This window comes from Monodelphis domestica, chromosome 1 (genome assembly GCF_027887165.1).
Source record: "Monodelphis domestica isolate mMonDom1 chromosome 1, mMonDom1.pri, whole genome shotgun sequence".
Classification (NCBI taxonomy): domain Eukaryota; kingdom Metazoa; phylum Chordata; class Mammalia; order Didelphimorphia; family Didelphidae; genus Monodelphis; species Monodelphis domestica.
Genome location: NC_077227.1, coordinates 207,236,076 through 208,209,625, shown reverse-complemented (window position 1 = coordinate 208,209,625; position 973,550 = coordinate 207,236,076). Strand labels below are relative to the sequence as shown.

General features: G+C 37.5%; 13 protein-coding genes, 1 long non-coding RNA gene and 1 pseudogene across 37 annotated transcripts; 7 read left to right on the top strand and 8 right to left on the bottom strand.

Annotated features, from left to right (window-relative positions):
* Nucleotides 1-3,297: 3,297 nt before the first annotated feature.
* Nucleotides 3,298-28,930, bottom strand: LOC107650870 (60S acidic ribosomal protein P0-like; annotated as a pseudogene).
* An 8,636-nt stretch (nt 28,931-37,566) lies between these two features.
* On the top strand, nt 37,567-56,505 carry LOC103104145 (uncharacterized). Its single transcript, XR_457152.3, has 2 exons — nt 37,567-37,768; nt 56,236-56,505. It is a non-coding gene; the product is annotated as an uncharacterized LOC103104145 (long non-coding RNA).
* On the bottom strand, nt 39,094-147,044 carry CTDSPL2 (CTD small phosphatase like 2). 7 transcript variants are annotated; one of them, XM_016431120.2, is made up of 14 exons: nt 146,905-147,044; nt 97,620-97,739; nt 93,550-93,759; nt 74,769-74,907; nt 70,935-71,084; nt 65,088-65,303; nt 60,568-60,646; nt 60,295-60,406; nt 58,408-58,494; nt 48,066-48,128; nt 47,883-47,962; nt 43,223-43,349; nt 41,942-42,037; nt 39,094-41,220 (listed from the first exon to the last, which is right to left on the bottom strand). In XM_016431120.2, exons 3-14 carry the CDS (start codon nt 93,733-93,735, stop codon nt 41,155-41,157), a joined length of 1,401 nt encoding a protein of 466 aa, XP_016286606.1. In that variant the 5' UTR covers nt 93,736-93,759; nt 97,620-97,739; nt 146,905-147,044; the 3' UTR covers nt 39,094-41,154. The 7 variants fall into 7 exon arrangements, with proteins under 7 accessions (XP_016286606.1, XP_007472524.1, XP_016286609.1 ...); XM_007472462.3 differs by having other exon boundaries at nt 70,935-71,081; XM_016431123.2 differs by lacking the exon at nt 146,905-147,044 and adding an exon at nt 146,701-146,839.
* A 17,710-nt stretch (nt 147,045-164,754) lies between these two features.
* On the bottom strand, nt 164,755-272,182 carry GOLM2 (golgi membrane protein 2). 2 transcript variants are annotated; one of them, XM_001363072.4, is made up of 10 exons: nt 271,418-272,182; nt 252,040-252,094; nt 243,025-243,127; nt 230,378-230,468; nt 227,056-227,200; nt 225,036-225,116; nt 200,305-200,403; nt 197,894-198,070; nt 172,200-172,367; nt 164,755-166,468 (listed from the first exon to the last, which is right to left on the bottom strand). In XM_001363072.4, the coding sequence occupies exons 1-10, from the start codon at nt 271,742-271,744 to the stop codon at nt 166,398-166,400; spliced, it is 1,317 nt and encodes a 438-aa protein (XP_001363109.1). In that variant the 5' UTR covers nt 271,745-272,182; the 3' UTR covers nt 164,755-166,397. The 2 variants fall into 2 exon arrangements, with proteins under 2 accessions (XP_001363109.1, XP_001363274.1); XM_001363237.4 differs by lacking the exon at nt 172,200-172,367 and having other exon boundaries at nt 271,418-272,167.
* Nucleotides 272,183-397,647: 125,465 nt separating this feature from the next.
* FRMD5 (FERM domain containing 5) lies at nt 397,648-770,613 on the top strand. Of its 11 annotated transcripts, XM_007472458.2 has the most exons (16): nt 397,674-398,078; nt 695,693-695,797; nt 703,276-703,318; nt 703,600-703,678; nt 724,650-724,747; nt 729,834-729,957; nt 734,729-734,816; nt 742,590-742,678; nt 745,818-745,881; nt 746,292-746,383; nt 753,885-753,959; nt 754,818-754,886; nt 756,573-756,679; nt 767,230-767,573; nt 768,481-768,534; nt 768,855-770,613. In XM_007472458.2, the coding sequence occupies exons 1-15, from the start codon at nt 397,977-397,979 to the stop codon at nt 768,493-768,495; spliced, it is 1,494 nt and encodes a 497-aa protein (XP_007472520.1). In that variant the 5' UTR covers nt 397,674-397,976; the 3' UTR covers nt 768,496-768,534; nt 768,855-770,613. The 11 variants fall into 11 exon arrangements, 10 of the variants coding, with proteins under 10 accessions (XP_001363020.1, XP_007472516.1, XP_007472520.1 ...); XR_008914907.1 differs by having other exon boundaries at nt 767,230-768,534; XM_056810376.1 differs by lacking the exon at nt 768,481-768,534 and having other exon boundaries at nt 745,818-745,866.
* A 1,308-nt stretch (nt 770,614-771,921) lies between these two features.
* WDR76 (WD repeat domain 76) lies at nt 771,922-827,860 on the bottom strand. Of its 3 annotated transcripts, none has more exons than XM_007472452.2 (13): nt 827,765-827,860; nt 816,965-817,354; nt 808,115-808,207; nt 805,829-805,884; nt 802,488-802,614; nt 800,795-800,896; nt 800,654-800,694; nt 798,882-799,035; nt 792,590-792,748; nt 790,819-791,036; nt 778,532-778,684; nt 774,111-774,164; nt 771,922-772,723 (listed from the first exon to the last, which is right to left on the bottom strand). In XM_007472452.2, exons 2-13 carry the CDS (start codon nt 817,226-817,228, stop codon nt 772,468-772,470), a joined length of 1,677 nt encoding a protein of 558 aa, XP_007472514.2. In that variant the 5' UTR covers nt 817,229-817,354; nt 827,765-827,860; the 3' UTR covers nt 771,922-772,467. The 3 variants fall into 3 exon arrangements, with proteins under 3 accessions (XP_007472514.2, XP_007472515.2, XP_007472513.2); XM_007472453.3 differs by having other exon boundaries at nt 827,733-827,801; XM_007472451.3 differs by lacking the exon at nt 827,765-827,860 and adding an exon at nt 817,716-817,849.
* A 76-nt stretch (nt 827,861-827,936) lies between these two features.
* Nucleotides 827,937-840,370, top strand: MFAP1 (microfibril associated protein 1). The gene is made up of 9 exons (XM_056810370.1): nt 827,937-828,150; nt 832,324-832,543; nt 834,383-834,512; nt 834,601-834,788; nt 835,307-835,415; nt 835,531-835,691; nt 837,117-837,276; nt 839,139-839,228; nt 839,326-840,370. Exons 1-9 carry the CDS (start codon nt 828,072-828,074, stop codon nt 839,506-839,508), a joined length of 1,320 nt encoding a protein of 439 aa, XP_056666348.1. The 5' UTR covers nt 827,937-828,071; the 3' UTR covers nt 839,509-840,370.
* Nucleotides 840,371-840,572: 202 nt separating this feature from the next.
* HYPK (huntingtin interacting protein K) lies at nt 840,573-844,015 on the bottom strand. The gene is made up of 4 exons (XM_007473193.3): nt 843,475-844,015; nt 843,210-843,265; nt 842,534-842,585; nt 840,573-840,730 (listed from the first exon to the last, which is right to left on the bottom strand). The coding sequence occupies exons 1-4, from the start codon at nt 843,634-843,636 to the stop codon at nt 840,635-840,637; spliced, it is 366 nt and encodes a 121-aa protein (XP_007473255.2). The 5' UTR covers nt 843,637-844,015; the 3' UTR covers nt 840,573-840,634.
* A 218-nt stretch (nt 844,016-844,233) lies between these two features.
* Nucleotides 844,234-849,473, top strand: SERINC4 (serine incorporator 4). The gene is made up of 12 exons (XM_056816015.1): nt 844,234-844,368; nt 845,050-845,227; nt 845,436-845,622; nt 846,008-846,087; nt 846,238-846,331; nt 846,610-846,821; nt 847,080-847,175; nt 847,281-847,407; nt 847,760-847,832; nt 847,949-848,004; nt 848,110-848,235; nt 848,411-849,473. The coding sequence occupies exons 1-12, from the start codon at nt 844,234-844,236 to the stop codon at nt 848,607-848,609; spliced, it is 1,563 nt and encodes a 520-aa protein (XP_056671993.1). The 3' UTR covers nt 848,610-849,473.
* A 125-nt stretch (nt 849,474-849,598) lies between these two features.
* Nucleotides 849,599-851,346, bottom strand: SERF2 (small EDRK-rich factor 2). The gene is made up of 3 exons (XM_056810371.1): nt 851,193-851,346; nt 850,466-850,574; nt 849,599-849,936 (listed from the first exon to the last, which is right to left on the bottom strand). The coding sequence occupies exons 1-3, from the start codon at nt 851,197-851,199 to the stop codon at nt 849,873-849,875; spliced, it is 180 nt and encodes a 59-aa protein (XP_056666349.1). The 5' UTR covers nt 851,200-851,346; the 3' UTR covers nt 849,599-849,872.
* Nucleotides 851,347-859,413: 8,067 nt separating this feature from the next.
* Nucleotides 859,414-863,273, top strand: ELL3 (elongation factor for RNA polymerase II 3). Its single transcript, XM_056816004.1, has 9 exons — nt 859,414-859,690; nt 859,994-860,029; nt 860,464-860,576; nt 860,671-860,866; nt 860,966-861,034; nt 861,181-861,256; nt 862,172-862,359; nt 862,539-862,583; nt 862,663-863,273. Exons 1-9 carry the CDS (start codon nt 859,559-859,561, stop codon nt 862,768-862,770), a joined length of 963 nt encoding a protein of 320 aa, XP_056671982.1. The 5' UTR covers nt 859,414-859,558; the 3' UTR covers nt 862,771-863,273.
* Nucleotides 860,611-885,831, bottom strand: PDIA3 (protein disulfide isomerase family A member 3). The gene is made up of 13 exons (XM_001365773.5): nt 885,656-885,831; nt 878,097-878,175; nt 876,846-876,963; nt 875,521-875,628; nt 874,018-874,147; nt 870,514-870,630; nt 869,956-870,081; nt 868,833-869,015; nt 867,159-867,267; nt 866,368-866,493; nt 865,902-865,981; nt 865,349-865,406; nt 860,611-864,485 (listed from the first exon to the last, which is right to left on the bottom strand). The coding sequence occupies exons 1-13, from the start codon at nt 885,829-885,831 to the stop codon at nt 864,375-864,377; spliced, it is 1,521 nt and encodes a 506-aa protein (XP_001365810.2). The 3' UTR covers nt 860,611-864,374.
* Nucleotides 885,832-885,951: 120 nt separating this feature from the next.
* On the top strand, nt 885,952-899,467 carry CATSPER2 (cation channel sperm associated 2). Of its 5 annotated transcripts, none has more exons than XM_056810366.1 (14): nt 885,952-886,088; nt 887,770-887,837; nt 889,128-889,278; nt 890,165-890,335; nt 890,562-890,630; nt 893,823-893,995; nt 894,588-894,743; nt 895,011-895,135; nt 896,557-896,735; nt 896,987-897,086; nt 897,437-897,484; nt 897,971-898,071; nt 898,285-898,470; nt 899,319-899,467. In XM_056810366.1, the coding sequence occupies exons 3-14, from the start codon at nt 889,131-889,133 to the stop codon at nt 899,348-899,350; spliced, it is 1,488 nt and encodes a 495-aa protein (XP_056666344.1). In that variant the 5' UTR covers nt 885,952-886,088; nt 887,770-887,837; nt 889,128-889,130; the 3' UTR covers nt 899,351-899,467. The 5 variants fall into 5 exon arrangements, with proteins under 5 accessions (XP_056666344.1, XP_056666346.1, XP_056666347.1 ...); XM_056810368.1 differs by lacking the exon at nt 885,952-886,088 and adding an exon at nt 886,150-886,173; XM_056810369.1 differs by lacking the exon at nt 885,952-886,088 and adding an exon at nt 886,191-886,212.
* A 47,971-nt stretch (nt 899,468-947,438) lies between these two features.
* Nucleotides 947,439-963,676, top strand: STRC (stereocilin). The gene is made up of 27 exons (XM_056815997.1): nt 947,439-947,632; nt 948,048-948,764; nt 948,858-948,882; nt 949,403-950,657; nt 952,428-952,490; nt 952,645-952,755; nt 952,983-953,149; nt 953,670-953,856; nt 954,145-954,260; nt 955,168-955,300; nt 955,682-955,864; nt 956,513-956,551; nt 956,685-956,852; nt 957,554-957,679; nt 957,960-958,018; nt 958,351-958,474; nt 958,604-958,716; nt 959,720-959,855; nt 960,262-960,458; nt 960,707-960,797; nt 961,037-961,193; nt 961,651-961,820; nt 962,034-962,189; nt 962,605-962,747; nt 962,907-963,055; nt 963,222-963,319; nt 963,425-963,676. The coding sequence occupies exons 1-27, from the start codon at nt 947,572-947,574 to the stop codon at nt 963,578-963,580; spliced, it is 5,100 nt and encodes a 1,699-aa protein (XP_056671975.1). The 5' UTR covers nt 947,439-947,571; the 3' UTR covers nt 963,581-963,676.
* Nucleotides 963,677-964,178: 502 nt separating this feature from the next.
* On the bottom strand, nt 964,179-971,000 carry CKMT1A (creatine kinase, mitochondrial 1A). Its single transcript, XM_001365591.5, has 10 exons — nt 970,633-971,000; nt 969,414-969,749; nt 968,604-968,802; nt 968,266-968,361; nt 967,606-967,827; nt 967,346-967,431; nt 967,101-967,224; nt 965,964-966,098; nt 965,656-965,781; nt 964,179-964,397 (listed from the first exon to the last, which is right to left on the bottom strand). Exons 2-10 carry the CDS (start codon nt 969,560-969,562, stop codon nt 964,281-964,283), a joined length of 1,254 nt encoding a protein of 417 aa, XP_001365628.1. The 5' UTR covers nt 969,563-969,749; nt 970,633-971,000; the 3' UTR covers nt 964,179-964,280.
* Between the last annotated feature and the right edge of the window lie 2,550 nt (nt 971,001-973,550).

The following is a 973,550-nucleotide window of genomic DNA, read 5'->3' as shown; positions in this document are numbered from 1 at the left end:
AAAAAGAAAAAAAAAGAAGGGAGGAAGGGAATAAGCATTTATGCTAAATTTTATTTTTACAACTATATTAAATAAGAGATGGATTGTCTTGTAGGAAGATCAACAAGGGGGCAAGTTTGGCTAAACCATAGACTACAGGAAAGGAATAATAGGGAGGCAACTAGGTAGCTTAGTAGTGAGGCAGGCCTAGAGACTGGAGGTCCTGATTTCAAATTTGACCTCAGATACCTCATAGCTGTGTGACCCTGGGTAAATCCTTTAACCCTAATTGCTTAGCCCTTACTACTCTTCTGCCTTGGAAACAATACTTAACATCAATTCTAAAACAGGAAAAAAAAAATTTTTAAAGGAGTAATATATGTCTAGAAAGATAGTCTAGAGCCAGACTCTAAAAGACTTTAAATGCCAAACATACAAGTGTATATTTTATCTTAGAAATAATAAATAGGGAGTCACTGGAACTTCTTTTTTTTCTTTTTTGAAAAATTTATTTTGTCAATTTAGACCATTCCTTGGTTACAAGAATCATATTCTTTCCCTCTCTCCCCTTCCCCCACCCCCTCCCATAGCTGACAGGCAATTCCACCGGGTGTTACATGTGTCCTTGATTAGAACCTATTTCCATATTGTTGATATTTGCACTAGGATGATCATTTAGAGTCTACATCCCCAATCATATTCCCCTCGACCCATGTAATCAGGCAGTTGTTTTTCTTCAGTGTTTTTATTCCCACAGTTTGTCCTCTGCTTGTGGATAGTGTTTTTTCTCCATTATCCCTGCAGATTGTTCAGGATCACTGCATTGCCACTAATGGAGAAGTCCATTACATTCGGTTGTACCACAGTGTATCAATCTCTGTGTACAATGTTCTCCTGGTTCCGCTCCTTTCACTCTGCATCAATTCCTGGAGGGCGTTCCAGTTCCCATATTATTCCTTTGAGCACAATAGTATTCCTTCACCAGCATATACCACAATTTGTTCAGCCATTCCCCATTGAAGGGCATCCCCTCATATCACTGGAACTTCTTGAACATGGTAATGTCATGTTTGCACTTGTGCTTCAGGAATATCACCTTGGCAGCTGTGTGAGAGATAGATTGGAGAGAAGAGAGACATGAGGCAGGAGATTTAGAACCTGACTGTTCCAATAGTTTGGATGAGAATTGATGATGACTTGAACTAAGGATGATGTCTGAGATCAGTGAGAAAGGGATGGATGAGAAAGATGTTGTGAAAGTAGAATGAATAAGACTTCACCACTAATTAATTACCGAGTAAGGAAAAGTGAGGCGTTGAGAATGATTCTGATTCTGCAGTTGTGAAACCCAGTGACTAGATGGTTAGTGCTGCCCACAGCAGAAATAGAGAATTTCATATGTTTTGCATGTTAATGTGGGGAAGATAGTCCAAAGTTTGTACCTGGGTCTTGTACCAAGAATGGGAGGTTCAAAACTCCATTCTTGTCTAGAGAGGTATGAAAGTCTTAATTTGAAGAAGAAGAGATTTAGGGCAATGAAATAGCCTTCATGCTGTTGAAATAGCCCAAGAGGTGGATCAGGGTTTGCATATTTATTGAATAGTTCACCCTTGGGTGCTTTGGCACATTCCAGGCAGATAACCCCAGTGAAGCCTATCTCCCTGGAATGCTCTTATCTCTCTGCAACATAGGGAGGGCAGTATAAGACCAGTATAGCTGATGTAAATACAGAATCCAACCACACAAGTGATTAATAATAATATGCAACAGTACAAAACTGACAAGACTATTATAACTGATTAATAATATATAACAGTTATATGCTTAGCAATACAAATTTTGCAATTTATGCCTAACTAGTGCTAACTAGTAAAAAATATAAGACATCAAAGCATGGGATCCCACTTCTATCTCTGTCCACCTCCATCAATAATACATGTATAATCCAGATTGAATTACTTGACAGCTCCTTAAAGGGAGATGGATGGGAAGGAAGTATCATGTAACTTTTGAAAATTTATGTGGATATGTGTTATTACATGTAATTAATAAAAAAATCTTTAAAGAAACAAAGAAATAGAGAATTTCAGTAGAGAGTTGGGTTTGGAGAGAAAGATAATGAATTCTGTTTTGGATGTGTTGATTTTAAGATGCCTATAGAAATCCAGTTGGAAGTGTCTGGTAAGTATTGAGAGATATAAGAGTAAAGCTAAGAAGAGACTAGAAATATTCCTCAAAATCCCAATTTAGGAGTCCTGATAATTGAATTAATATGTTAAGAAATTTTTAGCTGCTTGACTTTAGGCTGAAAATCTAGCAGATGTGTGGATCGTAAAATCAAGAATGTTTAAACTTAGAAGGTAACTCATTGGCCATCTAGTTCATTGTCACACTTGAATGGAATCCCAATATAACACACCTTGCAAATGATCATCCAGCTCCTTCTAATAAGGGGAAAGCTACTCCTATGGCAATTCACTCCACATTTAGATAGCTCTAATCATGAGGAAGTTTTTTGTCGCATCAAGTCTAAATTTGCCTTTCATTCAGACTCCAGGCCTGGTGCTGTGCTATTTACATGCCCCAATTCCCAGTTATTTTAACTAAAATTCATATGGTTTGGACTGATGGCCTTTTATCACCCTCTTTACCTTACCCTACTCTATATAATCCTTAGGCAGCTAGGTGACACAGTAGTTAGAATGATGGGCCTGGAGCTGGGAGGGCCTTGGGTTTTGTTATGTTTTTTCACTTTCACAACATTTTTTTACCTACACCATAAATTAGTAACAGCAACATTTACAGTCCACACAAAGCATTCCCACCTCTGGGAGGTAAGGGCTAACATTCCCACTTTTTAGATTTTAAAGTTTATACATTTTTGAGGTTAAAAATCTAAACATAGGCCCTGGAGGTAGAGATAAATGAGCACTTTTATTTCTTTGTTTCACAAACAAACCACATGACATAGTTATTTCCTAGGCTAATCAAACAGACCAAATTCCTTATCTTCATCAGACTCCTCCAACTCTTCCTTGGCTTCCACTTTGTTTTTTTTGTTGTTGTTGTTTGGTTTTTTTTTTTAATTTTTTAAAATTTTTATTTGGTCATTTCCAAACACTATTCATTGGAAACAAAGATCATTTTCTTTTCTTCCCTCCCCCCTCCCACCACCTCTCCCATAGCCCACGCGTGATTCCATTGGGTATCACATGTGTTCTTGGTTCGAACCCATTTCCATGTTGTTGGTATTTGCACTAGAGTGTTCATTTAGAGTCTCTCCTCAGTCATATCCCCTCCACCCCTGTAGTCAAGCAGTTGCTTTTCATCTTTTCATCGGTGTTTTAACTTGGCTTCCACTTTGGCTGGGGCAATAACAGCAGGTGTGGCTGCAGCCTGGGGCGACACTGCAGCAGGGGCAGCCACTGCAAATGCTGAAGGGTCAGCCAGGAAGGCTTTAACTTTTTCAGCAAGTGGGAAGATATAGTCAGTTTCCACAGCTACAGCCAAGGCCTGCTTGTACTCATTGATAAGAGTGGGGTACTGATGCAACAGTAGGGTATCTGCAGACAGACACCAGCAACTTGGCAAACACCCTCTAAGAACTGCAGGTGCAGAGTCTCCTCCATGATGTCCAACACTTCAGGGTTGTAGACGCTGCCATTGTCAAACACCTGCTGAATGATGAGCCTGTAGGAGAATAGGGAGATGTTCAGCATGTTCAACAGAGTGGCCTCGCTGGCACCTACCTGGTCTTAATCAGTTGCACATCACTCAAGATTTCAATGGTGCCCCTGGAAATCTTGGTGGTGATACCCAGAGCCTGGAAGAAGGAAGTCTTTTCAGGACCCAGACCAGTGTTCTGGGCTGGCACAGTGATATCACATGGGGTGATGGCACTGACACGGGCAGCAGCTGGCACCTTATTGGCCAGAAGCATATCCCTAATCTCAGTCAGGTGAACACAAAGCCCACATTCCCACAGATACACTTCCTAGCTGTGTGACCCTGAACAAGTCACTTAACCCAATTTGCCTCTGTTTCTTCATCTATAAAATGAACTGGAGAAGGAAACGGAAAACTATTCCAGTATCTTTGCCAACAAAACCTCAAATGTGGTCACAAAGAGCTTGGCAAGACTGAAATGACCGAACAACAATATACTCTCCAGATTATCAATGCTCTCATTAAATTGTAGCACTCTGAATGGAACAAAGTCCTCTAGATGTAGTCTGTCCAAGGCAGAGTATGGAGAAACTATTACTCCCTCCTCCTGAAATAGTTAAGCTTCTCAGTATAGCCCCGGTTTTTATTAGTTTCTTTGGCTGCCACATCATTCTGCTGATTAACTCCAAAGTATTAACTACATTGTAATAAATGAAAACTCCTGTATCTTTTCCAGACAAGGTGCTGCCTACCCATGCCTCTCTATTCTGTACTTATAAAGTTGATTTTTTGGACCCAAGCGTACAGTAACCCCTATTAGATTTCATTTAATTAGAGTCACTTAAAGCTTTAGCCTGTTGAGATAATTTTAGATCCCAATTCTGTCATCTAGTATGTCAGCTATCTCTTCCATCTATGTTATCCAAAAATTTAAATGGTATACTAGTTATCCTATTTATCCAAGTCACTGATAAAGATGTTAAACAGCCTGGAGCAAGCACACATTGCTGAGAAACTTCTCTAGAGACTTGCCAAGTAGATGTTGAAACATTAGCAACTACTTTTAAGCAGTTCCAAATCCATTCTATTTTACATCTCTCCATCTTTTCTACAAGAATAATATGAAATACTTTATCAAATGAGTTCCTAAAATAGAAATAAATTGTCTCCTGACTTACTATTTTAGTATATCTATAAAACAACAAGGATATCTGATACTTGTAAGCAAACTCTCCTATACCTAGTTTAATTATTTTTTCTAATATCTTAATCTCTTCTAAGAATTTCTACTTTGGTTTTTAGTTGGGTCCTTTTGAATTGTTTCCTTTTTTTAGTTTTTTAAATTGCATGCCTGGTCCATTAATTTGCTATTTCTCTTTTGTTGATGAAAGCTATTAGAAATATAAATTTTCTCTTAAGCTGTGGTTTAATTATATTGATTATTATGTCATGGTTCATGATATCCTCTATTATTACTATGATTCATTCTTTGATCCATCAATTCTTTAGTATTAAATTATTTTGTCTACAATAATTTTCATTACATTGTAGTTAGTGAAAGATATATTTAGTACTTTTCTGCATTTGTTTGTGAGGTGTTTATATCCCAATACATGATCAGTTCTTGTAAAGATGTCACACATAGTTAAAAAATATGTAAATGTCTTTCTGTTACCATTCAGTAATTGCTAAAAATGTATCATGTTTAACTTTTTTTTTAAACCCTTACCTTCCATCTTAGAATCAATACTGTGTATTGATTCCAAGGCAGAAGAGGGATAAGGGCTAGGCAATGGGGGTCAAGTGACTTGCCCAGGTTTACACAGCTGGGAAGTATCTGAGGCCAGATTTGAACCTAGGACCTCCCATCTCTAGGCCTGGTTTTCAGTCCACTGAGCTATCCAGCTGCTCCCCCCCCCCCCCCCATGTTTAACTTTTCTAAAGCCTCTTCAGGCACTTAACTTACTTATTGTTTAACTGTTTCTTAGATTTGTCTAGTTTTGAAAGGGGTACGGTGATATCCCAATCATTATATCCTTACTATTTCTTCCTACAATTCAATAGTTTTCCTTTAAGTATTTATATGTTAAGTAGTTTAGAACAAATATAGATAGACCTAAAGTTATAAACATATCACTCTTTCAGGTATTAATATTGATTCATTATGTATGATGCTTTTTAGTACAATGTAGCTTCTCTGCTTATAGCTTTTTATCATATCTATTTTTACTGTCACTTTAAACTGAAATCATGGTTTCTTCCCCTGCTTCTTTGAGTTCCCTTGAAGTATAATTGATTTTGCTTCACTGTCTTAACTCTGTATGAACCTATACATTTGAAAATGTTTCTTATAAGTAACAAGTTGGATTTTGATTTCTAATCCATTTTGATATCCCTTTTTCTGGGTGAGTTTCTCTTATTCACAGTTATGATTGTTACTTGCATATTTCCTCCATGTTTTCCCCCCTACAATCTCCTGTATTTTTCCTCTTTGACTTTCCAAGCCTTCCCCCTCAATCTTATTTAAATTTATTTCTCCTAATGCTCCTACAGTTGATGGCACGCAGAAGATAACACAGAGTCATGGAATTGGAAGAGAGTTCAGAGGTAATCTAGTCCAAACCTCACATGACTGATTTGGTTCTCTACAACCTTCCCAAATGTTTGGTCAGTTAACCTTTGCTTGAAGACTTTGAGTGATGAGGAATCTTCTATTTCCTAAAGTACCTTTTTGATAGTTCTAATTTTTAGGACATTTTCCTTACATTGATCTTAAAAAGAACAAATATACCTTTTTTTTTTTAAGTCCACCAAATTTTTTTTAAAACTCTACCTTCCATCTTAGAATCAATACTGTGTAATGGTTCAAAGCAGAAGAGTGGTAAGATTGAGGCAATGGGAGTTAAGTGACTTGCTCAGTCATGCAAGTAGGAAGTATCTGAGGCCAGATTTGAATCCAGGACCTTCTCTCTCTAGGCTTGTTTCTCTATCCAACTAAGGGAAGAATTTAAGACCAAACAAGAGATAGAGAAATTACAAGAATCTAAAATGAATATTTTTTTATTATATTAAAAAGGTTTTGTACACAAGGGGATGCCCATCAATTGGGGAATGGCTGAGCAAATTGTGGTATATGTTGGTGATGGAATACTATTGTGCTAAAAGGAATAATAAAGTGGAGGAGTTCCATGGAGACTGGAATAACCTCCAGGAAGTGATGCAGAGCGAGAGGAGCAGAACCAGGAGAACATTGTACACAGAGACTAATACACTGTGGTATAATCGAACGTAATGGACTTCTCCATTAGTGGCGGTGTAATGTCCCTGAACAATTTGCAGGGATCTAGGAGAAAAAAACACCATTCATAAGCAGAGGATAAACTGTGGGAGTAGAAACACCGAGGAAAAGCAACTGCCTGAATACAGTGGTTGAGGGGACATGACAGAGGAGAGACTCTAAATGAACACTCTAATGCAAATATTATCAACATAGCAATGGGTTCAAATCAAGAAAACATGTAATGCCCAGTGGATTTACGCGTCGGCTACGGGGGGTGGGGGGGAGGAAAAGAAAATGATCTATGTCTTTAATGAATAATGCTTGGAAATGATCAAATAAAATATTAAAAAAAAAAGGAAAAAAAATGTTTTATACAAACAAAACCAATCCAACCAAGATTAGAAGGGAAAAAACAAACTAGGAAAAATATTTTATAACAAATTTCTCTGATAAAGGTTTCATTTCTCAAATATATAAAGAACTAAGTAAAATTTATAAGATTCCAAGTCATTCCCCAATTGATAAATGGTCAAAGGATATAAATAGGCAGTTTTCAGATGAAGAAATCAAAGCCACCACTTATGAAAAAATGTTCTAAATCCCTTTTGATTAGAGAAATGCAAATTAAAACTACTCTGAGGTATTACCTCATACTTAGCAGATTGGCCAATATGACAGTAAAGGAAAATGATAAATGTTGGAGGGGATGTGGAAAATTGGGACACTAATGCATTGAGTTGTGAACTGATTCAAGCATTTTGGAGGGCAATTTGGAATTATGTCCAAAGTGTTATAAAAGAATGAATACCTTTTGATTCAGTAATATCACTAGTGGGTTTATATTGTATTAAAAAAAGATAAAAGAGGGAAGTTTGTACCCCATGTGAAGTTTGGACTTTTGGTATGAAGAGGGGGAAAGAGAGGAGAGCCCCCTTCTCAAAATGGGGTTCAGGGGAGACAGCAGATGTAAGGGTTGGCTCAGAGAGAGGAGAGGGAGTTTGAAGATTTTCTCCCTTCTGCCTTCCCTCTTTAGCTAAAGCTGCTTTCCCCAATTCCCTCTTGTCCCTCTTGTCCCTCTTGTCCCCCTTCCACTACTCGAGACCAAAAGGTCTCCCCTTGATCTGTTCACTCACACTCAGCTTGGGGAACAGATAACTTTTAATGTTAATTCAGTCAGATGATACAAAAGGAATAATGGGCAGGTAAGAATGGGGAAAGGATAGTGGGGAAATGGGGTCCCTGTCTCTATCTAAACCCTTTTCCCTCCCTCCTTGAGGTCAAGACCAAGAGACCTCACTGCTCTCCAAACCAGAGTCTTCTCCTCCTCCTCCTCCTCCTCCCCTGTCAAGGTGATCAATTTCACATACTCTTCAGCCTGGCACTTTGTCTCTATAGTACCAGCCTCTATCACAGTATCCCAAAGAGATAAAAAAAAATGGGAAAGAACCTGTTTGTACAAAAATATTTATCGCCACTCTTTTTGTGGTGGCAAAGGATAGGAAACTAAAGAGATATGTATTAATTGGGGAATGACTGAACAAATTGTGACATATGATGGTGATGGAATACTATTGTTCTCTAAGGAATGATGAACATGATGATTTCAGAAAGAGCTGGAAAGACCTTCATGGACTGATGCAGAGTGAAATAAGAAGAACCTGGAGATCATTATATAAAATAACTGCAATATTGTGGAATGATCAAATGACTGCTACTAATAGCAATACAATAATCCAGGATAATTCTAAGGACTTATGAAAAAGAATGCTCTCCATCTACAGAGAAAATACTGTTAGAGGAGAAATGCAGATAAAAATATATGATTTATGACTTGTTTATGTGGATTCATGTTTTGGTATTTTGGTTCTATAGAGTTATTCACTTACAAAAATGAATAATATGGAAACATATGTTACAAGATAATACATGTATAACCCAGATTAAATAGTTTGTCACCTCTGGGAGGGTGATGGGAAAAGAAGGGGACAATATGGATTATGTAACTTTGGAAAACTTATGTGGAAATGTGTTACTAAAATTAAAAAAAAATTTTTAAGTAGAAAATGTCCTCTACTCTGGCTAGGACCAAATGAATAATTAGTACTACTAGATATTAATAGCATCTCACTAGTTTTCATGTATAAAATGTAACTCCCAAGTGACCAGTTAGTAGTGAATAAGGGGAAGGACCATCTTTCCTCAGGAACCAGGATGAAAGGGAGCCCTTTGGGTCCTGTATTTTGTACTCACTGAATGTATTACTTATAGCACACTAAACTTGTGAGTTTCCATTCTCAGGAGAATGCAATAAAAGAGCTGGCACCTAAAAGATATTCTGTCATACCACAAGAGTGTCTGAAGGCTTATTTGGGTCATTCATTATCCCACTGAAGGAATATAAAACATTTAGAGAAAAATTGAAAGACTGGTATGAACAGATTGTGAATTTTAGATTTACTCCACCCTGCTTAGTCTAACAAAGAAAAATTCAAACACCCCTACTTAAGGATTAAGTGTTGAGGAGGATGGCCTATGACAGACATGTGCTAGCAAGTGACAAATCAGAAACAACTGACAGACCCCCTGGACTGTCCTAAGTCAAGCTTAAGCTACCATTGGTACATGTGAGATGCAGGAAGTGATGTAAAAAACAGTCTACACATTTCACGTCACTGCCTCTCTTGGGGCTCTTTATGAGGAGAGGTGGCTCTGGGGTTTTTTGCGGCAGAGATGTGGCTGGTGGCAGTGTGCTTGGCGTCTTGGCATCTTGGTGTGGGTCAGGTGAGGCATCTTCCCTGAGCTCTCTCAGAGTTTAGGCTGATTCCTTTTTTTTTCCTTTACCTTTTGCCATCCTCCTAGGAGGCTCCTCATCTTGGAGGAGGTCTTGAGGCTAGAAGTTCTTTGAACTCCCCTTGGCTCAGGCTATGCCAGAGAAATCTTATACCCTTTCCCCTCTCTCTTCTTCTTAATTCCTTCCCTTCATAATAAAAATTCCCAAACTGACTTGAGTATTTTTATTGGGATTTAAAAATTAAATCCCTGGCAACCAACTAAATTTATATTCAGTCTCAACCCTAAATTTACCCCTTACAGTCTGGCTAATCCACGAAGGTTGTGAACAGGACCCTCAAATTTCAGTGAAACCTTTCTTTCCTTTCTCTTTTTATTACCTCCTCAACTCAGTCTTTTAAGCATCTAACTCAGTTCAAAACACAGCTTTGAGATCAGGTGAGTATAAAACATTTTTTTTTCCGCCTCAATTTGAATTGAACACAGCCATTTTTTTTTTAGACCTAAAAGCAGCAGGACCTTAAGTGGCCTTAGCCAGGGAAGCTTATTCAGAATCTCCCTTCCCTTAGGGAACACAACTCAATTAGCCAACCCTTACTGACAATACTGCCTAGATTACTCTTAACTGGTGGTGAAAAAACCTGGAGGAAGTTTTGGCCTTGTCCTGCTCCCCATATGTCTCTAGTTTTAAAATTAAGTGAGAAGTAAAAAAGCCTTTGAGGCTTTGCTCAAAGAAAGAAACTGAAAGAAAAAAAGAAGAGGCTTATGACCCCTCCCAAATCAAACAAAAACTCAGCCTTAGCCTCAGGTAAAAGACTTTGTTTTATGTCTCCTTTTGGCCTAGGGGACTTGATTGGATTAGAAGGCTCTTAAGAAAAAAGTACACTATACCCAAATCTTTTGTTTTAACTCCCTGACTTAAACTCCTAGCCAGTAGCAATATCTACTGATGAAAGCCAAAATTGTAAATAATTATATATTAATTGTAAATATATATATATATATATATATACACATATATATAAATGAATACTACATTCTATAAAATTTGTATGACATTTGATAAATTAGGGATATTAAAGATTCCAGGATACCTCCCATTTCTTATGTTCTTAGATCATTTCATTTTTATACTCCTAAATACTGTGACAAGAAATGCTACCTTGAAAAAATTTGAAGCTAAAATGCACGAAAACATGAAAAACCAATTGGATAATTTTAAATGCTTCTTACAGGATCAACTGGCAAATACCAACCCCACCAAAAACATGTCTGACCCTTACAAACCGGGTCCTGAAGCTCTAAATGAGGAAATTGAGGAAATTCCTTCCCCTGAAATGAATATGGAAAACACCTCTCCTATAGCTCAGCTACCAGACTCTCATGGTCTGCAAATCTTGGCTGAACTTACTTTCCAAGACCCTTATCCTGAAATCCCAACTTCTGAAATCTCAGTTTCTCCTGTTCCTTCTCCTACCCAAAAAACAATCCCAGCCCCAAGGAAATGTCCTCCTACCCAAAAACCAATTCTAGCCCCAATGAAATCTCATCCTTCTAAAGAAACTAGTTCTAGTCAAATTGACCCACAGGTAACAAATTTCTAAGAGAAGTACCTGAAATAGGGCACAATGGGGATGTGGTGACTCTAAGGCACAATATACCATTTACTCCCCAAGAAATAAATGAATTCACATGAAATGTTCTCATATATGAACAAAATCCCTTTCTGGTAACGAAAAAGATGACAGACATATTATTTCAATATAATTCATCATACAAAGCCGTTGAAAAATTGCTACAGGCTTTTTTAACTGAACGTGAGAAAAATAAAATAATTGCTCATATCAATAAAACCTGGGGGCGCAATGCAGCACCCTGGCCATCTCAGGATCCCAAATGGGACTATAACAACTCTGAGGATTATTTATAACTATACCATTGTAGGGAGGCCATCTTAACAGCCATGAGAGAGTGTACAGACAGTACAGATAAGTGGACAGAATTTGAAAGAATTAAGCAAAATGAGGAAGATTCATATCCAGATTCATGGATAGAATAATTGAGTTTGGGGGTCGATAACTGTATTTTGACCTTTCTAAAGAAAACTGCATAAGACAAATTAGAAGGCACTTTGTCAATAACTCTTGCAAAGTGATTAGGGATTATTTTAGAACACATTGCCCAAGATGGCTGGAGATGGACCTTGAAGAATTGCGGAAAACAGCTCTGTATGTTTCAAAGGGAAACAAAGAAAAGGAGGAAGAGAATAATGATCTCATGGAGAAACAATTGACATATTTAACAGATAAGATGGCTAAACTGGAAAGAGAGCATAATATTCAACCAATGGCACTTGCCCCTCTCCCGGAATCTAATTATCCATTACCTGCCAATTCTATGAGAATGGCCACAGAATGATAGAGTATAGAACTTTATTCAAGGCAATCAGAAATAATATGCAGTTTAATAACAACTACAGAAATAATAATTATAGAAATAATTATAATAATGATAATGGAAACCACAACTTTAGGAATGATAACTATAGGAATAAATATTGGGAAAATGATAATTCAAACCAAATGACTCCACAACAATAATACTTAAGTGGTGCTCATCCAAAAAATACTCGGGGTGCTAATACCTCTCAGGGGGATGCCCAAAGAATTTCCCAAATACAATGAAGGTGTTGGCGGAAGGGGGGCCGGGGCACAGGAATCAGAGGATGCAACCTTTGATTTTCTGGACTCTGATGTCCTACTACCCATTGTCCCTATTCAATGCCCCACCACCATACTGATGAGCCCCATGTTACCTTAAAGGTGGGTAACACTTATTATGATTGTAGATCTGATTTCCATTGCTATTCCATTGGCTCAGAGAGTGTAATGGGAGTGTCAGGGATACCCCAAAGAGTTAAAAAGCTTTCCCCTAGGACCCTTAGAAGTACAACATTCTTTTCTCTTGATGCCTGACTCCCATTTAAATTTTCTGCGAAGGGACCTTCTATGCAAACTCAGAGCCACAATAACTTGCTTCACAGATGGTTCCTTATCATTGGAAGTACCTGGGGAATCTTTAAAATTGCTACCTATACTTCTCTCAGAGAGCCAGGAGCGGAAAGAGCCTCCCACCTTTGTAATACCTGCAGATATGCCAGAGTTTCTTTGGGCCACATCTTCTTCTGATGTAGGCTTACTTAAATTGGCTGTTCCTGTGCAGATAAAAACTAAATCTAGCCCACCTCCTTCCATTCCTCAGCATCCCTCTCAAAAGAGGCAATTGAGGGTATTATCCCAGTAATAAACTCATTAACTGACTAGGGAATAATAATCCCTTGTAAATTTGAATACAATTCGCCCATCCTGCCCATTAAAAAAAAAAAATAGGGCCTGATGGCAAGCACCTCTATCGATTCATACAGGATTTGAGGGCTGTGAGCAATTATGTTATAAAGAGACACTCCTAGTTTCCAACATACATACAATTATTTCTTCTATTCCTAGCACAGCTACATACTTTACAGTAGTGGACTTGTGCTCAACCTTCTCTTCCATACCAATTCATGAGGATTCCAGGCATATCTTTGATTTCACCTGGAAGGGCTCCGAGATACATGGAGTTGTCTGCCCCAGGGTTACACGGAAAGCCCGAGTATATTCACAAAAATTTTGAGCCAAGACACAGATAATATAACATTTACAAACAGTAAATTAATCAAATATTTAGATGATCTACTCTTGGCTTCAACAGATGCAGAAGCATGTCAAGAAGATAGTAAACACATTCTTTTGGAACTTCACAAAAGAGGGCATAAGATCTTGAAGAATAAAGTTTAGTGGTATCTCCCTAAAGTAGAATATTTGGCGTTCATCGTGACTGTGGGTGCCATTCTATTTCTCCCAAACGAATTGAAAATATTCAAAACATAAGCACTACTACCATTAAGAAATAGTTGAGAGCAATATTACTAGCAACAGGGTTTTGTAGACAATGGATTCCTTGCTATGGGGTAATTACTAAACCCCTTATAGCACTAAGAAGGGATTTGGTTCCTGATCCCCTCAAATTAGAGCCAGAACACCTGTCAGTGCTATCAGATCTAAAACAGGCCCTCCTGTATGCCCCTGCTCTAGGCATCCCAGATTACAACAAGCCATTTAATTTGTATGTGCATGAGGGAAGAGGGGTAGCTTCAGATGTTTTAACTCAGACCTTAGGACCTTCTCAGCACCCAATTGCTTATTATTCTGCCCAACTGGACCCAGTAGCATCAGGAGCACCACCTGTCTTAGAGGAGTAGCTGCTACAGCCTTACTAGTGACAAAAACTGTTGATCTAGTATTGAGATGCTCATTAACAATTATGTGCCCACATGAGGTAGAAGGTAGTAAGGCATAGAACACAGGCATTCTCTGATCAGCAATTTACAAGGTATGAAATAACCTTGTTAAACAGTGAAAATATCACCTTGAAATGCTGTACAAATCTTAACCCTGATACCTTGCTTCCAGATTTACCAATTTCAGGAGAATCATTACACAATTGTGAAACACTAGTGTCCATAGCAGAAAAGCCTCAAGAAATCTCTTGGGCACTCCCTTAAACAACCCAGATCTGGTCTTATTTGCTGATGGTTCTTCTTTTATGAGGGATGGCATACGCTACATTAGAGCTGCTGTAGTCACTGAATTTGCCACTGAGTGGTCAGCTTCACTGCCTTTTAATATTAGTGCTCAAGGTGCAGAACACATAGCCCTGAAACACGCCTGTATAATTGCCAAGGATAAAAAAGCAACAATTTATATGGATTCTAGATATGCTTTTGGCATTTTCTACTCAGTCGGGATGCTATGGCTCCAGAGAGGATTTTTAACCTCAGCTGGAAAATCTATAGCTAATGGAGAAATTATTAATGAAGTTCTTTCTGCATTCCAGCTGCCTAATGCCCTAGCTATAGCTCATTGCCCTGCCCATATGGTGGCACTGACCCTGTCTCTAGGGTAAATGACTGAGCATATATAGCTGCAAAGCTAGCAGCCACAGAAGGGCCTGAATTAATTTTAATTTTAAAATTTTATTTATTTTATTTAAATTAAAATTAACTTTAATCTAATTACATTTTAATTAATTTTAACATTGACAACCACTGATGACTTAAATTTATCACTTTCCTATAATGAAAAGGAAGTGGGAAAATGGCAGCAAAAATTTAAAGCAAAACAGATTATTGGAGTATGGGTGTCATTTGAGGGAAAACCCCTGCTCCCTAGAAGTTTCTATCACCAAATTTGCCAGTCTGTTCATAAAAATGGTCACTTTGGTACCCAGGGAATCATGGACTCTGTTAAAAGAGTATGGATAGCCCCTAGTATGACTACTATAGCTTCTAAAGTGTGTATAGCCTGCTCTACCTGCCAAGCATATAAACAACATGCATTTTGTGGCAAAGCCTTTGGTGGGCATCCTCTGGCTTACACACCTTTTGAGTGCCTACAGATAGATTTCATAACAATGCCAAAGGCTGGACATTATAAATTTTGTCTAGTCATAGTACATCAATTGACCAGATGGCTGGAAGCATTTCTTGCAGCCCGAGCCACAGTGGCTTTTGTTGCTAAGGTGCTTTTAAAAGAGATTATTCCTTGCTTTGGACTGCCAGCACATATTGATTCAGATAGAGGAAGTCATTTTACTGATTCTTTCCTAGATCAGATATATTCTTGCTTGGGGATAACTCCCAAATTTCATGTACCATATCATCCCCAGAGCTCAGGCCAAGTTGAAAGAATGAATAAAGAACTTAAAAATATGATTGGCAAATTATGCACTGACACATTTAAAAAGGCCTGAAATTCTCCCTCTAGGCATATTTTATCTTGGAAGCAGGCCCAGAGGAGACCTACACATCTCACCATTTGAGATGCTTTTTTGACATCCACCTATATAGGCTAAGCCTCTCTCCCCTGCATATACATCACTATTAGGGGGAGATACTACTATTGCTCCCTACATACAGGAATTACAGCACAAACTGCATGAACTCCATGAATCTGGAGTTGCAGTACAAGCCAGACCACTAGACTTTCCACTTCATGACCTGAACCCAAAAGACAAGGTGTATATAAAGAATTTCCAGCATACTGGAGCAACTCAGCCTTTCTGGGAAGGATCATTCCAAATATTAACTACTCCAACATCTATAAAGATTGGAGAGAAGGACTCTTGGATTCGTTGCTCACATGTAAAGAGAGTATCTTTTATTGAGACTGATTGACTGTATCCTATCACATGCATTGGAGATAATAATCCATAGACAATTGGATACTGTTTTTTTGGGGGGTGGAACACATTGAATCCCTGAAATTTTTTTCTTCATTTTTACTATTGCTTTTCTTTTATTTTGATTAGAATATTTGATTTTTCCCCATTTTTTTTTCATTTCTTGTACTTAAGGTATATACAATCAATATTAATTTTTATTGAGCAGTAACATGAGTTTAAAATATATATATACTTGCTATAATATTAATGCATACCCAAAGAGCTTTAAACTGTGGAACCTGCCATTTATTGATAAATGTTATGGGACTGTGATTAATGTTTGTGTCTGATTCTAGGAAATGGGATGAAAACAAGGAGCACAGACTTAACCTGAATAGTGCCAAAAAGAGCACACAGGTCAAAAAGAAAGAAACCAATCCAGGTAGGATTGATGGACTTCTAAGCCATTAAAAAAGTACTTGAACCTAGTGTGAGACTCGAAGTTGCGACACTTGGCATATGTTGTCATAGGACTTCCTTGTATCCATACTCTTTGTGAAATACAGACAAGTACCAAAGTTTGACTATTATCCTGGCTCCCCATATCCCTGAGAATGACAAAAAATCAGACCAGGGAATGACACTTCCCTATCAAAATAAATTCTTATAGTGTGGCAACTTCCTGTAGTCTTGGCTGCAAATGGGTAAGTGAAATATTACTGCATTCTGTCCTATAGACTTGTGGGATAGAAATTACTTTAAATTGGACCCTAATACAAGGGCCAATTATGAATTTATTCTTGGTTACTCAACATTTTATGTACATAGATTTTGATATTTTGATTCTGATTTTGAATTTTTTTTCTTTATCCCAAAAGTATAACTTTCTTCCATTTTTTCTTTGTTTTTTCCCCCCTCTTCTTTTGATAATTGAGAATGGAAGTAGGAGAAAAATTTGCATGATGAAAAAAGAATGTGAATGCAAACAACACTGAAAAATCTCAGAACTCTGACCAAAGTCTTGACCAGTAATGGCTTCTTAAGACTGGTGATGAAACACACTTTGTACCACTTATTGGCAGGGAAAGAAGAGATACATAGGAGGTACAGGATAAGACATAATTTGTAACACTTTGTTATAAGACTCATTGAGAAGGTTTTGGAGGGTAGTGACAGGCGTGCAAAATACAAAGGATTATGAAAGGTATACAAAGAGAAGAAGGGGAAGTGCAGAAGGGGGATCCAACATTAGTATTTGGTTCCGCTTAGATTTAAAAAATACTCTATGAGGCAGTTTATGATGTGTGGTATAGTCCTCTTCCTTTTCCTTCATGTCTTGAAATATTTGTGATTGTTGAATTCAGAATTTTTAAAAAATGATTGGTTTTGGGATTGATAAAAAAATAAAACAACAACAGAAAATTAAAGTGGAGGACTGAAGGGGAAGGGGAAGGGGAAGGGTTGAGGTCAGATTTCAGTGTCCTGCTTTGGTCTGTAGGCAATTCCTTCCAGCTCTGCCTTGCATCATCTCCTAATCAGGTCTTGGCTTTCTATATGGGAGTCATTAATGTAAAAATGAAGATTTTGAACTCTACGTGGAGACTCAGGTGAGGTTAGAGGGAATTTTGGGAAATACCAAGGACTTCTGGGGATTGAAGTCTAGGGTTCAAAATCTCCATTTTTACATTGGTCTGAGCCCTCAAAGGAGATCCATTATCCCTTTGACTGGCTATGGCTATTGAGCTAGTCTAAGTTGCCAATGGTTGCCTGCTAGAGCTCTCATCCAAAGGGTTTAGTATACAAAAGAGATCATGGCTCTTGGAGTCAGTTTCTGCTGTGGTCTCAGATGCTTTAAGGCATCCAATGCCCATGTGTGAAGATACTCAGACCATGTTCTTTGGAGACTTGTCAAAAAATTGTTCTCCCATTTCAGTCAGCTATGGAAAGTTCATATGAAGAACTAACTCCTCTAAATTTAGAAATCTCACAAACATAACCTTGGTGGTTGTTTAGATGCTGAATTATTTCTTTCAATGGCAAAGCATTTTGCAGGAACATTTTCCTCTTGGATCACCTTCTCATCATTTCAAAATTTTGGATCCTGGGCTATCCAAGCTGTTAAGAGTTTTCTATAAAATGAGTGGCAAATAAAGAGTTTAAGGATGGGCTGACCAGTATAAGTTCTTCTTTTTTTTTTTAATATGTGAAGATTTTTTTTATTTTATTATTTTTTCTTTTTTTTAATTTTTATTTGGTCATTTCCAAACATTATTCATTGGAAACAAAGATCATTTTCTTTTCTTCCCTCCCCTCCCTCCCACCACCTCTCCCATAGCCCATGCGAAATTCCACTGGGTAGCACATGTGTTCTTGATTCAAACCCATTTCCATGTTGTTGGTATTTGCATTAGTGTTCATTTAGAGTCTCTCCTCAGACATGTCCCCTCCCCCCCACCCCCCCAACCCCACCCCCTACCCCGTAGTCAAGCAGTTGCTTTTCTTTGGTGTTTTTACTCTCACAGTTTATCCTCTGCTTGGGGATAGTGTTTTTTAGATCCCTGCAGATTGTTCAGGGACACTGCATTGCCACTAATGGAGAAGTCCATTACCTTCGATTGTACCACAATGTATCAGTCTCTGTGTACAATGTTTTCCTGGTTCTGCTCCTTTCGCTCTGCATCACTTCCTGGAGGTCGTTCCAGTCACTATGGAATTCCTCCACTTTATTATTCCTTTTACCACAATAGTATTCCATCACCAACATATACCACAATTTGTTCAGCCATTCCCCAATTGAAGGGCATCCCCTCATTTTCCAATTTTTGGCCACCACAAAGAGTGCAGCTATGAATATTCTTGTACAAGTCTTTTCCCTTATTATCTCTTTGGGGTACAAGCCCAGTAGTGCTATGGCTGGATCAAAGGGCAGACTGTCTTTTATCACCCTTTGGGCATAGTTCCAAATTGCCCTCCAGAATGGTTAGATTAATTCACAACTCCACCAGCAATGAATTAGTGTCCCTACTTTGCCACATCCCCTCCAGCATTCATTACTTTCCATAGCTGTTATGTTAGCCAATCTGCTAGGTGTGAGGTGATACTTCAGAGTTGTTTTGATTTGCATCTCTCTGATTATAAGAGATGTAGAGCACTTTTTCATTTGCTTATTAATAGTTTTGATTTCTTTGGCTGAGAACTGCCTGTTCATGTCCCTTGCCCATTTATCAATTGGAGAATGGCTTGATTTTTTGTACAATTGATTTAGCTCTTTGTAAATTTGAGTAATTAAACCTTTGTCAGAGGTTTTTATGAAGATTGTTTCCCAATTTGTTGCTACCCTTCTGATTTTAGTTACATTGGTTTTGTTTGTATAAAACCTTTTTAATTTGATGTAGTCAAAATTATTTATTTTACATTTTGTGACTCTAAGTCTTGCTTGGTTTTAAAATCTTTCCCTTCCCAAAGGTCTGACATGTATACTATTTTGTGTTCACCTAATTTACTTATAGTTTCCTTCTTTATGTTCAAGTCATTCACCCATTCTGAATTTATCTTGGTGTAGGGTGTGAGTTTATCCAAACCTAATCTCTCCCACACTGTCTTCCAATTTTCCCAGCAGTTTTTAATGAAATAGTGGATTTTTGTCCCAAAAGCTGGGGTCTTTGGGTTTGTCATAAACTGTCTTGCAGAGATCACTTCCACCAAGTCTATTCCACTGATCCTCCTTTCTGTCTCTTAGCCAGTACCAAATTGTTTTGATAACCACTGCTTTATAGTATAGTTTGAGATCTGGGACTGCAAGTCCTCCTTCCTTTGCATTTTTTCCTTCTTTTTGTCAGTTGATGCCCAATAGATTTGGCTCCACCCTCTTACTTTCACCCTATGTGTATCTACCTTTCTCATATGTGTTTCTTGTAGACAGCATATGGTAGGGTTTTGGGCTCTAATCCACTCTGCTATTCGCTTACGTTTTATGGGTGAGTTCATTCCATTCACATTCAGAGTTATGATTACTAGCTGTGTATTTCCCAGCATTTTGATTTCTGCTCCTTTACGTGCCTTTTCTTCTTTCACTATTTCCTTCTACACCAATGTTTGCTTTTGAACAGTCCCCCTTGTTCCCACCCTTATTTTACTTCCCTTTCTACCCCCTCCCTATTTATCCCCCCCTTATTTTCCCTGTAGTCTTTCTAAAATTAACCCCCCGCTCTCTCCCTCCCCTGTACTGCTTCCCTCCCCACCAGACTGTTTGTTACCCTTCTACTCCCCTATAGGGTGCAAATCTATTCTCTGCCCCCAATGGATTGGATTGTTTTTCCCTCTTTGAGTCACTTTCAAAGCATGTATAAGTTGAGTATTTCCTGTCTCTGACCTCTTTACCCTTCCAGTGTATTGATGTTCTCTCCCCTCCCACCATGAGCTTCTTTATGACATATAAATTCACCCTCATTTGTTTCTTTTCCCATTTCTTTTAATATTAACCTATTTTTAAGCTCTAGTTATATATATATATATATATGCATACTCATGTGTATGTATTTTTGCATGCATATATCTATATACCTATTTATGTCTTGTCCTTTCATCCTATACAGTTTTTAAGACTTACCAATGACCTCTTTTCTTATAGGGATACATATCATTTTAACTTATTGAGTCTCTTAAATTTTTTTTTGTTTTTCTTTTTTCCCCTCTTTTTTAATTACCTTTTGATGAGTCTCTTGAGTTCTGTGCTTGGACATCAAATTTTCTGTTCAGGTCTGGTCTTTTCTTTATGAATTCTTGAAATTCTTCTATTTTGTTGAATGACCATACTTTCTCCTGTAAGAATATAGTCAGTTTTGCTGGGTAGTTGATTCTTGGTTGTAGACCTAGTTCCCTTGCTTTCCGGAATATCGTATTCCATGCCTTTCTTTTTTTCAGTGTGGATGCAGCCAGATCCTGAGTTATCCTCACTGTGGTTCCTTGGTATCTGAATGACTTATTGGCAGCTTGTAATATCTTTTCTTTGGTCTGATAGTTCTTGAATTTGGCTATAACATTCCTGGGTGTTGTCAGTTGGGGATTAAGTACAGGAGGTGATCTGTGGATTCTATCAATCTCCACTTTTCCCTCTTGTTCAAGGATTTCGGGGCAGTTTTCTTTAATAATTTCCTGTAATATAATGTCTAGGCTTTTTCTTTTTTCATGGTCTTCTGGTAGGCCAATAATTCTTAAATTGTCTCTCCTTGAACAATTTTCTAAATCCTCTGTTTTGTGAATGAGATGCTTCATATTTTCCTCAATTTTTTCATTCTTTTGGTTTTGTTTTATAGTGTCTTGCTGCCTTGTGAGGCCGCTCGATTCAAGTTGTTGTATTCTGGTTCTTAAAGACTGGATTTCATCCTTAGTTTTTTGGTTGTCCTTTTCCTTTTGGTTGAATTTTCTTTGGAGGTCATCTTTCATCTTCTTCACCTCATCTTTCATCTGCTTTGCCTCATCTTTCATCTCCTTTGCCTCATTTCCCAGCTGGTTGATTTTGGCTTTCAAGACACTATTTTCTGTTTCCAGATGACTTATCTTAGTTTTTAAGTTCTTTTCCCAATTGTCTTCAGCCTCTCTTAATTGTGTTTTGAATTGCATTTTGAGTTCTTCCAAAGCCTGTATCCAATTCGCTGGGATTTCTGATTTTTCCTTTGCTGGGTCCTCCCCCTCCGTTTCATTCGCTCTTTGCTCATTACCTGTGCAGAAGCTGTCTATTGTAATTTCTTTCTTCTTTTTCTGTTGTTTGCTAGAGTTTACCCCTTCTTTGCTCCCCGTATTTGGCTGTGCTCTTGCTCCTCTCATTTTGTTTTGGTTTTGGGGCTGTCAGTCTCCCCTCTTGGAGCTTTGTCAGATCTCTTGGTACAGTCTCTAGGGGAGGAATGTTAGCTTCCCTGTCCTCTGGAGGCTTTTGACTGGATTGAGTTCAATTGACTTGGGCTGTATGTGGTATGAAGCACTGAGGCTCTGAAGACTCCTGGAAGGCTGGGCCGCCCAGGCTCTCTCCAGTTCTCTCCAGCTGCTTCTCTGCTGTCCGCAAGTGCCTTTGTCCATCTCCCTAAACTCTGAGGAGTTCTGATGGGATTAGTTCAACTGGATTGGTCTGGATGTGCCCGAGGCAAGGGTGAGACTGGAGCCCCTGATGGAGTGAGATGGAGGGCCCCAGCCACTGCCCGTTTCTCCCTGGCTTCCTCCCAGCTGTCCAAGCTGGATGCTCCGAGCCCAGCGCCCCGCTGCTCCCAAGGTAGACCCTGCAAACCAGCACCTTTGCCCGCTCAGAGGTTCCCGCTGCTGCTGGGGGCTCAGCCCTCTGGGTTGTGGGGGAGGGGTCCTGGGACCTTCGCTCTGCCTTCCCCTTAGCCCTGAGTATTCTAGGATTCTGGCTTTTGGGGGGGGGGAGTACCTTTTGATTTGAGTCTAGAAGGAGGGTTTCCTGCTTCTGTCCTGTTGTTCAGATTGAATTTCGGTGCGCTAGGAGCATTCAGTCTGTATCAGTAAGGAAGGGTCTTCCAGGAGGTCTGAACTTTTGCTGCTTGCTAAGCTGCCATCTTGACTCCGCCCCCAGTATAAGTTCTTAAAGACAAAAGTGCCTGAAGAATTGTTTGCCTTGTTACTTATAGATAAATGAAAGGAGAGCCATTAATGGGCGCCCTCCATATCAGTATTCTACTGATTATTGCATTACACCTATTTATTTTGGATGACAGTTGATATAAGACTTCTAGTCAACCATTCATTCTGGCCTAGAACTCCATTAACCTAGCATCTTTAACAAGTGGAATGATGTGCCACACAATTTATGCTCCCTAGAGGCTGAATGGAATAAAATCTATGTCTTTCTCATAAGAAATGCTAAGTACCAAGTAGACATTAGTACGTTCCTTTCCTTTTATTTTATTTTAAAAAACCCATACTTTCTGTCTTGGAATCAATACTGTGTAGTGACTCCAAGGCAGAAGAGTGGTAAGGGCTAGGCAATAGGGGTCAAGTGACTTGCCCAGGGTCACACAGCTGGGAAGTGTCTGAGGCCAGATTTGAACCTAGGACCTCCCATCTCGAGGCCTGGCTCTCAATCCACTGAGATACCCAGCTGCCCCCCTTCTTCCCTTCCTTTTAGAACACCCCTCCCCTCTAAAAACACAAGTGTTGGCCTTTCACATTTCAAAGGCTTTGAGGGGTAGAGTAACTCATAATCCATCAACTCTTAAAATCTACAACCCAATGATTCACTCATCTGTCAACTAGAGGTCTAACTAAAATTCTTAACTCCCTAATCTTGTACAACCCTAGGATTTACCTATCTTTTCAAGTAATCTACAACTCAGTAATTCTTTAAAGATGTCAAAGATGATGACTTCTGACCAAACAAAAGGTGGGCGATGGGAAAAGTTCCTTTGATCGGAGACCCTATAAACTGAATCTTTGGACTCAATACATTCCTTAGGCACCTAAAGCTGGGGAATGCCCTTTTCTCCAAAGAATAAACTGCTGTCTTCTACTCTGGCTTCTGAACTCTGTGTTGGTGAACTTTTTTCAGTGGTGAGGTCCCCTGTCGGTGACCCTGTCCCATTCAAGGCCAACATTAAGATCCAAATTCCATCCATTCTCTTTTGTTCACAGCAAATCAGGCACAGTTGAGTGTGGTGGCAAAAGGCTTGAGTGTGATGAGGCAGTATGGAATAAAAAGAGCATTGAACTTGGAATTCAGAAGACTTGGGACCAAATCCTGCCTTGGACACTTACTGGCTCTTTTCTCTTGGGCAAGTCACTTAAGCTCACTGTGCCTCTGCTTCCTCATCTATAAAAAGTTGGACTTAATGACTTCTAAGACCCCTTCCAGACTAAATCTAAGATTCTGCGATGGCTACCTATATACATTTGGGGAAATGAAAAATTCTGATTTAAAACAATTAGGGTAAAATGTTAACTTTGCTAATATTTAATATGTGTAGAGTGAGAAATTAGTGCATTATTCTCAAGTTATTAATAGTCCAAGAAGTTAGTAAAAGCTTCCCCAAATACCTCAGTTCAAGACAAGATTACTCCACTCCAATTCTTCTCTCTGCAAGATAAAAGCCTTCTAGCTTTAAGTGATTTGGGTTAAGTTGCCTTAGGGAGTTGCCCCAGACTGACCTTCATCAAATCTTGAATACCCCCCTTGTTTTAGCAGTCTCTCCCATTGTATCTGAGCTTTTCTTCTAGGAGGTCAAGCCTAATGGCTGGAATGGGTCCTCTTGTATCCATTGTTCAGGCCTTCCAGGTAATCCAGCCCTGAACTCCTCCTCTCTTTGTATCTACTGCATAGCTATTCAATTTAATATTCCTGTTCTTTATTTCTGGATTAAAACCTCCAGGGAGCAGCTGGGTTGCTCAGTGGATTGAGAACCAAGATTTGACCTCAGACACTTCCCAGCTGTGTGACTCTGAGCAAGTCACTTAACCCCCCATTGCCTAGCCTTTAGCAATCTTCTGCCTTGGAACCAACACAGTATTAAGGAAGGTAAGGGTTTCAAAACAAAACAAGGAAATTTCCTTGTCTCCAACCCTTGTAAAAATGTCATAATCCCTTCAGGGAGGCTTTTTCGTATCAGGATTCTCCTATAAATGAGGGATTTTTCTGTGAATTTGGGGACATTTTGTCTTGGATCACTGACTTGAGGCAGTGCCCCCCATTTCTTTATATCAGGGGTCATTCTGTCTCTAGGCAATGCCTTGAGCCATGGCCAACATTTCACTCTGTAAATCTGGGGAACATTGTCTTGTGTACGATGTGAGAGATTGCTCCACATTTCTCTCTCAATAAATATATTCCATTTAAAAGATGGTTTTCCTCGGTCTTTTTGACTAGTGGCTAAAGAGGGTGTACCTTGATATTTCAAGGTCCCTTTAAACTTTTACTTCACACATATATGCTTACTAAAAATGACACGTTATTTTAGTCTATAAGTTAGTCACGTGTCACTTATAGTACCAATGTAACCTGAAAGGAAAGGAGGAATTCCACAATGTGGAAAGTATGGAAGCACATAGCATATGTTATTCCTAAAGGTGGTATTATAAAATATTAAGAAATAGAATTATGACAGTATAATAATACATAATCCTTCCAAACCAATACCTATTCAATTTTCCTTTGATGATGTTGTTTTCAGAGAATCTCCTTACTGATTTTTCCCAGTGTTAAAACAAAGAATACAAAAGACAGATAATGATTATTATTATTATGAGTTTGTTTTGCTCCTTTCTCAGGATTTAAGCCTCCTTTGCTTAAGGATTGATGTTAAAGAGGACAATTAAACCTAAATAATTGAAAGCCACTCCAAGTTACCCTAGCCTGTAGGCATTGCCTTTCCCAAACTTTTATGCTGTCAGCTAGCCCCCACTCTTTGTTCTTCCTTAGGGCCACACAAATCACTTCTACAACTTCCTCAACCACAAATTAGGAATAATAATGCTGATGCCCCCTCCCTTCTAAAAGACTATTTAATCTCTTCCTTTTCCATAATTTAGTGGAAGTTCCTGTGTTTCAGGTTCTGGGTGGCTTCCCAGATTAGAATCCCAATGTTATGGCTTTGTGTGGTTCCAAAGATTATAATCTTACTCAAATTAAAATGCTTATTAGTAGTAGTAGTACTTTAGGAGTTGAGATTTTTAAGGTTTACACCTTGAATAGAAGGTAATCAATTTTAAGAAGAGATCTTGATTCTCAGAAACTTTGGAAGCATCTTAGTTTAATTTTGTTTAGATAGGAATCTTTTTCTTCATCTTTGAATAGATTGAGAGAAGTTAAAAGAGTGATTAAACTTCCTGTTCCACTTTGCTGTGGAATTCTGCTTTAGAATAAAAACTTTCTGAAAAGAAAACTTAGATTGAAGATAATACTAATCATAGAAGCAGAAGTGAACTTGGGAATGATAGAGCTGACACAGTTAACATAATGGCTCAATTAGATGCAATAAGAAATTGGCCTAAAATAGACCAAATTATTAAGATTAGTCAAAATACAGGTTTATATCCACTATTATTTGTGAACCTCACTGTGAGAGATGAAATTTAGTAAGATGTTAGACTTCTCTCCATGAATCACTCAGATGGAATCAGAGAGCTTTTCCATCAAAACAAGTTAAGAACTTTTGTGTTCTCAACCCAAGTCCCATTTCAGATAGATAGGATTGAAATATTCTGTGTTTTGATTGGTTAAAAGGCTATAGGCTATATAAATAGGATTGAGATGGTTCTTGTTTTATTGGTTAAAACCCTTTTGAATAATTAGGATAATTGGTTTTTGTAAATTGCACCTTAGATTAACTAGCTTTCTTAATAAGATTGTAACTCTCAAGTAACTAGCCAATAGTGAATGAGGGGAGGGGCCATCTATCTACCTTTGTGTTAGGGACTAGAAGGCTGCCTGCTTGCATACTTGGTATTTGCTTACTGGCTGTAACACTGGGCTCTTGAGTTCCCCTTCTGTCAAAGAGGAAATGCACACAGACTTATGAGTTCATTGAGTAGGTGGACATTCCTTTCACTCACCCTAAGCATAACACAAAAATAAATAAATGTTTGTTGACCAAGTATATATTGCACTTTGAGGTATTATTTAATCGAGCAGGGCTAATATGCTTCTAATAATAGCTAGTATTTATATAGCAATTTGAGATTTGCAAAGAATTTTTCATATTGTATCATTTTGATTCTAGCAGTGTGTGTGGGCTGAGGACTAGCTAGTCCTCACTCTTTTGTCATTGTTCTTTTTGTTTTGTTCTTTCTTAGGGCCATAACCCACTACTCTCAGGGGATTTATTTCCTGGGTAGAAAAATGCAAAAGGTTAAGCTAGGTTTAGTCCTGTTTTGTGTCCCTTAGGATATTTAGACCCTTAGATCTAGGGGCAGTTTGGTGGCACAGTGGATACAGCAATGGATCTGTAGTCAGGAAGACCAGAGTTTAAATCCATCCTTAGAAACTGAAAAAAATTAAAATTAGTCTCAATAATAAAAATATATTTTAGGAGATTGATTAATGATCATAAAGGAATAAAAGGTAACAAATAAAAGACCAGGTGCCCATTGCTAAGTAGCCCATTTAAAAATCCCATTACTTATCACTGCCTCTATGCTCAGAGCAAGCCAAAGAGAGTGAGCAGGACCGCCCACTCAATATTTATCTCCTGTCTACAGGAAGTATATAATGACAGGAAGTCAGTGGGCTCCCGGGAAATGTAGTTCTTTTTTAGGGTAACAGATTTTCAATTATATAAAACTTAGTAGCTGTGTGAATCCTGACAAATCACCTGTTTGCCTCAGCTTCCTCAACTGCAAATTAGGAATAATAGCCCCTATCTCCCAGAATTATATTGAGGAATGATATCTCATTGAATAGCAATACTTGTAAAGCTTGACAACCTTGCTTTCTTGTAACCTCTATATTAACCCTCAATCCAGACTGAACAGGTTAAATTGGCAGTGAATAAGTTTTGCCTAGGTCCTGGAATTTGTATCTGAGGTAATGAATTTGTAAGAAGGGACTTAACTTTTAAGAACCTCCTGATTACCCTAGACAGGAGGAGCTAACACAAGCAAATTTTAGGTAACCCTCCTTTACTTAATTTCTCTTGTATTTAGGCTCCTCCCATATAGTCTCTGGCTTCATCCTTTGTCCAAAGTGTTTACATAACCAGGCAGTTATCCATCCATTCCAATACTCCTTAAAACTGGGGTGGGCAACATATGGTGCCCTTCTAAAGAGGGCACACATAGTTGTCTGCCAAAGTTTGTTACTGCAAAGGCAGAGGGACTTGGTTGAGCTACTCTCTTCCCCCTCTCTACTGCACAGAGGATATTTCTTACAATGCCTGCCCCTCTGACCAGCAGCCCAATGGGAATGCTTCCTCCCTCCCCTGACTGGGGTGAGGGGGTGCAGCTTACATGCCACCTGATGGTGTGGTGCAGACCTGAAGCCTATTGAGTCTGTAGTATAGACAATTCCTGTAGTGGGGTTAGAAAAGAGCTAGGTATGAGGGGAACAGAGCTCACAGTGTGGCACACAGCTGAAGAGCAGAGCTCTGGGGCCACTCTCCTTCCCTTCTCCATGTGTCTCTCATCACCTGCCCCTCTACCCAGCAGGAGCACTTCCCTCCTCCTGTCTGGGAGAAGAGGAGCAGGGCATAACACTCATGGGGAGGGGGGTGCAGGAGGGAATGGCACTTGGTCTCTAAAAGGTTCACCATCACTGTTCTAAAGTATATATATGGATCCCCAAGTTCTGCAGTTCAGTAGAAATTCCCAGTAATAATTTTATTGTGTATCTTCCCCAAGACAGTCATCATCCTGATGCCATTCCTTCATTCTGATTAAAAGATTTGTTCATAAAACTGCTTTGGTAGTTTTGGTTATTTTTCAGATGAGCAAGCTCTTACTACTGGGCACTTAATTACCAGCTCAGGTTGTTGACCTTCAAGATTTCAGGCCACTGAAAGTATTCTGATCTAGAGTGAAGTCTGAGCTCTGCAATTTTAAACTTTTGAGTCTGAGCCACACACTGTGGGCTTGATCCTACTTGGGAGATTCAGGAGAATGCTGTTATGATTTGGCCATAGTTAACCAGCTGGAAAATCTCTATAGGTTCTGAGTGAAAGAGCAGCAGGTCTGGGCTTCCTGCCCTGGTTATTGCACTGCAGGCTTCAGACTGTGCTAGATCCAAGATCCAGCATCATTCCCAGGCTGTTGCATACTACCCTGCTTCTGGACTTACTCCTTGCTCAGCACATAAGGCTTATAACTGCCTTGAACACCACCACCCTCAGGTACAGATCTCCTTAAGTCTACACTAGACTTGTGATGACTTAGCATAAGAGAGGTATAGCTGCCAGTAAGTACAGTAAGCTTCTTGAACAAGGTTAGGTCACAGACCTTTTCTAGCCATTCAGTCATCATGCTGGAAGACTCCTGAAGACTAGACCATTTCACAGATGTCTGTAGATTGCCTTGTCTTCCCCATGCCAGCCTTGTCTGGAAAAATGACTTGGAGTTTGTTTGTTTCCCTGGGATTTTCTGATCAGGATTCACTCAGTAAGGTGCATTTTTCAGAACTTTGTGGAGTAGTTTTTGGAAAAAATTTGGTGGTACTATTTCTTTCTATGCATCTTGGAAATCTTGCTTTTTTCATTTTTTGAAGAATAAAGTTACCATTAACACTGGTAAATCAACTATGAGCTATTCAGTTTAAAGCAGAGTTCAGCAGAAGTCCAAATAAGTTATCTATCATGACAGATTTGTAATTTCTGCAACTTCTTTCCTTATTCTAATTGGGTGATGTGTGCAGTACTCCTGGTGCCTAGATATGTATGCATACATTATGTGTATACACACACACATGCACCCTGGATTCAAATCACTCTTGGCACTTACCTGGGTAACCTGGGACAAATCTCTTAGCTTTCTTGGGTCCATTTCCTAATGTGAATAATGAGGAGGTTGTACTAGCTGGTCATAGCTTCCTTTCAGCTAAAAATATATGATTCTAGAAATCTGCCTGGTAAGGATCTAGGCAAATATAACTTTTTTTTCCCTTGTACATCTATAATTTATAATTTTTGTTTATCTATAATATGTATCTGATACCGCTCCCCTCATTATACCTCTGTTGTGCTGTGGTGCAGACATTTAAATCTTAGACACTTTCCTTATTAAGCAGATTATTTTTCCATAGTCATTTCTCTATTCTGGAGGCCCTAACTTGGGTCCACAAGCACTGCTTCTGTGATAATGTAATATTATTGTGCTTGTGCTAATTTCACATTGTCTATGCCCTTGTATATCTTGCCCCTTGACTAAAGATTTTATAATTCCATACTTAATTACACTGGTCATATACACACTATTTCACATAGTTCTGATTTTTTTTTTAAAGGAGGAAAAAAATTCATTATATTAAAATTTTAAAAGAATTCTTGATAATGGAATATGAAGTGAAAGAAACAATCAGAAGTAAATTCCCCTAGTTATGTGCTTTTAAAAAACTGCTAACGTAAGGAATGAATATTTACAAAAATATATTCAGATGAATAGAAAAAGAGATAACTCAGTTTAAAAGAAAAACTGAACAAGCCATAAACTCTCAAAGAAAAAAGCCTAGGAAGAGATTGATTAACAAGTACATTCTGTCAAACTTTCACGAAACAATTCTAATATTACACATACAAGATTGAAGAAGAAAAAAAGGATCCATCCAAATTCTATGATAACAATATGGTCTTGATACTTAATCCAGGAAGAAACAAATTAGAGAATAGCTTAAAACCAACAGTTCTCAGTCTGTGAGGTCAAAACTATTTTTATAATAATGCTACGTCATGCCTATGTAAGCCTTGATTTTCTTTGTATACTTCAACCAACATATTACGATAGACTGCCGAAGCAGGTGATGTAACCCAGCTATATTCTATTAATCCATACATTAAGATGACTTGTAAAAATACACAAATGGGGGGCAGCTAAGTGGCCCAGTCGACAGAGCCAGGCCTAGAGATGGGAGGTCCTGGGTCCAAATCTAGTCTCAGATACTTCCTGGCTGTGAGACCCTGGTCAAATCACCCAATTGCCTAGCCCTTACTGCTGCTTTTCTGCTTTGGAACGAATACAAAAGTATCATTTCTAAAAGAGAAGATGAGGGCTTAAAAAAAATGCATCAATGCCACTCTTTCCACCAAATTGTGTTTTGGAAAAGTTATTTTTCATAAAAATGTTATTTATGTTAATATGTAATAGGCTTATTGGAATTTAAAATTTTACCAGTTTAAATTTCTAATATGGTAAATATTGATAGGTATCAGTAGGTTATCTAAATCATGTGGGTTATCACATAAGCCAATGCTCTTTGGAGTCATAATTTTTTCTTAAACACTTACCTTCAGTCTTGCAATCAATACTGTGAATTGGTTCCAATGCAGTACCAATGGAGGTAAAGTGACTTGTCCATGGTCACATAGTTAAGAAGGGTCTGAGGCCAAATTTGAACCCAGAACCTCCTATTTCTAGACCTGGCTCTCAATCTCCTTAACTACCCAGCTGCCCCTGAGTTATCAATACTAAGACCAAAAAATTTGAGAACCTCTGCTATAGACCAATATATCTAATAAACACACTGATGTAAAAAACAAACAACTAAATATTAACAAAGAGATTATAACAAGATATTTAAAAGGTTATTATACTATGGTGCGGTTGGATTTATGCCAGGAACACAAGGTTTGTTCAATTAAAAATTATAAACATGAGACCACATAAATAATAAATAATAAGTCACATTAATAGATGGTGAAAATGCTTTTGACAAAACCCAATACCTATTTCTGTTAAAAGCAAAATAAGACAATATAGTAGAAAACATGGAACTAAATGATTTGGACCTTTTCTGAATATTAAGTAGCAGCTACCTAAAATCAAGAGCCAACATGTGTGAGAAAGACTTGAATCCTTTAAAATAACATCAGGATTTAATTAGCAAGGAAGTCCATTGTTACCACTATTATTTGATAGTTCTAGAAATGCAATCTATAGCAAGTTGCCAAGAAAAAAGAAATAGAAGAAATAAGGAAAGGACAAGAGGAAACAAAACTATTGCATTCCACAGAGGATATGAAGATTTAAATAAAGATCAAACAATCTAACTGGAACAATTTCAACAAAGTTGCAGAATATAAAATTAAACCACATAAATCACAAGCATTTTTGTATGTTGCTGACAAGACCAAGCAAGACAAGACATAGAGAAATTCTATTCAAAATAACTATATAACATATAAAGTATTTGAAAGTATCTACAGAGATACGAAGGTGCTCTAAGAATACAATTACAAAACATTTTTTAAATAGGGACCCAAATATTTGAAGAATTATTCATTACCATGGGTAGGTCATGCCATTACAATAAAGATGACATTACCTGAATGGTCTGCCTGCTTCAAATTTCTCTCCATTCTAATTCATTTTCCATTCAGCCATTAATTTTCCTAAAGTGCAGATCTAACCATGCCACTCCCCCCATCCTCCAATAATATTCTAGTGGCTTCCTATTGTGTCTGGGAGAAAATGCAAAATGTTGTATTTGACATTCAGAGCCTTTTATAACCTCTTCCACCTTTCCAGTCTTCTTCCACTTTATTCCCCAAGGATTATTATTCAATCCAGGAACACTTGACTCTGGGCTGTTAGGTTCCACCTCTCAGCTTTGGACATTTCCTCTGGCTATTCCCCATGCCTAGACTGTTCTTCCTCTGGTGTTCCAACTACTGGCCTCCCTGGCTTAAGTTGTGGCTGAAAGCCCACCTTCTTTAGGAAGCATCCCTGTTAATTATTTCCCATTTATCTTTTACATAGCTTGCTTTGTTTATAATTGTTTGCCTGTTGTCTCCCCCACTAGATAGTGAGCTCCTCAAGGGCAGGGCTTAGCACAAGGAATGCCAGCTCTATAGTAGGTGCTTAACAAAGGTTAATGATTTTACACACAATACCAATCAATCTTCTCAAAAGATTAGAGAACCAGGAGATATAAGAAAATTCATTTGGATGAACAAAAAGTCAAGAATTTAAAAACAATCAAAATGTGAGTCTAGCAGTACCAGATCTCAAACTATACTACAAAGCAGTAATCATTTGGTATAGGTTGAGTTGATCAATAGGGGAAAAAATGGTACACAGCAAAAAGTCAAGAAAGGTAGGAGCACAGTGTTTGATAAACCTACAAGACCCCAGCTCTTGGGGAAAGACTTTTTGACAAAAACTGCTGAGAAAACTAGAAAGCGGTCTGTCAGTTGTGCAATGAACATATACCAATATCATTCTCCCCATCTGCAAAAGTCTGATTATTTCACTCTGTGCCATGGTAGATCTGATCACGTCACTTATTGAATAGATTCAAAATAAATATTCCAGTGACTACCTATCACCTCCAGGATCAAATGTAAAATTCTGTCTGGTGTTCAAAGCCCTTCCTAATGCTCCTTCCCATTCCCCAGCCTTCTTACTTTTGTTGTTGTTTCATAACCAATACTGTGTATTGGTTCCAAGGCAAAAGAGCAGTGAGGGCTAGGTAATAGGCACTGACTTGCTCAGAATAACACAACTAGGAACTGGCCTTCCTAAATCTTGCTCACCTACCCTATACTCTACAATTCAGTTTTCCCAGGCTCTGAGCTATTTGCTGCACAAGATAATCCATCTCTAGGGGGAAGCTTGGTGGCTCAGTGAATTGAGTCAGGCCTAGAGATGGGAGGTCCTGGGTTCAAATATAGCCTCCTAGCTGTGTGACGCTGGGCAAGTCACAACCCCCATTATTTAGCCCTTACAGCTCTTCTGCCTAGGAACGAATACATAGTATAAATTTTAAGGGTTTAAAAAAAAGATAATTCATCTCCAAACTCTATGCTTCTTCACTAGTTCTCTCATGCCTGAAATTCTTTCCCTTTTCATCTGCACCTCCTGGGTTCCTTCAAGGTCTACATAATCTTCTACATGATTTTCCTGATCCATCTTAATGCGAATGGCTTCCTTGTTGATTCTTCAATTTGTTTTGGGTATATCTTGGTTTTGGTTGTTTTCATGATTATCTCTTCCCTTAGACTAACTCTTGGAGCAAGGACTATTTTGAAAGGGAGGTGTGGGATGGTGGCAAGCTTTCTATGTATATTAGGTGCTTAGAGTGACTGGCATCTAGTAGGTTCTTAATAAATGCTTAATGACTTTCTGAAAAGCAAATTAAAGCATTTCTGAATAACATAACAATATGGGAAAATGTCAATCAGTGGAATGCACTGTTGGCACAGCTAGGCACTCTGGAAAGCAATCTGAAGAAATCATGCCAAAAAGAAATAATTAAATTGTGCATACTATTTGACATAGTGATGCCACTCCTAGGGTTTATACCCCAAAGAGATTTTTAAAAAAGGACCCAGGAGGAAAAAAAAATTATATAGATTCTTCTTGCTACAGTGAAGTACTGGAACCTAAAGTGGTAGCCATTAATTGAGGAGTGGCTAACCCAATTATGGCATATGAATGTAATGAATTATTGTGCTATAGAAATGGCCAAAGGGATTGTTTCAGAGAAAAAATGTTCTGGAACACTGGGATGAACTGAACTGGGGTAGAACTGAACTGGACAAACTGAACAGGGGCAGAACAATTTATACAACTAACACTATAAAGAAAAAAACTGACCAATGTAATGACCAATCATAATTTCAAAGGACCAATAATTGCAAGTAAGTGATGGACTTAAAATGAATGAAACATATTTTTAGATATGGAATTTGTTATGCTCAGTTGCATATTTAATACAAACAGCTTTATTTTTTTTCCCCCTCAATTTTTGGAGAGGGTAGTGTGAAAAGGATAAAATTGCCATAGATCCTCAGCTATATCTACACACACACCTTATGCTTTATGGCACAATAGCACACATTTTTGGTGGACTAAATGTGTTCATTTTCACTTCTATCAGTTGCCATCTAGTTTGGAAGAAGAATGTCTCCATAAGAACAGAACTGCTATACTCTTGCTTCTGTGATCTCACTGCTATAGATAACAGTCCTTTCTACAATACAGGCTACAACCTACCTATTGACTGCCCCATCCTTTGTGATTTGTCTAAATCCTCCCATAAAACAACTTTCTTCTATCTTGACATTGTGCAGATATCATCAGAGCATGCAGACATGAATTTATCAGTTTTTAAATTTTTATCAGTTACCTGCCATAGATTATTTTTGTAGGTTGGATCAACTTGATGTGAAATCAATCATGGCTAAATGGTAAAAAGAGTTTTGAATTTCTTCCTTCATGAGAAAAAAATGGCTAAATCATCTTTTACTAGCAACATGAAACAAAATAAATGGGTACTGGGAAAAGGCATTGTGTAAAAAATTATTCTTTAAAAAATCTTACCTTCTGTCTTAGGCTCAAAGAGCATTAAGGGTTCAGAAATGGGGGTTGAGTGCCTTACCCAAGATCACACAGCTAGGAAGTATTTGAGTCCAAATTTTAAACCAGGACCTCCCACCTCTATGCCTGCCTCTCAATCCACTAAGTCAACCTAGCTGCCCCCTACTTATTTTTAAACCCTTACTTTCTGTAAGGGTTCTGTAGGACAAAAGGGCAAGGGCTAGGCAAATGAGGTTAAGTGACTTGTCCAGGATCTTACAGCTAGAAAGTGTCTGAGGCCAGATTTGAACAAAGGTCTTCCCAATTCCAGGCCTGGCCCTCTATCCACAATGCTACCTAACTGCCTCTATGAGTTATCGACATAGAAAAACAAGAAACAAAATGATTCCAATTTTAGTATACTTTTTAAACAAATTAAAGACCCATGAAACAGTTCAAATTTATTCTTATTTTATGATACCATTAAGAATTTAGAAAGCTTCTTTAAATTCATTCTCTGAAGAGTGCCATTCCCAATTTTTTTTTTACTAATTGGTTTTGTCATATACCAGTCCCACATAAACCATTAAAATAATTCCAGCCTTTTCTGAATTTCCTTTGGCAAGTGGGCCAGAATTCAGGGTTTCATTAGCATAGATTCTACCTAGTTTTAGTGTCCCTTTTCTGAAAATGTCGATCAATCCAAGTCTTTATAATTATCCAATATTTCTGTAGCTTCAGATATATTTAAGGACTGGGATACTTTTTATGTAAATATTCTATAAAATATCCTTTGAGGTGGATTGAAAATATTTCATTTTACAGCCAAGATACAGGCATTGAAATGTTTCTCAAGAACACAATATTTAGTGGTAAAGTAAAAAATATCTTATAATTCAGTCTTAGATCTGCAAGTACCTTTAAAGAATTCCTTTTACCTGCTATCAATCATCAAAAAACTCAAAATATTTTCATAAAAATCTTATTTATCTGAACACCACCAGTGTGGGGTAGAGTGAGTTAAAAGCTAGTTAATAAGGGAAACCAACAGACAGCATGGTATAGTGGAAAGAGCATTGGCTCTGGACCCAGAGGTCTTGGGTTCAACCACTACATTAACATTTTATTCATGTGACTTTGGGAAGGTCATTTAATCTCTTTGGGTCTCAATTTTATCATCTGCGAAATGGGAAGCATACAGGAGAGGGTTGAATTAGATGATTTTTGAGGTCTGTTCTTGCTTCTAGATCTATAATATCAAATGACTTATAAGAGAATACTCTTAGTAAATAGAAATTTTGAAGTACTAACACTTTCATTATTTTTGTAGTGATTGATTAGAAAATGTAATCTCACATATAGCTGCTGTACTGGTTTTTCCACCTCTTTTCAATTCTGGCCTGAGATACTTCCCAGCTGTGTGATTCTCGGTTAAGTCATTTAACCCCCAATGCCTAAACACTTACCACTCTTCTGCATTGGAACTAAGACAGAAGGTAAGAGTTATATATATATATATATATATATATATATATATACACACACACACACATTTTTAAAAAGCAGTAAGTTATTTCAACTTTTGCCTTTTCAAAGAATATTGGTTTATAAGCCAATTAAGATTTTTTTCCCCCTGTGCACACGTCTCTTGATTCAAGCAAATAATTAAAATTTTATAGTAAATAGAAAACAAAGGTATAACCCAGAGCAGGAGTTGGTAAACTATGGCACATGGGCCAAATCCAGGCTTCTACATGCTTTTTATATGGCCCAGATTTGGCCTCTGGGGTGTATGCAGTTGACTGAAGGCCAATCTAGAGCCTGGTCCCTCAAACATACCTGGACTTTACCTCAAAAAATAAAATAAAAAAATCCTAGATACAGATCACTTTTGACACGTGAAAAGTGAAGTGATTTAACTGCTGCCAAGAATATTATCTCCACCAATGTAGACGGCAATCTTTTAACATTTTATGTGTAAAATGCAACAAAATTTTATTCCCTTAGAAAGATTCATACACTAAGGTTAGTCCTCTATTACTAAGTGTAAAATTATCAAAGCCTTCCAAATTTATGTTTGAGCTCCCAACTGGCATAGATATTAAGAACCTGGGATTACCTCCCCCCATCCCAGAAAATGAGGCGCTGGGTTGGATTCCGATGGAGAATAGTCACAATTTATAAAAATACACTCTTAAGTTTCAATCTCTTGCATGAAATAAAGTAGCAGATAAATTTATGCACTTGACTTTTGTTGTTAAGATCACATCTTATTTTAAACAGATTTCTATTCGTTTTCAAATCACAATGATTATGAAAATTAATGACATTTAAGAACACATTTTTAAAAATATTCCACTAGAATGTCTTCCCACATACTTTTTGTCATCTTCCCCTATTTGTATCAGTCACTGAGTACTAAACACTGATTAAATTTGGATGCAATTGAGTTCTTCCTGGCAGTTGTACCTCCACATCTCTTACAGATGTTGGTTTTTAAGTTGCAGTTGGTCAACAAGCTAAGCCAAGAACTGAATAAGAGAATGAGCTGGGAAACTGTGAAACAAAATGTAATGACCTAAAGCTTTTCCTTAAAGCAAAGGTCAATCTGGGAAAGGAAGCTTTATGACATCTTCTGGTGATGCAAATCATGGAATACCAGAGACCAATGGAGAAGTGCATGGTGTAGTAGTAGTAGTAGCAGCAGAATGCAATATATTACCACTGGAGAACTGCACAGGAAGAGCGGTGTGAAGTATGTCTTCAGAGATATATGAACAAAATAGGAAGTGAAGTAATCAAGTACCAAGAACAAGGAATAACTGATGGACAGCCCGTGTAGCTCCACATGTATGTAGTTCTCCACAAAATGTCAAAAGATTTAGAAGAAGGGTTCTTCCTGTTGTTCTTTATATTCGATGTGAATCTACTTAGATGAGATCTGGTCCTTGTTAAGAATCTCTGCTTATTGGAAGATATTTCATTATTCCAACAAATCTTAGGTCACTGATTGGTATCTTTCTGATAGCTTGAATATAAAAATCATTGAAACTGAACTTCAGTAGCCAAGATGAATACATAAAAGTCAATCTGGAAAAAAAATCTGAAGATTTTAAACATAATGGCTTTCACCATTCCATAGGAACTATTGTAAGGTTTAAGAATAAAACACATCATCAAATCAGAAACAGAAAAAACATAAAGGTAATACATATGCAATCAGACAATTACACATTAGTCTTCCTGTGAAAGTTGGCACTACAATGATATATGTTCTCATTCAAATTTAGGAAACATTTATCAAGTCAACAAGTAAATAAAACACTCTAGAAAATAGAATAACATCTGATGGTTGATATCTGTCAACAATTCCAACCAAAGATCCATAAAGATCCATAAAGAAAATGTCATATTAAAGTGAGTGTTTATGCAAATTACATGGACAGAAATTAGAAATGCAAGATTGAAGAAAAAGCATTTTCTAACAATGTTACAAAATTTTAAAAGAATGTACCAAATGTACAAAAAATGGAAAAGTTTGTTAATACATATTTTAAACCAGTATGTGATTATTACATTGCTAAGCATCATTGAAATATCTGTTCCTGAATTTACTAAGCTCAGGATATAAAATCTCAGGTATTCTGTGTGATCAAGTATTAAACACATCTAAATCTGTAAAATGTCTGCTTTGGCTTTACTAAAAATCAACTAGTTATTGCTTTCTGAAAATGCCATGAAGCAAAAATCGAAGGGGAAAATTTGTTAAAACAGGCCACAGAATTTTCCAAAGGCCCTTCCAAATTTTCCTTGAGTCATTTATTCATGGCAACTCACTGTGCTTGATTCATTGGCTTTGAAAGTACTTTCCTACCGTAGTACTGTACCACATAGTTAAGTTTTACCATGAATAGCAGATGGCTAATTTAAAACTCCTATTTTAAGGGCTCAAAGTGCACAAGGTGTAAATTTTTGTTTCCCTTTTGTAATTGGGAAACTCTTTGACAAATTCTTCATTTAAAAATTATAAAAATTTTCTGCAACTGCAATTTGCATGCTTGTCAATTTGGGGGGCTTTTCAGGTAGGGCTTTCTTTGATTGTGCTGCCTAAACATAAAAAGGAGGAGAGCGGGGAATAATATTACCAGGTTCACAATCTTGAGCAAGAGCATATATAAAGGTAATGTTATGTACATTTTATTTCAATAAAGACAGAAGACAAACAGCGGTAAAGATGCCCAGATGCCCTAAAGATAAATACATTTCAAAGATTCTCATTAAAATGAATCTGTAGTTTCTTTTCCTGCAAGCAAAATACCTTTCTTTAAATACAAAAAAAAAATCAGTATTCTGAATTGCAAATGCTTTCGCTTTTTTTGCAGAAAATCTGCCATGATTTTTTTAATGAATAAAGATTTTCCACAAAACAGGCTTGTTCTACATGCTAAATTTTTAAACAGTTCAGTGACACAATGTGCTAACTACATACACAACAGATAATATAGTAAGAAAACACTCAACCTGATGAAAAGTTAAAATCTTCATTAATACACTGAAAATTGACATAACTCATGCCTTTAAAATCAAAAATACAAAAATTAAATGTTTTCCTAAAAAGATTTCCTTATTTTAAGGACTCATTTGAAAATGAAGCTGCATGTAATTTGTACAATAAAGTTGTACAAGTAAACAGGTAATATACATAAAAAATTAATTGACATACTTCTCAATTATCAGTTGTCCACCTTTAATTTCCAATACTGTACTTTCTTAACAAGCATACAAAATATCAAACTTCTCTTTAGAAAAAGTGCCGTTCTTTGACATCCTTTACACAAAAACAGTCTGAGCCCATGGCATGTTAATGCAGTCGAGAGGCCAAGCATACTAACTTTTACAAATTCTACCTTCCATAAAAAGCCTCCTGAAAAGGAGATTACACACCATTATAAAAATATCAACCTCTTATGGTAGCTGCATTAGAGAACCAAGAAGGCCTGAAGACTCTTTCCATATAACATAGAAAACCACTATGACAGCATATGCACAGCATTGGCAGCATGAGGGTGCTCTGCGCCACAGGAGTGCACAGAGCTCCTAGGAAGTACCGGGACTGTTACACAGGCTTTGAACTGATTGTTACCAATAGCATAACAGAGGTACTACCAGCCCATGCAAAACAACTGAAAATACTGAGCCACTGTGCAGAATACTTCCTTCCTGGAGAAAACCAAAGGCAGCAGTAACCGAATTGCATCAAGCCCAACAGTTGACCAAACACATTCTCCTTAAAGATTTGTGTGCACAGCATAGTCTGAGGTATGACTTTTCCAGCCACGTTATGTGCCACTGCAAGATATTGTCATCTGAAATACATGCCATCACAATGGTTTAAATCTTTTGAATATTAGTCATTCATATATTCTTATCTACCAGTCTCTTGATTTTTGAAAAGATTTCAACTACAGTAGAATATTACAGAAACAAAATATAAATGCAGGTATTTCTAAATGAAACTTACATGGACTAAAACTAGAGAATATTTTTAAACAAATATACAGTATGCAGGCAGACAAAGCAGGAAAACGGCCATTCAATTGTATAATAAAAAACTAAAATTTGGCTATTTCCAGAAAACTATGAAGCGTCTCAACTAAAAGGAATGCATAATGAAATTCTATTCTAATACAGGTCAAAAATGTAAAAAGGTTATAAACCTTAACAGGAAAAATAAAACAACTTTTACTGGCCATTCCTGTTGAAATGAGAATTTTAAAGTAACAGAAAAGTGGCTACAAACCCACTTAGAGCACCAAACAGAGAGAAAATAAAAGTCCATTTTCATCTCTGTTATTATCATAAAATCCTGTGTTTCTACAGGTCAAACTGCTGGTGGCAGAAACAGAATTCTTTATAAACTGCAGATGTCCTGGACATAAAAAAATTTCACTGGAGTTGCACTAGTTCTAAAGACTTTTCTGTTCTAGCCTACCTACTGTATGTATTCAATCTGATATATATGTATATATATATATATACATACATACATATATATATGTGTATATATATATAAAGTCTCTTTCTGTAACCCTTGATTATTGTTGGGCACCAAAGATAAGAAAAGCAAGACGGGGTACAAAAATGCAAAATTTCAACAGTAATGGCAATGTTTTGTTCTAGTCCATAAGGGTCCTGCATTTCCCCCCCCTTCAGTGATTTGAAAAAAATCTTCATGTTTAATCTGGGGGTAGCAAGTCATGCAAGCGAAATCTGTCTCTGATGTGAGGTCGAACATCCTCATTCTGTTAAAAAAAAAAAGAGAGAATATTTAGAAGGCACAGAATTTTAAAAGTAACAAAGCTTTGCAGGTAAGGTTTTCACAACTTATATTTTATATGTAAATGAAAGTGGAAAATGGCCTTCCCTCTTCTAATACATTTGTGCTCTAATACTCGTAAGTGCACCACTGGTGTCCCCACACCCCCTGCCTCTGCAATGTTCATAAAAGAAGCCAGCAATAATTATAAAAGCCAAAGACGCTTGAGAAATTTTTCATAGCTAAGTTTTCAAATGAATAATTCTGTGAAATGTCAGTAGAAGAAACTCCAGGTTCAGAAATGTACTCTTGGATTACATAAAGCACCAATAAAAATTTGGTTTCTATGCTAACAGGACACATTTTTTTTCATATTTATGATGGTAAGTTTTGCAAAACTAAAATTACCACTGAATAGCAGGAACTTTACAATAACCTGATAAATCAGTCTAGAATTTATTTTAAAGATAAGTACAATTATTTTTTCATTCACAAGCCTTGAAAATACCAATAGGATTTTTAAGACCTTCCCCTAGCTATCATATGCAGATAGACAGTAAAATAATATTTTTTCTAATAAAGAAATGGTCAGTTTTGTAAAAAAAAAGTTGGGCAGCAGCTTAAAATCATTATTTGTTATAAAGGTTTGTTCCATCATTACTATTCCAGTATTAGACAAAAGGATGTATATGATAGGATATACTCACCAGTTCTACAAGTTTCTCCAGAAAAGGAATCAATTTTAAGAGTTCATTGTCATTTTTATCCATGAACCAGCTCTCTATAGGAATTCCATTAGAAAGCTAAAATGATAAATACAATTTTACCATGTTATAGTCATATATTGCCTCACTTGGATAACATCAAAGCAAACTAGATTTTAAAAAGCTATTCATACACAGATTTGCAGTAACCTTTTTAAAAGGGAAGAGAAAACATGACTTTATATCTACATCATTAAATGCCACAAACTATTAATTAAATATTTATGCCCAATTTTCTTTTAAGTTCAGCTTTTGCCCTGTGTATTTTGTGTCAAATAAATGAGGTTCAATCAAATCTTTCAAGGCTCTCTAAATCCACTTCTCTCATGTTACAGGTGAGCAAATAGTTCTAGGGAGATTGTGCCTTGTCCCGAGTTATGTGATTTGAATCCAAGTGCATTTTCTACTGTACAATGCTTCTTCCTAGATCTACCCCAAATAAAAAATTAACTCATTAAACAATTACCAATATATATTTCCTTTAAGAAAATTATGATTCTAGGCATTGGTATATGAAGAAAAATTAGGAATTTAATAAATATTAAATCTTCATGGTACAGAGAAAAGTTCTCCAAGTTATTGTACTGTGAACTATATGAGAAATGAGTATAGACTGTTAAAAATTGTAGGTTAGGAGCTAGAGAAAATAAGTAAAAGAAATTATACCTAAGAATCAAAATAAAATTCAACAAATTAACATTTGAGAACTATAACAAATAACAAAATGACATTGAATGTAGGCATATATAAATGTCACAGGCATTTATGTATCATGTAGAGGGAAGTTTCAAAGTAGGTATTTTAAATAGTTCATCTCTATTAAATCTATGCTTTTAAGTAATAACAAAATTAAGACAGTTAAAGCAAATATCCCCAAATAAACAATCCTGAAATACAAAGTTAACCTCCTTATCATTTTCAAAGACATATGTAAAAGGTGATCTAGTTAGCCAAAGATAGTAGGCTGTTGCATAAAAGTTTATTTTCCTTAATTCTTTCATTTTCCAACTTAGGACTTCAATCTTTCTGAAAGCTAATTTTCCAGGATCTCAATCTCAATTTAGTCTTTCAAATGTATCTGAAAGTGAAAATTTTCAACCCATAAAATTTATGCCTATCTTCCATAAATTGTCTTCTAGTATAGTTAAATCTTCTTTCCCAATTTTTCAAGTATCCTTCCAACTGGATTTTTCCTAATCACAGTCTAGCAAGTTCTAGACCTACCTGGTAGGCAAAGGCTTGTGGTGAATTGTCAATTATGATAGTTTTTGAAAGATCTCTTCCAAGGATATTTAAGTCTTTTATGTAGTTTCCTTGCACACACACACAATGTTCACGGAAAAGTCGGTGCCTAGACAGAAAAAATGTAAACAGATATATGAGAAAATAGAAGAAAGCACATACATAGCATGGGTTTTACAATTTTAAAGCCATAATTCTTCTTTCCCATCATAGGAAATAACCAAATGTAATTATGGGCTTTTTCCTGTGGGCCATCTTTTTACCATCACAATTCTAAGCAGTTATTTAAACTTTATATCCAAATATTACCATGCCTTTAAAGAATTTAGGTTTATCCCCAAAAAGTTTAATATTTAAATTAAAAAGAGGGATTAAAAAAACTTGGTAAATTGTTTTTGTAATTTATTTACCCAGGAAAGCTCAGCTCAGATGCAGCATCTGGTTGTCAGCGAGGTCCTGCTTTTTAATCAATTTTCCAGTTGGGATGACTGAGGCACAAGGAGGTCAAGTGACTTGCCCAAGGTCCCACAGTAAGTCAGTGGTTAGCCCCGCATTGGAACCCAGGATCCTCCTGGCTCCCAGTTCTTTGATCTAACCAGTAGAACACACTCCCTATCCCTGTACATGCCAGAATAGAAAATATAAGAAGGAATGTTTCTGTGTTGGCATTTAAAAAGTGTTTTTTTTTTGTTTCCCTTCCCTTTTTAAAAGAAAAAGCGTTGAAGCCAAAACATTCCATCATTTCAACTTTCCTGCCCAATTCCCCTATTTCTCTTATTAGAGTGTGATTGTGTGGATGATCATTTGAAAAATAGGGACAGAGCAAAAGGATGAATTTAGATTAAAATGAAACTTTAAAAAAACCAATATGCTGGGTACTAATTATTGGACATTAATGAAAATGCCACAAGCTTAACAAATTATTACAAATACATAAAATTTTTATATTCTGATTTTTTTCTTATGATGAATTTGTCCTATAGTGCTCAAAATGTTTTAACATAGAGTAAGATATTTCTATGAGATTTCTGTTGATTTTTAAATTTCTTAAGATATTCCATTCTATGCCTCCATAGATGCTATTTGGCTTCCTTGTGTCTTAATCCCATCACAGAATCTTCCAGGAGCCAGGACCTACTTGTATTTTTAAATTTACAACTTGAGTAAAGGGAAATTTTCTACTTTTAATGTCTCTTTGAAGGAACTATCAATCACAGCAGAGACTCAAGGTAAAACCCAACTTCTTTGCTTATTAGATGTCCTGAGCATGCCCCAAAGGTTCCCATTACAATTAGTACATTTTTTTGCTCATCAAATCAAAAGCTTAGCAGGCAATTTTTGCCAACATAAACAGACAATATACACTACTTTGAAAAATTCAACTTCTGATGGCATGACAAGCAAAAGGCAAAAACAAAATTCAAATCCATGCCATTAAAGATATTTTTCATTCCTTTGTTGAGGAGAGAGATGAGGAAATGGGAAATGATTAAAAACAGAAAAACTATAAATACGGATATATAAAAGACCAATCTTCAAAAGGTATACTATAGCCACACTTGTTAAATACTACACTTCTTTTGACTTCTAACAGTTCTAAAGAAAAGCGAACTTCTAGGGCTGTCACATTTATTTTTTCTATAAATGCTATAATTAGTACTCTTTAAATTTGTAATATTATATTTACACACTGGTAAAACCAGCTTTAAAGCTGGTCAAATTCTAACACGATGTGTGAAATTAATGCTAAAAGTAATAAGTCGTGTGACATTATAATACAATATCAAACAAAACTCTTTTCTCAGACACTGATACAAATGCAGATGATAGTAGGAACACCTAATACTATATAAATTAAATCATGAAGGTTTAAATACAATTTTATTTTGAAAGAAGCTAGATAAAAAGACCATAAGGCTCTGGCAAGTATACTAAATCTGTTTTAATTTCTACAAATCTATATTTATAGGTATTACAAGGTACATCGGGAGAAAAGCAGTGTATTCAAGTAAATGTGATATTTTTCTTAGAGCAACAAATTCCCTCAAAAAAGACAGAAGATAGTGCATGCAAATGTTATTTATATACAGGCTATATAAATTTTGCTCTTAAAAACTTGTTTAGCAGTGGATTTGAGTGCCAAGAATTTACTCTGAATTATTCCAGATAAATTTGTTGGCCATTTAATTAAAACTTTCCCTATGCCAATAGAAGCATACTTCATTGAAGGTTTGTGGAAATCCTGTATTGAGAAATCCCAACAGCATGTGTTCATACATTGTGTCTACGTTCCATTTTGGCAATTCTTGCAGTATTTCAAACTTTTTCATTATTATATCTGTTATGGTGATCTGTGATCAGTGATCTTTGATATTAATATTGTAATTGTTCTAGGGAACAAGGAACCTTGCAGGGCTTAACTGATATTTATTGTGTGTTCTGACTGTTCCACTGACTAGCCATTTCCTGCCTCCTTCCCTCTCATCAGCCTCCCTATTCCCCACAATAATATTGAAATTAGGCCAATTAATAATACTTCAGTGGCCTCTAAGTGGTCAAGTGAAAGGAAGAGCCAACCAGTACAGAAAACTTCATTATTGTCTTATTTTATGAAATTGCCACAGCCACCTTAACCTTTAGCAAGCATCACCCTGATCAATTAGCACCTAGCAACACTGAGGCAAAACCCTTCAATAGCAAAAAAAAAATTGACTCCCTGAAAACTCAGGTGATGTGTAGTATTTTTTAGCAATAAAATATTTTAAAATGAAATTTTGCACGCTATTTTTTAGACAATACTATTGTGCAATTGTCTAGACTATAGTGTCAATATGATTTTTATATACACTGGGAAACCTAAAAATTCATGACTTGCTTTAAAATGAACCCACAATATCTCTGAGGTATGCCTGTTTGTGTTGTGTGTGTGATTAGAGACTACAAAGGACTCTAGGAGATTGTCTAGTCACTGACACAGATTGGTTATTCTCAACAACAATTACTAATTGTGGCCTGTGGGTCACATATAGAAAATGAAATAATTTTCCTAGAAAGTCTTTCAGAGCAGTAAATAAAATATTTTATATACTACACTGAATGTTTTAAGAGAAGTGTTAATAGAGATTATAATTTATACTGCTAATTGAATGCTGGTTTTTTTTTTTTACAAGATACCTAACATAAATCAGTTCCAAGTTAATGAAAGAATAATAATGCATATCTTAAAAAAAGTTAATTGTGTTGATTAAATAGTTGAATATTAAGCTCCAAAAATATGATATGCAATCCTTGCACACTAAGATGTATTATTTTCAAAAGAAAGCAAAATATTAAATGTCAATGTATTTTTGTAAGGATAAACACGAAATAGACATGTTACTAACCATCTTTGCTCCTACAACTTCATGTTGAAGAGATAATGTGGAATCTATTTGTTTCTAAATCAAGCCAAATTACATATAGGCTCACAGATCACAGAATCTGGGTTTGAAGCAATCTAGTTCCACCCTCTCATTTCATGGATGAGGAAAACTGAGACTCAAGCGGGTTAAATGATTTATCCAAGGTTATAGGAGTAGTGTTAGAGGCAGGATTTGAACATGGGTTTTCATTTTAGAGTCAATGTTCTACCTACTATACCACACTGCTTCAACATTTTAAAGATGAGCAAAACTAATTCTTCTATAGTTGATTCCCAAAGCAGAAAAGCAATATTCCAAAGTCTCCTCAGAAAAATTAGATCAGAGATTTTTATTTGGAAAAAAATTCCTAAACTTGGGTAACATTAGAAAGCAGTTACCTGTATGGAAGTTAAATAAAAAATACTCAAGGGTATAATGTGTTAATAATAAAAATGTCTTTTAACGGCTGAACAATCTATTATTGAGCCTGAGGGTCTTCCTTACTAACAAATTTTAAATATAACACTTGTGGGAATATATATTATCTTGGAGATTAACTATCTTATTTCAAAGGACAGAATGTAATATATAACTTAACTTTGAAACTATTTCTAAATTGTGCCAACACTCCCACCTAACCAGGACTACTTTGCAACTACTGGTAGAGGACACAAATAAGGAGCCAAAGCACAGTGACCTGTCTGTAACAGAAACTGCAGTGACTGATGAAAACGTCCTGGTATCACTGAATCAAACCAGATGAAACTTGTAAATTGTTATTGTTACTATTTTTTGTTAAAGGATAAATTTCATTCTAAAGAAGCAAAAAGACTAAATTTTCTCTTTTTTTGCCGAAGTCAAATCAATTTTAATCTCATATAAAAGATAATAGCATGCATTCAATATATCAGAAAAATAGGTTGTGAAAATATCAGGCACACAACAAAAAATTCTTTCCTTCCCAACTCCCTTTTCCCAAAGAAATGGAATATATAGATGTCACAGTAAATATATACATTTTTGTAGCCTACAAAGAAAGTCTGTCTGGGGTTATTACATTATCAGAGTTGCTTTAAAATTTTGAGGAATTCAATAAATTATTTTCATTCATTCCACAAATACAAATCTATATATGCAGCCAACTTAAAGTGGCCATTAAGAATGAAATAGATTCAGACTTTCAAAGGTAATTTCACAGATCAGTGTGACAGACATTTCCACTATTTTTTAATCAAGTTTACCTGACCAGCTGCTTTTTAGGGTCTAGTATGTTCAGTAACTTGTCTGCATACACCTTCTTAGAAGCAGTAAAAAGAATGATCTATAAATTCAGGGGAAAAGAAGTAATCATTATACATGATCTAAATATGGGTATTATATTGAATAAAATAAAACAAAAATTTAATTGATTTACATATTCTTACCTCATAAATTTGAGACATACGTTCCAGGAATTCCCTGAAGAAAGGTCTTAATCGTACATAAACCTAGAGTAAGACAAAGTTAGGCTTAAGTGGATGATTACATAAAGAATGAAAACAGTTCAGATATAAGAGTTGACGTGTTCTAGATCTAGATAGTGTATTCAAGCAGTTGATAATTTCACAACAGAAACAAAAACTCATATAACAAGTTGGAAAGTAAATGAATCTTAAAAAAGAAATATATATATATATCTCAAGTAAAATAAACTGTTATCATTTTACTTTGAATAGTTATACTCATACCAACTATAATCATACCAATGGGAAAATAATTGAATGAAACACTTTAACTAATAACTTAAGTTTCCCCCACCCGAGATTTTGATCCACCAATCAGCTCCATCTTCCAGCCAGGTAGTATCCATCCAACTATAAGAGAGTCTGTGTGTTGACATCTAGCTGACCTGTCTCAATGACCTTCCTCAATAAATATTCGGTATTTCTTCTTGACAATTACTTGTTAATTATGTCTCCAGCTAAGTTGAGATGATAAAGGGTATTTCTAGATCAGTGGGTTTAAATAATCCAAAAACATTTCAGAAATTATAGTGTTATTTTTCCAATATATAATTCAGAAATAGCATCTACATTCATTTTAAGATAACTTTCAGCCAAGAAAAGCAAGTCTATCATATACATCAAAGTACTTATAACCCCATTGCTATCAATATTAAGAAAGACTCTGGGGTGCCTTATACAACTTTGTTTCTTTGCCCACATTACAGGTGGCTTTATTGTTTGGGCACACAATTCAAGAGCCATGGAAATACCTTAAGTTTTTCCTCTCCCCAAAATATTTACTTCTACCATTCATTGCTTTATGAAGGGCATATTTATCCAAAATTTATTCACTGATAATTTTTCAAGGCACTATAAATTCAGTATATTTTCTACCTCAATAGAGATTATAATATTTCTATAATGATTTTTGGAAGTTGCCATGATCAAGAAAACTCATCCTTCTATAACCATTCTGGCAGTGTACTTTTTGGATTTACCTGAGAGGTCATTCTATCACCAAATTCAACTAGTCTGGACATCTTAGAGATGTTTTGGGTTTTTTTTGCAGCTTTACTGGCATATAGACTTTGAACATTTATGGCCACCTCTGTGACATAAGCAGGATGCAGAAGTTTCTTTGACAGTGTTGCCAAAAAAAGGAAAGAAAATCTTTGTAACCTATCTGTGAAGAGGTGAGATCCTAAAAGTCAGTTTATTGGCCACAGTAAAAATAAATAAAAAACCCAACAACTAAATGTCTTAGATAATAAAAATTAATAAATGCAAAAGCAATTAAAAATACAAATGTTGAATTTCAGCATAACCTTCTGAATGTCTCAGTGCAAATGCCTAATTCTTTCACAGCTGAAAGACCTTCACTCCCACAAGAAAATGGCTGTTTATTTTCAATGGAAAAGACATTCCAATATTTACAAACTTCTTGAGTTTCATATTACCTTGGAACCTGCAGTTACTACAAATATTCGATAGGGTAGGTGGTCAATAAATAACCTGTTAAATGAACAAATGAAATGGAACCCCAAAGCTGAGGTGAGCTCTTAAAGAAAGCTGATCTTGTATTTGTAGTTACATAAAATGTCTTATCTAAAAAACCTAAAAGTAAGGGCTGTATCAAATGTTTAGCTAAGGTGATGTTAAGAGCTTGGTGGCAAACTGCCATTTTTATGACTGTGGAAAGTTGAGTAAGATGTTCTATAACTACAGTGAGCTATTGTTGAAATTCATTTATATGAGTGGAAAATTCCATTAATATAATTATTCCTCTGACCCAATAATGTCCAGATTTTTTTTAACATAAAAGAACTAGGTTTACTTCTTTCTAATCAATTATGATGCCTCATTTGAAACTTTTTTGTTTATTTCCTTCCCTATTCTTTATCTTCCCTTCAATCATCTATCTACTTAAACACAAGGATCCAAATACTCAGTCATTAGCTTTTTATTGGCATTTTTCTTTCATACTACTGTCCAAAACATAACAGCAAGTTGGTCAAAGCTTTCAAGGCTGACAAGTTTAATCCTAATCTACATTTACTTCCCTCACCATTAATCCATATCTAAAGATCCTATGAAACAAATACTTGTCCACTGCTGGTCAAAAAAAAATCAGAGTGCAGCTTATTACTTTCCCCCACACAATGTAGGGAGTTAGTACTTTAAAAAAGTAGAGTACTTTACCTCAACAATATGCATGTGTATATTTCTATACTTTAGGTTTAGAGAGCCAATGTCTAGTCCAAGGATATATTCATCTTAATTATGTCACATCTCATTCTTTATTATCTATCAACAAACCAAGTTTGTTTCCTGATAATGCCATAGTGCCATTAACTATTATCATTAACTAAGGCATCTCCTGTTCCAACTTTTCTTTAAAAGGATGGACTAAAGTGAAGAAATATATTACCTGATTTTCAGTCACCTACTTTAGGAAGAAAAAAGTACTACCCAAAGTGTAGGAAATAAAAAGTTTGATTCAAACAGTCTTTTATAAGATTTTTAGCAAATTCAACCACTGTTCTTAGGAAGACACCCTTCTAGTCAGTCAATTTAATCAACTGGCATTTATTATATGTTTACTATATGCCAACCACTGTACCATTCCTCCAGGACAGTTCTCCAAACTGACAGTTTCAGTCTTATAGCTCACATTTTATAAGGAAAGACATACCCTTCAAAGATTCAATGGCACTGACTACTCATTCCTGTAGCAACTAGACCACATATGTACTTTTCTTATGAAAAAAAATCTTCTCTGTATTTCATAGATTTTTAAATCTATGATTAAATTAAGTTGATGAATAAAATAAAGTTGATTAAAGATCAAATTCTTAGGATGAAAATTATTCCAATAACTCCAGAGTATGCTTTAATAGCAGACAGAACGATGGTCACTATTATTTGTTCTTGCCCCACTCCCTTATAGACTCTATTAACAAAACTATCTCATGATGAACCAAGAGTCTTATTAGATAGATCCCTGTTAAACAAAAACCTTTATCCCAATTACATTTTCTTTGAAAGTAACAGAATGAGGCCCTATAATATAAAAGCTCTCCCTATACTATCAAATGAGGACAAGCTATCTTTTGTATATGGTCAAAAACAAACAAGCAGAAGATGACACTGCCCAAAGGGCAAGATAGGCAGGTATTCTATTATTTATGCTTTTACCACAGAAAATGGTCCCTGTTCTTGAGGAGTTGACATTTTCTGAAAGTATGACCCACCACTAGTGATTTCAAGTTAAAAAAAAAAATAAAGCTAATTTTTTGCAAACTACAATGGGAAAGAGGTGTAAATGTCTGTAAGATATTGCTTTTGCTTTGACTATTAGAATATAAAGATCAATTTTAAATTTGACACATTTTTCAAAATCTATGTATAGTAAATTTTTTTACTTAAGAGATTTTGTTTGTAGGTTTTGGTGGTGGTGGGGAAGGTTGTTAAAGAGTGCTTCATATTAAAATAGGTGGGTTGTTAAAATAAGATGTGAGTTTACAACTTCAGGTTAGATGTCTCACATGATTTGGTTGGAAGTAGATGAAAAGTGAGAGGATTTTGTATAAAGAAAGAGCTAAGGAAAAGGAAAAGTTGGGTTTCTGAGTGAGATCAAAGGAGATTTCTAAACAAAGAAGGGTAGAATAGAAGATAGAAGAGTACATGATTACATAGGAGCTTGAAACAGCAGGGGTTTAAATAAGCAGATCACCTGGTGACAATAACAGAAAGATAAAGCGATGAGTGAGTGTTACTGGTCATCACTGGAAAGAACAGGTTAAAGAAGGAGTTTGGGCACACGAGTTTGTGAGACGATATTTGAAATTTTAACCGTTTATTAAACTCTTATTTTTACAAGCTTATCTCAAAAGGAAAAAGAATTACATTCTACATATATCAGGTCCATGCTCTCCAAGGGCCTCATGCTCCTAAGTACTAATCACTACTTGATTTCTTTTCACCTGCTTTTTACCCTGAGCCTTAGCCGATTATCTCCTATTTCTTCTCATCTGACTCTCTTTTTTACTCAACAATTTATTCTTTATGCAGCTACTTCTAATTTACTTCCCTTTAAAACTCTGGTATTCTTTCCCAAATGGAGCTGGAGTCATATTGCAGGCCTGGAATTTAATTACAGGTCCAGCCTGAGTGGCAATAGGCTACCAATTCCCACAAAAACTACTTCCTTAATAATATTTTATATTAATACATATAATATATATAATAATATCTCCAATAAAAGCCAACACATGGAAAAAGTGTCATATTTCATTAATACCTAACATTACTAAGAAATGGTTATTTATACACATTTTTTTAAACCAAAGATATTTTCTTTAAATAGTTAACTGCTTAGATGCACAGCAATTTGTGCCTGTTAGACAGGACTTCTGGTTCAATGTCATTTGTTATGTTTATATCAACAAAGGAGTGTTAGTTAAAAGCTGACAACTGAGATGGATGAAACATGGTTATATGGAATTGATGGTAGTCATTAAAAAAAATTTTTTTAATGAATTATTATAGTATGTTGAGGTCTGTCCTGTTGACTTGAAACTCAAATTCCTTAGTCTCTCTGACAATGGTTGGATTTTAAGCTGAATGGTTACCAATGTCTGCTAAAGAAATTAGCTAAAATGGAGCAATTTCTGTCAGAAAAAGTGTCAAGACACTTAAATAAACATTTTTTCATGGCAAAATATTTCAAACAGCTATCAAACCCAGGTGATGCTACCTAATAAACTGCACAAAACAAATAACCGTAACAGTTTTTTATGAGGTTCAACTACCTTTTTTAGAAATAAAAACTAGCAATTATAGTGGGGCAGGATGGGAGAGAGCAGGGTGAACTGACTTTAACAAAAGAGAACAAACATTCATCTAGGTGAAAACATACACAATGACTGACATTAAAGTGAGTAGGATACTGAAACTGTACTGGAGTAACACAACTAACCCTATATAGTCAATTAAGTAAAAAGTACTGACATTAATTAGCCACTTCAGGCACCTAAAAGTAACTCACAGGTAGACAGCTGGGATGAGTAAAAGGATTCCACAAAAGTGAAGTAAACAGTCCTGACTATAAGAATATAACCTAAGACCATCCTAGTGAGTTGGTTCTCTAACAACTTAAAAAGTTTTTTTTTAAGTAGGTAAAAATTTCTTAGAGCACAGAAATGCAGGCTGAATGCCAGGTCTATAGAAACCAGATTCAAATCTTTTTATAGAAAATTCAAGGATTTTATGGTCTTCCTTTTGTAATATGGGAGTTGGCTAGGGAGGCAAGAAAGATGTTGGCATGGGAAGATAGCAGGAAAAGGAATATAAGGCATATAAATCCAGAAAAAAACTCAAATTTGTAAATGGAAAATTTTTTGTGCATATTAAGTTTAAATGAAAGTTTCATATATTAATCTAAATTGGAATAGAATAAAAAAGGGACATTTACTTTAATGAAACTAAGAAATTGTGCTGCTTTTAACAGTTAGCTATCAATATTCCAAATATGCAAAATGCAAAAAAAGCATCAGACAGGGTGGTATTTCCCATAGTATCTCTAAATCTAAAAGATACATCTTTCAAAATTAATAATTTTTTGCAAAAAAAATTTTTAAGGGGAAAAATTCTAACATTTGTAAATTTTCTTTTATCCCTGAGAAATAGATTGTGAGTTCCACATTGACTTTAAAAAGATGTGCAATGGATTTATTCAAATAATTACAAAACAGTGACAAGTACAGATGAAACAAAGGATCAACATCAAAAGTTATTAGTTAATATAGGGAAAAAATTTTCCCTAAGACTTATCTATAATTAACTATAGAGCGTTTGTACCAAAATGAAAAATGATTCATTTTTTTCTTAAACCATTTTTCATGACCTGAAATAACATTTTTGACCTGAATATTTGTTTACAAAAATGAATATAAGTCAAAAACCCAATTTTGGACTTTTATATTTCAATTAAAAAAACTCATCAACAAAATGTCATTTGGTCAAAGTTTAGTTAATTGTTAATTGTAGAACTCAACAGGGGCAGAAAATGCTTTTGAAGTTCTAATCTATGGTGTCTTTGAACTATTGTGCATTCTCTTAAAGCTAAAACAAAACAAAATTTTAAAAAATCAACCCTAACAAGAGTGACTTTAGAGAAGAGACAATAGCCAGTCACTCAACTACTGTGCTGTCATCAAAATTATTCCAAGTTGTAAGATGTTCAAGAAGCAAACAATCACTACCATCAATTAAAGGACAAGAAGTTGAATCTTTGCTAAGTGTGGTTCCCTACCCACCCCTTACCCCATCTGTATCCCCTACAGTACTTTCTAATAAAACAGATGAGTTCAAGAATAAAAAATTCCTCTAACAAGTAGCTCCCTATTGGATCCTATCTCTCCTTGAGTGTGCTTACCACAATCTGATTTCTGGACAGCTGACCCAAAGTTTGTTGGTTTTTACTGTTCTTCAGAAAGCCATTGGCTAGTCTCATTGGAGAACAGAGCCCAAAATCTCTGATGCCCCTGTCACACTTTATAGAATGAGAAGTTGGACAACAACACAGTTAGCTTTGGTTGCACTGTGGTGGAACATATGAGGCATCTTCTTTTTGTCTTCTATCAGCCATATGACTGGACTAAGTAGCTGTAATACATCTTCAAAAAACAGAGCTCCAGTTCTTGATAGAGAGAGAGGAAGGTCATTGAGGAGGTGGTTCAGCTCAAAAGCTGATTGAAAAATCTGTCTTTATATTCAATCAATCCTGCTTGTGGACAGAAGTCATCTTCTGGATGGAAGAGGGAGTGAGATGACCTAGAGTCTTGAATTGGTGGATCTGCAGGAACAGAAACTAAATACAGTGGAGACCTCTTAACTAAGTAACACCATGAGATGGATTTCCTGACAATGTGCCAATCTAATTTAAATATAAATATGGGCTTTGGAACTGAACATGCATTTCTGTTTTTCAGATACGGAATGCATTTGTACATTATGATTAGGCATATTCTCCAACTGCTAATTATGTATTTGCTTTTGGGGCGAGAGGGGGATCTTGAATTTAAGAAAAAAGAAATGTAGACCCACCCAAACAAAACCCTATTTCCTTTTTTTCTTGGTGTGTGCTCCACACCCTGAATAAAAAGAAAATTATGAATGATTTTTATTCTTTACATGCTAGTAATTCTACACATCTGATTAATTACTACTGAGTTGGCCCACAGTCCTGTTTATAGCACATGTACCAGTATTGATATTTGAGAAGGACCACATAGATCTCTTGTTCTTTGGAAGTGGAATTAAGGACAGTTCAAAGTAAACGATTTAAGGCTTACTTGGGCTGTTATTTGCTATTAAACACTGCTTACTACCCCAATTCTAGTTTAAAACAAACAAACAAACAAACATGAAACATACTCCTACTCATCTACCAGAAAAGAAAAGGATTTAGGGCAGGGTAACTTTTAAATTAAGTAATAGCCACTTTAGATTTTACTAAGGGTCAAAAGTCCAAAAGACTAGCTATGAAAAGACTAATGAAGTCCACCAGTGAGATGGCAGAGGAATTTTGTCTCCATTTCTGCACAAAAGTTTTGCGGAAGACGTGTATTTTATTTACTTCCTATTGTTTTAAAAGTTTATAAACTTATTGTAATAAGGCCCAAAAACATAGAAAATATCAATTAAAAAAACCTTTTTTTTAGAAGAGAAGGAACGAAAGTATAGGGATAAAGTTAAATACAAGCCAATCTATAGAATTCAAGTATAATAACTTAAAATGAGAATAAAGGTAAACTAATTTCAAATAGTATTAACTAAAATACTAGTACAGCTTTAAGAATCTAATTCAAATGAGGAATTTAGTAGTATCAATACCATTTTGTTTTTGATTTTAAACAAGCTTCTGATTTATATGCAAAAGCATATCCCTTGAATATAAGACGTTAACAAACTTTCATGTTGCTTATTTCTAGTGGGCCATTATGTATGATAGTTGTTAAATATTTAAGTTATATCTTACCTAATAATGTTGTTTCTCCAAATTCTCCTAGATCATCTCAGACCCTTGTGTATATTTCTTCTTTGCCAGCAGATGGAGACAACACCACTGAAAGTTTAAAAGACATCATTCCCTGTTTAAAGGGAGCTTGCTGGTCTGAAGATTGTGGGGAACCCTAGCCCAAAGATTTCTCCAAACTGGGAACTAAAGAACTAGATGTTTCAAAAGCAGACAGCAATGACTGTGTCAGAACTATAAACATCAAGAGAAGGTAAAGAACGGTCACCATGAATATCCTCAAAATATTTCCAAAAGGGAACTCTACCCATGAAGTAGTAACTAAAATAGTTAATATTCAAAGGCTAGCAACATCTCTGTTTTTAAAGAATCAAGTCTCCAACTCACTGATCCTACATCAGGACAGAATATTTATTTTTTCAAATTTAAAAGCCCCTTATTATACACACAATTCAGAAGGAAAATCTCTGTTAAGAATGTCTATTAAAACAAACATCCTTAAGTTACATTGAGACAGGAGAGGAATTTTGAGCTTTTTTTGGGGGGTAGTCTTTACTAATATGCACTTCCAGAATCATGTGTGAAATATGATACAACATCCATATTCACATGGAATAAGTAGAACTTTATAAACAAGTTGGGGGAAGGGAGAATAGAATGTTAAAGCAAAAATGGAATAGGGAGCAAAGACTTCAATTCAGATGTATGAAATACAGAAAAGAAATTGGGGCTTGGGGGAAGGAGTCAAACTCTACTTTCCACATTCACTATTTTACCACTAAAAAGCACAGACCAAAAATTAAGATGTTCTGGAATCCAGTTCAAGATACAATGAAAACTTAACTCTTTTGAGTTTTCCAAATCAACACCTTATTTCCCCACAAACCTAATAATACAAACCTAAGTCAATCACAAAGAGAGAAAATGAAGCCACTCCTATGATATTCATATCTAAACATTCCTTTTGTAGAAATACATGAACCAAAACCAATACCAGCTGCTTCATAATTAGCTTATCTATTTGTAAATTAATACAAATAGTTTCATTTTGCCAGATCAAACATCCAGATAAGGAAAAACAAAAACTAAAACTAAAACTAAATCTCAAAGGATCTCAGATAGTTCTCTTCACACACAGCTTTCATCTCTTCCCCATTTCCATATGTATGTAACAGTAGTGAGCAATTCAAATGAAAAAAAGTTGCCAATGCACCTAGGAATTACTCTACTAGATCCTTCTGAGTTACAATAAGATAGTTCTTGAAGCAGTTGCTAAAACAGATCTTATGATCACTCCATACTGTGATGCTTCAGCAATTTCTGGACCAAAGTCTACCTAATTCAACCAATAGTAGCCACTTGTGACTGAATAAACGAACAATAAACCAACCTCTGATCATGTATTATATGTAAATATTTATAGCTTTTTAAAATTCTAGGCAGGCTTTCTCCTGTCATTCAGCACTGTGCCACCTGGGCTGGCTTTCTCCATCCCTAGGCCATTAATTAGGGCTTACATTTAATATTATCACCTTAAGGTGCTTCTGAATTTTCAAAGTCTATGTAAATTTAATTTGATCAGTAGCCAATTAATGATTTAAAAAGTAAAACTGCTACCAAAACTGTCATGCACTCCAAAGCCAAATGCATAATATTATTTTTTACCACATCAACACGGTTGATAACAAAGATGAATTATATGTGTCTATTTATAAAGCCTTAAAAGCAACTCACTATGTAATATGGAATTCTGTATTTAAAATGGCTAATTTAAATAACCACAGATTCTAAAAACTACATCATAGCAATATAAAAATATTGACCAACAAGAAATTAATTTTTCTTATACTTAAGGGATTAAAAAAAGACAAAAGGCAAAACACACACACACACAAAACCCCCCAACCAGGTGTGCTAACCTGGCAATTTGCTCTCAGGGGATCTACAATTTCAGTGCTCCTGCCTCCACCTGCTGGCAAACAAGATTATAAAACTAAAGCCTAGGACACTGGTAAAAAAAAATGTTAGCGTTTTTCTTAACAAACTAATAATTTTATGTTATTATTTAGCAGTATTATTTTATTAGTAAAGTGTTTTAAAATTCTTATGAAATCAAAGTCATTTCACATGGTTGTATACAGACCAACATGTATCTTATGAAGAATTATAAAAGATCTCTTGGCTCAGTATGTTGTCTTAAAGGTCAAAAGTAAGATAATAATTTATAAATTTTTTTCTAATTACCTGATAAATGACATCTTGGAAAAGAACTGGAAAAGTGAGTGCAGCATCTTCTAGCTCATTTAGACTACAGTGCACTAGTGTTTCATCCTAAAAAAAAAAATACACATACAAAACACCTTGAAACAAGGAAGACTGAATAAATTTTAATTAAAAATTTTTTTTAATTTATTCTTTTCATTATTGCCAAAAAATAGCATTTACTAAAGTGCCTGTCCATGTATGGAATTATTTAATTTATAATCCTCAGTTGCAGGGTCAGAATGAAAGCGATTAGTATAAACAATGTCCATCAATTCATGCTTAAAGTCTCTAAATACTGCTAAGAGAAAAAACAATATGACTTTTATTCATTCTGATATATTTCACATTTCATCTGTGGTTTACTTAAGATATAAGAATTTCTTTTCTTCAACTCTGAATGATGAGAGGAAAAAATTTTTTTCTCACCCCTACTGAGATGTCACAGAACTGCTGCTGCTTTTTCCCCCCCTTTCAAATAGACAATAATTATATAGAGAAAATTATTTAATGACCTAGGACTAAGTGAATTCTAACACTAATGTTCATCTTTTTTGACTAAACACTAGATTGCTAATTTAAAGTTAACACTTTAAGCCACATGCCAGGCAATGTGCTTATTATTAGGCTTTTAACTTTTCTTCTCCCCTACAATCCAAATCATGACCCACTAGCTGCTTCTGCAGCCACAACATATCTGAATTATATTGATTCTTCTCTATCACCTTCTACAAAACTAATTACCATGAACACATATCTAATAAGATAAAGTTTTCTCTCCACCACCTAACAATATAGATCAAAACACTGTAATATTCAATTTTGCTGTTATGACCAATCCTCATCATCAGTCCCCACCATTCCTAATCATAATTCTAGTGAAATACTTGGTGTAAACATTAATTTTTCCAGCTATTGGACCTACTCACTGAATCACTTTCCTTTAAAACATTGCTTACAATAAAATCCTACCTAATAACCTGTCTTATAAACCTTAATCTATTTGGATGCCTTTCACAAGCCACTTTACTCTGAGATTGGGCAAAGGAAAATGAGAATAAAATCATTTGGAAATTCTGAAATTCAGACTATTCTCTTAAATTAAAATTTTTTTTTTCTCAGCATAAAGTCTGCACAAAGGCTAAGGCATATCTTTTGCCTTATGTGGGGGCATTAAACATGTGACTTTTTAATAGTTAAATAAATGAAAGCTGTCTCAATATGGTTTTGTCTTTTAGGGGGTTTGTTTTCCATATAGAATAAGTGGAAGGTAAATGCAATGACTTTATGAAAACAAGATTTGAATAGTAAAATAGTATTAGGGCTATATAATTGTGAATTTTTAAAAAGTTATCTTATTTAAAAAAAAAAACAATAAGTTTTTATTCATACCAAGAGAACATATGAAGTGTCAGTCAAGGCAATAGGATCATATTCTGGACCTCTATTATTAAACTCTTGGTAATACAAGTTTCCTGGCATTCAACACTACTTAAAAATAAGTATAGTGAGAAGGGTATAGTCTTACATAATGAGTTTTACTAAGATAGGTTCTATATGGCTCTTGCAAGGAAAAAAAAAATCCTTCCCAAAGAGGAAGAAATCTGACATCTAAGTACTGTGGTTATAATGAAAAGAAAAAACATGAAATTTGGATGGAGGGGGAAAACTGAGGTCTAGGGATAGGATTAAGAATTGACAAGAAAAGAAATAAACTGAATGCCAAATAGTCAAGGCTCCTACATTACAGCACATGTAAGTAGATAATATTTTGTAGACATATCCCTCATTTTGGGAAGTAGTTTCACTTTAATAAAAACAAATCAATGATCTTTTTACTCTCTCTTCCTCTATAGATGATATACTTACCAAGTCTAGGACTAGGGAAAATTCTGGTGTACTTCTTGTTTTCAAAGGAAGAGCTGGCTTCCTATTTAGTTGTTCCTCTGTCAACGGGGGAACATGCTTGATAAAATAATAGCTACAAGAAAAAAAAGAATTAATCAACTTTTATTTGTATCCACTTTTAAATTGTTAACTAAAGTATGCATTTAAATGAAACAGTATATTCATAAAAACTGAAGGACAACTGACTCAATAAGGTAGGAAGTTCAGTGCTTTAGTAAAATCACTTATACTTACGGGTCAAATACTTCCCAATCTTCTTCATAGGTTGCTTCTGCATGGGCTGATGAATAGCCACTATCTGGAGACACAGGTGCTAAAATTCAGTAAAGGAAAACAAAACATTTTACTCAATGCTTAAAGGAGCTTCAGGATAGTACTTTTTATTGCTTTGGCACTTCTACATATAAAATGCTAAGTCATTTTAAGTATGTGGAAAATCTATAAACATTTTAAAACAAATTAAATAGCAAATTCTTATTTCAGATAACATGATATGATGAGGACAGTATTTAAAGACTACTCTGGCAGTAGTTCTTAGGCTGGATTGGAGATCAAGTAGAAAGTCTGAGATCAAAGAAGTCACCTGAGAGACTGTCAAGTCTGAAGTGATGACAGCCTAGATGTAGATAGTAAAAATAGTAGTGGACAGGAAAGGCTAGAGATAGACTTTTCAAAAGGAGGCTTGATAAGACTTGCTAGATGGTTTTTTCCCTCCTCTTTTCTTCATGACAAAATGAATAGTTTAATTTTGGATAAACTGAATTCAGGTAATGTTCATAATATTAAATGTAAACTCACTTGCATAAAAAAGAAACTTCCATACATATATCTACTGTTTTCCTTAAGTGTATAAATAAATTTTTTTAATCAATGTTCATTCTATAAGGTTTTGCATACTGTTTCCCTCCTTTGTATAGCTAGTTGCAAACCTGTCCAGTTTAATTCTGGATTCCCTACAATTCTTTTTATAAACTTACTGTTTCAGATACAAATTCCTTTTTCCTTGATAGTTCTTCCTGTATTCTTGATTCATTTCAATCCCATGCCTCTCAGGTCCCAATCATCTATCTTCTACCCATCTCTTCCAATGTAAGCCTGTATTCTATCCTACTATCAAACAAGTCCTTCATCTTACCTTCATACAGAAACATGACTTTTCTACTACATCCCGGTCCTCACTACTTCTCATACTGGCCATTGCTTCTCTCAATGCCTCTCAACTCACTTCAGTCTAAGAAGTGTCAGCATATTTCCTTACTTTCCATTGTCACTCTGAAACTCTTTTTACCACTACCATTTGATCATCTCTCTTTGACCTGATAATACATTTTCCTGATCCTTATCACCAAATCTATTAACTTCTAGGATATTCATTTTCATTAAAGACTTCAGAATTTAGTTTACTGATTTTTCCTGTCACCATCCTTGACAACTTAACATTCACATTGATGGCCATTATGGTTCCTTAGATTTTCATAATTTTTTAATCTCCACAATTCTAAAGAGGATGTCCATCTTTACTAAACTGCTGTTACCACCAGAGGAGTGGCCACATGCCAGGATTTATTATCACTTGAAACTTATTCAATTGCTAATCTGTTGAATTCAAATCCTCTCAGATCACAACTGCCTTGTCCTTCCACTTCTCTCAAAATCTATCTGTTCTCACTCTAACCTCTGGTCTTTCAAATCCTAGTCTCCCAGGTCATACTTTCTGACCTGGTTTCATCTCTTCACCCTTTTACTGGCTATAGTAAAACCGGTCAGTTTTTTTCCCCCCACTGACTTCCTACCATTCTTGTTTTGCTAATCTACTACCATCTTTTTGTTTAGTAGTCTTTGTTCCCAAACAGCAGTTAATTGCTGGTAGAGTAACAACTTGTGTTAAATAAATTATCTTTTTTCCTGTGGATGCAAAGAAAACCATTCTCCTTGTCAGAGCTAACCACTGTAACATGTCCTTAGTTTATATTTTCAATCTCCTCTGGTACCCTGATCCATTAGTTATATTCTTTGTGTCACCTTCGATCTATCTTCCCCTGCTTGTTCTTTTCATCAGCTTATAGAAAAAATATGGTCAAGCAAGCATCCCTTGATCATACTTTCCACTTCAAGTTATTATCCTCTCTCTACTGATCTTCACTTTCATAGCTTAATTTCAAGAGGGCATATGTAGTCAACATTTGCTACATTTACATTCTTGTTTTCTCCCTCTTTTAAACTATTGATTCCAAGACAGAAGAGCGGTAAGAGCTAAGCAATGGGGGTTAAGTGACTTGCCCTGGGTCATACACTTATGAAGTATCTGAGGCCAGATTTGAACTTGGGACCTACTGTCTTTAAACTTGGCTCTCAATCCTACCTTTATATTCTTACTACCTATTCAACCCACATTCCTCTACAAGCTATTTCCCAGGACTGCCACTGTATTCAAAGTGCTTGATTACAGTCACTAAATATAAAATCTAATGGTTTCTTCTCATTCCTCATCATCTTTGGTCTTTTTGTAGCATTTAAAAATGCTGACATCTTTCTGAATATTCTCTCCTTTTTGGATTTTTTTTTAAGACATACCTCTCCCCTAGTTCTCTTCCTAAATCTCTCATTTATCTCATTTAATTTCCTTCACTGATTTTTTTGTACCTTGCTCACAATGGTGGCCATACTCTATATTGTTTTCTTCTCTCTGAACACTCTTCCTTAACTTCAGTTACCATTTTTATAAGATTAACTCCTAAATTTTTATTTCCAACTAACCCTGAACTCTTACTATGGGCCCAACATTTTGAACTGTGTTCAACTCAATACCTCAAAATAGGTTCAAATCCTATCTCTAATGCAGGAAGTCTCTTCCATCTCTAAAGCTATGATCCTAAGACATCTTCTTCTGAAAGCCAGTATTTTTTCCTAGATTATTACCCACCATTTTTGCTGACTGTACTACTATTCTCCTAGATGTGAAATTCTCAAGTCATTCCTGACATTTTCTAATGTTCAATCAATGGTCAGACCATGTCAGTTCTACCAATGCCATCTTTTTCCCTTGGGCTCCCTCTATTATACTTCTGTTATTATAACTGGCTTTCATGCTCTTTTGTTTGTACTAATGTAAGGGACTGACTCTATTCACCTTTTCTACAGATCACTATTTACCAAATGAATTTCCTTTAACATGCAAATATGACATCACATGCCCTGCTAAAAAAATCTTCAGTGACTCCCTAATGACCAGGAATAAAATACTCATTTTTATGAGATTCAAGATTCCCCATGTTCTGAATCCAGTGGATTTTTCTAGCCTTATTGGTACTATTCCCTTTTTTGAACTCAAAGTATCAATCAAACTAAGCTACCTCATGTACCCCAATCTATTCCAACTTTTTCTTACACTTTTAAAAATCTCTTTTCTCCCATATTTAGAATGGATTTCCTCTATTATGCCTTTGCTATCTGATGACAGAATTAAAACTTCAAGTCCCAGAAGAGGATCCTATTCATGAAGTCTTTCCTTTTCCTTTTCCAATTAGAAGTGAAGTGATCCCACATGTCCTTTAATTATTTATACTACTCTATTTGACATCCTTATATACTCAGCATTCTCCTTTCGTATAAAGTTAGAAAGGCTTGTAGAGAAAATTTAGTTCAATCTCCTCATTTGGAAGCCAAATGAACCCTAGAAAAGTTAAATGATCTGACTAAAGACATAACTAATATGAAGCACACTCAGGATTTTAATTCAGGTCCTCTGACCTCAAATCCAGTACCTTTCTCTACTTTATCTCACTGTCTACTTTTATTTTTTTCACTGTCTACTTTTAAATATTTTCTAAAAAAATTTTTTGTTTGTATACAGGCCTCATTTCCCTATTAAAGGTTCACAAAGGATGGTTGCTTTCCATTTGTATTCCCAGGATCTACCATAATTTCTTGAGAGGTAGAAACGGGATGGTCAAATAAATATCTATGCTAATAATGAAGAGGAGTTTATAGTTATTTCTACAGGAATTCTAGGAACCTAGAAAAAGTAGGTATACTTTTAATAGACTTGATGAAAGGGGTGGATAGTTGCTGATTCAAGTTATATCATTCCTGAAATGCATCCTTTTCCTAATAGGGCCCAAGGCAGCCTCCCAAACTCTGTGATAATGTTTTATCTTTTTCCTTCTATTTTTGAAATATGCCTATTACAACTCCTCTATCCATATAGTCTGCAGACCTTGATGTCTCCATACTCTGGAAGCTTCAGAGACCTAGCAAAATAGGTAAAGGCCTTGGGAAGATTTAGTTTGGAGAAAGCCCATACTTCACTATTAAAGTCTATTAGAAAAGATTTGTTTAGCAATTTAAAGTATATTAAAAAAATATACTTTATATATATAAATAAATAATGCACTCTAATGAGCTTGGGTTGGTGCTATAGTTCATATATGCAGAGTAATTTTAAGAAGTATTCACACATACAAAATATAACTAAAAAGCTCAGGTAGCAAAACAATCCTCAAAATAGTATGTGAAAACATTTAATTAGCAAGGTTGGTTTTTATCATCAATTTTCAGTCAAGTAAAAGAAGTTTTCTAGATTAGTTACAATATAACTTTGGAAGTGTCAATTTAAAAGTTCTTTCCCTCTTGAGTAAATTTTACTGAATTTCTTACAGTAAAAAAAAAAAAGCATATGCATCTACTTATTTGTTTTAAAATTGATGTATACTTTAGCCATTATAACTTGTAAGTTATTTAAGCAAAGTCTTTACCTGTAAGAGGTGGTATATCACGATTGGTGGCTTCTTCCACTTCTTCTAAACCATTATTTATTGTAGGTCTGACTTGAACTGCTTGATTTGAATAAGCTGTTCCATTTGTTGATGTAGTTGTACTGGTAGTGATTTCATCTACCTGTTCCATATCAAGTTGCTTTACTATCTCTTCAGCTTCCACAGCTTGTCCGGGGGAATCTGATCCTGATGTTCCTAAAATTATGATTTAATAAGCTAAAAATCATTATTCTTTAAATTATCCTAAGGAAATATAATCTACTTTCTAGGAGGGTCCCCTTAAATATTGTAAAATTTCATTATTTCTAGTAATAGGTTTGATAGCAAATCCTTTCTTCAGAGAAAGTTCAATGTAATACTTCAACGATTGAGCAAATTTAAAATACCTTTCAACAAAGAACCTTCAAGCTAATTAAAGAATGTCTCATTGATTTTTTTTTTAGCATAGTCATTTCCTAATTAATATTGCTCCCTCCCTGAATATGAACACACCTGTAACAAAGAAAAGAGTTAAACAAAACTGGTTGATACACTTTCTGGGACAATATTGCATTACCTACATAAATAGTCACTATATATATATGTTAAGCATTTTAAAGGTATTCAGCTACATAGAAGAAACTGAAATACAAAAGAAAAATAAATTTTTATTGATTCAGTAAAGCAAAACATTTTAATCTTAATAGGGAATTAGATTGGCAAAATGATTTCCTTTTTTGAAAGTTTCTTTAATAATCTACTGTGACCTTTCTAAATATTTAATAATTACTCACATATTATTTTATCTGTCATGTTAAACTTACCTATTTTGCCAAACTGTCTTTTTCTTCTAACAGATAAAAATTTAATATTAAAATAATTCTACACTGTCCTTGAAAGGTACACATCCCTACATAAATGAGATAAGATTTTCTATTTTCTTTCATCATTTTAAAAGTATATTTTTATTGATATCTTTTGTTTTAATACATCCTGGCTTGTTTCTTATGCCTGGAACTCACTGTCTCCACAGAGTTTCTTTCTTCTTCCAAGGTGCACCTAAGGTATCATCTTCTGCATGAAGTCTACTATGATCTCTCCAACTACTAGTACCCTTCCCCTCTCAAACTATAACTTTGCCTACTTCTGTGTATTTATTAACTTTATATTTATGTTGAACATATTTTTATATATATTTGTTTCTCCTTTTAGAATCTAAGTTCATTGTCACTAAAGACCATCTCATTTTTTACACTTGGAACCAAAGAGTCTAGCACTAAACATAAAGCCTTCACACACACTAGGCAATTAATAAAGACCTGTTTGAGTAAATAGTTTGCCATTATAAAAACTGGTGAAAAACATTTTAATGAATATAGAATCCTTTTTACTGTCACTGATCTCTTAGGGATCTCTGCCTAGCAGTGCAAATCTCTGGGTCAAAGGGATCAGCTACTTAATTTGCACAACTCCACATCATTTTCCAGAATGGGTTTCTCTATCATCTGACACTGATTCCTTTGTATCTAACTTCATTTTCTACAAAAACTGCTAACCATATCTTTAAATTTATTTGCTAAAAAAATGAATCCTTTCTCTGATCTTTATTTCCTAAAGGCTAAAAAAAATATCTTTTGTATTTTGATTGTTTGATCTCCTACTTCATTGATCTATTTCTCCTTTTTTTTTAAACTAAGATTTGATTATTTTGATGATGATCTTTGGGTATTATGTTTTAAAGAGCTTTAATTTACCTTTAATAAAACTGAAAGTCTGTTAAAAATGCAAATTATTAGGGGGCAGCTGGGTAGCTCAGTGAATTGAGAGCTAGCCCTAGAGACGGGAGGTCCTAGGTTCAAATCTGGCCTCAGACACTTCCCAGCTGTGTGACCCTGGGCAAGTCACTTGACCCCCATTGCCTACCCTTACCACTCTTCTGCCTTGGAGCCAATACACAGTATTGACTCCAAGATGGAAGGTAAGGGTTTTAAAAAAAAAATGCAAATTATTCAGAAATTTCACTGACTTGCCTTTAAAAATCAACTAACCAAAAAAATATTTGTCTTTCATGCAAAGAAGTACAGATATGATTCTTGCCTTCAAGGAGCATTATTATCATTTAGGTTGAGAGACAATATTAACATGAACATCTTTATTATCTCATTTGGTGATCATATCAGCTTGCAAGAATTTAATCACTTTTATTCATGACATCCAGATCAAGATAGCCAGCCCCAGTCTTACTCTAAGTTCCTATCCAGCTCACCAAGTGCCTTTAGGACATTTCAAACTCAACATATCCAGAATAGAAATTCTTATCATTGGCCCCAAACCTCCCTTCTTCCCAACTGTCCTATTGTTGTGATCACTATCAATTCTCTTGGTCACTCTGGCTCACAACTTTAGTATCATTGTCTACTCTGCACATCACACATCCTATTAGATGCCAAATCTGTTTCTATTTACATAATAACTCTTTGAATTTTCCTTCTTTTCTCTGCTCAGAGGCACAACCCTGATACAGATTTTCACTCTCTCTTATCTGGACTACTGTAACAGGCTAACTAGTGTTATTCACAGCGGGAGCCTTTCCATCACTCAGAATCCCTGATTTTTATGAAGAATAGATTTGACCATATCATCTTACTGTTCAATAAATTCTAGGATTAAATAGACTCCTTATTAGTTTCAGGATCAAACAGAAAATCCTCTAGCATTTAAAAGGCCTTCACAATCCAGTTTGTTCTGATCTCATTTGTTCACTTTCACAGTCTATAAACCACACACACATTTCCTTACATACTACATGTAATTGCATACAACACTCCATCTCTATACCTTTGCACCAGTTTTCTCCCAAGCATACCATGTTCTGTCCTTTCCAACTGGCTTAGTTCTCCTGGCTTTTCCTTTAAGTCTCAGTTTAAATCCTACATTCTGGAGGAGGCCTTTCTGGCTTAGATCACCTACCATCTACTGAATATATATTTTTTGTATATACAGAGTTATTTATATGCTATATCCTGCCTTAGAACGTGAGCTCTTTTGGGGGGGGTGGGGGGGTGGGGCGTGTGTGTGTGTCCAGAACAATGTTTCTGTCATTCTTTGAACTCAATGCTTCAAACGGTGTCCAACACAGAGTATGTATTTAATAAATACTTGCTGATTGACAGATTGACATTACTAAAGTTTTAGGGGACCAGGTGTTATTTTCAAAAATTCTCAAACTAAAAGATATTCAGGATAGAAAGGAAGATTTGGGAAGTAAATATTTGGTTACGATGGTGGTGCATATTAATTGGGGAGAGCAATAAAATTTAATATCGGCAGGGCTGTGAAGAAATGGGAATAGTCATTTGCTGCTGGTGGAATTAACTTTCTGATAAAAATTATAATTCATTATACCCTCTGATCCATTAATTCCATTATTAGAAATATCTCTTATGACTAATAAAAAAATCAGTTTGAACATTGCAGTGAAAGGCAGCTAGGTGGTTCAGTGGTCAGAGAGCTGAGCCTACAGAGGGGGGAGATCCTGGGTTCAAATCTGACTACAGACACCTCTTAGCTGAGTGACCCTGGGCAAGTCATTGAAACCCAACTACCTAGTTCTCAACTACTCTTCTGCCTTAGCATTAATAAATAATATCCACTCTAAGATAGAAGGTAAGAGTTAAAAAAAAAAGACCTCAGTGACTAATTAAGTTAATAAGCACTTATTAAGAGCTTACTATGTGCCAGAGATTATGCCAATCACTGGTAATACTAAGGAAAGAGAAAAAAAGTTCCTGCCTTTAAGAAACTCACAATCTAACTGAGGGAGGCAACATGAAAAGAACAATGTAACAAAAAAGAAAAAAAAAGAAATTTATTTCAATGTAAATGGTCAACAAAGAAAATTCAATTGTAGGAAACAGATGGGGATGAATCTATGATTTCAATGATATAGGGAACTTTGGATTAATGCAACAGTAAGTTGACATTATTCTTGCAAAAAGAGGCTTAGAATACTGAAAAGTTAAATGACAATATAAGTCAGAGGTAGGTCTTGAACCCAGGTTTTCTTGGCTCCAAAATCCACTCCAGTGGAAAATTAATATTAGTTTTCTCTTTGCCACTCTCCCTCCAGCAACGGTTTGATCTTAAAGCTCAAACAGTTTTTCTCCCAGGCTATGAAACTGGGTTGGATCCTCCATCCTTTTGTCTAGAACTTTTACAAGCGGAGTGGAGACCTGCTCCTTATTTATCTGTAAAGAAGAACTCTCTTGGATGGTGAAATTGGCTCTGGGTGCCATTGTGGTTCAGCCATGTGGCAAGGAAGAAAGGATGTGTTAGCATCCTCTTGAGACCTATGATGAAGTGGTGAGAGAAGAGCTGAAGTCTTCCTGCATGCCCATTTTCCAATCAGTAACCTCTTAGAATGTCCTGGGAAAAGAATGGATGATGATGCCACAAGGGGGTAAATAACACATGTGTGAGAGAAAGTCAACTTCTTTTGCCCCTTTCTTCTGGCCTTGCTCTCTTCTCAACTAACTTAGTTGCTCATGCTTAAGGCTCTGCTCTTTCTGGCCTACCCAGGCTGCTCATGCTCATATTTCTCTTTTTGGGGGCCCTGTTTGAGTTTTTGGCATCTACTTGGACTGTAGAAAGAGCTCACTGGCTAGTTAAGATTTTCTTGAGCAGCTGATTAATAAATTAATATTTTAAAACTAAAAATGAAAGGTACACAAAGTAATTTTGTTACTACCATGTTAAACTTTATATATCTGTATGTCTTTAAAAAAAAGGTGTACTCAACAAAAGTTTACAATTCCTTATAAAATCTTCTTTCCTCTTTGTATCCAGATAAGCAGTCACAACTAAAACCAAAAAAACAACCTATCCCATTCCTCTTCTCTCAACTTTTTTTAATTGGGAAAGAATGCCTATCTTCTTTTGAGAAATTTTCTTAATGCTGTATAAGTCAATTAAACTAGAAACAAATCTTCCTTGTGCTCCTTTCTTTGAAAGCCACTCTACTGCTGGAAACAAAGGAGTGAATTATTTACACAGAGAATCCACTGGCTTTCTACTTCTGTAGCCAGCGAGAATAACTCTCATGCAACAAAATGGTAATTAGAAATGGTTATATGGCAATATAGAAAATAAAATGTCTATCCCAGGAAAACTGTGTTTTACATAACTTTATTCTCATTTGAAGTTATGAACATGCTATTCTAATAATCTTGATTATGTCACTCTGTACTATCATAGCCCATCTTATAGTTGGGGAACTCCCTGCTAGGCTATGTGTTTTAAGGAGACATGTCATTCTTTTTTATCCTTCATAATGCTCAACACAATACTTTAAGCATAGTAGGCTTTTAATACAAATTTATTCAATGAATGCTCTGTGATAGAATTCATATTATTTCTATACATAACACAAAATCAATGAAATGAATGTGTTCTGATAGATCTGCGATATTATCAGTGTAGAGGTTCCCACCAACCATCTATATATAACCATCCATGTCTATCCTATACAACTCTTATTCATGTCTTCTGATAAATTTACCTCAAGGGGTCAAACTAATGTGGTAAAGGATTTCCTCAGTTTCTCCTGATTTCATGAAGATACTAGATAAAGACCTAGGGCTGTCTGTTTTGCTTCATTCTGAACATAACACCACCTCACTTTTTATTCATATCAAAAAATACCTTGATAACATCTACTATTGTTGTTCCTATGTAATATAAACCATAAAATTAACACGTAATAAAAAAATATTAAAAGTACAAGCTAGGAGAAACATCTGAAAATATATACTTCTATCATCCAAACTATCTTTAATAGTTGATACTTACCATTTTTATTTGCTGGTGAGAAAAAGTTGAAGACAGGAGAAAAAATGGTCCCCAATAACGTAGTCCTTGGAGGACTCCCAGTGGCAGGATTATCTTCTAGTTTTCCATTTTGTTTTACATGTTGATTTGTCATTTCATAACTACCAGCTTCTGAGAAAAAGAAAAACAAAGCTTTATAAACTATGCTGAAAATAAAACAGTGGTTTTCACAAATGTACCCTAAATCACTCTTCTCTAAAATAATATAGGCAACAATTTACACAAAGAACTCTGTATAAAATAGATTAAAATATTTCAGAGCAACTCCTTAAAGAAATATTGGGACAAGACTCCAGGTAAAAGTGAACAACCTGGATATTTTTTGGCATATATTTTTATATTTTAATGTTTGGATTTATTTTTCTTCAAGTAAGGCTACACCTATATCTAAATTTTGAATGCATGAAAAATTTACCAATACACAATATCTATGTGCTAGGCTTCTTTTCTTTTACTTCCTTCAGAATTCAATCCAAATCTAAGTTAGAGGATACCTTCCCAGGTTCCTCTAGCTGCTAGTACCTTGCCCTCTCATATTATCTTCTACCTATTATGTATATATCTTGCATGTACTTAGTTATTTACATGTTATTTCCTTTATTAGAAGTTAAGCTCCCTAAAGATAAGAAGTCTTTGCCTTTCTTTGTATCCCCAGCACTTAGCCAATGTCTGGAACATAATAAGAGCTTAATAAATACATGCTAACTATTGATAATTTTAGCAAACAAAACAAGAAACTCAAATAATGAAATAAAATTTCTCATCATATTTAAAGAACGAATCTTATACATATCACCCAAAACTCAGTTAAACAATTAAGTTATTCACATACACTTGAGGGTCCTATTTCTTAAACATTCCCTGTAGTAGTTATAAAGAACAAATAAAATAAAGGGTCAGCATAACTTATGGACTGAACCATTAAGTTTAAAAAAAAGCTAAACTGGCAAGAGGTTTAAGGAAATTAGGACACAAGCAAATCTGTAAAATAAAAGTTATAGAGTTCCTTATGAATATATGATTCAAACCTCAGCTAAAGCTAACTTAAACAAATGTTTCAACTGACCACATAAATTAAATTAGCACAAATGCACAGATATGGGCTGGCAAATTAAGAATAAAGCAAAATCTAGTTAAGAAAGAATTTATTTATTTACTTTTGCCAATTACATGTAATAAATTTCTGCACAAGCTTTTCTAAGTTATATGATCAAACTTATATCTCTGCTTCCTTTCACCCTCCCAGTGCTGGCAGACAATTCAATTTGGGTTGTACATGTATCATCTTGCAAAATATATTTCCACATATTGTTCCTTTTTTTAACTGAGTAATCTTATAAAATCTCAAGGGAGAATTTTTAAAATGATTGTTGTTAATGCATCTACTATGAGACAGAATATATTCTTAATCTCCCAATGGTTTCCTCACCATTTTAGCTCTTTCTATAAACAAAATTTCTTTTCTTTTTTTTTTTTTGCCTCTTACATTTTCTTCTTTTTCTTTGCCTATGTTTCTCTTCTTTCCTGTCTTTTCTTTTTTTTCTTGCCCTTCAGATCTCACCAACAAGTGATATATATAGTACTGATGTTAACTTTAAGATACTATAAAAAATAAGTAAGATTACTGTATTTTTAAAGCAAATGTTGGAAATAAACATATTTTAAGATAACAGAAGGGGCTTATGCTTCTGTGGTTACTGTGGCCAAGTGTCTTGGACTGAATGCCACTGCTTGTCTAATATACAAATAATTGCATATGTGCAAATGTACTTACTAGAGGACAAAAGGTACAACTGTTGCACAAACAAACCCACAACAACCAATAAGCAAATTTTAGCCTCTATAAAAGTTTATGGATAACTTCTGGGATCTGTATTCAACAGGTCATTAAATTATTCCCAATAAATGAGGTATCTGTCCAAGTAATCAAAAAAGAATTAGAAGCAGCAGTAGCAAAAAGTATAAGAGTAGTTCTCTAAGTGTGGTACAGGAATCCCTATGGGTCTCCAAGATCCTTTCTGGAAGTCTGAGGTCAAAATTATTTTCATAATAATACTAAGACATTTAAATTTCTAATACGACATGTAATGATAAACATCATCCACATAAACAAAAGCTCTTGGGAGGGAAGTGTCTTTAATAATTTTTAAGAGTAAAAAGTGGTCTCAACACCAAAAAGTTTTGGGAGCTGCTATGATAGAGAATGAAGATGTTAGGAAACAAATCCTAAAGAGTTGTGGTTCCCTAAATAGTCCAATTAAGTTAAGCTTTTAATAAAAGACTTATCAGTGAATCAGAAATTAAAAAAAAAATACCATGGATATACATCCTAAATTCCAACTAAAAAACCCTTGGAGAGGAATAATAATTAGCACTCAAATAGTACTTTTTAAATTCTCCAAAGTATTTTATAAACAATCTCAACTGAGCCATATGATAATCTTGGCAGGTAGGCAACATCATTTCCATTTTACAGGTGAGGAGTGAAGAAGGTTAAAGACTTGTCCATGTCCACACAGTATGAACAAAGATCTCTTCCTAATTCAAGTCTAGTGCTCCCTCCACTCTGCCACCGTGTCCCTCACATAATGAAAGACAGCTAAAATCTGAAGTATATGAACCAGAACTAATGAAAATAAACTGATGGGAGGAAAGCACTCAATTAAAAAAAAATATGTCTTTGCTATATCTTTAGCAATGTTATACTGAATGATGCAAGCTAAAAATGACCTATGGAGAAAAAATCTATTTATAAAACTGGAGGGGGAAGGATAGCTGCACTATATGTTTCTTTCAAAGCTAAACTTTTACATTTCTGGCAATATAATTTTAAAGCCCAAATTTTATCTTTGATTCAAACAGCGCTATAATTGCTTCAGGAAATTAAAACTTTGTTGGGTACTCAGAAATGTTGGCCTAAATACATTTTCATGCCAACTAAAAAGTCAATTAGTTTTTCTAACATCACTCATTCAATTAATTTCAACAAGTCATAATTAAGTACTTCTTATGTGTAAGGAAAAAGGTCAAAATGAAAATAGTCCTTAACCCTCAAAGAGTTTACAGTGAGGAAAATTAAGAGACTCTAAGAATGTTGGTATGTTAGGGCTAGAAATTGTCTAAAACATCTAGATTAGAGAGCAACTAATATCATCTCTCATTTTTTAAAATTAATCTACAGCTTCAAACCCAATGCATTAGATTTTTGTTTGTTTTTAGGAAATAACTTAATTACTTGGGAACGTTCAATAAAATTTATCTCCATGATCATAATGTCAATATTCTTCTATGGAACAAAGCAATAAATGCTTAAATGATTTTTCTGGTCCTTTTAAAATAAAATCAAATCAAATCAAACCAAAAAACTCCCAATAATTCCTTCATTCTGACATGCTGAGTAGCTTCAAAGCTACTACTCTATTCAAACATGGAAGTTCACAGACTGAAGCAATGCATGAATATTTTTTCCTTTTTGGCAATGCATGAATTTTAAGAGAAAAAAAGTTTAATGTCTACACTCAACGAACAGAAAACTAGTATACAATGTAGAAGTATGTTCAAATCCCTCAAAATAAATACTCAAAAAGCAGGTGACAAGTTTTCTCATGATTCACTGCAAGATTTGAGTCTCAAAATCAAACTTTTTTGTAAAGCAAACATTAATTTTATCTTTACAGAAACAAAGTTGTTTAAGATTAAAACCCAGAAAAATAAAATGTTTTGGATAAAGGATAAAAATCTCTTCAACTGACATGTCTTCCCATCCATAAATTAAATATACAAATATTAACAAACCTCCATTTACTTGACTTTTCCGTCTTACTCGAGATATCTGTTTATTGGGCTTTTCTCCTGTCCGAGGTGTTGATGTAATCAAGTTGTTATCAATATCCCGTTCTATTCTACTTCTCTTTGAAGGATTTTCTCTCTCTTCCTTAAAAGGTAAAAGAAAACATAGAAATGAATGTCACATTTCCTTTTTCATATCTTACATCAAATTAGGATGTTAAAATAAAATATAAATTATAAATCCCCTTTTCTGATTTTCATTTACAAAATTAAAAATGACAAGTAAAGGCAGAATTTTCTTAATCTCATTTATCAAACAAAAAGTGGTGGTCTAATGAGGCTTTATTAAAGCTATTATTTGAATATTAGCTATAATTGTTACTATTAACAAAGTTTACCCTACTAAAGCCCTTTATTTAATAATTTATATATAATTACCTTGAGATCAACCTAGTTCTAATGCCTTATCTTGGCATGTTGGTGATTTCATATTTTTAAGGACTTTGGCAGAGGCCATCTTTGGTAGGTTCCACCATGCCAGAAAGGCTTATTAAAGTATGTTCTCTGTAAGACTATACATGTTGTCAGAGGACTAGGCCAGCTAAGTAGAGAGGTCTATCATCAGTCAGTGCATCTAGACGAAATTTTGTTTATGACAACCCATGAAACAAAAAAAAAATTATGTTTAAGACGTAGGGTTTCCTTTTCCTTTTGTAGTGACAAGGAAAGACTTATAGAAAAGTTCTTAAGAATTACAGTTAAAACCACCTTTTAATTTATTAAACAAGCTAAGACCATAAAAGCAATTGGCTTATGTATTTTGTAAATGAGTAAGAAATAGCAGAATCTACAAAGAATTCAAATAAATCAATATATATCACCTTTTCATGGACATGAGATAGACTGGCTATTAATGCCAAAGCAATTTTGAAATGAATTGTTTAATAATAATAATAACAACAACAATAATAATAATAATAGCTAACATTTATATAAAGCCCATAGGTTTGTAAAGTGTTTTATATGTCATCTCATATGATCTTCACAATAACCCTATGAGCTATTATTATTATTATCCCGATTTTAAAGATGATGAAACCGAGGCAGAGATGCAGTGTGACTTGTCCCTGGTCACAGAGCTAGTTAGTATTTAAGATAGGATTTGAACTTAGATTTATGTAGAGATGGACCTTTTAGAACAAATATCAAAGCCAAAAAATTAGAGGAAAATTAGAAGATACAAAATAAAATTATTTCAGTTTAATGGATTCCTAGTCTTTTTTATACTGTCAATTTCTTTCTTTCTAACTCTTACTTTCTGCTTTAGTAACAATTCTTAAGACAGAAGTGTGTAAGCTAGGGAAACAGGGTTAAATGACCATAAAAAGTCTTAGGTGGAATTTAAACCTTGGTCCCTCTAACTCCAAGCCTAGCACTTTATCCATTGTGCTACCTCCTGGCTCTTTTACCCTCCATTTCTGATAAAATCCCACAGTTAAACTATTCTAGTCAATTGCATCTTACAGTGGAGGCAACATTTCACACCCATATACAGTATCCCACCTTTTTTTACTGAGAGGATTATATGTTCTCCTAAGATTTGTCACTGTAGTAAATTGGAGTTTAGTTGCCTTTTAATGAGTTTCAATTATGTTACTGTAGTTATAGTGAATATTTTCTTCATAGTTCTGTTTCCTTCAGTCTCTTCTTGGTCTATACAAAGTTAGTGGGTTTTAAAAATTTATGAATTGTTCTTATAATGCAATATTATTGTTATATTAATATAACATGTTTTCTTCAACCATTCCTTGAACACTGGACTGCTACTTTTTTTTCTAGATTTTTGCTAGTATAAAATGTATTGCTATGGACAACTTGCCTCCAACCAATCTGTCCAGCCTCAATGGACATTATTATATCTCTGACATTTAGTTTGGCCAAATTGGCTTTCTCCATTCTTCACATATGACACTCCATCTCCAGTCTCCATGCATTTGCACTGGCTTTCCCAAATGCCTAGAACATGTTTCTCTTTCCCTCTGCTTCATAAAATCCTTTTTTCTTTAAGTATTTACTCAAGCATCATTATTATGAAACATTTCCTGATCTCTCCAACTGCAAGTGAATTGCCTCCAAAATTACCTTATATTTAATACTTTGTAAATATTTACATGTTTCCATTTAATACTGTGCTGCATATTTATGTACATAATTTTTGTCTGCTCCATTAAACTGCAAGGTCCTTTCTAGTGAGACTGATTCGTTTCATCTGTCTCACTAGTACCTAGTACACTAAAAGGCACTTGAATGCTTGTTGGTAGATTGGTTCTTTTCTGTTTTTTACTTCCTTTGGGGATTAAATGTGTCAAATATTCAATGAAAATAGTTTCAACCTGACCTATAAAAAATTGGTAGACTAAAATATGTTACGTTGATAAAGAAAAATATATTGACATGGGCTACCACCATTTCTTTCTGAAGCTTAGAGCAAAGTAATTACCACAAGAAGTTCAAAAAGCCCAGAAATAGACTTAGTAATCAAATGCTTGATCTTCTTGACAAGCTGTAAGATAAGGAAACCAAGGACAAAACTTATATATATAATATAAACTTAAAAGTAAAACCTCATTTAAAAAATATACTTCATGGAAAGAGATAGTAAAAGATTATTAGCAGTACTGTTGAGAAAAATGAATTTGCAGAAAGTCTGGCATGAGACCCAATTAATTCACATTATCCTGGGAGCATTCAAGATGAAACTGGAATTACATAGGCTTTAGGCTTTATTGACAGCTACAACAATAGAGACAACTCTTTTTGATGATTCCAATTAGCATGATCAAGTCAGGCAGTGTTCAAATGGAGTGATTATACAATAAAAGGTCTTGCAAAGACCTTTTTTTTTTGAATGACAGTGATTACTTTATCAAGGTCTAGAGCACTTCAATGTTTCCATAAGAATCATAAACATTCAAAAGTTTGTTCTAATAATCTACATGAAGAAAACAAGCTGATAAATAATGCCCATTTTACACATTATAATATGTAGATGAAAGAACACCCTGATTTTCTAGTCTAGCAGCAAATATGTCTTGGAGACACTGAATATAGGCAGTGAATATAGTCCAGAAATAAAGAGTAAGAAACCAAACATTATTTTCAATAATCCAAACTGTTTAAATTCAAAGATCATCTTCTTAATATTAGTGTTCCTCCAGTCCTCCAGTGCCATGTGGTTTCAAGTTGAAGAATCAAGGTCAACCAAAACATAAAAAAATAATAATTTTAGCTAAAAGAGGACATATTGCATATTAATTTTTTTAGTTGTAAGGTTTATTGGATAAAGCAATAATTTAGTTAATTTATCTTGTTCAAATTATTTGTACAGCCCTCTATACAACTCTGAATCAGAAAACCACAATCTCTAGAGAATAAAAACTACAAGTAATCTATGTGGCAATGGAAAGAGCTGTGATGGGTATAAATAGACTCAGCATGTTTCCAATGATGTCTTACATACAAAAATTATCATTAAAGATAACATCCAGAAATATATGGTTGGATATGTATTGGATCAAGAGGCTATTGAGGAATAGAGGTAAAAGACAGACAGTGTAAGAACAGCTCTGATAAGCAAGTAATGTTAAAAAGAGCTAGAGGAAGTTCTTTTAGAATACTGGATAAATATCCTATTAAAGATTTTTTAAAAAGAGTTTCCACTTGCAATTTAGAACACTTACACCATAAATCTGCACATAAGGATGTATATATACACATTTTTATTTTTAAACCCTTATCTGAAGTCTTAAAATCAATACTGTGTATTGGTTCCACGACTGAAAAGTGGTAAGGGCTAGACAATGGGGGTTAAGTGATTTGCCCTGGATCACACAACTAGGAAGTGTCTGAAATCAAATTTGAACCCAGACTTCCTGTCTCTGGGTCTGCCTCTCAATCCACTGAGTCACCTCACTTGCCTCCTAACAAATGTTTTTTTAAAAAATACTTTTAGTTTTTTTTGGTTACATTTTGAGTTTCAAGCCGTTTCCTTATTTTCCTCCTAAGCCCACATTAGAGAAGGCTAGCATAACACAGATATATAAATGAAACTATACAATAAATACTTCTATATATCAGTTCTTTGAAGAGTAGATAGCCAGTTCCCTTCATAGGTCCTTTGTAATTGATTTGAATATTCATATAACTTAGAATAGATTAATCGTTCACAGTTACTCTCTGAACAATATTATTGCTTTTACTATATACAATGTTCTCTTGGTTTACCCCTTCATTATTTCATACAAGTCTTTCTGTGTTTTTCCAACAATTAATCTGTTCACCATTTCTTAGCATAGTAATTTTTTATCACAAACATATACCACCACAACTTATTCAACCATTCCTCAACTGATGAGTATATTTCCTCAATTTCCAGGTCTTTACCACAAAGAAAATGACTATAACTATTTTAGAACATAGAAGTTCTTTTCTTTTTTTCCTAATTACCTTGGGAAACAGACCTAATAGTGGTATATCTGGGTTGAAAGGTATATAGTTTTATAATTCTTGGGGCTTTCTGAAATGGTTGGATTAATTCACAGTTCCACCAAAAATGTAATAACGTCCCAATTTTTCCATATCCCCTCCAACATTTGCCATTTTCTCCTATCATTTTAGTCATTCTGATAGGTGTCAGATGGTATCACAAAGTTGTTTTAACTTGCATTTCTCACTAACCCATATTCTTCATATGACTATATACATAACTTTGATTTCTTCTTCCAGACACTGCTTTTTCATATTCTTAGACCATTTATCAATTGGGGAATGACTCGTATGCTTTAAAATTTGACAAAGTTCTCCATATATTTGAGATATGAGGTTCTTACTTGAGAAATTGCCTATAAAAATTTCCCCCAAAATTTTCTGCCTTCCTTCTAATCTTGGCTATATTGGTTTATTTTTACAAAACCCTTTTTATTTAATGTAATCAAAACGGTCCCTTTTACATGTCACATTGTTCTCTGTCTCATTTATTCCTAAAGTCTTCTCATCACAAATCTGATAATATGTTCCATGTTCTAATTTACTTATATCTCCCTTTATGACAAGGCCATATACTCGTTTTGACTTTATCTTGATAATTATTCTCTTGATATTGATCTCAATTATCTTGATATTGACCTAGTTCTCCCAACAAATTTTTATCAAAAACAAATATCCCTTCCACATCATGAGGGTTGGGGTTATGGCAATCTCCATGATTTGGAAAATCCATGAAAAAACTTTTGGTCCCCCATTGTACCAGAGAAGTAGTCTGAATCTTTTCTTTTCTGGAATGTTTATAGTATCTTCTTGTAAAATTTGAGTTAAATATTTTGTCAATAAGTTAATGTTATATAATACTATACATATATTTTATGGATTTCTGAGTTTTTACACATTTTCTGTGCCATCTTCTGGCCTTTGCATTTTGTCAGAGGTTTCTGCAAAACTCCCCAAAAATTCTCCTTAAATTTTTTATGCTGACCAAGGATATATCAAAATACAATGGGGAAAGTTACAAGACAGAAGGGATATATGTAGTAAATTCTTTTTTCAAAAGCTTAAATTTTGATATGTATCAAATATGGTTTAAGATCTGGCCCTGCTAATTCTCCTTCTTTTCCTTTTTTTTCCATTAATTCCAATGATAATGTGGACTTTTGTTCTTCCAAATGAAAAATAAATTTGGGGTAGCTTAATAAAACTGTTTTTTTTTTGTAATTTAACTTGGATGGCATGAAATAGATTAATTTGGGTAGAATTTTTAATATATTGGCTTGGCCTAACCATGAGTAATATATATTTCTCCAATTATTTAAATCTGGCCTTATTTATATAAAAAGTGCTTTATAGTTTTTATATAGTTCCCTGGGTTTGTCTTTGCAGGAATAAGCCCAAGTATTTTATACTTTATATTTTATATATAATTATTTTAAATGAAGTATCTATTACTATCTCTTCTTGCAGGGCTTTGTTGGTGATGATTTTTCTCTTTTTAAAATATAGGTTTTCTATTAAATTAAAACATTAGGATGAAGAAGCAACAAGAGTAAACACTTTTTTCTAGGAGCTTATTAGCAAAGATAGAAATACAGAATGGTAGTTGAGATGCTGGTGGGGTCAAATGAAGATTTTTTCTAAGAATGGGAAAGACCTGGGCATAGTCATAAGCAGCAAGGAAGAAGCCAGTCAATAGAGAAAGACTGAAGATAAAAAGAATAAAATAGAGCAAGCTCTAGAGAAAGGAGTCAGTGGGACTGAAGGTACCAGTAGAAGGATTGTCCATGACAGGACCACATCATCCTTAGAGAAGCATATAAGGGAAGATATAGTCAGTCAACAAGTATTTATCGAGCATTTATTTTTGTGCCTAGCACTGTGCTAAACACTAGTGATACCAAGCCAAAAATAGTCCCTGCCATCAAGGAATTCCCATTCTAATCAGGGAAAACAACATGCATACAACTATGTACAAGTAAGGTATGCAAACAGGGTAAACTGGAAGAATTTGAAGTGTGAAGCAGGGAAGATGAGGTGATAGCCTTGATTTTTGTCAGTTAAATAAAAAACAAAGTCATTTGCAGAGAATGTTTGAGGAGGTATCAGCGATTGAGGAAAAATAACCTTAGAAGAGAATATGTTAGAAAATCAATTAGAAAGGAAAAAAAAATATTTCCACTGCAGCAATAAGGCCCAGATGAGACTGTTGTTGGTCCTGTTTAGTTGTGTCTGGCTATTACATATTGGAGTGATTTGTCATTTCCTTTTCCAGTGGATTAAGGTAAACAGAAATTAAGACTTTCTCAGGGTCACACAATGTAGAAGACTACATTTGAATTCAGGTTTTTCCTGATGAGGTTAGAAAATATGAATTTAGAGAGAACTTGATTCTTGGTAGTTTTAGGGAGCATGGAATAGTAATGGAAGTAATATATGTGAGTAGCCCAGGGTTGAAGTTTGGAAAGGCAGAAACAGCAACAAGTGAGGACAAGTGAGCAAGGGATTTAAGGATACAGGACAACATGTAAAGTTTCCAGCTATAGAGATTCAAAAAGAAAAAGAAGAGATAATAGGAGAGTACACTATAGCAATAAAGCTAAGGATGAGGAGACATAGGAGTATAAACTGAATAACAAAAAGACAGTAATAATGACAGCAGATTAAGGGTTTTCGAGTATTGGTAAAAAAAAAAATAATAAGAATAGTAATTCTTAATTAAAATGGTTTACCAGTCATATGAAGGGACTGTAAAGATAATTTTAGGGTTGTGACTTAAATCTAAATTGGTCGCCAAGGAAAAAAACCCAAATAAAATGTCTAAGTCAGTCTGGAAATTTATGGTAATTTTAATTAATATAGAGGGAAGAATTTAAGGAGAAAGGGGGGTATAGGATTTCTTCCGCCTGGCCTGTGCCAGGGGGTGTTCAAGATTTCTGTCACTAGGTCTCTGAAGGAGAGTAGAGGCTTCTAAGAGGATAAGTTTGGAAAGTAAAGGAGAAAAAACTCAGCCAGAAACTCACCACTGAACCGGACAATAGCTTGTAGCCATGTCAAGATGCCGAAAGGCCTAGCACGCTGCCACCAGCCAAATCTCCGCCGCCAAAAGGTCTCGGAGAGAGGGAGTGAGCCAAATATATAGACCAAATTTTACCCTTGTGTCCCCTCCTCTAAATGCCCATTCTTTAGTTCTCATCTTCTTTGATTAGATTATATCTTTTGAGTTACTTAACACCTTTTTGTAGTATATCTAAAAATACTTAACTTAAAGTTCTAGCTTCACTATAAAGTAAGAACTAAAAGTACCTTCATTGTTCAAACAGGAGATTATCATTCTATCTTCACCATAATGTAAGATCTAAATAGGGTGGAGTAATTTTAAGTTCACAGAACACAGAAGCATGAAAGAAACTAAGGTAGAAAAGGATGTCTTCAGGAAAGAGCTTTTTATAAGCAATTGGAGATCAATGAGTATTAATATTAAACCTGTACCATGTGTCAAATACTGTACTAGATGCTGTAAAAATGAAACAATCTCTACTTGCAGTTAGTTTACCTTCTGATAGAAGAAAGAGCAAAAAAAACAAGTATACATACAGAATAACTATGAAGAGAATTAAAAGAGTTTAAAAGGTTTTTACTTTCGTAGGCAAGGACTCAACCATACAATGAGTTTGAAATTTCATTCAAGATTTATGATCTTTCTTATGATCTCTCCAAGAAGAAATCATAAAAGAGAAAAGAGTAGGGAAGTAGAGGGGTAGAGATGAAATGACTTGCCTAACAGCACAAGGGTAAAAAACAACAGAATCTCATTCAAACCCAGATTTTTTTGATAACAACTCTGGTGTTTAGTTGTGTGTTGTTTTTTTTATTTTTTTTCAGCTGTATTTGACTCTTCGTGACCTCATTTGGGGTTTTCTTGCCAAAGATTATTAAAGAGATGAGGAAATGGAAGCATACAGGGTTAAGTGACTTGCCTAGGGTTATACAACTAGTAAGTGTCTGAAGCCAGATTTGAACTTAGTAATCGTCTTGACTTCAGGTCTGGTACTCTATCCATTGAGTCACCTACATTCCAATGAACTATTACTGTAGTTAAATGCTTTAACCACTCTAGAGCTCAATATCCTTATCTGTCAAGTAAGATAGTAATATTTGTACTATCTACCTTTTAGGACTGTTGGGATAAAAGTACTTTGCGGATATCAAAGTGCAATAAAAACATGAACTTTATTTTAGTAGCAAGGTAAAGTGAAGTTATTTTGTTCTTTTAAACTAACCCAACAATGGTCACAAAAACCTAGGGATCAAATCAAAACAATTCTTTTTCCTACCTCATTGTGCTACTTAAAAAAATTACTCAACCCTTGTTAGTTTCATTAGAAGACATTGAATAAGAGAGTCTGCAGCCTTTTATTATTCTCAGTAAAAAAAGTTGTTTCTATAATATGAACAATAAGGCATTTAATGGTTCTTCTAAAAATTAGTGATTACTCAAAATCTCAATGACTAAGCAAAACATTAATTAAATCTAAGAGTAAAAAACTGAAACTTCAAAACATTTTTTGCCAATTGGAATTATCTGTAGAATTAAAAATGGCAAAGTCTTTTTGCTCATTTTTATTGAAGATTAGGAGGATATAAACCATTTTACTTCTCCTTACACTGATGAAAGAATAAGTATTAAAAAAAACAAAAACAAATTACCAGGCTTACAAAATCAGAACTGTCTGGGAACTAATGTTGAGAAAAAAAGAACCAATAAAACAAATTTTTATAAGTATTGATTGTATGTTGAGATATGGATCCCTTGTGTTTTTTAACAGTGTTCTTAAGTACTTCTCATATAACCCAATTAGTAGTTCACCAGGAATAGAAGTTCACAGGAATTAAAATATAAGGAATCAGCAATAAAATCCATGACCTCATAAAACTTATACACAAATGCACAAAGCATGACTAACAAGCAAGATAAACTAGAGGCCCTAATATAAATGAAGGCAAATTTGACTTTATTAGTAAAATATGGGCTTATGGGATGAGACTCATGAAGAGAATATGGAATGGAAAGAGTATTATATTCAAAAGAAGGACTAGAGAGCACTGTTTATTAAAAAAGATAAGTGATGAAATCTTTAAATGAGCACTTATTAAGAACTTACTATGTGACAGACACTGTGCTAAGACACGAAAAGAAAAAAGATAGTTCATATTTTCAAAGAACTTACAAATTAGAGAACCATGGAAGGAAAATTTGGATAAAGATCAAAGATGATAGAAACAAATAATTTTGTTTAGAAATGCCACAGACCACCATTATAAGCTACAATAGAAGCATGATATAGAAGTGTGGCTAGGGACTTCAATTATCCAAATATCAGTTAAATCTCTCTGAAATTAACTACCTTAAATTGGAACACTAATGCATTGCTGATAGAGTTGTGAATTGATCCAAACATTCTGGAAGGCAATTTGGAATTATGCCCAAAGGGCTTTAAAAGAATGTATGCTCTTTGATCCAGCAATACCACTACTAGATTTGTACCCCAAAGAGATTTTAAAAATGAGGATGACCTGTTTGTACAAAATATTTATAGCTGAGCTTTTTGTGGTAGCAAAAAATGGAAAAATGAGGGGTTGTCCCTCGATTGGGGAATGGCTGAACAAATTGTGGTATCTGATGGTGATGGAATACTATTGTGCTATAAGAAATGATGAATCACTTGATTTCTATAAGAATTGGAAAGACCTACATGAACTGATACAGAATGAGATGAGCAGAACTAGGAGAACATTATACACAATAACTGAGACATTGTGGGATGATCAAATGCAAAAGACTTTACTACTAACAGCAATGCATTGATCCAGGACAATTCTGAGAGATTTATGAGAAAAAAAATACTATCCACATCTAGAGAAAGAACTGTGGGAGTAGAAATCCAAAAGAAAAACATGATTTATCACTTGTTTATATGGGTATATGATTTCTGGTTTGGTTTTAAAAGATTACTCTAAAATTCTAAATTATTAGCTTCCAAAATCTAAATAAGGATTACTATAAAAATGAATAATATGGAAATAGGTTTTGAGTGATAATACATGTATAACTCAGTGGAGCTGCCTGCCTGTCAACCCCGGGAGGGGGGAGGGAAGAGTGGAGGGAGACAACATTAATCATGTAACTATGGGGAGAAAAAAAGAAAAAAGGAAAAAAAAGGAATTTCCTGCCTTCCCAAAATAATTTCCAGCCTTCACAAAAAAATAGAAGACATACTTCCTCTATTATGAATCTGATTATAGCCAACACTTAAGATTTAGCTAATGAGGTAGAAATGATGAGCAGCTTTGGAGGAAGTGATCACTTTTGTCTTAGAATTTGTGATAGATGAAAGCTAGACATAATCTGACATGACTCTAAATTGGGAAGAATAGCTTTCAAAGGCTACAGATATAGGATAGATGAGACCCTGTGGTCTAAGATCCTCCAGGGAATTTCAGTAAAGATGTCAAGCTCAAGAATGAAACTATGAGGACAAAATGAATAGCAGTTTCAATGGGGGGAGGGAGGATAGGAGGGAAACGGGTAGGTAGGGGAAGGCAAGGGGAAGGCAAGGGAAAGGGTGAGGCATAGAGGGAATTTGTTGACCAGTTTATATTTTAAAAATATATTAAATAGAATTTGGAGGCAAAGGCAGTTAAAAGTATAAATACAAAAGTGTGGTTTAGACTTTTAAGAATAGTGCCAAGAAACAGGAAGGGCAGGGGGAGGGGAGGGAGGAATAGAATATGATTTTTGTAACCAAGGAATAATGTTTTAAATTAACCAAAAAAAGAATAGTGTCGAGATGGAGGCATCTAGGTGGCTCTGTGGACAGAGCCAGGTCTGCAGACATACCCAGCTGTGTGACTCTGAGCAAGTCATTTAACCCCAATTACCTAGCTTGCTCTTCTGCCTTGAAACCAAAATTTACTATTGATTTTAAGAGAAAAGATAAAAGGTTAAAAAAAAATAGTGCCAAGAAGGCATGTTAAGCTAACACCCTGGATCAAGGTTGGGATTCCTAGCATAGTGGGTTAAATTAGTATAGGAATAAATATTAAAAGCCTTATATTTGAATTACAAATATCAACTTGTTAAGAAAAAAATGAAGAGCTGGATATTTTAATGGATAAGCTTGATGTGAATCAATATGTATGATATGGAAGAAAAGGAAGCTAATCTAGTCTTAAGCTATCTATATGAGCAGAGGTATTGTATCCAGAATGCTTAGTTCCTAGTACCACATTAAAGAAAGGACACTGATAGTTAGGAAAAGTTCATTAAGCTCATGATAGATGAAACCTGGTCAATTAAACTAAGCATGTTTACACTGGAGAAGAGAAGACTTAGGGAGGGACATGATAGCTTTCATCAAGTATTTGAAGGGCTGCCACTTGGAAAAGGGAATTCAAATTTTTTTTTCCCCCAATTGGTTCTAGGGTGCAGAACTAGGCATAATGGGAAGCTGCAAAGCAGTAAATTTAGCAGTGAAATATTCAAAGTAGTGGAACAGACTGTTTCAGTAGAGTGCTTTCCTTTATGAGAAATCTTCAAACAAAGGATGATTACTTGTCAGATATATTATAGAGAAGATCCCTTTTATGTTACAGATTGGTCAATATTGCCACCTCTGAAATTCTATTCAATTATAACTTTATGATTCTATATAATATTAAAGAATGGTTTTGCCATTACAACAGAGCTAAAAAATTAAACTATACCTTTTCCACTTTCAGTGGTGCTTTTATTCAGAAAACAAAAATCTTAGGATTATAGTATCAGATTTTGACAAACTATGACTGTAAAAAGACAACATTTTAAAGTAAAGTTATATATTTTATACATTTTAGAGTTGGCATCTTATTCAGAGAAAAGAGCAGAGTCTAATACCTACTGTGTAACAGATGTATATTAAATGTACCTTAATGAAGATGTAATAGAATACATTTTAATATAATTAGAAAGCAATTTCAAAGGAAATTTCAGAGCATTTCTGGTAATATCACATTTTAAAAACTCTATTTGGTAATGTTATTTTAATTCAATACTAAGTACATACTTAATTTTTTAAATTTTTTTTAATAATTAATAAAAAATTAAGTATGTACTTAGTATTGAATTAAAATAACTTTACCAAATAGAGTTCTTTTAAAATGTGATATTACCAGAAATTTCCTTTGAAATTGCTTTCTAATCTCTCTCTCTCTCTCTCTCTCTCTCTCTCTCTCTCTCTCTCTCTCTCTCTCTCTCTCTCTCTCTCTCTCTCACACACACACACACACACACACACACACACACACACAACACACGGGTTTAAAAACAAACAACAAAAGCAACAAACAGTGGAAGATACCTTGCACTGATTTGCAAGAAAATGATGCCATCTATAGGCTTTTCCTAAGACCCAGACTGTGCAGTAGAAAAGCAGTAGGATTTTAAGTTATAGGGACTAGTGTTCTATGTATATGTCTGTGTATATGTGTGTATGTATGGAGAACATGTTTACAAACATATGCACACACACACACCACCACCACCACCACCACCACCACCACCACCACCACCACCACCACCACCACCACCACCACCACCACCACCACCACCACACCACCACCACCACTAAGAAAATGGAGGGAAGGGGAAGGGAAGTAACAAAGCGGAAAAAAGATCTTCTCTAGGTGACACCTAAGGCTGTGAAAGGAAACTAGGGATTTTGAAGCAAAGGTGATGAGGGAGTACATTCCAGATATTGGGGTACAACTTGTGCAAAGGCTTGAAATACAAAATATATAAAGTGTATTAATTCATCTGAGATGAACTAGGAAGATTCCTCAGTGGAAACCTTCAAAATCTTTTTCTCATTAAATTAAGGCACATTAAGATAGAGTTTTCCTTCATTTTATACTCTGGTAATTTTTTTTGACTAAACATTTATGTCCATAAAATTTTATCTACTGTAAACCTTTTGATAATAAATTATTTACAGATATGACAATATATGACAGTTGATGAGATTGTTGAAGGAGAAAATTTACAGAGAAAAGAAGGCTTAGGACAGTGACGGTGAACCTATGGAACAGATGCCAAAGATGGCAAGCAGAGTTGTCTCTGTTCCCACACACTTGCTGAGGACATTCTTCACTTCACCTACCCTTCTGCCCAGCAGTCCAATGGGAGAGTTTCCTCCCTCCTCTGTGTGGGGTAAAGGGGGTGCAGGGCCCACTTGGCACTTGGTGGTAGGGAGAAGCATGGCTCTTGGTCTGTGGGTGGTGGGGTCTGGCATTCCACCTCTAAAAGGTTTGCCATCACTGGCCTAGGACATGCTTCTGGGAGATCACCACACTTAGTGGGCATGAGGGAGTAAAGGAGATCTGGTAAAGGATCTCCTATGATCCAGTAAAGGAGACTGAGAGAGCAGGAAGATAAGAGGAGAATCAAAAGAGTAGAGCTATGAAAGTCAAAGGATTATTTTTATACCTTCAGAATATTATGTCATATATTTTCGTTTATAATTATTACTGAATAATTAACCAACATCTACCCTATGCACACCACTTTACAAAATGCTATTTTAAAGGACTTAACAAAGGATACTATTCTTACTCAGCTTATCTGTGCATAAGAGCTATTAATTATTTCCCCAAATCTTCAAATTTAATTATCTCTTTCCCCTCAATTTACTCAAAGCACTCAAGCTCAAAGGTAACTCAAGCACTACCTTCTACATGAAGTCTCTCCTGATTTCTTTCAACTGCTTATGTTCTCCCTCCCAAACTACCTGTTAAATACTTTGCACTTCTCTCTTTATAACATATATGAAATATACGGAAAAAGTGTAATATGCATATCAACTTAATTTGTGTGTATCATGCATAACAATATAACTTATACACACATATACATTTGTTGTCTTCTCTATAATAGTATAATTTCCATGTGAATAGGAATTCTTTCTTCTTCTGTATTCACATCCCCAAGATCTAAAACACACTGGTTAACAAATCATTAACAGGTTAGTATTTAAATGATTTTTTTTTTCACAAGGAGTTACTCATTCTTATAGTACCCTACATGTGACTCAGAATAAAAATACTGAACAAAGACAGTACTACTATGCAATGTTAAAGTTGCTGGGGGTACAAAACTATTAAGATTCCTGTATAACTGAGTACTGACTAAATTAGAATAAAAAATTGATTTTTTAATTTAAAAAATCTAAATGAAACTGTTACATAAAATGAACAGAATTCTAGAAATATCATGGGTAACTACAAACCTAAAACTATCCTCCCATATCCCATCAAGAATGAAGAGTAAAGATGTAATCAGAAAAAGAAAATGTCAAAAAACCCACATAGAGCTATTATATACATGACCCACTGGACCTGACTATCCTCCCAGAGTAGCCATTACCTAGAAGACTTACAGTCCATGACCTTAACTTTCTTCATACTGATCAAAGTTCAGGGAATTTCTAGAATGCTTTATTCTATTTCAAATAAGAATAGCATAGACTCCCATATTCTTCTAAATCTAAACACAGCTAATAGGTAAAAGCTGCCATGTTTCCCCAATGCTCAGTCTTATCTTCCCTAAGTCAGGGACAGCGACTTCTTGAAACTCATTATCACATTGGAGGCATCAAAGGTTGAGGCTTAATCAAGCTATACCCTAGTTCTTGCCTAACAGAGAATGCAAAGGTCTAAAATGGAATTAAAGGGAGATGGCCAATCTGGTCCCTCCCTGCTTTTATCCTTTATAAGAAACCCCACTGTATTCACCTGCAACATCTGAGAGGAGCCCTCTGTTCTTCCTCCATCTCCTATCAACCAGAGCATAGTCCTCAAATTCTGAGATAAAACAAATGCATCTTGATATAACAATGTCAACACAAGACTAGGACACCATTATCATTCTAAATGCTAAACAAACAACCAGAACAAAAAAACAACGAAATTAAACCAAAATCCTGCAGCTCAAATAACTTACCCCCCTTACAAAATCTATAGGATAACCTACTCTCCCCCCAATCCAGCTAACATGTTAATAGGGAGGGGAACAGTTTAAATTTAAAATAAATAAAAATAAATTTCCATGGATAGGGCAGAAACATACATATAAAATACATAACAGATGCTGAAAAGGGAACATAGTTAGCACAGGTTCACTAGGAACATGTCATTTCTCTTTTTAATTAGAATTACTAGAAAGCAAATCTAGAGAATACCACACTTGCATGGGATCTTCATTTTATTACTTCATCCAATGTTATCTTTTTTTTTAATTTAACCTTTACCTTCCATCTTAGAATCAATACTGTGTATAGGTTCCATGGCAGAAGATTGATAAGTGACTTGCCCAGGGTCACACAACTAGGAAGTGTCTGAGGCCAAGTTTGAAGCCAGGACTTCCTATCTCTGGGTCTGGATTTCAATCTATTGAGTCACCTAGCTGCTCCCTCAATGTTATTTTTTTTTGGACATCATAGGTAAATACCACCTGGATGATAGTACAGATAGATGAGATTTTTAGGTTAAGAACAGTATACCCAAAGAGCACCAATTAAGATCAAAGTCAACCTAGAGGTAGATTTTCTAGTAAACACTTTCCTTGGCCTTGTGTCATTTTAAATGATTCTTGTTCATAAACAGAAGATAAAAACTTAGATCTAATAAATTTACAGATGATGCATTTTAATAGGCTCAACAATGGGATTAAAAGTAAGATGAAATCTATCAGGGATAAACATTTGGTCAAAAATATTACTAGAATACAAGATGAAGGAGAACTCCATCTTAATGGCTTATTACTTTTAATGAGAAAAAGACGGAAGCTGTGGTTAAAGTAAACTATAGATCAAAATGAGCCAAATTATAGCACAGCAATTAACAAGCTTACATAATTCAGTGATCATTAGTCATTAATCACATCCAGGGCCGTATGTTTTCTTCTGGGTGCCATTTTTTTAGAGGAACACCAACAGAATACAAGATGTCTACAAAAGGGTTAACAGGACGGTAATGGGTCTATGTCCTAGTCTATATCTTAGGGCTAATAGGTTTTCACAAAAGAATCAGCTTAGAAAATGCTTTAAACTCTAGGTCTTATTTATTAAGCATATTTTTAAACATGTACAAGGGAAGGTTAAAGGCTAAACATGAGACATCCAGGGTGAGGGACAGGAGAACACAGGAAGACGAAATGGATGACTTCCTCACATATCCCCTCACCTCCCCACTGTTAGTGTTCTTTCTTCTTAAACAATCACATACTTAGTTATATAAATCATACCATTTTCCTTTTTTGAGGGGTGGGGTGGGGGTGGGGGGGTGTTATCTCCAGTACTTTGCACAATGAAGATAGAAGGATATGACCAGATCTCAATTGATTAGGATGGAAGTAGGGGAGAAGGAAGGCTTTAGGCCAAGGGCTTCTGGGACAAAGCAGAAATTAAAAGGAATCAATAATGGCTGTTTGAGAGAAAGCCCATAGACAGTACTCCAGGTTTTACCATTCCTTCTATTTACATCCAAGACTCATCACTATCTCTAGTTAATACCTGAGGACATCTAGAACCTTCATCACTTCCATACCAGGATAGCTCTCCTTTACATAGCGGCCACAGCTTTTTATTTCAGATGGGAAACTAATTCTAGAGCCCTCTTCAACATAAGCATTTACTTAAGGGACAAATACATGTCTGACTTATTGAGTGGAGAAGTTTTCAACAGAAATAAATGATAAGGATAATCAAATAAAGGTATAGCTTACAATGCTGCTTACACAGGAAAAAAAGGGGGTAAGTAAACAGAGGAATACAACATACAACTATATGTCATCTTGTCATATAAATCATTGAAAAGAGTTTGGAATGTTTAATTTGGAGAAGAGAAAACTAAGGGGGAATATTAACAGCTGCACTTATATATCTGAACTGCTACCACATACAATTTTAAATCTTAATCTCTCTAAATCCAGAAGGTAGAACAGCAGATTGACAGTTTTAAGAAAGCAGGTTTTAGATCTATGTAAAGAAGAGCTTTTTCAAAATGAGAACTGTTCAATATAGGGAACAGACTACTTAATAAAGCAGTAATTTCTCACATCACTGGAAGTATTCAATCATAGACTGGAAATATATATTGTGGAAGGGATTTCTTTATTAGGTGGGAAATTGAGCTGAAGTCCATTCTAAGATACTATAATAATGCTACATAACAAATTTACACATGGTCAAGTTGTTAATATCTAACACATTGGCTACCAACTTCTGTACCATTTAATAATTTTAATACTGTTATCCCAAACTGCTTGAAACAACAAAATAAATTACCCAGGAGGCCCAACAGTTTAAAAAAGTTTGTAAATGGGATATTTCCAAGTCCAGAAATCATGGGGCACTGGACTGAATCAAAATATTTTCCTAGTTTTAATTCTACCAAAAAATCAAATTCCACCAACAAATCATTGGTTAACTCTCAGCAAGTCACATAACCTCTACAAGACTTTCCTGTCTATAAAATGAAAGCATTAGATTTAATGCTCTCTGTTTCTCTAAGGCAAGTGCATGTGTACGTGTGCATGTGTGTGTGTGTGTGACATACAGAACACAGTAGTTAGTTATCTCTTTTACATTGCAATTTTCCTCTTCACAGTTTTGATATATTGAGATTAGGCAAAAGAAATTAAATGGGAATTTTGGGGGACTTTTACAGAAAACTGTAGATGATCTCCTCCATGTCTTTTTTTATAAAATAGTTTCTTGAAAAAATAATAGACAATGAGATTGGAGAAATATAACCACCTTGACTTGTGCACGCCAAGATTCCCCCAAGATGGCATAACATTACTAAAGAAAGGGAAACTGAGAAGCTATTTTTCACAGCAAAGAAAATGTGACATAGAAAAATAATTAAATATTTCTGCTATTCATATTATTGAAGATTTTATAATCAAGGCAACAGAAAGTAGTTTACTTAAAAGAATATCTCTTGAATTCCTATCAAGTGTTTTAAAACCTTTAAGCATTAAAATTCCACGACTGAAGCAAAAAAAAAATTAACCCTTTAATCTGTGCTTTATAAGACTTGCTCATTGACCATTAAAAGACATGTATGTATTCAGTGCTGATGCCTAGAGCTTCAAAAATAGTATTTTTAAATAAAATAGCATTTAAAAAGTTGAGAACTGAAATCATACCTTGGGTGTGCTTCCCTTAATGAATTTTTTAATTGATGATAACAAGCCAGTTTCATTCTTCTGTGTTTTTTCTACTCCCGAAGGTAAACTATCTTCAATCTCTGAATGTTTCCTCTTTGCCTTGACTGAACGTTGTGTATGAATTTGGTTTGACTGCTGAGAAGCTTTCCGAGTTCTCAGCCTCATCTTTTATGGGTGCCACATGTAAAACTATAGAGGAAAAAAATAAAGAAAAGTACAGGTTATTAAAATTAAGAACAATCTACTTAAATTTCATAGTAATTAAATGACATTAAGTCTGATTTAGGACAAATTTTGATGCCAAAAAATATTACTACAATAAAAATCTCTGACTAAGAGATATAATTCCAGCTCCCTATCACTTATTTGAAACAATATTTAAGTAGCAAAGCAAAAAGAATTACGATCATTCTTTGTGGTTCAATGTAAAGGTCATTTGGCTTTTAGGATATTGTCCATACTTAACTCAGGCAGTGCTACTTTTTAGAATGGCATACTGCTAATATCTAAAGCATACTGAATCAAAAGATACTACTAATTAAAGGGTTTTTTCCAAAACATATCACTATCAAAGATGGGATATAGTTAAGTAGGAGGTGATCAACTTTCCAAAAAACCACAAATTTGCTCTTCTGGCTTTGTTCTAGAGCCAAATTTACTATGCCTTAAGTGTTCTTAACCTTCTTTGGGTCATGGACCCCCTTTGGCAATCTGGTGAAAACTATGGACTTCTCAGAATATGCTTTTAAATTTTACAAAATCAATCAGTAATACTGAAAGAGCAAAATATTTTTCTAAAAGTTCACTGATCATATAGGTTAAGAACCTCTGTCCTAGAGACCACTAGAAAAAAGCAAGCTAAAAATTCTTGCACATATTCATGAAAGTAATTTTTAGAAGGGACAAAGCATATATAGTAATCAAATAGACCAGCTAAGATTGCCTTATAGGACAATGTGCATTAATAGCCAATTAGCATATTAGGACCAGAGATCTATAACAGATACTACGAAATTTTCTAGACCAATCTCTTCCTCATTTCACAGAGGACTTTCATGATTTCAACTGACTTTCATGATTAAGTGACTTGCCCAAGGTCATACAGGCAGTAACTATTAAAGGTAGGATATGAACTCAGGTTCTCTGCCTACAGGATTTCAAAATCAGTGTTCATTCTATAGTACCACATGCTATGTATGTGCCTTCTTCCAACTCCCTGGCTTGTACTCTTTAAATTATAGAGGTTGTTTATCATTAAAAAAAAAAAAAGCACAAAATTCCAAGCTCTGACCTCCATTTCCCCAAGCTGACTTCAGAGACTCCCATTCAGGTCTTTAGAACTACTGAAATAACTCAGGAATGGGAAAATTTTATTAATCCTAACCAAAGGAGAATAAATTGGCAAAGAATTAAGGTGCTCTGTCAGCTCCTACACTAGAAGGAAACGTGTTGAAACCCAATTATCAAAACAGATTGAGTTGAGCTGAGGTTTTTAGTAACCTTCAGTTATTCTATTTACAAAGAGTGTCAAAATGTATGTCACTATCAGGGTGACAAAAGCCTTGATCATAACAAGTCTCTGTTCAGAGTTAGTGGAACTGAAAACTGGAAACATCAATAAGGGGGAAATCCCTGGCCTGGCACATTATTGCTAGAGCTTGTAGCCAAACCAAAAGAATGCTTGGTATTTCTTTATAAGGATATATAAGGTACTTAGGGAGACCTTTAGGTACCCTGCAAGAACATCAGCCTGAGAAGACTAGCTGGGGACAGTGGCAAGGTCCCAGTCACAATAGCAGGAGTCACTCTTAGAACTCTTAAATGGAAGCAAGGCCAGTGGATCTGCTTTAAGAGCAGCTCAAAATAACTTCCATAAGAAAATTCTTCATACTTGAAAATGTCACACTAGGGAAAACTCATCAGGGTTACTAAAATTTGCTTGTTAGGGAATATGTATATTACTTTTTTCTTTAACAAAAAACAAACAAACAAAAAACACTTTCCATTTGATACATTGTGGCCAAAGACTACATAAATTGAGGAATTGATACCAACCCCAAGGCTCTGCAGTGTTAAAGAGTTTCACAGGTTACAGGGAGTAGGTTAGAGCCAAAAGAAGCATGACCACCTCTATTTCTCCAATAAAGTAACCTAAGGTCTTTACTGCCACAGGTTTCTATGCTAAGTTGGGGTTACACATATCAAAAAGATTTTGTTATGTAGGGGGAAGCAGCAATTGACTAGGAATCAAAAACCCCTGGTTTATTTAAGTTCTGGTTTTTTCATTAGTTATAAATGCTCTAAGTCACTTGCCTCAGTGTCCTCACCTGTAAAATGGTGAAACTAGTACTTCTGAGGTAAGCAGAACAAGAATCAAGAAAGGATGGACTAATATTTTGAAAAGAGCTTTGAAAAGTGCAAAGCCTATGCAAGTAATCAGCACTTCATGTTTAGGAAGTTTCATAGAAGGGAAATTATTAAGGAAGTTTCAAAATACATGCCAAATCTCTAATACAACTCAGTTCCTAGAGCCAAAAAAACCTTGGCAAGGCTTGAGATTTCAGTAAACCAACGAGGAAGTCAGAAAAGCTATAGTTATGTTAATATACAAAATACCATTGCAGAAAATTTGAGACTTCCATAGAATTTTTACTTCAACTATAACTCATAAGTCCCCTCCCATCCCTCCTGCCACACCCAAATATCCTTTCTGGACTGTTTTTTTTCTTATCTGGATCCCAGGTTAGTTCCAAATGACCAAATTATATAACTGTACTGTAAACTTTCCACACAAAGCAGCCATCATTTCTTCTTTTCATTTGTCATTATCAGCTTCAAATGTAATTAGAAATCTCTCTTTTAAAACAAACAAACAAACAAACAAAAACAGTTCTAGTTAGATAACTGAATGTTGGTCTACCATTCCTGGTAAATTCCTGGTAGCTCATATGGACAAAAACTCTGCTTAAAGTAGGACAAGTTGTACTTTTTTGGGTGTGATCATGGTATGTTTTTTTCCTTATTCCCCCCATATTTCTAGTTATTTTTATTATATCACTTAGTATTTTAAATAATTCTAGACATAGTTTTTAATCATCTCCTAAGAGTGTCTTATGGCATGGTAGTTACATAATTTTCTTATTTAAAAATTTTTCTTACTATAATATCTATAGAAAGTTATTTTGTGCAACAAAGAATCATAGGCTATTGGGGAAAAAAACTTACACTGGGTCACAAATCAACTATGCACTATAAGGGTCAAATTTTTTGAGTCCTACTAAGTAGCAAGAAATGGGAATCAACTATCAAAGAAATGTTTAATTTTAGTTATCAAACTATCTTCTATTTACAGTATCAGAAATAATTAGAAATGATGGCCATAGTCTCTTTCAGCTAATATTTTTATAATGTAACTAGTTTAGGAAAGATTTATTTTTTGCTTTAAAATACACATTTCATTTAATATATTATCTAACTACAAGCCACACTCCTAAAATGGTATGCCTTTTAAAAGAAAGCAAATATTTAGTAATAATATAAAACAAAACCAATTGTAGGCCATAGTCAGGTTTTATAGAAGTTAGATTTAAGGGGAAAGGACAACTTATGTTCACGCTAATATAGTAACTAAAGTAGTTTAAAAATTTATAACTATGACTAAAAATAATTTAAGATTATGGTTAATTTTTTTTTTATTCATTCAGTGGTGGGGCACAGATCTGTGATTTCATTGTGAGGAAACTCCTTCCAATGCATATCTGCAAATGCTCTACAATTTATAATTTTAGAGATCTGCCAGAAGCACCGAAAAGTTAAATGGCTTGGCCTGTCATATAGACCACATATGCCAGAAGCAAGCACTTTAATCCAGACGTTACTGACTTCAAGACTAGCTTTCTATCTATTACACCAGGCTGCCTCTCACAAGAGTTTGTTATTGAAGAAAAATACCCTGACAACCAAAGTTGTTTTAGGTAAATGTGTTTTAGGTGGCTTCTATCCACCTAATACATGTGACAAAAATATTCCCCCAAATATCCATGATTAACCTGTTGAATTGGAGATGGTTCACCTCCCAATGACTTCACATGTATCTGCTTCAATCAGCTTTGGTAAATAAAATAACCAAGTCATCCCGCTCAGATTTCTGATGCAGCTGCAAGAGTAATCTGAAAAAATAGCAAAATAAGTCACTGCTTTAAAATATACAGTGTTTACCTCCTAAAATAAAATCCTAAATCTATCAATTGGTTACAAAGAATACATATTAAAGTAACATAAAAAATGATTGTATTTTCCAATGAAAAAATTGATAAATTGAATCTGCCCTTGTGATTTTTATGTCAACATGATTTAAATAAAATCCATCCTGGATAGCCCATCCGTTAACTTTTAGAACAAGTAAAGTAGCTAAAATACAAACTCTAAATAAGGAACACGTACAGATGTACCCAATCTATAATATGAAAATATTACAAGTAATCCCCTCTATCTAGTTTTTTCTAGAAGGTAGAAGGCATATTTACTTCTTTTCTTCAACCAGTTATTCATTTCTATTGCAGTGACAAGATATCTTTAAAAAAAATTTTTAAAACTCTAATGTATAATTCCAAATAATTAATGAAAAACATCCTATAATGAAGGAGTTTGATTATCTTTCCCTACAAACATCAAGGGTGTGACTTACTGTATTAGCCTGTCCTTAAATTTGGGAATATGGCAAAAAAAATGAAAACAAAAGAAGGTGCAGATCCAAGAAAGCCCACAGTTCTTTCTATGTGTCCTCAAATTTTGAGCTCTTCAAATTTTTAGAAACCGTTACAATTTTAAGTAATAAGAGCATACATTCAAATATTTTAAGCTATTTTTAGAAGAATGATTGCAATTTCGAATGAAGCTATATGGTCATAATGATGATTCTGGAAAATCTATAAGGAAAGTTTAACCTGGAGGAGAAAGGAGAAAGGACTTAAGAGACCATTGCATTTATTTTTAAATATTTAAAGGGCTTTTATATGAGGGAGATGAAATTTGTGCTTGCTTTGGGAGATTAAAATTTTCCTAAAAGTAAAAAACTGTTAAAAGAATGAACCAGATGACTTCTGAAATCTCTTCCAATTCTGATTTTGTAGCCAGTTCTTCAGATTGTCTTTTTTTTTCCCTTTAAAGGAATATTGAAAATTTGAAAAAATACCTCCTGGTGTATAATTAACTGGTTAAATGATATAATCAATTCTCAAGAAGCACACACACACAAAAAAACTTCAACCTCACTAATAATCAAAGAGGTGGGAATTAAAATCAATTGTGAGGCACTAAACCCCACCCATATCAAATTGGCCAAAAAAAAGAAAAGCAATACGCCTGTTAGGATTAAGGGAAAATAGGTACATCCAGTCATTGTTGGTAGAGTAGCAAACTGACAAAATTTTCAGCAAAAAACCCAAACAAACTTAGTATTATGTTATTAAAGTTTAAAAAATAAAACATCCTGGACCTAATAATCATACTATCAGAAATATCTGTGAGTAAAAAAATGGAAATAGCTCTCTGTTCAAAGATTTTCACAATATAATTTTTAACTACAAGAGAGTGAAATCAATCTAAATGTCCAAAAGCTAGAAAATCATTATTAAAAAACTGCATAACATTAATGAAATGTAACACTATAATGCAACTAAAATGAGTAGGAGAAATACAAAGAAATTTTGGAAAGACCTTTATGAAATATAAACCATATGAACATGAAACAGGAGAAATCAAGGAGAATAAATTCACAAGGAAGCTTAATGGAGAGCTCTAGACAGTGAACAAGATATGAAATTTTATGTAATGAAATTCATTTAAATGTAAATAACTACAAAGTGTGTTATTGTACTAATGCTTAATATTTGCATTAAAAATTTTAAGGACTAGTCCAAATATCTCCTCTTTATTATCTTAGACTTCAAGAAATAAATGGAACTTTAAAGGTCATCTAGTCCAACAGGATTCAAGTAGTTGCCACTCCCAAAAAACCTTTATCTCCTAAACTACGTCTCCTATCATTTGTTAGTATCCTCTCCTCCTTCAATTTCCCTTGTTTTAAACTTGTAGACATATTGTATCACCTTGGTAGAAAGAAAAATTCTCGAGGGCAAGAAACTAACTACCCCTTTTTCTATATATATCAGTATATAGCATACTGTTTTTACACATAGTGGGCATATAAATGTTTGTTGAAATTGAATCCTTTAAAATCCCAACTATATTATGACGTAAAATTTTTTTTAGAACTCATACACAGTTGTAGGTCAAATACTATGACTCTATATATAATCTTTATTTGTTTGTATACATAGATATACTGGGTATCATGTCATGCATTTATGCTCATTTTACAAGATTTGAAATAGTTTTAATATTTTTATTTAGATACATGTAGCTTTTGTTTTCCATTGAAGTCTTAAATAAATCACAACATAGAGGTGACCTTGGGATCTCAAAAATCATGCTAGCAGAGCACAAACTCTCGTAGATGCTACTTAAGTAAAAAAGATTAAACATGGACTCAGGAATAGACCAGATCAAAAAAGTAGAGAAAGATTTTCTACTAGAAGGCTAGTTATAAAGTAATGAATTATTTTAGCCAAAGAAACTCGTTTGGCTATCATTTAAGATATTAAAAGATTGTTATCTGCACTGGTTGAAGATTAATAATCCTCATGTGATTAAAGTACTGTTTTCATATCTTTGCTTTTTATGACTAAGAATACATATTCATGCTTTATTTGATGTCGATTTCTTGGTCAGAAACACAACCCACAATTATAAGTAACTTTGGGAGAAAATATGATCTACTATAAAACATGATTTATAGCAACATAAGACCACAAATGGTATGAACTGCCTCCATATGGATGACTTATTTTTAGGGCACCAGATTTATATAAGTATGACCTAGACGAGTATTAGTTTGCATTCACTTAGCACATATCAACTGTGAATCCAAAATGATATCGGACAGCAGGAAGGAACTAGACTAAGAATATCATTTGACATATATCTGACAAGCAGGGTAAAAGAATGTTATAACCTCATAATTTACATAGTTATCTATATTAAAGGTATATTTTGGGCCTAGGCTCTAAAAGGCTAAGATTTGAAAAAGGAAAAACAGAGACAAGGTCCAAGTAATTAGATTTAGCTGGGTACTATGGTTGAACAAAGCATTGGTTACTATTGCACAACCTAGAATAAAGTGCTAGGGCTGCTTAAATCCATATGAAGGATATAAAGAGAAATACAATGAGGCCAAGCTTGCATGCTTAGTCTGGCTGTGGCATGTAGAACAGAATGAAGGGGAAAGGGATGAGAAGAGAGAAACCCCTAACTTACAGATCACTGGAGGTTTTCTAGAAGTATCTGGCTTTACCACTTGTTGAAAATGGTATAGATACAGATTGGGCCATGTGATCCAAAGTTCATTCTAATAAGTCACAATTAATACGCATTTGTTAAATGCCATATTATATGCCAGACAGTTCTTAAGGAGCTTACAGTCTTTTGAGAAAGATAATAAGAAAACAAATATATGGGGCAGCTAGGTGGCTCAATGAATAGAAAGTCAGACCTAGAGATGGGAAGTCCTGGGTTCAAATTTGAACCTCAAACACTTCCTAGATGTGTGATGCTGGGCAAGTCACCTCCATTGCCTGGCTCTGACTGCTCTTCTGCCTTGAATCTGATATTTAGTATTGATTTTAAGACAGAAGGTATGGGTTTAAGAAAACAAAATATTTATAAACAAACCATATACAGGATAAATAGGAAGTAAATAAGAAGAAAGATATTAGCATTGAGAGTGGTTAGAAAGGGACCTGAATGATAAGCTATAAGGAAGAAGGGAAAAGTGGAAAGCTTACAACCAATGGCCTCAATTTTTTCTATAAAATATGGAGGGTTCTCAGCTGAAGGGAGGAGTGGAGAATTGCAGAAGATTTGAGGAGGAATGAAAAGATTTGGAAGAGCTGTTTCAAAAGGTTTAGAGAGTATACTGAATTGACAAAGGAAGTATAGGAGGACTGCCTAGCAGCAGTGAAGGGAGGTTGTGTGACACAAATTTGTACTAGACCCAGCTGTAAGGGTTGTGTGATTGTCTCCACCATTCAGCAGCACGAGTGGAGGAACAAAGATGGTTTATGGCAGGAGGGATCCAAAGCTAGGGCTTGGCTAGATGTAATCAGCATTATGATAAGGGGTCAAGAGATTCAAGAGATGACTGTGTAGAGTTGAACTGGTTACCATGGGGTCAAGACGAGGAAAGGAGAGGATGACTTAGTACAGGGGTGATGGCCTGGGAAAGAACTTATGGGCCCAGGGATTGGAAGTCATAATGTAGACAAAGAGTAAAATTTAGTAAGGAAAAGCAAAGGGAAAGCTGGAAAACCAAAAGACTGTCATCAAATAAGGAAATTTCAGAGATTTTTAACATGAAAGTGGTGTATATGTGGGTAATAGAAAAAAATGAGTGGTATCTTTGTTTTGGAAGTGGAGTGGAAGAATAAGTTAAAGGAAACTGGATAAATTGCAGACTTGAGAGGTTATGGTATTTGAATGTATACATGTCAAAGTCTCCTAGTATGAGAACAGGAGTTGAAGAGAGAAAAATTTTGAGTTAGGTATTGAACTTACCAAGGAAAGGAGAGTAACCTGGTGGTGTATAGACAACAGTTATCTAATTCTGCAATTCAAAAAAGAAGCTGGCAGAAGGCAGTCAATGAAAGTGGCATGAAATGAACGGTCAGGTTGGTGGAATTGTGAATCCCGTCCAACTATTTTGGAGAACAACTTGGAATTATGCCAAAAGAGCAATGAAAAACCCTGCATGCCCTTTGACCCAGGAATAGGACCCCAGGAAAAGAACCCTAGATAAAAATATTTACAGGAGTTCTTTTTTTGTAGTGGAAAACTGGAAATTTAGGGGATACCCATCAACTGGGGCATGGCTGGACAAATTTTGGTATATACTTGTGATGAAATACTGTTGTACTATCAAAAATGAAGGTGATAGTTTCAGAAAAACTTCATGTAAACTTAAGTGAAGTGAATAGAACCAGATTATTGTACACAATAACATTTTCTTTCTTCCTTTCTTTTTTAAATTTTGAGTTCAAAATTCTCTCTAATTCCTGCCCTACCTCTAGCCAATGAGAAAGCAAGCAACATGATATTGATTATACATGTAAAGCTACACAAAACATATTTCCATATTAGCTGTGTTGCAAAGTCATAAAGAAAAATTTAAAAAAGTATTCTTCAATCTGTGCTCAAGAGTTTATTGGTTCTCTCTGTAACTTTCTTGGATTACTACGTTGATCAGAGCAGCTAAGTTTTTCACAATTTATTATATTGACCTTGGTTGAGAGGTCTCATGATGAAAAGTTCTATCCACCCTCAGAGAAAGAACTGATGAACACTCAGTGTAGATCAAAGCATTTTCCTGCTACTTTCTTTCTTTTGTGCATGTCGGTGTGGAGGCAACCATAGCTAATATATGGAAGTATATTTTCTACAACTTTAGATCTAAGTATCATATTGCTTGCCTTCTTAATGTAAGGGAGAGGGGTTGAGAAGAGGGAAAGAATTTGGAACTCAAAATGAAAAGATGTTTAAAAAATGAAGACCCTTTGATCCAGCCATAGCACTGCTGGGTTTGTACCCCAAAGAGATAATAAGGAAAAAGGCTTGTACAAGAATATTCATAGCTGCACTCTTTGTGGTGGCCAAAAATTGGAAAATGAGGGGATGCCCTTCAATTGGGGAATGGCTGAACAAATTGTGGTATATGTTGGTGATGGAATACTACTGTGCTAAAAGGAATAATAAAGTGGAGGAATTCCATGGAGACTGGAACAACCTCCAGGAAGTGATGCAGAGCGAAAGGAGCAGAACCAGGAAAACATTGTAAACAGAGACTGAAACACTGTGGTACAATTGAACATAATGGACTTCTCCATTAGTGTCAATACAACGTCCCTGAACATTTTGCAGAGTCCTAGAAGAAAAAAACACTAGCCACAAGCAGAGGACAAATTGAGGGAGTAAAAACACCGAAGAAAAGCAACTGCTTGACTACAGGGGTTGAGGGGACATGACTGAGGAGAGACTCTAAATGAACACCCTAATGCAAATACCAACATGAAAATGGGTTCAAATCAAGGACACATGTGATATTCAGTGGAATCCTGCCTCAGCTAAGGGGGTGGGGGTAGGGGTGGGGAGGAAAAGAAAATGATCCTTGTTTCCAATGAATAATGTTTGGAAATGACCAAATAAAATAATGTTTAAAAAAAAGAAAGAGGAAAAAATGAAGAAATAAATATTGAGAGAATTAAGAAAAAGATAGTCCCTCAGAAGAGAGAACTGAGAACAAAGAGGTCAACAATATCTTAAGATGACAAAGAGGGCAAAAGCTGAAAAAAGCCTTTGGCTATTTTAAGACACTTATTTGGAAACAAACTGGGCTGATATTTCAAAGCAATCTTATGAGCATTTTCCAGTCCAAAGCATTCTTTCCAGGCCTTATGGCTTAGGCTAATGGACAACAAAATCAAGTGAACATTACTTATCTTGCTTCAAACAAATAAGTGAATGGCTGCTTAAGGTGTCTTTAATACTTAAGCTACATAAAGTGGACCCAGGTTTTGCTTTGCCTTGGAAGTTTTTAGTCAAGTGATCATCATGTTGGATGAGGATGATTTAAAAAAGAAAAATTCAGGGCATGAAGCAGATTTCAATGATTTGGAAATCAAATTCATCTATCTGGATTTGGGAAAAATTTAATTCAATTAACATTAATTGTCTATGGTGTGTCAGGATGTGCCAAACACTGGAGATAAAAATACAAAAAAGACAGATAGTATCTGCCCACAAAGAGCTTGGAATCTAATGAGATAACACACAAAAGAAAGGGGGGAGGGGTGACTATGGGGGAAGGGCATGGTAGAAAGAGCAAAGAAATCCAAAATGAGTAACTGAAGAAGTCAAAATTGTCCAATATAAGTGTTCTTAGGTGGGAATAGAAATGTCTGGAGAGAACTCCTCAGCCTTCTCTTTTTAAATGAAGTTGAAACAGTTCATGGCTCCACCCTCCAATCAAAGGGGTGGAGGATACTAATTAGGTGTGAGTCCCAAGGATGAATGAATCTTGCAAGATGATGAGGTTTCCCAAAGATGAGTTTACAGGGACCATAGAGTGGTCAATGAAATCTGAAATGAGTGCAGCTGCAGAAGCCAAAGTCAAAAATAGGCAACGTCAGGTGAGAGGTTAAAAGATCTCTCTCCCATTTCCTCCTCTTCTTTTTTTTATTTCTTTAAAACCCTACCTTCCATCTTGGAATCAATACTATGTATCAAGACAAAAGAATGGTAAGGGCTAGGCATTGGGGGTCAAGTGACTTGCCCAGGGTCACACAGCTAGGAAGTGTCTGAGGCCAAATTTAAACCTAGGACCACTTTCCATCTCTAGGTCTGGCGCTCAATCCACTGAACCCGCAGCTCCCCCCATTTCCCCTTCTTAAATGAAAAGAGTTTACATATTTCTCAGCTAAACAAGCTTTTACAAGCCTTTACAAAAACTGGCCATATCCAGACACGAAAACTTTACAGAGACAGAAAAGTAGAAATATTAAGCACACTCTTTATTGCTAACATGATAAAAATTATATTCAGTAACTGAATAAAGGATTTAAAAAAATTAGTCAAAGAACAAGTTAGAGAAACAATAATTTCCTTAGAGAAAATAACAATGAAATGACATGCCAACATTTGTGGATTGTGGCTAATGCTGTTTTTTAGGGGAGAATTTTTTTTACTATAAAATCTTTCATCAATAAAAGAACAAGGTCAATGAATTGGGATATGTAACTAAACCTGAAAAATAGAAATTCTGAAAATCAAAGAGATTAATAAAATTGTAAGTTAAAAAAGCCACAGCCACCATACAATCAAAATTCCGTTATCTAAAAATCTCCAGGATGCTCCCCTCCCCTTCCTTTCTTAATGAGTTCAGTATCTGACTCAAAATCTTTCTCCTTTCTAATTCTTGTTGTCATGCTAAGAGATTTTGACATACAAGTCGACTCTCCCTTAAATACTATAATTTTTCAGTAAATCAACTCTCATTTTCCTCCTTACCTCAAACTTACTCCTCCTTACCTCAAACATAGTCATATTTCTGATCTTGGCATCACCCATAAAACATACCACCTCCATATTTATAAACCCTGAAATTCTTTTATCTGATCTCAATCCACTTGATTTTCCACTTCTTCCTGTTTTTTTTTTTTTAACTCTGTCTACACTACTCTAATCCTGTGACTCCTCAATTTTCTTCCAGTTAAGTCATCATCCCAAATACTAGTCATACTCTCTTTTGTCCATCCTGATCTTTTGGTGAACCAGCTCAATTCCACAATGACTTTTCTTTCTAGAGTCCCTGACTAGGAAGACTACAAAATTATGCTATATAACCTCAACTAGACCCTTATACCAATGCTAGGCAAACCTTTTATACCTTCCTAAATTTACTCACTAACCCACTCACTATAGAGAATCTTCCAAATCTTTTTATCCCTCAAACTTCTTGGAATGGTGCCCCTCTCATCTATTGGCTGAAAACCTTGTTTCATATTTTATTGAAAAAATCAAAAGCCATTCACTTAGAACTTTCTTCTCCTACTTCTTATCTCACATACTCAAATGTTTTCTGCTACTAAACTCCTCACTCTTCTCACATTAAGTGGGCTAGTCCTTGTCAATGTCTACATGCACAAGCAATCCCATTTGATCCTATTTCCTCAAACATATTTTCCCCCACAACATTTATCTTCACTATCTCCCAGGCCATTAGCTACTTTATTACTTCCTACAACTTGTCTGTCTCCCTCATCTTCAAAAAACTCTCCCTTAATTACTCATCCCCCTTTAGCTACCATTCTCCATCTCTCCTCCCTTTCCTGGCAAAACTCCTTGTGAAGGGACTATAATTACTGCCTTCCTCTCCTTTTGCTCTCTGACTTCTGATTTCACCATTCAACAAAAAACATTTTGTCCAACATTAACAATGATCTTTAATGGCCAAATTCAAAAAATTTTTTCCCCTCAATTCTCATTCCTTCTTGACTTCTCTGTAGCCTTTCACATCATAGACTACTCTCTTCCCCTTGATACCTTATTCTCTCTAGGTTTTCACAACACTGCTCTTTCCTAGGGCTACACAGCCTCCACTACCAGGTCTTTATCTAGATCATTCTTCCTAACTGTGGTATACCTCAGGGGTCTAGTCCTCGGCCCTATTACCTTCTCCTTCTATACTGTTTTGCTCTGTGATCTCTAATCAGCTCCCATGGATTCAATTTTCACTTCTATTTAAATGATTCTCAAAATCTCTTTTATCTGCCTAAACTCTCTAGTCATGAATCTCCAACTGCCTAGTAGCTATTTCAAAGTGGATACCCAACAATCATTTAAAACTCAGCTTATGAAAAACTAAACTCATCTTTCCCCTCAAACCCTTCCTTCTTCTGAACTTCCCAAATCAAGGACATCATTTTCCCAAGTCTCTAGGATTGAAATTTAAAATGTTATCCATAACTCCTCTCACTATCTTTCACTCTACAAATCCAATCTGTGACCAAGATCTACTGATTTCATCTTTTTTAACATCTTCCAAATATACTCCTCTTTTCCCTTCTCTGATGCTGCCACCCTGTCTCATCTTAAATCCTCAAAACTGGACTTTTCAGTAATCTAGTTGGTCTGCCCGCCCCAAGTCTCTCCCTATTCCAAACTATCTTCCATTCAGTTACCAAAGTGAACTTAAAGCATTGGACTGATACCATACCATCCTACCTCTATCCTTCAGTCAATAAATTCCAATGATTCCCTAACTCAGAACAAATACAAGATCTTTTATTTGGCATTCAAAGACCCTCCTAACCTATTGAGAATAATTTCTATAACAAACATTATGAAACAATTAAGAACCCTAAAAAATTCGGTGACCATCCACAATTCCACAGCACTAATTATGAAGCATTCTGTGCTCCTGAAGAGGAAGTGAAATTCAAGATACGGAATGAAACATGCATTTTTGAACATGGTCAGTGTGGTAATTTCATATTGTTTCACTACACATATTAGCTAGGAAGGTAGGGTGTTTTTTGGGGGGGTGGGGGAGCACCCAATGGAGTGAGGGAGTTGTAAAAGACAGAGAAAATAAATGCTTATTAATTGAAAAAAGTTCATAAAAAAGATATATCTAACCTGGGGGTTAGCTATAGAAAGTGAGAAATGTACAATCAGAGGTATAATAAACATTAGAAAATTTTTAAACAAATATGAGAAGTTACAAAGAAACAGAGATTAGGGGAAGTGATTAACTGAGGGAGTTAAAAGATGAGAGGATTGCAGTGATGATGAACCTTTTAGAAACTGAGTGCCAAACTGAGTGCAATCCTCTTGCAGCCTGTGAGCTCCTTGCCTTATCCCAAGGTGGGGGAGGGGGAGAGTGCTTCCATTGGGCTGCTGGACAGAGGTGGGTGATGTGAGAAATGTCCTCAGGCACACGTGGAGAAGGGAAAGGGAGCAGACCCTTGCCATGTGTGCCATAGGTTTGCCAACATAGCTTTCATGGAAGAAGGGGTATATAAAATGGTCCTTGGCAAGGAGAATATCAATACAAAAAAAATTGGAGAACAGAGAATTTGTCTTAGACATAAAGAATGGAATGAACAAAGGCAAACGAGAGGCAGCAGTTAAATGAAGGAATAGGGAGTTATTTTGTCCAAGCAGAGATTGCTTGAAAAGAAATAATAACTAATTAAAGACTAGAAAGATAGGTTGGAGCCGGATTGTAAAGCACCTTAAATGCCAAACTAAAAACGTTTGCATATTACAAACTGAAAGCCTCTTTCAGGATTTTAGTAAGGGGGTTCTGCAGCAAGATCTTTGTGTAAGTAAAATTACTTTAAAAGTGGGGTAAAAGACAGATTTGAGGGTGGAAGAAATTAGAAAAAGAGAGCCCAATTAATGGGCAATTACAAAATTTTAGGTAGCATCTCCAAATGGGTAAATGGTCAAAGGATGGGACAAATAAATTCAGCATTCTTCTTCTTCTTTTTCTTTAAAACATTATTTTATTTGGTCATTTCCAAACATTATTCATTGGAGACAAAGATCATTTTCTTTTCCTCCCCCCACCCCATCCCATAGCCGACGCGCAATTCCACTGGGTATCACATGTGTCCTTGATTCGAACCCATTACCATGTTGTTGGTATTTGCATTAGAGTGTTCATTTAAAGTCTCTCCTCAGTCATGTCCCCTCAACCCCTGCAGTCAAGCAGTTGCTTTTCTTCGGTGTTTTTACTCCCATCGTTTGTCCTCTGCTTGTGGATGGTGTTTTTTCTCCTAGATCCCTGCAGATTGTTCAGGGACATTGCATTGACATTAATGGAGAATTCAATTACGTTTGATTGTACCACAGTGTATCAGTCTCTGTGTACAATGTTTTCCTGGTTCTGCTCCTCTCGCTCTGCATCACACTTCCTGGAGGTTGTTCCAATCTCCATGGAATTCTTCCACTTTATTATTCCTTTTAGCACAATAGTATTCCATCACCAACATATACTACAATTTGTCCAGCCATTCTCCAATTGGAGGGCATCCCCTCATTTTCCAATTTTTGGCCACCACAAAGAGCGCAGCTATGAATATTCCTGTACAAGTCTTTTTCCTTATTATCTCTTTGGGGTACAAACCCAGCAGTGCTATGGCTGGATCAAAGGGCAGACAGTCTTTTATCGCCCTTTGGGCACAGTTCCAAATTGGCCTCCAGAATGGTTGGATCAGTTCACAACCCCACTGGCAGTGAATTAATGTCCCTACTTTGCCACATCCCCTCCAGCATTCATTACTTTCCTTTGCTGTCATGTTAGCCAATCTGCTAGGTGTGAGGTGATACCTCAGAGTTGTTTTGATTTGCATCTCTCTGATTATGAGAGATTTAGAACACTTTTTCATGTGCCTATTAATAGTTTTGATTTCTTTATCTGAAAACTGCCTATTCATGTCCCTTGCCCATTTATCAATTGGAGAATGGCTTGATTTTTTTGTACAATTGGTTTAGCTCTTTGTAAATTTGAGTAATTAAACCTTTGTCAGAGGTTTTTATGAAGATTGTTTCCCAATTTGTTGCTTCCCTTCTGATTTTAGTTACATTGGTTTTGTTTGTACAAAAACTTTAATTTGATGTAGTCAAAATTATTTATTTTACATTTTGTGACTCTTTCCAAGTCTTGCTTGGTTTTAAAATATTTCCCTTCCGAAAGGTCTGGCATGTATACTATTCTGTGTTTGCCTAATTTACTTATAGTTTCCTTCTTTATGTTCAAGTCATTCACCCATTTTGAATTTATCTTGGTGTAGAGTGTGAGGTGTTGATCCAAACCTAATCTCTCATACACTGTCTTCCAATTTTCTCAGCAGTTATTATCAATTAGTGGATTTATGTCCCAAAATCTGGGATCTTTGGGTTTATCATATACTGTCTTGCTGAGGTAATGTGCTCCAAGTCTATTCCACTGATCCTCTTCTTTCTGTCTCTTAGCCAGTACCAAATTGTTTTGATGACCGCTGCTTTATAATATAGTTTGAGATCTGGGACTGCAAGGCCCCCTTCCTTTGTATTTTTTTTCCATTATTTCCCTGTATATCCTTGATCCTTTGTTCTTCCAAATGAACTTTGTTATTGTTTTTTCTAAATTAGTAAAAAAAAATTTTGGAAGTTCAATGGGTATGGCACTAAATAGATAAATAAGTTTGGGTAGGATGGTCATTTGTATTATATTGGCTCGTCCTACCCATGAGCAGTTAATGTTTTTCCAATTGCTCAAATCTAGTTTTAGTTGTGTGGAGAGTGTTTTGTAGTTGTGTTCATATAGTTCCTGTGTTTGTCTCAGGAGATAGATTCCTAAATATTTTGTTTTGTCTAAGGTGATTTTGAATGGGATTTCTCTTTCTAGTTCTTGCTGCTGAGCTGTGTTGGAGATATATAGAAATGCTGATGACTTATGTGGGTTTATTTTGTATCCTGCAACTTTGCTAAAGTTGTTGATTATTTCGATTAGCTTTTTGGTTGAATCTCTAGGATTCTTTAAGTAGACCATCAAGTCATCCGCAAAGAGTGATAACTTGGTCTCCTCCTTGACTATTTTAATGCCTTCAATTTCTTTTTCTTCTCCAATTGCTACTGCTAGTGTTTCTGGTACAACGTCAAATAATAGAGGTGATAATGGGCATCCTTGTTTCACTCCTGATCTTATTGGGAATGTATCTAGTTTATCCCCATTGCAGATGATATTAGCTGATGGTTTTAGATATATACTTTTTATTATTTTTAGGAACAACCCTTCTATTCCTATGCTTTCTAGTGTTTTTAATAGGAATGGGTGTTGTATTTTATCAAAGGCTTTTTCTGCATCTATTGAAATAATCGTGTGATTTTTGTTGGTTTGCTTGTTGATATGGTCAATTATGTGGATGGTTTTCCTAATATTGAACCAGCCCTGCATCCCTGGTATAAATCCTACTTGATCATGGTGAATGATCCTTCTGATCACTTGCTGGAGTCTTTTTGCTAGTATCCTATTTAAGATTTTTGCATCTATATTCATTGGGGAGATTGGTCTATAATTTTCTTTCTCTGTTTTTGACCTGCCTGACTTTGGAATCAGTACCATGTTTGTGTCATAAAAGGAATTTGGTAGAACTCCCTCTTCGCTTATTATGTCAAATAGTTTGTATAGTATTGGGATTAGCTGTTCTTTGAATTCAGCATTCTTCTTTTGAGAACTGTTATCCATCATATGAAAGACTGCTATAAACTACTAAAACTGAGAGAAATGCAAATAAAACAACTCTAAGGTTTCAGTTCACATACAGCAAATTGGCAAAAATGGCAAAAGATGGAAATAATCCTCTTGGAGAAGCTCCAGAAGCAACTCTAACACAAGCTGTAAATTGGTCCAGCCATTCTGAAAAGCAATTTGAAATGATGCTTAAAAAAGTAACTAACAATATGGAAATAGGTTTTGATCAAGGACACATGTAAAACCCAGGAGAATTGCGTGTCAGTTTTGGGAAGGGGTAGGGGGAGGAGAGGGAAAGAACATGATTCTTATAACGAAGGGAAAATATTCTAAATTGACTAATTAAATAAAAATTTCAAAAAAAGTAACTAAAATATCTTTATCTTTTGACCTAGAGATTCTATTGCAAATAATATTACCTGCCCCGCCACCAGAAGTCAAAGACTGAAATAAAGACCTCATATATATCAAAATATTAATTGAATCACTTTTTGTGACAGAAAACAACTAGACACAAAGTACATGCCACCAAATGGAAAAAGCTAAACAAAGTGATATGCAAATGTAATAAAAATATTGCTGCATTTTAAAAAGCAGAAAATATAAGGAAATCAGAGACATAAAATGATGGCAAAATGAAGGAAGAACAGTAAAATTATATGCAAAATGACAATGTAAGTATAAGGAATAAAACAATCACTGTGCAATTACAGGACAAAGTATGGTTGCAACAAAAATGCAACTCTCTCCTTCGTTCTCTCCTTCATTGCAGAAACCGGAGATTATGGGAAGAGTTCATATATTGTCAGGAACAGTCAATCTGTTGGTTGTTTTTTGTGAAGTGTTCTTGTAAAAAAATCTTTTTATAAGGGGAGGCTCAAGGGGTAGGGAAAGGAGGGACATATTCAGAAATAAATGTGATATATAAACAAAAGGTAACTTTAAAAAATTCAAGAATAATAACAATCTAAGTAGAAAAGAGGGCTTGTACCAAAGTAGGTTGCTTGCTGAGGGACCAGAGAAGTCAAAACAGGTAAGAAGATACAATGGAGGGGTAGGACACTAAGTAGAAATAGAGATAAAATTTAAATGATATGGCAGAGAGAATTCACAGGAAAGCAAATGGATATAGGGAATGAATGGCATTCAATAAATCATGTCATTAATATCTGTAAAGATCAATGGGTTAATCAAGCCTATTGCTGGATCCTACTTGTGTGTGTCACCACCTCCAATAGAATATGAGCACCTTAAGAGCTTAGATTATTTTCATTTTTTTATCCTTCTGATTTAGCACAATGCTTGACACATGGTAAATACTTATCATATGCTTTATTATTCATTCTTTCCTGAGTTGAAGAATTTGAAGCTTGGGTAGTATCATCAATTAGAACAGAGCTAAAACAAGACATACAGTAGATGAGGGAGGTTTAGAAGTCAGAAAATTAAAAATCCACTGCCTAGCTCTTACTGTTCTTCTGCCTTAGAATCAAAACACAGTATTGATTCTAAGACGGAAGGTAAGGTGTTTTCTTTTGTTTTTTTTTTAAAGAAAGAAAAAAAAATGAATTCCTGCTAGCAGCACACTGACCCACAAATTAAGGTTATCTATTGTATTTTTATTTGTTTTGCCAAGTCCCATGAATTCAACATCTGGTCTAAAGTACTTTGCAAATTATAAAAAGTTATTTAGATATCAGTAATTATTAATTTTGGAGGAGAGAGAATTTCTTTTGATGATCAATTCCTTTCATTCTCCCAACTCCTCTTTCACCCCTTTGAAAAACTTTCGAATTATCTTACTTTTGTAAAGATTTGTTTCCTCTAGTTTCTTGATTCCAGTAGAAATTATTTAAGATATATAAAATGATGAAAAAGCTGAACAGTCTGGCATTTTAAATATTCTAATAAAAATTTCATTCTCAAGATTTCAAAATACCTTTCCTTAAAGTATAAAATTAGCATTTTAAGACCTCATATCACCCTCATGCAAATATTAATAATAAGGAAATAGGTCTTGATCAAAGACATATGTAAAACCCATGAAAGTTACTCATGGGGGGGGAGTTAAGAACATGAATCATGTAACCATGGAAAAATATTCTAAATCAATTAATTAAATAAAAATTTTCAATTCTAAAAAAATAATTAAAAAATAAAACCTCATAAATGGTATACATCAAATGATATCAATGTAGAAGCCTGGAACATATATGAGTGTTTTCTTTAATAACCAAGGGTCACCATAATGAACACCAATGATTGTAACTTTGGGTTGAGATCTCTAGGAATGTGTCTATCTTTTTACTAAATAGGCTCAGATTATTTTGATTTTATGAGTTCTTATGTCTACTTCTAATAGTTGTAGGGTTTTTTTTGCCTCTGGCTGTCAATTTCTTGTTCTTGCTGTTGCCAGTATACTTGCCACTAGCAAACTTTCCTTTTAATTTTCCAATCTGTTGATTTTAATCTCTTGTAAACAGAAAAATCAGATAACCGAATTATTTCTATTACTAAGGTCCCCACAGACTTTAGTATGTATATGCACTGTAACATCCATATTGATTTCTCAAAGGGCTTTTTTAGTTTTTAAACCTATTTCCTGATTTTAGGCTTTGTTCTATGGAAGTGAATTATTAAGTGACCTGCAGATGAAAGACAAAAATATTTATTTTTGTCTTATTTCTTCACTTAGATTGTAAGTAACTTGAGGATAAGCAAAGATATCTTTGGCCTTCTTCACTGTTTCCTTAGTACAAGTAAAGTGGAAGTAATAGCCATTTGATATTAATTCAATATAGTGTGAGGCACAATGGATTTTGAATGTTTCCCACATTTGATAGCTATGTAATTGAGAAAATGATGACTTCTATAAGCCTCATTTTCTCTCATATATAAAATGGGGATGATATACTAGCTATGTGATTTGATAGCATAGTTTTAATAAAAGAATATGATATAAAGAATTATTATTGTTCTTTTATATTATTGTTTCCCTTTCTATACATGAACTGGCACTCCAACATCTCATAGGTGAATAACCCCAAATTTTTAAAAGTTAAGCTCTGGCAGGTTCTACCATACAAAACTTTTGAGTATTTTCCCAAAGAATCTACCATTCAAGGTGCAGCCTGATTAGTTATAGAGAAGCTCTATATTATTATCATATTATTATAGAGGTGAAGTCTGGTCTCATTGTGAGGAATTCTTTGGCCCTGTTAACAGATGGAAAAAGAATAATTTAAGAAGTGCAGCTTATATTAACAAACAAGGGAGAGCAGAGATCAATCAATTGGAAATGCAAATGAAAAAACTGGAAAGCGATCAAATTAAAAACCCCCAGCAGAAAACCAAATTAGAAATCCTAAAAATTAAGGGAGAAATTAATAAAATCGAAAGTGATAGAACTATTGATTTAATAAATGAGACAAGAAGCTGGTACTTTGAAAAAACAAACAAAATAGACAAGGTACTGGTCAATCTAATTAAAAAAAGGAAGGAAGAAAAGCAAATTCACAGCATTAAAGATGAAAAGGGGGACAGCACCTCCGATGAAGAGGAAATTAAGGCAATCATTAGAAATTACTTTGCCCAATTATATGGCAATAAATACACCAATTTAGGAGAAATGGATGAATATATACAAAAATACAAACTGCCTAGACTAACAGAAGAGGAAATAGAATTCCTAAATAATCCCATATCAGAAATTGAAATCCAACAAGCCATCAAAGAACTTCCTAAGAAAAAATCCCCAGGGCCTGATGGATTCACCTGTGAATTCTATCAAACATTCAGAGAACAGTTAATCCCAATACTATACAAACTATTTGACATAATAAGCAAAGAGGGAGTTCTACCAAACTCCTTTTACGACACAAACATGGTACTGATTCCAAAACCAGGCAGGTCAAAAACAGAGAAAGAAAACTATAGGCCAATCTGCCTAATGAATATAGATGCAAAAATCTTAAATAGGATACTAGCAAAAAGACTCCAGCAAGTGATCAGAAGGATCATTCACCATGATCAAGTAGGATTTATACCAGGGATGCAGGGCTGGTTCAACATTAGGAAAACCATCCACATAATTGACCACATCAACAAGCAAACTAGCAAGAACCACATGATTATTTCAATAGATGCAGAAAAAGCCTTTGATAAAATACAACACCCATTCCTATTAAAAACACTAGAAAGCATAGGAATAGAAGGGTCATTCCTAAAAATAATAAACAGTATATATCTAAAACCAACAGCTAATATCATCTGCAATGGGGATAAACTAGATGCATTCCCAATAAGATCAGGAGTGAAACAAGGATGCCCATTATCACCTCTACTATTTGACATTGTACTAGAAACACTAGCAGTAGCAATTAGAGAAGATAAAGGAATTGAAGGCATCAAAATAGGCAAGGAGGAGACCAAGTTATCACTCTTTGCGGATGACATGATGGTCTACTTAAAGAATCCTAGAGATTCAACCAAAAAGCTAATTGAAATAATCAACAACTTTAGCAAAGTTGCAGGATACAAAATAAACCCACATAAATCATCAGCTTTTCTATATATCTCCAACACAGCTCAGCAGCAAGAACTAGAAAGAGAAATCCCATTCAAAATCACCTTAGACAAAATAAAATACCTAGGAATCTACCTCCCAAGACAAACACAGGAACTATATGAACACAACTACAAAACACTCGCCACACAACTAAAACTAGACTTGAACAAATGGAAAAACATTAACTGCTCATGGATAGGACGAGCCAATATAATAAAAATGACCATCCTACCCAAACTTATTTATCTATTTAGTGCCATACCCATTGAACTACCAAAATACTTCTTCACTGATTTAGAAAAAACCATAACAAAGTTCATTTGGAAGAACAAAGGTTCAAGGATATCCAGGGAAATAATGGAAAAAAAATACAAAGGAAGGGGGCCTTGCAGTCCCAGATCTCAAACTATATTATAAAGCAGCGGTCATCAAAACAATTTGGTACTGGCTAAGAGACAGAAAGGAAGATCAGTGGAATAGACTGGGGGAAAGTGACCTCAGCAAGACAGTATACGATAAACCCAAAGATCCCAGCTTTTGGGACAAAAATCCACTATTCGATAAAAACTGCTGGGAAAATTGGAAGACAGTGTGGGAGAGACTAGGAATAGAGCAACACCTCACACCCTACACCAAGATAAATTCAAAATGGGTGAGTGACTTAAACATAAAGAAGGAAACCATAAGTAAATTGGGTAAACACAGAATAGTATACATGTCAGACCTTTGGGAGGGGAAAGGCTTTAAAACCAAGCAAGATATAGAAAGAATCACAAAATGTAAAATAATTTTGACTACATCAAACTAAAAAGCTTTTGTACAAACAAAACCAATATAACTAAAATCAGAAGGGAAACAACAAATTGGGAAAAAATCTTCATAGAAACCTCTGACAAAGGTTTAATTACTCATATTTATAATGAGCTAAATCAATTGTACAAAAAATCAAGCCATTCTCCAATTGATAAATGGGCAAGGGAAATGGATAGGCAGTTCTCAGATAAAGAAATCAAAACTATTAACAAGCACATGAAGAAGTGTTCTACATCTCTTATAATCAGAGAGATGCAAATCAAAACAACTCTGAGGTATCACCTCACACCTAGCAGATTGGCTAACATAACAGCAAAGGAAAGTAATGAATGCTGGAGGGGATGTGGCAAAGTAGGGACATTAATTCATTGCTGGTGGAGCTGTGAACTGATCCAACCATTCTGGAGGGCAATTTGGAACTATGCCCAAAGGGCGACAAAAGAATATCTACCCTTTGACCCAGCCATAGCACTGCTGGGTCTGTACCCCAAAGAGATAATGGACACAAAGACTTGTACAAAAATATTCATAGCTGCGCTCTTTGTGGTGGCCCAAAACTGGAAAACGAGGGGATGCCCATCAATTGGGGAATGGCTGAACAAACTGTGGTATATGTTGGTGATGGAATACTATTGTGCTCAAAGGAATAATAAAGTGGAGAAGTTCCATGGAGACTGGAACAACCTCCAGGAAGTGATGCAGAGCGAGAGGAGCAGAACCAGGAGAACATTGTACACAGAGACTAATACACTGTGGTATAATCGAACGTAATGGACTTCTCCATTAGGGGCGGTGTAATGTCCCTGAACAACTTGCAGGGATCCAGGAGAAAAAAAACACCATTCATAAGCAAAGGATAAACTATGGGAGTGGAAACACCGAGAAAAAGCAACTGCCTGAATACAGAGGTTGAGGGGACATGACAGAGGATAGACTCTAAATGAACACTCTAATGCAAATACTATCAACAAAGCAATGGGTTCAAATCAAGAAAACATCTAATGCCCAGTGGACTTACGCGTCGGCTATGGGGGGTGGGGGGGGAGGAAAAGAAAATGATCTATGTCTTTAATGAATAATGCTTGGAAATGATCAAATAAAATATATTTTAAAAAAAAAAGAAGTGAAAGGACATTTCTTAGGTTATGTTCCTGGGGTAAAGAGGGGAAAGGAAGTATTTTAATTCTACTGTTAATCAATAGTCAATCAATAAATGTTTTATTTAAATAAAAAAAAAAAGAAGTGCAGCCCCTTTCTATTTTCACAATGGTGGTAAAATGACATAAGGGAGCAAATGATGCTAAAAATCAGCCTACCTTAATTGTTAGCATTCTAAATACAACATATTTCCCTAATAATCAGAGAATCAATAACTTTTGGAAAGAAGTGAAGATCTTCAATATCAATAATCATATGATAAATGAAACCAGAAGACAAAAAGAAATCAAAGACAAATGGAAGATTGCTACACAAATTCTCCTTGAGAGGCAAGTAAAGAAATTAGCTTCTTCATGTACTGTAAAGCAGTAAGAAACAATATGTCAGAGGACACAAAGCCATCTCATCTCTGTCTTTCAATGTTTAGGATGAGCATCAACCAAAAAAAAAGGGGGGGGGGAGGTATTAGGATAGCTAGGTGCTTCAGGAGATTGAAAGCCAGGCCTAGATAAGTACCAGGTTCAAATCTGGCCTCAGATACTTCCTAGCTGTGTGATCCTGGGCAAATCATTTAACTCCTATTTCCTGGCTCTTCTGTCTTGGAACCTCTATAATCAATTTTAAGATAGAAGTATGAGTTGGAAAAAAAAAAGTCATCACAAAGATAATGACAGCTAATAAGATGTAATCTTTACCAGAATAGGAAGGTGTGGCGAAAAAGTTAAGAAGAATTCAAGACCCCCTTATTCATGTCAACATATATTTGAAACTTGACAATTTGCATCTAAAGATGGGCATATAAAGGATGATGGGGGTGGGGAGTGGAAAATATAGCTCAGGTTTGAGAAATCAATAAAAGCTAAAAGTCTGTAAACCACCTGTAAACCACATATTGGCTCAGAAAATCACAAGTTAACATTATCCATGTTGCACTGTATTTTTATTTATTTTGTTAAAACATTTCCCCATTACCTTTTAACCTGGTTTGGGGTACACTTAAGGGTGCTGCAGCCACTTGGTGGCTATCTTTTAGAAGGTTCTAAAAATGGCAAGCACAAGATATGAAAATGATTTATTAATATTTATTAATACAGTGATATGGGGATGATCTGATTCAACAAATGTTCCTTAAATGTCTATTTGTAGTAAGGCCCTAGGCCAGATGTTGGGAATAGAGTCAAAAGTGAAAACAGTCTGCTCTCAAGGAGTTTACATTCTACTGGGGCATGTAAATGAAATCAACAAGCATTTTATTAAGTGTCCTCTATGTTTCATATTCTACTGGGGGCTGAGGGAGTGTGTGAATAAATCAGCTTGCCAGGCACTAGAAATAGAAGAAATAGTTCTTGTACTTGAAGAACTTATTGGGGAGGGGGGAGGGGGGGGCGCGGCGGCCTCGGACACAGAACAAGGAATAATGAAGATGAACAGGCAATTTGTAAAAACAAGTAAATACAATATCACAAGGCTCAAATAATTAGAACATAACTTTTTAAAAAATGACACCAAATTATAAAAATACATATGTGAAGACACTAAAAACTGCAACTACAAATAAATCCTCCCACAGAAAGAAAACTCAGTGGGTTGTGGGGGGGGGGGTGCGCCTCCCTTTAGAACTCTTGACATTTTGTGGATACCAATGAAATTAAAAAGTTTTTCATGCACTAATTACTCTTTTCCTCTAAATGTTACTAATTCTTCCCCCTCCACAAATCATACACCTCTCGACAACAAGCTTTTACATGATCCTCATGCTCAAGTCTTTGAGATGTGCTGCAACCTTCTCAGGTTCATCCTATATCTCTCTATTGCCCATATGGTGAATAACTTGAATTTTTCAAGTCTTTATATGCTACAACATATTTTAATTTTTAAAATGGGACTTTATCAACTGGAGAATGACTAAACAAATCATGGCACATAAATATGTGATTATATTATAAATGACTTATTCCTTTGCTGAAAAGAAACCAATATGAAGAATAGAGGGAAGCATGGAAGACATAAATTGGTGTAAATAAAAATAAACAGTACCAGAAAAACAACACATGTCACAGACACACACACACAAGCTTGTCCCTGCTGAAGAACTGAAAAAAAAATGCATTTCCTATCCTCCTTTCTCTTGAGAAGGTATATGTTGTCAGAAATAGTTGATAAGTTGTTTGTTTGTTTTTTTTGTCTTTCTCCTTTGTATTGTTATGGGATAGTTCTAGGTATAAGGAAAGGGGAGAAATGTATTTGGAAATGAAGGTTATATAGAAAGACAAGGCACTTATAAGTGCTTTTTCTTTGTAAAAGCATAGGACTTTGTTTCAAGATGAAGTTTTGGATTATTGAAAACACTATATAATTTTCCAAAGGCAATCCAGTCTGATTTCGCCCTGCTTAACTTTCAACTGGGCTTCACTGTTTACTTATTGGTTCAAAAAAAGTATGACATTTTTTGTCTTCCTTTGTATCCCTAGCACTTAGCAATGTGCCTGGCATAATAAAATGCACTTACTGTTTATTGATTTGACTGGATGGATCAATTCTTTGCAATTTCCATTCAATTGTATATCATAGTTTCAACAATACACCTGTTTTTTCCTGTATGAATACTTCTTAGGCTAAACTTTTTAGGAACCCCTGCAATGTTCTGGCAGAATGAATAGAATGAATGTAAGATCTGGAGTCAGGAAAGCCAGAGTTCAAGTTCAAGATACTTACAAAAAATGTGACTCAATGGACAGAGAGGGAGGCCTAGAAATGGGAGGTCCTGGGTTCAAATCTAGTGGAAAATGCTTTCTAGCTATGTGACCCACTGGGCAAATCATTTAATTCCAATTGCTTGGCTCTTGTGTTCTGCCTGGGAACTGACACTTAGTATCCATTCTAAAACAGAAGAATGAACAAGCTTAACCTTCAAAGAGTTTATACATATATACAAAAATCCATTAGCTACACACAAACAATATATATGTATATATGGAATGTTACATATTCTATATATCATTTTTGTAACATCTCTCATTTTCCTAAAGTAGCCAGGTCACCCCACCCCATCCCATCTCATTCAACAAACTCCAAATGTTCCCTTTCATCTCCAAGATAACTACAAAATACTCTGAATGACAAAGAAAGCCCTTCATAACCAATCTCCCTTTCCCACTTTCCAATCTTCTTTCCTCACCACATATTCTTTGATCCAGTGACACTTGCCTCTGCTATTTCACAATTAAGATATTCCATCTCTTGGTTACAGGCTCTTTCCCAGGTTGTCCTCCATGCCAGGAATGCTCTCCTCTCACCTCCTCTCTCTGCTTCCTAGTTATCTCTCCCCCCCCCCCCCATTTCATGTCCAAATTAAAATCTCATTTCCTACAGGAAGCCTTTCCCAACCCCTCTTCATTCTGGTATCTTCCCTCTCTTAATTATTTCCTATTTCTCCTATATACAGCTTTGTTTGTATATATTTGTTTTCTTGTCTTCTCTGTTAAATTGTGAGCTCACTGAGGGAAGGAGCTATCTTTTCCCTCCTTGTATATCCTCAAGGTGTAGCATAATTACTGCCTGGTGCACAGAAGGTGCTTAATAAATGCTTGGTGATTAAACTGACCTCACACCTAGCAAACTGGCAAACGTTCAATGTTAAAGGAATTATGGAAAGATAGGCACAGCAATGCATTGCTGGTAGAGCTATGAATTGGTTCAGCCATCATTCTGGAAAACAATTTGGAATTATGGCACTGGTAAAAATGGCCCTTTAAAATAGAGACTTCCCTGACTGGTATATACTCAAAGTAGAGGAATAAACAAAAAGGACCCACAAACACCAAAATATTTCTATCAATATTTCCTGCAATAAAATAGGGACATTAATTCATTGCTGGTGGAGCTGTGAACTGATCCAACCATTCTGGAGGGCAATTTGGAACTATGCCCAAAGGGTGCTAAAAGAATATCTACCCTTTGACCCAGCCATAGCACTGCTGGGTCTGTACCCCAAAGAGATAATGGACACAAAGACTTGTACAAAAATATTCATAGCTGCGCTCTTTGTGGTGGCCCAAAACTGGAAAATGAGGGGATGCCCATCAATTGGGGAATGGCTGAACAAACTGTGGTATATGTTGGTGATGGAGTATTATTGTGCTAAAAGGAATAATAAAGTGGAGAAGTTCCATGGAGACTGGAACAACCTCCAGGAAGTGATGCAGAGCGAGAGGAGCAGAACCAGGAGAACATTGTACACAGAGACAAACACACTGTGGTATCATCGAACGTAATGGACTTCTCCATTGGTGGTGGTGTAATGTCCCTGAACAACTTGCAGGGACCCAGGAGAAAAAAACACCATTCATAAGCAAAGGATAAACTATGGGAGTGGAAACACCGAGAAAAAAGCAACTGCCTGAATACAGAGGTTGAGGGGACATGACAGAGGAGAGACTCTAAATGAACACTCTAATGCAAATACTATCAACAAAGCAATGGGTTCAAATCAAGAAAACATCTAATGCCCAGTGGACTTACGCGTCGGCTATGGGGGGTGGGGGGGGGGAGGAAAAGAAAATGATCTATGTCTTTAACGAATAATGCTTGGAAATGATCAAATAAAATATATTTTAAAAAAAATATTTCCTGCAATAGTAAGAACCAGAAAAACGTAGATCTGTTAAAAAAAAAAACCCTTACTGTCCGACTTGGAATCAACACTGTGTATTGACTCCAAGGCAGAAGAGTGGTAAGGGCTAGGCAATGGGGGTTAAGTGACTTGCCCCGGGTCACACAGCTGGGAAGTGTCTAAGGCCATATTTGAACCTAGGACCTCCCATTTCTAGGCCTGGCTCTCAATCCACTGAGCCACCCAGCTGCTCCCAAGTAGATCTATTAATGGGCAAATGATTAAACAAGATGTGGAATGAATATAATGGAATATTACCATTGCTATATGAAAACAATAAATCCTTACTAGATAATATGGAAAGGCTTATATGAATTGCAGAATGAAGCAAGTAAAACTAGGAAAACAACATTCATGGTGATTACAATAATATACATTTTAAAAATCACAACAAAAACCCTGAATGCTGTTAAATTATAAGCTTGGCCAAAAAAGAGAATTGTGGGAGCATAAGTGTGAAACACTATGAAACTTCAATAAGTGTTCAGTAATTTTCTTTTTTTTTCCAATATTGTTATTTGAAATGGCTTTCTGAAAGGGAAAAGTTATATAAAAAATTTCAATCAATAATATCTCATTAAAAAACAAATTGTTTTACTGTTATTTGGCCATTTCAATTGTGTATGATTCTCCTTGACCCTTTTGGGGTTCTCTTGGATAGAATGATTAGCCATTTCCTTCAGCTAATTTTACAGATGAGGAACTGAGGCAAAGCAGGTTAAGTGACTTGTCTAGTCACAGAACTAGGAACTGAGACCACATTTGAACTTGGGTCTCCCTGACTCCAGGCCTACCGTGCCACTTAGTTGCCTGAAGCTAATTTATACTAATGACTAAGAAAACATTAAAAAAACTGCAAATCTGGGGGCAGCTGGGTGGCTTGTCAGGCCTAGAGATGGGAGGTCCTAAGTTCAAATCTGACCTTAGACACTTCCCAGCTGTGTAACCCTGGGCAAGTCACTTGACCCCCATTGCCTAGCCCTTACCACTCTTCTGCCTTGGAGCCAATACACAGTATTGACTCCAAGACAGAAGGTAAGGGTTTAAAAACAAACAAACAACAACAACAAAACTGCAAATCTTATACTTAGAAGGTACAAGATTATACAGTAGATTAATCTTGTTAGTATAGTGTTAACTTGGGCACCACACAGAATCATAAATCAAATTCCACACAGAACCAAAGAGTCTTGAGATTCTGGGAACCATATCCCTAGAAGACACAGCTCTTGGTGCCAACTCCAAAGAGATACTGAACCTGAAAGTCTCTTTATACCTTTGGGAAGCCTATAAAGACTAACTACAAACAGGTGTGTAAACCTCCAAACACTCAATAGCTATGACATTAGAAAATGGACAGCTGTAACAAATTACAGATAAAGGTCAAACTCAGGAGCTGGGCTTCCGGAGAAGAAATTTCCAACCAATAGAGAAAACTCCAAAACAAAAAGGCACTTAACATTTAAATCAAAATAGGTGTGCTTAATTTGGAACTATGCACAAAGGGCGATAAAAGAATGTCTACCCTTTGATCCAGCCTTAGCACTGCTGGGTCTGTACCCCAAAGAGATAATGGACACAAAGACTTGTACAAAAATATTCATAGCTGCCCTCTTTGTGGTGGCCAAAAATTGGAAAACGAGGGGATGCCCATCAATTGGGGAATGGCTGAACAAATTGTGGTATATGTTGGTGATGGAATATTATTGTGCAAAAAGGAATAATAAAGTGGAGGAATTCCATGGAGACTGGAAGACCTCCAGGAAGTGATGCAGAGCGAGAGGAGCAGAACCAGGAGAACATTGTACACAGAGACAAACACACTGTGGTATAATCGAATGTAATGGACTTCTCCATTAGTGGCGGTGTAATGTCCCTGAACAATCTGCAGGGATCTAGGAGAAAAAACACTATCCATAAGCAGAGGACAAACTGTGGGAGTAGAAACACCGAGGAAAAGCAACTGCCTGACTACAGCGGTTGAGGGGACATGACAGAGGAGAGACTCGAAACGAACACTCTAATGCAAATATTAACAACATGGCAATGGGTTCGAATCAAGAACACATGTGATACCCAGTGGAATCACGCGTCGGCTACGGGGAGGGGGGGGGGGAGGAGGAAAAGAAAATGATCTTTGTCTTTAATGAATAATGCATGGAAATGATCAAATAAAATACTATAAAATTAAAAAAAAAATAGGTGTGCTTAGTATTAGTACTGGGTTTCTCAAAAGTAAAGGTAAACTGAATCATCCAAAAATTCACATCGACAAAGACAACAAACATTAAACAGGCAGTGGGCCTACCCAATGCTGGGCATGGAGTTAAGATCTCCCTGAGATCTTCCTCAGACACTATCCTCAGATACTTAGTAGCTGTATGACACCGCGGGCAAGTCACTTAACCCTGTTTGCCTCAACTTCCTCATCTGTAATGAGGTGGAGAAGGAATGGCAAACCATTTCAGTATCCATTCTAAGAAAATCCCAAATGGGGTCACAAAATGTTAGACACCACTGAATAACAAAGACGTTAAACAATTATGTCGCTTCAATATTCTAAAAGTATCTGTATCTTGCCTTCTGTGAATAGTAAACATTACTTTTGTGAATTCATTTATATGGTGTATCAATAACTGCTCTTATCAAACCTTCAGAAAAGGCTGAAGGGGAATGCTGATAGCTATTAAAATCCACAATAGCTCACCTGGGTCTTGACTCCCAAAGCTCACCTCTATCCAGAATTTATCATTAAATAAACCTGTTCACTGATGTAATAACCATCCCAGTTACTTAGGGAACATTAAAATCTCAAGACTACTGCTACTCTTCTAAAAAGAGAAAATGTCTAAGTGGAGCCAAGATGGTATAGTAGGGCACAGTACTCCCAAAATAACTTCTCCAAAAAGATACAGAAAATGTACCAAGCTAAATCCTAATGAGGAATTCAGAAAATATCAGATTAAGTCATCTGTCCAGCCCAGGTCAGCATAGGGAGAGAAAAGCTTGTTTCTGGTTCTTTGCCACTACAGAAAGTATTGTTATAAATATTCTGTGGTGTTAGTGAGTCCTTTTTGTTATTGTCCTGCTTTTGAGTATATTTTAGTCATTTTATTCGTATCTTTCCAAATTGTTTTCCAGAATGATGGCAGAAACCAATTTATAGTTCCACCAGTTATGCATTGTTGTGCCCGCCTTCCATAAACCCTTGAACATTGACTTTTGCCAGTTTGCTGAAGGTGAGGTCAGTTAATTATCAAGCATTTGTGCATACTATGTGCTAAGTATAGCACTTAGTAAACATTTATTAAGCACCTATTATGTTCCAAGCTCTATTTAAAGTGCTGGGCAAACAAAAGTAAGCAAAAGAAAGTGGTGGTGTTATCAGGCCAGGCTTCCCTAAAAGCACTCTGCAACAGAGGTGAAAGGCTGTGAACCTGTGGAGAAGTGGTCCCAGACCAATACTGGTGGACCCAAGAAGAGAACAGATGCCAAATGGCAGCTCTGTCACCCACTATCAAGTTCCAAGTCACAGATTCAGGGAGGATTGAGAATGGGCCATATGTCAAGTATAGAAAAAGGAGTAAGTTCACAGGCAAGTAGCAGAGATGTGACTCGGACCCCAAGAGCAGAAGGGGCCTTGGTTAAAGCACCTGAACTAACTTGCAGAAGAATGACCTGGGTTCGAATCCCAGACCAAAGGGGAGTCAGGAGCCTGCAGTTGTTACTGTAAACCAAAAGAACTTTCCAGCTGGTTGATAAGGGCTTAGCTGAGCAGTTAATCTAATGTTGCTCAGACCCAAACCCAGGTGAGGAACTAGAAGGGCTCAGATCAGAATAGCAAATCAGACTTTGCCATGAATCAGATTACTCTGAAGTAAAGTCAGCAGGTCCCCACCTGTCCCTGAGATTCTGGAATAACACTACACTCAATACTCCAGCAACAGGGGTAGCCCAGACCTTTCCTCCAGAAATGCAGAAGAGCCCAGCCTTAATATCAAGCCCAAAATTAGAAAGAAGGATGGAAGAAGAAATAAAGAATTCCACCATAAGAAGCTATTATGATAGTAGGGGAGTTCAAGACACAAATGGTAGAAGAAAATGACTCCAAAACATCAATATACAAAGTCTCAGAGAAAAATACAGCTTTATCACAAACTCAATTAGAATTTCTAGAAAAGATGAAACAAGAGTTAAAATGAACCAGATATCCAGCAGAAAAAACACCATTCATAAGAAGAGGATAAACTGTGGGAGTAGAAACACCGAGGAAAAGCAACTGCCTGACTACATCGGTTGAGGGGACATGACAGAGGAGAGACTCTAAAGGAAACCCTAATGCAAATATTAACAACATAGCAATGGGTTCGAATCAAGAACACATGTAATACCCAGTGGAATCACTCGTCGGCTACGGGGAGTGGGGGGGAGGAAAAGAAAATGATCTTTGTCTTTAATGAATAATACTTGGAAATGATCAAATAAAATATTATAAAATTTAAAAAAAATGAACCAGATAGATGCCAATGATTCCTTAAGACAAAAGAAATATTAAAATAAAATGAAGCCAGAAAAAGGAACATATTATATATATACACATATACATATACACACACACACGCAGTGATCCCTCTCACCTATCACAGGAGTTAGGAGTTAGGTTCCAGAGACCCCTGAGATAGGTAAAAATCCTCGAAGTAGGAGGAGAGCAAACAGACTGATGCTACAGTCATTGAGGCAAGAGGCAATCAGCACAGCACTGTTTTTGGATGCCTTTCTTTCCATCAGTCAAAATGCACAATCTCATATTAGCAAATTTGCACAAGTGGTAGTGGCATACTGAATTTTCATTGCATACAGTACGGTATTTGTCTGCAAAATCCCATGATATAGGGCAAACTCCGTAACACACACACACACACACACACACACACACACACACACACACACACACACACCTTTGAAAGAACCAAAAACTCCTATCAGCATAATGATCAACTCTGATTTCAGAGAATTCATGATGAAACATGCCACCCACTTCCTGCTAGAGATGAAGGAATCAAGAGTGCTGAATGAGACAAATTTTGGGGGGGGCATGGCCAATGTGAAAATTTATTTTGCAATGAGTTTTCTTTTTATTTCCAACTGTAGGGGGAGTTTAGAATGAAAGGGCATGATACATTTTCGCTTAACAGAAAAAAAAACCACATTTAATTTAAAAAAGAAAATGCTTAAGGATCTCCATGTATGTTTAAGAATTAACAAGGGAAATAAATAGGTGTCTTTATAGGGAACTCCCAGACAAGGAAACTCCTTCTACTAAACCAGGTGGCCACCTACTCTAAAATTTAGGGTCTAAGAGAATTTTCCTGGATCATTAAGAGTTTGACTTGTCCTAGGTGTCAGATGAAGTACTTGAAAACATAGATCTTTTTTGGCTTCAAGGCTATAGATCTTAACAGAAAACAATAATCACACAACTCTATGAATAGACACAAAAAAGCTATTTTATAAAATGCAATATAATTTTATGTTTAAAACATTAAAAAGCATAGGATTAGAGGCAGTTAGGTAGCACAGTGGATTGAGTGTCAGGGCTAGAGATGAGAGGTCCTGGGTTCAGATCTGATCTCACCAAGACTTCCTAGCTATCACAAGCCAAGTCACTTAACCCCCATTTGCCTAGCTCTTATTGGTCTTCTGCCTTGGAACCAATACACAGTATTGATTCTAAGATGGATGCTAAGGATTTAAAGAAAAAGAACTGCTGGAAGAAGTGGAAAGCAGCCTGGAAAAAAATTAGGTTTGGATCAACACCTCACATTGTATAGTACAGTAAGTTCCAAAGAGATGACAGATATAAACGGTCATTTCATAAACAAATTAGGATTACAGAAGGTGATAACCTTTCAAAACTATAGAGGAATTTTTCTTGAACAAAGGATAACAAGGACCATAGAAAATGGACAATGTTAATATAAAAGACTGTTATGTTTGCGTAAATATATATGATGCATTTAGATCCTCAAGGTAAACAGTCTGATATGCTAGCTATATAGGAAATTAACAAAATAGGCAAGAAATGAGCCATAATTCCCCACTAGATAAATGGTCAAAGGATAAAAAAAAGGCAATTTCTCACTACCATAAGAAAAATGTTCTAAATTAAACCAATTCTAGGGTTCCATCTTGGCAATGATGACATAAAAAGGAAAATGCTAACTATTGGAGGAACTGTCAACAAAGTAATTCATTGTTGGGTGGATCTCTAGTCCAACTATTCTAGAAAACAATTTGGAATTACTCCTAAGAAGTCACCAAACTGTGCAAATACCTAAACCCAGGAATATCACTATTAGGCATATGCTGCGAAGAAAAAGGAAGAAAAGAAAGAGAGAAATGGTGAATAGATATAGCACCTTATGCAAAAAGAGTTTATCTGGAAAGGAAAAGGGAGAGGGGAAGTGGTGATAGCAAAACAAACTAAAAAAAAAGGGAAATTAATGTAGTATTTAAAGAAAATGTGTAGAAAAGATTAGAACAATCAACACCACTTTGGAACTCTCTGCTGAATTGAATATGCTTAAAATCAAAACAACCTACCACATGAAGAGGGCCCTTTACCTTGCCAAGGCAAACAACTTTACATGAACTACACAAGACACACATGACCCATCCCTTTTCATCCTCTTCTTTAGCAGACTACTCTATCATCCCCACTCTTTCCAATCTCCACTTTTCTACTAATTCCTTGCTGTCCATAAATATGTCCTTGTCTCTCTCATCTCTACAAAATTCTCCCTTGATACATCTCCCTATGGGGGCCATTCTTCATCTGTACTCACTCTTTCCTAGTTAATCTTGTGAAGACTCTCTGTAATTATTGCCTCTAATTCTTTTCCTCTCTGGCTTCTGACCTCAAACATTCAACAAAAACTATTCCGCTCTTTCCTGGTTCTACTCTTACCTATTTGTTTCTTCTCTGCCTCAGCTGCTAGAACTTCCTCCAGGCCATATGTACTAATTGTGGATGTACCCCAAGAGTCAGTTTTTGGCCCTGTTCTTTTCTCCTTCTATACTATTTTGCTTTGTGATCTCTTCAGGGTTTACGGATTAAATTATTTCTATTTAAATAATGCTCAGATTTCTTTATCTGACCCTAAACTCTCTTGTTCTCCAGCCTCCTATCTCAAATTGCCTATTAGACTTCTTGAAACTCACTGTATCCACAACTGAAAGATGAGTCATCTTTCTCCCCAAACTCTCCCTTCTTCTAAACCTTTCTATTATAATCAAGGACACCAACAACTTCCCAGTTCCTCGGGCTCAAAACCTATGTATTATCCTCAAGTCCTCACTCTCTTACTCCCTTTATCCAATATGCTGCTAAAACATATCGATTTCATTTTTGTAGTATCTCCTAAATACACTCTCCTCTTTTCTCTGATGGTACCATCACCCCGACCGAATGCCTATCTCCTTACATTTAGACTACTGTAATAGTCCACTGGTTGGTCAGTCTACCACAAGTCTCTCTCTACTCCAGTCAATCTTCCATTCTCTACTCCAGTCAATCTTCCATTCTGTTAAACAAAGTGAATTTCATAAAGCATAAGTCTGACTACATCACCCTACCCCTAAATCCAATTCAATAAACTTCAGTGATTCCCTATTATCTCCAGGAACAAATATAATCACTTCCACTCTCTGGTTTCCCTGGTCTTCTTCGAGATTCATTTCAAATCCTACCTTTTATAGGAAGCTTTTCTCTCCCTCTAATCTCCTCAACTGCTGTCCCTCTGAGATTACCTCTACTTTCCTCTATTTATCCTTTAGATATCTTGTACATAGTTGTCTTCATGTTGTCTCCCCCATTAGACTATGAGCTGGAGAGTTAAAATTGTTTTGCCTTTCTTTGCATCTCCAGTGCTTATCACTTTAAGTCTTTGGCATATAGGAAGTGTTTAATAAATGGCTGTTGATTGACAAACAGGCTACATGGAATGAGATTCATAGTCTCCTATACAATCTTCTTTTTCTATTCTTATACATGAAAATGTATATCCTAGTCACCCAGGTTTAGCACTCTCTCAGAATCATCTTCAATTACTCACTGACTCACTTCACATGTTATTTCTATCTCCATGACATCTCTCACACATGTATGTCCCTTTCTATTCACACAATCACTACCCTTTCATTCAAGGTTTCATTACCCATCACCTGAACTACTGCTATAGCTTCCTATTTGTTCTTCCTGCCTCAACTCTCTCCCCTTTCCAATCCATTCTCCACAGAGCTTCTAAAAAGATTTTTCTCAAGAACACATCTGACCATATCACTCCTCTACACTTACTAGCTCAAACAGAATCCAAAAAATTCTTCTACTTGGTGTTTATAGTTCTTCACAACCTAGTTCCTTCGTTCCTTTTTAGTTTTCTTATGTCCCTTCACTCACACTTGTGTTCCAGGAATACTGGCTTTGTTTGATTTTTCTCATGTACACTCCACCTTCAGTGTCCATGCTTTGTCGGCAAAGCCTAACGTGGGTTCAAAGGCTTAAACATGCAATGAACACTTGCAGGTCATAAAATCTAAATTAAAACCTAACTTTATGACTTAATGATTAAAAGCACCCAATTTCAAGAATAAAATTTCTTTGAACAACTCCTCTTCGGTCATCACCTAATCCGGAACTCAAGATGGCAACCTGAAGGCAACTGGAGCTCAGGAAAAACCAGACAGTCATTATAACAGGCTCCCCACCTCTCAGGACTTTTATAATTCCACAGCCAGAATTGTCAAGTATCAGGCAGTACTCATCTATGGAGTTGGGAAGGTTAAGGGCTTAGCTCTTCTGGGATGACTGCTCCTACCTAAGAAATGGAATGCTATTCCTCCTTATCTTTGCCTCCTAGAATCCTTAGCTTTTCTAACAAATTCAGTTCACGAACCACCTTTTACATGAAGGCTTCCCCAATTATTTCAGCAACCAGAGTCCTCTCTTCCAAAGTTATATTATTTTCATTTATATATTTATATTCTGTATATGCTTATAAATATATACTGAATCAAAGGCAAGGATTGCTTCCCTTTTTCTCTTTGTATCCCCATAATTAGCACAATACCTAGGACATGTTAGGTATTTAAAATATTTTTGATTGATAGGGGACTTTTAATATTACTCTCCTGCAAGATATAAAGACAACAAAACAAAAGGGAAAATATAGAGCTCAACAAATTGTTGGCAAAACTAAATTTGACTAAACTATGGCTACTTCTGAATTAGAATATTAAAGAGTATAATCTTTCTTAGTATGTACCCCATGGTACCTTCATAAAAATTCAAGTTCTAGGTGTAAAGGAATAAAATGTGCAAAAACATCCTTTACAGACATAGTAACAAAAATAATGCACAAATCCAATAGAAACAAAATATGAGAACTTAAATGAAATCTAAGTAATGAAATAATGAATGAAAGAAAAATTCTTATCAATGATAAATATGTCAATTGTTTATTACAGTGATTTTATTAATAAACACAAACTTATGCAGGTAAAGCAGTATTCAGGAAAAAATTTAAATCCATTAAAATTTAAGAGAGTTTAGAGTATTAAAAAAACTAGCAACTCTAAAATAAGAACAAAAAATTTTTGAAAAGAAAGAGAAATCTGAAAGACAACTTTATTTTACACACTCCAGATGAAAATCACCTTTGCAAAGTAAGAGTTTCTCTTTTTCTGACAAGGTTAACTTTTTTTTTACCTTCTTCCAAATTGATTTAAACACATATTTAATATGAGACTTTTGTTTATTGGGAAGACAGAGGGAATAACACTGAACCTTTGGTTTCATCTTCATAGAGAATTACTGGATTTGCAACTCCCTTCACATATAAAAATATTCTTTAAAAAACTGCTCAGGCCAGCAGTTTCCTAAGTAAGGGCCATACATCCTGCTCCCATGGGCACAGCATGACCACAAGGGGAAGACAATCTAAGTATGGGGAAATGGATCACAGCAACTTCACACTAAGAAATCTAACTACAAACCTTGCCTCCAACAAAACTTAAGTCCATCCCACCCACCCCCTTCAACTGTGGAGCAACACATTCCTAGTGCCTGGTGAATAGTCCATAGAGTGAGTCAAGATGGAAAACTGATTGTGGATGGGTTGTGATCTATATTGCAGATCACATTAAATTATCTCACCCTCCAAACTCACAAGTCTTTCAAAACTCCTCTAAATTCTTTCAAGGGTATTACTATCCCTTCCTATCTCCTAGGTTTATAAACATTATTATCCTTATCTCATCATGCAAATAAAATGGCTTCCTTCAAAGTTACTCATATTCTTTTTTATGGATACCTTCTATCTTCATCATCTAAATGTTTCCTGTCTCTCTTGCGATCTTATGAACTTAGTATGAGTAGGCAACGAATCTTAGACAAGTATCTAAGAGGATTTTGCTACCTGTTTCTCCCAATAGTGAGTTACTACTCTTATCTCCTAATTTAAAACTATATACCCTTTTAAACAAGTTTAACCACATTTCCCAAACATATAGTAATATTATATACCAGATACATTTATAATAGAAAAGCATTCAGATTAAAAGGGGAAGTAACTTGTCTTAAGGGCTCTGTGCCTCAGACTTGTCTATTTCAGATAAAAAATTAACACCTCCTACTCACCAAGAGCCAAAACATATAATGAAGACTATTTTCTAAAGAAAAGTCAGTAAATTAATTGATATACTGAAAAAAAATCTGAAGGGATATGCAATGTTTCACATTTGTAGACCTCTTACTCCTCTTAAAAGCATGAGATATCTTCCCATAACTCTTCTTTGGGGTGATGCTTGCTCTTTGTAATTTTACAACATGCAGTTTTAATTTTGTGGTGGTTTTCCCTCCATTTACATTGTTTTAGTCAATGAATATTGTTTTTCTTGGCTGAGCTTAGTATGACTGCAACATGTAAGGAATTAAATTAGAGGTTTGACTAAAATATGAGAATTATAAAATTATAAAAGTGAGATTGTGCTTGCCATTTAAAAAATAATTAACTTTTTAAGTAAAAAAACTGTTAGTAGTTCTTAATAATTTAATATAATGTAAATACAGCAAAAGAGAGAAATGTAAGAGGAAAGTAGAAAATATTTCCTAGCTAAATACTCTATAATTGCCAATTCAAAGAAATTCAGCTCAACTCCGACAAAAGCTCCCCTCAGGTCTCAATCTCTATGTGGAAGTCCAATAACCTCTTCAACATGGGTCTCACCAGTGTAAGCCTCTTCCTTCAGTTCCATTCATTCATTCATCCAGAAAGCTTCCAAGCACAGAATCATGCAGAATCCTCTACCAATTCTCTTTACCTCCTCAAAAGATCCAAGGAATGAAATGCATCCATCTTCTCTGCCTCACCTTTTATAGTCCTTTTTCCCAGTCACTTCCACAAGTTCCTGACTGATTTGAGTTTCTGAGGGTGTGAACTCTAATCAAAAGAATTCACAAGTTCCTGACTGACTGAGTTAAAAGGGTGGAGCTCTCTACTTGATGGCTAACAAAGTGTTAAGTTGGGGTGTTTTCAGTTTTTGGTTGATTAAATAAAAAGTTGCTGATTGATAGACAAATAAAGTTTGAGTCACACTTCACAATCAGTTAATTTAAAACTTTCCATGCTTCTCTGTAGTCATCATATTCATTATTTCTTACAATATAGTAATATTCCATTATACTTACAACACATTTTTTTCTGCTTTCTCCTAATTGATGACTATCTACATTGTTTCCAGTTCTTTACTACAAAAAAGGTTGCCTTAAATATTTTGTTGTATATGGAGATTTTATTTATTGGGTTGATGTCTAATGGTGGAATCTGAGTCAAAGTATGGACATTTTAGTCACTTCATATTCTTAATTCTAAACTGCCTCCTACAATAATAACAAAATTGTCAATTAGAAGAAAATTGATGATCTTTTATTAGTCTTACTTGACTTCTCTGTAGCATTTGACATTTTTCATCATCCTCTCCTACTTTATAAGTGGAATTTTGAACCCTTGGATTTCATCCCCAAGAAGTCCTTCAGTATTTCCCAGAATTCCTCTCCTTCACCACACTTCATGATCATGTTTGTATTTAAGTTTGCTGTGAATCTCCTCTCTCTTTTTCTCACAACCAGGCTGGGGTCAGGTAGTTCTTTTACTTTAGTTATTATTAATAAAGCTTTATAAAATATAATACTCAGTTACTGAATATTAATTTAAAAACCCACACTACCCTGCATTCCTCTTCTCTGAACTGGTAAAAACACTGTAAATATGTCACCTACAAAAAAGCCAACTCCATATTTTTTAAACTTGGAAACAATTTTTAAACTAAAGTTTCTGTGGTTTTGAACCCACTGTAAAAAAAAATTACAATGAAAAAGTTTTTTGGTTACATAAAAAAATTATTGGCATCAGGGAAGATGGAAATTTACTAGCTGAGTTTCAACAAAAACTTTTAGATATGTATGGGAATGAAAAATGAATGTCATGATTTGGAAAGTACAATAAATTGACACATTTCTCTTTCATTTGGATCTATATTTTTTGGTAAAGTTTATTTTTCAACAAGAATCATTACAACCACAAATTATAATAAACAACTTATAACCAAGCCCTAGGAATCACTTCATCACAGTTTTTTTTAAATAATAGACATTAAGTACACATATATGTGTGTATAAAATATATGCACATATAAATAAAGTAAATATGCACATATTGGGGGTGCATGTTCAAAAAAATTTAAAGACCACTGAACTATGGCACTGAGAGGTTAGGTGCATGGTCACAAAGGAAGTGTGTTATCAGAAACAAGACTTAAACCTAGGACTTCTGCCTATAAGGCTGGTCCCTCCATCCATTGGTGACTCTCATTAAGGACTTTAGGATGATTATTTCATCCTATAACATATATATATATATATAACAAAATTATTATTAATAAGATTTTAGGTGACATTCTTGAACCTTTACCAGGATGCATTTACTCTATTTAGCTTTTGAATTTTTTGCACAACTTTTGTTCTTAAACAAATACTATTTTATTTTTCATGACATTCAACCATCATATTATTTAGATTCAAAGAAAGATATGATTTAGAAAGGACATAGCTAGACCTATTCCATACTGGAATTCCTTTTATAACAATATCTACAGATTAAGATCACCTAATCTTGACTTTAATAATTACAGTGATTGGGAACTTTCTATTTTATACTGGTGGGTGCTTAATAAATGTCTGCTGAGTCAAAAAGCTATAAAAAATGTTTAAACACTATGTTTAAACCAATGGATACTAATACTGGATTTATATACCAAAAAGGTGAAAGAAAGAGTGAAAAGGATCCATTTATACAGAAATTTTTATACTAACTAGTAGGAAAACTGAAGGAAGGCCCATCAATTTGGGAATGGCTGAACAAACTACAGTAAATGAATATGGTGAAATATTATTGTGCTGTAAGAAATTATGGTTTCAGAAAAAAAAACTAATAAAGAATTATTTGAATTGATGCAGAGAGAAGTGAGCAAAATCAGAATAACAATTTATACAATAACAAAGTAAAGATAAAATTTTGTTTGAACTCTGATCAACACAATGACCAGCCATGACTCCAGAAGCCTCATGATGAAACATGCTACCCACACCTCCTCAAAGAGGTCAGCACAATGACCATCTACAATTCCAAAGGAAGAGAAGAGCTAGGCTTAAAAGTGTAAATCAAAGCATTTTCTTTCTATTACTTTTTTCTGCCCAACTAATACAGAAAATTTGTTTTGCAAGACTATACATATATTTATGGGGCTTTGTTGTTCTAGACTTCTCAATGAATATGGGATAGGCAGAGGAAAGAAATATGGAACTGAAAATAAAACATTTTTTAAAAAATTAAAAGAAGTAGCAATCTGGAATTATGACTAGTATTATAAAACTGCATATAAGTTCTGTATCCCAAATCATAAGTGAAAAAACAAAAGAACCTATAGGTTCTAAAATATTTACAGCAGCTCTCTTTGTGGTGACAAAGAATTGGAAATTGAGGAGATGTCCACTAATTAGGGAATGACTAAACAAACCGTGGCAAATGATTGTGAAGGAATAAAACTGTACTGTAAGAAATGACGAATGAATTAATTTTTAAAAATAAAAACAAACAAAAAAATGGAAAGACCTACAGGAAATTATTAAAAGCAAAACAAGCAGAACCAAGAGTATTATATATAGCTACAGAACTTGTGAATATTTGCCTCCAGAGAAAAAAAACGATAAATAGAACCATGAAAGACATTATATAAATATATGGGGGAGAGGGGAAGAAAGGAGGAGAGAGTCAAGCAATATCTCTTCTAGTGAAAGAGATAATGAGGAAGGAATGATGGCTGAGTTGATTCAGCAAAGTAACCTGTTCCTTTGATAACTACAATAATTAAGTTCTCTTAAATCGAGCTCTATTGATATTTATTAACTACTTATTTTTGAAAGATGGTAAAATATTTTGATTACTAATATCTTCAAGAAATCAATTAAATTTACTGAGATCTTGAATCCAAAGGAGTTACAATGCTATAATCATAAATTTAAAGAAACTATTGGTGGCCTGATCCAAATGCATTTAAATTTATTGAAGTTTAGAATTTCATATTATTTTTGTCCTCATTTTTGAACACAAGACTCTAAGCCACTTTTCAATACTGACATTTTTCAGAAAACCTACTAAAAGCTAGTAAATGGAGGGTCAAGTTTCCCTATCACCTTAAATCTCTGGGACAATATCCAACTGAATATATTATGAAAAGTGCTTTGTAAAAGTAACTACAACTGTTTTAGTTTTCTACTATAGTAGTTCTCAACTTTGGAAACCTGGGCCCCATCTTTTTTTTTTTAATACAAAGACTCTGAAACAAAGTATCTCTTTAACTCTGATAGGATAGAAACTAAAAATAAAGTGGAAGAGTATGTTCTACATTTACAATAAAATATATAATTATTTGATAAACTCAACTATTTGAAAAGAAACAAGCAGCTGTACTTTTTTCTGAAAATCTAAATAATTGTCAACTCCAACACCGTAACCAAACAAAATTCAATTTAGCGCAGTTAGTTAAGTAAGGACTTATGGCATGTGAGGCACTGTATGGTGGGCCGGGGATGAAAAGCAACAGTCTTTGACCTCAAAAAAGCCTACATTCTAATGGAGGAGAAAATACTCTAAACATGAGGTAGCTAGAGAATGAAGAAATCAAGTAAGTGAGGAGATAGAGCTAGGGGAATGGCTTTAGGAACACAAAAATGCCTAAAAAAGGAGAATAAAATAAAGCCTGAAAAGTAGATTCCAGGAAGACTGCATAAGACCTTAAATGCCAGTCTAATGAATTTCAATTTTATTCTGTGGGTCATGGTAAGCCACTGAAGGTAAGGTGTGTTGAGAAAGTAAGCACATTGAGAAAATTATCCCGTCAGTTATGTAAAAGATACACTGAGAAGAGATAATCTAGAGACATGTTGGAATAGTCAAGGCTCCAAACTAAGCTACCTTCCTCCAACAAGACAGAATCCCGAGAGTTCTTATAGAAATATAAATCATTTCTGAGTTGAAAGAGATCTCAGAAGCCATCTAGTCCAAATGTTACTAGAAAAGGAATCCCCCTTTAAAACATCTAGCCTATATTTATACTCTTGAAGTTCTAATCTAATGATGAGAACCTCTCATCCCTGAGGAGGGAGGTTTTTTCTTCCTCCTTTGATCTATAACTTAATAAAGTCAAGAAGGTAGAAAAAGGAAGTATCATGTAATTTATAAGCCATCAATTCCACAAGCAGAGTATTTACCTGCTTTCCAAATAAAAAGTATTTTTTAAAAGAGGGGTACCATTTTTGATCATTATTAATTTTGAAATGTTTTTTCCAATAGCAAGAAGAAACATTTAGAAAGCAACCAAGGTTGAAACAGATCGTTTCAAATAGATTATTAACTAAGTATGATCAGAAGCACTTGTCAAGAATTTTTTGCTTTATAGTAAAAAACAAATTTTCTTAACATTTTATAAAAATGCCTAATTCTTCTCTGCCTCAATTTCTCATATCTAAAATAAAGGAAACTGGAATAGACTGCCTTAAAAGTGTTCAAAATTTTTTTTCCAATGTTAAAATACAAATTTCTTCCAAATGAGATATTTTCTTTTATTTACAACCTATATGAGCTTAACTTAGCTCATAAATCCTTTAAAAAAAAAGAAAATTTGGCATTAATCAATGTTACCTACAGGACAGAAATGCTCTGGCTATTCAATTTAGTCTGTTAGTTTATCTAGTCATATAGTCATGTGCCCCTCCTCTATAGGTATTTCACCATCAACCTGAATTCAATAAATCATTTTCAATTGGATATTCCAATTATCTCAAACAATGTCTCAAATACAACTAATTCTCTCCAACCCCCCCCCCAGAACTCTTTCTGAATTTCTCTTTTTTGTCAAGAGTACCATCATCTTTCTAGTTACCCAAATTTCCAACCTTTCCACTCTCTCCATCACTATATGCAAATACTAGCCAAGTGCTGCTGAATCCATCCCTTGCAGCTACTAACCCTATTTTAGGCCCTAATTGTCACTCACCCATTGCAATAGCCTTCTAACTGGATTCTCTAGATCTAGGCTTTCCCTTCTTTAAGCCACTCTCCACATAGCTACCAAAATGATATTCTTAAAACAGAGGTCTTTGTCACTTCCATACTCATGAAGACAGTGACTTCAAATACAAACTCTTTTCTTTGACACCCTTTATCATCTAGCTCCAGAATTAATATGCTTTACCGTCTCTATGGTCCAGATAAACTGGCCTACGTGCTTGCTTTTTCCCTTGCCTAATCAATGAATTGCCTCTCAGAACCCACTATTTCAATTAAACAAAATTGTTTTAACCCATACCACCTTCCGTCTTAGAATCAATACTGTGTACTTATTATAAGGCAGAAGAGTGGTGAAGACTAGGCAATGGAGGTTAAGTGACTTGCCCTAGGGTCACACAACCATAGGAAGTGTCTGAGACCAATTTTGAACCCAGGACCTCCCTTCTCTAGGTCTGATTCTGAAACTGCTGCCCTCCCACCCCGGAAACAAAGCTCAGATCAAGCTCTTCAATGTCCTATATGAAGCCTTTCATCTCCCCCTCAGTTATTGGTGCCTCCCACTAATGCCTTATCTTTTATTAGTATCTACATATATATGCATGCTGTTTCTCAACTAGACTATAGGAACCTTAAAAGTTTCCCAACCCTCAGCATATAGTACCAGGCACATAGGAAGTCTGATTAAATGATAAAAAAGCAGTAGAATCTTATTGAAAATATCAAGGTAACAAAAATTCTTATTTCTAATGTCTGTTAACTTTCTAGCTACAAGAAATAGGTTTCTTCAGTTATGCATGCAGTTTTACTTTCACCTTGAGCTTCAAAATATATACTTCTTAATAATTTTTAGCCTTGGTAACCATAATTTCTAATCACATTTGCTGAATGATAGGTATGTTCTAAAAGGGCCTAATAATACACAAGAAGATATATACTAATGCAAAGGATATTTGAGCAATAATAGAGGCTTCAATGCCAAATTAAATGGGAACTGGGGTCCCCCCCCTTTAAAATAAAAAAAAACCCTACCTTCTAGGGTCTTAGAATCAATACTATAGTATTGGTTCCAAGTCAGAAGAGTGGTAAGGACTAGGCAATTGGGAGTAAGTAACTTGCCCATAGTCATGCAACCAGGATGAGTCTAAGGTCAATTTTGAACTCAGGACATCCTAAACCCAGGCTCTCTAACTACTATGCCACATAGCTGCCCCAGGATATATAAAATCTTGCTAACACCACGCAAACTGTTTTCTCAAACTAATATGCTTCTTATTCAAGGTAACTTCATAGTTAAAGTTTATTGAACATATATTTGCAAATTTTGAACATTGTCCTAAATACATAAACAAAAGTGAGACTATTAAAAAGCTGAACTTTGTTTCAATAAAATTATTTCAACTTTTTAAATCCCAAGAACAAATGTTTTCCCACTTAAGTAGTTCTCAGATTTTATCAAGAGGAGAAAATGTGATTTCCTATTTGATCAATAACCCAAAAAATTGATAGGTAAATAATTTTGAATTTCAATCATGTAGTAAATATTTATTAAGCACCTCTAGGCATTCAGTTAACGATCCACTGTATACCAGAGCAAGCAGCGTTAGAGCATTAAAATAAGTTTGAGAGTAAAGTATAAAGAAAAATTATAATTTTATATAAAAGCTTGTATCCAACCTTGATAGAATGTTACTAAAAACTACCACAGTGGAAAGAATACCAGATTTTAAATCAGAGGACTGGTTCAAATCCTACTTTTAACCATTTGATGTCCTTGGGCAAGTCATTTAACCTCTCTGGGCCACAGATTCCTAAGCTTGAAAATGAGGAGGAGGTATGACTGATGACTTATCAGGTTTACATTTATGATCTTATGATTATAATAGGAAGGTACTCAAATAAAAACAAGCAACAGATATTAACCAATAACAAAGAGTTCCCAATCAAAACAAAGGTCTTAGAGCCTTATCTGACTAAGTTGTTAGGAATAGTGGAAATAATTTCCCACCATTTATCTTAAAGTCAAATCCTAGACAACATGCATATACATGTACTCTCATGTCTCACTACTAGGAGAGTAAAGAATTAACCTGAGAAGTATATAAAACTAAGTAGAGGAGATAACAGATGATGAAAAAGACTGAGCGGAAATGAGCAAAGTCTAGGTTTAAGTAGTTGCCATATATAGCTCTTTAATACATCAAATACTCATAAACATTTATTTAATAAATTTTTTGCGTGCCAAAACCAGGCTTGACATAAAATTTAATACATATTCATTGTTCAGAGATAGATGTAACCCTCCATTTAGAAGCCATACTGTACTTATCTTTTAAAAAAATATTTATATATATCATATTCATTTTGTAACTAGATTAGAAAATTGAATGATGATTTTGCTCATTTTATTTAACAAAGGTAATGAGGTGCCTGGGAATTGAATCACTTACAATTCACTATAATAATCATGGATTTTGGGTAATAATAAGAAGTCAGCAATTATTACCAAAAGCAGATATCAAACTGTTTTATTTAATGAGTCCAAGTATGTAGCTAGAATATTTTTTAGCCATGAATAAGCAACAAAAATGTAAAAACCTGAATATCTGGCAAAGAATACAAACGAGAATTTATTTCCCTTCACTGCAGAGGTGGAAGGCTATGGGTATGGAAGACTACCTACCCAGACCTGACTGATGTGATAGTTTTACATAATAGTTTTGCCCTCCTTTTTCTTTTATTAAAAAGGATGACATTCTGAAAGTGAGGAGGAAGTGGGGCATGCCAGGAAGTGAAAGTTATTAAGTAATTAGGTAACAGGTGATTTAAATTGAATTTTTTTTAAAAAATAAAACCCTTACCTTCCGTCTTGGAGTCAATACTGTATATTGGCTCCAAGGCAGAAGAGTGGTAAGGGCTAGGCAATGGGGGGGTCAAGTGACTTGCCCAGGGTCACACAGCTGGGAAGTGGCTGAGTCCAAATTTGAACCTAGGACCTCCCTTTAGACCTGGCTCTCAATCCACTGAGCTACCCAGCTGCCCCCTTTAAATTGAATTCTTATAAATTCTGTTATAAAGCTGAAATGCTTTACAAGAGTAAATAGATGTAACTGGATCAACACAAATAAACTGAAAAATTCTGGCTTCAACTGAATTGTAACCTTTTTGATTGGGGAAAAAAACAGTCCTGCTTTTTGTTCTTGGATTATTTAGAATAAGTTCATTCAAAAGGATGAAAAACATTTTTTTTCTATAATGACTGATAGTGGATGTGCACTTTAGTAATTTCTGAAAAGTCAAAAGTTTTCTAAAGTAACCTCTGGTAATTTCAATGTCCTGAGTCTACTAAAAAAATCTCAGCAGCTAACATTTTTTAAATGATCCACTAAAAACACATAGCTCTGAAATTTGTTACAGTTGTTATTATGGATAAATTATCAAATTATATCTCTCTGAGAATTAATGGCATGTATACATATATACACATAAAGAAAAATTAGTTTTATATAAAAGCTAGTATTCAACATTACTAGAATGTTACTAAAGACCAGCACACTGGAAAGAACACCAGATTTTAAATCTCACACTGCATACATACATAGCTCCCTTTCTTCGCACCCAAGTTCTATGGTGGAGAAAGTTATCATCATCATCATCAAAATTATATAATCTGAGGTTGTAAAGCTCTAATTTAAGTTTTTATTGTCTGAATTTTGGCTACCCAGAGAATGTATCTCACTTTTATAACAGTAAATTAAAGACTATTATTTCATCTAACATTTTCAAAGAACCACAAGAATCTCTCATGTTTAGTTTCCTATGAAACTAAAAAAAACAATAAAAATGTAGGGGTTCATACATAGAGAAGCATCATGCATAGTGAGAGCTGGCTTCAAAGCAAGAAAAGTGGATTCAAGTCTGGTCTATTTTACATATATGTTAGAGTCTTGTTACCTTTTAGTGCTCTTACATATGCTTTACTAAGACTATAAATTGCAAATCATGTTTGGTAGAGGGAATTTTCTCACTGAGAATTTCTCTAGATCAATTAAGGACAGGCTCAGATTGAAAAAAAATCTCATCTAATTAGGTTCTCATGGAATATACAATGACAATTAAGTGGGGTGTATCCATATATTGTTGGAGAAAGTCTGTATCTGAAAGATGCCTAGTATAATATAGATTATGGCCTGCCATTACATAAAATTAAAGACTGTGTGACTATGATCTCAAAAATTATATAACCAGGCTTTATCCCTATTCCATAATGCAAATATAGCCATATTCAGTAAAATGGCTTATTTTTAAAAGAACAGAACTTTCACCTTAGTTTTAAAATCTAGTTAAAAGGTTTCCATGTTGCCATTCAGCTAAAGAGTCTCTTCCATTGGGACCCTCACCCTCCACTTAAAAAAATTATATATTCCCTTTTTTGCACCTTTCTTTACTTTTAAAAACTTAACCTTTTTCTCTTAAATTCAAGTGCCTCAGAAGCCTTGCTATTAGTTGTCAACTAATTTGACAAACTGTGTTCAAATGTGCACCCTTAATATGCCAACCAGGAAACACAAGGAAATCATCTGGAGACTGCTTTAATACAATGGTGACAGATTAAAAAAACAAAACAAGCAAACAAAACCCTTTAGGTCTACCATGGGGCTTCTGTGCCCCTAAAATTATATCTCATCCCTGACCATTTATTCTGACTACTTGTTTGGCTCTGGCTATTATAATTTAATCTAACCATTCAACCATTTTACCAGTGGTGACTGATACCTGTGTTTCCCCCAGTAACCTCCTATGGTAAATGTCAAGCAAGGGACAAACCAAAGCTGCCTTAGCACCTTCTATTACCTTCCTATCCTCAAATTACAAAGCAAGTAGTAGATAATCCAGTAAGGAACAGGAAAGCTACATTTTCTACCTTCCTAGAAGGACTTCAGACCACTTTTTGGTGATAACTTTGAACCTAATTAATATGTAAAGTATATTTTCTACCTTCAAATTTCTCAACTCATGGCAAGAAGATAAGCCATGGTTGTTGTTTTTCTTAAGCCTTCTTATAACTAGACAGTCTCTCTTATAGGACCACAAATCAGTTTATAATTATCTCAAAAATCTTTTTCATAATTCCATGCATTATACAGGGGGAAATTATGTTAATTTAACCCATCCTAACGTTATTAGCCACGATAGTTCTTCTTTTGAATAGATATAAATTTGTTTGGTTTTTAGACATCATTTCATCAATCTGTTTGGCACTGGTCTGGAGGAGGAAGTCATGAACCTGAAATCAGAAACTTGAGAGTTCTAATGCCTTCAGCTCTGTTACAGATTGGCTAGGTGACCTTGGGAAAGTGACAACCAACCTAAAGCTCAATTTTTTCACTTACTGAATGAGGATACTCTCATCTTAAATTAAATGCCCAAGAACTCTGGAAAAGTCACTACAAAGAACAGAATTATCAAAGTATAGCAAAACAAATCAATCCTGCTTGTATTTCTGTGCAGGGCAACTGGCTACAGAGATCAAGAACCCAACTTGTAGCCTTCCAAATAATACTGAAAGAACAGAAAGACTCCCATGTGAAGAATATCTCAATGACTATGAAATTCTCAAGTATCATTCTACAAGTTCACTCATTTATATGTAAAATGAAATTTATTAAGTACAATGAATATCTTGAAAACTACCCGAGATCATTTAAGTAGAAAGGTTCACACTAGGCAAATAACTCACTTCTTGGTAACTCATATGATCTATTTTCTAAGTAAACATTTAAAATTATTTAACAAGTAACATAATTCCACTACTACAGCCATAACAATTCTTAATAAACACAAGAATCTCAAAGTTTGGAAAAGGGAAAATTGAGGTTCACTTTATTTTTAAATGACTCCAATTAACACAACATAAGTCTAAAGTTCTGCCAATGACTCACCATATAACCTTGGGCAAACTTTAACTATTAAATAGGTATAATGATTCTTCCCACTTCCGATCTCTTAATAACATCCCTGTAAATGTAAAGGCATCTGAGGTCTCAAAGATGGGCCAGATAACATATATGTTTTCATCTGTGTGAGTTGATTGGAACCAGACTTGAATAAAAAAGTGGCTTGTTACTAATTTCAACTGCTGCAAAAAAAATTTTTTTAACCCCCACACATCCTGAATTTTAAAGTTGTTATAAAAGGATAAAAGTAGAAACTATGAACAGGACACAAACTAGGCAGTAATGTCAAAAAGCCACAAAATTCTTTGTGACTTGTCTTTATGAAGAAAATTATCTATTTACATTCTCCCTTCTGCAGGTGTTGGACAGAAGGTCAAGTAAAGGCAGCTCAGTTTGCTATTTGTAGTAATAATAGCACGACTGGAAACTACAGTTAAAAACCTAATAAGGCTTTTTGAGAGGTAAGTGGAAAATAAGCAAAAGTGAACGAAAAGACACCAGACAACATATATAACTGTTCCAGGTAAACTGAAAACTATACCAATTAACCTATCATTATTCAGGGTACTAATTTGTACATGTATGGATGGGCAGAATTTGGGGGAGGGGTGGGACACCTGCCTCGAGGTGATAAGTATGCTTCTTCACAGCTAATAAGTACACTTCCTTAGGAAACATCCTGGCAGTTTTACGATGGTTCTGACAGTTAAAGGCTTTCCCAGTCATTCATCTACTCATCAGATTTATATATTCCTAGGATTGAGAGGGAAATCTATCTAAAAGAGTACGTTTAGTTCAAGGACGCAGAGGTGAACCCCAATTCTTATATTTAATGCCAAAAAAGGGCAAATACCACCAAGCATGGGATCACAGTTTCAGTCTAAAATGCCCCCTCCCATCCCCACTACATAGCACTGGTTTATACTATTTGGCCTTTTAGTGGGGAGAGAGGGAGAATGGGGTGTGGGGAGACAAGCTGATAATGAGTCCAGAAAGCAAATGGACTTGGTGAAAAGACTCGTCCTACCCACCTCTGACACCCCCCCCCCCAGGGGTTATGTTTATAAAAACGGAGATGCCGCTGAGAGCAACGCCCCCTAAAGCTAGCTCCACAGGAGGAACAGTTACTGGAATACACGCACACATCACACATCCACACTCTTCTCTCTCACACACCCTCACACTCACACTACCAGGTGGGCCGAGCACGGTGTAAAGAGCATTTACCCTCACCTCTCTAAGGCCTAGAGGAACCACCAGAACTGGGGCTATAGGAGAAGGGGCCCGCACGTTACACATTTCTCCCCGTCAAACAACAACACAGGCCGCAGCCCTGAAGACTGCAGCTGGCGGGAACCGAGCTTCCCTACCCGATCCCCGGGGGGAAGATCCAGAAGCAAGCGGCTCCACACACCGGAGGCACGAGGCACCAAGGCGCCAGCCTACGGAGGCTTCAGAACCGCAACAAGACCCGGGTGAGAGGGGGAGGAGACCCCGGCAGGAAGGGCCCTGGAAGAGGCGGAGGGCAGAGGCTGGGGGCGGCGGCGGCAGCCGTTCCCGGGGAGGGGGATTACCTGACTGTGACGGTAGAAAACTGTCCTCGGACTCCGGCGGCGGTCCCGGCTGCGCACCGTGTGGTGTCTCTCCCGCTTCCCCCGCAAGAGCAGCAGTAGCAGCAGCAGCAACAGCAGCTCCCTCAGCCAGTCGCCATTTCCCGCCTACCGACCTGCTGCACCGCACGGACAGAGACCCGGATGGAGAGCGGCCTCTCCGCGCAGGCGCCCTGGCTCCCTCCACCCCCTCCCGCCACAATTCCGCGAGGTGGGGGGAAGGGTTGGGAGAGGCTGTAGCAGCTGAGGAGACTCCGGTTTCCGTGACAGGAATTAGGAGCTACTGTCTCTGGAAGGAACTGGTCCAAGTTCCTGACAACAGTTGAACGGAGGGCCCTAGGACCAGGGGGAGCGGCAGGAGTACAGGATCTACGACGGGGCAGAGGGATATTTGTACATTAGGGGCCTCCGTAGCCGGCTGTGTTGTGGTCGCGGGAGGAGTAGGGAGTAAAGCGTTGGGGGGCGAGGGGGCGGGGACCGGGAGGACGGTTTTTTCTCCCGCTGGTAACGGAACTACTGGGGCGGGGAGAGGAGGGGAAGGAGAACGCGCCCTCGCCCTGGGGGGAGGGACTTAAAGGAATGTCGCGCGCTGTGGCCCTGTGCCTTGCGAGCGAGTCCACGAGCCGGGAGGTGGAACCAGACCAGCCCCACGGGGGTGGTGCGCTGCGGGGGCGGGTCCGGCTGTCTGGCGCGCGAAAGGTGGGCATGAGTTGGAGTGTTCGAGTGTGCAGGTTTGGCGGAGGCCGGCGGCCAAGGGCTATTGGCTTTCTTTGGGTCTGTCTTTTCCCCAGGGGCCTTTGACGTCTGCCCAGCCTGGCTGCCTTGGCGTCATAATTGCTTTGGGGATTCGTTCTTGGTTTATTTGCAAAACTGCTCTCTCTCCCTTCTCTTGCTGGGCTCACTCGGGCGTCTGTAGAGATCGCACGCCCAACCCCACCCTTGGCCACCCGTTACCTATCTGATTCGGCTTGTACCCTTTCCACTGGGTACACTTGTCTCCTAAAGATCCCCAACTTTAAGCCATCTTGGGAATCCCTGACTCTTGCACGTGTGCAAATCTTGCGCTTTGCAAAGAAGCCCTGCACTGTAGTCACCAGAACGACTCGAATGCCTTGTATTTAGTGTTTAAAAAAAACCAAAACTTAATAGGATGTATTCCTTCACACCCGTTTTTTTTTTTCATTTGAATTTTGCTACAAACCCCCGAGGGAAACAAGTTGAGTAGTTGGGAGTGCGTCTCCTTCCTCTGAGCATCTTTTACAAGTCAGACCCAACCAGCTTTGTCAGTTTGATCCTTAATGCCTCACATTGATTAAAAACAAATGCACCAAGACCTTCCTGGTGTGCCCCCGGCATTTATTGAGAGTTTGCTAGTCTCGTAATCCTTGTTTAATTGAAGACAGAGATCATAGATTGTTAGAACCCTACTGGTGATCCCAGAAATCAGTGGGGAATAAATGTTTGCCGAATCACCAGTACAGCGTGAACTACTAGAAAGATTTATACGTACTGGATCTGAATTTGAACACTTAAGCAATTCACAGTCTCTCTCCCTCTCTTCTCTCTCTTTCCCTCCCTCATCTCCTTGTTTTGTCCCTGGGTAAGGGGTCAAAAGTGATTAAGTTTACTTCATTGGGTTAGCACTCATATACTGTGGATAGAGCTGTGAATTATTCCAAATGAATGAATAAAGCATTTATTAAGCACTTATATGCAAAGCATTGTAATAAGGGCTAGGGATACAAAGAGAAAAGCAATACCACTCCTTGCTTTCAGGGAGCTCACATTTTAATGGGGGTGACAACACATATAGAAGTTTTCAGCTGCAAGTCAAGTCCTTAACTATTTCACAGTCCCAAGGAATTTGAATGCAAGAACTTTCCTTTCTGGCCTACAGTAGATGTGGCTCTGTGTAACACCACCTGCAGGAGTAGCAGTTGCCTGGATGTACCTTCATAAGTGTTTCTTCCCAGGTTTGAGGACCCTCAGTTGAAGGCTATGCTACTCTCAAGGCTTTTCTACAGGAGTTGCTTCCAGAGAAAATGTTATTGAGAACTGGAATGGAGGCAAGACTGATGGTTTTGATTCCCCAATTGATAAATGGGCAAGGAACATGAATAGGCAATTTTCAGATAAAGAAATCAAAACCCCAAAGAGATAATAAGGAATAAGACTTGTACAAGAATATTCATAGCTGCGCTCTTTGTGGTAGCAAAAAATTGGAAAATGAGGCGATGCCCTCCAATTGGGGAATGGCTGAACAAATTGTGGTATCTGTTGGTGATTGAATACTATTGTGTTCAAAGGAATAATGAACTGGAGGAATTCCATGTGAACTGGAATGACCTCCAGGAATTGATACAGAATGAAAGGAGCAGAACCAGGAGAACATTGTACACAGAGATGGACACACTGGCATAATTGAATGTAACGGACTTCTCTACTAGCAGCAATGCAATGATCCAGGACAATTCTGAGAGACTTATGAGAAAGAATGCTATTCTTATCCAGAGGAAGAGAACTATGGGAATAGAAACAAAAGAAAAAAAACTGCTTGATCACATGGGTCGATGGGGATATGATTGGGCATATAGAATCTAAACAATCACCCCAGTGCAAATATTAATAATATGGAAATAGGTCTTGATCAATGACAAAACCCAGTGGAATTACATGTCAACTACAGGAGGGGGTTGGGAGGAGGGTAGTGAAAGAACATGAATCTTGTGTAACTGTGGAAAAATATTCTAAATTAATCAAATACAATTGTCAACAACAAAAAAAAAAGGCTGATGGTTTTGGAAGAAGCTAACACTTCCAGGACTCCTATGTCTATTGAGGGAGCTAGGTGGCTCAGTGGATAGAGTATGGGCTGGAAGAACCGAGTTTTGAATTCAGCATCAAACACTTAAAAACTGTCACTGGGCATTTCACTTAATTGCTGTCTGTAAAATGGGAATAATAATAGCATCTACCTTCCAGGGTTGTTGTGAGAATCAATTGAGGTAATGTTTTTGTAAAGCGCCTTGCAACTTATTGCCTTTGTTGGTTGTGGTCAGCGAGATCTGGAAGGCAACTTAGAACTATCAGCAAAAAAGGGACTAAAATATCTATACCCATTGGCCCAGAAATCCTAGTATTATGCATCTAATCCTAAAGAGGTCAAAGAGAGAAAATTTATATATATATATATGTATATATATATATACATATATATATACATATATATACATATACATATACATATACATATGTATATACCCACATGTCTGAATTCTATCTGTGCTCCCTCAGGTAACATCTGTCCCTGGCTCCCAACTGTTGCTCATCCCCCTCCTATCTTGTCTTTGAAAGGAATGCTGACCACTTTCTTTCACCTCACCCTTCCCTACCACTTGGAGAATATTTGCATTAGTATTACCTTGTTTGTCCTTCCTTTTCTAAAAGGATCAATCATATCACCAGAGTGATATCTTAACTTAGGAATGAATTGGATTTTAGTGAGGTAGATTTGCACAAAGTCTTCTCAACCTCACTTCTAGAGTCATTGAAGTCCTGTGGTAAGACAAAAGTCAGTACAGCTTGTGATGATGGCCCAGGATATAGTGGATGATCTTGGCATCTTCAATGTCTCACCAAGTTCTAAGTGCTCCATAGTGTCTGCTTCAGCCATTTTCATAGCCTTTGGAATAAATTGTTCTCATCCATCCATTCTACTGAGAGGAGGCTTCACATGCTTGGGATAGACACCTCCCTAACTTACAAACTGGCTAGCGACCCATCCTTTACCCTAAACCTGGTTTAGCCTCTCTGCCAAGATAGTTTATTGGGGTGTGGCTGTTATGCATGCTACGGCTTCTTAGGAACGCAAGTAAGAGTTGAGTGCCAAACAGACATCAAAGAATGATGAGCAGCCTTGACAAGGGCTCAGCAAGCCCTCACACCAGAGGTGCTAGTCCTCCTTGAACACCCATACACTCGTAATATTACATAGACAACTGCTAATCAGTCCACTTATGTAAAGCAAGAATTGTGTATATGTTCTGGAGGATAGCGCAGCTGTAAATAATTTGTAAATTAATTTGCCTAATGTAATTGCCTAAGCAGTTAATTTTCTTAGATACCTTTTTTAATTGAAAGATATAACCACAATCAAATACTAGGACATAATGGTAAATGAATATTACTCTTTAGCAGAAGGAATGTTTTTGTGGGTTGTGAAGATTGGATTTGGCTATCTCCTGATTGTAACAATGAAGGTACTTAGCTCTTCCTTTATTGGGAAGATTGAATTATAATCCCCAGTATATTTTTAGATTTTAATCCCCAAAAATGTTCTCAGTATTTGAAGATCTACCCATTTTAATCAACAAAAAAGTAACTGCTAAAGGTGGGAACTAACTACAAAAGGTGTGATATAACCCCAAAAGGTATAATCTAACTAAAAAAGGTGTGAACTAAAGAGTGGGCAGTCCTGGAGAGAGTGTCTTCTGTGATTGGTAGACATGAAATTTAGGGGAGGTGACACAAGAAAAAAAGATCTTTAAATAGAGGACCACAGAGGCCAGAAGCATAGAGATCGAAGAACTCTGACTCCGAGTTGTACTGGAACATCAGTCTCTTGAGCTTGGAGTGAAGAAGAGTCACTCAGAGGAGAGACTGGAAGACAGACACTCAAGGACTTGACTGTGGACCATGATGAGTGAAAGGCTGACTTAGTTTCCCTGCCTTTCTGGAGGTGTGAAGCTCTGAGAAAGGCCCATCATCTTGAGACTCTTTTCTCTGATTAGGGCCTTAGAATTTCTACCTGGCTCAGAGGAAGCCAGAATTTTCTCTCTTCCTTAAATCTTCCCTCTATTGTAAATAAACTTCCATAAATTCCACTTACTTTAGTAATTCATTTTGGGATTAAGAAATTAAATCCCTGGTGACCACCTATTAAATATTCAGTCCAACCATAAAAAAAATCTAACAGGGTAGATTACCATGCACCATGTACAAACAAGCAAAAAAGTAAGTTTTCTCTCATTTCACCTTGGCTGAGTTTTAAATATAGATATAGTTTATTTTTTAACATGGTTCTGAGTAATTGATAAGGAACCCCAGTTTGTTTTTTTCATTATATTTTTATACAAGTGTGAGGAACAACAAGGCAAGTTTGGCTGGACCTCAGACTGCCAAAGAGAATAATATACAAAAAAGCTATAAAGATAAAAGATTAGGCTTTAAATGCCAAATAGAGGAATTTTGATTTCATCCTAAAGTCAATCAGAGTTTATTGAGGGGGTAGGGAAAGTATGTGACAAAGTCAGTCCTGCACCTTAGGAAAAATCACTTTGGCAGGGATGTGGAGAATGGATTCATAATTGGGTGGGGAGGCAGGAAAAGGATTATTAGGAGGCCCTTTCAATAGTCTGGGCAGGAGGAGGTAGGGGAGTGAAGTAAAGCCCAGCTGGTTGTAAAGACATCTAGATTTGGCAGCTGCTTGTAATATGTGAGGTGAGTGAAAATGAGGGGAGGATGACAATGAAATTGTAAAATGTGAAATGTGAGTGACTGGAGGGATGGTTGATTTTAGGACTAGAACTGGAAGAGTCCAGCCCTTTATAAATGAAAAAACTGCAGCCCAGGAAAGTTAAGTAACTTGCCTTGGATCACATGTGAAGTACTAGGGGTAATATTTGAACCCATGCCCTCTGAATTTGGAGCTAACATTCTTTCCATTTTTTCTATGAAGCTGGTGCTGCCCTCAATAGAAATAAAGGTAAATTCAGAAGAGGGAAATGTTTTTGAGGAAAAGATGTTATGGAAACTTATCCATCACTCTTCATCTGGTGTGACTCACTCTTTCTCATTCAAAATTAAAATGAAGTAGGGGTAGAGCTCTTACCTGCTACTGCTCCAGAGCTCAGAGGCTGTGCCATCAGATGAGGATTTTGGGAATGGGAGGAAGAGATATATTGAAGAGAGGAGTTTTTCCAATGGTACTGGCTCATGTACACAGTAGATGACTGTGTCATACTTAGATTATAACTGCCTTTAGGGGCAGTACTGAAGGGTGAATTCAATCACTCATGCAATTTAGGAAGTGGGGAGTGTTCTGGGGATGATGGGTGAAGGGTAGGCATCATTGTACTGGAGATAAACCCCACAATTGACTGGTATAGAGAGGGTGGGGTACAGCCCAATCCATTGTTCCACCCTTGTATTGGTTGATTATGTTGAGCAACTCTTTGGTGTCAAGCCATAACCCCCTTTGGAGATATCCTGGATTAGTAAATAGCTAAAGAAATTATGATACATGCATGTAATATGTTATTGTGCTTTAAGAAACAGTGAATATGAAGAAATTAGAGAGTCTGTGGGAAGATTTCATATGAACTGATGCAGTGAAGTAAACCAGAAAAACAATGAATCTATTGAAAATCTAAATGGAAAGAACAACCACCCCCCAAAAAGAGAAACTGAATGGTGCACAATTATAATTAAGCTTGAAATGGAAAATGTTCCTCATTTGCAAAGTTAGGAGCTATGGATTTGGAATGCTACATATACTTTCAAATTCAATTGTTGTATTGAATTGTTTTTTCTTTATCTAGGTCAGTGGGGTAGAGGGAGGATAAATTTGGAAATGAATGTTAAATAAAACAGAAGATAGCATGGATAAGGGTCAGACCTGTGATTTCACTGATATAGGGAGCTTCCAAATGAGTAACTCTCCCTCTCCCCTCCATCAATGCAAATTGGCACCATCTTTGCAATTTATAATTCTGGAGAGTTGCTGGAAGCACTGAAAAGTGAGGGTCACATCACTAATATGTGCTAGAGGCTGAACATGGAACTCAGATCTTCCTTCTGTAAGGGTAGCTCTCTTTGCCATGATGACTCTTCTAAAAATATATCAGTTAAAAAAATTTTTTTTAAAGTTTCAGCTATTGGGAATGAATCAGGTAGCTATACCATTTGCTATTCACCTTCCTCAGGATCTCTCCATCATGGCTCTTTCAATCCATTATTCAACCAGTTCTGAATCTATTAGTAGTGTGAATTTCACATCTCTCCATCTTGTGCCCAAGGATAGAATGAAAAATTTTGCTAACACCCTTACCAAAATACAATCAATAAGAATTTCTTAAACACACTATGTGCTTGATAAGCTAAGCACTGCAGATGCAAACAAAAATGATTTTAAGTAGCTTCTTTTGGGAAAAACAGGTACATTTAAAAGCAAATATAATGCAATTTGGCAAGGAGAGTACTAGTAGCAAGAGAGATCAGGAAAGGTTTTTTGGAGAAGTTGGCACTCAAGCAGAACTTTGAAGGAAAGGAGGGTTCTTGGAGGCATAGGTCAGGATGCAGTACTTTCCAGGAAAGACAGACAGCCTGTGCAAAAGATCATGGACAGGAGAAGGGTACCCTGTGTGGAGGACAGCAAGACCAGTTTGCCTGGAGCATAGCATATGAAGAGGAGTAATTTGTAATAAGCTTGGAAAGATAGGTTGGAAATGGATGATAAAGAGTTTTACATGCCAAATAGAGGAGTTCTTACATGTTTGTACTTAAATATTTGTTGATTCATTTATTTTTAGAAACATTAGGAAACCACTAGAGTTTATTGAGTAAGGAAGTAAGATGATCACAATTATCCTTTGAGAAAATCAGGGACAGAGGCCTTCCTTCCGGAAGACCAGTATGTGACCCAAGTCACATAGCTGGTAATTTACCATGTCATAAAAAAGTCAGGACCAGAACCCAGTTATTCTGTATACTAACTCAATTTATTTCACTCAGTATTTAATGAACACCTCAGAATCCAAAGAAGACACAATCAATTGAATTTCTATCAATATGCTTAGAATGAATATTGTATATTTGCAAGGCATTCAAGATGCACAACTACTTTTTTCTTAACTACCATTTATGATTGTAATCAGTACAATTGTAATTTGCTTATTATCTAATTAGCTCATATTTAGTATTTCTTATTCTCTTAACATAGCAAAATGTGAATAATACTGAACTTCTGGTAAGAAGTTGAAGTCCCAGTTCTCCTATTTACTAATCATATTATTGTTTACTTGTCCTATAACCTTTAAGTCTTTTTCTTTAAAATGGGGGTGTTAATAATACCTTCTAATTATCAGATGATATATTAATTATTGTTCTATAACTCATCTTATTGACAGACCTTAGGACAAAAAGCCCTAACAATATTTGGCAGAACATCAGGACTCAGTTTCGACAAATGTATAACCTAACCTCATCAATTCCTTTTTTTAAATTATTTTTTAAATTTTATTTAGATGATTTAGAATATTTTTCCGTGGTTACAAGACTCATGTTCTTTCCCTCCCCTCTCCTCACCTCCTTCCTGTATCTGACGTGTAATTCCACTGGGTTTTAACATGTGTCATTGATCAAGACCCATTTCCATATTATTAATATTTGCACTAGGGTGATCTTTTAGAGTCTACTTTCCTAGTCATATCCCCATCAACCCATATGATCAAGCAGTTGTTTTTCTTCTGGGTTTCTTCTCACAGTTCTTCTTCTGGATGTGGATAGCATTCTTTCTCATATGTCCCTCCGAATAGTTCTGGATCCTCATCCATTCCTGAGAACCACTCTGCCCACCCTTAGACAATGGAATTACTCACCCCTCTTAGGGATATCCAATGAAGCTCACCTTCCCCAGAGACAACCAATAAAGGACCCAAGCTGTATTACCCCTGAAGCTATAAGATCTCATGATTTTTCCACCCAGATGGGGCTCCATATCGATCTACTGGCATTGGGCTTCCCCTTGTTGCTCCTCTCCTCCATTCCACCCCCCACCCCCACTGTGGGACTACCCAGCCAATTCTGCTGGCTTTGGGCTCCCCCTTGCTGCTTCTTTCCTCAATTATCCCCCTTTCCCTTTCTCCATTAAAGCTTTGCTATATTACCTTACTTTGGTCTCATTGTTTCTTGGCTTGAACTCCATCAATCTGACTGACACATATCTAAGACACCTGGTCTGGAAATTTGGCTTTACTCTAGAATTCCACCTCCTCAGAATCCAGAAGGCCTGGCCCTGAAATTCCACCTCTTGCTTGGAACTGTATATATTTTCACAAAAATCCAAGACTTAAAATTTTGTTTGAGAAAAAATTTCAGGGAAAGAAGCTTGCTAACTCCTTGAATCAAGAGAATGAACTGTTTGAAGAAGGTGCCATGAAGATACCTGAAGAAACCTACATTGCATAAGAAGACCCAGAATGAACCATGGAGCATAGTTGATTGATCTGTGGGGGGTTGAACACATTTATTCTGAATGTTAACTCATATACCAAAGGGGACTGCCCCCTAATTGGCTTATTGTAAATGTGCCTAGCAAACATTGGTTTGCTCTCTTTCTCTTTCATTTCCCTCATATCTCCAACTATTTTAATTTCCTCTTAGAAGGTGCAATATTATGTGCACTTGTAGATAGAAAATCTTTAGAGGTATAAGCTGATTATGTAAAATGATCCATTGGGAAGATTAGTCTCCCAAAGATCACAAGGGGAGATTGTGAAAAGGGATTCTTTAAAGGGATTCTTTGTTCTCTTTGTCTATTCTGAGTTTACACTTGTGTAAAGGAATCCTTTTTTCCCTTTGTCTATTTTGAGTTAACACTTGGTTAACAATAACTTAAGTACCCCTACTTAGTACCTCACCAGATTGTGAAAGCAGGATTAACTCTCCTTTGTCTACTTTTGAATTGAATCAACAAAAGCTTGTATACCCTACTTAGCACTAGGTGGAGGAGCTCAAAATCCACTTAGAGAGTTCCACCCTTTCAACTCAATCAGCCAGGAAATGAGAATTCACACCCTCAGAAATTCAATCAGTCAGGAATCTGTGAATTCTTTGATAAGAATTTACCCCTCCAGAGGGTGAGAAGTGGATCTCACAGACACTGCCCTGTGGGCAGTGCTAGACAATTTGGAAACTGTGACAAGAGGTCACCATAAAAGTCATGGAATCCTTCAGCTTATGGCTGGTCTTGTAGAGGCAGTCTGGTGGAGACAGTCTTGTGGAGATTGTTTTCTGGGAATTATCTTCTGAATATAGTCATCAAGGGAGCTTCACTGGAGACTTTGACTTGGATCTCAGCTTCAAATTGGTTCAGACTCCTGGATTGCTTAGTAGATGAGTGAAAAGAGCTGACTCCTTTCCTAGTTTCCCGAGAAACTAGTTTCCATCTTGGAGGAGGCCATGGTGATTACTCACCACACAGCCCTCCTGGCTGAAGACTAGTATAGGTATTTTCTCTAACCTCTTTCACATTTCTCTACTTTGTTGTTTCCCCTCTATTTTGGTAAATAAACTTCTGACTTGAGATATAATAATTTTGGGGACCACATTATTTCATATAATTTTAAGTCCACCTATTAAATTTAACCCTTAAGAACCCTTCTGTTGTTCCAGTGTAAGAGACATATTGTTCTGGTTATATGGGTATAATGGAGTTTTTCATTAATTCTAGCAGTTTTTTGGCTTTTCCTTCATAATCTGTCTTGACTACAGTTACATTCATGCCAGATAAGTAGAAAGTTGGGGCAGCCATCTTTTCAAAAAGATTTCTGTTCTTGTAACCAAGGAATAATATTCTAAATTGACTAAATAAATAAATGAAAAGATTTCTGGCTTTTCCTTTGCAAGCTGCAGGGTTGAGAAACAGAGCTGAGAAGAGGCTTGGTTAGATAGCTTGGCTAAAATCCTGAACTGGATGAAATTATTTAGAAAGGGCTTTATCAGGGAGATGATCTTGACATTGAAGTATTCCTCAGATATTTTGCATTATTGGGACCACAGCTTGGTCCTAAATCCCAATAGCTGTATTATTCCAATTTGCACTGCATATTTCCACCAAGCAGGAAGTTTGAATTCTAATAACATAAATTGTTGGGACCTAGTTCTAAGGATAAAGGCTTTTCAGGAATAGTGGACAACATAAACAGTATAACAGGAAAAAACCAGCAGAATTAGAGGATAATGAGACTAGCCCAATTAATGGAGAAGGGGCTATATGAGAGAATAGTTTAAGGTTTACAGACAGCTTTTCTCAGAACATCTCTGTGAAAGAAGTCGAGCAAATAGTATTTTCCCCATCCTATAGTTGAGAAAATTGAGACTCCCAGAGGTTAAATGATTTGCTTAGGATCACACAGCCTGTGGCCACTAGGACTTAAGTCTAGGCTGGGAACTTTAATGCCAATTTATACAGAAATGTGAATGCTCAACTAAGGTTTTCACTCATACTTCAACAGGCAGTAGGGGACCATGGTAAAGTTTTGGTTAGTGATATAAGATCAATGTTTTAGAAATATTTATTGAATATTATTGACTAAAATTCTGTTCTATCTTGGTTGTGGCACAGAGGATGACCTGCATACTCAAAAGCTTTGCCAACACAGCATAGACTTGGTCACCTCTGACCCAAGACAATAGCTTCCACTGAGTTAGCACTTTCAGGTTTGTAAAACAATATTAACATTTTCTACACATACCTGCTAGTGTGAAGCAAGACTAATTTTATTGGGGAAGAGAGTGGTTTATAGTTCAGTAACACAGTGGATAGAGATCTAGGCCTAGAGTCAGAAAGGTTGGGAGTTCAAATCTGGCTTTAGATATTTATATCTGTGTGACTCTGGGCAAGGCAACTAATTTCAATTTCCTCATCTATAATATCGGAATAATAATAGCACCTATCTCCCTATCTGAGGGAGCATATAATAGCACCTATCTGAGGATCAAATGAGAATTATCAAATGCTTAGCACATCATAGATGAATTACAGAATATAAGCATATTATAAACAATGGCAGAATTGGGTAGGATAGTACTAGGAATGAAGGAAAAAATTTCCTGGGCTATTAAATCCCTTTGGGAGGAACTGTCCTAGAAGTAATGAATCATTGAGCCCTAGAAGGAAGTGATGGTATCAACCCATCTTGGTTTTTCATTTGGTATAAGAATTCCCAGTGAGAAAATCCCCTTGAATAGTCATAGCTTGATTAATTAACACTTCCTTAAAAAGTCATCCTTTCATTTGAACTATTTGAGGAAGAATATGTCAAAGGTCCCTGCTCCAGGACTGAATTGAACAATTCTTAGCATTTAATAGTTGTTAGTTTCTTATCTCTCTCTTATTCCTTGCACTACTATATTAGCACCAGAGGAAACCTGAAACCTGAAGGTTGATCATATGAGTTGAGTTTTTTAATCCAACCACAAAATTCTTTGTGTTAGGGGGTCCTTTCTGACTTGGTTAGTTTTTTCACCATTGCTCTCCTGCAGTAAAAGTAATTATATTCTGAATAATGTCAGAGGCAGCTAAGTGTCACTAAGAGTGTTAGACCAGGAGTCAGGAAAACCTGAGTTCAAATCTGACCATAGACACTTACTTCATTACTCTGAACAAGTCTTGTAATGTCATTTGCATCATCTGAAAAAATGGGGATAATAGCACCTACCTCTCTGAACTGTTGTGAGAATAAAATGAAATATTTGTAAAGCATGTGAAATTCTTAAAGTGTTATATAAATGCTGGTCATTATTTCATATCCACACTTATTATTTGTTATTTTATTATTTCATATCCATAAAATCAAGTAACTCTTGAGTTGAACATCTCTTTTAAAAAAGACCCATGTTAACCAAAATATTAAAAATGCCATCTTCCTCCCTAACAACAAATTATTTGAATAAAATGTGTCCTATTTAACTCTACTCACAGATAATCCCTCACTGACAGTGGTGGGCCCAGTGTCACTATTTCATGTTAGAGACTGAGGACCACCCAATTCATTTCTGAGATGAGCACATAGGAATATGATTCTAGAACTTCCAGCTCATTAACATCCAAATAAACAAGTGGCATCAATTTTATTCTTCAAAACTTGAAGAATTAAAACACATTATGAATCATGTTCTTAAATTTTTATACATAGTCCTACATAGTATCAAAAAGTTCTGCTCTCCTTACTTATGCCACTTTCAAATTTTCCTCATTATTCTTTACTCTTATGATGTGAACTTTGTTCTACATTGGTCTCACATTTCACAGGTGTGCCAACAGGTAACATGCAACACATTGGTCTTTAACATTTTCCTTAAGTCTCTACTTCTAACTTCTAATCTTCATTTTTCATGTCTTCTGCCAAAAAGGTACATCAGGATTTTCTATGTCTTAAAAGGAAGATCATTGCCTTATTTTATCCAGCAAGGAAGTAGAAATTGGCAGGTATGGGAAAGGGAGAAAGTATAATCTGCCAATAACAGACAAGTTGATGAAGGAAGACTAGGAAATGAGAAGAGTTGTGACAGTACAGTGGAAAAAAGGTTGTACTAATTAGCCAGACAATTATTCACAAGTTCTCTAAGGATTGCACTATGGGTAATCCAAATGCCCTAATGGGTATTATCATCCCATTAGCGCTCTGGTCAGGCACACACATATGTTGACTAGCTGTTTACTAAATTGATGCACAGGGGAGTCTAGTTTACTCACAAATTCCATTTGTCAATTATATTTAAAGGGATATGTTTTGTACAATTATCACGAATATTTATTGAGCTTCTAATATGGACAAGATCCTACAAAATTTGATTACAAAGACATGGCCCCTACTCAGTAGAAATATACAATATGCTCTATTTACATAGTACAAATTAAACAAATATAGCACAAATGACACAAAACATTCAATTTCTTTTAAATTGTATTTTGTTGGAGTTTCCTCTTTATCTTTTTGGTCATTTCACATTTAAATTGAGAGAACTAGGTTGAAAGTAGGAGAAGATAAGAGGCCAGGGCAGGAAATAAAGATATTGTCTCAAAAAGACTCCTTAAAGGGGAAAAAGTCCTTTAATGTAGATATTGATGTCAAGGAAAGAGACAAGCATGTAGAGATGCAGTTGTTAACAACCACTCACCCATTTAGATGCTCAGGACAGCACTAAGAGTCCTAATGGAGTGGTGGGATCAAGGCAGATGGGATAAAGAAAGGCAGGCAATCTATATATCATTATTGCCATGCTTTCCACATTAAGTTCCTGCCACACACACATCCTTTTCCATTTCATACAGAAAGCCACAATGTACCTTAAGTATCTTATTTTTGTTCTATATTCTTACCAAGTGTGCTTTTTCTTATATGTCTATATCTACATCATCCGTTTTATAACATGAGCTCTCAGAGGACACTTAAACTTGCTTTATACAGTACAATGTTTAGTACATACCATGTAAAGTGTTTTTCAGTGGTTAAAATTCACTGAAATGGTTTTAACACTAACACAATGTTAGTACACAGCCTCTTTATCAAGCTGATTTCATAAACATGCTTTTCACCTGGGAATGCTCTGTTCCTGGGTCCTAAAGGATGCTCTGTGTTGCCTTACTAGAAAGTGGTAACTTAAATCATGACTACAAATGTCACAAGAGAAAATAATCAAGAAATCTTAAAATGATTCTTTTTTTCTAGTAAAATTATTCAACAGAGGCAGTATAACAAAAATAAATAACAAATTAACCAACTGAAAGATAGGTTGGACTAGCAGACTGCTTAAGTCCATTCCAAAAGTGAACTTTTGGTAATTTCTTTTATTCCTTATTTTTAAAAATGGAGGTGTGATTGTTTACATTCTCCCTAGGAATCATTCTTCCATTTTCATTTCCTATTTTGTATCCCTTTTTCTCAATTCAATATTCCATGACTGAATTGTTGGGATACCTAGATACAACTTTTATATTTATAAATACTGTTTGACTCATTAAGAAAAGTTCTGTGCACTGGTCTAACATATTTCTGTTTTCTCCATCCTCTCAATCAGTAATAATGCTAGGCAGGGCTTAATACTGACCATCTTTAGCATCTCATCACAACTAGCAGTTTTACTAAGCACCTATTATCTGCATAGCACTGAGTTGGGCACCATAGGGAAACTAAGAACAAGACATAGTTCTTGCCCCTGAGGTGCTTATAACCTAACACTTGGGGAAGTTAAGACATTTTTGAGTGAAAAGCTGAAGGATACAAGGCAGTTTGTGATTAAGTGCTAAAATAGTACACTAAATACCATGAGATCCTAAAGGAGGGAAAGGTCACTATAAATACAAGAGTTTTAATAAGAAAGACTTAATGGGAACAAGGGAATTGAATTGGGCCCTTAAAATGCACAGGACGTGGATAGGCATGGGCAAGGAAAGATCTAAAAACATGAGAAAGTTGATGTTGAGTTGTACTAGAGTGGAAACTTGATTTGGGAAGTACTAGACTAATATACTGGTGCCAATACTGGAAAAAGTTTTAAATATCAGGCTAAGGAAGTTCACAGTATGATAAGCCAATAGGAGGGTTTTTTTTTTGGGAAGCAGAGTACCATGATCTATAGTAAAATGAATATGGTGGTGACAAAATGAAATGGATGAGGGAGTAAATTCAGAATAAGTGGATAACCTAGCATACAGGAGTAATTAAGGCATGAGATGATAAGGACCTGACTAGATTGGTAGCAAAAAAAAATTGGAAGGGGCATATGTTAAGAAAAGATAGACATGGCAGTAAAATAATTGTATACAGCAGGCAATAGTCAAGACTGAGGTTTCAAGTCTATGTGCATGGGAAATAAAATCTTTCATGTGTATAACACTTTGTACAAAGTGCTTTCATATATCTCATGTGACCCTCACAATAATCTGAGGTAGGTAGGACCTGAGGCTCTGAGAATTGAAAGGGATTTGCTTAATATTATTTAGCTAGAAACTAACAGGGGTTCTAATTCCACATCTTCTAATTCAAGGCAAATACTCTTTTCTGTATCATATTGTCATCACAGTGATGCAAACAGGGAATTCAGGAAGGCAGTGGCATTTCTTTTTTTTGGGGGGGGGTGGTATACGTGAATGGTTGGGAGTATAGGTGAATTTGGTTTTTCATGATGAATTTGTGATAACAGCTAGGCATCCAAGGAAAATGTGTTTTGGTAGATGGGACATCCTGAATGAAGTGCAGAAAAGAGGTTAATGATGTAAATAAAAGACTTGAAGGCTATGCATAGAAAAGTGACAGCTAGAATTGTGGAAAGATGAAATCACTCTAGGGACAGTGTATAGAAAGAAAAGCAGAAAAATAAGAATTGAGCAGAGGGGGTAATGTTCTTGATTAGAGAAGGAAAAGATTATGATAGTACAACATTCTTTTCAAAGAGCTCTAAAGAATCCTCTCTTTATGATAAGATATTCATATGCCAGTTTTTGTTTCAGGAATCTTTGAGCATCACCTCTAAATATGCCATTGCAAGTTTAGATGGTAGTATGTCATGACAAATATGGATGAATATTGCAAAGAAGTACTAAAGAAAAGTTAAATTCATACTATTTCATTATGATGAGCTTGATTATTCCAATAGGAATTCATTCTTATTCTAAGGGGGGAAAAAAGGAAAAATTCTGAATGTGTCAGACTGGTTTAACTAGTGTTCCTTAGAGAATGGGCTCAGCTAACTACTTGTGTCTCTGAATTTTAAGCACAAATATCTTAGAAGTAAAAATTAACTGCTATTCCAGTGTCTGATATTTTAAAATATTTGCTTTCTTTTAAAACTTGTCCCTAAAATTGGAAAATGAGGGGATGCCCTTCAATTGGGGAATGCCTGAACAAATTGTGGTATATGTTGATGATGGAATACTATTGTGCTCAAAGGAATAATAAAGTGGAGGAATTCCATGGAGACTGGAACAACCTCCAGGAAGTGATGCAGAGCGAAAGGAGCAGGACCAGGAAAACACTGTACACAGAGACTCAGACACTGTGGTACAATAGAATGTAATGGACTTCTCCATTAGTGGCAATGCAATGACCCTGAACAACTCGGAGAAACCTATGAGAAAAACCACTATCTACATTCAGAGGAAACACGGTGGGAGTAGAAACAGAGAAGAAAAACAACTGCTTGAATACATGGGTCGAAGGGATATGGCTGGGGATGTAGACTCTAAATGAATATCCTAGTATAAACAACAACATGGAAATAGGTTCTGATCAAGGACACATGTAATACCCAATGAAATTGCATGTTGGCTGTGGGAAGAGTGGGTGGAGGGGAGGGAGGGAAATAATGTGATTATTGTAACCAAGGAATAATGTTCTAAATTGACTAAATAAATTTATTCAAATGGAAAAAACAAAACAAAAAAACAATAAAACTTGTCCCTAAGAATATTGTTCATTCTCATACCCTAAAATAGTAAAGCTGGCTACATATAGTCTTTTTAAAAAATATGACCATTATAGGTTTTTACTTATTCTTAGAGATATAATATTATTGAATTATACTGACATCACTAAAAATTTTCTTACTGGCATTAGAGTGTACTTATTTGCTATCATATATATCATATATATATAGCATATATATCATATATATCAGAGTCAGCACCAATAAAATGAAGTTTTTGTATTTATTCTTAATCTAGTAGGACCCAGAAAGTGGTCATTTGCAATAGCAGTTTCCACCAAATTAACACATTATGGGGCAAAAATACATAAAAAAATTAAATCTTAAGGCAGAAGTAAACACACAAAAAATTACAAAACCAGAACTTCTAATAAAAGTCTGTAGAATGTCAGTCTTAAGAAATGTGTTTTTATAGTACTAAGAGAAATTCTATCAATTGGATCTAGATTTCTAGGGTTATTAAAAATTGAGGGTAGAAATTTAATTGTGTAAATAAGTAATAGGGGTGCTAAGATGCCCAAGTGACTGATTTTAGGCCAAAAGAAGTAAGCACATTTTTCATAGTTTTAATTCTATAAGATTGTACAGTATTAGATACATAGTATTACTGGAAGTCTTTTCTAAGCCCCCCTCCCCATCTTCTTAACAGTATTTAAATTATTCTTTAAATTATCTTTCTCCATAGCAAGCTTTATTCTATTGGTGACAAAGGAACCAATCTTGAGATCGTAGGGGGAAAAAAAGCTTGTTCATTGCCTGAATTACAGCATTTTTTTTTCCTGATTACAAAATGATTCTTAAATAACTTGAAAGAGTTAATAAAATGAGCAATCCACTTCTCTATTATTTGTGATTCAGACTTCAACCTGAGTACAGAAAGAGAAAAATATCTTTATGTTTATGTGCTATTTAACAGTAGCCCTTCTGAATATCAGTTAGGGTTAACATTCTTAAATTTTCCTTTAAGTCAACAGAAATATTTCTGTAAAATTTATAAGTGCTTTAAACCATATTACAAAAATTATCCAATTTACAAATTCTAATGAGATAGAAAACCAACAATGTCAAATAGGTCAATTGTCTTAAGATATCTGCATTTAAGTTAATTTTCAGAGACTGAGATTTAAATATTTATGAGATAAATGGGTTCTTAACAGTAATACTAATAACAAATTATATATGCCTCAGATCTCTCTAATATAAACTTTCAAACTATAATAAAACAGCTATAGACATACTGTACTTCTTATTAACAGTTGGGACATATGTCAAAAATATTTTGAAATTCCATGTATATTCATTCTGATAAAGTATAAGAAAATACTGCACTGTGGAGAATTCTCTAAAACTATTAGAGAATCTTTGAAATACTGATTTCAGGTTTTCTATGAAGCCAATTTAGCCCCATCCAGGATCTGACATTTAAATCTTGGAGACTATTACCAATCTTAACTGGAGATATAAAAAAAATATGTTCACTGTTGCCTCTAGTACTGGTAATACAAGGGTAAAAATACATTCATGCATTTTTTTCTTTTTTTAATTCATAAACTAAGTTATAACTCATCAAAAGAATGCATGTGTTTCTAGGCCATCTCACCTTTTGAAAATTTATCCTCAGAACACAAAAAGCTCCCATGTAAGAAACAAAAAGGGTAAGAGGTGATTTTTCATACATGCTACCTCCTACGCCCCACCTTACTCTTGGGTATCCAGCTATCATTCTCCAAAGAACTCAAAATGAGGAGCAGAACATGTATTGGACCAATCAAGAATATATCTGTGTATAAAAGAAAGTGTTCAGCTTATTCCCACCACTCTGGATATTCTATGTTCAACATAAAAACAACATAACCATATTTCAATCAACCAATTTGAGGAAACAATTTGAACTAAAATTTTGAAATAGATACATTAGCTTGTTTTAATTGCAAAGATTACAGTTTTTGTTTGCTTTTGCTTATTGGTTCAAGTATAAAAGAACCAAAAACATATTTTTTAATAATACAATTATGCAAAAGTTCAAATATATACATATGTACATTTCTCTATTAAAGTTCTCTGTTAAGTTTGTTTTTCATTGTTTCTTTACAGCTGATTTTAAAAATAAAAGCCAAGAAACAATGAAGTAGAAATGGTTCCACTTTACAGCAATTCAGTTTTTCTGTAGTTTTCCTCCAGTACAGAATTTATAGGACATCATTGAAGCGTTGCTTCCCATAGTCTGCAGGGTCCATCTGAAGTTCACGTTCTTCATCATCTGTAAGTGAAATGTTTACATATCAAAAATAAACTCTTAAAAAGGCCACTGCAGAAATTAATTTTAAACAATGTCTCAGAATTTTTCTTTCCCCTTTCTTAAGAATAGCTGTCTCTGTTGAATTTTTTTTTACAATGAGCAGATTATTAAGATAGACATGAAATTTACATCACTTTCTTCCCCACAAAAAAGATAAGCTTTAGGTACTATTTATGTCTTCCATTATAAGCTCCTGGCCTTGATTTAATTTTTTCAAATGTAGGTACTGATATTTTATTCTTGGTTTTAAAAGGTTGCGTGTTTATAACAGAAGGCATGGAAAATACAGTAACACCTCTTCTGAAACCTTTGGAAAATGGGTAGTTTTACATAGTTAAATTTTATAGTTAGCTGAAGATGCAGTCTATACACCAAAACATTTTTTATTTTAACCATTTTGCATAGAAACTGTTGAATCAGATGTCTCTACTACCTTAAAGTATACACCTAATACAATTAACTTTTCCTCATTGCCTAGGTATCATTATGATGAATAACAATCCCCATAATATGCAGCAATACAAAGATGCCATTAAGTCCTAATGGAAGTATTCAGGGCTAGGATCATAAATGTATAATTGAAAAGGGCCACATAGGTCATCTAGTCCAATTATCCTCAGTTTTACAAATGAAGAAATTAAGACATGGAGAAACTGGGTGACTTGTCCTTAGTAGCAAAGCTAAGATTTAAACCGAAGTCTTCTGACTACCTCCAGTGCTCTTTCTTCTGTACTGTATTGTCTTACCCTAAACTAAATGTTATAGTGTAACTACACTACTTGGTATAAAATTTTCTAAGAGCTATTGTTTTGCTTTTATCTAAGACATTACCTAGCCAAACTGAACACAGGCTAATGGTTAACATTTAAAACAAGAGACCTACCCAGGCCAAATGGAGACTAAGTATTTGTTTCTATTAAGGAGCAGTCTGTTAAAAAATTTCATCAATACAGAATGACACTTAAAGGAAAGAGAACAATTAGAAAGCTATCCATATTTTACTGAAATATTTTGTAATGTTGCAAATTCCCTAAGAAGCACAAAGTGAAATACCATTAAATATAGGGATACCTTTGGGACTATGGTGGTAAATGTTCAAGAACTAACTCTTAAAAAAAAGACATTTTTAAGTTTAATATGCATTATTAGCAATTTTTCTTTCACTGTCTTTAATCCTAGACAACCAACAAAACAGAACATCAAGCCTTGTTTTGTAGTGTTTACAGATTCCTGACAATGAAAATTTAACAATCTGTTCAGAGCCAGTTCATGCTGGTTCTGGTGCTTCTCTGGCTACCTCCCATAAAATGGGTTCCACAAATCTCAATAATTAGGTGGGCTTCCTCAGCTAATAGCATTGATGTTCCTTCCTCTTAAGAGTACAGGCCAAATTATGCCTTTCAACAACAGCTCCCAAAGTCACCCAGTCCATATACTTCTATAACTGTTCTGTTGTTTAGTTACCTCTATTTCAGATTCTATGAATCAAAGCTGACACCTCCATAGAATTAAGGATGGAAGTTGTTTTGTTTTGTTAATCCACAGTTTCAACAGTAGTCTCTAAACATACATATTGAATGAACTGAAGGAAAAGGAATAAAGGTACATCTTGGACGCAGTGTGAAAATCCATAGAAAGTTCTTTGGGATGTTGGTTAAGTCCTAGGGTCTTTCACTATGAGATCTGGTCTAGTTTATGCTAGAATCAATTACAGGAAAGCAAATGAAATTTCATGTAAGACTTTTTAGGTCACAGAAAAGTAAAGAACACAAAGCATTATGTCTAATTATTCTTACTCTGTGGTAGTAAAGAAACAATATGAAAATTGGGAAAATGTGCCTTATTTTAAATCAGATTTTCCAAGGAAATGCTTTTTTTGGTCTGGTCTCTAAATTAGAAATACCCAATTTAAGAATTACTTTTTATACATACTGTTATCTAAGCCAGTACTAAAGCTTTAGCCCCTAAAGCCAAAGCCCCCTGGAGTCCCTGCTGCTGGAATTAGAGTCCTGAGAACTAGGAACTAGAGACTTCAGCAGAGAGGGAGACAGTGCTGTTGTCTCCTCTGTAAGGGTTCTTGATTTGGTGTTGACTTGGGTTGGGGGGAGCTCCATCTGTAGGGTTGGGGTAGGAAAAGAGATATACCTCATAGTGGCTATGATGATACCTCTGCTTATGGAAATTTAATGAAGGTTCTGTTCCTATTACTGTACATGCTTCCTAGCATATCTTGGGTTAGAATGGTAACTTTTAAAAAACATAATCAAAGTTGTAGATAATAGCAGCTAATTATTTACATAACACTTTAAGGTTTGCAAAGTGCTTTATAAATATAATCTCATATAACATCATAGCAACCCTGGGAGTAGGTGCTACTATTATCCTCCTTTTACAGAAAAAGAAACTGAGAGGCATACGGAAGTTAAGTGACATGTCCAGAATTACAATGCTATAAAGAATCTGAAGCTTGATTTGAATTCAGGCCTTCATGACTCTGGGTCCAGTGCTCTATCTATTGCATCACCTAGCTGCCTTAATGATGATTAGATTCCAAAGTATTACTACTAATAAAATTCAGCTATCTTATGGGTCAAGTAAGCCTTTATAAGCTGACCTAGAAATTTAAACACCCTTTCTAACAATTTTGGAGAGAAAATGAATTAAGGTAACATAGGAGGATATGTTTAAAGTGGAAACAGAACTTAAGAGTTCACCTTATCCAACCCTGTCACTTCAGAGAAAGAAACTGAGATATAGAGATGAAGTGACTTGTCTATCATCACATAGGGAATCAATGGAGCTAAATTCAAACATGGGTCTTCATATTGCAATGTTCTCTGTATTACACCACAAAAACACAAAAGATTTCCTATCTATTTCTCTTCAGAAAGAGTGGCAAAAATGATACTAGAAGCCAAGTTATTCCTCACTTTTGAAAAATTATTGTTAACTTAACCCCACTATTGGATAAATAGAATAAAGGCTTATGCCATGATTTTGTAGGCATGCCTATGCTAAAAATGGTTTGTGACCTTTGATATGTATTGTGATCAAGATATATACACACATCTATAAGAACAAGGGGTCCCTTTTTACCAGTTTTTATATCGTTTTAAGAAATTTAAGAAAAATTTGTACACAAGGCACATTTTAAGGCACACAGGGATGATCAACTTACCTGCTTCTTTAACGACTTTAGAAAGTTCATCAATTATTTAAAAATATATCTAAAGAAAGATTATACCTAAGAGTTATATGACTAGCAAATGATCCCGCTATTCCAAAAATGCAATTTCTGCAAAATTGGGAGATTAGGAATTTGCAGCTGTTCCTTTCTTTGGGCTCTCTGCTACTATTCCTTAAGATCCAGACTGCTGGCCCAGAAAAAAATCTGCCACAAATAATCTCATGTGCATATATCCAACCCTGATGGCTACTTCAGTGTTTATAGAACATTTAAGTTTAGTATCAAGGGAATAATGTTTTACTCAGATTCTAAGAGAATAAGGTTCTGTGTGATTGTAACAGTAAAAAGCATTTTTTCAAACTATTCAATTCTAAATGAAATCACCACTCAGGAGTGTCTAATTGACCATCTTAAGCCTTGGCTATCTTCTGTCAAGTGTGATTTGAAGAACACTGAAATTTTATTTTTTGTTGATAATTAACCTCTCTTTGGGGATAATGTTAGAGGTTCTCTTAAAAGTCAAACATTTCTAAAAAATAGTATTTTAGGTCACTAGCATCTCATGGCAATGAATTTTGCAGCTATTATCTTCAGGTGATAAGAGAGATAGATTTATGAGTGTTGACCTTTTGGAGAGAGTAGGTACACTAAAATAGATGGTGGGGAGGGGTGGGGGAGGAAAGAGTGCAGAATGGTTTGAAGGCCAGCACTGAATTAGTATATTAAGTTGAAAACTTATTAGAAAAGTCACTGGGCTTTAGAAAAGTAGCACAGATATAAAAAATGATTGTCAGTTTACAGATGAAACTAAATTGTGGGTCTATACAAATCTCTAGAATTGCACTTATAGCTAGTTAAAGAAAATATGAAAGCCCTTCAGAAAGAAAAGTAGAGGCAGCACTAATTATAAACAAATAAGTTAATAAAGTCAGAAGATAATGAAACATTATAAATTAATTTACACTTAGAAACACAAAAGCTCAGTGAAAGAGTAAGATATGTCAGTCAACATTTATTTGATACTGGAATGGGGAAGTGAGTGGAGACTGAAGACACAAACAAAAGGAAACAAATAACAAAACAACAACAACAAAAACCAAATTCCTGCTCTCCAGGAGCTTACAATCTAATTTGGTACACATGCAAGAAAAATGTCTGACAATTGCAAAATATATAAATAACTTCAAAATAATATGCAACCAAAACATATAAGGGTTAAGGATAAAAAATAAAAATGATCAGTAGGATGAGATTAACCAAGGCAGTTTTGTTTTTTTTACCTTGGAGGAGAGGATTATAATAAAGATAGGTAGGTGGAAAGAGAATTATAGTTGCTTCAATAAGCTAAAAGAAGTGCATTCACAAAAGGAGTCTTCATTTATGTCTCTTTATGTAATTTTAAACAATCCATCAATTTTCTTCCTCAAAGATTCTAGTTTTGGAAAGCTATGGTCGTATTAACAAGCATATGTCTACATGCAATTTGGTGCCTCAGACTTTTTTCCTGTGCTTTGTGCAATACTTTTAAAACCAACTATTTATAGGCTGAAACTTTAGTTATATTAATAGAAGCAAGAGAGAAGTCAAGATCAAGTTACATTTACAATCACAAAAGTATAATTTCCCATGCATCAGTATTATAAGATTCAATAAATACATTACACATGCTATTTATTTTCATACTCAACTTTTGCAGAAAAGAAAAAAGTTCCATTGGAAGCTACACTAAATTAAATGTAAAGAACCAGAAAGCAGTTCAGGCAAAATGGCAACAAAACTAGATTCCCTGAAATACATGCAGTATTAAAAAAAAGAGGGAGGGGCAGCATGCTTACAAGTAGTTTCTGAACTTTCACAGAATTAAAAGTTCAGAAGTAACACTTAACAGGGAAAATCTGTTGAATCTGTGTATTACACACACACACATACACACAAATAACTAATCGTCATGAATTGAAAAGACAGTTCAAATTTAATCAAAGGGGAAAAAATTCCCTCTTATTATTTAATGACTATGAACTAAATAGATTTTTAGTGGAGACAAGACCGTTTCCCTTTTGTACTAGCCACCCTTGTATCTCAAGGGTTAAGTTCGATATGATTTACACCAAGGTTAGAAACATTTTTTAAGCATCAGAAACCTCAAAAGAAGTTGTTTTTTTTTTTTTGGTGGATTTGCCTTAATAAAGTCTAGAAGCATGTGGATGAACATTAATTCCTACTCAAAGCTTCTGAAGAGTTTAAATTTCCAAAACATAACAAGTTCATGAAGATGTTTAGGATTACAAGTCAAAATAACAATTTTCAAAAAAATAATTTCAGAATCTAAAATTGCATTAAAACATTCATGAAAAATTTAAAACAAAAAACTTTACTGAAAAAGTATACACGCCTCTTTGTATTAAGGCATTTCTGCTAAGAAATGGAAAAAAATTTACACAAATTCAACTAGTAAGCCAGAGGTGGGTTTCACTGTCACAGCACGGAGGTCAGGCCCACGCTCACCTTGGACGTCTTCTTCTCCACCATCACCATCTTCTTCCTCATTGTAAGCCAGCTCAGCCTGCTTGTCTGCCTCATACTCACCTACGTTACCATCATCCCCATTATAATCCGCCAATTTAGAGCCATGCTGCGGATCAACAGGGGATTCATTTTCATCAAAGAACCGGCCTGTGAAGTAGGCAGAGGATTAAGTCAGAAGCAAAGAGAAAAGGAAGAAAGGAACCTACACTGAAAGCCAAGCAGAGGACACGCTAATGAATTCTGGTACTGGTTAGGAAAAGACTTTATCTTGTGAAGGCTATCCAGAATAAAAGTTAATAGAACTACAGCATTTAAAAAGAACTTTTTAAGAATTCCTCAATTTTAGTTTAGAGCTTGGTGACTTGATACTTCTTTAAGTCAAAAAGCACTGGTAATTTTTAGCTTTGTTGATTTTTCCATCAAAACTCAAGGTTTTTCTAGCAAGTACCTGTTTATTTTATCACTATGATAAAAACAAAAATGATTTCTATTAAGAGAAAATGGGTATGAACATTATTTTGTGATTAGAGCTATCTTTGAGCATTTCTGTCTTTCTCCAATTCTTAGACACAGTTTAAATCTAACCTAATTCTCAAAATGTACCTTTTTTCCTGATACTATAGGATAGGTTAATTTGATTTGAATCCCATAAAAAAACTGATAAATGGAATATAATGATGATCATATTCTTCACAGCTTTAGGAAAACATTTTGAATTGGGAAATGAAAGACAAAGTTTAGAAGGTGCTAAGATAAAGGTATACAGAAAAAAGTATATACTTTGTGAATCACTGAGTAAAGTGAATTTTTTAAAAACTGGATATAATGAAAAATCCATTCAAGGAAGCTATTAAGCTAGTAATAAAAATACAATAATACTAGGCATATCCAAAATGTATAGCTGATTCATGAATATAACAATGACATCAAAAAATTATAGATATCAAAATGATTTTTTAGTACAAACACCAATTAACAATATAGATGAGACCAATGATATAAGAATTTAAACTATTTTATTAAAGGAAACCTCTTTACAATATAGTCTGTATTTGTTTGTATTTTCCCTCAAAATGATTTTTGATTTATGGTATCTGGAAAATAAGTTTAAACTTTATTTCAGTCCAAACTGTGCCTTAAAAAGTTTTAAAGAAACAAGACTATAAAAGGTTGCAAGTAAACATGTAAATCATTATAAACTTATTTTTTTTTGTTAAACATAAAGCTTATTTGACAATGGAAAAATGAAACAAAAACTTATATATCAAATTTCTACTGTATAATTATTTGGGGGCTATAAAAACTAATTGCAGAAAGTAACAATGCATTACAGGCAATATACATTTGAAACTCTCACTGAGAAGTCTATTAATGATTGTTTTGCTCATTATAAAGGTAAAGCAGAAATAGAAAGAACTACTGAGCTCTGGTCATTTCAAAGCTGGCTTCATCAACCCATTTGTATTTTTTAATATTGAATAAGGAAATAAAATGAGTCACAACAGTGACTTTTTTAACAAGATTTTTAAAAGAAAAAAGACATGAGAAGATTAAGTCAATTTGGAGCCTCCCCTCCAAAAAAGATGATGCACAGAAGTAGGGAGAATAAGTAATTAAGAAAAAGAGAGAATTAAGAAAAACATCAAGATTCAGAGATTGTTTCTTTTCTTTCCTTTTTTAAAACCCTTGCCTTCCTTCTTAGAATCAATACTGTATATTGGTTCCAAAGCAGATGAGCAGTATAGGGGTTAAGTGACTTGCCCAAGGTCACACAACTAGGAAGTATCTGAGGCCAGATTTGAACCCTGTATGTCCCATCTCTGGGTCTCTAGGCCTTTCTCAATCCACTGAGCTACCTAGATGCCACCTCAGAGACTGTTTCTTAACAGCAACACAATATTTTGGCACTACCAGAAATGCAGGCAGTAAAAATGACAATTTTTCTTTTTTTTTAAATTTTATTTAATTGATTAAGAAAATATTTTCCATTGTTTCCAACCCCCCTCTCATAGCCAATGCTCAATTCCACTGGGCTTTACACCTGTGTCATTGATCAAGACTGTTATGATTATAAGGGAGGATAGAATGGGGAGGAGCAGGGATGGAGGAGGTGAAGGGATAGGAGGGTTGGTATGTAAGGGAGAGAGAACCACTGGAGCCAAGAGAGGGTTTGTGTAACTTTCCCTCTCCCTCACTCTTTAAATCCACAAGAGGGTACCCTTGAGCAGATGTTGTGGCAAGGATGAACAGGGACTGTGTCTCAATAAGTAGGCTTCTGTGGGATTATGATGTTCACTTACCCTCAGGATTTGGCTGGTGCCCTCCCCCCAAGAAGCCCCGTTGGGAACACAGTCTTGTCAGGCAGGCTGAATGTTCCTGTTTGCTCTTTAGTTTTGCCTAGCCAAGGCTAAATGGCCAGCCTGCCTCAACACTCTCTTTTCCTCCTTTTAACTCTCTTCCTTAACTTCTGTAACGATTTAGATCTGACTGTGGTTTTCTTTAGAACAAAGGTGGTTTAAATAGTTCAAGAAACAAGGGAGGGAATAGGTCAGTGGGAATAGGAAACCCTAAAGGGCCAAGCAATCAGGTTGTCACTTCCTTCTTCATCCAAGCCAAATGGCTCAGGCTTCAGTGTTTCTTTTCCTCCTTCCTCTCTAATCACTTCACTATCCTACTCTAAACAGGTCACTAGTGTCCTTCTTGGGAAGGCAGTGGGATGGAACAGGTCATTGGGGTGACCCCCTTGAGGTCCAAGGGATCAATACCCTTCAGCAGCAGTTGTTGTTCTCTTTGCTTCTTTAATTACTGATTCAAAGATATTAGGGATTTGTCTTTGGGGCAAGGGGCAATGGAAGCGAGGCTCTAACAGGTTTGGGGTCCCGAGCTCCGGTCCTTAGCTCCTGTCTCTCACGAGTTCACAAGGCCAAAGACCTCTGTCAAAGCTCTCAATCCCACAAGCCCTTTCTGCTCCTCCCACTGCCACTCTCCCTCCTACCAACATTCTAAAATGGTTCCTCAGTCTCAGTTTTTCTTTCCACAAGACCTATTTCCATGTTATTGATATTTGTACTAGGGTGATCATTTAGAGTTGACATCCCCAATCATATCCCCATCGACTCATATGATCAAACAGTTGTTTTTCTTCTCTGTTTCTACTCCCACAGTTCTTTCTCTGAATGTGGATAGCATTTTTTCTCATAAGTCCCTCAGAATTGTCCTGAATCACTGCATTGCTGCTACTAAAGAAGTCCATTACATTCAATTGTACCACAGAGTATCAAGCCTCAGTGTATAAGGTTCTCCTGGTTCTGCTCCTTCCACTCTGCATCAATTCCTAGAGGTTGTTCCAGTTCACATGGAATTCCTCCAGCTCATTATTCCTTTGAGCACAATAATATTCCATCAACAACAGATACCACAATTTGTTCAGCCATTCCCCAATCGAAGGGCATCCCCTCATTTTCCAAATTTTTGCCACCAAGAAGAGTGCAGCTATAAATATTTTTGTACAAGTCTTTTTCCTTATTATCTCCTTGGATTATAAACCCAGAAGTAGTATGGCTGGATCAGAGGGCTGCAGGCAGTCTTTTAAAGCCCTTTGGGCATAGTTCCAAATTGTTATCCAGAATGGTTGGATCAATTCACAACTCCCCAGAATGGTTGGATCAATTCACAACTCCCCAGAATGGTTGGATCAATTCACAACTCCGACAATTTTTCTAAAAAGAATGAACTACACATTTACTTTCCTTCAACATGCAACATTTAGAGTTGTTAAAACAAAGTAAGCAATATTCTTAAATCCTATTATGGAATCAGAAATTTCTGATATGCTTTAAGTATTTAACATGCAGACAACTCTGTATTCTATTATTATCTATCTATAATAATATCTATATTATTAAAATTTGGTCAGTCCTTCAAAGCATTCTGCAGTTCTTCTAAAATATCTAACAACAATGTTCAGGTTTATGAAAAGGAAAAGTCTAATAATAGCAGAAAGTCAAGAAACCATCACAAAATAGGGCTACATTAATTAATGCCACCATACATAAGTATGTTAACTATAGAAAGAATAGGTCAAGTAAGGATAAACTGATATGCCTTGGAAATCTTAGATTTCAAATAAATACACAGAGAATTAGCCTAGTTTCATCTGCAAAAAGTGATTCTAATAGGTAACTTAAAAGCTAACAAATATAGATGATAACATTTTTTAAAATGATGGTAACATAAGGGCTCAATGCTGAGAATGAATTATTGCTAAGATATATTAAAACTTTTCATTTTTGAACAACAACTTTAAAATTCCAATTTTTGTCTTAAAGGAAACAAAAAACACAAAACTTGACCTTCTTGAAGGAGGAAATTTAGCTGCTAGACCCTCTTTAATAGGAATTCCAACTGCCTGGTCTTCAGAGTAACAAAGTTAAGGTTGCCCTACTCTCAAGAGAAAGAGAGATATTGTTGACCTAATACAGGTTCTACCCCTCCACTTTTGTTGAGGGAAATTTGTGTAATCCATCTCTATTGAATGAAGTATGAAATATCTGTCAAGCTGAAAGTCAGGGCTCTCAGACCACGCTGGGTGTGTCTCGATTATCCTGACTGATTTGCATGTTCACAGAAAGTCAGTTTTGCACAAAAGATCTTTTCCCAGCATTTTTTCTTTTACATATTATCATTTTGTCTTCCTAAAAACCCTATGAGGTAATAATCACAGATATTATTTCCGTTTTATAGATAAGAATACTAAAGATCAGAAATGTCAAGTGACTTGCCCCTTGTCACAGAGCTAATAAATTGCAGAGGCAAGATTTTTTTTTCCCAAACCCTAACCATTTTTTTAACATTATTTTTTAATTTGGTCAATTTCAAACATTATTCCTTGGTTACAAAAATCATTTTCTATTCCTCCCTCCCCTCCCTTCACCCCTCCCATACCCGATGCTCAATTCCACTGGGTATTATATGTGTCTTTGATCTGAACCTATTACCATGTTGTTGGTATTTGCACTAGGATGTTCATTTAGAGTCTACATCCCTAATCATTGTTTTTCTTTTGTGTTTCTGCTCCCACAGTTTTTCCTCTGAATGTGGATAGTGATTTTTCTCCTACATTCCTCTGGGTTGTTCAGGCTCACTTCATTGCCACTAATGGAGAAGTCCATTACATTCGATTGTACCACAGTGTATCAGTCTCTGTGTACAATGTTCTCCTGGTTCTGCTCCTCTCACTCTGCATCAATTCCTGGAGGTCATCCCAGTTCACATGGAATTCCTCAACTTTATTATTCCTTTGAGCACAATAGTATTCCATCACCAACATATACCATAATTTGTTCAGCCATTCCCCAATTGAAGGGTATCCCCTCATTTTCCAATTTTTGGCCACCACAAAGAGCACAGCTATGAATATTCTTGTACAAGTCTTTTTCCTTATTAACTCTTTGGGGTACAAACCCAGCAGTGCTGTGGCTACATCAAAGGGCAGACAGTCTTTTATCGCCCTTTGGGCATAGTTCCAAATTGCTTTCCAGAATGGTTGGATCAATTCACAACTCCACCAGCAATGCATTAATGTCCCGACTTTGCCACATCCCCTCCAGCATTCATTACTTCCCTCTGCTGTCATGTTAGCCAATCTGCTAGGTGTGAGGTGATACCTCAGAGTCATTTTGATTTGCATCTCTCTGATTATCAGAGATTTAGAACACTTTTTCATGTGCTTATTAATAGTTTTGATTTCTTTGACTGAAAATTGCCTATTCATGTCCCTTGCCCATTTATCAATTGGAGAATGTCTTGATTTTTTTTGTACAAATGATTTAGCTCTTTGTAAATTTGAGTAATTAGACCTTTGTCAGAGGTTTTTGTTATGAAGATTGTTTCCCAGTTTATTTTCCTTCTGATTTTGGTTACATTGGTTTTGTTTGTACAAAAGCTTTTTAATTTGATATAGTCAAAATTATTTATTTCACATTTTCTGACTCTTTCTAAGTCTTGCTTGGTTTTAAAATCTTCCCCTTCCCAAAGGTCTGACATGTATACTATTCTGTGTTCACATAATTTACTTATAGTTTCCTTCTTTATGTTTAAGTCATTCACCCATTCTGAGTTTATCTTGGTGTAGGGTGTGAGGTGTTGATCCAAGCCTAATCTCTCCCACACTGTCTTCCAATTTTACCAGTAGTTTTTGTCGAATAGTGGATTTTTGTCCCAAAAGCTGGGATCTTTGGGCTTGTCATAGACTGTCTGGCTGAGGTCACTTTCCCCAAATCTATTCCACTGATCCTCCTTTCTGTCTCTTAGCCAGTACCAAATTGTTTTGAAGACCACTGCTTTATAATATAGTTTGAGATCTGCTACTGCAAGGCCACCTTCCTTTGTATTTTTTTTTCATTATTTCCCTGGATATCCTTGATCTTTTGTTATTCCAGATGACTTTTGTTATGACTTTTTCTAATTCAGTAAAAAAAGTTTTTTGGTAGCTCAATGGGTATGGCACTAAATAATAGATAAGTTTGGGTAGGATGGTCATTTTTATTATGTTAGCTCGTCCTACTCATGAGCAGTTAATATTTTTCCAATTGCTCAGATCTAGTTTTAGTTGTGTGGAGAGCGTTTTGTAATTATGTTCATATATTTCCTGTGTTTGTCTCGGCAGATAGATTCCTAAATATTTTATATTGTCTAAGGTGATTTTGAATGGAATTTCTCTTTCTAATTCCTGCTGCTGAGATGTGTTGGAGATATAAAGAAATGCTGATGACTTATGTGGGCTTATTTTGTATCCTGCAACTTTGCTAAAGTTGTTGACTATTTCAACTAGCTTTTTAGTTGATTCTCTAGGATTCTTTAAGTAGAACATCATGTCATCCACAAAGAGTGATAGCTTGATCCCTTCATCACCAATTTTGATACCTTCAATTTATTTTTCTTCTCTAATTGCTACTGCTAGAGTTTCTAGTACAGTGTTAAATAATAGAGGTGATAATGGGCATCCATGTTTCACTCCTGATCTTACTGGGAATGCCTCTAGTTTATTCCCATTGCAGATGATGTGCTGATGGTTTAGATAGATACTGTTTATTATTTTTAGGAAAGACCCTCCTATTCCTATAGTTTCTAGTGTTTTCAATAGGAATGAGTGTTGTATTTTGTTAAAGGCTTTTTCTGTGTCTATTGAGATAATCATGTGATTTTTGTTGGTTTGCTTGTTGATATGGTCAATTATGTGGATGATTTTCCTGATATTGAACCATCCTTGCATTCCTGGTATAAATCCTACCTGATCATAGTGAATAACCCTCCTGACCATTTGCTGGAGTCTTTTTGCTAGTATCCTATTTAAGATTTTTGCATCTATGTTCATTAAGGAGATTGATCTGTAGTTTTCTTTCTCCGTTTTTGACCTGCCTGGCTTTGGAATCAGTACCGTATTTGTGTCATAAAAGGAATTTGGTAGAGCTCCCTCTTTCCTTATTATGTCAAATAGTTTGTATAGTATTGGGATTAGCTGTTCTTTGAATGTTTGATAGAATTCACTTGTGAATCCATCAGGCCCTGGGGATTTTTTCTTAGGCAGTTCTTTGATGGCTTGTTCAATTTCTTTTTCTGATATGGGATTATTTAAGAATTCTATTTCTTCTGCTAATCTAGGCAATTTATATTTTTGTAAATATTCATCTATATCACCAAGCTTGGCATATTTATTGCCATGTAACTGAGCAAAATAGTTTTTAACGATTGCCTTAATTTCTTCTTCACTGGAGGTGAGTTCTCCCTTTTTGTCTATGATACTGTTAATTTGGTTTTCTTCTTTCCTTTTTTTTATTAGTTACTAGTACTTTGTCTATTTTGTTTGTTTTTTCAAAATACCAGCTTCTAGTCTTATTTATTAGCTCAATAGTTCTATCACTTTCAATTTTATTAATTTCTCCCTTAAATTTTAGGATCTCTAATTTGGTTTTCTTCTGGGAGTTTTTAATTTGTTCGCTTTCAAGTTTTTTTATTTAAATGTCTAATTCATTGACCTCTGCCCTCCCTAATTTGATAATATATGAACTCAAGGATATAAATTTTCCCCTGAGTACTGCTTTGGCTGCATCCCATAGAGTTTGAAAGGATGTCTCATCATTTTCATTTTCTTCAATGAAATTATTGTTTCTATGATTTGTTCTCTAACTAACAGATTTTGGAGAATAATATTATTTAATTTCCAATTAAGTTTTGATTTGGCTCTCCATGTACCCTTACTGATCATTATTTTTATTGCCTTATGATCTGAAAAGGTTGCATTGATTATTTCTGCTTTTCTGCATTTGTATGCCATGTTTTTATGACTTAGTATATGGTCAATCTTTGTGAATGTACCATGTGCTGCTGAAAAGAAGGTGTATTCCTTTTTGTCCCTATTTATTTTTCTCCATATGTCTATTAACTAATTTTTCTAAGATTTCATTCATCTCTTTTACCTCTTTCTTATTTATTTTTTGATTTAATTTGTCTAAATTTGGTAGTGTAGGTTCAGGTCTCCCACTAGTATAGTTTTACTATCTATTTCCTCCTTCAATTCTCCTAGTTTCTCCATTTGAAATTTGGGTGCTATACCATTTGGTGGATACATGTTGATTAGTGATATTTCCTCATTGTCTATACTCCCTTTTACCAGGATGTATTTACCTTCCCTATCCCTTTTAATCAGGTCTACTTTTACTTTGGCTTTGTCAGATATCATGATTGTAACTCCTGCCTTCTTTCTATCAGTTGAGGCCCAATAGGTCTTGCTCCAACCTTTAATTCTGACTTTGTGAATCTCTACTTGCCTCAGGTATGTTTCTTGTAGACAATATATGGCAGGATTTTGGATTCTAGTCCACTCTCCTATTCATCTACATTTTATGGGTGAGTTCATACCATTTATGTTCAAAGTTATGATTGTCACTTGTGAATTCCCTAGCATTTTGATCCTCTCCTAGTTCTGTCCTTTCTTCTTTTGCTATATCCTTTTAAACCAGTGGTTTACTTTTAATCAATCTCCCTAATCCCCTCCCTTTATATGCTTCCCTTTCTGGTTCCTCCATTTTTGTTCCCTTCTTGTTTTTTTTTTTAGGGTCTGTTAAGTTCCCTCTCCCCTCTCCTTCCCTCCATTTTTGTACTCCCTTCCCCCACCCCCCCTTAGTTTCCCTTTCTCCCTTACCCTGTAGGATAAGATAGAATTCAAGATCCCAAAGGATCTAGATGCTCTTCCCTCTCAGAGCTGATTTCTTTGAGAGTAAGGTTTAAGTATTACCTATTAGAATCTCTTCCTCTCCTTCTTATAAGAGTATTCTTCCCCTCCCCTTCCCATGTGTATCTTTGTGTGGAAAAGATTATTCTATTTATTTTATTTCTTCAAGTATCTCTTGGTATTATCATCGACTCCCCACCACCCTTTTTCTTTTCTTTGCATATCATCTTATGGCCCTTAATACCCCAATCTTTTCCTATGAGTGATTCTTCTAATTACTAAAATAATGAGTACAATTTTTGAGAGTTACAAATAACATTTCTCCATATAATTTGATCTAATTGTAGCCCTTAAAGAAGAGAGTTTGAATAAAAAAACATTTTTCTCCTTTCCTCTCTCTTTCATATTTACCTTTTCATGTTTCTCTTGATCTTTGTGTTTGGATATCAAACTTTTCACTTAGTTCTGGTCTTTTCTTTACAAATACTTGGAAATCTTCTATTTTGTCGAATACCCATACTTCCCCCTGGAAATATATAGTCAGTTTTGATGGATAGGTGATTCTTGGTTGAAGACTCAGTTCTCTTGCCTTTCTGAATATCGTGTTCCAGGTCTTGTGGTCCTTTAGTGTGGAAGCTGCCAGGTCTTGTGTGATTCTGATTGGTGCTCCTTGGTATCTGAATTGTCTCCTTTTGGCTTCTTGTAGAATTTTCTTCTTAACTTGAAAGCTCTGGAATTTGGTAATTACATTCCGGGGAATTGTCTTTTGAGGATTTAGTGTAGAGGGTGCTCTATGAACTCTTTCAATGTCAATTTTGCCCCCTTGTTCAAGAACAGGGCAGTTTTCTTGGATGATTTCTTATATTATGATGTCAAGATTTCTCTTTATTTCTGGCTTTTCAAGTAGACCAATGATTCTCAAATTGTCTCTCCTTCCTCTGTTTTCCTGATCTGTCACCTTGTCAGTAAGATATTTTATGTTTTCTTCTATTTTGCCAGTCTTTTGACTTTGCTTTATTAATTCTTGCTGTTTTGCACGATCATTGTCTTCCAGTTGCCTAATTCTGATCTCTAAAGACTGGTTTTCCTTTTCAGTTTGGTCTATCCTGCTTTTTGTGGCTTCCAGCTGTTTCTCCAATTGGGAGTTCCTATCCTTTAAACTGTTTTCTCTTTTGAATTATTTCCCACTTTTCTTGCCAGAAGGCTTCTATCTTTTTGATAAGCTCCAATTTGAATTCTTCCAGAGCTTGTGGACAATTTCCAATTTTGGGGGGAAGTTTTGATTTTGTTTGAATTTCCTCCTCTATTTCCTCTGTAGCCTGGGTTTTCCCTCTTTAAAAAATTTCAGGGTCAATGCCTTCTTCCTGTTTTTCTTGGAGGGTGTTTGTTGGTCCTGGGCACAATTAGCCATCACTATGGTGGTTTTTCCTTTCCTTTTTAGTCAGAAATCTGAGATGGGCAGGTTCTCTGTTTCTGGAGTTAAGGAACAAGGTTTTTGCCTGAGGCAAGCTCTCAAATCTCCACAGCCTCAGCTGTTGGCGAGGGTGCCCATGGTCTGCACTCCCCAGCACACCGGGGTTTCTGGTGTAACTGCTCTCAGGGGTAGGTCCCCAGTGGTCCTAGTCAGCTCCCAAGGACCTAGAGGTGCCCCTTGCTCACTCTAGAGGTGCCCCTCGCTCAGTCGCTGATTCTGGCGCATGCTGGCTCTGACTCTGGCTCTGTAGGTGGGGTGGGGGATGGGTAGATTGATTCACGTGTGGGTGGGAGCTTTTTCACCCTCTTATAGTGTGGAAATGCCCAAATCCGATGTACCTTTAATGGTGCGCCCTCCATTCTTCTGAAAATGGTTTTTAAGGTCTTTTAAGGTAGTCAATTTCAGTGGGTGCTGGGGAGAGGAAGTGTTCCGCGTCTAGACTGATGCTATGCTTACCTGGAAGTCCTCCAAACCCTAACCTTCTGTCTTAAAATCAATACTGTGTATTGGTTCCAAGGCATAAAGGCAGTAAAGGCTAGGTAGGCAATGGAGGTTAAGTGATCTGCCCAGGGTCACACAGTTAGGAAGTGTCTAAGGCCAGATTTGAACCTAGGACTTCCCATCTCTAGGCCTGACTCTCAACCCACTGAGCTACCTAGTTACCCCCCAGAGGTAAGATATGAACCTAAACTTCAGTCCATTACTGCTTCCTCTACATATAACTTGCTCCTCACTTTCATCATTATCAGAATTATTCTCCCAACAACTTGGATACACTGATTTATTTACATGACATTTGCAATAAGAATTTACTAGAATCCCATATTCCTTAAAAAATAGGCTGTTATTGCCACATCCATCACCTATTGGTTCAATGACTTAGTGAAGAATGGAAGGAGGTACACACTGAACAACTATATGACTTGATTCTTTCAAGTAACAAACTAGTTTTTATCCTACTATCTTATTTGATTTATAAGCTAGAGATAGTATTCTTAACTCAACGAGAGATAGAAATGATTCATGACATATAAAAAATAATTTGGGCTATATAATTTAGAAAACATTTTTATAACAACAAAATCAATGGCAGCTGGAAGAAGATGTTGGTTGGGAAAAAACATTGTTGCAAATATAAAGGTCTCATATCCATGTTATAAATGGAATTTATAAAAATATACAATAAGTCATTCCCCATTAAATAGATTGTCAAAGGATATGAACAAACAGTTTTCAAAAAATGCAAACTATCAACAACCATATGAAAGAATACTCCAAATTATTAAAATTGCAAATAAAAACACATAAGATTTTGCCTCACAACCATTATACTGGCAAAAATGACAAGGGGGAAACCCAAGTGATGTAAAAACAAGATGTCAAAATTTTATTTTAAAAAATAAATCTGTAAAGCACTTTATATGTATTATTTCATTTGACACTTAAAACAAAACATGACAAAAGTATTATATTTATCCCATTTTGTAGATGAGGAAACTGAGGCTGAGATAGGTTAAATGACATATCTAGGGTCACACAGTTAGTCAGTGTCTGAAGAAGAATTCACATCCTAACATTCCTGAATCTAATTCCAGCATTCTATGCCCTTTGTCACCCAGTTGTCACCCTACCCACCCCACTTCCTCTTAGGTAATGATAGGGAAGAATTAACCTGAAGTTTACTGACAACAGTGTGATTTGTCATATAGCCTCATCAGGAGACCACAATAAAGAAATTTCATGGTTAAGAATCATTTTAAGATAGTTTTTTAAGCATTTGAAGTTTTTAAAGCTTTCAAAGAATTTTACAATTTGTTTTAAGTAATTATGTTCCTTTCAAAGACAAGAAAGCTACAAAAATATCTGCTAAAAATGCAATTTGTAGAGAAGTAGGGAAAACGATATGGTTGTATAAGAAAGGTGTAAACAAAAATATTAATAAAAACCAACAACATGTAATTCTACAGAAAGATAAATTATAGTAACTGTCTCTCTTTTAGTATGTGAACTAAATTCAAATTCTTCACGTATGACAATCATAAAATAAAATTCACTCCCTGTCTGCTCAAAGATTTCATCAAAAGCAGCAGATAAACTCCTTTGTTTGAGACAGCCAAAACTTTTTATAAAATAGTCCTTTTCTACCTTTGTCACACTTTCTTCCATGTACTCCATGTCCAAGCATTCTGGCCTCCATCTACCATCTTTAAACCTTTATCCTGACTGTCTTCTTCCCCCACCCAACCCTCCCAATTAATAATCCAATGCCCCATCACCTCTGCCATTTGATTTCTCTGACTTCTTTCAAAATTCTGCTCAGATCTATCTACTTCTGGAGGTCTTCCCCTATCTCCTGAGTTGCTAATGCCTTTTTCCATCTTTGACTACCTTCTTCCCTCTCTATATTTTTAATAGATCTAGTGGTTTTTAGGTTGTCTCCATCACTAGAATTAAGCTTCTTGAGGGAAAGGACTGTTTTTGTTTTTCTATATAATCATAGTACCTTGCATATAATAAAGTGTCTTGACTAAAAACTTCCAACTGATTTTAGGTAATATATTAGATAATTGTTATAGAATAAAATATATCAAGCATGTACATTTTGACCTCTCCCCATCTATCTCCACCACACCTCAGAGGAGAAAGAAACCTAGATCTTACTTCCCATAGAAATAACTAAACATGTGATACTGGAAAGTGTGCCAGATAGTTGGAGGACCTAAATTTAAGTACTTTCTCTGCCTCTTATGACCTGTGTGACCTTGGGAAAATCACTGAGCAGGTTAGACTTGATCTTTAGCTAAATTCCTTTATAGCTCTTAATCTATCCTAAAGAAAAGAATCCAAAGGCAATACCATAATTTTGGTGTATTAGAATGATAAATACCAGGAAAGTATGCATAGGACAAAATTCATATATCTCTGGATAAAATGTATTTGTTTTTTTGCCTCCTTAGGTGGGCATTGGGGTGAATGAACAATGTCACTCTTAACTGGACATAATATGATTTCTTTATCTAGGATTGGGCATGTGGTTTTTCATCATCATCAAGAAATTGGGGGGGGGGGAAATAGTTCTCCTTATTAGATTTTTGCCAATTAGAGATATCTAGGGTAAGGCTGAATAATGAGCTTCCAAAATTGTATTTAATACTGAATGTCTTTGTCTTTGATCACAGAGAGATCACTGACCATTGATTTACTGGTTATTGCTAACCTGATCAATAAGTTGATTATTACCCAGAACCCAGGCTCTCAGAATTAAAAAAAAAAACACAACAAAAACCCAAACCTTCTGTCTTAGAATCAATACTGTGTATTGGTTCCAAAGTAGAAGAGCAGGAATGGCTAGGCAATGGGAGTTAAATGTCTTGTGCAGGGTCAAACAGTTGGGAAGTATCTGAGGCGAGATTTGAATCTAGGATCTCCCACCTCTAGGCATGGCTCTCAATCCACTGAGCCATCCAGCTATAACCTAAGAATTTTTAACTGTCGTGAATGAAAGGATGATGACAAAATTGTCATCACCAAATTTTTCAATTATAAAAAGCTATATTAGCCTAGAAGGAAAAAAAAACATTTCAAGGAATATTTTAATATTATAATGTAGACTAAATTTTAAAAAAACCACTAAGTTGAATTGTTTCACTTGAGACATTTATGTTGTTTGTTTTTTCAACTGTTCTGCTACAAAAAAACACCTATTTTTAAAGAAATAATGTGATCATACTAAATTTATCATTTCCATTTAGTATAGCCACAATAACGTATTGTTTACTGAATAGGTATAATAAAATAAGTCCAGAGATAAAGATCTTTGTTGTAATGATTAATATGTCAAGTGAAATTTCACATATTAAATATGTAGGACACATAGGATAACTTATTAAACTAAATGGAAATACTCCTATGTCATTAATAAGGATAAAATGATTAAAGAGATTTTAATTTTCTAATGTTCTAGATCTTTCTCAGTATATAAAAAGGGAAATGCTATCCCAAATGTCAATGTTTATGCCATACTGACCAAATTAAAGGACCCATCCCTCCTTTCTTTTAATAAGCAATGAACCTTCTTTTATTCAGAAGTGTTTTTTGTGGAGGCGGGGAGAGCTATTCCATAGGTGTTTGTAGGGGAAACTGTTATTTGAATCTTAAAACAAAATGTGTTAAATAAAAAAAAAGAAACTAATTATTTATGAATAAGAATTAAAAAATAAGTCAGCTAGCTCAGCATGATCCACCCTTGCCACACACACACTCACCCCTTCAACCATGCATAGTTGCTGACTCCAGAAGCATTTCTAACAGCAATAGCTAGTGGCATTCATATTGTTCAATGATCTCTAAATCACTTTGTGTATCCTTATCAGAAAAAAATATTTTCAGTACCCCATGTACATTACATATCTTCTTTTAAAATAAGTTATATACACACACATATATATGCTGCTGTACTCATAATTATTGTACATTATAAAACTTACACAAAATAGAAATTTTTAAAAAAGAGATGTCATTACCTTATGATGTTAATGATCCTCTGAAAAATGAAGGGCAAACATCAATGACAATTCCAGATAGCTATAGTTTTACTATGTTGTCATCACTTGAATGGGGGGGGTGTTAAGTGGCTTTATCTGTCCCATCACCAGGTTTTCAATGGAAGCAGGAAAGTGTCACTCCTTCCCCCCATGATTGAATTCATCCTTCCTAGCTCTATCCACATTTCCAAATCATCAATAAGGACATACTCTGGACCTCACTATTATAAATCATTGTCTCATCTCTGGATTCTCCAGTATAGTATTTTTCTTGCTCAACATCCTGATCTGCTCACTTTTCATATTTTATTACTCCTCCCCCAGACTCCCCTGTGAGCTAGTAAATGCTTTCAGGCTTTTAACCCACCTACTTAATTCATTAGTCTTCCTGCTATGCTAGACTTCTACTTTTATTATTTATTATTATTATTATACTGTTATTATAAAACTGCTTAACACTTGTCTCTATAGCATACACTATGAATTCTTTTACCTCTATCAATCATTCAATGTCTTTAACCTTCCAATACTCAAACCCTCTTATTGACAGTGCCCCCCTACCTCACCTTCCCTATAATCCTCTTGATTCCTCTTGTCTCTTCATTCATGTGTCAATGTTACAGTATTATCAAAGAAAGCCCTATCATCATGTAATCTCTAGCTCACTCTAGAGTTCAATGTTGTTCAGATGCCTAGCCCTGTAGGAATAAATTAGAGATGGTCTGGTTTTCTAAGGTTAGTGGAAAGAAGGAATTTTAAAATAAGCCCTGGGAAAGGATTTTGTATATTTTTTGTATATTCTTGTAAATTTTAGTGTGAATAGTTGAGAAGTACAAATTTATATTTTTATATTCTGTATATATTTGTAAATTTGTACAGAAATGATTTTTATACAAATTTTTAAAATTGATGTGAATAGTTAAAAGTTCCAAAGTTAGGATTTTTAGGATAAGATATTTGGTTTCCAGTTTTATGTAGATAGTTTTGTTTTCTGTATTAGAATAAGGTTTGGCATAAGGCAAAGTTTTGTTATGCAATTGTTTCAACTAAGAATTTTAAGATATATTTTGTATAAGTTATTTGCATAGTTAGGCAGATAGTTTTGTTTAATGTAAAAGTGTATGCTATGTTGTGTTATATGTAACTATCTTTGCAAATTTTGTTACATTCTGTTTGTTGAGTTTTGCTATTGTTGTTACTACTTTTGTATTTTTCTTTTATGTAATTTCTCATTGTAAATCCCTTATTCTCTAATTCCTTAGTGTTAGGTAGTGTTAGAGAGGAATAGTTAAATAAATTTTAGATAACTGTTTGTTGTGGGATTAGGTAAGTAAAATAGAATAGGTTTAAAATAAGGGGGATTTATATAGTGGTGAGTATATGATAAATCTGTAGGAATAAGTTAGGGATGGTCTGACTTTGTAGGGTTAGTGGAAAGAAGGGAATTTTAAGATAAACCCTGGGAAAGGATCCTGGATAGCAAGGAATTGTGGGAGTCTAAAACTGAAAAATAACTGACCTTCACTTCCTTCTTGGATTTTATCTGAGCTGGGAGTGGGTTTTTGTCTCTGCCTACAATTCCAAGCAGGAGTTTTGCGCTAAGAGATTCTCCCTGGACAGTCAGGATTTTCATGGAGAAAATCTTTAGCATCCAGGTAGAGGGTTTATTTGGAGAATACTAATTTCCCTGAGTCCAGTCATCATCTGGCAGTGGTCCATCTACCAGGATTCTTACTGGTTAAGGAAATTCAAAACCACTTATAACTCTGAGTTACTTAGTACAGCAGCCAAACCCAGAGGTTTTCCTCCTCCCTCCCTCCCTCCCTCTCCCTCCCTCCCTCCCTCCCTCCCTCCCTCCCTCCCTCCCTCCCTCCCTCCCTCCCTCCCTCTCTCTCTCTCTCTCTCTCTCTCTCTCTCTCTCTCTCTCTCTCTCTCTCTCTCTCTCTCTCTCTCTCTCTCTCTCTCTCTCTCTCTCTCTCTCTCTCTCTCTCTCTCTCTTTTTCTTAATTATTGGTGGGAAGATTAGGGTTAAATCAGATAGCCTGGGAAAAGGTTTTAGATAGCATAAGGAGGTGTACATAAGGCCTAAAGGAGAACAGAAGGCTCTCCTTAAGCAGGAGACTTAGGAGCAGGTGGAGGTAGTTTAAAGAGTGTCAGGGTCATACCTACCAGTTCTCCTTATCTCTTTTTGTTAAAATAAATTTTGTTTCATAACCAAAGGGTTTGGTGCTTAATTTGCCCTGTGAAGTCCCTAGGTGGGTTAAAACAACTTACATTTCTCTAGGACACTGCCACAGTATAGCCCCCTCAAATACTCTTTCTTTTCAATTAGAATTAGAGATTTAGAGTTGGAAATGGCCTCATAGATCATCTGGACCAGGATTTTTTGGTGTCATGGACCTGTTTGGCAAGTTGATAAAGCCTATAGACTCCATTTTCAGAAATGTTTGTTGGCTACATTCATAATTGAAACAATGTTAAATTTCACTTAGAGGTTAATGAAAATAAAGATGTAATTTCTTTCCCTCCCAATCAAGATTCACAGAGAACCCCTTGATTCATGCCCTTGGGGAGGCAGTCTACGGATCCTGCATCTGTGGATAAGAACTCCTGATCTCACTGAATCTTTATATTTTGCACATGAAGTAACTTAGGCTCTGTAAGGTTAAGTTATTGCCTACAGTTACTTGAGAGTAAAGAGCAGACCAGGCATTTAAATCCTGATTTTATTAATCTTAATCTAGTACTCTGTCTCTTAAAATAAAGAGGTCAAGAAAGAGAGAATATATCTTCCTTTTACATGGATTTAGGCTAAAAGGAATAGTTTCCAAAATAGCATTTTTATTTGAGCAACTGTTATTATGAATGTTATTTTTTCATGTAACAAATGATTTAAAAAATTTATTGAAATTTCTCAAACATATAAGGAACCAAGTCAAATTTACAAAAAAAAAATCAAGCCATTCCCCAATTGACAAATGATCAAGGGATATGAATAGGCAGTTTTCACATGAAGAAATCAAAACTATCAATAAGCACATAAAAAAGTGTTCTAAATCCCTATTGATTAAAGAAATGTAAATAAAAACAACTCTGAGGTACCACCTTACACCTAGCAAATGAAGGCAGCAAAGGAAAGTAATAAATGTTGGAAGGGGTGTAGTAAAATTGGGACACTAATGCATTGCTGGTGGAGTTGTGAATTGATCCAATCATTCTGGAAAACAATTTGGAATTATGTGCAAAGGGCTTTAAAAGACTGCCTGCCCTTTGATCCAGCCATAGCACTACTGGGTTTGTACCCCAAAAAGATAAGGAAAAATACTTAGAACAGAACCAGGAGGACATTGTACACAGAGAAGTACTGATACACTGTGGCATAATAGAATGTAACAGACTTTTCTACCAGCAGCAATGCAATGATCCAGGAAAATCCAAAGGAACTTAGGGGAAAGAATGCTGTCCATGTCCACAGAAAGAACTGTGGGAGTAGAAATGCAGAAGAAAAATATATAATCGATCATGTGGTTCAATGGGGATATGATTGGGGTTTTGGCTTTTAAAAGATCACTGTATTGCAGATATTATATATATGTGTATATATATATATATATTTTTTTTTTTTGCCTTTTTAGATGACTACTTGCTTAGATAGGTCTATCCACAGGAGCCTTCCACTCTACACGCACTATAGTGCCACCCACTGTTGAGAATTAGAACTGCAGGAAAATAAAAAAAATTCTTTTGCTACTGCTACTAGTGATGTAAAATAATGCTATTAAATTGAAGACCTCTGCAAGACAGTTTATGATAAGCCCAAAGATCCCATATTCTGGGGCCAAAATCCACTATTTGATAAAAACTGCTGGGAAAATTGGAAGACAGTGTGGGAGAGATTAGGTTTAGATCAACACCTCACACTCTACACCAAGATAAACTCAGAATGGGTGAATGACTTGACTATAAAGAAGGAAACTATAAGTAAATTAGGTGAACACAGAATAGTATACATGTCAGATCTTTGGGAAAGGAAAGATTTTAAAACCAAGCAAGAGCTAGAAAAAAATCACAAAATGTAAAATCAATAATTTTGATTATATCAAATTAAAAAGTTTTTATACAAACAAAACCAATGCAACCAAAATTTGAAGGGAAGTAACAAATTGGGAAACAATCTTCATAACAAAAACCTCTGACAAAGGTCTAATTGCTCAAATTTATAAAGAGCTAACTCAATTGTACAAAAAAAATCAAGCCATTCTCCAATTGATAAATAGGTCATTTTCAGTTAAAGAAATCAAAACTATCAATAAGCACATGAAAAAGTATTCTAAATCTCTGATAATCAAAGAGATGCAAATCAAAGCAACTCTGAGGTATCACTCACATCTAGCAGATTGGCTAACATGACAGCAGAGGGAAGTAATGAATGTTGGAGGGGATGTGGCAAAGTAGGGACATTAATGCATTGCTGTTGGAGTTGTGAATTGATCCAACCATTCTGGAGGGCAATTTGGAACTATGCCCAAAGGGCACTAAAAGACTGTCTGCCCTTTGATCCAGCCACAGCACTGCTGGGTTTGTACCCCAAAGAGATAATAAGGAAAAAGACTTGTACAGGAATATTCATAGCTGCGCTCTTTGTGGTGGCCAAAAATTGGAAAATGAGGGGATGCCCTTCATTTGGGGAATGGCTGAACAAATTGTGGTATATGTTGGTGATGTAATACTATTGTGCTCAAAGGAATAGTAAAGTGGAGGAATTCCATGGGAACTGGAATTACCTCTAGGAATTGATGCATAGCAAAAAAAAGCAGAACCAGGAGAACATTGTACACAGAGATTGAAACACTGTGGTACAATCGAATGTAATGGACTTCTCCATTAACGGAAATGCAGTGATCCTGAACAACTTGGAGGGCTCTATGAGAAAGAACATTATCCACCTTCAGAGGAAAAACTGTGGGAGTAGAAACACAGAAGAAAAACAACTGCTTGATAACATGGGTCAAGGGGATATGATTGGGGATACAGACTCTAAATGAACATCCTAGTGCAAACATCAACAACATGGAAATAGGTTTTGATCAAGGACACATGTAATACCCAGTGGAATTGTGCATCAGCTATGGGAAGGGTGGGGGAGGGAAGGGAGGGAAGGAATATGATTCTTGTAACCAAGTAATAATGTTCTAAATTGACTAAAAAAATAAATTAATTAAAAAAATAAAAGTGTGTGTGTGTGTGTGTGTGTGTGTCCTACACTAATAATTGAAGGAAATGATAAATTTCTGTTGGAGGTTAGTGAAAATAAAGATGTACTTCCCGCCTCTCCCATCCAAGATTTCAATATTCAGTTAGAAATAGAAAAAAAATTATGCATTAAAAATCTAATTACATGGTGTAGCAGTCCACACCTGTCTAGGGGCAAGGGAAACAGTTAGTGTGTACAGATTGTCTTAGAAGAGAGCATGCTCAGTCTTGAGCATGCTCAGTCTTGCACATGGCTGGGAAAGCCTCTGACCCTTGACCCCAGCTTCCCCCAGGTTAGGCGGGAAAACAGGTTTCTTTGTGTTCACCTGGTTAAGAGAAACCACACCTATACCTTGTCATTAACCAATGATAATCATCCCTATGTGTTGTGTATATTTGCATATCAAAGAGATTAAATACAGCCGTAGCAGGCTCCACCTCTTCCGCTCTTCCCCTCTTCCTCTCTTCAGTTCTTCCTCACTTGGATCTCAGCTCTCACTGATGTCTGTCCTTGCTGGAGCATGGCCTCTGGCCAAGCTCCATCTTTAATCCTTCTCTATCTTTCCCACCTGGGACCTGGCCTTTGACCAGGAATTTTCTTTTCTCTATCATCTCTCCGACCTGTGTGGTATTAAGTTTGGATCACTGGACGGGTACAAGCCTTCTGAGTAGTCAACTGATCGGAGTATTGCTGTGGCTCATTGATAATTAATAAGGCCTGCATTTCTGACTCATTCCTGCCACCTCATATCTATAATTTGGCTCCGCCATCCCCCTCGTGGTATCCAAAACTTCTATCCTTCCTCTATTTTCCTACCTTAAAGCTTCTCTCCCCTCGGGAAGTTTTACATGGCATTTTAGAGCACTAGTGGGACTTCATATCTGGATTGAATGGGATCAGGCATTAATTGGACAGTTGTTAAATCTGTCAAGTATTAATATCAGAGGACAGATTTGAACCCAAGTCTTCTTGATTTCAACTCCAGCACATTATCTACTACACCATGTTGCCAGATAAATTTTTGAAACTGACTAATAAGTTATAAACAAGGCCTAGCCTAGTGATATATATTTTTAAAACTCAAAGAGAAACCAGAAGAGGATCTGATAAATTTATTCCCTATTAGCTTAAGTCACAGAGACCTGAGACTATAACAGGTTTGAGCTAGGTGATCCTGACAGAATGAAAGCAAGCATTCACTAATTAAAATGATATATGGATATGTTACCAGGCATGTAATGTAGAGATCTCATAAAGCAAGTAAACAAAGGAACCAATGAGGTTTATGGTTGAAAACCATTGGCCCTTAGGGGCTGGGGGGAGCAAGAAGGAGAAGGTTGCACAGAGAAAGAGGTTTGAATGCTAAGGAGCCTAAAGAAAAAAAGAAAAGAACTAAACATCATGGAAAAGGGAAGAGGAACTCTTCTCTCCTGGAGAATTCTTTACCAACAAGTTAAGATTTAACTAGAAACAATAATCGTCAGATCAGTTTAATTTTTTTTTTAAAGAAATAATCTTTCCCACAATTAGGAAACATATAACCTATTTTCCCCAAAGTACAGAACAATGAACAAGTACTAAGCTCCTACAGCAACATGTGGAAGAAAAAGGAGAATAGTTTAAGGCTAGAGAATGGAGTTTTCAAAGCCATATTCTCCTAATTCTTCCACCCCTTTTCTTTAAGAGACTACATGAGAAGTATGGCCTTCAAAGGGAAAATGACATTGAATCTGAAGATACTGTTAAAAAGAAATGTTAAATTTTTTTTAAAAGCCACTGTAAAATATTTTCTTTCTGTTCTCTTTTCCTTCAGATTCCAAGGGAAGCTAGGTGGACAATTAATTTATTACAAAGAACTGACTCTATAAAGTCTAATCTCAATGATATTTAACAATATGTGTTAAGGAACAAAGGCTTAACTGAGTACCAAGACTGGGTGAATTTTGGTTCTGGGGACTAGCAAAGAACAGATCTTGGGAAGGGTTTAATACTTAACTATTGTGAAATAAGGTAGGATCAGGGCAAGTTTAAGTAGCATATGCCTCTATTATTATAAAGTAATTTACCAAATTAACATTAATTCAGAATCAGTTATCTGAGTAAGGTTTTATTATATACAAATTTTTAATGCTTTCTATGGACACAGCTTAAAATGATTTTGTTGTTGCCAAGTCTAAAAAATAAAAGCTTCTGCTCCTAAAATAAATTATTTTACAGGAAAAATTCTTTTCATATGTATAAAATGTGAAGATTAAATTTAACTCTCCCCTAATTGTGAAAATGAAGTTAATTAACTCTCCCCTGATTGTGAGGATTAAATTGTAACCCCTGACTATTTTTAGAACACCCTACTTAAAAGCTGAGTATGGAAATCTGCCCATTTTTAGATCTAATCACCAAAAGTATAAACATCCCACTTAATCATTGAGTGGGAGGACTATGACCCACGTGTGTGATAGTGGGTGATGAATCAGAATTGACTGACTGCCTTTTGGGCAGTCCTAGAGCAGAGCGTCAACTGTGATTGGTAGATGTGAAATTAGGGGAAGACACAGGAAATTATGCAAGAGAAAATGTCTTTTAAAAGGAGTGACAACTTCCTGAAGAAGTTCAATTCTTCATGCTTTTGAGTTGAGGTTGGTGAAGAGGGGCAGAAGGATCTGCTGACTTGACCCGAGACCCTGTTCCTTTAGACTAACAGGTGTTGAGTGAAAAGCTGAGTCTTAATTTCTAGATATTCAGAAGAAACTAACCTCAGGAGAGACCTATCCTTTTGAGAGAGATTCCCTGCATCCCCAGGGCCTCAGCTACAAGGGCCGAGGCCCCTCTGGTTAAGAACTAACTCTCCCTGCCCGGGGCTGGGAGTAAAATACTTAGTGTTTAGGCTAAATATCTTACCTTATCCTCTCTCTGATTTCTTACTTCACTCTTTCTACATTTTATAAATAAATTATAAATAAAATATCTTTGGAATTAATTAAATTCCTGGTGACCAAACTCTTAAATAATCAAGTCCAACACTTTTAAATTAGCCCCAATTCCCCCTTACAAAAACAAGACTTGAATGAAGTCAATTAACATTTTTAGTTTATGAAAATACTCTTTAGCTTCTCATAAGACTTAAAATACTTTATAATCATAATATAGTTTAAGAGCAAATAAACCTGAGTTTATTTGAAATATTTCAAAATAAAATGTAGCATATTTTCTGACAATTGCTTTTCAGTAACATGTTATTCAAAGATGTTAATTTAAAATAAAAATTTCTATGATGTCTCTTCAAAAAGAAACACAAAAGAAAAACTATGTTTGTAGTCAGTCAAATATTTAACAAAGGCAATTCTCTAAGATTCTAACTGGCAGAGAAGGTGCTAAACTTCTTTGGTAGAAGTGTCCTGACCAGAGAGGTTTCCCTTATGCTAGTGAAATCAGAAGTCCAATCCCTACCCCCCACCCCATTAAATAAAAACAAAAATCTAAATCAACATGAAGGCAGCAACAGGGTTTTTTTAAAAGGATATATTTATATATTATTACAGTAATAAAGTATCAAAATGAGAAATTAAATTTTCTTTCTTATTCAATTACTATCTGTAAACCTGGAGTATGACTCCATTTAGTCAAATATAAAGATTTAAGAAAATGTTCCACTATATTGTAATTAATAATTATTTTTTTGCATGATTACCAAATATAATATTAAGACAAGGAAAAGTAGGTAATTATATTACTTTTTATAAATTCAAATATTTGTAAGGACAAAATGCTGCTTTCCAAGGCATATAGGTAGTTATTTTGTGACGTCAAGTCATATGTGTGAAGGCTTAAGAACTCATAAATGGTCTGTCCCAGGTCTGATGATATATGCTTTTTACATGATATTTTGCAAAAAACAAACATTTATGTTTAAACTATCAAAGAAACAAATTTGTTGAAAAGCAGAGAAATTAGAATAATTCCACAAGATAAGAATTTTAAATCTAGAAAAATAATTATCACTTAAACATCAAACTCATAAAAGCTGATGCTCTATAAATATTATTATTTTTTTAAACCCCTACTTTCTATTTTAGTAACAACTCTAAGATAGAAAAGCAAGAGTTAGAGAAACAGGGTTAAGTGACTAGGGTCACACATTTCCTAGCTGTCCTGCCACCACTATAAATACTATTTTAAAATAAAATCCTAAGAAGTTTAGTCAAGTCAGTGCTTATTACTATGGGCAGACATTGTGCTAAGCACTTAGCACTTAGCAAAAATGGTCCTTGCTCTCAAGGAGCTCACATTATAATGGGGAAGACAACGCCATAACTATGTACGTGCAAGACATATCCAGGGTAAATTGAAGGTAATTTTAGAGGGAAGGCACCAGCCCTGGGAGGAAGTGGAAAAGGTTTCTTGTCGAAAGTAGCATTTGAGCTAAGTCTTGAAGGAAAACAGAAAACTATATTTTAAAAAGAATAAGGTACAAAAATTCACTAGCTCACCAAAATTTAACTCTCTTGTCCTCAGGACCCAGTCAAAATAACTGAAAGCAATGTGAAAAAAAACCAACCTGATACATACTGTTATGTAGCTGGCAACAGTATACTAGACTACTGACATTTCATCTGTTTTTCTTTTAAGTTCCAATATCTTTTAAATGAACAGTACACTGGTAAGAATTTGGTAAAGCATTTTTCTCAAATCTGGCTTGAATAAAACTTGAGAGCAGCATGCATTTGACTTTTTTTTTTTAGCGTATACCTACATTTTTTTTCCTTTCAAAGAGATTTCACTTTAAGGGCGTAGAATATATTTGAAATATGAGAAAGAGTTGGAAGGAATCTCAGTTGCCATCAAATCTACCTCCCTCGATTTACAGACAAGAAAAGTCAAAGTCAGAAAGGTCAGTCACTTGCCCAAGGTCATACAGGTAGTAAAGTGGCAGAGGAGGATTTGAATTTAGGTTCTGATTCCAAATCCAAAACTCTTACAAGTCCACCATTCTGCCTCCAAATAAGATGTGTCAAAAGTGTAATATATAACTCAGAGTAAAATCTTATTATCAGTATTAAAATGCTATCACTGCAAATCGCAATGAAGGCTAAGCTTTAAATTTGCAAAGATATCAATGAATAAAGAAATACACTTAAGAATGATAAATGATAGTCACATATTGACTCTTACTTTGTTTCATCTTATGGAAGTCACCAGCTCTATCCTTTGAAGGCTGCTTTAACATGTCTGTTTGAATTTTGTGTTCATTTTCATTCTCCAAGTTTGGGCCAGGGATTAAACGCTGAAGAGGATTGAGAGGTATCTGCTTCAAAATGTCAGAGTTTCCAATGTGGCTAACATGCAAATCTGTAGCATAAAAACATTAAGTTAATTTTATATTTTGAAAAAACCTACTTTTTCACAACAACTAAATGATTCAGAAGAGCTAAGAAAACTTGACCTCTTGAAGATGGGTACTAATGTGACTTTCTCCTTAGTCCCATTCCTATCTTCTGGTCCTTTTAATCATACTTCTTGCCTCATCCTGGAATTGAATGCTTGTGGCCCTGTGACCCAACCATCTCTGTGATCTTTTCAACCAGGAATATCCCTCTATAAGATTCAATTCCTTCTCCCATAAGTGAGTTTTTGTTGGCTTTCATTTCTTCCTGTGGCCCTCATAAATTATTTCCTATCTCCCCTCTCCCATCTCCTTCAGCTTTTTAGCTTGTGTATTGTCCTTTCAACATTAGAATATAAGCTCCTAGAGGACAAGGACTGTCTTTCTTCTTTATTTTATTTGTGTTTATCAGTGCTTAACACAGTTGTCTGGCACATAGTAAGAGCTTAACAAATGCTTGTTTCTTTCCTTCCTTTTAAAAATTTTATTATTTCTTGATTTATCCCTCACTATAGATAGCTTTCAGATATTCATTATTGACATACTGTTCATTACTAAGTACACATCTATAGTACTGATTAACAAAAATTTCCCTAAAAGATTAACATGGTAGTTATATTTTTGTCTAAACGGCTTTCTGTATGACTTGTTTACAACACCAAAATTCAATTTTAATTCACTCATTGCTGGCCACCCTTACCTGAGATATGACTTGACCATGAAATTGAATAAAGTCTAGTCATCTATAAGATATGAGTCAAATTCACTGTACATTAAAATCATATTTGAGATGCTAAGAGTATACAACAATTAAAATACTTTAAAGTGTATATGAGTATATCATCCAGCCATTCTGACTTTTTCCAAGTGGATTCACATAGATTACAATGTTGTATATATATAACTAATATTGCAGTCTTCTCCAATAAAGTTTCTTGAGCTCTATGAAATGGTATCATCAGTAGTCAAGCAAGGCTGTAAAAGCCTATTTATTAGTCACTTCCTAATGTCCTGATTCTTGGTAATTATCAGAGAGCAAAGATGCTTTAATAAAGGAGTTCTTAACTTTTCTTTAAGTCATAGTCCCCTCTGGATGTCAAGTGTGTTTGTTGCCTATACTTATAATGGAAGGAAATGACAAATTTTAGTTATTTTTTTCTATTGAAGTTAATGGATTCCATGAAATCTGAAGAATATGTGGGACCCAAGTTAAGTATTCACAGGAAAAAATGTATAATAGAAATGGTAAGGTTCCATAAAGAGGTCATTAATTTTTTTAAACAATTTTAGGAGAGATTTGTTAAGTTCCTGGTATTCTATCTGGAAAACGGAGGTACACAAAGTATTTTATGAACTTCTGATTATAAACATCTTCTTTGTACTTTGTGAGTATGTAGTAAATGATCTGTGGCCACGATAGTATATACTAGGTTTTTTATTTTTTATTTATTTATTTTATTTTAATTTTTATTTAAAAAATTACTTTAAATTAAAGCATCCTCACTCCTTGATCCAGTGACCATGCCTTTTTTCCCCTTGGGATCCAGAAGCCTTTCAGCTAAGAAGTTAATAATGAAGAAAAGTATGTGTCATACTTTCTGATGAAGTGGTATAGTAAATAATGAAGTGAATGATCTTTTAAAACTTAATTTGAAATGATGAATGAATATTTAGCCTTCTGAACTGCAAAACAAGTAAGAACACTCCTGTAAAGTACAATTTACTTTGAAAATAATCCATCTGAATATGGATATTTATCATGTCTTTATTCTTCTTTAAGATAGTAGTTCCAGATGAGTACAGAAGATATATACCGCACATACCAAAACCTATTGTAAATTTATTACTATTTATTCTGGTCAGGATGTACAACTATTATTTAGTATTCAAATAATTTTAACCCAATTTTCAGATTGAGTTATGCTTCAAAATATAATCTTTACATTAATTGAAAAAGCAGCCAAATGTGTCCTGTGCTAAAATTCAGAGAAATAGATGTCTTTTATTTAAGAGAACAGCTAAATATCCACACCATTAGCTAATATATTTCATTTCATTTCAGCTAAAATAATTTCAAAATTATAACAAAAGATGAGAACACATAAATGCTTCCTTAGTAGTGTGTCTTAAAAAAACTATCTAGTTTCACTAGTTCTCAAAAAAAGTTAGTTTTTACTATAGTTTGAAAACTAGTTCTTACCTGGTGCTACGTTTGGGGGACGAGGCTCTCCAGTTGGAGAATGTAAGTTTTCTTGATGGCTTTCACGCTGAGAAACTGAAATAAGGGGCTTCTTTAAAGCTAAGGAAAACAAATAGAAAGAATGTGATTGTTATCAACAACTAGATATCTATCTATTGTAGGATCATAGAGGCTTCGTCTCATTTTAAAACTTTTTTGAAATTTGATACATTTATTTTGACATAATAGGCACTTTCCAACACTGAAATATCACATGTCCCCAACATCTTCCCCTAAATAGTTAATCAATTAACTGTTAACAGAAAAGGAAGCATACATCCATTAATTCTGATAAGATAGTACACTAAACTGATTATTTGCTGAGTTTTGGTTATCTCACCATGGGGACTTTATTTACATTGTTGTATTTGTTATGTATATTCTTATTTGTTCTATTTTTACAAAGCTTACAATTGAAATATTTGAAATTACAGAGATTTAGAATATTCATACTTGTTCATTATATCATCTACCATATATCAGAGTAATGAATAAAAAGTAAATGTCCAGTCACAGCGTTGCCCAGAGATCAATGTGAACACTATAAGTGAACTAAGAAAGTAGTACTCTACATCATTCAGATTTTACATGTATCCTATACAGAATTTTATTTCTCAAAGGGGATTTCATTTTTGAGGAAGAAAAAATACAAACACAATAACAAGTTGGCACTGCCAACAGTGAAGTTTGAGCATTTGCTATAATAAAGTCCAGTTAATAAAGTTTTGAGCATTGTGTATTATTATTCTAAAATGCAAAGTTTAAATTCTTCTGAGAGTAATTTCTGGATAAGAAACATGCTACCTCTCCAAATCTAGAAAGTGAACTGTTTGGAGAAGGCACCATGAAGATGCCTACCCAAACAACACACTGCACCAGAAGATCCAGAGTGAACTTTGGAATGTGGTGATTTGAATTGTGTGGGGTTGAATACATTTGTTTTGTATGTATACCCTTATGCTGAATGGGACTGCCCCCTAATTGGTTTTTTGTCAATGCGCCTAGCAATCTTGGGTTTGTTCTTTTCCCTTTTATACTCAAATTACTGTAATTTAAAAGTTGATTACGTTAAATGATCAAATTGGGGAGACTGATCATCAGGGGGGATGTGTAATTGGAAATCTGTTACCCTAAAAAAAGAACTACATTTCCCTGGAGCCCACTGACTTCCTGTCATTACGTACTTCCTGTAGATGGGATAAATTTATTGGGCGTTCCAGGTCTCAGTCTCTTTGGCTTGATGTTGCAAGCATGGTGGTGGTAAGCGAGGGTTTGAATTGGTATATGGTTTTTATTTTGTATCCCTTATATTCCTTTATTTCTAATGATCATTAATAAATCTCCTAAAATACAATATTTTTATTATTGAGATTTAATTTTAATTTTTACATGTGTTAAGTGTACAATTTTACCAATAGAAAGGTTCCTACTCATACAGGGTTCACTATCCCTTGAATGGAGGAACAACAAAGATGGAGAAGTTCAGCCCTGGAGGGGAGAAACTGGGGGCTATTGATAATATACTTACTTATAAAACTGGTAGACTACTCAAAACTGTAATGTTAAAAGGTGTTACAGTACTGGGCTCAATCAAAAAGGATGAAATTTAATGGGGGGAAATTTGAAGTTAAATATCAGAGTTCAAAAAAATCAATGAAAGTACAAGATCAGGGAGGAATGGCTAGAAAGTAGCTCATATGAAAAATAGTGTTTTTAGTGAACTATACACTTATTATGAATTAGCCCTGTGCTGTGGCAGCCAAGAATGAATGCAATCTTAGGCTGCATTAATTTTAGCGTATTCCCTTTGTCCCCCTGCCCCCTCCCAGTGTATCCTGTCTATGCCATGTTTGTATACAGTTTTTTTAATGTTGGCTCCTCTATTAAACAGTGAGCTCCTTGAGAACAGAGACTAAGTTTTTGCCTTTCTTAGTATCCTTTGCAAGTGATTGGTACACAGTAGGTACATAACACTGAGCCTCCCTGTTGGATAGTCAGTTATTTATTAGTGACTGACAGTGGTCAAGAAGGCCTGCTGTACTCTGCTTTGGGCACATAACATCTAGAATATTACAGTATAATTTTTAATTATACAAAGAAAGGGACCCAGGTTAGTGAAGATCCTTGAGTTCATACATATAAGAATTAGTTGAAGGAGCTATGGATGTTTAATTTGGAAAAGAGAAGAATATACAGTTCCACAATATGCTTTTCATCCAAACTCTTCTCTCTACTCAGATATTTTGCCAGCTTAGTTCAGGCGTACATCACCTCACACCTGGATTATTGCCAAACTCAAATTTGCCTCTTCCCTCAATTTTCTCACTACTCTAGCCCACCCTGCATAATGCTGTCAAAGTGTTTTTTCTTATTCACAGATCTGATTTTGTGATTTCCCTACTGAATTCCAGGGGCTCCATGTTGTAAGGATGGAATAAAATATAAACTTTTCTGTTTGTTTTTTAAAACCCTAGTAACTTCAACCTGTATCTCCAGACTAATTGAATGTCATTTGCTACATACTTTGTGATTCTGGCAAACTTTCCTTCTCTCTGTTCCTCACACACTGACGAATATCTTCCCATGTAATGCTTTTGCACTGCCTACCCAATGCCCCCTCTGCTTTGCTGGTAATTCATACCCTTTTTTACCTCTACCTTAATAAATCATCTTCAAGATACCACTTAAGCACCAACTTAGATGTGAAGCCTTGCCTCTTATTATTCGGGTCAATTTTTGAATAAGATATTTTAAATTTTCTTCTATTTTTCAGGTTTTTAACTTTAATATTCTTGTTGCTTCATGGAGTTGTTAACTTTTATTTGGTCCATTCTAATTTTTAAGGAATTAAGTTACTTCAGTAAGGTTTTGTGCCTTTTGTGCAACATTGTTAATTCTCTTTCCAAATCTTTTTTACAAAGTTCTCATTTCTTTTTTATTTTTTCCTCTAACACTCACCTCAATTGTAAAAACATTTTTTAGTTCTTGCTTCATCTCTTCTAAGAATTGTAATTGAATTTGTGCCTAGCCTCTCAGTGTATGCTTGAGGCTTTGCTTAGTGATGTTTTGGAATTATTCTTTTCTGCTGAGTATTTTATGAGTATTGCTATCAAAATCATAATTTTTTTAATGGTGAGGATTCTGTTTTTGTTTATTCTTCTTTAGCTTGCTTCCTGTCTTTGGACTTTGTGTTAGGTCTTGGCTCTGCACATTACTGGAGGAAATGCCTGGGATGCCTCCTCCAGGTACTGAGAGTTGAATGATGTCAGCGATAATTCATGACAAGGACCTGAAAGCTTTCAATATTCTCAATATTCAATATGTGGTCTGACACAGGGAAAAGTTGTATTTCTGTCCACATTGTCAGCTTCTGATGTAGATTTGGGTATGACCAACATACTTTTGTCCTTGTTCCAGTAAACTGCTGCTGGCTTCAGCCACTGTTAGCCAGCTAGGAAGCTCTGTTGGTTGAGTGATGGGTGTCTTTTGGTCTGGGATTCCTTTTCTAGTATAGGCTTCAGACAGGGCCGGAGACTGGAACTGAGAATCTGCTACACTCTTTCAGTCAGAACCACAGAGCTGCTGCTTGCTTGTTAACTTGCTCCTTTCTCAGTACAAGCTGAGGGCAAGCAACTATTCCTCACCCTTCAATTCCACCCCTGGATCTCTGATCTGGAACTGAGATATGAGCAATGGTGGCCAGTTAGCACTTTTCCTTTACTCTGCACAAGTTTAGCTCCCTCTACACTGGACTAATGGGTCTCTTCTTGCCCTCATGCATAGCCTTTTTGGGCTAGAATATACAGTGAGCATTTCCTTGCTTTTCTGGCCAGAACATGCATTCCCAGTGACCACAGACCTTTCTATCTCTCTCTTTATGATGACCAGGGCTGAAAAAATGACCTAGTATTGTTTTTTTTTTCATTGGATTTCCTGATCAGGTCCTGGTCTGGTGTATTTTTTTAGATCTGTTTGGAGGATTTGGGGGTTGACTTAGGCTGTACTTCCTGCTGTTCTATTATTGTGGTTCCATAATTCTGTATATAATTGTATATGTACCTATCCTCCTCATTAGAATGTAAGATAATTGTGAGTAGCTATTACTTCAATGAACAGGCATTTTATTAAGTAAATAATTTTTGTAAAGCACTATGCTAGGTGCTAGTGACATAAACAGTTCTTGTTCTCATAGAATTTACATTCTGTAAGGAAATAAAACATATATACATGTATGTGTATATAAATATATGTGTGTGTAAGGAGGGGAGGGTAGAAATGATAAAGACAAGAAAGGCATAATTTCATCTCCAAATTACAAAATATTAACAGAGGACAAAGGCAAAAATCTATGTTCAGCATTTTTCCTCCCCACTTTCTCTGGTAGGCCCCCTGAGGAAGAGAAGGAGAAAAGATCAGAACCAAAAAAAAAAAGGGAGATTTGATCCCACAATTGGCTCACAATTTGATTTGATTTTCAATTAGATTTAACATTATAAATTGATAATTATAACTGAAAAATTTGGTAATGATTTGAATAGGTACTGATGGTATAGTATAAATTAATTTATTGTGATAATTGGCTATTAGTTAAAAAATAAAATTTCAGCAAAATTAAAAAATGTATAAAACTTATAGTGGAAAAATGTTTATTAGAACTTGCAATGTATAATGATTACAGATTTTAAACATTAAACTTACCAAAAATATTTGTTAAACTGAATTTGAGAACTGACAAAATGCATTTAGTAGTCAGCCTGATGCAAAAAGTGTTTTCCTTTTGTCTTAAAGAAGCAGATGAGCAGCAAAACTTCAATAAGTTAGCTGCTTAATAAATATTAAGGTTTCAAAAAGTGAGTATAAAGTATATAAGAATTTAATATGTTCTACTATCTACTTAAGAAAGTTAAATAAATTTGACTTATAAGTAAAGGAGAATTTAATATTTGCTTGGCATATGGAACAAAGAATAGGATGCTAACAGAATCAGGCTAATAAAAGTAGCTCTCTTAGCTGTGATAGATGATGCTTGTCATAAAAGCAAAAGGATCTTGAGTCTCAATGGAAGCCATAACAATCCAACTAAGGCTATACAAAAAGCTCAGAGGAAAAGCTTTGGGAGGCAGTCTTAGTAACCCTAGGACTGGACCACCTGATTTGAGGCCAAAAATTCCCTGAGTAAAAGTCCTTCCAGCTCTTATGCTGAAACCATGGAGAAATAGAAAATCTCCTTTTCTTTATCTGCCTATGACAAGTCACTATGGCCAGCATGAACAGTATACCCTGAAACACTGAAAAAAAGCCCTAGTAAAAAAATAAAATTTCAAAAATTCCATTTCCATGCAAATAGAATTGGAATTTAGCTTTCTAGCCTTACACAATTCATACAAATCATACTCATTTACTTTGCTTTCATTTGTTCAATTTATAAAAAAGGAGCAGATTTAGCCCCTAGTAGTGAGAACAGACCACAATAATCATAGCATTAGCCTAGCTAGAACCAGTCAAGTAGCCCCATGACTTCACCTGAGGTTTCTAAACCCTCCCTGCTGTACCCTGTAGAAACTGCAGGTCCTTCAAAGAAACTACTAGTGCAGGGATTCTATGAGAATCTGGTTACACACTGACATATTGATTTATTATCCTACAGAAAACTATGTTTAAGCTTCAGCAAGGTAAACTAAATCATTGTACTAAGATTATAAATTATTACTAACCATTGTCTATGTAAAAGGATTACCTAATCTTTTAACTTATATAACATTGTCTTATAAAATATTAGCTGTGATGAAATAAACTTCACCATGATTCACCATCTATATCTTATGGTCCTCCCAATCATAGAAACTTATCCATCCTTCTCATCCCATCTCCTGAATCCACAATTACTGTCAGTTAGCATGACAGACATGATACAATATTATAGTCATGCCAGTATGCCTTTAGCAAGAAAATTTTACCTGAGTCCATAGCTTCAACAAGGTTTGTAAGGGCATTTCACATGTAAAGTGCCTTAAAAGCATGAATAACACCTTGATCCATGGGCTGAATGAGCGATGTGGTATTTGGAGGCAAGAACTCTATCTGGAAGCCATTATACAACAGATCGACAGCATGGTCTTCAGCACTGTCCATGATCAGAAGCACTTTGAACTCAAGGTTTTTCTCTGCCAGATAAAAATTAACCTCTGGGATAAAGCACTGGTGGAACCAATCAGCTATGATGAGTTTCGTGATCCAGGCTTTGGGGCTGTGCATCCAGTACACAGGCAACAAATTCTTATTTTTGTTTTGTAGGGCCCTTGGGTTTTTTGACTTATAAATAAGCCCTAGCATTATCATAAAGCCCACAGCTTTCCCACACATAATCAGTTACTTGATCTTTTGGGGCCTTAAAACCAGGGGCTTTGGCTTCGTCCTTCATAACAAAAGTGCAAGATGGCATCCATTTCCAAAATAAGCCCATCTCATCCATGTTAAAAACTTGTTCAGGCTTATAGCCCCTTTCCTGGAAGATGGATTTGAACATGTTGTTTATGTACTCCTTGGCTCTAGCTTTATCCACAGAGGCAGCTTCTCCATGCAGGGAAATGTTTTTGAGTCCAAAGCATCTCTGAAAATTTTCAAACAAGTCCTTGCTGGCACTAAATGGGGTTGGTCTGGTACTAAATTGGATCGGTCTGGTAAGAGAAACATCCAAAAGTCCTGCTTCTGCATTGTCCTCCTCGTCACCATCGTGAATGTCCATGCTTTCTGCAAAACTATCATAACGTTTCTTGTCCTTTGTCTGGATGGTGCTGGTATCCAGCAAGATATTCTTCTTCCTGCAATCATTTATCCACAGGGTCAATGCAGACTCTATCCTCACAATGGCCTTATTGCAAGAAGTGATCACCCTCTTTGCAATCTTGTTAAAAGTCATAGTTGCTGTAGATATAATATTCTTCTCATCTTTCTTTATATAGCAAACAATAGATTCGCTTATCCCGTAAAGGCAGCTTACAGCCACATAACTTTTGCCTTCCCTTAATATGTCGAGAAGTTCCATCTTTTCTTTGATGGGAAGGATCTTCCTCTGGCGCTTGGGTTCACTGCCAGAAGCCTTAGAAAGTGCAGAGGGCTTGAAATAAATTAAAACTTTTACAAAAATTACACAACACCGCAGAGCAACACTATGCACAATGATCAGATGTTGATGTGAGGTGAACAAGGAGAGATGCTAAACATATGGACATAGTGCGAAAAAGCAAACAGACCAATGCTACAGTCACTGAGCCAATCAGAGCCTAGGATACAGAACAAAGAGCTGTGGTTGGTCATCTTTCATTCCATCAGCCAATAGTGTGCCGTGTACAATCTCACTTTGGCAAACTTATTGTGTACAGTACAGTATTCATTCACAAAATCCCATGATATGGCAAGAAACTCAGTGATACAGAATTAGTTTTATATTTTTTTAAAACTAAATATAGCAAGGGATGACTGTATAGATTCACATATAATCACTTGTATTAAGAAATATAAGAAAGGAACCACATAAAGATTTTTAAATTGTTATAAAAGTAATCAACTTTATAAAAAGCAGTTTGTTAAAAAGGAAGACTCTGCAAAATTGCATAATCATATAGGGGCAGAGTAGTAGACCCTTTCAAGTTATAGTACAAAAGGTTAGATTTCTTATGCCAAAAACTTCAAAGAGTTTTTAAGAAATTGCCATTTTCTAAGTGAAAATAATAAAGGGAAACATGAAATTTGTGAAGCTGGTCAATATTATTGAGAAAATGTAGTATTCTAAATAAACCAATGCATGGTCCTCAAATTCAGATCATTATTCAGAGAGAAAAAGCAATTGTAGTTATAAAATATTTTCAAATTTAAAAAAATACTTGCAATCCAAATGAAATAGAAGTAAAAGTCTTATTAAAGAAACCTGATGCATCTAGAATAACAATAAGGAACAGACTTGCCATGGACAAATATGATACAATTTGGTATTACTTTATCTCAACAATTATAATTAACAAACAACTAGACGGTATGATGAAAGAAGTACCTGAAGCTGAAAATCTTAAAGGTGTTTGGTTACAAGTAAATAAACAGTTCTTTGTCTTATCAAACAAAGAAATACAAATTTTACTAAAGTTCATAATATCCTTAGGTGAAATGACTTTTCCATTTCAGCTATTCTAATGACAAAATTATAATCTCAATTAATAGTTTAAAAAGAAATATGAGATCAAGTAACTAGCAATATGACTTAATTTCTTTCCACAAATGTCTTCTACTTCAAAGAGACAAAATTATGATCCAGGTGTAGAGTGATTATAGCTAAATATGAAAATAAGAAGGCAGACATCACCCATGCTAGGTAAGGTAAAAATCTTATGAATAACCAGAGAATTTTAATACATAAAGGTTTCACTTAGCATGCTCCTCTCAGTAGCCTCCATGTGGCAGCAAGCACATGCATTTTGAATCTTGGGTAAGAACATTCAGAATATATGAGGCTGCAGGGAATTCTGCCCAACCATTCTCCCAGGAAACATACTTCCCATCCTGAAAGTAACATTGTGAAGATTGGATTTGGCTCTCCTCTGATTGTAACAATGAAAGTATCTTTAGCTCTTCCTTGATTGTGAAGATTAAATTGTAATAACCTGCCTATTTTTTAGATTTTAATCCCCCAAAATGCAAACACAATACTTAAAGTTGAGTGGGAAGATCTGCCCATGTTAGAGCTAATCACCAAAGGTGTAAATATCCCATTTAATCATGAAGTGGGAGGTTTGTGACCCATGTATGCAATGTGGGTAATGAATTAGAATTGACTAACTGTCTTCTGGGCAGTCCTAGAGCAGAGCGTCAGCTGGAATTGATAGATGTGGAATTAGAAGTGGAAGTGACACAAGAAAAAGGTCTTTAAAAGAAAGAGACAAGGTCCTGAATGGGGTTCTTCTTCTGGGAGTTTTTAAGAGAGATACTTGGAGTGGAGACTCCTGTAAGAAGCAGTTCTACTGGAGTTGAGGCTGATAAAGAATCAGTTGATTGAACTGACAAGTGGTGAGTGTAATGGCTGACTTCCTTTTCTTGGGCTTTCTGGAGGCATTAGCCTTTCCTTCAGAAAGGCCCATCGTCTTGAGACTCCTTTCCTCTGGCTGGGGCCTTTGAATTCCTACCTGACTCAAAGGAAACTGGAGCTCCCTTGCTCTCGCTCTCTCCTTTTTTTCTCTTTCTCTTTTGCTTAAATATTTCCCTCTATTGTAAAAATAAACTACCATAAATTACATTCTGACTTTAATAATTTATTTTTGTGATTTAGTAATTAAACCCCTGGCGACCAATTAAATATATCCAGTCCAACCATAAATTTAACATCAAACAGATTTTGCCCAACTATATGAAACTAAGGAAGAAAGTGGAATAAGAATCAATTAGCTCTCCACACAACTAAAACTAGACTTGAGCAATTGGAAAAACATTAACTGCTCATGGGTAGGACGAGCCAATATAATAAAAATGAACATGTTACCCAAACTTATTTATCTATTTAGTGCCATACCTACTGAACTTCCAAAAAATTTCTTTACTGATTTAGAAAAAACCAAAACAAAGTTCATTTGGAAGAACAAAGGATCAAGAATATCCAGGGAAATAATGAAAAAAAAAATACTAAGGAAGGGGGCCTTGCAGTCCCAGATCTCAAACTATATTACAAAGCAGCAGTCATCAAAACAATTTGGTACTGGTTAAGAGACAGAAAGAAGAGGATCAGTGGAATAGACTTGGGGCAAATGACCTCAGCAAGACAGTATATGATAAACCCAAAGATCCCAGCTTTTGGGACAAAAATCCACTATTTAATAAAAACTGCTGGGAAAATTGGAAGGCAGCATGGGAGAGATTAGGTTTGGTTCAACACCTCACACCCTACACCAAGATAAATTCAAAATGGGTTAATGACTTGAACATAAAGAAGGAAACTATAGTAAGTAAATTAGGCAAACACAGAATAGTATACATATCAGACCTTTGGGAAGGGAAAGACTTTAAAACCAAGCAAGACTTAGAAAGAATCACAAAATGTAAAATAAATAATTTTGACTATATCAAATTAAAAAGCTTTTGTACAAACAAAACCAATGTAACTAAAATCAGAAGGGAAGCAACAAATTGGGAAACAATCTTCATAAAAACCTCTGACAAAGGTTTAATTACTCAAATTTACAAAGATCTAAATCAATTGATAAATGGGTAAATGACATGAAAAGGCAGTTCTCAGATAAAGAAATCAAAACTATTAATAAGCACATGAAAAAGTGTTCTAAATCTCTTATAATCAGAGAGATGCAAATCAAAACAACTCTGAGGTATCACCTCACACCTAGCAGATTGGCTAACATGACAGCAAAGGAAAGTAGTGAATGCTGGAGGGGATGTGGCAAAGTAGGGACATTAATTCATTGCTGGTGGGGTTGTGAGTTGATCCAACCATTCTGGAGGGCAATTTGGAACTATGCCCAAAGGGCGATAAAAGACTATCTGCCCTTTGATCCAGCCATAGCACTGCTGGGTTTGTACCACAAAGAGATAATAAGGAAAAAGACTTGTACAGGAATATTCATAGCTGCGCTCTTTGTGGTGGCCAAAAATGAGGGGATGCCCTTCAATTGGAGAATGGCTGAACAAATTGTGGTATATGTTGGTGATGGAATAGTAGTAGTAGTCTCTCCGTAACCGAGGATGATGGTTGTCTTTGTGCGTGAAGGACATTTAAGTGGAAAAGTCGATGTACAGAGACTTTTAGCACTATTTTAGCACTATTGTGCTAAAAGGAATAATAAAGTGGAGGAATTCCATGGAGACTGGAACAATCTCCAGGAAGTGATGCAGAGCGAAAGGAGCAGAACCAGGAAAATTGTACACAGAGACTGACACACTGTGGTACAATCGAACGTAATGGACTTCTCCATTAGTGTCAATGCAATGTCCCTGAACAATCTGCAGGGATCTAGGAGAAAAAACACTATCCACAAGCAGAGGACAAACTGTGGGAGTAAAAACACCGAGGAAAAGCAACTGCTTGACTACAGGGGTTAAGGGGACATGTCTGAGGAGAGACTCTAAATGAATACTCTAATGCAAATACCAACAACGTGGAAATGGGTTCGAATCAAGAACACATGTGAAAACCCAGTGGAATAGCGTGTCGGCTGGGGGAGGGGGAAGGAAAAGAAAATGATCTTTGTCTCTAATGAATAATGTTTTGAAATAACCAAATAAAATATTGTTTAAAAAAAAAAAGAATCAATTAGATTGAAGAAAGTATTGACGTAGCTATTGGGCCAGGCTTGATAGAAACGGGTTAGAAAAACTTAACTGAGATCTGATTTATTTCCCCACAGGTTGTTCGGAGCATGGACATAGGTAAACCTCATGTTTCTCCATGGGAGAAGGTGCTGAGGCAAAGTCGCAGCACAGTCTTTTTCTTTTTTTTTTTAACCCTTTCCATCTTACTCTGTATTGGTTCTAAGGCAGAGGAATGGTATGGGCTAGGCAATGTGAGGTCACACTCAGAGGCCAAATTTGAACTCAGGACCTCCTGTCTCTGGGCCTGGCTCCCTATCCACTGACCTACCTTCCTGCCCCTGAAAGGACTTAGAGGACTGTATATCAGTAAAAAAAATAGGACAGACCAAAGTATGAGGGAAGAAGAATATATGAAATAGCCTCAAAGACCAAAGATATCAAGAAAAGCCTCAATAAAAGCCCATTATAAACAGAAAAATCCACACACAATCCTTAAAACTCCCAAAGAAAAGTCAAAGTATAATTAGCAAACATTATAATATGAAGAAATTTCCCCCCTTCTTTGTCCTCATTTTGTAAGCTGACTGAAGATATTTCATGTATTAAATCAAGAAGTAAAAGATTAAAAAAAAATATGAAGAAAATAGGACCGATAGAGCCTGTAGAAAGACAGAATCTTATGGAGCCACCAGATATCATTAAAAAAAAAAAACTAACTGGAGTAGTTTACAAGAAAAATAAAATTCTCAAAAGAAATTGGGAGTGAATTTAGGTCACAAGTTAAGGCTTTCAATGTAGAAAAAGGAACACTTAGAACAGAATTTAAATACACAATTAAGAGTAGAAATAATTGAATCCTTTGGAGACTTTTTTATAAAGAGTAGATGGTATGAGAGAAAGAACAATAGATCTGGACCATAAAAACATAGAAGCAGATGAAAATTTGACAGATAGAAACAAAAGGCAACATATATGAATTAAGAGGTAACTTAAAGACTACAAGTCTCCCAGAAGAACAACATGGAAAATTAAAAAAAAACCCTGAATCTCATATTTTAGGAAAAAGTACAAGAAAGCAGCCTGGAATTCCTGAATACACATAACAAAGCACCAACTGAAAAATCCACATACTCCCACCTGAAAAGTTATAAATATACTTCAAACTCCAAGATCTCTAGTATTTAAATTTAACAATTTCATTGACAATAAATTTTGTAAGTGGCCAAGAGATATTGAAAAAAAAAGTTTTAGATGTCATAGAACTAGTCTGCATTTGTGGGAAATTACAGAAAGGAATGGCATAGTCTGAAAATCAAAGGAGTTTAAGCTATAATCCTAAACAACATTTCCTGAAAACCTCAGTCTAATAATAGTCTTTCAACAAAAGAGAGGTATGAGGCTTAATCCCATCCCAATCCAGCCATGAGCAGAGTTAGACATGCAAATACACCAAAGAGAAGCACAAGATAAACATTTCTATTAAGAAGTATAAATAAAATAAATTGTCGTATGTTTTTAAAGAGAAAGAATGACCAAATAAATGTCAAATAAAGAACAAAGATGGACTGACAAAATATAAAAACATAAGGGGCTAAAAATTTAGAAGGAACTTAAAGAATGAAAAGAAAAACTGAAGGTAAAAAAAAAAGTTGAACTGACACTCCATGTACCTATTTATGGGAAGGAACTACAAAGTAGTAAGCTACATTAACGGGGAGAGGGAAGGTGGAGAAGGGAGGCTGCACTTATACCAAGTTTAAGGGAAAACAGCCAATAAATGGTGATTTCTAATTTCTCTAAGTAAGAAAGGGATTGTGAAAGAATGAAGAGGAGGCTGGTGTGGCAAGAATGTGAGACCCAGGGGCCTTGAAAGGAAGGGGAAGGGATGGTGATTATGACCATTACCAATGGGGAAAAGAGGTATGGTATTGTAGTAAGAGATGGGGACTTGTGGTGGGTTTAATCCAGGGGGAGTTAGTCTAGGAAACCATCTTATCTAAGAGGGCTGTTCCTTCATGGTAGCTTTCCACTACAGGGGAAGGGATGTGTGTTTCTAAAGGCTGCTAGCACCCAGAATGGTAATGGGGACAAAGTGGCTGAGTCAAGGAAGCATGAGAGCATGACTTTTAGGGTGGAGTTTCATCATGATGAAGGAAAGGGATAGGATCCAGGGGTAACTTGTAGTATGTGACACTGTTTCTATTAGATATTACTTCCTTCATGAATTAATATTTCTAATTAATATCTCTAAATGAGAAGAAAAAGGAAGGATAAGGAAAAATTTACCAAGTCAATAACATAGAAGTCACATAAAATTAGAAGTTTGTACCTGGTATTTCATATGCTTTAACACCATGAGTGACAATGAAGGAATTAAAGAAGGAACAAATAAAGATAGTTGAAAATCAGAATAAACTGGAAGGGAAGAGAAAAACAGGAGGACAAAGCAAAGACTTTTTTTTTTTTTAAAGAGCAAATAAAATAAAAATAAGATAAAATAAGTTGAGGGAAGGAGAGTATTAATGGCTTAACTGAGGGGAAACAAAAGGAACAAAAGGTTAGGTCAGACAGATCACTAATTAAATGAAAGAGAAAAATAATCATTGAAGAAAACAAAGAATTTGGGAAAAGATAGCCACACAGGAGTAGAGGAAGGGAATTGAATTAGTAGAAATAGGCTAAAGTTAAAGTATTTTATGCAAAACAAATTACAAAGACAAAGTAATGACAAAAGAGGAAACTGATTTTTTTAGGGCAGTAATAACAAAGTGGAGTAAAACAAAACCTAACAATTATAACTTTACATGAGAATGGATTAAACAATTTTAAAAAACCAATACTGAAAGAATGAATAAGAAAAATTAAACAATCTTCTATATACAACAAACATATCTAAAAAGTAGACATATTACAAATGAAAATGAAAGGCTTGAACAAAGTTTACTATGGCTCAGATGAATAAAAAAAACAAAAGGTGTTTGGGGCACCTAACAACTATATTAAAGAGAATGCTAATGAGATGACATTTTGTAATTTCTGGTATGATATTAAAGTATTTCACAGAGGGAAATATTATTCCACTGAGAACGTGTATTACAAGATATAAAAAAGAATTAATGGACTAAATCTGCAATTTAAAAAATAGAAAATAAGTAAATCTCAAACAAGTATAGAAAAAAGCATCTCAAAATCAGAACTGACTATATAGAAATGTATGTCAGCATTACTGAGAATCTAAAGGAAACAGTAATATCACCACATATCAATAAAACACGAAATAGAGATCTTAAACGATAGAATTTCAGGAGATGAAATTGAACTGACTCTAAAGGAGCTACCAAATGAAAAATAAAACATTGGCCCAGACAGATTTACAGATTAGTTATATCAAACTTTTTAAATGAAAAGGGAAGTAATCATCAAACTATTTGGTACTGGTTAAAAAAACAAAAATGTAGATCTTTGGAAAACACTAGAGAAGGAAGAATCAGAAATAAGTGCAAACAGATTACTTGGGGGAACATTTATTTGACAAAATTGCTGGTGTAATAGAGGAAAAGCAGATTCAATATGCTGGAAGAGCAACTCAGGGGGGGAAGGGCAAAAAGGACAAAGAATTCCAGAGAAGGAACAGAAGAGCTGAGAAGATCCAAGCAGTTAACTCACTTCTCCTGAGTTGTTGGTCTTCAGAGAGGTTGGTCTGAGAGAACCTCTGAGCTTGATCATCCTTCTGTGAATCCAGATCCCCTGAATCCAGTGGAAGATAACAGGAGTGGATAGGACTTTATCATAAAGCCATCCACTCAAGGAAGATTTCTTCTCTATCCTTCTAAAGTGGTCCTTGTGAACTTCATTTTATAAATAAGACAGAAGTCAGGACAGCTCTCACAACTGACCCAGGGGGGTCAGTGCCTGACCCTTCAGGATTTGGGGAGAAGGGGGGCAGTTGTCAGTCTCTTAGGGACTTCCTACTCCCACTTTCCCATTACTTTATACCACAATCTTACTTACCTTACCTTATGTATGTTCCTTAAGAAAAAAATAGCTGTTTTATTAGAGCAAGTGCCTGCTTTATAATATCTAGGACGAGAAACCTGAAGCTTGGGGAGGAAAGCTATACTTTCTCCTCAGGGAAGGAGAAGCAGATTCAGTCCTGGACTTTACTTCAAACCAGGCTCTGAAGAAATATAGTCTGTGACTGAAGACAACTAGTGTGGGTTTTACTAGGGAAAGAGAGGGGAGAAACAATCTATCTCCTGTCTCCAATTTTTAGTTCCATTTTATCTCTACCACATTCTAGTCCTGAATTAAGTAGTGGGTGACTCCATTTCTCCCCCCTCCATTATGGAAAACTCAAAAGTAGTTTATCAGAGGTTAGATTTAGGCTAACACTTTCACAATATACACAGCAAGCTAAAGTAGTAATATATCCTGAATACCATGAATCATATCATTAAAAAACTTAGAAAAGAGCCAGATTACCATTTGTAGCTCTGAGTAGGGGGAGAATTTCTTAATCAAATAAGGGATACAGACGATCACAAAAGATAAACATATAGTTTCAATTACATTAAATTGAAATACTTTGCACTAAGTAATTCATTAAAAATTTATTAAGTACTTACTATGTCCCAGGTATGGGGTAAAGCTTTAGGGAGAAAAAGAAAAGCAAAAAAAAATTCTGCTCTCAATAACGTGAGAGACAAGAATAAATTAATGAAGCAAGCAAGAATCTCTTAATCACTGTGTGAAGCACTGTAATAAGCACTGAGAAGACAAAGGGAAAAGTAGGAAGAGTTCCTACTCTCAGGGAATGTACATCCTAAAAAAGGAGACAACACATAGAAGTTTTCAGTTGCATGTTGGATAGGAAAATCCTAAGGCACTCATGGTACAGTGGCAAAGCAGATGTTAAGGCCTCTTCTTTAATGTCATTTTGAATGATGAAATTATATCAGTTTTTGATGTAGAACCATTTGACAGAACCAAGGTCTGGGGTGGCAAGAATTTTTCTTTCTGACTCTTCAGTAGTTATGGCTATAGCATCTGAAGGAGCAGATGACAGGCTGCATCTCCACAGATGTTGCTTCTCAGAATGATAACTGAGCGCGCCGGACTAGAAGACTCTTGGGTTTCAAGTACAGCCATAGGTAATTCTTAATCAGTTATGGAGGATGGAAGTCTTCAGATGACAACTGATAGTCTGAATCATTTGCAGATATAAATACTGATAAGGTATATGACTTTGACCTATGTCTATAAGAGGATATTAAAATCTTGTAAATTGCTGAAATGTTAACCTGTAAGATTAAACATGTGTAAACAAGCAGAAAAGTTGGCTGCTTTCAAAGATTAATGGTGATATTCACATAAGGTTCCTGAGGCAAATCTGTGACATTCTTTTAACAATGGAGTTCTAAACACACAAAATGGGACCAGAACCATCTATAGTCCTAACTCTTTCCCTTACCCTACTATCATCAGGTGATATTTAGAGAACCATCCAGAGGTCTCTCTGAGGGTCCAGAGTCTACTCTGTCCAGGTGTGATGATTTTGGTTGAATAATGGAGTGAGAAGCACTACATGTTCAGTCCCATATGCATAGGCATCACATAGTCTTCTGCCATGGCACAAGGTTGGTTTATTTTATAAGTTCAGTGAGTATATGCTTTTATGGCACACAATCAATTTTCTACATGTTTCCATAGAACTTAACAACATATGTGAATAGATGAATGACATAAACAGGGTGATCTGGAGGTTAGTTCTCCCTGACCTAAGGGTTGACCAGTTAAGAGAATCATTGTTACTTTTGGTCAACTTACAATCAAACACAATTACTTAGGAGATGGGTAACAAAACATTTCGTATCTAAGTATAGGGTTAGAAGTTAATTTGAGACAGACCAGATTTGGGGTTTTCCTCAATTTACAAGTTTTATTTTTCTTGTGTTACTTTAAAGCACCTGACAATGTTGCCTGGTTTCTGTCTGCAGTGGAATGTGTCTTGAAGGTGACTGATGTTCTTGGCTTGCCTAGCTTGTAATGGGAGTGTATGTAACTCTGCAGAGAGGGAAAGGGGGGGGGGGTAATGGGTAATGATCTTTGAGTTTTAATTCTGTGAATGTAATCTTTTAGGGTAATTATCTGGGGGGATTAAGGTGGGATATATGCATATTCTATAAGTCTTTGCTCTTATATAATTTCTTTTGTATTGGAGAGAGAACAATAATCATCTATTAGTGAGGGAAGTTAAAGAGAGAGAAGTCACAGAGGGGGATCAGTGGGGGCCTCATTTTCTGGGGGCTGCCTTGTAGTTCCCATTTACCCAGACTGTGACTTTGTCAGCCAGTGGGTATTTGACAGCTCCCAACAGTGATATACTAATATACTAGTTTATTATTCTACTTCTGGTCTATGTATGACTATGACTATGTGCCAAGAAATATGATATTACTCTGGGACCATAGATTTAGAGATAGAATGAACCTTACAGGTCATCTAGTTCAAATTTCTCCTTCTACAAAAAAAGAAGTAAAATAATTTGGCTATGGTCAGACAGGTAGTAAATAGCAGAGCCAATAATCAAACCTAGGTCCTTAAGGCTAAAAATTCAGTTCTTTTTTCATTATACCTTGCTGCCTCTTTTAAAAGTCTGAACTGTAAAACAAATGTGCCATTGGATATTTGTATAATTTTGTCATAATTTTAAAAATATTATTACTTGAAAATTACAGTTCCAAAACATTTTCAATACTAGTTGGATCAATTCAATTTTGCTTTTTTAGAGGAAATATAAAGAAAAAATTGCTGACTTAAATGGTTTGATTTCTACTGTAGGATCACCTTTAAGAACATTTTAAATCTAAATTCACTGACTGTGCTGTTCTTTTTTTGTCAATATGTCAAGGACCTGTTATCTTAATGGTATGGGAACAGCTTCCTCTAAATACAGATCACAGGATAATTCATTTAAAAAACCTGTGTCTTCTGTTTTAATGTCAATTCTAAGGCAGAAGAATGGCAAGGACTAGATAATCAGAGTTAAGTGACTTGTCCACGGTCACACAGCTAGGAAGTGTCTGAGGCCAAATTTGAACCCCTGTCCTCCTGACTCTAGCCTTGGCACTCTATCCACTGTGGTACCTAACTATCCCACCTAACTGTCCCAAAATACATTAAAAATTACAGCCTTAGTTAACTGAAGCATAATATTTAAAAAAATATTTAATGTTATATTATTTTTTCCAGACTTGTGATTTCACTGAAGTAGAAAACTTCCCAGTAAGGCAACTCCCTCTACCAATGCAGACTATGAACTGCTACATAATTTTCTGTCTTTAGAGAGTTGCCTAGGGCACTGAGAAGTGAGATGACTTGCCCAGAAGCACAAGTGTCAGAAATGGGCTATGAGTCCAGGTTGTAATGATGTTAAGACTAGTTTTTTATCCACTCTCCCATACTATTTCGCTAAACTGAAACAAACCAACAGGATGATATTTTAGTACTTTGTAAAGAATGTTGGATACATACCACCTTTCTTTTTTATTTTTTAAAAAATCCTTACCTTCCATTTTAGAATCAATACTATATATTGATTCCAAGGCAGAAGAGTAGTAAGGGCTAGGCAGTGGGGGTTAAGTGACTTGCCCAGGGACACACAGCTAGGAAGTGTCTGAGGCCACATTTGAACCCAAGACCTCCCATCTCTAGGCCTGGCTCTCAATCCACTGAGCCACACAGCTATCCCTATAACCTTCCTTCTTTACAAGTACTCTATTCTTTATAGAAAGAATCTTTACAAAAGTGATTAGCTAAATTATTTCTTTAAAACAAATCTACTGCATTTTCTCTCCCTTGATTCCTTTCCTACTAAGAAAAAGTATAAATAATGTACCTTCCTTTTAAATAATTTGACTTTTTCAATAATAGGAAAAATCAATTTCCCCTTTTTAGTTAGTCTAGCTTTAACCTTTGATTTTATGAACTCCCCTTTTGTTCTCCATTCTTTCTCCCTTGGAGATTGCATATCCCCTGTGACTTCAACTCAATTTAAATTTCTTTAGTCTTCACTATACAGATTTAAAAATTTGGGCTGCAAACCCTACATCTTTAAGTCTATACAGGGCTCTTTCCTAAAAGCCACCACCAGGGGGAGTTTTTACCCATGCTATGAATTTGATTACTATTTTAGATTGGGGATCCAAATAAAAAATTATGCTAGCGTACATATTCCTAACTTCCAGGGACACCTAAAATACCATCAAAGTGAATACCTGGAGTTGTTGAGTATTATTGGAAATAGTCACAAAATTACATAGAGCCAGAAGATTATAAATTCATGCTCTCTAGCCACAAGTAAAACCCATTGCTACTAAACAAACCTTTTTTTTATTCAGCTCTTACACAAAATGTCTCTAACACTGCATCTTTTCTCCTTTCTCAAATCCCCAAAGTCTATGGTGATCCTTCACACCACAAACAAATGACTTCTCCCATTTCTTACTGACAAGAACAAAGTTATACAACACTCATTTATGTAATTTTCTACTCAAAATTTCTTCGTCACTTTATATACTCTTTCCTTCTCTGCCCTTTTTTAGAGGAAAAAAAAAACAGTCTTTCTACCACAACTACCAATTGACCCTTCATCCAATCTCTTGAGGAGGTAGAGCAGATCAATTGTTGATCTTTGAAGCCAGAAGACCAACGTTCAAATTCTGGCTTATACTTTACCATGCATGTGGCTTTAGGTAAATCAGTTCAATTTTCTTACCTATAAAAAGAGAAGTGATCCAAATGGCTTTTGAGGTTCCTTCCATAGCTCTAGATCTATGAGCCTATTTCAATAAAATTGTGTTCTCTTTAATCTTTCCTGCCACCAGCTTCTTTTTGTTTACACATAAACATAGCCAGGTTTCCCCAATTTAAATTCCTTTCAACTATTTTACTCTACTTGGGTCACATAGAATCTCTTCCCTCCCTCTGAAACAACAGAGAATATATTTTTTTTAACCCTTACTTTCTGTCTTAGATGAGTATTGGTTCTAAAGTAAAAGAGTGGTAAGGGCTAGGTAACTGGGGTTAAGTGACTTGCCTAGGGTCACATAACATAACTAAGAAGTATCTGAGGCCACATTTGAACCCAGGACCTCTTGTGTCTAGGTCTGGCTCTCTATGCACCGAGCTACCTTATTGCCCCCAAAACAAAATATTTTCAAGTTTCACTCCTTGATCTGGTTGCAATCTAGTTTCCATCTCCACCATCTGCTGAAACTGCTTACTCTGAACCTCATCATCAGGAAACTCACTATCCTACAAGATTGCATCAGCCTTAATACTCACACCTCTGGGTCAGTAACCTCTGTCCCTCTGATTAGGCTCTTCTCAAAGCCTCCATTTAAAGAGGGTTTCTTGGCCAGCTATCTATTTTCTACCTATTGCATTCCTTTGGACAGGGTTCTATCATGTCAGGTATCTCAACCTACTTTTAAGTATTTCAGCTTTCATTTGTATGTAGTATTCACCCATTAGACTGTAAGCTCCCTGAAGGAAGAGGCTTTCTTTGTTGTTTTTTTTTTGCCAAGTCCTATTAATTTCACCTTTGCAACATCTCTCAAATAGGACCCCTTCTTTCCTCTGTTACTGCCATTACTCTAGTGCTAGCCCTCATCACTTCATTCCTGGCCTAGTAAAATAGCTTGCCAATAGATGTGTCTGCCTCAAATCTCTTCCCATTCCAATCCATCCTCCATTTAGCTACTAGTGATTTTCCTAAAGTACATGCCACTCATTCCTAACGCCTTCCATTCAATAAACTCCAATGGTTTACTATTCCCTTCCACGATTTCTTCAATGGCTGTTAATAGTTGCAAATGCTAATCTTACTGGTACCAAATCTGAGAAACATAGCATTAGGGGGAATAAAAAGGATGAATAAAGAGAAAGAATTAGGTGGAAAGAAATAGGGAGAACACAGAAGAAAACAGTGAACAGCCAAATTGGCAGCAGAGATCAGAAGCAGAAATAAGTTTAGCAAAAAGCAGGCTCATAATCACTGGAGTTAAGGAACAAGAGAAAACTGTAAAAGTCAGAGAAGAAGAGAAAAAAATACCTTCAACAAACTGCTGAGGGAGAAAAAGTTTTTACATCAGTTATCATTGAAAAAAAAAAGTCTTGTAATCAAGACATATAGAATTTATACAAAGATGCAAAGCCAAGAGCCACTGGAAAGTTGTAAAAGGATCTGAACAGACAGTATTAAAAAAAAAGAACTATAAACTATCAATGACCACATTAAAACATGCTCTAAATCAAAGAGAAATGCAAATTAAAACAACTCTAAGATTTTACCTTAAATCCAGCAAATGGACAATGATGACAAAAAGCAGAAACAGTCAATACTGGAAGGGTTGTGGGAAGATGGAGCTGTGAAGTGATCCAACAATTCTGGAAAGCAATTTGGAATTATGCAAGAAAGGTAACTAAATTGTTAATACCCTTTGACTGAGTGATTACAGTCCTGAACACATGCCCTAAGGAGGTCAAAGTCCAGAAAAGAAGTCTGTTAACATACAAAAATATTCCTAGAAGCACCTTTAGGCTACCAAAAAACTGGAAACAAAGTGAAAGCCCACTGATTAGAGAATGGCTGGGCAAACTGCAGAATAGGAACATAATGAAATATTATTGTGCAGTAAGAAATATTAAATATGAGGAATTCAGATAAACATGGGAAGATATATGTCAAATCTATTAAAATGTGAAACCAATAAAACAATATACACAATAACTATCAAAAAGTAAGTGAATAGAAGACCAAAAGAAAGACAAACTCCATGTAACTATAAAAACTAAAATCAGTTCTGAAGAAGAGATTTAAAAAAGAGAGTTAGACAATCATAGGAGTAGTGCTACTTACACCCTACTGGTTGTTTTTGCTTAATTATTTTTATTTATTATAGAAGAGATTTCAGTTCTACCAAAATTTATATCTTCTGCATATACATATATATAAATGATTGATATAAATATATATACATATATAGATGACATATAAAAATAAAAAGCATCAATAAAATTTATTTTAAAATAAATACCAATACAAAGAGGTTATGTTCTAAATTTAATCCATGAAGGGTAGTCAAAATTACCTTTGAAAACCTCTTAAATTACAAAGTATAATACAAAGTTCTAGCCAGGAAGGGATTAGGGTTTCTTTAAAAGAAAGCTATATGTGTCAGAATGCATGTGGAGTTGAAATGGTTGCTACAGAAAAAGTTGACTGTAAATTATTGTTTTGAAAGCACCTCGCTAAAATTATTGACTAGAAAATACCAAGATTTCATCTCAAATAGCATAAAGTAAAAACAAAGACTTAGTTGACAGGAAAACTAATGATGAAGGAAAACAACACTCTTAAAAAAGTCACATATAATTGTGATTACATTAAAGCAGGGATTCTTATCTTTTTTGTGTGTGTTGTGAATCCCTTTGGTAGTTTGGTAAAGATGATGAACCCCTTCTCAGAATAACATTTCTAAGTGCATAAAATACATAATTCTTGCATAATAAAAGGGGAACTAATTATGTTGAAACAAACATGTAATTTCCCCCCAAAATTCATGGATCCCCTGAAGTCTATTCATTGAAAGGATCATAACTCTTAAGCTGAGAATCTTCATTTTAGAAGGATAATCATATCATGATATAACTGCTCCTTCTTCCTTCTTCACCATGAAGCAATAAAGGAACAAGGAAGCCAAAGGAAATGCATCAGGGACTCCTGGTTAACCAGGAATGAGGAATACAAATTAGGCTGCTACTCTCATTAATTCTATATTTCTAAACACAACGAACCTATATGATGAAGAGAAGATTCTGGAATCATATTTGGGATAAAGAGTTGGAAGCAGGAGAATGAAAAAGAACATGGGAAGTTTCAGGGAGAAGTTAGCATTTGCACTGAGCCTACAAGGGCATTGTATAAAGAAGGGAAATCATAAACAGTGGCATAGACGTGGGAAAGTACTAGAATTATTCAGGCAATAATGATTAGATTAGTTCATTTTATCTTCAGCACAGATTATATGAAAGGAGAAACAGTTGTAACCAGATATTAGGGCACTGAATATTGGGCTAAGGATTTTGGATCTACTCAAAGTACTTTAAGGAGGCATGAAATAAATAAAATAAATGAAAATAAATCTAGCAGCTAAGAATCAGATATGATTACAGAAGGGAGCAACTGTGGACAACAAAACCAGTTAGGCCAATTGTAATAATCAAAAACAAAAAGTAATAAGGGTTAGAACTGGAGTAGTGGCACAAAGAATGGATATGAGAACTCTGACTTTATCATTATATTACAGCACAACACAGTAATTGTTCAAAAATTATATCCCTTAATACAGGTATAATCCAGTGGAATTGCTTGTTAGCTCCGGGGGGGGGGGGGGGGGGGAGAAGGAGAAAATGAATCATGTAAACATGGAAAAATACTTTAAAAATAAATTAATTACATTAAAAATGATATCCCTTAAGTATCAAGAAAGTTAAATTATGTTCTGTATATTCTTTTTGCTAAGGCAGAAAAGTATGCATTACATTTTTTAAAATATGAAATAACAGTGCAAGGGAAAAGTTCAGGTACTTAAAAAAATAATCCTTAGTTATCTAGAAATTTTGCTTATTTAGACCACATTTCCAGATTACATTGCAGTCTGGATTGTCTTTGTGTTATTCCTGTTAATAAAATGAAAATCAGTATTTCATATTATTATAGAAAAATACTGTATTCTAGACAAACTAAATTACATATCACTTTCCTTATCCTACCCCTTCCCTATTGTCAAATCTATATCTTTCTGAATATATTTCATTTCAATCAGTCAAATATTTATTAAACATCTAGTACATGACATTATATCTATCTTTGATCATGCTGTCCCTCATATTAGAACATACTTTCCAACTCTACCTCATAAAATAAAATTTCTCCTGACCTTCCTTCTGGACCCAGATGCCATATTCTCTGTGAAGCTTTCTCTCAAACTCCCAGCTGAAAGTAAATTCAATTTCTCATAGTACTATGATCGAACCTCTACCTTATACTTATTATATTTTGCCTGACATTAGTCTCTTCTGCATGTCTTATTCCTTCTAATAGAATATAAGCTCCTTGAGGATAGGGTAAACATCTTGTTTTGTCTTGATATCCTCAACACAAAATACAGTATCTTTTACAGGCATTTAATTTTTGTTGAATAGTATTTATATTGTCTATCCAAAATATGTGACTTTTAACAAATTCTACCACCAAATAAAAAAGCAAAATCATCATAAAAAGTTTATCTGTTAAGATATATCTATGTGTTATTCTTACTTACAGGTAGGCAGATCATCAACTTTTGCAAGGTCATTCTCTTCTATTCCAGGCATCCCTGCATCACCAGCTCGTTTAATTTGATCTGCCCAAGAAATGACAAAATTATATTTCTGTATTTTCCCTAAGAAATTGGAAATGTGTGAAGGGAAAGTAAAAATTTCCATCTCATTCTCATCTACTTTCAAAAAATATTTATTTAATTAAATAAGAATATTTTTCCATGGTTACATGGTTCATATTCTTTCCCTTCCCTCCTACTTCCCCTTCCCATAGCCAATGAGCAATTCAACTGGGTTTTACAATTCATCTACTTTCTGATACCCTTTGTCATTGACTTGGTATTCTGGATCATCAATCCCTGAAACAAGAAAAATCCCAAATCCATTTACTTTTCCCCTTCTGTTTATAAAAGGAATATTTAATTATTTACAATGTGCAGAGAGGAGAAGGATACAATTTTGACACAATACTGAAAACTTTAGAGGCAGAGGCATAGTGAGTGACATACTGGATAGAATGCAGTTATGAAGTCAGAATCATCTAGGTCCCTGAAACATACTAGCTGTATCACTACTATTTTAAAAAAAAAATATATATATATATATAAATATATATATATATATATATATAAATGAATTTGACCACCTACTATATATTTTCTGACTACCTTCTATATAATTACTGATTATATGAAACTAAAAATCTGAAACTAATCACCTTTATAAATTTGAATGGGAAGATTTACAAATAGGAAGAAGAAAAATATGCCATTAGTATTTTTTAAAAATACCTTTCCCAAGGAAAGACTTTAAAACCAAGCAAGAGCTAGAAAAAAAAAGTAAAATCAATAATTTTGATTACATCAAATTAAAAAGGTTTTGTACAAACAAAACCAATGCAACCACAATTAGAAGAGAAGCAACAAATTGGGAAACAATCTTCATAACAAAAACCTCTGACAAAGATATAATTACTCAAATTTATAAAGAGCTAAACCAATTGTACAAAAAAAAATCAAGCCATTCTCCAATTGATAAATGGGCAAGGGACATAAATAAGTAATTTTCAGTTAAAGAAATCAAAACTATTAATAAGCACATGAAAAAGTGTTCTAGGTCTCTTATAATCCAAGAAATGCAAATCAAAACAACTCTGAGGTATCACCTCACACCTAGCAGATTGGCTAACATGACAGCAAAGGAAAGTAATGAATGCTGGAGGGGATGTGGCAAAGTTGGGACATTAATGCATTGCTGGTGGAGTTGTGAATTAATCCAACCATTCTGGAGGGCAATTTGGAACTATGCCCAAAGGGTGATAAAAGACTACCTGCCCTTTGATCCAGCCAAAGCACTGCTAGGTTTGTACCCCAAAGAGATAATAAGGAAAAAGACTTGTACAAGAATATTCACAGCTGTGCTCTTTGTGGTTGCAAAAAATTGGAAAATGAGGGGGTGCCCTTCAATTGAGGAATGGCTGAACAAATTGTGGTATATGTTGGTGATGGAATACTATTGTGCTCAAAGTAATAATAAAGTTGAGGAATTCCTTGGGAACTGGAATGACCTCCAGGAATTGATGCAGAGCGAAAGGAGGAGAACCAGAACATTATACACAGAGACTGATACACTGTGGTACAATTGAATGTAAGGGACTTCTCCATTAGTGGAAATGCAATGATCCTGAACTACTGGGAGGAATCTACAAGAAAGAACACTATCCACATTCAGAGGAAAAATTGTGGGAGTAGAAACACAGAAGAAAAACAACTGCTTGAATACATGGATCGAGGGGATATGGCTGGGGATGTAGACTCTAAATGAACATCCTAGTGCAAACACCAACAACATAGAAATAGGTTCTGATCAAGGACACATGTAATACCCAGTGAAATTGCACATCGACTATGGGAAGGGTGTGGTGAGGGAAGGGAGGGAAATAATATGATTCTTGTAACCAAGGAATAACGTTCTAAATTGACTAAATAAATTAATTTTAAAAATCAAAATAAAATAAAATACCTTTCCCATGTGGAATGTGATTGCTTGAGGGTTTTTCATTCTTATCTGCAACACTCTCAACTTCATCTGGAATATTTTTGGGTACTTCCTGTTCTTTTGTATCCAATTCTATTACATTATTCTGCTGAGTCTTTAGGGCTTCTTGCTGTTGAAAAATATAGAGTTGGTAAATAGGAAATTTTTTTCAATTCCAGATATTACATACTTGTTTACTTCTTACATGCCCAGAGATAATTAACCTTCCAACTTTTTAATATGCCAACGTTTGAACCTTATATATATGGAAATGTTACATGGAATATATTGTTATACACTGGATAGAACTGGGAGTCAGAAAAACTATGTTCAAATTCTGGCTTTGAAACCTGTATGAATACAGACAAATCATGCAACTGCTTATCCTGTTTGCATATCTGTAAAATGTGAATGTGTTGGGCAAGGGTAAGGAGAGGCATAAACAAAACCATCTTCTGCCCAAGGTTATGAGGAGAATATTATGTAAATTTTAAAGTGCTATATAAATATGAATTGCTGTTATTGTTTAGTAATAGGAAGTCACAAAGGAGTAACAAACTCATTTTTTAAAGCTTCCAATTACAATAAATGGCCTAAAATGTTAGGCCTTGAATAATATGGAAATAGGTATTAAGTGATAACATTTGTACAACCAAGTGGAATTGCTTATTGGACCTGAGAGGGGGAGGGAAAGAAAATGAATAATGTAAACATGAAAAAACATTTAAAAACAAATAAATCTAAAGTGTTAGGCTTACCTAATTATCCAATTAAATATGACATTGAGAAAAATGTTAAATTATGTACTTATTTTTGTAAAAAGAATTTTTATGTATATCCCATTAAAGGAACCAAAAAATAATAGGAGGAAGAGAACACATTTTCTGCCATTGTTAACATAAGCCAGAAAAATAAACAAAGATGTTCACCTGCCATTTCTACCTATATTACCACCTTGTTGTATTTTTGACAATAGTATTTCTCATTTCCCAGAAAAGCCTAAAGAGAGATATGGATGTATATATACATACACATTTGTTAAACACAGAATATTTCAAAAGACTTATTGCAGTTTTAAGCCATTTAAAATTTTAAGAGTAAAAAATTAATTTTGTTATTCTTTGTGATTTCCTATTACAACTTGAAAGTGCCCTAACATAGTTGGGACATCTTATGTGTATGTTTTTGTGTGTGTATATCTATCTATATCTATATCTTTATATATATCCTTTCCTTTCCTATATCTATAGACATCCGTATCTGGAAATAGTGTACATTAAGGTATAAAGTATATTTTCAGACAAAATACTTAGCCTGAATTAAAATCTGGCATTTCTCATAATGGTATTGAAAATTCTGTGAAGATCTGTTTTATCTTTCACCATCTACTCAAATAAATTTGAACATGCACAACAATCAGAATTCATTAATAATTTTCCTTACAGGAGGCAAACCTATGCAAAATTATGTTTAATAAAAGGATGCTACTTTCTCTGCTGAACAAACAGAACATAACTGAAAATTCTTTCACCTGCTAAAATTTTTTTTATAGCAGCAGAATTTCAGATAAGACTGATATTGTGTCATTCTGAAGACCAGCTTGATAAATTTTATAGCTTGTTTCTACAAAGTAAATTTACTACAAGTAGGAGCTATTTTTTTTTTAAACCCTTACCTACCATCTTGGAATCAATACTGTGTAGTGGTCTCAAGGCAGAAGAGTGGTAAGGGCTAGGCAATGGGGGTCAAGTGACTTGCCCAGGGTCACACAGTTGGGAAGTGCCCGAGGCACTTGAACCCAGGATCCTGTCTGTAGGCCTGGCTTTCAATCCACTGAGCAACCCAGCTACTATCTAGGAGCTTATTTTAATATATATTATTATAAAGTCTCATTCTATATGAAACTATTTCCAGGTTCCAGTTTTCTATTCCTAACAACCTATTCATTGCTTTACTAATGAAGCTATAAAATAAAGACGGAATCAATTCCATTTAAATTTTTTTCTGTTCAAAAAAAATCAAAAGTAAATAGAATCAGATATTCCTGTTATTAACAAAGATCTTTCCTAAATACAAGAATAATTCTGATGTCTTACTGAGGAAAGGGCCTGGACTGATGCCTCACTGTGGAAAGGACCCTGGGCTATGATAGGACAGCACAATCGCTGGCAGGTTACACCAAGCTGGAAACGCTTCAGATAGGATCCCATCCTTAGCTAAGATGAGAGAGGCTCATCAATAAGCTAGCTAGCAGAAGATGAAGTTTTAGGTCACAGTGACTCTAGAAGCCTGTCAACCAGGTCATGGGAAAATTGTGATCTGCACAAGGGAGGAAATACCCACTGAAAAAGAATCACAGATTAGCTATTAACAAAAAGTCTCATCACCATTGGATCAGTGCTGAATTTTTTTTTTTTAGTTATGGAAATTCTTGAAATTGTCTACTCAGTCATCAGGAACTGTGGATAAGAGGACCAGTGACTATAATGAATCTTTAAAATGAAAAGGGTGGACTAGACCTGTAAGATCTCTTTCTGTTTTAAAATTCTGTAATTCTAAATTCCCATCAGGAGATTAGATTAGATTATCAGGTAGTTAGAATATATTGACAAGGATTCATTGTCAAGGTAGACTCTTTTTTGCATCAGATGGAAAGAAAGGGTCTTTAAATGACGAAGTACCTATTCTCTGCAACCCTCCCCCAAAAGCTGATCTGGTATTAGAAATCAACCACTAAGGTGAACAAGGGTGTAACAGAACACTGTGGTACCTAAGATTTTGCTGAGTACATCATTAAGTCAACCCATCCAACAGTCAAACAGCAAACACTTATTTAGCATTTATTATTTATGTGCAAGGCAGTGATTTAGATAATGGGACACTTTTATGAACAAACGAGGAATGGAAGAAAGGAGGGAAAGCTTTTCAAATGCTTGATCCCTAATTCTCCCCCCAAATTAACAAAAATTGATTATATAACAGTTGCTTAATTCTAAAATAATTTGTATAAGTTTGATGATTATTAAATACTGAATTGTTCCTCAAATTTATAAAAATTTGACTTATATTCAATAGAACATTATTCATCACATAATCTGGCAAATATATCAAAGAAAAAATATTTTTAAAAAACTTTAAGGAAATTTAAGCTAACAGTAAATTTTAAAACCTTAGATAACTATAGCCATGTAAACATTCAATCTACTGGGCAAATTAAAGTGTCACCATAAAATTAAAGCCTGAATTTCTCAAGTTTTAAACAAAATAATATATTTCAATTAAGAGAAAAAACTTAGAAATGATTTACCTTTTGTTCTTGCATAAATTGATCTGCTAACTTCTTAATATTTTCTTCATGTTGTGCTCTTAGTTCCTTGATCTGTTGCCCACACTGAAAACTAAAATGGAAACAATCATTCTTTTTTGTTACACTGACTTCCTCTCCAAGTTGCCTAGAAGTGGGCACACATTTGAAAAGGTGTGTATGGTTCAGCATGGCAATAGAAATTCAGAAAGCTAGTAATCAAAAGGAAAAAGTATTCATTAACAAGTGACCAAAAAAAAATGGATTTTAGAAAGAGTAAAGTGTTCAACTATTATTTTTGTACTGCAAACATTTTCTACAGCTAGCTTCATTAACAAAAGAGAAAAAGATAGCAGCAAAAGAGATAAAATCACTACCACAGTGATTCACCACAGTGAACCAGGAAAGGATGAGAACCACTAGCATGAGATTTAATAAGGATTTTTAAGAAGCATTTATCTAAAAGTTAATACATGCTTTCATTTTTAGCAGGCCTCTGATCTGAAAAGGAAAACAAAAAATTCAATTTGAAACAGGAATGGAGAAAGGAGGAAAAGGAAGAAGAATAACCAGGAGATGGTATAAAAGGGAAAAAATAATTTTTACAGTAGCTGCTCTCTAACAAGAGAGTTCCCTGCCTTCATGAACTTGCATCTGGACTGTGTAGGTGTATATGTAAGTATATATACAAGGGCAAGAAATAATGAGACAGGAGTATAATAAGGTGGTTTTCTTTTACTTTCCTTTAGAACACTATTTTTCTTTTCTCTTACAACCTGTTCCACGTTAATTTTATTTACTAGTTTCCTTTTCAAAAGGGCCTTATTTTCTTCTTTTGCCTTTGCCTTTGGTCCTTCACAAAATCCTACTCTAATGCCCTATTTTGGCAAAGGGATGATTCTGGGCTCTCCACTGGGCTTTGCCAATGGAATGTAAGTATTGGCAGATTCCACAAGACTATAAAGGCTATGGTAGTGGCAGCTGGTGGTTTGCCTTCTGAGAACCAACCTATTTCAATGCGCTTCCTTGTACCTATAGCCTGGTCACTTAGGACTACATTCTTTAGTCACAACAACCCATGAAATAAAAACACAGAATAGTCTGCATGGCATTCTTCTACTTCTGAAAGGATAGTTGACAAAGTAGAAACAAGGAGGTCAGAAAATTCAACAAAGAATCAATTGTCCCAAAACATTAATACGGTATTATAAAATGCAAGATCCTTATCTAGTGACTAATGTGAATATCATCATAGGATGAGAAAGTAGAGAAATTCTATAAGAACTAGATAAAAACCTACAAATTAAATCAACATATATATGCTTTCATACAAAAAGTGAACACTGAAGAGGACAGTGAAAAATGTGTTGAAAAGACAGTTCATGAATTAAATATAAGAGAAACTAAAAGCTTGTAGACTATACAAAAGTTTCATATTCTTATGTCATGAATACATTCTTAACACAAAGTCAGCAGTCACTGAACAAGGGACCTGGCAAATAATAATGAAAAACCAGAAATTAATTATGTCCTGATAAACAGGATATGTATGACTGGTTACTACTTAGGGTTACTTCTGAACCAGCTGTCTATGTATAGTCAGACAGTGGATTTTTTAGGGAAAAGATAAAAAAAAATACATAAGTAGAAGAATAAAAATGAGAGGAAAATGGCATATAAATGAGGAAACTTCAACCTGATCTATTTAAGCAATTTATGAACACCAGAAAATGGAAAATGAATTCTAAAATTCTAAAATCAGATTGATACAGACTACCACTGCTTCCTAAAGAAGTTTAGGTGTTGCAAATCAACCCTCCCACAAGAAGATCAGAAGAGCCTAAACCTGCCTTAGCCAGCAGAAAATTCATCTCCTTGCCACTCAAGAGTAATATGGCAGTCAAAGGCAACCTGGCTCATTAGTAATATCTTATAGAAGAAAATAGTGGAAAATTATGAACAGTATCATCCCATAGAACAGAAATGAGCAACAGAAGAAACAAAAGTTTACAGAAAACTTGGTAGGAGACCCAAGTTTGTCAGATCATCTAAGGAGCACCTAAGAAAAAAACTGGAAAGAAGACAGCAAAAGGCAAAAAAAAAAAGATCATTCAAAAAATTCTAAAATATTTTTTTCTATCAATGAAAAAAGTTATATTTGTACACTAATGGTATAGTTCCTGATTTACTAAAATAAGGAAACAGTTAAATGGCACTAGGTTTTTTCTGATTCCCCCTTAATGCTAGAGCCTTCCCTCTATTAATTATCTCCAATTCCTATCTTATTTATATATAGTTGTTTACATGATGTCTCTTCCATTAGACTGTGAGTTCCTTGAGAGCAGTAACCATATTTTGCCTTTCTTTCTATCTCCAGAATTTAAATTATTAACTGGAACATAGAAGGTACTTTAAAAATGCTTAATGATTAATGAAAACAAAGAAAGAAAGAATATGTAGATTAACCATGTGCATACAAAGGAGGTCTGTGCTGGAAAAAACACAAATTGAAAGCTGCAGAAGAATCAAATCTCAAACTATCTGAAAGAGGGAAAGATGATAAATACTTAGGGGAAAAAATAACAGAATTTATTATCTTTACAAAACGGTGACTGATAAAAATATGAATAATTCTCATTCATAATTGTCTACTTTCTATTTCCTATAAAATATTATGAAATTAATTCACACACATTGAGAAATTCTGGGACAAAGGTACAAAAAGAGACTAGAGAGGCCTCTATAAATGGTATTATATAGCAAACCACCTCTTTATAGTCACACAAATGACTAAAAGGTATAGAAAATATAAGATCCCACTCTTAAATGCTCTACTCCAAAAAGATGTCTCTCATCCATATATCAAAATCATATAAGATTTCCTGAAAGTTGTAACATCTGAGTTATCTTTATCCAACAATATTCTTGTTATTAACATCAAAAAAGATATAAAAGATAAATCTGTTTTCCCCAAAAGTATATATTGCTGTCATGGAAGATGTCCAGTGTACAGCCCAGCTGGAAGTAGGTCTTCCATAAACTTCTATTTGAAGATGGCACTGTACTAATTACACCAAACCCTAGAATATAAATAGCTTTTAGTATAGAAGGTGTTCTATGAATCCTTTCTATTTCTATTTTGCCCCCTTGCTCCAGAACGTGGGGGCAATTTTCTTTTATAATCTCCTGTAGAATACTATCCAATTTGTTGTTTACCTCTGGTTTTTCTGGGAGACCGATAATACGGAGATTTTCTCGTCTTCCTCTGTTCTCCAGGTCTGTGACCTTCTCAGTGAGATATTTTATGTTTTCTTCCAATTCATTAATTATTTGGGTTTGCTTTATTGATTCTTGCTGTTTTATCATCTCACTTTCTTCGAGGTGCTTAATTCTGGTCATTAGGGACTGGTTTTGCTTTTCAGCCTTGTCTGCCCTTCTATTGGATGCTTCGAGTTCTTTTTCCAATTGAGCATTCTTATCTGTCAGACAGCTGATCTCTTTCTCCCATTTTTCTTTCCAGGTTTCCATCTTTTGGATAAGTTCCAGTTTGAGATCTTCCAGAGCTTGTTGATAGTTTCCATTTTGGGAGGCGTGTTCTGAATTTTTTTGGATTTCCTCCTCATTCTCCTCTTTTCCTTGGGTACTCCCACCATAAAAGTTTTCAATAGTCACTTTTTTCCCTTTCTTCCTGGAGGCTTGATTTTGGGCCATGTGAGCCATCCCTTTGGTGGTTTTATTCCCCTTTCCTTTTTGGTCTGGGGTCTGGGTTATATGAGCGGTTTTTCTGTGAATTTAGGTTGCTTCAGACTAGTTCTTCCCAGCCTCCGAGCCCAGGTATTCAGCTCCGCCCAGATAATCAGCGCGTGCTCCGCGTTGTTCAGCGCAGCCTGCCCCAAGTACAGTTCCGCTGGATTCTCCAGTGAAAGCGCCCTGAGACGCCTTTTCCTGGCAGTCCCCAGATCCCAAGGACCCTGGAGAGCCCCCCCAGACAGAGACACTCCCCACTCACTCGCTGTCCCGGTGAGCGCTCAGGTAGCTCACTCTGGTTTAGTGGGGGAGGTGGGGTGGGGGAAGGGCGGCTCAGTTCACTTTTCTGTGCAAGCTCTTCCTTCCTATTTCAGTGTGGAAATGTTCAAGCCCCACGCACCTTTGCCTCTGTGGGGTACTGGGGAGTCCCTCTGTTCCTCCAAAGGCGACCCTATGCTCCCTTGATGTAATCCATTTCGTTCGGTGCCGGGGAGAGGAAGCGTGTGGCGTCTAGATTGCAGCCATGATTACCCGGAAGTCCCTATAAATAGCTTTTAAATGGGATTCATAAGCATTAAAAAGAGCTTAATCTAAGTATTTACTGGGGAAAACTAAGTGAATAAAAGATTTCTGTTGTTCAAAGTGTAAAATGCAGCTAAAGAGATAATTCTATAGAATTACTCAATTTGTGTGTGTGTCTGCACACACAGATGCACATACATATACATGTAATATGAATAAATAATATGAGAAACTGTGCACCTTTTATGGCTTTGGCTCAAGGAATGTCAGATGAATTAAAGCTGCAGGTCACTCAAAGGTCAATGAAAGGTGCACAGTGGTTCAGAGTAGCCTGGAGCCCATTATCAATGAAAATTTGAGTAGGAGAAGTGATTTAAAGGACATCATTGCTGGGAGCCATCAGGCCACGACGCCTTGACAGTCACGTGTGGTAGCTGAGGAGACCACAGAGTGATCCTTGGCGAGATGTGATTGCCCACTCTATCCCCTTTTACATGACCTCTTTTATCAATGCCCCTTACCTATAAATTGTGATTATTATTCCCCCAGTCTCAAAAGGAATAATGCAAGAGCAAAACACCTGTACCCCAATTCTCTAAAACATCACCAAAAGATCAGACCCTTAAACCCAATCCCAAAAAAGATTATCATGGGTTAACTTTTACTTAGGTACATAATTCCCAGCAAAACTGCAGCTACAGGCCAAGCCCAAAACTTTCCCACTCACAAAAACCTATTCTTATGAAGCCAGCACACAAATCAATCATAAAGGCCCATACAATACATACAGGTACACTATAAGTACATCAAGCTTCAATATGCTTCAGTGACTCGATTACACAAATCAGTAACTCAGGAACTCCCTAGTAAAAACCCTGAGAAATGACCAGTCTAAATTTGAATTGTGTTCCCAGTACCCCTCAACCTCAATGATATGATTGTTGAATTGTCTTTTAAGAACTGTTGATTAATTATTCCATTTTATTAAAAGTAATAAGGAATTTTCCTTGATTGTTTGTAAGCTCAAAACTTCTCAAAGGGTAATGAGAAAATTAAGCCACCTGTGATGAAATCATTTATCTTGTATGCTATCTATAATCACAATATAAGAATATAGAATGTTAATCAAGTGATTTGTTAAAAGTTAATGTATCACTTTTCCAATTATCTCTCTTTGAACATGTGTGTTAGGTAATGTAATCTGCATGCCAAGAGAATGGGTATAAAAATAAATTCCAGGCCTGGGAATGGCGGAGCAGTTGTCAGATGCAAAGCAGTCCCATGGCCATAATGATTAAGCTGTTTTCCATTTGTTATTTATTTTGACTGATTGTTCGCCACCTGTCGGGAACCCTGGAGTCCTCGAGTGAGACTGGACCCCGCCTGTGTCACATCATCAGAGAGAAAAATTGCTGAAAAAGAAGTGGGCTGGCTATTTAATAAGAGTGAAGGATATCTGAAAGCCTCCAGGCTCCAATGGTAATCATGTGATGTTATTAATTTTATAAGAGGGTCCCTAACATTTGGGGTGAATATTTTAGAGAAGATTTAAAGGAAGATGTGAATAAGAATTACCCAGGATGACACTTATTAATGGATTGCAATCTGTACCACTGAAGGAACCACATCAAGAAGATCATTGATCCATATAGTAATACTGAAATAAACTTTTGCCAGTTCCTATTTGTTTTTTTTTTTTAAATATATTTTATTTGATCATTTCCAAGCATTATTCGTTAAAGACATAGATCATTTTCTTTTCCTCCCCCCCACCCTCCATAGCCGACGCGTAAGTCCACTGGGCATTAGATGTTTTCTTGATTTGAACCCATTGCTTTGTTGATAGTATTTGCATTAGAGTGTTCATTTAAAGTCTGTCCTCTGTCATGTCCCCTCAACCTCTGTATTCAGGCAGTTGCTTTTCCTCGGTGTTTCCACTCCCATAGTTTATCCTTTGCTTATGAATGGTGTTTTTTTTCTCCTGGATCCCTGAAAGTTGTTCAGGGACATTACACCGCCACTAATGGAGAAGTCCATTACGTTCGATTATACCACAGTGTATTAGTCTCTGTGTACAATGTTCTCCTGGTTCTGCTCCTCTCGCTCTGCATCACTTCCTGGAGGTTGTTCCAGTCTCCATGGAATTTCTCCACTTTATTATTCCTTTGAGCACAATAGTATTCCATCACCAACATATACCACAGTTTGTTCAGCCATTCCCCAATTGATGGGCATCCCCTCGTTTTCCAGTTTTGGGCCACCACAAAGAGCGCAGCTATGAATATTTTTGTACGAGTCTTTGTGTCCATTATCTCTTTGGGGTACAGACCCAGCAGTGCTATGGCTGGGTCAAAGGGTAGATATTCTTTTGTCGCCCTTTGGGCATAGTTCCAAATTGCCCTCCAGAATGGTTGGATCAGTTCACAACTCCACCAGCAATGAATTAATGTCCCTACTTTGCCACATCCCCTCCAGCATTCATTACTTTCCTTTGCTGTTATGTTAGCCAATCTGCTAGGTGTGAGGTGATACCTCAGAGTTGTTTTGATTTGCATCTCTCTGATTATAAGAGATGTAGAACACTTCTTCATGTGCTTGTTAATAGTTTTGATTTCTTTATCTGAGAACTGCCTATCCATTTCCCTTGCCCATTTATCAATTGGAGAATGGCTTGATTTTTTGTACAATTGATTTAGCTCATTATAAATATGAGTAATTAAACCTTTGTCAGAGGTTTCTATGAAGATTTTTTCCCAATTTGTTGTTTCCCTTCTGATTTTAGTTATATTGGTTTTGTTTGTACAAAAGCTTTTTAGTTTGATGTAGTCAAAATTATTTATTTTACATTTTGTGATTCTTTCTATATCTTGCTTGGTTTTAAAGCCTTTCCCCTCCCAAAGGTCTGACATGTATACTATTCTGTGTTTACCCAATTTACTTATGGTTTCCTTCTTTATGTTTAAGTCACTCACCCATTTTGAATTTATCTTGGTGTAGGGTGTGAGGTGTTGATCTATTCCTAGTCTCTCCCACACTGTCTTCCAATTTTCCCAGCAGTTTTTATCGAATAGTGGATTTTTGTCCCAAAAGCTGGGATCTTTGGGTTTATCGTATACTGTCTTGCTGAGGTCGTTTTCCCCCAGTCTATTCCACTGATCTTCCTTTCTGTTTCTTAGCCAGTACCAAATTGTTTTGATGACTGCTGCTTTGTAATATAGTTTGAGGTCTGGGACTGCAAGGCCCCCATCATATGTGTTTTTTTTCATTATTTCCCTGGATATCCTTGATCTTTTGTTCTTCCAAATGAACTTTGTTATGGTTTTTTCTAAATCAGTGAAGAAGTATTTTGGTAGTTCAATGGGTATGGCACTAAATAGATAAATAAGTTTGGGTAGGATGGTCATTTTTATTATATTGGCTCGTCCTATCCATGAGCAGTTAATGTTTTTCCAATTGTTCAAGTCTAGTTTTAGTTGTGTGGCGAGTGTTTTGTAGTTGTGTTCATATAGTTCCTGTGTTTGTCTTGGGAGATAGATTCCTAGGTATTTTATTTTGTCTAAGGTGATTTTGAATGGGATTTCTCTTTCTAGTTCTTGCTGCTGAGCTGTGTTGGAGATATATAGAAAAGCTGATGATTTATGTGGGTTTATTTTGTATCCTGCAACTTTGCTAAAGTTGTTGATTATTTCAATTAGCTTTTTGGTTGAATCTCTAGGATTCTTTAAGTAGACCATCATGTCATCCGCAAAGAGTGATAACTTGGTCTCCTCCTTGCCTATTCTGATGCCTTCAATTTCTTTATCTTCTCTAATTGCTACTGCTAGTGTTTCTAGTACAATGTCAAATAGTAGAGGTGATAATGGGCATCCTTGTTTCACTCCTGATCTTATTGGGAATGCATCTAGTTTATCCCCATTGCAGATGATATTAGCTGTTGGTTTTAGATATATACTGTTTATTATTTTTAGGAATGACCCTTCTATTCCTATGCTTTCTAGTGTTTTTAATAGGAATGGATGTTGTATTTTATCAAAGGCTTTTTCTGCATCTATTGAGATAATCATGTGGTTCTTGCTAGTTTGCTTGTTGATGTGGTTAATTATGTGGATGGTTTTCCTAATGTTGAACCAGCCCTGCATCCCTGGTATGAATCCTACTTGATCATGGTGAATGATCCTTCTGATCACTTGCTGGAGTCTTTTTGCTAGTATCCTATTTAAAATTTTTGCATCTATATTCATTAGGGAGATTGGTCTATAGTTTTCTTTCTCTGTTTTTGACCTGCCTGGTTTTGGAATCAGTACCATGTTTGTGTCGTAAAAGGAGTTTGGTAGAACTCCCTCTTTGCTTATTATGTCAAATAGTTTGTATAGTATTGGGGTTAACTGTTCTCTGAATGTTTGATAGAATTCACAGGTGAATCCATCAGGCCCTGGGGATTTTTTCTTAGGAAGTTCTTTGATGGCTTGATGGATTTCAATTTCTGATATGGGATTATTTAAGAATTCTATTTCCTCTTCTGTTAGTCTAGGCAGTTTGTATTTTTGTATATATTCATCCATTTCTCCTAAATTGGTGTATTTATTGCCATATAATTGGGCAAAGTAATTTCTAATGATTGCCTTAATTTCCTCCTCATTGGAGGTACTGTCCCCCTTTTCATCTTTAATGCTGTGAATTTGCTTTTCTTCCTTCCTTTTTTTAATTAGATTGACCAGTACTTTGTCTATTTTGTTTGTTTTTTCAAAGTACCAGCTTCTTGTCTTATTTATTAAATCAATAGTTCTATCACTTTCGATTTTATTAATTTCTCCCTTAATTTTTAGGATTTCAAATTTGGTTTTCTGCTGGGGGTTTTTAATTTGATCGCTTTCCAGTTTTTTCAATTGCATTTCCAATTGATTGATCTCTGCTCTCCCTTGTTTGTTAATATGAGCTTTCAGGGATATGAATTTGCCTCTGATTACTGCTTTGGCTGCATCCCAAAAGGTTTGAAAGGATGTTTCGCCATTGTCATTTTCCTTGATGAAATTATTAATTGTTTCTATGATTTCTTCTTTAGCTAAACGGTTTTGGAGTATCATATTGTTTAATTTCCAATTGGTTTTAGATTTGGTTTTCCATGTACCATTACTAATCATTATTTTTATTGCCTTGTGATCTGAGAAGGCTGCATTCATTATTTCTGCTTTTTTGCATTTGTGTGCTATGTTTCTATGACCTAATGTATGGTCAATTTTTGTGAATGTGCCATGTGGTGCTGAGAAGAAGGTGTATTCCTTTTTATCCCTATTTATTTTTCTCCATATGTCTATTAATTCTAATTTTTCTAAGATTTCATTCACTTCTTTTACCTCTTTCTTATTTATTTTTTGATTTGATTTATCTAAATTTGATAATGGTTGGTTTAAGTCTCCCACTAGTATGGTTTTATTGTCTATTTCTTCCTTCAATTCTCCTAGTTTCTCCATTAGAAATTTGGGTGCTATATTATTTGGTGCATACATGTTGATTAATGATATTTCCTCATTGTCTAGAGTCCCTTTTAACAAAATATAATTACCTTCCCTATCCCTTTTGATCAGGTCTATTTTTGCATTGGCTTTATCAGATATCATGATTACCACTCCTGCCTTCTTTCTATCAGTTGAGGCCCAGAAGGTCTTACTCCATCCTTTAATTCTGACCTTGTGGGTGTCAACCCGCCTCATGTGTGTTTCTTGAAGACAACATATGGTAGGGTTTTGGATTCTAATCCATTCAGCTATTCGTCTACGTTTTATGGGTGAGTTCATCCCATTCACGTTCAAAGTTATGATTGTCATTTGTGGACTCCCTGGCATTTTGATTGCCTTCCCTAATTCTAACCTATTCTTCTTCGGCTCTACCTTTTAGTCCAGTGATTTACTTTGAATCAGTCCCCCTTGTCCCCTCCCTTGATGTTTCCCTTTTTAGTCCCTCCCTTTTTGTTCCCTCCCCTTCCCCCCTCTCTTTCCCTCCCTTTTTGTTCTCCCTCTCCCCCTCCCCCCCTTGGTTTTCCCTTCTCCTTACCCTTGTTGGGTAAGATAGAATTCAAGATCCCAATGGATCTGGATGTTTTTCCCTCTCAGAGTTGATTTCCCTGAGATTGAGGTTTAAGTAAACCCACCCCCCCCTCTCTTCCTCTCCTTCTTATAGGAGTTTTCTTCCCCTCCCCTTCCCCTGTGAATCTTTGTGTGAGAACCATTATTCTATTTGGTCTTTCTTTACCCCCTATTTATACATTACATTTTCCCCACATATTAGTATACATAGGTTGATATAAATGTAGTCCTTATAGAAGAGAGTTTGAGTAAAAGAAGATAACATTTTTCCCCTTTCCTTAATATTTACCTTTTCAGGTATTCCTTGCTCTTTGATTTTCGGTATCAAACTTTCCACAGAGCTCTGGTCTTTTCTTTGCAAAAAGTTGGAAGTCTTCTATTTTGTTGAATGCCCATACTTTCCCTTGGAAGTATATAGTCAGTTTTGCTGGGTAGCTGATTCTTGGTTGGAGACCCAGCTCTCTTGCCTTTCTGAAGATCATGTTCCATGCCTTACGATCATTCAGCGTAGAACTTGCAAGGTCTTGTGTGACCCTGATTGGCATTCCTTTATATCTAAATTGTCTTTTTCTGGCTTCCTGTAGGATTTTTTCTTTTGTTTGATAGCTTTGGAATTTGGCAATTACATTCCTGGGAGTTGTCTTTTGGGGGTTTAGTGTAGAAGGTGTTCTGTGAGCTCTGTCAGTGGATGTATTGCCCCCTTGTTCTAGAATCTCTGGGCAATTTTCTTTGATTATATCTTGTATCACCATGTCCAGTTTGGTGTTTATTTCTGGCTTTTCTGGGAGTCCAATTATTCTTAAATTTTCTCTTCTCCCCCTGTTTTCCAGATCTATCACCTTGTCGGTGAGATATTTTATGTTCTCTTCTAATTTCTTGGTGTTTTGGCTTTGCTTTATTAGTTCTTGCTTTAAAGCCTGGTTTTCTTTTACAGTTTGGTCAAACTGGTTTTGTAGATGCGTGAATTTCTTTTGCATCATTTCCCACTTTTCCTCCCAGAGGGCTTCCATCTTTTTGGTCCTTTCTGATTCAAATTCTTCATGTGTTTGTGGAGAGTTTCTATTTCCTTTGGAAGATTTTGGAGAATTTTCTTGTATATCTTCTTCTATCTGCTCTGTATTTTGTATTTTGGCTCCATAGAATGTGTCCAGAGTCGCCCCTTTCTTCTTATTTTTCTTGGTATTTTGGGGCTTCTGTGCTTCTGTAGAGTTTGTCATCTCTGAACGTGGAGGATTGGCTTTTCTTGTCTTTGTCTGGTGATCAGAGGCTTTAGTCCTGGGCAGATGTTGGTTCTATGAGCGTTCCCTGGGTTAAACTGAATATGCCTCACTGGAACTGGAATGGAAGGGTGGGACCACGAGGCCACACTCTCCCCCTGGCTCGATTTCCGGAAGTTGCCTTCAGAATCCCTGGCCGTGAGGCTGTTTCGTCGGCCTGCGGGGGGATGGGCTGCCGCTTCCCCAAGCTCCGAGAGCACAGACTTTCACTGAGACTTGGATAGCAGGATCCAGCCCGTGAGGCTGTCTTGCCCGCCCTGAGGGTTGCTGTTGTTTTGACCAGCTCTCTGCAGCGGAGGCCCCAGGCAGTAACTTTCACCCGGACCGACAGGCTCTCTGCAGCGGAAGCCCCAGGCAGTAACTTTCACCCGGACTGGGACTTGGGTAGAAGACCCTGAGGGTTGTTGTTCCTCAGACCCTGCTCTCTGAGCCCGGCGAGGCTGCCGCTTCCGGGAGCCTTGGACTCTGCGCTCCTACCCCTGAGGTCCGAGGGATCTCGGGTTCTGGCTTTTAAGGGGAGCCGTACCTTTTGAACCGGGTCCAGGTCCAGGAGGAGGGTTCCCAGGGTCTGTGCTGTTGATCGTTTTGAATTTCGGCGCCTTAGGAGCTTCTAGTTTGAGATCGGTCGGGAAGGGTTTTCCGGAGATCTGAACTTCAGCTTTCTCTAAGCCGCCATCTTAACCGGAAGCGCCAGTTCCTATTTGTTAGGACCACTAATGGGTTTTTCTGACACATAAAGGATTTAGATTCTGGAGTCTGTTAGAACTGTGTAATACAAATTATTAAGACAGATGGATCATAGATCTTATGGGCACCAGTAAGAGGGACTTCTCTGATTTCCTATGTACTAACATAGAAATGTGGAAATTTGAAACAAATTTCAAAAAGACAGTGAAAGGAGAGATCTGAAGGTAGAAATAGGTAGAAAAGTGGCAGAAAGAGGAGAACAGAAACTAAAAAGGAATGTGTATTTAGGTTTCTGAAATTAAGAAATGTGGATAAAAACTTCTGAACTTCTTACCTTTCATACTCTAATCTCTTCCCAAAGTAAGTATTATTCTTCTTGTAATCATGAAGTTGATCCTCTTGTCGAAGGAATTCTTGACGAAGCTCAGCCAGTTGTTCTAATCCAAAAATAGAGAATAAAAAGGAAAGTTCACTTTCTCTAGTCCTTCCTTTTTTTTTTTTAACCCTTACTTTCCATCTTGGAATCAATACTGTGTATTAATTCCAAGGCAGAAGAGTGGTAAGGGCTAGGCAATTCTCTGGTTCTTCCTACTGAAAAATTCAACTAAATTGTTGCAGGCTTTCAAAACAAAATTACTGCACAAGTCCTAATTATTCTATCCATAATCTTAAGGAAAATAAATGATATCAGTAGCTTATACATAAATGAATAATGAAATTTATTTTAAATTTATGTAGTTTAGCAGTGCTCAATCTTATCAAAATTAATAAAGTCACACCTTCTCATATTATGTAGATCAAAGATATAAGTGAAAGTATAGTACAGACTTCCACCTTCCTCAATAATTCATGATTTTATCAGCAGCCAGTTGGAATAGTGGAGAGACTGCAAGACTAAGAGTCTGAAAGACTTGAGTTGAAATCCTACCATATATATTTACTAGTTGCCTAATCCTAGGATAATAATAGCATTGACCTCACTGGGTTGTGATGATCCAATGAGGTAGCATACAGGAAGGGCTTTGAAATGTTAGCTGTTGTTTTCAGTATTGTTATTATCATGGATACTCCCATTCCATTCATCAATAACACTTTTAAAGCTTTGTTAATTGCCCTTGAAAAATTCCCATTCCTAGGCAGTCAACCAGCTTCTACTTTTACAGAAAGCCAATCGATCTTTTTAAATCTCAATTCAAATGCCACCTCATCTAAAAAGACTCCTATCATCCTGCCAATTACTAATAGCTTTCTCCATTGGACTTCACAAAACACTTTGTTTTGCACCTCTCCAATAAACTTATGACCTAGGGTTTATAGTAATTCTTGTCTGCATCTTTACCACCAGAATACTATAAATGCCACGAGGACAATATGTTTTATCTAAACTCTCTACCATCCCCTAGTGCCTTGGGACAGTGCACAGGAGTCAATTAAATGTCTGTGATTTAATTTATTCATAGAATGGTATGATCTAATAGTATAAATCATCTTAAATACCCTGATTTGGTGACTATAGTTATGGACATTGTTCCCCTGGTCTCCTTATAAAGGAATTTAAGTACAGGGTGGGAAAAAAAATCAATAATCTCTATCAGATAACACCAGAGCTGAGTTATATGATAGCAGCAGTGAAACAGGAGGAAAATTCCTTTTATTTTTTTTCAAGTTGTAAAAAGACAACTATGTCCCATGAATAAACTATGAATAGTGGGCATATGTGCCTGACAATATGATTTTTGATTGTAGATTGGAGAAGTTTCATTAAAGTTGCATCTTATGTAGATATAGAGCTAACAATGAACTAAAAATTCTAATTACACAGTATTATGGATGGAGAGATCTGCTCTATATGCACTATACCACTGCATAAAGACTACAAGTTGTAGTAGGTATATCGGTCTCCATTGGTAGAGTGAGTTTCCTCCCTGAGTGTTTCTTGTGCAAGTAAAATTGCAAATCTAATCCAAAAGAAAAAGGTTAATATTGGAAATATTAATTGGAAATATTGGAAATATATAATTGGAAATATTGGAAATCTCTAAGGGCTATTCCTCAAAAAAGCTAAGTAGCCAAAAGATAAGTTTAAAAAAAAACAATTGCATGAGAAATGCCCCAAATAACTGTTGATCACTCTTCTCCTCCCTAGTACTGTCTTCCCTAGATTTTCAGGACACCACTCTCCTGGTTCTCCTATCTGACTATTCTCAACCTCCTTTGCTAGAGCTTCATGAAGGTTACTCTTTTAAAAACCTTTATCTTCTGTTTAGGATCAATACTAAGTATAAATTCCAAGGCAGAATTATAGCAGGTGCTAGGCAATGGGGGTTAAATGACTTGCTCAGGGTCACACAGCTGGGAAATGTCTGAGACCACATTTGAAGCCAGGACATTCTGTGTCCAGGCCTGGCTCTCTATCCACTGAGCCACCAAGCTGCTCCAACGATGGTTACTTTTACTAACTGTGGGTATACCACAGGGTCCTGGTCTTAGTCCTCTTCTCTCTTTATATTACTTCATTTGGTGATCTCATTAGTTCCTATGGTCTCAATTATCACCTTTATGCTGATGATCCTCAAATCTATCTCTCTGCCCTAATCACCCTCTCTACCTTCAATCTTGCATCTTCAATTGCCTACTGGACATTGTTTTTTAAAAATTAATTTATTTAGTCAATTTAGAACATTATTCCTTGGTTAAAATAATTACATTATTTCCCTCTCTCCCCTCTGCCCACCCTTCCCACAGCCGATGCACAATTCCATTGGGTATTACTTGTGTCCTCAATCAGAACCTATTTCCATGTTGTTTACACTAGGATATTCATTTAGAGTCTACATCCCAACCATATCCCCTTGACCCATGTATTCAAGAAGTTGTTTTTCTTCTGTGTTTCTACTCCCACAGTTTTTCCTCTGAATGTAGATAGTGGTTTTTCTCGTAGATTCCTCCAAGTTGTTTAGGATCAATGCATTGCCACTAATGGAGAAGTCCATTACATTCAACTGTACCACAGTGTATCAGTCTCTGTGTATAACGTTCTCCTGGTTCTGCTCCTTTCACTCTGCATCACTTCCTGGAGGTTGTTCCAGTCCCCATGGAATTCCTCCACTTTATTATCCCTTTGAGCCCAATAGTATTCTATTACCAACATATACCACAATTTGTTTAGCCATTCCCCAATTGAAGGGCATCCCCTCATTTTCTAATTTTTGGCCACCACAAAGAGCACAGCTATGAATATTTTTGTACAAGTCTTTTTCCTTATTATCTCTTTGGGGTACAAACCCAGCAGTGCTATGGCTGGATCAAAGGGCAGACAGTCTTTTATCATCCTTTGGGCATAGTTCCAAATTGACCTCCAGAATGGGTGGATCAATTCACAACCCCACTGGCAGTGAATTAATGTCCCTACTTTGCCACATCCCCTCCAGCATTCATTACTTTCCATAGCTGTCATGTTAGCCAATCTGCTAGGTGTGAGGTGATACCTTAGAGTTGTTTTGATTTGCATCTCTCTGATCATAAAAGATTTAGAACACTTTTTCATGCGCTTATTAATAGTTTTGATTTCTTTATTGGAAAACTGCCTATTCATGTCCCTTGCCCATTTATCAACTGGAGAATGGCTTGATTTTTTGTACAATTGGTTTAGTTCTTTATAAATTTGAGTAATTAGACCTTTGTCAGAGGTTTTTGTTATAAAGATTGTTTCCCAGTTTATTGCTTCCCTTCTAATTTTGGATGCATTAGTTTTGTTTGTACAAAACCTTTTTAATTTGATGTAATAAAAATTATTGATTTTACATTTTGTGATTTTTTTTCTAGCTCTTGCTTGGTTTTAAAGTCTTTCCTTTCCCAAAGATCTGACATGTATACTATTCTGTGTTCACCTAATTTGCTTATAGTTTCCTTCTTTATATTCAGGCCATTCACCCATTCTGAGTTTATCTTGGTGTAGGGTGTGAGATATTGATCCAAACCTAATCTCTCCCATACCGTCTTCCAATTTTCCCAGCAGTTTTTATCAAATAATGGGTTTTGGTCCCAAAAGCTGGGATCTTTGGGCTTATCATAGACTGTCTTGCTGAGGTCATTTACCCCAAGTCTATTCCACTGATCCTCCTTTTTGTCTCTTAGCTAGCCTACTGGGCATCTTGAACAAACTCAACATATCCCAAACTAAATTCACTATCTTTCCTTCCAAAACTCCCCCTTTCCAAACTTGCCTGTGGAGGGCACCAGCACTCTCAGTCACCCAGGCTTACAACCTACTCTCTCAGCACTCTTCCATATCCAGTACATTGCTCTGGCCTGACAATTTTACTTTCATAACATCTCTTAATTAAAATATGTCCCCCTTCTTTCCTCTGATACTGTCACTATTCTACTTTAGGCCCTTATCACCTCATGCCCGACTACTGCAATAGCCTGCTCCTTTGTCTCCTTGCCACAAGTTTCTCCCCTCTCTGATCCATCTTCCAGTTGTCTGTCAAAGTGATCTTCCTGAAGTACAAGTCTGATCATGTAAAATACTGTAAACCCCACCAACAATAAATTCCAATAGCTCCTTATCTCGTCTAGGGTCAAATATAAAATCCTCTGTTTGGCATTCAAAGCTTTTTCAAATGTGCCCCATCCCATCTTTACAGTCTTCTTAAACTTTACACTATACTCTCCCCCACCCCCAATATTCTATAATCAAGTGAAACTGACTTTATTGTTTCTTGAGCAGGACATTCTCTTAATGTGGAGTTTTTTTGCTGGCTATCTCCTACAACTGGAATGGTCTCATCTCTGCCGTGCAGATTCTCTTGCTTCTTTTAAGTCTCAAGTATAAACCTATGTTCTATAGCAAGCCTTTCCTGATTCCTTTTAATTCTAGTGACTTCCTTCTGTTAATTTTTCTCCATTTTCTCCTATATATAGCTTGTTTGTACGTAGCTGTTTTGCATGTTATCTCCACTATTAAGGCACTGAATTCCTTGAGAGTGGAGAATGTTTTTTGCTTTTCTTTGTATCACCAGCATTTAGCATAATGCCTAGAATATAGGAGGTGTTAATAAATATTTATTAACTGCCTGATTGAATTAACTATTATAATATGGTATGGATTCTTAAATAAGAGTAATTCCAAAAAACATGGAAATACTTTTATGATCTGATGCAAATCAAGTAAAACACAATCAAAGGAAAATTAAGATGAAGTCAACACCAAAAAAACAAAACAAAAACAAATCACACAAATATATATATATATATATATGTAGTCAAATATAATGACCAGTATTTATTCCAGATGAAGTTAAAACATACTTCATTTTGGGCAACTACGTAGCACAGTGGATACAGTGCCAAGCTTGGAGTCAGAAGGCTCTGGGTTCAAATATGACCTCAGACCCTTCCTAGTTGTGTGACCTCGGGTAAATCACTTAATCCCAACTGCTAACCCCTGCCAATTTTCTTTGTCTTAGAACTTTTATTAAGGCAAAAGGTAAGGATTTTAAATGGCATATTTTGTTCTGTTCAAAAGTATCATCAGTCTTAAGAAGAGCGACCAAGTACAACATAATGGATAAAGTCCTAAGATTTGGAAAGACCTGAGTTAATGTACCTCATCTGACACATTGTCTATATGACCTTGGAAAAAAATCACTTAAGATCTCTGTGTCCCCAGAGAAATGTCTTAAGACCGAGACACTTAAAGTTGCTAGTCTGTATTGGGAGAAGAGGTTTCTTCACTGCAAGTTCCTTATGCCAATGATATCACAGATCCAGACTGAAAACAACAACAAACAGAAGAGCCAATAGTTGAAATGTATTATAAATCTCAATTACTATACTGGATAATTTTCTTTATTATTTTATGGAAAGGTCCTGTGACAAGGTCATGGAGAAAGGAGTTTGTTGAAAAGTGGTTACATAGCAAAAATAAAATGTATCAATTTTTTTTTAAGTCAGAAAGACAGACAAAAAAAATAGCTCTTTAGGAAATAAGACAAAGCAGTTCCCTTATCCAGTGAATTAAATGCTTAGACTAATGATCTTTTCATTTGTCATTTACTAGTTGTTTTCATAGAAGAGGCAACAAGAATAATGGATTGGAGTTGTCTTCCAAACCAGGAAGACCTAGCCCATTTGACACATACGGCTATGGTTTAATTAGTAAAAGTTTAAGAAGGGGGTAGAGTTGAAACTACCCTGCCTCATGTTAGCACTAATATCTTAACTGAATAAGAACATATCTCAATCCACCAATAAATCAAGATTGTGGGCAAAGTTAAAAAAAAAAAGCCTTGTAAATAACATGAAGTTGCACAAGAATCATATTTGGATATAATAAATTGAACTGAGATGGGAAAATTGTAAATATGTGGTCTTTCAACATACCACTGAGAAGGAACTGCTTGAGAAAGAAAGAGACCTCAGCTTTGGCCTTGCCAGATCTTTGTCCCCTCTCATCTCCCCATTTTTGACCAGAGAAGGACTTTGACAGCTTTGAAGGGTCTGAAGGATGTTGGACCTCCTTATCTTCTGGCTGTCACACTTATGGAGGTAAGGTTTGGTCTGGACCTACTGTTACCTTCTTAAGGTACTGGGTGTTTTGTTATTCTAGGATTTTTGAAAAAGGTTGGACATCTATAAGCTGTCAGTGCTCCCAAATGGTTTGATCCAGGGCAAATTCTGATTGCTGCCATCCTTGTCTCAGCTTTGCAATTTAGTGACTTCGGTTTAGGTCTGAGCAATAGTAGATTGCTTCTGGACCTTCAGTCCCAACCAGCTAGCTAAAAAACTTTATTAATTCACACTGGTAGAACTGTAGGATCTACTTGGGTCTGGGATTCCTGTCCTGGCTATTCCTTTTTCGGCTGGGCTACATACTAGAAAATGAGACCCTGCTCTGCACCAGGACACTGTCTCTGCTGCTGGCTTATAAACTTCTTTCTTTCTTGGTACAGTCCAGTGCCTCCCTACTTAGAATGCCAACTCTTTCACATATCACCATGTCAGTCTGCCCTGGATCTGTGGCCTGGAACTGGGCAGGGGCAACAAAGTTGTCAGTTTGTGTTTATCTCCATCCAGTTCTCCAGTATAAATCTGGAACCTCCTTTCTTTGCTGGTGCACACAGTCTCTCCCTGGGTGTGGTGTGCTTCTGGCCTAATGCCATCCAGTACCAGCAGAACTCCTTGTCTTTCTTCTTATGCTGAGCTGGACTGGACAAGTGATGCACTGCAACTTTTTCTGGATTTCTTCATTAGGATTTGGTCTGTTGCATTTTCTAGATCTGCATGAAGGAATTTTGTGAAGGACTATAGAAATTCCTACCACTCCATCACCTTAGCTCCACCTCAATTTCAGTATTTTTTCTTTGGCCTGGAAGCTTTGGATTTTGACTATACTGTACTTGGAAGTTTTCATTTGGGGGTTTCTCAGGACATGACCAATATATTCTTTCTCTTTCTACATTGTCCTCTGATTCTAAGAGATTTGGGCAGTTTTCTTTTATTACTTCTTGAAATGTAGTTTGTAGGCCTTTTTTTGGGTCATGGCTTTCATATAGTCCAATGATTCTCAAATTATCTCTCTGTTTTCCAGGTTATTGTTTTTGCAATGAGATGCCTTCCACATTCATCTATTTTTTTCCTGTCTTTTGACTACATTCTTTAGTTATTATGAATGAATTTCCTTTTGTAATTTATTACTGCTGGTTTCTATAAATATAAATAGAAAGGCTAAAAAGTCTTGTGGGCACTTATGAGATTTGTGAAATGCTATTTGTAAAACAGTGATTGTAGTGGAAAGAATATTGGATTTCAAGTAGGATGTCAGGGTTCAAATGCCAGCTCTGCCTCTCAACTGCTTTTATGGCCGAGGATTAATTATATTACCTCCACAGGATAGTTTCTTCATGTGTAAAATGTTGTAAATGGAGAACAGTCAGTTTAGCTGGGAACAATAACCCTTGCCCTAGGATTGGGAAACTCCCTTTTTTCCCACTCTAAATCCTTCTCTAAGTAAAAGCTCCAAAAAAGAAAAAAAAATTTTGTTCCAAATATCTCTGATATATTTTTTATATATAAGTTATGTAGAAAACTAACATAAATATAAGACTGAGAGAAAAGTGCTCAAAGGACATGAACAAACAGTTCTGAAGAGAACTGCAAACTATTAGAAGGATGTTCCAAGTCACCAATAATAAGGGAAATGTAAATTAAAACAACTTTGAAGATTTACTTAACACTCAGAAAATTGGCAAAAACAATGACAAAGAGGCAAAATGTCACAGTTGAAGTGACTGTGAAAATAAAAGCCCAATAATACATTGTGATGAGCTGTGAATTGGGCTAACAATTTTGTATAGCAATTTAGAATTATATTTTAAAAGTGATTATGATCTCCATTTCTTTTGACCCTAAATTAAGGCCACTTCACTAAAGTGATCTGAATGAGGTTCCCTAAATTCAAGGAACTAGGAAATAAAAAGCTTAATCAATTTCTTTTAACTATTTCAGTTCTTTCATTTTGGTGACAAGGACCTCTCTAAACAAGTAAGTGAATGGTAACCTAAATATCCTTATTATTAAAGAGTGGGAATAGAACCTCAAGCACAAGACTTACATATCCAGAGAAGACTATATATTCTTTCCAGCAAGCTGGAGACAGGATTGGGATATTGCAGGCTTTCAAATTTGAATCCAGATTGGGACAATGAGAAAATCTGGATGGATTGTGAAAGAGTATCTAAGCTAGAAGTACCTCCATTGAAAAGATTACTAACCATAGAAATAATGATGTAATATTTGAATAAATTAGTTAATTTTTTTTTAAACCTTACCTTCCATCTTAGAATCAATACTGTGTATTGGCTCTAAAGCAGAAGAGTAGTAAGGGCTAGGGAATGGGGGTTAAGTGACTTGCCCAGGGTCACAAAGCTAGGAAGTATCTGATGTCAGATTTGAACCTAGGATCTCCCATCTCTAGGCCTGGTTCTCAATCCACTGAGCCACCCAGCTGCCCCCAAATTGGTTAATTTTAAAAGCTCAGGTTGGACTGATCAATAGTCTAAAAACAGATCATTCAGCACAGTCTAAAAAGTCTCTCATATATTCTGATATAAAACAACAGTTATAAAAATTTAAGTTAAAAAATACTTTCAGATACTAAGACGTATGTATTACTTACAGATATATATTTAGTTTTAAGTCATATCCTATGAAGTTTTTGACACTTATGTTCAATGTTGGAACTAATAGTTTTATTTTTCTTATTTAACCCACTGCTTCTGAGGCCTCAGTTTTTAGACATTTAGTGCCCATTAACTTATATTTCATTTATAGTGAAATTTCTTACCCTTTAAACGATGTATGTCTGCCATCTGATATGATATGTTGTTCTGTAGTTTAACCTGAAAAGAAAAATTAAATTTTATTTTATCAAATAAAGCATACTTGTTCATATTTACTAGAGACTTAATGAAAAACAGAGCAGAAAGTCTTTATCCTGCAATTGAACAATTTTATTTTTGGATTTCATATAAAAATATTTCTTTCTTTCTGGTGTATAGTATAAAATACAGAAATCTTTTGCAAAAATACTAAGTTTGATGAATGTCACATTAATTTTTTAAAAGCCCAATGGGAGGCTATACTTGCCAACTCCAATTCAAGATAGGAAAGACTTTTGAAAGACAGTTATAATAAAATAAGATGGGCTCAGAGATGTCTTCAAGGTAGTCACAGCTAGAAGCAAACCAAAGATATTTAATATTTAATAAAATTATACTCAATTTGAATATGTTCCTTTTGGTGAACCAATTAATTTAGAAATATAAATATAAATAAAGCTCTAAGTAAGCATGATCCCAGTTCATAAGTAATAGTAATATATAACCCATATTCAGGGCCTTCCAAAACTCTGAGCTCATGAAAACTGGGTAGCCCCCTAGGGGATACTAAGAGGGTACTTCAAAGGAGTAATTTTCTCTCTGTTATACTGCCACCATTCGAAGTTACTCCATAAAAACTTCCTAGTATACTCACAACATAGCTCATTTCTAGGTTTCCCAGAATGTGAAAAAAAGGTTCATCCCCAATTACTATATAAGCACTAAAATAAATATGTATGTATAGAACAGCTTTTATTTCATAAAAAATGGAGAATGGGGAAGACTCTCATAAGCCCTCAAATGTATTTTTTAAAAAGCACATAAAATTTTCAGCCTATTAGCAATCTCCTTAGAAAACAACTGAATTTGAGATTGCTTTGGGGGTAACTATTTGACATTCCAGTTAGTTCCATAGCATTCCCTATAGTTTCCCCCTCAACTCATAATCTCATGGTTTAAATCACCCTAAAAGGTAAACATATTTTAGGGGCTGTTGAGAGCAACCCTATTCTCCCTAAACCTGTACTATATAATAAATGGCCTTGCTCCCTAAGTAGGATACTGCTCAAGAACTATGTAAATGATCCTTTTCTTTCCCCATTGAATATGTTTCATTAGGAAAACTCATTTTCTCTCAAAGGTCTGATCCTAGAATTTTCTAACTTGTGCTAACTGGGCAAACATAAGTATTCTCCTTCTATATGTTTCTGCAGGAAATTCTTTGCCTCAGTTTTCTACCATTTCTTGAGCTAGATTTCTCCTCTTAGTTTGCAAATCTATCATGTACTTCTTCAAGAATCCTAATGATGTCATAGCCATTGTTTTTTCTTCAGGTAGGAATATCCACTCAGAAACTAGTCTGACATGCTTAGAAGCTTTAAGTGAGCACATAAAATTCCCATTCATTCTTACCCTAAAGCAGTCATTACTAATTCATGGGGGGAAAAGGAAGAGAAATTCTTTCCTCCCTCCCTTGTTATACTCTGGAAGAAATATTGAAGGGAAAATGCAAAGGAATTCAGAAGTGACTGAATTGATATACTAATCATCTCACTTTTACAAACTACGGAGAAGGGTGGCTCTCTCAAGAGTCCATCCTCTTGAACCCCAGTCATCCAAACATCAGAAATTTCCTAGGTCTTCTTGGTAAGGTGCTAGTGGGCATGCCCAATTTCATGAAGAGGTGCCTTTCAGATATCTCCAAAGATATCTCCATCCAAACCTCATTGGGATAATTGGAGAATTTATCACAAATTGCAGAAGGTTTCCCCCGATCAATCCCTGTTACAATACCAAAAATATCTAACATGTAACTAGAGCCTCTGAATCCAAATATAGTGTTCATTCCACTATATTATAGCTGCCTCTCTAAGAATAACTGTCTTAATTCTTTTTTTAAATACAGAAGTTTCACAATATTAGGGAAATGGTAGATCATAGATTTAGAGCTGGAAGGAACACTGGAGACCATCTAAATCCAAATGCCTCATTTTTATAAATGAAAAATCTAAGGCCCAGGAATGTTAAATCATTTGCCCAAGGTTATGTAGACAGTAAATAGAAGAGACAGGATTGGAACACAAGACCTTTCACTTCAGATCTAGGGGTTTTTTCAATGTGTCCATTAGTCTTGAAAGCCTAGAACCTAATCACAGAAAAGAGACCAATAACAAGGTATTTAACTATAAAATTTCAGCCATGAGGGTGATTCCAGGGAAGTCACTCATCCCCAAATAAGACTCCTTGGGAGGTCAGAAAATAAACAGGAGTAAAGAGGATGGTAAGTAATTAATAGTAATCATAAAGGTGCAAAAAGTTTTTGCAAGTCTCTCTAATAAAGGTCTCATTTCTCAAATACATAATAGATAATAGTAATACAAGTCATAAATGGTCAAAGGATATGAATGAACAGGCAGTTCTCATAGTAGTGAAAGCACTCTATAGCCACACAAAAATAGATAATTATTTATAATCATCTAAATATTATTTAGAGAAATGCAAATTCAAACAACTCTGAGATGCCCCCCCCCCCCAGACCGATATATCGATTGGGTATTATTATAGAAAAGGAAAATAACAAAACTTGGAATGGCTTTGGGAAAGCTGGGACACATGCATTGTTGGAGAGAGTGGTGAACTGATTCAATCATACAAGAGAGAAATTTGGATGTATTCCCAAAGGGCTACCAAACAGTACATACCACCCTTTTGACCCAGAAATACCATTGCCAGGTTTATATTCCAGAGACAAAAAAAAAAGGAAAGTACCTATATGTACAAAAATATTTAAAGCAGCTCTTTTTAGAGGGGGCAAAGATTTGTTCAAGTTCGGTCTTTTCTTTACGAATACTTGGAAGTCTTCTATTTTATTAAATGACCATACTTTCTCCTTCAAGAATATAGTCAGTTTTGCTGGGTAGTTGATTCTTGGTTGTAGACCTAGTTCCATTGCTTTATTCTCTGAAGCAGTAGATTCATGATGACCAAATATTGGACTCTCTTCAACAGATTGAGTTATGAGAAAAGGGTAAATAATACTTTGTATCACATCTAATTCACTCAAATATTTATTGAGTATTTACTCCAAACAAGGCATTGTAACTGAGCACGAAGAGATCAATAAGACAGTCCCTGCATATGAGGATTTAGAAATATTTACAATCTAGTAGGAGAAAAATACCTCTCTCTATATAATTACATTACAAGTAACATGTGAAAAATATCACAGGCATTACCTCAAAAGTTAAGGTAATACTTTTAGGTGTCCCAGTTTTGTGGAGGAATTGGAATATTAGTTGACTTGAATGTTTAAAATTTCAATAAGTAGTGTGGGAAGGAAAGGAGAGAAGGCATTCCCTGAAGAGGGATTGGTATAAGTAAAGTGCCAGTAGAATGCATTGTATGAATGATGCAAAAAAAAAGGCAGTTTGGTTAAAATAGAGGATAGTTATAGGGAAAGAGTGGAAGATAAAGCTGGAAAGATAACCCAGAGCCAGACTATATGACTTTGAATGATGGATATGTATCTGGATGCTTTTCTATGGGGTAATGTAAGTTTCTGAGCAGGAGATTAAGAAGCAATGTTTTAGGAAAATTAATCTGGTGGTAATTTACTTTATGTATATACACCAATCTCATTTAATCTTCATAGCTTAAAAAAATTATAAAAGGCATTTAAGGGGAAGCTAGGTGGCATAGTGGATAGAGCACCAGGCCTGGAGTTGAGAAGACTTGGGTTCAGATCTGACCTGAAACACTTCCTAGCCAGACCCTAGGCAAGTCACTTAACCCCATCTGCCTAGCCCTTGCCATTCTGTCTTAGAATTGTTACTGGGAAAGAAAGTATAGGTTTTTAAAAAAAGGCATTTAAATATTACATATATTTATATATTATATATATATATATATATATATATATATATATATTACAACTCCACTTTCAAAAACACTGCATACCATTTACTTACAACCCCAGTACATTAAAAATGCCAGTTTTCCTTTTAATTTCATCCACTTTTGACCAATTCTTTTTTATATACATTTATAGGTTTAAACATTTTTGCAAGCCAATAGTCTTAACCTAGAACAGTGATGGTGAACATTTTGGAACTTGTTAGGGACCCCATGCCACACATCCCCTACATTCCAGACTCTGTGCCTGCTCCCAACTGCATGCCCCACCCACCCTTGCATACAGGGGCAGGGCCAAGCTCCAAGGAGAGGTTCCAGCTCTCCATGCCCTCCCCTTGCATTTGGGGGCAAGGTCAGTCTCCCAGCAGAGGTCTATATGTGCCATCTTTGGCACATGTGCCACAGGTTCGCCATCAGGGATTATAGATTCTTTCATCTTCCACTTTTCCCTTTTCTTTTAATAAAATCCTATAAGCTATGTCTCTGTAACTGTAGCTTACCTCCTCTGTTCTCTGATTTTAAAAATGTTTTCCTTAGATGAATCCCCTGGCTAAATGTTACTGTGTTTCCTTCTCCCACTACCCTTTCCTTGGACATGTGATATCTCTTCTACCTCTTTGAATAGGAATTTATTATGTATAGACTTCATGTATTTCTGCTTTGTCATAATTCTGTTTCTTATAATCCCTTGATGTTTTCATCCTCAAATGTGTGGATTTTCATATTATAAATAACCCTCCTTTTCCTTTTTTATATTCTTGGGTTTGGTACTCCACTCTGTTGTTTTCTTCATAGACTAATTTTGAATACTTCCAACTCAATGCCCTTTTCTCAAGGCATAGTTGAAATTCCCTCTAATACCACTCTTCTTATCAAATGCAAAAAAAGGTATTATATTCCTCAATTCACTTTCAAATTTCTTTTAGGGAATAGATAATAGATAATATCATTGTAGTTCATTTATTCCATTTTCTCCTCATACTTGTCATCTACCTAATTCAGGTAACTTTCCCACTTTCCTCTATGATATTAGCCTTTGGCTCACTGTCAAATTCACCTATCTTCTGCTATTATCCTCAGGAATTTCTGTACTCGTATTGACTACCTCAACAATAACTTAAAAATTTATGACTACTTTGTATTTAATATATGCATGCAAACATTTAAATTACATAATTGTAAAATATATCATTTAAAATAACTAGATAAAAGTTCACAATTCCTTAAAACTCCTCTTTTTTAAATGTTATTTTTACATTAAAATGTGTTTGTATAAGATTAAGTCGATTGAGTGAACAGGTTCTAGAGGTCTAGTGCATTAGGTGAGGAAAGAAGGGCAGAAGCAAATAGAAGGGGAATGGCAGGATGAACTATGAAGCAGTCTGGTCTAGGGCTGACTTGACTTAGTAGGCCAGCCAAGTGTGTATTCTTTCAAGAGTATTGGGAGCTCCAAAGCTGAGCAAATTAGCTTCATGGTCAGTTGAGGGCAGGCTAATATTCATAATTATAACTGGCATTTATATATTATATGGTTTGCCAAGTGGTTTATAACTATCATTTCATTGAATCCACACAATAACCTTGGGAGTTTATCCCCATTTTAGAGATGAAGAAACTGAGGCAAAGAAAGGCCAAGTGACTTGCCATAGGTCACACAGCTGGTAAGGGTCTGAGAAAGGATTTGTCAGGTACTACTGACTCCAGGTCTAATGCTCTTACCATAACTTTAAAGTACCAAATTACATCCATCAAAGTGTCAAAGTGTGAAGATGGGATTAACTCTCCCCTAGCTATTTTTAGATTTTAGCCATCAGTAATATATACAACCCCACTTTAAGTGGGGTGAGGGAGGTCTATGACCCACATGTGTTAGTGAGTGACAAATCAAAAACAACTAACTGCCTCCTGGGCAGTCCGAAGCAAAGCTAAAGCTGCAATTGGTCCACATAAAGTGGAAGGAAGGCACAGGAAGTGATGCAAAGAACTATCTTTAAAAATGGTAGTAACTTCCTGTGACCAGTTTTTTCTCCTTTGAACTTGGCCTTGGAGGAGCTCCAGCTTGGGACCTCAGAATGCTTCTGGTAAGACTGTTCTTGGATCTTCCCTTAGGACTATCATGTGGGGGAGGGAGAAGGCTGACTCCTTTCCCTGGCTTTTCTGGAGGTACTAGCCTATGGAGATGCCCCCGTCTTGGAGGAGACCTTGAGGCTAGAATCCTTCTTTAAGTTGCCTCTGAAGTCCTGCCTGGTTGAGACCCACCAAAGTAATTATCTACTCTCTCTCTCTTCCCTTACTTTCATTCTTTCTCCTTTTGTAAATAAACTACCATAAAAAGTCATTCTGATTTGAGTAATATATTTTTGGTGACCACATTTTTATATATTTAGTCCAACTATTACATTTTAACCCTTACAAAAGAGAGTTAAAAATAATAATGAGGCATTAGATACTCAATAATGGCCTTTGCCAACTAGACTCCCCAGGCCCGACCCTAAAGTTATTAATACCTTCAATGTCAGAACCCCTTTGGTGTCCAAGGTTCTAGAAAGAAAAGGTAAACATAATAAAGAAAAATAATAAGGTGTACATGGGCTTAAGTTCCAGGTAAAATTCTATCTATTGACCTCCTAAAAACTGCCCATTCATGTGTCTTTCCTTTTTTATTTCCACTCTTTGTAAAGTCTCTCTAGTTTTGCTTTTATATTTCTTTCTTTCCCCCCCTATAGATTTGTTAGTCAGGAAAATTGATTCCCTTTATCCTGTCCTATCCCTAGGTAACAAAACAGATTAAACTCCATTTCTTTATGTTCTTGACCTTATAAGAACCACAAAGTCTTTGAAATCAAAACAATTAAGATTCGATTGATACTGCATGTCAATTGGTCTCATTCTATCATCCCCTCATCCAAACAGCGATGAGCTAAACATGGTTAATGAAGTTAGAGTACTTTACAAATTGCAAATTCTTAGATTCCTTATGAAAAGAATAAAGAACTTTGAAGCAAAGTTATGATTTAAAACTACTGCTTACCCAACGGGTACCCAAAGAGGTTAGAAGGAGACCTCAGACACTGACTTAAAATGGTCATAAACACTAGGAAGAAAGTATTCATGTGTATGGCAGAGTTAACAAACATTAACTGCTACACTGCATTCCATAACATTTGGTCTTTGTAGTAGTTCTGTATCCGTTTATAATATATATAAAGATATATCTAATATTTAGGATTTTTAAAACTAAACTGCCAGTCTTTCTTTATGTATATAAAAGCTAACTGATATTAGGCCACCTTCTGCATGCTCTTCCTTGGTTTCCCCACTGGCTAGTATCTTCCCTGGCATTATTATGTATATGTCCTGAATGTATTTTATAAATTCTTATGTGAATCTACCCCCTTTGAATTTAAGCTGCTTGAGTGAAAAGACTGTTTTTTCTTTGAATACTGAACACCTGGTACAGTGCCTGAAACATAGAATGAGTTTATTAAAAGCTTGATGATTGACTGCTAGGACTGTCTATATTCGTATATTATTGTATTGGTAAGTTGAGACCTTTATGCCTTAACATTTAAAATCCTTGTAAAGTTCTACCCTCATTCCAAGGTCAACATCCATTACCAGATATAGGAGAAAGCTCTAACTCTTTAAAGTAAAAGTTTCATTGTCCTTTTATCAAAAAGGACAACCTCAGAGCCATTTTCTTTGGCCTTAGTCAAGCTAGACAAAGAAAAACAATAACAATGGGTATTCTGTTTTCTCCTCACCCATGATGTAATTCTATTATTTTGCCTTATATTCCTAAACTGGTAGAAATGTCTCTTCCTTTTTCCAAAAATTTAACAATGCCTATCCAAGGCAGGTATCTTTTTTAATAAAGCAAATCAATTTTATTATTTAAAACAATGAATGTGCCTGGTCTCCATTTTCCCATTAAAAGAAAAATATTTATAAAATGAATCCAGAAACAAAATCCAATGTTATAATTCCTTCAGGAAATACACTATATATCTAGGTCAATTCAAATATAACCATGTTTTCTCTATGCCCAAAGGGCTTTCTCACAATAGCCTACATTAGGCTTCTCACCTATGTGACTTATGATGCTGAATTAAAGGTTTCATCAATCTCTGAATGCTTATCCCCTCTCTGATAATGCACATTGGTTTTCTTTCTCTTTTTTTTAATAACCCTTACCTTCCGTCTTGGAATCAATATTGTGTATTGGTTCCAGGGCAGAAGAGTGGTAAGGGCTGGGCAATGGGGGTCAAGTGACTTTCCCAGGATCACACAGCTGGGAGGTGTCTGAGGCCAGATTTGAACCTAGGACCTCCCGTCTCTAGGCCTGGTTCTCAATCCACTGAGCTACCCAGCTGCCCCCATTGGTTTTCTTAAGTGTATGAATCTTCTCATTTAATAAAGTGAGAGTTGTGACTGAAGACTTTCCCCTGAGAATTACAATTGGAAAGTTTCTTTCCAGTATGAACTTCTGAAGTATTATAATGGATAAGAATTGACTGAAGGTTTTTTCACAATCATAAATATATAACATTTCTGGCCAGCACAACTCCCCAGATAAATAACTTGTGGACTGTTTCTAAATACTTTTTCACTTTTGTTTCAATTACAAGTGTTCTCATCTGTATGGATTCTCTTATTTCTAATACTGTTTGCCCAAGAGAAATATTTCCCTTTGTAGAGCCCTAGTTCCTATAGATGACATATTTATGCTGCCTAAGCAGAGATAAGAAAGATGAGAGATCATATCCTATTCTTACCACTTTATTCATCCAATCACCACCCTGAACTATTGGAACTAGTAAATTAAGCAATTCAAATGTACATTAATAGTAGGTACTTTTTTGTTTAAAAAAAGGAAAACCTTATAAACCATCTATGGTACTATTACCCCACTTCTTAACAAAGATGATAATACCTTTTTCTCCTTCCTCCACCAATTGATCTGAAAGTGCAAAATTCTTTGCTGCCCAGGGAACTAGTATAAAACTACCTCTGAGACAACCTTCCTAAGGAGTTACCATCTAACTCCCAACCACCCAAATGGAGAGCTCCCACCTTTCCTATCTCCCCCCTACCCAACTAGTCAACCTGAGATTACAAGTCTTTGTGGCTTGGTGGATACTCAATTCAAAACACATACTTTAGGGGTATACCACTTTTCTGATTGAAAAGCAATGCACAATATTAATTCTAAGATGTAAAGTAAGGTTTTTTTTAAAAAAAGAGGATATGTTATACTAGACCAATTTCATTTCCTTTTTTGACATGGCTATTAGATTAGCAGATTAGGACTTCCGGTTAAAATGGCGGCTTAGAGAAAGCTCAAGTTCAGATCTCCGGAAAAACCTTCCCGACCGATCTCAAACTATAAGCTCCTAAGGCGCCGAAATTCAAAACGATCAACAGCACAGACCCTGGGAACCCTCCTCCTGGACCTGGACCCGGTTCAAAAGGTACGGCTCCCCTCAAAAGCCAGAACCCGAGATCCCTCGGACCTCAGGGGTAGGAGCGCAGAGTCCAAGGCTCCCGGAAGCCGCAGCCCTGCCGGCTGGGCTCAGAGAGCAGAACCCTCAGGGCCTTCTACAGTCCCGGTGAAAGTTACTGCCTGGGGCTTCCGCTGCAGAGAGCTGGTCGAAACAACAGCAACCCTCAGGGCGGGCAAGACAGCCTCACGGGCTGGATCCTGCTATCCAAGTCTCAGTGAAAGTCCTTGCTCTCGGAGCTTGGGTTAGCTGCAGCCCATCCCCCGCAGGCCGACGAAACAGCCTCACCGCCAGCGATTCTGAAGGCAACTTCCTGAAAGCAACGTGGTCCGACCCTTCCATTCCAGTTCCAGTGAGGCATATTCAGTTTAACCCAGGGAAAGTCATAGAACCATCTGCCCAGGACTAAAGCCTCTGAACACCAGACAGAGACAAGAAAAGCCAATCCTCCACATTCAGAGATGGAAAACTCCACAGAAGCACAGAAGCCCCAAAATACCAAGAAAAATAAGAAGAAAGGGGCGACTTTGGACACATTCTATGGAGCCAAAATACAAAATACAGAGCAGATAGAAGATAATATAAAAGAAAATGCTCCAAAACCTTCCAAAGGAAATGGAAACTCTCCACAAACCTATGAAGAATTTGAATCAGAAATGACCAAAAAGATGGAAGCCTTCTGGGAGGAAAAGTTGGAAATAATGCAAAAGAAATTCACGCATCTACAAAACCAGTTTGACCAAACTGTAAAAGAAAACCAGGCTTTAAAGGCCAGAATCAGGCAGCTGGAAGACAACGATCATGTAAAAGAGCAAGAATCAATAAAGCAAAGCCAAAATACCAAGAAATTAGAAGAGAACATAAAATATCTCACCGACAAGGTGATAGATCTGGAAAATAGGGGGAGAAGGGATAATTTAAGAATAATTGGACTCCCAGAAAAGCCAGAAATAAACACCAAACTGGACATGGTGATACAAGATATAATCAAAGAAAATTGCCCAGAGATTCTAGAACAAGGGGGCAATACAGCCACTGACAGAGCTCACAGAACACCTTCTACACTAAACCCCCAAAAGACAACTCCCAGGAATGTAATTGCCAAATTCCAAAGCTATCAAACAAAAGAAAAAATCCTACAGGAAGCCAGAAAAAGACAATTTAGATATAAAGGAATGCCAATCAGGGTCACACAAGACCTTGCAAGTTCTACTCTGAATGATCGTAAGGCATGGAACATGATCTTCAGAAAGGCAAGAGAGCTGGGTCTCCAACCAAGAATCAGCTACCCAGCAAAACTGACTATATACTTCCAAGGGAAAGTATGGGCATTCAACAAAATAGAAGACTTCCAACTTTTTGCAAAGAAAAGACCAGAGCTCTGTGGAAAGTTTGATACCGAAAATCAAAGAGCAAGGAATACCTGAAAAGGTAAATATTAAGGAAAGGGGAAAATGTTATCTTCTTCTTTTACTCAAACTCTCTTCTATAAGGACTACATTTATATCAACCTATGTATACTAATATGTGGGGAAAATGTAATGTATAAATAGGGGGTAAAGAAAGACCAAATAGAATAATCATTCTCACACAAAGATTCATATGGGAAGGGGAGGGGAAGAAAACTCCTATAAGAAGGAGAGGAAGAGAGGGGGGGGGGGATTTACTTAAACCTCAATCTCAGGGAAATCAACTCTGAGAGGGAAAAACATCCAGATCCATTGGGATCTTGAATTCTATCTTACCCAACAAGGGTAAGGAGAAGGGAAAACCAAGGGGGGGAGGGGGAGAGGGAGAACAAAAAGGGAGGGAAAGAGAGGGGGGAAGGGGAGGGAACAAAAAGGGAGGGACTAAAAAGGGAAACATCAAGGGAGGGGACAAGGGGGACTGTTTCAAAGTAAATCACTGGACTAAAAGGTAGAGCCGAAGAAGAATAGGTTAGAATTAGGGAAGGCAATCAAAATGCCAGGGAGTCCACAAATGACAATCATAACTTTGAACGTGAATGGGATGAACTCACCCATAAAACGTAGACGAATAGCAGAATGGATTAGAATCCAAAACCCTACCATATGTTGTCTTCAAGAAACACACATGAGGCGGGTTGACACCCACAAGGTCAGAATTAAAGGATGGAGTAAGACCTTCTGGGCTTCAACTGATAGAAAGAAGGCAGGAGTGGTAATCATGATATCCGATAAAGCCAATGCAAAAATAGACCTGATCAAAAGGGATAGGGAAGGTAATTATATTTTGTTAAAAGGGACTATAGACAATGAGGAAATATCATTAATCAATATGTATGCACCAAATAATATAGCACCCAAATTTCTAATGGAGAAACTAGGAGAATTGAAGGAAGAAATAGACAATAAAACCATACTAGTGGGAGACTTAAACCAACCATTATCAAATTTAGATAAATCAAATCAAAAAATAAATAAGAAAGAGGTAAAAGAAGTGAATGAAATCTTAGAAAAATTAGAATTAATAGACATATGGAGAAAAATAAATAGGGATAAAGAGGAATACACCTTCTTCTCAGCACCACATGGCACATTCACAAAAATTGACCATACATTAGGTCACAGAAACATAGCACACAAATGCAGAAAAGCAGAAATAATGAATGCAGCCTTCTCAGATCACAAGGCAATAAAAATAATGATTAATAATGGTACATGGAAAACCAAATCTAAAACCAATTGGAAATTAAACAATATGATACTCCAAAACCGTTTAGTTAAAGAAGAAATCATAGAAACAATTAATAATTTCATCGAGGAAAATGACAATGGCGAAACATCCTTTCAAACCTTTTGGGATGCAGCCAAAGCAGTAATCAGAGGTAAATTCATATCCCTGAATGCTTATATTAACAAACAAGGGAGAGCAGAGATCAATCAATTGGAAATGCAAATGAAAAAACTGGAAAGCGATCAAATTAAAAACCCCCAGCAGAAAACCAAATTAGAAATCCTAAAAATTAAGGGAGAAATTAATAAAATCGAAAGTGATAGAACTATTGATTTAATAAATGAGACAAGAAGCTGGTACTTTGAAAAAACAAACAAAATAGACAAGGTACTGGTCAATCTAATTAAAAAAAGGAAGGAAGAAAAGCAAATTCACAGCATTAAAGATGAAAAGGGGGACAGCACCTCTGATGAAGAGGAAATTAAGGCAATCATTAGAAATTACTTTGCCCAATTATATGGCAATAAATACACCAATTTAGGAGAAATGGATGAATATATACAAAAATACAAACTGCCTAGACTAACAGAAGAGGAAATAGAATTCCTAAATAATCCCATATCAGAAATTGAAATCCAACAAGCCATCAAAGAACTTCCTAAGAAAAAATCCCCAGGACCTGATGGATTCACCTGTGAATTCTATCAAACATTCAGAGAACAATTAATCCCAATACTACACAAACTATTTGACATAATAAGCAAAGAGGGAGTTCTACCAAACTCCTTTTACGACACAAACATGGTACTGATTCCAAAACCAGGCAGGTCAAAAACAGAGAAAGAAAACTATAGGCCAATCTCCCTAATGAATATAGATGCAAAAATCTTAAATAGGATACTAGCAAAAAGACTCCAGCAAGTGATCAGAAGGATCATTCACCATGATCAAGTAGGATTCATACCAGGGATGCAGGGCTGGTTCAACATTAGGAAAACCATCCACATAATTGACCACATCAACAAGCAAACTAGCAAGAACCACATGATTATCTCAATAGATGCAGAAAAAGCCTTTGATAAAATACAACACCCATTCCTATTAAAAACACTAGAAAGCATAGGAATAGAAGGGTCATTCCTAAAAATAATAAACAGTATATATCTAAAACCAACAGCTAATATCATCTGCAATGGGGATAAACTAGATGCATTCCCAATAAGATCAGGAGTGAAACAAGGATGCCCATTATCACCTCTACTATTTGACATTGTACTAGAAACACTAGCAGTAGCAATTAGAGAAGATAAAGGAATTGAAGGCATCAAAATAGGCAAGGAGGAGACCAAGTTATCACTCTTTGCGGATGACATGATGGTCTACTTAAAGAATCCTAGAGATTCAACCAAAAAGCTAATTGAAATAATCAACAACTTTAGCAAAGTTGCAGGATACAAAATAAACCCACATAAATCATCAGCTTTTCTATATATCTCCAACACAGCTCAGCAGCAAGAACTAGAAAGAGAAATCCCATTCAAAATCACCTTAGACAAAATAAAATACCTAGGAATCTATCTCCCAAGACAAACACAGGAACTATATGAACACAACTACAAAACACTCGCCACACAACTAAAACTAGACTTGAACAAATGGAAAAACATTAACTGCTCATGGATAGGACGAGCCAATATAATAAAAATGACCATCCTACCCAAACTTATTTATCTATTTAGTGCCATACCCATTGAACTACCAAAATACTTCTTCACTGATTTAGAAAAAACTATAACAAAGTTCATTTGGAAGAACAAAAGATCAAGGATATCCAGGGAAATAATGAAAAAAAACACACATGATGGGGGCCTTGCAGTCCCTGACCTAAAACTATATTACAAAGCAGCAATCATCAAAACAATTTGGTACTGGCTAAGAAACAGAAAGGAAGATCAGTGGAATAGACTGGGGGAAAGCGACCTCAGCAAGACAGTATACGATAAACCCAAAGATCCCAGCTTTTGGGACAAAAATCCACTATTCGATAAAAACTGCTGGGAAAATTGGAAGACAGTGTGGGAGAGACTAGGAATAGATCAACACCTCACACCCTACACCAAGATAAATTCAAAATGGGTGAGTGACTTAAACATAAAGAAGGAAACCATAAGTAAATTGGGTAAACATAAAATAGTATACATGTCAGACCTTTGGGAGGGGAAAGGCTTTAAAACCAAGCAATATATAGAAAGAATCACAAAATGTAAAATAAATAATTTTGACTACATCAAACTAAAAAGCTTTTGTACAAACAAAAGCAATGTAACTAAAATCAGAAGGGAAACAACAAATTGGGAAAAAATCTTCATAGAAACCTCTGACAAAGGTTTAATTACTCATATTTATAATGAGCTAAATCAATTGTACAAAAAATCAAGCCATTCTCCAATTGATAAATGGGCAAGGGAAATGGATAGGCAGTTCTCAGATAAAGAAATCAAAACTATTAACAAGCACATGAAGAAGTGTTCTACATCTCTTATAATCAGAGAGATGCAAATCAAAACAACTCTGAGGTATCACCTCACACCTAGCAGATTGGCTAACATAACAGCAAAGGAAAGTAATGAATGCTGGAGGGGATGTGGCAAAATAGGGACATTAATTCATTGCTGGTGGAGTTGTGAACTGATCCAACCATTCTGGAGGGCAATTTGGAACTATGCCCAAAGGGCGACAAAAGAATATCTACCCTTTGACCCAGCCATAGCACTGCTGGGTCTGTACCCCAAAGAGATAATGGACACAAAGACTTGTACAAAAATATTCATAGCTGCGCTCTTTGTGGTGGCCCAAAACTGGAAAACGAGGGGATGCCCATCAATTGGGGAATGGCTGAACAAACTGTGGTATATGTTGGTGATGGAATACTATTGTGCTAAAAGGAATAATAAAGTGGAGAAGTTCCATGGAGACTGGAACAACCTCCAGGAAGTGATGCAGAGCGAGAGGAGCAGAACCAGGAGAACATTGTACACAGAGACTAATACACTGTGGTATAATCGAACGTAATGGACTTCTCCATTAGTGGCGGTGTAATGTCCCTGAACAACTTGAAAAGGATCCAGGAGAAAAAAACACCATTCATAAGGAAAGGATAAACTATGGGAGTGGAAACGCCGAGAAAAAGCAACTGCCTGAATATAGAGGTTGAGGGGACATGACAGAGGATGGACTCTAAATGAACACTCTAATGCAAATACTATCAACAAAGCAATGGGTTCAAATCAAGAAAACATCTAATGCCCAGTGGACTTACGCGTTGGCTATGGGGGGTGGGGGGGGGAGGAAAAGAAAATTATCTATGTCTTTAACGAATAATGCTTGGAAATGATCAAATAAAATATATTTTAAAAAAAAGATTAGCAGATTAGAGGATTTTTGGCAAAGTATATGGTAAAGTCTCAAGTTAACTTTACAGTTGTAGTAGAGAAATATTAGGTAGATAGGATTGCAGCTATATGGATTTGCATTAGTATAATTTGGGCCTATGGAATGATTAATGGATCAATGTTGATCTGAAAGGACCTTTCTAGCAAGTACTCTAGGGATTAGTCTTTGGTTCTGTTTTGTTTAGCATTTTTATCAATTACTTTGATAAAGGCATAAATGATGGGCCTCTCAAGTGCACAGATAATCCAAAGCTAGGAGACAGGCAGAATCTGAGATTTGCAAAAATTCCATCAGGATAGGGCAATGAATGGTATCAAATAATACTAAAATTTCAAGTCCACTTGGATCCAAAAGAACAAGCACATAAGGGAGAGTTGACTAGACAACAGATGACACAAAAAAGATAAGTGAGTTTTCGTACATCATAATAAGCTTAATGATACAAACACACAACATAACAGTCAAACAAGCCAATGGAATCTTGATAGATCCTTAATTCAATTTGTAAGTATTCCTTCTACCAATACATTCTATGCAAGTCTTTTCATCTTACATAATTATCATTCAAATATTTCTATGGCTCCTCCTTAGAGGAAGAATGGCATAGTGAATAAAGCACTAAATTTGGAAGTAAGGAAGAAATGGGTTCAAAACCCACCTCTGTCACTTATTATCTATATGACACCGGAAAAGTCATTTAACCTTTCTTGGCCTCAGTTTTTTATCTTTAAAAATGGGGAGTTAGGACTCCATAGCCAGCTCTCACTTTATAACCCTATGAGGATCTCTTCAATGTGCTGTACATCTACATTGTTTATTATCTTATAGATACCAATGCAATATTCCATCTGCCTATCTCTAACCTTCCATTTTGCTATATAATAAGCCCATCTTCTTTTCTAGTCATGTGTCCCTGATGTGGTTTGTAACATTCTTGGTCTTTAGTCATATTATCCAATATTCATTATTTGTTATTTTTATATTCTGAACTTGACAAACACCAAATAAACAAGCATTTCCATACAGAGTGTAAAATAGGAGAGAATTGTACAAGAGACTGAAAAAATCTCTATTACTGTAGAATTTGTTTTTCTTTTAAAATACCTACATATGATCTTAGCCTCAGCTGATTAATAAATTCAACATGTAACTGTCCTATTTTACAATTCTTTTTGATCTACCTTTTGTTTGCTTCTCATCTTTTGGAAGGAGGGGAACCCTATCCATAACAATACCTCTACTACCTCACACTCCTGGAAAAATATAAACCTTGAAACAAATACTCAGGTCATTATTAATAATTTGTTTAGACTTCATTAACAGAAGCATAAAGTTTAGAATTAAAGAAACAACAGTACTGCCACATTCTACCCTGTTCAGACCACACCTAAAATACTAAATTAATATCTTCTTACTACAATTTAAAAAATACATATTTACTCTTTGGTGCAAAGGAAAACACTGAGGATGGTGATATGAGAAAATATTCTACACAAAGAAGGGACTAAAGATATTTGGTCTGGAGAAGAAAAGATTTCAAGAGGACATGATGACTGCCTTTAAGTAGTTGAAAGGTTGTCATATAAAAAAATAATATTTGTCTTACTTATTCTCTAAATGTCAGAACTGGGGCAACAGGTTAAAGTTGCAAAGAGGCAGATTTTGGCTCAATAATATCCTAATAATTAGAGCTATTTAGAAGTTAAATGGGTTGCCTGAGGAGGGAATAGGTTTCCCTATTTATGATAGTTTTTGAGATGATAAATGCTTATTTGCTAAAGATATAATAGAAGAGATTTCATTCAGGTATAAATAAGTTGGACTAGATGACTTCTGAGATCCCTGAAATTTCAAAGTTATTAGCACAAAAAAAAAGGTGAAATCATTAGAATACTTGGCTAGGATCACAGGTCTAAAGCTGGAAGAAAGTCAAAAATAAAACTTATTTCCAGAGGCTACTAAGAAAATGACAAGTTGGAGAAATGTTGAGTACACCCAGTGGAAGATAAATTTCATCAAAGCAAGAGAGGAGAAAGTTTTATGAAGTCAATGACAACAGTATCAGATGCTATAGAGAGACAAGGTAAAATGAGGATTAAGTTTTTTAATTTGTTCAGGAGGAGGTCACTGGTGACTTTCAAGAAAATAATTTTAGTTAACTGTTAAGGACAGAAGATGTGTTAATGTGGGGTTAAAATGAAAATTTTATAGGATTTTGACAGAGAAAAATACAAAGTATGTAAAAAGAAGAGAAACTAGACAATATGAAGCAGGGTTAAAAAACAGCCTCTTTCTGGAAGAAAATTGCTATGTGTGAAGGCGGAAAAGGAGAGAAACAGAGATAGACAAATACACCCATTGACGATGCTAAAAAAGGAAATGGTCATGGGAAGAAAGATGGAATGAGACCTTCCAAAACAGATAGAATGCTTTGTTTTTGAAAGAAGAGATAGTTCTTCCTTTGATATTGAAGAAAGTACAGTATGTTAGAAAGAGCATTAGATTCAGATGCAGAACATATAAATCCAAAGCCTGGCTCTGATACTATCTACGTGCCCTCGGAAAGGTCACTTCTCTCTGGGTCTCAGTTTACTCACCTGTAAAATCAAAAATTGTGAAGCCAGAAAACATTCAAGGTCTCTTATTCTAGATATATACTATGATATAACAATGATAGGTTTGCATGAACAAGTAGGACCTCAGTCTTAATGTAACAAGAGGAACAATCATGGTGAGGAGGCTGGAAAATGGTCATAGCTTAAAAAGATATTAAATCCAGGAAAATGACTTTTCTAAAAAGGTTTTGATGTAACAGTTGGCAAAGGAAATATACAAATATCAAGGGTGTGCAAATTTAAGTCTTAACAAAATTAACACTTAATTTTTTAAAGTTCATAAAGAATATCATTTCAGCTATGATTTTCTGCTACATGAAAAACATAAAAATGCCAAATTTATAAAGTGGTTTAAAATATTTTTAATTTGAAGTCTTTTATTACTTTTTCCATGAAATATAAAACCCAAGAACTAAAGCACAGAAATTATGCTTTACTTCCCTTATGTCTTCAAAAATCCCACTGAGAAATACTTTCATAAAATATTAAACTAGATACTTATAGCTTTATGTCCTACCCTCTATACAAATTTAGCCACCAATCTGGAATATAACAGAGGCTATAAAGATTTGAAACAAATATGTCCAGGTCTTAAGTTTAGGTCTGGTAATATAAATGGATTTCAAAGAGCTGGTAACATTTGAAAATCATCAACATATAGTTTTGTGGAAATGTTTAATGGCTTAAAGGATAAGTCCTAGTATAAACTCCGCTGAGTATGAAAAGGTGTAAATGGTTTTTTGTTTTTTTAAAAAGAAGGAAAGAAAAGAAACATCTTTCAGTGTGTACAGGATAAGGATGACAGCAATAATAACCAACCAAATCTTGGCAGTCTCCAGATTTATGTGTTTGTGAGTGTGATGTTGCCACATAAGCCAGATGATTGCTACTGCCAGCTCAGCAGCTGAGCATGAAGAAAAAGGTGGGAGGAAGTTGTCCCTCCCCATCCATACATGCCACACGGATAGGAACTACACTTACCTGACACAGGCCAGCAGGGGCTAGGTGATGGAAGATGAGGGTGAATAAGGCATAGATTTGAAATGTCAGAAGGAAGGAATTTGTGGATGGTTATAAGGGAGCATCCATTCCTCAGGGCTGAGAAAGAGCCTGGAGGTGGAGGGCGGGAGGTGGGGGAGAGAGAATGAAATAGTGGTTGTCCTTACCTTGTCATCTTCACATCTCTTCCCCTGGCCTTCCCTGGCCTGCAGACGGCTGCTAAGGAGGCCGTAGTCTGCCTCCTTCTGATCCATCTGCTTCTTGTGCGAGTCCACCAGGAGCAGGAGGTCCGAGTTGCGCTTCTCCAGGTGATTGCGGGCCACCTCTGTCCTCTGCACCTGGCTCTGCAGCTCCAGCATCTCCTCCTGAAGCAAGACGTGGCGGGAGGAGACCCTCAAATAGTTGAAGGCGAGAATTGCGATCACCACCAACAGCCCCAGAAGCACCAGGGAGGGAAGGCGGCCGGCCCGCCGGTTGGCCCCGAATCCCACCATCCTCTGGGCTCAGACGCAGGCGGGAAGCAGGTGGGGGTAGGAGCGGGCAGGCTGACGGGGTGGCGATGGGACAAAGGCGGCCTCAGAGCGAGAGCACCTCGGCCAGGCAGCCGCCGCCTGGGGGACCTGGCCCCAGGGCCCCCTAGCAGGCGGAGAGGGAGAGAGAGTAAGAGCGGAGAGAAAGGGGCGGGGCCTCGAGGGGCAGACCCGCCCCGCCCTCCTTCCCCTGGTCCCTTTCTTCCCAGCCTGCTCAGCACGCCTGCCTTCGGTCTAAGGCTCTACACCTGAAAAGAAGCTCTACGTGGAAGGCCCTGGCCGGAGCGCCCACGAGAACCTCACGCCCTAACCCACCAAGTCTCGGTGGAAGCCGAGCGAGAGCGGAGCGTACAGAAGAGTCGGAAGGGGCGGGTTTACCTTTGGCCCCGCCCAATTGGACAGCTCCCGGCTATTGGGAGTGGGGGGGCGCCTTTCTCGGTTTCCGCCGACGCCCCTTTCTCGCGAGAGGGCGGGAGCTTTGTCGTCCGCTCCTGGGGTTCCCGGCACTCTTGGGCGGGTAGTGGCGGTGCCAGTGTTTTACTGACTCGGCCGTTCGATGTTAGTTCTGGGTCAGGAGCTAAGGACGAGCTGCTCTGGCCTTATCTGTTCCCCATTTTGAGCTACGCGCCGAGGTCTTTTCTTGTGTAGGCTCCTCAAGGTGCAACTATTCCTTATAATTCCGCACGTTCTCTGGGATATGCGGGCAATGAGACAGGAACCGGAGACGTGGCACAGCAACTGCAGCCGAGACGGGGCACTCCCGCTTCTAGTTGTTTACGTTTAAAAAAAAAATCCAAATGTTTTCAGAAAGGAAAATAGTAAACTATTTTCAAAAGATACTTGCTTTTCGGTTGTTTTGTAAAATTTGGCTTTTTTTTCTGTCAACGAAAAATCAACCATCTCTCTCTTCCTTCTACCTCCTCCCCCCAATTTAGAAAAAAACAAAAACAAATCCCTGGGGCAACCACGTGTAGCCAAGCAAAACTAAATTCCCCAATTGGCCTTGTCCAAAAAATGGCGCACTCTGTATGTACTCTTGAGTTTCTCAAGTGTATCCTTTGGAATCAGTGGTTGTCATTATGTTGATTATAATTCTTAAGTTTTTCAAAGTGATACGTCATTTAAGCTTTTATTGTGTGTAGGGCACTGGGGATAAAAAAAAACAAACAAGCAAACTCTATGGTCCGCCTTCTTGGAGTTTATGTTCTAATCAGAGAAGCCAGCACATAAAAAAGAGCTGTAAAGAACTTTGAGTCTAAGATTCCAAGATAAAGTAAAAACAAGAGAATTGCATTGCAGAATAGGGTGTTCTCCCATTTATTACATTTCTCATTCATAAGTCTAGTAGGTTTATACTGTCAACTTGAAATCTGGAGACTCCAAGTCTGCCTCAGTCCCCTGAGAACTCACCCCTAGGAAAGTCCCAGACTCACCCATATCAGACAGAACAATAGGCCTCAAGTTGGACGGTAATCAAATGCTATGTACCCTTTTGTCCTAGTAGTTATTTCCATTGTAATAAAGTCCTCTCCCAGGTATCCCAACCCTTGTCTAGACCCTTCCCTTTTGTATCCATTGTAAAGCATCAGTTTCTCCCTGATAATCCTGTAGCCATAGTAATGCCAATCAATCATATTTCCCTGTCCTTAGTTCCCCAAATGGTATACAAATTTCCCAAATTCTATTGTTCTTTGGAGAATCATCTAGCCCTGTGATTGTCTAAGAGATACTGTTGCCAGAGTGCCCAGAGCCTTTGCTCTGTGTGGTTTTTAGGCACTTGACTTTGTATAGTGGCCCCAATATTGAACACTATCTCTTTCTTGATTAAAGACTTGATTTTTCTGACTACTTTAGTAGTTCTGTGTTTTTCCCAAGTTAACAATATAATTAGGTTTAAACAAATATTTTAAACACAATCTGGATTAAGGAGAAACAAGAGTTGCAGATGGCTACTCATTAGCCCTAACTGTTGTGAATTAGAGAAAAATACCAATTATTCTATCCTCAGAAAATACACTAGCTCTTTCACTTTGGGCCTGTGAATAAAAACCATAAATAGGTAAAAGGGCCACTACTTTGAAATGAGACTGATTTACCCTGCTTCATAACCTTACCCCTTCCTACCTTTCAAATCTTTCTACATCTTACTCTACAGAGTCTACTTCCTATCCAGGAAGGCCTAATTTATAGTTCATCAAACTGAATGATCCCTCTACCAGTACTCAATGATCTGAACTTTTGCCTCTTGGTTACAGATCTCAGCTTAAATTTCATCTTTAGGAAGTCTTTACTGTATTCCTCACCCCAAAATGCTAATCCTTCCCCACTCAGAGTTCCTTACACCTACTCTGTATATAGATTATGTCCCTAGTTATTTACATGTCTCTTCAATTAATATATAATTAGATGTGAGAAAGGAATTCATCTCCCTTTGTTTTAATTTAATCAAACAGGGACCTGGTAGTTCTTTACCATTGAGATATGAAAGGATACACACACCCACAGTGAAAGGAAGTTGAAACCAAAGAGACAAGAAATTGATCTCACAAGCACTGCCCCCCTGGGCGGTGTCAGCTAAATTAAGGAACTATGAATGGTTCCTGAGATGTGATGTGGGAGAGCTAATGGATGGAGAAATCAGTTTATAATGGCAAGACTAGGGATCTGGAAGACATTCTCTCTCTGGCTCTGACACTGGTGGCTCTTACTGAAAGGACACTGGGATTCACATTCTGATTCAACATTTGAATTCAGATTCTGACTCTGGCATTGTGACTCTTGCTGAAGGAACTCTTGGGCTATGGTGACTCTGAGACATTCTTGCTCTACTGACTCTTACTGAAGAGACTCTCAAAGACTTCTGGCTGGAGATTGGAACCCTGTAGGTAGGTAGTGAGCTGGATTCCATTAGAATAGGGTGGTAGGCTAGAAAACTCTCTACCTCTTTCCTACTTGTTACTATCTCTACTTTGATGTAATAAAGCTACTAAAACTACTAACAGCCTCATAATTATTACACTGGTGATCAGGGATGGTCTTTCCAGTTTTCTTTGCACATTCAGTTCCTGGCACAAAATAAGATGTAATAATTGCTTGTTGACTGATTTTCAGAGTAAATACCAAAGATCTTACTTATAAGGACCAATATAGGACTATCATGGAAAAGAGATAACTATTGTTTTATTCTACATGACCCCGAAACAGGATCTGGGTAAAGATGTCAAGATTATAGATAGATTTTAGTGCAGGTTAATAAACTTAGAGCCATTCTATTAACTCCTTATAGTTTTCCCTGTAGCCTATTGCAGATGGTCAGTCTTATTGAGTAGATTGAAAATACCAAAAAGTGGAAGAAAGGGATGAAGGAAAACTCCTTCAGCCTGATCTTCCATTCCTCATAACTTCTCAGCAGTAGCACCCATTCCATTTGTTCTCTCTGTTCAAAGAGGCTTTCTTCCTTTAAAGTTCCACTTCCTTTAAGGTTTCTATGATCCACTTCTTCTACCCAACCAAAACCCTAAATCCTTATAACTTCCATGAGTTCTGTACCTGGCTCACAATCTTTCTCTTCCTCAACTAATGCCTTCATACTAGGGGACTTCAACATACATAGTGACACTCCACAATCACTCAGTTTCTCATTCTACTCATCATGACTTATATCTCTACTCCTCTATCCAATCTCACCCACCCAGAAAGATGGTAATACCCTTGATCTTACCATCACCCACAAATGTACTTCCTCCACATTCAAGAACTTAAATTCCTTTTTCTGACCAAAATCTACTATTTTTCATATAGCTAGCCTACCCCTGAGAAATTGATCCATTCAACTTCCTAGATGACCAGATCTTTGTTTTATGAGTTTCCATGCTTAAAAAAACTCACATCAACTGCCCAGCCTATTGGTGATAGATTTCTTTGTACTTATCTAATTAAGTAGTTAGTATTAAGTAAATGGAAACAGACTAAGTGTATTGCCAGAGCCATACTTGAAGCCTTTCTACTGTTACAAACTCTACCAGAATTTATCTTCTACTAGTAAAGCCTTCAAGAACTCATGGTCTTCTCTGTGCCATGATAATGCACTGGATTTGGACTTTGTGCTTAAGAAAAAATATATATATATTCGCACATAGAGAAGGGGGCATAAAGAGTTAGTCGTGACTAAAATGATTAGACAACAACAAATTAGTACCTTATAATAAGTACAAGAAATAATTCTTTTAGCACTCTATCAATCAAATTGCTGAGTGATACTTAAATAAAATTCATATGGAGGGGCAAAAGGTCAAGAATAATAAATTTACTCATGTGTATATATACAGATAGGTATGTGTTAGTACAAAGAATGCACCAAAGGTGGGGGAGATATATTTTGAAATAAAGATAATACAACTTTTAAAAAAAGGTATAAAAATTAAATCATATTTCTACTAATAAAATATTATATTTTTAGAGGTTTATTAAGGATTACTAGAAATCAAGGAATAAAGAAGATACAAAATGAAAACCAGGTGCCCATGACTGATTAGCCAATTAAGAATCCCCACTCTTAGCTTACCACTAACTTCCTCCATCATTGCAATGGCAGAGAAAAAAAGAGCATGGGAGGCATTACTGCCAGTTAAATACCAATTATGATCTCGCCAACATGGAGACTCAGAAGAGATTATAGGGAATTCTGAGAAATACCAAGGACTTCTGGGGATTGAAGTCTAGGGTTCAAAATCTCCATTTACACATACCCCACTGAGTTCCTATTGGGAAACCATTTTCCCCCAAAGGATCATGGAAATATAATCAACTTAAAGATTGCAATAATTTGTGGATAAAAGGAAAAGAGGACAAAACCAATGATTACTAGGCACATTGACAAAAAGCCAGTTAGGGGGCAGTCCCCTTTGGCATAAGAATATACATACAAAACAAATGCATTCAAACCCTTCACAGTTCAAATCACCACATCCCAAAGTTCACTCTGGATCTTCTAGTGCAGTGTGTGGTCTGGGTAGGCATCTTCATGGTGTCTTCTCCAAACAGTTCACTTTCTGGATTTGGAGAGGTAGCATGTTTCTTAACCTAAAATTACTCTCAAAAGGAATTTAAACTTTGCAATTTAAAATAATAATATTTTATACATTACCCCCCCCCCTTGAAGTGAGTAATTGAAAAACACAGGGATCACTTAGGGATACATGGCTGAGTTATGAGGTATATGAATCAGTTGGCAAGAGAAATAAAAAACAAAAAAAATCCAAATAAAAAAAGATAATTTCTGGATAAAATATAGACTATCAAAGTCTTATGTGTAAAAATTCTAAGTATAGGAAAAATAAATCTATAACAGGTCCTTGAATCAGGGCCCAATTAAAATGATATAAGTATTTACCCAGTCTGTAGCCAGGACTACAGAAAGTTGCCACATTATGAAAGACAGAAAAGGGACTAGATTATAGGAGCCAAGTAGGAGCCAAACTTGAGCCACAATTGACACATGTCAGATGCAGGAAGTGATATAGAGAACTGCCTTTGGAGTTCTCGTGACTTCCTGTGGAGAGGGCTGGGTGCCAGTTCGATCCTGGAACTCAAGCCTGGAGGAGCTTCCTCAGACATCTTCCTTGAGACGGTCATGTGGTGAGTGATAAGCCTGACTCCCTTTTCCTTTGGCTCTCAGGGGAAGGTTGCCCTTGGCCAAGGCCTTGAACTCCTGCCTGAGGAGTTGGAGCAGTTTAAATTAACTCTTTCCCTTTCCCTCTCTCTTTCTTAATTTCTTCCTCCTATTGTAATTAAATCACCATAAAGTTCCATTCTGACTTGAGTATTTCATTTAGGATTTAAAAAATTAAATCCTTGGCGACCAATAATTTTTGCATTCAGTCTCAACTCTAAATTTACCCCTTACAGTCAGGTTGCCATTAACTGTAAAAATTAAATTATATTTCTACTATAATAAAAACATTATATTTTAGAGGTTTATTAAGGATTATTAGAAATCAAGGAATAAAGAAGATACAAAATAAAAACCATGTGCCCATGGCTGATTAGCTAATTCAGAATCCCTGCACTTAACTTACCACTAACTTCCTATATCATTGCAATGGCAGAGAAAAAAGAGCGTGGGAGGCATTACTGCCAATTAAATACCAATTGTGATCTTGCCAACATGAGACTCAGGAGAGATTATGGGGAATTCTGGGAAATACCAAGGATTTCTGGGGATTGAAGTCTAGGGTTCAAAATCTCCATTTATACAAAGGAACAGTGAAGTATTGTCTAGTGGAAAGAATGCTAGGTCTAGAGTTGAGTATTTGTTTTCAACTCTTGCCTGTGATACTTGCTAGTTGAGTGACATTGAATAGATCTCTTAACCTTTCTGAGCCTTATCTTCCCCCTCTATAAAATGAAGATGATAATTGCCCATTGTACTTACCTCACAGGGCTATTGTGTGAATTTTATGGGATTATATATGGAAAGTGCTTTGCAAATTTAAGGATTATTACAACCAAAGCACAAGAAATTATAAAGATGTTTGTGGCAAGAAAAAGAGTATTGAATGTGAATCCCCATTGACATCTACGTGCTGTATAACTAAGTAAGCAAATCATTAAACTCTGAGCTTCATTTATTTATATAAAATGGTATTTGTTTTACCTCTAACACAAGATCATTGTGAAGAAAGTGCCTTGGAAATCTTTATGCACTCTGGAAATATAATTTATCATTGTTTTATGTATTCCTTCCATGTAAACACAGTAGTCTATTATATTTCAATTCAATAAATATTTATTAAGCACCTACTATGTGCCAGGTACTGTTCTAAGCCCTAGGGACACATGAAGAGGGAAAAGACAGTCCCTGCCCTCATGGAGCTTACAGTCTAATGGGGAAATAATATAGAAAGAAATATATACTAAGTAAGTTATATTTACAAGACAAATAAGAAATAATTAAGAGAAGGAAAACATTATAATTAAGAGGGATTGGGGAAAGCTTCCTATAAAGGATGGGATTTTAATTGCAACTTAAAACCAAAGAGGTCGATAGTTGGAGCAAAGGAAGGGAAACATTTTAGATATGGGGAAATGCACAGAGCTGAGAGATGGAGTATCTTGTACAGGGAACAGTCACTGGATGGAAAAATACATGTTGGGGAGTAAGGCATAAGAAGACTGGAAAGTATATAGTATATTGGTATTGTTGCCCTAGATCTCAAGGTAAGAGGTGGGAGAATAAGGGGAAGTAATGGGAAGAGGATGGGGGAAATGAATATGAAGTGATCTAATAATAAAAAATTCTGGGGATTATACATATGTGTAACTCATTGACTCAGAACCAAAGTACTGGGTTTATAAAAACAGGGCTCATTCTTAGAGGCATCTTCAAATTTTTTTCATTGGTTTGTGCCCTCATCTAGGGTCTCCCGAAGACCAACAGAATCTGGTTCACCTGTAGGTCTCCACATCAAAAAGCAAAGGTCCCTCATTTCCTGTGCAAACATCAAAATGGTTAACAAACCATCAAATCTAGGTCTTATTTGACCTGACAAAAAAAGAAATAAAAATGACTTGCCCTTGAACCCATCAACAGTCAATAAAATTTTCCTTCCTCTCCCGTGAGCTTCTACTTCTCAGAGACTTATACAACATCCACACTAAAAATACTTGTCTGAGGCTGAAGACTTCCCAAAGGAAAAGACCTGGCACTAGAAAATCCATCCCTTTCTTCGTATAAGTCTGACCTGATTGACTTGGCTACCTAAGATAGCATTATTCATATGGGAGAAGCTAGTGACCTGCTTTTTGGAGAATGGAGGACTGGAATATGTATGGACATTCTGTGCTGGCATATACTGCTTTGTAACCAGAAAGGTCAGTATCTGAATCAGCAACTAGAGTGACTTTTTCCTGCATTTGTGTCTGAAAGTAAACAACTTCAGTCATAGGAGGTGACACAATCCAACAAGGGGAGAGGGCCTAAAGGCTACCTCCTTCCCCCTACACTTTCTTAAGCCTTGTAGCCCTAAGAAATAGGTTTGCAACTTGTGTTGAGGGAGGCCGGAAAATGGCCAAACTTGAGAAAACAGGAAGGCCTAACAAGCTGACCTGTCAGAACCAAATCCTAGCAGGAAGGCCCAATGAGCTGGTCAGCCTTGGGAAACTTGTCAGAACCATAAACATGCCAAACCGCCAGCTGCAGTAGGTACCAGATAAAGGCCAGGAGGACCCCAATAAATATGTCAAGCAACAGGCCAGGAAGACCCCAATAATATAGAATTGTCAAAGTTCCAAGAATAGTAGGAAGCTGATAAGAGCCATACATGCAGGTAAAATTCCAAGGATGGTATATAGTAGATAAGGTGCCTACAGAAAAGTATAAAAAGCCCAGCCTGTCAGAAGCAACTCGGAACTCTGATGATAGAGGTTCCCACTGATACACATATCAGTTCAATAAATGGCCTTTCTCTGCCAGTTTGCATTGTTCGTGGACTTCCATGGTGGTGGGTGAAATCCCGGACCTTAACATTGTCTTTTCATTTGTGTTATTGCATTTTTAGTGAAACAAGGAACATAGTTATGGGGATCTGGGAGACCAGGAATTCACTCTGGATATTGGAGTTAGCCCAGTGGGATGTTTTAAGGACCATGGGATCAAGGCCACAAATTTAGCAAAAGCTGGCTTAGAATTTGAATGTGATGGGATTAATTCCATATAGAAATTGAGCTAAACATTGAATTTTCTATTCTGTTCTAGAGACTGATGGCCCATGGTGTTGAGGTAATTGTTTGTATGTTTGTTTTTGCTATGCCTTTTAAGTTAAAAACATATTATAAAAGCTAATTTTATATTTAGTGGTTAACTTGAGTTGTTATTGTGGTGCACTTGCTAATTCTTAAAAAAAGTTTATGTTGTCATCATTGGATATATTGGCTGTTCATTTTCTTTCTCTACCTACCTTGTCTCTCCCTAGATTAGTTATTAAGATTATATTTTTTATCATAGAAAGAGATTGCATTGAGTTGGGAAGTCCTGAGTTTAAATCTGGCCTCAGACATTTCCTAGTCATGTGACTCTGTGCAAGTCACTTAACCCCAATTGCCTTGCTCTTATATGACTTCTACCTCACAACCCAAGTATTGATTCTGTCAACATGGAATTTAGGAATCCCAAACTTGTGGCCTAGTGGGATCTGATGAACCCCAATTTTAGATTTAGCTTGTAGATTGGAGACCCCCAAAACTTGTCCTTGTTCCCTGTTCCCATGAGGAATTTACCCTGAAGGGAAATGATAATCCTGGTTGGGTGAGATAAGCATATGCTAAGGACTTTCTTTGTTTTAGGTGGCATCCCCTATTGTATTAGAACCTTTCTCAGGAAGGTCAGACCTGGGCATGAACCATCCTTTAGTAGCTATTGTAAGCAGCCCCCTTCTCTTGCACCCTAGTTTCTAGCTATGATTCTTTTCCCTAGCTTGATTGTATCTTGTCAGTGTAGTTTGTGACAAGGAAATCACTTTAAAAGACTGATATATATTAATTTAAGGTCGCCAAGGAATTCAGCTATGTAATTCCTAAATGAAAACTCAAGTCAGCAGTCAATCTTTTATGGAGTTTAATTACAATAGGAAGTAGAAAGGAATTAGAGATAGAGAGATAGAGGTAGAGAGAAAGGGGAGAGAAGGGAATAGGGCTTAAATACCCCTTCTGTTTAGGCTGGGCCAAAAGGCCCAAGCCCTTAGATAGCTGGGGCAAAGAAAAGAGATCAGTCCCTATTACTCACGTGACCAAAATGGAGAAACAGTCTCAGAGGCCCCCACCTTCAGCTTCCTTCAGAGCAAGCTTCTCAGAGCACACTCCCACCACTCAGACAAACTCCTAAAAAACCCCCAACCACCCCTCAGTTCTCCCATCTACCAATCACTGTCCATCAATTTCCCTGTGCCAATGGAGGCTCTAGGTTAACCCAGGACCGCCCAGAGGTCTCTGGCTTTGCACATGTCTGTTGAAGGTCATATTTTCAAATAATTAAATCTTTGATCCTTTGCTACAGCCCTTTCTAAATCCTGTTAACCTGAGTAGGGTAGAGATTGGAATAATTAAATTTTGATCTATGCTGCAGCCCTTGCTCAATCCTGTTAGGACTAAATAGGGTGGAGATTGATTCCAAGTATCTCCATTGTATCAATTCTAAAATCAATCATGACTCAAAGAAATTCCTGTTCTATGCTTAAGCATAGGTCAAAGTCCTTTCCATTGTCCAGCAAAAGGTTTCTGTCCTAAAGTAATCTTAAGAAGGGAAGAGAAGGAACCTCCCATGCCAATGGGGTTCACATTCCAATAGTCAAGACCCACTATCAATAGGAAATTTTTCAAGTATGAAATTTCCCAATGGTGAAATTTCCAACATTTATAAGTCTAAGAAATTTTGAGGTTTACAAGTTTGAACACTCCCATTTTCCTTGATGATTTCCAATCATCTTTCCCTGCCCCTCGGTTTTCCCAAAGGGTATATAGGTTCCTCAGGTTCTTTTGTTCCTTGGAGTCCATCCTGAGTCAATGGCACTCCCTGGGGCTAGTGACCAGGGCGTCTTGATTCTGTGCAGTCATGGGAAGCAGCTCTGTTGTCGTATTAGTAGCGCTAACCCCTTTTCCCTGATTAAAGAGTGATTTTGACTATTTAATAGTTCTGCCTTTTTTCTAGTTGACAATTCTAAGACAGAAAGTGAGGATTTCTTTTAAAAAAGAAAAGAAAGATGTGAAAGTCTTGTCCTTTTCTTATCATTGAAATGATCTTATATATTATTAGAATTAATTGTCCTTTGAATGTTTGATAGAATTCACTTGTAAATCTATCTGTTCCTGAAGGTTAATTTGGGAGTTTATTTATGATTTACACAATTTATTTTTCTGATATTAGGTTATCTTAATATTCTACTTCTTCTTTTGTTAATCTGAGAATTTTATATCTTTATTAGAATTCATCTGTTTCCTCCAAAATATCAGTGTTGTTAGCATATAATTGGGTAAAATAGTTTTTATTGTTTTCCTTTATTTCTTTTTCAATTATTATTAATTTCCACCTTTAACTTTTGATACAACTTAGTTTTTCTCTCCTTTTCAAAAATGAGATTAACTAAGGTCTGATGTGGGGTGGAGCCAAGATGGCAACTTAGTAGCAATGAAAGCTGGAACCACTCTGTGAATCCTCCCAAACCAATCATAAAATAACACCTCAAAATAACTGAAGTCACAAGATCAAAAAGGAGATGGAGTGAAGGGGCTTTTCTGTGACTTGAAAGGTAGGCAGAGAGAATTGATTTTTATGGGATAAATGGAAACACAAAGGAGTATGGGCCAACTACTCCCTTCCTCCCAGCTACTGCACTGGGTTCTGAGCCTGGGAATAGGTCGACTTTTGGATCCCAGGACCCTGTATAAGCTAACAGCAGAGCACCCCACACTCATCCCTTGAGGTCTGTGAAGATGGGATTAACTCTCCCCTGTGGGGCAGTCTGTGACCCACATGTGCTAAAGTGGGTGATAAATCAGAAATGACTGACTGTCCCTGGGAAGTCCTAAGCAAAGCTAAAGCTACAATAGCTCCACATAAAGTGGAAGGAATGCACAGGAAGTGATGCAAAGAAGCGTCTTGAAAAACAGTTGCATCTTCCTGTGAGAGGCAGTTCTTCAAAGTTTGGAGTTTGAGTTCAAGGATGGTGAAGAATCCACTTTGTGGACTTTAGACTCTGAAATTTGGTGAGGCTGTTCTTGAATCTCTGCATTTGAACTGCCATGTGGGTGAGTGAGAAGGCTGACTTTTTACATGACTTTCTGGAGAGACAAGTCTCCAGATAGGCCCCTGTTTTGGAGAAGGCCTTGTGGCTGGAACACTTGCCAGGACATCCTAGCCCCAGGGCAAAATAGCTCATAGTGTTCTAAGTCCTGCAAGCCATCAGCAGAGGAGACAGAATCAGCAGTTTCCAGAACTTCTGGTCCATAGGCTAAAAAAGGCTGGGAAAATGAGCAAACAGCAAAAGAAACACCTAACCATAGAAAATTTTTATGGAGACAAAGAAGATCAAGGCACTAATTCAATGGGGGATGATGAGTTCCAAGCAACCATATGCAAAACTTCAAAGAAAAATGGAAACTGGTCTCAGGCACTGGATGAATTAAAAAAAGATTTAAAAATGAAATAATAGGGTTGGAAAATGTAATGAATTAAAATTTAGGGGAGACTGAGGCAGGTAGAAATTAGTTTCTCTCTGTAAGGAGTATTATATTTTATGAGGTTTATTAAAGTTAAGGATTAAAGAAAATACATGATAAGAAAAAACATGTGCCTAGGCCAGAGGCCTAGACAAGACCTCACCTACATTATGGAAAGAGCCATGTCTCCTCCAAACAGAAGTCCAAAAAAAAAAAGAGACTCAAAAGTCTTTGCAATCAGCTTAAGTACCTTCTCGATCTCGCCCACCTCAGAATTCCATGAGATTACAAAGCATTTTGGGGAAGTGGAGCAAGGACATGTGGGGATTGAAGTCCAGAGTTCAAATCTCAATTTTACAAAAAATAGGAAAGAGAAATGAAAGTAATACAAAAAGAAAATAGCTTTAAAAAAGCAAAATTGGTCAAGTGGAAAAAGAGATGAAAAAATCCAATTAAAAAGAGTTCCATGAAAAGTAGAATACATCAAATGGAGAAGGAGGATTAAAAGGTCTTGGAAGAAAATTAGAATTAGGCAAATAGAAGCTAATGATTTCATGAGACAACAAGAAACAATAAAACAAAATCAACAGAAAAAAATAGAAGAAAATATTAAGTATCTCATTGAAAAAAACAACTGACATTGAAAATAGATCTAGGAGAGAACAATCTAAGAATTATTGGACTACCTGAAAGTCATGATAAAAAACTGCCTAGACATCATATTATAAGAAATTATTCAAGAAAACTGACCTGATATTCTTGAACAAATGGGTAAAATAGACATGGAAAGAATCTACAGATTACCTCCTGCAATAAATCTCTGACTCTCAACAATGTTATAGCCAAGACCAAGAGCTCCCAGATCAAGGAGAGAATCAGCCAGAAAGAAACAATTCAAATATCATGGAGCTTCACTCAGGATTACACAGAATCTGGCAGTTTTTACATTGAAGGGTTGGATAGCTTTGAATATGATATTCTGGAAAGCAAGGAAATTGGGTTTACAATCAACAATCACTAACCCATAAAAACTGACTATATTCCTTCAGGAGAGAACACAATAACTTAATAAAATAGAATAGTTCCAAGCATTCCCAAAAAGAACAGACCTAAACAAAAAATTTGATGTCCAAATACAAAACTCAAGAGAAGCATGAAAAAGTAAATGAGAAAGAGAAAAAAATTTTAAGGAATTCAATAAGGTTGAATTGTTTATATTCCTATATAAAAAGGAAATATTTGTAACTCTTAAAATTTTATCATTATCATTATCATTATAGTTAGAAGACATATACATACCTATAGAAGCTAGATACATAGATGTATAGGAGAAATATTCATAGGTAGAGAGGATGTGGTAGTAAGCTGTTTAGGATGATATGTAAAAAAAAGAGGATTACACTGAGAAAAATGAAAGAGAGAGGTAACATGGGGTAAATTATATCACATAAAGAGGCATGGGGAAAAATCTATGACAGTGGAAGGGAGGATGAGGGTGGTAACAGGTAATACTTAAACCTTATTCTCTTTGGAAATGGCTCAGAGAGGGAAGAACAGCCAGATTCATAAGGTCTAGACTCCTATCTTACCCTATAAAGAAGTAGGAGGAGAAGAAAGGGGATGATGAGGAGAGGATTAATATAATATTAATATGTTAATTAATTAATAATTAATATATAATATAACATAATTAATATAAGGGAGGGGAAAGTTGAGGAGGTGATTAAAAGACCCTATAGAGAAGTAGGAAGTCAATAAGAAGTATGGTGGTGGGAAGAGGAGTAATATAAGGGAAAAGGAATGGGGGAGTAATTAAAAGCAAAGCACTTGTATGGAGAAACAGAGTGAAAGGAAAAAGTGCAGGATTAAAAGGGGAAAACAAGATGAAGGGGAATACACAATGGTAATCATAAGTGTGAATAGAAATGTGATGAACTCACCCATAAAATGGAAGCAAATAGCAGAGTGGATTAAAAACAAGAATGTACTATATATTGTTTACAAGAAACATATGTGAGGCAGGTAGACACACAAAGAATAAAAATTAAAAGATTGGAGCAAAATCTATTGGGCTTCAACTGAGATGAAATTTTTAAAAAGTAAAACTAACAATTATGATCTCAGACAGAGCTAAAGCAAAAATAAATCTGATTAAAATATATAAGAAAGGTACTTGCATATTGATAAAAGGTAGTATAGACAATGAAGTAATATCAATACTTAACATATACCCATCAAATGGTATAGAATCCAGATTTTTAAAGCACAAACTAAAGGAACATAAGGAGGAAATAGAAAGCTAAATTATACTAGTGAGGGACTTCAACCTTCCCCTACCAGAACTAGATAAATTGAACCAAAAAATAAAAAGGAATGAAGTAAAGGAGGTGAATAAAATTTTAGAAACATTAAATTTAATAGATATTTGAAGAAAATTGAAAAGGGATAAAAAAGAATATACTGTATTTTTAGCAGCATTGGTCTTTTTGGGAATGCTTGAAAGCCATTCTTTTTTTTTCTTTCCCTTTTTTTTAAACCCTTATCTTCTGTCTTAGAATTAATACTGTGTATTGGTTCCAAGGCAGAAGAGCATTGAGGGCTGTGCAATGAAGGTAAAATGACTTGCCCAGGGTCACACAACTAGGAAGTGTCTGAGGCCAGTTTTGAACCTAAGACATCCCTTCTCTAGGCCTGACTCTCAATTCACTAAGCCACCCAAAGGCCCCCTCCCCTCTAATTTTTTTAAAGTTCTATCTGGGCACTTAAATTTGTTTTATCTTTTAGTAAGATTTGTCCAGGACCAAAAGGGGTACATTAAGTTTTCACACAAGTATAGTTTTACTATCTCTTCAGATGATTAATTTTTCCTTTAAGTATTTAGATGCTATGCAATTTGGCACACATATATTATGTATTTGTATTAATTTAATCTATGTTATCTTTAAGACTAATGCAATTTTCCTGCCCTTTTTAATATCATGACTGTTAAACTATAAGCTCCTTGAGAGTATAGACTTTCTTTTGCTTTTCTTTTTATTCCCAGAATTTAACACAATGCCTGGTACATAATAAAAGCTTAAGAAATGTTAGTTGTCTGACAAAAGCTGGACCCAGTAGCTTCAGGAGCACCACCATGCCTTAGAGGAGTAGCTGCCACAGCTTTATTAGTAACCAAATCTGCTAATCTAATATTGGGATGCCCTTTGACCATAATGTTCCCACACGAGGTCGAGGCATTGTTATTAAGACATAGGACACAGGCATTTACAGATCAAAGGATTATGATATATGAGATAACCCTATTGAATAATGAACATATCACACTAAAATGCTGTGGAGTTCTTAATCCTGCAATCTTGCTTCCTGATTTGGCAACTTCTGGAGAAGTTTGTACATCTTTAATGTCCATTGCTGATAAGCCTCGTAATGATTTACTAGACACCCTTTTGGAAAATTCAGATTTAATATTATTTACAGATGGTTCTTAATTTACATTTGGTATATGTCATTCTGTTGGTATGCTATGGCTTCAGAGGGGATTCTTAACATCAGTTGGAAAATGGATTGCCAATATAGACCTTATTCTTGAACTTCTTTCTGCCATCCAGCTCTCTGAAGCCATAGCTGTTGTTCACTGCTCTGCACACATAGGTGGCATTGACCCTGTCTCCAGGGGGAATAATCAAGCAAATATTGTAGTCAAACTAGAAGTCTTAGAAGGACCTGAATTAATTTAGCCACTAATAATTACTGATGATTTGGATCTATTGCTTACCTATAATGAAAAGGAAGTGGAAAAATGGAAGAAAAAATTTAAATTCAAACAGATTAATGGAGTGTGGGTATTATCAGATAGCAAACTCCTGCTCCCTAGAACCTTCTATAACAAAATTTGTCACTCCATTCATAAACATGGTCATTTTGGCACCCAGGGTATTGTAGACTCTGTTAAAAGGGTGTGGATAGCACTTGGAATAACTATGATTGCCTCCAAAGTATGTACAGCTTGTCCTGCCTGCCAGGTCTTTAATCAACATGCCTTTTGTGGCAAAGCCTTTGGTGGACATCCTCTTGCTTACACACTGTTTGAACATTTATGAAGTGATTTTATCTCTCTGCCAAAAGCTGGACAGTATAAATTTTATTTGGTCATAGTTGATCAGCTGACCAGGTGGCCTGAAATGTGCCTACTGCTTGTGCCACAATGGCTTTTGTTACTAAAGTTCTTTTGCAAGAAATTATTCCTCATTTTGGCCTGCCAGCACATATTGATCCAGATAAAGAAACTCATTTTACTCCTTCAGTCTGTGGACGAGAGAGAGATACTGAAGGAAGTACAAAGACTGGATTTTGCAGTGACGTTTCATGCAAGAAGGAGATAGAACTTTGGCTGCCAATGGAAGATGGGAATGGAATCTCCAGCTAAGAAAAGCAGAGGAACAGTTGGGAATATATTCTTTTTCCTTCTGAACTGAGGGAGGAAAGGAGCAAATCTCATTGATCTTATCTGGCTACAAATTCCTTGTTGATCTGAAGAGATCCAAATTAACCATTTGTCTTTATAGTTAGTGGATAGAGACTTTTTCCCTTTGGGGAAGACAAGAGCCTATCCGTCAGAAGATTTCCTTCAAAAGCTGTATCTCTGTCTCAGGAAAATATATCAACCTGGCTATACAAAGATCCTAAGGTCTTCTGGGATTTAGTCCCTAGACTTGAACTCCAACCCCTGAAGAAAATGTAGGTGGAAAATAGATTAGGGACTTCCTGTTTCCCTCTTCCCTAATCTATCATACCAGGCCTATCCCCTAATAAATAGATCTTTTAACTTATTGAGAAGCCAGACATCTTATTCAATGTACGAAGGGGATCATAGATAACAATCAGTCAAAGAAGAGAATAGTAACAGAGATTGAAGGGAATTTTCTCTTACCCTTCAGCTCTGGGAATAGATGAACTTTAACTTCTCTGAGACAGCTCTGCCTGGGAGAGAAGTGCTGCTTCTCTTTATCTGTTCCCTCCCTCTCAGTTACCTGTCAAACTTTGGTTCCTGATCCTCCATTAGTAAAGGTCTTATCTCAAATTTATTCCTGTTTGGGGATAACTTCTAAATTTCATACATCATATCATCCCCAGAGCTCTGGCCAAGTTGAAAGTATGAATAAAGAACTTAAAACTATGATTGACAAATTGTGCAGGGAGACTCATTTAAAATGGCCTGAAATTCTACCTCTGGCTCTATTTTATCTCAGAAGCAGACACAGAAGTGATTTACACATCTCGCCATTTGAGATGCTATGGATATCCACCTATTCAGGAATGACCATTTACCCCTGGCTATATGTCATTGTTAGGAGGGGATACAAGCACTGCCACATATATCAAACAATTACAAACAAAATTGCGAGAACTCCACAACTCTAGAGCTGCTGTTCAGGCAGACCCCACAGACTTCTCTATTCATGCTTTAAACCCAGGTGATATGTGTACATAAAGAATTTCAAACATACTGGGTCAACTGAACCTACTTATGATGGACCATTCCAAATCCTATTGACTATACCTACAGCCATTAAAATTGGGGAGAGGGACTCATGGATTCATTGTAGCCTTGTAAAATGAGTACCTTCAGGTGTATGGGGTGCTCAGGGAGGAGTAATATCTTTGGTTTGGAGGGCTTGTTGTGCCCTCCTAGGGCAGCTTTCCAGCCTCTGACCCTCACCTGACACCCAGCTTTCACTTGTGGCTCCTAGTAGCTGCTAGCATACAGCAGCAGCCACACTCCAGGCAACGGCTTTGACAAGCTGGCTAAACCTTGTGAGGGTAGCCATCGGGTTGTCGTGGACCCCTGGTGAACTAGAGCTTTGCTCACCCAGCATGTGAAGACTGTTTCGGCGGAACAGGGGGAAGAAACTAACAAGAAGGTTCAACGGCTGAGATGGCAATGCAGCAAGGCACTGTGGAGTGCTTAGGGCGTGTTGGAGCACAAAAGACAACATGGCCATCCATTGCAGTTTTCGTGCCACTGGACCCAGGCTTCCAACACTAAGAGAGTGGGACTGTCTCTGTGCATCGACTTTTCCACTTAAATCTTCATGCACAAGTGTTTTTGTGCACAAAAACGCACAAAGACAATCGCCATCCTCGGTTACCGAGAGACTACTACTACCACCTTCAGTTGATAATGAATAATTGCCTGTACTGACTGTATTTTGACTACTAATTATGATAAGACTTCCCTATTGCTAGATCTGTACTATTTTGTTGCACTTTATTTGGTTAATCCTCGTACTTGAATAAATTACCCTTGTAGGACAACACATATACTACCTCAAAAATTAGTGACCTATATTGACTTGATGTGTCTTTTGTAACATTTTGTGCCTTTTGTAAATTTTTTAGTGTTTTCTTGAATGTATTAGTGCTTTATCTACCTCATTTGTACTCACATTGTTTTATCTACCTCATTTGCATTCACACTGTAGATCATGGCAAGTTAAAGAGGAAATGAATCTTATTTTTCAAAAAGTAGCCTCTATACCTTACCTCTGTGATTGTGAAATATGCACATTTTTAACATTTTTGTTTTTCTTCCTACATGTGCCATATGGTATTTGATTCTCTCTCTCTCTCTCTCTCTCTCTCTCTCTCTCTCTCTCTCTCTCTCTCTCTCTCTCTCTCTCTTTTGCATTTTAAGCACATGTCACTAATATTGAAAAGATTTTTTATATTTGTTTTGATTTTTGCAATAGAATAAGCTAAGATGTCCATTTGCCTAGCATGTAGATGCCTACCCAAAAAGCTTTGAACTATGGCAACCTGCCACTAGTTATTTAAATATTATGAGACTTGTTTGATGAATATGTCTAATCCAAGGAGAAATGGATCACAAAGGAGAATAGAAGTTGACCCACAAAGTACCAAATGAGCACAAAAGGTAAAAGGAACCAAACCAATCCTATAAGAATTGATGACATTCTGCACAAAAAAGTGCAATGACTTGATCATGTGTGAGACTCAAGATTGCTGCTGTTTAATATGTGTTCAATGCAGGAATTTCCTTGTACCACATGCTATATCAAGTACATAACATCGATTGTTCTAGGGCTCCATTATCCCAGAAAGCAAAGAAAACGGTCAAACCAAGGAATGCTATTTCTCATTTGTTTCGAGATTTAGTGTCTTTTTCCATTTTCTTTCATGATGTGGAAATTTACTGTAGTCCATACTGCTAAATTGGGTTAAAGAATGATTTTTTTTTGCAGGCTTATGGGACATGGATTGATATAAGAACCTGTTGTAATTGTGATTTTTTTCCTTTTTCCTAGAATTTTTTCTTTCTTTCTTTCTTTCTTTCTTTCTTTCTTTCTTTCTTTCTTTCTTTCTTTCTTTCTTTCTTTCTTTCTTTCTTTCTTTCTTTCTTTCTTTCTTTCTTTCTTTCTTTCTTTCTTTCTTTCTTTCTTTCTTTCTTTCTTTCTTTCTTTCTTTCTTTCTTTCTTTCTTTCTTTCTTTCTTTCTTTCTTTCTTTTCTATATTTCCCTCAGAGGTTATTTTTCTCTTTTTCTAATTTCTTTGGATTTTTCTCTAATATTTCTGATAGTTGATTCATATGCCTTATGACTTGAATGTATATCCCTGTGTGATTACTAGGTGTAGCCCTGTATTCTCCTTGGGGGGAATTGTGTTATTATCCTCCTCAGGAGGAGACCATGTTATTATTGTGAACTTTGATTTGAATTTGAGTCTAATTTAGAACAAGAGACTACCTCCCAGAATCCAGAAGACAATCCTTTTGGAGAAAACACTATGAAGATGCTGCAGAGTCCACACACTGCCCCAAAAGATACAGAGTGAACTTTGGGATATAGTGAATTTCAACTTCGGGGGTTTGAATGCATTTGTTTTGAATGTACACTCATGCCAAAAGGGGATTGCCCCCTAATTGGTGCTTTATCAATGCACCTAACATTGGTTTTGTTCTTTTTCTCTTCTATTTCCCTTTATTCCAAAATTTTTGTAATTTCCCTTTAGAAACTGCAATACTGTATATACCTTTACTTAAAAATCTTTATAGTTTTAAGTTGATTATGTTTTAAATGATCCCTTGGGGAGATTGGTATCCCAAGAGATCCTAGCAAGGAATGTATAATTAGAAAAATTTGAAGTCCATTTTTTGACCTTTTTTTTTGACCCTTCATTCATGTTAGTGTTGTTACATTATTGTTTGTATATTGAATGTTTTCCCCACCGTCGCTCTCTTTCTTTCCCCAAATGTGACACTGGGTGAGCTCTCTCTGTTTCTCTAGCCTTTTTGCTTCAAGGTATTATTAATAAATCTTATTAAATATAATACTTGAAGTATTGGTTATTAATTTTAAAATCTACATTTTTATTCCATGTTTGCATACTCTCATTCATATGAAATAGTATTTTCCCCCTCTTCCTGATTTAATCTTTAATGTAGTCCTCTCCTTCTTTCTTACCTTTCTTAAAGCCAACAAAATAAAAGAAACTTAGGTTCTTTTTTGCTTTACTTAACCTTCCTTGTGACCTTTTTTAGTCTCTTGCCTTTATTATAATAATAATAATTATTATTATTATTATTATTATTTTGGTAACATGTTTTTATTTTTATTTTTGACAATTTTTTATTTAATTAATTTAGAATATTTTTCCAGTGTTACATAATTATGTTCTTTCCCTCCTTTCCCCTCCCGTAGCCAAAGAGCAATTCCACTGAGCTTTACATGTATCTTTGTTCAAAACCCATTTAAATATTATTAATATTTGAAATAGAGTGGTCATTTAAAGTCAACATCACCAATCATATCCCTATCAAACCATATGTTTTTCTTCTGTATTTCTATTCCCACAGTTCTTTCTCTGGATGTGGATAGTATTCTTTCTCATAAGTCCCTCTGGATTGTCCTAGGTCACTGCATTGCTGCTAGTAGAGAAGTCAATTACGTTTGATTGTGTCATAATGTATCAGTCTCTGTGTACAATGTTCTCCTGGTTCTACTTCTTTCATTCTGCATCAATTCCTGGAGGGCATTCCAGTTCAAATGTGTAGCATACCAGGCATGTTGGCATTTGGGAAGTATGATTGATGTATTGATATTGTACTACCAGACACATGGTCAGAACTCTTGATGTTAAAGGGACAGTCCTAGGCACTAGCAAAGGATGGGCAAATTCTTGGGCTGGGTGTGGACAGCCACGTTGCCTCTACTGGGAGTAAAGTCATTAACATAGTGTGGGTACTTTCACTCAGAGTAATGTCAAGCCGGGTTCCATTAGGGCAGGGCATTGCCAGCTGGGACTACACACATTTGCAAACCCAGGGTTGATTTAATCCCCACCTCTTTGATATAGTCATTGTCAATTTGACCAATGTAAATGCCCATGTCATGTTACATATTCGTTGATCCACATTCCTAATACCTTCAATAAATACTGGAGAGCCAGCACGAAACTCCCACTTACAATTCTCTCTTACAAACCTCTCTTTCTAACCCCTCTCTTACTCTCACCCTTCACTGCACTCTTGCTTCTCTGTATCTCTTTCCTAGCGACCCCAGTGCCTCCTATTGTGATAGGAGGCACCAAGGAGTTGACTCTCACCTTTTCTAGCACCACAGTCGCCCCTGAAGCTTCCTATTGATGTTCAGACTCTGCTGTCTATAGGAGTATCAAGGAGTTGATATTCCCCATCTATTCTCTTAATCCCCTTATTTCCTTGGAGTTCGAGTTACTCCCCATGTGTTTCTACTTTTGTTTTTGAGTCATTATTATTCTCCCATTTCCTTAGCCCCCTCTTTCCACCTCAGGTTATTCCCACAGATATATATTATAGTATTCCTGTGGGAGGTCACTATACCTCCCATCTGGATGCTATTACATGGAATTCCTCTAGTTCATTATTCCTTTTAGCACAATAGTATTCCATTACCAACAGATGCCACAATTTGTTCAGCCATTCCTCAAACAATGAATACCCCCTCATTTTCCAGGTTTTTGCCACCACAAAGAGTGTGGCTATGAATACTTTTATACACGTATTTTTCCTTATTATCTCTTTGGTGTATAAGTCAAGCAGTGGTATGATTGGACCAAAGGGCAGGCATTCTTTTAAAGCCCTTTGGGCATAATTCCAAATTGCCTTCCAGAATGGTTGGATCAATTCACAACTCTACCAGCAATGCATTAGTGTCTCAGTTTTGCCACATCTCCTCCAAAATTTATTACTTTCCTTTGCTGTCATAGTAGCCAGTCTGCTAGATATGAGTTGGTACCTGTGACTGCAAAAATATTGGTTTCAAGACTGAATTTCTCAAACTGTAAAGATAATTTTTAGTGTCTTGATTTTATATAAAAAATAAGTGGTCGCCATGGGAAAAATTCCTAAATATGAAATACTCAAATCAGCTGGGTTTTATGGAGATTTTAATTAATATAAATGAAGGAATTAAGGAAAGGGAAGAGACAGAGTAAGGGGAAATAGTAGGAAAAGGCTAGGGGCTAGGCCAATGGCCTTGGCCTTTCTCTTTAAGAGAGAAACTAAGTCAGTCTTTAATCACTCACCACAAGATCTTTCCAAGCATAATTCTAGTGTTCAGAGACCCAGCAGTCTCCTCTGACTCCTGACCTCCAATTCAGCTACGAAAGCTGAACTAATTCGAGCTACCTTGTACTGGTTCACACAGCAACTTTTAAAGAGAAATTTCTCTTGTGTCACCTCCCCTAAATTTTCACATCTACCAATCACAGTAGATGCTTTTCCTAGGACAGCCCATTCTTAGTTTTTAGTTCTCACCTTCTCTGGGTAGATTATATCTTCTGAGTACTTCACACCTCTTTGTTAAGCTTGCCCCTTGCAAGTTGACTGACCTTTTAGTGATTAATTTGACTTTCATAGATACTTAGCACCCTTTTGTATTAGATCTAAAAATAGACCTAGCTTAAGGGCTTTTGCCTCACTATAAATATGGGTTAAGTACTTTTTCATTGTTCAGTAAGGAGTTTACAACTTTATCTTCCCCTAAAGTATGCCTAAGTGTGGGTGGAGTAATGTTAGAGTTCCCAATACATTCCTGACCAAGTACCTCCATTGTTTAAATGGGGAATAACTTTAACCATAAACTTACGATAAAGTTCCAAGGTAGAGTCTGAGAAATTTTAAGATTCACATACTTCAGAGTTGTTTTGATTTGAATTTCTCTAATTATAAGAGATTTAGAACAATTTTTATGTGTTTATTGATAGTTTTGATTTCTTTATTGGAAAACTGCCTATTCATGTCCCTTGCCCATTTATCATTTGGGGAATGGCTTGATTTTTTTGTATAATTGATTTAGCTCATAAATTTGAGAAATTAGACCTTTGTTAGAAGTTTTTGTTATAAAGATTTTTCCCCCAACTTGTTGTTTCCCTTCTAATTTTGGTGTATTGGGTTTGTTTGTACAAACCCTTTTTAATTTAATGTAATCAAAATTATTAATTTTTATATTTTCTAATAGCCTCTATCTCTTGCTTGGTTTTAAATTCTTTCCTTTCCCATATATCTGACAGGTATACTATTCTATGTTCACCTAATTTACTTATAATTTCCTTCTTTATATTTAAGTCATTTACCCATTCTGGATTTATCTTGCTATAGGGTATGAGATGTTGATCTAAACCTAATCTCTCCCATACTGTTTTCCAATTTTCCCAGCAGTTTTTTTTTGTCAAACAGTGGGTTCTTGTCCCACAAGCTGAGATCTTTGTGTTTATCATATACTGTCTTGCTGAGGGCATTTACCCCAAGTCTATTCCACTGATACTCCCTTCTGTCTTTTAGCCAGTACCATATTGTTTTGATGACTACTGCTTTATAGTACAGTTTAAGATCTGTTATTGCTAGGCCCCCATCCTTAACATTTTTTAATTAGTTCCCCTGATGTTCTTGATCTTTTGTTCTTTGAAATGAACTTTGTTATTTTTTTCTAATTCAATAAAAAGTCCCTTGGCTTTAATGAGAGATACAAGTCATATGAAGTCAGTAGGTATGAAGACATACCTAATTTGTCTGAAACTCAGGGATTATCATCATCAATAGGATTTTTATTATAGCTAAAGAGGAATAAAAGCAGGAATTATATCAAGGAAACTTAAAGAAAGGAAAGGTAAAATAAATTGAGGTGTGAGTATATAGGGGGGATTCCAGTATTAAGTGATTTAGAATATTTCACTCTTAACTCTAACTTAATAGGAGAATCCAGGGTGTGTCTACGGTGAGGTTTCTGACAATTCTAACAATGGATTAGAGTATATGTCTATTATTTGGTTATCCTATTTTGAAAGTGGATTTTTCACAGCCTTCTTGAAAAGCAGATCTAATTTTGTTAGGATAAGAACTCTCATCTTTTTGGTTAATTTGCAGTTAACTTGTAACAAACAAATTTCAGAAGGAGAATCTTGACAAGTAGCCAGTTAAATATATATTTTTATATCTAAGTGATTAGCTTACCATTAATCCTAAATTTCAAAGGGTGATGATTCATCTATTAAAATCAATCAATAACTGTAACTACTTCTTACTACAAAATTTTATTTTTTGCCAAAGGCAGCTGGTGATATAGTTGGTAAAGAGATAAACTTGAAGTCAGGAAGACCTGAGTTCTAATTGAGCCTCACATACTTACTAGCTGTGTGATCCTGCAAAAACCTCGGTTTCCCTAACTATAAAATGGGGATAATTATAGCACTAACCTCACAAGGTTGTTGTAAGAATCAAATGACAATATTTGTTTTAAAAGCATTTAGCACAGTGGTTGACACATAGTAGGTGTGTACTATTAAGTAGATACTTAAATACTTATGCCCTTTCCTTCTCTCTGTCTCTGTCTCTCTTTAAAATTAAACCCTTACTTAGAATCAATACTATGTATTGGTTCCAAGGGAGAAGAGTGGTAAGAGCTAGGCAACGTGGGTTAAGTGACTTGCCCAGAGTCACACAGCTAGGAAGTGTCTGAGGTCACATTTGAACCCAGGACCTCCTTTCTTTGGGTCTGACTCTTAATCCACTTAGCTACCCAACTGCCCCCCTCCTTCCTCTCTTTTTGCAAAATCATAATTCAAAATTTTCTTTCCTTCATAATAGTTGCTGCTAAGTCTCATATTATCTTACCTTTGATTCCTTTGTACTCAAACTCTTTCTGACTCCTTGCAATATTTTGTTCTTTGTCTTGGAAATGCTGGATTTTGGCTATGACATTCCTACATGTTTTCATTTTGGGGTTTCTTACAGGAAGTGATTGAGGGATTTTTTCCCCTAGTTTTAATTTGTCTTCTGGTTCTAATAGACACGTACAATTTTCTTTTATAATTTCTTGGAACATTGTAGCACTGCTTTTTTTTTTCCCCATGGTTTTCATGGAGTTTAATGATGCTTAATTTATTTCTCCACATATTTTCCCAGTCAGTTGTTTTCATATTAGTAATTTATATTTCCTTCTATTTTTTCAAAATTTTGTTTTTGTTTTTAACATTTGTGGTTTCAAGGATTCATTTATTTCTATTTGCTTCATTTCATCTTTTAGGTTGTCCACTAATTGGGTAAGGGTTTCCAACTTCTGATCTAAACTATTTATTCTCCTTAACCATTTTTCCCATCTGTCTGTCAATTTCATTTCAAAAATCTCTTACTTCTTTCTTCCAGATACTCTTAGAGTCTTTATTGCCAAGTCATTTTTTTTTCCTGTGAGGTTCAGCTTCTACTTGTAGGGTTGTTTTCTTCTTCCAGATTTGCCTCTTGGGCTTCCTTAACCAATTGCATTTGTTCATTATGTCTAATGTTTCTTTCTCTTTACTCATATCATCAGCCTTGGTTCTTGGACTGGAATTTTATGTTCTGCCAAGTTCCCTCAAGCATTTCTAGATGGTTCAGATCGGCTTTGGTCCTGTCCTTTCTATACTTTAGATTATGTTACTGCTTCTAATTTAGAGAGGGGGACTGGTACTACCCCCTATTCGACACCTCAAGCTTCTTTCTTAATATTTTGGTGATCTCCATTTCAGTTTCAGGCCTGAAGTCTTTCTCTTTCTCTTAGCTCAGTTAGGATTTTTTTTTTCCTATCAGTTGGTACTTTCCATATAAGCCACAGTGGGATATCTGAAATCATTCTAGTCTGGGGTCTCCTAAACAGCCTTCCTAGCATTGCTGCTCAGGCACTTCTCTGACCATCTTTTCTTGTGTTCTTTGTAGAACACAGGAGGGCCTCCTTACTCAACTACCTGTTGGGGCTGACTGTTCCCTGCTTCTGTTCTGAGAGGCAAAAGCTAGAATCTGGTTTCAGGTGCCTGGTTTTGGGAGCTGGCTGTAGCTTGGGACACTTTTTTTTTTTTAAATATATTTTATTTGATCATTTCCAAGCATTATTCGTTAAAGACATAGATCATTTTCTTTTCCTCCCCCCCACCCCCCATAGCCGACGCGTAAGTCCACTGGGCATTAGATGTTTTCTTGATTTGAACCCATTGCTTTGTTGATAGTATTTGCATTAGAGTGTTCATTTAAAGTCTATCCTCTGTCATGTCCCCTCAACCTCTGTATTCAGGCAGTTGCTTTTTCTCGGTGTTTCCACTCCCATAGTTTATCCTTTGCTTATGAATGGTGTTTTTTTTCTCCTGGATCCCTGAAAGTTGTTCAGGGACATTACACCGCCACTAATGGAGAAGTCCATCACGTTCGATTATACCACAGTGTATTAGTCTCTGTGTACAATGTTCTCCTGGTTCTGCTCCTCTCGCTCTGCATCACTTCCTGGAGGTTGTTCCAGTCTCCATGGAACTTCTCCACTTTATTATTCCTTTGAGCACAATAGTATTCCATCACCAACATATACCACAGTTTGTTCAGCCATTCCCCAATTGATGGGCATCCCCTCGTTTTCCAGTTTTGGGCCACCACAAAGAGCGCAGCTATGAATATTTTTGTACAAGTCTTTGTGTCCATTATCTCTTTGGGGTACAGACCCAGCAGTGCTATGGCTGGGTCAAAGGGTAGATATTCTTTTGTCGCCCTTTGGGCATAGTTCCAAATTGCCCTCCAGAATGGTTCACTTTTTTTTTTTTAATGAGAGAGGATTGTCATAATTTATTGAGTAGGACAAAATACAGGAATGGCTGCACTCAATAAAGTAAAAAATGATTGGGACATTGAAAAGTTCCCACGGAATCGCAAAATTTAGAGATGGAAGAGACTTTAAGAGTCAACTAGACCAGTCCATATCCAAAAGGAGATTCCACTTTACATATTTGTCAAATGGTCCTTTAGTCTGTGCTTGAAACCCTTCAAAGAAGGAAAACTCAACACTTTCCAAGGTAACCTATTCTATTTTTGGCCAACTCTTACCATTTGAAATATTTGTTCCCCTGACATAGAGCCTAATTCTGTCTCTTTGAAACTTCCAAGTATTGCTCTTAGTTTTGTCTTCTTGCAACAAACAGAACAAGTCTAATTCCTTTTTCTCATAACAACTCTTCAAATATATTTTTTTAAACCCTTACCTTCCATCTTGGAATCAATACTGTGTATTGGCTCCAAGGCAGAAGAGTGGTAAGGGCTAAGCAATTGAGGTTAAGTGACTTGCCCAGGGTCACACAGCTAAGTGTCTGAGGCCAGATTTGAACCTAGGACCTCCCATCTCTAAGGCTGGCTCTCAATCCCCTGAGCAACCCAGCTGCCCCCCTTCAAATATATTTTTTAAAAAGTAGCTTTTATGTCCTGCTTGAGGTTTCTGTTTTATAAGCTATATATTTTTGATTCTTTTAACTGATTTTCATATTGCATTCTTACCATCCTGGTGGGCCTTTTTTATATATTTGCATTTTATGAATATCATTATAAAATTATGGTACCTCAAGCAGAACACATTATTCCAGATGCAGTCTGACTACAGCAATAATTTGTCGTGCTGTTGATTGTATAACAATAACAAATAGTATTTATATAGTGTTGGAGATTTACAAAATGTTCTATAAATACTATCTCATTTTATCTTCAAAATAACCTTGGTGGGAGGAGATAGATACTATCATTATCCTGATTTTATAAAAGAAGAAATTGAGACAAGTAGATTAAGTGATTTTCCCAGTGTCACATAGCTGGTAAGTTTTGGAGGGCAGGTCCAATCTGTGACACTTTTTTCTCAGAGTATCACCTAGCTCAGATCCATTGTTGGGATTTCTCACTGGCTCCCCAAATCTATACACTTCTGCTTCCTTCCTGATCAAATAATTTGTGCTCATTTCCCTAGCGTGGCACTCTCCTGTCTGAGCTCTGCAGCTTCCACTTTTACTATAGATGGTGCTAGCTTTCCAACTTTGGCTCTTCTCCTGGCCTTTGCTTTCTTCTAGCAATGTTTTTTTGAAATTCAGGTCTAGATGAAGTGGTTTATATCTATTTCTTTTTAATAATTCTTTTAAAATGGTCTTTCTGGGGCCATTTTTAGACATTTATTGGGGTTTCCATTAGAGAGCTAAATTTCTCTATGACTTGTCATATTACCATCTAAATCAAAATAAGTTATTGGATATTATTGAGTAGGAGAGTAACATGCCACATCTGCATTTTTCAGGGTAAAAAAAAAGTGGCAATTGCTATAATCATAACAACAATAACATTTATATAGTGCTGTTAGCACACTACAATTATGATCTCATTTGATCCTCACAAAAATCCTGGGAGGTAAGCTCTATTATTATCCCAATTTACGGAAATAGAGTCTGAGGTGAGCAGAAGTTAAGTGACTTTTTCAGAATCAAATAACTAGTAAATGTCCCAGATCCCATTTGAACTTGGGTTTTCCTGATTTTAGGCTCAGCATACATACATAATGCAATTCTATCCACTTTGACACCTAGCTGCCTATTCAATCAATAAGCATTTGTTAATGATTACTTTATCGACTGGCTAGGTTCTGGTGATACCAATATAAAATTAAGATAATTCTCACTTTCCAGGATTCTATGTTCCAAAAAAGGGAGCCGGAATATATAGGGCAGAAATGGGGATAAGGAAGTTTTGGTTTAGTCAGTCACAAGGATTATAAATGGAATCATATGTTGTTCAGGCATTTCACTCATGTCCAATTCTTTGTGACCCATTGAGGTTTTCTTGACAAAGCTACTTGAGTGGTTTGCCATTTCCTTCTCCAGCTCATTTTATAGCTGAGGCAAACTGGATTAAGTGACTTGCCCAGGGTCATACAGCTAGTAAGTGTTTGAGGCTAGATTTCAACTCAGGTCTTCCTGACTCTAGGCAAGAACTCTATCCATTTTGCTACCTAGCTGCTCCTCAGAAGGAGCCATAGGCAACAGATTGGCATATTTTTTTAGTAGCAACAGTAATATTACTTTATGAAAAAATTCCTTACCTTCCACCTTAGAATCAATACTATGTAGTGGCTCCCCAGCAGAAGAGTGGTATGGGTTAGGCAGTGGGGATTCAATGCCTTGCCTAGGATCACACAGCTAGGAAGGGTCTATGGTCAAATTTGAACCCAGGCCCTCCCATCTTTGGTTTGGTTCTCAATTCAACAAGCTTTCTCCAATAACATTGCTTTCATTGTTATTTCCAGAATATGATGGGCGACTGTAAATCCAGAAGGGATGAAGAGAAAGAAAATGGCAGAATACTTGCAATGAGTAGGTTCTTGATGTTCTGGTAGACGTCTGGGTGGGATGTAATACAAGATTTGGGGCCAGCAAGATATAGTAGATATCAGACTAGATCCAGATTTCACCATAAACATAATGTGATATATTATCCTGAGTTTCATAGACTCAGGAAAATAATCATCTATACTAGAGCCAGAATCTTTTTCTATGAAATAAATCTTATATGAAGTGAGAAAATGTGAACTGGGAAACCATTTTCTAAGAAGGGTCTGTGAGGAAGAGCAAACTCATTGAGTCAACAAACCTCCATATTGTGTGACATTTCACTATTTTAGGTGCATACTGTACTATGTATAAATGTATGAGAAGGATCCCAAGAGATTCCTCTCTACTATCCTATTTTCCTACTTTTAGATTATACTTAGGCTTGATAGATTGATATAATATAGAATTATGTGGTAACATAAATGTTTCTATTATTAAAAAGTGTATATTCTATTTCAGACTTGTGCCTATAATGACATATGCCAAAATTAAATTTTTTTAAAACTTTTAGACCTTCTGTTGTACCAATTCTAAGACAGAAGAGCAGCAAGGGCTAGGTCATTGGAATTAAGTGACTTGCCCAGGGTCACCTTTTAACCTTTAAACTGTTTCACTAAACACAATTTCAGCTGAAGCTATGACAAAAAAAATTTCATTTGAAAGAAAAAGTTCTGCAAATGCAGTTTAAATTTCTACTCTGAACCTTCTAATAGACTATCATAGATTCTACACTAATCCTTAACTCTATAGTTAAATTGTTGTAATAACTATCTTATCTTATCCTGCACATGGTCTTTCTACAGGTATGATACATAGTTAAAAGAATTCTATACATAATTACAAGGAATCTGTGTTACAAGTATGTAAAATATATACATGTTTATGTACACAATATTTACCAAACATTTTCAATTCTATCTATGCCCTGATGTTAATTAAACTGAGAACTATAGATTATAGATTCTCATTCAATTAACACCTTATGAATCTATACTACCTATTTACATACTTAACATTATATTTTCCATAGACAACTGATTCCCATTTATCTACATGGGGTCATTAAATATATATGCATATATATATATATAATTTTGTGAAAAATGTATTCTATTTTATGTGTTGTATGTGATTCTTACAGATCATCTTCAGAAATACACTTCTTTCAGTTGCCTGATGTAATCTCTTCTTTATTCCCTGTTGTATTTGTGTTACATGCCCTAACATATGAATATGTATGTCTGTGAACTTTGCCACACTTTATCTTATGTAAGTTCTGGTTACTGCTGTTCTCTTGCTATGAACAACTAGTTACAATGTTCAGTGTCTGTGCTGTCCATGTCAGCTTTCCAAAAATTCTGTTTTCTTTCTGCTCTTGCAGCTTTTCTTCCCACTTTCCCTCTGGGCTGGAAAATCTTTATCTTTTCTTTTAGCTTGTCTCTTCCTCTCCATTTATCCCCTAATGTACTTCCTGCTGGTTGTCTGTACTTGATTGTCATTTATACCTGCATCTTCTCTTGGAACTGTTTCAGGAACTTCTATTTCTCATTGATCTAACTATATTGCTTTTGTTGGATTTGTATTCTCAGTATTGTCTTCCTCATGTCTATTTGCACTTTGATCTTTACTATCAGTGTGAGGCTTCTTGATTTTCACATTGGAACAGTATGTCCACAACTCTTTTCCTAGGACTTTTATTGCTGATGGAGTTGTGAGCAAAACTTCATGAGGACCAACCCATCTTTCATCAGTAGCTGAGGTCTTTGCGACTCCAGGTTCAGAGTTTTCTATTGACTGTACTATGTAGCTGCCTCTCTTATCATTCTCTAAAAAGACCCTGTTCTCCAGCCAGGCTGATCTTTTATATTCCCCAAAACATATTATGCACTCTTTCAATTCCAAGTCTTTGCTTCTACTCTTCCCCTAAACTGGAATGTCCTCTTTTCTTTCTAACTATCTAATACTTACACACACTTCACAATCAGCTCAAATCCCATCTCTTCTATAAGGCTTTAAAAAAAAACCAATCAAACCCTTACCTTATGTCTTAGAATCAATGTTAAATATTGCTTCTAAGGCAGAAGCATGGTAATGGCTAGGCAATAGGGGTTAAATGATTTGCCAGGACCACAGACACTAGGAAGAAACAGACCAAATTTGAACCCAAGACCTCCTGTTTCTAGGCTTAGCTTTCTACTCACTGAGTCACCTAGCTGCCCTCTCCCCCAAATTAAGACTTTATTTGATGATCTAGCCCACTTTCACCCAGGTTCTGAAATCTATAGTACTTAAAGACTATGCTTTTTTTGGTACTGACTGGTTTATTTTTATGCTTCTCTTTTTTTCTCCATCCAAAAGGCAGAAGTTAGAACTTTTATATTTAGAGAAAGAGTGAGAGAGACAAACACAGATCTCCCTGAGAGAGACACACAGAGAATGAATATAGGGATAGGACCCATGATTTCTTTGGTATAAAGCTATTCCCAAGTGAGGAAATTTCCTCTAACAATATAGGTTAGAACCTTCTCTGCAATTTAATCTCACAGAGTTGCTTAGGGCACTGAAAGATTAAATGATTTGCTGGTTCATATAACTAGTTTATTTCAGAAGCAGAGCTTAAGCTCAGATCTCCCTGGCTCTAAGGCCAGCTCTCTGGCCATAGTCGATACTCAATAAATATTTATTAAATGAATTGAATTGAATGAGTTAAAACTCAGATTCTTGGCAACCAATGAAAAAATAATTCTGCCTAAATAATGAAGGGACATATATTTCTTGGAGGGAGCAAAAAAAAAAAATCCAAGTTTTTTTCCTTATCAAGGTTTTCTGATTTTCTGCTTCATTAGTCACTATGGATGAGATATTGTTCTGCAGAATAACTAAATAAAAATCTGGTCCTATTTAATGTAGTTTACCTTTAATCAAGGTCTGCCATCTTGTACTTCTCAAATCTTTATTCTTCTTTTCCCTGTAATAGGTGCCTGCTGCAATTCCCAACTTCAAGTTATAATTAGGCTTCCAGGCTAAGGTTACCTTCATTTTATTCTGATCCATTATATGGATACTTTTTTATTTACATGCTGTTTTCCCCATTGGAGTGTAAGCTCATTGAGGGCAAAGACTGTTTTTGTATCCCTAGTGTTTAGCACAGTGCCTAGCCCATAGTAAACATTTAATAAATGTTTGTTCACTGATTGACTAATGATGAAGGACTCGAGTGCTTATGGACTTGTCTTTAGGAAGAAAACACTGTTAAATGACATTAACCTTGTGTAGTCCTTTAGGCAGATAGCATTTTTTTCTTAAGGCCTTAAAAACCCCCTATAGACTTTTAAACTGACACACACACACACACACACACACACACACACACACATACATACAGTACATACATATAAACAAGTATATATAAGAGTATGAAACAATTTTTTGGTAAAATTAAAATTAAGCTTTTTCATTTATTGGCTTCATTTGGGGAAAAGGAAGAATTCTGAAGCCTTGTTAATTTTCCTTACACTAAATTGGAATGGGTGTGGAGCTTTGTTACTAGTGTCTCACAACTGACAGACTTGCACAGAAGGGTCACATTTAGTTTCATGTATACTTAATGGCATAATTTCAGAAATGAAAAGAAAGTACAATATTTTACAAGTAAATAAACTTTAAAAGGATGTCAGATTAATTTTACTTCTACACTCTTGCTCATAATCAATGTTTTAATTTGTTAACATCTTATAGAATCAGAACATGGCAGCCCAGGGCTTTCCATTTAGAAAGAAGTCAAAGTTTTACAGAAGATATTAGTATGTGCAATGACTTTGAAATACCTGCTTTCCATCAATCTTTCCCTTGCTTGCAAGCATATCTTTACCTTTCTTTGTTTCTACATGTGGAATGTTCTCCGGTCAAGAGTTTAGGAATTCTGATTGTCAAAACTCTAAAATAAAAATAATTGGCCTTCTGAAGCAGCTTTAATAACCTCAGAATCCTAGGAAACCCACCAATGAGAGACTTGAGGGAAAAAAAGGTTGAACAGAGGCTTTATTTTGCCTTCTGTTAACTGATGTTTGGCTGGCCTTCTGTACTCCAGCACACACAGGGAGAGCCTTAAAATTTTAGTTTTTGTTTTTTTCAAAGCAGAAAGGCTCCTGTGAATGCTCCATTACAGGCTTATCACTGGAATAGAAACAGAAGGCAGAACAAAACTGCAAAAGAAAAGAACAAATAGAATGATGATATGTGAAAATGTATCAGAGGAAACAGAGGGACACAAAAAGATACTTTGAACTACTCTCAAACTTCAGAGGAGTTGGTATGGGAAGTGGCCAAGAAATATCTCACCTCTCCTACCTCTGCCCCCATCTCCCCTTGCTATATCCCTCTATGGTTTTTCCTGCCTATTATTCACTTAACTTTCGTCTATGACACAGAGAAGAGGCAGAAGAGGGCTTGGATTTCCCTCCTTTGTGAGAGAAGATCTAAGTATAGTATAACAGAGTCTAGGTGGGGAGATGAGACATACAAACACACATTATAAAGTATATCCAAAGATATGTGTCTGATGAGGGTGGATGTCAGTAGATTTTCCCAGTGAATTTGCAATTGATGGCAAATGAACTTAAAATATCTACTTCAAAAAATAGTCCTCAGCACCACTAGTTAGAACTGTCAGGAAACAGGAGTGGTGGAAGTTAAGGACTCTTATGCTGCTATTGCTCCTTTGCTTACTTATAAATTGGACCACCTATGTTGTATTATTACTGTTTCCTAACTTTGATCTTGCAAATCACTAGAAGGGCAAGAGAAAGATCCTGGATGGGGGTGAACAAGATTACCAATGGTGACTTGTACACCCTAAATGATGTAAAAGACATTGTCAAGGAAATGCATGCCAAGAAAAGAGAGTGACAGATGGACAGCCATCTGCTTATGGTGGAGGAAGGACTCAAATGATGAGATTATAGCTTCATCTGAAGCCACAACAAAGTTCTGACTCTCATTACCTCTCAGGTAGACTATCGTAATAATGTCCTCATTGGTTGGTCGCCTCATTCCAAACTATTCTCCACATAGCTACCAAAATGATTTTCCTGAAATTTAGGTCTAATAATATCACTCCTCTCATAAATAAATGCCAGGGCTACCTATTATCCCTAGGATCAAATATGCGCTCCACTGTTTGGCACTTAAGGTGCTTCACAATCTGACTCCATCTGACCTTTCCAACCCATTACTCCCTTCCAGGTCCTCTGTAATAAAACTAAACTGGTTTTCTTGCTTATCTTCACATTGGAATCTTCATCTTTCATTCCTGTACCTTTGTTTTCCCAAGCTTGGAATGTAATTTTCTCACTTCTTTATGTAACTATTCCTGGCCTTCTCACCTGGTAATGTTTTCTCTCCTAAGGTTATATTATATCTATTTTGCCTATGTAGTGCATATCTGGGGCTATTCTCCCATTCATACAGATAGGCTAAGTTACCAGAGGAATTACCTTTACAAAATAGTTCAATAAAAACCTTAGAGCTTATGGGGAAAATAAGGTAAGGGGCACAACACTCAAGTTACAGATGTTTCTTTTATTTTCTTAGCATTGCCTCAGATGGATTCCTTTATGCCTGTTGCTTGGGAGAAATAATATTTACTCTTGTTTCTTGCAAAATGCTAATTATTTCAAACTTTTCCTCACTACTTAAAGTGTCCTTTTATTTAGTTCCTTTATTTTTTTGTAACAAGTTAATCAGTCAATAAGCATTCATTAAGTGCCTACTCTATGCCAGACACAGTGCTAAGTACTGGTACAAAGAAGGGCAAAAGATAGTCCCTGCCTTCATGGAGCTAGCTTACAATCAAATGGATTACAATCAAATTGCCATGGTAGTAAACCTATGGTATGTGTTCCAGACAGAGGGGAACACTCAGAGCCCTCTCTGTGGGCATGCATGCCATTGCCCCAGCACAGAGTTTGCCAGAGTTCATTACTAGAAAGGCAGAGGGATGAAGGACTGGGCTGTTCTCCTTCCCCTCTCCACATGCACCTGAGGACATTTCTCACATCACCCACCCCACTAAAAGGCTTATCATCATTGGACTAGGGTAATCAGACAATTTGTGATGTTGAATGTGTGTTTTGTTTCATAAATGCAGAAAAATTTACAAATGTCAAAGAATAGCAAAACATGACATAGGAAAACTTGGCAAGTTGAGGTAGTTGGTAGATATTATTTTTTATGTTAGGGTATATGAGCATGTATTTTATGTATCCTTTGTGGTTTGGTTCATTTGGTTGCCCTTTTTCCTGTTCACTTAGAGTTTCTTGTGGATGAAATTGTGCATTAACAAACTCAAAATTGACATTATGTTCAAAATGTTCCCTAACTGAAAAGTTTTTTATAACAGATTTCTCTGATAAAGAGTAATTTATCAAATATATAGAGAACCAAGTTAAATTTATAAGAATACAAGCCATTCCCCAGTTGACAAATGGTCAAAGGATATGAACAAGAATTTTCAGATGAAGAAATAAAAGCTATTAATTATCATATGAAAAAATGTTCTAAATCACTCTTGAATAGAGAAATTCAAATTAAAATAATGTTTAGGTACTACGTTAGATCTATCAGACTGGTCATCACGACAGTAAAGTGGTAAATATTGGAGGGGATTTAGCAAAATTGGGACACTGATGCATTGCTGGTGGAGTTGAGAACTGATCCAAACATTCTGGAGGTGGATTAGGAACTATGTCCAAAGGGCTATACAACTGTGTGTACCCTTTGATCCAGCAATACCACTACTAGGTCCTTATCTCAAAGAGATCCCCTCCCCCCAAAAAGAGGAAATAACTGACTTGTACAAAAATATTTATAGCAACTAAGTGGCAAAGAACTTTGAAAACCATGCCAGAGGTCTCTCAGAAGGGAGGGTCCCTCTGTCTAAGTGTGATGATTCAGTCGAATAATGAATGAGAGGCACTGTGTGCTCAATCTGATGTGTGTAGGCATCACATTGCTCTGCAATGGCACAAGGTTAGTTTATTATATAGGTTCAATGAGTACATACTTTTCTGGCACACAATCAATTTTCTACATACATGTTTCCATAGAACCTAACAACAGATGTGAAGCCTAAGGTGATAGTCAATGAACTATTGTTGCTATGACAGAAATAGATGAATGACATAAACAGGGTGATCTGGAGGTTAGTTCTCCCTGACCTATGGGATGACCAGTTAGGAGAATCATTGTTACTTTTGGTCAGCTTTCATAATCAATCACAATTACTTAGGAGATGGGTAACAAAACATTTCATAGCTAGGTACAGGATTAGAGATTAATTTAATGACAATCAAGATTTGGGATTTTCCTCAATTTACTAGTTCTATTTTTCTTGTGTTATTTTAAAGCACCTGGCAATGTTTCCTGGTTTCTGTCCACAAACAGATTCAGTGGAGTGTGTCCTGTAGACCTGGGCTTGAAGGTGATTGATGTTCTTGGCTTACCTGGCTTGTAATGGGAGTGAATGTAACTCTGTGGAGAAGGAAAGGAGGGGGGGTAATGGATAATGATCTTTAGGTTTTAATTCTGTGAATGTAATCTTTTGGGGTAATAATGTGTGTGGGGGATTAAGGTGGGATATATGTGTTGATTATTTCTCCTGTAGAGAACAATTTCTCCTGAGAGAACAATAATTATAGCAATTCCATTAGAAGGGGAAGTTACAGGGATAAGTCACACAGAGGGGGGTTCAGTGGTTGCTTTATTTTCTGGGGCTGCTTTTCAGTCTCCATTTCCCCAGACTGTGACTCTGTCAGAAAGCAGGAGTGATGGATCTCCACAAAAGAACTGGAAATTGAGGGGATATCTATCAACTAGGGAAAGGATGAATAAATTGTGGTCTATAATGGAATACTATTGTGCTGTGTGAAGATTAAATTAAATCTCTCCTTTGATTGTGAAGATTAAATTAACTCCCCTGCCCATTTTTTTAGATCTAACCACCAAAAGTGTAAACACCCTATTCCCACTTGAGTGGGGGAGGTCTGTAGCCCACATGTGTGATAGTGGGTGATGAATCAGAATCATAAACTGACTGACTTTCAACTATAATTGGTAGGCATGAAAGTGGAGGAAGACACAGGAAGTGATGCAAAAGAAAATGTCTTTAAAAGGGAGTAACAATTTCCTGTGGGAAGAACTTTGTCTTCTTTTGGAGATCAGAGTTTGAGTTGGAAGTTTGTGAAGAATCTGCTGACTGGACCTGAGACCTTTTCTGGCGAGACTGTTCTTAAATCTCTCCCTTTGGATTGACACGTGGTGAGTGAAAAGAGCTGATTCCTTTCCTGGATTTCTGAAGAGACTAACCCCAGGAGAGACCTATCCTCTTGAGAGAGGCTCCCTGCATCCCCAGGTCCTCGGCTACAAGGGCCGAGGCCTCTAATTAGTCCTGCCTGGGTTGAGCCAGGGGTCGGAGCAAAATACTTAGACCTTAGGCTAGATATCTTATCCTATCCTCTCTCTTCTTCACTCTTTCTATATTTTGTAAATAAGTTGTTAAATAAATGTATTAGAATTAATTAAAATTCCTGGTGACCCTATTCTTAAATAATCAACAACCTTTTATTAAAAAAACAAACCCTATTTCCCTCTCACAGCTGTAAGAAATGATGAGCAGGATAATTTCAGAAAAATCTGGAAAGACCTCATGAACTGATGCACAGTGAAATAAGCAGAATCAGGAGAACATTGTAAAGAGTAACAGCAATATTGTATGATGATGATCAACTGAAAGATTTGGCTACTTTCAATAATACAATGATCTAAGATGATTATGAAGGACTTGTGACAAAGAATGCTCTCCATCTTTAGGTGATGAACTATTCAAATCAGAATACAAATTAAAGTATACTATTTTTCACTTTAGTTTATTTGAGGCTTTATTTTGGGGTTTTGGATGTATATGGGTATTCTCTCTTTTTTCCCCATTAGAATTAGTTTATTTAGTCAATTTAGAACATTATTCCTTGGTTACAATAATCACATTGTTTCCCTCCCTCCCCCACCCACCCTTTCCACAGCCAATGCACAATTTCATTGGGTATTACTTGTGTCCTTGATCAGAACCTATTTCTATGTTGTTGTTTGCACTAGGATGTTCATTTAGAGTCTATATCCCCAACCATATCCCCTTGACCCATGTATTCAAGAAGTTGTTTTTCTTTGGTGTTTTACTCCCACAGTGTTTCCTCTGAATGTGGATAGTGGTTTTTCTCATAGATTCCTCCTGGTTGTTCAGGGTCACTGCATTGCCACTAATGGATAAGTCCATTACATTCGATTGTACCACAGTGTATCAGTCTCTGTGTACAATGTTTTCCTGTTTCTGCTCCTCTCACTCTGTATAAATTCCTGGAGGTTTCTCCTGTCCCCATGGAATTCCTCCACTTTATTATTCCTTTGAGCACAATAGTGTTCCATCACCAACAAATACCACAATTTGTTGAGCCATTCCCCAATTGAAGGGCATCCCCTCATTTTCCAATTTTTTGCCACCACAAAGAGCGCAGCTGTGAATATTTTTGTACGTGTCTTTTTCCTTATTATCTCTTTGGGGTACAAACCCAGCAGTGTTACGGCTGGATCAAAGGGCAGACAGTCTTTTATTACCCTTTGGGTAGAGTTCCAAATTGCCCTCCAGAATGGTTGGATCAATTCACAACTCCACCAGCAATGAATTAATATCCTGACTTTGCCACATCCTCTCCAGCATTCATTACTTTCCTTTGCTTTCATTTTAGTTAATTTGCTAGTGGTGAGGTGATGCCTCACAGTTGTTTTGATTTGCATCTCTCTGATTATAAGAGATTTAGAACACTTTTTCATGTGCTTATTAATAGTTTTGAATTCTTTAACTGAAAATTGCCTATTCATGTCTCTTGCCCATTTATCAATTGTAGAATGGCTTGATTTTTTTGTACAATTGGTTTAGCTCTTTATAAATTTGAGTAATTAGACCTTTGCCAGAGGTTTTTGTAATGAAGATTATTTCCCAATTTATTGCTTCCCTTCTAATTTTGGATGCATTAGTTTTGTTTGTAAAAAACCTTTTTAATTTGATGTAATCAAAATTATTGATTTTACATTTTGTGATTTTTTTTCTAGCTCTTGCTTGGTTTTAAAGTCTTTTCTTTCCCAACGATCTGACAAATATACTATTCTATATTTGCCTAATTTTCTTATAGTTCCCTTCTTTATATTCAGGTCATTCACCCATTCTGAGTTTATCTTGGTGTAGGGTGTGAGATGTTGATCTAAATCTAATCTCTCCTATACTGTCTTCCAATTTTCCCAGCAGTTTTTATCAAATAGTGGATTTTTGTCCCAAAAGCTGGGATCTTTGGGCTTATCATAGACTGTCTTGCTGAGGTCATTTACCCCAAGTCTATTCCACTGATCCTTCTTTCTGTCTTTTGGTCAGTAACAAATTGTGTTGATAATATGGGTATTCTCTTACAACAATGAAAATATGGAAATATGTTTTGCATAATAATACATACTTAACCCAGATCAAATTATTTACCATCTCTGAAGGGAGAGGGAAGGGAGGGATGGAGAAAATTTGGATCTTCTAACATCAGAAAACATAGGTTGAACATTGTTATTACATATAATTGCAAAAAAAATCTTTTAAAATGGTCTCTAATATATCAATCATGTTAGAACAAATTCATGTATTCAAAACAAAAATTACAATAGAATCAACTGTATTGGAGTTCATGAACCCCAAGGTGTGTTCCCTTGTATAATTACTAACTGATAGCAGTCAGGTAGACTAAATTAACTTTTAGAAAGGATTAGTAAGGTCATATAGTAATAATGGTAACAGCATCCCCCAAAAGTCTGTTAACACATTCTCCCATTGGTATTACATGAAAAAGTGAGTACACAATTAGAAGGCACACGTGACAAAGGAACAACTCATTACTCCTGGAACTTCTTTTGCTGGAGTCTTTAAAAAGTTCTTCAGGATTGTGCAGGAGTCAGCTTGTAACAGTTCACAAGAGCTGATTATTAAATTTTCAGTGTGAGTATTTACATTTTGGTAATTGGCAAATGCTACAGATCATGGATTAATTTATTCTTTTGTTACTGATTGTGTGAAACAGCATTAACCAAAATAAATAATTATAAGAACAACTAGAGACTACAGAGGTGAGTAGAGGAAGTTTATTTTTTTTTCTCATGAGAAAGGGCACATGCCCAAGCATGGCAAGTGTGCTCATGCAATGGATTTGCAGTTACTCATATAGTCCCTAACATGAAACACCTCACCCTCGCTCCCAGTTCATCAATGACTGCTTACTATGGGCCTGTATTCTTGGCATGAAGTTTTTAAAAGTCCCAACCTCATTCATACACCTTATTCCTTATAGGGCAAGCAAGAAGTAAGCAGGATATCTATAGAGTGAAATGTAGGATAGCTTAAAGTGACATGGCTTTGGAAAAATTATATGCTTCTTAGGAAATAGAAACGTATGTGTTTGTTTTCACATTTTGAGAGAAGTTCATCATTTTGCATATTAGTTCCTTCACAATCCCTCTTTTTTGCTGCTATTGGGCTTCTATCATTCCATTTACCATACATAGTATCAATGTATTCCTTATTTCTCTCCTCTAAGTTTCTCTCCTTTTAGCTTCCTTAGGAACATTATCTTTGGGACCATCTTTTCTGGTGTAAGCATAGCAATCACTTTTTCTGAGGTTATGAACAGTCTATCTAACCCACTTTCACCAGGTATTAGCTTCTTGAAATTCTCTATTCCGATGGCTTATTTAAGATCTCTGACCACTGTTATTCTGGGCTCTGGTTGGAGGATCCCTGGAGGGCTAAGCTGAGATAACATAGGGCTTGGGGACCTTGGGCATGCTGCCTCAATTGACTAACTTCTTCTTCTTCTAACTGGGACTGTATTAAACCATCCCAAGAGGTTTTTACATATCCTCTCTGTCCACTGAGCCATAATGTTCAGCCCATGTTTCCTTAAAATTTTTGATGGACAGGTAAAGGAGTCCATTAGGGTTGTTGATGGTAGGTTGGTAGATTGTAAAGGCAGCTTTCCACTTTAGGTCTGAGGTGGGTGCAGTGCACTTAAAAATTAGAATTGGGCTAGTAGAAGCTAATGACCACAAGACACCATAAAACTAAACCAAAATCAAAAGCATGAAAAAAATAGAAGAAAATGTGAAATATCTTAGAAAAACAACTGACCTGGAACATCAATCCAGGAGAGATAATTTAAGAATCATTGGACTAACTGCTTTAAAGCCATGATAAAAAAGATCTTACACATCATATTTCAAGAAAATACCAATGAAATCTATCCTGATATCTGAGAACCAAATGTAAAATAAAAATTGAAAGAATTTACTGATCACCTCCTGAAAGAAATCCTTAAAAGGAAAATTCTCAGAAATATTATAGACAAGTTCCTGGGCTCCTAGGACAGGTAGGATATACTATAAGCAGACAAAAAGAAGAAATTCGAATACTATGGAAACAAATCAGGATTACACAGGATTTAGCAGCTTCTACATTAAAGGATTAGAGGGCTTGGAATATGATATTCCAAAAGCTAGGAACCAGGACTACAACCAAAACTCATCTACCTACTGAAACAATATAATTCTTCAGGGAGGAAACTGGATATTTAATGAAAACAGAGGACTTTAAAGATTCATGATGAAAAGACCAGAACCAAACAGAAAATTTGATTGTCAAATACAAGACTCAAGAAAAGGATTAAAAAGATAAACAGGAGAGATGGGCTCAAGATGGTGGCATGGAGGCAGCAAAAGTTCAGACCTCTGAAAATCCTTCCTCACGAATTAAAAACCAAATGCTCCTAGGGGACTGAAAACAAAATCTAACAAGAGTACAGAACTAAGGAACCCTCCTGCTGCACTCAACTTAAAAGGTACACCCCCCAAAAGCCTGAATTCAAGAACACTTGAGTTTAAGGGGAAGGAAGAAGGAAGGTCCCATGACTCCTCCCCCACCCACAGTACTGAATCTCCAGAAGTGGTTGGAATCTCTGGGCAGGCAAGGGCACTAGTCTGGAAGGAGTACCTTGATGGCAAAGCTGTGCCAGGCTCAGGGCTCTGAACATGGATGGCTGGGAGGCAGCTCAAGAAGCACAGAGGAGGCAGCCTAGTTGCAGCAGCAGAGACACTCCATATTGCCCCCCCCCCTTCCCAAGGTTTTGGCCTCAGGGCACATCCAGCTCTGCAAGTTCAACTCATCTGGATTTAAATCTCATCAAGCCTTCAGAGGGCAGGGAAGCTCAAGCTCCAACACCCCTTCCCCACAGACTTCTCTGAGAGCTTTACTGACTATGCTCCAATGGTGAAGGCTGACAGAAAAGTTCAAACCCACAAATCCAGCACATAATGAGAGGATCAAGAGTGCAGGAAACTACAGGGGGGAAAGAAGGGGAAAATATGAGCAAATAACAGAAAAAGAAAAAAATGTTACCATAGACAGCATCTATCTGGGCAATGAACAAAGAGCAAATATATCAGAGGAGGATCAAGGAACACCAAGCAAAAACACAGGTACTCCAGCGGATTGGACACAGGCTTTGGAAGAACTCAAAATACAATTCAAAACACAATTAAGAGAGGCTGAAGACAACTGGGGAAACAACTTAAAAAGCAAGATAAGTCATCTGGAAACAGAGGCACTTGAACTAAAATGAGAAAATAGTGTCTTGAAAGCCAAAATGAATCAGCTTGAAAATGAGTCAAAGGAGATGATAGATGACCTCCAAAGAAAATCAGACCAGAAGGAGAAGGATGACCAAAAAGCCAGGGATGAAATTCAGTCTTTAAAAACCAGAATGCAACAATTAGAAGCAAGCTACTTCACAAGGCAGCAGGAAACTCTAAAACAAAATCAAAAGAATAAAAAAATGAGGAAAATATGAAACATCTCATTCACAAAACAGATTTAGAAAATCATTCCAGGAGACAACTTAAGAATCATTGGTCTACTGGAAGACCATGAAAAAAGAAAAAGCCCGGGCATCATCCTACAGGAAATTATCCAAGAAAACTTTCCCAACATTCTAGAACAAGAGGGAAAAGTGGAGATTGAAAGAATCCACAGATCACCTCCTGCACTTAAACCCCCAACTGACAACACCCAGGAATGTCAAAGGCAAATTCAAGAACTACCAGACCAAGGAAAAAATATTACAAGCTGCTAAGAAGAATTCATTCAGATACCATGGAACTAAAGTTATGATAACACAGGCTATGGCTTCATCTACACTGAAGGACCAAAAGGCATGGAATATGATATTATGGAAAGCAAGGGAACTAGGTCTATAACCAAGAATCAGCTACCCAGCAAAATTGACTATATTCTTTCAGGGTAAAGTATGGTCATTTAATAAAATAGAAGAATTCCAAGGATTTGTAAATAAAAGACCAGACCTGAATAGAAAATTTGATGCCCAAACACAGAACTCAAGAGGATCATCAAAAGGTAATTAAGAAAGGGTGGAAAAAACAAAAACAAAACAAAACAAAAAACAAACAAACTTTTCTCAAGGGACCCAATAAGTTAAAATGCTCTGTATCGCTACAAGAAAAGAGGATATTGGTATATTCTCTAGAAGAATTATACTTAGAGTTAACAGTGACAAACTGTATAGGATGAAATGCAAGAAATAAATAAATATATATATATATATAAATATATATAGATATAGATATATGTATGCATAAATATATATGTGTGTATATATATGTATATATGTATAATTAGAGTTTTAAAAAGTGGTTAATGCTAAGAGAAATGGAAAAAGAAACAAAATGGGGTAAATTTATGTCACAAAGAAGCATGTGGTTGGAGGGGGGTAGAATATCAATACACTGGAAGGGTAAAGAGGTTGGAGATAGGAAATACTCAATTCTTACATGCATTGAAATTGACTCAAAGAGGGAAGAACAATCAAATACACTGTGGCAGAGAATTGATTTGCACCCTATAGGGAAGTAGGTAACAAATGGACTGGTGGGGAGGGAAGCAATACAAGGGAGGGAGAGGGTGGGGGTAGTTTACAAAGACTGTAAAGAAAATAAGAGGGAATAAGATGGGAGGGCAGTAGAAAGGGAAGTAAAATAAGGGTGGGAAATAGTGAAAGAAGCAAAGGCAGGACTAGGAGTAGAAATCAAAATGCTGGGAAATACATAGCTGGTAATCATAACTCTGAATGTGAATGGAATGAACTCACCCATAAAACACTAGCAAATAGCAGAGTGGATTAGAAACCAAAACCCTACCATATGCTGTCTACAAGAAACATACATGAGAAAGGTAGACACATATAGAGTAAATGTAAGAGGATGGATTCAAATCTATTAGGCATCAACTGAGAAAAAAGAAGGCAGGATTCACAATCATAATATCTGACAAAGCCAAAGTAAAAATAGATCTAGTTAAAAGAGATAGGGAAGGTAATTACATCCTGATAAAAGGCAGTATAGACAATGAGGAAATATCAGTACTCAACATGTATACACCAAATGGCATAGCATCCAAATTTCTAAAGGAGAAACTTGTGGAACTCAAGGATCCAATATATAGAAAAAATATCCTTGTGGGAGACCTGAACCTTTCTCTATAAGAACTAGATAAATGAAACCAAAAAATAAATAAGAAAGAGGTAAGAGAAGTGAATGAAATCTTAGAAAAATTAGAGTTAGTAGATATGTGGAGAAAAATAAATAGGGACAAAAAGGAATACACCTTCTTTTCAGCAGTACATGATACATTCACAAAGACTGACCATGTACTAGGGCATAAAAACATTGCAAACAAGTGCAAAAGAGCAGAAATAATAAATGCAACTTTCTCAGATCACAATAAAATGAAAATAATAATTAGTAAGGGTACACAGAGAAGCAAATCAAAAATTAATTGGAAATTAAACAATATGATTCTCCAAAATTGGTTAAAGAACAAATCATAGAAACAATTAATAATTTCATTGAGGAAAATGACAATGATGAGACATCCTTTAAAAATCTATGGGAAGCGAGGGACTTCCGGGTAAACATGGCTGCAATCTAGATGCGACTTGCTTCCTCTCCCCAGCACTGAACAAAATAGACTACCTCAAAAGAGCATAAAAATCACCTTTGGAAGAATGGGGGGACTCTCTAGTACTCCACAGAAACGAAAGTACAGGGAGTTTGAACATTTCCACACTATAAGGAGGAGGAAAAGCTTGCACAAAAACGTGAACTGAGCCGCCCCTCCCCCCCCATCCCACCTCCACCAAACCAGAGTAAGCTATCAGAGCGCTCACTGGGACAGCGAGTGAGTGAGGAGCGTCTCTGTCTGGGGGGACACACCAGGGTCCTTGGGATCTAAAGAATGCAAAGAAACGACCTCTCAGGGCGGTTTCACGGGAGAATCCTGTGCTGAGCACAGGGGGCTGAGGAGCTGAACTCTGGGGTGGTTTCGCTGAGCACCTGGGTGGAGCTGAACACCGGGGTGGGCCATGCTGAACACCTGGGAAGTTGGGCTGAACACAGGGGCCTGTGCTCTAAGAAGCCTCGGAGGCTGGGAAGAACTAGTCTCAGGCAACCTAAATTCACAGAAAACCCGCCCATATCACCCAGACCCCAGACCAAAAAGGAAAGTGTAATAAAACCACCAAAGGGATGGCTCACATGGCCCAAAATCAAGCCTCCAAGAAGAAAGGGGAGAAAAAGTGACTATTGAAAACTTTTATGGCGGGAGTACCCAAGGAAAAGAAGAGAATGAGGATGAAATCCAAACAAAATCAGAACATGCCTCCCAAAATGGAAACTATCCACAAGCTCTGGAAGATCTCAAACTGGAGCTTACCTAATAGATGGAAACCTTTTGGGAAAAAATGGGAGAAAGAGATCAGCAGTCTGATAGATAAGACTTCACAATTGGAGAAAGAGCTGGAAGCATCTAATAGAAGGGCAGACAAAGCTGAAAAGCAAAACCAGCCCCTAATGACCAGAATTAAGCAAATGGAAGACGTGAGATTACAAAACAGCAAGAATCAATAAAGCAAAGCCAAAAAATTAATGAAGTAGAAGAAAACATAAAATATCTCACTGAAAAGGTCACAGACTTGGAAAACAGAGGAAGAAGAGACAACCTCAGAATTATTGGTCTCCCAGAAAAACCAGAGATAAACAAAAACCTTGATGCTATTCTACAGGAGATTATAGAAGAAAATTGCCCACATGTTCTGGAGCAAGGGGGAAAAAATAGAAATAGAAAGGGTTCATAGAACACCCTCTATACTAAATCCCCAAAAGACAACCCCTAGGAATGTAATTGCCAAATTCAAGAGCTTCCAAGCAAAGGAGAAAATCCTACAAGAAGCCAAGAAGAGGAGCTTCAGATCCCATAAGGATCACACAGGACTTAGCGGCCAACACACTAAGAGACTGCAAAGCATGGAACGATATTTAGAAAGGCAAGAGAGCTGGGTCTCCAACCAAGAATCAACTACCCAGAAAAACTGACTATATACTTCCAGGGGAAAGTATGGGCATTCAACAAAATAAAAGATTTCCAAGCATTTGCTAAGAAAAGACCAGAACTTAGTGGAAAATTTGATATCCAATCACAGAAAGCAAGAGAAACATGAAAAGGTAAATATGAAAGAAAGGGAAAAGGAGATAAATCTTATCTTTTTAAGTCAAACTCTCTCCTATAAGGACTACATTTACATCAAATTATATATATTAATATGTGGGGAAAATGTATTGTGTAACTCTCAAAAATTGTATGCATCATAAGAGTAGTTAGAAGAATCATGTATAGGGAAAGATTGGGGCATCAAGAAGATTTGGTGAAAGGGGGGCAAAGAAAGAAAAAGGGAGGGGGGAATCATCGATAATACTAAGATTTACTTCAAGAAATGGGGGGGGATAAATAGAATAATCTTTCCCATACAAAGATACACATGGGAAGGGGAGGCGAAGAACTCTCATATGAGAAGGAGAGGAAGAGAGTGTGAAGTGGAATTACTTAAACCTTACTCTCAGTGAAATCAAATCTGAGAGGGAAGAACATCTAGATCCAGTGGGATCCTGAATTCTATCTTATCCAACAGGGTAAGAAAGAAATGAAAATCAAGGAGGGGGAGGGGGGAGCATAAAAAGAGAGGGAAGGAGAGGGGGGAGGGGAAGGGAGCATAAAAATGGAGGGGCTAGAAAGGGAAGCATATCAAGTGAGGGGACTAGGGGGACTGACCTAAAGTAAATCACTGGTTCAAAAGGATATAGCTAAAGAAGAATGGTCACAACTAGGGGAAGATGTCAAAATGCCAGGGAATCCACAAATGACAATCATAACTTTGAACGTGAATGGGATGAACTCACCCATAAAACGTAGACAAATAGCAGATTGGATTAGAACCCCAAACCCTACCATTTATTGCCTTCAAGAAACACATATGAGGAGGGTTGATACTCACAAGGTTAGAATTAAAGGATGCAGTAAGACCTTTTGGGCCTCAACTGATAGAAAGAAGGCGGGAGTTGCAATCATGATATCTGACAAAGCCAAAGCAAAAATAGACCTGATCAAAAGGGATAGGGAAGGTAAATATATTCTGTTAAAAGGGAGTAAGTATAGACAATGAGGAAATATCACTAATCAACATGTATGCGCCAAATGGTATAGCATCCAAATTTTTAATGGAGAAACTAGGAGAATTAAAGGAGGAAATAGACAGTAAAACCATATTAGTGGGAGACTTGAATCAACCACTATCAAATTTAGATAAATCAAAGCAAAAAATAAATAAGAAAGAGGTAAAAGAGATGAATGAAATCTTAGAAAAATTAGAGTTAATAGACATATGGAGAAAACTAAATAGGGACAAAAAGTAATACACCTTCTTCTCAGCATCACATGACACATTCACAAAAATAGATCATACACTAGGTCACAGAAACATGGCACTCAAATGCAGAAAAGCAGAAATAATAAATGCAACATTTTCAGATCATAAAGCAATAAAAATATTGATTGGAAAGGGTACATGGAGAGCCAAATAAAAAATTAATTGGAAATTAAATAATATGATACCCCAAAATCATTTAGTTAGAGAAGAAATCATAGAAACAATTAATAATTTCATTGAAGAAAATGACAATGGTGAGACATCCTTTCAAACTCTATGGGATGCAGCCAAAGCAGTACTCAGGGGAAAATTTATATCCTTGAGTTCATATATTAACAAATTAGGGAGGGCAGAGGTCAATGAATTAGACATTTAAATAAAAAAACTTGAAAGCAAACAAATTAAAAACTCCCAGAAGAAAACCAAATTAGAGATCCTAAAATTTAAGGGAGAAATTAATAAAATTGAAAGTGATAGAACTATTGAGCTAATAAACAAGAATAGAAGCTGGTACTTTGAAAAAACAGACAAAATAGACAAAGTACTGGTCAATCTAATTTAAAAAAGGAAAGAAGAAAGGCAAATTAACAGCATCAAGGATGTAAAGGGGGACCTCACCTCCAACGAAGAAAAAATTAAGGCAATCATTAAAAACTACTTTGCCCAACTATATGGCAATAAATATACCAACCTAGGTGATATGGATGAATATTTACAAAAATATAAATTGCCTAGACTAACATAAGAAGAAATAGATTTCTTAAATAATCCCATATCAGAAAAAGAAATCCAACAAGCCATCAAAGAACTTCCTAAGAAAAAATCCCCAGGGCCTGATGGATTAACCAGTGAATTATAGTAAACATTCAAAAAACAACTAACCCCAATACTATACAAACTATTTGACATAATAAGCAAAGAGGGAGTTCTACCAAATTCCTTTTATGACACAAACATGGTATTAATTCCAAAGCCAGGCAGGCCAAAAACAGAGAAAGAAAATTATAGACCAATCTCCCTAATGAATATCGATGCAAAAATCTTAAATAGGATACTAGCAAAAAGACTCCAGCAAGTGATCAGAAGAGTCATTCACCATGATCCAGTAGGATTTATACCAGGGATGCAGGGCTGGTTCAACATTAGGAAAACCATCCACATAATTGACCACATCAACAAGCAAACCAACAAAAATCACATGATTATTTCAATAGACGCAGAAAAGCCTTTGATAAAATACAACACCCATTCCTATTAAAAACACTAGAAAGCATAGGAATAGAAAGGTCGTTCCTAAAAATAATAAACAGTATATACCTAAAACCATCAACTAATATCATCTGCAATGGGGATAAACTAGATGCATTCCCATTAAGATCAAGAGTGAAACAAGGATGCTCATTATCACCTCTATTATTTGACATTGTACTAGAAACACTAGCAGTAGCAATTAGAGAAGAAAAAGAAATTGTAGGTATCAAAATAGGCAAGGAGGAGACCAAGTTATCACCATTTGTAGATGATGTGATGGTCTACTTAAAGAATCATAGACAATCAATCAAAAGGTTAATCTAAATAATAAAAAATTTAGCAAAGTTGCAGGATACAAAATAAACCCACATAAGTCATCAGCATTTCTATATATTTCCAACACAGCTCAGCAGCAAGAACTAGAAAGAGAAATCCCATTCAAAATCACCTTAGACAAAATAAAATACTTAGGAATCTATCTCCTGAGACAAACACAGGAACTTTATGAACACGACTACAAATCACTCTCCACATAACTAAAACTAGACTTGAGCAATTGGAAAAATATTAACTGCTCATGGGTAGGACGAGCCAATATAATAAAAATGACCATCCTACCCAAACTCATCTATTTAGTGCCATACCCATGGAACTTCCAAAAAAATTTTTTTACTGATCTATAAAAAACCATAACAAAGTTCATTTGGAAGAACAAAGAATCAAGGATATCCAGGGAAATAATGAAAAAAAACCACATATGATGGGGGCCTTGCAGTCCCAGATCTCAGACAATATTATAAAGCAGCGGTCATCAAAACAATTTGGTACTGGCTAAGAGACAGAAAGGAGGATCAGTGGAATAGACTGGGGGCAAGCAACCTCAGCAAGACAGTATATGACAAACCCAAAGATCCCAGCTTTTGGGAAAAAAAATCCACTATTTCGTAAAAACTGCTGGGAAAATTGGAGGACAGTGTGGGAAAGATTAAGTTTAGATCAACACCTCACACCGTACACCAAGATAAATTCAAAATGGGTGAATGACTTGAACATAAAGAAGGAAACTATAATAAGAAAATTGGGCGAACACAGAATAGTATACATGTCAGACCTTTGGGAAGGGAAAGACTTTAAAACCAAGCCAGACTTAGAAAGAGTTACAAAATGCAAAATAAATAATCTGGATTACATCAAATTAAAAAGTTTTTGTACAAACAAAACCAATGTAACTAAAATCAGAAGGGAAGCAACAAATTGGGAAACAATCTTCATAAAAACCTCTGACAAAGGTTTAATTACTCAAATTTACAAAGAGCTACATCAATTGTACAAAAAATCAAGCCATTCTCCAATTGATAAATGGGCAAGGGACATGAACAGGCAGTTCTCAGCCAAAGAAATCAAAACTATTAATAAGCAAATGAAAAAGTGTTCTATATCTCTTATAATCAGAGAGATGCAAATCAAAACAATCCTGAGGTATCACCTCACACCTAGCAGATTGGCTAACATGACAGCTATGGAAAGTAATGAATGCTGGAGGGGATGTGGGAAAGTAGGGTCATTAATTCATTGCTGGTGGAGTTGTGAATTGATCCAACCATTCTGGAGGGCAATTTGGAACTATGCCCAAAGGGTGATAAAAGACTGTCTGCCCTTTGATCCAGCTATAGCACTGCTGGGTTTGTACCCCAAAGAAATAATAAGGAAAAAGACACGTACAAGAATATTCATAGCTGCACTCTTTGTGGTGGTCAAAAATTGGAAAATGAGGGGATGCCCTTCAATTGGGGAATGGCTCAACAAATTGTGGTATATGTTGGTGATGGAATACTATTGTGCTAATCCATGGAGACTGGAACAACCTCCAAGAAGTGATGCAGAGCAAAAGGAGCAGAACCAGGAAAACATTATACACAGAGACTGATACACTGTGGTACAATCGAAGGTAATGGACTTCTCCATTAGTGTCAATGCAATGTCCCTGAACAATCTGCAGGGATCTAAAAAACACTATCCACAAGCAGAGGATAAACTATTGGACTAAAAACACCGAGGACAAGCAACTACTTGACTAGGGGGGGGGAGGGGATAAGACTGAGGAGAGACTCTAAATGAACACTCTAATGCAAATACCAACAACATGGAAATGGTTTCGAACCAAGAGCACATGTGATACTCAGTGGAATTGTGTGTCGGCTATGGGAGAGGTGGTGGGAAGGGGGTGGAGGAGGAAAAGAAAATGATCTTTGTTTCCAATGAATAATGTTTGCAAATGACCAAATAAAATAATGTTTAAAGTGAAAAAAAAATCTATCGGATGCAGCCAAAGCAGTGCTCCAGGGGAAATTTATATCCTTGAGTTCATATATTAACAAATTAGGGAGGACAGAGGTCAATAAATTGGGCATACAAATTAAAAAACTAGAAAGAGAACAAATTAAAAATCCTCAGATGAAAACTAAATTCGAGATCCTAAAAATCAAAGGAGAAAATAATAAAATTGAAAGCCAAAGAACTATTGATTTAATAAATAAGACCAGAAGCTGGTACTTTGTAAAAACAAATAAAATAGACAAAATACTAGTCAATCTAATTAAAAAATGGAAAGAAGAAAACCAAATTGACAGTATCCAGGATGAAAAGAGAGAACTCACCTATAATGAAGAGGAAATTGAGGCAATCATTAAACAGCATTATGTCCATCTATATGGCAATATATATAGTAATCTAGGTGATATGGATGAATATTTACAAAAATATAAATTGTGTAGACTAACAGAGGAAGAAATAGTCTACATAAACAACCCATATAAGAAAAAGAAATTGAACAAGCCTTCAAAGAAGGTTTAATTTTCAGCCCCCTTGTTAGCATTTAGTTTGTAATTGGTAAGGAAGGGATTTCATAGGTCTGAACTTTTGCTGCCTCTAAGCTTCCATCTTGACTCTGCCCTCTAAGTAAAAGTTTTTTAAGGATGTGTGAGATATGGATATTTATAGGCAGCAGGAAAAGAATCAGTGATAAAAAGAAATTGAACGTTGAAAGAAAAAGGGATATTGAAAAAAATTACCTATGTGGATGAGAGAGAGATGGGATCAAGAGGGCACATAAAAGTGTTACACTTGATTAAGAGAAAGACCACTTCTGTTTCTAAGATAGGAACAAAGAAGAAAATGAGGGTTGATGTCGAGGGGATATGAATTGTAGAAAGCAAGAGGGAGCTCAGATCACATAACTTCACTATATTTGGTAAAACAGGAAATGAGGTACTTTGCTGAGTTGAAGAACGGTAGTAATAATGACTTTATAAGTGAAGACAAAGTTCAAAATAGAAACTATGGAGTATGGACTAGAAAGTCAGTCTCGTAAGGATAAAAGGATCAGGATGAGAATTCATCTGAAATTAGATAACAAAAATTTGTAGCAGACCAATTATGGTAATTCTTTCAGTAGCAATTACGTGAGTAGTAGCAGAAAAGGCAGGTAGTAGGAATAATACAGTATTGTTGTTTGTAGAGGGATAAGCTGCAATAGAATAAAGGGGCAAGAGATTTGAGGACAGAAGATACAAAGTTGAACTGGTGATCTGCAGTGTCAAGTTTGAAAAGGGAGGAAAGTGAAGTAAAAGGAGGGATTGGGGAAATCCGGGAGTTGTAGGGTGACAGAAGGTTGTGATGAAGATGAAAAATAGGTTTAGAAGGGTGAGGAACAAGGTTTGGTGGAAGGGTAGAAAGCTGTCATAAGATAGAGGAATTTCAGAGTTCTTGATTATGAAGGTAGAACTTGTGAGTGCTGATGAGGTCAAAATTATTATTGTTTGGATAAGGTGGAGTAAAATTGCAGGTTATGTGATTTTGATGAACTGGGAGACCAAGGCATTTGAATGGACATTACCATGCATACTGATATCCTCTAAAATAAGAATAAGGTTTGAGTTGGAACAAGATTTATTGAGAAAAAAATTTATTTATTGAGAAAAGAAGAGAGGCTACATTTGTTCTAGGAAAGAGCTGGTGTAATAGATGCTCCTATTAAGATATTTATGGTAGCAGAGAGGTGTTATAGTGATAAGACCAGGAAATAAGTTAGAGGAAAGGCTAAGGTTTGCATTCCTTCCCCCCACCCCACTTCCTGTGCCTCTCCCATTTGATCTTAATGGCTTTTCTTAAAGGGTAAGCTATCAGAAGTTTCTTAAGGATTAATATCACAATATAACTCTTTTTTGAAAGGGGTTTTATTCTTAATTTAAGGGAATTAAGGGAGGTGGGAGAGGGAAGAGGGAAATTTAGGTCTCCCTAATCTCCTATGGGGTTCAATACAGGGAAATAAAGTTATTTTGTCTTTGAGGGGATATTGTTGATAAACTGAAGTTTCTTCAGAACTAAGCTCCAATCTGTTCAATATTAAGTCAATAAGTAGCCAGGAATCCAGAGCAAGCCTGTCTCTCAGACTCTTTCCTCCTGTAAAAATTAAATTAGTCTCTAGTAATAGAAATATTCTATTTTATGAGGTTTATTAAAGATTATTAGAAATCAAAGAATAAAGAAATACAAAATAAGAAAACCACGTGCCTTGGGCTGATTAGCCCATTCAACGCTTACTTACTATATCTTGCAATAGCCAAGTAGAGAGAGCGAGAGTATAGAAGAGCATAGAAGAGGTCAAGGTAGGCGTTACCACCAGTTTAAATACTAATTGTGATCTCGCCCAGGTGGGGACTCAGGTGAGATTGTAGGGAATTCTGGGAAGTACCAAGGACTTCTGCGGATTGAAGTCTAGGGTTCAAATCTCCATTTTACACTCCCAGGCCATAGGAAGAAAGTCTCTCAGATCAGCTGCTGATTTTCCCAACTGCATTCTCATCAGATTCTATTGGAATCTTCCTTCCTTCTGGTTGATTGACAGTTCCTTCAAAATTCCATCCCTTGCATTTGCTTGCCAATATCTCTCTGGTGTAGTAATCTCTTTCTCACAATGGACACAAGTACATATTATTTTGAAAAGATAATGCACTTACTCTCAACTTATAGATTCTGAATTGTACTGCTTCACTACAAAACAGAGCTATGGAAGGATCTATGAAACCTAGTTTACTCAGAACTAGGATAGCAACTAGAAATGTCTTGATTCTAATCTGAGACTTGTTGAAGATACTTCCCTCCCCCTTGTATCTTTTTGGGTCGTTGAGGACCAAGAGCCTAGCTAAGTTCCCACAGAAGCTTATGCAGCATAAGCCTGACTCTCAGGAATGCATGGCATCTTGCCTGGACAATGTAGGAGCAGTTGAAATGATAATTCTTTTTGAGTTTCTTAGAAGGGCTATTTAAAACTTTTTATTTTTAACAAATAGGAAAAAAATCATTTTCCAAACTTAAATCTTAGCTAACAAAAAGTATTAACAAAAGTATTGCATTTAAAAAGAGTGCCCAAACCAATTTCCTACCTGGCAGAGCAACTCTGGACTCAGCCATTCTTCCCCTTTTCATCCCTAACCCCTTCCAACTTTCTTTTGCATATATTTGACCATTAGATTATAAGCTTCTTGAGAACAGACACTATTTTTTCATTTAAAAAAAGATATTCCTGGAGCTTACTACAGTGCCCAGTACATCATAGATGTTTAATAAATGTTTATTGACTGACTGAGGCTTAGATTACTGGCAATAGATGCTGGACTTACCATAATGGCAATGATATTTGCTACTGCATGATTTGCTTTATAAGTCTTATTATTACCATTGTACTATTACCATTTTCCTCTCCATCTTCTTCATCTAAGGCTGATCATCAATGACATGGGTGGAAAGAATGCTTCTGTGACCCTTAAGACAATGGGATGCATAGTAGGCTGAAGGAGTAGTGTGTTGAGATAGACAATATACTGTTCTTGGAATTAGAAAGACCTGGTTTAAAATTCTACCTTTCACACTTGCTAGCTGTGTGACCATGGACAATTCCCTTAACCTCTGAATTTTAGTTCCCTTATCTCGAAAGTGGGTATAATAGTATTGAGTTGTTGTGAAGCTCAAATGAGTTAATATGTGTAGAGTGATTTGAAAAAATTAACAATTTATATAAATATCAACTATTATTTTAGACAGATTCAAAGTATCCAATGACTCATATATAATATTTCATGAACTCAATAAATGTTCCTTATGTCATATCCTGACCAGGCGAAGGCTAATTTGGGCAGGTACAACACAATTCCCTCCTGTGGTGGGGTTTATATTAGAACAAAACAAATATAAAATGAAAGTTTAGGTTAGATGGGTTTCAAGGATGGTTTGGAGTTTCACAAATCCAAGGTGCTGAAACAGAAGGTGGAAATGTGGCAAGAAATGAAGAAATCTTTTTGTGGTATTTGCATGCCTTCCTCGCTCCCATTCTTCCTCTACACCTACACTAACATATTGGTATAATCATGGATGGTGTTTGTCATTGGGTAGGCCCCTTCTACATCAAGCATGTGAGTCAAGAGGTGGGCTCAGATACCATATTACAGACCATATCTACTAACAACAAAATGACTAGGAATATAATGATATATCTGACAGCAGTGAGCATCACTAGACTAAAATGAAACTAGAACAGAGCTCAGTTTCATGTAATGATCAATTTGAAAGGCTAACTTTAACTATTTTTAGTTATTAAAAATTCATACTCACCTAATACTTGATTTCTTATCCAGTTAGCCTAATGTCTCTAAAACCTGTCCTGGTTTACTGTTTCATCGTGTGTTCAGAAGTCTGTTACAGACAGCTGCATACAGCCTAAGTATGTGGTTACTTTGCAGCTCATTAATGCTATGAAATCTGTGAACCTATTTATTTAGGCAACTTGGCAGGCAGTCAGTTTCCTCTTCAGTGCTATCTTCACTTCTAAGTGCCTGTGTAAGCATGGCTACATATGGCCTCTTACATTCACACATAGACACACACACACACATAGATACATTCAGAAATGTCTTTCTCATACACAAAGAAAAAGAAGCCCAGAGCACCCATTTGATCCATCTACCATCTGGTACTTCTGATCTATCCCCACCACACAACTGAGCAAAATGTTCACTATTGTATACATTTCCTTCTTTAGTCTTAATTTCTTTATGCATCCAGGGATGGAAACAAATTGGGGGTGCAGAAAGGCAGCACATTATTTTTTACCAAATGATTCCCTTTTTTCAGTGACTTCACTGCACTCAGTACACATGAGTGATCACAGAGATGTTCTTTTGTGAATCTGTAGGGTGATGGGGAATACAGATTGAACAATTCCTCCTCTTGGGGGAGGAGAGTGGAGAATCTGATATCTACTACTGTTTCTGCAATCATGTGTCACTAGGTGGCAAGAGTATATGTGCTGTCAGATTCATCTGTATATGCAAATTTTAATATTGGTCCAATGACTGACCAGAAAGCAAGAAACCGACCAGTTACTATTGTCTAGACTCATAGGATATGTTCATTTTATTTGTGGAAATGCTAATACCCATATGATCCTTTAAAGCTAAAATATTTCCGCATTCAGAGGCAGTTTATTATTGTCTTAACCCTTTATGATCGTTGATAATCTCTTGGTTTTCCTTTTATCATCACTTTCAGGGTTTGTTTCTTATAGAATAAAGGCAACTATAGCTAAGGACTGCTAATGTTTTTTAAATTTGTTCTGCTTCAGAGTAATAGTAGTATTTTCTAGAGTGGCATGTTCTATTATACCAATTGGTAGAACTGTTAGTGTATTTTTATATGCATGTGATTGGTATTAATTAATACAGTAATAAATTAATTGTATCTATGTGTATTCTGTAATCTATTTTTAGGCAGTTTTCAAGCCAAATTTTAATTACTCTTTTCCTAACTGGTTGCCAGTCTTCTTATACATATGAATATAATAAAATGAGCAATTAAGTCATTGTGTCTACTCTATCTCTATATTTCTCTTCATAGGCGATTTTCAAACTAAATATTTATTGCTGACTCACTGAAGGTTGGAATTTCTCTATTTTTTATTTCCTCTATTTCTGTTAACCAAACACTATCATCGACCCATGACTAAGACATGTAAAATACAATAAGACACAAGAGTGAGGTTGAAAAAATTGGCACTTGACCATGAGCTACAGGATGGAAAATGTTCTTACAAACCTTATTTTCCCATCATCAACATGAGAGCACTTAAAACTAGAATTGCTTCATGATGACTTTGAACAAAAATTATTCAAGATGAGAAAAAGAATATCTACATCTGAATGTTCCACACTGTGTCCAAAATAAAACAATTTTTTCTCCTTTGCCCCTTTTCCTAACTTCCATTTTTCTGTGAGATGGCATCAATCAACCAATAAGCAAGCATTTATTAAACTTAGCATGTGCCAGGCACTATGCTAAGAGAGAGGTACATAAAGAAATAAAAACAGTCCCTACCTTCAAGGAGCTTACATTCTAAAGAGAGACACCATGTAAATAAATAAATACAGTCTGGTCCCAATTAATATGAATAATGAATCCTTAAACTGATCTCATTATTCAGTGCATATTTTTTGCATAAAATTGCATATTAATACATAAATATGCATAAACACTACATATTTTCGCTGGGCTGGAACAAATGACCATATTTTACTTAATTATAACTTTAGATAGCATGAATTGGACCACTTTAGGTGATTCATTATTTGTACTTCAAATGAATTCAGAGTAGGTGAATAGTAATCACATTAGATATGGGATTTCTAGCAACTAGTGATAATCAGAAAGGTTATTAAGCATAAGGTGACATTTGAGCTAAGTCTTGAAGGAAACCTGAGATTGCTGGAGGCAGAGATAAGGAGAGAGAGAGCATCTGAAGCACCAGAGATGGTTAGTACAAAGACAGATGGGGAGCTAGAGTATGGAGTGTGAAGAACAGCAGTTAGCATCCTTATTCTTCTACTCACTCAGGTTTAAAACTTGAAAGTCATTCTTTTTTTCTTTTCTTTTTTTAAAAGCCTTTTTAAAAAACCCTTATATTTTGTCTTAAAATCGATGCCATGTGTTGTTTCCAACACAGAAGAGTAATAATGACTAGGTTATTGGGGGTTAAGTGACTGGCCCAGGGTCATATAGCTAGGAAGTATCTGAGGTCACATTTGAACCCAGGATCTCCTGTCTCCAAACCTGGCTCTGTATCCACTGAGCTACCTAGCTGCCCCCAGAAGTCATTCTTAACTTTCCCCTTGTACTCATCTTTACATCCAATCAGTTGTCAAGTCTTGTCAGTTCCATCTTCTCAACACCTCTCTCATCCATTCCATTTTTTCCTACTCAAACCATAGCCAAGTCAGTTCTTCTCACCTCTCACCAGGACTTTCAAAATAGCCTCTGAATTGGTTCTCCTAAATGCAGTCTCTTCCCTCATAGTTAACTAAATATAAAGATAATGTAACCATAGAAATTTAAAGAGGCACCTTGGAAAGGAAAAGTGTTAATGTATTAACAAGCTGTTAACACTCTACTACCCCTAATTGTGAACTTCTCCCTAATGAACATAGAGGTACCAGGTGTGATAGATCAGTTCTAATCTTGGTTACCTTTTAACATTTTTACTGCATTTTTTTTCAATTAACAAGCATTTATTTTCTCTCCTTCCCACTTCTCCTTAAAAAAAAAAAGAACAAAATCTGTGGAATAAATATGCATAGTCAAGCAAAACAAATTTCCAAATTGGACATGTCCCAAAATATTTCCCACTCTGCATATTTAGTCTATCACATTTTTGTCTGCGGTTAGGTACCATTCTTTGTCATCAGTCCTTTGGAATAATAGCTGACCATTGTGCTGATTAGTGTTCTTAAGTTTTTCAATGGAGACATCAAAGAAAGAAGATAGGAACCCATATTTACATTACTTAAAGCAGGTCTTTTTTTCTGTGGTGGTAAAGAACTGGAAATTGTATGACCAACAATGGGAAAATGGCTAGACAAATTATGGTATATGAAATGTAATGAATACTACTGTGCCATAAAAAATGACAAAAGAGATTGTTTCAGAGTAATTTGAGACGATTTATACAAACTAATGGAGAGTGAAGTGAGCGGAACCTGATAGCAGCTTTGTGGAGTGACTCCCACATCTATACCAGAAGAGGGACAGAGTCAAGATGGTCTCTTAGACATAGGCAGCAAAAGTTCAGACCTCTGTGAAAACCCTTCCACACCAATCAAAAATAAAGTGCTTCAAGGGGAAATAAAACCAAATCTAACAACAGGACAGAGCTGGGGGACCCTCCTGCTGGATTCAACTTAAAAGGTATGCCAAAAAAAAAAAAGCCTGAATTTTTGGGATTAAGGAAAAGGATGAAGGAAGGTCCCAGGACCCCTCTGAGAGCCTTGCTGACTAAGCTCCCAGGGCAAAAGCTGCAACCATTACAGGATACCTTGCTAACAGGCCGGGAAGCACAGCTCCCTGTAGCCTCCACACCTGCACCTACACCTTCAGTGTCTGCTGCCAGCTGGGGAAGATCTGACCTCAGGGTTCATTAATTCTCCTTTGGCTTAAGGTAGTCAATCAGCAGAGCTTTTTCTACTAGTTGACTGTTAAGGGAAAGTTCCCTGGTGGGGGTTGTGGGCTTTAGTTTTAGGAACTCAGAACTCCACACTGCATCCTTATATTTGAGAGCAGTAGCTGCTGTCTGGGAAGCTAGCACAAGGGAGCACTTCCTGCATGTATACTGTATTTCTTTATCTTTGAACATGTATCCTCCTACCATTCCCTACCCCCTTCCAATATAAGTTCCTAAAAGACAGGGATTTTGGTCTTTGTAACTTTATTGTTTAACAGAGACGCTCACATATAGTAAACATTTACAAAATGCTTACAGATGAATAAATTGAATAGATAACTGAAATGGTAGTCGCTATGCATTTAGCTAAATAAACAAATAATTTACTTATTTTATTTTTAAACTCTTACCTTCTGTCTTAGAATTAATACTAAGTACTGGACCTCCTGTCCCTATTCTGAGTCACCTCACTGCCCCTTTTTTATTTTTCTAGTTCTATTCTCCTAGAAAATTCAAGTACTAGAAAGCACTAGGCATTTTTTCATATATCTTTTTTAATTGAAAAATTTTATTTAATTAATTAATTTAGAATATTTTTCCATGGTTACAGGATTCATGTTTTTTCTTTCCCCTTCTCCTCCCCTCCCAGCATCCCTCCCAGCATCCCCTCCCCCCCCACAGCTGATGCGCAATTCCACTGGGTTTTACTTGTGTCATTGATCAAGACCTATTTCCATTAGGGTGATCCTTTAGAGTCTACATCCCCAGTCATTCATATATCTTTTCAACATAAAATGCAACTTTTATCTTTGTGAAAGAAAATATGCCAGAGGCAAATTATTCCACACCCTCCATCCATTCCACTCCTACAAAGCACTCTCATATTATCTGGCCACCATGAATTGTTAAATGGAAGGAAATCAGGTTGCAAAGTCTGAAAGCTTGCTTAGCATAGTCATTTCATCAATCAGTCAGTTAACATTTAATGAGTTCCTGTTGTGTGTAGAGCACTATTCCTTAGATGAAATAACAGATGCAGTTCCTATTCTGGAATATTTTTAAATCAACCGCAATCATTAATGCACTCTGAAGCCCAAGATGAAAATGGGAACTGAGCTTCATCCCCTTTTCTCCATTCACACTACTTCAGGTTCTTATTACCTCTTGCCTAAGTTACTGCCTCCTATTTGGTCTTCTTGTCTTAAGTCTTTCCCCATTATAACAATCCCTTTACACAGCTGCCAAAGTAATATTGATCAGAGATTTACATCCAGTCCAATGTCTTCATTTTACAGATGAGGAGAGTAAGGCCTAGAAAAGCTAAGTTTTTGTATTTAAATAACACAGAGAACATCACAGGTGACATGCAAACTCAGGTCCTCTGACTCCAGAACCTCTTTCCATTCTATCCTGATGATGTTTCCCTGCATAAAATCTTCTAGTAGTTCACTATGGCCTCTAGGCTAAATTTAAAATTAGTCCTCTACTTGCCTTCTACTTTTCTAGACTGTTTATACATTACCCCCTCTTTATTCAACTTTAGTTTTCAGCCAAGCATGCCTACTTGCTGTTGCTTGCATATAACATCTTATTTCCTTGTCTTTTTCCATATCTGTTTGAATTCCCTCCTCATTGTTGCCTTAGACTCTTTAAAGCTTAGCTCGTGTCACCTTCAATATCATCTTTTGGGATTTTTTTAAACCTCTACCTTCTGTCTTAGAATCAATACTAAGTATGGGTTCCATGGCAGAAGAGCAGTAAGGGCTAGGCAATTGGAGCTAAGTGACTTGCCTAGGGTCATACATCTAGCTGAGACCACATTTGAACCCAGGACTTCCCATCTCCAGGTCTGCATTTGTATCCACTGAGTCACCTAGCTGCCCCTTCTATATAATCTTAGTGTATCTCCTCCCCACTCCCACCATGACTTTGCATTTGCTGTGTATACATTTCGTATTTACAAGTGTGTATATAGTCATGCTTACATACATAGTTTTCACTGATAAAAAGTAAGCTCCTTGAACTGTTTCATTTTTGTCTTTGTATCTCTAGGTGCTTGGCACATAATAGATGCTTAACAAATGCTCATTGATTGAAGATTTTTTCAAAAGTCAAACTTGAAAATAAAATATATTCAGGGATATACAATTCAGGAAACAAGTGAGAGATGAGAAAAGAGGGAATAAACTAAAAACCAAGAGAACTAAAGAAGTGACTTGATTTCCTTCATCCCCTCTCCTCTTTCCCTTTTTTATTTGCCTGGCATCTCATTTTCTATCTCACATTCTCATTTTTAAAACTGGCCCAATCTTACTCTATGCAGAGAACATATTTCTCACATATCTCAGGGTGTCAATGACATTCTCTTAAAGTTGTTCTTTTAAACATTTTTTCAAATCAAATCTATACATCCAAAATTGAAGTGGTATATATATGTAATATATGTATATGTATATGTATATGTATCTATGTATGCATACATGCATTATGAAAATATTTATAAAGAATACATAATGCACCTGGTATAGTATAATAGAAATCGGATGACTTAGTACTTTAAATATCCTTAAATAGTTGTGTGGTTTGTTGTTGTTGTTTAGAAAAGGCAAGCAGTCAGAGATATATAGGTGAACCTAGTAATGTCAATTAAAAGCCCGTCTTTTGATTTCCTGGCCAAGCTGTTTCCCCTTTCCATTTTCTTCCTTCCCCCATCCTTCCCACATGATGAGTTTGGTAGGGCCATTATACTAGCTATGATCAAATAAGGATTGGCATCTTCTTAGAATAACAAATAATAATTTAGCAGTAATGCAGGCTGGTCAGGCTTGGCCTCTTTTTCCAGCAGAAATGGGGACATATTAATGAAACAACCAGAGGTACTGCTGAATCCAGAAAATATAACTACCCGGCACTGAATTCAGATATCTAATTTATCAAATTTTCTGATGATTGAGGTATTTGTGAAGTAAGCCCAAGTAGTTTGCTTATTCTTAAGTTTAAATAAATACATTGATGACCAAGGATGAAGATTTTAGAGAAGGGAACACTCATATTGTTATCAATTTATAGTTGGAAGGGACCTTATATATATCAGTCCATAGTCAACTCCAAGTCATATTTCACATGTGTCAAGACCATATCAGTGCCAAGTCAGACTTCACATATGTCATGGCAAATCTTGGATAAGGACAAAAGGTCAGGATAAAAAAATAGCTGTTATAAAACACATCTGTCCCTCCAACACTCTTTGATTTATATCAACAAAATGTAATCAGGTAAGTTTCCTAAGGATGAACCATGTCTTTTTCCCTTGAACCTATGATTAAACTTTAAGATATAATACTAGGAGTAATATTAAAGGAGACAATTTCACTTAGGAATGGGATAAGGAGGAAGTGAAGACTGAGCTGGCTTAGTCTGAATTATTTGATTGAGAGGGTCTCCACAGTGGGCATTTCAGCATGGTCACATTTGGCTCTGGGGAAGGTAAAGGGCATCCTTGCACAGAAATGGAGCAGAGTTAGAAGGGAGAAGTCAGGAACACCCAGTTCCATAGTTGTTGGATACTTTGTAAGGCAACATAACAGATATTAGAAAGAAGTATTGTAGTGATAGTGATAGGGAATCCCAAAGAAGATGGCACAGATGGGAGGTGGACTTGGCAAAAGTCATTATGCTTTTTACATTTCTTCTGTATTTTACATTTTGATTTACAGAACAATAGAATCTCGGAGTTAGAAGGGACCTCAAAGGCTATTAAATTCAACTGGTACCTGAATAAGAAGAATAAGAACTCTGATATACCCAAGAAATGGCTGTCAATTTTTTTGCCAGAAGATATTTAGAGAAAGGAAAACTCATCACTTCTTGAGGTAGCCTATTTTATTTTTGAATAATTAAACTGTTAGGAAGTTTTTCTTTAATAAGCTTTCTATTACATGCAAAACCTATATATATGTGTACATAGTATGTATATATCTTTTTAAAATATTGTTACTTACATGTTGTCTACCCCATCAGACTGTGAATTCTTTGAGATCAAGAACTTCCCCCCATTCCTTCTATCCTCAGTGCTTTGCTCAAACTTTAATAGCTTTAATAGCTTAAAGTTCCAAAAAGATATTTTGAAAACCTAATAATAATAATAAATAATAATGGCTAATGTCTATAAAATACTCTCTTCCAGGCACTGTGCAAAGTGATTTACAATTATTATTTCATTTGACCCTCAAAGAGATAGATACAAATATTACCCTCATTTTATAGCTGAGGAAACAGGCAAATAAAGGTTAAGTGACTTGCCCAGGGTCACACAGCTAGTAAGTGTCTGAGGCCAAATTCAAACTTAGGTTTTCCTGACTTCAGACCCCGAATGCTATTCACTGCATCATCTAGTTGCCACATGTGTATGTGTGTGTGTATATGTTGCTGTTGTTCAGTCAGTCTTGTCTAACTCTGTATGATCCTGTGAACCATAGCACATCAATATTATGCATGGATTTTCTTGGCCCAAATGGTTTCCCATTTCCTTCTCCACTGGTTTTAAGCAAATAGAGGTTAAATGACTTGACCAGGTTCACATAGTTAATAAGTGTTTGAGGTTGGATTTGAACTCAGGTCTTCCTGATTCCAGGCCCAATGCTCTATCCACTGAGCAAACATACATACATATACACAGATATATCTATATTAATCTATGTATATATTGATCTATATATAAAGATATTAGTTCTATCTGAACACATATACAGATAGATCAATCTAGACATTGATCTAGATAGATGGTAATAGATATATAACTAGAGGCATATATTTGGAGATAAATTGATATAGATATTGTATTAGATAATTGATTTAAAGGTTATAGTGATTGAGAGATCAGATCTGTCACCCTTCTCCCCTTTTTCCCCCCTCCCTTTTCTTCCTCCCTTTTCCCTCCCCTCCATCAGTTGGTTTCTTCAGTTTGTGACACCGGAAGACAACTGAGTTTCCTGATAAATCTAATAGATAACTCTCTCTTTGGATAGTTTAAATAAGGGGGTTTATTTAGGAAAAGGGGAAGGATAGGGAAGTTTGATGGGAGAGAGGGTTTAGGGTTTCCCTAATCTTAAAATACTCCTAAATTGAAGAATAATAGAATAGAGTCTTGAATTGAGGGATATGGCTAACAGATTGAGGATTTTTAGTCCCTTTTGTCCAGTAGGGAGAAATCAGTAAGAGAAAGATCTTCTCAGTCCTTACTCCTTCCTGTCTCAAGAGCAAGAGACCCCTTCTCACAGTTTGGCTGTTCCTTTCAACAGTCTCCCCCGGCCCCCATTCCATTCCAGAATGCTTCTTGATTGACAACTTTCTGCACATCTTACTCCTTCGACTCTGTTGCAGATTTTCTCCAATTTTCTCATTCACAATATGGAGTTGTATGTTCACACATACACACATACACACATAATTCTTGCTTTACAAATATTTATATACATGTCTTGGCTTATATATATGCATATTTATATTATATGTAACATACTGATATATATCTTTTTTGTACATAATTGTTTACATGTTATTTTCCCCATAAGACTGTTAACTCCTTGAGATCAAGACCTTTTTTTTTTGGCTTTTCTTTGTATCTTCAGTATTTAGCACAGTGCCTGCCAAATAGTATCACTTAAATGCTAATTGATTGAATTAGACTAAGTTGATATCCACCTCTGACTTATAACTAGTTCTGCCTTCTACTGTCAAAAAGAGGAGAAGTTTAACTTCTTTTCCCCATAGTAACCCTTCCAATACTTGAAGACGATTTTCATGGCTACCCCACTCCTACCCTAGCCTTACCAAAGCCTTCTCTTCACCAAGCTAAACATATATCAGTGGTAAAATCTGGAATGGATGTGGTTTTATTAATGAAAATGAAATAAAAGAAAATATATTAACATCTATCCTGTCATTGTACCTTGAAGACCAATGGGCATTTCCATTTTTTTTAACCCTTACCTTTTGTCTTAGATCTAGACCTAGAACTATATCTAGAATCAACTAAATATTGGTTCCAAGGCAGAAGAGCAGTGAGGACTAGGCAATTGAGGTTAAGTGATTTGTCCAGGGTCACACAGCTAGGAAGTATCTGAGGTCAAATTTGAACCTAGATCCTCTCGACTTCAGACCTGTCACTCTATACACTGTGCTACCTAGTTGCCCCTGGGTATTTCCAATTGACTTGCAGCTGAAAACACCTGTAGCTTCTCAGTATTAGTGTGCAAGCTCTCCAAGACAATAGTCAATATCTATTAAAAGCCTACTATGTACCAGGCATTGTGCTTCCACCCCCATAGCTTCTTGGGGAACAAACTGAAAATCAGAAAGAGGGGTAAGGTCCCAGAAAAGGATACAGGAGCCACTGTAGACATCAAAGGAGTCTCCAAGTAGTTCAGCTCTCCCTCCCTCCCTCCCTCCTCTCCTCTCCTTCCTTCCTTCCTTCCTTCCTTCCTTCCTTCCTTCCTTCCTTCCTTCCTTCCTTCCTTCCTTCCTTCCTTCCTTCCTTCCTTCCTTCCTTCCTTCCTTCCTTCCTTCCTTCCTTCCTTCCTTCCTTCCTTCCTTCCTTCCTTCCTCCCTTCCTCCCTTCCTCCCTTCCCTCCTTCCCTCCTTCCTTCCTTCCTTCCTTCCTTCCTTCCTTCCTTCCTTCCTTCCTTCCTTCCTTCCTTCCTTCCTTCCTCCCTTTGTCCTTTCCTCCATCCCTTCCTTCCCCTCTCCCCTCTTCCCTTCCTTCCCTGCTTGCCTCCTTCCTCCCTCTCTCCCTTATTTCCTTACTTCCTTTATTTTTTCCCTATTCTCTCTCCATCTCTTTCTCTATTTCCTCTTTCTTTTTAATTTCCTTTCCTTTCCTCATTTAGAGGTAGCATATAATGAATAGAGTACTAGCCTTGGAGTTGGGAGGGAATTTCATCATATTCCAAGTTTGAAGGAAAATTTCAGGGGTTGGAGGCTCTCCTATCCATTCTCAAATATTTAGCAGCAAATTCTCTCTAAATTAATAGTTATTTGGTTGTTATTACATCCTTGCTACTAAAAGGTGAAAGCAAACCCAAACGTAATTTACACATTCCAGAAGGGATCATCAAAAACAATGAGTTACTGTAGCATACACACACATACATGTATACATGTACTCTCTCTCTCTTCTCTCTCTTTCTCTCTCTCTCTGTCTCTCTCTGTCTCTCTGTCTCCCTATCTAGTTATGGATATGGGTGGATGGATATAGGAGCTATCCAGCTCTACCTAGGATTAGAGACTAATATAAATGGACTGCTCCCTTCTCACCAACTCTTGAAGTACATTCTTTTTTCCTTGAGAGCCAACAAACTCCTCAGACTCACTTTATGAATATATCGATCATGAATAAGTCAGATAAGAATGCATATCTGGGTTGGCACAAATTTCTTTATTATCTAGTGATGATACCTCATGTATTCACCAATCACTCTGACTTTTCCTAGAGCAGTATCTTGGTTTATTAACTCTCATTCCAGTTTCTAGTCTAAAAGGTAATGATTTAGCTTAATTTAAAATCCCATTACCTTAGTGATAAAAAGCTAGTGGTTCTCAATAAAACAACAAGTATTTGGTGTTGAAAGAATACTCTTCATATAGTCAGTCAACAAACATTTACTAAGTGCTTACTATGTGCCAGTAATTATAAAGTAAATGTACTAGCATCTAGGATAATTTTGTTTCTCTTGATGACAGCTAGATGGTACAATTGATTGAGTGTTGGCCATGGAGTCAGGAAGACTTGAGTTCAAAGTTGGCCTCAAGCATCAACTGTTTGACCAAGGGGCCAGTGACTGGACTTTTGTCTACCTTGATTTCCTCAACTATAAAATGAGGATGATAATAGCATTCATCTCACAGGATTATGAAGATCAAATGAGATATTTGGAAAGTGCTTGGTATAATGACCAACACATAGTAGGTTCTTAATAAATAATACATTGTAAATGTTTGTTCTCTTCTCTTATTCAGTGGTCTGCAGTTGAGAATTTCCATTAATCTATCTCACCTGGACACAGTCAGCTTCACCTGGGACAGATTTTAAGAGTGGACATGAGACTTTACAGTTTTAAGGAGTCCATGGCAATACTTCAATCAACCAACCAATCAACAAACATTTATTTAGCATGTATTATGTTTCAGGCACTATGCTAGAAACTAGAAATACAAGCACAAAGAATGAAGCAATCTCTGTATAAAAGGAGCTTATCTTTAAGCGAAAAACCTATTTGGTCTTTTCAGACACAGCAGTCATCCTGCACTTGTAAAATATCCTTATTGGAATAGCCTTGATCAGTTATATACATGAACTTCTGGGGATGGTTAGTGACCATTCAAGTAGAAACGAGTTCCCTGGTGGAATTGCTCCATTGGGTAAATTAATAATTAAGTATTTATTACAAGTGCTACATCAATAGAATGTAAAAAACCTTGAGTGTGTTGCTGACCACTTACTTTACCTGCACAATGCAATCCCTTTCTCCTGCTTGGAGGAGATGACCAAGCCTGACTGACTTTTGGCATTCTTCTCCTTGATTAGTGACATGCATAAATAGAGGCACTGAGACTCCATTCAGATATATTACATCCTTTTTTTTAATATGCATATTACCATCCCAACAAGCAAAGAATCAGTCAGCCCTAGAAAAATTCAAAGTATATAGAGAGAAAGAAAGGAAGGAAGGAAGGAAGGAAGAAATATGCTAGAGGTAAAGGCAGAGTCATTTTCTTTGGTATATTCCAGGAATGGTTCTCAGCAGGAGCAAGAGATCAAGGTTGCTGTCCAGTCATACTGATCATGACCTTCAATATCTATAACTGCCTGGAGGAATGGTTTTATCTTGTTCATAGGCAAGTAGCAATATTATCTAGGCAGAGTCATATGCAATAGACCATTTAATATAAGAAGGCATCCAGTCATTTAGTGCTTTTTGTACTCTGTGTTGGGAAGATGAATGGGTCCCACCTTTTGGAGTGTCACATTCATATATGTAATTTGCATATTACTTTAATATTCTATGAATAACACATTATTTCTATCATATTATATAATAATATATTATCCATATATCTAAGCATACTTACATGAAGGAAGATATATATATATATATATATGTATATATGTATATATATATATACACACCAGGAACATTGAGTATCAGTGGAGGTGAGGTTGAGCTGATGTTTAATTATATGATTATCTTCCCAGTAGTAGATAAAACAAGAATACCTGTATTTAATCCTGCCTTTGCTGCTTACTAGTTTTATGATCATGAGGAGATCACTTACTTTTTTCATTTATAAAATAAGGGATGTAGACTTAATGACTTCTTTGTTGTTGTTGTTATTATTGTGTTATTGTTTAGTTGTGTCCAACTCTTTGTGAACCCATGGACCATAACACACTTGGCCCTTCTGTCCTCCACTATCATCTGAAAGTTTTCCAAGCTCATATTCATTGCTTCCATGAAACTATCTGTCCATCTCATCCTCTGCCACCCCGCTTCTCTTTTTGCCTTTAATATTTCCCAGTGCCAACGTCTTTTCCACTGAGTCCTGTCTTCTTCTTATATAGTGAAAGTATTTTGATTCCAACTTCAGTATTTATTTTTCCAATGAATATTTTGAATTAATTTCTTTAAATATTGACTGAATTGATCTCCTTGCTATATGAAAGACTCTCAGAAGTCTTCTCCAGCTACCTCATTTGAAAGCATCATGAGAAGATTTTTCTTTAAACCTGTATCTTCGATTTCTGGGCTAAGATGGCCACAGAGTAGAAGCAAGAATCTTCTTCTTCTCACAACCAACTGATATAAAGTGCCTCAAAAGGAGAAAAATAAAAATCAGATAAGCAAAGGGGCTCTACTTTAGGGCACAGTCTTAAAGGTAGGTAGGGTTTGGGCATTTCCACTCTATAATGGGGTAACATTACAACTACCAAAGTGTGAGCTGACCACCCCTCTCCCACTCCACCTATCATGCTAGAGTCAGAATGAGGGCTGGGGCAATCTCTAGGTTCTCAGGGGCTGGCTGAGGGCATCACAGACTTACCCCTGAGGGCAGCAAGACTTGGGACTCAAGGACTCTGAGGATCATGGAGCTTGGGTATAGAGAAAGGGCAGAGAGGGACTGACTATAGTAGATACAACAGAAATGTGAAAAATAACCTCAGGGCAAAAGTCGCTCTGTAGCTCAATACATAGAGAACCTGCCCTCCTCAATCAGACTTCTGGCTGGGAAGGGAAGAAAAAACTAACATATTAGTGGCCACCAACACCCAAGAACTACAATCTATAACTACCAAAAGAAAAAAGAAAAAGCAAAAGCCTCTGACCCTGGATAACTTCTATGGTGAAAACCAGCAGACTACAGAGGCAACAGCAGAGAGCAACAAATAAGCAAACACATCTAAACTTTTAAAAAAATGAAAATTGGTCACAAGCTCTTTAGGAGCTCGAAAAGGAATTCAAGAACCAAGTAATAAAGAGAGAAGAAACTTGGCACAAAAAAGTGGGAAATAGTTAAAAAAGAAAATAAAAGTTTAAAAGATAGAATCTCCCACTTGGAAAAAGAAACACAGAAATCACATGAAGTAATAAATAAATTGGAGATCAGAATTTACCTGCTAAAAGCCATGAAAATCTGGAAAGAGCAAACCAAAAAGGAAAGTCAAAAGATCATAGCTGAAAACTAGTCTTTAAAGATTAGAATTGGTCAAGTAGATGCTAATGATTTCACAAGACAGCAAGAATTAATAAAGCAAAATCAAAAGTATGACAAAATAGAAGGAAACATGAAATATCTCATTGAGAAGATGATAGACTTGGAGAACAGATCTAGAAGAGACAATTTGAGAATCATTGGCCTACCAGAAAACCTGGAAAAACATAGAAGCCTTGACATCATACTACAAGAAACTGTCCAAGAGAACTGCCCTAATATTCTTGAACAAGAGGGCAAAATAGACATTGAAAGAGTCCACAGATCACCCTCTACATTAAATCCTCAAAAGACAACCCCCAGGAATCTAATCGCCAAATTCAAGAGCTTCCAAGCTAAGGATAAAATATTTTAAGAAGCCAGAAAGAGACAATTCAGATATCAAGGAGCACCAAGAAGGATTACACAGGATCTGGCAGCCTCCACACTAAAGGAACACAAGGCTTGGAGTATGATATTCAGAAAGGCAAGATAATTGGTTCTACAACCAAGGATCACCTACCCATCAAAACTGACTATATACTTCCTGGGAAAAGTATGGGAATTTAACAAAATAGAGAATTTCCAAGTATTCCTAAAGAAAAGACCAGAACTAAATGGAAAATTTGATGTCCAAATGCAAAATTCAAGAGAAACATGAAAAGGTAAACAAGAAAGAGAGGGAAAAAATTCTTTTTTAAGGGCTTCAGTAAGGTGAAATTGTTTATATTCCTAGATGGAAAAAGGATATTTGTAACTCTCAAAAACTGTTTTGACTATCATAGTAGATAGAAGAATTATTTAAAGGCAGAGGTTAGGATTCTAAATGGTTTAAGATGATATGTAAAAAAAAAGGGGAGGGACACTAAGAGAAACTTGAAGGAAGGAGAAAAATAGGATAATTTATGCCACATAAAGAGGCACATGAGAGGGTGAGGGGAATAATATTATTATAAGAAGGTGTAAAGATTAAAATTTAGGGGAGACTGAGGCAGGTAGAAATTAGTTTCTCTCTATAAGGAGTATTATATTTTTTAGAGGTTTATTGAAAATTAAGGATTAAAGAAAAGACAGGATAAGAAACACATGCTTAGTCCAGAGTGGCCTAGACGAGATAATCTCACATCATGGAAGAGATGCCTCTGCTCCAAAGTGGAAGTCCAAAAAGAGAGCCAAAAGCTTTTGCAATCAGGTTAAATACCTTCTCGATCTCGGCCCAGGTGAGATTATAAAGCATTCTGGGGAAGTGGAGAAAAGAATTGTGGGGATTGAAGTCCAGACTTCAAATCCATTTTTTTACAAAGGAGAAAAGAATGGTAATAGGTAATACTTAAACCCTAATCTCAATGGAATCAATATGGAGAGGGAAGAGCAGCTAGATCCACTGGGATAGAAAATTCTATCTTACCCTACAGGGAAGTTGACAGGGGGGAGGGACAAGGAGTAGCAAAAGGGAGGGAAAGGGAGGGGGAAGGGAATTTAATAGACCTTAAAGAAAAACAAGAGAATAAGAAGGGAGGGGGTGCAAAGGAAAGTAAAATAAGGGTGGGGAATAGGGGAACTGATTAAAAGCATAGCACTGATATAGAAGGAAATTCCCCAAATTTTTATTTGGGGAATACACAGGTGGCAATCATAACTCTGAATGTGAATGGGATTAACTTACCCATAAAACAAATGGATAGCAGAGTGGATTAGAAAACAAAATCCTATCATATGTTGTCTACAAGAAACACACATGAGACAGGTCAACACATACATAGGGTAAAGGTAAGAAGCTAGAGCAAAATTTATTGGGTATCAACTGAGAAAAAGAAGGCAAGATTCACAATCATGATATCTGACAAAGCCAAAGTAAAAATAGTTCTAGTCAAAAGAGATAGGGAAGGTAATTACATTCTGATAAAAGGAAGTTTAGATAATGAAGAAATAGCAGTACTCAACATGTATGCACCAAACAGTATAGCATCCAGATATTTAAAGGAGAAACTATTGGACTTTAAGGAGGAAGTAGACAGTAAAACTATGCTAGTAGAGAACTGGAACCTTCCTCTATCAGATCTAGATAAATCAAACCAAAAAATAAATAAGAAAGAGGTAAGAGATGTGAATGAAATTCTAGAAAAATTAGAGTTAATAGATATATGGAGAAAAATAAATATGGACAAAAAGGAAAACATCTTCTTTTCATCAGCACATGGTACATTCACAAAAACTGACCATGTACTAGGGCATAAAAATATTGCAAATAAGTGCAAAAAAGCAGAAATAATAAATGCAACTTTTCAGATCATAATGCAATAAAAATTATAATTAGTAAGGGTACATGGATAGGCAAATAAAAATTAATTTGAAATTAAATAATATGATTCTCCAGAATTGGTTGATTAAAAAACAAATCATAGAAACAATAATTTCATTGAAGAGAATGACAATGAGGAGACATCATATAAAAATTTATGGGATGCAGCCAAAGCAATACTTGGGAGTGTACAAATAGAAATTTGCTAAACCTGAACTACATTTACCCAGCATCCTTTTAAGTTACATCCTCATTTTATGTACAAGGGCTTGGGAGATAAATTTGGCTGAGACCCATACTGCGGGGCTCTTTTTTGTAAGCTTGAGCTTTGGTAAAGTGCGATGGGTGTGGGTTTTTAGATTTGTGCTCTACTCACATGGCTGAATTAACCCTTTTCTCTCTCACTTTTATTTGTTATTAAATCCTACATATTTAAAATACTTGGATTTTATTCATTTTTACTCTTACAGGGGAAAATTTATATCTCTGAGTACATATATCAACAAATCAGAAGGGGAAGAGGTCAATGAATTGGGCATGCAAATTAAAAAACTAGGAAGAGAACAAATTAAAAATCCCCAGATAACAACTAAATTGGAAATCCTAAAAATCAAAGGAGAAATTAATAAAATTGAAAGTAAAAGAACTATTGAATTAATAAATAAGATTAGAAGCTGGTACTTTGAAAAAACAAATAAAATAGACAAAATACTGGTTAATCTAATTTTAAAAAGGAAAGAAGAAAATCAAATTAACACTATGAAAGATAAAAAGGGAGACCTTACCTCTAATGAAGAGGAAATGAAGGCAATTATTAAAAACTATTTTGCCCAATTATATGGCAATAAATATAGTAATCTAGGTGAAATGGATGAATATTTACAAAAATATAAATTGCCTAGATTAACAAAAGAGGAAATAGAATAATTAAATAATCCCATATCAGAAAAAGTAATTTAACAAGCTATCAAAGAACTCCCTAAGAAAAAATCCCCAGGGCCAGATGGATTCACAAGTGAATTCTATCAAACATTTAAAGAACAATTAATCCCAATACAATACAAACTATTTGACAAAATAAGCAAAGAAGGAGTTTTATGAAATATTTTTATGATGCAAATATGGAACTGATCCCAAAGCCAAGCAGACCAAAAACGGAGAAAGAAAACTACAGATCAACATCTTTAATGAACATAGATGCAAAAATCTTAAATAGAATACTAGCAAAAAGACTCCAGCAAGTGATCATGAGAATTATCCATTACAATCAGGTGGGATTTATACTAGCAATGCAAGGATGGTTTAATATTAGAAAAACCATCCACATAATTGACCATATCAACAACCAAACCAACAGGAATCACATGATTGTCTAGATAGATGCAGAAAAAGCCTTTGACAAAACACAACACTCATTCCTATTGAAAACACTAGAAAGTATAGGAATAGATGGGCCTTTTCTTAAAGGAATAAACAGTATGTATTCAAAACCATCAGCACGTATCTTCTGCAATGGGGATAAATTAGAAACCTTCCCAACAAAATCAACAGTGAAGCAAAGATGCCCATTATCACCTCTATTTTTTAACATTGTACTAGAAACTAGTGCATAACAATTAGAAAAGAAAAGGAAATTGAAGGGATAAAAGATAGGCAATGAGGAGACTAAACTCTCGCTCTTTGCAGATGATATGGTATACTTAAAGAATCCTAGAGAATCAACTAAAAAGCTAGTAGAAATAATTAACAACTTTAGCAAAGTTGCAGCATACAAAATAAACCCACAAAACAAAAAGCATTTCTATATATTTCCAACACAACTCAGCAGCAAGAAATAGAAAGAGAAATTCCATAATCGTGTTCTCTGTGGTGCTTAAAAATTGGAAAATAAGGGGATGCCCTTCAATTGGGGAATGGTTGAACAAATTGTCGTATCTGTTTATGATGGAATACTATTGTGCTAAAAGGAATAATGACCTGGAGGAATTCCATGTGAACTGGAATGACCTCCAGGAATTGATGCAGAGTGAAAGGAGCAGAACCATGAGAACCTTATACACAGAGAAGGTTATTCTGTGGCACAATCGAATGTAGTGGACTTCCCTACTAGCAGCAATGATGCAGGACAATTCTGAAGGAATTAAGAGAAAGAATGCTATCCACATCCAGAGAAAGAACTGTGGGAGTAGAAACAGAGAAGAAAAACAACTGCTTGATCAGATGAGACAATGAGGATATGATTGGGGATGTAGCTGGAAACAGGTCTTGATCAATGACACATGTAAAACCCAGTGGAGTTGAGTATTGGCTATGGGAGGGGAATGGAAGGAGGGGAGGGAAAGAACATGAATCATGTAACCATGGAAAAATTTTCTTAATTAATCAATTAAATAAAATTAAAAAAAAATAAAATCAACCTAACAATATAAAATATTTAGGAATCTATTTGTCAAAACAAACACAGGAATTATATGAACACAACTACAAAACACGTTCCACACAATTAAAACTAGATCTAAATAATTGGAAAGACATTAATTACTCATGGGTAGGATGAGCTAACATAATAAAAATGACAATCCTACCCAAATTAATTTACTTATTCAGTGCCATACCTATCAAACTACCAAGAAACTTTTTTTATTTAATTAGAACAAATTATAACAAAGTTCATTTGGAAGAACAAAAGATCAAGAATATCAAGGAAATAATGAAAAAAATGTGAAAGATGGGAGCTTAGCAGTACTAGATCTTTTAACTGTACAATAAAGCAGTGGTCATCAAAACAATATGGTACTGGCTAACAGATAAAAGATCAACGGAATGGAGGGGTAAATGCCCTCAGCAAGATAGTTTATGATAAACCCTAAGATCTTGGCTTTTGGGACAAGAACCCACTGTTTCACAATAATTGCTGTGAAAATTGGAAAACTGTGGGAGAGATTAGATCTAGATCAACATCTTACACCTTCTACCAAGATAAGTTCAGAATGGGTAAATGACTCAAATATAAAGATGGAAACTATAAATAAATTAGGTGAATATAGAGTATTATATCTGTAAGATCTATGGGAAAGGAAAGAATTTAAGACCAAATGAGAAATAGAGCCTATTACAAAATGTAAAATGAATAATTTTGATTACATTAAATTAAGAACGTTTTGTACAGACAAAAGAATGCAACCAAAATTAGAACTGAAGTAACAAATTGGGAGAAAATCTTTATAACAAAAATCTCTGACAAAGGTCTTATTTCTCAGATTTATAAGGAACTAAATCAGTTGTACAAAAAATCAAGTCATTCCCCAGTTGATATATGGGCAATGGACATGAATAGGCAGTTTTCAGATAAAGAAATCAAAACTATCAATAAGTATATGAAAAAGTATTCGAAATCTTTTATAATTAGAGAAATGCAAATCAAAACAACTCTGAGGTACCACTTCACACCTAGCAGATTGGCTAATATGACAGCAAAGGAAAGTAATAAATGTTAAAGGGGATGTGGCAAAATTGAGACATTAATGCATTGCTGATGGAGCTGTGAATTGATCCAACCATTCTGGAAGGCAATTTGGAATTATGTCCAAAGGGCTTTAAATGACTGCCTACCCTTTGATCCAGCCATACCACTGCTGGGTTTGTACCCCAAAGAAATAATAAGGAAAATACATGTACAAAATTATTCATAGCCACACTCTTTGTGGTGGCAAAAAAAAAAAAGGAAAACGAGGGGGTGTCCATTGAATGGGGAATGGCTGAACAAATTGTGGTATCTGTTGGTGATGGAATAATATTGTGTTAAAAGGAATAATGAACTGGAGCAATTCCGTGTGAACTAAAACAACCTTCAGGAATTGATGCAGAGTGAAAAGAGCAGAACCAGGAGACTGGTGTACACAGACTGATACACTGGAACAATCAAATGTAATGGGCTTCTCTACTAGTAGCAATGCAATGATTCAGGTCAATTCTGAAGGAATTAAGAGAAAGAATGCTATTCACATCCAGAGAAAGAACTGTTGGAGCAGAAACACACACACACCAAAAATAAAACCATTTCCTTGATTACGTAGTTGGATGGAAATATGATTGGGGATGTAGACTCTAAATGATTACTCTATTGAAAATATTAATAATATAGAAATAGGTCTTGATCAATGATACTTGTAAAACCCAGTGGAATTGCTATTAGCTACTGGAAGGGGGAGGAAGGAGGGGAGGGAAAGAACATAAATCATGTAACCATGGAAAAATATTCTAAATTAATTGATTAAATAAAAAATGTAAAACCATATATTTTGCCTTAGAATTGACTCTAAGGCAGAAGAGTTGTAAGGGGTAGGGAATTGGAGCTAAGGGACTTGCCCAGAGTCACACATCTAGGAAGTGTCTGAGGTTAAATTTGAACCTCGCATCTCCTACTACAAGTTCTGGCTCTCTATTCACTGTGTTATTTAGCTGCTCCAGAGGATTTATTTTTAACACTGTATCCTTTGATTTCTAATATTGCTCTACAACATTGCATTTTATGTTCAAGCTTTTTCCTCCTTTCTTTGTTCTGACATTCTTAGAAATGTCCTTACATTCCTTGTACCAGAGCACATTCTGAAATTTGGGATAATTAAGACTGAGAATGTAAGTTCCATCCTTTCTTATATACAAATTTGATTCTAGCCAAACATGCCTAGGGGTGGTATGGCTGTGTTCTTGATTTCTTCCTTTAGGATAAATAATGGAAGTCAAACTTATCCAGACATAACTTGATTTCTCCATCTATGTCAGCAAGAATATTGGAATCCTATGATCAGGAATTTGAATTCACTCCATCACCCTGAGGGGATCAGGGAGGAACTGGAAAATATTCTCCCAACTCCTCATAAGGTATCCAGCAATTAGAGATGTCTTGTGGACTGTCTAGGTGAGGATTGAATAATAAGCTTTCAAAATTGTATTTAAATGACTCAAAACTCTGAATAATTTATCTCTTATGACAGATAGAGATCTTAGACCATTAATTTATTAGTTATTGCTAGCCTAATCAATGAATTGATTTTTCTTACCCTGAATGTAGTCTCTTGAAATTTTAATTTATCACAGTTGATTCTGTGGTGTTCAGCTTTCCTTTAGTTCAATTCTCACAGCCATATATTACTACTAGAAAAACCATACCTTTGTTACTATATTGTTGACAAAGGAATGTCTCTACTTTTTATTGTGCTGTCCAGATTTGGTATTGCTTTCCTTCCAAAGAAAGTGGAATTACTTTAATTTCATGGCTAAAATGATTTTTGAGCCCAAGAATATAAAATCTGACACTACTTCTATTTCTTCTTTGTCTATTGGCTAAAAAGTGATAGGACTAGTTGCCATGGTATAAGTTTTTTTTAAATGCTTAGCTTCAAACCAACTTCTACACTCTCCTCTTTCATTCCCATCAAGAATTTTCTTAATTCTTCTTCACTTTCTGCCACCAGAGCAATATCATCTACACATAATATTTTTCCAGCAATTATTCTGGCTTATTATTCTTAAAATGTAATTCTTATTTCAATTATTCAGTATTCAATTCAATTATTCTTAATTCTGGCTTTTGATTCATGCAACTTGACATGATAAGTTAAATAAATATGGAGACAATATGCAGCTTTGTCTTACTCCCTTTCCAATCTTAAGCCAATCAATTGTTCTATGTTTGGTTCTAACTATTGTTTCTTAACCTGCATACAGTTTCCTCAGAAACAAGTAAAATCACCTGGGACTCATCTCTTTGAGGACTTGCCACATTTTGTTGTGATCCACATAGTTAATGAAGTGTAGTGAATGAAGCAGAAGTCAATGTTTTTCTGGACACCCCCCCCCACCTTTGCTTTCTCCATAATCCAATGAATTCACTAATTCACATAAAATAATGAATGTTGGCAATTTGGTCCCTAGTTCTTCTGCCTCTTTGAAAGTCAATCTGCATTTCTGGTATTTCTTGGTTCACATATTGCTGTAGCCTAGCTTTCATAAACTTAAGCATAACCTTGCTGGTAGAGAAAAGAGAATATCAAAGTGAAGAGCATTATCAACAGTATCAAAGGCTTCAAAGAAGTCAAGGAGAATGAAGATTCAAAAAAGGTCATTGAACTGGACAACTGAGAGAGATCATTCACAACTCTGGAGACAATAGTTTTAATGAAATAGTAAGTTTGAAAACAAGATTATGAGTTAAGAAGATTTAAGAGGATAGAAAGTTGGAAGGTAGATGGTTAAAGTAGTTTAGCCAAAAAGGATAGAAGAGTTAAATGGTGATGATGAAGATGAAAGGCTCACATGAGAGTGGTTTCAGGATGAGGGAAACATAAGCATGTTTGTAGGCATTAGGGAATGAGACAGGGAGAGATTAAAATATGTGAAAGAGTGGTTATGCAAAAGGAGCAATCTGTTGCATGAAATGGAATAGAATGGGATTCCTTGAGTAGGTAGAGGAGGGGTTAGCTTTGATAAGAAGTAAAGCAACTGCATCATGTGAGACACAGGTGAAGGAGGAGATAGTGGCAGAAGAGATGAGGAAGATAGGAGAAGAAGGAGCTCATAGTGAATGGTTTCATTTTTTTTTCTGTCAAATTCAGGGTAAGTTTTTTAGCCAAGAGGATGAAGGGAGGAAGAGCTATAGGAGTTTTGAGGAGGGATGAAAAGGCTTAAAAGGTTTCCACTCTCTGTGGAAAGTAGGATAGTGAGTTGATAAGGCAGGTGTAGTAGTATTTCTTATTCTTATCTGGATTACTCTCAATTTGTGTATTCATAGTGAGCTTCAGTAGCTTGTTTACTCTCAAGGATAAAGGTATGTACTCTGAATGTTGGGAAGAGAGAAAGCAGTCATTCCTATTTGTCTCTAGGACAGCTCCTAGTTAAATTGAGTGTATTTTAGGACAAATGTTGAGATCTGAACAAAAAGTTTGGTAATGCCACTGAAGTGCAATTCCTTAACAATAAGTACATAAGTTTCCTGAATATGAATTATGATCCCTTTCACTTGAATCCATAATCCAAGTGTAGATAGTAATCCCAATGTAATTTCTTTTCCATATAAAATGAACAGTGTCAAAGGATAGTGGAGGACCTTGAATCCTTGCCAAAGGAGAATCACTTAAAGGAACTAGACATGCTTAGCTCGAGGAGATTTAGGAGGTTAGAGAATGGGGAAACATATGATAATTGACTTTAAATATCTGAAGTGATGTCATTTCGAGAAGGGATTTGATTTCTATTTAACTCCATAAGGTAGAATCAAGAGCAATGATGGAAATTGTAAAGAGGCCAATTTAAGTTCATTTCAAGAAAAATTTCCTAATAACTAGAGCTCTACAAAAAAATGGAAGGCATTGCATTGAAAGAGGGTAGATTTCTCTTCCTTGAAAAATTTCAGGCAGTAGCTGAATGGTCATTTAGAAGGTGTGTGATAATGGGTATATCTTTTTTAGTTATGCGTTGGACAAGATGAGCTGCTAAAGTCCTTTCCAACTCACAAATACTTTAATTGGTTTCTGATAAAAACTTGCAACCAGAAATCAAAACTGACTTACTTTTATAAGTCTTTCTTTCCATGAGAGATTCCATATATTTACCTCTGTAGTCAGAGAAACTGTGTTCAAATCCTGCCATTGATGTTTACTCCTCAAGTAACTTTGGACAAGCTACTTACCCTTTTTGGACCTCAGTTTCCTGAATGGGGTGAACTAGATGACTTATTTCTGAGGTCCCTTCTAGTCCTAGTTTTATGACCTAATGAACATACTTATGCTTCATCTCATATTATCCAGATTTTGAGAGCTTTCAGCACTCAGAACTTTGAGTCCCAAAGCTAGTAAAGAAGAAAAGTCCATTTCACTGAAGGGTCAAAACTGAATGAAGATGTTACAATTAGATCTTTGTTTCCTCCTGTTATGATTTGTTAAAATATGGTATGGCAATCTGGCTGCACTATGAAATTGCAGCACTAAGTGGAGCTAGATACCCTACTGCCTTAAAACTAACACTCAGACAAAGATCTCAGCACACCTACTTGTGAGCTTGATGATTCCTGTTGTGTTACAGACAGTACCAGAGAACTGTTAGTTATTGGCTAAGGCCTTTACCATATTTTAGAATGCCCAAGCCTCAAAGGACAGGAGAATGCAGTTTTGGTGTCTTTTCATGTGGCTTTTAGAATATACATAAAACAGAAGTGAACTCTCCCAAATTTTCTGTCATTGTATTTATCACCATTTCGGATACTTTTGGGAGACAGGTAGAAATAAACTAGAACTGTGTTCCTGAGTTCCCTCTGTTTTATAATCCCAATCTTAAAAAAAAACAAACCATAGTATAAGTGTCCAGAGGGGCATCTAGATGGTGCAGTGGATAGAGTGTAGGTCCTGGAGTCAGGAGAACCTGAGTTTAGACATTTACTGACTGTGTGGTCTTGAACAAATTGCTTAATCCTATTTACCTCAGTTTCCTCATCTGTAAAATGAACTGGAGAAGGAAATGGCAAACCACTCTAGGATCCTTGCTAAGAAAACTCCAAATAAGATCATAAAGAGTTTGATGTGACAAATCAACAAAACAACAACAAAAACAAAAGTTTCCAGAGTCTTATTTTTATTTCTTTTGGACCTTATAGCATCATATGTTGGGAGGATGGAAAATTATGCACAATTAACCTAATTCTGATCATAGCTGATCAAGATTGGACCCACATAGAGCAGGACCAGGTCTGTGGAAAACTGACAGTTTTTGATCATGCCTTTCTTAGTAATCAGGTGTTTAGTCCTAGTTCAAAGAAAGTTTTGACTCAAGCTAGGGTATCAGAAGTCATGGTGAGCGAGGCTTTGAAGTGAGAGTGAAATGCATGAGCATTTCTGGGAGACTAGTAAAGAGATATGAGGAAGAATTGCAGAAAACTGTTGCCAGAGACATAACTCTACAGAGCAAAGTATTTAATCAATGACAATTTCTGTTTCCTAAATATAGTCATTGGAATGTCTGAGTAATTTGTCACTTTTTTTTCTACCCTAGTTTCTACATCTTTTAAATGTGACTAGGAATGCTAATTCTCACCCATGCTTCATCTCTGAGAGATAGGAAGAGATTCCTGGGTTTAAAATACCTTTACAGATTAGTTTACATGTCAGTAAGGCAGACAGGTGGTATACTAGGCCTGAAATCAGAAAGACATATCTTCCCAAGTTCAAATCTGGTCTCCGCCATTTACTAGCTACATGATCCTGGACCAGTTACTTAACTATGTTTGCCTCAGTTTCTCATCTATAAAAATGAGTAAGAAAAGGAAATGGCAAACCACTCTAGTATCTTTGTTAAAAAAAACCCAACCCAAATAGGGTCATGAAGAATTGGACATAACTGCACAGCAAAAGCAATCCGTGCCTTCAAAGAGTTCACAGTATAGGCTCTTAAAACAGAAGGACTTTCATACAGTAGAATGTAAATTCTTTGGGAATATGGAATAGATCATTTTTGTCTTTGTATCTTCAGTGCCTAACTCAGAAACCTAAATGTTTGCTTAATTGAATTCTAACTATGGATGTATGTGACTAGGGAGAAGGAGAGAGCTTCTTGGGATGTGGTACTATTGAATCAAGGTCAATCATGTCAACAGGTATTTATGAGAGGCCTATATGGAGAATACAAAAGAAATAGAAAATGCCTCAAGGACAAACTAGTTAGGAACATAAGACGTATCTAAATAGAATCATAAAAAACAACCTATAACAGTACATAATCAAATGGATTAGGTTTTGTGTGCTCTAGACAAGAGACTGTGATTTCACAATAAGGCTTCAGTCATGGGGACCATAGGGAAATGTATCATCCCTTAAACTGAATATCAAAGCAGAAACAATAATCATAATGGTGTCAGATGCTCAAGTTGTGCTTGAGAAATAATCAGGATATCTTGTTGTCAGTGCATTTGGGGACACCACAAACGAATGAAAGACAGGATTTGCTTGACCTCTATAATCACTGATATCATAAAATCTAGTTTCCTTTGGCCAGAATTCAAGACTCTTCACAATTTGGCCCCCATCTGCTTTTTCAACTTTATCTCCCACTACTATTTTATATAAACCTTTCTCTCTATCCAAAGAACTGTATTCACAGCATATTCATTCCCGCCTCTGCACCATTGCATACACTGTTTCTCCTGGTTATCATACTCTTTCCCCCAGCTCAAATACTACCTTGCTCATGAAATGTTTTGGATTACATTTTCAGTGAGCCCTCATTCTGAATCCCTATAACACTCATTGTGTGATAAGCATCACTTGGGACTTATCATATTTCCCCCACTAGTCTCTAAGGTCCTTGAGATCTATAGATCCTGTTGTCTATGCCTGGAATCCTCTCCTTTCTAAACCTGTTTCTTGACGTCCCTGGCTCCCTTTAAGTCCTTAATAAAATCCTACCTTCTACAAGGAAGCCTTTTCTGAATCCCACCCTTAATGTTGGTGCATTTCTCCTAAAATATCTTCAATTTATACTATCTATATGTTGAGTATAGCTTTTCCAAATGTTGTCTCTCCCAATAGACTGTCAAGTCCTTGAGAGTAGGGAATAAATTTTATTTGCTTTTCTTTGTATTCCTAGTCCTTGGCACAATGCCTATAGGTAGTATATGCTTAATAAATGATTGTTTTCTTGATTTGACATATATATGTATATATATCTATCTATATCCGTACAATCAGTTAATCAGTAAGCATTCATTAAATGCTTACTATGTGCCAGAACTATGTTGGGGTCTGTTAATACCAATGCAAAAGTGAGCTAGCCCCTATCCTCAATGAATTTACATTAGGAGGAGACATTACTTAAAAGAAACTGGTAGCCAAGGATGTAAGTTTTTGTAAGGGGAGACACACAGATTGTGAGTGGCACTACAGGGTCATAAATTATCACTCTCTTTCTAGGAGCAAGAGTGATATTTATAGGATCTCAATCATTGTTTCCAGAGGGAGAAAAAGAAATGGAAAGCAAAAGTAAGGTGTGTAGGAATGCAATGACAAGATAGAAGGCAAAATATAGATTCCAGGGAGGTATTCTGGTGGATGGGTAAATGAGATTTGAGTCATAGTCTAAGACTGACTTGTCATAATGAGTTAGGTGAGTTTAAAGTTGTTTACTGAATAGTCAGGACAGCTCAGTTCAGTTCCATAATGGAATCTCAAAAATAAGTGGATTTACTCTCTTGGGTTGAAGAAAAGAGTCTCTGGAGAGCCAGGTATGAAAGTTCACTGCTTCTGGTGGAGAAAAGGGGGACAACAACAGTTGTAAGAAGCCTTTGCTGGGTAAGGCTAGGGCTGGGTGGAATGCAAAGCACATTTTAGGGCTAGTTAAAGATGGTGGTTTGAGAGAAGTTAACATAGTGCCTTTACACAGAATAGGTCTCAAACTCAAAAAAAGTTTGATGATGATAATCAAATATCAAGCATTTATTAAAGCACCTCATATGTGTGAGGCAGTATTTTAGAGACCGAGAATGCATATATAATTGACATTTAATATTTCAAAAAGTTTGCAAAACTTTATATTCTTTATCTCTTTAGACCTCTACAACAATCTTGTGAATGCTATAGTAGGGGCTAGTAACTATGAACTTCAAAATTACTGAAGAATCATAGACCATGAAGAAATCAGAGCTCAGAGAAACTAAGTGATTTAACCATATTGTATAGATTTTAGAATTAGAGGTCTAGTTTGACTCCAGATCTAGCTCTCTATGAATTATGCCAAACTAAAGATGATTATAATAAATTTCTTAACATTACCAATGTCCCCAAATGACATTGTCACAGCTGTCTCCCCTACTCAAACACACAATCTGTTCCTGTTACTAGTCTTAGTTTCTGTAAAAAGATGTTTCTATCATCATTCTCCCAACCTAAAAATCTTAGTATCACAAGGTCTTATTAATTATATTTTTAAAAAAGCTTTTAGACTTATCACTTCTTCTCCTTCTCCAATGCCAAAACCTTGACCCAATTCTTAAAACCTCATCTCTAGGGGCAGCTAGATGACTTAGTGGAGAGAATGCTAGGGCTAGAGTCTGGAGTACCTGGTTTCAAATCTGGCCTTGACACTTCCTAAATGTGTGTAACCCTGGGAAAGTCACTTAATTCCAAATGCCTATCCCTTACCACTCTTCTGCCTTGGAACCAATACTAGTGTCAGTGCTAAGACAAAAGGTAAGTGTTAAACACACACACACACATACACACACATCCCTCACATCTAGATTACTCGATGTGAAGCAACTAGGTGGTATAGTGGGTAGCTGGAACTGGAGCCAGGAACACCTGAATTTAAACTTGGCCTTTCTATCTATGTGATTTTGGGTAAATCTATTAACATTATCTGCCTCAGTTTTCCTGTGTCAAATGAGTATAATAACATCTACCTCCCAGGGTTGTTGGGAGTGTCAAATGAGATAATATTTGTAAAATACTTTGCAAGCCTTAAAATTCTAGATAAATATTATCTATTATTAATTTTATTACTGAAAGGTCATCTTAATAATCTTTTCGATTTGTCTCTTATCTCCAACCCATCTTGTTTGCTAACATTAGAATAAGCTTCTTAAAGTACCACTTTTTCCATGCCACTCTCTTAAGAGCCCAGGATGGCTCTTCATATTTACTGTGTCAACTCTGAACTACTCATCCTGTATTTCAATGCCCTCTAAAACCTGGACCTATGTTACATATCTATCCTCCTCTCCTATTAATCTACAGTGTTATCATATGTCAGGCTAATCTCATCAATGTTTTTCTATACCCCTCCTCATGCTTTTTTAAGAAAACTTTTACCTTCCATACTAGAATAAATTCCATGTATTGGTTCCAAGGCAGAAGAGTGGTAAGGTCGAGGCAATAGGGGTTAAGTGACTTGCCCACGATCATACAGCTAGGAAGTGTCTGAGACCAAATTCAAACCCAGGACCTCCTATCTCCAGGTCTGGCTCAATTGCTGCCTCACCTCGTGCTTTTTAAAATGTTGTTCCAGTAAGCTGAAATTCTCTTCCTACTCTTTTCCATCTCTCTAAACTTTAGCTACTTTTCAAATATATGATTAAGTTGTATTACAAAGGCTTTCCAGATTAGTCATACCTTTGCTCCTTACAATTGATCTCTTTTTTTCTCTAATTCTTTTTTAAGTTACAGCCTTTATCACACTACTTAGCATGTGATTTTATACTAGTGTACACCCCTCCCTAATGAATTCATGAGTGATAATCTTTGACTCCCATGCTAGACTGTAAAGCTTTAAACATAGCTGACGTTTTATATTTTCAATGGCTAACACAAAATTGTGTATATGATGGATTCTCAAAAAATACTTCTTCTTAGGTGATCACATTGGGGCTGCTATAGATGTGAACTATAGAACTGCCTCTAATTTCATGCCAAGATGTAACTCATCTCACCTCACTTTGTTGGATGCTTTTTGGACCATCTTCACTTAGATTAACTAAGAGGTAAAATGGGTTGCTGTCTGTTTTGGAAAAAAAAAAAACAACCACTTAAATAGAGAGGAGATCACCTATTTCAACACTTCCATTTTGAACTGAGAACAACAAACTTCAGAAAGAGGAAATGACTTGCCTAGAATTGTATAGCTAGCTAATGGCAGAACTAGGAACAGAATCCTGGTCTCCTGGCTCTCTGGCCTGCCCTCTTTCCGATACACTATACTGCTTACAGCTTCCTCCCCAATTCATGTTATTTATTTGTCTTTCGTGCCTGGAGCAGGTTGCAGATGAGGTTGAGAGAAGCTATAAAATCAAGAATGATATATGGCTTCTATTTGCTCTGAAATGCTAGTTCAAGAAGGAGATAAACAGCAGTCATTTCATTGGCGCTAATGCTCACTAGCACTATGGACAGCTCATAGCATCTTTTGTAGCTGCTGACTCAAACTGCTGCCTATTTAGAATCTCGGAAATTCTACTAGGAGAGACAATCGAAGTGGCAGCTACCTAATGCAGTAGTACACATGGAGTAATTTTCTGATGAAAGTGGGCTACAGTGAATAGAGTGTCGTGGAAAGAATGTGGAAATTATAAGGTGCTTCCCTTACAAATCCTGTTAGAAATTTGAGGTGCTGGATTCGTTGTAATTATACATTGTGTCACTTCCTCAGTGTGCCTCTGTAGGATGGGTAGGAAGAACTAAGGTCCATCCTTTCCTATGTACATAATTGTAAGGGGGCTAGGGTTGCAATAGAAAGAATTCACTTTTTATTTTATTTTATTTTATTTTTAATTAAAACCCTTACCTTCCGTCTTGGAGTCAATACACAGTATTGACTCCAAGGCAGAAGAGTGGTAAGGGCTAGGCAATGGGGGTCAAGTGACTTGCCCAGGGTCACACAGCTAGGAAGTGGCTGAGGCCAGATTTGAACCTAGGACCTCCCGTCTCTAGGCCTGGTTCTCAATCCACTGAGCTACCCAGCTGCCCCCCACTTTTAATTTTTTTAAGCGATAGTAAAGTCAGGCAGAAAGGATCCAGTTCTAACCTCTCTGCTATCCAAGACTTATTAAAGCAATTCATTTTCCATATGAATATGACTATTTTCATGTCAGAAAAATATGATCTGGGGATTTTGACATTTGGATCTATATTCTTTACATTAGGTAACATTTGAGATAAATAGACAACGGGCTCTGAGAGAGACGAAGGTGTTTAAATATACCTTCACATAAGATTAAAATAATGAATTAGTAGAGGTCATCTTCTCTTGTTTTTTGTTGTTGTTTTTTTTACTCTCATTTTGAAAAGGTAATTGTTGTACAGCTGTGAACAAAAAGCCTTGGCTTATGTTTCTAGAGCATGTGGAATGAAAACTAAGCAGCAGGATTAAAAGAATTAGAATATTCTCCCTTTTAATTTTCTATTCTTTTTCCTGTTCCACAGGATTCAGTGTGTGTGTGGGAGGGGGGCAGGAGACATGCATAGTAGGCAGATATCTATGTTCTCTTAGGCTTGTGAGAAGGGAGTGGGCATAGAAGGATTACCATTAGGAAAGAAAGTTTCTGTAGAGGTTTTGAAAATTCACTTTATAATTTCATTAATATTTCATTAAAATATAATAAACATAGACAATATAAATGCATATCTCCCTACTGTGTACTTTGGGAAAGTTTAACATAACAACATCTACAGACTACTTTTAACACCTTTCATTTACATAATCCAGAGGTTATTTTTTGGAGTACTGACAAATATTCTAAAATTATTAATAAATGTCAGGATGGTGTGCTAAAGGATAAGTAGCATGGTTTATTTTTAAAAACCTAGATTTGCATACAAAAGGCCTAGGTTTGAACCTCAATTCTGACATTTACCAGCTGCTTAATCACTGACAAGTCAATTTCCCTCTCCAAACCTCAGTTTTCTCATCTGAAAAGTGGAGATAATGATAGTCAGCATCTACATTACATCTATCTCTCAACATGGTTATGAGGAAATCAAATTACAAACCTTAAAGCTTTACAGTATATATAAATGTGAGTTATTACAATTCAGCTCCTTGGTAAGAATTGTTAGTGTCTCTCTAAATCTCAAATACCAAAGGATTACCACATAGTGACTCCTCTGACTATGGGAGATAGTTTAAAGAAATTGAAGAAGGATTAAAATGACTAATAACACAGGAAATATATATAGGATTTATATAAGAAATATCCTATAGTTCAGGATATTTTATTCTTCCACTATACTTTTAACATTACCTTTTCACAAACAATTTCCATTTCTAGGGGCAAATATCTGACTTTCTTTTGAACATTATATTAAGATTACTTTTTATTATTATCAAACAATACTAATTAATTTGAGTTATATGCTAAGCTAAATCATCTGTCTCTACCAGTATTTCAGATTTAGGGAAATTTCTAGAGAAACTCTTCAAAACTTCTTTTTCAGTTGGATAATTGATATTGTATCTTAATGCTGCATGAATTACACAAAATAATTGTGAAACCCTTTAGATTATGTAGCTTTTAATGTTATTCATTTCATTGGTGATAATCAAATGGAAACAGAAATCTCTTTGACCTGGGACGGTTTACATACTGATTAGAGAGATTTTTTTTTAAATATATTTTATTTGATCATTTCCAAGCATTATTCGTTAAAGACATAGATCATTTTCTTTTCCTCCCCCCCATCCCCCATAGCTGACGCGTAAGTCCACTGGGCATTAGATGTTTTCTTGATTTGAACCCATTGCTTTGTTGATAGTATTTGCATTAGAGTGTTCATTTAAAGTCTGTCCTCTGTCATGTCCCCTCAACCTCTGTATTCAGGCAGTTGCTTTTCCTCGGTGTTTCCACTCCCATAGTTTATCCTTTGCTTATGAATGGTGTTTTTTTTTCTCCTGGATCCCTGAAAGTTGTTCAGGGACATTACACCGCCCCTAATGGAGAAGTCCATTACGTTCGATTATACCACAGTGTATTAGTCTCTGTGTACAATGTTCTCCTGGTTCTGCTCCTCTCGCTCTGCATCACTTCCTGGAGGTTGTTCCAGTCTCCATGGAACTTCTCCACTTTATTATTCCTTTGAGCACAATAGTATTCCATCACCAACATATACCACAGTTTGTTCAGCCATTCCCCAATTGATGGGCATCCCCTCGTTTTCCAGTTTTGGGCCACCACAAAGAGCGCAGCTATGAATATTTTTGTACAAGTCTTTGTGTCCATTATCTCTTTGGGGTACAGACCCAGCAGTGCTATGGCTGGGTCAAAGGGTAGATATTCTTTTGTCGCCCTTTGGGCATAGTTCCAAATTGCCCTCCAGAATGGTTGGATCAGTTCACAACTCCACCAGCAATGAATTAATGTCCCTACTTTGCCACATCCCCTCCAGCATTCATTACTTTCCTTTGCTGTTATGTTAGCCAATCTGCTAGGTGTGAGGTGATACCTCAGAGTTGTTTTGATTTGCATCTCTCTGATTATAAGAGATGTAGAACACTTCTTCATGTGCTTGTTAATAGTTTTGATTTCTTTATCTGAGAACTGCCTATCCATTTCCCTTGCCCATTTATCAATTGGAGAATGGCTTGATTTTTTGTACAATTGATTTAGCTCATTATAAATATGAGTAATTAAACCTTTGTCAGAGGTTTCTATGAAGATTTTTTCCCAATTTGTTGTTTCCCTTCTGATTTTAGTTATATTGGTTTTGTTTGTACAAAAGCTTTTTAGTTTGATGTAGTCAAAATTATTTATTTTACATTTTGTGATTCTTTCTATATCTTGCTTGGTTTTAAAGCCTTTCCCCTCCCAAAGGTCTGACATGTATACTATTCTGTGTTTACCCAATTTACTTATGGTTTCCTTCTTTATGTTTAAGTCACTCACCCATTTTGAATTTATCTTGGTGTAGGGTGTGAGGTGTTGATCTATTCCTAGTCTCTCCCACACTGTCTTCCAATTTTCCCAGCAGTTTTTATCGAATAGTGGATTTTTGTCCCAAAAGCTGGGATCTTTGGGTTTATCGTATACTGTCTTGCTGAGGTCGTTTTCCCCCAGTCTATTCCACTGATCTTCCTTTCTGTTTCTTAGCCAGTACCAAATTGTTTTGATGACTGCTGCTTTGTAATATAGTTTTAGGTCAGGGACTGCAAGGCCCCCATCATATGTGTTTTTTTTCATTATTTCCCTGGATATCCTTGATCTTTTGTTCTTCCAAATGAACTTTGTTATGGTTTTTTCTAAATCAGTGAAGAAGTATTTTGGTAGTTCAATGGGTATGGCACTAAATAGATAAATAAGTTTGGGTAGGATGGTCATTTTTATTATATTGGCTCGTCCTATCCATGAGCAGTTAATGTTTTTCCAATTGTTCAAGTCTAGTTTTAGTTGTGTGGCGAGTGTTTTGTAGTTGTGTTCATATAGTTCCTAGAGAGATTTTTATATATTAGAGCACATCTATCTCTGATTTTTAGACTTTTGTGATCACATAGAAAGGAATTGGAATAGTTTGAAATTATGATTAGTTCCTTTTGAAATAGGACTAGAAGAGCAAAATACCTTTCAAATATTAGTTGATTTTCATAAGAACATTCATAGATAGTTGATATTATCCCTGTTTTTTAAATGATAGAGGTTAAATGACTTGCTTAGGGTTACACAGCTGCTACAATTCTGAGAGATGAGTTAAATTTAGTTCTTCCTGACTACAGATCCAGCACTCTATCCATTGTGTCAATGCTGTCTTGTAGCAGGATAGACTAGTATAAAATTTAAAAAAAAAAGCACCTAAAGAGTGTTTATTAAGATCTTCTGTTCTAGAGAAGTCAGGAAACAGAGACAAGAAGCTTTATTTCTACATCTCCCATGGGATTCTTGATTTCAAGTCAGATTGATCCTTACTGAATTTTTAAATATATATACCTGTTCCTTCATTGTTGCCAATAGTAGATGTTTATTTTTTATTTGTTAAAATGAACAACAGCAAAAGGGGAGAATTAGTGAGAGAATTAGGAGCTTTCTTATAAGAAATATCAATTATGAAATAAGACTTGGACCCCATACGATATTAGATAAGGAGTTTGGTTGTACAAATGTTATCACTTGATACCTATTTTCATATTATTCATTTTTGCTATAGAGCAATCTTTTAAAACCTAAACCCCAAATCACATACCCAACTATACATGTGATAGTTGATATCATGTGTTTTTCTTTTGCATTTCTACTCCTATAGTTCTTTCTCTCAATGTGGTTAGCATTCTTTCCCATAAGTTTTTCAGGAATGTCCTGGCTTGTTGCATTGCTGCTAGTAGCAAAGTCCATTACATTGGATTGTTCTACAATGTTTTACTTTCTCTGTACAATATTCTCCTGGTTCTGCTTATTTCACTCCATATGAGTTCATTGAGGTTCTCCCAGTTCAAATAGAAATCCTTCAGATCATCATTCCTTACAGCACAATAATATTCCATCATCATCATATACCACAATTTGTTCAGCCACTCCTCACACAAGGGACAACCCTTCATTTTCCAATTTTTTCTACCACAAAGAGTATGGTTATGAATATTTTTGAACAAATATTTTTCCTTATTATCTCTTTGGGGTACAAACCCAGTTGTGGTATTGTTGGATCAAAGGATGTGCATTCTTTTTTTTATTTTATAATATTTTATTTGATCATTTCCAAGTATTATTCATTAAAGACAAAGATCATTTTCTTTTCCTCCCCCCCACCCCCCGTAGCCAATGCGTGATTCCACTGGCTATTACATGTGTTCTTGATTCGAACCCATTGCTATGTTGTTAATATTTGCATTAGGGTTTCCTTTAGAGTCTCTCCTCTGTCATGTCCCCTCAACCGCTGTAGTCAGGCAGTTGCTTTTCCTCGGTGTTTCCACTCCCACAGTTTGTCCTCTGCTTATGAATGGTGTTTTTTCTGCTGGATCCCTGCAGATTATTCAGGGACATTACACCGCCACTAATGGAGAAGTCCATTACGTTCGATTATACCACAGTGTATTAGTTTCTGTGTACAATGTTATCCTGGTTCTGCTGCTCTCGCTCTGCATCACTTCCTGGAGGTTGTTCCAGTCTCCATGGAATTCCTCCACTTTATTATTCCTTTTAGCACAATAGTATTCCATCACCAACATATACCACAATTTGCTCAGCCATTCCCCAATTGATGGGCATCCCCTCGTTTTCCAGTTTTTGGCCACCACAAAGAGCGCAGCTATGAATATTTTTGTACAAGTCTTTGTGTCCATTATCTCTTTGGGGTACAGACCCAGCAGTGCTATGGCTGGATCAAAGGGTAGATATTCTTTTGTCGCCCTTTGGGCATAGTTCCAAATTGCCCTCCAGAATGGTTGGATCAGTTCACAACTCCACCAGCAATGAATTAATGTCCCTACTTTGCCACATCCCCTCCAGCATTCATTACTTTCCTTTTTTTTATCCTATCATGTTAGCCAATCTGCTAAGTGTGAGGTGATACCTCAGAGTTGTTTTGATTTGCATCTCTCTGATTATAAGAGATTTAGAACACTTCTTCATGTGCTTATTAATAGTTTTGATTTCTTTATCTGAGAACTGCCTATCCATGTCCCTCCTCAATTGGAGAATGGCTTGATTTTTTGTACAATTGATTTAGCTCTTTATAAATTTGAGTAATTAGATCTTTGTCAGAGGTTTTTGTAATGAAGATTGTTTCCCGATTTATTGCTTCCCTTCTAATTTTGGATGCATTCGTTTTGTTTGTACAAAACCTTTTTAATTTGATGTAATCAAAATTATTGATTTTACATTTTGTGATTTTTTTTCTAGCTCTTGCTTGGTTTTAAAGTCTTTGCCCTTCCAAAGGTCTGACATGTATACTATTCTGTGTTTACCCAATTTACTTATGGTTTCCTTCTTTATGTTTAAGTCATTCACCCATTTTGAATTTATCTTGGTGTAGGGTGTGAGGTGTTGATCCAAACCTAATCTCTCCCACACTGTCTTCCAGTTTTCCCAGCAGTTTTTATCGAATAGTTGATTTTTGTCCCAAAACCTGGGATCTTTGGGTTTATTGTATACTGTCTTGCTGAGGTCGCTTTCCCCCAGTCTATTCCACTGATCTTCCTTTCTGTCTCTTAGCCAGTACCAAATTGTTTTGATGACTGCTGCTTTGTAATATAGTTTAAGGTCTGGGACTGCAAGGCCACCATCATATGTTTTTTTTTTCATTATTTCCCTGGATATCCTTGATCTTTTGTTATTCCAGATGAATTTTGTTATATTATTTTCTAAATCAGTAAAGAAATATTTTGGGAGTTCAATAGGTATGGCACTAAATAGATAAATGAGTTTGGGTAGGATGGTCATTTTTATTATATTGGCTCGTCCTATCCATGAGCAGTTAATGTTTTTCCAATTGCTCAAGTCTAGTTTTAGTTGTGTGGCGAGTGTTTTGTAGTTGTGTTCATATAGTTCCTGTGTTTGTCTCGGGAGATAGATTTCTAGGTATTTTATATTGTCTAAGGTGATTTTGAATGGGATTTCTCTTTCTAGTTTTTGCTGCTGATCTGTGTTGGAGATATATAGAAAAGCTGATGACTTATGTGGGTTTATTTTGTATCCTGCAACTTTGCTAAAGTTGTTGATTATTTCAATTAGCTTTTTGGTTGAATCTCTAGGATTCTTTAAGTAGACCATCATGTCATTTGCAAAGAGTGATAACTTGGTCTCCTCCTTGCCTATTTTGATGCCTTCAATTTCTTTTTCTTCTCTAATTGCTACCCCTCTAGTACAATGTCAAATAGTAGAGGTGATAATGGGCATCCTTGTTTCTCTCCTGATCTTATTGGGAATGCATCTAGTTTATCCCCATTGCAGATGATATTAGCTGATGGTTTTAGATATATACTGTTTATTATTTTTAGGAACGACCCTTCTATTCCTATGCTTTCTAGTGTTTTTAATAGGAATGGGTGTTGTATTTTATCAAAGGCTTTTTCTGCGTCTATTGAGATAATCATGTGGTTCTTGTTGGTTTGCTTGTTGATGTGGTCAATTATGTGGATGGTTTTCCTAATATTGAACCAGCCCTGCATCCCTGGTATAAATCCTACTTGATCATGGTGGATGACCCTTCTGATCACTTGCTGGAGTCTTTTTGCTAGTATCCTATTTAAGATTTTTGCATCGATATTCATTAGGGAGATTGGTCTATAATTTTCTTTCTCTGTTTTTGACCTGCCTGGTTTTGGAATCAGTACCATGTTTGTGTCATAAAAGGAGGTTGGTAGAACTCCCTCTTTGCTTATTATGTCAAATAGTTTGTATAGTATTGGGATTAACTGTTCTCTGAATGTTTGATAGAATTCACTGGTGAATCCATCAGGCCCTGGGGATTTTTTCTTAGGAAGTTCTTTGATGGCTTGTTGGATTTCATTTTCTGATATGGGATTATTTAAGAATTCTATTTCTTCTTCTGTTAGTATAGGCAGTTTGTATTTTTGTAAATATTCATCCATATCACCTAGGTTGGTATATTTATTTCCATATAGTTGGGCAAAGTAGTTTTTAATGATTGCCTTAATTTCCTCTTCATCAGAGGTGATGTCCCCCCTTTTCATCTTTGATGCTGTTAATTTGCTTTTCTTCCTTCCTTTTTTTAATTAGATTGACCAGTACTTTGTCTATTTTGTTTGTTTTTTCAAAGTACCAGCTTCTTGTCTTATTTATTAAATCAATAGTTCTATCACTTTCAATTTTATTAATTTCTCCCTTAATTTTTAGGATTTCTAGTTTGGTTTTCTGCTGGAGGAGTTTAATTTGATCGTTTTTGAGTTTTTTTATTTGCATTTCCAATTGATTGATCTCTGCTCTCCCTAGTTTGTTGATATATGCACTCAGGGATATGAAGTTACCTCTGATTACTGCTTTGGCTGCATCCCAAAAGGTTTGAAAGGATGTCTCGCCATTGTCATTTTCCTCGGTGAAATTGTTAGTTGTTTCTATGATTTCTTCTCTAACTAAACGATTTTGGAGTATCATATTGTTTAATTTCCAATTAGTTTTTGATTTGGTTTTCCATGTACCATTACTGAACATTATTTTTATTGGCTTGTGATCTGAAAAGGCTGCATTTATTATTTCTGCTTTTCTGCATTTGTGTGCCATATTTCTGTGACCTAATGTATGGTCAATCTTTGTGAATGTGCCATGTGGTGCTGAGAAGAATGTGTATTCCTTTTTATCCCTATTTATTTTTCTCCATATGTCTATTAATTCTAATTTTTCTAAGATTTCATTCACTTCTTTTACCTCTTTCTTATTTTTTTATTTGAATTATCTAAATTTGATAATGGTTGGTTTAAGTCTCCCACTAATATGGTTTTGCTGTCTATTTCTTCCTTCAATTCTCCTAGTTTCTCCATTAGAAATTTGGGTGCTATATTATTTGGTGCATACATGTTGATTAGTGATATTTCCTCATTATCTAAAGTCCCTTTTAACAAAATATAATTACCTTCCCTATCCCTTTTGATCAGGTCTATTTTTGCTTTGGCTTTATCAGATATCATGATTACCACTCCTGCCTTCTTTCTGTCAGTTGAGGCCCAGAAGGTCTTACTCCATCCTTTAATTCTGAACTTGTGGGTATCAACCCGCCTCATGTGTGTTTCTTGAAGACAACATATGGTAGGGTTTTGGATTCTAATCCATTCTGCTATTCGTCTATGTTTTATGGGTGAGTTCATCCCATTCACGTTCAAAGTTATGACTGTCATTTGTGGATTCCCTGGCATTAGGATATCCTTCCCTAATTCTAACCTTTTCTTCTTCAGCTCTACCTTTTAGTCCAGTGATTTACTTTAAATCAGTCCCCCTTGTCCCCTCCCTTGATATGTTTCCTTTTTTAGTCCCTCCCTTTTTTGTTCCCTCCCCCTGCCCCCTCTCTTTCCCTCCCATTTTGTTTTCCCTCCCCCCTCCCCCCCTTGGTTTTCCCTTCTCCTTACCCTTGTTGGGTAAGATAGAATTCAAGATCCCAATGGATCTGGGTTTTTTTCCCTCTCAGAGTTGATTTCCCTGAGATTAAGGTTTAAGTAAAAATTCTCTTCCTCTCCTTCTTATAGGAGTTTCCTTCCCCTCCCCTTCCCATGTGAATCTTTGTGTGAGAAAGATTATTCTATCTGGTCTTTCTTTTCCCCCTATTTACACATTACATTTTCCCCACATGTTAGTATACATAGATTGATATAAATATAGTCCTTATAGAAGAGAGTTTGAGTAAAAGAAGAAGATGACATTTTTCTCCTTTTCCCTTTCCTTCATATTTACCTTTTCAGGTATTCCATGCTCTTTGTTTTTCGGTGTCGAACTTTCCACAGAGCTCTGGTCTTTTCTTTGCAAAAACTTGGAAATCTTTTATTTTGTTGAATGCCCATACTTTGCCTTGGAAGTATATAGTCAGTTTTGCTGGATAGCTAATTCTTGGTTGAAGACTCAGCTCTCTTGCCTTTCTGAAGGTCATGTTCCATGCCTTACGATCATTCAGAGTGGAACTTGCAAGGTCTTGTGTGACCCTGATTGACATTCCTTTATATCTAAATTGTCTTTTTCTGGCTTCCTGTAGGATTTTTTCTTTTGTTTGATAGCTTTGGAATTTGGCAATTACATTCCTGGGAGTTGTCTTTTGGGGGTTTAGTGTAGAAGGTGTTCTGTGAGCTCTGTCAGTGGCTGTATTGCCCCCTTGTTCTAGAATCTCTGGGCAATTTTCTTTGATTATATCTTGTATCACCATATCAAGTTTGGTGTTTATTTCTGGCTTTTCTGGGAGTCCAATTATTCTTAAATTATCTCTTATCCCTCTATTTTCCAGATCTATCACCTTGTCGGTGAGATATTTTATGTTCTCTTGGCTTTGCTTTATTAGTTCTTGCTTTAAAGCCTGGTTTTCTTTTACAGTTTGGTCAAACTGGTTTTGTAGATGCGTGAATTTCTTTTGCATTATTTCCCATTTTTCCTCCCAAAAGGCTTCCATCTTTTTGATCATTTCTGATTCATATTTTTCATGGGTTTGTGGAGAGTTTCCATTTCCTTTGGAAGGTTTCAGAGCATTTGCTTGTGTTTCCTCTTCTATCTCCTCTGTGTTTTGTATTTTTGCTCCATAAAATGTGTCCAAAGTCGCCCCCTTCTTCTTGTTTTTTTTTGGAATTTTGGTTTTTTTGTGCTTCTGTGGAGTTTGCCATCTCTATCTGAGTGGGGAGGATTAGCTTTTCTTATCTCTGTCTGGAGTTCCGAGGTTTTAGCCCTAGGCAGATTGTCCGTTCTATGGTTTGGCCCTTGTTTCTGTGCCTCAGTCAGCCCTGAGGGGGGAGGGGCCACGGCTTCCTGGAGCTCTGAGGGCTGGTGATAGGATTAACCTCAGACTGAGTATGCCCTCAGGCAAGGACCTTCAGTGAGACTCAGATGGAAGGATCTGGTCAGGGGCTACGGGCTCCTCCTGTCTCTCTCTGTTTCCCTGCTGTCTGGGTGCCCCCACGACTGGCTCAGGTCGTTTTAAGGGGGTGGCCCTCAGAACAGCTGGTTCCCGAGGCCCCCCTGCCTGCCCTGAGGCTCCTGCTGCTGCCTCGAATCAGCACTCTGGGTTGGGGGGGATGGGTCCCGGGACCTTCCCTTTGCCTTCCCCTTAGATCTGAGTGATCTCAGGCTCCGACTCTTGGGGGGGCCGTACCTTTTGATCCAGGTCCAGGAGGAGTGTTTCCGGGGTCTATTCTGCTGTTTATTTTGAATTTCGATGCCCTAGGAGCATTCCTTTTGAGATCTGTAAGGAAGGATTTCTGGAGCTCCGAACTTTAGCTTTCTCTAAGCTGCCATCTTGACCAGAAGTCCGATGTGCATTCTTTTAAAGTCCTTTAATTCTTTAATTAATCCTTTAATTTAATTAAAGTCCAATAATTCCAAATTGCCTTTCAGAATGCCTGAATTAATTCATAATTTTGCCAGCAATGCCTTAGTGTCCTGATTTTGCCACACCCCCTCCAACATTTATTATTTTCTTTTACTATCATATTGGCCAATCTGCTAGATATGAGGTAGTACCTCAGCATTGTTTTGATTTGCATTTTTCTAATTATGAGAGATTAAGAACACTTTTTCATGTGCTTATTAACAGTTTTGATATCTCTATCTGAAAACTGCCTGTTTATGTCCCTTGTCCATTTGTCAATTGAGGAATGGCTTGATTTTTTTGTACAATTGACTTAGGTCCTTATAAATTTGAGAAATTAGTCCTCTGTCAGAGGTTTCTGTTATAAAAAAAAAATTTTCCCCCAATCTGTTACTTCCCTTCTAATTTTGGTTGCATTGGTTTTGTTTGTACTGAAACTTTTAAATTTAATATAATCAAAATTATTCATTTTACATTTTGTAGCATTCTCTATCTCCTGCTTGGTCTTAAATTCTTTCCTTTCCCATAGATCTGACAGGTATATTAATCTATTCACCCAATTTGTTTATGATTTCCCTCTTTATATTTAAGTCATTTACCCATTTTTAATTAATCTTGATATAAGGTATGAGATTTTGATCTAAACCTAATCTTTCCAATTTAAGGAGGAATATTCTTAAAAATTATTCTTCAAATATTTAGGTGGGAAAAGATGAATATATATAAAATGTTAACAATAAATGATAGTTTAATATGTATTTGGAGGGAATTAGAAACAAACTAATTCAATTTAAACATTTTATATATAAAAAGATTGAGGCAGAGGGAGGTTAAATAATTTGGCCAATATCACATAGACAGTAGGAATCCAAATTGAGTTTTGAACTGAGGGCTTCTAAACCCAAATTCAGTTGTTTTTCACTTTAACACACTCCCTATATCCTTTAAAAAAATTATACCTTCAGTCTTAGAATTGATGTTGAGAATCAATTCCAATGGTAGAAGAGAGGTAAGGGCTGGGCAATTAGGGTTAAGTAACTTTCCCAGGGCCACACATCTGGGAAGACTAGATTTGAGCCCCAAATCTCTAGTCTCCAGCCTAGTTTTCATCTCTATCCACTAAGCCACCTAGCTGCCTCCACTGTCTATATTCTGTAAGGTACTGTGATTTCATCTCTTCATGCCCTTCCTCTACTGATACACATGGCAATCCTTTCATGCCTTAGTTGATTATTTAATGAGCTACTGTGACCATGAAATTTCATCAGAATCCTGAACTTCCTTCGAGTCTTAGCTTTGAAGTTGGCTATCCATCTGAAGATGAGTTTCATTGAACACAGAAAGGCTGGTGCTTGGACCACAGACATACAACCTGTCACCTGGCCTGAACTGGAAGCCTTTCCAGTTTGGTAGGAACATCACAGCCTGCACTTCTCTAATATAGTCTTTGAGAACCCAGGTAGCTGTCACCTAACAATGAGGCATTAGATTCGGATTTCCATGGAGTTTAATATACATAATTAAGTATTATTTTATAATATTTTATTATTAATATATTAAATTATTACATTAACATATTAAATTATATAAATAATAAATATATAAAATTATTACATTAATATATTAAATTATATGAATAATAAATATATTATATTATTATTAATATGTTAAAATAATTTAATATACATAATTAAGTAATAAAATTGTTCAGTATTGTTCTAAGTAGAAGTCTGAAGAAACAAAATCAGAGTCAACTGGAATGGTTCTGGAGGACTTTATAAATAAGGTGGGATATAAGCTGGTCTTAAAGAACAGGCAAGGTTTGGTATTTGGAAAGTCTAGAGTAAAGGAGGAAAAAAAGTAGGAGAAGGTATTTTGGTTCTTCATTTATGTTGATGTTTACAGTTGTCCATAACCAACAAGTATTTATTGAGCAAATACTATGTGCCAGGCCCTATGCTAGGTGCTGGGAATACAAGTACAAAGAATTAAAACATTCCTACTCTCAATAAATTTCCATTCTGATGGGAAAGACAACAAATATTTCACACACACACACACACACACACACACACACACACACACACACCCCAAAGGTAATAGATACAAATATATACAAAGTAGTTAAATATAGAGACATTTTGGAGGGAAGACCCTAATAGCTGTAGGTGATGGAGGCGTGGAATCACAAAAAGCTACATATAGAATTTGGCACTTGAGCTTTGGCTTATAGGAAGAGAGGGACTCTTATGAGGGAGAAGAAAAAGTGGAAGGCATTCCAGACATGAAAGTGCATGGAGTATCATGAATGAGGAACAGAAAGAAGGCCAATTTGCCTGGATCACAAAACCTGTAGTAGTTAGTGGGCACAATGTGGATAATCGACCAATAAAGGAGACTTAAGTAGTGGCCAAATAGGTAACTGAAGAACCAAGAGAGAATAATATTCAAAAATTTCCAGAGAGGAGAGAATACCTAGGAGGAAAGAATGGTCAAGAGAGTCAAATGCAATTGACAAGTTGAAAAAGATGAGAATTTAAACAAAGTTAACAAATTTGGAAATTAAGAGGTCTTTGGCAAGCACAGAAACTTGTTCTTATTAACGTAAGTCAAATCTTATAGTGGTGCGCAAGAACATTCAAATTAATGCTTGGCACAAGTTAAACCCATAGGCAATGGGGGTAGTTGCTTTTTCCTTCTTGGGAATGAGTATCTCCAGGGTTGTGCTGGGTCTGTAGAAAAGTCATCAAATTTTTAATGTGAGCATTTATATCACAGAAATCTGCAGTTGTAAATCAGAATTTAATTTATAGTTTTGTTGGTTGTCTAGACTTAAGAAGGTGCTAATAATACAAATTAAACTTTACCAGCACTCCCCCATTTTGCTCTAAAAACATTACTTGAATTCAGCAGCAGCTCAGTGGAATAAAGTCATCACCAGAGTGGAGGCCCAGTGACTGTGGGCTAATAAAAATAAAAACCACATACAATAGAATGTAATGGACTTCTCCATTAGTGTCAATGCAATGTCCCTGAACATTCTGCAGGGATCTAGGAGAAAAAATCACTATCCACAAGCAGAGAACAAACTGAGGGAGTAAAAACACCGAGGAAAAGCAACTGCTTGACTACAGGGGTTGAGGGGACATGTCTGAAGAGAGACTCTAAAAGAACACTCTAATGCAAATACCAACAACATGGAAATGGATTCGAATCAAGAACAAATGTGATACCCAGTGGAATCGTGTGTTGGCTAGGGGAGGGGTAGTGGGAGGGGGGGGAAGAAAATGATCTTTGTTTCTAAGGAATATTGTTTGAAAATGACCAAATAAAATAATGTTTAAATTGAAAAAAAAATAAAAACCACAGCCACAACTGGCATTTATATCATTTATATGGGGGCTTTAACTTTTGCAAAAATTTTTTGTACATTAGTTCATTTGAATCTCAAATCCCCCTGAGAATCTATAGTAGTCTTGGGATAAAAGATACCTGAGAGGTGTATCTGGCTTTAAAATCAGGAATTCAGGGCAGCTGGGTAGCTCAGTGGATTGAGAGCCAGGCCATAGAGACAATACACAGTATTGATTCCAAGATGGAAGGTGAGGGTTAAAAAAAATCAGGAATTCTTGGCATTAGGTCCTGCTTCTGACACTACCCAAAATGAGTAAGTTAGTTAACCTTTTGCTGCACCCTCCTAGTCTCTAAGACAATGCCACAGATGAACTTCTGATCAACATCTTTAGAGGAAATTTTCACATTGGGAATTTCATACACTCAAAATTACATTTCTTGACAAAGGAGAAAAAAGACACTTTTCTAGAAATATCATTAATTGTTTATTGATCATAGTAATAGAAATGAAAGCACCAAAAACACTTTGGGCCATCTCAACAGATTTTGATTTTTGATTTTTGTTAGTCAGGGGCAAACTATCTCCTCTTGAATATAAACTGAAGTCTCTGAAATAAAAAATGCTGCAACTAAGACTGCCCACCTGAGCCGCATTTCCATGAGAAACTTCCTCTTAAAGGTCACTTGTTAAGCATTGAGATTACAGTCCTTTCAGTTCTAGAGGAAAGAGCTCATTCTTTCTCATTAGCTGGTACCAGCCAGCATTAGATGATAATGCTCAGAATATTCAGATTTAAGAGGAAAAAAACCCTCCTCTCTAGTCTGGAGCAGGAGCATAGAATTTAAAATATTTATTTTTGTAAGGTTAGAAAAATGAATCTAAATGTGATATTCAGATTTTCTTTGTTAGACCATTTTTGTATTTAAGTATCTTTTAAATTATCTTAAATTCTGTGATTCAGGTTTTATTTTTATAGGTTTATTTGTGTGTGTATACTGGCTGGTAAAGAAAGGTCAAGGACAATTTCCTAAAAGTAATAGGCCTGGGGAGCAGCTGCTGCCTATGGAAAGATTATCTCTTCATTTTGGGGTTTGTGACCACTATTTTCCAGTTTATTGTTGTTCAGTTGTTTCAGTCATGTCTGACTCTTCATGACCCCATTTGGAATTTTCTTGGCAAAGATCCTAGAGTGGTTTGCCATTTCCTTCTCCTACTCATTTTACAGATGAGAAAACTAGGCAAATAGGGGTAAGTTATAACTAATAAGTGTTTGAAGTTGGATTTGAATTCAGTGCTTCCTGACTTTAGGTCCAGAGCTCTATGCACTGTGCCACCTTGTTGCTGTTTTCTAATTTTGAATAGCATAATGATAACATAACAAAGAAAGAATGTGAGATACCATCAGAAGTTGGAAGTTAATTACTCAAGCAGAGTGTCCAGGCAGATGGATATCATTAGAAAATTTTTCATCATTTCCTTACCAGAGCAATCAACAAACAGTAGGCGAATGAGCCTGAAACCTTATCTTTTCTAGGTGACCAGCTTTCTTTGAGCCCACTGCATGAAGAAATTGAAAGCATTACATTATGTAAGTATAAAGTTAAAAAAAAATCTGCATGGCAGTGTAGAGTGACCAGAACCAGTGTTGGGCAAATTTTTGGAAGGGTTTAAACATTTCTTTTTTTCCCTTCCACCTCACTTTTTGCACATCTCTCTCATACTCATTTTTCTGTATTTTCTTCTACTTTAACAATATATATTCTACCTCTTGATAGAGTTGTCTTTTAACTTAACAATGTTCCCTCACTCCTAACTCATTTTCCATCCAGTCTGCCTCTTCCCCAAGTGTCTCATGGCCCAAAATGATTTTTTTCTTTTTAGCCCCTATGAAAGTTCTCATTCCCATCGTTGATATGATACTCAACAAAGCAATAGTAGAAAAGCAATCTGAACAAACTGAAAATGCACTAAGTATTTTAGCTTGATTTTCTCAAAGGATTTCAAATTTGGAGAAAAAAAGAGAAAAGCTTTTAAAATTAAACACATCAGGGCGGTCAGGTGGCTCAGTGGATAGAGAGTCAGGCCTAGAGATGGGAGCTCCTAGGTTCAACTTGGCCTCAGATATTTCTAAACTGTGTGACCATTGGCAAGAGACTTAATTCCAATTGCCTAGCCCTTACCCCTTTTCTGGCTTGGAACGGATACCTTGTATTAATTCTAAGACAAAAGATAGTTTAAAATATTTAAATGAATCTATAATTGATAGGATTTTAAATTGTATTGAGGAGAGGATAACATTTCAACCAGTATGGCTATTTTTGGAGTATTATACTTTAAATATAGCACACAGGTATATTTAAATAATGATATCATATGGGTAAATATTTATCTTTGAGTAAAAATGTTTGTGTGTTATATTCTCTAAAGTTAAGTTTTTATGTAGTTGTCACCAATATTCATTGCTATCTTAGTGTTATGAGTTTGGAGGATTTAGGAAACCTGGAAAAAGGTGGGATTCTTTAGCGAGGGAAGATTGCTGTATTGATTGTTGATGAGCTGCTATGAATCTTTTATATGATTTCTGCATTTCCTCTAGGGGAAAGATTCTGGGATAGATAGGGGGTGCAGTAGATAAGAGTACCAGGCCTGGAGTCAGAAAGATTCTTTTTAAAATTTAAAATTTTTTAAAATTCTTTTAAAAAAATTTTAAATCTGGTCTCTAGACAAGTCACTATTTACCTCAGTTTCCTCATCTATAAAATGATCCAGAGAAGGAAATGACAAACCTATGTCTACTATGTCTGCCAAGAAAACCCCAAATAGGGTCACAAAAACTCAGAGACAATGGAACAATGATAATAACAAAGATTTGTGTACTCAATATATTCACTGTTATCCCGAATGATGGCATAGGATCTTGTGTCTGTATTAGTTGCATCTTTGGAAACTTTGGAAGTTATATTTAAGTCTTTAATACTACAAAACAAGATCAAAAGCTTAAGGAAAAAGCTAGAATCTCATTACAGTTAAAAGAGAGAAAGGACTGAAGGAAAAAGAAGAGGTAGTGAGAAGGAGAGACAGAGAGAGATCAAAGGATGGGTGAGACAGGACTGGAACAGGTAAAGATAGATAGGGTGAAAGTATGTCAGTGAAAGGGACCAGATCATCAGTAAGATCTGGATCAAGGTTATACATCTGAAGGGAACACAGAGCAAAGAACTGCCAGGAGTCATTCTCAGATCTCTGTTCTTAAACAATATAAAAGTACTAGAAAAGCTTGTATCCAAACTCTCAACACAATAACTTAATCAAAATGTTTCTCCATATCAAAATGTTTCTCCAACTTTTTTTTTTATCTATAGTTTTCTCTGGGGCAATTAGGTAGCACAATGGATAGTTCTCAATCTAGAGTCCAGAAGGCTCTTCTTCCTGGGTTCAAATCTGGTCTCAGACAATTACCAGCCCTGGGAAAGTCACGTAATCTTTTTTGCTTTAGTTTCCTCATCTGTAAATTGAGCTGGAGTAGGAAATGGCAAACTGCCTCAGTATCTTGACCAAAAAAACCCCAAATGGGGTTACAAAGAGGCAGACATAACTGAAAAAATGACTGAATCATAGCCATTATCTCTAGTTGATTAGGGTTGGGAAACACATGATTGGAATATTCTAGGACTCTGTAGGTTCTCCATCAGATGTGAAATACAAAAGAATAAGATACAACAGTGTCATGTCTTAGGCTCTAGAGATTTTAGGTGTGAAAAGAGCTTTTTAGGATTTTTGCACTGTTTAGTCATGTATCTAATAGGATGGAAGGTCAATCCCTGGTGATACCTTAGTAGTGTATAGGATTTTCTCACTTCTCAGATGTTAGATATTTAGAAGTCAGATAGCTTTACTAATGACCCAGAATAATATACTAATTTATAACCTTTTTCTTTTTCCAGGAGAAATTATTTTAAATTTTCCTTGAATTCTACAGATTACTGAATTTGGGACGATGATAGGGGGCTCAACAGAGAGCAAAAGCCCTCATTTTATATAGAAAAAGGTGCTGCTACAGGCTGTGCTTTGTCTAGTGGAAATCTCAATAAATCTTAGAGAGGGAGCCATGGTAATAACAATTGCCTGGAGATAAGCCAGGGGAGGCTTTGAAAACTCTATAAAGACATTTTTTTTCATTTTAATTTTTAAATATTTTTCCATGTTTACATGATTCATTTTCTTTTCTTCCCCTCTTCCCTCCCCTCTCCCAGAACAAATAAGCAATTCCACTGGGTTGTATAAATGTTATCACTTGATACTTTTTACCATATCATTCATTTTTGCTATAGAGCAATCTTTTAAAGCCTAAACCCCAAATCACATACCCATATATATCCATTCTATGAAGATATTGACCTACTGACTGGGGGTTCCTAGAATAAAATGTCTTTTGAAACTCTTTTTAGGAGTTTAGGAGGAAGTTCCAGTATCTATTAAGCCCCACTATGTTATAGTTCTCATTACAATAAAAGGGAAGAGAGGACTGAAGAAAAAGGAAGAGATAGAGAAGAGGTAATAGAGAGGGAGAGACAGAGAAAAAAATCAAAGGATAAAACTTAAAAAAATATTATTTCACTTGATTCTCATGGTAACCTTGTGAAATAGATGCTATTATAATCCCCATCTTACAGTTGAGGAAACTGAGGTAGACAGAGGTTGCCTAGAATCACACAATAGTTTATAAGTAAGTGTCTGAGGCCAACTACAAACTCTCATCTTCCTGACTCAAGGCCTGATACTCTATATATTATGGTACATAGCTGTCTATATAGAGAACACAGGACAAAGAAGTAAATTATTTTTAAAAGTTATACACTTAGAATTCATTCCTATAATCTTTAAAACCTGAAACTTGGTTTTGGGCTAACATTTTTTTTCATTTTTTAATTGTAATGCAAAACACAATTCCATATTGATCATTGCTGTAAGAGCATGCTCATAAATTACCAAAACCTCCAAATAAAACCAAAAGTACACTGATGTGAGAGATGACTCCAATAGTTCTTTCTCTGGAGGAGGATAGCATTCCTCATCATAAGTCTTTCAGGATTGTTCAGGATCAGAGCATTGCTGAGAGTATCCAAATTTTCACATATAATCATCATTCAATATCGTTTAGCTAATTTTTCAAAACTTTTTCATAGAATCATAGATTCAGATTTTTAAAAAAATTTATTTTTATTATCATGCAAAACACACTTCCATATTGGTCATTGTCATAAGAGCACACTCATACATAAACAAAACCCAAAAGAATACCATAAATGTACTAATATGAAAGATGGTATGATTTGTTCTGCATCCATCCAACTTCAACAGTTCTTTCTCTCAAGGTGGATAGTATTCCCTGTCATAAATCTTTCAGAATTGTTCCAGATCATTGCATACTGAAAGAAGCCAAGTTTTCAGTTGATCATCATACAATATTCCTCTTACTGTGCACAATGTTTTCCTGACTTTGCTTATTTTACTATGCATCAGTTCATGCAGATATTTCTAATTTTTTTCTGAAATCATCTTGCTTATCATTTCTTATAGCACAATAGTATTCTATCAAAAACATATAACATAAATGTGTTCAGCCAATCTCCAATTGATGGGCATCTCCTCAATTTCCAATTCTTTGCCACCACTAAAAGAGCAGTTATAAGTATTTTTGTATAAGCGGGCCCTTTCCCCTTTTTATTATCTCTTTGGGGATACAGATCCAGTAGTGGTATTATAGGATCAAAGGGTATGTCCAGTTTTACCGCCCGTTGGGCATAGTTCCAAATTGCCTTCCAGAATGGTTGGATCAGGTCACAGCTCCACCAACAATGCATTAGTGTCTCAATTTTGCCACATCCCCTCCAATGTGTCATCCTTGACCTCTCATTCTCATTCATCTCACATATTCTATGCATTGCCAAATCTTTTTGTTTCTGTCTCCATATTATCTCTTAAATATGTGCCCTTCTCTCTAGTCACATAGCTCCCTCCCTAGTTTATTTAGGCTCTCATCATTTCTTTCCTGGACTATTTCAATAGCTTTTTAATTGGTCTTCCTGCCCTGCCTCTCCCTACTCCAATACATTCTCCATTCATTTTGCCAAATTGATAATTCTAAAGTATAGGTCTGACTATGTTACCTACTCATTCAATAAACTCAATGTCTCCCTATTACCTTCAAGATTAAATATAAATTTCTCGGATGTCTAAGGCTCTTCACAACTTGATCCTTTCCTGTTGGTCTAGTCTAGGAAGACGGTCTATAGGCAGTGGGTTAGGAACAAGCCAGGAGCCTAGGCTGGGTATGGGGAGAGAAAACATTCCAGCACTCAAGGATAGAAAGGGAGCTAAAAGAAAGTTTATTTTGAAAAGGGATCAATGTTATCACCAGGGTGACATCTTGACTTTCTTGTGAGTTGGATTTAAATGAGATAGAATCATACAGAATCATCAGCCTTTACTTTCTTCTAAAGACACTGAAGTCCAGTGGCAAGACAAAAGTCTGGATGACTGGCAATGACCCAGAGGCAGTGGATGATCTTGACATCTTTGATGACTTGCTGGTCTCTAAACACTCCATGGAATTGGATTTGGTCTTTTTCTTGGCTAAAACAAATTTTTTCTCATATACCTATTCCACTGGGAGAAGTCTTCACATACTTGGGGTAGACATCCCCCTAATTCACCAATGGTTTGAAGCCTGTCAGGTACCTTCAACTTGGCTTTAGCTTCCTTGAGTCACATGGGGAGAGTTGGGTGACAGGTGGATACCAAAGATGGATGAGAAGCCTTGAAAAAAGGCTCAGCAAGACCTCACACCAGAGGTGCTAAGACTCTCTGAACACCCTATATACTCTTTTGAAAAATTATGTAATTAATTTAGAATATTTTCTCATGATTACATGATTCATGTTCTTTCCCTCCCCTCTACACTCCCCCCCCCCAGCCAACAAGCAATTCCACTGGGTTTTACATGTATCATTGTTCAAGACCTATTTCCATATTATTATTTGCAATAGAGAGTCAACATCCCTAACCATGTCCCCATTGAACCATGACCATGTACTCAAGCAAATGTTTTTCTTCTGCATTTCTGCTCCCACAGTTCTTTTCTATGGACGTGGACAGCATTCTTTCTTATAAGTCCCTCAGAATTGTCCTTTGTCATTGCATTGCTGCTAGTAGAGAAGTCCATTACATTCGATTGTGAACACCCTATGTATTTCTTTTTTTTTTTAAATCCGTACCATCTTGGAGTCACTACTGTGTATTGGCTCCAAGGCAGAAGAGTGGTAAGGGCTAGGCAATGGGGGTCAAGTGACTTGCCCAGGGTCACACAGCTCTAGGCCTGGCTTACCCTATGTATTTCTAAAAGACCCTATCAGAGCAGGAAGTCCCAGGGCAGAAGGAGATCCCAGGGGACCCTTGAATGGACAGGGAGGCAGGAATGAATGCCACCTGGCAACTCTGTCACTCATTACCCAGTTCTGGGTCTCAGAGTCAGGAAGGAGAGGAGTGTTGATCCACCAGGCCTAGCTGAAGCTTGCTGACCAAAGTATAAGTTCCAGAAACTTAGCTGTGTGTTTCTGAGTTCAGGAACAGAGTGGTGATTCGGGTCTGATCTTTAGCCCAGCACATAAGTCTACAATGGAATAACTAGGATGGGAGACAAAAGGGAGGCAGCATTTCATTTGCTCTGAATTTGCAGAAGCTCCCAGAAGGCTAACAGTGATTGTCCAGCTTCAGTTTACTGAAACTCAACTACATTCAAGTCAACAGTAAACACACCTCTCCCTGCATCACACACACCACTTTAGAAGCCCTGAAAACTTGTTAGATCTCCAGAATGATCTGAGAAATCAGCAGGACATTAAAGTACAGGAATTCAGCCAGACAAAAAGGGTTTCTTTATTTTTATTTTAAATGAACAAGAATAGATGGGAGAGACAAAATTTCCAAAAACTGCATCTTAAATGAGAGTAATTGTCAATTTATTCAGTCATCAAGATTTGTGATTAAGTCCCTACCTTGCTTTCATGTGTTAGAGAGGTTAAGAGTTTTGTATTCAAAAATCACTATCCTCAGGGAAAAACTGCTATATACACAGACCTAGTTCCAGTCCACATTTTCTGGGTTTGATGCCAAAATAAATTCTTCACATCATAAATAATGAAGTAGTGCGGCTTCTCAAACCTCAGACAGGAAATGTGAAACCTGGCCAAAGAGCCCAGTGAGAAACACACCTCCACCCTGAGATAAACTCCTAGGAAGCCTTGGGATTTCTCAGGAAAAAATAGATCTTGTATATATATTACAGAAGTGGAACAAATTTCCATGCAGTTGGACAATGTAGAAAGTGGTAAGAAATACCCACAAAGTCTTTAACTACTGGTTGTGATCTCACCTCATTTCAATTGTGTGACCCCCTTTTGTGGAAGATAGGGATGTACAGTGAGAAGGGAATAGCACTGTCAGTGACTTGCCCTCCCCAATTGTGCTGTTAGGTCCCCAGCAACCTGGAGAGATTTTCCTGAAGATCAAAGACAATAGGTGGCCCCTAGAGTGTGCTGTCCTCATCTTGATTGCATTGGACTGAGATTCTTTCTATTCTTTGTAAAGACTAGGCCTGATTCAGCCCAAGAGGCAGAAAAAAAAATTGCCAGAATAACTCTGTAAGAGCTAAGCTCTGTAAAAGTCAAAGACGTATTGCCTCCCCCAGAGAGAGGTGTGACACAAAAGCAGACAGACACCCGGGAGAATCAGAAGGGACTGTCGGAGAGTACAATTCACTTCTGTCTTATATGGGTTATTAACATTCTGGCCCCACAGTCTGGTGACAAAAGGCTGAATTCACAAAGAGAAGACAGCAGCAACCAATTCCTGGTATTTTATCATTACAAATTCATGAATTGTAATTTTTTTCTCACTGTAGTTTATTTTCAATCATAAGTATTATTTTGTCTTTCCCACCTATTCTTGTCCATTTAAAATAAAAATAAAGAAAAAGAAAACTATTATAACAAGTATTCAGTCAATTAAAACTAATTCCCACATTATCCTTGTCTGAAAATGTATATCTCATCCTGCATCTTAAATCCAACACCTCTCTCTTAGGAGGTGGTGAGCACAGATCAGTACTCTAGAATCATGGTTAGTCATTGAATTGATCAGAAATCACAAATGTTTCAAAGTTATTTGTTTTTTATGGTGTTATTATATAAGTTGTTCTCCTTAGTTTTGCTTAATCATGAAGTGTGATTTCAGATCTAGGGAACATTTTTAAAATTAATATTTTTTCTAATTTCATGTAGAAACATATTTTAATTAAAAAACCCCCTTACCTTCTGTCTTAGAATCAATACTGTGTATTGGTTCCAAGGCAGAAGAGTGGTAAGGGCTAGGCAACAGGGTTAAGTTAAACGACTTGCCCAGGGTCACACAACTAAGTGTCTGAGGTCACATTTGAACCTAGGACATCTCTAGGCCTGGCTCTCAATACACTGAGCCACCCAGCAGTCCCCAAAACAAACTTTAATATAAATATATTTTAAAATTGTGAGTTCTAAATTCTCTTCCTTTCTCTTCTTGTCCCTTATTGAAAAAGCAAGCAATTTGATATAGATTATACATATGCAATCTTGCAAAACATAGTTCCATATTTTTTATATTGTGAAAGAAAACATGGACAAAAAACCCCAAGAAAAATCAAGAGAGTAAAAATAAGTATGATCTGTTCTTCATTCAGATTACATTGGGTCTTTCTTCAGAGATAGAAGGCTTTTTAAACCAGGAGTCCTTAAGCACTGTCTTGGAGACATAAGAAGACAGACTTTTATGGTAAAAAATACAAAATTAAATTCTTCTCCACATACATAAAAGGAAGACCTTGGTTTGAGCTAAATGAATTTAGGATCATCATGGTTTAGTTATATGTTTTGGTTTTCAAAGATTTACTTCTGGAGTTGTTTCTTAGAATGAACTTTTAACTGGTTGATTCTCTTTTCTCTTTTTTCCTTTCCTTTCCTTTCCTTTCCTTTCCTTTCCTTTCCTTTCCTTTCCTTTCCTTTCCTTTCCTTTCCTTTCCTTTCCTTTCCTTTCCTTTCCTTTCCTTTCCTTTCCTTTCCTTTCCTTTCCTTTCCTTTCCTTTCCTTTCCTTTCCTTTCCTTTCCTTTCCTTTCCTTTCCTTTCCTTTCCTTTCCTTTCCTTTTTTCTTTTCTTTTCTTTCTTAAACCTTTACCTTCTGTCTCAGAATCTATATGAAGTATCTATTCTAAGTCAGAAGAGTAGTAAGTATTAGACAAGTGGGGGTAAATGACTTGCCCAGGGTCACACAACTAGGACAAGTCTGAGGTCAGATTTGAATCCAGGTTCTCTCAGCCCCAGGCTTGGCATTCTACCCACTGTGCCTTTTGATTCTATTTTCAAAATTTTCCATTTTCAGTTATGAAATAAACAAACATAACCAGGGTTATATTGGAGTCGGTTTTTATTGGTTTAGGAGAGATCGTTCATTTTCTGAGTGAGCATTAACATCTTGGAAATCAGCAAATGCTACAAATTAGGGCTTGACTTACTCGTTGATTTGTCTTGATTTGTTGATTGTCTAGTCTGAAGAAAGTAATGGAAAGAATATTAAAAATGCATACTAAATTTTAAAGTGTGTCCTGTGCTTTAGCAGAGCAGGCTATTAACATTTACCAGCACTCTCCTGGTGATAATTGTTATTATTAAATAAGGTTAACTAAACAAGTGGACCAATTCATGCTCCTTGCAAATATATTCAAAAGAGGACTGTGAGGTAAAGTAGAAATACTACCTTGCTTAAAATCAGAGAGATTGAGCTTGAATTCTGATTCTGTTACTTGGTATCTATGTGAATTTAGAAAGACATAACTTTCCTGGATCCTAGGTTTTCCATCTGTAAAATGAAAGACTTGGACTAGAAAAAAATCTGAAGTCTCTTTTAGCACTAAGTTCTTACATCCTCAAGAAGAGATGATGTTCATGTTAGTCTTACTTATTTGCATGGCTATTATAAATATTATAAATGAAGGATACAGATTGGACACTCCTGACATGAGAGTGCAATAACAGTCTCAAGGTGGTAGTTTCAAGGAGAACCTGTGAACTTTCTCAAAACATCAAAAAGCATTTTATCAGGAAGTTTCTGGCTTGTCTTAGATGACAAATCACAGGCAAATTGTCACCATTTAGTTTAGCATTTTATCTGGCACAGAAATGAGTAAACTAAATGATAGAGGTTAGAAGTATGAAGATTAGGAAAGATTCTGATTTAAAGAAACAAAGTCGATGAGCTTGAAGACATTTTAGAGATCATTTAGTCTAACTTCCTTATTTTATGATAAGTCTGAGGAAGGTGAAATTCCTTGCCCCAAGTAAAAACAAAAAAACAAACAGATTTAATGGACTGGCAAGTTAGCACAGTGGATGGAGGGAGCATCAAGGCTGGAGTCCCGAGGACCTGGGTTCCAATTTGACCTCTGACGTTTTCTAGCTGTGTGACCTTCAGCAAACCTCTTAACCGCAGTTGCCCAGCCTTCATTGCTCTTCTGCCTAAGAATCAATTCTGACAGAAGGTAAGGAATTAAAAAGAAAAAACTGAATTAATGCCAGAGTTGGGGTTAGAATCTCAGGTTTTCAGATTCTCATCATCTCCATAATACAAATGAAATGCATCACCAGCCAATAGAGGGTGTCCCAACAATCTTAGTGCAATATAAAATTTTAATAACTCTATTTTTAGAGCACCAATAACATCCACATAAAGGAATTGAGTTTCAGCCTAGGATATAGGCCAAATCCAGTATAGGTTCTTTATTTTTGCTTGAGATACCAGATTAGATTTCCTATGGCTGGACTGGCCAACAGATGCAATAAGCATGGCGAACAAGTGGGTTACCAAGAAATGTTGAATGACATAAAATTTTATCGGTAATGAGCATAAGCACATCTGCCAATACATACTACATAATCTAAAGAGCAACTATAGACTTCAATATGAGGAAACCTTATGGTTATATTTTCTTTCTTATAACCTAATTAAGCTGTAGTAATCTAGCCAGATTTAAAGGAGAGATGAATAACAGCCCAATCTTGTTATTTTGAATGAGTTTCAAGAACGACTAGGTTTCTGGATAGAATAATCGGCTCCATCAGCTAAAGCTTCCATTTCTGGCCCCCTTTTGCCTTTACTTTAGACCCCTGACACCAATTATGTAAATTCACTCACACAATGCCTGGTCGTTTATGTATTGTAATTTAAATGGAGGTGTCATATATAGACAAAAGGAAATACATTGTCCTTTTTAGAATTTAGAGTTGGAACTGATTCACTGGTTTTGTTCCTGTCCAATTACTAGGCAGCTGGAGAAACAGCTGGACCTGTTTCTGAGTCTCAACAAAAAACCTCAAGATTGAGCTTCAATGGTGGTTTTCATCAGAATTTCATATTATTGTTTAATAAATATAAAACATACTTTGCTCGTAATTGGCTGCTTTCCTGTTTATATTGGAAAGTGCAGTATGAAGGAGCCAGCTTCCTGGGAATTGCTCAGTTTCACTGATAATTGTCCGAGGCTGGTTCCTGACAGAGTGCAGAGCTATAAACTACAGTTTGAAAGAGGCTTTCCAAACTTCACCCCTATCCATCTACTCCAAAATGAAAAATGATATTTTTTTCCTGAGCATTTGCTGATGGTTTCCAATTGAGCATCTCTTTCAACCAGAGGTCCTTGTCCATACATTTCGGAGGGGGGTCTATGAATTCCTATTTACATCTTTATCCCTAATTGGAATTTTATGTTTCCTTCAATTATGAACATAGGTAGCAAGCATTTTTCTTAGAAGTGCTTCACAGGCTTCACCTGACTGTCAAAGGGGCCAAGAACTCAAAAAAAGAGGCTTGTGCTTTAAATTAATTCATTGACCTTCCATCACTAAATCAATGAGCCAATGACTTAGAAGGAGAAAGCTTGGTTTACATGTTTATAAGCCAACAATACTATTGGGGGAGGCAGTACTCCTAACCACAGGTTCACAGTACAAGAACTCCATCCATGCAGCCCAGTTGCTTTAGATATTGAAAGACGAAATCACTTGCCCAGAGTCATATGGCAATAAATTGCAGAGGCAGGATTTGAACTAAGGGCTTCTTGAGTCTAGTTCCAGTATTCTATCCACTATCCCATGCTACTTATTATGTCAGACATGCTAAGATATATGATCCTATATGTGCTACCTGCTGCTAGAATGTAGTCCTGCTGCCCTAAAGAAAGCACTGCTTTATGGATGTCTAATTCACATTATTCTATATACAAGCTGGAGCACGGGGCATCATAAATCTTCAAATTAAAACCATTAGTAGGGTTAATTTGGGAGGAAAGGCAGGAGAAGTTACCAAAGTGGGGGCAGCTAGGTGGCTCAGTGGATAGAGGGCTGGGCTTGGAGTCCAGAGAACCTGGGTTCAAATCTGGTCTCACAACAAAACAGTCTGGTACTGGCTAAGAAATAGAAGGGTGGATCAATGGAATAAACCAGGGGTAAATGACCTCAGCAATCTAATGTTTGATAAACCCAAATATCCCAACTTTGGGGATAAGAATTCACTATTTGACAAAAACTGCTGGGAAATTTGGAAAACAGTATGGTGAAAATTAGGTTTAAATCAATATCTCACATCATATCCCAAAATAAGGTCAAAATGGTTATATGATTTAAACATAGTGATATTCTAAGTAAATCAGGGGAACATTAGAATTGTTTACCTGTTAGATCTATGGAGAATGAAAGAATTTATGATCTAATCTGTCTCAGACACTTTCTAGATGTGTGATCCTGGGCAAATCACTCAATTCCATTGCCTAGTCCATACCTCTCTTCTGTCTTAGAATCAATACTCTATTCTATCTAAATCTCAATATCTAAAAATTACCAAAGGGGAATATACAGAATATTCTTCCTTAAGAAAGATTAAAATAGGAGTTTCAATCCCTTTTTTGCAATTTGTGCATCATAGAGAGAGAATAAGAATGGGCATTCTTTAATTCTTTAAGGGCTATAAACAGTTGGTAAAGTGATTCTTTCTTAGAAACTAGATAACTTAGTATAACTGTAGATCATGGGTTTTTAGCTGAAAGTAGCCTTAGAAGTTACTTAATCCAACTTGATTATTTTACAATTGAGGAAGCTGCTTTCCATAAAGAAATGGTTTGCCCAAAGTAACACTGTCTTTAGAAGAGGACTATGAAGGAAGCTTAGATGAGATTCCTCTTTCCCTCTGGATCCAAAAACCTCTTTTCTGAAATGCAGGGAGAAAACACTTTTTTGTTTTTAAATTTTATTGATATTTTTGTTTTTCATGACCCCTTTATTTATGAATATATCCTTAGCCAGTGAATTATCCCTTGTAATGAAGACCAAAAAAAGAAATAGAAAAAAACACATCAGCAAAACTAACCAACATTTCATCTGACAATATACAATATTCTACCCCTATGACCATTGACCTCTGCAAAAAAAGGAGAAAAGTAAGATGATTTAAAAATATATGTCATACTTGAACAAAAATATTTATAGCTGCACTCTTTGTGGTGGCAAAAAATTGGAAAATGAGGGGATACCCTTCAATTGAGGAATGGCTGAACAAATTGTGGTATATGTTGGTGATGGAATACTACTGTGCTCAAAGGAATAATAAAGTGGAGGAATTCCATGGAGACTGGAACAACCTCCAGGAAGTGATGCATAGCGAAAGGAGCAGAACCAGGAGAACATTATACACAGAGACTAATACACTGTGGTATAATTGAATGTAATGGACTTCTTTAGTAGCAGCAATACAATGATCCAGGACAATTCTGAGAGACTTATGAGAAAGAACACTATCCACATTCAGAGGAAGAACTGTGGGAATAGAAATATAGAAGATAAACATTTCCTTGATCACATGGGTTTATGGGAATATGATTGGGGATGCAGACTCTAAATGATCACCCTATCAATAATATGGAAATAGGTCTTGATCAATGACACATGTAAAACCCAGTGGAATTGCATGTAGGCTATGGGAGGGGGTGGAGGGAGGGGAAGGAAAGAACATGAATCATATAACCATGGAAAAATATTCTTAATTAATTAATTAAATAAAAATTTCAAAAATATATATGTCATGTGTCTGATGTCTATAAACAAGGCTTTAGAATAAGAACTGTCCCAGATCCAGGAACAGTAGCAGATTAAAAAAAAAGTTTATTTATTTAACTAATTTAGAATACTTTTCTATGGTTACATGATTCATGTTCTTTCCCTCCTCTCCTTTCGCCCCTCCCATAGCCAACAAGCAATTTCATTGGGTTTTACATATGTCATTGATCAAGAACTATTTCCATATTATTAATATTTGCACTAGGGTGATTGTTTAGAGTAGTGGCAGATTTTTTGGACCTTTCTGAGCCTCAGTTTTCTCTTTTATCAGATAGGGTTAATAATATTATCAGTTAACATTTATAGAGTGCTTATTCCATGCTAGCCATTGTGCTAAGTGCTTTGAGGTTATTATCTCATTTGATCATTACAAGCACTCAGATGTAAAGCATTATTACCTCTATTTTACATATCAGGAAACTAAGGTTAAATGAGTTTCTGAGGGTCTTCCTGACTGGCCCATTGTTTTATCCATTATACCACCTAGCTGTACCAAGTTGTCATGAGGACCAACTAGGGTAATATGTGTAAAGAGCTTTGTAAACTTTAAAGCAATTTATAAATGCCAGCTTGTGATGATGATGATGATTCTCTCAGTAATAGACTGGCTAAATGTCCAAGTTCTTCTTTGTTTTATCAGCCACCATAATCATAAGGTGTGTCTATTTCACTGGTTTTCAAAGACAGAGAGACAGACAGAGAGACAAAGAGACAGAGAGAGAAGAGAAAGAGAGAGACTGAGAGAAAGAGAGAGACTGAGAGAGAGAGAAAGACAGAGAGAGACTGAGAGAGAAAGAGACTGAGAAAGAGAGAGAGAGATTGAGAGAGAGAGAGAAAAGAGAGAGAGAGAGAGAGAGAGAAAACATGACCCCACAGATTCTGCTACATTGATTACTTTCCTTACTTGTTCTAAATTATCCAAACAGACAAATATGATGCCTATTTGAATCCATTCTAAAGTAGAGAATGAAGAGAGATGGAGTGCTCCATACTTAGGGAATAATGATAATATTAATGATTAGGGGAAAGTGAAGGAGGAGGCAAAAGGGAAAGAAAAGGAAATTAATGGAACTGTAATGCTAAGATGGTCAGTTTGCCAGTTGCCTCTTGTATACTGACAAAATGTAGAGTCAATTTTCAATCATTCACAGGATGATTATATAGTTTATGGATCACTTAGGCCTTTTATTTCACTGTATTATTTCTACTACCTGTTTCTTGACTATCCATATTATGATGTATTAGCAATTTCTCCAGAGTATGGGTCCTGGGAACAAAAGGTGATGAAATCCAAACTACTTAGTTTTACAGTATATTTACAGTTATGGCAGAAAAGACATCTGGTTAGGAAGAAGGCTAAGACTGTTGTTGAATATTATGATGTTTTTGTTTTGGGTTAGCTAAGAGGTATCCATTAGCAAGAAAATTTGAATTTCTATCTTTATTCCTTTTATACCTTGGACATATGAAGAAATCATGGATCAGTAAATACTTCAAACCTAATAGGTTTATAGAATTATAATCAATTTAATTATAGAGTCAGTGTGGCATAGTGGAGAAAAGACTGGCTTACAGTCATGAAGGCCTATATCTGTTTTGCCTTTAACACATAGTAGGTGTATAACCATGGGAAATCGCAACCTCTAATTCTCAGGCAAATTCTGAAATACAGATGAGTAGTCATTGGAGGGCATTTCCACACTAGGAGTTGTCTCATATTATGAAATCATGGGTCAGGTCTATCTCCACCCCACAAAATGAAAACAAAACAACTTTTCAATATTATGTTGAGAGGTTGATAAATTTATAGTTTTCTCATGTTTAGGAGTTAACCTGATAAAAATAGATAGTGAAGACTTTGGGATAAGATTTGATTCAACAAATGTTTATTAATTATTAATTGAGGAAATTACAAAGTTTAGACATGGTTGCTGCCTTTATAGGTCTATCTAGGATGGAGTAAATGAAGAGGTATAATACATTATAATACAAAATAAATGCCTTGGACAGGAGCAAAACAAAATGCCCAACTGCTGGAACCTGGTAAAGAAGGAAGTCTGAGGGAGTAAAAGAGTGTAGGCTAGGGTGAGGCTGAGTTCAGAACCTTGTAGATAAGGAAGACTACAGGTTAAGGATTTGACTAAGGGTTCAAATATGTCAACTTACAAGAAAAATTGCTGGGGGAGGGGTTCTCAATAAAGAAATTCTATGTGGATGTGTGTGGAAGGGGAAATGAAGATATGGAGAGGGAGAATACTGGGTACTCTGGACTCAGGGTCAGATGTCCATTATAAATGTCAGGGATGCCCTCACTGAACATTCTGTATTGCTGTGAGAATCCACTTTCCTTTGGCGAAAGGCAGACATTTATTTCTTGGTATTTCTGTGTAAAAAGTTAGCCACTATTTCAAGGAAGAATGATGCTGAGGCATGTGTGGTCTTTGTATTGGGCAGTCTCTTCCCTATTTTAGCACTTGGCTTAAAAGAAGAAGAAAGACTGAAAACAAAAGCAACCATTATTTTCTTTTAACTGACAATAAATAACAAAAGTGTAGGGGTGTGTATACAAATAGAATTGTTTGGTTGTTGGGTTTTTTTTTTCTTGTTCTGCTTAACAATTTGGGAGGGTTGATTTCTCTTTTTGTCTTTGTGGGTTTGCCCATTTTGTTAAAATAAAATTTCTCAATAAAGGAAATAAATCAATCTCCTTTGGTTAGTAGCTCTCATTATTCTTGCTCCCATACCTTCTCTCAGTCTCCTATTGGAGGGTCATTGATTTCATCTGAGATTATTTAATGGATAATCTTTCCATCCTCAACTTTCCCCATGAGCTGATCTGTATCATAGAGGAAGTGAGATAGCAGGGTTTGCTCTCTGAAATATGGTTGTGTGAATTAAGAGCAGTTCCTTCAGTTAGAAGAGAATTCTGCTACACACTTGATATTCTCTATGCTAAATAAGAATGTCATTTAATTGTTATGGGTGTCATAATTATTCTGTTGATTGAAGTATAGTTTTTATCTTTAGTAATCAACTAGTCAGTCAACACACATTTAGTAAGCATCTACTATATGCCAGGTAATATATTAAGTTCTGGGAATACAACTATAAAAGTGAGGCAATTTCTGCCCTTCAGGAGCTTCCATTCTACTAAGGATATTAGTACTATTAAGTACTAATAAGTGCTTCCATTCTACTAAGGATACTTGTTCATGGATGAGTACTAAATGAACGTTATATGCAAACTAAATATAAAATGTCATATAAAATATAAAAATAAATATAAATATAAAATGACAACTTGTTCACAGATGGGTACTAAATATAAAATGAAAGAATTCACATCAAACTTGGCTTCTTCATAGCCTTGCTGTTGTTGACATCAACTTTTTATTGAAGGGAAACCTTTATTTCTTATAACAATACTTAGTCAACATGATAGATCTGTTAAAAGCCTTTCCTAACCCTTGTTTCTTACAGATTTAGAACTGGAAGGAATTTAATCCAACCTCAACATTTTATAATGTGAAAAATGAAGCTGAGGCTAAATGTTCAAGATCACACAGTTGCTTAAACCAAGGCTCAAGACAAAGTCCTCTAATTCCAAATCCAGAATGACTTTCCATGGTACCATGATACCACTAAACTGAAATATCTATAATAGAATAATTGAAAAAAATCTATCCTGAGTATTAGGCATCTCAGGTTTTGATTCTAGCTGTTCCTGATGGTTTCTTGACCTGATGCAAGTTACTTAACCTTTCAATATCAATTTTTCATCTGTTAAAATAAATGAGTTAGACTGGATATCTTCCACAAACTCTTGCAAGAAGAAATATATGTTCTTATGATCTCAAAGGTCCTTTGCAAGTTCAAAATCCTCAAATTCCAATGAACTTCCATGGGTTTTTCAGGTATTTTTTGGTTCTCCATAAATCCAATTGCCTTTCTTTAATTTAATGCATAGGAGATCAGGTGGGCCAATTAGTACCTGGACTCTATGTCAGAGCCTTAGTTTTGTTGGCTGCCATATGACATTTTTAATACAAAAATCTCCAGATCTTTTTTTTTAAAGGAACTGCTGTTCAACCCCACTTTCTCCAATTTTGAATCATTGCAAGTCAGATAAGTTCAATATAAGGTTAGAAAGGATGGAGGCAAAAGAAACATCCAGAGAAAGGGCTTTGGGGATATTTGACAAATGAAGAAAGCCTTTGTGGAACAGATAGGGCCAGAACTGGACTTTATAGAAATCTGAGGATTCTGAAAGAAAGAAGTGGAAGAATGGGTCAATTTTAGTTATGGAAAAGTCTGTAGGGATGTCTAAAGGCAGGAAATGGAATGTCAAGTTCAAGCAACAGTTACGTTGGCTGGAGGCTTGCATGAAATAAAGTGAAATAAGGCTAGAAAGGTAAATTGAAGCTAAAAGTGGAATGCCTTTTGAATGAGACTAGATGATTCTGAGGTTTCATACCTGGCTATCTGGGAAGATGGTGGTATCATTGACAGAAACAGGTAAGTTAGGTAGAGGGATTGGTTAAGGAGAAAAGATAATAAAAATTGTATATTTATTGAGGGGAGGTGCCAAAAAGACATCTTGGTGGCTATATAAGTAATTATGTGGTACAAAGCATAAAGGCATGGAACTGGAGTCAAGTAGACTTTGTTATGGGAGAAACACACCCCCTTTTGTAACAGGGTCTTACCTCAAGAATGGGAGGCTCAAATTCTGTTCATTCCAGAAGTAAGAATAGAATTTTATTTGAAAAAAGTTTATGGTGGACTAATAGCCTAATAGCTGGTGGAATTGTCAGGGGGCTAATCAAGTAGCCTTAGGGCTGATGGATAAGCCTATGGGCTAGTAGAGTAGCCTCTCTGGAGTTGATGGAATAGCAGTTCTCCAGGTGTGGAGTAGAGTAGCAGCCCCAGGTGCAGAGTAGCAGCTTTAAGTGTGGAGTAGCAGCAACACCCTCTGTGGATCAGGGTTGGCATATTTATTAGAGACTGGGTATTGTCATCTCCCATTCTAGAGACATCTTCACCTATACTGAAAACCCTGGATAATGAGCATGGCCAAATTCAGATGGAGGTGTGTTCTGGAAGTTGACATATATCACAGGGAATAAGGAGCATACACCAGTTGGGGGGATTCTTCTGGAATGCCAGAGTCCCCAGTGAGCAGGTCCCATATTCCCCGATTGTCCACCTTGTCATCATTTGTCATTGTGGGAGAGGTCTTGTTGCCATTCTGGAATGGGAACATGGGGAGAGATGCAGTATAGCCTCAACAGTTCAGAACTAAGCTAAATAAAGAATGATATGAGTAATTAATAAAACAGATTAGGCACAAAGCTGGTAACCAGTATAGAACATTATAGATCTAGTATAGGTGATGAATGAATTAATCAACAATATCGATTCTGCAATTCATGCTTGACTAATGCTGAAACTACAGGTTTTACAGTTTATGTTAAACTAGAGTTAACTGGTGAGAAATGCAAGATTTCAGAGCATAACGGTCTTGTTCCTTTTACTACCCCTCAAAGCCCACTGCCAGCCTCTATCAACTTGAGTTTAATCTTTCCACCAATACTAGCTAGCTGTGTAATCCTGGGCAGGTCCCTTAATCTCTGCTCACCCAAGTTTCCTGATTTGTAAAATGGAGATAATAATAGTCCCTATTTCCCAAAATTGTTGTGAAGATAAAATGAGATAATATCTGTAATGTATTTTGAAAACCTTAAGATACTATATAAACCCTAGCTATTATATATACATCAAGCAGTTGGAAATGTGGAAGTAGGAATTCATGGGAGAGATTAGAGCTGGATATAGGAATTTGGGAATCATCTCTATAGAAGTGATAACTGAACCCATGGAAGCAAGTGGGAATCACAATATAGAGATAGTAATAATAATAATGGTAGCTAACATTTATATAATGCTTAACTATGTTCCAGGCACAGTGCTAAGCACTTTATAATTATTTTCTCATTTGATCAGAGCAAGAACCCTGGGAGGAAGGTGTTATTATTATCCCCATTTTTCAGATGAGGAAATTAAAGCAAAGAGGGGTTAAATGACTTGCTCAGGGTTATATGGGATAGCAAGTGTTTGAAGCTGGTTATGAACTCAGGTCTTTCTGATCCTAGGCCCTTGGTTGTGCCACTTTAAGAAGAGAATAGGGGCTGGGACAGAATTTTGGGGATACCTATGCATAGGAACAGAACAAAGACTGAGAAATGGTCAGAAAGTTTAGAAGAGAACCAGGGGGTTCTATAGTTTCAGAGAAGGCAAGATAAGAAAGAATAGATGAATATTAAATTTATATTTTTGTTATAGCTACTATATTTGTATGATTTAATTCAATTAAAGAATCACTTACTAAGAACTTTCTATATATGGAGAACTTTGCTAGGCACAATTTAGTAGAAGAATATGGCCCATATGATATGTGTATGTATTAATAAGCATAATCCCAAAAAAAGAGACAATACATGCAAAGAACTAAAATTAATTACTCTTTGAAAGGATCAGCAAATGTTCTGTGAAAGAAGTAGCATTTGAGTTATGGTTAGGGATTCAATGAGCAAGAGTGAGAAACATTTAAAGCATATGGAACAATATGAACAAAGGCACAAACACTTGAAAGAATGTGTCTATGGACCGCTAGATGGCTCAGTGAATAGAGAACCAGGCTGGATATTGGAGGTCCTGGGTTCAAATGTGACTGCAGACACTTCCTAGCTGTGTGATCCTGGGCAAGTCACTTCATTCCAATTACCCAGCCCATACCCCAAATTCTGCCTTGGAACAAATACTTAATATGTATTCTAAGACAGAAGGTAAAGGTTAAAAAAATAAAGATGGTTCTGGCATGGAATATGAGGACAGTGAATAGGGTTCAGGAAGAGAAGTTTTATGAGGTAAAGTGGGCAAGGTAGAGTGGCTCCAGATTGCCTGGAATGGCAGATCAAATTATTATGAACTTATACTTGACGGGCACAAACTATTGAAAGGATTTTGAGCAGAGGAATGACTTGACCAGATTTATGTTTTAGAAAGCTCAATCTGGTATGTATTAGTCACTAGTCTGGTAACACTAGTGGTCATGTGAAAGATGAGTTGGAAGGAGAAGGGTAGATGTGTGTCAAAGGGGGGTGGGGAATAGAATTAGGAAAATCTGTAGGATGGATGCCCTTCTGAAATAAAAAAAATTAATGTGGAGGGGTGTCAGTTCCATAAAATTAGTGACGCTTTTGTAAAGTACTTTATGGTCTTGAGCTCCTAAAGTACATAAAAGAATACTCTTTGTATTCTGTATAGTCCCCAGGCAACTAGGGTACCAGGCTTTGTTTAGAAGTACAAATGAATTAGAAGCAGTTTTAAAGGGACTAGCAAAGGAAAGCTCAGGTAGTGCACGTGCCTTGGAGTATTTCCAAAAAATTAAGGGTGGGGGAGGAGACTGTGTATTTTAATAAAGGAGGTGCAAGGTTGGGCTGAAGATAAGCCCTGATTAGGAGAGAGAATAGCTGAGGCTCTCTTAGAATTTAGCTGCTCTTGGTGAATGAACCAGGTGCCCTTCATACCAGAGGGGATAGGGAGGAGAGAGGGCCTGCCTGGCCTTTCAGGGGTGTTAGGATGCAGCCTCCTGGGCTAAGAGCAAAAGGCAACTGGGATGCCTGCATCTTGCACTGGCCCGATGCTAGTTTCGTGTTACGGGACTCACGAAGGCGATCGGACGGCAGTTCTGTGGGGGAAATTGGATCTCATGCAGGTGAGCCTCAGAACCGACATGTCAAGACAACGCCAGACTATTGCACCCAACCTAGTCCCTAGCTCCTGGCCCGGCGGGAGGGGCAACACGGTTCTCAGAACAGCCAGGGGAAAAGCGCCCCTGGTTCGGGATACAGAGGGCCGGGCCTGCTCTCCTCGGTCCCAAATCCTTTATTATTATTTGTTCTACCGTCTGTCTCTCACTTCCGGTTCCCCATCCTTATTAGCTTTCCCGACCGCCACTCATTCTCGCCGCGCTGGCTCTCATTGGCTTTCTCATTATGAAGGCCCCGCCCCACGAGCTGAGCTCGGACCTAGGGGCGCTGAAAGGAGAGCCGGGCGCGGAGAGGAGTGGAGTAGGGCACCAGCCGCTAGGCTTGCGTGCGTGCGGGTGGCGGCAGCAGCGGTGACTGAGGAGGAGGTGGAGGAGAAGAAAGAAGAAAAGGATAGGAAAGGAGAGGCAACGAGGCGCGGCCGGGGTGATGGTGCAGGTGCCTGGAGCCGGCGCCGTGCTGCCCCATTGAGGGGCGCCTGTTCTGGTCCGGGTCCGCAGCAGCGCCGCCGCTGCCGCCGCCGCGTCGCTCCCGGGGGCGGGCTGGCTGGCGGACGGGCGGGAAGATGCTGAGCAGGTTGATGAGCGGCAGCAGCAGGAACCTGGAGCGCGAGTACAGCTGCACCGTGCGGCTCCTGGACGACAGCGAGTACACCTGCACCATCCAGGTCAGCAACCCCAGCACCCCCGCCCACCCACCCACCGCGGGCGCCGGCGGCGGCTCGCCGCCCTCTCTGTCACCCTCCCCCTGCAGCAGCAGCAGCAGCAGCAGCTCTGGGGTAACTTGGCTCGGGGCCGCCCGCTTCCCGTCGCCTCCCTGGGCTTTGTCCTCGGACCGTCTGCGGCTCAGCTGGGGGGAGACTCTCGCGTGGGGAAAAGGGGGGGCGCTTCTTCCAAACCACTCTTCCAGAGAGCGAGACGCGATGCTCCCTTTCTTCCTCTTCTCCCTACTTTTGTCTCCCTAGGCTTTTCTGGATTGGGGCGGGCGACCCCTAAGTGTGCTGCAGATTCAGGTGCAGGCTCTTGTCCCAGTCACCCTCCCCAATCCCCTGTACTAGCAACCCCCTCTCCTCGTTTGGGAGCTGGAGAAACCTCGCCTTGCGCTGTCCCTGCCACTCTGGGCGCACAAAAGCTTGCCGGGAGAAGGAGCTGCCCCCTGGGGAGGGCACCCCTCCTGAACGCACTCTTGGGGACAGGTCGGGTGGTGTGTTTGGCCCGGCCGCCCCGTCGGAGCTGAGGTTTTTTAAGTCCATGGGCACAGGCACCAATCGGGGTAGCCGGCCCAGTTGCTGCGCCTGCTGCTGGGATGGGACTCAGGAAGGACAGAAGGACTTGGGGGGCCCCTGCGCTGGAGCTGGCCGGTTTTTCTTTCTATATTTTTCTTTGATGGGAAGAATAATGGTATATGTCATGTGTTTCAGCGTTTTGTGAGTCAGACTCCGAATGTAGGATGGAGCACACAGCCCATGCAGAGTGGCCTATTGAACAGAAAGCGACTCCTTTTTCAGATATTTCTTAGCCCCCTACCCTATTATCCCCCCCCCCAACCTCCCCAACACCATTCACTTCCGTAACGATGTTGTGTTTAGCAGGTGAATGTATGTGGGCATCGGGGTGGGGGCAAAGGAAGATGTTGTAGATTTAGTACGAGACTCAGCTTTTGGGGGCGGGGGTCGGCGCACCAGCGACTTAAAAAAACAACAGCGCTGTACAGAATGCAAAATTCAGCGCCTGGTATCTTACGATCCCGTGCTCTTCAGTTCCCTCCCTACTGCTGTGTGGTACGTCAGGAGTAGTAGTCGTTCCCAGGAATGCAGTAACAACCCTTTCTCCTCCTTTAGTCAGGGAAGGAAAACATTGAAAAACCCTTAGTGTTTAATTCATTAGAAATTCGCAGCTGGAAACTGCCTTTTTCTCCCCTCCCCAAAAACACAGATAACACGAACCAGTGCCGTCTTGCCTAAATCCTACAGCCCTTCTTGAAAGATGGAAAGCTCTGGGTTCCAAGACGTGGCACACCGAAACTGTTGGCTTCAGTCCCAGTGGCTTTGGCCCTTCTCACACCCCCTCCGTCTGTATTGGGATGTGAAGGGGGAAGGCGATTGATAGCTGCTGCTCTTTGCTGCCTTGGCTCTGGGTTCAGAGTCTTCATCTCTAATCTGTCCCTTTCCCTCTTCCCTTTGATGTCATCATAACTGTTAGGTTCTGCCGAGGGTGCATGAGGTTAGAGGAAAGAGTAGAAAATCTGTTTTTAAAGACACTGAAGCACAGACTGAGCAGATTTGTGATTAGGCTACCCATCAAGTGAAAGCACTATTGTATTGGATGGTGATTATTTGAGATGCTGTCTATTATTTCCCTTCAGAGTGATGAGTTACTTTACGTATCTTGTATTTTCATGTCTCATGGTGGATTTACAGAAATAATATTTAACACTTTATGGAATAAAAAATGTGATTTATATACATCTATACCATTTGGATATATGAAGAAGCTGAGTATGTGCCTCTGTGGTAGATGTTTCAAAGTATCCTTATTTTTGTTGGTTTTAAAGTTTAAAGCTTTTTGTAGAAGCAGAATTTGGATGATTTGGGGAGCCTCTTGGAGGAGCCACAATGATACTGTTGAGATATGGTTTGAGGGTGAATTTCTGAGACAAATCATTATCACAATTTTTTTCAGGATAAAAGGTTTGGGATGATTAGTGGTTTTTTAGTTTTCACTTAAATAAATTGAAGAACTAGTGACATCTTTAATCTAATAGAAATGGCTGACTACCATGTATTTTTAAGGAATTGAAATAAATCAATTGCTTACTTTCTTTACTAGCTGGAACACTGTCAAGAGTTAATAATTGGTTGACTTCATATTGTAGGTGTGGGCAGTTTCTATTATCTATTTTAGGAAAGAAAACACAAATATTTAACTTAATGCTGCTTATGATTTGCTACTGAGTGGATGCTTGGAACACCATCTTGTACTAGTTTTATGTTGTATGCTTGTCTTAACTGAAACTAGTCTAACTTGCCATTGAAAATCCAGGCCTTAAAAAAAGGAGCATGTTATTACACAAAAATCTTTTGGTTCTAGCATGATTTTTGGTTTACTTTTGTGAGATGAAAAATTAAAGGGAAATGTCAAAACAGCATGTCATATGAAAAGAATATATTCTGTGAACATGATTTGAGTGTTTGAGAATTAGTTTTCCTAAGCAACTCTTTTCTTTGCTACCATATGATTTCTTTTTTAATGTCAACTGTTTGGAAGTAATGTGTAAAGGAATAGTGAAGCATTTTTTTGGTCATTGTATAAGATCAGAGACTTCCATCATATTTGGAATTGCAATTTTTTTATTTAGAAACATTGCATTTCTTTTTCTAAAAGTACCACATGATTCTTGAAAACTTCTTTGAAAATAGACATGGACCTATATACAGGTAAGTATGTCTACGTATAATGTGTGCATAAACTCTTAGAAAATGCATGACTATATATGTATATATGTCTACATATGTGTATATAAACTTCTAGAAGTAAGTGCATCATTTATGATATCTATATATCTCTATCAGTATAGAGAGTGAGCTATACACATTCTCCTGGCATTTTTTAGGTATTATGAAATTTTAACACAAACTGTTGTAATCTTTTATATTGCTATAGTTATACTGAACTAGTTACCTTACTCTGCCAATTTGTGAACTGTTATAAAATTAACACAAACATTTCATGCCCCCTAAATGAAGGTTTCAATAGTTACAAATCTTTTATAGGTATTCTTTCATTATTTCTAATATACAAATATATTTATAATCTATGAGAAAGGAAAGTAGGCATTGTAGGACTGTAGTATAACCATTCTTCTGTGAAGAACAGTGTTAACAGCTAGGGAATGCTGACTTTAATTCTGAAGGTCATTGCCTCATAAATGCAGATATAGTCCATATTTTTTCACTTTATTTGTACAAATTTATATTTATACAACATGTTTATAGCCTTATCTTACTCTTTTATTGGGAAGAAGACAAGGTTTATTAAATTATGCTTACCTCTGATTTTAATGAACTGAAAAGAGACATTAAGTGCAGTGCTTGAAAATAATAATGTGCTGAAAAGTAGATTCTTAGCTGTCTTTAAGATTGTAATAGTTGATAAAAAACCACCTAGGTTAGGTTTATTAGAATATTTATAATGGAAATGTAACTTAAGCAGTCCTATAACTTCTGTAACTTCAAATGTGAAATATTTCCTTTTGTTTTAATGAGAAATCAAATTCAACCAAGGAACCAACTTAATTTTTTGTGTGTGCCTGAAACAGATTAAAGAACATTTTATAAATTTAATTATTTAGCACCTGAGCAAAATTAGCCTTTGCTATGACTTGGAAAGGAAAAACTATTAATAAATACTGTACTCTTTGCAGTTATTTAATGTATATTTCCCCAAGTAATTAAAAAGATAAATTTATGAAATACTCTGTTCTTTTCAGGAGAATATATCAACTTGCCTTAGATCTACTGTAGGCTATTTATGAGATTTAGCTTAATTAAAATTTTGAAGAACTGGCTTGGTTGACTCAGATTAAGGATTTTCCCAATCCAAGATTTTTGGTTTGCTTCTCTAATCATCTACCTCAAGCCTTTGACTTCATTGTGTTATTGTATTGCTTTAACCATTACCCTTGATGTAATGTCTTTCCTAAGAATTTCCTCCTTATATAAACTGTATGTACTGTGAACAGGATTTATTTCATTAGAAAAAAAGAATGTTAGAATAATTTTATTCACAGAAAAGAACATAGGTTGTATTTTAATGAATATTGATTTTTTTGAAAAGCTTTTATTGTAAGAACAATTAAGTGATCTTAGGAGCTCCATTAAAAATAGCAGTCACTTAGAATATATATCCTTTTAGGAAACTAAATTTTTGGAAGGTCTTACTTTTTGGGCCAATTTTGTAACTTGTATACTAAGCCAATTACATGATAAATGAAAACAAATCATCTCTTCAGTATGCAAGGTAAATTCTGGAGTGCAGCACTGTGTTGTTGGATTTAAAAAATATTCTTCATTTAAACATGAGGAACAGGAAGCTATAGAAAATGTGTAAATCTTTTGTTCATAAAGGCATTTGCATAAATTTGTGCTTTAGTAGATCTTTGGGACTAATTTACTAAGTAATATGTTTGTTGACAAAATACTAATGAAGATAGCATGTACTTTTGCTCTTGTCTTACAGCACCAGCCACATGCTTTCTTGCCACTATCTGATATCTTATCAGTAATATAACAAAATGGTCTGAAACACATTTTAATTTTTGAAGGACCTGTAATTTGATTGGTGTAGATTTGCTGTCCACCAGAACATATCACATTTCATTTGAAACTTTGAGATCTTTGAGAGTGGCTGTGGTTGAAAAATGTATTATACTTTTGTGTCCAACTTGGTAATCGGTTAAAATTTTTTTTTTGTTCCTCAACATAGTAAATTGCCTCCAAAAACAGGATAGGAAAGCCCATACCTTGACCACAGTCAATTCAATAATGGCTTTCATTTGTTATAACCAGACCTTCCTGACATCTCCTTATTACCTTTCTGGGTCAGTAAAATTACAGTGGTTCAAGTGGATGAACTCTAGGGTCCTTGCTAGTTTTAAACATATGATCTGTGTTCTTAACTATATTATAATGTCATTTGGTTGATTGCCTGTTTGTAAAATTTCCTATGGAGCTAATTTCTCCATGTGTAATAATGTATATGATAATATACAGTTATATTATATCACCTAAGATGATATGTTCCTAAAACTAATTAAGGGTTTAGATGACATTTATGTGTAGTATTCCTCTAGGAGCTACCTCTTGTCAACTTTCAGTTGTAAGTTTGGTTACTTGGATGGACAACCACTATCTTGGGTTCAAGGATTCAAAGGTATCTTGTGAGAATCTACTCCTAAAAATACAGTTCATAAACCCCCCACTTATAGCTTTACCTTTAATAGTACGCCAGTAGACACAATTAGCTGAAAGTAAAGACATTTTAAAGACATTTAAGAGGTCATAATCACAATAGTTGCAGTAAATTATGGGTTTGGGACTATAAAACCATGTTCCCCTGAAAAATTCCAGTAGTGGGGTGCAATCCCTATCTTTCTTTCTTTTTTGATTTAATCTGAGAGTTACTATTAGGATTGGGAGGGCAATTTACAACTTGGAATGATCTTTCCAACAAATAAATGCAAACAGCATCATCAGGAAGAGAATGGACATAAACTTAGAGTACAGTAATAATGAGGGACATAGGGGAAGTATGGCTAGGACAACTCATATTTCTGGTACAGCATGGCACTCTTGATGTCCTTTCCCTCTCTTTGGAGTCTTCATCTTGCTCAGGTACAGCATCTTTGTGGGCTTTCTGGATATGCTACTTTTTCCAGTTTGGAATCCATAGTCTGTTCTCTTCTCTGCTACCAGAGGTTTCATTTCTTGAAGCTGTTTTTCTGCCAGTGGATATGTGATATAGCAGAGATGCCATGGACTTGAAATCAAGAAGATAGAGGTTCAAATCCCACCATAGACAGTTATTGGATATATTTATATGACTGAGCAAGTAACAACTTCTTGCCTTAGTTTCCTCACCTGTCTAAAAAGTAGTCTAAGTTCTCTTCTAGACATAAATTTATGATCTTCCCCTTGCGTTTCCATAGAGAGTATGTCTCTCTGCTTCCTGCTGGATGTAGCTCACCTATCCCCCATTCTCTCAAACTGTCTTTTAAGGGCCATTTAGGCATAGCCAATCTTTCCTACTAATTACCAGACTTTTTCTCTAATTCGATCAGGAAGAACTCCTTTATACTTTGTAAAGGGGTAGTAGGAAGTGATCTAGGTCTTTGTATTTCCTTTAAATCCTAATACCTTATTATCTCATTTTTCTGTCCCTTTCTTTTTGTGATTACATCCACTGACTGTTGAAGGTGGGAAGGAGGGTCTAAATCCCACTCCCTCATATGCTTTTGCTTTAGCCAGAATTAGCCATAAAACTGCCCATTACATGACTGTATAGCTGCTCTCCTTAGGGAAAAAACATTTGTATGTAATTGTTTTATTTGATAGTCTTTGAAGTTGCTGATAACGTTCTGCAATTAACCTTTGCTAAACATGAGTCTTAAAATAGGTACTGGATTGAGAAACAGGAGTTCTTGGTCTTTGTTATGGCCCTACAGTGTGACCCTAAGACATTAACTTTTTAGGTCTTAGTTTCCCTTATCTTTAAAGTGTGGATAATACATGTCCTATTTACTTTACAGGGATGATGCCAATACCAAATAAGCTATATAACACCTCTCTCCATAGCTGTTCTTTCCCCTTTCTCAAAGATTGGCGAGGATATTGATCTAGGGATAGAGAAGATGTTAAAGCAAAAGAGTAAAAGGGATGGTGGCATAGCTCCTTCCTAAGGCTGGCTGTTGATTCTGATAACTTTGCTCTGTGATGGGTTAAGTGAAGCTAAATGAAGTCTGAGGTCCTAAAAATCTGAGAGAAGAAAGCATTGACCTTTCTGAGTTGTAGTCTGTACTAGATACCACATTCTTTGACGTGAGACAAGGCTTTGAATCTAAGATTTCTATATCTTCACCTGAGGATTGTTCCTAAAGGAAGTGTGAGCCAAACATCTCACGGTCACTATGCTGTTACACTCCTTCGATTGCTCAAGGGAGGTGTCAAATGATGTAGATCTTAGAACTCCAAACTGATCTTATGTATGGGGGACTGCCAGCTTTTTGCTAGATGTTTATCTGTTTTATTTTGCACTGTGTCATCTGGTTATTAAGTACTATTTAATGCCGAATTGATTCTGTTATAAGTACAATGGCACATCCAGCATTCCAGGATGTAGATGGTTTCTTTGGGGATTCAGTTCCATAATGCTAAGGGCAAGTGACCAGTGATGTCAAAAGGAGATGGGTGGGAGCTCGGAGCTAAGTTTTAATTGGGAAGGTCCACAAATAGAGAGGCAAAATCGAGATGTCAAAGGTTTTGGACTCTTTAATAACCAGAGATTGCATTGTACTTGACTCTTTTACCTCATTTGGGCATGCACAAACTGCAGAATGATTATGGACACTTTATCAGCACCATCTGGTGGTTAATTATCATTGCCTAAATCTGGTTATATAAATGATATTATTATTATCATTTTTAAAAAGTGAATAGGGAAGAATTGGAAAGTCCTGGATTCAAATGTCACTTCAAGGGAAGCAACAAACTGGGAAAATTTTTATAACAAAAACCTCTGACAAAGGTCTAATTTCTCAAATTTATAAGGAGCTAAACCAATTGTACAAAAAATCAAGCCATTCCCCAAATGACAAATGGTAGAGGGACATGAAAATGCAGTTTTCAAATGTCACTCACACATGTGACCCTAGGTAAATTAATCATATGGGCCTCTATATTTTAATCTATAAAAATGAGGGGGTTGTACTTAATGACTTCTAAGGACTTTTCAAGCTCCAAATTTATGATTCTGTGACTCATTCCAGTTAGGATGTATGTTTCTAATTAGCCAAACTTCAGCTCACAACTATGATTTTCTGGTTTCTCTCTTAAGAATGAAAGTCCCATTTGAAGGGATTGAACCTGCAAATTGAGAGATTATTTAAAATATATGTTATTTATGCAATTTTAGAAGTCTGCTTAAATGCGTGTTGAGGAAAGATCCTTGTCATAGGGGCAACTAATGCCCAAATAATTCCTTTAAAAGACAAACCAAGAAGTCTCAATAGACACAGGACACTCCCATTGGTTTTATTAGTTTTAAAAATTATTCCTTCTTCAGTTATCCTTAACATAAAACCCTCTGTTCAGCTGAAGTAGATAACTTAAAGTAATATTTAAGAACATGTACTGAAACATCTCCTTATATTATCATTTACTAAACACTTATTAAGTATTCATGTGATGAGTAGGCACTGTGCTAAGTGCTGGAGAAACAAAGAAAAAAACTAAAATATTTCCTGCCTCAAGGAGTTTACAGTCTAATGGGAAAGACAACATATACATGTAGGATATATAGATTTTTTTTGCCTGTTAGAGAATAAGGCATTATCATCTAGAGGAACTGGGAAAGCCTCTTGCAGGGGTGGGTATTTGAGCTGAGTCTTGGGATAGCCAGTGCAAAATTATGAAGATGGGAAATAAATCATCATATGTAAAGAATAGCAAATATTATTCAGATTCTTATAGCTATATAATTTCTGGTCACAGATATTCTGAATATTCAAGTTAAATTGAATTAAATAAGAAGGAATCTGAAGGAAATGTACACTGCAGATACGCATGATTCCAAAATACTTACATTATAATTGCACTTCTTTCTTTTCCTCCTCCACTAAGTAATCTATTGCTACCCAAAGGGAATTTGGCCATGGATGACAGAGGGGTAGCAGCAAGAAACAGAAGCAGTGGTGGTGGCAGACATAAGTAAGGGAGTTATTTTAGGGAAGTAAAAGGCAGCTTGAGATGTAGTAGAGCTGGAAAAGGAAGAGGAAAGACAGAAATGTTGGACAACAGAGGTATAGGTAGTTGTAAAAGTAGAGAAGGTAGAAACTAGAACTGATGAGTATAGGGAGTAAAGGGGAAAAATGTTTTGCTCCTGTAATTGTCCCACTTGTTTTGTGACTATTTTCCTAGTTAGAAAACTTAAGGCAGTAAGTATGAATTTGTAATATATCAATCAAAACTTTTTTTTTCCTGGAAAGCATGTCTGATATCATTAGGTCTACTGAAAGATCGGACTTGTCCCAATTTTCATAGAATGGGAATTGTGATGGTTTTCCCCTTTTTATATTATAAAAGTTAGCAGAAAGATAATTTTTAGTATTATGACTCTTAAGTTATTCAAACTTCTGGATTATCTAGAGTAAAAAAAATGTGTGTGTGTGTGTTTTTTTTAACAAAACAAAAAAGTTACTTTTTAAGATTGGACCCAGGGACAGCTAAGTGGTCCAGTGGAGGGAGAGAGCCGGACCTGGAGATGGGAGGTTCTGAGTTCAAATGTGACCTCAGATATTTCCTATCTATGTGACCCTGGGCATGTCATTTAACCTCAATTGCCTAGCTCTTACTCATCTTCTGGATACTTAGTATCGATTCCAAGACAGAAGGTAAGAGTTTGAAGAAAAAAAACATTAGATATAACATTCATAATACCAGAAGAGTATAGTAGCTTTTGCAATAGCTATACTGTTTGGAGCTATATACTAAAATATCTCTTGGTCCACTTTTTTTTACTGGATTATAAAAATATTTATTTGTTTTTACAGATAAAACAATAGTTTCTTGGAATAATACACTGAGTGTTAATAACCTGAAATACAGTAAGATTTTTATTTCTATTAAGCTTTATTTCTCTAGGTTATTTAACTTCTGGTGCTATTCCCCTCCCCACACTCCCTTAAAAAATTACTGAAGCATTCTGCTGAATACAGCAATTCATGTATACTATGGTGGTGTTTAACATTTCTGTGGTCTATATTGCAGGTTTTATTGTGAGGCCTTAAAGTGTTTTTAGCATATATTTTCAAACCCACTGACTTCTGTGTTTTTCCAAGGGTTAAGGTCTGGACTAAGCTTAGTCTTGGGTTGCAATTTAGCTTAGCCCCCAAGGATCCCTAACTTAGTTGGGTTTTTGCTCCCCTTTTCCTATTCTCTTTTTTTTTGTTTTTTTTTAGGTTTTCTTTTCTTTTTTTTTTAATTTTATAGTATTTTATTTGATCATTTCCATGCATTTTTCATTAAAGACAAAGATCATTTTCTTTTCCTCCCTCCCACCCCCCGTGGCCGACGTGTGATTCCACTGGTATCATATGTGTTCTTGACTTGAACCCATTGCCATGTTGTTAGTATTTGCATCAGAGTGTTCGCTCCGAGTCTTTCCTTTGTCATGTCCCCTCAGCCATTGTAGTCAGGCAGTTGCTTTTCCTTGGTGTTTCTATTCCCTCAGTTTGTCCTCTGCTTTTGGATAGTGTTTTTTTCTCCTTGATCCCTGCAGATTGTGCAGGGACATTACACCACCACTAATGGAGAAGTCCATTACGTTCGATGATACCACAGTGTGTTTGTCTCTGTGTACAATGTTCTTCTGGTTCTGCTCCTCTTGCTCTGCATCACTTCCTGGAGGTTGTTCCAGTTCACATGGAAATCCTCCACTTTATTATTCCTTTGAGCACAATAGTATTCCATCACCAACATATACCACAATTTGTTCAGCCATTCCCCAATTGATGGGCATCCCCTCATTTTCCAATTTTTGGCCACCACAAAGAGCGCAGCTATGAATATTTTTGTACAAGTCTTTTTGTCCATTATCTCTTTGGGGTACAGACCCAGCAGTGCTATGGCTGGATCAAAGGGTAGACATTCTTTTATCGCCCTTTGTGCATAGTTCCAAATTGCCCTCCAGAATGGCTGGATCAGTTCACAACTCCACCAGCAATGAATTAATGTCCCTACTTTGCCACATCCCCTCCAGCATTCATTACTTTCCATAACTGTCATGTTAGCCAATCTGCTAGGTGTGAGGTGATACCTCAGAGTTGTTTTGATTTGCATCTCTCTGATTATAAGAGATGTGGAGCACTTCTTCATGTGCTTATTAATAGTTTTGATTTCTTTATCTGAAAACTGTCTATCCATGTCCCTTGCCCATTTATCAATTGGGGAATGGCTTGATTTTTTGTACAACTGATTTAGCTCTTTATAAATTTGAGTAATTAAACCTTTGTCAGAGGTTTTTATGAAGATTTTTTCCCAACTTGTTGTTTTCCTTCTGATTTTAGTTACATTGCTTTTGTTTGTACAAAAGCCTTTTAATTTGATGTAGTCGAAATTATTTATTTTACATTTTGTGATTCTCTCTATGTCTTGCTTGGTTTTAAAGTCTTTCCCTTCCCAAAGGTCTGACATGTATACTATTCTGTGTTTACCCAATTTACTTATGGTTTCCTTCTTTATGTTTAAGTCTTTCACCCATTTTGAATTTATCTTGGTGTAGGGTGTGAGGTGTTGATCAATTCCTAATCTCTCCCACACTGTCTTCCCTTTTCCTATTCTCTATCAACGGTCCATGACTCTTTTTTGGTAGTTTCCACCCAGAATGCTTTGTAAACATTTAGCTGCCCTAAAGCTAGCTAGCCTACTTAAGTGGCTCTAGGATTAGGAGCTGGCAGAGACTTTGAGAAAATTATGTGGTGTCATTTTCTAAAGCTGATCTAGGGTAGGTAGACTTGGAGGTGCCAGGCTGTGAGGGTACCTAAAGCTTAATCTTTTTTGCTACTTCTAATTCTGGAAGAGCCCCTTTTAAAGAAGATTCTACTATTCTGATACAGAAAGGGTTCAGACATTTGAATGTCCTTAGAAGGCTACCATTTGGACACGTCATGATTCTTTTGGTGTATTGAGGTTTTAGACCCTTGCTAATTTATCTGACCCCTTTAATTCCACTGTTCAGGAAGTTTCTTTAACCATCTCCAACAAAATAGGAAGTTGGTAAGTTTGTTAATAATATCCTCTAGTTATTGGAATTTTTGATAATCACCAGGCTGCTCTCTGTCCCTTTCCCTCTCCTCTCTGTAAAGAAATCCACCTCATTGACATCATGTTCAACATTGTTTGTCAGTGTCAAACAGGGCTTTCTTGGATGTGTCCTAAACTAGGATTCATTAAGTACTAAAAGTGTTTGTACTAGGCTGGGAGCTTTGGAGTCGGGAGGTAATAATAATAATAGCTAACATTTATATAACACTCCAGGGAAACACTATTTGGTGCCCTAGAAAAGCTATTTTTGGTGGCCACCTGGGCTTGTAAGCTAGGAAGATGAAATAAGCCTTCAAATGGCCTGTAAATCCAATTCCAATAACCAGTACGTTAGATAAGTAATTTACTCCATTTTTTATCTAAGAATTTACAAGTATCCTATGAATGCTAGTCAGTACTGGTGACAAAGATAGATCCCAAGCTGGAAGGCTATCTAGGTTGGCCCCTTTGTTTTAAAGGTGCAGAAATTGTGGCCCACCGAAGTTGTCATTTGTTCAAGGTCATACAAGAAATGCCTTGGAAATAAGTTTTTAAAAAGAATTGGGACTAGAATATTCATTCTTGCTCTTCAACCCTTTGATTTGACTACCTCACTTAATATCGCCTCATTGTTGTATTCAGAATCTCAATTTGTGATTCATTTCATATCTGTGATTATAATTTACCTGTGGAATTTTTCCTGGGAAAGCAAGGTCTCTGCTGCTTGTTTCATATGACTATTTTCAGTTAAGACTTTAACTTGTGTGCACACCAAAGGAAGGATTTAGTATATTTGACTCTATTGTCTTTGTTTTTCTACCAGCAGGTTATGCTAATCTCATTCTTTTAGAGCTTTTGTTTGAAAAGGGGCATATAAATATGAAGTAGTCATTGTTCTGGGTGAGGGAAATACTAAATAAACTCACCTTCAAATAAATAGCTTAACAGCTACTGGCACTATGTGGTTCATTGGCAGAAACCTTACCATTGTAAGATAGATGGGTCTACTGCAAATCAGCTGATGAACCTTGCTTAAGTATAAACAGTCATTTAGGAACATTCAAAATAAATCAGTGTTAACATTTTTTCCTAGAAGGAAGACTATTAATAAGGATGTAAAACTACCAGCACTTGAGCTAAGCAGAATAAAAATTTAAAAACCCATTTTACGGCTTTAAGAACTATGCTTGATTAGTTTGAAAGACAGCTGAACTAGTTCCTATAAGCAAGGACATATTTATTCTGTTCATCTCTTATCAGAGTTAATGATTTAATGGTTCAGTATGAATTTAATTGTTTCTCCCCTAGAATCAGGTCCATCAAAGATAGATCCATTTATATATTGGCAGGTTTCAGAATAAATACATATATAAGTATCTCTATTTGTATACATATACATACATATGTATCTATATAAACAGCCCATATGCAAAAAAGCAAAATCATTTCAATTCCAATAATACAAATATAGTAAATTAAGGGACTTGAAATGAGATAGGGAAAGCTTTAAAATAGGACACTAATTTGTTGTACAATTCTCTGTGCTGCTTCTAAGAATATTTTTCAGTATAATGAATTAGAAAAATAAGATCAACATGTTGACAGATCACATATCCAGTGGGTTTCTATTGCCATCACATTATAGCATACCTACTGGAAATATTTATCTAATTACATATGCCATAATAATATTTTCAGCTCTCATGTTGATATGTTCATCATTATTTTTTGCCCCGATATATATGTATATAACATATATCTTTAATGTTGTATGCTTGCTGTATGCTAGGCAAAATGTGTCTCATGAGTCAGTGACATGATAAGTGATATGTCTTGAAATGCAATTCTGTAGGATGTATCTACTACTTGGATCCTGGCTCCAATGGAAATTTTTTCTTTGCACTCTTTTTGTGTTCGATTCCTTATAAATACAGGTTTTGTTGTTGTGTGCCTGGAATATTTTGGAATTATGATACTATACAGATCTTTGCACAGGGTGTCTTTGTTCAAGAATTCAGTAGAAATAAATTCTGGCACTTTAAAAAAGGTTTTTTCAGAGCCTTTTCACTCTTGTGTTTGTAATTCACCCTTAGGTTTGTAAATACTATTTTCTGTATTCCCAACCATACAGAGTTTTTAAAATAACTTCTTAGGTTCAGGCATAATGATACAGAATGATACAGAAAGATTTTGGGGCTTGATTTGCTTTGCAATTGGTGATCCTTCTTCTGTTCACCAGTATGTATTTGTTCAAAGTAAACATTAAATATTTTACTGTTATGTTTGTCAAAGACAAAAATTTTTAAAGTTAGCTACTTTTCTTAAAAGAAAGATTATACTTCCCATATAGGAAACCAAATTATTGTAGAATACCTTCTGAAATCACTGTGCTTGGATTCCAGGCAGGGGAGGAAATGTGGCACAGCTGTCATTTGTTATAAATGATAATACATTACAGAAGTAGGTGAAGGAACAAGCAGGGATTTGCCACAAGAGAACAGGCATTATATTTTCTTATCAGTTTTGTCAAGCACTTGAAATAGCTCATCAATGTTGAAACTGAATCAATTTATATATGTATTTGTGTATCTATATATTTATGTATTATTAGATACAATTCTAATGGTAAAAAATTGTTTTTTAGTAGGAAGTCTTTAGTTTTTTTTTTGTTCAAAGATATTTTATTTTACCAATTACATGTAATATTTTTAACACACATTTTCTGAAATTATCTCCCTCTCTCCCTCCTCTTTCCTCCTCTAGGAGGTGGTAAGCAATTTGATCTGAGTTATACATTATTATTCTGCAAAACATGCTTCTATATTGATCATTCTTATAAGAGAATATTCATATAAAGCCAAAATCCTAAAATAAAACAGTAAATAAATTCATATGAAAGATAGTATGATATTCACCTGCATTTGGCTTCAACAGTTCTTTTTCTATAGGTAGATTGCATTCTTTGTCATAAATCTTTCTGTCTACAATGTTCTGCTTATTTTGCTTTGCATCAGTTCATGTAGATCTTTCCATTTTTTTTCTGAAATCATCTGGTTCATCATTTCTTATGGCAGAATAGTATTCCATCACCAATATATGCCATAATTTGTTCAGCCATTCCTCAATTGATGGATATCCTTTCACTTTTCAGTTCTTTGCCACTTTATGTACAAGTTGGTCCTTTCCCCTTTTTTATGATCTCTTTAGCGTTCAGACACAGTAGTGGCATTATAGGATCAAAGGGTATGCCCAGTTTTATGGGAAGGCTTCAGTTTTGATAATTTTCTTTTTTATTGAAGAAATTATCATACAGTTAAATGGTTTTAAATGGACAATTCTAAGATAACCAATAAAATTGAGTAAGCAGTGCTTGGTAATATTGAGCAGGATTTTATTAGAATTTTGTCTTAAATGGAAAAGCACAGATTTTTACCTGGTATTGTACTAGTGGGGGTCAGGAACTAAAGTTTGAAAGGTCTAAGAAATGTTTTCCTGCAAACCAAGACCTTGCAGTGCAGTCAATAATTTTTCATCCACAGTAAAGGCAACTAAAACTAATTTATATGAGTTGCATATATCCTCTTTTATGCTCTAATGGATTTTCTGCCTTATATTTGTAGTGACCAGCATTCTTTCTGCCCAGCCTATCAATCACCCTTCTATCCATTATTTTTTGGTGGAATTATGCCTTATGGATACATTTGTCCTCAATCAATTCCATATCTGTCAAAGGCATCATAAGATTTTGGGACTAGCTTTTCTCTTAAATGAATGACCCTTCTATTCACCAGAGGGAATAAGTTCATTTTTCAACAGCCCTCTAGTTACCAAATAATTAATTAATTCTTCTAGGTATTTATTAAACATCCACTATGTGGTAGGAGTTTGGAATACAAAGATGCAAGAAAAAAAGAGCAGCTCCCCTTTGCCTTCAAGGGAAAAACTACACATACACAGAGAAGTGAATACAATATATATAATTTCAGTGGAGAGTGTAGTCATAACTGAGAGGAATTAGGATAGGCCTTTAAAAAAAGATGGCACTTGATCTGGGCTTTCAAGGAAGCTGGGCATTCCAAGAACAGGAGATGAAGAGGGAATGCATTTCAGGGAAAAGACAGTTGGTACAAAGACCTAAAGATGTAACATCCTGTAATAGGCTAGCTTTGTTGGAATGTAGAGTAAGGTGAGTGAAGCTAAGCAATAGGCAGTTGGTCTGGAAAGGAAATCTAATCGTGAAGGACTTTGAATGCCAGACAAGAGCTTGTATTTTATACTAGAGACAGGAGAAATCCATTAGAGATTGAGGAATGTGACACAATTAGACCTCCTGCTTTAGGATGATGATCAAGCAAAAGAGACTGGGAAGGAGTAGGAAGACAGAGAGAACCAAGAGAGAAAAATTATAAAAATGCAGGGATGGATATCCAGAAGAAATGCTTTGTCTGGGATGTTGTGTGTGTGTGTGTGTGTGTGTGTGTGTGTGTGTGTGTGTGTGTGTGTGTGTGTGTGTGTGTGTGTGTGGTGGAGCCGATTTTTATTTGGAACAAGTCTCTAACCATTAGTTGCATGGTTGAAGTGTTAAGGATATATAATTTCCATTTTCCTATTTTGTTCCCTAACTCACTGACAAGCTCATTCATTGCCATGGTGTTAAGGAACAACTTCTACATTGATAACTTTTGAATTTGTGTCCAGTCTTGACCTCTCTCCAAGGCTTCAGATTCCTCACCCACCTCTACCTTACTTTAAGGCTCACCTTCAGACTCATATCAGATCCTACCTTCTGCAAATGGCCTTTTCCTGCGAACCCCAGCTGCTAGTGCTTCCTATTCTGAGATTATCTTTCTTTTATCCTTTATATATCTTATGTGAATCTGGTTATCTCCATTAGAATGTGAACACTTTGAAGGCAGAGACCTTTATTTTTTGCATTTTTTGCATTTTTTTTGGTCTCTAGTCCTTAGCATAGTGCTTGACATATAGTAAGTATTTAATGAATATTTGTTAATTGATTGATTGATGTCCTACTAGCATCTTAAAGTCACATGTCCCAAAATGAACTTGCTACTTTTCCTTGAAATCTGCTCCTCCTTCTGACTTTATATTTGTCAATGGTGCTGCCATTTACCCTGTCTTAGATGTTTGGAATCTTTGATTTTTTTTCTTCTTCTTTATCTCTAATATCCAACCAGCTATAAAGTTCTATCAAGTTTGTTTCTGCGATATCTTTTGTATCTATCTTTGCTGCTACTATCCTAATAAAAAAAAGACACACGCTCCCTTATTATCCCAAACCTAGACTATTGAAATAGCCTCCAAATAGGCTTTACGTACTTCACCCCTGTTTTTTCTCTCCTCTAATCTATAGTTATGCTGCTGCCAGCCTAATCTTCTTCATACATAGATCTGGTTATGCCATTTTAGGAGCCATCAAAAGGATTTGTGTTGTGATCTACTGAGTAAAATTCCAACTCCTCAATATTCTGACTCTCTGCAATCTTGTATCCCTCCTATCTTTCCTGCCTGCTCTCCTACTGCTTGTTTTCCATGTACATTTGCTCTCTTTTTTGGAAGCCAGGAGCTAAGAATGGTTTTTTAATTTTAAAATCATGGATTTTTTTTGTATTTTAAAAATGTGAAACCTATTCTTAGCTTTCTGATCATATAAAAACAAGAGGCTGCTAGATTTGACTTTCAGGCCATACTGCTGATTCTCCCTGGTCTATATTGAGCTAAAATGGACCACTCACTTTCCTTTGCATAGATGCAATGCTTTTCTGTCTTCAGTGCCTTTGTGTATATTGTCCTCTCTAATGATCTCTCACTTTGGCTCCAGGTGACTGAATGCCCACCCATCCTCTCAAAATTGTTGGTGTGCGGGTGACCTTGCATTCCTGAAGGCTGTTCCAATGAAATGCAAACTCCAACAGCTTTAATAAGCTAGAAAGGCTTCTCAAGGGCTGGATGACAGTGTTTAAAGACTAAAACAAGCTTAGATACATATGGAATCTCATCACTGATAGACTGGTTACTGAGTGATGAATTTTTTAGCATGAAATAGCATAAAAATGATCCCTTTCCATTTACTCAGCAATAATGGAGGTATAGAAAGAAAAGGGGACTAAGAATCACATAGTTATTAGTATTTTTCATATGTGGCAGTTGTCAGGTGACCATTGAGTTGAAGAACTGAAATATAGCCACTCAAACATCCTTGGCATGAATGAAACCAGAAGGCAAATAGAAGGATGGCTCACACTTCTCTTTGGAGAGATGAATAAGAGTTGGGAGAAATTGGCTTCATTATGGGCCCAAAGGCAACCAAGAAACATCTTTAAAAGACACTTGATCATCTTGCCTTAGAGAACTAGAGTGTAGGCAGGATTGGTCACCATGAATGTAATTACAGACTATGAACCAACATCTTTTGAAGTAGAGACTCTCTATGAATAACTTTAAAAGATATTTTAAAAAAGTCAGCATATGCTTTAATTTTTGGTGACTGATGCAAAGGTGGGCCTGAAGGAGAATGACAACATTTTTAGAAAATATAGTTTGGGATTAAGAAATGACAAGCTAAAGGCTTATGTAAATTATTTTGAAGCTTCTTACCTTTATATCATGAATTTTTCTCTGAAGAGAAAGTTGGAAAACAATATATGACAAACACTAACCAATATTGTAAAACAAAATGAATATAATTTCAGTTGTCAACAAATGACTGGTTTCTGACATAGGAGATAATAAAGTAGGCCCAGAATTTGAGGAGGAAGAGAAGGCTGTATTTCATTTAGAAATGGTGGAGCACTTTAATCAGTTCTCAATTGTTTATGGTCACAAAAGCCTATCTTATTAACATTTATATTCTGGTAATGCTATGTAGCTACAAGTCACACAGCACTACAGTCTTAAAAGAATAAAAATTTCAGGGAACCTAAATAGTAATAAAAGATTGTTGGTATGTCTAAGTAAGGTGCCATTAATATGTGTTATAAATATTACTACTAATAAATGGCCAAGGAGGGGAATAAAAGATATTATCACTGACATGTATTATTGGAAAAGCAGGTGGTCCCATCATATAGTGAGGGATGACAGATGGATAATTCAAATGCTGTCCTGGGATCCCATGAAATGTAAAAGTAGAAGAAAGCCTTCAGCACATCGGGTAGATTAGCATTAGAACCCGAGTCTTGAAATGGATGAACCCATTCCCTCCAATGAGAAAATTTTAATCCCAGCATCACCTCCTCCCCAGCATATACACAATAACTAGTGGAAGGGATAAACAATCCATTGCCAGTGGAGGCAAGTAACTATGTTAGTTTTATCAAAGAGGAATGGAAGTATGGCAGTTTTGTTGGTCCTTTCTCCTTGACTTCATAAAAAGTGACATCATTGATATAATTAGACACTGAAGACACTAGTGCCCTCCACTTTATCGGTGAAAAGGTCAGTCTGCCTTTCTGTATAAAAGGCAGCAGTGGAGAAATATCAATTTCAGTGTCTCAGAAGAAGGGATATTCTCCTTTGTTCTCCCCAGTAGAAATAGGTAATAGTTGTTGTAGGTTTCTAAAACTCTCCTTCTGGCTACTATTTTAACTTATTTCCTTCCCATTTCATTTTCTTAAAGCTGGGCATGTTAAATGGGGCTGAGATTAATGTGTTTATTTAGAGAGCAGTCATAACTAGAGATCAGTAATGGTTTATTCTGCCAGGAGACTTGTTTGTGCATCTCCATTGGCTCTATATCATTTTAATAGTTACCTTTGGGGAGCAACCACATGAAAACATGCTGTATTTTATGTACCACTTTTTTTAAAAGAGCAAAGGCTAATTTCAGAAAGTCACTGATTATTCTAAATTAAAGTATAATAAAGGTAGCATGATACCATGGAATGGTATGAATATGAAGTTAGAGAACTTGAGTTCAAATTGTGCCTCTGTGTCTTGGAGCAAATCACTTAGACTCAGATTGGTCCTCTTTAAAATAAGAGGTTTGGACTAAATAGCTTCAGTGTTCCTTTCCTCCCATAAATCTATGGTCCTAAATAAAGATTTACGATATCGTAGTACTACTATGTATTGATCTATGTCATTGTACTAATTTTTACTTAAATAACAAAACCTTTCTATATGTATATACATAAAATAATTTAAAAACAAAGAATGTTTACAACCAGCATGAATTTATGGGAGAGTGGAGTCAATTTTTAATTATGTCATAGCAGGTCAATATATCATTTATAGATATCTCTCAAGAAGAGAAGGCCTGGAATAGAAGACATCAGACTTTTTGAGCTGCTTGAATTACTCAATGGAAATTCGAAGATAAAATGTATTTTAATTATTTATATCAAGGTGGAAATTATATTATTTTAAAAACTGAAAAAAACCTATTTCTAGAAATACTTTAAGGGAACATTCATTGTGCTCATTCTATGTTTTCCAATATATTGTTACAGAACACAGCATTGCTAAATAAAACTTTGAAAAAACCACAATTTTAATTTTTGAACTATAAAGACATATACAGTAAAGCTCTCATCAGTTCAGAAAGATTCATAACCATTTCATTTGGGATGTCACAATTTGATCAATGATTTTGTCTGGAAATAGAAAGAGTTCTCTAAAATCATTCCAGACTTAATTATAGTGAGTGGTACATATAATAATGGCTTTAATATTTTCATGATTTATAAATTGGATATTTAAAATAATACCATTCTTAATCTTGCCACCTAATTCTGAGGAAGCATTTAGACATGATAATAATAAAGAGTGAACTTACCTATCTTTTTAAGAAGAGGATGTTCTTTTGCTGAGTGACTCAGGGTAATTTTGAGTGTGTGAGTATAAATGATCTTGCATTGGTTGTGTGTGCCATGCTATGGCATTCCTTTTTCACAAAGCAGTGTCATTAAGATAGTCAACTAAATCACTCTCTACTGGACTAATACAGGTTCGTGTTGACATATGGAAAGACAAGTTCCTGAAAATATTTTTAGAAAACAAGTAATATTTTAAGTGTACAAGAGGAATTCCCCAACTGAGTTTTATCAAAGTTATTATATTCCTGCAGTTTTTAAAAAAAGAAAACAAACAAAAATCTGCCATCCTCCAGTGTCAAATAACTCACTCAAGAATTGGATCTGGGCAAAACAGCTTGTCCTAATTAAGGGGGACAAGTAAGTAATTAGTCATTTTTAGAAGCTAATTTTAAACAAAATAAAATTTTATTTTACTTTGGGTTTAATATAAACATTGGAATAAGTTTAGCATTTATATAGCAACTTATAGAGTACTTCCCTCATAATAACTCAGTAAGATAGATAGCACAAATATTAACTTTTTATGGATGAAAAAGTTGAGGCACAAAGAAATTGAATGTCTTATCTCTGTAATACCAGTAAGTTGTAGTACTTACAGATTATACATTTTATGCAATTCAAAGAAATCATGGGTAGAATGTTGAAAAGGCAATAGCAAAACTACTGGTATATCTGGGGATAAAGGGTCTAATCCAAATGAATTGGAATTGAGAATTGGAAAACAGTTTGGGAGAAATTAGGTTTAGATCGGCATCTTGCACTCTATGCCAAGATTAATTTAGAGTGGGTAAAATGATTTAAATATAAAGAGGGAAGTAATAAACCAAATGAGTTGGGATAGCCTACAATCCAATCTCCCTTGGCTTTGTACTTTTTTATGAAAAGCCTCAATTTGTAATTGTGAAAACAGTCACAGTGAAGAACCATAAACTTGTATTGTTTGTCATACCATCTTGTTGATAAAACAAAGGAAAATTGTGTAGTTCTTCACTTAGTAAGTAGTATTTAAAAATACTTATCCCACTACTAAGTAATCTAACTTATGGCTGTAATGGAGATGGAAAAAGGTCAATCTTGACATAAATGTAATAGCACTATTATTAATGATAAAAAAATGGTAACAGCCCATATGTTTAAACATTAGAGAATGAATAAATTGTAATAAATGAACATGATAGAATAATATTATATTATAAAAAGGACAAATATGAAGAATAGAAACAAATATGGGAAGATTGATAAAGTACTATAAAGAGAAAAATATGAAGAATAATATAAATGATTATAACAAAATGATGGCAAAAAAATTTAGAAAAATACATAGAGGAGAGCTCAGAATATAGAAATTAGATTATTTTAACTTGTTAAAATTAATATATACAAAACTCTTATAAGAGTTATAGAAGGTGATATTATCCTCACTAAATAAAGATTCAGAAAAGTTGCTTATGGCATATAGATGGGAAGTGTCAGGTTTGATATTTGAATGGAATTGCCGTGAACTGTGACAATATGCAAAAGATTTTGTTGTTATTACATTCATAGACATTAGTTTCTGCCTATGTCTTCTTCAATAGTTGTAGCACATTTCTTTAAATTTTAAAATGGTATTACTAATATTACCTTACATGTGTTGTATAACAGATACATGCCATCCTTTTTCGAGGTTCAGTTTTGGGTAGTTTTTTTCAGAAATATGTAAATACCTACCACATCTATATCTGAAAAAATATATTTGCATTTTTTTTCAATTAACCAAAATCAGCGTTCTCTTCCTTCCACCTTCCTTACCCCATTGAAAAAGAAAGAACAAACCTTGTAACAAATATGTAAAATAAAGCAAAACAAATTCCTGAATTGACCATGTTAAAAAATATGTTTCAGTATGTACTCTGAGTCCATTACTTTTCTTTTAGGAAGTGAGTAGCATGTTTCATCATAAATCCTTTGAGATTTTAATGGGTTTTTGTACTGAACAGAATTCTTAAAATCTTTCATAGTTGTTTCTTTTTATATTCTATACATTATTCTATTGATTCTCTTGACTTCTTCCTACATTATTAGTTCATACAAGCCTTTCCATGCTTCTTTGAAAGTATCTCCTTCATAATTCCTTATAGCCAGTAGTATTTTATCACATTCATATACCATAACTTGATCAGCCATTGAGCAATTGAGGGATATACCCCCCAGTTTCCAGTTGTTTGCTACCACAAAAAGCTGCTATAAATAATTCTTTTGTACATATGGTTCTTTTTCCTCTTTTTTTAATCTTTTTTTGAGGGATAGACTATGGTACTAACTGAATCAAAGGGTATGCATAATTTAATAACTTTTGAAAAATAATTCCAAATTGCTTTTCAGAATGAATGGATCAGTTTATATTTCCACTAACAGTGTAAGTGTAAAGTGTACCTGTTTTTTCATAACTCCTCCAGCATTTGTGATTATCTTTTAAAATCAATTTTATGAATCTGCTGGGTATAGAGTGGAACTTAGAGAGTTGTTTTAATGGGCATTTTTCTAATTATTAGTGATTTAGGGCATTTTTTATATGACTTTTGATAGCTTGGAATTCTCCCTCTGAAAAATGTTACTATCCTTTGGCAATTTATCAATTTGGGAATGGCTCTCCTTTTTTAAAAATTTTATTTTATTGTCATACAAAACATACTTATTGGTCATTGTTCTAAGAACAAACTCACATAGAACCAAACCCCCCCAAAATGACCATAAATACACTAATGTGAAAGATGACTCCAACAGTTCTCTCTCTGGTGGTGGATAGCATTCGCCATCATAAGTCCTTCAGGATTATCCCAGATCATTGCATTGCAGAGAGTAGCCAAGTTTTCATGGAAAATCATCCTCCAGTATTGCTGTTATTGTGTACAATGATCTCCCAGTTCTGCTTATTTTGCTGTGTATCAGTTCACGCAGATCTTTCCAGCTTTTTCTGAAATTAGTACAATAGTATTCCATTACCAACATGTACCACAATTTGTTCAGCCATTCCCCAATTGATTGATATTCCCTCACTTCACCAACAATGCATTAGTGTCCTGATTTTGAGTGGCTCTCATTCTTATAAATTTGTATCAGTTCCCTACATATCTCAGAAATGAAACCTTTATCAGTGAAGGTTGCTGCAAAGATTTCCCCCCATTAACATGCTTTTCTTCTAGTTTTAATGCATTCAGTTTTTTTTTCTTTTTGCAAACCTTTAAACTGCCCATTTTATTTACTGTGATTTTCTGTAAGCCTTGTTTGGACATGAACTCTTCCCCTATCCACAGATCTAAATTTCTTCATTTCTCCTATAATTTGTTTACAATGTCTCCCTTTATGTCTAAAGTCATGTCTATAAATATAAGCAAAATTATTTAAAATTCATCAACAGTATACACATATACATATATTTATTGTTTATATAATTATAATATATAAATGTATTATAACATATTGTATAATAAATAACATATGTATGTATAATGATATAATAATTATATAAAAAGCAGGAATTATATATCAGTCAATTTTAATTGAAGGGTGGCAACCACTACTACATTATTTCCCCACATACAGTCAAGAGACTTCACTATCAGCACCCTTGCAAATGACACACTATTTGTAAAGGCCTTCGCAAACCTTATAGTGCTATATAAATATAAGTGGTAGTGGTGTTTTTTTGGTCATCCCTTCACAATCTAAAGGTTTGGGGAGAATTTTTTATAACAATTTTTTTCCCTTACAAAAAGGTTGGGGGCCATTGTTTAGAACAATGTTATATTAAAAATAAGCATTATTTGGTATTTGAAATCTAGGAGAATAGAAGAGAATCTTGGTACAAGATGATATCTACTTAAAGGAGGTTAGAGACTGGAGAGTACTTATTGAAGGAGTTTAGTAAAAGGTAATTAGATCAATATAGAAAGCTTGGAATGGATTGAGAAAGAGAGGGAGCTGAAATGAAGATACTGTAATTGAGTGAGCAAATCTAAGAGTTGTTTAGGAGCTAGTAATAAACAGATTATTAAGTGCACAGGTTTTATTATACCCACCAGCTTCTATTGATTAAAACTAGAATGAGCCCAACTGGGGCCTGAACAGCCTTTATAAGTGCTTCCTTTTCCCTAGCCAGTCATAGTGATGCCTGTGAGCATGGGGAAAGAACAAACAGGACTATTTGAATTCATGAGAGATGGAGAGGATTAGTTCAGGAAAAGATGGAATAATATTGATTATGAAACAGTGGGTAGGGAAGAGAAATGTTTAAAGTTGTAAAAAGTTTATGGTAGTGGGTAGGGTTGTGATGGTCCAACATTTACTTAGCCTTGTGGCCAAAAGAAGAGAAAATGATACATTCATCAGCACTTATGAGAAAATTCAGTGAGATAGAGGGTAATAGAAACGGCATAGAGAAGAACTCTGGAATGGCAAAAGCAAGTTTTTCTGAACAGAGAATAATTATCCTGAAATATCATGGAGAATTGGTTATCTCAGGATAAATGGCTTACTTTGGACCTTCTCTAATGATAGTCAAAACTGCAATTTTAACTCCATAGATTACATCAACAGTCAGAGCATCGTTAAGCTGGCCTTGTGGTCCTAAGAGCTTTGACAGTACACAGTCTCAATTAGTATGTTAAATTTTTTTCTCAAAAATCATCTGTTAGTTATTTTCTCATTGATTCTTTTATAATTTTAAAGAAGTATTCCCGTAAAAATATGAGATCTAAGAGATCCATTCTAATAGAAGAATCCTGTCACCTCCAATTTATTCTTGAGTATTTAAAAGATCTGTAATTATATTGGTGTGTTATTTCCTCCAGTTAGGTAGCGCAGTGGACAGAGTTCAAATCTAGCCTGATACTTACCAGAACTGTAATACTCTGGTGCTAGTCAATTAACCTCTATTTGCCTCAGTTTCCTCATTATGGTAAATGGGGATATTTATAGTACCTATTTCTCAAGGTGGTTGTGAGGATTAAAAGAGATAATATTTATAAAATGTTTAGCATAATACCTGGCACATAGTAGGCACTAATATGCTTGTTCTCTTCCCACTCATTCACGGAGATCTCAATTCCTCTGTCACTTAAAAAAATGACAACATATAACATTTTATGGATGCCTTTTATCTTTATGTCATTTATTTCCCACCTCCCGCCACACTGAACCTTCTCTTATGACAAAGAAAAACAAGCCATATCATCTATTATACAAACCTTATTGATGGTGAATATAATATTTCTTTTCCAGTAGCTTCCTACTTGACAGTTATGAGAGAGGGATGAAGGTTTTGTTATTTCTTCTCCAGGACCTTTACTTTAAAAAAAAAAATTTCTTGAAGTTCAACTTCCTTTTAGTACCTCTATAACTTGGTTATGAGATAGTTGGTCATGAGAGATGGTCTTTAAGGGTTATGGTGGTTGAAAATTTCATTACTCTACAGCCAATCTAGTGATATGCCTCTACACTGCTTATCTTCAAACTTTATTTTTGAAGCCTTTGAGCTTGGTAGCATCTGCCAGACTTTGCATTTGATTTGCATAGCCTTCAAGGGTCATTTCCATGCCAAGATGAGGCACTGGAGTTGGACTTTTGTGGAGGTCAGATTTGTCTTTTGCATTTAATTATACAAACCTGCAAGAAGTTCGTTAAATGGCAATCCATGTATATTATCTATATATTTTAAAAAAAACCAACCTTCTGTCTTAGAATGGATAACTAAACATTTGTTTCCGGGCTTCCTTCATGACTCAATCAATTTGAATCCTGCTTTATGCAAAGGGTTTTCTCATCCCTCTCTTCCACTTTATAATTGGGATTACCCCACCCTTTCATGTTATTATTTTCCCATTGAGATTACTTCTAATTTACTTGTCTATATCTTGTCTACACATAGTTTTTGCAAGTTCTCTCCTCCACTAATTTAGAAATTTCTTGACAGCAGGGTTTCCCCCCTCCCCCCCTTTCTTTGCATCCCAAACGCTTAGCACAGTGCTTGGTAAATGAAAAACATTTAAAAAATGATTATGTTACTTATTCAGCCAAGCTGGGGATAACAAGCCACCTGTTTGGTTCACCAAGCATTTATGAAATGTTTGCTATGTGCCAGGCACTGTTAAGGGTTGTGCTTAAGAAGAAAGGTAAGCCCAGCCCCTGCCCTCAAGGAGCCCATATTCTAATGGAGGAGGAAGCCTGAAAACGACTATGTATATAAATGATAGGTAGAGATGTAAAATAGATATGAATGGCACCAGCATTAAGAGGTGCTGGGAAAGGCTTCTGGTAGAATGTAGGAGTTAGCTGAGACCTGAAGTCCAGGAAACCAGGTGACAAGTGAGGGGAGGGAACATTCCAAGCAAGGGGGGACCCTTAGTGAAAGTACACAGAGTTTGGATTGGAGGGGGAGAAGTGTGGAAAGGGAAGGGAAGAAAAGGCTACTTTAGGAAGACTTTTAAAAGTCAAACTGAGGATCTTACATATAGTTCTGGAAGTAATAAGGAGCCACTATTGTTTATTTAATTGGAGATTGGAGAAGGTATAAGATATGATCAAACTCATGCTTTAGGAAAATCCCTTTGTATGGATAATAGACCAACCAGATGGCTATTAAAAAACAAACAAACAAAAACTGATAATGTTTTCAAGGCAGAAGAGCAGGAAGAACTAAGCAATTTCTCAAAAACGGCTAGGAAGTGTCTGAGTTCACATTTGAACCCAGGACCTCACCTCTCCAGGCTTGGTGCTCTATCCATTGAGTCACCTAGCCGCTCCCATAGAGCCATTGCAAGAGTCTTTCTGGTGTGCTTGTCTGAATGAGTGGCCCACACAGCCATTCCATGCAGCTCTGAATGGCCAGGCTGAGAGGTTTCAGAAAAACCCACATTCTACATTTAGGAAGAGGTTGATATTGACTATATTAAGAACAGGAAATCTATAGCCCCAATCTTACCCCTAGACTCTCCTATCCCAGACAGTGACTTTCACTTTCACAGTACTGTACCCAGGCCTTCATTCATACTGTGGCCACATAGTTTATTAGACATTATGGGAAATAATTTTTAAAAAAAGCTAAGTTCTCCTTCTTTAAACTCTTTGCCTAGCCATTTCCCCCGGATCTTCATGTTTTCTTGCCATGCTCTTTGGGTACATCATGGAGATGGGGCAGATTCTCAAAACATATAGAGCCATAGAGTGATGGGTGTTGGAGTGTGTGTCTACAGCTTCCATCTTTGAGTCTCGGAATTATCCCAAAGGGAAACCTGGGGAATTTGTATCAGGGAAAAGAGCTATCTTACTTCTAACAAATACCAGTGGTATTTCTGTTCTTCTAAACCCTCCTCTGCTACATGGTTCTCCACCATGTAGATATCTAGGTGCCCTGAGTTTGGAAGGTGCCAAGTTGTTGTATCTGGCTCCTTTTCCCTGCCACCAACAGACAGTCAGGTTGTGGCAGCCCCAGTCTCCAAAGTTGCTTACTGACATTGTGATTAGTGACTCCAGCTGTACTACCAACCATTGAGTGTCCCAGTTCTCCACATGGTAAACAGGAAGTCTCTCTCAAGGGCAAAGGGATACGAAATAGGGAATCCTAAGACTAATACGTATACCTTCATATACAGTTTATTTTTGTTAACTTCTGGTGTCTCACAATTTTGCTTCTCTCTTCAGGGACTTCTGGGGCTCTTATCTCTCCAGAGATAAAACATCTGTTTCATGGATTTTTACAAATACATTTATACTAAAATTTTTATTTATTTTGGGATATTATACAGATTCTATAAGACTGGAATATTTATTCAGTAATACCTGGCAATTCTTTTAGCTTTTCAACTTTTAGTTGAATCAACAATTAGTGATACTAACTTCAAGGACCACATAGAGGTGATTTCTCAAAGTAAAGCCTGAATAATAAAAGTATTACTGCCCCTTTGAATCCCATCACGTTCCCCCCTTTAACTGGGAAATTTTGTTTCAAGGTATTATACAATTCCCAACAAATTGTCAATGGAACTTCTTTGAGTTCTTGAAAATAGTTAGGTAAAACAATATTAAGGAGCAGCTGATTGGCACAGTGGATAGTTCTAGACCTAGAGTCACAGGAAGACGCATCTTCTTGAGTTCAATCCTGACCTCAGATACTGGTTATGTGACCCTGGGTAGGTCACTTAACCTTGTTTGCCTCAGTTTCCTCATCTGTAAAATGAGTTGGAGAAAGAAATGGAAACCATAAGAGTATCTTTGCCAAGAAAACCCCAAGTAGGATCAGGAAAAGTCAGATAAGGCTGAAAACTGGCTCAACTAAAACAACATTAACAGGTGATTGCCACGCATAAGTCCTATCACTTTCTCAAAACAAAGCACTTACTGATATATTGACCTATTGGTGAAAGAGGTTTCTAATCATTTGTCTTTTTAGTAGATCATTTGTGGTATTAACTGAGCTAGCAAAAAATCTTAAGCAGTGTGAAAATGGCATTATTGCCCAACTTTATTTAGTGTGGTTTTGCCCTAAGTGAATACATAGGAGGTTTGTATTAGTGAGAGAATCTCTAAATTTCCTTGACTGCTTCAGAGAGGAGGATAGGATAAGTACAAGTATTATTGCTAGCAGATGAAAGACATGAGCCCCCAAGAGAGAATTTTAAGGGGTTGGTAGAATAATTATTTTAAATTTTAAATTATTTTAAAATTGAAAGTCATTAAAAGATACTGAACAAATTCAGATGCTATTTGCTTTCCATATAATCAGTGTGTAATTTAGCATTTCATAAGTGATGAGAGGGTTGGGATGAAATAAAATAATTCTTGGAGACCTTGCATGGATCATTGAGTTTATGTGCTTAAATATACAGTTTGGAAAATGAGGCAGGTATCTTTGAAAAGGCAGACTTTGTGTCCAATTTGAGGAATATTGTATTAATGAGACCACTTGCTTTTGTAGTATATATGATCCGGCCCACTGACGAAGAGTCAGATTGTTACATCTTGCCTTCAAGGATCTAGGGATACACTGAAGAGTTTGGGGAAGAATTTTTTTCTACTACCACTAACTTATGGACTCACCAGCTTTATTTCCCCTGTTTGTTAGGGATATGTGACTAGTGTTCCAGTTCCATTTAACCACTTAGCATCTTAGCTTTCATGAAGGAATATCTACTTCAAAGATAATAGCAAGAACAAACATACAAATAGTCCTTTCCCCACCACCTCAGTCTTTAGAGAAGCAGATTCAAAATCTAGCTTAGTTCCTACATAGCATCAATCCTACAAAATTCAGGTCCAGGTGCAGCATGAATGCTAGATGAAACGGTGAGGGTTCTGAGGGTCACTCCCAAAGTTTTCTCTGTGAGGGTTTGTTGCTTTTTGCCTCCAAATTTGTCAGGTGAAATGCTGGGATACAGAAGGAGAATTTCACTCCTTTCATATTTCAGAGTATTTATATTGCCTGACTATAAACTCAAATGGAACTGGAATATTGGAATGCGAAAGAACCCTCTGGACCTTTCCAATTCAAAAGATCACACTTTCCCTGGTCACCAAGCTTCTGGAAGAAAACTGAGGGGAAAAAAAACCTGAAAAAAAAGCTAAAGCTGACTTTTTTGTTTTGTTTCAGATTTTATTTTTTTTTCAATTTAGTGAAAATCAACCTTCTCCTGCCTGCTACTGAGAAAGAAAAATAAAACATCTGCTATAAAATATGGGTAATAAAGAAAAAACAAATTCCTACATTGTGTATACACATACAAACACAATATGTGTATGTATTCCTTAATCTACACTGAATCCATCACATCTCTTGTAGAAGGTAGGGAATATATTACATTATGTGTCATGTAATTCTTTGGAATTGTGATTGGTTGTTTCAATGATCATAGTTTTTGGTTCTTTCAAAGTTGTTTACTTTTACAGCATTGTTGTTATTGTGCACTCTGTTCTCTGTTCTGTTCACTTCACTGTATATCAGTTCATACAAAGGTATCATTGGGTCAGAGGGCATATACAGTTCAATAACTTAGGGAATAATTCATATTATTTCCCAGAGCAGCTAGATTAGTTTGGTAGCCCTCCAATATTGGATTAACATATTTATTTTAACACACCCCCTTCAGCATTTGTCATTTTTCTTTTTTGTCAACTTTGCCAATTTGTTGGGTGTGTGTGAGATGGAATCTCAGAGTTATTTTAATTTTCATTTCTCTAACTATAAGCCTTTTAGGGCATTTTTTCCTCCATATGGCTTTTGGTAGCTTGGATTCATTTCTTTAAAAACTGCATGTTCATGGCTTTGAACATTTATCAATTTGGGAATAGCTTTTATTCTTATAAATTTGAGTCTTTTCCCAAGGTATCTTAGAAATGAGACCTTTATCAGAAAAACTTGCTCCAAGGATTTTTTGTCTATTTATCTACTTCTCTTATACTTTTAGATGCATTGGATTTGTTTGTACAAAAACTTTAATTTTGTGTAATCCAAATTCTTTTTTACCTTTTGTGATCTTTTATATCCCTTATTTGGTCCCTAACTTTCTTCTTATTCATAATCTAAAAGGCAATTTTTCTTTGCTCCTCTACTTTGTTTATGATGTCACTCTTTATGAAGACATGTATCTATTTGGAGCTTACATATATATATATATATATATATATATATATATATATATATATATATATATATATAGAGAGAGAGAGAGAGAGAGAGAGAGAGAGAGAGAGAGAGAGAGAGAGAGAGAGAGAGGGAGGGAGGAAGAGAGGGAGAGAGGGAGAGGGAGAGGGGCTGGTCTTATCTAGTTTCTGCCAAACTACTCTCCAGTTTTTATCAAATAGTGAATTGTTATTCTAGTAGTTAAGATTTTTTGATTTATCAACCACTATGTTACAGTGCTTGTTTGCTTCTGTGTATTGTATAGCCTAATCTGTTACCAAATTGTTTCTGATGATTACTGCTTTTTTTTTTTTAGCATTTAAGATCTGGTACTGCTAGGTTTGCATCCTTTCCACTTCTTTATTTTCTTTGAGATTCTTGATTGTTTGTTTCTCCAGATGAATTTTATTTTTTTTTCTGACTCTGTAGTTAGGTATGACACTAAATAAGTAAATTAGTATAGTCTATTTATATATATATATAGCTATTTGTACCATATTGGTTTAGTTGATGGGCCTTTTTGAATGCTGCTCTAGCCAAAGAGCCTCCTCTTCATGTGGTTTGCCGACTGGAACCAGTGGCAGAATATCTTTGCATGCTTCAGTTTGTCTTTGCAAAGTACTTCCTTTACCTGACATAATGATTCTTATAGAATCAGCTACTTGTCATTCTTCACATAGAAAGATGCCATCTGAGGCATTCTTCACATATCCAGACCTCCGTTATTCTTTAGATGAGAAACTATTTTTAAGTGGATTAGTCAGTGGACACACAGGGCAAAAAAGACTAAGTAGTCAATTTATACAATTATAGCTTTTGCTTTGTGTGATTCTTTTCCAACATGCCTCTCCCTAAGGAAGAAAAGGAAGAAGACCTGTTTTTTCACACTTCAGTAAAGAATTAGAAGGCTATTTATCCATTAGTACAGAGCCTAGATTTCACAAATTATATTAATTTCATAGGTTATGCAATACATAGATTATATGTGTGTGTATATGTTATGTACCTATATATACATTCTGTATATAAAATTTTTTCTTTGAGATCAGAAGACTACAGATAGAGAAAATAGTGAATGGATATCTTATTATTTTAGTTGGTATTTGAACCTTTCTCTGTTCCTTATTAGCCATATTGCTTTCCTTAAAGTAAAGATGAACAAATATTTTTCTAAATATTAAAAATCATTTTTATGCTTGCTTTAAAATAAAACTGTAGCTTTATATATTTCATATTAAAGAATAGGTAATGAAAATATTAAAGTTCGCTGTTTAATATGAGCATTTGCTTTTGTTTCAGCATATAGAAAGGTATTATTAGACAGACTAGAAAACAGGACAAGGAAAAGTCAATCTATATAAAATGTGTTAATCATGCAACTTAATGTAAAATGCAGGAATATTTTTCTAGTCCTCTATTTCTGCCTATAGATGAAATTATACAAATACTACTAGTGAAAGTCACTTTTCTTTTTGGCAGTGATACATGAGCTTTCATTCTTGACAAATTCATTATCACTTTGGTTAACCAGGATGATTTGAGGAGGTTTTTTAGATAAGTATTTTTCTGGATTACACAAAGACAATATTAAATAATAATATTTGTTTTGCCTTTTAATGGAAATATTTCTAGAACATATTTCCCTGCCTTAGTAAAGAGAGCATATTGAACCTGATTTAATCTTTTTCTTTGTGATTTATGGGCATTATGAGTAATTACTGTGCTTTTTAATATATATGCATATATATATTTAGATATAGTGGGATTTTAGGCTTATTTATGAATGAATATTGTTCTCACAGCACATAAGAGACTTTCTTGATTAAATGCCATTTATCACTTTGAGTCCTTTGTGATTTGCCTTTTTCTCATTAAAGTGGAAGGCAGAATATAAAACTGCCTGATCTCCAGGGCAGTGCAACATGCCTACCTTTTTGTAAAATTAATAAATCAGAAGTAGTTTGTATAATTGTTAATCATTATTCTCATTGTCCTTTTGACAATTCATCAAGTCAAAATCATTTATTAAGCTTCTATTACAGGCCAGGCACCATGTTAAGTGCTAGGGATACAAAGAAAAGCAAAAAACAAAACAAAACAAACAAGAATCCAAATAATCTCTTTCAAGGAGCTCAGAGCCTGGTGGAGGCTCTAAAAGGACTTAAACAGTATCCAATAGCAGCAATAATCAGTGCAACCTTTATCTTTAGTTTCTGTACATTCTCACCTCCACTGGAATTTGCTTGTTGTTTGGAAAAAAATAGAGACATATTATCTTATTTTAATCATCATGGTGCCCCATGGTGAACCTTTAGGAATTAAAAACTACAGAATCCTAGGTGTTGTTTTTTTTGTAAATATTGGCATAAATGGAATTTTATAAATTCTTTCCCTTGAAGATTGAGCTTTTCATGACTTCTTCATTGAGTTTACCGTAATACTTAAAAGTGGTAGATAATCAGTTTTTAATATAGATTGTTTTCTTCCTTCTTTCAGTAGGGAATGATATGGCATTGATATCTAGAATTTAAAGGAGTAAGGAACCCTTAGAGGTCATTTTCTAGGTTAAGTTCTTCAACTTAGAGGTGAGAAATTGAGCCATTGAAAGAAGAGTCTTGTCTAAATTCATAAGATTCGAAGGATTTGAACTCTATGCCCTTTGTGATTTAACATTCTAACTCTTTATTAGTCCCTGGAACTATCTTATCAGTTTCCTATTTATGCAACTAAACTCCATGGTGTGACAAGGAAATCACTTTAAAAGACTGATATATATTAATTTAAGGTCGCCAAGGAATTCAGCTATGTAATTCCTAAATGAAAACTCAAGTCAGCCGTCAGCCTTTTATAGAGTTTAATTACAAACAGGAGGAAGAAAGGAATTAGAGATAGAGAAAGGGGAGAGAAGGGAATAGGGCTTAAATACCCCCTCTGTTTAGGCTGGGCCAAAAAGGCCCAAGCCCTTACATAGCTGGGGCAAAGAAATGAGATCAGTCCCTATTACTCACGTGATCAAAATGGAGAAACAGTCTCAGAGGCCCCCACCTTCAGCTTCCTTCAGAGCAAGCTCCTCAGAGCACACTCCAAACACTCAGACCAACTCCTCAACCACCCCCCTGAGTCTTCAGACCCCTCTATCTTTAAGGAAACCATCCAAGTTCCCTCCCCTCAGTTCTCACATCTACCAATCACTGTCCATCAATTTCCCTGTGCCAATGGAGGCTCTAGCTTAACCCAGGACCGCCCAGAGGTCTCTGGCTTTGCACATGTCTGTTGAAGGTCATATTCTCAAATAATTAAATCTTTGATCCTTTGCTACAGCCCTTCCTAAATCCTGTTAACCTGAGTAGGGTAGAGATTGGAATAATTAAATTTTGATCTATGCTGCAGCCCTTCCTCAATCCTGTTAGGACTGAGTAGGGTGGAGATTGATTCCAAGTATCTCCATTGTATCAATTCTAAAATCAATCATGACTCAAAGAAATTCCTGTTCTATGCTTAAGCATAGGTCAAAGTCCTTTCCATTGTTCAGCAAAAGGTTTCTGTCCTAAAGTAATCTTAAGAAGGGAGGAGGAGGAACCTCCCATGCCAATGGGGTTCACATTCCAATACACTATCAGTAAGAAATTTTCCAAGTATGAAATTTCCCAATGGTGAAATTTCCAACATTTATAAGTCTAAGAAATTTTAAGGTTTACAATGGATAGTAAAGAAGGAATCATCAGTCTGGAATTCCCATCAGAAATGTATCTTGGGAGGCTGATTATAACATATATATATATATATATGGCATATTGTCTTAAAACTAAGCTCACCTTTATAAGTAAATTACTATAAACTCTTCCTAAACTATATGTATATACCTGACTGAAATTTGAATGCAATGTGAAAGCTTTTGGCCTTAGTTTATTAGGGATCACAAAACTAAATTCAGAGTTTCTTTCCTGATGTTTTATATTTGCTACAGTGTCTAGATCCTACTTCATAACCTGTCTTATGCCATATTGTATTATTATATATTTTGACTTAGAGTGAATATTTTTTGCCATTGCTAGTTGGTTATACATAAATGGACTAAATTAAAAACTTTCATAGTATTAGTTTAAATGACAAATCTTAGAAGTCTTAGTTTTTAAATTTCACTTATTAATTATATTCATTATAACAGATCAGCTATTGACTTTGATTATATTTAAGTATCAGAGAAATACCTGAAAATGACCTTGAAGTAACCGGATTTCTATTTCATTTCTGACCTTTGAAAACCATATAGAACTTTACAAGGATATATTAGTAAGTCCTCCTAACTCCTTAACAAACTGATAATTAATATTATTCCTATTATTATTATAGGAATATTGAAACACAGCTCAAGCCTTTTATAGCAATAGACCTGAAGTTAGAATTCATAATCACCTATGTTTCATAATTTGGCCTTTCTAAAATAAGAGAACATATTTATTCATTTTATTTGAAATTTTTAAAAATTAATTGATTTAGAATATTTTCCCATGGTTACATAATTGCTGTTCTTTCCCTCCCCTCCTCCCACCCATAGCCAACAAGCAGTTCTGCTGAGTTTTACATGTGTCATTGATCAAGACATATTTCCATATTATTAATATTTGCATTAGGGTGATCCTTTAGAGTCTATGTCCCCAATCATATCCCCATCAACCCATGTGATCAAGCAGTTGTTTTTTTTTTCTGTGTTTCTACTCCCACAGTTCTTTCTCTGGATGTGGATAGTGTTCTTTCTCATATCCATTACCTTTGATTGTACCACAGTGCATCAGTCTCTGTGTACAATGTTCTCCTGGTTCTGCTCCTTTCACTCTGCATCAATTCCTGGAGGTCATTCCAGTTCACATGGAATTCCTCCAGTTTATTATTCCTTTTAGCACAGTAGTATTCCATTACCAACATATACCACAATTTGTTCAGCCATTATCCAATTGAAGGGCATCCCCTCATTTTCCTTTTTTTTTTTGCCACTATAAATAGTGCAGTTGTGAATATTTTGGTACAAGTCTTTTTCCTTATTATCTCTTTGGGGGTATAAACCCAGTATGGCTGGATCAAAGGGCAGACAGTCTTTTAGCGCCCTTTGGGCATAGTTCCATATTGCCCTCCAGAATGGTTGGATCAATTCACAACTCCACCAGCAATGAATTAATGTCCCACCTTTGCCACATCCTTCCAGCATTCATTACTTTCTATAGCTGTCATGTTAGCCAATCTGCTAGGTGTGAGATGGTACCTCAGGGTTCTTTTGATTTGTATTTCTATAATTATAAGAGATGTAGAACACTTTTTCATGTACTTATTGATGGTTTTGATTTCTTTATCTGAAAAATTGCCTATTCATAAATCCCTTGCCCATTTATCAATTGAGGAATGGCTTGCTTTTTTGTACAATTTTTAGCTCCTTATAAATTTTAGTAATTAGACCTTTGCGAGAGCTTTTTGTTATAAAGATTTTTCCCCAATTTGTTGCTTCTAAGGGAACATATTTTGAACAAATTATTATTTTAACAGAATTTTAGTTGAAAAAGACCGTAAAAGCCAAATTGTGAATTGCCTTTATAACAAACCTGACATTTAAGTATCCAGATTTTATCTCATGACTTCTACTAAAGGAGAATCTAGTACCTCTCCTGGAAGCCCATTGCACTTTGGGACTGTCCTAATTGTTATGAAACTGATTGTACTTTTGTATAGCTTGAACTTTTAGGAAGTTTTCCTATAGTAGAATTGAAATATTTTCTGCAGCTTTCCCTTGTCATTTCTAGGTCTGCTTTCTGGGGCCAAGCACAACAAACCCAATCCTTCCTTTCATTTGTCAGCCCTTCAAAATACCTGAGGAGAGCTATTTTGCCAGTCCTTCCCTCTTCTCTAGCTCCTTAACCAGTCCTTATATGGCATGGTTCCAAGTCTCCTTCCATTACTGCCTTCTTTGGATGTACTCCAACTTGTTAATAGCATTCTTAAAAAGTGACACTCGATATTCCATTACATTTTTGTACCACAATTTGTTTAGTTATCCTCTAATCAATGGACAACATCTACTTGATCCTAGTTCTTTGCTAATACAAAAAGTGTTATTATAAATATTTAGGTCTATTTTTTACCTCCTTGGTGTATATATGTAGGAGGAGAATTTCTGGTTATGGACATTTTAATAACTTTTTTGTTTTGTTTGCTTTTAGTGTAATTGTATTCCAGAATGGTTAGACCAATTCACAGCTTCACCAATAGTACCCTCATATCTTCCTGTAGCTTCTCTATTATTAACTATTTTAATATTTGGCTATCTTTGTCAATTTGCTGAGAGTGAGATAAAAACTCAGAATTGTTTTGATTTTTATTTCTCTGATTATCGATGATCTGGAGCAGTCTTTCTTATAATAATAGTTGACAGTTCTTTTTTTTTTTAATCTTTACCTTCCATCTTGGAACCAATATTCTGTATTTCCAAATACTCTGTATAGGTTCCAAGGTAGATGAGTGGTAAGGGTTAGGCAATGGGGGTCAAGTGACTTGCCCAGGGTCACACAGCTGGGAAATGTCTGAGGCCAGATTTGAATCTATGACCTTTCGTCTCTAGTCCTGGCTCTTAATCCACTAAGCCACCCACTTGTCCCCTAGTTGACAATTCTTTTGAGAACTATTTTTATCCTTTGACCATTGATCCATTGGGAATGGGTTTTGGGCTTACATTATGTTAGCTCTATATTTTGAAGAGCATACTCTAATTCTGATAAGTAATTCTGAAAAAAAATTGTACCAAATCAATAACTTCCTTTCTCATCTTAGCTGCTTTAATTTTTCCCAGCTTTGACTTGCTTGTTGCTATTTTTAAGGACTGTACTACTCTTTTGCATTTTTTTTTATCACTTGCCCTCTATTCCATCTCATATCTGTCATTTAAAAATCTGAATTGATCCTTGGGCACTCTGTTGAATCACCTCAGTTTCTTTACGTAAGTTCCCTCTTTGGGATCAGAATCAATGATGAATATATTCATGCATTTTGTTTTTAAGAGCTTCTTATCCTTCTTGTGCCAACTTTTCTTTTAAAAGTCTCATGCCAGGGGGCAGCTAAGTGGTTCAGTGGATCGAGAGCCACACCTAGAGATGGGAGGTTCTAGGTTCAAATCTAGCCTCAGACACTTCCTAGCTATGTAACCTTGGGTAAATCATTTAAGCCCCATTGCTTAGCCCTTACTGCTCGTCTGCCTTGGAACCAATACACAGTATTGATTCTAAGACAGAAGGTAAGGGTCTTAAAAAATAAAAATAAAAGTCTTGGGCCATTGGATGATATTATCTGTTCTCTGAACTCTTTGTTTTTCCAAAACCTAGTTTATACATCAAACTCTGTCCAACCTTTCTTATCTATCAATGAACATTAGATTGGTATGGTTATTTCTTCTCAAAGTTCACCACCTTACCATTTCACCAGTCAAGTTACTCCTTATTATGCTTTCTCCCCTTTCTAAAAGGTGAAATTGTCAGCAAGGAAATTCAATAATATATCAGTTATACTATAAGAAATGATAAGAATGGTTTTAGACAAATCCAGGAAGACTTACATTGACTGATGCAAAGTGAAGTGAGCAGAACCAGGAGAACATTGTATATTGTAACAACATTAAAACAATGTTTAACTCTGAAAGACTAAACTGCTCTGAACAAGACAATGATCCAATACAGTTCTAAAGGACTTTTGCTGAAAAATGCTGTCCACCTCCAGAGGGAGAACTGGCAAAGTCTGAGTGCAAATTGAAGCATTTCCCCCCCAATTTTCTTTATTTTTCTTGTTTTGTGTGTCTGTGTTTTCTTTTTCAATATGGCTAATATGGAAATATGCTTGGCATCACTTTACATGTATAATTGATATCATATTGCTTGCCTTCTCAGTGGGTCGGGGAGGGGTGAGAAGGAGGGAAAGAATTAGGAATTTAAATAAAAAAATGAATATTGAAAATGTTTACATATGATTGGGAAATAAGTAATAAAATAAATAAAAAAATATTTTTAAAGAAACAGTTTACTAGCTTCTTTGATTTCACTTGAGAGAGATCTCCAGATATCCTCTCGCTATTTGAAGTTGTCCATAACATTTCCTGTCCTTGTACCAGTTTTGTAACCTTTTTTAGGACCTGTTCATCTAGACCCTTCAGTTTATCATTGTGGTCTAGTCTCCCACTGCTTCTGTTTCTCCATTAGTAGCAGAGAGATTAATCTTGCTTTATTCAATTACTTACTGTATGACTCTGTACAAGTCACTTAAAATTCTTAACAGTTACTCTTCTTACCATATGGAGAAGGTATGCAGATGATTAGAGACCGTAAATTCAATTGCTGTTGAGTGCACTTGATTAGTATGAGCCAAATGAAATGTTGACAGATGTCATCATCTATTTCTTCCTACTCCTATTTTCTCTCACTTTCATCTGGCAGAGAAAAGTCTTTCAGACCTCTGGTCCATTTTTATGCTGTTCTCTCAGCATGCTACCCACTTATAGGAGAGCAAAGCTGTTAGGCCATAGCAGAAATTGTACAGATCTTAGATTGAGCAATACAAATCTCTCTTCTGAACTCTGTCAGTCCTCTCTTGTTTATCATTGTCCTCTTCACTAATCCTCCCTTCTTTTGTTCATCCTTACTTCCTTCTTGCCAGTGTTGGCTTACTCTAATCTCCTTGGTCTCCATTTAATAATTTCCTTTGTTAAGCTTAAAAAGAGCAAAGCTTAGAGAAAAATTCAGTAACTTCGGATTTTGTAAAAAAATTTATAAAAGAAATGTGAAGATGGGATTAGCTCTCCCCTACCCACTTTTAGGTTTAATCACCAGAAGTGTATAAATTCCCACATTTCCTTAAGTGAGGGGAGGTCCGCAGACCACATGCTAGAGCAAGTGACAACTCAGAAACGATTGACTGCCTCCTGGTCAGTCCTTAGAAAATGCTAAAACTGCACTTGGTCCATGTAAAGTGGAAGGAAGGCACAGGAAGTGACACAAAAAAGGATCTTTTTAAAATGGCAAGAACTTCCTGTGACCAGGATTTTCTCCTTTGAATTTGGCTTTGGAGGAGTGATGGCTTGGGACCTTGGACTGCCCTTGGATCTTCCTTTAGAATTACCACGTGAGTAAGTGAAAAAGCTGACTCCTTTCCTGGCTTTTGGAGGGACTAACATCCAGAGAGGCCCCCTCCCCTATCTTGGAGGAGGAGGCTGTGTGGCTGGAGTCCTGGCTTAATTTACCCCAGGCCCTCCAGCAGGGGCTTCTGGAGTCCTGCTGGAGTAAAGCCAGGGCCTGAGCAAATAGTCTAGCTCATTAAGTTAGATTTCTTATTCTGTTCTCTTTCTCATTTCTCTACTTTCCTTCTTTCCCTCTATTTTTTAAATAAACTGCTATAAAAGTCATTTTGACTTGTAACAGTTAAAATTTAGGGAGATGGGGAGACTAAGGCAGGTAGAAATTAGTTTCTCTCTGCAAGGAGTATTATATTTTTTTTAGAGGTTTATTGAAGATTAAGGATTAAAGAAAATACAGGATAAGAAACACGTGTCTAGGCCGTAGAGAGGCCTAGACACAACCTCACCTACATTATGAAAAAAAGCCATGCCTGCCCCAAAACGGAAGTCCAAGAGCCCTCAAAAGCCTTTGAATCAACTTAAATACCTTCTCGATATCAGCCCAGGTGAGATTACAAGGCATTCTGGGGAAGTGGAGCAAAGGCTCATGGGGATTGTAGTCCTGTATTCGAGTATTTTTTACAGACTTGAGATATATTAATTTCAGCGACCACACTCATATATTTAGTCCAACTTTAATTTTTTAACCCTTACAGAAAATACCTATCTTATGCTTGAGAAAATACTATTTTTTGTCTTTTTTTAACATCTTCCTTAATAGTATAAGTTCTTGGAAGGCAGAGCTTTTTCATTTGGGTTAATTTCTATGTCTCTTTTAAAAAAATTCTGTTATATTCTGAATTTCCTTCCTGTCCCAGATGTCATTTTTGACAGTATTTTTAGATTTCTAGTGCCAGGCACACATAACTTTTTGTTATTTATTTCTAATTTTATGTCTGTCTCAGAAGTGGAAATGTGGGTATGATAGTGGAAAATTAATCAACAAACATTTATCAAGTACTCTTGGAGAAACTGTTCTGGGCCAATAGTGGTAGAAATAGATCTTACAAGATTTCAGACCTCAAGGAGTTTTATTATCTAATTTGAAAAGCAGGAAACATATGAAAGCAAAAAGGGGCTTTTAGGACTTGTGAATTAATTCAGTACATCCAAAAATAGTAAAGGAATAGAGATCAGAACTAGATCTGTGATAGGGACAAGGAACTTGACTCTGGACCAATGTAATTTGGTACCTACCCAAAGTCTTAAAAAAAGTTGCCTAGAATATTTAGAAGTTAAATAATTTGCCCAGGGTCAGCACAAGTATGTGTCAGAGACTTGAACCTGGGTCTTTCTGAATTCAAGGCCAGCTCTCTATTCACTGTTAGTTTGTGTTTTGAAACCCTTAACCTTCTGTCTTAGAATTGATAATGATTATCAGTTCCACGGCAGAAGATCTGGGGTAAAGTAGCTTGCCCAGTGTTACATAACTAGGTGTCTGAGACTGAATTAGAACTTAAGGCCTCTTAGTCTCTAGGCCTGGCTTTCCATCTACTGAGTCACCTCACTGCCTCCTTCCTATTTACTTTGTGATACTACTTCTCTCAAATAATAAATATATGTCAAATGAATGGCAAAGACATTAATATTTTGGGAGATCTGGACCTTTATTTACTACTTGTGGCGAAATAAAGAGGTATATTCTAAAACTCTTTGTTTATTTTCTTCTCTTGTATTCTTTGACATTAAAGTAATTGCTTTTCAGTTTTGTTTTTAGTGTCCAAGTGGATTGTTAATGACGAATAAATTTTTTGTTGCTTTTTGCATTTATACCAAAATAATCTCACCATAACAGTTTTTTCCACCCTCAGTTGAATCCTCCTTTGTAACACAGAAGTGGTTTAAGCAAAACTGACTGACATGGTGAGTAATATTGTATTCTGCATTCATAGCACCCTGCCTTTCTTCTTCAAGGAGGGAAGAATATCTTATCATCAGTTCTCCAAGCCTGGGAAGGGCCATTACTGTTAATAAGACCTCATCGGACTTTTACTTTATTGCCTCCTAACATAATTATAACAGTTTGTTGGATTTTATCTCAGCCAATGTTTTCCTCTAAGGCTAAGTATTCTCCAGTACTGTTTGACCTTTGTAACCATTTCCATGATGAACTTGGAATAAAAATGCAGAGAATTTTTATCTGACTGAATAGATGGTGGTCATCCGGAATGTTAAATCTTCCCTAAATCTCTGGTGGGCTTACTTGTTTTCAAGTTTTGCTAAAATCATAATTAGCTTTACTGTTGTGGTTAGGTTTATTATGTATTTTTTAAACATACATATTTTTGATAGTACAAGTCCTAGAATTTCTGACATGATTGACATCTTGTGAATACTTTATCTAGTATGTTCCAGGTGTTACTCTTTACTAGGGCATAATTACTTCCTGAAAACTGGGATGGAGGAATAGTGGAAAAGAAAACAGATTTCAGGAGACTTGAGTTTTAGACCTGACTATGTGTCTGATTACCCTCTTTGGACTTTATCTCTAAAATGACAGTAATTATATTTCTTTTTTGTATCTTATAGTATGATGGTGAGAATCAAATAAAAAAGATTTTTGGAAAATATAAAACCTCACATTAAAATATCATTAATCCCCTTCTATCTTTAACTTTCTAACCAGATAACCCTTGCATCGAATCCCTCAGAGGGTGACTTGAAGAGAAGTGATGATGGTTTTCTTTCTGCCCAATCATTTTGTCAACTTTGGATAAGTAAACCAAGAGCTATGATGTGTTTCTGATACCTTTTGAAAATGGATAATGAAACCCTGACTATAGTTACTTATAACAGCCTAGAAAATCTGCCATATTTTCTGCATGTTTACATATGGAGCGATAACAGTAAATGAAAACTTACTGAAACTACTTCTAGTCTTTTTTGGGGATTGAGACTATTTCTGAAGTATTGATTATATCATGAATGCCTTACAGTATTCCAAAACCACTATAGAGTTGGATTATCATTAGAAGAATTGAAAATACTACATTTGTTGTTGGTTTGGTTGCATCACAGGGTCAAATCTCAAGCACTGTCATGACCTTTATAATAGCCTATTCAGTGAAAAGCAATAGGCATTTATTCAGCATGCTTTAATTCACACAGAAGGCTAGATGGCACGACTTCAACTGTGCATGGAAGGGAGTATGGAAAGAGAAGAAAGAGCAACCAGGGAAGGACACTAAGAAACCTTCTCCTCTTTCCTCCAAGTAGGTTGGCTGCTGACTCTTCTAAGGTGGAATAAGGACATGGAAGGGTTCAATCAGGGATGTTACCAAAGCTTTGGGCTCTATGAGCTTCAAGTCACAGCAGGAGTAGAATGTTATCCATGAAGAGACTTTTTTCTGTAATGGCAATATGCCAAGCTCTTGTCAGTCTTCCTTTGATGGATGTTACTCTTTCAACTCCATCAGAGCGGCTTGGAAAATGGACATGAGGACTAAGGATTTTTAGGGAAAAGTCAGGGTCTTAGTTGATTCCCTAAAAGGCCAGAAGTTTCTAACATGGAAGGTTCCATACATAGAATATTCTAGAAAAGGGAATGTGCCAATAAGGAGAAGGGGAAATATGTATAAAAGAAGAGCCAATCTATTGCAACCACAAATTTCCTCATAAAATATGAATGACAAGGCTAATAGTAAAAAAGGTTTTATTTCTTCAAATAATTTTAATTTTTTGTTATTCCAAACTTAACACCAATAAACATTTTAATATGCAAATGACAAAGATTATATATGTTTCTTTAATAGACACATTAAAAAAGTATATACTAAATTGTTCAAATTATTTCAAAGCTGTTCTGTATATTTTTGCCTCCCTCTGAAATTCCTTCTCTTCTATGCATTTTAATACAATGTTTTAGGGACTCATTTTTCTTTTCCTCTTCTAAATTTTTAAAAGGTTCTCCACTGTAACAACTAAGTATATGCAAGCAAAGCAAATACACACATTGGTAATGTCTAAAAATGTATGCCTCATTTTGCATCTTTAGTTCAGCTCCTCTGTCATGATGTGGGTAGTTTGCTTTATTGGTCCTTTAGAGTCATGATTGGTTACTGCATAGATTAGTATTCTTAAATCTTTCAGGATTTTTCTTTAGAGTACTACAGTCATTGTATAAATTATTCCCTTGGGTCTGCTTACCTTACTTTGCATTAATTCATAAAAGTCTTTCAAAGTTTCTCTAAATTCATCCTTTTTACCATTTCTTATAGAAAGATATTTCAAATGATGGCTTAAATCTTTCATAGGCAAATATGTTAAATGTAGCTAAAGGCAATTTATTTTGGCAAGAATTGTGCATGGATTTGATGTGATAATCATTATATTATTAACTATACTGTTGGATTAACTGTTGAACATTGTATTTAACAGCAAATTACATTTTTTTGTGTTCATTGTAGTTGATTGCTTATGTAATTGTTATCAGCTTACAATTTAAATTCAAGGGAGCACTGTTTGGGGGAGGAGATTATTACTGGGCAGTTGAGGTACTGTAAATCTCACAAGGAAAGAGAACATGTTACTTACATTTAAAGTTGTCCTAAGTAAGGACATAACACTTCTATGCAAAAGAAAAAAAGATAACTAAAATAGTGTACCTGATTTTACTGACAGAAGAGCTTGCATTTTATTTACTGGAGATGTGTTCATTCTTTCATGTCACTAGGGTGCCTTTTAGGAAATCATTTATCTCTTCCAGGGAACCCAATGTATATCTAGCCCTCTAGAGGTTTTTGAAAATAATTAATACATCTCTAATTGGTGATCAGTTTACTCCCTTTTAATTAGATATGGCCCAGTAAGCTTTTTATTATTTTGTACAAGGTATATATACTTTTTAAAACTAATACCTTTCATATTATCAAACAGGGAAGCTCAGTTTCCTGGCAAAAACTTCCCACATACAATACTAAAAGCAAAATATAAATAAAAATAAAAACATGAGTAACAGTTGTGGTTGAACTCCTCTACAAAACCGAACTTGAAAAGGTTTCATTCTACATTAAAATCTATAGAGTCTATAAGGCTTTGTATCTAGAAATAACTCTAGAGAGAAACTCAGTGGTAAAAGATTAAACATAATTTTTAATTTGAGAGCCCCTAAATTTCTGTTATTCCAATTTTTCCCATTTTCAAACAGAACTTTTTCTTAAAAATTTAAACTTGATTTCTTTGGTGTTCCATATGGTAGGGCCATCAGTGAAACCAGCCACATACCATGTGGCTTTTCAGTTCATTCTTACCAGTATGCTCCTTATTCACCCTGTTGGTTCATGCTACCTCAACTGCGTGCTAGAGCTGTGTGCAAATTATTACTCCCTCTCATACCCCAAAAGGCCTAATGAAATCAAACTGCTAGTCTAGAAGAATTTGATGCGTTGTCTCTTTTTTTCCTATTTTGTTAAGCATTCATGGAGGGTGGTATTCAAGGGTTGGTCTGAGCATGTAATTTTTGAAGATTATATTCTTTTACCTTCATGATTTATAGCACAAGAGGAAGGGTTGGCATGGCCGGAAAGAAGTACAGGTTATATGGAGAGGTGTATGAGGGATAAGGACAATACTTATTTTATAGACTAAAAATATGGGATGATAAATTCAGAATACTCTGTCTGCAAGCCAGTTTTAGAAAAATTCTGTGATTATATTTGGGAATGCTGCATCATTTGCCAGGTTATGAGGTAGAAAAGGAAGAAAGAAATATGCCTCTCATTATGCTATTGGATAGGAAACTAGAAACAAGACATTGGAATGAATCAAGGAGCTAGGTAGGGCTTTGAGGGCACAGATGTCTCTTCTTTTTCCTTATGTTCAGTTTTTCTATAAACAGAAAAATAGATGAGAACAATCCAAAAAGGAAAGAGCCTCTACTACCCATCTCTCCCAGTAATAGTTCATGTCTCATTTCTGGTGATACTTTATTTTGGTATGAGAAGATTGTATTTATCATATTTTATAAAAGTTAAAGAAATACAAGAAGATGTCTGAAATTCCTAGAGTAAAATAAGATCTGAATGCCTGTCATCATTGAGTCTTTGATTTTACATCAAATTAGTAAAATAAAATTCTGACATGCCATTTAAATTTCAGCTCAGCCAGCTGTTGAACTGAAAAGGTCAATCTTCATCATTTCTTTACACTGAGCAAACATATTTTCTGTGGTGGTTGAAAACATGAGATCAGAATCAAGCAATAAAAAAATGCTCAGTAAAGTGAATCAATTGTCTAATCAGGCATATGATTTGAATGTAGTTTGAAGGGTCCTTGAGTTTTCTTTTTTTAAAGACTTGAAATCAGGAATATGCAATTGACACAACATGACTCATGCAGATCTGATTGAAGCTCTCAGTATTTTTCCCCCTTTCAGCTCCTGAATTGAGCTCTTTCATTTTCTTCTCTATTTTGGATTCTAGTGAAAGGAAGTGACAGTAATTTGAAATGAAATTAGACTGTGCATTTGCATATTGTAGAGCTAGTGCCATTTTGGACTTACAATTTATGATGTAAATTACTTAGCAGTAGTTTTTCACACTGGATTCTGGGAGCTCACATTTCAACACTTATATTGGCTTTCTGGTGTTGTGAATATACCTATTCAGGACTCCTTGAATAATCACTGCCAAGTGTCAAGTTCTTTCCTTATTTTGTATGCCCTAACATAAACATTGGCCAAAACAACCTGTTTATTTTTTTTAAATAGCTTCTGCTATGATTTTTAGCTTAATCAATGAGATAGCTTAGACATAAATATATTAATATAACAAACTTTTTTTTACTCCAAAAACCATGGAATCAGATATTTAAAAATAAGGATACATATCTTTTTGTTGTTATACTTAGCAGCTACTCTAATATTAAATTCCTGAGTTATCTGATTTGCGTAGGTGATATAGTTTTAGTATCTTAATGAAGTTAGGAAAAAAAGATGTAAAAACTGAGTTTATTAGAAAAAAACACTTCTGAAGAAAGTAACTTGGCAGTGCTGCTGTTAGGATATGAGTAATATGAAAATACATGAAGTCTTTCATATAATTAAATGATATTCAATCATTTACTGAACTCTCTGAAGCCTTACTTATATCACAGATGTGGAAATGTTATAGATATCACAGCTGCAGAAATAAAATGTCTTCTCTTTTTACATTGATGGATAATTCTTGAACTTTTTTTGATACCCTTACTTTTTGTCTTAGAATCAATATTGTATATTAGTTCCAAAGCAGAACAGCAAGGGCTAGGCAAATGGAGTTAAATGACTTGCCCAGGGTCACACAGCTAGGAAGTGTCTGAGGCCAGATTTGAGCCCAGGATCTTCCATCTTTGGGCCTGGCATTCTAGTCACTGAGGCACCTATCTCCTAATTCTTAAACTTTTGGCCTGGCAGAGAAGGTATAATTTTAGATTTACCCTAAGTGATTTATGATGATGTTTGTTTTTAATTTTTTATTCTAATATATTTTTATTTTGTTAACTATTTCTCAGTTACATTAAAAATTTAACATTTGTTTTTAAAAAATTTGAGTTCCAAATTCTCTCCTTCCTGCTCTCTCCCCTTGAGAAGGGAGGCAATTTGATATTGAGTTTATATGTGAAGTCATGCAAAACTTATTTCCATATTAGCCATTACTTCCATTTTGCAGAAGAAAACTTACATATAAACAAGAAAAATGGAAAAAGTGTGCTTCAATCTGCACTCTGACTTCATCAGTTCTGTCTCTGGAGGTGGATGGCATTTTTCATTTTGGGTCCTTTGAAATTATCTTGGATCATGGTCTTGATCAGAATAGCAGTCTTTCATTATTGATCATTCTTACAATATTACTCTCTGTGCAGTGTTTTCTTAGTTCTGCTCACTTCACTTTGCATCAGTTCATATAGTGTTTCCAGATTATTCTGAAACCCTTCTGTTAATTAGTTCTTATGGCACAATATTTGTCACAATCATATACCACAACTTACTCAGCCATTCCACAATTGATAAAGCATCTTCTCATTTTCCATTTCTTTGCTACCACAGAATGAACTGCTATAGATACTTTTGTGTAAACAAGTTGTTTTCCCTTTTCCTTAATCTCTTTGGGATACAAAATAATCTTCCAAAAGCATAATTCCTTATAGATATATTTTACATGATTTGGAATAAAGGAGGCAGGAGAGTAAGAAGCTATTTTGGAGAGCATCAAATAGTTTTGAGGAAAAATGATGTGAAATAAGTCTTTAAAATGTAAGCTTGAATCTGATTGTACAAAATTTTAAATGCAGTATAAGGATATGCTGTTTATCTTAGGGACAATAAGAAGCTACTTCAGTTTTTAAGCAAGTTGGGGGAGGTGACTTAGTCAGAATTGTGCTTTTGGAAGATTATTTTGGCAGTTGTATTAGGGTGGATTGGAAGGAGGGGAGGCTAGCTCCAGGGGAAATAATTAGGCTATTGTAATAGAAGAAGTAAGAAATGAGGGACTAAATTAGGCAGGTAGTAGTATGGGTAGAGAGAATGAGACAGACACCATTTGTTGTAGAGGCATCATATCCAATTGACTGCTTAGTTGTATTGACTCTACCTCTACAAGTCAATACAACTAAGCAGTCAATTGGATATGATGATGCAGTGAGAAGGAAGAGGACAAAGTCCAGTGTAACTCTGAAGTTGGAAGCCTCTGGAAGGATTTCCACAACAGAGCAAAGCAAGGAGTGACAGGTTTAGCAGAGGTAATGAAGACCTCTATTTCAGATATTTCATCTCTAACTTGGTTCATTACTTCTACTTCCTTTACTCTTAGAAAGCTGGACTTTACTTCAGGAACCGTCCTGGGCTTTGAGAGACCCATTTTGGCCTTAACTTGCTCTTTTTCAAACCTCTATAGCACTTCCCCTAACATCTCCAGTCACTCCTTTATTCCATTCTTTTCTAGCTCCCCATTCTGTATTGTCTTTCCCTGCTCGAATGTAAAAACCTTGAGATATCAATGACTGTCTTGCTTGCTTTTATTTTTATCTCCAGCACTTTGTGCTTAATCATACTTTATCTAATAATATTTTTGTCATGGTTTTCATTGTAATAGAATCCAACCAGTATTATTAAGCATTTGCTGGAATACTCTGTAGATGTTAAATAGTAAATAATCAGATTCACATTGTCTGGTGAAAATATAATTCAGATAATCATATATGGACATATACCTACGTATAGAAACATCTTAAGCTATATGAAGGAAAGAATTTTCAACTGTCCAGGAAAATTATAGACATATTGATATGCAGTAAGATTTTCAAGGTGATGAGAAACATCTTGATCCGTAGTTTAAGTAAATTAAAATGATCACCTACCATGTATAGCTTTCTGTGCTATGCCACTATTTGCCTCATTCTAGTATTTATCCATTATAAATTGTATATTTGAACCATTTAACCCAACTTAGATTATACCTCAGTTCCCTATATCTTTTGTATGGGTGTCCTTGATATGCAAAACAAATGTATTCTAGCAAATTAAGATAGAGAAATATAGGTAACATTACTACTGAAGTCTGCTGGCAGAAAAGGGATTTCATTGGTTTTTAAAAACCACTTATTCAACACTTACTCTTTGGAAAGGGCTGTGGGGTAGCTTATGAACATGGGTGGAAGATTTATAGACCATTGAGTTAGAGGGGGCTTTAGACACCCTCTAGCCCAGTCCTTTCATTTTACAGATAATGAAGCTGACACCTAATGAAGTGAATTGTCCGGTCACATGCAGCTGGGATTTGAACCTCTGGCTCCAAATCTAGTGTCCTTTCTACTATCCCTGCTCTGGATGTCAGAAGTGGTTTAGAGAAGGTTACCTCTTCTAATTGAAATGACAAGAAGGGAGAAGAGTATGAATAAACAGCCAGGAAGATTTTGAGGTAGGGAGAGGTTTTGTTTTTTTTTCCTCCCAGTTTTAAAAAGTACATTTCTCTTCTTGATGAAGTATGCTGTGATGCCATCCATTCTTTGGTGAGGAAGGATAGGCAAAGGCAGAGAGCCTTTAAGGAAAATTATAAAACTTTCAAACAGCTATAGTAAAGAGTAGGTCAGAGAATCAGTGAGATAAGACCTGCTTTTAGAGTTGAGTGAGCTGAATACCATTCATTCTATTATCCCCTTACTCTAGAAGCTGCTATCTTACCTTAGGGCAAGTGATGGTTTGTAAAAGTCTAAAAGTCCTAAGGTTTTCACTTAATGAGAAGAGAATTTTTGGCCATAGTATTATTCCAATGGAATATAATTGGATTGTCAGTACACAATCAAAATGATAGTAATGAGTGATGTGCTATTCATTTTTAAACAAAATTATAAATCCTGAGTGGTAACTTTTTATGGAGGAGCTTTCTGTGAGTTGGAATATTTTTCAGTTTTATGTTATATTGAAATGAGTTCTATCTTTTTTCCTTTGTTCTCAAATTAGCAAACGATCTAAATGCATTTTATCATTTCCTGCTAAAATAAATCCAAATACTTGAAACTCTTACTACAACTTATTTATTGGCACCAGAAAGAAAATCTTGGAGATTTTACTTGTGTGAAAAGCATTTTGGGGAAATGTGGTCAATCCAACTTGGAAGATAATTGTTTTTTCCTGTGTAAAACATATTTCCAAATTGTGTTTTTCTTAAAACAGAGGTTTTAAGGCCCTGTACACAGATGCCTCAAATATGAGTAACAAGTAAGATGACCTAGAAGTTCTACCAAAAGGGGGAAAATTTGATTTCATAGCTGTCACTGACATTTGGGATTTAAATCTATAATGGTACTGGGGTTCAGAAGAATATATCTCATTCAGAAGGGGGACAGGAAGGGTTAAAGAAATGAGAGGCAAAGCAGCATTATTCATTAAGAAGATATATATTCATTTGAAAGAATCAAGAAAATTAGAGGAAGAATGGATGGAGATGACATGGAGAGATTTGAGTGAAGAGCAGTAGAGGCAGAAACAGAAATTATATTGTCACCAGTGTACTATGTCCATCTTAGAATTGTGGAATTGTGAAAGAAAAGGAGAAATAACTCAGGAATAATCTGATGTGTAGCCTAAATTTTAAGAAAGTATATTTTAAAGAGTTCAAAAAGAGAATAGATAGAACTTTTTAGGCTAAAATTCTAAAATTCTGCAGGGGAATATGAACCCTGTAAAGATAGAAAGTTCTTAAGAATTAAATTCTAAAAACACACAAAAATAATTCCAGTGAAGAGAAAAGAAGGAATCAGCCAAAGAGACTTTTGTGCATTCCCAAGGAATTCAGCAACCAAATTAGATTCTTTTAAAAGTCTAAGCAAAAGAGAGAAGCAATGTCAGGTAAAGAGGATGGATACAGAAATATGGTGCAGTCTTGTAAAAACTGTGTCAGGAGAATCAGATTGCAGAGCAAGCTGAGATTGCCTAGGAAAGCCAAGGGGAAACCAGAGCTGTTTAAACTCTTTTAAAATGTTCTTAAAAATATTCCCCCAATTACATGTAAAAATTTTTTTAACATTCATTTTTTAAAAATTTGAGTTCTAAATTCTCTCCCTTTCCCCTCCTTCTCTTCTCCTGTCCCCTTTCTCATCTCCAAGATGGTAATCAATTTGATTTAGGTTGTACTTGTACAATCTTGCAAAACATTTCCACATTGATTATGCTATGGAAGAAGACTCATATTAAAAACATGAAGAAAATAAAGTGAAAAGTAGTACACTTCAATCTGCATTCACACTACATTAGTTCTTTTTCTTAAAGTGGGTAGCATTTTTTATCTTGAGTCCTTTAGATAAACTCTTTCTTTAATAATGTTTTCTCTGCTCAGGAGAATTATTTTTGAATTGGAAAGAATGTGATGATGAGGGGATAGGGAATCTATCTTGGAAATGGCTAAGATGGTGACTGGAAAACTTCATTTTCTTAATTTGGAAAAAAAAGAAAATAATTGCCTTTCTAAAAGCAAGTTATATCAGACTAATAAGCTCATTTTTTGATCAACTTACTGAACTGTCAGATCAGAAGAATGTTATAGTTTGCTTAGATTTTAGAAAAGTATTTAAGCATTTAGCTTACCTTTTAAAATTTAAATTCTTTCACAGTATTCTTCAATGAATGAAAAAACATTTATTGTGTTTCCTGTGTTCTAGTCATTGTGCTAATAATAATAAGCACTGGGATACAAATAAAAGCAAACTAGACAGCTTCTGCCCTTAAGAAGCTTACATTATAATGAAGAAAGCAACACATAATTGGGAGGAGACTGCATCCAGTGCAGCAGCTTGATTTGGAAGTGAAGTGGAAGACTGGTTCTTGGCAAGATAAGGCAAAAGGCTACTTATGAGAGCCCAGGGCCCCAGGTGGAAGAGGAAGATAGAAGTGTAGGTGGCATGACAAAATCAAGTCAAGTCCAAGTAATATTTATTAAGCACTTTCTGTATGCTAGGTACTGTGTCAAGCATTGGGGATGCAAAACAAAACTGGTTCCTACTCTCAAGTAGCTCACAGCCTTTGAAGACAAGTAAAAGCTATGTATAAATATGATACATACAAGGTAAATTGGAGATATTTTCAGAGGGAAGATTCTAAGATGATAGAGGCCTGGGAAAGGCTTCTAGCAGATAAGACTTTCAAAAGTCAGGAGAGAAAAGAAGAGGGAGAGAGTTCCAGGTGTAAGAGAACAGCCAATGAAAAATGAAGTAGTGTCAGAAAATAGTATACTTAGGTAGATTCAGAATTGTAGAATAGTCAAACTACAGCTAAGGATTATGTTCATTTCTGAGCCCTGCATTTTAGGAAAGGCACTGAGAAGCTGAAGAATATCCAGAAGATGGGTAACCAGCTGAAATTTATTCAATATGAAGATCAGAGAAAACAACCAAGGATATTTGTCATGGAGAAGGAAAAGTTTGGAGTGAGGGATATAAACAGATACATAACGATTATATATAAGTATTTAAAGGCATATAATGTGGTAGAATACTTGTTACATCTGGAACCTGAAACTGAGATAGGAGCAGTTTGTGGAAGTTACAGTTACAGATTTAAACTCGATGATGTGAGAAAAAAATCTTTCTAATGATTATCTGTATAAAAGTGAAATGATCTGTTTTAGGAGGCATTGGGTACCCCTTCATCCCTAGAGGCCTTAAGCAAAGGCAGGATCATTTCTTCTTTGGATTATTATACAGGGAATTCTTATTTGGGTATAGGTTAGCTTGGATGGCCTTTGAGGTCCCTTTTAACTCTGGGATGATATTATCCTTTTAAATAACACTCGGTTACAGCAAGATAAAGCATTCAGCTAGTCAGCTAAATTAGTGGTATCATAAATAATAATGGAAAAGACAAAAAGGGCTATTTTCTACTCTACATTGTTGCCTTTGTCTACTGTACATAGCTGATATTCAAGAAACTGAGTTCTGCTATCATGACCTAACAAGTACAGTATTGTTAAGAGTGTGTTAAAGAAGCAAAAAGATTGCTGAGTTTTATATACCCTCTGAGATTCTGTTCTGAAAATATTTTGTCTCAATCTTATTGTGCTAAAAGAAAGTTTATGCCCACATTATGGTATCCAAAATGACAAACAAAACCATTAAGTCCTTCAGTACATATATATTTTAGACAGGTAATATAGCTAGACAGTGACTGACCCAGAATCAAATAGGAGAGAGGAATTGGATTGAAATTGAGAAATTGTGTTTTGCTTTCTATTATCCCAAGGCCACTTCTTGCTTGTTGATTTTAAAACCAATGTTCAGATAATGACATATGTCTATTGTAGAATTTTTAATAATAATAATAATCATAATAAAGGTTAGCAGAAAAGGGGGGAAAAACAAAACTAAACAAAAACTGAGTGCTCAATATTAGCCTCTAGTGGCAGGGTGAGGAGATTTAAATCAAGGATTATGGGCTGGTTTTAAGGGTGAGGACTTTTTTTAGCTGGAGTGGGAAGAGTTTTTTTTGTTTTTTTTTTAAAGAGGGAGTATAGGAAGCTGGGTGGGGTGTTTTTTGGAACAGGATTTAGTTAGGAGAGATGACCAGTACCTCCCTGAAAAGGGAAAATGAACCCCCCTCTGCTGGACTGGGGTTTTGGGGGCAGGGAATTTAAAGCTTACCAGTATCAGGAATAGTAAGCAGCAGGGACAGCCTCTGTGAGGGAGAGACCCAGCTAACCAGCTCTCCTGGTGGGCAGGTGTAAGCAGTGAGCCTGAGAAGACTTTAAAGGGTTTTTAGGAGGGAGAAGGAAAAGGGGAGAGGGAAAACCATGGCAGGAGAAGAAATCTGGTTCCTCTAGTTCTTAATCCCTTCGTGGTTGCCAAAAATTGTTGGGTTTTTAATAATAATCAAAAAAGAGGGGAAAGAAAAAGATTCTTTCTGTCAAGTGAGCAGAGCAAAGAGAGACAGAGACTGCAGCACTTTACCAAAAGCACAAGCTCCAAAAAAAGAGCCCCATGGCGTGGGTCTCAGCCAAATTTTATCTCCCAAGTATCCTTACATAAAATGAGGACGTAGCCTAAAAGAATGCTGGGAATGTAGTTCAGGTGTGGCAAATTTTCCACCTACACACTATGAACCTTGAAGCTACAAGAAGCACAATTCTTGGGAGACCTAAAGGACAGTGGAAAGTTTTATTTTCTAATTTATGTGATTTTTTTTGTCCCTTGCTGAAATGTACAATATAAGATGTTAACAGTCTTTCTTGCATGTGTATATGATTTTTTTGTTAATATTAGGACAGCCTGAAGGATGTGTAGAGTCTTTTTAAAAGTAATACTGGGGTAGGAGTGGGGAGAGCAGAGAAAGGATATTGCTATTATTTCTGTGTCTACACATATGTATAAAGGACATGCATAAAGAAGTGACTGGGATGATAGATAACACATGACAGGGTGGAACTTCCCACCTCCTATTTTGCTTCTGTTTTCCTTGATAGATTCTAAAGTAGAAAAGATTTCAAAGATGACAGTATCATATGTTTAGACCTGGAACTTCATTTAGTCTTTTCCCTATATTTTTTATTTTTGGTTTGTTTTTGAGACTGGGTTTCCTAGCTTGTTCAAGCTGTAAGTGTAGCAGCCACTCACTGGCCTAATTCCATTTTGATTGTGTTAATATTATTATTAATGTATTAATATCTAATTTATTATATATTATTGTATAATATGTATATATAATATATTGTATAATATGTATGTATACAATATATGTATGATATAATAATATACTAGTATTAATATCTAATAACTCCAAGTATTATATTTTACAAGATTAATTAGTAATCACTTGAAGTAGAAGAAATAAAAGAATAAAGTACAAAACTTACGTATGACTACATGAGTAAACTTTTCCTGCCTGGTACTCACCCAATCTCCAAAACTGAGTTCCCAGGAAAAGAGAGGAGGTAGAGCTACACAAAACTTTTATCTTCCCTTCATTAGTTACGTAAGGTAGATACGTAAATGGGATGCTGGGAGAGAGAGTCCTGGGGAGCAAATTCTAAATACACAATATGCAGGAGGATTTGACCTCTCTTTCTGAGATGGGCCTGTTCACCTGTCTGAAGACAGCACCCAGAGGCTTACCATATTGGTGTGGACACCTAATTAACTCTAGTTTTACTGCAGCTCAAAACTTCCAAGCTCAGTCATCTATCAGTCCCAGCCTTTATGGTAGCAGAGATGAAAAACTTGTACTGTGTCTCTGCATTTTCTACTTTTTTATAGGTGAGAGAACTGAAGGCTTATAGATTAGTTAAGGAAAATGACGTGTAGACTAGGAAAAACTAGAATAAATATGGATAAGAGGGAATTAAAGTACATGAAAAGTGATTTAATGATGACAGTTCAAGTCACTTATCCTAGACAAATGACATTTCAAGATACAAAAAAAAATCTTTGGATCTGATTTTTGAATTTGCATAATGGTTTTAAAAAACCATGGAAAGTGCTACAGTTACTAGAGGTGGTAATAATAGTAGTCACGATAACTAGCATTTATGTAGTACTTTAAAGTTTGTAAAGTACGTTACAAATATTGTATCATATTCTCACAACAACCTTGTAGATAGGTGTCATTATTATTTTCATTTTACAGATGAGGAAACTGAGACAAACATTAAATTATTTGCCCAGAGTCATACAGCTATCAAGTTTCTAAGAGTCCAGCACCCTGTGCTACCTTAAGGGAAAGTTGTGGATTTTCAAAGGTAGAAAGAAGGAAGATACGGCAAATAAGCTTGTCAGCTTAATGTCAGTTTCTGACAAAATTCTGAAATAGATTACTAAATACCCTGTAAATACTTAGAGAGAGGACAATGGTGATCACTTCAAGTTATCATGAGTTCATTAAGTCTTTATGAAGCTTCATTTTTTTCACAAGGCTGTTTGAGAGATCAGGGGAATACAGAAGATATAGTATACATGGCTTTGTGAAAGACATTTAACAAAGCCTCTCATATTTTTATAAATAATATGAAAGGATGTAGGCTAAGTAATAGAAATTATATGGATTTGGACCTAAAAGTATTGATTAATAAATTGATGTCAAGTAAGAGTGAGGATCTCTAATGACATTCCACAAATGCTTGGCCCCGTTTTCCCATCATTTTTATTAATATTTTTATTAATAACTTAGAAAAAAGCACAGTATTAAAAAAGATATACTTATGAGACTTGTAGTTGATACAAAACTGGGAACTGTGTTTAATACTGAATAATAGAATTGAGAATTCAAAAACATCTCAACTAGCTAGGATGAAATAAAATCTAATGATGAAATTTAGTAGAGAGGCATTGTAATATAGTGGTTAGACTTCCTTGTACCAGGAGTCATAAGTCTTGGATTAGCTACATAATAGCCAGCTCTGGACAAATCATTTAACTGGGCTCCTAGTCTCAGTCTTTTCATTTGTGGAAAAAAAGGATAATTTATACTTTTATGACTTTATGCACAAGATTGTGGTGAAGAACAGTTCAATAGTTTCTATATGTCTATTATTTGAAAAGCACAGTACTAGATATAAGAAAGTTCCTATTCTAAAAGAGTTCATATTATTCTGGAAGAGAGGAGGAAGGATATGTCATGTTTCCAAATGAATTGTTATTCTTCCTTTGTACTAAAAAATGGCCAGTGACATCACAATGTTAGGATTGGGGTACAATGTGTTTGATTGTGGCTGATCAGCCCAGTATGAGCTCAGAAGGCTCTACAACAGGTTGTGCACAAATAGTCCATATGAACATTTGGGATGGAGATGTCTCTAAATTTGCACATCTTGTGCTCCTTTTGAGTGCCTGAGATTCTGCTTTGTTTGTAGAGCACAGCACCTCCTTTGATGTGGGCAGACCATGCTGGGCGGTCCTGTTCCTGCATCTTCCATGCCTTACAATTGATACTAAAGTTCTTCAGAGAGACCTTCAAAATCTTGTGCTTCTTTTTACCTCCTTGTCAGTGCTTGTCTTATGCAAGTTCTCTGAAAAATAGTCTTTCAGGTAAACATGTGTTTGGCATTTGGGATACGTGTCCAGCCCATCAGAGTTGCGCTCTCTTCAGTAGTGTCGAATGCTTGGCAGTTCAGCTTGAGAGAGGACCTCAGTGTCTGGTACCTTATCTTGCCAGGTGATCTTCAGAATCATCCCAAGACAAGTCAGATGGAAGCTGTTCCATTTTCTGACATGGTGCTGGTTTTGCAAGCATACAGTGATGCCAGCACAATGGGTCTGTAGACCTTCAGTTTGGTATACAGCCTAATAATACCTCTTCTCTTCCTCACTTTCTTTTGGAACCTTCTACATGCTGAACTGGCTTGGCAGTTTGTGCCTCAAACTCAACTTCTATGTGGACATTCTTGGAAAGTATATTGTCAAGGTAAGTGAACTTATTCATATAGCATTTAAAATTTCTCCATTTACTATAAACCGTGGTACCACATAGAGATGGTAATGGTGCTGGTGAGTGAACCTCTGTCAGGCCAAAATTAGCTCAAGCAGCAGAGAATTGAGCCACACTCTGTTGCATCTTAGTGTCAGAGACTGCATTGAGTGCTTAATCATCTGCAAACAAAATGTTGTGCACCAACTTTTCCTCCACTTTAGTCTTGACTTGTAAACTTTTAAAGTTTAATAATTTACTATCAGTGTGATAGCTGACCGTGATGCTGTTTGTGTCCTCATTGAAGGCATCTGACAACACTGTAGAAAACATCATGCTGGGGAGGGAAGTCCAAAGGAAAGATCCAGACAAGGCACAGTAGGAAAATTTCAGGAGGGAGAGATCAAATTAGATAATATACAAAGTACTTTGTAAATTGTAAAGTACTAAAGAAATGTATTCTATTCATTATATCATTTTATGTCTGTAATGTGTATGATGATAATGCATTTCCTTCACCAAAACTCTATTCTGCTGCCTCACTGAGGATCAGAAAATAGTCTCACTGTACTCTGTACTGACCAGACTTTGAGTTAGAATTTTTTTTCAGTTGAAGTGCTTCATTCTATGCAGAATATTGAGAAATTGAGATGAGGTCAGAGAAGAGGATAACCAGGATGAGTGGACTTGAAACCCTATTATTTTTGAAGGAATGGTTGAAGAACTTGGGAATATTTTTCCTAGAGAAGAGTTTTAGGGTTACAGGATCATTACTTGAAAATATTTGAAGAATTGTCATGTGGAGTATTATTTTGCTTGCCAGAGGACAGAATAGAGCTGGCTCAAGATTGAAGTTCTAGGTAGATGGATTTTGGCTCAGTTCAAGGAGAAATTTCACAGAAGTGCTGTGGAATGCTGCATTTAAAGTCAGAGAACCCAAGCAATTCTTCCATTTATTTCCTGTGTGACCTTGGGAGAGTCTCTTAATCTTTCTGGGCTTCAATTTCTTTATCTGTAAAATGAGGAGGTAGCCTGTATTATCTCTGAGGACCCTACCAGTTCTTCTAAATCTGTAATTCTAATTAAAGGGTTTAAAAAAAGGGAATGGGTTTCCTTGAAAGACAAGTCCCATATCCATGAAGGTCTTCAAAAGAGGCTAATCCTTGTGAATGTTGTAGGGGAGAATTATGCTTTCAGTAGGATATTAGACTAGGTGACCTTTTAAGGGGTTCTGTCCAACTCCAAGATGCTACAGTTCACATTATTCTTGATAAGTTTTACTGTCTCTGCCTGCTGAGCTGGCTTTTGTAATTGAGTTTTCCAATTTTTTGCCTAGTAATGCAATATTTGACCAATTATTCCTTAAATAGCAGAATTGGGTTATGGCTTTGGTCTCAGTGTTGTCAATGAAGATTTTTATTTATATGTAAAATTTACATTTACCTTTTTTTTTCTTCTAATTTTAATGTGATTTTGGAGGCTAGAACTGAACAGCATGTATCTGAGGAAAAACTTCTCAAAGGGGAGAGCCAAATACTTTCCTTGGTTTCTGTATTCTTACTGAATGCTTAAGCATAGACATAAATGAAAGTAGGGAAAAGTGGATCTGCCAGGGCACCATCAAGTCAATTTAGAAAACAGAGGAATTTGGAGATGTTTGAAAGGCTAATATAATTTCAGGTTGGTAAAATGTTTCTTAATCTCTTTCTGTAATGGGCAGAGTGTACTGAATGCACTGTAGTTTATACAGATCTGTCTGATAGAACTCTAAGTACTTTCCCAGTCCTTCATTGCTTATCCTTATCTCAAATTAGAACACATTATACCCATCTTTTTTTAAAGATGGACAGATCTTGCCTGGTTGTAACTGTGTTTGCTTTCTCCCAAACTGATCCACCACATTAAGTTGCAGTAAATTTTATTAATTTTAACACTGCCATAGCCCCTCAGTGCGCATTGTTTTCCATTTTCCTGAACCACCAACCCCCTTCTATGTCTGTTGGATTTAAAGGGAGTTTTTCAAACTTCACACATGACCTTTCAGAGCTTTGCCTGGGGTAACAAGGTACTAGAAGAGACCTTAGAAATGATCCCATCCAGTCCTTACATTTTACAGATGAGGAAAATGAGGCTTATGAAGTTAAGTCACTTATCACACAGTATAGCATCAGGGATAGGATTTGAAGCCAGGTCTTCTGAATGCAGTCAGCGCTCTTCACTGTATATTACATACTTCCTCTCTATCTTGAAATTACTCTGTATTTCTTTAGATATACTTCATTGACTTATCCACATGTATGTTGTATCCCCTGAAAGAATGTGAATTCCTTTTTTTTAAACCCATACCTTCCATCTTAGAATCAATACTGTTTTGGTTCCAAGTCAGAAGAGCAGTAAGGGCTAGGCAGTGGGGGTTAAGTGACTTGCCCAGGGTCACACAGCTGGGAAGTGTCTGAGGTGTAAAATTTAAAATCAATCTACAGTAATGTAGAATGTTATATTTTAAGAGATTTATTAATGATCATTAGAAGTAAAGGAATAAAAAAGTAACAAAATAAAGTTAATCAACCCATTTAAAGCCCTCACTTACCACCACAGTCACAACCCAGGAAGCAAAGAGGCCAGGACCAGCAACCCCACTGAATTTATCCTTTTGTCTATAGGAAGTACCTAATGACAGGAAGTCAGTGGGCTTCTGGGAAATGCAGTTTTTAGGGTAACAGATTTCCAATTACACAGAGGCCAGATTTGAACCTAGGACCTCTTGTCTCTATGCCTGACTCTCATTCTACTGAACCACCCAGCTGCCCCCAAGAATGTGAATTATTTGCAGTGTGAGAGATTGTTTGGTTTTTCTCTGTATTAACTTTAATTTTTTTCCTAGCACTTACTGCCCACCATCTAACATGATGCCATATACATCATACACTTTTAATGAGTATTTGTTGAATTTAATTATCCCATCATAAGGTCTTCTATTTATTACTTTCTGCTCCTCCCTCTTCCCCTCTCTACATCTTGATTATATTCACCTCCCTTGGCTAGTCATTTACTACTCCAGATTGCCCTTTCTTCTTCAGATTCCATTGTCATATGATGCAATCAGTAGTGGATACCAAAGATACTACTATTGTAAGTGGACATTTATTGTTACTGTAAATAGGCCTTGTGTTTGGAGAGACAGGTAAAGTGGTTTAAATTTCTTCTCATTGATAGTTTAATTAGATGTCAGCTTTCTCACATGGACCAACTACCTCCAATATATTGGCTAGATACCAGAAATGCAAAGAAATAAAATTCATAGTCCCAACCTTTAATGCCTTTATTTAGTTGAGGTATAGACTGACATGTAAAAAGATAAATAATACAAGGAAATTTATGCTAAATCCAAAATGCTGGAGGGGCATAAACCATACATGTTGTAAGAGTTAAGAGGAAAGCGTGGTCTCCTGAGCTGGGTAGAACAAGATGGGGAAAGCTTTTGTTGCAGAGATAAGACCTCAGCTAGCTAGACTTCAAGGAAGGGGTAGAAACAGCATGACATTCCAGGCAGGAGAACTGGCATAATTCCTTCCCAACTCAATTAAAGAATAAAGAGAGCCATTGTGAAACAGGTGGAGAGAGAACTGACCTCTAAGTCAGAAAGAGTTGGATTTAAGGATTGCCTTTCTACTTAGTTTATGAATGGCTGTGAGCTAAAAATTTACCATTCTGTTTATGGGTAACTATGAACTTAACCCGGTAGGCCTATTGCTAGTTCCATACACAAACTTTGAGAACCTACGGTCACCTTCCCATCATGGTGTGAGGCATCAAGATGGACTACAATGGGGGATCCCTACAGACATGTTAATGAACATGTACATACACCCACATATATGCATCTACACACAAGTATGTTCACTGTTGTGAAACTAGAAATGAAAAAAAGACAGAGGTTCCTATTTATGTGTTAGAGTACTTTATACATTCTCTAGAAATCCATGAGGCAGAGATATTATTTGATGGAGGAGCTAAAAGATAGTAAAAAGAGTGCTGAATTCAGAGTCAATAGACTTGAGTTTGAATCTCAGCCTTGCCACCTATTTAGTAGCTTTCTCCTAAGTAAAGCGGGGATAAAGTGATATTATAAGTAAATTAGGGGAACATAGAATAGTTTACCTGTCAGATCTATGGAAAAGGAAAGAATTTGTGACCAAACAAGATAGAGAATATTACAAGATGTAAAATGAATAATTTTGATTATATTAAATTTAAAAGGGTTTGTACAAATAAAACCAATGCAACAATATTAGAAACAAGGGAAACAACAAATTGGGGGGGGGGGGGAAGTTTAACAAATTTCTCCAATAAAGGTCTTATTTCTCAAATACATAAAGAACTAAGTCAAATTTATAAAAATCCAAGTCTTTCCCCAGTTGATAAATGTCCAAAGGATATGAATAGGCAGTTTTCAGATGAAGAAATCAAAACTATCAATGAAAAAAATGTTCTAACTCCCTCTTGATTGGGGAAATACAAATTGAAATAAATTTGAGGTACCACCTTACACCTATCAATTGGCCAATATGATAGGAAAGGAAAAGAATAAATGTTGGAGGGAATGTGGCAAAATTGGGATGGAGTTGTGGATTGATCCAGTCATTCTGGAGGACAATTTGGAATTGTGCCCAAAGGGTTATAAAAGAATGCATACCTTTTGATACAGTAATACCACTATTGGGTCTATATCTCAAAGAGATTTAAAAAAGGGGGCAAGGATTTGTTTGTACAAAAATATCAGAGCTGCTCTCTTTGTGGCAGCAAAGAATTGGAATCTAAAGGATGTTTCTCATTTGGGGAATGGCTGAACAAATTGTGGTATATGATGATGATGGAATACTATTGTGATATAAGGAATGATAAATAGGATGATTTCAGAAAGAGCTGGAAAGACCTAAGTGAACTGATGCAGAGCAAAAGAAGTGGAACCAGGAGACCATTATGCACCGTAACTGGAATATTGTGGAATGATCAAATGTGATATACTTTGCTACTAACGATAATACATTGATCCAGGACAATTCAGAGGACTCTTGGAAAAGAATGCCATCCACCTCCAGAGAAAAAAACTGCTAGAGTAGAAATGTAGATGAAAACATGATTTATCATGTTTATTTGGGCATATGGGTATATGATTTGGGATTTTGGCTCTATATGATTATTTACTTTCAAAAAAAGAATAATATAGAAATATGTTTTGTGTGATAATACATGTACAACCCAGATTGAATTGCTTGTCAGCTCCAGGAAGGGGGAGGAAAGAATGGAAGAAGATAAATGATCTTTGAAAACTTATGTAGGAATTTATTAAAATAAAAAAATTAAAAATATTTCTGTACTATTCACCTCACAGGATTGTTATGGACAAAATATTTTGTATACCTTACAACTCTGAAAGAAGTATGAGTTGTTATAGCAGTTTTTGTTATTACTTTTTGGACAGAATTTGTTTTTATTTTTAAAATCTGGGTCATTTATGTCTTCACATGCTTGATAGGTTTTTGTATTGAGAGGAACAATGACAAGGAGGATGATTACTAGAAGAGTTGGGGGAAAGTTGGTGAACTGATAGACTGTGTAGGGCAGTGGTTCTCAACCTTTCTAATGCTGTGACCCCGCAATACAGTTCTTCATGTTGCAGTGACCCCAAAGCAAAAAATTATTTTGGTGGCTACTTCAAAACTGTAATTTTGCTACAGTTATGATTCAGAATGTAAATACCTGATATGCATTATGCATTCTCATTGCTACAAATTGAGAGGTTGAGAACTGCTACTTTAGAGTCATTGAAAATATTTAGAGGTACCTTACAAAATCTCTTTTTAAGTCTCTGGTTTCTTATTCTTCTTTAATAAAATTTTTGTCAACTATCAGCATTCAAGATAAATGAAAAACTTATTGTTTTAAATTATTTTGTGTTTGTTTTATTTTGCAAATGTATTTTAGTTATATTATTGGTTATATCTATATATTATTGGTCATATACTAATAAGTGCCCATGGCTGAATTTGAATTCAGGTATTCCTGACTCCAGGTCCAACACTATATCCATTGAGCCCCTACTTGCCTAGGACTACAAGAAGACTATAAGTTCATAAGAAACTAGATAGGGGGAGAAAATTCCTAGCTTGGGGATGATCAGAAAAGTTTTCATCAAGAAATCAAATTCTAAGTTAGTCTTGTAGGAAGAGAAAGGGAGATAGGTGGGCATACTATATTGAGGGCATTGCAGAGAATCTGTGTAAATATGTGGGGACAAGATAATGATAAGACAAGATTTGGGGATAGTAGATGAGTTTGACTGAACTGTAGAATATGTCCAGGAAGTAGTGTGAAATAAATAAAGGCTGGAAAGGTAGATTGGAGCCAGAATATGGAGGGACATATGTGCAAGACTAAGGAATTTATATTTCATCTTATAAGCAGTGGGGAATCACTAAAGACTTTTCATTAAGAGAATTACATAATCAAACATTACATTAGGAAGATTAATTTGGCAACAGTGTGTTTTGGAGATGGGAGAGACTGTAGGCAGGAAAATGAGGAAGGAGATTATAATAGTCCAAAACAAACAGTAATGAGGGTCTGGTTTAGAATGATCTCAAAAAGATCCCAGAGGGGAACTGATGGGCAAGATATTGTGGAGGCAGAAATGATAGGATTCAACAACTGAATGACTATGAGAGTTAAGGGAGTGGGAAGAGGAAAAAATGTCTCTAAGTTTTGCACTCTAGGTTAATTGGAGGATAGTGTTGTCAGTAACTTGCTGTAAAAATTTTAGTTGTACGTTACAATTTGCAAAGTAGCGTTCCAGTAACAGACCTATAAGATGATATATTATCCTTCTTAATTGATGTTCAGCAAGGGAGACCACCAGTTTTCACCTTTTTTTTTTTAAGTCTCTTTAGAGAAATAGTCCATACCACACAAGTCACTAGAAGGGCCAAATTGCTTCTCTTATTCTCTTATTCTGGGTCTCTCAAGATTTTTTCCCTTTGAATTTTTCTCCAACCTTTCTGGTCAACTCTCTACAAACCCATACTTTTTCTTCAATTGGCATTGCTTAGAGTAGAGCAGATGCAAAGCCTGTCTTTCTCATTTGATTTTCCTTTCTCAAGAAATCTCTTAAGAGATTTCCCCTCTTTCAGACTATCAGATGATCCTGAAAGCCAGCATTACTTTTTTCCAGCCAGTGAACCCTCAGCAACACAGTGTCTTTCTTCCAATCTGAATAGTTTGCAATAAAACATCTTCAGTGCCTACTTCTCAGCTCAATTCTTGTCAGCTTCTATACTGTGTCTTTCTAGTGTAAAGATTATTGTTATTTTGTTATGTGGGCATTTTGGTTGCTGAAAAAGTCAGAAAAACATTTTTTGTAAGAAATACTGATAAAATCAACTTGGGAAAAATAGCCCTTTAGATAAAAATGCTTGAAGAGAAATGGAGTTTTATGAGGACATGAGAAAAATCTTGCCCTCAAATAAACATATTGAGAGGACTGTTTGAAGGTAGAGGACCTATTTTCAGAAATCTAGGTGATATGGTGGATAGAGTGCTTGGCCTAGAGTCAGGAAAATTAATCTTCCTGAGTTCAAATCTGTTCTTAGACACTTACTAGCTATGTGACCCTGGGCAAGTCACTTAACCTGTTTGTCTCCGTTTTCTCATTTGTAAAAAATGAGCTGTCGAAGGAAATGGCAAACTAGTCCATTATCATTGCCAAGAAAACCCCAAGTGGGATCATGAAGCATCAGAAACAACTGAAACCCTAAACAACAAATGGGCTGATTGTGTTAAAAAATAGTTGTAACTCATTGTGGTCTATTAGTTCATTTACAAATAACTTTTCAGAATTTTATAGTCATAACTCAGCCTATAACTGAAAAGTTATAAATCAGTAACTGAGAATATGGAACAATTATATAAAAATTATTTGGATCATATCTAACAGTTTTTTTAAGTTTCACATAATATATAGGTTACTTCTTTACAAGGGAGCCTTGTTTTAAGACATTAAAAACTATAGAAAGGAGAGAAGAGAGAATCTGATGAAGATCAAAACAGGAAAGGAAGGTGAGTGCAGGAGGCATCAGGAATAGAAGCCAATGGGAAAACCTCATTAACAAAAGCAGAACATAAGGAATAAGCTTATAGTCATGCTCTGTAGCTGTTCTGTCAGGAGTTGTGCTGATTGGAAGACTTTGCTTACCCGAGAGCTGACTGATTGATTGGAGAAAGCTTACTTAGGTGAGAGAACAGCTGGGAGAGAGTGATAGAAGTGGAAGTCAGGTTGCATGATGCTGGAAAGGTAAGCAATAAGGAAAACTCTTAGTAAAACTTAAAGTATCATATAAGTATTAGTTATCAGTATTAGGATTATTGTACAGAGTAATTAGAGAGTGTAAACTTCTCTAGATATTAGTAGTAAAGAAGAGGCAAAAGAAAGATAGTAGCTTGGAGAATATAAAGGATGAATTAAATTTTATATATCCAAGTCTCGAAGTACAAGTGTAATGTCCAAGTAGGAATGCCCAGGAGATACAGAATTCAGAACCTATAATATACTTTATTATTATTTTAAAGTACAATAAATAATATCCTAGTTAATTTATTAATTTCCCTGAGTTGACATATTCCTTCCGTTTTCCAAACACTATCATCCTCTTGAAACTGTCAGGAAACGACTTTTAGTACATTTCAAATAACATATCTTGTTTATTTTCTTTTATACTACTTAGAAGCATGACATTTGATTTTTACCAGATCAAAACTTAGAACATAGAGGCATCTGTTGCCTGGTAAGGTATAAGAGAATAGTATTTGCTTAAGACTTCTAAGCAAACTGACTGACCTAAGGAAAGTTGTTAGATAGATGTTATGTATTTTTTTCTATAACTTGAAGGTAATGAAAGGCTGTGTTCCTTGAAGACTGTGATGAATTAATATGTGCAAAAGTAGAAAACACCATCAAGCTATAAAATAAATCTTACTCTGCTCTTTCCTTTGTGTTTTTTATATTTTATGTAGTAGGCTTGGCAGTTCTGTACCTAGGGAAATAAAGCTCTTGTCTAGAGTTTGCAGAATAAAAATAAATATTAACACTAGATATCTTTCTGAAAGAGATTTTGACTTAGATTTCTACCTTACATGGTTTGTTTTATTAAAATGTCATTTGCATTGAATTAAAAAAACACATTTCATACTTTAGTCTTGGCATGATTTGGGCCGTATAGATTTTCACATGCACCATTTTAATTCAGGAAGCCTTTCTAGGCACCTGTCATTTGCCAACGAATTGGTGACATAAAAATAAAGCAGTCCTTTCTCTCAAGGAGCATATATTCTACTAGCAAGTATATATAAGATAGGGAATAGTTAGCAGGAAAGAGAGATCAGGCAACGAATTTTAAGAATATTTAAGAAGGAAGATAACATTATTAAGTAGGACCACAATGGAATACCTTGTTGAACCTTGAAGGAAGATAAGGAATTTGAAAGGCCAAACTAAAGTAGTAAATTGAAGACTTGGGGGGATGGACATTAAAGTATACAAAGGTAAGAAATATGTTGGGTTTGGAAACAAATAATTCAATGTTTAAGAAACAGAGAGTAGATAAAAGGGAATAGGGTGAAATAAGGCTAGAAATGTATATTGGAGCTAAGTTATAGAAGGCTTTAAATCCAAACTGAAAAGTTTATAAATTAACTTAGAGGCAAAATGGAGCCATTGAAAATTTTTTGAGTGGGGAGAGTGGCATGATATCTTCTTTGTGCCACAGGAAGATTATTTTTGTCACTGTGTGAAGGATGTACTTTGCACATATATTCTGATACGCTAATAGATTAATGAGGATTGTATGTTGGAATATATGTGCAAAGTACATCTTTTACACAGTGATATAAATAATCTTGCCTTCTTAGTGGTTGGGAGTGGTGAGACAGAATTTGAAACTGAAAATAAAATTGAACTTTAAAAAATTCAATTCCTGAATATTTTTTGTAATGTGTTGTACCTGCTTGAACCAAGTGTCTCTCTATTATCCTTTGAGTGATTTTCAACTTTAGCTCTTTGGATAGAGTAGTTACTAGAAGCCATATAACATCACCGGAAAACTATTAGAGTTAAAAGAATGGGCCTTTGTTTCAGGGAAGAGTTTGGAGTCATTTCAAGATTCATCAAAAAGACATAAAATGTTAAAGATAAATTTGTTGAAATCCCTGATTATTGATATTACGTATGCATAAAACACAGATGTGTATGTATGCTCACCGTTCACTTTGGAGAGGATTTTTCCATAGGTGGTATGGTCCTCTGTATCATAGATGTCAAACATGTGACCCCACAGCACTCTTGAATGTGACCTTAAACAGATTAAAATGCAGTTGGGAAATATTCAACAAAATAAACATTAAGTAAGACACAGATAATGCTAATATGTATGGTTTTCTAATCCAGTGTGTGGCCCACAGGCATCCTTATGTGCAGTTTAGTCCCGTTTCTGAGTTTGATATGATTGCTTTGGTTGCTTCAGTTTGCAGATAATGTGTTTGTTTCATCAAACTCTGAAACACTGCAGAGGCTACTTGTAATCACTCAAAAGAATTCAACCTAAACATCAACATAGGCAAAACAAAGTTTATCAAGAATGCCTGTTGTTTGGACTATGATATACAGATGGATAGATGACTTCTATCACTATTCCATTAGCAGACTGAATTGCTTTAGGAAATTGCCAAACCTTCCAAATAGCAGGTATTTAATAAATGCTTATTAAACTACATTGAATTGCTTAGAGAGGAAAGAGACTAGAGGCTGGGAGACAAGAGGAGGCCATTACAATAGTCCAGGTAAGTAGTGTTAAGCCCTAAGATTAAGTAACTATCTATGTGGGTGAAAACAAAGTGACATGTGAAAAACATTGGAGAAATAGAACTGACAAAAGTTGGCAATTGATTAGATATATTAAAAGATGAAGAAAGTCAAGAATGACTCTCAGATTTTGAACTTCAGTCACTAAAGTTTGCCCTTAATAGAAATATTCATGAGGTTGGAGTGATGATGAGTTCAATTTTGGATATAAATTTGAAGATCAACATCAAGGCAGAAATGTCCTAAAAGGCAGTTGGCGATGCAGGACTCGAACTCTAGAGAGAAATAGGAATTGTATAAAAAAATAATGCATTATATTCAGTTCTAGTACCAAACTGAGGTTTCTTACAGATACTATATCTCAACTGTAAACTTTTTCCCCTACTCCTTCCAGTTGTCAGTAATTTAGACAGAATCTCTTATTCTACTCTCCATTTCCCTCTTACATTCTGTCATTTGTCAAATCATATTAATTTTCCCTCCGTAGTATTAAATGGGATTTTTAAAAATATTAAACTCCTTACCCCTCTCCCTACTCAAATACAATTTATACAGGCTGCCAGATTACTTATTACATCCTGAGTAAAGTCTAGATTCTTTCATCTGGTACTTAAGATCCTCCAGAAATTGTCACTAATGTACTTTTGCAAAATAGTATCTTTATTATAACTTCCTTCTACATATTCCCCACTTCCGCCAAACTGTACAACTCACCATTCCCTAAGCATGTCCAGTGTTTTCCTGTCCTCTATATCTTGGGACTATTTCTTTTATTTTTGTAGTGATATTTTATTTCACCAATTACATGTAATAACAATTTTCCACATATGTTTTCTTAAGTTATATGATCCAAATTGTCTCCTTCCCTCACTTCCTGGAGCTGATAAGCAATTTGATCTGGGACATGCATAATCATGCAAAACATATTTCTATATTGTTCATTTTTGTAAGAGAATGCTCATCTAAAATAAAAACCCAGATAAATTAATGTGAAAAATTGATGCTTTGATCTGCATTCTGACGCCAACAGTTCTTTCTCTGGAGGAGGAGAGCATTCGCTGTCATAAATCTCTCACAATTGTCCTGGATCATTGTATTACTGAGAGCAGCTAAGTATCACATTTGATGACTCCACAATATTGCTGTTACTGTGTACAATGTTCTCTTGGTTCTGCTTATTTCACTTTGTATCAGTTCATGAAGGTCTTTCCGACTTTTTCTGAATTCATCCTGTTCATCATTTCTTATAGCATAATAGTATTTCAGTACCATCATATACCACAATTTGTTCAGCCATTCATTCCCTTGCAGCCATTTCTCATTTCTAAAATGCTCTCTAGAGCTATCATCATTTCATCTTGAAATTCTACTAATCTTTTAGGAGGTAGCTCAAATGTCCAGTCTTCCGGTAAAACCTATAAAGAAAAGAAAGGGTATCATACTAGTTTTTTTTTTCCCCCCTGCAATTCAGCGCATTATAATATATTCTAGGAATTCCTTTTTTCACTCTCCATTTTAGGTAAAGAAAGATGATCCAATAATGAAATAGACTTGTGGTTGGCCTGCCAATTGGCCTATAATCAAATGACTTTCTAAATGTCTAAATGTGAGCCTGGGATTTTAGAACTGTGATGGATGACCTTAACCTACATAACGTAAGTAGGGAAATTCCAAATTGACATACAGCAGGGGTTATTAACCTTTTTAGTGCCAATTGGATTCTTTAGGTAGACTGGTAAAAACCTGTGAACCTCTTCTCAAAATAATTTTTAAATGTATAAATGAAATTTGTGAGAGCACAAAAGAAACCAATTATATTGCAATGCAGTTGTCAGAATAGTTTTAAAACATAAATTCAGGGACTCTCTGAGGTCTATCCAGACTTTTTAAGGGTTAAGAACTCCTAGCAGAGAGGTATTTGGTACAAAAGATGGTTTTCTTGGGTTAAACCAAATTTGGAATAATATACTGGAGTGTATTGAGGAATCATTTGAGTACACAAAGGTAAGCCAAGTAAAAGTTCAACTAGGCAGACAATAGCTTAGAAAATTCAAGTTCCACCCAGCTCTTACTAGGTAGTTTTTTTTAAATCTATACACCCTAAGGAGATAGCATGGACAAGGAAAAAGAATACCAATAGAATCAGAGGCTTTGGGTTCAAAACCTACCTCTTATAGTTACTACCTATGTGACATCTATTTACTTATAAATAAGTGACCTCTGAGTCCATTAATTATTATATGCCATTCTTTACCTTGTGAATAAACTATAGAAAGTTGACTTTTTTTTTTTTGCCCAGAGTGTGTGGCTTCTGATCCTTCTTGAGTTTTTGAGACGACTGACATGAGACAGATGTGTGTGTAAGGAATATCATTCTGTCGGTGGTATGGAGAATGGACTGTAGGAGGAAGAAAATAGAGGTGGGAAAATCTGTTAGGAATCCTTTGCTGTAGTCTAGGTGGGTAATAAGGGATATTATGGAAGTGAAATGATGGAGAGGAGAGAATGGATTCAAGAGGTTTTGCAAAGTTGGAACAAATAGGACTTGATAATTGAATATGAGATATGAGAGAGAGGAGTCAAAGATAATTTCAACATTGCAACTGCGGGGACAGGGTGAATAATGGCACCATAGAGAGAAATAGTAAATTCAAAATGAGGAATAGGGTAATAGCTTTCATTTTGGATATATTGAATTCAAGGTACATGGCCAGGTCAAGATGTCCTGTAGGCAATTCAAAATGCAGGTCTGGATTTCTAAAAATTTATAATAAACTAAAGGAAAGAAAGAAAATTAAAACAAAAACTGTTTAGAACTGATGGCTTATAGAGCACAGGAATGTGATCCTAAAATGTTCCTAAACTTGCTCCAGGAGGCCAGCAGAGCTTCCTAGGGCTAATTAGCTTTTAGACTTGAAGTTACCAGCCAACTTACTGAAATGGGAAGGTAAGTTTCTTAAAAGCATTCCTTGAGGCAAAAGGTGATTAATAAAGCTGATTCCTCTGGAAGTGTTCATGGCACTTCCCACTATCACTTAAATATAACTCCCCAGTCTGTTGTTCACCAACCCACCAAGTTCCAGGTCCTGGTGCTTGCAGGTATTAGATAAGATAGGTGCAAGGCTGGATAACATAGAAGAGAAAGGCCAACTACTAATGGTTAGCTATTTGGCCCAGAACATGACCCTATACTGAATCCTGCTGGAAGGGAATTATGGGAATGAGATCTTTGCAGCTCAGTTGGGAAAGCCTTAGGCTTGCTTGAATAAGAGAATCCATTCTGTTCTCTCTCCTGATACTATTCGTAGGTACTTTCTTAGTTTCTTCGCTTATATGGAAGCATCAGATTGTTCTAACTTAAGTTTCTTCTCCATTATTATCTAGACAATTCAGGGAATCTCTAAGGATTACTTTCACTTTTTGTTTACATTAAATAGCATAATGTCTTTGAGGTGTAGATGGGGGTTGGGAGGGAGGCACAATTAGAGAAATTGCTGTCTCTGGCTTATTCTGTCACAGAACAGGGTTGTTGCTATGGTTCCGCAGCCCCAGGGATAATGTCTGTGATTCCTTTGCTTATTACATTTTGGGGGTAACGTTGTATGGCCCGGTTTATAACAAATCAAAATTCTTAAGTTTTTAAACTAATATGCACAAGGACTTAAAAAAAATGGGGTTTGATACTAGGAAAAAATTCTTCCTACCAGATCCACCTGCCTGCTCCCCCCACCTTTTTAAATCATTTTCACCTTTATAATCTAACATGGAAACTGTTGAGCCTAAATTCCATGAGAGTAAAGGATGTAATGGTTTTAGGTTGAGGAAGAAGTGTGACTATCCAGCACATTGTTCCAGTATACCTGAACTTGTAAATGGGTCAGTGCCATAGATCCCTCAGAGACCATTTTACACTAAGGTAAACTTTCAGTCTGGATTCCTGTAGCATTTGACACATAAAATCGGCACAATAAATTTCAAAGTGGGATTGGACGGAGATTCTTAGGGAACAATTTTAATGCCAAATGCTATTAACATTATTTTGAGTGGCAGCTAGGTGGCGGAGTGGATAGAGTGTCAGGCCTAGTCAGGAAGGCTCATCTTCCTGAGTTCAAATCCAGCCTCAGATACTTACTAACTGGGTGACCCTGTTGGGCAAGTCCCTTACTCCTGTTTGCTTCCGTTTCCTCATCTGTAAAATGGGCTTAAGAAGGAAATGACAATATCTCTGCCAAGAAGCCCCAAATGGAGTCATGAAGAGTTGGACATGACTGAAAACAACTGAGAATTTATTATTTAGAGAAGGGCTTCAAATTTTCATAGAATAATTTCAGCCACAGCCACAACATAATCTTTTTCTCACCCACTATTTTGAATGAGTGAATGTATGAAAACTCATTTTAAAGTTCTCACTATATACCAGGCAGTAAGTGTTTTGATATCTACTCCCCTTAAAGGAACCCCTCATACATTTCCCCTGCAGCAGACCATCCCACCCATTATTCCTTTGCTGTCCTCTTATTACCTTTCGTTCAACTTCCAACCCTTCTTATTCAAGATCTAAAGAATCAGCCTTATTTTAGTCCACTTTCTGACATCTCAAATGAAAAGGGATGAATGACTGAAGGATTTTTTTTTTGCTGAAATCTTGTTTGGATTATGGGTTATAGCTCTTAAGCAATGATTGTTAATTTTTTTTTGGCTTGGCTTATCAACCAACCAGTTTCATAATTCCATTTCTTTTCATGTTACCTTTGTTTTAAATCTTACTTTCCATCTTAGAATCAATACTAAGTACCCTACAAGACAGGTACTGTTATTCTCTTCATTTTAGAGTTGAGGAAACAGAGGCAAACAGGGTAAGTGACTTGCTCAGGGTCACATACAGTTAGGGTGTGCCTGAGGCCACATTTGAACCCACAACCTTCTTTCTCTGGGCCTGGCTTGCTGTCCACTGAGCCTTTCCTGATGCCTTTGAGAAGAACTTCATTGCTTATTGCCTTATGCCAAATTTACAGAAACATGGGGAGAAAAGTCTGCATTTGGGGTTAACTGGGTAACATCTTACTTTTAGAAACTTTAAAGATGAGTGACATGATGCCATATTTAAAAGAAAGAAATTTAATCTTCATCTTTGTAGCTGGTGGCACAGTAGAGTGCTAGCCTCAAATCTAGAAGACCTGAGTTCAAATTCAGCCTCAGATACTACGCTTGTGGATCCTGGATTACTCACTTAACTTCTGTTTGCCTCAGTTTGCTAATTTTTAAAGTGAGCTGGAGAAGAAAATGGCAAACCACTCCAGTATCTTTGCCAAGAAAATATCAAAATGGGGTCACAAATGACTGAAAATGACTGAATAACCATCACCAGTGTTTGGTAAGTGCTATATAAATGCTTGCTCCCTTTCCTTCCCTGTATAATTGCTAAAAAAAGTTTCTTATAGGAGGAAATGGAGAGGAATAAGGGGAAAAAACCAAATTATTCCAATGCCCACCTCTGTCCCTCTATATTGGACATAGTGATACCAAAAATGTTCTTCTGAAAATTACATTGGCATCAAATAAATGTTTAACAAATGAACTTTGCTAAAAAAATTTTAAAAAGCAGGACTAAGATTAAGAAAAATTTAGATATTCAGGAATTGGAAAAATGGGAGGGTAGTCATTAAAAAAATGAGAAACTAAACAGCTCTTTCCAGTTTCTAAAATGAATGCTAGAAACTCTAGATGGGAACTTAAAAATAAAACTCCCCCATATTATTGGTATCAGATAGTATCTATATCCCTGCCTTTATGTTCTGTTTCTTAGAAGTAATAGTAAATCATATTACATATTGTACATATGGAGAACTTTATCCCCTGAACTTAATCTAATGTGAATCCAGTAGGATCATAGTTGAAGAGCTTGCAAAGATCTTGGATTCCAGCCCCCTCATTAAGGACTACTGAGGGCTGGGAAGGTGACATAACGATCTTAGGGTCACACAGGTAATAAGTATCAGAGACAGGACTTAAATCCAAGACCCTCTAACACTAGACTCCTCCACACTGCACCCTACTGCCTGCTTATAAGAGAATATACAGAATGTACTGGTATATACAAATATCCCTAAACAGCAAACAGATTAAGAAATAGTCATACCTTACTTCATAGAACTACCTGATTGATGTGTACTAGAAAGCTCATAAGTACAATTGGAAAAAGAACTCTTTACTTCCATTTGGTTGGGGGAGATTTGGGGGAAGGAGCTGGATTTCCAAAACATTTATAATAATAGCAGGAAGGAAGTTTGAACTGAATGTAGAAGGTTATTCTAATTATAGGATCCAGGTTGAAAGAGAACACAGAACTGGGACTTGTAGTAGAGTAAGTAAGGTTGGCAGTACTCTAGGGTGCAAAATGTACAAGAAACGCTTTTAAATATTTTTTAAAATTCTACATTTTTAATGCCAAAAATGTCATTTTGGCTATTGCACATGATTCCATAAGTATTTTTATGATAAGTCAGGTCACATGTATTTCTGTGAAGGTTAAAAGCATCTGGGAGATAGTAATATGAAGGATTAAATATGCATATAACATATCTTTCAAACAATGCCTAGAGTGAGCAAATATTCTGCCTTGTCAGAGGCAGAAGGAGAATGGTGATCTGATGAAGGTGAATGGTGAATAGATTAACTTGAGAGGGAAAAGGAGATGCTCAGGAGAGTAAGAGTAGAAAAGAGAGGGTAGAAATTACATTAGACTTAGGAAAGGCCTGAGATACTGAAAATGAAAAACTTGTTCCTGATGAGTTTAATATTCTATGAAATCACTATAGGGTCTAATGGAAGAAAAGATGAAAAGGGGAGAGAAAATGAATTCATTGTAATTTTGAATTCCTGCTTGTACTAATCTCTGATTCACATTTGCTTTTAAATATGACACAGGCCCTGTCCTTGAGTTTATAGGATAAAGAAGCATAGACATCAATTACATCCCATAGTCCATAGAGCAAAACTGAAAATCCACACACACTTAGAAAAACATTATTTAAGGTTTTAAGTATTTTTAGACTCATTTATGTATGATTTAATCTTAAATTCTCATTGACTAAAGTAATTGCTCTGGAGAAGGGAGAATATTATAGTAAGATTTGTGGAAATTGAGATCCTAAATTTTATTCTATGTTCTTGTCCCAGATATTCAACTAGAATTTCAGAGTTGGCATTTAGATTCACATTTTTGAATCACCAAGCTGAATTGTGTTCATTTTTAATGTGGTAACACATATCAGAGAAGTAGAGAGAAGGGGATTAACACTGATTGACATTTGGGAAGAGGGTTACAAAGGTGGATTTTAAATAAGTCTTAGAATAGATATGATACATTTGTCCAAACAAAACCATTGAAATAGCTGACCTGACTTACACTGGATTCTTAATACCATCTGATTGCAATTCCCTTGGAATTTCTTGAAGTGAAATGTAATTTATGGAATTCACTGATAAGACTTCTTATATAGAAAAAGCTTTATATTGCTGTTAGATACACTTTGAGAAAAGGTCATGATGTCCTAGAATTTACTGGTTACCTCTGTGCCTACCCTGTAGCTAATAAGTAGCACCAATGTGGTAGAGATGCAATATTAAATGACAGTAATAGGAGGATTTTCTCTGGTGAGATTTGTGATGTATCCTTAGTTCAGTGAACACTGAAATAGAAAATATGGCAGGGAAAAAGTCATTAAGATCTGTTATATTTCTTTGGAGTTTTGTAGATGATTGAAGAGCATCATTTTATTTCCATATTCTACCTTGTTTCTTTGGAAACACAAAAACATGATACTTCAGCTAGTATGTCAGAGATCAAGCTAATTAATATTCATAGGCTGCTTACCTTTTTCACTGTTGAGAGTTTTTCTAATATAAAAGCTATGGATGAATGTATATTCTTAATTTGCCAGACTTCAAGGTAAAATAACACAAGTGTAAGTTGTCAGCTGAACAGTGACATTTGAGATGAAACTAGAATAAATCATCAAACAATCAATTTCCTATCACTTAGCACAGCATACGATACCACACAGAAACCATGACTTTATGAAGAGCAATTGTGTCTGACCAATTTAATTTCCTTCTATGATAGAGTGGCAGTCTTTGTAGACAAGAGGGAGAGCAATAGATGCAATCTATCTTGATTCCACTATGGTCTGTGATTCTGTCTCATGTGTTGTTTCCATTGACAATCTAGAAAAATATAGTCTCACAAAGTTCGTGATCTTTCCATAGGAAACAGCATGGTGGAATGAAAAGAATAACTAGATTACTCTCTGAAGGTTTAGTTCTAGTCCTGATTTTGCTGTTTATGTACTAGTTATGTAACCGTAGTTAGTCCCAATTTATCTGAGACTTCCCTTCCTCACTTGTGCAAGGGTAATGACAATGCTTTGTCTTACCTATTTCAGAGAGTGATTGTGAGGCTGTGACACAGCATGTGTAAGCATGCCTTGTAAACCATAAAATATTACATAAATATAAAATGCTTAATATAATTTTAATAACAATATCCTATTTTTGACTTTTAATATCATTGTTATTATTATTCCTCTTTATTGTAGGAGTTTTTCATAGCATCTTAAAGTTAGAAGGAACCTCAGGGACCCAACTCATCCAGCTTCTACTTAAGATCTGCTGTGTTCTGAGGTATCCCATTTCCCTTTAAGATGGCTTTATTATTTAGATGTTTTTCTTTCTGTGGAGCTGAATTTGCTTCTGAAATTTCACCCATTGTTCCTAGTTCTGTCTTCTGAGACCAAGGAGACTAACTCTAATCCTCCTTCCATATGACATCCTTTTTAATTCTCGCAGATGGATAACGTGTTCCCACTAAGGCTTCTCTTATCCAGGCTGAATAGCCCCTAGTTCCTTCATCCTATTTGCCTTCCATCATTCACCTTTGTAGTTACTCTTCTCTAGATTTGTTGCAACTTTGGATAGCTTTCCTAAAGTGTAGTTCCAAGAACTGACTGAGAGTCCTCTGGTGAAAGCAGAGTGGAATAGAAACATCACCTCTTCCTTCTAACTCGTTATTTATTGTTTGTCCCTCATTTTTGAAGAGGACCAGCGACATCACTGGGTGAGGCAGCGTTGCACAGTCATCAGCCACCTTCTCTCTTCTAGAGTCCTTTGAAGTTCAATGGCAGGACAGAAGTCAAGACGACTGACGCGGGCCTGAGATGGAGTGGCTGACCTTGACATCTTTGATGTCTGACCAAACCTTAAGCACTGCCTTCATGGCTTTTAGAACAAATTGAGTTTGAGGCCTTTTAGTTATACTGAACCTGCTTTAGCCTATCTTCACAGATGGTTTTACAGAATGAGACTGTTGCAACTATACACGACAGCTTCAATTCTAATATTGTTCATCTGAAGTTAGTGCAAGTTGTGTTACATTTCTGTTTTTTAAGTGACTATAAATAATATTAAATAAGAGGAAAACCGATTAAACTTACTTTACCATTATATTTATTTTTTTTAAACCCTTACCTTCTGTCTTAGAATCAATCCTGAGTATTGGTTCCAAGGCAAAAGAGTGGTAAGGGATAGGCAATAGGAGTTAAGTAACTTGCCCAGGGTCATACAGCTAGGAAGTATCTGAGGCCAGATTTGAACCTAGGACCTCCCATCTCTAGGCCTGGCTCTCATTCCACTGAGCTACTCAGATGCCCCCTACCATTATATTTAAATCTCAATTTTTTTCCCTCTTTCCTCTTTGTTTTTATTTTTGTTGATCTGGGAATAAATTTATATTTATATCTCATAACAATTCCAAAGAGACAAATTATTTAGTAAAACTATGGAAGAAAATGGAATAACATTTTTTTAATCAATTATGGAAGGGAAGCAACTTTGTTTCTGTGAAACAAAAAGGAATCAGATACAAAACAGATGTATTTGGTTACATTAAAATAAATAATTTCTGCACAATAAAAGCAATACAATCAAAAGAAAAGTAAAGGGTAATGCCTGGAGAAAGTATTTATGGTAAACACAAAAGAGAAAAATTTAATATTGGAAAAAGTGCTATAAAAATGTACATAGACAACTCACAGAACATCGTTGATAAATAGCCAAGGGAACAGACAGTTTTCAGGAGTACTAAGAAAATTTCACTATGGCAAAGATTGTTGTTTTTTTGGCTTTTGGTGGGTTTTTTTGCTTTATTTTTGTAATCTTAGCAGAAAGCACTATGGCTCACAGATAGACCTGATAAGTACTTAATGTTAATAGAACTGAATTGCTGAGAAGAAGAAACATATCTTTTAGTAATCATTTGGTGAAAATGTTCTGCCTTACTAATAATCAGAGAGATGTAAATTAAAATAACTGTAATATATTGCTTTATATCCATCAACTTGACCAAACCAAACCCAAATAATGAAATTTATTGTTGTTGGTATTGAAGAGAAATATGTATATTCAGTTATTTTTGGTAGAACTGTAAACCTTTAGACTCCTTTAAGAAAAAAAATTTTTTTTTCCAATAAACAAAAGTTAATTTTCTTTACTTCCTAACTTTCCCATCCCATTTGGGAAAAATCAAAACAAAATCCTGTGACAGACATGCATGATCAATGAAGACAAATTCTTTCATTATCTATGTCCAAAAATACAGATTTTATTACAAATCTTCATTCCATTACTTCATTATTTCTCTGACAGGAGAAATATAGCTCAGCTTATCACTGCTTAACTGTTACACTGATTAGAGTTTTGGAATCCTTATAGAGAATAATTTGGTAGTTCACAATTAAAAATTACAAAAATCACATATTATTTCATTTTGGGGATTATTGAAGATGATATATATTTAAAAAATTTTAAGCTATTTATTCCAAGATAGCCTTGGTAGCATTGTTGTGTTAGAGTGGATTTGAAATTTATTCACACGATTTAGCCCTGATACATTTATCAAGAAAAAAATACATCTTGATTGCTCACTAGGTTTATAACCAAGGCTTAAACATCTCTTGATGTGCCATAGGAAATCTTTTCAGATTGGCTGAGCCTTGGCATGCCTTCTGGAGTCTGTATAAAAAATCATACAACTAGTTGGAAGTGACATATAATGCTGCTTGTGGTAGAGAAGAAATAGAATCATCCCTGAGAAGGAGTTATTTAAGGGTCTGCAGAATACTTTGGTCTCTTCCTCTCCCTCCTTTAATTAGAAGGGCTCGCCAATGAGTTTTGAAGGGTCCAGAGGATGAGATTAAAGGAGGGAAAGCTCAAGACCCTACAAGGAGCACAGCAGAAAGATTATATCACAACAAATGGGAATACTTTAAGGACTCCAGCAAAAGCACTAACAATCCAGAAGCTTTGACTTATCTTTTTGCCACTTGCATTCTTGATGCTTAGTTCATTTTCCTATATGTGTAAGGGAGACTATCACAAATTATTGGGAGAATGTTTGTACCAACTATTCCTACTATATCACTATAGTAAATGTTTCTCTGAAAACTAATAAAATTTGGCCAACTGAATTCACTGATAGTTATGACAGGAAGCATACCAGTGTAGGTTCTCTCTACCTTCTTCCTAACCATATTAAACCAGAGATGTTAAGAACCATAATACAATGTAATTGTGAAATAATTAACTAAGTAAATAAAATACACTAAAATATAGATCACATCTTTTGAAATTAAATCAGTAAGTGGCCATCAAGGATCATTATATATAGATTATTGGCCCCCATTTTGATTTGAGTTACCTCAGAACCTTAAGAAGAGACATCACAACTACATTCTAGAGACCTTATTCTGTTGTGAATGAGAGTTAGGATAGTTGCTGTAGACTTGAGCATAAGCTACGTTTATAATTGCAAAAGATAGGACTCAGTTTAAATGTTCAAAAAATGGGAAAATAGGGGGCAGCTGGGTAGCTCAGTGAATTGAGAGCCAGACCTAGAGATGGAAGGTCCTAGGTTCAAATCTGGCCTCAGACACTTCCCAGCTGTGTGACCCTGGGCAAGTCACTTAACCCCCATTGCCTAGCCCTTACTACTCTTCTGCCTTGAAGCCAATACACAGTATTGACTCCAAGACGGAAGGTAAGGGTTTTTTTTTTAAGGGAAAATATTAAACACTTGTTGTACATGTATTATGTTAGATTAAGACAAGATAGATAAGTATGAGGAATTACATTAAATTTTAGGAACAAAAATGTAATAGATGGCTTAGAGGCACACTTTTCTTTCTTCCTCTCTCCCACAAAAACATAGAACCAGAAGGACTGACTAGTCATAAATATAGAAAAATTGATCAGTTCATAATTAATCACAAGATAATTACTTGCTGTGTGACTCTGGACAAGCCATTTAACCCTGTTTGCCTCAGTTTCCTCCTCTGTAAAATGAGCTGGAGAAGAAAATGGCAGTTTTTGCCAAGAAAACCTCAAATGAAGTCACAAAGAGTTGGACACCATTGAAACAACTCAATAACAACAAAATGAAAAACAATAATGTCAACCCATTAAAAAAAAACCAACATGATACCTGGAATGTATCAAAAGGAGCCTGATCTGCAGTCATCAAAAAGTAATTTTTCCTTAATATTCTCAAGATACCCAGAGATTTATCCAGGTAGAAGGCTCTTGTTGCTTCTTCAAAAAGAGGTGAAGTTGGTGAAGAGGTGAAACAATTTTGGATTGTTTAAAGCAATTTACTATGCTTGCCAGCCCTTTTCTATTACTTGTGATCTGGTGTACTAGCTTTGTTGGCATTGGCTTTGGAATCTGACCCCAGCTCTTGTTATTAGGAATAATACTCTTCTCCTCAATTCCTTTGGTAGCTACATTTCTAGCTTTGATCTGTTTTCATTAGCCCATGATTCTTGTTTTATTTTTGTAATTCATTGTCTTCTATTATGAGTAACAGTCAGGTTATGAGCCACTTGTAATCAAAATACAGATATCTCCTGCTTTTGGGAAAGCGCAGGACTCAGTGGATAGAGTCCTGTGTCTGGAGTAAGGAGGATTCAGTTTCCTGGGTTCAAATCTAGTTTCAGACACTTTCTAGAGGTGTGACCCTGGGCAAGTCACTTACCCGTATTTGTCTCAGTTTCCTTCTCTGTAAAAATGAGCTTACCCTTATTTGTCTCAGTTTCCTCCTCTGTAAAAATGAGCTGGAAAAGGAAATGATAAACCACTCCAGTTTCTTTGCCAGGAAAACCCCAAATGGTCATGAAACGTTGGAAGCTAGTGAAAAGAGCTGAGCCCTGATAACCAGTGCCGTCTTCGATAGAGATGAATAGGCACTCAGTGTTTGCTGCACAGAATTTCAGTGCCTTCGCAGGCATTTCTGAATAATGATCTCCCGAGTGATGCCTCAACCTTTCCTCAGGCAGACAAGACATCCTGAGTAGACACATACACAAGAATGTGTACCACGTGCTTTAGAGCATATGAACCAAGAGGCCAAAAACCCAAACAAACAAAAATTGAGGAATCTGAATCCAAAGTAGCCCAGATACACTATTAAAATGAGAGCCCGACTTTTCTTCTTTATCTTTGTCGTCTTGCACACAATTACTCTGCTTTTTTATAATAATAAGGAGCTAATTCAGGCAGCCTCAGTATGGTAGAGTGGTCCATTACTCTGTCACTGCTGCCTTTCCTAAGCCCACCATTTAGCTATACTCCATATGTCGCTTTGTGAACTTCAGCCTTCTAGGACCGCGTTCCTCAGCTGACCAACTTTCTTAGTATGAGTGAGGAGTCTCAGGTAGTGTCCATCTTGACAGCTCGCAATCTTAGCCGCTGCCCACCTCTCGCTGGCTCTTGACTGCCCTCCAGTGGCCACTCGTAGAACAACCCCCACCTTGATGCTCTAGATTGCTTTTTGTGCTGGCAGCGGTTCATTGCAGGGACAAGACCTTGTATATAAGGCATGTATATAACTTCACTGTTCTGTGCACGTGAAGAGAAGAAAATGGTGTATGGATGGCATAGCTCTAGTAACTTGTAGCAGAGAAATATGATCTTGAAATCTTAGATCATAAGATTATTATTATTATAATTGGAAAGGGTCTTAGAGATGCTCTAGTTCAACCCTTGCATATTACAAATAAGGAAACTTACGACTAGAGGGAGACGCTTTTATTATCCCATTTTATAGATGAAGAAATCGAGGTAAACTGTTGTAAAGTGATTTGCCGGCAAGTAAATATATGAGGGTAGATTTGAACTTAGATTTTTCGGACTCCTAGCCTGACACTCTTCACAGCACCACTTAATTACAGAGAGTAATTTTAGGAATCATAGTGAGATTATCCATCTCCTAATAGACTCAGGGACATTTTCTTTCACCTACTCTCTATCAACATAACCTCTGGAAACACAGAACCATAGCTAGCACTTAATATCCAGGTTGGTATTTATCTTGGCTCTCCCCAAAATAGAGGTATTTACTATGTCTTTGATTTTGCTTTTATTCTGAGTTTAATGAGCATCAAAAGAGAACATTTCTTTCTATAAAATAGAATAGAAGTACTTTATATGTGAAACTGTAAATTTTTATTATATACCACTTTTTAAAAGTATATAATGAATTAAATGTTACTTTTGTTACCTTCAAAACTGTTCTGCTTATGTTTCTTTCTGAACTTCTATTTTCATTTGTTCATTAAAATTTTTTAAAAAATAAATAAAATTCCTCAATGACCTTCCTTTTTTTTTCCTTCTCGTGTCTTTTGGACATCTGAGGCAAAACCGTTCTCATCTCCAACCCTAGCCACATGACTATGTCATATCATTCTGATTTGTATTGATTCTGAATCTGCTAGATCTACCCAGGTTGGTTGCCTTTTACATGAAACTGGACTTCTGTGAGACATACAACTTGGCCCTTGTTCAGGAGGGAAATGAGTAGAAGACAGCATTCTGATCCAATGATGGCCACTTTTAAATACATCATTATGTATTTTGGACTCTGTAATGCCCTGACTGCTTTCCAGTGTTTTATGAGCATGATGTTTCTAGACTTGTTGGACAGAAGCATCATTATTCTATAGTTCGATAATATCCTTATATATTCCTATAACTTGGGACAACACAGTACCATCATCCATATGGTCTTAGCCCACATCCAATAATACCAATTCTTTGCTAAACCTGAGGAATATGCATTTGACCTGGTAAGCATAAAGTTCTTGAGCTATGTGATGTATCCATAAAGTTTTGGGAGAGAACCCTATAATTAGTATAGTTCTGCGTTGTTTAGAAGAGCAATTCTTTAGGTTTACAGAGTATTTTGGAATCATCATTCCTCATATGTCTATTTTTAATGCCCCTTTCAACAGTTTTTTAAATTTTATTTCTTGGTTCTTTTACCAGGTATTTTAGTGGCATTTTAAGGTCTAGGATGTTTTTTTGAGGAATTAAAGTGCTATTTTACTTCCACCACCTCCCAGCATACTTAGAACTCAAGAAGTTTTTGGTTAGGCATGTATCCCAAATCTTTGAGTTTGGATATCTTTACTCAGTTAAGTACTGACCCAGCCATCCTTTGACTTTATACAAACTTCTCAATCAAAATTAATCCCACGAAGCAGAAATACTTGATCCAAACATCTTTGGTAGCTGTTGACCTATATTTTTCCTCTCTATAAGAAAGTCTTCTGTATTAGATGCCTCCACTTCCTCTTCTCTTGTCTCTTCCAAACTATGCACTCTGCTAGCACATTAGCTTTTTTAGCTAATTCTTCTTAACCAAAATCATACAAGTCATTAAGTGGCAGAACTAGACCTAGATCCAAAAGATAATAGAGTTTGATAGTGTAAACCATCTCTGCTATAGGATTTTTTACTTTGTTTTATATTTTTAAATATTTAATTTTGCCCCAATTACATATAAAACCAATTTTTAGCTTTCTTTCAAAAAATTTTGAGTTCTAAATTCTTTCTTCCTCCCTCCCATCCCTCTCCCTTCCCTGAGACAGTAAGCAGTATTATAGATTTAAATGTGTAGTTTGTTTTGTATTTTAACAGGAATAAAATCTCAAGATAAAAGGAGTATAGTAAGTGCTTCACAAATAGCACTTAGCATGGTGCCTGGTATATAGTAGGTGCTTGATAAATGTTTATTGATTGATTGAAATAATGAAAATCAATAAACTCCATGTACTCTAACTTAAAACATAATCATTCATTTGCAACTGTCTCCAAAATTACAAATTGCCAGGTTTAATAGCCTTTTCTCAATCTTCATTCATCTTATTGTTTCTGCATTCTTTGACATTATTGATGACTCCCTCTTCTAGGATATTCTCTCTCATTCAGTTTTTTTCCCCTTTGGGTTCTTTTCTAGTTTTCCTCTTATCGTTATGACTGTTCCTTAGACTTCATTGCTAGTTCTTCATTGACATACTATTCACTGACTCAGGGTGTATCCCAGGGCTCAGATCTCTCTTCTTTTTATTCTATACTGTCTTCGTTGGTGCTCTCATCAGCTCCCATGGGTTCAACTATCATCTCTACACAGAAGATTCCCAGATCTTTACATTCAGTCTAATCTATCTCCAGAGCTCCAGTCCTGGATCACCAACTGCCTCTTGGATATCTCTAATTAGATCCCCCTTAGACATGTCAGGCTTGGCATATCCAAAATAGAGATCATGATATTTTTCCATTCTCTCTTCCAGACTTATTTCTTTATTCCTGTCAAGGGTACTACCATTTTCCCGGTCAACCAGGTTCAACTTTTCACTTGCACTTACCCCACATATCTAATCTGGTATAAATCCTTGTAATTTTTTTTTTACTTTTGTAAAAGTCTTATATATATCTTGGGTTTTTTTTCATTCTCCCAACAACCACCTTTTTCAAGCCATCATCACTTCAACATCTGAACTATTTCAATAGCTTTCTGATTGATCTCCTTGCTGCTAATTTCTCTCCATTCCAATCTATCCTCTACTCAGCTGCCAAAGTGATTTTTAAAAAATCTGACCATGCCATCCCCCTAATTAATTAACTCCAATAGTAGATCCCTGTTACCTTCAGTCCTCTGACTAGCATTTGGAACCCTGTGCAACCTGGCTCCTTCCTCCATTTCCAGTCATCTTTCGGTTTCCTCCCTTCCACATATTCTGTGATACAGCTATACTAGCCTACCTCCTGTTCTTCACATATGACACTCTATCTGCAGACTCTGAATTTGTAATCTATGATGAGAATGTTTTCCCTTCTCTTCCTCCTATATTTTCTGACTTCCTTCTTTGAGATTTGGCTCAAATATTAGCTTTGGTGGGACACTTTTTCTGCCCCCTCCTCAATGTTGCTTCTCACTACTGCTAGTTTTCTTTCAAAAATTACATCCCACTTATATTATGTGGTCTTAAGTTGTTGTCCTTCAGTCATTTTCAGTTGTGTCCAACTCTTCATGACCCTATTTGGGATTTTCTTGCCAATATTGTATTTGCTGTTTCCTTCTCCAGCTCATTTTATAGATGAGGAAACTGAGGCATACAGGGTTAAGTGACTTGCCCAGGGTCACACATCTGGTAAGTATCTGAGTTGGAAGAATAGAAAACAAACAAATAAGTATTCAATTTTGAATTCTCACCTGTGGCTCCAAAAAACTAGCATGCTTGGTGGTCCCACCAGTGTAAAACCCTCTTAGCAGCTTGAAGGTAAAGAGGCCGCCATCAAACCCATTGGTGAGATAGGGAAATGCCTACCCTAAGCATGCAAAGACTTTCCCTTGTGGAATGGACAGAGGAGAACAATTTGTTTCAATGGCTATGAAGGTGGTTAGAGCAGGTGCTGTGGAGCGCTTCTAGCTTGGTCAGACATTAAAGATCCCAAGACCTTCCGCTACATCCCGGGCCATCGCCAGTCATCCTGACTTGGGTCTTACCCAACGTCAGTGACTCTGGAAGAAGGAGGCTAATGCCTGTGCAGCTCTGCCTCACTCAAGTCCAATTCAAGTGCAAGTCAAGACATCACCCTGGGACGTCCTCTTCAAAAAAGAAGACTAAACAAGTATGTCATGCATGTATATAGGCACTTGCATGTTTCCTTGTGAGTATGAACTACAGTTAATTTAATAAAATTATAAAATATATATTATATATTATATATATAATAAAATTATAAAAATATAAAAAATACATTTTTGTCTTTATGTGTCCCTGGCACAGTGTAAGGACTTAAATATTTCCTTGTTGAACCTTTGCTACATTGTGTGAGAGTACCTCACCGCCAAGCTGTGGGTTCTAACTGGAAAATGGGTTCATCGGTCTCGTTTCAGTTACTTGGTTTATTAGCTCTGTGGCCTACGGTCAGTGGCTGGGTTCCACACTCAGGATATACTTTGGCTTTTGTGATCGCTTTTCTATCCTATATATTCTTGTTCTGCCTTCCTTTTATCCCCATGATGACCTTCAAAACTGGTCCAAAGAGGGGATTAATGTCTATGTTGGAGTACATTAGACATTTTGCTTCTAATATAGCCAGAGCTAGAAACTCCTAGACTGGGAAGCCTGTGGCCCCTCAGGTCATATAGAATGACCACTCTCCCCCTACACGCCTCAGAACTCACTGAAGATTTCGGCCAGCTTAGGCCTCTTTCTGCCTCTGCAGTTGTCCGTAAGGGAAAGAATGGTATCAAGACCCTCCACAGCTACCCTAGTGAAAAGGGCTTTTAAAATACTCTTTCATGGGGGCAGCTGGGCAGCTGGGTAGCTCAGTGGACTGAGAGCCAGGCCTAGAGACGGGAGGTCCTGGGTTCAAATCTGGCCTCAGACACTTCCTAGCTGTGTGACCCTGGGCAAGTCACTTGACCCCCATTGCCTAGCCCTTGCAGCTCTTCTGCCTTAGAACCAATACCCAATATTAATGCCAAGATGGAAAATAAGGGTTTAAGGAAAAATATTCTTTCACCAGTGGGCTTCTGATGCTACTGAACAAAAAGTCAGTCATTCCAGCCCTTATTGAAGTCGTTTTCTAGGACTGCTTACTGCTCTTCTTCTGTTCTAAGATGCTGCTCTGCCAGCTGCCTTGACCTGGGCCTGAGCCTGACTGTTTCTGGCTCCGTCTACTCTCAGCTGACTTTTGACCCCTTTGATAAATGTATCAGGCCTTGGCTTTAGTTTCAGATTTCCTGAACCTGCGACTAATGAGCATTCCCTTGTGTGGTTCTTGCCTCTTACCCCTGCCTTCTTCCACTTGACATCTTGGTGTGTTTATTTCTGTCCTGTCCCTCTGGCTCACCTCCCTGTTCTGTTTCTTCTAGGAATCCTATCCTGACCTGGAGCAAATGACCCCAGGCATATTCCCTCCTGCTAGCTCATTCTTTGTCATGCAGGCAGCTGTTGTGCACCTGTCCCAGGCTCTCAACTGCCCTCCTGTGGTCACTTGTAGGACCACTGTGTGTGTGTGTGTGTGTACACATACAATATGCCTATACACACACACTATATTGTGTATGTAGATTATATATGTATATGCACACACACATACACACTATGGATAAAGTAGGGTAGGAGCCAGTCAAAAACCGTGGATGGTGATTCACATCTCCTTGAAACCCAGACTGGGCATGCAGCACTTGCCCCGAAGTGACGATTGGCCTTCACGGGCCTCCTGCCTTAAAGCAGCCCAAAGCAGCTACAAGACAAGCTCCAAAAGGCCCGTTGTGACATGCAGGCTCCTCATTCCATCTGTTCCCTAAGGAATAGGTTTGAAGATCGAGAGAGGTACGACCTGACCCAGAGCTGGTTTAAGCTGACCCGAGCCCACGGAAGTACAGAACTGTTGTGTGTCTCATTGAAGATAGTATTCCTTCTGGTCAGGTTGTAGGACCTCTTTCCCTCTCTGAATATCCCTCTCCAGAGATAACACTCCCTGAAAAATTCTTTAATTGTGTTATAGAATCAGACTGACACTTCCAGATTTCTGTCAAGCAGGCTTGTACTAGTTTATAGTTAATAACAAATATATAATGTATACTTTTTGAATTATGAAAAATAAAGTTGGATTGAAAATAAAATAATATGTAATAATTTCACTATACCCTCCCATATATTTCTCTGTCCTACCCTATTTATCCTCACTCCACCTCTTTTTATCCCCATGATTACCCTTAAAAGTGGTCCAAAGGGAGGATGTAGGAGGATATCTATGTTGGACTTCAGTAGAAGGGGTTAGACCAAATTACTTTTAAGGTACCCTCTTCCACTCTCTCTCTGATCGTCTGACATATAATCCCATAAAATACTTTTGTATCAACGTTATAAGGCACGAAATAGACCTATAATAGGTAAGATTGTGGAGCTTTCATTACTGGTGATCTTTAAGAAGATAAAAGACTTTCCCAAATGGTGTAAACATTCACCTACAATGAAGTTCAGAGGACTAGACCAGATGAGGCTCTGTGGCCTCATTCATCTCCTTTCTGCTATGAAAATGTAAAGAGAACTGACCTTTGTAGAGGATTGTCTTAGCATCTCTGTGATAGCCTTAAGCTGAGACAGTTTTTGCTTGTAGGCTTCTCTCCTTATTGTGTCTCTGATCAGTCCCCCTAGACCCAAAGCCAGACATAGAATAGGCAATATGAAAAGGCAGAGAGCAAACAAACTGCATTTGCCCTAGGTTTGGAGTCCCACCTTACAAGCTAATGCCTGCCATCCATACCTGTCCATTTCTCTGCTTATTCCAATCTCAGTTGACCTTCTTGGACTTGATAACTGGCCTGCTGGGACCTGAAATAACTCTTTAGACCCTTCCTAGTTCACTGGGTTTGGGGAGGTTAGTCCTTTATGATTAGGTTTTTGTTGCCTAAAACTTGACATGACATTTTGGAGGAGTTATTATTTAGTGTTTTGGACAGGTAAAATTTTAAAACAGTATAATGTGATATTTTGTTCTTATATTGTATTCCTCAGTACTGATTGAAATTTAATTAAAAAGTACCTCAGAATAATAATGTTTATAAATAGATTGAGTTCTGGTAGGTACTTCTTGGAATTAATAACCTTCAGCTTTTACCCCAGTTACTCATATCTTGAGTGACCTTCGATAATTCTCAGTAATTCATTTTTTCCTGTTTGTCAAATGGGAAGAGTAATGCTGTTTACTTCACCGTCTGAGATCTTGTGAAGATTAGTGAGCCATTCCTGAAGATAGGCACCGTATAAATCTAAGAAATGATAATGCAAAGGTGCAATATCTTAAAAATAACTCGTACAGGAAAAGCCCTGTATAAATTCACAGTGCTGACGTTCACCAAAATTGTTTCTTAATTATGAAATAGCAGGATATGTGGAAAAAGCACTTATCTGGAGGTAAGTAGGCCTGAGTTTTAGATATTCCTTTTTTTTTTTAAATACTAATCAGCTATATAACCTTGGACAAGTCTTTTCACTTCCTTGGCTTGTTTGTGACTCTATAAAATGAGGAAATTAAATCAGATGATCTCTAAAGTCCCTTGCAGTTCTAAAATTCCATGATTCTATCATTAGCATTAAATTTTAAGAATAGGGAGGCAGTTAGGTAGAACAGTAGATAGAAAGCCAGGACTAGAGGTAGAAGGACCCAGATTCAAATATGGCCTCAGACATTTTCTAGCAATGTGACCCTGGGCAAGTCACTTACCACCCATTGCCTAGCCCTTATTACTCTTCTGCCTTGGAACCAATACTTAGTATTTTTCCTAAGACAGGAAATTAAAAAAAAAAAACCTGACAAGGGAAGTTTCAGTATTCACTTGCATAAATTTTCCTTTATATTTTCATTTTATAACAGGGATAGAGAATTAGATATCTGAAACATCCTACTCTTAGCAGCTTTTATTAGTGTTTAAATTTTTCTGTCTATAAGGATAGTGACACACTGTCACAATCAATAGCAAGATTAATTGTGATCTGGATTGACTTCAGTTCTTCTTCATTGTTCCTAAACAAAAATTCCTTAACTGTAAAACAAGAGACTACTTTAAGTGAAGATATGTGTGTATATGTGAGAGAACAAGGCAGATAGCTTTTGTGAGTGTCTTTAAGAGTTGTATTTTGGATAGCCGTAAAGGTTTCATCTTTGGAGTCCAATAATGTTTGATCTGGGGCAAGAAGAGGCAGCTGTACCATCCCTTAATTTTTTCCCCTTGTTTCTCATCTTTAAGTTTCATGGAAGAACCAACAACTCCACATTCTAAGCCCAAGGAAGGTCAGATGGACACGAGAGGCTTAAGAGAGGAGGTGATGGACAGGTACCTAGAAGGAGTTAAAGGAGAGAGCTCCTCACCAATTCCTACCTCACACAGCTTCACTCACTTGTAAGCAGTTGGCCGTTCCTTTAACCCTTTGCCTGTTCTCATCAAGACTAAGTTCTGATACAGGACCTCTTCTGGTAACATACTGTTTTATTCAAAGTAGAAAAAATGTATGTTTGTGAGGAGGAGGTAGGAGAGAGGCATATTATGCAGAGAAATATTTTGCTTAAAATTTGTGTCTGTATAAAATATGATATATGATTGAAGAAATAGCTTGGAAAATTACAGCATGTGGGACTGCACGCAGACCAGTGAAGAGGAAGTTAATATAGTGTAGGTGAGAGATAATCAGAATCTTGAAAAAGGATTCTTTATGTAATCATCTAGAAGCTTCTGTACTTTCCTTTTGTCCTTGCCTTTCTCTCAGACTTCGTGTGTACCCACCTCACCCTTTTTCTGACTGGTATCTGGTATTCTCTGTGCCTGAGAATCTCCAAATTATCTTTTATTTACCTTGTATATATGTATATATGGACACGCTGTCTCCCTTCACAGAAGGTAAACTCCTTAAGATTCAGGGCTGTTTCACTATTGCCTTTGTAGCTTTGATACTTAGCACGGTGGCTGACTCATATTAAGTGTTTAATAAATGCTTGTTAATTGCTGATGCTGATAAGTATAATAGCTGTCACATAGCACTTTAAGATTTATAAAGTACTTCATAAATATTATCTTATTTTTACATATGTTATTTTACTATAAGATATAGAGCTAACTGATCTCTAGGGCTCCTAAGATAATATTTTGATTAGAACTAGATTAAGCTATTCGACTTTTATTGATACAGTAAAGGGGGAATAAAACTAAAAGAATAACTCACATTTATGTAGTGCTTTGATGTTTACAAAACATTTTAAATAGCAACCCTTTGAGGTATAGGTAGTTTAGATAAGGAAACTATGGCTTGGAGAAGTTAAGTTGTTTGCATAAGATTATTACGTATCTCAACTGTAGCTGGGTGACTATCTGACTACATGCATCACTGGGGATAATCTCACACATATGTGTATGTGCCATCACCTTTCCTTAAAATACCTAGATAAATTGATTATTAGAAGAGATTATTAGTAGCATGGTTTAACGATCCATACAAGAAAAACTAATGGGATGACAAATGCCTTTCGTCCAGATTATGGCATTAAGTTAAATGGCCAGCGTATTTAATTTGTGTGTTTAGACACATAAATGGAATACACAGTCCAGACAGTTGGTGTTGGTTTCTGAATTGAATGGGAAGGATAGAACTGACTGGGCTGCAGCTGGGAAATTTTATAGTGTTTTTAGGATTTCCAAGCTGCTCCCTTGAGCAAAGAGTGTTCATTTTTCTTGTTATTGTTGACAAAAATGATTGCCAATGATGCTGTACAGTTGCAAATTTTGGAACACCAAAGAATTAGAGTTATGGGTGATCTGGAGGCAATATAAAGGCATATACATGAATGAAAAGGCATAGGTGAGATGCTATCCTCACTGACTGGGAATTTCCACAACAATAAAATTATAAACACATCCATCAAAGTCCTGAAATAGCTAAAAACAAAAGTAGCATTTTGATCGCCTTTAAAGGTTTGCAAAATTCTTTACAAATGTTTTCTCATTTTATTTTCACAATCTTGGAAGATGTTATTATCATCATTTTAGAGATGAAGAAACTGAGACAGAGAGATGTTAAATGACTTGCCAAGTCATACAGCTAAGCGAGTTTTTGAAGTCATATTAACTCTAGGTCTAGGACTCTATCCACTATGCCAGTGATGATGAAACTTTTAGAGAACTTAGAGAACAAGTACACAAACTGCAACTCTCACACAGCATGTGAACTCCCTGTCCTTACTTCAGACAGGGGAGGTAGGATGTGCTCCCATTGGGCTGATGGGCAGAGGAGTGGGTCATGTGAGAACTGTCCTCAGGCACATGTGAGAGGGGGAGGGGAGCAGCCCCCTCCAGCATGTATGCCATAAGCACGACACTAAGCCATGTAGATGAATAATAGAAAAACATTTATTGAATTTTTATTTTCTTCAGAAAATTTCACATTTTGAACCAAAATTCCTAGCTTAGACTAAATAAATTAATAAATTTTGGAAATTTATCTTTGATATCCTTCTGTACCATGCTATATTTCAGCGATAAATTCAAGGGCTTTCAAGATAGTAGGACTGTTTGCCTACTGACCTCCTGAAATAATTATCCCGTGGATGAAGAGTTGCCCTTAATTTTTCTTTACCAATATAAGGAGAACTCTCATAAACATAGCTAGCAAGCAGAAAAAAACCGCCAGCAAACTCTGTATCAGAAATAACTCATATACATTCCTTATATTTTAACTACAAGGTCCCAGGCTTTTTGGCAGATCAGTGCTTCTGTTGCTACACTTGCTTCTAATGCATTGTGTCCTCTGTTTATTCTTCTAATTTGATGTTACCTGGAAAATGAGACTACCAAGTTTGTAGAATTGTATTTTAAAATAATAGTAAAGTCTCTGGGTAAGCTTGGAGGAGGGGCAATGGACTGTCCTATTAGTCAAATGCATGAACTTTATGGACTTTGTGACATTTATTATATCTGCCTTTTTGTTGCAAATTCTTGGTTATAATTCAGTGTTGAGATTGTCCAGTAAGTGACCACTATATAAGTGAAGTAGGGAAGGCATCATGGAAATCGAAATTATAATGGGGGAAAAAATCAACACATTTGGTGCCAGCTCTTTTATTCACTGCCTAGATTACTTTGGACAAATCATTTACTTGCTGGGTCTTCATTTCCTTAACTGCATGATAAGAAGGTTAGACTAGATGATTCCTAAGATGTCCTTCCTAGATCTAAATCTTATAATCTATGAAATAATAGGCAAGGATAGCTTTTAATGTGAATAATATATATATGTATATATGTGTCTGGAATAATAAATTGCTCTCAAACAGCATAATTGAAAGTCAAAAAAGTAATATTCATGAAAAAGAAAGATTACAAGATTAAGCACAAAACTATGTGGTCATACGACAAAGTCAATAGAATTTCAAAGGAGTAATGAGGTGGCATAGTGGAAAGATTGTCCAGCCTAGAGTCAGGAAGACTCCTCTTTCTGAATTCAGATAAGGCCTCAGACATTTCCTAGTTCTGTGCAAGTCACTTAACCCTATTTGCCTTAGTTCCTCATCTGTAAAATAAGCTGGAGAAAGAAATGACAAACTATTCCAATATCTTTGCCAAGAAAATCCCAAATGAGGTCAGGGAGAGTCAAACAGGATTGAAAAATATCTTAATAGCAACAAATGAGGAAGCAAGCTTCCAACCTTTTGACAAAGATGATAAGACTCAGTTCAGAATGAGACATAATTTTCTGATACGTCTAATATGTACATTTATTTTGATTGAATATTGTTATTTCTTACAATGATCTTGTGTCTCTTCCTCCTCTCCCCCGATGGGGAAATATAGGGGTAAGAGGAGCAGTAATAGTATTGACAAAGAGAAAAGAAAGGAAAGTGGATCACTGAATCATTTAAAAGAAAATGCATAGAAGAGTGAACAGAAGAAAATTCAGAAGGAAATACAGATAAGCAGAGAGCTCTGAAAGTAGTATGTTTAGCTTATGATAGCCTTAAAAGCAAACAATGTGGAGATTCTTGGTTTTATCTACAATCATCTCTTTCTGTTGTATTTTACATATGAAAATGCTCATCTTAGGGAAAGGTTGTTAAGTGCAGAATAGAACAATTTTTTAAAAGACATAATTAATTTGGAACCGGGAAAGTACAAAATTCTACACTTCTTAATATTTGAATCAATTTTAGGATGAAATTTATGTTCCTTTTTTAAAGAAAGGGGAATATTCTCAGAACATATCCTTTTTTTTTTTCAACAAATGTCTTCCAGAAGTTAATGTTGAAAAATTGTTTACTAAATAAATTTATAGTAAAAATAAAAAAGAGGTATTTTGATAGAAGGCAGTCATTAAATAAAAGCAGAGAAGAGGTTAATAACTTTGTATCCTAATAATTGGCGAAACTTGTGATTTCTGTGATGTAAATAGAAAACTTGTGGGGTCCATGAAATAGCATAACTCTTTTCTATTAGAATTCCAATTTTCCTTATGTATATAATTGTATTTAAAATCAAACTAGATTTAAATAAAATTATATAAATGTTATAAACTTAATATAATTTGAAGCTGAACTGCTATCCTATATCATGCTTTAGATTTTTTTTCTTTAAGAAGAAATTTCACTAAAGTTTCACTCTGATAACTTATTCTAGTAATTTTGGATTCACAAAGGCTATGTCAGTAGAGGACAAACTCTGTGATGAATGAAGTAAGAGGACATGGATCCAAATCCCACTTCCTGTAGTATTTGTGTGACCTTGGACAAGTCACTTAACTGCTTAATTTCATTATTTATAAAATGAAGGGATACTAGATAGCTCCTGAGGTACCCCAGATCTAGATATATGGAGTTTTGGCTCAGTAGTGAATGGTATGTTTGTTACTTAAGGACCAGCATAGCTCAGTTTGTAGAGACTCAATATTGGAAGGTTAGATATCAGCTGATATAAACCATCTGCTGAAACTTGGAGGTGATACAGGCTATATAGGTGGAGGGAGTGGAGTACACACTCATCTGAAATCACTGATGCTTAAAGTATATCTATGAAGGAATTGTGCATCTTTTCATTTTTTGTGTATGTGATTTAAATAATTTCCTATAAACTTAGAAAACTCACATTGAAAAGCAGCACCAAAATTGTAAGAAAAGTACAAATATTTTAAGCCAACCTAACTTGACCTGATGAGTTATAAAAAAGTCTACTTATGTTCATTTCTGCTATGATTGCTTTGTAAATCTTTCAGTAAAGCAAAAAGGAAAAACTTCCCTGTCCTCTGTTGCTGATAAAAGAACACGTTGTCCTTTCTTCAATAAGTTTACTGCATTTCCTAAGCAATTATGGGAACTTCACCACACATCTTTCAGAGGTGTTAATTGATGCTGTAGATAGAATTCTTGTTATTTCATTGAATCTCATTGTAAGTAGTAGAGATCTTGAGTATTCAACCCCAGAAAACTTAGTAACTCTAAAGTCCAAACCAATTGAATATCTTCAAAGTGTTAATAAGAAAGAATATGGAGATACCAAAATAGGAAAACTAAAGGTCACAATTGCATAATTTGTAAAGATACATATTTTGAATTTTAAATATGTAAAAATGGACTTCAGTGTTCCTATTTTTAAAATATTTTTAAAATTCTTATAATTTCATGAAATATTAAAACTATGTCATTTAGATTCCATTTATGCAATTTCCCTTCATCAAAGTTGCTTGTATTTTTTTTCTTTTACGGTATAAAATTTTAAAAGTTACTTTTAGATGGCTGTGTAAAGCTCAGGGGATGGAGAACTAAATTTGGGAGGATGAGATCCCTGCTGAGAAGGGCATAGGGAAGCTAGAGAGGAGAAAAGAAAAGGGTGAAGGAAAACAAGATAGCGCAAAGAATTGTGCATATCTTATGAACAGTTATGTTATTTTTTTAAGAATTTGCTTTTGTTTTTAATCCTCTATGCCTGCTCTTCTTGGGTGTATTCTTACATTTTGGCTTTCTTTTCCCCTCTGCTTCAAACTACACTTATCATTTTCATTCCCTCTTTCTATTCTTTTTCCCTGTTCCACCCTCAGTAAGATCTCTCTGGCCAAGCCTTAAGATCCTATATATGGCCACTACCATCTGTCTTGTCCTTGCCTTCCTCTCTCCTTGTTCCTTCCCTAATGCCAACACTTTCAGATCTTTGCATATATTTATACATTGATTTTTTAAATGGGACAGTGATCTCATAAGGATGGGTACTTCCTCCAGTACCTGTGCATATTTATATAAACCATCTATATGGAGTCTAGACAAAGCTTTGAAAGCTTTCTTGTGGTTCTTTTACTATTTTGTGAATACTAGTTCAGCCGTTGGGCTGTCTATTCTTGTTTCCCATTCTCACACTCTTATTAAAACACAAAGACAGAAACTGCACAGTTAACTCTCATTTCATTGGCAGTCCCCACTGATTCATTGACTTATTTAACTGACCACCCTTGGCTATTGCCATTGCTCCAGCAATGTGAAATTGAACAATATTCTTTCTTAACCTTGTTCTTTTTTCTTCCATCATAGACTTTCCAAATCTAAAAGTTTTCTTCCCCTTTGTGCTGTCCATAGGGAAGTTTTTGTTCTATTATATGATGCTTAAGTAATCCATCTGCTACCTTATGACTTCACATTTCTTCTGTGTCCATTTTCTTTAGGATTGTGAGAAAAATACATCAATTTTCAACATTCTTGAGTTTAACTTTCCCAACTTCAAGTATTTGTGTCATTTTTTTGAGTGACTTCATTTTCATTTTCATGTTGGTAGCCATGCACATTGGGGTTTATTAGCAGTAGAAAAAAATGAGAGGCACAATCTGCACAAGTTTGTGGAGCTCCTGATATCCTACTAGGTGCTTCATTGGTCTTATTCATTCTCCTGTTGTAAAGAGCTCCCTGTGCATTCCTTGCATATTTTCATTGTTTGCCTTTAAAACTCAAGTTTGGTGCTGCATTTATACTCTCAATATAGTGCAGATTGTTTGAGTTCTAAGCCAGTGTATGTAGCTTAGTAAGAAAATAAAGGTGTTAGAGAAACCTCTTGCTAGAATATCTGCAGCCTTGCATTTGATGTGACTGAATTGATGATATATAATAAAATGTCCTCACACTGCCATCTGACACAGTAGATAGAAGGCAAGATTTAGCTTTAAAAAATGATTTAGTTTTAAGAAATTTATTTGTTGTATGGTATTAATGTTATTATGGATTCCATATGTTATGGAAAGTATTGTATGAAATAAATGTTTGTATTGAGTTGTTAGGAAAAAAGGTCACAGAATTCTAGGGGGAAATGTTTTGCATGTTACCAGTTTTATTTTGTGTATTGCATTTTATGGATTATTTCATGGTTACTGTGTTAAGAAATCAGAAATCAGAATTAATGTTTTGTCATAAAGAATCAAATACCAAAAAGAGTATTTTCAGCAATTGCTAGTAAAAGTGTAAAGATTTTGTGGTTGAAGAAACTTAACCCCCTATTTCCATAGTTTCACTATGTCAATATTAGCATTTTTAACTTTTGTACCATTTTCTAGGAATTTTGCCCCCACAAAAGTTAAGGATTGACTATTTCATTTTCTTTCTCTGGGAAAATAAAATTGAACCATAACCCATTGACTGTATTACTCCACTTACCCACTTAGTTTTAAAAGGCAACAATGATGATGTAGCTTTTTCTTAAATCTACTTCTGATAAAAGATCCCTGTTAAGCTAAATTTTAGTATTATGGAATCATAGGCTCCTAGACCTAAAAGGCATTTTAGAGAGCCATAACTAGAAATTCTTTCTTTCTTTTTTTTTGGGGGGGGGGGGTTCAAATTTTTTTTTAAGTTTTTAAAACATTATTTTATTTGGTCATTTTCATACATTATTCATTGAAAACAAAGATCATTTTCTTCCCCCTCCCCTCCCCCAGCCAACACGTGATTCCTCTGGGTATCACATGTGTCCTTGCTCTGAACCCATTTCCTTGTTGTTGGTATTTGCATTAGGGTGCTCATTTAGTGTCTCTCCTCGATCATGTCCCCTCAACCTCTGTAGTCAAGCAGTTGCTTTTCCTCTTGTGTTTTTACTCCCTCAGTTTGTCCTCTGCTTGAGGATAGTTTTTTTTTTCTCATGTATCCCTGCAGATTGTTCAGGGACGTTGTAAAGCCATTAATGGAAAAGTCCATTACGTTTGATTGTACCACAGTGTATCAGTCTCTGTGTACAATGTTCTTCTCACTCTGCATCACTTCCTGAGGTTGTTCCAGTTTCCATGGAATTCTTCCACTTTATTATTCCTTTTTTTTGGGGGGGGGAGAATAGTGAATTAGAGAAAAGCACAGTCCAGACCTTAATTGTTGTTTCTTCTGTCTCTGAGACTGTTAGCCAGTATTGGGCATTTAGTCATCACGTAGGCATAGGCTCATACTGTGGAATTAGCTCTGTAGGACATGCTGCCCCCAAGGTCCATCAAAGACCCAGAGTCTCCTTTTTATGAGTCACCATTTCATTAGTCACAAATGGATTCCAATAAAATTGCCAGTAGCAGCCCACGCTTTCCGTGGGTCAAATCCCCAAGTCAATTGGTCTGCGATAAACCTGAAGGAGGCAGTAATTGGGAGCCGAGGAGGGCCTCTGACTAGATTGTTGGGCCCAGCAACTGGAGGTGGGGAAGTGCCTGACCAGACAGGGACAAGAGACTCTCCAGAGATGGCCCTTCTTCTTTTTTTTTTTATTTAGTCATTTCCAAACATTATTCATTGGAAACAATGATCATTATCTTTTCCTCCCCTCGCCCCCCTCCCACCACTTCTCCCATAGCCGGCACACAATTCCACTGGGTTTCACATGTGTTCTTGGTTCGAACCCATTTCCATGTTGTTGGTATTTGCACTAGAGTGTTCATTTAGAGTCTCTCCTCAGTCATATCCCCTCCACCCCTGTAGTCAAGCAGTTGCTTTTCATCGGTGTTTTTACTCCCACAGTTTATCTTCTGCTTGTGGATAGTGTTTTTTAGATTCCTGCAGATTGTTCAGGGACATTGCATTGCCACTAATGGAGAAGTCCATCATCTTCAATTGTACCACAGTGTATCAGTCTCTGTGTACAATGTTTTCCTGGTTCTGCTCCTTTCTTTCACTCTGCATCACTTCCTGGAGGTTGTCCCAGTCTCCATGGAATTCTCCACTTTATTATTCCTTTTAGCACAATAGTATTCCATCACCAACATATACCACAATTTGTTCAGCCATTCCCCAGTTGGAGGACATCCCCTCATTTTCCAATTTTTGGCCACCACAAAGAGTGCAGCTATGAATATTCTTGTACAAGTCTTTTTCCTCATTATCTCTTTGGAGTACAAACCCAGCAGTGCTATGGCTAGATCAAAGGGCAGTCTTTTATCGCCCTTTGGGCATAGTTCTAAATTGCCCTCCAGAATGGTTGGATCAATTCACAACTCCACCAGCAATGAATTAATGTCCCTACTTTGCCACATTCCCTCTAGCATTCATTACTTTCCTTTGCTGTCATGTTGAGCAATCTGCTAGGTGTGAGGTGATACCTCAGTGTTGTTTTGATTTGTATCTCTGATTATAAGAGATTTAGAACACTTTTTCATGTGCTTATTAATAGTTTTTATTTCTTTAACTGAAAATTGCCTATTCATATCCCTTGCCCATTTTTCAATTGGAGAATGGCTTGATTTTTTGTACAACTGGTTTAACTCTTTATAAATTTGAGTAATTAGACCTTTGTCAGAGGTTTTTGTTATGAAGATTGTTTCCCAATTTGTTGCTTCCCTTCTGATTTTAGTTACATTGGTTTTGTTTGTACAAAAGCTTTTTAATTTGATGTAGTCCAAATTATTTATTTTGCATTTTGTGACTCTTTCTAAGTCTTGCTTGGTTTTAAAGTCTTTCCCTTCCCAAAGGTCTGACATGTATACTATTTTGTGTTCACATAATTTACTTATAGTGTCCTTCTTTATATTCAAGTCATTCACCCATTCTGAGTTTATCTTGGTGTATAGAAATTCTTTCAATTGGGAATTGAAACAGCTGGGAAGGTTGGGTTGGGGCGAAGCAGGGGGATGGTTGTGGCATTGGTGCAGAGGTTAATGAGATTGAGTTAAGGGGCTGAGCATGATGGCTTAGAGAAGACTCCAACTCAAGTACACAGGAGAAAGAGGTGGAATATCCTATAGAAGTCACAGCTCTCATCTTTGTGGGGTTTGCTAAGAAAGGTAGTGCAAAAGGGATAGGACCTTGGGTAAGTCTTGGCCCTGGGGTAATTGTACCTCAGTACATGAGTATGGGTTAGCAGAAAAGGTAATTGTCACTATGGGAAGGGAGAGTTCCCCAACATGCCCCAAACTGACTGCTTGAGGCAAGGCCCCATTTGGCCTGTGTGAAGTTACTGCTTTGCTTATAGATCACTGAAGTCCAAAAATCTACATAGTTGGAAGCAGTATCCCTAGGAAGGAAGAAATGATTAGCATTGTATATAACAGAGGCTATTTGGTGACACAATAGATGGGAGCACCAGGCCTAGATGTAAATGTATATTCAAACAAGTTGTATATCCCTGGGCAAGTCACTTAAACTTGTTTGCCTTGGTTTCCTCATTTGTAAAATGAGCTGGAGAAGAAAATGGCAAACCACTCCAGTATCTTTGTCAAGGAAACTCTAAACGAGGTCACAAAGAGTTGGATGACTGAAATGAATGAAAAGAAAAAGGTACAGAGAGAGCTGAACTTATCAGAAGACCAAGTTTCAAGTCATTTACTAGTAATATGACTTTGAAGAAATAATTTTAATGTCCCTGAGAATCAGTTTCCTTCTCTATAAAAATGGGATAATATTTATTCTGCCTACGTTTCCCTAAGTTATTTTGTGAATCAAATGAGGTTTATATATATATATATATATATATATATATATATATATATATATACACATATATAAGTGCTTTGAAACAGTGGAGAGCTCTGTAAATGAGAAGTTATTGAATTTGGAATAGATTAATTTAGACAATTAAACCAAATTTCCTTATCTAGGAAATAGATGGCAAAGCATGTAGCCAAGTCTGTCATTATATTTTTCTTTTATAATCATGTTTAACTCTAACTTTATGGAAATACATCCTACAAAGGGAACATTTGTTTTTCTTAAATTTTGGTTTTTCAAGAAGACATGGAATAGTTGACTGATAAGATAGGCGACATGGCATATGGTGTTAATATGAAAGTTAAAAACAGTTATGGAAACAACTTCAATACTGAAAAATTTGAAAATGCTAGTGAAAAGAAGTAAATGGCAACAGACTTAATTATACAATGTGTTTAATCATATCTATTGTGTGAAACTACAGTTAAATTTGAATAGGAGGTCTTTCCTGTGGAAGGCAATCATTAAATACTGTGGCCTTATTATTAATGTTTTAGTTTTAATTTCCTCCTTCCATATGATTTAACAAATTCCTGAATTCCACTGTGTCAGGGTGATCAAATCTGGTCTAGCTGATAGGCAAAATGATCACTAACCCTGACCATGTTCCCCGGGCAATACTTACGTCAGGGCAAATAGCAGGAGAACAATGCTACCAATGTAGCAAGCACAAAGAAGCTTTTATTCCTGGTTGAACATGCATGTCTTCTGGTCTTGGCATTTTCTTCCTTCAGATAATACTAGGAATATCATCCCTTCATTCATACTGGAATTCCTCTCTGACCCTTTCATAGTATCCCAGGGCAGGGGTATAAGTTATACTTTTATTTGGAGTCAATTCTCTTTTTTCCTTCTCCCCTTTTTGCCCATGTTAGGACCCTAAGATTTCAAGAGCAAGAGGTAGTGATTATTGACTGTGTTAGTCTTACAGCAATTCACTTTGGTTCTCAGTTAGAAATAGAAACTGTCACTTAGTCCCATAGGGTCACTGAAATTTTAAACTCAAGAAAATGAACTGGCTTAGGGCAACAGTTCTTAACCTTTTTTTGTGTTATGTCCTCCTTTGACAGTCTGGTGAAGCCTGTGGAGCCCTTCCCAGAATAATGTTTTGGTTTTTTAAGCTCTTACCTTCCATCTTAGAATTAATATTGTATACCCCTCAAATGCTTCCAGACAATGGTTAATGCCCTATAATATCTAGTCATTTGAGGGCACTCATTAAGTTGATCCCAGATTAACTCTTCTAATATTTGTTTTCAGGTTCAAATACTAGGTAACAAATGTTCTTCCAGTTTCTGACAGCTATTTCTTTTCACCTCGTTTATTGTTCCTTGATTGCCTAAAAGTTATTTTTTCTTTCTACCATTTAAGTACTATATCTCAAAAATGATTACAATATTTGTGTTAGGAAACTGAGTAGGCATTAATTTTCTAAGGTAATTTACCTTTAGGGAATTTATACATTCACAAAAATTGGTACTCTCTGTAGCACTATGAATCCTAAAACAATCAAATCTTTTCAACCAGTGAGTACATATAAACCAAGAATTCCTATTGAATCTAAATATTTATCTACATTAAAAGGTATTTAAATATTTCAAAAAAAGAATTAACTTTGTGTATTGGCTCCAAGACAAAAGATTGGTAAGGGCTAGACAATTGTGTGACCTTGCTCAGGGTCACACAGCTAGGATGTATCTGAGGCCAGATTTGAATCTAGGACCTCCTATCTCTAGGCCTGGCTCTCAATCCACAGAGCCACCCAACTGCCCCCTGGAATAATATTTTAAATACACAAAATGAAATATGTAGGATTATACAGGAAACCAGTGATCTAGAAATTAAGGTTTGTTTTTTTTCCCCAATCCAAGTTCAAGGACACCTCTCAAATCTATTCATGGACCTCAGTTTAAGAACTTGTTTTAGAAATTCTGTTTCTACTGCTTTAAGAAAAAATCTTTGTTGGGGGCAGCTGGGTGGCTCAGTGGATTGAGAGTCTTAGATTCAAATCTGGCCTCAGATACTTCCTAGCTGTGTGACCCTGGGCAAGTTACTGAACCTCTTATTGCCTAGCCCTTACCACTCTTCTGCCCTAGAACTAACGCACAGTATTGATTCTAAGACGGATGGTAAGGGTTTAAAAAAATATTTGTTATTATGGTCACTGTCCTGGTTAGTGAAATGAGCCCAATAAGATCTTGAATTCTTCTGTAGCTTCTGTTAAGTGAGAGTCTGACTGAAGTCAGCCCTCTGTTCAAGATTGATATGGGAATGAAATGATCTTATGTGGCATTCATCATTTAACAGAATGAGGTTTACTTAGCCTTAATACTAAAAGAGAATTTCCAATATAGATATCCCAGAACTTAATACAGATAGATTTGACAACTTCTCCCCCATATCTTTTTGGAAATATACCTGATCAGCAGGGCAGGATGTGGTGATTTGTTTGCAATTTTGGGGAAAATGCCCAATCTCAAAGTCCCATGGGTAGGCCTTTTTATTCTTTCAGATGACCAAAATCCATGTTTCCTGGGAATTCATGTAGAGGACCTCTTTGGCTACTGGCTATGAGAATCCCCTTAATAAGTCATCCCTGCCCTGTATTTCCCCTTCCTCAGATTTTTGACCAATTTATTCTTAAATCTTGCCTTTGTGATAATTGCCTTGATTCTTTTTTTCCCCCAGAGTTTAAATTCTGTGGTCCTGACATTACTGATCCAATTTAGGACAAGTAACACAACATTTATGAACTTAAAAAATTAATATTTTCATATAACTGGTCACTTTTGTAGTCCTATATATTTTATTTTATTCATCTAAAAACATTATTCTGAGAAAGGGATCATAGGCTTACCAGATGCCCCACCCCCATGACAAAAGAAAGCTTAAGAACCCTTGAACTAGACAAAGCAAGTTGAAAGCCAAGTCTTCCTTACACAGATCTTAAATACCTGGAGTCCAGATAACTCTCTTGCACTTTCCTAGAATCTGTTACCTAACACTTAGAGATGCATGAATGCCAAGTGCATTACATTTTACCCTTCCCTCCAGAGTTCTCTGGTACCCTTAAGGGGAGTTGGAGAATGTCTTCTACCCTCTGATTTAGGGATTCCCTGGTCCTCATGTCCATTTAAACACTTACTAGTCAGAGAAGCTTTTATAAAGAAATATTTACTTCAGATATATATAGCCAGGACAAACAAACAAGGGGATGGGGGAATAGAATGCCTCCTTTTGCACCATTTCAATCTCAGGAGAGGAAAGGGGGTTTAGAGTCACAGCTCAGCTCAGTTCCTTTAAGGTCATGGACCCTCCAAGTTCCAAGTCCAAAGTCCCCTTGGGCTTTTGTCCCAGGCCCCTGGATTCTCAAGGCTTCCTAGCCAGGTTGGCAGTAATATCTTGCCTCCAAGGTTACCATTGTTTGAGTCAGGGCATGGGGATTCTACCACACCTAGAAAAAGACAAGATAAACAGAACAGTATCCCAGGCATGTTCCTTGGGTCTAAAGGGACTAAAATAGAGGCGGGAAAGGTAGCTGTCTCCTTCATCCATCTCAGTGCATGGCACCTGTGCTGTGGGTGAAGAGGACTTTCACCCTCTGAACTCCGAATCAAAGTGATTACAACTGTCCAGTTTGGTAGTTTTAAGGATGCAGTTTGTTCTGGCCACATAGCCAATGTAAAAAAGTTATTCCTAGCCAGACACATAATATCTTCTCCCAGAAGCAGGTCCTTGACTTTTCCTATGTGGGTACTTACATGTTAGGTCATCTGGACATGTTCCAAAACCCTGTTATATACATGAAGAGAATTAATTAAGTGTAAAAATCATTGAATTAATGTAATTGTAAAATTAATTATTAAAACATAATATAATTTTAATAGCAGTAATAAAAAGATAGGCAAATTTTATTGTATAAATTTTGGGGAACCAGAAACCCAATATGATTGTCTCAATAGTAATTAATAAGCTTGAAGAGAATAACTAGTATTATAGGCTGGGGATTTTTTAGCTAGAAAGTGATTAATATCTCCAACGAAGATAGATTTCACATCCTAAAATTCCTTGTGAATAGATTGTCAATAATACAAGTCAAGAATTTCTGAAACTTGACGCTCCATAGGACTATATCTTTCAATTTGCTCTTCTGGGCCCCCAAAGAGTGGCCTATATGAAGCCAACTGGAGTTTGCATCGCTGCCTCCTTTGGCTCATTTTGGTGTTCTGTCTCATGGTTCTACGTGAAGCCAGTTTTGCCTTTATGGAAAATATGGCATTCTCATGGGAAGTGCCAGACAAAATGAGTTGGATGAAAATAACTTGTTGCATTATAAAAGAAATATTCATAATAATTTAGAAAATATAATGTGTGCACTTTGCCTAGATATTAGAATTTAGCTCTTTTTGGATCAACAGCCATGCTATGTTCGCTGATCTTCATCCCTAAAATAAATTTATTTCCATCTTTTGTATCTTACAATGTGAACCTCTAAAAGAATCATGCACATTAACCTTTGCTTTCCATTTTTAATACATATTAAAAAATTTTCATCATTCTATTTCATTTATATGAGCCTTTGCATGTATATGTAGAAGTTCCAAAATGAGTTAGCAAGAGGAAATCTATAGCAAATGAAAGTCCAGTAAGCAGCTGTTAATAACAATGGAGGGGGAGGTAAGAGGGCAAAAAAGTAAATGCTTTTCAATTAAAATAATATTTTGTAATTATTATTTATACTCATACTTTCTTTAAGTTAACAAAGTATTTTCTTCATAACTTCCTATAAGTTTGTTAAGTGTGAGGATTATTTTTTTTGTACAGATGAGAAAATTAAGGTTAAGTGACTTGATTGTGGACACATAACAAGGAAAATCCCTGACTCCATTGTTAGTATTGTTTTTACCTGCTCCTCAAACAGTCAATAAAACATACTTTTCTGGGGCACATTAATATCCTCCTTAACTTCCATCCAGCAGGATTTTGGATATTTTTTATTTTGTTTCATCTTATTCTCCATATCCTTTTCAAAAAACTCATTTTGATTATAGTTTGTCCTAGTGGGCACATGCTTATTTATTTTAAAGAAAAACTAGGTTTAAAAAGAAAAGTAGTGGATTTGTGAGATTGTGCAGTTATATAAGCAATAGTGGAGAACTGTAAGACCAATTCTAAATTAAATTTCCACAATGCTACATTAAGGGCCAGTTTATTTCTGCTTCTTCTCTCCTGATACAGGGTTAGCTCTCTTGTCTCAGCTGTTTAACATAATTAGTAGTTGTAATTCACAATCGCTGGGACTCTTTCCATAAAATATCTTATTCAAAGGGAAGAGAGGAAAGAGTCTTAGAGAGAGATCTAGGACATCTTTGGTTCCCCTTTGGCCCGCTGCTGCATTTGGGTAGGGATGTTACCTCCCCTTAATCTGCCTTGTTGGATTTATACTAAATCTCCTTTGTTACAGGAGCTCTTATGGGGGAAGCACAGGATAGTTAATCTAATGTTAAAAGTCTTGCAAGAAGAATAAGAATTAATAAGATAGTAGTGGTGTTGAGTACTGTAGGTGCAACTTGTCAACAATTTCTTTCCTAAATGTTGCATTGAGAGTCACCTATTATTCAGCTTTGTAGCTCACTATTAGCTGCCTTTATGCCTGTTTGAGTGTCTCAGAAGTACTTTGATTATTCTAGTACTACGAGCTTCACTGACAGCTAGGTGAAAATACTGAGAGATAGGGATGTAAGATAGGGATTAAGAAGGCATCAGACATCCCGGTCATGTCTGGGTTTCACTTTTAGTGTGTGGAATTTAAAATTGCTTCTTTTATTCCCCCACCTTGAAAATGAGTGATGTTTGGATATATATGCCCAAAGGTTGAATTTATACTCTTGCTAGAATTGGACTTTTGACTATTTTCAATATAAGTTGCACAACTTTAATTAAAGTCTTGGCTTGACTCATGTATGACTAATTGTCATTTCAAGAGCCATACTCTTGAGTTGGGTATAGAGCGGTTTCTGTTGCTTATGAGAGGGTTCACAATATTGTTCAAATGAAATCTCTCATGCCCAAAATACTTTCCCTGTAGGAAGCCTGAAATTACCTGGGAGTTATCCTTTCTCTGGAAAGAAGACAAAAATAATGATCATCCTATCTGGTTACTGGAGTGCATTGGCAAGGAGCAATCTTCATCTTTCTGAAGGGAGATAGAAGAGCAAGAAAAGATTAAAGAATAAAGTATTACCTGATGATTTTCTGAGCCAAAAAAAAAAATAAATGAAGCATTCTGTTATTTCTTCTCTTCTTTTGGAAGGGGATGAGGTTCTGTTCCATCTTCCTCTAGGATAAGCCTTTTATCATGCTTTGCACACAGTTGGATAAATATGAGTTAATGTTTTTAAGAAAATAACTGTAGGGGGGTAGCTAGGTGGCTCAGTGGATAGAGAACCAGTCCTGGAGATGGAAAGTCCTGGATTCAAATCTGGCCTAAGATACTTCTTAGCTGTGTAACTCTAGGCAAGCCACTTAACTCCAGTTGTCTTGCCCTTGCCATTCTCCTGTCTTGGAACCAATATTTAGTATTGATTCTAGGGCAGAAGGTAAGGGTTAAAAAAACAACAACTACTTGTAGTTCTTAGAGGAGGTTAAGTTAGATGACATAGGTGATGATAGGAATTTTAATTGGCCCTCAGATAGTTTCCTAGTATTTGTCAACTTACCAGTGACCTTACCTAGATGTGCAATGCATTGGGAGTATGCTAGTTTGTGTCCCCTTAGCTTTAGTGTACTTGTTGTAGAAGTTGTTGTTCACTTGTTTTCAGTCCTATCTGACTCTTCATGACCCTATTTTTTATTTTCTTGACAAAGATACTGGAATGGATTGAATTTTCCTTCTCTAGCATGTGTTTTATAGATGAGGAAACTGAGGCAAACAAGGCCAAGGGTCACACAGCTGGTAAGATGAGTCTTTCTGATTCCAGGTCCAATACTCTATCCACTGTTCCGTCTAACTGTATTAATGCAGAATTAATCCAACATCAGTAGTTGTTGATGATGGCATTATTTCTACCCTGTGAACCTGTAGTATAATCCCATCATATTTAAGAATATTTAAGTGATACTGTCCTGTTGCATTTGCAACTTTCCCTGAAAAATTTCGCTATAAATCGAATGAGACTTGTTTTCAAAAACAAAATGGCTTGGTTTTTAATGCAATTTTCTTTGTCATGTAGTTTGAAAATTCACATTAAATGTCATATTAAAATAAAGTAGCTTTGTTTCCCAGGTGGTCTCTTTCCTCATTTTAATGGCCAATTATATGAAATGTATGATCCTTCAGATGGGATTTATGAGCTTTGGGATTTTACCTTTAGGATGGAGACTAGAAACCAAATCCAAATACTGTGAGAAGCCAATAATGGGGCAGATAGGTGGCCTCTGGAGAAATCTGTGATTTACTGACATACCCAGAGTGTCTTCATTAGGCATCAAAGTGTTACAACACACCAGTATATTAGCAGTTGGGAATCCCTGACTCTTCCTAGTAGGTCACAAGCTGAAGCATTTGGCAAGTTGCCATTACCACCTTTTAGGTGGCATGGGTGCCACCCTCTCTGTTCATTTTCCTTTCCATCATCTCCTTAAATAGTGAATGTTCCTTCTTTTCTGTGAAGATTCTAATGACTGTCAGGCAGGTGAACAGACATGGAAGCTTGTGAACTTTCTAGCAAATGGCATATTTTTCCTGAGACATTAGATCCTAATACTTGTTGATGTTTACTAGCTGTACTGAATTTTTTGCAATCCCACATCCTTTGTCCTATAATTTTTAAAAGGTGACATTTTACATAATACCAATGGAACTCAAAAGCAGTTCTACATCTCCTGGCATGGTAGGGGTCATTACTGGTGTAGGAAACAGAGGGGAGTTGATCAGGATGCTTCTAATTAATGAACTTTCCTCCAGCCTAGTTGAAGAAATCATAGAAAATAAAGGAGCTGGTGACAAAGTCAACAAGATGTTACGGTCTTGAAGTAAAAAGATATGTTTATACTCCCTTATAAGATGTGAAGAAATTCTCAAGTTAAAACTGATGAAATGAGAGAGGGAGCTAGCTCTATTGTCTAAATCCAGATCAGTCATACCTCCTTTGGAGTCTTTTAAAAATTGAGACATACCCTAAAAGGAATTAGTTGAAGCAGGAGGCAGCTGGAGAAGCATCCCCTTTTGGCCTCAGAGAAGAAAGCCAGCAATGGGAGAACCATGACCTTAGGAGGGAATTGTTCTTTTCTTTTTGGAGGGAGGAGGGGTTTTCTCTCTCCTCCTCCCCCATCATCAGAGTCTCCATCTGGGAGTCATAGAACCTAGAAGGCATCTGGGAATTGAGGCAGGTGAGGAATGTGAGGTCTTTGATGAAGAAGAGAACCTGTCTTGCCTGTTGAGACTCGAGCTGCAGAAAGAAACAGGGTGAGGGAGCTTAGGTGAATTAAACAGAGGCTCTGTGCCCAAGGAAACTAGCATGTGGACAGGACAAAAAGGAAAGGGATATCAGGACTCCACAGTGCCAGAGGTGTGAGCTTCTTTGATAACATGTATCCTCTGTGAGTACATCTCTCTAGTAGTAGACTCTATGTATGGCTCCTTTCTTCCCCTTGATGCCATGTAGTTACTGAGAGAATTGCCTTAAATTTGAGGGATGGAGAGAGAGTTCTTTCAGTCATCCCAACAAATACTTTTGCTTTCATCTAATTGTATCTACTGATTGACTATTAAAGGTAAAGCACTAGTGGGAGTTTATGAACTGTGGTTTCAGGAATACACAGCTATGAAATACAATGGAGTAGTTGTCTCCTGCTCCCTCTCTGCCAAGACCCAACTTGAGAGTATAATTTGAGAGGTGATAGCCCCAGAGGAGTACTATACATGTAAAGAATTTTAAAAATTCAGCTCTACAAAATAGTTTATCAGACCCATGTCAGAATAAAATGAAAGGAAAAGAAAAACAATTTCTTTAAGTATTTTCCTCGTGGTAGATAGCCTTCTTCTCTATTTTTACAGATACTATGGTCCAGAAAAGTTAAATAATACCTAGTTAGCAAGTGGCATATTTGAATGCATTTGCTGTCTTCACATTCAGTTGAATTCATTCAATGTGTGCTGAGCGCTTTCTATGTGCAGGGCACTGCACTAGGATAAAGGAATAAAGATAGAAAGGAAACAATCCCTGCGCTTCTATCTGTAAAATAAAACTTTTACACAAATAAGTGAAAGGAATATAATGATTTTGAGAGGCAAAGATGTTTATAACAGAAGTTTTATTTTTCTTTCTCTTTGGGGTGGAGGGAGATGGAAGACAGAGAAAGTTTTTTTTTTATTGGTTGAAAAAATAAAATATAATTTAAAAAACAAAGTACAGTTATAGGGATCTCACATTATAAGAAAATTAAGGTTCAAATTTTGCTGTAATGTAATTAACCTGTTACTAACAGATTTGGTAAATATTATATGGAATTTTATGTCATAAAATTTTAGGGCTTGGAACCTTCTAAGCACTGTCTTTGGTATAGTTTGAGTAGGAAGGATTAAGTAAAAATAAAAAACAACTCACAAATAAACCCAGTCTTTCTCAAGTCTATTTTCCCTTCAGATAGGATAAGGAGCAATGGTAGAGTCAGATAATTGGGGTACTGTTTATCAGTAACTTGGATGAAAGCATGTTTATTACATCTGCAAATGGAAAAAAATTTAGGAATCATAATGTATTAGATATCAAAAGTGAGACTAAAAATATCTGCACTGGCTAGAATGATAAGCTGAAATTAGATAAGAGATTTAACAGGTCTTATTGAGTTCAAAAACTCAACCACAAAAGTAGAGAAAGACTTGACTGTCCAGGGATTAGGCCACTACAGCTGCAGGGCATGAGCAATTACTGCTTTTTTCAAAGGTTATCTAACTATCACAGCTCTTACACCTTCTGTTCCTATTTGTTACTTACATTCCTTCTACCTCCATGTCCCTTGCCTCTCTCTCTCCCTAATGATTCCTGTTTCCTAGTGACTAATACCAGTTTCCCATGTTGGCAATATTGGACAGCTCCCCTGGTTCCCTCTATAGAAACTCCTTGGCAACAACCTGGCTTTGAACTATCCCCTATGGGGGTCCGTCCAGCGGCCCCTCTGAGGATCCAAGGTCCCTCTGCCCAGATGTGACATCAAGGTCGAAATACGGAGATGAGACACACACGTGCATTCAACCCATGTATGCAGGCATCACACAGAGTGCTCTGCCATTCATGGTTTGTTTATTATATAGGTTTTCAGATACCTACACACAATCTATGTATGTGACATTCTACAATTTGACTGGATATTATCAAATCACCTAAACAACACTCTTGTGATGTTACTACACCAAAGAATCCTGTGATCATTGACTAGGTTTCTACAACACTCTGTGATAAATATGATTAATGTGAATAAAGCCATTTGTAGGTTAGTACCCCTTGACCTGCTGAGAGGATCATTGTGTTTTTGGTCAGCTTTCACTATCCATCATAATTGCTTGGAAGATGAACAACAAAACATATTCCTGTCTAGGTGTGAGGGCTTAAAGCAGACCAGTTTTTGGTTTTCTTCAATTTACAAGTTCTGTTTTTCTTGTGTTACTTTGAAGTGCCTAGCAATGGCTTCTTTAAGTTGGCTTCTGTTCCAACAAATTCATTGGAGTGTGGTAACTGTAGGAAAAGATTCATTATAGTACTTAAGCTTTTGGCTGGTGTTTATTGTAGGGACTTGGAGCGTGCTTCGTGCTTGAGAAAGGAGGGGTCATGGGCAGTAATCTTTGGGCTTTGATTCTGTAACTGCAATCTTTTTGGGGTAATAACCTAGAGGGCTTAAAGTAGGGTATATATTTATTGATCCTATAAGTATTTGCTCTCATATTATTTCTCCTGTATTGGGGAGATAATAATAATCAGAACAAGTCCATTATTGGGGAAAATTTAGGTTGAGAAGTCACAGAGGGGGATCAGTGGGGGACCCTCATTCTGGGATCTGCTTTGCTGAGCTTCCTCCAATCTTGACCAGTTGTGGTATGATGGCCTCCAGCAATCCCCAGCCCCAGGGCAACCCAGCTGTGAGCCTCCTCCTCATCCCAACTATCTCACAATAATGTGTTTACTCTTGAGACTAGAAGACTTACAACGTCACTTGCTGGACTACCCAGAATGAAGGACTTTGTGGCTTCCTTGAGGTATTTATTGTCTTGGAGTAGCCCAGCATCATTGGAAGTGCTGAGTTCCAGACCTATTTGGAGAACCTCCAGAGAGAAATGCCAGCATTTAGTACTTAGTAGTTACACAGTGATTGCCAATAGCCAAGGCACACTTTTCAGTCTTGTTAGATTGTAAAGTTCACTGAAGGAGAAATTTTATCTTTGGCCCAGATCAGACTGTTCCTCCAAAATCTGCTCACGTTGGTCAGGGTCAGGTGATAAAGGAGAAATTGATATTTTCTCATTTACCTAAACAGGCAATGGAATATTTTATCAAAAAGAACTCCCTGATGAGAAAACTTGAGAATCTGATCTTTCAAGTCTTACCTAACATCATACCTTCTACCAGAAGTAGAAATGCTCTAATCCTTTGGGAAGTAACCTCTAGGGATCAAAGAGAAGACAGTTTCTTTCTATGAGTTTGCCACAAAGCTTGGATGAGTGAATTAGGGAAAGCAACATAATATAATGTAAAATGTGCTGAATTTGGAGTCAGAGCACCTAGGTTCAAGTTCTGGTTTTACTACTGGGACTTGAGTCATTTCTGGTAAGTTTCTTAACCTTCCTAGGCTCCATTTTTTCAATATGAAAAATATTGGGTCTCTAAGTTCATTTAGAGATCTAGCCTTGAGTCTATGATCTCCATAGGCAGGATCATCTTATTCAGACTGTAATAAATGGGTTAAGGATGAAGTGACTCAAAGAATCTGAACTAAAATACAACACAAAGGAAGTCCCTGCCTGGGCCAAGATCCTTTACAACTTATGTGTTGGTGATGGCTAATAAAGAAGATTTTAGTGGAGTAGGAAAACTTCTGCTGGTCTGCCAAGTCCTAAAGAAAGAAGGAAACAAGAATTTAATGAACGCTTATTATGTTTCAGGGATTGTGCTAATAAGCTCTTTACAAATATTATTACAAGGTCAATTTTATCTTCACAACTATAGGAGATAGGTACTATTATTATCCCCTATTTTACAATTCAGGAAACTGAGGCAGTCAGAAGTTAAGTGATTTATTTTCCCTGGGTTGCACAGATAATAAGTGTCTGAGGACTTTGATTTGAACTAAAGTCTTCTTTAATCTAGGCACAGTACTCTATTTCCTGTGTCATCTACCTGCCTCTTAATGACTAGAGCTGTACATAAGTAGAATAGGTTTGACAGATAGTAAGTTTTCTGTCACTGAAGTTTTCAAGCCAAAGCTAGAGGACTATCTGTCTAGTAATGTTGTTTTACGGATTTATGATTCAGGACATGATTGAAATGGATAGCCTCTGGGATTCCTGTCTTTAAAATTATCCGTCTCCCTCCAAATTCCTATTCCTTTAAACTTTCCCCACATCTATTTAGGGCACTGATTGCACATGTGTGCATCCTCAGGGCCATCTTTGGTTCTTTTTTTTTCTCCTCATCACCTTCTCCCCCCTCCCCCATCCCCAACACTTATCCAAATGGTTGATAAGGATACTTGATTTTATCTCTACATCTCTTCCATGAACCCCTTTTTTTCTACTCAGTCTGTCATTACCCTAAGTCAGGTCTTTATCTTTTCACCTGGATTATTTTTATAGCCTCCAGACTGATTTCCCTGCTTCCCGTCTCTGTCTGCTCTAGCCTGTCTTCTATACTGCTCCTAAATTAATCTTCTTAAGGTATAGGTCTGACCATGTCACTCCCTTGCTGGAATACTTTAAGTAACTCCCTATTGTAGGGTATAAGGGCTTGCTGAACCTTTTTCAGGGCTGTTCATTCACCTTTGGTGTCCCTTTCACCCATCCCTCACCTGTGGCTCCAAGAAGAAATAGCATGATTGATGGACACACATCAGGAAAATCTCCACAGAAGGGCTGTGCCAGGATGAGGGTAATCCACAGGCCTCAAACACTTCTGTGAATTAGGGGGATGCCTATCCCAAGAATGTGAAGACTGGGTGGATGAAAACAATTTGCTCTAATGGCCAATAGGGTGGCTGAAGGAGGTAGTGCAGAGTTCCTAGAGCTTGGTCAGACTTTGAAGACTCCATGGTCAACTACTGCATCTCAGGCCATTGCCAGGCATCCTGACTTTTGTCTTGTCACTGAACTTTGATGACTTCGTAAGAGAGTGAGGCTGACAACTTTGTGCAACTCTGCCTCACTTAAATCCATTTCAAATATAGATCAAGACTTTACCTTGTGATATAATTGGTCCTCTTTGAAAATGAAGGATAAACAGTACCAATTGCCTTCATGATAAAGTACAGGCTCCTTAGCTTGCCATTTAAATCTCTCTACAGTCTTACTTCAGCCTACCTTTCCAGCCTTCTTTCTTACTATTTTCCTTCATATCTCCAACATTAGTGCCAGTTTGTCTCAGTAGCCATTTCCCAAATATAACAAGCCATTTCCTCTCTCCATATCTTCACAAAGGCTGTCTGTCCCCCATACCTGGAAAGTATTCCTTCTTTACCTTCCCATCTCTTAAAGTCCCTAGCTTTCCTCTCTGCTCAGCTCAAATACTGCCTCCTTTGAGAAGCCTGCCCTGGTTATTTCCTATTGTTAGAGCTCTCTTTCTTCTCAACTTGTCATATGTTTTCTCACTTGAGTATTTGTATTTCCCCAAAATAAACATAAAATACTCTCCTTGAGGGTAAGAGCCATTTCATTTTTCCTGTCTTTGTGTTCTCAATGCTGAACATATTAACTTGCAGATAACAGGTACTTAATGTTTGTGGGATTAAATGGAAACCAATCCTGTAACCTTTGCAGAGTCATCTGGAATGAAAAAAATTCTTGCTTGACATGGTTTAACTACCAACATGGAATGCACCTATTTTCTGTTGCTCTTATCCCTCTTCATTCTAACTCCTTTCTTTCAGCTTATTCTAACACTGACTGAGTGCATTTTATTTGGTTGGATTCGAGCCATGAGCAAGTGGTGAACTTCTTAAAGATGGAGAGACATTTAAAAGAAATTCAAATATCTATTTACGCTCTTGGAGTTCTGGTAATGAGTATTAAAAGGAATGACAAATGATGGAGACCAGAACTGAGACGGTCTTGTTTTAAAAAGGCATTTCCTTTTCATTTTATATACATGAGGACATAAAGGAACATGTAAAGAAAGAAAAGGAAAATAAAAACTTGGCTAAAATTTCAGAAGGCCAGGGTTATTCCAACATGAGAAGGGAAGAAAAGAGCAAATGATACTTGGGTACATTTGGAGAATCAATAGAATAAAGCAATTCTTTCCCATACTCTTGTCTGATTTTCATTATAGTAGAGAGGCAAATAGGTTTCTGTAGAAATAGATCAGGAAACTAAATTTGGAATCAAGGGCCCTGGGCTCAAATTTACAGCTGTGCTCTTTATTGTGTATAACCGAACAGGTTATTTAACCTCTCCAGGCCTCAATTTTCTCTTGTTTTTAAAAGAAAGGGGTTGAACTAAATAAATTCTGGACTTCCTTCCCGTTCTGAAGGTATAATCATATGATATAAGTTTTAAATGGAAATCAGTAGAAAAAAATAATTTGACATTAAAAATTAACTTTAGAAAGAATTCCAGGAACTCATCTATTTTTAAAATAAGCATTGTAGGGGGCAATTGGGTAGCTCAGTGGATTGAGAGCCAGACCTAGAGACTGGAGGTCCTAGGTTCAAATCTGGCCTCAGACACTTCCCAGCTGTATGACCCTGGGCAAGTCACTTGACCCCCATTGCCTAGCCCTTACCACTCTTCTGTCTTGGAGTCAATACATTATATCTTACTGCATTTGTATTTATTTTATTAAATATTTTTCCAATTACATTTTAATTCCAGTAGAACCAGGGCGGGGTGTTTGATACTTCTGTTCTCTAAAATCCTAGAGATAGAAAGGACTTAAAAACGATTCATTGTGACAGCCCTTATACTACTGTCTTGTACCATTAGTTATGGTACTACTATACATTTGAATAGATGAAAAACATGAAAGGTTGCAACCTTTCATGTTTTTCATCTATTCAAATGTAAGTTTTGAGGTTAAGAATCAGACTACAGGCTCATAGATTTAGAGCTGGAAAAGACCTTAAGGACCTTTGAATCCAACCCCGTTATTTTATGGATGAAGAAACTGAGTTGCCCGGTGTCACAAGTGTATTAAGTGTCTTCAGAAGAACTGATTGCAAATCAAATACCCTATATATTATGCTATGCTGCTGCTATACTTTGTATTCTCTTCAATGTCTAGCCCAGGATTATGTTTATAGTAAGTGCTAAATAAATATTTGCTCAAGGAATGAATAAAATACATCCAAAGAAGAGAAATCCTTTCCCTGGTTAAGTATCTCATTAATGACCTTTCTCCTTTTAAAAAAAAAATGCTTCCTTACTACTGTATATTTACTTCTTTTTGACAATTGGAGAAATGTGACTTTTTTAGGGCCTTAGTTTATTTGAAATGAATATGTTTACTGTTAAAATTTGAAATGAATTTTGTTCCAAGAATTAGAGGATTTTCTCCCCTTTTTTCTCCTTCTAAACACATATACACACACTCACACACTTCGAAAACGATGATGAATACTTCCCCCTCTATTTTGTTTAGTGTTATTTTAAGAATGCTGCACCAAATGACTGTAGTCATTAAATGAGAGTCTATGTAAACTCCAGCTGTTGGGGGAAGTTTGTGCATATGGAAATATTTCCTCTTGGCCATATTTTTATTTCCATGGACAGCTCAGTATTTAGACCAATTCATATTGTCCTGTTGTGCTGGTCCCTTGCTGTGGCTGTGGCACTATTTTTTTCAGATTTTTTTGTATTTGTTGAAAACTTTCTAGAAGATTTGTAAACATAGAAAAACTTTATGAATTCCAATTAAACATGGAAATGAAGGGATACAAAATATACTTTATAGAAAGGTATTATAGAATTATTGTTAGCTATTTCCTAGCAATAAAAAATATATTTAATTTTTGTACCACTTTAATTGTAAAAAATATATTGATCTTATTTTTATGTTTACAATGTCTCTATGAGACAGTTAGGGTATTTATCATTATCTCCATTTTTGATATATAAAAATTGAGACCTAGAAATATAGACTAGCTTCCTTAAAGTCACAGTTAAAGGTTGAGTTCAGACTGTCCAAATCTGACTTTCAGAGCTATAATTTTTTAATGTATTGTTAGAGATAAAAGCCAAAATGAGAATCATCAAGAAAGGATAACGTGGGAGAGAGAAGAGAAGGAATCTAGAAATTATATTCATGCCTTGGTATAATTCATTGTGCTTATATCCCAAGAATACTGTATTCCATTCTGGATGCTAAGAAATTCACAGAATATTAGAAAAGAACAAGAGAATAATCAAAGGGATAAAGCAGCTTCCACATGAAGATAATCTAGGAAGGCTTGTTCACTAAATTTCTTAATAGTAGATCTATGAGATATTTCTTTAACTGAAGAAGGCAGAATCATAAAGCTTGAAGGGAGGCATGGTATGATGAATAGAGATCTGGTTTCAAAGCCAGGAAGACCTGAGTTCAAGTGTCTTTTCTGACACAGAGTAAGTCTCTGATTTCTAGACAAGTCCTATAATTTATGTGTATTCTAGGCCACTCTTTAGACTAAAATTTGCAGAGAAGGTGTTGACCTGTATTTGCAGAAGTTCAATATACCAAGGAATTAATAGGTTTTCAAATCATGTTTGAGAGGTGAGGAAACTAAGACCCTCAAATTAAGTACTTGTTCAAGATCATAAAGTTAATGTCAAGGCCAGAAGTTTTAGAACAAACAAAAGAAAGTACTATTTTGCATGGCAGAGAGTAAACATGTAATACCACTGGTATATTGTATAGAATGAATGTATAAACAGGTTTAAGAGTATTTGAGATAAATTAATTGGTTAGTACTATATTAAAATTGAAATTAATTATGCTTACAACATGCCCCTAACACTTTAAGGCTGAGATTTTATAAAGTAACCCTTAAACTTACCAATAGAACCTTTTTTTTGCTGCTGTCAAAGATTTGAACTCTTAGTATAACAGCTCCCTAATACTTGTACTATACTCAGAATCAAATTAATTGACAAATATTCTTATTGCCATTGTGACTGACCATGTTGAGGAGAAATTTTTAATTCTAGATTCCCCAAACCAAACCAGCCAAACTCAAACTAGATGCAGTGTTGAACTTCTACCATTTTAATTGTCAAATGTTTCATTATTCATATTTTTCCCCAGTACCTTTAATCGGATATTCTTGAATGTTTCCCTCTTTTCCTTGTTTTTGTCTCTATGATCTTGTTATGCTGTTCCACCTTTGTTCTCAGAGTTCTTGTATACTTAACACAAAAGGCAGATGTTTCAGGCTCTAAAATATTCAAGACTTTTAACAGCTAAACAGTGAAAAATAGTAAAAAACAACAACAGTAATTCAAGAACAGTGCAATAAAAATCATGGCCAAAAATCACAGAGTTTAAGCCCTCTCTAACTAGTGGAGCCTTAGAAAATTTTGATTTGACCTTTTTGGACTTAGTTATTTTGGTCAGGTTTTAAAAAGACAGGCTAAAATGGTTCCCAATTAGCTTGGTCTGTTTTTGATTCCCCCCCCCCCCTTCTGGATAGTGCAATCAATCAATCAAAGGAGTGTAGAGGCTTTTTGGAAAAGCATTTTTAATTTTTTTCTTTGGATAAAATTAATTCAAATACCATCACGATCATAAGAAATTACCCATGTCTATTTACATACAGAGAGGCCACATGGTAGAGTCACTAGAAAGCTGGTATCAAACACAGGAAGACCTGGTTTCAAGTTCTGCTTCTGACATATGTTGGCTGTGTTACTCTGGGCAAGTCATTTAACTTCTCAGTACTAAACCTAAGCATTTGGTAAGGTACGCTGTACTGATTGGGGACTGGGGGCAGGTGGGTAGGCAGTGCTATATACCAATGAAATTATAAGTCTAGTCTATATCTAACTTATTTGCATATACAAATTCAAAGAAAAAAAACAAATCAACATTAATTACAATGTATTTATACCCATAGAAAGGTAAAAGAATGTGAGATGAAGAGATGAAGAAATGAAAGCCAATTTGGGTCATTCAGAGATGCGTCTCTTCTTGTATTTTGAATGTGGGCAGGCAAAAGTGGTTCATATTTAAAATAGAAGTATTTTTTCTTAAAGCTGTACAAGTTCTCTGCCTTAGAATCTTGTTGGATTATTTGGTTTCAGTTATATTGGGTTATTTTATTCTCTTGAGTAGTTCAATCAAAGAAGTATAAAGGCTTTTAAAAAGTCACATTTTAAAATTCTGTCTTCCTTTGAATGATGATATGAAACTCTCAATAATATTTTTATAGACCAGCTATGGTCCAAAAGGAGCCTTCAATCCTGCCTTTTTGAGCCTGTAGTCAGAAGACATTTGAAAAACACATCTTAAATATGAATGCTCCTTTCTGATAGTGCTTTATAAGGTGTTTTGCAACCAGAAAAACTGATATTAAAATCCTGAGAAACTTAATTTTATAATTGCATCATACTCCTTTGGTACCATTGTGGGATTCAGCAATCACTTGGGGGAAACACTAACTTAATTGCCAAACTTTATCTATCCTTATTTGAGTACCACCTGCATAGTGCTTATCATAATGGGAATTATTCTTGTTCCAAGGAGAGTCTATCCTTGTGAATTAACCAATTAAGTTGGTGCTCCATATCTTATCCTTCATTCCCAAACTTGTGGAATTTCTAAGTACTGACACTTATTTCTAAAGTTGCAAATTGAATATGTCTGTTTCATTGCTGGGAATCTCTTGACTGCTAAATTTGACCTTCAGCTTTGGTTTTAGGCATTGCCTGTATATCTGATTTCGGGGAGCCTGTGATGAACTCTAATAGTCTATAAAAAAATCTTTTTTTTTTTTAACAAATCTCTCATTCCTAGTATGCTATTTGAAATAGACTATTTTTCACAGAAATAAAGGAGCATAAGACTAAGATTTGTAAGCATCAAGCTGCTAAGGAGTCAACAGATTTGGCTGTCAATTATAAATGAAATCACTAGAGACAGAACCAAGTCCCTGGAGGAGGAAAACTGATTGTTATATAGCAAACGCCACAACTCAGTCTAGCACAGTTTGATGGGAAATTGCGGGATGGGAGAAGGGAGGAAGGGATCTGCTTCCCCAGCACATGAAAAATCACAGGAATTATACAAAATGGTGAGGTGGTAAAACCCTACTATGACCTTGGGCCAGTCACTTTATACCTAAGACTGGGATTCAGTTTCCTCATCTATAAAATGGAAGAGTCCAGTTAAATTATTTCCATATCCTTCCTGTTCCCATGACCCTTCCATATCTCTTCCTATATGTGTTAGACATAACAGGCCTATAGTATTGGCCCTTTCTATACAGAACTCACTAGATCCAAATTCTAAGGTTTGTTTAAGGCACTGATTTATTCTATGATTTTCATAAAAACTTTTGCATTTTATCTGTGTTTCAATGTCCGTATAAATGACAATGATCCATTCTTTTCCCTTAGCAGGGCTAGCATGATGATAAAATAGAAAGCTATTTGGATATAATTTTTGCAGAAGAATGACCATTTGGAACTATATAAAGTTTCAGGAAAAGTAGGTTGGGGAAAATAGATTTCAAGATACTTTGTAAACTCAATAATTTCATTTCTGAGAGTTGTCTATTTTATTCTTGCTATTTTCTGGGTAACAAAAGACTTTAGAAAATGAATGTTGAAGTTTGAGGTTTACTTTTTCCTGGTCAGTGCTCTGAGACTGACCCTTAGCCTTCAGTGGACCAGAATATGGCAATCCCATTCATTGATGTCCACCACTTTCATAAATGATTGATAATTATCACTGTATCTAAACTGATTGTACAAAAATTTAGACCGGTTTTGAAAGTAGCTAAAAATAAGTATTTTAACACATGATAGCTATATGCCTAGTGTATAGAGGGTTGGCCTCAGGGTCAGGAGATAGTGACTGTTGCACTTGAATAAGTTACTCAACTTCTCAGCACTCCAAGTAGCTCTCTGAGACCATAAATTGCAAAATAGTTAATTGTTCTCCATTGGTGAAAGGGATTTCGTCACTTGGAGTGCCCTATGCCAAATAAATCTCAGTTCCGCTCCCCTCAGTAAGTCAACTTAAAAGGTCTGTGAACTGTCAGTTCTTAGCCTGGAGACTCTATTTTGACGGGAATCTCTTTTAATGAGAAAGCATAAAAGAATTTTGAATTATACCAATGGAAAAGAGTATACATCTTTATAAGATAATATATCCTCCAAAGTACAAGGTGTCTTGAAAGTCTTAGTACAGTTTCAAGCTTTAATAGCGGTGTTAGAAGGTAGAGATGAACACATTATTCTCTCAAACTTGTTCAGTTGTTTCAATCATGCCCAACTCTTTGGTTAGTTGAAATCCACAGGGAAAATATGCAATGGGCAAATATATTGGGTTAGAGAATATCGCCAATAGCATTTTTTAAGGATGCCTTTATGTTTATTGAGGCAAAGTATTAGAATTGTTATTGGATCAAAATTTGTGACTTTTTTCTGGAAGAGAAATTGATCTTCATTATATCTCTTAAGAGTTACAATGATGACTTTGTTGGGCAAACACTAAAATGACTTGTAGATTTCCATCATATACTCCAGTGAACATTGTAGCTTCTTGTTTATTTTTAAAAAAAAAGATAGTTTGTGTGTTTTGAACTGTATGTAAAGGTAAAAATTCAAAAGAGTTAAAATCTGGAACAAAATTGTTCAAAATTAACCAGTAGGAAAATATGTAAATTTAATTAACTGGGTCACCAAGGGAAGAGCCATGGAGTATAATGAAATATTTTAGAACTGAGACAAAGAAGCCAAAGTAAAACAGGGTTAGTTGCAATGCTTCCAGAAGACAATGAGGGAATATCCTTATCCCAAAGCTCTGCAGAGGGAACACTAATTGACCTTGTGCCATATTTTCAGTCTGTGTAACTATAATAAAATCTCTTGGAGTGGCAGAGAAAAATATAATCTGAGTCAACTAAAAACTGATAGGGAATTGGATAAAACTAGGAAACTTCCATTTTCGTTTTTGCTTGCTTGATTTTATGCAATATTATGTAGTCAGAGAGGATTAGTATGGATAAGATATCCATAATTTGGTTTCTTATATACAAATGGGCTAAAATGCTTAGCTTCTGTTTGTAGAAAATCTTATCCAATGTCATAAGAAACAGTGATTATGGAGAATTTAGCAAGCAAGAGAAAACTTAAATGAACTGTTGAAGAGTGGATTAAGAAGAGCAGTGCTTAGTTCAGTGCCTGACACAGTAGATGCTTTTAATAAATGTTTATTGAATTGAATAGATTAAGAAATAGGCAATCAAAGATAAGCACAATATAAATGGAAAGAGCAGAAAACAAAACAGATTGCTATTAATTTATAATGATCCAACTTTCCTCTAGAGAGTAACTGAGAAAATGTATTCTTCCTTTTTTATCTATGTGAGAGACTATGGAATTTGGCATGTTAGCAGGCATTGTTGACTCAGTGGCTGATTTTGCTTATTTTGCTTCAACTCTCCCTTTTTAAAATTCTTTATATACTCAGAAACAAAGGTTATGTAAAAGCCAAAGATATCAGTTATTGTTGTTTAGTTGTTTCCATCTTCTGGCCTTGTTTGGTGTTCTCTTGGCAAAGACCCTGGAGTGGTTTTCCATTTCTTTTTACAGATGAGAAAACTGAATCAAAAAGGGTTAAGTGGCTTACTCAGACTCACACAGCTAGTTAGTATCTGTGGTGAGATTTGACTTCAGGAAGGTGAATATTCTTGACTTCAGTCTCAGCACTCTTATCTACTGTGTCACCTAGCTGCCCCCTAAAGATTAACAGTAAAATAAAACAACATCTGGCAGAAAATCTGGATTTAGTTATCTCATTTGAAGAACAGTTAAGAAACCCCTTGTTAGATCTAAAATGTCAGATCTCCACATGCAAAACCCAGAGGAATTACACATCAGCTACAGGAGGGAGGTTGGGAAAGAACATGAATCTTTTAACCATGGAAAAATATTCTAAATTAATTAATTAAATAAAATTAAAAAAATAATGTCTGATCTCATAATTAGTGTTTTAACCATATTCCCTCCATCTTTCCTTGAATATTTTCTTGGGCTTAAGAAATATATAGATATTTACCACTTTTAATAATAGTAACAACCTCAAGGGCAGCTGGGTAGCTCAGTGGATTGAGAGCCAGGCCTAGAGATGGGAGGTCCTGGGTTCAAATATGGCCCCAGATACTTCCCAGCTGTGTGACCCTGGGCAAGTCACTTGACCCCCATTGCCTAGCCCTTACCACTCTTCTGCCCAAGACGGAAGGTAAGGGTTTAAAAAAAATAAAAAATAATAGTAACAACTAGCATTTATATAGTACTTTAAAATTTGTAACATATTTTATATGTTATTTCATTATTATCCCCATTTTACAGAGCAGAAAACCAAAACTAACAATGTTAAATGACTCACAGTGAGTATCTGAAACTGAGTTTGAACTTAGGTCTTCCTGACCCTGAGGCCAATAATTTACACTACCCAGCAGATTATTATACAGGACTGATAAGACAAAAAAAAAAACTGTTCTCCAGGTGAAGAATACCAAAGCAGTAACTTCTTTTTTTTGTCTGAATCTATGATTTCATAGGTCTGAGAATCTCCTATTGAATAAACTTGCTATATCAATGAAGAATGGCAACTTTTTCTGTAATTTACTGTCTTAGAGAATTGCTTGAGAGATACTAAGAGGTTGTCACTTGCCCAAGGTAATATAGCTAGCATATCTCACAGGCAGGACTTGAATCCAAACCAGTTTATCTTGACCTTGAGGCTAGCCTGTCTAATATAGCAAGAATTCCATATATGTAAAAAGTGTTTTTATATTTCAATGTCTTTGTAGTTCAGGATTTTTGTTACAGTTCAGAGATTTTTTTTGGCCTCATCCTACATGTACACTATTTGTTTTCAGAAGATTTTTATGTGAAGATGAAAAAAAAACCTTTTATTCTCATTAACTTCTTTTAAAAATTTTATTATAAATTTAAAATTGAGTAAACAAATATTTCAAAACATAAAGAAAGAAGGTATTAAGAGCATCTAACCTCTTCTCTGTTCATATCTTTGAGGAAGTTGGAGTAAATGACACATTATTGTTAGCACAACAGTACTGAGAACATATTTGGCTCTGTATTATAATTAAGACAGTGATTTTCCCAAAAAAGGAATATTTGAGTTTATCTGAATTGTTAGCAAAGTCAAGTGGTCCCCACTCTTCTGTCACAGGTTAACTCCAAAAGAGATAGTCACAAAGTTAATTTGGAAAGCAGCATTTCCCCCCAAAACTACATTTTTTCAAGTAGAAAGTACTTATTAAAAAATATCAAAATCAAGTTTCAGAAACATATTAGAAATTGCAATTGTTTCAGAGATAAAGTTTAAACAGAATAAGATAAAAAGTGAATCATTCTTTCAAAGAGTGCCTACAGAACAATAAGATTGTCCACAACCAGAATGATGATCATTCTAAGTAACCAGGCTATCAGCATCCCAGATGATGTTGATATTTTTCTAAGGGCTGCATGGTTATTGTGAAGGTCCCCAGAGGAATTTTGCAAAGGGATTTCAAAACTTATGAATGATGCGCTTCAGTCTCCTTGGAAAGAAGTAAAATGTTTGAAAAAGGTCCAGGTTGATAAGTTTAGGGGAAATCAAAATGAACTTGGTATACTTGTTGAAGTCAGACACAGCAAAAACAGGTTTTTTTGCTTGTGCTTTTTTCACAAGCACATGAAGATGATTTACTTTTTCAAGGAAATTATATTTAACTTGCATCAAACTCAGCTGCCTTGGTCCAACAATCCACAACAGTAAAAACAAGAATAAAAAATTTTTCATGGCATCTATATTTCTGAGAAAGTCCCAGGCGGAAAATAAATTAGAAAGTTATATAGATGGCAAAGCCAGTGCCTTAAGGATTCCTCACTTATTCAGATATCATAATAAATATTTTTGGTTAAAAATGGAATTTTAGGTAAATACTTTTTAGGGCCATTAGATTTTGAGAATACTGTGATAGAAACTTGAAGCTGCTTCTGACAACTTCAGAGGTAGAATTTTATACCTATACACATAAAACAAAAATTTCTCCCAAACCATATTTTTGTGTTTCTTTGATAGCTTTTAAAAAAATAATACAGTAATATGCTGATATGTATTGCACTGACATAGAAATTTCTCTTGCAATGAAAAAAAGTAATTAAACTGATGGACATAACATGTGCCACATTTTGCACCCGTAGACCCCACCATCACCACCTCTCTACTTCAATACTATAATTATATAACTCTTTCTAAATTGAACATGTAAAGGATTTCAGAAGTAGAAGGACAAAGGTTTAAGATTTCTTGTAGGGAAAAGAAGCTTATTTGGGTCAACTGCAAGAGATGTTGTGAAGGTAAAGGTTGCAAAGATTTGGCAACTGATGATGCATGGAATGAGGGAGAGTAAAAAGTTGGGGACTTTGCCAAGATTATTAACTTCACATACATGAAGGATGGCGATGCCTTCAGTAGAAATAGGGAAAGAGAGTCAAAGGGAAAGATAATTACTTCAGTTTTAAACATGTTTCCAGGATATCAAGTTTGAAATGTCTGATGAGCAGTTGATTGTCCAGGGTTGAAGTTTGGGGGGAAAGACAGGAACTGGATATGCAAACTAGGAATCATTCGCATAGAGATCATAGTTAAACTCATGGGAATTATGAGGATACCTAGATCATCACCATAACATGGTGATGATGAAGCAGCACAGTAGCCTGTGAAAGAGGGATCTGCAAAGCAGAAGGTGAACCAGGTGAGAGTAGTGTCATGAAAACCCAGAGAGAGGAGAATATCCGGGAGCAGAAGGTGGTCAACTCTCTGACAAATGCAGCAGTTAGGTCAAAAAAAGATGATTATTGAGAAAAGATTTAGCAACTAAAAAATCCTTGGTGCCATTGGTATAATTGTGTGATATCAGAAGTTAGATTGCAAAGGGTTGAAGAGTAAGTAAAAGAAGTGGAAGTGATGATTATAGATAGCTTTTTTCAAGGAATTTGGCAGAAAAGGGGAGGAGAAATAGAGGGCAATGTAAGGAAATTTTTTATTTTGTTTTTGAAGGATAGGAGAGATTTAAGTGAGGATTTGTGAGGCAAGAGAAATGTTAATTAAGGCAGTCTATTGGAAAAGAAGGGATAAAATGCACGTATAGAGGGGTGGACCTTGGCACAAGACAAAACCATCTCTTTGTCAAGAAAGAAGGAGAGAATAGGAGATTATGTCAAGGAGTTTTGAGATGAAGAGAGAGGGAGAAGAGGGTGTTTATGTCAAGTAGTCTCAAGTTTATCAGTACAATAAGAGGCAAGGTACTATAGAAGAACTGAGAGGATTTGTAAACTGTACTTCAATTCCACAAAAAAGAGACCAACATGGTTAAAACATTGGAAGCAGAATCTTCTGAGTCAGGATCCTAGTGGAAAATACTCAAATATTTACCATTTATCCTAAATCTGGTATTTCAATTTCCTCTATATCCTGATTGATCACTTTGTATTACTACTAGCAAGTAAATAGGTTAGATGAGGTATAGGTTTTTAAATCTAGGACATTAATATATGTGAGGAAATAACCTAAACTATATAACATTTAACTCTAGAGACTGCCATTCTTTGATACCTAAGGCTCCTAAATCATGATTGCTTTTGTTCTTTCCATAATTCAGTCTCTAGTACAACATGAGGCTTTTTCAGAGATTCAGTCACATGGCTCCCTGCTCAAAAAACTTAAGTGGCTCCTTAATGCCTCTAGAATAATTTAATCCCTCAATCGTCCATTTTAAGCCATCCACAATCTGGTTCTAATTTAATGATCCAGTCAGATTTCACATTACTCCTTTAAAAAAACAAACACATTTCTGCCAAACTATCCCTACAGGCTTTTCCCCAAGTTCAGCTTTCCCTTCCTATCTCCATGTCTTTCTTTACTCAGCTGTCTCCCCATGCTTGTATTATATATTTCTTCATGTCTACATAACATATCCATTTTAGGAATCTTAGAATCCCAAGATTCTTTCTAAACTCATCTCAGAAACTATCTCTTCACTGAAATCTTTCCTGATCCCTTCCAGGTGCTACTGTTCTCTCCTTGTTTAAACTGAATGATATTTATTGTTTGGGTTGCATGTATTCCCCAGTCGAATCTGAATTCCTTGAGGGAAAGGATGGTTTTATCTGTTATCTGTATGTCCTCAATGTTCTGCACATAGAAGATACTTTAATAAATATTTATTGAATTGCAAAGTATATAGTATTCCTAAGAAGTACTTGGGTGTGTGTGTGGGGTGTAAGGATAATTTTAGGGTTGTGACCTAAATCTAAATTAATCTTGGTCACCAGGGGATATCCCAAATAAAATACCCAGGTCAGCTGGAAATTTATGGTGTTTTTAAATAGAGGGAAGAAATTAAGGAGAAGGGAGACAGAAAGGTGTAGGATTTCTCCCTCCTGGCCTGTGCCAGGGGGAAGATTAGAGTCTCTCTCTAAGAGGATAGTGTTGGAAAGTAAAGGAGAAAATATCAGCCTAAACTCCAAGAGGGCTCAGCTAAGATGTTTGAACCTGAACTAGCTACTCAGCTTCTCCCAGTATAGTATCAAGGAGAAATCAACACTAAACTGGACAATAGCTACCACCACACCAAGATGTCGGAACGCTTAGCATGCTGCTAGCCAGAGTCACCTCTCCGGGGAAAGAGTGTGGAGAGAGGAAGTGACGCCAAATATATAGACGGTTTTACATCACTTTCCTGCGTCTCACCTATACCAATGGTAGCTTAAGCTTGACTTAGGACAGCCCAGGGGTCTGTCAGCTGTTTCTGATTTGTCATTTGCTAGTACATGTCTATCAAAGGCCATCCTCCTAGATACTTAATCCTTAAGTATGGTTGTAGACATTCCTGCTTTTGTTAGACTAAATAGGGTGGAGTAATCTAAAGTTCACAGGGGAGCAATTGTCCAAGAAAACAACAACAACAATTGATCAAATATTAATTTTGCTTTACTTTGTTCAGAGACTGATTTTGAATATTAATTAAGTATTTACATATAATATATATAATACTATCTTAGGAAGTATACAAGTAAAATAATCATGTTCATTACATTCAGGGTGTTTATTACATTTTACAGTACTTAATATTTACTGAAATCCTCATTTATTTTCTGATCATCCTGTAGAAATAATCTTGTCTCTGATAGCAGAATGTGAATTCTAGCACATTATTCCAAATTGGAAAGGCTTTAAGTATGATCGTAGCAATAGACTGTTTCGACTATTTTTATTGACAAAGGAAATCAATTCTACTGAAATACTTTTATCAAAATATTTAACAAACAAGTTTAATGACCCCAGTTAATAATCCCTTCTTTAATCTGTGTGGCTCAGTGTCATTGGAGCTTCCAAAGATGGCATTTGGGGGTGGGTGGGGAGAGGTTGGGGTCTGGCAAATATGCTAATGGTTCCTGGTGCACTTCCCATCTGCCTCCCCATCCAACTGCCCTCAGCATCTTTGATTGGTACCCTGGGTTCCACCTTTCTTTGCCTCCTTTGACTATTAAACCCTTTCCTTGGCCTATATTCCCGTGGAATGTAGGGGAACCCACCAATAAGCTACATCTTTCTAAGGACCTGTAAAATTTGGCACACATAGATTCAAGTGGAAGATTAATGGTGAAAGTAATACCTGTCAGCTACCACTACCCCCTTCTAATCTTGAGCTTAGTTCTAGGTATCTCAAGGTCCTTTCACTGCTTTCTGTTACTTGGCAGCTTCTGTAGGTCCCTTTCATTGTGATGCACTGAAAAATTTGCTACATTTGATGTTAAAGGACCTGAATTCTAATCTCACTCTACCACTTACTAGTTATATGACCTTAAGGATATCACTTAACTTTTCTGGATCTCAATTTCCTCATCTGCCAAGTAAGATCACTTAGGTGAACTTTAAAGTCCTTTTCATCCCTAAATTTATGATCCTAGTTCTGTTACAGTCACATTCCTTCCATCTTGTGGAACTTCTCACTGAAACCTAGCTTTCTCTCTAAGGTTCCATATTTCTTGGAAGCTTGTTCAAAATTGACTGCTCCTTCCCTTGTACACTATGGTATGCTAAATTAGAAGAAGGAGTGGGGAATCAGGAACCAAACTTTGACAGGTAACTTAGAGGGAGGGAACAGATAAAGAGAAACCCCACTTCCCTCCCAGGCAGTGCTGTCCCAGAGAAGTTGAAGTTAAACAAGACCAGAGATGAAAGGTAAGAAGAAATCCCCTTCCATCTCTGGTTTCTGTTCTCCTCTTTGGATGATTGTTCTTTGTGATCCCCTTAGTACATTGAAGAAAAGATGTCTAATTCTTCAGTAAATTATAGGATCTATTTATTAGTTGATAGGTCTGAAATAGTAGGTTAGGGAAGAGGGGGACAGGAGGTCCCTATTCTATTTTCCACCTAAAGTTTCTTCAAGGGTTTAGGCTCAGGTCTAGGGACCTAAGTCCCAGAAGACCTTAGTATTGGGAGTCAGGTTGATATAATTTCCTGAGACAGAGATACAACTTTTGTAGGGAATCTTCCAGGTGGGTAGTCTTTTGCCTTCCCCAAAGGGAAAAAATCTCTATCCACCACTGATAAGGAAAGATGTTTAATCTGGATCTCTTCAGATCATCGAGGGATTTGTAGCTGGATAAGATCAGTGAGATTTGCTCCTTTCCCTCTCAGTTCAAAAGGGCAAGAAGAAAAGATATATTCCCAACTGTTCTCTTGCTTTTCATAGCTGGAGATTCCAGTCCCATCCCCCATTGGCAGCCAAAGTTCTATTACCTTCTTGCATGAGATTTCATTGTAAAATCCAGTCTTTGCAATATATTTTGTATCTCTGTCATCCACACCTTGTACACTATGGTATGCTAAAATAGAAGAAAGAGTGGGCATATCTTGCCACTTTTAGATTTTTCTCTACCACTCTATCTCAGCAGTTTTCCTTCTATAAAATTAATTGCAAGAGACAGGAAGCACAGTAGATAGAGCACCAGGTTTGAAGTTGGGAAGACCTGGATTCAAATCTAGCCCCATACTTCCTAACTGTGGGACCCTGGGCATGTCACCTATCCATAAATGCCTAGCCCTTGTGTCTCTTCTATCTTGAAATTAATACTTTATTAATCCTAAAACAGGAGGTAAGGGCTTAAGGGGGAAACATGATAAAATAAAATAAAATTCATTGCATACTTTCAGCTTGCCATTGCTGTCATCTATGGGCCTTCCTTCAGGTTACTTTCCCTCTTCAATAAATTTAATACCCGCCTTTTTGTCTTTTACTCCAGCTTCTACCACCTTCTCCCCAAACATCCTGGTTTCCCAGTCCCACAAACTATTTGTCTTCTTTGAGTCAAACTCCAGTCTGTTTTAATCATACTCAGATAGGTATTACACTTTTGGATGTCCTATGTTATTTTGTGCTTTTAAAAACCTTATTTTGAGAAGGGGTCCTTAGGCTTCACTAGACTATAAAAGGAGCGCATAATATGAAAAAATTCTCAAATCCCCCTACATTAGTGGAGATTTGGCTACAGTGGTTCTATTAATTGCTTGATTGTGGTTTTTTTGGACTGGACCTACCCTTTCACTGGTGCAGAAAATCTCCTTTATCAATGTATATTGGTACATAGTGCTCAACAAATTATCATCACAGAGTTTTTTGGAGGTACTGAGTGGTTAAGTCACTTGCTTATGATGTCTTAGATAGTTTTTGAGCCCAGGTTCTCTTGTCTCCGAAGGGGTTCGCTGTCAATTAGACCATGATTCTTGCTTCTTATATCCAGAGGAGAAAAAAGCTCATTTCATCATGCTGTAAAGATATGACTGAGGATGTGAGCAGTGTGAGTGTTAAGATTAATAAATTTTTTAATTGTATTTTCTTATACTAAAGTTATGGATAGATCAATATGTGGAAAGGATTCTTAAAGACTTCAAAGAATGATGGGGGAAAAAATGGCAGTTCCAAAAATATCTGGGAAATACTTAAGAATGACTTATCCATGTGAATGCATGCCCTCTACTAGGGTCTGAATGTCATTCAGACCTAGGAGGCCTGCTGAGTACGTGCTGGCTTGGCTGTCACTGCCTGAGACAACGTGATCACATTCCCTGAATTATCTGAACCTATCCTTTCCTTTCCTTTCCTTTCCTTTCCTTTCCTTTCCTTTCCTTTCCTTTCCTTTCCTTTCCTTTCCTTTCCTTTCCTTTCCTTTCCTTTCCTTTCCTTTCCTTTCCTTTCCTTTCCTTTCCTTTCCTTTCCTTTCCTTTCCTTTCCTTTCCTTTCCTTTCCTTTCCTCTCTATCCCTCTGTCTCTCCCTTCCTTCCTTCCCTATTTTCATCTCTCCCTCATGCATGTGGATTGTTTATGGCATTTACTTTTGATTGAAGTTTGCTTTTTCATAGGTTCATAAGTTTAGAACTGGAAGGAACTTGGTGGACATCTAATCTATCCCCCTTCTTTATTTTTTCAAATGAGGAAGTAGGATTAGAAAGGAGAAATTACTTTCTAATAGATACTATTTTAAAAAAAATAAAATTTAATGTGACCTTGCTAGGTGACCTATAAAGAGAATCCTTTAGAAAACCCTTCCCTTTTGGAGATTATACTCTTGTCTTCATTGGTATTGGGATGGCTCCTCTGAGATTTTCACCAAATTCCAATGTTACCTCTGGCCCAGGGGACCCCAGCTAGGTACTATGGGCTCAAATGGATTGAGGTTTATCCTGAGACCCTGACCCCAAAGTTGGTTTCACTCTCTAGTTCTTGTCCCACTCCAGATTAACTATCTCTAAAACAAAGCTTAGGTAAGTATGCCTCATATATAGGGATTCCCTCAAAAAGTAACAGGATACCTTCTCAGAAAGGGTCTCAACATTCAATATGGCTATCAACTATAAGACAACCACTTATTTCATACCACATAAAATGCTTAATATGCAAATGCATGCATAAACAAATATAAGAAACAAAATACTCAGAGAGCTATTATACTCTCTTTATGTTTTCTCTTCCCCTTACCCTAGAGGAACTGTGGAACTCTTGTGGCTTGATGTCTGGACACATATTTTTCATTCACCTCAGACATAATGTTTTCTAGGCAACTGTCCTGCACAACCAGAGCATGTCTTTCTTTAGTCCTTTTGGTACAGGATCATCCTGGTAGTATTACTCATTTCCTCTAAGAAATGTCCTATTAAGGAAATGTTTCATTGGGCAGCCTTTACCTGTTTTAGGAACTCAAAAACTCAGTATCACAATGAGGAATAACTGCCAAGACTGAAAATACCCATTTCTTTGAATTGCTAGTCACTGAGCTATAGTCAGAAACGGAAATAAGGGATAGAACAAGGCGACCAGGGATTCAGGGTCCTGGCTTAGGCTCTACTAGGCATGCACATATCTTCCACTGCTTTGAACAATTACAAATTGACATTGCCCTTTCGGGAGAAAAAGTGGGGAGTCGAATGCTACCTTGTTGGAAGTCTAAGAGGGAAGAAAGCACTGGAAAAGAGTATCAAGGTAGAAGAGACCAAAAGGCACTGGACCCTCTCCCAGAGGATCTCTAGAGAGGAAAGTTTGCTTCAATTAGAGTTTGTCCTTAGAGCACCCCTGCCTCTCTGTTGCCAATGAGAAGATATAGCTTCAGTGACTAGGGAATAACGAAGAGTCTTGTGTCATCTCAGTAAGATACTCCGGTGCACGTCTAGCTCTCTGTGAGCGTTATCCCATTCTGGCATGTCTATTGTCTGTAATCTCATCCATTTGATTGAAGGACCCATCAAATTGACTGGGCATTCGCTTGCTGTCTTTGCTTCACCAGAATGGCAAATGCCAGCTTTGTAATGATCAAATGAGATAATATATGTAAAGTGCTTGGCAAGCCTTAAATACTACATAAATATCAGCTATTATCTTATGGAAATGTCAGTTAAAACTCATTCCATATGTAGAGACAGAGAGATGATGTAGTTTCTGAATTCAGAATACAACCAACTTATTACCACCTTCTTTCTGTCTTAGTAACTGAAATTTCCATTTAGCGTTTGACAGTTCTTGCTGGAAATTTCAGTTTTAACCATTGTATCTGCACAAGCAGATTTTTTTAAAGAGTGGGCTACCACTTTGGCATTGGCCCATCTTAAGACCACCTTGTAGTTCTTACTGACTAAAAGGATGAATTATTGTTATTTGAAGTGAAATGTAATGTTTTTATTATTCCTGAATGTAAAGTCTTGATAAGTTAATACCAGTTTTCTTCTAAATTATATTCAAGTTCACCACTGATACGAATGATGCTATTGCCTGTCATTCCTGACTTATAGTTCTCCCCAGGGAGGCTGTTCCAGTACAGTGAACAGAGGAAATGTTTTAAGGAAGGGATGAATTGAGGCAAGAGTAACTATGATTTTAGACGACCTAATGTTTCCCAGTAGCAGTGTACATCCTGGAGCAAATCTATGGTAGCCAAATAGGTGAATGACAAATGTCATTTCTAGGAGCAGATGTGATGACTGTAACTGAGTTTCCTAGGGAGAACTACAATTCATTGTCAAAAAATCACATCTCCAAAAATTTCAGCTGGTGATAGAGAGAAAGCTAATAAAAGTTTGGGATTATTCTTAGCTCAGAGATGAGAAAAGCTTTATAACTCTCCTTATAGCTTGATTTTTTTTTATCTCTTTGTGCATGTCAGAATGTGTGTTTCTTCTAGTCCTGTGCTCTCAAACTCCTAGAAGTAAATAATTGGATTTAGAATCTTGGACCTTCATTGCCTTCAACTTCATCATTCTTTATTTACCTGTGGAAATCCTTCCAATAAGGAAATCTATCAGATAGAAAACATCTACTAATATAGATTACAAGTATCCCTTTCACATCATGGGGGCTAGGGGGCAAGGTTCCCCCAGGATCTAAAAAATGCACATAAAATTTTTGACCCTCCCTTCGTCCCAGAGAAGTTGTCTAATTTTTTTTCTTTTTCTTTTATGGGCTATTTAAAGTACCTAATATACCTTTATGAGTTATTAAACTTTTTAAAGATATCTCTGCATTTCTAGCCATTTCTGCTGGCTTTTGCTTTCTTTTCATAAACTTTAATGTTTTACTTTAAAAAAGAAATTGTGCATATATAATGTATTAAAAGATAAAATAGGTTGACATTATATAATACTTTACATATATTTTATGCATTTCTGAATTTCTAAGTTTTTTCTGTGTCTCCTGTTGGTCTCGAAGTGTCATCTGAGGCTTCCACAAAATTCCTTACAAATTCCCATTTTGTTTCTTATTCTGACCCATGATACTATCAAAACCATGATGACAAAAGTTGGATGGGGAAGACACATCTGTATTTTTTTCCCCTTGGCTTTAGTTCTTATTGAGAAAGATTTATTAAGCACTTACTGATTGTAAGGGACTGGGGCATACTCTGGAGAGAGAGAAAAATGAAATAATCCCTGGCCTCAAGGAAGTTACATTCTTTTGTGAGAGAGGAGGATGCAAAATGTATACAGATTAAGAAAATACAAAGTAATTAGATGCTTATGACAAGGCGGGTTTGGAGTTGAAGCTTCTTGTAAGAGGTAACAGCTGAGCTGAAATCTGAATGAAGCTAAAGATTCTGAGGAGGGGGTAGTTAAGAGGGAGTATATTCCGGGCATTGGACATAACCTGAGTGAAGACACAAAGGTTCAGGATACCAGATATTAAGTTTGGTAAATAACTTGTAGTTCAGTTGGATTGGAACTTAGAGCATGTGAAAGGAAGTAATAGATAGGGGAAGCTGGGTTGCTCAGTGGGTAGCATGCCATGCCTGGAGTTGAGAGGACCTGGGCCTCAGATGCTTCCTCCCTCTGTGACCCTGGGCAAATCACTTCACCCTAATTGCTTAGCCCTTACTGTTCTTCTGCCTTAGCACTGATAATTATGTCGATTTTAAGCCAGAAGGTAAGGGTTTTTAAAAAGGGGGAGAGGGAAGTAATAGGTTTGAAGGTTGCAACCAGGAGTAAATCTGGGCAATTTTACAGGGTCAAAAGGTGAGCTTTTGTTTTGGACCTTGATTTGGTACAAATATTTCCATTTATTGAGTTGTCAAGATTTTTGTAGTTCTAAGTTGGGCTAAGAAAAGGGGAGCAGATAGATCAGTCTCAGGTTCAGAGGAAGATCCAGAGAAAGCAGAGACTTCTTAAATCCAAAGATAGCAGCTGTAAAGAGGGGAAGTTGAGGGTCTAAGAGATGCTAGCCATCAGGATATATACAAAACTGGATCCTAAGAACTCTTGGTCACTGCCTAGGCTGATTCTATTTCATGTACCCAAAGACTTAACCAAAATATTGGAAATTAAGGGAGTGTCTTCCTGTTGAGAAATGACTAAAGAAATTTTGGTCTAGAAATATAATGGAATATTATTGTGACATAAGAAATAAACTGCACAATTTCAGAGAAAACTAGAAAGTCTTTAATGAACTAATGGAGAGTAAAGTCAACAGAACTAGAACAATTTTACTTAATGAGAATATTGTAGAAAAAGATAACTTAAAACCTTAGACCTATGATCAACACAAAGATGAGTTTTAAGTCCACAAGAATGAAGATGAAATACTCCACACACCTTCTGACAGAGAGGTGATAAACTTAAAATGAAAAAAAGAAACATACATTTTTAAACATGGCTATCATGGAAATATGTTTGCTAATCTAATGTAGATATATATCAAGGGATTTGATTTTTAGTTTGGTTTGATTTTTTACTTTGCTAAATAAATAATGAGGGAGGTAGTAGAATTGATAGAAGTAATTTTAAAAATATTTGGTATTGGGGGGAAAAGTTGTTGACCTCTTCACCACTACTTTATCTGAGGCTAGAGGAAAGTTGAGAATTTGATCCCTTGAGTCATGCCAATGTGTAGGCTTCACTCACTAGGGGCAAAAACTTTTTGTCTCAGAATATCTTTCTCAAACCTCGGAGATCTGTATTCTCCTTTTTATAGGCCCAAGTTGTAGGTCAGATCCATAATAACCTGATTTGATCAAATCATTTCAGGAATTTGAGAACTCAGACCTAAGCAATCATTCACCTTTTATTTTTATTTGGTTGCCCAAGCTTGCTCCTGGTCATACCTCTTAGAGGTAGCTTAATATACTAAAGAGTTGCCATTTTAGCCTAGAAATATCAGGAAGCCACTGAAAGTTTTTTCAGTAGGATGATATGGTCAGATCTATCCCTTTTTGAAGATTATCTTTGGTGTCTAATGTGAGAGAAATGCACTCCAAATAACAGTATCTGTAGCACCCAGATTTGAAGGGTACTGCTTCATGTTATTTTTTTAATAACTACCTACTCACCAAATCCTGGGGCTTTCTTTAAAGCCTTTACCCACTTATTTTTCATGAGAAGTTGGTGCTATTGACTACCCCATCCCTCTTGAAACTACTTCCTTAATTTCTGTGACTCTCTACTCTTCTGTTTCACTCCATGGTATTAAGAGGCTAGATCAAACTTCAGGTACCTAGCTAATATAGGTGTTTAGCAAAGGAAATTCGGCAGTTTTATCCCTTGTAAAATTTGTTCCCTACAATCAGATGTACATGAGGTTGTTATTGTTGTTCAGTCATATCCAACTCTGGGTTTTCTTGGCAAAGTTACTGACCTGGTTTGCCATTTTCTTCTCTGGCTTATTTTGCAGATGAGGAAACTGAGGCAAGCAGGGTTAAGTGACTTGCCCAGAGTCACACAGCTTGTAAGGTTTTTAGAACTGATTTGAATTCAGGTCTTCCCAACTCTAGTCCTGGTGCTTTTTTTTTTTTTTTACTGTTTCACATAGGTGCCCTGCATAAGATGAGGCAGAAAATATTTTTTGTCTTTCTTAGCCCCCCTTTCACTCTCTATTAACTTCAGCATCCTCTCACTCTTCCATATTAGTCTATCTCCTGGGCCTCTAAGGAACTTACATTCACCTTACTCACCTTAGGCTTGCTAGCGTGGGAAGAATTATTGTCTATGTTGTCTTTATATTCATTATGTTGAATGTCTTAGATCATGGACACTAAAGAAGATAACGGACAGTGTCTGTCTAAGAGGAGAATACTAATAAGTCTCTAATGATGATGAAATACTCTGTTTCCTTAGTAGCAGACAGAGATTCAGGCAGTTTATACCCTGAAACGATATGATGAATTGTTCATTGAGATTCTACCAGCCACCAGGTAAGAGAAATTATTTTCAGTTTTCTGGAATCTTTACTGATGACCAGACTGGCTATGACTCAGGAAGACCTCAAGCCAATCAGAATTATCAGAAAGGATGGAGAGGCTACCTTCTTTCTCGGTAATCATTTATTCTTGAATCTGGTCTAGATTTAAGGAGGAGCTTCTGTTAATTCCATCTCACCACCACTCACACCATAACATGATCTTGACTATGACCTTTACTTAGGTTACTACCCTTGTAGGAATAATTACCCAATATTTTCCAGTTTTTCTTAGAACTTGAGGCATTGAGTTTAGTTACCTAAAGCCCATATATTGGGAATACTTGATGCTCTGGTGACAGTATGTGTGGTGTGGTAGAAAGACTCCCATCTTATCATTGCCATTAGCATCAGGAAGAAACCTGGTTCAAATGCTGGCTGTAGAATTTACTATCATGTGACATTGAACAAGGTACTTTCAAAGGTACTTATCACGTTAGAAATGATGTGATCTCACCTTATTTTAAAGATTCCTTCCATCATTAATATCCTGTGATTTATGCCTATATTAGTAAGGTGGATGTCATAGTTTAAAAAATGCCAGGGACAAGTAATCCTTGAGAATAAATTTATATTTATATATATCCTCCCTCATCAAACATAGTTAAGGGAAAATCTATACTTCCTATAGTGAAATGGACTTTATAGTTGCTCTTTTAATAGGCCCCTTTACTTTGGGTTTGTCTAATTGGCCTGCCACCCTCAGTGATGGAGAATTTAGTCAAGATGGAGTCAAGTCAACAACTATCTAAGTGCCTGCCATGTTGAGGACTGAAGGTGAGGAAGACCTCTGTAGTTGTGAGGTCTACAGTTCCTAGTTCCTAATCCTAAATATAAAAACTATTTAGATTTTGTTAACCTAGACTAGACATAATGAAGATAAAAATTCCATTTAACAAATAACATAATATCTGATTATGTATAGAAGGATTATTCCATGTCCTAGATTACAGTGCATACTTATACTTGACTGCTGTGGACACGATGAATCCTATTACATGAAAAATGATGTATAACAGATTTTTGTCTATCACAAATCCCTGGACAAAAATTTAGCAGCTATTTAGGGAAGATACTGCCTTTTTGATACAATTTAAATAAAGTAATTATATTTAAATATCTATAGGATGTAGATTTTTAAAAAAATTAAATTGTTAATTTATTTTTAAACCCTAATCTTCTGTCTTAGAATCCAAGGTAGAACATAGTGGTAAGAGCTGTAAACCTCAAAAATTCCCTTTTAACAGAGCTAGGCAACTACGGTTAAGTGGTTTGCCCGGGGCCGCACAACTAGGAAGTGTCTAAATCTATATTTGAAACCAGAACCTCTTGTCTCCAGGTTTGGCTCTCTATCCACCAAGCCACCTAGTTGCCCCCCAAATGTAAGCTATGATGTCCTTGTATGTATAATTTCAAAGGAGCAAAGAGTGTTTCAAATTCAGGGCAGTGCAAGAATAGGGCAAAGCCTTGAAAATAATGTATGAATTGGAAGGTTAGAGGAGAATTGAAGATTTAAATGAAAACCTGGCTTCATAACTAAGTGATAACTTAATGTAATATCATCTCTTGGAGGGTAGGTACCATGTAATTTTATATAGCAACATAACAATTTTTCTGCCTCATCAAGCTTGTTACAACCTTGAATAGTAAAGGGAAGTGGAGAATTCAATCAATTATCTGGGTAATTTGAGTCAAAAAATTTTGTCTGAAATATTCAATATTTAGTAATTGATTCAGCAAACATGTATTTGTTCAGAACACTTTGGAGAGGTAAGAAAATCAGACTTAGTTGAATTGTGAACTCCTAATTCTCATTTTAAGGGCTGTATTTTAACATCTAAGCTGGAAGCCATTTTGATAATTAGGTAATATAAAGTAATGTGGCTATTACTATTTAGCTGATTTCAGTGTGAATTACTTTCATTGGAACAAAGATACTTTATTACATAAAGATGAGATGGTCTAATCTTATTTGTGCAGACACCCCTTCTTTTCTTGTTCTATTGTACATAGTTAATCAGTATTGTGATGAATAATGTTTGGGGTAATGCAGTGTTTGAGTATCTTACTACAATGGACAGAGTTCTGCATTGGAGCCAGGGATCTTAGTTCAAATCCCTTCTCCATTATTATGTATGTAACTATGGTCAAATATCTTAAGTCTCACTGAGACTCACATGTAAAATGAGGGATTTAGAGTAGGCAGCCTCTCAGGTTCCTTCCTGTTCTAAATCTATGATCCTATGACCCCATCTGTTGGGAGATAGAACCTCAGGTTTAAAGGCAAATATCATACCCTTTCTAGTCATTTGGCTCTTACTTGAAAAGGTTTTTATTGCATATTCAAAGTTGAAAGTTTGTGAGCAAATTCCCATATTGTGTTCAGAATTCAAAAGGAGATACTGTGAGATAAGAAAAGGTTAATCTAAGATGTAAATATAGATTGTGAGAATCAGGGAGGTGAAGAGGATGAACAAAATAATTACCTCAGGGCTGTCCTTGTTTGAGGATGCAGCTTAGTGAGGCAGAGGAAGAATCAGAAAGTAGGCCTGTGCATGTGAGTGTGAGTGCATGCATGCACATCATGGTGCACCTGAGGCCACTTTTGGTTTGTGAGGCTAACTGGCAGATGGTTAGTTGATTTCAGGAGCATTCCATTCTGCTTCTCCCTTTTTCTTTTCTTCTGTCATCTCCTCTCTTCTTCTTATCTCATATCTCTTCTGCCCCTTTTTTCACTTTTATCTTCCTCATCCCCCAAGCTGGGCACACACTAGCTCACTATGCTTGTTTTTGGTTGCAGAAACTCAAATTTAGAATGAAAATAGTCAAAAGATTTTGAGTTAGTCAAAGAAAAAAGGGTGAATCAAGAGTGAACTGCAAAAATAGCCAATGATATCAGGCAAATGAGATTGAGACTAATCATTTTTACTATTTGTGAATTATTCAACCAAAAAAACCCACCAGAAAATCTTTAAAGTAATGATGCCTACTAACTAGCCAAACCAAAAAAATGCTTACCCTGAATGTTAAAGAGGAAATGTCTATATAAGCTAAAAATGGCCCACAGACATTTGAAAAAGACTATACTCCAACAAATGTCTATATTTTGTCCCCAGTTGGGTTTGGATATGGACCTTGGGTTACCCACTTGGCACCTCAGATTTCCCAGTTGTCTATACTAGCTAGAAGAGGATAGTAAACTTTTTTTAATCTCTGAGAGGAGATGGAGAAAGTTTTTGATTTCTTGCCAAGTGGAGTGATAATGTTGAAAAGATAAATCGAGATCTAAATTCACATGTTCTCATAGCATGCAATTTTTTTCTTACGCTTTAAGACTGAAATACTCTTACCATTTCACATTCTGTGATTGAGGATGAAATCTTCTAGAAAATGTGGGGAGATGAGCTATCAAGGGTATATGTAGTGGGGTTGGCATTGGCAAAAAAGAAGAGCCACTTTCTTTTCAAAGATAGGAGAAACAGAGTGGGGAATGATGTTAAAGAGGTCTTGAGATGACTATAGTTAATACTAACCATTCTCCACCCCATCACCCTATTCTCCTTTAACTATACTAGAGCAAATACATAGAGCACAATTTAGACTCAAGGTCTCAGGAGTGAGGGAGGACAAAACCTAGTGTAGGTATACTACACCCACAGCCACACTAGGGATGTAGCCAGGAGTAACTACAGCCTCTGAGCAGCAAATAACACATTTGGAGACTTACTGTTATTCATCTAACATTCATTTACAACCCTTATGACTAATAGTCTCCCATCAAACTCTTCTTGTCCTTTTATTATTCAATCACCTAATCACTTAAGAGAAACAAATCTAAAAACCTTAACTCAACATAAAAAAAAAGCCATTTTAAATTAAAGAAGAGACAAAACTGAAAGAAAAAAGAAAGCTGAGTTGATCAATAGAATTTGGAGTTTTAAAAAAACTGAAGTAGACAGCTAATTTGATTTTTAAAAAGAAAAGATCCAAATATCCAGTGTGAAAAGCAAAAAAGGAAAATTCACAACAGTTGAAAGTAAAAAAAGGAAATTATCAGAAATTGTTTTGCCAAATTATATGCTAATAAAATAGATAAATTGGGTTAAATAGATGAATACTTAAATATAAAATATTCAAATTAATGGAGAAAGAAATAGAGAATTTAAATAACCCAAATTCAGGGGAAAAGTTGCAAAACTATAAATGAACTCCCAAAGGAAAAAAGTCCCAAGCCTAGATGGTTTTATAAGTGAATTTTTTCAAATATTCAAAAAACAACTAGTTCAGTATTACAAAAACTGTTTGCAAAAACAGAGAAAGAAGGATCCTACTACACTCTTTGATATGAGCATGATCTGCTCCTGTGACCTAAACCAGAAAGAGAGAGAAAGCTCAGAAAGAAGAGTGTAAGTCATTATCTCCAATGAATATTAATGTAAAAATATTAAATAAAATATTAACACAGAAGCTAAGGAAAAATATTTAAAAGTTCATGCCTGTGTTGGATTTTACCTAGGAATGCAGAATTGGTTCAATATGAGGAAAATTTTATATGGACTATATTGATGATAACAATAGAAGTCATTATATTTATTATAATTTATTATTATATTATATACATAATATTATTAATATAATTATATCAATAGATTCTGAAAAAGATTTCTATTCAACACTGATTTCTGTTAAAAACACTAAAAGGCACAGGACTAAATGGGCCTTTTATAAGTATAATAAATATATCTAAAGAGATTTCTAAACAGGCTTTTCCATTTAAAACTGGAGTTAAAAAAATGTCCATTATCATCACTATTATTTTATTTAATGCTAACTACAGACAAAAGAAAAAATGAAAAACCACAGGTAAAGAGAAAACAAATTATTGCTTTTCTTAGATGGTATGATTGTTTATTGAGCTCCAAAGATTCAATTAAAAAGTTAATTGAAACAATAACTTCACTAAAGTTGTGGGATATAAAATAAACACACTTAATCACTAATTTTTCTATGTACCACCAACAAAATTCAACAGGAAAAACTAAAGAAATTCTATTCAAAATAAATACAAGCTGTATAACATATTTGAGAATCTTCCCACCCAGACATACATTGAAATTGTATTAACTTCGATACCAAAAAAATCTCTAAAAAAACCCCTAAATAACTGAAGAAATATTCATTGTTTATGATTGGACCAACTGAATACAAGTGATAATACTACATAGATTAATTTGTTTAATTCAGTGCCACTTCAAACTGCCAAAAAAAAGATCATTTGATTGAAGACTAATAAAAATAAAATTTATCAGAAGGAGCAAAAGGTTTAGAATCTCAAGAAAAATAATGAAAAAGGCAGGAAAGAAGGAAAATAGTCATAATATCTCTCAACCTATACATGGAACTATTTTTAAAAAGTAGATTAGTGGAACAAATGAAACATACAACATACAGAACCAAATTATCCAATTTTCATCAGACACCAACATTCTTCATGTCTCCCAGATTCTTAACATTGGTGTTATGCTTGACTCCCTGTTCTTCCTTCCTCCCCTTATAACTAGTCAGTTGCCAAATGTTTCTGTTCCTAACTCTTCAATATTTCTCACATCTAACCTCTTCTCTGTATGTACAAAGCCACCATTTTTATTCAAGTCCTCACTATCCCTTTCAACATCTTCCTAATTGTTTTGTTTGTTTCGGATCTTCCCCTACTCCATACTGTTTCCAAAATGATTTTCCTTCAGGGCAAATTTCACTTTCTGTCCTGCTCAGTTGACTCCCTATTAAGAGGGGACAGTGGCTCTCTGTTACCTCTTGGATAAAATATAAACTCCTCTGTGTGTTATTTAAAGTCTTCATCACCTGGCCACAATCTATCTTTCCAATCTGCTGTACTCTGAAATCCAAACAATATACCTTTTCTTGGTTCCTCATGCCAGTACTCCATCTCTCATCTCTGTGCACCGTGCCCAGAATGTATTCCCTCCTTACCTATACCTTAGAGATCTCTCTCTCCCTTTAAGATGCAACTCAAGCAATACTTTCTCATGAAGCCTTTCCTAATCTCTATCCTCAACTTCCCTTTGTTCCAAATTACTTTCTATTATATTTATTCTGTAGATATTTACATATGTATTTATTTCCCTCATTAGAATGTAAGCTCTTTAAAAGCCTTTACATTGTTTCATTCTTTGCAGCCCCAGCTCTTGCCACAGTACCTAATACATTGCAAAGTTTAAATCTAGCAACATTTATTAAACACCTCCTATGTTCTAGGTATTGCAGTAGTGATTTACTGATTTTAAAAATTCAATTTACTTAAGAGTTTAGAAGGATGTAGCCATTAAGCCAATTTGGAATTTGGATTCTAACCAGTGTCTAAAACAGGCTCTTAATGAATCATAATATAATTATATGTGTAGTGGGGAGGACATTAGAAGATCCAGCTTGTTCTCTTCTAGCATTGATTATGCTCTTTCTTAGTTGGAACACAGAATCCTTGAACATTACTGTGACATAGAGGAATGTGACATGCTAGTCTGTGATGTCCTAAAAAGCTAAAAATACTCCGAGCTGTCCACTAGAATATTTGTATAATGGCCATAAGCAGCCTCTAAATTCAGAGCTTTCTGAAACTGACTAAATTGGCCATGGCAGCAAATTTCCATATTGTCTTATGAAGTTAATATGCTTATTCTTCCCACTCCAGGAGGGCTGGGTAGACTCCATAAGCTTCAAAGACCCTGATTTTAAAATAATTAACAGGAAGAAGCAGTCACTTAACTGTTGTTATGATAGGTTATAGCAAAGGTACAAAACATCTGCAAGGTTGTATAGAACAGGTTCCTCTCTTGGTATGCTATCATACCACTTTGAAAATTATATGCTTTGTTTTGGCTGTTATAGGTCCCATTTTAATTTGTCATATTTTATATGTATAACCCAGTGTAATTGCTTGTCAACTCCAGGAGGGAAGAGAAGAGGGAGACAATATGAATCATGTTATCGTAATTTAACTTTAAATTTTTAAAAAATTGTTAGATTTATTTAAAAATAAATTTCCTATGAAAGCTTAGTCTCATTTTAGACTTATCTTTTTAACAAATACCTCAGCTCTAAAATATTAACATGGGCTGTTAGGATATAAACAAGCAATTACGTGGTGTATAGGTGATGAAATGCTGAAGCAATTTAATTTTAAGATTTCATGATTGTGAGACAGAGAAATGTATTTTAGATAATAAACAAAATTCAAGAGTCAAAATTTGGGGGCAAATAATGAAATAAAATTACAAGATGAATGTGTAATAATAAATAAATGTAAAGGGTTATAATTAAGTTTTAAGTTCTTTGCATAAATATAGCATAAGGAAGTTCTGGCTTGAAAGTAAAGTGTGGAAAAAAAACCTTAAGAATTGTAAATTTTTATATGAACCAATAATACTGCAGGGTTTCCCAAAAGGCCACATATATTTATAAGTGTAATGTCCACAGCAAATTAAATTATAATCCATTTCTGCTCTTCACTAGTCCAAAAGGTATCTGGAATATTATGTTCATTCTGGGTACCACATTTTAAGGATATTGACAAAGTAGCATATGGTCAGTGGAGGGTACATAGGATGATAAAGAGTCTGAGAAACATGTAATACAAAAAATGGTAGAACTAATTAGGAATTCTTGAGGTTCATTTTTGCTTTTAGATTAGCCTTTTAGTACCAATCAACACACAGTATTGTAACTCTTTATCTGACTGCTTATTCTTGCAATACAAATGGTAAATCAAGTGGAATAGCTTTGCTGCAAAAATAACTACAAGGTCACCTTTTCTGACAAATTGTATTATCTATTCTAAATAAAGGTCCTGAACTCATGATCTCATATTCTCCTTCCTATTATAGAGGTTGAAAGAAGCAGGATGTAAGAACGTTTTATTTCATGGTATATAAATTGATCTCATAAGGTTAAAAGGGTCTCCCCCCTTTAAAAAATTGTGTCAATTTATATGTTAAATATACTGACATTTGGACAGCAGATCTTCTCCTTAGCTTGTTTCTTGAACAGCTGTTAAGGGCTTAACAGGACTGGGTGACCTCCATTCATTAACAGCTTAAGCATAAAAGCAACATCAAGACTAGGGGTAACTAATATTTTGCAAAGACCAAAGCCTAAAATATAAATTGATTTATATTTTTTGTTTTATTCATACCCACAATGCATAGAATCCTTATACAGTAGAGTCAGTAAGTGCTGGTTGGATTAATAATGTTGTTTACCAAGTTGGATTTGATGGCTAAGAAATAAAGGCTCTATAACAACCTCTAGCTTCAAAAAGGAAAAGCTATATTTAGAAGAGAGACTGAATTTGGTGAATATTCCTCTTTCTGTTTGTGTGTTGTGATTTACAGTTTTTTGTATCCCAAGTAGCAGCACAGTGCATTCCATGTTATAGGTGCTGAATAAATTTTGTTACAGTGCATGTGTTTCTGATGGCAATCTTTGTCCTTTCTTAGTGGACTCTTTGTGTCTCACAGCCATACAAATTAAAATGCTTTTATTCTTGATCAGGGAGATGGTGTCTATATTTTGTACTATGGAATCTGAAACTCATTTTGCTGAACCCATAATCAATGTTGATTAATGATAATGGCATATGTATTCCGAATAACATGGAGAATACTCTTATTTTAGTTGTTTTATAATTACTGAATGATCCTTAAATATCTTTGGTCTTTAAAAGGGACTTATGGGAGCAGGGTAGGTAACTCAGTGGATTGAGAGCCAGGCCTAGAGATGAGAGGTCTTTGGGTTCAAATGTGTCTGTAGATACTTCCTAGCTGTACAACCCTGGACAAATCAGTTAACCCCCATTGCCTAGCCCTTTCCCCACCCTTCTGCCTAGGAACCAATACACAGTAGGGATTCTAAGAGGGAAAGTAAGGGTTTAAAAAAGGAATTTAACTATTTGAATACTCCAATCAGGTTTTCATTTTCTGGAAATAGAAAAATAATTTTTATCATTTAAGTTTGCTTGAAGAAATTTTCCTCATTAAGCAAGAATTTTCATCATTCTACCTCATAAGCATGTTATTTAAGAGATTGCCTTTTCACATATTAACATTAGAGATGTAGATGGCAGAGATGCTCTTTAGAATGGTCCTTGTCCCCACTCTGATCTGTTTCCCAGCATTGGCATAGTGGAATTAAGCATCTGAAATTCTGACTTTGAATTCCCTATCTTAGCCCCAAAATGTTGTGGGAATTTATGACCATAGATATGTCCTCTTGGTTATCTCCTCAGTTTAAAAAAAAAGTATAGACTCTTTGAATTGTACTAGATAGACAAGTACCTCTCTATGCACACATCATAAATACCATCTGGCATATAGTTAAGTCAAAGGTAATTATCCTAAATATGTGGTGTAAATGCAATTACTTAACACCTACTCTAGACTTTCATGCACTAGACTAGATAAATAAATCACATGCAAACAGAATATTTAGTGCCAGTAGCAAAATTATATATGGTAGAAATATATAATGCATAGGACATAAAAGATATATAACATAGCACATAGTAATATGTAATACTACTACATACTGATGTTAAGCATTAAATTAAACATGTAGCTAAATGATTCACAATGAAGAAATATGTCCTGTAATATGTGCAAGGTATATATGTATGTGTGTATGTATATGTATGTTTTATACACACACATACATATATAATATATATATATAGAAAAACATGCACTCCCTGAATGGTCATTGGCTGCCATGAATTCAGACTGACTATGTCCTTTTCCTGCGGTCTTTCAACAAATATCATTAAGTTTTTATTTTGTGTCAAGTATTGTGCTATGGATACTGAGAGAGAAAGAAAAGAAAAAATCCCTAGGCTTGGGATGCACAAGAATAGACAGGGAGTTTATTAGTGCCAACAGATATGTGTTACATGATAACAGATCATGCATACATACATGATCCAGCTGGAATGAGAGAATGGGGACAAAATCTCTTCCTTTCTGCAGGTCAAGGAGCAGAAAAAGTTAGGAAACTGTGCTTTATCCTATAGTCCTAATAGGTATCACATAATAACAATGTAATAGCTTACATAAAGATTTAACTGTCAGGCAGTAGACGGAAAGCAGAATAGAAACTAAATGATTTTTTGAAGTTAAAAGACCCAAGTTTGTGGCCAGATATGCATCATAAGTCATAAAAAAGCCACAATTTAATTTTTCTTGGTTTATGACTGGATCACCAGCAACCCCCAATTCATTATAGAACTACTCTTCTTCACCACTGTAGACAACCTCAGCTATTTATGTTAATATGTAAAAAGGGAGTCTCTTAAAATGTTTATTAATTAGACTGATGAAGATTCTTGCTTAACAGGGGAGAAAAAGAGCTCAAGGTACTTATTTGATGTACAAGAGCAATCAGTTAATGTCTGTTGAGCTTTTGCTGTTCCTATCTTTGTACCACCTGATTCTCTGAGATGTTTTTCAGGTATACCTTACTCTTCCTGACTCTATTAGGAGTTTTCTTGCCAAAGACACCGGAGTGGCTTGCCATTTCCTTCTCCAGCTCATTTTACAGATGAGGAAACTGAGATAAACTGGATTTAGTGACTTCCCAGGGTTACTTAGATAGGACTCAGGAAGATGAATTTTCCTGAGTAAAGGCCTGACACTCTTAACTACTGTGCCACCTACCTGCCCCTGGAAAAAGGTCTGCATTCAGGTCCAGTTAGGAGTCTTTGATAAGAGATTTAGGAGCTCTCTAAAGTGAATTCCCCTTAGAGATTCATATGTTATTCTTATTTTACACTGTTATTTAGCTTCTTGGTAAATATGTTTTGTCTCTTCAACTAGATGATAAACTTTGTAATGAAATGGAATTTGCTTTATTTATATTCCCAGGATGTGTTGAATTAGCATGATTTAGATAGTGGTTTCTCTTTGCATCTTTACTGACATCCTTTTATTTCTTTGGATCTTAAAGTAGCTTACACAGATTCTTGTTAATTATAGACTCCACAGGTGCTGGAAACGACATCAACAATCATCTAATTCAACCCTCTAATTTTACAGGTGGAGGAAACAGTCCCAGAGAGGTTGTGATTTGTTATTGGTCACACAGAAAATCTTAGTTCCTTTTTCAGGTACAATACTGGTGTTTGTTCTAGTAGTTTGGCAACCGATAAAATGTATTGCTCACATATTCAGGATATTACTAATTTTGCAAATTTTGATCATGTTCCTTTTCTAGCTTCCCCTTTCCTGACTGAATTGCCCTAATTTTTTCTAGTCTGTTCTCATTCAGCAAGACTACATCCCTCCTATTATTTTAGTCCTTCTTTGGAGAGTCTATCGTTTCATTATTGAATAAAAGTTTTATTTGGAACAGTCCCAGAAATAAGTGCTTCTGGCTAAGATACACTTGGGAACAGTTGAAGTTTAACCTTTTACATTCCAAACCTTTTTATGTTAACAGATGTTTTAAAACAATGGAAATAGTTTAAAAATATGTCTTATACTTCTTAGCTGTGTGACCCTGGGCAAGTCACATAACCCCCATTGCCTAGTCCTTACTACATTTCTGTCTTAGAATTGATACTAATATAGAAAGTAAGGATTTCATATGTAAGTTAAGAAAAGAAAAGAAAAAAGATATGTTTTACCTTCCTTAAGAAGTACATGGAACAGGGGCAAGTAGGTGGCTCAAAGGATAGATTATATATATATATATTTTTTAATAATTAACTTAGAATATTTTCCCATGGTTACAGGATTCATGTTCTTTCCCTTCCTCCCTCCCTCCCCCCTCCTGGAGTCAATGAGCAATTCTACTGGGTTTTACATGTATCATTGTTGAAAACCTATTTCCATATCATTACTATTTGCAAGAGAAGATTTTTTTTAAAAAGAGAACATAGGATCTAATTTAATCCTTACTTGATGACTTGTGATCATTTTTTAAAAAATTGTTTTGATTTTTAATAATCCTTTTATTTCTCAATATCCCATCTCATATTATATACTCATCCCATACCATACAATATATTCCAATATCCCATATTAACCTCCCTTTTAACAAAGAAAAACCATTATGCAAAAAAACAAAAAAAATCTATTTATCTACCTCTTCTGAGAGTATATTACATATCCATAGTTTAGTGTCCCCAAATTGATAAGAAGAAAATATGTTTCATTGTCAGCAATGTGGAATCAAGGATTGATTATTATATTAATCTCAATACACATGCATCCAAACAGTAAACGAATTCCTTGTATTATTATTTCTCAAAGTACGATAATATTTCATTACTTTCATACCAGCACTTCATTCAACTATTCCTAAATTAACAGGCAAGCCACTATTCCAGTTTTTTACTACCACAAAAAAGTACTGCTATATATATTGTGCTGTATTGGGAATGCTTTCTTCTGTCTTTGACCTCCTTGGTTTATACTCCTCAAAGTGGTAACACTGAGTTAAAGCAGATGGGTCAATTGATCTCTTTTCTTAGTGCTTTCAGTGATTCCAGAAAAGTTGGGTCAATTCATACTTCATCAATATTATAAAGTGTATTTCTAGTATCCCTTCCTGTATCAACCATTCCCATCTTTTATCTGCTTTGCCAGTCTGATGAGCTTGAGGTAAAACCTCAAGGTCTTAAAATTTTTTTTATCATTTCTCTTATTATTTATTTGGAGTTTTTCTTTGTAACTATTGAAGGTTTTAGGTTCTTTAAAAAAAAAAATAAACCCTTACCTTCCATCTTGGAATCAATACTGTGTATTTGTTTCAAGGCAGAAGAGTAGTAAGGGCTAGGCAATGGGGGTAAGTTAAGTGACTTGCCTAGGGTCACACAGCTGGGAAGGGTCTGAGGCCAGATCTGAACCCAGGACCTCCCATCTCTAGACCTGGCTTTAAATCCACTGAGCTACCCAGCTGCCCCCTGAGGTTCTTTTGAAAAGTATTTATAGCTATTTTGTGGGTCTCTTATTGTGAGGGTTATCCCCTACCCCCTATCTCTAGCTTTTTCTCCCTCTACACTTCTCTGAGGGAGTCTTTAATTCCTAACAAGAAGGGAAGCAAGAAGTTAGGGCTAGAGGCTACTCTGATGTCCTCTGAAGGAGAGGAGTACCAGGCTAGAATTATATCTTAAACATTCTTAGTCTAGAGGATGAGATTTTCAGGTTCAAGATAATTTCTGTTTGCTATTTCATTTTTGGAGGGAAATCAGACTCCACGCTTTATATCCAGTGACTTGATCCCTTTCTCACCAAATACCAGTTCCACAGTGAAAACACATGGGACTCAACTAAGGAACACATTTACCTTAAATTATAGCAAAATAAAAGTCAGAGGAAGTATAGATAGAAGATTATATGTCAGACAGTAAAAAGTGAAGGAGCTCTTGCAACAGGAGTGAAGTAAATCAGCTCAACCAAGAAAAAATGCTTGATTTCATCCAAGAAGGAAGTTCCCCAAAGTCTCTAGAGTCACATGCTGGGGACAGGGTCATGATGGAGACTACCAGCTCTTCTCATGTCTTCAAAAAGTCTTTTTCTACAGCAAAGGGAAGTGGGATTGGTCTCCTCCATCTTCCCTCTCAAAGCTGGAGAAACTCAAGAGACTGAAAGAAGAAACTCAGAAGACTTGAAGACTCCCTTCTCTCCTATTCTCACTGCTCCTGACACAAATGTGGAATGTTAATCTCCACCAATAAGGGGATCTTATATCAATAGGCTTTAGGACTGCGGTTACATATGCTTTGACCACTAATCTGCTGAGTATTAGTACTGGTTTTAAATGTTTATGTTGGGGGCAGCTGGGTAGCTCAGTGGATTGAGAGCCAGACCTAGAGACGGGAGGTCCTAGGTTCAAATCTGGCCTCAGACACTTCCCAGTTGTGTGACCCTGAGCAAGTCACTTAACCCCTATTGCCTAGCCCTTACCACTCTTCTGCCTTGGAAAGACAGAAGGTAAGGGTTTTTAAAATTAAAAAAAATGTTTATGACGTTTTGCTCAGGGTCATGATTATAGACTCTTTTTTTGTACTGTGTTGTATACATTACTGCGATAGATGTAGACAGTATAAGACGCTGTACTGAGTGACTTCGATTATTATTGTAGTATACATCTCCAATTTTCTGAACTGGTTTGGTTTTGGCATGATTTCAGGGTGGTATACTGAGGCCCTTCAGAGCTGCTAAAGTATGGGTCTGTTAGCCCTGATTACTTCTTTCTCTCCAACAAGACAGAAAAACAAAAATATTCAAACACCGTTGAAAAAGGTTTTGCCTGTGTTTTCAAAGGCTTTTGAGATATGCTTTTTAGAATGTTAGAGATCCAAAGAGAACATCAAGGTCACAGAATCCATTACCTTCATTTTACAGATAAGGAAGCATGACAAAGAGACGGTGACTTTTGAAGATTGATTGGGGCTGGGAGAGCCTCCACCCTGACATATGCAGTGATTGCATTTAAGTCATTTAACATTAAAAGGCATACAAAGTAAGATTAATGTGATAATCAATTCTTGATTCTAGAGAGCTGACAATAAAGCATATTTACCTCCTGTCAATAGAGGGAGAATAGATTATGACTATGGAATATCCTATCGGACATGGTAGATGGCTTTGGTTTGGTTTTATACTTAACATAGTTTATTATTGGCAGGAACAGGCCTCACTTAGCCTAGTACTTTTGCTTCCTTTTCAAGGAAAGTATTTATACTTTTATTATTGAGGTGTGGTAATTGGTGTTTAAGGATTGCTATGTGCTCCTTACCCTTCTGTGACTTGTTGGATTTCCTAGTATAACTGATCTTTCTCCATTCTAAGATAGAGTATCCTGGGATCTATGATCCTTTTTCTGTTTTTTTTCTGTTTTTTTTTTTTGTTAGTTCCCAGGCCCAGCAAGAAGTAGGCTTCTGTGTAAATATCTCTGTTATTGCTATTTCTTTCTTTTTCTCTTAAAAAACACAACAAAACAAAACTCTTACCTTCTGTCTTAGAATCAATACTATGTTTTGGTTCCAAGGCAGAAAAGTAGTAAGGGCTAGGCAATAGGAGTTAAGTGACTTGCCCGGGATCACACAGCTAGGAAGTGTCTGAGGTCAGATTTGAATTTGTACTTTCTGTTTTCAGGCTATTTGGCTGCCCCCTGTGATTGCTATTTCTGTCACATGTCTTCAGTTTATCTGTTTGAATTTTGTGTCCACTAAATGCCTTAGCCACTATTTGCTTATATTAAAGTTTTTTCTTCCATTTGTACCGATTCCTAAGATCTCCCCATAGTTTGACCTTTCTTCATTGTTCTTTGCTGACCCCAAAGAATTTGTTAGCTCTAAATTTAGATATTTCATTGGCTTCTTTCCTCCATATTATTTGTAAACATATTAACAAACTTTATCCTCTCTCTAATCTCTGAATGACATTCTTTATTCCCTTCCATGTATTGAAGTCCTCCTTTATTCCTCTTTTGTTTCCTATCTCTAAACTAGTTTGATAACAGTTAAAAAATAGACCACCCCTTAATCCTATAGCAGTTTAAAAAAAAACCATGTTGAATCTTGCCAGACATCCAAAAAAAGTATAATTAGATTACACGCATGAGTTTCCTTTTTTCAACATCCCTGTTTACACCCCCAAAGAACTCCAATAAATTGGCCTTGCATAATTTTCTCCTCACAGAAATCGTGTTGTCTTTCCACTGACAAGTTATTTCTGTGTAAGTGTTCTGAACTTATCCTTAATTATAGATTCTACCAGCTTGCCTAGTAGTTTATTATTAAGACTAATAAAGACTCTGTAATTCTCTAGGATCCCCTCTGCAATCCTTCTATGGATAAAGGTCACCATTTGTGATGTGCTAGTCCTTTTGCCCAGTGACTGTGATGGCTGATTTTTCTTTTGATCACTGGTTATTCAGTTTCATTTTGGGGTCCTTCTTAGAACCTTAAGGAGATATTATATAGTCTTTGAGATTCATCTATATTCCTAATAACAGTTTGGCTTAGAACATTCCAAATATTTATCTAACCCTTCTAATATATTCATTCCAGGGAATATTTTAGATATAGAAATCTTCCTACTTTCCCTCTGTAAAAATGAATGCAAAAAAATGATATCTTTCATAGTGTCAAATCTTTTTTTTTCCTCCCAGTGTTCTCTTTTTCCCATTGCCTTCATGAACGGGATCTTTCCTTCATGAGATCTTCTAATTGTATTTGTAATTTCACTGATGATACAACGAAGAATGAATTGAAATGCTAACTTATAAATACTTCTGTTGTCTAGGTTAGTTGGGTTTGTGACATTTAGAAAAGTTGCAAAATAAATCCCCCATACATTGTATAACTTTGGCTGTGCTCAGTAATGAAAATGCCCTTTGTCTCAGAGCAAAGAAAATTTTACTCAGAATGCATTATAGTGAGCTCTTCAAAGCATCTAAACTATGGGGCTGTTATGATCTAATACACTGATAAGATGGTGGCTCTCATCCTGAGTCCTCCCTTCATCAGTTATGTTTTAGCCTCTTCTATTCCTTTTATTGGCTAATTGTTTTTCACTCATGTCCAATTCTTTGTGACCTCTTTTGGGGTTTTCTTGAAAAAGATATATGAGTAGTTTGCCATTTTCTTCTCTAGCTCATTTTACAGATGAGGAAACTGATGCAAACAGTTAAGTAATTTGCCCATGGTCACCTAACTGGGACAGATTTGAATTCAGGTATCCCTGACTCCAGACCCAGCGCTCTATCAACTGTGCCACTTAACTTCCCCTTTCTATTCTTGACTTTAACTAATTGGTGTTTAGGCAAAGCAGGTTGGTATGATTAGATTTGAAATCAGTGAAATCTTGAGTTTATCATTGTATGTGATGTTTATTAACTATGTGATCAATGATCAAGTTATTGAAACTTTATTGAAGCTTTAATTTCCCTGCTAGTAAAAAGGAGATAAATAGCACATCAGTTTGTTATAAAGCTGAAATGAGGAATATGCATAAGTGCTTTGCAAAACTTTTGAACACTAGATAAAATCTTTGCTCGGTCCTCATCCTTCTTGTCTTCTCTGCAATCTTTGGCACTGTCCATCACCTTCTTCTCGATATTCACTTCTCTCTGAGTTTAAGGATCAAGAACCATATCCTGGTTCTCCTCCTACTTGTCTGAATCAGTTTCCTTTGCTAGATCTTTATCCAGGTCATGCCTGCTTCTCAAGAGTGTCTCATATGACTTTTCCTTCTCTTCTTCCTCTCTACTATTCACCTGGTGATCTCATCAGCTCTTATGGTTCATTTATCATCTCTACCCCGGTGATTCTCAAATTTTCTTATCCAACCTTTCTCTCTCTCCTGACTTCTGGTCTGGAATCACAAACCACCTTTGTGACATCTCAACTCAACATGCCCAACAAACTCATTCTATATCCCCTTAAACCGTCCTTCCTTACAAACTTTCCTGTTATTGTTGAGGGCCCTGACTGAGGCTCTCAACCTCTGCACCATCCTTAACTTCTCACTCTCAACTCATATTTAATATGTCATCTAGGCCTTTCTGTTTTACCTTTCAAACATCTCTTAAATATACCTTCTCCTCTACCATTACTGTTGTTACAGATCCTTATCTCCTCACATCTGTACTCTTGCAGAAGCCTCTTGGTTGAACTGCTTATCAAAAGTCTGTCCTCCATTCAGTCACCAGAGTGGTCTTCCTAAAGTACAGGTCCACCCATTTCACCCTCTACTCAATAAAGTCGAGCAATTCCCTGTCATCTTCAGAACCAAATATAAGATCCTGTGTTTGGCATTCAAAGCCCTTCATAACTTAGTGCCCCACCTCCCTTTGCAGTTTAAAAATTTTTTTTTAATTTTTTCTTTGCAATTTTCTTACCTTTTAAAACTCTGCCCCCTCCTACACCTACATACTCTTTGATCTAGTAACACTGGTCTCATTGCTATTCCTTGAACAAGAAAAATCTTGTCTCTTTATTCCAGGCATTTTCACTCATTGTTCCTTCTATACGGAATGCTTTCCCTCCCCATCTCTGCCTCCTGACTTCCTTCAGATCCCAGCTAAATCCCACTTTCTATCAGAAGCATTTCCCAGTCCCTGCATATTTATATATATGTGTGTGTGTGTGTATATATATATATATATATACACACACACACACATATATATCTTGTTTGTATGTTGTCTCCCCCATCAAATTGTAATCTTCTCAAGGACAGAAAGTATCTCTTGCCATCGTATACTCAAAGTACTTGACACATAGTAGGCTCTTAGTATGTGTTTATTGACAGACCAAGTTGTGGTTATTGATATATTTCTCTGAATTGGGTCTCTGAGATGGTATTTAGTAATAAATTATAGGTGAAGACTCTACAGCATGTATTTTAGCTGATAGAGCCTAGTAATACCATCATTTAACTGGTTGGAAGGATTTTTTTTTCTCTTACTTAAAGATTGACAGATCTTTTTTTCTAATAGGAGCCTAAAAAAATAATGGTAGCATATTAGGTAAGGTGTTTGAGGGATAATTTAGTAGTGGAGTAAAGGAACTAGACTATGCAAAGGATCCTTAGATTGAAAAAAAAACATCACTGAATTTAAATGGTTCCAGTATGAAATGCACAGATTTTGAAGGCTCTCTACAAATCCTTCAACATCATTTTACTTCTTGTCAATGCATAATTCTCCATTTAGGCCTTGGATCGTTACAGTACTTACTGTTTGTCATTAGAGTGTGCCATATATTTGGCAATTATGCTAACAGCAGTAAGATGTAATTTTGTATTAGACAGAAGATTTATGAGTAGACCGTGGGGACTCCCCGACATGATGTATTGGTTGATAGCAATGACAGATCAGATCAGCAAAAATGTCATGGTTTTAGTTTTCAAAAAAATATCTTTTTCAAGCTGATAAAGTAAGGATGAACTCTTCCAGTTTATGGGACATTTCTATGGAACATTCAAAGCCCAAACATAGTAAGGAGAAGGAAGCATTCTGATTAGAAACCCAGAATATATATTTCTTATTCAGTCTAACCAGAGAGTGTTTGTGTTGTGTTTGGGGACAAACCTCTATGGTTGCTGAAGATTGTCTCTTCTTCATTGTGAGTAGGACAATTTGGACTTAAGTAGGTCTTAAGATGGTAGAGAGAGAAATCAATCAGAATCTCCCTTGACAACTTTGAAACATGACCATAACTATAATTTGGAAATAATTAGGAATTTTAGAACCTTTCCCTTGTATCAATTGAGGGTATGTGTTTTTTTTAATTATGTATCCTTTTATTGATTGTTTTACTTTCACATCACAATCATTACCGAATTACACAATTATTAGCACAAACTTTCCCTTCTAACAAAAGAAAAATTAAGCAAGACCAACACTTCAGTGGCCACCTCTGATGACTTTCTGCTTCTTCAGTCTCCCATCTCTCTGCTGAAGGGAATGAGCTCTACTTCATTTTCTCTTTCTCTACTTACAAAGAGTTCAACTTCTTTTGGTGTCATTTTATTTTATAATATCATAGATATTGTGTACATGTTACTCCTAGCTCTACATATTTCAGCATGCATCCTGCTGGGGTCTTAATAGCTAATGTTAGCAAGTTCTTGGCCTTCAGCTATATAAACTGAGTAATTAGCCATTTCTGTTTAGGTCTTACCATCTAATAAGATTGTTGCCCCTGCTGAATTAGGATAATATGAAGTACAAAAACTTGGGTTTGGATTATTCCAAATCAACATTGAGATGATGTCAGCATTCCCCAAAAGGACCATTTACCTTACATAGGCAATCTCCATTCCCTTCTCTCTGCCTCCTTTCTTCTTCCCCTACTATAGAGAGTTCATCTGTCTTATTTTGATAAAAATATATTTCATCAGATATCTCCTATAGAACTTTGTATGATTTTTCCTACATGATATTATTTATTATATCCTAAGTATTGAAAAAGTATTGTTTTTTATATAACATCATTGAAGACAAAAACAGGAATAATATGATGTACATGAGAATAATTAGTATTCCAAATGTGAGGAAATGCATTTTTGTAATAAATATTCATGGGCATGGCATTTTTAAAATCAAAGGTATCTATTGATATATGCAGATATGCTAAATTGATTTTCCTGAAATTCATACTACCTTGCATAGAAGAAATCTTTCTTTTGTGAGGCTTCAAGTATATACAAGACACATTTTTTTTAAGTTTCTGTTTCTAGATTTATCCAAATGAGGTGAATTGGGCCATTTCTCTTTACATTTTCTTTCTCATTTAATGACCTTCCATGTCTAAGTACCTCTCTTGAGTTCCATACTCACATCATCCACTGACTAATGAACATTTATAAACGGATGTTCCATTGACATTTCAAAAGTAGCATTCATTACCTTTATCTCAAAACCCACCCTTCCTTCCAAATTCCCTGTATCTGTCTAGTTTACTATTATAATTATTTTCTACTCCTTCCTCCTGCTCACTTCATATTCTCATTAAGTATTCACTCCTGTTATCTACAGGGTAACAACATCTCTTGCATATATCTCCTTGCTACTCTCAGAACCACCAGCCCCATTCAGGTCCTCATCACCTCTCTCTGACTTTTGAAATAATTTATTAATGGATATAGGGCAGCTGTGTGGCACAATGGATAGAGTGCTGGAACTGGAGTCAGGAAGAACTGAATTCAAACCAAGCCTCGGTCCCTTACTTGCTGTGAGGCCCTGGGCATGTCACTTAACCCTGCCTTACTTTCTTCATCTGCATAATGAGTGGGAAATGGAAATGCAAACCACTCTAATATGCTTGCCAAGAAAATGCCAAATGAGGTCATGAAGAATTGGACCCAAATGAAATGACTGAACAACAGCAACCTAGTTGCTGCCTCAAATCTGTGTCTATTCTAATTCATCTCTACACAACTGCTAAAGTAATTTTCCTAAATTGCAGATTGGATCTGCTCAATAAACTCCGTTGGCTCCCTTTTACCTTTAATATCCAATAAAATTTTCTCTGTTTGGCATTTAAAGTTCCGTACAGCCAGGCTACAATCCACCTTGTAAGCCTTATTATACGTGCCCTTCTTGTACCATATGGTATAGTCAGATTGTTGTTCTTGCTGTTCCTTGTACACATCACTCACTCCATCTCATATCTCTTTGCTGCACCCTATCACTGAATGTACTCTTTGGGCCCATTTGTCTTGTGAAATCCTCACGTTTCCTTTAAATTGTAGCTCAGATGCCATCTTCTACACGAAGCTCTCATTACTGTAAATGTTAGTACCTTCCCCTTCAAGTTACCTTGTTTCTATTTCATATCTATAGTTGGCATATATCTATATATGTACATGTCTCTCTCCAATAAAATATAAGTTCCTTGAGGACTGAGACTAATTTACTTTTATTTTTATTTTTTTATATTACTAGTACCCACCACACTGACCAACACCCAATAAGCACAGAATAAATTCTTGTTGATCGTTATTGATTTCTGATGTCGAATGTATAGCAGCTCTTCAAAAAGAAAATGGTTTACAAATAGCACATATATTTGTGGGGAAATACCTCCCCAACTTACCGAATGGATCTGCCAGAGAATATTACCTCAGGTTCAAGGTATTCTCTAGATCTACAAAAATGGAACGTGTGGCTCATGGGCCTCCCCAACTGTGTTTTATATTTATTAGTCTGCTCGAGGATACACTTAGTTTTAAAAACAAAGATATAATAAAATAGCATAGTAAGAAAAGTAGTAATAAAATAGTTGCCCCCAAATCTCAGGCATGCCCTGATACAGACATCATTGGTAGGAAGAGTGAACATTCACAGGCTACATGTATGGAGAGGCCCACAAAGAGGGGATATATCTTATCAGCACATGCGTGTAGGTGGATCCCTGAAAGGAACATGTGCTCAGGTTATTCAGATAGGTCCACTGACCTTTTGGGTGATGGTCACACTTCTCCCATTGCCCTACTCTCTGTAATCTCTGCCTGGTGCTGCTCCTTGGAGAACATAATCTCTGCTGGACACAGATTCTGCCGGATTTTCTTTGGCACAGTCCCAGCGAGCAAGTAGCTACAAAGCTTCCCTCTACCTGAAGCTTCTGGCTTCAATTGAATTCGTTTACTATAGAGCTATTTCTTCCTTATGAGAAGTGTGGACTCTGCTATGCTCTTTCCGTTCAAAGCCCTGAGGATTGTTTTTTTTTTTAAACAACTCTTTCAGAAAGGTAATAGATCTTCCTTGCCTCAGCCATAATACCAGCAAAAATCTGGCCTTTAGAAGAAAATTCATAAGCTTTTTTTTTTCTTTAAAGAGTGGTATACAACTTCATTTCCAGGGACTTCCATCTACAGTAGGGGATTCTTTGCTCCATGTTGCAGAGCAGGACCCTCGCAGTTCGTTAGTACTCTCAGGCTTATTTTTTCCTTTGTATTATCCTTCAGAGTTCATTCTCTCAGCCAGATATCATGCTTACTTAATGGTGGGCATTCCTCATGTCTCTTGGTTGTCATTCAAGGCTAGAAATAATTATCATCCATATTGGGGCTACTCACATAATAATTGTTAAAAAGTGATAGGGTTTGGGATCTCCAAGTTATCCAACTCCAAAACCCTTTTCACTATCTCATGTAGATAAAGATAAATGAGAGGAAAGGTAGCCCAGGTGCCTTTCCCACCTACCAAACTTTATTCATCTTCCTCAGTCCTACAGGTAAACTCTTTGAGCTTACCCTGGAAGCATTAGTTTGGAAAGTGTTTACAAACTCAGCCTCTAAATAGATTTAGGTGCTCCATTATTCAGAGGACTGTTTTCCAGCCTGTGAATTGTCTAGGCTAAGTTTCCTTTTTCTTTTCTTTATGTTCTCAGACAATTACACTGTTTGTGGAGATTGCCACAAGAGGGTGATGGAAGTACAGAGAGAGGAGGTAGAATTAAAATCATTCTGATGTGTACAATTTATAAGCAGGTCTCATAAAAGATTTTATAAGAAAGAAAAGTCAAACTTATTGGTTAAGATAAGGTTTGAGTATTGCTTATGGATTTCAGTTATCCATGAAAAGAAGTCATTCTATGCATTATTAAAATTTTATTAAATGGGACGGAACTCTGGAAAGGATTAAGGTAAGAGATACTTGAGAAAATTAGGCTATGTAAAAAAAAAAAATTGTAGAAGAATTGGCCAACAGTGGAATCTCAGACATTTCTTCAGTGAACTTTTTTTTTCTCTCAGTTGTACAGTACTTTAAATCCTATCAGAGGTGAAATAGTATTCGTATTTTATAGGCAATAATTATGCCTTTAACTTTTGTTCTAAGGACCGCAATATGCTTTGACAGGTGGACTCCTAGGATAATTTTTTAAATATAATTTTAAAATTAACATTTAAAACTGCCAATTTGAGGTGTGTTTCACTAGAGATTGAAAATTACCTCTTGTAATCTGTAGGTTGATATCTTGCTAAATACCTAACTCAAGAAAGGGGGGGGCTTTTTTTTCCTTTTCAGTAGCTACTAACCCATAATGGGGTGTGGGGAGGTCAATAAATGGCTATATGTTTTCCTTATGATGAACATTCCTCATGTCTCTTGATTGTCATTCAAGGCTAGACTGCACATAATTATCATTCATATAGGAGCTAGAGAGAATCTAGTTAACTTGTTTTTAATTTGGTGGTTTGTTTTTAAGAGAAAAATAAATCAAAAATTTTGCTTGACTTTTTATAACACATTAAAAATAGAAGCATTGTGACATAGGAGACCAAAAGTTGGCTTTTGAGCCCAGAAGAAAACTCAGTTCAAGTTTATTTTGATTGTGTGATATGAAGCAAGTCACTTATCCTTGCCATGATCTATATCACACAATACTAATGGTGTCTAACATAAAAATGGATCCTTATAGGAGTGTTAACCTAGAAAACTAAAAATTAACATTGTATTTTTGACAAAAGCTTTTTCTGTATCTATTGAAATAATATGATTTCTATTGGTTTTGTTATTGATATAGCCAATTCTGCTGATAGTTTTCTTAATATTGGACCTTCTTTGCATGTCTGGTAAAAAACTCACCAAGTCATAGTATAGGATTTTGGAGTTGTTGTAGTATCCTTGCTAGTGTTCTATTTAAAAATTTTGCATCAATATTCATTGGAGACATTGACCTAAAGTGTTCTTTCTCTGTATTTGCTCTTCCTGGTATCAGCACCATATTTGTAACATTGTTTATGTTGTATTGCATTTTTATTTCTTTTGTTAAACATTTCCTAATTACATTTTAATCTGGTTTTGGCCACATTTGGGTTTGGATTTTGCAGGCTTTGGATTTGACAACTCTGGTCTAAGACAACTCTCTAACAATATAAGTTATAGAAAAGTTGCTTAACTGACCTACAATGGTAAAAGGAATTTCTTTTCTATAATTTGTCCATACCAGAGAAATCACAAGTCTACCTGAGAGCTAATAACATTATCTATAGGTGTGTGCATAAATACATATATCTTTTAATGTTTCCATTCCATTTCCAGTGGTCTTTTTCAAAAGAAGTAGGTCCAATTGTCATTTTCTCATAATCAGCTTCTCCTTTGTAAGTTTGATTTCTGATCGCTTGTGGATATCTGTCAAAGCTATAATCTAATCTTCTACATTCCATAGCTGGTCAAATTCTCCGATTGAAAAGGCTTCTTGCCAAGCAGATTTTGAAACTAGCCTTTCCTAGCCTTAATCTTGAGTCCTTACAGTCCTGTGGCAGCTCCTATAGGTTCCTTTTTTTCCCCTTCCTCCACTGCCAAAGTCATCGCCAAGAAGAAAATTTCCTACAATGCGCCTAGTGTGTTTGTGCCCTTCTCTCAAAGACTATCATCCAATGGAATCACTAAGACAGTGGTAACCGTGCATGTTTATATTTCAGTACTTTAAGTTTTGCAAGGTGCTTTCTTCTTAACAACCCCATCAAAAAAACTAGTACAAGTATCATTATCTTCATTTTATAGATGAGACAACTGATGCTCGGAGCCCCACGAGCTTCAGTTGTCTCTTCTATAAAAGTTTAAGTCATTTCCCTGTGATCACATGGCTGGGCTATTAAGTTGAGGAATTGGGGCTGTAACCCCAGATAGTCTAATTCAGAGTCTAATGCCATTTCTACTATGTCATGGTACTTTTTCTCACATCTGCCTCTGTATAGGTCTTAAATTATAGATTTAAAACCAGAGAGGACCTTTGAGATTCCTCTATTCTAACCCCTTCATTGAATAACCTAAGACCAAAACAGGTTTCATGACTGCCTCAGTTGCTCAGTAAGTAGCAGATTCAACACTGCAACTCAGATATCCTGACTTTACACCCTGTGCTCTTTCCATCGTGCCTTGTTGCTGCAAAAACAGCATTAAATCATGACAATTAAATCCTGTGGTAACAACTCAGTAGTACCATCCCTCTGCTAATTTAAAATAGTGCTTTTGTGGAACCAATTTAGAATATTAGGAATAATACATCAGAATAGGTGGCTATAAGTCTTGGTCCCATTTACTTATCTGCTCTACTCACAATTGAATTTCTCTGAATTCACAGTAGAGAAAAAAACTTTAAAACATTTCACTTTACCAAACTTCCTACAGGCCAGGTGAAATTCATTAAAATTCGTTATCCTTGCCCTTGCATGTAATTAGAGAGCTTTGCCATTATTGCATGTGTAATGTCTCTAGGGATTGCAATTAAATTGGTTTCTAAAAGTCAGGTCCCCAGATGAGAATGAGCAAACTTATCTACCCAACCTAGTAAGGCATCTCTATGATATACATTATTTTTTTGTTTGTTTTTAACCTTTACACTCTGTCTTAGGATCACTTCTAAGACTGAAGAACAGCAAGGGCTGGGCAATTGGCATTAAGCAACTTGCCCAGGATCAAACAGCCAGAAAGTGTCTGAAGCCACATTTGAACCAAGGTCACTTAACCAAGGTTAAGTAGAAATATTTTAAATATACTCTATGTGGGGGAAATGTCTTTAATTCTAAGAAAACTGAATGTATTTTCTAGTATTTGTCTCTAATTGTTTCAACTGATTTTTCTCTTTCTTTTCTTAAAACGATGGCTTACCATTCCATTGCTAGATGTCTTTGTTCTTGAAAATAATTCTCTTTTATTTACCCTTTGCAGGAAAATAATAAATTCATTTTTTTAAGTAAATTAGTAAAATGTAAAAGTAAAATACTTTTAAAAATTTATAGGGTTATGGATTTAGAACTGAAAGGGACATTATAGTCTAGCCCCTCATTTCACCGATGAATAAACTAAGACAACAGAAGTTTAGTAACTTGCCCAAAGTAATTGATAAGTGTCATGGGCAGGATTTGACCTAAGATCCTCAAACTCCAGATCTAGTCCTCTACTTTATTTTCTTTAGGTAGTAAATTCATTTTTGCAGATATGCATAAGAACCTATTCAAAGAAACCACCAATGTTGCCTGTCCCCAATCCAACATAAAGACATCATAACCTTTTCCAATTATTGAGCAGTGGCAGAGATTGGGGTTGGAGGGGCAGAGAATGTAGGAAGAGAGGGCAGCAAAATGAAGGATGGATAGGAGAAAAAAAATACTGTAGGACTGAGCCCTGAAGTGAAGTCTAAGGAACAAGTTGGGTGATGTGAACAGCAGAGATAAGATCTTATTGTTGTAGGCACATGAGAAATAAAATGGTTCATTTGGGGCAAAATTTTTGGTCTGTCTGAAGCCAACCAACAAAGTATAAGAATTGCAGTTGTAATAGATCATTAGATCATCAGTTAAAGTGAAGAATATTTTGAATAATAATATACTGATGTGATGTTAATGCTAGCCTCCCTCATGCAAATGAAGCAAAATTTATTAGCATTTTGTTCAACTATTAAGAAATATGGAATATAATTATCAAGTTTTTCCTTTCTTTTTTATTCTGATCTCTTGTAACCATTATTTTATTTTTTGTTAAATAAGAATAAAACATTTTCCTTCCAATGTTATAGAAATAAGCTCCATATTTTTATTTTATTGATTTTCACAATACAGCCTTTGATCTGCTATAATAGAATTTATAAGGACATATACAAGTACCCTGAGTTAGTATTTATTCAACTTTTCTCTCCCATTTTCCTATTCTTTCACTGCTGTATTTAACTGAGCTCTAACTATGGTTGATATGAGTTGAGTGGCCTTTTAGAATGAATCATTTGAAGTGTAGCCAAGAATACAAGCTGCACCAGAGGGAAAAATGGCCCTGTCATAGCTTATTAGCCATTTTTCTTAAACTAGAGAAGACAGGAAAATAGGTCTTTGACATAAAATTCATACCCAGAGACTTAAGGTCAAATTGGAAAGGGTCTAAGGAAAAGGATGGAATGTGGTATGTTGATCAGACTATGTCAACTTTGGCCATCAGGGAGTAGAACAAATGTTCCCCTGGTGACATCTGTCTACCACCTGACTATCTGAAATCATCAGGTCCACCCCCACACTTGCACACATCAAGCTAATTACTGCCTTTGTGTTTTTGCTCATGCTGTTCCCCAGTCTGGATTGTTTTTCCCATTCAATTCTGCCCCCCACTCCCCAGCCAAATACTATTCATCCTGAATCTTTGGAGGAAACTAAAATGTTATAATGATACTTTATGCATTAGAAATAATTAATTTAAGTGCTAAAAGTAATTAATCAAGCTTACTTGTTTTATATTCAAGATTCAATTTTTAATAAAACATTTAGTTTAAAAAATACTAACTCTCCTTAAAAGCCCAGCTCAATATCTGTGTCCCCTGGAAGCTTTCCTCAAGTTTTCTATCACCTGCATCCCTTTTAGTGATTACTTCTATTTGACAGACTTTATTATATTCCATAATGTCTAACTTAGTATGTCTCCTTTACTTTTGCCCCATACCTTGAATTATATTCTCTCCTCACCTCTTTCTCTTAACTTCTTTCAAAGGGCAGCTCACATAACACCCCCTACGTGAAGTCTTACCAATTCCCCCAGCAACTATTACTTCTTCCTGTAATTACTTTTTATTTACTTTGCATATATTTTATAAATTTGTATGTGTAAATGTGGCTTCCCGCTAATAGGATATAAGCCTTTTGAGGACAGAGACTATTTCATTCATTCCTAGTACTTACTTGGAACATAATAATAATAATAATAATAATAATAATAATAATAATAATAATAATTCCTATTATTTGACTGATTATATGATTGTTATTTGGTTTTTTTTAAGTGCTGATTGTTTTTGTATGTTGGCTTAGAACCCGAGCTAAATGTAATTCCTTGTAGGCAATCTGACTTTTGGGAAGTAGTGTTTCTAAGCTGGAAAGGGGGACTAGTGGAGGGTCATGGGAAAGAGAAACCTTGTAAGACAGTATAAGCTTGGGAACCTTGCCCAGGGAAGATTTGAAAAAAGGGTGCTACTGTTCAATTACATGTAATAACAAAATTTTCCACATAAGTTTTCCAAAGTTATATGATCCCAATTGTCTCCCTCCCTTCTTCCCTCACCCCTCTCAGACCTGGCAAGCAATTCAATCTGGTTTATACACATATTATCATGCAAAACATATTTCCATATTACTCATTGTGAATGATTTTATAAAATCAAAACTCAAAATATATCCCCAAATAAACAAGTGGAAAATTGTATGCTTTCTTTGCATTCCTACTGTAAAGATTAAAATTTAGGGGAGACTGAGGCAGGTAGAAATTAGTTTCTCTCCGCAAGGAATATATATTTTTTAGAGGTTTATTAAAGGTTAAAGATTAAGAATATACAAGTATGAAACATGTGCCTAGGCCAGAGGCCTAGACAAAATAACCTCACATCATGGAAGAGACCTCTCTGCTCCAAAAACGGAAGTCCAAAAGCCTCAAAGCCTTCAAAAGCCTTTGCTTAAATATCTTCTCGATCTCGGCCCAGGTGAGATTACAAGGCATTCTGGGGAAGTGGAGCAAAGGCTCATGGGGATTGTAGTCCTGTATTCGAGTCTATTTTTCACATTCCCCCGTGTGATCATTTGCAAAAAAATTAATTTTTTTCCAAAGGATCATGAAAACAAAATCAACTTAAAAGATTACAATAGTGTGAGGATAAGAGAAAAAAGAATAAAACCAATAATTTCTGAACACATTGACAGAAAGCCATTAGGGGGCAGTCCCCTTTGGCATAAAAGTATACATACAAATAAATGTTCAATCAACCACACCCAAAGTTCAATTTTGTGCAACTTGTGGTCTGGAGGCTTCTTCATGGTGGCTTCTCCAACAGTTCAGTTTCTGAATTCAGAGAGGTAGCATCTTCTTCACCTAAAATTCTTCTCAAAAGGAATTTAAACTTTGCAATTTAAATAATGATTTTTTTTTTACATTCCCCCGTGTTGTGGGTGATTGAAAGATTCAGAATCAGTTAGGGATGCATGGCTGAGGTATATGAATCAATTTGCAAGAGATATTAAAAAGACATCAGAAAAATAAAAAGGGAAGAAAAATTTCTGGATGAAAATATAGACTATCAAAGTCTTATGTGTAAAAATTCCAAGTAGAAGAAAAATAAATCTATAACAGGTCCTTCAATCAGGGCCCAATCAAAATGATCTAAGTAATGATGCATTTACCCAATCAGCGCCAGGACTACAGAAAGGTACCACACTATGAGAGGCAGAAAAGGGGACCAGAGTATATAAGCCAAGGTTCCGGGAGCCAAGTTTGAGGTACTTGGTAGAATGTGGAACAAGGAAGACCTGCTTTTAACACATGTTAAACAGCCGCAACCTCGAACCCCAAACACGTTCAAGTCCTCTTTGTCTAGGCTCAAAGTGACGTCAATTTCTCCAGGATTGGTTGGTCTCTTTGACCTTATGCTCTATTGGCACTATGCAGTGGCTCTTTTGTGTATATCTTGTCCTAGAATCAGACAGAATCATTAAGCAAAGTCCCATAATTTATTTAAATAATTAGTGGCATAATTTTTATAGTCACAAGCTTTTTAGGGCATGCTCTGACAAATGTATCTTATACTTGTAGTACTGAAAAATCAAAAGGTTAAAGAAAATCTTAATGCTGGTGACATGTGCTTCAAATATAAAAAGGAGAGAAAAAATAATAAAAAAAAACTGAAAAAGTATATTGCACATGCAAGAAAAATATAATAAAAAAAGAGCTTTAAAAATTCAAAAATATAGCTTATAACCATTGACACTCTGTGTCAGTTAAGAAAATATAAAATACAAGGCTTTCTCACCAAAAAATGAGATCCATTTCCTCTTTGTATCTGGCCATGATCACTGTGAGTAGAAGGCAAATGAATTGAACAAGGTTAACAATTTTTTCATCTTTAAAAATACAGTAGTACAAATATGTAGTTACCAAAATCCCCAAAATTCTCAATAGCCCAATTAATTACAATAGCAAACAAACACACTTTCATATTTCACATAAGTTGCTGTATGACATTTTTAAAGCCTACGAATTGATGGACATTTGTCACAATTTTTACAAACATAGCAATCCTTCAACCTTGGTAATAAACATATTTTTTAAACAAAGTAAAACTCATCTTGGGTTAAGAACATAATCAAGAAATCTATATATCATCCTGGTAGAAGTAAAATAGTGAGCTGAAGAGTATAAATAAAGGGGTGCTCCTTGTTCTTGGAGGCTTTTCCCAAGGGTACAAATGCCCTGAAATTAACTGCCCAACTTCCATTCGCATGTGGGAAGGTTGGGGGTTATAAAATACATTTCACTTCAGCTACTAGAATGGGCCTTACCTCGTGGTAGGGGCAGGCAAAAATAACCAGACTGTTAAAAAAAATTCCAAAATCATATTTAAAAAACCCTTAAAGTCAAATCATTTGAGGTATTTAGCACATTAAAATCCCAAAGGTTGTTAATACAATTATAACCAGTTCTGAAGTCCATCTATCCTCAGCAAAATAGAGAAAAGCTGTTTTTTCATATATGGGCTTATTCACAACAATATTTGTTCAACAGTTATAGGGGAAAAACAACAGAATTTCAAAACTCAGTACATTCAAAATACATTCAATCAACCTTCAGTTCAAGCAGAATAATATTGAATCCAGTAATATATGAACTTAAAATCACAAAGTTAAACCTTAAACAAAACAATGCAATAGAATACAGATAATTTTATAAACCATTGGAGTCTGAAATGCCTTAGAATATAGCCTTTAGCCTCTTCAAAGTTCCTTGGGGTTTTTTTTTGTTTGTTTGTTTTTATTTATCCATTTAAATGTCTATTGTCCGAAGGTAGAGTAGTAAAGGCTAGGCTATGGGGTTCAAGGGATCCGTCCAGGGCCCCATACCAGATTTTAGCTAGAGACCTCCCGTCTTTGGGCCTGGCTTCCAGTTCGCTGGGCCACCCATTTTCCTCCCCAAAGTTAAAGTTGAATCTTTGGGCTGAGTCTGCTCCCAGACGGGCAGGTAAAATCAATGAAACTGCCAGAAGAGTCAAAAATCCTTTTAAACAGCCCATTGCTTTTTAGGTTTCTGTTTGAAAAGTCTGTTTCTTCTCTCTAGTCTTTTCTGTCTTTCCCCTCTCTGATACCCCTGTGGCCAATACCCCTAGCCACGTGGAGGCTTAGCCTAAGGGAAAATTGCCCGGTCTCCTTTCCCTCTGGTCTCTCCCCTCCGCCCACGTGGCCAATACTGTTACCAGCTGGTCGCAATGAGTCCTGAGCGATCTGCTCCAAGGATCTGGGTGATGAGCCGGCTGGGTCGGAAGCCAGATGGGTGAGAGACAGACTGCCGGGGTGGGTCGGGCTGGGAGCTGGAGCCGCTGCGGGGGTGGGCAAGGCCGGGACCAGGTACCAGGTGAGGACGATCAGGGCTGCAGGCTGGAGGCAGGAAGCGGCGGGGCAGGTCCGGAGCCTGTAGCAGCTTTGCGAGGGTAGAAAACCTTGGCCAGAGAGATATGGCTCAAAAAAAATTTCTAGGTACTAGCTATTAAAACTGAATTTAAGATCAGAAAAGAAATCAGAAGATTGAGAGGACGGATCCCTTCGTGGTTGCCATCTGTAAAGATTAAAATTTAGGGGAGACTGAGGCAGGTAGAAATTAGTTTCTCTCCGCAAGGAATATATATTTTTTAGAGGTTTATTAAAGGTTAAAGATTAAGAATATACAAGTATGAAACATGTGCCTAGGCCAGAGGCCTAGACAAAATAACCTCACATCATGGAAGAGACCTCTCTGCTCCAAAAACGGAAGTCCAAAAGCCTCAAAGCCTTCAAAAGCCTTTGCTTAAATATCTTCTCGATCTCGGCCCAGGTGAGATTACAAGGCATTCTGGGGAAGTGGAGCAAAGGCTCATGGGGATTGTAGTCCTGTATTCGAGTCTATTTTTCACACTACTCCAGCAGTTCTTTCTCTGGAAGTGGATAACATTCTTTTTTATAAATCACTGAGTTGATCATTCCACAATATTGCTGTTACTGTTTACAATGCTTTCCTGATTCTGCTTATTTTATTCTGCATCAGTTCATGAAGGTCTTTCCAGCTCTTTCTGAAATCATCCTGTTCATCATTCCTTACAGCACATAGTATTCTGTCAGAGTGCTGCTATTCCAGTCTGAATATGATCATGACCAGTTGGAATCCTGTGTGTCTCACTGTCCAGCTTAAATAGTAATCTACTTGGGCAGAATTTGGAGGGCTCTCTTACCATCTGTTATTATTACTGTGGTCTGATGAATTTATCCCCTCTCTACTTTTGCCCCTCCTTTCTTGACTCCTGGCTGTCTGGAAGACTAGTATCACTCAGGAAAGAGTCTTTGCTCTCATTAAAATTTTCTTAATTGCTGCATATACTTCTGTTAGGAGTTTTGTCTCCAGATAATTTATTTTTTATTTCATTCTGAATGTTTGGTGCAAAAGAAATGGATCGCACAGTGGAAAGAGATCCCATGCACCCATAGCCCTAGACTTAACTGTAAGCCTGTATTGAAGCTCACTCTCTTTCTTTGGAGGCACACTGTCTTATATTTTTCCTGTAGACCCTACAATGTTTAGCACAATGTTGGGCTCAAAAAATACATATTAAAATTCATGGACTAACATACTCCGTTGATCCCTTTCACTAGAATAATTAGATCAGAGGGACTCATGCTTCAGTGAGAAACTGGACAACCATTCTCAGTTTCATTAATCCAGTTTACAAAAAAGAAGCCTTGGTATCACCCTGGGAAACAGGTAGCAATAAAGTCATGTTATTTGATTAGTATTCTAAGACCCTGGGAAGGCTGGGTCGAGGTGCAGCTAGCCAAAGACCTAAAGTCAAGTTGGAAAGGGTATGAGTTAAGGATTTCACATTTTGCAAAGACCAGAATTGGGTCATTGACCTGGAAGACAAGAGAACAAGGTATGACTTAGGGAGTCCATGGTTGGGGCATATGAAAGATCTAAGAAGTCATCAAATAAAGAAACCAAAGATTGAGAGTTAGAGGAGACCCTTGAACTAATTCTAAACAACTACTTAGTTTTCCCAATGAGGAACTGAGATTAAGTGGCTTCTATATAGGAGAGAATCTAAGGCAACATTTGACCTGCTTCATTATCTTGCTGGCCTAAATATAAGCTCTGTGTTCTTCTTTATTGAATCATGGATATATCCTGTACTGTGTCTGTCTTTTGTCTGGCTCACTCATTCAAGGACATTTTGATTTTTTACCCTTGTTCCTAAACAGCACTATCTATTCTCATGTCACAGTGAATAGAATGCTGATTCAGGAGGCCAGAAGACCTGAATTCCAATGTGACCTCAGATACTTTCTAGTTGTATGATCCTAGGTAAGAAGCTTAACTGCTGTTTGCTTCAGTTTCCTAATCTATAAAATGTGGATGATAACACCTACCTCCAAGTGGTGTGACGAGTAAATAAGACAATTGTTAAAAGTGCTTAGTCCAGTGCCTGACACATAGTGAGTGCTATATAAATGTTAGCTATTATTATTATTATTATTATTATTATTATTATTATTATTATCCCTCATGTGTGTTCTCTGCCCTAGCCTTTGTCCAACATGGCCCAGTAAGGAAACAGCATTTTATTTTATTTTTTCAATCCAATCTACTTTTAAAATATTTTATTTTTTAATTAATTTTTAAATATTTTTCCTTTGTTACATGATTCACTTTCTCTCCCTCCCCTCTTCCTTCCTCACCCCTAGAGCTGACAAACAATTCCACTGGGTTATACATGTGTTGTCACTTAATTCCTATTTCCATATTATTTCTTTTTGTAATAGAGTAACCTTTTAAAAACTATAACCCCAAATCACACACCCATATAAACAAGTAGTAAGTCATATGTTTTTCTTCTGTGTTTCTATTCTCACAGTTCTTTCTCTTGATAAGGATAGCATTCTTTGTCTTAAGTCCCTAAGGATTGTCCTGGATTGTTGCATTGCTACTAATAGCAAAGTCAATTATATTTGACCATCCCACAATGTTTCATTTTCTGTGTACAGTGTTCTCTTGGTTCTTCTCATTTCACTCTGTGTCAGTTCATGGAGGTCTTTCCAGTTCATATAGAAATCAAGCAGTTCATCATTCCTTATAGCACAATAATATTCCATCACCATCATATACCACCACAATTTGTTCAGCTATTCCCCAATTGAGGGACACCCCCTTATTTTCCAATTTTTGCCACCACACAGAGTGTGGCTATGAATATTTTTGGACAACCCTTTTATATTATCTCTTTGGGGTATAAACCTAGTAGTCATATTACTGGATCAAAGGACATGCATTCTTTTAAAGCTCTTTGAGCATAAAGGAAACAGCATTTTAAATAGTAAAAATATCACAGATTTATATGGTACCTTTCTTTCAAAGGGCGCAAAGGATCTTAAGACCCTACAATTCTGATGGAGTGTTTGTCTTTCTTTTTAATTTTTCTTTCTTTCCCTGGGAATAGGAACCCATAAACATCAAAAGAGGTATTAGTAGACATTAGACTGAAATTTTTGTTGATTGCTAGTTTACAATAGAGGCAAAGTGAATGTGGCAAAAGGAGGAAGATTTTATTTCATTTACTAAGTTATACTAGTCTCAGAGCTAAATGAACTGCAGAATAAGTTGAGCAGATTCTGCAAAGATAATAAGCAGTGGGAGAGGGTGACATATTAGGTAATAATTGACCAAATAAGTAATTCTGACTGGAAGGCTTGAAAAACAAATTGCCTTACAGAAAAAGATGACTGAAAAGCAAGTCATTCTTCTGTGATCTGTGACCTTTTAAAATCCTATTGTGGTAAATTACATCACTCAGCTTCCTAGATAAACCAGATTCAATTAGACACCTGCCTGAAAATCATATTCCTCATTGTCCCTTGGTAAATAAGGATGGATCTTTTTGAATCCCAGGTCACATTGCCAAAGAAACAAGAATATCTACTTTAGCTGTGCATATTCTGCCATGGTTCTGGAGTCTTGCGAATTCTTTTTTTTTTTATTCTTACCTTCTGTCTTAGTATGGTTTCTAATTATTGGATCTATAGCAGAAGAGTAGTAAGGGCTAAGCAATTGGGGTGACTTGTCCAGGGTCACACAACTTCAAGATGTCTGAGGCCAGATTTGAACCCAAGAAAGACTTCCTTCTCTAAGCCTTACTCTTCATCCATTCAGCCACCTAGCTCTACCCCATCTTGAAATCTTCTTGACCAAATGCTGGGACCTTCTATTTTTTTTTCTTTTTTAAGTAGTATTTCATGAGTAAATGTAGTTGATTGAAATAGGAATATAAATTTCTCCTTCAAGCATTAAAATTAACACAAGACTAAAATAATTTTATATAAAAGTTTAGATTTTTAATATCAGACTCATTTTGACTCCCCCCAATTTTTTTAAACAGAAAAAAATGAAGCAGATGTGATCTTAAATAGAAGTGATATATCACTTAAATTATAGACCATTCTTTTAAAAATCAGTCATAGGTGGGGGCAGCTGGGTGGCTCAGTGGATTGAGAGCCAGGCCTAGAGATGAGAGGTCCTAGGTTCAAATCTGGCCTCAGATACTTCCCAGCTGTGTGACCCTGGGCAAGTCACTTAACCCCCATTGCCTAGCCCTTACCACTCTTCTGCCTTGGAGCCAATACACAGTATTGGCTCCAAGATGGAAGGTAAGGGTTTTTAAAAAAATTAAATTAAATTAAAAACAAATAAACATCAATCATGGGTCACAGGGCAAAATATGAAATATGTTAGTTGAATAAAGACCCAGGGTTATCTATGGTGTACATGCCTATAATCCTTCTCAAATGCTATGACTCAAATTGATGGATCTTTTGAGGAATTATGAGCAGAAATGTGCCAAAATCAATCGAATGTTCACACTAAGTCTTGACATCAATTTGGCAAGCCGTTGGGAGTAGGGGGAGCCACCAGGCTACCTATGATGAATTAGAACACCTCAAAATTTCCACACCAAATGGTTGTGGCATTGGGCCTATGAGAGAGCCCCTCTCCCAATCTAGACATGAGAGGGACACCTAGTTTAGAAAAGAAGGAAGAAGAAAGGCTTATTATTGTTTAGTTTCTTTTCAGTCATGTCTGATTTGTCATGACCCCTTTTGGGATTTTCTTGACAAAGATACTAGAGTAATATTTCCTTCTCCTACTTATTTTACAGATGAGGAAAGCAAGGCAAGCAGGGTTAAGTACCCAGACTCACACAGCTAGAAAATACCTGGGGTCAGATTTGAACTTGGGAAGGTGAGTCTTTCTGAGTTCACTCCTGGCACTTTATCTACTATATCTCCTGGATAGTATGATAAAAGGACTCAAAATTGTGCTATGTGAGAGTAAGTTGAAGGAACTAAATATTTTTAGTTTAGAGAAAAGAATAAGATAGAGTAGGGAAATGATAGCTGTCTTCAAATTTTGAAGGGCTGTTGTGTGGTCAAAGAAATGTTTAATTTGCTTGGCCTTGTGGGGCAGAAATAGAAATAATAGATTTAAGGAGTAGAGGGGCAGATTACAGCTTGAAATATAGACCAGTTTAATAATAATTAAAGTTGTCTTCAAGTAGAAGCAACTGCATTTAAAAATGAAAGGTTTACCTCTGAAATAAGTGGGTCTGGAAGCAGAAAATGGAGACCAATTGTGGAAGATGTTATGAGTTTGTTGGGGGAGAAGATTGAAGTTGCTGCTGAGAGGTGAGCCAGACCAGATAACTGCCAAGGATCCTTCTCAGGTTCCATGAGTCTGTGATACTTTCTTCAGAACATCTTGGCAATTACAAAAACTTTAGGATAAAAGAGGAAAAGATCATTGGCAGTCTCCAGATCTCAGAATCTAGGAAATGGTATAAGTGGAGCTTTGTCCTTTTCTTGACCTAGGAATAATGTACATTGATGAAACTGTCCATCTATTAAGAGTGCAGAAGAAGCCCCCCCAAAAAACCAACAACAGTATATCCACAGGGCTTTTGAACATTACTTTATACTCTTGATGTTTCAAGGAACTTAAAGTCAAAATTCAGTTTCATTGTTTTAATGTATTATTTTTTTGTCTGCACAAGCTGGGAGCTGGCTTGTTACACCCATTTTCCCAGGTAGGAAGAAACCTGGAGCACTCTATCTTCAGGTATAGAAAATGTGAGTGTCTAGTCACTCAGCTAAGTTTCTGATTAGAAGACTCGGTCAGACTAACAACTCTTCCTCCCTGCTTCAGGGCTGCTTCCACTTTCACTTCTTATTTGAGGTCTCTTTTAGGAAACTTGTAGTAAAATTGCTCTGATGACCTCTAACAATTTTAACTGTGAGAACAGATTTCTTTCTCCCTTTCCAGTTGCAGGCCATTATTTTCTCCCTTTAGCTAAGCCTCAGACTCTCATTCTTTTGTTCAGTAACCCTGAGTGAGCACATTTCTCTACCTCCCCTCTGTATAACCTCTAGTCTCCATCTGTGTGAAAGAGCTTCTGTTTTGTTCTCCCCTTGACTATCTGTGGATTTCAGAACAATCTACTGACTTTGATCTTCTTTGTCTTCTCTTCCTCCATATATTCCTTTTTTCTTCCTAATGTATTGGGTACCTTTGGAATATCTCTACTTTGCTAATGAGTAGGGGCTGCCAGATGGTTTTTTCAAATCCATAAAATTGCAGAGCACTTAAGTAGTATTTACAAAGCAAAACATTTGCTTCTTCCCAATGTATATGTTGTTCTAGACAAATTCAAAAATGATGCTTACAGAGTATAGGAAATTTCTCTAGGTTTCATTGATTCTAGGAGTCATAAATATACATGCTAAACATTAAAACTAGCCATTCGCATGAGTGAGTGATGATCATGAATTAATTCTTTAACATAAAGTGTTGGAAGACCTTTGCTAATAATGATTTCCTCCTGAGCAGTAAATGTTAAATGAATGGAAGAATCAAGAATTGGAAACGAGAAGTGGCCATTTGCTGAGGGATCTCTGCTCCTTTCCATGGGGCAATAACTCTCTATCTGGTTTTACTAGTACATTTCAGAGTTTAACCAAAACTCAAAAAAATTTCTAAACAGGATTAATTCCATTGACAAAATAGTTCCCCTTTTTATCATGCTCTCAAACAGCAGTGTAACTATTATGCAAGGGTAATAAATGGAGAAGAATTTATCACAGCAAACCAAGAAAAAGTGGGAAAAGAGAGGAATGAATCCAAGAGACTGTTAAGGACTTATGCTTTCAGGAAGACTTATTTAATGTGTGACCCTGGACAAGTCACTTAACCCTATTTGCCTCACTTTACTCATTCATAAAATGATCTGGAGAAGTACTCCAGTAATTTTCCTAAGAAAATCCCAAATGCGGTCATGAAGAGTAAACTGAGTAACAACAAGAATTTAAATTGCAAGAAGCAGCGCAGAGATTCAAACCAGTCTTAAGACTTCCATTCTTTTTCTAGTATATCACTCATCTTCTCTTAGTTTGATTAAGCATAAGCTGTTAGCAGCTCCTCTACTTTTTTCTCCTGTATCTGCAAATGAAACATTAGAGAGTATTAACCTCAGAATACTTTTGAGGTCATCAACATGGATACTAACTCCAAGAGGTACAGATTGGAAGCCATCCATTCTTCCTCATCCTTTGCAACTCTTGTTCCTTCTCTTCTATGACTCATTCCAAAAGGATCTATCCAGCAGGCTATGGAGGCCTTACTCTACATCTTAAACACACACACACACACACACACACACACACACACACACACACACACACACACACACACCCTTACCTTTTGCCTTGGAATCAGTATATTATGTATATTGACTTCAAGGAAGAAGAGCAGTAAGGACTCAAGAGCATGTGCGCTATGAACTTACCTGCAATAATAATATTGACAAGTCAAAAGCATTTATCAAATTAACCATTTGTTGACTAGTCTTAGTTCTGGGGTAAACCACGAAGACTGGTCCTTGTCAACCAGTTTATTTCTGAGTGCCCTGCAGATTTTTTGCTTCTCTTTTAACGTCATCAGGATAGACAGCGCATGGGTTACATCGGTAACCATGTAATCCTAAAAGACATAGAGCAGAGGTCCCCAAACTACGGCCCACGGGCTACATGCGGCCCCCTCTGCACTTCCAGAGGGGCACCTCTTTCATTGGTGGTCAGTGAGAGGAGCACTGCATGTGGCGGCACAGTAGCACTCACATACAGTACTACTTTCGGTGAAATAATCCTCTGTGTGGTGCCTTGTTCTCAGAATGAGGCACCGCGCAAAGGATTATGTGGCTGCAGAATGTAAGATGTCAGCCTGGTGAGCGGCGATCTGGGGGAGGGGATTCCGCACTGTGTATGCTGCTGCCCAGTATAGTGGTGGCAGTGATGAGTCTGTGCAAGGTGTGACAGGCCCATCACAGCCAGCACTGCAGCCTCCGCTATCCCAGACAGCAGGATACAGTGTCACAGGCCCAGCACTGCCTCCAGTAGTATGCACAGGGATTTGTTCATAGTTTCTTTTCTTTTTTTTATAGCCCGGCCTTCTAACAGTCTGAGGGACAGTGAACTGGCCCCCTGTGTAAAAAGTTTGGCGACCCCTGACATAGAGTAAGATCTCCATAGCATCTGTGCTAAGTGTTGGGATTACAAAGAAAGGCAAAAATAGCCCCTGCCCTCCAGGAGCTCATAGCCTAATGGGGGGATATAACATGCAAACAGTTATGCACCAGTAAGATCTGTAATAATTCATTACATGTCTATAAAATATAAACTGGAGATCATCTCAGAGACTCAGGACAGGCCACTTGTAGATGGTTGGATTTTATCTGAGACTTGAAGGAAGTCAGAGAAGCCAGAAAGTAGAGATGAGGAAGGAGACTATTCTAGAGACAAGGAATAGACAATGAAAATGCATGGAATGAATATGTAGAGTGGAATAAAATGTCAGAAGACTGGAAAAGTAGTAAGGGAGCAGTAATTTCAAGAATTAAAGGTGAAGGGGAGCAGCTAGGTGTCCCAGGGGATTGAGAACCAGGCCTAGAGACAGGAAGTTCTAGGTTCAAATCTGACCTCAGACACTTCCCAGTTGTATGACCCTGGGTAAGTCACTTAACCCCCATTGCCTAGTCCTTATTGCTATTCTGCCTTGGAACCAGTATACAGTATTGATTCTGAGATGGAAGGTGAGGGTTTAAAAAACAAACAAACCTAAAACTAAAGGTTTTAACTCAATAATAGTAATAATAAAAGAACTTCCTAATAATTAGATAGGAATAGGAACTGACTTGAGTGATTTCACTGATAGAGTAATTCCCTGGATCTATGCAGTCTGACACATTCACAGCAGCCTTTGGCCTTGGAGTTTCCTGAGGGGAGTCTGAGCACAAGTGACTTGTCCAGTATCATGTAGCCAATACATTTCAGAAGCAGGATTGTATCCTAAATCTTCCAGGGTCGAAGGACAGCTAACTATCCATTATGGAACACTATCTTCCAATTAGGTCTTTCTGAAAATGGAATAGGCTATCTTGTGAGATAGTGAGTTCCTTGACACTGATGTGGTCAAGGCAAGGCTGCATAACCACTTGTTTAGAATTTCACAGAGGGGATGTATATTTTAGGCAAGTTAGACTATGTGATCTCTTGAGATCTCTTCCACATCTGGGATTCTATGGTTTAAATTTTTCTCTCAAGAAAAAACACTTAAGGATTTACTAAAGATCCTATGGAGAGATAAAATTACATTTACAATAAAATAGAAAAGAATTATTAATTATAAATGCTTTAAATTAATCTCCATTGCTTTTTAATATGAATAATGAAAGAGTTCTTTCAATTTGCGTTGTAATTCTGTTGCCAAGTGTTTCCATAGTTATAATACTCTGTACAAGGCCCCCAAGTTGGTAGTCTTCAATTTAAACTACCTCTAATGTTCCTTCTCAGAAGAAGGAAATGGCAAACTACACCAAGAAAACCTCATGTACAGTATGGTCCATGAGGTCACAAAGTAGGACACAATTGAATAAAACAACGTCCCTACCCACACTGAGCTTCTGAGATTCTGTAATGACTGGTATTTCTTTTCTTTCTGCCATTTTTGTCTCTCAGAAAGCAAGAATCAAATCTCCCAAAGCTTACCTAGGAAAATAGTTGAAGCTATTGTTTTATTAGTATACCTACAATTGCATTATTGAGATTATTACTATTATAGCTGAATTTGAATTGCATTTGGGTCATTGTTGAAATTTGTTGTTTGTTTCTTGTCCCTCTTTCCCCTTTTTATCACCCCCCCTTACTTCATTAGCCATTCTACTATAGTAATGTTTACTATTAAGGGTGAATTCATAATACAAACCTAAGTACTGGTTTCTAATTTCCTCTTACTAGTAGAAGAAATCAGCGTTCAACAGAAGAGCACAGCGCAAATGAAAGTTAAGCATAGAGATGGGAACTAAGACTTCAGGGTTAGAGATTCTGCAGCAGACCAGAGGAGGTAAAGGTGGTTGACTTAGTTTAGTGCTCAGAGGGAAAAAGGATTACCTTCTTACTCCAGTTTTCTGGTTTGTTCTAATATCAGTTCATTCTTAGGCTCAAATGGCAGTACATTTCATTGAGCCATTTACACAAAGAAATCTGTCTCCCATCCACCCCGATCTGGATGTTCTTTAACTTAGCACTCCCAAGTTATTCACAAATGCTCTTACAGTCACTCAGTGTCTTCCAGAGCCATAGCTTGTGTCTGACAAGAAAGATTCGTCATTTTGATTTATAAATGATTTTGTCCTACCTAGCAATTTACAATACTTCTTTTACAGTGCATTTGCATAGGGCATTTCTACTCTGCAAAATTCCATCACAACTTTATTTTGTCAGCCCCTACTCCAGTTCTAGAGGCACAGTGACCCTGTCTTCCTTAGGTTGACATCACTCCTGGTTGGATTCCCCAGGGTTCTAGCTGAACCAACTTACTTAGACCTGCTCTTCCAAGATTTGTTCAGTCATATCTGATTTGTTGGGACCTCTTTTAGGTTTTTCTTGGCAAAGATACTGGAGTGGTTTGCCATTTCCTTCCCCAGCTCATTTTACAGATAAGGAAACTGAGGCAAACAGGGTTAAGGAACTTGCCCAGGGTCACACAGTTAATGAGTGTCCAAGATAAGATTTGAACTCTGGTCTTCCTGACTCCAGGTCAGCATTCTATCCATTGTACCATCTAGGTAAGTCTTCTACCACATAGCAAATAGCAGATTGTCTCTTAGGTGAATTTTGAGCCAAGGATTGTGGCAGTGGCTAAGCTGCAGTCATCAGTGAGTGTGCAGAAGAGTGTGCAATAGCTCTCTTAGAATGAGGCTTCCGATTTTGGAAGCATGTGGTACATACCTCAAGTGATCATATTTCTTTATATTATGCAGTGCAAGGATGATGGGAGAGGGATGGTACCAAGACTAGAGCTGAGGTTGGCAGTGAATATAAAGTGGAAGGTGGGGAGGTAGCAGGCTAGAAGAAATAAAGGAAAACTTGAAAGGAAGAAGAAAGGGTGATGAGTAGACCTCTTCTCTGCTTAGCTTGGCTAATCTTTTGTGACAGCTGTATAACTAGCCCAGGGATAGAATAGATTGGAAGATATGACTGGATCCCCTAAGGGAGTGGTCCCTTGGGGTGGAAGGTGGCCATTGCTACTGAGCTATTTCTTTAGTGTAGTCCAGTAAGAGTTGCCTCAAGGCAGCTCAAAATAACTGTCTCCCTGAGCTATCTGGGAGCTAGGAGTTAGAAACATGCTTCAGCATGCCTGTCATAGGAAAAAGGGATAGAAATTATATTGGCTATAACAAATCTAAATTTCCCTAAAATAAAAATAAAAAGTTAATATAGTTGCATACAGTTAATTCTGGATTGCAAAGTCCCCAAGAAAAATTTCCAAAAGAACCCTTTTATATCTTCTATTCACTTTGTATGTCTCAGTCCATTCGAATGCTAGCTCTGTTTGATCATCATTTAACTGAAGTGGTCCTTTGCAGACAACAGTGCTATGTATAGAAACTTGGAGGTCTAGAATGAATTTCTGGAAAGGTCATATAAGAATTCAGAAACTACTTAACTGAAATATATTTTTAGTCTTCAACAAATTTCTACTCTTTGGATCATTGATTTGGAGCAGGAAGGGACCTCAGCTTAGGCCATTGAAGAGGTACAGTTTAATTAGCTTGGTATTGCTTTGCTAGTGTCTGAGATAGGATTCAAATCCAGGTCCTTCTGATAGCCTTTTAGCTACCTGCTTGTGCTTTAGAAGTGACTTTGGGGTCTCAAAAGCTATGCCAGTCCATCATAAAATCTGACAAGTCCTGTCAAATGAGAAGAACTTTGAGTAAAAGTGCAATACCTTTACTTAAGCACCCAACATACTTTTAGTCTAAGACCACCTAATTTAGGAAAGACTCATCTTGAAGGATGGCCACTGGCAGATATATTAGCTTTAGGAATTTAGGAAGACTTTCCTAAAGGATAGAATAGTTGTAATCTCTGCTAGTGATGGGAATATTTAAGAGGGTGATAATATAAATCTTTAAAATAATAATATAAGTAGCACCATCAGTCCCAATGGGCAAGTAGGCTTAATAGATTTTTCTCAAAAAAATTTATAGAAAAGAGAAAATAATGGTGATATGAAATGTTTTTTCATATAGTTATTAATAGCTTGAATTTCTTCCTTAGAAACTATGTGATTATATCCTTTATCAATTTACAAAATGGTGAGTGGCTCTTACTAATATGAATCATTTCCCTCTATATCTTGCAAATAAGACCTTTCTTGAGAGAAACTTGCTGCTAAGATGTTTTTCTTCAATTACCTGTTTCTCTTCTAGTTTTAGCTTTATGGGTTTTTGTTTGTGCAAAAGGACTTTAATTTTATATGGGTTATCAAAATTACTCATTTTACATAACTTGTGATTCTCTATATCCTCTGTTTGGTTATGAATTGATTCCCTTTCCATATATGTGAAAGGTAATTTCTTCCTTTCTCTTCTACAGTGTTTATGATGTCACCCACTATTTCTAAATCATTTTTCTGGTTGGAGATTATCTTGGTATGGCCATATAAAAAAATTCTCCAAATCACTAATAATTGGAGAAATGTAAGTGAAAACAACTCTTAGGTTACATTTCACACCCAGCAGAAGTGGCAAATGGGGAAAATGACAAATGTTGGAGAGGCTATCAGGAAAAAAACAAAACCAAGTACTTTGATATAGTAATGGTAGAGCTGTGAATTGAATCTGCAATTCTGAAAAGCAGTTGATAGTTTGCCCATAAAATTCCTAAACTTTGCATACAGTTTGACCCAGCAATACTACTACTAGATCTGTTTCCCAGAGAGATCAAAGAAAAGAGAAAAGGACCATTTATACAAAAATATGTATAACAGCTCTCTTTGTAGTGTCAAAGAAGTAGAAACCAAGGCAATATCCAGTCAAAGAAAAGATGAGCAAGCTATGGTATGTTAGTGATAGAAGACTATCATGCTGTAAGAAATGATGGAGATGGTCTTCTGATAGAAACCTGGAAAGACTTTTGTCAACTGATGTAAAAGGAAGTAAGTAGGACCAAAAGAACAATTTATAAAATTAAAACATTATGAAGACAAACAATCTTAAAAACTTAAGAACTCTAGATAGCAAAGTAACCAATAAGGATTCAAATGTATCATTAATGAAACATGGAGCTTACTTCCTAACAGAGAAGCAAGAAGCTCATAGTGCAGGAGAAATATTTTTGGATATGATCAGTGCTGTAATTTGTGTGCTTAATTATGCATATCCATTACATGGTTTTTTTTCTTTTCCCCACAAGGATTGGGGAAGTGGAAGAGAGAGAAAATAGTTTTGTTAAGGAGAAAAAAAATAAAATAGAATTTTTGCTTAAAAATAAAAAAGATTAAGTAAAATCCAGTATATTTTGGTACAACCAAATGCTATTTTAAAATTACATTCACACATGTTCAGAGTTACAAAGCTAGAATCTGAAGCTGGATTTGACCAACTCAGGTCTTTCTTATTCCAGGTTCCAGTATTCTATCCATTGTACTACTAGGCTACCCCAATAGATGCCAGAAAGGAATTAATATTGCCATAGTGTGCCATAGTGCCATAGTAACTAGTGTTCAGAATCTTACCTTGGGTTTCAATTATGATTTAGAAAGTTGTCATTGTTGTTTATTCTTGTGTGTGACTATTCCTACACCTTTTCCCCTCCTTCTCTAAACACTACTATTCTAAGTTGAAATGTTGACAGCATAAGACCCATTTTTAGAAGGAAAACTCCAGGATTCTCCCTAGCCAATCTGGGACATCTGGTCATCTTTGAAATAGACCTAAATTCTTCATACTAGAAATTAGCCAAACCAAACTCACAAGCCCCATGGGGAGATAGCAGCTCTGTTTCCCTAGTCCACAGTGAAAACACTGCAAATAAGTGTATGAAGGCAAGGAGAGAAAAGCTAGCTTGATCCACTAGTTTCTTTGAATACCTGATTGCTGATTGGAGGGATTTAATATATGTCCTACGTACTAAAAGGTGTCTCCATTTCCTCTTGTGTGTATCTCTCTGTCTCTGTCTTTCTTCCTCTCTCTCTCTCTCTGTCTCTCTCTTTCTCTCTCTTCCTCCCTCCCTCTCTCTCTTTCTCCTTTTCCTCCTCCTCTTTGATTTTCTCTGCCCGCCCCCTCCCACCAGCTCTTCCCATCCCATTATCTCTCCTCCTTTTCAATTCAGTTCCAAGTGGAGAGATTACTACTGAGGAAGTAAACTCATCACTTGAAGAATCCCAGAATACTTAGATAATCTGGTATATAACTCTTTCTCCCTGAAGAAGACAAAAAGACGTGAAAGATCATGGATTTGATCCTGGAAGGAACTTTATAATTCATCTAATGCAACCCTCTCACAGATAAACTTAGGTATAGAGTTTAAATAACAAAACTCTATGTGACAGCCAGGATTCAGTACCATTCTGACTTCAAATCTAGTATGCATATTATTTAACCAAATTGCCTCTACTTTATGCAGGTTATTCCAAAAGTCTTATGTGGTTTTAAGCTATGTTAGCTCAAGTAATTATTGTTATATTTTAGCTCAGTTCTAATCTGCAACTATTCTACTATTTAATTTTCTATGAACTTGGGAAGGCCATTTCATAGTCTATAAAATGGACTGGTTTTGGAATCACAGGATCAGGTTCAAATCCTAATTCTTTCACTTCCTATCTGTGTAACCTTAGGAAGTCATTTAAATTTGCCCTCATTTTTCTTATCTGTATAATGGAGGGAGGGGGAGGATTGGACTAGGCTTCTAAACTAGACTTATAGCTCTATCTGTATCTTATCAACTTTTTTTTTTTGTATGGAGGGTGAAGATGAGAATTGAAAAGTAATTCCTTCATAAGCATTTTTTGTGATAAATACACCTACTATTCATTTTATTTCATGTCAGAGTCTCATTTAAGGACATATAGACATTTTCAAAAGAGCAATTGATCACTGATCATTTCAGCTATAGCTACGTACACACACCATGTGGAACTGCCATCAGTAAAACAATTTTTGAAAAGAAAGGATATGGTAACTTTATAAATTCTCTTCTCTCTTAAAAATGCATCAAGGTTTTGTAGGTTTGTTGAATTGGTGTTTTCCTGCTGACATGGCTCATTTTGAGACTGCATCCAGAGCTGTCTTCCATATTACTGTTTGAGGAAGAGCCTTTTACCCACACTAGAGCCTGAAATTAGTGCAGAGAAAAATGAGCTTTAGCAGTCTGGTTACCTCCTACCGTGGCAGATATGTGTAGATAAGCAACAATGTCTTGGAACTGATTTATAGGTCAGATCTCTGAAGAATCAGTGAAATTTTGGAATATCAAGATTTTAAGAAAAACACAATAATGCAAGTCCAGAGTATTTATTTTAGTCACTGTGATATTAAAGTGATAAGTGATCACATTTAAGGCATGTGATACTACACTGAAAAAGGAGAGGGCGAGTAGGACAGCTGGACAGGCGAGAAATGTAAGAAGTAAAAAATCTAGCACATTTTGGTATAGCCAAATGCTGTTTTTACTACAAAGATGGACAATAAGCAGCATTCGTTTACTTCAAGATAAAACCTAATCAAATACATTTCATACCAATATTTTTTAAACCCCAAGGCTATAAATACTTCCTAGTCCTTTAGAGAATCAGGCACATTAATCTGTGCTTCTGCCTTTTTCTCAGTCAATCAGGCAAGGAACCTGTCTAGGGATCTCAATCATACCCTGTTGACCTGAAGAAAGTAGCTGGTGATCAGCTACTTAGGTTGGTCCACCATGGTGAAAGATCATTGAAATTTCATCCCATTATATATAGCTACTTACTTCATTTAATCTCTGGGCATTATTCTTTCACTGGGAACCCCTTCTGTTCTATAGTTATACACTATTTCCCAATTGGGCATTTAATATATTTCTTAGAAAATTTAGGCCAAGGGGCAGCTAGGTGGTACTGTAGATAGAATAGAATACTAGGCCTGAAGTCAGGAAGACTCATCTTCCTAAATTCAGATATAGCCTCAAACACCTCCTAGCTGTGTGAACCTTGGGCAAGTCACTTAACTCTGTTTGCCTCAGTTTCCTTATCTGTAAAATGAGTTGAAGAAGGAAATGGCAAATTCTCCAGCATCTTTCCCAAAAAACTTTAAATGTGGTCATGAAGAGTCAGACATGACTGAACAACAACTTAAATCATTTAGTAGGGGGAGAGAGAGAGAGAATAATTTGATCCAGAGAGAATCTGCTCGGGATTATTATTTAATATTCACCAAACATCCCAAATACTAAATGTTCTCCAGAATAAAACCAAGGTAATGATCCTATATACATTGCTCCCCATTTTCACATCATTCTCATCCTTTGATCTTTAATTTTCATATAGGCCATTTTAGCATTATACAAATAAAATTTATATTGTTAAATTCGTTTGAGCAATTACATTTATTCCTCTTTAGGTTCACCCTGACTAGAGTGAATTTCCCCGGTGTGATATGTACACAAGAATATGTTCATGCACTAATGCACTAAAGGGTACCCTAGTATCCTATAAGCATTAACACTTCTTCCCAAGTATGTAATAAAGGGCTGAAGTGCCCTGGGAGAGCATCAAATTTAATAACTAAGTAACAGGCAAGTCTAAACCTATTTCAAATGCTAAATTCTTAAAGATTTTCATATTTAATATTACTCACGTAATACCTGGATGTCAAAGATCAATGATGCCATGTTGGAAATTTGTATGAGATGTGAATAGTTTTGCTGAGAGACATTTAAAATGAATGGAACTCTTCTTAAAAGTAAAAGTTAAAAATGTTGAGGTTAGGTCTTACTCCAAGCAAAGGAGCAAATGATAATGCTTTGTATCAAAATAGCATCTTTCTAATCAAGAATCTTAAATTGCCTTTCATCAAATATAGCCTTCTAATCACTTGTTTCAAGGCTCCATACCAGTTGTTTCCCTGTTATGTCACTGCCCTCTATTACTTTTTCACCATAGCCAAACTCTGTTGTATCAAAACAAAACTACTTAAGAGTCTTACTTCTTTGATTTTAGATGAGACTTCACACATGCCACCTTTGTTGTCTTAAATGCTCTCCCAGGATCAAAATGTGGAGCTTATATCTAGTTCTGGTTTCTAGAAGGATTCTTGTATATCCAGAACTGGAAGTCCTTCTCATTTCTCACCTAGGCTGCTATCCTCCTAATCAAGTCTCTCTCCTCTCCAATCCATCCTCCATAAAGACGCCAAACTGATTTTCCTCATGTGCAGAACTAATCATGTCACTTCCCCCCCCCCCCCCCCCCCGCCTCCTCATTCAGGAAATTCCAGCAGCTACCAGAAGAGAAGTGATAAGGCCTTTTGTGAGTGTTCCATTCCCATTCTCTTTCCCCAAATTGTTTATTAATATATATGATTAGTACCATATTGTCAGGCACTGTGGAACTAACCTAACATATCACCTAATTCTGACAGTATGTTCAGTATTTGATACCTGTGATTCCCCCACATTTTTCAAAGAAAAGAATGTGTGGCATTTTTTCCAGCTCTTTTTTTATATCAACACAACTTTCAGTTTTGTTTTTTGATGTTTTTGTTCTTTCTGTCTATATCACTATACTTTGTATGTTGTTGTCCTTATCCTCCTTAATTCACACTGCATAAATTCATATAAGTCTTCCCATGCTTCTCTGTACATTGTTTCTTATGGTGTAGTAATGAAACATTGTATTCATGTACCACAATTTTTTTAAGCATTTCCCCCAATAATAGACATTTACTTGGTTTCTAGTTCTTTACTATTTTAGAAAATATTCCAATGAATATAAGACCTTTATATCTCTCTATGGTCTCCTTGGAAGCATATGCACAGTAGAAATATTTCTATGTCAAAAGGATATGGACTTTTTAGTCATATTTTTAACATAATTCCAAATTGCTTTCCAGAATAGTTATACTAATTCATAGCTGCACATTTGCGTGCCTTTTTCTGTAGCAAACTCCTACCCCCCAACATTGACTTTTTCATCTTTGCCAATTTTTAAGATTTGAAGTAAAATCCCAGAGTTGTTTTGATTTGTTTTTAACTTAGGAACTTGTAGTATTTTTTCATCTGATGGTTGTTAATAATTTGCAATTCTTCTGTTGAGAACTATTTATTCTTTTTTTTTAAGTTTATTTAATTAATTGATTTAGAATATTTTTTTCATGCTTACATGATTCATGTTCTTTCCCTCCCCTCCTCCCACCCCTTCCCATAGCCAATGAGCAATCCAACTGGGTTTTACATGGATCATTGATCAAGACCTATTTCCATATTATTAATATTTGCACTAGCATGATCATTTAGAGTCTACATCCCCAATCATGTCCCCATCAAACCATGTGATCAAGGAAATGTTTTTTTCTTTTGTGTTTCTACTCCCACAGTTCTTTCTCTGGATGTGGGTAGTATTCTTTCTCATAAGTCCTTCAGAATTGTCCTGGGTCATTTCATTGCTGCTAGTAGAGAAGTCCATTACATTCGATTGTAGCACAGTGTAATAGTCTCTATGTACAGTGTTCTCCTGGTTCTGCTCCTTTCACTCTGCATCAGTTCCTGGAGGTCATTCCAGTTCACATGGAATTCCTCTAGTTCATTATTCCTTTTAGCACAATAGTACTCCATCACCAACAGATTCCACAATTTGTTCAGCCAGTCCCCAATTGTAGGACATCCCCTCATTTTCCAATTTTTTGCCACCACAAAGAGCACAGCTATAAATATTTTTGTAGAAGTCTTTTTCCTTATTATCCCTTTGGGGTACAGACCCAGCAGTAGTATGGCTGGGTCAAAGGGCAGGCAGTCATTTAAAGCCCTTTGGGCATAGAGAACTATTTATTCTTATCTTTCAATGATTTATCCTTTGGGAAATGACTGACTCTTGGTCATATAATTTTTGTGTTAAAAATAGAGATAGAAGATGAACTGAAATTTCACTGTATAGGGAATCCTTGGAAGAGGAAACACCTTCTACCAATAAAGACCCATGCCTTCTCCAAAAATTATAGTCTTAGTTGTCTTAGGACACCAAGTAATTCCTAGGGTCACACAGCCAATGTGTAAAAGAGACACTTGAATTTAGATCTTTCTAGATTCAAGGTCATCTCATTAAATTACCTCTCATTTATGTTAATTCCTTTAATATCTTAGACATAATTCCCTTATCAGAAGTGCAATGCAAAGATTATTTTTCCGGCGGATGTTTACCTTTTCATGTAAGAGCAATTATTTTGTTTGTACAAAAGCTAGATAATTTCATGTAATTGAAAATTATCTACTCTGTCCCTTGTTATCTTAAGAGGTTGATCTTTCTCTAAATGTAGATATTAAATTTACCTGATCTCATTATCTTCTAATTTTTTTTAAATCGTGACCTTTAATGTTCAGATCAACTGTTCCAGTGGAGCATATTGTATTATATGGTATAAAAAGGTAGGAACTTTATATTGAGCAAATGATAATTTCAAGAGCACATGGTAAATCAATGTCAGGACCCCAAAATCTCAGTCCCAATCAAATGGAGTGCCTGACTCTATATGGCTAGCATTTTTTACAATCTTAGTTAACCAGGAAGTTGTGTCAGGAAAACCAGGACCATTTAGTTCCAGGGACAGTTAGTTATGTCTTCTTTTGGGGATGCTAATTCATGTTGCAGGAAATAAGGAGGATGATCCTGAACCTATTTTAGGAAGAGGGGCACAGGAGAAGAAGATGCTTCAGAGAAAGAAAAATCAATCAATTTCTGGGACCTCTTTGTTTCCTTTTAGAAAAAGTTAATCCATATTACAGGAGAAAAGGAGGAGGAATGGGTTTGACTAATGTTATGAGGAAACACTGATGTATATATCATTATAATATTATGTATATAACATTAGTACTATTATAATTATTTAAAATCATCTTAATATGCCTCCAATATATATCAACTATTTGGGAATAACTTTACAAATCAGTTTAATAATGGGTAAAAATATATTCACTTCATAATTTCTTGAAATATCTCTAATAATTTTTAATTCTGTCATACATTCATATAATAAACATTTACTAAGTATTCTTTGTGCAGAACACTATTCCATGTGTTGGAAGCATTATAAAAGTTAATAAGACATAGCTCTTGCCCCAAAGGAAATTACAATCTAGAAACTTTGGGGGCATTATTTTTATTTCCCGGTATACATGTAATTCATGGAATTGTGTTTCTAGAAAATGTAAGGATGAACAGTAAAATAACTTTTCTGGTGTCATTTTCTTTCTTTCTTTTTTTTTTGGGTGAAAATACTTTTATTTTTGTCTTTTTTTTCTTTTTTTCTTGTTTTTTTTTATTTTATTTTTTATTTTATAGTATTTTATTTGATCATTTCCATGCATTTTTCATTAAAGACAAAGATCATTTTCTTTTCCTCCCTCCCACCCCCCGTGGCCGACGCGTGATTCCACTGGTATCATATGTGTTCTTGACTTGAACCCATTGCCATGTTGTTAGTATTTGCATCAGAGTGTTCGCTCCAAGTCTTTCCTCTGTCATGTCCCCTCAGCCATTGTAGTCAGGCAGTTGCTTTTCCTCGGTGTTTCTATTCCCTCAGTTTGTCCTCTGCTTTTGGATAGTGTTTTTTTCTCCTTGATCTCTGGTGTCATTTTCTTAATCATAGGGCCAAGAATATTTCTTGCATCCTTGAATTTGCAACACTCTCATTATTGACAATGTGTCTCTGCCCCATGCCATTGGAACTGCCTGACACAGTGGCCAACTGAAGATATCACTTTCTCCCAAAGTTATTGTTTCCATTTCCTGAACTGGAGGATAATATTTCTTCCATGAATCAAAATAATTAACTAACAACTACTGTGGCCAAGGTACCACCAAACTCCTATTTACCTGAGCTCACAATTTATTAATCATTGAGTTTTTACTTTCTTTCACATCTCACCCCTCATATCTAATTAATGGCCAAATCCTATCAATTCTACTTTTTGTACGATCTCTCCTATATTCCCCCCTTCTGTCCTCTGGCACTGCCATCATCTTGGCATAGGCTCTTATCATCTCTTGCATGAACTATTTCTGTAGCCTGCTAGTTCTTCTCCTTGCTTCAAATCTCCACCCACTTTAATCCATCCTCCATTCAGCTGCCAAAGTGCAAATCTGGCCATACCACCTCTCTGTTCTGTTAAAGTCCAACAGCTCCCTATCACCTCCATGTCATCTATATGAAAGTCTTTATTTGGCATTCAAAGCCTTTCATAATATGGCCCCATGTTACCTTTTTAGTCTTCTTATCCCTTATTCCCCTTATGCACTTGAGGATCCAATGACATTGGCCCTCTTGCTGTTCCATACACAGGACACTCCATCTCCCAAGACACTCCATAAGGATTCACTGGTTGTCTGTCTCCCTTGTCAGGAATACTTTTTCTCCTCATCACTATTGCCTCCTGACTTCTCTGGCTTCCTTCCATAAAGTCTCAGCTAAAATCTGAACTTCTTCAAGCAGTCTTTCTGGATCCCATCTTAATGCCAGTGCCTTCCCTCTTAATTTGCTTTCATTTTATCATATATTTGTCCTGTTTGTACATAGTCCTTTGTATGTTGTCTCCCCCATTAGATTTTGGGGGTATCGACTTTTTACCTTTTTTTATACCCAGCACTTAGCTCATAATTAGGTGTTTAATAAATGTTAGTTGACTTCATTTAAGTTGGTTCATTATACCTGATGTAAGAACTTTTTTCTTTCTTTCTTCATTTCATTTTTATGGGGAAAAGAAAAGGGATAAAATTGTTGAGGATGTATTGCCCAGCCTCTTCCTAAAGTCTTCTTCAATAAAATATTTTCTCATTAGAGTTTGGATGGCATCCTTTGTGTAAACAGAAGCTAGAACAATATCATCGCAGACATAAAGCATTTCTTGGATTGCTAATATAGTAGCAGTGCACACAGTTGCTTACTCAAGGCCCCACAAAGAAATGTGGAGTTTAAGTTTGCTGTTATAAAAGCAACCATAGGAAAGTATCAAAAGGCAGTCATAATATCAACCCTCAGGCTACTCTCTCAACCCTGGAAAGCCCTACAATTGTTTTCTTCTCATGTCCCGTCCCGCACCAGTAGCTAGATCTTTTTTGGACCTTGAATCAAATTAGCAATATAATTCCTGTTTACCCCTTTCCAGCATCCAACATGGCAGACAGAAATAAATTTCCAACCATTTTCTCTGCTGCCTTGATATTCTATGTCCCTCATCTCTACATGTTTCCTAGATGTCTCCTCAAGAAGGACATTTGGTTAACTATTTTTCCAAGGTATCCTCACCACCTCTGGACTTCTGAATGCTGACCATCTTATACCCATGATCAGAGCAGATTTGACAAGGGTTGTATTGACTCTTCTGAAATTTACCGATTTAGATTAGACACAGCCTTTTCCCCAAGTTTGTATAATCTAATGGGAAGAGGAGATGGACAAACACAGATAAATTATGATTAACACATATGCATTAACATTATGTTTTCCTACTTTATGGATTTCTCATAGGCCACAAAAACATTGGTGCCAGATTTGGTATCCTGAATAATTTTGCCCAGTGTAAACTCAACCTTAGTCAAGATGCCAACACAATGTTCATTTAGGGAATACAGGATAAGATATTTCATTGCATTTTTTAAGGAGAGGGAAAGGAATGAAATGATCATTTAAAAAAAGGTAAAGGTTGAATTGGGCAATTTTCAAGTCAAAGCCCTCTCCTTTTTTTAAAAAATCAAATCCAGTTCTAAAAATTTTAGTTACTCACTTGAACTTGATTGAAAATCAGTAAAAAGGAGGCAGTTAGGTGTCTCAGTAGATTGAGAGTCATACCTAAAGGCAGACGGTTCTAGGTTCAAATTTGACCTCATATACTTTTCAAATAATGAGAATTTTATGTTTTCTTTAGATAAATGTTCCTTTTGGATTTCTTTCCATTGCTCAGTCAAGTTCAATGTCTCAAGAACTTCTGTTCCAAACAATAGTCAAGATTTAGGTGACATTTTTAAACAGATTTTTAAAGGATATAATATAACTCCTTAATGATTGATAGCCACTAGATCAATCCTTCATATATACAATAATGTGTTGTGGGATTAAGAGTTGTAAGTCAACAACCATTACATATTTGATGGTTTATTGATCAAGGTAACCAGATTATGGTCTGTTGTGAGTAAACTAACAAAGTAAAAGGAGAGAATAGCTAGAGCAATGTTCAGTATGCATACTTCAGTATGCTTCAATATCGATCAGAAGAATAATGTTTAGAATACAGAAATTATATCTATTCTGTGGAGACTACCATGTTCTTTCAGCTAAATACCTGGATGGCATACCTGAATTCCAGTTGGATTCATTACTATAAATATTTGAATTCATGGATTGTTGGGTTGTTTTCCTCCATCATATAGTTCAGTATCTCTGGGTTTGGGTTTGTAGCTGTTCAATTTAGTTGGAGAACAGTTTGAACTTAGTTTGAAAACTGATAAATTGCTTAAATTTGAAACAAAGGAAGTCCACACTGCTTTGTGTCCTAGGGATGAGTGAAAAATAGTGCTAATTTTTTTCTAAAACTGATAAGGGCTTCCTTGCAACTGGCATTGCCTCAGATATGGTTATTTTTTCCTGTACCACTGTACTACATTCAAGTTTGATTAGCAGTGAAGCTACACATTTTAATAATTCTTTTCCTTATTTACATAACACTACATTCAGCTTTTAAGTAGTAATATTGCTTAGGAAGAAGTGGCAGGGCTATTAATTTTTTAATACTAGGCAGAGCCAGACCACTTCTAATTTCATTCTCTGTCTCTCATGCTATTCTAACTCTTTTTCTTTTCTCCCCAGTAACTATTTACTTAGGCAAACTATGTCAAGAAGCATGCATATTTGGCAGCATATCCCTGAAGTTTGTGTCGGAAGAATTATTGCAACTTTATGCATTGAGATTCCAAATGCCAACTTGGTCATTTGTCTGAGCAAACGCACTTCTGTAATTTAAGAGTGGCCTCATTTTTACTGAGTAAAATGAGACATGTTTTAATTGAGTCCATTTTTAAAGGTTTTTTTTTTCTCTTGAGGCATCACCATTGAACTGTCAAGAAGGAAGCTATATTTCACATTTTTCTTTGTAATCAGAAAGATTTGTATTGTTAGAATAGAGTCACAGTGACCAAGCCCCAATGGCTTTTGTTGAAAATAAGTAGTTCCTCCTTCAAATATAAGTGCTATTTATAAGCCTTATGAGATTGGGCAAATTATTAACCTCACTGAGCCTGACCAGTGGTCATCCAAGCTCTCCTTGTAGATTTCTCAATAGGAGAAATGCATTATTTTTTGGGCTATTCCATTCAATTTTTAGATTGTTCTAGCTATTAGGAAGGTCTCAATTTTTAAAGGACCATCAGGAAGAGGTTGGTTAATCAATCTTTGCTGATTGTTTCTTTTATCAACTCATTATCTTCTGTGATTTCATCAGCTATGAATTGAAGTCTTCCAAGTGAAATCTACAGAATCATGCCCAAAGTTCTCTATTACACAACCAATCAATCTAAACAGTAAGACTTTATTTGAAACTTTTACAGAGCAATCATTCAGAGCATATTTGCCCACAGTGTTTGGTCATTTATTTCCAGCTAGACAGAAGCTACATTGTTCTCAATTTTCAGTTTTCTAACTTCTTTAGTGGGAAATTGTTCCTAAGCATTCTTGAAATCAGAGTCGATATCTGTGTGCACAACATGATGAGTAATAGTTTAATTTTTTCTCATTGCTGTTTATAGTACAGTGTTCTGAAAATGGTACTCATTTTATAATATTTGCAAACTTTTACATTCACTGTCCATCACCTAGCAAATTTTAGGTGTTCAGTTGAAAAAAAAATTAATAATGATGAGACACCTCGACATAAGAAGAGCCAAGGAATGAAATTATCTTGTGTTTTGTTTTCCATACCTTGTTATCATTTGCTTTTGAGAATTTTTTCAGTTTTCTTCTGCCACAAGTTTTGATGCCCAATTCTCAGGGTGTTTTCCACAAAAATTCGTCATTTTCTGGGCTCTCGTCTGTATTATGGGAAATGAAGTAATCTTGGATGGCAAGTAAACAACTGAACAGAAATCGAGCTGTCTGCCACACAGTAGCAGAAAGCCTTGAGATCCAAACATTCTTTTAGTTAAATCACAGCCAAACATAATAATCCTGAAATATAACTTCCATTTAGCAAGTTCAGCTAATCGATTCAGCGTCCATCACCAGAAATAGAAAACTCTCATTGCAAAGGGCCTAGTCATCATTAAGTGGGAAGAAACTCCTTTTTCCTTTTGTGTCTATCTGAACGTTGGACAGTGTGAGTGGCGAGTGGCAGTGGATTTTGGTGGTTTGTACTTTATATGAATGAGCTAAATAAATAGCCTGTCAGTCATAGCTAATTCCCCATGGCAAAATGTCATGTCCCATCACCATATTTCTGACAATTATGTTTAACCAGAAATGACGTGAAAGGTTATATGTAATGTTGGCCTTGATTTTTTAAGAAGAGAAGAGAAATGAAACTATAGTCAGTAGCTAGTTGGTGTGGTGGATAGAGCAAATAATAGTCTGGAGTCAGGAAGACCTGAACTAAAATTTGGCCTCAGTCATTTCCTACCTGTGTGACCCTGGGCAAGTCACTTAATCCCTGTTTGCCTCATCTCTAAAATGAGGGAAATAAAAGCACCTACCTTGCAAGATTATTGTGGAGACAAATGAGATAATAGTTATAAAGTGCTTAGCACAGTATCTGGTACATAATAAGTACAATATAAATGTTACCTACTACTGATGTTATTTCTGTGGCATGTTTAATTCCACAGAATTAATATGTGTTTAATATGCCCTTTTCTCCCTTCAATATCTTGCTATCAATGGTTCCTCTCCTCCTCCAACTACAAAAATCACTTATTTGTGTCCACTAATAAATGATAAGCTGGTATGGACAGAACCTGAGTCCTTCTACATGAAACAATTGAGTTTCATTAATTCACAACATAATAAGGAAATGGGTCTTGATCGATGGCATGTTAAATCCAGTGGAATTGCATATCAGATACGGGAGGGAAGGAGAGGGAAGGAACATGAGTCTTGTAACCATGGAAAATTATTCTAAATCATCTAATTAAATAAAACTTAAAAAAAAACATTGATTCACAAGGTTTGCCTAAAAGACTATTTTACGGAGAATTCATACAACTCAAACGCTCATGTGGAGGTCAGAAGAAGGAATACAAAGATACTTTAATGATCTCTCTGAAGAACTTTGTTATTGATTATGAAACATGGGAGAAACTGGCAATAACTCAAAAGACATGTGAGATGCCCAGATCTAGAGACATCTCCATCCCGAATGTTTATGTGGGCTATTCATTCCCTACCTGTGTTAGAGCCTTCTGAGTTCTCTTTTGTCTAATCAACCAGAGTTAGGCCCATTGTATATTGACCCCATCATTGTAGTGTCATTTGGTCATCTTTGAGTGCAAAGGACAGCCACCAGCCAACCAATGTGCATACAGTCCAACACACCTCTTTTTTTTGTTACATAGAATGCCTCACACAAAGAACCTTGCAGGAAATTGAATAGAGCATTCAGAAGAAAAAAAAAATAGCACGCACATTCTTGAGGAGTGCCTGACTCAGATCTCCTGAGTTTGGAGGAACTTATCTTTTTGGTTTGTTACTTGAAAGCAATATAAGTTGTATGGGAAGATATAATATACTTCTTGTACAGTGTATGGATGTTCTGCCTTGTGTGCGCTGAGTAGAACAAGTGGTGACTTGGTTCTTGCTTTCTACATTGGCAAGCGTGGATTAGCCTTCGAATTGGTGGAAAGAGCTAACAAAGAATTGGATCTTAAAGGGGTGGAAGGGGAGTCATTAATTTTTACAGCAGATCTGTGTTAAATAAACTCAGGAGAAAGGAAACCATTTGCAGCAGACAAGTGGATCATTTCTTATGTGGAGTAAACCAAACTTAATCAATAATGTTAACATCCCAGGTTGTCCCCAGCAGGCATCCTGAAGGGGATGTGAAGAACTATAAGAGAATTGTTTGATAGAAATATTTGTTTCATGTCTGTACTGCAGAATGGGAAATTTCAACTGCTTTTAAGCTTGAGCCAAGGTATGGTCCCCCACTTCCTTAGTGGAAGCAAAAAAAGACAAAGATCAATGCTTGGTTTAAGGGTCTGGAACAAAGAAGTTGTATGGACACCTCCAGTAAAAAGTAGACAGACATTGTGGAAGTAGCTAAGTGGCCCCTACCCCCAGAGGGAACGACCCTTTCCACCCAGTTTTTTGAGGTAGGATTTTAGCTCTTCTGCTTTCCAGTGTATATATGACCTTCAGTGCCCCCCATGTTGTGAGGGTTTCTGAGGAGATGATGTTGCTTGTCCTGCTCTTTAGCAAAACATTAAAGCATGTATCTCTCTACAAAGGAGAGCAGGTAGTTTTCTTATTCCTGTTACCTAGACTTTCTCTTTTCTGAAAAAGATTAGAATTTCTAAGGGGCATGATGATTGTACCAATTATAACTTAACTCTTTAACAGGTTAACCCTCTGGTGTTCAAGAACAATCTTCTAAGGATCTGGAGTTTGTGAAAGAAGGATTATCCAGGATAGTGATTTTTTTTTAAAGGCAACATGGATTGTTTTGCATTTTGTTATTTTCTTTAAAGATGCCTTTTCTCCTAAAGGACTGTGTGATTTGTAATTATTCTTTGAATTAGAATGACCTTAAGTTCATTTTGTTTTGAGCCATACAACATCCCACAAGATAATTAGATGTGTAAAAATGTTGTAGAATCTGAATTGGGAATCCTGCCGGAGGGCCAGTTTCCAAGGTCAGAAACTCCAAGTCAGTTTGAAAGAAAATCTCAGAGCTGAACTCCAAAGATGTCCCCTAGCAGTGAGGTTAAAGAAAATCATTTTAATCTAATCATAAAAGTTGGAGCAGTATGGAAAGTGAAAAAGAAGAACCCTGTTTCTGGAATGAGAACTTGCTTAAAATAAACCCAGCTCTGTCATTTGTTATCTGAATGGCCTTGGGCAATTAACTAGCCTTTCTGAGCTTCAGTTTTTGCTGCAAAATGAGTGGTTTGGACTAGATGACCTTAAAAATCCATTTCACAACAGGCAGCTGGGTGGTTCAGTGGATTGAGAGCCAGTCCTAGAGATGGGACGTCCTAAGTTCAAGTTTGGCGCCAGATACTTCCCAACTTGTGATCCTGGGCAAGTTACTTAACCCCCGCCCCCATTACCTAGCCATTATAATTCTTCTGCCTTAGCACCAATACTTTTTTAATAATAATTGTTGATTCTAGGGCAGAAGGTAAAGACTTAAAATCTTTAAAAGAAATAAAGAAAGAAAATCCATTCCTTATCTAAATCCAGGATCCTGATATCTTATTTTCATTATCCTTTTTTTCCAAAACCAAATCTAGAAACACAATATCTACCCTACTCCCACTAATGAACTAGGTATTATTAGAAAATTATTAAAAACCATGAAAATCTAGTCCTTGCCCTTTGGAGTCTGATAGTCTAAGTAAGGAACATCTGTGTTTATCAACTCTAATTGTATGAGATGTTTTTATGTAATTGGGTTTTGTTGTCATTGATTCTTTCCCAGGAACCCTAACAATTGGAGGTCTTGTGCCAGGCCAAGAAATTGCAAGCAGAGGCTGGAGTTTTAATTATTGTGCTTGATCTCTGGTGTTATATTGGATGGTGATAATCTCAGGCAGAGCCAAACTGAGAATTAAGGAAAACTTAGAAAATTATAGAACGAACAGTCAATCAGAATTCAGTTTAGAAACTGATGGTATTCCCTGCTGTGTAAACCAGCCCAGATACTTTTCTTTAGAAACATTATTAAAGATTTTTTTCAAATGGAATTTGTCAGGATTTTAGCACAGAAGTTGTTTTCATTAAACTGGGCTTCAAAAATAAAATCTGGATTTGTGCTCATAGTAAATTCTTGGTTTGGGCAAAATGTTTATATGATTAATAAATCTAGTTCAGCTTCTTAGTGAATATGCTTCTCTTAAGTTTACATTTCTTGCCCAAATCCTAAATTATTGGTATGAAATGACTCTGGTGTGAATGCACAAGGAAAAACTATATATTCTTTCTCAGCCTCGGGAGTTATTTGTATGGATGCAGTGATGCTTTAGAAGTAACTTACATCATAACTACTGCAGTCCCCATCACAAAGCAGAGCTTTTCTGAAATCAGGATTCTTTTTCTGCAGCTTTGCATTCTCATCAGAGTTCTACTCCATAATCTAATCCTTTTTAACTAGAAACAGTCCAAGGCAAAGGGAGATGAACAAACGTACTTATCAGAGAATACTTTAACGATAGTGCTTAGGAGCAATTGGCAACTTAGGGAAAAATATAGTCATATAATCAATCATGATATCATAGCATTTTGTCCCAGAAGAGACCTTGAAAGGTCACTTTCTCCCTCTCTTTCCCCACCTTGTTTTCTATTCTTAAATCATTTTATACAACCGAAATTTAGTTTAGTTTTTTAAAAAGCTTTCAAGGAAGAAGCTTCCACAATGTCTTTCCATAACCCATTCCAACTTTCAGCTATTCTCAATGGGGAAATTCTTAATTCTTAAATCTTGAAAAAGATTCATTTTTATTGTTCATAAGTTCATTTTTATTTGCCCAGTGTTTAGTGAAAACTTTCAAAAACTGATTTCCTTCTGAGACTACTCCTTTGTGTAAAAGTCCCTGAAAATAAATCATTACCAACTTGTTTACAGTCTTATCTTCTTTAATCGAAACAACTGAGTTTCTTTAACCTTCTCCATAGGCTTTATTGTCCAGCACTCTAGTCATCTATTTCATCTTCAATATAAAGGAGTTGGACTAGAAGATCTAAGGCACTTTCCATCTCTAAAGTTCTATGATTCTATGAAAGTCCAAAGCTTTCCCCTATTCTTAAAGTTTTCAATATCAATTTTTTTAGTCCAAAATAGTGTACCATGCTCTGATAAATTCTGCCCAATGCTTAAGTAGGATGGAAATGATATCTAACGGCTCCCAAATATTTCATTTCTATCTTTTCATCCCATTTCTAGTGCTTCCTTTTTTAAAAAGCCAAATTTCCCCATGCATCTTAAGCTACTTATCCACTATGACACATATCTTTTTCTGACTTCCTATAGTCCCTTTCAGTTTTGCTTTTCTGCAATTAAAAAAAAATCTCTAGGTAAACAACCTTGTCAATCATCTTTATGCTATTTTTTCTGACCTTTCTAGTTTTCAGAAACACTCTGAATTCTGATTTTGGCCCAGTGTATTGACCTTTCATTAATTTGGCATTAGACTTAATAATCAAACTCTCTAGTCCATTAATTAATAAAAATATACACTGTTGTACTAGTAAGAATCTTTTTAAAAAATCAATTGTTGGGGCATCTAAGTGGTTAAGTGTATTAAGAGCTGGGCTTAGAGACAGGAGATCTTAGATTCAAATTTGGCCTCAAATACTTTCTATCCAGGCAAGTCACTTAACTCCCATTGCCTAGCTCTTACTGCTCTTCTGCCTTGGAACCAATACACATTATTGATTCTAAGATGAAAAGTAAAAGGTTTTTTTAAATCAGTTATATCTGACATATTGTCATTAATTCAGTCAATCAGTTAACAGACATTACCAAGCACTGCAATAAGCTTTGGGAATGCAGAGACAAAAATGAAATCATCCCTCCCCTCATTTGGCTTATATTCTGATATGGAAATAACATGTACATATGTAAATGTGTGAAATGAATGAATATCAGGTAGTTTTGAGGAGACGTTATAGAGGCAGCTGGAGGAATCTAGAGAGACTTCAAATGGAAAGTGGGTTTTTGAACTGGTTCTTCAAGGAAACCAGGAGGGAGACCCTTCCAGAAATGGGGAGGGGGGTCAGCTTTTGCAAAGGCAAAGACAGAGAAGAGACTTGGGTTGTCTTGGGTATGAAAAGAGCTAGGTTATAAAGAGATTTAAATTTCAAACAGAGGGATGTAATAATTATTCACCTAGTACAACCTTTAAGACAGTTGCGAACTCACCTGATTATTTTGTAAATTGTCATGTTTCTGCAATGTCATAGACTTATAAAAACACAGAGTTGGAGGGAGCCTTAAAGATCATCTAGCAGAACTTCCTTGTTTTGCAGATTTAAAAAATGAAGACTAAAGAAGTTAAGTAATTTTCCCAAAGTTAAATAGCTAGCAGAACTTAGTTGTGTTCTTGTTCCCAATGGAATGCTTTTTTTTTTTAACCCCATGTCATACAGGACAAAAGTGATTGAAAATCTCTCTAGTCTATCTTTGTAGGCAATTTTTCTTAGTCTCTTTGGGGAGTAGGAACATCTCTGTAGAATAATCAATTGAGGGGAAGCTAGTAACACAGTGAATAGAGAGGCCTGGAGTTGGGAGGACCTGGTTTTCAGTCTAGGGTCAGACACTTGCTAGCTGTGTGACTCTAAGCAAGTCATTTAACCCTGATTGCTTAGCCCTCATCATTCTTCTGTCTTAGAATTGATACTAAAAAAGAAAGTCAAAGTTCTTTAAGAATAACCTATTAAAATAAAATGTCAAAATTGCAAATCTGGAGTGATTGGATATGGATTAACAAGTGCTTATGCCAGGGATTTTTTGAGGAGCTCTGAGCCTTCAGGCCATTTCAGGAGCCTCAGTTCATTCCTTAACTCAGATTTCTGCTCCAGTGCTCACCATCTGCCTGCTCAGAGTTTGCCCACCAGTGCCCAATTCCCTGTCACATCTGTGTGCTTAGATGTCTGTCTGGCTTGCACATGTGGTGCTTCTAACTGGAGGCTGTTCGCATGACTCGCCATACTGCCTGCTCAGAGATGCATAGAAAGGGAAAATGCACTGTTCCTTGTAGCCTTTTCTCTTACTGTGAAATATGTTTATAGTTAAGCAAAATGAGAGTGACATGCTGGGCCCCAGGTGTACTGACCAAGTAAATTTGGTCTGTTTGAGACTTTGAGAAATGCATTAGAAAAAGGAATAGTATATCTATTCCCCTTCAATATATTTTTAAAGCTCTTGAAAAATGAGTGGAGAAAAGTAAAGAATAGGTTCTTGATATTTACAAGAAAAACTGTGCGTGCATTTAAAAGACAAAATATCCAAACCAGAATTTTAGTCTTCTCATCTTCCTCAGCTCACCCATCAAAGGCAATAAATATGTGAAATGTTAATGTCTTTTTCTTAAGATGGGAAAAACTTCAGTAAAGGTAATGTAACTTAAATCATCAAAGTCACAGGGTGATTCTTTGAAATATATTTGTTTAATAAACAGGTAGGTAGGTGGCACAATGGATAAGATGCCAGGCTTGAAGTCAGGAAGATTCATCTCCCTGCAAGAGGAAGCTCCCTCTATCAATAAGTGTGCGCTATCTTTGTAGCTTATCTGTCTTGGGGAATTGAGTAAAGCACTATGAAGTTAAATCTCTTACCTAGAATTGTTTAGCCAATTTGTGTCAGAGGTACAACTTGAACCCAAGTATTCTGGACTGTGAGACCAACTATCTATCCATTGTACCATGATGCTTTAATATAGGCAATATACAGATAAAAATGTTGTGATCCAAAGAAATCATGACTGAAATATTCATAAAGTCCCTCTCCCAGAGAAAATAAAATCTTATTTCTCTCTTTTGACCCAAAACCCTACACCTTAATAAAATCTTCTCCTCTCTTGTCTCTTAAAATCAACTTCATTCTATTATTTAAAAAACTGCCCTGAATTGATCTATTTTGGTATAATTTCAGAACATTTAAAATTGCTAAGTATAGATGAGTATTGGCACTAACAGATTGCTGAGGAATTAGCAATCAGAGAGAATGAGAACGAGAACCAAGAGGTTTTCATGAGTATATCTAGGTATCTGGCTGAGCTATAAAAAGTCATGATGAAAATTTCAATAATCTATATTGAAAGGATTCAAATAAGGTCCTATTCAGGTGTTGTTTACCAGAAGGACTGAATAGAAAGCTCTTGGATTGGATTATGTTTTCCTGTTTATAGGTCTCAGGGTAGTAAGCAAAGAAGGATCTTGGGAGACTGGAGTACTTGAAAGAGAAATCTAGGGAAATGAAATTTGTAAATGAAGGTCGATAGTCACTCAACAAGCCTTCATTAAGTTCTTACTCTATGCCAGGCACTGTTAAGTTCTGGGCATACAAAGAAAGGACAATACACTGTCCTTGCCCTCAGAGAGCTCAACTTCTGATGAAAGAAACAACATGTAAATAATTCCATACATACCAGATATATAAAGAGTATATGGAAGGTAGTTTCAAAGGGTAAGGCACTAGGATCTGCCTACGCAGAAAAGCCTCCTGCAGAAGGTAAAATTTGAATTGAGTTTTTGAAGGAAGTTAATAGAGGGACATGTGGAGATCATTCCAAGGTTGGGAGACCGCCAGTACAAAGGCACTGATTTGCATTTAGATTCATAGAATATAAATGTAGAAGTAGACATTTGCATTTAAATTAATAAATATTTGAAGCATTAATCCTTATGGAAATTTCAACCCTAATAATCTGGGAAATTTGCTTTGTGTGATTTTTGAGCTAGCATAAAAAGTCCATCTTTAAAGGTAGCATTATTTCTGAAGACTCAAAGTTTGTCTTAAGAACTTCTCTGTAGGGTTGCTAACATTCCATTTCTTTCCTAATGAAGTGTGAACAATCAATCTACCAAAGAGAAAGAAAGTGTTGTTGGAATGCTCTCTAAGCATGGTGTGCTGTAGGAAAACATAGTCAATTAGCCAAAGACAGTTTTGTACTATTGTTTGGAAAAAAGTTTCCACTCGCCCTGGGAATCCCATATTATACTCTGTGCAACAATCAAAGATCCACTTTCCCCCCTTCTTTTTCCAGCATTCTATTCTACCCAAGTCAGGACTGTTTCATTCTGACATTAGTGTTTTTAGTTGGTCTCTTATCCAAGACCAATAAAAAGTAGCAACTCAAAAGAATTCCTTACTCTATAATGAACCCCAGAATTTTAGGCCTAGACAGAAATTAGCAATCAAGTCCAACTCATTAATTCTACACATATGAAGAAACTGAAACGCAAAGAAATCGAATTACTTGCCTACTATCATACACAGAAATTGAGAGCCAGAACCAGAACCTTGATCTCCTATATCTTTCTACTATGCTAAGTAGCTGTACAAAAGTTCCAAAATGAGACCACTGTTCTACATCTTCATGCATAGGCATTAATTCCCCCTTCCAATTTATTTTTTGGTTAATAATATTCCCAATGAAATAAAAGGTAAGGAGAAGATAAGTGAAGCAATATTGAAAGAAAGCAGAAATTCTACAACAGTAGCTAATGAATAATTCACCTGTGAAATAAAGGGCTCGAACTAGATGACACTTAAGGACCCTTCTGGTACTGAAGTGAATTTAAAGTTCAGTAATTAAAGTGAATTAAAATTCGGGAGAATTAAAGTGAAGACTATTACTTTAAAACTGGGTTTTGAAGGCAACTGATATCAGAATGAGTAAAGTAGACCTGGTGAATGAGTGTTGAGGATGAGGATGCAAAGGAATATAGATCTACTCAGGGACCTTCATATCCGATCAAAGAATTAAAGCTCACAGTATGAAGTTTATGGAGAATGGAAGAGGTAAAAAGATAGGAGGTTGCAATTGGAAACAAATTTGTCAATTAAGGATCTTGGAAGTATTATAGTACTGTTAAATGATGGTAAAGGTTCTCTGATCTCAGGCTTTTAAAAAGCTACAGGATCACAGATTTAGATCTGAAAGGAATTGTAGAGGGCACTGAGTTCAACCCTCTGATTTTACAATGAAGAAACTGAGGCTCACAGAGGTCAAAAGACTTGCCCAATCTCAGGTTGACATCAGGTTTTTAAGACTCCAAATCGATCTCACTCCATTGTTACCAATATTCTTTGCAGTTATTTTGATCAGTGGTTCTTTGTGCCTTGATTTTTCCCAATTGTGAATGGAATGGGAATAGAATCTCAATGAAATGTTGTCAGATAGACTATGTCTATCTCAAGAAAAGTCTTGTATGATTGTGAATGTGAGTAAATGAGGGATCTCTGCATAGCAACTATTAGTCTCAATTGTCTTCTCTTTCTAACTAGGTTAAATTGACGCTGTAATCTTACCCCTATTCTCCAATCTAAGGAGGATTTGCTATTTTCAATTGCAGAAATCTCTATTCTTGTTGCCTGAGCAGAATCTCCTACTCTTGCAGCCAATTGGACACCAATTTTAAAGAGACAAATGTGGCTATACTACACACTGCGGGGCAATAGTATTCCCAAATGCTTTTGTTTTTGAGCTGAATGTTGGGGGCAAGGAGCTCTTAAGAGAAAAGAATGATAAAGTGGAAAAATCAGGTAGCACTAACCAGAGCGTACTGTGGGAAATGAGCTAAGGGCCAAGTTCTAATTAAAATCAAAGGCAAGAAAGCACTTTCAAGAACCAAATGACTTTAATTGAAGCAGAAAAGAAATTAGGAGATAAAAAGGGAAATGTTAGTTTAAGGACTTAATGAGTGAGATTGCTTTATAGATACTCTGAGTTTTCCTAAATACCAATTCATTTCCAAAGAGATGAATATTTTTATTTCCCAAAGCACAGCCTATAACATAGGAGAAATTCAAAGCTCGTCTATTGAATTCATCAGCTTTGAATTCTTGGTAGTGTAGAAGGGAGATGGTTTTATTCTAAGCCAAAACAATTAAGGACCTTATTGTGCTTACACCAAGATGGGCTCTGTTGACTAGGCACTTATATTTTAAATGCTATGAGACTGCATAAATGTTTAGTAGTATAAAGTTTGCACAATCTGAATACCTTATTAAGAGCAAAAGAGTACTATACTAAAGAATAAATAAGAAGTCTGGGATAAAGGGCACATTACTAGTTAAAGAGTCACACTAATATTAATATAATAATATAATTAATATAATAAGTAGCAACTTGAGACATTCAAATTTTGAGACATACAGGATTCTGATCGCTTGTTTTTGGACTTAGCATGCCACCAGTATACAACACCTAGATCCCTAAGCCATTGGATTCAGCGAGGTTGCCTTCAATCAAAAAAGTAACTTCCAAATGCCCAGGCATGCTACTCAAGTAGGATACAACCCAATCTTCACAACTTTACCAATTAGAATATTCTTCTCTACCTTATTTGTAAGTTAAGAAGAATCAGTGAAAGTATTTTCAGTGGTACTAAAAGCAAAAGCATTGTTTTAAATTCTTAATAATGATGCAAGGAAGATTATTAAGGCTTAAGGACAATCACATGGCAACCAACTTTGCAAGAAGAGACTTAATCTGGCAAATAAAATGCTAGCTTTGTCTGGAGGCAGAAATCTGCTCCCCATTTCTGGCATATCTGAGCCTAGATTTCCTTCTTTCTTAAAGTTATAGAGTCAACAAAGGGTAGGGAAGAGGAAAGGAGAAGAGAGGAGAGTTATTTTAAATCCAAAGGGAAGTTTTCCCTGTCAAGCCTCTACTGGCTCTCCTAACTGATCTTGCTGACTGCAGGGACCTGCTTCAGTTCCAGAGGGAAACAATTCAATCTGTAGAGACAGAAGTGGCATAATTATAGGCAGAATAATTCTATAAAATAGTGGTAGCAGGAGCTAAATAAGCACATCAAAGGAAGAAGTAATAATTTCTGTAAACTGAAGAGGACAGTCTCTATCCTGGCAAAGGTAGGCATATTATTAGCAAAGGCAAGTGTGTGTGTGTGTGTGTGTGTGTGTGTGTGTGTGTGTACAAATATATACATATATATTGACAAGGGTTGGAGAAAAAGAGGCAGCAGATTATGAATTTAGAGGTATGTAGAATTTGATAGCATAGAAACAATGGAAAGTTCATTGGATTTGGAGTTAAATACTTGGGTTTGAATCCTTTTCCTGTTGCTTTTTCTTATGGGACTTTGCCTTTTATGGCCTCAGTTTCTTCAGATGTAAAATGAGAGGACTGGATTACATAACTGCAATTTTGAAATTCAATGATCTTATACTTCAGTGACCATAAAGGTGATTCTCCTTCCACAAATGCAGAATAAAACCAATCTAGACTCTAGTTAATGTATCTAGGCTCTGTCATCATAGGATCATGAGTTTAGAGCACAAGAAGACTTTAAAGGTCTTTAAGAACAATCTTCTTTTTTTATAAATGAATAAATGAACCCAGGGTAGTTAAATATCTTGCCTATATTACACAAGTAATAAATGGTAGAGGTAGTAGTTGAACCCAGATCTTCTGTCTCAAAGCCCAGCATCCCTTTTTGCCTGATCCATTCTGCCTCAAGTTGCTATGTCAGGAAAACAATCCCTCTGTACCTAGTCTCTGATGCTATGATCATCTCTCTCTCTAACTATGTTGGTTTTTTAAAGAAAAGCACGGTCTATTTCTGGATTTATTTTAAAAGCCTTTCTAGTTTGGTAAGACCTGCTACTTTATTATTATTATTATTATTATCATCATAGCTTATAGGATATCATTTTATAGGATTCATCTGCACACCAAAATATTTGTAGAAGCACTTTCCCCCCACTAACTACAAAGTGAATAAATGCTCATTGTATTGAAAAATGGCTGAGCAAATTGTAAATGAATGTAATGAAATATTACCACACTATTAGAAATGGTGTAATGAATAGAGAAAAGAATGGAAAGACTTTTATAAATTGATGCAGCTTATGGGTATGGAACACTTCACTTGATTTCAGACTTTTGGATGTGATGTTTGGTTTTATTAGTCTCTTCCCTTAATTATTAAAGTCTTTGTTAAAAGGGATTGCTCTTTGAGAGAAGGAAAGATTAACTAGGAAAAGTAGGTGATATAAAAATAAAATAGATCAACGAAATTTATTTTTTAAAAGTGTTTCACATAGGTCTTCTCCAAGAAGCAAGAACTCTTAACATATTAAAATGAAAAATTCAACTTGGGTCTTTTCAAGAATTCATATATCTTATAAATCAAGGGAGACCTCTGATCTATTTTCCTTATATAGTAATGGCATTCATAGTGTCATATGCCACCCCCAGCTTTTGAGATTCATGAAATGCAGTTTACAGAGATCTTTGCTTTGTTTAAGTTTGCAGAAAGCATCCTTGTTTGTATAGACTTGCAAGTTACATCTCCATTGGAAGGAAAGGAATAGTTCTCAAACACTAAGTGTGAAAGGGTAGAAATGGATGGGTCTTTCAGTAGATTATGCACTACAATAAAGGAAGGGAGAGAGAGGTTAATGTAACTATACCCTATACAATATTTGTTTTCTTGAATTATGTGACTCTGCTTGAGGACAGAATATGTAGTTACTATAAAACTGGTTTGGAGGTCAGACATTTAAATTTATTTAATATCTTTATCTGTTGCCTATAAAATGTGCATGATAATTTTTTCCTTCTATTTGTAAGGGAAATTGTCAGGGAAAATGACATAAGAAAGATAAAAGTGCTTTGAGGTCTTTGGAAGACAGGTACTCTATAAATGTATGTTGGTGATGTTATTATTAGAAAGGATGTGGCCTGTATTTCAGCTCTGTTGAAATACCATTCTTCCCACTATAATCAAAGTCAGTGTTCATCCATGAGGAATTGAAGTGTTATACCAACTGCCAAGCTCCATCATTCATCAATCATTATTTCCATTTTTGGTCTCCGTTGCTGCCCTATACCTATTACTAAGAGCCCTGCCTTGCATTTCATTTATATTTATAGTTAAAAAAAAAGTTTTAGTCACCTTACTCAGTACTGCACTGATTACTTTGCTTCTTTAAAGGTTTTTTAAAGAATCTATTCTTGAAGAGACAGAATGTATGACTATTAAAAGTATAGCATTATAACCTCTATTCTTTTCAAGATTTTACTTTTGATATCCACTTTACCTGGAGTCCATTAGAACAATCACAGTGAGTCAGAGCCATCTAATATTCCATCTAATAGTAGAACTACACCATGAGACGTTTTGTGGGAATGGCAAAGCCATCTTCCCAATGTTGTAAAGCTATTCACTGCCATTTAGTCTTCTCCAATAATCAGAGATTGAGTTTAACATTGGAGCTCTTGGGCCAGATCTACAGATCATGTCATCACTACTCATATCCCCTCTTAGTGCCTTTATTCTGAAGGAGCATGGAGCCTGATCATGGAACACATAAGTTGGGAAAATATTAAACATGCCTCATAAGCTTCTGGCTGCCTTCTGCAGAAATACAGCAAGCTGGGCCATGTATAAATCAGCACCAAAGGAGATGAGAAGGGAAAAACCAGATTGCTGCAGGAGAATTACCATAATCTTTTTGGAGTTTGTTGCTCAGATTATCATTCTTCTACACACTATATTGTAAATCTTTGAAAAAACAGGTTAGGGGGCAGCTGGGTAGCTCAGTGGATTGAGAGCCAGGCCTAGAAACAGGAGGTCCTAGGTTCAAATCTGACCTCAGACACTTCCCAGTTGTGTGACCCTGGGCAAGTCACTTAACCCCCATTGCCTAGCCCTTACCACTCTTCTGCGTTGAAGCCAATACACAGTATTTACTCCAAGATGGAAGGTAAGGGTTTAAAAAAAAAACAGGCTAATCAGGGAACTTTGGCACCAAATTCAGAATAAAATTGGCCAAAATACCTAGTTCTTCCCTAAATTAGGCAAAGGTAACCAGATTGCATGATGCTTATGTATGGTGTATAGGTTCATTTGTTCCCTACTAACTTTTTGCTCATTAATAACATTATTTGCCCCCTTTTAATCTCCTTCTCCTTCCCATTTCCTAGGGGAAGGAGATCATGAACTTCTTGAATATTCTTAGTAAGAAAGTTTGACTAGTAGCAGAGCATATCCATCTTTAATTTGTTCTCATGATTGGTCCTCAGAACTGTATCCTTTCCAAATTATTTAGTTTTCTCTTTTCCTGGCTGTCATTTGGAATCTAAACTGATTCTGTGCCCTGAAATAAATAGAAGTTGATTGCTGTTGTTATTGTGGACATTTATGAAGATGTTACCAATTTTGGGGTAAATTTTATAAGCTCTAGGTGACCCTATTTCATGAATGAGTGAATAAAAAAGCATTTATTGAGTAAAATTGTGTCAGGCATTGTGCCCAGCCCTGGGAAGAGAAATGCAAAAAGCAAGATAGTCCTTGTCCTCAAGGAATTTATAGTTTAATAGGGGGAAGACAACACATGTTTGGAAACTGTTGGGAAATTAAGGATATTTTGGTCTAGGAAGTAATAGAGAAATAGTGAGTAGAATCTGTAAAGGGTGAAATTATGCTTGAGACTGAAAAAAAATTTAAATTTAAGTTGTCGCCAAGGGAAATCCCAAATAATAAAATACCCAAATCAGCTGCCAAATTTTATGGTGATTTAATTACAACAGGAGGAAGAAAATATTAGAGGAAGAGAGAGAGAGGGAGAGAAGGAAAGGAGTTTAACTCAAAAACCACTGTGGCTCAGGTTGAGCCAAAGCAGGAGTTTAAGGCCCTGGAGAGCCAAGGCAGAGAAAGGGGTCAGTCCTTATCACTCATGTGACCAGTCTGAAGGAAAGCTGTGTGTGGGGCTCCTCCAAGCTCGAGCTCCAGGATCGAACTGAACTCTAGCCCTCTCCACAGGAAGTCACGAGAACTCCAGAGGCTGTTCTCTACCTCACTTCCTGCGTCTCACATGTGCCAATGGTGGCTCAAGCTTGGCTTAGGACAGCCCAGGAGTCTGTCCTTTTTTTTTCACATGTCTGTTGAAGGCCATTTTCTCAGATAATTAAATCTTGAGTTTGATGCAGACCTTCCTAATCTTGTTAAACTAAGAAGGGAGGAGAAATGTAGTTTCCAAGACCTGATTCTGTTATTCCAAGTATCTCTATTATTATTGATCAGGAAATAGCTAAATCAGATCTTCTAAAGAATGGTCTTATTAGGGTGGAATAGTTTTGAAATTCACAATCATAGGGCAATTCATTGACATGCATTTTCCAGGAATTATAGTGTTCACTGATATTGTTTCAGAGCATGGGTTGAAAGGTACAGAAAAGGGAGATTGTTAAAGCTTCATAGCAGAAAGATAGCCAAAGTCATTAAGTAAACAAGCATTCTATTAAGGGCTTTCTGTATGCTGGGCACTGTGCTAAGTGCTGCTCAGGATACAAGAAAGGCAAAAATACTTCCTGTTTTCAGGAAGCTCATGTTCTAGGAGAATGCATCATGGTGGGACTATGGGCACCTAGATATGGCGAACTCTTACCATTCAAGAGCTGAAGGTCCCAGGAAGGAATCTGGAATGAAGGGTAGAAAAAATATGACAGGAAGATGGCCAAGGTTCCATTTACAATTCCTAGTTTTGACCAATGTGGTTATTGTAGTAAGCTGAATAAAGTTGTTGTGGGCTCAGTAACTAGTTCAATAAGTATTCATGGTCTCTTCAGACCCTATGTGTTTCCAGCATGAAGTATATATTCTATATTAGTTCCCCTGACATCAGATTTTTCCTTCCATTCAAGATCTACTGAATTATTCAGAATCCCTATAAGTTATATTTCCATGTTGCTAGGATAGATATTTGCTGTTATTTTGTAATGTCTGTTGAGCAGAAACCTAGAGCATGCCCATAAGCAACTGAGAATTCAGATTTTCCATATTTCAAATGTCAAGTGTGTCTCGTTGTCAAAGATAGATTCAGTCATGGACAAAGACCATGCATAATTCTACTTTAGATTTATTATATATCAGTATAGCCAACTATTTTTACCTCTTGACTAACATTTTCTATTTTGTCTTGAGCCTGAAGACAGGAATTTTTTTTAAGAAGCAACTAATCTTTTTGAAGCCCTTCTAGAATTTTCTAGTAAACCCCTTTATCTTACATAAACAGCACTAGAAATTCTATAATTCCAACTACATACATTAATACAGCAAGGTTTTAAGGATGCATGTCACAAATTTGGACACAGGATCAAATAGCACATTGACAAGAAATGGTATGTCATTTGGTAGATGGTTGGTTATATAGCTATGACCTGAAATCTATCCCTATTCAGAATTATTGTCATAAGAGAACTGTTCAGAAATGCTGCATATTCCCCATCTTTCAGTGGCACTGTTGGTGTTCCAAATTTTAACCCATCTCTCATGACTGTCCACAATTTCCAAACTGGCTACCAGTAGTGGAGACTGATGAATTCTCATGTTCAATTCTTTCCCAAGATACACCACTAGCAAAGCTTGCATCTTATAACTTCTGCTCAGCATTGGGAAATCACCACCCCATAGCCATTGAAGTATATCATGGTTGGTTGACCATACAATATCCTGAAGTAGAAATCTCACTCTTTGCTTAACTCTAAAGGGGACCATCCTTTGTGAAAGGGATTCTGGCAGGGTATTCTGAAATACATGTAACAAAAAATGGCAGAACAAAAAAAAGAATGCCCTTTCTATGTAATGATTAGATATGATATATGCTTTTTTAAAAATATACTACATTTTATGGTAATTTGAAGATGATTCAGGCATTCAGCAAATATTGTTGCCATGCCTCCTAAGCTGTCTTCATTACTGATAACTCCTTAGCCATTACCATATAGCTTCCATGCATGAGGTGAACTGGAATAAATAGTAAAGACTAAGCAGATAAACAGCTTCTATATTTAGACCTTTCTTTTCCTTTTCAATCTTTTGCATAAATGCTGCTCTAAGGGCCACCCTGTAAGGAATTAAATTTAGGGGTTTGACTAAATATGGGAGAATTCTAAAATAATATGGTGGTCGCCGATTTAAAATATTATAGCTCAAGTCAAAATGACTTTTAATAGCTTTTATTTACAAAGAGGTGGAAAGAGTGAAAGCTTTTATTTACAAAGAGGTAGAAAGAGTGAAAGTAGAGAAATGCAAAAAGATGGTAGAGAAGATGTTTAGCCTATCACATTAAATATTGCTCTAGTCGGCTCAGCCTGGCAGGGCTTGTTAATCCTTGTCCTCCACACAGCTTCCTCCAAGAGGGGAAGGTCTCTCTGGATATAATCTCTCCAGAAGCCAGGAAAGGAAGACCAACTACTCACTCACTCAAGAGCCAATCCAGGAGCCAAGGTCCGAAGTTGAAGCCAAGGTCCAAGTCCAAAGTCTCCTCCAAGAGGCAGGTCACAGCCAAAGCTCCAAGCTGAAGATTCAAGGCAAAGACCTCCAACTGAAGAAGTTCAGGACTTTTTATAGTCCTTTTTCCACACCACTTCCTGTCCCTTCCCTTCTTCACAGGGCCAATCCCAGCTTCCAAATTGCCTAGCACTGTCCAGGGGAACAGTGTCTATGGGATCCACCTCTCATCTTCTGAAGGTGTCCACTCTCATCAAAGTATTCACAAGTTTCTGATTGATTGGGTTAAAAGGGTGGAGCTCTCCAAGTAAGTGGCTTGTGAATTCTCTTACTTCATGACTAACAAAGTATTAAGTAGGGGTTTCTTGACTGATTAACTCAAACTAGACAAAGAGAATAAAGAATTTCCTTTCACAACCCCTAAATACATATATATCCACCCGCAAAAAAATGTGATTTTAGGGTTAAATAGTCATTATCAATGCCTTCCTCCAGACCAAGAAAACTTTGTCTTGTTCTTGTCTCCAGGAGAATATAGTTGCCTTTTGTAAAAATGAAGTCAGATACTTTAGCTATCTCAAATACTGTTGTATGTGACTGGTAAAAAAAAATAAATAAATGTTTTGAAGTTTCCAGGAAGAAAATTCTAGGTAGGCACCACCCAGTTCTGTATGGTCTGCACATATTTTGGATTCATCTATTAGTCTGGCCCTAAAAAGAATCCCAAGAAGGTTCCTTAAGGCCAATGGAAGGGATATTTCTCCTATTTATCCTTTAAATTTTAGGCCATTATCAGGTTAACACTTTTCTTAGTAGGACAAATTTCAGCTTATAATATGAAAATATCAAAATGCCATTAAGGTATTCAGTAACCAATTAATCCAAAAGGTAAACCAAATGTCATTCATGAAATCCTGAGTTTGCTAGAGTGTTAGTCATTTAAATATAATTGTATACTTACAATGTCCAAATCTAGAACAGAAGGCCATTTACCATTCAGCTACAATTCTGATTCTCATAAGACTATAAACTTCCCATAAATCCACTTTAATATAAATTTAGGGATCCTACCCTTATAAAAAAATTAGAAGTGAAGGATAATAGGTAATGTTTTTGTCCTTTTGTGTCATCAAGCCCATTCTAATCAATACAGAACTTCAGCTCTTTATTCTTAGGGACAAGAAGGATACTAACAATCAAGATGGTTAAACTTTTTCACATTTCCTAAATATATACCCACAGGGTTCACTTCTTTTGCTCATTTAAGTTGTAAATCTTTCCATTGGATAGTGATATTACAGGAAGGAGGTTTGGGGGCAGTAGAATCCATTCCTTCCCAGGTAAACATTTCTTGTCTGTCCTTGTGCTCCAAGGTTATCTGTGCCCTTGACCCTTAGGATAATACAGTTGTGAGGGGCTTTGTTTTGGGATCCTACTCAAATTTAGATTTCTTTGAATATGGGGATTTTGTTGTCATCACTATAGCAATTCCCAGGCACCTTCATAGCAATCACCCCCAAAACTAACTATTTTTTACTACTTTCTGTCCACCAAATGAAGAGAATGATTTCATTTTTCATTAGCTCTCTATCAAGAAGTTAACCTTTCATGGTCAAAATGTCTTTTCCATAAGAAAAAGGGTTTCCATTTTCTCACCAAGCTCTACTATGTATTGTTCTTCTAAAGCCCCCAAATCCGTAAGAACCTTTTCTACCCATTTTGCCCCTTCCTAAGACCACAAAACATATCTATTGAAGATAGCATGGTAAGAGAACTCCATCAAGGTTTACTTCTAATTTTTAATGGGCTATGTTCCTCAGCCAATAATTCTTAGCTATATCCCCTCCTTTTTCATTTTCCTTGCTTTGTATTGACTCTACATGCCTGGGCAAGCTTTGCTCATAGTGCCATTTCAGGTGATTAGGTGACCACTCAGAGTTTGTTCCATGCTCAGGCAGCTGGGCTGTCTGACTAGCATTCAGTTATATCATCTCTGAGCTTTCTAACTTACCCCTGCTTCCCTTTTGATTTTTTTGGCAAAACCACAATCCTTCCGTCATGTTTCCACTAAATCTCCAAACTTCCAACAGATCTACCAATGGATCACTGTGAGTTCTATGAGCTCTACTGAATCCTTTGGTTCCATCTGCCTTGCTAAGTTATCCCTGAGACCTCTCCTAAAAATCTCTATCAATATTGCTTTCTCTGGAGCTAGAGTAGTCTATCTTCTATGCTTCAAATGTACCCCTTCCTTATCTCTACCTCATTAAATTTCTGGGCTTCTTCAAAGCTCAGTTAAAATGTCACTTTTTTATATGAGACCTTTTGATTAGTCACCCACCTGATAGTGTTTTCTTCAGCCTCCAAAAAAATTACCTTGTGTAATGTTGTTGTCCCCATGTGGGTTATGTGTATATGTACATGGTTTGTCTAACTCATGCAAGGAAGCATGAACAGATGTTCTCCAGGGGAGGTTTCAATTCTTTCCTAGAGAAGAACAGAAGGCTCCATGAGGCTGGCCACACAGTTCTCCTCTGAGAGCCTATCATACTGGAATTCTATCTATCTTCTCCCTAATTATTACTGGTCTAGAGGAATTCTTTTTTGAGGTTCAAGATGAATAGACCTCTGAATACTGTCCTTTAAAAAGGAAAGGGTATCCCTTGCTTATGAATATGGGCTTGACTCCTTCTCACTGTCATGGGAAAAGAATAGAGATAAGAATGATATTTAAGAAAAGTGGAAGGTTGTCTTTAAGGCACATGCTAGGAACTCTAGAGAAAGGATTTTAGCAGGCATGGGGCAGAGGAGGAACAATTTGAAAGGTACAGCTGTTAGAGTGACTTCCTGTGGTAGCGAGGAACTCTTCCTGTCCTGAAGGGAAGAGAAAAGGCTGGCTTGCCAGATCTTGGCTATCTCATTCTGTCTGTGGAGAAGGAAAAACCCTAAAATCATCTTTGGAGGTTCTCTGTTTGACTGGAGAACATCTAGCAAAGGATCTGATTATACCTACTGTGTTTTTATCAACTTTCCAGAAGGTTTTATCTAAAATCCTGTCAGGTTGGCTTTGAGGTTTTACCTCAGGGTTCAGATCCACTGAGGTTGGACTTAGCCATTTTGAGAACAATCATAATGGGTTTTGGAGACAGCTTTTGAGCTCAACTAAACCCACTACTGAGGGTCATGGATAGGCAGCTTAGCCAGCTCTTTTGGTAGAACACCTACATAGTGTAAAGGGTAAAATGTAGGGGTTTTTGACTGATTATATTATACTAGTGGTCACCAGGGATTAATTCAATCCCAATAAAATGTTCAAGTCAGTTTGGGATTTTTATGGTGTTTTAATTACAATAGAGGGAAGGAATTAAGAAGAGAGTGAGAAAAGGGTATAAGTTTTCTCTGGCCTAGCCTTAGCCAAGAGAAGTTCAGAGAACTCAGCCATGAGGCCTTCTCAGAAGATTAAAACTAGCTTGGCTTCCAGCCATGAGGCCTCCTCCTAGATAAGGGGCCTCCTAAGAGGATAGTGCTTTAAGAGATAAAGGAAAGGAGGAATCACTCACCGAGGTCCTCAAGGAAGATGCCTCACCTAACCCACGCTATAGAGCTTCTTCTCCCAGTCACCTCACTAGCAAGCTGCAAAATTCCCAACCACCAAAATACCCAGCACACTGCCATGAGCCACACGAGCCAGAGAAAGAACCACATCTCCATAAGAGAAAGGCCAGAGAGAGGAAGTGATGCGAAATATATAGACTGTTCTTTACATCACTTCCTGCATATCACATGTACCAATGGTAGCTTAATCTTGACTTAGGACAGCCCAGAGGGTCTGTCAGTTGTTTCTTATTTGTCACTTGCTAGCACATGTCTGTCATAGGCCATCCTCCTCAACACTTAATCCTTAAGTAGGGGTGTATACATTCCTGGTTGCTAGGATTCTAAAGACTAATCAGGGTGGAGAAAACCTAAAATTCCCAGTAGAAATAGGGAGCTGATAGGTTAGCTTGAAGACCAGAAGAATCCCTCTTGTGAGGGACATAGATTTTGGTGGGTTGGATGGCTAGATCCTTTAGAGTCAGGGATACTTTATTCTGATTCTCAATTTGTACCCCCTCTCTTTGAATAAATAGAGATACTGATTTTATATAACATTATCTCCAAGGCATTTTGCTCTACTGGCTCAGTGAGAGTGATTCTTCTTTACTCTTACTAATAGGGGGCTAGAATACCCAGAGACCATGACTGAGTATTTAGGGAGTTCTCTAAGTGGAAACTACATCTATCCACTTGTTCTCCTATTCGCCTTCTGAGTCTATTAACCACCTTCTGTTTTTTTGTTTGTTTATTTGTTTTTTACCACCCAATGCTACTTTTACAAAAGACCATCAAGGATAGAAATGGCAAGCAAACTCATTTTTCTAAGCTGAAACAGAAATCAGAAAAGATTTGCAGATTAAAATATACCACTAATTATATTCAGTGAGGGTGCTACTAGATGGCTCAGCGGATTGGGATACAAGCCGGTAGATGGGAGGTCCTGGGTTCAAATTTGACCTCAGATACTCCTAGCTGTATAACCCCCCTGGATAAGTCACTTAGCCTCCATCGCCTAGGCCTTGCCATTCTTCTGCCTTAGAACTAATACACAGTATTGATTATAACATGGAAGGTAAGAGTTTCATATATATAAAAATAATATTATATAATATCTATATTCAGTGAATGATCTTCCCTACTGGAAATGAGATGTCTCTCAGTTCAACAAGAAGTTCCTGATCTCATCCAAGGGGAAATTTTCCCCAAAGTGTCTAGAGATGGAAAGTGGAAATCTGGGATATTTTGAGTAGTTGAATTTCTCCTACATGTCTGTCTTCCAGAGTCTTTCCTCACCTCTCTCTGTGTCTTTCTCTGAAGGGAATTTGAAACTCCATTTGTGTCCTTTCTTAATGGAGAAATGAAGACTGTTTCCTCTCTTCAAAGCTTTTTTGCGTGTTCCAACACTCATGCAGGCACACGACATTAAGTCATCATCCTTCTGTCCATTAGTGAGGAGAATTTTATGCAAATGCTCCAGGGTTACAACGTTACATTTGTTTTTTGTTTTATATTTCTTTTGTGTGTCCTTGTGTGTGGACATGTATCTCCAGTATAATATAAACTCTTTGAGGACAGAGATTGCTTTTATTTTTTAAAAATCCACAACTTTAGCACAGTGCCCAGAATAGTCCCTTAATAAATGTTTGTTGATTGATTAATAATGAACTCCCCTTTTTAAACGTTAGTTTAAGGAATAATTCCTGCAGGTCAAGAAAAGCTGAGGTCTCCTCCCTTTGTACATCCCTACCCCTGCTCCACAAAAATAGTAGGTCACTAGTGAGCTTTAATAGAGGCAGAGACACTTTGTTCTAAGAGAGACATTACTTGTACAAGCCTCTCTTACTGAGATTCTATAGGATCAGCCCTTGTTATTGCTCTCCAAACAAGTTCCTCATTCACAGTACCCCTTCCAAGATAACCAAGTGAGGAAAGTATTACTCTATTTAGAGCTGTTGTATCTGTCACCAAGATGCTTGTTGCTGATCAATCTTCCTTAGTGATAGAAGGATGAGCACAGTCATAGAGGATCCTATGGAGGCCTTGCAGCCCATATCTGCAATACACATCAATCACTGTTCAGATCTTCTCTTAGATGGATTGGCTCTTGACTCCAAAGCACTCCAGAACCTGACCATGAACCATGCAAAACACCTGGGGAAGCATACACATGCTACACAAACTCCCAACCACCTTTCCCTGAAGTACAACAGTCCGTCATAGACACCAACAGCAAGGAAAACAGGAAGAGAAAATTGAGTCTAACAGAAACAAGTTACTGCAAGCTCCTTAGAGTCTTACCTGCCTTTCAACCCTCTTTCCTCTCCCACACCCTATATGGTATTCTTGCAAAGAGCAAGATGATCTGGCCAACATCTATCAATCCTGAAGACATTGCAAAGCAGGCTTGAATCTCTAAACTTTTCCTAAATTTAGATGCATAGAGAATCCTCAATTTTGGTCTCCCATGTTATCCTCATCTATCCCTTTGCTCATTAGTTAAAAAAACCCTGATGCTAAAACTTTAGAAGTTATAGTTTGTTATCCATTAATTTAGCAAAGGCATTGTAATTTATATTTTATTCATAAGTAAATAAAATACATTGTAAATAACAAAATGTATAAATTTATTTGTAATGTCTTTCTATATATTATGTTTTCAGCATATATCAACTCTTAGGGTAGTCTCACCTAGCATTTTCTTCTTCTTATCAGTTTCCTTCAAACATGTGATCCTTAGAAGGTAGAGCATGTTTTCCCTAAATCCAAATACTAAAACTCTCAAAGCTAAAGACAATTTGAAACAAAAGTTACAAATTAAATTGCACATCATATTGAACCAATATTAAACATCTCTAAAGTCCTTGAGAAATACAAAAATTCCTCATTTTGCAAATAGGATGTGTTCTCAGAGTTCAGTTCCAGAGTAGTTCTTTGAAACTTGTGAGGCACTTTCCCATATAAATTATATTATAAATATTGGTGGTTGTTCAGTTTGTCTGAATCTTCATGACCTCATGGACCATAGCTCCATAGGGTTTTCTTAGTAAGGATACTACAGTGGTTGTCTGGTAGTCAAAGATTAAATGACTTGCCTGGAGTTTCATAACTAGGAAGTGTCTGAACTTGGACTTGAACTCAGGTCCTCCTAGCTCCAAGCCCAGCCCTCTTTCCATTGAACCATCTAACTGCCTCTTATGCACATAGAGGTAAGTGACTTGCCCAAGGTCACACAGTTAGGCATACTGGGTTCACACACACAGCCATAGATAAAACCAATAATATAACTAAAATACATTTGCAAAATAAAACAAACACAAAATAATTTAAAACAATAAAAATTTTTAATAAATTTTTTAAATAAATTTTTCATTTATCTTGAATGCTGATAGTTGACAAAGATTTTATTAAAGAAGAATAAGAAACCAGAGACTTAAAAAGAGATTTTGTAAGGTACTACTAGATGTTTTCAATGACTCTAGAGCAACAGTTCTCAACCTCTCAATTTGTAGCAATGAGAATACATAATGCATATCAGGTATTTACATTCCGAATCATAACTGTAGCAAAATCACAGTTTTGAAGTAGCCACCAAAATAATTTTTTGGTTTGGGGTCACTGCAACATGAGGAACTGTATTGTGGGGTCACGGCATTAGAAAGGTTGAGAACCACTGCTCTAGAGACTTAAAGCCCTGGATTTTTTTTTTATTGGATTTCACTTGAAAACTTATGATTTTCTTTTTCCTGGATACAGATGTGTCAGTACTACTCTCATGTGTTTCAGCTATGATTAGGTTTTGTTTTGCTTTTTTTTTTTGTTTATAAACCAATTGAATGATGAGAGGGAGAAAAAAAGAGAGAGAACTTTCAAACCATTATAGCATTTTGCTGAAATGATTTTTATTTGTATGGTCTAATTTCTAGCAAAAATACAAATATCACTGTGGGTTCAGTGGTTTATCAATTTGCTGGCCATTGGGGGAAAAAAATCATATATACTTACCAGGCAGGTTGCTCACCATCTAAATCTGGGCTTTGAAATTCTTTCAAAGCTTTCATTTTTTAAGTGATTGAGTGCACTATCTAACCTTTTCCTTCCTTGCATAGAATTTCATTTATTATGCCCTAATCATATTCTTTTCTGCATCATATTTAAGACTTTGTTTTAGATGTCATATGCCTCCCACTAAATTTTAAATTCCAGGACTGCAAAATAGCATATTATCTTTTCATCTCCCCAGTGCATAGCATAGTGCTTTGCCTGTAGTAGGTACTTAATAAATAATTGCTGAACAAACAAAACTATTTTTGTGTTTACTAGTATCTGTAATGTGTATGCAAAGCATTTTATTAGATATATTTAGGTACAAAGATAAACAAGATGCTTGTCTTGTCCTCAAGCATCTTACAGTATAGCAGGAGAATAAAACAAGTTCACAAATAACATCTTTTGCCATGTATTATAGTTAAATCTCACAAAAGAAGTTAAAAATATGATGAAGGTTTAGAAGAGGGAGACATCACATTAGATTGGGAGCCTAGGGACAGGCTTCAGGAAGAAGGTTCTATCAATTACACCCTAAGTATGCTTGAAATGTATTTTTAAGACACTTAATTTACTAAAATGTGCTCCTGGAAATGAGCTTCAGGAACAGATTGGGCTAAATGCTGCATCCAAAGAGAGTAAGTTTCCCCAGATACCATGAATATTGAGCCAGGAAAATGGAGTAATGTATAAACAAAGGGATGATTTAGTGTTTTCTACTCATAGGCTGTGTTAGGTCTGCAATCCAAAGAATATTGGAGTAAGAACATTATAAAGACAAAAGAAAGGCAGTGTGGTAGAGTGTTCATTCTGTTAACAAGAATAAATTGTCAGAAGTGTTGGCAGCAATTAGGCATTGTATTTAGGAAAGCCTGATGCTCTGAGGTATCTTGTGGCATTTATGGATATAAAAATCCCAAAATAAACTTATGCCTAGCTTTATTTACTAAATTTACTAAAAAAAATTCTTTCTTTAGAATTCTTACAATATAATGCAGGCAAAAATTTAACTTTGGGAAAGTCTCTTTTTTCCTGTTCTTCATAATATCCTTTTGCCTTTACATTTGCATAAGGTTGGAAGTTTTTACCTCAACCTAATTGATGAAATCAAAGAAGGCCCTTGATTAAATGAATCAGTGAATAAAATGTAAATTAAATGTAAATTAGTCCTTAATTTGACAGGATTAAAGTGCTTGGATCATTGGATAAAAACAGATGATACTACCCTTAGAAACACTGTATAATTTGCTGAAAGAATCAGACACACCCTGTGTATAAACCAGGAAACCAGTTTGAGTCACTCTAGCAGCAAGACTAGTCAATGAGTGGGGAAGGTTCAATCAAGCCACTGAAAGAAAATCCCTTTGGGGGGAAAGTGAAATTCTGTTCATTTCTGCTCCCTTCTCCCAAGGCGATCTTGCAAGTTTGGGAGATCTTAAGGACCCTTCAGAGGCTCCACTGGTGGCTAGAATTGGTAACAAGGTCCACTGGAGGTGATAGCAGTAAAACATAGGGGCCAGCATGTTACTGAGCAGCAGCCTGGACCATGGATGAGCCCAAATGGCAACTTTATGGAAATTACAGAGAGTGATGAGGTTGTGGGCTAGCAACCTAGCCCAGTAGCAGCTGGCCAAACAGATGGCAACTTCCTCTTCCCTGGCACCCAAGGAAAAGAGGAGGACAGCAGCAGCAGTGGCCCACCTAGCAAAGAGAAGAAAGCTGAAGGAAGAATAGGACAATTATATTATAAAACAGACACGATGGGAATGTGCAGATCCCATAAAGAACATAATGAAGACAGACCAAGTTCTTATATATTTAAAAAAACCAACAATATTGATTTAGGAACAGTTTTATTTATCTTTATTTTACTGAGGATTTCTTTAATTACCTAGCATAGTTCCTTCTCTCTCCTTCATTCACAAATTCACTTGTGGTCTGTATTAGTCTTCAAAAATCCTTACTAGTGTATAGGTCAAATCCCTTGGTTCATTTCCAAGGGAGAAGGATTTCTAACTTTATAATACTATTTAGGTTAATGAGATAATTAGGTCAAATTAGGTTGATGAGTAAGTTACTGTTATTTGCAACCATTTATTAGCCTAGGTCTTCTTTTTTTTTAAGTAGGATTCAACTAGAAAGCCCTTTCCTGTGCTTCAACTTGTATATGGGTAGTTTTTTGGAAAACAACAGTTTCCATTATTGGTAGTAGGAAAAGTTCAACACCCACATAAGACTTCAGCTGCTATGGAATCCCTGACTATTTTAAAGAATCAGGGCAATTGAAGTTGCATGGGTGTCTGGAGCATATGTAACAAGTCAAAGTCGAACCTGGAACGGTTTCCTTTTCTCCTAATTCTGAAAGTGGGTTATAGAAGATACAGGTGTTTAAATATAGTCAGAACTGGTTCCATCAATCCTATTTTACTCTCTATTAAGTTCTCCATACCATTCTAAACAGAGGCAAACCCACAACAAAAAATCTTGGCTTACAGGAAGTCATTGAAACACAATGCTTTCAGTTGTTCAATTTTAAATCCCAGGTGGCTTTCAGGAATGCAGTGGAATAACACACAGTAACAAAATAATGATTGATATTGTTGAGCAAATAAATGTCTCTTATTGCTGCTGAAGGGAAGAACATGGCTAGGTTAGATGCAGAAATGGGCATATCAAGAGGAAGAAAAATGAAATTTCTTTTAAGTTGGTCATATATATATATATATATATATATATATACCTCTATATTCAGTACATATTTGTTTCCAGTGCTCTAAGGGCAATGGGAAGCTATTTGGGTATACTGCTCTAAGAAAGTTATAAGCACATCATACTCAAGATCCTGCCTTAAGAAGCTGGGTGGTGTGTACATAGAGCACTGGGCCTGGAGTCAGAAGAAATGAATGGCCCCACAAATAGCTTAATGTGTGACCCTGGGTAAGTCACTTCTGTTTGCCTCAGTTTCCTCATCTGTAAAATGATCTGGAGAAGGGAACTATTGAAACAACTGAACAATAATAAAACTAACTTAGTTTAAGAGATGTATCCAAGGTCAGCAAGTGCTTGGAACTCTTGTTCTGGCCACTATATAAGGCTGCCCATCCCATTATTAAATGCTTCTCTTCCAACTCTAGTCAAGCTTTTTCTCAGATTTTTACATATAGTCCAGGGAGATGATGAGAGTTTCATTTGCTTTTTATATGTGTGCATTTGCATCAAGCTTCAGGGATCAAACAGATGGAGAGTGAAAGTGAAATTGCTAAGAACTATAATGTTACCAAATTTTTGTTGGAGAGTCAAATGTTTGGTGATAGTCTTTCAAGAGGCAGCACCCTTCTGAGTAATTTTCCTAAATATAAAGTAGGCTGTACATTCCTAGAATGCTCATCTAAATTGCTTAGCTTATAATAATTGAGTTTATATTAGACAGGAAATGTTTTCATAGCTGAAGCCCATTTATTGGTTAGGTTTTTAAGACAAAGGATTAGATTTCAGTGTTTTTGCTCATGTTAATAATAGCCCTTTGGGCTAATGTATCTCCCATGAGATAGATTTTATTTTTATAAAAAGGGACTCAAAAGCTAAATTAGACTTTTAAAATTAAATATTTTACTTATTTCTAATTACATGTAAAGACAATTCTAACAGTTATTTTGTAAAAATTTAAGTTCTAAATTCTTTCCTTCCTTCCTTCCCCTCCCCTCATTGAGATGGCACTGTTTTTGATAGAAGTAATACATGTGTAGTCATTGCACTGATATGGAACATAATTCTATATCAGAGAAAAAAAATTTTAAAAATGAAAAAAAGAAGATGCTTTGATCTGCATTCAGATTCCATCAGTTCTTTCCCTGAAGATAGATAGCATTCTTTCTAATAAGACTTGGAGTAGGGGGGACATGCAGCTGGGTAGCTAAGTGGATTGAGAGCCAGGCCCAGAGACAGGAGATCCTGAGTTCAAATCTGGCCTCAGATACTTCCTAGCTGTGTGACTGTGAGCAAGTCACTTAACCCCCATTGCCTAGCCCTTACCACTCTTCTGCCTTGGAACCAATACATAGTATTGATTCTAAGATAGAAGGTATGGGCTTAAAAAAATAATAATAAAGACTTTTGGAATTGTCTTGAATCTTTGTACTGCTGAGAATAGCTGTCATTCACAGTTGATCATTGTACAATATTTCTGTTACTGTGCATAATGTTCTCCCTGGTTTTATTCACTTTACTTTTCATCAATTCATATAAGTCTTTCCCAGTTTTTCAGAAAGCATCTTGCTCATCATTTCTTACAGCACAATAGTGTTCCATCTCAATCATATACGACAACTTGTCTAGACATTTCCCAATTGATGAACATTCCCTCAATTTCCAATTCTTTGCCATCACTAAACGAGCTGCTATAAATGTTTTTGTACAAATTGTCCTTTTCTCTTTTCTTTGATCTATTTGGGATGCAGACCTAGTAGTGGTATTGCTGGATTCAAGTTTTAGAGCACTTTGGGCATAATTTCAAATTGCTTTCCAGAATGATTAGCCCAGTTTGAAACTCTACCAACAGTGCTTTAGTATTGTAATTCTCTCACATCTCCTCTAGCATTTATCATTTTCCTTTTCTGTCATATTAGTCACTCTGATAGATTTGAGGTGGTAGCTCAGAGTTGTTTTAATTTGCATTTTCCTAATAATAGTTTTTATAGCATTTTTGTTGGCTTGATTTACTTTGATTTCTTCATCTGAAAATCTGAAAATTGACTGTTAATATCCTTTGACCACTTATCTATTGGGGAATGACTCATATTCACATAAATTTGACCCAGTTCTCTATATATTTGAGAAATAAGGTCTTTTTCAGAAAAATTTGCTGTAAAAATTTTCAGCCAGGTTTTTTTTTTTGCTTTCCTTTTCATCTTGACTATGATTGTTTTTGATTGTGCAAAACCTTTTTAATTTAATGTAATTAAAATTTATCCATTTTACATCCCAGAATGCTCTCTATCTCTTATGTGGTCATAAATTCTTTCCTTATCCTTATATCTGAAAGGTAAACTATTCCATGCTCCCCTACTTTGCTTATGGTATTGTAGAGTCCAGCTCAACAAATTATTTGTGGATCACAGAACAGGATAAGAGGAATGAGGTCAGGATCAGGAAGATCACAGACAGACTTACAGACCCAAAGGCCTCTTGCTGATCAGTGACAAAGTTTAATGATTTTGAGTACATACTTATAGAGAAAATGATGTAGGCTAAGGGATTAGGTAAGCCTTTTGCAGGGACAATGGATAGTAATGATTTACAAGATGGAGAGAATGGATTTTTATTACCTTAGTGACTCTAAACCTAATAAATCACAGGTAAATATGTAACCACCTAGTCCAGATTCTCAGGGAAATATTTGCTTCAGTAGGTTTACCTAAAACAGTTATTTACCAAGTATAGCAGAGGAAGGGTTAAGTTCTCATGTGAGGAAGCAGGCTACATGTCTACCTATTTTTAAGCTATGATTGTGATTTTAGTGGGGCCTACTCTTCCTACTGGGAGCTACATGGTATCACCCTTTATATCTAAATTATTTACACATTTTTATATTATCTTGGTATATGGTATGAGATGTTGATCTGTACCTAGTTTCTGCCAAATTGCTTTCCAATTTTCCCAGCAGTTTTTGCCAAATAGTAAGTTCTTGTCCCCAAAGCTGAGATCTTTGCATTTATTATATATTAGATTAGTGTAGTCATTACCTACTGTGTATTGTGTACCCAATCTATTCCATTAATCAGTCTCTTATCTCTTAGCCAGTACCAAATTGTTTTGAGGATTACCACTTTTGTAATACAGTATGAGATGTAGTATGGCTAGGCACCTCCTCCACATTTTTAAAAATTAATTTTTTACATTTGTGACTTTGGTTTTTCCTGATGAAGGTTTTGTTAATATTTTTTCTGTCAAAAACTAAATTATATTTTAATTCTTTATCATTCATCATTGCTCTTGTGCTATTATATCTTATCTCTATTGGTTGTGAAGTAGTCAAACAGAAATGGTTGGTCTTTTATACTTATCCCATTTTTAAAAAATATCATCTTCCTGAGAGTGTGTATAATCGGTGCAAATATAAATACCTTGATCCTTGTAACTCCAAGAAGGATGAGTCCTAAAATAAATATCTTTAAGTCATAAATTATACCTGGCAGCCATCAAACAAGCAAAGACAATCAGTGGAATTCAATTTCTCTCAGCCAAGATAATGTTGTTAGTAAGATCATTTACAAGCATGAAAAATAATGACCAGGCTGTATCTTTGTATACTTATCATATATTCATGCCAGGTATACTGACACTACTTTGATTTCTTCACTTGTTTCAACTGGGTTGTCTGGAAATGGCATGAGATTATTTCTTAATTTTAAAGTCAAACAACTTTTTAAAACCTTAAAATACTTTATTTCAAAACCTAAAAAGCTCCTTATTTAGTCCATTATGAATATTTGAGTAGTGTTAAATTTATCATCCTGGCAGCACTCACATTGTACTTGTCATTAACTGTGACTCATCAAAGAATGTTTTGATGTTGCATCCTGGTTAACAGATGGCTGTGCAAGAGGAATCAAGGGACAACAATGAGATAGGAGGTCCAAGGAGAGAGACTTCTAATGCAATCAGACACTATAGTTTATTTGAATTGTAAGAAATACGATAGTTTCTGGTAGAGAATGGAGAGTTGTTTATAGATGGGGGAATTCTTCATTATTCAACCTTGCACAGAGAATTGATGTGAAAGGTGACAGCCTTTGTTGCTATGCCCAGTCTTAGCCAGAGGGACACAAATGGCCTACCCAGAAGCACAAAATGAAATACTAGAATGTTTGTTTCTATGGCATCTGTCACCATGGTAACTGTAGACATAGAAACCATCACACACAGGAAGAATGGGAACCTGAACAATAATAGTAATAATAAGCATTCATTGACTGCACAATAGAAAGCAAAAAAACAACAGTCTTCTCAAGTAGCATTTTGCCTTCAAGACAATAAATGACCATGCAAAACTCATATAATTATGGAACATATTCCATAGAAATATTGCTGGGTTTATTTTTTTTCAGAGATAGCAAGATAAGATTATCTAATTTTTAAAGTAGAAAATTATACTTAACTTTTTTTCTATTTCATTAAGGTGCTAGGTAGCTTGATATAAAGTCTCTTTTTTTTTCTTCTTTTTTCAAACCCTTACCTTCCATTTTGGAGTCAATATTGTGTATTGGCTCCAAGGCAGAAGAGTGGTAAGGGCTAGGCAGTGGGGGTCAAGTGACTTGCCCAGGGTCACAAAGCTGGGAAGTGTCTGAGGACCTCCAATCTCTAGGCCTGACTCTCAATCCACTGAGCCACCCAGCTGCCCCCTAAAGTCTCTTGTAAAAAATGAATTAAAGAAAAGAGGCAGGTTTGGGATATGATATTGACAGAACAGTAAAAGGAGAACCAGGAGATAATGGTTTTCCTTATGCCTAGTGGAAAGTGCCCTGAACAGTAACCTGGTTTTTTAGCTTTATAACTTCCTGTATGACATTGAGCAAGTCACTTGTCTCTAGACCTTCTGAAAGCTGTAATTATCAAAAATTTTGCTTTATATTCAGTCAAAATCTTACCTCTCTATAGTAATAAAGAATTTAAGTCGAAAGATACTCCCTATAGTCTTAATTCATTTTTCCTAGTTCTACCCTCTGGGGCCATACATACTTTTTTCATGTGTAAAGATCCATTGCCCACTAAATGCCTTTTCCCACTAAAGGGCTGTGTCTGCAGACTTAAGTAGACTAGCTTCATGTTTTGAGGGAGCCTAAGTCCCAAAAGAGAAGAGATAAGACTTTTCTCACTCACAATGACTTATTTCACCTTCTCCCAAGACCAGAAATCTGAGATGAAATCTCTAAAATCAAGCTTAGGAATAATTTGTGTGTAGGGTCTCCCCAAAAGGAATTAACAATATCTTTCTTATAAAGATACTCAAAATACAAAGTACATTTATAATACAAAGTAGATTTAAGACATAGCAGAGCTATTTATTTCTTCTACTCCAGAGAAAAAACTTAAAACACAAAAGACTCAAAGGTGTGTGTATATATATATATATATATATATAGAGAGAGAGAGAGAGAGAGAGAGAGAAAGAGAGAGAGAGAGAGAGAGAGAGAGAGAGAGAGAGAGAGAGAGAGAGAGAGAGACATACCTGAAATATAAAAGATAATTAAAACATGAAATACCATGGAAAACTGCTGAACAGGCATTTGTCACTTTTGCCTTTGATTTGCATTGTTTGACACAAACCAAAGCATGGCTTGAGCTTCCTTAGATCTTTATCTGTAGTATCCTTTTGGTGATGGTCATCTCTTCCAAGAAATCTTTGTAGAGATGCTGATCAATTACTCATCTAAACCCAGGTATTCTTGATCTTCTGACTCTTGAATTTACTAGCGTACCACCAAGGCTAGGAACAGCTATCTCAAGATAATGTTTTGGTTATCTGCATTCAGAGAAAGAGACATAAAACAAAAGTTGAATCTAACACCTGAGGCTCACTTAAATAAGTACACTCTCTTTCTGTAATATCCAAGCTGCCGTCATAGCAGTAGGATTGAGTGAAGGAGCAAAAGGTTCCCAGTCCAACTTCCTTGAAGCCTGAGGGAAAGCTCAAAGAATTTTTTTTCACTTCTAACACAAAGGAAAGATGGATGGAAGGAAGGAAGGAAAGAAGGAAGGAAGGGTGAGTATGGTATCATATTTCAAAGTCTTTTGAGTGTGTTATTTGGGTCCACCTAGCTCAGTTAATCATTCAATAAACACTTAGATTATATTAAAGCATTTACATATGCCAGACACTGTCATAAGTGCTAGGAATAAAAAAATAAGCGTCAACTGTTCTTGATTTCAAGGAACTTACATTCTATTGGAGCAGATATTTGCATATGTGTATGAGTGTGTGTGTGTGTGTGTGTGTGTGTGTGTGTGTGTGTGTGTGTGTGTGTGTAAAACATGAATACAAATTAACTTTGGAATGAATATAATGTACTTTGGGGAGACAATTCATTTTATATCTGGGTGGGGTGGTCAAGAAAGATTTTATGTAGAAAGTCACACTTGAATTGGATTGAAGGAAACCAAAAAATTCCAAGAGGAAGAGAGGAGGAAGGAAAATATTCCCTTATGGCATGGGAGAAAGCTAGTAGAAAGACACAAAAAAGGGAGGTAGAGACTCATATACCAGGAACAGTGAGACCAGTCTGTCTGAGTCACATATTTAAAGACAGCTGTCATTCTTCTCTGTATCTTCCCTTTTCAAGGCTAAACATCTGTGGGTCTTTCAAGTACTTTGTGTATATCATAACCTAAACAAAAAGTTATGAGAGTGAATATTTTATGGTATATGAACTTAAACATTCATATTGTTATCGACAAATCAGAAACATTAGGATCTACCATACAACCACCAATAAGGTTAAATGGGGATACAATCTGGTCAATATACTTAAGGGAGAAAAATTAATCCTATAGAAAAACTATGGGCAAAAGAACAAGGTGGGCAAGAATAAGAGGAGAAAAAACCTTAGGGATCACAAAGGACAATAACCTGATTTTAAAAGCAATAAATTTCTATTATTTTATCCACTAATAAGAGGATATCTTAGCAGAAGAGATAAAGAGTAATAAGCTATACTGCCCTCACCATATTTCACTGGAGTAGGATTTCCAATTTGGAGCCCTATGCTCAAAACAATTAGGGAAGTAAACTATATTGGGGTTCAGAAAAGAAAATAAACCACTAAAATAAGTACATAACAGGCATTTTTTGAGAAAAAGTTTAGAAACTGAAATGGTTTAACACTTCCATTCAACAGACAACTGATTTCAAGTGTACAATGGAACACATTGTATATATGTAACAGACAATAAATAACCTACAGTTCTTTGTTATCTTCATGGCTGATAGAATCAGATGAAAATAGGCTTACAACATGATAAATACTGGTAAATAAGGAGAAAAATTCTAATAAGATTTGAAAATACTGTTCAGACTATTATTAACAGCCCTGGAATTAACATCCTTTGGTTTCTCTAGAAAGCCTATAGACAAATAACATAGACCAGTAATTCCTAACTTTTTGGTTTTTTATTAAAATCTTTATCTTCCATCTTAGAATCAATATTGAGTATTGGTTCCAAAGCAGAAGAGTGATAAAGGTTATGCAATGGGAGTTAAACTGCCCAACGGTTTAAGGGTCTGAGGTCAAATTTGAACCCACAACCGCATGTCTCTAAGCCTGGCTTATATTTTATTTGACATCTAACTCGGAGACAAGAAGACATATAAACAAAAAAAATTAATTTCTGTGATACCTTCCCATTGATTATATGAGATTTCCATAGGGGGATTGCATGAAAGAAAATGAACAGGATGCACTGGTAAACTGAAACATTCTTTTTAGATTCCTTCCAACTCTGAGGTGATGTGATTCTGATTCTATAAGTAACAAATCATAAGAAATGAAAACTCAATCTATTTTTCTCATTTGAGCTGATATTTTTCAAGTGAATGTTTCTAGTCATAAGATATAATGTTGATATAGAAAATAGTTCATCTTGAATTCTGAGTGTTTTAATTGTTTTAAAGGCATTTCCCTTCAAAATAATTGATAATAGAAGAATTAAATGCAAAGGAAAATTTTAGACTCCTCTAATGATCTTGGTTGTGTGACAGGTTATTTAATACTCACCAATACATGAAAGTGCTTTTAAAAACTTGTCTGTAGATTAACGTTTTAAAAATAGAAACTTTAATTCCAAGATTAAAGACCTATGAGTTATTTGACATTTGAAGTAATTTCCCACAAGTAGTTTCCTCTATAAAGATTTATACATTTTGGTGAGGGTGCAAGGAGGGAGTAAATTCTCTTATGCCCAGTGATTATTGCTTCTATTTAAATTTGTTTAAAAACCCACAGGATTAGAAGAAATCAAGAATGAGCATGGGTATGCTTTATGGATAATGGAATCATACTTAAAGTATTAGTTGAAATTGAAGGAGCAGGATGAGTTGCCACTTTCTGTCCTTCATTTTGCTGACAGATAACTACAAAGCTCTATCTTTCTAAACCACACTTGTTTGTATTATAGCGTATGTTAACTTAAAACATCATTCATCTAACTTGCTATGGAAACTGCTAGAGCATTATTTTGAACTTCCAAATGCGACTGACATCTCAACCTCATACCTGGAGCCAGCAAGAATGTGATCTCAGGCAGATCTAGTACAGCTTAGACTGGAACCTCTGAGAGAGATTGCTTCCCATTGACACTGTATATAACTTAAATGTACATAGTTATCTACATGTTCTCCACCTGAATGTGGACTCTGGAGAGTTTCCCTTTCTCTATATATCCAGCACTTACCACAGTGCTTGGCATATTGTTGTTCAATCGGGTCTGACTCTTCATGACCCCATTTGAGATTTTCTTGGCAAAGATACTGGAGTGGCTTGCCATTTATTTCTCCAGCTCATTTTATAGACGAGGAAAGTGAGTGTAAAAATTAAAATGAATATACAATAATTTAAAATATTATATTTTATAAGATTTTTAATAATCACTAGAAATAAAGGAATAAAAAGGTAACAAATTAAAAACATGTGCCCATGGCTAATCTACCTGTTCACAAAACCCCACTCCACCACAGGACAGGAAGCAAAGAGATTGAGACCAGGAACCCCACCCAATATGTGGTTCCCCCCACCCCCCCAATATCAGCACATAACGACAAGAAGTCAGTGGGCTCCTGGGAAATGTAGTTGAAAGGCACAAGATTTCCAATTACACAGAGGCAAGCAGAATTAAGTGACTTGCCCAGGATCACACAGCTAGTAAGTGTCTGAGGCCAGATTTGAACTCAGAAAGATGAGTCTTCCTGTCTTTTGGACCAGTACTCTTTCTACTGTACCATCACCTGACATATGGTAAATATTTAATAAATACTTGATAGACTGACTTTAGACTCAACACTAGGGAAAGGCCTGGTGCCATCCCTAACTAGGGCTATAGACTCCAGGTCAAACAATGAAAGGACTACAAGAAGAAGGCAGAAATGAGCCAAGATTAAAAATTGTCACTATGCAAAAATGAGGGACCCATTAGAGTGAGATTGAAATACATTTTTAGTGGACCCAGGCAGCACTGGCTGTTTCTTTAAGGAAAAAAAACCAACAGTAAGTAGTTGACGATTTCTTCCCCTGAGTATGAGGAAGATTTTTTTAAGCCTCTGGTAAGGATGTATCTCCTGGTTACTGAAAAAGGGCCCTGGAAGTGTGTAAAACAGACTTTCCTTCTGGGCTTTTAGTGTAATCCTTGACGTGACTACGTCAGCAGCCTCCCAGGACCACTAAACTCACTGCTTCTGATTGTTGCTTCACTTATTCCAAATTTATTCCTCCCATCCTCTTTGGAGTCTTTTAATCCCTCTGGGCAAATATATTCGATTATTCCTTTATCTGTCCATCTCATGCTAAAATTAAACTACTTCCAACTCTTCCATGTCTAGAATGCCCTTCCCACTGCCACTTTAAAAACAAACCACAACTTTCCCATGATTCAAACTTGGTTTACATTTTCCACAGAAAAACTCCTCTGAATAATTTCAAGTGACTCCTACTCACATATAACTCCTACAGCCCCCTTTTCATTCACTACCACTTTCCAAATGCACTAACCCTCAATTTATGTTTAATATGAATATTTAGAATCATAGAATTTTTCTGCTCAGAAGGGATTTCAGAGGTTATCTAGTCCAGTCTGCCACTCATCAAGGAATCATTTATGGAACCTTTATGTCAAGTAATCTTCCAAAGTCTACTCATTATTAATAATTTTAATAGCTTACCTTTGTGTAGTGCTTTACAAAGTTTTCATAATAATTCTTTAATTTGCTCTTTGTAACATTCCTTCAGGAGCAGGCAGCACACTTATTGTTGCTATTTAAAAAATAGAAAACTAAGGCTCAGGTTAAGTGACTTGTTAAGTGGCCAATTTGGAGCTCAAACCCAAGCCTTCTGTCAAGAAGTCAAGAACATCAGAACTACTTAAATACTACTAGTGAAAGTATTGTCAAGAAAATATTAATTTGCTTAATTTGTGTCTTTATTAAATGAGAGGCAGCAAGTGATAAAAAAAAAAAGTAGCTGGATGACCAGGCTTGGGGTTAAGAAGATCTGCATTGAAGTTGTGCATCTGATACAAACTAGCAGTGTGATTATGGGCAAGGACCATGACTTTTGAGGGCCTCAGGAAACTTTCTTAATTTTTAAGGTAAAGGGAATTGCTAAATATGTACAAATATACAAATTCAGGGAGAAGCAATGTGGCATAAGGACTGACCTTGAAGCCAGGAAGAACTGAGTTCAAGCCCTATATATAGGTACATAATACCTATATATGTCTAGGCAAGTTCTTTTACCTCTTGATGCCCTAAAGAATTCTCTCAGACTTTAAGTTGAACAGATGCATTAGTTGGGAGAGTTTCCTCTCCTGGAAGTTCTGAAACCCCGTGAAATCACAATTCTACTGCCTAACTCTATCCCTATGGATTTACAAATATGTATCTCTTCATTATCATTTTGGGTCAATTCCTAGAAGTTGTAAGCTTTAAATTCCAGAAGGCCATTGTGTATCCATTTAACTTGCTTAGACTATCCCCTAAAGCTTCACCACAGATAGGAACTTGTGTTTTAAGTGATGTTTGACCCTCAGTGTATATAACTGCTATTCCCTCCTGTGGTTCCATATTCTCTCCTCCACCTTGATTCAAATTAAACATTTCTTATAAGGAAGACAATGGGAAAGAACTGTCAAGTCCAAAGGTCCATGGATTTCATTTTTGGGTTGAGGGACTATAGTGGACACTCATTGGGTCAATAGCAGTGCCTCAGGGCAGTGATAAGTTAGGCTGTCCTATTCTTGACTTCAAACTTGAAATGAGCCTGTCCCCTGGATAAAGATCCAGACAGAAGCATTTCTTGGAAGAAGAATGCCCTATATTAAAGTCCGTGCAAAAGACATTGAGAATTATCTCAGTCACTAGTGTTGGTATGAAAATAAAATATATATGAAATGGGCTTAAATTGAGCTACCATTTTCTAGTGATATTTAATTGAAACTAGGCACTGACAGGATTTTTTGAACATTTTTTCCCCACCATATCACCATATCTTTTGTAACTCAACTACACAAAATTTCTTTCATGATTGTAACTTCATACTCAGGTAAGTCTTTCAGATCAAATCACTTAATAGCCAAGAACCACTTCATTTAATGAGCACTGGGCTGGAAATCAAAAGACTTGGGAATTAAGATGGGCTTTGCTACTAGATAACACATAGCATTCTGCAAACCTTAACGTAATCTATGAATAAATTAGAGATATCATCATTATTATACCTGGCAGCTAGCTGGCACAGTGAATAAAGAACTGGGCCTGGGTTAGGAAGCCCTGAGTTCACATTGGCCTCATATACTTGCTAGCTGTGTAAACCTGGGCAAAAGGCATTTAACCTTTGTATACCTCAATTTCTTCATCTATAAAAGGGATAATAATAGCACCTAGCTCCCAAGGTTGTTGTGAAAACCAAATGATACTTTTTTTTAGTTCGGTAATATTTTCTTTTTCCCAATTACATATTTAAAAAAAACATTTTTACATTTGTTTTCTAACATTTTGAGTTCTAGATTCTCTCCCCCTCCCTGAGACAGTAAGAAATTTTATATAGGTTATATATGTGCTCTCATGAAAAACACATTTCTATATTCATTATGTTGTAGAAGACATCCATAGATATTGATATAGATCACAACCATATAGAAAATAAAGTAAAAAATAGTAAGCTTTAATCTGCATTCAGACTCCATCCATTCTTTTTCTGGAGGTGGAGAACATTTTTCATCATGAGTCCTCTGAACTTGTGAATGAGATAACAATTGTTAAGTGCTTAGCACAGTGCTCTACACATAATAAGCACTAATTAATGTTAATAATAATAATGATTACTATTATTATTACTAATTACCTTTTGACCTTAAGCAAGACATTTCATCTCTATATTCCTCAAGTCCTACCTTATAAAATAAAGATCATAATATTTATCTTACCTTTGTCATAAGGTTGTGATAATAACAAAATAGTAATAGGTACAAATCCGCTTTTCAAAAAGAATTTAAAAGTGCTATACAAGTATAAAATGACATAATAATCATCATGATTTAAAATTATTATTATTATTAATAGAGAAGTGGACACTACTTAGAGTTAATAAATGATAAGTACCATATAGAAACTTGCAAAAGTAGGCTGCTGACATAAGGAATGTGAAAGATAGTGATATCTTGTGTGCATTTTTGAGGGGTTGTAAAGGAAATGTAAGAGAGGTGAGTCAAGAGGAAGGGAGAGAACTTTCAGGGAAAGGACAGATGAAAAGAAATTTGCAAAATTCTATGGCCACTGGGGAATGTAAACTTAAAATTTTTTGCCCTAGTATTACCATGATTTTCTAGCTGGATATTTAGCCATAACCCTCCCTTTTTGTTTCTATTTCCACATTTGAAGGATGGAATGACACCTGCCCCCTTCTAGGTGGCATCTGAGAATAGTTCTGCTTCCCCAATGGGTATGCTCCAATGGATAAGCTCATCAAAATAGCTAGAGAATACTTGACTGGAGCTTAACCAGACTTTGGAGTTGTGCTGGTCTGAGACAATCCTGCTTGGCTTCCTATCAGATCCAAAGACAGCTCTTGTGCTATATTAAGATTATATTATTTTTAGGACAGTGAGGTGGCTCAGTGGACTGAGAGAACCAGGCTTGGAGGTGAGAGGCTCTAGGTTCAAATCTGGCCTTAGATACTTTCTACCTGTGTGATCCTGGGCAAGCCAGTTAACCTTCATTGCCTAACCCTTACCTAGCCTTTCAACCAATAATCAGTATTGATTCTAAGTGAAAAGTAAAGGTTAAAAAAAAAAGATTCATAAGAATCTATCTGCCGAGACAAACACAGGAACTATATGAACACAACTACAAAACACTTTCCACACAGCTAAAACTAGATCTAAACAATTGGAAAAACATTGATTGCTCATGGGTGGGACGAGCTAACATAATAAAAATGACAATCCTACCCAAATTAATTTACTTATTTAGTGCCATACCCATTGAACTACCAAAAAACTTCTTTACTGAATTAGAAAAAAACATAACTAAGTTCATTTGGAAGAACAAAAGATCAAGGATATCCAGGGAAATCATGAAAAAAATGCAAAGGAAGGAGGACTTGCAGTCCCAGATCTCAAACTATACTATAAAGCAGTGGTTATCAAAACAATTTGGTACTGGCTAAGAGACAGAAAGGAGGATCAGTGGAATAGACTTGGTGTAAATGATCTCAGCAAGACAGTTTATGACAAACCCAAAGACCCCAGCTTTTGGGACAAAAATCCATTATTTGATAAAAACTGCTGGGAAAATTGGAAGACAGTGTGGGAGAGATTAGGTTTGGATCAACATCTCACACCCTACACTAAGATAAATTCAGAATGGGTGAATGACATGAACATAAAGAAGGAGACTATAAGCAAGTTAGGTGAACACAGAATAGTATACCTGTTAGGCCTTTGGGAAGGGAAAGATTTTAAAACCAAGCAAGACTTAGAAAGAGTCACAAAATGTAAAATAAATAATTTTGACTACATCAAATTAAAAGGTTTTTGTGCAAACAAAACCAATGTAACTAAAATCAGAAGGGAAGCAACAAATTGGGAAGCAATCTTCATAAAAACCTCTGACAAAGGTTTAATTATTCAAATTTACAAAGAGCTAAATCAATTGTACAAAAAATCAAGCCATTCTCCAATTGATAAATGGGCAAGGGACATGAACAGGCAGTTCTCAACCAAAGAGATCAAAACTATTAATAAGCACATGAAAAAGTGCTCTACATCTCTTATAATCAGAGAGATGCAAATCAAAACAACTCTGAGGTATCACCTCACACCTGGCAGATTGGCTAACATAACTGCTATGAAAAGTAATGAATGCTGGAGGGGATGTGGCAAAGTAGGGACACTAATTCATTGCTGGTGGAGTTGTGAATTAATCCAACCATTCTGGAGGGCAATTTAGAACTATGCCCAAAGGGCGACAAAAGACCGTCTGCCCTTTGATCCAGCCATAGCACTGCTGGGTTTGTACCCCAAAGAGATAATAAGGAAAAAGACTTGTACAAGAATATTCATAGCTGTGCTCTTTGTTGTGGTGGCCAAAAATTGGAAAATGTGGGGATGCCCTTCAATTGGGGAATGGCTGAACAAATTGTGGTATCTGTTGGTGATGGAATACTATTGTGCTAAAAGGAATAATAAAGTGGAGGAATTCCATGGAGACTGGAACAACCTCCAGGAAGTGATGCAGAGCAAAAGGAGCAGAACCAGCAGAGCATTTTACACAGAGACTGATACATTGTGGTACAGTCGAAGGTGATGGACTTCTCCATTAGTGGCAATGCAGTGTCCCTGAACAATCTGCAGGGATCTAAAAAACACTATCCACAAGCAGAAGATAAACTGTGGGAGTAAAAATACCGATGAAAAGCAACTGCTTGACTACAGGGGTTGAGGGGATATGACAGAGGAGAGACTCTAAATGAACACTCTAATGCAAATACCAACAACATGGAAATGGGTTTGAATCAAGAACACATGTGATACCCAGTGGAATTGCGGGTGGGCTATGGGAGAGGTGGTGGGAGGGAGGGGAAGGAAGAAAAGAAAATGATCTTTGTTTCCAATGAATAATGTTTGGAAATGACCAAATAAAATTTTTTTAATTTAATTTAATTTTTAAAAAAAGATTCAATTATTTTTTCAAGTTTTGAGTGGCTTCATATAAATAATGAATATTATATTTCTTGCCTTTTCAGTGGGTAGGGAAGGAGTAGAAGAGAAAATTTGGAACAGAAAATAAACATTAAAAAAATTTAAGATCAAATTATTTCCTTAGACCTGCAATAGAACTCTGTTAGCATTGCACATAATTTTAGAATATTGCCCATATCATCTGGTTTGGGGTTTTTATTTTCACCCTTGGGGTCAGGTTTGACTGGTCTCTCATAATCTAAAGTAGAATTTTGAATGGAGCTCCTAAAATTCCAAGATAGGTCTCGGTGTGAATTTTTCATATCCAGGCTACTGGCTTCTAGGTGTCCCTTGCATCCATGAAGGTTGGAATTCTCAACTTCCTAGGAAAGGATATCCCAGATCAGTTAGTTTTGGGGTTTTAGTGTTTGAGTTTTTTTTTCAGCTTGACTTTCTTTCTCCAGTCTACTTTCGTTCAGTCTAAAATTTTGTCCCCAGGTGTTAAGAGCATCAAGAAAACTGTTCCCTGTCTCCATTCCAGTCTTCCTTCCCCTTTGGTCTCAGAAACAGACTCTTGTCCATTATTGTTACTGGCAGCAGCTAACCTCATTTCATTTTCTTTTTTTTTTCCTTTGCTAACCTTATTTCTTATGCAAGTTCACACACTAGCAGTGTAAACTCCTCTTTGGTTGGTACAGTGATTATGGCCCCAGTAACAGGAATTTCTCTCTGTCTCTGTCTCTGTCTCTGACTCTCTCTGCCTGACTGTGTGCTGTGTGTGTGTGTGTCTCTCTCTCACTCTCTCTCTCCCTCTCTCTCCCTCCCTCTCTCTCTCTCTCTCTCTCTCTCTCTCTCTCTCTCTCTCTCTCTCTCTCTCTCTCTCTCTCTCTCTCTCTCACACACACACACACACACACACACACACACACACACACACACACACACCTTTATTGTGACCATTATTAAGTGAAAGGTACTGACTGATATTTTGTGTGAGGTTTCAGGAGAGTGAAGACCTCTGACCTCGAACAGGGTCTGTATACTGCTGGTGTCTAGATGACTCAGACATTTCATTCATTCTGCAGTACAGCTCCAAATAGAGAGCCTGCCAAATGCAGCAGGACTGGTCTGCTGAGCTGTTATTAGTTTGCAGTACACTGATAAGATTTCATTCCCTCATTGCCTTAGCTGGCAGAGTTATACAGAGTAATTACATAAGTACTGCTGTGACACTAGGTGGAATCTCATTAAAAACTGTATAAAGGACAATTGAGTTGAGGTGGAGAATATTTGTCTTATTCCAGTTGACTACAATCCATATAATAGAACATTATCTTGAGTTTAGCCTTGCTCTAGTTCCCAGATAGAAGATATTTAGAAAATGTATTCACTCCAGCTTTTGCTTTGCTCATTGATTAAATCTAGCTTGAATAAGGGTCAATGTGGTACAGTTACAAATTCTTCCCACCTGGGTCTAAAGTCACTGTCTATTAGATTAGAACTTGGTTTTTATTCCTCTTGGGAGAGTCTTTCATCCAGCTTTGGTACAACTTTTTATGGTATTTTGATGACTTGGCACCTTTAAAATAAATACAAACATGGGCTTGAGGAAATTCTCCCAATAAATTTAGGAGGAAAAGACCAAATCTGGGTGTCTGACTTGAGTGCCATCAGAATTCAATTCATTTCTAATACCTACTATTCACAAAGCACTTTCAAAGATCTTACCATTTCATGGAAGAAAATTTATATACACAAAAAATATAAGGGGAGTGAGGAAGAAAGAAGAGATCCTAGCAAAATGTTATGAGAAATTCAAATCTTCTATGGAAGAATGAGGGAAGATTTCATGGAAGAGTTAGAACCTTTGGATTATTCTCTCCTTGGATTCAAGAATGACATTAATCAGGCCCTTTCACTAGAAGAGGAATATTTTCCCATAACCACCTCTTTCACTGTAAAACTGCCATATTAGATGCCACTCACTTGTGGTAACCCAAAAGGTACTCCCATCTAAGCTGATGTAAAAGCCCAAGACCTAAAAGCATTAAAATATAGGATTTTGTCCTAAAGTTGTCTACCAGTGAGGCAACTGTCCCTAGTGACAAGGGATTACATTCAGTTTTGTACAACCAGATATTCAGTGAGGCAAAACACATCTTTTGTTGTTGTCGTTGAGTCATTTTTCTGTCATGTCCGACTCCATGACCCCATGTGGGATTTATTTGGCAAAGATACTGGAGTTGTTTGCCATTTCCTTCTCTATCTCATTTTACAGATGAGAAACTGAGGCAAACCAGGATCAAACAGCTAGTATGTCTCTGAGGTTGGATTTGAACTCATGAAGATGTCTTCCTGATTCTGAACCCAGTGCTCTGTGATTCTGTGGCCCAATTCCCATGTAATATAGATCCCTAAGCACGGAGGATTCACACCAGACCCCTAGGGAAAACAAATTTGCTACCTAACTTTCTCCCTGACTATCCTCTCAAATGTTATTACTCCACCACTGGGGAGGAGCATAGGAGAAAGTCCCAGACTACCAGGGCTGAGCTGCTCCAGATTTGTTTCTCCCAGCCTTAGCTACCATCTACTTCCCTACTCTACATAAAACACACGGAAAACCTTTATAAGGGTTGGGCTAGCCTGGCCAAGTCCATCAACACTGAAGACACTACTGACCTGACTTAAATGCCTGCTCGACCTGGGAAGAGACCCTGATGGCCCTGATAGCTTCAGCTGAGCCCCTCAGCCCCTGAGCTCATCTTTCACATTAACTCTGGACCACAGCTCCAGCTGAGCTCCTCCATCCATGCCAACTCCTAACATGGGATGGGTGGCTTGTGAAAAGCTCCATACTGGTGCCCCTGGGGGCTAGCATGGGTCATGATTGATTGTCTTCAGTGCTAGAAATCTGGCTAAATAGGAGCTAATAATATTTTTATAACTTCCAATATATATTTTTTATTTTTATATATAAATTATTTACTTTTTAGAAAATAATTTATGTTTATTTGTATGTTTGTATATTTAATATATTCATATTAATATAAATAATTTAATTATTTATAATTATTAAAATAATAATTTGAAAGATAATTTGTTTATATATTTATTTTATAGCTCTTTTGTTTGTTTATATTTTTATTTATGTAGTATATATTTATATAAATTATATAATTTCAAATATATAAATTCACCAGTCATAATTTGACCACTCTAGATCCTAATCCCTCTGTTAAGTCAGTGTGAATCTTGTCCAAATCCTTCATAGGAAACCAATGCTGGAAACTGTCTTTTTATTCTTTTACTCATAGCCTGCTCCCTTGCTCAAAAACTCTTTGTGACTTCCTATTGCATGTAAGATAAAATGCAGACTTTTCAGGTGCACTTTATGGAAGCACATAATGTGACTGTAACTTCCCTTCTATCCATATTCCACAGTGCTCTCTTTAATACACTTTGCATTCCAAATAAACTGGAATGTAGCAACAGTATTGCCTTGCCTCAGTGTTCTGTCAAGTAGCCCTATGCTGTCATATAAGCCATTCCCGGGGCCTTGAAGACGCTCCTTCCTCAACTGCGCTTTTCAAAATATTTATATTCCTCCAAGGTTCAGCTCAGTTGCCACCTCTTCTGAAATTCATCTCCTTTCATATCCTGTGAAATTATTTAAGTTTCTTCTCTCCTTAAATGAACTTGTGTTCCTTTATCTATGTATATGTTATACTCTGCTTCCACATCTACTATCTTAAAATGAAATGAGTAGAAAGTCAATTAGTGACCTATAATAATATTAATTGACATTTTCATAGCACTTTGTGGAGAGAGCACATGGCATAGAATCAGGTAGATTCATCATCCTGAGTTCAAACCTCAGACACTTCAGTAGCTGTGTGACCTTGAACAACTCACTTAAACCTGTTTGCTTCAGTTCCTCACCTGTGACATGAACTGCAAAAGGCAAAGGCAAATCCCATCAATATCTCTGCCAAATAAACCCTAAATGGAGTCACAGAGTCAGACATGACTGAAACAACCAAAATGGCCAAATAACAATGTTATACTCTACCAGGAAAATGTAAATTTTATTTTATTTTATGTTTATATATATATATATATAGAGAGAGAGAGAGAGAGACTATTTTATTTTGTCCACATATCAGTTTTTTTTAATTATCAAATGGTTTATTAAAATCTTGATAAATAGTATCAAGATCTGCCATCAAGTTTCAAAAAAGGAAAAAAGGATTTAGTCTAGCATTACCTATTTGGGGGAGGAGGACACTCAGTCAATATTTACGAGATGTCATTGCTGCCTAGCATAAATTGAATTGAAACCTTAAGGATATTAGTGTGCCCTTCAAAATGCTTTCTTGCCTCTTGCTGTTTATTCTTTTTTTAAACCTGTAATTCTGTTTTAGATTCAATAATAAGTATCAGTGCTAAGGCAGGGGAGTGGTACAGCTAGGCAATTGGGGTTAGGTGACTTACCCACAGTCACATAGCTAGGAAATATCTGATATCAGATTTGAACCCAGGGCCTCCTGACTCCAGCCCTAGCACTCTACTGTGCCATCTAGCTGTTTATTCTTATTGTATGACTGACCTGTCTCTTTTTTTCTAGCCACACATTTTCTGGGATATGAAGAGATGGAATGCTAGATTAAGATCAGAGGAATTTAAGAGTTCTTGAACATAAAAATAGAACAAAAAGGTCACGGTGAGATCAAGGATTTGACCAGCTCTTGTGTGTGACTTGGGTGGAGTGGAGGCCATGAGAACAGAGTAAGTTGAGGAACTAAGAAGTGAAGTATTTGAGGAAATATTCCAACTGTGCATTACTATTCATGATTTCTTCATCATTTTAGGATACTGAATCTCTAGCTGAGCTCTGTCAGTGACTCAGTCCTCTCAAATTTAGATGCTTAAACTCTGCCTGCTATTATGAAATATCAAGAAAAGTTAATTTTGAGAAGACAACATAACATTACCTTTATAGTGACCTTATATTGAGAAATATATTTGTGCCATAAAGGGGATAAAACTGGCCCCATGATTGTAGGGAACTTTGAGTGAGGAAACTCCTTCCACGATGCAGATTGGCAACTCATCTTTAATTCATAATTCGGGGCAGGGCAGCACAATGGTTCAGTGGATAGAGAGCCAGACCTGGAGTTGGGAAGTCCTGTGATCAAATTTAGCCTCAGATACTTCCTAGCTGGGTGACCCTGAGCAAGTCACTTAACCCCCGTTGCCTCGACCTTACCACTCTTTTGTCTTGGAACCAATTCCTAGTATCAATCCTAAACAAAAAGTAAGGGTTTAAAAAAAAAAAACCTACGTGACTTGCAATGGTCGCACAGTTGTTATGTGACAGAAACAGATCTTGAAACCAGGTTTTCCTGTTCTTTATCTCCCCAGCTCTGCTGCTTCACAGGTGTCTTTCCCAATAAAGCATACCAATGCCATTAGTTAGATGGTTTAGGCATCAGTGAAAAGAAACAAAAAAACTTTTCATCCACAGGGTTAAGATATGTTGTTATTTGTTATTTGCTACCATTCAAGCTGGATTCCTAAATTCACTATCTAATCATTTTTGGTCAGTCATTTTAGCAGCGACTGACTCTTCTTGACCTATTCTTGACCTTTACTCTGTGGAAAACAGGAACTGTCTTAGAACTCTCAATAAACGTATATGTGTATACATTTCCTACTCATACCTGCCTCTCCTCTGACCTTGCTGCCCCACAGAATTGTAGCCAGTACTAGAGACTTTCCATTCAGAGAGACACCTAAACGATCTATAATGCCAGGCATTGTTGTAAGGTTTTATAGGCAGAAAAGGTAAGTTTAGATGGAATCTGTGAAGATTCATTACCATCAGTGTAGCTGGGACTTGCTCCCAGCTCTTCTGACTACCCTGTGTTCTTTCTACCATACAGTCCCTCTCCTCCCCCTTTTTTTAGCTTTCAAGTAACTTAGTGAGTATTGTTTCTTTCTTTTTTTTAATATCAGCAGAGCTCCCAGCAGTGCACTTATTCTACAAATGTGTACACAGCAGGACATTAGAGATCATTTCTTCCTGTAATAGATGCCATGTATCCAGAGTCTTTCTCTATATCCAACATGGCCCAATTTCAGATTCCTAATGCATGTTTAATGTGTGTTTAAATAGACAGTGCCTAATCTAACTGCTTCACCTTTGGAAGACTGGTAAAGAGACAAATCAGATTTATTTACACAGGACCTAATGTGTAGATTTGGCTCAAATTAATTCCAGATGTGTATCTTTTTAAACAAGATTCTCCTGCCTTATGGAAATTAGATTACTCCTAAGTTACTTTGGTTCCACTATCTTCGAAACTTTGTAGAAAGAAATGGACCCATCAGAAATGCAGAAAGTGTATTCACAGACATACTAGGGACATACTAGGGACGTGGATTTCTCACCAAGGGCATTTAGGTGGCATAGTGGATAGAGTGCCCAGCCTGGAGTCAGGAAAACCTGAATAAATTCTGCCTCAACACTTACTAGCTGAATGCTTTCCTTGGTTACTCATCAATAAAATCATGAATTCAAAGTATCCATGTAAAACTTCCAAAATGTAATAGATGCCTTATTGAGTGCATCCCAAGCCATCGCCAGTTGTCTCGATATGTGTCTTGCCCCTGGATTTCAGTGACTCTAGAGAGAAGCATATGAGTTTGTACAGCTCTGCCTCACTTAAATCCAGTCAAATCAAGTCAAAGACATCACCCTGGGACGTCATTGTTCCTATTCAGAAAGGAAGGATAAATAACAGTCCCTCCTCCTGTACAGATAGCAACTCATCCATATTTCGTCATCCTTCCCAAAGGTCTATTTAAAATAATGGGGACCTTCTTACAGGTCTTTTGCCTTTGTGTGTATACCAGCAGAGCTCATGGAAGTATCTATCGGGCATGCCTCTCATCACCCAGCCGGCCTGGCCTTTTTTTTGGCATATATCTTTTTGATGTTGCCTCCACTTCTGCAGAATTCTTCACCGGCAATATGTTGCAACCTACTCATATTCTGAACCCAGCAAGTCATTTAACGTCTCCTCATCTATAAAGTGAAAGGGTTGGACCAGATGGCCTCTAACTTTTCTTCCAGCTCTAGGTTCGATCCTTGGACCTTAATACTATGACAAGTTAGCCTCTAAAGTTCCTTCCAGAATTAGATATATTTTCCTATTATCCTATGATTCTTGTGGACTTTTTAACTGGATCATACCTGAAAAATGGAAGTGGATTCTTGCTATGAAGATATTATTGTAGAGAAAGTGGTACAAGTATAGATTCTTGAAAATTATATAAATGTAAATAAGCCCTAGGAATATTAAAAATTGACTTAAGTAAAATGTAGCGCTAAGTGGCCAGAACGTCAGTCCTGGAATCAAGAAGACTCCGCTTCCTGAGTTCAAATGCAGCCTCAGATACTTATTAGCCATGTGACCCTGGGCAGTTTCCTTAATTCAGTTTGCTTCAGTTTCCTCATTTGTTAAATGAGCTGGAGAATAAAATGTCAAAGGACTCCAGTACCTTTGTCAAGAAAACCCAAAATGGGATCACAGAGAGTCAGGCATGACTGAAATACAACTTATATGCACAATATGTATTTATTTATATGTCTTAGGAATAGGGACCGGAGCTGTTATTTCATTGGCACAGGGAATCCTCATATAAGGAAATTTGCTTTACTAATGTGTCAGCCTCTGATCTATAACTTAGAATCTCAATTGATTAGAGTATTAATTGACTAAGTGACTTACCTAGGGTCACAGCTAGTTTGTGTCAGAAAGTTTGAACCTAAATTTTCCTAACTTTGAGGCCTGCTCCCTAGCCATCACAATATACTTTTTTAGAAAAATTTTATCTGCTGTATGGAAACTGCTTTAAAAGTTGTCCTAGTAATTGCTTCATGATTCATTTGCCAAATTACTGGAAGCCCCACCCCCCCACCCGTGGTATTTGACATTTAAGACTTTTAATGTAATGAAGTGAATATGTCAAAATCAAAACAGATATTCTTAAAAAGATTTCTTGCGTGACTTATTTATAACCTAATTTTAAAGAACTTGTCTGATGAATTCAAGAATCACTTAGCTTGTGTGTGTGTGTATATGTGTTCTGGTTTAAAAGCCAACCCTTAACAAGGGGGTAGAGTATAACTCTAAAAGGCCTGTGCTATTTGGGATTAACCCATCCTTTACTAATCATTTTTCTAACCCTAGGCAGGCATCAGAATATATACATTTTTCAATGTAATAATAATAATGGTAATAAAAATAACAGCCATAAAGTTTACAGAATTGTTTATATACACTATCTCATTTGATCCTTACTACATTCTTTAGAGGTACATCCTAGGGGGCAGCTGGGTGGCTCAATAGATTGAAAGCCAAGACTAGAGACAAGAGATCTTGGTTTCAAATGAGACCTCATATACTTCCTAGCTGTGTGACCCTGAGCAAGTCACCTAACCCCCATTGTCTAGCCCTTACCTTTCTTTTGCTGTGGAAGCAATGCATAGTATTAATTCTAAGACAGAAGGTAAGGGTTTTTTCTTATTAAAAAAATTTTAAAAGAGGTACATGCCATTATTTCTTTTTTATAGATGAGGAAAAACTGAGACTGAAAGAGTTCACACAACTTGTCCAGAGTAACAAAGCTAAGAAGTGTCTGAAGCAGGATTCAAATCCAAGTCTTCCTGAGGATTCCAAGTTCATTACTCTTTCCATTACTTATCTAGCTTTTAGCCATAGTAAAGTCTTCTGAAAGTAAACTTGCAGAGGGGGAAGTTTCCTTTAGAACCTTTCAGTCTAAATTTAAAAGTTGTATGGAGATAAAAAGTCAGAAAAATTTATTTCTTTTCCAGGAAAAGACAGGCAAAGGAAAGTACAAAGAGGTTTCATAGCACAACAGACTGTTTTAACTTTCTCATATTGTTAACTGAAATTGTCTTCATGGTTTCCATATACATGCTTTGGTTAGCTGTGGTAAATAAAGCATTCCATCAGTCAGTGAGCATTTATTAAGCATCTACTGTTTGCCAAGCACTGTGGTAAGGATACAAAAAGAGATAAAAAACTGTCATTTTCAGGGAGCCCCCAGTCTGATGGGGGAGACAACATGCAAACAACAAGATATACACCACATAAATTGGGAGTATTCTCAGGGGGGAGGCACTAAAATTAAGGAGGACTAGGAAAGGCTTCTTTTAATAAATGAGACTTTAGGAAAGACTTGAGGGAACTGCGCAAAACTAGGAGGCAGAAATGAGAGAGATCCACTTCTGATGGAACTTGAAAACTAAAATGGGAAGAGGCAAATAAATAGCTGCTTTAAGATGTATATTATATCAGTTTTTAAAATGCATCATGTGTACTTTGTAAAAATGAAACATACAAATTGTGAAAAATATATAAGTAAAGCCATAAGGATACTTTTTTTTTCTATTAATGAATCTATTGGGAACCAAACTATATAGGAAGTCAACAGTGTTGTTTGTTTATTTGTTTTTCTCAAAGAAGTTTCATAAATCATTCAAATGAGAACTTTTTGCAGCTGCAGGACAAAAATAATCCAGTATACTGCTTCTGTTTTCTAGCCATATTTAAATATGGATGAACCTAGAGAAAGTTGGAAAATTTGACTTCTGCCTCAGATTCCTCTTTCTGACTTTTTTCTCCTCAGTAGCACTATACCTACCCTGATTTTTGGCCACTCAGAATCTAATTGTTTCCTTCTCAACACTCAACTTATTCATGGCTATCAGCAGAGTTAGATAACCTTTCATTTGTTTTTGTTGCTTGCTTGCTTGATTCTATTTTAACCAAGTCTATTTCAATCAAAAGCATTATCCCAAGTAGGGTTTTGAGTTTGAGAAGAATTAGGTGAATGCTATCTAATTTGTATTTTAAGCTGTTTTTTTTCTTTAGCATTATTTTCATTTCTTTTTCCCATTTTTCTTCAACCTGTTTTGTTTGATTTTTAAATTCCTTTTTGAGTTCTTCTAGCATGAGACACCAGTTTTCATTTTTCTTTTAAGTTTTGCATGTAGTTACTTGGATCTCACTGTCCCTTATTGACTCCATTTTCAATCTTTGTCTCCATATAAATGTTCTTGGGGTAAATGTTTCTTTTTGCTGTTTATTCATTTTCCCAGCCTTTTTTTTTTTGCCTATGAACTAGGAATTCTGAAAGCTGATGGCTCTGTTTCCTCTTCTGACGACTTGCAGGACTGAGCACTGTGAGCTATTTTACCCTGGGGCTAGGTCTTCCCTGTAGCACAGAATTGAATGAGCCCAGTGCTGTGGACTTCTGGGCCTCACTGCAAGGTGGTGCCAGGGCCTGGGACTTCAAGGGATGGGTGTGGGGTGCTCTGCTATTGGCTTAGGCAAGGTCCCAGGATCCTGAAATTGGCCTGTGCCCAGGTTTGGGGGGAGGGGTTGGCCAGTTTTGCTTCCAGTCCCCCTTTATCCCATGAAAATGGACTCTCTCTGCCTACCTTTCAAGTTGTGCTTAACAAAAGAATCCCCTCACTCCGTCTTGCTATTGGCTTTTGACTCTTGTTGTTTTGAGTCGCTTTTAAAAGATTCTTTTGGAAGGCCTGTCAAGATGGTTTTGGCTTTCACCGCTTCTAAGCCGCCATATTGGCTCTGCCCCCTCATATATTTAGTGTATGAGGGTGGGGGTCAGCCAGATGGCTCAAAGGATTAAGAGCCAGGCCTAGAGACTAGAGGTCTTGGGTTCAAATCTGACCTCAGATGCTTCCTAGCTGTCTGATCCTGGACAAATCATTTAACCCCCATTGCCTAGTCTTTACCACTCTTCTGCCTTCAAACCAATACATAGTAATGATTCTAAGATAGAAAGTAAGGGTTTTTTTGTTTTTGTTTTTTGTTTTAAGGGGGGAAACCATATATAGGGAGGAGAATAGGCATCATCTTTCTAGGTTGGCTAGGTAAAGCTTCAATCTACGTAGTCCTTGTTTGTTATTGGCATGGATGAACCAATATCCTTTTGACTAGAACTAAGGGCCTACTGCTACCTTCCCATAGATCTACCAGCCAACAAATCCAAGGCATTTAACACTTCTTTCACAACCTCCTTTGCTGGGACTCAGGGTGCCTCCCTTTCACCTTCCCCTAGCTTTGACCCATTTACCTTATTTTTTTTTTGTTTCAAGATGCACAAATATTTTGTATTTTGAACTACAGTTGCTATTATTTTATTTGTATTTTTTACGTTTGACCATATTTGACATCCTGGAATACACCTTTTTTTATTTTTCTTCCTTCTGGTTCTATCCAATATGTCATTAGTGCATATCCTTTTTTAATAGAATTATTATAGCTTATTAAACAAGAAAAAAATTTTTATTCCAGAAAAATTCAGTTGAGACTTCGTGACCATTATTATGTCCACTCTGCCCAGAGCTGGCTCTGAGTTTTGTATTCCTGCTAGTTCTTAGAATCTATAAATGATTTTTGTAAAATAAATAATTGGATAGACTTTTTAAAATCAGAGACAAGAATCCTTAGTGACTATTTCTAATCTCTACAAAGAAGAAAGAGTGAAACTCTTTTGGGAAACTAGAAATCAGTTGTTCTGTAAATAAATATTTAGTAAGTGCCTAATATGTGCTGGGCATTGTGCTAAACCCTGGGATCCAGGCCCTGCTCTGAATTTATTATGAGAGGGACAATAAGCAAACGAAAATGTACAAAAAAGCTATATACAGGGTAAAGAGAAAATAATTAATAGAAGAGAGGCACTAAAATGAAGAGGTTCAGGAAGGATTCCTGGAGAAGGTAAGGACTTAAAAAGGAAGCCAGTAACTCAGCAATACAGTGATCTGGGACAATCCTGAAAGACTTTATGACAGTAAAGTTATCCACTTCCAAAGAAAGAACTGTTGAGTTAGATGGATGCAGATCAAAGGATATTATCTTTCACATCAGGGTATTTACAGTTTTATTTTGGGGTTTGGGTTTTATATGAGTATACTCTTACAAGAATGACCGATAGGAAAGTATGTTTTGCATGATAGTAAAAATAATTTTTTTAAAAGGAATCCAGTAGGTATAGATGAAAAGAAAGAGTATTCCAGTCATGGAAGACAGCCAGAAAAAAAAAAAATCCCTGGAGCTGAGAAATGGGGCATTTTGTTCATGGAACAGCAAGGAGGCCAGTTGTCTCTGAAGCAAAGAGTACATGGAGGAGAATGAGGTATATGAAGACTGGAAAACTAGGAGGAAGATAAGTTATGGAGGGTTTTAAATGGCAGAGGATTTTTGTATTTGGTACTAGAGGCAATAGAGAGCCTCTGGAATTTATTGGGAGGGGGAAGGTTAGTGACATGGTCAGAACTGTACTTTAAGAAGATCCATTTAACAGTGAAGTGGAGAGCATAGTGTGGGAAGAAGAAGCACTAGAGTAGGGATGAAGATAACACCTAGGTTACAAGAGGGAAGCCAACCTTTGGGACTCAGTACCTTTGTGGAATTTTCTTTGTCTCTGCCCCCTGTTACCTTGGTGTCCTGACTCCTATGTAGTCCCAGCTTCTGTTTGGTTTCAATGCATAGAATCATGGGTATAATGGTGGAAGGATCTAGTCTCTTCATTTTGCAAATCTAGTCCTTTTGCAAGGGAGGAAACTCGGGCCTGGAAAATTCAAGTGATTTTCTCTGTCACCCAGAGAATAAGCATTAAATGTGGGATATGAACTCAAATCTTGACTTCAGAGACTGTTCTTGCCACATTTCCATTGTATAAGAGAGGAGACTACAGGCTAGTCATCAAAGTAGCTAAAGAAAACTAAAAACTGAATCATATAGAACACCAATAATCCCAGAATATATTGTATCTGGGAAAGAAGACAGAAGTGAAGAACTGAGGGAGGATTAAAAAACCAGAGAAGAAGGTATAGTGAATCAAAATGGTAGGTAAAATAAGACTAAAGAGAAACGAGGTCAAATGAAAATTTCTCATTTTTATGGTTAGAAAACTTTCTGTGTTAAGTAACTTTCAATAACAGCTCCTCTTCAACTCTGATGTGTCACCCCTACATCTTTAATCTCAGAATTCTTGAAGAAAGAATGTTATTCCCCTCACAACTAAGTGGAAATCCATTTTCCACTCAATCACGACTGAAAACATAGTCTCAGTTTAATATTTCTGAGCTATTTGCTTCAGGGAAGCTCCAATTACACACAATATTATGGTTCTGTCTTGCAATTGTTATCCCTCTTTCCCTCTCATCTCGCTCATTTATTGAGCTGAGTTCTCACAGGAAATATGGCTATTTTAGGGTTCTGAATTTAGAAGAGAAAATAATTTTGGAAAATTCAAAGGAGAGTTGCAAAGGTGATCTTAAAAGCTAGGAAAGATCAGATGAATAAAAATTAAAATTTAAAAATAAAAAATAAATTAGAAAAAATTAAGGGAATTAGGATTATCCAATCTGGAGGAATAAAAGCAAGGGAACAGGATAGACATTCTTTACAATAATGTATAATTTACGGATATTATCAATCATATGTTTATGGGGCACCTACAGTGAACTCAGCCTGATGGGAAGGTGCCATAAGGAACACAAAATAATATGATAAGGTCTTTTCTCCTGATAAATTTATAATCTCATTGGGGAGACAAAACATCTACTTGGAACAGCTAATAATATAAGACAGTATGTGATTTGGTGCCAAATATAAGCAATTAAGCGAAGGAAAAGATCAGTGTAGCTTGGCATGGACAGGAAATAGTTAATAGAGAAAGTAGGGTTTGAATGGGGCACAAGGGACAGGGAAAGCAATAAAGTTGAGAAGTCATGGCCTTCAAATTCTGAAAATTAAAAATTGATTATACATTAAAGTGCCCATTTACTTATGGTATATTATTAGGCAGTCCTGAAACAAAGGCCAATTTTTAATACCAACAAAGAATTAAATAGCATAAAACTCCAGCATCTCTGAAGATTTGAAATTGAGTACACTCAAAGTGAAATGGTAAAGGAGAGCAGCTAGGTGGTACAATGGATAAAGTGTCAGACCTGGAGTCAGGAGGCCCAAGTTCAAATCTGGCCTTAGACCCTTACTAGCAATGGACACTGGGCAAGTCATTTAACCCTGTTTGCCTCTATTTCCTTATCTGTAAAATGAACTAGAGAAGGAAATGGCAAACTCTTATGGTATCTTTGTCAAGAAAACACCAAATGGGATTAAGAAAGAGTCAGATCTGATTGAAACAACTGAACAAAAAATCAAAATAGAGAAATGTATGGTTCATGAAAGGCAAAGTCCCTGAAGTAAATTTATGGGGAAATACAAGAGATCCACTGAATGGTCAGGCATGGATAGACTGCAATCACTAGGAGGTATAGCCATATTATCATTTTGTCAGTTTACATAATTTTTGCCCATTACCTCAGTGATACACTGCTTTTTGTGAATTAGGCTTTAAAATAATGACACTTTAAAAATACTCTATAACCTAGAATTTTCATTTCAATTGAGCCTTTTCCTTTCCTATTATTCCAAATTACCAAGATCTTAATATATTTTTAAGACAGTGAAGTTATAGAGCATTCAAGCAAAATCAGGTCATCAGATCCTAGGATTTAAGAGATGGAAGGGGCAATCTTTAGTCTAGTCTCTCATCTTACAAATCAGGAAACTGTGGCCAAGATAACTGATGACTTGCTGTGTTTGTGACACACTTGTTTAATAAACATGATTCACAAACATGAATTTACAGGCATATGTCTGTCCAGTGCTTTTTCCATTGTAGCACAAGATGTTTTTGGACTGTCGGAATTAAAATTCATTTTAGGCTGCCAGACCCTATCAAATCTGAAAGGCAGAATTTAATCAGAAAAGTAAATGACTATGGAGTTGGATTTTGAAGTGTGTTCACTTTTGAAAGTAGCCCTTCTACTGGAAAGCTTTAAATTTCTCAGGTATAGATGATTGAAGTATTGGGGGTGTTAATTCAGAGCTTTTGGCCTTCAAGAATCCACTAATAAAGATTTGAATTAAAAAGCAAAAAGGAAACATTTCATGCCATCCCCCATAATAACTGACTTTTAACTTATGATTTAAACAAAAGTACATGATCTGTTTTAAATTAAAGTTAGAAATGAAAGCATTCTACAAAGGCAGCCAGATGACTGATTGGGTAGAGCACGAGACCTAAAGCCAGTGAGACCCTGAATTCAAATCCAAACTCACACACTTAAGTAGCTGTGTGACCCTGGGCAAATCACTTGATTTCAGTCTCTTATCTGTAAAATTGGAGTAATGGTAATATCACCTACTTCCCAGGGTTGTTATGAAGATAAAAGTAAATCATACTTACAAAGTGCTATGCAAAAGCTCTATATAAATACTAGCCATTATTTTTATTAAATGTCACTATTTTTCATTTGTGGAGAAAATAAGCATCCCCATTTCATTTAATAAATTTCTTCAAGTAGCTTAGTATTAGAGGAGAAACTGTGTTTTATGAACCTTATTAATATATTGAATTGAAAATTTATTTCATTTCTGATACTTAACACTGACTGCAACCACACTAGGTCATTATCCCATTTGGGAATGCCTAAATCTAGCAAGAAGTCCCTTTTCCTTCTCCTTTATTCCCAAGTTCAAGATGTCAAAGGAAACACAAAGCAACATTCATTAGCCACCATCTACTTAATCAGTTTTTTCTCTTCCTAGATCCACTTCTGTCTTCAAAATCCCTACTTTCATTTGTCTGTACTTGTGCCCCTGAGGTTTTTCGTTTCTTGCCTAGGACTTCATAATCTTTAGCAATATTGTCCAAGTTCCTTCTGGCAGTATTATTTCTCCCCTCATGAATCACTCAAAATGATTCATCAGGTTTGAGAAGTCTTAACTGTCAAATACAAGTTATTCCACTTTGGCCCAAACTTAAACCTAATGCACCCTCTACAGATAACCTCCCAATGCACCCCCTCCCCACCCCGCTCTCAACTGAGAACCTTGACTCCTATTTTACAGAAAAAAATAAATAAGACTGTTCAATCTTCTTCTTAATTCTTCCCCTCTCCCATCATTTCTATGCCTTCTGCCTCTTCTTTCATCTGTCTCATATGATGAATTGACTTAACTCTAACTTACCAAGGCTAACCCCTTCGACCTGGACAAGTGATCCCATCCCATCTCATCTCTTCTAAGATATTACCTTCCTTCCTCTGTCATCCCCACTCAGTTATTATTACTTATTTTCAATCTCTTCTCTAACAGCTTCTTCTCTGTTGCTGACACACATACCCATTTCTTCCCTAGGCTTAAAAAAAAAAAACCACCCTGACTGGATCCATCCATTCCTGCTATCATCTTATATCTCTTCTGTCCCTTAAACTCCTTAAAAAGGCCATCTGTAATAGATGCCTCTACTTTCCTCACACTTTCTTCTTAATTCCTTACAATCCAGTTTCCAACTTTGTCATTCCACCAAAACTATTACCCCAAAATATGACCAAAGATCTTTTAGTAACCAAATCCAAAGGCCTTTCCTCCTTCTCTTTGACCTGTCTACAGTTTTCGATGCTGATGATCACCCTCTTCTCTTTGATGTTTTCTCTCGGTTTTCAGGAACAATTCTCCTAGTTCTCCTCCTATTTTTCTGATGTTCCTTCCCTGTCTCCTTTTCTGGATCCTTATCACCATCTGTGTCCCACAGGGTTCTGTTGTAGGTCCTCTTGCCTTCCCTCTCAGTACTGCTTCACTTGGTGATCTTATCAGCTTCCATGGATTTAATTACTATCTTCCAAACCACCTGCCATTCAGCCACCAGAGTGATTTTCCTAAAGCATAGATCTGACCATGTCATTTCTCTGCACAATAAACTTCAGTGGCTCCATATTACTTCCAGAATCAAATGCATAAAATGCTTTCTTTTGCATTCAAAGCCTTTATGCCCTCTCCTAACTTTCTAATCTTCTTACACCTTACTCCCTACCGTGTATGTTTCAGGTCAGTAGCACTGGCCTCCTTGCCTATTACATGGACAAAACACTCCATTTCTTGGCTGCAGACGGTTTCTCTGGTCGTCCTTAAAGCTTGGAATGTTCTTCTTCCTCCACTCAGTAAATACTCACCTTCTTGGCTTCCTTTAAGTCTCAACTAAAATCTTGTTCTGTACAGGAAGCCTTCCCATACCCCTCTTTATTCTAGTCCCTCCCCTCTGTTAATTCTTTTCTACTTTCTCTGCATAGAGCTTCTTTGTACATTTTTGTTTGTATATGTTTGTTTACTTGTCTCCCTCATTAAATTAGAACCAGATAATGTCTTTTGTCCTTTTTGTATCCTTAGTGCTTAGCCCAGTATATGTTACAGAGTAGGTGCTTAGTAAATGCTTATTGATTGATTGAGTTTCTTCCTTTTCTTCTCTGCTCGTTACTTAAGAGATTCTCTCAACTTCATACAATCCTAACACTATCTTCTGTGTGATATTTGTCACTATTTAATTTATCATATTTTCTCCTCTCAATAAATGTTTACATTAAAGCTACTTTGGCACATCCTGTATACATGCCCTAGAAAGGAAAGTTGACTTTTCTATTAGTATTATCTGATTGACAAATAGCTATGGTTTGTAGCTCTCATCAGAGAGTCATCAATTACCATTACTTTTCTTTTGTTTTGACCTTTAACAGTTGTTTTTTCTTCTGATGTTACCAATAAATCCATATAAAAATTCCTTAGAGTACAAAAGCTATCTCTTCCTAATAGGGTCAAGTTCTCTCTTCTATTATTTCTGTTAGCTCCAAGCATTCAACAGTCCTTTTTCTCTTCCTCCTCCGTGGCACATTCTTCAGTCCTTTAACAGATCAAAATTTTGATCTCCTTTAGATCCATGTATTTCTTTATAATGTTTCTTCATTTATTCAGTGGATATTTACATTAAGCCCAAGAACATTTCTATCACCTAAATGAGATCCATAGTCACCAGCAATCCACACAGGAAAACCCAAGTGGATAGAGAATAACTTATCTAGACCATGCTGTTCATTTGTATGGGCATAGCAGAGACCTGATTCATTACTACGTTAGCCTTTAACAAACCCTGCAGATGGACAGTAATCAGAGCCCACAATTAAAGAGGAATAAGAAAGTAAACTGTATTTGAATTCCATTTGGGAAATTGCGCAGGGTTGAAGTGATTCCAAGCTTCTTTTTTAAATGAAAGCTTATCTTTTTAACCCCAATATTATTCCAATGCTGCTACAGTGATCACAAATTATGGGATGTGGCAATCTGCAAAGAATTTAAATTGTGGGTCACCCAGAAGTGAGAAATGTATGGTGAATGTAATTACACTACAGCATATTACTAAAGTAAAATGACTTACCAAAAGTTGCCTAAAAGATATCAGAGATTTACAGTCAGAATAAGAGATAGATTGATCTTGAAACAAGAGGGAGGGATAGCAAATGAATAGTCCAGGTACTCACTAGTGCCCACACAATGTCAAAATACCTAGAGGATAATCTGTAGCATATTGGATAGATCCAAATGAAAGTTTATAGGAAAATTGTAGGACTATAGATTTAGAACTGAACACCAGCAAGAGTCTTCCAGCATAAAAAGGCTTGGATGAGTTGCAATCTGCATTGGTGGAGAGAATACCATATTGATGACATCAAAGATCTATAGAAATATACTAAGGAAAGGGAAGGTCCTACTTCTAAATCTTTTTTACCTCTTCTGTGAAGAAGACAAACATGTAATTTATGCATTATTGACTGAAACAAACATAGCACATATTCTCCTTAAAGATCACTTCAAAATTATCCCTGTTCTCCATTCTTGCAGGAATAGAGATTTGTCTTGCACATTATAGTCTTGCTTAATGTTTTCTTCAGTGTTAGAATTTATCTATAGAAAGTTAAATTTCCTCTACAGAAACTAGTAGTTACTGAAATAAATCCAAACACTTGAATAAACAAACACATACTAGTAGCACCTGAAATAATAGTTTAAAATATGCTATACTTATGTACTACAACCCTTTGACTCGACTTTAGAAGAGTTTACAAGTGTCTCTATATAAGGAAAATTTCAGTGTTTTAGTAAATGAAGTCAACCCACACACTTAAATGGGATGGGGGGATAGCTGGGTTTGGGGGGAAGAGCCACTCTAGAAAAACATTGTTTTTATAGAAGAAAATTTGCAAAAGTCCATTTGCTCTGAAAACAAATCAATGCAATGACTGATTTTGTAAGAAATTTTAATTATTTTGTTAATTAGAAGTGTGGTGTTCAGAGTATCGGGAGAATTAATGACTCATTCATGAAAATCACAGACATTATCCAATTGAAAACCAGCTACTTCAACCTGTAATTTTCCCTGGACAAGCAGGTAACTCTCAATTATTGGTACTAAAAGCTAGTGGAAGAATTGTCAAAATGATAGCTAGTAATGAAAAAATTACTAGTGTTAGGATTCAGAATATATATATATATATATTTGTACTTTGAGAGTGGGAATAGCAAACATTGGAAGAGTTAGCTTCAGACCAAATTATAGAACCACATTGCAGAGACTTGCCTTAGAAGGATATGAGAAGGAATTCATTTTTTCCTATCCTAACCCTGTTAAAATCCCCTGTGCAACCCATTTCATCTTGAGTCTTGAAAGCTTTTCTCTCAGACTTATGCATAGCTCCAGTCTCAGCTAACTTATCTTTGTTGAGACCAAGGTTTCTTTACCTTTTTTGTGCCCAGGCTTCTTTGGCAGCCTAGTAAATCCTGTGGCTCACTTATGAGAATTATGTTTTTAAAGGCATCAAATGAACTACATTGAATTATAAAGGAAACCAAATATATTGAAATATATACATATAATATATGTTACATGTACATTTAATCCCACAGATTCCAGGTTAAAGTCTCTGATTTGTGGGGTAGCTAGGTGGCTCAGTGGATTGAGAGCCAGGTCCAGTGACAGGAGGTTCTAGGTTCAAATCTGGCCTCAGGCACTTCCCAGCTGTATGACCCTAGGCAAGTCACTTAACCCCCCATTGCCTAGTACTTACCACTCTTCCACGATAAGGGTTAAAAAAACAAACAAACCTGATTTAGACCTACTCTGAAGCTGGGATCATAGATTTAAACCTGGAAATTACCTCATAGATCTAGTCTATTACAGCCTTTTCATTTTACAGATGAAGAAACTGAGACTTAGTAGGATTAATAGTGGCTTGGCCAGAGTCATACAGGTTATGGAGTGGCAACATCTGATTTTGAACCCAGGTCTCTTGGCTCAAAACCCAGGACTTTTTCCACTGTTCTGTGTTACCTATACCACAATGGCTAAGTGGTTAAGTTGCTCCCTTCTTGGGAGCTTGGTCTGCTCCACCTACTTAAAAGGTATAAATTAAGTAAGTTAACCACTATTTCTGAAGGCTAACTGTATCTAACTAAACTCTGCAGAAAAGTTCCAGATACTAAATAGATATTATCAAATAATTAAGCAATGATGGTCAGTCTTTTAAGTGAAGATTTCCCCCTCAGTATAGCTTTCCCTAAGTAGAAAAAATTCATTGCTTAGTGAACATCCCTTCTTCTCTATAATCTGTTACACAAGCTGAAACTAGCAATGACCTAAAAGATTGTCCCTTAAAATATTGTATGCGGTTTTCCTCTCACCTTTAAGTTTTAAAGAAATCCATGCAGCAAATACTTACTGAATGCCTATTATATGCATTTCTATATACTATGTAAGTTATAGATTGGATCAGTGCTGTCCTTGAATTTAAGCAGACTAGAGGACTGTACCCAAATACCCAAATAATTATATTATAAGGCAGAAGGCGAACGTGCAGTAAAGGAAATACCAACAAAGTTCTGTAGAAGCTCAAATACAGAAGAGATTACCTGTTTCTATGAAGAATCAAGGAAGGCTTCATGGAAGTATTGCCTTTCAGTTGAACCCGGAAACTATAGGAAAGAGTTATCTGGGAGAACTGAGAAGGAATAGCATAAGAAAATCAATGAATGTAAAGGGATTTATTAAGTAATTATGTTTAAAGCACTGGGAATGGGGTATTCAAGGAGGATTAGCATCACTGGCATGAGAGCTTGCCAGGCCCTTTTCAGAGCTGCTCAGCCACCTTCAGTGCCTGCCTGCCACTCAACCCTCACCTGAGCCTCCAAGAGGCTGTATAACAGGTGTAGGGGCCACACCGTATCTGGTTAAAACCATCTGGGCAGACGGCCTAAACCAGGTTGAGGATAACCAGTTGACCTCAAACCTGTTGGTGAGTTACAGGTATGTCTCCCCAAGCATGTGAAGACTCCCCCTAGTGGAACAGAAGAGTTTTTTCCAATGGCCATAAAGCGGCAGAAGCAGATGTTATTATGGAACATAGACATTGAAAACACTAAGGTCATCATCCACTGCATCCTGAGCCACCACCAGTTGTCCTGACTTTGTTTCACCACTGGACTTCTTTGGAACAAGGAATGAGGCTGAAGATTTGGTGCAGCTCTGCCTCACTTAAATCCAATTCACATGCATGTTTGTCCTGTTTTCAAAGAAGACCAATGACAACAACATGTTTAAAGCACTGGGAATACAAGTGGAAAAGCAAAACAATCCCTGCTCATAAAGACTTCATGATATAATAATATAACAAGAAAACATAAATAGGTTTCAGCTACAAGTCAAATGGCTTAAAGTACAGCAGTAAAGAAGATGACAATGCAGTTCCTTTAATATCATTTCTACCAATAATCATATCTGTTTCTAACCAGGGATTCAAGTGGCAAGATTTTTTTTTTTTAGGCAATGAGAGTTAAGTGACTTGCCCAGGGTCACACAGCTAGGATGTGTCTGAGGCCACATTTGAACTTAGGACCTCCCATCTCTAGGCCTGACTCTCAATCCACAGAACTACCCAACTGCCCCCTAAGTGGCAAGAATTTTAGGTCTTCAATAAAATACCTAGGAATCTATCTCCCGAGACAAACACATGAACTATATGAACACAACTACAAAACACTCTCCACACAACTAAAACTAGACTTGAGCAATTGGAAAAACATTAACTGCTCATGGGTAGGACGAGCCAATATAATAAAAATGACCATCCTACCCAAACTTATTTATCTATTTAGTGCCATACCCATGGAACTCCCAAAATATTTCTTTACTGATTTAGAAAAAAACATAACAAAGTTCATTTGGAATAACAAAAGATCAAGGATATCCAGGGAAATAATGAAAAAAAAAAACCACAAAGGAAGGAGGCCTTGCAGTCCCTGACCTTAAACTATATTACAAAGCAGCAGTCATCAAAACAATTTGGTACTGGATAAGAGACAGAAAAGAGGATCAGTGGAATAGACTGGGGGCAAGAGACCTCAGCAAGACAGTATACGATAAACCCAAAGATCCCAGCTTTTGGGACAAAAATCCACTATTCAATAAAAACTGCTGGGAAAATTAGAAGACAGTGTGGGAGAGATTAGGAATTGATCAACACCTCACACCCTACACCAAGATAAATTCAAAATGGGTGAGTGACTTAAACATAAAGAAGGAAACCAGAAGTAAATTGGGTAAACAGAATAGTATACATGTCAGACCTTTGGGAGGGGAAAGACTTTAAAACCAAGCAAGACATAGAAAGAGTCACAAAATGTAAAATAAATAATTTCGACTACATCAAACTAAAAAGCTTTTGTACAAACAAAACCAATGTAACTAAAATCAGAAGGGAAACAACAAATTGGGAAAAAATCTTCATAAAGACCTCTGACAAAGGTTTAATTACTCAAATTTATAAAGAGCTAAATGAACTGTACAAAAAATCAAGCCATTCTCCAATTGATAAATGGGCAAGGGACATGAACAGGCAGTTCTCAGCCAAAGAAATCAAAACTACTAATAAGCACATGAAAAAGTGTTCTAAATCTCTTATAATCAGAGAGATGCAAATCAAAACAACTCTGAGGTATCACCTCACACCTAGCAGATTAGCTAACATGATAGCAAAGGAAAGTAATGAATGCAGGAGGGGATGTGGCAAAGTTGGGACATTAATTCATTGCTGGTGGAGTTGTGAACTGATCCAACCATTCTGGAGGGCAATTTGGAACTATGCCCAAAGGGCGACAAAAGAATATCTACCCTTTGATCCAGCCATAGCACTGCTGGGTCAGTACCCCAAAGAGATAATGGACAAAAAGACTTGTACAAGAATGTTCATAGCTGCGCTCTTTGTGGTGGCCAAAAACTGGAAAACGAGGGGATGCCCTTCAATTGGGGAATGGCTGAACAAACTGTGGTATATGGTGGTGATGGAATACTATTGTGCAAAAAGGAATAATAAAGTGGAGAAGTTCCATGGAGACTGGAACAACCTCCAGGAAGTGATGCAGAGCGAGAGGAGCAGAACCAGGAGAACATTGTACACAGAGACTAATACACTGTGGTATAATCGAACGTTATGGACTTCTCCATTAGTGGCGGTGTAATGTCCCTGAACAATCTGCAGGGATCTAGGAGAAAAAACACTATCCAAAAGCAGAGGACAAACTGAGGGAGTAGAAACACCAAGGAAAAGCAACTGCCTGACTACAGCGGTTGAGGGGACATGACAGAGGAGAGACTCTAAACAAACACTCTGATGCAAATACTAACAACATGGCAATGGGTTCGAATCAAGAACACATGTGATACCCCATGGAATCATGCATCGGCTATGGGGGGGGGGGAGGAAAAGAAAATGATCTTTGTCTTTAATGAATAATGCTTGGAAATGATCAAATAAAATATTATTTAAAAAAAAAGAATTTTAGATCTTCAAGGAGCTGTTGTCTTCAAAGGTTATTTGAGCAGCTGTGGCTGCTTGAAAATAGATCAAAAGAGGATAATAGCCAAGTATTGCCATAAAGGGAAAAAAAGTAAGAAAACACAGGGAATATCTGGAAAATGCCAAGTAGTCTAGTTTTGCTAGAGTATAGGATGTATGAGGGAAAGTAGAAGAAACTTAACTACAATCTCAGTTGATATAAACTAATAGTATAGTGTAGTAGCCAAAAAGTGAATGGAATCATAAATTGCATTTACAGAAATATATAGTGTCTAGAGTGACAGTGAGATAGGTGATAGTCCTGTTGTATTTTGTTTTGTTCAGATGTAGAGAGTAGTGTACTCACTCTGAATACTACATTTTAAGAGCAACATTGACAAGATGGAGCACAGTCAGCAGAAAGGTTACCATAACTCAAAATTATATCATATAAGGATTGGTTCAAGAAACTGGTGGTGTTTAAGCATAGAGAAAAAAGACTTAGAGAGAATGTGATTTTAGATGTAAATTTTTACTCCCCAGAATAAGAACTAAGACTGATAGAAACTACCGTAAAGCAAATTTTTATCTATTTTAAGGAACAACCTCCTCACAGTTAGAACTGACTGAGGAGCTTTCCTAGATCGTGGATCTGTATCTGCGAGAGACTTCAGAGAACATTTAGTGGAATCTTCTTCATTTTCTATAGGAGGAAATTGAGGCCTAGTGAGGTTAAAATGTGACTTGTCTGATGTCACAGAGTATCAGAGGTGGGAATTTAATCTCAGTCTGTCTCCAGAGCCAGTGGAATACCACATGTTTCAAACAGATCTTTGTTAGAGGTATATAGAGTGTATTACTACTTCAGGCTTAAGTTGGATTAGATTCTTTTTTTTTTTAACTCTTACTTTCTGTCTCAATAACAACTCGAAGACAGAAGGGCAAGGGCTAGACAAAGAGGGCTAAGTGATTTGCCCTGGGCCATACCACCAGGGCATGTCTGAGGACAGATTTAAACCTGGGTGCTCCTGACTTCAGACCTGGTGCTCTATCCACCATGGCACCTAGATGCCCCCCCACCCAGATTAGATTATTTCTTTTTTCTATAAGGTTTTTTTCCCCATAGTTACATGATTCTTGTCTCCCTTCTTCCCTTCCCCTCCCAGAGTTGACAAGCAATTCTACTGGGTTATACATATATTATCACTTAAAACCCATTTCTATATTATTCATTTTTGTAATAGAGTAATCTTTTAAAACCAAAATCCTAAATCATACACCCATATCACCAAGGGATAAATCACATGTTTTCTTCTGAGTTCTGAGTTTCTGCTCCCACAGTTTTTTCTCTGGATGTGGATAGTGTTCTTTCTCATAAGTCCCTCAGAATTGTCTTGGATTTTTCATTGCTGCTAGTAGCAAAGTCTATTATATTTGATCATCCCACAATATTTTACTTACTGAGTACAATGTTCTCCTGGTTCCACTTATTTCAATCTACATCAGTTCATGTTGGTCTTTTCAGTTCTTATAGAAGTCCATCAATTCATCACTCCTTTCAGCACAATGATATTTTGTCACTATCCTATACCACAATTTGTTCAGCTGTTCCCCAGTCGAGGGATACCCCCCTCATTTTTCCCTTTTTTTATCTCTTTGGGATACAAACCTACATTAGATTATTTCTTAAGTCCCTTCCATGTCTAAAATTCTAAGACTGGAGAGAAAAACAGAGGTCATATTGTAGAGGGTCTTAAATGCCAGGTTTGGATTTTATTCATTGGCAATGAAGAGTCAGTAAAGGTTTTTGAACTATTAAGTCAGTAAATGTGATCAGATCTGTGTATTAGAAAGATGAATTTGTCAACATTGTGTAGGGAAAAAGAAGACTGAAGATAGGAAGATCAATTGGGAGACTTACTGCAATAATACAGGGAGAGGTAATATTTCAACAAGGGCAGTGCAAATATAGAAAAGAGGTGGATGCAATGCATCATAGTATCAGGGCAGCTAGGCAGCATAATGGATAGAGAACCAGACCTGGAATCAGGAGGGATCTGGGTTCAAATTTGGTATCAGACATTTCTTAGCTGTATGACTCTGGGCAAGTCACTTAACCCCGGTTGCTTAGCCCTTGCTGCTGCTTTTCTTAATATTAAGACCAAAGGTAAAGATTTAAAATATATAATACATATAATAGTTATCAAAAATTTAGAGTTGAAAGAAAATTTAGAGTTCATATGGTCTTATTCCCCCTTTTTACAGATGAAGAAATGGATGCCAACAGAGTACAAGGTCATACTAATAGCAAGTGGCAAGCTTGGTAGGATTTGAACCAGGATCCACTTGGTTCCCAATCCAATGTCTTTAAAAAAAAAAAAACTCTTGCCTTCTGTCTTATAATTGATATCAGATATTGGTTCTAAGGCAGAAGAGTGGGAAGGGCTAGGAAATTGGGGCCAAATGACTTGTCCAGGGTCACATAGTTAGGAAGCACCTCAGACCAGATTTAAAGCCAGGATCTCCCACCTTGAGTCCTGGCACCCTGTCTACTGAACTACTAGCTACCCCTCCAGTGTTCTTTTTATAGTACCATGGAGATATTTTGCTTTTTTAGGACACACACATATTTATCACTTGCTGGTATCATTTTAAAGGTATCTAATTCTCTTCTAACAATAATAATAGTAGTTATTATTATTATAGCCAGTATTGATATAGCACTTTGAGATTTACAAAGTCATTTACAAGTCTTATTTCATTTGATCCTCATAACAACCCTGTGCAATGAGTAATATTATTATCCTCATTTTACAAATGAGAAAACTGAGGCTGAGAAAGGTTAAGTGACTTGTTCAGGATCATCAAATTAGCTAAGTATCTGAAGCTGGATTTAAAATAATTTTTTTCCAACTGCAGGTCTAGCAGTCTATCCATTGTACCATGTAGACACCTAGAGGCCAAATGCTTTACTTGTGCTGTAACAAATTGACTACATTGAGGAGACACATGGCCGTACCAAGTTTTTAGAGTTGCAAAGGTCTTTTCCACCATTTGACATTTTCTTCATATATATAACTAAGCCATTCTTACTCCCCCAGAAATGAAAATTGAAGTAGGTAATAGGCAAGTCTTGCCTCTGTCACATAGTCAAATTCTCCATTACTTGTCTGGAGTTCAGATCATTGAGTGAATTACATCTAACTTGTTATCTCACTATTCAGTGACACCTGAGCTAAAACAAAATGTTCACTGAAGAATCTCAAGTCTTCTGGCCAATTTCTAAGCCCCCACAAGCTGAGTTGCCTCAGGGGCAGAAGAGAAGCAATACTGTATGTTTCTATTAATTTCAGCCTTTCTACAATAGTAGTTGTGCGAACCTGAATGAAGCACTGGAGGCCGCCTAAAATAAGGGCTCTGAAGGGAAGTCTGAGGCAATTAGGTGGCACAGTGGATAAAGGACTAGCCCTAGAGTCAAGAAGACCCAAGTTCAAATTTGATCTCAGATGCTTACTAGCTGTGTGAGCCTCAGCAAATCACTTAACCCAGTTTGCCTGAATTTCCTCATCTATAAAATGAACTGGAGAAAGAAAGGGTAAAAAACAACTGAACAAAAACAAACAAAAAGGAATGACAGCAAATGGGTGGTTGGCTATGATTTCTCCTAATCCTTTCTCTCCTAAAGAAGGAAACCTGAAGGCAAATTCTTATCCTGACACAGGGACCTCAGTTTATATAGTCTTAGTAAGTAACTTCAGATCTCTTCGAGTCAACTTCCTCTTTTTATTATTTCACAATTAAAGACACAGACATTTACTGGGGTAGCTTACTCTTGTTTCTGGTTTTTCATGAGGTACTTGTACTTGATTTCATTGAAAGGGTCTTCAGAAGTCATCTAGTCCAACATACACCAAAGGAAGAAAAGCATCCAGACAAGTATTCATCCAGGCTGGCTTCCCCAAACAGCCAATTCTTTTTTGGACAACTTTGTCACGCAATTTTTCCTGATGTTGAACTACAGTCTGCCACTTTCAACCATCCCCGTCTCCAACCAGTAATGACTAGGCTTTCCATAGCACTTTTCCATAGTAATTATCACAAAATGTTGTGTAGGGTGACTATATCTGTATCCAGTCCCTCCTCCCCCAAGACTTCTTGTCAACAGACACTTAAGATGAACACATTTCCTTTTCCTTGACTCAGTTAACAAGTGAGTATCCTCATACTAAAAGTTAGATAGAGTTCGCTCTCTGATTTGAACTCCAATCAAGTCATGGAGAATTAAGGGGTTCGTTCTTTAAACCTGAAACTTCCTCAGGCATGGAGAATGAGTTTAAGTGGCAAGAGGGATATAGAATGGCTCCCTCAAATAGTGGCAGGATCTGAATAAGCTGAAGAAAGGATAATAGCTGGACAGAGGTCCCTCTGGTTGATTCTTTCTACTTAAAAGGTCTAAAGCTACATGTTTTTCTAGGGGAAACATCTTTGATAAATTGAGAAGAGCACCTCTGAGAATAAACTGAAAAATACTCTCCTGGGTTGAAGAGCCATCAGGGCCAAATAGACTGAATGTTGCTCAATTTGTTTCCTAAAACAGCAGCTTTTTTTTTTCCCAAGCACTAATGACTCATTCTCCATTTGGCCCTTTCTGAGGTAGATTGGGACAATGAGCAAGAGAAAAGAGAACAAGACTAGTAATCCAATTTTGGGACTATACAGTGAGTATTTGAGTTACATACATATCTGTCTCTCTACATGCAGACCCATGCATAAGCAGGTGGATATGCATATATGCATATTCTTATTCTCTTTGGTTATTACCTAAACAGGATACAGATTGCATTCTTGAGGGAACTGATGGTAAAGGCAATTTCTATAGGTCATATAATCACCAGAAACTAGCTCATTAGTATGGCTGTCAAAGAATACCAGAGTATTCAGCAAAATAAGAGAGAAATAGAGCAAAAACCTGATTTAAAATTCTGCTTATTTCCTTACTTGACTAACTTCAACACTAGGTATTCTGTAAGTTACATTGCATCTCCTTCATTTTTGAATATAAAATTAGCTCCTCTTTCTTTGCCTTCATAGAAAAGATCACCATTTATATTACTTAGAAAACAGGGAGGAAGATTAGTTTTGTGACTGAAGGTTTCTGTTGATTTCTGAGTCTAAAAGACCTACAGATTAGCTACTAAAGCAGTTGAGAAGAAAGGAAGATGGGTATTGGGATGTTTACCTTCTCTTAGAAGGATTGTGAGAAATAATTAATGTTTTTCTTCTAGAGGAAACCTTAATTATGAGCATTCTTTTCCCCCTGAAATTGAATTTGATTAGATATTGTAGCTACTCACGTATATACATGTACCCTTTCAGTAAAATGTAACATCCTTATGGGTAGATACTATTGTTTTTTGGGATTTGGGGGAGAAGTTGGACTTTTTATTTCCAGTGCCTTTAAAGTTGGAGCTTGCTATAAGTATCTGGTACATCTTAGGCATTTATCACTTGTTTTATAAATGCTTATCACTTAATTTATAACTGTTGCATTTAATTAACTTTTCCTGAAGTACTTGAAAGACAAAGTGTTAGAGAAACTAACAGACAATAGCAACAGATGGTTCTAGTTCCTGGTCCCCTTTTTTTGCATGCTTAGAAAGAAAAATATGCCATTTAAAGAACTATTGACCCAAATAAACCAGATTTTTCTACAAAACTCTTCCAAGAAATTTTAGAAAATACCATGCATATCCTCCCCACCCTTCTGAGACAAGAAATAGGATTAAGGAAGAATCAGAGCCCACTTAGAATAGAAGTATCTAATTTTGGCTTTGCTTTTTTTTTTACATTTATTCAAAGTTAAATTGAAAAGAATGTGCTAACAAAGGGCCTATTTGTACAAAAATATCTATAGCAGCTCTTTTTATAGTGGCAAAGAATTGGAAATTGAGGGAATGTCTTTCAATTAGGTAATGGTTGAACAAGTTGTAGTGTGTATGATTGTATGGAATACTATTGTACCTAAAGAAATGATGAATAGTGATGCAAAGTGAAGTGAGCAGAGTCAGGAGAACATTCTACACAGTAACAGCAGTATTGTGTAATGATCAACTATTATCAGCAATGCAAGTGTCTAAGACAACTCCAAGGGACTCAAGATGAAAAATGCTATTTACCATAGAAGGAATGGATGGAGTCTAAATACAGATTGAGTCTTCCATTTCTGATTTTGTCCTTCATGAGTTTTTTCTTGTATGTGATATGTCTTCTTTCACAATAAGATGAATATGGAAATAGGCATCACATCATAGCACATGTATAACTACGTCAGATTACTTTCTGTCTCAGGGAGAGGGGAGGAGAGAGATGGAGAGATTTTGGATTGTAAAATGTCAGAAAACATGTTAAAAGTTGTCTCAACGTTTAAGTAGGGAAATAAAATATTACTAGGGGAAAAAGAAAGTGATGTGCTAAAATTGCATGTAAGATGGATATTTAAATCACTTTGAGTCCTAAAGTTGAATAATAAAAGACAATACATGAAAGGTACTAGGATGAAGTCATTTCCAGTCGTTCCAAGTGTGACTGATTCCTCCTGAACCTATTCAGTTGTCAACATGACTTCTAAGTCTTCTGTCCTTCCCTTTTTTCTTAATTAATCATCACTGCTCTCACCTGACTTCTTTGCTTTCCTACTTTTGTCCCCATTGAGTTGCCTTGCTTTTTAAGTTCCCTCTTGTTAGCCTATTTTTAAAAAAAAGTTTTCAAAGGAAATAATTATACTGTATTCTGACTTTCCTTCACATCTATTCTAGACTACCCTCATGCTACAAAAGTAAGGTGCTTGTGGTTTGAATCAAACCCTCTCTAGTACTGAAGGAGACCGCTGAGAAATGGTTTAGTGCTTTTTGAGGGGCTTGGATCATTTAGAAAGATATTTGAGAGCATATAAGTAACAAGTCTTCTCTTTTCCAAGAGAAAAAGAAATATGGCAGGGCTATGATAGATGTCATCTATTATCTGTAGGGCTATCATGAAAAGGAGGTATTGGATTTATTCAGTTTGGTTCCAGTTCTATTTCAGAAAAGGCAGATTTCAGTTGACTTGAACTGTAATAGTAAAGAAAACACTCTTTACTATTAGAGCTGTTCAAGAATGGAATGGGCCTCAATAACTTCACCATTTCTGGAAGTTTTCAGATAAAGGTGAAATTCTCTTTTGGGGCTGGAGATGTTCTGGGGAGAATTCCTGCACAGATTCAGGTTGCACCACTTCATTTCTGGTGTCCTTTCCTATGCTGAGAGCCTTATGATTCTGTTTCTTCAGAAAAAGCAGGTTTAAGTTGACTGTAACTGAAATAGTTAGAAAAACACCCTAGGGAGGAGAGGAATGGGTCTGACATTTAAGTCTCTTCACAATTGGCCACTATTCTACCTCTCTAGTTTTATCTTATATTTCTCCTTGACTCAGGGGCAACTAGGTGGCATAGCGTATATAGAATGCTGGGCCTCAAATCAGCAAGACTCCTCCTTCTGGATTCAAATCTGGTCTCTTGCAATATCAGGAGGGTAAGAAATCGAGGAAGGCCATCAGCACATTGGGTGGATGCCCTCTGGCGAACTTTCAGGAGGAACCGGATAAGAGGATAGGCAGGAATGACTCGGTTAAAGTCTACATTCTCTTGAATGAATGAATGAGATGAATGAGTTGAGTATCTAAACTTAATATCTTTATAAGTATTTGTTGAATTGGATAACAAGCAAAGTCTTAAAATATGGCATTTCAGAGCAAGCTGAGCTTCCCAGGAAAATAACTAAAATGGTCATAGGAAAACCACTTGTTCCATAATTCCTAGGGATTTTCTAGGTAACATGTAAAGATACTATTTATTTAAGAAGATGGAGGAGTTGAAAGGGAAAAACTGAATCAGTACCAGCTGGAGAATTAAAAGCAGCTGCCTTAAAGAGAAACTGGAAATTCATGTCCTGACAGGGTGGAGCTAAGACAAAAAAAGATTACTCTAACCGTAATTTCCTTTAACAAGGTGAACAACCAAAATTTTTTTGTGTGTGTGTGTTTTCCTGGTAAATATAGGTGGAAATACTGTAGCCAGTCTTCTACAAAAGAGGTATCATAGGCTCTTAAAACCAAATATTTCTTCAGACAAGGAATCTATTCTTTTCTAGAGATTTCTAGACTTTTATCTTGCTATCAGCATAAAAAAAAAACACCCTTAACAATTCTGAAAACGAATCTTCATATCTCCTCTTCTTTTCTTCCCCTCCACATTAAACAGCTTTCACTCCTAAAAGGAAGGCATCTCTGTCTTTACTAATAATACTATTATTCTCCTGGTCATTCAAGGTTTTGAACCTGAATCATATTTAATTTTTTCTTCTTCATCCCACGTAAAGATTCTTCCTCATAATTTCTTTTTACATTGTCATTCCTTTTCACTCCAAATGATGACAACCTAGTTCAAGACTTCATCTCATTCCTAACAAGAACCTCTGAACTAGATTCCCTATTTACATTCTTCCCTTTCCCCCTCTTTCTGCCTTGTCTCTCTATTGCACTCTATAACATTACTGCTAAATTAATCTTCCTAAAAAGTTGTTTTTATCTTGTCATTCCCTCATTCAAAACCTTCAGTGGCTTCCTACTGCTTCCAAGATAAATGCCAAACTCTTTATTTTGGAACCTTCTACAATCTGACCCCAACCTACCTTTCCATTCTTTATCTGGTTAAGAAAATAACTAGAAACCTCAGAACAAAAGGTTATGTCATTCCAAGGTTAGGCAAATGAGATATGGGAATGAATATAAGATTTCCCCTTTATACATGTTGATTCCATAGGAAATAACCATTAGATTACAAGGATTTTGTTTTTGTTCCCCCCCCCAGAGGGGGATGAAGGGAGGTAGAAGAGAAAAATAAATGCATGTCAGTTGAAAAATATTAATTTTTTTAAAATTCAGTACCCTTTTAGTCATAAGTCTTGAAGTGACAGGGTGAATTTTTACTTAGTTAAGCTTAACTTGATCAAAGCAAAATAAATTTAAAACATATTAGCTTTTAAGTTCAATTCCAATTTAGAGAGAAAGGAACCTGAACCTGGAGTTTCATTAGTATTTTAACACTTGTTCATTTGGCTTTTTCAGTTATATCTGACTCTTAACTTCATCAAAGCAAAAGAAACTTAGGATGTATTTAGCTTTTAAGTTCAAATCCAATTGAGAGAGAGAGAGGACTTGGACCTGGGGTTTCATCAGTATTTTATTGCTATTATTCATTTGTTTTTTCAGCCATATCTGACTCTTCGTGACCCCTTATGGGGTTTTCTTGGCAAAGATACTGGTGCTCCAGTCATTTTACAGATGTAAAGTAAGAAAGGCAAACAGGGTTAAGTGACTTGTCCAGGGTCAAACAACTAATATGTGTCAGAGACCAGATTTAAACTCAGAAAGATGAGTCATCTATACTCCAGGCCCTACAGTGTCCACTAGACCATCTAGCTTGTCTATTCATCAGTACAGAAAACTCCAAGTGTGGAAACTTTATGGATGCGGGTCAAAAAACCATCTGCTGCTGATAGTCTTAGAGAATTGCCTGGGGACATTAAGGCAATTGACTTGCCCAGAGTCACTCTGCTGACTGGTTGCTGTCCTTTAGACTCAGAGGATCAAAATGATATCAGTACATCAGGATCAATGTACAGTATGTCTGGCTGTGACTCATCAGACCAATACAAGCTTGGAAGGTTGTACCACAAGTCAGGCACTTGCACATCTCACATTTCTTTTGAGCTACTGCAATTCTGCTTTGCTCTTGGAATATAGCGCTTTCTTTGATGCAAGACAGTCCTGTGCCAGTGTCTCTCATTCTCACAATCAATACCAAAGGTCTTCAGAGAGACCTTGAGAGTGTCCCTATATCACTTCCTCTGACCTCCGCATGAGTGCTTGCCTTGTGTGAGTCCTCCACAAAATAGTCTTTTAGGAAAATGTGTGTTTGGCATTTGAACAATACAGTCAGCCCATCAGAGTTGTGCTCCCTGCAGTAACGTTTGAACACTTGGCCGTTCAGCTAGAGAAAGGACCTTAGTGCCAGCATCTCATCTTGCCAGGTAATCTTCAGGATCTTCTTGAGACATTTCAAATGGAAGCAGTTCAATTTCCTGGCAGAGTCTACTGGACTCTCCAGGTTTCATAGGTATACAGCAATGTGGGTGACTCTGTAGCCCTTCAGTTTGGTCAACAGCTGAATACCTCTTTTCTCCCATATTTTCCTTTGGAGACTCCCAAACACTGAGCTAGCTCTGGCAATGCATGCATCAAGATGTGATCGCTGCACATGCTATAGCTTTTTGGAGCCACACGTGAGAGCTGGGTGGTAGGTGGAGACCAAAGGAAGAAAAACCCTGAAAAAGGGAGACTTGGCAAACCCTCACACTGAAGGTACTAGTCTCCTCTGAACACCTCATCTATCTCAGTCACTCTGTTGGCTATGTGTGAGAGGCAGAGTTTGAATGAAAGTCTTCTAACACTAAGGCCAGTCTCTCTACTTCTTGCTCCTTTTCACTTGTGTTTTATCAGTAGAAATAAAATCTTGAACTGTATCTAGAATTTAGAACCCTTCACTACTTAAGAAAAGGAAGACCTCATTTCTATTTGGGCATACACCCAGACAAAAATGATTCATTCAAACTCCTGTACACCCATTCCACTGTGGACTTTGCTCCAAGCCATAGTATACGTTATCTCAATCTCAGCAGGTCTATAATCATTGCAGAGATTGTTAGCTGTCTAAACAGTGATTGATGCAGGATCTCTACAGGCTCCTCCAAAATACAAATGAATTTTTTTTAATTAATTAAATAATTATCTATCTACCCAAGCATATACCCTAGTAGTGTCTTCTGTAGACTCTCTTGGACAGATTCCAGAGATAAAATCTGTCAAATAACCTATTTTCCAAGAAAACAGATCTAAATGGTATTCTTTTAATTCAAGGAAAGAATGTCATATTTTCTGCCCGTTTACTGGTTCACAAGGGAACATTTAGGGGCACCACATCACAAGGCAAACTACTTCAATTTTGAGGGTCTCCTAAATTAATTTGCCCTAACTAGGCTGAAAACTTCCTGCCTTTTCTTTCATGTTCCATTTGCCTTTCAAACTCAAAACATGTCAGTGCCACCTCCTTATCACCAGCAGGCATCACTGCTAGATCAACTCAAAATTTATTATCATCATCATCATCATCATCATTATCCTTTATCATCAACATACTATGTGCCAGGCACTTAACTAAGCCCTAAGGATACAGATATAAGGCAAAAACATGCCCCTGTCCTTGAGAACCTCATATTCTAATGATGAAGACAACATCCAAACAACTATGTACATATAGTGGGAAGAGGAATATAATCTCAGAGGAAAAGCTCTACAAACCTTAGTTACTACTTCTTTCCTCTCTCTGACTTTCCACTTTATACTAGACCTAAGTCATATTTAATGATGATTTGGAATCAGCTAGAGAGCTATTCACTGCCAGCAATCTTTGGAGAAGGCAGAAGGGGATGGTACTTGCTGCCAAAAAGGGCACTTCAATCAATCAACCAACATTTAATGATGATTATGTTTTAGGCACTATGCTAGATGGTGGGGATGCAAAGACAAAAATGAATCAATTCCTGTTCTCATGGATCTTCCATTCTATTGGAGGACACGACAAAACTGCATATAAGTACATAAGTAATAAAAAAAATAAATATGAAGTAGTTTAGGAAGGGAAGCCATGAGCAGATGGGGAGATCAGAAAAATACTACTGCAAAATGTGTTGCTTGACCTGAGTCCAAAAGGAAGTAAGGGCTATGCATTGATAAAAATTGGGATACCCTCCTTTTAGAAAAGAGCTGGCTGTTGTAATAATTAAAATAGTGGGAGACATAAACTGTAGTGAGTTAAAATAGTGGAAGACTTAAATTGTGACCGCAGAAAATATGTTTTCACTACAGTGTCTTGTTTCAAATCAAATATAAGGTGGTCGCCAGGGAAATATTCCCAATTATGAATATACCCAAGTCACCTGGGTTTTATAGAGAATTTAATTAATAATACAATGAGGAATTAAAGAAAGAGAGAAAAGGAAATAATGAGAAAAGGATAGGCCGGCCCAGGGCAGCCCTGACCAACCCTGGCCTAAGCCCTAAAAAAAAAGATCAGTCAGTCCTTAATCACTCACCACAAGATCTGTTCAAGCAAGGATTCTAGTGACACCAGGCCAGCTTCATCTCAGCTACCTCCACCAGCTCAATCCTGAATCTGACTGACTCAGAATGTCAATCTGAATGAATCTAAGATCCTATTTAAAGGGAATTTTCTCCTATGTCTCCTCCCCTAAGTTCTCACATCTACCAATCACAGTAGACGTTTTTCAAAGGACAGACCATTCTTAGTTCACACCTGAGTAGACTAATCTTTTGAGTAATTCACATCTGAGTAGACTAGAATCTCTGAGTAAGTTTTCACCTCTTTGCTCCTTGTAAGTTCACAAGTTGCCTAACCTTTATAGGTACTTAGCACCCTTTTGTATTATATCCCAAAATAGGCATGGCTTAAAGAACTTTTTGTCTTACTATAAGTATGGGTTTAAGTACTTTTCATTGTTCAGCAAAGAGTTTACAACTTTATCTTCCCCTAGGGCAGACTTAAGTAAGGGTGGAGTAGAGGTCTCATATTCCTGATCTAAGTAGAGTTCTCACATTCCTGATCTAAGTACCTTCACTGCCCAAATGGGGAAAGGTCCCAATGGGGAATGGTCTTAACCCAACCTTATGAAGTAGGGTCTGGAAATTTTTTAAGGTTTACAATCCTAACCTTATGAAGTAGGGTTTGAGAATTTTTAAGGTTCACACTGTTTATGTGAGGAAGAAGATTAGTGATAAGGACTGGGGTTTTGTTTTTTAAGAAATAAATACTTTGGGTGATAATAAGATAGATACAAGGCATAAGAGACTGTGATGAAAGTAGTTTCCTGCTTTGAATCCCTACAGGCGGGGATGCAAAGAAGAAGTTAAACTCAGGGAAGAAATTGGAGTAAATGAAAGGAATCAAATATCCCAAGCATCCATGTGACAGAACTGCTCCTCATAACCAAAAGAGAAATGAGGAAAAGAGTTTATTAGGTGAAATACAGCAGGAGTGTTAAAGGCAGAGTATAGTTTCCATAATGATTTTTCTTCTTTTAATTACTCTTTCAACAAAAGTAATACCTGCTTTCCAGCTCTATTTTGTCTATCTTGGCATTCAGACTTTCTGGGAATTGAGCAATGGAGTTGGATTATGATGAGTACAAATGATAGTTCTGCTGCTTACTACCCACCTATGGGACTCACTTAACCTTTAGGGCAGCAATAATTTGATCATTATATACTTTCTTTTTACCCTGATATATTTTTTAAAGGAAAAACCCAGGTTCGGGTAAATGTTTTCTGGTAAACCAATCTTTATTTGTTAGATGTTTTGGTCAGAATAAAAAATAAGCAGAATTTCTCCAAATAAAATCATGAATGACCAAATGCAACATCAGCTGTAAAATTAAAGGGTTTAGACTAGATCACTGATGTCAAACTTAAATCTAAATGAATCTCTATGGGTTGCTTATTGACTTAGAAAGCCACAAATTAACATTATCCTTGTTGTGTTGTATTTTTATTTTGCTAAACATTCACTAATTTCATTTTCATCTAATGGGGGCTTCTGAAATGCAAGAGTTAGCAAGTTTGGCATTTTCAGACTACATGACCACTTATAGTCCTTTCAGATCAAGATAATTTGATTTGATACCTGCCACTTTCTTTTGGCAGCTGGGCAGGTAGCACTTTGGGGAAGTTAGGCTTTCTTTTTGCTTACTTTCTTTTCTAACCAAAAATTCAAGTATATAAAGATTTGTTTACCCCCAAAAAATTTTATCCCTGGATTTTTCCTTTTTTAAAAAATTGTATATCATGATCTAATCATTGCTACCTGGAAGTATGTAATGATCTAATTATTTGCTACTTGAATTTTTTGTTGGTAGTATATATTTGACTAATTCTGCTGTATTCATTCAGGTTTAGACCTCAGAATTAAACAGGATTCTCTTTTATCATCCTCTCATGGTGAGCCATCCTCTTAATCTTGTAATAAGAAATCCAATAGAATGTAGGCTTCTTGAGGCCAAAAAGCCGTGTTTTTTCCTGTATCTTCAGTGCCTAACATATAGTAAGCTCCCAATAAATGTTAATTTTTTGATGGTCATCTACCCCTCTAATCTTTCATTGGGACATCCAATAAAGTGTATATTTTTCAAATAAATTTTTAGCTCAATCTCTATTCCCAGGGGTTTAAACATTTCCTGACTCAGAGTCAGTACTTAAATTCTTATTGAATGAGTGATCAAAATCTCCTTTGTACCCTTAATACCCTCCCCTATCTTGAAAAGATGATAAATTAATAGAATAGAAATAAAACTTGAGGAAAATATAATGGACTGGTATGTGTGTGTGTGTATTTATCTATGTCTATATCTGTCTGTTTTCTATCTGATTGTTGGCTGTATGGGTCTGTGTCCTTAGCAGCAACTGCAGGGACTCTGCGGTAAAAAATCAATAGATGGGTTTGTGTTAGGAGGAATGTGGCTGGTATCCAATGCTGTCTTGTAATTCTTCATTGGACTGGGACTTCCAAGCATGCCAAGCACACTGTGGCACTATAGCCAGACAAGGGCAATATTTTAGAGACTGGCAGATAGAGCATTAGAGGAATTATTCAAGGAAAGAGCAAGACCCCATAGCCTGCTGGAACTTGCTGATGGGGTTTTATGAAGTGTTTCTGGTAGTGTTTTTTGTTTGTTTTTAAAGAAAAGACCTTAGATCCTATTCTAAATAGGCCAATCAGGAAAACCTCTTCTAGACTCTACTTTTCCTTCATCTAAAAATAAAATTTTTAATATGAAATCTCTTTTTCTATTTTTTTCATTTTGAGTTAATACCTTTTATCCTTGCAATGGTCAAATGTGATCATCCAGCCTAAAGGTAATGTGCAAGGATCTTAAATTTATGTGGAGATGCTCTCCAAAAACCAGGAATGACAGGAATGAGTTTTTCATTCTTGGGGTGACTGTTATGCCATAGATTATTGTTTCACTGAACTGCATTGCAGGTCATCTTTTCTGGGAGCCATGTTGAAGTCTCCCCAGTAATGGGGTAATTAAAAGAACATAGAACAAGACCTGGCTTCATTCTCCATTTCTACCTGTAGGTAGTTGGATAATCTAAGATTCCAGGCAAGATCCTAATTCCCATACTGTGTATTGCACAGCACTCTTGAGGAACCAATAAGATAATGTATGTAAAACTCGATAACCACAGAGCATTATAAAATGTAAGCTATTATTCATATTCTTATCCCCATTTAACCTTGCCCCATCTTTTCCCTGTGTTCCTTTAATAGATTTAAAAGTCAGTTGGCCATATGTAATGTGATGGCACCCCAGAGCTCATCTATGAAATAGAGGTCCAACGGGGTGGATAAATTCCTGTAAGCTGGGCTAGGACAGAGTTCCTAACTACTGTAATGTCTCCATACCTCTGTTTTTCTCTGTGAAATGGAGAATAATTCTTACCTCCTGCTTTTTCATAAGGCATTGCAGTAAGGGTCAATAATAGATTTGAAGAATCCAATGGTTAGTCTAGTCAGTCATTTGCCTGAGAACATTCATTCAGTGCATTTACTAAGCACCTTTTATACACTGGACATCATAGGACATATATAAATACATATGATAATCTCTTCTTATATTTTTTCTATATGATGCAACATAAGCTTTAGCAAATATTTGATAAAAGTTAAATGACAATTAAAACAATAGTACCAAAGATAATGACTTGATAAATAAATAGAAAATTTACTAAATGCTAGTTATGTGCCAGGCACTGGGGATATGAAGACAAAAAACCCCTAGAGAATCCTTACTCTCAAGAAGCTTATATTCTTCATGTTAAATTTCCTGTGTTTTAAATGTACTTCTATTCCATTAAAGTCTTCATTTAAAAAATAGTTGCTGAGCTTAATTAAAATGACATTTTCAATGGATATTGTCTGAGTAATACTTGGGGGGAAAAAAGCTTACACTCTTAAAATAGGAAAACAAAATATGAAAAGGAGATGAAAGGTGGGGGACAGTGCCCAGGGAAGGAGGTTGGCAGCAGGCCAGTCTAGAGATGTAATGGGTAGAATTGAGGCAGACTGAAAAGTGAGAGCACTTAGGCTGGACTTTCTTATGATTCAAAAGGAGGTTCCATGCTATTGTGCTCAAAGGAATAATGAACTGGAGGAATTCCATGTGAACTGGAACGAACTCCAGGAACTGATGCAGAGTGAAAGGAGCAGAACCAGGAGAACATCATACATAGGGCCTGATACACTGTGGTACAATTGATTGTAATGGACTTCTCTAGTAGTAGCAATGCAGTGCTCCAGAACAACTCAGAGGGACTTACAGAACAGTATCCATATCTAGAGAAAGAACTGTGGGAACAGAAACATAGAAGAAAAACAACTGTTTGGTCATATGGGTTGATGGGGATATGATTGAGGAGTAGACAAAATGATCACCTGAGTGCAAACATAACAATATGGAAATAGGTTTTGATCAGGGACACATGTAAAACCCAGTGGAATTGTGTATCAGCTATGGGAAGGGTAGGTGGAGGGGAGGGATAGAAGGAATATGATTCTTGTAACCAAAGAAGAATGTTCTAAATTGACTAAATAAAATTTTAAAATAAATAAAAATAAAAAATAAAAAAGGAGGTTCCAGCTGAAGACTTACCAGTCATTGAGTTGGCCTCGAGGCAGGTAGAGTCATATAGTTGGAGGTGGGGAGAGGACAGGCAGTTGTTGTAGATTTGGAGCAGTCAGATGAGCCAGAAGGAGAGATTTAGAGCAGTGTGGCTAAGTTTTCTTAGAATATGGAAGTTCTACGCAGGAACCCACCAATCCCGAAGGACAAGAAGAGAGAATGGTGGGTAATATCAAACATTTTTAAGATGAGAAAGGGGAAAAGGAGAGTTCACTTCAAATGGCCTCAATTTTCTACATTAAGTTCTCAGCTGAGAGAAATGGGGAAGGGAAGAGATATGAGCAGATGGAAGAGGAAAAAGATTTGGTATATAGCTTCTGTGGTGATCGACAAAGAGAATCAACTAGAGAGGTATAAAAACGTTTTCTGGGCCTAGTTAAAGGTGAATAAAATGATCAGAGGAGACCATGCAAATGGAAATAATAATATAAACTTTATTAAAGTTTCTCATGATCTCTCAAAATGAACTACATATACAATTGACAACTATCTTCACTTATTCCTCGTTCATATGAGTTTGGGGGGGAATTGATTATTTCATTTTGTTATTTAAATGATCCATATGACATAGCAGTCATTTTGAGCAGTTTTGATTCTTCTAGTTCTCTCAAGAAGAGAAAAATCAGAAATATGCTTTTATCAAATTAGTTGTGTTATGAGGGATACAGATTGTAGACAAGGAAAAAAAAGCTTATAGGGTAAGTAATTAGATTCTGAGAATGAGTTGCCCAAGGAATGATGTTATGGAATTTTTCTTCCCTAGAGGTTGCTCATGTTTTTGGAGAGGATAAATGAATTGCCAAAGTCTTATTAGCCTCAGCCTCTATTATTTAGGATTTTAACAGCTACAAAATGTCTGGGGTTCAAGTCTTACCTCTTTTGATTATCTGGATTCTCTTATGGCTGTCCAAGTTGTGAATGATCCAGTTATTTAGCACCTCCAAGGTAGCAAAAGGAATAATCCTAAATCGGGGCTCATCTTTAGTAACAACGGACATGCCCAGTGATCTGGTGATGGGTCTTCTCCCTAAGGAGCTTAATGAAACAAACTATTAATTTTATCTCTACGCTCAATGAAAGCTAATGAGTCAAGGAAATGGTGGCAGGGAGTAAAGTGGAGCAGATAATTTTTGTCTCCAAAAATAATTCAGCTTGAGAGAAACATAGCAATTCAACCTGATTAGTTTTTACCCCCCCCCCAAAAAAAAAAAAAACATCTGCAAGGTACAAGATATTCTTCTAGGCCTTGGATACAAAGAGAAACAAAAAGGTGTTTATCCTCAAGGATACACATATCAATACTAAGTATATGTGACATATAAAAAAATACCCTTGTACTTGAGTCTCATATGCCTGTAAGCACTTTATGATCTAAAATAATTCTTCCATTCCTTACATTGAAGTGCCAAGGGGCCAGACTCATTGGAGGATAATAGTATTATGTCAACAGTCTATATCTCCTAGGGATACTAGAGGTAGTTTCTAGATTTATCTAAGTTCTGTTTAGTGCTGTGGATACCCTTTCACCTAGCAATAGAATTAAACCTAGGCCTGTTCCCCAAAGAGATCAAAAAAAGATGAAAATATGCACAAAATTAGAGCGGCTATATTTGTAGTTTCAAGGAACTAGAAATTAAAGCCTGCTCATCGACTGTGATGTGGATGAACAAATTGTGGTCTCTGAATTAATCCAATACTATTGTACAATAGGAAATTACAAAAACGGCAGTTTGAAAGAAACCTGGGAAGATTTCATGAACTTGTTTAGAATGAAGTGAAGAGAACCAGAAGAAAAACTTCTACAATAATAATATCTTAAAGACAGACTTTGAAAGACATAAGAACAGTGCAATGAATCAATGCAATAATCAACCACAATTCCACAGAACTAATGATGATTCATGCTACTTACTTCCTAACAAAGAGTAGATATACTCAAGATGCAGAATGAGACCTACATTTTTGGATGTGACCAATGTGAGAATTTGTTTTGACTATCCATACTTGTAAGGATTTTCTTTTTCTTTTTTTTTTACTAAGGTACAGTAGAAAAGTTTAGAGCAAAAGAAAATAAATGCTTATTCGTTTTTTAAAACTTTCAAGCCTTATTTTTATTTATTTCTTGTTCATATTAAACTGACTTCTCATTCTAGAAAATCATTCCTCTAACATTATTCAACAGAGTTCAGAAAACAGTCTTGTGATAAATTGTTATCCTGCTATTCTTTTATGTTTGATGATTTGTAGACTATTGCATTGGTATTTAAAGTAACTGCTTTTTGTCACCAAATAAAAATATTAGGGTGTACTTCCACTAATGAAAATTCACTAAACATCTCTGGCACAACTCCAATGGCAGACAAGAAGTTATTCTCACATAATTTTGATTTCTTCCATTCCATCTTTTGAAATTTTTTCATTTCATGTGGCTTGGAGAGTATGAATATTTGGTATAGTGATGTGCTTTTAAAATGTTGTTCTTAAATTGTGGTATATGATGGTGATAGAATACTATTGTGATATAAGGAATGATGAACTGTTTGACTTCTAGAAAAACTGGGAAGACCTCCATGAACTGATGTGGAGTGAAATAAGCAGAATCAGGAGAACATTGTACCCAGTAACTGAAATGTTATGGAATGATCAAATACAAGTAGCAATGCAATGATCTAAGACAATCCTGAGGGATTTATGAGAGAATTCTATCCATATCCAGAGAAAGATCTGTAGGAATAGAAACTCAGAAGAAAAATATATGAGTAATCACTTGTTTATATGGGTATAGGATTTGGGGTTTTGGTTTTAAAAGATTACCCTATTACAAAAATGAATAATATGGAAATGGGTTTTGAGTGATAATATATGTATAATCCAGTGGAATTGCTTGTCAGCTCTGGAAGGGAGGAGAAAGAGGGGAGAGAAAGAACAAGAATCATGCAACCATGGAAAATACTTCAAAATAACTTTAAAAAAGTAAAATGTTCTTAAGTGTTTATGGATCAATTTTACATCCAGGTACTTGTGGGCAACAGTTCTGTCTGTGCTCAAGTTCTAATTCAATTTACTTCTGGAGTTCTTAAGGGATATTTTGAGGTCTGTTTTTGAAGCATGGGAATTTGTTTTCTGTCAGTCCATGAAAGATAATACACTTTTGGTCTATGACTCTAAATACCAAGTCATGTCTTGTTAGATATTAGGTACACGCAGCATTTTTACAGCTGGCAATAAAATATGACACAATTTATATCATTTCTTTACATAACCTGCACTGATCACCAAATCCAAGCTCCTTAATAATAATCCTATTGTAACTTCTGGTAGTATTTACCTGAATTGTCATCATAAACCCCTCTGTTTTCATAAACAAATGATGCTTTTTGGTCAACATACTGTTGGCTGAGTTCATTCTGATGTTGCATGTGGAGGGCCCTTTAATTACATTCTTGTATCTTAGCCATATAATAATCTATATCTGGTTCAAGAAATCAAATTGTATGCACCTATTCACAAAGCTCAGTGAAATAGTAATGGCTTCTTTCAAAACTATTTCTGCAGGATTTTTTTATCTGTTTATTGTGTGCTCTGAGAATGTCTAGCCATTCTCTTCCTCCTTTTTGGTGATGAAGTATTAAACTTTCTGTGGCTGCCTTAGTGTGGTGGACATTGTGTTTATTATTATTGTCTGGATTCTGGTTTTGTTTCCAGACGTTCACAGGACCAATACCAGTACCAGATCAGTCAAGCTTTGAACTCTTCTATTTCTGACTAAGACTGGTTTTCCCCCTCCTTAGGTAGCCTTGTGACCTCCCACTCCCAGGGACCCACCATTTACTGCTAGACTTAGTTTAAAGATCCAGTTGGCTTTATTCAGCCCTACTTGGAGCTCAGAACTCAAGAGCTCAAGTGATCCGCCAATGTCAGCCTCAGCAGTGGCAGGGATTACAGGCATGTACCACCATGTTCACCATACTGAATTCTATTTAGGAGAAATGGGAAAGTAGTTAAATCTATGTAGAAGCCTAAAGGGGCTTTAAACCATCTCCCTGAAATATGCCACATTTTGTAGCATTTTTTATTGTGTTGTTAAAAACAGCATTGGGTGGGGGCAGCTAGGTCATTCAGTAGTTGAGAGCCAGGCCTAGAAATGGGTGGTCCTAGGTTTAAATGAGGTTCACCCAATAGCAATGTGGTCAAACCTTGGCTTAGAATTCATTTTTTTGAGATGGAAGGCTGTCAAGAAATCTTACCACCCCTGTTTCAGTAAGAAACAACCTGAAATTTTGTGGAAAGAAAAATTGATTTTCCACTCTCTGTTTTTAACTGCCATTCCCTTGGCTCTTCTCTCCAATGGCTAAATGACCAATTATGCATGATTTGGGAAAGCCCTGGAACCAAGCAAGTAGGTTTTGAAACTCTGGAGTCTTGGGTTTTGACTTCTCCCCCTTACCCTCTCATCAACTGCTATCTTGATGTGCACTCATCTGGGGAATCCAAAGAAAAAGTCTGAGGCTACAATTAGATCCTGTGGCATTAACTCCAGAGAGAGGCAATTATACTTTTTTTATGAGGGATAGAGGCCCTGAGCTAATTTAATGAGACATACTTTGCCAAATGCCTTTTCTCTTCATTCTAATTAATGCCAGAGCACTAAAAGGTAGATCATCTTTTAAAATAGAACTCCATTCAATTCCCCCCCACCCCTTCTTCAGCCAGTCCTGTCCTGGGCATTAAGGGGATATCAAGGAGGAAATGTCTGGTCCTAAGGAGCCAGTACAAGTGATGCATCATCAGAAGCTATGATGAGTGCTTTGATTTTTAGGTTGACTGACACACAGACCCTTTATGATGAGTTGAGGAGAAGTGGACAGGTCTGAAAATGCCCTACAAAAAGGGTAAATGAACGCTCATGACCTAAGGTCTATTTTGCAGATTTCTTAACTGCACAAGTGAACTGTCATCATTATAAAAATAGAGAGTTGGCTGTGAGTGTTCTAATCTGGAGAAGTTTTTGTTTTTGTTATTAAATACATGAAACTAGTGGAGCACAAGATCCTTGTTAACTCTATTTTGTTCTTTTTTAGTATTTGAATCCTCATCTGCACTCTGAATTTAGTAGCCACTTTTAAAAAAATGTTTCTTGAATTGAACTCAGTTGTTGGACTCCTTACTCTAAGTGAAAATAAGCAACAGAAGAATTTGTGTTCTGTCTCTTCCATTTTAGACATTGAGCTCCCTGAGGGCCAGGACTGTTTGTTTGTTCTTCTTTGTATCCCCAAAGCTTAGCACAATGCCCAGAACATAATTGGTACTTAAAAAAAAAAAAAACCTTGCCTTCTGCCTTAGAACTGATACCAAGTATCAGTTCTAAGGAAGAAGAGTAGTAAGGGCTAGGCAATTGGGGTTAAGTGACTTGCCTAGGGTCACACAGCTAAGAAGTGTCTGAGGCCATATTTGAACCCAGGACCTCCTGGTTCTCTATCCACTGAGGCAACTAGCTGTTCCAACATAGTTGATATTTAATAAATGCTTGTCAACTTGATTTTACCATTATGAAAACATCCAATATTTTTTCCAAGCCTTTTATATCTTCTCTTCTGAGATATCTTAAGATAATCCCCCATTGACCTCAAATTGTGTCACTTCTAGCATGGAACTCCTTTGTGTACATTTAGTCTAGTCCAGCTACTCTTCTGATCTGTTTTTTTTAGTGCCAGTTCTATTGCCTCATTCAGTACATTAGGGAAAAATGTGGTGGCTGCATTTCCATTGATGGAAAAGGAGTTTGTTGTAAGAGTCTTTAGAGCTCATTTTCTTTATTCACCTATCTGTTGTCCTAGTTTCATTCTTAAATTCCCACTAGATATGTCTTAGAAGGCATTTCTGTCCTCAGGTTTTATGTTAATTTATCCCCCCCCCCACTTCTCAGTTTTTTATGATGTAATGCTATTCTTAATCTTCCATCAATCTTCTTCATAAGATGATTTTATATTCTAAACTGATGTGACCCTTGGCTGCCATATCTCCCTACTTGGCAAAGAGATCAAGTATTTATTGGATGAAGCAATTTCTAGACTCTCCTTTTCACTTCATTATGACGGGTGATTTATGTAACTTTCAGAAATGTCAAGAATTGGTGTTGATACCCATTTCTCCATCCATTTTCCATATTTTTAGCATGAAGACCTTATTTATAGAGCTCCAGTTGGTGTTGTTATAATTGTATAACTTACATCTTCCTTAGCTTTATACTAGTTTTGTATTACTTTTTTTATTTTTGCTCTTGTAGTTGTTACCTTTCCTTTAAAAGATGATTTTTTAAAAATATCAATTTCTCTGCAGATAAAAAATCATAACTAAGATATAGAAAGGATCACAGATAGTAAAATGGAAATTTTTAAGTAGATACAAATTCAATCAAAATTAGAAGAGAAGTGGGTATATGAAAAAAATGCAGTAATTTTTTGTGATAAAAAAAATTTATTTCTAAGATACATAGGAAGGAGCAGAACCAAGATGGCAGCTTAGTAGCAGCAAAAGCTGAAACCACTCTGACAGTCCTTCCAAACCAATTTTTAAAAAGCACCACAAAATGATAGGAGTCAAAAATCAACAGCAAGATGGAGTGAAGGGGCTCTCCCACTAAATACAACTTGAAAGGTAGGCAGAGTTGATTTTCACAGGATAAGGGGGAACTAGAAGCAAAACTGCACACAGAGGAGTGCTGGCCAACCACCTCCCCACCTATTGCTCCAGGTTCCGAGCCTAGGCATAGAGCAACTTCATGATCCTAGAAATTTGCCTACACCAACAACAGAGCACCCCCAGACCTATCCCTTGAAGTCCCAGACCCTGGCACCATCCCATGGTGGAGCCCAAAAGTCCACAGCACCTATCCCATTTTAAGCCTGTGCTGTGGTGAAGACCTAGCCCCAGGACAAAATAGCTCACAGTGCCCAGTCCTGAAAGCTATCAGCAGAGGAGACAGAATCATCAGCTTTCAGAAGTCACAGTTCACAGTCCAAAAAAGTCTGGGAAAATGAGGAAACTTCAAAAGAAACACCTAACCCTAGAAAATTTCTGTGGAAACAGAGTGAAATACAGAATCAATAAGGGTCAGTGAGATCCAAGCAACCACATGCAAAACTTAAAAATAGAAATTGGTCTCAAGTGCTAAAAAAACTCAAAAAGGAATTCAAAAATCAAATAAAACAAGTTAAAGAAAAATAGAGAAAAGAAATGAAAGTAATACAAAAGGAAAATAACAGCTTTAAAAGCAAAATTGGTCAACTGGAAAAAAGAGGCACAAAAATCCAATGAAGAAAAGAGTTCCATGAAAAGTAGAATGGACCAAATAGAAAAGGAGGTTCAAAAGGTCATGGAAAGAGGAAAGCTGGGTGGCTCTGTGGATTGGGAGCCAGGGATAGAGACAGGAGGTGCTAGGTTCAATTCTGTCCTCAGATACTTCCTAGCAAGTCACTTAACCTCCATTTCCCAGCCCTTACCACTCTTCTGCCTTAGAACCAATACACAGTGATGATTCTAAGACAGAAGGTAAGGGTTTAAAAAAAATTATGTCATGGAAGAAATTCATTCTTTAAAAATCAGAATTGGGCAAATAGAAGCCAATAACTTCATGAGACATCAAGAAATAATAAAACAAAATGAGATGCATAGGTAAATGATTCAAATGTGTAAAAATAAGAGTCAATCCCTAATCAATGCATGGTCAAAAGATAGAAAAAGGCAGTTTTTCAAGAGAAGAAATCCAAGCTATCAAAAGCCACATAAAAAAATGTTCTAAATCTCTAGTGATTATAGACATGCAAATTAAAATAACTCTGAGATTCTGCCTCAAACCTCTCACATTGGCAATGAAGGAAACAATGAGGGAAAATTACAAATGCTAGAGGGACTATGGCAAAACATGTACATTAAAGCACTGTTGGTGAAGCTGTGAATTGATCTAGCTATTCCTGAAAGCAATTTGGAACTATGCCCCAAAAGCTATTAAACCGTGAATATACTTTGATGCACCAATTCCATTAATAGGTCTATATCCCACAGAGCTCAAAGATAGAGGAAAAGAACTCATCTGTACAAATCTAACTCTCTATACTCATATACATGTATGTGTGTATAAATTGATATACATCTCTCTTATCTGACTCTTCATTTAGATCCTAAGATATCCCTCTCATTATCTGCAATGACTTTTTGTCTTGTTTCATTAATAGCGAAAATGTCAAGATTTATATGATTCATTTCTTCCACCAGAAGGTCCACTCATTGGTCATTGGACAAAGATCTCACATTTACAGCACAATAAATTAAATTAAGATTTATAGGCATTCAAAAAACCTTGTGACTCAGCACCATCTGTCCCCCTTTCTCCTACTTTGCCACCATCAGTACAGAACCAAAAAGCTAAAGACAGATATTTTTCTTTGGTTCATGTATTGCCATGGCTGAAGAATTCATCACTAAGTGGCCAGACTCCTGAGCATTACTGACATTGATGTTTGATCAGTCCTTAAGAAACCAACAATCTATTGCTGGCACTCTATTCAAATGCTTTACTGCTATAGCCTTGGAGACCCCAGGCTTACTTCCATGCCCTTTTGAGGCATGAGAGAACTTTGTGGAAGAGCATCCTGATAGGAGAATTAAAAAGGAGAATTCATTTATAACTCAAAGGAAGATAATATTTTGTTTTTCTTTTTAAAAAGAATATTCTTTTCTATTATTATCTTAACAGATATCAACAAATATGATCATTTTAAAGAACGGGAAAAAGAATGATTGTGTGTGAAACTATGAATCTCTTTTATATACAGTGTTTTAAAGCAAATATTAAATTTAATATAATAGTATCAAAACTATAAGTATTTCTTCTACATTGCAACTTTACCCATTGAGTTTTCGTTATATCATGAGTCACAATAATAAAAAATTAAATGGGAATTTTGTGGGCATTTTGCAGAAGCTGTAGATGATATGCAAAGGCCCACAAATGACACTGAGAAAGTTTATAAAATCAGAAATGTATAAAATATGTTTGTACTGTATGTTATATGTATAATATAATATATAATATCAATATATCTTATATTTTAATACCATAAATATACAAAATTTCTTTTTTAAGTTAAAATAAGTTAAAAGAGCATTGCAAAAAGAATGCAAATGTTAGCAGACAATACATAAAGGCTAGAAATGTTAATATTGACCTACATATAGCCTTTAACTGAATACTTTACCCAAATTTTACAAAAAGGTACCCCATAAAAGAAAAAAAACCTCAGACTTATTCTCTGATATGAAAGTAGGGCCAAAAACATTTTATGCAGATTTTCCAGATCCCAGGACACCATGCCCCCAAAACCCCATGATTTAGAAGGGATACCTGTACTTTGTTTGTCTGTGCCCCCATATTAGCTTTCTTCTTTTCAGCATTTCATTAATGCTCTTTTCTTTTCTTTTTCTTGTTCTTGTTTTTTGGTTGTTTTTGTTTTTGTTTTGCATCATTAACACTACCCATAAATCCCCCACTTCAGGAAATAGAAGTCCTCCTTTGCAACAAATATATAGTCAAGCAAAAGATATCGGCCCTAGTCATCTTTGAAAATATATGCCTCATTTTGTCCTCTAGGCCATCACCTTTTGAACAGTTATTTTCAATTCATATAATGTCTGCAGTTCTCAAGTCCATTATGCCTGTAGATTCTAAGCTAGCAAAAAATATAATGCCTTTTTAATGCAAAGGGTCTAGGGAATGGTGAATCAGGAAAGGAAAAAAAGATTACTTTTTCCCTGTGGTCAGGACAGAGCAATTCTCTGTTTTGTTTGATGACTTTCTGACCCTAGCTTCTAACTTATTCATTGCACCAAGAGAAAGGCTGACCAGGTTTTCCAAACAAATGATATGTATCTTTGCCTTTTTTAGAAGGTAGGACAATAAAATGTATTGTCAAACTGCCCCTGGTTGCAGAGAGAATGCATTCACCCTCAAGTGTGGGAAGAAGCAAGCAATATTCTTTTCTTAACACACAGTGTTCCAATTTTCACATGTGTGTGTGTGCATGTGTGTGTGCACACAGAGTGTAATGCACTGAATTTTCAGTAATCTTGCAGCTGTTGTACGTTTAGTGTACAGAGAAATTCAGCATTGGCTGGGGAAAAAAGACACAACAAAAACTTACTAAATCAGTAGCAAGAAACAATGATGGGTTTTGGATAAGGTATCTTTTATTGTGAAGCAGTTCCAAAGCTCACCTTGGGAAAGGCAGGGGAGAATGTATGAAACACAAGTGATTTGGCTTTTCTTCAAACTGGGTTTGATTTTTATTCTTCTCTGTAATTGCTTCCAAGTATAAGGAAGCCCACTTAGGAATAAGGAAGCACCAACTCTTCAGACATTCATCATCATGAATAGGGCAAGCCCTCCTTCTGGCAGCAAACCTGTGAAAAGTACAAGAGAATTTAATAATTCTGCTCAACGTGTCTGTATTTCCCTTTTTACTACTCCGACATCAGCTATTTGTTCTGATTTGATTATAAATCATAGGACCTCAGAAGCCATCAAATCCACCCCTTACTTTACACTTGTCTTAAGGCAGTTAGTTAAGTAACTTGTCCTAAATCACAGGAGGTAGTAAGCCCTGGGGGATAGGATTTGAACCCAGGTCCTCTGGTTTCAGAGCCCATGCCTTTTCTACTGTACCTCACTGGATTGGAATGCATAACTGCTCTCCCATCATCACTTAGGGTGACATTCACTTGGTCCCAGTGACCCCCAGAACCCAAGATAGAACGAGATTCCTTCTCCCTGGTTATATTGAAGAGCATAAAATAAAATCAGCTTTAGGACCGGCGATGGTGCAGCTGCCAGGACACCCTGAGGTACTACAGCTGGCGCATAGACCTGTAGCCAGTTACTTGGCATCATAAAAATCACCCTAGCTTAATGAGTGGTTGCAGAATGGGATTGCTGGGACAAAAAAGAACTGAAGCCTCTGAAGCATTAGTTGGGGTTAATGACTGCAGATGCTTATCGACGTTTCCCTCTGAACGTAATCCTCTCCGTATAGGGCCCTACTCCTCCTTCAGAGAACCATTTCCTTTCTCTGTAGAACCCTTCAAGGTGCCAGTGCTCAGATGGAGAGGGTGACCTACCCTACTCAGGAATACCAGTCACAGCCCTGTCTTGCTGTTCTTTCAGAGATTAGAGAACGGAAGAAACGCCTCCAGAGCAGCCTGACTTTGACCTCTGACCAGGGTTCATTATCCTGATATTGGGCAGGAAAAGTGTTTTGCAGGTGGATTTTTCCAGGTTTTACATGAGAGTGAACTGCATGACTTCTTCCTGTATGCACTGGGATGCCATTCTAGCTGCCACATCAGCAATTTCAGAACAAATTGTGTTGGTTTACAACTCAGCGAGAAAAAATGCGCTCCAGGGCCAAGAGCTTGGCAGGTGTTCCCTTCCATCAGGGGCCATTTTTCTGCTTTTAAAAAAAGAAGAAAAATCTACACCCAAGTTAGGGAAATATGGGACAGTGTGTATATTCTTGGAGCTATGCTTCTAGCTTTTGTATCGTGAGCGTTTTTTCTCCACCAGACTGCTAAGATTTAGAAAAGCAGAACAGGAGTCCAAAGACAGGGGCCATTTACATAAGAAATGGTTTCCTACATCTCTAAGGAGCTCAAATATAGAACACTGTCCAGTAGCTGAATTAATGCGGTTCTTCTCTGTGGCATTAAAATCCTTTTACCCAAGATTTATTCATTAATTTAGTGGTCAAACAGCAGCAGCACACCTTTCTTTAAGAGAGGACTCTTTAGCAGCTAAGGAAAAGAATGAAATATTTTATCCACAAAGAACTTAAATATAGTGTTAAATAGGGATGGAAATACAAAATGCTGGCAAGAAATGAGACCAAGCAACTGAAGACTATTGGTTATTTCTGCTGACAGTGTCACTTATTCTTCAGATCTTCAGTTACAGGCCTAAAAGGACAGTTTTCAGATCCTATGCTTTCTTCCTCCATATCCAGAGTTGGAATAAAATTCTTTCTGCCCACTTATGTTCTCTTCATAGACCCACAATGACAGAAAAGTTCATAGTGTGTTTGCTTTTCCCTATGCTTCTTATTTTCTCCATTCTTTATAACAGGGATTCTTTATGTAATATCCATGAATTTTTTTTTTAAACCCTTACCTTCCATCTTGGAGTCAATGCTGTGTTTTGGTTCCAAGGCAGAAGAGTGGTAAGGGCTAGGCAATGGGGGTTAAGTGACTTGCCCAGGGTCACACTGCTGGGAAGTATCTGAGGCCAGATTTGAACCCAGGACCTCCCATCTCTGGGCCTGACACTCAATCCACTGAGCCACCCAGCTGCCCCCATCCATGAATTCTTAAAAGTTGATAACTATCTTTTTTATTTTAATTTTTGAAATTATATGTAGAAGCAATCTTTAACATTTGTGGATTTTTATCAATTTTGAGTCCTAAATTCCTTCCTTTCCTCTCTCCCTTCTCCCCTCTTTTGGAGGACAATTTGATAGAGATTATATACATGCGCAATCACACAAAACATATTCCCATATTAGCCATATTGAGAAAGAAAACAGTCAAAAGAGAAAGAAAATAAAATTTTAAAATATTCTCCTTTTATCTGTATTCAGACTCCATCACTTCTTTCTTTGGGGAATGGATAGGATTTTTTATCATAATTTCTTTGGAATTGTCTTGGATCGTTATTGCTAAGAATAACTAAATCATTCACAGACGATCATTGTACAGTATTGCTGTTACTGTGTACAGTGTTCTCCTGGTTCTGCTCACTTCACTTTGCATCAGTTCATACATGTCTTTCTGAACCCATCCTGCTTGTTATTTCATATAGCACAAATCATATACAACTTGTCCAGTTGTATGGGCATCCCCTCACTTTCCAATCTTTTGCTACTACAAAAAGATGTATTATAAATATTTTTGTACAAATGAGTCTCTTCCCCTTTTTTTATCTCTTTGGAATACATACATACCTAATAGTGATATGTAGGCATTAAAGAATATTCATAGATTTATAGCCCTTTGGGCACAGTGTTACTGTGTTTGAGTAGTACTAACTCCTTTTGTAATCCTATGTATTTTATTTTATATATTTAAAAACATTATTTTGAGGGGTCCCTATGCCTTACCAAACTGATTAAAAAGGGTGTCCCTGTCCCAAAAAGATTGAGGAAATCTTGCTCTATAAAGACTTTCAGTTTATAATAGCAATGATATCCAACTCAAATAGAAATAGATCCCTACAGGCCAACCACAAATTATGGTTACCTAGTGTTGTGCTTTATTCATTTTTTTGTGAATGTATTGCATTCATTGCAAATATGCATTATTCACATTCCCACGTATCTTTTCATCTGGTTTGGGCCCCTCTCCTATGATTCTGATACCTCTGCCCATGTTTATTTAACCTACTTTTTATCACAGTCCTATAATAACTAGGATTATTACTATAATAATGTATTAAAAGAATCATCAGAAAAGTTGAAATTACATTTGCATCAAGATCTTAGATTTTATTTCTTTACATCAGTTTACCTGTTCTGAGTATCCTTGTAACTGGTGCTCAGGCACTATGATTAAGTACTAATCCCTCCTAACTTGTCAATTCTGTTTCATGTTTTCTCAGTATAATGACTGGCACTGACATTTAGCACATAACAAGCAGTTTGTGGTACAGAGTTAATAACAAAAAAGAAAAAAGGAGAGGAAAGTCAATAGGCATTCCCTAGCTCTGACTCTCCAGATTAGACATATTTAATTTGAAGGAGAAGGCTACTGGGGACAGCTAAGTGGCTCAGATTAATAGCCAGGACTAGAGACAGGAGATCCTGGGGACAAATCTGGCCTCAGACATTTCCTAGCTGTGTGACCCTAGGTAAGTCCCTTAACCCCCCTCCCCTATTGCCTAGTCCTTACTGTTCTTCTGCCTTGTAACCAATACTTAATATTGAATTGAAAATGGAAGGTTAGGGTTTTGTTTTGTTTTAAAGAAGGTTATCATTGCCTCAGAACCTGCCCATCCACCATGTAATTTGCTGAAACCCAGAAATCTTTGAGCACTTCTAACTTTCAAGTCCCTTTCTTGAAGACTGGATTCAAATACTACTCCCTGAAATCTCTAGCTTTCCCCTGCCCTGTCATTCACCCCCAGAATATCTTTCCCTCCTCACATTTCTCATAACATTTTGCTGGGACATCTCCTTTACATTTTCATTCTCCTATATATCACAGTTACCTCTGAACCAAACCATTCCTCTATTAGATTGTAAATACATTTTCCAAAAAATCTATTTGATTTTCAGCTAAGATTGAGAGCTCAGGACCTATTTCATATCTCTTGTTGTGTCCCCTCTGCCTAGCAGAGTACCTTCAATTAATCCACAAGCATTTACTGTACCCCTCTGATTTGCAAGACACTGCCCTAGGCTTTGGGGATACAGAGACAGAAAATGAAACCATCCCTTCCCTGCACATATTAGCTGCTTAATAAATGTTTGCGAGATAATATTAAATCAAATTGAACCCTTGAAAAGTCTCCTGGAAAGGCATCATTGAGCAAAAAAAAAAAGGCCTATCTCCATGTCCAAAGGTAGAGTGAAATGAACCAAGGGAACTAGAACTCCCAGAAAACTGAGACTGCTGCAGTATTGCTACCCATCACTGCACAGCTTTTATGATTCTGTTGAGTGTTTCTTCAGTCTTCCCAAGGCACATTGCATGCCTGTGTTAGGGCAGAGAGCACAATATCATGAACTGGATCTGCTATCATTTCCTTAATTATGTCAGCAACATAGAGAAGCCTTTATCTTATCCTGTAGTTCCTAGCACCTGTGAGAGATTCTGGAGTTAGAAAGTAAAGGGGAAAATAGCATTCTCTTTCTCTAGAAACCTCTCAAGGAAGCTTTTTCATAGCTCTTGTTTGCTCTAAACTTCTGACAAGCAAGAATGTGATTTTGCTTATTAAAAGTGAGACACCTTCATAAAAAGTCACAAAATGCTAATGAATAAGAAAAAGTTGTTGTTCAGTTGGTTCAGTTTTGTCCTACTCTTTTTGAACCCATCTGGGGTTTTCTGAGCAAATATAGTGAAGTGGACAGCTAGGTGGCTCAGTAGATGGAGAGCCAGGCCTAGAGAAAGGTCCTGGGTTCAAATCTGACCTCAGACACTTCCTAGCTGTGTGACCCTGGGCAGGTCACTTAACCCCCTCATTGTCTAGCCCTTACCACTCTTCTGCCTTAGAACCAATACACAATATTGCTTTTAAGACAGAAGATAAGGGTTTAAAAAAAAGATAATGAAGTGGTTTGCCATTTTCTTCTCAAGCTCATTTTTTTGTGGACAAGAAACTGAGGCAAACAGGGTTAAGCATCTTGTCCAGGTCACACAGCTAGTGTCAGATGCCAAATTTGAATTCAGGAAGACTCCAGTTCCAGCATTCTATCCACTGTATCACCTAACTGTTCCATACTTTTATATGTACTTTAATATATATACTTTTATGTAATTTTCTCCCTTAAGAAAACAAGTTTCTAGAGAACAGGAAATTTTTTCTTTCTTTCTTTATGTCCCTAATACTTAGTACAGTGCCTGGCACATAGTAGGCACTTTGCTTAATAAATCCATGTTGATTGATCAATGAATGATGTTAAAGATATAACCTTTGGGAGCAGCTAAGTGGTTCAGTGGTCAAAATCTACAAACTGGTGGTCCTGGGTTCAAATGCTGGCTCAGACACTTACTAGCTGTGTGACCCTGGGCAAGTCACTTAACCTCCATGGTCTAGCTGTTAACTGATCTTCTCCCTTGGAACCAATACACAGTATTGATTCTAGGAAGGAAGGAAGGAAGGAAGGAAGGAAGGAAGGAAGGAAGGAAGGAAGGAAGGAAGGAAGGAAGGAAGGAAGGAAGGAAGGAAGGAAGGAAGGAAGACTGACCTTTACTCAAAGATGAGACTTTTTTTTTAAATTAGCTCCTTATTATGAATTAGCAAAATTAATTATGTATAAAAGATTGCACTAGGCACTAGGGTCAGGGAAGGTACAAAGAAATAATTGATGTCCTTACTCTAAAAGAGACAATAGTCTAATCTAATATGATAAATTTCAGCCATAATCAATAAATACTTATTATTTACCAATTATGTGCCAGGCACTGCACTAGGGATTGGCACTACAAAGACAAAAATGAAGCAGCCCCTGCCCTTAAGAAGCTTATGTCTTACTGAGGGAACCAACATACATACATACATAAATGCAAATCCATTTATTAAAAATAAATACATAAATATAAATAAAGTAATGGGAGGTGGGGAGACTGGAATGGGGAGTAGGAAGAGCACTTACAGCTTTGGAACAAAGAAAGACTTCCTCTAGGAAGTGATCTTTGAGTTGAGCTAAAGGTCATTTAGCGCAGTAAAGGTTTGGGACTCATAAAGTTTCCATTTCCCCACCCTGTATATAGTCTCTATATCCTGTGACTTCCAGGAGTCCCAAAGGAATTTGAAACCTATCTAACCCCATCAGGAGAGCTCTCTGCCCTTCCTTTCTGGCATTGGACAAATGAGATAACATATATTATTAACATGGGCACTGTTAGATCTAGACAAGTATAATGCCAAAAAAGGGCAATGGACCAAATGAACCAAGCAAGCTTCACTGTGGCAGTTGGGGACATGAATGCAGGACAATGCCTTTTGTTATTATAAATCTTATCTTTTTTGCCTCATCAGTGTCCAGGTATCAAGCTCCCTGTGGGTGGGGTCAGCATCATTTTCCTTCTTTGTATTCTTAGCTCCTAACATTGTTCTTTGCTTAATAGCACTTAACAGGTGTTGTTGAATTAAATTATTGAAATGATTGGAGTTGTTATAATTTAGGAAGATCAACCTGGGGGTTTGGAAGTATTCAACCATTTCTCAATGGCATGTCTTTTTTTTTTTTTGCAGAGAGATGCCAAAGGACAGTACCTGTTTGACCTTCTTTGCCACCACTTGAACTTACTTGAAAAAGACTATTTTGGAATCCGTTTTGTGGACCCCGATAAGCAGAGAGTAAGTCTGACTTTAACTGTGGGACCTTGAGCAAGTCACTTAACCCCAATTGCCTAGCCCTTACTGCTGGAACAGATACTTAGTATCAGTTCTGACTGAAGATAAGGGTTTTTTTTTTTTAATTAAAATATTAGGGAAAATATCTAGGTGGTTCAGGGGATGGAAAGCTCCACTTGGAGACAGGAGGTCCTGGGTTCAAATGTGACCTCAGATACTTCCTGTGTGACCCTGTGCAAGTCACTTAACCCCCATTGCCTAGCCCTTACTGTTTGTTTGCCTTGGAACTGATACTTAATATCGATTCTAACACAAAAAGTAAGGGTTTAAAAAAAAAGAAATACTAAGAACCTAAGGAAACTGCCTCTTACTTGTATCAAGAATTTAACCCCAAGGATCAGGCTCCAGGAATACCAACCCTTTCAGTAAGAAATCATCTCTTAGAATCACAGAACTTTAAAAGGTGAAAGGGATCTCCAACCCCTCACTTGACAGTAACCACCAGGGGTTGGGGCTCATCAGTTGCCTGATCCTGCTTAGTAATAAGAATCAATGTTGTCAGTTAACTGTTAATCCTCGAAAGTTGTACATTTCATCCAGGGACAGACAGAGAGCTCTCTCCCAGGGAGCTGGCTACCTCCTTCTGTCCTCATTCTACCCCCTTTTGGGGTGGCAACACTTGTCTCTTATTCTAAGAAATGGATTCGTAACCTCTTTTTATGTCATGGACCCCTTTGGCAGTCTGATAAATCTCTGGACTCCTCAGAGCCATGTTTTTGAGTGCATAAAAATAAAATGCATAAGATGATACGAGAAACCAATTCTATTGAAATAATTTTTATATCCAACTTCCTGGACCCTAGAAATAGCTTAACCTTAGGTTAGAAACCCCTCATCGTAAGGGTAGCTTAATGGGGATTTATCAGAGAATCAGAATCCACCACTGAGGGGAAGGGGGCAAAAACCTTTCACACACATCTCCCCCGTTAACCTCGGTTATATTTCAGTTCTATTTCTATTACTCACAAAAGCAAAGCATACCTGAATGTGGCACTTTAACCAGATTATTAGCGAGGCATGAAACTGACCACACTAATGCAACCTGTGTGGGCCTGGAGCCTGCGAATCTTTCCCAAACAGCAGCCAACCCCCTCTTTGTGCTGGACGAGCCCAGACCCAGGAACTCAGGAGAAATACAGTTCAGATGCTTGTGTGCAAGCTTCTCCCCTCCCACTCCCTCCGCCACTCCTAGACTAGCCAGTCTGGGAGCCCCGAGGTGCTGCTGGCTGCTGCTGTTCCTTTGCTTCTCCTCAGTGTTCTCCACTCCAGATTCCTCCTGTTCTGGGCAGACTTCTTACTTCTCCTGTGGCACCCCAGCTTCCAGCTCCCCTTTTCTTCTCCCTTTCCCCTGGGCCTGCCTCCAGCTCAAAGAGTGCCTAGTGGGCTATTAAAGTTCTCATGAAAACAGCTGGAGGGTGAGTGGGTAGGATGGCTTCATGCTGATCGCCCATTTTTTCCAGCCTCTTTTTACCTTCCCCCAAAGTTCTTACCATCTGGCTTCCACATTACATCCCCCCAGGCGCCTCAGTTCACTTCCCATCCTTCAGCTTTTTTCCATCCTCTGAAGCTTAGATGGGAGGAGCCCCCACTCCCTCCCTTCAGAGGAAGCCTCAAAGGACAAGGGACTGCTCTGACCGTGGCTCACACCTCTGGCCAGTCTTCTTAAGGCTGCTGTTACCTTGAAACCGGGTCTCCCTGCACCGTGGTGTCAAATTCAAGTAGAAAGAGCCGCTAAGCTACAAAAGGATTCCTGCAGGGCTGGAGCTGACTTGGAGAGCCACATTTTAACACGATCTAGGTCCTGGTGTACTTTTATTTATTTTGTTAACCATTCCCCAATTCCATTTTAACCTGGTGCCCCACTCAGAAATTATCAGTCGGGGGTAAGATCTTGTCCGAGGTTCAGGATTTTGCTTTCAGCATTGACACAACGCTGATGTGCCATTTACTGATTTCAACATCTGCCTTCACTTGGAGAGCTCTCTGCCTTCGGAGCTGAACCCTGCTGACCAGACCTGAGGGCTGTGATGGAAAACGCTGTCTGGAGGGTTGTGACTCTCCGCGGCAGTTCTTCTCATCCTCTGAGGCCCCAGATGTGCAGCAGCAAGGCCCATAAGCAAAAGCACTTACCGGAATGGAGCCGTGTTTTGTTCTTTGGTGTCCTCAGCGGCAAACAAATTCCGCTGCAGCTCACATTCAGCAGTTTTTCATTCAAAGGCACCAAATTTAGAAAGGAATAAGAGGACTGTATAACCTTCCTTTATCTCCCTTCTATCCCAGACCTCCCCTCCTCACCCTGCAGCCCCCGCATTTTATTAATACATTTCAATTGTTCCTGACCTTAAAAATATATCAGCTCAGCAATAATGTTGAGGCTGTTCGGCTGTTTAGATGAGATGGCACTTTGACCATCACCCTGGACAGATCTCACTTCCTATCATGACATGTAAGCCTTCCTTAGGTTTGAAACTTCACATCTTCGTGTGTTATGGGAGTCCAATCCATGTCTGTTTTTAAAGATGATGGAGATGATTAAGACATTCTTGAAAATGTCTTGACAAATGATTTTCCATTTAAAAAAGCCATCTATACTAGTGCATGTCGTTTTCATGTTAAAGTGTGGTACAAATTAAAAGTCTTGGCTCATTGGCATATAATACAAACTTGTTCAGAAATCTGATTTTATATTTCTCTCAATACTTAGAGACATTTTGATCATAATCCCTACCCAATTGAAAGAAATAAAAAGCAATTTGAAATACTAACAATTCAGAAAGATATCCAACTGCCCCCAAATCTGTATGTTTCCTAAACAACATTCGTGATAATGGTAAATTGGGATTTAAAGGCAAAATGTGTTTCATCGCTTTTGGTCGGGTTAAAATATTTCCAGAAGGATCAAAAGATCAAGATGATGGGATTGAGACTGGAAAGAGGAAATAGGGTCATAGAAGTTGGTAGAGTGCTTGACTTAGAATCAGGAAGATTTAAGTTCAAATCCTATCTCTCATGGTAACTAGCTACATAACTAAGAGCCCTTTATTTAGATTTATATATATATATATATATATACACATATATATATATATTATTATATATATATTATTATATATTATATATTATATATATATACACACACATATATAATATCCTCATCTCTAAAATGGGGATCATAACAGCACCTGACTCTCAAGGCTGTCATAGATTCAGAGGGAGAATATATCTTCGAGGTCTTTGAATCCAACCCTTTCATTTTACAAATGAGGAAACTGAGACTTAAAGAAACTTAGCTATTTTGATAAGAGGGAAAAACAGGAATCAGAGGACATGAGTAAAAATCCTCTCTTTGAGGCTTGTTCTCAGTGTGACCTTTAACCACCCTGGGCCACAAGTTCCTTATTTATAAGATGAAGTGGTTGTACCATGTCCCTTCTACTTCAAGCTCTGGGATGCTTTGTTCCCATAACTAGTGACAGTGGTAGGATTTGAACCCAAGACCTCCAACTCCAAATCCAGCATTCTCTACTGTGAAGCCTCCCAATCCCTTTATTTTATAGAAAAGGAAACAGAAATCCAGAAAGATGAAGTTACTTGCCCAAAGTCACAACTTAGGTAAATTACAAAGCCAGGATTTAAAACCAGGACCTTTAATTTCAAATCCAGTGCTTTTCCCACCAAACCAGGCTGCCTTCCTCAGGGAATATATTTTATTTTCCCTGAACTCCAGAGGTCTTGCTATATGCAGCTTAATCTTTCTTCCTCTCTTCAGTCCCATATTATCAGAACAATTCAATGATGCTGGTACAAGAATACAACCTTTTTTAAAAATGTATTTGTTTATATAAGCATTTGTTATCTCTTCCTCTTCAACTCTTCCCCCTTTGTTGAGCAGTTAAAAAAAATTTTTTAAGCCCTCATGCCAGATGTGCATAGTCCAGCCAAACAAATTTTCACATTGGACATGTCCAAAAATATGTCTTGCTCTTTATTTTAAGCATGTCACCTATCTGCCAGCTAGGTGATACAATAGATAGAAGAACACTGGGCCTGGACTCAGAAAGACCTAAGTTCAAATCTGACCATCGACACTTACTAGCTGTGTGACCCTGGGTAAATTACTTAACCTCTGTCTGCCTCAGTTTCCTCCAGTGTAAAACGGAGATCATAATAGTACCACCTTTATAGGGTTCTTGTGTGGATCAAATGAGAAAATATTTGTAATGCATGGAATATAGTGCCAGGTATATATAGTAAGTGCTTAATAAATTTTTTTTTTCCTTTCCTTGCCCTCTTTCCTCTCTGGCAAGACATGGTTTGTGCATCTCATCTTTACCCCATTCTCTTCCAGATTTTGACCAAATATATTCATCAAATGTTTAAAAGGGATGTTGGGATAGCTGTTAAGAATTTGTCTCTGTTGAGTCAGTCCTAGAGATGGGAGGCCTTGGGTTCAAAGCTGGCCTTAGACACTTCCTAGCTCTGTAACCCTGGGTAAATCACTTTACCTCAGTTGCTTAGCACTAACCACTCTTCTGCCTTAGAATTACTAATCAGTATCAATTCTAAGAAAGAAGGAACAGTTGTTTTTTTTTAAGAATTCACCTCTTTTTTACACCCCTTCCTCTCTTTCTGTGACTCATTTTTTCCAGGTTGACAGTGCTTATAAGTAGCCATTGCTCCAGTTAGTAGTGTTTTTTGTTATTCATTTTCATTGGCATTTTACTGATGCCCATTTGCCTTTTCTTGTTGTTGCCCTGAATCCTCCTCTGTGGCATTTAGCTGGGTCTCCACTGGACTTAAATAGTTTTGCTTCCTAGATTCTGCTTGCTGTCCAGTTCCTCTGTCCCAGGAGTAGTAGACAGATCTGCAGCTGCCAGATTTCTTTCTCTTTCCTTCCACAGACTGGAAGAGGTGTCATTCTCCTTAGTGTAGAATTCCACTTGTTTCCATGCAATTAAATCTCACAGCTTGGCTCACTCGGTGAAGCCAGAGCAGCGGTGGGCTGTGTAATGTGAGAGGGACCTCTTAACCACATTGAACTGCTATAATAAGTTGCTCGCCTCATGGGAACTCAGTTCAGTGGAAACAAGAGAGCAAGATGTCAGTCCAGATTATCCATGTAGAGCTAACAGCGGAGCTAGCTCTTTGTGGGTCCATTAGCTGCATGACCCAAACTCACAAAGGAGAGATGTGGAAAGCTAAGACCAGGATGCCTCTCCTGCACACCTTCCAGCCAGCCCAAGGTTTCTGCATGCTACTACATCATGTTTGGGGAGCAGGGGAAAATGGAACCCAGCCTCCCTTCAAGCATTCCTAAAGGCTGCTATCATGGAGTCATGGTTACAGTTTAAACTTCTATGGTCTAAGGTTTGTGTGGAGCTAAGACGTCTTGATCAATTGGTATGGATTCGAATTAGTTAGCACTAAAGTTGAACAGAGGGGCAGCCCCAATAATGGATGTTTATGGGGTACCCTATGGACAATAGAACTGATGATGGGAAAGTTATCAAATAATCTTATTTCCTCCCTTTTAAAAATAAAGATATTGCACAGTAACTAAAACATGGTAGGAAGATCAAATGTAATTGACTTTTCTACTAAAAGCAATGCAGCAATCCAGGACAATGCTGAGGGACTTATGGGAAAGAATGCTATCCACATCGAGAGAAGGAACTGTGGGTGGGAGTAGAAACTCAAAAGAAAAACACATTATTTGTTTATACAGGCATAGGATTTGGGGTATGGGTTTTAAAAGATTATTACGAAAATGAATTATATGGAAATAGGATTTGAGTGATAATATATGTATAACCCAGTGGAATTGCTTGTCAACTCTGGGAAGGGGGAGGGAGACAAGAATAATGTGACTATGGGAAATTTTTTAAAAAGAAAGGGAGGGATAAAGGAAAGAGAAAAGAAGAAAGAAAAAGAAGGAAGGAAGGAAGAGAGAAAGAAAGAAAGGTAGGTAGGTAGGTAGTTGGTAGGTAGGTAGCTATTAGGGCAGCTAGGTGGCTCAGAGGGAGGCTGTAGTTGGAAGAACTGAGTTCAAATTTGAGCTTAGATACTTCTTAGCTGTGTGATCCTGGACAAATCACTTAACCCCAATTCCCTATCCCTCACCTTGGAACCAATACTTAGTATTGATTCTAAGATAGAAAGTAAGGATAGGAGAGAAAAAGATATTAGTGATAGTGAATAAGGCTGCTAGGCCTCCTGTTGGCCCTGACTGCTCCTGCTGTAGCGATCCAAAGGCAGATTCACTGTTCTGCAGATTTCAGGCTGTGTATCTATTCCAGAGAGTCCAAGTGTTTCATTCCTGGGTTGCCAATGCTCTGCGATTATTATGGGGTCAGCGATCTGTGACATCTCTGCCAGAGGAAGCACACGCAGGCCACTTTGCAGGGCTCAGCAGCCATCACTCCGTGTCTCTTCCCATCACCTTAGAGAATACGCTTCCTCCTTTCCTCCCAGAAGCAGGGGTCTCCGGGTGTGCCGTAGGAAGTATGCCAGCAGATTCGGTTGATGTTTTGGTTAGTTTTTGCTGAAATGTGTTTTTCTCCCTCTTTTCCTTATTCTTTGTGACAAGGATTGGCTCAGTGGATAGAAAGAGAAAGAGATCTATTCAGAAATGGAGGTGATATAAAAGACAAATGAGATCCACAAAAGTGAATGGCTTTTTAAATAGAGAATGCTCCTGTCTGCACATTCAGGAGCTGATACTGATAGCCACTGTCATCGCCTTGATGACTGGCATGGAAACACACACGCACACACACGCACACGCACACAGGCACGCACACACACGTCACAAAAAGATTAGAATTCTGATGGACTACTTTGGGAAAACTGTTGACTTCAGGTCTGATGTGCTCACATTTATAGATGAGCCTTCATTGAGTCTGTGTGTGTATGTGAATTGTGCTTATGATGCACACAAATATACATATGTATAGATACATTATATAGATGCATACACATACATGTCTATTCACATGCATATATTGGGGGTGAAAGGGGGAACACAATTCTCTAGCAAAGCTAATTCCAAGGAGGCAATCCTATCAGGCCAGTGCACCTGGGTGGCTCAGTGGATAGAGTGCCAGGCCTAGAAATGCAAGGTCCTAGGTTCAAATTTGTCCCCAGATACTTCTTAGCTGTATGACCCAGGGCAAGTCACTTCATCTCCATTACCTAACTCTTATTGCTCTTCTACTTTGAAAGCAATCATTATTATCAATTAGAAGACAGAAGATTTTTTTTAAATCCTATCAGGTCTTTCTTTCTAAACCTACGTGTCCTATATAGCCTTTATAATTGCTCTTATCCTGGACTATCAATTGCTTACTTATTTAAAGTGTACAGACTTGTTTGTATTCGGCACTCCTCATTACAGTTGTCTTGTTCTGTCTTCTTCATTTCAGCATTGGTTGGAGTTTACAAAGTCTGTGGTGAAGCAATTGCGATGTAAGTATTTTCTGCAGGGAAGCCAGCATTGCCATTCATTTAGGAAGGGCAGGATGGGATGGTTTCCCTACACAGCCAGCTTGCATCTATAGTTTATATCAAATGTCTGTACATCCATTGCCTTTATATCAATTGTCTGTGTAGCTCTGAAAGCCTGGATTTTTTTTTTCTGATAGCGTATTTACTTGGGCATCATAGAATGGAGACAGAGTCATTTTCTGTCCTTCCTGACAGTCACCTGGTTTTTGTTTGTTTGTTTGTTTGTTTGTTGTTTTTTGCAGCCCAGCCTCCATTCACCATGTGTTTCCGAGTGAAGTTTTACCCCGCAGACCCAGCTGCTCTGAGAGAGGAAATAACTAGGTGAGACTAAATACAAGCATGCTTAAACTGGAGTTCATAAACTTTTAAAATATATAAATACATATATACATATTTTTTTTTGCTAAGTGGATTTCAATTTAATTGATTCCCTTTCTAAATCATTTATGAACATGAGTCTAAGATGGGGTCCATGAGCTTCACAGAAGGGATCATGAGCTTCACCACCAGAAGAGTCTGTCATATAGAAAGTTTACCCTACTGGAGATGCCCTCTCCAGCATCTCTGCTACTTCAAAGACCTAGGCCTGTTCAGAGAAGAAAGAAAAGGGAGGTTCAACATATGGACACTTAAATGTATAACTTGCCGGTTGAATATATAACGTGATGCCTCTTACCTCTTCACATCCAGGAGTTCTTATTTAAACCTCACCTCAGTTCCTCCCAACTTTCATTTTAGACTATTTCTTCAATAGAAATAGAATGCAACTAGCTTCTTTCTTCCTACCTACCTCAGTGAACAGCTAAGGGGATGATGGTAATATTCCACCTTGGACTTCACTAATATTGGTACTTGACTGTTGGATTGAAAGCATTTCCTCATGACCAGAGAGGAGTGATGGTGATCCGCGAACCTGTAGGCATTTCTGGGAAAGACACTTGTTTTGTAGAGATAAAATGGACTTTGGGGGGAACCATGATGGGTATGCTTATGAAACTCCAATACATAGCTTTGAAAGTCAAACGGGGAAGTACTACATATTTGAAGTCCAAAAAAGTGAGGAATCTCCATGAAAGACTTTTTATGTGATGGTTGTTTGTATAAAAGTGAGGGGGCTATTGCAAATATTAATAATATGGAAATAGGTTTTGATCAGTGATGCACATAAAACCCAGTGGAATTGCTTGTTGGCTACAGGACAGGGGAGGGAGAAAGGGAGAGAAAGAACATGAATCATGGAACCATGCAAAAATATTCTTAAATAAATAATTCTTTTAAAAACCTTAAATAAATAAAAGTGGGGAGAGTGAGGAGCAGGTAGGTGTATAAAGAGCAGATCTAGAGATGGGAGGTCTTGGGTTCAAATTTCACTCCAGATACTTCTTAGGGACATTCATAGGTTTTACCCACTCAGATCAGCACAAGACCTTTGACCCCCAGCCTAGGCTGGTTTGTCCTTCCTTAGGCAACCTGATGGTTTCAGTTTCCCAAGGGCTTTCAATGCTAAAATTGGTGCTGATACCTGATTGGCTTAGCTCAAAACTCCCAAATTCAAGAGCTCCTCCAACCTCAGGCTCTCCAGCATCAGGAATTACACGGTGAACCTCATGCCTGGTATGTCTTCATGTTTGTTGAGTTGAGAGACTGGCTTTACCCCAGGTAAAGAAAGCAAGTTCCAAAAGAGAAGGAAGTAGCCCAAGGCTTATTGTTCTCAGTTGTTTGGGGTGGAGGGAGGGAAAGATTGAGGGTGAGTAGAGATACAAGGGCAGGCACTGAACCAGCCACTGATCACAAACTTGGCACCATGTTGTATGTTATGGGAATTTTAGGAAAGGGGAAAGGGTTTATACATAAGGGGAAAATCACATTTAAATAAAGTTTATTCACAGGGAAGGGGAAGATGTTGGAGAGGTAATAAGGCGAAGGATAGCATCTGACTTTTTACTCACTATATTTGACTGTCTGAGCTTACACTGCCTAACTCTCTCAACTAAAGACTATTAAGAATAAATCCCACCATAAACCCAGAATCTCTCACACACACAGAGTCAGTGGTTGGTCAGGTATCTGAAATCTAAGTTGTGGTGTCCTCTGATGGTCCCAGCAAGGTAGAGGTCTTTCCCCCAGTCAATCTGTCCACCAGGAAGACCGGAGATTTTCCTCTCACCCTCAACCAGTTGATCCTCAAAGGCCAGTTGCTTGATAGGTAGTTTGTTCAGGGAGTCTTAGCTACATACCTTCCTTCTTCATTTTCAGCTCTAGTCTGAGTCAGTTGGAAAACTGCCCCTTTGGAACTCTGACTCAACCAGCTCATAAAAGATTCTAAGTCTTAAGATCTGCCAGTCATTCTTGCAACTTCTACCTTCCCGTGCTACATGTATAATCTTGGAAGCTGCTAAAACTCACCACTCTTAGACCAAACTGGCAATCAACTTCTCTGGACTTATCAAGACTATTTCTCAAATGGCATACGTAGAACCGTTCTATCACTGGCCCTCTACTCAAAGTTGTTATAGCTTGGTCAGCCCTTCAGGAGATTTCTGTCTCTTGGCACATCCTTCATGAGCCCAGAATAATCTTTATACCAAGAAGAGGACATATTGGAGCAGAAGGCATTCCCTAAGAGAGACTCTGGTTATCAACATGGTTGTGTGTGCCTGGCTTTCATTTTCAAGTCATTGTGATTATATCCATGAGAAATTTCCCTGGAGAAGAAATAACTGTGGGTAGAGGGGAGTAGCTAGATGGTTCAGTGGATTGAGAGCCAGGCCTAGAGATGGGAAGTCCTGGCTTCAAATATGACCTTAGACACTTCCTAACACATTGCCTAGCCCTTTTTGCTCTTCTGCCTTGGAACCAATACTCAGTTTTGATTCCAAGACAGAAGGTAAAGTTTTGTTTTGTTTTTTTTAAGAAGAAGAAACAAGTGAGCTGGATTATTGCGGTAGCCTTCTGATTGGTCTCTCTGTCCTAAATCTCTCCCCATTCCAATCCATCCTCCATTTGGCAAAGGTTCCCCCATATTTGGAATATACTTTCCTCATCATCTGAATCCCTAGCTTCTTTCAAAACTCAGTTCAGGTGCCACCTCCTATATGAGGTGTTTCCTCATCTCTCCGATTATTAGCACTCTCTAAGTCATCAAATCATTTTATATTGGTTTGTATGTGTAAAGTGCATGTTTGTATGTGTGTATTTCCCATGTAAGTTATGTGTAGGCACATGGGTCTGTCCAGATGTGCCTCACAGAGAGACATGAATAGATAGTTATCTCTAGTCTTTTCTACCCTCCCTTCTCTTAGAGAGACTATAATTCATGCCCGGAAAGAAAACAAGAGACTGGGGATGAAGTCAGCTACTCTGCTTCCCTCAGAAAGAGGAGCAACGGGTGAGAATTATTTCTATCAGCCCTTCTAAATATTGTTAGTCTAAGCAAACTAATTTTAGATTCAAGCTGTGTCCTGATCGCTAACCCTTAACATAGAAGAAGTACCTCAATCTTCTATTTTCAAGGCTTGACCCCTTCCCACCAAATGGCATTTACACAAAGACCACACATCCCAAATAACACCATGATTATCCAAACAGTTAGCAAAACAGAAATCAAAGAAGTTTTACAGATGAAAATATATCAGACAGTACAAAGAGTGAATAATACTGTGTGTTAGATATTTCAACTCAATCAAGAGAGAATCCTAGACCCCATTCAAGGGGAAATTGCCCAAAGTCTCTAGGGGACTAAGCTGGGGATAGGAATATGATTGAGATGCAAGATCTCCTCCATCTGTAGGCTTCTTCCCAGAGTCTTTCTCTCCCCTTGGAGACCTCTCCCTGAAGAGAATCTTGGGCCTTGGGTCATATCTTAAAGTTGGAAGCCAGGAAATCAAGATCTGTCTTCTCCTAAGATCCCTCCTGCTCTGCCCTTCATATAGACACTTGAACATTGAGTAATCAGACTTAACCTATGAGGAGAATCTTACATAAATGAGTTTGAGCACCCTGGTTTTAGATATGTATTTCATACTTACTTATTGTATAGATGTTGTATCCCTATAGTAAAATATAAATCCCTTGAGGGCAAGGACTCCTTCATTTTTATCTTTGTATTGTCATTGCCCAACATCATATCCTGCACATTATAGGAATTCATAAATGGCTGTTGAGTTGAATGGAATCTATAAAATGAGGAGATTGAACTAGATGATCCCTAAAGTCTCTTCTAGCCCATGATACTATGACATTATAAATAAAACCATGACATTTAAAAATAGGTATGGAGCTAAGACAAAAACTCTTGCCACACATGGATACTCTATTCTAGGTGCTATTTTTTTATTCATTCAGATCACACCTAACTTACATGCCTCTTAAGAGAAGATGCCTGTGAAAAGGGACACATAGGTGTCTCCAGCCACTGCCTTCACATTAAAGGAAACATCTTTGTTTAAAGCCATGCATCTTGACCCTTTGACAGTCTCCATCAGGATTGCTTGGTATCTACCAAACTGGAAAAGTGATGGGAATTAAAGGGATTTGTCTTATGTGGTTCAGGAGAGTTTTCCCAGAAGTTCCCAAAATACATAGAATTTTGCTCTGCATTAAGAAAAAATCTGATTGTTTTAGTCCTTAACAATGCAGTTTTCTAGACCTGGTGTCATTATATAAGTTCATGGAAGTTTTCCCAGGTAAAGCAGCATTTTGTTATTCAGTCATTTCAGTGGTGTCTGACTCTTCATGGCCCCATTTAAGGTTTTCTTGGCAAAGACACTGAGTGGTTTGCTATTTCATTCTCCAGCTCATTTTACAGATGACATAACTAAGGCAAACAGGGTTAAGTGCCTTACCCAGGGTCACAAAGCTAGTAATAGTCTGAGGCAAGATTTTAACTCAGAAGGTAAGTCTTCTTGACTCAGGCCCAGCACTCTATATGTTGTGCCACCTAACTCCCCTAAAGCAACATAGTGTATTAAAAAGAACTCTAGACTGGGTTCTGCCATTTTGCTAGCTATGTGACATTGAACAAGTGGCTTCAACTCTCTAGGCTCTAGTTCACTGAGAGTATTGAATAAAACAATCTGTAAGACTTTTCTATATACAAAATGATATGATTCTCGAATCAGCCATAGATCTGGTTCACCAGGATTAGCGTAAGTAACTTGTTCAGTCATTTCAGCTGTGTCTGATCCATTGTGACCCTATTCAGTGTTTTCTTGGCAAAGATACTGGAGTAGTTTTACCATTTCCTTCTCCAGCTCATTTTACAAGTGAGGAAACTGAGGCAAAGTTAAGTGACTTGCCCAGGGTCACATATATGGAGTGACTGGTGCCAGATTTGAACGCACAAAGATAAATCTTCCTGACTTCAGGATATCCACTGCACCAGGATATCCACCTGGCTGCCCATAAATCTTCATGACTAGCTCCAAAAATTTGATATTGTGGCCTGAGAATCTTGATCAAGTTAGCCCTGAAGCTTATCTTCTTAGCTTGTCCTCTGATCCTTTTGGCCAGATAAGACTTCCTGACAGCTTTCTGTGTCCTTAAAAGCCACATGCCCATGTATAAGCAGGTCATAAGTAATAAAACACATTAAAGCTGAAAGAAATCCTTGACCTAAATCTGAGGTATTAGACTTAGAGTAGCTAAGAAATGAGCCAAGATAGCTCCACAGTGTACATTTTAATTATGGCTTTTGGGGTCATTGGAACTGAGCATTGATGTAAAATTAATTCTGTTCAGCAATTATTAAGCACCTCCTTTGTATCTGGAGTGCCTCGAACAAGAGCAAGGACTGTGATTTCAGTAGTAAAGAGGAGACCCAGGTTAGGGAACTCCCAGTATAGCTTAGAGAGTGGCCTAGACAACTGAGGTTAAGGAACCCGGGGTCCCATGGTCAGTTTGTATCAGAGGCACACCTGGAACCTCCTTAGCTTTGAGGCCAACTTCCTAACCACTCTATTACATTGCCAACTTTGCTGAAAATAAAGATGAAAATCTAAATTCAACACAAGTTTTTGAAGAGCTCACAAAGTAGGAGATAAGTTTTGTCGTTCAATTATTTTTCAGTTGCATCCAATTCTTTGTGACCCCATTTGGGATTTTTTTCTTGGCAAAAATACTGGAGCGGCCTGCCATTTCTTTCTCCAGTTCATTTTGCAGATGAGGAAACTGAGGCAGACAGGGTTAAGTGACTTGCCAGGGTTCACACAGCTAATAAGCGTTTATACAAATAACTGTAATACAAGAAAGCATTGTGGTATCATAGATAGAGTCAGAAGAATTCAGATTTAAAGCCTTTCCTCTGAGATATCCAGGCTATGTGGCTCTGGGCAAGGCTATGAATGTGACAGTGCTCTAGGTAACTCTCCAAGGCTGTATGTTAGAGAAAAGTTTCTAAAGAAGGATCCTCCTAGAGTATTCCTTATATCACTGAAATCACGAGCCTGGCCTAAGCCCTGCTCCCCTACCCCCAATTATGACCCAAGTTAAGATGTGATTAGTGTACTGGAGAGACTCGACAGACAGGAGAGATTCTACAAAAGAAAGGGTCATTTCTGTCTTGGAGAGCTGACAAAGGCTCCGTGAAAGAACTGGCACCAACATCCAGCTCTTGACAGAAGAGAAGTAATTCGGTGGACAGAAATGTGGAAGGGATCCATTTCAGGCATGGGAAATGACCTCTTCTAATACACATTGGAAGGGAAGGAAAGGATGAAATTATGGAATTTGGCCAGAATGCAGAAAATACAAAGGAGAGTCATGTAAAATAAGCCTGGAAATGTAGTTTGAATTTACTGCAAATAGTTTTAAATTGCCAACATGCATGTGTTAGATCATTAGAATAATAAAACTTCCCAAGAAAATTGTGGACATTTTAACTGTGTATGAGTGTGGGAGGTGAGCTGTCTGGGTTTGGCTGTACCAATTACCTCCCCACACTTTCATACATTGCTTTTTATGAAAAATAGGAAAGCAGATTTGAGAAGTTCAGGAAAATGATAGCCTTAGACTCTAAAGGGGAAGATGGCTCAAAATCTATAGAGGCTGCTAAAAAGCAGAATTTTTTTCTTAATTATATCAAATAACACCTTTGAGGAAAAAAAAGATGGGGTAAGGGGAATGTAATGAATCTCTGTAGTAGAACAGGGAACCCTTGAGCAAGATAAAATTTTGAAATGATTTATGCAAAAGATGAATCAATTAATAAGTCATTAAGTATTTGTTAAGCACCAACTGTGTACGTGGAGTTATGCTAGGTGCTGGGGATACAGATTCAAAGAATAAAACAATCCCTACTTGAAAGGAGCTTACCTCTAGCCAAATATAAATATAAAAGTGTGATTCAAATCTGTAAGAATAGGGTTGAATCCCAGAATGAAGAGATACTCACAAAAAAAAAATTGCTAAGAACGAAAAGGGTTATTTAAGGAATATCCCAAGTATTAAAGTTTATTCATATTTAAAGTTATTCAGAATATAGAAATCTGTATTGCATGATAGCACATTTATAACTTATATTGCTTGCCACCTGGGGGAGAGAATTTGGATCACAAGGTGTCAGAAAGCAAATGTTAAAAATTGTTTCTGTATGCAATTGGGGGGAAATGCAATTTGAAAAAAATTCTAATCAAATGTATTCAGAGTATTAAAGTATATTCAAAGAAGGAATTGGCCTGGCAATTTATTATATGTGTATATATATATATATATATCATTAGTGTATGAGAAGAAGAAAGGGGATTCTATTTTCATTCTATGTTCTCTATAGGCAACTCGATAGCACAGTAGAATAGAGGGCTGGCAAATTTGAGGGCTCCCAGATTGCTTTTGCAAGAATTAGGAAGAAGGGAGAGAATTTGGACTGCAGCATTAAAAAATGAATATTAAAAATGTAAAAAAAGGTCAAAGGGAAATAGTTAACAAAATAAACACATTTCTAAATTAAAAAAAAGAAAAATAGAGGGCTGGACCTCCAGTGAGAAAGACCTGAGCCCAAATTCAGCCCATGACGTTTCCTAGCTCTGCAACTTTGTGTAAATAACTTAACCTTTCCCTCAGTCCCCATCTGTAAAAAAAGGGATAATGTAGGATCTATCTCCCGGGGCTTTTGTGAGGATAAAATGAAACCATATTTGTGATGCACTTTGCAAGCTTTAAGACTCTGTATAATTGCAGGTCATTATTATCCAGAAAAATAATCCTTAAACTGGTATGGGTAGAATAAACATGATTAAAAGGTAATTTTGAGGGGCAGCTGGGTGACCCAGGCCTGGAGACAAGAGGTCCTGGGTTCAAATGTGACCTCAAGACACTTCCTAGCTGTGTGATCCTGGAAGTCGCTTACCCCCGACTCCCTAGCCCTTACCACTCTTCTGCCTTGGAAATAAGGGTTTAATAAAAGTTAAGAAAAAGAAGAATGGTGGAAGGCTGCAGATAGGCTATCCCAATTTTTTTTTAAAGGAGGAAATTATAGAAATCCCAGGTCAATTAGCTCAATAGTGACCCCTGGCAAATGTCTAAAATAGACCGCTAAGAAGAATGGTTTCTGAGCACTCAGAAGGGATATTAGTGATCATTGACTTCCCTAAGAATAAGTAATGTCAGATAAACTTTATTGCTTTTTTTAAAAGAATTCCTGAACTGGTAGACCAATATAGCCATATTATTCAGTTGTTTTTGAGTGGTAGCCAACCCTTTGAGACCCGATTGGGGGGTCTTTTTGGCAGAGATACTGCAAGTGGTTTGCCATTTCTTTCTCTAGCTTATTTTAAAGATGAGGAAACTGAGGCAAAAGGGGTAAGTGACTTACCTAGGAAGCATCTGAGGGCAGATTTGAACTGAAAAGAGGAGTCTTCCAGACTCCAGGACTGGCCCTGTCTACACTGCGCCCCCTAGCGGTCCTGGTATAGTCATAGACTATCTACCATCACCTTGTCCCAAGAGTGAAGAAAGTTTGGCCGGTGGATAAGGACAGTTCCTGAGAGGCAGATAGGAGATGCAAGAAACCAAGTCAGGAAGATCTGAATTCAAATCTAGCCTCAAACATACAATCAGTGTTAGCTTAGATAAGTCATAAATAAGTTTCCTTATCTGTAAAAATGGAGATAATGATGCACTTATTGCTTTTCTCCCCTAGCTGCTGTTGTGGAGATAAAACGAGCTATTTGTATTATGATATAGAACTATAGAATAGTCACTATTGTTGTTATTACTCTTTTCTCTTCCGTTGCCTACTTCATTACCCTGTCTCATATAATTATTGTGAAGAAAGTCTGTGATGAAATGCTACATAAGGGCAGCTGAGTGACTCAGGGAATAGGGAGCCAAGCCAGGAGACAGGAGGTCCTGGGTTCAAATCTGGCCTCAGTCTCTTCCTAGCAGTGTGACCCTGGGCAAGTCACTTAACCCCCATTGCCTTTACAGCTCTTCTGCCTTGGAACCAATACTTAGCGCCACTTCTAAGACAGAAAATAAGTGTTTTTAAAAAATACAATGCAATACAAATTTGGGTTTTTCTGATGATGATTATCCTTATTGACCAGAAAGAAGAAGGGCCAAATGATGGTGGATTTATAACTGGCTGAGTCAGCAAACCCCCAGAGTTTTTGACAACTAACAATGTACTGCTTCTCCCAAGATAGGATTCAGAGTAGATATCCCAATACAAGACTAAACAATAATAATTCATCCTCCTCCTAATTAATCACAACAACCCTGGGAGGGAGGATTATTATCCCCATTTTTCAGATGAGGATACTGAGGCAGAGGTTACGTGCTATTGAATACTATGGAAATCGGATTTGAATGACAATATATGTATAAGCCAGTAGAATTGTTTGTCAACTCTGGGAGAGGGGAGGGAGACAGTAAGAATCATGTCACTGGAAAAAAACCTCAAAATATAAAATAAATAAAGGTTAAGTGCCTTGTCTAGGGTCACACAGCTATTAGGAGTCTGAGGCCGTCCAGCATCCCGGTATTCTGGCCACTGCATCCTCTCAAATTGTTTCTGGTCCCCTTGGGAGCAGCCTTCTGGTGGCCTGCTACGGGGCCTTGTCCTTGGTCCTGCTTTGTCCCCGTTTGATTCCGTGACTCGGATGAAGACATTTGTAGATGGCATAAAGCTGGGAGACACAGCTAATTCACGGGATGACAGAATCAAGATCCTGTCAAGCTGCAGTAACAGGTTTAAGCTAAACAAGATGAAATGTAATAGGAATAAGTGTAAAGTCTTGCAGTCAAGTGAAAAACACAACTGCACAAATCCAGGATAAGGGAGATGTTGCTGGATAACAGCTTGAAGGAAAAAGCAGGAATTTTAGCTGACTACAAGCTCAGAATCCTGAAATGCATCATCCTCGTCGTCGTCGTCATAACAGCTGGCATTACGTAGCCTTTTAAAGTTTGCTAAATACTTTGAATCCATTGTCTCACTGCATGAATAGAGGAAAGGTATCCTGAACAACAACAGTAATCATAGCTCATCACATTTACACGGTGCCCTTCAGTTTACAAAAGTGCTTTCAGTGTAACAACCCTGTGAAATAAGTAGTGGAATTATTATCCTTATATTACAGATTAGGAAAATGGATCTCGTTGGAAATTGGGGCTGGATGATCTCATGTCAAGAATGCTAGAGAGGAGGGCAGCTGGATGGCTCAGTGGATTGAGAGCCAGGCCTAGAGACAGGAGGTCCTAAGTTCAAATCTGGCCTCAGACACATCCTAGCTGTGAGACCCTGGGCAAGTCACTTGACCCCCATTGCCTAGCCCCTACCACTCTTCTGCCTTAGAGCCAATCCACAGTATTGATTCCAAGATGGAAGGTACAGGTTAAAAAAAAAAAAAAAGAATGCTAGTGAGGTAGAATTTGGCCTCAGACACTTAATTGCTGTGTGACCCTGGGGCAAATCACTTCACCTCAACCTCAGTTTCCTCATCTTCAAAATGGGGATAATAATCCTTCCTCCTGGGGTGGTTGTGGGTGTTATATAAATATTAGTTATTGTTATTATTCATTCTTATTGTTTAATCTTGGATTTGGACATCTATCATACTGAATCCTAGCTGGCAAGCTTAATGGAAGCAGTCAGTGACATGGACCTGTAGATAACTTAGGACAAACTACCCAGATACCCACTTCAAAATAAAGCAATGCTTATTTGATCATTTTATTTTTACATCCATGGAACCCAAGATAAGCTGCTTAACTCTCTTCATCCTAGTTGTAGAGGAACTCTGGGTATGGAATATTGCATTGACTGTCAGATGGGTTTGATGTCCAAGTTAGTTCTGCTTTTTTCCCCCTTTCTTTTTAAATCCTTGTTGCTAGGAATGGTTTACCGAGTGGAGGACTAGGGAGGGATTTGTTCAGAAATGGATGTGACATAAAAACCAAAAGGCGCTGATAAAAACAAATTTTTAAAAGAAACTTAACAAAATGGCAGACCACCTATGATAGCTTCTTCTTTTGTTATAAAGATATTTCATTTTACCAATTACATGTAATAATCAATTTCCATGTAAGTTTTCCAAAATTATATGACCCAGATTGTCTTCCTCCTTCCCTTCCCTCCCCACTCTGAGACCTGGCAAATAAATCAGTCTGAGTTATACATGTATTATCATGTAAAAGATATTTCCATATTGATCATTTTTGTAAGAGAATAATCATATCACAAATAAACTAAAGCAGGAAATGGCATGCTTTCATCTGCACTCCTACCCCAACAGTTCTTTCTCTGGAGGGGAGAGCATTTTGTCATAAGTTCCTCAAATTGTCTTAGATCATTGCATTGCTGAGAGTAACTAAGTCTATCACAGCTATATTCATTCCACAATATTGCTGTTACTGTGTACAATGTTCTCCTGGTTCTGCTTATTTCACTTTGCATCAGTTCATGCAGATCTTTCCAGTTTTTTTCTGAAATCATCATTCCTTATAGCACAATAGTATTCCATCTGCATCATATACCACAGTTTGTTCAGTTATTCCCCAATTGAGGGACACCCCTCTTAATTTCCAGTTATTTTCCACCACAAAAAGAGAAGCTAAAAATATTTTGGTACAAGTAGATCCTTTCTCCTTTCACATTTAACAGCTTCTGAAGCCTTGATCCTTTCTTTATTCTATCTCTTCTCTGTTCTACTCTATCATTCCCCAACATCCAAGAGCTAAATGAGTGGTACATGCTTCAGGAGGCTACTCATAAATCAACAGGAAGCCTCTCTTAGAATAAGCAGGAGAGCACCCCCATTTCTCACCTGACCACACTCTGCCCTGCCAAACTCCTTCCAAGACAGCCATAGAGAACAAGGTGTCACTGCCTATTCTTCACAAATTATACCACAGAAATTTTCCCAGGGAAGCCAAGGCCACTGTTTCTACCAGGAAGGATAAGTTCATAATTTATTCATATTTGTTTTAGCTTTACTGAGGAAACATCCATATCATAAACTAATATTTGGGGAATGAAGGAGGCCCCTCTGCAAGCCATTCTGCTGGCAGCATGGATGGAAAGAGGTATAACACATAAAGTTCCTGCCCTTAAGGAATTTAGGGTCTAGTGGAAGGGACATCTTCATACAAATACAGCTGCCAACCTAAGGCAGGCAGCACATACTTTACCTTAAATGGGTAGTGTAGACAGGAAATGCTTTGAAATTCAAAGAAGAGAGAGAGAGAGAGAGAGAGAGAGAGAGAGAGAGAGAGAGAGAGAGAGAGAGAGAGAGAGAGCGAGCTTTATGCTAGGGTCATCAGGGAAGGCTTCATTGAAGAGGTCTTTAATAATGGACTCAATAAATATAGATTGGTTGATTAATGGGGAAACAAACCTTAGTCATTACGCAGAAACTACCAGTCACAGTAGTCAGGAATAACCTCAAAATGTCCTTTGTCTTTTCACCCTTATATTATACTTATCTAATAAAGGCATCTCTTTTCCAACCTTTCGACGGGTAAATCATTAGAAAAAATAATCATCTAATTTAGTACTTACTATATGCCAGACATGGTGGTAGGCTCTTGGGATACAAAGATAAAAAATAAGTCCCTGCCCTCAAGGAGTTTATATTCTATGAGGAAACACAACTCTCACTCTCTCTCTCTCTCTCTCTCTCTCTCTCTCTCTCTCTCTCTCTCTCTCTCTCTCTCTCTCTCTCTCTCTCCCTCTCTCCCTCTCTTCCTCTCTTCCTCTCTTCCTCTCTCCCTCTCTCCCTCTCTCCCCCTCCCTTTCTCTGTGTGTCTTCCTGTCTGTCTCTGTCTCTCTCTCTCTCCCTCTCTCTCTCTCTCCCTCTCCCTTTCTCTGTGTGTCTTCCTGTCTGTCTCTGTCTCTGTCTCTCTCCTTCTCTCTCTGTCTCTCTCTATCTCTCTCTCTCTCCCTCTCTCTGTCTCTCTCCCTTTCTCTGTTTGTCTTCCTGTCTGTCTCTGTCTCTCTCTCTCCCTCTCTCTCTGTCTCTCTCTCTCTCCCTCTCCCTTTCTCTGTGTGTCTTCCTGTCTGTCTCTGTCTCTGTCTCTCTCCCTCTCTCTCTGTCTCTATCTCTCTCTCTCTCTCCCTCTCTCTCTTTCTCCCTTTCTCTGTGTGTCTTCCTGTCTGTCTGTCTCTCTCCCTCCCTCCCTCCCTCTCTTTCTCTCTCTCTCCCTCTCTCTGTGTGTCTTCCTGTCTCTGTCTCTCTATGTCTCTCCCTTTCTCTCTCTCCCTCCCTCCCTCCCTTTCTCTCTCTCTCTCTCCCTTTCTCTGTGTGTCTTCCTCTCTGTCTCTGTCTCCCTCCCTCCCTCCCTCTCCTCTCTCTCTCTCTCTCTCTCTCTCTCTCTCTCTCTCTCTCTCTCTCTCTCTCTCTCTCTCTCTCTCTCTCTCTCTCTATCTCTCTCTCTCTTCCTTTCTCTTCCTTTCTCTGTGTGCCTTCCTGTCTGTCTCTGTCTCTCTGTGTCTCTCCCTTCCTCCTGCTCTCTCTCTCTCTCTCTCTTCTGTAACCCAGTGACACTGTCCCTCCTCATCTCTACCTCCTGATTTTCCTGACTTGCTTCAATTCCCTGCTAAAGTCCTACCTTCTACAAAGTCTTTCTTAGTTCTTAATCTTCCTGCCTTCCCTCTGAGATTATCTAACTGATCCTGTATGTATCTGGCTTGTACATAGTTGTTTGCATATTGTCTCCCCCATTAGACTGTGAGCTTCTTGAGAACAGTAATGAATTGGAGTTTTTCTGGTATGCCTAGTGCTGGACTCATAATAGGCACTTACTAAATGTTAGTTGGCTGACTGAGATATGTTTGTTGTTAAGCAGTGGGTTTTTTTTTAATGTATCTGATTCTTCATGACCCCTTTTGAGGTTTTCTTGGCAAAGATTTTCGACTGGTTTACCATTCCTTCTCCAGCTCATTTTTACAGAAGAGAAAATTAAGGCAAATGGAGTAAAGTGACTTGCCCAGGATCACACAGCTAGTAAGTGTCTAAGACCAGATTAAACTCAGGTCTTTCTGATTCTGGACCTAGCATTCTGTCCACTGCCCAACTGCCTAATATATGTATTTGCAACTTTAACACAATATATAAATGCTGTCTCTTAGTATTAAAATGTAGGAGATGGCACTTGAGCTGAGCTTTTAAGAAATCTATGTATTCAAAGGCACAGGGAGGAGGGTTTAGAATGTTGTCTAGCAGTTAACCCAGTTGGCTGGTTTTGGAAGGAGGAGGAGGGTGGGAGAGAGAGTGAAGGAAGAGAAAGAGATGGAGAGGGGGAAGGCAGAGAGAGGGAGGAGAAGGAGGGAGAGAGAGAGAGAGAGAGAGTGGGGGAAGAGAGAGTGGGGAGAAGGAGGGAGGGGGAGAAGGAGGGAGGGAGAGAAAGAAAGAGTGGGGGGAAGAAAGAAGGGGAGAAGGAGGGAGGGAGAGAGAGAAAGAGTAGGAGGGAGGGAAAGAGAGAAAGAGTGGGGGGAAGAGAGAGAGGGAAAGAGGGGGAGAAGGAGGGAGGGGAGAGGGAAGGAGATTGATTAGAAAAGTCGGCAGAAGGCAATTAATTAAGAGCTTTCCTCACCAACCAGAGCAATTTGTATTAGATCCTAGAGGCATCTGGAGCTTCAAGAGAATGACATACTGCTGTGTTTTTAGAAATATAACTTCGGCCAGCTAAGTCCTTTATGGCCTGGAGAGGAGAGAGACTTGGGAAGGGAGACCGAGAATTCTAGTGAGTGATGTCGTCTGGTCTTAATTCTTGCTGTCTGTCCTTTCTCTGGTCTCTTGGCCCAGGCCTTAGGGCTAAAGGGTTCTTTTCTCCTTTCAAGTCACTGTTGATAGCAAGAAAAGTGGTACCAGTGGTCGGCTGTTGAAGGCATAGGACTGTCAGTGTGATCTTCTCTGGTGATATTCATGTTGAATTCCCAACCCCTGCCTCAGCCGTTACCTAGCAGACTTATAAAACCCGGCTGAGAAGGGATGAAGTCAGGGAATGGAGAGCTGCATTTCATTTTATTACTTGGACTCTTCCCAGGTGATAAATTTAGTTGCCAAGCCCTGATTAATCTCTTTTGTCATTTTTAAAGTAATAAATAGAGTTCCCTGTCTGAGTAACAGAAGACAGAGTTGGGGGTGGGGGGAGGCACTCACTTTAACTCTTTTTTTTTTTTAAACCCTTACCTTCCATCTTAGAATCAATACTGTGTATTGGTTCTAAGGCACAAGAGTGGTAAGGGCTAGGCAATGGGGGTTAAGTGACTTGCCCAGAGTCACTAGGCTAGGAAGGTGTCTGAGGTCAGATTTGAACCCAGGACCTCCCATCTCTAGGCCTGGCTCTCCATCCACTGAGCCACCCAGCTGCCCCTCACTTTAACTCTTATCAGTGACTATAGCTGTAATAAAGGTACAGTGAGATAATATGATAGAATGCCAGGCCTAGAGTTGGGAAGAGCTGAGTTCAAATCTGGTCTCAGATACTTACTAGCTATGTGTCCCTGGGCAAGTCACTTAACCCTATTTGCCTCAGTTCCTCATCCATAAAAAATGAGCTGGAGAAGGAAATGGCAAATCACTTCACTCTCTTTGCTTCTAAGAAACCCCAAAAAGTTCACAAAAAGATGGGCATGACCAAAAACAACTTAACAATAACAAAGATGTACTTAGAAAAGTTAAAGAAAGGTCAGATGACATCAAGGGTGCCCCACTCTCCTTCACAAGTTCTGGCTGTATATTCAGGGACAAAGTTAAGACAAAGATTAAAGGATGTTTTAAAGAGGTGAAAAAGCATTACTTTACTTTTTTTGATACCCTAAGAACTTGCAGAATAGTTATAGATCTGCTTTGTTTGTTTTTTAAAAACCTTAATTCAAAGACCGAAGAGCAAGGACTAGGCAACCAGCATTGACTTGTCTAGGGTCACACAGCTAGGAAGTGTCAAAGGCCAGATTTGAACCCAGATCCTCCCAATTCCAAGCTTGGTGCTCTATCCACTGTACTACCTAACTGACCTCATAGCTTTGCTTTGTTGTTGAAAGGAGTTCCCATACTAGGGCTTCCTTGCACCAAAGAAATCCCAGTTCCAAACAAACAAAAAATATCCCAAGTACCTAACACAGTTTCTTGCACGTAGTAGGTATTTAAGGTTTTGATTAATGAAAGAGACAACTACTAGGCAAAAAAATTATGCCTCAGGATCTAACTACTCTGGAAAATTATCTTGCTTTCAAAAATACAATTTTCCCTTCCCTTGGTTTGCTGGCCCTACAGTCAGCCTGAGCTAATACAATGTAGGGCTTGATTCATACTCCCATAGGTTTGGAGCTAAATTAGCTTTGGAACAAAAACTGGAAATGATGTGAAAGCTATCTGAAGCCAAAAAAACAGGCAAAATCAGAACATGTTTCATAAGGAGTGCTGCCTTGTCTGACCTTCAGTTTCTTTGTGAAGATCATCCATGGGAGCTTTTATTGGCTCATCTGCAAAATTAATCAATAAATATTTAAGTACCCACTATATGCCAGGCAATGTGCCAAGTGCTGGAGATGCAAATTAAAAAAAAAAACTAAACTCTCTGCCCTCAAGGAGTTTACAATCCAAAAGGGGAAGACCACACACAAAAAGAAGTTAAAAGGTTGGGAGAGGGGCAGGACCTGGCCGGCTTTCTGTCTCCTGAGCCACCCAGCTGCCCCTAAACTCCCTTTTTAAATGGAGGTTTGGGGGTTCATGGATTCCCCTTCCAGTCAGAAGCACAGAGGGTGGCAATGAGGCAGAACCCCTGGGCTGATGGCAACCTGCTGGATGATGAGGTCTCCCACCAGTGAGCATCCTGGGGCAAGGTGGGAAAGTCAGAGATGTCCCAAAGCCAGGGGAGAAAGGAGGAGGATGACCATCTTGCTTAGACTCGTTCTAGAGAAAGCATTCTGTAAAGCACCAGCACTATAAAAACATGATCTACGAATGCCCAATTCTGTCTTGGACAATGTAAGGGCTTCTCTTTGACTAATTTAGGACCTGACTCTCCCTACTAGGAGGCTTTTTCCCTGTGGAAATAAGTGTGCTGGATAAAGGGCCAGGAGTCTGAAGTCTGGACTGCCAGTGTCGCTTCTAGGTAGCACCAGAAAGTCACAAGTTACAGAAGACCACTGAACTATTTTTTCCTGGGAATAGGGGTCTGACAGCCTGACTTCAACCACAGTGACTACACCAGCCTTACCCGTCCCCAGAAGTCTAGCAAGCAGCTATTCCCCTAACACGTTGATTTTGGAGTCTCTCATCAGCTAGATGGTATGGTGCATAAGGCAATAGACTTTCAGCCAGGAAGATCAAGTTCAAATCCAACCTCAAACACTGTGACTATGGGCCAGGCACTTTACCTTTAAGTCTGCCTCAGTTTCCTCATTTATAAAGTAGGAATAATAATAGCACATCCCAGAGTTGTTTTAAGGATAAAGTAGATTAATATTTGTAAAGTACTTTGCATCAGTGTCTGACACATAGTCAGCATTTCATGATTGTTCCCCCTTCCTGTAGTCGATACTGCCCTTGTGTGTGAGCATGGAGAAACAGTTGTGAAGGAAAGACAAAACATCACATAGGCCCAGGAGGAATGAAGCATTTATATCCAGATCACAAATCTTGCTGCTTTATTGGAAGGGTGTGGAAGAGGCAGTAATCTTTTTTTAATTTAATTTTATTAATTAATTAAGAAATTTTTTCCATGGTTACATGATTCATGTTCTTTCCTTCCCCTCCTCCCACTCCTCTCCCTTAGCCAACACACAATTCCACTAGATTTTACATGTGTCATTGATCAAGACCTATTTCCATATTATTGATATTTGTACTAGGGTGATCGTTTAGAGTCTACATCCCCAATCATATCCCCATCCACCCTTGTGATGGAGCAATTGTTTTTCTTCTGTGTTTCTACTCCCACAGTTCTTTCTCTGGATGTGGAGAGTTTTCTTTCTCACAAGTCTCTCAGAATCATTCTGGATCATTGCATTGCTATACTATTAGAGAAGTCCATTACGTTCGATTGTGCCACAGTGTATCAGTCTATGTGTACAATGTTCTCCTGGTTCTGCTCCTTTCGCTCTGCATCACTTCCTGGAGGTTGTTCCAGTTCACATGGAATTCCTCCACTTTATTATTCCTTTGAGCACAATAGTATTCCATCACCAACATATACCACAATTTGTTCAGCCATTCCCCAATTGAAGGGCATCTCCTTATTTTCCAATTTTTTGCCACCACAAAGAGTGCAGCTATAAATATTTTTGCACAAGTCTTTTTGAGGGGCAGTAATCAAAACAGAAATATCTCCCTCTCCCACAAACAATACACTATGGCATGGTGAGCAGCAAAGTAAGTAGAGAGAAGCATGGTTTGGTGAGCTCTCTTGGTGGAGGAAATATGATCCAGTGGAAAGAGGGCTGGATTTGAAGTCAGAGACTCTGGGATACAATCCTTCCCCTTCGTGGAAACTATTTCAAAAACCTTAAAACGCTGTGTGGTTCTCAGCCGACATCTGTGTTGAGCACAGGGTCTTGTGTAGTTAGAACTTAATCAACACTTGTGGAGATGTGATTCAGTGGAGAAAGCATCGGCTTTTGTGGATGGAGGTTCAAGTTCTACTTCATATGCGTACTTCTTGTGTGACCTTGAACACATCTTAGTTTAGTCATCTGTAAAACAAGGAGGCTGGTAACCTCTAAAGTCTCTTCCATTAGGGGAAGCTGGGTGGCTCAGTGGATTGAGAGCCAGGCCTAGAGATGGGAGGTCCTAGGTTCAAATCTGGCCCCAGACACTTCCCAGCTGTGTGACCTTGGACAAGTTACTTGAACCCCATTGCCCAGTTCTTACCACTTTTCTGCCTTGGAACCAATACTGCGTATTGGTTCCAAGATAGAAGGTAAGGGTTTAAAAAAAATGAAGTCTCTTCCATCTCTAAATCTAGGATCTTCTATGTAAGTAGGGGCTATACTCCATTGGCACCTAAGAAAAGCCAAAGGTTGGGAGAAAGATGATACCGAGAAGCTGGAGAAAGGGCAGCAGGGTCTTTGAAATGCAAAGGAAACGCTCAGTATCTTAGTACAAGTCTGAGGATGGGGCAACCAGGTGGCTCAGTGGATGGAGAGCCAGGCTTAAAGAGAGGAGGTCCTGGGTTCAAATGTGGCCTCAGATGCTTCCTAGCTGCGTGACCCTGAACAAGTTACTTAACCCCAATTGCCTAGCCCTTAGCAATCTTCTGCTTTGGAACCAATACTCTATTTGAAGGGTCCAGCAAGGTAGAACCACACCATCATTTCATTTCACTTTATTAATTTCTTGAAAGCTGAGGGATGAAGGGCTTTCCTGGCTCTTGCTCTGGCTCCCTGTCTTCTCCAGTAACTTCAATATCTAATGAGGTAGAATCCCTAGATGGATGGGATCCTGCAGGGTGATGAGGTTGGCGCATCCTGGGGCAGGATGGGAAAGTCATAGAAGTCCCAAAGCCAGGGGAGAAAGGAGGATGACAATAATACCTGACAGTGACTACCTCCTGGACATTTTCCTGGGGATGAGCAGTTTACAGTAAAATCGTGAGCCACAGTATCGAGCTAAATATGAAGTTAAAGGTTCAACCCTTCATTCCTCAAGATGTCTGCGGTGGAATTGTGCAAAATGTAGCCCCATTTCTTCCTAAAACAAGCTCATGAAAGCGAAGGAATGTTTATCAGACTCCTGTTCCCCTCTCAGGGACCTACCAACCTTTCATGTGTTCTGACATCAAAGTCTAAGACTCGGGACCCACAGGAGTGGCTTTGTGCTTATTAGAAGAGATTGGGGAACACAGAGATCCCAGCAGCTGCAGTCAGTAGAGGTTTTTAATGGCTGTCTCAATGTCCGTTGCTTGGTTTCTTCTGAGAGGGACTGTGAAATTTTAAATAGGATCCTAGAAGGCTCCTTAGAGAGTCATCCAGGCCAGCCTCTCATTTTGTAGCAGAAGGGCCTGAAAGCTATAACTTAAATGATTTAAATAACTTGCCCAGCATCATAGTTATAAGACTGACAGGGCTAAACTCCATGCCAAAGTCTTCCGACTCCAAGTCCAGCCTCCTTTCTCCTGGAACAGACAGCATCCACTGACAACTATATGCCGGAGGATCCATTACACCCGACATGGTAGCTTCCCCCTGGGGTGTCATGTCTCCGATCTGTACTTTGAACTGCGCTCCCTATATGTTTCTGATTAACTGTCAGGTTTCTTTTGCCTCTGCCTGCTGTCAAACTTCTTGTAAACCCTTCGCGCATTTCCTTGTGGTCAGAGATGTGTTCCTCGTGCACGGGTCGTGTCTTGAAGCTTAGTTGTGGTTTTTAGAGGGCTTATGGTCAGTCAGATCGGAAATCTTTTTGGAGTTGACGTATTCCTGCTCTCACCTTCCTAATCCTTCCTAAGCAACATAATTTACAGCCTGGAATGAAAGAGAAGTCTGAAACTACACCTCTCCAAGGGCAGTTTTCCTTTCTCAGCACCGGATTGGTTGAGATCTTCCCACTCCAGGCCAAGTGGGGAATTAGTTGCCTTATATTGGAAAAGCAATATCTTTTTTGAGTACTCTGCCACAGAACAGGGCTGACAGATTGTTTTAAATTGGACCATAAGTCAGATCAGGGCCAAGTACATGAAACAGACTCCACAGAGATGGAAGGTGCATTTTTCTTTTGGGGAGGGTGTGAGCCAGTTTAGAGTTTTCTCTTAAATGAAGTGAAAGCATTCTGACAGAGATTTTGGTTGTCTTGAATTATATATTTTATGTCTTTAAAACAATCAAAGAAATCACTCTTCATTCCCTCTCCAGGTATTTAGTCTTCCTACAGATCAAAAGAGATCTCTACCATGGCCGCCTCCTCTGTAAGACATCGGATGCTGCTTTGCTAGCAGCCTATATACTTCAAGGTAATGCTTTTTGACAGGATAAATTTGCTTTTCATGCTACGTACTGATTATATTATTTCAGTTACCACAAATCATTGCTTCATGAATACAAATGGAGTGTCACCCAAAACAGGTCATGGGCTAGGCATTTTTACCTGGATGCATTGCGGAGCCCAACTCGGAAAGCCCCAGGATGCTGTGGCATAAACGGGACCCAAGGCCCTACTCCCATCGAGTTCATTGGCTTTGTCTGCTTCCCTTTTAGGAACTTGGGCCCCTGCCTTAGATCGTAGTATCATAGACTTAGAAAGGTCCTGAGAAGCCATCTAGTCCAATGCCCATATTTTGCAAATGAGGGGCTTGAGCCTCCACAAGGATGTGACTTGCTCAGGGTCATACAACTAATAAATGGCCAAGCTGAGATGCAAACTGGATTCTTTTCACTCCAAATCCAGCACCCTTTCTTTCCACTGTGCCTTACTGATAAAAATGAAGTTATTTTTGTTGTTTAGTCATTTCAGGCGTGTCTGTCTCTTCATGACCCCATTTTGGGGTTCTCCTGGCAAAGATACTAGAGTGGGTTGCCATTTCCTTCTCCAGCTCGTTTTGCAGATGAGAAAAGTGGCACACAGCCAGTAAGCGTCCAACTTTGGATTTGAACTCACAAAGATGAGTCTTCCCGATCCCAAGCCCAGCACTCTATCCATTGGGCTACCTAGATGCCCCACAACGTTATTATTCCACCAGAGAATGAACCTGGATTTCCCTGGTGTCCAGCCTCATCCTTGAAAGTCTGGAGTATCACTGGATCCAGTACTCAAGAGAGACCCGTTCCCTTTAGCCTTCAATGTTGAAAATAGTATTTGGTGAAAAGCATCCTTCACCACCTGAAAGCCAGTACATGAGATGCACACAGGGATTTCTGAAACTAACTTTTCTTGAGGAGAGTAGAATAAGTTTGATACAAACTTTTCATTTCTTTGGCCTAACTCAGAATTCCCAGGATACGGGTCACACTGAGCAAAGTAGAACTAAAGGGGGGGGGGGGGGAGAATAGCTAAATAGGCCTAAATAAGTCCACCAACATGTCCTCTACACTGACCATGCTAGAGCCTTATCTTTAAAGTTTTCCACAGAAAAACTAGATTTTTAATTAGGGGATGAATTGGAAAACTGTAGACTCTCAGAAACTGTCTCCTGAGACAATTCTGGATGACTTCACTCACAAGAGACGGTGGCCTGCCTGGCATGCAGCCAGCAAAATATAGAACACAGAGACAGAAAGGGCAATCCTGTCCCATGGTCTTGACTTCCTAGGAAATGCTACTTGGGCCTCTCTTTAGAAACCCTTAGGGAAATTTCTCAGACCATGATGTCATCAGCAGACTGCTTACTCATGTTCTCTGAGTCTTAAATTTTGAAGACAGAGAGCCTTCCTCAGCCTGGATGTTATTTTAAAACATTTGATTTATATTGGCCCTTATTAAGCTCATTTTTAAATATTTTTCTTCATTCATGTGCAATATTGATGCTTTCTGCTTTTCGAATTTGAAAATTAAGCACAGACAATGAACCTAGTAGTTCATGGTCATAACAAAGTTTCATCCCTAAAAGAATTATCTTAAAGAGGGAATCTGATCTCTTTTGCTAAATAACCACAAGTTCACCATGTGTGAATATGCAGTAAAAATACAAGCTACTAAACCCAGAAATTTGGATTCTTTTGGACTCAAGAAGAGAGCAAATTGGCTTTACTTCCTCCTAATTTCTTGTGTAATTTTGAGCTCTCACTTCCCAGACAACAGGGGCCTATAAACAAAGTGCCTTCAGAATCACTTTCAGAGTTGGAAAGAAACTTAGAAGAATATCTCATACCACCTTTATCAAAAAAAAAAAATCTGACTTCCAGACACTTCCTAGCTGTGTGACCCTGAGCAAGTCATTTAACCCCAGTTACCTAGCCCTTATCGCTCTTCTGCCTTGGAACTGATACTTAGTATTGATTCCAAGACAGACGGTGTTTTTAAAAAAAGGCATCTTCTACAACATACCTAATAAGCAGTCATTTACTCAAAAGTCCTTCCTATTAACATCCAAAGGAGTCTGCTCCACTTTAGATAACTCTTGTTTTTCTCAACATTAGTCCTAAATTTTCCTTATTGTAAATTCTGCATGTTTCTTCTATTTCTGAGGGTAGAGGTTAAGAAAAACAATATTTGAGGCAGCTGGGTAGCTCAGTGGATTGAGAGCCAGACCTAGAGACAGGAGGTCCTAGGTTCAAATCTGGCCTCAGATACTTCCCAGCTGTGTGACCCTGGGCAAGTCACTTGACCCCCATTGCGTAGCCCTTACCACTCTTCTACCTTGGAACCAATACACAGTATTAATTCCAAGACAGAAGGTAAGGGTTCAAAAAAAAAAAAAGAACAATTTTAATGATAGACCTTTGCATACATGAAGACAGCTGTCATCCCTGCCCACCTATCCCCCAAGTCTTGGGGGGTGGGGGGGGCGCAGGTTAGGGTATTTTATTTTTTTTACCAATTACATAGGTAATAACAAATTTCCATATAGTTTTTCTGAAGTTATATGATCAGACTTATCTCCCTCCCTCCCTTCCCTTATCCCTTCTGGTCCTGGCAGGTGATTCAATCTGGGTAACACATGTATCATCATGCAAAACATTTCCATATTGTTCATTTTTGTAACTGAGTAATCTTATAAAAACAAAAACCCAAATAGACAAGTGAAAAAATCCTATACTTTGATCAGCATTTATACTCCAGCAGCTCTTTCTCTGGAGGGAGAGAACATTCTTTGTCTCTCAGAATTGTCCTGGATTGTTGTATTTCTGAGAATAGCTACGTCTGTCATTCCACAGTATTGCTCTTGTACAGTGTTTTTCTGGTTCTGCTTATTCCACTCTGCATCAGTTCATGTGAGTCTTTCCAGCTCTTTCTGAATTCATCTTATTCATCATTCCTTACGGCAGAACAGTATTCCATCACCATCATATACCACAATTTGTTCAGCCATTCCCCAATTGATGGACATCCCTCCAATTTCCAGTTCTTTATCACCATAAAAAAAGCTGCTATAAATATTTTTGTACAAACAGATCCTTTCCTCTTTTTTATGATTTTCTTGGGATACAGACCTAGAAGTAGTATTACAGGATCAAAGGATATGCAGAGTTTTATAGCCCTTTGGGCATAGCTCCAAATTGCCCTCTAGAATGGTTAGATTAGTTCACAGCTCTACCAGCAATGTATTAGAGTCCAATTTTTGCCACATCCCCGCCAACATTTGTCACTTTCTTTTACTGTCATTGGCCAATCTGATAGGTATGAAGTGGTTGTCCCCCAATTATTTATTCACCATATCTTTTTATATGGCATGAATTTAAGCTCCTTCAAGCATCTTGGTTTCCCTCCTCTGGATACTCTCAAGCTTATCCTTTCCTCTCTAAAATGTGGTGCTCCAAGTAGCACAGGGAATTGAGAGCCAGATCTGGAGTCAGAAGGAGTTGGGTTCAAGTCTAGCCTCAGACATTTGCTAGCTGTCTGACCCAGGGCAAGTCACTTTAAAATAAATAAAATATGATGCTCAGAACTGAACACAATACTCAAGATATGGTCTGAGCAGGAGAGGGTACAACAGGATTGTCACCTTATTGTTTTTGGATATTATACCTCTCAACACGGTTCAAGATTGCATTAACTTCCTTTTTTTAAATACCTTTCCTTTCAGTCTTAGAATCAATACTGGGTATTGGTTCCAAAGCAGAAGAACCCTAAGGGCTAGGCAATGGGGGCTAAGTAACTTGTCCAGGGTCACACAGCTGGGAAGTGTTTGAGGCCATATTTGAACCCAGGACCTCCCATCTCTAAGCCTAGTTCTCAATCCACTGAGACACCCAGCTTCCCCATAAGATTTCATTAATTTTCACTGCTTCCTCACAATGAGCCTACTAAAATTCCCAGAACCTTTTTGATTCAGAGGAACTGCTTCCCCAGCCATACCTTCCCCATCTTCTACTTAGGAAGTTCCTTTCTTAAACCCAAGTGTCAGATTTTTACATGGATCTCTATTAAATTTCATCTTCTTCCATTGAACTCAGCGTTCAAGCCTGGCAAGATCTTTTTGGATCCTGATTCTGTCATCCATCGAGTCAGTTGCTGTCCTTCCCATCTCTATCTGTGAATTGATCTTCATCTGTGAATTTGATAGAATTGATCTTCATCTGTGAATTTGATAGAAGCATGCCTTCTATGCCTTCTTCCAACTCAGTAATAAAAATATTAAATAGCATAGAACCAAGAGCAAACTGCCTGGGAAAAGGGAAGAAACAATCCTAATGTTCCTGAAATATATCCGCCACCTCTTCCCAGCATCCTTTGCAGCTTCCTGTCTCTGGAGTATTTAAGAAAAGGTTGCCTGGCAGGCTCAGCCTCCCTCTGAGCCAACAGGAATTCATGAGGGAGGGGGGCAGTGCTGGACAAAGAGTAATCATTCAAGAGCACTTTGCAGGACGTGTCATTGCCCACCCCCACCATCAAAGGGCTCCATAAGACAGTCGGATCATACTAATAATCTTAGTGATCATAAAGTTGGACTGTCTCCAATTTTTTCCAGTTATTGGAAGAGAAAGCCCTAGTACAGTTAAGTCAGTGAAGAACTTAGAATTTGGAGCTTTCTAATCCACTGTTGTGCACAATAGGTACTCAACAAATGCTCATTTAATTTCATTTGCATTAGACTAGCTGTGGCTCCCACGATTGAGTTTTAGCTCATTTGCTAAATTATGATGTTGTCTCAGATCTCAAAATAGAGTCTTGTCTCTGCTGGCAGTCCACTTAACACATATGAGCATGAAAATTCTTCACTGCTAATGAAGGGCGGCAGGCCAGCACCTTTGGTTCTCCCTTCTCCCTTTCCCTGTCAGACCCCGAGGTGTGTTTGAGAACCACTGTTGTTTATTAATCTCATTTGTGCTTTCATTATCAATGTTTTGTCCTTTGCTACTTTCTCTTCTACTTAAGACTGATGAATCTCATCTCTCCCTTCTCTCTCCCCCTCATTTCTCTCTCCCCGTTTATTTTTGAAGCTGAGATTGGGGATTATGACCCTGGGAAGCATCCAGAGGGCTACAGCTCCAAGTTCCAGTTTTTTCCTAAACACTCAGAGAAGCTGGAAAGGAAAATTGCCGAAATCCACAAGACTGAACTCAGGTGTGTAGCCTATGTGGTTATAACCCAAGACACTGTGACTTGGCTGACCAGAACTCATTTTACTATCCTACAATAACTGTTGTTCTCATCTCTAAAGTGCCCAGAGCCATAAAGCACTGGTTAACAACCTTCTTCTCTTTGCAACATGTCTTGAAATTTTCCATAAGATTATAGGCTTAGAGTTTGAAAGGAACCTCTAGCCCCACGCCCTGATTTTGCAGATGAGACCACTGAGACCCATAGACATTGAGCAAATTGCCCAAGGTCGCAAAGGTAGGAGAATGGCAGAGCTAGGATGAACTCCGATTCTCTGATTCCAACACCAAAGCTCTTTAATACACCATAGATTTAGTAGGTGCTTTCCCCAGCACAAAATTTAAAAATTGTCTTTATTTTGGGTCTGAGCAGAAGGTTATGATTGCATTTTGTTTAAGATTCCTTTAGGGAGAAATTTAGGGAAAGCATCGTGGAGAGAAACTAACCTTTGAACATTTACCTGACTAAGAGAAATAGAAACCCAGAAGTAGGAGAGAGAGGGAGAAGAAAGGATAAAGAAAGAAAAGATTTATTAGATGAAAAGAATAGAAGAGGAAAATATACAAGGAAAGAGAACAGTTTTGGGGAAACTTTATTAATAGTTTGTGACAGCTGGCTTCTGCATAGCCAGATTTGGGGCTCAGGGCAAGAGCTGATTGACAGTTGTGGTTGGGTTTCCAGGAGGATGTCCTCTTGTTTAGAAGGCTGCCTCCTCACAGCAACCACTCTGTGGGGTCTTAGAGCTGGTAGGGACCTTAGAGGTCCTCTAGCTCTCCCTTCTCATGGATGAGGAAACCAAAGCACATAGAGATTAAATGACTTTGTCCGAGTTCACACAGACTTGTCCAAGGTCACACAGAACCTGGATTGAACCTCAGAGTCCAAATTCTTTTTCCTTGAATCTCTTTTCCTCTTGTACCACACTGCCTCCATCCACCATACTCTATCCAGTTCCTTAAGGATCCAGGACTAGGAATATGGATCCTCTCTGACCATTGGGGCAGGGGGAAGTGGAAAAGGGAGGGAAAGACGTATTCCTGACTATCCTAAACGTAGATCCCCCTCAGCTCCACGATTTAAAGTTTAATTCCGAATCCTTCAGACAACTATCTCAGAAGGAGCCCTTTACTCTATTCCTTAGACCCTTCTATAGGTAACAGGACCTAAAGTCATATTTCCTCAGTGTCACCTCATTACTGCTCATCAGTCTCCCTGTAGGGACTTCTTTCATTTTGCTGGGGCAGAAATGAGGCCTCGGATTAAAGGTCAGAACTTAAAGTAAGCTCTTAGAAAGCTCTCGACTTGTCCTCTATGTAAGAAGAAAATCAATTCATCCCAAAAGCATATTAAGTATAAGCATAGAAATAGACAAGCGTCGAACGATGCTTAGTGGAACTCGGGGCCCCTGGATAACCAGACGTGCATATTGTTAGTTGTCATAATCACTGAAGTCAGCTCCATCCATACTGACACAGTGAAAGAAGCCCATTGTTGGGGAATCCCCCGATATGGATGCCAATTAGAGCCGCTTTGGGGGTGGGGTAGGGGTGGGTTGATGAAGTCACCATCCTTCAGAGTCAGTGATAGCCGTGAGACAACAGGCAGTCTGCTTGTCAGGCCTCAGCCCTAATCGGCTAGATTTTCTATCCCTGTGAGATCTGCCACTAAAAGGAGACTCCAGAAAAATAAGTATCTAGTGTACCAGCACCCTCTGGTGCCCAGTCTGAGGTTTCAAAGTAACATAATTCAGCGGCTTAGTTCAGCCACCAACCTAGTATAATTCAACTTCCACTGAACCATGTGAAGGAAGAAAGAGATGAGAGCTCCTTCCTCTAAGCTCCTGTTATTACTTTTTATTTATTTAACCACTTATTTTAGCCAGTCAGTTAACATATATTATTAAGCACTGAGATACAAAGAAAGGCAAAAGAGTTCCTGCTCTCAAGCAGCTCACAGTCTAATGAGGGAGACAGCTTGCAACTGGATAAATACATGATGAAAAGTGAAGCCATCAGCATTAAGAGGGATCAGAAAAAAATGTCTTATGTAAGGTAGAATTTTAGCTGAGGCTCGAAGGAAGCCAGGAGGCAGAGATGAAGGGGAGAGCATTTCAGGCATGGAGTACAACCGTATCCCAAAATGGAAGGTCTGACTCCAGGAACAAGGAGGCCAGTGTCACCCCATGGCTAAGAGTATCTGGAGTGGAGTTAAGGAGTAAGAAGACTGGAATGGGAGGAAGGAAACAAGTTAGGAAAGACCTCGAAAGCCAAGCAGAAGATTTTGTCTTCGATCCTAGAAATGATAGGGAGCCACTGGAGTTTTCAGAATAGAAAAGTGATATCATTAGACCTGCAATGTCCATTCAACAGCTGAGTGGATGTTAGCCTGGAATTAGGGAGAAATGGACCAGAATGGAGGCACAATTGGGCACTGATCATGCATGGACTTTTGTAGGTCTTTACACCACTCAGTCAACAAGCATTTGTCCAAGGCCCACCATGTGCCAGGAACTGAGGGTAGGAAGTCAAAAGTCACACAATCCCTGTTCTTGTCTTCTTCTTTGCTTCCCCTTCCCAGTCTATATAGTACAGTGGTGTTTTGTTTTGTTTTCTTCTGGTTAGAATTGCAGCTTTATTTACAGGTGTTTGTCAAGACCCCTATTAAGAAATTGGGATAATGGATTTTTAAAAAATTAAAACAACACAATATAATTTCATTCTCCTTTAAAAGATTGCTTCCATTTTATAAGGGTTTGACCTCATTTCCCCCAACCCCAACAGGGTGCTTTTGTCATTTCTAGCCAGTTTTATTAGTGTCCTTTAGAGTAACATTTAATATTTAAAACTTTTATAAACAAAAAATCCCCCACATATGGCATGGACTTAATATGGCATTAAAAATTGCATTTCTGTATAAGGGTAATCTATAAATACAATTATCTATATTGTATATGTTGTATCTATAAATACAAATAAATAACAGGCACTTAATCTACTTAATAACTGAAGGATTGAAGAAGAGAATATGATCTCTGCCCAATTCAAAAAGTAATCCTACTGAAATCTGGGCATATTTCAAAGTATTGTTCTATTGACCTGCTGTGTTATTTGAGGCAAATAAGAAATAAGAATGGGCTGCTTTCTGCCCTGCCCACCAGTCATTAGAAATGTCTTTGCTATAAGGATTCTTATTAAATTCTTATTAAAAATTCAATTTTTTATGTGTTCCTTTGCCCTATCAGTCAATCAAGATTTATTACACACTTCCCTTTTGACCCAGCAATAGTACTACTAGGTCTGGATCCCAAAGAGATCAAAAGAAAAGGAAAAGGATTTATGCATACAAAAATATTTGCAATAGTTCTTTTTGTGGTGTCAAAGGAGATGCTCATTAATTGTGGAGAGGCTGAATAAGTTGTGGCATCAGATTGTACTGGAAATGGAGTACTGTTGTGTTATAAGAAATGATGTAGGTAGTGGGATGGTTTCATAAAAACATGGGAAGATCTATATGAATTGATGCAAAATGAAGTGAGCAGAACCAAGAAGTCATTATATACTTTTGTTATTTATTGTAATGATGATCAACTGTAAAAGACTTAACTACACTGATCAAGACAATTCCAGAGGATTCATGGTAAAAAAAAATGCTATCCTCCTCTGGAAGCAGAACTTATGAACTCTAATTGCAAATTGAAGAATAATTTTTTTCACTCTCTGTTTTTCTTGCTTTTTTGTAATGTGGCTAATTTGGGGGGAAATTTTTGTGATTTTACATGTATAATTGAGGTGATATTGCTTGCCTTCTCCTTGGGTGGTAGAGGGATAGAAGAGAAAGAGAATTTGGAACTAAAAAAATTTAAGGAATGTTAATTAATAATAATTTTAATATATACAAGAGATTTATGATATATCACTATGTGCCCTAGCTCACGGTACTCAAAGCTAAGGAAACAAAGACAAAAAATACTTATATTTGTGTTATTATATTTTATTTTCCTACTGCTAGAATTGGTTTATGCAATGAATGTCATTCAAGGGATTCTGACATCCCTGAAGAAGAATGGCTTTTTGGAGTCTAGATTCTACTTAAGATCACCATGGTTTTTGACATCAACTCCCCAGCTAAAAAATTTCAAACAAAAACAAAACTGTCCTTATGGAGTTATCAATAGGTATATTGAATTGTTTCCTAATGGTTGTGTTCAGGTACCTTTTCACAGATATGACCTAATAAATAGGCTGATAGACATAGGACTTAAAGGCCATTTACTCCAGCCCCCTCATTTTACAAATCAGGATGCTGAGGTCCACAGAGGTTAAGGCTCTTGCTTAAGGTCACACAGCTAATAAGCAGGTGAATCAAAATAAAAATGGATTAGGCTGAATCAGAGGCAATTTAGGATATAAGAAATTATAGCAGCGAGGAGATCTTTTGTAAAAACACATTTTTATCAATTATCTTTTGTTTAGAAGGCAATCTCTTAGGCACACACGTGTGCTCCTCATCAGTGGGAAGGTAAGGACCATGGATCGCACCATTGGGATGCGAACGCTGCTAGCTGTTTGTTTTTTTCCTGAAATGACCTAACTCCCAAAGGGAAGAGTTCCTAAAGTTCTTTTGAAGAAGAAATAAGGCATATGACTTCCTCTAAGCATGTCTTGATAAGGATTCTGCCTTAGGAAACAATAAAATTTGATAGCTAGCCTTTTTTGTTTGTTTTTCTTTATTCCAGTGGTCAGACACCGGCAACATCAGAGTTAAATTTTTTGAGAAAAGCCCAGACTTTGGAAACCTATGGAGTTGATCCTCACCCATGCAAGGTAAATCTCCTTCTTGGCTGGGACTATCCTTATTCACACACTACTCATTTCAAGGGCAGATAGCAAAGGCCCTTCTTGCCAACATCTTGTTATACCATCTTCTCTCACCAGCACCACCCCCACCACCGGCAAACACGTTTGTGACGGTCATTAAGGACAGCCCCCTTCAAGGCCTAACCCTTTGAGTAACAGACACCCCCAAAGAAAGACAATATCTCATTCTGAAAACTCCTACTAATCCTGTCATCTGCATAACTTGGGGGATGCCCATCAATTTAGAAGCCTCTGAAGCAGCCGATCTAAATAACAAATTTAAAGACCGACTCTCCGCTGTGCCAGCCAGGTGTAATTTGGCGGAAGTGAAAAGGGCAGTAATGTGTGAAGGAGCGTGACGACAGGTACTCCTCGGAGGCAGCGCAGCAGACTGCCCACTCTTCCCTGACCCATAATCTCGTTTCCATCCCAGCGCGGGCTTTATTGACTGCAGCGACATAAGTCACTGCGTGGAACGGCAGTGGGGTCACATTTAATTCCATTAGGCGTCTTTGAGGGAGAGATGGGAAGCCAGCCTCGGAGGGCTCTGCCCAGAGGAAACCCCTGTAATTACTCACACGAGGTCCGGCCTTTTGGGAGATGAACTTGGGCAGCCAAAGGCTCTCCATGAGAGCTGCGGAGACGAGCACGATCGGGACAGCTCTCTCTCCCGGTGCCTTGGTCATCTTCCCGTCTCTGCTTGTGTCTCTCCTAGTTTCTGACTCTTATTCTGTCACTGGCCCGAGTACCTGCTAGAAACCATAAGCCAAGTGATAAGCGGAAGGCCTAGGGAAGGAATATCTGACTTTACTAACAGAAGGGAAACGTTTCCAATAGACACGTTCAAAAGACATGCCTCTATCCACTCTGGGGAACCCTAGACTTAGAATTGGAAGGGAGGCCACTGAGGCCACTCCTCTCATTTTACAGATGAGGAAACTGAGACACGGAGAGATTACGTCACTTGCCCAGGGTCACACAGCTATGAAATGCTTGCTAGGATTTGGGCTCTAGTCGTACCCCGGGCACTTATTAGCTGTGGCACTCCTTGTTTTTCTGGACTCCCCCAAACTAAAAGATGTGCACACCGTCATACTTCTACCAAAAATAATTTGTGTAGAATTCAAGTCAAAGAGTAAGAAATTACACATTATACTGAATTAATGAATGAAAAAGCCTTTATTAAGTGTCTCTGTGTGCCAAGTACTTTGATAGGTACTGGATAGGGTTAGAAGTAGAGAAAGCTAGACTGTCCCTGCCCTCAACAAGCCAATACTCTACAGAGAGAAAAAATGCATGAAAGTTTAGCTACAGGGCAGCTAGAATGGCCTGAAAGCCCTAATGGTACAGCGTGAGGTGGGTGGCCAGACTCAGAGGTCCTTAAATTACTTAAGTGTTTAAGATGGCGGGGGGGGGGTTGGGGGGGGGGGAAGGGGACGTGGATGGAGAGGCAGGAGGTCCTGGGTTCCAGTCTGACCTCAGACACTTCCTAGCTATGATCCTGGACAACATAATCCCTATGGCCTAGCCCTTACCACTCTTCTGCCATAGAACCAATACACAGTATTGATTCTAAGAAGGAAGGTAAGAATTTTTTTAAAAATAATAAAGATGGCAATGTGGGGAAACTTCATGACCCAAAAGGAAGGCAAATGATAATATTTGGAAGATTTTAGAGACAGCAGCAGACAGGTGGTAAGGTCCACCATCCCACCCAAAGGCAAGATCTCTCATCTCTCTATCCCCTCAGCCACCCGCTATCTCTCCCCATTTCTTTTTTTTTTTAACTCTTATCTTCCACCTTAGAATCAATACTGTGTATTGGTTCTAAAGTAGAAGAGTGGTAAGGGCTAGGCAATGGGGGTTAAATCACACAGGTGGGAAGTGTCCGAGACCAGATTTGAACCTAGGACCTCCCATCTCCAGGCCTGGCTCTCCATCCACTGAGCCACCCAGCTGCCCCCTCCCCTTTCTTTTTGAGTTTAACACCAGTGTTTTAAAGGATTCATTTGGTCCATAGGACCAGCTCAGCTCAGGACTTCAGGCCACACACATCATCACCTTCTACTTCAAAGAGAGGGAAATGAGGAAGACTCTGGTTACATTTGGAGGAGGAAGAATAAATCCATCCAGATATCCATTCAGGGACAAACCATTAAACATATTTAAGAGGGAAAAGTTGCACTTGTGACCTCTGTAAGCTATTGGTGCTGGCAGTAGTATAACTCCCACTAAGGTCATCTGAGCCCCCTGCTCCATATCACTTGGGCTTGGAGATGCCCATCGAGAATGCTGAGCGGGCCCACTGGTCCTAGAATGGGGAGCCCATGGCTTCCTGCCCTTTGAACCCTGTACGGCTCATAGGAGCTCTGGGTGTCCATCCATTGGCATTTCTAGGCTCCGGCTCCACCCTCACATGGCCCTGCCCCCGTACTCTTCACACTGAGCCCCCAGACTCATGGTTTCGCCACCCTCCGACTCTGGAGGGGAAGTGATGGCTTGTAAGAAGTGCCTTCCATCTCATCCCTCATTAGAATCACTCTAACAACGTGCCGCCTCATACTCGCTTTTATTTTGCTGCAAGGAGACCTGGAACAAGCCCTAGCACTCTGTGTAATAAATACAGATGATTTCTATTAACAGAGAGGCAATTACTGGGCCCAGGGAATCTGGGGCATGCCGCCTTAGGGAAGGCAGAAGAGGAATCGTTTTGATAATTAAATGAGAGCAGAGCAACATTTTGGCTGAGATCTCTTCTCTCAAACTGATTAAGAAACAGTTGCCCATCCTGACCACACTTTCTGCCAGTGTTGTCCTTGTCTAGGCCAGAGGAACTCCCCCCCACCATGGAACTAGCCTGGGTCACTGCAGACCGGCCCTCGGGCAGGGCGAGCACGTGGGACTCTTTCCCACTTGAGGTTTCTGCAGGAATGGCATCTGGGTGCTCCGGCGGTGGCCACTGACCATGCATCCCCCCTCTCTCCTTTGCACCACCTCCCAGGTCAAGCCAACAACCACCCAGGCCACGTCACCTACCGAGTCACAAGTCCGAAATTGGAAACCTTTAAATGCTGAGCTCTCCCTGCCGGAGATAAAGCAGCAGCTATCTTCCACCCTGTGGCGCGCTGCCTATTTATAGCCCGGCTCTCTCTCCTTTCTCTCCAGGCTGTTGGATTCATGCACAGAGCTGAGTGATGTGTCACTCTTTGTGCACCAGTGGCTTGGGGTGGATCAGAGGAGTGTGGTTTGTGGCCTTTCACCTTTCTCTCATGAGGATGAATTGGAAACAATCTGAGTTTGAACCCATTGCTTGAGAGGGGATCTTTGATCAGGGAAATGAAAACCCCATACAGGATCACAAAGAGTCAGACACAACTGAATGACTAAACAACAATATATATTTAAATACATGTTTCATCACAACCCTGGGTAGGGCTTTCTCACCAAAGATACTGGAGTGGTTTTCCATTTGCTTCTCCAGTGCATTAAGGCAAACAGGGATTAAGTGACTTGCCCAGGGTCACACAGCTAGTAAGCAATCTGAGGCAGGACTTAAATATATATTCATATATATGTATTTGTGTATATATATATGGTAGCTAGGTGGTACTGTGGATACTGGACTTGGTGGAAGGAAAAATTCCTTCTCATTGCCTCAGTTTCTTCATCTATAAAAATGAACCGGAGAAGGAAATGGCAAAACCACTCCTGTATCTTTGCCAAGAAAACCCCAAGTGGAGTCAGAATACCTCAACCACAACAAAATAACAACTATAACATTAAATATATATATATACACATTAGATCTCATTCCTACATTAGAAAATATTATTTTTAGATGTTGTTGAGTCATTTCAATCGTGTCTGACTCTTTGTGACCCCATTTTGATGTTTTCTTGGCAAAGATACCGGAGTGGTTTTTGCCATTTCCTTCTCCAGCTCATTTTATAGCTAGGGAAACTAAGGCAAAGAATATGCAAACTCAGGTCCTCCTGACCCCAGGCCCCATGCTTTATTTACTGTACCACCTACATGCCCATATGTTAAAAATGACTTGGGCATTATCTCCCAGCTCAGAATACCTTCCCCACTCCCAACTGCAGCTTCCAGTTTTATATTTTTCTCATGCTGTATATAGTACTATGGCAAGAACATAGAATTTGACCCCAGAGGATTTGGGTTCCTGTCTAGACTCTGCTTCTTTCTTCCTTCTTTCCTTCCCTCTTTTTCTTATTTGTCTTCTTTCTTTTTCTCTCTCTCTCTCTCTGTCTATGTGTCTCTCTCTTTCTCTTTCTTTCCCTTTATGTTTAAAACAAAAGGGTGAGGGCTAGGCAAGCAGAGTTAGGTACTTGCCCAGGATCACACAGCTAGGAAGTGTCTGAGACAAGATTTAAACTAAAGACCTCCAGACCTGACATTCCATCCTGAATCACCTACCTGCTCCCTTCCCACATACCTTTTATCTGACTTTGGGCAAGCCCTTTAACCTTGCTAGGATCCAGTTTCCTCAGCTATAAAATGAGGTAGTAGAATTAGATGACCTCCAAGGTTCCCTTCCACCCCTAAATAAATATATGATTTTATGACAGTGCTATCTTAGAAATGGATTATAAGTTTGTACCACTTTCTCCTATGGCTCCTTTCTATTCTAGGCTTCTCAGGTTTTCCCTAGACAATCTCCCCCACCCCTGTTCCTCCCTCCACCATCCCTCAGAATCATGACTGCCATCTGCACACTTCCAACCTTGGTTTTCCATTTCTCTGTTCCCTCAAGCAACAAAATTACAATCTTTCAACCCAAGGGAAAACAGCAGTCTTTTTCCAAAGATGTTTACATCGAGTGGGGAGCTGCTGGCTGACTCATCTGGTTGCCAGCAATTATTGGTCCCTCTGCATCTTAAGGAGAGTCACCAGATGGAGCAATAAGCTTCATCTTTGTACTGGCTGTGGTTCAGTTGAAAGAGGTTCTGGTTCCGGGGTAAAAGGGTTGGAGTTCAGATTCTGCCTCTGATGCTTTCTATTTGTGTGACCTCTGCCATGTCACTCGATCTCTCCAGGTCTTATTTTCCTCTTCTGCAAAATGAGGGGACTGAACTAAATGACCTTTGGGGTCTCTCCCAGGTCTAGATCTATGTTGCTTTGATTGTTGTGGGTCGGTGGCTATTTCAGCCCTGAACATTTTTTGTTGCTTCCCTTCCCTAATTCTCTCTTCTTCAACCTGTCCATTATGCTCCTGACAAAATAGTCTCCCTCTCTCTACTTCTCTTTCCTCCTCTTTCCTTCAGCTCCTTGACTTTTTAAAAAAATAAAAACACCCCCCCAAAAAAGAACACCTCATGTATCAGTATATTTTATTTTGACACAACAGATTTTTAGTCAATTTTCAGTCATTTCTGACTCTTTGTGATCCTGTTTGCGGTTTACATGGCAAAAATCCTAGAGTGGTTTGCCACGTCTTTCTCCAGCTCATTTTGCACATGAGGAAACCGAAGCAAAAAAGGGTTAAGTGATTTGCCTGGGCTCACATCACTAGAAAGTGTCTGAAGTCAGATTGAACTCAGGTGTTCTGATGCCAAAGCTGGCACTTTATCCACCATGCATGCCCCAATTTCCCCACGACGCAGCATATCCTTCCCCAAAACATCCAAACAAATCCCTTATAAAATACATTCTTACCCAGCCATACCACTTCTGGGTCTGTACCCCAAAGAGATAATAAGGAAAAAGACTTGGACAAAAATATTCATAGCTGCGCTCTTTGTGGTGGCAAAAAAAGATTGAAAAATGAGGAGATGCCCTTCAATTGGGGAATGGCTGAATAAATTGTGATATATGTGGGTGATGGAATACTATTGTGCTCAAAGGAATAGTGAACTGGAGGAATTCCATGTGAATTGGAACGACCTCCAGGAAATGATGCAGAGTGAAAGGAGCAGAACCAGAACATTGTACACAGAGACTGATACACTGTGGTACAATGGAATGTAATAGACTATGCAATGACCCAGGACAATTTAGAGAAACTTATGAGAAAGAACACTATCCACATTCAGAGAAAGAACTGTGGGAGCAGAAATGCAGAAGAAAAACATATGATCGATCACGTGGTTTGATAGGGATATGATTAGGATTTTGATGTTAAAAGATCGCTCTCCTGCAAATATGAATAACATGGAAATGGGTTTTGAATAATGATACATTCATAACTCAGTGGAACTGCTTGTTGGCTCCAAGAGGGAGGAGAGAAGGGACAGGGGAAATCATGAATCATGTAACCAGGGGAAAATATTCTAAATTTAAAAAAATAAAAATAAAATAAATTTTTAAATACATTCTTTGAGAGAAAACAATTCAATTATCGATGGACACACAGAAATAATAAAAAGGAGAGATGTGTCCTTAAACTCTGGCAGATTGGTACCAGCATTAACCAGTGTCTCCAACCAGTTTTGTGGCCTCTAAATGTTGGCACCTTTTGCATCACTATGGTGTAAAAAGCGGGGATAGCCGATGACACCGGGTTTTCCTCTCTTTATCCTGACTCACTTCTTCCAAGCATGTGTTGCTTTGAAATCTTCATCTCTGAATTTCCTTACAGCACAGTAACACTCCTTCCCATTCATATACCATGTGAACTGGAACAACCTTGTTCATCCACCTCCCACTGGTTGGGGACGTTTTGTTTCCAGGTATCCCAAAGACTCCTGCTGCTTTCCACCACCTTCCAGGATATTTAGGGCCTTGCCCTTGTCTTCAGCTTTTCCCCACCTCACCGCCCCATTTCTCAGTTATTTCCTTGTGTCCAACCTCCGCCTTTTACCGATGAATAAACTGAGGCCAAGAGATGTGACGTGACTTGCTCCATCTACTAAGGGCCTGAGGTAGGTTTCAGGCTCCCATCTTTCTCAGCCCCAGCTGAACCCCGGCTGACACTTTGCATCAGAGCGCTCTGGCTCCTCCGCGGCTCTCCCAAGGTTATCTGTTATTATTACATTTGCAGATAATGATTATAATTCTCCGGTATCTACGCTGCACCCTTATGAGTGAGGGCAGCCTAACGGTGATGACAGTTGTGAGGGAAATCTAGCCCTGTGGCTCTGCAAGGCTTGACTCGGTTATTTTTAAATTGCTCTTTGCCCTTCTGCTGGCTGAATAATATCACTTTGCTCACAACAAACCCTGTATCTGTAGGCAATTATGATAAGGGGCTTAGTAACAAAAATGACCTGTTGTGTAATGCCTGAGAAACATAGACAGTTCATCCGGCAGCCCCACTCGGGGTCCTGCCTATGCGTGGTAGACTTTATTTTTTAATAAACCCTGACCTTCCTTCTTAGGATCAGTACTGTGTATTAGTTCCAAGGCAGAAGAGCGGTCAGGTCTAGGCAATGGGGGTTAAGTGACTTGCCCAGGGTCACACAGCTGGGAAGTGTCTGAGGTCACATTTGAACTCAGGACCTGACTCTCCATCCACTGAGCCACCCAGCTGCCCCCTTAACTCTTACTTTCTGTCTTAATAACAACTTCTGTACTCCCATCCTGTCTGCTGGTCATTCTTGTGTCAGTCGCTGACCCTCGCCGAGAGAGCCTGGACTCCTTTGGGCCTCCCATGCCAGGCCAGGGGACGCCGCCTCTGTCCGTCAGTCTGTCTGTCCGCCCTACCTCAGGGCTGAGAGGATGCCAACTGCCTTTTGCCGACCCTGCGTCACAGCGATAACCGAAGGTCTTGTTGTGTTTCAGGACGTGTCGGGGAATGCAGCGTTTCTGGCCTTCACGCCCTTCGGGTTTGTGGTTCTGCAGGGTAACAAGAGAGTTCACTTCATAAAATGGTGAGTGCCTGCCATTTCCGAATGGGTTCTTCACCCCTCGGCGGCGGGGAGGGGGCCCGCGGCGTCTCCTGCCTTTGGGGGGCCGGCAGCCACCCAGCCACCCCCTCCTCAGGCCGCGCTCTTGCTTAGGGCTTTGCCGAGGGCCAGAAGTCTCCCAGAGATAAAGGGATGACCCTGGGACATGCAGGTATGAAGGCTGGCCGAGGCTCCTCATGGGGGAGAAGAAGCAGAGACTAGGAGAAGCGGGAGCTTCGGGAACAGCCCTGAGCCACGGCACCGGCCACCCTCATTCCTCACCCAAGCGTCTAACCAGCCAGCCCCGGCCTCAGCAGCCCTGAAAGCTGCACTGGCCCTTGGGGACGGTCTTTGGAGGGTCTCCTGCCTGCGGTGAGCCCTGCTGCAGGCTGGCCTCCGGGCAGCTCGCTCTGCCCATCCCTATGAGCTTGTCCCCCTAGAATGACCATCCTCACCCCGGCCTAATTGCCACTGCCTCCTCCGGAGGCCCCCGCCTCTGTCCCAGGGCTCCAGCCTCTGGGGCTGCCCATCGTCTTCTGCTCTCATTCCTGTGTCTGGCTCGTGGGGGCCGACACGATGGGTCACACTCTGCCTTGTATGGCGGCACGTGTCCAGCTCCGTGAGGCCACCCGGGCTTCCCCAGAGAACAGATGCTGCTGCATCCTCTCCGTGGTGATGTGCTGCCTCTTTGAGCTTCTCAGCTTATGCAAAGGAGGGGATAGCGAGGTAGCTCAGTGGATAGAGCCAGGCCTGGAGACGAGAGGTCCTGGGTTCAAATCTGGCCTCGGACACTTCCCAGCTGTGTGGCCCTGGGCAAGTCACTTAACCCCCTTTGCCTAGGCCTGACCGCTCTTCTGCCTTGGAGCCAATACACAGTATGGATTCTAAGATGAAAAGTAAAGGTTTTAAAAAGAGAGAGCGCAGAGAGCAGATGGAGCCCCGGCCAGGCAGTCAGCTCCCTATTTTGCCCTCCTCCTCCATCTTCCAGCTGGCATCATTATCAGATCTCCAGCTTAGCCTGCAGACACCCTGAGCCCTGGCGGGGGCGGGGGGGGAGCACAGGCACCTTCTTGCCGCTGATTCCTACCTCTGGTGAACAGCTCACGCCTGGGGTCTCTGCCAGCCTGGTGCCCCATCCCCAGGGCGGGACCCGGGCCTACAGAGCCGTTTCCTGGGCTCTCTGTGTGGTCAGGTTGGAGCGTGCCCAGGGAGGCATCATTCTAGGCAGAGAGCGAGGCGGTGGAGGGCCTGAGACACATTCCTCAGGTCTATATTTAGAGTAGGGACAAGCCGGTGGCTTTCCCTGGGGAGGGGGCCGCTCCCTGCTTGGATCTTGGTGGAAAATCTAAGTTCCAGCTCAGCAGGCTTGATTACATTATAGCTAATAAACGTAGAGCACTTTCCGTTTTGCTTTCCGTTAGTATTTGAAAAATACTCTCATTCAGTCGTCACAATGCTGTGCAATAGGTTTATTATCCTCATTGTATAGCCGAAGAAACTGAGGCCAAGAGCGATTAAAGCGGCTTTTCCAAGCTCACATACACGTAGTAAAGGTCTTAAGTGGAACCCAGATCCCCTCAGATCCGCACCTACTGCTCCATCCACCGGCCCACGCTGGCTTCAGGGGTCTCGGACAAAGACTAGCAGAGCACCTGCGGGAGGGACTTCCCCTCCCTCGATGATCCACACTTCCCCGGGAGCAGCGCTGGGCATCGCGCCCCCGATTGGCCCCGCAGGTCTCTCGGCTAGTCGGCTCTCCATCCCTGCATCTTCAGCCTCCCTCACCAAGTTAGGCGTCACTGAGAACCTCCCTTCTGTGGCCTGCAGGAGCCTCGGGGGTCAGCGTGTCCCTCTTTGTATCAGTTACTCCTTAGCAAATCCTGTCTGTGTATGTGAGGACAAGAAAATAAGGGGAAACCGTATAGAGGCGCATTAGAGCCCAGGGTCAGATGCTCTGAGTTATAATCCTGGTCGGGTCTATGACGGAACAATGGGAAATAAAACCCCCTACCTTGTCCCCAATGTTTTTTTCCATCTGCAAAATAAGTGCATTATTCCCGTCTCTTTCTCCCTTCTTCTGTAAGCTTTGGTGCCTGGGGTATCAGGGAAGTCCTAAAAGAATGCCTAGACGTCCCCGTACAAATTACAGAGAGCAGGAGGCCGGGGAACTGAGTTCTCGGTGTAAAACTGGGCCACAGAGGACCTGAATGGCTGGACGATAAGGCCCCAGATATCCAGGAAATGGTTCGGGAGGACAGCAGGAACAGAGAAGCCTAGGGGCGCATCTGGGGGAGAAGGGGAGGGGAAAGCGCTGGCTCTTCAGCGCAGCTTCCATTTTGTTCCTGGGCACCCATCGAGGGCTGCGGCCCTCTTTTCCCCCGAACTGAGAACAAACAGTATTTGACTGAGGTCTGAACCGTGTAATGTACAGTAACCGTATCACTTCTTTTGATGTGTACTGCGTCCCACTGGCGATGTGCCCCAGTATCCTGTTTGCCTTTTTCACTGCAGCCATACACTGGGCTGATGGCTCCAAGGATTTTTCTACAATATCCCCTAAACCCCTTTCCCGGTCAGTACGCTGCATGACTGTTCCATGTAATCTGTACTCTCCCTCCCTCCCTCTCTGGTTTGTTGCCCCTCCCCACCCCCATTGATTGTTCCACACGTGTCTGCATTGAAGCGCATTCTTCATCCAGTGGCACAGTCACCTGACAGAAGCGGCTCCCTCGGAGCCCCGTGGCCTTGTTTTGCTGTTATTTGCTCTCTATTGGACTTGGGCCTCATCAGCTAACTGTGGCATCTGACATTCGATACCCTCATCCAGATAATGCACCTGTGCTATGAACCAAATCCTGCCCTAGCCCCGGACACTCCACCGAGAGCCCCTTCCCTCCCGAGATGCCACCGTGCCGGAGCCCCCACCCCCTACACTTGGGTGGAACAGAAAACTGTGGCGCGAAACTGTTCCAGTCACTTCCTTTACACACACTGCGCTGCTGTCTTGTTTCAGTTCTGAATTTGGCTAAAGTTGTGTCTGTGCCTGGATGCTCCTCCGGGATAGGCAGGCTCTGTTTCTGCCTCTCCGGGCCGAGGATGACGGCTGTTCTCTTTGTTCTCTTAGGAACGAGGTGACCAAGCTGAAATTCGAGGGAAAGACTTTCTATTTATATGTAAGTCAGAAAGAGGTGAGTGGCCGATTCTTCCTCTTCCTGTGAAGGGCTTGGGAGCTGGGGGGGGCCACACTAGCCTGCCCCGGAGCAGCCGAGCGGTCCCTACCTGGTAAAGCTAGACGCCGGCGCCACGGTTGGGAATCCGGTGCCAGGGGCAGAGGTGCGCGTGCCGGGCACCCTCGTGGGTTGTGCCGATGACCTGCCGAGGCTCGCTACAGAATTACTTTATTTCTTACCCAGAAACAGAATGCAAGCCTCTCACCCTGGAGAAAATGTAGGCTACCAGTTGGCCCAGGACTGGAAACTTTGGTTTGGTTTCTCACCCTCCTGCGGGCTCTCTAGATTCAGCTGAATGTCAGTGTCTGGTCCACATTCCCATTTGTTTCCTTCCACACTCAGTTGTTTCTATATGGGATTTTTTGTAGGAAAAGAAAATTGTTCTTACATATTTTGCTCCAACACCAGAAGCCTGCAAGCACCTCTGGAAATGCGGAATAGAAAACCAAGCCTTCTACAAGTGAGTCCTCTTGGGTTGAGGCTGCTTTACTGGAGCCCCAAGTCATAGAAGGTATTTCCAAAAGAGGGAAAGGAGAGGGGAAGGAAGCGTCAAGACGTGGTGGCCTTTGGAAAACCCAACCAACCAACCCATTTTGTGTCAGGCTGCTTCCGTGCCTTCTGCCCTCAACCGAGGGATACACAGCAGGGCAGATACATGTGGGCTGGTCACGTCGTATCTAGAGTTGTCTTTTGGTATCATTGGACTGGCATGAGGTATCTCTGGGCCTACCTTAAAAGTCATGAATAATGCCTTTGGAATTCATTCTAGCATAGTAATCCCTATTGAGTCTACACTGGCTTCGCCTTGGAGTTTCCCACAAACACACTCCAAAAAAAAAAAAAAGTGCCCAAGAACAGTTTCTCAGAGAGATGCTCTGTTTCAAGGGAATCCTGGGGGATCTAGACTAAACCATGATACCTTTTTGACCCTCGAGAACCCTTCGGAATCCCTGGAATCATTCTAACTCTCCCATACCAACCAGGACATAAAACACCATTTCACCCACCGAGGCTGCCACAGTCATGATCCACACCCTCAGGGTGACAAGTAAGGTTTGGGGTCTGCATCACACTTTAAGATCCACATTGTTGGGGGCAGTTGAGTGGCTAGAGATGGAAAGTCCTGGGTTCAAATCTGACCTCAGACACTTCCCAGCTGTGTGACCCTGGGCAAGTCACTAACCCCTATTGCCTAGCCCTTACCGCTCTTCTGCCTTGGAGCCAATACACAGTATTGATTCCAAGACAGAAGGTAAGGGTTAAAAAAAAAAAGATTCACATTGTTATGGCTTGCTGGTACCAGTCCCAATATGGTATCAATGCTAATGATACCCCATGAGAAGTCCCCTTGGGCAGGTGTACTTATATCCTCTCAAGAAGTTAGGACGAGCGCTTTTCTTTGGGTAGGTCAAGTGGCTGTTTAAAAAGGAAAATTAGAGAGCTAAGAAATGTCCCATCACGAGAGAGGGGCGACGCAAGGTAAATGATGTTTCACAGACCCCCTCGGTCTGGTCTAAAAATAGAATGTGGTGTCTTATGTTTTAACAAGCTGCATTGTCATCAGGAAGCTACAAGACAGTGTATTGCAGACACCTGCCCAGCGAGCTTTCTCCTTCTCTTCACCTGAAGGGAGAGCACAGCCTAGCTTAGGCGGCCTGAGCTCGATCCAAGCCCTGGTGAAGAGAAGGTGACCCGCAGCAGGGCTCCCCGAAGTGGCTGAGGTCGAATGGAGCCCCTCCGGCCTCCACGTCCACCCCTCTGGGCAGCAGAATAACCGGGCTCTCTTTGGATCCACCAGCGCGGGAGCTCTCAGGAGCTAGTTCTTACTTAGGCTTTTATTATTTTCTTTTGCTGTAAATACTTGGTTGCGTCTATGCATTTGGCCGGGCCCGGGGATTCTTGAAAAGTACCGCACCACTCCCGCGCTGGTCTGGCTCCTGTCTACCCCAAGACAACGGATTGGTCCCCTGACAAAAAGGGCCAAGAGAGGCTTTGCCCTGAGAACAGCCCCATAACCTTTATCCTAAAGCTGGCTGAAGGCTCTCCTGCCTTGCTTCTTTACAGCCTTCTGTAAGGCCTTTCTCTTCTGCCATCTCTCTTCGTTTTCTTCTCGCCAGAAACATATTCTCTCCACTCTTTTTCTTCTCCAGAACAACTGACAGTAGAGAATACTCTCTGCTCCCATTGCTGAATTGACCTGCTAAGCAACAAGAGGCGATACACAGTTTTATAACCTCTTTAGGTTCTGGAATCTTTCCTTTCTCTTCTCTTTCTGGGTTCAAACTCCAGATCTTCTCTGGGAGTGACCCTCCCTCAGCTTATAACTAGTAACCAAATTCTTCCCTTTCTATGGCCCAATGAATGACATTCATCTTATAGTTTAAAACAACAGGTGGCATCCCTGTCTCCCTCGATAGTAACCTAAAATGTGCCGGATTCTTCACACGTAAGTCTCGTCACCAAGGCACGCGTGCATTCTCTGCGTGTTCCAGTATTCTACAAGTTGTCATGTTCAAAGGAGCAACTGCTATCTCAGAAAACTGAATCGGACTTAATTGCAGAAACTGTTCCCTAGAATTCTGTGATCTTTTTCACTAACACCTCAATTTAAAAAAAAAAAACACGCACACACATTGATTTCAGACAGTGTTCACTTTTCAAAACACAGGACACCTACCGCGCCATAAATACTGTCCTCCCTTTTGCAGACACAACAAATGGTTCATTTGCTAACACCAAAGTCATGGCCCACAGGGGCGGCAGACATTCCGGCCCGGCGGTCCTCTAACACCGTGACTTTGTCACTCTTACACTGTGCTTTGGGGGCATAACTGCAACACAAAACTAGAGATTTAAAGGCCAGCAATGAATCTATAAACAGATGCCGGGGAGCTCTTTATTCTGCAATAATTAGATGAACAAGACTGGTGAAGCACCCGTTAGGATACCGGTCACTCCATACATTCTCTCAATAATGATCAAGCGGGGAAATGTAAAATGAAGATTTTGAATCCCAGACTTCAATTCCCAGAAGTCCTTGGTAGTTCCCAGAATTCCCTATAATATCACCCTAAGTCCTCACCTGAGTATGAGAACACCATTTGTATTTAAACTGAATCTCCGCCAACTCGGCATCCACTTCTAGGCACACGCAGCTCTCTACCTAGCAGGCAAGATATAGGTTGCATGTGCTTTCTTATTTTGTATTTTCTTTATTTCTTAATCTTTAATAAACCTCTAAAAATATAATACTTTTAGCAGAAAAACTAATTGGTGTTTTTTCTGTATTGCGCATAGCCACAAATGTGCCTGATTTGCCAACCTGAAAGTGAAAGTGAGGTTCCCAACAAAAGCGCAGGAATGCTTGAAGTTGTAAAAGTGAAGCACGCCACCATTGAGGACGGGCTGTATTTTGTTTTTGCCTCTGTGGGTTAGATGTGTCCACGTGGCTTGCAGGGAGGCAAGAAAAGACATCTCTCGCATCTCCTGCCAGAAGGGAAATCAAGACTTGAGGCCCTTCTCCCCTAAGGAACCATTTCCCAAAAGTTGCAGCGTAGTAGACTGGGAATGGGGACCGGATAGAGACGGCCAGCTCCTCAGTCTTTCAGCTTCTGCCCAGGGTCTTCTTCCTCCAGATCTGTAAAGGGAATTCGGAATGGGGTCTTTTCCCTCGACATTAGAAACCTCAAGACCCTGGATCTTCTCTCTCCCACATCTCACCAACTTTGCCTGTCACTTGAGCCACACAGGTTTGGAGCGTTGAGTACTAATCAGTCTCCACCAGTGAGAAGAGAATCTGGTACAATTGGTTCTGTGAGCCAAGAATAAGACAAATAAAAAAAAAATCTTTTTCATATGCTTGTTCTCCTTTAACCTTACTTATGTGGTTGATTTTTGGAGCCCCAGTGCAGGACTTTACACTTATAACTATTAAATTGTCTTACCAAAATCTGGCATCATTCTGGCCTTTCAAGATCTCTTTTGGATCCTGGCTCTTTCCTCTAACATTTTAGCCATCGCTGCTAGCTTTATGTCTGCAGATTCAATTATAGAAGTTCATGCTTCCATTTAAGTAGCTGCCAAAAGGTGTTGAGCAGAATATACACAAGAGAAAAACCTTTGGGATACTTCATTAGAGTTCTTCTAGGCTATTATCAATTATTAATCACTGCACTTTGAGTCCAGTCATTCAACCAATTCTAATATCTATCTTACTCTTTTGGTAGATATTTCCATATTACTCTTATGATTTATATTACACTATTATCTTTTAAGTATGAGAGACTTTTTATCAAATGCCTTGCTGAAAACCAAGAATGCTATCTATATCTGTTTCCCTTTACTCACAAATTTGCAGATACAACAATCCCTTTACTCACAAAGACTCACAAGCCATTCATTTAATAGCATGTTCTAGAGTTTTTGCCAGAAATTAGTTAGGCTTGTTAGGCTTGCTGGCCTATGTTTTTAAGATTCTATCCTCTTGAACTTTTTCAAAAATTGTGGCATTTGCCTGTTTCCAGAACTGGAGCACCTTTTTCACTCATCACAATGTTTCAAAGATTAATAGTGAACCAACAAATTATCTCTGCTAGTTCTTTCAGTACCCTGGGATGTAATTCATCTGGGTCTGATTACATGAACTCATCAGAGGCTCTATTACTCATCTCCATCTTGTGTTTCAACTTCCTGTTGACAATTTTTATTCTGTTCTTTATCCAGAGATTGTTTTCCTTGATGGAGAAAATAGAAGCAGAGTAAGAATAGTGTGGTTCTACCTTCTCACCATTGTCTATTTCCATTTGAACAGTGATCCTATTCCTTTTTTTGAAGTTCTTGCTCCCAACATAGCTGGGAAAAGCTCTTTTTTGTTATCTTAAGCATTTATTCAAGGTTTCTGAGTTTTTCATGCTTTTAATACTAATTTTTAATATCTGTCAGTCTTTTACCTTCATTCCGGCTTACCCAAACTTGCTTCTTGATCCTGTACAAATGTTTTTAGATTAAATTGTTCAATGAGTTCCCTACATATTCGTATTCTCATTAAGCTAGTACTACTCTTTTCTTCTTCACTTAAATTCTTTGTGTTTTACACAAAAATTTTGTTCTTTTTGTTATAAAGATATTTCATTTTTACCAATTACATGTAATAATAATTTTCTACATAAGTTTTCTGAAGTTCTATGATCCAAATTGTCTTCCTCCCCCTTCCCAGAGATGGAAGCAATTTGATCTGAGCTACACATGTATTGTCCTGAAAAACATATTTCCATATTGTTCATTTTGTAATAGAATAACCATATTGAACCAAAAACCCAAGAAAAACTAAAGTAAAAAATCACATGCTTTGATCTGCATCTGACTCCAACAGTTCTTTTTCTGCAGGTGGAGAGCATTCTTTGTCCTAAGTCCTTCATAATTGTCCTTGATCATTGTAGAGCTGAAAGTAGCTAAGCCCTTCATAGCTGATCATCACACAATATTGCTGTTACTGTGTATGATGTTATCCTGGTTCTGCTCATTTCATTCTGCATCAGTTCATAGAGGTCTTTCTAGTTCTTTCTGAAATCATCTTGCTTATAATTTCTTATAATATATATAATAGCATTCCATCACTGTTATATATCACAGTTTGTTCAGACATTCCCCTATTGATAAACATTCCTTCAATTTCTGATTCTTTGCCACCACAAAAAAGGGCTGCTATAAATATACCAAATTTTATTCTTTAAAGCCTTCCATTCCTCCTGGGCCAGTGTCTCCTGTCACATTGTAGTTCACGGGGCCCTACCTGTCCTTTTCCTGAATTCTGAAATCTACTCTTCCAAATCTAGCATTCACAATAGCCCGTATCATACTTTTCCAGCTCTTAAATGCCAATGGTCAGAACCACTAAATTCTACTTAAATTCTGCTTCAGCTACCAATTCCTCCTTATTGGTCAGAATTAAGTCTGTAATAGCAGTTGTCCTTATTGCTTCCTCTACCTTTTGAAGAATGAAATTATTAAGATAAGTCAAGATACCAACTCTTCTGCTTTTATCAGAGAGAGTTCTGTGGCTGAAATTACCCATTACTAATATGCCATGTCTCTGTACCAGACTTGTGGGCTATTTAATGCCATCATTATCCATTTCCTCCTTGTTTCTGTTTTCCCTTCTGTATTCACTCTAACTCATGCTCTCCACCATGCTTTCTCCCTCTGATTAATGGATTTTCCAAGAAGAGTTCAGTCTGTCCTTTTAGGTACAAAACTATTCCACCATCCCTCTTAGCTGATTTCTTCCTTTTCCAAAAACACCAAATCTCAATGATACCAATAAAACTGAATTTCTTTCTTTGGAGCAAAGTCACTAGTCCAAATTATTTATTTCCCATACCTTGCACATTTGCATATGCATACATAAAATATACATATTCATAAATATACATATATACATAAAACATACATATAAAACTATATTTTAATTACTGTCCTTTTACTACTAAAGATTAGTCTTACCTCATCACTGGTATTCTTCTTCCTGTATTTTACTTGATTCTCTATAGCATCTGGCTTGGAAGATATATGAGCATTTTTCTTCCTCTCCCTCTGTCTCCAGTCCACAGACTCACACACATGTATATATGTGTGTACATACATACATATTACATATTTTAACCCGCCTTCATTATATGCATTCCATGCTTGAACAAGAAGCCATGTTGCCAATTTTGTTGTTCATTCGTTCGCTCGTGTCCAACTCTTCATGACCCCTGTAACAGTTAAAATTTTGGGGAAACTGAAGCAGGTAGAAATTAGTTTCTCTCTGCAAGGAGTATTATATTTTTAGAGGTTTATTTAAGATAAGGAATTTAGGATAATACAAGTAAGAAAGGCACGTGCTAGGCCCAGAGAGCCTGTTCACGACCACTCACATCTTGCCTGCTAGGTAGAGAGCCATGTATGCTCCGAAGCGGAAGTAGGAAAAGAGACCCAGTAGCCTTTACAGCCAGGTTAAATACCCCATCTTGCTCTCTGCCCAGGTGAGGTTACAAGGCATTTTGGGAAGTGAGCAAGGACTTCTGGGAAATGGAGTCCCAGGTTCAAGTCTCCATTTTTACACCCCATGGACCAGAGCCCACCACTATCTCTCAAAGACTTTGTCATTCTCATGGCACCATCTTACCCTCAGCCATCTTCTTCTCCTTTTGTCTACAATCTTTCCTAATGTCAGAGCTTTTCCCAAAGGGTCCTGTCTTCTCATTATGTGGCCAAAGTAGGTTCCGCTTCAGCTTCAGTATTTAATCTTCCAGGGAATAGTCTGAATTAATTTCTGAAAGTCTTATTTGATTGACTCTCCTTGCTCTCCAAGGCACTCTCAGAAGTCTTCTCCAGCACCACCATTTGAAAGCCCTGATGCTGCAGGGCTGAGATCTCCTCAGAGTTGAGCTCTTGCAGCCGTGTCTTGCGACTGGAAAACCCATAGCTTTGACTCTGGGGGCCTTCGACAGCAGCGTGATGTCTCTGCTTTAGAGTAGGCTGTCCAGATGGGCCGTAGCTTTCCTTCCGAGATGCGTGCCTTGTCACTTCACGGCTGCAGTTGCCTTCTGCAGCAGTCGTTGAGCCCAAGAATATAAAATCTGGCCTGGCTTTCCTGTCTTCTCTCCCTTGGCCAAGACGCGATGGGACCAGGTGCCACGATCTTAAAGAGCTTCTTGATAGTCAGCTTCAAGCCAGCTTTTACCCTCTCTTCTTTCACCCTCCCCCAACGGCCTCTTCATCCTTCTTCACTGTCCTCCGTCGGACGGGCGTCGTCTGCACGTCTGAGATTGTATTCTCAGAATACTTCGTAGGCATCACGCCCTGCCTCTGACTTACGCTGCTTGCGCAGATTCATTGGAGAAATCATTTAAGCTCTCGGTAACTCCAGTTGGAGAAGGGATGCTTCTGGCCTGAACCGTGACCGTGTCTTGCTGCAGGTTGGAGAAGTCGAGCCAGGTGCGCACCGTCTCCAGCAGCAACTTGTTCTTCAAAGGGAGCCGGTTCCGATACAGGTAAATAGTGACAGTAAGTAGCCGTTCATGGATCTCTTTTCGGACCCTTCTCTGGAGGGGAGACGCTTGGGGCTCCTCGCCCGGCGACCGGAGACGCTTCTGCCCAGGTTTCCCATTTCTTCCCTTCGTTAGTCTGTCTCTGTGTTTCCGGGGGACCTTCAGGCTCTGTTGGAGGCCCGGGACAGACAGACAGACAGACAGACGGGCCTTCTCCTCTGGTCTGCGATTGTACGGGTTTTCTAGGATCTCTCAGTCATTCGTTTTTACAAAGGAGGCCTTTAGCCGCTGGGGATTTAAGTACAATAAGATGGTCCCCGCTCTCAGAGAGCGAGCCATCCTCATTAGGGAGGCTTTGTGGTGGAGAGGCAGCTTACTCTAATCAGTCGTGGAGGATGGGACCTCCTTTTGTGGAACCACTTTCTGCCTCAGTTTACTCATTTGTAAAAGGGAGATCATGATCGGATTGATCTGCCTCACTAGGCTTGATAGGGAGCCATGAGGACCGAATGAGTTATTGATTGAAATATTGAAAAGGAGTTATTTCTGTGAAGCGCCATGTAAATGTTGGCTAGAATTGGGGGTTTGGGGTTTACGCTTACGCTTGGCTGCATCCTCTGTGCCCCCTGGAGAGAAGGTGCACATTGATGGCTGGGGCTAGAGCATGGCGTAGCTCCCAGGGACGGGCGTCACCGCGTGGCCCCTTTGCACCCACCCTGACCATGGGGAGGAGGAAGGGGGGAGGGAATGGCCTGGGGCTCACTCTGGCGGGATGGGGACAGCAACGCTTGACCCCGGGCCTTTTAAGGGTTTCTTTTTTTCAGTTCTTGTTGCTGTTTTTTATCCTCAAATTGCTTTCAGTGGCCGAGTGGCAAAGGAAGTGATGGAATCTAGCGCCAAGATCAAAAGGGAGCCACCGGAAATACACAGGTGAGAGGAGCAGGAGGGGGGCACACAAGCCAGGGGTCCCCGATCCCCTCCTCCACACACCCACCCCACGGAGGCCCCCGCCAGGAGACAGGAAAGGGGGTCCCGTCCCCCAGAGGCAGGGCAGGTTCTGGCTGAAGTGTGGAGCGTTCCCAGAAAAGGCCCAGAATCCCCGTCTCCCTGGAAGAGGGAGAGCGCTCCGTGGCCTTCCCCCTACGTGGGGATCCGGAGTCAGCCAGTGCCGAGTCCTAGACATTCCACGCTCGCTGCTTTGATGAGAACCGAATCTAGAATGAAAGGATCAGCCCTGGTGTCCCTGATGTAGGTGGTCTCTGGCCATGGGACAAGCCGGACACGAGAAGAGCCAAGAGCGGGAGGCCCCAAGCGAGGGGTGCCCAGAGCACAGTGGCGAAGACGGGGTTCCTTTCGGAAGCCCGTGGCCCAAGCTGTCAGCCTGCTTAGTCAGCTGGTCCAGGTGACATTTTCCAGGGTGCCCAGAGCCCAGAGCACTTCAAAAAGGGCTGGCCACGAGGATAGCTGGGTAGCTCAGTAGATGGAGCAGGCCTAGAGGCAGAAGGTCCTGGGTTCAAATCTAGTCTCAAACACTTCCCAGCTATGTGACCCTGGGCAAGTCACTTGATCCCCATGGCCTAGCCCTTACTGCTCTTCTGTCTTAGAATCAATACATAGTACTGATGATAAAGGGAAGGGTTTAAAAAAAAAAAAGGCTGGCCAGGTTCCCCAAAAGCCAGCCATGGCCTCTTAGAAGGCTGGATGGCGGCCCCCTCCTCCTGGGGGGCCTGCGGCACAGGCGGCAGACCCTGCGAGCCACTGTTTGTGTTCCATGATTATTCTGGACGTCTTCACGGTTTCCAGTTCTGTTCCCGATGGGCCAGGCTCTGGGGTCACAAGCGCCGGGCAGCGCCTTCTAAGAGAGGAGCAATTCGTGCGTTAGGATACAGGAAGCCAGAAGTTCTTCTTCAGAGACGCGGAAGGGCAAGCGAGCTCAAAGAGTTAGTTGGAGGCTCAGAAAAAGCTTCCCCCAGCAAAGGGTACCTGAATGGCAGCCTGAGAGGAAGAGGGGCTCAGGAGGGAGACAAGCAGGAAGTGCTTCGGGCCCTGGGCCGGAGGGAGACGCACAAGCGGCGAGGCCAGCCGGACTGCAAAGGTCAGGGAAGGGGGACAACATCCGGCAAAACCGGAAAGACAGATTCAGGCCAGACGCTGTGTGCGAGACTTTAAACAGGCGTTCTAGACACAACAGGGATCGACTAGTGTGGGTACAAAGTTGCCCTTTCTTGTCCCTGCCCGGTGGGGTGGTTGAGGGTAAAGGAACTCAGGCCTTCCCTGTGCATTTGTCTAGAAGCTGAAACCAGAAAAAAGCAGAGGTGCTCTGAAAGAGGGGGAGACCCATGGGCCCAGGCCATTCTGGCCCGCAGGTAGTGTGTCCCTGGACAAGTCCCCTAGCCCTGTTGGCCTCGGTTCCCCCATCTGTAAAATGAGCTGGAGAAGGATGTGGCAAACCACCTGCGCTATCTCTGCCAAGAAAATCTCAAATGGGGTCACAAAGAATCTGATATGTCTGAAAAACAACTGAAAATGCTACCCCCGACCCCCCAGCCACACTCCCTCCGTGCCCTTCGGCCTTTTTGCTCCTCCATTAACAGGTTCTCCTTTCCCCCTCCTCAGGGCCGGAATGGTTCCCAGCCGGAGCTGCCCGTCCATCACCCACGGGCCGAGGCTGAGCAGCGTCCCCAGGACCCGCCGAAGGGCCGTGCACATCTCCATCATGGAAGGTAAGGCTCTCCCGGGGGAGGTGGGCAGGAGGGGCGCTCCTTTTACATCCCTGAGGAAGAACGGGGCAGGCCTGCCCTGGACGGGGAGCTGGGAAGACCACGTTTATGAAAGCGGGTTAGTCCCTTCCCCGGCAGCCCCTTCCAGACCCAGAGCTATGGCGGGGATTCTCTCTGAGCCCCTGAGCCCTTCTTGCTTTTCTGAAAACGGGGCGCGTGTCATCAGAAGCAGCTCCGAGTCTCCTTCAGTGGAATGAGACCCGCGGCGCTGCAGAAAGGTCAGACTAAGAGAAACAAGCCTCTCCTCCCTCGCTTCCCGCCGCCATCTTGGTGGAGGGGCGATGCCCAATGTCCTTTCCCTCCTTGGATCCAGTGTTCCCAGCCCAGGCCCAGGGATGGGCTTCCAAGCGATTGCCTTCACCCCTGGCTTCACAGCTTTGTGGGAGCACTCAGAATCTAGCTTCTTGCTCCTTTACTCCTGGAACACCGGCTCGCCTTCAGCCGTTCCTGCGCGCACTCTTTTACCCTCCTCCCTTCCATAGGATATAAGAATGTGGGAGCCTGTCTAGATCTCTCTACCGAACTCACAAGGGCCCAAACCTCCGATGCCTCCCCATGGCAAGCACAATGAAGGGGGCAGCGCCGGCTCCTGCAAGTGCATCCAGAATGGCCACTTTCCACTTCATCTCCCTCATGATCACGGAGGGAGGGCGCTCTCTGGCTGGGAACTCCTAAACAAGGTGGCCTCCCCCAGCAAGGGGCCCCTCCTGCCTCCTCAGCGCAGTCAGCGAGCACGTGCTCTGTGTCGGCCCCTGCCCCAAAGGAGCTTCCCTTCTGCTAAGGAAAGGCAGCCACAAAAGGACACTCACAAGCTGGGGAGGAGAAGAGGAAGAAGGTGCCTATTGAAGAACGCGGTACAGGCAAGCATGAAGCCCAGAGAAGAGAAGCCGCCCCAAGAGCCTTCCTAGAAATGGAGGTTCTGGGAGGAAGGGCCGGAGGACTTCTGGGACAGAAGACAGCTGTGATGAGCTAGAAAACACACCCAAGCAGGCCAGAGAGGGCTACTGCTGGATAGCGGAAGATCCTCTTCCAGGCCTCCTCATGGCATCAACGTGGCCTTGGCTTCTCAGAGGCAACAAAGCACGAGACCCGGCTGCTTTGACAGAGCCAAAGGCCGATGTGGCCCACGAGTCCCAGCCTGAGTTCGGAGATGCTTATCACGTGATTCGTTATTGCTCCACAGCATCTCTCACAAGGCAGAACTGTGAACGGATACAACCGTTCCGGAGAGCAATCTAGAATTGTGGCCAAAGAATTATCAACTATGGATCCTTTTTTTTTTTTTTAGTATATATAGTCTTTTTGAATTTTTTTAAATTTTTAAATATTTTTCCATGTTTGCAATGATTCATTTTCTTTCCTTCCTCCCTCTTCCCAGAGCCGACAAGCAATTCCACTGGGTTGTACACGTTATCACTTGATACCTATTTACTATGGGAACCTTTAGATCCAACAATGCTATTATTGGGTTTTTCTGAAGGTGATCAGGAAAAAGGGAAAAGAACCTAGAGGTTCTAAAATATTTATAGTAGCTGTCTTTGTGGTGGCAAAGACCTGGAAAATAAGGGGATGCTCATCATTTGGGGAAAGGCTGAACACGTTATGACATATGATTGAGAAAGAAGAAATGACAGGTTAATAAATTTAAAATATGGAAAGAGTTGCATGAAATTATGAAGAGTGAAATGAGAAAAACCAAGACAACTTTACATACAGCAACAGAAATACTGTTTGAAGCATGACTTGTGCATGTCTGCCTCCAGAGAACAAACTGATAAATAGAAACAAGCAAGATATAGTTTTACATTTATATATCTTTTTTATCAAATGATGCCACCCTCTCTAGTGTGGGGAGAGGAAGGAAGGAGTTAACTGGGAATTTTAATGAAACAGATAGATGAATTTTTTTTTTAAAAAAGAGATCGTCTGCTTCATCATATCATCATAGAGGGATTTCTGTATCTGAAGAGGTTGAGAGATCCCTTTTGAAATTTGTAACAGTTAAAATTTAGGGAGACTGAGGCAGGTAGAAATTAGTTTCTCTCTGCAAGGAATATTATATTTTTAGAGGTTTATTAAAGGTTAAAGATTAAAGAAAATAGAGAATAAGAAAAAACACGTGCCTAGGCCAGAGGCCTAGGCCAGATAACCTCACATCACGGAAGAGACGCATCTGCTCCAAAACGGAAGTCCAAAAGAGCCCTCAAAAGCCTTTGTAATCAGCTTAAATACCTTCTCGATCTCGCCCACCTCAGAATTCCATGGGATTACAAAGCATTTTGGGGAATTGGAGCAAGGGCTTGTGGGGATTGAAGTCCAGAGTTCAAATCTCAATTTTACATTACGCCGTTTGATCCTCTGGGAAGAAGTTCTTCCCCAAAGGATCATAAAAACATAATCAATTTAAAGATTACAATAATTTGAGGATAAGAGAAAAAAAAGAATAAAATCAATAATTGCTGAATGCATTGACAAAAAGCCAGTTAGGGGGGTAGTCCCCTTTGGCATGAAAGTATACATACAAATAAATGTTCAATCAACCACACCCAAAGTCCCTTTGTGGTCGCCATAAACTGTGAGATTTAAAATAGTGAAGCCCATAAACTGTAGTGAGTTAAAATGGTGGAAAATATAAATTGTGATAGATATAAGAGAGGGTGAGTAAATTTGACCGCAGAAAATATGTTTCAATACAGTTTTTAAATCATATATAAGGTGGTCGCCAGGGAAATATTCCCAATTATTCAAATACCCAAGTCAACTGGGTTTTATAGAGATTTTAATTAATACAAATGTGGAATTAAAGAAAAGAGAGAAAGAGAGAAAAAAGGAAATAAGTATGAAGGGCCTTAAGCCAACATGGCCTAGGCCTGAGTCTTAAGAGAGAGAGATCAGTCAGTCAGTCTTTTAACACTCACCACAAGGTCTGCCTACGCAAGGATTCTAGTGACACCAGGCCAGCATCATCTCAGCTGCTTTCACCAGCTCCCTCCTCCATCTGAATGTTTCAGAATCAGTCCTTCCTCAATCTGAATGTTTCAGAATGACCTCCTCCATCTGAATGTTTCAGAATGATTTTCAGCTCTTCTGGTGAGCTCTTATTTTTTAAGGGCAAAATCTCCCATGTCACCTCCCCTAAGTCCCTACATCTACCAATCACTGTAGATGTTTTCCAAAAGACAGCCCATTTTGAATTCACAGCTGAGTAGATTAATCTCTTTAGTAAGTCAGAAAAAAATGCTGCTGTGTCGACTAATTTCATTAAGAGAAAACCTCTGAGTAAGTTTTCACCTTTTAGGTCTAAGTAGTTTACAAGTTGCCCCACCTTTATAGGCACCTAGCATCCCATTGTATCAATTCCAAAAACAGGCATGGCTCAAAGAACTCCTTTCCTTTATAAGTATGGTTTTCAAGTACTTTCATTGTTTAGCAAGGAGTTTTCTGCCCTAAAGCATTCTTAAGTACAGTGGAATCAAGGTCCTCCCATAGCAAGGAGTTTTCACATTCAAATAGAGTTCTCACTATCTGGTAGGGAATTAGTTCAAGTAGGGAATTGGAGGATTCCTCAATGTGGAGTAAAATTTTTAACATTCATAAGTTTGTGAAATTTTAAGGTTTACAAATTAGAGGTTATTTCGAAGACTGAAGTAAAACATGACATATACATTCAAAGAAAGGGCTTTGGATAAGTATTTCCTCGGGTCCAAATTATTCACCAACTTGTGACTACAGAGATTTAAATAGAACGGCTAGTCTTGAGCTCCATCCTCTGCAAAATGGAAACGAGAAGCTATGTAGCTTGGTAGTCAATCGACTTCTGATACTTAATAGTTTTGTGATCATAAGCAAATTCCTTAACTTCTCTGATGATGTCTTCTCATTTCTAAAATGGAAATGATAATAGCCCTGGGTAATGTAGAAGAAAAATACTTTACTCTGCATTTTGGGCACAAGCCTACTAGAGAGATCATTTCATTGATTAGCTTATTCTAATTCTAAGCATATCTGCTTAGTCAGAGAAAATCCAAGGGACAGAAATCCTGCCTGACTTTGCCAGAGATCAGCCATTTTCAGTCATAATTTATAGCACAGCTTGGTCCTGATTAGTGCAAATATTGGAACACACAAATACACACACAAGCAGTCACATGTATTTAAATTTATACTATCCAAAATTATAATTGTGTAAAATACAGAAATATGCAGTACATATTCTATTGCCCCCTAAAAGGGAGCAAAAATCCTGCAATGAATCAAAGCACAGAGGCAGCTGGCAGCCCAGTGGATAGAGCTGACGGCCTGGAGTCAGGAGGTCCTGGGTTACAATGTGGCCTCAGACACTTCCTAGCAGTGTGAGCCTGGGCCAGTCACTTAACCCTACTTGCCTAGCCCTTACTGCTCTTCTGCCTTAGAATCAGTAATATTGATTTTAAGTCTGAAGGGTTTAAAAAACCAAAACCATCATGTTCACATGAATGTATCTGTTTTGATTCATCTAACATCAGACATGCACTGTACAGAATCATTTCCCTAAGCCACTCAATTGCGTGAAGTTGGGAATTTTTAATTAAATTCAGGCATCCCTGCTCTAAATTGGCTGCCATGCTTCTCCGTGTCCTGGAACCTTAAGTGTTCTTTCTTAAGTGTGTGCCCAGCTTCCTCTTAGAAAGTGGTATGGGGGGCAGCTGGGTAGCCCAGTGGATGGAGAGCCAGGCCTAGAGACAGAGGTCCTGGGTTCAAATTTGGCCTCAGACACCTCCCAGCTGTGTGACCCTGGACTTGACCCCCATTGCCTAGCCCTTACCACTCTTCTGCCTTGGAACCAATACACAGTATTGAGGGAAGGGAAGGGTTAAAAAAAAATAGTGAGGTCTTTGGTAAAGAAAGATAAAGAGTTCAGTATGGAAATTGCTTCAGAACGGCGAGTTAAAGGAAGATGGGCCTTTATCCAGAGGACCAAAAACTCCCAACGAGGGAGCCCTCCTAAGGGAGGAACCCGAGAGCAGCCTGGGACCCACCCTCAGGAGGAGGAACCAGAGAGCCTTCCACAGTGCTCCCTCACAGGCCAGCTGGGGGGGGGGGGATGAGATGTTTCCAGGTGTCAAGCACTATAATCACGTGGTCACCATGGCTGGCCCCGCCCAGATTTGCCCGAGGCCTGCACGTGGTTGTGGGTACAGCTGAGGGCTGGAGCTAATTTAGGGCTGCCGGGAAAGGGAGCTTCCGGGTCTGGGCAAGCAGAGCCGGGTTAGAAAGCACAGGCAGTCTGTGGGCAGATAACTCTCTTCCTTTACTCTAGCCATGAAGAGAAAGTAAAATATTTCCGCTTTAAATAGCTGAGTAAATATTGTAAAAACTAAGCCTGGGCAAAGCGGACGGGTCCTTTCCAGTTCTTCGGCCACCAAGCCACTGCAGGCAGGGCAGGCGCCACCCAGACCTGGCCCAGGAGCCGCAGGGGAGGGCGGGCTAGAGCCACAAAAGCACCGGCTGTTGGGCTCCCCATCCCAAGCCATGAGTGGATGTTAGAAAACTGCGCTGGTGGCTCATCGCAAGGGGGAGGGGTGGAAGGACAACTTCTGCTACTCCCTCAAAGGGCAGTGACATCGCGGCAGCCGGGCGGCCTGGGGGGACACCGTCTTCCACAGCGTCAGGACGGCCCAGGACGTGGGCCGTGTGGAGGAGCCATGCCCCTCCTGCGGGGCTGGGGCCCCTTCCAGGCGCCCGCCAAAGCCCTCTGCCTCCACACACTTCCCAGGACCAGCTACGACAGCCTGGGCAGGTGGCTCAACGATAGGTCCGGCTCCCTCCAAGCGGAGTATGAAACTGGGAATGTGCAGCGATGGGAAATGGCTCTTCTAGTGGGTGATGACGCCGGTTTTAAGTGAAAGGGAAGCCGAAACAATCCTTGAGCTAAGCCTGTCACCCTCCGCGGAAGTGACCAGACACGCACCTCGGAGCCTGTGGTCACTCCTGGACTGGCCAATCCAAGCGCAGCCTCGTCCAGCTCCCCCGCCTGCCATAAATAGAGGTCGTGCCAGCATTTATCTAAACTTGCCCGGCCAAGAAGCCGCCAACAGAACGCCTGCGCTGTGGCCGGGGCAGCGCGGAGGCCCACTTGGGGACTGGCCGGGGATCAGCATGGGAAAGAGCCTGATCAAGATCCGCACCAAAGTCCGAGTCCAGCTCTGGATGACCAACCACTGTGAGCGGCCCATGAGCGTGCGGGTCCTGAGGGTGGGTCCCAGGCTGCGTGCTCGGCTCCTGGGGGTCGTGCCTCGGGGGACGCGGAAGGCCACTACCAGAGGTAAGGAAGGCCCTCCCGGTCGCAGCCCCCCCCATCTCACCCAGGGAGGCGGCACCCCTGCGGTCCCCTCCTCCCCTCTCAAGGAGCCCCAACATCTTAGAATGGCCCAAGACGGACCCTCTGGCCTGGGCTGGCCTCAGGCAGACTGGAAGCCCCTGCGGCCTCCCTTCTTTTTTCTCCTGCCCTCCCCAGCGGGGCTGACCCTGTTGGGGCCGCTGATCCCCACCGCCAGAGGCTTTGGAAGCAAGACGGGGCTCTGCTGCCCTGCTGCCCTTGTACAGGTTTGGGCACGCTGCCCTGGAATGTGCCGGGGTCAGGCGGCTGCTGCCAGGGACCTTCTGTTCCAGTCATGGGAGTTGGTCGGAGGGGCCCCTCCCTCCCAGGCCAAACAGCGCCAGAGCGGCCTGGAGTCAGGAAGACCTCAGACATGCTGGAGACGGAAATGGCGACCCACTGGTGGGCAGCATAGCCCAGAGGGCAGGAAGAGCTGGGCACAGCTGCCACGTAAAAAGAGTGAACCCACCCCCAGAGAGCCTAGGACAGATGGTTTAGCTGTGGCATGAGGGCAAGAAAGTGAAGGTAGAAGGAAGAGCTTCTGTGCAGCAGGTCCTGCCAGGCTGCACCGCCACGGCCAGCAGACCAGGGCAACGAGGTCTGGAAGATTTCCCAGAAACCTGCTGCTGTTGGCCCTCTTTTTTAGAAGCCTCCTGATGGCACACGGGAGCTTCCCAGAGACTTTGGCGGGGCCTTCCCCTAGGTGGGGCTCCCCGATGCCACACCCCAAAGATTCGAGCTGTCACTGGTAAACTGAGGCTTCCTCCGGCTTCCTGTTCCCTTCACCGCCATAGTGAGCTACCAGACCCCAGCTAGGCCCTGCTCTGAGACCCCACTGCTTCCTCAAGAGTCCCAGAATGGCCCAACCTAGAATGGATCCAAATCCTGGTGTCTAGACCTAGAGGGGTCTCCAGAAAGGTTCTTACTCTTCCCTTTTACTGGTCCCTGCAACAGTTTTTCCTTAAGTACCATGTGGCAAACACTGTACTAAGTCCTGAGGACACAAAGAAAGGGGAGACCAGGCCCTGCCTTCAAGGAGCTTACAGGCTAATGGCGGCAACAACCCGCAAACCATTGGGCATAAACAAGTGATATACTGGGCAAATTGGAGATAATCCGTAGAGGAAGGCGCTGGAATGAAGAGGAATCAGGAAAGGCCTCCTGTGAAATATGAGATTTTCACTGGGACCAGAAGGCAACCAGGGAAGGGAGGAGGAAGGAGAGAATTCCAGGCATGTGGGGACCATCAGTGGAAATGTCCCAGGCCATTAAATGGCAGGCTTGTGCAGGGAACAGCCCGTGTCACTAGGTGGCAGAGTGGGCGAGGTACAAGAATGGAAGAGTCTGAGGGGGCTGTTCTGTGCCAAAGCATTTTTCGTTTGGTCCTGGAGGCCTTCGGGAGCCGCCCGAGCTCCTTAGTGGCTAAATAGCATTCAGTTGGGGAGGGCAGAGACTAGCAGGCTCTTAAGGTGGTCTGTACACATTGCTGAAAGCCTGCACCGGTTGGTGACGGGCGCATACTAGAGAGATGTTACAAAGGCAAAGTCCAACTGGCCTTGGCAACAGATGGGATACGAGAATAAAGAAACTGAGGATACAGAGTTTGTGTCTTGGTGACTGCACTTGATGGACTCTACAGTAACAGGGAAATCTGGGAAAGGAAACAAGCTGTTTTGGGTAGGTTGTGTTGAAGACCTCTAGGAAGATGTTCCCTTGGGGTCATGCAGTAGGAGATACAAAAATGGAAGTCAGCAGAGGGGAGATCTGGCTACAATTCAGAAATCATAAGCAGAGAGGATGGCTGGCTCCAGGGGCTGGATAAGATCTCCAAGGAATAGAGGATAAAAGGAGAAGAGGGCCAAGGAGAAGGGAATGCCCGGGGTTAGCGGGCAGGACCTACGTGGAACTCCTGCAAAGAATGAGCGAAGAGTAGGATCACAAAAACCCAGAGAAGGGAATAAAGAAGGTGATCAAGTGTCAAAAGCTGCAGAGGTCAAGAAGGAAGAGGACTGAGAAGCCACTAGACTTGGCAGTTAGATCACTGGTCACTGTGGAGCCTGCAGTTTCAGGAGAGCAGGGGATGGAGGCACAGGAACAATATGGATAAAGATTATCTTCTCTCTCTCCCTCCAACGGTGCTCAGTCCTGGGGCAGCTAGATGGCACAGTGGATAGTGTCAGGCCTGGAATCAGGACAGCCAAATCTGGCTTCAGACACATCCTGGCTGCGTGACCCCAGCAGGTCATTTAACCCAATTGGCTTAGCCCCTGCCCTTCTGTCTTAAGAGTTGTCGTTTAGAAAGTGAGAGTTTAAAAAGGGAAAGTGCTCAGTACCTTGGTTCATTCACACGCACTGAATTAGAAGGACTGGGGAAGGGCTTAGACATGTCCTAGATCTGGGTAAAGAAAATGGACAGAGTGGGCTCAAGGTCCAGGGGCAGCTGAGAACAAAATTTTTCCCCCTTAGGAAATGGGGTGGGGAGGAGTTTGCTTCTACCACATCCAAGCATCCCCACTATCCAGCCCTGTCTCCTACCTTTCCACTTTTCATACACTTGACTCCCCAGCCTGCACCCTGACCCAGAGGCATTGGCCTTCTGGCTGTTCCATGAATAAGAAACTCCCATCTCTTGGCTCTGAGTATTTTCTGTGGCTATTCTCCATCCCTGGAAAGGCCTCCTGCCTCTACTCCAACTGACTGCCCTGGCTTCTCACAAGTCCCAACTAAAATACCCCCTTCTACAGGAAGCTTCCTCAGCAGCTCCTTATGCTTGTGCCTTGCCTGTTAAATGTTTCATATTTATCCTGTATGTAGCTTCTCCCAATAGATCATACGCTCACTGAGGTCAGGGATTGATTTTTGCCTCTTTATATCCACAGCACTTGGCACAATGACTGGCATATGGTAGACACTCACTGTTTATTTTTGATTGAATAAATGAGCAGATATAGGAATTGCTCCAGAATGTTCAATATTTGCATCTGCCCTAGTATTTAACCAGAATATTATAGATCCTAAAGAGTGCTAGGAGCTTTGGAAGCTGATTCCCTGCTATTGCCAAGAGTTACTAGTCAAGACTCCCCTAATAGAATATTGTGGGTCATGAACAGGTCACATACCATTATGCCCTAAGGGATGGGGAGAGATGGCTGAACCCTAAAAAGGGCTTGTAGCAGTAGAACCCACAAGGAGTGGTCAACAATCTTTTTGGTTTGGCATCCATTCTACCAGTTTCCTTATCTGTAAAAGAGGGAACACTCGGAGGTTGATGTCCACAAGTGTCCACTATTCCCATGAACAAGGTACTGATAAGAGACTGTTCCAGGCTGATATGGGAATTATTACTACTGTTCCTAGTATGCCATTTTAGTAAATGCCTTTGCTTTGAGCTGATGGTTTCCTTTGGCTGGCTCAAGGTAAGCTAAATGCACTGATGGGGGCTCACAAACTATATAGTTTATAAAGTTATATACCCACCAAAGCCTTGGACCTGAAATTGTTATCTTAACAAGAGCCCCAACCTGCAAGTTTAAGATAGGGCGTCAGCCTGGAATGAGATGCTCTTACTGTAGGTCAGGGACAGCTTTTACAGGAATGTTGTGGAGGAAAGAACTTGCTTTAGGTATTAGAGAAATGTGGGCTATTGTTACATTTACTAATGACAACGTGTCTGGGTTTGGTTTTTTTTATCTGTGCTCAGAGAAAATGTGAGTATTTTATGGAGCTCAGTTCTTCCATATGCAGTCATCTTACTCCCAAAAGCCACAGCCTGAGGCATGAGTACTGTCCCACCTTAAGCTCCCCGTGCCCAAAGAAAGCTGGATGGTGAGGGTTCTGGAATCCCTGGTGATCAATACGCACCAGAACAGAAAGCCTTCATGTTTTATGACCATTAACTTCATATAGAACCAGTGGTAAAGAATGAAGCCGGGCTGTGGTCGCTCAAGCTGGCCCTTGGATTAAGAATGGTTCTTTCCTGTCTCTTCTGCATATACTGGTGTTATGGGGTCTTCTTTCTCCTGTGGATTACTGCATTCAAGGACCTAGAACAAAACACAAAATCGGGTCCTATTTTCAGCCGTCAGCCCAACATTGCTCTCTCATGAATGACTGCTCCTTCTTGTCTTCCCCGTAGGTCTGGAATCCCTCCGGGACAGCGCCCACTCCACCCCAGTTCGATCAACCTCCCACAGCGACACCTTCCTGCCTCATGTGCGGAGTGGCCGGGCAGACAGCAGCGAGCGGGTGGCCGTGATAGCGGATGAGGCCTATAGCCCAGCAGATAGCGTGTTGCCCACCCCGGTGGCAGAGCACAGCTTGGAACTGATGCTGCTCTCAAGGCAGATCAATGGGGCCCCCTGCAGCATTGAAGAGGAGAAGGAATCGGAGGCCAGCACACCGACCACAGCAGAAGTGGAGGCACTGGGGGGCGATCTGAAGGCCCTGTGCCAGAGCCACAACGGGCCAGAGGCAGAACAGGTGAATAAGTTTGTTTTAAGTGTCCTCCGTTTGCTCCTTGTGACTGTGGGACTCCTCTTTGTTTTGCTCCTCCTCCTGATCATCCTTACCGAGTCTGACCTTGACATTGCCTTTTTCCGTGATATCCGCCAGACCCCTGAATTTGAACAGTTCCATTATCAATACTTTTATCCCCTCAGGCGATGGTTTGCCTGCAAAATCCGCTCAGTTGTGAGCCTGCTCATTGACACCTGAGAAGGTATGACTCCTCCCATTAACTAGCCAGGTGGACCGAGGAGATACCTGCTACTCGTTCCCAGCAATGGGACCCATCGCGGAACCATCGGCACATATAATAAGTCCTCCTCTCATGACTCCAAGTACACTGCAGCCTAGGAGGGTTGTTTCCCGGGAGAAGAAAGGGATAGGCTTGAGTCCTGGCCTAAATACACTGGGGAAACTCATTTTCTTCTGACATTCTTTCAAGAAAGACTCTGCGGTTCTGTTTTTCATCTTTCCAATTTGCAGGATAATTTCTGGTTTTGAATTTTAATTTTCATAAACCTGTATTATTTTAAAAGTATCAAATAAAAGAATTTATTTTATTATAACTAATGATTATTGCATTAGTGTCACCTGGCAGATGGGACACTAGTTAAGGACTAGCACTGTTGTATTCTGCAGGAGCCTTCGTAATGGTGCTACTGAGTGCTAGTGGACTGGCTATGGCAGCCTCTCAGGAGGAACGTTTGGGTGAAGCAGTCTCTGAAAAGGGGAACTGCTCAGGCTCCCTTCCCAGACAACTTTTTAATTAACAGACATCTGCTTTGAATAGGTTGAAAAGCTGGTTCACATAGCCCACCCCTTTAGCAATTGGTCTGAGTTGGATTTATTTTTTTTCCTTTTTCTTTTTTTCAAATCTGAGCAGAGTGTGGGCATCTGAAGGGGCCACCGAAGCGGCAGCAGCAGCAGCAGGGGTAGGGTAAGTCCGTTCCCTTAGACTAGAGCCTGGTGTACACACACCAGAGTATATCTTGTCACATGAACTCAAGTCATCTGTGGATTTTTTTTTTCCAAGCTTCAAGCCTTTTTTATTGGTCCAAAGGTATTAAAGTGCTAAAGCAAATGAAGTTACTGGCCAAGGATTGCCCATTTCAGACAAAAGTAGAGGTAGCAGCAACCACAGCTTAGTTTTCAGTGGTACATGTTCTGTACCCACCCGAAAAGGACACTTTCACAATGTATAATTTAAGAACCAAATACCATTTTGTTAATCATCTTTTTTTTTTTTACTTTGTGGAGTGAGCAAATAGAATCTGATTACAAAATGGTTCAAAGAAGAAATCGATCCTGAGGATGAAAAGCTTCCGACAAAAGAATTCCAACATCAGTATCCATGGAGGAGGTCAGAAGAATCAGCCGCGGGGAATTTCTAAGTCTAGAAGGTAAAAGACCCGGACTTACTAGTGTGGAGTCAGTGCTGGAAGTCGGCCTTTTAGGGTCAGCCTCTTCGTCAGGAAAATGAAAGCCCAGTATCCTCACTGAGGGGAACCTCAGCAGCACCTGCCTAAGAACATGCAGGGAAGGCACAAGATCCTGCTGTCATCTCAGGGAGAGATACCTAAGTTTTCTGGGGCCTAACTAACCACCTTTTTAAGGAAGAGGCCGAGTGGCTGCGTTCCTGAGATAGCTGCTGTTACCCCTAGGCGGGGAGCAGGAGCAGTTTCCTAGTAAGATCTTTCCTCATTAGCCACGTACCCAGCCGAACCACGAACAGTGAATGAAGCGATGAAATTGGATCCGTGATTACAATAAAAAATCAAGGCTTTTGCACAAGCTTTTTTTGTTTGTTTAAACCATCTTGATGTTTTTATGAAAGCTTTTTTTTCATCGATAACATTAAAAATCTCCTGACATTAGGGTGGCAGACCCATTTCCGTGCTAGGAGTAGGAGGTATTAAGTTACCTGTGACCATTTCCCCTTGGAATCCTCATAGTACGTGAGGCCACACCCCATGCTAGACAAAAGATGCCTGAACCCAAACAAACAGGATGATCGGGTAGGATGGATGCTCAAATGAAGTCAGGAAGACTTGTCCTAGAGCCTCCCTGCCAGCAACACCCTTTTAGGCAGTGGCCTCTGGACAGGGCAGCAAACCGACCGGGAATAATGGGAGAAAAAAATGGGTCACTGAGTAAAAGTTTGGTATCCAATGAATCGCTGCCATTTGTAAGAAAACTTTGAGCAGAGGGCTGACTACAAATGAAAGGTAGACGATGTGAGAAGAGGCTGCCAGGGGGCTGGTTTTAACATGGATATCTACCGTCTTATGCAACATAGCAGATTAACTTTTAGTGTAGTGTTCCTACCTCAGCCTGTAGTAACATGGTGTTTCTATGCAGCAAGTGATAGTCTCAAACCAGACCGTTTTCATTACACATTAAAGAGGCAGTATTTCATTTCTTAATGTGTTCCCTGTGTCTAGAGTCCTACTGGTACAATAGTGCTACACCACTTCCAATTGTGAGAATTTGTCCACGGAATTGTTTTTGGTTTGGTTTGGTTTTTAAGAAGAATTTAACCCCAAAACTATGGATGACCTTTATTCCTTAGATTTACTTTTGAAATAGAGATTGAATAACAAACCTCATTTGTCATCCACTACTGTCATATGGTGTCTCTCCCACACCTTAGTATTGGTCGTGTTTTTAACTCACTTTTACTGTGTTCCACAAGGTCTCAATTCCCTCTTCCAATTAGTTTTATCTCATTATAGGAAAAGCAATGGTTTCCAGAGCTTTGTCTATCGGAGGAAACAAAACTCTTACTAAAGATTAGTGTACTGCGTCTTTAAGCAGTAGAAGGTTAAACTACAGCAAATGTGAATTTCTTAGTTTCATAAAAATAGATGTTAACCTTTCATGTGCCAAATATTCAAAGTTACATTTTCCTTCAATTGATGTACCTTTTTCTACATATGTAGTATGTAGTTGTCATAAAATCATTGGTGCCATGAAGACTATTTTTAAAATTAAATAAATATTTAAATATCATGGAAAATGAGTGAGTTCCTTTTTTTTTTTCATTCTATCAGGTCAGAGAACAATGTAGCCAAAAACTTTATCTGAAGTGGAGTTTCCTACCTAACACATTCAATGAAGGAAAAGTGTAGTAAATCCCCCTCCCTCACCCTAATGCTTACCTTCTGACCCTACTTGGCAACAGTTGCTAAAACTAAGGAAAAAGAGCACCTCACTCTGATGATACCTGGTTATGTCTAAGATTAAAATAAACATAAAAGGTTTTACATGAACCAAGGAAATCCCCTCTCTCCCCCTCCCCACTGCCTCTAGCAGTACTTGGAAAATAATAAAAAGCACAGGAATGAACCAGGCATGTTAAATGCAACATGGTTGTGTTTCCTGGAATTTAAATGAATAACTCCAAGGAAGAGGAGTTAAAAGAAAAAAAAAGTTAAGAGTCAGAAAACCTGGGTTCAAATTCCAGCTGTACTTCTTACTGTGTGGTGGGGGAGGAGAGCAAGTCACCTTCCTTGGGCCCCAATTTCTCCATTTTTAGAAGGATTGGATAAGAGTAGATCACTTCTAAGGCCCTTTCAAAATCTAATTCCTATGAAACATGCTGACAAACTAGCATCCCCTTGATGGCTTCAGGATTCATCCTCCTCCACTATTCTGAATACATACATACAGTAGATGAGACTTAGTGGAATGTCTTATTCCATCCAGGAAGGACTTTGGGAAAGACAGACACCTCGCCTGGCAATTAAAATTAAGACATTCACACACCCCTGTGTTCAAAGGCTACTTACGATTATCAATTTGATTTGGGCCTTTCGGCAAGGAAATAAGATCTATCCATGACACCTAGCAATGCCATGACTGTTCTTAGCTTTCCACTGGATTCTTATGTATTTTTAAATGTCACCCCAGACAAGACTAGGACTCTACCAAGCCTGCAGGGGTGCCCTCTTCTCCATGACGTAATCCATCACACCAGTAAATGAGGAAGACAGAGAAGTAAACAATCAAATCTCAAGCTATAATAGCAAAAGCAGGAAGGAGACTCAGTTGGATAAAACTGCATAAATCGCTGACTAATCACCAGAAAGGAATCTGGACCAGCACCTACTCAGCCTAACTTATGCTCCAAAAAATTCTAAAAAGAAAAACTCTATTAAAAACAAATATCAGAAATCTTCCCCCTTTGTTTCACAGATGGTGGAACCCTACATTTGTCAGATTTTTTCTGTAAGTCTTTTTTAGTTTTTAAGTTACTGTAGAGATGGATCTTTGAAGGGAAAATGAGAAGAAATAGAAATTGCAGGTGACATAAAAATACAAAGTATCAATTTTTAAAAACATTTAAACAACACAAATGACCAAAGTGCATGTAATCTGAAATAACTCCCAACCCACTCAGATTTGGGTGGTTATTTTAACTTACTCAGTCATCCTTGAAGGTTTTAAATAAAGGGAGAGATCAATAGCATCTGGAATGTCATATAATCCCACCTCTAGAATAATCCTGATTAGAAACTAGATGATTTTTCAATGAATTTGGAAATTAATTGAAAAACATAAAGACTTAAGATAAATTAGGTCACAAAAACTTTAATACTAATCATTCAAAACATTTTAGCATCTCAGAACATGTCTATAGAAATATGCATAAATCATGCCCCACCCCAAATTCTCACCCCCAACTTTGGGGGGGGGACTCCAGATTTCTATTGCTTCTCCCTAAAAATCAAAGTGCATAATGCTCATTTTGGCATTTTCATATTTATAAAGCAACTTACTGTGTTAAAAGACTACAATTCCATGCTCCTTGGGCACCACCTAAGTTGAATAAATCAAATCTTGTCAAAGCAAAACCTTGGGAACTTTTTTTTTAGCCCTTAAATATGTGAATTCTCCCACTAGAATTCCCCCCAGCCAAGATATTCTGAGTTGGGTGCATGACGTTGATGGAACAAACAGAGGCAAGGCACTCTTCATCAATAAAAGAATGTACCAGCTCTCCACTCTCATGGAATATGTCTAGGCTTCTTGGACGAGCCATGCTACCAACAATAAAGCAGTCTTCTTGCTTTGGATCCCAGTTAGCTCTGAATCTGGTCAGCCATCGTCCTGTGTTGTTGTTATGCCTAGACAGAAAATAATATTTTTCAAAGAAAGTATGTCAAGAAATAAAATGAAAAAGATTCAAAGACATGATAATGGTGCAGAGAGCACTGTTGCTGAGGATCAATCCTAAATCCTATTGAAAGATTTCTTCTTACAGTAACTTGGGTTGTCCTCAATTAGGAACAATGGCCATACTTCAGTTTGTGAATGCTTGCTTCTTCAAGTCATAGAGCAAGAGCTGTTTGTAGTGGTAGTTCAAGAAAACCTTAAGCAGGTGGTATTACAATGGATAGAGAGCTAGGCTTAGAGACCAGAGAAGCTGGGTTCAAATGTGACCCGACACTACTTAACTATGTGCCCTGGGCAAGTCACTTAACCTTAATTGCCTAGCCCTTGCCATTCATCTGTCTTACAATTAATACTAAGACCAAAGTAAGGGTTTTAGATAAATAGACTGCTTGGTCAATTAAATACTTAGTATTTGTATCTTGAAGCATTTCTACATAGGACGTGACTTTAAATATTGAAATACTTTTGGAGCAAGGGTAAAGAAATTTGGAATTTTCTCATTCCATACCAAGGTCTTTAATATCCTTTTTAAAAGTATGAACCAAGGAGACTCAGAGTGCTCTTCCATAAGTAATGAAAATACCCAATAGTCCCAGAATATCCATTCACAATATATCTTAAGAAAATGGAAAAGGCAAATGGTAAGCATAAAAGTATATAAGTGCTTACTGAACAAATTAATGCAGTTTAAAGATAGAAACAGAATGTTTCTTCTTTCAAATTTCTCCACTAATATGTCTTTGAATTTTACTTTTAATTCTTCTTTTTTTTCCTCCATTATGCAGATTCAAAGTAATTCATCTGTTAACTTGTAGTTTAGGGAACTGCCAGGGACTCAGAGAGTTTGTGTCTAACTAGTGCTTAGTTCCATAGCAAGTGAAGACTTGGACCTAGATCTTCTTGTCTACAAGCCCATCCAGTCCATTAGCAATAACACACTGTAAATATGATCAAACATTCAAACTAAGATATACCATCCACTCTCTCCCTCAGCTAACCTGTAAGGCCCAAATCAGAGATAGCAGGGATAGAAACACACCAAAAATTCTGCACTAAAGGAGGGATTCCACTCTGTTGTTAGGGGTAAAAAATAGAACACCACACATGCACACAACAAAATTTAAAAGCATAGAAAAGTTAATATAACTGAAATGGGAGACAGGGCCAGAAAGTCTAGGATCAAGGATTATATCTAGAGAGCATATAGTATACATTAGACATTAAGTCAAATGTTATATAATATTGTCTTAAACCTTGAATAATCGATAGTCATATATATGCCCTAACAACCCCTTAAAATTCTGCAATGACATTGCCAGACAATGTATTGGAACCTACCTGATTCTGGTGAGCAAAGGAATATTGGAAACCATACAGCTCGTGTCAAAGACTCTACAATTTAAAACAATCAACAGTCAATCAAATCCATTCTCCTTATGATTGATCTCCAGATGTATTATAATAGAGCAGCTATAAAATCTTAAAGTTCTATATTAGATAGCATTTACTATCTACATCTTACTTGATTCTGACAATCCTGAGATAGGGCAAGTATTCTGCCCATTTTACATATAATCTAGCTCAAGAGATATAATGAACAGTAATTGACAGGATCACTCAATAACAGATAAAAACCACCTGACTCTAGAATCTCCACACAAGGTCTTAGAAATAAGGAAAAAGAAATAGTAATCATATACGTAAGGCTTAGCTAGTAACTGAATACAAATTGAGTGAGAAAACAAAATTCTGACTTCTAAGACTTTTCCCCTTAACTACTTCTGAATTCTATTCTAATTCTTACTATTCATTGAAATCCTGAATACCTCATAAATGAGCAAATCATATTAACAAGCTTATAAAGCCTCTCCCATCTGTCACACAAGCCTTTACAGTAAGTAGTACAAGCATTATTATCCCTTGGCTTAGAGGTCAGGTGACTCGATTAACAGTTTGTAAAAGACATCTCTTAACATAAAGACTTGTTTCCAGGATTCTCTAATGTGGTGATCCTCAAAGTGTAGTGGGTAGGGAGGACAGTGGCTCAGTAGATAGAGTGCCAGGTCTGGAGTTGAGAGGAACTGGGTTCAAATTTGTCCTCAATCATTTCTTAGCTATGTGACTCTGGGCCAGTCACTTAACCTCAATTGCCCAGCCCTAAGAACCAGCTTGGAACTAATACTTAGTATCAATTCTAAGACAGAAGGCAAAGATTTTTTAAAAAAAGAAACACAAATAAGATAAGCTTAAAGGTGTGGGGGGGGGGGGAGGAAAAGAAAATGATCTTTGTCTCTAATGAATAATGTTTGGAAATGATCAAATAAAATATTGTTTAAAAAAAAAAAGATAAGCTTAAAAGCTATTTTGAGAATCACCAAAATGACTTAAGTCTTGGGATTCCAAGCATTAATTAGCATTCCTTTTCAATGTCACATTTCAGTATTTATATTCTGTTGCATCCCAGACATCTGCCACTCTTTTCCATGTCCTCTTCTATAGTCTCCTTATAAGACCTAACCAAAATGCACCACTTTACCTAGATATTTTACTCTTCCATTGGTACCAACATAGTACTCTTACTATATGCCTGTCATCTAATTCTGTGACTTGATTTTCTGGATATCTTTTAGGTAATTTCTTTTTTTTTTTAATTAAATTCACTTTTTCATTCTGCAAAAATCATCCTTCTCTTCTTCCTATACTCCCTTCTACAAATAAGAATAAAAGAAAACAAAACCACTATAACAAACATGTTGAATCAAGCAAAACAAATTGGCCATGTCCAAAAAAAAAAAATTTTAAAGCCTCATTCTGCACTCTTGAGCCCTTCACCTATCAGGCAGTAGGCAGCATGCTACAGCATTAGTCTGCTGAAATCATTGTTGATCATTACACTACTCAATGTTCCCAAGTCTTTCAAAGCTGTCTTTACAAAATTGTTGTCACAATGTCTTCTGATTTCTGCTCCCTTTATTTGTTCAGCTGAGTCTACCCAGTTTCCTTAAAACCATTCCCTACATCACATTCAGACTACACCTTAATCTGTTCAGCCATTTCCCCACTGATTACCATTGTTCAGTTTTCCTTTCTTAAAAGGACCCTAAAAAAAAAAAAAAAGCTATTTTTTTACATCTTTCTTGTCTGTATTAGAACTATTTGATCCATTTTAATTTTCAAGGAATTGATTGAGCAAGGTTTTGTACTTCTTGTACCAAGATGTTAATTTCCTTTCTTTCTCATAGATTTCATTTATTTTTTTTCACCTCATTTCATTTATAAAAATACTTTAAACTTTTTTAAAATTCCTGTTTCATCTCTTTTTTTAGTTTAAAAACCCTTACCTTCTGTTTTAGAAGTATCAGTTCCAAGACAGAAAAGTGGGAAGGACTGGGCAAGGGGGTTTAGGTGACTTGCTCAGGGTCACCCAGCAAGGAAGTGTCTGAGGCCAGATTTAAATCCAGGACCTCTCTCTCTCTAGGCCTGCCTCTCTTTTCACTGACCCACCTAGCAGCCCCCTCCTGTTTCATCTCTTCAGGAATTCTAGTTGAACTTGTACTTAAATTGTATCTCTTTTAAGATTTGCTTAAAGATGTTCTAGGTTTGTGTCTTAAGCATTCTTGTCACATGATAACTTTTTTAATAGTGGAAATTTTTGCTTCTTTGTTTTCTTATTATTCCTGCCAACTTCCTATCTTTGGATTTTTAGTTCTGTCCAGGTTCTGCATATTTTGGGATGGAAAATCTGGGCTGGTCCTCGTGCTATTTTCTTGAGATATAGAATGATGTCCTAGAACAACTTAGACTGGAGACCTGCAAGCTTTTAGTGCTCCCAAAGTGGTCTGATCCAGGGCAGTTGCTGTCTCTCCTGTCTGACAAGTTCTTGACAAGGGTTTGGGTCTAGCAACATACCTGTGGGCTTTGCCTCATTTGGAATGTCAGAATACTGCTAAATAATCCAACTCCTATTAACTAGTTAGAAAACTCCGTTTATTCAGTGAGAGCTGTACACTCCCCCTTTGGTCTAGGATTTCTGTCCTGCTTATTCCTCTTCAGGCTTCTACCTAAAGCTGGAACTGAAACATCACTCTTCTCCTGGGGTCCAAACCTCACACTCTGCTCTAACAAAGTACCTCCCAGCCATATTAAAATTATACAAGACTCCCTAAAAGATATAATAAAATATCTTACTTCAATAACTCTGAATGTTAATACTGAATGTACCAAATGAACCATGTAACAGGAAGATATATTTTTGACATATATAGGAAATTCAGAGCACAGAGTCCAAGTTAAAAAGAGATTTCCTATAAATTGTAAAATTTTCCTGCACTATTTGAGATTATATTATGCCCTGAAACACTGTAGGTCATCCTAAATTAGATCTATAATCGCTCCAAAGTAGATTAGGAATGGCTACTGTCCAGACTATATGTGGGTGGAAAGACAATCTAAAGAGCTTATTCACTCTTACACACAGACACACACACAGAGACACATATGGACAGACACAAGTGAATCCAGAATTGAGGGAAGAAGGTGAGCTAGATTGTCTCTGGAAACCACACAGTTCTTTTTACTCATCCCAGGCTTCTCCCTGAAACAAAGATCCATCTTTTTAATAGCATGATTCTTTAAAAGATGATGTATAACTACAAGTCTGAGAACACCAGTCTCTAAAACAATGAAGTTAAAGATTATCCAAAGGACAATGTAGAAGCACATAGTGAGCAAGCCCAATCTGTAATATCACAACAAGGAATTGTGAAAGGGGGAATAAAAGAGGTCATCAAAGAAACATAACTGAAAAAGAAGATGGGCTGATCAGCAATAGACATAACGAAAGATGGTCCATATATTTCACAGGCATCCTTGTGATATCAAGAGAATTTAAAGAAGGCCTCTAGCATATTCTGTCGATCCCTTCTAGTGACCTATGGGAGGGAATGGATGAACAGGCATGGATGAGTGGCCATCAGCATTGCTGGAATGAATACCCACATTGATGAGATCACAGATCCACTAAAATACTGCAATAACGATATTGACAGTTGAACCAAGTTATCTCTTGGGATGATCTGGCTTAGCTGGATATCATGCTGAATCTTCCACAAATCTGTTTTCTTTTCTAACACTCCTTCCATCTTGTGAGGTGATACTGATCATAATTTTCTACTATTTTCCACTCTGCCAGAGGTCTTGCAAATTAATATTTAGAGTAAATTGGCATTGCCCTGTGTTGGCATGGCTCTTAAGTGGATCAAATGTTTACTGAGCAACTGCTGGGTTCTTATGTCCTCCCCCCTGGAACCATTTTTTACATTTGCTAACCTTCAGTAGGAAATGGTGATGGTACATATATATCACTATTTTTTTCCTTCATCCATTATTAGTGACACTATCCACTGTTCCACACAGTACCTCCGATGACAGAATCCTTCAGTACTAAAATAATTGTTCTTTTCCCATCTAACCCCAGTGAACAGCATTCATTATATGAAATGTGGCTGTATAGATGAAGTCTCGTCAGAGCAGCCACTCTCCTGGGCGAGGCCCATATTTAATTCCTCCTTCTCCAGGTCCTAGACCTCTGAGCCTTGCCCCAGTTCATGCTGGCCCTCCTTAGAGTAGCTACAGGCCAATGGTTTGAATAATGCCCCAAGGTTTGAGCCACCACTACTTATGGTTTGGTAACATAGCACCAACAACATCTTGAGAACATCTATTATGGGAAAAATAGGTAAACGGCTTCTCCAACTTACCTCAAATTATCATCAGCACACGTAGTTACTACTCTGTTGCCAGTAACAGGTGAAAAATAAGCAGAAGCAAGGCTCTTCATGTGTTCAGTGAGAGAAATCAAAGGCTTCATTCCTCTAGGTTTGAGGTACCGCAAATCATAAATATGAACATCCCTACAACATAATTAGCCATCAAAAAATACATGCAAATAAAATATAAAAATATGTTAAGATTTTATATACAAAACAGATACATTTAAAAGCTATTATGTAAAATATAAACAACTCTTTATAAAACCCAAAATAGTGCTAAAACCAAAGTAGATGCACAATGAATATTTGAAGGGGAAAAAAAAACAACTTGATAAAATCTTTCAATCTTTGCCCCCCACCTCAAGTTATTCAATCTCAAAGAGCCTCAGTTTCTCCATTTGTAAAATGTGGAGTTTGAACTAAATGACACTCCAATTCTAAATCTATAACTCAGACTCTAGATAGAGACAGAGACAATTTGAGGGGATTACCTGAGAGAACATGGAGAGGTATAGGGATGAGAAGTTGAAGTGAAAATAAAGACTAGGTTTAGGAGGAATAAGGGAGAAGGGCGAGTTGGAAGGACAGAATTCTATTATGATTAAAAGGGGGATTATCTGGAGCTAGTAGGTGGCTCACTTCATACAGCACAGCACCAGGTCTAGAAACAGGAGGTTCTGGGATCAAATCTAGCCTCAGACACTCCCCCCCTGAGCAAATCACTTAACCTCCACTGCCTAGCCCTTACTACTCTATACTTCATATTAATTCTAAGGCTAAAGGTAAGGGTTTAAAAAAAAGGTGGGAAGAAAGATTATCTTAATTCAAGGTGTGTGATTAATGTGGAATGATGATAAAGGTCATGGAAATGATAAACTGGATGGCCAACATGTTTGAAGGGTTTCAAAAAAAGTTAAAGTCTCCCAAAATAAGGAGATACTAGAATGAAGTCCTTGACACAGTTACTGACTTCCTTCACCTCCACCATGCCCAAAGAAGCTCATTATTGGGATAACCTCAATATGCCATAAGATGCCAACAGCTTTGGTACTCCCTATTTCTGATTGTAGGGTGGGGCCATGAACTCCAAAATTCTACTTAAGATGAGAGGTTAGCCCAGACATTTCCTTAATTTCTCACTTGGCTACAACTATCAATTAACCAATGAATAAACATTTATTAAATACCTACTATATGCCAGGCACTGTGCCTTAGAGATACAAATTGGCAGAAAACAAAATCCCTGGACTTAAGAAATTCACAATCTAATCCAGGAGACAACATGCAAATAAATATCAACTAATAAGCTACATATAAGATAAAGAAGAAGTAATTAACAGTGGGAAGGCACTATAATTAAGAGGGAGGGGGAAGACTTTTAGAGTACTAAGACCAGGGAGGTCAGTAGTCACTGTGTGGAAGAGGGGGATCATTCTAGGCAAGAATGACTGTCAGAGAAAATGTCTAGAGACAGGAAATGGAGTGTCTTGTCTATGCAACAGCCAAGAAGTCAGTGCCACTGGATCAAAGGTATAAGGGGCAGTTAGGTGTCTCAAATGATAGAGGCAAGCCTAGAGATGAGAGTTCCTGGGTCCAAATCTATTTTCAGACACTTCCTAGCTATGTGACTCTGGGCAAGTCACTTAACCCCAGTTGCCTAGCTCTTAAAAATCGTCTGCCCTTGGAACCAATATCTAGTATCAATTCTAGGACAGAAGGGAAGTGTTTTTAATTTTTTTTAAAAAGGAATAAGATACGGGGGCAGCTGGGTAGCTCAGTGGATTGAGAGCCAGGCCTAGAGATGGGAGGTCCTAGGTTCAAATCTGACCTCAGCCACTTCCTAGCTGTGTGACCCTGGGCAAGTCACTTGACCCCCATTGCCTACCCTTACCACTCTTCTGCCTTGTAGCCAATACACAGTATTGACTCCCAGACAGAAGGTAAGGGTTTAAAAAAAAAAAAAGGAATAAGATACAAGAAGGCGGGGAAAGGTAGGAGGGGGTGAAATTATAAAGGATACTGATGCCAAATCAAGAGGATTTTGTATTTAATCTCAGAGGAGATAGGGAGCCATATGAAGTTTATTGGGTCAGGAGGTGACATGGCCAGGTCTGTGCTGTAGGAACTATTTTAGTGATTGAATGGAGAATGGACTGGAGTGAGGAAGGACTCAAAGCAAGCAGACCCAGCAGCAGGCTATTCCAATCATCAAGGCATGATGTGATAAGAGCCTGACCTAGCATGTCAGAAGGAGACATGTTCAAGAGATGTAGCAAAGGTGAAATCGATAGGCCTTAGTTAGATGAGGGATAAGGAACAATGAGGAGACCAGGATGACTGAAGGGCTGGGAGAATTAGTGGTATCTTCGACAATAATAGGGAAAGTAGAAATGAGAGGTTTCATGGGATAGACAGTTTCATTTTGGACATGTGTTTAAGGAGTCTATTGAACATGCATCTCGAGATGTTTGAGATTGAAAAGAAGGAAATGCAAGATTGGAAGTCAACACAAAAAGATAGGATAGGGAGATTTGAAAATCATCAGCATAGAGATGGTAATTAAATCCATAGGAGCTGATAAGATCACCAAGTTTAAGAAGTATGGAGGGAGAAGGGCCCACGGGAGAACCCTAAGACACCTAAGGTTCAAAGTTGTGATCTCAAGAAAGATCCAACAAAAAATCAGAGAAGTCAGATGGGTAGAAGACCGAGGAGAAAATGGTTTCCAAAAAACCTAGAAAAAAAGAGTATCAAGGAGAAGAGAGTGATCAACAGTGCCAAAGGCTGCAGAGAGGTCAAGGTAAAAGAAGACTCAAGACTCATTGATTTAAGTATTCTATTTTCTCTTCTGTTAATCTGGGCAGTTCACATTTTTGTAAACATTCATCCATTTCACTTAAATTATCAAACTTATTGAAATATAATTGACTGAGTAACTCCTAATAAAATGATGCAAGGTGAAATAAGCAAAACCAAAGAACAGTGTACATAATGACAATATTTTTTAATTCAATTCTCTTATTTTCCCAATTACATGCAATAACAATTTTCAACATATGTTTTCTGAAATTATACGATTCAAACTGTCTCCTTCCCTCCTTTCTCCCTCCCCTCTCAAAGATGGTAAATAATTTGATCTGGGTTATGAATGTATTATTATGCAGAATATCCTTCCATATTGGTCAGTGTTGTAAGAGAATACTCATATAAAACCAAACCGTGCTCCTCCCCACAAAAATAAATAAATAAACTAATGTGGAAGACATATGCCCTGATCTGCATTTGACTCCAAAAATTCTTTCTCAGGAGGTGGGTAGCATTCTTTGTCATAAAGTCTTCAGAACTATCCTGGATTACTAAGAATAGCTAAATCTTCTGCAGGTGATCATCATAAAATATTGCTGTTACTGTGTACAATATTCTCCTGGTTCTGCTCATTTCACTCTTCATCAGTTCATGTAGGTCTTTCCTGAAATCATCCTGCTCATCATTTCTCATAGCATAACAATATTCCATCACCAATACATGTCACAATTTGTTCAGTCATTCCAAATTGATAGACATCCCCTCAATTTCCAATTCTTTGCCACAACAAAAAGAGCAGCTATAAATAGTTTTGTACAAGTTGGTCCTTTCCCCTTTTTTATGATCTTTTTAATATAAAGACTCAGTAGTGGTATTACAGGATCAAAGGGTATGACAGCAATATTTCTTGATGAACAACTGTGAATGGCCTGGTTATTCTCAGCAGGACAATGATCTAAGAAAATCCCTGAGACTAATGAAAAAATGATCTGCCTTCCAAGAAAGAACTGGAGTCTGAAAGCAGATTGAAACATACTATATCACATTTTATTTCTTCTTTTATTTTCACCATTTAGGAACTCTTCCACAAAATAACTAATATTGAAAAATGTTTTACATAATTATGCATGGAAAATCTGTATCAGATTTTGCGTGCCACCTCAAGGAGGAAGATCAGAAGAAGGGAATTTGGAACCTAAAACTTACCAAAAAAAGAATGTTTAAAACATTGTTTTTACATGTAATAGGGGGAAAATTTAAATATTTTTTAAAAGAGAGAAAAGGTTATTGGATCTAGCCACTAAGAGATCATTAGGAATCATTTGGATCAATTAAGAGAGAACAGTTTTTAAAAGAGAGTAGAAAGAGAGAAAATGGAGATATCTCTTGTAGAAGGCCTTTTTGGGGAATTTAACTACAAAGGGAAGAGATAAAGGTGGAAAGCATGACTGTAAGGATCAAAGAAAGATTTTTTTCAAGATGGGGGAAGACATGGATATATTTGTAGGGAAAAGGGAAAGAACCAGTATACCAGAAAAGACTGAAAATGATAGCATAGGAATGGCAGAGGGGGAAATCTCTTGGAGAAAATAGAATAGACTGGCATCCTTGATTAAGTAGAAGGGTTAGTGTTGGTAAGGAGTAAAGCCACTTCATCATGAGAGACAGGGTAAAGGAGGAGATAGTGGCAGAAGGCATTTGAATTATATGAAATGAATAGGGAGCTCAGGGTGAATGACTTCAATTTTTAATGTAAAATATGCACTAAGGTTCTCATCTGAGAGAGTGAGGAGAGAGGGATCCATAGGAAGTTTGAGAAGGAATGAAAAGATTTGGAAGAGCCACTGTGGAGAATAGCATAATGACTAGCAAGATATGGTAGGATTGTTTAGCAGCAGTGAGGACCCAGTTGAGGTTGTGGAACATAAATTTGAAGTGGATCTAGTCAGAATGGTTTCAAGATTTTCTCCACTTTCTTTCAGCAGCAAATGTAGGAGCAAAGGCAATGAATGGAGGGAGTGACCCAATGACATAATTGGCAATATGATATGGAGACTAGGGATTCAAGAGAGGAGGTTAGTGTAGAGTGAACTGGTTCACTAAAGAACCAAGACCAGGAAAAGAGACAGTGATTAATGCAGAAGAGATGGCCTGAAAAAGAAATAAGAACTCAAGGGACTGGTAGTCACAGTGTGCATGAAGAACAGGGTTTTATAAAAGAAGGCAGAGAGGGGAAGAATAGAAAATACATTATGGGCAAATATGGATATTATAGACTTTCTCACCAAAAAAGTGATATAGCTGGTCAACAAAAAAAATGTCAAACACTTGTGAGCGATGGCAAGATCCAGATTTAGACCATCTTTGTGTGTGGCTAAGATGGGGTGGGCAAGGAGGTCATAGGAAGCAGGCTGAGGAACTGAGTGTTTGGGGTGTTTTGAGGGAGAGTCAACACATATGTGGAAATCCCTTAGTATTGCGAACCTTAAAAATCCCCAGACCCTACTTCATAAGATTGGATTAAGACCATTCCCCATTTGGGCAGTGAACTCTACTTAGATAAGGAATGTGAGAACTCTACTTCACCTACTTAAGTCTGTCCTAGGGGAAGATAAAGTTGTAAACACTTTGCTGAACAATGAAAAATACTTAAACCCATACTTATAATAAGGCAAAAGGTTCTTAAGATAAGTACCTATAAAGGTCAAGCAACTTATGAATTTACAAGGAACAAAGAGCTGAGAAACTTACTCAGAGCTTTCCTGGTGTGAATTACTAAAAAATTTACACCTTCTTAGGTGTGAACTAAGAATGGTCTGTCCTTTGAAAAACGTCTACTTTGATTGGTAGATGAGAAAACTTAGGGGAGGTGACATAGGAGAAAATTCCCTATATAAGGAGATGACAGTCTCCTAAAAAGGACAGTCTCTTGAAAACCATTTTCTAAGGAGGCTGTTGGGAGAGAGCTCTGGAAACAGGCTCTTGGGACAGTCTCTTGAGGACAGTGAGAAGAATCCTTCTCTGGAGAAGGATGGCTGGCTGAACTGGTGTCTATATTCTTGGACAGATCTTGTGGTGAGTGATTAAGGACTGACTGATCTCTCTCTCTTAATACTCAGGTCTAGGCCATGTTGGCTTAAGGCCCTTCATACTTATTCCTTTCTTAATCTTTCTCTCTTTAATTCCTCATTGTATTAATTAATTAAAATCCCTATAAAACCTAATTGACTTGGGTATATATTTAATAATTGGGAATATTTCTCTGGCGACCACCTTATATTTGATTTAAAAACAAAAACACTGTAGTGAAAACATATTTCCTGCGGTCACAACTTACTCATCCACTCTTATCTACAACAATTAAGTCTTCCACTATTGTAGTCACTACAATTTATATCTATCAACCATTTTAACTCTTACAGTATTAAGGCATGAGTTGTAAGCCAAGTATTAAACTCATTGAGGAAGGAAAGGGAATAACCTGGGAGATATAGGGTATTGATTGGGTGGTAGAATAGCATAAACTTGAAGTAAAAAAGGTTACTAAGTGATGGAGGGGGGAAAACCTAGAAATGATCATGGAGGGACTTTGAGGCTTCTCTGATTTTCCCCCCCATGCTCAAGATTACCTTCTCTTCCCCATCCCATTACACACACACACTCGCTCTCTCCCTCTCCCTCTCCATCTTTCTCCCCCCCCCTCTCTTTCAGCTTCCTTCTGTGTTATCTTCTATTAAATTGTAAGCTCCTAAAGGGCAAGGATTATCCTTTTTTGTATCCCCAGTGTTTATCACAGTGCCTGGCACACAGTAGGTGCTTAATACTTACTGACCTTGAGAAAGAAATGAGTAATCTGAAAAACCAACAGAAGACTAAAACAAGATTCTAGTCAAGAACAGAGATGAACTGTGAACCTCAAAGGAATAAGGGTGGCTAACTTGTGAAGTGGCAATGAGTAACAAAGAGTATATCTAGGTAGCACAGTGGATAGAGAGCCAGGCCTGGAATTAGGAGAACCTGAGTTCAAATCTGGCCTCAGTCACTTCCTAGCTGTATGACCCTCAACAAGTTACTTAATCCCTATTTGCTCAGTCCTTACCATTCTTCTGCCTTGAAACTGATACTCATTATTGATTCTAAAACAGAAGTTAAGGGTTTCTTTAAAAAAAAAGTGGGGGGGAGGGCCAAGCCATAAATAGGTATATAGATATATGTATGCATAAATACATATACATGTGTGTGTATATACATATATATTACACACACAACTAGAGCTAAAAAAGAGAGGTTAGTATAGTATAATAGTAGTCTCTCGGTAACCGAGGATGACGATTGTCTTTGTGCGTTTTCATCTATGGTGTATAGATGAGTGTGCACAAAGACACTTGTGTATGAAGGAGATTTAAATGGAAGAGTCAATGCACAGAGACAGTCCCACTCTCTCGGCTTTGGAAGCCTGGGTCCAGGGGCACGAAAAGTTGTTACACCTGGAGACTTCCTCAGCTGCATTGGATGGTCGTGTTGTTCTTTGTGCTCCAACACACCCTAAGCACTCCACAGTGCCTTGCTGTATCCCCATCTCAGCCGTTGAACCTTCTTATTGGTTTCTTCCGCCTGTTCCGCCGAAGCAGTCTTCACATGCTGGGTGAGCAAAGCCCTAGTTCACCAGGGGTCGACGATGACCCGATGGCTACCCTCACAAGGTTTAGCCTGCCTGTCAAAGCCGTTGCCTGGGGTATGGCCGCTGCCGCATGCTAGCAGCTAATGGGAGCCACAAGTGAGAGTTGGGTGTCAGCTGAGGGTCAGAGGCTGGAGAGCTGCCCTAGGAGGGCACGACAAGCCCTCCATACCACTACCCCCTCGGAAAAGAAACAAATGGGGGTAAATACATATGTCACAAAGAAGCTCATGGCAGGAGGGGGAAGAACATCAATACACTGGAAGGGTAAAGAGGTGGGAGATAGGAAATACTCAACTGTTACATGCTTTGAAATTGACCCAAAAAGGGAAGAACAATCCAATCCATTGGGGGATAGAACAGATTTGCACCCTATAGGGGAGTAGAAGGGTAATAAATGGACTGGTGGGGAGGGAAGCAGTACAAGGGGGAGTGGGTAATTTTAGAAAGACTAGAGGGAAAATAATGGGGAGAATAAGAAGGGAGGGGGGGTAGAAAGGAAAGTAAATTAAGGGTGGAAGAAACTAGGGGGACTGATTAAAATGCAAGCAAATAGCAGAGTGGATTAGAATCCAAAACCCTATCATATGCTGTCTACAAGAAACACACATGAGGAAGGTAGATACGCATAGGGTGAAAGTAGGAGGATGGAGCCAAATCTATTGGGCATCAACTGATAAAAAAGAAGGCAGGAGTCGCAATCATGATATCTGACAAAGCCAAAGTAAAAATGAATCTAGTTAAAAGAGATAGAGAAGGTAATTACATCCTGATAAAAGGCAGTATGGACAATGAGGAAATATCCGTACTCAACATGTATACCAAATGGCATAGCATCCAAATTTCTAAAGGAGAAACTAGTGGAGCTCATGGATTAAATACATAGAAAAACTATACCAGTGGGAGAGAGTTAGTAGATATTGAGTTAGTAGATATGTGGAGAAAAATAAATAGGGACAAAAAGTAATATGCCTTCTTTTCAGCAGCACATAGTACATTCACAAAAATTGACCATGTATTAGGGCATAAAAACATTGCAAACAAATGCAAAAGAATAGAAATAATAAATGCAACCTTCTCAGATCACAATGCAATGAAAATAATAATTAGTAAGGGTACATGGAGAGGCAAATCAAAAATTAATTGGAAATTAAACAATATGATTCTCCAAACCAGTTAGTTAAAGAACAAATCATGGAAACAATTAATAACTTCATTGAAGAAAATGACAATGATGAGACATCCTTTCAAAACCTATGGGATGCAGCCAAAGCAGTACTCAGGGGGAAATTTATACCCTTATGTTCATATATTAACAAATTAAGAAGGGTAGAGGTCAATGAATTGGGCATGCAAATTAAAAAACTAGAAAGTGAACAAATTAAAAATCCTCAGATGAAGACTAAATTAGAAATCCAAAAAATCAAAGGTAAAATTAATAAAATTGAAAGTCAAAGAACCATTGATTTAATAAATAAGACTAGAAGCTGATACTTGGAAAAAAATGAATAAAATAGACAAAGTACGATTCAGTCTAATTAAAAAAAGAAAAAAACCAAATTGACAGTATCCAAGATGAAAAGGGAGACCTCACCTCAAATGAAGAGGAAATTAAGGCAATCATTAAAAATTACTATACCCAATTATACAGCAAAAAATATGGCAATCTAAGTGATATGGATGAATACTTACAAAAATATAAATTGCCTAGACTAACAGAAGAAGAAATAAATTACCTAAACAACCCCATATCAGAAAAAGAAATTGAACAAGCCATCAAAGAACTCCCTAAAAAAGAATCCCCAGGTCCCAATGTATTCACAAATGAATTCTATCAAACATTCAAAGAGCAACTAATCCCAATATTATATAAACTATCTGACAGAATAAGCAAAAAAGGAGTTCTACCAAATTCCTTTTATGACACAAACATGGTACTGATCCCAAAGCCAGGCAGGTCAAACACAGAGAAAGAAAACTATGGATTCATACCAGGAATGCAAGGACGGTTCAATATTAGGAAAACCATCCACATAATTGACCATATTAACAAGCAAACTGACAAAAATCACATGATTATCTCAATAGATGCAGAAAAAGCCTTTGATAAAATACAACACCCATTCCTATTGAAAACACTAGAAAGTATAGGAATAGAAGGACCTTTCCTAAAAATAATAAACAGTATATATCTAAAACCATCAGCAAACATCATCTTCAATGGGGATAAACTAGAAGCCTTCCCAATAAGATCAGGAGTGAAACAACGATGCCCGTTATCACCTCTATTATTTAACATTGTACTAGAAACACTAGCAGTAGCAATTAGAGAAGAAAAAGAAATTGAAGGTATTAGAATTGGCAATGAGGAGGCCAAGCTATCACTCTTTGTGGATGATATGATGGTTTACTTAAAGAATCCTAGAGAATCAACCAAAAAAGCTAGTAGAAACAATCAACAATTTTAGCAAAGTTGCAGGATACAAAATAAACCCGCATAAGTCATCAGCATTTCCATATATCTCTAACCCATTTCAGCAGCAAGAATTAGAAAGAAAAGTTCCATTTAAAATCACCCTAGACAAAATAAAATACTTAGGAATCTATCTGCCAAGACAAACACAGGAACTATACGAACACAACTGCAAAACACTCTCCATGCAATTAAAACTAGATCTAAACAATTGGAAAAACATTGATTGCTCATGGGTGGGATGAGCTAACATAATAAAAATGACAATCCTACTCAAATTAATCTACTTATTTAGTGCCATACCCACTGAACTACCAAAAACTTTTTCACTGAATTAGAAAAAAACATAACAAAGTTCATTTGGAAGAACAAAAGATCAAGGATATCCAGGGAAATCATGAAAAAAAAATGCAAAGGAAGGACGAATTGCAGTCCCAGTTCTCAAACTAAACTATAAAGCAGTGGTTATCAAAACAATTTGGTACTGGCTAAGAGATAGAAAAGAGGATCAGTGGAATAGACTTGGTGTAAATGACCTCAGCAAGACAGTCTATGATAAACCCAAAGATCCCAGTTTGGGGGACCAAAACCCACTTTTTGATAAAAACTGCTGGGAAAATTGGAAGACAGTATATGGGAGAGATTAGGTTTGGATCAACATCTCACACTCTACACCACTACACCAAGATAAACTCAGAATGGGTGAATGAACTGAATACAAAGAAGGAAACTATAAGCAAATTGTCAGATCTTTGGGAAAGGAAAGACTTTAAAACCAAGCAAGAGCTAGAAAAAACCACAAAATGTAAAATAAATAATTTTGATTACATCAAATTAAAAAGTTTTTGTACAAACAAAACTAATGCATCCAAAATTAGAAGGGAAGCAACAAATTGGGAAACAATCTTCACTACAAAAACCTCTGACAAAGGTTTTAATTACTCAAATTTACAAAGAGCTAAATCAATTGTACAAAAAATCAAGCCATTCTCCAATTGATAAATGGGCAAGGGACATGAACAGGCAGTTTTCAGCCAAAGAAATCAAAACTATTAATAAGCACATGAAAAAGTGTTCTACATCTCTTATAATCAGAGAGATGCAAATCAAAACAACCCTGAGGTATCACCTCACACCTAGCATATTGGCTAACATGATAGCAAAGGAAAGTAATGAATGCTGGAGGGGATGTGGCAAAGTTGGGACATTAATGCATTGCTGGTAGAGTTGTGAATTGATCCAACCATTCTGGAGGGCAATTTGGAACTATGCCCAAAGGGTACTAAAAGACTGTCTGCCCTTTGATCCAGCCGTAGCACTGCTGGGTTTGTACCCCAAAGAGATAATAATGAAAAAGACTTGTACAAGAATATTCATAGCCATGCTCTTTGTGGTGGCAAAAAAATTGGAAAATGAGGGGATGCCCTTCAGTTGGGGAATGGCTGAACAAATTGTGGTATATGTTGGTGATGGAATACTATTGTACTCAAAGGAATAATAAAGTGGAGGAATTCGAGACTGGAACAACCTCCAGGAATTGATGTAGAGTGAGAAGAGCAGAACCAGGAAAACATTGTACACAGAGACTGATACACTGTTGTACAATCAAATGTAACGGACTTCTCCATTAGTGGCAATGCAATGACCCTGAACAACTTGGAGGAACCTATGAGAAAAACCACTATCCACATCCAGAGGAAACACTTGAAGGAGTAAAAACACCGAAGAAAAACAACTGCTTGAATACATGGGTGGAAGGGATATGGTTGAGGATGTAGACTCTAAATGAATATCCTAGTGTAAACAACAACATGGAAATAGGTTCTGATCAAGGACACAAGTAATACCCAATGAAAAATTGTGCATTGGCTGTGGGAAAAGTGGGTGAAGGGGAGGGAGGGAAATAATGTGATTATTGTAACCAAGGAATAATGTTCTAAATTGACTAAATAAACTTATTCAAATGGAAAAAAAATAAAAAAAATAAAAGGGGGGGGAGCATGTCTACCTTTCCTGGTCCAATTTTAATGGGGTTTGAGAAAAAAGAAGCTAGAATTTTGTTAGTACAAGAGGATGGAAAATGCATGAAAGGAGAGATTTAGAACAATGAGGAAATTGCTAACACTGGGACAGACATTCTGCAGGAGTACTACAACTTGAAATGTGTCATACAAGGAAAAACTATATTATCCAACATGTGTCAAATAAAGGTCAAGGTATTTCCCTTTCTACAAAGTATCTTTGATAACTAAAGTAAAAACCTTATATTCAAGGTTTAAAGTATTGAGAGTAACATAAATATGCTTGAAAAGAACCTACCTTGCACCAGCAGCTATGAAATAATGTCTATTCATTGGGTGAACCTCAACAGTTCTTATTAAGCTCATATTGGAATTGAAAAATTGCTCATATGAAGTTCCTGGTGTCCGTCTATCCACGATAGCCACACCTGCATCCCAGTGTCCTACTATTAAAGTAGATGCATCATCAGCCAAGAAGTCAAAGTATGAAAAATCTCTTTCTTCATTTCTATACACCTAAAAACACAAAAACATTCATCTTAAAAGCAATAAATACCTCATTATCTATAGGGCCCTTCTTCCAAGAAGTTCTATGGATAAAGTGGGTACTTATAAAAGTTTGCTAATAGCATAAAATTTTCAATAATAATATCATCTTAATATCCTGGAAAGGAAACAAAGGACATAAATGAGAATTCTTTTTTAAAGAAGGAGAGCATTTAATATAATAGAGCATTTGATAGCTATGTGATTTGCCTGAAAGGAAACGAAAAAAGGATTTAATCCAAAAGCTAGAGCTAAATCTTAATCCTTTAACACACTGAGCAACAAGAGGCTAGTGGTTGAAAAGGACAGAAAGGGAGAGACGTGAAGAATGTTATGCTGGAGACAAGTCCACAATTGGTTTCAGGCTGAAGGAAATAACAACAGTTTATCTCTGTGCAGGATTTTTGGGACAATTATAAATAAAATGTCAGGTCTTATGAGTATGTATGCATGAGTGCATAATAAATAAGAAAAATAAAACTTAATTACCATAGTCACTACTAAAAAGTCACTATATTGATACACTGGGAGTATTTTATTATTTCTCCTTTTTATATTAAGTACCTACATATCCTTAATGTCTCACTCCAAGATCAAGTCACTATTGCTTAAATCTCTTAAATTCATAATTCTTTTTCTTAAATCAGACATGTTCAATACATGATATAACATCATAGATCAGACATTACACAACCTGGAAATGTGGCTTAAGGAGCATAAATCATGTGACATAGAATATTTCCAGTTGATTCAGGAGCCTTTTGATAAAGGTGGCTCCTTTACTTTTATGTTTTTGTTTAATGCCTTAGAATGCTACAGGGAAGATAAGTCTCCAAGACAAAGTGTTCCAAATCAAATATGGGTCCAAAACTTACCTTAAGTAGATTTGAAATCAGTATGATCTTCCAAGACTAAAACTAGCCAACAACTAAACTCCAGAGGAATCTAAACTGAGAATGCCAAAAAGGCCCAAAGTGTGGCAATGTCTGAATGTGTAACCAGCAACAGTAATTTTTCATCTCAATGTGACTGAAATAAAAGCAAACAAATAGCATATATCTGACGTTCCTAATCCATTGTGGGATGGTTTTTTTAAGTGTGGTTACTGTAGAGTCTGCTAAAAAGTTCTGACTATTTAGAGGGAGGGTTTTCACTTGATGAAATACAATAAACCCCAGTTTCCTGCCTAAAACTATCCCCACCAAATTTCTGCCTCGAAAGCCAAGAATGAAAGTGTTTCCTTTCCTTCCTGTACATAATGTTATCATATGGCCACAAAATAAGATAGCAACATCGTTAATTTTAAAAGTATCATTTAGAAATAAAGATTGAATCACCTGCCTTTACCAGGAAAGGGAAGGGAAGGGAGAGAGGACAATAAGTTTGATCAAATAACTTAGGAAAACGTGGAAATTTGTCAATACATATAATTAGTTTATGTTTATGTTTATACATACATATATATATATATGTATACACACACACATATGATGAGGCCTACATGGAGTCACACTGACACTCACCTCTTCAAACATGGCCCTAGTAAAATCTCCACAGCGTAATGTCCCATCATAGCTCAGTGACAGCAAGTGGGCTGGATTGGTAGGTGAAAAATTCAGACAGCCAACTAATTGGCTATGGAGAATAAAGGTAAAAACCCCATCTTCTTTAGGTTGCCGAGTCTGAAAAACAGGCATTTTTTAAGCAAGGGGAGAAAGTAAAAATTAAACATATTTACCATATTAACATTCCCTCTATTAAATAATAGCTAAAACATGGAAATTTGAGGATAGATTTAAAATACTTTTATTCATTTTAAATCCAACTAAATATGACACTGACAGATTTACACATTTTTTTCTACCAGTTTCCAGTCTTTTAAAAGTAGGTTAGTTATCAAGAGCAGATTATCATTCTTTTCTCATTCAATCAGAAAGGATGATGTCAATTAGCCATTTCACTCATGGTATAAAATGCTGACAGAGTCAATCTTATTTTTCCTTTGCTCCCTATACCCTTTGGCAAGGACTGAATACAATCATTAGAGAAATCATTCATTAAACATACCTGGAGTCAGGCATTATTGCAGAATAACAAAAATTTTGTTCCCAAAATGGAAAATAGAAAATGCAATGCCAAAATATCTCTATTAATATTACAAAAGCTGACAAATCCATTGATTAGTTCCTACATGTCCCATTTATAACTGAATTATCAACTCTTTTTTCAGTAATTTTTAACAAATTATATCTAATAATAGTTTTTATTATATTATTTTATATTATATATTATTTTATTACTTATTAGCAATTGGTTCACACTTGGATCAACTCAGGATGCATGGTTGAGTTATGGGGTATATGAATCAGTTGACAAAAGAAAACAAAAGAAAAAAACAAATAGAAGAGAAAAAATTAAATTTGGGGAGGAAAAATTTGTATATGTATATGTATATAAATGTATGTATATATATGTATATAAAATTTTCTGAATAAGCAAGGAAAAACCCATAACAGGTTATTAATCAGGGTCCAATTAAAGCGTTTTCTGTACTATAAGTCTGCAGGACAATTGCAGTCTACCAATTAGCCTAAAACTGCTGTTGGGGGGCGGGGGGGAAACGGGACCGGTGGCAGCGCTTGTGGCCTTTGAGGGTATGAACTAGTAAGTGACTTGTGAGCTCTGTTACCTTATGATTAGCTAGCTATTAAGTAGGAATACTTTAAGTTCTTGATTTGATTAACTAAAAATAGACAGAGTTAATTCTATCTTTATACCTTGTGTGGTTAGGAATACTCTCCCAAAGATCTCCCTGGGAAAGGCCCTGCCACCCATTTTCCTCCATTTAAAAATGATGTGACCCTTTTCCTATCTGAGTAATCATTCAGATTGTACTGGACCAAATACTTTCATTCCTCAAACTTCTTTCTAGTTTGCTCAAAAGTTCTTATTTAATAGCCATGTTTGTCCCCTGAGATGTTTATAATCTTGGGTTTATTGAACAAAGCTTTTTACTTCAGTTGTTTCTGATACATGATTATTCAGTCAATTTCACTGATCTAGTTTCTTTTTCTTTAACTAGTACTACAGGGTTTTGATTATTACTGCCTTATAATATGGTTTGAGGTCAAAAAGAGGCTATTAATCCTGTGTTTCTGGGGATTTTAAAAATTATTTCTCTTGAGATTCTAGACCTTTTATTCATCCAAATGAATGCTGTTATTATTTTGTCTAGATTCATAAAAGTAAGCCTTTGGTAGTTTCACTGGTAGAGTACTAAGTCTATGAATTAAATTGGATATTTTGTCATTTTTATTATATTAGCAAAGCCCATACATGAGCAATGAATATAGCTTCAATTACTGTGATCTTAATTTATTTATGCAAAGAGTATTTGGTACTGAAGTATTTATGTATCAATTATATCTTGGTGGATTTACTCCTTTATAAAACATGACTTCAGAGAAATACAAGATATCCCAATCCTCCTTCTTTTACCAAGGTGGGAGGTCCACAGGGATGGATGGTTCATTGCATGTATTTTCAGTCTTTTTCAATGTATCAGATTTGTTGATTATTTTTGTCTTTTTTTCCTTTAAAAATATTATTTGTTATTTTTCCCTTCTCTGTAAGAGTTGGGGGGGGGGGGAGAAAGGGAGATATTGGAGGTGCTGTTAAAGCCATCAATAAAAATTTTCTATTAAAAAAATAAGCAAGGGCAGCTAAGTAGCTCAGTGAAAACACAGTCAGGCCTTGAAATAGGAGGTCTTGGGTTCAAATCTAGTTTCAGACACTTCCTAGTTGGGTGATCCTGGGCATGTCACTTAACCCCAGTTGCCTAGCCTTTGCCACTATTTTGTGGTTGGAACCAATACTTGGTATTAACTCTAAGACAAAAGATAAAGGTTTAGAAGAAAGAAAAAAATCTGAACTAAGATATAAAGAAAAGAACCAAAGAGACCTTTTAAAGAGAATTAAAATGACTTAATAACTTGTGAAGTTAGAATTAACTCTCCCCTTGCCTATTCTTAGCTAATCAAATCAAAACCTTAAAGTACCCCTACTTAACACTAAGTAAAAGAGTTCATGAGTCACTTAATAGAGGAAGCTCATATCTCCAAAGGCTACTGCCCCTCCCCCCTTGAGCAGTGGTAGGCAAATTGAAAGACTGCCATTGGTTTCTGTGAAGGAGGAGGAATGACAGGCGGTGACAGAAGTGACTGGAAAAAAAGAAGCATAAAAAGAGACCAGCATGGTCTAGAAGGCATTCCTTTTCTGGCTTCTGGCAAAATTGGTTCTGGAGATTCATTCCCTTCCTGGCATTTGGAGTGAGTGGTTGAGATCCCTGCCTTGGCTTGGAGGAGACCTTTTCCCTGGATCCTGCATTGGCTTGCTGGGTGAGTGGCTGAGATTCCTGCCTTGACTTTGGAGGAGGCTGCATCGGTGGAATTCTGGCTGAAGACAACACTGGGACTTCTGGCTGAGGAATACCAGGAAATCCACAAGGAGACAAAGGGATTTAGGGAAGCTGAGCCTAGCTTCTCAGGAGAAGGGCTGGTAGGCTTATTAGAATCTGTCTCTTCTTCTACATTTTTTCATTTTCACCCTTTCCACCTCTTTGTAAATAAAGCTGCTAAAAGTCATTTTGACTTAAGCTGTAATATTTTTAAATCAGCGACCACAATATTACTTTAGAACTCTCATATTTAGTTAAAAACCCTAAATTTAAACTCTTACAAACTGGATACTAGAAATAACAAAGGCTGGGATAAAGAAGCCTGACTGTAAGTTTTTACTCTTGGCTAACTATGAGAATAAAACAATGAAATTAGAAAAAAGGCATTTATTTGGGAAGGAGATGATAATAAACCAAGCTGAATCTGATATGAATGTGAAATTGTCATCCAATTGAAAATGTCCAAGAGGTAACTGCAGATGCAAGGTCAGAGGGAGGAGATTTGAGACCTTATTCCAAGGCAGAGGAAAAAAAATGACCTCTATTTTTTTCTCTATAAAAGAGAATATACAATTTGGCTTCCCTCAAAGTCTCAGCTAAGATTCCACCTTCTGCAAAGAAATCTTTCCTAGTCCAATTTAATATTAGAGCCTTCTCACTATAATTATTTACAATTCATCACATGTGTCCATGTCTTGTTTATAAGCCATTATTTGCAAGTTGTCGTCATATATTAAATTGGGAGCTTCTTGAAGGCAGGAGTTGTTTCTTTCTTTTTTTTCTTATCCTCAGACCTGTTACATAGTAGACCTTTAGTATATGTTTCTTGACTTGACTAGAAAAAATTACCCCATTATACAACTAATATTATACCATATACAATACAATTTTTCAGTGCCCTCAAGACTGTCTATGGGCCATTAAAACCCACCACCACTCCCTTGCTATCCTCTGACGGTGACACTCTCATAAAAGATAAAAAAGGCATCAGCAACAGGTGGAAAGAACACTTCAGTCAGCTTCTCAACCGACCCTCTTCAGTCGACCAAAGCGCCCTTGACCAGATCCCTCAAAACCGCACCATTGAACAACTTGACGTCCCTCCTTCAATAGAGGAAGTCCAAAAAGCCACTAAACAAATGAGTGCAGGCAAGGCCCCCGGTAAAGACAGGATCCCAACCGAGGTGTACAAGGCCTTAAATGGAAAGGCGCTCCAGGCATTCCACATAGTGCTGACCAGCATATGGGAAGAGGAAGACATGCCCCCAGAACTCAGAGCATCGTAGCCCTATACAAGAACAAAGGTGCACAAGCAGCCTGTGACAACTACAGAGGCATCTCACTACTCTCCACTGCCGGAAAGATCCTCGCCCGTGTTATACTCAACAGACTCCTGTCATCTGTTTCAGAGCAGAACCTGCCTGAATCACAATGTGGCTTCCGACCAGATCACAGCACCATCGACATGGTCTTCACGGTGAGGCAAATGCAGGAAAAATGCCTTGAGCAGAACCTGAGTTTCTACGTTGTCTTCATAGACCTGACAAAGGCGTTCGACACAGTGAACAGGGAAGCATTGTGGGTGATCCTCAGCAAGCTTGGTTGCCCAGCAAAATTTGTCAAACTGATCCAGCTCTTTCATGTCAACATGACAGGGGAAGTCCTATTTGGTGGAGAGACTTCCGATCGCTTCAACATCTCCAATGGCGTGAAACAAGGCTGTGTCCTCGCTCCGGTACTATTCAACCTATTTTTCACCCAAGTATTACGACATGCTGTGATGGATCTAAATCTGGGCATCTACATCAAATACCGACTGGATGGCTCACTATTCGACCTTCACTGCCTGACTGCAAAAACAAAGACAACAGAGAGACTCATCCTGGAAGCTCTCTTTGCAGATGACTGTGCTCTCATGGCCTACCAAGAAAATCATCTCAAAACCATTGTGGACAGGTTCTCTACAGCAACAAAACTGTTTGGCCTGACTTACCAGCCTCAGCAAAACAGAGGTACTGTTCCAACCTGCACCAGGGAGGCCAACGAACCAGCTGTGCATTACAATCGATGGCACGCAGCTTTCTAACGTCAACACTTTCAAGTACCTGGGCAGCACCATTGCCAACGACGAGTCCCTACACCACGAGATTAATGCCAGGATCCAAAAGGCCAGCCAGGCACTCGGCCGGCTGCTCTCTAAAGTCCTCCAACACAGAGGTGTAAGCACTGCGACGAAGCTCAAAGTGTATAACGCAGTGGTCCTCAGCTCGCTCCTGTACGGTTGCGAGACATGGACACTGTACCGGAAGCACATGAAACAGCTAGAGCAATTCCACCAACGCTCTCTCCGGTCAATCATGAGGATCCGATGGCAGGACCAAATCACCAACCAGGAAGTCCTCGACAGAGCCAACTCCACCAGCATCAAAGTCATGTTCCTCAAAACCCAGCTACGATGGTCTGGACACATCATCCGCATGGACCCACAGCGAATACCAAGACAGGTATTCTATGGTGAACTGTCAGCTGGACTCAGGAAACAAGGTCAACCAAAGAAAAGATTCAAGGATCAGCTAAAGTCCAACTTGAAGTGGGCTGGCATTACACCAAAGCAACTAGAACTTGCTGCCTCTGACAGAAGCAGCTGGCAACCCCACATTAACCATGCCGCCGCCACCTTTGAAGATGAGCGACGTCGACGTCTTGCCGCTGCGCGTGAACACCGACACCAGGCCACAACCGCACCTCCCGTAACAACTGGCGTCCCATGCCCCATGTGCCACAAACTCTGCGCCTCAGTCTTTGGACTTCAAAGCCACATGAGGGTACATAGATGATAATGCACAAAGACAATTGTCATTCTCGGTCACCGAGAGATTACCACTATTATACCATATTCTAAGAAAAATACAAACACTTGTTTACAAATAATATTATTTCTAGTTTCAAAATATCTTACAAATACTTAATCAATCCTTTTATATGATGCTATTATCCAATTCACTGATGATGTTCCAGAATTGAAAAGAACCTTATAGCTCATTTAGTCCAATCCCCTCTTTTTAAAAGGATACTTATGCCAAGACATATGACACTATTTGCCCAATGTAACAAAGATAGCAAATAGCCACCCTGGCTTTTAACCCAAGTCCTTTGACCTCAAATCCACTGCTTTGTGCACTGCATCAGTGTCAAAATAACAGTGAGGCTCAAAGAAAAAGAATTTAAGCTCTGAGATCTGAATAATGCAACTTGTAATCATAAAATCCAATTATGAATTTTAAATAATATTCATAACACATAAGTATAGGGAATTTTCCAGATTCTACTTTATCATTTTCAAATATGAAATAGCTTACCAAATCCCACAGTCCAACTTGACCAATCTTGTCCCCAGCTGCCACCAGTGTCCTAGTTTCTGATGGATGAATAGCCAAAGAGCATATTCTGGTCTTGGTAACTTTGCAAATATTAGCTTCATTAATGACCATGCCACTCAAACTAGCTTTATATCTGAAAAGAACAATTAATTCTAAATTTAAAAATATTTCTATTCATATTTAAAGCAAAAAAATTATTTTTTTCAGATTTTTGCATAATCTTTTATATTTTAGCTTCAGATTCTTACATAATTTCTTGTATTTTAGCTTCGTAATTTTGCGTGGTTTTTTTTTTAATTTCAGCTTCAAATAATTGTTTTATGTTAGCATCTCTAAACACAGTACTTAGGAGTACAAAAATGACATTACCTAATGATATAAAAAATTGGAGGTATGCTGAATTCCTCAATGTCCCTAATTCTTCAACCACCATATAAATGTTGAAGAATGTAGTATTCATTTATATATATATATATATATATATATATATATATATATATATATATATATATATAAATATAAATTATTTTTCTATCGGGCTTCACAAAACACGTGAGGAGCAGGACAAGGCCAGAACTCTATTTAGCTCCCCTTCACTCCTAATTAAGAGTAATCTAGGCAGTTGTTGCCTGAGGGAAAGGGGATTCGTAGCTAAACAGCTTTCCCAGGCCTGCCACTTTGGATTTAAAAAAAAAATCACTTACCTCTACAGCTGATCAAAATAAGCTATTAAAAGCTGAACTTAGGGATAGTGACAGTACAGAAAAGGTTTAGGAAAGTTAAGAAGATTGAGGGTATTTCGTCACAACCGATGTGGTCAGCCAAAACTGTAAAGGATAATTTTAGTGTTGTGACCTAAACTATATTATTGGCCACCATGGATAATCCCAAATAACAACAACAAAAAAAATTTTACCCAAGTCAATCTGGAAATTTATGGTGATTTAATTAACATAGTGGAAAGTAATTTAAGAAGAAGGGAGAAGGAAAAGGGTGTAGGATTTCTCCCACCAAGATTAGAGGCTTCAGAAGGTAAGGTTTTGGAGAAAAAGAGGAAGGAATCAGCATGAACTCCAAGAGGGCTCAGCCAAGATGCCTGAACCTGAATTAGCTCAAGGGCAAACTCATTGCCAAAACCCTGACAAATAGCTGCCACCACGACAAGATGTCGGAACGCTTAGCATGCTGCCAGCCAGACACGCCTCTCCAGGAAAAGAGGCCTAAGAGAGCAAGTGACTTGCCCTATATAGATGGTTTTACGTCACTTTCCTGCATCTCATCTGTACCAATGTTACCTTAGCTTTATTTAGGACAGCCCAGGAGTCTGTCTGCTGTTTCTGCACATTTCTGTTGAAGGCCATTTTCTCAAATACTTAATCCTTGAGTATGGTGCAGACATTCCTGACCTTGTTAAACTAAGTAGGATGGAGAAATGTAGAGTTCCCAAGACTTGATTCTGTTAAACTAAGTATCTCCATTGTTACAAATCAGGAAATAGCTAAATCAAATCCTCTAAAGTATGGTCTGAGTAGGGTGGAGTAGTTTTAAAATTCACACATTTACCTTATAAGATTATTACAAAAATGAATAATATGGAAATAGATATTGAGTGATAATACATGTATAACCCAGTGGAATTGCTTGTTGGCTCTGGGAGAGGGGAGGGGAAAAAGGAAGGAAAAGAATATGAATCATGCAACCATGGAAAAATACTTAAATTTAAAATATTAAATTAAAAAAGATAAATTTACCTTTTCATACTAGATAACTTCTTAATACTCTTATTTCTTGGCTGCAATATTAGAGAGAAATCAGAGCAATAAGATGATGAATTTATTCCAACTTCTTTAACAGATATTAAAAACCACAGTTAAAAGTTCTGAAAACGATACCTGGCTTATTTTCATCCACATCTGCAAAAGTCCTTTAAACATTTCATTTTCCCCATTCTGATTTTCCGGTATCATTTCCAAAGGCCCAGGAGGTAAGCGAGACTGTTAGAAAAAAAAAAAGAAACAAGGTTTTCTTTGGGGCTTTAAAAACTTTTATATAATGGCCACTAATACACATCCCTTTGTTTAGCCATCAGTACATCATCTTAATGAAGCTTGTCTCTTGCTGAAAGTTACAGAAAATAAAAGAATCAAATAACATATTTTTTAAATACAAGCTACTTCTTAAGAGTAAATCTTCTTAAGAGTAAAAAATCACATAAGCTATATCAACTTCTGTGGAGCATCTGGAAAATCAAATTCAATAAATATTTATCAAATGGTTACAAAGCATTTTAAGTTTATAATGTCTAGTGAAATTAAAACTACCAAAGTAGTTAGTTTCCTTATAATAGAATCCCTTTCCAATTTAGAAATGTGTTTTGAGCCAAAAGCTAAGAACAGAAAAATGTCTATGACATTGAAAAGATAAACGTGGGAGAGAATGTCACTACCACCTTATTATGAAGAGCCCTTAATTTTCTTTTTACAGGCAAAAGTTTACCATTCAGGTAAGAGACAAAACATATATAGTCTATTCACTCTATATGACATTACCGTTTTTAAAATTATACATTGGTATCCATAAGGAAAAACAAAGTAGCAAGAGCTTTTATCTTTTTATTCTAATATTCATAAATGTATCATAACAAAACAGATTCTCTTTCCTTCTCTCTCCTATACTCTTTCTCTTCAATCTTCTTTCCCTCTGTGTTCCCTTCTATTTCATCCCCTCTTTGATTCCCTAGACCTTTCTTATCTCTCTCCTTGCCATTCAGCTTAGTTTGCAATCTTGGATTACTAACAATGTTAGTTCAGGAGAAATCAACTTTGTGATTCAAAAGACATTTTCTGACATTTCTTGTTAAAAATAATTTTGGATTCATAAGGGCAGTTGGAATTAATATCAGCTTCCCTATCTATATATTTTTTAATTTTCTTTCTTTTTTATTTGTTTTCCTTTGCATATAGGGCATCTCCCTATCTTACCCATGCTGGAAGTACAACAGTCACACTCATGGGCCCAGTCCCACTGTTTATCAACATGGAAACTTTGATTTGTTCAGACCAACTTAGGCTGGTTCATTCCTCTCTAGGAAATTTAGTATCCCCAATCCATCTCCCAGAATCACCACTTTGGAGTCAGACAGTGCAGACATCCAATTGGCTTTAGTACTATTCCATCTCAGAACAAATGAGCTCAAGCAACCCACCAGTCACATCCTCCTCAGTGGCAAGGGATTACAGGTATCTGTCACCGTGCCTGGCATCTATCTGTCATGTATATATTTTAAATCACTCCCACGCTATTATGTAGCATTTAAAAGCAACTGTTAGAGAAAAGGGGAGGAAAGAGAATAAGGATTTATTTATATAATATATATTCAGAATTCATTTCCTTTGTGAGCCTTCTAAAGTTAACTAAAATGAGGTATAAACCTCATTTCATCTAATACAAATTCAAATTTAATACAGTCCACATTAGTTAATTCTGAATTAATGGTATTTTCATTACCCTAAGAGTTTCAAAAACCTAAGAGTTTTAAGATTCTTTTTTTTAGTTATTGTATTATATTTGCACTGTTACTCTTACATTTTGTTCAACCACTGATTCAGGCTGTGGTGAAGGATCTGGCAAGGGGACTCCTGATGGATCTACTTTTAATAACCTCATGGATCTTCGACACACAATATCATCTTCTGCCTTCACTGGCTTCTTTCTAAAGGAATGAAAAGCCCATGTTAATTTATAGCATATAGGTCAATTACTTTACTATTACCAAAGTGAGAGAGAGCACTACAATCAACTCTAACAACTATGAATTTAATTTCCATGACTGGAACAAAAACCACAAAAATAAATAAAAGGACTCTATTTGTCAGTACAGAAATCAAGAAGATTATTCTCTAATGAAAAGCTACAGAATGCATATCCATAGAACAATGTTTTTGTTTTTCTAATGGTATGAATGCAACTGGACTCATCCACATGTCATTCAGTCCCAAAGAGTCCAGTGAGAAATAAAGTCTTCTAGAACTAGATGAGGTAGTAGGAGTAGGTATTATATATAAAGTGCTTATTCTCTTCCCCTCTTCATAAGGATGCAGAGGGAATTCATCACCCTAGATTTTTTTTAAGTACAACAGATAGAAGAAAAGGCAGATAACTAGATAAATATAAAAACGTGGGAAAGTCCTTTAAGAATGTCAAGCAGTGGGGCAGATAAATGGCTCAGTGGATAGAGAGCCAGGACAGCAAATAAATCCTGGGTTCAAATCTGGCCTCAGAACTTCCTAGTTGTGTGACCCTGAGTAAGTCACTTAATTCCCTTTTGTCTAGCTTTTACTATTCTTCTGCCTTAGAACCAACACTTAGTATCAATTCTACGATGGAAGGTAAGGGTCTTAAAAAAAAAAAGAAGACTGTTAAGCATGCTTAAGCTCATGATAAACTAAAGCTAGAGAAGAAAGCTAAGGACATAGAAAATTGTTTTTCTTTTTTTTTTTTAAGCATATCAGAAAAAGAAGAGAAAAGGTCAAAGGTGGGGCATCTGGGTGGCTCAGTGGATTGAGAGGCAGACCCAGAGATGGGAGGTCCTGGGTTCAGATCTGACCTCAAGACATTTCCCTGGGCAAGTCATTTGACCCTCATTGCCTAGCCCTTACCACTCTTCTGCCTTAGAACTAAGACAGAAGGTATGGGTTTAAAAAAAGAAAAAGAAAAAGGTCAAAGGGGGAAAAGTGATGCTGAGAGGATGGGACCAAGATAATCAGAGAATGGACAGAGGTGTTCGATTCTTTATATTGTTTGCTATTGCTTTTTTCTGCAGATGAGAACGCTCTTTATAGAGAAGAAAGGGCAAACCAAAAATGACTATTCAGAAACTGATATCCAAGATAAGTAATTAGATAGTAAGGGGGTGCCTAGCTTCCTGAGATGAATGTAAACTTGCCTGAATCAGATGAACTTACCCTGGGAAACAGAATTAGCAGATATGGATGCTACTCACTGCCAGTTAGTTATCTTTGTTAACAAAAAAAATATCACAGGAATTGAGAAGGGGAAATGTTGACTCTATTTTTCAAAAACAAAAGGAGGATGAAGCTACAAACTGAAGGTCAGGGAACTTGATTTCAGTTCCTGGCAAAAAATCTTATTATTAGGAAGGTCAGATGAGAATAATCTTATTTCCCTTTCTGATGGGTTTCCAGAATGGTAGCATAGAGGAATTCTATAGAAATATTTTACTGATATTTTAGCAGAGTATTTTCAAAAGACTCTTGTACTCCTTTTTTTTTTAAACCCTTACCTTCTGTCTTAGTCTGAATTCTAAAACAGAAGAGGGACAAGGACTAGTCAGTTGGAGTTAAGTGACTTGCTCAGGGTCATTCAGCTAGGAAGTATCTAGAAGGAGGTAGAGGGAAGGAATCAGGGGAAAATATATTTTATTAAAAAAGAATAAGAGGGAGGTAGGGGAGAGAGAGAGAGAGAGAGACACCCTTGGGAAATTTATGAAGCCCTTGATTATTTTTGTAACAATAACATTCCTATTATCCTGCTGCTAATATCAAAGATAAAAGACATTCTACCATGCTATCATATAATTTTGTTGGCAAAAGTACACCCAAAATGTCAATATTTGGTTCATTCTGTAATGTGAAAATTGGTGAATACTTGCAGTTGTCACATAAATTTTATTAAATACAAAATTAAAATCTTATTTTCAAAAACTTTAGTTTCACTTTTCAAGATCAAGTTCCAATCAAAATATTTTTCCCACTTATTTACTATAAAATATGGGTTCCTATTTTATGCAAATTTACTTTAAATGCTTACCTTTTTTGGGTACCAGTTATCCTTATATAATGCATAATGGAACATATATCCTTAGATAATGAGGATCCTTTAACTACTTGCATGCTGTATCCCACCCTCTATGATCTCTTTCAATTCAAAAACATTTTATCATCCAAGTACTATGCTACAAATACTGAGAAAAAAATGAAAATAGATCTTGGACTAGCAGCTTATATACTACTGAAGAGAAACTAGATATATTGCGATAAAAGTTTAAACAAAGTAATTGAGAAGAGCATCAGGAAGAACAGGAGGTAAAGTGCTAACAATTTAAGGTATCAGTAAGGTGGCTCTTTATTCATTCCAAGAGACAGAGGTAAAGACAGAAAATATCCCAGGCTTGGAGGGACAATTGGTGCCAAAGCTTAGAACTGGAAGATGGAATGGCAAATTCAGGGAACAGGAAGTAAATTAGTTTTGGTAGAATGGAGAACAGGTGAGTGGGAGTTTGGACCAACAGGATCATAGATCATAGATTTAGAGGTGGAAGGAAACTTAGTGGTCATATAATCCAAGTCTCTCAAGAAACTTGACCAAAATCACTCAGGTATTAAGGTGCAAAGGCTTGAAAAAAACCCAAGTTTTCTGACTTTAAATCTAAAGCTCTTTCCATAGTACCACCTCTCTCCTAGACTGGGCCCAGATTGGAAAGTTTTTAAATACCAAACAGAGGAGCTTTTTTTATTTCCCAGAAGCAACAAAGTATCACTAAAGTTTTTTGATTATGAGAATGACAAGGTCAGATTTTACTTTAGGAATGTCTATCTGACAGCTGTATAGGTAGAATGCAAAGGGCAAAGACATAGCAGAGAAATCAATTTGATTACTGCTGTAGCACAAATATAAGATGATAAGAGCTGACAGAGATAGGATTTGAATCTAGGTCCTGACTCCAAATCAGTTGCTCATTCTACTGCAACACACTGCCTCTCCAAGTATGACTTTCCCATAGGATCCTCCATGTACTTCAACTCAGTTCTAGAATTTCCAGTCTGATGTTACTTTCTCAAGTCTTCTACCTATATATTCTACAACATGCCAGATTCTAAGAATCACAGATCTAAATATTATTTTACCTCTTGATTCCATGAGAAGGCCTTTTTGTAATCATTTCACGTAACCTTGCAGCTGTCTGTAAAATATCCAAAATACATATGTGAAAATATTAATATACTCTACCATATACACATTTTTACAGTAATACTTGTTTGATAGATATAGTTTAAAAAGTGTTTTTCTCATAATAATCATGTGAGGTCAGTATGAAGAATCTGACAGAGGTAAAGTGATCTGAATAGAAGCACTTGTGGGAACAGAGGAGAGAGAGCTGGAACTGAAGTCAGGGAGGCCTGAGTTCAAACCTAGCTTCAGACAAACTTCCTAACTGTGATACAGGGTAATTCACTTAATCTGTCTGCCTCAGTCTTTTTCATTCTAAAATAGGTTTAATGATAGCTTCTACACCTCCCAGGGTTGTTGTGAGGTTCAAGTAAGAAAGATAACTGTAAAGTGCTTAGAACAGTGCCTGGCACATAGTAGATACTTACTAAATGCTTAGTTCCTTCCTTCCATTCAACTAATAGTTACTAAATGTGTAAAAGTGGAACCGAGAGATAAAAATGTTTATGTCATGATACTGTTCTCAAGGAACAATACCCAAAGAGGGATTAAAAACATGTATCTTTATAATTATGATGTTATTCATTCTGCCTTGTTAACTGTATTTATTTTCTAATAATACACTACAAAGCTACTCTAAGATTCTACCATTTATTGGAATCACCTGAGTCTAAAGAAGATATATTTTGCTGAAAAGTTTTGTTAATCAAGCTTTCATAAATCTAATATCTTCAACTGACTTATAGATTAAAAGTATAGCTTCTATAGAAATGCTTTATCTGATCTTTTTCAAAAATGATTTCTGATCTTCACTTGGCAATGGCTATCTATTTAGCTTCAATTTTGCCTTTCAAACCACTCAACCATCCCTCACATACATTCTAAGTAATTGATTATTTCTTATCAAACATTTAAATACAATTGGAAACTGTATTTAGAAGCTTTCATTTAAAGAAATCAATAAATTCCCTAAAAATCAAACTCCAGATTGTACTTATTAATACTGATGCCATTAATTGTGTAAAATCTCTGTTCTTGGAACACTACACCATGAAATATCTCCACAAAACATGTCACCCTGTGTAAAAATAGAGATTTTGAACCCCAGACTTCAATCCCCAGAAGTCCTTGGTGTTTCCCAGAATTCCCTATAATTTCACCTGAGTCCCCAGGTTGGCGAGATGACAATTGGTATTTAACTGGCAATAACACCTCCCTCTCTCTTCCATTCCATTGCAATGATGTAGTAAGTAAGCTAAGCACAAGGATTCTGAATTGGCTACTCAGCCATGGGCACATGGTTATTATTGTGCATTTTCTTTATTCCTTGATTTCTAATAATCCTTAATGAACCTCATAAAATGTAATATTTTTATTATTACGAGATATAATTTAATTTGTACACCTACTCTGGAACACATTTCTTCTTGTTATGTGCAGCTGAGGAATTAAAATGGCTAGAGGATCTACAAGTATAAATGGAAGAAGAAAAAAGTTCCAAGTAACACCCATCCACCCATCCCACCAACAAAATTAACTTCCAAAAGATTGGCTAAAAGAGATCACTAGATCAGTTACCTGGAGAACCTTATTTATTAAAGAAAAAAAAAGTCTTTGTCTAAGAGTTAAGATCAGCTTTAGCATGTGTATCCATTAAGGACAATGACATACCCACTTGAAAGCCAAAGTGCACCCCTTATTCTATGAGGCAAGGAAAATCCAGAAGTGAGGTATGATGTCCTAGTCTTACTATAATAAGAGTAGAGCTAGAGAAGTGAGCAGAAGGGCTTGATGAGATATGCAATCTAGAGAGAATGCTCTACCCAGGCTTAAAGAATACTTTGGCTAAATTATATCCATTGTCCATAAGGAACATCCCCCCACCCCTTATCCAAATATGGCAATCTATAGATTGTCCTGGAATCAAAGGAGAGAAGGGAATAACCTTCTGTGGCCATTTTGTTGTCATTAAAAAAAGATTGTACAAGCCTCTAGGCAAAGCACTGTAGAAGAGTTACTGTAACAACACAACCTTGAACATAGGTTTTCCTCCCTATCTTAAGATGTCCTAACCGGAAGACAGTTTCCTCCCGGTAAGCCCAAACCTTACGTCTCTTGGCATATCTTATCCTCCTCTCTCACTATTTAAGGGAGGATGGCATAAAATTACATTAATAGAGTAGTCATTTTGCAATAGTGTAGAATTTGAGTATTTTCTAGTTAAATTGAGAATCTATACAAACCTCTACCAGGTGAAGTGAAGCAAAAAAATCAGCATTTTCCGATATGTTTTTTAGTCTCTTCTTTTCATAAGCTGATAGTTCTGTTGAACCATCCTATGGAAAAAAAATAACATATGTACAGTTCTCAACCACAGCACTTTATAGACAGGACTTAATTCCACATAGGTCACCACATCTTTGAACATCACCTTCCACTCATTCAATTCTGTATACAAGGAAATTTCCAAGCAGTCAAGATATTGTCTTATCTCAATCTTGACAATTCCATGAAATGTTTCATTGCATCTTTATTCTTGAAAAGGTTTCAGTGGATTTCCAAAACAGTGTGAAGTGTCCTGAAAACTGTTAACAAAGACGAAATTTGGGCAGCTATGTGGATCACAGAGAGCCAGGCCTGTGTTCAAATTTGACACTTCTCAGCTGTGTAACCTTTCACAAGTTACTTGACCCCAAAATCTAGCATACTGTTGTTCTGCCTTGGAAACGATACTTAGTATCTATTCTAAGACAGAAAGTGAGGGTTAAAAAGAATATTAAATTTACAAACTAATTCACTTTACTAGTTAGTTGCATTTATAACTTTAATGGAAGGAAATATAGTAAAAGGGGAAAATGCTATGTCAGCTCTTTCTAAAATGCCTTTTGGCTAAAGAAACATCACACATTATTTAGAAAAACAATGAGCTAATTAACAAGCATTAATGAAACACCTCCTATGTGCCAGGCACTCTGCTATTACTAAGAATACAAAGACAAAGAAGGGAAGTCAATGAGCTTACACTCTAACCAGGAGTACAATATACCCACACTCACACAGATATGTGTATATATGGTCTAGATCAAATATTACCTCTTCCACGAGGCCCTCCCAAATCTCTCCAAATAGAAGAGATCCTTTCCAAGCCAGCATTTCATGCCTCTCACAGTTTTCTAACATTAAGCTATATTAACATGTATCTCAGGTCCTCACTATTAAACTGTAAACTCCTTTTAAAGGCTGTCTTTCTGTCCCCAACATGTGGAGCAACTTTGCTAAAAAATATGTGCTGAATTGAATTGTTACAAAGAAAGTGCTTTGTAAAAGGCAAAACCCACCCTTAACTGTGGCCTATCACCATTATAACTTTAAACATCCTAGGTATACAGCATGTAGATAATTCAACTTACTAAATTTTTAAGTACTTACTATGTATAATGCCAAAAATCCCCAAAATCCCAAAACTGAGGGAGACGAGTAAATAAGGCAAGGTCCCTGCTATCCAGAAGCTTCCAAATTTGTGGAAAGAGAAGGATTTGGACAAAAACTCCTAATTTTTCAAGTTTATCTAGCATCTTCTCTCTATTTTATCTTCATGTGAGTTCCAGTAACAAGTGATAATGTTAAATTTTTATATCATTGAGGCCTAATTTGATCAAGTTAACAGAGAACATACAAACTCCCTAGAGCCAAAAGGGAGCCTTCTATAGCCATATTGTTGTTTAAAAGATTATACAGTAAGCATTTATTAAATGCCTCTTTGCACATGTCAGGTAATATGACACATAGAACTATGAAATGATTCTGCCATTGTGGAAAGCAATTTGGAACTATGCTCCAAAAGCTATTAAACTAAAATCCTTCTTTGACCCAGAGATAATACAAAGAAAGAAGAGTGTGTGTATATATATTGTGAATCTTAAAATTTCTTAGACTCTACCTTAGAACATTTGGTTAAGGCTATTCCCTTTTAAAGAATTGAGGTACTTAGTCAGGAATGTATGTGAGAACTCTAACATTACTCCACCCATACTTAGGCATACTTTAGGGGAAGATAAAGTTGTAAAACTCCTTAGTGAACAATAAAAGTACTTAACTCATACTTATAGTGAGGCAAAAGCCCTTAAGCTAGGTCTATTTTTAGATCTAATACAAAAGGGTGCTAAGTACCTATGAAGGTAGAATTAATCACTAAAACAGCAGGCAAACAAAAGGCAAGTTTAACAAAAGAGGTGTGAAGTTTTAGTCTACCCAGAGAAGGTGATTAACAAAAGAAGATGTGAATTAAGAATGGTCAGTCTTGTGGAAAACATCTACTGTGATTGGTAGATGTGAAAATTTAGAGGAGGTGACATAAGAGAAAATTCTCTTTAAAAGGAGGTCAAGAACTGAGAGCTGGGTTCTCTGGGTGGCTGAATTTAGTTGAGCTCAGGAGGTGAACTGGAGGGTCTCTCTGAACACTAGAGTTTTGATTGGGACAATCTTGTGGTGAGTGATTAAAGACTGACTTAGTTTTCTCTCTTAAAAGAAAGGCCTAGGCCCTAGCCTTCCTATATTACTTCTTACTCTGTCTCTCTCCCTTCCCTTAATTTCTTCATTTATATTAATTAAAATCTCCATAAAATCCAGCTGACTTGGGTATTTTCATATTTGGGAATTTTTCCCATGGCGACCACTTATTTTTTATTTTAAATCAAGACACTAAAAATTATCTTTATGCTTTGCCAATCCAAAGTCTTGAACCCATATTTTTGCGGTCACTATATATATATATATATATATATATATACACACACACCAAAATATTTACTGCTACTCTTTTTGGAAGCTGAGGGGATGCCCATCAATTGGGAAATGGCTTAATAATTTATGGTACTTATATGTAAATAGCATGTGAAGACTTGTATGAACAAATACAAAGTGAAGGGAGAAGAATCAGGAGAACAATTTATACAACAAAAGCAATAGACAAACAACTTTGAAAAAACTTAAAAACTATGAACAACACATAATCAACCACAAATTTCTAGAACTCAAAATTAGACATGCTACCTATCTCCTGATAGAGGTAATGTACTTAGTACAGATTGAGATTTTTAAAAAATATGTCCAAAGGAGAAATTTATTTTACTTGATTTGTCATAAGGGTTTTGTTTTTTTACTCTAAAGCACTTTTCAATCTGAATGAGAATTTACTTTAAAACTACTAAAAAGGAATGAAAGTATCTATAATAAAGGATTCTTCAAGCTGAACTGGTTTTTCTTCATTAAGGTATAAAAGGTTTTTTAGCAGACCATAGGCTATTCATTTCTATTCAAAAATCTATTAATGAAATTTTTTTTCAGAATTACCAATATAGTAATGATAGGATTTTATTTCCTTTTAAAACACACACACACACAAATAAAAAGTTCAAGAATATCAAGGGAATCAATTTTTTTTTAAAAAGCAAACCTAGCAGTACCAGATATCAAACTATACTTCAAAGTGGTAATCATCAAATTAATACTGGCTTAGAAATAGTGTTGATTAGTGAAATGGATTAAGTATACAACATATAAAAGTAAATAACCAAAATATCCTAGTGTTTGATAAACCAAAAAAAAGCACTTAGGATAAGAACTCATTTCTCACAAAAACTTCAGGGAAAACTGGAAAGCAGCTTTGCAGAAACTAAGCATAGACCAATTTCTCACATCATATAAGAGAAGTCAAAATAGGCACATGATTTAGACATAAAGTTGATATAATAAAATAAATTAGGAGAGCATGGAAAATATCAGATCTATGTATAATTGAAGTTTGTGAACAAAGATGAAATAGAGAAGATCACAAAAAAAGAAAGTTTTGATTACATGAAATGTAAAAGGTTTTGCACAAACAAAACCAATCCAATCAAAATTAAAAAGAAAGCAGGAAACTGGAGAGGGAGTGTTCTCTAATAAAGGTCTCATTTCTCAAATATATAGGGAACTGGGCCAAATTTATAAAAATATAAGTTATTCCTCAATTGATAAATGGTCAAAGGATATAAATAGGCAGTTTTCACTTTAACTTTGTCAGATATCATCATTGCAACTCCTGCCTTCTTTCTATCAGTTAAGGCCCAATAAATTTTACTCCAACCCTTAATTCTAACCTTGTGAGTGTCTACCTGCCTCATGTGTGTTTCTTGTAGACAACATATGGTAGGATTTTGATTTCTAAAACACTCTGGTATTTGTTTTCATTTTGTGGGTGGTGAGTTCATCCCATTCACATTCAAAGTTATGATTGCCACTTGTCTATTCCCCGGAATTTTGATATCCTCTCCTCCTAGTTCAGTTCTTTCTTCTTTTGCTATATCTTCTTAAACCAGTGGTTTATTTTTAATCAATCCCCCTAATGCCCTCCCTTAATATGCTTCCCTTTATGCCCCCTCCCTTTTTATTCCCTTATTATTATTTTTTAGGGTATGTTAAGTTCCCTGCCCCCTCTATTTCCCTCCCTTTTTCTACTCCCTCCCCCCTCCCCCCTTTCCCCTTTAGTTTTCCCTTCTCACTTTCCCTATAGGGTAAGACAGAATTTGATACCCCAATGTATCTAGATGCTCTTCCCTCTCAGAATTGGTTTCACTGAGAGTAAGGTTTAGGTATTACCTATTATCACTCTCTTCGTCTCCTTCTTATAATAGTATTCTTCCCCTCCCCTTCCCATGTGCCTCTCTGTTTCTCTTGGTGCCATCTTTGATTCCCCCCTCCCTTTTTCTTATTTTTGCATATCATCTTAAGCCACTTATTACCCCAATCTGTTCCTGTGAATGATTCTTCTAATTACTATAATGAATATAATTTTTGAGTTACAAATAACATTTTCCCATATATTAACAATTTGATCTTATTGAAGCCCTTAAAGAAGAAAGTTTGAATTTAAAAAAAAACATTTTCCCCCTTTTCCCTCGCTTTCTTATTTACCTTTTCATATTTCTCTTGATTTTAGTATTTGGATATCAAATTTTCCACTTAGTTCTGGTATTTTCTATACAAATACTTGGAAATCTTCTATTTTGTTGAATGCCCAACTTTCCCCTGGAAGTATATAGTCAGTTTTGATGGGTAAGTGATCCTTGGTTGAAGACCCAATTCTCTTACCTTTCTGAATATCATATTCCAAGCCTTGTGATCCTTTAGTGTGGAATTTGCCAGATCTTGTGTTACCCTGATTGGTGCTCCTTGATATCTGAATTGTCGCTTTTTGGCTTCTTGTAAAATTTTTCTCCTTAGCTTGGAAGCTCTTGAATTTGGCAATAACATTCCTGGGCATTGTCTTTTGAGGATTTATTGTAGAGGGTGTTCTATGAACTCTTTCAATGTCTATTTTTCCCTCTTGTTCAAGAACATCAGGGCAATTTTCTTGGATAATTTCTTGTAGTATGATATCAAGATTTGTTTATTTCTGGGTTTTCAGGTAGACCAATGATTCTCAAATTGTCTCTCCGTGATCTGTTTTCATGATCCGTCATCTTATCAATGAGATATTTTTATGTATTCTTCTATTTTGTCAATCTTTTGTCTTTGCTTCATTAATTCTTGCTCTTTTGCAAGATCATTGGTTTCCAATTGCCCAATTCTGGTTGTTAAGGCCTGGTCTTCTGCTATCATCTTTTGATTTTCTGCTATAATCTTTTGATTTTCCTTTTCGGTTTGGTCTATCCTGCTTTTCATGGCTTCCATTTGGGAGTTCTTGTTCTTTAAACTGTTATTTTCTTTTTGAACTATTTACCACTTTTATTGCCAGAAGGCTTCCATCTTTTTGGTAAGCTCCAATTTAAATTCTTCAAGAGCTTGTGGCTATTTTCCATTTTTGGGGGGGAAGATTTTAGCATATTTATTTAGATTTCCTCTTCTGCTATTTCCTCTGTAGTCTGCATTTTTCCTCCATAAAAATTATCCAGGGCCAATGCCTTCTTCTTGTTTTTGTTGGTGTTGGGAAGTGGTTCCTGGTTACTGTTTGCCATCACTATGGTTGTTTTTCCTTCCCTTTCCAGTCAGAAATCTGAGTGAGGACAGGCTATCTGTGTATGGAGCTAAGGAGAAAGGATTTTGCCTGAGGCAAGCTCTAGAGTCTGCAGCTTCTTCTGTTTGCTGCCCTTCTCGGTGCTATCTCCCAGTGGGCACCCAGGGTCTATGCTCTTCAGCCTACTGGGGTTTCAGGTTTAGCTGCTCTCAGGAGTAGGTCTTTGGTGGTCTTAGTCAGCTGCCAAGGACCTAGAAGTGCCCCTCACTCACTCACTGATTCTAGCACGCTGGCTCTGACTCTGGCTCCATAGGTGGGGTGGGGGAGGGTGGATCAGTTCGCATTTTGGTGGAAGCTTTTTCACCCCCTTATGGTGTGGAAATTCCCAGATCCCACATACCTTCAATGCTGTGCCCTATTGTAGAGTCCCTTCATTCATATGAATTTGGGGTGAGTTTTTTTTGTTGTTGTTGTTGTTTTTAACCCTTACCTTCCATCTTGGAGTCAATACTGTGTATTGGCTCCAAGGCAGAAGAATGGTAAGGGTTAGGCAATGGGGGTCAAGTGATTTGCCCAGGGTCACACAGCTGGGAAGTGGCTGAGGCCAGATTTGAACCTAGGACCTCCCATCTCTAGGCCTGGCTCTCAATCCACTGAGCTATCCAGCTACCCCCAATTTGGGGGGGTTTTCCGCTTTTTGAGGTAGTCTATATTGATAGGTAGGTGGTGAGGAGAGGAAAAGTCCTGCATCTAGACTGCTGCCATGTTTACCCGGAAGTCCCTGATTGAATAGGCAGTTTTCAGAAGAACAAATCAAAGCTATCAATAGTTGAATTGGGAAAAATGCTCTAAATCACTAATAAATAGATATGCAAATTAAAACAACTCTAAGATAGTGCCTCACATCTATCATATTGGCGAACATGACAGAAGAGGAAAATGGCAAATGCTGGAGAGTATGTAGAAAAACAGGTACACTAAAGCACTGTTGATAGAGCTATGAACTAGTCTAACCACTACAAAGAACAACTTAGAACTATACCCAAAGGGCAATACTATTAGGTCTGTATACCAAAGGGATTAAAAAAAAAAAAGGAAAGGACCTTTATGTACAAAAATACTTATAGTAGCCCTTTTTGTGGTGGCAAAGAATTGGAAATTATGGGGATGCTCATCAATTGAGGAATGGCTGAACAAGCTGTGGCATGTGATTATGATGGTATATTCACTGTACTGTAAGAAATGACCAACAAGAAGCTTTCAGAAAAATTTGGAAACCTTGATATGTACTTAATGAAAGTAAAGTAAGCAGAGCCAAGAACATTATACACAGTTACAGCAATATAATAAGGATGATCAACTATGAAAGACTATTGTATTGGAAACAATGATCCAAGACAATTCCAAAGGAACTATGATAAAAAATGTTAATTACCTCCAGAGAGAGAGAGAACTGTACTATGCTAACAATACTGAGAACACAAAAGAAATAAAGGAATAGCTTCAAAAATAAAAATACTCAACCTTTCAGAAGACTAGATAGAAATCTTAAATAATTCATGCTCAGAAAAGGAAATTGATTTGGTCATACAGGAACTGTCACAGAAAAAAAACTTTTGAACTTAATGAATTCTCAGGAGAATTCTACCAAACTTTTAAAGACCAGTACCTATATTTCACAAATTATTCCCAAAAATTGAGAAGAACATTAAGAGAATCCTTTTATGAAATAAATATAGTATAAATAACTGAACCAGGTAAAGACAACCTGGGGAAAAAATTATAGGTCAATATCATTAGTGAATATTGACTTGAAAATGTTAAACAACAAAAAAAAGAAAGAAAGAAAATGTTAAACAAAATCCTATCAAATTACAGCAAGTTATTCAAGAAATCATTCTTTATGATCAAGTGGGACTTACACATGGGATGTAAGGATTATTCAGCGTTAGAAAAATAATCAACATAATTTGTCATATTAAAAACCCAAACCTCCAAAACCAAAGCATTAATACCTCATTTAATATAGAGAACTGAAATGTTTCTTTTCTGTGCTTCAATATTTAAAATTTTTTTCTTGGGGGAAAAAAAAGCTTAAAATTTATTTTTGCCCTACATGATTTCTCTTCACTGTTGGAATCCAAAATTTTAAAGAGAAGGTTCAAATTTTATCTTTGAACTTACACAAACACATAGCTTGGCACAGAGTATGTATACTACAAATTTTTTTTTTTCAGGTAATGTGGTATATTGGTAAGAAAAATAGCCTTCGAGTTTGGTGAGACCTGGATTTGAATATTGCCTCTGAAATCTGTTAGCTATGACTGTGCTTGAGCAAATCATTTAACAACTCCCAGAGCCCCAATTCCCTCATCTGTAAAATATAAACAATACTACCTATAGTAACTACTTAAAGAGATTTTTTTGTGAGGACCAAATGATAAGTAAAACTCTGAAAATCTTGCAAAGTGCCAGTTATGTTAAATAACTAATTAAACAAAGTATCAATACAATCCAATAGGTAACAATTTTTTTCTTTCATGCTTGCATTAGAGGATGGTGACTCCTGCTACACATTATGAATACATGAATTTATTTTTCAAATGATATGCTACCAGTATAAAATGAAAAAAAAAAGATCAGTATTAGAACTAAAGAATGTAAAACTGAAAAAGACCTCCAAGATCATATAGTCACCAGCACCTCCCTCATTTAACAGTTGACTTGCCCAAGATCCCATACATAGCTACTGAATGAATGGCTTACAGTAGAAGTATCCCTTTCACTGTATCATATAAAAAATAAAAAGTAATTTCAGAGCAATGGAGTATTTGAAGAAATTATCAGTTAAACTTAATTGAAGTGGGAAGCCTAAGTCACTTCTCTGAGAATCTGAGTCATAGGATTTAGATCTAGAAAGTCTTAAGAGATCCTCTACAGAGGTCCCACAGGTTTGTTCAAACTTCAATTCAAAATTAACTGCTTCTGCCATTCTTAATGATTTTACCAAAATTTCACATTTTTAAAGCGATAACATTTTCATTTCCTAAGTCAAATGGTAAAACCTACAAGATAATTATAAAACTGAGGTACTCACTAGATCAGCTGTTTCAATTTCATCACCATCTCCATCCTGATTGCTCTGCATTTCAGTGCTGAAATCCAACACATCTTTAGTATTCCCGGGTATCCCAAGACTTTGCTCTGTCTGAGGACCCAAAGATGATTTGTGTGGACTGCATTCCTCCTTGGGAAATGTAGCTTCTATTTCTGGAGTTTCAAGTTCTCTGCGTTTTCTTTTTACTTCAGGATTTTCTTCGTTGTTAGAATTATTTTCTGATAGATTCTGAGGGCTCATCATTTGACCCTGTTTATTCTTTTTGATAACAAATGGAAGGAGTACTCGAACTTGCTTCTGTAAAATTATAGTCTTTTTGGGTGTCCTAGTTAAACCAATTCCACCCTGAGGGCTTTTAGGTTCATTCACCTGTTTAGTTCAATAAGAAAGGAAAGTTAGACTCCAGTCTTCCCCACAAAGTCCTTAAAAGGTTTGAGCTATATAACATATAACAACTCGAAAGTTGATGGTGGGTTTCCTTAAGGCGGAGTATGCAGACTGCATTTAACAAGCCCTCAGCACAGCTGTCTCTCACAGCCCCCCTTCTCCCATATCATGTCCCCAATATTACACCACTACCAGTTTCCGAGTAGGTCTGATGAAATTAACAACCGCTTAAAATACTAGCAGGTGAGGTCCCCAGTCCAGACCAGTTAACACAGCTAGGGGAGCAGAATTAGAACCTCCCTGCCCCTGGCTACCAGCTCCTGACAGCCTCCCAACTTCTCACCTGGAGAGACTCCCGGGCCCCAGCCATACTCCGTTCAGCTCCATCTGCCTTCCCGCCAAGAGGCCAGCCCGCCAAGAGCAGAAAGGATGAGCCCGGCTAGGGCGGGAGGGGGTAGGGGGTGGGCTGTAGGCGGAGTCAACAAGTGGGAAGGTCCTAAGACCTGAGGGGAGGGAGGGAGTGCAAGACAGGAGCCAAGTGATAGTTTCATCCTCTTTCGACTCTTCCTGACTGCATTTAAGATTTTCTTGGCAAAGATGCTAAAGCGCCATTTCCTTCTCCAGATCATTTTACAGATGAGGAAACTAAGGCGAACAGGGTTGAAGTGACTTTCCCAGGTCACACTGCTAATAAGTGAGTTACCAAGCTGCCCCCAAATGTTTAGTTTATATAGAGACTTTCTTATCAGTGATGTCCTTGATGAATTAGCCAGGTAGTGAAAAGGATATAGACAACCAGATTTGAATTAAGGAAGACTCATCTTTCTGACTTGACTCCAGACCTCAAGCTCTATCTAAAGCCCCACGGTGGGATGGGATGAAGCCACGGATAGAATGAATATGTGGAAGTTGCTAAGGTCCCCCGCAGAACCCCTGCCTTTCTCCAGCCAATCAACCTCAGAGTGAGCTTCTAGTCCCTGTGGCCACGGTGGAAAAGCCACTGGCTCTGAAACTGGAAAGCTACATTGAAATCTTAGCTTCATTACTTTGTGGTCTCGGGCAATTTCATTGGGACTTGTTTCCTTAGCCCCCAAATGGGAAGAGTAGTCCTGTCATGGAGTAGTTGTGCTCTGAAAATCTTAAAACAGCATATAAATGTGAGCCTGTTATCATAAAACTGCATATTCTCAGAGTTGGAAGAGACCTAAGTGCCCATCCATTCCAGCTACGACCTGAAAAATAATTCTTTCTGCATCACACCTAATAAACTGTCAAGTGACTTCAAACTTCCACTTGAAAGCCTCCACTTTGGGAGAACAGTCTCCCCAGCTGAACCATTTCTGCCCATTAATCCTATTTCTGCCTTTCTGGCCAAAGAACAAGTCTAGTCCGAATTATAATTTTAATGCTGAAATCTGATATTTTCTTTTAGAAATTACTTAGAGATTTGAACAGGACAGTAATAAGCTTCATTCAAAAAAGCCACATTGACCAAAAGAACTTTTGAGTAGTATAACTGTCCTTCAAATACTAAATCATGTCTGTTCTAGGTGAAACATCCATCAGCATTTCCGTTAAGAGTTCTTCACATAATATGAATTCAGGGTCCTTCACCATCTTGATCTCCTTCCCTAGACATTCATCAGTTTATTAATGTTCTCCCTGAAATTATGTGGAGTTTGTGTAGTATAATGTTTTGATGCCCCCAGACTATAGATAATACTCCAGATGTGGTCTAACCATGGTAAATACTACTAAAATAGTAATTAGCTTTTTTTTTTAAATAATGGTAAGTCATTAAGTTTTGGCAACAGCTCTGGGTTAGATATTGAGTTTCAAGTCCTAGTGGAAAATTGGGTGGAGATAGTCTGTAGACACATGGAGATGTGCATCTGGACATAAAAGAGGGGTCAGGTGAGTTATCTCTATAAGTGGAAGCTGAAGTGGTGGAGGTTAATAAATTGCAAGAGAAATATAAAGAAGAGATGGACCAAAGATATAAAAATGGGCAGCAGAAAAACCAAGAAAGATATCCACAAAGTGGTAGTCGACAGTGTTCATTTCTAATGAGTAAATAAAAACTTTTACAAGTCTATTTGAAGGGACAGCTAGATGGCTCAGTGGATAGAGAGCCAGGCCAGGAGAGAGGAGGTCCTGAGTTCAAATTTGACTTGATTCTTCCTGGTTGTGTGACCCCAAGCAAGTCCCTTAACCCCAAATGCCTAGCTCTTAATTCTTTTTATGATTGTAAGGGCTTAAGGGGAAAAACGGCTATTAGATTTATCAATTAGAAAGTATGATCTAAGTATTTTTATAAAGCATAAAAAATTGCAAGGAAAAGAAATATTTCTCTCAATAATGGAAAGGAAAATCTTTTTTTAAAAAAAACGGGAGAATTGGTAGACAAAAAATTGGTAGACAAATATAGATGCAAAAATCTTAAATAAGATACTAGCAAAAAGACTCCAGCAAGTCATCACAAGGGTCATCCACTATAACCAGGCAGGATTCATACCAGGAATGCAAAGATGGTCAATATTAGGAAAACCATCCACATAATTGACCATATTAACAAGCAAACTGACAAAAATCACATGATTATCTCAATAGATGCAGAAAAAGCCTTTGATAAAATACAACACCCATTCCTATTGAAAACACTAGCAAGTATAGGAATAGAAGGACCTTTCCTAAAAATAATAAACAGTATATATCTAAAACCATCAGCAAACACCATCTGCAATGGAGATAAACTAGAGGCCTTCCCAATAAGATCAGGAGTAAAACAAGGATGCCCATTATCACCTCTATTATTTAACATTGTACTAGAAACACTAGCAGTAGCAATTAGAGAAGAAAAAAGAAATTGAAGGTATTAAAAAAGGCAATGAGGAGACTAAGCTATCACTCTTTGCAGATGATATTATGGTCTACTTAAAGAATCCTAGAGAATCAACCAAAAAACTAGTTGAAATAATCAACAACTTTAGCAAAGTTGCAGGATACAAAATAAACCCACATAAGTCATCAGCATTTCTATATGTCTCTAACCCATTTCAGCAGCAAGAATTAGAAAGAGAAATATCATTTAAAATCACCCTAGACAATATAAAATACTTAGGAATCTATCTGCCAAGACAAACAGAGGAACTATACGAACACAACTACAAAACACTTTCCACACAGTTAAAACTAGATCTAAACAATTGGAAAAACATTGATTGCTCATGGGTGGGACGAGCTAACATAATAAAAATGACAATCCTACCCAAATTAATCTACTTATTTAGTGCCATACCCATTGAACTACCAAAAAACTTCTTTACTGAATTAGAAAAAAACATAACTAAGTTCATTTGGAAGAACAAAAGATCAAGGATACCCAGGGAAATCATGAAAAAAAAATGCAAAGGAAGGAGGACTTGCAGTCCCAGATCTCAAACTATACTATAAAGCAGTGATTATCAAAACAATTTGGTACTGGCTAAGAGACAGAAAAGAGGATCTGTGGAATAGACTTGGCGTAAATGACCTCAGCAAGACAGTTTATGACAAACCCAAAGATCCCAGCTTTTGGGACAAAAATCCATTATTTGATAAAAACTGCTGGGAAAATTGGAAGACAGTGTGGAAGAGATTAGGTTTGGATCAACACCTCACACCCTACACAAAGATAAATTCAGAATGGGTGAATGACTTGAACATAAAGAAGGAAACTATAAGTAAATTAGGTGAACACAGAATAGTATACATGTCAGACCTTTGGGAAGGGAAAGACTTTAAAACCAAGCAAGACTTAGAAAGAGTCACAAAATGTAAAATAAATAATTTTGACTACATCAAATTAAAAAGTTTTTGTACAAACAAAACCAATGTAACTAAAATCAGAAGGGAAGCAACAAATTGGGAAATAATCTTCATAACAAAAACCTCTGACAAAGGTTTAATTACTCAAATTTACAAAGAGCTAAATCAATTGTACAAAAAATCAAGCCATTCTCCAATTGATAAATGGGCAAGGGACATGAACAGGCAGTTCTCAGCCAAAGAAATCAAAACTATTAATAAGCACATGAAAAAGTGCTCTACATCTCTTATAATCAGAGAGATGCAAATCAAAACAACTCTGAGGTATCACCTCACACCTAGTAGATTGGCTAACATGACAGCTATGGAAAGTAATGAATGCTGGAGGGGATGTGGCAAAGTAGGGACACTAATTCATTGCTGGTGGAGTTGTGAATTGATCCAACCATTCTGGAGGACAATTTGGAACTATGCCCAAAGGGTACTAAAAGACTGTCTGCCCTTTGATCCAGCCATAGCACTGCTGGGTTTGTACCCCAAAGAGATAATAAGGAAAAAGACTTGTACAAAAATATTCATAGCTGCGCTCTTTGTGGTGACCAAAAATTGGAAAATGAGGGGATGCCCTTCAATTGGAGAATGGATGAACAAATTGTTGTATATGTTGGTGATGGAATACTATTGTGCTAAAGGGAATAATAAAGTGGAGGAATTCCATGGAGACTGGAACAACCTCCAGGAAATGATGCAGAGTGAGAGGAGCAGAACCAGGAAAACATTGTACACAGAGACTGACACACTGTGGTACAATCGAAGGTAATGGACTTCTCCACTGGTGTCAAAGCAGTGTCCCTGAACAATCTGCAGGGATCTAAAAAACACTATCCACAAGCAGAGGATAAACTGTGGGAGTAAAAACATGGATGAAAAGCAACTGCTTGACTGCAGGGGTGGAGGGGATATGACTGAGGAGAGACTCTAAATGAACACTCTAATTGTAGATACCAACAACATGGAAATGGGTTCTAATCAAGAACACATGTGATACCCAGTGGAATCGAGCGTAGGCTATGGGGGGGAGAGGGGGGAAGAAAAGAAAATTATCTTTGTTTCCAATGAATAATGTTGGGAAATGACCAAATAAAATAATGTTTAAAAAAATTGGTAGACAGTGGATTTGATTTCCCAAGAATAAAAATATTCTGCAGACAAAATAATAAAATGTCTAAAATAAAATGGAAAGAATGGGATAGATGTATTTGCAAATAATATACCTGATAAAAGCTCTGTCTTCCAGAATATATAAGGTACTGACACACAACCATAAAACTAATTCACACTCCCCAGTGAGGAATGACCAAAGGACGCGAAGAATTTTTGAGAAAAATTAGGTTAAGAATTAGAAGTAAAGATGTTCAAAATCCCTAATGTAATATATACACACATATAAACAACTTGCAAATGCTACTTGTGTGACTTTAAGCAATTCACTTCCCCTCTAAGCCTCAGATTCCTCACTTGTAAAATGAGGAAAGAATTCTCTTACAGCTACAAAGCCACATACCTCACACTCACTATATTGCCTAAAAAAAACAACAACAAAAGACTGATAAAATTCAATGCGATGCTGTAAAATTCAAAAAAGTATTTCGTAAATCAGACAACATAAATTACTTAGGAAAAAAAATTCCCTGTTATGATAAAAATTTCTAAAGGATACTAGCAGAAATTAATCTCAGACCAAACTTTATACTCTATTCCTCATTACATCTTAAATCAATATATAATCTTAATATCAAAGATCATCTCATAAAAAAGTCAGAAGAGAAGCAAATCACATACTTTTCCTAGCTATAGGTAGAATATATTCTTAACCAAAAAAAGGGACAGAGACAATTAAGAAAGCTAAAACAGATAATTTTGTTTACATGAAACAAAAAACCTTCCACAGAAACAAAATGAATGCACCAAGGAAAAGGAAGGAAGGAATGATATGGGGGAAGGGGGGAATCTTTGTATCGAGTTTTTTTAAGGGCTTGGTATAAAAGATATATAAACAATTAAAAGAGTTAGATAAAACCAAAAGCAATTTCCAATAGATTAACGGTCAAAGGATAGAACAAACTATTCTCAAAAGAATCTACTAACAACTACATAAGAGTTATTATTTAAATCAACAATAATTTTAAAAATACAAATCAAAACAATCCTGCCATTTCTTTCACCTCACACCCTGCAAATAGAGAAAGATAAAGATGGGAATAGTCAGTGTTGGAGGAACCATGAGAAGTTAGAAGCCCTAATGCATTTTCAATGACTCTGAATCAGGACAACCATTTAATGGACAATGTCTATATCCTTTTGACCCAGAGATTTCAGTACCTGGCTAATTCACCAAGGACATCACTGATAAGAAAGTATCTATATAAACTAAACACTTGGGGGCAGCTTGGTAGCTCAGTGGATTGAGAGCCAGGCCTAGAATTGGGAGGTCCTAGGTTCAAATATGACCTCTGACACTTCCCAGCTTTGTGTGACCCTGGGCAAGTGTAAACCTCAAAATTTCTTAGACTTATAAATGTTGGAAATTTCACCATTGGGAAATTTCATACTTGAAAAATTTCCTATTGATAGTGGGTCTTGGCTATTGGAATGTGAACCCCATTGGCATGAGAGTTTCCCCCTCCTCCCTTCTTAAGATTACTTTAGGACAGAAACCTTTTGCTGAACAATGGAAAGGACTTTGACCTATGCTTAAGCATAGAACAGGAATTTCTTTGAGTCATGATTGATTTTGGAATTGATACAATGGAGATACTTGGAATCAATCTCCACCCCACTCAGTCCTAACAGGATTTAGAAAGGGCTGCAGCATAGATCAAAATTTAATTATTCCAATCTCTACCCTACTCAGGTTAACAGGATTTAGGAAGGGCTGTAGCAAAGGATCAAAGATTTAATTATTTGAAAATATGACCTTCAACAGACATGTGCAAAGCCAGAGACCTCTGGGCGGTCCTGGGTTAAGCTAGAGCCTCCATTGGCACAGGGAAATTGATGGACAGGTGATTGGTAGATGTGAGAACTGAGGGGAGGGAACTTGGATGGTTTCCTTAAGGATAGGGGGGTGGTTTTTAGGAGTTTGTAGGAGTGGTGGCAGTGTGCTCTGAGAAGCTTGCTCTGAAGGAAGCTGAAGGTGGGGGCTCTGAGACTGTTTCTCCATTTTGGACACGTAAGTAATAGGGACTGATCTCTTTTCTTTGCCCCAGCTATCTAAGGGCTTGGGCCTTTTGGCCCAGCCTAAACAGAAGGGGTATTTAAGCCCTATTTCCTTCTCTCCCTTTTCTCTCTCTCTCTCTCTAATTACTTCCTCCTATTGTAATTAAACTCCAAAAAAGGTTGACTGCTGACTTGAGTTTTCATTTAGGAATTACATAGCTGAATTCCTTGGCGACCTTAATTTAATATATATCAGTCTTTTAAAAGTGATTTCCTTGTCACACAAGTCACTTGACCCCCATTGCCTAACCCTTACCACTCTTCTGCCTTGGAATCACTACACAGTACTGATTCCAAGACGGAAGATAAGGGTTTAAAAATAATAAAATAAAATAAACATTTATATTGTGATAGTAAAAAATTATATATAAAATAGATAGCCATCAATTAGAGAATAGCTAAACAAATTGTGAATTGAAGAGAAACAAAGATTTATTCAAACCGATGTAAAGAAAAGTAGAGCCAAGAAAAAAAAATAAACAATAATTATAAAGTAAATGGGAAGAATCACAAAAAACAAAATCAAAATTGAATGTTTCAAAATAACAAAGAACAAGCATAAATCTAAAGAAGATACTCTTACCCCACCCTCTTGCAGAGGAAGAAGATACCACAAATATGATACCGTTGCCTATATTTTTAGACTTTTTTTAATTATACTAGGTTATTACCCTGGCTCTTTACCTAAGAATAGAAAAAGCAAACAATTGGTTTGGAACAAACTACTGACCATCAACCTAGCAGAAAATTCATTTTGTTTCTGATTTGTTTTTTGTTGTTGTGATATTGTAAGTCAAAATAAAACTTGCATTATAATTGGGGGAGGGAACTTACCTACTGTCTTACAATCAATATTATGTATTGGCTACAAGACAGAAGAATGGTAAGGGCAGATTCATTTTGCTGATTTTTTCTTTTTTTATCTAAAAAATGTTATTTGTTATATGGGAGGGAAAGAGCAGATCCTGGAAGAAATTCTAGTGATTAAAAAAATAAAATCAATAAAATTTTTTGTTTTTAAATTCACTGTGGCAGGGCTGCAGACAAAGAGGTATCCTATTACATTATTTGTGGGATAGTAAATTGGTACAAACTTTTGGAAAAGCTTTATGACAATATTCAGTAAAAGTCACAAAACTGATCAGGTACTTTGATCTACATTCCTGCTGTAATTTCATCCTAAAAATATCAAAGGAAATAATAAAAGTAACTAACATTTATATTGGGCTTTAAATTTCAAAAAAGCTAGAGCACAGTCTTATTTAATACTTTAAAAAAACCTTTCATGTAAGAAATACATGGTTTATTTCCATTTTTCAGATGAGGAAACTGGCTCTGAAAGGTTAAGTGACAAAGACACAAAAGTATCAGAATCAGGACTTGAACCAGGTCTTACTGGACTCTACTATCTACCATACCAAAGACATTTCTGTACAAAAAGATTCATAGGTACTTTATTTGTAAAAGCAAAAAACTGGAAACAAACCTCTACTCCCAGCAATTAAAAAATGGTTGATTACAATGTTATGTTCATAATAACAAAATAGAATGATGCCAGAAAATAATAAATATTTCAAAAGCAATGTGATCATAATATATATGCTATTTTGGTTTTGCTGATTTCATTCTCAATTTATATAACTACTGCAATTTTTTTAAAAGGCAAAGTGAATTTACTTAATTTAAACTCTGTTCAAATGTATGCTATAAAGTGGAAGGGAAAGGAGAAATAGAGTCACTAAGAAGATGAGAAAGAAGGCTAAAAGGAAGCAAAAGCAGGACAGCTTTTAAAGTTAAAAGCAAATTCTACATAATGGAAATTCAGTTTCATGTGCAATCCTTTCCTGTATTAGAATGTATATGGAAATGATCATTTTATTTGGTGTTTTATAATTTCAGAATAAAGTTAAATGTATTGTTTATGAATTTATGGTGATCTTATTCCTTATTTTGCATGCTTGCATGTTTTGTTAAATGTCAAAAATGCTATTTTTAAAAAATGTTATTAAAATGTTTTTTAGTCACCTCTAATAGCATTTTCTATTTTGCTGGCCCATAAACCAGCTGTTGAAGGGCTCAAAAAAAGCTTTAAATGTTAAGGAGGCAGTAGGTTGGGGGCACCTAGGTGGCTCAAGGTGTTGAAAGCTTAGAGACAGAAGGTCCTGAGTTAAACTCTAGCCTCAGGCACTTCCTACCTGACTGGGCAAATCATCTAACCCAGCTTGCAGCTCTTCTAGCTTAGAAATAATACTAAAACAGAAGATAACGTTTTTAAAACAATGGAGGTATCTGCCTTTACATTTGAAGATGAAGGTTTACATTTAGTTATAATCCAAGGCTAGGCCAATTACCAATTTTTAAATATCCCCTACTGTCAATTCGGCCACTGCTACTCACTTCCAATTTCCAGGGTACCTAAATAGTCTATCCCAACATTTAACTCATTTATTCCAAACAACACAATCCATTCAAAAATTGGATACTACCTGACTAATTATTTTACCTTCTTCATACAGATGTCTTCTCTTAGGCTCCAGAAAGCTAGACTTTACTACACTTCTTTGCATTCCCTCCCAGTCCCTCACAACAATAAATGCTCCATAAGTACTTGGTTTGAATGCAAATAGACTGAAGAAATACAATGGACTCAGAGGTGACCAGGCAGGAAAGAGCATTGCAGGCCAAGATCTCATCTGCCTCCTTTCTAAAATCTAAAACTTGGGTCTATTCCTAAACACTAGAAGGCTCCCTGATAGGAACGTAAAGATTTGTGCTGAGGAAGAATGAATCAAAGTTGGAAATGGTAAAAAGCAACTAGGTTGTAAAGGGCCTTGATTCTCAGGCTAAAGCAGATGAATAAATAAAATCAAACAAATTTTTAAACAAATGTCAGTTATAACAGGCAAAGAAAAGTTGCTTACTTTAAAAGTTTGAATTTTTACTTTAAAACTGTAAAAGTTGTATAACATTCAACAAGTCAAATCCTCAAAGTTTCAGGGCCATGACTTACACCCACCTTTCATGGAGACCCTCAGCCACCTACTAAAGGCTACTCTTTATACTTAAACGATTTTTAAAAGTCCTTTATAATTCTATGATCTCAAAAGCTAGTGGCAACTGAGGCTTAGAACCCAATCAACAACTCATCGTCACAGCCAAGAAGATGCATTCCCGTCTCTCTGCGCAAGGGCCTACTCTGCATTTCATACCAATAAGGGTCACCTCCCACTCCACTTTGACCCATTCCTTTCCTTTCCAACTCTCAAAGTCCAACCTGGGATTTTTGCTCTCCGAATCCGAACCAACCTGGGACAAGTCCAAGTACACTTGAGAAAAAGTGAATTTCCCGCCTGCTTCTGCAGGCACCGCCCCAACTTAGGAGTGTCACGTGACTGGCGCCTGCGCACTAACATTCCTCACGACTCGCCTTCCCGGACCGTTCTACAAGTCATCCAATACCCCACAATCCACTCGGCTGATACTTCCGGTGCCTCTCTCCTCGCGAACTCGTTGCTACATCCGGAAGAGAAGAGAGGAGGTCGTTTGTTGTCTGTGTTGACTGTACCGTATCTCAGGTTCGGAGGCTACCGCAGCCGCCACCGCTATTGCCATCATGTCGGTCCCGAGCGCCCTCATGAAGCAACCCCCCATTCATTCCACGGCCGGGGCCGTCCCGGTTCGCAATGAGAAAGGTAAGGATCCTACACCCTCTCCGCTCGGTTTTCCTGTAGGCAGCGACTCCTCCCCAATGCTCCGGTACCCTAAGACCCCGACTTCTGGCCCCATGCTCGCTGAGCCAGAGCCGGCCCCTCGGTTTCTCATTTTTCCTTCCGAGCTTCCTCGTTTATCTCCCAATGTTACCACTTTGAACTTCCCATTATAAAATTCCTCCTAGGCCAGGTTTACTCATGAAGTCAACTTTCTTCCCAGTCGAACCTCCACCCCAACCCCATTTAGTCTGTGGTCCCCACCGCTTTGTCCACGCTTGCCCACACCCGCCTTTTCCCTCCAGATCATAAAGATCTGGTTATAAAAGAGACTGTGCAGTGTATACAGTTGTAAAAGAGAGAATAGGATTTTTGCTTCAGGTAGCTTACAGTCTTGGGGCGGAGGGGCGCCGACTGGCACTCGTACATATATATTTACAAAATAAATATCGTAAGAAAGTTGTAAACTAAGTTTTATGGGAAAGAAAAGGAAGGTAGACCTTCTACTGCTATGGATAATCGGAGAAGGCAACAGAAGGGAAGATAATTTGAGTAATAAAGGATGAGTATATATTGTCCTGCAGTCAGTCTATAAATAAACATTTAATTGAGCCCCAACTATGAGACAGTCACTAAGTGCTGGGAATACAACAAGAAACCAAAGCTAGTTCCTGCCCTTAAGGAGTCTACAGTCTAATGGTGAAGACAACATGCAAACAGATATATAGAAAGCGAGCTATAAATAGGAAATAATTAACAGAGAGGTGACCGTGGAATTAAGAGTGGTCAGGGAAGACTTCCTGTAGAAGGTGGGATTTTATTTGGAACTTAAAGGAAATCCAGGCATGGGGGACACTCAGAGAAATCTGAAAGATGAAGTGTTCTGTTCATGAAACAACTAGGAGACCAGTGTCACTAGATTAAAGAGTACTTGTTGAGAACGTTTAAGAAGTCTTGAAAAGGTAGGGGGCTTGATTATGAAGGGCTTTAAATGACAGAGCATTTTCATTTTATCCTGGAGGCAATAAAAAAGCCAGTGGAGTTTATTGAGTAGGTAAGGTAACATGATCAATCTCCCCTTTCCACTTTAAGAAAATCATGTCAGTGAAAGAATGAAAGGCAGGTAGACCATCTAAGTATGAGGTTATGAAAGTAGCAGGGTGATGTTAGTGTCAGAACAGAAGGGGATGTATTCAAGAGGTATTTTCTTGGCAACAGCTGGGGGGGGTGGGGAGGCAGGCTAGGCTAGGGACAGTGAGAAATAGTGAAGAATCCAGGACAACTCTTAGGTTGCTAATCTGAAAACCTGGGAAGATGATGTCACCCTACATTAGTGAACAGAGTGAGTGTGCTTAAGGGTTTAAGGAGAAAATAGAGTTCCATTTTAGACATAATTTGAATTTATAATACCAACTGGATATCCAGTTTGAGATGTCTGAAAAGCAATTGGAAATTCAAGATTGGAGTTCAGCAGAGAGATTGGAGCAGAATAGATTGATTTGAGAGTCATCAGAATAGAAATGGTGATTAAAACTGTGGAAACTGATGAATTCACCAAGTGAAGTACCAGCAGAGAGAGTGCCTGGGACACTTATGATTAAAGTATGTGATCTGGGAAAGGGTCCAGCAAAGGATACAGAGAAGTAGTCAGATTGGAGGAGAACAAGGAGAGAGTGATGTCCCAAAAACACAGAGAGAAAAGGATATCAAGGAGGGGAGAGCAATCAACAAGTGTCAAAGGCTAAAGCTTAGTCAGTGAGAAGTAAGAAAAAGCCATTGGATTTGGCAACTAAAATCATTTGCAGTTTTAGAGAGAGCATTTCCAGAGAAATAAGATTGAAAATGAAAGAGGATGGATAAAATGTCAAATAAAAGTAAAATTTAATAGGCAATCATAGAGCCATTAAACATTGTAGAAGGAGACATTGAATCATACAGTGATGTTTTGGAAAATTCATCTCAGATGAGTGTGCATATGGATTGGAAGGGACAGAAGCTAAAGGCAAGGAGGCCAATTGAGGGGCTTGAACTAGAATGGAAGTTATGGAAATGGAAATGAAGGAATGAATTCCAAAGGTATTGGGAAAGGAAGAATTAAGCTTTGCCATTCACTAGATGTATGAGCAAAGGAGATAAGAGAGTTAAAAACTACTTTAAAGGGGACAGCTGGGTGGCTCAGTGGATTGAGAGCCAGACCTAGAGATGGGAGGTCCTGGGTTCAAATGTGGCCTCAGACACTTCCCAGCTGTGTGACCCTGGGCAAGTCACTTAACTCCTATTGCCTAGCCCTTACCACTCTTCTGCCTTGGAACCAATACACAGTATTGACTCCAAGATGGAAGGTAAGGGTTTAAAAAAAACTACTTTAAAATTTTAAGCCAGAATAATAACAAAAATAGGAAGTTGAAAAGAGTTGCAGCTTGAGGTAAGGAAAGATGATAATTTTAGTTTTAGACATATTGAGTTCAAGGGTCTGGCTGAACTTCTACCAGCCAGTTAGAAATGTAAGTCTTTTTGTTTCATCTAGTATTCCCACTCTACTAAGACTATGTTTTCAAAGGCCACCAATCCTTATTACCAAGTCAAATAGCAATTTTTAGTCCACACCTGCCTTGAGCACTCTGCAACATTCAAATCTTAGTGGCCAATCCCCTTCCTGTATAACTCTTTCTTCCATTTACCATCAGAAACATCAGACTTCTATTGTGATAAATATTACTGCCTTTAACCACTCATCTGATTCCTTTATTATTTCCTTATCTCCCTAATCATCTGAGTAATTGTCCCCTTGAATATCTCTTCTGAGCCTTATTCTCTAGTCTCCACACTGTCTCACATACAATCTCATCATTATTATTTTTACATAGATAATTCCCAAATCTGTAGCCCTGAGCTCTAAATACACCTTTTTCCATCTACAGTATATCTCTACTTTGGTGTCCCAAAGACACCTCAGACCAACAAATCTAAAACCAAACTTATTCTTCCAAAATCTGTTTCCTCTACCCAACTTCATTATTTCAGTACCACCACCATTTACCTTTGTTCAAAACTATGATGTTACTGTTGACATTTTTTCACCTCCCATAGTCAGTCAATTACCAAAGTAAGTTGATTCCATTGAGTCTGTTGCATTCCTTCTACCATTTATTTCCATTGTCACTATACAGTACATATTTTCCTTACCTCCTGCCCAGGCTAACACATCTTCTAGTCTCAACTGTAGCCTCCAAGAAGCCATCCTTAACACAACTGGTAGAGTTATCATCTTTATGATTCTTGTCATGTAAACTGCTAAAATTCTTCAGTATATCAATATGCAAGCCCCCCCCCCCCAATCTGGACCTACCCTACCCATTCAAATGTGCATTATAATATTCTTCTCTACATCTTCTGTCCTCTAGCCAAACCAAGTTATTCAACATACATCTCACTAAATGCATAAAATAAAATATCTAAACTTTTATAAAGATACCAATTATATTGAAATACAAATACCAAAGTTTTGTGTGTGTGTGTTTACTAATTAAATGTAATAAATTTCCACATAAGTTTTCTTAAGTTATATGATCAAACTTATCTCCTCCTCTCCCTTCCCTTTCCCATCCTGGGGCTAGCAGATAATTTTATCTGGGTTATACATGTATTATCATGCAAACAAATTTCCATATTGTTCATTTCTGTGAGTAATCTTATAAAACCAAAACTCCAAAACATAAACTCAAAGAAACAAGTGATAGATAAATCATATGCTTTCCTGTATTGACTCCAACAGTTCTTTTCCCTGGAGATGGATAACATTCTTTGTCTTAAGTCCCTCAGAATTGTCTGGGATCATTGTATTGCCAATAATAGCTATATCTGTCACACTTTTCAAAGTATTTAAAAAGACACATTCTCAAATCCTGCATTAAGAGTTCCTGGATTAAGGTACTTTCTAGTTCCAGGTCCTACCCTATGAAGTAAATGCTGGCACATAACCAATAAATAAATTCATTGAATTTAATTGCCTATAAGACAAAATAAGTGTTATGGATGAATTTTCTAAATAGATGTTGTAATTGTAATATCAATCAATAACTCATGAAATCCCTGGGGGATTGAAGGGTTGGTTACAAAGAGTCTTTTGGAACTTAATGAGTTCTCTTCCTTATCCAGGGGAGATTTCAATGGAGAAAGTGAAGGTGAAGCGTTATGTATCTGGAAAGAGGCCAGACTATGCACCTATGGAGTCCTCTGATGAGGAAGATGAGGAATTTCAGTTCATCAAGAAAGCCAAGGAGCAAGAAGCAGAGCCTGAGGAACAGGAAGAGGATTCACCTAGTGATCCCCGGCTTCGACGTTTGCAGAACCGCATTAATGAAGATGTTGAAGAAAGGTGATGATGGTCAGAGCTCTATTTCCCTATATCTGAACCCCTCATTGTGGGTTTTGGCCAAAAAAAAACCATGAAACAAATGCACATGCACACCTGCCTTGGAACTCTTAATTAGCTCATTAAGAGAACAGAAGGCATGGATTGAGTGAAGAAAAGTATTTAGCAAAAAAAAATTTTTAATCAAAAAATTTTATTTATTAATTTAGAATATTTTTCCATGGTTACATGGTTCAATGTTCTTTTCCTCCCATTCTCCCCTCCCCTTCCCCCCCCCATAGCCAGTGAGCAATTCCACTGGGTTTTACATGTGTCATTGATCAAAACCTATTTACATATTATTAGTATTTGCATTAAGGTGTTGGCTTACAGTCTACATCCCCAATTATATTCCCATTGACCCATGTGATCAAGCAGTTGTTTTTCTTGTATTTCTATTTCCACAGTTCTTTTTCTGGATGTGAATAGTGTTCTTTCTCATAAGTCCCTCAGAATTGCCCTGGATATTTGATTGTACCACTGTGTATCGGTCTCTGTGTATAAGGTTCTCCTGGTTCTGCTCCTTTCACTCTGCATTAATTCCTGGAGGTCATTCCAGTTCACATGGAATTCCTCCAGTTCATCATTCCTTTGAGCACAATAGTATTCCATCACCAACATGTACCACAATTTATTCAGCCATTCTCCAATTAGAGGGCATCCCCTCGTTTTCAATTTTTTGCCACCACAAAGATGGTACAAGTCTTTTTTCCTTATTATCTCTTTGGGGTACAAACCCAGCAGTGCTATGGCTGGATCAAAGGGCAGACAGTCTTTTAGAGCCCTTTGGACATAGTTCCAAATTACCATTCAAAACAGTTGGATCAATTTACAACTCTACCAGCAATGCATTAATGTCCCAATTTTGCCACATCCCCTCCAACATTTATTACTTTCCTTTGCTGTCATTTTAGCTATTTAGCAGACATGTTAAAGAATTAAATTAACTCATCACCATGCTTTACTTATCTACCCATCTTAAAGATTGTTGTTGTTTATTAGAGGGTAATTTTATTGATGTTGTTTAAGTCAGGACCATATTAAGTATCCCACATAAGAAGGTCAACAAAGGTCCTTGTGTTTCCTTTAACATTATCCAGCCAGATACCTTTAGAGAAACCACTGATTCATGTCCTGAAGCTTGTGCATCCCAAGGCCAACTTAACTATATACGTTTTTTTTAATATATTTTATTTGATCATTTCCAAGCATTATTCGTTAAAGACATAGATCATTTTCTTTTCCTCCCCCCCCACCCCCCATAGCCGACGCGTAAATCCACTGGGCATTAGATGTTTTCTTGATTTGAACCCATTGCTTTGTTGATAATATTTGCATTAGAGTGTTCATTTAGAGTCTCTCCTCTGTCATGTCCCCTCAACCGCTGTATTCAGGCAGTTGCTTTTCCTCGGTGTAACTATATACTTTTTTACTGAAACTTTGGGTAAAACTGCATAAATTCTCTGTGCTTCAGTTTCCTCTTTGGGTAATGAAAATGATATTTTTAATAGTGTTAACACCAGCTGTTGAGGAGGAGGAATTATCAAAATAAAATGGATCATTGTGTCCATGACCCTAGGTAAATCACCTAGCCACTTAATGAACATTTGCCAGATTATATTGGTAGAGTATCTCATCATGATTTTCCAAAACCAGTGAACTCACAAGTCTGATGTAAAAATATCAAAAAAGCCCAGTTTAAGTACAGAATGGGTGGTGAGATGCAAACATAGGCCTGCCCCAACTCCCAACATGTCTCTAGCATTCATACATTGTATACTATAGAATGTGACTCTCTTGCAGGTTGGCTCGGCATCGGAAAATAGTAGAACCTGAAGTAGTGGGAGAAAGCGATTCTGAAGTAGAAGGAGATGCGAGGCGAATGGAGCGAGAAGACAGTAGTGAGGAAGAGGAGGAAGAAATTGATGATGAGGTGGAGGAAGGGAGTGGTTGGGGAAATGGAAGTCAATATAGGCATGTAGAAGCTATGTTGGTGATCACTCCATGTGTTCCCCTGACAGGAAATTGAGTGGCGGCGTGGTATGATGCGTCAGCGAGCACAGGAGAGGAAAAATGAGGAGATGGAGGTCATGGAAGTGGAAGATGAAGGGCATTCTGGGGAAGAATCTGAGTCAGAGTCCGAGTATGAAGAATATACAGACAGCGAGGATGAAATGGAACCCCGTCTCAAGCCTGTTTTCATCCGAAAGTAAGTACAAAACCTTCTATGCTCAGACTTCAGAAGACAAAGGACTAATAGACTACTCCAGGCCTTTTAAAGCCCTATGCTCTGTCTTAGGGGAGCATCAAGCTGAAATATAGTCATTGTAAGCTCAGAAACCATAAAGGTCTGTTTGCTTATGGATGAGAAAAGTATTAGGAAGGTCTCTGGATCTGAAGTCACTCACTTTGATCTTTGCAAGGGTTCAGAGAAAAGTATCTAGAATGCCCAAAGTTTCTTAGCATTTAGTGGTTGAAATTTGGGTAGAAACCCAAGAATCCTGATTCATAATTTCTTATCTTCAGTAGAGCTTATACTATTTGAGAACCAGTAAATTGCTTAAGCTGAGCAATGAACACCCTAAGACCAGTGGAACACTGTTCCTCTAAGGGTCCACAGTGACTACCCTTAGGTTGTTTGCCTCTCAGAAAATGAAATGTGGTTCAGAATAGCTGCATGCTGATACATAGTAACTTCAGGATACTAATGGTGTCTTGTTACTGCAGGAAGGACCGTGTAACAGTTCAAGAGCGTGAGGCAGAAGCACTGAAACAGAAGGAGTTGGAGCAAGAGGCAAAACGGCTGGCTGAAGAGAGGCGCAAGTATACGCTCAAGGTGTCAGCTTGGCCTCATTGAGAAACATTAGGAGGAGGGTTGCATAGTTGGGGTTATCCCATGAGGACTACTTTATCACCTGTGAACTATGGGCTGATTAGTTTTTCCTATTTAGATTGTGGAAGAGGAGACAAAGAAGGAATTGGAGGAAAACAAACGTTCCTTGGCTGCCCTAGATGCACTCAATACAGATGATGAGAATGATGAGGAGGAATATGAGGCATGGAAAGTTCGGGAGCTGAAAAGAATCAAACGGGACAGAGAGGATCGAGAAGCGTGAGTATTACAATGGGCTTCTGTTTTGTTGGTGGGAATATAACAGATGTAAGATGTCACTGGTGTCCTGTTGGCCCATATTGTCCAAAAAGAATCAGACCTAGTCAGGTCTGCCACTAAGGGATTAGTTAGAGAAAATGGGCAAAACATTGAGTGAAGGCATTAAGCAACTGACTGACTGTCCCTGTATCTACAACTCATTCTAGAATAGGGTGTTCTAAACTTTTTTGTATTGTGGACTGCTTTGGAAATTTAGGAATCCTGTGGGTTCCTTTTCAGAATAATATTTTTAAATGTATAAAATAAAAGACATAGTATTATAAAGTAAACAAATTATATTGAAGTGATTATCAAAAAAAATTTTTTTAATCAAGTTAACAGGGGGCAAACAGGTGACTCAGTAGATTGAGAGCCAGGCCCAAAGACAGGTCCTGTGTTCAAATATGGCCTCAGACACTTCCACTTCTCCCCCATTGCCTAGTCCTTACTGCTCTTCTGCCTTGGAACCAATATCCAGTATTGATTCAAAGACAGAAGGTAAGGGTTTTAAATTTAAAAAAAATAAGTTAACAATCTCTGTTCTAGAGGAATAATTCCTAATCTTTTTGTGTGAGGAGATATTTTTAACATAAAAAAAATCACTTTCCCCCTCCATAGTAATTATACTGTTAGTATTCATTGAGAAAATACAAACAGAAAGTCACAATGAATCCACTAATGCTTTTGAAGAAGTATCTTTAATCACAACATTTATATACATTTGAAGAATATTAGAATAGGTAAATATTTGCAAAAGATGTTTGTGTATGTTTAAATTTAGCTATGAAGTCCTAGAACCCTTGCCAGTAACTCCAGAGCCCACCATGGTCTCATATATCATCCAGGCATTAAGAAACATTATTCTAGCAAATCATGGAAGTCGTAGTGACAATTAAAGATTCCTAACCTTGATTTTGTGGTATTGATACCTCTACAGTCATCTTTTTGGATGTTACTAAATTTTCAGAAAAGTTAACTTCAATTCGCTTTCATTTTTTTTAAATGTCCCAGAACTTTAGGAATAAGGAGAATGGATATTATAAGATAAAGTAATAATAAAGTAGATCAGTTTTAAAACATTAGGAACCATTATCCTAGGTAGTTTGTTTTAAGTGGATTTCCTAAGATAACTCCATGCACACTTCTTGAGCATTTCCTTCCATAGTATCCTTATCACTATGACATAAGTCAAATTGACTTACATCATACCAATACCCAGCTATGTCATGTAAATATCTCCTAAACCTGACTTTAGAGCTTGGCTCCCCAAAGGCAGGGCCTGGGTAGCTGCTTTGATTGGAGAAAAGGACTAGGCACTCCCTTATTTTCCTATCCTAAAGTTTTAACTAAACTGGATCAGCATTGATCATTTTCGGCCCTGAACAGGATCGAGAAGGAGAAAGCAGAAATTGAACGTATGCGAAACCTGACAGAAGAGGAAAGACGAGCTGAACTTCGAGCAAATGGCAAAGTTATTACCAACAAAGCTGTTAAGGGCAAATACAAATTCTTGCAGAAGTACTATCACCGGGGTGCTTTTTTCATGGTAAGCAAAGAAAAGAGAAGGGGAGAAAAGAGGAAAATCAGGGAAAAAAATAAAACAAAAAACTATGAAGTTATGTCATTTGTAATACAACAGGAAGAGCACTTTCTCTAGAATTAAAGGCTTGGGTCAAATCCAGCCTCAGATATTCCTACCTGTGCTACCTTGAGCAAGTCATTTAACTTTCCTGGTCCTCAGTTTCCTAATCTTTAAAATAAGGAAGCTGGACTAAATGGCCTCTTAGGTCCTTTCTGGCAGTGGACTTATGAGCCTACATCTCTTCACTATGGTCAGTTTTCTTGTGGGGCATTGATTGGGCATTGATTGATTGATTGATTGATTATACTTGGTAGAGGGGAAAAAAGGCATTAACTGCCCTACTGTGGTCCTGAGGACCAGAGAAAACTGATAAATAAACTTGCTTTTCTATGGACAGCAAGTTAAACTGACTTATCTTATGCCCATACTCAGAATGGTTTTAGCAACATGAGGAAAAACATTTCTGAGTGGCAGGGATCCATTTTCTTTCATTGGTAACTACCTAGGAGTAGCTCTAAGATTAAATAAACAGCAAAGGATTTTATGGGACAAACCATTTTCCTCTTTATGTAAGGGGCAAAGTCAAATCAGCAAATGAGTTTACTCTATCAGATGGTATTTTAGCACTAACAGTATTTCTAGTGCAGGCCTAACTAAACAGGGAATGAGAGTATTCAAAACTTATACATACCAAATAAATTTAGATGATTTCTGTGTTAATTGAGTTAAGGTGAAACACTAGCTCCTTATATACCATGCTCCAAAAACCTAAACCGTCATTAGTAAGTAAATTCACCCTCTCCAATTTAGTAGTCAAACCAAAGGATGAGTGTCAGAATTAGCTTGCCTTCCCTCCCAAAATAAATTTCAGCATTGAGTCAATAATCTGCTTTATTGTCATTTTTCTAGCTCTTGGGGTTTTGCCATGATTAGCTGGAGATCATTAACTGTTTCTTGTGCTATAATAAAAATGAGTACTGGCTTTTATTTCTCAACAGATTGTCCACTGGTGAGCCAAGACTAAATAAGATTAGAATAGTAAAACATTGTTTGATAGTATTTGAAAGGCAGTTCTTTTGGGTACAGATTCTCACCTGTTTATTGCTTTTGAGTCTGGACAAAAAGTGTTGGCCAAAGGGTAAAGTAGATTGACTTATGTGAAAATGCTTGAGGAACAGCATTTTCCTTTGGGGTTTCTGGGTCCTTAAAAACTTAGGTCCTGAGGTTGTTCAGTCATCTCAGTCAAGTCTGATTCTTTATGACCTCATTTGAGCTTTTGTTTTGTTTTGTTTTTTTTGCAAAGACATTGGAATAGTTCACCATTTTTTCCCCTAGCTCATTTAACATACAAGGGACTGAGGCAAATAGTTTTAAACACAGAAAGATGAGTCTTCCTAACTCAACTCTATCCACTTCACCACCTAGCTACCCTGGTCCAGAAGTAGTTGATTATATTTCTAGTCTGTTGCTCTGGCTTATAGCCCTTTTAATAGTCATCCTCCTGGGAAGTAGAAAAGAGTGCAAAGGAAACTTCCAGTTTGTTTGGGTATGTGAAATAAGTATTATCTCTTCCATCAAGCTCGCTTTGACCAACTATTTTGTGATCTTTTCCTTTACATTTAATTTTCACCACACTTTCATAACCTGTATCACCTGCTTAGATGTTACTTCATTTATTTTATTTCCCTAGCTAGTTTGTAAACTTTTTAAGGACAAAAACAGTGCCTTCTGTGTTCTTTCATAAAAGTGCATGATGGCAAAAGGTGAAATGTTTGTTTTACTAAAAGATATGTGTAATCTGACCATGGGTCTTTTCTTACCTGCAGGATGAAGATGAAGAAGTTTACAAGAGAGATTTCAGTGCTCCTACCCTGGAGGATCACTTCAATAAGACTATTCTTCCCAAAGTTATGCAGGTATGGGAGACTGTAATATGGTAGAGAGAGAAGTAGATGAAGGTCTAGAGGATGGTTTCTACATATGAGATTGTTAATTCATTCTCTCTCCCCTCAGGTCAAGAACTTTGGGCGATCAGGCAGGACCAAATACACCCATCTTGTGGATCAAGACACCACTTCCTTTGATTCAGCTTGGGGTCAGGAGAGTGCCCAGAATACCAAGTTCTTCAAGCAAAAAGCAGCTGGGGTACGAGATGTATTTGAGAGGCCATCTGCTAAGAAAAGGAAAACTACCTAGGATTCAACCTCCTACTTCCCTGACAGTGGACACATGGGGAAGTCTTTTTGGGGTTTTGTTATTTTTTTCAAGATTGCTCATGTGGAACCTCTCTGGCACCTTTGGAACCCAGCACCCTTTTTATACCTAAGGGACGATAAAACAAGGGACCATAAGAGGACTTTTTTAATGCTGAAAAGCAATATCCAGATATGAGCCTAAGCCTGAGCATGGTGACTAGATCCTAGATTTGTTTTCATCACTTCTCATGCCAACTCTGGGTTCAAAGTCTCACATGTGTAACATAGGTTACAAAGAAATAATACAGTATCTCCTTAGAATTGGGAGAAGTAACATAGGGAAATTAAGCTTATTAAAAAAAAAAAACTTTTTTTGACATTTTCCTGACATGCGTTTTCTCGTCTTGAATTTTATTTCATCTATGTATGTAGATAGAGAAAATGAGTTCTAAATAAAAGGAAAAACCACCTCTATCTTATAAATCAAAAACCCTTGGAAGCACAGCACAAAATTTCTCCAGACAAGCAAATGAACAAAATTATTTAGTCTGGCTTCCCTACATTTAATTTCAGAGAAAAATGTGTCCCACATTCTAAAGCTCATATCACCCTTGAAATTAATGTTGCCAATAGAGTGGTCACTTTACCTTAATTAAACCACTTCACAATAAGTTTCAATATGAACACCAACCAGTTATTACTCTACCAATGTTTTAAATCCGAGTTTGCTCATTTGGCCACGATGCAAGTGATAGTAGAATAGAATGTTCACGATTTTAATATTTTTCAGAAAGATGTGTCTTGGGCTTCACTGATGTGTTAGTAATGTGGCTTGTGTAAATATAAATAAAGTTTTCACTTAAGTCTTTTTTATCTCCTTTACAAAAGCAACTCATGTATTGAATTTTTAATTGTTTTACAACTTTCAAAGTTGTTAAAGTTGGCTACAGCCTAGAGAAGACAATTATTACAAAATTTATATTACAAAAGGACACAACCATAAGGAGCTTCAATAACTTTATCATTCCCCATCCCCATCTATCAACAAAATGCCACAGAATAGGATAATGGAAAGAAAAAACCTTTATTGCAATAAATAAGTCCATCAAGGCCTAGCCATGCAAAGGTTAGTTGGTAAGGGTTATAAGAGCGTCTACTACGTTGCCCATGTGTTCCCGCAAACTACGTTCTGCAGCTGCCCGTGAGATTTCCATCTCTGTCATCTGCAAGGAAAAGAGAAATATCAAAAACATCCAAGTCCATACCAAAAACTGTAGAACTAGAAGCTGTCATCAAGAGGCAGCTGAGTGGCTCAGTGAATTGAAAGCCAGGCCTAGAGATGGGAGGTCCTGGGTTCAAATATAACCTCAGACATTTCCTAGCTGTGTGACCGTGGGCAAGTCACTTAACCCCCATTGCCTAGCCCACAGTATTGATTCCAGAAGCTATGGGTTTTTTATTTTTTTTTTTAAATTTTAACCTTAGCTTTTGGGACAAAAATCCATTATTTGATAAAAACTGCTGGGAAAACTGGAAGACAGTGTGGAAGAGATTAGGTTTGGATCAACCCCTCACACCCTACACCAAGATAAACTCAGAATGGGTGAATGACTTGAACATAAAGAAGGAAACTAAGAAAATGAGGTGAACACAGAATAGTATACATGTCAGACCCTGGGGAAGGGAAAGATTTTAAAACCAAGCAAGACTTAGAGTCACAAAATGTAAAATAAAAAATTTTGACTACATCAAATTAAAAAGTTTTTGCACAAACAAAACCAATGTAACTAAAATCAGAAGGGAAGCAACAAATTGGGAAATAATCTTCATAACAAAAACCTCTGACAAAGGTTTAATTACTCAAATTTACAAAGAGCTAAATCAATTGTACAAAAAATCAAGCCATTCTCCAATTGATAAATGGGCAAGGGACATGAACAGGCAGTTCTCAGCCAAAGAAATCAAAACTATTAATAAGCACATGAAAAAGTGCTCTACATCTCTTATAATCAGAGAGATGCAAATCAAAACAACTCTCAGGTATCACCTCACACCTAGTAGATTGGCTAACATGACAGCTATGGAAAGTAATGAATGCTGGAGGGGATGTGGCAAAGTAGGGACACTAATTCATTGCTGGTGGAGTTGTGAATTGATCCAACCATTCTGGAGGACAATTTGGAACTATGCCCACAGAGCAATAAAAGACTGTCTGCCCTTTGATCCAGCCATAGCACTGCTAGGTTGGTACCCCAAAGAGATAATAAGGAAAAAGACTTGTACAAAAATATTCATAACTGTGCTCTTTGTGGTGGCCAAAAATTGGAAAATGAGGGGATGCCCTTCAATTGGAGAATGGATGAACAAATTGTGGTATATGTTGGTGATGGAATACTATTGTGCTAAAGGGAATAATAAAGTGGAGGAGTTCCATGGAGACTGGAACGACCTCCAGGAAGTGATGCAGAGCGAGAGGAGCAGAACCAGGAAAACATTGTACACAGAGACTGATACATGTGGTATAATCGAACATAATGGACTTCTCCATTAGTGGCAATGCAATGTCCCTGAACAATCTGCAGGGATCTAAAAAACACTATCCACAAGCAGAAGATAAACTGTGGGAGTAAAAACATGGATGAAAAGCAACTGCTTGACTACAGGGATGGAGGGGATAAGACTGAGGAGAGACTCTGAATGAACACTCTAATACAAATACCAACAACATGGAAATGGGTTTGAATCAAGAACACATGTGATACCCAGTGGAATTGTGCGTGGGCTATGGGAGAGGTGGTGGGAGGGTGGGGAGGGAAGAAAAGAAAATGACCTTTGTTTCCAATGAATAATGTTTGGAAATGACCAAATAAAAATTAAAAAAAAATTTAAGAGGCATCTGGTACTACAGTACTCTTATTTAGAGACTTCATAAAAACTTTGTGCCCATCTTTCTCATCCCCGGAGTAAAAGATGTTCTATATTACACTGTCCCTATCACACAAAACTACCACTGTCAACATACTTACAATCAGTTCCAGATCTTCCTTCTTGATTGTAACTTTGGCCAGTTCCTTCTCCCTGCAAATAATCATTTGTGAACATATTCAGCAAGGATTTATTGAGGACAAGGCACTCGGGACACAAAGAAATTGAGAATCTTATAAAGTAGCTGGGGGAATCAGAGCACTAACAACTTCTACAATGAGGAAAGGCCTCACCTAATTAGTAAGTGCCTAAACTGAGCCTTGAAGGGAGTTAGGGGTTCCAAGAGCACAGTGAACCCAATTATAGGAAGAAGTAAGGGCAGCTAGGTGTCACAATGATTAGAGGAGCCAGGAAAACCTAAATTCAAATCCAGCCTCAGATACTTACTAAACAAGTCCTAAACAAGTCATTTAACCTCTAGGGCTCAGTTCCTTCAGCTGTGAAACAGGAATAATAATAACAGCAGCACTTACTTCCCAGGGTTGTAAAGATCAATAGCTGGAGTATCAGGCACTTTTGTGTTTGTAAATGTAACTTCAAAAACATTTGGTGACGATACCTACAATTCCCCAGTTACTCCGCGCTCAATCCCATTTTTCTGCACTATTGAGGGGGAAAGTCGGTGTCTCTCAGAACCAGTCTGGAAGACCAGTCTCCGTCGAGGAGTCAGCTTAAAGTGCTGGAGGTGCTAGGCATAAAGTTGAAGTACTCGCTTACCGTTCCTGTTTGGCCTTCTGCTCCCGGGACCGTCGATCTCCAATCACCGACATCGCCTGGGGCAGGAACACAAGCCAGGCAGAGGCATCAGCTCCGAGCCCCTGAATCTCCCGAGCTGGGGAGTCCACGCGGCTCCAAGCCCCCTCCTCTACGCTCTCCACCTAAGCCCCTCTATCCGCGCCCCCTCAACCCCTCAGACCCGAGCCATTCTCCTCGCACCCCACATGTCGCCGCCTGCTCGTCTCCCTCCCTCCCTCTCTCTCACCGTCTCCAAGTTGGAGCTTTGGATCTCTTTCTCTTCTGCATAGTCGGTCACTCGTTCCAGGTCAGCCGCGCCACTGTCATGTTTCCGCGGTTTCTCAGGCGGCCGCTCTGGGCCACTCGGTTCTGTTTCCAGCTCCAGCTCCACATCGCCTTCCGTCGCCATCTCAATCCCGCCGCACCGCCTCCCGCGCACCGCCCCTTCCGTACCCACTGCTAATCGACTTCCGGGAAGGGCCCGCCCCTTCCGTGCGCATCTTGGACCAAAGTCAGCTTGCAGCGCTCCCAGTGGCCACCGCCCCAAAGACCCTGCAACCACGCCCCCTCTCTAGGGAAGACGGGGCGGGATCAAATCCTGAGCGGGCAGGGCTGTGCCGGGCATTCCTGAACTGCTAAAGAGTACTCTCTCTGTACACCTCTGCCACTTTCCTTTCGGCCCCAGGTGCAATTCATTGCAATGACGAGGTCGCTTCTGCAGTTTATACTCTCAGAGATTCAAACAGCTGCCACCACCACCACCACCCCACCAAGAGCGCTCACATCACCCTCTAGTTCAAACCCTTCCTTCTGACCCAGGCAGGGCTTTAAGGGATGAAGTCAAATCCTAAACTCATTAACTGTTAATCCAGCCCAAACCAGATATGCAAACTGCCCACTTAATCTGTGGATAGCCCGGGAGCCCTTGGGGACAAAGGGAGGTGGGGCCCGAAGTAAACGGGAGAAGACCGCACTCACATTCCCACATCCACACAGGCAGGTCCACATGAACACTGTCCAGGGGATATGGGATTGCCGGGCTCCTTCTCGCAGGGGTCCTGACTCCCCACCTATCCGACCTGCTCCTCCTGACCCCAACCCGGATGACCAAGCTGAGAAAGTTGCTTCTTTTTACCTCGGTGTAAGCCTTAATTAGGCCTCTGGACTCTAGAACTGGGATGGTAGGAGTGAAGGGTCCTCCCAGAAGCCCTAACCCATCCCTGGCCCTGACCCAACAGTGGGGCTGGATCAACACTACCCTGGGAAAAACTGTCTTCTACCAGGTGAGAGGGCACATGCTGTGTGTATGTACCCTTGGCAGAGAGTAAGGAAAGGAAGAACAAATGGGAACCACTTTTGCTGCAAGTTGGGCCGAGTTTTTCCCCTCTACTATTTTCTTTCCCTGCTTGAGATTCCTGGTTCCTATCTTTCTAACCCTAGTTCCTTCATTAAAATCCTAATCAGACCTCCTAGAAAGGGGTCAGGTATTGGATGTAATTTAGGATCTGGGTAAACAACACTCTTGGGACAAGTTTTGCTTGATGAAGGCCTCAGCCTGGAGCAGCATTGCATTGAGCCCAGAACATCTGAGAACTCCAGTCCAAATGAGAATGAATCCGGAACTCAAGAGTAGAGAGGCCTGGGAAGATCCCTTGAAGGTTGCTTCATCATTTAACCTCTTCCTAGATGTTCAACTTAGTCCCTTCTGACCAGAGCCCCACACCCTCCCCTTCAGATTCCTATAATTTTTCAGTCTTCCCCATCCCCACCCTGCATCCCAGAAAGGAAATTTAAGTCTATTCTACATCACCTTTGTTCCCAGGCATCAAATTGCTGTGCCCCTGCCCCTGCCCCCTGTACTAGTTGTTGCTACTCTGGGTTGCCGCCTCTCAAGGAGTCTACCACCAGCCGACTGCTCTACACCCTTCTACATGTGGGGACCTCTGCCACTTGCTGCCTCCTCCTCTCCCGAACAGTCCTGGAAACCCTCCAGGGCAAAGTGAGTAAGATCAACAAATTGAGGGTGGTTGGGGTAGTAGAGTAAGAAAAGTATGGAAAAAGCTGAAATGTGAAGGAAACCCGGGCAAAAGGAAGAAACATGGGAATGTAGCTAAGTGACTAAAGGGGAATTTGAAGCAAATTTTCATATAAAAAAATAGTATCCTTTCCATGGAATTTGATTATTCCAATTTGCTCTCCCTTCTGATCTTCACCAGGTACTGATCCCCTCTGGACTGTGTACCAACCCCTCTGGACAGATTGACTGCTCAGTGCCAAATGGCTCTGGGGCTGTATACCGAGTGTGTGCTGGCACTGCTACCTTCTACTTGCTGCAAGCTGTGATCCTGATTAACGTCAACTCTTCTAATAGTGTCAGAGCTCGGCTGCACAATGGGTATGTCAGGAGTACAAAGTTTTTGTGGGGAAAAGGTGGGAACAGAAATAACGGGGGAAAGGGAGAGATAAATTGAGTAAATTCACGAAAGGGCTAACATGGGGCAGGGGCAGATTAGGGAGTAGGGCCACAAGGATGCAGAAATCAGGGCAAAGTTCTGGCAGGCTTACACCCCCACTGTCTGATTTTGTTACTGTTCTTTTCGTTACAAGGTTACTACTTACCTTAGTTGTAAGAACCAAATAGATAAATGTTTTGTAAACTTTATAGTACTCTGCAAATGTCAGCTATTATTATTATCCTATCATATGCCTTCTCTCCTAATAACTTTTATCCCTTCCTATTCCTTCTGTCCTGAGCACGTGTTCTCTCTCCTATGACCCAGCTTCTGGCTCCTAAAGGTACTGGTCTTGCTGGGACTTTGTATTGCTGCCTTCTACATCCCAGATGAGCATATCTTTCCAGGTAACCTTCAGCATTCATTCTGACCTTGGCTCATCAGCTGGGGGGTGGTAGAAGGGGAAGGGAGGGAGGGAGTACACCCAGTGATAAATTGGAATTCAAATATATTTATTTATTTATTTGTTTGTTTATTTGTTGGTGTTCGCTCTGCAGCATGGCACTATGTGGGTATCTGTGGAGGCTTTGCTTTCATCCTGCTGCAGCTGGTGCTCATCACAGCCTTTGCTCACACTTGGAACAAAAACTGGTGAGGAATCTCCGTGGAAATCATCTCTAGGATAGGGAGATAGTACTAAAGAGGTCCCAGGTCCAGACAGCAGTGTGGCAACTGCAGTTAGTGGTCTCTCACATGTGACAGTGTCCCTCAATAATACCTGGAAGTAGAACTTAAGCAGTTAAAAACTTGGGAGAATCTTGGCTAGGAAATCATGCTGGCCCTAATCTAACAGGAAGCAGGAATGGCCCTAGTCATGAGCAAATGGGGACTGTGGACATAGTCTATTCATGGTTCTCACACCCACACAGGCTGACAGGGGCTGCCCAGGATTGGCGCTGGTTTGGGGCAGTGCTGCTGGCCACCATCATTTTCTACATCATAGCTGGAACAGGAGCAATCCTTCTATTCTACCATTATACCCATCCTGCTGGCTGCCTGCTCAACAAAGCTCTACTCGGCCTGAACCTTTGTTTCTGTGGCATCCTCTCTCTCCTCTCCATCACTCCCTGCATCCGCCTCAGTGTGTACATCTCAGGATTTAAACCCTCTTCCCCTACAAAAACACACCAATTAAGAGACTTTCCCTAATCAGCCCGCCAGGTTCTGGGGCCCTTACCTATTCTTGTTCTTTCTAATCTAGTTTCCCCTTTTGGGGAGCTATTTTGGCAAATTTGTCCTGCCTTCAAGATTTCTGGGACAAGTGAGAGACCCACTTTTCTGGGGATGGGAAGTTATTGTTGCCCCTAAAAGAGTAATCGTTTTTGGTGTTTCTTCTCAGAACAGCCCTGCTCTGGCCCCCTACAAGCTTCCATTATTAGCTGTTATATCATGTATTTGACTTTCTCTGCGTTGTCTAGCCGGCCCCCTGATAAGGGTAAGTAAAGAAGCCAGGACTCTTCATGCCATTTCCCCATTTATTTCTGCCTGATCCTACACCTTCCTATTTCCCTTCTCTCTACTCCATATTCCATTCCCACAGTGCTACTTCGAGGACAGAATCATACTATCTGCCAGCCTGGGATGAGCAAGATGGAGGAACAGACACCAGACACCTCTCTAGCCATTTTGAGTGCTGCTATCATGTATGCCTGTGTGCTTTTTGCCTGGTAAGTAAAGGTGTGTCAAAAGGGAAGAGCCAAAAGAAGTTCAAAGCATTAAGAGAGCAAGATCGATAAACGGAAACAAACTGGAGACTGAACAGTTAAGAGGTCTAGAGATTAAGAAACAGACTGAGGGCAATTTCTGGGTGTCCCCAAGGCCAACATCTGAGTACCTATTTAAAAGCCCAGTTAATTAGTCGAGAGGACTTAACTAACCCTAGTCTCAGCTGAACACTGTAGAATGAACTGCCACACCTGATAGGAGCTGAGGGATTCCTAAACATGGCCCTGATGAGCCCCCTTGCCCTCTTACCCTACTATTACAAACTCTTCTACATCTTATCCTCTTATCCCACAGTAATGAGGCTTCTTACCTGGCTGAGGTATTTGGCCCTTTGTGGATGGTCAAGGTTTACAGCTATGAGTTTCAGGTGAGGATCAAAATCTTAATACCCTTCTGTGCCTGATATCCCAAATATACAACCCTACTCTAGTGGACTATCCTCCTCCTCCCTCATCCTTTTAAAAATGTATCCTTACCTCTTAGAAGCCTTCCATTTGCTTCTGTTGCCCAGACAATCTATCACCAGAAGAAGGAGGCAAGTATGAAGTTGGGGAAATGAAATAACAGCGGAGAAGGGTACTCTGGAGGGTCAGGGAATCAATGCTCAGCAACCTAAATCCAACCTCTGTCTCTAAAGGACCCAGTGGAGAGGAAGCAGGCTCAAGTGCACCACAAACACCTCACAGACTCTCCTACAGCTACTCTGCTTTCCACTTTGTCTTCTTCCTGGCTTCTCTCTATGTTATGGTCACTCTCACTAACTGGTTCAGGTAAGGAGTATCCTGTACCACAACAGCCTTGACCCATGACTTCCTAAGAAATGGGAAATCCCCATGGGCTTGCAGGATGGGAGTTGAGTTTGTCCATCAACCTAGGGTGATGAAAAGATACCTATTTAAGAGCCAAGAGTCTGCTCCTTCTGAACAGAGATCTTGGCCCCCACAGTTATGAAGGGGCAGAGCTGGAAACCACATTTACAAGAGGTAGCTGGGCTACCTTTTGGGTCAAGATCACCTCATGCTGGACCTGTGTGTTACTCTACTTGGGACTGCTACTGACTCCAACTCGATGGTCAGCCACTGGATCCTCCAGAACCCCTCATATTGTACATCGGCGCTGCCGTCAAATCCAAGTCTCTACATAACTGGGGCCTGTCAGCTGTTCTGTCCAATGTTGGGTTCAAGAAAAGAGAAGTATCCCATCACAAAAACAGGATTTTTTAGCTCTATCCTTTGAGCTAAAGTGCAGAGGTAGTTATGCCATTCTGGGATGGAAAGGGCCCTGGCCACAAATCATCCAGGGAGGGAGATCTCCAATTCTCTGGAATAGTTCTTCTTGGCAAAGAACCTACCATCCAGTCAGCAGCCAAACACCTGCCATCTACCCCCATCTAAAACTTCTCAGATCTCAGTCCTCTAGCTGAAAGAGAGGAAACTGTTCAATAATACCAGGGGAGAAGGGAGGGGGGGACTGACTCAGAAGCAGACTGACAATCAGAGGGACAGAGACACAAAAAGATTCAGAGACAGTTTGAACACTGTTCTAATTTGGACAAAGTAAAATTGGTTCTGTAACTCTGAATTCAAGTCCCCAAAAGCACAAGCTAGCCCTCAAGAAAGCTCCAAAGACTAAGGTATGGTGGCTTTGCCAAGTTTCAGTTGTGATCCTGGGGAAAAAAGGATCATCCTCATTCTTGAGGAAAGACCATCACTAGAGGACAAACATATAAGGTGAATGATCAAATTAGTTTTCTATTGACCAAACAGCAAGAGGAAGAAGGAAGGCAAAGAAAGTAACAGTCAGGTCACTAATATTAGATAATTAACTTGATGACCCTTCTTTTGCCTTGAGCTAGTTTTCAGAAGCCAATTTAGAAGGGGGAGGGGTTCAAAAGTTCAAGAAAGACAAAGGAAAAGGAAATGATCTGAGATTTATAAATTCTCAGGATACCTCCATATTCATTTCCCCTACCTATATGGTTAATATAGAATAAAAGTTGTTTCTATAATCGGTCTCTTCCCATCATTTATCAAGTTCCAAACCAACTCTTCTAAATGTTTCTCCTCCAGTCTGAGAAAGCATCCCACCATACCCACCCAGCCACTTGGACCCCTTAGTCACACAGGCATCAGAGGAATTACAAAGCTACTTTTAATACTCTGGGGTAAGCCCCATAGGAATAAAAAACATTGGGAGAGGGAGGCCTCCTCACCCCCAGGAATGCCCTGGAGGAGAGCAAGGCTGCCTGGGGGGAAGGATGCACAGAGGGAACCCACTGCAGACACAGGGCGAAGGGAATGCCATCAGTTCTGGGACCTGTGAGCGCTACAGGAGGAGGCGAGAGCATGACGGGACTGGCTCCAGGCACACAGTCGACGGGCAAGAGAGATGGGCATGAGCCATAGAGTTACTTGGGCTCTTCCTTCTTCTCATTGGCCTTTTTCTGCTTCTGTTGCATGATCTCCGAGTCCCTGGAGGTAGAGATGATGGGGCACTGGGGGTACCAGAGGGCAAAGAAGGACAGGACACCGGGGATAAAGGGCAAAGAGGATAAAATGGATGTGGGCAGGGGTAATTTCAGTGTGTAGGTGAAATGCCCATAATTCTGTGAGACCACAGAGAAAAGCTGGAGCTCAAAGGCCATTTGCCTTCTCTTTAAAGGATCAAAATCCTTACCATACAGTTAGCAAAGGGGGCAAGGGAAGAAAGGAGTGTAGGGGAGAAACAGGATGGGAATATGGCACTCAGAAACACAGCAATACTTAAAATTTAACTAACCAAGGTTTTAACTTTTAAGACTCAGGCCTTTCCTATATGGTCCTGAGCTGCCCATTTGTAGGGCTTAATCCTCTCTACCCCAGCAGAAAGAAGAAAAACCGAGGACTGCCCCTTCTGCATCCTCTAGCCTCTACCCTCCCCCATCCTATGCCCTTCTAAATCCCTCGGGCACTTCCATCTTCAACTGATCGATCCTCCACCCTCTCCCTTCCCTGGGGCTACCTCTGCTTTCGGGCAGCGGCTGAGAGCCCATCATCCCGGCGTTTTCCCTTGCCTGAGTCGCTTTGCTTTTTCATATTCTTCTGGCGGGCAAGCTCACGCTGGTTACCGCCTGCAGAAAAAGATTTTAAAAAAGGATGAGAACCCCGGCCCTTAACAGAAGACTCTCCCTCAAACCCGGGAATCCAGAAAACTGACACTTTTAAGGACATTGACCAAGAAAAACTGAGATGGGGGGAAGGGTAAGAAGGAAGAGAAGATGAAGCTCCAGTTGGGAGGAGGAAGTGGGGGTAGGTGAAGGCGATCCAAAGGGGCTGGGGGTGGGGAGAAGGGGAAGCATTGCTGGCACAAGGCACCCTGGGGGCTGGAGAGGGGGGTCCCTTTTGCACACGTGTGCAGGGAGACGTCCACTGGAAGGCTTGCAGGGAGCAGATGGGGGAGGGGAGATCTGTGCGTGGCAAGGGGAGGGGGCTCAGCTCCTTGGGCTAGATTTCCGGGGCTCCCACTCTGGATACCGAGGTGCACAGAGGTCTTGACGGGAGTCGGGACGGGGGACGGATATTGGGGGGGGGGGTCTCGGAAGGCTAAGAGAAGAGGTGGTGATGCGTGGGGAATCACCACTAGGGAGTGGTTTCGGAGGGGGGGGGGGCCTAGGCGCGGGCTCCCAAGGAAGCCCTCGCGCTCCAGGCGGCACTTGGGGCTCGAGAAGAGAGGGGGCGTCGGTGCTCACGGGTCATGGCGACGGCAGCGGCTCCGGCCTGACTCGGTGGCGTCCGCTTTCCTCTCCGAAGTCCCCAACCCCGCCCCTTCCCCGCCACGTGACCCGTTCGCCCAATTCCCCACCGCACCAAACCACCCCCTCACTTTGCCCTCCAACAAGGTTCCTTATTGGTCAAGAGTAGTCACGTGGAGTCGCGGGCGCCCCGCGAACTCCATTGCCAGGGGCGGAGAATCATTGAGGAAGGGCACAGCGTAAGGAGGGGCTTTACGATTCAGGGAGTGGGCGGGACCTAAGGAAAATAGACTGTGTCACGTGGCTGGGGTGGAGACTAAACGCTCCCGGAAGGGCAGCCCCTCCCTGGCTCCATGGAACGGGAACTAACACGTGATCAGGCGGAATGGCCCAGTTGTCTAGTTTGGCAGAGAAGATCCCTGGGCTGGGCACCTCTAACTCTTTACGGTTATGGTTTCAGCACTGTAAATACCCCCTCGCCCCTACCCTCTAAAGTACATGAAATGTTCTATAGACTCTTTAAATGGAAAGATACCTACCTCTGTGTGTTCCCTGCAGTATAGGTGTCTTGGAAGAGCTTTAGGCCCCAGGTTCCTAATTGTCCACCAAGGACAATCTCTTGGAAGACCAATACACTGAGAGCAGAGTTTATTTCTCTCACTAAGCATTTCCTATTGGTTAGCAGTTAAGGAAGGAAGGTGAATGAAGCCTGAATTCAGTTGTCCTCACAAAAGAGAATGTACTCCATGATGTGACCTTTTACCCATAATTCACCTGAATACTAATAATTAATATTATTAAGTGGCAAAAGACAGTTCCTTTTCTCAAGAAGCTTACATTCTAATGGGAGAAACCACATGCGAACAAATCTGTAGAAAGCAAGTTACATGCAGGATAAATAGGAAATAAATGAGGGAAAACATGAGAATTAAGAAGGGAAGGCTTCTGGTGGAAGGTAGAATTTTAGTTTAAATCAGATGGTTCTGTGCTCTGGCTTTCTCAGGGTCTTCATGAATCCAGAATGCTCAAATTTCACTGTCTAAAGACTCACAAAGACTCAAACTGAAAAGGTAAGTCTTAGGAGGAAGATGATTGGGTACTAACATTATAAAAGAAGAAGAAATAATTTCCTTGCTTGTGATTTCAAAGATTCAGGCTTATCCCAATAAAAGTCAGTTCTAACCTCTGGGAATCCCAGCTGACTTGCCTCAACTTAGTCCTGCCTCTTCAGTTTTAAACCTAAAACCACATTCTTCCTTCCCCTTTGGACCATTACCTTCTTTTCTTCACATATGAGCCACCAGTTGAGATTCTAACTTTTTTTGAAGGAAAAGATTCTGAACCTGTCCTTTTCTGCCTCCTAAATTAGAACACTTTAAAGTGCTAGAATATAGATGGAATGATCTCTGAGACCCTTTTGCCAGTCTTTCATGTTAAGGATATGCTTGGATCCCCTAAGATCATAGCACCCCAACACCAGCACCCAGAAAGCTAAGTGGCTGAACTGTGTGAGTTAGAGGAGATTAGGGTTTAGCTTGAAACAGAAGCCACTGGGCAATTTGTTCATGCATGTGCAGCATTAATGGCAATGGCTTGATCTTGGAGCTTTGACACCATTTATTGGCATAAACTTGTCCAAGAGACCAGAGGGCCTCTTTATGCTGATTCAAAATCAGTATGTAAATGCATGGAAGATGTCTGTAAAATAACTGAAGAAAATTAAAGTCTATTTACATATATCAATAACTGGCTTGATTTCTTTGATGACATATTAAATTTTAGCTTCTTTTTTTTTATTGAGGTAGCTTTTTTGCCAAAGTAGAAGTACTAAAGAAGAGAGCAGAAATTTGAACCTTGGTTCTCCAACTCCAGATCTACCATTTGCTTCATTACACTAAGCCATAGAGTTTGGGAAAAGGGTATAGGGTGAGAAGTAGTGAATTTTTATATCAAATATCAGTCATAATCTGTTACAATCTAACCAATGCTCAGTATATTGTTTTGTTCCATCTGAAACCCTTGGCCCTCCCACTTTCTCTTTTCTTATTTTTTAAGTCTATATTTTTTTTGGTTTCTCTTTAATACTTGGTTATCATCTTTTATACTCTTCATATCAGCTCCACCAGTATGCACTATACTTATCCTTAAGAGGGGGGCTTTCTAGGTGTCCTCAAGACAAAAGTTCAATAAAGAATAAAATAAATATTCTTTAGGTTTTTGTTGTTGTGTATTTGTTTTTTAAGGAAGAAAGAAAAGAGTCTAAAGAAAAGGGCCCTAGAAAAATGAACAACATGGAAATGTTTTATGTGACAAAATCTTCCAGAAGGAGGAGAGAAGAGAGGAAGGGACACAATTTGGATCAGAAAACTTATGTGAAATTTTCTATTACATGTCATTAATAATATATCTTCACAAAGAGGAGGAAAAAGGGCTAGGTTGTGGAAGGAAAACCATGAGTTAGGACAAGAAGGCCCTTAGAACAAGATATCTGTTAAGATGTCCTGAGCTGGGTCTGCCAGAAGAAAGGTACTCAATTTATATAAAGTAGGAGACCCCTGAGCTGAAGGGGGTCCAAAGAAATCTCATGCTTTTAACCCCAACACAGTGATTGTTGACAAGACCCTAGTCAAAGGAATTGATGGGGGAGGGGGGAATAAAGGATCTAAGATTTCTCTGTAGGGAATGGGAACATTGGGAGAGGGAACTGGCACCTCTCCCATGTCAGGAATGGGGAGACTAAGATGCTGTGCTTATTGACTAGAGACTATCATCTGAATCCCAGAGACCAAATCAGCAATTATCTCTCTAGCCTCTACAACACATAGTTCCTAAACTCATCAGTTCCAACGGCTCCAAGCATCATGAATCAATGATGAATCAATCACATGGAGATCTGGTAAGGAGATGTGTCCTGGGACCTGCACCTTGGGAGACACTAGGCAGTCCAGAAAAACTGAAAGATCAGGGCCAGGAAGCAGGTTCTCTGCTACTACATTTTATTGCCTTATCACCAGTTTAGGCAGTGTCAGGTGGATGACTCTGGGGGAGCAAAACAGCCTTGTGCTTAGGTGCTCTGAGTGAGCTCTATCCCCAGTTGAACCTCCTAGCCTAGCTTTCTCAGCAGTTGCCATGGTTCTGTCTCTTGGGTTTTAGCCCTTCCCCACAGAAGGGGTGGGGTGAACCTAGAAAAGAGGAAAGGTTGAAGATAAGAGAAATAAAGACCTCCAGGAGGTAGGTGCAGAATCAGAAAGTAACAAATGAGAAGTTGGCCAGTGGGAAAACATCCAAAGATGTTGTGGAGGAGAGAAGATGTTTTAGCTTGTTGGTGGGTTCAAGGCCATCCTCAGGGTAGCCAGAACTAGCAGAATATCTCTACTCTCTGATAGCAACTAAGGATAGACAAGAAATTTCCTCAGTATGGAAGATGGATAAAAGGAGCCTTCCATATGGATTGCCCTCTGGTCTAGGTGGCAAGAGCTACTTAATCTTCTTAAATGTCACTGCCTCTCTCCAGTCTCACATCAACTCCCCACAAGTGGTCCCCTGTTAGTAGTAACCCTCCCTTTTCCTTTGTCCTGAAGTGTTCCCACCCCCTACAAATATACCTTGCCCTTCCTGAACAACACTTGAACATTGCAAGGGTCCCAGGTGAATGCTTCCTCAAAGGACCTCAATTTCTCCTGACTACATTTAATCCATTCATCTAGCTGGTCTACCTCCTCCTCTTCCTCCTCTTCCTCCATCTCCATGCAGTGGAGAACTGATAGGATAAACCAGCATGACATCTAACTTGGGCAAATTGCTCCCAATTGTAGTCTCTAGGTCTTGCCCCCAAGTGCCACATCCTCCCCCAGCTCTGTTCTTTTTTCCTTTTGACCTCTGCACCTTCCTCCTTTTAGCCTGTCCACAGCTTACTAAGGCCCCACAGAACTTTATAAGGTGATGGAACCCTTTTAACCCTTTCTTTAACCTTTTCCTCTGCTAGGGTTCTGACTTTCACCAACACTGGTTTGGGATAGGGGCTCATAGTCAAGAAGCTGGAGAGCATGCTGGTAGGAGAATATTCTGTCCAGGAGCCCCTCATTGCAAGTGAACATTGCTCCATTCTAGCCACAGACAGACTAGGTTTAGGGGGGGGGGGGGTAGGGAGGGGAGGAAGATCTCTTGGTGTCCTGGGCTGAAATGATCTTCAGGAGCTTGATTTCATAAAGAATCATGGCACCTGGTGGCACATCTAGCTCCCAGTAAGGTAAGGTACCTCAGAATATGGGAATTGGGACTAAAGGAAGCCCACTCTCATTTCAAGGAGCATGAGGCACTAGAACAGGGAAATATGTAGTCATTTTCTTAAGGATGTCTCAGTACAGTAAGAACACCTCATGGACCTTCATTCCTAAAAGTCTGGGTTGGGAAAAAGGGCTAGGGACTGCCTAAAGGTTGGGAGATATAGGATGACCTATTCAATGTCTTGGCAATCTCTAAAAATATCTACATTCCTGAGGAGTGAACAATGTGATACTTAGCTCTACTCTAACCCGAAGTCTTCTGCTTTTAAGCTTTGAAACCTTGTTAATCCCTAGCCTTCCTCCAGCCCAGCCCATGGATTCCCTCACTTGGTAAATATTTACTGTGTGCCTCCCTATCCTGGTGAAAGTTCCATGGTCACCTGCCTTGGGGATGATAAGCATACTGGTCACTTGTGGGAAGGAAAGCAACCTCCCCTAAATGCATGGACAGGACTCCAAGGCCTGTGACATGGAGAGGGAAAGAGATGAGGGAAGAAAGAGTGAAATGTGAGATCCAAAGGCAAGAATTTTTTCACTTTGGGTTAAAAAGTTGTGGGGAAGTGTGTGGCAGCACAAAGGACAGTTCAACCTCTTTGAAAAAAAGGAAAAAAGTCATCTGCCAGAAAGGCTAGTCTTCATCTCTCTAAAGAAAGTGGGCTGCACTAGGAGAGGAGTGCCCTGGTTGTGAGGTGTGAGGCTCAAGGTGCAGGAACAACAGTGGTTTCTTCACCATCTGAGCCATAATGTAGAGGGATACATTCTTTTTCTTTGAAGTGATTGGTACTTCACTCCTTCATCCCTGGCCTACTATCCATTTCCCTACCTCTCTACCCCCCCCCCCACTCCCAACTCAACTCTTTAAAAAGCTAGATGATAAGAAAAAACAAAAACCTTACTTATGCCTCCTAAGTGCCTCCTTCCCACCTCCAGGTTCCTCCTGATTACTGCTCTGCTGGCCTTAGTTATATCTAATACCTCAATGTAAGAACTGGCCAGCATTTCAATTTGATGATGATGACGATGATGATAACAACAGCTAGGAATTATATAGTACTTTTATATAAGTACTATTATATAAGGTTTGCAAAATTCTTTTTTTTTTAAACCCTTACCTTCCATCTTAGAACCACTACTATGTATTGGTTCTAAGGCAGAAGAGTGATAAGGGCTAGGCAATGACTAGTGACTTGCCCAGGGTCACACACCTAGGAAGTGTCTGAGGCCAAATCTGAACCCAGGACCTCCTGTCTCTAGGTCTGGCTCTCAATTCACTGAGCCACCCAACTGCCCCCCAAAATTCTTTACAAATACTATTTATTTTATCCTCCCAATAACCCTGGGAGATAGATGCTGTCTGCCTTTTTTTTTTATCAGATGGAGAAACTAAGGCAAATTGAGTAAGTTACTCAAGGTCATACAACTAGTAAGTACTTAAGGCAATGTCTGAACTTGGGTCCATCTGACTCCAAGTCCAACACTATCTGGCCAATCCTCCAAATGTCTTCCTTTGACACCCCTCCTACCAGGCCTCAAAATTTACACCTTTAGAGACACTTTTTTTTGTGTCAAGATGGCAAAAATAGCCTCCAGAAAACCACATTACAATTACAATATTACAATTACAATATTAAAAGAAGGGGGAGAGAAATATTTAAAGTGAAGTCTCTCATATTAACATCTGAGTTTTATGAAAGGACTTATCAAATTAACTGATCTTCCTTGGAAAGCAGGGAAGAGCATTCTGAAAGAATCACATGATCAGATATTTTGAACTAGAAGAGACTTTGGTCCAGATGCTTAATGGTATAGATGAGGAAACTGAGTTTCCCAGAAATGGAGTCAATGTAACACAATGAAAAGATATTGGGGTGGGGGTGGGGGGTTAGTGAATTGAGTGCCAGGCCTAGATATGGGAGGTCCTAGGTTCAAATCTGGCCTCAGACACTTCCTAGCTAGGTGACCCTGGGCAAATCATTTAACCCCCATTGCCTAGCCCTTACCACCCTTCTGCCTTGGAACCAATACACAGTAGTGGTTCTAAGACGGAAGGTAAGGGTTTAAAAAATACTAATTTAAAAAAAAAATCACTGGACTTAGAGTCAGAGGACCCAGATTAAAATACTATCTCTGACATGCTGCCAGTGTAAATTTGGGCCAATCAAATCACTTCACTGGGCTTTTAGTTCCCTCATCTGTAAAATGAGGGGTTTGTATTGGATGGTCTCTGAGGTCCTTTTCAATCCTGGATCTATGATCCAATGAAATGACCTATACAAGGTCACATAGTCTATGAGCATCAAAACTGGAATTTGAACATAGGTGTTCTAATAGCTAACATTTATATAGCAAGTGTTTTACATTTATTAGCTCATTTGTTTCTCACCAGCTACACTGAGAGGCAAGTGCTTTTATTGCCCCATCTTACACTTGAGGAAAGTGACTTGCCCAGGATCACACAGTTAATAAGTGATGGAGTTTGAATTTAGGTTTTTCTGATTCCAAGGCCAGTGCTTTTCAATGCCTGATTCCCAGAACGGTCCTATGCAACATTGTACAGCTACACTGAACTCCAAATCTGACATTTTGTAGCTTGCCTCCATGTATTTGCTTCCAATGTCCTTTACACGCCTGGGATGTATTCTTCTCCACTGAACCGTCCTGGGTGAGACCATCCCCAAACCCTCCAGTTGTTATTGTTCTCTTGCTCCACAAATTACCTTGTAGCTAAAGGTCCTACACCGATCATATCTTCCCGATTACAATATAACTTGAGGGCCAGACATTTCTTCTTGACTTTGTATCCCCAGAGCCTACCACAATGGAACATAGTAAACATCTGTTTAACTGAATATGTGAATGTGTGCAGGGTGGGGCAGGCAGATCCCAGTAGGTGGAGGGCAGGAAAAAGCAGGCAAGAAGGTACTTGTAAGGGAAAAGGGAAAACAGGAGGCAAAACACCTGGATTGCTGCTCCTAGCTCTACCTGGATGACTGCCCCTCCACTCAGCTGGAAGGCCAGTCTTGAGACTCTCTGCCAAGCTTCTGCCCCCTAGGACCCCCAAAAGCTTCGTCCTCACCTCTGAGCTGCCTCAGGAATGGGGCCCCCCTTCCCTTATTCCACCAGCCAGGCCTCTGTGGAAAAAAGCTGAAACAGTCTTGCCTTGCCGGTACAACAGGTCCCAGGTGGGGAGTGGCCTGAGCAAGGCTGGCTCATCCCCTTCTTTCCAGGTCACTCATCTCCAGCGCCCCCGCGGCCCACCCCAGGCCCCCTTACCCCTGAGGTCTCAGCCTACAGCAGTGGAAAGGCTGTTCAGCCCATTTCTCCCAGCCTCGCCCCCAGGGCCCAGCAGCTGCTCCAGCCTTCTGAAGGAGCTGGGTCCGGACTTCAGGTGACTGCTCCTCACAGCGTGCCAGGCAAGAGGAAGCGGACCCGTGGGGAGTTTGGCCCCTGGAATTCTTGTGGGACGCTGACCAGGACTCCCGAGCCCCTCGGGGGCTCCTGGCATTACTTTCCTGAGCAGCTCAGCTGCTTACCCCACCTATAGTCTAGATTCTCTTCCCAACCCTCCCCCCCCACTCTCAGCAGCGACCTCAATCCTCTTGGTCCGGCGCCAAGATAAAACTCCCTCGGAAGAACACAGTTCTGAGACTGAGAAAAGCTAAGAGCTTTGCCCAAAGTTAGGCCAGGGAAACTGAGGCAGGAATGGGGAACGTACCTAGAAAAACTGACTCTCTCAGGAGACTTGCTTTTTTTCCTTCCCTTTCTAGGCATTCTCCAAGGTGGCAAGAATGCCAGTCTGAAAGCTCAGTCCCAGATCCCATCACTCAGGCCCAAACGGTGAGAGACCTTCACTCAATGGGAGGGGTGGATTGAGGGATTCTACCAGGCTGGCAGAGGCCCAGGAGACTTGAGGGCGGGGTCTCTGGAGGGGCGGGGTCAAAGCCAAGGAGCGAGGCGGGGCAGGGTTAGGTGGGGCACCCCGAAGTAGACCAGACAGGCTGGTGGAGCGCAGCGGTGGTTACTAGTGGTCCTCGTTCGGTTGCAGCCCGCACGGCTCTGGTCTCCGGTATCACGGACATGGCAGGACCACAAGAGGCTCTGAGCGGGAGGCTGCGGCTCTCTTTCGCTCCTGGTCCCCGAACCAGCTTTTTACTCCTCCGACTCAACGACTCAGCCCTGAGGGCGCTACAAGACTGTCAGAGAATACAGGTGCGAATCCTTCCCCTCCCAGATAACCCCCGAGTTCTCGACTTTGCACTTCTATCCAAGATAGGGGTTTCTCTCCAAGCTCTTTAGCTCCGGTATCCCTCGTCCTAGTCACTCCAATCCACACACCGACTCCCCTAACCCCCACCCCCGCCTCCCACTCCTCCGTGGACCCGCGGGTGCTGGAGACTTCTAGAGCCCTGACCTCTTTCTAAACAAAAAACTAGAAGGAAGCTGTCATTGACTTCCTGACAACGGGGCCTAGTCACTTCTTGCTCCTCAGCTCTCCTTCCTTACCTCCCTCAGGCCCAGCCTGTGATCACCTTCCAAGGCAACCGAGGGGTGAGTGAAGGGCCCCCGTATTCGTAGAGAAGGGTATGGGACCGAGAGCATTATGGAGGCTTGGGGTGAGGGGGTACCGGTTTAATTCTATTCAAAAGTTATCAGGGAAATTGGAGTGACCTACACACCACATAGCTTTCCCCCTCCTATTATGGCAGTCTAACCTGAGCCCACATGGAGGTGCCAATTCTGCCTTGACATAGGCACAAGGGGGAGGAGGGAAAGCGAATTTGGACCCTAGGGAGAGAGGGAGGTTGTGCTTCCTGCGGGGGCTCAGGTCAGCTACATTTTACACGACTAATTAAATCCCTTGGGATCCCTAGTTCCTTGTCATGGAACAACTCTGGGAGTCCCTAAAGAGCTTCCTCAAGGGAGGTGATGGGCTTTAGGTAAGAGAGAAGACTGAATTTACTGGATTTCTTCTATTCCATCAGTACTTGCGACTTCCTGGCCCTGGCTGTTCCTGCCTTTTCTCTTTCATAGTGTCTCAATGTGGAGCAGATGGGCCAAGAGGTGGGCTGGACCTTGTGCGCCACCGCTTGGGCAGGTAAATCAAAGCACATAGCAAATCAGAATCAGGATTTAAATGTTGAATCCTTTAGATTTATTAAGCTTTTCTCCTTTCCTCCACTCTCCTTCAGATCTGGACCAGGACTGCTTCAGTGCTTAGGTCCTCTTCGAGAGCGAATTACCATCTGTTCTGCTGTAGATTTTGTGCCAGTATCATCTTCACTTCGGGGACATCAACAGGATGAAGGTGCCGGGGAAACAGGGAGCCAGCACAGCAGTGGATTGGATACAAAACCTCAACCCCAGCTAGAAGAGGTGAGGCCAGGAGTGATGGGGTTACAATAAAGACTTAAGAGGCCCAGGAGTCAAGGGGCTCCAGATTGACATTGCTGCTGCCAATCTAAGCCAGTGTCACCTCCTCACAAGGTGCTGGATCCCCTAGACAACAATCAAGAGGCACAGCCAGGATCCTCCAGAGATCATCGGGCACAGTGGGTACTGAGGTACTAGGGGAAACTAGGAGGGGCAGAAAGGGAAGAAGGCAGTGTTGGCTTCCTTATATCCTCCCTAAATCCCTGTAGCAAGAAATCCAAAAGCATTCTTTAAGTTTCAAATCAGTTTCCACCGTTTTCACATTGTAGGGACCAGAGTTCCCACCCCACAAAGGGGCCAGATCAGAGATCCTCTTCATCTTCCAGCCAGAGGCACTTGAACATGGTAAGTGATTATTTACAGGGTTATGTATTTAAAGCTGGAAAAGATCTCAGAGGTCATCTCATTCAGTGCCCTCATTTATAGAGGAAACTGAGGCCCAGAAGCGACTTAAGGCCAGAGACAGTAAATAAAAGAGGCAAGAGCTAAAAATAGGCTGACTCCAAATTCAATGCTATTGCCACAATACCACCCTGGGTAATTCACTGTAGCATGGTACTTACAAGAGCACCACCCTCAGATGACATGCTCAATTTTACAGATGGGGAAACCAAGATTCAATAACATGACCAAAGTCATGCAAAGAATAAAACAGGTACCCACTGGTCTTCAATACTGTATTAACTGAATGAGCTTCATGAAATTCTCCTATATTGTTTGGGGCATGAACCCTCTCAGTTTTAGAATATAAACATGTAGATTAGTCAACTTCCAGAATTCTACTATATAACTAGTTAGGGTAGAGAGGGGGGAGGTATCTGCCAGATCCAAGACTGCTGATGACCTATATTTTAAACTTTTCTCAGAAAAGACACTCCCGCACAGACATACCAGAACCAGAGGACAAGAAGCCCAGAGGCTCAAGCTCCCCACAGGAGCTTCCCAGGCATGATCCACAAGAAGGAGAATGGGAAAAAGAAGATTGTGATGTAGCTCCCAGGCAGGAACACAGATCCCCAGCACAAGCAGGTAATGTTAATAGGGGTTAAGGTTCCTAAAGTTTAAAGAGAATACTACTACATTTTCTGTTCAGCATTGTTTCTTCACCAGGCCCACAATCACTGCTTCCTGGAGAAACACCAGACTACTTCCTGTGAGTCTCTTATCCCTTCTATCATTGTCCCTAAGTGACCTTTCCCCTCCTGCCCTCTCTTCCTGGGGTTGAGAAATGACATTTGGAGGCAGTTGAGTAAGGATGACTTTCCAACTTTGGCAGGCAGTATGGAGCCATCCACAATGCTGAACAATGTCATGTCTATGAGAAAGACTTTGAAGCAGATTATGCAGAATATCGGGCCCTACATGCACGTGTTGGGGCTGTCAGCCGGAGATTCATGCAGTTGGGAATGGAGATCAAGAGAGTACAACGAGGCACGCCTGAACACAAGGTAGGCAAAACCTTTTCAAAAAAAGGGACTCATTAACTAGTAAACTGACTCACTACACTATTTTGGGAGAAAAGTACATCTAGATTATACAGAATTTAAAAAAGAAAAGAGCCTTTACCTCCCTTTCAGAGAACTTGAGGATCAACTTGGGGTTAGTCATGTTTTTCTTATTGTTTCAGGTGCTGGAAGATAAGATAGTCCAAGAATACAGAAAATTCAGGAAGGTATGATTGGGATCAGGGGTAGATAAAAGAGAAGCTGAAAGGAAGTAAGGAATCTAAGATATTAGCTTTGTCTCTGCAGCGGTGTCCAGGTTACAAGGAAGAAAAACAGCGATGTGAGTACCTGCACCAGAAGTTGTCACACATCAAAAGCCTCATTCTAGAATTTGAGAAGAACAGAGACAGCTAAGGCTTGTCAAGAGGGCCCAAGTCCCTCTGGTGAGATGCTGATAAACAGGGTGGCTACGAAACAAATGATTTAGGCATCGGAGTCTACTACTGATCTCCTCACTTAAGGAAGGGGGGTGGGGGGTTGGAAGCAGGTGCTACTACAAATCCTCAAGGGGTTTGGTTTCTATTGTTACTATGATATTTACTTGATGCTATCCAGATTATGTTGGCATAGTGCCATTCCTTCCCAGCTATACCCAAGAACATCAGTTTCTTCATCCTCACCACCACTCTGATATCCCTGATAAGTGGAGATGAAGACCACCTCTAAGAAAAGATACTGAGGGGACTTAATGGTAAAAACTAATTTTGTGATACACCCTAAGAGACCAGAATAACAGCTGCTTAGGAGTTGTTTACAACTCATTTCCCCTCAAGTGTACTGAGGGCAGGGTTTGAAAACAGCCTATGTGGAGATAGTGGAATGTTTAGTGAATTTAAGAAACATGGCTGTAAAACAAATGATGACTGCTCTTGTGTGATTTGTACAAATTGATCTGTTGTCAAACATTCCAAAGGTGGGAACAGGCTTGTGGAGGAGGATATCACAATTGCTATCTACTTAACACAAACAAAGTTAAGTGAATGAAGAAGCTTGTCTTGACCGAGATTACTTCCCAAGTCAGTCTCTAGCTATCATATTTGAATGATCTGAAAACTACACCCGAGGAGGGAGCAGCTAGGTCTTACCTATGATAACACACAATAATAATCTTGCATTTATCTATAGCAAATGAAATGCACCACTTAGGTCCATCCTTTTTTTTTTTATAGAGCATTATAGCAGGAGGAAAAGGGATGCCCTGAGAATATTTCTACCATTACCAGTCCCTACAAATAAGAGTTTACTGTACCACACCCTAGACTGTAGGATGCATAGAACTGCACCCATATTAGTATCAGCAGTTCCAGTAACAGTTTGGAATAAACCCCAAACTAAAGCCACACCCAAGCTCAGGAACTGCAATAGCAGGACTCCTGGGCTAAGAGCAGCCCTAGGGAGGTATAAACAAGCAATGGTCCCAGGTGCCTAAAGGATAAACAGCAACTTGCCCATTAGGACATGAGCAGGGCTGGGAAGAATCCATGAGAAAAAAAGAGTCAAAATCTTTGATAATCATAAGAAAAATGCCTGGGTAGTAAACATGGGGACAATTGTGTGTTTACATCAGGCTAGTTATGTGGCATAAGGTAATGCTTTACATCTAACTGCCAACATTACCTCCATCCCCCACCCCCCAAAAACTAAGTTTAAAGGGGGCTCATTTATTGTCATTGTTCCAAATGTACAAAAAAAAATTAGAAAATAACCCTGGGCTCAACTCCCTCCCCATCCCCACAATATTCCCTCAACACAAATAATCCTCCCCCACCCCCCCAAATCACAAACAAATATCAACTAGTCCTGGTGTTTCCATTAACAGTGCACCTAAAGAAACAGCTTAGACAAAATTAAACAGGATTCAAATGGCATCCACACTGTCCACTCATCCTTGAGGCACTGGCTGCCCCATCACTGGTAAAAGAGTCCTTATACAAAGTGGTCTGGTTTTGGCTGCTACTTTAAAGATCTTCCTCTGCCTTCTTCTTTTTGGGTTTTTCCTCTTGAATCACAGGAGGATTTGTAGCTTCTCTTTGTAGGTAGCTAATAAAGTCACTAACTTCTCGGCCACCCTGAAAATAAAGAAAAATTATCTAAAAATCTAGCTTTTTTTAGAACCTCAGAGACTCCTTTTCTTCTCAACCCAAAAACCTTTGGATTTGAAGCTAAGAAATCTACTTTCTAGGAGAGCTGAGAATCTCTTTAGATGGAGAAAAGGACTTCTAACTTAAAGAGAAAAAAAAAAACCTCAGGTAAATAGTGTGGAAGCATATTTTTAAAAATCTTTTTAGTTTATCTAGAAATATTGACAAATGAGAATTTTCTCTAAAATCCTGTGTAGACTATGGAAAAAAAGCCTCTTGAACAAGAGAATGAGGAACAGGCCAAGAAAGGAAAAAGGCTTTCAATTCAGTGAATGGATTATGGGTGACATCCAAAAACTCAACAAAATACCTCTTGCTTAGATTAAAACTATAACCTTTTCCCAAGTCTAAGAGCATCTAAAGGCATTCCTTCTCCTTTCCCTTGAAGAGACTAGTGTCCACCCCCAAAACATGCCTACTTTCATTACACTTCTTCAATTTGGATACTTGACATAGTTCAGTAGCAGGAACCCCCAAATTCCTTGAGGAGAGTGATAAAAGAAGAAAAGTGACCTGGGTGCTCAATTCTGGAACCAGACTGTACTTTTTCCAAGATTCCTGTTACCTGAAATATTCCTGGGGCAGTTAGTCTGTGTCTGAAAGCATGGGGACACTGTGAATTTAGAAAGCTCTTTCCAAACTAGAAACTTCTAGCGTTGGGGGCAAATTAATGACAAATTAAACTGTTTCTGGCAGACTAGTGCCAAAAATCAGGAAAACTACAACATTGGTATTACTTTTTCTTTGACAATGGCTACAGGTGTGATTTGGGTTAGTATACTGATACTTACTTCATATTTTCGTGGATTTTGCTTATTATTGGCTGGAGAGAAGTAGATAGTAGGAAAGCTGGGGAAAGAAGAGAATGTTATTTAAACTTCAAAATAACTCTGCCAAGACCCTTCTCCAGCTCCATACTCTGGAAATAATTTTCTTCAATTCTTTATCCTAGAAGCACTGGCAACCAAGTTATTCTATATTAAATCAAGTAAGAACCCATATAGCTTATCACACTTAGGCACACACTAGAAGAGCTCTGAGCCAGAATAGCAAGCACTATAATAGGAGTTGTGTTTTGATTTGGTATGTATGTTTATATTGCCTTAATTATAATGAAAGTGCTATGAGAATTTATAGGAAGGAGATGAAGATGTTAAGAAGGTAAAAAACTAACTATAAAGTCTTAAAATCCTACTCCCCCATATATACACATATATGTATATCTCAGACACAGATAGGGCAACTGTTACTTTACTGATTCTTTTTTTATAACTGATACTTTTTAAAGTATCCTGTAAATCCCATTATACTAAAATGTTCATTCTAATATTATAATTTACATACCCTCTGACTTCATATGGAGAAGGCACATCATTAGCTGTAGCATCCATCTTTGCTATGACAATATTGGGGTCTTTGCTGAGCTATATAAACAAAACACATTTAAAAGCTTGTTAGATCCTCCAAAACGATGACTAACCAACAAGGAAAAACTTCAGTCCTACAATTCCCAATTCTAGGCATACTCATTCAAGCCATGGTAAGGAAGTTATACAAGGTTAGAACTAGTGTGTTAGTTAGAAGGAGAGAAGGAAAGGAGAGAACATTGACCTTTCCCACCTTATTAGCTCATCCAATGAAGATACAAAATGGCTAAACTTCAAATTTACACAGCCTAGATAAGTATCAACCAGGTAAGTTAATTTAGAGGAAAAACTTTCAGGGGGTTATGTACATTGAGGTAGCTAAGAAAGATAGTCCTAAACACATTTTCAGCTCAGTCAACTTTCAGAGTAAGACCCAAACATACCTTTTCTCCCAATTCTTTGTACTTGGGTTCTAGATTTTTGCAGTGACCACACCAGGGGGCATAAAATTCTATCAGAACATCTTTTTCAGAATTAACCATTTCATCAAAGTTCTCAGCTACTACTACCTGGGAAAAAAAAAAAGAAAAATTCTCCAGTTACAAAAAAGAATCCAAGATTACTTTATTTTTGTATATGTGGAGAAGCAATCTCCCTCACAGAAGAGACACTGCTGCTAAATTTATCAATTATTCAAGATCACCAAATGAGTACTCTTCACAAAGTATTAAAATCCATAGCCAGAGATATTTGGACACTCAGGAAAGTCTCCCTCCCTCCCCCAATTCCTTTCAATTTCTCATACAAAATATGATCTCTATAACCTGGCAAATGCTTCCTGAATTTGTTACAACAGAAGGCCCCAGGGTAGCAACAAATATTAAAAGTAGTATTTCATATAGTATAACCATCCCAAATCTCAAAGGGATTTATAACTCTAATCTTAGTATCTGATTCATTAGAAATAGGAGGAGTATCTTTTGAGGAATTCTGTGAACTTGGGGAGAGGCTAGATCTTAGAGGGGATTGTTAAATTTCCAATGCTAAGTATAAAAGCAACTTTGGCAGTGCCTTTGGAAATATCCAACATAGTTTTGTAAACAGAAGAGGCAGTTTTTACACACACACACACACACACACACACACACACACACACACACACACACACGCGCGCGCGCGCGCATATTACCCCCACCCCCACCCCCGCCTCCGCCTCCGCCTCAACAGCTCTCACCTTTACAGGTCCATCATTATTCTCTGGGATAGGTTCAGACTTCAAGTATCTCCTCAAGTTGCCATCAAAGTAATTCTGCAAGAACCGCTCAAGGGCCTTCCCATCACGACTAACATATGTAAAGACAAAACATATACTCTTGTTACCACAAAGATCAGCATTACAAGCAGTTTCCAGGGCAACTCCTTCTTCAGCTTCAATTCCAAAATGAAAAAGACAAGCAGCTTGACTGACTTTCAGAACAGGTGAAGAACTAGTGGTAGAACAGGGAATAGCCTGTAGTCTGTTGGGCTTCTATTAGCCACTTTTTTATTTCTAAGGTACTTAATGTAGATTAGAAAATTTGGGGCCAACTAGGTAGCATAGTACATACAGTGTCTGGCATAGAATCAAGAGGACCCAAGTTTATATCTGGCTTTAAAAAATTTACTCCAATTGCCTAGCCCTTGCCACTCTTCTGCCTTGGAACCAATACACAGTATTGATTCCAAGACAGAAGGTAAGGGCTCAAAAATAAGTAAATAAAGTTTGAGGGAAAAGGGAAACTAGGGAATTATTTTTTTGCAAAAAGAGCTAAATGCCATCACCAACTCACATTGCCCTGTTTGGCTGAATGACTCTTAAGAAAAGCCTAGCTTCCTCAGAACCTAGAATCATGGTGAAAATAAAGTTGTGGTTTGCGCTTGTGTCTGTCAAAATAGACTATTAAAAAAACCCTCAGATTAAATCTGTTTTCTGTCAAAAAAGTGGATGGATAGTGTAATGGGGTATTTTGGGAGATGGGATTAAGTATATACTATGGACCAGTAACAGGTTCTACACTGTGGGTAGAAGGGTCAAATAGTCAGCCTGGACCAGGCAGAGCCTGGTCTGGGACCAGTACACAGATAACAAAGTCTCAGTAAATTGGAGTATATTTTATTTCAAAAGGAAGAGGTTAAGAGGATAAGGAGAAAATCCCTAACAATAATTTTACTAGCTAAGTAACCCAATAGCTATTGCCTTCTTGTGAAAGATCTTCTGAGAGTTGATTCCTATTCTATCTCCATATTTATCTATCCTGCACTAGATCCTCTCCTGGTTGTTATTAGAGATACTGATCAATAACAGATCAGGCAGGGATCCAGGGAAAGGTCCCAAGTCCAGATGGACTTGGACCACTGCTTACTGATGACTTGATGTTGACACAGGACAGAGATAGCTTCTTAAGATCTTTTTCAGGACACACAGCACAAGGACAGCAACACAGGCAGCAATAAAGGATAGGGTCAAACCCTCAAGACTCAGCATCCACTCCCTCCAGTTCAAATCCAGAGAGCCCCTAACAATCTCTGAGTTTTTAGCTCAACTGCAGCCTGCAGCATTCCAGAATCATTTCCTGCTGGTCTCATGCATCTGTGTTCTACAAACCTAAACTTATCTTTTCCTTATAACAATAGAGAAGTCTAAAAATGACTCCAAGAATGTGGATGCAAAGCTAATTATTCTCTATTACCAAGTTGCTTCTGGATAGACACCAAGAAAATGATTCTGCCCCTTATAAGTTATTTAAATAACCTTGGACTAATGACCAATCATAAATAACCCTTCCTTCTAGATCCCTTAATGGCAGGAATATAAGTTTTCATATTCCCTTTTCATTCCCCCTAAGACCAACAGACATGTTCAACTTACGAGAACTCCTCTTGCATAACATATTTCTCTCCGTTCGCGGTTTTGATAGCAACAACAGGCACCTCTCCAAAGGTTCTTTCCAAGCCAAATTCAGAAAGTTCATGGCTGAAAGTTTTTCGACTAGCAACAGCAAAGTTGAGTTTCTGTCCAGCTTCTAAGAATTTCTGGGCTATCATCATTACTCTGTTTGGAACAAGAGATATTTATCAAGCTAACATTTTCAAACTCTATGGAAAATGACATGTCTATAAGTCAGAGTTTGATGATACTCTTCTAAGATTACCTGATTCCTGAAGAGGAAAAAGGTGCTATATTAATTCCACCCTAGCCTAGAGAATTTAAGTCTCTTCATTCAAATGTGCTATTAAAAGGTACCTGGGGGCATAATGGATAGGTTGCTAGGTATGGAGTCAGGAAGACCTGAATTTAAATCTAGCCTTCAGACTCTGGGCAAAGTCACTTACCCTGTCTGTCTCAGTTTCCTCATCTGTAAAATGGAAGTAATAGTACCTATCTCCCAGGGTTGTTGTGAGGATCAAATGGTAACTAAATTTCTTAAGATAGTGCCTGGCATGGAGTAGGCACTATATAAATATTAGCTATTAACTTGGTGGTGCTGAATTAACTGGTATATTACTACTAGCTTTTGTTATACTGTGTTTAAGATCTTCCTTAGGGAGGGTCACTTAGCAATAATCAAGGAAGGGAGACTTCATGAGGGGGAAAAAAATAAAAGGGTTAACTAGGCATGTAAACACACCTTTACTTTTTCTTTTACAGCACAGATGCAGCTCTTACTGGGTTTGGTTTTTTTCAGACAAACTGCTGCCTGGGCACATCTTTCCCATTTTTCACCTGAGTCCAAATAAAATCAGCTTCACATATACAGTATACATATACAATGACTACTAGACTCCAGAAATAGTTCTAGTTCCCACAGCTGAAGGGAGTAGTGGTGGTGATGGTGAATCTCCAAGACAGGAAGGCATAATACAAAGGGCTAAAAGTACCCTGATCTTAATAGAAAATGTTGGGAACTAATAAATATACATACACAGCACCAATATTATTCAAAATAAAGAAAAAAGGGAAAATATGATCTTAATTAGTTCTTATTACTTACCTGTTTCTCCAGTAGTTGGAACCTTTAGCATTCATGTCATAGTCCACATCATAGTAAGCTACAAGTAGATCTTTGCCCTGGAGTAAGTCTTTGTTGTCTTCAGTCATATGCGGGCAAATACCAAAACTGAAATAAAACAATCCATTATCAACATGGATAGTTGCATCAATTAGAAAGAAACTAAAATATGAAAAACTGGTAGTATCTCAGTATTTACATATGTACATGGCTAATGAAAGGAATTAATTTTGTTTGACTATACATGTTTGCATTAAGGGATAGTTTTCTTTTTTGTTTTCCCAATAGGTGGGCAAGGGAGAAAATTCAGAAAACTGAAAAACTGAATTTTAAAAAAATTTAAAAAGAAAAATCAAAGGTCTAGATATTGTTGGCTTAATGTGGACTTGAACTATTATTGCTAAAGTTCTTGTCAAGTCAAAATCTTACTACATAAAGACTGGACATGACAAAGTCTACAGCTACTTCTGTTGAATAACTGGGCTATAAGAGCAGACTGGAAACCAAGTCATCTGAATTAAGGCATGAGGAAGTACTTACATGTTTTCCTGGATAAATTTTTTAATTTTGCCACTAGTTATCTTTTCCTCTGTGTAAGGTATACTGCTTTCCTCAAATTTGTTAGCTAGATGTGCAGGTCGGAACAAAGTGATACCCCTAAAATGAAAATAATGTCAAAGTAAATAAATAAAAGGAGGTAAGAGATGTTGTTCCCTGTCTTTCTGTCAAAAGCTAAAAATGCTTTATTCCTATGCTCTATTTGCTATAAGTTAGTCCAGGATGGAATATAGCAGTTTGCAACAATCTCTCATGCCAAAAAACCCCCCAACAAACAAGTATCAAGCCAGCTGCATTTGCTACCACCACTCAAGGACTTGGGGACTACTACTACCTGAGGCATATGGCCTAAGGGACATAAGATTTTTTTCTCCTTTCAAGTCTCCTCAGTAACAGATCACAGGTGTGACTATAATCAGGATACAAACAGATTGGCAATTATAGGCACAAAGTATAATTACTAGGTTCAACTTAGGATTCCTCTGTCCAATAACCCAATTATTTGGCTATCAAGAAAGTCAGTGTTCACTTTTAAATTTTATGCTATATTTCTTTTCTTGGTCTAACCAAAGCTTCCTATGATTCAGTTGTTCATTTTAGGAATGAGGCATTCCTGTCTTCCTCTTCTCAATTAAGCTGGCATTTTATTTTTCATACTTATCTATTCCCTGACTTTTATTTCCAGGAACCTGAATTCCAATAATCATCTAGTCCAACCTGAATCTTAACAAGAAGCTCTTCCATCATATACCCAGTTAGGAATCACCCAGTCTATGCTTTAAGACTTTTAGTGAAGAGGGATAGATATGTATTTCAGTGAATTGAGAGCCAGGATAAGAAATGGGAGGTCTTGGATTCAAATTTGACCTCAGATATGTGACCCTAGGCAAGTTACATAATCCCCATTGCCTAGCCTTTACCACTCTTCTGCCTTGGAACCAAAACATAGTATTGATTCTAAGACAGCAGATAAGGATAAAACAAAACAAAATAAAACAAAAAATTCCAATGAATAAGAACTCACCAGCTCCCACAGAAGTCAATTCCATTTTTGAGTGGTTCTAATCTGTAACTTTTGCTTACATCAAATTGGAATCTGCCTCTCTTTAAAGTTGCCATCTATATCCTTAGATAGGTCTACTGAGGCCAAGTACTACTAATTCTAATTGCTTCTCTACATGACAATCATTACAATACTCTATAACCCCTTTTCCAGGATAAACATGGCCCATGTTCTCCTTAAAAATGTGGTATCCAAAACTAAACATAATATATATTCCTGAACAGGTCAAGAGTATAGGAGGAACACTATCTCTCTGGTCCTGGACACTGTAACTCTTATTATTATTAATGCTTTGGTTTTTTGTTGCCAAACTAGCATCTGACTCATAATGAACATTTAGTCCACTAAAATAACTAGCTTTTTCAAATTACTGTCTAGCTATATATTCTCCATTTTTGTACTAAAGTTTTAAAAAAAATACACGTAACAATTACATTTCTTATTATCAAATAAAATGATTGATCTTTTTTGAATATTGTCATTAAACATATTGGCTATCAATGCTATCTAAACTTTTCCCACTAGGAAATTTTTTGGTTAAGTGGGGAGATAGGAGCACAGGGCTAGACTTGTGGCTAAATCCCAAGTGAGGAATTCCTTCTACCAATGCAAATCAGTACAACAAAGTTTTAATGAGTTGCTGGGGGTGGAGGGGGGGAAGAAGAGGGCTGAAAACTCAATAGACTTGCCCTAGTTTGCAGGATTTGATCCAGGTCTCCCTACGGTCTGCTATGCTATGTTACACCTCTGAGAAAAAGAAATGTTAAATAGCACAAGGTCAAGGCCAGATCCCTGGAGACTCCATCCCAAACTGACATCAAACCTCCAATAATATACTAATATGTGCGTGTACACAAGCACGCACACACATGCATGCACACACACTCTTTTTAAAACATTACTTTTGTTTTAGAATCAATATTTTGTATTGATTCCAAGGCAGAAGAGCAGAAATGGCTAGGCAATAGGGGTTAAATGACTTGCCCAGGATCATACATCTAGAAAGTGTCTGAGAGCTAAATTCGAACCCAACACCACTTCCCACCTCTTAGATCTCTAGGCCTTGCTTTTAATTTACTGAGCCAACTAGCTGCCCCCTCCTATATACATCTGAAGATAGTAATCTTTGTTTGCTAAAGGGAATATATGTCATGAATACACATAAATGGGAGCAATAAGAGGAACAAGTCTAGAATTTTAATACTAATAGATAATTCCCCTTACACATCATTTAGCTCAGCTCTTAAACCACAGGAAGTTAGAATTTTTTACTTCAGAGCAGATATTGCTCTTCAGAGCTACTTCAGAGCACATATTGCTCTAAAATATGCTTTCATCAAATGTTAAATTAAAATAATTTTCTAGAGCTTACATTATACATGATGAGAAACATTTGATATAGAAAGATTTGAAAGTAAAATTCCTCTTTGAAAAAGTTAATTCATCATTTTCCATACTTAAAGGTAACCCACCGTATCCCATTATGAGGTATTTTCACGAAATGTTTTGGTGAAAGGCTATTAATACTACATGGAAGGTACTGTACTTTTATAAGACAGAAGGTAGGATTTTGTTTTTTTCACTCTAAACGGGGTAGAAATATCTACATGGCAAGTACAAGGGGCACCCACTACCAAAGAGAGAAAAGGCTTATGTAGAAGAATTTTTGGTGACAAATCACAATTACAGAATTCAGCAGACAACAGATACCTTGACACTTCCCTTTATCTATAGAACCTTACCTAACAAACAGAGATAGAACTTTCTAAATCTAGCCATCTGGATTTTTTTTAAAAAGATCTATCTTTATTAAATCCGTGAAAATTTTGGAAAAGCAAGGCCCTAAATGCCAAACAGTGATTCTAAAAATTCTCATCAAAATTTAAAATTCAGTTCTATATACAAATAACTTTTATCATTATATTACTAGTCCTTTAAAAAAAGGCGCTGTCACATTTCCTTTTTAAGTGTTCTAGGAGTATTCTATTTGACTTAAATGTTTTCTCATCAAGCATATGTAAGACAGAGAGCCTCTTAAAAAGAGAAGTCTTTTGTCTTGAGTAAAGGAATATAATGAACTTCCCCCAAACCCCTGGACTCCTCCCCCCCCCCCCCCCCCCCCGGGGAAAAGTCAGTCTCCAAAAAAAATACAATTTTGGCCCCTTAGTGAAAATAAGTCATTTGGGTGAGTATGTACATGTTCGTGTGCAAAAAGCATTAGGAACTAAAAACTCATTGCATAGGTTTGAGGTGGTGCAGGCACAGATCCTGAATTAGGGATGATAACTTATTCCACCTTGCCCCACTCCTCACCACAATTTCCTTTATAGAATCCATAGGAAAATTGACTCCAAACAATAAAATGCTGCAGTGTCAATACCTTGGCCATAAAATTAACTATTCTTATTACTCAAGTCACTTACTCTCCATCAGTATCATACTTCTTCACCAGAGCATCAACATTGGTATGTGCAAAGCGGTAGTTTTCCCTCAAGTTTGTGGCTGCTTTTAGGAACTCAGAGTGAGAATCACTGAATAAGTCTTTGAAGAAACCTATATAGGAAAGAAAATTAATAAAAAGGTATGAATGCTATGGGGCAACTATAAACAATTCTTCTGATTTATAATTTTTTTCTCATTTTCAAAAAGAGGATAACATGCCCAAGGACTTCATTCTGTTGTAGAAAATAGTATTTGATACCTGAAAATTCTCAAATTCTCTCTCTGTTCCTCCCTCCCTCTCTCCACACACACCACTTTATTTCTTTAGGTCCAAATTCTCTTTTAGTGTTGGACTATATGAAGTCTAAGGTTGTTCTAATTCTAAAATATTGATAAGCTTCTATGTTCTAGGCAACTAGACCTCATAATTTTAGTCAAGCTCAAAAAGCAGTGTAGCCCAGTGAAACTTACTTCATGGAACTTTGAAAAATCAATATCTAAATTCCAGGCCCAGCTTTGCCTCTAATTACTTATGCCGCAGTTACTTAACTTTCCTATACTTCAGAGCAGAATTCAAAGAATTTTAGAGTTAGAACTTTAGAAAAATCTTTCCCAACTCTTCCTTTTATAAAGAAACAGATTAAAAGACTTACTATTATCATCTAGTCAGTAAACAGCAAAGTCTAGTCTAGCATTATTCTGACCTACAATGTCTCATCTCACCATCTTTATTTACCTAAAAGATTTATTTATTTAGGTGCCACATAAATGTATTTTTAAATTAATTATCTCTAGGCATGGGATCTATTCTTTCCTACCCAATTATCTGGCAACAAATTTTTTTTTTTAATTTACCTTTTCAATCAAGCATCTTTAAGTTCCTACCATTTGCTAGGTCCTATGCTAGATGATGAGAGTACATAATTTTGATCTGAATGCAAACTTTAGAACATAAGCTAGGAGCAATTAGGTAGTACAGTAGATAGAATACCAGGCTTGGAGTTAAGTAAGGAAGTCCTGGGTTCAAATTTGACCTTGGACACTTCCTAGCTCTGTGACCCTGGACAAATCTCTTAATCCCAACTGTCTAGCTTTTACTACTCTTCTGCCTTAGAAATTTTACATAGTATTGATTCTAAGACAGAAGGTAAAGATTTAGGGGAATGGGGGAAGGGGGGAGGCTGTTCAGATTGTCCCTGGAATCAGTCAAGAAACTATAGCCATATACATTCACTTAAAATTTACTTATTACTGATAGCTATGGAGAGCAGATTACAAAAATTTGTAGCCTTAAACTGTAATTGAATCTTGAGGCATGAAACTACATACCATGCTAAAGACATTATCTTGATACCATAACTGAAATGAAGTTTGTACATCAAATAAACATGCACTAAGACTTTCCTTAGCTACAATTAACTTTGGTGCTTTTCCATACAAGTGGATCTCTGATTCTGTCCCATGTTCAACTTTTTGCTACTCACCCACCACAGCAGCGCTTTTATCACTAATGAATTTGTCAAAATCTTCTGTACTCATGAGAGGAACTGAGGCAGGTCCTGCCTGCTTCTTCAGATGACTCACAATTCCATCTTAGAAAATAGTGAAAGTTCACAGCAAAGAATGAATTTTAAATACAGTTTTCTACTAAAACTTAAAACTTTACTTTTAAGTTCCATTAAAAAAGAAACATGGTTTATCATCTAACACTGCAATAAGCAGTAATATGGCTCATTATTACAGAGATTCAGAAAAATGGGTCAAATCAGATCACATAGCTACTATAAAGTAAAAGGCTGATAATTAAATGAGCAGTTGATAACAGAAATGCAAGAAGAACCTGCTCACACCTGAAACAAATATTTATTATCTTTTCTACCAGTATAAAATTATTTTTAAGCGAATAAAGAGGTTTCCTCACACATCTGTTCAAGTACCTAGCAAGCTGGCTAGTTATTTGAATTTTTAAGAAACAATAAACAATGACAACATCAATAGCAAAAAGTCTCTTATCAGGTACCTAACAGATCTAAACGGTAAAAGCAGGTGGGGGGGGGGGGGGGGAGGATTAAATACAAAAGAACACACATAAGAATATCTGCCAAACTATAATTTAACCGGACTACTTTCTTTGGCTTGACAAATGGGGTCTGTCCAAGAAGAAAGATAACTCACCTCAGGGTTTTAAAATGTTGAGGGGTTAAGAGAAAATCATGAATGTTTGGTAACTCAAATATTTTTCTTTTCTTTAACATCTAGAATTAAGAGTTTTAGTTTGGACATATATGTGTTTAACAATAAATAACATGAATATAGTACTACATGATGTATAAAATACTTTATATAGATTATCTGATCTTAACATTTTAAATTATGTAGTAAATCTATTATCCTAATTTTACATGAGGAAATTGTGTGTATGTATTTGCACTATGAAAAAAAACTTCTTTAGATATGAATGTTCAATTCTTGTCTTTGATTCACTGTCCTTGCTCATTTTGAAGAGGACCAGGAAAAAACAGTTATTTTCTCAAAGGCAATCTAAAGAATATCCCCTAAAACTTAAGTTTAAGCACTTGCCACATCATGTTTATTCTAGGACCTTTTAGTGTCAGTACATATATCTTACATCATTCAAACTTTAAAAATAGAAAGTAGCAAAAAACTGGTAAGAACTTTTGTAGAATATTAATTATATGGAGATCTCAAGTTTGAAAAAAATATAGCTAGTAAAGTTAGGTTTCCAAAAGAAAACAATGACTGGCACTATAAGTACAATGTCACCAGAAATGAAGTCCTATATCCTTACCAGCTGTTCGAGGGCCATCATAGGCACCTGATTCTTCACCATTTCTAAATATTTTCAGAGTAGGATAGCCACTGACTCCATATTTATTACAGGTATTTGAGTTGGCAGTACAGTCAACCTAAAATACAAACATATCAAATATCTTAAAAAACAAAACAAAGCACAAAAACTCCGCAGAATCCCAAAGATATATGGCCAATTTGCCTCCGATTTTTTAATTCAGTGGTTAGGTACAAGGTTAGGCAAGTCCAGTATTATTCAACTAGTTTTAAGTTTGGTTTGAATACGACTATAATAGATTCTGTAGAGCACCACTTCCCCCAATCAAATCAATTTGAGCTACCTCACTTAATGAAGTCTTTGTTTTCTGGTTAAGACTTCATGCTTAAATGTTTGAAATGTCATTGTCTACAGTCAACCTATCACTTAGTTTGGGTAAAGACTACTAGGTCAATCAGATGACAAATTTTATATGGTTGGTCATGGAACTTAAATACTTAAAAGTACACAATCAAGTCTACCTATCGTTGATCATAGTGTATGTACATTACTGTTAACAATGGCCTATTCTTTTCGCATAAAACCATAAGTCATCATGAATGACTTAATCTTGCTTATTACTTCCTGACTTTTCAGGATTTCTATCACCTATTTAATTCACAGTGGTGGCTGGGAGAAATGATGACATCTTTTCCCATACTAGCCTCCTCCTTTTAACCCTGACATTTTTACATTCATTTTTTTCCAAGTTAATTGTTTTTTCCCCTAGCTCTAACCCATGGGTCACATCTTTTTTACTTGGTGCTACCTGGGGCCCTTAGTAGGACTGAGAAATTCTCCTGTGCTCTTGAACTACTAACCCTTTTATTATCATAGTTCTTATTATTTACTTCTTTTATGATCCCTTATATAATTAATAATTATTTTTTATAATTCCAACATTTATTAGACCATTTCGGTAATGCTCAAATCCACACAAAATTAGGGGTAGAATACTATCATCAATTTCTAATGTGATTTTCATTTACATCATTTGTGACTATTGGATGGTATGATCTTACTAAATGAGTCAATCTGGTTTCCTCATAGGGTTCCTTAGCTAACTAAGGAACATGACTTATAATCAATGATAATTTGAACATGTGTGTGTAGTACAGGTGATGGTAGTAAGATAAACAGCATCCTCTAACACCATGGTCCTAAGAGCCTGAGCACTAAAATTTATATATTGCAAGATCCAATAGGGCTCACCTTTGCTAAAGGAACAATTCCTTTTAGCCTGGTTGCTGCAGCTTCATATTCTGGGGCAAGCCTCTTACAATGTCCACACCTAAAACAGAAATAGCCAATGTTCAATATGATCAATGTAGTATGGTAAATAAGAGTGTTGAATTTGGAGTCAAAGGACCTAGAAATGAACACTGCCTCTACCACACCACATGTGTGACTCTGGATGAAATGCTCAATCACCTTTTTAAAGGCCTCAATGTCCTCTTTACAATGAGAAGCCTGGATGTAATGGTTCTTTTAAAGTCTAAAACTTATGATTCTATCAGTTTGCTAACTTTGCTCTCTAATAAGAATCTCCAACCACTGGAAGGTTCCACAAACTTTTAGAAACTTACTATCTAGTATTTTTTTTTAAACTCTTACTTTCCACCTTAGAATCAATACTATGTATTGGTTCCAAGGCAGAAGAGTAGGCTAGGCAATGGGGTTAAGTGACTTGCCCAGGGTCACACAGCTAGAAGTGTCTGAGGCCACATTTGAACCCAGGACCTCCTGGCTCTCAATCTACTAAGCTAGCCACTCACCCCTACTACATTGTATTATAAGCCCATTTACACCCATTATAAATTTGAGAGTAAAGCAGAGTTCCCAGCAGGAAAACATTATTTAATTTGATTTTAAGATGATGCCATGATGTTCTCTTACAAAGAAAATGAAAAACAAATACTTTTTTTCTTTTCTTTTCTATTCTGTTACCATCCTACATTGATGATTCTTTGGGTAGAGAAGGTGGAAGATACGTACTGAAGATGATGTTAAAAAAGAGGTAGCCGTGTAGTGAAGATAATGAAGGTGATATAAAAACAAAATGTATCAGTTTTTTGTTTTTTTAAACCCTTACCTTCCGTCTTGGAGTCAATACTGTGTATTGGTTCCAAGGCAGAAGAGTGGTAAGGGCTAGGCAAGGGGGGCCAAGTCACTTGCCCAGGGTCACACAGCTAGGAAGTGGCTAAGGCCAGATTTGAACCTAGGACCTCCCATCTCTAGGCCTGGCTCTCAATCCACTGAGCTACCCAGCTGCCCCCTGTATCAGTTTTTAAAAGCTGATTCTGACATATCCAGGTAGAATCAGTAGCTACATAATCTTAATCTTATGTCTAAATGAGAGAGGACAAGAGAGCAATACCAAATAACAGTTCCAAAGAAAAGTCTGTTGTTCTATACCTCCCAATGGTGCTGTCATGCTGCCACAATGTAATCAATAAACTACCAGAAGATAACAAATACTGCTGTTATAAACCTTTGTGAATTGCTATTAAGGTACCTTTTCTTTCATTACTTTAGTCAGGCAGTCAGTAAGCATGTATTTATCATTTTTTTCGATGTGCTAGGTACTGTGCTAAGCATTAGGGATCCAAAGAAAGTCAAAGATGGTCCCCTTGCCCTCCAGGAGCTCACAATCTAATAAAGGAAGACAATCGAATAAATATGTATGAAGAAATTATGTACAGGATAACAGGAAATAATTAATGGAGAGAAGGCACTAGAATTAAGAGGTATTGAGAAAGGATTCCTGTGGAAGGCAGGATTATAGAAATGGGTCTTAAAGGAAACCAGAGAAGCACCCAGGCAGAGATAAGGAGAGAAAGCATTCCAACAGCATTCCAATGAGGAACAACCAGAGGAAAGGCAGAGAGACAAAAAGGAAGCCAGTATCATGGGATTGGGGGATGGGGGGGAGGAGTGTTGTTAAAGGTTATAAAGTAGCAAAGAATTCCCTGAGCTAGGGTAAATACTGGGAAATGAGGTGAAATAAAAAAGAGAAAATAATGAACCTAAAAGAAAAATTAAGGCACAGGTTCTTTTTTGCTACTTCTGCCACAGTATTGGTACAGCACTGCTTAGGTCCTCACCATGTCTTTTCACAAGGCTTTCAGAATCAAAAGGTTGCTTAGAAATATGCAGAAACAAAATTACTATCACTCCTCAGTGGATTCACATGAAAATTGGAAGATCAGGCAAAACTCCAAAAGCCAGAAACTATAGAAAAGGATCAAGCTGGCTTATAAAGAACTTCCAGTGATGCCGTATTATTCAAATCTAAGCACATTAACATAACATTCAATAAGTAAAAATGTCATTACTCTTCTATTCTGCATGCTTTCTGCTAAGATGGAGGCATAAAGATATTTATTGTGAAGCCTGCTCCTGCTCTTTTATTTTCATGCATTTTTTTTAGTTGGTACAATAATCTGTTTTATTTTTTAAAGGAAAAAGAAAATTAAGGCAAACAATGATTAGTTCACAGAATCAAACGATTCAGAGCTAGCAGGGGTCCTAGAGACGATATATTCCTTGTTTTAAAGTTAAGAAAAATAATGCACAGAAAGCTTAAGTGACTTACATGAACTTGGGTTTTAGAATAAATGCTCTTTCCACTGTACTACTGCTGTTTCCTCAATTCTCATCAAGATTTCAGCAACCAACACTTTTACTAGCAATTAAGGAAGACGACCTTTTCCTTCTCCATTGAACTTCAACCTTGCATAAAAAAATCAATGTACAGATATTCCACATTGAGCAGGGCTTAGGAGTGTGGTGACACCTTGATCTGGAAAATTAGCATAAAATTTTTTGGGTCTTCACACAAAGAGACGTCTAAATTTTTTCTTTTATGGGGTGTTTACAAATACACCTTATGCATATACTTCATGCACTTCTGAGTTTCTAAACTTTTTGTATCTTCTGTGGCTTCCACAAGAGTCTCAAAAAAATTCCATTTATTTCGTATGCTGACCCACAATCTATCTAAACCTTGATGGGGACAGGATACCTGTATTCAAGTCTGCCATGTATAATGAGTTAAACTGCTCACCTGACCTGGCTCCAAGAGATCATCAGGGAGGCTGCACTGTCAACTAATTCTGTCCGGAGGGCTCTTTTAGGGACACCTGATCCTCTATCTCAAGAGTACTCGTGAAAACCCCAAGTGTACAACAAAATCAGAAGAGCAAGGTATACTCTTAGCATAATCAGCTGAACATCAAAAGTCAATGGAATTGCCAAGGGATTACTCAGAGAAGTTGATAATATAATATTTCCCAATACTAAGAGCAGAAACAATTAGAGAAACAAGAGGGAAAAACAATAAAGGGATGCCAGATGACCACCTCTAGGTTCAACTGCCTATAAATCACTAAAGAAATCATGATTCACCTTGCCTTTAAAATATGTAGACTATATTTCAAATACAAAATGAGGTCTATCTTTATGTATTCTCATCATCAACAAGGCTTGAAATTATTTGATCATCACAAAACTTCATTTAAAAGAACATGAGATTATGAAATTGGGAAAAACTTATCCAAGGTAAAGATCTTATTGCATTTGCCAGAAATCCTTTTTGAGAATCACTTAGGAAAATTAAAACCAAATAAGGCATAAAAAATTAAGCTTTGAAAATGAGTTTTAAACTAACCAAATATCAACTTCCACTAGAATAAGCTAACTAAAAACTCAAACGGTACATGTTAGACTAGATAAAGAAGAATCACAAACTAACATCAACTAGAGTTTAATAAATAACAAATCCAAGATCATGAATTACTTGGGAAGAACTACCGATATAATAAGAATTTCTGGGAAAACGTTAAAGTAATTCAGCAGAAATTAAGTTTAGATCAACATATCACATTACACACTCTAATAAATTCAAAAAGTATAAGCACCATAAATACTAAAGGTCACATAATAAAATTAGGTCCTTTTCACAGGTAAGGTGGAGGGCAGAATTCTTAACTACATAAGAAATAGAGGAAATTACAAAAGACAAAGTTAATTTTGAAATTAAAAAAAAAAAAAGCTAATTTAGATTACATGTAATTGAAAAGGTTTAAGTTAAAACATTCATGATTTTGCCAACTTTTGAAACTTGCTTCTTGACAAGAGATTCATTGATTATTGTTTAATTCAAGTCAAAAATAGTCCTAATGATTTTTAAAAAGGTTCTTTCAGTCTTAAAGAATGGTATGCCCTATCTGCAACGTTTAAATCTCTGAATTTTAAGTCTAGCCTAACATGCCAATATTTCTACTACAGAGAATGTTTAACCTTTTACTGGTTATATTTTGTCAAATCTGGAAAGCTAAATAAGTACTGAGAATTCTAACTTACCAAATACTCTATTCATTTCATTAAGGAATTAAAAAAAAAAATGCTATTGATAGAACATAAGCACCTTGAAAGGGGCAATTTTTTTTGTTTTTGTGCCCCCAGAAATAGCAAGTGCCCTAAATAGCATATGACCTAAAGTTTATACAATATAGGACTCTGTTGGACATTGGAGGATACAAAATATAAAGGTACTTCTCTCAAGCAGTTTACAATTTGAGGCAAGATTTAACATATCAATAAGTGTTATAAGATCCTGTTCAGAAAAGAAGAAAAGATACAGTTGGTGAAGGATTTGCAAAGAAATGGGTTTGGGGCCCTGAACAAGACAGGTAAGGTTTCACAGGAAAGTATAGGTTATTCTATGAGAAAAAAAAATAAAACAAAACAGTAAAATAAGGGCATTAAAGCAGGAATAAATGTGGCTTGTTCAAAAGCACGTTTTGGAGTTAAAGGGTCCCAGAGATCAATGTCTTCAGTTATACAAAGCATTGAAAATGGAGATTCAAAGTGTAAAGTCACAAGTAGCAAGAAGAGCCAAATTGTAAATCCAAATTCTTGACTAGAAATCTGAAGCTCTTTTATATAAATATATTTAACTTTCCAATGTTCAAAAACTTTATTTGCATGTTCAGTTTCTGACAAAATGCCAGTGCAATATCATTCTTTTAAAGGACAAAGAACATATTGGTGACATTAAAGGACTTAGGAGAAAGTCATTTTAATTCCTACCTATGCCTATTGGTTAGCCTTAACTTTTCAAGAAAATTTAAACCGAAACAGAAGAATGATGCAAGGCAAATTCAGTTGTACTTTACCCTCACCTTTTCAATAATTACTACTATTATCAGGAATAATACTAATGCCATTTCAAGAAGGAACTAAGAGAGAGGGGAAGGGAATGACAAAAAAAAAAATGCCCTGACTGCACCAGAATTAAAAAGCTCTTCAAAATATAAAAGCAACATTTGCTCAAAATAAGCTTATTTTACTCTACTATGAAACTTTTGCTTTAACAGTAACAGCTGACATTTATATAGCACTAAAGTTTGCAAAGCACTTTACAATTATCCTATTTGGATCTCCACAGAACTGTGAAATAGGTACTACTTCATGTTACACATTAGAAAACTAAAGTTAAATGGCTTGGGTGAGACTAGATCCTGCTGAAAAAATTTAAAACATGAATTTTAATAATTTGTATTAAAAGTCCTTTATAGACTGCATTTGGGTAGTAGCACCATTTAAGGATAGCAACTCCAAATTATACAGAAATTTTATCTTTCTGATGCTATCTTCTAAGCCAATTAAAAACAGACACCACAGCATGAATCCACACCCCATTTCCTGGGATAGTTTAATGCATGATGGGAGATGTAGTCTTTAGGAAAAGGCCATTAAACAGTTTAAGAATGGATTCAATTTGAAGTTGTGGTATATGCCATCAGATGATAACAGGAGGAAAACCTTCATTTTTAAAACATTTGTAAATATGTGCTGGGTTTTCAAAGCCATCAGAGTAAATGAAGAATAGAAGATACCAACTAGAACAATTTTTGCTTTATAACACAATCCATATCCCTCAGCAAATCACTTTTGATGTTATCCCCACAAAAATCAACAAATTTTGAGTTTCCATAGTTGACTCATTCTAGTTTCAGGGAACAAGAGGACTAAATACTAGGCCATATATTAACATAGGTAGTGTGGCACATGACAAAGAACACAAGTTTAAGATTCATTGAACAGGCATCCATTTGAGTTTCCTCATTTGTAAACTGGGAGTAAATAATCCTTATCAGGTTTGTTTAAAGCATCAAGTGAACTCATGAATATGAAAACACTATGTTGTACATTGTTGAGAATTATTCAAGCTTATTATCATTAGGCTGAGAAATGTTGTTCCTTAACGACAGTATATTTATATTATAGAATAGGCACAAATAGCACAAACTCACATTTTCAGAGTGCTTGAAGTTTTCAACAAACATGAGGATTAGGATGTGACTATCCCTGCTTTAAATTTGAGTAATTTAAGAATTTAAGTTTTAGAGAAGTTATATGACTTATCCATGGTTTACAGACATAAAATTTCAGTGAAGCCTAGGTCACATGATAAGTCTTTAAGAGTTCTTTCTAATTTAATTAAATCATTAAATTGTTAGCTGTAGGACTACAGCATTCACAGAAATTCTGAGGCATCGTTCTAGTTACAAGGGGAGAAGAATTGAGTCCAGTCCTGCGATTTTGTAGAGGGAACTTATTCTTCCAACTTCTAGTAAAGCTGCTTGGAGCAGTGAAAGGTTAAGAGACTTGCCCAAGGTCATTAAGTCAATACTGGGCAAAGTGGCCCACACTAACTTACACTGAATAACCACAAAGCTAGCCAGCATTAACAATAGTCAAATCCCCAAGGAGTAAGGTACTAGGAATGAGAAATACAATAATATTTCTGAAAAAATATTTTTAAAAGATTTACTTTATTAGCTATTCTGAATTATACTGTCTTCATTAGAATCCACATTTCTTGGTAGCTTGGGGCTTGCCAATCCCTGTGAAAATAGGTTTTTTCTCCTCCAACAATAAGTACTGTACACATTGGGGTCACTTAGAGAGTTTCTTAAAAATGAATTTGCTTTGGAAAGTTCTATCTGACGGTAAATTTCAGGCTTTTTTCAATCCCAACAGCTCCTTCCCTAAATCTCTTTAGTCAAATAACGGTCATCCAGGTAACAAATTTAAAAACGTTATATATGTCACGATTTTTCCTCTCAAGTACCTTGTACGAAAGGCCCTAGAAACAATCACTAACTTCATATTTATCATACTGGTCAATAAGAGCCTTAAGAACTCAGGATTGCCCAGCGGCCAGAAGTAACCTTGTCACAAAACCAGACTGCGGGAAGGGGCAAGAAGGGGAAGAAAATTCACCATAGGCCCAAGTGCCTCTTCTTATTAATGGGATACATGAGTACAGAGAATAAGGTTTCGTCAGCAGTCTTATCTGTAGGAGGAAAAAGTTACCAGAAAGTGTACATAAGTGAAGAAGACGAGATTGAGATTACTCGCGGGGAAGGTAAATTGATTAAAGCACTTTGCAAAGAGGAAGTGCTGCAACAACACCGGTAACGATGTGGCCCAGCCCAGCGCTCAGTAAGGCCCGAGAGGCTTCTCCCCACCCCCACTCGAGGAGACTAGGACCAAGGGAGTGGTGGGGAACCCCGAGTGTTAAGGCCGAGGATGGACTTCTACTCTCTCCCAGGGAGGCCCTTCTAAGGAGAGGCATGGGGTCTGCAGGAGAGGCGGTAGTGACTGGCCTCGAGCTCCTAGGCACTCCACATACTCCCTCCCCCACACCCCCAGCCAGATTCTCTCCCTCAGGCCTCTCAGAAAGCCCCGGGTCTCCTCACCAGGGCGCGAAGAACTCCACCAGCATGAGGCCGGCACTGCCTGTATCGGCCACGCGCCGCTCGAAGTTGTCGTCCGTGAGCTCTAGTACATCGGAGGTGGCGTCAGCGGCCGGGCAGGCCGCGGCCAGGAGCAGCGCCAAACCCGGGAGCAGAGCGAGGCGGCGGCGCACGGCCATGACGGCGAGCGGAGTCGGCGAGTGGGGACAAAACAGGGAAGGAGGGAAGGAAGGGAGGCGGGTAGGACCGGTCCAGGCGTTGTCCCGGTAGCGACGTGGGACAAGCTCGAGTGATGCTCTCCTAATCAGGCTCGCGCGGTCTGAAACCAGCCGCCCCAGCAACCGGAAGTCTCAACCCCCACCCGGCGCTCGTGTCGCATTGTGGCAGCTCTGGATTGGCTGGGATCGCCTGGGCAAGAGCAAGCTGGGGCAACCTGGTAACTGCCGAATGGGCGAGAGGGGGGGGGGGCGGGGCGAGAAGGAGGGGACAAAGAGAGAGGGGGCGGGTGGAACCGAGCAAAGGTGGTCTTGCGGCTGCGCAGATCTTTGGGGAAGAGGGGAGTGAGTCTGGGCTAGACCAGTTAGTTCTAGGAGCAGCGTGGGTACTTTGTGGTCTGTTTGCGGGACACGGAAGCCTAGGGAAGAGTCCCAGGCAGGACGTAGTTGATTGGAGGTTAAATGAAAGCCCTCGGAGTGAAGTCGGGGGTCCTTTGGCTGGAGAGAACCTGGCGCTGAGTCAGAGCAGGAAGTAGGGATTGAGAGAGGAGAGCATGAGCCTTTGAAAAGTTCAATATCAGGAAGGGATCCAGGCGCGGGATTCCAGCAGTTTATATGCACTAGCAGTATTAAAGTCTCTCGTGCTTACCTTTTCTCTTTCCCCACTCATTTCTGTCCATCTCTCCCAGTCCTGCTCATTTCTTCTCTTGCCCCACAGCTCCTCATCTGATTCTTCCCCTACATTTCTCTTCTCATCCCATTTTTCTTACCTTTTCTTTCTCCTACATCACCATTCTCCTTTTCCTTCTTTGCTTTCACTCTTCTTGCTTTCCCACTACCTTATTTCTTTTCTCTCCTTTCTCTCCCTCCTGTCTCCCACCTTGCCTATATTTTGCTGCACCTTACTCCACTCCTCACTCTCCTTTCTCCCCCTCTCCTTTCTATCCTCTCCTTTTTCTTTCCTCCCCCTTTCCATTTCTATCATTTCTCATTCATCTCTGCTACCTCTCATGTCAGGCCAGCTAGCATTTCTGAAGGGCCAACTGTATACCCAAGCATTTTGCTAAACTCTGGGGAAACAATAGCAAAAACTACTCTCAAGGGCTCCCAATTCCTTTCCCCTCTTCAACTTTGCCTCCTCCCTGCTACTGTCTCACTTCTCTGCTTCCTCTTTTACCTCCCCTGCTTCTTTTCTCACTTCTTTGTCACACCTTCACCTATTATATCTCTCTCCCTTTTTTCTCTCCCTTTTCTTCCTTTCAGTATTTTTAATCCAGCTTTTCCCCTTTCCTGTTGTCAACGTGGAAATCTATGTCCTCAATTTATTTAGTTGGGAGGTAGAAACCCCAGGTTTTGACCTTGTCACAGGAGAGTTCCCCCCCCCCCAAGGTCCCACTTCACCACTTCAAGTGGGAGGTAGACCCCATCCAAAGTCAAGTAACCCATTATATCACACTTCCCTTTCGAGTATCCAACTCGGGAGACTGAAGCGTTACCTACTGCGCCAAAGCTGAAGTGAATGTCTATTGTCTGGTGAAGTGAGACCTTCCCTCAGGGGGAAAACTCCTGTGACAAGGTCAAAACCTGGGGTTTCTACAGCCCAACTAAATAAACTGGGGACTTATAGATTTCCACCTTGACACTGTTTTTCTTTGTACCTTTCATCTGTCGACTCTGTCTGCTGTTTTTGTTTTTTTTCTACTCCATGCTTTCACTTTTCTCTGCCCCCTCTCTCAGCTTTTCCATTTTTGACTTTCAACAATCATCCTTCCTTAGTTTGCCTGTCTGCCTACTTGCCTGGTGTCCTAGACTTCTGGATTAAAATTGTGCAAGAGATTCCTCATCTGTATGTGGTCAATTGCTTTGAGACTTCCCCCTAATATCTTTGGTCTTCTGTTTTAGAAATCCACAGCAGTGAAACTGGGACGCTTAGAGTGTGCTTCAGCTGCTACTTCTAGACAAGTCTCTAGGTAGGAGACCTGCAAAGATGATTGGGAGTGAGGGTAAAAATTTTGATCTTCCTTCTATACACCATGGTTTGGTACATCTTCTTCCCCAGGCCCTCTGGCTTTTAACAGGTCCATTGTCCTTGTCTAATACCTTATTTTTTGTTTGTTTTATTTTCCCTTGCACTGGCCACTCCTTCCTACATGCCTTTTATTTATTTATTTATTTATTTGTTTTAGTAATTAATTTAATTTGAATATTTTTCCATGGTTACATGATTCATGTTCTTTTCTTCCCCTTTTCCCTTCCCCTTTCCTGAGCTATGAACAATTCCACTGGGTTATATATATATATCATTGTCCAAAACCCATTTCCATATTATTAATATTTGCAATGGAATGATCATTTAAAGTCAAAATCCCTAATTGAACCACATGTTCGATCATATGTTTTTCTTCTGTGTTGCTACACAATTCTTTCTCTGGATGTGTATAGCATTCTTTCTTATAAATTCCTCAGGATTATCCTGGATCATTGAATTGCCACTAGTAAAGAAATCCATTACATTTGATTGTGCCACAATGTATCAGTTTCTGTGCACAATGTTCTCCTGGTTCTGCTCCTTTCACTCTTCATCAATTCCTGGAGGTCTTTCCTGTTTACATAGAAATTCTCCAGTTCATCATTCCTTTGAGCACAATTGTATTCCATCACAATCAGATACCACAATTTGCTCAGCCATCCCTCAGCTGAGGGACACCCCCTTATTTTCCAATGTTTCACCACTATAAAGAGCGTGGCTATAAATATTTTTGTACACATATTTTTCCCTATTGTCTCTTTGGAATACAAACCCAGAAGTGGTATTGCTGGATCAAAGGGCAGTCAATCCTTTAAAGCCTTTGTGCATAGTTTCAAATTGCCCTCCAGAATGGTTGGATCAATTCCCAACTCTACCAGCTGTGTATTAGTGTCCCAATTTTGCTACATCCCCTCCAATATTTATTATTTTCCTTAACTGTTATATTAGCCAATCTGCTAGGAGTGAGGTGGTATCTCAGAGTTGTTTTGATTTGCATTTCTCTAATTATGAGAGATTTAGAACACTTTTTCATGTGTTTATTGATAGTTTTGATTTCTTTATCTGAAAACTACCTATTCATGTCCCTTGACCATTTATCAATTGGGAATGGCTTGATTTTTTGTACAATTGACATAACTTCTTATAGATTTGAGAAACTAGATCTCTCAGAGGTTTTTCTTATAAAGATTTTTTTCCAATTTGTTGCTCTAATACCTTCTTTTCCTCATAGACTATGCCTAATCCTTCAGGAGCACCTTCAACACTTGTGCTATCCAGAGCAGATGCTGTGCGTTCCAGACTCATCGACACTTTTTCTCTCATTGAGCATTTGCAGGGGTACAGCCAGGCTGTGCCACGGTATAACCTGCGAGAGTTCCTTGGTCAGTAACCTGTATTGCCACTGGGGCTCCTATCCACAGCCTATCAAAGTAGCATCCAACTTAAAAGAGGATAGAAAGAGGATCTAAGACTGTGGGAACCTTGGAAATCAGGCAACAGGTGGTGGCTGGCCCTAATTTTGGAAAAATGGACCAAACTTGATAAAGCAATTAGGTTAATAAAAGCTCTTTGGGTCCCATCCAAAGAATAGATTGACATACTAACTCCATTTTGAGGGATCAGGCTTTATTATAAGAGAATATAGCAATACTGTGTGACTGGATAGTAGTTGGTATAATAAAGTAAGATAGGTAAGTAAAGAAAGCAAAAGAGGTGGGTAGGAGTTTTCAAGAAAACATTTTATCTTGATTAGATCCTGAGGAAGGGGTCATTTGTTTGGGCAGTAATAATATGTTAAATGCCCTGGGGCAACTTTCTGTCAAGTTTTTCTCTTTTTTTGTAAAGACCCTAATGACAGCAGTAATAGTGGAAATTGAGCATTGTTTGAACCTAGTCCTGAATGACTAGAAAACTGTACTTGCTGTTCAGAGAACCCCTAACCAAGGGTGTAGTTTCCATGTCTAAAGATTGATATGAGGAATCTTCTCATAATTATGAATCTAAGCAACTCATGTGTACTATTTAATTGTATTCAGCTACTTGGCAGGTTTGTGGGATATTTCAGGCCACTTCAAAACTAAATGCTAACATCCTTACTCCAAGCAATTTGATAGTTACCTATTGCAATAGAGTAACAGGATAAGCTAAGCTAACTGCCTCAGTTTAAGGATCTAGACCTGCCCCAAAACTGATTCCTTTGTTCCTCAATCCTGAGTGCAATTCCTCATTGCCTCTTTATCTCCTTTCCCCTGAAAATACTCACCACAGATACTTCTAAAATGAGAAAATTGATGCAAGGAGATCATCAACACCTTGTTCGCTTCACTATCAAGCCAGGGCATGACCGAATCCTGTTCTCTCAGAGGCAGCAATGTCGACTTAGGGTGCGCTGTAATCGATGGGCCCCTCTTTCTCTCTGGGCTGGCTGGGTCATTGAAAGTATCCTTTTAGCTACTATTAAACATCTTCTACCCCCACTCCTTGGCTAGGGGACCCAACTTTCTCCCCTAGACCTTCTACCCTCTTGCATACGCTCTACAACCCTCTAACATACACACACAATGGTCTTGGCTTCTCCATCCCCAAACTTGACTTCTACCCTGAACTTCAACATGCCAACTGTATTGACTCTAATTTGAACATTTTTTTCCTCAATGGGAAACAGAACGTCCCTTCATCAACCTTATCATCTTCCTCATCTTTTTGAATACCATTTTACTCATGGTTGAAATAGGTGAGATCCTGGAGTGATTGGAGGAGGGAAGGGCTTGGGAGATTTTGAATTTATTTAGGATTTCTTGAAACGAGCTGGTATTAGAGTGGGACAGATAAACAAGCCTTTTGGAATGGGGAACACAAAAAAGAATAGGAGAACCATAAAGATCTTGAGATAAGGGCAGGGAAGCTTAGGAAAATAAAATGTGCAGTATTTTATAAGCATAGATAGCCTGATAGGAACTGAAGAAAGACCATTTAGCAAATTCATGGAAAATAATACTATTATCAATATAATCAGATTCTACTCATTCCCCTTATTTGAAAAACAGGACATTTGCCTGTCTCTAATACTTTATGATTTGGGGGAGGGAATCACTCAATATATAATTAAGAGATCATTATTAGCAGACCAATAATTGCATATGTCAGTTTTTTTCAGCACCCTGGAATGTAATTTATCCCAGCCCTGATGATTTGATCCTATCTAGGGCAGCTTAGGTACCCTCACCATCGCCTCATTTATCTTCAGTTCAACAAATGCTTATTAAATACTATGTTTAATAAAAATAAAAATAATAATAAGTGCTGAGATAGAAGTAGTTAGATGAATTGGTGTATAGAGAGCCAGACTTGGAGTCTAGAGGTCCTGGGTTCAAATCTTACCTCAGACACTTTCTAGATGTTTAACCCTGGACATGTCACTTAATCCCCACTGCCTAGCCCTTACCACTCTTCTGCCTTGGAATTGATACTTAGTATTGATTCTAGGACAGAAGATAATGGTTTTTTAAAAAGTGCCAAGAGAACAGAGACAAAACTGAACCAGTTTCTGTTCTCGAGGAGCTAACATTTTCCTTGCAGACAACAAAATATAAACAGATAAATGCCATGTAATTTGAAGAAGAAAGCACTAACAGTTGGAGGGAGAGGGAGAAGGAACATATCAGAGTACCTAAAAAGACTTCCTGCATGAAATAGGGGTAGGGAGGGGGGCAGCTTAATGTCTCAGTGAATTGAAAGTTGGGCCTAGAGATGGGAGGTCCTGGGTTCAAGTGTGGCCTCAGATATTTCCTAGCTGTGTAACCATGGAAAAGTCACTTAACCCCTATTGCCTAGCCTTTCTTCTCTTCTGCCTTGGGATCAATACACAGTATTGATCCCAAGACAGAAAGTAAGGGTTTAAGAATTAAATAAGCAAATAAAAATGCATCCTGCTGCAGATGATACTTGAGCTGAACCTAGGAAAAAAGGTACAGATGAGGCAGATATAAGGAGAACCTGCATTCCAGGTAAAGGAGACAGCTAAGATGCCAATTTGGATCACAGTAAATGAATGGGGAAGTAACATGAAACAAACCTCTAGGAAGGTAGCCAGATTGTGACTGGGACTTGAATTGTGAAAAGTTTGAATGCCATACTGAAAAGTTTTTAATTTATTTGAGAGGCAATAGGAAGTTATGATGTGGTCAGACCCAGACCAGTTGTGTGGGGGGAAGACTTAAAGCAAGAAGACTAATTTAGAGGTAATGGTCATGAAAAGAGAAAAAGGGGCAAATTAAAAGAGATGTAGAGGTAGAATCAGTAAGACTAGACAACCTATTGATTATGAGAAATAATGATACATTGTGATATTCTTGATATTTAGAAAGATAGCATGCCCTCAAAAGAAACAGGGAAGTTTAAAGGAGTAAGTTTATTGGGGAAATATATTCTGGTTTGGACATATCAAATTTGAATTGATGATGGGACATCTAGGTATAAATGTCCAACTAGGCCATTGATGATGTAGCACTATGGTTAAAGAGAGTAATTAGGCCTAGATAAATAATTTGGCAGTCATATGCACAGAAATGCCTGGCATGTTTAGAAGAAGAAATTAACTCAAATCTGCTACCCACTCCTCAAGATAACTACTCCTAAACATAGTCCAGTTTTCAAACATAACCATTTTACTGATTCCTTATTATCCTAATTTAAAGTTCACTGTGAATTTTTCTGGAATTCTTAGCTCAATTTTTTTTCCCCTAGCGTCTTTATGACTTTCTAAATTGAGCTAAAGAATTCCTAGGATTTTAGATCAAAATTTTGATATTTTACTATCTGAAATATGGCTTGCATTTTGAAAGTACACATTAATGTTTTTTTCTTTTTTAAACTTTACTTTCTGTCCTAGTAACAATTCTACAACAGAAAGGTAAGGGCTAGGCATTTGGGGATGAATGACTTGCCCAGGCTCACACAGCTAGAAAGTGTTTGAGGCCACATTTGAGTCCAGGACTTCTTGTCTCCAGGCCCAATTCTATATCCACTGAGCCACCTAGGTGCTCCCCACTTGAAAGTTTTCAAAGCAATCTCTTCATAATAAGCCCATTGGTTCAACTATTATCATTTTGCAGATAAGAAGAATGAGGTTAAGAGATTTTCCAAGTTTCGGTTTCCTTAGTTGTAAGATGAGGGAGTTGAACTAGAAAATGTCTAAGATTTCAAGCCCTTCAGTTTACAGTTTAGGAAATTGAAACCCAGAAATATAGTGACTTACCTAAAGCTACACATTAATAGCAAAGATGCTTAAACCAAAGGCTTCTGATACCAAATTTGGCTCTCCAATTTCCCACCCCTGCCACGGTGCCACACTATTCCCCACTTTCCCATAGTGTGATCTTAGGCAAGTCAATCAGTCTCTCTAGGTTTCAGTTTTCTTTTCTATAAAATTAAAGTGAATGAAGTGACTTGAGTTCCCTTTTATCTTTAAAAATTGTCTATCAGCCAGTTGAGGGGCAGCAGTGGTGGCAGGGATTTGTGCTTTCCCCTTGCAATGTGACAATAGCAGAATTACAAATTAGAAGAGAGGGGTAATAACATCTAACATTTATATAGTATTTATGATGTGCCAGATACTATACTAAATGCTTTACAGTTATTTCACTTGATCCTCACAATGGCCCTGTGAGGTAGGTACTTTTATTATCCCCATGTTAGAGATGAAGAAACTAAGGCTGAGAGAATTTAAATGACTTGCCAAGATCACAGTAAGAGTATCAAGCTTAGCATTCTATTCACTGAGGCACCTAGCTGCCTAAGGAAAGTAGGACAACACATTGATGAGAAGTTTAATGTATATATGTGATAGCTGTGCTTTATTTAAGTCGTTTGGTAAACCCTTTTTATACCCTTCCCTTTGACCTTTATTTCTGCTTCCTTTGTATAGAGATAGTGAATACCACAGATGTCAAAATGTTGCCAGCAATGATGGCTCTAGAGGTGGGATCTTGGTTCATCTTATTTGTCTTCATATTTGAAATCCTCCTCATGTGGCTGTACAGTTTCTTTGATTTCTGGAAAAATGCCTGGAGTGTCTTTGACTTCTTTGTCACTGTAATGGTAAGACTAAAAATGATATTCAGGAGCAGCTAGTGGTTCAGTGGATAGAGAACCAGGCCTGGAGATGGAAGGTCCCTGGGTTCAAATGTGGCTCCAGACAGTTCCTAGCTGTGTACTCTGGGCAAGTCACCCTCAAATGCCTATTCTTTGCCAAGCTTGGAACCAATACTTAGCACTCTTAGACAGAAGGTAAGCGTTTAAAAAAGGGGGAGGGAGATATTCAAGATATGAGCCCAGGAAAGGAAGAAGCAGCCTACAGGAATCTAGAATAGGAGATGGATTTAGATAAGTTATCTGAGGTTAATAGTAGGGTTGTACAAAGAAAAAAAACTTGGACACTTTGCTGCTTCCCTTAACTTTCTTACTTTTCTGAAAACTGAGAGCTGGGTAGGTCATGTCTGGAAATAGTACTTAATGAAGGAAGAAACATCTCAGAAAGAGAACTTGGCAAACTATGCTCTAGAGATATCTCAGGGAACCATGGTTGTGGGGTAGGCATGGTGGAGGAAGAGGGAACAGAGTCTGAGAGGTAATATTTGGGGAAGAGTATCTAACAGCAGTACTTTGCTCAAAACTTGTGTGGTGCCCACAGTCAACACTTCCTGAGGTGGTGGTGCTGATAGGGGTCTCAGGTGATTCAATGTGGCTGCAGTTGTTACGTATCTTCAGGGTGTTGCGGTCACTCAAACTCTTTGCACGATTCCGTCAAGTTCGAGTCATCATCCTGGCCCTTGTCAGGGCTCTTAAGGTAATAACTGTAAAAACCAAGAAGAAAGGGTTAGGTGGGAAGCTGGAACCAAATATGAAGGAGAAGAGAGGGTAGAAGAATGGGCCAACTAGCCAATACCTTATTGGACAGAAGTGGGTTGGTGATTGGACTCTCATAATTTGGAAACAAATTTGTCCATGGCTGGAAATGAGGATCATAATGTCAAATGCCTGGGTGGGACTGAGTTGGGTTGTTGTAAGAGAGCAGTCTGGCCTAATTCAACTATCCTTTGATCATGGCCTCTAGACTATGACCTTCGTCCTGGCGCTGTTGCTTATTTTCTTCTACATTTTTGCTTTGTGTGGCATCTACTTCTTTGAGGGTTATACCCGTTCAGACCGTCAGGACCTGACCTTCCAGATGTTCTTCATGTAGGCAGGACCAGGGGCAAATCTGGGGGAGGTAAAGGGAAATTGGGGTGGAACTAGGGAGCATAACTAAAAAAGAGGTGAAGTCTGAGACCACAGTCATAAGAAATGGAGACTGTAACAAGGCAGGGGGTGGGGGGGAGGGTTGAAGGATATAAATAAGTGGTATTGGTGGTGATTTCGAGTACAGAAAGACCCCTTCATAGAGACAGGGAACAATATGCATTCTAGGTACAGTCTAGATTACACATCACATAGAATATACCAAGCAGACTTCTTGACATCTTCAGTTACATTCATTTATCCCCTGTGAAGATGCTCAGATATTCTCTGATTGCTAATAGATGGTTCATTTAAATCTGAGGAAAGTTATTTTGTATGTATAAGGTACCAGGCTTTCAGCCCAATAGTCTCAGAGTAAGGCCCCTAGTGATTACTTCTAAGTCATTATTGTTCAGTCACTTTTCAATTGTGTCTAACTCTTTGAACCCCATTTGGGGTTTTCTTGATAGAGATACTGTAGTAATTTGCTATTTCCTTTTCCAGCTCACTTTATAGATGAGGAAACTGAGACAAACAGGGTTAAGACTTGCCCAGGCCAGGGTCCACTTCACAACCTAGCTGCCTACTTCTAAGTAATAAATGAATATTTAAATGAAATTGCAAATGCAAATCAAAATGCAACCTTTAAAAGTATTATACAGGGGGCAGCTGGGTAGCTAAGTAGATTGAGAGCCAGGTCTAGAGACCGGAGGTCCTAGGTTCAAATCTGGCCTCAGACACTTCCCAGCTGTGTGACCCTGGGCAAGTCACTTAACCTCCATTGCCTACCTCTTACCACTCTTCTGCCTTGGAATCAAGACATAGTATTGATTCCAAGACAGAAGATAAGGGTTTAAAAATAAAATAAATAAAAATAAAAGTATTCTACAGTTTTTAGTTACTGTTATCATTAGATTCAAAGTCTCATTTTATTCAGCATTAATATTTTCAGGAAGTTGAAAGGAACCAAAAGGGAAATTAGATGGGGGAAGAATCACCTTTGTGAGACGTTTTGTAACAATTTAGTGATGGGGTTATTTACAAACATGATATACACATTACTCATACATAGACACATGTGTTTTCACAACTAAGAAGATGAATAGAGATTTGTGAAATTTGTAGGTGATATATTAGATGGGGTCCCCAGTGGAGAATTTGGCAAGTGAGAGAAATAAGATGAAGTTAGCTAGGATAAGAGGTGGATTATTCACTTAAAGAAAAAAGTGTAGCTATACAAATACAAACTGAGGAATTATTAGATAAGCAAATTAAAGAATGGTAGAAAGAGTTAGAAATGGGTCCTGGCTTTTGTTCTTGAGAAGTCTAGTTTCTTGTCTCTATTCCCTATTCTTTTTTTCTTCCCCATATCCTTTCTGTAGGGATATGCCCAACTCTGTGGTGTCAGTGTTCATCCTCTTCACCCTGGATCACTGGTATGCACTGCTTCAGGATACCTGGAAGGTGGCTGAAGTAAATAAAACATTCAGTAGTTTATATGTTGTCCTCTGGCTGTTGCTTGGCGCCATCATCTTCCGCAACATCATAGTAGCTATGATGGGTAAGCAAGGGTTATAGGGCAGGGTGAGAGAGGGTACCCATATGGTCAGAGAAGCTTAGGGAAAGGGGTAACTTGGGAAGGTGGGTTAGAGGGCCAGTATTGAATGATTGAGGGTAAAAAGAAGCTGAATGTAGGAGGAAGGAACTGGGTCAGGATGATATGTTTCCTCTGATCCTCCAGCCTCTCCCAGCTTTTCTTAAGTCTGTTTCAGTATTCACCCAAACCAATTCCTTCATGGCCTTTTGTGGCAGTTACAAATTTCCAGGCAATCAGGAATGAGATCAATGAGCAGGCAACACATATGGAGGTGCAGCAGAAAGCTGACATGTTCAAGCGCCAAATCATCAAAAGGTCCACCACCCTCCCTCTCTGTGTTCTCAAATCCAACTTTGGCCTCTCAAGGATCCCTTGACCTCCCTCCCTCTCCCAACTTCTAATCAAGCCCCCTTTTCTCCTCTCCCTGACCTGTCTTCTGCCCAGTGCTCAATCCCCAGATTTGCCATTAAGACGTACCTATGCATCACATCTTTCCCTGCCGACCTTAGCATATTCTATTCCTTTCTTACCATTTTTACCCAGTGTCCTCCCATCTGGCCTGAATTCCATCCTCTATTCCTCTATTTTTCCTTTCTTCCCCTCTTGCTTTTCCAGCAGGTAGACTCTAATGCAATTCCCTTCATTCTCTGTTCTCTTGTCAATAGGAGACAACAGCAGTTCTCAGAGGATGATTTATACGCCAAATATGGGGGGTAAGGAGTGTGCATTAATGAGTGAGAGCAAAGATAAAGGGGGCTGGTAAAGAATGAGGAAGTAGATAGCCAAAGCTGAGTGTTGGGACTGGGGAAACAAAATTGGGAAATGCATAGTATAAATGGAGATTGGTGGGGAAATATGCTTTAGGGATAATGGGAAGTGGTAAGGCTGTGGAGATAGGAGCAGGACTTGGGGACATAGATGGGGATGGTAGATATGAGGATAGATGTGGGTTTGAAAGAAATACTGGGTGTGAAGGGCAAGAATAACTCTATGAAGTTGGGATATGGGCTGATATTGACAGACTGAAATTATAAGTGCTCAGGCCTTGATTCTGTGAAAATGTTGGGCCTTACCCTATTTATGGCCTAAAATCTCAGCTACAGTGTCTATGAGATGAATTCAAGACAATAAGTAGGAATATACCAGAAATCATACCTTCTAGATATAATTGAAGCAATAAAAGTCACCTTTCTCCATAGGAGTATCAGGTCTGAGAATATACAAAGTTCATTACCAAAGTCTACAGTTCAGTTTCCTACAACTGTAACAGAAGGGGAGAATCTACCTCCAAAAACCTCAGGTGAAGTGAACTGCCTTCCATTCAGACCTAAACATTCTAGCATTTTCTTTCTGAGGTTTTTCTATTTGGATATTGATACTTAAGTGTTAGACTCTTTTATCTCTCACATTCCTCCTCCATTCTCCCCTTTAACACCTGTTGGTCATCTCCTATTATACCTAATCCTAATCCCATACTCCAGATGTGTTTCTCAAAAACAGCTCTTCCCTACAGCGAACCTTGAGAATACAGGCCAGGTAGACTGGGAGACCCATGTGCACCAGAATCTCCCCGGATTGATGGATACAGACCACGGTGAGGAGGTGGTTTGGCCCCGAGATTCACTCTTTCGATACTTTGAGTTACTAGAAAAACTTCAACACAACATAGAAGAACGCAAACAGCTACAAGAATTTGCAGGTAAGAAGCATCTGGGGTCCAGTAACAATTACTTAACCAAGAAGTGCTTAAGCCACTGGTTTGAGGGACCTCTGTTCCCTTGAAAATTTTAAGTTGAAAGCAGTTGAATGCTACACAGAAGTCAATACAAAGACTTAAATACAGAAATGAATTCAGCTCAGTTAGTTTGCAAAATGGCTTCTCTCTTCTGGCAATTTAGCTTTTCAGATCCCATCCCAGCAATCAAGAAGCAAAATTCCAGATCAATGATGGAACTAGAGCAGGGTTAGGGAAGAGAATAAGGGGATTGGAGAGTGTAACACTAAGATAGTTGTCCAGATGGGAGAACTTTAGAAAGTGCTTAGTAGATACTAAAGTAAGAGAGCTAAGGCTACCCAGTTAGTGTCCTATACAATCTGAATAATAATAAAAATAGAACCTAAAGAAGAAGTTGTGGGGCTACAGGAGTGGATCACATAGCCAGGAGAATGCATACAAGCTCTGGACACACCAGGTATAAGGGAAATGAGAAAGCAACAGTGAATTGCTGCCAAACTTTGATTACTTCAAAGTTGCCTCCACTCTTTGCAACTCCTCCATCTCTTTTACCTTGCTTTGAGGATCCTAGTTTGTTTATTGAAAAGAAGAGGATAGTAAACTTGCCTCTCTAGTTCCTGCCATTAACTTGAGGTAGACATCAAAAGACAAATCGGAGATTAGCTTCCATTGTACCTGAAAAACCCAAGTGAAAATGTGGAGCCATATACATAGAACTTAAAGTCAATGACAACAAACGGAGTCTTCATTCAGGGTTTATGCTCTTCAGGATAACTAGAGAACCCCAGACTCACAGCCTATTCTTTTTACAGTTAAAGCATTGATAAACCTGGAGGACCACTGAAGGACAACTACTGATAGCTGCAACAATGTCATAAACCAAGAGAAAGATGGAGAAAGGATTAGTTGGAAGGGGAGGGTGCCAGACAAAAGATGTTTGAATAAATGTATCTGGAAGTTCCTCCTTTGCCCTTCTATGTATCAGAGGGCTACCAAAAGGCACACTCAGCTGAAGAAGTCAGCATAGACACCCCTGGAGTCAACTGCCTTAGTGTCCCTAATCTTAGTCCCATATTCCCAACTAAATTCTACCTTTCTATACCATCTTTATCCTCCTGAAACTCACTTCCCAAATTCCTATCTCTACCAAAACAAGGGAACCCTTTGCCATGACTCTCCCCATTGTCTTATGGGGAATAGATCTTAGTTGGGGAGATTGTGCCTGTTATTATTGATAATTTATTTTTTGACAGCTGGAGAAGAAATATGAGACATTGCTCCTAACTTGTCCTCTGTGAACCTAACTTGTCCTTAAACTGCTAGCCATGTTCCAAAACTACATGTAGCTCACAGGGCCCTCTAATGTTGACTACTACTGGTTCCAGATTATTCAAGGAGATTTTCTGTTTCAGTCTATAGCTCATAAACCCCTATTTCAATCATGTAATATCATAGTAAGGCAAAGGGCATTCACTTAAATGTAGAATGCAACTTTTACTACTCATTTCCCAAGGCCACTCCTCTCCTTGCGAGTTATCTGGGAAGGATCATTGTCTCGGTTTTTGATAAGCCATTCTGGGTTTAATCTGCTACTTCTACAACACACCAGGATCTGCATATATCAATTCATTCACAGCAAGATATGAGTGTAGCATCAGAAACAGCAGCATTGGTATGCTGGATTTCTTGTAGAGCACTGTAGGCCAGGGACACTCATAACAGGACTGAGTAACAGCAAAAGGGATGCAGTCTTAGCTCTGTGACCCTGGGCAAGTCATTTAACTCCCATTACCAAGTGCCCTTACTGCTCTTCTGCCTTGGAACCAACATACAGTATTGATTCTGAGACAGAAGGTAAGGGTTAAGAGAGAGAAATATGCAGAGCATTGTATGGAGTGTTATTGCTTCTCTATATAGAAACCTTGGAACTGAATACCAGGTACAAAACTCAGTCATTTTCACTTCCCAATCTCAATCTTTGGCTCTTTTTTTTTTTAGTTTATTTGTTTAATTAATTTAGAATATTTTTCCATGGTTACATGATTCATAATCTTTCCCTCCCCCCTTTCCATCCCCCTCCCGTAGCCAATGAGCAATTCCACTGAGTTTTACATGTGTCATAATCTTTGACTCTTGCCCCAGTCTCCTAACTCATTTCTTGTTTCTCTTCAAATTCTTGTGGCCTTTGAAAGCAAGAGCACTGAAAGCTGCTATCTCCATAGACTTCTGGGATATGCAATTTCTGTGTAAAAATTGCACATTCTTGGGGGCAGCTGGGTAGCTCAGTGGATTGAGAGCCAGGCCTAGAGATGGGAGGTCCTAGGTTCAAATCTGGCCTCAGACACTTCCCAGCTGTGTGACCCTGGACAAGTCATTTAACCTCCATTGCCTAGCTCTTACTACTTTCTGCCTTGGAACCAATACACAGTATTGATTCCAAGACAGAAGGTATGGGTTTAAAAAAAATTGCACATTCTCTGTCTAGTGCATCACATGGAGCCCTAATTTGTGTAAGTATCAGTAGACTATTACTGACCCAGAAGAATATTTGGGACTGTTTTCTGCCTTTCTATCCATTTTTAGAGTAGTGGTTCAGAGCCTATAAAAGGATTCAGTTTAGAAAATCTATTTAACAAATATGTGAAAGAATTGAAGAAAACCTTTAAGGGACAGCTAGGTGGTAAAGCTCCTGGTCTGGGGATGAGAGATCTTGGATTCAAATTTGATCTCAGACACTTCTTAACTGCATGACCCTGGACAAATCACTTAATCTCAGTTGCCTACGCCTTACCCCTCTTCTGCTTTGAACTGATATATTTAGTGTTGATTTTAAGAAAAAGGGAGGGGAAGAAAGGAAGGAAGGATTGAGGCAGGAGAGGAAGAGAAAGAAAACCTCATTTACTTCAACCTCCTATCGAATGTAGAAATTCAGATAGATGGTCACACAGGTGAATACCTATTATAAATCAGCTCATGAAATCACCCACTCTATTTTTGGGCAAGTTGAGGTGTTAGAAATTTTTGTTTGATTTTTGTTAGATGCTTGGGTAAAAGGAGTAAGAAGAAAATTTAAGGGTGATAGATGCACAAAAGAAGGTACCTGTCCTTCAAAGGAGGAACAATGACTTGTTGGGAAAACAAGATATACAACTAGAAACAACTAAATAATGAAACATCATATATTTGTTGAAACACATTGGGTGGCATAGTGGACAAGAGAGCCAGGCCTGGAGATGGGAGGTCCTAAGTTCAAATGTGACCTCAGATGCTTCCTATGAAGTCACAACTCCAAATGCCTAGACCTTGCTCTTCTGCCTTAAAAACAATATGTAGTATCAATTCTTAAGGTCTTAAAAAAAAACAACAACATTGTGGTAATCAACTTTAAACCTATTTATTTTATGTGTGTATATACATATATATGCATATAATAGGTAAATGTATGTATTTGTAGGTATCTGTATTTCTCGTGGGCAATAGAAATATCTGGGAGGAAGGAGAGAATTACTAGATGCTGCCCAAGCTAAAGTCTAAAACAATGGTGGTTCCCAAGCTAAATATTGATAAGCTTCACTTGATAGGTCAGGGGTTCTCAAGGTCAAAGTTTACATAGAGTAAGTTTGATCTTGGAACTTCCTTAAAACATCACTAAGTCTTTGGCACATTATGCTTCAGTCAGAGTTTAAGAAAATCTCAGAACATGCCTTGTGTATAGGCCTCCAAAGGGACTCTCCAGGTTCTGCATAAGCACTCAAGCAAACAAATGCATTTATTGGGTTCAATATAGACTTTATTTTACCCTGATAAAAGTGCAGAAGGTAGACTGGCACTCATAAAAAATACAAATAAGACTCAAAGTTCACTTACATCAGTTTTCCACAGAGTTCTGAAGTTCTTTAGACTCATCTATGGTTTGGGCTCCCCTCAGAAGGAAATTGAACTTTGGGCTGCAAGGCAGGCGGTAGCAGGCAATACTTTCATGTTATGGTGAGCCCCTTTATAACTACACAGAAACTCATACATACATCCAGGCTTGTGGTATCAATATGAAAGTTTGGACTCTCCTGAAAGAAAATTCACATGCCAGGCAGGCAACTTCCACACTGCCCAAATAACTGTAGAAATGGTGAAGTTTAAAATATAGCTCCCTTCAGCACTGAGGACCATGTCAACAATCCTCTTTTTCAGAGATAGTATGGGAAGGAAATGCTCTCAAAAGAAGGCCAGATCAATTGGGAAAACTCAAAAGCCAATCTCTGAGGTTGGTGTTGCCTAGGAAACACTCTTATGACAAAAAAGGCTGAGTTCTAGGACCAAGCTGCCCAGGATACTCTCCTGCTAGAAACAGAATTCTGGGATTCTCTAATATACTGGGCCTGCTAAGAGAAGAAACATTCAAGAACTCCAAGAAAAAGCTGGAATTTGAGACAATTTACATTATGCAAGCCATAGAGTTGACTATGTGCCTTCTGTAAAGCCCTTGATGCTATTTCATGACATTGCTCTCTCCTGGTTCTCCTACCTATCTGACCTTTCTTCAGTTTCATCTTCTAGATCAGGGATCCCCAAACTTTTTACATAGGTGGCCCTCAGACCGTTGGAGGGCCAGACTATAAAAACCTAACCCTAACCCTAACCTTAACCCTAAACCTAACCCTAACCTTAACCAGGCAACAGTATACACAGTGCAGAATATCCTCTCCCAGACTGCCGCTCATCATGCTGATGTCTTCTATTGTGCAGTGTAGCATCCCAAGCGTATTCACATCTATGAAATATAAATGACTGTATGGCGACTGTGTCTCCAAGCATAAGGTTATACCAATGAGGTTTGTGAATGTAACCTTGAACTGGCCATGCGGCCCTTGGCTAAGACAAACTCATTAACATGCTCAGACTCAATTCCCCGGGAAAGTGCGGTTTGCAATCTACACGCCCAAAGGTGTTCCCTCTACCTTGCCACCCAATCTTGATTGTCTATACTTTGTGATGTGGTTACTACGTGCTTGGGAGTACGGCCCAAGCAGGACAGGAATAAATTCAGAGGCAATCCCATGAACTTCCTCTTGGCTTTTCTCTCCCCTTCCATGGAGCTCCACTGGGCTCCTCAATGACTATGTCTCTCTCCTCTTGACCTTCTCCTTCCCCGAGGCTGTAACCATCTCGGCCTGCATTTCTACCTTAATCTCCTCCTCCACCTCGTGTTCCTTTGTACTCATACTTTCCTATCAAAGGGAGTATCATAGGGATTGCCTGCCCTATCCAACCACTGACTTGTCCCTGTCTTTCATTTCCACCCTGGTTCTCGGTTCCTACCTCTCCTCGGGTCCCATCACAAAGGTGAGCCCCTTCCCTTGTGGGACCCTGCTGGTCAGGGAAGTCCATTAAGGAACCCACATGCAGCCACATAATCCTTTGCGTGTGCCTCATTCTAAGGTGCCACACAAAGGATTATGTCACCGGAAGTAATACTGTACATGAGCGATGCTGCGCTTTGTAGTGCCGCCACATACAGTGCTCCTCTCACTGACCACCAGTGAAAGAGGTGCCCCTTCTGGAAGTGTGGTGGGTGCCGGATACATGGCCTCAGGGGGCTGCATGTGACCCACAGGCTGTAGTTTGGGGACCCCTGTTCTAAATCTTCATCTAGAGCAATCTCATTATCCATGAGTATCCCTTAAGACTCTGTCTTGGGTCTTCTCTTTCTATGCTATTTTATGTGGCAATCTCATTGATTCTTATGGATTCAACTATCCTCTCTGCAGATGATTCTCATCTATTTGTCCAACCCTTCTGATCTCTAGTCTTACATTTCCATTTTGAATTGGAGACTCCTTAAGATGTCCATCTTAAATCCAACATGTCCTAAACTGAACTCATTATCTTTCCCCTTGAAATCCTACCCTCTTTCTAATGTATAATTAGAAAAATTTGAACTCCATCTCCCAGAATTCTTTTCTTGTCCCAAGAATCCTTTTCCCTTCATTCACATTTGTGTTTGTTATTTGTGTATATAATTTTGTGGCTTGTCCCTCTTGCTCTCCTCTTTTCCCCACATGTGAGTCTGGGTGAGTTCTCTTTGTTTCTCTAGCCTTTTTGCTTCAAGGTATTATTAATAAATCTTATTAAATATAATACTTGGAATATTGGATATTAGTTTTAAAAGCTATACTATCCTATAATCTATTTAGAGTGTCCTCCTGGTGATCTAGGCCCACAACCCAGGTGTCATCCCCAACTCCTCACTCTCACTACCCTTTCCCATATCCAATCAGTTACCAAATCTTGTCACTCCTACTTTAATAACATCTGTTGCCTTTGGCCTCTTCTCTCCTCTGACACTGCTGCCACCACCTTGGAGACCAGACTTTCATCCCCTCATGCCTAAACTATTACAATAGCCTACTATTTGGATTTCTTACCTCAAGTCTTTCCCACTACAGTCCATCCTTCATTCCTTTCTCAATCTCATTTTCCTAAAGCACAAGCCTGTTACCCCTTCTCCCTCTATTTAATCATTTGCTATGGTTCCCTTTTGCCTCCATCCAGGATCAAATATATATATTGTAAAAACCCTATCATTACCTGTTCCCTTCCTACCTTTCCAGTAGTCGTTTACCTTACACCCCCTTCTCCTAACTGTAGTCCAGTAATGCTGGCCTCGTTGTTCCTTGAAAGTGATGTTCCATCTCCTGTCTCTGAACATTTTCATTGAAATTTTCATTTTGTTTTAAACCCTTAACCTTCCATCTTAGAATCAATATTGTGTATTGGTTCTAAGACAAAAGAGTGATAAGGGCCGGGCAATGGGGGTTAAGTCATTTGCCCATGATCACACAGCTAGGAAGTATGAGGCCAAATTTGAACCCAGGACTTTTCATATCTGGACCTGGCTCTCAAATCCCCTGAACCACCTTACTGCTCCCAAAATTTTAATTTTCCCTGGAATTCTTTCTCCCTTGCCTGGAATTCTTTCCCTCCTCATCTCCATCTTCTAGTTTCCTTGACTTCCTTCAAGTCTCAGCTAAAATCCCACCTACTATAGGATGCCTTTCCCTTATCCCCCTTAATTCTAGTCTTCCCTTCTGTTAATCATTTCCAATTTATACTCTATTTTGTTTATACTTAGTGGTTTGTCTGTTGTCTACCCTATTTGACCATAAATTCCTTGAGAGCATGAAATGTCTTTTGCCAGTCATTTACTTAGTGTTTACTTAGCACAGTGCCTGGCACATAGTAAACACTTAATTATTGCTTATTGACTGACTGACTAAAGACCTTTTTTTGAATCCTGTCATCCATTATGTTAACTATTTCTCCCAAGTTATGTTATATTAATTTGTTATGGTTAAAAAATTATCTCTTTAATATGACAAATATAATAAATATGATATGTATAATATAGTTAGAGCTAATAAAAATATGTTTACATCCATCCTAGCCAGTTGATTTAGAGGCCAAAGAATATTTAAAAGTCATCATCTGGGTGGAAAGGAACAAGCTTATCACTGAGCCTTCATACCTTTGTGGGTAGGTGAGCCAGCATAGGGAAAGAGCCTTGGATTCATGTGGTTAAAGTGTGTCCATTGTAAAACCTTAGTAAGATAGAACTGAGAGCCATTTTAACTGGCTACCTTGTTTTTAATCCCAACTAGGTCATAGAGGTAGGGGAAGGATAGCTTACTAGTCTTTTTGTAACTTTTCTACATTTCTTCCTGACATTTTCTAATAGCCCATACCACTGTAATCCAAGGCCTCCTGAGAGTCTGTGCTTCTGATTGGTGACCTTTAGCAGTATCTAGCCCTACCTATCTAAGCCAGCCCTACCATCCCCCTCCCCAGTCACCTTCACAATGTGTTGTTTGTACATTTACCTAGCTTTGGTGTCTTCCTTTGTTAGCTCTTCAAGGGTAGGAAATGTCTTGCTTGATTATTTTTCTATCTTCAGGCTCAGCACAATGCCTGGCATGTCAAATAAAAATATATTCAGTAGCACTTTTAAGATTTGCAAGGTGCTCTACATGTTATTTAATCTTCCCAATAATTCTGTGAAGTAGGTGTGTTACAAGGAAATCACTTTTAAAAGACTGATATATATTAAATTAAGGTCACCAAGGAATTCAGCTATGTAATTCCTAAATGAAAACTCAAGTCAGCAGTCAACCTTTTTTGGAGTTTAATTACAATAGGAGGAAGTAATTAGAGAGAGAGAGAGAGAAAAGGGAGAGAAGGAAATAGGGCTTAAATACCCCTTCTGTTTAGGCTGGGCCAAAAGGCCCAAGCCCTTAGATAGCTGGGGCAAAGAAAAGAGATCAGTCCCTATTACTCACGTGACCAAAATGGAGAAACAGTCTCAGAGACCCCCACTTTCAGCTTCCTTCAGAGCAAGCTTCTCAGAGCACATACCAACCACACTGACCAACTTCTCAACCACCCCCTTGAGTCTTTAGACCCCCCTATCCTTAAGGACACCATCCAAGTTCCCTCCCCTCAGTCCTCACATCTACCAATCACCTGTCCATCAATTTTCCTGTGCCAATGGAGGCTCTAGCTTAACCCAGGACCGCCCAGAGGCTTTGCACATGTCTGTTGAAGGTCATATTTTCAAATAATTAAATCTTTGCTCCTTTGCTACAGCCTTTTCTAAATCCTGTTAACCTGAGTAGGGTAGAGATTGGAATAATTAAATTTTGATCTAGGCTGCAGCCCTTACTCAATCCTGTTAGGACTGAATAGGGTGGAGATTGATTCCAAGTATCTCCATTGTATCAATTCTAAAATCAATCATGACTCAAAGAAATTCCTGTTCTATGCTTAAGCATAGGTCAAAGTCCTTTCCATTGTTCAGCAAAGGGTTTCTGTCCTAAAGTAATCTTAAGAAGGGAAGGAGAAGGAACCTCCCATGCCAATGGGATTCACATTCCAATAGTCAAGACCCACTATCAATAGGAAATTTTTCAAGTATGAAATTTCCCAATGGTGAAATTTCCAACATTTATAAGTCTAAGAAATGTTGAGGTTTACAGGTGCCATTTTGTAGATGAGGAAATGGACTGAGAAGTCAAGTGACTTGCTCAGGATCACACAAACATTACATGTCTGGGGTCAGATTTGAATTCAGATCTATAAATCCAGAACTCCTCTATGCTACCTGACTGCCTAGGTAAATGCTTAAAAAAAAAAAATTATACTTAGCAACCATCAAAAAAACAAATAAAAATGCGCAAAAAAAAAAATTATGTGCAAAGGTAATTGCTTTTTCATTCATTACCTTGTGGTTTCTTTCTTTCTTTCTTTTTTTTTGGCCACTCATCCCTAAAGAGAATGCATTCATTAATTCAATCAATATTTATTGTACACTTACCATCTACTTGGAACTGAAGGAGTCCCTGTTCCCAATTGAAGAGTGCCTAGTTAGGGCAGTTGGGACAGGACTTGGGGCAAAGAATCTGTTTCTGGAACTCCAAATTGGAATTCTGAATGCATTTTCCCATGGAAACATTGCTGTATATGGTGATTAGAACTTACAGTATGTAACTTAATGTTGGATTAATGTTAGGTTAATATTAGGACTTATAACCTATGTTTCAAAATACCTGGACAATTTTTGTGTTGCTGAGTAGGTGTGATTCAGTATTGGTAGAGAAAATAATTCACTGAATGCCTTCGTGAGGGACAAAGTTGGCGCTAGAACTTTGGGAAAGAAATAGTTTCTTCATGCCTTCTTTGGCAGAGATAGATGTGGTTCTGAACTCTCTTTGGGCAAAGCCCTTTTGAGAGGGAGGAAAAGAGAGTCTTAGAAACAGCTGGAAGGTAGAGGAGCCTACCACTCAAAATGTCCCTGATTTCTAGCTTGCTTGCCTAGAGACTTCAGGGAATTGCCCCTGGGCTGAGACATACAGGCCACTCTCTCTTAGTTCAGCTGAGATACCCTTCTCTCAGTGCTGATCTAATCTCAGTGTTTCTTTTTTTCCAGTATATTCTGATCTGTATCCTCTGGTATTTGCTTAAATAAATAGATTTATTCTTTATTGACTGGGTCTTTTATGTAACTAACATTTAAAGGGAAGGAATCAAACAACTGTCTATTGAGTTTGATGTTAAACCAGAAAAGCAACTTAAACCTAAAAAAAAAAAAAGTCATTCTCCTAGACAAGCAATATTTAGGGAGTTCAGAAAACAAATGACTACTGTCTAGTACAAAAGAACAGAGTAACGAACCTCCAGATCTCTTATCTTTTTTCCCTCCAGGCAGACCTCAAAGCCTTACTTGGAGAGGAATGGGCAAAATTCCAGAGTTATCAATTCCTCCCTGGAATTGCCATTTACACAACCCATGTACACATATATAATCAACATGGGAAGCACACACCCTTACATGTACTACAAAAGAAAAGTAAATTTAAGCATTTCAAGTTATAGTACTAATTAGAAGTAAATGTGGTATACTAGAAAGAGCCCCAGGTTTCTTAGAAATGTGAGAAGTCCTTCAAAATTAGCTTTGATAATAACTTTAGCAAAGTTGCAGGTTGTAAAATAAACCCACATAAATCATCAGCATTTCTATATATTTCTAACAAAATTCAGCAGCAGGAGTTAGAAAGAGAAATTCCATTTAAAATCCCTCTAGACAATATAAAGTATTTGGGAATCTATTTGCCAAGCAAACACAGGAATTATATGAACATAACTTTAAAACACTTTTCACACAAAACTAGATCTAAACAATTGGAAAAACATTAATTGCTCAAGGGTAAGCTGAGTTAAGTTAATACAATAAAAATCAGTGATCAGCAAAACAATATGGTACTGGCTCAGAGATATAAAGTTGGATCAATAGAATGGACTAGAGGTAAATCACCTCAGCCAGCTAGTATTTGATAAACCTGAAGATCCCAGCTTTTGAGACAAGATCCCACTATTTGACAAAAACTTGTTGGGAAACTTGGAAAACAGTATGGGAAAAATTAGGTTTAGATCAAAATCTCACACCCTATACCAAGATAAATTCAAAATGAATAAATGACTTAAATATAAAAAGTGAAATCATAAATAAATTAGGAGAACATAGAATAGTATACCTGTCAGATCTGTGGGAAAGGAAGGAATTTAAAATCAAGTAAGAGATAGGAACATTGTAAGATGTAAAATGAATAATTTTGATTATATTAAATTAAAAAGGGCTTATACAAACAAAATCAATGCAACCAAAATTAGAAGGAAAGCAACAAACTGGGGGGAAACTTTTTATAACAAAACTCTTTGACAAAGGTCTAATTTCCCAAATATATAAGGAATTAAGTCAAATTTACAAAAAATCAAGCCATTCTCCAATTGACAAATGGTCAAGGGATATGAATACGTAGTTTTCAGATGAAGAAATCAAAACTGTCAATAAGCACATGAAAAAATATTCTAAATCTCTTAAAATTAGAGAAATGCAAATCAAAACAAATTTGAGGTACCTAGCAAACTGGCCAATATGAACTAAAAAAAAAAATATTGGAGAGGAAGTGATAAAATTGGGACACTAATGCATTGCTAGTGTAGTTATGAAATGATCCAATCATTCTGCAAGGCAATCTGGAATTATGCCCAAAAGACATTAATATACTTCGTTCCCTCTGATCCAGCTATACCACTCCTGGATTTGTACCTCAAAGAAATAATGAAAAATGTTTGTACAAAAGTATTCATAACTGCGCTTTTTGTGGTGGCAAAAAATGAGGGGTTGTGCCTTGATTAGGAAATGGCTGAACAAATTGTGCTATATGGTGGAGATGAAATATTATTGTGCTATAAGGAATGATGAACTGCTTGATTTCTTTTGTTTAAATTAATTTATTTAGTCAATTTAGAACATTATTCCTTGGTTACAATAATCACATTATTTCCCTCCCTCCCCTCCACCCATCCTTCCTGCAGCCAGCTGATGCACAATTTCATTGGGTATTACTTGTGTCCTTGATCAGAACTTATTTCCATGTTGGTGTTTGCATTAGGATGTTCATTTGGAGTCTACATCCCCAGCCATATCCCCTGGACCCATGTATTCAAGCAGTTGTTTTTCTTCTGTGTTTCTATTCCCACAGTTTTTCCTTTGAATGTGAATAGTGGTTTTTCTCATAGATTTCTCCAAGTTGTTCAGGATCACTGCATTGCCACTAATGGAGAAGTCCATTACATTGGATTGTACCACAGTGTATCAGTCTCTGTGTATAATGTTCTCCTGGTTCTGCTCCTCTCAGTCTGCATCAATTCCTGGAGGTTGTTCCAGTTCCCATGGAATTCCCCCACTTTATTATTCCTTTTAGCACAATAGTATTCCATCACCAACATATACCACAATTTGTTCAGCCATTCCCCAACTGAATCAGGGCATCCCCTCATTTTCCAATTTTTTGCCACCACAAAGAGTGCAGCTATGAATATTCTTGTACAAGTTTTTTTTCCCTTATTATCTCTTTGGGTACAAACCCAGCAGTGTTATGGCTGGATCAAAGGGCAGACAGTCTTTTAGCACCCTTTGGGCATGAACTGCTTGATTTCTATATGAACTGGAAAGACCTTCATAAACTGAGGCAGAGCGAAATGAGCAGAACCAGGAGAACATTGTACACAGTAACTGAAACATTGTGAAATGATCAAATGTAATAGACTTTGCTACTAGTAGCAATGCAATCATCCCAGGGGATTTATGAGAAAGAATGCTATCCAGATTGAGAGAAAGAACTGTGAGAGTAGAAATGCAGAAAAAAAAAAAACCATATGAATTATCACTTGTTTGTATGGGTATATGATTGGGGGTTTTGGTTTTAAAAGATTATTATAAAAATGAATAATATGGAAATAGGTTTTGAGCAGTAATATATGTATAATCCAGTGGAATTGCTTTTTAGCTCCAGGAGGGGGGAGGAAAAAGAGGAGGGATAGAAATCGATATAATCATATAATCATGGAAAAATATTCTAAATAAATAAATTTTTAAAATTAGCTTTGGCATCACTGGTCTACATTGTCATAGTCTAGTCACTTAAGTTCTTTGTGCCTTATTTTTCTTTTCTGTAAACCATGAATGCCAACTATTATTATTTTTACTATGCTTTGAGTACATTAGGAGTTCGGTAGGCTATCGTGAGCTGACCCAGGAATCTAAACACTATAACAGTGTTCCTATAGGAAAATGTGCTTTGCTAAACAAATACCATCTTATAAATACACTTTTGGAACACAAATCCTTTTTTTAATTTTATTTTTATTGGCATGCAAAACACACTTCCATATTGGTCATTGTTGTAAAAGCAAACTCATATATAACCAAAACCCCAAAATAAAACCATCAATTTACAGTTCTTTCTCTGGCAGTGGGTAGCTTTCCCTGTCATAAATCTTTCAAGATTGTCTCAGAGCATTGTATTACTGAGAGTAGTCTAGTTTTCTCAGTTTATCATTGTATAATATTGCTGTTATTGGTTACAATGTTCTTCCAGTTCTCCTTATTTTGTTCTGTATCAATTCTTGTAGATCTTTCCAACCTTTTCTGAAATCATCTTGCTTATCATTTCTTATACCATAATAGTATTCTATCACCAACATGCATTTGTTCAGTCATTCCCTAATTGATGAAGATCTGCTCAGTTTCTAATTTTTTTGCCACTATAGAAAGAGCTGCTCTAAATATTTTTGTACAAGTAGTTCCTTTTCCCATTTTTATTATCTCTTTGGGATACAGACCCAATAGTGGTACTATGGGATCAAAAAGTTTTACAGCCCTTTGGGCATAGTTCCAAATTGCCTTCCAGAATGGTTGGATCAGTTCACAACACCAACAATGCAATAGTGTCCCAATTTTGCCATATCCCCTCCAACATTTACCACTTTACTTTTCTACAGTATTGGCTAATCTGTTACATGTGAGGTGGTACCTCAGCACAACACAAACCCTTTAGACATAGATGATTTCTTGTGATTGATTTGGTTGGTATGATAGTGATGGATTACTGCTCAGAAGCAGCATCAAAAGTTTTTTAAGGTACCTAACTGGGAGGATATAAGTGGAGTAAGGAAAATTATTCTCGATTAGATCAGCTTCCTGGTTCTCCAGAAATCTTGCTGATCCAAGACTACCCCAGACTTGGAAATTCAGTAAGGAATGTCAAAGGAACTCTGTCCTTCATTTGCTCATCTGCTTTAGCTGCCTTACTTATTAATCTTTGTCCCTTCCCTCATCTCTCTACCATTCCCTATTGGGACTCTCCTTTTAGTGTTGGAGTCCAGTGTTTCCCAAGTGAATGTCCTCTGGCTTTGAATAGAACTCCTTATGTTGGCCTTACGAAGAGACCTACATTGACCCACAGGGGGAACCATTGTATATGCTTCTGCTCTATCTTCATTCATAAAATGTAAACCCTCTTTCACACAGGGGACCCCTAGAAAAACTACCCCCCAATTCATTCTATTCTCTGGATGCACTCAAAATCAAAAGAGATCCCATCTATTGTTTGTTTTTTATTATAGTCAGCTTGAGGACATAATTAGTTCAAAGCAAAGGCATTTAATATAATAATATACCTAGAAAAGTGGCAATGGAAGATTCCTCTAATGAAACAGAGCAAATTCTGTCATGAGTACACACATCCTCAGAGGGGAGAGTAGGCACACATAGGAATCCTGTAAGTAAAGAACATTTGTGATGGCCACATTCAGGAAAGGACTATTTCTCTGAAGCTATACAACCACAGATGTCTTCTGGTGATATCATCTGTTTTAATCCTATTTGCTATTGGGTATATAATTTCCTACTGACTGGTACCCACATATTTTTACCTGGGAATTACTCCAAAGGTCTCTTGGAGGTTTCTGGGTATAGTACTATTGTGTATTATATATATATATAGTATGTATTATATATATAGTATGTATTATATATATATATATATATATATATTACTATTGTGTTACTACACTGTTGGTAAAACTCCTTTTTCAGTGTTCAGTTTTATTATGAAATCTTTGCTGTTTTCTGAGGCCCACTCTCTCTACTGTTATTTGATATTGGTATATGATTTGATATATTTTCTGTAAATGCAATAACAATAAGATGAGAGAAAGGAAGTAAAGGAATAAAATGGAGATAACATTATCACTGTTTGCAGAGGATATAATGATTTACTTAGAAAATCACAGGATATCAGGGAAAATGTTAATGGAGAAAATTAATAGCTTCAGCAAAGTTGTACACTTCAAAATGTCCTAAAAATTAACAACATTTCTATATAATAAAAACAAAATACTAGATGAAATAATAGGAAGAGAAATCCCATTCTAAATAACCACAAAAATAAGTAAAATATCTGGAGATCAACCTCCCAGAGCACACAGAAGACATCTGTAGATTCGTGTACAAAGTATTCCTTAAAGAATTAAAGAGCAACCTAAATAGAGGAATATTCAGTACTCCTAGCTAGGCCATGTCAACATAATTTAAAATGACCATCTTACCAAAATTAATACATGTTTTTAATGTTATATCAATCAAATTACCAAGAAGATACTTTACAAAATTTTATTAAATAATAAAATTCTAGATTCTAGAATTTAGACTATCAAGGGAAATGATGAAAAAGAAGTAAAGATTAAGGGATGATAGCAGTTCCAGATCTCGGACTACATTTTAAAGCAATAATCAAAACCACCTGGTTAAAAAACAGAGCGATCAATGGAACAGATTAGACATGGGATATGAAAAAACAATAAAACTAGATAATCCCTTATTTGATAAAGTAGAAAACACAAGTTACCTGGGGAAAATTCCCTATTTAGTACTCAGATACTATGAAAACTGGAAAGCAATCTGATAGAAATTGGTCTTAGACTGACACTTTATAATAAACTCCATAATATATTCTAAATGGATATGTGAACTTAATACATATATACTTATATGTTTGTAATTTTTAAGGCAAACAGGGTTAAGTGACTTGCCCAGGATAACACAGTGTCTAAAACTGGATTTGAACTCAGGCAGATGAGTCTTCCTGACCCCAGGCCTGGTACTTTGCATAGGACCACCTAGCTAACCATGTGACCTTAATATTAAAGATCATATTATTATCAAAAATTAGAAACAGATTGTGCACCTCTCAAAGCCTTGAGGAAGAGATGTATTCCTAACCAAGTTAAGGAGGTAAATACAAAAGATAAATTAGATAATTTTGATTACTTGAAGCTGAAAAACTTCCATACAGGTGACATTAATAAATCTAATGTAACAGTAATGTATAAGATGGAAAATAGTCAAATGAGAAAAAAAGATATCATATTTCTCCGATTTATATCCAAGATATATAAATGAATATATATGCCTAATAGCCATTTTCCCAATAGATAAATCTTAATAGAATATGAACAAACAATTCCCAAAAGGAAAGCTGCAAAATATTTGTAAACATATGAAAAAAATACTGCAAATCACTAATAATAAGAGAAATACAAATGATCTCATATGTTCCAAATTTGCAAAAATGACAAAGCCCTGCAATAATCAATTTTGGAAAGGTTATGGGAAGATAGGCACACTAATACATTGGTGGAACTTTGAAATGGCACAACCAATTTGGGAAATGATTTGGAATTATGCAAATAAAATAATGAAAATGGCCATAAACTTTGAACCAGAGATGCTGTTACTAGGATTATACCCAAAGAAAGCCCTTATTAATATTTAAATTCTCTGGAAACTTTATCTTAATTTATAATAATTTATTTAATAAATTAAGAGAGCAGGTCAGAGAAAGAAAAGACTTCTCACCATGTTTGACCATCCCCTTACCAAACGTCCCCTGGAAGCTGCTCCCTAGAATGCTGTCTTGCTGTGAAAATACGAGCCAAAGCAACCTATTTCCTTCCTGATCCCAAACTTAGACATTCATGGATGTCACTTTTCTGAATCTCTCTGACTTGGCAGACTCTGACCACAGTCTGGATCAAAGGTGGGTCTTCTGGAGGCCAGGAGCCACACGGGACAAAAGGCTATCTACCTACTGGTCATCTGGAGGCCTCTGCTGTCCCCCCAGAGTGCATATTTGTCCTTTTTTCTCCCTCTCCTCTTCTTAAGTAGTTTGTTGACATCTAAGCAATTTGCCTTTGTTTTTAATTCAGCCAAAGGGTGGCATTCAGAGAATGGACTATTTTCCAACTCAATATGAAACTTTATCTTTTAAATCCAAGACTGAACTTAGGGTACCAAGAGAAATAAAATGGGTCCAGATTAATGTTCATTTCTCACACCATCAATAATGAAAAGTCTTCCAATACACCAAAATATTTATAGCAGCTCTTTTTGTGATAGTTAAGAATTGGAAACAAAGTAGATGCCTATCTATTGGGGAATGGCTAAACAATTTGTGGTATATGAATATAATAGAATACTATTGTGGTATAAGAAATGATTTATGTGACCAATGCTTAGGAACTACAACATTGTAAATGGAAACAACAAAACAAAAGTTAATGTCACGAAATTATAAAGACTGAATGAAAATAGAATGAAGAAATATAGAACATATCCCTTTGTGGATTTTTTTATGGGAGGTTCACAAGTATAATAAATTGCACATTTTTTGGACTTTCTTAATGTATTGATCAGTTCTGATTTTTTTTTCCTTTCTAAAAAAGTAACACTTTTATGGGATGGCTTTCAGGCAGGAGCAGTGGGAGGGATACATGGAATTCTCTGGTGATAAAAGAAGCAGAAAACATCAATAAAAATTATTTTAAAAGAAAAAAAAAGTCCTTGCCATTTCCTAATACATTTACTAAGTATACAGAAATTTTGGGTTTGTCAAAAGGTTGGGTAAAAATAGAGAAAAAGAATTTCCCTTTCCTATGCCTTATAAACACTGATATTATTTATGGAACACATGAATATTCCCTCCTCTGCACTTGCTGAAGACACCAAAGTTCTTGACCCATCTAATACCAGAGATGTGAACCTTAAAAATTTCCCAGACCCTACTTCAGAAGGCTGGGGTAAGACCATTCCCCATTTGGGCAGTGAAGGTACTTGATCAGGAATGTGAGAACTCTATTTCACCATACTTAAGCATGCCTTAGGGGAAGATAAAGTTGTAAACTCTTTGCTGAACAATGAAAAGTACTTAAACCCATACTTATAGTAAGACAAAAAAAGTTCTTAAGCCATGCCTATTTTTGGATATAATACAAAGGGGTGCTAAGTACCAATAAAAGTCAGGCAACTTGTGAACTTACAAGGAGCAAAGAGGTGAAAATTTACTCAGAGATTCTAGTCTACTCAGATGTGAATTACTCAAAAGATTAGTCTACTCAGGTGTGAACTAAGAATGGTCTGTCCTTTGAAAAATGTCTACTGTGATTGGTAGATGTGAGAACTTAGGGGAGGAGACATAGGAGAAAATTCCCTTTAAATAGGATATCAGATAGAGCTTAAGGGACATTCTGAAACATTCAGATTGAGGATTGAGCTGGTGAAGTCAGCTGAGATGGAGCTGGCCTGGTGTCACTAGAATCCTTGCTTGGACAGATCTTGTGGTGAGTGATTAATGACTGACTGATCTTTTCTCTTAGGGCTTAGGCCTGGGTTGGCCAGGACTGGCCAGGGCCAGCTTATCCTTTTCTCATTATTCCCCTTTTTCTCTCTTTCTCTCCTTTTCTTTAATTCCTCATTTGTATTAATTAAAATCTCTATAAAACCCAGCTGACGGGTATATTTGAATAATTGGGAATATTTCCCTGGCGACCACCTTATATTTGATTTAAAAACAAAACACTGTAGTGAAAACATATTTCCTGTGGTCACAACTTACTCATCCACTCTTTATATCTATCACAATTTATATCTTCCACTATTTTAATCACTACAGTTTATGCCACAACTATTTTAACTATTACAGTTTATGGCATATACTATTTTAATTCTTACAGAGACCAATGAATTGTGTAATTTTGTAGGTGTTTAGATGATGTGACATGACTTGCTTAGGAGATGATATAAGCCTGGAGAGTTTGTGGCTAGTTCACCAATCAGAAAAAGGTAAAATAATGGGGCAAAGTGACCTGAGATAACTAGGTGATGCAGTAGATAAGAGTGTTGGGCCTGGAGTCAAGAAGGTTTATCTTCCTAAATTCAAATCTGGGCTCAGATACTTACTAGCTGAGTGACCCTGGGTAAATCACTTAAACTTGTTTGCCTCAATTTCCTCATCTATAAAATGAGTTGGTGAAGAAAATAGCAAGCCACTTTAGGATCTTTGCCAAGAAAACCCCAAATGGTGTGGCAAAGAGTCAGATATGGCTGAAATGATTGAACGATAGCAATTTTAAAAAGTGAACTAGTGTTTCAGAAGGGAAATAGAGGTGAAAAGCCAATCTTTGAGTGAAGTTGGGACAGAAATGGAAGGTGACAGCTTCAGAAAGAATCAGACCAGAGCAAAGTATTTAAGTATTTAAGGTATTTAAGCCAGTAAGTTTTAAAATTGTCTTGTCTATTCCAAATACATCTGATGTGAAAAGTGTGCTACCCTCCCGTCCCTTTACTTCTAGTTCCAAGGTGTTTGAGTGAGGACTGGACTTGCCCAATTTCTCCCCAATTCCCCTCCAAACCACTTTAAAACAAAGCCTCTTGATGAATTTTGGAGCAGTAAAACAGTTCTCCTACTCAGAAGAGCTCAGAGAATCAGCAGACGGTTTGTCTCCTTGGGGTGGGAGGGAAGCTTAGTCCTCAGCAGACAGCACCCTGATGGGGAAGGGTGAGGTCCTGCCCCTACCTATTACCTACAGTGAGAAACCACAACCCAAGACTCAGCAGTAGGTGTTGGCAGAGTGGAGATTAACAGGGAGGCCTCAACTGGGCATTGGCCTAAAGCAATGCCTTGTCCTTAGTGCAAGCCACCCGCAAGACCTATACCCACAGTGTGCAGGCCAGTACTGAGGCTCCACCTCCAGGGCAAGCCAGCAGCCAAGCCCCCCCCCCCCACACACACTGTACAGGCCAGGAGCAAGGCTCCACCTCCAGGGGAAGTGAGCCCCCCCAACTGTGTAACCCCCAGAAGCCCAACCCTGCATAGGGCTACCAGTGAGGCCCCCAGGACAGGCCAGCAGTGAGGTAACCCCTCCAAGGCAAACTAGCATCAAGGCCCCACTCCCACAGCAGCAGGCCCTCAACTCCTTGTACAACTAACAGCAAGGCCTCATCCCCATGCAAGCGAGCAGCAATACCTGACCCCCAGGTCAAGCCAGCAGCAAGTTCCCCCATTGTGTAGGCAATAGTATTGTACAGACCAACATCTGGGGCCCTCCACTGAATAAGCCAGCAAAAAGGACCCCAAAATGATGCAAACCAGCAGTGAGGCCCACAACTGTGCAAGCAAAGAGTGAAGCTCCCCAACTGTGCAAGCAAGGCCCCACATTCTACAAACCAGCAATGATGCCCCCTACCAATACAAACCTGCAGTGAGCACCCTCCCTCCGCCACCAAGTTTAAGCCAGAAGATAGGTCCTAAGACTCCCAAAAGGTAGTAGCTTGACAAGAAGAAGCTTGAAATATTGACTAGGAATAGTACTTTAATATACAGTGAAAAGTTACATAATAAATTGAAAAATGAGCAGAAAAAAAGAGCCTAATTATAGCAAGTTATTATGGTGATAGGGAGGATTATGGCACAAACTTAGAAGAGAACAGTGTTAAAGAGTCTACAAGTGAAACTTCAAAGAAAAATGTGAATTGGAGTCAGGTAAAAAAAATTCTGTTGGAAGAGATAAAAAGAGAACTTTAAAAATCAAATAAGAGTTAGAAGAAAAATTGGAAAAAGAAATGAGAGTAATGCAAGAATGCAAGAAAATAATGGAATAAGGATCAATAAGTGGGTAAAGGAAGCACAAAAAAAAAGGAAAAGATATACAAAAATTCACCAAAGAAAACAAATCCTTAAAAAGCAGAACTGGTCATATGGAAAAAGAGGTTCAGGTATTTATTGAAGAAAATAATTTCTTTAAAACTGTATTGGGCAAATGGAAGCTAATGACTCCATGAAACACAGGGAAGCAATCAAACAAAATCAAAAGAATAAAAAAGGAGAAAATGTGAAATTTCTCATTGGAAAAACAACTGACATGGAAAACAGATCTAGGAGAGGTAATTTAAGAATTGTTGTACTCTTATAATCAGAGAGATGCAAATCAAAACAACTCTGAGGTATCACCTCACACCTAACAGATTGGCTAACATGACAGCAAAGGAAAGTAATGAATGCTGGAGGGGATGTGGCAAAGTTGGGACATTAATTCATTGCTAGTGGAGTTGTGAATTGATCCAACCATTCTGGAGGGCAATTTGGAACTATGTCCAAAGAGCGATAAAAGACTGTCTGCCCTTTGATCCAGCCATAGCACTGCTGGGTTTGTACCCCAAAGAGATAATAAGGAAAAAGACTTGTACAAGAATATTCATAGCAGCGCTCTTTGTAGTGGCAAAAATTTGGAAAATGAGGGGATGCCCTTCAATTGGGGAATGGCTGAACAAATTGTGGTATATGTTGGTAATGGAATACTACTGTGCTAAAAGGAATAATAAAGTGGAGGAATTCCATGGAGACTGGAACAACCTCCAGGAAGTGATGCAGAGCAAAAGGAGCAGAACCAAGAAAACATTGTATACAGAGACTGAAACCCTGTGGTACAATTGAACATAATGGACTTCTCCATTAATGTCAATACAACGTCCTTGAACATTCTGCAGGGATCTAGAAGAAAAAACACTAGCCCCAAGCAGAGGACAAACTATGGGAGTAAAAACACCGAGGAAAAGCAACTGCTTGACTACAGGGGTTGAGGGGACATGACTGAGGAGAGACTCTAAATGAACAACCTAATGCAAATACCAACAACATGAAAATGGGTTCGAATCAAGGACACATGTGATGCCCAGTGGAATTGTGCATCAGCTATGGGAGGGGTGGTGGGAGGGGAGGAGGAAAAGAAAATTATCTTTGTTTCCAATGAATAATGTGTGAAAATGACCAAATAATATAATGTTTAAAATGTTAAAAAAAAAAAAGAATTCTTATACTATCTGAAAGCCATGATCAAAAAAAGAACTTGGACATAATATTTCAAGAAATTTTCAAGGAAAAATGTTCTGATATCCTAGAATCAGTGGTTAAATAGAATTGGAAGAATCTATCAATCACCTCCAGAAAGAGATCCTCAAATGAAAAATCCAAGGAATATTATAGCCAAATTCTAGAGAAAAGTTAAGGAGAAAATACTATAAGCAGTCAGAAAGGAACAATTCAAATATCACGGAGCCCCTTCTACTATAAAAGATCCAAGAGCCTGCAATATGATATTCCAGAGGGCAAAAGAGATAGGATTATAACCACGAATTACATACCAAGCAAAAACATGATTCTTCAGGGAAAAAATGAATATTTAATGAAACTAAGAACTTTCAAACATTTTCTAATAAAAAGACCAGAATTGCATAGAGAATTTGATATTCAAACAGAAGTTTCAAGAGAAGCTTAAGATGAAAAACAGGAAGGAGAAATCATAATGGATTCAATAAGATAAAACTATTTATATTCTTACATGAGAAGATAATACTTATAATTCTTAGGCACTTTATCAATATTAGGGCAATTAGAAAGAATATACATAGGGAGATCATGTGAGATGTAAAAAATAAGAGTTGAGAAACAAGACTGCATTGAGAGAAGAGAAGGGAGACATTGAGAGGGATGGATTATCTTAAATATAAAAGACATGAAAGACATTTTAATGGAGGGGGAAATGGGAGGGAGAGATAGCAAAGTTTTATTCTTACTCTTATCAGATTTGGCTCAAAGAGGAAATAGCATCCACACTAAGTTGGATATGGAACTCTATCTTGCCCTCTATAGAAATAAAAAGAGACAGAGACAAGAGAAGGGGGAGGGATAGAGAGAAGGGAAGAAAGGTTTGAGGAGATGATCAGAAAAGAATCAGAAGATTGAGGGTATTTTGTCTTTCCTGAAGTGGTTACGCCAAACTGTAGCAGTTAAAAATTAGTTTCTCTGCTAGAAGTATTATATTTTTATGAGGTTTATTAAGATTAAAATATAAAGAAAATACAAAATAAGAAAGCACGTGCCTAGGAGGGCCAAATGGCCCATTCACTTACATTACATCATGAGAAAAGTGTGTCCCTGGAAGTGCAAGCAGGAAGAGAAAGTGAAAAGAAGGTGGAGTGCATTTTAAAAACCCCTCTCTCCTTGCGGCCCAGGTGATGACCTCATCTGAGATTATGGGGAACTCTGGGAGCTACCAAGGACTCCTGGGAATTGAAGTCCTGGGTTCAAATCTCCATTTTTACAAAATACACAGTTAATTTTCATAACAGTAAATGTGAACAGGATGAACTCACCCATAAAATGGAAGCAGATAGAAGAATGGATCAAAACCCAGAATTCTACAATATGCTAGTTATCTACAAGAAACACATTTGAAGCAGGAAGACATAAACCGAGTAAAGGTAAGAGGTAATATATTATTTTTCAGCTGAAGTAAAAAAATAAAATAGGAGTAGCAATCATAATCTCAGTCAAAGCTAAAGCAAAAATAGATTAATTAAGATATAACGAAGGAAATTATACGTTGCTAAAAGGTACCATAGACAATGAAGCAATATCAGTACTAAAAACATACACCAAATGGTATAGCACCAACATTTTTAAAGGAGAAGTTAGTTATTTACAGGAGAAAATAGATTGTAAAACTATATTAGTTAGAGATCTCAACTTTCCCCTCTCAGAATTAGATAAAGCCAATGAAAAAAATAAGAAAGACATTAAAGAGGTAAGTGGAATTTTAGAAAAATTAGATATTCTAGATCTCTGGAGAAAACTGAATGAGAATAGAAAAGCCTTCAACTTTTCCTCAATAGTACATTCACTTACATCAGTAAGTTTGAGAAAGAACAGATCAATGAACTGGGTATGTAGCTAAAAAATTTAGAAGAAGAATAAATTAAAAACCCTGATTTAAATACCAGATTGGAAATCCTAAAAATCAAAGGTGAGACCAATAGAAAATGAAATTGAGAAAATTATTGAGCTAATAAATAAAGCTAAAAACTGGTTTTAAGGGGGTGGACACAACAAAATAAATTAACTGTTGGTTAATTTGAATTTTTAAAAAGTAAAGAAGAAAATCAAATTATCAATATCAAAAATTAAAAGGGTGAATTCACTACTGTGAACTTTAAAATTACTCCACCCTACTTAGACTGTACTTTAGGAGATTTGATTTAGCTACCTCCTGATTGTAACAATGGAGATACTTGGTCTAACAGAATCAGGAATTGTCTTGGTAACTTTACATAGCTCCACTCTACTTAGTCTAACAAGGTCAGGAATGTCTGCACCCATACTTAAGGATTAAGTATCTAGGAGGATGGCCTTTGATAGACATGTGCAGAAAAAGCTGACAGACTCCTGGGCTGCCCTAAGTCAAGCTAAGTTACCATTGGTACAGATAAGACACAGGAAAGTGATGTAAAACCATCTATATAGGGCATGTCACTTCCTCTCTTCGCTCTCTTTCCCCAGAGAGGTGGATCTGGCTGATGACTTCCCGTGAGCTGCCTGGGTGCCAGTTCAATCAAACTCAAGCCTGGAGGAGCTCCTTCAGACAGCTTCCTTGAAATGGTCTTGTGGTGAGTGATAAGACTGACTCCCTTTTCCCTTGGGTTAAGGCCTTTAACTCCTGCCTGGATCAGCCTGAGCCAGAGCAGTTTAAATTAACTCTTTCCTCTCTCTCTCTCTCTCTTCTTCTTAATTCCTTCTCTCTATATTAATTAAAAGCACCATAAATTCCAGCCGACTTGAGTATTTTATTATTTGGGATATCCCATGGCAACCAATAATTAATTTAGATTTTAAGTCACAACTATAAAATTATCCTTACATTACTAATTAATAGGAAATTAAAGCAATTATTAGGAATTATTTAACCCAATTATATGCCAATAAACTTGATAATCTAAGTAAAATGGATAAATATTTACAAAAATGTAAACAGCCCAGATTAACAGAAGAGGAAAGAGAATACTTAAACAATTCCATCTTAGAAAAAGAAATTGAACAAGCAATCAATGAACTGTAGAAGAAAAAATTCCCAGGACCTAATGCATTTGCAAATGAGTTCTACCAAACACTTAAAGAACAATTGATCCCAATACTATATAAATTATTTTTTAAAATAAAGACAAAGGAGTCTTAACAAAGTCCTTTTATGAGACAAACATGGTGCTGATACCTAAACCAAGAATAGCAAAAAACGATAAAGAAAACTATCCACCAATCCCCTAATCCCAATGCTGGAGAGATAAGCAAATCAAAGAAAACACCAACCAGTATTTTAAAAAGAAAATTTTATTGCAAATCTAAAGAGCTCTCCAAAGGAAGGAAGTAAAACTGAAAGCAGAGACTCAGGATAAAGTGGATTTTACATAAAGACTATATAAATAACTCAAAGAGGAAGCAGAGGAAAAAATGAAATAAAAGTTTGAGAGGAAAGAAATGGAAAGAGCATAAGTGACTATGAAGAGTCAATCAAACTCTCTTTGTCTATAAATCACCAACTTTTAAGTTAATCAATCAAAAACTCAAGTGCCCCTACTTAGTACTGTAAGGATAGAGGGATAAGAGATAAGGGAAAATGCAATAGTTGTCTCTAAAAGGGAGAGAGGAGAATTTAGTCATGAATCCTGGGAAAAGATTCTAGAAGAAGGCACTGCAGAGGAGGGTTGTGGGAGTTAACTAACTACACAACTGTCCTGTCTCTGAGCTGGAAGTGGGAAGGGCTGCTCCATCAGCTCCTGTAACCTGAATAATTTTGTGAAGAAACTTGGAGGGTATGGGCTTAGGTTTAGAAAGATTGAGGAGCTGATAAGAAAGGCTTCCTCAGGAGAAGAGCATAGGAAGTGGGTGGATATAGAGCTCTGTAGAGTCAGGGACATACTGGATCTTAATGATTGGTTCCCTAACCTTAATAAGCAAAATAAACTTGTGATTTCATATAGTCTCAAGGGGTTTGCACTTCACTGGCCCTGGGAAGGTCCCTAGGTGAATTTTTCATCACCAATCCATCTGAATCCTTCTCTATCTACATATCTCCTTTTGGAGATACATTTCTTTTTCAGTCACTAAGTATGTGATTTCAGTCACTAAGTATGAGAGTTCACAAGTCACTTGCTAGAGTGGGTGACAATTCCAGAGGCCACTTTCCCACTTCTGGGCAGTGCTAAGCAAATTGAAAGACTGCTATTGGTTCCCATTAAGTGGGGAAGGGACAGGAAGTGATGTGGAAAAAAGACCATAAAAAGTACTGAACTTCCTGTCCAAGGTGTTTCTCCTTTGAACTTCTTCTCCTTTGGGGTTCATCTTAAGAGATTCTGCTGGACTGAAGGAGGAGATTCTTTCCCTGGATCCAGTGTAGGCTTGCTGGATGAGTAGCTGGCCTTCCTTTCCTGACTTTTGGAGAGATTGGTTCCAGAGATTCCTGCCTTGGCTTTGGAGGAGACTGCATTGGTGGAATCCTGGCTGAAGACACCACCAGGACTTCTGGCTGAGGATTACTGGGAAAATCCATGTGGAGACAGAGTCTTAAGGAAGCCCTGCTGGGGCTTGTACCTCATGCTAAGCTGTTAGTTCTCTTTCCAAGTCTCTCTTCTATAGTTCTCATTTCTCTTCTAATTCATTCCTCTATTACTCTTATTTCATTTGTAATTATCAATTTACAATCTTAAAAAAAAACAGAAGTTTTTTTCCCTAGGTAATCCTAACTCATTTTGCATGCAAGATATATAAACATATTTCTTTGAACTGTTTTTTTTTCCTGGTGGATGTTTTAGAGTTATCCTCTTTTGGGTTTGTAACTTTGTCATCCCTGGCATCATAATAATTCTTCATTTATTGTTGTTATTATTTATTCATAATTCCAGCCTTACTTTTTATATTGAGACTTTGTGTTAGGGCTAGTCTTTGTGCACTTCTGGAGGGAATGTTGAGGGTTTACATGGTTCTGGGATGCTTTGTCTATTATTCTGCTGCTGCAGTCAGAGTGGTGATGCCCTGAGCCTGTTCTTTGTCAAGGATTGGCTCAGAATTCCCCATTCTATAAAAAACAACAGTATCATGGTCCCTTTTGTTGTGGGGTGCTAAGACAAACCCCTAGGGTTCAGGAAGGATACCTTTTGCAAGAATGCAGAACTCTGAAACTTGGCTTAAAAAATAAAAAGAGAAATTTATTAATTTAGAAGGTAATGTTGAATCTGGCCAGGAGGGCAGCATAGGTGGAAGCCTGCCTCCTAGGTGGAATAGCATGGATGGAAAAGCTGCTCCTTGGGAGGACAGCATCCTATAGTGCCAGTGTGAGACTTAAAGATTGATAATGTCAGTCCTATGGCAGATCAGTGGAACTTAAGATGGTTAACAAAGCAGCACTAGAAATCTCACCCTTCAGGAGGGATGCTGTGACTGATAGACTTTGGAGAACACCACCATCCAGTGGCAAGAGACATTGCTGTCGTAGGCATTAGGAAGTTTTTTTAATTAAATAAAAGTTTATTGTCTATTGTTTACAATTTATGTGGATGCTATAAAGTGTAACAATATACATAAATTCTTATCATGAATTTCTCATTTTCCACCTTTTCTCCCCTTCCCCCCCCCTTCTAGCTTCAAACACTGTTATCTTTCCTTTGGAAACTTAAAACAATTGAAAAATTAGGGCATTGCATCTTGAGAGTTTTCTCAAGTGATTTAATGAAATAAGAAGGCATGGCCAACACAGTAAGACAGTATAGGTTGTCATTGAAAAGAAGAAAAAGAATAAAAAAAAGAGGGGTATTCTTAGAGGAAGCACGTGACTCAGTTGTTTAAAATGACAGGAATTTTTGTGGTGCTGAGAAGTAGCTGTCTTGATAGGAACCAAAAAACAAAATGAAATACACCATGTCAATTAAAAGGAGGTATATTTAGGTGGGGAAGAAGATAGAAGGGAAATTATCTCTGATAAGTCCTATAATTACTTCAGCCTACATAGACTGAGAATGACTAGTATAGTAGATGAAATTCAACCTAGGTTATATCATTATATCCTGTAGTGGATAGAGCAATGGACATAAACAGCGTAATAATTAAAAATAATAATATTTCTTCTACCCAGAGATATATATTTTATAAAGTTTATTAGGAAGGGTAGACAATCATTCCTAAGTAACCTGGCCTAGCCTGCCAGTTTCTTCCTTATTCCCCCTCACCTGCCTGCTCTGTCTCTTTTCCCCATGCTTCTCCCATGGTCTTCTTATTGGTCTCCCTGGTCTCTCCCTCGTCTTTTCATTGGTCCCCCCGATTCTGCCTCAAACCTTAACTTTTATTGACATACAGAACGTACACCGACGCAACCCTGGCACAACTGTGGTATGTCAGGAATGTTTGATAGACATGTAAAGTTACCCAGGAAGGGGGAAGGGATGAGCTTCCTTGACACAATTTTTCCCCTGTGATCCTTTGGGAGACCTATCTCCCCAGTGGATCATTTAAATATAACTATCTTATAACTCTAAATACCTTCTAGCTAAAAGTACATACAATATTGCATTTTTCTAAGAGGGACATATTTCAATAGTTAGAAATGGGAGTAAAATATAAAAGCTGATTGATAGATGCATTGACAAAATGTCAATTAGGAGGCAGTCCCCTTTGGCATAAGAATTTACATTCAGAATAAGTATGTTCAACCCCTTCAGTTCAGTTCATTATATCCCAAAGTTCATTCTGATCTTTTGATGCAATGGGTAGCTTTTCCAGGCATCTTTACAGCACCTTCTTCAAAAGGATCCACTTTCTTGATTTTGGGTGTTGGCAAGTTTCTTTTCCTGAAATTTCTCAAAAAAATTTTAAATCTTGCTTTTTAGGATAATTACACAATTCCCCCTGAGGAGAGTGTTGACCAGCACCAGAATCACACTGGGATACATGACTGAGTTATGAGGTACATGAAATAATTATCAAAAGAAAAACAAAACAAAAAACCCATCCCCCCAAAAATCCCAAATAAAAGAGTAAAAAACTAAATTTTGTATAAAAATAAGAAATACAGAAATGATAAAAAATAAAATAAAAATCTTACATGTATAAAATTTTGATTAAAAAATAAAAATAACCTGTAACAGGTTCTTGAATCATAGCAAGGACCAATTAAAGCGATTTATGTCCCACAAGCCTATAGCAGCAATATAGCACTTTACCCATTTGCAGCCAGGACTACAGAAAATTGCCAAACTATAAGAGAGAAAGGCCTAAGTTTCAGCAGCAAATGGGAAAATGCATTCCCTGGTCTGATTGTACTGTCACTATCAGAGATAAGGGGAGCCAGGATGATAGCCAAACCGAGGTACTTGTCTCAAAGTATTGCACATGGAGTGTGGTTCAAGGAAGTCCTGTGTCTTAACATATGTCAAGTGCCGCAACCTCGATTTGCACACCAGGTTCAAGTCCTTTTGTATTGGCATAGAAGTTCAACAATCCTCCCTGGATTGGACTTTTGGTCCTTTTTGACCTTGTGCTACTTGGCACTGTATGTTGGCTCTTTTGTTCCCTTCTCTTGGAATCAGATATAATCATTAAACAAAATCCCATAACATTTATCAATAAATGGCAGGTTTCCATAGTTGAAAGCTTTTTGAGTATACATATTATTAGGGCTAATAGATACTGTAAACTTTATCCTTCAAGTAAAAAAAAAACCCATAAATATTTCAAGTATCACCAAGGTTAGGAAAAAAGAAGGAAAAAAAAATCAAATATCCTATTGCAAACATAAAGAGAAAAAAATAATGAAAAAAATCATAATTACACAGTTCACATTCCATGTGACAATGTATTAGCTGAGCAGAGGCAGAACACAAAATATGCTCACTCAAAAATGAAATGTATATCACTCTTAACTTGGCCAGGATCCACAGTGTGAGTGTACATAATTTTTTCATCAGGTAAAAACCTTTTAAAAACAGTAGTACAACAACTAATACAAATTTTAAAAAATATCAAAATCCCCAAAATTATAATATTATTATATAACATATTATAATGATAACTGCAAACAAACCAACTATCATTAGGATTTACATGACTTGCTGTGTGACATGTAAAAACCTTTGAAATCATGAATACTTGTCACAAGTTCTACAGATTTTGCCAATCCTTCAACTTTGGCAAAGATATTTTTAACAACTATTATTACCATCATTCCAAAATTTGGTGAGAGAGAAAACCCAGAAAAACCTCTGTATAGTTGATGAAGAGTTACAAATATAAGAAATCCATTTCAAAGTTACAAGGCTTCACAGGAAAAATCATTCCCACCTACTGGATGAGATTATAATACATCACAGGTTAACTAAGCCACCTGGGCACCTCCCTCCCTCTTCGTATGAGACTGTAACAGTGTAACAGAACTGTCTCCAATATGTCCCAACCATTTTCATGTGAAGCCGAGGAAAAAAAGTAAAAATCACTGCATATATTTCATCCATTATATTTACAATAGATGTAGAGATGGGAAAATACAACAATACCATTTAACTTTACTTCAACTACACATAGACCTGTACCTCTTGTTACAAACAACTCAAGAGGCTGGCAAATGAATGATAAGTCAGAGGTAGGGATGGTCCCAAATAGCTGAAAACCGTGTCTGAATACTCATTAAAAGCAATTTAAGTTATTAAATAAGTACATTCTCCAAAACTGTTATACAGGTTGAAACCACTTTGATAGAGTCCATCCATCATCTCTGTGTGACAATTAACAAAGGCAAAAAAGGAACAAAATGTTGTTTGTGGGCTTTTACAAAGATATTACTCTATAGAACAATCATAGTCATAGGGGAGGTACAAATTAAGACAATTTAACAAAATATTTCAATTTTGATAGTTTATGAAGTGGTTAACATTAAATTACATACATCTTGTATTTAGAATCATGTTACATAGACTTCTTCATTCTGGGGAGGGGAACAAACTCAAACAGTTAACATCAATAAGTCAATAGGCCTGAAAAGCCTTAAAAATTCACTTCCAGACTCTGAGGTTCTTTCCCCTCCCAAGTACCATCATTCATCACAATCCCTTTGTCTACACCTCTGGAGTCTCCCATGCTGAGGGGAGGTCCCACATTGAGTACAGGTGTTTGGGTGTAAGTTTTGATTAGCTTCATTCAAATAACTATTTCTCCTATCACTATTACTATTCCTAAAACTTATATTCCTATTTACCTGATTCCTCTTCTTACAATTTGAAATTACATGACCAATTTTTCCACAAAAATAACATGTTAGTGGTTGTTTTGTGGATTCTTGTAAGGGAGCTATGATCTCTCCTTGCTTTACCTTTGCAACTGTTTCAGTTAATTCTTTTATTTCCTTCCTCAATACTTCTACTAAATCAGTATTCTCCTTCTCCTTTTCCTTATGTCCCTCAGAAGCATAAACTGCCACTCTTTTTAATACTTCAAGGTCCATAGTAGGCAAATTTGAACAGCTAGTGTTGTAATAATTCCTAACTACCTTACAACTATTTTTCACAAGTTGCATTCTGATTTGTCTACGATCCTGTTCCCTATCCAGATCAAGTTCAATATATCTTCCCCTCAGCTCGATAAGTCTATCCATAAACTGGGCAGGATTTTCACTATCTTCTTGCTTAAGATTTTTAAATTTAGTTCATGTACCAGGCCTATTTGAACAGGCTCTCATAGCTCTTAGCAATGCATTTCTAGCCTGGCATAGTTGTAAGTAATCTTGCTCTGAATTTGGGTCCCATTGGGATCTTCAGTTGGCCCATGAGCTGTTCCCTCTCCTTGGGTCTCATTAACAAGAGAAAGAATCTTATTCCTTTCCCTTTCTGTTAGCAAGGCCTGGAGCAAATCTTCTACATCAAGCCATGTGGGATTATATGTGCAAAAAAAAATGCTTTCAAACTTATCACCACCATAGGCTCAGCTTCATATGAAAGTGTTTTTTTCTTTGAATCTCTCAATGTCCTGTGGAGAAAAGGGTGTATGATGTCTAATGTTTACTAAATCTCCAAGTCTGTTATATGTAGGGACAACTCTTAGAGGGAAAAAACCTTTATTTGAATCATCTGTGGCAACTGCTGCTTGGCCTGTGTTCTGGAGTTCAATGGAATGGGTTGTAGTGAGGCTGGTAGGGGAAGAGGGTGGGGTAGTAGAATGGAGCTGGTCAGAAGGTGAGGAAGTAGAGCTGAGGACGGGGCTAGGGTGGAGAGGAATGGGGGAGGGCCTCAGGGCAGGGTGGAGAGGAATAGGATGGGTGAGGTCTAGAGGGATCATAGTAAGGTGGGTAGGAAGGAGGATATGGAAAAGGATAGAAGTAGGGATAGTATGGGTAGGGATAGGGGAGATGGGTGGGCAAAGTAGGGTAGAGAGGTAGATTGGGAGGAAAGGGGATGGGAGGAGTAGGGGATGAATGAGGTCTGACAGGGAGAGGAGCTGAGGGGTTCAAGTCCTGGTTTTGGCCAAGATGAGGAGAAACCTCCTCACAGGTCAGGTGGGATGACAGAGCATGTTTCTTGCTAGATTTCACTGAAGGAGTTAAGCTAGAATGGTTTGCTTCCAAAGAAAGAAAGGTTTCCTCACTGGAGGGAATAGTTGATTCATCCACTAAATATGCCCATAAGTACCAGTATTTATAATCTTTGGATTCTTTGTTTTTAATGGCTAACTTCAAATCTTTTAAGATCTTGAAGTCAAAAGAGTCATATTTTGGCCAGGTAAAAGGTATGTCCATCCATGCCTTACAAAGCTTTCTAGCTTCTTTCTTTGTCATCCAATTCTCCTTAGGCAAATTTGTGTCATTCCAGAAATTTAAAAGTTTATACAGGACTAAATCAGGAGGAATATTTCCTGATTTCCTTTGATGTGTTGCAGAATTTCCCATACTGTCTAGTCTGTATGTCCTATTTAAGCTAGTTTGAGTATTGCTAAATTAGCAGCTTAAACAATGAAAAGTTCCTAAAACATAAAAAAAAATGGAGTCACAAAGTTCTTCAATGTTATTGTGGAAGGCAATAAGAGAAGGTTTAAAACAAAAGGCTAATGTAAGGAAACAGTTATTGTTGTACAGCAATAGTATCAACAATGAATTGTTGTATTGAGTATAATTGAGTATAAGTGTATTGAGTATAATAATTTTTGCTATCAATAATTAATAACAATATGCATTTATTATAATAATAAATTATGTTATTAGTAATAACATGCACTTATAATTATCTATGGTGTTATCAATTATTAATGATATTCATTTATTATAATCATTGTTATTAATAATTAACAACCATAAATACAAATAATAATCAGTAATAACCATTAGTAATTAATAATAATAGTTATTTAAAATTAATAATTGTTGTTATTGATAGTATTGTTAATACTATTGTGTTCTAAAAATATTCCTTAATATTGCATGTAATTAATTTGATTTAATGTTGGCTTTGTTCAAATTTTAGCAATTTGGCTTTAATTTAAATTCAATATTATTAATATTTCCTATTAACAATCCTTTTATTTAAATGTATTCAATTTAATAGCATTATTTTAGATCATTAGTAACAATAGCAAAGGAAATTTTTTCGGGCAGTTTTAATTCTCGACAGTGGGTGGCGCTATAAATTCGGGTAGAGTGGAAGGCACCTGTGAGTAGATCTATCTAAGCAAGTAGTCAGCTAAAGAGAAGCCCCCCCAAAATTGTTTTTTAATATTTAAAAAAACTGGCAGGTACAAGCAGTGTAACAGGAATGCCTTTTAAAATGCTAATGAAGACAGGCACTCCCAAGTATGCAAAAGAAGCAGGCAGTCTTCAAGCAAAGTTTGAGGGTAGGGGAGGGTGAGAGAAAAAATGCAGTTTCAAAAGAACACTTTCCCTTAGTCCAGGTTTAAGGACTGTTTGAGGGGGGAAGGGAGAAGGGAAAGAAAAATGGAGTTAAATCCCTTCCCCTGGAACAGCCACGTGTTTTCAAACTGGGGGGTGGGGGGTAGGGAGTTAATCTTAGCACAGCCTGGAAGGACCCTCAAAATTAATTTAGCTGGTCCCTGCTGCAGAGGTGTGTGTGGGGAAAGTCAGGCAGATGCTGATAAAGCAGCCACCCCCCTGCCTGGGTCCCCAGTTCTGCTTTGGGCAAAAAGCCTCCTTTCCCTTCTCTACTGCCCCAGGGAGCCCCTAAACTATACTCCACAAGCTTGGAAGCATCCCTAGCATCTGTTCAAAGGGTTCCCCTGCTCTGCACTGCACTAGGCTGAAAGGAGGAACTCTAGGACCTTTCCTGCTGTGGAAAATTAAAGAGTAGGAGTTTCTGTTGGGTCCTAAAACCCACCCTATTCCCTATGGGCAAAAAGGCCCCTTCACCCCCTATTCAAGCTGAAAGAAAAAAAGGGGTGCGTTAGGGAGTAGGGGGGGGTGCCACCAGGGAAGGAGTTTTTCTCACCAATCCAATGTGATCTGATCTGGGAAAAACAGCAACCTGTTTACTCTCTCCAACAAGGTCTTTTTGCATATGAAGGCAGGCTAGCTAACAGAAGCAGCTTCTATCGTTCTTAAGCTTTACCTAAAACTCAAAACTTCCCTTAGAAGAAAATTAAGGCTCTAAAAAAAAAATCCCCGACTATGGTAGCCATCTGTAATAATTAAAAAAATAATATTTCTTCTACCCAGAAATATATATTTTATAAAGTTTTTTAGGAAGGGTAGACAATCATTCCTAAGTAACCTGGCCTAGCCTGCCAGTTTCTTCCTTATTCCCCCCTCACTTGCCTGCTCTGACTCTTCTCCCCATGCTTCTCCCATGGTCTTCTTGTTGGTCTCCCCTGATTCTGCCTCAAACCTTAACTTTTATTGACGTACAGAACTTACACTGATGCAACCCTGTCTCAACCGTGGTCTGTCAGGAATGTTAGATAGACAGTTAAAGTTACTCAGAAAGGGGGAGGGGATGAGCTTCCTTGACACAACTTCATGTCAGGATGTTGAGTTTAAGTCTGACCTCAGGTTCTTCCTCACTGTATAATCCTGGGCAAGTCATTTAACCCATTTGCCTCAGTTTCCTCAATTCTAAAATGGGGATAATGATAGCACCTGGTTGTTGTGAGTATTAAATGAGTAATTTACTAAATAGTAAAGTGCTTAGTATATCACTTTAAAAATGTATATTTAGGGGGTAGCTAGGTGGCTTAGTGGATTCAGAGCCAGGCCTAGAGATGGGAGGTCCTAGGTTCAAATCCAGCCTCAGGGACTTCCTACCTGGGCAAGTCACTTAATCCCCATTGTCTAGCCCTTACTGCTCTTCTGCCTTGGAACCAATACACAATATTGATTTTAAGATGGAAGGTGAAGATTTGGGGCAGGGGTGGGGTGGGGGTGGGGGTGGACTTTCCTGAGTATGTAGAGCTAGTGCAAATTGATGAAAAGCTTTGAAGTGATGAAGACTATTAGACAGAAGTGAATGAAAAGCAAAACCATGGTTCCATGACATATTAATTTTGGTCCATGGAGGCAAAATGATAGGTTATTGGGATTATTCAGATTACACTGCATAAACTTGAAGAAAATCTACTGGGAGGGATAATCATGGCAGAACCATTCTTCCTAAAGTTATAGGGGAGCAGTGACAAGAAGTCAAGGCTATCCACTGCAAGAAGAGTCATAGTAATAAACATTTATTTACTGCTAAGTTTCAGGCACTTTTTATTTAGACAGAGTTGATCTAGACTTTTTTTTTATTATTTTATGCTCCTAAAATATTGATATTGAATCACTGTGAAACCATTCATATTCTGGCTTTTTGTATCTATGTGGCATTATCTTTATTATTAATGTTGTGTATTGTATCTTGATTATATCTGATTTACGTTGTTAATATTAAAACCTTTATTTGGTGGATGGTAAGGGCAGACATTTACTATATAGAATTCTAGATGACTTAGAGTGCTGGGCTATCTTCAGAAAGCTCTCTGTACTGGAAAAATGTCGTGCCTTTTTTCTGTAAAAGCAGTTTTTGTATATATTTAGATATTGTGCACATGGAATAAAGAAATGAAAAATGAAAAAGTACTAAGCACTAAGAATATAAAATAGAAAGACAGCCCTTGCCCTCAAGGAGCTTATAATCTAATGGGGGGAAATAATTCACAAAAGAAAGGAAACTAAAAAACAGAGAAGGCAACCAGAAAGTCCTGTGTGGGAGTGTGGGAGTTTATCTAGTTTGAGAGTTGAGACCAAAAAGAGCAACTGATGGAAAATGAGGAGTTAGTGGAAAAGTCTGAACCCTTTAATCAGAGGGGAGAGGCAACAGCACTAGTAGAGGGCATCTCTAGATGCAGAGCTATATTTTGTTTACACTGGATAAACGTGCATATTAGATACCCTCTAGAGATAGTTTGGTTTTGCAGAAGCTAATATATACTGGGTTGGTAATACTATTCTAGTCCTTTGAATAAGCCGGAGTCTATCATAATCAATGCTTATATTTTTCCAGAGAGGCTCACTAGCATATCATTTCCGATCCCATCTACATTTCCTAAATCCAGCACAGTGTACATTAGCTATGGGACTCTAGTCAAGTCACTTAACCTGTATTTGCCTCAGTTTCTTCAACTATAAAATGGAGACAATAATAGCACTCACCTCCCAGAGGACCAAATGAAATAATATTTGTAAAGTTCTTAGCACAATGTCTGGCACAGAGTAGGTGCTATATACTTTTCCCTTCCCCTACCTATGATGAAGCTTGTGAAAAAATAGAGACAGTTTGATTACATAGTATTGTGAAGATGGGATTAACTCTCCCCTGCCCACTTTTAGGTTTAATCACCAAAAGTGTATACACTCCCACATTTCCTTAAGTGAGGGGAGGTCCACAACCCACATGCTAAACTAGGTGCCAACTCAGAAAACAACTGACTGGCCCCTGGGCAGTCCTAAGAAAATTCTAAAACTGCAATTAGTCCACGTAAAGTGGAAGGAAGGCACAGGAAGTGATGCAAAGAAGGGTCTTTAAAAGTAGTTGCAACTTCCTGTGATGAGGTTTTTCTTCTTTGAACTTGACCTTGGAGGAACTCTGGTTTGGGACCGAGGCTAGGACTGCTTCTGGTAAAACTGCTCTTGGATTTTCACTTTGGACTACCACCATGGGTGAGCTGGAAAAGATGACCTTCCTTTTCTGACTTTCAGAGAAATTAACACCAGATAGGCCTCTCTCTCGGAGGCCATGTGGGTGATATCTAATTTACCTCTGGGCCCTCTGGCTGGGCTTCTGGAGTCCTGCCAGAGTAGATATCTAGCTCATTAAGCTAGATTTCTTACTCTACCCCCATTCTCATTTCTCTACTTTCACTATTTCTCTCTATTTTATAAATAAAGTGCTATAAGAGTCATTTTGACTTGAGATATATTAATTTTGGCAACCACACTCATATATTTAGTCCAACCTTAATTTTTAACCCTTACAATTCCAAAGAAACATTTGACCTTCCACCTCAAATGTAAATCCAAAGAGGTTCTATTATGTTTTTTTAAGAAAAAAAATTTAAATTTTAATTAAAAACCCCTTTGCCTTCTGTCTTAGAATTGATACTAAGTATCTGTAGATCAGAAGAAGAGCAGAAAGGGCTAAGCAATTGGAGTTAAGTGATCAAGCCCAGGGTCACACAACTAGGAAGTGTCTGAGGCTATATTTTAATTCAACACCTCTCATCTCTAGGTTTGGTGCTCTATCTACTATATCCACTTAGTTGCCCTGCTTTGGTGATTTTCTTTCTTTTTTTAAATTAATTAATTAAAAAAATATATTTTTCCATGGTTGTATGATTCATGTTCTCTACCTCCCCTCTTTCTTCCCCCCTCCCAGAAATGACAAGAAATTCCACTGGGTTATATGTATTATCACTTGATACCTATTTCCATATTATTCATTTTTGTAATAAAGTAACCTTTTAAAGCCTAAACCCCAATTCATACACTTATATAAAAAAGTGATAAATCATGTGTTTTATTTCTGTGGTTCTACTCTCACAGTTCTTTCTCTTGATATAGATAGATAACATTCTTTCCCATTGTAATGGTTAGAATGGTTAGAATAGATTATGAGTAAAAAATGTTGTGGTTGCCATTTATAGAAATTAACCCTTAAGTCACAAGACTGTTAATGGCTCTAGTAGCTTTATTATAGTATGATAAAGATAATAAGAGAGGGAAATACAAAAAAGATGTAAAGAATTACTCCATAGTCTGTCTCTGAATCTCAACCTCAGAATCACCTCCACCCCACCCCTGCTTCTTGCCAGGTTTCACCTTATATGCCATTCCCTTCATCCACTAGCTCTCCTACCTCACCCCCCAGGAACCAATCACAATTCTTCAATTAGCCTGGCACCACCCAAGAGGGCAGTGCCTGTGGGATTGATTCCCTGGTTGCTAATTGACCCAAATTTAAAACAAATGGAAGGGAAGTCTAAATCTCTGATTGATCAAATCAAAATACACATTTTCTCCCTTTTCACACCATAAGTCCCTTGGAATTGTCCTGGATCATTGCATTGCTATTAGTAGCAAAGTCGATTACGTTTGATCATCCCACAGTATTTCACTTTCTGTGTACAACATTCTGGTTCTGCTCACTTCACTCTGCATCAGTTCATGGAAATCATTCCAGTTCATATAGAAATCAAGCATTTTATCATTCCTTATAGCACAATAGTATTACATCACCATCATATACCACAATGTGTCTAGCCATTCCCTGATTGAGGCTTTGGTGATTTTTTAATGCCTGGTGAATAGAGGAATATTCAGAGAGAAACTCAGTGGAAGAATTGGCTTGTTCTCACTTTATAAATGCCCATGACACAAAACAGAGAATCTAGCTCATCCACCTTTAACTTTCTTGAGAACATTGTGGGAAATTTTTCCTTTCTGCTGTGGAAGACCTAAGGAACTCCTTATTTTTATTTATTTATTTGATTTAGACTATTTTTCCGGGGTTACGTGATTCATATTCTTTCCCTCACTTCCTCCTTCCCCTCTCCCAGAACCAATGAGCAATTCTACTGGGTTTTACATATATCATTGATCAAGACCTACTTCCATATTATTAATATTTGCAACAGAGTGATTGTTTAGAGTCTGTATCCTCAGTCATGTCCCCATCAAACCATGTGATCAAGCAAATAGTTTTCTTTTGTGCTTCTACTCCCACAGTTCTTTCTCTCTGGATGTGGATGGTGTTCTTTCTTATAAGTCCCTCAGAATTGTCCTGGATAATTGCATTGCTACCAGTAGAGAAATCTATTACATTCGATTGTGCCACAGTGTATCAGTCTCTATGTACAACATTCTCCTGGTTCTGCTCCTTGTGAACTTGGAAATTACTCCACCCTAATTAGACATACTTTAGGGGAAGATAAAGTTGTAAACTCCTGATTCAACAGTGAAGGTACTTAACTCATACCTTATAGTGAAGCTAAAACTTAAACTAAGTCTATTTTTAGATCTAATACAAAAAGGTGTTAAGTACCTATGGTAGTAGTCTCTCGGTAACCGAGGATGACAATTGTCTTTTTGCGTTTTCATCTATGGTGTATAGATGAGTGCACAAAGACACTTGTGGGTGAAGGAGATTTAAGTGGAAAAGTCATTGCACAGAGACAGTCCCACTCTCTCGGCATTGGAAGCCTGGGTCCAATGGCATGCAAAGTCGTTACACCTGGAGACTTCCTCAGCTGCATTGGATGGCCGTTGTTGTCCTTTGTGCTCCAACACGCCCTAAGCACTCCACAGTGCTTTGCTGGGTCACCATCTCAGCCGTTGAACCTTCTTTTTGGTTTCTTCGGTCTGTTCAGCCAAAGCAGTCTTCACATGCTGGGTGAGCAAAGCCCTGGTTCACCAGGGGTCTACGACCCGATGGCTATCCTCACAAGGTTTAGCCAGCCTGTCGAAGCCGTTGCCCAGGGTGTGGCCACTGCCGCATGCTAGCAGCTACTGGGAGCCACAAGTGAGAGCTGGGTGTCAGGTGAGGGTCAGAGGTTGGAGAGCTGCCCTAGAAGGGCACGACAAGCCCTCCATACCAGAGATACTACCCCTCCCTGAGCACCCCATACACCCCTAAGTACCTATAAAGGTTAAATTAATCACAAAAAGGCCAAGTAACTCACAAAAGGCAAAGTTAACAAAGAAGTGTGAAGTACTCAAAAGATATAATCTAACCAGAGAAGGTGAGAACTAAAGAGTGGTACGAACTAAAGAATGGGCAGTCCTGGAGAAAACATCTACTGTGATTGGTAGACGTGAAAATTTAGAGGAGGAGACATAAGAGTGAAAGGTCTATAAAAGAATATGAAATGTTCAGATTGGAACTTAGTTCAGGGGATTGAGTTCAGTGGAGGACTGGAACTCAGCCTGGAGGATTCCCCTCAGACAGCTTTCTTGGAGACGGTCTCGTGGTGAGTGATAAGACTGACCCTTTTCCCTTGGGCTCAGGGAGGCCACTTTGGCCAAGGCCTTTAATTCCTGCCTGGCTCAGCCTGAGCCAGAGTAGTTTAAATTAATTATTCTCTCTCTCTCTCTCTCTCTCTCTCTCTCTCTCTCTCTCTCTCTCTCTGTCTCTCTCTCTCTCTCTCTCTCTTTCTCTCTCTTTCTCTCTCTCTCTCCTTTCTTTAATTTCTTCTCTCTATATTAATTAAATTACCATAATTCCCAGCTGACTTGGGTATTTTATTATTTGGGAATTATCCCTGGCGACCAATTATTTAGATTTCAAGTCACAAAGCAAAAATTATCTTATATCCTTTAGCTCTGCATCAATTTATGAAGGTCATTCCAGTTCACATGGTATTCCTCCAGTTCATTATTCCTTTTAGTACAATAGTATTCCATCACCAACAGATACCACAATTTGTTCAGCCATTCCCCAATTGAAGAGCATCCCCTCATTTCCCAATTTTTTGCTATCATAAGGAGCGTGGCTATAAATATTTTTTACAAGTCTTTTTCTTTATTATCTCTTTGGGGTACAAACCCAGAAGTGGTATGATTGGATCAAAAGGCAGATAGTCTTTTAAAGCCCTTTGGGCATAATTCCAAATTGCCCTCCAGAGTGGTTGGATCATTTCACAACTCCACCAGCAATGTATTAATGTCCCAATTTTGCCACATCCCCTCCAACATTTATTACTTTCCTTTGCTGTCATGTTAGCCAATCTACTAGGTATGAGGTGGTCCCTCAGAGTTGTTTTGATTTGCATTTCTCTAATTGTAAGAGATTTAGAACACTTTTTCATGTGCTTATTGATAATTTTGATTTCTTTATGTGAAAATTGCCTATTCATAGCCCTTGCCCATTTATCAATTGGGAAATGGCTTGATTATTTTTTGTACAATTGATTTAGCTCCTTATAAATTTGAGAAATTAGATCTTTGTCAGATTTTTTTGTTATAAAGTTTTTTTCCCCAAATTTGTTGCTTCCCTTTTAATTTTGGTTGCATTAGTTTTGTTTGTACAAACCCTTTTTAAATTTAACATAATCAAATTATTCATTTTACATTTTGTAATAACTTCTGACTTTTGCTTGGTCTTAAATTCTTTCCTTTCCCATAGATCTGACAGGTATACTAGTCTATGTTCACCTAATTTACTTATAGTTTCCTTCTTTATAGTTAAGCCATTTACCCATTCTGAATTTATCTTGGTGTGGGGCGTAAGATGTTGATCTAAATTTACTCTCTTCCATACTGTTTTCCAATTTTCCTAGCAGTTTTTGTCAAATAGTGAGTTTTTGTCCCAAAATCTGGGATCTTTGGGTTTATTATGCACTATCTTGCTTAGGACATTTACTCCCAAGTCTATTCCACTGATCCTCCCTTCTGTTTCTTAGCCAATACCATATTGTTTTGATGACTACTGTTTTATAGTACAGTTTAAGATTCAGTACTGCTAGGCCCCCATTCTTCATATTTTTTTCACCAGTTCCTTTGATATTCTTGATCTTTTGTTCTTCTAAATGAACTTTGTTATATTTTTTTCTAATTCAGTAAAAAAGTTTCTTGGTAGTTTGATAAATATAGCACTAAGCAAGTAAATTAATTTGGGTAGGATTGTCATTTTTATTATATTAGCTCATCTTACCCATGAGCAATTAATATTTTTCCAGTTATTTAGATCTAGTTTTAATTGTGTGGAAAGTGTTTTGTACTTGTGTTCATATAATTCCTTTGTTTGTCTTGGCAAATAGATTCCTAAATATTTTATATTGTCTAATGTGATTTTAAATGGAATTTCTCTTTCTAACTATTGCTGCTGGGTTGTGTTAAAATATATAGAAATGCTGATGATTTATGTGGGTTTATTTTGTGTCCTGCAACTTTGCTAAAGTTGTTGATTATTTCCACTAGCTTTTTAGTTAATTCTCTAGGATTCTTTAGATAGACCCTAAGGAACTCCTTGAGAGAACTATTCAATCATCCTCAGATTCCACAGTCCATAAGCCTCACAGATAGCCATATTAATGAAGGGGCCTGGAAGTTTCTGAATGTATAAATGCTCTCACCTTTTGAGCAATTGGACCAAAGTGGATTAGCACCCACAGTCACAAGTTCAAATACCCTCTGCTGTTTTCTAGGTTTCTGGTCTTAGTTCTGGGATATCAGCTCTCCATCACAGAAGAAGAAAAGGAGAAAGCAGTCTTCATTTGCCCAGATGAATTCTGCCAGCTTGAGTTCCTGCCACAAAGAATTTCAGGGGTACTTTGCAATGACTCATGGAAAAAATTGCCAATCTAAACTACCTGGAGATATTGGTATATCTGGATAATTTAGTTATATTTGGACAAACTTTGGAGCAGCATGAGGAAAGGCTAATAACATTTTTAGGTCAACTAGATGTTGATTTGAAGCTATCAATTGACAGATACCAGGTGCAAAGCCATGATATGGGTTATGTAGTGTATCAGTATGGAATGAATATTGACCCAAGAAGACAGAAGTACCTGATGCATCTAAAGAGTTTTCAAAAGTTAAAGACTTTTTTTCAAGGATTTTATGAACATTTGTGAATAATTATGGAATTAAACTCTTTTAAAAATATTTCTCATATGCTTTCCTTTTCATCAAAATATAATGATACTTTATTTTAAATATACAAGAATATTTTTGAAGAATTATGTGATTTTCTCTAAGCCACTCTAAGATCTCACACATGGGCATATGTTTGAGAACTTGAAACAGATGGACAAAAAAGGCAATATGGTCTGAACTCTCTGACACTATGTGGAGATAGTTGGGACAAGGAATATGAACAAATATTTAAGGACTTAACTGTGTCTAACATAGACAAATGTTTGCTTATGCATATTGAAGCAAATTCTTTATGTTCCATGCTAACAGGTCTTAGGAATAGTTTTAAATGAGAAGGGCAACTTGCCAGTAGAGTGCTTACTGTCAGTGAGACTTTTTTTTTATTTTTTTAAACCCTTATCTTTCATCTTAGATTTAATAGTGCATATTGGTTCCAAGGTAGAAGAGTGGTAAGGGCTAGGCAATGGGGGTTTAGTGACTTGGCCAAGGTCACACAGCTAGGAAGTCCCTGAGGCCGGATTTGAAGTTGGTACCTCCTGTCTCTAGGCCTGGCTCTCAATCCACTGGGCCACCCAGCTGCCCCCTCAGTGAGGCTCCTCATCCCACAAATTAGAGTTTTTAGTTTTGAAATAAGCTATTACCAATAAGTTCTCAGATTTACCTGGGGTTCAATTTCACATACTGACACTCGTGCTTAAGTTGTATGTAGGCTACCAGAGATGAGTTCATCTATGAATTCATCATACATTGTTGGTGTTGAAGATTAATGTGGATGCAGATGCCATAATTCTTTATGTATCCAGTATTGAAATTGATACCCTGGATATATATTTAGTTTGGGGTTCAAAATTATTCACAATAACACTCCAAATCTTTCTTCACTGAATCTCACCCTCTAGACCAGCTGCAATTTATCATGGGCTGTTCTGTAAAGAAAGCATCAAATGAGGAAAGGGCAGAGCCAAGACGGAGTAGCAGGAAGAAGTACAGCAAACTACTTCTGCAAACTCCTCCAAACAGACCTAGAAAAAAGCAGCAGGTCTTGATCAGGAAATCCATCATAGTGAGTCACTTTTTCTGTAAAGGTCAGTATTGGGAGATAGACCGAAAGGTCTGTGGACGCTAGAGATGGGGTCTGGCAGGAGTGCACACCACTTGGAATATTCCAGGGCAAGAAAAGGCCTGAGGTCCATTTAGGCACATGACTTTCTGCATCATTTGGGAATATGTGCCATGTAATATCTTTGTCATGCACTACCCAGTTCCATGTCACGGATCCAAGATGCACTGAGGAAGGGACCTGTGTCCAGGGGTGAAGAGCAGTTGCAAGCTCTGACCTATGTGTTAAGTACAAAATTCAGAAGCAAGTAGTAGCAGTGTGACTCCAAAAATGGAGTGGGATCTCAGTTCTAGCATGTAGTCCAGCCTGAAGAAAAATAATCAAGGCAAAAATTCAGACTAAAGGGAAACAATAACTGAACCAATCTGGCTTTCCATTTGGTTGGCAAGTGCTGAGTCCAGCAGTGGCCGCTCAGACCCAAAACAATATTAGCAATTTGCTGTACTCAGATGGAGGGAGGCTAGGGAAAGACTTTGACTTGTGTCAGATCATTCAAGAAGCACTGAAAATTTTCTTAGGTCCCCTGCCTGAGCTGTCCCCAAGAATTTGAAATAATACAATACTCAATACTTCCAAGAAAGCAGCCACAGTACTAGCCCAAACCTTCTCTCCATAAGTTCAAAAAAGCCTGACCATAACATCAAGTCCAAAGTTAGGAAATGGGCTGAAAGAATGAGCAAATAAAAAAAGAAAATCCTAGCATAAAAAAACGATTCTATTAATAGGAATATTCATGACACAAACCCAAAAGAAGAGAATGGCTCCAAAACATCTACAAGCAAAGTCTCAAATAAAAACACAGCAGCTGGGTCACAAATTCAACAAGAATTCATAGAAAAGATGGAGCAAGAGTTTTTAAAAAGAGTTCATAGTATGTTTTTTTAAATAAATAAAATGATAACATTAGAGGAAAAAATTGGAAAACAAATGAGAGCTTTGGGGAAAAAATTATTGAAAAGGGAATTAAAAGTTTGGCAAGAGGGACAAAACTTTTCCCAAATAATAAATTTCCTGAAAATTAGAATAGATATAATAATAATAATAACTAGCATTTATATACCACCTACTATGTGCTAAGCATTTTACCTAGCACTTTGCAAATATAATTTCATTTGATCCTTGTAATACACCTGTAAGATAGGCGCTATTATTATTATTATTATTATTATTATTATTATTATTATTATTCCTATTTTCCAGTTGAAGAAGCTGAAGCAAAGGTTAAGTGTCTTGCCCAGGTCATGAATTTGAACTCAGGTTCAGTGGTTTATGCACTGTTCCAATGACTCTATGAGACAATAATTGGTCCTCATCAATGTCAAAAGACTGGGAAAAAAAAGAAGTAAATTTAAAATATCTCATAGTCAAAACAACTAACTTGGAAAATGTATCAAGAAAGAAAAAAATTAGAATCAGAATCACTTGTCAACCTGAAAGCCAGAACCAAAACCAAGAGCCTACACATCATATTTTGAGAAATCTTAAAGGAAAATTGTCCAGGTCTCTTAAAACCAGAGAGTAAAGTGGAAATAGAAACATCTTCCTGACATAAACTAAAAATAAAAACTCTCAGAAACATCATAGCCAAAAACCAGGTTTCCAAGTTTAAAAAAAATGCTGCGAGCAGCCAAAAAGAAAGAATTAAAGTAATAAGGAGCCACAGTCAAGATCACATATGATTTAACAGTCACCATTCTAAAGGAGGGGAGGGAGAGCTTAGAATATATTACAGAAGACTTGCATTCAAGAATAACTTATCCAGAAAAACTGAGTATTATCCTATAGGGAGAACATTTCATCTTTATTGAAATAGAGGACTTCTAACTCTGTGTGGCACAATGGATAGTGTTTAATCTGGTCTCAGACACTTGTGTAACTGTGTGACCCTGGGCAGGTCATTTAACCCTGTTTGCTTCAGTTTCTTCATCTATAAAATGGATCTGGAGAAGGAAATAGCAAACCATTCCAGTATCTTTGCCAAGAAAACGCCAAATGAGGTCACAAAGAGTCAGACACAACTGAAACAACTAAACAACAACAGACTTTCCTAATGAAAAAAAAAACAGAGCTGGAGGCAGCCAGGTGGCTCAGGGGATTGAGAACCAGACCTAAAGATGGGAAGGTCTTGGGTCCAAATCTTGCCTCAGACACTTTCTAGTTGTGTGATCCTGGGCAAGTCACATAAACTCCATTGCTTAGCCCTTTCTACTCTTCTGCCTTGGAATCAATACACACTATTGATTTTTAAGATGGAAGGTAAGGGTTTAAAAAGAAAAGATCAGTGCTGAATAGGAAATTTGAAGTTTAATCACCAGAATTGAGAGCTAAAAAAATGATAAATGCTTACATTGTAATGAAGAAGGAAGTAAAGAAAGACGGAAGAATGAATGGAAACAAGCATTTATTAAGTGCCTACTGTGTGCTAGGACTGTTCTAAATGCTTTACAAATGTTCCATTTAATACTCACAACAGCCATGGGAGGTAGGTTTGATTATTTTCCGCATTTCACAATCGAGGATACTGCGGCAAACAAAGGCTAAGTGTCTTGCCCAGCTAGTATGTATCTGAAGCCAAAAATAGAGTCGTCTTTCTGACTCTAAGCCCAGAGCTCTCTCTACATACATATGTGTGTTTGTGTCTATGTATGTGAATATTCACACATATATATCACACTTTTTTTAGATATGGCTAACTCTGAAATTTGTTTTCTTTGATTGTATATGTTAATAGCAATAATAGTTCTTTTTCTTTAATTTTCAAGCTGAACAATAAAGAGTGGCATAGGAAGATTTTTGCTAATTAAAAAAATAAAATATAATCTAAAGAAGAAATTATCAAATGACATTATCAAATATTGCAAACATTAACCGTCCTAAACCACCTCCTTCTGAGCTGCTGTCTTCTAGCGCTTAAGAATAGAACCTCAGGTGTTGCTGTTCTAGACTCAATCTATGGTGCAGAGATAGTTGTGATAGAACTTCTGACACGACCACTAAAGGAGCTCCATCCTGAATCCCAGGCCAGCCACTGGATGGCAAGTTTTGCAAAGTCCAGCAGCCACAGCATCACATCTGTAGAGTGGTCTCAGATACTTTGGGGCCACATTAGGGCTTTGAGTTTACATTAGCAAGTGTGAGAAAGGCTTCATTGGTTGGTCACAGCACAGAACCATCAAGTCTATCACTGACAGGAATGGGAGAATGTCGGTAACAATGACAACCCTCCAGGAGGATGTGATACAGGTCAAATGGCAGTAGGACATGTCACAGAGTGACATAATAGCATCATCCCTTCCATCTTAAAAAATTTTTTTTTCAATCCCTCCTACCTCCTTCTCCCCCACCCCCACCCACATCCATCTTCTTTCTTCTCTGTGTCTTAACCTTGATATTTCTTGCTTCTGTAACTTCTCACATTAGTTTGTACTATCCTAGGTAGCCAATCCTGTGATAGATGGACACTGAAGCTGTGCTAGAATTATCCAACGATCAGTTCAGAGAAATCTGTGAGCTGTGTCTATTCAGTCTGTTGTCATTTTAAGAAATATCCCTTTGATCAATGAACATAAATTCATTAAGCATCCACTATGTCCTAATATAGCTATTCTCTTCCAGTCCCCCATGGTTGAACTCTTAAGTGACTGCCTACCTTATCTACTTCTAGTCCTGGCTGAGTGTCGGAGGCACAGGGAGATGGACTGGTAGCCTTGCAGATCTCTTTACAATCCCCTAACACATTTCTTGGTCAGTACTATTTGGGCTTTTGCTATGTTGTTTGTTTGTTTGTTTGTTTCTTTCTTTCCTTAAATCCTTACCTTCTGTCTTGGAATCAATACTGGGTATTAGTTCCAAGGCAGAAGAGTGGTAAAGGCCAGGCAATGGGGGTTAAGTGACTTGCCCAGGGTCACACAGCTGGGAAGTGTCTGAGCTACCCAGCTGCCCCCTGCTATGTTGTTTCTAACTGAAATGGAATGCCCCTTCCTCAATTTTCCATTTATCCTTGCTCTCTATTGTCTCCCCATTAGATCATAAGTCTTTTAAGGGCAGGAAATATCGTTTGCTTCTTTTTAAATTGCCTGTGCTTAGCATAGTGTCAGATATCTAGAAGGTACTTAATAAAAGCTTATTGATTGATCAGGAGTCTTCCTGATTATTCTCTGCATGCACATTTTTTTCTTCATTATCCCCATTTTTCTTGCCTCCACTTTCTGGCTCCCAATCGCCTGTTTTCTGTGGCTCCATATCCCAGTTCCTTTCCTTCCCCATAAATCTCCAAACTTCGCTCCTACCCATCGCACTCCTTCCTTTCCCTTTGGGCTCCCAACTCTGGTTCCACAGCTCATTATCCCTTGGTACCTTCCACTGTTATTTCTCTCCCTCATGGCTAACTCCTTCTCTTTCTTGCTTACTTTCTACCTCTCTGACCCTCTCCTTCCAGTTCTATCTCTAGCTCCTTCCTAAGATCCTCTGGACTTCCCCAACACTGTTTATCTCCCCTTTCCCACCTTTCCTTATGACCACAGGATCAAGTGATCAGAGGCTCAGGTGACGGCACTGTCTGTTAGGTAACCCATCTGTTAGGTTACGGATCTTCTTTCCGGCAGGCCTGGGTGGTGTTGATCGCTGGAGTCCATGGCTACTGTGTCCTGCCCCCAGTTGGCTCCCCCTAGGAAAAGGAGCTGCCCAGCACTTTCCTCCGAATATCTTAGCGCTCACCTTGAAACATGGCTTTGAGCCTCTGGTCCTTGCTGTTCCTGTTGCTGCTGCTGCTGCTTCCCAAAGCAGGTGAGGGAGGGGCTAAAGGATAGGGTGGAAAAGTGGATGGGGAAAGTCTATGGGGAGGGACTATTGCTGGAACATAATACATGTTTGTCGAATTGAATTAGAGGGTTGAAGGTGAAAGGGGAGAGGAACAGATAGACCAGGGCTGAGGGAAAGAGGAGCCAATAGATGGGAGAACATAAAGGATCAGAAGTCTGGCCAGCCCTGACAATGGGCCAGTGATGGACTATAACTTCCCTACCTTCCCCCCTTCTTACCTTTCTGAGTGGAGAGAATAGGACTGCTGGAGCTGGACCCAAGCTTGGGCTCCAGTTATTTCTGCCACAGCCACCTCTGACTTCTTCCTCCACAGTGACCTTGGCCCCTGTGGAGTTCCAGGACCCAGATCCTGTAATCTCTCTCCTGGGGTCATTTTTAGGGGCCCTGGATCTGGTCCCACCAAACTTCTTCAGCCGGGCACAGTTCTCTGCCTTCCTAGACAACATTTCTTCTACCCTGGAAGGCTTAGAGCCTAGAGATATGGCAGAAGAGGAACCTCCAACCCTAAGACCCCCTGCCCTCCGGCTTCATGATTTCCTGGTGACCTTGCGGGGCAGCCGGGACTGGGAACCCCTGATCAAGCTACTAGGGGATACACTGGCCCTGCTAGGACATGAGCAGACACCTCGAGACTTCCTGGCACATCAGGCAGGCACCCTAAGTGGGCTGGCAGAGGTGCTACTGAATGTTATGCTTCCTGAGGAGTCCACCATGCCTCCCAGGCCCCCCTGTAGTCGAGATGGGCCCCCTGACTGTGATCTGGCTGCTGATTGGTTACCTTCACTTCTGCTGCTGCTGGAGGGCACTCGTTGGCAGGCATTGTTGCAGATGGTGGCTGTGGCTGACACCAATATCACAGACCCTGGGTGGAGGGATCCACCATCCCGCCTTTTGCAGGGCCTCCTGGACTTGATACCACCCCCTGAAGGGCCAGGCTCTGAAGGACCCCTTTGGGTGGGCCTGCTGCGTACAGTGGGGGCTCCCCTTTATGCTGCCTTTCAGGGGGGGCTGCTGCGGGCCACTCATTCCTTGAAGGATGAAGTTTTTGCCATGCTAGGGCAGCCAGAACTTGATGCCAGCGGGCAGTGCATGGGAGGTAAGTGGTGCCTATGGTTACAGAATCGGCAAGCGTAGGAAGAGAGGGGATTGGGTTGTGACAGGGTCATCTCCTTTTCTTTCTCCATCCTAGGTAACCTGAGACAGCTACTCCTATGGTAAGTAATTGGAGCCCAGATCTGAGAGATTGAGCCTTGCTAGTGTAGGGAGATGAAGCGATGGGAGACAGGCTTTGAGGGCTATAGCATAGAGGGGTAGTGCAGCAATGGAACTGACTAAAGAAGGGAGAAAGGCTAAGCTAGGTCTCCCCCTCCTCTGCTCCCCATCAAAGGCTTGATGACACCACTCATTGCTAGGCTGATTGCTTCATATGAGTGGTCTTTGACTTATCTAAAGCCTGGCTAGGTGGGCAGAAAGGATCCAGAGAGGGTGGTGCCTCAATTTTCTTCAGATTGTGGTAGGATTTTTTTTTTAGTGCTGCACTCTGCTCCACTTGCTCCCCACCCCCGCCCCCCTGGACCATTTTCAATAATACCTAGACTCCCAGAGGACTTAGCCTGTGGCAAAGTCCATTTTACCTCCCCTACTGCATTACTCTGATGCCTGGGTTAGAAGAACTCTGTGAGTACAAGGCTCTGAACAGATCAATCCTTTCTTACATCCTCCTTCTGTACTCAGGGGTATACTACACAACATATCCTGGGATGCCCAGGCCCTGGGATTCCTATCTGGGATGCCACCCCCAGCCCCTGCCCTCCTTCACTGCTTGAGCACCGGGGTACCACTGCCCAGGGTATCCCAACGTTCAACCCAGAGCAATTCTCGAGAGCCTCGTTCCTTCTCCATGGACACGATCTGCTACAACGAATCCGATTCTGACTTACCCTTCAGCATCTCCAATTTCTCCATCCATTTATACTGTCAACATGCCAAACCCTCCACTCCCAGGCCACCTTCCAGCATGGCTGTGACCTGTGAGACAGCTGCGTGGTATGTGACCTCTCTAGAGGTGAGCGCCCAGTTTTGGTTGCAGGCATGCCATGATCAATACCCGGAACAGTTCCTGGAGGTCATCTGCAGTAATTTCTCCCTGATGTCACTGCCCAGACCCAACAGACGCCTGGTGAGGCGGCTCTGTGCCAGCCTTCTCCCCCCACCCACCAATTGCCCAGAAGGCCTGCCTCCCATTCCCCTCACCCCAGAACTCTTCTGGGGTTGTTTCTTGGAGAATCAGACATTGTGGGTGGAGCGGATGTGTGTGGAGGAGGGCCTAGAGGCAGTGCCCCCACCGAACCAGGCATGGGTACATCACGTGTGCCAGGGTCCCACCCCTGATGCAAGTGCCTCCCCACCTTGTCATGTTGGGCCCTGTGGGGAGCGTTGCCCATACGGAGGAAGTTTTCTGGAGATGGTATGTGTCAATGATACCCTTTATGATTCGTTGGTACCCTTCTGGCCCTGGCTGGAGGGACAGTGTAGAGTTAGCCGTGGGGGTAATGACACATGCTTCCTGGAGGGAGTGCTTGGTCCTCTGTTGCCCCCATTGCCTCCTCTAGGGCCTTCTCCCCTCTGCCTAGCTCCAGGTCCCTTCCTGCTTGGCATGCTATCCCAGCTGCCTCGTTGTCAAGCTGCAGTGCCAGCCCTTTCCCATCCTACCCGCCTACACTATTTTCTTCGCCTCCTGGCATTCCTCCTGGGCCCTGGGGCTGGGGGTATAGAGGCCCAGAGGCTGCTGGGCCAGGCTCTGCTACTCTCCAGTCTTCCTGACAACTGCTCCTTCTGGGACTCCTTTAACCCTTGGGGCCGGAGTAGCATGCTACGGTCAGTGGGTGAATACCTGAAGCAGGAGCAGAGACTGACCCCACCTGGTCCTGGCCCCCCTGATAGCCCCATCCAGGATCTCGGCAAGAGGGAGCTACTGGCTTGCTACAGTGTGAGTGCCCTGCCTTGTTAGAAGAGTTGGGAACACAGAGAACAGAAAGAGATTTACCATTGCTACTCCTCCCACCCCATATTTTTTCTTTTTTTCTTTTTCTTTTTCTTTTTCTTTTTCTTTTTCTTTTTCTTTTTCTTTTCTTTTCTTTTTCTTTTCTTTTCTTTTCTTTTCTTTTCTTTTCTTTTCTTTTCTTTTCTTTTCTTTTCTTTTCTTTCCTTTCCTTTCCTTTCCTTTCCTTTCCTTTTCTTTTCTTTTCTTTTCTTTTCCTTTTCTTTTCTTTTCTTTTCCTTTCCTTTCCTTTTCTTTTCTTTTCTTTTCTTTTCTTTTCTTTTCTTTTCTTTTCTTTCTTAATAGGGGAGGGTAGAGAGATGTGTTTTATTCTTGAGACTGAAGATGAAGGGAATTGGGGACTAAAAATGTCTGTGGAGATAGGGTAACGTTTGAAGTGAGAATATCTAAAAGGTTTGAAGATTTCTGAACTTTAAACCAAGAAGACCTGAGTTCTATCCTACCTTTGATACATACTAGCTATGGCAAGGCATTTAAGCATTCTAGGCAATTCTCAACCTCTCACTCTTATTACAACATTCACTCTTTTAGTGTTCTAGGTAATCCTCTAAGACTATAATTTACAGTGAAGGAGCTTCATACCTCTACGGGTAAAGGGAATTCCCTCACTTGGAAGTTCTTTATTTCAATTAAATCATAGGTTCATTTATTCCCCTAAATGGTTTCTGAACTCCTAAGAATTATGAAATGATACTTCAAATGCCTAGGTGGTGAAGTGAATAAAGAGCTAGGCTGGAGTCAGGAAGACTCATGGTCTGAGATACTTCATACCTGTGTCATCCTGGGCCCTCAATCCTGTTTGCCTCTGTTTTCTCCTCTATAAAATGAGTTGGCGAGAGAAATATCTTTACCAACAACAACAAAAAAATCCAAATGAGGTCATGAAGAATCAGACATTACTGAAAACAAGTGAATAACACCTCAAATGTCATTTTCTCCAATGAAACTTTTCTTATCACCAAGCCAGAAGTGAAAAATCTGATCTGTAAACTTTCATAGCACTTTATTTGTGCCTTTCTTATGTACTTATCTCATCCTATTTTGTGTAATAACTACTTATGTACACGTCTTATCTCTCTTAACTAGACTGTAAGCTCCTGAGGACAGGAACTGTATCTTATTTATCACATCACTTATTGCCATCCTGGCATTTTATAGGTCATTATATGAATGAATGAATAAACTCAACTTCAAGACAAAATGGTTAGAATTAGCCAAGAGACCTTTGTTCTAGGTCCAAATTTGTCAATAATTATCTTTCTGACCTTGGGCAAGCAATTTCATAGGCCTCAGTTTTTCTCTTCTATAAAGCGAAGGCATTATACTGGATGCTCTAAAAAATCCCCTCCTCTTCAAAATTTTGTAATTTACATCACCCTTCTTTGAACTCCAGGTGATGGCAAGTGGAGGTGGCTTGGTTGGCAGTAATCAGTTCAATTACAAATATTTGTTACATCTAGCCAGCACTATGCTCATTGATCAAAGGGATTCAGAAATAAACACTGGCCCCGCTCAGAAAGAGCTTACCATATAATAAGGGGTAGTTGAGGAGACGTGACATGCCCACAATGATAAATAACAACATGAAGCAGTAGGGCATGGAGACCAGTTCCAAAGTAGGTTGAGTACACAGAGAATAGGTGAGTCTGGTTTGTGAGGAGGGTTACATCTGTGATGTGTTTTCTTTCTCAACGGCAGCCTTTACTATGGGAATTGCTCCAGAGGGAGAAGAGTGCTTCGGTCCTACAGATCCTTATTCAGGTAATGGTCCAGGATAGACAGAGCAGGGGTGGGAGACTGATCCATAAGACTTGAGTTTCCCAAGTCAGTGGACTGTCAGGTCCCTGCCAAGGATTTGGGAGTATGCTAACCGCATCGTTCACTTTTCTTACCTCTTCCCTTTGCCATCCTCCAGGAGTACCTGCGCATGCCCCCAGAGAATCTCCAGCAGCTAGTGTTATCAGCAGAGAGTGAGGCAGCCCAAGGTTTCTTGGCACTCATCCATCATTCATGGGCCCAGTTGAAGGTGAGAAGCCAAAGGGATCACATTGGTCCAGACTGGGACATGTGGGGCAACCTGGAGAAGAGAGACAAGGGATGTTTGGGTTAGGGATCCATGAACAGAGAGATTCATGGATGACTTGGGAGGGGCTTAATCAGTGGGAGGGAGATTATAGAAATAAACAAAGGGGAGTGTTATTGAATAGAACAAGATAAGGATGAGAACACTGATCTTTATTGTGCTTCTGTCAGGTGCCCCCATCAGAGGAGCGAGCCCTGGGCCGACTGACTGCTCTCTTGCTCCAGCAATTCCCTCAACTCACGCCTCAGCTCTTTATTGATCTGTCACCACTCATCCCCTTCCTGGCTGTCAATGATCTGCTTCGATTCCCACCCTCCCTGTTGGCCAATGATAGCGTGTGAGATACTTGCCTTTGCCTTGACCTGTCTTCTTCACTGGCCCTTCTTTCCCAACTCCCACCCTTACCCTGAACTCATACCAATCCCACTAGGCCCTCATTCCATCTTCTTCCCTTATTCTTTTCCTTCTCCCTCTGCTTCTCATCATGGCCTTAACAATTTCCCTACCTGCCCCCCACCAATTCTGGGGTCTCAGGCTAACATTTGTTCTTGGAATCACATATTTAGAACTGAAAGAGACCTTAGAGGCCATTGAGTTCAACTCTTTCATTTTATAAATGAGTAACTGAGAGAGGTTTAGTAATTTGCCCATGGTTACACAGGTAGTGAGTAACAGAACCAAAACTTGAATTCGGGCCCTCTGACTCCTAATCCAGCATACTTTTCACTATACCACAATGGCCAAGTGTGACAAGATGTCCGAATGCCAAAAATGGGTTGTCTCACTCATTGAGTAATAACATCAAAACTGGGGATCTGGAACAGGGATAGGGGATGATATTCATCTTCCTCCCTAAGGCTGGCTGCCATCCGTGATCGTAGTCCAGCCATGAGACCTGAACAGAAGGAAGCCCTGGCACAGCTGCTACTGGCACCTGAGCTGTTTGGGGAAGTGCCTGCCTGGTCTCAGGAGCTACTGTGGGCTGTATTACCCTTGCTGCCCCACCTCCCTTTGGAGCACTTCCTGCAACTTAGTCCTCACCAGGTACTGACAGCTCTTTCTATGAATGTAAAAAGGCTTCTTCCCCTGACCTTGGTTCTTGACCTTGGCTAATTCCTCTTGTCCCTGCCCTGCGCCTGTGGAATGAGATGGGAACTAGTGGTCAGGATTAGTTAGGTCTATTGCTCTCTCTTTCCTTTCTTCCTCCCTCTCCAATGATCTTTAGGTTGAAAGAGGGCTTTCTGGCAACATATTAGAAGACTAAGTCCAATAGTAACCCTACAGTAATTCCTACCAAGATTCACTTGACCAAATAATGACTGAAACTTCTAGATCCAGGCTCTGGAGGACAGCTGGCCAGCAGCAGGTCTGGGACCAGGACAGGCCCGACATGTACTAAGAAGCTTGGTGAATCAGAGTGTCCCAGATGGTGAAGAACAGGTTCTAAGGTGAGGTCCATTTAGGCAGAAATAGAAATGGATAGTACCAACTGGAATTTCAAATTTGTAAAATATTCTTGGAAAACAATCTGGTAAAACAATAAAAGATATACAAATAATCAGACCCTTTAATCCAATAATTCAATTGTTAGGCATATTCTCTTAAAAAATGTTATCTAAAAACAAATAGAATTGTTTGTTCAAAGATTTCCAGAGCAGTATTACATATCACACACACACACACACACACACACACACACACACACACACACACACACACACACACACACCAAGCCCCAAACTGAAAGCAATATTACAACCATAGGGGAATGGTTTGATAAAATTTGGTAGGTGAGATGATGGACTATCATAATTCATTAAGATTAGTAGGTATGAGGAATTTAAAAATCTAGGGAAAACTATATGAGATACTCTAACTATGATCATAAGAGGAAAAGTAGAGAATGAACGGAGAAAGAATCGTTATAGGGATTTAGAGGGAGGTAATGAAAAGATATGATATTTTAGGTGTTGAAATTACATAAAATGTAAATAGATACTAAACAAGTTTAGTTATTTGTACTGATACTTAATGTTAAGTTTCTAATAAAAGATTTAATTTACATAAAAGGAAAAATAGGACTAGCCATTGGTAAAGCCAGGGAGTGGAACAAGAAAGGGCTAAAATGAAATTATAGGAATCTGAAGAGGAAAAGAAAAGGAAGAATACAGAACCCTTAAGTACTCTAAGGCTTAAGTGATTCCCATGTAGGGCCAGGCTTGGTACCACAGAGTACCTGCATGTTCTATTTTCATCCCTATAATGCTAACATAATGCCATGCTTACTATCTATGAGTTTCCTTTCTTCATACCCATGTTAGTACCCACACAGAAACTAGATTTATGATTTCTCAGGCTGGGGTCCCTTGCTTGCTTTCTAAGTACTGAGGAACTTCAGAGTCTTGTGCCCTTGAGTGACCCCATGGGATCAGTAGAGAGAGGACTGCTAGAATGTGTGGCCAATGGAACCCTCAGCCCTGAAGGACGGGTGAGTCCCTTGACAAAAGAACCTTAATTCTAGGTCTCCCTTGCTAGGCCCCTGTAGATAATTTTTGCTCATCTGACCAACTAGTTCTTTGTAGAATGTTGCAAGGTCTCCTTCATCTTTTCCTGCCCCCATGACTATGGTGACCTCTGCTACTACTTCTTCCTACTTTTGAGTTCCCCCTGGTTTCTGATGCTTCTACCACTGCCTGCATATTTCATCCTACCTTGGGCCACACCATTCCTATCCCCCCTCCAACTTCTCCTTAATTCCTCTACATTTTGGTCTTGGGACAGAACCTAAAAACTGTGAATGGTGAAATTGAGAGACTGGTATCCTGATCTCCAATTTCCATCTGCTTCTTAGAGTCCTTATGTTTTGCAGGTGGCACATGAGCTCCTGCGGGTGCTTCGTTCAACTGGGGCAGCAGAGTTGAGTCCCCAGGAGCTTCAGGCATGGGCCCCCCTCTTCTCTCAGCTTGGACTTGACTTCCTTGAAGAGTTGTCAGAGTCTCAACTCAGAACCATTCTCCCTGCCCTGCAAAGAACGGAGCTCACACTTGGCCAGGTAAGGACATCATTGCTCCTCTAAGAAGCCTTCTTTCCCCATAGAAATCTTCTTCCTTTTAGCATCATATTTTACTCAGTAATCTGAGTAGACTGTGAGTCAGCTGACAAAGATAATGAACACTGAATAGGGGGAGTCAGGGGGCAGGACCAAGAGGTTTTAGGAGAGGTTTTCCTAACCTTTTTTGAGTGACATAGACCAGTTTGGTGACATCTATGGATTCCTCAGAATAGTGTTTTGTTTTGTTTTGTTAAACCCTTATCTTCTGATTTAGAATTGATACTAAGTATTGGTTCCAAGGCAGAAGAGCAGTAAGGGCTAACCAGTGGGGGTTAAGTGGCTTGTACAGGGTCTCACAGCTAGGAAATGTCTGAGGTCACATTTGAACCCAGGACCAAACTATGAGGGTTTGTTCTCAGAAGAATTTTTTAAAATACATAGGATTGGGGGCAGCTGAGTAGCTCAGTGGATAGAGAGCCAATTAAAAAAAAAAAAACCATAGGATTCCAAAGGAATCCAATTATATGGAAATATATTATCAAACTTTTTTAAAAAACTCTACAATTTCATATACATCAAATTAAGAGCCCTTGCTTTGAGTTTGGGTCTGAGTTGGTTCACCATTCCTATTCTTCTTTCTTACTTTAGGCTATCCTGCTACTTGAACGCCTCCTCCCACAAGAAGATGTAAGGGGTAGATCCTCTAATCAAATGTATCCCTGGCATATCACTGGCCCTCTCTCCCACCACCACCCTCACCACCCATATAGCCCCTCAGTCTGTCCTCTTCCTCAGGCCTCCTGTACTGGTTTCTCCTCAGCTATCAGTGGAAGAGTTCTGTGCTCTCCGTCCTTTGCTGCCAGGCCTCAGCCCACAGTCCCTCAGAGTCATCTCCACAGAGGTCCTGGCTGGAGCTTGTCCCTGCTTGTCAGCCACACTCTCTAGGCTTTCATCAGCTCAGAAAGCAGCTTTGTTGCAGGCTTTTCTGGTATGGAAATGGATGGAAGGAGGGAACAGTGGGGATTAATACTAATGATTCAGAGGGTAGCAAATGGGTCTGGCTCTGTCTTCTGCTCTTCTTGTAAACATGGCATCCCAAAATGATGGAAACACAAACACAGTGCCAGTAATTTTCATTCAGGTGAAAGATAGAGGTCAAATCATGGGACCAATTGGTGTAGATCCAACTGTATGTCCTGCTGACCAGGTATGTACAAAGATTCCTCATTCCACTCCAGCTTCAGAACTCCTGGGGCAGTTTCATTTGTCTGCTGCTGATTTAAGAGACTTTCCCTACTTCCAATGGTTCCTAAGCAGTCAGACCTGTTTTATTCATGGCCCCAACTTGCAATAGATTTTATTCATCCCTTTGGGAGGGGTTCCAGGATCCTGGAACTGATCCAGGTTCAAGAAGTGTGTCCAGGTGTGTCTCATGAGCTGTCTTGTCTGAGAACCTGGTTATGTAGAAGCCTAAAGACTCCAAAGGTCTTTCTTATGGGCTACAGAATGAAGTGGAATGCCTCAACAATGACAAATCCTGAAATGGTAGGAAAATTTTTCTATCCCTACCCCTGTCCAAATGGACCCTACTGTGGCTCCTCATCTCCCATTCCCCTCAACTGCCATGGTTCCTTTTTCTTTTCTAAGGGCTAAACCTTGCCTCTCTCAATTCTACCCCAACCACACCAGCCAGGCTCTCTTATCTGGCCAGAATGTTTACTGCCTTTGCTGCCCCTAAAGCTGTTACAATTGGACACCCCAGTTCTTCTGGCTAATCTCAGGCCCTATCGGGAGCTCCCCTGGTCTGAACAGCAGGTAATACTCCCTGCTTAGCACTTTCCTGCTTCCTCAGCTTTCACTCACTTACTTCAACACCCAATCTAACTTTCCACCTATCATCCCTCCTCTGCTGACTCTCTAACCTGCTCCCTCTTCATTTCTTTATTTCCCTTTACCTGGGGATAGGAGCACATGAGAAGAAGTTGAAACTTTGGGATGGTGGGAGCTGGCCATGGTTCTGGCTCTTAGGGAGATGGATGAAATGGACTCAGTGTTCTAATAGACAGGGCCCCCTCTTGTTTCACTTCCTTTGCAGGCCCAGTTTCTCTGGAAGAAGATGCCAATGACCACTGACCTGACCTTAAGACACCTTCAGTGAGTGTCTTATGTCAGAAGCAGGAAGTTTCTCTTGTGTTCCCTCTGCACCTATTGAGGCAGCCTTCTTCCTTTTGTTCCCCTTGTACAATGAAGGACATTTTCACCCTGGTCCCTGAAATGCTGAAGAGACATTTGTGTAGGCTTGGGAACCTCTGGTGCCCTGTCTAATCAAGGTGTTTCTAGGGCCTGTAGCCATCATCCAAGACTGATAGATGACTTCCCCTACAATCATACACACACATAATTTTGACAGCAATATAGGTGTCAAGTTGGAGAGTGAAGCTGTTGTCTGGCTTAACTGCTTCTCCCAAGTTTTTTTTCCCCCTCAGGCATCTGGGCACCTTGGCAGGAGGCATGACCTGTGAGTGGCTGCAGCAGTTCAGCTGGAGGTCAGATTTCCTTAAAGTGGTAGTCATGCTCTACCAGCTGCCCAATGGGGTCCGAGGAAGCCTGGTGAGTGAATTTACCACATACATTACTGGGAAAAAACATGATACCCACCACTGAGGGGAGGAGAGAGTAGCATTGGTATCAGATACCCAATTTGGGCTCCTGAAGATACTTCCTTATTATCTCTCAAAGAGGGCCTGTATTTGGGAGGAACTACAGAGGAAGATGGAAATGTCTGAGCTGGGGCTTGGAGGCCTGGGACCAGACCTGAATGGTCTAGAGCAGGAGCTACTCTTCCAATTACCGTAGGTACTGGGATCCAAGGTCATGAGGCAAGGGTTAGATCTTACAATTCTAGATGGTCTCGAATGGGGAAGATGGCAATTTTGCCTTTAGGAGAACCTGTCAAAAGTGGTTATTTCCTGCTTTGGATCATACTACTTTTCATAGTGTTTAATAAATGCTTGTTGGACAGGGCTGGGTTGAATAGATTGGAATAGACCACTCAGATTGTTTCTGGATCAGTAGTTAAAGATTCCAGTTAAAACTGCCACTTCTGGGGGCAGCTAGGTGACTCAGTGGATAGAGAGCCAACCTAGGGATCTGATTGACATCAGATATTTCTTAGCTATGTGACTTGTTAGCAAGTCACTTAACCCAAATTAGCTACACCCTACTGATCTTCTGCTCTGGAACCTATATTGATTCTAAGAGAGAAGGTAAGAGTTTAAAAAAAAAGAATGAAAGAAGTCAGAAGACCTGGTTCCTACCCTTGCTTCTATCCTTTGTGGTATGACTTTAGACAACCTCTCTGAGTTCAACTCTATAATTAGTAAAATGGGGCTATTAATTTTTGCCTTGCTTACCTCACAGTATTGTTGTGAGGGTCAAATTAGATAACTGACATGGAAGTACTTTGAAAATTGCAAAGTGTCATAATAGGTTCCATTACTGTCCCTTCCTGTTTGGTACAGTTTATTATATCAGAGTCTTTTAGGTCTAGCATAAGGGAGATTGAACTGGAGGTATGTCTTGATGCCATTTCCTTTTTCTGGAAGACCTGAAACCATCCCACCTCCTTTCTGTTCTTCCTTCGAGTATGATCTTGGGGAATGAAGTCAGGGATATTTAATTTCATTTCTGGCTTAGGAATAGCAATAAGGGGTTCTGTTTGGTATCATATTGTGGCTATGGGTTATCTGGTTTTGCTTCCTATTCCGGTATGTTTTATTCTGTCATGGAGTCACCTAGTGTCACTTTCTGATCAGACTTGGTTACTGAGGTCCCTCTGTCATTTAACTCTTGTAGAATCCAGCTGATTGACAGGCTGTCCAATGATTCTATTCTCTTGATGCTGGAACTAATACGAGGTGATCCTGAGCTGTTCCTGGTGTTGCCTCCAATCCGACGAGAAGCCCTGGCAGAGAGGGCACTCCGAAGCCTGGTAAGGGACTTCCTTTTCTAGACCTCAAAAGACTTTGCTCCCCTGAACTACCTGAGTTTTCCTTGTCCTTTAGGATCTCAGATCCCTTAGGCATTAGACTCTTTCCTAGGACCTCTCTAGATTATTTCATAGACTTACCTACAAATCCTGAATCTCACTTGCCCCAAGGTTCCCTCCAGAGTATATCTTTTGACCTTAGATCCAGAAGAATGGAAGGAAACACCTCCCACTTTCCCAGGTCTAAGTTTTTCTTAGCTGAGCTCATTGTTTAAGATATCTTGAAGGCCAGAGTAGAATGGAGGAGAATCACAGAATTAGGAAAGGTCAAAGATTTTGGTACATTGGTCAATAATTAGGGTGCTCTGTGATAGAGGCCAAAATACCCCAGGTCTTCTGCTTCCCTCAGGCTCCACAGGACATCCCACTCTCAGGGGAGGTGCTGGAGGCCTTAGGACCCCTGGTTGGATCCCTGGGGACAGAGAGTGTTGGCCGAATCCTCCCACAGACTCTACTGGCCCACCTCAGTCGACTGCAGAACTTCTGCCTGGGAGAACCATTTGTCACAGAGTTAGGATGCTTGCTGTTGCATGAGTCTGCATTTGGGTATGTATGTTTAGGAGTTAGAACTCCATTTCCCTGCTCAGAATCCTTGAACCCTAAATCTACTAAACTTCTAAGCCCTTACTTAAAATATTCCTTCCCATCCCCAAGTCTTCTCCAGGTCTCCTCTCAGGTTCCTGGTTTTTCTCTTGACCTAAATCCCTTCTTCTGCCCTTTCTTTGGTCAGCCTTGCTCTAGCCCAATGCCTCCCTCCAGGGTGCTTGGCACTGACCTCACTACAAATCCCCCAGGAGGCCAGAACTTTGGAGCCGAGATGAAGTGGAGCAGGCTGGACGCCTGGTGTTGACCTTATCTTCTCAGGCCATTCTCTTACTGCCCAGGGTGAGGTGGGGATAGGGTGGGGTGACAGGTGGGGAGGGCAGGACATTCTTTCCAACAAAAATAGGGTGATTAACACAAACTTAGTGGGATATGAAGAATCTGAGAGGGTAGAGAGAGAAAGGAGGGAGACATTAGGCATATATAAGGAGAGTTCCAGAGGGGGCAAAAACTAGGGGTTAGAACTGAGACAGCTGGCTTTGGCTTTGGCTGCCCCCATGTTTTCCAACCTCTGTGACCAGGAGGCCTTGGGCCCTGAGACCCTGGAGCGACTTCTGGAAAGGCAGCAGAACTGGGAGCAGAGCAGAGTTGGGCAGCTGTGTGGGGGTCCAGTTCTAGGCCCCAGAAAAGCAGCATTGGTGACTGGGGCTGTCCAGGCAGAAGATGAAAATGAACCAGGTGAGAGTTTCCCAACTTCTCAGACTTCCAATGTGATAAAATAAAAATTTGCACAGAGAGTAGAGATAAATTCTAGTTCTAAACACTAACATGTGATATGACTTTGAACAAGTAATTTCATCTTTTGGGGACTCCAACTTTACCTTTAACTAGGTAAAAGTTCCCTTTAGCTCTGTGATTCCATAACTTTACATAACCTTTCTGCTGCTGTCCCCTGGACTTTCTTTTATCTTAACCTTCTGCTTTATCTCCCCTCTTCCCAATGCCTTCTACCATACCTTCTCTCTCTCTCTGTCTGTCTGTCTCTGATCCAGATATGGCCACCATTCAAAATGACAGACTGTGATGCCTCACTCTATTAATAAAAAATGAAGGAATTATTGCTTTCAGAGGAACCTCACTGGGACCAGGCTTTTAATTCTGCAATGCTTCTGTCAGACACTCTCTTGTCCCTCAGATCCTGTGCCCACCTGTGCAGATATTCGGGGAACATTCCCAGCAGCTTGGTCAGCAGCACAGATCACAGAGATGGGACTCTCTGACTTCAAGGACTGCCTTGGGTTGTTTGCAAAAGACCCTAGTCTTAAACCTGCAGAATTACAAGCAGCCATGAGCAAGGCAAAAGAGGTCAAGCAGAGGGCTGGGGATAGGTAGAGGCCAATGGGGTGATCAGTATAGGAATGTGAATGTAAATACAAAGATATTTGAGAATAAGGAGGGAAAATGGGATGGAAACAGGGAAGGGGGGGCAGAAAGAACCCCTTCTTGAGCAAATAGACAAAGGAAAGTTTGCTATGTTCCCAAAGAGGGAGCCTGAGTTTCAGAATCCTTTCTTTCTAGTTATGGGGTCCCCCTCAGAGACTTCATCCTGAACAAATCCTCCAGCTGGGTCGGCTGTTAATAGGGCTAGGAGAACATGAGCTTCAGGAATTGATTCTGGTTGACTGGGCAGTGCTTGGAGCCCTGGGACAGTTGGAGGGCTGGAGCAAAATTCAGGTGACTACTTCCCTGGGACCCAGGGGTTTCAGAACCCTTGGTGTCTTTAAGCTCTTAGATCTTTTCTTCAGGACTTCTTTTTCCCAATCACCCTACACCTTCTCTTATGAATTCCCCCATGCTCCCTATAACCCCATGAAGCCATGATCTCTGTGCTACACGGTCACCTTCAACTGCTTCTTATACTCTCTTTATCTTTTCATGTGTCCCTAGATCACAAACCTGGAGAGACTTAGCCTTCCCTATAAGCTCTGTGCCCTCAATGGCTATTCAGAGAGGGATCTCCCTCATAGGGCACCTACCTAGCTTCTTAAAACTGGATAATTTTCAAGGATCTATTCAAACTAAACTTCTATGAATATGAACCATTTTCCTCTGTTATTTTCCCATGGATCCCATGCCCTGTACCCTCTAGCTCCAAATTATAGTCTCCAGCTTCTTACATCAGAGTGGCCGACATGTGAGGAATCTGGATTTTATCCACCTGACTGCCCTTGGTCATGCAATCTGTGGCCTTCGGCCAGATGAGATACAGCAGATCAACAGTCGGGAATTCAGGTCCTTTGTGGTGTGGACAGTGGGAGCAAGGGAGGGTTCATTGTTGAAAGTCATTAAAAAGGAGTTCCTGGGAAGGTGTGGGCAAAGAAAGCTAGGTTTCATTTGCCAAAGTTCCTCCTCTGTGCCTATAACCATGCCCTTGGTTTCAATTGTCCACAGCAAGGCCGTTCTCTTCCTGGGCTTCCTGCCTCTCCAGTGCTCCGAGGAACAGCTAGAGGCCCTCGCTCACCTGCTTGTGCTGCCTGGGGGCTTTGGACTAGTCAGTGATTGGGGGCCAGAGATCTTTACTGAGGTTGGCTCGGTAGCAGGTAGGAAGACAGTCAGGAGTTAGGGGAGGGCTGAAAGCAGTGGGCAAAAGGGGTCTGGCTTGAGTGGTGGGGTAGGGTGAAAAAATTGGGGAGAATTTGTGAATAGATGATTAATGGGCACAGTTTACAGTAGGACCTAAGTGCCTCATTCTAATTGGCTCTCTAGCCGGGCTCCCAGACTTGGTGCTTTCAGCACTGCTTCGGGGACAGATCAGGGGGCTCACTCCATTAGCCATTGCTGTCATGCCAGCACCCAAGTTTGCTGTGAGTACCAACAGTGGGATTGGAACAGGGGAAATAGAGCCTGAAGTTGGTATAGAGAGAGTTGGGATTGGGAGAGAATGATGTGGATTCACTGAACACCTCTAGGTGGTATTCAGCCCTGTCCAGCTTTCTGGCTTCACCAGTGCTCAGGCTCTGGCTATCACACCTGAACAAATGGCCTTCCTGAGCCCTGAGCAGCGCCAAGCAGTTATCTGGGCTCAGCATGAGGGAAAGGAGAGCCTAGAGCAGCTGGGTGAGTGACCAGTTTCACAATTTGATTTCCCTGTTCCCACAGCCTGTTCTTGACTCCCAGGATCTAACCCCTGTTGTCCTGTGATACATAGTTCTTTGTCCCTCATGCTTACTTGGTTAGGCAGTACCTGAAGTAAAGGGGTTCTTAGACAGAGGAGCTGGATTCCAAGTGGATCCCTTAGAAATAGAAATCAATCCTTTTTCTTTCTATCCCTCTGCAGGGCGTAACACAGCTTGGGGCCTCCAGGAACAGACAGTTTCCTTCTGGACCCCAACATTGATTATCTTCCTACTTAGCAGCTTACCCTGAAGCTGAGGGTCTGGGTAGCCAAGAAGGGAGACTGATGGGAGAAGGACCTATGGTCACATTTAGTAAAGTATAAATGGAAGTATACCTATTGTTCTTTGTATTTGTAATATATAATAAGGGCTATATAAGGAAACTGCTACTATTTCCCCATCTTCTTGGGGCTTAGCATGGTCTGGCCCCCCCAAGATCTTTTGTCTACCCCTACCCACCTACTACCTCTTTCAGACCTTTCCCCCCTTTTTTCTAGGATTGGTTTCCTTTCACTCTATATAGCACCAGAAATTATAGACAACTAGAGCATAGCAACTGGGTTTTACTGGGTCAAGGGTCAGATTCAGAATAGGGTATTGGCTGAGCAATTGGCTGAGAGCTTGGGAAGGTCTATGGGTAGTTGGAAAGCTAATTCTTGGTGTTGACAAGTGGTGCAGGCACACGGATATCCTGTCCTCGCTCTAGCCGCCGCTCACAGTCAATCAGGTAGTTGACCCCATCAATGACAAGCTGTACCAGCTCCACCTAGAAGAAATTGACTGCTTTTGACTCTCCTAACATGCACTCTGGGAAAAGACTCAGATTTTGTCTTCCCCACTTCCTGGAGCTTCTTTTCTGCTCTTCACATCCCTCCTACCAATCATCCCATGATATTTCAGTCCCAATGACTTCCCCTCCTCTGAATTTCATGTCAGACTTGGTCCTTCCTCTTGGATTTTATTTGAACTTTTTTTTCAATCTCTTCTAGAATTCTACCACTTTTTTTTTAAACCCTTACCTTCTGTCTTAGAATCAAGCAGTAAGGACTAGGAAATTGGGGTTAAGTGACTTGACCAGGGTCAGATTTGAACCGAGGCCTTCCCATTTCTAGGCCTGGCTCTTGTGAATTTTAGATTTACTCCACCCTGCTTAGTCTTTAGAATTCTAGCAACCAGGAATGTATGCACCCCCCACTTAAGGATTAAGTGTGGGGGAGGAAGGTCTATGACCCACATATGCTAGCAAGTGACAAATCAGAAACAACTGCCTGACCCCCTGGGCCGTCCAAAGCCAAGTTTAAGCTACCATTGGTACATGTAAGACATAGGAAGTGATGTAAAGAACTGCCTTTATATTTTGTGTCACTTCCTGTGAGAGGGGCTTGGCCATGGAGGAGCCTTTGAGCGGGAGACCTCAGACTACTTCCCTTAGATGATCACATGGTGAGTGATAAGGCTGACTCCCCTTTTCTTGGCTTTTCTGGAGGCAACAGCCTGTGGAGAGCTTGGTTGAGGCCTCTGAACTCTTGCCTGATTCAGACTAGGCCGGGGCAGTTATCCTTCCCTTTTTCTTCTCTCTTTCTCCCATTTTCTTAATTTCTTCCTTCTTTTGTAAATAAACCACCATAAAATCCCATTCTGACTTGAGTATTTCATTGGGATTTAGAATTTAAATCCCTGGTGACCAACTAAAAATATATTCAGTACAACCATAAATTTTAACATTAACACTCTCTATCCACTAAGTGGCCAAGGCATCTTAGTCCCACCACTCTCTTATTTTTAAAAAAAACCTTCTATCTTAAAATCAATACTGTGTATTGGTCCCAAGGCAGAAGAGTTGTCAAGGCTAAGCAGTGGGGGTTAAGTGACTTGCCTAGGGTCACACAGCTAGAAAGTGTCTACAGGCATATTTGAACTCAGGACCTCCTATCTCTAGACCTGGCTTTCAATTCACTGAGCCACCTAACTGCCCCCTGGTCTCTTGTCCCTCAATAATCAAATCTCTTCCTTCTGATTCTTACCTCTGATTTGCCTAGTCGATCCAAGTTGGAAATGTCAAAAGTGCTGCCTGTGGCAGCTGTGTCTACCCCACCAGTTCCACGTTTTTGTAGCCTTAGATTCTCCAGGATCTTGGAGAATCGGCTATCCTAGAGGGGAAACAGCATAGGAGACAGAATGAGGAAAGAGGGAGACAGGTCCCCCAGGGCCTTAGGCTGAGTTCTGTTAAAACTTTTCCCCTTACCCCTTACAGTTATCCCCTTACTTTTCCTTTGGTACCAACATGTGCCTACCCCAACATTTTAATCTTTCCCTCCCTCAGATTTTTCACCTTGCTTAAAAGGGGCAATTTGACATGCACGCCTGCACGAAGTCCAGTTCCCAAATTAGAAGGACATGTCAGGATGTAACCCAAACGCTCATTCCACATGAACTCCCATCCACGCTCTTGGATTAGACGTTCCACCTGAAACACATAGAACACCTTAGCTAACAATCATGAGTACATGAATTCTCTTTTAGGGAGAATGACAGGGATTCAGGAATCCTTAATTAGAAATGGGGAAATGGGAACCCTTTTTCTAGCTAGAACCTTGAAGATAAAGTTACCTTAGGGATTAGAACCTACAACCTAGGATGGGAAGGCCTCTCAATTAGTGTAAAAACTATTTTCTTCAGTTTGAAACAGAAAGGCAGCATTCCTAATCCACTGACATGAAGATTACTAAGAAGAACTAGAGGCACAAAAAAATCCCCATGTCTAATGGTAGAGGGATGTGAATGAGTTAAAACAGCATACCTTGAAAAACGCTTCTAGTTAGAACAAAGAAAATGGGTTTTCCCTTTGCTTTGGGAATGCTCCCTGATACTTGCTAGAAGTCGTGTAAATTGCTAGCTAGAAACTGGAACACAGGAATTCCTTTCTCCTTTATCTTGAAACTCTTAGCTAGAATTGGATATATGAAAACATGCACATAGAAGTTGGAATAGTGGAAGATCCCTAACTTAGAAGAACTTAGCATGAGAACTCAGTTTCAAGTAGAAATGGAGGTTCAAAGACTTTTCCACATCCTTAGAATGATCCCAATTAGCCAGCTGGAAACTCAGTCATCCTACTCATTGGCTAAAGCCATTGATATGGAGCCATGATAAAAATAACAGGGTCTAAAAGCTAGCTTACTTTGTGTTAGAACTGGGAGTATGGAGTATTTTCTACTATAATCATGAACACATTCATTCCCTTTCCCTAAATAGAACCATGGGTTTTCCTTGGGCTGAAACTAGGGACATTACTCTTATTCTACCCATTCTCATCATTCGCTTCATCCAAGGCTTTATTATTTGAATTTGGATCATTCACACCTGCTACCACTGATCTCCCAAGGTTCTCACATACCTCCCTTCATATCTTTGTCTTATGTTTCCCATATGCCCTCCCGCCCAATTCCTCTTCCCACTCCACTCCAACCTCTTTGAGCCCCCGGCAGAATCTCTCAAACACTCTTTTCATGTTGCCACCCTTTTCCATTGAGATGACCCGTGTGTGATCTTCCTCATTCACCCAGATCAAGAAGCTTTTTTCATTGTTGTGCCTGAGGGAATAGAAATATAGGATTAGGTGGCAGGAAAAGGATTAGAACTGAGGGTGAGATTTTAGGAAAACATAAGAATAGAGGGCAGGGGATTGAAGAAGATAAGGGGCATGTTCCATACCAGATTCCTCGAGCATCTGGCCAGTCTCGAGCCATTCCTGCTGCCGTCAACAAAGGAGATACAGGCTTGTCAAATAGGAAGTGGTCCTGGGGAGAATTAAGGAGCATGGTATAAACATCTTTGCAGGGCCTCCATCAAGTACTTCAGCTTCTCAGCCTCTACTAGCTCTATTTCATTCATTCAGTATATTACATTCTGCCTCTCTCAAGTTTTGTTTCTCATCCCACCCATTCCCAGGACTTTTATACTGGCCCCCTCACATCAATTAGCTGCTGTTGCTCAGCCTCAGTCATCTCACTGAGCCGGTAATATCGTCCAGCCAGGTCACCCTGCAGACCACTCAGTGCTTCCACTACAACTCGTTCCACCTCTCGTCGCTCAGCCCTTGTACAAGCGGGAGGTAGACTGAGTCCCCTGATGCTTCGACCAGTCCGGACTCTTGAGGACAATACGTACCTCTCATCAAAGTGGCCAGCCCGAATCTAGAGGATTTGGAAAAAATAATTAAGGACACAGAAGCATGTGGACCTAGGAGGTTTTAGGGGGAGTAGAGAAAGTCTAGGGATTAGGGACATTCTAGTTGTTCTGTCCTGCATATACATGAGGAAGAAAAAGCTATATAAGGTATCCCATAAGTCATTAACCCAAATATGCAAATCCCTTCAAAATACCCCTCTATGAGGCATTGTTACTCTGCCACAGGAACTATCTTACTCTTTATTCACTTTGTTTCCTTTCAAATCCTTTCCTCCCCACATCAAGATGAAGATCTCAGAGTCTAAATTCTCATATGAAGTCATACAGGTCAAGAAATCAGGAAAGCCAAGGAAATGGATTACCAAAAATCTAAAGGGATCATGAGACAGGAATGGGCACAATTTAAGTGTCTTGGAATCTGAATTTAGGTATTCAACGTTTACCTTGCTGGCATCCAAGTCTGTGGTATGCTTCATTGTTCGGGGATTATAGCCATTATGTCTTTCTTGGATCACAGGGTCAAAAAGCTCAGCAAATACCTGTGGAAAAATTATGGGGGTAGGGTGACCAATGGAGAAAAGCAACTTTTCCTATTCTTTCCTCCAAAAACTCAGTCTTAGATTGATTTATTGAGACAGAAAACTTGAGAAGAGGGGAATACGGGGTCAGAGGGAAAGGTCTGGGGTCGATGGAAATAAAGAGTCGATATGAGGAAGGGGGGGAGATTACTGGGGAAGAGGAATTAGGGTCAGTGGAAGAGGCTCAGGCTCAGTTTACCCACCTCATAGGTCTCTTCATCTCCAGCTACCATACCCACAGTCTTAATGAAAGGGTGACCAGGATTGTCCACACCAGTCTGGATACACTGGTCTAGTGTCCATCCTGTGGGCGTGGTCTTGTCGCAGAGCCGTGCATAGACAGCTGGAGTCAGGTGACTAGCCATGCAGTTGTTATGTTTGCGAAGGTCAGGGTACTCTGCGCTGAGAAGGGGTACAGGAGTGATCATAGGGGAGACAGGTGGCAGGATTCAAACATAACCTTACAGGGATCTGTCCTGAAGCTTAAGATCCTGTGTGTGACCTCCTGTTGTTTCTTATTCACCCCCTCCCCTCATGGGAATGTGTGGAGTGTGGAGAAGAGAGGGATTAGAGAGAAACAGGTGATCTGATAACTATGTCAGTCATACATAACCCTTAGGCAAACCCTAGACAGCTCAGTTTCCCTAAATCTACTCAGTGCCATCTTCCCAGGAAAGAAGAGAGAATCTGAATGAGATGGCAGAGGATGGTTGGCAAAAAGATTATAAATGGCAGGGATAGATCAGACAGCTCCCAACCTGCCGGAGGAGCAGATCGAGGGTGACTAGAAGTCTCAGAGCCAGAATGGGGCATTGGGGGCGGGGCATTTGGTAACAGGTCTCCTGGAATGTGCCCCATGTCTCCAACTAGTATACCTATTCCTGTCTCTGCTGTGACAGTCTCTGAGCTCTAATGTTAAGGTTAATATAGTCCCTATTTGAACCCTAGTTCCCAATTTCCATCCTCATCTTCCCATCACCACCCTGAGTATCCCATTCCTCAGGCGCTAATACCTGGGTGGGTACAGCCTTCTTCGCTCGCCAGCGGCTCGTAGTGGGTCAGGGCGGAGCAGGAACCCAGCAGCCAGAGACCCTGCGCCAGCCACAGCAAGAAGCCCGAGTCCCGGGCGAGCAGAGAGTAATCGGGAGAAGGAACTAGCCATGGCGTGGGGCCGGGAACTCGATCTGGGAGTTAGAGCTGGAGCAGGGGCCCAAGACGAACGGGAGGCCGAGAGCTAGATCAGGAGCTGGAAGGGGGCCGGAGCTGGGCCAGAACCGATGCTGGAGCAGAAGGCGAAGTGGTTGGAGATCGGGTAGAAACTGGAGCCAGAGCAGGGGCTGGCACTCGAGCTGCGTGGAGAAACGCAGTGAGCTAGGGGGTATGCGGGACTGAAGGGGGGGGGGGGGAAGAAGAGGCTGGAGCCGCAGTCCCTAGGGGAGGGTTTCACGGAGGCCCCGCCTTCTACCCTACCCCCACTGTATGTGGTGGTGGAGGGGGTGGGTATTGTGTCATCCAGGAACAAGCAATTGAGAAGAAAGAAGGAGGGGCGCCTCAGTCTAAGGAACGCCCACAGCAATCCTGGGGCTCTCTTCTACCCAATTTCAGCACCAAACAGCGGACAGCGCTCATGGGAGGTGCGGCACCCGGATACCTGCCAGCCCCTGGAACGCCCTGTTTAATTTGTAACCTGAGAAGCCTAAGACGTGGGTGTGAAAGGATGACATTGCCTGACACCCCGGACTTTTTCTCTTTACTGAGCCTGCCTACCACCACTTCCTCCTTCGGAGAGTGGCGACCTAGAAACCAAGAGAAAAAAGGGAACCCACCCAGATACCAAAGAGAGAAGCAGAGGGTTAGAGACCGAGGTCGACACAAACTCAAGCAAACAGTCATATAGACACGCAGAGAGACAGAAAGAGGCAATCGGAGACTGGGTGAGGCATCCACTTGTTCAAGGTGACCCTTTCCTTAGAAACAGGAAGAAGATTCAGGTGTCTGGCTACCAACCCTCTGATTGCCTTTCACAAGTTTAGGGGAAATTCAGAAGGGTCTTTCTTCACTCCATGAAAAGGGGATTCAGCTCCCACCCCCACTTTTACACTGTATAGCCAGACACCTGTCCCATGTCCAAAGCTGATGTTCTAGACTCCTAGAATCCCCGGGTTCCCACTCTTCAGCCCATCTTTCCCTCCACCCTCTGGCCTCCCATTTTTCCTTTTCTCAACCCTGGACCTGATCAGTTGTCTGAAGTCCCAGGCTTCTGGTCAGCTTCTCTGACTTTGTGGAGAGTGGAAGTTGATTTGCAAGGAAATTCTCTTCCTCTTCCGTCTCTTCCTTCTCCCCAGTCTTTGGGCTGGAGGGGAGTGAATGAAGGGTGGAGTAAAGAATAGGGGTGTGGTTAGAAGACTGGGAATATGGGAATAGGCCTAGTTGGCACAGAGTTCTTGGCAGTTCAACTCAACATAATCGTTTCTTTTCTTAGATCTTTAATGCTGGTTAATCCAGATTTTAAGATCTACTCAAATATGAGGGTATGGGCCATCAGGGGATGGAGTCCCTCCTTCAACATAACATCTTAGCACCCTTCCTGCCTTTTCTCCTCCCTCTTCCCTTGAGTGACATTGAATAGCTGGCTTGGCCCCAATAGTTATAGGTGTGGCCCCAGGTGTGTCTTTACTTCCAAACCTAGCCTGTTCTGTCAGGAAAGAGGGAGAAAAACTAAAAGGGAAGAGTATAGAGAAAGGCAAGGGTGGGGCAGATTGGCAAGAGAAATAGTTAGTGATTTCTTTTCCTTACCAGACACACTACAACTTCATGGCTTTATGGAAATCTTTGAAGAGAATGAATTGAGAAAGAGATGTTCCCATTCCATAATACTTTTCTTTCCTAGCACTAAGATCCTGTGACCTTCATTCTCCTTAGGATCCTATTATTTTCCTCTTTGATGCTGGGCCTTCTTTAGAAGCTTCCAGAGAAACACCTGTCTCCAGGTCCAGGCATTTTAAAAATTCTTCAGGCGGTGGAGTAATTGCTAAAATGTAGATGAAATTACTCCTCTGTAAATAATGGATATTGCTTGTGCTTATAGGATTGTAATTCAGATAAAGAGGGAGAAGGCTTCAAGTTGGCAAAAGAGTTTTACATCAGAGAATGGGTAGTTATGAGAATTAAGGGGTGAAAGTAAAGGTTGGAAGGGAGTATTAGATGTGTAGGAGGGTGGGTGCTTGCCTGGAGAAAGGAGATATTACCCAGATTTAGAGAGTAGTTATTCAAATGAGGATAACTGTCCCAGTTGGGGAATGCATAGTTAAGGGCATACAATTATCCAGATAAGGGAACAATATGAAGTCAGAGGGGTATTTATATAAATGAAGAGATTGTAGGGAAAGTTCCTAGAATGCCCATAGAGTCAGTCCTTGGGGTCTTCTCCATCTTTATTTAGGCCTTTAGATCATCATAGTGTGGAGTCTGGTAAAAATGGTGTAATAAAATGTCAGAGATCCAACAACTTCTGATCAATTCCCCAGGAGTTGTAGAAGAAAGGAGGAGAAGCTATGAATGGGTGCTGCCCTGGTTGGGGGCCTTTCAATAGAGAATGATAAGGCAGAGATAAGGGTGAGTAAAATAAGGAGAAAATTGGAGTATTTCTTTTCTAAAAACCTGACCAACCCTTTCCACCTTTCTGATCTTCAACCTGTATTAATTTCCTCTGTAAAGAGTCTCTGACTCACAAGCCTATGTATATATGCAGTCCAAGTCTCTCCCCAGAGTTCCAGTCCTAAATCACCAGTTGCTTACTAGACATTTCCATCAGTTTGCCCCATAGGCATATCAAAATCAACGTATCCAAAGCTAAAATAATTATCTTTCCATCCCTCTTCTAAATTTTTCTTTTTTTTTTTTGTTAAGGGACTCATCATCTTTTTAGTCACCCAGTTTCACAATCTTGGAGTCACCCTCAACTTGTTCTTCTTTACTCTAAATTTTGAATTAGCCATTAAGTCTTGTGAAATTTACCTCTAGGACACCTCTTGCTTGCATCCAGGGGTGTTGTGAAGGCTCAAATGAGATAATAGATGTAAAGAATTTTGCAAGCCTTGAAGCACTATATCTATAGTAATAATTACTATTATTATTAACCTATGGTCACTATACCTCTAGTCTAATGGTGACTTCACTCTTGCTAAGCCCAAATAATTGTTTATAGAGCAATTCAGAGGTATATTGATAAATATTTGACAACTGGGCTGGCAGGGGACCAAGAATAATATAATAATTCACACTTTCGAGTTTTATCTGCATTATAAACACTTTCTGAAGTCTAGACAATCAACAAAACAATAAATCAAGCCTTGATTTCTAGAGATTGAAGGATTTCTGAGAGATAAATACTCATGCTCAAATATTAACAATGCTTCTGTACCATTCTTTCCACTCACAAGGTCGCTCTAGTTCAGGTTCTTCTCACTTTTCATCTGGACTGTTGCAATAGGTTGCTAATTGGTTTCTCAGCCTCACGTCTTTCCTCAAACCAATCTATCTTCTATATAACTGTCAAAGTGATTTTCTTAGAGCAAAGACCTGACAATGGTCCTCCCGTTTAATAAACTCCAATGATTCCTTATCATCTCTAAGACCAAACTGAACTCTTCTGAGTTAAAGCCTTCACAACCAAGTACCTTTCTAGCCTTATATATTACTCTCCTTCACTCTCTCTTCATTCTAGTCAAAGTGGACTTCTTGTTGTTCTTCCCATATAAAAACGTTCCATTTCCTATCTCTAGGTCTTTGCAACTACTGTCATTCATGCCTAGTATGCACTCTTTTTATCTGTGCTTCTTGGAATCCCTAGTTTTCTTTCAAAGCTCAGTTCAGTTGTTACCTTCTCTATGCTGCAAAAACAACCTTGACTTTATTTTGTTTATATTTATGTATTTTTTGCCTGTTGCAAAGGAAATCCCTCCTTCAAAGAACTATTTCATTTGGGTCTTTGTATTCCCTGGGATTAGCATAGTGCTTGGTATGTAGTAGGCTCATAATAAGTGTATGTTGATCATATCTGCTTATATCTTTTTAGACTTTTGTTTTATTTCTATCTTTGCTTCATTTTGGTACTCCCAAGTAGCTATATTCTCTCCGTCTCTGTCTCT

What these genes read in the sequence shown, in the direction of transcription:
- CATSPER2 (XM_056810366.1), top strand. Translation starts at nt 889,131, where the DNA reads ATGCCTAATCCTTCAGGAGCACCTTCAACACTTGTGCTATCCAGAGCA. An exon ending in GGCTGGCTGGGTCATTGAAA is followed by an intron (nt 890,336 to 890,561) that starts GTATCCTTTTAG and finishes AATGGGAAACAG; the next exon opens with AACGTCCCTTCATCAACCTT. An exon ending in TCTACCTCCAAAAACCTCAG is followed by an intron (nt 898,072 to 898,284) that starts GTGAAGTGAACT and finishes TCTTCCCTACAG; the next exon opens with CGAACCTTGAGAATACAGGC.
- WDR76 (XM_007472451.3), bottom strand. Translation starts at nt 817,742, where the DNA reads ATGGCTGGGGCCCGGGAGTCTCTCCAG. An exon ending in TGTGGATGAAAATAAGCCAG is followed by an intron (nt 800,695 to 800,794) that starts GTATCGTTTTCA and finishes CTAATATTGCAG; the next exon opens with CCAAGAAATAAGAGTATTAA. An exon ending in TGTGCTGATGATAATTTGAG is followed by an intron (nt 774,165 to 778,531) that starts GTAAGTTGGAGA and finishes TTTAAATTGTAG; the next exon opens with AGTCTTTGACACGAGCTGTA.
- STRC (XM_056815997.1), top strand. Translation starts at nt 947,572, where the DNA reads ATGGCTTTGAGCCTCTGGTCCTTGCTGTTCCTGTTGCTGCTGCTGCTG. An exon ending in CTGAGACAGCTACTCCTATG is followed by an intron (nt 948,883 to 949,402) that starts GTAAGTAATTGG and finishes TTCTGTACTCAG; the next exon opens with GGGTATACTACACAACATAT. An exon ending in GGTGAAGAACAGGTTCTAAG is followed by an intron (nt 954,261 to 955,167) that starts GTGAGGTCCATT and finishes ATGATTTCTCAG; the next exon opens with GCTGGGGTCCCTTGCTTGCT.
- SERINC4 (XM_056816015.1), top strand. Translation starts at nt 844,234, where the DNA reads ATGAACACTGTCCAGGGGATATGGGATTGCCGGGCTCCTTCTCGCAGG. An exon ending in TTGCTTCTTTTTACCTCGGT is followed by an intron (nt 844,369 to 845,049) that starts GTAAGCCTTAAT and finishes CTTTGTTCCCAG; the next exon opens with GCATCAAATTGCTGTGCCCC. An exon ending in AGATGAGCATATCTTTCCAG is followed by an intron (nt 846,088 to 846,237) that starts GTAACCTTCAGC and finishes TTCGCTCTGCAG; the next exon opens with CATGGCACTATGTGGGTATC.
- CTDSPL2 (XM_016431120.2), bottom strand. Translation starts at nt 93,735, where the DNA reads ATGAGGCTGAGAACTCGGAAAGCTTCTCAGCAGTCAAACCAAATTCAT. An exon ending in TTAAGGGAAGCACACCCAAG is followed by an intron (nt 74,908 to 93,549) that starts GTATGATTTCAG and finishes TTACCTTTTAAG; the next exon opens with GAAGAGAGAGAAAATCCTTC. An exon ending in TTTCCCTAGTCCTAGACTTG is followed by an intron (nt 58,495 to 60,294) that starts GTAAGTATATCA and finishes TTTTTTTTTTAG; the next exon opens with GATGAAACACTAGTGCACTG.
- SERF2 (XM_056810371.1), bottom strand. An exon ending in GCCGCTGCCCGAAAGCAGAG is followed by an intron (nt 849,937 to 850,465) that starts GTAGCCCCAGGG and finishes CTCTACCTCCAG; the next exon opens with GGACTCGGAGATCATGCAAC.
- GOLM2 (XM_001363072.4), bottom strand. Translation starts at nt 271,744, where the DNA reads ATGGTGGGATTCGGGGCCAACCGGCGGGCCGGCCGCCTTCCCTCCCTG. An exon ending in AATTTATGCAAGAACAAAAG is followed by an intron (nt 227,201 to 230,377) that starts GTAAATCATTTC and finishes ATTTTTCAACAG; the next exon opens with CAAGAAGCCCTAAAGACTCA. An exon ending in CTTCCATAAGATGAAACAAA is followed by an intron (nt 172,368 to 197,893) that starts GTAAGAGTCAAT and finishes CCTACTTCACAG; the next exon opens with GCCGGTTCTTTGATGAAAAT.
- PDIA3 (XM_001365773.5), bottom strand. Translation starts at nt 885,831, where the DNA reads ATGGCCGTGCGCCGCCGCCTCGCTCTGCTCCCGGGTTTGGCGCTGCTC. An exon ending in TAAAAGCGCTGCTGTGGTGG is followed by an intron (nt 874,148 to 875,520) that starts GTGAGTAGCAAA and finishes TTTCCTATATAG; the next exon opens with GTTTCTTCAAAGACTTATTC. An exon ending in GTTATGCAAGAGGAGTTCTC is followed by an intron (nt 867,268 to 868,832) that starts GTAAGTTGAACA and finishes TACATATGTTAG; the next exon opens with TCGTGATGGGAAGGCCCTTG.
- MFAP1 (XM_056810370.1), top strand. Translation starts at nt 828,072, where the DNA reads ATGTCGGTCCCGAGCGCCCTCATGAAGCAACCCCCCATTCATTCCACG. An exon ending in CCCGGTTCGCAATGAGAAAG is followed by an intron (nt 828,151 to 832,323) that starts GTAAGGATCCTA and finishes TTCCTTATCCAG; the next exon opens with GGGAGATTTCAATGGAGAAA. An exon ending in GGCGCAAGTATACGCTCAAG is followed by an intron (nt 835,416 to 835,530) that starts GTGTCAGCTTGG and finishes TTTCCTATTTAG; the next exon opens with ATTGTGGAAGAGGAGACAAA.
- ELL3 (XM_056816004.1), top strand. Translation starts at nt 859,559, where the DNA reads ATGGCAGGACCACAAGAGGCTCTGAGCGGGAGGCTGCGGCTCTCTTTC. An exon ending in CCTTCCAAGGCAACCGAGGG is followed by an intron (nt 860,030 to 860,463) that starts GTGAGTGAAGGG and finishes CTATTCCATCAG; the next exon opens with TACTTGCGACTTCCTGGCCC. An exon ending in TAGAAGAGGTGAGGCCAGGA is followed by an intron (nt 860,867 to 860,965) that starts GTGATGGGGTTA and finishes CCTCCTCACAAG; the next exon opens with GTGCTGGATCCCCTAGACAA.
- FRMD5 (XM_001362983.3), top strand. Translation starts at nt 397,977, where the DNA reads ATGCTGAGCAGGTTGATGAGCGGCAGCAGCAGGAACCTGGAGCGCGAG. An exon ending in CTGAGAGAGGAAATAACTAG is followed by an intron (nt 703,679 to 724,649) that starts GTGAGACTAAAT and finishes TTCCCTCTCCAG; the next exon opens with GTATTTAGTCTTCCTACAGA. An exon ending in GCACATCTCCATCATGGAAG is followed by an intron (nt 756,680 to 767,229) that starts GTAAGGCTCTCC and finishes TCTTCCCCGTAG; the next exon opens with GTCTGGAATCCCTCCGGGAC.
- HYPK (XM_007473193.3), bottom strand. Translation starts at nt 843,636, where the DNA reads ATGGCGACGGAAGGCGATGTGGAGCTGGAGCTGGAAACAGAACCGAGT. An exon ending in CAGAAGGCCAAACAGGAACG is followed by an intron (nt 842,586 to 843,209) that starts GTAAGCGAGTAC and finishes GATTATTTGCAG; the next exon opens with GGAGAAGGAACTGGCCAAAG. An exon ending in AGGAAGATCTGGAACTGATT is followed by an intron (nt 840,731 to 842,533) that starts GTAAGTATGTTG and finishes TTTTCCTTGCAG; the next exon opens with ATGACAGAGATGGAAATCTC.
- CKMT1A (XM_001365591.5), bottom strand. Translation starts at nt 969,562, where the DNA reads ATGGCTAGTTCCTTCTCCCGATTACTCTCTGCTCGCCCGGGACTCGGG. An exon ending in AGCAACAGCAGCTAATTGAT is followed by an intron (nt 967,432 to 967,605) that starts GTGAGGGGGCCA and finishes AATTCTCCCCAG; the next exon opens with GACCACTTCCTATTTGACAA. An exon ending in CCAGATGCTCGAGGAATCTG is followed by an intron (nt 967,225 to 967,345) that starts GTATGGAACATG and finishes CTATTCCCTCAG; the next exon opens with GCACAACAATGAAAAAAGCT.